Consider the following 1,026,637-nt stretch of genomic DNA (forward strand, 5'->3'; position numbering starts at 1 on the left):
AGTCTCCTGATGCTAGTATATGGGGCACCACAAAGATGCCAATTTAGTTGATGTATGGCAGTGTATGTAGAGATTGGGCTTACTGTTGAGTGAACGCTTGTGCCCCTCCAAAATTTCTAAATCTCCAATGTGTATTTGGAGGTGGGACCACTGGGAGGTGATGAGGTGGTGAGAGCAGAGCCCTCATGAATAGGATTAGTGCCCTTATAGAAGGCACTCCAGAGATCTGCCTTGCCCCTTTGCCATATGAGGGAGTAATGAGATGTCCATCTATGAACTGGGTGGCAGGTTGTCACCAGACACCAAACGTCACCGGACACAGAATCTGCTGGCACCTTGATCTGGGAATTCCCAGTCTCTAGAACTGTGGGGAATAAGCTTCTGTTGTTTTTATAAGCCACTAGTCTATGGTACTTTGGAAAATCTGATGTACGCTCAAGACTTGCAGATATTCGAGTTGCATAAAAGACTACCAAGATCCTTTTTTCCCTATTGAAGTTTTTCTTGACAAATAAATTTCCATTTTATTTTTTTTAATTTTTTTTAATGTTTATTTTTGAGAGAGAGAGGGAGGGAGACACAGAGCATGAGCAGGGGAGGAGCTGAGAAAGAGGGAGACACAGAACCCAAAGCAGGCTCCACGCTCTGAGCTGCCAGCACAGAGCCTGATGCAGGGCTCGAACTCACGAACTGCGAGACCATGACCTGAGCCAAAGTCGGACACTCAACCGACTGAGCCACCCAAGTGCCCCTAAATTTCCATTTTAAAGACATCAACATTTGAGTCACTAAAAAGGGGCTCCCCAAACAGGAATTCTTTTATGTCATTAGAATGTTTATAACATATAAATACCAGACTCAGTCTACACTAAGAGATGTGAGTTCCAGTCCTTGCTGGCAGCAAACGTTTTAGTTTTCTATTTCTTCATGTCCCATTTCAAAATATTAGAAGACAAATCAATATGGACTTGACGGATTTGACAAAAATACTGTCTGTATTTTCCTGGTTTTCTCTAAGTCACAATCCAGTTCAATCTTTTTCAGAGCACCAAATCCTTCAATGTATATGTGACTTCTTTGGCGGGCAGTGTGACAAGCGTTCCCTTAAGAAAATACTAGAAAAACTTTTGTGTTGAGGCAAATTCAAGTGTTGGTTATTTCCTTGTCTTTTCAAATTGAGGTATCTTTTTAAAAAAATCTACACCATTGGCTTCGAGTTTCCATGGACAAAATTTTTGACATAGGAAGCATTATGGCTTTGTGTCATATCCTATTCAGTAAAGAAAGTGAAATCAAAGTATACCTTAAGTACTTTAATACATTATTTTAATTTTTTTTTGCATTTTCCAACTTAGGTTCAGGGATATAAACAATATGTGCTTTATTGTGAACTAAGTTTTCTTTAACTTGAACCAATATTAAATTATATGAAAAGTCAGAGCATTGTAATATTACCTGATAATGACATTTCATTCAACCCCACAGTTAATAACATAATTTGTATAAAATATTTCAATACAATTTTCAAAATGAAAGGAAAAAATATATACCCACACATATAAGTAAGTACACACATCTATAGACACATATATATTTTATACTATATCACTCTTAATAAGATTATTTGCATATAATTTTTTAAAGATTTTTTTTAATGTTTATTTTGAGAGAGGAAGAGAGAGGGAGATGAGCAGAGGAGGAGCAGAAAGAGAGTGGGAGAGAGAGAATCCCAAACAGGCTCTGCGCTGTCAGTACAAAGCCTGATGCAGGGCTTGATCTCAGGAACGATGAAATCATGACCTGAGTCTAAATCGACAGTTAGACGCTTAACAGACTAAGCCACCCAGGTGCCCCTAAAGACTTTTTTAACTGATCTTTACACCCAACATGGGGCTCAAACTCACAACCCTGAGTTCAAGAGTTGCACACTCTACCGACTGAGCCAGCCAGGCTCTGTATTCCTATTTGAATCATTTTTTTCACGTGATTTCCAAAGTAATGGGGAAAACATTGAAGTTATATAGATATAGATATTTACACAAATGTTTATATATGCATGTGTGTATATATGTGTGTGTTTCACACACACATAATTTTACCTGTTAACAGTTAACAATAACTGCTATATATCTTAATAGCTCCTATGAGTATGGCTATATAACAGAGATCACAGAATGAGTTGTCTTAATGAAGACTTAGTCTCATTACTTAAATTGGAGTTATATTCAGTAGACTATAAATTCAGAGGATGAGTAATCCTTTCTATAAATATTTCCATCAAAAATAAAGTGATTATCAAAATGTACAGATGTGCTTCTTCAGTTTTCATTGGATGGAACTGTATTACATTAAAAATGTCACAGTTTTTGTATTCTATCATGTCCAACAGTGAAAGGAAATCAATGTATACTTAGACATTGTTGTGGTTTCTCACTTTGGAAGTTTTCTTCTTTTTTTAAAATTTTTTAATACTTTATTTTTTGAGAGAGAGAGAAAGAGTGCAAGCTGGGGAGGGGCAGGGAGAGAGGGAGACACAGAATCTGAAGCAGCCTCTAGGCTCTGAGCTGTCAGCACGGAGCCTGATGCAGGGTTTCAACTCAGGAACCGTGAGGTCATGATCTCATCTGAAGTCGGACGCTTAACCGACTGAGCCACCCAGGTGCCCCATCACTTTGGAAGTTTTCTAACTTAAGGTAGGTTCATTGTAAACAAAAGCAATCATCCATGATTATAATAGCTGGATACATTTTCTTATTCCTAACAAGGGAGATAATTCTAGATGTCATAATGTGACAATAATAAGGATCGTATACTGATGGTGCTCATTTAACATGCCATGCCACCTATATTAATCAGAATAGGCTGGGTTGATGTTGCAATAACAACCATATCTTTTTTTTTTAAGTTTACTTATTTTGGGAGACAGAGAGTGAGAGAGTGAGGGAGGGGCAGAGGGAGAGGGAGAGAGGGAATCTCAAGCAGGTTCTGTGCTGTCAATGCAGAGCCCGATGTGGGCTTTGATCTCACAAACTGTGAGATCATTAGTTCCTGAGATCATGACCTCAGCTGAAATGAAGTCAGCTGCTTAACTTACTGAGCCACCCAGGCACCCACAACGAACCATATCTTAATAGCCTAACACAGAAAATGTGTAGTTCCCTTTCCCACAGAATCCAGTCTGGATCAGGGCAACTCTCCAGGACAGTTTTCCTCCATGTCACGGTAATTCCTACAATAATTTGACTAGACTCCTGCAATAATTTGATTCAGCCATTTTAACAGAAATTTCCACAATTGCCAAGGAAGAGAAGTGAAAGCTGGAGAATCCTGCACTACGTCGTAAATGTTTCAGTCCAGAAGTAGCACATACCTTTGCTCAGCCACTTGACGATAAATAGGAACATGACCCCACCTACATGTGAGGAATCTAAGAAGTATAGTCTTGGGGCGCCTGGGTGGCTCAGTCGGTTAAGCGTCCGACTTCAGCTCAGGTCACGATCTCACGTTCTGTGAGTTCGAGCCCGGCATCGGGCTCTCGGCTGATGGCTCAGAGCCTGGAGCCTGCTTCCGGTTTTGTGTCTCCCTCTCTGTCTGCCCTCCCCCGTTCATGCTCTGTCTCTCTCTGTCTCAAAATAAACGTTAAAAAAAAATTAAAAAAATTAAAAAAAAGAAGTATAGTCTTACAATTAGAGGAGAACAGAACTGGATATGGGTGAGTATTAATAATGTCTACTATGCCATTCTAGACTACCTTAGAATGAAGCAATACCTTAATAATATTCTTCAAAGAAGTAGGAAGAAACCCAAAGACACTATAAGGATATTTTGGACTCTAGTTAAAGACTCCTGATTTGCATATCAAAATTATAAATCCAACTTTCACTCAACTTATTCCAGTAAGAAGCAGAATTATTTAACAGATTTAACATGAATTTTCTGCTCAATTTTCAACTCCACCATTTCCTAACCATGTGAGCATGTGTTCTTGGACAAATGACTTAATATCTTTAATACCTGATTTTCTCATCCTTAGAAGGAAGATGATAATACCCGGCTTCCATGGCACTTTTGAAAAGTAAGTGAGATAATATGGAAAATGAACTAGCACTGCCAATGGCACATACCAGATTCTTAATAAATACTAATTCCTTTCTCTATCTCTTCTTCCTTCTTCCCTTCACCTTCCTAAATATTAGCATTTTGCAAGGAAAAGAAAGAGCTTTTGCGGTTATGAGATTGAATTCTGAAAACACAGAGTTTGTATCTTAGCTGTCACTCAATAGTGTGTAATCTTGTGGAAATTACTTAAATCTCTCTGAGCTTCAATGTCTTCAACTATAAAATAAGGGCCAATATAGTAACTACCTCATAGAATTTTTAGAGGGATTAAATTCTATGATGTATATAGAATATTTAACAGACTTCTTAAGTGTTAGCAATCACTATTATTATCATTGTCATTATTAATGCACTGTGTTTGCAGATTTATGTCAGAAGTTTGGCCTGCTCAAAAGACATGAATAGACACTTTTCCAAAGAAGACATCCATATGGCTAACAGACACATGAAAAAATGCTCAACATGACTCATCATCAGGGAAATACGAGTCAAAACCACAGTGAAATGCCACCTCGGACCTGTCAGAATGGCTAAAATTAACAACCCAGGAAACAAATGATGTTGGTGAGGATGCAGAGAAAGGGGAACCTTTTTGCACTACTGGTGGGAATGCAAACTGGTGCAGCCACTCTGGAAAACAGTGTGGAGGCTCCTAAAAAATTTAAAAATAGAACTACCCTACAATACAGCAATTGCACCACTAGGTATTTCTCCAAAGGATACCAAAATGCTGATTCGAAGTGAAACATGCACCCCAACGTTTATAGCAGCACTATCGACAATAGCCAAATTATGGAAAGAGCCCAAATGTTCATCCACTGACAAATGGATAAAGAAGACATATATATCGGGGCGGCTGGGTGGCTCAGTCAGTTGAGCGACCAACTTCAGCTCAGGTCATGATCTCACAGTTTGTGAGTTCCAGCCCCACGTTGAGCTCTGTGCTGACAGCTCAGAGCTTGGAGCATGCTTTGGATTCTGTGTCTCCCTCTCTCTCTGTCCCTCCCCCACTCATGCTCTCTGTCTCAGAAATAAATAAACATTTAAAAAATTGTTTTTAAAAGAAGACATATATAATGACACATACTATATACATATATATATAATGGAATATTACTCGGTGATCAAAAAGAATGAAACCTTGCCATTTGCAATGATGTGGATGGAACTAGAGTGTATGATGCGAAGTGAAATAAGTCAGTCAGAGAAATACAAATACCATATGGTTTCACTCATATGTGGAATTTAGGAAACAAAACAGATGAACACAGGGGTAGGGAAGCAAAAATAATATAAAAACAGAGAGGGGGTAAACCATAAGAGACTCTGAAATACAGAGAACAGACTGAGGGTTTCTGGAGGAATATTGGGTGGGGGAATGGGCTAAATGGGTGATGGGCATTAAGGAGGACACTTGTTGGAATGAGCACTGAGTGTTATATATATAAGTGATGAATCACTAAATTCTATTCCTGAAATCATTATTACACCATATATTAACTAACTGGGATCTAAATAAAATTAATTAATTAATTAAAAAAAAGAACTTCAGCCTGCTTAAGCCAAGCTATAGAAAATGCATTATAGTTATTCAAAATATAATCCATAGACCAGCAGAATCAGCCTCATTTAGGAGCTGTTTAGAAATGTGGACTCTCAATTCCTGTTGCGAATTTACAGAATCAGAATCTATAGTGTAAAAAGATTCCCAGGTGGTTCTTTATAGACACTGAAGTTTGAGAAGCTCCACCCTAATATATGGATGGGTTGAGTGTTTTCATGTGATGTGCTTATTATCAGAGTAGTGACAAATAGGACTTCCAGGAAGATAGCACACTGTTTTGAAAGGGGCGCTGGGAGTCAGAAAATCAACATTTAAATTCCAACTCTTCCACTGACAATCTGATGAACCTTATAGAAACCATTCAATTTATTTTAGGGTTTTTTCCTCATTTACAAAATGAAAAGAGTTAAACTCTACCTGTTGTTCTTCACTAGGAAGATACACCAGAATTTATACAAAATATCTGACACCCCTGGGACACATGAAGATTCTGATTCATTAGATCTATCATGGTGTCAAAACTAGGGGCAGCTGCTTTTATATGGAAATCTCTGTGATTGGAGAAAGCACAGTTGTCAGATGGCCTCAGAAAAGAGCAGAGACTGGGAACCTGGAAGCCAACATGCATCACGCAACAGACTTTAACTAGTGCTCTGGTACAAGGACAAAAGCCCATAAATAGGGAAGGTTGGAGAGCTACTATGTTTGGTGTTCTTGTGGGAATAAAAGACATTATGTGGGGAAAGTGATTAGCATAGAACCGGGCACAGAATAGACTCTCAATAAACTTTCCTTTTCTTTCCCATATCCCTCCTTGAGGACACTCCTCATTCATTTCAGAGGAATCTAATCAATTTCCATGGGGCACACCCTACGCCAACTCTCCAAGATGCAACAAACTGGATATCCTTAAAAACAAACAGAAACACCTAGTAAGTAATTTGAGCAAATAAAACAGAACAATAGACATAATGTCTCACTTTATTACGCGTTCTGGTATTTTAATACTAAGACTCCAGATGGGTCATATAACTTGAGGGAGTCAGCGCAAAATGAAAACGTAGGGAGTCCTTTTTCAAAAAGTGTTAAGAATTTCAAGACAGTGATAGCAGAGCATTAAACCAAGTATAGGTTCCTTCTGCACACTGGGGCTTGTGTGAATGCACAGGTCAGATGCCCTGCAAGACCTTGAACCCTGGACTTGAGGTCTGAGGACCTGGAAAATATGCTACATTGGCAACTTTCTTGCTGGTTGATCTGAATCCCATCACTTTACTTCTCTGGGCCTTGATTTCCATACCTGTAAAAACAGCTCTGATATCTTATGTCTCCATGGCACACCTTGGAATTTCCTCGAAAATATGTTGCTTAATTGTTCATTTCTTTGAATAATTTTTATTTATTTTTTTAAAAATTTTTAACCTTTATTTATTTTGAGAGAGAGAGAGAGAGAGCGAGCAGGGGAGGAGCCAAGAGAGAGGGAGACACAGAATCAGAAGCAGGGTCCAGGCTCTGAGCTGTCAGCACAGAGCCTGAGGCGGGGCTCAAACTCACAAACTGTGAGATCATGACCTGAGCTGAAGTCGGACACTTAACCGACTGAGCCACCCAGGCGCCCCTCTTTGAATAGTTTTTAAGTGGCATTAAGCCCATGAAACAAACTCATTCAGGATTTTGTTTCTCCCTCTGACCTGTCTTTTATGTAATTTATGTCACTTTTCAGGCAATACAGGGCTAATATAACTAATAAAAAATATTTTTCCCAATGTCTGAGTGCAAAGAGTCCAGATTTTCAGATCAGAGGGGTTATTGGGAATAGCCATCCAATCAGCTGCAGTTTCTGGTGCTCCCCTGGAAGAAGGCTGCAGACTTGCATGGAAAAAATCATAAAGATAAATACCAAGGTCTAACGATAATATCCATGCATTATTTGAACTCATCTCAATTATCTGAAGTATTTAGTCTTACTAATAGCTTTGTTCCCATTATATTCAATTTGCTATAGAGTAAACCAATGACTCTTTCAAAAATACGAGGCTACTTGAATGTTCATCCTCCCGCTTGTTATCAAGACTTTCACTCTATAGACTAATCAAAGAAGCACCAGTGAAACAGAAGCTTAGCATGTGTGACCAAGATTAACTCAAAATTACTAGAAGGGAGACAGGAAAGAAAAAAGTTAATCCATACCCCCTGCAAGGGATTTTTGAAAAATGAGCAAAAAGCTTGATTTAAAACAACCTCCAAGTCAAAAAGACTATTTGAACAAAAGCAACACTTGAACAAGATGAAACAGAATACCCCAGGCAGAACAGAAATGGTATCCACTGGAAAACTAATGTTCCCCGAAGAAGGAAACTCCCCAGAAATTCAGAACAAAGATAAAGGCATAAAGAATCAAAGTGCACATTAAGAATATTAAATTCTACTAAATGAACAAAGTGCTTGATTCATAAACAAGCACAGTAAGGAAGCTCTCTACTGAATACTGTGTTCTGCCAGAAAATGTAGGCAGTGAACACATTCAAACAGGCACGCATGGCCACGCAGAGGCCAATACCTTACTGTAACGTCTTCGGTGTTCATTGCATGAGACCACATTTAAAATGAAATTGTTGGGGCACCTGGGCGGCTCAGTCGGTTAAGCGTCAAACTTCGGTTCAGGTCATGGTCTCATGGTTCACGAGTTTGAGCTCTGTGTCAGGCTCTGTGCTGACAGCTCAGAGCCTGAAGCCTGCTTCGGATTCTGTGTGTGTGTGTGTGTGTGTGTGTGTGTGTGTGTGTGTCTGTGTGTGTGTGTGTCTGTGTGTGTCTCCGCCTGTGTGTGTGTCTCTCTCTGCCCCTCCCTGGCTTGTGCTCTCTTTCTCTCTCAAAAATAAAAATAAAAATAAAATGAAATTGTCTCGGGGCACCTGCAGGGCTCAGTCAATTGAGCATCCATCTCTTGATTTTGGCTCAAATCATGATCCCAGGATAGTGGGATCAAGCCCCTTCTGGCTCCACACTGAGCATGGAGACGGCTTAAGATTCTCTCTCTCTCTCTCTCTCTCTCTCTCTCTCTCTCCCCCACCTTCTCCTCCCCTCCCCAGCTGGCATGCGTGTGTGCTCTCTCTCTCTACAAAATTAACAACAAGAGAAGAAATGGTCTCACAATGGGGTTGCTATGGACTGAATTGTGTTCCCCCCAAAATTCATATGTTAAAAGTCCTAATCCCCAATGTGACAATATTTGGAGTCAGGGCCTCTGGAGGCTATTCGGTCTAGATGTTGTCATGAGGATGGAGCCTCCAAGATGTGATTTTAACACCAAACCTTTTTCTCTCTATCTTGTGAGGGCACAGCAAGAAGGTGCTATCGGCAAGCTGGAAGAAGGTTCTCACCAGATACCCATACTGCCAGTACTTTGATGGTGGACTTCCCACCTTCCAGAACCGTGAGAAATAAATGTTTGTGGTTTAACCCACCCAGTCTATGGTAGTTGTTATAGCAGCCTGAGGTGATGAAGACAAGGATTCTTTTCATACTCTCAGAAATAACAAATACCCTCTATACCCTCAAATCAGGAAACATGTAGATAGAGCTAACCTAAGCTGTTTGTATGGTTTCTAATAGTTTTGGTGAATATCATTACTTTTTTTTTTTTTAATTTTTTTTTCAACGTTTTTTATTTATTTTTGGGACAGAGAGAGACAGAGCATGAACGGGGGAGGGGCAGAGAGAGAGAGAGACACAGAATCGGAAACAGGCTCCAGGCTCCGAGCCATCAGCCCAGAGCCTGACGCGGGGCTCGAACTCACGGACCGCGAGATCGTGACCTGGCTGAAGTCGGACGCTTAACCGACTGCGCCACCCAGGCGCCCCATTACTTTTTATGTTGACTTCAATTTATCAAATGTATATTAAGTACCTAGTATTTAAACAAACTCTTGTCATTGTGTTAATGATTAAGAGGAAAGGAAATTGTTATTTGCCTCGAGGGTGTCTGTATTTTGGAAAACAACATTGGAGAATGCAAGCCATTCATCTCAAAGGAATGATTCTCTAATGGTGGGATTGCTCACACTAAAAAGGAATGGGTAGGTACTATTGTTAGACACATGGGAGTTTTCACCATACTTGTAAAATCACATTGGATAAGTAGGCACTTTTTCCACCTGTGTAGAGGTTGATGTCCAGTTTTTTAACCTCTGACATCTTTTCACAGCAATATACACGGTGGCAAATACTGTATAGTGGTTTCTAGTTTCTTAGTTTCTTTCTTCCTTCCTTCCTTTCTTCCTTTCTTTCTTTCTTTCTTTCTTTCTTTCTTTCTTTCTTTCTTTCTTTCTTTCATTTACTTAGTCATTCATTGGAGAAATAAGAACCATACATTATGCTATACAGTGGAAATATAACAGTAAGCAAAATTGATATTGTGTTTGCCCTTGGGGTTATAAGATAGTTACACATGATGAATTTCTTTTTTTTTTTTCAAGTTTTTCTTTAACATATGGTGTAATATTAGTTTCAGGAGTAGAATTTACTGATTCATCACTGACATATAACACCCAGTGCTCACCACAACAAGTGTCCTCCTTAACACCCATCATCCATTTAGCCCATCCCCCCAGCCATCTCCCCTCCAGTAACCCTTAGTTTGTTCTCTATAGTTAAGAGTTTCTCTTATGGTTTGCCTCCCTCTCTTTTTTTCTTGCTCCTATATTCATCTGTTTAGTTTCTTAAATTCCATGTATAAGTGAAAATCATATGGTATTTGTCTGTCTCTAACTGACTTATTTCCCTTAACATAATACACTCTAGCTCCAGTCACATCATTGCAAATGGCAAGATATCATTCATTTTTATAGCTGAGTAATATTCCGTTGTGTAAAAATACCACATCTTCTTCATCCATTCATCAGTCAATGGATATTTGGGCTCTTTCCATAATTTGTCTATTGCTGCTGTAAACATTGGGGCGCATATGCCCCTATGAATCAGTCTTTTTGTATCCTTTGGTGAAATACCTAGTAGTGCAATTGCTGGGTTGTAGGGTAGTTCTATTTTTAACATGTTGAGGAAGCTCCATACTGTTTTCCAGAATGGCTGTACCAGTTTGCCTTCCCATCAACAGTATAAAAGTGCTCCCCTTTCTCTTTACCAACATCTTTTGCCCCCTGAGTTGTTCATTTTAGCCATTCTGACAGGTGTGAGGTGGTATCTCATTACAGTTTTGATTTGTATTTCCCTGATGATGAGTGATATTGATCATTTCTTCATGTGCCTGGACATCTTCTTTGGAAAAATGTCTATTCATGTCTTCTTTTAACTGAATTTTTTGTTTTTTGGGTTTTGAGTTTGGTAAGTTTTTATAGATTTTGGATACTAACCCTTTATCAGATATGTCATTTGCAAATATCTTCTCACATTTTGAAGGTTGCCTTTTGGTTTTCTTCACTATTTCCTTTGCTGTGCAGAAGTTTTTATCTTGATGAAGTCCCAGTAGTTCATGTTTGCTTTTGTTTCCCTTCCCTCAGGAGACATATCTAGGAAGAAGTTGCTATGGCTGATGTCAAAGAGGTTGCTACTTGTGTTCTCCTTTAGGATTTTGATAGTTTCTGTCTCACATTCAGGTCTTTCATCCATTTTAAATTTATTTTTGTGTGTGGTGTAAGAAAGTGGTCCAATTTCATTTCGCATGTCACTGTCCAGAAAAAAAAAAGAGTTTGTCTTTTTTCCATTGGATATTCTTTCCTGCTTTGTCAAAGATTAGTTGACCATATAGTTGTGGGTCCATTTCTAGGTTCTCTATTCTGTTCCATTTATTTATGTGTCTGTTTTTGTGCTAGTATCATATCGTCTTGATGACTACAGCTTTGTAATACAGCTTGAAGTTCGGAATTATTTGGCCTCCAGATTTGCTTTTCTTCCTCAAGGTTGCTTTGGCTATTTCAGGTCTTCTGTGGCTCCATACAAATTTTAGGATGTCTGTTCTAGCTTCATGAAAAATGTTGGTGGTATTTTGATAGGGATTGCATTAAATGTGTTGATCACTTTGGGTAATATAGACATTTTAACAATATTTGTTCTTCCAATCCATGAGCATGGAATGTTTTTCCATTTCTTTGTGTCATCTTCAATTTCTTTCATAAGTGTTCTATAGTTTTCAGAGTACAGATCTTTCACCTCTTTGGTGAAATTTATTCCTAGGTTTCTTATAGGTTTTGGTGCAATTATAAATGGGATCAATCCCTTGATTTCTCTTTCTGCTGCTTTACTATTGCTGTATAGAAATGCAACAGATTTCTGTATGTTGATTTTGTATCCTGTGACTTTACTGAATTTATGTATCAGTTCTAGCAATTTTTTGGTGTAGTCTTTTTTTAAGCTCTATTTATTTATTTTGAGAGAGAGAGCCTGAGTGGAGGAGGTGCAGAGAGGGAGGGAGGGAGAGAACGCCAAGCTGGCTCCACACTGCCAGCACAAAGCCCAATGCAGGGGTTAATCCCACAGTCCGTGAGATCATGACCTGAGCCAAGATCAAGAGTTGGACACTTAAACGACTGAGCCACCCAGCTGCCCCTTTTTGGTGGAGTCTTTCAGGAGTTCTACATAGAGTATCATGTCATGTGCAAATAGTGAAAGTTTAACTTCCTTACCCATTTGGATGCCTTTTATTTCTTTTCATTGTCTGACTGCTGAGGTTAGGACTTCCAGTACTGTATTAACTAACAATGGTGAGAGTGGAAATCCTGTATTTTTCCTGACCATGGAGAAAAAGCTTACAGTTTTTCCCCATTGAGAGTTATGTTAGCTGTGAGTTTTTCATATATGGCCTTTATGATATTATGTGTATGCTCCCTCTGTCTGTACTTTGTTGAAGGTTTTTATCAAGAATGGATGTAGTTTGCCAAATGCATTTTCTGCATCTATTGAAAGGATCATATGGCTTTTATCCTTTCTTTCATTAATGTGGTGTATCGTATTGATTGATTTGTGAATATCGAAGCACACTTGAGCCCAGGAATAAATACGACTTGATCGTAATGAATGATTTTTTGTCTTTTTTGAGAGAGAGAGAGAGACAGAAAGAGCAAGCATGCATGAGCAGGGAAGGGGGAGAGAGAGAGAGAGGGAGAGAATCCCAAGCAGGCCCTGTGTGGATCCCCACATGGTGCTTGATCCCACAAACCATGAGAACATGACCAGAGCCTAAATCAAGAGTCAGTTGCTTAACTGACCAAGCCACCCAGGAGCCACGTAGTGAATGATTCTTAAAATGTACTGTTGGATTTGATTTGCAGGGATTTTGTTGAGAATTTTTGCATCCATGTTCATCAGGCATATTGGCCTGTAATTCTCCTTTTTAGTGGGGTCTTTGAGTTTTAGAATCAAGGTAATGCTGGCTTCATAGAATGAGTTTGGAAGTTTTCCTTCCACTTTTATTTTTTGGAACATTTTGATAAAAATAGGTATTAACTCTTCTTTAAATGTTTGGTAGAATTCCACTGGAAGCCATGTGGTTCTGGACTTTTGTCCTCTTTTCTTTTTAATAAATCTGGCTACGGGTTTATCAATGATATTAATTCTTTCGAAGAACCAGCTCCTAAGTTCATTGATCTGTTCTGTTGTGTTTTTTGTGTGTTTCTATATTATTTATGTCTGTTCTAATCTTTACTATTTCCCTTCTGCTGGCTTTAGGCTTCATTTGCTGCTCTTTTTCTAGCTTCTTTAGGTGTAAGCTTAGGTTGTGTATTTGAGATTTTTCTTGCTTCTTGCTTCTTGCTTTCTTGCTTCCTGCATTGCTATATACTTCCCTCTTATGACCACCTTTGCTGCATCCCAAAGGTTTTGGAATGTTGTATTTTTATTTTCATTTGTTTCTATGAATTTTTTTAATTTCTTTTTTAATTTCTTGGTTGACCCATTTATTCTTTAGTATGATGTTCTTTAACTTCCATGTATTTGTAGTCTTTCCAAATATTTTTTTGTGGTTGACTTCAAGTTTAAAAGTGTTGTGGTTTGAATATGCATAGTATGATCTCAAATATGCATAGTATTCATCTCAAACTTTTTATACTCGTTAAAGCCTGATTTGTGACCCAGTATATGATCTATTGTGGAGACTGTCTCATGGGCACTCAAAAAGAATGTGTATCCTGCTGCTTTAGTATGAAATGTTCTGAATACATTTATTTGTTAAGTCCATCTGGTCCAGTAAGTCATTCAAGGCCACTGTCTCCTTGTTGATTTTCTGCTCAGATGATCTGTCCATTGCTGTTAGTGAGGTGTTAAAGTCCCCTACTATTATTGTATTATTATCAATGTGTTTCTTTATATTTGTTATTAACTGTTTTATATGTTTGGGTGTTCAAGTTGGGTGTATAAATATTTACAATTGTTAGATCTTCTTGTCGGATAGACCTGTTTATTATGATATATTGCCCTTCTTCATCTCTTGTTACAGTCTGTTATAAAATATAGTTTGTCTGATATAAGTATGGCTACTCTGGGTTTCTTTTGATGTCCTTTAGCATGATAAATGTTTTTCCATCCCCTCACATTCAATCTGCAGGTAGCTTTGGGTCTAAAATGAGTCTTTTGTAGGCAGCGTATAAATGGGTCTCGTGTTTTTTTATCCATTCTGATACCCTATGTCTTTTGATTGGAGCACATTTAGTTTATTTACATTCAGAGTGATTATTGGTAGATAACAAATTTAGTGCCTTTCAATTACTTGTTAAGTCATTGTTTCTGGATATGTTCTCTGTTCCTTTCTAGTCTTTGTCACTTTTGGTCTTTCTTTCCCACTCAAAGAGTCCTCTTTAAATTTCTTGCAGGCCTAATTTTGTGTTCATGAACTCCTTTAGTTTTTGTTTGTCTGGGAAACTCTTGATCTCTCCTTCTAGTCTCAATGACAGCCTTGCTGGACACAATATTCTTGGGTGCATATTTTTCCCATTCAGTATGTTCAATATATCATGCCACTCCCTTCTGGCCTGTCAAGTTTCTGTGGATAGGTCTGCTGCTGCCCTTATTTATCTTCCCTTGTATGTTTGGGATTTCTTTTACCTTGCTCCTTTTAGGATTTTTTCCTTGTCTGTATGTTTTGCAAATTTAGCTACAATATGTCTTGGTGTTGGCCTGCTTTTGTTCATTTTGATAAGAGTTTTCTGTGCCTCTCCTGCTGTATGTTTTCTTCTTCAAACTAAGGAAGGTTCCAGCTATAGTTTGCTCAAAGAATCTTTCTATCCCCCTTTCCTTCTTCTTCTGGAACTCCTATGATAGGAATATTACTATACTTTATGGAGTCACTGAGTTCCCTAAGTCTACATTTGTGATCTCACATTTTTCTTTCCTTCTTCTTTTCAGTTTCATTATTTTCCATAATTTTACCTTCTATATCACTTATTCCTTCCTCTGCTTCTTCTATCCTTGTGACCATTACATACAGTCGGCTTCACATCTAGGTTAGAACATTTTTTATTGTGGCCCAAATAGTTTTAAAGCCTTTTTTTCTCTGCAGTAAGGGACTCCCTGGTGTCTTCTATGCCTTTTTTAGCTGAGCTAAGATTCTTATGATTGTTGTTTTCAATTCTGGATCAGGGATATTACTTATCCCTTATTGAAACTTCTGTTTCAATAAGATCTTTGGCCATGACTTTTTCTTGTTCTTTCTTTTGGAATGAATTCCTCCATCTTAGTATTTTGTCTCAGTTTCTGTCTTCTTCTGTGTGTTAAGAAAGCCTTTTATGTTTCCTGCTCCTGAGCATACATGGGTTTGTTAAGAAGAGTTCATATACTGTCCAGAACCTTGCACTTCAGAAGTGTTTCTGGTGTATGCCATGTGCACTCTGCTGTTGTTTTTTGGCTGCTCTTTCCCTTAGGTCAGTTCTCTGAAGAGTTTGTCCTTGCCTGCAGTGGGAAGTGTTTTGACCTTGTCCAGATTATGATGAGTTTTAACTAAGTGTGCTCTGGTATGTTTGTTAAAAGAGGCCAGATACTATTTCCTCTAGAGCTGAAACTTTGCAGCACTCTATAGTCAGTAGATTTGGTGTGTGTGTGTGTGGGGGGGGTGCTGGTCTCCTGGGGGATAAGTCTAATGCTCTGGCTCTCAGGTATACTTGGCCTAATAAAGAAGTACCTGCAGAGCAGTGCAAGGGGGCAGGGCTTTGTGTAAGGAGCTGAGGCTCCACTGTTAGGGCTGCTCTGCTCACTGAAGTTGTTCTGTGCTGATGGGTGGGGGAGAAAAATGGTGCCAACCCTCTCCCTCAACTCTAGAGAGGGGAGTTTGCACCTGCTGCTGTCTGGGAAGCCCTCACAGAAGAATAAATGGTCTTTCCTCCCAGGTGAGGAGAGGTGTGTCCCAGGTGTCCCTGAGATCCTTGCCTTCACCCTGTCTTCCAGGCCATCTGCCTACCTGGCAGTACAGTGTGCCTGTGTTTTATTTCAGGGACACTGGTTGAGTCTCAAAACTCCAAATTTTAGGGGCGCCTAGATGGCTCAGTCAGTTAAGTGTCCTACTTCAGCTCAAGTCATGATCTTACAATTTGTGGGTTTGAGAGCGGTGTCAGGCTCTGTGCTGACAGCTCAGAGCCTGGAGCCTGCTTCAAATTCTGTGTCTCCATCTCTCTCTGCTCCTCCCCAACTCATGCTCTCTCTGTCTCTCTCTCTCAAAAATAAATAAGAAACATTAAAAAAATAATTTTTAAAAACTCCAAATTTTAGGGACCTGGCATGGCATGAATCCATGCTAGCCTTCTGGGGGAGGGCCTTGTCATGCTGGAGCTGGTGCAGATTTGCACCAGAAGGGTAGTCTCACCAATGCAAGGGGGTTTGGAATTTAGAGTAAAGCACAGCAAAAGCCGGCATTCAGCATAGCTGTCCTCAGCAGGTGTCTCTGCCCCTATGCTAAAGAATGAGGCAACACTATGGTGCCCACCAGCAATTTTGTCCCCTGGGAAGCAATGCCACTTCTCCTAGATGCACTCCAAGAAGGGGAAAACGTCTCTCCCAATGCATCCCAGGGGATCTTCAGATCGTGCCATCCATTTCCAGGTCTCTGCCCTTTTTCACCACTAGAGCATTACTGAGCCTGCCAGGGTCTACACTGACCACAACCCAGACTTCTAAATCTCCAGTGTTTGAGCTCCATTGATTGTAAAAACTCAAAATAATCAGCCCCTATCCTTATCCCAGTCATTGAATTTGGGGAAGTTGTTTCTTGTGTGATCCTGTAAGCTCCTCTCTCTCTCTCTCTCCCCTCCTTCTGTGATTAGGGCTCCCTCCATTCTGCAGCACCCATAATCTTTTTCTCTCCCAAATCATGTCTGCACCTCCTAAATTCTATGGTGTGGCCTCCTGTCTCCCTCTAGTTCTAGTTCTTAGTCCTCAGATCAATTTCTTGGGGGTTCAGAAAGTTTTGATATTTATTTAGCTGTGTTCAAGGGATGGGGCAAGCATAGAGTCCTCCTACTACTCCACCATCTAGAATGATGAATTTCCTGGTCTAAGATATTACTTAGAACATACAACAATAGCTATTTCTGTCTGCATATATATTATAGGCAAAGGTATTCTTATAGTCTGGTTGTAAAATAATTTATGTTTTAATTAAAACATTTGTTAATGTTTACTTATTTTTGAGAAAGAGAGACAACGTATGAGCAGGGGAGGGGCAGACAGAGAGGGAGACAGAGAATCTGAAGCAGGCTCCATGCTCTGAGTGTCAGCACAGAGCCTGATGCAGGGCTTGAACTCACTAACTGGGAGGTCATGACGTGAGCCGAAGTCAGACGCTTAACTGACTGAGCCACCCAGGCACCCCTGGTTGTGAAATAATTTAAATCACACTGGAGACATGCTTAGTTTTCTTGTGAAGAAGAAGAAATTAATGAAAAAATATCTACGAGGAAGTATTGTGAATTAGAAAGCAATCTTCTGCAATGAATTACTTTTTGAATGAGCAACTTTGGAAAATGTTCACATCAATATGTTTCATTGGGTTCTGTGAATTTGGAAAGGAAAATTGACTAGATTATGTTAGAAAAATGAGGGCAGTACTTCCCCACTTCTTGATAAACTCTAAAATACAAATCTCTTTACTTAAAGATGAGCAAAGGGACAAGTATTTTTCAAGTCATTCAGCATTGAAACAGATCAATCTCACTCAAAATCATTGAGATTCAAAGATATTAAATGTTAAAGCAAGGATATTATTGAATACAGAGCTTACAGTAAGAGATCTGTAGCAACACATTAAGACTACTTCTTTGACATATCTCTTTTAGTAGATGCCCTTTACAGAAGACCACTTAACTCTGCCCATTTAACAATCCATTCCTTGCCTTCTGCTTTTGAAAGTGCATTGACATTTGCCCTTCTTATTTCTGTAAGCAGTGTCATAAGGCTTAATTTCAATCACAAGTTTCAGCAGATCAGAAAATTTGTATCCTTCTATTCTACTTGTGATGAAAAGAAATATATTATTTTTTCCAGCAGAGAAAGGGGCAATTAAGTAAAGATTTAGTATTCATGATCATGAGTGATTTCTGCAGTTAATCAACTTAAGTTTTTTTATTTATTTATTTATTCATTTATTTATTTATAAATGTCTATTTTTGAGAGACAGAGAGAAAAGAGAGAGAAGGGCAGAGAGAGAGAGAGAGAAAGAGAATCCCAAGCCAGCTCCACACTGTCAGCACAAAGCCCAACTCAGGGCTCAACCTCACAAACTGCAAGATCATGACCTGAGCAGAAATCAAGAGTGGGAGCTCAACCGACTGAGCCACCCAGGTGCTCTCAACTTAAGTGTTTCTAAAACGTGTTTTTGGCCATATGTTACGATATAATGATAATATAAAGCATATTTTTGAGTTTGTGTTAATTATAGATAAAATTTTATCATTGGTTAATTAACATTAACAAAATATGAGTGCTATTTATTCATTTAACCATAATTTATAGCAATTTCAAGCATACTGACATTTTTTGCTTTATCTAAAATTATAAACGGATCATTCTTTTATCAATGTTCATTGTCTTTCATACCATTTATTTTTCTTTTTCAGTACAAATTGAAAATGTATTTAAGGAATGAACAAATTCAAATTAAAGCTGAGCACCCTTTGTATTATTTTCTTACAGCTGCTGCAATAAATTACTACAAACTTGGTAACCTAAAACAACACACATTTGTTCTATTATGGTTTGGGAGGCTAGAATTGTGAAAACAGTTTTGCTGGGCCTAAATTAAGGTGTTGGCAGATCCATGCTGGTCTAGACGTTCTAGGGGACAATTCATTCATCGTTTTTTTCCAGTTTCTGATATTTGCATACATTCCTTGGCTTCTTTTTTAAAGGTTTATTTTATTTTTGAGAGACAGAGTGCAAGTGTGGGAGGGACAGAGAGAGAGGGAGACACAGAATCAAAAGCAGGTTCCAGGCTCAGAGCTGTCAGGAAAGATCCCAACATGGGGCTTGAACTCATGAACCATGAGATCATGACCTGAGCCAAAGTTGGATGCTTAACCGACTGAGCCACCAGGTGTCTCCACATTCTTTGGCTTATGGCCACATCACTCCAATCTCTCTTTCCATGGTCATATTGCCTTCTCCTCTTCTGTGTGTCAGATTTTCCTCTGCCTCCCTCTTATACTGATACGTGTTATTACATTTCAGGTGTACCCAGATAATCCAGGATTGTCTCCTTATCTCAAGATTCTTAAGCACACCTTCAAAGTTATTTTGTGCTACCATATAAGGTAACATTCACAGGTACCAGGGATGAAGACATGGATATCTTTTCGGGGCCATCATTCAGCCAACCACATCCTCTTGAAGTACATTCAGGACCCTATTATAACTTCTGTGGGCCACAGACACTTTTGCCTTTGTGGTCTCTTCCTCCAAAGAGAAATTAAGAATTATATTTTGAGTGCATGATATGAAGATAAATATTTGTCTATTCATTGTTATTATTGTTAATATATATGAATTATTATTATATTCCTAACTTTCTTGTGATGTTAAAAGAAGTTAAAATGAAAACATTGTTGTGGACCCCTAAAAGTGTTATAGGCCCTAGACACTATACCTAATGTAAAAGTCAGTACTGCATATAGACAACGCATCAGGTCTCTGGATCTCAGAAACTGATACAATGTTAAAAGTACACAAACTCAGGAACAAATTCTAGTATATACATAGATTTCTTAATTGCACTTGGGCTTTCAAAATTCACAGGATTTCTGCTCCAGTTTAGATAAGTGTTCCATTTCCTAAGTTCTATCATTTTTCTATCATGTAATCTAAACAAAGGAAAGACAAAATATTGTTAAGAAGGTCTCTTTCTTCCATTCCTCACTGAGGGGAAAATAATGTGCAAGATCTTTTAAAATGTGATAAAAATAGTTTTATTCTGTGTCATCTCCCTGTAGCTTCTGCATATAATAATACACAGACCATTGTGCATGTTTTTTTTTAACTTTTAAAGGTTGGATATAAGAGAGAAATAACACTAATAACATTGGACTAAGTCACACAGCTTCAATGCGACCTGGTTGGACGTCACCCAATTTACGCCTTGTCCAAATTAGGTTTCTCAACAATAATGCTCTTCTCTGCATCAAATGGTTCATAATTGTAAACACAGTTCATTTGTGGTTTGTAGGACTACATTTCCTTTGGCAATATAAGAAGAGTGAGAAATCATACAAATTTTTATTTTCACTGTGTTATGAAAGATTATGTTAATCAAAGAAATCACAGCTTGGGTATCTAACAGCAAATCAAAGTTTGTTTTTTCTCCTTTAGTAGGAAAATACTATTATTATTGTGTACTGCTTTGCAACTAGTAATTCAACAACCATACATTTTCTAACATATAACCTTGGTTTCAACAAACTCAGTTCATTAGTTTTAATAAACTCTTCTGATTTACATGATGTAATAGATGACATTTTATATTACATTTTATTGTCTCCAGGACAGTTTTAGCTACACCTAAAGTAAAATGTGATATTCTTCTAACTATTCACTGCTTTCTTTGGGAGAACAGAATGAGTAATTTTATATGAAAAGAATAAATGAGTATATTTTTAAATATACTGGAGCGCCTAGGTGGTTCAGTCGGTTAAGCTCTGACTTCAGCTCAGGTCATGATCTCATAGTTTGTGGGTTCGAGCCCCACATCAGGCTCTGTGCTGACAGCTCAGAGCCTGGAGCCTGCTTCGGATTCTGTGTCTCCCTTTATCTCTGCCCCCCCACCACTTGCACTTTGTCTCTCAAAAATGAATAAACATTAAAAAAAATTAGATATACTTATTAAAGACTATTCTTACATTTATTTTCAAATTGAATAATAACATTTTTTAGTGCTATTTTGTAGCATACAACATCTTTGGTCTCATATCGTTGTGAAATCACAGCAGTAATAACAATAGTTAAAACTTTGTCTTTATGTGTATTATCTCATTTATTGCTCATAACAAAAATTTGAGACAGGTTCTTTCATTATTCCATGTTATAGGTGAGGACACTTAAGCACAGGGCACTTAAACAGTTTGTCCAAGATCACAGAGGTAGTAAGTAATCCAACTGAGATTTAAACTTAAGCCAAGTCTGTCTGGCTACATAGCCTACAGATTCAGCCACCATATTTTACTGTCTCCACATGGACTCTTTCTATGTTTATGTATTTGAATATTCTACTTTTCTGTGGGAAATGCCAATGATCTATAACAAGTTTTTGATGACTGCATATTAGCAACCAAATGTGTTAATAAGACACATGTATGCCATGAATCAAATGCAGAATACACTCAGAACGTTAACTAGAGTTTGCATTGGATAGTGCATATCCAGTTTAGTGGACTGGAGAATGGGATTAAAATATCAACATTTTGATACCCTTGTATATAAATCTATTAGTTTTACTTTGTTACAAAGTAGCAGACTTGAACAGTCAGGTTCATAAATATATAGAAGGCACAAAGAAGACTTGGGCAGAGAAAATTAATGACTCATAACAAATCTGTTGTTTCTATTGAAAAGGAAATCAACCACTATGTCCCACTGAGGAGGGGACAATATTCAAAGGACAACATTAAAATATAAAGGAGCTATAGGCTTTCATTGAAAACACTATGTGCTCTGTATTGCTGTTTTAAAGATGGATGTATCTCCATTACTACATGATGCCACAAGTAAAATAACAATAGCAATAATAATACCGGTATGAATATTTGCAAAATGGCAATGCACTCCTTGCCTCACTGCTGTCCCCCCTGACCAAATTCATAAATCATTTTGATAACATAGAATCTAGGAATTGGAAAGCATTCTACTTGTAAGAGTTCCCAAGCACAGTTTACGAGCAGTGGAGAGTTTCCATCTATGCTACAGCGGGTAGGTAGACATCCAGCCTCTGTATAACCCTGCCAGTAATGAGCAATAATGAGCAGCATGAGAAGTAGTCCATTATTGTACTGTAATGGTTTTGAGATTTTGTTGTCTTACCAGGCTGTCTGTATTTCCACTTATTAGACCTAGTTGGCTTTTTGAAAAGGACAGAATTAGACTTAATCTGTTCTCCACACGACACTATTTTATGTTCTTTATATTTTATGTTCTTTCTCTTCCTTTGACTAATCACTGCAGATTCTGTTAACCATTCTTCATATGGAATATTTTCATAGAATGAACACACAACTCTTAATTTACTACCTAACTTTTTGTGGGCCAAAAATCACAAGGTGAACATTGTAAGTTATAAGCAAGAAAGAGTTACCTGTTTCTAATCTGCAGCTTGCCCTCAGTCCTTTAGTTATTATCTATTCTTTTCTTGAAACAAATCTCATGAGAAAAACACCTGCTTCTGATATTTGACTATGCCTGTTCTTAAGCAATCTAAAAAGAGAATATCTTTACCAAAATTGTTGCTCAATGCAGACACGTTTGAATTTGTTGTATGTGTTCATGCACCCATGCAGTTAAAAGGCTTTCCACCTCATGTGTCGGTGCAGCACGCTTTTCTTTTCTTTTTTTTTTCAATTTATTTATTTATTTATTTATTTATTTATTTATTTATTTATTTTTTCCCTCATGAAATTTATTGTAAAATTGGTTTCCATACAACACCCAGTGCTCATCCCAAAAGGTGCCCTCCTCAATACCCATCACCCACCCTCCCCTCCCTCCCACCCCCCATCAACCCTCAGTTTGTTCTCAGTTTTTAACAGTCTCTTATGCTTTGGCCCTCTCCCACTCTAACCTCTTTTTTTTTTTTCCTTCCCCTCCCCCATGGGTTTCTGTTACGTTTCTCAGGATCCACATAAGAGTGAAACCATATGGTATCTGTCTTTCTCTGTATGGCTTATTTCACTTAGCATCACACTCTCCAGTTCCATCCACGTTGCTACAAAAGGCCATATTTCATTTTTTCTCATTGCCACGTAGTATTCCATTGTGTATATAAACCACAATTTCTTTATCCATTCATCAGTTGATGGACATTTAGGCTCTTTCCATCATTTGGCTATTGTTGAGAGTGCTGCTATAAACATTGGGGTACAAGTGCCCCTATGCATCAGTACTGCTGTATCCCTTGGATAAATTCCTAGCAGTGCTATTGCTGGGTCATAGGGTAGGTCTATTTTTAATTTTCTGAGGAACCTCCACACTGCTTTCCAGAGCGGCTGCACCAATTTGCATTCCCACCAACAGTGCAAGAGGGTTCCCGTTTCTCCACATCCTCTCCAGCATCTATAGTCTCCTGATTTGTTCATTTTGGCCACTCTGACTGGCGTGAGGTGATATCTGAGTGTGGTTTTGATTTGTATTTCCCTGATAAGGAGCGACGTTGAACATCTTTTCATGTGCCTGTTGGCCATCCGGATGTCTTCTTTAGAGAAGTGTCTATTCATGTTTTCTGCCCATTTCTTCACTGGGTTCTTTGTTTTTCAGGTGTGGAGTTTGGTGAGCTCTTTATAGATTTTGGATACTAGCCCTTTGTCCGATATGTCATTTGCAAATATCTTTTCCCATTCCGTTGGTTGCCTTTTAGTTTTGTTGGTTGTTTCCTTTGCTGTGCAGAAGCTTTTTATCTTCATAAGGTCCCAGTAATTCACTTTTGCTTTTAATTCCCTTGCCTTTGGGTATGTGTCGAGTAAGAGATTGCTACGGCTGAGGTCAGAGAGGTCTTTTCCTGCTTTCTCCTCTAAGGTTTTGATGGTTTCCTGTCTCACATTCAGGTCCTTTATCCATTTTGAGTTTATTTTTGTGAATGGTGTGAGAAAGTGGTCTAGTTTCAACCTTCTGCATGTTGCTGTCCAGTTCTCCCAGCACCATTTGTTAAAGAGACTGTCTTTTTTCCATTGGATGTTCTTTCCTGCTTTGTCAAAGATGAGTTGGCCATACGTTTGTGGGTCTAGTTCTGGGGTTTCTATTCTATTCCATTGGTCTATGTGTCTGTTTTTGTGCCAGCAGCACGCTTTTCTGTCGACTGTTGATTATATTGGACGTGTGCCTACCCTACCAGTTCTATCCACACTCTGGCATCAGTCACAGTCCCTAGGATGTCATAAAAATGTATTTTTGTTTTCATTGTGTGAATCTTAGTCAACTCAAGGTGGGGAGAAGGGTTGAAACTCAAGAATTCAAAAGTTAAGGATAGCCTCTATTTTATTCACTTCCACCTTTCTCATATACACATTAACATTGAAACAGCCTGAGACCAACACTCTATTCAGAAACCCAAAGCCATTGAAACCTGTCCTCAATTTTTTCAGCACATATGTTTTCTCAAACTCTCAAGCCTCTTTTGCCTTGAACTTCCTCCCGTTCTTCCAATGGGGATAGTGTTCCCCTCGCCAGCCTTCCAAAGTCTTCCTCCTTTACCGTGCTTTCCACTATGCCAATCTGTTTCATGATAAGCAACCTACATTTTCTTCATTTCATGAAGCAAAACTTTTGTTCCCTCACAAAGATGAGGAAGCTTCCTCTAAGAATTTCCCTGGAGGGAAACCTACTCATCACCATGCTTTGGGTGAGTGGAGTGAAATGGGTGTTCCTGGAATAAGTATTGGCTAGCACTCCTTTACTGCTTTCAAAACTTTACTTATCCACCCTCCTGTTAAAATATCTTGTCTTTGAACATGGCCTTACCATTATCTAACCCACTCCATTACTATAATCTACAGATTCCTGGTCAGTTTTCCACTATTTAGTACTTAGAAGCCCGATTAGGTTATAGATGCTTTTTCTGGGATAGAAAACAAGTATATTTAAAACCTGGGATGAAAAAAACAAAATTTTCTAAGACCAAGGTCAGAGTATATTGCCACCAGCTTCTGCCTCTCCTGATATCTAGAGTATATTCACCCAATGTCTTCATTTCTGTTTCCTAGCCTCCTTTTGGTAAACTATCATAGATTGCAATAAGGCTTTTGCCCTACTACTGCAAGTGAACTGTTCTCACCAAAGTTCTCCATGTCTCCTGGTTGACAAATCCAGTGGATACATTTATTTGACATACCATTCAAAGACTGTAGCTTGTTCTTAAATGATCTCTTGCCTTGGCTCCCATGACACTATTTTTTGTTTACACTCTCCTTCTATCTCTTGTACCTCTCTGACCATCCCTTACATGTTGATATTCTTCTGAATTCTGTCGTAGGATCTTTTCTGTTTTTTATTTTTTACCCTCTCTTTTGGAAACAAAATCCCTTTCTTCTCATTCAGCCCCTTCACCAACATTACCCTGATTCTGGACCTGTCTACTGTCTGGTCCTTCAAGTTTTGGCCTGGAAATTCTTTCTTCTGAGGTGTCTTTCTTGATTCATTTCCTTCTTAACTCTTAGGACCTGCCACACTTCTTTGCTTTTAGAATATGTATTCATTAAATCTTCCCTTTATTTTGTCTTAACTTTTTGAATGCTACTTTCCATAAGGCCTATGGTATATTGTCTATGGTTTGTTTCTTGTTTATTATAGATTTAAAAGGGGTCATCCCCTCTGAATGCTTCTATTACCAAGATTTCCTCAATCAGTTCTGCATTGTTAGTAAATATAAAGTCCAAAGCAAGGTTTCCCATTTGGTGCTTTCTCCTTTCCTTGTGAGGTACTACATTTTCAGCAACATTAAGACAAGAATGTCTAAGTGTTTCTACTTTGAGAAAGAAAATAATTTAAAAATATGTATATAGGTAAAACAAGGTAATAAAAAATAATAAAAATAATAAACCATAAACAAATAAATTAATATACAAAAAGAACAAAAAACAAATTCCTGACCAGCAGAATCCGTGACCATAATACATGATTGCTCGTTGCCACTAAGTTTGGAATAATTTTTTGCAGGACATTAGACAACTGGGGCAGGCATAATATTATAATTTAACTTCATGATGTTTTAAAGCTATCATTATTTTACTAATTTAAAATTCATTAAATGTCAATTCTCTGTTTAAAAAAATAATAAAAACAAATGAAAAATATGTATATAGGTAAAGTTCTTATCTCTACAATGTCTTGCCTATGTAACAACAGAGGTATTTTAAAACATATATCTACCATATTCTCTGATGATTTGGGTAGTGTATGTATGCTTTACAAATCACATTATTTCTCTGTTCTTCTCCTTTTATCTTATAGAATATTCTTACCATATTTCTATAGTGAGAGTCTTCAATTTTCATGTGGGTGTCCATTTTGATGAAAAGTGTCATTCCACAATCCTTATTTTTTATTTCCATCAATTGTAGTCTGATTATGAATCATTTATAGGAGGCAGCATTCTAAGATGGCCCCAATCTGGTATGCAGAACTTGTATGCCTTTCAAATCTGATTATACCTATGAATATGTTGAGATATCACTCCTGTGAGTAGACTACTAATCAGTTTTGACTTTGAATTAATCAAAAGAAAGTGGGCCTGGTATAATCAGGTGAGCTCTTTAAAAGAAGTGTCAGAGAGACACTTCCACTGACCTACAAAAAAGCAAACATCCATGTTGTGAGTTGCCTGTGGAGACCACATGACCGGAGATGTGGGCATCGTCGAGAAGCTAAGAGAAGTTCCCAGAAAAAAAGCCATTAAGAAAATGGGGACTTAGGCATACAACTAAAGGAACTAAATTCTACCGAGAGTCAGTGAGTTTTATTTCAGTCTCCAGGAAATTCACTTTCTCTACTGTTCTGAGCCTGCCACTACTACAGTTTAACAGTGTTTTCCAAATTTTGCTGGTGTTAAGAACCAGCTGGGTTCTGGATAAAAAAAACAAACACAAATTCCCAAGCCCTGCCCCATACCCACTGAATGGGAATCTTTAGAAGGAGGGGCTTCATTATCTATTTTATCAATAATATGTTCTGGTAAATCTTATCCCAGAAATTGGGGAAATGCTGGTTTACACCATGGTCCAGAAAATCAGTTTATCTTGACACCAGCTATATGGAACCACCTGATAAATCGCTGTATTTTTTCAATGCTTCCAAAATCATGATCTTCAACCGGAAAAAAATGAAAGTTGCACTGGCATCCCAACCCCCTCCATTTCCTACCCCACATTGAAAAATAACTGGAGATTTATTATTGTTTACTTCTGGTAATAACACATATTTTCCAATGCTTCACACCATGTTTGGATCTCCTCCTCTCCATCCCATTGGTGAAGAAAGTATTCCCAACCTTACAGGGATGGCTGAACACATGACATCTAACACGGGACAGATGTGACTAACAGCAGCGTATTAACCACATATACTCACAGTCTGCAGGAGGAGGACACCCTATGCCATGCAGAGCTAAGCAAAATGGGGTGGGGATTTTTCTCAGGAACCCAGTGAAGAACCAGGAGCTGTAGGAAACATGCTTTGTAGTATCAGGAAGGTGGGGGTGACTCCCGGTGCCATCAAGAGGATATGATTGATGCGTTTGAATAATTCCATGAGCTAACAGAGAACTGAAACGTGCTCCTCAGGGAGAAGCAGGAACTGGGCCTGGTTTCCTTGATGAGGATGGTTGTTGAACTAGGGGACCTTATCTGTGGGAGCAGGGTGAGGAGGAAAACTTGTGCATTCTAGGCTCTCCCGGTTTCACCAGATACCCAGGCAGCACATAATGTGGGCCCTTAATTTGAGGCCATACACCACACACTAGCTCTGAGGAATGATGGCAGGCAAGACCCTCAGCATATCCTGAATGTGTGTAGCTGGAAGATAGTTTATTCCCCCTTAACAATGTGGGATGAGTGAATCTTTAATGTATATTTACATGTCATTTTTTGCTTATAATACTTATAACAATAAAAAGTCATGTTCTTAGATTCCCAGCTGAATGCATGTCACACATTTATTTCTTGTTAAAATATCAGATTTTCAAAATTATTAGTGGAGGAGGGATATTAAACTATGCTATCATGTGGTTAGTTTAAGTCTGCTTTCAAAGTAATCCATTTCAATTGTACTGAAAATATCTTACAGAATGGAAACACTGAGAAGACCATAATGCTTTAAATCAAATAAATTTGTGAGTCCTTGTTATTTCTTGGAAATTGTTAAAGGACATATTTGTCTGAATAGATTTCTCCCTGGCTCCAACTTCAGAAACAAAGAGCAGAAAGCCATTAGAGCTACTGTTTCAGTCTTCTAAAAGAAGAAAGTACAGTTCTTTCGGTATGAAAAAAAAATTAGTCATAAATTTTCTTTTTACTTTCTATATCATTTGGAAAACTTTTTCAAACCGGACATATATGCCCTCTTCTTTTCCTCCCTTTCTGTTCCACTGTGTGATGTTGCCTGCTGGGGGAGAATGTTTGCTCCCCTACACTTAGCTTATAAAGAAGAAAAATAAAGCTATATCCATCTGAACTCAAGGGAAACCATTATTGTTTGGGCCAGGTATTCCTATCCATAGTACCTTTACCGACTGGGAGTAGCGATCATATTTGCAATAAAAACAACTAAATGAAAAAACCTTAGCTCTAGTGAGCTAAACCTGCAAACCTAAAGTTACATGGTAATCGCAAACATCATGTATGGCAATGTAATAGTTGCAAATGTAAAACATGATCTAGCTTAAACCATAATTAATCAGATATGGGCACTGGTTCAGAAATGGAATGTTTCTATTTTAAAGATGTCAAAATTTAATACTATATTAGCTTTGTGCTTTTAAAATTTTTTGGACACTGGGTTTAGGCCCGGAGGAATTTTGAAAATCAAAACCGACAATACATATTTAACTATCATAAACCACTCAGCAATTATGCTTAGCTGCTAGAGTCTCATCCAATAACTCCACAATCTAGGAACTTCTGTGCATATTGAGATTCCTATGGAAGTTATAGCATTAATGAAATTGAGTTTTAAATTTCCCTAGGCTCAACCTAGACATTAAGAATATAAATGTAAATTAACAGAGAAGAACTAGCAGCCATGAATACTAACACTCAAATCACATTCATTTTCATTTAAATTTTACACAGACATCAGGGAAACAATTTCTCCTCCTTCCCTCCAAAGAAATTATATTAATAATTTTGGCAGCCTTCCTGTGAAGGAACAATGTGCAACATCTTTACATTACTCAGAAAAGAGGCATATTGAAAACTAACAGATGACAGACCATGTTTGCTCTGCTTGTGGGGCAGTTGTAGAGACTAAACTTAAATAGGCTACTCCTGAGTGTAAGGAGATTCTAAGGTTTCAGTGTACGAGTTGACTATACTTACCAACCAATGACTGGCTAATGGTACACAGTGAGTACTACCAAGTATAATGAAAGGAAGCATGACTTAAGCAGTTAAAACAACAATTGTGCATAATGATATAACTAGTAAACCCTTCCACATTTCTCTAGAAGATTCTGCCATGACCAGAGGGTTGTATGTCTCTTCTAGAGTTTTACTTGTCCTTCTTTCTTCCTCCTTCCCTTCAGATTTGATGAACAAAAGGAAAGGGAGAAAGAGTGACAAACTGTTAGATGTTTAGTGTTTGGTTTACTTGACATTTGGTAAAGGGCTGAGTCTCCTAGAGGTAGAAAGACAAATCTAAGTAGTTTGGAGCTCCTGGGCTGACAAGTGGATACCAGGATCAATCCCTGCTGAGAGCAAAATGAAAGTTGAACTGTGAGTGACTCCATTCAAAAGTTGTTTATTTGAAACATGTATTGATTCAATTAGGTATGGTTGAGTAGGACAAGGAGAGCAAGAAGCTTGTCTTATATGTCCTAGCTCTTAGGCCCTTCACTCAAGGTAAGGATCTGACCCTCTTCATATGCCTCATAGAGCCTCCTTACCTAATTTCTCTGTGGATTTCCCATGTGGACTCTCTGACAGAAGGTTATTCCTTAGTGCTACACATAATCAGATAATTTTCCTTTGGGAAATACATTCTTACATTTTAATTTTCATAGAACAAAAATCCAAATCCATGATTAATATTCCATAGCATTTCTGATAGAGAGATAGGGTCATTATTTTAAACATGTGAGTAGGAGAAAGATCTTCTCCAAAGTTCATACAGGTGAAAAATGTACAAAAATATTTTTTTACCTAACTAAATAAAAACAAGAAGGGTGAGAGAGGAAGGAGAATGCCTCACTGGAGAGATGTCAAAACATACTATAAAACAATGTAAATATAGCATGGTATTATTTCAGGGAAAGTCAGTCAAATCACTAGAGTAGAACTGAATATTTAAAAAAAAGATGTATGTTAATTTTATTGATAATAAAATTGATTGAAGGATCGCTGACATATGTTATATTAGTTTCAGGTGTGCAATATAGTGATTTGACAATTTTGTACATTATACAATGTTCACCATGTTGAATATAGTTACCATCTTTCACCATACAATGTTATTACAATATGATTTATAGTGAACTTTAGATTATTTAGAAAAAGATGGAGCTGTTATAAAAGATTTTGGGACAAGTGTCAAATCAAATTGAGAAGAAAAAATAAGCTGTACCCTTAATAGAAATCATTAACAAAAATAAACTTTAGAGTTATGATTTTTAAAAAATGTATTGAAAAAATAGAATAAAAGAATGGATACTTTTTAAAATTTTTTTAGTGTTTATTCATTTTTCAGAGAGATAGAGCACAAGCAGGGGAGGGTCAGAGAGAGAGGGGGCCACAGAATCCAAAGCAGTCTCCAGGCTCTAAGCTGTCTCACAGAACGTGATGCAGGGCTGGAACCCACACGCGGTTAGCTCATGACCTGAGCCTAAGTAAGACACTTAACAGACTGAGCCACCCAGGTGCCCCAAGAATGGATTCTTTTTAAACGGTAGATGGTAGTCTTTTTAAGCAAAATACAAAACACAGACTCCATAAAGGAAATAACCGACAGAATTGGCAACATCAAGTGATAGACTGAGAGAAGATAACGGCGATATATACAGCAAAAGAGTAATATCAGAATTGCAACAAATCCATGGGAAAAAAAGGGAAATAATCTGTTATGAAAATCAGAAAGTGCCAAAAGAAATTTTAAAAACAAATTCTATATTAAAAAATTTCTATCTTAATACATCTGTGAGATATTTTTCTCCGTCAGATTTAACATGGGTGATGATGTGCAATGCTGTCGAGTATAAAGGAAATGGACACTTTCAGACACTCCTGCTACAGGCTTTTTGAAGGGACATTTGGCAGTATCAGTCTTTAATCCATTAAGTCTACTCTAGGAATGACTTCTAAGGAATTTCTCATAGAAGTGCACAAAGATTTATAATGAAAAAAAAGGAGAATGAATTTATGAATGTTTATTGCAGCATTATTTGTAAAAGGAAATAATTGGAAACTACCTGGGTGTCCATCAGTAGAAAATAAATTTTCTGGGCGCCTGGGTGGCTCAGTCAGTTGAGCGTCCGATTTCTGCTCAGGTCACGATCTCACGGCTTGTGGGTTTGAGCCCCGATTCGGGCTCTGTGCTTACAGCTTGGAGCCTGGAGCCTGCTTCGGATCTGTGTCTTCTTCTCTCTCTGCCCCTCCCCCACTCATGCTCTGTCTCTGTCTCACAAAAATAAACATTAAAAAATTTTTAAAAATGGTTAAATAAACTATAGTACACCCGCAAAATGGAATACTATGCAGTTGATTAAAAAATGAGAACGATCTATAAGTACTGATATATTACCTGCTATATTTTTAAGTAGAAAAAGCAAGTTTCAGAATCCTGCATAAAATGGGATCCAATTTAGGTAAGGGAAATGCATATAACATACTTATTTATATACACACATGTGTAGAACCAGAACTAAAGAAATGCATACCAAATTGTTGACAGTGTGAAAGTAGGGGCAAAACTAAGGAGAGCTACAGCAGTCAAAAAGAATCAAATTTTGCCATTTGCGACTACGTGGATGGAACTAGAGGGTATTATGCTAAGCGAAATTAGTCAGAGAAAGACAAATACCACATGACTTCACTCATAGGTGGAATTTAAGGTACAAAACAGGTGAACATAAGAGAAGGGAAACAAAAATAATATAGAAACATAAAAGACTCTTAAATACAAAGAACAAACTGAGGGTTGCTAGAGGGGTGTTGGGTGGGGGAATGGGCTAAACGGGCAAGCTGCATTAAGGAGGACACTTGTTGGGATGAGCACTGGGTGTTATATGTAGGTGATGACTCACTGGATTCTACCCCTGAAATCCTTATTGGACTATATCCTAACTAACTTGGATGTAAGTTTAAAAAAATAAAATACAAATAAACTAAAAAAGAAGACTAAGGAGAGCTATAGCAGAGTGCTTAAAAGTATATACTCTGAGGTCAGAGAACTTAGTGAGTCTGCTACTTACTAGCTATGTGACCTTGGCAAATTTCTTAACCCCTCTGTGCCTCAGTTTCCTTATCTGCAAAATGGTGGTGTTATTATTGCTTAGCTCAAAGACTCATGAGGGTTAAATGAGGCAATGTATGTAAAGCACTCAAAATAAAGCCTGGCACATAGTATAAGCTTACTGTGTAAGAGTTTGCTATTATTATATTCCTTAAATATTTTGCAGTGAGAAAGCATTCATGGATTTCCTATGTAGCAAAAAAGAAACAAGAAAGAGAAACTAAAATGAGAATGGGACAGAGATGTTTCTAAATGAAGAAGGGGCGCCTGGGTGGCTTTGTCAGTTAAACATCCGACTCTTGATTTAGGCTCAGGTCGTGAACTCACAGGTGTGAGATCGAGCCCTGCATCAGGCTCAATGCTGAGTGTGCAGCCTGCTTAAGATTCTCTCTCCCCTCTCCCTCGGCCCCTCTCCCCTGTTCATGTATGCTCTCTCTCTCTCAAAAAAAAATTTATTTTAAAAAATGAAGAAGAAAAAATAAAATAAAAATATATCACTTACACTGTAATTTTAACTATACCACAACCCAATAGAACACTGAATTTGTAATGAGTCATATCTTAAATTGTGCCTATGGTACAAAAAAAAAAAAAGCATGGCCACAATATTTTGCAGCTCCCTAAAAGGCAAACAGTTTATTTCTCCAGGCCTGATTTTCTTTGAACAATAGAACACAACAGAAGTAACATTGTGTGTGTTCTGGAACCTAGGCTTTTCCAGGCCTTGTAGCTTCTATCTTTGCCACCTTGGAACACTGCCCTGACACCAGCATATAAGGCAGCTGGTGCAGCCTACTGGACAATGAGAGACCACATGGAGAAGAACTAACACCGAAGCACCCAGATGACACCCAGTGCCTATTGCCAGATGCATTGAGTGAGGCCACCTCTTACCTTTCAGCCCAGCCAAACTTCTAGCTGAATGAAGCCGCATGAATGTGCCAAGGAAAAACCAGCAGAGAAAATACGTAGTTTACTCACAGAATCCTGAGAAATGATAAGCTGTCGTTGTTTTAAGCCACTAAGTTTTAAAGCCTTTTAGGGCTTAAGTTTCATTGTCATACAACAATAGTTAACTCATACTGAGGATATGAGATCTCCTGGAAAAAGGCTACATGGAGAGAGAGACCTCGATGCCTCAGTGGTTTCAGCCACCCCAGCTGAGTCACTAGACATGTGAGTAAGGCCATGTGCTATGTACCCAGCCTTGTCAACTGAATGCAGCTACTTGAGTGATCCCTGAGAAGACCGGCAGAAAAAAATTCCCACCTAAATCACAAAATTGTGAAAAATGGTAAATGTTGTTTTAAGCTATGAACTTTTGGGGCAATTTGTTACTCAGCCATAGATAATTGACATCACATCCAAGAAGCCTAATTTACTAAATACATAGAAAGAATTTCTTTTAAACACAGTGTGACCTCTTAGACATTCCTATGGCATGGGCCAAGTAAGGGTGATGTTAAACCAAGGCACCAGGTTTTAAAGAAAATTTCCAGTATGAGGAAGGAAATTTGAATTCTAATTAAACTTGATCAAATAGAACATATTACATACTTCTCTTAATTCTTCTCATTAGTTTAATCCTTTGTTTTAGCTATAAAGTTATTAAATTCAAAACTTGCCCCCAATTATTTCTAAAAGACCTATTGTATATAACCAAGATACATAGTAGGATATGTCCCTGCCCTCAGAGAAATAAAAGTACAACAAGAGAAATAAGCATCTAAATAGGTAACTCTAACACAAAGGAGAATGGGATAAGGGACAAGGGAGGATGAGTGCTTTAGCAATTCAGAGGAGAGAGCATTTCAGAGAGCACTTCTTGGAAAAAGGTAGTAATTGAACAGGAGTCTGATAAATACAAGTTGACAGCTAGAGATGGAGAAAGAAAGGATCCTGGGCAGATGCAGGAGTGTTTTCAACTATAGAATCTTTAGGCTTTATTTACAATAGTATATGAATGAAAGGATAGACTGTCCCCACTATACCCGAGGGTCCATCTGATGGTCTATGGGAGAAACTCTACACAGTCTCAAGACAGAGAGAGTTGCAGTAGGGCTGTGGCATCTAGAAATTTAACCAAGATGTCAGGTATCTTAGAAAACTGATGAAACTACTTTGTGGTGATAGGTGAGTCTTGCGTATGCTCATCCTGTGATTGGAATTCCTTTGGTAGTAAAACAAAGTGGTCCTAGAGGAATCTGCATTTTTAAAATGATTACTACGGAGAAAGTAGCTTTATAGCATATCTTGAGATAAATACAATCATACCTTTAAAATGAAAGGCAAGAGTAGGAATAAGAATTATAAGGAAAATTAGTTATATTGTTGTATTTTTAATAATAGCTTTCTGTTCACAAATTAATATGTGTTTATTATGGAAAATAAAGCATAAAAATATAAAAAGGAAAATTAAAACCACTTGCAAGCCTGTGAATCACTATCAACTATTATGATTAGTTTTTCCTGGTCCTTTCGCCATGCATCCATTTGCAAATATTTTAGTTTTAGTCAATTTATAGAAACATGAGATTATATGCTTTTGTTTTATTTTTTTAATTTTTTAATGTTTATTTATTTTTGAGACAGAGAGAGAGAGAACGCACAAGTAAGGGAGGGGCAGAGAGAGAGGGAGACACAGAATCTGAAGCAGGCTCCAGGCTCTGAGATGTCAACACAGGGCCTAATGTGGGGCTTAAACTCCTGAACCATGAGATCATGATCTGAGCCAAAGTCAGACACTTAACCGACTGAGCCACTCAGGCGTCTCGAGATTATATGCTTTTGTAATCTCACATTTTTCCTATTTAAAAATATATTAGGGATCAGTTCAGTTTTAAACAAGTTGAGTTTGGGGTAATTGTGAAATATTAAGAGAGACCTATCCAGCCAGCTGTTAGAGATGGAGCCCAGGAGGAATGTGGGGACAGAGCTATGATCTGGGAGATACCTAACTAGAAGTAATTGTTGAAACCAGGAAATGGGATGAGATCATCCGCACTTTTTCCAAGTGTGGGTTACTGGGTTAAGAAAGTAATTGATTTGCTTGGAATAGAATAGATAATTTCAAAATGCATCACACAGCAGTTGTAAGTGATCATTCTGGATTGCAATATAAAAATCAATTCCTTATTGTGAATCCAAGGATTGAGGCTTTAGAAAGAGTAAAAGACACTGAATAAGAGGGAAACCACACCCAGTTTTAAGAAAAGAAGATCAGGGGTGCCTGGATGACTCAGTAGGTTAAGTTTCTGACTCTTGGTTTCGGCTCAGGTCATGATCTCACAGTTCATGGGATCAAGCCCTGCCGTGCTTACAGCACAGAACCTGCTTTGGATTCTCTCCTTCTCTCTGCCCCTCCCCCCCCAAATAAATAAATAAACTGTAAATAGAAAAAGAGGGCGCCGGGGTGGCTCAGTTGGTTAGGCATCAGCTCAGGTCATGATCTCACTATTCGTGAGATTGAGCCCCACATCAGGCTCTGTGCTGACAGCTTGGAGCCTGCTTGGGATTCGCTCTCTCTCTCTCTCTCTGTCTCTCTTTCTCTCTCTGTGTGTGCCCCTCTTCCCACTCTCTTTTTCAAAATAACTAAAACATTTTAAAAAAACAAATAAATAAAAAAAATTTAAAAAAAGAAAAGAAGATCAATGGTTAGCATTTGTCTCTGGACCCCTTTATTAAACTCTTCAAAATTTTTGAAGACCCCAAAATGCTATTGTCTTGTGGGTTATCTCTATTGACATTTATGTGGCAGAAGTTAAAACAGACAGAAATTAAATATTTATGTGTTGATGCATGTAAAATAACAGTAATAAGCTCATTACCTGTTAACATAAATAAGATTTTTATGAAAAAGTACTACATCTTCTCAAGCACAAAATTATTGAGAAGAGTTCTATTGCTATTTTTAGTTCCTGGCTTAATAGAACACAGCTAAATCCTCCTATCTGCTTTTGCATTCAATTAATTGATGTATGTTTGTAAGAGAATGTGAGTGAAAGGCAAATAATATTTTAGCATTATGAAAATAATTTTTGCTACACAGATACCCTAAAATTCTCCAAGGAAACCCCAGGAGTCTCTGGATCATAAAGAAGTTAAGAAGAATAAGGATGGAAAAGGGCTTATAATTTAAGAGTCGGCAAGTGCAAGGACTTGATTGAGATCCATTGAACTGTAAGTCAAATCATATCACACCTTCCTGGACTTCCCATTGTGCTTAGAGCAAAATCTACAATCTTTATCAAGGCCCCTAAACCCTTGTATGATTTTGCTCTTCTCTTCTTGTCTTGCCTCATCGCCAGTCACTCCTCTGCCCCACCTCCCTTCTGCTTCTTATGCTCACTTCACTTCAGAGGCACAGGCTGTCCTTGCATTCCTTGACATTGCCAAGATATTTCTTACATCAAATACTGTACATTCTTTTCTCTGTGCCCTGGAATGCTAACTACTACACATTCTCCAAGCCTCTGATTAGTAGCCACTTCCTCAGGGAAGCCTACCTAACCACTAACCTCCGTCGGAATTGAGTCTCCTCTGTTGTTCCCTTGCCAATATAGTGTTCTTTTCCTTCAGAGCATTCGTTGGTTTTGAACGATGTATTTCATTGTGGGACTGGTTATGTCAGTCTCCCGCCAGTGGACCTTAACCTACACAAAGGCAGGAACAAGAATGTTTTGTTTACCACTCTCTTCCCCAGTATGTAGACTGAATACGCACATACTAGGAATTTTATTTTTTAAAACATTTTTTAAAATGTTTACTTACTTTGAGAGAACTGCGTATACGTGCAAGGGGTGAGGGGCAGAGGGAGAGGGAGAGGGAGAGAGAATCCCAAACAGGCTCTGTGCTCACTGCGGAGCCCAATGCTCAATTCAGGAACCATGAGATCATGACCTGAGCTGAAATCAAGAGTCGGCCGCTTAACCGACTGAGCCACCCAGGCGCCCCACATACTAGGTATTCTATAAATCTTTGCTTAATCAAAGTATGAATGAGAATGAAGATACATATGGGAGCCTGTTTCCCTAGTCTGAGAAGAAATTATTCATGTTTATTGTGTTGCATGGAAAATGATAACATTCTAGTTCCCAATTTTCATATAAAATGCATTTAAAATCTGTTTATGATAGACTATCCTAATAATTGTTAGCATCTAATAGCAATTGTTAATGTATGTGACTATAAGAGTCTTCTTATGGCTGTTAAGCATGCGTTTTAGAAGCACTAAATGCTTTAGTTATTTCAATACAAATGAATAGTTACCTGTAAGTCAATCATGATAATAATTCACTTAAAAGGTTATTATGATGAGGTCACAAAGTTAGAGAGAAGTTCAAGTGCATTTAAATGCCAACAGAACAATCCTAATTGTTCTATACTCTTTTCAAATTCTCTTTCTGGAGTATAATTTCATCTCTCAAACAGAAATCATGGTACATTTTGAAATCAATATTTCCCCTTTTCAACAACTGTGATAGTTAAAAAGTGCCAAAAAGTAATATTCTTATAGTTAAAAAGTGCCAAAAAGTAATAGTCTTAAAAGTATTTCCAATAAAAAGACAAACACTAGCATAAAGCTAGCTTTCAAATCTGCAATGGAAGGCACGATGTTATCTTTATGAGGGTAGAAATTATTGTTTATTGCCATATTTTTACGTGTATGCCTATCAAATATGTGTATGCATATCAAATATAAGTGAATTTCATATAAATTAAAGACCAAGGTGCCATTCTTTTCATTGCCTGTAATTTTAAACTTAGCAATTATTTGAATCCATTATAGCAATAATCCAAACGAATTGCCACTGCACCCTATTGAAAAGCCTTGGTTTCTGAAGGTCATGATTAATCTGTATTAGGGATACATTCTATTTTGAAAGTAAGGTGCAGCAGCATTGATGGAGCCTTTCCAATGAGGGATATTCTGTACGAATGTACACTTCCATGAGCAGGGCTTGCTATGTGGAATACAAAGTGACTTGCTAAAGCCCAAACAAACAAACAAAAAAGTATTTTGCTTCTTCTTGGAACTCTAGCCAGAAAAATGGATCTACAGGATTCATTTGGATACTAAATAGAAATAGGTAAAGAGAAGACTTTAATGGCTTGTCACTTGTTCTCCTGAGCCTTACTTGGGTGTGTGAAAAAAATAATGTGCCCGACTCTGTTCTGAACAGATGGATGCAGAATCCTGGCCACCAACTGTTCACATCCAGGCTCAAGTGAACTTCCTCCAATGTGGCCGCTTTCCCCAGAGGGGCCCACAGCTGCCCAGAAATGGGCACTCCCTAACAGCAAGCTGGTGATTGCAATTTTACAGCTCTGTTTATGGAAACTGTTTGGGTAGAAAATCATTAAGCTACCTCTGTTGTTTCCAATGATTGTAGCCAAAAGTTAAGGTGCCAGCAGCATTCATAATCTCTGGTAGCTGCTCTCTGGATGACATCATTATAAGTTGCAATAGGAAATAATGGGGCACCACAAGTATGCATTGAAAGTGTGCCTTTGAAAACATCTTCCCACCAGACAAGCAACCAAACAAAACTCGTTCATTTCAGATAGTTCCCATTGATTTTCTTTATGTAATTGTTATTGACTTTAGTCTTCTAATATTATTGTACTTACTCTCTTACTTATGAGGGTACTTAGAAACAAGATTGAAATAAGCGATATTCTCCATTATGCATTCTTTGCAGAGAATGAAACCTATGGATTAAACAAATACGTTAAAAAAAATCAAGGCCAGAACATCTAAATATTGTTCTCTAATACTAAATTGTTCTAGGTGCATGGTAACGGGCACTCAATATATGCTTGTACATTCATTAGTGAATGGTTCACAAATCTTTGAACATCTCCTTAGCTTAAGCCTGAGTTTCTTTACCTATTCCCGGTGCTGGCGGAGTTCCTGGAACATAGTAGATGCACCATAATCATTTGCTGAATTGAATTTATGCAATTACATTAGTTCTGGGATTAAGTGTATAAAGGTGTATATGTACATGTGTGTGGTCTCTGTTAATGAAAAGCGTATTTCTTTAAAAATTCCTAGCAAATTATTTGAATAATCTAGGCAACTGAATAACTGTCCCATACAGATTGTATGCTCCATTACAATTGGTTATATTTTCCTCTACATTGGCCCAAACTGGCAATTTAGTGTGCAGCCTTCTTGGTATCCACATTTGAAACGGAAATTCTTGCTCCCATGAGCAAAACGACTTTAAAATTCTGCGACTTCCTGTTACTTAAATGTGTCTAGGGAATCCCTAAAGTTGAATAAATGCTTTAGGAAATCTACCCACAGTATCAGGCTGTGGACTTCCAGAAGCCGTAAATCAGTTCTTCTGAAAGGAAGAAAAGTGACAGAGCCCTCTGTACTTTGGAATTAGAAATGGAAACCATGCTTTTGAAGGAACTAAAGGGAGACAGCTGCAGACCAAATGAATTAAGGACTCCAGGGAGCTGTGGAAGACTGGTAAGGAAAATGAGAGAGAAGAATGTCAGAGAAAATACAAACAGTAGGCAGCAGAGGGGAGAATTTTCAAAAAAATGATTAAAAGGACTGTCGAATTGCCAGGACAGAAACAAGCTGAATTTCCTTTTATGAAATCCCTAGTTATCAACTGCCCCTTCCTTCCTGGGTCTTCCAAAAGAGTAACAAAGAGACAGCAAGAGTGAGAGCGAGAGATGATCCTGGTTTTAAAGCCTATATTCCAGTTCCATGGCTGTTATGGTTTGCCCACCTCTCATTGTGCCAGAATTCCCTTTTCATTTATGAGTTATTTCCTTAATCGTTGGTTACAGAATTTCCTTAGACACAGAGCGTTTCGAGCCACTGGACAAGCGCCTGGCCAGATGTTCCTTTTTCTTCCTCCCAGAACTCTTAGTTGGGAATTGAGGAGGTATCCTGAAAGTCTTTTCCCTCCGCAGTTCAGGGTTATGGTAGATCTTAACGAGGAATCTTTCCTTTATTTAGGATATTTATATATGCTTTATACATATACATGTTTTTGTTTTGTTTCAGAGAACGGTAGTAGGTTTTGGGAAGGTTCGTTTACATATTCGTGGCAAGACACAGATTTTACAGCCATCCCTCCCCCCCGTCGCTTTTTCAACAGCCCAAGAGAGAGATGGTTCTGGAAGCAGTTGCTATCCCCCTACAGAGTCGGGTTGTCATCTTTTGTTTCTTTGTTGGCAGAGCGGTGGGGTGTGGGTGGGGGTGGGGTGATGAACGGCAGGGATCCAAATGATTCCTGCCCAAAGCTGAAGGCGGTGTTGGAAAAGGGACGGAGGGGGTAAAAAACAGCTCTTGATTCCCAGATTCTTTCCCCGAGAGTGTTCAGCTCGGTGCATTTCCTCCCCTCGGTGGTGTGCTGGGCTTACAATTCCCCCTTTGCAAATACCTGTATCAAAACCTAGGAAGACGGGAACACACGGTTCCGAGATCTCCCCCTGGCGTCACCCTATACTACCTCTCTTTCGAAAACCGAATCTGGTCCCCTTGCTCCGGCGCGCAGAGACACTACAGCCCGGAAGCCATCCTCGCGCAGCTGCCACCACCCAGGGTGGAGAACAGCTGGAAGCTTTGGTGCGCGCCCACCGCGCCGCGAGCAACTCTTCTTGGTAATTAGCGCCAGCCAAGGCTCCAAATGTGCCTTATTGCAACCCCTAGCGGGCTGTCAACTCGGCAATAGCTTCTCGCTTTCCTGTCCCTGCTCTTGCGGAGGAAAATTACAAACGTGCGTGCACACAAACACATTCACACACGCCCTTCTTTCTTCACTCAAGAAAACCATCAGTAAACGTCCTTCTCCCAAAGAAGGTTCGACTCTTCTCGCTCTTTTTTCTTTACCTAGCGGTTAGCGGTACCCGCTAACACACGCGGGGCTCTCTTCGCTGCTCTGCGCGCCCCCTACCTGCCTACGCGGGGGTGGCGCTGGGGGGAAGGGGGTCTGGAAGTACCCAAGACTCCTGTTTCTCCAGTTGGTGCAGCTCCCCTGGCTCGGCACTTGGTATCTCCCACGGTCTCGCTCTCGCTGGGAAGCCGGGAAGGAGAAGGCGACTGTGGGCGTCGCCGCCGCCCTTCCCGGAACCGGAGTCAAACTCCAATAGGGCGCCAACGCCTCCCTCTTCAGTTTCACATCTGGCCCAGGCGTGCAGATGTTGGCGGCCAGAGAGTTCCTCCACGCGAGGCACCCCAAGTCCTGAGCATGCCCAGTAGGACTCCTAAGGCTTCCGAAACGAGTTTCTGGACATGCAGATTCCGCTTTTCCGCTTTTTCTAGGAAGCTGGAAAGGGTGGGAAAGGAGGGATCCAGGGCTTGGGGCAGCGCGCTGGGTTCGCTGGGGTACGTGCCCCGGTGCCCGGCGGGGTGAGGGGCGGAGCTGTTTAGGGAGCCCAGGGACCAGGGCGGCTAGGCTGGGCAGGAGCTGGAACGATGCCCCCCCCCCCGCCCCCAGGGGGACTTTGTCAGTGCTGAGCTGACACGCCACCAGGAGGCTGCGGGTGGCCGGCCTTGGCGCGCTGGGGTCACACTGTCAGCTGGTGGCAGTCAGTGGTGCTCTCACAGACGGACGCGAGAGAGCTTGCGGGTCACTTACACATGGCACTCACGGGCTTGGCTTTTCTGGAAGGGCGGGGGAGAGGGGAGAAGGAGAGACCCAAACAATTTCTCTCGCTCGATTTTTCTTTCTTCTTATTTATTTATTTATTGAGCCAAAGTTACACTGGCAAGAGACTTCACATTCTTTCTAAGTCAGTCCTGAGGCTTTACAGAGCACAGCAGTGCTCACGCTCCTTTGTGTGTGTTTGTGTGTGTGTGCGTGATGTGCCCGCGTGCTTGTGTATGTCATGACTATGAAACACTGTCCCAGGTTGGTCTTGGGGATGACAAACACTCCTCCGAACCCCATATATCACCTAACCCTCGGGAAAAAATAATAAAAGCTAGTCGTGAGAGTCCCCTGGCCAGGAACTCAGGGTGGTACGAAATCTAAATTTAGTCGATCCATATTTCCTTCCTCTGCTCCCATCTCCAGCTTTCTCCTTCCCTGTCTCCATCCTCTAACACCCTGATCTTTCTCATCTTGACTTCCTTTCCTCTGCCCGTTACCTGCTCCCTCAGCCCTCCTCCTGCTCCTCCTCCCTCCCCCCATCTCAGCTGCGGCTAAAACCTGGAGTCTTGGGGAAAAGGGAAAAAAAAAAAAAATCTCGGCTGTAGAGCTGTCAAACCGGGCATGCTCAGTAGACAGGGCAGGTTTTTTGGTCTCGAGTAGCGGAGAAACATTTTTTGCACCACCGCTACCAGCCTTAGAGCGCGGCGGCGGCGGCCACGGCAACATCAGCACAGCCATCAGCCGTGCAGACGCCCCGCACCCGGGAGCGCGGCGGGCTCCGGCTTAGCCCGGAGTTCACCTCCGAGTGCCCCGGGGGCTGAGCTCACCCCTTCTGCTTGCACACACACGCACACTCTCTCTTTCACGGACACACACGCGTATACACACTCTCTCGCGCGCGCACACGCGCGCACACACACACACATACACACACGACCCTGGGCGCAAGCACCCTCCTGGCAAGGAACGTCCGCTGGCGCGGCAGTAGCCAGGTTCGGTTCCTGCCCCCGGCGGCGGCCGGCTGAGAGCACCGCCGCCGCCAGTCAGAGGAGAGCGATGCGGGGGCCCAAGCGGCAGCTCGAACAGTAATGTGGATTTACAGTCGTTTCCCGCAGGAGCCGGCTGAGACGCCTGAAGTCCCGGGCACCGGCGGCGCCCGGCGGGGCTGAGCACCTGGCGAGGGGGCGGGGGACCGCACCTGGGGACGTCGCCGAAACTTGCGCTTGGACTAGGTAGGTGCGTTTCTCGGGGTCCCCATCTCCTTTCTTCTGGCTCGCGGCCTCCACCCCCAACCTCCCACCCCAAGGACTCGGGCGAACTTCACCCCGAGGCTGCTGGCGACGGATGGCGGCTCCCGGCTGTGAACCGCGGGCTGCGTCCGCTCTGGGAGTCCTGCCCGAGGAAGCAGAACCTTCGCTCCTTCTTCTCTTGGTCTCTGCTGGGCCCGGGGGTCTGGACCACCCGGGGGAGGTGGGAGGTCGGCCTTGTTCGCAGTTCAAGCTTCCAGTGGGCCCTGGGGGCGCCGCCTTCGAGGGCTCGTTGGGCTTTACAGGCGACACTTTTGCCAACCAACTCCTCTGGTTGTGAAAGGCGGGGGGGGGGGGGGGGGGGGGGGGGCGCCTCGGCTTTCACGCAGAGCCGGGGCGCTCTAACAAGTGGACCTGGACGCTGGAGAGGGGAGGTTCGGTCCGAGGAGAGACAGGGGTCGCCTCTCCCCGGCATCCCTCCCACCTGGAGCGTCCGCCTGGGGCTCAGTCACTTAGGTCCCGCTACTGCCTTCCTTTCGAGAGAAGATGCCTAGGGGCTAGGACGCACTTTAGTACCTGTTTGCTTCTGAATTTCCTTTTGAACCCCACTCGGGGAGCCCAGATTCAGAGGTGGGGGGGGACTCTAGAACCTTACCTACGCCGTCTGGGGCCCCACCCGATTCGTCCTCCCTACACCCCAATCTTTGGCAAAAGAGACAGTCATTACGCAGTAGTCGGTGCTCTGGGAGCCGTCGGTGTTGGCTTTAACCACGCGCTCAGCTGCGCGGGTTTGTGTGTTTTTTTGCATTTCATCCTGAGACGTGGTCCCAGGAATCTAGCAGTGTCCAGTACAACTGCGGAGCGCCAAGTACCCTTTGGGCATGGCTGGAGAAACGTAACCTCACTTTCTCCCACTGCACAACGGGCGGATTAAGAATTCAGTTTTAGGGTGCTTTTCCTAGAGGTGGAGAAGGGAGACGTAGCGCGACTTGGTGAGTGGATGTGTTTACAGTCAGGAGTGCATTTAAACATTTCAGCAAACCCAGTGCATCCAGTTGTTTACAATTGCGGAGACAAACGATCTCACTCCACTAGTAGATGTCTCGACATCTATTTCGCCACCAGGAGAGTAGGGGCGGGGGCGAGGGCTGGTTTGCAGCTCGTGCATGCCGTCGGCAGCTTCGGGTTTAGCAGATCTGCATCACTGCTACTGGAGATATGCTAATATGCGTAGGAAAACTCCACATTTTCCGTAGGAAGCAGTTAGTTGGTCAGGAGCCGCCTGAACTTTCCCGTTTATTTATTTATTTATTTATTTTCCTGGAATGTTAATCCCGAGGTGTATTTGAAGTGGCCGGAAGAAATGCAAAAAGAAGTTTCTGGTGCTAGTGAAGGGAAATTAGTAGCCATTCGGTTTCAGAAACCAAAAGGAAACGAAATACCCCAGTGGACTCTAATAGGTACTGTTTGATTAACATTTAATTGATCGCGTTTGTGGTAAGTAAGGGTCACAGACAGATTCCTTGAATTTTAGATGGTTGCTCAATGATTATAACTAACAAAGCAGGTACACTATACTGTGAGAGTCAGTCGCAACTCTTAACCTGTTTGGGAAGACATAGCAAATGTCTGCTTTATTATTATCTTTTGGCTGAATATCCTGGCTGAATATCCTGATTCATCTTCCTAGTCCGAAGACATTCGATTTGGAGCATAGGGTACTTAAGTGCTGCCAAGAAAGAGTAGAATCTAAGAAGAAAAGGATTTTTTTCTATTAAAAGGAGATCCATAGCTTTACCTTATGCTCCATGATTACCCAGCATTTGTTCGTTTGCTCACCCCCCCTCATTGCTCTTTCTATCTGCAGTGTGGAAGAAAATGAATTTTTATAAGACACAGTATGACCCTTACGGTAAATAAATGGAAAAGCAGAATCCTAGTTTTGCCATTTTGGTCGAAGTTTATAATACTTTTTTGGGTGATATGTTAACTAATTTACTATTGTGAAGTTTTTTTTTTTTTTTTTAAGGTAGTTAAAAGCTTTCAAGTATGCCCAGGTAATGTTGGAACTTTTTAATGATAATAAAAGTTACAAGGTACATGTGAAGAGGGGTTCAGGTAATTTCTAAAATGAATCCATGCTTTAAATGTTATTTGAAAGTTTTCAGATTGTCCCCCAGAATGTTTTTGATAAACAGGTGTTTCTGGAAAACAACTCTACAAAAGAAATGTTGACATTCTCATAATAAAATTAATGGAGTCTAGTCCCTAGAACAATGTCAGACACAGTAGAAAATGAGTATTTTTTAATACATGAATTAGTATTTACCATTAGTTCTAGGTCCAGATTATGAACACAATATACAGTGAGGCTGAAGGAAAGAAGGCTTTGCAGAATCATTGTGCTGTAAGGGTGATTAAGAGAGACTCCAGATACTCAAATATTTAGGAGTGTTAAAAAATAAAATCAGATTATATGTAATCACCGTCTCATTCAAAGGCCTAATTGGAAGTCCAAGTCCGAACACCCTAGAAGTCTCATTGTTTTAATTCAATTATCATATGTGTGAATAACACTGACATAATCATAGTTCCCCTTATAGTCATTATACCTTTTTGCCTTTAATACAAAGATTCTTGCTGAAGCAGAACAACTCAGCATTTAAGTTTATTTTGTGCAGTATTTCTTTAAATCGTCAAACTGCAAAATATTTTTTTGATATATTGCCTCTGAACTTTATTTTCCATGACGACCTTAAAAAACATGGAAATGGTAAGAAGGTTCAGTGTTAGTTAACATAACACCTTTTTTTCCATTCTATGTTAGAGATAGCAGTTAGAATCCTTGTAATTTTTGCTTGAAGCTTGCTTTTCCCAGAAGTCCATCACTTTCAGTTTTTAGTTTATCAAGTGCTTAGTATAGATTATGGTTAATAAATCCCCTACGGTTTCTCAAACTATTTATTTATTTATTTATTTACTCACTTACTTACCGACCTGAGGTCAAAAGAAGACCAGTACTTTGCATACTCATGATTTTTTTTTAATGAAAACAAATTTTTTAATAGTACTCACATATTTGTTCTCTCTTTCTCTCTCTCTCTCTCACACACCCACAGACACAGACACACAGACACATGCACACTATCTAAAGAATGCCATGCATCATATATAAAACATGTATAATAATTTTATGAAAATTCTATATATATATTTAAATTCCTGTCAATTTACCTTCGAATGTAGGAATCCATGCATACTTTAAAAAAAAAAAGAAGCTTTCCATCATTTGCCATTTGGCATGAAGGTTTGAACTGGATTACTAGCACAACTACAGGCAGATTAAATCATGAAGAATATTGTAGGAGAGAGTATTTAGCAGTTATGATCAACAGCATATATCCATAGCTGGGAGTGTAGCTGCTTCTGATTATAAAAAATTAAGAAGAATCAAATTTCAAAACTATTTCCATATACAATAAGTGTTTTAAATCATCTGCAGGTTCTGAGTATTAGATTAAATCGCTATTTTGAATGTAGACTACTATTATTTTTCCTTCCCCTAAAAGGTAAAACATTCTGAATCCTGGCTTAATATGTTATTTCTTTCTGTTATTCAGGCTTGATCTATTATTTCTATTTCTTTCTGTTTTCCATTAATTTTTTTGAAACTGAGGAAAGGGAATATTAAATAGAACCAGCTAGAACCGTGCTTAGTTTGAGCAGGTGAATGCTAGAAAAGATTTCACACAGCTTTTGATTATTCCTAATAACCTTGATGGTCCAACCATAGGTGTCTTCGGTATGTGGTACTCTGTTATGACAATTTTATAATGTAGTTTGCTAGGTGCAAGTTGGTACAATTTAGCAAGACCAACAAAATTCTTACATTTGGAACCCATGAAAAATAAGGCTGAGGAAATTGGAATTTGATGGCATAAAGTGAAAATTATTGTATAACAATATTTATATCAGTTGCACTGTTAACATTTTTGTACACAATCAAGCAAACTAGTTTTAATTGGAGATGGTAAATATTTTTACAGTTGAAGTTGGATTCCTAATATTTAAAAAATAATAATTTAGAGTCTGATAAATAAAGCCTGTTAAATTCTTATGTAACTTTAGTACTCATTTCTAGACCTGGAAGTATAATCTTGGATAATTTACAATTTTTTAAAAAATATGACTTTTACTTCCTGTCCAAGCCTCCACGTTAGGTAAACAATAGCATATGGTGAAACATGCATATATGCCAACTAACCACTACCTCTTGGATGATGTTTTCAGTGTGATGTAATGATTCTGAAATATTGGGTTCTCCGTTCCCACTCTACTCTAACTGTACGAGTGGAGAGGCTAATTGAAAAATGAACATAGGAAAATGTGTTAAATGGTCTCTTTTCATATTAGTGGATCACCCCCTGTGAAGCTCTTACTCTTAGCCTTCATATCTGTGTTTATGGTAGGTATGGGCCAAGATTAGTATTTTTTTCTTGGTGCTTATGAAAGGTCTCTATGGCTCTATCTCAAATACGTAAGTGAAAAGTTCATCAACCATCCAGCTGTTTGGGGTAATACAGACAAACATCAGGTTTGTTGAGAGAATTTCTTACTTAGTTTCTAGAAGTTTGGAGTCATTTAACAGCCTGATGAATCTTAATATTTTTGCCAAAAAGAGAAAGAAAAAATAAAACACTTTAACATAATGTAAACTACATTAAACACTCTTGGATTACTATAAAATACATAATAAACTGTATGCCATCCTGAATCTACAGCCTTCAATGAAATGCATAAGGAGATGTTTGCACCCCTTAGCAATTACAAAAACAGAAACACACTGGCTTTTTCAACAAGCCAGGATATTAAAAACTTTAACTTCGATTCTGCCTACCCCCACCACCCCCGCTACTGATTCATTGGTTTAAAGAAATCAACTTAAAGAGTTTGATATGTTGGCTTCTTACAATTTTCTGCACCTCATTTTCCACCGATTCTTCTACTGCCATGGAAACTAGACGGACAGACAGCTGGGAGTCACTAATTCAGGATGGGAACCTGCTTGTTAATTTAATTTCATGCCAGCCTGTTGGTCTCTGAAAGTAACCATAAAAGGCTGAGGAATTGAATTTGTGAGCAATAAATGATTAAGCAGAACAAAAAATCAGTGCCATCTCTGTCATTTTCCCGAAGATCTACTGCTTACCTTCTCTGTCCCCTACTCACGCAGTTCTTTAAAAATAATCACAGAAATAGAGGTTTGATTCGTGCGTTCCTGTTGGTATTTATGTGTGCTACAGAGCGTTTTTGTTCTATGAGGACATTCGCAGCCGTAAAATAGTTTCGTAATAGCTATTATATTGAAAAAATATGTTCATTCAAATTATGATTTTGTAGACTTTGAAGAAGCCTAGTTAGTGATCATAGTAAAGTTAAGTATAAATGATGCTTGACTTTTCCAGTAGGATTGGTTATTTTTCCTTTCCAAATATAAAAACAATTTTATTAAAATATCTATGCCCCACTTGTTTTTTTATTACAGCGACAAAATGGATTTGAAAACATTTATTTGAAATCTGTAAAACACTCATTTTACCCGTCACCATAAAGCATGCTGATTGTTTTAATTTTAATTGACTAAGTTGTCAGTTGATAAGTAGTCAACAATGAGGAAATTGCCTTTTAATGTTTCTCATGTTCTGTTGTAACATTTTTGTGGCTGATTATGACTTACAAAATTGAATTTTGGAATCACAAACTCTAATATGAGCTGAATTGCAATCCATGTTAAGCCTTTTGCAATATTATCAGCTATGGGTCCTGATAAACTAATATTTTTTCTTGTGAGTTTATGGCTGTAAACAAATTTCTATATTATGGCTAAGAAAGAGTGATTCCCAAAAAGGATTTTGATGATGAAAAAAGAATGAAGATACATATTTCTGTGTCAACAGGTTTTTTGTTTTAAAGTGACTAGAATTTCAAAACATAAATATCTCAGACAGAATTATTAACGACAGAATGAAGTAGTGGTTTAAAAGTTTAGGAAAAACAATATTTACATTTTTACGTTTTAGGGAATATTGGTGATATTGGTATCCAGTTGTTGGGTATTGAATTTGTTAGTTGGTTTACTTCTGTTACTTGAGCCATACTGGTGTGATATGAAAATATCTGAGTAAAACATGAAAAATTCAGTCAATCATCAATGTTGAACATGGAGATTCCCTACTATCTGTCTGTGCCCTATCTTCTGTGTCACGTTGATTTCCTCTAGCCTTTCAGCAGATGCATGACATCTGGATGTACGATGCAAAATAACAGACAATCATCTGGATGGTTCCAAATATCTGATCAATGAATTTTGGCTATTCATCCAAATGATGTTCTTGTGTTATAACCTCAGTTTCCCTTTCAAAATTACTGTATATTTACTTTTCAGTTGTTCTCCTATTTAGTAGAAAGGTACTGTGAATATTCAGGATGCTGATGCAGCTGTATATATGAAACTTTCAGTAGAATCCCTTTATGGTTATATCAAAGGAAATCCATTTTCATTTTAATGTTTGGAATCACAGTTTAATGTTTTTAGCTGCCTGTATGAATGAGGATTTTTAAAGCAGCCAAAATAAAAGTACATTACATACTTCAGGGAAAATCTGATCGCTGGCTAAGGTCAAGGAGAAAATTTCCCAGTTGGATGATTTTGCATAATTGGTGGATTGTAAGTGTTTATATTACTTCTCATGCCTCTATATGGTTTAGACACCTGTCAAAGAGAAGGTGCCAGATTAGATGGTCAATTGGTTTATTAGATATTATAATCCCTGTGTCACAGCTGTATATGGACATTTTAAGAAAACTCTTCAGTTGTTCAGAGAAATTAGAAAAAGATACTGCAGATGGCCTATCTCAATAATCCAGGTTTTTTCAGGTACATTTAAAAGTAAATGTCCTAAGAGATGATTAATTCAGGAAAGTTATTGATAATGAACTCATCTTATGCTACACATCCTTTGCACCTATGATGATGCCTTATTAAAGGTGTCTCAATCTTGGTAATTACCACCTGTGTTTAAATATAGAGGTGTATAAATACACTACAACCACAGGGTGACTGGAAGCCTTCTAAATCTGAAATGTTCCTAGCTAACTCGATTCCTATCAACAAAATGTTTCTGATCAACATTTTGAATTTATACTCTGTGCATTACCCCCCTTTAGCATTAGTGATTTTCTTTTTTTAAAGCTGCTCTGCTTAATTGCAAGCATTTGAGTGATATTGTCGTGTGATCTCCTGCTCTATTAACTAGCCCCAAAATATGTTTGTGCTTATGTGTGTGGGGAAGGAATTTTTTTCTAAAGGAATATTTATTAAAAAGTATACGTACATTTTTGACATGCATTTTACAAACATCATTTACAGAAACATAAATCACTTATTTGCTTACTCTATCCTTGAAATGAATGTATTTTTGTGATTGTGAATCATTATATGTTTAGAGCTTTAAGCAATGTAGGGAAGCATTGACATCATTGCTATGCAAGTCAAATGAGAAACTGCTTTTGGAAAGATAGTATTAATTTCACTAATGAGATTTAATGACCTCTAAGGGAAAACGCTGTGCAGTTGATTGGCCAATTGATACCTATTGCTTAGATTTGAGAAGACTCTTGTACCTTGAAAAAAACAATAAAATCACTCTCATTTCTTCCCCCTTCCCTTTCTTTCTCTTTTCTTTCTTTCTTTCCTTCCAAGAATTGAGGTAGTGTATAGGTTTATGAGAAAGGAAATGCTGGGACATTCACTAAAGTGTTGGTAGTGCTTAACCTCTTTATTCTTTTTCTAAATCCGACCATTCCTTTATGCATATCCTAGCGAATTATAAGTGTAATGTGAAATATTATTCTTTATATTGGTTTTGGCTCATACATTCTTTCAATGATCTTGGGTAGAAGCTAAAATAATACACTGATTTCCTGGGATGTTATCTTTTATTACAGATTTACTCTGTGCACATATCCATACATTGTTGGTGCATTTGTGATTTGTCTTTCATGTTTAGTGTAATAAAATGTCAACCCTTAGGTGTGACACCATTTATTTTTGGTTTCAAACCCATGAAGTGTTAACACAAGGGTGCTACATTTTTTCCCATTGTTTTGTTCTTTTCTCGCATTTGAGATATTGCCTTGATGAAACATTGGACAACTTGTGAAAGTGAGGCAATTTTAATGTAAACAATTAGAATTCAGTGCAATGGAAATATTTTAAGGGTAATTCAACACAGAATCGAGAAAATTTCAACAATATATTTCTGTAAAACATGGGATAAAACATGTTTAAGGAAATGTTTAAAACAGCAATAGATGTAGTGAGAGAACTCTGGCCCCAGATATTTAGCAAAATACTTGAGACTTCTTTGTTGTTGAAAAGGCAGAAAAAGAATCAACTTTACACAGAGTTCTGGGACAATGTGTGTTGAAGTCCCAAGTCTTTTCCATGAAGACTTCAGTATTACACAAGTTTGATTATACATCATATATATTTTTTTTTTTTAGAGAGAAAGAGAGCAAAAGAGAGCTAGTGAGCGAGAGAACAGGGGAGGGACAAAGGGAGGGGGAGAGAGAGACTCAAGTAGGTTCCACCCCCAGCAAGGAGCATTACATAGGGCTAGATATCATGACCCTGATATCATGAACTGAGCCGAAATCAAGAGTCAGACGCTTAAGCGATTGAGCCACCCAGGCGCCCCTGATTATACATCATAAAATAATCTTCATGAAGAAAAAAACACCATATGTTCATTTTCTCATTCATTCATTTGCCAAAACTTTTTAAAAGTGCTTGTGTTTACCCAGTGATACGAAGATACTTTAAAAATTTACCATGTAAGGGTGCCTGGGGGGCTCAGTCCGTTAAGCTGCGACTTCCGCTCAGGTCATGATCTCACAGTTTGTGGGTTTGAGCCCCACGTCAGGCTCTGTGCTGACAGCTCAGAGCCTAGAGCCTGCTTCAAATTCTGTGTCTCCCTCTCTCTGCCCCTCCCTGCTCATGCTTTGTCTCTTTCTCAAAAATAAATAAACATTAAAAAAATTAAAAAAAACTTACTGTCTAATGGAGGAGACAGACATATAAGCATATTGTTATATAACGAGTCCTCTAGAAGAGGAATAATTAGAATGCTCTGGAAGCTCAAAGGTATATACAGTTTTACAAAAGATGTATCATATGAATTGGCTTTTAAAGAACAGCTAGGAATGTTTTAGTCAGAGAACAGGGGAACCACATTCTACATGGTAAGGATTGCAAGAGTGCACGAGGCTAAATTAGAGGCTAAATTAGCAATGGAGAATACCAACCCAGGATAATAGAGTTTCATTTTATTTCCTATCCAGGTGGGGAAAGATATTTTATATCTCTCCTTGTGCCTGACACACAGAAGATGCTTAGTATATATTTGTTGAGTGAATGAATGTATTAAGATTTCCCTGTCTGGAGAGTTAAACTGGAGAATGGTGGTTTTTCTGCTGTTTATCCAAAATGATGCAATGTAGTATGTTGTAGCAGAGTCTACTGAATTAATGAGGGACCTTAGGGGCAGGCATATGGGTGGCTCAGTCGGTTGGGCATATGACTCTTTGTTTCAGCTCACGTCATGATCTCACAGATTGTGAAATTGAGCCCTGAGTTAGGCTCTGTGCTGACAATGCAGAGCCTGCTTGGGATTCTGTCTCTTCCTCTCTCTCTGCCCCTCCTCCCACTCATGCATGTTTTCTCTCTCTCTCTCTCTCTCTCTCTCTCTCTGTCTCTGTCTCTCTCTCTCACTCTCTCTGTCTCAGTAAATGAACTTCAGATGAGGGGCTTTAAAATGGTGGGGACAAGTCACCAACTTTGGGTTTTAGGAAGATGACATCTGTATGAAGAATGGATTGAAATCGATTAAGAGTAGTAATAGTGAGACATTGAGAGACTGTGTTGCAACTGAGCAATTATGAGGATATGCACCAAAAACAGTGGCAGATGGAGGTGGGGCAAGGAATTCGAGAACCACTCATAAGGTAGCCTTAGGAGGACTTGGAAAATGAAAACATGTAGAGGGTGACGGAGAGGGAGGAGTGACTCTGAGACTTTGGCTTGGGAAATTAGGTAACGCTATTAAGCAGTATAGGGAAAATAGAAGAAAAAGTCTGTTTTGGTGGGGATAATGAGGTCAAGTTTGGATTTATTTAATGTGAGACGCCATCCAGACATCCAGATGGAGATGGTTTGTAACAGATGGAAATCCAGATCTGAAGATGAGGTCTGGAGGTAGATATTTGTGTGTCATTGGTCAATGTAGTAGTTGAAATCATAGGAATAGGTGGGGGAGTTCACCTAAGGAGTGTATATGGGGTAAGAAGAGAAGCAAGGATGAAATCCTGAGAAACTCTGGAGAAACTCTGGACTTTAAGAGGTTGGTGAAGTAAGAGAAGCCTTCAATGGAAAGCAAGTCAGATTAAGGTCAGAGAGGTAAGAGGCAAACCAGAAAATAATGAAATGGAAGCTAAGGAAGGAAAGGATTTTATGAATGCTATCTGAACAAAGGCATGAACAAATTTTTCATACAATGGTCAATAAATGTGAAAAAAAAGCTCCATCTTCAATGATCAAAATAAATGCAAGTTAGAAACAATAAAAACAAGGACTTTTTTGGTTGGTTTTGTAAGATACTGCTCAGTGCACTTGTTCAAGCTCCACACTTTAGAGTCCTTGTTGATTCATCTTTTTTTACACCTAACATCCAACCAATTAACAAATGTTGTTGACTATACCTTCAGACTGTATCTTGTCTGAAACATTTTATCTTCGTCATTAACACCTTAGACCAAACCACCATCATCTCTCACCTAGAATACTGAAATAACTCCTAAGTGTGCCCCTACACACATTTTTGCCCCTCTGTAGTTTTCTACACAGCAACCAGCGTGATCCTTTTAAAACATAAATAAGATCTTGTGATTTTCCTGCTCTTTGCCCTCCAATGGCTGCCTTCTTCTTACACTTAAAATAAAAATTTGAAAAATAATTTTAAATCTTTACTATGGCCTACAAGGCCCTGTGTGATTTGGTCTGTTTTTGGGTCTTGCATCTTACTGTTTTCCCCACCAAACCTTGGTCATAACATTCTAGCCACACTGTCCTCCATTTTGTTTCTTAGACGTGCCATGCATTTTTTGTCTCTCAGGGTCTTTGCACTTGCCATTTCCTCTGCCTGAAATGAATTTGCTCCAAGATTTCTATAAGCTTACTTTCCCACTTTATTCAGATCTTTGATCAAATATTCCTTAATCATAGAGGCCTTCCTTGGCCATCCTGTGTAATGAGTCCGGTCATGATTCTTCATTTCCTGTGCCTTTTTCCATTTCTATTTTTCCTCATATTACTTACCACTACCTGGTACCACACTGTATTTTTATGTATTTATAATTTGTCAAATGTACTAGCATATTAGCTCTATGAGGGCATGGACTTTGTGTCTGTGTTGTTCACTAATGCACCCATATCACCTCGCACAGTGCCTGGTACATAGTAGGTGTTTAATAAGTATTGGGTGAATACATGAATGAATATAAGGACATGATGAAATGTTCATTGGTATAGATTTGGCAGTTTGCAGCAAAAGCCTTAAACATGCTCATACCCATTTGACCCAGTAATTCTACTCCTGGGAATTTGTCCTAAAGAAGTAATGCAAAGTGCAGGAAAAGCTGTATTGGCAAGGATTTTCACCAGAAATTTTAATAGTGGAAAAAATGAAGGAACCTAAATATTCAACAAGGGAATTGCTAAGTGATTTATGGTACATCCAGACAATGTAATATTTTATGGCCATTAAAGATGATGTTTACAAATATTTTATGATAAAAAGAAAACATTTATGTTATGCTATCGAGTAATAAAGCAGGAGACAAAATTATATTTACCCAGTATATAAGAAAGAAAAAAAAAAAGACTGGAAAACGATGCACTAAAGTGCTAAAAGTGATTATTTCTGTTTGGAGGAGGTAGGTATTAAGTGATTTTTTTTCTTTTATACCTTCTGCATTTTCCAGATTTTCTACAATAAGTCTGTATAACTTTCACTGCAGAAGAATACACTTAGAAAACAAAGAAACAAACACAAAAATAAATACTGCCACCTTAGAAGTGAAGTTTCAGTAATAAATAAGAGAGGGTAAACCTGTTATCCTTGAGAGATGGTGCTAGAGGGAGAGGAATATACAGATGTGACTGGGGTAGTATTGTCTCGCTCCTTTGTTTTGAAGAGATCTACAGACAGGGAAAATGATTGAGATCCACTGATCCAATCTAGTCTTTAGTCATTGGAGAGCCAAGGAGGGCTGAGTTTATCCTGTCGGGATTTGAACAGGATGTTCAGGGAGATTAGGCAAGTTAAGACTTCTTCACATTGCTGTGGAAAGCACTAGCAATTTGCTTCATGTAAAACAGGCGTGATTACTCACTATATTTCTTCGTGTCATGTAGTAAAAACAATTAAGTGAAGTTAGACTATAGATTACTTGGCTATTCAGCCACAGTCACCTCTAATGGAAAAGAAGAAAAATAGCATTGACAAGTTTTGGCAGGTCTCATCATTAGAAAGGCCCATATTGCCAGAAAAAAAAGAAGCTGCAGCCAATAACGTAAACCTCGAAGTTCTCTAGGCCCTGAGGAAGAAAGTGACAATACAGAGTGTTGTGGCATTAATTGTCTGAGAGCACTGATCATTGTAATGGGGAAACTGTCTCTGTTATTAACACAATTATTTTCTGCAAGGTCTTTGAGTAAGCGTCCCATTAGAAAAATAGCATTAGGGCTTTCAAAGTATGTGTAGCAATATGTAAAGATATACTCATTAGTAAAATAAAGTGTGACCTATATGCAGCCCAAAGTCCCTTGAAAATAGAAAGTGCTAATAAGTTGTTATAGTTATACTTAGTATATAATTGAGTAACTATTGAAAATAAGTAAAAAATGGCCCATTTCCTAAACAAATAGAAATTATACCTTTAAAATTCATCTGCAGAACATATCTATCCACACACACATATATGCATCCTTATATGCATGCGTATTTATATAAATATGGTTTTTTTTAGCCAGACTCTTAGGCCATTCTTCTGCTCACCTTCAATTTATGCATTTCATCTCCATGCCAATCTCAGATGATTGGCTCTCTCATCTTAAGAGGCAGACAACTGAAAGATGTAGAATATTATTCTCTATGTAGGACCAAACAAGAGGTGGTGGCTCTAATTAAAGTGTGGGTTAGATGAACTCTTAATGAGCTGTTCATATTTGGCTTTAGGACTCTGCTTTGCAGGCTCTATCTCCAAAACCAATAGTACTTGAGATGCATTTCTTTTTTTTTTTATTTATTTTTTTATTTTTTTAAAGATTTTACAGATTTTTTTTTAACGTTTTATTTATTTTTGAGACAGAGAGAGACAGAGCATGAACGGGGGAGGGGCACAGAGAGAGGGAGACACAGAATCGGAAGCAGGCTCCAGGCTCTGAGACATCAGCCCAGAGCCCGACGTGGGGCTCGAACTCACGGACGGCGAGATCGTGACCTGAGCTGACGTCGGACGCTTAACCAACTGAGCCACCCGGGCGCCCCGAGATGCATTTCTAACATTTGTGGCTCCTGCTGTTTTTGCCTCTGGTGTGCATTATTAGGTTGTGTTCAATGATGGTCCTGTCAAACATTCTAACTTTTTTTTTTTTCTAAAGGGTAGCTAACCCCCATGCATTATTAACACAGTCAACAGTTTCTTTTTTGGAGATAAATTCTTGAGTGAAATAAAGCGGTGGAAGGTGAGGGAAGTGGTACATGTTTGAACTGGTAAATGATGGCAAGTGACCTGGGGTATCTTGTATAGATCGACATAAGAACTGGCCTTCTCTAATCATAAATGGGGAGATATCCTCCTAAAGGCTTCAGTTTGAAGGCAGTTGAGAAGTGAGCAAAGAAGAGCTAAATAATTTCAAAGCCCTCTTGCTTCCCAGTTCTCTGTGTATCTCACCAAGGCAAAATGCTGCATATAGGGCAGTTTATTTTTTTAAAGCATTTTTTGCTAACCTCCTTGAAAAATCAGCCTGATGGGTATGAAGCCAATTTCTACAGACTTGCTCTGGTATATGTGGCAGAAGAGCCAGAAATACTTTTTTGTAGTCAAGATCTAAGTACTTTCTGAAATGTCTTCCCTTGAAAGATTCTAACTTAGCACTGTTATGGAACCACATGAACACTTGAGCAGAACTATGTCTTTTTTGAGCAACATTAACAGTGATGAAAAATGCACATTGGGCAATTAGATTGCAACTAATTAAGAGTACCACTTCAGTCTATTATGAATGATTTATATATGGTATATTGGCTATGGAGATCATTAGTAATAATATAATACTCTATTATTATCATTACAAGGTCACATTGATGATCTTTGTGAAACATGACAATAATGCTATTGACCTACATTTTTTTAAAAAACTGCATTTATATATTTTCTTCTGTCTTGATTTATTGTGTAGAAATTTTAAATTGTTTGTCCTTATTGATGAGATTTTTGCCTCAATATAAAAAAAATAACAGTTGGGATGCCTAGGTGGCTCAGTCAGTTAAGTGTCTGACTGTTGGTTTCGGCTCAGGTCATGATCTCGTGGTTCGTGGGTTCAAGCCCCACATGGGGCTCTGGGCTGACAGTGTAGAGCCTGCTTGGGACTGTCTCTCTCCTTCTCTCTCTGCCCTTCCCCCGCTCTCTCAGTCTCTCTCTCAAAACTAAATAAACTTAAAAAATAAAAAAAAATGGGTTTGGGGTTTACTTGATTGATAAATTGGGGCCATAAGGTTAATTGAGTGCCAATCATAAAATATTGGACTACGACAGTTTAAAGTTTTTGTTCTCCAGCGGTGCCTGGGTGGCTCAGTCTTAAGGTTAAACATCCAACTTTGGCTCAGGTCAAGATCTCACAGTTAGTGAGTTCAAGCCCGGTGTAGGGCTCTGTGCTGACAGCTCAGAGCCTGGAGTCAACTTTGGATTCTGTGTTGCACTTTCTCTCTGTCCCTCTCCTGCTTGTGTGCTCTCACCCTGTCTCTCTCAAAAATAAATAAACTTAAGAAAATCTTTACAGTTTTTGTTTTCCTTTTTCTTTGGTTTTAATTCACCACACTGCTTTTTCTAAAATGGATTTTTGAAGCTTGTTTTTTGTTTTATTTATTTTTTCAATTTAAATTACAGTTAGTTAACATGCAGTGTAGTATTAGTTTCGGGTATACAGGATAGTGATTCAACACTTCCATACGGCACCTGGTGCTCATCACAACAAATGGACTCCTTTATACCCATCAACTATTGAACCCGTCCCCCCCACCAACCTAAAATGAATTTTTGAAGAATTTAAAACATGGTTTTTTTAATATATGAGTGATATATGTTCATTATAGAAAATTAGAAAATACAGATACACAGAAAGCAGAAAATCATATATATTTTACATACATATATATCTTTTTTAAGCTGGACTCATATAACTACTTTATAATGTGTTTTTTTCATTTATCAATATGTTGGTAACATTTGTGCGTAAATAATATATGTATCTATACGCACATACACATACCACAAACACATGTATATATGTATATATATGTTTGTGTGTGTATATATATATGTATATACGTGTGTGTGTGTGTGTGTGTAGAGAAAGAGATACAGACAGAGGAAGACACAGAGACACAGAGACGTGAAGAAACAACCAACTATGTAAAGGAAAATTTTATATTTCCCCTCTCCCACCTCTTCCAGAGTATAATTTAAAAGCAGCAAATCAAAGTCATAGGTAGAAATTATATGAAATGACAAATCCTAACAATCTCTTATTTAATAGCAGTTTAGTAATCTATCATATGGTTATTCCATGATTTTTTTTAACTGAACTCCAATTATTGGGCATTTAGGCAATTTCCAGTATTTGTTATAAAAAGCATCATGACAAAAATTCTTACACATACCTCTTTGTGTACATCTCTGATAATTGCCTTAGAAATGTATACATGCAGAGTAGGCCAAAAGGAATGCATATTTTTAAGGCTTTTGGTACCTACTGATAAGTTGCCTGCCGTAAATATTGTACCAAGTTACACTACCACTGAAGGACTTTTAAAAGTTCATATGTTAAACATCTATATGACTTCATAGTGGGTACTGTACAAATCAAAGGAAGAAATGTATCTCTCAAGTTGAGTGAAATAGTAGGGATTATTATCAGGTATATTTCCTGCCTTGTTGCTCAGTAGCAAGTGTGGCCTATGGAGACATATAGTAAATTTTATAACTGTTGAATGAAGGAAGTCATGTGGGACATTGGAAAAATGACTGAACCAAAAGTGAAGGGACGTGGATTCTAGTCCTGGCTCTGCCTAGCTGCACACGTGACATTGTTCCAGCCATTTAACCTCTCAGTCTCTGTTTCCTTGGAATTGTTTTGAGGATTAAATAAAATGTGTATAGGAAAGCTTTTGGTAAACCATAAAAGACTATTTTAGTTTAAGAAATTGAAATTACTGTAAATTGTTTATATTGGTGAAAACTCCTTGAACCTGTGGTCATTTCATCTCAAAATGAGTGGTATATTGAATAATAATTGCATGGTATTAAGTTGGGACAGTCTTTTTGGGTGAGAATTCCATAGCCCTCTAGGTATACTTATTGTTAATTTAAAAACTCCTTATTGTGCCTAATAATGTGTAACCCTTCAACTAAAGTTATTATTTACTTTATATCCTTGAAAAGGTTGCCGCAAAATATTCTTTTCCATTAACCAACTCTCATCTATTTTGAAACTTATGTATACACAATCTTAGAAGGGATATGTGTATAAATTATGATTTATTACCATGTAATTAAGCACACTGAGACATACATACCTGTCAGCTAAGATATTTAAACTAACTCACTATTTATTTTTAGAAAGATAACTTTGAAAAACTAAAAAGAAAAAAAACACCTTATTGGCAACATAGTTAATATAATTGTGTGAGGTTTTAAGCAGACCTTTTAGGAAACTGACCCCATTATCCCTTGTGAATTGCAAAATGAAGTCTTATAATCACACCCCCCACACCTACTCCTGCCCCAACCCCACATGTGTCTCTTCCTTTCCCTAATAGAAGGACTGCTTTGGACCTGCTTGTACATATGTTTGAAGGATAATTTGGCCTAATTTGTTTACAGGAATTACAAGGGTGACCTTTATTCAGCTGTCTCCTTTTTGGTTCCAGTAACTTCTGGATCTACCAAGGTATGTGCATTCTACACTGAAATTTACTTTGGGAATTGAACACTTTGTTGCACAATGTGAAAAGAAGGGAATGTTTCACTGATAAAATCAGTTATGTTCATTGAGTGTCATGTACATGAAACGCATTATTTTAAATTTCTAAAAACTTACTTGGCCATTGTATAGGTAAGTTTGTGTTTTGTACTCCATAATTGAGAGCCTTTGCAAAATCAAATATGCAAGCTTTCTTACGTATTTGAATGATCCTATGACCTTTTTTATATACAGCTGCTAAAACCAAGAGACTCCTTGACTGATGGGAATATAGGCAAAGTATGCGGGAACAGCAGTGGCTAATGAGGATGTTTGCAGAACCATTTAGTGCTTCTCACTGACTGCGAATAAGCATGGTATTTCTCCATATCAATGGAAAAAATATTTTCATTCAGAGAATTTTAATGACAAAACAAATATTTGCCTCCTGAAATTAATGTTTTAATTTTTTAGGAAAGTCTCAAGTAAAATATCTGTATTAACATGGTATTGCATTCATTTATTTACCATTCTGTCCTTCCTTTCATCCATCCATCTACCAGTCTGTATGCTCAATAAATATTTATTGAGCAACTACTGGACAAAAGTTATTGTGTCTTTTCTTTTGGTAAATGTGCCAATGTAGAGAGAATTCACCTGGAGTATTGACAAAGCATTTGCTTCTATATTTAGTCCTCTGGTACATGGAATATGTGAGGAAATGTGGTGAGAAGAGGGAGACTTGGAGATTAATCAAAATCTTCAGTTATCTGAAAGACATCCCTCATTGGCCATCATTCTTATTAAAAATATTGGTCAATGTTCAGTACTTAGTAAGTGAGAAATCGAGAATATTGTTTTTTTTCTTTGCTACCTGTGTATTGGTAGCGCTATGCATTATTGTTCAAATATGAATTCTCATCCTAACTTGTAAAAAAGTGAAAAGGACGATCTGAATTTGTGATAAGTCTTTGGAATCACTTTATACTTTCTTTAAAATACAAAACACTGAAAACAATGAAATTACAGGGAAATTACATGAAAAATGAAATCCTTAAAATCTTGGAATTTGTATTGCCAATCGAAAAATACAGTACAGGTATAGTAAGTGGTTTCTTTTTTTCCTTAAATTAGGTTTCAGTGAATTGAGATTAGTCTGTAATGGGAATTTTAAATGGATTTGTCAGTTTTAACTATGCATGTAGCTCTATTTGCCATTCTTCTTGAGGTACTGCCTTTAAGACAATACTATTGCCAAAAAGTTGAGATCACTATAGGAGAAAAAAAGTATCAGAAAATAAAATGACAGATTAAAAGAGAAACTTAGGAAGGAAGTCGAGATGTTTGCATTTTGTATCATTTGTGGAAATACTGTTCTTAATTTGGAAATTTTGAGTTTGCCAGTTGCATATTATTAACTAAAAGATATTTTTTTAATACTTAAGGAAGCTTAAATGTGTGAAAAATGATAGTCTTCTTAACCTAAGGTGAATGAATAGATCAGAATGGAGGAAAAATGCCTAACAGGCCAAAAGAATGCACACTTATGAAAATAATTGGCACTAAATATTTAAAAGGTTCAGAGAGCAGCTAGTTTTTTCTCCCTTAGAGAGACAACATGATATACTAGAAAAGCCCTTGCCTGTTAATCAGAAAACCTGGGCTCTGCTCCCGGTCTCATACTAGTGATATGGGCCTCCTCAGGTCACTTTTCCACTCTGAGCCTTGGTTTTCTCATATCTATAATAAAAACTCTGGATAGCTCCAACTTTTTTCCTCCTCAGTCTATGATTTTTAGAAAGCTAAGGGCTCTTCTCAGGTATGCAAAATGGAATCAAGATTGGCCATTCAGTTGGAATACACATACCAGTTGTTAAAAAGATTGCTGCATGTTTAAGTGGTTTAGTGCATTGATAATAGGGCATTTATTTGTTTTATGTTGAAGTAATTGTGTATCCTAACCCACTGCCCTCCCCACCACACACACACACACACACACACACACACACACACACCAGTATTGGCATTATAGTAAATCAAGTCAAGTACAAGCAAAGTTAATAGTCTTATTTTCCTCCTTGATAAAAATGCTTAACTTCAGGATGCTGCTGTGCTGCTCCTAAGTCTCTTGAAGTTCAGCAAAACTGTATGTTTTCTTCCTCTTGCAGGGTGGCCATTCAAGGTCAAGCATCTCTCTGTAACTTGGAACCAGCCAAGTGCATAACCCGATGAATTCAGACTCCAGTGCTTTCAATCTGGCACCCTTCATGAGCACTGAGTTCATATTAAAACATTTAAAATATATTCTTCATCTAACATATCACAGCAATAACAGCCAGGGCACTGGACAGTGCATGGGAGCAAATAACCACTTGGAGTTAATGATCTGAGGGGTAGCCAAAGGACCATTGACTCTTCCTAGTCAGTCCTTCATCCCTATACAGGCCTATTCCTTGATGCCAAGCCTTCAATATTTTTCTGTCTCACATCAGGGTGAGTAGTGGCCATAAATACTAGCGTTTAATACATAATAATGAGATGTGGTAATGCAATAAAATATCAACAATTCTAGTACTATATAGAGATGGCTATTCTGATCAAATCCAAAAGAAGGAGTGGTAAATGAAGTTCATGAATCATAATACTTTAGAAGTGACTTTCCCTTTATTGATTTGAAATGAAATATAAGTAAGAATTCATATGGTTTAGGGGAGCAGTTCCCTTTTCTTTTTTGCTCCTTATTCTACTGATGAATGATCCGTTAGAAATAATAAAAAAAAATGCCTCTGACATCTATTTTAAATAGATTTTTAAAATAGTGTATGTTCAGCTTCCCGTCCTTTTTTAGCACTATATTCAGCTTTGGAGATATATACAGCTCTGACCTAAGTAACAAATACAACTCTACAAATGTTTCCCTCCCCCCCAGAAGAAGCATTTTTCACTTATTTATTACTGTGACAAACAATAAATTTCTACAACATGCCAGGTATGGTGCTAGGTGCTGGGGAAACAAAAATCAATAAGGGGCATGGTCCCCAATCACAAGCTCACGGTAGATACGTGAAACCTGACTTACACACATAGAAATAAAATAATCAATTTTGGTAGGTGTGGAATGCATATGAGTTTATTTGCTCATGGCATTCATATATATTTTTAATTAAAAACATTCACATATCAGAACGTACCCAATAGGGCAGTTGAGATATATAATCCTGAATAGCTCCCCACTCAAAAAGTCTTTGGGAATCACTGGTCATGGTAGGCAGAATGGCCAAAGACATGCATGTCCTAATCCCTGGAATCTGTGAATATGTTGCATCACATGACAAAGGGGAATTAAGCTTGAAGATGGAATTAAGGTTGCTTATTCAGCTGACCTTAAAATAGGAAGGCTATTCTGGTTAACTGGGTGAACCCGTTGTAATCACAAGGGTCCTTAAAAACGTGAGAGGACATTGCTGGCTTTGAAGACAGTGGCTATGAGCTGAGAATTGGGAGGTAGCCTTTCCAAGCTGGAAAGGGTAAAGAAAAGGATTATCCCCTACAGTCTCCAGAAGGGGATGTAGCCCTGCCAACACTTTTACCATAGTCCATCAAGACCCACTTCATACTTCTGACTCTCAGAAATGGAAGATAAATCTGTGTTGTTTTATGCCACCAAGTCTGTAGTAGTTTATTATAGTGGCAATAGAGAACTAGTACACTAAGGTTTACCCATTACAGAAAATTTGCGGCAAAGTCTCTAGGTAGCAGTCATGATTGCTGAAAGGCATGGTTTATTCTGATCTTGGTGCACAGGGATATTTGTCTAGTGACCCTTTTTCCCCCTGGATATCCATTACCAGGCCCTTCCATTAGAAGTACAAGCATTTATGAGATCCCTAAAATCCCACCAACAGTCTCAGGGAGAATATAGCACTCTTCCTCTCTCCTTGTATGAACCACTTTTGTCCCTTTACACCATCCCCTTGCCCCCCCCCCCCTTCTCTCTGCATTGATGTCTAGAATGCAAAGTTCATGGATAGGTGAAAAGCTGAAAAATTTTCTTTCTTTCATGGACACTTATAGGCACTACTGTCCCAATAAATTATCCTGACGTGGGTTTTATGACAAGCATAAAGTTGAGAATTGAATGTAGTATGAAACAGAAGTGTCAAGCTAGTGGCCTACTGCTCAGGATCAGTCCTCAGATATGTTTTGTTTGCAACCCAGGGCTCTTCTTTGTCTCTTTTCCCTCCCCACCCTCCCTTTCCTTTTATTTAAATGCTTACAGCTTGAGTATACCCTGTTCAGTTCCACAGTGTCTGCAACCCCCCTTTGTCTTAGTCCTTGCTTACCTGACTCATGTGTTATGAGTCTGATTCCCGTTCTGTAGAGGTTAAGTGCATATGCTTTCGGGTTTAAGTAGATAAAATGATCCAATTCTGGGCACATAATTTGCTGTACAACTTGGGCAAGTAGATTAAATATAATCCTTCTAAACTTTTGTCTCTTCATCTTTAAAATGGGGATTTTACCCCATTTTCACTTACCATGGTGAGCACTGAACAACGTATGGAATTGTCGAATCATTATATTGTACCCTTGAAACTAATATAATACTGTGTGCTAATTATACTTAAATAAAATAAAATAAAATAAAATAAAATAAAATAAAATGGATAATCATTAAACCTCATACCTCATAAACTTGTGAGTTTTAAGATGGCACTTTGCACAGTGATTTGCATAGAACATAGTACATGCTTGTAAAGATCAGCTATCACTCTCTCTACTGTTATTGTCACTGTCAGAGCACAGAGGGACATTAATCAATTCCATCTAGTAGAGGGATGAGAAGCAGGCATCTGAAAAGGCTTCGTGTAGAAGGTAATGCCGGTATTATGGGAGTCATCCTTTAAGTGTGGACTGGTAGCGGCTAAGGAGCAGCAGTTATCCCACGAACAAATGGCAAGAATGGGCAGATGTTCTAAGCAGAAGAAGCAGTGGCACAGAAACACCAAATGGCCCTGGTCTCTTAGGGGAGCTGCAGTCTTTCTATATAGGTGAACAGTGACGTGGAAGGGAAGCATGAGAAAAGATAAGGCCTGAAGAGGTAGGCTCGAGACAGATGAAGAGGGACTTCTGTGTCCCAAGGAACATCTCCTTTCTCTTGTTGGCCAGCGGTTTTATAAAGCTACTTGTGAAATTTGAAGTGTGGTGTACTACCCACTGAGCCTCTGTCATGGTAGGCAGAATGGCCCCCCAAAGATGCCCATATTCACCTAGGAGCACCGTTTAAACACCATTTCTATAGGCATGGAGGAACAAGGGAAGGATTTTAATAATCACATTTATGATACAGAGGGTTCACTCTGGTGATAGTATAAAGAATGGATTGGAAGATGCAATATTGAAGGCCAGAAAACCAATTAAGAGACTATTGCTATAGGCCAGATACGAGAGGATGAGGGCCAGGTGGCAGTTGACAATGGGAATAATGATAAAGGGATGGATTTGAACAATGGTTCTCAAACTTGAGTGTGTATGAGAATCCCTTGGAGGGCTTGTTAAGTTGCAAATTGCTAGACACTTCACTTCCCTGGAGCAGTTTCTGTTTTCGGTTGGTCTGGGGTGGGGCCCAAGAATTTGTATTTCTAGCAAGTTTCAGGGGATGCTGATGCCTCTGGTCCAGGGACTACAGTTTGAGAACCTTGAGATTTGACATATGCTGATAGGCATGAATCATTCGTTAGATAGAAGAAGTAAGAGAAAGGTTTCTGGCTTGGGAGACTGGGTAGATGATGACACCATTCAGTGTTACTGATTTCAAGTTTAAGGTGAATTGAAAAAAAATTTTCATGACCCCTAGGATCAGCTAAAAATCTTTACACATGATTTGTAATCAGATCCTGGGCCCTTTTCTGGATATCTTGACTCTGTTCTTTTGTAATGGTTTCTCCTACCCCAGCCCTACTTCCATTCATCTGCTTTGGTGCCATTCACTTGCAAGGAGTGAAAGCACAGGCTTTGGCCTTGGTGGGGGAAAATGGAGGGCATAGGTGAGGATAATGAGTTCCATTTTATACCTGTTGAATTTGAGGATCCTATGGAACATTTAAATGAGAGAATCTAAAAAAAATAATTGAAGATTCAGTTTTTGTTTGTTCTTAAGAAAAGTGTATCTTCCTATTTCAGTTTGGTCATCATCTCTTTATGCAAAATCAGAATAGTCGAGATATAGGTACAGATGTAGTTATATTCAGCTTTAGTATATTTACAGTTAGTCCTCTAAGGATTTCTGAGTGTTAAATTTTCTCATAGCTGACAATCATCCTTTTTAAAGTATAGATCAGTGAATCCAAAACATGTTCATTTTAAAATTCTCCTTGAACATTCCAGTGACCTAACTTTCTCTACTGCTTCACCAAAAAGAAAAATCAAAGTATGGCAAAATATCCATGCTGTTAAGTAGGGGAGAGTAAGAGAGTATCATGTAGGTTGCCCTCTTTTCTTTTCTTTCTTTCTTTCTTTCTTTCTTTCTTTCTTTCTTTCTCTCTTTTTCTTTCTTTCTTTCTTTTTCTTTTTTTTTTTTTTTTTTGGTGTGTGTGTGTGTGTGTGTGTGTGTGTGTGTGGTCTATTTCAGTCACGGTCAGATTTTACACCAAACCACAAGCTACCTCTCTAAGTGTGAGAGTAGGCAAAGAAAAGATCTTACAACTGGATCAAGTACCTACTGTGCAGTGTTGCGATGAGGACTAAAACAGGGCCTGTTAGACTTTAGAGGAGCAGTAGCAGTGGATACCAAGCAAGAAGAATTAAATTGATAGACTTGATTTTGTTGCAAGAAGGGCAGTTGTACAGGTAAGCTGAATTTTTCTGTCTTATGGTGTCTCCTTACAGATGAGATGGTAGATAGTTTGGTAGGTCAGTAGATTGACATATTGATAACTGGTAGATTGATATATTGGTGGATAGATAACCATAGATATGGATTCTCAATTAACTCGTCAGCTTATACTTCCATGAAACTGTAGAATCATCTTCATGTGTGGGCAGAAATATGGTAAGATGGTCAGTTATAGCCATCACTGCCATATACTTCCTTGAAAAGATACATTTAACTGTGCCACCATTCTCTTTTGGAGTCTCCTAATCTTAGTGACTGATTACATACTTGTGTTTTGTGGATAGAACAGTCATTCATACACTTCTATCTGCAAGACACATAATGAACCTTAACTTGTAGATTCCATTCATTTTCTTGTAGCATTTCGCTCTGATATTCTAAGGAAAATGGAAGCACTGCTCAGTTGGTATTTATGCCTCTACCTTAGGGGGGAATAACACAGAAAAAACAACCATAAAACTGAAAACAAGGCCTTAGACTTTTGCTATTTATAGATAAGCCATAATCTGAAATGCATCCATATTTGCCAACAAGAAGTCCAACATTAGACGTTTAGGAAATGAGTTCAGAGTTCATTGAAATCGCTCTTGTGGTTTCTGGAAAATCTCTCTGAGAAGATCTTTAGGAGTGTTATTTCAGCCCCATGATATTGCTACCCTGACAGCTGAATGCAGCAAAGTTTCTTTTGGGTGAGGCAAAGTCCAGCCCTTCCATTTCACCTTAATAAATTTGAAATCACTATTTCTTCAGCCTAACACACTTCCAAAGTATATTCAGAATCACTATATATTCTTTTTGAAAACAGCTAAAGAAAAATGAAAAACAATGGCAAAAATTCTGAAGTAAGTACAAAGGGGTAGTGTAATCCCATGCCATGTGGCATGCTATCTGAAGTAGCCAGGGTCTTTTCTATAGGATAGACATTGAATTGGTGACCTTCAAATATTGTCCTATTTTTGCTAGATGTCTGACAAATGTCAGATGAAACTATTCGACTTGCATGATTTTAAATGGCTGTTTCTGAGAACCCATCAGCTACCTATTTTATCCCACTTATGTGTACTACTGCATGCAAACTTCAATTTTAGAAGATACATTTTGATTGACGTGGCTAACTGTCACTGTGTGTGATAGATGACTGATTTTGTTCTCTTCTTATTTGCAAAATTCTCAGCTGGTTAAATGGGGTGGGTATAATTCGTAATGTATGATGTAAACCTTCAGTGATAAATTAGTACAAATAATACAAGTTTCTAGTGCCCTTTGTAATTTTATTTAATTTTACCCAGTGCTTTGTTCAAAAGCACCTTGATTGATGCTTGGATATTTTGTGTACTGTGTGTGAACACAAAATGAAATATGCACTTATGGGCATGCCCTGATCTAAGCTTATGTTCACATACTGTATGATGTGAGAGTGCCATTCGTGAGTACTAATTTGCACCAAGCTTATAGTTCTAATCGTAGCACACAAAGTTACTATTCATTTTACTGTTTACAATAGTTTGAGGAGGCAGAGGAAAGAGCTCAAAGAAGACTGGTAATTCTAATAAAGGCTGATTTCCAGTTAAGTACATTTTTGGAAGTCATTTTGTCATTTGGTAAACACACGATGCTTATTCCTTCAGACAGATGAAATATTCATTAGAAAGAGAAGTAAGGAAATCACAGTACTATTAAAGAATAGCAAGGGAGTGGGAGACCTGTCAAGAATATTCTGACCCCCGGAAAAAGAAATCAGAATTGCCACAGAGAGAAACTACAGAATGCAAACTTTTAAAAAGGTTATTTCCATAAAGTCTGAGGAAATCTTGGCCTCCATTAAGATTTTTGTCCCTGAGAGTCTAAACTGTAAGTATGGTATCTGCTTTGTCTGCAGAATAAAAAAGGAGATCTTCACTTAATCATTATCCTGGGAGCTGAACATCCTGCTGCATTTGAATAAAAATGCCTACTTCATTACTGATGGGAACACAGAGTTCGGTGTACCAAATGATTTACGGCAGAGCTTACTGACAGGGCTACCTTATAAATGAACGGGCCGTTTTAAAGAATAGTAGTTGTTAATGTGTTTACTATCAAAGGAAGTCATGCTCACAATAATGCCCACAGATTCGAAGAGATTTACCAAATGAGCGCTGTCTATTAAAAAAAAAAACAACAGTTCTATTACACCTTGAGCTAAAATGGAAAGCCATGACGTGGAAAATAGAACTCTGGTGTGTCCACAAGTACCTTCGGTTGTTTTCTCTAGTGAAATCTCTTAAGGATGATGAGAAACAGAGCTATGGAATAACTGAGCTGCCCAGGACTTTGAGAAATCATTTGCTCTAAGCCTCTGCTTTCAAGCATCTGAATGTCTACACAAAGGGTCAGGGAGTCAGTGCTGAGCATAGAATTCCTTATTTAGCAAATACATACAGTGTTTACATGTCAGGTACTGTTCTAAGTACTTTATAAACACGAACTGGGCAAATTTGTCACAGCGCTGATTTCTTTTTTCTCCTTATTTTTTCTCTCTGTATCTTTTCCTGTTCCCCTTTTCCACTACTTGTTTCTTGGTTTTGCTATTGGCTGGCCCTCCAGTGTAATGAGGCTACTGAACTCTAGTGTAAGCCCTTGTTTTCCTCATTGCTTCTAAGAATGTCATAGAATTTAAGTCAAATTTCTCATAGAAATCAAAATAGATTATCTTGCCATTTTGCCTTCATCTCTGCGACCTGTCATTTTGTCATGGATGGAAATAAAATTGGCCTAGAAAAATTTGATATCTGCATAGCATTGATAGTCATTTCTGGTGTTTGAAGATCATTTCTTTAATGATAGTACTTTGGATAAGACTAGAATTGGAATGGGGATTGCATATAGACCATTCTTCAAATAATAATTTCCCATTCAAAATTTCCAGTTTGCCAAACCACATGAGAATTATCTATGTTTATTTTTTTTCTCATTCTCGACATTTGGCAAAAGAAGATGAATATACTTTCTTCATTTTATATTTTCTCTTCTCATTCTTGACTTTGTGGCTTTTATTTTATAAATGTTGAAGGTCTTTGTAAATGACTTCTCACCTTGTTCTTTCAGTTTTCTGTCTAGGATGTAGATAATCCTATGTGACCTACTTGTATTTTAAATAATAGTAGACAATTTAGTTTTTAGCTTACTTTAAAAAAATTCTATATGCTTTTGTGTTGCCAATTGATGTGTGCACGTATGTGAGAGCGAGATCTAGCAAGTTATAAACAATTGCTTTATGCCAAGAACTGTTCTATTCGTTTTAAACTGGTTATCTCACTTAATCCCCACAATAACTTTATGAAGTCTGTACTTTTATCTCCAATTTTAAGGGTTAGAGGACTGAGGCCAAGAGAGGTTAAGTAATTTGGCTAAGGTTACTAAGTAAGTTGCATGGCCAGTATTCAAATACTGTTTTGGCTACTTAAAAAAAAATTCTTTTTTAATGTATATTTATTTTTGAGAGGGAGAGAGAGAGACAGAGTATGAACAAGGGAGGGGCAAAGAAAGAGGGAGACACAGGAGCAGGCTTCAGGCTCTGAGCTGTCAGCACAGAGCCTGATGTGGGGCTCGAACTCACAAACTGCGAGATCATGACCTGAGCCAAGTCGGATGCTCAACCGACTGAGCCACCCAGGTGTCCCGACTACTATTTTCTTATGCCTCTATTTGTTACTAAATCCATGAAGAGAAGAATTCTGTTTTTTTTTTTTTTTAATCTGACTTGTCTTTATTGTTTGGGTGCCCAAATTTAGGAATTCCTAAGTTAAGTCTTCTGAATCTTGTACTGGACCTTTGGATATGGCAGTAGAATTTCAGACTTCTGCACAGAGAGTGTTCTTATTGTGGAATACCTCAACTAAAGGATCCTAAGGTCACCCCTCTAAAGAATGATTCAGTAGATATGGTCTAAAATATAATCTAAAAATGTTTGCAATACCCAAAAAATAAATAAATAGATAAGGTAAATCAGAGAAAGCTGATTTTCTGGTATCCCCTAATCCTGTGCCTATCCATATCACCATTCTGAGAAGAACTTGTCTTCTCTTTGTCTGATATCAGTGTTGTTCATTTCCTATGAATCTTCCTTGAGAAAAGAAAATGGAGATTTCTTCCTGGATTATTTTCTGTTTTCTATACTCAAACTGTGGATATACTCGAGATCCATTATTTGTTTTTCTCCCTCTACCTTTTCTTCCTTCAGGATTTCATTTAGATTTATGACTCTAACTGGTATTTGTTACAAAAGAGAGTTTTAAGGGACACCTGGGTGACTCAGTCAGTTGTGTCCAACTCTTGATTTTGACTCAGGTCATGATCTCACAGTTCCTGGGTTCGAGCCCCACATCGGGCTCTGTGCTGACAGCATGGAGGCTGCTTGGGATCTTCTCTCTCCCTCTCTCTCTGCCCCTCCCCTTCTCTCTCTCTTTTTCTCAAATAGATAAACTTAAAAAAAAGAAAAGAAAACCTATTTCTTTCACTGTAGTCCTATATCTCCAACTTCTTGCCACATGTGTACCCTTGGATTTTCTGCTGATAATCTGAAATTCATCATGTTTCTAAAGGTGAACACAACTTCTTTCCAAGGTTGGATCCCCTGTCTACCTTCTCAGTTTCTGTCAGTGATGCCATAATTCTCCCAGCTCCCCAGGCTTAAAACCTTGAGTTTTCTTTGCCCACTTCTTGTACTTTGCATTCTGTGTATAATCTGTCATTCTGTCCCATCGGTGCTTCGTAACGTCTTTCACTTTCCTCCTTTCTTTTTCTGTACCACTGCTATGAGCTTTACCTCTAGTTTAGACAGTTAAATATCTCACACATTAATTTCCCTCCTAACAGTGTATTTTCTTGCCCATGGCAGGGACTTGGTGTATTCTGGTCTGTGATTGATTGAGGAGCATGTTCCCTCCTACCTACAGTGGCAATGAGCAAATCACTTTTGGAACCAGATTTTTTGGGGTCTGTCTTTTCCTCCATGTGTGCAGTATCCCTTTTGTATCCAGGTGTATATACCTTATTAGGGTCAGTATTCTAGATTTTTCTTTCATGAGCTAGTAGGAGGAAATGGGTCCTGAATTAATGACTTCTAGTGCTTTAGAAGGACAGTCTGTACTTTTTATCCAGTGAGGGTGAGATAGTAAGTTCCATGATGATGGAGCCTAAGTAGGCTTGGTTTACTGCCAGATCCTGGCACCTAGCTCTGTACCTAGCATGTAGCAGGTATTTCCAAATGCATGTTGGATGAATTAGTGTATAAATGCAATGATGGTGATAACTATGTTGTCCCCAAAACAGGAGAACAAAAGTCTCCTGATGACTTGTCTCATTCCCTCTAATATATTAGACTGAGGGGATTATACCCAACATACTGAGATTTTTCCACACATTCCTATATTTAAGGCAGTAATTGAATATTTAAGTTAGGGGCGCCTGGATGGCTCAGTCGGTTAAGCTTCGAACTTGGGCTCAGGTCATGATCTCACAGCTCATGGGTTTGAGTCCCGCATTGGGCGCTGTGCTGACAGCTCAGAGCCTGGAGCCTGCTTCAGATTCTGTGTCTCCCTCTGTATGCCCCTCCCCTGCTCATGCTCCCTCTCTCTCTGTCTCTCAGATATAAAATAAAACATAAAAAAAGTTTCATCCGTGCTAAATTATGCTTCTTGTGGGATATCATGGCATGATTCTACTTGGGCGCCACAAATTATATTGATGGGGTGAAATGTGTTTTCATGTCTGTTTGTAAAATGTGGAATATTATTGAATTACTTTAAGTGTCATGTTTGAGATGAGTTTAGGCTGGTTTCTTTGGGTTTGACACATTTCAGTCTGTCATCCTGTCCTTAGAGATGTTGAAAATTAAATGGGAATACTTAAATAATTTAATTTATAAGCTTGCTTACAGCTATGTGGTTTATCAAGCCAGATGTCGGTAGCCTCACTTTCTTGCAGCTCAGATGCTGCCAGACATAAATTAAAATTGTCTGCATTTCGGGGATTAGCATGTAAAAAAGGAAGAAACTTTCAGATAGCCAGTCTCAGTGTAGTCTCTGTTGGGCATTGCCATTTTTTCAAACCATTGGCTCCTTTTGAAAAAAAGAAGAAAAGAGTGTACCTCATTCATAAAACAAGCTCAATTATGTTTCTGGGGAAATCCCGTTCCCTGTGCATATGATGATGTAACCCACTTCTCTTATAACACAAAGTCTATAATAGAAATGTTATTCTAGTTTCATGCCTCCCCCTCCCCAGAAGCCATTTTCTGATGTTGTTGAAATGCAATCGGCGTACTCAAGTTTTTATGGCTATACTGTCAACATTCCCAGTTTCTCCTTTAAAAATTGGTCTAGACAATGTTTTAGCGGGGTGTTTTTCCTAGCAAGAAAGTAAGCATCTGACTTTGTCTTCCCCTCACACAAATAGAAAACAGTCTTTGTGTAATTTAAACGAGGTTGTAGGAGATGACTCCAGGCGATAGGAGCGAGGAAGGCTGTCTCCCAGCTCTGCCCACATTCACTGTGGAGCTTTAGGTAAGTCAGTTGCTCTATCTGGGTTTTATTTCTTCTTACAGAAAATGAGGAGTTAAGGCTGAATCATCTCTCAGTGCCCTTGCATGCTCTAGAATTCTTTGAGATGTTTTAAAGTCTTAGGCAGCCTTTATTTCAACTTTTTGCATTATTATATTCTTTCCATCCTTTAAGGCCCATGAAATATTCCGAGCTGCATGCCTCCAAGTTGACTTTTTTGAATTCCTATAGCATTTGTATAGTTAGAATGCAGAGTTTTTCATGTTGGTACAGTCATATTCTTTTCTGCACATTAAAATTTTTTCTGCAACTACTGAGGGTCTTGACTTTAGGAACAATGTCTTAAACCTCTCCCATTTCCTTCATTAAATCTGTTACATTATGAATTACACAGAATTATCACTTGATTTGGATGAGGTGCGAATCGCTCCTCACCAGGATTGAAAGAATTTGGAATGTAAACAAAGAGTGCCTCTTTTCATGAGACACTGATTCATTTGGTAGCGAAAAAAGAGTATTGAGGCCACCTGTGAAATTATTACCGTAAAACCCTTATATTGAAGTAACATCCCAGTCAAAAAGAATATTTTCTGGGTCTTTAGATCTGGGGATTCCATTTGCGAGAAGCAAGTCCCTATTTTGGCAGAAAAGAGCTATTTTGGTCATTTTTCTTTTCGGGGCTTCTAATAATCAATTTTCTACTCCAATCCAGCCCACATAAATTGAGCGCACACTGTGCGTCATGTACTGTGATGTTCACTGTGATGGGCTGCAGGAAGATTGGTTTGCGTGAAGATTGATAGGACAGGATTTGTGCCCTTGAGGGGTTCACAGTGTAGAAGTTGGGGTCTAGTTGACAGAGAAAGAAGCAAAACCCCCTATAGTAGAATGTAATAACCACAGTAATAGAGGCATGTATGAAGTGATATGGAATCACAAACAAGGAAGATTCTGGCTGTATCTCATGTTTTATATCTAGGAATATACTACAGGAAGATGACGTTTATTTAGGCTTTAGAGAATGACTAGGAACTTGGCTGTTAGGAAAGGTAGGGAAGTGAATCTAAGGTGGATATATTAAAAGAAGTAAAAGCATACAGGCATGCAATCTATGGTATGTCTGAGGGACCATCTGGGTTGGCTAAATTATAGGATGGTTAGGGAAAACATTTCAGAAGAATGGACTGGAGTAGCAGGCCAGCTTCCTAGCTTATTATTGACCATCCAAGTTCATTTAATTCACTAGAGGATATATATCCTTGAGCATTTTCTAAAAGTAATGAAGGCCACGGGGTGGGGGAGACCATGTACAAGAACAGCTTGTTGTGGAAATATATTCCCTTTGCCAGCAGTTTTTCAGAATCAACTTCTTCAACTGCCCTGTGTATTCATGACAGGTTTTCTTTTCTTTCCTTTTCTTTCTTTCTCTTTCTTTCTTTCTTTCTTTCTTTCTTTCTTTCTTTCTTTCTTTCTTCTGTTTTCTCTTGCATGGGTATTAGGAATGATGAGATTGTCTTAATTCATTTCATGACTAATTAAAATAGAAAAAACCCTGAGTAAGCATCTGAAACCGAAATCTTAACAACTGCCCCCTCGCAGTAGGCAGCAACACAGACAGCTGACACTACATTGCATTCAGGCTCGGATACAGGAAACTTCTTTAGCAAGTTGGAATGTGGACCTTGCTTTCTTGTGTACTTTTTCAAGTCTCAGTGGTGAATGTCTCCTGTTCCCTCAGGCAACCAAGGAATGTACATTTACCCTCTTCCTTTGCGTCTACTCCCTGGAAAACAGAAAGCCTATTCAGAAAAGGATCTGACAAACTTAGTCATTTGGAACCCTGAGAGACTTAAGGCTTCCTGGTATGATCTGCCAGTGCTGTTTGCATTTGAGCAAGGGAAATTAAGCCTTGCTTAACTCGAGAGGCTTTAGAATTTCCTGGTAGCTACTACCTCAGCATTGAGAACAAGTCACTGATAACACTTCATGCCCCTTTATCTTGTCCAATAACAGTAAGCTACTTGAAGTCTGATATTTCTTGCAAGTAAAATGAGAATAAAGAGCTAGATTTTGATAATAAAAACAGAATGAAGGATTGGATTTTCCATGCTATTTCCCACTTTTACTGTTTCCTTTTACAATAATGAAGAAACAGTATTCTAGCTAGAGAAAAAAAGAAGAGCGAGAATGAAAACAAATAAAAAGACCGGCTTCTCTTACATATTGCGGAGTTTAAGAAACTGGTTTTTGATTGGCAAGGAGAGTGTTAAGGTTTTGAACAGAAACTTAGCTATTAAAAGAACTGTATTTTACATAAGCAAATTAGCATGGGCTCAGGGTGTTTAGTTTTGAGATAAAACTAAATCTATTAAAAACTATCTGAGGGTCAGATTGTTTCTCAGTTCTTTTAAAAGCGAAGCCATAGCCTGACTGAGAAGCAAATTAAGAAGAGGGAAAATAATTCTGATTTATACCAGCCATGTGTGGCCACCATAACCAGTTTGTTAGTCAGTTCATTGTAATTGGATTTCTGAATTATTTTTTTTCATCCTACATTATTGCCATCTTTAAAAGGAATGTGGTCATTTTTCAGCTTCATGCATTGATAAGTAGGTACACAACTCGCACTGTTTTTCATGTGTGTCTAATTTTTGCCACTCTGCTAAAAAATATGTGACAAAACAGAAGTCAGTATATTGCATTTTACTTCCTCAGTAGAAAACAGTTTCAGCAGGAGGTACAGTATAATACCTAGTGCTCACATGTAGAAACTGTTTCAGCCAGGCACTGAGAGAGAAGCAAAGCAAAAGATGTGTTTTCTTCCCTCAAGTTGCTTATCTTCTAGGATGAGAAATACTATCTGTACAAAGGCAGGGTATATTGATTTTCTATGGCTCTGTCACAAATGATCACAAACTGAGAGGCTTAAAGCAATACCAATTTATTATCTCAATTTCTGTAAGTCAGACATCTGGGCATGACTTAGAAGATTTCTCTGCTCAGAGTCTCACAGAGCTACAGTCAAGGTGTCCGGTTGTTGGCTGGGCCTGTTCTCATCTGGAAGCTAGACTGGGGAAAGATCCATTTTCAAGTCCCTGAGGTGTTTGGCAGAATTAGTTTCTTTGCAGCTGTAGAATTCATGGCAGTTGGGTTCTCCAAAGCCAGCCATGGAAAGAGAGAGAATCTCTGCTGCTTCAAATCTCTGACTTCAGAAGTGGCCTTAATCCTCTTTAAAAGAGACCCTCCTGAAGATATCAGGCCCACTCAAGATAATCTCTCTTTTGATTAAGCTGAAGCCAACTCATTTAGGGGCCCTAGTTATACCTGAAAAATCCCTTTACCTCTTCCATATCCTATTGACTAGAAGCAGATGATAGATGGGGAGAGGGAATTGCATAAGGGCATGACTTACTGGGTATTACCCTAGGATATGTTGGCCACATACAACAAATACTAAATATAAGCATTGACAAAGTACATTGGTACAGACAACAAATCTAAGTGGAAAATATGTGCAGGGACTGAGGGCACAGAGAAAAAGGGTGATCTGTGTTTGGGTGTGGTTCATTTATTCAGCAGAAGTTTACTATACACTTATCATGTACCAGGCCTTGTGTTAATTTCTGAGACTGAAGTAAATACTGAATGGCAAGTGCCTTAAGTTACTCTTGAACACATAATGTTTAATTCCAGAAGATTCCAGAATCCTACTAGATATGTTTATCTGAAAAAGAGATACTAAAGAAATAGATGATAATAAATGTCTACTTCATAACCATGAGTTCTTTATATCTTGCTGTGGAGGTACAGTATACACACACACACACACACACACACGCACACCACACACCTTGGGGTGGAGAATTGTAATGATGAAGGCCAGGGTTTGGAGATCTCAGTATTGAGTCAATTCAGGTGATGCGTGTGATGAGCCAAGAAGCTTCTCATATCAGTCAGTGCATTTAATATATCACTTACAGTTTATTTGAATCTTTTTCTACTTATTACCTTATTGGGTCTGAACACCAGCCCTCTCACATACACAGAGCAAAGTCCCACTCCCACTTTACCAAGAAATTCCTCGTGCAGAATTAGAGAAGCATGGTAGTGGAAAACAAAGGCTAAAACATAAGTTCTTCCACTCCAGATCCAGGGTTTTCTATATGATACTTATCACTTAACAGAAAGGAAGTAGAATGGAGAAAAAAAATAATAATAGAAAACAAAAGTATTCAGCTTCTCCAAGTTCTAATTTATAATGTAAGATTTCCCTTCTTATTCTGTGTTTGGTGAACGCTTTTTTGGGCCTTGTTCATTTTTAAGCCCCAAATCGTGAGCCTGGAGATCTTTGTGGAGACAGAGTGTTCATACTCAAGAGTTTATGAAAGTAAAAGTCATTATCCCTAAAAAGAAATGCCCTTGGACTCACCTAGAGGGACCACTTCCTGGGAATAGGTTCTACTGACAGTTCAAACAAGCTTACTGTTTTCACAATGACTGTAATGTTGTGAACAGTGGTCCATTGGGAGTGAGAATGAAATCACCCAATCATTTCATATGGGCTATTATTGCCCAACAGATAGTTACAGTAATAAATTTCAGGATGCTACTGTGTGCATCCTGATGTTGGGATGTTTGCAGTTCATCCAGTTTGGCCCAAGATTTTGTATTCTTATTACTGTTCAGGCTACTTTAAGCCAAATGTTTAGTCAGTTTAGGATACAGGATTTGCATCCTTACTGTCTACATTCAGGCTTTATACAGTATACCAGGGACACTGCTTGGTTACCTAAAGCTGCCACATCCTGTCGATGGGAGAGTGTGTTGGGCACTAAATCCTGAGAGGAATGGGCATTTGCTTCATATAGGTATCTCACAAGCTAATTGCAGAGGGCCTCTCAGGGTTCTATTGCAATGCTTGTTTGTTTTCTGCAGGTGAAACTTGAAGATTAAACAAGCATCATATCTGACTGAAGCTAGCAGCCTCAAACCAGACTAGTTACGGGGGTTTGATTATAGCAAAATGGAATTCAGAATTCCATAGTCTTTTGAATACTACCTGGTATGCAATTTTATCTGCCTTCAGTTATTTGTATCTCGTTTCATAGACACATTAAAGATATACCAACACTCGCATCCAACCATTTTTGGTAGCCTGTTTCTCCAAAAATCTCTATAGAAGATTAAAGTTTTCTAGTATCCCAATATTTAAGATATAACATACCCATAATGGGCCTTTTGTTTTTACACTATAAGTACATTAGGCTAGTAATTGGGGTCTTTGAATTTTCATTGCTAACTTTATTACTAACTACCTGTGTGACATTGAGAAAGTCACATAACCTCTCTAGGTCTTGGTTTTGTAGTTTATTTCCTGAGGCTTTTGTGATGAAAAATAAAGGTAGTGTGCACAAAAAACACTCCAATGAAAATGAAGTGCAGTAGACAAAGTAGTTATTAATAATAATAACAAAGGTTGGTAACTTGATTGGCATTGCTATTTACATTCATCATATAAAACTTTTGTAAATGATGTTCACTCCCTAGTGTGAATATGAGCATTTGTAAATTAGCATTGTTTCACTTGAATTTAAATGTCGTTGTTTTCTTTTTTTTAATGTTTGTTTTTGAGAGAGAGAGAGAGAGTGAGAGTGAGAGCAAGCAGGGGAGGGGCAGAAAGAGAGAGGGAGACACAGAATCCGAAGCAGGCTCCAGGCTCCGAGCTGTCAGCACAGAGCCCAACCCAGGGCCGGAACTCATGAACCACGAGATCATGACCTGAGCCGAAGTCGGATGCTTAACAGACTGAACCACCCAGGCGCCCCTTAAATGTTGTTTTCTAATGAGGTTATAATGTCTTACAGTTATCAGGTGTCAATGAAAGGGGCCAAGTTTTTCAAAGATCCCTAATGACATCTTTTTTACATAAGGCATTATATGTTATTAGATTCTATTCCCTAATAAGTAGTGTACAAAATGAGGAATAGATATTGATTTGTTCCGCCGGCAATGCTATTATGCATCCATTTGCATTTTTGAAACATGTTCCATCTCAATATATATTATATGTGCAAAACTCGAGGGCCATCAGCACCAAATCATTTGAGTTATTCTTTACTAAAATTATTTTTCCCTCTAATGGTAAGAATTATGGCTCTTGAAGCACCCAGAAAGTAACTCAGGCCAACCATGATGGCTTAGAAAATGTGAATTCTTTATTAGTTTATGGCAGTGACAAAATGTATGGCGCACAAGGAGAAGACAAATGTTTTCCACAGGAAGTGTCCATGTAATTTTCACTACCTGAGTTCTCTGTTGAAGCAAGGTTAAGCAGTAAGTACAGTACACTTCCTGAATTGCAGGCCTAGTGGCACCAATCTCTCAAAAGTTGAATAGAAAAGCAGCTTTTGTCTTCTTGCTGTCATTAAAAGCATGTCTGCTTGTCTTCCCCTACCTGTATCCATGGGAGTGTCACCACATCAAGGAACATTCCCTGTCATTGCATGCCTTTGTGATGCAGGTGCCCATATTTTCCTTTTTCCACTTTTTGTTTCATGCCATGTAGTAAAGCAAATTTAGGCTTCCTATGGAGAAGATAGCTTAAAATGAAAAAATGTCTCAGATCTGCATTCGCATTTCTCTATGTTAGTGTCTAATGACTTTGTTTTGAGCCCTGGGTATGTTGGCTATTAATAGAGCCAGAGAATATGGCAAAAATCCAACTTCCTCCACATTTCTATTTAATATGCAACACCAATCCTTCTCCATCCTGTTCTTTCCCGCCTTCTCCTCCTGTGTCTCTTCCATCCTCATAATGGTGTTAAGAATTGGTATAATTTCATTAACTAGAGGTTATGCAAATTAATATAGAAGGTTTCTTTTGATGGCCTAGATAATGTGAACGAGAATCACTTTCTCACTGTAAACTAATCTGTAATGACAGACACTCAATGTCATTTGTGTCACTGACAGCTTTTTATGCTAGCTTTAGCAACCCTTGTCCTACTGAATCAAGTTTGTTTTCTAGTCATAAATATGATATTCAGTCATCAATACCTTTTTGGTAGAAGTTGAATGGAGAAGGTGGTTGGTATTGGATGTAAGCCATACTCTCTTTCCAGAAACTTCCTATACTTAGGCCCAGTGCAGGTTGACTCCGTTGACTCCTCTGTCTTCAGTGACAGAACAGTGCCAAAAACTATAGTATACTTCTATAAATTAACATTGATTTAGTAGAGAATTAAAGGCACACAGAAAAGCTTTTCCCTGTTATTTACTTAGTGAAGTATAATTGGAAAGGTTGTTATCACACCTCAGGTGCATTCTTAGCCCAATGGAAGAAGTCAGTGAGGCAAGTTCACAAGTGTTCGTGGAGTGGCTACTATGTGCTAGGTACTCTGTTAGGTACTCTGCCAGGTACAAAGCAATAATTTGACACTTCAAGTGTTCACTTTATGTTCTTTAGATTTTAAGTGCAATACAAATTCAGAGAAGAGAAACTCAGTGCAGACTGTAGTACTTATGGATGCCTTTGTAGAGGGGCCGAAGAAACGCTACAGTCTGGAGAGATTGAGAAGAGGAGTGAAAATATTCCATTTGGGCAGAATGACATAATCAAAGCTCAGTGTTTATTTCATAGGCAAGACAACATTATTTGAGGATTTAAAGCAGGAATGCGACATGGTAAAATGGTATTATGGGAGGGATAGAGAGTGGCTTGAGAGGTAGCATTTTATCATTCAGAAGGGTATCACGGTAAGCTGTACCTATACATTACTTAAACAAATGGCCAGTTTCAGGCTTCGTGTGCACACATGACTGAAATAAGTCAAAGAACTAGTTTTTTGAAATTAACTGACTTGGAACTGTTGTGAAAACAACCAGTTTGATGGAATTCAGTTGCTTCTCTCCAAATCAGCTCATTATTACAGAAGCACTATGTGTTAATTACACCCAGAAAAAAATCAGTTAAGCTTGTTGTTTCATGGCTTACAGGCAAACCAGCTTGTAGATTACCTAAAAATTTGGCTTTTCAGCTGGAAGTTTCAGTGTTGTGTCGATACAGTCTTTTAAGAGTTGCATAGATATTGGCAGACAGTACTAAGATATGTTAGAATTACTAGGTGTTAGGAAACAGACTTAAGTTATCACCCATAGCAAAATAAATCCTTGAGCAAAGAAGTGACAGAACCCCATATGGTATACTTATTAAATTATTTTCAGTGGTTTAGAATTTACTAAATTGTAAATTAAAATTTACAGAATGGAGGATGGAGGAGAAAAAAGGGACCAAAACGCACTTTATTTTATATATAGCATTTAAAATAATCCATAATGGGGGCACCTGGGTGGCTCAGTCAGTTAAGCATACGACTTCCACTCAGGTCATGATCTCACGGTTCGTGAGTTTGAGCCCCACATCGAGCTCTGTGCTGACAGCTTGGAGCCTGGAGCCTGCTTCAGATTCTGTGTCTGTTTCTCTCTCTCTGCCCCTCCCCTGATCGTGCTCTGTCTCTCTCTCCTAAAAATAAATAAACATTAAAATAATCCATAATGAAGAATATGTTGTTGTTGGAAAATAGGCTTTTCTGAAGAGAAGGAATTCATTTGTCAAAACCATATTTCAGAGGGTTAGTACTAGACTAAACATTAAGCAAAGGTCATAAATATTTTTTAAACACTTATTTTCTCATATCTGAAGGTCATTTCAAACTTAACTTTTTCTGAAGGAACACTAACTGCTCTATCCTTAATGATATCCTGGGGCATCTTTATTTTTGCCCCTCATAGCCCACCTAAAATGTAATAGTTGTATCAATATCTCTAGAAAATTAGCTACTGATGCTTTCTAGATAGCTATTATGATGTCATTGTCAATGCCTAGTAAGTTACCTGGTTGTGACAACCTGTGGCAAGAGTTACCCACTGGCTAATGGCACCCACCCTAGGGAATGTAGAGCAGTATGAAGCTTCTTTAAGAAAAGAAGCACTTATCTGTGGCAGTTCTTGCCCGACAACCACAACCTGCCACTATTGATTTCTCTCCAGCTTCCAATTTATAGCTGTAGCAGTAATACAGCATCCAGAAAGACTGGAAGCAGGGATACCATTTAAGAGGCCATTGGCACAGCCCAGGAAAGGGGTAGTCCAAATTAAAGTAGTGGCAGTAGGGGTGGTAAGAGATCGACATATGGTAGAGATGTTGGGTTTTCAAACTTTGGTAATTCTGGAAAGAGAATGTTAAGAGTGAGAGGAGTGGTCAGAATGATTCTGAAGTTACAATTTTGAGCAACTGGGAGTGTGGGTGCTGTTAAATGAAATTGGGCATTCAGGAGGTAGAGTAGGTTTGTGAGGGGGAAAGGTATTCCATCTTGGATATGTTGTTTTTGAGGTGCCCAAGGGGATGAGAGATTCGGGCTTAGATAAGAGATGGGGGCTGGAGATGCAGATATGGGAATCATCAGCTTATTCAGAATTTAAATGTTAATTGAAGGTGGGGCAATGAATACAATTGTCCATGGAGAGCATATGGAGAGCAAACAAAAGAAAACAAAATGGACTAAGGCAAAGATGTGAGGTGCAGGCAGAGGAAGAGTAGCCAAAGAGTTATTAGTGAAGGGGCAGTCAGAGAGATACAATAAAAACACAGGATAATGTAGTGTTTTGGAGTCTAAAGGAAAAGAGGGAGACAGTTGTCAGCACTATCAAATGTTGCAGAAAAGTTGAAGAGGCTGAAAAAAGGCACTTGGCACTTTGGCACCTTGGTGACCTTTATTTAAAGGAGTACTTTCAGCATAGTGGAAAGAGCAGATACCAGATTGCAACGAGTTACTAAGGAAGTGGAAGAAGGAAATATATGCTAGGTCACACATTGTTACTAATAAAGTACAAAGAAATATGAAAATTGCCCTAAGTTTGTGGATTTTAATTTATTTATTTTTTTAGTATTTATTTTGAGAGAGAGAGAAAGATCATGTGCACACACTCGGAGGAAGGGGTGAAGGGAGAGACTCCTAAGCAGACTGCCCGCTGTCAGCACAGAGCCTGACTTGTGACTTGATCCCATGAACTGTGAGATGAATGACCTGAGCTGAAATCAAGAGTCAGATGTTTAACCAGCTGAGCCACCCAGATGCCCCAAGTTTATGGATTTTAATTCTGACCATGCACAAGTGCTTCATTTGGTGGGATCCCCAGTTTATATGCTTACCCGCATGAATCCAGTGTAGCACTGTGAAATTCTGTCAATAGGTGATATAGTTTTCACAGCCAAAATAGGGAGGAACAGGTAAAGTCAAAGAAGTCGTTCCTTTACTGAGTCCTTTTCTCAGTTCCTCTGGGTCTCACAGTACCTGGCACGTAGTAGGCATAGGACAGCTGTTAGTTGAACTGAATAAAGTCCCCTGAGAATCTCTGTCTTAACACACTGATTGCCTTAGGGAAAAACAACCAAATAAAAGCTTTTCCACTGGCCAGGTCCCACACATGCTACCATGTCTTTTGGGAAAGGAGAAGTTGACATTTTAATTCTTAAGTGCCAGCGTTTGGTACTGGACTTGTGGTGAAATGCCTCCAGTTTCTTTGTTTTTCAAAGTGATTTTAATAACTAGGGACTTCATGTATATTAGCAAGTGATCTTAACAGAAGCTCTCCCACCTAACCACACATGCACATATACACACTGCCTTCAAGTCTATTGTGAAGTGAAGGATTTTTTTTGTCTGGAACTAAGAATGATTTAGTTTTGGGGGTGGCTGGGTGGCTTAGTCAGTCAAGCATCAGACTCTTGATCTTGGTTCAGGTCATGATTTCATGGTTCATGAGTTCGAGCCCTGCGTCAGGCTCTGCTCTGTCAACTCAGAGTTTACTTGGGATTCTCTCTCTCTCCTTTTCTACCCCTCCCCTGCTTGCTCTTTCTCTCTCTCTCAAAAATAAATACATGTTAAAAGAAATAAGTATCCCTTTAATAATGGAGTGTTGGGGTTTATGGTCAGAGTTGATGGCCATGGTAATAGGGCCTCATCAGGACTTTTTTAACTCTTAACTTTAAATGATTATTTAGTCATCTCAAGTCATTTTTTATTAAGATAGAATATAAATAGATAAGTTTTATTACTTAGGATGTTCTTGACTACAAACTGAAAAAAAAAACCCCATAACTTAAAGTGACTTTAACAATAGAGATTTATTATCTCATATAACAAAAACTCGTAAGGAAATGTTGGTTACTTCTGTGGCTAAAAAACATCATTTTATTTCTTGCCTCTCCGTCCACAGTATGTAAGGTAGCTTCTTCCTCATAATGGCAGTATGGCTGCAACAGCTTCGGTCATCACATCCTCACACAATGCAGAAAGGGGCAGAAAAAAGAATCGTTTGTTTCTATAACTGTTTAGTGTTGAGAAATCTTTCTCGCTCTTTTGCCCCAAGAAAACTTTCCCTGACACCTCCTTGGCCAAAATTGGGTCACCTGACTCTTCCTTAGCCAAAAAGAATGGAATGATCGTAATCTACTTCCATGAGTCAAGATTGACTACTTCTATGAGTCAAGACTGATTCTGGGTTTGGGTGTGAGTCTGCAGTGTCAGCTGGAAGTAGGGCTAGGGCTGTGGGTATCGACTTTTTAAGACAGCTTTATTGAGATACAACTCACATACAAAATAATTTGTACATTTAATGTGTACAGTTCAGTGGCTTTTGGTCTATTCATAGATTTGCGAAATCATCACCACGGCCGATTTTAGAACGTTTTCATCACCCGTAAAAGAAATCTCATACGATTTAAGTAGTTACCCTCTATTCCTGATGTCCCTAGTCCCCAGCAACCACTAATATATTTTCTGTCTCTTTGGATTTGCCTATTCTGGATATTTCATATACAGTATGTGGCTTATTACAACTGGCTTCTTTTCACTTAGCAAAAGATTTTCAAAGTTCATCCATGCTGTAGCATGTATCAGCACTTCCTTCCTTTTTATGGCTTTATAATATTCTTTTTTACGGCCACAACACATTTTGTTTATCCATATATGAACTGATGGACATTTGGGTTGTTTCTGCCTTTTGGCTGTTGTGAACATGATGCTGTGAACATTGTAATACAAGTATTTGTGTGAACGTATGGTTTTACTTCTTTTACATATATAGCTAGTAGTGGAATTTCTGGGTCGTGTAGTAGTAACTCTATGTTTAACGTTTTGAGGAACTGCCGAACTCTTTCCTACAGTGGTCGAATGATTTGTCTCAGTTTCTCCACGTTCTCTACAATGCTTGTGATTATCTGTCTTTCTTATTATAATCATCTTAGTGGGCATGAAGTAGCATTTCACTGTGGTTTTATAGTCTTTCTTGAAGCATATGGACAAGTGGAAGAGAAAGGATACCTGAACAAATCTGGGATCATGTTAATAATAAAGGAAAGAGAATTGGCTGTAACCGGCCAACAACAGATTCTGATCACAAATAAATTAAAAAAGGTTCTTAGTTAAATTAATTCGATAGCCTTATTCATTTTACTTCAACTTTACATTTGATACTTGTTTTTGACTCAGAATTTCTCAGTTACTGACTTGAGAAAGAGTCCTATTATAATAAGCAAATATATGTGGGTATAATCATCAGTTCTATAATTAAAATATGGCATGAGAAATATAACTCTTCAGATTCATTTGGGCTGATGTATTAATTACCCCAGTAGATGATATGGACGATACAATAGATGATCAGTGTTATAACATCAATTCTCAGAAGACCATACTATTTATCAGGCCCATTTATCCCAGGACTGGGAGTTGGGTTTGGTGAAACATGGCAGAGTACGTGTTTTTTCTTTTTTTCCCGGAAACATGATTATGCACATTTGAAGACTTATTTTTGGGAGATGGGTGTATGAGTCCTATAAATCCGTAGGCCAAAGTCAAATTCAGTCTGAGAGTTTCAGGGAGCTAGCAAGAGAAGTTAAAGGGCTTAAAACCAAAAGAAAATCTACAGCTTCTTACGATTGGCAATCATGTGACCACTGTGCTCTGTGTGGACCTCCCAGGTCATTGTACCCAACTTCTTTTTTGACTGAACTCAGTTTCCTACTGGTTAGTTGTGCTCTTGTTAGATTTCAAAATCTCACCTCTTAAGGTGCTCATGGACTGTTTCTACCTTTGCTCTCCCACACAGCTTGGGTCTCTGGAAGCTGAACCTAACTCTCCTTTTTTAATGATCAGATACTGCTGTTTGCCTATCTGACAACCATTTCTTCTTCCTTCATTGTTAACTTAATGTCAAATTTTTGGGGCGTAGCTTAGAATCCCAGTGTCATAATCATACTTGATATTTTTATAAATTAAAGTGAACTTAGAAGTCATGTAATCCTCATTTTCTCCTGGGAACTAGATTCAAGCCCATACCCTCCAGTTGGGCCTGGCACACCAACCACTACCCTCCATTAGTACTCCTGTCTCCAAACGTACAGTGGTTCCTTGACATTGGTCTGAGCATCAGTGTGGGTGATTTTGCCTACAAATACCATATGGGCCCTTGTTCTCTCTTGGGAACCTAATAAATCAGAATCTTCAGGAGTACAACCCAAAACTGGTACTTTATAGGTTCCCAAGATTGATTAAAATGTGCATCTAGTGCTGAGAGCTGCTGATGATTGTAACTTTCAAAAAATTCCTTTGAGAAGTATATGGATGTTAATGCCATAAAGGGCTCTACTTTGGTACTACCCTAAATTTTCTGGTTGATGTCATGTAAACAACCATGACCCTTCATCCCTGTTCTGAAATGCTCCTTGATACTCTACAAAGGCCATCTTGACTGGGAAGGACCATAATTGATTTAGGTTGGTATTTTCCATGATTTTTAAAAATATATCTGTTATCTTTGTCAGGCTGTAGGTAAGAGCACATCCAAAAATATTTCTTCCCTCCATAAATTTGAAGCCTTTATTTTTGGATTAGGGGTGTGTGTCTTCAAAAGCTTAATTTCTTTACATTGGTGTGATGTATACTGTATACATTTGCTTTGAAAGATGAGTTTTAGGAATGTTATGCCCAGAATTCGTGATCCCCAAAGACCACTAGGGAGCCGAGTCCGATGCAAAAGCAAAAGAGCCTTTATTCGAGCTAGCTCGAGCTCAATCCCCTACCTGCACCGAAGCAGCGGTGAGATACCAGGGAGAGAGAGCGAGTTTCAAAAGCACAAAGGTTTTATAGGGGTCTAGGGGCAGTTGGTGAGGTAATGGCTGTGGCCTCAGCCGATTGGCTGGGGAAGGGTCGGAGTCCTGTTACGCAGGTCGCTGGGCGTGTTTTGATCAGGAAGTTGAACGGGTGAGTGGGAGGTTACTCAAGGGGAGGAGGCGTGGTCTAGGTGAAGGACACAGAACAAGATGGAGTCGGCCGGCGGAGGCCCGCCCTTTCAGGAATCCTGAAGCACATTGAATATTCTGTTCTTTTCTTCTTTATCATCCAGTGAGTTTGTTCAAATGATGACACTTCTTCCCTGATTTAGTGAGATTATTACACTTCAAGTGAAGTGTTCCAGGGAACATATTTAGGCATTTCTAGGTTTTCTTCCATGTATTATACACGAATTAGCTTGGAATAACATGATTGTATTTTTATACCTGGGTTTTGGACTCCTTTCACTTTAGATGTGCATTCCAAACACGGCCATCAGTATTGAATTCATAATGCAAAGTTGTTTGGAAATTGTGTCATGTTAGTTTGTTCCCACCAAATAGACTTGTTGGGAGGTCAGCCGTTCTTGGAAATTGCTCCCAGAGAAACCAATCATCATCAAGTTTTATTACATGTGCATGGTGTAAAGTGCTTCAAAATCTGTAACAGCAACAGAAAAACATGGTATCAGTCAATGGATACAAAAGCATATGTAATATACAAGTGTCTGTCTGCATGCAGCCTTGTGCTGAACACTTGGGACTGGGACCTGTTACCACATTCATATTTGCAAGCTGTATTGCATATTGGGGTGGTTGCTGTAACAAGCTAGTTAAACAGAAGCAGAAAATTGTCCCAGAGCTTCCAATACGAGGCAAACAGCCTATGTCTACATGTATGACTGGAATCAGTTTCTAAGTGATTAAGTAAAAAATGATCAGCTAGACTAGCGGTTCTCAACTCTGGCTGCATATTAGTATCACCTAGGGAGATTAAAAAAGATAATAACGACACCCAATCTCTACTTGCACAGATCCTGACTTAATTGGCCTGGAGTAGGGCCCAGGTATCAGTTTTTTAAGTCCCCCAGGTGATTCTAATGTGCAACCAAAGCTGAGAATTCCTGGGCTTGACTATTTACCTTGTGAGTCTAGGACAGTGCCTAACATAGCAGTTCAATAAATACTTGTTTCATGCAGCAGTAGAGTTGGTGGAAAGCTGAAATTTACATTCAGTTTTTTAAGGCATTTAAATAGCAACATTTGCTGAATGCTTAGAGTAATCTGAGAGGAGAGCCATGGATGTTTACAATGTGATCTCACAAAAGCCCTTGTTAGGCCGGAGGGCGTGGCGGGCGGTGGGGTTCTTAACTAATGGCTGTTATGCTTGTGTCTGGCCTAAGATACAAGGGTCAAGAACAAAAACGCACAGGTCCTGACTTCAAGGCCCTGACCTCAAGGTAATCTACAAAAACTCTACTGATTTCTCCTGTTCTCCTTTTTATGTGGTCTCCTTCCTGCTCTTAACTGACTTAAGAAATGTGGACAAATACTAGGGTCAGGTGGGTCTGCTTTTGCTTTTCATTATAATATGAAGAAGAGGAAGGTGAAAATATGTTGAATAAACAGTAAGAGGCCTCTGTGGAATTTTCAAGATTGTTTCTATGTCAGTGCAGTCAAGTCTGGGTTAAACTCATGCTGTAACTTCCTACTTTGAGCCGTAGCTTACTCTTAATTGCATGTCAGAAACTTTTCCAAATAGAAAAATTTCAAGCTACTTTCCATCTCTTAGTCTTTGTCATAGCTCCGATGACTTCAGAGTCTTATCCCAAACGCCAGGGTTATGACTCCAATTTAAATATGTAAATTTAAGAAATGTAATGCCAGTGCCCTTTCTTTTTAGTGTAGATTGGCTCCAAACCCCGGCATAGCTGGGATTCGATAATTACTTTGGCCTATAGTAAATCTAGTTGGGTAGTGAATCAGGTAACATTTAACTAATTGATTGTATTTTCTTTTTATTAATTCCATGTTTGCAATTGAGTTGAGTTATGTATGAAGCAGTAAAAACATCCCCGCTGTTCTTTGAAAATGGTGTTATATTTTATCACGCAGCGTCTTAAGCATACTAATGTTTAAGGAGGTGACATGAGGATTAAAATGCAGCTTTACTTTACGAACAACATAGCTCTCCACAGTAGTCGATACAGCATACATGTAGTGAAAATGACAATCAGCTGATCTATTAAGTGTGGGGACAGATGTCTGTGTAAAGGATTTCTGTGTCATTACTGGGAGACGTGCGTGTGCATTATTCATCTCCGCTCTGGCACTACATTCAAATCCTTTCCACGTGTTCCCTTTTGAAGCACTTTCATGCCGAATTGCTGTCTGTGAATTTTTGCCTTACATTTAACACCCAATTTGACTTTTCGCAGAATCACGGGAGCAAAGTAGGGTAGAAAGTAAGGGTCAAAGAAGAGCTTAATCTGAAAATCCCAGCTTTGTGTAGATACAGTTGGTAGAAGAGGACTCCGGTGAGAACGCGCTCTGCGGAAATGAAAGCTCTACAAATGTTAGGTGGGATTATTGTACTCAAGTATGCTTGGCTCCGAAACCCCATCTGTTTGCTGATTAGTAGACTTTCACTAATTACCCATCAAGAAAAAGGAAAAAAAAAAAAAGAAAACTTTCAATTCTGTTTTTAGGAGTCTCACCTGAGGAATTGAGCCTGTTAGGCTTTTTTCTTTTTTTTAAACACTCAGGAGATTAATTCAGTTTATATCCAAAAGAGGAAAAGACCTTTTTCTTCAATGGTTGACTAGAGTAGAAAGGCCTATATGATTAATGCAGTAAGTGATATTCTGGAAATCGCGTTTGAATAGAACCCTCCTCCACCCATTCACCCCCAAGGGCATTCTAACCGGTGAGACTCAGGGAGCGAATTCTGCTCCTTTTACTTTGTGTGTCTGAAAACAGGACACTTGGTGGCTGTCCTCCTTAAGCACCAAATTTCCTTGATTTAGCTCTTTCTTGGGGGAAACAAAAGAGTTTCCCTCAAGCTTTTCTTGGGCTCCTGACAGATTCTGTTCAACGTTATGTGCTAACTGAATTACTAAGACATTTCCTCCAGTGAGGAAACAGCAGTTGGGGGACTCTAGCCTTATGATTGCTTTTTCATTTGAGACTCCGTTCGCTTGGAAAGAAATTGTTTTCTTGGGGTTTTAAGACACACCTCCGTTCTTTGCATTTTCACTGATTTAATTGCTTTCTGTTCCTTCTCCCTTCTTGCTTTTCTTTCAGCAAGGTGATCTGGATTTAGTCTTGTCATATTGTCCTCTTCAATAGCATTTACCAGCTTCTTGACCACACGACACATCTTGAATCCAGAAAGTATTTTTAGGTGGCAATAATGTCGGTCTTCTTCACAATATCATAGTTTGCGCAAACTGTGGTTCTGTATGTTCTTAGAACTATATGGCTATCGCTCTGAGAAGTTTCCTTATGGAACAATGGCTCCTAAGTTATACTAGAAAGCTTTCTCTAAATACCATGAATGGAGAACCTCGATGCATGTGTTTTTTTTGACCAAATGAACAAAACCCATCATTTTCCCATGGCCTCTTCTTTCATTGCTATTAAGTGGTATTCCATATGAGTGACTCTTCTCTTCAACCACCCACATCTGCACTGTGTGGGGAGGAAAAATAGCTTTTCCTGTACCCTTTCAGGTTCTTGGCTGAGACACCCCTGTGCTGTAAGACAGATTAACAGGAGAAAAACAAGCAGAAGGTTAATAACATGTATACCTCCTGTATGTGTGGGAGGTACCCAGGAAAACTGAGTAACTCCCAGAAATGGCCCAAGCCAACACCTTAAAAATTACCTCCAGCTAAAGACAAGAGAAGGTGTTCCGGATGGGGGTGGGGAGTGAGGCGTCAGTTATGGAGGGCTATCAGGAAAAAGCACAGTAAACAACGGTAAGCTTGTTAACACAGTTTTAAGTCATTGCCTTCTCCTCTGATAAGAGTTTCAAGAGATTTAGAATCATCTTTCTCCTCTTGGTACAGAGAGGAAGACACCCTAACAAATGGAGATTTTCCTTATAAGTCTAAAAGTCTCTTACAAAAGTATAAACTCTACTCAGTTTGTGGAGCTTTTCCTGTGTCAGCTGTTTCTTAAAAATATCAGCCTAAAATAATCCTTATGGCAAAGAGGCATGTTTTGGGGTGGTATATTCTGCTTCCCTTCAATTGGTCAAGTCAATTTTTACCTTCTTAAACCCACACACATTCACACTGCTTCTTACTGTTTGCTGTCTTCCATGGAGTATATACTGTCCTACTAGGTGAATATATAGAATAGCTTTATTATAATGCTTTCAAGCAAAACCCAGAAATTAAAAGTAAAATCAACTTGTAGGTGAAAATACCTTCTGATATGTTTTGTACAGTGCTTGGACATGAGATCCAAGATGATTCTCTATATGACAAAGTTCAGTCTGTGTTAGCTAAGGTTGTTGTTGTTGTTAACATTTATTTATTTTTTGAGAGACAGAGACAGAACACGAGTTTGAGAGGGGCAGAGAGAGGGAGACACAGAACCCAAAGCAGGCTTCAGGCTCTGAGCTGTCAGCACAGAGCTCGATGCGGGGCTTGAACTCACGAACTGTGAGATCACGACCTGAGCCGAAGTTGGCTGCTTAACCGACTGAGCCACCTAGGCAACCCCCCCCCCCCGCCCCCGCCAAGGTTGTTGTAAGGTCTCTGTGTACTCACTTAGTTCAGGGTTTGTCCAGAAAGGCACTACTGGCATTTGGGATTGGTTAATTCTTGGCCATCAGGGAGCTGCCCTGTGCACTGTGGGATGTTTAGCAGCATCCCTGGCTTCTACCCACTGCATGCCAGTAGCACACCCCCCCACCAACAGTGACAAAGCTATCTCCAGATATTGTCAAATATCTCCAGGGAGGGGTGGAGTGGACACAAAATTACCCCGGCTGAGAAGCTCTGGGTTAGAATATCTGGGGCCTGGCCCTTCATTAAAAAGGTGCAATCACTTTTCAATATAAGCTGTATATACAATTTTCAATTAGTGCCAGCTATGCTCTGTCTGTGCCGCCCTCATGACCTTCAGTGTGCTTCCTATATTTGAAGAGTTAAAAATAGCTTCATCTGTTTTCTGTGATTGTGACATGATTATCCAAGTAATTTATAATATCCTTGCCCAAGCTCCATTTTCAAGCGTTTTCTCCTACAAAGCAATAATCTATAATATACCACAAACAGTTCATCTGTGTCGTTTCTGCATTGGTCTCTGATCTGTGTGTTATGCTGACTTGCCATTATTTTTAAAGCAGTGATGCTAAAACTATTTTGGATAAATACTTTCATTGCTTTGTAACTTTGCTGGAAAGATTAAAGACACTTTATTTTAATATTTTGGATGGGGGGGGGGATTTCTTCTTTACTAAGGATTTTTAGCCTGCACTGCTTTTTAAGATACCATGTTCTGATGATTCATTTTTTAAGTTTACCCTTTCAACATAACTGCTGCTATAAGCCTAAGCTGCATCATACATTTTCAGGACCTGTTGGGTCACTAGAATTTCCATGTTTCCCCTCAAATGCCCAGGAATTTCCTATTTAAAGATAACTTTGATTTTGTATAAACCTCGCTGTGCCATTTAAGTAATAAATATTGGTGCATGAACTGGTTTGACTTTCTGCTGAGAACTGCTAAAAGCCTTTTAATAGAAAACAATAGGGAATGTCAAACATTGAATCACGATCTTACTGAAGCAATTTTTCTTAGAGTTTCATCACGCAGAAGTTTTATCCTTGCTCAAATTTTGCCAGAAATTATGTCCAGTGAAAATCTATTGGGATGCTTTGTGCGGCTTGTTTACCCGTGTTTCTATGAATAAAAAGCATGCTGTTAACATGTTACTGACATTTAACTTATCTCATTTTTATCTATGGATATATTTAGAGCCAGAATGAGATTATGACTTTATTTTAGGTTAGGCATTCACGAGGAGATGTGGTATCATGGCCACATGCATGTTTAATAGTATATGACTGGTTGCTTTGAAGCAAATAAGCTAGAATTCCCCCCAGATGAGATACTTATTTTCACTCTGTCTTCTTGCCAATCTTTGCCCTCTAACCTAGGCCAGCTGTCTCACAACAGAAACCGTGCGAAAGGCCCGAGGACTTGGCAGAGTTGTCACCACTATAGAAAATGAGTAGTCGATATAAACTACTAGGTTTATTTATTTGGGTATTTTGCAACTACAACATGTTCTCTGTGAGTTTTCACCAGGCCTTAATTTTTACTACTCATATAGATCTATTTAGACCAGTTGAGAAGGTGAAATAAAAACGAACACCAAGCAATAGGTCACATCACCCATTCTGGCCTCGTGTAAACACAGTCTTTGTGTGTGAAGCACGAAAAGTCCGTTTCCACAGCCAATCACCATTTTGGACTTTATCTCCTGCACTTTCTCCCTGCCTTCTTCCTGCCTGTGTCCCTCCCTCCTTCTTTTCCTTCCTGCCATTTTTTAATAGAAATGTTTACCTGGTGATGGTCTTTATTACTCATGCTACGAACATGTGTTCAATGCTGAAATAATAGTCTTATTAGGCTAAATAATAAGAATGTTGCCTATGTTGGACCTTAGAAGAGGTGGGTCCTAAGACACCTAAAAGATGTATGTTGTGGATAGATTGTATTTTACTTTCCCTCATTGCATACTTCCATGCTAATTTAGTGCCTCACATATGGAAGGTACTTAATTTGATTTTTTTTTTCTTTGATCAAGGTATCCTTATATTAGAAGTAAAAACTGATCTTGTTTTCTTCTACTTGTAGTTTCTTTGATGATCACAGTTATTTCCTTTTCCAAGAAGGGGAAAGATAATGCTTTTATATAGCATTACTGTACAATATCTTAAATATGCTCATTCCATGGTACTTAAAGTATTAGAATTTATCCTTTTTTGCATGGAAGTTATTTTTCTTAATAATTAAATATATTGGTTAATTCATTTGCTGCCTACAGATTCATCAAGAACTAAATCTTTACCATACCCTGTTGCTGGGCTCTGAAGATGTAAATACTTGGATGAGATGTCATACCTGTCCTCAGGAACCAGCAGTCTGGTTGATGAGAAGAGGACACAAATAACTATGGTCTTGGAGAACAGGGGCTATAATATAGACATGTACAGTGTGCCATGGCAAACAGGAGGTTAATTTCATTCATGGAGATAGAGTGGGCTATCGAGGGAGATGGTAACAATTGAGCGGGTCTTAAAAATTGATAGGGGGAGTCTGGGTGGTTCAGTCGGTTGAGCGTCTGACTCCTGATATCAGTTCAGGTAGTGATCTTAAGGTCGTGGATGGAGCCCTGCGTCAGGCTCTGTGCTGGGCATAGAGTCTGCTTGGGATTCTTTCTCCTTCTCTCTATTCCCCTCCCCCACTCATGTTTTCTCTCTGTCTCTCTCTCTCTGTCTCTCTCTCTCTCTCTCTCAAAATAAATAAACACTTTAAAAAATTGTTAGGAGTTTACCAGTTAAAGAAGTAAGAATATATGCTGAGGGCAGGGTAGAATGGTATCCATTTCACTGGAAGGGCATGAGCTAAGGCATGGCAATTTGTGATTTGTTTGACATGTTCATCATATGTTCCAGTGTGGCTGGAGCATAAGTTGCATTGGGACAACTTAAAATACATAATACCAGAAAGATAGAATGATGAATGCCAGTTAATGAACTTAGACTTTATTCTGTAGGCAGAGACAGCCTACAGAGTGTTTTAAGCAGGATTCTGGCATGATCTTGCATTTTGTGGAGAGAATTTTCGTAGCAGTATTGAGGGTGAATTAGGGGGAGAGGATATGGGATGTGAAGGAACAAGTTAGGACTTTGCTATAATTATCCAGGTGAGAGATGATGAGTGCTTGAAGTAGGACAGGGCAATGTAAATGGAAAGGAAGAAATATTTTGTAGGTATGATAGATAGACAGAACTTAGTAACCAATTATATACAGGGCATGAGGAACAATAGAGAAGAATGACCGCAAGGCTTCAGCTACCACCTAGGGGAATACCGGAGGAAGTGGAGGGAGAGATTTGACTGGGAAAAGTGGTGTGGGATGTACCTGTTATAAGATTACTGTAGAACACTAGGCATTCGGAATTGTGAAACTGGAGTTCAAGAGAGAATTTGGAGCCAGTGACATAGATTTGAGAGTTATTACCATATATGGGGTAGTTAAAACCATGATCTGTGAAATCGCTCAGTGTAAGCATGTAGAATGAAAACAGGGAAGGGGACGTAACTCAGGGGGAAGACAGGTTATAAGAAGCCGGTAGAGAAAGAGAAGCAAAGGGACCAAGTTATTGGGCCAGAGATGTAGTAGTTAGACTGGAGGAGAACTAGGAGATAGTGCTGTTGAGGAATTCCAAGACGAGAGTGAAAAGGAACAGAAGGGATGAGAAGAGAACAATTAAGAAACAGGGAAAGACTGAGAGAGAAACTGAGAGACCGAGAGAGATTGAGAAAGTAATTTCATGTTGAAGAGAGAGCAAGAGAATGAGCAAGAGAGAAAGAGATTGAGAAGGAGTGAGTGAGATAGTAGAGGTCAATTTTTATATAGAGAGAGCTACAGATAAATTTGAGAGGGCAATGATTGATAGAGCAAAATTTCAGAAGAGATGGTACAAGGGAGATGGAGATGAAAAGCACAAATGAGTGAAGATTATTGGAAAATTAAGAGGACATTTCCTCCCTTGGTGCAGTTGAGAAAGGAGTAAGAATTGATGAAAATACATTTGGGAGGAATAGATGAGGAAAGTTGAGAGGTCGGACCTGATAACTTTTGACTTCTCTAAAGACTAGAGAAAATGCCCTCCATGACCAAGAGAATGAGTTAGCCTGAGTGAAGTAGGGCTGAGTAGGAGCATCAGTGCTAGATTTTTAAGGACCAGCTGTTGTAAAAACAACTTCATGGATCTGTAGGGGAACAAATCAGCCAGAAGACTGAGTTTGTCTTGCTGTCAGCTGCCTGTGAGCAGGGAGAGAGAAAAAAATGAATCGGGCCTGGATGCAAGGTTGTGAATTGGTGTGACAGATGTGGTAGCAGGTGGGGCATAGGGGACCTGTGATCACCAGTGAGGGTCAGGGAGGCACGTGAGGGTAGCTAAGAAGAGGCTGATGGAATGGGAACTCAGACACAGTATGATTGGACGCTTCATTGATGTTCAAGAACAGATTTAGTGGGAGTGAAGAAGTACATTTTAAGTCTAATTATAAGGTTAGAGTCTTGAACATTTAAATAGAGAGTCTATTCTGGCTCAACTAATTTTTATAACTAAAAGTAATGTTGAGTAAAACATGAAAAGAATCTTTAAACTCCCATGAAGCATGCGCCTGTGATTAGAGTTGTGAAGGCTCATAGGACTAAGATCAGAAAAACTGAAGGTAGAAATGAAAGGCTCTGTGTGTGTGTGCGTTTGTGTGTGTGTGCATGTGTGTGTGTGCATGAGCTAAGGCATGAGGTTACATGACTTGTTTGACATGTGTGTCATATGTTCCAGTGTGGCTGGAGCATAAGTTGCCTTGGGACAAGTTAAAGTATATAATACTAGAAAGATAGATAAACACACATTTATACACATTGTCATCTATATTAATATTACTATGTATAGTGTATATTTTATAGATATACATATATTTTTCTTTCATCCTATTTGAAGCAAGAAAAGCTTGAAAAAATTTGACGAATCTCTGTGTAAGCGGAAAGGGAAGGATTGGACCTGAGAGGAGCTAACAGAAACTATTAGGGGCTGTGGTCAGATTCTCAGTAGGTGGGCTTAGAATTCAAAGTCACTGTAATATATTGAAGAAATGATTTGAAATCAGCCCAGTTCAATTGGGGTGTGTTACGAAGTAACATGAGAAGCAAGAAAAAAAAAAAGAAGAGGGAAAAAAAAAAACAGGTGAGGAAAGCCTGGCTTGTTACTCATAAATCCTTTCACGTTTTTGTATGCCCCACTAAATATGTGTTGCATGAACTTAAAAGGTTTTAACTTGTGAATAGGAAAAAACTGCCGATTAACTCTACCCTTCATTCTCTGTCCTAAATCTGTCTCTCTCTCTCTACCAAAATTCTCTCCACAAAATGGGAACCAGCTCTTGCCAGAATCGTGCTTAAAAACACTTTCAATGGCTCTTTCCCTATAAAATAAAGTCTATATTCCCCTAACCAGTTGGTCCCAATTATGGTTGGTTCTACATCGGAAATAACTTCTTGAGCTGATCTTTCTACCTCTATGTTGACATATTAACCTCGTGTTTGCACAGAATTCACATAGATTGCCCTAGTAAATCTTGCTGAGCGTTAATGCTAATTAAAAGATAACACACAGGGTATAGAGGCTCTTTCTGAAAAGGGACAGTGTTCTAGTTAGTTCTGCTATCATAGTGTCCTAAATCAATGTGTTTCCCATGATCAGGAAAGTTAGAAAGCAACTTACAAAGATTTAACTTTGTCCTGTGCCAGTGAACCCACCCTTGATCAAACCTGAGCACTCAGCTCCAAGAGGGCGTTTGTTCTTACCGTGTTTTCTGCTTGATTTCCTTCGGTTGACGTGAAATGGATGAAGAATTTTAATTTGTCTTTTTGCATTCAAATATAAAAAGTCATTGGGTGTTAGTTGAAAATTTATGAAGTGACAGTCTTGTTAATAAAGATAAATGAGATGGCTTGTTTTATTAATATTAATGTTGCACATAATGTAGCTTTGCTAAATAAATATAGGGTTACAGTTGGCAAATTTTGCAAACTAAGAATCTATAGTAAATGCAGAGCCTAAGACCACAATGCAGTTTTCAAGTGCATTTCGGTTGTTGGTAAATTTTAAAAATTGGAGAATCACTTAGATTTGTTTGAAATATTTGGGTGGCAACTTGGTTCATGATTTCCAGAATTTGCAGTGATGGCTCAGTCGTCATATAACAATGAGGACTAATGCAAAGCATAAAGTTACCTGGTAATTGAGAAGCAGAATCCTCCATGGTCTAATACAAGTCAATCCCATCACTCTGAACTCTGTAGGGGGCCGCATGGTCTGGTTGCAGTGAAATACTTGTAGTCTTAAAGAAGAAATCAGGCCCGCTTTTCCTATGGGAGAGGGGAATTAAATTCATAGTGGGGGTGGTGTGGAAAATGGGAAAGGAGAAGGCCTTAGACATGTCTTTATTTCACTCACTCACTCACTCTTTCATTCATTCATTAAATATTTATGAGTACCTATTATGTACCAGGTCCTACGCTAGGTGCTGTGAATATGACAGATAAAGTCTTTGCTCTCATGGATATTCATCATTTTACTTGTCAGATGTGGTGCTCATGTGCTCCTGTGGTGTTGTAAGTTGTTTGTAGAATTTGGCTAAGTCTTTCAGGGCAAAGTCCTACTTCACAAAAATGATTCAGATGTTGAGGTAGAGAGAAGGCAGGGGAATTGTAACTGAACAGAAACAATGTGGAGAGTTTAGTTGTCCCCTCCTTACCTCTTTCCCTCTTGACTGCCTGTTGCACTTTACCAATGGATTAGCAAATGGGATGTGTTCTATAGGCAGTACATGACTCCATTTTGAAGTTTTCATGATCATTTTGGAAAGTGACAGGAATTAGAAGGCCAGCATTGGCAGCCCAGGAGGCAGGGGTGACATTTATTCTGGACCTTTTTTCCCCCCTCTTTTTAGTCCTATGATCTAAGCTGTGATTACAAGTGTAACTGTATTACTCAGTATTTAAATTTCATAATGTCACAATAAGCATTAAAGTGTTAAGAGAGGAACACAATTTAAGAATTGAGTCACATCTTTAGATTTACCGGAAGGTTAGTTCTCCTGACGTATACTTAGAAAAGACTCAGGATCACGGACGTGGCTAATGAATTTGGCCAAAAGTTATCATCCGAATGATCCTCAGACCTTGTGTACATTTGGATTTAGTAATACACCATTCTGTACTTCATAGGGAACAAAAACATTTCAGAACCAATCTGTTTTTGAGGAATTCAGTTATGTCTTGCTTTCTTAAATAAAATGATTGGCTTTATGACTCACAGTTACTCTGTGTTAGTGAGACATCAGAAATATCTATGAAAAATAAAAAGCCAGAAATTATCCAGGTGTTTTTAAAACATCCAGCTGTTTGGGGTACCTGGGTGGCTCAGTCGGTTGAGCGTCCGACTTCAGCTCAGGTCACGATCTCACGGTTCGTGGGTTCGGGCCCCGCGTTGGGCTCTGTGCTGACGGCTTGGAACCTGGAGCCTGCTTCAGATTCTGTGTCTCCCTCTCTCTCTGTCCCTCTCCTGTTCACACTCTCTCTCTCAAAAATAAATAAACATGAAAAATTTTTTATAACATCCAGCTGTTTAATTTTATGGTCTAGGAAAATTAACCTCTAGATTGACTATTTCTCCCAATATCCAGAAATAATATTTTAAATAATGTAAAGGGAGAAAAAGTAAATACCATGTTAGTCTCTTTCCCAAGAAGAATTGTGGCTTTCGGGGCATCTGGATGTCTCAGTCGGTTAAGCATCTGACTTTGGCTCAGGTCATGATCGCTCAGTCTGTGAGTTCAAGCCCCTCATCCAGATAGCTCAGAGCCTGGAGCCTGCTTTGGATTCTGTGTGTCCCTGTCTCTCTGCTCCTCTACCACTCACACTCTGTCTCTATGTCTCTCTCAAAAATAAATAATAAAACATTTTAAAAAACCTTAAAAAGAAATGTGGCTTTCTTCTATTTTTCTTATGGGATCATCACAGTATTGGAAAAAATTCTTGTTTCACAATCTAAACTTACGTACCTATGTTTTGTGTAGAGAATAGTTAATTTCTCTTTGATGGATTTTCTAATTTTTTAATACCCCGGTGTTAGTATGTAGGTATTTTGATGATGGGTACTTTAAAGGAAAGTTACAAAGGGTTGCACTACTTTTACTTAGCAGCTAACATTAGTTTCCATGGCTGAAGACATGTAAGCTATTGTCAGTCTTGACAGTATAGAAATAAGATCAGCTTTGCTCAAGAAACTTTTCATTTGGGTTAATAATATTAGAGTAAAATCCCAGCTGAGTCTATATCAGGAAATCTTTTATTCTCTGATATCATTACAGATTCAAGAATAACAACTGTTCCTTTAAATAAAATCAAAGGGATTCAATTCGGGGCTGAATAAAAAATATATTGGAGAAGTGTGTATAGTGGAGATATATACTCTTGCTCTGTTGGGAACCCATTTATCTCTGACTCTGAGACTAATCATATTATTAATAGTCATACACACTCTGGGCAACTTGAAAAACAATCAGTTTGTTCAGTTCCAGAAGGACTCTCTGAGATATCTTCTCTTGCCTGAAAAACCCTCAGTTTGACTCCATCTCTTTATGAGATTAAGTATTTCTCTACATTTTTTGCTTTTGCATATGTATCTACTCCATGAAGATGCTTCATGCTCAGACTGTCTTTATTGTTCATATTATTTTATCTCCTTTTGCCCCTTGGTAGAATCTGTCAGGTATTAGTGATCAACAGATGTTCTTTTGGTGAGCCAGTTCGAGGGCCTACATCTTATTTCCAAAGGCTCTTGTGTACCACTGATCTGATGAATCCAACCCCCGCTGCTGTTTCCTTTGGATGAGTTTGTTCATGCCTGTATGAGCAGCATACACCTACACTAATATACTTAGGATCACTTATATTTTCAGATGACACTTCAGATCCATGTTAGAATGACCTGAAGCTGTATGGTACTAGATATATAACCGTACTAGAGTGAGGAGACTACTAATGTGGACGTCAGACTCAAGTAGAATTGCAGTCCAGGTTTGACTGTCCAGGCCAAGGAAAAGAAGCTATGTTCAGCAGTGGGGTTTTACAGTTTTTTTTCTTACAGAAAGTACAACCATCTTTTAAAGTACAATCTTATGTGGAATAATAGAATTATTATCCTATAATAATTAAGAAAATGGAGCTGTCCAGATTAGAGAGAAGACTGAGGCCCAGTCTCTCATCTCTGCCTTCTGCTTGGCCTCCTTGTCACCCCATACCATGACCCTGTTTTTTTAAATGTTTATTTTTCAGAGAGAGAGAGAGAGCATGACTGGGGGAGGGACAGAGAGAGAGGGAGATGACAGAGGATCTGAAGCAGGCTCTGCACTGACAGCGGAGACCCTGATGCGGGGTTTGGGCTCATGAACTGTGAGATCATGACCTGAACTGAAGTCAGACGCTTAACCGACTGAGCCACCCAGGTGCCTCCCATACCATGACCCTTAAAGAATCTCTTTGGAGACCTAAAGCTCAGAGGAATGAGATTGAAAACCACTAGGGTAATAAAAAAAATGTTTTTCTTAAATCATTAATCGTTGACTTTGGAATGTTCCTTTTTAATTTTTTACATTCCCAAACTGGAGTTACAGCTATTTAGTAAAGTCCTATCAGTTTAACATAAAAATAATGAGTCTTACTGTCCAATTAGAATCAGGAAGAATTAAAAACCTTTCCATCTTTACCATCTTATTTGAAAGATTAAACATAAAATTAATGAAGTTTCAGGTAATTTGAAAGCTGGTTTCTTCACTCCACCCTCATATCCACTGCCCTGACTGGCAGGGGTGGGGGGAGCTACTATTTGTTGAACATCTCCTATGCCACGTGCCCTGTGCATTATATTCTCTAATTCTCACAGCGACCCTGGGAGGCAGATAGAAATTATTCTTCTTTTATGAGTAATCAAAATTTGGCTCATAGAGATGAAGTGGATAATCTGGATCCTGAACCCTAATCTGGTTGGCATAAATGTTCATACCCTTTCCCCAATATTAGGTATCCTCCCAATAATATAATGAGAGGAGGCAGGGATAGCATGAAAAATAAATACAAGAGAGTTCTGAAAATCTGCATAGAGATGCCTTTGGCCACAAATGTAGTCTTTTTCATGTACTAACTATGTACTAGTATGTTTGTGCCTCTTCTGTTTATTTGCAATATAATTAGTATATTCCTTCTATACCCATCTTCTCCCATGTCTCTCTCCTCCTTTCTCCTTTTCCTTCTCTCTTTATTGCCACCTTCACAGTTGCACAGTCTTTTTTTTTTTAATTAATTCATTTATTTTGAGAGAGAGAAAGAGGGAATCCCAAGCAGGCTCTGCACTATCAGTGTGGAGCCTGATGTGGGGCTCGAACTCACAAACTATGAGATCATGACCTGAGCCGAAATCAAGAGTCAGACACTCAACCAACTGAGCCACCAGGTGCCCCTACAGTTGCACAGTCTTTAAGGGGGTTGGGTCCTCCTCTTTTCTAGTTAAGGTTCTTTTGGTTGCAAAAGATGGAAACTCACTTAAGATAAAGTGGGAAGATTATTGAAAGAATGTAGAGATATCTGTCATAGGATGCAATGGCAAGATGTGCCTACTGTATTACAACTTAAGTGACTCTTTCTACCTCTCTGCAAGTGTATACTTTTTCTTCTGTGTGCTTTTTCCTCATGGCTTCCCGGCGAACATCTACTCTTTCTCACCTCACACCTCTAGCTTCCCTTAATTGACTTCCTCTTTTTAATCATCTTGAGCATTGCTCAGTATGAATGTCCAGGTCCTAACTCAGCATGAGCTTTCAGATATAGTGCCTGGATCGTTCCCCTACATCTCTAAGCCCAAGTTTCTGCTGACATATGATTGGCTCGACTCAGTTCAGGATACAAGCCTTCTTGTATTGGGTGTTCTGCTCTGGTCCCGTCACCTGTATTGGTTTGGCTGGTCACAGGTTCAGATATGGTTCCTTCAGTAGAGGCTGTAGGTAGGGCCTGAACCCCAAGACATGTCACGTATCCTTTCCTTTACACTGGACTTTGCTTCCAAGTGTACTCTTCTCCCTGTACTCTAACTGCTTAGACGAGGAGAGGAAGGACCCTTGTGACTAGCAGGACTTTCTCCTACAAAGGAGGTCAGATTGTTCAATTGAGGACTTAGAGTGGGAGACATGTTCAGCTCAGTCAAGCCTGGGCATCCCATAGTGTAACAGAAGGCTCAGAAACCTTTGTAGGAAAATAAATGGAAAACATTTTTCTTAGGTGTTTGTTTTTGCATGCAGTCAATCCTTACAAAACTGCTTTTCAAACTAGAATGCACAACATGAGAAGCCTTTACCATGTAGCACAGTTGCTTTAGACGTGGGTGAGAGAGATGAGTGTAATCCACCTAGCCTAAAGTTTTCCTTCTTGTGTAAATAGTGGGAATCATTTCTCTATGAATCAGATGTACTGGATGTTTTGTTTCTGATGGTTTTGTCCATACTTGGAAAAGTACCTGTGATGCTGCTGCCATTTAAGGCTGGTAGTACATCACAAAATCACTCAAAGAACATTCTCAAATTACAGTGCAGCTCTTTTATACTGTGTGTGAGTGTGTGTGTGTGTGTGTGTGTGTGTAAAGGATGGAGAATTGCGATGTGAGGTGGGAGTAACGCTTGTGTTATAGGCTGATGAGGTTTTAGCAAACCTTGGCTCTAAGAGTTATGATTTGAGTAGCTGGTAAGAGTCCTGATACATAAAGACTTGGTTAAGAGAGTTCTAGGGTGTCATGTTGGGAGGTTGCAACTCTAATTTTCCAAGAAGCCTAAAAAGGTTTTTCTTATACTCCTTAGGCATCTTTCATTATGAATATTTAACTAAGGAGGTGTTAAAATGCAAAATTCAACTGTGTAAATTTTAAAGATATTATTGGCTTTATTCAGTGATTCATGGATTGGGCAGCATCCCTTCTAACAGACAGAAAGGAGCTCGGGGCCTGAACAAAATGAAAGACAATATCTAACATAGGCAGAAGAGAGCAGGACAAGGAAGTTATACCAGCAAAAAGTGGATTGGTTGTGAAAAGGGTCTGTCAGGCAGATTACCTGACTAGTGCTGACCAGGTAAGTCCAAATTGACTGGTTTAAGATTCCATTCCTAGAGGGGCTGAAACTGTAATTAAGTTAGGTATTAAGTCTCAGTTTGGTGATGTGGGGCTTAGCATAAGTGACTCCCCTTTGAGCCTGTTGTCTCTCTTTTAACAGATGTAAAGAAAATGGTTGTAATTGATAAGCTCTCAAACCTGAAAGCATATCACTTTCAGGTTTGAGGGTTTTTCCTTAAAATGCTTTGCTTCTAGACATTCCCTCTTGCCCAAAGTATCAACGGGGTTAGTGGTGTTTACAGAGGGCTAGTCACTCTGTGGTTGCTCAAGTTTTTGTACCTTAGGACCTTCCTATATGATGTGATGATTCTCCTAAATTTTATCGATGATGACTTCTCACTTCAGGGAAGCCTCCCCAACTATCTTAGAACAGACCTCCTCATCCCTCATCTTCTCTCAGTTTATACTCTGTTTATTTTCTACATTTTACTTATCACAATCTGAATTTATTTTATTTAAATTGTTTTAGGCTTTATTGAATGTCTTTCCCACCAGACTATAAGCTCTGAGAGGGTGAGGGCCATATCTATGTGAGTCACCATTGGTAACACCACTGCTTTGTACAGTGCCTAGCACATAAAAGGTGCTCAATAAGTGATTGAGAGACAGATGGATGAAGAAGGCATTAGAACACTATCATCCACGTTTACAAAGGATCCACATAAGCCATTGTTTCACTTTAGAAAACATGTAAGAACCCTATTTGCACACTGGCTGTGTCTCTTATGTTCACTTGGTTAGCATTAGTGATGCTAGAGAAAAGGATGAGGGATTTGAGCAAATCATATATATGGAAAGTCTCCACACATACCTTTCAAAGATTATATTTATCAAAGTTTAATATACGTACATAAAAGTGCCCTTGTTATAAGTGTGCAGGCTGATGATTTTCTCATAACACTGAACATACCCATGTAGCGAACACGCAGATCAAGAAACTCTATATCCTTGATTTCCCGGAAGCTCCCTTCATGCCTGCTTCCAGTCACTATTCCATCAGTGTTAACTACCATCTTGCCTGCTAACAGTATACGTTAGTTTTGCCCATTGTTATTTTATATAAATGGAATCATAGTTGGGACTCTTTCAATATTATGTTTGTGAGGCTCATCCATCAGCCACACTGTTGCATGTCCACACTTAATGTTTTTAAACAAGTGGAAATGAATCCCAAGACACAATGAGAGGCCAAGGTAATGGGAGAAGGAAGTTAGTCATATAGAATGAAGATTAGAGATTTATGTGCTGACATGAGCCGTGTTCTTTTAAAGTCATTTTACCTTCTTTGCTTCCTCTAGCCTTGCTTCCCAAAGCTTAAACATGTAGCTTACAAATATCTGCCCTTGGGAAAAATACTTACTGATCCACTGAAAATCCATCTCTGCTACTGCAAAAAATAAAAAAGTAAAAAATATATTGAGCTCATGCTCTCTCTCTCTGAGGTGTGTCAGTAGTATCATTTCTTTATACGAGGGGGAGCATTTAATTATTGATCCTTAATGCATATGTTCTGAAGGTGTTTATTAAACTGAGTTTAGGGACATTGTTCTTTCCATCTCCGTGCAGGAGGTTATGAGAAGACCTACAGAGGGAGGGGCGATGGAAAACCTGATTAAGTTTCTGGACTTTACACAGACAGATAAAAATAGGATACTATGTGTGATTTAAAATTGGCAAGGACAGGCCTTCAGTATGTGGAAATCTCCTCAAGTTCTTAATCGTGAGTTATATGTTTTTGTGACAGTGAAAGGTAGAAACTTTAATTAAACATACCTTAATAACCTTCCCTTAGAAAATCTCTTTTTAAAAATAAATGTGGCATCAAGTAATCTATGGAAAGTGTGGAGTAACTCTTCTAAAGTGCTACCTATATAATGAGGAGGCACTCTCTGACAGAGAAGGTTGCCAAGCACTTGCACAAATTACTAAGGAAGGCTGGGGAATCGATGGCCATCTGTTCAGCATGGTTCTCATGCAAGTGTGCCTGGAGCCAGGGCGATGGTTGACATGATCTTAGAAGGAAAAGACTTTTTGTTTTTCATTTGATAATTATCAGGGTTCTTCAAGCCTAAGAACATCCCTTAAAACTTAAGGAATGAAAGAAAACCTTCCTTTGGTTCATGCTGTGTGTCTGTCTCTCTCAAGCATTTTCAGACTTTGTGCCAGAGACTACTTGGAGGCAAAAAACACCATTTATTTTACTCTGTCCACTTTTTGTACCGCACATTAAAGAAAAAAAGTATTGTTTGGGTAAAGAGCTATTATTTACAGGGCATCATTTAAAAATGTTATTATTGCTTTTTAAAGTGGTCAAAATGACACTTTTAAAACCCACAATTTTGTGTGACCTGCATATTGAACCAGCCCAGACACCACTTGAAAGATCTTTGCAGGCCAGTACGGCTCCATACACAATACTAATCAATACCACTTAGACTCCTTTTGGGGTACGTACAAGGTGCCAGGAACTGGTTGGCACTTTACATATATTATCTCATTTAATTTTCTCAATGATCCGGCAAGGGTAGGTATCATTATCACTCCACTTATAAATGAGGGAAGTATTTCTTGGCCAAGTCAGAGAACCAGCCCTTAGTCACATAGCTAGTTTTTTTTTCAAGCACTGAATTACACACTTAGATGTGTCTGACTGCAAGGCCCACATTTCTTTTCTATATTATGCTTTCCTAATACTTTGGGAACCCTGTCCTATTTATTTACTTATTTTTTAAGTATATTTATTCCAAAAGAGAGAGAGGCAGAGAGGGAGGGAGAGAGAGAGAGAATCCCAAGCAGGCTCTACACCATCAGCCTCAACCTCGATGTGGAGCTTGAACCCATGAACCATGAGATCATGACCTGAGCTGAAATCAAGAGTTGGATGCTTAACTGACTGAGCCACCCAGATGCCCTGAGAATGCTGATCTATTTAAAATAAGACTGTAACAAACACGAGTACTGATTTGGATATATTTCCAGGTTCAGCTGATTTGTTTCCTAGTCATTTTTTAAAGTATTATTTATTTAGGTAATCTCTGCACCTAATGTGGGGCTCAAACTCATGACCATGAGATCAGGAGTCACATGCTTTTCCAACTGAGTCAGCCAGGAACCCTCTAGTCATTTTTGACATATTGGTGTGTTTGAGTTTTAGAATCAGATAGTCCTAGGTTTAACCCTGCCCTTTCCACTCGTTACTTATATGACCTGTAGCATGTGACCCTTTACGTTCCTCTTCTGTGAAGTAAATCAAATAATAGAATCAACCTCATAAGGCTGTTTTAAGGATTAAAGGAGATGATGCAAGTGAAAGCGTATATCAGAATAATAAAGAGCACATAGTAAATGTTCAAGGAATATTATTAGTAACAATGATGCTAAGAATGGTTTTTGAACTTACAGGACCTTGATAGTCTCTCTTCCCCTGTTCAATATTTAACTTGGTTGCCTCCCTTCAGAAGCCTTTCCTGTTCCATCAGGGCTAGAAAATGTTTCCTACCATCCAGAGTTAGGTTTACCAATTCAATGGAGGCTGTCAACAAAAGAATCATGGTTCTCAAACTTAGATTTTTTAGCAGCCTGACTTCCCATCTTTAAGATCCAAACAATAACCACAAAAATATAAATGAACTTCAGTCAAATTGAATCATATGTGTCCTAGAATCTCAGATCTTGAAAATATTGTAATAGCAGAGTTCATGCCTATTTATCTAGCCCTGTGGCTGTCCTACAGGCCAAACCAAAGATTGAGTCACATGGTCTGACAGAGAAGTTTTTTTTTCAGCTTTGTAATCTGATTTATAGGATAATATCTATGAAAGCATAAAAATTAAATGAATTTACTTATACATTTTTTGAATCACTTTAATGGAGAAGAATACAGGAATTGCAGAGTTGAGCTCTCCCAAAGATCAGGGACCTGTGCTACTCCACATCCTTCTTTACAGTAAAAGCCTATCAACAGTGTTTTTTAATATCCTTGAAAGGCACCCAAGTAGAAGATAATTAACATCTATTGCAATATTAATAACTTCATTCCAGAATTTCCATTGGTTTCTGTTGTATAGCTTCAACTGGTAGAGCTTTTATTAATGCAATGATAAAGTTACAGAAGCACATGTTTTATCTTATTTTTTAAAAATGTTTTTATTTATTTTTGAGATGGGGGGTGCAGAGGGAGAGAGGGAGACACAGAATCGGAAGCAGCCTCCAGGCTCCAAGCTGTCAGCACAGAGCCCGACACGGGGCTCAAACCCACAAATCATGAGATCATGACCCGAGCTGAAGTCAGATGCTTAACTGACTGAGCCACCCAGGCACCCCATGCTTTATCTAATTTTTGGTGTTGGCAAAAGTGATGCATATTCAGAGGGGGAAAAAAAGGTTAATTAGCCCCAGGGTTTGATAGACATCATTTAGTAGTCGTCCAGTTAATCTAAAATCCTGCATATAACCAATTACCATTGTAATGAGAACTTTAATTTTTAAACTTCCTATCCAATTTCTTTCAATCATTGCTGCAAAACATTTGAAAGCCAACAATGCAGAAGTAGCTTTAAAGGCCGGTGTTAGAAATGGTCAGATCCCCAGAGAGCTAAAATACAGTTCGCCCATGTAAAATGATCTTTTTTTTTACTCTGAGCATTATATAATTTAGGCTTTGAAAAAAGTTGTACAAAGGAGGAAACCCAGCAACTTTTAGTGATAAAAAACACCGTGCAACCATGTTCATAGAATACCCACTCAAGGCCATTTTTTTTTTTTCCTGATCTTTTGAAAGAAAAGAGTGTTGAAGGCAGCAGATGGAAGATTCTTGTTGGATTCTGCAGGTCTCTGTGTAGCTTATGCTGTTCAGGGCCCTTTCTGCTTTTCTCCTTTCCACTTTCCTCTTCCACCTCTTAAAGAGATTGCCCTGTTAGTTGAGGGTGATTCATTTCTACCAGTGGTGAAAGGCATTTTCATCCACCACTCTGAGGTAGTATTAATCTGCTAGGCCTTCATAAATTTCATTGTGAAGGGACTTAATTTGTTTCCATTATGAGAACTTTTGAGTACATTCAGTTATCATAATCAAAAAGCACTTAAGTGCATGTGTGCTATGCCAAGAGAATTATAGTGACACATTTTCTGCCCTCTGAGTGTTCAAGTTTAAGAGTAAGTGCCAGGTTTTGTGGATCGCTACGCAGAAGGACAAGATGATACATGATCTTGGTGAGCAAACTTGGGCTCTGGTTGTCAGGCCTGTGTCACAGCTGGGAATTTCAGGGGAGCTGGGAGTGATGGAAGTCCAGCCATGATAGGGACACAAACAGAAGCCTGGTTAGTTTGTGTTGATTGGAGAAGTGTATCCAGAGGATCAAGCGCGGGGAGAGGGTGCAGGCAGAGGTGGAGTCCAAGCATACAAACAAGTTGGTCAGGATTCAAGCAAGAAGAAACAGAGTTTTAGCCCAGATTCAAAACAGGTAGGCATGTTTGCTTAGTAACGCAGCAGCCATGGTCGGAATCTGTTTTCCTTCCCTTGCTCAGATTTTAAACATTTCTGATACATTTGCTTTATGAATACTAGTTTGGGCTGCTTCCCCAGCTGAGGCAGGCTGCTGCAGATGCTGGGTGTTGCAGTACAGACTGGGATCCTGGAGTGGGCTCTTGTAATTTTACCTTTGAGACTACATTAATATGAATAAACATTCATTGTGAAGGTCAAATGATATCTAGTGTCTCAGGGTTGCAGTGTATCTGGACTTCTTAAGATTATTTCTTGGCAGTGAAATGTACCATATAGGCTGACTCCCATCAAAGCAGCTTTTAACATTTACATTTAGAACCGAGGAAACCAATTGGCATGTGAATAGAACTCCCCGTCCCCCGCCCCCCCCCCTTCAGCTCTTGGTCCCTAAGGGCAATAGACTTCCCAGAAAGGGATCCTAGACTGTGGTAAACTCCAAGTTATTAGTCAGTTGGTTCAGTGGTAAGTACCAAATTAGTCCCTGTTTTTTTAATTCAATTTTTACTTATTTTTAATTTTGCCTGAGGAAAAGTAGCCATCCCGTTAGCTGCAGGATTTCACCTTGGACCTCTAGTCCTCATTTAGTTGGATCCACATTGGCCACTACACTGGTTTCAGCTTGGACAATCATACTATTTTTACACAGTATCACTGTGATTTGATAAACAGATACTAGTGCCCTTTCTGGAATAAAGGCAAACATAAGCCCTTGGATGAGTGAGAGGGGAGGAGGCAAGGACTTTAAGGCATGCTTAACAAGCTGCTAATTACTCTTGATGGCATTATGCCACTGTGCATGTATTAAGAACAATCTTGATCCCTGGAGCAGTGAGCCAGAGAGTATCACTTGGAACCCCTAGGGAAGAAGGGGTGAGGTGGTGTGGGAGACTGTTCTAAAGAACTCTGGGGGCAATCAGTTCAAGAAAGTTAGGGAGGGCTCCACTTTGACAATAAGTTCTCAGTGATACCTGAAGAATTAAACAGTCTTCTGGATTCTTAAGAAAGAGGGAGCAATGGGAGAGAAAGGCACCCACCATTTGTGCATTTGGTCTTCATAATAACATCATCAGTAGGTATTTATTATCATCATTGTTTTACAATTGAATAAACTGAAGTTCAGAGAGGGTAAGTAACTTGCTTAAGCATTGTGGTTAAGAATTGGGGCTCTGGAGGCAGAGGAAGCTGAGTTTAAATTTTGGCTTCCCCTAATTTGTAGCGGTAAGAACTTGGGACAGATAAAAGAGACATAATGACAGTACCTATAATCAAAGAGTTTGTGGATATTTAATGGCAAAATGTGTATAAATCCCTTAGCACTGTCCCATATTCCTAACAAGTGCTCAAAAAGGATATTTATTTAGGGGCGCCTGGGTGGCTCAGTTGGTTAGGTGTCCAAATTCAACTCAGGTCATGATCTCACGGCTTGTGAATTTGAGCCCCGCGTCGGGCTCTCTGCTGACAGCTCAGAGCCTGGAGCCTGCTTTGGATTCTGTGTCTCCCAATCCCTCCGCTCCTCCCCTGCTCACACTCTGTCTCTCATTCTCTCTCTCAAAAATAAATAAACATTAAAAAAGGATATCTATTTATAATCATCCTCCTCCTGATCATTACCACCACCACCACCCAAACATGTCAGGCCCCATCAGGCCCCAAAGCTCATTCTGTTTCCGGAGCATTATATAAGTGCCTCCCAGTGCTAGTCACAGTGGTGGTAAGAAGGGCCAAGGAAAGTCAATATATACAAGCGGAAGATGAAAATATAAGGCAGTGAGGGGAAAAAAAAGGAAGGGCAAAATGTGAAAAGTAAGATAAAGGGAACTTTATAGCGAGAGGTATAGTCGCTAGAAGGCCACTGGCTAGCGATTGTCTCAGATGCTACACACAGTGTGGTCTCCACTGGAACAACTCTTCCCTTCTGAACCCCTAAGGTCGCTAGATTGTAGAGAAAAAAAAAAACACCTCATGTGATCAATCAATGAGATTGATCGACAGGCCTTCATGAAGCTCTGTTTGAGAAAGCCACTATGTAAAATGCATCTAATAGATGTGGTCTTTACCCTAACTCAAAGGAGGTTAAAAACTAGTTCTAAGGCCATGCACCTGCAGTGAAAAATAATGGCCAGCACAGCGTGTTTGTCTGTCTTTAATGACTGAATTGAGTCAGTTCCATGACCTGTGCAACACCGGAAATGATTATTAATTAATTAATTAAATAGATCGAACTCCCAAAGCCATGGATTTTCTGTGTGCCAAAAATTACTTAAGTTGTGCAAAAGCTGTGTGAAACTATTATGGACCACTTTCACTCAATTATAAATCATTGCATTAACTTTGATGCTGCTTCTTATGGATGCTCTTTGCAGCCACACTCAACAAAGTAACTGACTATGTGCAGCCCTTGGAAGAGGAATGACTCTACTGTGTCTAGATGTACAGGAAAGCTAACTTCTTGTAAGCCAGATGTAGCTAAATTAGCCTGATGAATTCATCTTCCCTGTGATTGTTGCTTTGACTTTGTTTTATTATAAAAGTGCAAATAAATAAGGTCATTTTTACTTGTTCCTCTAGTAATCGATCGCCATTTGTACGAATTCATTCTCAGTCTGTACCCCATTTTCTAAGGGGGAACCAGCCAGATGCCTTCCACCTGAGAAATCCCTGGTTCTAAGCTTGAGTTACTCTTTCATGAGTATTGAAGTTCAACATACAAAACTATTGGACAATAGCTGATGAAGATTTAACCCCTTTTGTCCAGGTGGGACTTTAAAGTTCTGGGTAGAAATTTCCCACATTCTGAGATTTGGACTTTTGACCTTGTGGGGCAGCTGATACATTAACCAAAACAGTGTTCTGTTTATACACTAAGTGGCAGGAGCTCCTTAATATAAATGAGAAGGATTTCTATAAATGCATGTTTAGACCAGTGCATCACTAAAGCTGTCATTTTATGGAAAGGAAAATACATGAAAATGTGAACCCATGAAATATTAAAACAGAGCCTATGAAGAAAGAAATCCTTTGTGTTAAGCACAGCAGTCCAACATTTAATAATAGTAAAACAAGATTACCGTCCCTTTACATAATGCCATTTTGAAGAAATTCCAACAGTAAATTAAACAAAATGGAGTGAATTAATAAAATAATTTATTCCTATGTGTTTTGCTGTTTGAAAGTTTATTTCCTGCAGATCTCTGTTAGAATGCCATTTTATTAATGGGGCTTTAATTCCACTAGCATTCCCTAACCCCCGGATGTCGCTTTGTTTTCTTCACAGCACCTATTGTGTTCTGACATACTGCATATTTTACTTGCTTATTTATTTTGTGTCTGCCCTACCTTCCCCCTGCCCCAGAATGAAAGCTTTATGGGGGCAAGGAGTTTGTTTTATTCACTATTGCATCCTCAGTAACCAGATCAGTGGCTGGTAAATAATGGGCATTCAGTGCATGTTTATTGAATGAATGGATGAGTGACCATAAACCAATGAAAGTAAAGTCACAATGACTTCAAAGTTGAATTTAAAATTATCTTTTTGGAAAAATAAATTCAACTAAGGTATGTAGTTTTATAGTAAACATTTTATAGTATACATGTTCTAATTTTATTTTTCTGTAATCATAAAAATATAAAATACTGGCGCCTAAGGAGACTAGTCTCCATGCTAACATTTGATGTTATCTAAGGTAATTCATTTTTAAGTAATTATGCCAAATCTGCTAGCTGTTCTCATATCGTTAGTCAAAATAATGAACCTTGTCATTGGTAATATTACAGTTTACTAGTATATTACTCTTTGCTTTCTGTTTTTATTTGTGTTTTAAGCAGTTGTGTAGTATTTTAGGAAAAAAGGATAAAGTGGTGATAACGTTAAACAACTGAATTTGTAGTGTGTTAAAAAATATTACTTTTTAAACATTCAAACTGCCTCTGAAGGAAACATTCATATTTTTCTTAAAGTTTATTTATTTTGAGACGGAGAAAGTGCAAGCAGGGGAGGTTTCAGAGAGAGAGGGAGAGAGAGAGGATCCCAAGCAGGCTCAGCACTGTCAACACGGAGCCTGATGCACGGCTCAAACTTGTGAACTGTGAGATCATGACCTGAGCCGAAACCAAGAATCGGACACTTAACCAACTGAGCCCCCCAGGCGCCCCATCTTCAAGTATACCTTTAAAATTTTACTTGTGATATGGAAAAAAGACTCTTAGACTGCATGTTTGAAGACTTGGGTTGAGGTTTCTTGACTTTGCTACTTATCAGCGAGATGACTTTGGCAAAGTACTGAGTATTTCTAAGCCTAAAATCCCTTATATATAAACTTGATGTAATAATTTCCCCCCTGCCTTTTCATAGGATTATTGCGATATATCAGAAATTCTCTGTGAAATAGAAACTTCTATTCAACTATAAGGAGTTATGTGATGGTAGTAAATAATTTCATTTGTCTTACGATTTTGTATTTAGAATTAGAGATTGTGTTTTTTTTTTTTTTTGTGCAAAATGTGCAATATTCTCATGTGATTCTTTAGAATGAAATAAAATTGAGTTGAGGAATATGTTAGTGTTAGAAGAAATGCAGGAACAAAGAAGGTGTTTGCAGACCAGGCATGCTTTTCTATGGAAGTGGTCATCAGTGCCTGCTTCTTCAGAGAGAGATAAAGAATAGTGAAAGCTGAAAAGCCATTAGACTTGTCTTTTGGGAGGTCAGTGGTTTCAGTATTATGACACCACTGGAAACTAAATTTCAGAGAGTCAAAGAAAAAGTGGAAATGGAGGAGCGAATGTAAAACACTCTGTTAAGTGGTTTGATGGTATAAAAAATCTGGGGCTTGCTGATGAGCCTGGAACACCCTTGATACTGGATGATTGAGATGGGGGAAGGTGCTTCTCAGCCAGCACGCAGAAGGGTAGTCTGGGGTGAGAGGTCAAGTCACTATTATCTAAAATGCCTCGTGTGTGATGTTGCACCTCTCTAAGGCTGGGTGAGGAAGGAGAATGGAAACCCAGAGAGGAGTCAAAGTCGGAAGCCTGGGAACCTGGGTCTGTGGTCAAAACAGAAAGCAACAAGGGAAGTAGTCAAGAAGATAAGAAAACTGAGGGGGACTCTTGGAGTATAGCTGGTGGCATCATAAAGTTTCAAGATCCCCAGCATGTGGATCTTGCTGTTGCTTTTGTGTGAATCTAGTGTACTTTGCATGTGTATGGGCATTTCTTTTCAAATTGCTGAACCAGCAATTTGGATAGATGGGCAGCAGGGAGGAAGAGAAGTTTCAGTTTTGTCCAGTCTTGATCATGGTATTTTTTTTCTAATGGCAAAGGGCTAGTATACATGATAGCAATAACCTTTGTGGGTTTTTTTTGTTTTTTTTTTCAATATATGAAATTTATTGTCAAATTGGTTTCCATACAACACCCAGTGCTCATCCCAAAAGGTGCCCTCCTCAGTACCCATCATCCACCCTCCCCTCCCTCCCACCCCCCATCAACCCTCAGTTTGTTCTCAGTTTTTAAGACTCTCTTATGCTTTGGCTCTCTCCCACTCTAACCTCTTTTTTTTTTTTTTCCTTCCCCTCCCCCATGGGTTTCTGTTAAGTTTCTCAGGATCCACATAAGAGTGAAGATAGCAATAACCTTTGAAAAGTATCTCAAGTTTCCTGTTGTATATTCAGCATAGATGGGCTTTACGTAAATTTCTCTTCAGTAGTACAGAATCTCTCAAGTACTTTGTTTCTAATACCCTCATGTAGGACTTGGATATGCTCGGGGTGCCACAACAAAATACCATAGACCGGGTGACTTCTACAATAGAAATTTATTTTCTCATAGTCCTGGAGGCTAGAAGTTGAAGATCAAGGTCAACTTTTTCAACTGGCCAACTCATTTTCTGGTGAGAACTCTCTTCCTGCTTTGCAGAGGGCTTCCTAGTCACTGTGTCCTCACTTGACGTCTTCTTCCTGTGCATGTGGAGAAGGCTAGCTCTCTGGGGTCTCTTCTTATAAGGACACCAGTCCTATATGATCAGGCCCCACCCTTATGACCTCATTTAACCTTACTTACTTCCATAGTGGCCTCATCTCCAAATACAGCCACCCTGGAAGGTTAGGGCTTCCACATAAAAATTTGGTGGGGGCACACAAACATTCGGTCCATAACAAACCCTGACAGCATCCTACAGTAATGTTTATAATAACTGATTTTCACTGAACACTTTCTTGGGTATGCCAGGTACTGTGATAGGTACTTTAAATGAATAATCTCATTGTAGTCATCAAATATTTTGGTGATTTATCACTTACTTGGCATTCTTATTACAATCCCATGAGGGTCTGTGAGTGGAGCTCTTTTCCATGTAATTATGTAAGATCCAGGCTCTTTCTGTCTTGTGGCTCTGGTCTCCTCTCAGTCCTAGGAGTCTTTTTGTTTAACCAGTGGATAATTAAAGAGAGTTAGTATTGCATAAGGAAGGTTTTTATGGTCCATGCCTGAAAGTGGCACAAGACCAATTAAGCATTAGCAAGAATTTAATCTTAGCTAAACCTAACAGCTAAGAAATACCATCCTCCTGTGTGTTGAGGAAGAGGTGAGTAAGGAGTAGAGATATTGGTGAGTTGTAGCAGTGTCTAGCACACTCATTTAATCTTCACAGTAAACCACCGAGACAGGTACCATCATTGTCCCGATTTTAACAATGAAGAGAGGGTATATCATTTGCTCAAAGTAACGCAACTAGTAGTTTGGAGTTGAACTTAGTCTGGCTTCAGAGGTTTGCTTTTAGGCACTATGCTGTCCTTTCTGAACTCGGGATAAGAATATTATTTCGTAACTATAGCGAATGTTCGAAACGTTTGAACCATCCCTCAAAGATGTTTTAGCAAAATACTTATGTTTGGGTAAGTAGTATATCAAACACTTTGTTTAATTTTAATTTGTTTTGTTGCTAAAGGAAAGAAGAAGAGAGGAAATGAAGGAAGGGGGGAGAACAAACAAGAGTAAGTTTTTTGTGGAAGTGTTAGATGCTGTTTGTTTATATTTAATCCTATGTGTATTTGTTAATACTAGTGTATTCACCATTAGGGTCTTTTCCCTCATTAGCATAAACTAGAGAAGATACTTTGAATGTGTTTAGGGCATGATTGTGATATCAAACTACATGGGGTCATTGTCCCCACATAACTACCTCTTTCACAAAGGAGGTTGTACTGTCCAGAGAGATCATGTAGACCCATCTTAGAATTTGAATCCATGTGTCCATGTTGAGCACAAGATGAAAGATCAAGGACTAGGATGCTGCTTCCCACTGAGCTCTAGGGGGTTTCTGAAGTGATACAGGGCAGGAGGGATAGGAGATTCCCCCCTCCCTTTTATCTTAATGTATATAATGCTGAACATAAATTACAGTTGGCTGACACTTGTGTTTTGGGCCTGGATTGACCTTATAGCCACCTGGATTGGGCTTTCTTTCCACTGTACCACATTGTTGTGCATTGGTTGGTTTGCAATATTCAACAAACATCTATTTTTCCCACTGTTATATTATAGTTGAGAGTTCATTTTCTTTTGATGAGGAGTACAATACTATCCTAATTCTAGCTAAGTTGCACTAACAAACTATAGAATATGAAATTCTAAGCTTCTGAAAGTTATTTTCCTACCATTCAGATGGTATGTTTCCTAAAATGCCAACATATCTCAAAGACAATTTAATTCAGCGTTCTTGAAGCACACGAAGGAAGTATTCCTCCAGCAAAGCTGTTCCCCTACCATATTAAGTGAAATTTCTTCAATACTATAATAGTTCTGGTAGCTTTTGAAGGTGGAGGGAGATAAACTGTTTAGACAGAGTGTGAAAAAGCTTAAATGTTTCCTTCCTATATTAAGGAGAGTAGCACTCTGGGATGGTTTCATCTTAAAATAAATTTGTGTTCTGTGGTTGTTGGTAAAGGGATGGGGAAGCACACTGGACTGACCTGTTCCATTATTAAAAGCCAAGTCAAGAATGTTGCCTGTGCATGTATATGTGGTCAAATGAGAGTTCATATACAATGATATTACAACATTAAGCTTTCATCCGGTGCTGTTGATAGTAACAATAATACAGATTGGGCCTATCTTACCAATTCTGAAACTCTCTATAGTCTGAGAAAACATTGAAATCAGACTTATAGAACTGAATCAGAGATGTATGAGTATTAAAATACTCCATCCAACCCATTGCCACATGTACCATCTGTTGTTTCCAGATGTACTGCTTCCTAGAGGCGATATTCATGGGCATGGTATTATAGCAACAACAAATTGGCATTCCTAGTCCTGGGACTTAATTCCCAGAAATACAAGTTTTCATTGGCTGCACTTCAGGGAATTAGACTCCTCTGTGGCTAGGGACATGCCATTACAACCATGGTAACGGAAATAGACCAATTCAGAGCTTATAAGGCATCAGGGAGCCTTCAAGTTGGAACAGTACAAAGTTTCTCTTATGTGCCTGTAACTCAAGGTAAGTTGAGCAATGCTATTAATGCTCCCCCCTTGGTGATTAGATATGCCTAACTCATTGTAGATAAGGTGTTGGAGGTATCTCTTCTATGTTAAGTTTGATAAGGGAAGTTATAAAATGCTTCAAAGGCTCTAGAGTATATGCTTAAAGCCTCGTATATAGTCCAGCACCTTAATCTGGTGCTGTCTGTAAGGCAATGGGCTGTCACCTCCCTCAAGACCACTGCTTGCCTCATTAATACCACTGGAACAAATTATCACTTCACAGCCCAGAAATCTTCTATAGCAGTTGTGGTGATTGATGTAACAAGGCTAAAAAGTAATGATGAAATGCATGTTCCAGAAGACAGATTCAAATGGCAGGAGCTTCAAAGGCAATTAAATGTGACACAGAAGGAGTCTTCCTGGAATAAAGTATTTTCAAATAAATGGTAAGATAAGTGTGATAATCTCCTAGACTCACATTACACATAAATTAGTTTGCTATGAATAATTATTTCTGAAGGCTTAGTGTGCACTGAAGTAAAAGTTTAGAAGCAGCCAGTTTGAACCATTAAAAAAAAATATATTTATATATGTGTGTGTGTGTATATATATATATATGTTTAAGATGGGGCAAAGAGCAATGCTTTGGGACTGGCATCTATGCCTTATGATGGGATTTATTTATTTGTGACCATAGTATTTGAATGACATCTTTTGATATGCTTTCAAGTTTCCTGTTGGTTGGAAAGTAAAGAATCGTGACTACCGATGTCAAGTTTAACTGCCTTCCTGCAAAGTGAGTCAAATGATTCTCATGATGTATTGATCCTATACCACTAAGTTACTAACTATGCTGTGGGAGGAACCTGCCTACTCAAGAGAGTCCGCTGTACTTTAGATGGGCACATCAAGGTCGCCGTGAAGGGGAAATTTAGGGCATGAAAGTAACTAGAACAGCTGGGCAGTGTTAAAGCACTCTGGCATCTAAAGTCTCAGAAAAGGTACACCTCAAACTGTCATTTTGGGTCTGTAAGTGCTACTGTCTTGTTTTCTCGAAATAAGAACATACGACAGGTAGGAGAAGTATTGGCTTCGATGTAGCAAGAGAGAGGTTATTTTTACAGGGATTCCCAATTGAAAGGTTACTTAATCATAAGATTGGATTTCTAGAGAGTTTTAAGAATAAATTTTAAATAGTAATTTTAAAAAATAATGTTGTTTGAGTTAGGTGTAAAATGATCTGAGCTGTATTGGATATTTGTTTAAAGTTATTTCTTCACTAATCTATTATTAGCTAAACCTGGTGAGGTCATTTGTTGATTTCTTAGCCGATCAAAGGACCACATTTCTTTAAGGTAGAATATGTGTCAATTTGACCCAGAGTTATCTAGATACGAGTCAATGCAATTCAACAACAATTCATTGCACTTTAATATCAGTTTGACATTTGTCTTTTTACAATATCTTGGCCACCCTTTTCAATAACAGGATCGAATGATTCAGAAATTTGTTGCTAATTGTACAGGCCATTATTAACACAGTTACTTACCCTGAAAGTGTTGAAATACAACAAATACACTTTTACTTCAAATACAAATTTGAAATACAAATTAAGGACTATTTTGACCTAATTCTTAAAAACAGGTAAGCTTTTCTGCCAGGACACTGGTTAATATGTAGACCACAAACAGAAACATTCACCAACTGTCAAAAGAGGCTGAGAAGTTATTTCCACCCTAAGATGTCTGCAATTCACTAGACAAAGAGACACATACATGAATCAAGTGATTTTTTTTTTTTTTTAAGTGGGCTTTAAAGATTGCATTAACCTCTTAAAAACTTTGAGATTGGACTTGAGAAATTCTGCCTTTTGCTTGCCTGGCTTCTTAATTGGCTGGACATACTGAAAGTACATACTTATGTATCATTGATGGTAGAAAACACATATGACTAACATGACAGCTGCTTGACATAGAAAAAGCAATAAAATTACTTTTTACTTTTATGACACATTTATAGACTGGTAATAAATAAAGCTCCTTCCTAATCTCATTCTCTCATCACAGCACCCAAGTGATTTGTGTAATTATTATTTTATCTATCTTTTTAAACAATGGAAAACCCAGAAGATGAACCTAATGACCCAGCATTCATTTTTTATTTTTGCCATCATTCAACTACACGCACACTCATAGTCATTTTTAAGGAAAACCCTGTATTTTTTTTTTAGTCCTATCCAAAAAGTATGTCACAAAATTCTCACATCTTGTGACAACTGTCAAATAATAGCTAGAGTGGGTTTTTTTTTTTTACACTAACTGTGATTTTAAACAACATTAAGAATTGGTTGCTAACACGGGGTAGTTAAATTAAAGCACATAGATACGCCTTTTTAACTGAATACTTGGAACCACCCAATTCCAAATTAGTCATGTAATATTTTAAGATAGGAAATATATTTACGTGCACTGAGTGTCTGCTCTGGGCCAAACACTGTCATATATGTAAACTTATTTAACAGCAATTTCACAACAACATTGTGCCGTAGTTATTTTTAACCCCATTTTTATGAAGAAACCCAACCTCAGAGACGTTATGTAGCTTCTCCAGTGACACACCAGCTACTCAGTGGCAGAGCCAATATTCAAATGTACATCTGCCTGGTTCTAACTACTACATTATACAGCTTTTAAATAAATGTGGAGAATATGTTTGATAATAATGGCTAAATCGAAATACATTGGAGTAAATCTGTGTAATACTGTTCATCAAGGTAAAAGTATGTGTTTAGTTTATTAAATTGCTTTATCCAAGACACTAGAATAAATTAAATGCATGAGTGATACCAGAAATTTATAGAATTATGTTTATTGGATTAATGCTGTTTTATAAATTATAATGATTTACATCTAGGAATGGTCTACACAATATTTAATGGAAAAAATAAAGTTATTTCACCCACATATTCATAAAATTATGGTTTTTAAAGCTGGATTTTCTATTTTCCACAGCCCTCATATATAAAATAAGCCAATTGCTGAAATTAAAAAATGATATTACTTCAGATTTGAACTATCTATTGCTTGGTGTGAGAACTGTTAGAGATATTCTGGTGCAAATTACTATTTAAAAAGAGAGCTTAAATTAAATACGTTTAGCTGTATAATACACGTTTGGCTTTAGGTTATAATATAATCAATTATTTCACTGTGATTTAATATTGACATATTTCTGTGAAGAAAAAGCCCAATTACTATGGAAAGCAATTGTATGATTCTACACATGTAGAAATCTTGCAGTGTAATTGCATTCCAGTTATTTTTTCTACTAATCATTTATGAATATTTATGAATATTATGAATATTTTTTCACTTTCAATCTAAATGAGACTTTATTTTGCAGAATTACAGAAAGAATAGGTTCACCCTAAAAATGACTGTATTATTTATTAGAAATAGTAACTATTCTAGACAGTGCAACAAAATAAGTTCCTATTTCTTCACCAAATCAAGTGTTCAGTGCCTATGATAACCCTTCAAGTCCATATGACCTTGTAGTTCTGTAACCTCTCTGAGCATGTTGCCTTCTTATCTACAAAATGGGATAATAACTACTTCTCTGGGTTGCTACAATAATTACATAATATATGAAAAGGGTAATGAATTGCCAGTAACTGGCAATGAGTAGCTATCAAATTGTTATTGAATCAATTAATGTGTTGTGCATATAATTCAGCACTTCGAAATGCGATTTAGGAACATCTTATAATCTGATGCAGAAATTGATTTTAAAAAATGAACGAAATCTCAATTACAGTGCAGCTGCTTATCGGATCCCTTTGATAGCTTCCCCAATATTGATCAAAATTATATAGACCTCTTAAGAGCATGCCTCCTTTGCCACATCCTACCTTACACCCTTCCTTTTGTGTTTCATTAATTTCTTTCTCAAAGGAGAGCATTTTGATATAGCTGTGTGTGACATGACCATTTTGATAGAGGCATAATCCTCTCAAATATGAAATTACTATTTTTCTTCTTCTAAGGATTGTTTATCTTATGAGACATTTCTGAACATAGTTCTGTCTCTACCACCCAGACTTTCTCTTCCTATTTTACTCGTATTTGAATCGATTTTTTTTATTGAATGTATTGCTTTTATGGTCATAAAAACCATAAAACTATTTTAAAAATTCATACAATTGAGTTAACTTCCAAGGGAGAGGTGATTTTGTCCCCCAAAACCATTACTATAGAAGAGTGCTACCTCATAATTTATGAGTACCATTGTGGAAATTGTTAAAGGAATTGTTCTCATAGCTCATCCCCAGTCTTCTGGGGTTAGCAAAATCAAGAAACCTTCCCAAACCAAGTAGCCACTTAAAAAATATTTTCTACAGCAAAACAGGACAAATTCCATAATTACAGTGCTAAATCTGTATTTCACTAGAGATAAAAGTATGACTACTGTCATACCTCAAGAGATCAGATAACTTGACCATTCGGCAAACCAAACGAATTATGACTGATACTATTTTGTGAGAAAAGTGTGTGTGATAAGCATGGGGCTCCTGGGTTTATACTGTGTGTGCCAGGTGGTGCCTAACTTCACTCCCGTCCTTTACTCCCATTTCTGAGTTTGGTGTCATCTCATATACTTCTGGCCTATCCAGATAGGATGAGGGTGATCACCTCACGTACTGCTCGATTGAAAACAACCTGAATACTTAAACACTTTGCTGCTTAAACTTTGTCACATGACCCAAATACTAGATACCCTCTTCTTTTTTTTTCTGTATACTTGTCTCCCCTCTCTACCAAAATACCAAGTGCTAGACGGTTGTGGTATGGGACAGGGTTTTATGTCTTTCTGTATGTGCGCAGGTTGGTGGATGGGGATGGGATGGAGAATGATGTATGCAGTTGGTGTAAGAGGCTGGGCATTATTTTCCTTGATTTTTCACTATGATTCCTGGCTTCTATGTCTTGAGACAAGCAAAAATTCTACAACTGTGTAACAAAAGAATTTTAAGATATTTGTAAATAATAAAGAATATCTATTTAAAAATGGGCTTTCAAACTAAAAATTAATCCCAATTCAAAGATGATGTCTCGGGAGATGCAGTGGGAAGAACAGAACATCTTCCAAAGATACAATTTATTCACGCCATTATGGGAAAGATGTGACAGATTTGAAGAGATATTTGTGTAAAAAAAAAGGCCTTATTTTTGTAAGTAACCTACCTGACTATAGTTATATAGTAATAGACAACGATTTGAGTGAGTAGGCTGATGATAGAAAACACCAGTGTGGAACAAGCTTGTGATTTGCCTTATGAGGACATGGTTATAAGGACATGATGTTATATCCCATGTAACAGGCACATAACATCAATAATTATTCATCTGTTGAGCATCTATGAGCAGTGTGTTTTTACAATATAATGGATGCAGACATTTTAATTCCTGCCTGTAGATGGTTTTCAGTCTGGAGAGGACCATATGATATGCTGACATACAACTGATTGTAAAGAGGAACAGTTTTTTTAAATATTGCTTAGACAGATATTTAAATATTGTTAGTGGACAGAACTGATATAGTCTGGGTTAATCCATACAAGATCTCCGAACCAAGTGAACCTTAAGATCAAATATCTAGGAAACGGTTTTGTTACTCGGTCTTATCTTTGAATCAGAGGTACTGAGACTGCTCAAGAAACCCTGCAATTTACATCATTTTCTGAGTCTAGAGAGGAAGCGTCCTCCCATAAGAAAAAGTTCATGAAAGGAGACAGAGGCTTTGCTTGGGTTTATTAGTACATGCTGATTTTCTGGTCGCAGAAAGTCATCAGCTGGTGTACTACAATGACTATTACACACCACTCCCACAATTAGAAGATAGCAGCCATTCATTTCCATTTTGATCATCTTCATTTTTTTCTAGGATATTTGTAGCTTATAAAATAGGATAACCTGATTAAATTTAGTCCCTTGAATCACAAGGAATTCTAGATTATTTCCTTTTTAATTCTGGGAGAACTTAAGCCATCTGTTGCCTTGAAGCAGAGAGATTTAGTAATCAGGCACGGCAGTAAGAAGATATTTGTCTAGGGATGCTATTAATTAACAAACTTGGAAAGCATTCTGCATTTCTTACCTTAAAGTCAAAGTACCCCTAACAAGTACATTGGACAATTTGATGAGAAAACCTGTCTTGGGTCAGATGCTCTTTATGTTCTGCTTTGGGTAGTGCAGAAGAAAATATGAATGAACGTGTTGGATCCGTACCAGGGGGAAAAAAGCAGCAAATAACAAGAATTATTAATTCTGAGATCCTAAATAAAAAACCCACATATTTCTAAATGAATGATATTTATGATTATTGTGATAATCATAAAGTCTTATGATATTTTTGCATAATCCTTTTTCACTTAAAAGCAACTCTCCTGGTGTTCCTTCTGATTAACTCCTAAATTTAAATTGGAAAATTTGACCAATAAATTTTGAGGGAACCAGAAAACGGTTTTTTGTTTGTGTTTAAATAACAACTTTATTTAGGTGTAATTACTATAACATAAAATGAACCCTAATTTTAGTGCATACATTGATGAGTTTTGACAAATGTATATACCCATAGAATCGCCACTACTACTCAAGACTTAGAATGTTTTATCACCCCTTATGATTGATCATCTTTTGCCCCTTTCCAGTTGGTTCTCCCTGTCCCCAGCCTCAGAATCACTGGTCTGCTTTCTGTCACTATGAGTCAGATTTATCTTTTCTAGAATTTCACATTAGTGGAATCGTACACTACTCTTTTGTGTATGACTTCTCTCCACTTAGAACCAGAGTTTGTTTTTTTTGTTTTTTCCCCCATCTTTATTAATATACAATTGACATATAAAAATTGTATACATTTAAGGTGTGCAACTTTATGTTTTGATATATGGATACATTGTGAAATAATTTCCGGAAGTTATTTATCATATCCATCACCTCATATAGTTACTATTTTATTTTATTTTATTTTATTTTATTTTATTTTATTTTATTTTATTTTATTTTTTTTGTGGTGAGAGCAGTTAAGATCTACCCTGTAAGCAAATTTCAAGTATACAGTACAGTATTTTTAACTATACTCATATTTCCTGTTCATTAGACTTCCAGAACTTATTCATCTTGCATAACTGAAACTTTGTACCCCTTGACCAACATTACCCATTTTCTCTTTCCCCCATCTGTGGCAACCACCATTGCACTTTCTGTTTCTATGCATTTGACTATTTTAGATTCCACATATCAATGAGATTATGCAGTATTTATCTACCTGTGTCTGGTTTATTTCACCTAGCTGAAATTCCTCCAGATTCATCCATCTTGTTGCAAATGGCAGGAGTTTCTTCCTCTTTTTTTTTTAGGCAGAATGCTATTCCATTGTGTGTGTGTGTGTGTGTGTGTATGTGTGTATACATATATATTCATTTTCTTTATCCATTCATCTATCAACAGACACTTAGATTGTTTCCATATCTTGAAATAGTGTGAATAATGCTGCAATGAACACAGGAGTGCACACATCTCTGTGATCCTGATTTCTTTACTTTGTATTTATACCCAGAAGTGGGATTACTAGATCATAAGGTAGTTCTATTTTTAATATTTTGACGACCCTCCATACTATTTTCCATAGTGGTTGTATCAATTTACATTCCCAACAGTACACAAGGGTTCCCCTTTCTCCACATCCTTGCCAACATTTGTTATCTGTTGTCTTTTTGATAATAGCCATCCTAACAGGTATATGGCGATGTCTCATAGTTTTGATTTACATTTCCCTGATAATGAGTAACGTTGAGCACCTTTTCCTATACCTGTTGGCCATCTGCATGTCTTCTTTGAGGAAATTCATGTCCTGTTTCCATTTTTTAGTCAGGTTGTTATGGTTGTTGGTGGGGTGTGTGTGTGTGTGTGTGTGTGTGTGTGTGTGTGTGTGTGTTTGTTGGCTATTGAGTTGTAGGAGTTCCTCATATATTTTGGATATTAATTCCTATCAGATACATGGTTTGCAAATATTTTCTCCCATTCTGTAGGTTGCCTTTTCATTTTGTTGACTTTCAGTCTTCATATGCCTCCAGGGTACATAAGTAAATTGAGAGTATTTAATCTAGTCTTTAAGCAGACCTGTGTTTGAATCCCAGCTCTTCCATTGACTATCCTTTTACTTTGGGCAAATTATTTAAACTCTCTAAATCATTGCTTCCTCAATTCAGAGTTAATGAGAGTACTCTATGGATATGATTATTGCTAGGATTGAATGAGATAATGTGTGTAAAGTGCTTTTCACCACAGTGACTGCCACAGAGAAGGTTCCCACAAACATTGGTCCTGCTCTTCTTCTCTTTGGTCCCCCTAAGAATCAGCTTTATTCTTCAGTAAACTTTTCTACCTCCTGTCCTTCCCCAGTCCAAACTCTCCTATATACTACAATCATAGGAATCTCCTAAAAACACCTTTTGGATCTTTCTGCGCCCTGCCAAACAGACTCCAGTGGCACCCTGTCATCTACTGGGTAAAGTTTTAACTTCTTAGCCCAATATTCAAGGCCCTCCACAATCTGAGCCTAGCTATTTCCTCCCTGTTCCCTATCACTCTACAGGAATGTCTTACTCAGGCTCAATTAGTAGACACTGTTGTTTCTCCAATAGGTTGGAGGGCTTGTTGTTTAAGGATAGGGAGGTTTGGTAATTGTGTGGAAGGCTGGTGATGGGATGATGGAGGTACTCATAGCATTTCAGACAGAGGAGGGCAGGATCAGAGGAAAAAACCCATTTCTGTTTCCCTCTATTCCCCCTCCCATTAAAATAGCCCTCCATGATTATCTTAGCCAGGAGTGTTTCAAAAGACCAGCAACTCTGTGCAAGATATTACCCTAGGAATAAATAGTGACCTTCTCCTCAGTGAGTTTATTGCAAATAGAAGAAGCAAACATGAAAATGAATAATTTTAAAACTTGTGATATGTGATACTGCCTCTCTAGGGGTATGTGTATGTGTGCATGCATGCATGTGTGTGTGTGTGTATTCTGTAGACACACAGAGGGAAGAGTGACAAATTGATGTTGGCCATCATTTATTAAGAAGGTAATATTTGAGTATGAACTTGAGGCATGTAAAATTTCAAAGTGAACAAGAACATTGAGTAATGGTAAGACAAGGGGGACATTTGATACATAGGGAACAGAAGATGCAAAAGGGTAGAGATGTGAAAGAGTTCCATGGGAACTCAGGGATTTAGGGAATCACACAAAGTCTAATGAGGCTTCAGAATAGGATTGGGGTGGGGGGGAGTGGAAAATAATGAGAAATGAGGCTCTGGAGGTAGATTGGAGCCAGTTTGTGGACTGTATTATGTTACAACAATAACTGCAATTTATTATTTATTGAACACCTACTCTATGCTAGGCACTGTGTAAACTCCTGTATATTAACTGCCTTTTTCAAAGATTTCTATCAACTGTATGAGGTATAAGGAATATTATTATCCCCATTTTATAGATGAGGAAGCTGAGGCAGAGATTAAATAATTGCCCAAGGTCTCCAAGTGGAAATGGCACAACCGAGACTCAAACCTAGGTCTGTGTGACCACAGAATCCACGAACAGGAGTGAATGAGGTAGCAATGGTAGTTAGTGGATATAGAGCAGAGGGTATAGACTCCTGAGGCATCCTCTTAGGTAGAAAGTGCTAATGTGGCTTGGTAATAGGTTTGTTGTTGAGGGATGAAGTAAAATGAGGCATGGAGAATGACTCTAAGGTTTCTAACTTGGGAGATACGGTTTTGGGGATATGGTAAACCCATTAGCAGAGATGGGGAATTTAGGAGGGAGAAGAGTGGTGGGGGGCATTATGAATTTTCATTTGGATGTTTCATAAACTTTAAAATTTTCCAATGGACTGAAGTTAGTCACTAGACAGTTATAAATACAGATCAAGAGGCCAGGACTGAACATAATGGATCTGGAACCATCGGGATAATGGCAATAATAGGAGGTTTAATCATGGATAAAATTGCTCCGGGGGAATGTGTAAAAGTTAAAAAAGAAGACCACCAAGAGTGGAGTGCTCCTTCCTTTGAGATTTTTTAACAGTTTCCTTGCTAAAGTAGCATAAGCTTCCTAGTGTTATGTAGGGTTTTTGTTTTGTTTTGTTTTGTTTTGTTTTAATGTCTCTGATGTCTTTTGGATTATCAGCTACCTGGATTATCAGCTACCATAGCTCCATATCAGCTATGGAGACGTCTCTGGTTAATTTCTACAAGCTAACTGGTAACCAGCATTTAGCAGAGAGCCTTGTGCATAGTGTGAACTCATTATATTGGATTGTCCTGGAACATGGGATGGGCCTCTGAAAAACCATTTTAAAGAGGGGCTAAATTTTGGGACTGTCATCTAGGAGCCAGAGAGAGAGCCGTGTACCTGAGCAACAGTGGCAAGGAGAAGCTTTCTACTGCTCCTGTCTTACCATGGCTTGGGCTGTTTCCCTCACTGAAAGGTGCAAGTATAGTCATGTCCAAAGGTATAAATTTTGTGCTTTATTAAGTAAGTATTCTCAGGCTTGGCATCTGATAGAACTTAGTGGAGTTAGAGAGAAGTGCTTCAACTGGAGCTTTCACGTTCTAAATTTTTTTTTTTACATTTATTTACTGCTGGGAGACAGAAAGAGACAGAACATGAGCAGAGGAGGGGCAGAGAAGGAGGGAGACAGAGAATCTGAAGCAGGCTCCAGGCTCTGAGCTGTCAGCACAGAGCCTGACCCGGGGCTCAAACCCACAAACCATGGGATCATGACCTGAGCTGAGGTCGGATGCTTAACTGACTGAGCCACCCAGGTGCCCCTGGAGCTTTCACATTCTAAAGAACACCTCGTGATTTGTAGTAAATGACAAACTGAGTTTTTATTTGTTTTCAAATTTAGGAATAATATTTCAACTACGCATCATAGTGCAACTGTTTAAATGAACTATTTTCTGATTAGTCTGGGGTTTGAGAAGACACAGGGCACCAAATAAAGCCGACAATTGTTATTTCATTGTTGCTAAAAGACAAAATCGATACTTGATTACTCTGAATTAGTATATCCGGCCATGCAAATCTTTAACCTAAGATTAACTAAATGTAGGACCATGACCCAACCTACAACAGTAACATTTAGAAATAGAGAATTAACTGATTTGGAGTTTATTTGTATAGCATGGAGTTGCACTGATGCCCAAGCTACTTTTCTGATTATCATTCCGTCTAAAGTAGTTGCAGAATTATAGCAAACAGAATTTCAACTAATTGGCATTCCTGTGATCTTTCTTCTTCTATCTGTACTACCCATTTTATAACACAGCTCATAAATGAGATCTGCCTGCCCCCGGTGGTACTCTGTAGTATAGTAAAGGTTGTTTCCTCCATTGCAAATAGTTTTACAAATGGCCATTTCTCGTATCTCTAAATATTCATTAAATCATTCAAAATGTAACGGTTACATATTGTATACTTGCCATGTGTCAGCTAGTATAGTAGCATACTGAGCACTGGAGCTGTAGTAGTGAGGGAAACTGTCAACTCTCTACTAGGGGAGACAGGTAATACAGGTCCAAATACATGAGCAAACTAGATAACTTCACATAGTGATTAGTGCCATCTAGGTATTAAAATAGTGTAATGGAGGGGTCCCTGGGTAGCTCAGTCAGTTGAGCGTCTGAATTAGGCTCAGGTCATGATCTTACGGTTCATGAGTTTGGGCCCTGCTGTCAGCATGGAGAGCCCAGTTCGGATCCTCTGCCCTTCTCTCTCTGCCCCTCCCCCACTCATTCATTTTCTCTCCCGCCCCCCTCGAAAATAAATGAAACATTAAAAAAAAAGTTTAGGAGTGCTTGGGTGACTCAGTCGGTTAAACGTCGACTCTCAGTTTTGGCTCAGGTCATGATCTCACAGTTTGTGGGATCCAGCCCCATGTCAGGCTTTGTGCTGGCAGTGCAGAGCCTGCTTGATATTCTCTCTCCCTCCCTCTCCCCTGCTCACACACACTCTCTCTCTCTCTCAAAATAAATAAATAAAACCACTTAAAAAGAAGTTTAAAGTAGGATAATGGAAAAAATAAGATAGGATAATGGGATAGAGTGATTTAGTGGCGGTGGTGGTCGAGAGCTGGGACACATTAACTAAGGTTGTTATCAGAGAGGATCCCCTAGAGGAGGTGACATTTTAGCTGAAAGCTGAATGATGGGAAGGGCTCAGCCAGACCAAGATATGAGAGAAGGGGGTCTCAGCCAGAAGGAACAACAGGTGCAAAGACTCCAAGCCGGGAATGAGTTGGCAGGTCTAAAGAATATAAAGGTCAGTGTGAATGGAGTGTAGTGACTGGGGAGGATGTGAATATATGAAATAAAGTTCGAGAAGCAGGCAGAGTCTGGGTCACTCAGGGCCTCATGGGCCATGATATGCAAGTTGAATTTGATTCCAAGGACAGTGGAAAGTCCCTGTTGGGTTTAGCACTCTGACTTCTGAAATGTGCCTTAGGGTCCCCTTGTTTCCTCATGTTCTATGCCTCACCATTGTGAATGATGCCTGGTTTTCACTGTCCCACAGAAATGATCCAATCTCCAGTGGTTTAGAACCATCCATTCTGTGTTGTCACTGCCCCTTGCCAATTTCACCTCTCCATGCCCTGGCTCTGAGTGGGAATTCCTCATTGTTTTCAACATAGGATCCTCTCCAGAACTGGGGGATCAGGTCAGAAAAGGACTCCCCCTGAAATGAAAGGCAACACAAATCTTCCCGGAGTAGAGAGGGGCAGTTTCTTGTAGCAGCCCTGTGACAGATGTGTGGAGGGTCAGCTGTTGAGGTGAGGGTAAGTCAAAAAGGAAGGCATCCATCTCAAAGGGAATTCATGGTTAATAACCTGCAGTGTCACTAATTTCAGCATGTGCTTCAGGAGATGTGGAATTTCCTGTCTGCTAGGAAATTTTGAAATAAGTGAGTTAAAGATCTGTGATTTCTCTATAGGTCCAAGGGACAGAGAGTATGTGTGGTGGCTTTGAGTCCTTAGAAAGACAGTCTTTGTAGTGCAGTGTGGATAATGTTTTGGATTCCACTAGAGTGAGAGTAAAGCTGCCTACAGAACTCTCTAGTTCCCCTTTCTTAGATTCTGTGTGCACCATACTGCCCTCTAATTGCCAAATATAACTTCATCGGTTTGTCTTATGCTCACAAATGTGGCCACATATACAATCTAATTCAGTCATCAAACCAACCCTACAAGGTAGGTTTTATTCTGTGCCAAAGATTCTGAAGCTACGGCCCATTGAAAATGCCCCCAGGAAAATCTCAATCTTCACGTAAAATATAGGGAAATGACCAAATGTGGTGAATATCTTGGAGATAGAGCCAACAGGATTTTTGTATGGATTTGGTGTGGAAAATAATACAGCTTTTTTATCATTGCTATAGACAGAAAAATTGAATTAGTTAAGGTTAGTCTATACTTGTTGCTTGAGAGCAGCTATTACTTCTTCAAGCACATTGTTGTGTTTGGGCCACCAGGAAGTAAAATAAAAACTTTTAGAATGGCTTTTCCTTTTCTTTCTTTTTTTCTTTCTAGTTATTTTATCCTTGAGGTAGCTATAGATTAAGTTATTCAGTTATGAATATTCTGTTTGCTGATACTATGCACTTGATTTAATAATGTAAAACTTTTTTTAATGTGAGGAAGTTGGTTGTTTAGTGGGTCAGGAGACATGGCTGGGGATGGAGGGAGTTGGGTCTTTGAAATGGGAGAAGATGCTCTTACTAGTGAAGAGTAGACTCCAGCCATACAGTGACAGATGGATCTAAGGAGGTCTGCAACTTTGTGCAGGACATTTGACAATAGATTAAGTGGAAGGATGGAGTTAGAGATAGATCTCACTTTTCCTAGGCTTTTGTAATCAGTGATGTGCTACATGTGAATCACTTCCCTTTCAGAGAATAGTTCATCTTAAGGAAAAGTTTTGGAAATAACTGGGAAAGAGGAATTAAACTCAGGTTTGCAGGCCTCCCACAGTATGCCAGGAACTGTGGCAAGATTTTTCTGAATGCTATCCCATCTGCTTCCCACAAAAACACTGGGAAGAAGTATTAAGCCCTTTTTACAGATGAAAGGATACCATTGAACCTTAAAGAGGTTAAGTAACTTGCTCAAGGGACAAAGCTGGTAAGTGGCAGATTCAAGACTCAAACTCATGTGACCTGAGAGCCTACTTTCTGTTTGCACTACTGCCCTTGTGGTGGGTGACGTGAATGAACTGCCTTAATTAAAATTGCCAATTTATTTGTATTAAAAAAAAATTTTTTTTAACACTTATTAATTTTTTTGAGACAGAGGGAGACAGAGCATTAACGGGGGAGGGTCAGAGAGAGAGGGAGACACAGAATCTGAAACAGGCTCCGGGCTCCGAGCTGTCAGCACAGACCCCGATGCGGGGCTCGAACTCACGGACCGCAAGATCATGACCCGAGCCGAAGTCGGCCGCTCAACCGACTGAGCCACCCGGGCGCCCCTGTATTTTTAAATGTGTATCTTCACCAATCTTCTGACTATAGTTAAAGTTTAATTTTACATTAAGCAAGCAAGACTGACCTCCCTAATTCTGGAAATGAGATGATTGGGTTGTAGAAAGACGCTTCAATGGAACCACTTCATATGGTACTTCATTTTGCTGTCAGGTTTAGGAGAGCAATCCCCCTTAATATCATGGTTTGGGGCTGTTGGATTATCTTCTTCTTTTTGTCAAAATCTAAAGGGCTATGATGAAAACAGAGCCCTAAAAATGTGAAAAATCACACTTTGGGTCAAAGAGATCTCCAAACACTACCCAGCATGGGAACCGAGGTACCTGATTATATACCAAGGTACCATTGAGACCTGCAGTGTTAGCTCCAAAGGAGAAAAAAATGGGACTAGAAATGTTCACCACTTTCATGACAAATTTATAATATTGAAACCAAATTAACTCAGGGTACCATTTTATAGTATCTGTGTCGAAAAGAAAATTACTAGAGCTGGGAGAATGTAGGAAAAGCCAATAAGAACTGAAAAAGGAAATCTTTGTAATTAGATTTTTAAAATTAAGAGTACATAAATTCAACACAAACAGCTACCTTTTGCATTATAGTTGTAAAATTTTTTATTACAAAGGAAAATACATTTTTTTAATGTCAAGTCTGCTACCTCACTGAGAATAATTTATTGAGAATCAAAATAATAGGATTTAAAAATAATTTCACATTAGAATTATTTTCGGCATAGACATTTGTTAATTTGTTTCTTATGCTTCAGCAGAATTTACTCCAGCCTAATTTTCCTTACTATTTTGGCTTAAGTTTCCATCTCCAGGACATAATCTTGCAAGATCACCTCTCACCCTTATCTCTTGGTGACTGGATATTGAGACAGGACATTATGAACTTGATCTGACAACTTAATAAGATGTAATAAGACCTGAAATAGGGGCAGTGCCCTCTCAACTGAGAAGTTCTAGATAGGCACAGAATCTTTTCAAGGATATGTCTAACTAAATTCCATTTAAGACTTCCCTTTAAAGCATTAAATGTCTTTTCCTGTTTCAAACTAGAATGTGATCAGTTGGAATATTGGCGAGGAGCAGGTCATTAGCGAAAACTCCAATGAAGACAATTGGCTTTGGGTTTGATTTTCCTGTTTTTGCGGTTAGCTTAGCACCAGATGGTGCCCTAGTGAGTTCTGTATAAATAATACAATCATAGGGTTGAGTGATTCTCTACCAGTCACAGACTCAAGCAGAAAATAGCACTGGTCTTTCCACACGAGCCCATGTAGATTCTCTTATTGCTGAATTGTACTTATGCAGCTCTAATCCTTAAATTGTTGTTATGCTTGGTGGTTTTTTCCCCCTATTTCTTTATTGGGCAAGCAAGCAGCCAAATCCTCACTGTGACCCAGAGGGAAGGGCTACTGAGTTGATGCTCTTTAGCTGATATATCCATCCACTGCAGAGAGGAGGCGAGGCAAGGAAGCAGAGGTCTCTGCACTCCCTCTATTGTTCCTGAAAGAGAAGAATGGCCCCAACACTCCTTGACAGTTGGTGCACATTAGGGGGTGATGGAACGGCTTTGCTTACAGAAGCCCTGTGGCAACCCCTTACAGATTTCCAAGGTCCAGCTCAAGTGCCAACTTCAGCCCATGATGCTCAGTGATCTTTCCTCTTTCTCTGAGTTCATATGACAGTTAGGGTTTGCACCTCAAGATCTAGCTCTTCGTTATGTATTCTCAGGTCTGATACTTTCCCTGTACCTCTCCGTTCGGATGTAAGTCTTGTCTCACCTACAAGATTCTAAGCTCAAATCTGTTTTCTTACAACCTGAACTACTTAAGACAGAATTGGGCATTTAAACGATTGTTGTTGACTTGATAATGCATGTGTGGGTCACAGCTCCCACACATTGGAGCACACGGTTTTAATGGTCAGTACCCCAGTCAGTGAGCAGAGTTCATTCATTATGGCACAAAGGATTCTAGTTTCTTAAGAGTGATAAAGAAAAAATGAAAATTGTCCCCTACTCTTCATTTTCTTTTTACTGTCCTGAAGATTTGACCCATATAGTAGCAAACCACAGAAAAGGTGATGAAGCCCATTAGGGGAAAATAGGCAGAATCACTAAGAACCTTTCTTCTTTTGAAAGCTTCCTGTATTTTTACTTTGGAAGCACAAATAACCATATAATATATCCAACCTTCACATAGACCTGCAATAAAATTGACCCGTTCAAGTGTCTTTCTGAGCAAGCTTGGGGCATGATTTCCAAGTGATTTGTACTTCTTATGTACTGGGTGTTTTGTGTGACCTCAAAAAAGGTCATTGGGCTATTCACATCAGGCTATTTAAACTAGTAATTTATTAAATATACTCAGAGGACTCATTTCACGTATTTTCCAAAATATTTTACGGCGTGCAGCAGAGTTCTCAAAGTGCGTCCTGTGGAATATTAGTATTCCATGAGATATGAATAGATGCTTCTTGAAAACAAATTGGTTGTTTGGTTGTTAGGAGAAATGTTACATACTCTATTTGCCTCTCGGAGCAGCACATAGCATATTAAAGGCCCCAAGGAGTCCCACAGCAAAGGGATTTGTTTAATTTGTTTGACTTGGCGTTTAACAAACACATTTGACCTTAGGAATAGAAATAATATTTAGGGAGTATCCTCTGCCAGGTATACAGCAGCCTACCAAATTTGCACAATAAGACTCTAAACTAGGTATTATTATCTGTATTTAAAGAGGGGGAACTTAGGTTCTGCTATGTTAAAGGGTTTGTTCTGGGTCATACAGTGAGAGAATCTCGTGTAGTGAGTTCTCATGTTGACTCTGCCAACAATTAGCCATATATGAACATTTTCAACAAGTAAGTCGATCTTAATGTCCTTGTCTGTGAGTCACATTAAAATAATAATGTTGGTTTGAAGATGAAAGGAGTTGAATTTATATTACCATATTTTGAAAAAAAAAAAGTACCACACAGGTGGCATTTGTACTTTACAAAAATAGGAAGAGGAAGAGGAGGAGGAAGAGGGCAACAATTAGTCCCGGGAAGCAACATTGTCACTCATAATGTATAATGCTAAGTGCTAGACTTTTTTTAAGTTTTCTATTTATTTTGAGAGAGACAGAGACAGCATGAGTCAGGGAGAGGCACAGAGAGAGAGGGAGAGAGAGAATCCCAAGCAGGCTCAGCGCTGGGCTTGATCCTATGACTGTGAGATCATGACCTGACCCGAAACCAAGAGTTGGACACTGAACTGACTGAGCCACCCAGGCACCCTATGCTAAGTGCTAGACTTTCAAGAGCAAGAACAACCACAAAATAGCATTCTCTTGAATGCTCACCAGAACACGTACATTTTCATTTGTAGGTACTGTGTATTTGGAGTATAGTCAGACTCCCAGACTCATGGGTTGATCAAATTGGGTAGTATGGCATTAAGGTGACCAGTAGTCCTGTTGGGAAATGTTAAGACTTGAAATACATTATGACTAGATATTGCAGCTTTGATCCTTAACTGCAAGTTTCCTTGCTTCTATGGCTGTAAGCCAGAAGCTGAGCTTCCTTCAATTTATTTTTGTGTCATTCATTAAGTAGGCATTACATAAACCACTTGTGGCTCAGCCTCTGCGCTTCACCAGTTCTACCATATGGTATCTGATGCTTAGGACTCCATTGTCGCAGCTTGTCAAATTCACCGTATGAGGTAAACCCATTTTTACTTGGCCCCTTGCAAGCTTAATTTTGAGTAGTTTTGATACCTTTTCGCCTTGATTTTTGAGTCTTTATAACATTGTTCTACCTGTAAATTCTACAAATAGATAAATAACACAATATTTAATGTAATACATAGCACCATTCCCCTCTAAACCTATTCTACATACCAGCCTGAATGTGGTGATGGGTTTATGACAAAGAGGAAGAGGACTGCTAATTAGACATCTACCTTGCCAAATTGGAAACTGATTTCCTCGTTACCTAAGTTGAACTGAATCCCGTTTTCAATCTAGAAGTAATTACCAAGGCAGCGCACAACTGAACTGAGGCAGACTTCATTTTGCATTCTGCATCCCTGAACTATCATTAGCTGATATCATAAATATTGATATATAGTATAATACTCCACCAAGTTTATTAAAAGAATAATTTAGAAGTCCATAGTGGTTTTATCATCCAGGGTTCTACCATTCTCAAAAGTGTGATGAGTGTTTCCGTGGTTTTCCTACATTTTGTATTTATGAGTTGTTTATGGCTCTGACATTATTTTATGCCAGAATCCATTAACCTTTAAAAAGTTTCTGATATGGTTAGGCACTATTGTCACCTCTGGTTTCTAGACACACAGAATGCATTCTAAAAAGAGGGGGTGGAACTGATAGCATTCAGATTCACTGGAAGCTGCTGTCTTCGGCCACTTGGTCTCTGAGGTGTATGCTGGATGTACTGGAGAGGGCAGAACTGCCTTTGATGTGATGACATTACAGTTCCTTTGTTAGAGCCCCAAATTACAAGCTTCATTCTCTGATAGCTATGATTTCTTGAAAGATGCGCATCCATATCTTTACTGTAAAGAATAAAAGAGAAATAATGCCACTATTTAAAGAATGGTTTCAAAATATAAAAAAGGGTAATTACCATGGAATCTGTGCGTAGCCTTAACGAGCTTATATTCCAACAAAAGCATTTCTCTAAAGGCGACTCCATGGGTAGATTAATGCTACTGTCTGGGATCTGCTCAATGGAGCTTATGGGACTGAATGGGATGGACAATAAAAAACAGACATAAAAACAAAAACCTCTTCCACTTCTTTCTAAACCCTTTCGTCTTTATGCAGCTCAAAAGATGAAGGAAGCATCAGAAATACTGCTTAGCACTTATTAAATCGTGAGCCTTCTGCTGCTAAGTGGTGACTTAGGAAAGACTGAGGCTGAAGTTAGGTCTTTTTTTACATCGATTCGAGGCTGAAATAAAGGTTTATGTTCTTGAAATGATTTGCTGGTGGTTGTTTATTCATTATTTTCTTTATATATTAAATAGGAAGTCCTTTGGTCTTCTTCAAGTTCTGGATGGGCTAATTAGCCATTTTGTAAACCAATATAGTACAGTATTTCATCTGGATAAATTAATTTATAGTCTTGCATTGAAATGTAATTAAAATGTTGTTGCAACTAGTTTTTAGTCCCTAATCAGCAATTGCTGTTACTCTGTACATGAATTGGATGGTAAATTTCATTAGCTTGTTTTCCTGGGCAAAAGATAGTGTCTAATCAGAGTCTCTGAGAGTCTCTGATCCACAGGGCTGCAGAGCAAACCCTTGACTTGAGCTTGCTAAGCAAAAGCTGTTTATGCCCCGTTTTAAAGATATAGGGGTGAAGATGCTTCTTTTTGTTTTGATAATATAATTTTCATTTCTTGATGTTGTCTCTATGCTTGACAATACCTGCCTTATGAGCTTGAAAGAAATAAGGCTATTTTTTTTGCTGCAATTTAAGCCAGTATTCACTTATTTTATTCTTCCTACATAAATGCCAAGTACAAGTGCAATCAATTCATCTGTTTGTCTGCCAATGCTATTGAAAAGTAAATTTCAACATTGAAGCTTATCCATTCACTCATTTATTCTGTCACTCAACAAATATTTATGTATGACTACACTATTCAAGGAATTCTGCTAAATAGACCCTGTGATGTGTTTTTGCAAACATAACAAGACAATTTCATAAGTTTAAAATTTGATGTTAGCCAAATTAAAATTTTAAAATATCATATTTTTAGCAGAATGAGGCCAAATTGGTGACAGTATTTACCAGTAAGCATAGTGCATTTTCACAACTCTAATACTCAGTACCTAATTGTGTAAAGAGCAACATATTTGCTGAATTAGTGACTTTTTTGGAAATTTAAATTGCTTGACTAGTAGCCCTTTAAGAAAACACTGACAGACTTTTCAGTAATGGGCTGTGCAATCATGTGATTCCACATCGCTAAGCTTTTTTCCTGGGAAGGCACATTACTTCAGGATCAAAATAAGAAATACTATACTATGTTTGTGTTACAAACATCAGTTTTAACACATTTAATAAATTAAATTGGACTAATTAAAAATCAGTGGGGCTTTTGGGTTGCAGAAGCTTGTTTAGAATTTTCAGTAACACCTTAGGTGAGATCTTTTTTTTTTTAATGCTTAGCGTTGCTTTACAACATTGTTTGAATTTGTAGAAATGAGGTTTTGTGATTATTTCTATAAACACATATATGTGCACACACACATGCACACACCAATTGACACCCCAGTTCAAAAAAAAAAAAAAAAAAGGTTGGGTCTAGGGACACCTCCCTGGCTCAATTGGTGGAGCATGTGACTCTTGATCTCGAGGTTGTTAGTTTGAGCTCCATGCAGGGTGCAGAGACTACTTAAAAATAAAATCCTTAAAAATAATAAATGAAATAAAATACTTAAAAAAAAAGAAAGTTGGATCTAGTCAAAACTAGTAGACACAACATAGTTAAAGAATCCATTTGTCTCATTCAAAGTACATCTTTGTCATTGGTTAGGCAATAGGCTAGCAAACTACTCCGGGGTGGGGGCTAGTTTACATTTATCCTGAAAAGGGTAAATTAAGAGCAGACAACAGCCTCTCCCCTAAAGGTGTTCTTCGGCATCAGGTCACAACTATCACTCAGCACCACACACCCAGTCTTCAGCAGGTAGGTCCAGATGGACAACCGGCTTTCTAATGTGCGGGTGGTAGGGTGGTGCTGGTTGGTGAGTGTGGAGGCTATACAGCCCTGGAGTTGAGGGCTGCAGCGCTCTGTGGTGGCTGAGCACACAAAACGGGTGCCACTCTTTCACCAGCTTCTCTGTGTCCTACTAGGCTCTTTTTTTTCTGCATTTCTGTCTCTAACATCTTTTCACCAAAGATTTAATAATCCTTCCACCAATATTTTGTCATTAAAATAGTTGAGAAGACAGCCGCTTTGGAGCATGTGCTCATTGGAGGAGGTGGTTTTCCCATCACTCTGCTATTGTGGGGGGTTCTCTAGAGAAGTTTCCCTCACTCGATGCTCTGTTCCAGGTGTCATAGAGAATTAGAGCTATTTATTAGTTTTAGTTAATCAAGTAGCATGTACTCCCAAGGGTAGGAAAAAATCTTAGGATCATTTAAGCCAGCGTTCATCTGATGTTTGGATTTGCTCTGTTTTTATTACTATTATTATTATTATTATTATTATTATTATTAATTTCTGAGAGAGAGCTCAAGCGGGGTGGGGGCAGAGAGAGGGGGTACAGATGATCCAAAGTGGGCCCTGCGCTGATAGCAGCTTCAGCATAGGGAGCCCAGTGTGGAGCTCGAACCTATGAACCAGAAGATCATGACCTGAGCTAAAGTTGAAGGCTGAACTGAATGAGCCACCCAAGTGCCCCTGGAGCTGCTTTGCTTTCAAGAAGAGCCTAACAAGTAACTCTCCTTCTTCAGATAGCCCTTATTCAGTGTTTCCTCAGGGGCATTCTCTTTAATGCCAGTCCCAAGAGGTACTTTACAAAAAGAAGTGCTCCATGGTCAGGTAAGTTTGAGAAGCAATAGTTCTCATTTAAGCTCTGAGTATTCCTACAGAAAACAGACTTATTTAAATGAACCTGCCGTTTTCCTCAACTGATTTTGTCATGAAACCTCTTTCCCCCTCATAACATGTTAATATCTCATTCCACAGAAAGCACTTCCAGTATATGTTGTTTCAAATGATGCATATTTATTAAGGCAACTTACAATTGCATTGACTTTTTGGACTCCTCTATCAAGCTGACCTTTGACTCCTTGAGTTTTATTTTTTAGTACAACTTGCTGTTCACATCTTCTTCATGTTTTGCCATGCTTGCTCTTTGGACTCAGGTGCCAGTCTTCTTTTCTTACACTTCATCTTTGTGGATTCAGCTCACCACTCAGGCTTGCCTTTTTGGATCCCGGCTGTGTCACCCTGTACATTCGTCAGCAGTCTGAGATCTGTGCCATTCACTGATGTCATGAGCATGGAATCTACATCTTTACTCAATTTGTTGATTAGAAATGATAAACAGGATGGGCAAGGTTGATATCATCTCATAAACCATCACCCTTTGGTTCCAGTCATTAATCTCCCTAATTAGGAACAAATCCTTCAGAAGAGAGTTTCCAATTGCTTCTAGTCTTTGTGGTTTGTAAACCTATTTTCTCCTACTTCAGCTCTCTAATTTTGTTTCTAAATATAGTGGCTCATCAGCTCTTCATAAAACTGATAAAACCTCTTTTGAAGAAGTAATTTTGATCAAAATCCTGCTTTATATTTTGCAGAAAATAATTTTGGGATGTCTTATAACACCCGTGGTGTCTTTCTGTGCCTGGATAATTTAGTTTGTGTGGTTTTTAGTGTATTTGTATTGTAATTTCCTATCTGGAGGAACAGTCTCTTGAAATTGTATACACTAATTAGTGTAGTTTGTAAAATAATAGATACTTTTCACTGTGTGGGAGGTAAGGCTTTCAAATGCAGCATTTTAATATAATTGCTGTTTAAACATCATTTCACTTAAAAGACATGTATTCATTAATTTTTCTTATAACTGCATGTTTGGGTGATCTATTGTTAATTAATCTACACACAAAGCAAAAAAAAAAATCCAATGCATTTCCTAACCTTGCCCCAAAGTCCTATTTTTTCCCCAAACATCCTATTTTTAATGTAGTTTATTTATATTTATGTGCGTATATTTGCAAAGGTTTAGCCCAAACTGTTTATTTCCACTAAATAGAATCCTGGTGAAAAACTTTTACTTTATTTGTAAATCACTAGGGTAGTATTACTGAGATTTTGAATCTACTTTTTAATATCAGAGCATCTTTAGATTTTCATTGTTAATGTCAATTTAGAAAGGAGTATGTCATAGTAGAAAGCTTGAGTTCTGAGACTGAAAAGACGTGAGTTCATAATTGATAACATGACGTTTTCTAGCTGAGTTACCTTCAGTAAGTTACTTAGTGTGTCTAAACCTCAGTTCTTCATTTGTAAAGTGGAGATGAGGGTGATGATGGATTCCATACCCCACAGGATTGCTTTGAAGATTACATGAGGAATAGTCAAATAAAACACTTACCACATTGGCTCACACGCACTGAGAAATGGATAAGTGGTTTTCAGTCTCTTAAGCTTCATCTATGAGCAAAACCCTCAAAATGTCCACAAGTTGGCATGTTACAGGTAAAACTTATTTGCACAGAACTCTGGCGATCAAAACGGTTACGTTTCTCAAAAGTCTTCAATTCTCGGAGCGCCTGGGTGGCTGAGTCGGTGGGGCATCTGACTCTTGATTTCAGCTCGGGTCATGATCTTGCGGTTCAGGAATTCGAGCCCTGCATGGGACTCCACGCTGGCAGCGTGGAGCCTGCTTGGGATTCTTTTTCTCCCTCTCTCTGCCCCTCCCCTGCTCATGCTCTCTCTCTTTCAAAATAAATGAATAAAACTTGAAAAAAATCTTCAATTCACATGATGACTATGGGTTACATCACTTGACTCACAGTCATACAACACAGCACTGTATGTGGAATTCAGACTGTTCCAGACAATCTATTTTATATAGCCACCATCCAGTAGTACCCAAAACATATCTGTCATGGCACTTACCAGAGGGCCCTGAAATGTAGATTGTATGTAGGATAATAGGGTCAACTGCCCTTGCATGGCCCAGACATGGTCCAGACATGGCCCAAGCAGTCTGGAGGAAGAACAAAACAAAACAGGCCCTTTCCATTGGGCATTTGACTATTCTGAATTTGTCAACGTGTAAATAGGCCTCTTTAAGATCATTTAGGTTTAGGATGAGGTTCTGGCTATTTTGTTTCTCTGTCAAAGCCAGATAATTTAACTAATATTTTGTCTGAGTACTTTTCATTTCTTAGGAACAGCCTAAGGTTACAAAAATATAGCAGGTGGTCCTTTGTAGTTGTTCTGCAAGGAGATGGCACCGTGTTGGAATTCTTCCAGCCAGAGGTGGTGTCTTGTTCTGTTTTGCACAGAGGTACTTCACAAAGAGTGTAGACCTGACAGTCAGTCTCCACTCAGGCTTTTTTCTACCCCCATGTGCCTTCTGACTGTACTTTGAAGGGACAGAACCCTTTCATAGAAATTTGTCATGCGGTAGGGGCTGAGAAGGCATCACCTGGTGCTTCTCAGAATGATACTCTTGGTTCCCGCCATACTGTGATTATTAATAAAATTATATATAGTCACTCAGATGACCGAGGCTTTCAAATGCAGCATTTTAATATAATTGCTACTTAAACATCATTTCACTTAAAAGACATGTATTCAGGGGCGCCTGGGTGGCTCAGTCAGTTACGCTTCTGACTCTTGGTTTTGGCTCAGATCATGATCTCATGGTTTCATGAGTTCAAGCCCCTCATCAGGCTCTACACTGGAGGCACGAAGCCTGCTTGGGATTCTCTCGCTCCCTCTCTCTGCCCATCCCCTACTTGTGCTGTCTCTGTCTCTCTCAAAATACATAAATAAACTTTAAAAAGTTTTTTTAAAAAAGAGATACGTATTCGTTAGTTTTTCTTAGAACTGCAGGTTTAGGGTGGTGTCTTGTTAATCTCCACACAGAGCAAAAAAAAAAAAAAAAAAAATCCAGTGTATTTCACACACTTGCCCCAAACGTCCTATTTGTAACGTAGTTTGTTTATATTTATGTGAGTATATTTGCAAAAGTTTAGCCCCAACTGTATTTCCACTAAATTGAATCTTATAACTTATTCAGATGACCAAATACGCATTTGTTCTTCACCCAAGGTTTCCTAGCTCACAGCCACCAAAACCCTTGGGATTTCCTAAGTATTGAGAGTGATAATGGTGTCTTTTGTATGTTAATGATGTGACCTTTGGAAAGCCCTAAAGGTGGTGGCTGGTTGCCAGGGGAACCACCAGGCGTTGAGAGTGGTGGAACTTTCAGTACCCACACCCCCAACCTCCAGGGAGGGGAAAGGGGTCGAATCGATCCCTGTGGCCAGTGATTTAATCAATCATGACTGCGTGATGAGTCCTCCATAAAGTCCCAAAAGGACAGGGGTCAGAGAGCTTCCGGGTTGGGGCTGGTGAACAAGTGGAGGTTCCGTGAGAGTGGAGCGCCTGGAGGACTTTGAAGCCCCTGACCCTTTCCGGTGCCCCGCCCTGTGCATCTCTTCCATCTGGCTGTTCCTGAGTTCCATTCTTTTATGATAAACTGTGATCTAGTAAGTAAAATGTTTCCCTGGAGTTCTGTAAGCCACTGTAGCAAATTAACTGAACCTGAGGAGGACGTCTTGGGAACCACTCATTTATAGCCAGTTGGTCCGAAGTACAGGTAACACCGTGGGCTTGTGGCTAGCATCTGAAGGGTAGTGGGGCAGTCCTACGGGACTGAGCCCTCAGCCTGTCAGAATCTGATGCTGTCTCTGAATAGGTAGTGTCAGAATGGAGTTGAATTATAGGACACCGAGCCGGTGCCCCTAGAATTGCTTGTTGGTGTGGGGACACCCCTTTTGTGCCCCACATTGGGAATGGAGTGTCACAATACTGGAAGAGTTCCACAATATCTCTAATAATAATACAAGGATCCACCTTAGTGATACGATGGAAAGAACTGAGACTTTGTAGTAAACCCAGGATTCTAATCCTAATTTCAACACTTATTGGCTTTGTGACCCACCCTGGTCAAGTTAATGAAAAATGTGGGATATACATCATCGAATTGACTCTATAACATTTTAAGTGGTCATATATGCCGTGAATTTTCTTAAATTTCAATGTAACTTGGGCCATGAGTAGAAAGAAATGAATGACTTTTGAGACCAAGAAATGACTCTTTGCTATTTTAAAGCAAAATAGTCATCCTGCCCACAATATTTACCCTAGGTAGAAATCTCTGGCCCATGTTGACTGGTAGAAAATATTTATGATTCTTATAATTGTGTGAGTTCTGGAGATCAGAGAACCATCTCGACTATAATGAATGCCTCTGGGCTTTAGAGGAAGTGACTCCTCTTGCTGTAATCTGGCCCACTGGGGTTTGAGCTGCAGAGAGGAAGCGTCCCACACCACTACAATCTGAATAGCTTGAAATTTGAGAGGAGCAAACCGGATCACTGAAATCAGTCATGCGCTGTCCACTATGCCAGCCTTACAAGTGCATTTTAGAAATTGCTGTGTGGCTTACAAGAATCCTATTCCGTTAACAAAGCTTTTTTTTTTTTTTAATTTCCCAAGTAGAAAATTCTGTGCGGAAGAGCTAATTTCATACAGAATACACTTATGAGCAATAATATTCTAAGGTTGTTATTTACCCAGCAGTGGGAAAAACCAGCCGGAGATTCGAGGTAGCTTTCGTTGATAGAACATGCGGTGTATATAGATTCTGCAGTTGCTGGTCAGGCAGAAGTTGTTTAGCAGGAATTGAGTACGTAACTATAAACTCCGGTAGTAGCCTTATAACTCTTAGTAGTTCCAGGGGTATGGAAACAAGTCCTCCAGAAAATGATTTCCTTTCATGAAAATACTTTTAGTAAGTAACACTAAATCATTGAGAATGTTCTGTGTATTGTTTGCTGGTCGTTTTATAATTTGATCTGTGGTCCGCATATTTAAACCTGCTCTATATCCATCCCTTGTTATTTTCTGGTAGTACTTGGGTCAGAATCCACGTTAATTTGTGGTTTCTCTGGTTCACAAATTCCTACTTCTCTAGAGCATTTTACTTTCATTTTAGACCATAGAATTAAGTTTTCTCTAAAAATTGACTTTTCTAGCATCTATATTCCTTGAAATCACATCTGCTGTTGGATTTCACTTTCCTGAGCAATATTGTCTTTCATTTGACTCCTTTTAATGTGTCTTTGGTTTTTTATTGTTGCTTTCATTGACTACATTTTTGGGAGAAATGTTAAATTAGTTCTACAATTCTTTTCAGCTGCTATAAAGTCTGCAAAGCTTTAATTGCAGACTAGTATCGGGAAAAATAATCATCTTATAATGCATAAAACACTTAATCAAGTTTAAGATGACCTTTCTTTTTCCTTTTCTTGATTGAATAGCTTCCTTCTGTTGGGATCCTTAGATTGACAAGCTAGTTAAGCAGGAAATGTGTTTGGTTGGTAGATTGTTTGAGTTGTCACATTCTAGAGAGTTTTGCTTTGATGTGTGCTTTGATTAAAAGAAATTTATATACAAGCGTGGGGCATAATTTCAGCAGTTGGTAGGGACTACCGGGAAATTTTTTTTTCTAATTTCATGTGGACATCTTTCTATTCAAAATATCACATTGGCAGATGCTGGCATAAATCTTTCCCAAGCAAAAAAAGAAGAAAGTTTTAATCATCCATTGTCCTAATTACCACGAAATCATTCATTTCTCCCCTTAAAAATAGTCTTCATGGTTTAAATTATAGCTCCACAGTGTATACAAAGGAAACACTCTCTCTTCTGTATTATTTTGGTTTAGATGTTGGGTTGCCTAAGTGATAGATTTGGATCTTATGAAACTATATTGTGAATGAACGTTGGGCTAGCCCTCCTGATCCCTAAATGGCCTTCTTGAGGGCAGGTTTCTGGCTACCTGTCATTACAATCCCCATGGATCAATTCTCCTGACACCCTGGTGTCATTTGCTTGACACACTCAACCTACCTGGTCTCCTGTTTGTTGACTGTATTGCAGTTTAAGTTTCCAAACTTCACTGAGCCCTCAGCATTTCTTTTGTAAGACCATCTTTTTATCCCTCCAAAGTAAGCTTCTTTTTCCATTCTACTCAATAGCTGTCTCTAGCCATGTCTTCCTCCGTCCCAGTAGATGATTAGGCCTAATTTCGCCAAGAAAATGGAGGTTATCAAGCATGAACTCACTCAACTTTCCTCATCTCTCTCTTCAAAATATTGTCAAGCAGTTTTTTTTTTTTTCCTCTTTCCCTCTTGTTTTTGCGTAACAAGCCTGGTTTGCCAATATTTTTGCAAAGGTCCTTTCACTTCCTACTTTTTTGCTGCAAATCCTATAATTCAGGCTGTCATCATCTGTCATCTTCTATCATTGTCTCCAATCTTGTCCCCCAACCTGCCGATCTAATCTCCACAGTATAGCTAAAGTGATTTATTATTCTAATCATGTCACTCCCTTGTTTCTAATTCTTTATTGCCTTAAGTTAACATCTAAAATACTTAACAGGGGCTGCCTGGGTGGCTTAGTTGGTTAAGCATCTGACTCTTGATAGAAGCTCAGGTTGTGATCTCACGGTTTTGAGATTGAGGCCTGCATTGGGGCACGTTCAGCGTGGAGCCTGCTTGGGATTCTCTCTCTCCCCCTCTCCCTCTCCTCCTCCCCTACTTGCTCACTTGCTCTCTCATCTCTCTTTCTCTCAAAATAAATAAATAAACTGAAAAAAAAAGAATGTTAAAAAAATAAAATACTTAGTGACCAAAGTCCCTCCTAATCTGTCTCATTATATATAATCCCACTTTCCACCATTCCCTTTGCTGTAGTCATAGTCACTATTTTCTTGCACATACCATGTAGTTTTCTATCTTTATGCTTTGCCATGCAGCTGTCTCCGTTGCCTTTACCTAGATTGTCCATGTGAAGTTTTTCCCAGTAGGCCTGCCAGGCAGCATTAATTCCTGTATATATCCATGGTCCTCTTTGCCCTCTTTATTACAATGTCTCCACATTGCCTTGCAACTATTTGTTTATGTGTTTTTCTGTCCCTACTTCCCTGGTGAGCAATGTGTCTTAATCATCTTTGTTTTTCAAGCTTGTGACATAGTGCCTGACATGCTATGGACACTCCACAAATTGTTGAACGACTGGAAGAATGCCAAGTAAGTAGCACAGGTTTTATTTTGGATAGTTAGGCATAACTTGAAGCCTCTAACTCCAGATGCTTGAAGAGATAGCAGGCAGCTTTACAACAGAATTGGAAAACTTGGGGGTGGATGATGACATGGGTAGTGGTGGCAGAGGTAATTCCTGGATCTAAGGCCATACCCTTGTTGAAGCTTTTGTGTGGTGGTGGGGGGACTAGGCAGGGCAGGGATAGACAGGGAAGTAGGGAGGCACACTGAGTGGCTGACGACGATAGGTCCCTTCGCCATCCCATAACCTTGACACATACACCTTTAGATATCATATCTGGCTCTTCCTGTAATCCTCTTACATAAATGTAGGAAGTCCATGTTTTCCATTTTTCTCCAGAAGTACTTACTCAAGGGGCCCTTCACTATGTTCCTCAAAGTCCTTTCCTATGCTCCTCCATGGCTATGCTTCTCCATGGCAGAAATACCAAAGGGAGGATAATTCAACTTACTCTCTTCTTTTTTTTTCTTTAAATTTTTAATGTTTACTTATTTATTTTGAGAGAGAGAGAGAGAGAGAGAGAGAGAGCAGGGGAGGAGCAGGGAGAGAGGGAGAGAGGATCCCAAGCAGGCTCCGTACTGTCAGGGCAGAGCCTGACGCTGGACTCGAACCCATGAATCTGTGAGATCATGACCTGCGCAAAAATCAAGAGTCACATGCCCAACAGACTGAGCCACGCAGGCACCCCAACTTACTCCCTTCTTAAACTATTCCTATCTTTACACTCCTCCCATTTGTCTTTATCTCAGACAGCATGCCAAATATTTTTATATAGTTCTGTCTCAAAAGGCATTAAATAGATTTATCTGCCCATGAAGAGTCATGACATAAGTTAAATTATGAGCTTCTAAACTAAATTTGTTGAAAGATTTCCCCATGTGTTCATTGATTCATTAATTCACCAACTCGATTATGAGTGCCTACTGTGTGCCAAATCACAGAGTACTCAGAAACATGTTCATCATGACTTCCAGAGATGGTATATTCTCATATACAAGTTGAAATGATGCATTCCTCCTGCTTTTTAATTTTTAAATAGTTTTTTGGAGTTCAGTTACCAGTCATGTATAAGGATGAATCTTAGACCCAACTATCTTAAAACAATCTGATTGCAGGTGATTCCAGGAAAATCTTGACCAAACAGGGTCTTACAGAGAATTGGTTTTACCATTTAGTTTGGTAAAACCATAACAGAGGGATCTTTTGTTTTAAATTTATTTATTTAAATTCAAGTTAGTTAACATATAGTATAGTATTGGTTTCAGGAGTCAAGCCCAGTGATTCATCACTTACATACAACACCCAGTGCTCATCCCAACAAGTGCATTCCCCATTTAACCCATTCCCCCTGTCCACCACCTCTCCAACAACCCTCAGTTTGTTCTAAAAGGGGGATCTTTAACTGTGAGGCTGACCCTAAAGTTAGGAGCCTTCTCTAGAGATCTTTATAAGAGATCAACACCCCACTAAAATGTTACAGTCATAAACTTGGATTTGTTGATCTTTCTGAGGTCATTTGATCTCTAAGATCCTGTGGTTAGAATCCATGCTTGATATCACGGATTCTAATATAAACCTCTATTCAGTTCTCTGATCTCTTTTTTAAGATCCCATTTAGAAAACTGAACTAAAGCAGTATTTGGGCTAATTTGGAATACAGTGAGTCCTGTTTACATCACTGGTAATGGGGAGAGAAGTATTATATCAAGATTTTCTTGGAGCACCTCGGTGGCTCAGTCGGTTAAATGTCTGACTTCAGCTCTAGTCATGATCTCATGGTTTGTGAGTTTGAACCCTGCATCAGGCTCCACACTTAGTGTGAGGCCTGCTTGGGATTCTCTCTCCATCGCTCTCTGCCCCTCCCCCACTCAGCTTTCTCTCTCTTTCAAAATACATAACCTAAGGAAAAGATTTTCCTATATATAGGTATTTTTGAATTTACGATTTGATTTGTGGTATATCCTTTCCTATTGTAATGACTTATGACATTGACATTTAGATTAAGTGGATTTGCTATTAGGAAAAGCTTATACTAGTGTTTTCTCTATACCCATTTTCCTTCAAGAGGGTCAGTTTTCCCTCTTTCTTCATTATAATCCTGTATTTTTTCTGACCTCTTTCCTGTTTTTTGAAATAATAGTTAAAAAATTAATAAACTATTTTTAGAACAGTTTTAAGTTCACAGAAGAATTAAGCAGATGGTACTGAGATTTGCTATTACTACACCCCCACCCTCACCAATACAGTTTCCCTTATTAACATCTTGTATTATTATGGTACATTTGTTACAACTGATGAACTGATAATGATTCATTATTAATAACTAAAGTCCATACTTTATTTAGATTTCCTTAGTTTTTACCTGATGTCCTGTTTCTGTTCCAGGATCCCATCCAGGTTACCCCATTACAGTGAGTTGTCATGTCTCTCTAGGCTATTCTCAGCTGAGACAGTTTCTCAGACTTTTTTGGGAAGGGGTGATTCGGGCAGTTTTGAGGAGTACAGGTCAGGTATAATGTAGAATGACCTTCTCTTGGAATGTGTCTTAATGTTTTTTTTTCATGATTAGACTGAGGGTACGGGTTTTTGGGAGGAAGGACACAGAAGCCAATAAAATGCCATTTTCTTCACAACATATCAAAGATGCATATTATCAACAAGACTTACTGTTGATGTTGGCCTTGGATCACCTGACTGAGACAGTGTTTATTAGCTTTCTCCACTATAAATTTATTTTTTCTCCCTTTCTATAGTATACCCTTTGGAAGGAAATCATAGTGCACAGTCCACACTTAGATTCCACCTCCTTGAAGGCAGAATATCTACATCAGTTATTTGAAATACTGCACCGAATATTTGTCTCTTCTCTCCCATTCATTTGTTTATTCAGTCATTCATTTATATCCATATGGATTCATGGATATTTCTTTTCTCCTTTGGGTTATAATCCAATACTATTGTTTGTTGCTCAAATTGTTTTTGGCCATTAGGAGATCTTTCACTTGGTTATTGTGCCCCTTGGACATATCCCCACCAATGTTAGGATATTTGTGGGTTTTTTTAGCATTTACTTAGTTTTTGGAACAACGGGATGCTCCTATTTTTTATTTTAATTTCATTTTGCATATTGGCCTCTTTGCTTTTAATATCAGTGATCATTGTAGATGTTGTTAAAAGACCACAGATGACCAGAAACAGCTGATTAATGGTTTAGAAAAGTAGAAGGACCTCATGCCTTTATTACTCTTTCACCTATGACTTCATATCGTAGTTAACAAGAACTCTTCTTGTGCTTTATATTAATTTCCCCCCAAACTTAACTGATTTCTATATCAGAAAACTGGAATTGTGGGTGATGACTTTAACAGATTTATAAAACATTGAGGGGATTTTAGAGTCACTGAGTCAACCTTACTTAGTCTTCAGAAGGAAGTAGTTGATAGGTTTGTGCCCAGCCATCAAAAGCATTAGTTATAATTAATGAGTTAGAAGAGAATGCTTTTCTATATAAAATATTGAAAATATGATATATTGTTTAAATAATTGAAAAGCCATGTACATTATGTCCTAATAGTAACTTAAAGGGAGACAGTGGACATTGAATGACAAGACAATGATTTTAAGAAAAAAAAACCTTGTCAGTTTACATGTATTGCCTATGTATGCAGATATTGTCAGTTATACATACATGACATTACAGATGCTTGTGATACTAGTCTTCTTTTGTAACGTCTGTCTGTCAGCATTTTCATAATAAATCTACTTTTCAAGGGCATATAACATCTTCTTTAAATTTTTGTTTAGGATTTAAACTTGCCAAACACAATTTCAGACTGTGAATCTTTTTTTTGAAAATTTAATCAGAATCATTGTTTTTGCCCCAGTGCTTTGACTTTTGTGATAGCTACTTTCTTTCTTCTTGTGTCTTGATAAACGGTTTCTTTCTCATTTGAGAATGATGACTGTTGAATGAGAACACTGCCTTAAATTCTCTGAGTTTGATGGGTGGTATATAACATCATAACTCTTTGATTCTACAGCAGGCAACTTCCAGCAGAGAATATGTTTTCTAAATGGCAATAAGTGTTTCTTCTTTTTTTTAATGGCCTATTAACATGGTCCCTGTGTGTTGTGCTGTACTTCTCTGTTGATGGATCAGCAATAACCAGTTCGAAATTATCCTTATGAGAAAGGAGTCTATTGGCTTTCTCCTTAAAAATAAATATCTTCAAATTCTAAGAACAATTTTAACAAGAAAAATATGAGGCTTATATTTTCTTCAAAACCACCAAATTTTCTGGAGAAACAAATTAAAATTTGAATAAATGGAGAGATATACCGTGTTCTTGGCGAGGATGTCTGAATATTTAAAATCTATGTTTTCTCAATTTAGTTGATTTATAGGTTTACAGGTACAGGAAAGTCAAAATTAATTTATAAATTTCATATAAATTCAACAGAAATTTCTGTTCACTCTTTAAACAATGATTCTGAAGTTCATTTTTGAAGAATAATCACATTTTAATTGTTAAAATGTGTTCTAAAAACATCAATAAGGGATATTAAAATACGCCAGTTAGCAATAATTACTAATGTGGTAAGATTGTAAGAATGGAGAGGTGAATAAAACGAACTAGGTAGCCTTGAAAAAATAATATTTTATGATAAAAGAGCATTATAAACAATGGGAAAAGAATCACTTAATAAATAGTTCTTGGAAAATTGGCTATTGGGGAGGTGAGGGATTTGCCATAAAATCTCAGGTTAGAGTTTCACTTCACACTATATGCCTAAATACATTTTTGAAACATTTAAGAGTTAAATGTTTTAAAAGGTTCAAAATAGCAAATAAAGTTGACTATTAAATTGATTTTATGATGAGAAGAAATCACAGAAAGAGGATGATTTAAATCTATAACAATATTTTTTCTTAAAAAATTTTTTTTTAATGTTTATTTATTTTTGAGAGAAAGAGAGACAGAGAGAGACAGAGTGCAAGCAGGGGAGGGGCAGAGAGAGATGGAGACTAGAATCTGAAGCAGGCTCCAGGCTCTGAGCTGTCAGCACAGAGCCTGATATGGAGCTCAAACTCATGAACCCTGAGATCATGACCTGAGCTGAAGTCAGATGCTTTAACTGACTGAGTCACCCAGGCGCTGCAAACAATATTTTTTCTTAAAAAACATTAACAGAATGAAAAGGCAAATCATAGTCCTAGAAAATAATATACGCAATGTATATAGCAATGGCCTAATTCCTGTAATATGTAATTTCTCTTATAAATCAATAAGAAAGGGATGCCTGGGTGGCTCAGTTGGTTGAGTGTCTGATTTCAGCTCAGGTCATGATCTTACAGTTCCTGAGTTTGAGCCCAGCATCAGGCTTGCTGCTGTGTGCATGGACCCTGCTTCAGATCCTCTGTCTCTCTCTCTCTGCCCCTCCCCAGATTGTTTGCGTGCATTTTCTCTCTCTCTCTCTCTCTCTGTGTCTCTCTCAAAAATAAATAAATCTTTAAAAAATCAATAAAAAGATGAACACTTACATAGGAAAATGGCAAAAATGTGAATAGGAAATGAAAAGAGCTAGAAAATAAACATTTGGAAAATACAAGTAGAAATTAAAAGCAGATTCTTTCTCTGCTGATCATATTCACAGAGATTAGAAATAATATTAAGTTCTTGTGAAGGTGCTCTCTTCTAGACATCTAGAGGAGTGTTAATCAGTATAATCTTACCAGAAAACAAATGTCAACATGTACAAAGAGCCTTAAAAAACTGTTAGGCTTTAACCCAGGAATCTTGTATCTAGAAAACAGTGGAGAAAAAAATCTCTGGATGTGGACAAATCGATGCAAGGACAATCATTTTATCATTATTACTAGTGATGAAAGACTAAAACAAATTTAAATGCCAACAAGATGGAAAGAAACATTTAAAAAGTTATGGTACATTTATTGTAATAGGATAATGTATAGGCATTTGCAACCTTCTTGTGTACATGATTTCAGTTGTCATATGAGTAGGTAACTTTTTTTATCCTGAAGATTTCATCCCTGAGCCCGATCAAATTAAAAGATTGGTATTTGAATCAAGGACACTTTACAGAGTTTCCAAAACTCTAGTCACTATTCACTGGTTTACATGTTGGATCTTTTTGCCTGGGTCAGGATGAAGCTCTTTGCTCTTTTCTGGGTGTCAAATTATACTTGTGACTTACTTGTTTACATGACATAACCCTGAAAAGACTTCTCTGAAGTCTAAGACTCAGCTTGTCCTTCCTGGTAGGCACATCAAAAGGTTGACCATTCACTTTCCTAAAACTCTCTTGTCTTTACTGCTTGGTCATTACTCTCTCCTTGTTGTTCACCCGTTTTTCTAATTGTCCCTCTGCTGTCTGCCTAGTATGATGGGGGATGTGCCATGTAGGTTCCTCAAACAACCCTCTGCCATTCAAAATGACTGTACTTTGGATTAAGACACTTACTCCATCATGAAACAGAATGATGGGCATGCGATTTGGGTAGCAGACCCCAGCTCTGCTACCAGCTAGTGGACTTTGGGCAGGTGATCAGCCTCTCCGAGCCTTAGTTGTAATGGATTAAGAGATAAAATGCATTGGTTCATTGCCTGAGATACAGTACACAAATAAATTGGTAGCTATTATTACTATTTTGTATTAGGGACTGCAGGAGACCAATTTCTAAAGAAAATACTGATGTTTTTAGGAAAAGGTACTTTAGCGTTATCATTAGCAGCTAATGCTACCAGAAGGACTCAGTATCAGCTGAACTGCCATTCTAAGTTACTTAAGTTACAAAGGAAAGAATTGGCTCTCAGGAAATGTTCTAAGCAAGTTGCACTTAGAGATCATGTTTCATCCACCTCTCCATCCCTAGCACCTACCACAGTTCCAAGTAGATAGTAGTACTCAATAAAGGCTTGTTGAATAGATGGATGGAAGGATGACCGACTGGCTGGCTGGCTGAGGTGTGACAAATCAAAGCCTGAAGTAGCCAGGGAGTAATGTCAAAGAACCTAGTGCATGTGTATTTGGAGAAGAGAGGTATGGAGGAAGAGAAGGGAAGGCTCAGACAAAGGGAGATGGAAGGGTGTGAAAAGATACCTCTCAGTGCCTTTTGGTATCTTCTAAAATACAAGGATTTGGGGGGGGGGCTGTCAGGTTGGTACTGTCATGGATTACACACACACACACACACTTATTTATTGTAGGAAGTCCTATCAGGATTTCAGATGGGTATATTTTTCCATAGTCATGACCAGAGTAGGGAAGCCCAGAGGTGGTAGAGGAGTCAGGACCCATAGATGTGGTGTTAATCAGACTTGACTGGGGAGGGTAACAAAATAGATTCCAGACCCTAGGAATTCAGTAATAAAAATGTGACTACAAGGGAGTATTAAACATTCATTGGGATTGGAATATGATAATTATTTATGCGTTGTAAGTAAACCAAAGAGTAGATGCATTTGTTCAATGGGAAACCGAATCTTTGTGAAAAGACCCCAAGAGATGTTGGGCTTTTGTTTTTTTTTTTTAGAGAGAGAGAGAGAGAGAGAGAGCAAACACAAGTGATCGAGGGGCAGAGAGAGAAGGAAGGAGAGAGAATCCCGCAAGGGGCAGAGAGAGGGAGAGAGAGTGTGGAGCCCAAAGCCGGACTCAAGCTCACCAGATGTGGGACTCATGCTCACCCGATGCAGGGCTCAAACTCACAAACAGTGAGATCATGACCTAAGCCGAAGTCAGATCCTTAACTGACTGAGCCACCCAGGCACCCCTATTTATTTATTTATTTTTAAATGTTTATCTATTTATTTTAAGAGAGAGGGAGAGAAAAGGAAAGAGAGAGAGAGAGAGAAAGAGAGAGTAAGCACCAGTGGGGGAGGGGCAGAGAGAGAGAGAGGGAGAGAGAATCCCAAGCAGGCTCAATGCTGTAAGCACAGAGCCTGATGTGGAGTTCCATCCCATGAGCCATGAGATCATGACCTGAGTCGAAATCAAGTGTCAGATGCTGAATTGACCGAGCCACCCTGGTGTCCCAGTGGGGATAAATTTATAAAGAATGTAAGCCAAGACAAGGGACTAAAGAATGGTGTGGTAGAACTGCAGTGTTATTGTAACTGATGGCTAAGGGTCTTTGCTCTGAGAAAGTGACACTTGTACAGAGACATGATGAAAGTGTCTGAGCCAGCCATACAATAACAGCCGGGAGGGGAGCAGCATTGGAAACAGTTTGATTAACAAGTGAATATGCCCTAATGTAGTATTAGAGCATTAGAAGAACAGAAAGTAAGCCAGTAAGGCTAGAGTTTAGTGATATGATGGAGGCAGGGACAGTTTGTATGGGGCCCTGTAGGCCATGGTGGAGAATTCATTTTGAGTTTGATGGTAAACCCCTGGAGGCTTTTAAGCAGAGGAGTTAGGTGAGCCAATTTATGTTTTAGAAAGATTACACTGATTGCTGGGTAGAAAGAAATTTTAGGGAGGTGAGAATTGAAACAATGAGGGTAGTTGAAAGGTTTTGTCAGAGTCTGAGTGCAGGCTGAGGGTGGTGTAGCCAAGAGTGGGAGTGGTAAAGGTGGTGAGGCATGACTAGGCTCAGAAGATATTTTTTTAAGTTTATTTATTTTGAGAGAGAGAGAGAGAGAGAGAGAGAGAGAGAGCGAGCAGGCACACAATCATGGGAGGGGCAGAAAGAGAGAGAGAATCCCAAGCAGGCTCTGTGCTGTCAGCACAGAGCTCCATGTGGGGCTGGAACTCACAAACTGCAAGATCATGACCTGAGCCGAAATCAAGCTGAAATGGGACACTTAACCAACTGAGCCACCCAGATGCCCCGCCTAAAAAGATATTTTGAAGGTAGACCTGGTGTAACTTGATAATTGACTGGCTGTGGGGTAGGAGGAGGAAATTTTCTTTGGTCAAAGCTTCTTCTAGCTGGACTAAGAATTAAATTAACATGAGACAGATCAACAGGAGAACATCAAATTTAGTTTTGTACATAAGGGGAATCCACACAGACGTGGCATTTCAAGACAGGCAACATGAAGCTTATATGACATTCCGAGCTAAATAGAGGGGTAGGGGTCTGGGGATACAAAGAGGAGGAAGACCATTGGTAGGCAGGTGAGAGGAGATGTTGGGAAAACAAAGGTTTCCCTGTTAGGCAGATAAATTTCTTAGATAAAGAGGAATCTCTCGCAATAGCTCTCTTCCTGGTACAGGCTCTCCTTTTCCAATGTAAGTTTGGGCAGTTGAGGAGGACGTAAGAGGTTTTCCTGAATCTGCTGGGGTTTGATTGCTTATTGCACAATCATCATCATGCCAAAGTGGCCCATCTTGGGGTGGCCTGCCCTTGGCCCTTAGCCAGTTTGGAAAGAGGAACAAGCAAGGGCATCAAGGTTTTTGGTCTGAGTAACTGGGTAAGTAATAATGCCATTTATAGAGATGTGATCATAAGGGTGGGGCAAGTTGGGGAGGGAAATCAAGGGACAGATTTTGAACATGTTAAATTTGAGATGCCTATACTGTAACCAAGTGGTTATTAGGAGTATGTAGTTGGGTTCAGGGTGTGGTCAGGATTGAAGTTGTAATCTGAGGAGTGGATACATACAATTTAAACTATGGGACTAGATGAGATAATCTAGGGAATGAGTGTACATAGAGAAGAGAAGAGGTACAACAAATATGCATTCCATAGAAATTATCCTTGCCAAGATTTATTCAGTCAACAAGTATTTCTGAGTGCTTATTATATGCTAGGCACTGTTCTAAGCTCTGGGGATATAGTGTACAATCAGTTAGATAAAGCTATTGTCCTTATAGAGCTTAGAATGAAAAGCTACATGGCTAATAAGAGGATCAGAACCAAAGGGTTGCCCAGAAAGATAGATTAAAATGTTGAGCTTTGTAAAAGAATGTTGTATTCTTTGTGAGAGAATAAAATAAACCTAACAACTGTTAAGTCAAAGTACCAGAAAACTGAGAAAATGAGTATTCAGGATATGTATGGGGGTGGGGGGAAGCAGAGACTCCGAGTCAGGGATACCCTCAAGAGTGAGGTTAAATATCTCTGGAGAACATACAGGTAGAGCTAAAGCCTTGAATAGACATTTTTGAGCCTATTGGGAAAATGTCTTTCATGCAGAGTAGATATGGAATGGAAGTACATTCACGTTGCGCCAGAACAGATAGCCTGGAGGCACAAGTAGAGAAAATACCAGAAAGACAGGGGTTATGAGCTCAGGTTCCAAAGTCAGACCGACATGGCTTTGTATTTGCTACCTTCAGCTATATGATATAGGCAACATACTCTTTCTGAGTCCCAGTTTTCCTGTCTATAGGACAGGAAAGAAAAGTTCTGAACTCATACGGTAGATGTAAGGATTAAAGTGATAAGGTATGGAAAATATCTAACAAGATGCCTTGTATATAATAAACACTGAATAAATGTTGGGTTATAGTGATATTGATTCTGATGATTATAAAGTTTGAAAATCTTCTACAGCTGAACTAGTATTGCTCTCCATCAGGCTGATATTTCCTCCCAGCAAACTGAGTAAAGAAATGGGGTTAATGAGGCCCATAGGTAAACTGTGTTGATGCTTGGTAAATATGCCTGTTTTTGCACTTTTGTGATTTTTGTTCTCAATTTTACATCTTATCCTCTCTACAGCAATGCTTCTCAAACTTGAATGTGCACAGGAATCACCCGGAGACCTTGCTGACAATTCAGATCCCCATTCAGTAGGTCTGGCGTTGGGACTTGAGATTCTGCATTTCTTAACAAGCTTCCAGGGGATGCTGATGTTGGTGCTGCTTTCAGTGAACCAAACTTTGAGTAGTATTGAGCTAGAAAACTTATCTGAGCCCTAGAAAACGTAGTAGAGGTGGGGCAATCAGTGATCTGAGTCTCAAATAAGTGAGGCATGCCAGCCATGATTAAACCTGCTTCTCATCTCCCACCTCAAGTGGTTCTGTTTTGGCACACCCAGTGTAAAGAGAGGATTTGGGGGTGGCAAATGGAGTTATGAAAACATGAATGCTGCACATGATCCCTTACAGCCTCCATGTTGCCCTGAAACAGATGTGAGTGCACAGCTGTCTAGTACAAAGAGAGCTTCTGAAGAAAGTCTCTATGGAGCAATATATCTTACTTTTATCTTTCTCCTCTTTATGATGTTTTCTTTTCTCAATCCCATGAAAGATCATATAATGGGATTTTATTGTAGCCTGTTTGAATGAATAGGACAATGGAGAAATAATGTCAAGAAAGTGTTCCCACAACTAAGAGTTTATCTGAGAAATGTTTGTGGTGGAACATAAGCAACCATTAAAAATGAAATTTGGGCAAGATGAAAAATCATTCAATATAAATTGCATATTGTTTATCAGAAATACTTGTAATATACAGAAAGATTTTCATTATGATTATTAAGATTAAAATGTGGCTATCAAATACATTGTTCCAATATGACCAGCATATTTTATTGTAAAAATGGTCCTTCCTCAAGAAAGTTGTCTGATAAATAGAGATTGAAATAGACAGTATACTCAGATGCTACTGAATATCCTCAGATATCTTGCTTTTCAGCAAGTAAAGCAGAAATTGATGGTGACAGTGTTCCTGGTTTGTTGGCCTTTTCAGTGTGATCCACCCTTTTAATGAATGAAACATTGAGTTTTATTCTGTTAAGAGGCATTTGTGATCTTTGTATATTGTCCAGTCTTTCCTTGCTGTTAAAGATCATTGAGTTTTTTATTTTTAATCCACAATCCTGTATTTTTTCTGTACCTGACTGATTGGTATGAGAGGCAGTATAGTGAGGTGTTGAAGAACGTGGGCTTTAGGAAATGTTTGAATCCTGCCACTGGGATTTATTACCTAGTGTGACTTTGGAGAACTAACGTAAGCTCCTGCTATGAGTTTTCTCAACTGTGAAATGGGAATAATAGTACCTGATTTATAGGATTGTTGTAGGTAATACATGAGTTAATATATGTAAAACAACCAAAACTAATGACCAGCATGTTTGTTAACCCTTACCAAGCATTCAGAATATCTTGGAGAGTCTTAGTAATGATGTTATGTGATAAACCATTTTGTGTCAGTGCTCATGTTTTATCTTCCCAGTCAGACTACAAACACATTTTTAAGTATGGGGACAATATCTTTTATTTTCTGTTTATTTTCTTCAATACATTATTTCTGTATGTTTGCTGTCATCACTGTAGATTTGGTTTGCAGATGCAGCTACGAAGAAGTGCATTATAAATTAAAAATTGGAAAGTGCAATTAGGAAACACTGCCATCAATAAGCAGTGGGTAATGAGGTGGGGCAAATGGAAAGCACATATTTTCTCACTAATAATTAATACTAATTATAATAAAACTGTTTATCAAGCACCCATTTTACTGTGTTTAGACACTTTATGTCATCTCTTTTGTGCTTCATAATTATTCTGTGAATTGGAAAATGGAAACTCAGAGGTTTAGTAGCAAGTTAGGATTCAAACTGATCACTCACTAATTGCAAAGTCTTCACTGCCTCATCTCTGTTTTTAAAATCTGAAATGTGGGGAGACTGGGGTGCTCAGTCAGTTAAACGTCCGACTTCGGCTCAGGTCATGATATCATGGGCTCGTGGGTTCGAGCCCTCTATCGGGTTCTGTGCTGACAGCTTGGAGCCTGGAGCCTCTTTAGGATTCTGTGTCTCCCTCTCTCTCTCCCCCTCCCCCTCTCACACTCTGTCTCTCTCTGCCTCTCTGTCTCTCTCAAGAATAAATAAACATTAAAAAAATTTTTTTTAATCTGAAATGTGATTCTTGGCTAAAACAGCTGAATTGAGTTCTACTTCTCACTAACCATGTGACAACTTGGAATTCAGTACCCATGCTTGTACAGAAAGACTCTCTAAATCTAAATCTAAAGCTTCTTGGTAAAAGACTTCAGCCTTTGCCATTGCCTTGCCAGGCTGCTTCTCCTGTCTCTAAAACCACATGAGTTGATAATTTCCTCCAGAGTCCCTATGGTTGGTGGCAGCCCCAGGTTTTGTCCTCCCTTTCTTCATAGGTATAAGTTATCATAATGCATTTCTGATTTTCCATTCGGTGAGAATAATCCAAATACGAAAACATTGTATCTCTCTGTTGTGACACTCTGGCTAGCTATTGCATTTTAATTAGTAAGTACTACTCTGAAGCAGCGGTGCAGAACAGAAAGGGAATGATCAGTATTGGTGGTTCAAGGCTAGTTGTACTATAATGAGCATCTTGGACATAAACAGGATTACTTCAGTTGATTCATAGTCTTGACATTAGCAGATTATTAAACCTGATAATCTCCTAGTTCTACTGCGTCTGGGGCCAATAATTTCAAGGGATTTTCCCTTCTCTCCTGATCACTTTTCTTCCTTAAACTATTCTTGTGGGAGTGCGCGATGGATGGAGAGGTTGATTAAGGGTAGGAGTAGAGATGGTGGTAGATCAGAGAGTAAAAAGATCTGTGAATGTACTTTCTTATTCCCAAGAGTCCTTATCCTTAATATGAGAATACATTTTGCTTTATATTGATTCTGTCACCTGAATAATATGTATCTTTGAAGTTTTGATTAGAGATCCTTCATCATTTTCTTTTCTTCCAATTTGAGTATCATTTGCAAACTAGGGAATGTTTTCAATATCCTCATCCAAATAATTACACTCATATAAAAAATCTGTTAATGAAACATTAGAGCTAAGGGTTTAATTGCTGAAAAATCAACTCTCAGAGCTAGAAAATTCAGTTTAGGTTCCATGGCAACAAGATCTATTATTAACTGTATCAATGTTATCTAATAACATTTTGAAATTAACAGGCTAGTTGAGGGACTTGAAGGACTATATATAAGGTAAGGTGCTATTTAAAAATAAAATAGTCTGTTTAAATAGTTTCTCTGGATGAAAATTATGGAAGACTTCCCGTTCCTTCCAATTATTTTATTCCTTATCAAATTTTATGCTTGTTTCTCTATCAGTTAATGAGAAAATGCTCCATTTCTTTTGAAATATGACAGTATTTAATGTCCATGAGTCATATTTCTGTCTCACTTTTTTCTAAAGAAAAAAACCAGCAGAAAAGGAAAATGCAAACACAAACTTAATGAAGTAGGAAAGCTGCTATAGGATGTGTCCTGAGAAGGGAATCTAGGAGAGCAGATTGTCCTTTGAAAGAAAGAGTTCTAGACATGAGAAAATATTTGTGAAATGCTGAAGCATGATAGGGATGACAGAGGCATCTCAAGTTGAGTAAAAGATTTTCCATACTTATTTGCTACCAGAAGGTGAAAACTGGCTTAGGTTAATAAAAATGAGTGGAGGAAGGTGGTAAGAGTTTTTAGAATAAGCATATCATTGATATCAAGGCAAACATGATTGTTGAAACTGCTGAATGTATGACTGAGAACTTTTAGTAAGCGTATTGAAAAGATTCAGGAGTGGGAAGCTCTGCTGAGATTTTTCTCATTCAAACAATGCCCATGCTACAGATGGCAAAACAGGGGCCAGGGCCAGGAAGCAATTTTCCCACTGGCACAAGGCATAATAGTAGCAGCCTCAGCACACAGGAAAGTGCTAGGCTCCACCCTCCAGAGAAAAAACATATCGCTATGAGAGAATCCTTCATGATGATGGTATTGAAGCACTTTGTTTCAAATATAAAACATGTATGTGTGTATATATATATATATATATATATATATATATGTATATTTATTCATCACTCTGTTGTTTAACACAGGGGATCCAAACCAAAATGACATGGTATTTGCCCATGAGATGCTTTTTATCAATTTGGGAAAACACGATCTATATTTACATTAACATCATAGAGGACAAGTCCACATTCAGGTGAAACATAGGGATCTAAAAAACTACATGGTGCAAACTATATACATGTTGCCCGGGGCAGTAAATTCCAAGCACATGTAGATATTTCCAGGGTGAGGTGACTCTAAAACATGATGGGGCTTCAGCTGCTCGTGCTGTACTGACACTAAAGGAAAAGATGGAAGATTGACCTTAATAAGAGTAGATATTTAGGTTAATAATAAAGAATAATTTTCATTAATTAGAAAAAATATTAAGAGCTTTTTATAATACTTTTTGGGATTGAGAAGAAGTCAAATGAGTTAAAGTATACACTTCTTGCCCTTCCTTACTTTATGGTTTAGTGTTAGATACAAGGTATCTTTGAGGTGTAAGACATAAATACGGAAATTGATGACTACGTACGCAAGGAGACATAAACAGGCAGTCAGGTGAGCAGTTTAGAATGATCTCAGTGAAGGGAGACTGAGGATTAGTGACAACATGGTGATGTGGAAATACTGTAAGCCATGGAGTCATATAGATTGGGTTCAAATGCAGGCTTTGATGTTTATCAGGTATCTGACTTTGCTGATCCTCTGTTTATTGTATCTGTAAAACTAAGGATGTAATACCTAACTTTTAAGGATGCTGTTAAGGTCATCAATAACGGATGCAATGGTATGGGATTTCTTTTTGGGGTAGTGAAAATGTTCAAAATTTGATTGTGGTGATGGTCGCACAACTCTGAATATACTAAAATCCATTGAATTGTATACTTTAAATAGGTGACTGATTATATATATATATATATATATGTATATATAATTATAATTGTCAGATATACATATCATGTATATGTTATCAAAAAAGTTCAACATAAATTTACTATATGATCAAACAATTCTACTCCTAGGTATATACACAAGAATAAAAAACAAATAGGTACACACAAAAATTTCTATTTGAATGTTCTTAACAGTATTATTCCTGGTAGCTGAAAAGCAGACACAACCCAAATGTCCGTCAACTGGTAGTGGATGAGGAAAATGTAATACATGCATACAATGGATATACTGTTCAGCCCTAAACAGGAATGAAGCTCTGATAACATGCTACAGCATGGATGAAATTGTCAAAAACATTATGCTAAGTGAAAGAATCCAGAGGTAAAAGACTGCATATTGTATGATCCCATTTGTACATAATTTTCTGAAAAGGCAACTCTATAGAGACAGATAGTAAATTAGTGGTTGCCAGGGACTAGTAGTGGGAGCAGGGAGGGACTGCAGATGGCCACAGGGGGATGCTTTTTTGGGGGTGATGTAAATATTCCAAAATTGGTTTGTGGTGATGATTGCATAACCCAGTAAACTAAAACTCATTGAATTGTACATTCTAAATAGGTGTGTTTTATGGTGTGTAGATTAGATCTCAACAAAACCGTAATGGATTCAAAGTGTCAAGTAATATATGCTTAAGAGATGGTAGCTTTTATCATTGTTGAAGCACTCAGGAAAGGCCTTCTGAAGGAAGGGGACCTTTATTTTTTTATGTTTAAAAAGAATTTTATTTACTTGTAGACTTAAAAAAATGTTTATTTTGAGAGAGAGAGCACGAGTGAGTGGAAGAGGGGTGGAGAGGGGGGAGAGAGAGAACCCCCAAGTAGGCTCCACGCTGTCAGCACAGAGCCCAGTGTTGGGCTCGAAATCACAAAACGCGACCTGAGCTGAAGTCGGAGGCTTAACTGACTGAGCCACTTAGGCACCCCCTTAAATTTTATTTGAGAGAGAGAGAGAAGGTACAGGCAGGAGAGAAGGGCAAAAGGAGAGAGAGAGAGAGAGAGAGAGAGAATATCCCCATGTGGGCCTCGATCCCACGACCCTGGGACCGTGACCAGAGCTGAAACCAAGAGTCTGACGCTCAACTTTCTGGGCCACCCAGGAACCCCAGAAGAGGACCTTTAATAACGGGTGATAGATAGAGTTCGGCTAGAGGATGGGGAAGGGAAGAAGGAAGGATAGGGAAATAGTATAAGCAGTAGTCTGAGTGAGAAATAGGCCTAGTGTAATTAGTGTTGCTCTAGAGCTGACTAGAGTACAGAGTTCGGATGAGGAGGGGCTGTTGGTAGATACGGAACTGCTGGAATTGGACTACCGGTGGCGGGTGCGTGGCTGACACATGCCATCGATGAGTAGTAGAAATGGAGCAGTTCCAGCGGTAGAGGCCCCAGGTGACAGAGATGGTTTTATCAGCTGGAAGTTGCTTATCCAGAACCTTTAGAGGCTGAGTTAGGAAGATCTTAGGCAATAGAATGTGATACGGTGTGGTGTGGTGTGGTATGACAGGTGCCTAAGCAGTAACTTCTCTAAGATCAGTTTTGTGTCTGGACCAGTAGGGAGAAGGGCCAGCCTGATGAGCCAGGCCCAGAGGGACTTGCGTGGCAGCACGGAAGGTAAAACCAGTGTTGTGGAGACATGTAGGTAAAGAAAAAACTAACTGGTGATCCAGCTGGCTATCTTTTCTCTGACTGCTCGTGGAATCCTGTAAGCACCGACTAAGCTGCCTTCTAGTCTTATGAGTTATTCAAGTAAGCAGCGCTGTCAACATTATGCCCTCCAGCTTTCCAACAAATTCAGTGAGGTCGCTGGGGGAGAACTCTGAATGTCTTCTTGAAGTTGTCTAGAATTTTAAAGATTTCCCAACCAACTTGAAGCAAATTCTTACAGTGCTTAATCTAAGTGATGTGATAAGATCATGACCTTTTCAGAAATGCCTTTGATGTCAATCCTAATTCTGCTAAATTTTACCTGACACTGTAAGAATGAAACATTATAAGCCAGTTTGTCAGGCATTTCAGTAATCTGTTGTGGCAATAATCTGCTGCAACTCAGGTGTGCAATGATGGGGCCTGGTGAGTGATGTTCTTTGACTTGGAAGGAACTTATTAAGTGTTTGGCCATTGATTAATGAAGTAAAAATGCACTAGGTAGACCTTGAAGTGATACACTGAGCAGGAACCTTGGCAGCCATTAGTCCCTCCCGCCCACTATCCATATTGTGATTTATTTTGAAAATGAAGACTACTCATTTTCTTACCCACCCACCTACCATGACTCAGAAAAACCAGTGTTGACAATCAACAGATACAGAAATGAAAAGTATTACAGGTAACTCATTTGGAGTTTTAATCATCATTATAAAAGTGGGAAAAATGTACCAGTGAAGGATTAGAGTTGTGAAAGCCCATTTTTTCCTCAAATGGCCTTTCTGATGTATAAATTAAAAAACTACACTATCATTTCCGATAATATAAACATAAAAGAGCAAGGAAATTGAAATTGCATTTTTATTTTTTCAGGTATACTTTATGATCGGCCATAACAGCAAAGTAATTATGTGATATTTTTTAGTTGATCATTTATTAAGTTTTAGAATGCTTTTAATCTCTTCTTCATCAATGTATCCCATTTTCCCAGAGACCGTAGACACTATAGTTCACAAACTGAAGAAATGGGATTATTTTTGCCTTTGTTGCTTTTCTTAATATTTTCATCAGCCATCAGCTTTCTTTCCGTTAGAATTTCCCTCCATGTCCACATAGATTATTGAGTGCTTTAGAGAATTGGCAGCATACAACAAGCTAATTTTCCTGCCCTCTGCCTTGTGCCTCAGTGTGATGCACAATGTTTGATCTGAAATATTTGATACTTTTGTAAACTAGCAGCCATGAATCCCTATTGAGGCTTGTTTACTATGAATAACTCTCAAAACAATGTTTTATTTTTGAGAGAGAGAGAGCATGCGCATGCGCGCTAATGGGGGAGGAACAGAGAGAGAGGGAGTCAGAGAATCCAAAGCAGGCTGCGTGCAACAGCAGAGAGCTCTATGCAGGGTTCGAACTCACAAGCATGAGACTGTGACCTGTGCTGAAGTCGGACGCTTAACCGAATGAGCCACCCAGGTGCCCCCATGAATAACTTTTTTTTTTATTGTCCAGGTTAGATTTTAGTTTGTCATTCCAGAATGTAGTCTTTGTAGCTTCTTTCTAGAGGTCTCCATCAATGTGATCACAAGGCAAATGACCAAAAACCTCCTCCTTTATCATAAAAAGAGCTTACATAGCACTTTGAACATAACGTGACACTCACCATGTTCAAAACCAAGTGAGATACAAAACCAAGGTGGCATGGAAGATTCCATCAGTTCTGGAAGGCTTACCCGTGTTGACTTCCAATTTCTTTCCCAGACTTCTAAAGGTCTTCTGTTCATTATATAGCCCCTCAAAACTTTGAATACCACAGCCCCAAATCTTGCTTCATGACATTTCCTGTGTGTGCAATTCATTTCCAAGAATTATGATTTCTTAAAAGGTTTTTTTTAAATGTTTATTTATTTTGAGAGAGAGACAGAGAGAGAGAGAGAGAGAGAGAGAATGCATGCAAGCAGGGGAGGGGCAGAGAGAGAGAGGGAGAGAGAGAGTCCCAAGTAGGCTCCTCACCATCAGCGTGGAGCCCTACATGGGGCTCCGTGTCACAAACTGTGAGATAATGACCCGAGCCGAGATCAAAAAGAGTTGGTCGCTTAACTGAATGAGCCACCCAGGCACCCCAAGAATTATGATTTCTTAAAAATGAAATCAGAAGTTCTTAGTTTGGTAACACAAAGTAACTCATCATGTCTTGGTGTCCAACAGGTACTCTTATAAATTACTGACAAATAACAGTAACTGGCAATTCCTGCATTGCTGCCAGTGATAGATAAATCTAGCCATATTATTCCTGCTTTTATTGTCTCTTAAAACATCATCAGATTGATTTTAGAGTAGCAAGGATATAAAATAAATACACAAGATACCTTTCCAATAAAAGAGAAGAAAACCAGCCTTCTTTGTGTCTGAGAATTCTAGTGTCAAAATGGAATGACATTTCTGAGCAACTTCTTGTTTCAGCACAAAAAAAATGTATATCTGTTTCCTACTTGACTCTAAAAAATGCAGAGGCAGTTTGTTGTAGAAGAAAAATCACAGGACCAAGAGAGAGAAAAACCAGTGTTTAGTCCTGCCTCTATCACTAACAAGCTGTATGACCTTTAACAAGTTACTTAAATTCTCTGCATCTTAGTTCCCACCTCTGTAAAATTATATGGTTAAATTAGATGATCTTCAAGATTCCTTTTGGTTTTTAATATCCTATATTCTACTATGATGAATGCACATAATACTATATGTACTCTATTTATAATTATGTCCCTTATTTGTATGACCTGACAGCAATATGTGACTACAGAGCCAGGAACATTTTGAAGATGAAATAAGAATATGACTACTGAGGCAGGCTAATAATAATAACTAAAACATCTGTGTTATTAATTCAGTGAATTCATTAAAAACCTAGGTGCCATGACAGTGGTAGGTGTAGAGGTAAAAATGAAATATTCCCTTTCCTTTCGCAAGAAATGAAGGACGTGGTTCTATAATATATATATAAAAAAAGCCTTGATTAACTAGATGCTTAGGGAAGGGGATACTAGTTGAAGCTTTTAAAAAATTAAATAGCACAACTATTTTTTATTTTAGTCTTTGTGGTTCAAACATTTTATAAAACTATAGTCCATTTTACTCCCTTAATAAGTACAGTTTAGTGAACATAATTGAATTTTACTTTGGTATTTGGAATATTTTTTCAGGGCCTCAAGTTCATCATTCTGAAATCAGTTCTTATTTTATGAGAAAAGTAGGAGATTGTGATTGATTTATATTGGGCCAGACCATTCCTTGGGAGCCAAATTTGTTTTTCTTTTTGTAAATTTAAGATAATGCTTGCCTAGTCACCATGTTTCTTTTTCCCATAAAGTGGAGTATAGAACATGAAATAAAATGTTTCATTAGTTGGGCTTGAGTTAATTAAGGTTTTACTGTACATAAAATCCTAATTAGTAACATAGGGATCTGGTTGCTTTTTTGGGGAAGTAGTATGCTCAGTTTTCGGTGCCATATTTGGTTAGGAACGGGCTGACTGCATGACGGTATCCAGAAGAAATCAACCAGAAGGGTAAAGGTAAAGCTTGTCGTCATTGTTTTTTTCCCCACCTCTATTAAGATATAATTGATTTGTAACATTGTGTAAGTTTAAGATGTGTTCAGAATGGATAAAGGAAGAGAAAGTGTTTGGAGTGAAGAAAAAGGAGCGGGAGACAATATGTATCTTCTGTCTATATGAAGATTTTTCTTGTGGACAAGTGAGTGGAATCCCTTTTGGAAGGAATCTGAAAGGTTGTCTAGTTGAATACCTCTTCTCCCCCCCCCCCACCCCGTGTGTGTGTGTGTGTGTGTGTGTGTGTGTGTGTGTGTGTGTATAATATTATATGGGTAATATAAAATTTTAATCCCTTCTATGGCATTCCATTAGGTGACTGAGAACATCTGGAGAACTTCTGAAGCAGTCCATTCCACCCATGACTGACCCTGTTAGCTCTTTTTCATACTGAGCTCAAATACGTCCAACCACTGGTTTGAGCCATACAGAGTACATCTGATTTCTTCCCATACCGTACATGACCCCTTGGATATTTGAGAAATGTCAAGCATGTCCTCCCATTGGGTCTCATTTTCGCTCCCTTGAATCTTAACAAGTAGACTTAGTCTCTAGAAGCTGGAGCCAGCACCAAGAACACTCTCTCATTTAAAACCTGCTGTTGGCTCTCTGTTGCCTACATGATACTGTACAAGTTTCTTGTCATGGCATTTAAGACTCTGCCTACCTTTGGCTTCATTCTTATTATTTCTCCCCATTGCAGGCTCTACTCCAACCTCCTTGGGTCTTTCTCTGTTTCTTGAACAAGTTATTTTGTCTCCATTCATGCTTTTGCCTCTCTTCTGGAATAGCCTTATTTCCCTTCTGCGACCAATGAACTTTCAAGAACATGCTCAAGGCCCAGGTCAAATGTCCTCTCCTTTGTCACATCTTCATACACTCTTCTTAAGACCCACTTCCATCTCTCACAAAACGGATCCCTTATATGTTCTTATACTCCTAGCCCATGTCTCTTTTAAATCTTTTCTATCATTTTATCATTTGTCCAGCTAGAATGTGAACTTCTGAGGTTATGTCTTGTTCATATTTCATTCCCCTAGGTTAACATATCTGAAAAAAATTAATGTGTAAGTGATAAATAAATTTCATTCATCAATTTTGTGGGATGTTACCCAATTTTACCTTTCTGAAATGTGATTCATTCAATCCATACTTAATTTTTGGATTTCCATCATATACCTGTCTTAGCCTTTGTCTTTCCAGGTCTCAGATGCTTAATAATACTTTTTGACTGTTCCCTATTCCATTCATTGTTTTCTGGGTGTTTTTCATATCTAGCATGGAGCAGAACACTGAGCAGGTCTAATTGGAGTTGGGGGGGAGGCATCAGTTGTGGCAATTGATAGCACAATCATCCTAGATGAAAATCCTGAATATTGTCAGACTACCATTATCACTTCTTTTCATTCTAGCTTGCATCCCCCAGGACATCTCCTAATTCTCACTGAATCACAAAGCTGTTGTGATTATTTCCAAGTCAACGGCGTATTATTAGTCTTTCTTTGCTTAATAACTCAAATCAGAGAGTGTTTCATTTGAAATGATGTGCATTTTCAGTGTATGGTACTAGAATGTTCATTCTTACTCTTCCTTTGCACATCTTCCAAAGCACTGCAAGTCAATTCTGAATCAACTTTTCACTAGGATTTACAGAAAAGTACAGGATACTTCAAAACCAACTTTAATTCTCTAAAAACGAGAGGAAGGGTGAGGAGGAAAAGCATAAAGTGTTGAATGGGAGCTTGCAAATTAGTTTCTTTAGGGGCATGTTTGAAAACAAAAACAACCCCTTTCTGAAACAAAACCACACACAAAACGAGAAGTAACCACGTAGAGAAGCCATTTCAAATGTTAGCAGTATGAAGGAAGCTGTGGCCTGCTACGTAGCTCAGACATGATCGAAGTTTGCCTGTCTCGCCAGTAGTCTTTGAATAAGCATTCCCTTTTGATGGCTGCCTGAACTTCAGTTACTGAGAGCCTAGATAGGTTATACAATAGATCAAGTGGGACCCAAGAAGTGAGGAGCAGAGATGAATGCTTTCTAAAATAGAGGGGAGCAATAGGGAAGGCTTTCATTAGATAAACTATAGATGTCCCTCTCCCTATCAACAAATAGCATTTCAGATTCTTTCTCCTAGAGTCTCTGGCAAAATGTCCCTTACCCGGAAGGCTCCAACATAATAAACTGAAATCTATTTGAACACCAACGTTATTTTGGGAATAAGTGGTCTATAATGCTTGGGAAGCTACTCATGTCACAGGATTTTTGATGAGATTGGATTTTTCCCCAGACCCCTTGACTTGGAGTCTGAGGAAAATTAACCCTTGCTTTGGGAGTGTGGAGGCGAGAATGAGCCCTTAACATTTGCTGTGTATCTCTGCAAACCAATGTACTGTTATGGTGGGAAGTGAACAATGATTCTCTGACCTGTCATTTCTATTTCAGAGAAAAATTACATTTGAAAGTCACTGAAAATGAAGTATTTATGCCTTAAGCCCTACATCTAAAAATACTGTATGTTTGGGCCTTTTACTTTTTCCTATGCTAGGTATTTCTGCCTTTTACATAAATGACATATTTAGACTCAAATATGAAAGTTGAATCAAAAACTAGAAAGAGCCATTCTAATTTGGAGAAATCCTGCTTGAGGAAATTCATAGTAGTGTCCCAGGTTCACTCCTCTTCGGTGGTCTTATTGGGCCTCTGACCTTCTCTCCCAAGCATGGAGTTTTGGCAACAGGTCCCTTTTTTGCTTGATCTGGCATTTGGTATGGTAGGAGTCAGCTCTTTAAAGAAGGATTGTGTGAGATTCTACCAGATTGAGCTAATGTTTTAAAATTGGATCCAAGTTTGGGGCGTCTGCCTGGCTCAGTCAGTTAAGTGGCCAACTCTTGATTTCAGCTCAGGTTATGATCTTACAGTCATGAGATCAGCCCCACATCAGGCTCCACCCTGAGTGTGGAGCCTGCTTGGGATTCTCTCTCCCCTTTCCCTCTGCCCCTCGCCCCTCAAAATAAATAAATAAACATAAAAAAAAAAATAAAATTGGACCCAAGTTTAAACAGACCAATCATGCACCAAACAAGAGAACATTTAAAGCAATTAGAACTAGAAATAAAACTATATTTGCCTGAATCACTGAACTTATTAACGTTCTTTGCGTTGTCGGGACTGAATATGTAGCATGGCAATATTTCATTCAATTTAATTCACTAAGTGAAATGGTGGCTTATTTTCATGTTTTTTGAGTGACTTTGAAAAAAAAACCCATGAAGTATTCTTTAAAAATTAATACAGTTGGGATAGAATTATAGTACATTTTCAGTGTGAAAGTGATTTTAGGAACCATTTAATCTGACTTCCTTCTTTCTCAGATTACAAAACTGAGGAAAAAATCTGAGAAAATGGACTAATGCAAGTTTTATATAACCTTGGTATTCTCTCAGTTCAGTGATTATTCCAATAGTGCCAAATGTTCCCCATGCAGTCAGCTCATTGGGAATTACAACTTGAAGAGAACAATAATGAAGGATGATAAAAATTGCCACTAATTTTCTGTTTCCCTTTGTTAGCATAAGTAGCAAGGCTCTGAATCAGGCTTACTGCAGTGAGGGACTCTGGGCTAGAAGCCAGTAGGAGATGTAACTGAGGAAGTTAGTCCCAGACCATCTGAGTTTCAGAGAAAAGTTGACACCCCCCCAAAATTTATTCATGAATACCCATAATCCAGTAGCAACCCCTGTGTTCCTTAGTTCCTAGCTTCCCATCAGCTCTCACTCTCAGCTTCCAGCTTCTTTCCAGTTTTCTCTCTTTAAGGCACAGACTCAGGCTTAGAAGAACCTTTATATATAAGTCATCTATTCCTGTTGTTTGGAGTCCTTTGCACAATGTTCTTGACAAGTGGCCATTTAACACATGTAGAAATGACATCTCTTCATGCCATCCAACTATCTCCTTGTTCTCTTCTCAACACACCCTATTTGGTCTGTGGCCTTTTCAAGATGAGGGGCCCATAGGTGAATACAGTACTCCAGGTGTAGTCCCAAATCACATCAAGAATAGTATATACCAAAAACACATTTCTTTCTAGGGTCTATATTTCTATTTACACAGCCTATGCTCATATCAACCACATCATCCTTCTAACTCCTTATGCTTACAGTCAACTAATATCTTTTAGTATCTATACATATGCTATTTAAAATTTTTTTTTTAACGTTTATTTATTTTTGAGACAGAGACAGAGCATGAATGGGAGAGGGTCAGAGAGAGGGAGACACAGAATCTGAAACAGGCTCCAGGCTCTGAGCTGTCAGCACAGAGCCCGACGCGGGGCTTGAACTCACGGACCGGGAGATCACGACCTGAGCCGAAGTCGGACGCTTAACTGACTGAGCCACCCAGGTGCCCCATACATATGCTGTTTTAAAGCCAAATCAACCACGATGTACTTAATGTAGTAGAGATATTTTTAATGAAAATAAAGGACTTTATATATCTGTCTATGAAATTCTAATATGTTATATTTGGCTCATAGTTACATCCTGGCATGAATTTGGGGCATCCTGGTTATATCATTCAACAGGTTAGCTGTTCGAACTAGTTCTGTGTCCTCTAAAAATGACCTCTTCACCCATGGAATGGATAAAAATGTTGAATAAGATGAGGGAGAGGAGATAACTAGACTGAAATTAACCAAGTGAAACTTTGGTATGGTTGTTCATTCATTTATGTGTCAACTTAATGGCACCATTGTAATATCGTTTACACTCTTCCAATAGTGTATCATGAAATGCTTTGCGAAGTACTTTTTTGAATATAAAACAGTAAAATGTACCCATTTCCTTGTCCTGTCAATTTAGTCATATTGCTTAAAAGGAAAGTGAAGTTAGTCTGTCAAGACATATTCAGAGTATGCCTATGTTGACTCCGGTACTGGCTGCTTTCTATTCTCCGAGCTAAGTCAGTACTCTCAGAAATCTTTCATGAGGGCCTGGAAACATAAGTGTTTTTAACATTAACTCCTCATGAATCCTGGGTTTCAATTTATTCTTGCTATGACTCTGTTATTCTTTTAGTCCCAAAATAAATCTCTTTGACCGAAAAGACAGATGGAAAATAGGGGTTATCTAATTACTGATTTTAGGATTTGACAGGTATCATCATTACACCACTGACAGTAGAATGTTCACATTCACTCATTTTTAATCTCGCCCCAGATAGACCTAAAAAAGCCTCCACTCCTGAGTTTCTTGGTCTCTGTATCTTTCACAAGTTGTGCTAGGTTTAGCTTAATCAGACCCTATTCTTGGTTGTATATTATTATTTCCATCTTTTAGCATCACATTAAAAAAAAATCTGACTGTCAAAAAGTTCCCAACTGTGGCCACATCTTAATCTTATATAAATTTCCCCTTTGTCTCCAGCCAACGTTACTGGGATAATAATGATGAAGGTTACAAGGACGACAGTGACAACGACAATGGTATAAGAGCAAACAGCTATTGTGCACTTACTGTGTGGCAGGCACTGTTCTGTCTTAGTCAATTCAGGCTGCTCTAACAAATTACCAAAGACTGGGTGGCTTAAAATAACAGAAGTATATCTCTCACAGTTCTGGAAGCCAAGAAGTCCAAAACTGAGCTGCCAGCAGATTTGGGTTCTGGTGAGGGCCTGCATCATGTGGAAGAAGTGGCAAGACAGCTCTCTGGGGTCTCTTTTATAAGGACACTAATCTTATTCATGAAGGGTCCAACCTCATGACCTGATCACCTTTCAAAGGCCCTGCCTCTTAACATTGTCACATTGGAGGTTCGGACTTCAACATAAGACTTTTGGGACAACATAAACGTTCAGTCCATAACATACTCAGACTGCTTTTCTGATGTTAACTCTTAATTTTTACAACAACGCTTGGAAAAAGTAGATTCTTCTTATCTCCATTTCACATATAAGCATATGAAGGCATGGAGAGGTTAAACTAGTTCACTCCAAATCCCATGGTAAGTCTCAGAGCTGAAAACCCTGCATTCTGATTTCATAGCATTTGATCTACACCTTTGCTCTATTGCTCGAGAACACAGGTCAGACACTGAAAGGCTCAGTTCTCAAGGGGAATCATGATGCGGTCTCAGAACATCTTACAGGCAAAATTGTGGGTTATTTTGTGTACTAATTATGTATTCATTTTTGGCATGCCCTGTCTCTTCTTCTGCACATTTACCTATCTTTACTGTTTCTTATTGCCGACCTCTGCGTTTCCTCTACCTGTAAGCTATCCTCAGCTCTTCAGCTAAACTGTAAAGTTCCTAGAGAATACGGTTTATGTTATAGTTACTCCTTTGTTACCCACATACTGTAGCCAAGCACATTGTTAAATATGGGGTGTATGTGAAATCTTTGTGGAATTAAATAAGTGGCAAACTTTGGAATTCATTGCTGAAAAATGAGTTGTGTTCTCCTAGAGAGCACTTTCAGGAGCTCAAATGCATTCTCAAATAAACTGTGAGTAGTGAGGGAAAATGCAATACTTGGTATATAGCAGTGCTCAGTGACTGTCTACTAGATGAATAAATGAATGAGGCAGAGTTTCCTGGATGAAGATCAATATCAATTGTCCCTGTGCCTTATTTCTACAAAATATATGCTCTTTTGAACTATTAACTAATTGGTGCAGTGTGCTAAAGCTTTTATTCACATGTGAGTCACAGTAATTATGCCCGCGGTTTACAATACTATTTCATTACAAGTTCAATTAAAAACATGAGTGTGGGTGTGTATGGGAAATGTGTATGTGTGTGTGTGTGTGTGTGTGTGTGCGTGTGTGTGTATGTGTGTGTGTGTGTGTGTGTGTGTGTGTGTGTGTCTGTGTGTGTGTGTCTGTGTGTGTGTGTATAATCTCCAAAGAGAGATAAGGATATGATGGCTTTTTGTTCGGGTAAACAGATCAACTCCTAGTGTCTTTCAGCTAGGTGAATACAGTTTATTATCTTAGTATCTGGGTAAATCTTGAGGTGCAAATTGACTCAGACCTATTCAAATTTAATATCAGACTTTAGACAAATCCTTTCATAACAAAAAATAAATGGAGAACATATGATGGCTTAGGTCTTTTATATATAATTATATGGTTCCCAGAGGGGAGTTATAATTGAATTATAAGCTGCCTCATGAGTATTCTAGCTGGTGTTTAGAGAACCGCGAAGCAGAGCTGAGCAATTTTTTTTCACCAGCTAGAATGTGAACAAGACACCCTATAATTCAATTATAACTAGCCTCCAGGAACCATATAATTATATTATAAAGTAGTTTGGGCTAACTGGAAAACTGAATGTTTTTCAACACATTATATATGTTTAAATGATAATATGATATTTTTTCTTTACCTTTCACCTTTCCTAAACACACAGGTATGGGGACACTTTTCGTGACTTTATTCCCATGTACTTTTCACAACTTTCAGAATAAATTATCATCCTAGAAAGTCCTTCATTTATTCTCCTTTGATTATAAGATTCTGTACATACATATGCATCACTTAAACTCTTTGGTCCTCAATTATTTCAGCTATAAATTGATATGATTTCATTTGGATGATCTGTAAAGTACTTTCTAACACTAACACTTGCTGAGTCTTGTATTAGTCTGGATTATTCAGAGAAGCAAAACCAAGAGGATCTATCTATCTATCTATATGTGTGTGTATATATGTGTGTATGTTTATATATATCTGTATCTATATCTATATCCATATATCTATATCTATCTATCTATCTATCTATATGCAGAGAGAGAGAGAGAGAGAGAGAGAGAGAGAGAGATTTATTTTAAGGAGTTGTCTCATGCAATTTGGGGGGGTCTGGCAAACCCAAAATCTGTAGGGCAGACTGGCAGCCTGGAGACCCGGGGAGGAGGTAATGTTGCAGCTTGAGTCTGGAGGCAGTCTGGAAGGAAACTGTCTTGTCCCTCAGGGAAGCTCAATGTTTTTTCTTAAGGTTTTCAACTGACTGGATGAGGCCTACTCACGTTATAGAAGGTAACCTGCTTTATTCAAAGTCTGCTGATTTAAATGTTGATCACATCCAAAAAACTTACTTGGACAGCGACATCTAGACTGATGTTTTACCAATACGTGACTACCATGGCCTAGCCAAGTTTACACATAAAATTAACCATCACAAGTCTATATAACAAGAGAAGTTTGTACTATTCTGGATTTGCTTCTCTAGGTTGTGGATTGTCTTTGGGGGACATAAATGTAAATTTGGAAGATGAAACTTCAGCTTTGAAGCTTTGGTATAGTTCAACATTGTCATGAGTACAATATATAGAGCAGATGTTTTTATTTGTAACAAACTGGTTCTAAGAAATATGCTTTCAGGAAAAGAAAATGACATGTTTAAATCTATTTGCGATTGAAAACTTTCTCAGAATTTCCATTCTATAAATAACTGATGGAACATTCCACTTTTCCACCATCTTACCATCTTCTGGAGGTTTCCTCTAAGCAACTAATAGTTGTGGCTGTATTAATTTTTAAAATTTGAACTAGTTTTTATTTAAAAGTAATGCAAACACATGAATGTATCATGTATGTGAATGCTCATAGCAGCACTATCCATAATAGCTAAAAAGGAGAAAAAACCCAGATGTCCATCAACTTGTCTATGAATATACAAAATGTGGTATACACATACAGTGGAATATTATTCAGCCACATGAATTTCTGATTCATGTTGCAATAATGATGAACATTGGAAACATTATACTAAGTGCCATAAGATAATCACAGAAGGCCTCATACTGTATGATTCCATTTATAAGAAGTGTCATGAATTGGTAAATCCATAGAACAGAAAGTAGATTGGCAACTATCAGGGACTCAGGGGGAGAGTGGGAAATGGGGAGTGACTGGATGAGTGTAGGCTTTCTTTCTGAGGTGAGAAAATGTTTCAAAAATAGTTGTGATGATTGTACAATTTTGACTATACTATAAACCATTGAATTGTACACATTAAATAGGTGAATTGTATGGTATGTGATGTATATGAGTTAAGCTGTTAAAAAGTAATATACACATAGGAGAAGATTCAAATGTAGAAATTTATTTGTTGGAAAGTTGACATGTTCCTCTCACTTCTACCCCAATCTGTATTCACCCCCCCACCCACACTCCTTATTAGTAACCCCTGCTAATGTGTGTTCCAAACACTGTTCTATCCCTTGATGTTTTCACTCAGTGATGCTTTAACACTCTTTCTGTGTCATCATATGTATATCTTTGATATCTTTTGAATGGCTGTCTAATACTCCTTTATATGGATACAACAGAATCTATTTAAACATTTCCCTTTTGAGGAATTTGTAGTTCTTTCCAGTGCTTGTGACAATACTGCATAAGCATTCTTCCGTATCTGTTCATAAGACAGTGCAAAACTACATCTGTAGGATAAATTCTTACACATGAAATTGTCTAGTCAAAGGAATGTGCATTTTAGATTTTGATAGCTACTGATTGTTTCATTGCCCTATACAATAGCTGGACCAATTTAGATTTCCATTGACAGTGCTTGAGAGTGCTTGTTCCTCCAGATTAACACTAGATATTATCAAACTCGTTGATCTTTTTCAATAGGATGGGTAAAAAAACTTTTCTCATGCCAGTTTTTAATTGTGAACAAAGTCTAACATCTTCTGTTTTGTCATATGTATTTTTTCCTTTGATTTTTCTGTGTGTTTTGTGCACATTTCTATTGGGTTATTGTTTTTTTTTTTTTTATTATTGATTTGAAAGAGCCCTCAAACATTAAGGAAATTAGTCCCTTGTCTGTCATAAATGCTGCCAAGATTCCACACTTTTTCATCTGTCTTTATCTTGTGTTTATGGCATTTTTTGGATGGATACTTTTTTAAAGTGTTCTTTTTGTTGCTTTCAAATAGATTGGAATGTGCAAGGGAAAATATAGTACAAACTGAAATCACACTTTTATGTGACTTACTTTTTTTAATCAGGCCATGAAGTAAGTCCCCTCTGGAGGAAACCCTGAGGTTACCGGTGGTGTTAGTGCTCCGCTCTGCAGACCTGTATCCTCATGGATATCACATACTCCCTATTTCACATCCTGAAGTCTGCTTGTAGATAAGGGTATTTTTTGGTTGTTTATTTTTTGATTGGTCACAGCTTGATCAATAAAAACATGATAACATTGAACAGATTTCAGATCTTTTTTCCTTTGCCAGGGCATTCTCACTTCACTCACTAGAACAGCTGCCACAGTGCTTACATTATTTGCTAATTTAACTCTATTGCTCCTTTCGCATATACCACATCAGAGTCTTTACGACATATGATTTTAACGTGGAGACAAAAAGACACATAAAATGGTTTAACGTAAAAATGCAATTAAAAATACAAAAAGACCTGACAATAGGGTATTAGCTACTTTTCTCTTCCCTTCCTCTCTGCTTTTCTCCCTCATTTCTATTTTAGTTTTTTCTTTCTTTTTTTTTTTAATTTTAAAAATGTTTATTTACTCTGAGAGAGAGAGAGCAGGGGAGGGGCAGAGAGAGAACGAGGGAGAGAGAGAATCCCAAGCAGTCTCTGTGTTGTCAGTGCAGAGCCTGACATGGGGCTCCATCTCATGAACTGTGTGAGATCATGACCTGAGCCAAAATCAAGTTGGATGCTTAACCAACTGAGCTACTCAGGCCCCCTAAAGGTTTTTTCTACATTTTTTGTTTCCTTCCTTCCTTCCTTCCTTCCTTCCCTCCCTCCCTCCCTCCCTTCCCTCCCTTCCCTTCCTACTTACTTTCTCCCTCCCATGTTATAAAAGCAATACATACCCACAGTAAAATATGTATGTGTATAGATAGACATAGACATGCACATATCATTACAAACAGGGTGTATACAGTAAAACCTCCCCTATCCCCCACCCCCCTCAACCCTCCATTCACATGCCCCAGAAAGTACAAGTTTTTAAATGTATCATTCTTGAAATTTTCTATGGGAATACAAATGAGTGTGTGTGTGTGTGCAATTTAATACATTATCTTGCAAGAATATATGCATACAAATGAGTGTGATTCCCATAGAAATAATCATCTCAGGCTATACATTGATTCCATGGCTATCATTGCTAAAAATTTCCTTAGGGTTTCTTTCTGGTTATTGCTTTTAGACCTTGGGAATTAAAATAAAATGTTCTCACTTGTGGAATTTGTTTCCTTTGAAGGTGGATTTGATTTTTGGGAACAACCAAATGCTATTTGGAGTCAAGTCTTTTCAGTGTAGGTGTTCAAATTATATAGTATGACCTTTGATCAAAAACTCTAGGGGCGCCTGGGTGGCGCAGTCGGTTAAGCGTCCGACTTCAGCCAGGTCACGATCTCGCGGTCTGTGAGTTCGAGCCCCGCGTCAGGCTCTGGGCTGATGGCTCGGAGCCTGGAGTCTGTTTCTGATTCTGTGTCTCCCTCTCTCTCTGCCCCTCCCCCGTTCATGCTCTGTCTCTCTCTGTCCCAAAAATAAAATAAAAAATTTAAAAAAAAAAACAAAAAAAAAACCTCTAGAGTAGTAAAGCTGATTTTTTAAAAAGCAGCTTGTAAACAAACACTAAAGATAATCTCCAATGAGGAGTTCTAAAAATGTTCTGAGCAATGACAACATTGTTTCTATGTTTATGGCATCACAAGGTGACAGAACCCATGAAGGAGCCAAGGCTCATTTGGGTGTATGAATTCTGCTGTTCTGGTCTTTGGATGTCGGAGTTTTGCTTACAAAATTTGCCTTCATTCCCCTCCTTAAGAGCCTCAAGAGCCTCATTCCAAGTCAGCGGTGTGGTACATCAAGAACAGACTTGTGCTTCTGACAGTAGCCCTGAGGGGTATAATGACAATCTGAGAGATGAGGAGAGTGCTCCCTGGATATTTCTGGTGGTCTTTCCTAACCCATTGTACAATGGCTCTTTCTTTTTAAAAAAAATTTTTTAATGTTTATTTATTTTTGACAGAGAGAGAGAGAGAGAGAGAGAGAGAGAGAGACAGAGACAGAGCATGAGCCGGGGAGGGGCAGAGAGAGAGAGGGAGACATAGAATCTGAAGCAGGCTCCAGGCTCTGAGCTGTCAGAACAGAGCCTGACACCGGGCTTGAACTCACGAGCTATGAGATCATGACCTGAGCTGAAGTTGGATTGTTAATCTACTGAGCCACCCAGATGCCCCATGGCTCTTTCTTTTTTAAAAAAATATTTAAAAAACGATTTGATTCCAGTCTGTTTCAGGAGCAGATATATTGTTTCAGTTCAGCTTAAATGGACTTCTTAGCTCTTCAGAGAAGCAAGACATACATCTAATGGCATTCTCTTTCATCTTTTATATTGAGATACTTTTGAAAAAAACTTTGTAAAAGCTGTCATTTAATGAAGTCATCATTATGTTCTAATGTTCAAGAATTCCTTGCTTAAGGACAGCTTGTGTTTTCATTGGCTTTGATAGCCAGTATGGAAGCTTAGAACTTGAACTAATGAAGTTTAAACTAATGATCTATGGTAATCTTGCCTAGTGTGGGTAAGAATTGTGGCACAAATGACTTTTTTCATTGAAGTATCATTGAGGCGATGTTATATTAGTTTCAGGTGTACAACACAGTGATTAGACGAATGACTTTTTTTTCATTCTGTGACATGTGCAAATGCTAGATGCAACAGAACTAGAAAAAGCATTGCACGGTGGTTATAAAGAGGATTTGTGGGACTAGATGTGGGGCATGAAAGAAAGTAATTATAAAAGCCATTCATGAGAAGTGAGCCTTGGTTTCTAAGTATGATAGGGTAGACAGGAGGAGACCAATGATTTGGACTCTTATGAGCCGTGACTTTCAGAATGAACAACAGTGCTCTTAATGAACTGCATATTTCCTTCAACATTATTTTTCAGATTAAATGTGAAAGGGCAGCCCAAGTTGATCAACTATGTTGAATATATAACTGTTCGAGTCTACAATGAAGCCCTTTGTTAGGGAGCCCCAGTTCTTGTTAAATCAGGACAGCCATATTCCTCTTCATTGGTTTGCCCCTATTTGGAATGTGGCCTGTCACTGCAACTGAATGGGTAAAAATGTGGGTGAAGGTGTCTTCAAAAGGTTTTATTGAATTTATGTTGACAAAATGTCATTCTTTTATGTCAAGAGCCTGTGTTAATTTCCCACAATGTGCCAGTCACTGTGATGGTTTACTGGGGACATGGAAATGAAGAAGATGGCACCTTCCCTTGAAGACCCTGTAGGCTGTAGAGAGAGCTTGGAGTAAGGAATAGATCTGAGAATTGGGGCAATCAAATGTAACAGGTGCCAGAAAAGAAGTATTTTCATGGCATTGACTGACTCTACTAACGGCTTTCTCCATTTTCTTTTCATTACAAAAGTAAATAAAAGGCAAGCTTGCGTTTAAATTTCAGCCCTGCCACTTAACTAGCTGCAAAGCCTGGTGCAACCTCTCCAAACCCCATGAGCCTGTGTTTTCTCTTTGTCTAATGGAGATAATAATAATCATTGCCTTACAGAATTTGGGGGAGCTTTATAATTTATATATAGAGAGTAAGACTGGTCTTTTGTGAACAGTGAATAAGTGGCAGCTAGGGTCATGAGCATTAATATATAATTTGCTTATATGGATTGCATGTTGTGTGACTGAAGGGTTTTTTTTTCCCCTTCTCAGAAACAAGATTTTTCCAATTTAAAAAGTGACAGACTGTTAGAAAAGAAAATGTCTGTATTTCCTCAATGCCTTACAAGTACCTGTAGATCACACCAAACATGCTTTTGTGGTTACACATTTTGTGTCTGTCCAGCGTGGCATGCGTATTATGCTTGCCTTAAACACAATAATTTCATTTGCCACTTAATTTCTGTCTCCCACGTTTTTTTTTTTTTTTTTCAGATTTCCCTTGTAGGGGTCATGCCAAGAAAGGCTGTGCACAGAAGAATGTTAGCCTCCCTTCCCCCACATGTCTCCTTTCTATTCTCTGATATCTTTCCTGTCAAATTAAAGCCTTAAAATTGAACTCACTTTAGGACGTGAAAATCCAGCACTGAATAAAGAAACAAAAATACTTCAACATGACTTATGGCAGCAACTTAACATGTGCTGTTTTCCTCTTTCTGTCCTTTATGTTGCTGGATTCAAGCTTTCTGTACTTAATGTCGAAATATTCAGTCATTGGGAAAAATTCAGCCAAGTTAGTTGGCCATGTATAGACAGATTTTTTTTTAACTGACTGCACTTCTGAAGCTTTGTGACTTTATGATATGTTGTTGCAGACTTAAATGTATCCTTCAAATGAGAGATAATATTTGCTTTGGAGCAAGAGTGTCAAGTTAATTGCATTTGTTTTTTTTGGTTAACTGACTATTAAGCTTAAATTCATTTTTAGTTTATTCCTAGTTAAAAGCCCAGTAAGTAATTTTACTTCCTTAGTAAATTCAGTTAGGCATGAATAGCACATTGCATATGTGTAAATTAAGAAATACGTGTCTACCATGTGCCAGCTATTGTGGTACATCCTGAGGAAGCTGATAAGATGTTAGCTCCCTCCTCCATCTTGAGGAAGGGTCACAGTATAAACAGAAACTTACTATAGAAATTTGATGTGTCCTGTGATATATGAACAGAGATGATAAAGCCATTAACTACCATTCATTCACTTAAGAAATATTTCTTCAGCACCTATTATACATCAGTTACTTTGCAAAGCATTAGATATTTAGCAATGAAATAGACCCAGTCTCTGCCTTTATGGAATCTAAAGTTGAGACAGATAAGAAATGACTCTAAAATTAAAATTGTGATTAGTATGCTGAAGGATAATTACCAAATGCTACAAGAAAATATATCAGGGGCCATGGGGTGCCTGGGTGGCTCAGTCAGTGGCGCCTTCACCTCTTGATCTCAGGGTCATGAGGTCAAGCCCTGCATTGGGCATGAAACCTACTTTAAAAAAAAAAAAAGAAAATATATCAGGACCTCAATTCCAGTCTGTTGGGGAGGGGAGGCTTCCTTAAGTGACATTTAAGTTGAAAAGTGAAGGAAGGGTAGTAGTAACCAATGCAAAGAAAATAGGACAAGAATTTGTTGCATTAGAACAGTATTTCTCAACTGGGGGTGATTTTGCCCCCACCCAGGAGACATTTGGATATTCCCAGAGACATATTTGATTGTCACAACTTGTGGGGAGGTGCTCTTAGCATCTAGTGGACAGAGGCCAGGGATGCCGCTAAACACAGGCATCCACCTCCAATAAAGACCTATCCAGCCCGAAATGTCAAAAGTGCTGAGGTTCAGAAATGCTGAATTAGATCCTAAAAGAAGAGAATGAGGTTAGTTTACTTGGGAAAAGTACAGAAATAATATAAAAGAAACTGGAGTTTAGTTCACCAAACTTCACTGAGTATTTACTGTGTACTAGGTGTGCGGGCGGGAGATGTAATTCCCATCCTTAATGAGCTTACTCTAGTAGGGAAAACATAGGTAAAGTCTAGAAATAATACAAGGGATATAATAATCATACTGTGCTAAGGAAGCATTGAGAAGAGATGTCAGTCATTCGGAAGAGGTCAGGAAAAGCTTCCCCGTGGATAGGACACTTGCATAGATTTTAAATTGTGAGTAGGAATTAATCTTTCTGAAACTTCTACAATCACTGATGGAAGAGAGTTAGAAATAGACTAAGGAAATTAAGACTTGGGAACACAACACAAAGGTATGACATTCCAGAAACTAGCAAGCAGGCTCATGGCAGCGGGTGTTGAAACAAAAGTACAGATGGAGACTCAGATCTGCAGCCTGAACCCCTTCCTTGTCATGCCCATCTCTGCATGGCCTGATTTGGGCAAGGAATTGTAGGGGGCGACATGGTAGGGATGGAGGAGAATGGCAGGCTGAGTGTGGGCATGGCTCCCTGGCTCTGCCAAATTCCCTTTCTGTGAGCAAGGACGTCTAGGTAAGAGATAAATCAGGGTCTTCTAACGTGTCTAGGGCAGAATGCCAGTAGCCCAACCAAGGAAATGGAGCTAGAGGCTTGGAGTCCAATGAGTAGTTAAAAGTCAGGGTGCAGAAAACACAAGATTAGTTTTCTTTTTTTTAAACACAAGATTAGTTTTAGGTAGTAGATACACTCTGGATTTAGGATAGCTCCAAGATAGTGAACATGAGACACTCCTAGCAGAGATATTTTGTTCCTGAGACTCCAACCTCAGAAACACCTGTCTTACCCAGAAGCTTGTGTATGTCTCCTGCTAGTGAGGGAACCAATGTAGAAGTATTAAGCAGATAAGTGGATATTTCTTCAAGTTAATTCAAAATTTTGGGTATCTAATGTTCATCCTTTTGAAATTTTCTTTTTTGCTGTACAGAATTGTAGCTAGAGATTTGGTTGACTGTATCTTGACCCTTGGGCTTATGCTGTAACTAAATTCTGGTATTAGTGTAATTAACTCATTGTGGAACTGTGACATTTTCAAAGCAAAAGAGGTCATTAGAATTCATATAGTCTGATGGGCTTCAAAATTTTATGTTTTATTTTTTTAATGTTTTTATTCTATTTTATTTTTTTAATGTATTTTTTGAGAGAGAGAGAGAAAGACAGAGTGCAAGCTGGGGAGGGGCAGAGAGAGACAGACAGACAGACAGAATCTGAAACAGGCTGCAGGCTCTGAGCACTCAGCACAGAGCCCGACGTGGGGCTTGAACTCATGAACTGTGAGATCATGACCTGAGCCGAAATTGGACGCTTAAGCAACTGAGCCACCCAGGCGCCCCTTAATGTTTTTATTTGAGGTAGAGAAAGAGAGAGAGAGAGAGAGCGGGTGTGCAAGAGCGATAAGGGGAGCAGGGCAGAGGGAGAGAGCGAGAGAGAGAGCAAGAGAGAGAATGAGAATGAATCTCAAGCAGGCGGCATGCTTAGCACAGAACCTGATTCGTGGTTCAGTCCCACGACCCTGGGATCATGACCTGAGCTGAAATCAAGAGTCAGAGGCTCAACCAACTGAACCACCCAGATGCCCCTTTATGCTTTATTTTTTTAAGCATCAGAAACTTTGGTTTTTGAGAAAGCATTGTATAGCGGTTAAGAGGATGGATGGTGGAGGTTCAAATTCTGCATCTTTTATTTACTAACTGTGAGAACATGGGCAAGTTACTTACCTTCTCTTTGCTTGATTCTCTTCTGAAAAATGAGGATCATGTGAAGATTAAATCAGTAGTTCATAAAAAGCACTTAGAATGCTGCTTGGCACAAAGAACATATCATTTAAATACTTAATAATTTTCCAAAGAAGTAATAATTTTATAAAATCCAAACTTATACAGCAGGCAAAGGAAGAGCTACTCTGGTTGATGGGAAAAGAGTGGCAGAAGTGACATTGTGGCCAGCCACACCCCACCCTGTGGCCACTACCAATGTGAATCCATTCCTTTTTCCTCCACTGGACGCACACTTTGTAAACCACTCATCTAAGCCAATCACCTCTTTTTGCAATTGAGAAAATTGCTTTACGTGTGTTAACTCATTTAACAAGTTTCCATTTTTTTGTGTTTAGTAACTTGCTCAAGGTCAGGCTGCTAATAAACTGCAGAGGTGGAATTTGAAGCCACACAGAAAAGCTGGTCAAAGAATATGGATATTTTTACATGTTGGCTCTCACCAACTGCAAAGACCATGGGCCCCTTCCCCAAAGTGGACTTTGGTCAGCCAGAGGTTAGATACTTGACTCTAGAGTCGTCTCTTAACTTTGTTTAATCTCAGTTAAGTCACAGCATAATACGTTAGCATATAGTAAATTTTCAATTAATATTAGCTATTTTTTTCTTCCCTAAGATTTTCACAGTCACTTTCTACTATTTTTTTTAATTTTTTTAAGTTTTATTTATTCTTGAGAGATAGAGACAGAGCATGAGCAGGGGAGGGGCAGAGAGAGAGGAGGAGACACAGAATCCGAAGCATGCTCCAGGCTCTGAGCTGTCAGCACAGAGCCCGACGCAGGGCTCGAACTCACAAACCATGAGATCATGGCCTGAGCCGAGGCCGGACGCTCAACTGACTGAGCCACGCAGGCGCCTCTCTACTATTTTTTTTAAATAATAGTCTTAGCAATTATTATGTCAACATACTACCTTAAAATTTTCTTAATTAAAGTTGTGCCACTTTTGGAAAATGCATTTGAGGGAACAACCATGATCTCTGCTTCTGTTTTTTGTTGGCAAAGCCTGAAACATTTGTCTTCTGCTCATAAAAAGTACATGGCTGTTGCTGGCGGGTAGGGGTGGGAGAGTCCTATTATCCTGTTTTGTTTGAGGGATCTATCCATTGGATTGCAGTTTTTTTACATTTGAACATTACTCTTCATGTACAAAATGGAGTAAATGTTCCTTTCACATCATTATTGTTATTATTGTGTCTTTGAAGGAGATGAGACATCTGGTTGCTTCCTTTTATTAGAGGTTGTTGTATATTGGTTGTGTGGGCCACTGTGGTGTAGGAGTTGAGTTTACTCCTGCAGGAAGGCAAGCAGGGTTTTGGTGACTTGGGTTGGGCTCTCTCCAGTATAAAGTGTCTTCAGTTGAAATCGAATGCATTGAATTTGTCTGCTGCGTCCAATTACTTCGATAATGGAAAAGGACAGCATTCCAGTTTAATTATGTGCTCTCATTTCTGTGTTTCTTCAAATTTATGGAACTATAAAAAGTAAAGCAATGCGAAAAAGACAACCATTTGAAGAGCCATTTGGTACTGTTCCTCTTTGACCCTGTCCGTTTGAGATTTCCAGATTTTCTGTGATTTTGGTCTGTCTCCCTAAGCATGGTTTGTTAGCTTCACTGGTTGTTTTGAACAGCACATTAATTGTCCCCTGGGCCCTCCTGCTTTCTGGCTGACATTTGATATTGTTTCTCCTGTCACTTTTAAGATTCTGTACTTCTCCAGCTGTTGAGTTCTGGAATAATCTGCCTGTGTTGCTTACATCAGAATCACTTAGAAATTACAAGGAAACATGAATGAGGATATGATTGCATCATTATTTCTAATGAGCACTTTTTTATTCCTATAGTTAATAATAATCATAATCATAATCATAATCATAAAAAGGAAGAGGAAGGCAGAGGAGGGGGAAGAGGAAGACACCATCAAGAAAGTGAAATGGGAGAAAATATTTTCAAACCATATATCTGATAAGAGACTTGTGTCCAGAATATATAAGGACTCTTATAAGTCCATAATATAAAAATAATTAATACAATTAAAAAATGGGTAGGCATCAGCAAGATGGTGGAATAGAAGGCATGGTATCAACGCTCATGGGCTTCTCCCCTCAGCAATAAAAATTTGATAGCTATCCATGGGCAAAAATACCTTTCTTAGAGCTTTGAGCTCCAGGTAGGAGATTGTGAAACCCCAGTGGTGCCCAAGTCTGTGGAGGGCCATTTTGAGAAGTCAGGCCTCTGTCCAGGTGGCAGATTTCCCAAGCATGTTCCCCAGAAACAGCACTGTCCCCTTATAGAATTAAGCTATAGCCTTATTTGGATTCAGTCCTGCCACAAGTACCATCTGACAAAGAACCTGGAAGGAGTCCTACCTGTCCATGCCCCAGATAACAGGCCCGTTGAACCCAATCCTGGCTGTGGACCGTGAAGTGGCTGTGACCAGGCTCCATTCCCTCTTAGCCTCCAGTCCTTCTTGCTCAGGATTTGGGCAGGACAAATGCCTGCCTGTGTCCCTGAGACAGTCCTTCCAAGCTTGGTCCTACTGCAGATCCTGAAATGGCCCTGTAGCTCAGTCCCAGCCCCTCTTGGCCATGGGTGGACAGCACTCCTGCCCGCCCATGGGACCAGGTGGGACACAAACCTGTCCATGTCCCTGAAGCAACATCAGTCCAACTGCAGATCCTGACCTAGCACTGTAACTCAGCTCAGGCCCCTCTCAGCCATGGGCCAGGAATACCTCTGCCCATCCAGGAACACGCTGAGAAATTTGCCTGTCTGTGCCTCTGGAGGTAGGCCCACCAAACTTGGTTCAACTGTGGACCTTGAAGCAATTATAACTTGGCTCTAACCTTTTCTGATTGTGGTCCAGGAATGGTTCTCTCTCCCAGGGACCTGGAGGGAGCTTGGCCTGTCTATGTACCCTGAGGCAGGACTGCCGACATCAGTCCAACTGCAAATCCTTAGGCAACCTTGTGATGCAACTTCTCCAGACTCAGCCACATTCTGAGGGCAGAAAGCATTCCAGTCCATGCCCCTGGAGGGGGGCCTACAATCCTTGGTCCCAAGCGGAAGGACCTAGAGAGAGCCACAACTGTCTGCCTACCTGGTAACAGGCCTGCCATCTGTAGACACTGAAGAGAACCCTTGTCACATTACCATCCCTACTGGCCAGGGTCCTGGAGGCAGTCCCATGCACCCAGGCATCAGACAGAATCCACACCCACCCGAGACCATGGTGACAGGCCTGCCAACCACATAATCCACTGCAGACCCAATAGCAGCCACACAGTCTAACTCTTAATAGTTTGCCTCCAATCCCAGAGACAATACCATTAGACTAGGGGCTCTATAGGAAACAGATACTACCAGTCATAACCATTCTTTAAAGACTAGAAGAGGTATTTGCTCTTTCAGATGCACCAACACCAATGCAATATACCAAGCAAACATGATGCCAAAATTTAATAAAGATTCAGTGACCAATCCCAAAGAAATGGAGATCTGTGAATTGGCTGACAAAGAATTCAGGTAATTTTTCCTAAGCAAACCGTGAAGTAAAAGAGAACACGGATTGACAACTAAAAAAGAAACTTTCTCCATAGATATGTACATAGGAATGGAATGCCTTAATCTAGAATCTAGTGTATTTACAAACAGCAACAAGACAAAGAGTACTCCATAGTTTTGGGATTAAGTTGAATATCATAACTTTTAGGTATATTTCAGAAAGAAGAGGGGAATTGGGAGTGACTGTTAATGAGTGTGTGTGTGTGTGTGTGTGTGTGTGTGTGTGTGTGTATGTATGTATATATATATATATATATATATATATATATATATAGCAGTGATGGAAATATTTTGGACTTGGATAGTGTTGATGGTTGCACAATTATATGGTAATACTAAAAGCCACTGAATTACATGCACTTTAAAAGGGTGAATTCTATAATATGTGAGTTAGATCCAATAAAGCTGTTTTTTTTTTTTTTTTTTTTTTTTTTTAAGGAGGAGAGTAATAGCCAATACTGGGCACTTGTTGGATTCTAGGCATTAGGCTAAGCACTTTTCCACCCCTGGTCATATTTAATATTCACAACAGCTGTATATGTATAGGTACTATATTATTTCCTCCATTTTACAGATGTGAAAATTGAAGCTTAGTAACATTACTCAAGTTACTTCATAATTTGCCCAACGTCCCAGAGCCTAAAAACAGAAAACTGGAATTGAAAATCTAGATAGCCATCCTGTACTCTAGACTACTACATGTTCTTTCTGCCTACGTTTTTTATATTAGTTTTAAGAAATTATTAACATACCATATATTTTGCCAGTTTAAATGAACCACCCATTCACAGTTTTTTAAATATATTTGCAGATATACGCAACCATCACAATAGTCAATTTTAGGACTTTCTTATTATAAACAACCCTCCTCTCCTAGTCCTATAAGCAACCACTAATCTGGCACTGTGGGGTAGATTGATAATGACCCCAGTTGCCATTTCCATCATTGTAGTATCTATTATTGTGTTAGTCGATTATCAGAAATTATGAGATGGTGGGTTAACTTTTAAAAATGGCCTGGAGGGATGCCTGGGTGGCTCAGTCAGTTCTGCATCCATCTTTGGCTCAGGTCATGGTCTCACGGTTCGTGGGTTCGAGCCCCGCATCGGTCTGTGTGCTGACAGCTCAGAGCCTAGAGCCTGCTTCAGATTCTGTGTCTCCCTCTCTCTCTGCCCCTCCCCTACTCATGCTCTTTACTCTTGGTCTCTCAAAAATAAAAATAAACGTTAAAAACATTTTAAAAAATGGCTTGGAAACCTCCATTGTTAGGAAAGAGAAAAACTGAATGTGATATTCCCAAAGGCAAAGGAGAGACCTTTCAGGTGTTGATTTGCCTCTTTCTGGAATCTCATGCATTGTTTTACAGAGGAGCTGGCCTTGCTCAAAAATTAAAAAAAAATTTTTTTAAAAACAAAAAAAAATTTGATAAAAGTATATTTTGCTTCTGAGAAAGAATGCAGAAATTGTCAGGAGCTTTCTTTGCCTTTGAAATTGGCACAATGCCCTTTAGCTAAATGGTTTTGCTAAGTGGCTTTGCTAGAAACCTTTCCTACTCTGCTTGTCCTAAAGCTATTGCTTTTCTTCCTGACCCTCTTGACTTCAGTTTGAGTAGATGTCTTCCAGTTAACAAGTAATTTGGGGGAGTGTCAAAAGGTAACTAGTGTCCCCTGGGTTACAATTAACCTAAAAATTAAAAGGTGGAGTTTAAAATCCTCATTAAGTATAACAAAAACATAAAAGGGAGTTTCCAAATTGGAGTTGGATTTAGAAAGTCACCCTTGAATTAATGAAACTGACTGTACTTGGCCATGTACCAGGCTAGGTATTTGAAAGAGGATATATATTTGAGAAAGGATATATAGTATAGTTTAGTGGTGATAAGTGGTTTAGGCAAAATGAATAGAAAAAAATCTTTCTGGGTACCTTTTTGCTATGATCCCACTCACTCAGAGTGTAAATGCTAATGCCCTTCAGTTTTAATTGCCACTAATTTCTGAAACATGTGTGTGTTATATTATTTGAATTAAAAATTAGTGTTTTCTCATTTAACCTGGTCAGACATTTGGCAACATCATGTTTGACTGAGAAATTTTGTTGATTTACTTTGAAAGGTAGCATAATAAAAACAGCTGGGGTCTCTGAAAATGACTTATAGTGAATTCTTATAGCTTAGTAATAAATTCTAACTAATATGTATTATTCATAATGGATGCCTATATCTTGTTAACTCTAAGCTAAAAATGGCAAGCAATATTATGGTTCTTACTGTGTAAACCTTAAGCACCCATTTTGTGCTTGATATACTCAGAGCATGGTGAATGTTTAAAATACTTAATAATTCAGATATGCCATTGTTTATTTTTAAATAACTCTAAAAATTGGTTCTAAAAACAATAAGGTTCTTCTAAAATAGCATTTAGAATCCCATTTTATGGAAGTCAGTTTATGATCTCTATCTAGAAGCAGAAGTGTATAAATATTGTAATCATATACTGAATTGAAAACATTGGGGAAGGATTCAAAAACACCACTGCTTTTTTGGAATATTCAAAACTGAATTGTTTCCACTGATGTGCATGCCCTTTCTTCAACATGTTTCTATTAAATGGTGCTTCAGTAGTAATAAGCCCCCTTTACTTATTTAAACGTATTCCTCTTACCCCATCCCCTAACATACCCACACACTTGGATGAACAAATGTGCTGTGGGTTCCATTGTCTTAACCTTCTGAAGTTGCTTGGCTTTTAGGGAAGTTCATTTGGGGACATGGAAAGATTTAGAGGTGAAATGAAGATGACCCTCCTGACCCAAAGTCAGCAGGACATGTCCCTTGAGTTTAGAAATGCAGATGACCTTGCCAGTTTCTTTGTATCCTGTGACATACATTTCTGCAGCAGCTGGTTGGGGTTAGGCTTTCCTCTATATCCATGGTACAGAGAAAAGATAAGGGGCCCATTTGAGGATCAAACCCCCACCTTCATCTCATTAGTGCCGGGCATTAACCAACGGACATGGAATTATAAAGAAGAGAACGAGTAGCAAAGGGCAACTAGGATTTTATGGCTATCCGACAGAGGGATAGTGTAGGTATCTAGGACATTTTCTTCATTAGGAATGCCTCTGAAGGCTCAGACACTTGAGTTCTTTGGAGAGCCATTTAAGATCTCTCATGTGTAAGGTTACTACTGGATTCAAACAGAGTATGGGTTTCTTGACTGAGGTCAAAGAAAGGTTTTTAGCTGGTGTGAGTGCATGAGCAAGCTTGACTCTTTAAAATACATGCATACAGATAAAAATAACACTTAAAAAGGGTAGTGCTTTTGTACTTACTTCTTTATCCTTCAAAACATCTGTAAAAAGTGAACAGATTTGGTTACTTAGCAGACCTCTTCTCAATTTAGTTTATATCACCAGAAATGAATTGGCAGTAGTTAGAATTTGTTTTCCTTGTTTGTTTGTTTTTAGTACTACTCTTTCAATATTTTGGTTTTTTTTTCCAAACTATCTCCAAATCAGGAGCGCAACATAGGAATTGGTTGCTTTGCTTCTTAAAGAGACAAAAAAATGTTTCTTCAAGAGAAAAAAAATTTTCTAGTGTTTGTAAATGAAAATGGTATATTCATGCATGTGGAGGGAGTCTTTTAGTTAAAATTAAATTGAAACTGATAGGTGCAACTGTTTTTGGCTTCAGCTGAAGGAGCCATTGATGTGCTTTAAACTCTTCCAATAAACAAAGAATTTTGTTGGGAAGAAAGAAATTTCCTCTGCCCTTCAGAATCCTTCTAGCTGGACTAAGAATCAAACTGAAATGAGATAGAGTAAGAGGAGAAAATCAGATTTAGTTTTGTATGTAAGGGAATCCATATAGATATGAAATTCCAGTGACAGTAAAGCAACATGAAGCTTATGTGACATCTTGAGCTAAGGAGCAGGGCAGGGGTCTGGGGATACAAAGAGGAGGAAGACCATTATTAGTAGGGTGGGAGGAGGAGTTTGGAAAACAAAAGGTTACCCTCTTATGCACATAAGTTTTTTAGGTAAAGGGGAATCTGTTAATATCTCTCTTCATGGTACAGGCTCTTCTTTCCAATGTATATTTGGGCACATGAAGAGGAAACAAAGATTTTCCTGAATCTGCTGGGTCTTGATTGCTTTTAACTCAAAATAGCTTTCATACCTAAGTGGCCCATCTTGAGGCAGCTTGCCCATGTCCCCTATAATTTGATGGTAGAATATCTGGAACTCACTGGTGATGAGAATTTACTATCTTGTCTGTTGGGAAGTGACTATTTTCTACTTGCACTGAATTCACAATGATGCTCAGAATTTCTATTCACAGGTTTATGCTCAGGACCTCAGTAAATGGGTTTTCTGTCCCATATTTTGTTTGATTAGTTTATCCAGGTCTTTTTCATGATTACTGACTGGCATAATGATTAAGAAATGTGGGTTTTCTGAATCCTGAATGTAGATTTCATAATTTTCCTGGCATTTAATATTGATCAGCTAAAGCAACAAGTAGTAAGACATTCAGAAGAAAATGAAAAAGGAAAAACGAACATGGTTCCAACTTTCTCCATAGATATGTACATAGGAATGGAATGTCTTAATCTAGAATCTAGTGTATTTACAAACAGCAACAAAACAAAGAGTACTCCATAGCTTTGGGATTAAATTGAATATCATAACTTTTAGGTATATTTCAGAAAGAAATAAAAAAAATCTAATCATTAAGAAATGAACCAATAGAATACTAACACCAATGTTAATATAATAAAAAAATCGTCATATCTTTTAACAAATTTGAAGTTATTCAGCAAGTTCCAAGATTTGGTAGTGTGTTTAAGCTCTCCATTCCCCAGATGGTTTTTGTTTTTTTTCACTTAATAGAGAATATCCATGTATAAGGACTTGGATTTAATGGAAAGATGTGAATGTGTTCTAGGCTGATAATACAACACAACCTAGAATTTATATAGTGTCTGTTGTGGATAGTGATGAATACTTAGGCTAAAGAGATGTATTTCAATTTTAATTTGGGTTTATTAAGGAAGATTCCATATGGTATGATTTTTTTAATTTTTAAGTCTAATTCGATAGGTGTCTACTCATCTCTAAAGATGAAGATCAAATTAACCTGTTTCTAAACTCTCTACCCAAATGTGATTTTCTTACCTGTAATACCCTAATTTGTATAGTGTGCTGACCAACCTGTTGTTTAACTCTAAGTCTGAATCTGACTTCCAACATCTGTCATCCCTCCAGATATGTTTTAAATGTCAGCATCTAGTCAGGGTTTCGAATTTTATTACTTAGTGATAGCCTCTCGTAATTGGTCAGTCATATTTCTTTTAACAGGCCCATTTGATATACAGTATAAAAGAAGGATTTCCCAGTAGTCCCCTCTCCCAAGGTATCTCTATATTTTTGTTTTCTTTTTTCCCCAAAGAGCTCCCACCTGCCCCACTATGGTGCCTGAAATTCCTTCTTTAGAGTTAAGGCATCATTGCTCTAGGAGCCCCGTACTAACTTGCAATTTACCTGTAGTGACATATTTTGACTAATTAGTTTATTTGGGTCATTTTCAGGTTTCTCATTTGAGAGCAGAGTCCTAGAGGGATGGTTAAGTTGTAACTTGGCTCACGTGTGAGAGGAACAAGTCTGAAGATCATATTATTGTCCATTATGCTATTGAGTCAAAAGACTGCGTAAAATTACTCGTGTTACCAAGATAAACAAGGAGAGAGATACAGAAATAGGGAAAGAGGACTTAGAAGGAAAAGCAGATTTACAGAAACCAACATTACCTTCTTTACTCAAGCCTGATTCAAAAATCTAGAGGTAAATCAGCTCATTACTGGCATTCACTTCAAGGTGTATTGCTGGTTTGAAACTGTGTCTAATTCTGTGATGAAGAGAAATTAATGAACAACCTCAGCTTTCAAGTATTTTTTTTTCCAAGAGCACTGAAGTCCTACTTAAAGCTGTTGAACAGAAAGTGCCCATTAATTGAAGTATGGGATATGTCCAGAAATGAGAGGTTTTATCTTTTGAAAAGTGCAATGAATAATATAATCTTTAGAAGTCATTAAAGCACGCACATTCTACTTGACCTGCTGTGTTTACATAGGCTTTACCAGCATTTACCCATGTGGTTATATCCTCTCCAGTTTTTTTCTTTTACTATTCCATCCTTTTATCTTCCTTACTATTCATATAAGCTTCCTTCAGCATTTCTGGACAATCCCCTAAATGGTACCATTGAGTGGTACCACTTAAGGAATGTCACAAGATCTACTTGCTAAAGAGTGTCTTCTGCTCTGTCCTGTTCTGGTGCCTGAAATTCCCAACATTTTGGTTATGGTTTGTGGCTAAGGCACTAAACAAACAAACAAACAAATAAAAAAACACCACCAAACTCCATAAGGATAGTGCATACATTCAAGGAAAGTACATTCACATTTATTCCTTAGAAGGCAGAGAGAAGATGAATTCTTCCATTTACTTAATGGAACCTGGCGTGTTAGAGTCAGGAAGGATCTTAGAGATCATCTCTAGTTTTTAATTAAAGTTGGGTTTTTTTGGTTTCGTTTATGTTTTGTTTTAGAATCTTTTCATGAATTGAGATTTGAAAAGTTCATTAAGTAAAATAGATGAATGGGAGAACATTAGGGCTCACCTTCTCTGCTCATTATCAGTTTTGTGTAAGCTTAGTGGTTCCATGGAGTTTAAAATGAACTCCCAGTCCCAGAGACATTTTGTGGAGATAGTGTTACTAGAAGCCAAACCTTCTGATCGCTAATCCAGAGCTCTTTCCATCCATTGAACTAGTCCCAGTGATTACTTCATCCTTTAAATCACCCTAATTTCTTCTATTTGGTGGAAACATTCTGAATTAACATGCTACATAATAACATTGCAGTTGTACTAAAGAGTGAAATGACAGCCATAGGGAAAATAATCCAAAGGGGAAGGAAGAAGGGAGATTCTGAAACAGAAATCTTACTGGCAGAGTCTATAATGTCTAAGAAACTCTCTGAACTATGTAGATGACAATGAAGATTGGGTAAGGGTGTTGTAGTATTGGTAATTTTAATGTTTTAATGACTCCCCAATTGACATTAAAGCAATATCCAAGTAAAGTGGTCTTTAATAGAAAGAGGAATGAATTATAGGTCAGATTCTCCCAACCCAGAAGATTACTTTCTGAAAACAGATAGCAATATCTGGTGAAAACCAGTTTACTGAGGTCATGAGCCTAAATTTTATTGCAATGCTCCAAATGATGAATAGTGTCAATTTTTTTTTCCTTCAGGTCAGATTTTTAATGTCAGAGAAAGGAATTTTATATATGCCAAAATAGGTGTAATCAGTGGATCCAAGTAGAACAGTTATTGGGCAGTGAAACACTAGATCGAAATGGAATCTTCTTAATCAGAAAATGCTGTCCTAATGGGGTTGATAATTGATATTATCACATACATCTCATGATGTCTTAACATATTATAACTGATGAGAGTTGCCTATATTAAGCATATGAAAGTTTTTTTTGCAGTGGATGGACCTTTACAGTTTCCCAGTTTGTGGGAGCTGCAATCCAAGTGTTAGAGAGGTGCTGACCACGAGACAGAGAAATAAATATCACATCATGACATTTTATGGTCCTAACTTCCAGAGAGTTCCAATTGTTTATTTTTTGTCCTAAGTTTCCACTGCTTTTCCTTCAGAAACACTTTTCTTTCTGGAAGACATGCAGGCGGCTGACGATCCATGTTTTGTTGGGGCCTGAGGTCTATTACAATATGGGGTCCCCTTTTTAAAAAAAGAATACAAGATCACAAATGCCAAATTTGGTATGCAAGTGAATATTTAGAAGGCCTGTGCAAGTGAGGTGCCCTGAGGCTTAAGCTTCAAGGTAAATTCACTTGTGCACGCAGAACATACCACTAAATAATTTAGTAGTTGATCAGTGAAGGAGAGGGAAATTTTTCAAAAGCCACAGCCCTTTGATATTGGAAGGGTTTTTGATATGTTAATGACATGTATAAATACAAGTGACAAGATTGCAATCATTTGGTCAAAGAAGACAGAATTATAATACACAGTCTGATAAGATGAGATCTAAATTAGATCAATTAAACTTTGATAGTGCGGAGACAATCTGGTATGTCTTTGTGCAGTGCATCTTGAGGAATTTAGTTACAATTATTTTAAATCACTGATAGTACATTTTATACCGATGAGATGGGAATTACCAAGAAATACATTCAATTTGATCAAGGTTAATAAGAAAAGGCTCAACATTTTCATAAATGCCCTCTTAAACAGATGGTTTTGTGTAACATGTGAAATGAAATCTAGGATTGAAGTCATGATTCATTTTTTAATTTGTGATATAAACTGCAATTTAATCTAGAATCACTATACTTTTAGGCATCTGATTCTATTGTATGGGTTGTTCACTAAATAATAGCATCTAGTTATCTCCAGCCTCTCTAAGAACCTTTGTGCACATACTTTTTATCTGTCAGTTTTAGGTTTAACTATGTTTTTTAATTCACTGGAGGCTTAATTTAAGGTTTATGTATAATTACTAGCAGGAACATTAGAATGTACACTTATGGTTACTAGTGGTGGATGAGCAATTGATTCCTGCTTTGGGGACCAGCCATAAAGGTTGGGGAAGTGTCTGGCTCCCTGAGTGGTACCATTTGAGAGGGTACCACAGGGTCTACTTGCAAGAATGTCTCTGTGTCTGGCACTGATACCTGAAATTCTCACCAGTTTGGTTATGATTTGGGATTAAAATACTGGCCTGAAAACACAAATCATCAGAAAAATTAAACTTGCTAGGAAAAAACTCACCTGGTATCTGTCCATGCCAAATATAAAACTGATAAGATGGGGCGCCTGCGTGGCTCAGTCGGTTAAACGACCGACTTCGGCTCAGGTCATGATCCCGCGGTTTTGTGAGTTAGAGCCCCGCTTCTGTTTCTGCGCTGACAGCTCAGAGCCTGGAGCACGTTTCAGATTCTGTGTCTCCCTCTCTCTCTGCCCCTCCCCTGCTCATGCTCTCTCTCTCTTTCCTTCAAAAAGAAATAAACATTAAAAAAAATAAATAAAAAACTGATGAGAACTAGGCTATAAATATAGTAAATGGTGTATGATCAAGAGGAAGATAATGAGTGTTATTGGAATGTATTCATAGGTGCACAACATGAGTTTAGGGATAGTATAGGTATGATAAATTGGCTCATTGCTAAAGAGACCTTAGTTCTTTTTTTAAGAATATTTATTTTTGAAAGAGAGAGAGAGAGTGCAAGCGAGGGAGGGGCAGAGAGAGAGGGAGACACAGAATCCAGAGCAGGCTCCAGGCTCTGAGCTGTCAGCACAGAGTCCGACGTGGCGTTCTAACTCATGAATCCCGATCGTGACCTGAGCCGAAGTCAGACGCTTAACCGACTGAGCCATCCAGGTACCCCTAAAGAGATCTTAGCTCTATTCCTTCCTGACTCGGGTATTAGGTATGACTTCAGGAGTTATTTTAATTCTGTAAGTTGTCCCTTGCTGTAACATGTAATTGGTCCCCTCCAGTGACAAAAGCTCGTTTTATTTAAATACATGTTGAGAATCAACTTTTTCTTAGCTAGGTGTACTGGAATATTAATCTGGAGTTCTTTAAACTGAGGTCAATAAGCCACTTGCCACTGATGATCCTAGCAGTTATCATTTGCGGAGGTACTATTAAATTCACGTTCATTTTCCCTTTCTTACTACTTACTTTTGGTGTAGAGGCCCTGGTCGATTATGATGGTTTTTTGAGATGAAAAAATAAATTGAAAAGTGACAATTTTCTAGGCTGATTTTAATAAACTAGAAAATGGCCTACTGTAGACATGTATGTCCTAATTCAAAACAGACATCAGTGTCCATGTGGCCATGATATCTGTTGCATGTAGCTAGATGTGGCCCTCTTAGAACAGAGTATCAGTTTCAATAGCCAAGTGTGCCATTTGCCTATAATAGTTTTTATAAACAATAAGGTGATTTTATAAAGCAAATGCATTTATGTGGCATTGCTTAGAAGTCCGGCACTGTTTTGAGCACTTTAATATTGCCTGATTTAATCTTCACACTATTATGATCTACATTTTACAGATAATCACATTGAGACACAGAGTTGCTAAGTTAACCTGCCAAAGCTCGCAGAGCTCAAAGTGGCAGATGGGAGGATTGAACCGTCTGACGCCAGAGTCATACTGAGTAAAGTAAGCAAAGTGAGGAAAACAGAGGAAGGCTAAAATGTCAAAGGGCATAGAAACATGTCAGTACATAGCCAAGTGAACTATTTCACACCTAGAAAAATATATTCTAAAGTACATATAATTATTAAGAGCCACCTACAGCAATAGTTTTTAAGAGTGGCTAGCATGAGGGGCGCTTGGGTGACTCAGTGAGTTAAAGAGTCTGACTCTTGACTTCAGCTTAGGTCATGATCTCATGGTTTGTGAGTTTGAGACCTGCATCGGGCTCTGCGCTGACAGCATGGAACCTGCTTGAGATTCTCTCTCTCTCTCTCTCTCTCTCTCTCTCTCTCTCTCTCTCTCTCTTCCCTTCCCCTACTTGCTTGCTCTCTGTCTCCCAAAATAAAAATTAAAAAAAAAAAAAAAAACAGTGGCTAGCATGAGACAAAGAGGAAAATGGCTGGACAAATGTGAAAAAGAACACCATGAGGCTCTGCTGTTTTACCGACTCTGTCTTGCTGCCCTGGTATAATGGTTTTGCCCTTTGCAGAAGTACACCCATGAATGTGACATTCCACATGCCAATTTGAAACAGATAAAGTTATTTCCCACTTGATTCTGCTGGTATGGTGTGTGGGATGCAGGGCACCTTATAACAAAAGTCTGGGAAAATGAAGTGCACACTGCTGAGAACATTCTAAGAGCCTAGAGAGACTAATTTATGAGGAAAGATTAAAAGGATTAATTATATACATCTTGACTAAGTAATGACTAATGAGAAACACGAGAGCTGTCTATACATATCTGAAGAACAAATATATCAAGGAGAGAAGGGATTTACTTAGTTAGGCACAAATAGATGAAACCAGAAACATTGGTTGAAATTGTAGAAAGGATCGTTTTGGCACAAGAGTATATAAAACTTCTTGGCAGGTGATATCTACTAATCTGTAAAATAGATGCAGGATATAAAAAAAAAAAAAGGGCCCAGTCTGACCTTTAAGAATATCAGCAGGGTTTTCAGGAAGGTGCAGTGATATATATTAAGAAGTAGAGTCCAGGTTAAATACTCCGGTTTTACAGTATGATATCCCTTAGAGTTGGGAAGGTCACTGCCCTGCTCACAACAATGTTACAGTGCAAGTTAAGGTTGCAATGTTTTACTCAGTTTGCCCAGTGGCGTGTCCAGTAGTTTTTGTGCCTGGTTCTCAGGACAGGTGTTGCCATAGGAAGAGAGAGGACCCCAGTGAGAACCAAAACCTGTTCTCCTGAGGGAGGAAATGTTTCAAGCAGAGACCTGATGCTGGAGCCCGAGAGATTAGACATTACAAATTGGGCATTTTATTTAACATAGTAGGTCTTCACTTGTTATTTATGGAATGAATAAATGGACGAGTGAACAAAACCTCACTGAATCAGAGTGTTCTTATCTATTTAAGATAGTTAGCAAAAAGTACGTACCCATTAGCTAAATTAAAAATATTAATGCGTGTGAAGCCTGACGAACAGTATATATTCCGTATATTCTGTTAAATGGTGGCTATTATTGTCTGCTGCTCAGTGAACTGATATAGAATGATATCTAAGCTCTTCCTTTGACTGTTCCCTGCCCTTGCACCCCTGATTATGCCTACCTCATCAGGACAGTGTTGACAGGGGTCATAATACTTAAACTACTTGGAGGAAGTCAGGACTACAAAACGAGCCACTATTGAAGCATTCGCTTTTGGATTCAAATTAAGTCATTCCACTCAGAGTGGAAGCCTGATGGTGCCAGTGAAAAGAAAACTAAATTACTGTGTTTCACATCCATTGTTCTGATAGAAGAAATTAAGATTATTTTATACCATAGGTTGCGCTAGTGTTTTCCTATCCTTTTGACTCTTTGTCACTAGAAGTCACCATGTTAAATAAGCTGAAAGTCCCGGTTGGCCATTGGAATATTCTCAGAAACGTTGAGTTTTGGTGAGCAATGCAATCCTGGCATCCCTCCCTTTTTGAAAGTTCACGTTACACCACTTCGCTTTTATGAAGGCCCTGCATGTGTACCTGTTTTTGCTAACTGAAAAATCCAGAGAGGCATTTTGCTTTTACGGAGAAAGGCAAAGAGCAAAAATAGCATTCGGCATTGGTTTTGCGGCTAGCTGTTATAAAAGCAGCCTGCACCTTGACAGTGAGAGTGGCCCCGCCAAGCTCCTTCCCCAGGAACTACACTGAGCATCTCAGCCTCAAGCTGCCATGGCTTTGAACTGTGTCTGTGAACATCTGTGCTTTATCTGGATTTATTTTGTGCATCCTTCAGCAAGATGTATCCTAAGGTATCAGAAAAGTGTAAGAGAGGTTATTTTTGGGGTCTGGAAATGCTCAAAAACATTTCCATATAAATTAATGGTAATTGCTTCTTTACACCATTTGGCTTATGAAAGGTTTCATAGGAACACTCTCCTTTCTGATAACGAGGAAAGCCTATACATGTCAGTGCAGATGTATTGTGTCCTAACCTCTCCCGACACCCTGTATTATAGCTGCAATCTATGTAGTCTTTGTCTTTATGTTTCTCTTTTACAATTCTTTGTACATTTTGACACCTTAACTCACAAGCATTTCAAACTTAAATGTGTTTTTAATTCTCAGATGTTTAAAATCAACACAAGTATGTTGCAAAACCATGATGCTTTATTTAGGGTGAAAATCATTCTTTTTAAAGATACAGTGGTTGAGCTTTCAACAAATGCATCCTTAAAATGAATATAACAAAAGCAATACCAGGCATAAATAACATTCAAATATAAATCAGGTGGAGATAGAAAATTTTGACTAAGTGCCAACTGGTACATAATGTTGCTAAGACTTAAAGAATACATTTACATTTATTTAGTGAAGATTAAAGGCATCTGTGTTTGCGAAATGTCAATTAATAAGAACCTGCAGTTTTAGAGTGAGCATACATTTTAATTGTTTTGGTGGAATTTTAATAATGATTCAATTGTCCTTGTAACCTGATTACTAGCCCTCAGTCTCTAGAGTAGCCTGAGAGATAATCCATAAAATAGTTTCTGCAGAATTTTTTTTTATAAGCTTATCCATTGAGAGTGACATGCTATTGTTTCTAATGGAGCACCGTAATGGGAGGACGGCACACCTTCTCCATTCACAAGAGATAGGCCCCGAGAACTTCTTGACTCCCCATATCCTCAAATATCACTCTAGCATATAATTTCCCTCATAAAATGCAGTAAAGTATAACTGAAAAATTTAACAGACCCTTTTCAGACCATTATGATTCTATAAATACAAGATGAAAGTCATTTACAAAGCCATTCTCTGAGTAAGAACTAGCACTTTCTCTTCACTGTCAGTATTAGCACTATCTGTTGTTTTTCTTTTCAGGGCCACTTTTCACACAGAAATAAAGTTACCTTCTATCATGTTAGTAGAGTTGCGTATACCCCAATATGTGTAGAAGGGCATAGAGTTTTGGATGCTGGGCAGCTGGCCAGCTGACTCACTAGTTATACCAACTTTAGTATGCCAGCCTCTGTCAGCACCAAAGATCCAAAATCATGTGTCAGCAACTTTACGAGTTAACTACAGGTCATGGACCCTGGAGTCACTTCATGAATAGTTGAAATTGCAAATGTTAAATCCATAAATTCCAAGAATCTACTATATTTACCAGCTTAATGAGCTTGCAGGTTGCTTTTCACTGGTTATAGCAGAGTATCAAAAGCATCTGAGTCTTAATGGTGCTACGATCAACTCTACAAAGAAATCTGGAAAAATATTTCTTGTGATAGGTGTTTGACACCAACACTAGCCTTTATGTTGCTATCCATGTTTAGTTTTTGATACTCCCAAATGTAGTATAGCATTACTAGTAAGTTTCATTTATTTTACTATTAAGACTGTAGAGAGCATTCTATTTATCTGAGAACTAGATGCTAAATAGCAGTATGTATAAGCACTTACTACCCACAATATCCAAACGCTGTGCTTAGCATTATAGTGAATATAAAAACATTAATATAGAAGCTTTCATTTGTTGGTAACTCATCTTATGTCAGACATTGGGTAATCCCTTTAACTTATTATCTCATTATTCCTAAGAATGAGCCTATGAGGTATTCTCTGTACCCTTAAGCAGTCTATAATCTTGTTAAAAAAATTTTTTAACGTTTATTCATTTTTTGAGAGACAGAGAGACAGAGCATGAGTGGGGGAGGAGCAGAGACAGAGGGAGACACAGAATCGGAAGTAGGCTCCAGGCTCCGACCTGTCAGCACAGAGCTCCACGCGAGGCTCAAACCCGCGAACCATGAGAGCATGACCCACGCTGAAGTTGGCTGCGTAACCAACTGAGCTATCCAGGCGCCCCAGCAGTCTGCAATCTATTTGAAGTGATCAGTCATAAGTGTTACATTTGATTGGTTCCTTAGGATGGCCTGGTAGGCATAAGGGGTTTTACCCCTCAAAATATAGTAGAAGTCCAACATCTAGTTTTCCAAGTCAACTGCTTCCCCCCACCCCCCCACAAACCAACTAATTTAGAATTTCTGTTAATTGAAGTAGGTATCTCTGAAGTATATATACCTTTGTATATCTAATTTTTAAGAATTTATCAAGAATATTAATAGTAAGACATTATAGTGAATACTTAGTCTTCATTGAACCAATCTGCTTTTGTGCTTCTTATTCCAAAACTTTCCATTGCATATAACAGTATCTTTATTTCCTATCGAAGTAGAGTCTACAGCCTGTAGGACTTGTGGTAGTTTGTGAGTGTACTCTAATTCTATCTGTGATCTTCGATCAAAACATCATCACTTTTCGTGAAAAAGAAAAGACATGAGACAGTTCCAACATTGTTCCTTTAGAGCAAGCTCAACTTACTGAGTTAGAATTTGTTGATCAGTGCAAATTGATGCCAACTTTTGCAAATGACAAGTTTTGGTCTCCTGCCTGCTTTTGGTGTAGAGTTAACTACGAACAGCGTAACACAGAAAATCCTGCAAAACCAAACAGATTGCAGAAGTCTAGCATCTCGGATGGTATGTAGATTTGTTGCTTTTCCTGGAGGGTTCTTCTTATCTGTGAAGCAATAAAGGCAGATAAATAAAGTCTCCTGAGTAATCTATTGTCTAGGGAGTCAAGAGCTCTGGCTTCTAGTTCAGGCCTTGACACAGACTATGTGACTTCTAACAAGTTACTTTATTTCTGGGGACCACAGTCTCCACAGCTATAAAATGGGATGATCATCTCCTAGTGCTGTTGTAAGGGCAAATGCAAAACAAGTCTTCCTTTCAGAAGAAAGGCACAGTGTACATTCAAAGTAGTGTTCTGAAATATGCACATATGTGTTTTTTCATTGTTGACATGTATAATGAAAACTATTTGTCATTTTATTTAACTGTTGCAGCCCAACAAGAGGTACGGATGAATAAAATTTGGTTATAAACAAAGGAAGAATATCGTGTAGATGAGCTCAGTAAATTTTTCTTCTGCAGTGTATGCAGTTTATGATTGTTATAGTCAGGAAGAGGATATGAAAAAAGAAAGCAAATCTGCAGTTATTCAGCACCAATCTGTATAAGGAAAAATGTCCTATAGCAAACCCATGGCTCAAGAGAAGGGATTGAGGCTTCTGATGTTTTACCAACCCTTTGTTGTTCCCTGTCTCCTACTACTTCTTGCCAGAGGCTACTTTTTCCACTCCAAAAACTTCTTAGCTGGCCCTGAGGAGGTTTAGCAGGGTCTGTTGTCACAGCTTTGTCATATTTATTGATTTCAAAATGCAGTGAGAATGGTGTGATTATCTGCAGAACTAGCCCTCCCCTGGATGACATACTATACGTCGAGTTTTAGGGTTTTTTAAAAAATATGTTTCAAGTCAGTAAGTCTTTACCTAGTACCTACCATGTATGCAGACTAGTATTAGATACTCTGAGGGACTGATGGAAAATAACCAATGGAGTTCTGACACCAAATAGTTTATGTGCTGAGATATAACGTTTTTGTGCAGGACACAAAAACCAACAAGCCATGAGCCATGTCTGGTCCATTTTGTGGCTTTCCATAGTCACTTTTTTAAAAGGAGGAGAAAATTCTTCATGTTATGGGACTTCCCCACACTACTGCATGATAAATATTATCCCTGGTTTCTCCAGCTAAATGCCGGTAGCGTCTCTCTGTCACTAAAAGCAACCCTGCATGCACATTTTCAAGTTGGGGGCATCTGTCCCTCCAGCTGAGAGTCACTTTTTAAAGTTTCATAGCTATTACCTCGTACAAGATAAGAGCTCTGTTAATATTTTCTGAAGGGATGAATTCATGAAACCTAACAGTTGGAGAATAATACAGCAGAACATAAAATCGCGTGCAAGAATCTTTGGAACAGACTCCTAATACATTAGGGCTCTGGGAAGTAAGACTGTGTTATATTGGGCTGTATGAATTGTCTTGGGCTGCTCCTGAAAGCATAGGTAAGCTTTCAAAACTGGGAGAGCAGCGGGTCCTGTAAGTAAGAGTAACAAAATTAAATAACACAGTTGTTGGAAGTATTCATGCTGACTGGGTTGGAAGATTGTTTGGGGGGATAATATAAGGAACGTTTGGATGTGTAGGAGTGGACCAGACTGTAGACAGCTGGAGTCTGGACTTGATCCTATAACCAGCAGTTTGTTCTCAAAGGCTTTTGTACAAGGCTATAAGATGGAAGTCTTATTTTATAAAGGTGAATTTGGTTATTTGGATGTGAGTTGGATTTAAGACTGCACACACTGGAGACTGGTGACAAGTTAGGAAGTTATTGCTATAATCTAGCTGGAGAATATGTAATTTCCCCTTCTTTTTTTTTTTTTTTTTTAGTTTGTTTTCCCATCCACATTTTCTTTTATTGTTTCTTCATCTCTTTTAGGTAGTGGAATGTTATTTTGATACCAAAACTCATTATCGTTTTCTTTCACTTCTCCTTACCCTTCTAGTACCAGTGGAACCTATTCTACACTTTTGTAATTTTATTTTTTTAATGTTTATTTATGTTGGAGAGAGAGAGAGAGAAAGAGAGAGAGAGAGAGAGAGAGAGAGAGGAGGGGAGGGGCAGAGAGAGAGGGAGACACAGAATCCGAAGCAGGCTTCAGGCTCTGAGCTGTCAGCACAGAGCTGATCCGGGGCTCAAACTCGCAAACTGTGAGATCATGACCTGAGCCGATGTCGGACACTTAACTGACTGAGCCCCTATTGTAATTAAAAAAAAAAAACTGCTTAGTTTTGCTTTCTAGCCATTATTTCACAATTTAAAAACCTGCAACTTAAAGTACTGGAAGATAGAAACAAGAATCAACTCAGTGATCAATCTGCTGTGCTCGTAGGAGAAATGGGAGAATAAGAGTAAACATCTAACTCTACATCTGGAGGTTCTTAAATATGAATGGATGAAGTTCGCAAGTAGCAATACCTTGCAGTTTCTGAAGAGAAAAATGATGAATTCGGTTATATTAATTCATATTTTTCTTTGCAGATTCTTTTATTCATTTGTCAGTAGTTTAAAATTTCAGTTGGAACTGGGATAAGAAGAGGGGAATGATGTTATGTCCTCACTTCTCAAATCAACTGTTATTCACTCAAGATAACCAGAAAAACGGCAATATACTTAATATAGCAATATAATTTGGCAACAATCATTAATTTATATTAATTCATTAAATGATTCGAATTAATATACCACTACAAGATTCCTAGGTTGGTTATTTAAACTTTTAAAGGAATACATTTCCAAAACATATTTTTACTCAGGCACCCATTTATATAAAACAGTCAGTATACTAGTTTCAAATTATTTTTATATACTCATTAAATGTCCTAAAGGACCACTACTAGTAACATTTAAGAGTTAGCAAGAATCATTGTTTGCAAATTAAAGTAATGAAAGTATTGCATTAATGAAAATATTCTAGAGTTTAGATCTAAAAAAATTCACAATTTTCTCACACCACTAAAATTTTATTCTCTGTAATATATGTGTTAACATATAACATTAAGCAAAACAACTGTTAGACTGTTAGGTAGAGATAAATGAACTTTGGGCATCTGTCATATATAGTTTGAAAGGATTCTGGGGAAAAGAACAGATAAGACTGAACATTTTTCATGAACAAATAGTTAAGAAAATATGGAATCTAAAAGATGATAAAGGAAGCCATTCTGGTGGTTCAAAACTAGAGAAAATAGAGGCATGGTTTTTTACCTTAATAATTAAATTTCCTTTGACATCTTTTTGAACTGAAGTTTTTTGGTAGGCCAACAAAATACAGCTAAAGTAAATATATTTATGGAACAAAGAAAACAATGCAGTTAAGAGTGAGAAATGTATTTTTCCCATAACTAAGAGTCCAAATGAGCTTCCTGGTTCTGAAATGCTAACCTTCTTTGAGTTTTTCAGGATTTAAGTCTGATACTTAGCCAATTATGATTCTGTGATTTGAAGAGGAAAAAATAGCCTCACGCTGATGGTGAACTCTTTCAAACATTAATTTGATCAACCAAATGATGTGAGGCATAAATATATTTAAAATGTCTTGAAATACATATTAGTTAAAAAGTAGCAGATACACTGTAGATAGTCACTGATCAACTTCAATCACTTAGAAAATACAAATAACACAGGTTTAATTCTCAGACTAATCTCTCTTTTAGTTGTGCCAGTAAGTAGGCCAGAATCATGATCTCTAGTCATATTCTAAATATCTGCCATGGCCAAAGTCTTCCTGCTTGGTAACCTTGGTCCTAAATTCTAATCTGTGCCTTACCCTGATGAACTGGGTTTGAGCATGTATCAACTGCAAGGACCCTTTTTGCCTTAGTCAGGGGCAGGCTATAGGGATACAGGGCACTACTGGTTTCCTCTTGGCTTTCGAAAAGAGGCCTGTGGTGAACTTGGGCCTGTCTTCCCGAAGAGAGGACTCCCTGTTACTATACTAGCTGCATGCATTCCAAAACAAAAGTAAAAAGAGGAGAACAGTGTAATATCTAACTTCAAGGTTTACTAAGTTCTCTGAAGCATAAGAGGAGCACATGGACTTTGTGATCACACCACCCTAAATTCCATTCCTAGCTTTGACAAATAGGTGCTTTGTCATGTGACCACAGGCAAGTTGCCGTATCACTGAGTCTGGGTTCCTTGTCTGTAAAATCGTCAAAGGCATGCCTACTACCTGCTAGGATGTTTTGACCTTAAAGTGAGGTAAGACATGAGAAGAGATGGGGTATCTTCTGGATATTGGAAAGAGTTGGTGTAATATAAACTAGTTACAAGCAAGAGTGATTAATCCCTATTGTTGAGGGTTAGCCTGAGGATAAATAACTATTCTTAACATCTGGCTTATGAATAAATTTAATAAAAATCAAATAGGACATAGATCAGGACAAAAGTAAGACTTCAAGGGACTGGAGACAGAGAGCTTTCCAGAAGAAGAATAAAAGAAGTACCTATAAGCTCAGGGTTGGGCAGTATGAAGACCCACCCAAAGCCAACTGCCGTCATTACTCAGTGTGCATCAACGCAGAGTCAGCAGTGCCCAAGATATCCACAGAGCAGAAATTCAGACTATTTCATGGCCAACATATATAAAATGGAGAACTATGCCAGGAAAACAAGATGTGTGACGTTTTTCATCTAATGCCGATAGACTACAAAGCCCTTTTGCATCCATTAAGTCAGTTAATTCTCACCACAACTCTATGAGATAGGCATGACAGTTATTTTTATCTCTCTTTTTAGATCTTCTTTTTAAGAGGCTAGTATAGAAACAGGTTTCAAAGAAACAGGAAAAGAAAAGGATAAAAAGATCAAGCCAGGCCAACCCCTAACATTTGCTAGACCTCAGGGTATGAGGAGGTCTCATACATATGGAGGTTGACTTACCATATTACTAAAAAAATTGAAAAGCTATATTTTAAACTGACATACTTTTATTTGTTTTTTTTTTTCTTTTTTTTTTTTTTAATATATGAAATTTACTGTCAAATTGGTTTCCATACAACACCCAGTGCTCATCCCAAAAGGTGCCCTGCTCAATACCCATCACCCACCCTGCCCTCCCTCCCACCCTGTCCTCCCTTAAACTGACATACTTTTAAATAAAATATATTTGACAAAGATACCTTCATAGTGACCTACCGGGCCAGGTTCAAATTTAGAACACTTGGACACCTCTAAATGTCCTAATATACACACAGTTGACATCCCAGCCAATATATAAACTCCAGCCACATCTTGTAAACAGCTATCTCTTGACCCTTTTGGACCTGGGGATGTGTATAGAGAAGTCACGTCTGTCTTTAAGGGTAAGGACTTAGGGAAGAAACCCTTATAAATCTTGGAAATGGGTTCCAGCTCTTTAGAATTTCTTTGCTTCTTTGCTTTCTTTTTTAACTACTGCAATTTTGTTGGGGGGCGGCGGTTAGCATTAAGTTGCATTAATATATATTTAAATCAACTTCTCTGACCGTGAAATCATTTGATGTTTTATAGAATTTAATATCTTTGGAGTTAATATTTGGAAATCTTCAGTGGCATGTGAAGTCAACATATAGCTGCTAAATGCTAACTTTAATTCTTCAACACAAACTTTTAATTCTGGTTGAGTTTATCTTGGGTTTTCAGTGCCAGGCTGATGGCTGGTTCCTAAACTGGAGAGAAGTTTTCAGGAACACTGGATGAAATAGTTTTTATTTTCCTTTAAATATGTTTTTATTAATGATGGAATATGTCAAATGTACAAAGATTTCATATAGCAGATACTCCTATGCCTATTCCTCTTTGACTCTGCTTAAATCTAATATGTTACCATGTTTTCTTTACTTTTATTTTCAGGAATTAAAATATTACGTACAAAATTAAAACTTATTTACTCTGTATCTCATTTCCCTTCCTCTCAAATGTAACTCTTAGATGTAACCAGTATCCTGAACTTGATATTTATCATTCCCATATATACTTTTTTTTTTTACAACCTTCATATAAGTTTACATTAAATACATATCCTTCTTCAGTGTTCTTTTGTCTCTTGTTTCTGTGATTTAGCTATGCTGGTATGTGAGGCGCTGTTTCATTTTGTTAATTTGTATGTGTGGTCTATTAGATGAATATACTAATGAATATACTAATTCTCCCATGGAAATGGACAGTTAGACTGTTCCCCAAATTTAACTTTACAGACTGTGCTGCAGTAAACATTCTCGTGAGTACTTTTTGTGTGTATGTGGGAGAGAGTATATCAGGGTATATACACTTAGAAGTGGAATTTCTGACTCAAAGAGCATGAACTAGATGTTGCCAAATTGCTCTCCGAAGTGCACAAGATGAGACTCTGGCCATCAGTACATGAAATTGCTAATTCTCTCTATATTTATCAGCATTCGTTCTTGTTACATTTTTGTCGGTGTGCATACATGTAATGAGTCCTCACTGATAAAATTTACATGCTTGTGATGCACAGGGCCTTTTCATGTCTATTCAGGTTTACTTGTCTGAGAATTGCCTGCTGATATCATTTGTTTACCTTACCACTTTTTGTTTACTTGTATTTTTATGAAAAAAAATAAATCCTAGATAGTAATCTTTGTAGTTCTGATCTGTACTGTTGTTTTCTCCAGGTTTGTGACTTATGTTTCCAGTTTGCTTCTTGTGTCTTTGATTGATTTGCATTGCATCAAATTTATAGATTAATTTGAGTACAATTCATATTTTTATTTCATTGAGTCTTCCAATTCATGAACATATTTTATTTCTCCATTCGTTATAATCTTTTATGTCCTTCAGTAATTTTTGCAGCTTACTCTATAAAGGTTTTCCTCAGCTTCCGCTAGTTTTATTCTCCAGTTCTTTTTAGCTTTTGTTAATACTCTAAATAGAATCTTAGTTCTTTTTCTATTGAATTATCTAATTGGTTATTATTTCTGTAGGGGTTCACTATTGATTTTAATGTATCGATTTTGTTTCCAGAAACCTTGCTAAACTTTGTTAGTTCTGATAGTTTGTACCGACTCTTGGATTTTTCTGTGTGGACAGTTACATCATTTACAAGTAATAACGGTTTTACCTCATCCTTTCCATTTTTATACTTGCTTTATTTTCCTTCTTTTATTGCATTGTTTAGGACTGCCATTAAAATGTTAAATAGAAGTGATGAGAATGGGTGCCTTTGTTCTGACTTTTCTGGGAACAGTTCTAAAATTACAGCACTGATTATTATTTTTAAGTTTTTAAGAAATAATCTTCAAGAAGTCAAGGAACTACTGCTGTATTTCTAATTTGCTATATAAAAATAGGTTTTTAAACATGAAAAATGCTGATTTTTGCTAAATGCTGTTTTTCATCTATTCAGGTCACGTATGTTTTTGTTGGTTTATTTTGTTAATTTGGTTAATTACACCGATTAACTTTTCCAGTGTTGAACCAGCCCTTCATTTCTCGGATAAACTCAGTTTGGCTATGATATACTACCTGTTTACACATTCCTGGATTTGATTTGCTGTTTTTTAAAAGAATTTTTGCATGAGTAAGATAAGTCTGGAATTCTCCTTTCTCAAATTGCCCTTGTCAGGTTTTTGTATCGTGGTTATACAAGCCTCAGTGAATGAGTTGGATAGCTTTTGCTCTTTTTTTTAGTCTCTAAAACAGTTTATATACAGAAGTTATATATTCCTTAAATGTCTGATAGATTTTGCATTTGAAATTGTGTGAGCCTGTTGTATCTTAAAGTGGGAGACTTTTGATTACACATTACACATGTTTAATGGTTTTTGTTTATTTTTCATGTTTAATTTTTTATGTCTTCCTTAGAATGTTTTGGTAACTTGTATTTTCCTAAAAAATATTCCTTTTATCTGATATTTCAAATGTATTTGCATAAAGAGCTTTATAGTTATAGTTTTGTAGTTTTTATTGTGTCTGTATTTTCTCTGTACAGTCTTAGTTTGTTTTTTTTTTTTTGCCTTTTCTCCTTTCTATTTATCAGTTTTGTCAAAGGATTGTTTATTTTATAAGTTGTTTTTAAAATGAGCCAGCTTTTAGCTTTCTTTGTTCCCTTCTGTGCTTTCTACTTTCTATTATAGTAATCTCAATGCTTATTTTTATTTTCCTTCCCTTTTACTTTATCTGAGTCTAGCCTGAGGTTATTTTTCTAACTTCTTGAAATATTTCACTCACTTATTTTTCCACCTTTCTGGTTACTTAATAAAGGCACTTAATGCTGTCTGTTTACCTCATTGTATACCTTTAGTCATATCCCACTAATGTCGATATGTAGTATTTTTGCTATCTCTAATTCTGAAATATGTATATTTTTAATTTCTCTTGTGATTTCATCTTTAGCTCATTTTGTATTTGACGGTGCTTTTAAAGTTTCCGTACATCTAGGGCTTGAGGACTGTCATTTTACTGTTGATTTCTTGGTGCTCCTAATTTGTGTTTTAGAGCTGTCACTAATTCTGTCCTTGAGGCATTGGGTATGCAGCTCAAGGTTGGAGTGTGAACCTGTGCCTTGTTCTTTTGTCTGTAGGTCAGCAGTTTCTCATAAATCTGTAACCCTATTCAGGAGGTCTTTGCGATTCACCTTGCCTGCCTCAGAGGACGTATCGCTGACGCCCCCTGGAACTGAAGTCTTGGGTAGCACTGCACACTTCTGGGCTCAGAACCCACCACATCATTTGTTTTACACTGCTTTGCAGTTTCTGTTCTGTTCCCGGTCCAAGGAGATGTTAATCTTGTCTTTGAACACAGCTATGGGTTGTTGTTTTTTTTCTTTTCATTTCTCTGTCTCTGTCTCTCTCTCTTTTTTTTTTTTGTTGCTTTTCTCTCTCTCTTTTTTTTAAGTGTTTATTAAGAGTCAGAGCGTGAGCGAGGGAGGGGCAGAGAGAGAGGGAGACACAGAATCTGAAGCAGGCTCCAGGCTCTGAGTTGTCAGCATAGAGCCCAATGTGGGGCTTGGACCCACGAACCCTGAGCAGAAGTGAGAAGCTTAACAGACTAAGCCACCCAGGCACCCCTTTGCTTTTCTCTTTTTATGAATAAGCTCTCATTTCTATATATTTAGACTTTCAGTATGTTCTGTAGTGTTAAAGCATTTACTCCTCTGTGAAGATGAGGAATGACATAACATCCTCACTTCCCATTTCTTACCCCCAAATAACACTATAGGTACTTATGGTCTAAGTTAATCTTGTATTTTGACTAAAGATACCTCTTCATACAATATTGAAAATTCCTCTTTACTTTATGGTCATACAGAACGATACTTTTTAAAAGAACATTGCTGTTTATTTTTTTTGACCCTTCAGAAGTGATTATTCCTAAATAAAATAACACCTTGCATTGTGTTGAATATTCTTAATATACCTTTTTAACAATTTTAACTTTTCATATAAAACTGAAGGTGATGTTGCCTGTTGAGAGCTAGCTCACTTGAGTAACAGTGAATCATAAGGCCAAACAGAATTGATTGGGAATTGGCAGGACTCTGCATTTCCAGGTCTTATCAGGAAATTTAGTGAAAGCTAATCACTTTACTACAAAAATAGCTAAAAATGTAAAGCTTTCTCTTGCACTTGGTAAAGCATATGGATAGTACTTAGCTGATAGTAATAAACCTAATTAATTGCATTATTCTAAGCTTATTTTAGTGGATAGTAACAATATAGGTCTTAGTTTCAGGGAGGTATTGAAGAATGTATCTTCTCTACCAGCAGCGTTCATGACTGAGAGGAGTGGCTACATGCTTTAAGAAAATTTTTTTTAAATAAGTTCTATGCCCAACATGGGGCTTGAACTCACCACCCCAAGATCAAGAGTTGCATGCTGTACTGACTGAGCCAGCCAGGTGCCCTAAGTGGCTACATGCTTTATACAGAACCAGCCAGGAGCATTATTTATAATGTGACCCACTGATTTTTTTTTTAGATTCTTTTGTCCGTATTCATGAGACACAAGCTACTCAGTAAAATTGTATGTATGTCATCATCTGTCATCATCCAACGTTACTCTTCTGGAGCATTGTCCTCTCCAGGATAATGAAGAGCCCCGAGACTCTGGTCAGTCTTCTAAACATAATGTCAGTACGTGTTCATGTCTAAAACAGCCAAAGAGTGCATTCCACAACCTGATACTTGTGGCTCTCAGCACTTATATGGACCAAAGCTTAGTGGACCACCTTGTTCTTTGAATCCTCCAAATTATTTCTGTTCACTCAGTATGCAGAATAAGTGATTTATAATAAATCTACATTAAAATGGATGCTAACTGAACACACGCAAGAAAGAAAGGAAGGTTATAAAATTAAGTTGTATTGCTTGGGGATTCCACAGAGAATATATGCACATTTAACGTAGACCTAAGTTTCTCAAACATAAAAATCAATTGTACTTTAACTCATACCTCCGAGGGATAAATGGTCTGTTTTAGTAGGAGCTGCCTTTCTCTAAATTAATTAGGCCCCCTGATGTTAGGCATGCTAAACAGAAATTTTTTTAAGTAATTTTGTAGTCATGGAAATGACTACAAGTTTCATTACATACCATGTTTGAGGCTGGTGCTTTTAGAGCATTGGGCTATTAGTGAAGTTCCTAAAAGCAGGGAACAAACCCCGTTTACAGTAATAATTTTGCTACTTGGTCGTCCTATGATAATGTCATCTGAATCTTGGAGGAGTTAGCCTAAAACTAGATCATATATCTTATACATTTTGACCTGGAAGTTTTCAGCCTAATTTTATTGAGCCCTGACTACCATTTCTTCTTGTGTCTTATTTCTCTTATAGTTTTAGTTTGTTTGAACAATCTATGTGGGTCTTTCAGCCACTGGGTGTAGAGTTACTAAGCCCTAAAGCAAGGCCCTTTTTTCTTGTGCAGAAAGTTATTTGACCTGTTGGGGGAGGCACATATTGATAATATGTGAATGTTGTGGGGCCCTTGCTGCAACTTCTTCAACTTTTTAGTGCCGTATCTGTCATTAGCAGAGGTAAAAAGGTGATAATAATTTTTCTGCCATGTACAAGGGACACCTCAGCAGGGGTTGGCAAATTACGACCCTCAGTCAAACATAGCCTGCCTCCTGTTTTTGCATGATTTGCAAACTAAAAATTATTTTTACATTTTTGAGTGGTTCAAACACAAAATCAAAAGAAGGGTAATATTTTGTGACATGTGAAAATCATATGAAATTCCAGTTTCCGCGCCCATAAACAAAGCTTCATTGAAACATAGCTACATTCATTTATTTACATATCACTTTTGCACTATAAGGGAAGAGCTGTGTAGTTAAGACAGATTTTATATAAACTGCAAAGCCTAAAAAAATTACTGTCTGGCTCTTTAAAGGAAAAAAAAAATTGTTTGCCAACCCCTGACTTAGAGGACTGATGAAATGGTTTTCATAAAGAAATCTACTAGGGGAAAAACAGTGCTATATAAGCACAAAAGTGTTATGACTATTTCATTTCTAAATCTGTTGCTATTATTTCTGAGCTATTTGCTAGCAGTCCTTATAATGGTAACAGGTGCTAATGCACAAGAATAGAACAATAACTCCTACCATAATTGTCCACATTCATAGAAAACTGCAGGTATAGCTGCAGCCAGATGTTTAAAGAATGGGAACTGAAATGAAAATGTAAAAGTCTTTACTGGAAAAAAAAGGATAAATGTTATAGGAATTGTACCTAAGACCTGCTAAGAAGCACAGGCAAAAGAATTATTTGTCTTTAATTCCTGTGTATAATCCCTGGGATGGATTTTTAATAGACAGCGTAACAAAAAGCTCAAGAAATTTTGTAAGGCCAGAAAATGGCTTTCTCTTCTAAAGAAAACCTTAATTTCTTTGAAATTTTCATAGCATTAACCAGTTCAAGTAGAAGTTATATTTGATTTTATTAACAGATGAGTCATTTAGAAAATTTTGGCAATTTATTTACAATTATAATATAAAGACTTGATGAGATGTTTATATCCCTATGGGGTAATGTATAGGGTTTTAATTCAATGGCAGAGGGGAGAAAAGAATGAGGTATCAAATTTTGAATAATATAAGGAAAATTGAGCAAATTTTAGGACTATAGCCATATTTCAGGGCTAAAAGCTTACAACAGGCTATCTGAAAACAGCACAAATGGAAGTGAAGTTTAACTAATGGAGTTCATTTAACTAATGTAGACAATAAAACCAGATATTTCATTCCCTGAATGGGATTACGTTTTGGCAGTTATCTAGTTAATTTGATTCATGGGGATTTGTAAATTGGATCATTCGGAGTCCACAGTGAAATGGTGATTTGAATGCAGCCCAATGGCCTCTAGAGAAATAATCAATTCTTTAGAATTCATCTGAAGAATTAAGTTTTATCCTAATTACTCACCTGGAGAATTAACTTGCATTTTCAATCATTTAACTTGGTAAAAAATAAACCTGGGCCTTCCATTTAGAAAAACCCTCCATGGAACAACTTTGGAAAATTCTGGGCCAGGGAACGACAGGCCCAAAGCCTACATTCTTGATAAAAAAAAAAAAAAAATCAATTATATTGCTTCATGGAGTTAGGAGATCCATTCACTTGTTTATTTAGTAAATATTTATGAAATCCTTCTGTGTGCCAAGTACTCGTGTAACCACTGGGAATACAGAAGTAAACATGTAGATGAGACAAATAAGTTCTCTGCCTTCTTGGAGCTCAAGTTCTGTCAGGGGAGAAAAATAACTATGTTTAAAAAGATAATTTCAGTTGGCAACACATGCCATGTAATAAAACAAGGTCATTTGCTAGAGACTGAGATAGGAGGCAGTACACTAGGCCCTGTGGTCAGGGAAGTCCTCCCCTAGAAGGAAGTTTCTGAGCTGAAACCTGAATGACGAGAAGGAGCCAGTCATGGGGAATAGTTAGAGAAGGTCCACCCAAAGATGTGAACTTAAGTATGGAGGCAGATTTGTTTTCAGAGACTATTTGGTTTCATCCCACAGTGAAACCCAACCTGTCATTTTTAATGAATACTAATGAGACACCTTCGAAGGACAATTTTGACATGGACTTACTACTATCATTCGTTTTGTTATATTATAATGAACATTTTGTTAGTCACAAGTTAGATGTTTTCACACATATCCTTCCACTTGAGTCTCATGTGGTGTGAGTACTAACAATCGCCCTATTTCATAGAAGACTTGGGGTACAGGAAGATCAAGTAGCTTAGCAGAGTCACTCAGAGAAGAGCTTCTTAATTGTGGAGGTAGGCCCTTGAAGCCAGACTTTTTGTTCCAGATTCCCAAATTGCTCATTTCAGTACACCATTCTACTTTAAGCCACACTTGTAATTATGAGAGTCTGAGTACTGATTAATATCCACAGCAGACAACATATTCCTGTCTGATAAAAATTGCTACCATGTGCCACTTTGAGAAAAGTGACCAGAACAAACTTTGCCATCTGAAACTTCACGATGGTTTACAATCATAATAAAGGATACGATTGATTTTTTATACTATCGTGCACGATTATCCCTACCTAGTTTTTTTGCTGCCTTTTTTCAAAATAACTCAGCATGTGTAAATATCAACATTGTCATTGGTTTAGTTTTCGGAGGAGAATTGTTCTTTGAACATCAAGTCAGTCATAGTGTAAATTTGCAGTCTGGTGGGGGGTTGGTTTGTTTTGTTTTCCGTTTTGCTTTTGTTTTTGAGCTGCCCTGACACTAACACTGGGTTTGTGGGGTATTCATTGGCTTAATGTCTACAGTAAAGTAGTGCACGTCGTCTTATGTGCAAAACACATTTGGCCATGGTTGACAGGATTTTCATTTTCCATTCACAGATGTAAAGCGTTTTCAATATAACACAAACCTCAGCATAACAAAGTCAGCAATTTATGAGAGGCACACCGCTCTGCTTACCTTTCATTTGTCAAAGGTTGATGGGAAACATCTATATTGCTTGTTCAATCTGTTAATTGTATGTTTTCATCCAAGCTGAACTGACAAGCTAAGATCTGTCCACTCATATTAGTCTGTAGGGATGTGCTTGTCAATAAGGCCTTTAAACTGCTTTACATGTGACCTATAACTCAAGTAATTCTTAATAAAACAACATTCAAAAGGTTATCTACCCTTTAGCATTACATTTGTGGCCCACTCTAAAGAATAGGACATAAACTTCATCTCTAAGCTTTCGAGTTTAGTTAATTTGAGATTGGCTACTCTTAACTTTCAGGAAAGAATTAGGAAATTTACCATTGAAAATATGATGCTTTTAATTTTTAAATGACTCAAACTTTTAAAAAGATTTTGCAGGAGTTTAGATACGTAACATAGTGAGTTGTAGAGGTTTTTCTCCCAAGATAAGACCCAAAAAATTGTTTCAAAATCTAAAGTGTGGAATCCTTGGATTAGAAGCACAGTGGACTGTGAGCCCCTTGAGAGAAATCTCTCAACTGCTTAGCTCTGGGTCTAGTGTATAGAGATGCTTAGTAAACAACTGATGAGTAAATCACCAGTCTCACTTTTTAATTTTACTGTTTTTGAATCTGAGGCCCAAAGAGGTGAAATGACTTTCACATGGTCACACAGCAAGTTAATGGTAGAAGAGGAAAGAGAACTCTGGTGTCATGAATCTGTGTCTGCTCACCACCTTTTCCTCCATGATACCATGTTTCTTCCGGTTATTTACTTTGCTTCCTCAATCCTAATTTCCGGTGACTTGGATTGAGTAGGAGAATGGCTATTTAGGCTAAGTCCCAATATAAGGCTGCACTCTCAAAACAAAGAAAGCTTAGATACTATATCAAAGCATACATATCGAGCCTTTAAGGTTAATAATGATTCCTCCATAAAGGGGTCAGTTTTTATTTGCTGTGCCTACCACGGGTTGAATCTCAACAGTGACAGCTGAAACTAATGTGCAGCATAGCTTTTTCTCATTAAAGAGCTGTTGGGCAACATTGGGAGCAAGAACATTTTCTGAATAAATGATCAAGTTGAATTGCTTGCTCTGATATATTACATATATGCTCCTATGATATATTGCATAATCCTTTGGGAAGTGTTATCTACTTGATGCGCTGGAGGGGAGGTTTCACTAAGCACTGCCAGATAAAACACAGGATGCTCGGTTGAATTTCAACTTCAGATAAACAATTAATATTTCTTTTTCGTATAAATGTGTCCCAAATGGGATTTATTTGCTAAATCTGGCAATCCAAGATTATCTATCATGCAAAAACACCCAAGGATGTCTCTGTTTGCTTTTTGACAGCCTGCTCTTCATTGCTTGGTTTTAATGGTTGTAGTGATTGCTTTGCCCCCCCCCCCCCCCCCGCCCCCATCCTTTTTACCGTGTGTTTAGTGAATCTTCAGAGCATTACTGTGGGCCAGTTGCCAGTGCTGGCGATTTACATGACCTGCTCACGGATTAGTGATCCACGCATGATGGAAACCTTTCCCCAGAGTCTTTTGGGAGCTGGGGCCAAACCCCTGAAACTATTTTTTAACCTATGCAAACACATGTCTCCTTTTAGGAAATATGAAAACTTACCTCCCTGAACTCCACTGAGAATGTTATTTTCTATAGATTCTTTTAGAAAATACTTCACCTTTTCTATTTTACAAATATAAAATTATATTATGATAGTGTGCTTTTTCAAGTTACACTCCATCTAACATTGCTCTAGAGATTTTGAAATCCACCCCTAGAGAACAAGGCCCCCAGTTGAGAATCGGTACTCTATGAGATGGTAAAACCAATCAGCGAAAAGTCAATATTCTATCAGGCTACTCATTTAAAATTTTCTATTTCCTTTTTGCTAAGTCAGTGTTTCTCAAAGGGTAACTTCAACAAAGGTTAAATAATAATTACATAATTACTCTAGTGTGTATTAGAAAATAATGGTTTCCATTCTGTTGTGAAGATAGAAAGCTTCAGTTTGGAAACCACTGGTCCATATAAAAGCAAAAATATAGTTTATCTTTTAAAAAATTCTATTTCCTCCTAACTTTTCCTCCTAAATTGACCAGCTATTTGGGCCTTTTAAATAAGGAGAATATTGTTGCCTGTAAAGATGGCAGGCCACACCTACTTGAAAAGCCTTTTATTGTTAACACCGGTAACATTATAATACCTTGCATTTGTTCTCAATTATCTTTTCAACACAGGAATACAATGATGTTATTCCCATTTTGCAGATGAAAAAACTAACACTCAGACCCAAGAGATGCCTGCTTAAACTATTGAGGATCAGATCATAATCTTTATTATAAACCATAGCTTGTTTTTATTTCTGTTGAATTAGTTTTAAAAATTACAGTCCTGCACATTTCTGTGCTTGAAGTGTCTATTGATATATGAACTATTAGATTTAAAGGAGGGAGTTTTTATGAGAAGATTAATATCTAGGCAATTATAGCCCTAGGAAAGAGGCTTAGAGCTATGTATTAATTCTCCTTATAGACGTTTGTTTTATTTTCACCCAAATGATAGGTTTAGCATCATGCAAAGCAGTATGTAAGAGCAGTGTTTTGTATTGTATCATCCACTTGTGGATTAAGTTTGCTGAGCTACTCTAGGAGGCCTAGGGTTCACACACTTAATCTGGTTAGACTGTTGCCTGCCGATTAACTAGGGTTTATTGATTTTTTTTCAAGTTGGAGAGCACTGTGACTCAGAAATCTTTACCCTCTGATTTAATCAACCTAAAATAAATACCAAACTTAAACTGATTTCTGAGTTTATCACATGATATCACTCAAGCGCGGACCATCATTTATCATTGTGGCATATCCCGACCTGCTACATTAAAGGAAAACACAGATTACCTAGTGCACTTCTTTGGTGGAAAGGTATGAAAACACCATTTTGTTAATTAGACATCTAATAACATGTTCTTCATGTTAATAAAAGTCAGAAATGAATAATCAGGATCTGTAGTGGTTTCTGTAGTATGAATTATGTATTTTAAGGTTATTGCAGATTAAAGTATTAAGCACTGATTACTATTAAAATTAAATACTAAGCTATTTATCAGCTCGCTTTAAAATGCATAGTCTGTCTTATAACAAAATTTCTACAGCTTTAAAATTTAGATACAATATCTAAAATCCTAACCTAAAGCAATCATTTTACATTAGTCTTCATTTATGATTGCCCATCCCCATTTGCCTAAACATCTTGATTTTTGAGACTATCAGTTTCATCTTTTCCGTTTATCATCACAGAACATAGAAAGTTATCAGCTGCTTTGGAGAGGAGGACAATGAGGTGTAGGAAGATTAAGTAACTTCAGAAAGGACTTTTCTGAAGCTTCTTCCTCAACCAGCACTAGATAGAATTGTAGATACTGAACATTTTGGGGCTCTGTCTTCCCGATGTAAAACCATTCATAGAAAAAATGAAATGCGGCTTGTTAACTAACTCGCCAGTCTACATAAGGCCCAACTTTTGGGCACTTTGAAAATATCTGGTTGATTGTTTTCACTGGTAAATCAGATGCTTGACTACTGTGTTGACCTAGCCATCTTCTATGTACTTACATAAAAGCTAAAATACCATGGCAACCAGCCAGACACCAAATGACCTCAACTAATATCCGTGATTGTTTTGATCTCATGCACAGCCATCTTTGGTCTTGTGCTTTATCAGTGTTTTCATGTTCTCTTTCTTTAGCCTCTATTTAAGTTGGTTTTAGAGATAACAAAGTATAATTCACATTAAATATAGTTCTCACTTGATTTAGACTGTTGTTTTACGAATATAATTAATGCACTATTCCATGAATATCTAAGTCACTTCCAATTGACTATAATGAGATTATAAAGATATATGTATATATCAAAGAGAATACTTTAATTAAATTATTACAATCTAAAACACTGGCTCTGGATATGATGATACGATTAAATTATTACATTGTAGGATGTGTTTATTTTAAAATATAGTTATACATATATTTAATTTCAACATTTAGTTTAACACTTAAAAATGGTAAGGAGCCAATTCATTTCTACATAGGTAGTCTCATTTGAAAGTAGACAGCAATCTGTTCTTACTTTCTGTCATGGGAATGTTAGATCATTTTTCCTCCAAAGTTTTCTTGAACACGGAAAGTAAAGCAAACCTTAGATTATACTAGTGGAGCATTTATCAAAATATGTTTTCTAGAGATACTCCTTAAACAACACACGTACGCATGTGCGCATGCATACACACACACAAACACACACACAACAACGGCAACAACAGTTAATCATTTAATACAATGGAGAGATACCACATAACTTACTGTGCTTTCATTTTGGAGATTTGCAATGTATATTAAGTTACTAGAAACTCTAAAAAGTTCTGCAATAAAGAAACTTGTTTATTTCACCCAATGTCTCCCAAACTCTTTGACCATAGGACTCTTTTTGTGGATGGATATAATAATTATTAGCATCCTGAAGGATGGATATTATGGAGAACACACTTGGGCTAATGATGACCTCGTCTAACTTCTTTTGTTATTCTTTTAACGTAATTTTGAACAGCAGCTTAGTTTCCTAGAAAAAGCATAGAGCCAAGGGGCAGGAAAGTTTTCATTACCATATTCCTAGTGCCTAGCACAATATCTTTCATTACCATATTCCTAGTGCCTAGCACAATATCTGACACAGAAAAGGGACATGTCATTTCTGCTCTGTTACAGACTTATTCTGATATCTGGGACTAGTCTTTTGAATATTTGATTCTTAAATATTTTTTGTCTTATGAAAAGAAAGATCACTTGCCCTATATACTTAATAGATATTGAGAAGATAATAGAAATTAAAATAATTTGAAGGTCAAAGTACAATATAAAAGGTTATGTTCTTTTTATGCAGAAATATTCGGGGGAGAAAATATGATGTCTGTAATTTACTTTAAATACTTCGGCTAAAAAATAAATGAAGCAAATTTAGCAAAATATTAGTAATTATTCAATCTAGGTGATAGCTATATGGGTGTTTATTACACTGTTCTCTATTTTTATGTTTCAAAATTTTCAGAATAAAAAGTCTTAAAAATTCAAAGTGGTATGCCCTTTGTATATAAAGCTGCGATTACTAAATCAGACATGTTTGCATGATTTTATAGAACAAGGTATAGGATTGCAGAGAAGCATGCCTATTGTGTCATCTTGTCCTCCCTGTAACCAAGGGCAGTCGCTTTTTGAACTGTCAAGTGTGGTTAGGGTGATCACATCAGAATTTTCCTCTGTGTAAAACCAATTGACTGAAATGATATTTGACCTTCAAACCATACACTCATTATGACCATGCTGTAGCACAGTAATTCTCAAACTGAGTTCCTTGAACCAGCAACATGGCCATCACCTGGGAACTTGCTGGAGATGCAAATCCACAGGTCCTATCCCAGACTTAGTGAATCAGAAGCTCTGGAGGTGGAGTCTAGAAACCTGTGTTGTAACAAGCCCCCAAGATGATTTTGATGCATGCTCAGGTTAGAATTTTTTTTATTAACTTTATGTTTGAGAGACAGTCAGATCATGAGCAGGAGAGGGGCAGAGAGAGAGGAAGACACAGAATCTGAAGCAGGCTCCAGGCTCTGAGCTGTCGGCACAGAGCCCAACGTGGGGCTGGAACCCAGGAACCGTGAGATCATAACCTGAGCCGAAGCTGGCCGCTTAACCGACTGAGCCACCCAGGCTCCCCTGATGCATGCTCAGATTTTAAAATCACTGCTGTAACCTACTGTGTTGATCTATATAGACTGAAGTGAAATATGAAAACTCCATTTCTATCATTGCATTGTGTGAATTCTCTCTTTAAATAGGAAAAAGGTAACAGGGATTGTATCATGGGTTGACTTAACGTGCTTCTTCTCTGTCTTTAGGGCACTATTTACACAGGTTGAGTAGATTGAGTGAGGAGCTGAGAATGTGTCTACCATTTTAATGACCCGAGAGCCTTGCCGCATGCCACAGTGGTCCCATTCACACAAGGCTTGCTTTCGGGATGAGAACCTTTCATTCCACAGATACAGTTAGACACATCATTCAAGTTGTTGATGGCTTGTTATCTTGGATTTGTGATGAGCATATTATCTAGCAGGGTCTGCTTATCTGTAGATAGGAGATAGCAGCCCATCTCCATCCCTGCAATGTACATAAAAGCACACAAGTTACTTGATCCTCAAGTCTGGGTTCGGTAGCTACTTAACTGTGAATGGGTCACTGAAGTGGAAACATCCCTCTCAGATTTGGTAAAAAGCAAAAGCGACCCACAGTCATCACGCTGAAGCTGTTCTAACGTGGTCCGAACTGTTCCCCTTGAGGCTCTCTGGTAGAGGTGGCTAACATTTTATATCTTGAAAATCGAATTCTAAATCAAACTTCTTCAGAGGAATTTGCATCCACTCTTGTTGAATTTGAGAGGAGCGTAATTACTTCTATACAGGGGGAAATTGATGAGGAAATGGAAATTTGGGGACTTTTCTCTAATTGCATAGTTGGCATTATATATGTATTTTAAATGCAAAGCAGTATAGTTCTCTTACATTTTTTAATAAGAAAGGCCATTTTGTTGGTCATACTTCATTTTTTATAATAACACTTGGCCAAACTTCTTCCCTAATGTTCATGGAAACCCAGGATCAGGCATAGCATCACAGGAGATTTCCTGAAGCTGTCTCCCTATTTTTGTTGCCCCATCAAAAAATGGCAGATGCTTTTGGCTTCATAGAGACCAGGACCATTTCTAATCATGACAGCTGTAGTGTGAGATTTACTGGCACTTTCTTGCTGGCAAATTGAGAGCATGTTCTCACTTTGTACATTGAATTAGTATTGCAATAGGTTTTACCATTTACAGTGTTTCCTTCCCTGCCTACTTTTAATTTATTCACTTCTAGAGCAATGAGGACTGTGAAAAATTCCCATTTAACAAATCCCCATTTAACAAATCTCTTGGGTCAGTCAGGAGTTAAGTCAATTTATGAAGAAGTGAGTTGTGGAAACCAAAGTGTCGTTTAGTCAACAGAATTACTTGGGTTTTTAAAGGAAGAACCACTTTTTGGGTCTTTATCTTGCAGTTACTACAATAGAGTCTAGTGAGCAGGAAAAAATGAGGGAGTAACTCTTATGGAAGTGGTCCATTTTCTTCTTTTGCTTGATTTTCATCTAAATCTATATGAAGTGTTTTACTTATTTATTTTTAATGTTTATTTTTATTTATTTATTTATTTATTTTTTTAAATTTTTTTTTCAACGTTTTTTTATTTATTTGTGGGACAGAGAGAGACAGAGCATGAACGGGGGAGGGACAGAGAGAGAGGGAGACACAGAGTCGGAAACAGGCTCCAGGCTCTGAGCCATCAGCCCAGAGCCTGACGCGGGGCTCGAACTCACGGACCGTGAGATCGTGACCTGGCTGAAGTCGGACGCTTAACCGACTGCGCCACCCAGGCGCCCCTGTTTATTTTTATTTTTGAGAGAGAGACAGAACAAGCAGCAAAGGGGCAGAGAGAGAGAGGGAGAGAGAGAGAATCCTAAGCAGGCTCATGCTGACAGCAGACAGCCCGATGAGGGGCTTGAACTCATGAACTGCAAGATCATAGAGCCGAAGTCAGACACTTAACTGAGCCACCCATGCACCCCTATATGAAATTTTTTTTAATTTTTTAAAAGTTTTTATTTGCATTTTTGAGAGAGAGAGAGCAAGTGGGAGAGAGGTAGAGAGAGAGAGAGGGAGAGAGAGAATCCCAAGCAGGCTCCACACTGTCAGCATGGAGCCTGATGTGGGGCTTGATCCCACCAACCGTGAGATCATGACCTGAGCCAAAAACCAAGAGTCAGATGCTTAACCAACTGAGCCACTCAAGTACCACCCCCCATATGAAATGTTGTAATTGAATCCCATTTGGAAAGGGCTTAATTTTGTGAGTCAGATGTACAGCCATATTTGTTGAAGCTATTTTTCGGCTTTATTGAGATACAATCGACAAATAACAATTAATATGTGTTTAAGGTGTACAGCATGTGATTTGATATATATGTACATTAAAAATTGATGACCATAATCAAGCTAATTAACACATCCATCACCTCACATAGTTACTTGTATGTGTATGGTGAGAACACTTAAGATTTACTTAAGATTTACTTAAGATTACTCTCTTAGCAAATTTGAAGTTTCAGATTCTGTGTCTCCCTGTCTCTCTGCCTTTCCCCTGCTCATACTCCATCTCTCTCTCTCTCTCTCTCTCTCTCTCTCTCTCTCAAAAACAAATAAACATTGAAAAAAATTTTAAATAAAAAAATTGAGCACCTTGCTCTCTGAAGAAGCAGGCAGACAACATACAGCAATTATAATATAAAGTAATAGGGTTTTTAAAAGTTTTTAAATTTATTTTGAGAGAGTGAGAGAGCAGGGGAGGGTGAGACAAAATCCCAAGCAGGCTCTATGCTGTCAGCAAGGAGCCAAAGGTGGGGCTTGAGCTCCCGAACCATGACATCCTGACCTGAGCTGAGATCAAGAGTTGGATGCTTAACCAGCTGAGCCACCCAGGAGCCCCTGGAATAGTGGGTTTAATGGTAGTGCAAGGACAAGGTGCTGTAGGAGCTCAGGTGAGCAGCACTATGTAATTTAAACCCTTGCTCATTCATTAAACAAATATTTACTGGATACCTACTATGTTCCAGGTTCTAGGTGCTGAGAATGCAGTTGTGAGTACGACAGACTTGGCTCCTGCCTTCCTGGGGCATATACTGTAAGAGGGAAGAAAATTAAACAGCTATATTGCACAGGTGTTGTGACAGTTTAGCCCTTCCAGAATCGTAGATAACTTCATGATTGGCAGTGGAGCCTCGTGTGTGTGTGTGTGTGTGTGTGTGTGTGTGTGTGTGTGTGTGTGTTTAAAATCTCTCTATACAGATAGAGGTAGAAGTAAAGGTAGAGGTAGGGGTAGAAATATATATATATATACATACATACACACACACGAAGTATTACCTAGTAATATGTATTACTATAACAAACAACCCTCAAATTACAGTGTTTAAACACAGCAAAAGTTAACTTTTTTGTCTTCCTTCATAGTCCAGTGTGCATTAGTGGGGTAGGAGTTTAGGGATTTCACCCTGTGCATGCATGCATGCCTCTCATTTTGGTACATGGCCTCTTCCTACCCTGCAGTATATCCTTGTATGGACATATCTTATCACCCTAGCTAGGTTTCAGCCTCCTTTAGAATTTTGCCTCTTTGTTATCCCAGTGTCTATCATATGCTTGTTGAAGATAATTTTCTAGATATGTGTAGATTATTAAATTAAATAATAGAGTGGATTCAAAAGGAGTTGAATCATAGATGGTGAAAAGAACCAGGGAAAAGAACTTGGAGATCATTTAGTCCCAACTACCTCATTTTACAGATCAGGAAACTGAGGTCTAGAAAATAGTCCTAAGACTCATTTCTCTCCATCTCACCTGACATAGCCAGCCAAGTGGAAGCCCTAGCTTACATGCAAAGGGTATTATGGAACCAGAGGAGGTGATAAAAGGTAATTAATTATGGTGTACCCTGCTTCCCATTACTTTGCAAGGTAGGCTAGATGGGTGCTTTAGTTAACACACACTTTCTAGTGCTTGGACTCCATCTGTCATCCCATAAATTTATATGTACAAGGATTTTTTTAAATACATAGCAGAATTTGAAAAGAACTGAAGTTAGGACCAAAAAATAATAAAAACAAGGTTATATATGCACTTACAAGATGTCTGAAGTACACTCTTAGGATACTGGGCTTGCCCTTGGCAGGCTCCTTGCAGGCAAAATTCCTCTGGAATTTAATTAAGACAACTAATTTGAATTGAAACAAGTTGAGGGCAGGGGAAGTGGGTTGACTCAACTATAATAAATGTAATTCCGGAGAAGTCAGTCTGTAGTGGTGATTAGAAGTCTTTGGAAGCTTCAAAAACTAGGAACAGGGATCTCAACCTCATAGAGTCAGCTGCTCAAGATGAGTTTGGGAAGGGGTTTGGTTCAGGATATACAGGCATGCCTCACTTTATTGTGCCTCCCTTTATTGTGCCCCACAGATACTGAAGGTTTGTGGCAACCTTACAGTAAGCAAATCTGTGGACGCCATTTTTCCCACACCATTTGCCCATTCTGTGGCTCTGTGTCACATTTTGGTAATTCTTGGAATATTTCAAACTTTTTCATTAGTATTATATTTGTTTCAGTGCTCCTTGATCAGTGATCTTTGATGTTACTATCCTATTGTTTTGGGGTGCGTGAACTTGCTATGTAACACAGTGAACTTAAAAGCATCAATGCTCTGTGTCCTGACTGCTACACTTACCGGCTGTATCCCCATCTCTCTCCCTCTCCTGGGGCCTTCCTGTTCCCTGAGGCACAACAATATTGAAACTAGGCCAATTAACAACGCTACAGTGACCTCTAAGTGTTTAAGTGAAAGGAAGAGTCCCAGGTCTCTCACTTTAAAACAAAAGCTAAGTCATTAAGCTTAGTGAGGAAGGTGTGTTGAGAGCCGAGATAGGCTGAAAGCTAGGCCTCTTGTGCCAAACGGCTAAGTTGTGAATTCAGGAAAGTTCTTGAGGGAAATTAAAAGTGCTACTTCAGTGAACACACAAATGATAAGAAAGCAAAACAGCCTTATTGCTGATAGGGAGAAAGTTTTAGCAGTCTGGGTACAAGATCTGACCAGCCACCACATTCCCTTAAGCCAGTGCCTAATCCAGAGCAAGGCCTTAACTCCCTTGAGTTCTGTGAAGGCTGAGAGAGGTGAGGAAGCTGCAAAAGAAAAGTTTGAAGGTAGTAGTGGTTGGTTCTTGAAGTTTATGGAAAGAAGCCATCTCCATAACAGTGCAAGGTGAAGCAGCAAATGCTGATGTGAGAAGCTGCAGCAAGGTATCCAGAAGATCCAGCTAAGATAATGAACATGACTACACTAAACAGCAGATGTTCAATATAGACCAAACAGCCTTCTATTGGAAGAAGATGCCATGAAGGACTTAGATAGCTAGAGACGAGAAGTCAGTGCCTGGCTTCAAAGCTTCAAAGGACAGGCTGACACTTGTTAGAAGCAAATGCAGCTGGTGACTTTACACTGAAGCCAGTACTCTTTGACCGTTCTGAAAATTCTAGTGCCCTTATGAATTATGCTACCTCTACTCAGTGCTCTAGAAATGGGACAACAAAGCCTGGATGACAGCGCAGCTGTTTACAGCATGGTTAATTGAATATTGTAAGACCTGCTCAGAAAAAAAAGAATTCTTTCAAATTATAACTACTCATTGACAAAGCACCTGGTCACCCAAGAGCTCTGATGGAGATGTACGATGAGGTTCATGTTGTTTTCCTGCCTGCTAACACAACATCTGTTTTGTAGCTCATGGATAAAACAGGAATTTCAACTTTCAAGTCTAATTTAAGAAATACATTTCAGGGGCACTGGGGTGGCTCAGTAGGTTATGCTTCTGACTCTTGATTTCGCCTCAGGTCATGATGTCATGGTTCGTGGGATCGAGCACTGCATTGGGCTCCACGCTGACAACAGACATAGAGCCTGCTTGGAATTCTCTCTCTCCCTCTCTCTGCCCCTCCCCCATTCATGTGCGCACGCGCGCTCTCTCTCTTTCTCTCTCTCTCTCTCAAAAATAAATAAATAAACTTAAAAAATACATTTTATAAGGCTCCAGCTGCCATAGATAGTGATTCGTCCGATGGATCAGGGCAAAGTAAAGTTAAAACCTGCTGCTGTAAAGGATGCACCATTCTAGATGCCATTAAGAACATTCATGATTCATGGGAAGCAGTTAAAATATCAACATTAACAGGAGTTTGGAAGATTTGATTCCAACCCTCATGGATAACTTTGAAGTGTTCAAGACTTCATTGGAGGAAGTAACTGTAGATGAGGTAGAAAATAGCAGGAGAGCTAGAATTAGAAGTGAGCCTGAAGATGTGACTGAGTTGCTGCAGTCTCGTGATAAAACTTGCACAGATGCTTCTTATAGATGAGCAAAGAAAGTGGTTTCTTGAGATGGAATCTATTCCAGGTGAAGATGCCATTGAAGATTGTTGAAATGACAGCAAAGGATTTAGAATATTGCATCAACTTAGTTGATAAAGCAGGAGCAGGGTTTGAGAGCATTGGCTCCAATTCTGAAAGTTCTGTGGGAAAAATGCAACCAAATGGCATTACATGCTACAGAGAACTCGTTTGTGAAAGGAAGAGTCAATTAGATGAAGCAAACTTCATTGTCTCATTTTAAGAAATTGCCACAGCCACCCCAATTTTCAGCAACCACCACCTTGATCAGTCAGCAGTCATCAACCTCAAGGCAAGACCCTCTGCCAGCAAAAAGATTATGACTCACTGAAAGCTCAGATGGTTGGCAATTTTTAGCAATAAAGTATTTTTTATTAAGGTGTATACATTGTCTTTTTAGACATAATGCTATTGCATACCTAATAGACTACAGTATTGTGTAACTGTAGCTCTTATATGCACTGGGAAGCCAAACAATTCATTTGACTTGCTTTATTGTGACATTTGACAATGAATTGTTTGGCAATGTCTCCAAAGTATGCCTGTATCTCTCAAAGGGCTAGGCTTGCTGGCCAGCAAAAAAAAACATTTGATTGCAACAAATACAACATGTACATGGTCGTCTCTCATTTTATGTGAAGAAGCAGACTCAAATAGGGTTTAGAATTTTTCATACAAGTTTATTACTTGGTTCAAAAAAAGGGGTTATTATTTTGATATTAAGGCAAACAACTTCTGCACATGCCAAGATGTCACCCAGTGTATATTAACATACCTCCTCTCATATTTGTAACATTTGCACTTTGGGAATATGATGTTTTTAAAAGAATTCTGGAAATATAAATCCCACAAAACAATGTAACTTTACTTTTGTTCACTCACTGGTTTTTGTAATCCTGACATAAGTAAGAAGATGGCCCCAGTGTTCAGAGATTTCTGTTATTTTCAACCATGAATTTCAGATGAACTTCCAAGTTTCAACATTTTCCTTGCTCTAGGTCAGACAGTATTTTCAATTATTAAAACCGTAATCTTGAAGACAGGCATAATTTTTGTAGCTTACTTGTAAATTTGTAATTTTAATGACTTAGTTTATGCTGAACATGAATAATAAACTATCACCTATTAAACCTGGAGAGCACCAGAAGTTACTAATATGATTTACAATGCGGTGCAAAATGAGATTCATTATTATCTTGCATTTGTAGATTTGCAGTAGAGTAGTGTAAACAAGTATTTACTTTAATTAAGGACATAGAAAGTATTTTGGGGGGCTGTATTCTATGTAGGAAGTAATTACCCAAGAACCAGAAAGCTCCTACTTGGTCAAAAGAATTCTCTGCATTTACTGAATTCTACTAGAAAATCTGTTCATCCTTTTGAAAGACAATAAGGCATGTCTAAAAGCTTATCTACACATTCCTGATGGCTCCTTTCAGTTTTTGCCAGCTCACCCTGTCTTTAAAGCAAGGTCAGTGGGGAGGGCCTTTACTCTAGGGAGAGAGAATTTGAAGTATCCATGTTACTTTTCTTTTCTTTTCTTAAATTACCTTTGTGGAGCAAGACATTTATTAGTGAGCCTTGACAGATTCTTGAGACTTACAAAATCACAGGTGGAGGGATAATAGGCTAACTTTAGATCATGTTCAAACTTCTCGACTAGCATTGGTTTGGCGGCCCCTCTCCCCGCTGTAAATTGTGCCCATCATTTTGTGTCTCTTTCTGCTCTCTAACATTAATGTCTGCTTCTGTTGATGTTTTGTTTAAAAATGGGTTTTATGGCAACCTTACCTCCAGTTCATAGATCTGCATGGTGATTGGGTAGCTGTGCTCTGTGTATGTATGATCCCCTTTGGGCTCATGTGTATGAACCATTGGGCTGCTTAGAGTATTTTCTTGCAGTGTTCATGGCTGAGTCACAAAAGAGAATGTGCTATAACAAAAGAAGCTTCAAGTTCCCATTTGTATCGTGTCTGTTAACATTCTATCAGCCAGTGCAAACCACAGAGCCGACTACAAAGTCAACGGTTGTCCAGATATATCTACCTCTTGTAAAACTGAAAAGTTGCATGACAATGAGCATACACACAGGGAGTAGTGAAGGATTGGGTCCACTATTTCGATATTCCTCAAGTTTATGGTAAATCTTACTTCGTGCAAAATATCCCTGTCCTGTATTCCAGATAAATATAATATAACTGTCTTAGCTTGACAGAACTTTTAAATAAATCAATGTATCATTTGATTGGCTTAAAAAATAAAATAAAAATGGGTTTTAGAAGGCTGCTATTTCATATGGATTTGAGTGTTGTTCAAGTCCACTTTTATTAGCTAATCAAATTAGATCCCTTTGTCCTACAATAAAGATCATGTCCCTTGCTTGTTGAAATTTAACTCACTGTTCAAGCCCAAGTTTTCCCAACTGCTTTCCATGAAGTCCTTGTCAACTAATCTAGTTAATGATGATCTCCACATAATTTGAATACCTGTAGTACATGTAATGTATCTGTACTTGGGTATCTCCTATGGAACAATATTGTTCTCTAATGATCTTATATAAAATGTGTGATATAAAATGTATAACCCCTTAATACAAACAAGATTTACATTTTAATATGAGCACACAGACTAAACACAGACTTTATACAGTTAAATTTTCTTCTAGGGAAGTTTTTACTGAGTTTATAGATGCTGCCACTGCTCCTGAATTTTGGCCGGGGGGTGCTTTCAGAATAAAATTCCATCTCATTTCTCCATGTCACGTTGTGTTCTTGACCCCAAATGAAATGATCTTGGTTGATAACCCATTTCATTTGACAGACTTCATTCCAACTTATTATTTTAGATATTTCTAAAATTTTAGAAATAGAAATAACCTCAAAGATAGAATATTTCCACTAGGGAACAGGATGAGCGTTTCAGGTTTTGAACACAGTCAGTAAAGACGAGTTCCAGAAAGGTTTGCGGCAGTATAAATAAGTGTGTGGCTCCCTAAGGTGAGTATTTTGAACAAGACAATCCTCATTTGTTTGTATAAATTGTGCTCTGTTGTTAAAAAAAAAAATCCATGATTGCTTTGTTCTCCAGAGGCATATGTTAAAGTGTATATCCAACGCTTACTGCCCCGACCAGAAGGCCACCTCATGCTTCTACCAAGCATTTATCCTCAGGAAAGTTCCTGAAGTTCTCTGTCTCACTTTTCCTGTAAGTCACATGGTTAGAATCAGGCCTGAAGACCAAATGCGAACACATAGAGAGCAGTGATACATCGGGCCTGCCATGCAGTAAATACTCGCTATATGTCAGCTGCTATTATTGGTTCTATGGAAATCTTCGTTTACATATGCCCTCTTTTTTCAAATCCTGTGGTCAGATTTCATATTTTGCACCCCAGTCATGTTTTATTAAGTGACCATGCGCAGCACTCGTGCTAAAATATCTTTATCTGTTTCTGAGCTCACTCCTTTTCTTGAAACCTCTTACTGGCTTCCTATTTACCTCTGTTCCAACTTCAAACCCCTTGAAGCCAGTTTCAACGCTTACATCCTATTAACCTCATTGAAATCAGAGACTATACTTCTTTATGGTATCTAGTTCATGTAAATTACATTAATAAATAACAATAATACCATAATGAGCCACACTGAAGAACTAGAAGCCTGAAAGGCACTCAGGGAAATACTTGTGGGAAATCTATTTTTGTTTTTCTAAAATGAAACTCTCCAGTTGGAGGCCACACGGTGATCGGCTTCACCCCTTCTGAAACGAACATGGACAACTGATGCTGTTAATAAACAAACTCAGGGATCACTGCCTTGACCTTGTACATAGATGAAAACAGAGTGGTTTAGGATATGGAGGCTTCCCACGGTAGTTTAAAAAATGGTCGGAGGTGGTTCTACTTGAACGACCTTACCATCCATGTTGAAAATGGGACAAGGGAGCAATCAGATCTAAAGTAGAAAATTACAGCCCAATTTGTGTTCAGGTCTCCTCTGTGTCTCCTTTTGGTGTCCAGAGCCACTGCCTCACACCCTGCACTAAATGTATCAGGGAATGCGCGACTTTGGCATTTGACAGAGCACGTTGTCAAAGTTCTTATCGTTTCCTTGACCTAAATTAATGGAAGCATTCATGACGAGAGCACACCGGTAATGTTAAAGCACATTAAACTCAGACCTTTTGTCTCTACAGAAGAATGTTCTGTTTTGAGATTTCTCATGATGCAAAGTAATGAAACAGCCAAATCACTATGTACATCTGTGTTTGTTGATACTTGACATTTGGTTTTAAAGTGAGATTTAAGAGGACCCTCATTTAGTCTGGTTGGACTCTCCTGTGATCCAATTTATTTGCTGCCATTTGGATTTCATGTCTATGTTGAGCATCCAGTTGCCCCAACATAAAATTAAAAGGCCTTCTTCCTTTAATTAATTATACTTACCATATTCTGCACCATGATTCAGCTCATTCACCTGGAAGAATTGGAATTAACCCTATCTCAGGGCCGTAGACAAATGGCGCTCTCAGCTAAAACTGTGCTTTGGAGAGGTTTTGGAATACAGCTGTAATTGCTATTGGCTCGAATTCAAACTCCTTAATCTAGCATTTGAGGCCTTGCATAATCTGGCCCCAATTTGCCTTGTCCTTTCAGAAAACCTCTTGCACATTCCCTGCACAAGGTAGTTGCTTAATAAATCCGTTGTGTTCTTCCTTCTCCCCAGCTTTCTTTGTTATACTTGAATCAAACTGGTGTCTTCATGGTTCTCTGCTTTTCAAACTACCCGTCCTTTAACGTCCACTGAAGTCCCACCCTTTCTTGAAAGTTTTCTTTATAGTATAGTCTCTACTTCTCATTTGAAAGTGCAATCATATTATTCTGGAAAGATAAAAGTGGTTTTGTTTGTTTGTTTGTTGTTGTTGTCATTACTTGCCTTTCAGCTGTAATGGAATCAGTAAATCCCCTCCTGATTTAACGTGGAATCTGTTGGTAAGCAGCTGTTAGGTTTCTAATCCTGAAATGCAGAAAATAAAATTGGACTTTCAACTGCAATATCTATTTTTAGGAGCTCTGTATTAGACATATGTTTTCATATGGACTACTCAGAACCCGACCACATCTGTACGATAGTTGCTAACATAGGGCAGCCTGAATAAATTAGGTTTTTGTGTCACTAAAATATTTTCAGGGACTTAAGAGTGTTTGCAAAAAGCTAGGTCAAAAGTTAATATGGAGACGGATTAAAGAATTTGAAAGATCAGACACCTATTAGATGATTATAGTACTTCAGGATTATAATTTGGATTTGCTAAAGAATATGCACGATTCTCAGATTTCACCATTAAAAGTCCACTTACTAGTCTAAAATAAAAACCTTCAATACGTAGTTTCTCCAGAAAAGTATTTCATACATTTTCTTTATTATTTCACTTTGCTTTTAAAAGCATAAAAATACAGATATTTCAGCATATGTGTTTTCTTTTTAAGGAAGAACAGTGTTCTGGTTTTTTTTTTTTTTTCTTTCAAATAAGTAACAACTCACTGGAAGGTTGTTTGTGATGTTTCTATAAAAACACTAGGCATTTTAAAGAAGAATGAAATTCAGAAACCCAGGTCGGCAAATTGAAAGTATTAGGGAAGAAATTTTTCAAAAAGGAATTTAAATACTTGTACCAGCACTCCATGTTTTCCTTTTATGGTTAATGCTCAAATGCTTCCCTTTAAAATTCACACATATACTACTTAGCTGATAATAACAACACTCTCTACTCCCCTTCTTTAAAGCATGTGATTTATTGTTCTAGCAGTGGGACTGAGCTGCTGATGCATTCATACACTCCCCTTGGTGAAAAATGCCATGCATATGTTTAGCAGCTGGCAGAAGTCGGGCGTTTAGTTTGTTGCCAAGAAATAGAAAAACGCTAAATGTCCCAGTCCTGTGTTGTTGGCCTAAATAGAAGCAGCACTGTGCCATGAAGAGTTCCGAGCTTGGGCTTAGGAGACATGGATGCTAATTCTATGAATTTCTGGAAGTTCATGCATTAGTTTAGTTTTTATTTTTTTTAAATTTTAAAAGTTTATTTACTGAGAGAGAGAGAGAGAGAGAGTTCGAGCAGGGGAGGGGTAGAGACAGTGGGGAGAGAGAGAATCCCAAGCAGTCTCCACACTGTCAGCACAGAGCCCAATGCGGGGCTCGAACTCATGAACTGTGAGATCATGACCTGAGCCGAAATCAAGAGTCGGAAGCTTAACCAACTGAGCCACCTGGGCACCCCCGTGCATTAATTTATTAACTTAATATTTGCTGAGCTAAGGACAAGGCCTTGGGCTAGGTGTGGGGGCTGTGGTAGAATAAAATAGGCAAGATCCCTGCCTGATGAAACTTACAGTCTGAAAGACAGACATTACTGAAATAATCACACATATAACTGTACCTGTTAACCCGTCCCTGTGATAAGTATATGGAAGGAAAGATAGAGTGCTGTATAATAGGGGAATTTAAACAAGTCAGGAAGGTCAAAACAGACTTCCCTGAGGAAGTAATGATTCATGCCTGAAGTTACAAACTGGGCAAAGGTGGGGAGGGAAGGTCATTCCAGATATAGGAAAAGCATGTGCAAAGGCCCAGGGGTGTGAGGAGATTTGGCAAATTTAAGGGACTGAAAGCAAGGTAGAGCAGGGGGAGTGAGGGTGCAGGTCGTACAAGATGAGGCTGCAGAGGTCATCAGGAGCCAGGTAGTACATGAAAGAGTTTGTTGTTTATCCTGAGATCAATGGGAGGCCTTTCGAAAGAGTTTTAGGCAGAAATAGGATGTGCTCAGATTTGCAATTTGAAAAGATCAATGACTAGAGCGTGAAGTGCAAATCAGAATGGGGCCAGAGGAGAAGCAGGGAGACCACCTGGGGACCGTTGCAGTGGTCCAGAGCAATGATGATGGCAGCTTGGACTAGGATGGTGGCAGTGGAGAGAAGTAGAAAAATTCAACAGGGAGTCTGTAAAATTGGAAGAGCTTAGACTGGATCTAGGGATAATGAAGAGGGGGCTGTCACGGACGACTTGGAGCTTGCAGGCTTGCATAACTTGGTAGATGGTGGGTGATTCTTTGAAATCAGGAACACCATAGGGGAACTGTGATTGGTGTTGGGCAACCAGCAGGGCAACGAAAACCATGCATTTTTAAATCAGATGTCTTGAGTTTGAGTCACTTAACTTGTTTGGGCCTCAATTTCCTAATCTCTGAGATAAGGGCAATGAATCATTGAGGTCTCCTCTAGAGCAGAGGTCGGCAAATTTTTTTCTTTAAAGGGCCAGATCGTATTTTTGGCTTTATGGCACATGCGGTCTCTGTTGCAACTACTCTGCTCGGCTGTGGTAGCTGGATTTAAAGGACTGTAGCCCAGTTACCAGGTAGAACAGTCCTTAGGCTATGTCCACACAAACGTGCCAACTGATTTGATCAGCTGCTGGAAATAATCAGTCAGTTCGATGACGAGCTGTTTGCATCATGATTAAATGAGTCAAATCAGTACAACTGGGTGATGTAGTAGACTTGAATAGACCTGCCAGTACGAATGTATTATAAATATAACAGACTCTGCTGCCAGCCTAAGGGGTGACAATCAGGAGAGTGTGGATTACCCACCGATACAAAAACGAAGCAAAGCAAATCGTAACAATCATCATGAAATTAGGGATAAACTAGGCAGTAGAAGTTATGTTTTTGCTGATGCTGCTTCCTGTTCCACTTATGGATGTCACCACTGCCTCTGTGCTGGAGCCTCAGTGTAGCTAGTGGGGACAACCCAGTATCAGGGATGGTGTGTGTGTGTGTGTGTGTGTGTGTGTGTGTGTGTTGTGTAGACATGCACATTTAGGAAAATAAAATTATATGATGAATATTATATTTCAATCTGCTTTTTAACTTAATGTTTTGGACATTTGTTAATTTTAACTCACTTTTTGTTCCAAATATGCCTATTCTTAACTTTGTGGACTGTCTGTATTTAATTCTCGTTTGACTTTGTCCTTGCCGCCTAATATTTTTCGGAAATAGTTTCTTCTCATTCTCAATGTTTGTGTAAACCTTTGTGTTGGAGGGGATAGAAACATCATATAATGTATTCCTAAAGCTCAGTAATTTTAGGTTTTGAATAATACACTAGTGTGGACGAAATGTTTTTCTGCTTCTCACCATTAACAAGGATGATCAAGGGTTAACCATGTTCGAACATGACTTACACACTAGGTATGCAAAATGAGGCTTCTGAGTATACGGGCTATGGCAATTGGGTGAATAATTGACTATCTCAGGAAAAAGTGAAAATTTTAATCGAATCATACCCATAATTCATCCTTATGGAATGCTAGTTCATTTCCATTCTTTACAGCTTGTTATGAATGAATATAAGAAAGCTAAGCCTAAAGCCAAAGATATTTTTCATAAAATTCTTTCAATTTGAGACAGGTAGGTTGACATTTCCATGATTTATTTAATGAGATACTTTCTCTTTCATGCTATATTATTGTTATTTAATATTTATTGAACACTCTAGACTGAGATGGTTGGAGGGGGAAAAGAAGGGTGTTTGTCAAGTCTTAGTTTACATCAGTAATGAGCAAAAGTTTTGCTGTAGCACTGAGTCAAAGCCACTAGCTCTCCCTATCATGTCTGGAACATGACCGGCAGTAAGGTAGCCCAAACTAAAGTAGCCAAAGTCTGGAAGCCAGGCAGATGGAGAGGGGCTGGACAGAGCACTGCAAAGATCCAGGAAGGTTTGGTGATAGGGAATAAACAGAAGGAAGTCTAGACATGTAGGTAATTATCCTCAGGGAAGCTGAGCTGTAAAATACAAAACCTAATAAGGTTGTGTGTGCATCAGAGAAGGCCAAAGGCAGATGTTTTGTATTCTGTGAGTCACTGAATGTCAGGACTAGCCCTACTGGGAGATGAAGGGACCTGAGATTTGAAGCCAGATTTGCAGAACTACTGGGGTGAAGACACTTCCCACACCTAGGGGCACTGTAGTTTTTGGGAAGGGAATTACAAGGAGGCAAGACAAAACACTTGGTTTCCAGAACTATCATCAAAGATGGGGCTTCATTGTGAAGGAGCAATACCGAAATAGTAAGAGTTCACAAGGTTAGAGCAAGTCCAGCAGCAAAGCTGGTTTGATGCCAGATATTAGAGTCACATAGAGATTTTTTTTAAAAAAAAATTAAGATTCCACTTGTTTAAATCACAATTGGTCCCAGATTCTGGGATGGGGAGCATTGGTCATAAATGTGGGGTCTTAGTGACACTGGCTCCTTATATTAGAAGAATATGGAGTCAAGACATCTAAGTATATACTATCATTGTCAGAGTAGGATGATAAGTGGTATAAATTCCCTTTTTTTCTGTCAATCAAGTGACTGAAAATTATGGTAGAAATATTCTGAGAATGACTTTGCTACATGAATTTGAATTCTCTCTCTCTTATACACACACACACACACACACACACACACACACTTATTCACTCATGCTGTCATAAATATGTGGATGCATAAGAAGAGAATGGAGCTGGCTTTCAGTGTACATAGCCATCCCTGTGATGAGACGTGCCCTCCCCCAACCATGGCCATCTCCTGCCTTGACTGCCTTGAAATCCCTCTACTGGTCACTACTTTGGGAAGAAAAAGAGATGGTTGCTGCATGGTTGCTTTGAAGGGAATATATTCCAGATATTTCAGGGAAAACACAGAAGGGAGATAGGAAGTGGTGCTTTGTCCAGGGATCATCTTGTAACAAAATCCTTAAGTAGGCGTGGAATCGATCTCTGCATCTCTCCCACCTCACCTTTCATACCCTTTTCCCCAGTATGTCAAGTCTGTCAAATTATGTTCAACCTCTTCTGCCCAAAACCAAAACTCCCAATCATATAGCTTCAATCTACCTTTCTAGCCTTATCACACTCTCTACTCTCCTATACTGTCCCTCTACTTCAGACAGACAGACCTGCTCAGTATTCTGTGAACGACATCAGCAAATTCCCACCACCATGCATGGGCTCATACTCTTCCCTCTGCCTACAAACCTTTCTGTGGGATTCTATGTTTGCCTCTTGCAACCACCTACATCCTAGGTATCTACATCTCAGTTCCTCCACTTACTGTGTGACTCTGAACAAGTTGTTTCACTTTCTCTAAACCTTGGTTTCCACACGTTTAAGATGAAAGGAATAGTCCCTTCCTTGTAGGGGGGTTAGGTTGTGAGAATTGAATGAGATAATGAATAAAAGGCACATAGTACAGTGCCTGATACGTAGATGCTCGCTCACATGCTCACTTGTTCACTTGCTCATGCTTGCACTCTCCTTCTCCTACCCCCTCTGGTTTATGATTGTATCTTAAATACCCTACCTCTTTCATGAAATCCCTGATTGATTTTTTTATGTGCTTTGGACCTGTTTCAGCATTCTTTTTCATTTCCAGAAATTCTTTCATAGTTCATTATCACTACTATTACACTGGCAATAGATAATCGTGATATTGTGATTTATAAAAGAAATATATATTTGGTCGTTGTCTACTGTTCCTGGCACAGTGAACACTCTTGGAATTTCCTAATTGGTGAGAGCAATGCAATTGACTCTTGTTATGTTAACGGAGTGACTTTTGGACCTTACTTCCCTAAGGATGGGGCTGATTGCCACAGAGGCAACCATGTGACCAAAGGGTTGGAACTTTCAGTTCCACCCCCTGACCTCCAGGGAGAAGAAGCGCCTAGAGATTGAGTTTAAATGCAAAAGGCCAATGATTTAACCAGCCATGCCTTCATAAGGAAACTTCTATAAAAACGTGAGAAGGACAGGGTTCAGAGAACTTTCAGTTTGGTGAACACGTGGAGGTTTGGGGAGAGTGGTGCACCTGGAGGAGGCACGGGAGCCCTGGTCCCCTTCCCACATACTTTGTAAGATGCATCTCTTCTATATGCAACTCTTCCTGAGTTCTACCCTTTATAATAATCTGGCGATCTAGTAAGTAAAATGTTTCTCTGAGTTCTGCGAGCTGCTCTAGCAGATTAGTTGAACGTGAGGAGGGGGTCGTTGGAACCTTGCCAGTCAGGTAATAACCTGGACTTCAACTGGTGTCTAAAGTGGGAACAGGAGTGGCACTTTCATAGAACTGAACCTTTAACCTGTGGAATCTGATGCCACCCCTGGATAGATAGAATTAAGTTAGTGTCCTGAGAATTGCTTTCTGGTGTGGGGAATTCTCCCTGCTACATTGGAATTGATACCAGAATCAATTTAATAATGATAGCAACCATTTTTTTAGAGCTCTTACTTCATGCCAGGCACTATATTAAGCACTTCACATGCGTTACCACATTCAGTCCCTACCCCAGTTCTGTGGGGGAGGCACGTTTCCTCTTTCTCCAGGCACCAAATTCTCCATGTCTATGGGGAAAGTTAAAAATGCATCTATTCTTCTTTCTAGCCTTAGTGACTAGCACTGTGGCTGTGATGTTATAGGTACTCGATGGAAGATTGTTGGTTAAGTGAGTGAATGTGGTTTTCTTGCTGCTCAAAGCCTCCAACCATGGTGTGTTACCTAGGCTTGAACACCTGAGCTCATTCCTAGCTCTGCCCACATTACCTTGTATCTTTCATACCTTCGATACCCTCAAGGTTTTTATTTCCGCTGGACAGTTGATAAATTAATCCTGATAGGATGAGAGCAGCAGATAATTACGGTGAGTATGTTAATGTGTCACCCCTCCTACATAGCTTATTTGCATTTTAATGGGGCAATTCTGGAGATAATCCCTTAAGGCAAAGGAATGAATCTTGAGGGTTGAGAAAGCCAGATTCGGTGCCAAGCTGCAGTTGTGGAGGTGGGGAGAAAGGTGGTGATGTACAGATTTCAGAAGTGACACCATATAGACAGCTGCCTACTTCACCTATGTGCTGTGTCAGCTTTGATGAATAATTTTTAAAAGACAGAATTATGATCTATTGCTGTTCTTCCTTAATTTTATATGAGATTTGTTGATTCTCTAGAGCAAAACCTCAAAGCCCTTTTGGGCAAAGACGAATGGCTAAGCCTAATAAGATGCATGGTGCTGTGAAATTAGATTAATTAAGTAGGATTTGAGTTGAAGTTGTTTTCAAGACAAAATTTGTCCAAAATGTATTCTTGTGAAATGTTCGTTTGCAGTGCCTACAGTGCACCACATTGAATGTAATTCTTCTTTTGATAATGGGAAGGAGAGCATGTAGTCAGCCAGTGCAGAAGAGGAGAAAAATATCTCACTCTATACCCTTCTCTCATCCTGAAGTTATACCTTTCTCTCATCCCAAAGACTTGCTTAACTCACCATGTATATTCCATTTTGGTCAATTATATCCCTAAGAGGTCTATAAGAAGTATATTACCACAGATTTTTTTAAGTTTTAGTAATTCTCCTAAAACATATGCACATAGTCAGCTTTAATACATAAATGATTCATTTTCACGTTGATGGAGCTGGATTATTTTCAAGTAACAAGATGATGTCATTTACCATAGAGGATTAATTAAATCTCTTCCAAATGGCTTTCTGACCTAGTGTGAATGCTTGAGATGGCCATTTATTCAACAAGTGTGTGACGAACACCAACTATTTACCAGAAACTAAAAGGCACAATGGAAATGTAAAGGTTATTAATAAATATACTTAATATATTTTCAAGCCAGATCTTGGGTTTCAAACTTTTTTCCTGTAGAAGACCTCTTTTAGAAACTGCTTCCATTTGGTTCCATTGATATATTTACCTTTTCTTACACCAACACTACACTTTCTTGATTACAGCCATTTTGTAACGTTTTAAAATCAGGTAGCACAATTCCTTCAACATTGTTCTTCTTTTTCAAGACTGTTTTGGCTATTCTGAATCCTGTGACTTTCTACTTGAATTTTAGAATCAGCTTGTCAATTTCTACCAAAAAAAAAAAAAAAAAGCCTTCTGTTACTTTGATTGGGAAGGCAGTTTGGGGAGAATCAACATCTTAATGATACATATCCACAAACATAATGTGTTTCTTCATTTACCTAGATCTAGTTTAGTTTCACTCAGTAATGTTTCACTGTTTTAAGCACAGAGGTCTTGCACATTTTTGTTAAAATTTTTCTTAAATATTTTGTATTTTTGATGCCATAGTAATTGGCATTGTAATTTTTCTAGTTGTTTGTTGCTAGTATGTAGAAATACAACAAGATTTTCTTTTTTTAATACAAAAGATTTTCATAGAGTGATCATGAATCCTGTGACCTTCATTAATTTACTTAGTTTCTAGTAGCTAATTTGTAATCACCTTAGGATTCTCTGTGTAGACAGTCATGCCATTTGCAAAAAAAAAAGTAGTTTTATTTCCTTCTTTAAAATCTGAATCCTTTTTATTTCTTTTGCTTGCCTTATTATGTGGCCTAGGTTTTCTAGTACAATATTGACTAGAAGTGGTGAAGCTAGACATCTTTCCCTTGTTCCTGATCTTAGAAGAAACATTTCTAATCTTTCACTATTAAGTATGATGTTAACTATAAGTTTTTTTTATAGATGCCCTTTACAGGTTCAAGAAATTCTTTCTTATTCATAGTTTGTTGAAAAATTTTTAAAATCATTAGTGGGTGTTAAATTTTGTTGAATATTTTTCTCCACTCATTGAGATGATCATATGAATTTTATCTTTTATTCTTTCAATAGTGTGAGTAACGTTGGTTGATACTTGAATATTGTACCAATCTTGCATCCCTGGGATAAACCCTATGTGGTTATGATTTATTTTCCTTTATATATTACTTGATTTCATTTGGTAATTTTGTGTTCGTGATTTTGTGTTTATGTTTATAACACATAATAATGTATACTTTTTTTGTAACGTATTTGACATATTTGTGGATTGGAGTTACGCTGGCCTAGTAAAATGAGTTGGGAATATTTTCTCTTCTTTTTCTTAAATAGCTTGTTTAAGATGACTATTATTTATTTTTAAAATGTTCGACAGAATTCACCAGTAAAACTATCTGAGTCAAAAGTTCTGTCTTTGGAACTGGTTTAAAAACTACAAGTTCAGTGTCCTCAATAGATATGGGGATAATTAGGTTTTTTAATTGCTTTTTGCATAAGTTTTGCCAGTTTTTAAAGGAATTTGCCCATGTCATCTGTGATATTGAATTTGTTGCTATAAAGTTGTCCCTAATATTCCCTTATTTTCTTTAATGTCTGTAGGATCTGTAGTGCTGTCCCCACCTTTCATTCTTGATATGTCTTCCACCGTATTTGGTGCTGGTTCAAAATAGTTCAATCCCGAACAATGTATAATTATGAATATCCCTCTTTAGCCAGTGTTTCTTAATCTCCAAGCACTTGTTTCTCTTTTCCATAATCTACCACCTACCCTTCCCAAACTACTATAATTACCCAGAAAAGTGATTTTATTTTTCTGTATAAACAAACCACTGCTATTTTTTTCCAGAGAATTTTTAATCAATAAGAAACAATAGATTATCTTGAGCCAATCAAACCTTATTCCAAAAATAGCTACTACCTTTGAACTTTGATAAGCTATAGTTTTCAGACTGTTTGAGAAATAATAAAAATCTGATATTAGTGTAAATGCTTGGATTAATCATCCAGAGGTCATGGTTCTAGAGGTGTTCTTCTAAAATCCTCAGGGGTGAAACATAAAAGTAGTTAACAAATGAAACAAATGAACATAGGGGAAAAACAAAAGAGAGAGGCAAACCATAAACCAGACTCTTTAACTACAGAGAACAAACTGAGAGGGTTGCTGGAGGGGAGGTGGGTGAGGGGATGGGCTAAATGGGTGATGGGTATTTAGGAGGGCACTGGTGATGAGCGCTGAGTGTTGTATATAAGTGATGAATCACTAAACTCTACTCCTGAAACTAATATTATACCCTATGTTAACTAACTAGAATTTAAACAAAAACTTGAAACAAAACAAAACAGAGTTAAGAAGTATAAAATCTTAGCTGAAAATTAGATAAGTGTCTTTGAAGGCAGACTCATACCATCTTTTAAAATTGAAAAATAGGTGAAGGGGATGAAGAGGTACAAACTTCCAGTTATAAAATAAATAAGTCACAGAGGTGGCGAGTGTAGCATAGGGAATATAGTCAATAATATTATAATAGTGCTGTATGGTGACAGATGGTGACTACACTTATTGTGGTGAGCATTGAGTAATGTATATAATTGTCAAATTACTGTGTTATACACCTAAAGCTAATATAACATTGTATATCAACTATACTTCAATAAAAGCTAATATAGGGGCACCAGGATGGCTCAATTGGTTAAACGTCCGACTTTGTCTCAAGTCATGATCTCGGGGTTTGTGAGTTCGAGCCCCGCGTCTGGCTCTGTGCTGACAGCTCAGAGCCTGGAGCTGCTTTGGATTCTGTGTCTCCCTCTCTCTCTTCCTCTCTTTGCTCTTCCTCTGCTCATGCTCTGTCTCTCTTTCTCTCAAAAATAAACATTAAAAAAATTAAAAATAATAAAAGCTGATATCACATTGTATGTCAACTATACTTCAATAATAATAAAAAAAATGATACATGCACCCATAATGCAAAGCATGTGGACAATCTATATCATTCATAGTTCCAACATCTTAACTGCTGTCACTTGTATGCATTTTCATTTGGCCCTTTTTAGGTGTTTCTATTTGGTCCTTTTTATGTACTGATTTGTTTTAACTTAGTTATAAACAATAGAGTATATTTATTTTTCCTTCACTTAACATTATGTCATAAGCCTGTTTTCAAGTGTCTACATAAATTTCTTTGCCTTCAGTTTTTTAAAATTTTATTTTATTTAAAAATTTTTTAAGTTTATGTATTTATTTTGAGAGAGAGAGAGAGAGAGAGAGAGCATGAGCAAGCAGGGGAGGGGCAGAAAGCAAGGGAGAGAGAGAATCCCAAGCAGGCTCTGCACTGGCTGCATTCACAACTCACCAGCTGTGAGATCATGACCTGAGCCAAAACCAAGAGTTGGAGGCTTAACTGACTGAGCCACCCAGGCACTCCTTAAATTTTATTTTAGAGAGAGAGAAAGAGAGAGAGCGAGTGGGGGAGAGGGGCAGAGGGAGAGAGAGAATACAGAGCAGGCTCCATGCTCACTGCAGAGCCCAATGTAAGGCTCAATCCTATGACCCTGGGACCATGACCTGAGCTGAAATCAAGAGTCAGAGGCTCAACCAACTGAGCCACCCAAGCACTCAGCCTTCACTTTTTAAAAATTTTTTACTATTTCATTTGAGAGAGAGAGCATAAGCAGGGGAGAGGCAGAGAGAGAGGAAGAGAGAGAATCCCAAACAGGCTCCACACTACCAGTGCAGAGCCCGACATGGGCCTTGATCCCATGAACCGCAAGGTCATGACCTGAGCCGAAATCCAGAGTCAGTCCAACTGAGTCACCCAGGTGCCCCTGCCTTCACTTTTAATGATGGCATAATAGTAAATCAAGTGGCTATACAAAAATATAACTATTTTCCTCCTTTGGCCTGTTGGATTTTTTCCCCCAGTATTTTGATTCTCTAAACAATACTAAAATGAGTATCTTCACATATATAACTTTTCCCAGTATTTTTCATTTTTTAATTAGTATAGTTGCACAGAGGTGAGATTATTATCATGTGTTAAATAAGAAAGCCACAAGAGTTTTGTTTTTTTTTTTTTAATTTGTCAACCATAGAGACTTGTGGTCATGAACTTTGTACTGGATTTTTTTTTTTACATGTTGACGATGATGATTAATGTTATTATCATGGGATCTCAACTTGGTATACTAAAAAAAAATTCTTCTGTGCAAAATATAAGGCATAGTGTAGCAGAAACATAGAAGCACGTTAAGCCTTTCAAGATCATGGAGTTATTGGGAACCCAGGTCTACGAGAAGGCTGTGGTAAAGGAATGGTAGGGAGAGGTGTGCATTTGGTTCCACTGAAGAGTCAGAAGACATGTAGCAGCTTAAAAAGTCCTGCCACTGAGAGATCTGAGACACATTCAACTGGAAGGCCCTTGTTTCATAGAAAAGCCATTTAAATATTCTCTGTAAGAATTCAAAGTTGCAAACAATATGATTGCTTCTAAGGTTTTGGGCATTATATTGCCTTGTATTCAGAGAGAAGTATGTAAGTATTTCATATGAGAGTCCCTGCAAGAGAGTTTTGTATGATCAAGTAAACCCTAGGACAGTAGACTCCATGCTTGGAAAAGTCAAGAACGCTTTCAGATTCCTCCTCAGCGTAAGGTTTAAGTAGTATATGAAAGTGACAACTTCATTTCATTTCTTTTTTTTTTTTTAAGTTTTATTTTTATTTCTGACAGAGAGAGAGAGAGAGTGCAAGCATGAGCTAGGGAGGGGCAGAGAGAGAGGGAGACAGAGAATCCGAAGCAGGCTTCAGGCTCCGAGCCGTCAGCACAGAGCCTGACATGGGGCCCAAACTCACGAACCGTGAGATCATGACCTGGGCCGAAGTCGGACACTTAACCGGCTGAGCCACCCAGCCACCCCCATTTCATTTCTTAATTAAGAGGAGAAAGGTCCCCCCTAACTAACGTAAGCAGAAAGATTCATGAAAAAAATCAAAAGTATATGCTATGGATACCCATTCCCAAAGAAATCTCACACCTTAATATTTCATTTTCACCGACTGAAAGCAATCAGGGATCAGGGGAAAGGGAATATAAGAAATAGAACATGAAAGAACTTCTTTAACATGTATCTGATTTTGAGTGGAGCTGTTGTCAGTAGTATTAATTAAACAATAATAGCGATCACCTGTCCTTATATTTCCCCTGTGCATCAGCTTGTATACCGTTCTTCCTAACTTACGTGCCGACTGTCGGTTAGAAACTGTAAACTTTTAACTACCAGATTTCCCCCCACTGGCACCACAGCTCAGTACAGTTGATGTGCCACATTTAATTTTCAATGCTTTTTAAAATGATGTTTGAGTCGTGATGTTGTGTAGAAATGTCAGGGCTCCTGACTTGTCAACCTCATTATGCTGTGCTCCAGTGACTGCTTCCCAAACATTAATTACATTGCACAGAGACCATGTCTATTGTTTTTAGGGTTTTTTCCCCTTTAAACTATGAACTTTAAATTGCTTTAAAAATTAAATGCAGCTAGTTAGTGTTTATAATATTTTCTTAATTCAACACAATTAGAAGTCAAGGCTACGTTTTATATGAAATGCTCGCGGCGTTGCCAAAAGATAGCCCACACCCAGTTCATTTTCTTTGACAAGTAGTTTGTAAATGATTACAACTCATGCCACATTTGTCAACCTATGTGTGTTCTGATGTCAAGATACCTTAGAGATATAAATGACTACTTATCTCTAAGCACAGTGGATGTCATCCATGTGTTAGTCACGCTTGCTCATGAGTAAATGCTTTCAGGTGACAGTGCATCAAAGAAAGTTATAGTGGGCCTAGAGGCTCATTCAGAGGTGTGTGCCTTGATGGTAGTATTTTTATAAATTCAGCATGATTGAAAAATCAAATGCCTTGCTTAATCAAACAATATGCTCTGTACCACTCCCAAGGAAGAGAATTTAGTAAACTGCATTAAATGTAAAACAATAATGAATGGAATATACTCAGTTTTTGAATATTCAGAAGGCATTTCCAGTTTATGCTGTTCTTCAGGGTCGTCGTTAGAACTTTTATGGTACTGGCTAAAGCCCCGATCGATAGTGGTTTCTTGCCGACAGAATGCCAGAACACAGAGTGTTGACTGTAATTCACAGGCTTTGTTGAAGACAAAAGGCTTAGGGTCGTTTACTGTGGGCATTTTTAACCTGAAATTTTTTAAATAAACACCAAATGAGACTCAGTGAAAAAAAATTCTAGAAATGCCAATTCTTTTTCGGTGACTTGAGGCCAGTAGCTTTTTCCAGGACTTGTATAACATTGGCAGAGGGGGGGAAAAGCCCAGGTTTGTATCACTGAATCCTATTAGAAAAATTTTATATAAGCACATGGATACTACAATTTACAGGAAGTCTGAAATCTTAACTTACTCAACCGTGTTCATTCATATGTTCAAGCAACCAATGATATAACACCAAGTCCCTTTGAGGCTGTGAAGGGGAAGCCATTTATCACTATTAGTTTCTATCTAGGAATGAGCTCAATTCTTCTCACTTAATATTAAAGCCACGGAAGGCATTCCATGAGGATTTAGGCTAGTCCTATCTCTGCCCTGAGGCTCAATCGGGTCCTGCTAGAATTCAGCCCCATAAAATCAGTTGTTGCCGGGATACTTTGACTTGGGAAGCAAGCACAAAGGAAAGCACTCTCCAGTCACAAGATCTCTTCCTTAATGGTTTACTCAGGGGCCTAAATATCAAAACTAGAAATTAATACCTTTAGTCAAAGATGTGGGATTTCCAAATGACCTCTGTACATTTTAACTTCTTCAAAATTAGTTCTGAATCATCATTAATCATGTTGAATAAGTTGTTGACAGGGAGACATCTGGAAAAGACACGAGAGAAAGGGATATATAGACATATCAAGTAAACTTTGATATAGAAGATGCAAGAGGAATAGATTTGGAATAGAGGTGAAGGGAAAGTGTCATAGTAGGGTCACTTATTTGGTCTAGGAGCAGCAAAAAGCCACTGAGATTCTGAAGAAGTGAGGGAAAGGGATTTCCTGTGTGTGTGTGTGTGCGCGCGCATGCTCACGCACACGTGCACATGCTCACATGCGTATATTCGTGATTAAGAGGGAAGGCAGTGATTTCAGAGAAAAATTTTACCAGCTGATTGTAATCTATGAGAATTGGTAAATAATTACTGAAAAGCATTGTTATTCTTTAATTTTTATTATTGGAAGTCCTTTCCGTTTTGGATATAATTTTGTTTCTGTCAAATCTTCATTATCATTCTTGCATATACTGTTCCCTTGTCAAGATTTCCCTCCATTGTAAGTAATCTGATTCATTGAGGGTCTATTATGGTTGCTCAGGTTTGGGTTGGTGACTTTCTCAACCAAATCTATTTACTCATGATTCATGAAATGATATGTGTCCATGTATGTGTGTATTTCAGGCAGTGTGTTAGGCATTTTATGTGCTTCTGAGATATACAGAATTAAGTAAGCTACTAAACCTCTCTAAGCCTCTGGTTTTCACACTTATGATAGGAAAGGTTAGATGATGAGGATACTAATGACAACAATGATGGCAGCCAACAATGAGGAAGTGAGTGCTTATTGTGTGTACCACACAAGCATAGGAACTTCACATATATTATTTTAAAATAGTATGCAATATTATTTTCCTCATTATATTAGAATATGTTCATTGTGAGAAAACATAAGACCATAAAAAGAAAATAATAAAAGTTTGTCTTGAATGCTATCATCTAATAATCAACCTAAGAATTCTCTCATCTAACCATTACTGATACCTTGCTGATGTATATATTTTCAAACTTGTTGCTACAAAATACATCCAGTATATGTTTTTGTTAATTATCACATCAACGTTGCAAGGCAGATATTGTTATTCTAATTTTATAGATGGGCAAACATGAAATTAAGTGAATGGGAAAGCTGGTAGTAGAACCCAGGTCTGTCTGTCTCCAAAGCTTGCTTCAATATGCTGTTTGTCATTCTGCTGTAATAGAGGTATTTAAGGATGCATACTCCTCCCTTTGGCCAGTTAACCGTCTGCACTTAAAAAGAACTCCAAAATATTTTATTTCTTCCCTAATGCAAACCGGCTTCCCAGTAAGCAGTCACCTGCATGTAAGACAAGGTTTACCAAATGAGAAAGATTGGCCATACCAGTTGGAGGACCAAGTCCTCCAAAATGACAGTGATATTTCTGGAAAAGACCCCTGTCTCACCTCGCAGATGCCTCCACTTTAAACATAAGGTCTTCTTTCTAGATTGGTATTTTCCCCTAAAGTTTCTGTTGATGTAGTAGCAAATTTTCCTGTGGCAGATAAAGCAAAAATTTCTTGTTCTAAGAAATCTACATAGACGTCTTCTCCACATACCCTGCAGGGCCCTGTTCTGCTCTCCAGGGCCTCCCTTCCCTCCTAGAGAAGAGATAGACTCACTTGCAACCAGGATTAGAGCCTTTGCACTGAAGTAAGACCTCCTTGGGGGTTTTACTATCCCCCCCCTCCGGCACAAAGATAACATTCTACATAAGAACACTTAGCTAATTTTTCCCTATACAGGCATACCTTGTTTTATTGTGCTTTGCTTTATTGAACTTTGTAGATAGTTTGTGGGTTTTTTTTTCATATAAATTGAAGGTTTGTGGCAACCCTTTGTCAAGCAAGTCTATCTGTGCCGTTTCTCCAACAGCATTTGCTCATTTCGTGTCTCTGTGTCACATTTTGGTAATTCTCACAATATTTCAAACTTTTATATTGTCACTGTATTTCTTATGATCTGTGATCAGCGATTATGACTTGCTAAAAGCTCAGATGATGGTTAGCATTTTTTAGCATTATTTTTAATAAAAATACATGTATGTAATGTTATTGCACACTTCATAGGCTCCAGGATTGTGCCAGCATAACTTTTACATGCACTGCAGAACCAAAAAATTCATTTGATTCACTTTACTGTGATATTTGCTTTATTGTGGTGGTCTGGAACTGAACCTTCAATATCTCGAAAGTACACCTGTACTTTTAGTATACTTAGTTGCTTCCTGGGTTAACTTTCATTTCCTTTTCTGGGGGTTATTTTTATTCTCTGAAATTATAAATCCTTAATGCCTAGCCAGAGATAAACCTAAGACTCAATCGTATCCCCATTTTTCCCTGAGCTGATGGAGAATCCAGATGACAATCTAGAGTCCTTCTCTGCAGTAGAAAGTCTGGATTGTTTGTACCCACAAATGGGTCAAGCATATTGCATTCAATGTTCCATCAAGTCATGCCAAGTCCATGCTCTCCTGGGTTTACATTTCAAAAGAAAGGGCTAGGAGGTTGTGCGTTTCCTGGCATGGGGTATACCTCTTAGTGAAATGAAAGACACTTTGCAGACCAAAAGCTGGCATGAAACATACCTTTGATTTCATCAGCAAGCGTGCCATATGTCACACAATTCTACTGCTTCCTCCCTGTTATTTCATCTGAGCGCCTCTTTCCTGCACATGGCTCTCAGTTGCAGTTCAGTAAAATGGATAGTACAGTTAATTGATGTAAATAACTTGAATTCAATTGGACTAAGTTAGTTATTTGCTAAATTAATAGTATTCTGAGTTGGATACTCTTTATGGGAGGCAACATGTTACAGTGAAAAGAGCACCAGACTAGGAGTAATGAAACCTGGGTTCTCATCCAAGGTTTGCTACTTCCTAGCTATGTTTTGCAAATATTTGAGGCTCTGCTTTCTCATCTGAAAATGAGAGTAATAATGTCTTCCTGATGTGCTCTATCAGAGGGACATAAGCATATAAATTGTAATCTTGTAGCTGAAATTTAGAAGTGTGAAAATGTCTAAAATGCCTTGCAATGTGTGAGGTGCTATTAATATGTACCATCTAATGAATGGCCAAGTAGCCACACGTCTATATGAGCATGGATAGGAAGAGCAGAAAGGAAAGTAAAAATTTCAAGTTTTCCACGTAAAACTTGTCATTCCTGCTTTTCTGATGGAAAAGTAATAAATCCTCAGTATAGAGAATAGGGAAAATATAAAGGAAATAAAAGTTATTTGTAATCACACAGCACAGAGATAATTACCATTAGTTATTTTGATGTATTTCCTTTCAGTTTTTCAATTTTTTTTTCAAATAATTGGTAATAAACCTCTATGAGTACTGTTTTTCTGATTAAAAGTCAATAGAAGTTAATTACAGAGAATTTAGTAGAAAGTTAAAGTTCTATGTAATCACTCCCTCAACCCATGAAATTAGTTTTAACATTTCATTATTTATTTCCATTTTGTATCTTATTTTTTTTCATTTAACATTGTAGTCTAGTGTTTCCACAAATCATTAAACTCTCCAAAACTATTTTATTTTAACTTTTTATTACCTAAAAATTTAAACATATACAGTAGAGAGCATGGTTGAATGAACTCAACACTTCACTATCACATAATTTCAGTCATTTTCAACTTATGGGCAATCTTGCTCCATCTACACTGCAACCAATTACATCTCTTATGTCCCTAGATTTTTTAAAGTAAGTCCAAGGTATCCTAGGATTTCATCCATAAAACTTCAGTATATGGTTATAAGATACGAAGACTATAGTTTAACTATAATACCCTATCACACCTTAAAAATAAACAATAAACCTTTAATATCATTAGATATGTATATTTTCATATTTCCCGGACTATCTGATAAATGTATGTGTAGTTTTTTCATTGGTTTCCTCAGATGAGAATCCTAATGAGAGGTACACATTCAATTTATAGCTAGATCTCTTAAGTCTCTTTTAATCCCTATATTTCCCTTTCCTCTTTTCATTTCTTCCCTTGCAACTTATTTGTTGAAGATATTGGATCATTTTTTCCCATTTCTTATACTCTTGATTTCACTGTCTGTATCTCTGTTGCATTATTTGATATGTTTCTCTGTCTCTAATCATTTTTTATAAACTGGATATTAGATCTAGAATAGAAATATAATGCAGGACATTGGGGCGCCTGGGTGGCTCAGTCGGTTAAGCGGCCGACTTCGGCTCAGGTCATGATCTCGCGGTCCGTGAGTTTGAGCCCCGCGACTGCTCAGAGCCTGGAGCCTGTTTCAGATTCTGTGTCTCCCTCTCTCTGACCCTCCCCTGTTCATGCTCTGTCTCTCTCTGTCTCAAAAATAAATAAACATTAAAAAAAAATTAAAAAACAAAAAGAAATATAATACAGGACATATATGTATGTTTTTTTAAATTCTGGGGAGTCATATTAAAAAGGAAAAAAGTGAACAGGTGAAATTAGTTTTATTAATCGATTTAACTTAACCAAGTATACCCAAATATTATAATACCAACATATACAATCAACATATAATATCAATATAAAATTATTAATGAGACATTTCACATTGTTTTTCTTGTATTAAGTCTTTGAAATATGAAGCCAAAACCCCACCTATCCTTAATGTGTAGCATTTCTATCAAGTTCTGCCATTAAAAGGTCAGTGGTGGGCAGGATTTCTGACTGTAGCCTAGTGAAGATCTACAAATCCACATCTACCTAAAAAACAACTATGAACCAAAAAGCTTAACAAGTTGACAAAAACAACCCTTTTAAGCACTCTGGGAGTCAACCAAAGGCCTACAAACAATCCAAGAAACACTTATATTTGAATAAACGGTTGGACTTTGGGTAACAAAAGTGGAAAGCTCTGGTGTTTTGGCCTGGGGCTGCTCATGCTCCACCACCCCCTCTCCCTGACACACACACACACACACACACACACACACACACACACACACAGATTGATCAGTGCCCAGGGTGGGGTGGGCTGTAAGAATTGTAACTGCACTGCCGTGGTTGAAGATGGTTCCCTTGATGTGGACAGGTGCAAGACGCCCATGTCCAGTGGCAGTGTTTGTAGAATTGGCAATCTCCGTGGAGTTGGGCCTGTGGAGAGGGCCAGCAGTTCTCCTAACCTGAGTTGTGGAAAGTATATTCCTGTCTGAGACTCTGCACAAGTGTAGCAGACAGTGAAGATTTGGGAGGGCTCAGTCTAGCAACACTTGTACAGAAGAGATACAAAAAGGCCCGGTGGAAAATAAAAGTTGTGGCAAACTTGAAGATGGCATGAATTTGGGGCACCTGGGTGGCTCAGTTGGTTAAGCATCTGACTTTGGCTCAGGTCATGATCTCACAAGTTTGTGGGTTCGAGCCCCATGTTGGGCTCTCTGCTGTCAGTGTGGAGCCTGCTTTGGATCCTCTGTCCCCCTCTCTCTGCCCCTGCCCCACTTGTGCTCTCTCTCTCTGTCTCAAAATAAACAAATTAACGTACAAAAAAAAAAGAAAATGGCATGAACTTTAAGTGTGCTCCCTTTCCCACACACAGATCCACTGCAGAAGATAAAACACAGTCTCGAGATGGTTTAGTATATAGCCCCTGTGAAATCGTTGACCACAGAGCTACAGGGACACAGAGTTCATCCTTAGAAAAACAGGCTTAAAAAAAAAGAGAATATGACAAAAATACGACCAGATAAATCAGCATGCATACATCATTGGGCAACATGTTTCACAGATCCACCCCAGCCAGATTACTAAATAGTGAAAAAAATCAGCAACAATTACCTTCAGGGGAAAAGTCAGAATCCAGAGTTGCTACAATATATTATCCATCCAAAATTTCCAGTTTTCAAGAAAAAGTTATGAAATATACAAAGAAAGAGGAGAGAATGACCTATACTGTGTAAAAAAAATCAGTCATATAAACTGTCTCAGAGTGTCTCCAGATGTTGCAATTAACAAGCAAGTCTTCAAGGCAGCTATTACAAGTATATTCAAAGAAGTAGAGAAAAGCATGAATAAAGACTTAATGGAAAGTATGACAAAAGTGAACAAACTAGTGATTTTCAAGAGGGAAGTAGAAATTATAAAAAGAACCACATGGAAATTGTATGATTGAAAAGTACAATAAGTGAAATGAAAAATTCACTAGAGGGACTCAACAGCAGATTCAGGATGGCAAAACAAACAATCAGTTAACATGAAGATTGATCTATACAAATTGTTCAATCTGAAGAACAGACAGAAAAAAGATAAAAGTAAAATGAACAGGGATATGTGAGGCAACATCAAGATTACCAACATATGCATAATATGAATCCCAGTAGGAGAGGTGAAAAAGAAAGGGACAGAACATTCTCTTTTTTTTAAGTTTATTTATTTATTTTTGAGAGAGAGAGAGAGAAGGGTGCATGCGCATGAGCTGGGGAGGAGCAGAGAGAGAGGGAGAGAGAGAATCCCAAGCAGACTCTGCAGTGTCACTGTGGAGCCAATGCAGGACTCAGACTCATGAACCATGAGATCATGAACTGAGCCGAAATCAAGAGTTGGACGTTTAACTGACTGAGCCACCCAGGTGCCCCTGGGACCGAACATTCTTAACAACAACAAAAAATTCACAAATGTAACACAAAAGGTCAAAAGGTTCATACTAGAAATAAAATGGAGTGAAATACTAATACACGCTGCAGCATGAATGAACAAGAGCATTATAAAAATGTTATGAAAGAAGCCAGATGCAGAAGACCACATTTTGTAGGATTTCATTTATAGAGAATGTCCAGAATAGGCAAATGGATAGAGACAGCAAGTGTATTAGTAGTTGCCAGGGGCTGGAAGGAGGTTGAATTGGGAGTGACTGCTTAATGGATGTGGGCATTATTTTTAGGGCGATGGAAATGTTCTAAAACTGGATGGTAGTAATAGTTTCAAAACTCTGTAAATGTACCCCACATCATTGGATTTTACATTTAAAATGGTTGGTGTGTGTGTTATTTAAATTATACTTCAGTGAAGCTGTTTCAAAAAGAAATCGTAAACCAACAATAAAAATGAAAATAAAAGATCAGGAGCATTGACTCCCTGAGTAACATTTTTCCCAAACAATAGGTAACCTAGACTTGATAATTTGCAGTTACAAAAATTAATAATTACAACTATATAAATTATTTTACAGTTGACATGGTGCTTTTTCATATGTATTATTGGACTCCTCTGCCGGCACTCTTAGGGAGGAAGGGCATTTAGCCTTTATTGTGCAAAAGGAAGAGAGGTTAGCTCATTTATCCAGTGTCCTACAGGAAATGACACAAGATGGGCCCAAACTCCGACTTCCTGACTCCAGGTTCAGCGCCCTTCCTACTACATTATGCCAAAGCTATTCTCTGTGGTGGCAACCCAATTGTAATTACATTGCATTACTCCCTGTAGGTGAATATGGAAATTTAGATATTAGAAGAGGGAATCACAGAGGTGAAAATTGCAGCTTAATCTGTGCTGTGTTCTTACTATTTGTCGGTAAAGGAGGCTGAGGACATCTAGTAAAATTCCTGCTTGTGACCTGCACCATGGTGCAGAGACCTGTGTCAAACTGATCACACATGACCAGCAATACTAAGTCAGTTCTGGCTCTCGTTCATCTGGAATGTCTAGTAAATGCAAAATGTGGCAGGCAGGGGAATTGGGTTGCAGGCTGACACCTTATAAGTAAAAGGCCTAGAATCTGTGACCCTCATATAGCAAAGAGATTAAGAGTATAGACTCTTAAGCTGGACCTTTTGGATTTGACTTCTAGCTTCACTAGCTGTGTGATCTGAGTAAAATTACTTAGATTTTTTTCTACCTCTATGTCTTTTTCTGTAAAATAGGGAAAACAAATCTCATGAAATTTGTGAGGATTGAAAGCAAACATGGATATAAATTGCTTTAAAAAGTGTCTGGATCTTTGTTCTAGTCCTCTTACTTCTGATAATAGTAATAGTAATAATAATAAGAAACAGCAGCATTATTATTTGAGCAAACCGACAACTTACATTTCCACGAGGGCCTTTCCTCTGGTACTTGTTTTTTAAAACTTTCAATCCTATTGTTTTCATGGGCTCTACCAGAATAGCCCTGTGAGGTTCATAGGATTAATGATAGGTATTTTCCCGCTTTATGGTAAGAAAATGGCACCACACTACTTTGTCAGAAAGCTGGGTGAAGAGTCTACATTTTAGGGCTCCTTCTAATATGGCCTGCTGCCTTTGGCATATCGTAGTTCCCCCTTATCTACAGTTTCACTTTCCATGGTTTCCGTTACCCATGGTGGACTGAGTGAGGTTTGGAAGCAGATTATCTTCCTGATGTATCTCACAAAGTCAGTAGTAGCCTAATGCTATGTCACAGGCCAATGCCATTCGCTGCACTGCATCTCATCATGTAGGCATCTTATCATCTCACACCTTCCCAAGAAGGGTGTGTACAATAAGATATTTTGAGAGAGACAGAAAGAGAGAGACCCCATTCTCATAACTTTTATTATATTATAGTTGTTCTACTTTATTATTAGTTATTGTTGTTAATCTCTCACTGTGCCTAATTTAGAAATTAAGTTCTGTCGTAGGTATGTATGTGTAGGAAAACACACGGTCCGTATAGGGTTTGGTACTATCCCTGGTTTCAGGCATCCACTGGAGATCTTGAAACATATACCCCGTGGATAACGAGGGCCTAATGTATTTAGCATTTGCCTACAGGAGCAAAAGATTTGGTGCAAACCCCCGCAATCATTATTAACCCCTGAATCCACCTCTACAATTAAGTCACTAAAGGGTCTACATCTTTGTAACATATGTCTATTAATTTGGTGAGCTCCACTTCCATCTAATATTTAACGTAAGTGAAAATGAGGTTCAAGTAGTCAGCAGTGAAAATTCTTCTGCTCCCCATTGTTAAACATGGAAATTCAGAGAGTGACTGAAAATGTACAAATTTCACTGAACTAATGTGGAATGTGGATGGCAATAAAGAGCTATGATTAAAAATTGCTATTTGCAAGCTGTGGAGCAAAGTGGTATCTCTGGTTGTTCAATACCATATTTAAAGCCTATTACTTCTCGAGATACCATGTTAAATTTGATGCTACATTTTAGATAAGTATGTTAATGCTAACATTACCACGAAAGTTACAAAATCCCAATGGATTTCATTGTAAGAAAAATGAATTGAATATGATTGTTTACTTGGTGAAATAAGCAGCGATTGTTCTTTTCCAAAGAGTAAAAAAAGCTTTTATACATTGAGTTATCTTCAATTTTCTCGAAGATTGCTCCCATATTAAGTGTTTAGTTGATTTACATAATCTACCACAACGGGTATTGAAAAGTTATAAAGAGAAAGATAATTTGAAATTACTTTAGGAAGTTGTTGGAGTTCCAGAAGAGATGGTGTCATGGAGATAGATGTCACAGCGATTCAGATGTTGTATTCTTTTCGGATTACTAAGAGGTAGAGATGTGCTTTGTAGTTATAACAATTAAAAAAAATCTCTGCCTCGGTTGAAAATAAGAACTAGGGATTCTGGGCCCTCATTTTGGCATGCTGTTTCCATTCATCTATTGAAGTATTTATCTATTGAAATACTTGACAAATCTTCAGAATCATGATATGTATGATTCTAGTCCCTCAGAACTTTGTCCAGACTCACGTGTGTTTGCGTGTGTGTGTGTGTGTGTGTGTGTGTGTGTGTGTGTGTGTGTGTTGTATGGGCAAGTTATGGAGTCTAGATTCCCTGAGCAGAATGGAGAATACTAAATGAGAGAAAATATCCTAAATAATTGGTCTAGAGTTCCGGAAGTTGATTTTTCTTTTAAAAACATTTTCCAGGGGCACCTCAGTGGCTCAGTAGTCAGGCGACTGGCTCTTGATTTTGGCTCAGGTCATAATCTCACGGTTCATGAGATTGAGTCCCATATGGGGCCCGATGTCAGGCCCTGTGCTGATGGCATGGAGCCTGCTTGGGAGTCTCTCTCTCCCTTTCTCTGCCCCTCTCCTGCTGGATCTTTCTCTCTCTCTCTCTCTCTCTCTCTCTCTCTCAGAAAATAAATGACCTTAAAAAAAATAAAAACATTTTCCAGGTCACTGTTTCTTTGTGGAAGCTGGTGGTGACAGCACCAAGTTTTACATTCATAATTCTCTCCACTTGTCTCAAGTGATCTAGCATCAGTGTCCATAAAAATGTCCAAAAATAATGAGAAAAAACTAAAGATACAGGCAGCCAAAAAAAAACCAAAAAACAAAAAAACAACAACCCGGCATCTACAGAGAGAGAGATGTGAGATTAATTAATCATCACTCTTTAGTTGTGGAATGAAGAGACTTCATTTTCCTCTTTCAAAATGGCCTAAAAGAGCCAGCCGAGGCACCATGAGGACATCCACTGCAGCTGTTCTCACAACTGAGTCAAATCCCTTTTGGAGGAGTATTTTTCCAGGAGGGACCTTTCATCCTTCCTTTGTAAGATTTTAAAAATGCTAATAGAACAGTTAGCTTAAACAAGCACATGCGAACCAGTGCAGCGAACACAATTTCATTTCAACTCTTGAGTGTTATCTCTTTGATATAATAGGATATGCATGTAGCACAAAGCAGTCTACTTTGAAAGTCATCATTTCCTGGATAAGAAGCCCCATATGCAGCACATAAAATTCTCAGCCTATCTCCTGAAAAATGATGATTTATTTCTCTCTTTATTTACTAAAATATTACAGTTGTGTCCATGAGACAGACACCAAAATAACCAGCCAATTCCACAACAAAATGAAACTACTGCTTTAGGCTTTATGTACCTATCTGGGCTTTCATCACACACAGCTTGATGGTTTCTTTTATATATTAGAATTTAGTCAAACTACAATTTGTTTTGTGAATAAACGAAGTCAATCAAACAGCTACCCAGTAATTAGATACTAACAAGTTGTTTTCGGAAAAACTCTTGGTTTTAGTAAGTTTGTCATATTTTTCTAAAACATCTGCTTTATATCCAGCCAGTGATGATGCTTTCCTTTTAGTATAAAGTTCACTCATCTAAAAAGGACCCAAAAAAGGACAAACAAGAGACTATGAAAGATAGTTTCAGCAAATATTATGGGTAAAGGGTTAATTTATTTGTTACACTGTACGAATATGGTTTAATTAACACACACACACACACACACACACACACACACACACACTCACATCCCCAGGAGATAAATGCGCAAAAGCCTTAAGTAATTCACAACAGTGGAAATAAACCTAGCAGATGCATGCAGAAAAAAATACTTGGCCTCGCTAGTAATATAGGAAATGCAAGCTACAAGAAGATACCTTTAATTTACTTATTTCGAAGTGACATTAAAAATAATAGTCAAGGTTGGCAAGGGTATAATGAGAGGAGAGTGTTCTCACACATTGCCAATGGCAGTGTAAATCATTATAATCCCCCAAAGCCACAAATATGCTCAAACCTTTTGGCTTATTAATTCAACTTCTTGGAATTTACCCTAAGGAAATAATAAAAAATATTCAAGACGTTCATGTTATCTTCAAATGACTCTAGTTAGAATACTTATAAATGGGGACAGAAAATGTAAATACCCAACAATAGGGGAATGGCTATGTAAGTTATGGTACATCCACTCTACACTGCTATTAAAAGTGATGGTTACAGAAAATCTGTAGAAAAATGCAAAAATATCTAGAGTGAAGGAAGCAACATGAAAAAATGTATCTGTGTATTATGACTGGAAGGAAATGGACCAGAATAACAGCAGTCACTCTTAGAAGCTGGTAGGATAATGGACGCAGATTTTGCTTTTACAGCTTTTTTTTTGTTCCTCACAACAGTTCACTGTTTAATCGTTTACTTAAAGAGGGGCACCTGAGTGGCTCAGTTGGTTGAGCGACAGACTCTTGATTTCAGCTCAGGTCATGATCCCAGGGTCATGGGATCCAGCCACACGTAGATCACCATGCTGAGTGTGGAGCCTGCGTTAAGATTCTTTCTGTCTCTCTGTCTCTGTCTGTCTTTCTCTCCCCCCTCTGCTCCTTTTCCCCACTTGCATGCTCTCTCTCTAAACAGAACAAAACAAAACACAAAAAAACAAAGAAAGGTAAGAGAAGAATCAGCCAAAAGTTCACTTTCCATTTAAGGGCTTCTTAAGTCCAGTGTTTTCTTTTCTTTTTTTTTTTTTTTTAATTGAAGTATAGTTGACATACAGTATTATATTAGGTTCGGGTGTTCAATATAGTGATTTCACATTTAGATACATTATGCAGTGTTTACCGCATTAAGTATAGTTACCATCTGTCACACAAAATTATTACAATATTACTGACCATATTCTCCCATATTCTCTATGGTGTAATTTACATCCCATGACTTACTTATTTTATAACTGGAAGTTTGTGTCTCTTAATCCTCTTCACCTATTTCACCCATCCCCCCTTCCCCTCCCTTCTGTCAACCACCAGTTTTTTCTCTGTATTTGTGAGTCTGTTTCTGTTTTGTTTTGCCTGTTCTTTTGCTTTGTTTTTTAGATTCCATATGTAAGTGAAATCATATGGTATTTGTCTGTTTTTGTCTGACTTATTTCACTTAGTATAATGTCCTCTAGGTCCATCTGTGTTGTTGCAAATGGCAAGATTTTATTCTTTTTTATGGCTGAGTAATATTTCTCTCTCTCTCTGTCCCTGTGTGTGTGGGGGTGTGTGTAAGACATCTTTATCCATTCATTTATCAATGAACACTTAGGTTACTTCCACATCTTAGCTATTGTAGATAATGCTGCAATAAACATAGAGGTGCATTTATCTTTTTGAATTCATGTTTTTATTTTCTTTGGGCAAATACCCAGAATCAGAATTGCTGGATCATATTGTATTTCTGTTTCTAATTTTTTGAGGAACCTCCATACTGTTTTCCATTATGGCTATACCAATCTACATGTCCCCCAGCAATGCATGTGTTCCCCTTTCTCCACATCCTTGCCACCATTTACTAGTCCAGAGGTTTCTGAACGAGTCCGTCTCCATTAATGTAAAAGGTCCTTACTGAAGAAAAATTATTATAATAATCCCAAGGAGTACTAGCCCCACTTGCTAGGTATTCTCCAGGTACTGGGTGGCTACATTTTCTCTGCCTTGCGCTCTGAAGAAGGCCAGTTCTCTTTGAGCAATGTCCAGTGTACTCTTTAATTTTTTTCTAGAGTGGAGTACGTCTTTTTGGTGAAGGCTCCAACCTATAAACAGTTGCTACGTGTAGGACAGGCCTATTTTCCATTTTGAGAGGGTGTATATATGATTAATAATAAGAAATGGAAAGAAAATAACACAATAGAGGAACAGGTAGGGAGTTTATTTCCAGTACATAAATATATACACTTATCAATGGATTCAAAAGTAATATTTTAGTTATACTACCCCATAATTGATGGGAATGTATATGAAGGTTTGCGAAGAGGGACAGGAAAGGAACAGAGGAGAGAGGAGGGGAGGGGGAGTGATAAATAATGTAAACTTGGCTTGGAAGAAACCCACCATTTTTGGTAGTTTTTTAAAAAGTTTTCATTTAAACTCCAGTTAGTTAACATACAGTGTAATATTAGTTTCAGGTGTTCAATATAGTGATTCAACAACTCCACACATCACCCAGTGCTCCATTACGAGTGTCATCCTTAATCCACATCACCTATTTAACCCATCCCCCCACTCGCCTCCCCTCTGGTCATCATCAGTTTATTCTCTATAGTTAAGAATCTGTTTCTTGGTTTCTCTCTCTCTCTCTCTCTCTCTCTCTCTCTCTCTCTCTCTCTCTCTGTTTTCCTTTGCTCATTTGTTTTGTTTCTTAAGTTCCACGTATGAGTGAAATCATATGGTATTTGTCTTTCTCTGACTGATTTTGCTTCACATAAACCCACCATTTTTTTTGGCCAGTCTAAGCTTCCCTTCAATTTCATGTACAATCATGAGATTTTAGATCTAGAAGAGCTCTTTAAGATCATCTAATCTCCTTATTACATTTGGAAAAAGTAGAAGCCCTAAGAGAGAGGAGGTGATCTGCCTTAGGCCACTCTGCCAGGTGTCTTCTGAATGACAACGTAGATTAGTGATTAAGAGTGTGGCCTTTGGAGCAGACTGTATGAATTGAAATCTCAGCTCTGCTATTTACTAGCTATGTGACCTTGGCCTAGTCAGTTAACTGCTCTGTTCCTTGATTTTCTTTATAAGATGTACCTAGTTCATAGGATGTAATTAGAATTAAAGGAGTTAATGTGTCAAAAACACAACAGTGCCTGGTAGTGCGGCTGTTGTTATTCTTCCATTTCAAGGCCAACGATTTTCACGTGCCAGGTTGTCTCTTCATAACCTTACGGTGACTGAGGAAATAAACATATACCTCCATGGGTCTTTTCTGAAGTCACCGTGGAGTTTATCTTGTTAGCGAGTAGAAAGTGGAAAACACAAAGGTAAACCACAGGTAGTGACGTGTGAATTTATACTGTGTGATCTATCTGAATGTATCTTCTGCAGTAGAGCAGATAATTGGCCCTTGTTTTTTACTGTTTCTTAATAGCTGCATGTGTTTTACTGACACAATTCCTTTTTGATTTTGATTTTTTCTTTTTTTTTTTTTAACGTTTATTTATTTTTGAGACAGAGAGAGACAGAACATGAACGGGGGAGGGTCAGAGAGAGAGGGAGACACAGAATCTGAAACAGGCTCCGGGCTCTGAGCGGTCAGCACAGAGCCCGACGCGGGGCTCGAACTCACAGACTGCGAGATTGTGACCTGAGCCGAAGTCGGCCGCTTAACCGACTGAGCCACCCAGGCGCCCCAATTTTTTTCTTTTTTCAATGTTTATTTTATTTTTGGGAGAGAGAGAGCACAAGTTGGGGAGGGACACAGAGAGGGGTTTACAGAGGATTTGAAGCAGGCTCTGCTCTGACAGCAGGGAGACTGATGGGGGCCTCGAACTCATGAACCAGGAGATCATGACCCAAGCTGAAGGCGGGCACTTAACTGACTGAGCCACCCAGGCGCCCCCACAATTCCTTTTTTAAAAAAGTTTATCATTATCAAAATAATAGAGAAATAAGAAAAACTGCTTTGCTGCGAATAGCATTATGTATACTTTTGGTTTTTCTGTGAGTTGACACTGTCTTCATCATGTCTAAATAAAATAACACATGCTCGTCAGTGGACCTCCAGGATGCCATGTTGGGCACTGAATGAAAAAGTCAATTAAGCAAAAATCAACATGTCTTTTACCTTGGAGTATTGGAAACAGCATCTTTTGAGAATTATTGTGCTTTCAAGCTTTGTTAGGTTTAATGTTTTAAACTTCTGTTACTATCTTACTTAATATTCTCCTACTTTTTTTATTTTCAAAAAGGAAACCGTTTGTGAGTGAAGTCAAGCTCTGCCTCACAGGATTTTGGTAAATGTCACGGTTACATACTCTCACGGCCCTAGGCACACAGAGTTGTGGGTCTCCATATCAGGTGCCTAAAGAGAGCTGAATGTATCTTCTGCTACCTGGTCCACACACCCAAATGTTAAGATAAGAAGTTGTGGGGGCACCTGTATCTCAGTCGGTTAAGTATGTGACTCTTGATTTCAGCTCAGGTCAAGATCTTACAGTTCGAGGTATCCAGCCTCTGAGTTGGGCTCCTTGCTTACAGCATGGAGCCTGCTTGGGATTCTTGCTCTCCCTTTCTCTGCCCCTCCCCCACTCGTGCACACGTGCGTTCTCTCTCTCTGTCTCTCTCTCTCAAAATAAACAAATGAACACTAAAAACAGACAAGAAGTTGTGATTGGGGGTCAGGGAGCAGAGAAGGATTATTTTCTCTTGGTTTATACCAATTTGTGGTTTAAAGGAAGATTGCTTCCGAGGACCCTCAATAACCTTGAATCGAAGTGACATTCCTAGCTGATTCATAGCTGTGATTAGAACTTCAAGAATGGTTCAAAATAGCTATAGGAATATTTCTCCCTTTCTCTCTCACTCATTCACTCACTCAAGAGTTCACATGTTGCAAATAAACAACATACTGAGGGAAAAGAGAATGTCTGGATTCCCATGCATAAAAATAAGGGTGATTTTAACATCATAAATAATAGTTGCCAGAACACAACATTAGACATTAGAAGTGAGATGTTTTTCATTTTCAAATTTAACTTGTTAGGTTTGAACGGTGTTAAGATAAGTGTAAATTCATAACCAACTGAGACTTAGGCAGGAGTGCTATTTTGACCATACCTCTGCTATCTTAATCCCAGTCAGAATAAACCAAACCTGACTGAGAAAGCAAGTGGGAGATGGGAGAGAAAATAAAATGTATATCTCTATATTATAATGGAAAGCATTTTATTAAGTTATTTTTAATTATAAACTTCTTGATGGATCTTTTTGCATTATCAATGTCTTTATGTGGAAAATAGCTCTCCACCCCTATTGGGTAAACTTTAATCCTTTAATGAACGCAAAACTATATGTGTTGGCTGAAATGAAATTAGATTAATTTTATTGATGGCTCCTTTTTTGGGTGGAAGTCCCATTCTCTGCTGCAAAGGTGCATTTCTGGAAGTCTACTGTTGATATGTTTCTCACTTTGCACTGTTTGTAGCAAAGTCAGGGTCTAAAATCCAGCCGGGTTTATGAAGCACATGCTATGGGAACCTAAGAAGAAAGAGATTCAAATTGGCCTTATCACATAGATGCTCAGTAGAATTTTGGTGGTTGTGGTGAGGGTATTGGCGATGAACAAATAAGCTAAATCAAGTACAGTCTTTCCCAATATCTTTATCTTTGGTGCTCAAACACTACTTTGTCTTTCTTTAGGAGTCCTTTCATCTGCTCTGTAGTAGAGCTGTTTATCACTTGCATTAGACTGTGAATTCCTTGGGGGCACAGACTATGGCCTATTCATTTCCACATTCTCTCTAGCCCTTCTTGTGAATTCTGGGCAATGATGTATTCAATTCATTCAACAAGTATTGATCAAGAGTCTACTGTATGCCAGACATCGTGCTTATTTGGGGGATATAGCAATGAATAAAACAGATAAAAATACTTCATGAGGCTTATATTTTAGTAGAGAGACACAGATGACAGACAGTAAGCAAATAAGCAATATATATATATATATATATATATATATATATATATATATATATCTCCACATGTCACTTGATGATAAGTGCTACGAAACACAGGAAGGAGGATGAGAAGTGACATTTGTGTGTTTTTTTGGTGGTTTACTATGGGAGGCTGCAAAGGCCCTGAGGTGGAAACATGCCTGTTATTTTCACACACTTCAAGAAGGCTGGTGCATCTAGAGTGCATGAGGTGGGTGGAAATATCAGGGGATGAGTTTAGAGAGGTTAGGGTAGGGAGAAGTGAACCTTGTAGGGGCCTTGTTGGTCATTGTAAGGACTTTGGCTTTTATTTTGAAGGATAGAAGATGCTATTGCTGCTTCTGAGCAAAGGAGAGACATTGACATGACTTAGATTTTAAAATCTTCCTTCTGGCTATAGTGTAGGGAATGTGCTATAAAGAGAGCAATGTTAAAAGCAGCACATCAATTAGGCTATTGCAGTGGTCCAGGTGGGGGATGATGGCTGGAACCAATGTGGTGGTATTGGGGAAGTGGAGAGATGTCATTGGATTCTGGGTATATTTCAAAGGTAGCACCAGAAGAATTTACTGGTGAATTGCACGTGGGATGTGAATGACAGGGATCGAGGTCTGTGGCCTGAGCCAACAGAGGAATGGAATTCACCATTTACCAAGACGGGAAAGACCGTGAGAGGAGCAAGGTTGGGAAGTGGTGGGAATCACGAGCTCAGATTTGAACATACTAAGTTCGAGATGCCTTTTAGATATCCAGGTAGAGATATTGGGTGGCCAGCTGGATATTCAAGTCTGTGGCTCAGGGGAGAGATTGTGCTGGAGCTCTAAGTTGGGGAGTGTATAGGCAGTATGTCTCATGAGATGGCATGAGATTAGACTATTGTTGATTATCAATAGATATTTACTTACAATACTTGATTTGCTTTCTCTCCAAGTATCTTCATTTCTGATATTAATTCAGACCAAAATAGCCATCTCTGTAGACCATTTATGGAATTTGTAGGTTAGGAGTTAAATAGTCTCTACTTTGTGTGTGCCTAGAGTAGTGCTAAGTGGTATAGGGGATGCAGGGAAGCATAAGACTCCAATTCTGCCTTCAAGATCCTTAACGTTTAATTAGGGAAATAGCACTTTGATTCATGAAACTTTGTTCATACTACAAAACATTAGGTACCGTTGAATGCGTAATAGTCAATCCATACATTTTATTGAGCGATTTCTGTATTATGTGCGTTTGCTATACATATAATAGGAATTGCAAAAAGCGAGATACCGCACATGATTTAGGAACCACTATCTAGATGTTTGTAGATTTCCTTGAAAATGCATATGGTGAAGAGCTTAAGAAAAATAAAGGAGTCCATTTTACTGCAAATGAAATCATAAAGTTATTTGTGTTTGAAGTAGGTTTTTTTAACATTGCACACACACCAAAAAACCCCACCAAGTTGCAAAGTTGCAGCGTTTGATGAAAATAATGATAAAATAATGTAAGGGATGAAGATGAGTACATTTTTACAGGGCTTTAAAATTTTCAGAGGACTTTGACATCTCAGATGGCATTTGATGTTCTCAAACCTCTCTGCGCTAAGTAAGACAGATAATGCCTCTACTTGCCCTAAGAGCCTTAGTGACTTGTAGCTCAGCATTCTGTGGGGGAAGGGGGGTTCTTTCAGTGATTTATCATGAAGTTTTAAAATTTCTATTTCTAAACCCGATTTAGAGCTTGCTGTTCCTATACCAGTATACTCACCAGAAGTGTTGTTTACATCCTCTCGGTACTATGAAGAACAAAAATTTACCGCCACCTAACTCATTAAAAATTCTCTGCAAGCCTGAGGCTCAAAAGCCACAATATGGACACAGAGAGCTCAGTCCCCCTCAAGGACACTTAATTTCATGAGCCTCTCTCACTCAGAATTCTTCCCTTCTTCAAAACCCCTTTCTTAAATGCAGTTTTAAACCAGAGGTGAGATTGTGGGTTGTTGTTTTTTTTTTTGTTTGTTTTGTTTTTTTTTTCTGAATGTAGTTCCCTTACCAGTTTTCATTTCAAATGTGGGATATGCTGGGTTAGTATTTGTACTCCTGGCCACTTTCGGATCTCAGAATATTTTTTAATCTAACCACTGAATTAACATTTAAAACACACACACACCTTAGAAGACATTGTACTTTATCTGCATTCCAATACCAATATTTTTGAAGGCTGTCTCTCTTCCACCTGGAGTATTTTCTGATACCGCAACCTCCGGTTTAATCCTAAGTGCTTGCCAATGTGCGCATGTAACACAGAGTGTTATTATTGCCTCAGGCTAGCTTCTTGTCATCTAGTTTGTCTTTTGCTTCACTCCTTTGATAGTATTATCAGAACCAATTGTGAATCTGCCAGATGCATTTCCTCTCCAAAGGACAAATCTAAGAAGGCTTGTGTTTTTCCTTCTTTTCCAGGACTGCTTACTTGAAAGAAGTTGTTCTTCCTTCTTTTCATGAAATTGAGTTTGCTTAATCAGACATGGAGCAAACGGACTGCAAACCCTACCAGCCTCTCTCAAAAGTCAAGCATGAAATGGATCTAGCTTATACCAGTTCTTCTGATGAAAGTGAAGATGGAAGGAAACCAAGGCAGTCCTACAACTCCAGGGAAACTCTGCATGAGTATAACCAAGAGCTGAGGATGAATTACAATAGCCAGAGTAGGAAGAGGAAGGAAGTAGAGAAATCTACTCAAGGTATGTTTTTACTGGATGTTTAGAACTAATATTTCTCACTAGGGAATGCTTGTGTGTGTAAACTTATGTTTTCAAAAACAAATTTGCTGATGTTAACTGGTTAATAATGCGCACTGCTTACATATGCTCAGTGAATTTGTTCATATGCCAATCTGGCTGAGGTTGTAGGTTACATGTGCTTTTTACGGATTATGCATGAATTTAGATGCAACAATCCTCTTATCAGGGCATTCAAAATTTGTCTAATCCTACAAATAGCCATTTACAGACTGAAGGATAATTTATAGTAAGATGAAAAGTAAACAACTAAGTGCTTTTCAAGCCATTGCTTCTTTTTTTTTTTTTTTTTTTTTAACATTTATTCATTTTGGGAGACAGAGGGAGACAGAGTGCGAGCAGGGGAGGAGCAGAGAGAGAGGGAGACACCTAATCTGAGCTGTCAGCACAGAGCCCCACGCAGAGCTCAACGCAGGGCTCGAACTCACAAACTGTGACATCATGACCTGAGCTGAAGTTGTTATCTTAACCGACTGAGCCACCCAGTCTCCCCATAAATATTTGGCTTCTAAAAGAGCTTTATCGGAGACCACCAAACAAAGGTCCAGAAAATTTGTCGTCAGAATGCGAAACTTTGTGCAACATGGTCCTAAGGGAAAGTAAGAACTTCCCTTCTGACCATTGCCATAATGTGGAACAGATCCTTTGGACAGCCTTGGTTTCTTAATTACGGATTGACAAGACTGGTTTTTAAAAAATGTTTATATTTGAGAGAGAGAGAGAGAGAGCGCGCGCAAGCAGGGAGAGGAGCAGAGAGAGAGAGTGGGTCAGAGGATCCAGGCAAGCTCTGTGCTGACAGCTTCTGTGCTGACTGCAGTGAGCCTGATGCGGGGCTCAAACTCACGTTCCGGGAGATCATGACCTGAGCTGAAGTCAGATGCTCAACTGACTGAGCCACCCAGGCGCCCCAACAAGACACTTTTTAATAAATAGAAAACAGATAGATAGAAATACAGTTTCCTTATTTCTTTTAAATTGATAGCGAAACAATATTAGATACTCTTTTAACTACACAGAAGAAAAGACACAGATGTTAGCACAGGTTAGTATTTTCTTTAAAGAATACATCAATGTTGAAATGAAAAAAATAGGTTTGATTATCTAGATCCGTGGCTCTAAACCGAGGGACCCTGAAGCAACAACAGCAGCACCTCCCACAGGACTTGTTAGCAATGCAAATTCTCACGTTCCACCCTAGATTTAGGATTCAGAAACCCTGAGTGTGGGACCCAGCAATCTGTGGTTTAAGAAGCCCTCCTGGGGATTCTGATGCAGACTCAAGTTTGAGGACCACTGCTTCATCCCTTTGAAATCTTTTACTCAGAGAGCCTCACAGATCACATCTAGTTGGGTGTCTTCCAAATATTTATCTTCAGCTCTATCATTTTTCCCAAACTCAAGCCCTACATTTTCAGTTACCTGCTTAACATTTTCAAATGAATGGACACTCCCACTGGCAGCTCTAAATCAATGTATCTAAAGCGACTGACACAGCCATTTTAACATTCTCAATCCCGCTCCTTTTCTTTCCATCACAGCATTTGTTAAGATGCTTCCATTCTCTCCAGCTATCCACATACACTTTCCATACCTAATCCTACCTAATCTGTTGCCTCTTCCAGCAGATTTAACTTCTACATGTCTCAAATCCATCTTCCTCTTTCTATTATCATTATCACTGCTCTCATTTTGTCTTATCTAGACTGTTTTTTTTTGTTTCCTAAATGATCTCCTTGGATCCCACCTCATCCCTGTTCAGTCCTTTTGCCTTGTTGTTATCTTTCCCTTGCAATGCCCTTCTCCGCTACCTCCTGTAACTTAATTACTCAACTATCTTCAAGGCCGAGCCTTCCAGCGTCTTTGCCACAGAGCCTTGTTGCACTGTCATCCCCTTTGTACCGATTGCTGACTTTTATTATTTTTGTATGTACATTCCTAGACTGTATAGTCAGTGAAGATGAGGATCATGAGTTTTTTATTGGTCTCTATTTTTCTATGGTGCTTTGCATATATTATGTGCTTTGTAATTTTTAATTTAAGGAATAAGTTGCCATCAACCAAAACGTAAGTAACTTATCATGCGTTGAAAACTGCTTTTTAAACATTGACATTGGCACAGGTTCCTTATTTTTTTTTTAAAGAGTAGGTCATTGATGAGATGACAAAAAAATTTTTTGGTTCTCTAGATCAGTGGTTGTCAAAGCGTGGAGCCTAGACGAGCAGCAGCGGCATCACCCATGAACATGTTAGAAGTGCAGATTCTCAGGCATCATCCCAGGCCATGTAAAATGCAGTCAGTAGAAATGAAAATTACTGTATTCTAATTAGTATTAGAATCTTACATTACAGAAATTTTAAACTGAACCAAAGATTTTATATATTCATACTAGCATTTAAACATACCTTAAATGTTTATGGTATTAACTATATTACACATTTTTTAGCTGTTACCATAACTGGTAAAACTTTTGTATCTGTCTTTTCAAATAATTCATTTTAATCTTTCCTATTTGGTCTGCTAATGACGACTGTAAATTTGTTATAAAACAATTTTACTTTTCTGCCTAACGTTTTTTGGGTCTTTCATGCTTTAAGAAACGTGTAGTTCCCATTAAATTTTTTTTCTTTAAGGTTGTGTTTATAGAATATGAACTTAAAATTGTGAGTTGTGGGCTGTGGCATTGAAGTGTGGAGTGCTTGACTAACATGTTGTGAGTTGAAATAAGAATGCACTTCCAGTGACAGTTTGTTCTAAAAATATGAGCAGTGTTGTACTGAGTCAGTATAAAGAGCCTAGCCAGCCTCAGATTTTGTCTCTGTGCTTTGTGATCAAAATGAATTTGGGGAATATGGAAATTGGTCTTCTATGATGCCATCCTAACTTTTTTCAATAACCTGTACTCAATAAGCTTGTACTTAGCACTTGCTACGTGTCAGGCCTTGAGACAGTGCTAGGGATGGAGTCAACCACGATGGTTTCTGCTTGTAGAAAATGCATAATGTGGTAGGGAAGAGAGATATCAAACGGATCATTGCAATTAAATGCAATAAGTACTTTTACAGATAAAGTGGTATGGAAATACACAGGGTATCGGGGTCCATAGAAAGGTGATATTTGATCTAGGTCTTAAAATTTGAACAAATTCTGACTTGGAAAAGGGCATTCCAAGGGGTAGATTAGCAGGTGCAAAAGCATAAAGCTGTGAAAAGGCCTGGGATGGTGAAAACTTCAGTATGGCTAAGAGTAAGGTACATTGGAGCCAGATCACAAAAAGTATTGCATGCCCGATTTTGGAGTTCCTTTTTTTTCCCTCATGAATAAAAAACCACAGCTTTTAAGGGATGGAGAATTTCATGAGGAATATAATTTCTAGGATGGGAAGTGTAGAGGAGAATTGTAGATGTGTAAGCAGCAGTGTAGGAGATTGATTGCAGTTGGGAAAAATTGGATGCAGGCAGACAATCTATAAAGCTACTGAATGGCAGGCTAAGAATGGCAATGAAGGTATAAACTTTGGCTGTATCGGAAGAGGTAAAGAAACAGAGTCCAGAGATATCAGTGTGGAGGAATTGATAGGAGTTGGTAAGTGATTACTTGCTGAGGTGGAAAGAGATAAGAGTCAAGGATGCCTGGATTTCTAGTTTGGGAAACTGGGAGGATGATGATCCATTTACCAAGAGAAGGAAAACAGGAGGAGGGGTGAGTTTGGAAGGGAAGAGAATGAGTTTCTTTTGAGACATGTTAAGTTTAAGATGCTTGGGTGGCATCCAGGTGGATTTTCCTATCAGGCAGTTGGAACTGCATGTCTAGAGTTCAGGAAAGATCTGGACTGTTGATAGAAGTATATTTGCATCCATTGGTATCTTACAGTAGGAGATGCCTGGGGATGGATGATATTACCCAGGGAGAACATGTAGAGTGAGACTAGAGAAAGGCCAAGGACGAAAACCAGAATCTATCATCTGTGAACTTACATAAACACATTGTCAACCGATTTACATTTTTAGCTAGCACTGTCCTTTGGTGTGCTGACTTCTATAAACTCAAATATAAAGCTCCAGGAGGTGAAGGTCTGGAAACTTGGGATCTTATCTGCCACTGACCCACTGTGGAGACACCTGGGAGGGAAGAAAATACATACCTCTTTGGGGGAGAAATGAACTACTCCACATTAGGCAAAACTGTGGACCCAGTTGTTATCTTTTTTGTGAGTTCTGGTATCTACTTTGTTGTCTTATTCCATGTATTGCATTGGTAGATGAGTAAAAGAAAATGTTAATTTTCATGAATTTATGTGACTGGTAGTAGCATTTTGCATTAACCTAGCTGAGTCGAGCCTGACTCGTTATTTTTAAGGAATAAAATTCTCAAAAAAGTGTTGAGTTTTGTAAAAATGTTTATTTTTGAGAGAGAGAGTGAGAGAGAGCGAGCAAGCGGGGTAGGGGCAGAGAGGGAGGGAGACAGAGGATCCAAAGTGGGCTCGGTGCTGAGAGCAGAGAGTCCAAGGCAGGGCTCGAACCCATAAGCCTTGAGATCATGACCCAAGCCAAATTCAGATGCTTACCTGACTGAGCCACCCAGGTGCCCTCGAAAAGTGTTGAGTTTTAAATCAAGAAGGAAGAAAGCAAATACAATTGGGCACCTGCTACTGTGGCACACACTCTCCTAGATGCTTTTCAGGTTTACTAGCTGTGTAGCGTTATGCAAGTTACTTCAGCTCTCTGAACCTGTTTCTCATCTGCAAAATTGAGTTCATCATCATCATCAACACCACAGTAATCACAGTGATTAAAATAAAAGTAATAATAATAATAATAATAATGATAAACCTTTAATAGTACCTACTCTGTTCCAGGACTCTTTAGGTGCTTTACATTTGCTCCTCATTTGAAGTATGAAATGTTATTTCCACTTTACAGAGAAGGTAACTGAGGCTTAGAGAAAAAATAACTGGTCAGTTTCTGTAGCTAAGAAGTGGTGAGAGTTGGGACTGGAAAACATGTCTTTGGCTGTAAAGTTCCCATCACTCACTATGTTACATTCTCCCATACCTACCTCATGAGGTGTGGTGATACGGATTAACTGGGATCATAAGTGTGAAAATGTTTAGGAGCTCAATAAATGTTAATTTCCCTTCATTTCCTTCCCCAGCCACCTTGCCAGCCTCTTTTTGTTTCGGTGACCAAGGGTTTCCAAGAGGTTTAAAAAGCCTCTCCATTCTGATTATCTTTAGAAAAGGACATATGATGTGCTATGTAATTTGTAATGAAACATTCCTGAGTCTGTTTGTTGTTTCACTTTTTAGGGAAGTTATTGTGCCACCCAATTCAGGGCTTGTTTGGGGGAAATATTACTATTCCCCAAGGAAATACTTGAGTCCATCTGAAAGTATCTTCATATTCTTATTTTTATTTGACAAGAAAGCAGCATCCTCTCCCCCAGGTACATACAGAGAATGGGATTCTAAAACTGATTTTCGTATCTTCCAAAAGCTTTCAAATTAAGGGGTGGACACTAATCTAATATTATTCACAATTCTTTACTAACGGGATGAATAAGGCTTAGGCAAACTTATTTTATATGATTTTTGGCAAGTCTAATAGCAGGAGTAGATTTCCTGGAGGCATAGAGGCTAACAGTTTCTCCTAAGTAGCCTCCCTTCCGAGGGAGGCATCAATTAACTAAAAAATTAGTATAAGAGTAATGAAAATATAAATATATGAGTGTATAAACATAGGATAATAATTTTAGTTATGAGAATTTCCCTATAATTTTTATAATAGATAAGATTAGCTTTGAATATAGCCATTTTACTGCTAAGTAATTCTGAATATGAAGTCACCCATGCACGAAACGGAGGTATGGTGAGGACCTATTACAAATCCCACAAGATCACAGACTCTTGAGATACTACAGCCTGCACAAACATTTTATTTCTCCCTCCTTAACCTGCTCTTTTGTGGCTTCTCTTTCTCCTTATGTGGTTTTTTTGTTTGGTTGGTTGGTTGTTTTCTTCTTTCTGTATTACAACCTAAGCTTAAATCTCACATTATCGCCATCTGGTGGAAAAATTTTTAAACTGCTGATTTGTATTTACTGAGATTACAGGGAAGCAAAGCTTATGTCATCCATGCATCCATCCATCCACCCATCCTTCTATCTGTCCATCAATCCGCTTTTTTCATTTACTCATTTATACATCAAACATTCATTCAGTGTCAGCTATGTTCCAGGTACTTTGTTAGATGGATGAAGTTCATCTTGAAGTAAATAGACACAAGTGACTCTTATTTGCCACCCCCCCCCCCCGCCCACCCTCAGCTAATATGCCACTTCGTCCCACAGAAGCTGTGCAAGCACCATCGCCCCCTGTGGATTCAAGGAGTAGATAGAAGCCCATATTTGAGAAGTGCATTTCTCAATTCTTATTTCAAACACTTAGCAGTAATATAGACTATTGTTTGCTTAATATCTGAAAATTTGGGATAACAGTTCCTATGAAAATCTCAAAAGAACTTTTAATCTCAGGATCTGTATTTACTTGGTAAAGATCACAGATGGCAGATATAATATAATGTAGCAAGGCCTATAAAATGAAAATTTTAACAGCATTTGATCACCTGTAATGAATTTAGTGCTGTGAGCATGTTGTGCTTCTCGTGGTCACAAGTTTCTATATATAATGGGTGCCCAGAAAGTGCTTAGACTATAAGAGAAAGCTAAGTTATTTTGCAGTAACTCCAATTGGTTAATATCTTTTAGTCAGTACCCTTGGTTCATGAAAAGTTACTCAATAAACATTCATTTCTATAGTGTCTAAAACTGGTAGGATGTCCATGATATCCTCTAACCATACTCCCTGTAACCTGCCCCATGGCGGACATCCCTGATCAAGTCATGGCGTTCTTTCTTGTTGAACCCAACTGCAACGTCACACTCCCATTAACAGAACATTCCATGCAAACATTGTCCATCAGTCGTTAACTGCAATTGAGGTGAGCCTATTTGAGATGAAACATTGAGATGAAACTTACTTCCTATCTGTGGCCTGCTTATCTGTGCCAAGTTTTGTGTTAAACTCTGAAGATAATATAGATGAATAAGAAGCAGTTTTTGCCCTCAAAGAATTCATAGTACATTGGGAACACAAATACAATGTGATTGATGTTATAATAGTGATATATGTAAAGTACTATGGGAGTCTAGAAGCTAGAACCACATACTTAGCTTGGGGAATGGTGACAATGTTCATAAGAGAAAAATCTAACATTTATTAAGTACCAGGCACTGAGTAAGGAACTTTAGATGGATTACGTTTCTCAGTCGTTCTAATAATGCTATGAGGTTGGGATCATTATTATCCCTGTTTTCAGATGAGTAAAGCAAGGCACAGAGATGCTAAGTAACTTGCCTAATATTGCAGAGGTAGTAAGTAATAGGAATGGGTTTGGAACCCCGACAGTCTAATGTTAGAGCCCACTGTCGTAATTACTATGCAGAGATAGACAGCTCAAAATTCAGATCTGGAGTTTGAGGAAATGATGTCACTCTGTGTGTGTGTGTGGCGGGGGGGGGGGGGGTTTGGTGTGTTTGGATTCATATATAAATAGATGGTTCCTGAAGCAGTGGGAGTAGAAGAGAAGCCAGTGAGAATACGTACAATTAGAAATAAAGAGAGCCAGATATGATACCCTGAGAGACAATTGTGTTTAAAATAGTGGGCAGACACAAAAAAAGATGGTCTTGAGATGTCAGAGAAGAATCAGAAGGAAGGGATATCAAACAAGCCAAGGGAGGGGACTTTCCAGCAGAAGACGTGACAAATATTGTCAAACACTTCAAAATCAACAAGTAGAATGAAAATTGACAAAAGGCAGTAAAACAGGCAGTTTAGAAGGTCATTGCTGACTTTAGACCAGCGATTTTCCACCTTGACTGGCATAAAAATTACCTGGGGAGTTTTACAAATCCCAGTGCTAAGATTGTTCCTTAGACCAATTAAACCAGAATTTCCACAGATGAGACCCAGACATTTACAAAATTTCTCGGGAGCTTCCAATGTGCATCCAAGCCAGGGATTTACTTCCTTAGAGTAAACAATTTCAGTAATTTGGAGAAAGATCCCAAATCATAAGGATTTGAGGAGTGAATGCAATTGAATGTAGTAATTGGAATAAGGCTCTGTTGGAGAATGTTTTAGGATCTCAGGTGGAGGGAAAGGTTTTGAAAGGGTTCAGTGCCTCCTCTGAGACAGGAAGTAAGTTCTGAAATGGAGTGGTAAGAGTTGAAGTTCATGTCTTAATGATCTCAATTTTCTTGGATGGAGACAAGGTTATCTGCTAAAAGTGTGGATCGGGTCAGGAGTTTCAGATGAGTAATGAGAGGTTTTTGACGGATATGGAGTCATACATATATATCTGGAGCTCAGGGAAGGTAGGGGTGAGAGTAGAAACGTGAGGATATTAACGACAATAAATATTATTGACCACTGTGTGTCAAGTACTGCTGAGTGGGCCCATATATAGTTTTTATTCAGTCCTTATCATAACTCTTTGATGTAGAGATAATCATCATGACCCTTAATTTATAGTTACACAGCTTGAGTTAAATAGATCGAAGACACAAATCCATGATTTTCAGACTAAAGCCTATGTTCTTTCCCCTGCACTGTTAGCTGTGGCTCTAGTCGATGATGCCCACCCTGTGCTATGAATATTCATTCTTGTTTAGAAAAATGGTTTCCAAACAGTACCGAGTGCCAAACTAAAGTTGGAAATTCTATATTTTGGGGATGCCGCTCTGTGACAGATTTAAGGGAGATAGGACATATACTTGATGCATTAAAATTTCTTCTTCTAATGAAAAGGGAATGCCAGACTATCCTCTATATTGCCACCAGCGATCTTTCTTTTTAAAATTTTTGTTAACGTTTATATATTTTTGAGACAGAGACAGAGCATGAATGGGGGAGGGTCCGAGAGAGAGGGAGACACAGAATCCGAAGCAGGCTCCAGGCTCTGAGCTGTCAGCACAGAGCCCGATGTGGGGCTCGAACTCACAGACCGTGAGATCATGACCTGAGCGGAAGTCGGACGCTTAACCGACGGAGCCACCCAGGCGCCCCACCAGTGATCTTTCTAAAACACAAATCAGATCATACCATTCTTCTGAATATCCTTTAGTGTCTCCCAGTGCTCAGAGTAATGGATTTTCACAGCAAGGAGTACAGGAGGAGACACTACTAAATGCTTTAAGAATCTGATCAAAGCTCTGAATCTTCTGTTCAGAAAAAAATGCACATATATACAATATCTGCCATACATTTCAAGGGGCTCAGAAAGCCCTTGAAGTCCTTCTGCATCCATAGATCACTGGTGAAGATTCTCTGCTAAGGGAATTTCATCTCCACTTAGTTAATGCAACTTAAATCTTCCAAGATTTAGCACTAAAAGAAGCTACAAGGAGAAGCTGTTGGGGGTGCGAGCCAGCCAAGTAGTAAACTCAGCCCCTGAATTTCACCTTCCCTTGGCATCATGTCACCTTGATTTACTACTGTCATCATTAACTAGGAAGGTTTCTACCCAGTGCTAAATCCACAGATGGTCTGGCTTTTGTTTCTAACAGGGGAGGCAATCTTTCCTTATATTGATATTTATACAACACACCCCTGCACACAAATGATACTTTTAAATTATGCTGATGTGCACAAAAATATATATATTGTACAGGTAAGTTAGAAACACGATTTTGGAGAAGGGAGCCTCATAGGTAGAAAAACGGAGGAAGCATGTTTACAGTGCTGAGTGTAGAGGTTGCACCTGCTAGGACCCTTCTGAACGTCATCATTTCTGTAAAACTCTCCTTTTCCTCTGTATCAGTTAGCTCCGAGTATAGGTAGCCGTAGTTAATTACAATTTGCCACTTCCTAAGTACCAGTTCATTATCAAATGGTAGTGTTCACCCAGTAGGGCTAAATTTGATGGAAAGAATACTCTATATAGATTTTTAAACTAATTTTATGAAATAGTACACAGTTACTACTATTTCCTAGCACATATTATTTAGCACATAGTATTTAGCACATATATTACACAAGTGCGGTTTTACCTTTGACCATCTCTCTCTTGCTGATGAACATTCTTTATCTGGGAATAGGCAGGTCAGGTTCTCAATTCTTTTGCCTTGCTGCTTCTGAGACGACGTGGCCTTTTGCTCTCAGTCTGAAAATATCTGTTGCCTCTGCACATTCATTCCATTTCTGCTGTCTGTCCCTGAGCCCAGTTTGGTTAATACTATGTTTAACCCTCCAGTGCTTTTTCTTACATCTATATTAAAACCTACACTCCAGTATGGAGAATGATTCTGGTGTTCTCTTCTTAAACAACGCTTTACTCTGTGGAATTGTGTACTTTCCTTTGGGATCTACATAATTTCAGAAGCAAAGGACTGGCTCCCTGGAGAGGTGTCACAGAGATGATTATGCCCTGGGACACAAAGCAACTGTCCTCTTTCAGGTACATAATTTGGTTCCTCTGTGTGAATTGCTTTGGCTAAGGGGCGGGATCAAAGGGGATGTATAGCCCTGGGATTGTGGCCACTGGGGCGGTGGGGGTAGCTTTGTTCTTTTCCTTTAAACTCTTGCTGGCCCATTTATTATGTGGTTAACACAAAGGCCAGACAAGGGTTAGTCAGATAATTTGAATGACAGACACAAGAGGTGAGGTGGCTGAAGCCTAGAGCCTATTGAAGACTGAGGAAAAGGGGAGGTTGGTGAAGAACAGAAGGCGGCAGTTGCTAAACCTAAAAAGTGAAGTGATGGGGCGTGGGTTTGGTTCAGTAGATAACAGGGAAACTGAGGCATCTCGAAGGGTTTCAGTTCATTGAGTTGACTGAGACTGTGTTCGTGTTACATGCTGATTCTCCTTTATTCCAGAGATTTGAGCAAGATTCAGAATTGGCATTTCAAGATGTAGCTTTTTATTCATGTGAACAGTCAAAAGCAGTTTTAAATATCTGCAAAGGCATGAGGCCGAGGTATGCCAGCATGTCCTGTCAGGAAATCGTCCTGTCAGAAAACTGTTATTCTGGTTTTTTGGTCATCTGTGATGCAGAACTAGCTCCATATACAAATAAGTTCTATTTATTTTCAGCACTTTTCTTTCTCATTATAATTCCGAAAGGGTCTAGAGGTGACAGAAGATAAATCTTGAATCCCCTGAAACCTTGGAAATATTCTCATTTGGAGCCTTTATGTGAAAAGCTGAGGATTCTGCTGTCCTGTCAGTATAAACCGAACCATATGCAGTGCTATTTTGGTGCCAGTCATTCCTGGAACGCATGAAGTAGTTAATTTTATGACTCTTGAGTCTTTAACTGTTTGAGCAAATGACCCTTTGTGTCTTTTATGTCATGTAAGAAAGCAGTTAGGAATGAGCTCAAAGGCAAGAAAAAATTAATAAGGACACGCCCAAACCTTTCATAGAATTTAAAGGTTTGAGTTCAGATTCACTTCTCTAGCTTCAGCCGAGACATTTACAAGGCTTTACTAGTAAAGTCCAATTATGTCTCCTCATTAATGGTTCAAGTCCAGAGTTTCGAGAACACTTTTAAAGAAATTATCACATTGACATACAACCTGGCTAAATGCTAATGGGTCTTAAATTCATCAATAAATATGGTCCAGAAATCACCTTCAGTAATTGAAAAAAAAAGTAATCTGTGGTTTTGAAAAATGAGAGAGAATCACAAGAAATGCAGAATTTTATCATATGTCTAATACATATACATATTTATGTCATATACTTTGTGATCACCATCCTTTGTATATAATATATAACTTATATTTTATCATTTTATATTTATATATATAACGTACATAAGTAATTACATATAATTTAAAGAAACAAAGAGGTGGATCAGTTTTTACTGGAACTGCTCTGTTTTTTGTGTTAATTGCATTTTCTTAAGCAAGACATACTTGTGTATATGGAGCAGCATCTGAAATTCATACGCGGACACTTACGCCTCCTGCTCCTCCTATAGCTTCTCACCCCAAACGCTCGAAGCCCCATGTATGCTCAGCAAGTGTTAGTGGCTGGCAAGCTACGTGTCTCTCAGTTGTTTCCCTCAGACTACCTCTTGCATAGATAGCAATCAAGCTGATTTCTGAAGCATCCTAACTGTAACACACGGCCAGGGCCATTGGTCAGCATGTTCTTTCCAGTCTGCACGATGATTGGCAGGGCCAGTGTGTCTGGTCTATGGACCATGGAACTTATCTAATCAACCTGACTTAAAAATATGGTCGGTCTGGCTGTGCCTTCTTTCTGCCACCATGCTTTTGGAATTAACTTCGGAGCCTGGAACAGTATTTAGCACATAATAGGTGCTCAATGAATATTTTTTAAACAAATGGATTTATTTTATTTTTTTAGTGTTTATTTATTTTTGAGAGAGAGAGAGAGCGAGCGAGCAGGGGAGGGGACAGAGGATGTGAAGCAGGCTCTGCACGGACAGCACAGAGCCCAATGTGGGGCTCGAACTCACAAACCGTGAGATCATGACCTGAGCTGAAGTCAGATGCTTAACGGACTGAGCCACCCAGGCGCCCCAACAAATGAGTTTATTAAATGTATAGCACTTGACATTCTCTTCTGGTAAGTTAAGTTTGTAAGAGGCCCAACTTTGAATATTGGCTGCCTTGATTGGTGTATAGCTTGTTTACTTTTCAGGGAAAAGTATTTGAGAGTTTTAGTGTATGAGGTTTTGCCTGAACTGTTTGTAGCCCTTGCCATATCATAAGAAACAAGCTTAGATAAAATGGTTCTGAAATTGAAGTGTAAGTTCCAAACCTTCTGCAGCTAACAACAGTTAGCCCAAAATTCATTGATGAAAAGCTTTCTAAAGTGTGTGAGTCCCCCTTTTTTTCCACGCCTTTGTTTGCGGAATTGGTTTAAAACTTCCTATGTATGCAGGAGGGTATTATTCTTCAGGTACTTCCGCTTTAATTCCACTATCGATGTAGCGGCCATTGAGTAGGGGCCTCAATGTAGAAATAGAGAGGCCGAAAGCTTGGGGATGGTTTTGTATCATTGATATTTGTCTCATTCTTATCAGTGCCAACTGCCAGTGGTGAGTGGAAAGGAAGATACTTTAATTAAATGAGGCTCCCTATTATTTAGATTTTTGTTAATTGTGGTTATATTGCAGTAACAAGATGATCTAAAATGTATATTTGCAAAAAAGGTATATTTGCAACTCTTACTGGCATGTATCTATGTATCATGGGATTGAAATTTACATTTTAATATAAAGTTTGGAGTCTATGTCATTAGAATTCTGCCTTCATAAGAACGTTACGAAGAGCTGTCCTCCTGGGATTTGTAATCTTACGTGATGTCCAGATTCAGCAAGGAGTGCCATCAGAAAGTTACCTTTTCAACAAACTAAACCGACTCTCATAAATCATTCTCTTCATAAAACACTTGAACTTCTACTAAAATAATGCTTTAAAAAATACAAGCTGTAAAGGAACACAATTAAGCAGTGTTTATTACTAAGGTTTGAAACCAAAGTTCAAAGCACTTAAAATTGAATCACAAGGCTGCCAAGGACCTTCAGAGAACATGCCTCTAGGCCGGACCACACTAAACCTACCCCTCTACAAATTATTACATCAAATCTGACTCTATTCCAGACCTGTCACCAAACTTGGGTGAGAGTATGGTGTGTTGGTTTTTCCCTCACTACATTAGCAGCTATGCTAATTTTTCCTTCTATATACTTGTAAATCTTACCAGAGTTCAACTCCATAATCAATGTTTTCCAGAGGAAGCATCCAATAAGTATTTATGAATCACTGAATTTGAAGGCATCAAGAAATGTCTACCCTTTTCTGATGTTTGACAGTGTTTACTGCTAAGTGTATTTTACCAGAATTCCATAGGTAGCACTTTAAGCCCCTCTCCCCTTGTCCTGTCTTTGGAGATCATGGGTATAACCAGACACCATTAGCCAATAACTGGGCACATTCACATAGTGCAGTATTTTGCACATAGTGGGCCACACATTTAACAAATATTTATATTGAATTAAAAAGTTGAGTGAGGAAAAAAAAAAAAAAAAGTTGAGTGAGGCACTTGGATGGCTCAGTCCATTAAGCATTTGACTTTGGCTCAGGTCATGACCTCATGGCTTGTGAGTTCGAGCCCCACATTGGGCTCTGTGCTGACAGTTCAGAGCTAGGAGCCTCCTTCAGATTCTGTGTCTCTCTCTGCCCCTCCCCTGCCCATGTGCTCTCTCTCTCTCTCTCTTTCTCTCTCTCAAAAATAAATAAACCTTTAAAAAAAAGTTGAGTATCTTTGGGGCGCCTGCTTGGGTAGCTCAGTTCGTTAAGCATCTGACTTCTGATTTCATCTCAGGTCATGATCTCACTGTTGTGAGATTGAGTCCAGAGTCTGGCTCTGCACTGGGCGTGGTCTGCTTAAGATTCTCTCTCTGTCTGTCTCTGTGCCCCTCCCATGCACATGCGCACCTGCTCACTCACACTCACTTTCTCTTTCTCTCAGAAAAAATGTTGAGTATCTTTGTATTTGTTGATGAATTATTCAAGGTGTTATAATAGAAGGAATACTACTCTAACAGCAATTGGAGTTCAATTTGCTCTTTTACTTAATAGCCCAGCAGTGTTGTCACACAGTAAGTGCTTAGTAAATATCTTCTGGAAGAAAGAATGAATTGCATGAATGAACTCTTGGGCACCCCTTCCCCAGCAGCCCTCTCAGCTGGTTCCTCACACCTTCAATCCTGCCTCAAACATGACTCTCCGCTGAGGCCACTGTTTCTGTCAGCCACTCTCTTGGAGCTACTCTTGGCTCTCCCACCCACCACAGACCTCAGTCCCCATTGCAGCACTAAAAACTCCTTACCCTTATGTTAAATCCTAACAAACCTCAATAAAACAAAAAGCCTCCTTTATGGTGTATGCCATCCAGCCATGTGACTTTACTAATCTTACAAGGTATGGTCCTTCATTTCTATTTCATGTTTTTGGACCTGATAAACTTCTACCGGTTGATTCCAAATGTTGGTATAACCGTGGGTTCCTTTGTACCAGCTTTCATTTGCAGCCAAAGCATTGTGACAAACCTGCTTTTCCCTTCTCTTCAGCTCGCTAGATCCTTCTCAGCCTTTCAGCTTCCATCTACACACTGCCTGCTCTAGAGAGCCTAACGTGATTCTGTGCAATCTTGCTTGACTAGATGCCCATCCTATATGCCCCTCCAGCAGTCTGCACATACTCCTACCATAGCACCAATCGCCCTTATTGTAATTGACAACAGTCAGTTGTTTCCTTGTTTGTTTCTCCAACTAAACTGTAAATTTCTTTCTTTTAAGTTTATTAATTTATTTTGAGAGAGATATAGAGAGAGAGACAGCACACGAGTGGGGGAGGGACAGAGAGAGAGGAGTGAGAGAGAATCCCAAGCAGGCTCCGCACCTTCAGCGTGGAGCCCGATGCGGGGCTCAAACTCCCGAACCATGAGATCATGACCTGAGCCCAAATCAAGAGTCGGATGTTTAACCTACTGAGCCACACAGGTGCCTCTAAACTGTAAATTTCTTTAGGGCAGGGACTGTCTTTTTTGCTCTTACAAGTTCTGCCACATAGTAAGTGCTAGCACAATATTTTTTTTCTTTTAATAAGATAACTTTTACCAGGTTTTGTTTCCTCTTATGTAAAGTGAAGCTAATTTTGCCTTACCATGGTACAGAGGATCAACCAAGATTGTAGACATAAATCATTCTGAAAACTGCCAGGACACAAATATTATTCCCAATTGTCACATCCTTTCATAGTGCCTTCAACTCACAGAATGCCATTTACAGCTATTTTCAGAGAGTGATTTCTTGCCCATTCTTAGGATCTAGGAAATTGTGTCACTGGAAATAACATGAAAATGAATGAAGTGAAATTTTGTGCATGGGAATAAGGGAGCATGCTATGTCCACACTAGCTAGTCTGATTTCATTGAAGATTCTGAGTTCCCGTGTACCTGCTCTGTAGCAACTTTGTAGAGGAGCAATAGTGGAAACAGGCTTATTAACAAACTTTTTACCCCGCCATAGTGCCTGTAGTTGTAAGACCTTCAGTTAAACTGGTGTGAAGCACCAAAGAATGGTTTTCAGTTGAATTCTTCTCCAGAATGTCTCTGCTAAAAATGATATGATTAATGCCAGATAATAAAAATTTTAAATCTTGAAAATCAAATTCCTGACATCCATTTTTTTCAGTAATGTTGTCATGCACATTAACCAATTGGATTAGAAGAATCTTAATCTGCCCTAACCTGCCAAAAGCAGAGTGGCTTTTGTTACAATGTAGTTCTCTGAAGACTCTACCCAAAGTAGGTTAGCATTAGAACATGTGCTCCCTCTAGTACTTGCTGATGGCATTGACCTTGAGGATGGGGTTTTAGTGACCCTTCAACAGCAAATGAGTCTTATGCTGTCGAATTCTTCATCACCTTCTATTGACAAACCCATTTGATAAGTCTTATGATCCAATCTCATTTCACTTACTGTCATGCATACCCATTTTTATTCAAAATTCTGTACGTGCCAATGCATCTGTTATGTTGCGAATGCTTAAGAACTGTTAAAAAAATTGAACAAATTCATCTGTTCACTTTCCTTCATTGGTAGACTAGAGGAGATCCATGTGACTGATGTTGTAGTTTGAATAAATGGAAACATTGCTCTTTAGTTTTATTATCCTGATGGCCTTCCTAACTAAGCATCCACAGGATTATTTTGCAATTTAGTCTACTCTGAGTGAGAATGGGAGAGTTTCTAATCTTGTAGGGATTTTTTTTTTCTTCCTTGAAAGGTTATGATAACTAGAACTGGTAGCTCATAAAGAGCCCAAATCAATATTGCCATTAACTTAATCCACATAAGAGGCTTAACTTCATAGGTGACTCCTGAACAGCTGAAACAAAACAAAAATCAGTCTCTGGTGAGTTCCTAAGTTTAAAATAAAGTAGAAAGCTGTTGTAGAAAAATGCTTCTAGACTAACAAGGACAGCAGGGTGGGACCTTGTAAACAATTATATTTCAGCAAAAAAAAAAAAAAAATCCTCACGCTTTCCCATTTGCAAGAATAATAAGAGCTAATATTTATTAGGTGTCAGACACTGTGCTAAGCATGATCTCATCTAACCTTTAAAACAACCTATGACATTTAGATACATTTATAATCCCCAGTTTACAGGTGATAAAATTGAGACTTACAGAAAAAGGTTTAACTTTTCCAAGATGACACGTCTAGTAAGCGGCCCAGTTGAGACTTGAACATATGTGTGCTAGACACTAAAGGTATTGCTCTTGATCGATATACCGTATATATAAAATGTCATTCGTCAGGTATAATAGTTGATGTTCAAATGTGTCTATAATGGAAGATGATGCTCCTTACCTACCATAGAAATGTCTGTATGGTTTTCCTAGATATAGGGAAATACCCTGAGCTTTCTGCACTTTAATGTCAGGAATCCACTGTGATTAGCATCAGGCATCAAGCCAATAACATTTGTGAGATGACTGTGCAAATCTAAAGTGCATGCCTTGGACATGGGACAGCATGTTTTTTTTGTTTTTGTTTGTGTTTTTGTTTTTTTGATCAGGATAGCTATCTAGGATGAAGATCAAAATCTTGACCTTATTCTTTCTGACATTATGCACTAACTACCTGCATTAACTGAACCAGAGGTGATTTACTCCTTGATAACCAGTTTATTCCAAGGCCTTCAGTGTAACAGCTTTTCTTGTTCTGAAATTCATACCATCTGACTTTTGTTTTCTCTTTCCTTCTACTTAATTAAAACGGACTATCAAACCTCTGTCGGTTTACTGACGGGCATTTTCCAGTGTGTGACTATCGCATCATGGTCTTCTTCATTTCATTATCTGCTAATATCTACAGGAAATCCAACATTGAAACTAACAGTTTTTCTCATGTCTAAGCCTTAGATTCCTTGACATTCTCAGCAAATTCCCTTGTCAAGATCATCAAGGGCTCCATGTTGCAAAATTCAGCAGTCAGTTCTTAGTTCTCATCTTGACTTTTCAGCGGCATTGGACATCATTGATCACTCCTTCTTCTTCACTTCATTGTGAAGGATATCATACTCTTCTCAGTCTCCTCCTGTGCCCTGGACCATTCCTTCCTAGTCATCCTATGATTCTCCTCACTTTCCCAACCATGAAACATTGGAGATCCCAAGAACCTCTTCTCTTCTCTTTGACACACTTCCTGGCTTGGTCATATCATCTTGTCTTCTGTTGTTAACACCATTTAGATGCCAAAATAACTCAACTCCAGTTTAGACCTCTCCCCTAAAACTCAGATTCATATATCCAGCTAATTTCCATCTCCATTTGGATGGCTTATAAGTGTCTCAAATTTCACACGTCTGTACCAAACACCTCTTGCTCTCCACCTCGCATTCTCTCATCCCACCTTTTTATTCCAGCTGCTGCTGCAGCTACCAGCTGTGTGCACACAGCTGGGTGCACGTATCCACTACCTCTTCTCAGCTGTACTAGATAGCTCTCATTTCCTTCTTTTCCTGTCACTTTTGTGTGGAATGTCTGTAGCGGCCCACTCAACCATTCTGAAGCAGGTACAAACCTGGAAGTGTGAGAGGGTTAATACACCCTGGACAACCCCTGACCTATAAGAGAAAGCCAATCATGAATGCCTCCCACTTCTGAGTTCAAGCAATCTTCCAGGCATTTTACAAGTTCCTCAGAGGGTCCCTGGTAAGATTGAGCTTCAGTTAAATAAAAACATTTAAAAAAGCAGGGGACTTTTGGGATGAGCACTGGGTGTTGTATGGAAACCAATTTGACAATAAACTTCATATATTGAAAAAAAAAAAAAAAAGCAGGGGAGGCTGGGTGGCTCAGTCGGTTAAGCATCCAACTTCGGTGCAGGTCATGATCTCGTGGTTCACAGGTTCGAGCCCCGCATCGGGCTCTGTGCTGACAGCTCTGAGCCTGGAGCCTGCTTCGGATTCTGTGTCTCCCTCTCTCTCCGCCCCTCCTCCACTTGTGCTCTGTCTCTGCCCCTCAAAAATAAATAAAAACATTAAAAAAAGAAAAAGATTGAGCTTCAGTTGCCCATAGCTGTGACCAGCTCCAAAACTCACCCTTGGATTGACTTCCCTTACTTCTCTATTTCACTTTTCCTAGTCACTTCCCAAAATTCCCTCTCTGTACACAGTCCCTTGTTTCAGGTTCTGCTTTTTAGGAAACATGATTGAGAAAATTCTCAAAACCAAACTCGTAATTCCCCCCTCCAAAACTTGCTCCTCCTTTTATCTTCTCCATTTCAAATGATGGCAACTCTTCTTTCCATGTCTTCTTATCAAAAACCTTGGTGTGATCCCTCACCTCATCCATTTAATCAACAAAGCTTGTCATTCTCTACCTTCAAAATATATTCAGAATCTCACTAATTCTTCCTACTTCCTCTGCTACCACCCTGGTCCAGGCCATGATCATTTCTAATATTGATCGTTGCAGTAGTCTTCTAACCTATCCCCCTTCTTCTGCCCTTGCACCTCTACTGTTTATTCTCAGTACAGTAGCTAGAATGATACTTTTTTTTTTTAAAGGAAGCTCCATACCCAGTGTGGAGCCCAATGCAGGGCTCAAATTCATGACCCTAGGATCGAGACCTGAGCCAAGAGTCAGACACCTAACCAACTGAGTCACCCAGATGCCCCTAGAACGATACTTTTCAAACCGAAAGCAGATCATGTGCAGCCCCCAGTCAGAACCTACAGTGGCTCCCCATCTCACTCAGAATATAGAAGTCTACACAATGTGGTCTTCGTTTATATTTGTGAGCTTATCTCCTACTCGAGACTCCTTCATTTGTCTTGCTAAAACCATTTTGGCCTCTATGTTTCTCAGTAAGACATATTTCTATCCCAGGGCCTTTGCAGTTGCTATTCTCTCTGCCTGGAATGTCCTTCTCTCTCACCTGATGCAGGCCCTTACTCAAATGTCACCTTCTCAGTGAGCTACTGAAAATTACAATCCTCCTCCCCACACACTTTTTTTTTTTTGCTTTTTTTTCTCCATAGTACTTATCACTTAAGTGGCTATAAGATTTATTGTGCAAACGGAGACATTTTTGAGCATGAAAGGGTACACTGGGAATAATCATACTAGGACCACAGATATAAACCAGGATTGTCTGAGACAACAGAGACATTGTGGTCATCCTACATATCACCATCTAACATACTATCTTGCTTATTTTTATTTATACTTTATGTATTTATGTATACTTACTATATGTATTATATATAGTTACTATGCTATAGTGTACATTCATTTATACGTATTACTATTTTTTTTTATTTTACTCATTTATTTCCTGTCTTTCCCCTGAAAATGAGATTCTATGAGAGCAGGGAGTTTTGTCCATTTTGTTCTCTGCTGAATGTCCGTACTGAGAACAGTGCCTGGAACATATGAGGCATCTGATAAATGTTTGTCGAATTAATGCAAACCCACTAGAATAGTGCCTGGTGCATATTAGTTCTCAATGCATATTAGTTATTGTTATCAATACTTACTATTATCATCAAACAGAAGTGATTGCTTTCAGCTCCAAGAATGGCATTTCTTGGGTGGCATTACTCTATTTTATTTGTTCCTCAGGAATATTTTCGTGGGCTACTTGTATAGAGATGCTTGCAGCTGCCAAGTGATTTTTTTTAAATTGTCTTCTCTCCTCCAGATTTTTGACTCGAGATGCCTAGTAGTTGGGTGACTTAGAATATTTTGTGATTTATGACATACTGGTGAATTGTTCTTTTGGACATCAGGGCAGATAAAAAAATTAGCTGGTAAAACCTTGTATGAAGCTTGTGCTTTAATACACTGTATTAACTTATTTTAAAGTCCAGTTGTGAGCATTTTTAAAAAACGCTTAAACTTTTAATTGTAATAACAAGTAGCACATCTCTTGTATACTTTATTCAGTTGGAGAGTATGGCTAAAAATATCTTAGAAGAGTGATTTTGAGTTCTTTCAGTAGAATTCTAGAAATGCAAATTTAGATAATTGTAATGATCAATCATTTACTGGTATGTTAATTTCTTAATGCATTCAATTTATCAGCAGCAGGTTTTTCCTAATTCTAAAGAAGCAACGCTTAATTCTCTTTTTACTGATTAATTGTGGAGAATTATACTTCTGGCAGTTGACAAAGGGACTTACATGGCTTGCTTCAATACCATTCAAGACATAGGTAAATAATAAAAGTAAACAATTCATGAGAAGTGGAAACATAATTAACAGCAGTCTTATGAATGTTTGTCTCCTCTTGCAAAAATCCTGGTAAGCTATGGTAGGAGCTTTTGGTTTTCTTTGGATGAGAAGTACTTGTAGCTAATCAATGTGTAATCCCAAATGCTCCTTAAACATTTAAAAATTGACAGTAGCCAATTAGATAATTCAATTGGACAAGTATTTATGGAGCGTTTACTATTCAAAGAATTTCCTTTTGGTCACAGACACAAATTAAATACCGCAGCATCCCTTTGTAAGGCTGATGTTTGGAAGCATAACTGGGAGCTTTTTTTATTTTGGCTTTTGTCTTACTGAGCCTTTATATTTCAAGGCACAGGATTTTCTGTACAGTACATCTATAGCCTTATAATCATGGGCTGTGTTAGAACAGGATGGCGCTTTATTGAGATAGAATGGATGCATTGAAAGTTCACTTGGTAAGTTCTTTTATTTTAATACTGAATTCCATGCTGAGAAGCCTTGTCTTCCAGCCTTTTGTGCAGATAGTGTCCCTTATTCCCATTTGCCCTCTTTTGGATTGCCTCTACTATATTGTCTACTAGAAAGATCACATCACTGGGTCAAGACTTAGGCTTTCAATTTTGCTTCATTCACTCACTGAATGACCTTAGGTCTTCTTTTAACTGCCTTTACTAGTATATTAATAGTCACCTGGGGTCTTGTGGCACAGTTAATCAAAGTCCTAAAAATAATTTGAAATGTGCAGCCCTCCCTTCTGCCTCTGGAGAGACTCTTTGAACCAAAGAAGAAAAGTAAAATGGAAAGAGAGATTTGCTAAGATAATCAACAATATCTCTGTGTGATGATTTCTTTTTTGGCACTGGCCTGTCTGATCCTTCTTAGTCTCCTAAAACTGAAATACTCATTTCTGAGATTCTTCTTTATAATTCTTCATTTGAAGAACAGACCTTAGAAAATGACAAGACTGACATCTATTTGAAATAAAAATAATAAAACTGGTGATATTTCTTTATGATGCCTGTGTTGAGGTACAAGACTACAGAAATGACTTCCAATATATGCTAATCATATAATGTAGGACTTGATCTGCATGTAGATATGGCTCAAAAGAAGTGACTGAACTCCAGCAATATCTAAGTTGTAACAAGAAGTCAGGTAAGAATTTAATTCTCCTCTAAATTACATTGCCATCTTTTTCCCCACTGTTTTTACACCTCTCTGTTCAATGCTATTTCCAATATTTAGAGACTTCCTGTTGATATTAATAGACTTATAATTTACTTAGTTAATGTACCTTATCAAAATAAGGGACATTTTGAACTGTTCATAGCAAGCCCAGTGTGTGTGTGTGTGGGGGGGGGGGGGGGGGTGATACTATCTTCAAGATGGACTCTGGTGATTTTTAAGTACATCCCTTTACATTGGGGAGGATTTCGTAATTTTTGTGATTTCTGTTGGCAGTGTGGTGGATACATTGGAAGAGTAAAAGACACATCAAAAGTTACCAGTTAGGAAGTCATTGCGGTAATCAAGAAAAAGAGACGATGAGGGGCTTAACCGGGGCATTGAATGTTTGCATAAGGAAAAGGAGACCTACATGAGAGAAATTAGAACAGGATTTAGTGGCTGACTTGATGTGGGTGATGAAAGAGAGAAAGGAGTGAAGGTTTCCATCTTTGGTAAGTCAGTGAAGAGGGGTGTTAGCAATCAAGGTAGGGAAGCTAGAAATGTGGAATTTTAGAGAAAAAAATACTCTCTTTTGGACATGACTTTGCACGAGCTTAGCTTGTCAATGTAGAAATACCTAGTATGAAGTTAGATATATAAACTTGGATAATGGTGCTAGAAAATGGATTTGGGAGTTGATACAAAACTGATACATGATATTGGATATGTTCACGTAAGAAGAGCATGTATGGTGAGTAGAACACAGTAATAAGAATGTAAGGGGCAAGATCATGGTGCACACCAACATTTAACATTGGCAGGAGGAGGAGCCCAGAAAAACTGCTGAATAGTTAATAGAACTAGATGGAGAATTGTGACAAAGTGGTATTATAGAAGTCAAGAAAGAAGGAAAGACTCTAGAAAGAGGGTATAACAATATCATATATGAAGAAACATCTAGTAATGACTATGAAATCTTTACCAGATTTGGCAATTAGACATCTTTGCTGATGATACCAAGAGAGTTTTTAATGTGATAATGGAGGCAGAAGACAGATTCCAGTGAGTTGAAGAATGAATGGAATGGAAAGAAGAGAAGACATTAAGTATAGACTTTGAATATGTGTGGCTGAGAAGGGATGGGATGGCCAAAGAAAGTGGCAGTAGGTTCTGGGAAAGAATTTTTGTTGTCTTGTTTGTTTTATGGATGAAAAAAAAAAAAAACTTGCACATGTAACCTGGTTTAGCCCTTTACTTCCCATAGTGGCAATGAATAAATATTTGAAGTATGAATGAATGAATGCTTATCGAACAAGGGAAGTGGCCTAATGAAGAAAGAAAAGGAAAGAGGTAATGTCTGATGGGCAAGGTCCTGGAAAAGGCCTAAAGGGATGAGATCAGAATACAGATGGAAGGTTTAGTCTCTGAAACATGAGACAAGGAGGGATAATTGAAGGAGTTCATGATGTCTCATAACATAGATCTAGTGAATCAAGTATTATCAGCATAGTCTCTAAATCTTTTTAGTGGTCTTTATATTTAAGCTTCATTTTCTTTTATGCACCCAGTGAGAAATATAGCCAGTAAAGCCTCAGGAGCTTCTCTTACAATTCTAGCCACCCTGATGGAGAAGAATTCTATTCTGTAGGCTGCAGTCTTAAAATACTAAGCAAAGACTCTGATTATCTCTGTTTGTTTCACTTGCCCACTTCTGGATCCACGAGTCATGTCCAGCAGTGGAATCTACAAAATGTACCTTGATTAATAAAACTCCAGTCAGGTTTTCACACATGAACTGATTAACTGTGGCAATTCATTGCATCATTCAGCACACATTTACTGAGTGCTTACAATGTGCCAGGTCTTGTTCTAGGTCTTGGTGACATGGTGGTGAAAACACAGATGTGGTTCTTACTTTGGGGAGTTTATACTAAATGGAGATTGATAAGAAATAAACAGAATATTTTTGGCTGTCTATGTAGTCTCTGAAGAAAGTAAAACAGGTTTATAATAGAGAGTAACTGGCAGTGGAGTCTACTGCAGGGAAATCTGTATCACTGACACCTAGATCACAAGAAGAACCCAGCTCGTTGAAGAGTTTGGTGACAAGCATTCGGGCAGAGGGAAGAACAAGTGCGAAAGCCCTGAGTAAGGAATGAGCTTGACGTATTTAATTAATAGAAAGAAGGCTATCATGGCCAGATCTTAGTGAGTAAAGGGGAAAGTAGTGTGAGATGAAGTCAGAGAGGTGGGCAAGAGCCAGATCACTGTAGGACCTCATAGGCCACAATCAGTAATGGCCTGTGGGGTTGGTCCAGTTAAATCAAATGGCAGTTCTTGTGGTAACCATTTGGATGGGGGGCACAATTCCTAGGAAAGTTATACTAAGCACAGTAGTATGAGTTTTGTCAACAGCCCATGTGCAGGAACAGTGGAAAACAAGGTAAGACCTCTTCCAGAATTGACAAGGCAAGTCAACTGGAAAGATGAAGGAGAAGGGAAAGGTAGTGTTGAGAGACTGGTTGAAATGACTGATCCTGGATTCATGACCCCAAAGGAAAGAGCTAAAGCTAGGAGGGGGCTGACAGACTGGGAGAATTGTAAAAGTTCATCAGCCTCTTGGCTGAAGAGAAGATTTTATGGTCTGGAAAAGTCCAATAGGTGGAAGGGTAAGATATCATTATCAGAGTGAGATTTCCTAGTCAAAGGTGTTATAGTGCCCTTTCTCATTCAGATGAATATTTGTTTTTATATATTTAATTATATTCAACCCAAGTCCGTGAATACCTAGTTTCCAGGAACTTGCTGATGGGGGTTCAAAATACCCTCCCCCCTCCCTTTTTTAAACTGTGATCTTTTCCATTATTAAACATTGGCTTTTTTCCCAGGGATGGCACTGAAGAAGAAAATCAATGACATATCTAGCCAGCCGCCTTGGACTGAATGGGCATTCAAATAGACTCCAAGGGCCAAGTACAGATGGTGATTTATTGTGCATACAACTTCTACAGAATGCCTTCATTTGAGCATTGATGTATATACAATTACTTACCAGAATGCTGCAGTTTTACAATTTAGCCAGGAATCTGTGGAGAGATTATGTTCACTAAGAAATCCACAAATGTAGTTTCCACCCTTTTCAGTAATTCTACAAACTCTCAGTAGTCTTCTGCATGAAGAAAAGAGATTTCAAACATAGTCCTCCCGTTTTACCATATTTCTCACTACTGCCATCCCCATGCAATTCCCATTTCAGAACCAATTCAAATTTATTAAACCATGTTCCCCTCCTGACATGTAAGTAGATGGAGTTGCTAGAGGCAAATCATTTACTGCTGGCTATTGTGAAACCCAAAATTGCACATATCACAGGCTTGCTCATTGGAAAGATCGGTTTTAGGCAGTGTTTATGTGATACTGAAACAACCAATTGAAAGTTGAACGATTTAAGTAAACTGGATACTTGACATCTCACAGGCAGAAAAAACAATGAAGGCCTTCCTAAATCCCTTTTTCTTATTGAAAACGGTTTGAATTACCAGTTTGTCCTTATAATTTGAACCTCAGTTGAAATTGTAAAGATATTATTACCTTTAGGAGGGATAATTTCTAAATTTTGTGTTTCCCTTCTGGTCAGATATGACCTCACTGCGCTGCTGTTTTGGGATGGCCCCCTTGTCCAAACATTTGTGGGCTTATATTGTATTTGTGTTGTATAATATTATGGAGAATGGGTTGTTTATAACTGGAATTAAATTATGATTTTCTTTGAACCAACTTATATGGAGTTATATCACAATGTATTTTCTTTAATATTTTGGCTAGATTTCAGTGAAAAAATGTTAATCATTTTAATGGAAACACTTCAGACAACTCTTTAATGCAAACAATACACAGTCAAGATTAATAGAAGCTATAAATAAAAAGAAGCTGTAATAGTATTGATAAAAATCAGCTCGGCAAATGAAAATAAGGAAGTTCAATAACAAATAATATACTGTGGTGACATAGCCCATCGAGTTGCTATATGAAGCAGTTTGAGTAATAGCCCTTCAAATTACTTATGTACCTTACAGCATAATCAGCATCTTGGATGGTAAGCCACCAGAAGGGATAAACACACTTGGGACGTATGGCGCTGAGCCTGGCACCACCCACAAATTAAATATGAGTGGGAATTTGATGCTGCATCACAGTGCTTCTCCTAATGTGATTGTGCCCATCATTACTAACTTTCCAGTCGTCATCAGGATTTATTTTTACTCTGCATTTCCTCTGTCCTTTCTCAGGGATTTTCTCCATCTGTATCTTGGGGTGAGTTTCATAATGGAACAGCTCATGGTCTGTGTCTGTTAATTCAGAGAGAAGTCCTGACATGAACATCATTTATTTGTTGGGCATTGGCGTAGGCACTCTTAAAGCACTAAAAATAAAACAAAATGTATGGATGCTATTTTCTATGTATAGAGTCTAGACAGGAAGAATAAAAATATACCTGTGGAGGAGTTTAAAGGCATGTAAATATAATTTATCAAAATATAAAAATAAATCATAAAAGTTCCATTTTATTTTTAACTGGATCCATCCATTTATGGTAACAGTATTTCTATAGATAGATAATCATTGTTTTATTGATTCCATGCTACTCTATTATTTGTTGAATGAATGAGTCATTGGGTGAGTGTTTGCGGTGGCTGCTGCCCTGTACTGTGTGTATTGTGAGTATTGTGGCAATGAGTATTGTGGCAAATACTATGAGTATTGTGGCAAAAGAAACAAATACAGACCCTGCCTTCATAGAGCTTATGTTCTACTAGGGGAGAGAGATGGTAAACAGTGCTGGCGAAGATAACCAACAGAGTGTATTGTTAGAAAATGACAGGGTAAGGCTAGGGGTCTACCTCATGTGTTCAGGGAAGGCCCAGCTAAAGAACCCATCTTTAAACTGAGGTAAGAAGGATAAGAAAAAGCCAAGGTCATGAAGAACCAGGAACAGAGCATTCCGAGTGGGGGGAACAGCATATGCAAAGTCTTTAAAGTGTGAAAGAGTTTGGTGTGCTTCAATAACTTTCAGGAGACCAGTGTGGCTGTGGTGCCTGAGAGAGAGAGGAAGGGTGGTGTTTGATGAGGCTGGGGTGATAGGAAGACACGTAAACCTCAGGCTCTGTAGACCATGCTAAAGACTTTTTAGTGTTCCCCAAGGGTAATGAATGGGAAGATATCGAGGAGTTTTAATCAGGAGTTAAGAGTGGGGTTTACATATTTAAAAGATAACTTTGGCTGTTGTTTGGATAATGAATGGGGGGCTATAAAAAAAGAACAGGAGAAATCAATTACAAAGTTATTGCCGAGATCCGTGCAAGAGGAGCAGCTAGAGGGAGGCGGACTAAATTGAGAAATATTTTGGAGCTACAACCTATAGGACTTTCTGTTCTGGGTTATATTTGAGTGGAGATGGAGAGGGAAGGATCAAGAATGAATCTAGTTTCTGGCTGGAGTGACTGATGTGGGGAAGACTAAGAAACAAATGGGTTTTAGGCTATAAATCAAGAATTCTGTTTCAAACATTTTCATTTTGAGATGCCCATTATATATCTAAGAATATAAGTAAGTAGTTTCATTTACCAGTCAATGATGTATCAAGTTCACAAGTTTCTACCATAAAAATAATTGATGAGTGGGTTGACGGTCATGGTTTAATTAATTCAGCAAACATTTGTTGAATCTCTGCTATATGGCCAGTATTGTGCTAAGTGCTGGGAATACAAAATCATAGTCTCTGCTGATAAGGAGTTTATTATAATTTACTGAGGAGACAGAAAAAAGCCTGGATAACTTAAAATCCAGTGTGATAAGAGCAATAGGAGGAACATCTAACTCAAATAGGGGGTAGGAAGGGTCGGGGAAGGATTCCTGGAAGATGTAACATCGAAGTTAAGTTCAAAAGTAATGCCTAGCCAGGCGCAGAGAAGCAAAAGGTGTTCCAGACTATCTTTATTAGGAAAAAAAAATTGTATCAATAATGGACTTGAGACAAATCTGAAAAAGAACATGTTCATGTTTTTCTGACCACAGAATATATTTATTGCTGTACAGTATGATAATTGAATATGTCCATAATGTCAGAATTATAGAAGTGAAAGAGCTACTACAGATAGATGATCTAGTACAGGTGATCCATGACTTATGATGGCTCGACTTACGATTTTTTGGCTTTAAGATAACACGGATGTGATATGCATTCAGTAGAAACCATGCTTGGAATTTGTAATTTTGATCCTTTCCCAGGTTAGTGATACACAGTACGATACACGCTCGTGATGCTGGCCCATGACAGCCACAAGATCATGAGGGTCAACAACCAATACACTCACAACCATTCTGCACCCATACGCCATTCTGTTTTTCCCTTTCACTACAGTGAAAGTTTGGTGAATTACACGATACGTTCAACACTTCAGTATCACATAGGCTTTGTGTTGGATGATTTTTTCCAACTGTAGGCTAACGTAAGAGTTGTGAGCACATTTAAGGTAAGCTACGCTAAGGTTTGATGTTTGGTAGGTTAGGTGTATTAAATGGATTTTTTCATGACTTCTGATATTTTTGATTTAAGATGATTTTATTGGTATGTGACCCCACTGCAAGTCAAGGAAGACCTAGCCACCCGGTTTTACACATGGGGAGTTAGTCTCAGAGAGAAGGGACCTGTCCAAATAATCAATTTCACGGTTACTTTTTTGTTTTCAAATACTGTAAGTAAATTGTGAATGCGTGGCCTAAATGGTACCCCTGTGCATTAATTTAATCCTCTGAATTGCCCACTTATTATAAGAGAATGTTTTATTCTCGGAGAGATTGAATCACATCCTGATTCTGCTCAGTTATTATTTCTCCCTTAATTCACAATGTGATAATGTGAGGCAGTCCTTCAATAGGTGGTATCTGAGATTAAACAGACTGTTTGACATTGTAAGGCAACAATTAATACATAATCCATCAAAAGAATAGTTGTGGTCACGTTTTCTTGATCTTCTAAACCGTTTATAAGTCTCCATTTTCTTCCACTGGACATACCAATAGTATAGGGAAAAGATGAAAAAGCTGACTATTCAAAGTTCACTTCTATTTGATTGTCTCCTAGCCCTTGTTTCTACTGCTCCTATCTTTGCCAGACTGACTCTCTCTTCAGCTACACCACTGATTTCCTACCTGGTCTGCCACTGTCGTTCTAGTATTGTGCCCGCTAGAAAAAGCAGCTCCGGGGCGCCTGGGTGGCGCAGTCGGTTAAGCGTCCGACTTCAGCTCAGGTCACGATCTTGCGGTCCGTGAGTTCGAGCCCCGCGTCGGGCTCTGGGCTGATGGCTCAGAGCCTGGAGCCTGCTTCCGATTCTGTGTCTCCCTCTCTCTCTGCCCCTCCCCCGTTCATGCTCTGTCTCTCTCTGTCTCAAAAATAAATAAACGTTAAAAAAAAATTTAAACAAAAGAAAAAGCAGCTCCTCACAAACCATATACAGTAGTCCCCACTTATTCCCACTTTCATTATCAGCGGTTTCATTTTCTGCGGTTTCCGTTACCTGCCATCAACTGTGGTCAGGAAGCAGATGACCCTCCTGACAAACCATTAGAAGGTCAGTGGTAGCCTAATGGTACATCACAATGCCTCTGTCATTCTCCTCACTCCATCCCATCAGCTAGGCATTTATGATCTCACACCATCACAAGAAGGGTGAGTAGAGTACAATAAGATATTTAGAGAGAGAGGGAGGGAGACTACACATAACTTTTATTATAGTGCAACTATTCTATTATTGTTATTGGTCTCTTACTGTGCTTAATTTACAAATTAAACTCTATCCCAGGTGTGTATGTATAGGGAAAACAGTATATATAGGGTTCCGTACTGTCTGCAGCTTCAAGCATCCACTGGGGACTTGGGATGTATCCTCCGTGGGTAAGGGGGGGGGGGGTCTACTGCAGACAGTGAGAAAACAAAATATGAAAGCAGGGAACAACACCATTTCCCCTCCCTAGAATGCCAGCTACAGTAAATGAGCTGAAACCTTTAGCAAAGAGAACCAATTGTGCCACAATAACAGCAGTCTTCAAAATCCAAGGAAAGAATTGTATAGTAGATCCTCACTTATTTAGACCAGTTAAAAGGAAGCTCATCTGAATGTTTGAATATACTAGTAAGAATTGCAAGTTTATTACTCTAAAATACAGATAGTCATGCACTATGGTGTAATGTGAGTCCATGCAATCTCTTCAGGGGATGATTTTGGTAATATCTAATGAAAACAAAAGGGAATCCTCTTAAATCTCCAGCAGTAAGGATAGGATGAAAAATCCATTCTTCCGTGTAATGTAGTACAATGCAGCCATTAAAAAGGATGTAGATAGATAATATCTCCAAGATACTATATTGTTAAAGAAAATAGAGAATTGTCTATGTCAAAAACTTTATTTCATTTAAAATATATAATACATACACACATTTATGCAAATACACACACGTTACACTCTGATCCACATATACAAAGGCATACACATACACAAACACATGCATGTGTGTGTGTGTGTGCATAAAAGATACACAAACATTCTTAATTGTCACACCTGAGGAGTAGCACTTAGGAACGAGGATAGAAGGAAGTATCCTTTTTCATGCAAGATATTTTTTATACTTTTGGAAATGCTGACCATGTGCAAGTATTCTTTTTTATAATCAAGTAGGAGATAACACGTGAAAATACTACTGTGGAAAATATAGTGTGCAAATTAGTATATACATAGTGCTATGAAGCCGTATGAAAATTATGGAGTAAAATATGCTGCAGTGATTTCAAAGTACAGATGAACTTAAATTGGGTAAATAAAGTGTGGCCAATTAGAGATTCTTTGGCGTCTGTTTTAATGAACAGATAAGAGTGATTACCAATTATTGGAATGTGAATGCAGGTCTTTGGAATTCTTTGTAAAATCTTATTTTAAATAGCTTAAGCTTTTCCTCTCCAAATTTCAATTTTGCAATTAATTTGTTTTACATGCATTTTTCACTAATAGCAAATTTCTAACAGAGCCTTTTAGAATTTTAACAAATTCTGGATTTGTAGAACATTAATGAGGATTTTAAACATCTTTTCAAAATTAATAGTGGGTAATATCTCGTCCCTCTCAAAGTACTCTTTGAAATACTGAATTAAATATTGTCTCTAAGTTGAGAAACCACTCAAAATTGTTCTAATCACCTTTAGGAATCTTTAGATTTATTTATCCTTTTGGAAGTCACGGGCGTGTTCCGCTGGATGAACCAAATACTCACAACCTTGAGTTGTTGAAAAAGGGTTTTCATAGTTGGCGGATTGTGTGTGCTTTTCTGTCTTTGGCTGCTGGCTTTGACCTTTTCACTGCATACTGACACCTTCCCAAAAGTGTGGGTGACTGCAAAGTGAGGTGAAGTACAGGCTGGTTAATTCTGCTGCCCCCCCAGGGTGAAAGTCTCAGAGGAGGACCGCATGAAAACCAGAGCTTAATTTTCTGTCCTGCTACCACACGGATAATCAAGAGTGGGAACTATGGAGTTGGAGGATTTGGTTTTAAGGTTACTCTTGGGATAATTTTTAAATAGAATTCATGATTGATTCGAACGCGAATTCAGCGAGTGTAAGTGACTTTATTATGGAGCCCATTCAGAGGCATCTCTTGGGATCTTTTTGCTCCAGCACCGATTGTGATCTTAAACCTCAATATGCAGAGATGCCTGAAATTTAATTAAAGTAAAAATTTTAAAATTTATTTTTCTGTGTGGATTATAGGCAAGTTTAGGAAAAAACCCACATGAATGGTGGTGATTTATGTCACTTTAATCTCTAGGGACTTTAATTTCCATATTAATAAGAATACCTGCACTGATTCTTATACTCAAGAGTCAACAGAGTAACTGTGACTCACGCTGAAGGTCGTATTTGGAATCTCATATTTCCCTCGAGTTTTAGTTACAAACATTCTTCCTGGGATTCTTTCTTGCATTTACAAATCCCATCCATCCCACAAGGCCTAACTCAAGTCTTTTTTTTTTTTTGATAAAGTCTTCCTTCCTGACTTCAGCATATATTACTCACTGCCTTCTGTGAACCCTTACGCTTTTTACTGTCTGACATTCACAGTCTTCCAGTCGACTATTTACTGGCTTAAGCATTGGTTGTAAAGCTTGTCTCCCCAGTGAAATGGTAAATTCCCAAGGGTCGAGATTGCAAATACTTTTAATTGTATTGATGTAGAGGTCTCCTGAATTTCTTACAATACCTAACATAGGCTACCGAGTAGGTGCCCAGAAATAGTGGATTTTTTGAGTCCATTTTGGGGCCGTACACAAGTTACATTTAAAATTCCTTCTATCTCTCTATTGCCACTGCCTCAATTAGTTCCATCCCTTACTATATCATTTTTTTTTATAAGGCAGGATAAAATATTGCCACTGATATTGAACTCTAGCTTGGCTTATCTGCTGGCAGCAGGCTTTCCTGTAGGGCATTGTGAGCGTTTACAAAGCTAGTATAGCTAATCTGTTACAGAGCTATCTTGCCCTTTTGGTCTGATTTATTTTCATGGGGCTGCAATATTCTCTGGACGACTGTGGAAGCTCAGAATTCGACTTTTGCAAGCATCAGTGACCAGGTAGTAACTTTGTGGAACCAGAAATTACGGCACGTTCACAAGTGACCATCTACGCTTAAAGGCCAGGCACTTCCTGTGGTGATGAAGGGCCTTTTGGTGAGTGTATGTGGGAGGAGGAGGGGCATGGTGATGTGTCTGCTCCCCCCCTTGCCTTTATCTACCCTACCAGTCCTGGTAGGCCTCATGCTACCCGAGTTCCAACACCTTTAAGTCCTATTATAATACAACACTTGATAATTTCTCCTCTTTCTCTGACATAGGCCACAGAAAATGTTGGCCTCCCTCCCCTGCTCAGGTCTTGAAGGAGTTTCCTTCTCTCTGCCAGAAAATGAACTTGAGAGACTATGAAATTTGAGAGACTTCCACGGAATCTTAGGTGGCGACTCTGCAGCCATTACTGCCAAGGAAAGAACTCCAGAGGAATCAGGGACGGTATTTAAGGCTCGCGAGAGGCATCCTTAGCCTGCTCTTAGGCGTTTTCTGCTGTTTCAGCCTCGTGGTTCCTTTCCCTGAAAAGAACAGGTGTGCCTGACAGCAGGTGTGTTTGTTCTACTTTTCCTATGGCAGCTGTCACTCCCCAGGTGACTCCCTTTTCCAGGTGGTGATTTCTTACAGCCCATCATCTTCTTTCCTGGCTACCATTACTTTAAAAAAAAGGTTTGGCTGTCAACCCTCCCTCGTTGGACTTTAGATTCTGTTGAAATGCTATTGTCATTGTTGATTTTTGTTTGTTTGTTTTGCTTTTGTGTTTGGTGTTGATTTTTTTAAAGGGAAAATATGTCTTCAGATGGGTTCCACTTTCAATTCAGACAGACTTAACATTTTCCTCTGAAAAGCCTCCGTAAAGTCTGTAGCCCTTTTTGATTCAGATTGAGTTTTGAAGCCTTCTTCTGTGACCGCTTTGGGCTTCTCCATTTTTGCATTTTCTGGTAGATCTTGGGGTCTGTCCTCAGTCAAGGCACCTGCTGCTGGGACTGTCAGTCACCACATGCTTGGCGTTCACCCTCCCTTGTTTCTGTTCATAACATGTACTTCTTGTAACTCTAAAGGACTATTTGATGACCCCACATTGGTTAACATCTACATGATTAAAGCAGCTGAGAGAATTAGCACATGTCCTAAGCCTAAGAAAAAATCCAGTCCAGGAAAAACTGCATTGGAGGCCCAGGTCATTTTTATTAAGCTCTGCTGCTCAGGTTGACCTGCTCCTCTGTTGGGATCCCTTGGGCACTTTGTAGGTATTTGAGGGTTAGCTTTAAAAGAAAGGATACTTTCAGGCATGTGTTTGGCTCTCAGTATAACAACATTTACCGAGCCCTCATAGTGTGCAGGACCCTTATGGTGGTTCCAGGGTGAGATACAAAAGAAGTAAGTGTACCATTCTAACATTTGAGGAAACAAGTGCTCTGGAACTTTAGATGGACTGACAGAAGCAAAACGCACACAGATAAAAGACTTAGGTGCTTTTTGAAGGGATCAGGTGAGTAAGTGAGACATGAGTACCAATTGGGTACTGGGGCAGGGCGTAAAATGAATGTGTGGTCACAACTGGAAGGAAGGAGGCATCTTCAGTGAGAGCTTCAGAGGGATGAATGGTGTGGGTGTGAGAGCTTTTATCATGAGCGTTCTCACGGACTTCGAGAATGAACAATGCAGAAAGCAAGTTTGTCTTCCGACGGAGTTACATGGCAACAATAATAACTGTGGTTATTTGTCGAATTGTACTCTCTGGCAATGTAAAATGAGTGGAAGAATAAGAGAACAAGAAGACACAAGTTTTAAAGAACTGCATTCTTGAAATGTCAGGTGTGTGACCATGAATTGCAGTCTAGCTGGGGAGGTGGGTAAAGTGTGTGTGTGTGTGTGTGTGTGTGTGTGTGTGTGTGTGTGTGAAAGTTTGTGTATGTGCAAATGTGTGTGTGCAAATTTGTGTGTTGAGAGAGACAGAGACCAGGAAACGGGCAGAGAGAGAGATGGGGAGGGAGAGAGAAAGACAGAAACAGAGAGATAGAAAAACAGAGAGAAACTTGGAGAATAGGGCTGGGTCTGGGAATTAGAGATTACAGTAGTCCCCTCTTATCCATGGTTTCACTTTCTGTTCTTTTGCTTAACACAGCCCAGAAGCAATGCCCTCCTCCTGACATAGGTAACCTAAGCCTCTGTCACAGCGCCTACCTCATTCACCTCATTTCATTTCATCATGTAGGCTTTTTATCATCTCCCATCATCACAAGAAGAAGGGTGAATACAGTATGATTATTTTTTCAAATGTTTATTTATTTATTTTGAGACAGAAAGAGAGAGAGAGTGAGCAGGGGAGGGGCAGAGAGAAGGAGAGAGAGAATCCCAAGCAGGATCTGCACTGTCAGCACAGAGCTCAACATGGGGCTTGAACCCACGAACCATGAGATCATGACCTGAGCGAAAATCAAGAGTCGGATGCTTAACCGACTGAGCCACCCAGGCGCCCCCAGTATGATTATTTTGAGAGAGCACATTCATATAACTTTTATTAAAGTATATTTAATTGTAATTGTTCTCTTATTATTAGTTATTGTTGTTAATCTCTTACTGTGCCCAATTTATAAACTAAACTTTATCACAGGTGTGTATGTATAGGAGAAAACAGTTATAAAGGTTCGGTAACATCTGTGTCTTTAGACACCCACTGGGGGTCTTGGAACACACCCCCCATGGATAAGGGGAGAACACTGTCGGTGAATAGTAAATTAAGTGAGGGAAGGAGTATAATAAAAGAGAGGCTGTGTTCAAAGAGAAGAAGAATTCATAGTTCTAGATCTGGAATTAAATTCTTTACCTTCGGAATGGAGTTTTCAGTGAAACCTTAGACTTATGTTGCTCATGCATAATAAAATAGAACATTTAAATTTGAAAGTAGGGTTTTCACAGAAACTAAAGTGTTTCTTTAATATGCTAAATTCTTGACTTATAGAGTAAGGCCAATTTTTCCACATATTTTTAATCCATGGTGATTTTAGGGCATAGCCTATTGGAAATTAGAATGCGGAGGCCATGTCAGAAAACTAGGTAAAGATTTACAGTGAATTATTTAAGAGACTCACATCATCACATTAGCACATGGCTTAGCTGTATTATGACAGTGGAAAACCTGGCATAAGAGTCTCCTAGAGCACCAAGTAATATGCCTGAGGTCCCTTTCCTGCAGGTGAATTCTCTAGTGGCAGTTATCACAATTTATGCCAGAGGCTTATTTTTATGCAGACATAATCTCTGGCAGAAATTTCACAGCCTCTGTTGACAGAACTGACCATGTATATAGGCCCAGGCTACTAGATAATACCAGCAATCAGCTGGTAGTAAACAAGTATTAATTATGTCTTGCCCATGTGCCTAGCACCAAGCTAGAAACAAAGGGGATATAAAAAAGAGGCATACTCAATCTCCTCAAATACTTAACAGTCTAGTTTGAGCAACAGGGCTGACATACTTAAAGAAACTAAAATAGTGACAAGGCTATATTTAATCAAATGCCATGTTGAGGGGTGGTGAGTATTTTAGGATGTTAGAAAAGGGAGAGGTCAATTAGAGCAGTATATTGGGGAAGTTTTCGTGAAGGAATTGCAAATTGTCCCATAACTCAAAAGATAGGTAGAATTTAAAGAGGCAGAGTGAAAATAAAAAAAAAATACAAGAAATCTGTTTACCTTGAGAATGAGTCACAAGAAGGAAGATAAGAAACCAGGTATTTTTATAGTACAACAAGGAGGCAAACATGATTGTCCTGAAAGACATGTTTGAGATCAGTAGAAAAACAAGGTGGGGCCAGATTATCAAAGGACCTTGACAACCAGGTCAAATATTTTGATCACAGTATATTGAGAAATGAGGATCATAGATAGTTGTGAGGTAGGAATATAGAATGATCATTAAGGGAGCATTTCAAGAAGGTGAATATGATACTGATACACAGGACAGATTAGAAAGGGTAGGGAATGGTATTCAAATGCTACCATAGCTATAGAAGAAGAACATATTTGACTTGAATCTCACTTTTCAAAGAAGTCGTGCAAGCCATTCCTAACAAAGTCCTGGATTCCATTGTTAGAGGGACCATGCATTTGCCTCAGTGGAGGAAATCTCTAGCTCTCAATTTTGACTCAGGTTCTACAAATGTTCTTTCAGGAATTAACCATTACTTTTTATTAGAGCAACCTCTCAGATTTTCTCCATCTGAAGCTGATGGAACAGTTTGTCAACCTCCATTGTAGGAAAAGTGGAGCATATAAAAAAGATGGAGTTTTCTTTTAGTCTCTTTTAGGAGAAACAATGCATTTTAAGAGGAAAATATAAGCAAACCAGAATAATTTAGGTGGGTGACCTAAAACCCAGGATGTAGTTGAAAATAGAAAGGCAAACAAGTGTCATCACAAATAAAGACAAGCTGGAATAAGACGAGCGATGCAGAGAACTCAGGACATGCACCAGATTTTACCGGAATTATACACATTGAAACAGTTCCTTATTTCAGTTTTGATTCATACACTTGGGTATTTCCCTGTCAAAGGAAAACTGATTGCTAGATTTGAGAGAAGGAAATATTTTTCTTTAAAAAAAAAAAGAGAGGCAAGGACACAGAGTAGCTACTTCAGCAATGAAAACCTTTTAAAGATCATTGCTATTAAGAGTGGGCTAATTAAATGACGTTGTAAGGAAAAAGAAAGTCAAGTATATCTTTACTTATTTGTCTTTTGCCTTCCTCAGCTTTTTCCCTAGAGCACAATCTCTTTCTTTTAGACCAATGGTTCTCAACCCTGGCTGTACATGAGGATCTCTATGGGAACTTTCCAAAAGTCTGCAGCTCAGGCTTTACTCTAGATTAATTCAAGCTTTGGGATCAATCCAAAGCTTTCCAAGGGGATTCTTATTGGTAGCCAGAGTGGAGAAGCACTATATTAGATTAGCACCAGCAACTTTCCCTCTTGCCTTCTCATATAGTCCCTTAAGGCATAATACTTTTTGCAAGAGACCTATATGTTAACGAAACTAAAAACTAATGTTACACTTATGACTGAAAACTCTTGAGGGCAGATCCTTGGTTCATTCATTTTTGTATCACTCACTGGGCTTTGATAAGTGAAGTTTGTTAAAATTAAGATTGGGTAACTTAAAATTAAGAGGTAACTAGTAAGCAGGATTGGAAGCAGGACCCTAGGACAGATGAGTTTCTATTCCATGTAAAAGGTGAGGGGAAGGGAAATTCCAGACTGTAGGATACAGTAGTGGTGGCTATAGCAGGAAAGTCTTGGATAGGCCCCGTGGATATAAAAAACAACTTTAGAACTGTAGTCTGTTGCTAGATCTTTTAGTTATTTATAATGTGACTTTAGGTAAGTTGCTTATTACTGGATGTCTCCGATCTTTGTAAAATGAGGAAAATAGTTCCAGCCCCATCTACTTCACAGGGCTGATGTGAGATTCAGTTGAAATTTGTAGTTTTGAGCATTCATTTGACGGTATTTTTATAAATACTTTTTAACATTTATTTATTTTTGAGAGAGAGAAACAGAGCATGAGTGGGGGAGGGGCAGAGAGAGAGGGAGGCACAGAATCTGAAGCAGGCTCTAGGCTCTGAGCTGTCAGCACAGAGCCCAACGCAGGGCTCAAACTCAGGAACCTCGAAGTCATGACCTGAGCCGAAATCGGATGCTTAACCGATTGAGCCACCCAGGCACCCCCCTCTGACAGTATTTTACATACAATATGCTAGGTACATGTAAAATTGTTATTATGATTCATAAAGCCAGTGAATAGACTTTTTGTCATGATGAAAAGCCTAGGAGAATCAGTAGAGAGCGCTATAAGGGCCTTTAAACATCAAATTCAGTAGAAGTGTGAGGAATAGATTGCCTTTGAAAGGCTTCTTCCATCAAAGGTTGCATTCTCTATAAACCTGAAAGATTATATTCATGTTGGCCATTGCATAATTTTGGCTGACTTCAGTATACAATGGAAATAATCCTAGGGAAGAAACTTGATAGAAATTCAAGTTCCAGGTACTGTATTAACTGTCTTTATAAACTTGGGAAACATACACATGCATGTACTTGTATTTTTTTCATTTGTTAAAGGGAAGGAGTCAAAGCATTATCATTTGTTGAAGTCATATATATATATATATATATATATATATATATATATATATATAACACCTATTATGTGTCAGAAAAGATTTTTAGAGCTGGGGATAGAGCAGTAAAATACACACACACACACACACACACACACACACACACACACACACACACTCCCTACTCTCGTGAAACCTATTTTGGAGTTGAGCATAATATACTTCCAACTACCAAGAATTGTAACTGAAAAAAAAAACAAAGCAGGGTAAGGACACAGAGTAATGAATTAAGGCCAAAAAAGTCAATGTTTTCTATGTGTCAAGATCCACTGTAGGTACTTCCCATATGTTATTTTTATTTAATCTTCGCAAGTATCCTATGCAAAAAGCCTTATTATCCTCATTTTGAGGAGAAGGAAACAAAGGCTCGGAGAGCTTAAGAAACTTGCCCAAGGTTAACAAAGTTAGACTTGGAACTCAAATCCTGAGTTTAAATCCCATGTTCTTTCCACTACCTGTGGCCAAGCCCTTATGTGATTCAATTTAATCTATGTTCCCATCTTTTCTGCAAAGAAGGAACACTAGACTTCATCAGAAATTCAAATCTGGCCTGCCTTGCACCCTATATATGAGGTGTTTTAAGATGGTAACATTTTTAAAAATTGAATTACTTACCAGTATTTAAAAGTAAGAGATTTCATATGCAATTATTGATTCCCAAATTGTTTTAAAGTCTTGGAAATCTGGCACCCTGGACCTGCATACCCAGATGTCAGTACCAGCTGAAGCTGAACAATAGCACCCCTTTTAGACAGAACAGGTACTCACTCTCTGGTCCTTACCAATCCATGTGGCCATACCTGCCCCACTCCACTCATTTATATTACCCACCTTGGCCATGAAGGTATTTAAATTTGTGACTCACTAGACCACATGGTCCGAAAAGTCTCCTCCAATTCCAAAGTTAGAATCCAATGCTGAAAATTCCATCTTAAGCTTTATATTTTCCTTTTAGCTTTTAACTATTCATTTGACAGCCTTAGTTATATTTCACTGAGTTTTCTTCCTTCTCTTGTTCTTTGCTCTGCTTATTTTTTATGGTTTAGCAACCATGTAAATGATAATCAGAACTTCACATGAACTCCTTTATTTTTCCATTTTAAAATAGGATCCAGTGCATCTTTATGCAGGGAAATGTGAAACATGCAAAACATGTTAAAAGTCTCAAGTATGCATATAAAATATAAACAGCATAATTAACAAGTAATTCATAATGGTAGTTAAATTCTGCCAATGTGGAAGCATGCAAGCCAGTTTGGGAGTCCATGTTTTAGTTATGTCTATAATTCACTATAGCCTTTAAAATCCAAAGAATTTATTAAGCTAATATCGGTTAGAAGTGAAAATCCACTGATAATACTGAAGGGGGTGTAGGAAAAGATCTCTTTCATGAATATCATTCAAAGTATAATTATTCTTAAGCACAGCATTATTAAAATGTATTTCTATAATATCAAAGTTTTTATTAGTATTCAGTGATATAAGGTGCACTATTGCAGCATTATGTGAAGCTCTTTCTCTGTATTTATAAGTTTTATAGCATTTCTTTTATAGTGGTAAACAGTGGAATCTCTGCTAGGCTTAGGGTGAATTACAGTTGTTTAATGCTGTGCGGACAAGTTGTTTTGTCAACTCACAGGCCCAATTATCTGTCTGTGTGGTTGTCCTAGAGCTGCCCCGAGGCACGTTAGCCTCCACGGCCAGCGTATCCTGCTTGTTCGGTGGTTCATACTCTGTAGTTACTTGTTTGATTTCACACAGGTGGAGTGGGAGCCCACTTCTATAGTGCTAGGTGAAGGGTGACATGGAGTCCCCTCCCTTCGTCCCAGCCACAAATGGCCCCCTATATAGCCTCACACAATGCCTGGAATTCCCATCCTTGAAGAGTCCTTTCTTTGGGTAGAGTTAGTCACCCCTTCTGGAAAGCAGAACCACTTGGAAAAGGTTAAGCCATTGTCCCAGATATAAGTGCCCACAGCTTCACTAACAGCATGAAATGGTTCACTGGTTTGCATGCCAAAATGTCATGGACCATAGAGTCAAGTCTCTCGGGGAACAGGACGTAGAACAAGAAACTCTTTATGAGAGGGGGTTGAAATAGTTGGGTCTAAATAGAAGGTATGGACCAGGAAAGTCATGCCTGGGATGAAGCTCTTTGGTGGAGAGCCTTGAACAGTACATACTTGTCTGGGGCAGAAGGCTGGGGATAAAAAAAAAAGGGACAGTAGCAATGGGGAGGTAAAAGTGAAATAAGGTTAAATTTCACCTACTTTCTGCCACTCCCTCCCTGAGTCCCGACCTCATGTTATCTGTTGGTTATAAATTAAAAAGATAGTAAGCCTTTAATTAGCATGAGTGCTTGAGGAATGGGGCACTATAACCGAAAGCTTTTGTTAATTTAGATTGAAATATACTGTAAAATAAAGATACCAGGGAAGTTGCAAATTACTGTGAAGGGGCAGATAAGAGAGAAGAAGCCAATTTAAAAATTAAATAAGAAAATGGAAAGAAGAATAAATAACAAAGAAGAATATTAATGTCCTTATTTAATTTTTTAATTGACTTTTTCACATTATCCATCCACCCCTCCACCCCCAGTAATTTGGAAACATATTGTTATCTACATTTTACAATATTGTGTTAGTTTTCTATTGCTGTAATAAATTAACCACAAACTTAGTGGCTTAAAACAACACAAATTTCTTATCTTACAGTTCTGGGAGAAGTTTGAAATGAGTCTCACTGAGCTAAAATCAAGTTGTTGGCAAGGTCTTTTTACTGTCTGAAGTTTTTTGGGGAGAATCTGCCTTCTTGACATTTCCAGCTTCTAGAGGCTGTCCACATTCGTTGGCCTATGGCATTTTCCTCCATCTTCAAAGCCAATAATGTTACATATCTGTGACTCTTGTTCCAACATCATATCTCCCTCCTAACTCCTCTTCTGCTTTCAGTGCCCCTGGTGATTATATTGGATGCACTCAGATAATCCTGGATAGTCTCCATATCTGAAGGTCAGTTGATTAGCAACCTTAATTGCATCTGCAATCTTAATTCCCCTTTGCCATGGAACCTAACATATTAGCAGGTTCTGGGGATTAGGACATGGACATCTTTGGGATGCCATCATATATTCTGCCTACTACAAGTATAATAAACACAAACTATTACACTATGATTAAGACATTATATTTGCCACAGCAATATTAATGGGTTGACATTATTCCCAGACAAACACATAGATTTTAGTTAAGCTATAAGAGGGAGGGGTGCCTGGGTGGCTCAGTCGGTTGAGCGTCCAACTTCGGCTCAGGTCATGATCTCATAGTTCGTGGGTTCGTGCCCCGCATGGGTCTCTGTGCTGACAGTCCAGACCCTGGAGCCTGCTTCAGAGTCTGTCTGTCTCTCTCTTGCGCCTTCTCTCTCTCTCTCTCTGCCCCTTCCCCGCTTGTGCTCTGTCTCTCAAAAATAAATAAACATTAAAAAAAGATTTTTAAAATTAAAAAAGATATGACATTAAACAAAATGATGAAAATGTTTTAGAACAAAAGAATGGACAAAGATATGCAAGAAATTCTCAAGAAATAGAGAGTAGAGGGAGAACGCCAATATCAGATAAAATGACGTTTAAGTCCCAAGTGTTAAAGTAGAACCTACCTGTATTCATTCATTCATTCAACAGATAAAACTTATTGTGTGTAACTATTTGGAATGATACATGAAGCATTGCTAAGACTACAATGACAGTTGTAGAATAGAACTCTCAGAATTTGAAAAATAAGTAAGCAGAAAAGTAACAGGACAATAAACCAAAAATGTTGGAATCATAAAATACATTTGATAAATACTTTTTTGGCTCAAAGAGGAAAGCCAACAGAATTTAAAATTTTTTTAAAATAAACAAAAATGAGATAACTTCATAAAAAGCCAGAGATGTGGCCAAGAGCAGCACAAAGGAAAATTTATAGCATTAAATGAATTTGAAGAAATATTGAAAAAAATCATCCAACTTAGGGAAACAGAAAAAGAACAAATACATGTGTCACATGAAAGTAGTTGGATAAAGCTAATAAAGATATTAGTCAAAATTAATGACAGAATTTAAATGTGGACTTAAAACAAAAGCTGGTTCCACAAGCAGATGTACAGAAGAGGGAGTTCCTGGTTCAACACTTAAACATACACTAATAAAGGTCCTGAACTCCAAGGATAAAGAAAATCTTGCAGGATCCCTGACAGAAAGACCATGTTATCTACAAAGAAAACAATGGAATAGCAACTAGAAATTTCCAAGAGAAAAGGACTACAATCCAAGCATCTTACTACCCAATCAGGATACCATTTGCCTGTTTGAGTCAGAGAAAGATGTTTGAGGACGTGCAAGACTGTCATAGACCATTGAAAAAAATGAGAAAAAACTCAAACCAAACACTAAATGAATCAGAACAGCGACCTCAAGATAACAGAAGATAAATAAGAGGGGAAATAATAATGAAAAATGAACCTGGGTCCTGGGACAAATAATTAAATCTAAATGAAAATGCAGATGCTTAGCACAAAGTTCCAAACTAGAATTCTTTAAACAGAAAGGATATTTTATAAGGGAAATGTAACATTCCAAAACAGAGTACCCAAAAGAAATATAATGCAATCTATATACTGTATTTAATTTTAAATTGTCAAGTATCTACATTTTAAAAAGTAAAAAAGAAATAGGTGAAATTAATTTAATAATGCATTTTATTTATCTCAGTATATCTAAAATATTTCAGTGTGTAATCTGCATAAAAATTATTAATGAGATATTTTTCTTTTTTTCATCTTAAGTCTTAGAAATCTCACATACGTTTTCTATTTTTAGGGTATCCCAGTTGGGACTAGCCACGTTTCAAGTGCTCGGTAGTCACATGTGGCTAGTGACTACTATATTGGACAATGCAAACCTATAACTCAGCAAAAACACGGTACTTGGGGGTGAGAAGAGGGGAGGTAACAGCATTCAGAAGATATCATGAGGTCAGGAAGATAAGGGAGAAGGATACTGAATGCAGTATTCTTTGTAAGGTTTACAGTAACAATGAGAACTTGGATGTCTAACAATAGGACATCAATTAAATAATTAATGGCACATTCATAACATCAAATATTCCCGAATAATGAATGAATGAGTTAGAGGCATATCCTATCCTCAAAGAATATCCATGTCATATCTTCAAGTAAAATTAACAAGTGTACTATAATGCATAAAATTTCCCATTTTCTTAAAAAAAAAGAGGAATGTCTCTTTATGTGTGTCTATATATTAGCATATAAAAAAGTAAGGAAAGATACTCTACAATGAACATCAGTTGCCTTATGATGGGATTGGAGGAGGCCGAGGGAGTTATTGACTCATAATTGTCTTTATACACATCTGTGTTGTTTGAATTGTTATGATATCCTCAGACAATAGAATTTCTTGCAGTATTATAAAGAATGAAGTTGATATATATATTCTGACATGGAAAAATATCCAGGAAATAGTATTGACAGATAAAAGAGCCAAGTAGCAGGACAATATATATGACAATATATCCCATTCTTGTAATAACAAAAATATATATATATAAAAATTCAGTTCATACATGTGTGCTTGTGTGTGTTTTCAACATTTTTCAAATAATACATAGAAACAACAAAAATATAATAAAATTCCCATCACCATAATGCTTAGAGAATGAGGAATTCGAGTTAATGCATATTTTTGGTTGATTCGGAATTAACCGTAATTACATTTGTACAGCCATGATTCAAACCTAGGTCTCTCTGACACTAAATCTTTTCACTACAGAAAAACCCCTGATAGCCGCCCTTAGTGTTTAAATCCCTAAGATGAAAGTGTTCATTTTTCATTCACTTCCTTTCCTCGTACTGGAAGGCTACCCGGAAAATGTCATTTGGTTGGAAATTTTGGTCTGCTGAAATCCAGCGGTTAATGTTATATGTATTTACCCCACCCCCAACCCATGTAAGAAATAAATCATCACCACTACCTTTTTGGCTCCCCCCTGTGACCCTTCCAGATCTCAACTTTCACCCCTTCTCCCATACTAGGCAATCATTCTGAAATGTGTTTGTGATACACTTGCTTTTCTTTATAGTTTTACCATGTATATATACATCCCTATGTAAGATATTACTTAGTTTTACATATTATAAAACTTTTATGAATGTAGTCATATGTCTTTTCCTGGGACTTGGTTTTTTGTACTCAGTATTACATGAATGAGATTCATCCATGTTAATATGTATACATCTACTTCATTTATTTTTAAGGTTATATATTATTTCTTTGTATGACCGACTGTACCACAATTTATTTATCATGGAATCTTCCATTCAAGAATTTCACAGTACAGCTTTAAATAAGTTATAAGCCTGGGTGGCCCAGTGCGTTGGGCGTCCAGCATCGCCTGGGGTCATGATCTCACGGTTTGTGGGTTTGAGCCTCCTGGCGGGCTCTGCACTGACGGCACGAAGCCTGCTTGGGATTCTCTGTCCCCATCTCTCTCAGACCCTCCCTGACTTGCATGTTCTTTCTCTCTCTTTCTCTCTCTCAAAATAAATAAACTTAAAAAATGTTTAAACTGAGCCTTGAAGAAAATGATTAGAACTTTCGACAGGTAGATATAAAGAGGTTGAATTTTCTACACAAAAGAAGCACTTAAGCACAAAAGTGGGAATGTAAGGACAATATTCAAGTAATGAATAGTAGAAGTGTGGTTGGAGTGTAGGTTTTTGAAGGTCTGACTCACTCAGGTTAGGCAGGAACATACTTTATTTTATTTTATTATTTTTTTAATTTAAGTTACTTTTAAAATTTATATCCAAGTTAGTTAGCATATCGTGCAACAGTGATTTCAGGAGTAAATTCCTTAATGCCTCTTACCCATTTAGCCCATCCCCCCCTCCCACACCCCCTTCAGTAACCCTCTGCTTGTTCTCCATATTTAAGAGTCTCATGTTTTGTCCCCCTCCCTGTTTTTATATTATTTTTGCTTCCCTTCCTTTATGTTCATGTTTTGTATCTTAAAGTCCTCGTATGAGTGAAGTCATATGATATTTGTCTTTCTCTGACTAATTTCACTTAGCATAATACCCTCTAGTTCCATCTACATAGTTGCAAATGGCAAGATTTCATTCTTTTTGATTGTTGAGTATACTCCATTGTATATATACACCACATCTTCTTTATCCATTCATCCATCGATGGACATTTGGGCTCTTTCCATACTTTGGCTGTTGTTGATAGTAAACATTGGGGTGCATTGCCCCTTTGAAACAGCACACCTGTATCCCTTGGATAAATACCTAGTAGTGCAATTACTGGGTCATAGGGTAGTTCTATTTTTAATTTTTTGAGGAACTTTCATACTGTTTTCCAGAGTGGCTGCACCACTTTGCATTCCCACCAGCAGTGCAAAAGAGATCCTTTTTCTTTGCATCCTCGCCAACATCTCTTGTTGTCTGAGTTGTTAAGGTTAGTTAGCCATTCGGGTAGGTGTGAGGTGGTATCTCAGTGTGGGTTTTGATTTGTATTTCCCTGATGATGAGTGATGTTGAGCATTTTTTTCATGTGTCGTTTGGCCACCTAGATGTCTTCCTTGGTGAAGTGTCTATTCATGTGTTTTGCCCATTTCTTCACTGGATTATTTGTTTTCTGGTGTTGAGTTTGATAAGTTCTTTATAGATTTTGGATACTAACCCTTTATCTGATAATGTCATTTGCAAATCTCTTCTCCCATTCCGTCGGTTGCCTTTTAGTTTTGCTGATTGTTTCCTTTGCTGTGCAGAAGCTTTTTATTTTGATGAGGTCCCAATGGTTCATTTTTGCTTTTGTTTCCCTTGCCTGGCAGGAACATACTTTAGAGTCAGACAGATCTGTGACCAAATTCTAGCTCCATTTTTGAAATTGGCAGTGTTAACTTGACAAGTGACTTGACCCTGTTCTTTTAACTGTAAAATAAAATTAAGAATGCCTACTTCTCTGAGTCATTGTGATGATTATATCTCTAAATGGGAAGTATATACAAAGCTCTTAGCACAGTATCTGGCACAAAGTAGGCACTTGCTGAATGTCTGTTCCCTTCTCTTCCTTAACATTGACTTGAGTAAGGCCTCTTACACTTATTTCTTAAGGATTGATTGGATAGGCAATGGACAGTAAATTTTTCTTGGAATCTCTCTTTAGTCTCAGAGCCCGATCATGACACTTTGCTTCTGTTGGAAAACTGGCTGTTCTCTGACTCACATTTTCAGCATCTTCACTGTGTTGTTCTCTCTCAGATTTTAATATGGAAATATCAATTCCCATACTTTCAAAGACAGCCCAAACTAGGATGTGAACCTCAGGCTAAACAGTCTGGATAGAAAGAGGGAAGAATGTTGACAAGGTTTCTGTTTGGTCAACCTGAGCTGAAAAACCAGCATTGAGAATAGGTTTTGAGATTGAGTCCAAATCTTAGGAGCTAGTTGTTCCCTTTCTATTTTATTTCTGGGGGCAGAGCTGATATCAGAGTGTAGAGATCTCTGAGCCTATACATTACCTGGCTAACATGGAAGAGTATTGAGCAAGTCATGGCCAAGTGACTTTATTTTACTTGATGAGGGTGAGAAAGCCAGATGAGCTGGTGAATATACTAGGAAGAAGCAGAAAGTGAATGAATTGAACAGGAGTGTCCAGAATTGAATCATATCAGCAAAATAAAGACTGACCAGTCAGCAAGAGCAAGCACATAAACAGGGCATGTTGGAGTTGAAGATTAAAAATCTATAAGAAGAATATATCACAATTCAATGAAATAGGTAGTTATCAAGCACTGATCATAGACCAGGCTTTTCTCTTGGTCCTGGGGATGTACAGGTGATATACCCAAGGACAGTTTAAAATCCAGATTAAGAAACAAGGACCAAGAAGACTGTATGGGATTAAGGAACGAGGCACAAACATCCATTGGCCAAGACTTGATCATGAATATACTTTCCAAATCTAACTCTAGGCTATTTCTTCTGATTTGTTTAGTGGTCAGGACTCTGATGACAATAATGGAAACCCAACTCCAACTAGCTTAAGAGAAAAAAAAATTGCAGTTTATATAACCAATCAACAAGATGGACGTGGTCTTAGGAAAGATGGAACACTGGCTAGACCCATGGACTTGAATACTTTCAAGATTCCTTCTTAAAATTTTTTTTTTAATGTTTATTTTTGAAGGAGAGAGAGAGACAGAGTGTGAGTGCAGGAGGGGCAGAGAGAGAGGGAGACACACAGTCTGAAGCAGGCTCCAGGCTCTGAGTTGTCAGCACAGAGCCCAACGTGGGGCTCCAACTCAGGAACCATGAGGTCATGACCTGAACCGACGTCGGACACTTAATCCGACTGAACCACCCAGGCTCCCCAACACTCCTTCTTAAACCTAGCACTCTCTCTATGCCAGCTTCATTATGTACAGTTGGAAATCTGGCTGCTGTTGCCTGCTCTGTGCTGTCAACCTTGTAGCCTACATAGCTGATTAAAAGAAAAGGATCCTCTTCTGTCTACTTGCAGGAAACACTTAAAACATGAAAAAAACCTGAGGATATATCTGGATTGGCCTGGCCTATGTCCTATAGGACCAATCTCTGTGGACAGGAAGGGTGTGGGGTATTGGCCTAGACTGATAAGATGTCCATCCTTTGAAAATCACTGTGGCTAATACTGCAATACAAAGGTAGGAGCTTCTTTTGAGAGCAAAAATCTAGAATGGGAGGGACGCCTGGGTGGGTCTGTCAGTTAAGTGTCCAACTCTTGATTTTGGCTCAGGTCATGATCCCAGGGTCGTGGGATCTAGCCCTGCATCAGGCTCCATGCTGAGTATGGAGCCTTAAGATTCTCTCCCCTTCTCCCTCTCCCCCTCTTCCTCTCTCTGTTTCTCAAATAAAAATTAAAAAAAAAACACATTAAAAAAGGTCTAGAATGGGAATAAAAAGAATGAGCTCCTCAAATCAATAAGATTGCAGTATAGACATGGCTACTGAGTGAATCACCGTGAGCCAGCCATTCAGACATGAGTCACTTCCACTGGGCAGGAACACAGATGGTCTAAAGATATTGAGGCAGGGACAGGTATTTGGAAACACTAGGCCGAAATGGAAAATACACGAACAGTTGTGATAGCAGGTACAGAGAGGTAGTTCTGAACCAGGCGAATACCTTCAGTTATTCTCTGTTGCCTATAGAATGAATTCTAAAATATTTATTTTATTAGTTAAGGTCCTTTCCAGTCTTCCTTCCCAATATTATCTTCCTTTTCACCTTGTGTGTGAATTCTCTAATCCAGCCAGAGTGGTGTATCTAGCGAGCAAAGAACCCTGTGCTGTAGCTACCCTCAGTCTCTAGATTTGGCATCCTCATTTCTTTCTGTGTGCTTATGCTGCTGTCTTTGCTGAGACATCTGAGTGCATTTCCTAATGCATTCCTTTATTCACCAAATATATATTGATGCTTCTAGTCTTTGAAAAATTATTCTGGATACTGGTTATGATGCTCAAGAGAGACATGGTCCCTGCCTTCAAGGGATTTACATTCTGGTAGTGTTAGACAATCATTACATGACTATATAAATAATCCTCAAATTCAAATTATGGTAAGTGCTATGGAGAAAAAAAAAGACCTAATCTGGTCTGGAGGGCCAGCGATTGAGCAAAAATCTGCAAGGTGAGAAGAAATTAACCAAGTAAAGATATGGGAGGGGGCAGGGAGGGAGGAAAGGGTGGGAACCACGCATACAAATGTAAAGGTGTAAAGGAGGATGCCGCATTTGAGATACTAGAAGATGTGAAGTGTTGCTGGAGCAAGAGAGTAAGAGGCCAGAATAGAAGGAAATAGGGAGCCAGATCATTGAGGGCTTTGTTCATCATATTAAGGATTTTGGTATTTTTCCTAAATATAGCTGGGAAATATTGAAAGGGAGTGATGTGATTAGTTTCATCACACCTTTGGTGGCTTTGCAGAGAACGAATTAGAGGGGGACAGGATTGGAAGCAAGGAGACCCAACTAGGTTAATTGCAGATGTCTAGGCCAGAGATTATTACAAATGGAAAAGGAAAGAACCAGATAGGTTCAAGGTATAATTATGAGATAAAAATGGCAGGATTTGATGTTGTGTTGAATATGGGCAGGTGACTCCTCGGTTTCTGGCTTGTGCAAGTGAGTGGATGGTGATTGCATTCACCGAAAGCTGACGCCAAGAGGAGGAACCGATTTGAAGACAATGATAATCATATTAGTGCAGGATATTTTCTTTTGATTTGAGGTGTCTTTCAAACCTGTAAGTTAGATGGCAGATGAAGAGTTGGACCTAAAAGTCTGGATCACAGCATCAGCGTGTAAACTTCTTCCTCTTCTCATTCAAACCCTACCCATTCCTTAAATCCCAGCTTAATCTCCCATCACCATGAGATGGCACTGAGCTAGTTTCCCATTCTGAGCTTCCTCTCCTAGTGCCTTTTGCCTGGACTGCTCCTTAGGCTCCAGCTATGCATTGTACCAGGTGTATGTAAATATGTCTTGGTTCCTTAATTAGAAATGAAGTTTTTGAAATTAGAGACCAGGTTAGACTGGGCTATCCCTCACTACCACCGCCAGTTCTACAGAGAGTAATAATTCATTTTAGCTGTAACAAAGCAAATGCATATCCTTCCTGCTACTAAGTAGTAGTTAGAAGCAAAAGGTGTTAAACACAGATGACTGGGATTTGAATTTCGATTTCACCTGTTACTAGCAATGGTGGCTATAGTCAAGTGGCTTCACTGAGGCAGAGTCAGTTTCCTCAGTAGTTGATTCAGAATAATGCTAATACCTGCCTACAAGAGTTATTGTGAGTATTAAATGCATAATGTATGAGAAGTACAGAGCACAGTTTATGGCACATGGGAAGCATTAGAATAACTAATAATCATAATTTATATTAATTAAATATTATGATATAATATATTGTAAGTATTAATAATAATATTATTATTGTAGGGATCAGAAGGTACCATAACTTAATCTGATTAATATAATTTATATCATTATTTATATTAACTATTTATATTAATTTTAATTGTATTATAATATAGTAATTATTAATTTTATTATTAATAATAATAATATAGGGATCATAATCTACCATAATTTAATCTGACATCCGGTGGCTAGGGAAAGGTGACAAATTAGTGAATACAAAATTTGGTAAAATCATATGTCTGCTTTTCCATGCTTTTTTCCATAGGAGGATTTCTTGTCATTCTCTAGTTCAGAGATCAGTCCTCAATTTGTCTCCTTTCTCTCCGGCTGGACTTTGGCCCCTGGGTTTAGAGACATTCTAGTGGAGCCAGTTGTTTCTTGTGTTTTACAAAGCATAAATTAAGGTATGACTGAAAATCACAACGTATGAGTTGTGTGCACATGTGGGTATATTACATACATGGGTACCTATTACTCATTTTTATTAAGAAAACCCATTGCTCGTGGTGTGTGCCATGGATTGGTCATTATGTTGCTGACAAGTAAGAAGAAGTCATCCATTTTAGAGGAGAGAAGCATATTAACTCTTCAAACTAGTAGGGGGTACTTTTAGTAAACTACTTCTTCCAGTTGCTTTAATTGTGCCCTAGTCACTCTACACGAATGCATCAGAGCACTAAGTAGCTTTCTGTCACCTCACTAAGAGAACTAGGATATTTCTTTTTTAACATGAAAAGCCTTGGGAGGGAGCATGGAATTTTTTTCTTTATTTGTACTAATGAAATATTTATTTATGGGATCAGGTTGGAAAGTGTATAGTAGATGTAAGTTGCTACTTCTACTTATAAAATTCCAGTATTATCTTTTAAATGACTAGTAGCAGTAAACAAAAAAGTTATGATAAATGTGTTTCCAACTTTTATGTACCAATGAGTCCAATTTTATGCTGAAATTATTCTACTAATTCGTATTGTTAAGGGCTTTTTTATTGAAGTGTAGCCTTGCAATCTACTGGCATTTTTAATATACTAGTAGATAATATGTATTTCAATTTTATATGTGAATAATTAGAATTCAAAATGGCCTTTCCACTTAGTTTTCTTTTCATACCTCTCCTAAGGCCCATTTGAATTTTATGTAGGTTGCGAAATAAAACGGATTTCCTAGATGAATGAAAGTTATCTTTCTATAATTTTAGCCTAATGGTAAAATTAAAACTGTTCACAAATGGACTGTTTTAAATAACCCTGCCCAGACTTAAAATTCTTAGAGCAAATATTATTTGGCATTTATATAGGATACACTATTCAAAATGGACTTTTATTTATTGATTATGTATCATGAAGTAGAACAGTGGTATGCTTATAATGTTATAGATAAACTGTGGAGTATTCAGTTTTTCTCTTCTTCCCCACTAGCAAGACCCAATCACTGAAGGCTGCCCTCCCTCTCCCTCCCCCAGCCTCAAGATTATTTTGAGCTACCGGGTATTTAACAAGAAATCTTCTGGGAAGCAAAGTGAATGCACATAGCTGGGCCAAATGCAGCGTATTTTAGCATACCTTCCCAGGGACTACAGCATCCCTAGTTGTGGATGCATGGGAGACATCATTTTCACATGGTATATTTCAGTTGTTACAAGAAACTGAATTCCTGTGTGTCACTGCTTTCATATATTCAAGGTTTAAGGAAGTCTCTGGCGGGACCCTGAGTTAATGGTCCCAGATGAAATACACAGATAATAACAAACAGATTAATATACAGTTGAAAGTCTGTGTGATTGATGCCGAGTTTGGTCTGAACACCGTTAATACAAATTTATTCCAGCTAGAATATGAGCTCCATGAAGTCAGGGATCTTTGTTTTGTTCATTGCCTTTTCTCCAATACTTTGAACAGTGCCTGCCACATTATATGGGCCATAAATATTTGCTTAAAAACGAATTTCTTTCTATTCTGGATTAAAACTTGGAGCTCTAGAATTTCCAAGCTACTTGTTAGATTTCTGAAAAATTCTTACAATTTGGTTGTGTATAGATGAATGATTCTGGAGTCCTTGCAGAGAGGAACAGTAAGCAACATGGAATATAATTTGAGACAAGTAAGGCCCAGCTCCTTAGCATGGCATCTAAGGCTCTTTGAAGACTGGCTCCTCTACCCATACGCTTATAGTAGAAACAGAGGGCATTATTTGCTATTCTTTGAATTCACCATTCCCTTGCATGTATCTTTGCCTTTTAACACAGGGCCTCTCTCTGCAAGAAATGTTTTTACTGCCTTTTTAAGATGGTAAAAGACATATTTACCACTAGAGGCATATTTGTTCTTTCAGATGCAGGGCAAAGTCTCATCTGTTCTCTGAAGCCATCCCCTCTTCCAGGCTGGATGAGTCCCTCATTTCCCTTGGAATCCATAGCCCTCTATGTAGAAATTCGTCTTGGCACTTCCCTCCTTGTCTTGTCATCATCTCCTGTGCACAGGATTGTCAGTCCTTCAGGGGCAGAGACTAGGTCTTTTTTTTTTTTTCCCTCGTTCTCATCTACTCAGATCCTACCATAGTGCCTATCACACAGAAGGTGCTTAAGTAGCAGTTGAATAACTTACAGACCGAGTGTGTGAAAAATAAAGGTGGAAGTGCTCTATTAAAAATTATACTATTGGGGCATCTGTGTGGCTCAGTCAATTAAGCATCTGAGTCTTGATTTCAGCTCAGGTCATGAGCTCTCAGGTTCATGAGCTGAAGCCTGGCATTGGGCTTTGTGTTGACCGCGCTGAGCCTGGTTGGGATTTTCTCTCTCTCTCTCTCTCTCTCTCTCTCTCTCTCTCTCTCTCTGTGCCACCCCCCTCAAAATAAATAAATAAGCTTAAAAATGTTACTATATCATTTTGCATGGGTTTGGGAAGAGCACGTATACTAAGCCTAGATTAGATTTATCAGATTTGCTAGCACAATGCTGTGCTTTGAGGCAATTAGCTGAAAAAAGGAATATTTGAACAAGAAAGGGAGAATAAATAAATGGAGGTAGGGTTCTTGATAAGGAAGTGAAATAATGGGAATTAAAATACTGGATCCTGGGTATGGAGTGGGAGAGGCTACAAAAGGGCAAGTGAATGGACAAAAGGAAATGGCTTCCCTTAGAATCATGTCAAGGATAAACCTTAGAACTAGTGAAAGCCAGTTACCTGTGTTGAAAGTGAGAGTCCAGTCAAACAGACGTTTTGTCGGTGTAACATCGGATCTCTGTTTGGAGTGTTTTGTCCCCCAAGATGATGATTTGGGGGCTGGGTAGAGACAGCTGCCCAGGCATTGTGTAGACTTGTATTACATCGGCCCTGTACATCATTAATGCCCTTGAGCAGTCCCCATAGATTGTATGACCTGCACATCTTTCCAAAATCTGTAAAATAAACATGATTGCATTCATGTATATAGATTGTCCATTGTTTCTTAAGTGCCTGGGATGTTCATTTGCTTGTTTGGGTTAAATGTTTCGAGCAATGTTAATAAGGAATTGGGCCATATAAATTTCCAATTCAAAAGCACTAATGTTATTGTTGCTGTTTGTATTTGCTTTCTAGCTTTAAGAGGTTCTGAAAAAATGCGTTTTGTAGAGCTTGCCTGCAATGTTGGTACTGAATGAGAGCTAAAGAGAAGCATGTTTTTATCTAACTTCATGCGTCCTTGGTAAATTTAAAATAAAGAAAACTCTTCCTCAACATTTAATCAGAAACTGTAGAATATTTTCAACACAAAGACTTTTTCTGAGTGCTGTGATACACGTAAAATTCATAATGTAGATCACAGATTTAGGCTCAATCTATTTAGCCTGAGATGATAAATGCTACCTCGCAAACAGGAGATGCCCCCAATTTTGATCTGATTGTCTCCTCTGGCTGGGTGATAATGTGCTGAAGTAATACTCCAACACACAATTCCCAATGAATAATATTCATCTCATCTTCGTTAATGTTGTTAAATAATTTCAAAACTCTCCTCAAGGCAGCTGCTTTGAGCTAGGGAGCTAAACACAGGAGAGGCCAACGTTTTCTTTTATTTGTCCGCCTGTAGACACAGATGTTGTTTGTGTTGTCTGGGAGCACAGAATATGCTCTAAAATGTCACTGTTATTTTCAGTGAGTCAAAGTGACATGAAGCTGGTGAAGTGAATCCATAAGAATTAGTACAAAGTAGAATAATAGTTCAAAAGGAGGTGTAAAAATACATTAAACTCCTACAAGAACAATGAGCTAATATATGCACAGGTTAAGGGTCTCTTTTTTTTTTTACCCTGTCAGTGACAAAGGAAATGCCCCTGGTCTCCCAGCTGCCATATCCCTCAAAGTATTTCGGCGGCTGGCTGTGAAAATCCAGATGGAAACAGCAGCTAGCTGAATGAAACCTGGGAGGTGGGGAGCAGGAAGTTGTAGCACCAGCCACACACACGTTGCACAAATGAGAACTAGGCTACGAATTGGAATGTGCTACTTCCAACTCCATATGCTGTATAAGGTGATTAGGATTCTGTTAAAATTGTTCCAAGTTAACTTTGCCAGTTGGTATGTGTGTGGCCTCGGACAGTTTACTTAATCTCTCTTTGAGCCTCAGTTGTTTTATTCGAAAACTAGGGATAATAATAACCTTTCTCTCAGAGCATACTGAGAGGATTAACTCAAATAATGTATGTTTCAGGGCCTGGTACACAGAAAATGCTAAATTCACATTTGAATCTACTTTCCTTTTTGTTTTAAGGATGTAAAACTGCATGTTTCTTGGTAGCTTGACCTGCATCCACTTGTGCTCTAGGACTGGAGAAAATGTGCTTTGAAATTGGAATTAATAGTCCAAGTGGTTTAGTCTAAAACCTTGTACTTTGTTGGTTATGAGTGAATTTCCTGGTAACTGAGGTAGATTAATTTCCCAGTTTCCACAGTAAATAGAGAATGACCTTTCTTTCTAAATAGAAGTTCTTGTACTGGTAGGACTGTAACATAATCATATTCTCAAAAAGAATTCTCTCATTTTACATCAGGTATACTTCAGAATGAGGTCAACAGTGGGCCTGATTACTAGTGTGTTTGACTACTATGCTACTGTCTCTGTATAATAACCCATGCAGCCATCGCCTATATATATATATATACTATGCTACTAAAGAGCTTTTGCAGAAATTAGTGGTAAACCAAGGGAACATTACTAACCTCTTGTAGTTGAGAGTTAGATTTTGAGGGCTATTTAAAGGGTAGGGCTGTATTTGCACTGAGTTAACCATATCCTTTCATCTAGTGTTCTTTGAAACAAAAGACATGCATTTGGTCAGAATGATTAGCCAGGATCATGAGAGAAATCTGTAGCTATAGAATAAAACAAAGGCAAGTAGCTTGTTAGGTGGGAATGGCAGATGTATGTCACTGGTATGGAGACCACCTGATCAGTTATGGTACTTTATCAGTCAGCCCAGATTGGCCCATGAATCCTTCCTGCCACATTAGGATCAAACCTAATCTGTTGATCATATTTACATCAGTTTAGAGTGATCTAAGCATTCAGGAATTTCAGTGTCCAGAACTGAAGCCTTGTGATTTCCACTGGAGTGAAGGCAAAATAGCAGACAAGTCAAGAGAAATTCATCTGTCATTTCCCTCATTCATGGCAGTTTCTGAACACATATTGGTTTTTCAGTATTATTGATCATGTTACTTTTTTCATTGTTCTCAGTGTTCAATGGGAACATTTAAATTAGGCAAATGGGGTGCCTGGATACTTCAGTCGGTTAAGCCTCTGACTCTTGATTTTGGCTCAGGTCATGATGTCAGGGTTCGTGATATCAAACCCCACATCAGACCCTTTGCTGACAGTGTGGAGCCTGTTTGGGATTCTCTCTCTCTCTCTTTCTCTCTCTCTCTCTCTCTCTCTCTCTCTCTCCCCCTCCCTCTCCCTCCCTCCCTCCCTCCCTCCCTCTTCCCTCTCTGCCTTTCCCCATGCTGGTGCTTTTTCCCTCTCTCTCAAGTAAATAAATAAACATTAAAAAATAAATTAGGCCAACAAGAAGCATTCTTGTTTCCTACATCATTTTCTAAAAACTTGCTTATCAAGGTATAATATACAATAAACTGTACATATTTGTAGTGTGCAATTCGGCAAATGGTGACAAATGTATAGACCCATGAAAATATCACGACAGTCATCATAGTGAACATATCTATCACCTCCCAAAAGTTTTCTCTTGCCCCTTTATAATGCTTTTCTCTCTACCATCCCCCATCCACTCCATTCCCAGGCAGCTACTGATCTGCTTTCTGTCACTATAGATTAGTCTGCATTTTACATAAATGCTTTACATATGATGACTCAACTTAGAATTTTTCCCCTTATGATGGCACAAATGTAATACACATTCAGTAGAAACCATACTTCAAATTTTGAATTTTGACCTTTTCTCGGGCTACTGATACATGCTACGATGCTCTCTCATGATGCTGAGCCAGAGCTCCCGGTCAGCCATGCAATCACGAGGCTCAGCAACTGGTATACTGACAGGCATTCTGCACCCGTATAGCCATTCTGGTTTTCACTTTTGGCACAGTATTAAATAAACTACACAAGATAGTCAACATTTTATAATAAAATGGACTTTGTGTTGGATGATTTTGCCCAACTGTAGGCTCATGTAAGTGTTCTGAGCACACTTAAGGTGGGCTAGGCTAAACTATGATGGTCAGTAGGTTAGGCGTGCTAAATGCATTTTTGACCTACAGTATTTTCAACTCATGATGTGTTTGTCAGAATGTACCTAATGCCTATGAATTATGAGATTTTTCACTCTGGCTATTGAGAACAGGGACTATTTCCAGCCCGCTTCAGATTCCAAGTTGTTTCTTTTAATCCTTCCAGGCGGTTCTTTGTCTAGTCTCAGGTGGTTTTCTACCATGCCTGTGCCATTCAGGACTCCGGTGATGGTCGGGGGCGGTTTGGGGGGCTCTGCAGATCCCTGAAAGTCTCTTTCCATGCAGCTCTCTCCTGTTTGGTGCTCTGTACTGCAAATGCTAGCTCTATTGGCTTTCCCAGACTACCAGCTCCATCTCCTGAACTCAGAGAGACTGCTAGGATCCACCTTTGTTCTCCCTCCCTGTGCTGACGTCTGAGAACCCTTTGCAGGCCTATGAAACTGACTCGTTTCTCATATCTCAGGAATCACTGGCCTTTGTTGCCCATTGTCTAAAACGCCATTGTTGGGTATATATATATTTTTAAGTTTTTAAAGCTTATTTATTTGTTTTGAAAGAGAGAGCAAGTGGGGTAGAGGGAGAGAGTGAGAGAGACGGGAGAGAGAGAATCCCAAGCAGGCTCTGCATTGCCAGCACAGAGCCCGATGTGGGGCTTGAACTCAACCGTGACATCATGACCTGAGCCGAAATTAAGAGTCAGATGCTTAACCGACTGAGCCACCTACGCGCCCCTGGTATATTTTACCTGGGTTTTGTTGTCGTTACTGTTTCAGATAGGAGAATAAATTTGGCCCCCATCATTCTACCTTGACTGGAAGTCACGACTTTAATGTTTTAATGTTTTAAATTCTCTAGAATTTAACGTTTTCCTGTAAATAGAATTCACATTCAGAAGTCCCTATGAGCGTCCTAAGAGTTCTTGCCACAACCTTTGCGCATTTGGAGAGTTTCTTCTTTTATATTTCTGAAAAAACAAAAAAAAACATTTCATGAGAACAGTCTGAGAGGAGCTACCTCCTCCCTCCAGGACACTCTACAGATTTGCCAAGATGGGAATTTCTGTCTGGTAAATGGGATGAAACTGATGGATGCAAGGAGGAAAGATGTTTCTGCTCAAGCTAGCTGAAAGGTCGTCTTTACCAAGGCTTTCAGACTGGTTTTAAGAAGCCTCCCAGTTCTATACCCTGGGGTATATTTTGAAGAATTTTAATAGGGAGCCATTTCCCAATTCATTAAGCCAAACAATATAGTGAGGGCAGCTTCCTTTGTGATGCTATTTCAGTCAGAAGACAATACAGAGAACGTGTTCTCCATTAGTCTAATATTGCTATAAATTGTTTTTCCTGAATCCACAGCCAGTGGGCTGCTGTCTTTCTCCTCTTGGCAAATTTGTGGAGCATCTATCATTTGAAATGCATAGCTAATTTACCAAAATAGCAATTTTTCAATTTGCATTAGTAGGCATTGTTTTATGGTAAGCAAAACTATCTCATATGCATCAGAATTGTATTCATGAATTTAATCCTTTCAAGAGCGGTTCCCTATTAACTATGGACTTTAAAACTTTGGGATTTAATGATCAGTCCTTGACTAGAATTATTCTAGGGCCTGAGGGGATGACAAAACTACCTTATATTTATCTGGGCCTTAATAAATCACCCAATGCTTTGTGGAAATTATCTCATTTGGTTTTGAGAGATACCAAAAGTTTAGAAAACACTGTAGGATCTGGAAGTGTAATTTAGTAGGTAATGCAGATGATATGCTTATAGAGAAAAAAGAAATATACAGTCACGTATAAAAAATATATAGTAAAGCTTAGAAATGCTGTGGATGAGGATAAGATTATTGGGAGAGGGGAGATGATAGTTGGAGAATACTTTGTGAAGGTAACGACACAGGCTGGATACAGGAATTAGACTGGTGAAAAATCAGAGGGAGGTTTCCAGGTGGTTGGCACAATACGTCCAGAGATACAGTGGCAAAGGTAAGTGGGGCATCTTTGAAATGTGGTAAGAAGAATCCCCTTACAGAGCAGAATGTAGTTTATTGAGTAGTTTTTTTTGTAAACAGTGACTCTGGTGCACAGTTCTATCTTGGTATCTTTACTCATTCATCACAAAATAAATGCCTACAGATTAGTGTAGAATATTATGGAAGTCACACTGTTTGCTTTTGTGAGTATGGTTTGAAGCACTCACAAGTGGTTTTTTTTCGGTGGTTATTTAACTCTTTAGCTCACTCGTCTCACTTCTGCAGGTGGAATTGTGCCACAGATTAATGCGGTTTAAAATTCACACACACACACACACACACACACACACACACACACACACACACACACCCCAAACAGCTTCACATGCTTTGTGAACATAATGAAAATGCACAAGTATACCTGGAAGACCACAGTGGTCAATAAGAATTCAGCCTCCTAAGAGTTATGAACAGCCAGAAGATTGGACCAACAAAGGTAAGAAATGAGAAATTTTTAGGGCCATTGAGCACCATGCATTTTCAGTGTTCAGTAGCCCTGAAAATTTCTCATTTAGGCCAGGAAGTTTCTGTCTTATTCGAAATGTTGAAATAAAGGGAACATGCACAGGTTCTCATTGATCTAAATTTCTGTTGAAGTCCAGGACCTCCCACCATCTTTTCTAGTCCCTGATTATTTTTCCAGGTTCTTGTTATGAAGGCTGGAGAGCAAGCATCACATTTTTCATTGTGATGGTAACGGCTGTGTGTTAGCCTCAGAGCAAGTTCGCCCATCTTACGTGAGTACAGTCTACATGGGCCCTACACTGAGGCCAATGTTAGTTCAAGAAAATAGACAGGAAGTTGCTTATTTCCGTATCAAATGTCCTTCCTTAGATTGCTGAAGGATATTCTCCTGTCTCTCTAAATAAGATTGGAGTCCCTTTTGATCTCTTCTAGGTTCCTTCATCATCTCCCTTCCTTTTGACGCTCTTTACAGTTCTGCGTCCTTGTCTGGTTTGAGCCATTTTTACAGATTTACAACTTACTGTACTTCTGAGAGCATCCTTTTTGACATTAACGTGGTCTGTTAACTATTTTCTGGGATGGCTCCAGTTAGCCAATATTGGTCACAAAGCATGAACGTTTATACTTCAGGCTTTTAACTCTGCCCAGATTTTTTTGCTGTGCTTTTCACTATACTGACAGATGGAGAAATCTTGAAAATTAAATAAGGCATAATTGGTAGGTCCTGAGTACTGAGATAATGGGTACATTTGAAACTGTGAGGAGGGAGATTAGGCTTAGGAAGCTTTGCTATTTTCTTGAAGTCCTCTGATAACCACAAGCTCCAGACGTACCTGTGGGAACACTCCATTTCTCACTGCTGTGCCCCAGAAAACACTGATAAGCCCTCAGCAGAAAAATAAAGGTCATGTCTGGGTGGTGTGCCTTTATTACTTTGTTGTCATTTGGGCCTTTAAAAAAGCTCTCTGTGGAACTTGCCAAAGAACATGACATGGTCCTGTTAACTCACTCTGCTCGGTGCCTAGTATGGTACTATTGTGCACTTGGTAAAGCTTTTTCATAAAGTGAGACGAGAGGCAATGAAATTGGGTTAATTTTCTAAGACTCAGAGAAATCAGAGAAGTCTATTTTGTTTTGTTTTCTTGACTTGAAATTGAGTGGGTATTCAGTGGAGCTGTGTTTTAAGTAAACTAACATGAACTGATTTGTTTGACAATTTGATATCATTTTATCTTCAGAGCCCCTAAACTGAGAAAGACAAAATGGTACCCAGTAAGGAAAATTATTTGTGTTCTTTCTGCTTTTGCTTTTGCTTACTTCTCTCCCTCCTCCTTCCCTTTCTTTCTTTCTTTCTTTCTTTCTTTCTTTCTTTTTCTTTCTTTCACTTAAGATTGTAATAACACATTATATTTTCCCTAGAGCCAGTAATGAATTTTTAGTGGTCAGTAATACTTCTTAATTGTGTGAATTTTTATTCATTATGCTATAAAGCCTTTCTTTCTTTCTTTCTTTCTTTCTTTCTTTCTTTCTTTCTTTCTTTCTTTTTCTTTCTTTCACTTAAGATTGTAATAACACATTATATTTTCCCTAGAGCCAGTAATGAATTTTTAGTGGTCAGTAATACTTCTTAATTGTGTGAATTTTTATTCATTATGCTATAAAGTATTATTTGCAATAGCCATGTTTATAAACTGACAGTTTTATGTTTGATGAGTAACTATTTAGTCAGATGATTTTTTAAAAAGTTTCTTAAGTTTATTTATTTTGAGAGAAAGAGAGAGAGAGAGAGAGAGAGTGCGCGCACACGCGCACAAGTTGGGGAAGGGCAGAGAGAAAAGGAGAGACAGAATCCTAAGCAGACTTCATACCAACAGTGCAGAGCCCTATGTGAAGCTCAAACTCACAAACCGTGAGATCATGACCCGAGCCAAGATCAAGAGTCAGATGCTTAACCAACTGCACCACTCAGGCGCCATATCAGTTGATTTTTTTTTACATCATGTATTTTACATACTCTATTGATAATTTTGCAGTTCACAGTGGATACCTAAGCTATATCAATATTTTAATATTTTAAGACTGGTAATCATGACACAAGATCTTATTTAGCTAACATGGTGATTATCCTTCACAATAGAAGCATGAATAGTACCTTGATTTATAAAGCCACTAATTCTTTCCCCATTTGAAAATATTTACCATTTCACATTTTGCAGTAACAGGTCAAGTTATAATTACAGAGTTTTAGAACAGGGGAGTTACCCAGATATTTATTTCTGGTGGACCTGAACATTTTACCAATGAGGAAAACTAGGATGTTAATTGACTTATCCAAAAACAACATGGCTAATTAAAAACACCTGCTTTTGCACATGGTACATAAGGCATGTTAGGAGTCACAGTAATTAAAGCGAATAATTTTATCCCCCCTCCCTTTTCCTTACTTTGGAAATGGACTACACTCTATAGAAGTTATATCACAAATCACTCAGGTCATGGCTAAGATTAATCATGCTTTTTGACCTCCAATTATTTATTTGGAGTATGATGCCTTAAAGCTCCCTTTTTAGAGGAAGTTTGGATGGGTAGAATTTTAAGGAAAATAAAGGCTTGAGCTTTTCAAACTCAAAAATGTCATTTCTAGAAAAATGCTGACATAGATAACTATGACTTTCCCTTTCAAGTTTTGATAAATGGCTTCTCCAGGCTGAACACCTGAAGATCAATCCCTAGATTCAGAGAGAAAATTCAGTAGTTCATTTTACTTGGCACTTCATAGCATTTAAAAAATTACTAATTTATTAACATTAATAGTGGCTTAAAGCGATCCTTTGTGCCAGATTCACTCAACTTATTCTCATGATCCCCAATTACAGAATGCTCCCTTAGAAGCTGAAAGCTCATCAGTGATCAGTATCATTCTTAGTTCCACCCCCCTAAAATTGGGTTTCAACTGTTATGTTCCTAGGAAAACAGGGCTCCCTAGAGAATCACTGAGAAATCATGCATCAGTTAGCCTTGATTGCTTCTTGGCTTAGATAAAAGCAATTTTGCGTCTTGACTACCTTTTCATTCATGTGACATGTACTTTCTTCCACTAGGAGGAAGAGAGTAGGGTCTGCTTCTAACCCGAGACCCTTGGCTCCATCTATGAAAATTGACTGGCTCTCCTGTCTCCTCACTGTCCTATTTTCTGGTGGTGTATAATCCACTAAAAAATTATATGGAGGTATAATTCAAATACAATAAACCACGCATACTTAACGTGTACAATTGATAAACTTCAGCAAGTACCGCACATACAAAACTATTGTCAGGAGCAGGAGAACAAAGATGTAGATCATCCCCATTGTTTCCTCGTGCCCCTTTCTTCTACAGTTCTCCCTCCCTTTCTCCCTGAAGCCACCACTGATCTATTTTTTGTCACTATAGATGGGTTTGCATTTTCTAGAATTTTATTTAAAGGGAAGCATACAGAATATAGACATCCCATTGGTCTTCTTTCTCTCAGGATAATTATTTTGAGGTCCATGCATCTTGTTATGTATCAATAGCTCATTCATTTTTTAGGACTGAGTTGTATTCCACACATCCTGTGTGTGTATATATCTACCACAGGTAGTTCAGCCTTTTACCTATTTATGGACAGTTGGGTTGTGTCTTCTTTTTAGCTATTATGAATAAAGCTTAGGAACAACCCCTTGTGTAATTTTGTTTGGACAGAAGTTTTCATTTCCTTAGGATAAATATCCAGGAGTGTATTGCCCTCCTGTGAGGTATTGCTTTACCTTTTGAGGAAACTGGCAAATGTACCATTTTACTTTCTCACTAGCCGTCTATATAGTTGCTCCACATCCTTGTCGACACTTGGGGCGGTCAGAAGTTTTCTTAGCCATTCTGGTAGGTCTGTAGTGGCATCTCATTGCAGTTTGAGTTTATGTTTTCCTGGTAACTAATGGTGTTGAGCATCTTTTCTATTGCTTATTGGTTATTGGTATACCTTTTTTAATGAAGTATTTCTTCAAATCTTCTGCCCCCTTTAAAAATTGGATTTCAACTGTACTAATTTGCTCAGATTTTGTTTCTTATGAGGCTGCAAAATAGGTTTTCCTTATAGTAAAATTTAAATACATGTTCATAAAGCTCCAAATACACCATTCATTTGGCAACATCTGTATCTGTTTACTCCTGAATTGCAATTTGTCATGGTACCGCTATCCATTTAAATTGTAGGTATCTGAAGGTACACTTTCATTTCTCTTATGGCTAGCTTTTTGGTAAGAATAGACCTATAATAAATCCAATTGAACTTCATCTTCTCTAGGGAATACGTAGTATTTTAGGTAACAAGGTTACATGCAGAAGGCTAAAAACAACCACTTAAGGTGCATTGTAAGTGCTTTACAGAAAATGCATCCTATGGGAATTTTGAACACGACCAGGACCTTTGTGTATTTAAGGAAACAATTTGCAATGGTAATGTTGATTTCAAGAAAGAGAAATGTTCACATCACTTACTGTAAGGGAAACTTCTTTCTCTCTCTCTTTTTTTGTTTAAACATTAAAAAAACAACTGATTGCTTACTTAGATTGTTACTTTTTCTAATTATGTATTGATAAGGAAGTGTACTTTTATCTGGTTGTACTTAAAAATTTTTTTTGAATGTTTATTTTTGAGAGAGAGAGAGAGAGAGAGAGAGAGAGAGAACGAGCAGGGGAGGGGCAGAGAGAGAGGGAGATACAGAATTCGAAGCAGGCTCCAGGCTCTGAGCTGTCAGCACAGAGCCCGATGCAGGGTTCAAACTCATAAACCATGAGATCATGACCTGAGCCGAAGTCGGATGCTTAACCAACCGAGCCGCCCAGGTTCCCCTATCTGGTTGTATTTAATTAGAGAATTTGTGATTTAAGCTTTGCATTCAAATCAGACTATGGTTCCAACAGAAATTTTGCAATTTTTGATCATTTTATATACATTTCATTACACATATTTTGCATGTTTAAATTTCTTTTTGAATGGGAAAAAATCTCTAATGAAAAGGCATTTTTCCTACATTTACCAGTGATTTTTATTTTTTAACTTTCTGTAGTATTTTATTATACAGAGTGGCAAATTGGCTGTGTATTTATTTTTATTTGCTCATCCTTTTCCAATGAATGTCTTTACCATGACTCAGATGCTCATATTCAAATCTTTGGAAAATCACATCTCAGTGCCATTGTAGGAGTGAAAATAAATGCACGTCTGTGCTTTTGAAAGTAAATTTCCTAATTAGTGCCCCGAATCCATGGAAAATGAATGGGGACACTTCATAGCAATTCAATTCAAGCTCTTTCTTTTCTCATTGCAAAATCTTTGGTAATGCCACAGGAAGGTTGTTCTGTCACTTCTCCCCTTTTCCTGGCTCCCACTGACTTCACAGTAATCTCAAGGAATGGAGTTTTCAAGGTGTGGCCCCTGGGCCAGTAGCATAGGTGTTACCTGGGAACTTGTTAGAAATGCGGGTTCTCCAGCCTTACTCCAGACCTGCTATCTGAAACTGAAAACTGGAGGGCAAGCACAGTCAGCATTTTAACAAGCCTTCCAGGTGATTCTGAAGCATGTTGATGTTTGGGAAGCATTGGTCTAGGGGAATGAAGTTGTGAAGGCAGGCCAATATAAAATTCCTTTCCTGCAGCTTCAAGCTGACAAGTTCATTATCAGGTTGCTGCAGCAACAATTGCACAGTAGGATTGGATAATGAAACATTGTGAAATTAAGAGGCATGAATATTAACTGATGACAATATTCTAGATCACTGGGATTTATATTTGGCAAAATAGATTTTTACTTTTAGCCTTATGTCAAGGAGAGGCATGGTTTCCTGAGGTTTTATGCTTGATAGCTGGAAGCCATGCCTATTTTTAAAACATCACTCCTTCGGAATTTAGACAAATTTTTGTGGAAAAACAGAATTACTCTTACCTGCATCACAGAAATCATAAGTAACGTGCTTAGGAGTGACTTATAATATAATTGAATTATCCTAATACATTATGTATGTCCACAATATCTGTTTCATAGAGCACAGTACTGAGCACCCGATGGCTATTAAATAACCATTAAGATTTGATTTGTTAAACCCTTTTTTGGCAATTATATGTCATAAAAATCACTATTTTTAAAACATTTATTCATATTCTGCATTTTCCTTCCAGGGTATGGTCCGCCTGTCTAAATTCTAGCACTTTCTCCATTCAAAGAGTGAAATTCATTTCAGGGTTTGCATTTTATTGATATGTGCTAAGGATTAGATGCACTCAGTTAAGCTTCTTCCTGGCCAGATGACATACCCTGTCTCTGATGTCAGTCGGAGAAAATCCCATATAGTGTACAACATCCCTGGATTACCTTATCTAAGTATTACATAGACATTTCCGATGATGTATCTTGGCATGTGGTCATTTTTCATTAACTTATTAGGGACCGTTAAAGCATCCTTTCCCCTTTTTGACACCTTGCCATAATTGAATGCAAAATTGACTGTAAGACTGAATGCCTGATATTCATGCAGTGAGTGGATGGGGCTTTATTGGTGTCTAGCAGAAACCACACGCAGAAGGGTGTTTCAGGAAAAAGGGATCTGTTGCTCTCTGACATGGGCGATAGACAAATGATGCCTATCCTCTGGACCTTATTTTCCTCAACTGTAAAAAGAGAGGATTCATTACACCATCTCTACCATCCTAAACACTTTTTGGATCTAAGGCTCGAGGTAGGGGCAGGGAGAGGGAAAATCCAAACCCTGAGCACCGCTGATGCATGATACACAATTGAATATTTTTAATGAATTGGTTCAAAGAACGATTGAGTCAGAATCATTAGCATCAAGTGGGCCTCAGACTCCTTTGGAGACGATGGGAAATAATGATATTAAGTACCCAGAATTTCGGTGGCAGACTAATGCATTTTGAGAAACGTACTTTAGAGAAGTATATTTAAATGTAATGTTTTCGCCCAGATTTTTCACATTGAATTATTTACTCTTAAGTCTAATGTGTATGAAATACTTAGAAAAGCTGATAATTTTACTATTTTAAGCATAGGTGTGCTCTACAGATCATATATATTCTTCCTGGAAGCGAAATATCTCTTAAAGGACAGCTTTCTACGCGTTATGCTCCTCTACACTCACTTATTTCATTACATTTTGTGCAACCTAAAATTGTAGCTATAAAGCTATTTTGGGCATGCTTTTTCCAGAGCCTTGTAAGAATCAACAGGAGCATAATTTTAAGCCACAGAAGTGCAAAATAAGCATAGAATCCTAGCTACCATAAATAAAAAGGCCAGAATTCTAACTGCAAAACCACATAATTACTAGCAAGGGGGGGGGGTGTGAGGACAGAAAGTAGAATTTTCGTGGGTATTTCTTACTGTTTCTCAACTTTTTTCTCTGAACTTTGTTTCTTCTCAGAGATGGAATTCTGTGAAACTCCTCACACTCTGTGCTCTGGCTACCAGACAGACATGCACGGCGTTTCTCGGCACGGCTACCAGCTAGAGATGGGGTCTGATGTGGACACGGAGACCGAAGGTGCTGTCTCACCTGACCACGCTCTGAGAATGTGGATAAGGGGGATGAAATCAGAGCACAGCTCCTGTCTGTCCAGCCGGGCCAACTCCGCGTTGTCCTTGACCGACACGGACCACGAGAGGAAGTCGGATGGGGAGAATGGTAATAGAACGATCTATACTGTTTAAGTAAAACCCAGAGTGAATGCAGTTTTTAGCCTTTGATTTGTTTTCCTTCCCTGTGTCTTCCTATCTTTCATTTCGTATGCGGGATAGTGGGTTCCCGTGGACAAGGCATGTACCTAAGTATCTGGCAAATAGACACATTTATTTATAATGATAGATAAAATGCTTTTTATTCCTGGTGATTCCCCCGAGGGAAATAATCTCATGCGGTCAGCAGTATTGTGCATGTCTTATTTATTACTCACCTTTTATTTCCGTCTTTATTTTCCAGTGTAATACTAGTGGTATTTATTATGGAAAGTACATTTCATGCATTTGGGCTTTATATCAATATATGAACAATGAGATGAACAACTGTATAGCAAGCATACTCTGTATGGGCTTTCTATTTTAATTCAGATTAAACTGTCAAGTGTATAGACAGATCCAAATTAACCAAGTTAGACCGAAATGATTAAAAAAAAAAAACCCAGAAGGTAAATTAATTTTTAGCCATTTGCCAGATGGCAAGTAATAGTAGCAATATCATTAAGTCTCAATTACATATTGTTTTCTTATAACTTTTAGAAGCAGAAAAGTTTTATCATTTTGATTTGTTGCATAGAGGTTAATTTATTTCTGCTCCCTGTCTCTACTGAAGAACAGAACCCTTTCATAAGAAAGCACATTAATGCTTATTAAACACACTAATCTAGGCTCTTCATCATTCTGTTTGTCTAAATTTCATAGGTCCCATCCCCATGACCACAGGCCTGCTCCGTTAGCAGTGGCTAATTAGTATTTTCTCAGGTGGCAGAGAGGTAGCCGCCAGCCCTATACCTACAGCTTTCTTCTATTCTGCCTTCTTCTTCCTGGTTCAGCCCACAGGGGACCCTGCCCACAATGATATAATCAGGAATGACCGTTTGCCTACTAGTTAGATTATCATTTCCTTAATGATAGGCCATAATGTTTTGTAATATCACCAAGTATCCTTTGGGTCTTGGTTTTTTTGTGTTTCTTGGTTTTTGTTTTTTGTTTTTGTTTTTTAGTCTAGTTTCAGGTACATATGTATATATTGCTGGCTTTGGCCAAGAGTGTAGGAGGTGAATTTTGGAAATGAGAGGAGAGCGTAGATGATCGATGTGTGCGCAGTCATATGCAAGTGAAAGAGCACTAGGATGGAAATGATGTGACCTTGGACTGCTCTCTAAAGTTTTCTGGGCTACAGCTGTGAAACAGAAAAAATAATGACCAAATATATGTAAAAAGGGTGCTAGATGGTCTCCTGCATTGCTGAGACTTCCCGTCCTCCCTCATCTCACTCCTGACATACGAAGTTATAGCCAGTTCACTGGATTGAAACATTAAAATAAAAGAAGTTTCGCCATGGGTTTCAACCAGTTTTCTACTCCTACAAGATCCTAAGTATGGGGTTTCTTTCGGAGTGATTAAATGATTCTGGAATTATATATTGGTGATGGTTGTAGAGCTCTGTGAAAATACCAAAATCCACTGAGTTGTACACTTTATAAGAGGGTGAACATTATGGTATGTGAATCATAGTTCATTGAATCTGTTACTTAAAATATACTATTGGATGAAGGGTAGGGGTTAAAGATTGAGGATTCCCAGGTGACTTGGATAAGGATTAATTCATAAAATGTTTAATATTACAGGTTTTAAGTTCTCTCCTGTTTGTTGTGACCTGGAGGCTCAAGCTGGGTCTACTCAAGGTAAGTGTTTGCCAATATTTGACCGCAGATTATTTTGCCTGACACCCACCCCACAGAGTGGAACCCTGCCCCTCTGACAAACAACACACAGAGGTGATTAATTGACCTGTCAAAGACAAGTTCATTGGCTGCTTATTGGTTTGCTTTCCTCTGGAAAACTTCATGTATGTATGTTGGTGGTGAAGAAGAGGTGAGTCAGGAGCTGGGGAAAAGGACCATGCAGTATTTAAAGTGGGGTAGGGAAGCGTTGATTTAGCATGGGGGTGTAGATTTAAATCAAGTTGGATTGGGTTTGGCCTCATGACTTCCTACGTTATCTCTGATTTTTTGCATGGCTCTAGTCATTAATTTGAGATATTGTCATGACTTTACAGTGCCTCCTAGCAAATGGCTTTGGTCCTTGCCTTCAGATGCTCTGGCTTGGGTTTAGAAGCCTGCTATAGCCATGTCATCAATTATAAATAACGCCTTCAGTGAAAGAACTGGTGTTCATTCTTCTCTGTAAACCTGTGTTTACACTGTGTCATTTTTCAGTGAGGGGACATTGGTGTCCTTTTACCTTTGTCTTCATTGTGCTCATTAGGCTTTGCCTCTTTTCCCAAGGGATACTGAAAGCAATATTTATAAATGATTTTGATGAAAATCAGACTTTTGGAGGGCACGGGGTCTGATCACAGGGCAATGACTCAAAATGGGGAGGTGGTGGGGGCAAACGATCAGAGGAAAGATACATCAGCATGAGCTTTACCAAAATGCACATTATCCTCTCCTAGCCCCATCACAAGAACTGCTTACCGAGGTGAGCCACCAGACTGTATTACTGTGCCTTATCCCATGGATGTGTTAGGGACTTTCAGAAATGAAACTGTTCAGTTTCATTTGGCCCTCAGTCTAATCAACCATCTATCTACCTTGATCGTGTAATACTGTCTACTGAGACAGAGTTGGAAGACTCAGGAGTGAAGGACATGCATCCTTTTTGTTTTCTTTTATAGGTTTATTTTCCTTACATCTTATTTTAGGAACTGGATGGGGTATCACAGAATCGGGCTGGGTTGCCAAGGAAAACCGATGATCCAGTCTGCTAAAAACTAGTCCTTATTGCAAGTCTCTGTTGGCCCAATATGGACCTCCAAGAATGATTTCAACTTTTGAGAGGCAGTAGAGCATAGTGATTAAAAGTTTGGACTGTGGAGCCAGAGAGCCTAGGTTTAAATCCCAGCTGTGTGACCTTGGGAAAGTTATATATAAAGTTTCTGTGCCCGAATTTCATCATCTATAAAAGAAGGATAATATTAACGTTGACCACAAGGATTTTGTGACTATTGAATAAATTAATGTAGGTAATGATTTAGAATAGTATTTGTAACATGAAGTACAATATGAATGTTCAGCATCTCACTATTTCCAAATAACACTTTTAATATCTTTATCTCACACCATCCTCATGATCACTCTGCAAAGTAGATTCTGTTGTTATCCACATTTTACATAGGAAGAAGAGTTAAAATAGCAGTTCAGAAACCAGCTAGCTAAATTCAACTGATTATTTTCTATATATTCCTTTCCTTCCTTGGCTCAACAACTTTCTCCTGCTCAGTGTGAGTTCTGTAAGTCTTAATCTGACTCCTACTTTTCAATAAAGAGTATACAATTTAGAATCTTATTTATGACCTCCAGTATGATTTCACCAATTTGGATTCTATAAATTTTCAATCAGTGACAACCAGGACTGATCGGTCTTGAGCATTTACAAAGGTTCTCACAGAGAAGGTTTGAGTTAAGATGAGAGTATAAATGGCTTTTCTAAAAGCATATTAATTTGGAGAAATAGTTGTTTTCAGTGAATTGAACTTGATGTTTGTGTGCAAATGTTGCTATTTATTTCCCATTGATCTCCATTCATGGAATGAAACCTATCAGGGCATCTATTTCATTAATCTGACTTTATTTATTTATTTATTTATTTAATGTTTATTTGTTTTTGAGACATACAGAGACAGAGTGCAAGTGCGGGAGGGGCAGAGAGAGGGAGACCCAGAATCTGAAGTAGGCTCCAGGCTCTGAGCTGTCAGCACAGAGCCCGACGCAGGGCTCGAACCCACCAACTGTGAGATCATGACCTGAGCCGAAGTCGGACGCTTAACCGGCTGAGCCACCCAGGCGCCCCATGACGTTAGATATACCATATTTGAAATGAGTGAAATGGTGTAAAATTTTTAGGATTTATATATGTTACTGTCTCACACTCCATGCCACCCCATCCCTGTGCCTCAGTTAGTGTTGGTGACGCTTTGTTTTGTTTCTGTCTTTCTATACATTCTGATTTTTAGATTAATAATGAGGCAGTGGGCATAATATGGACCAGTTTAAGATGATTTAAGCTTCACTCCTGTACATGTGGGAGAAAAGGAAGATAGAGGAAATTGTTAATTTGGCTGAGTTACTCAACTGAGAAAGATTCTGAGACACGATTTCAAGGATGCTTTCAATTCTCTCCATCCTAGATTATGACTTGGATTTTCTCCTTCTGGTTTCAAAATCATATCTATAAGGGCTTGGTTCTTTCATTTCATTAATTGGTGAAGCCTTTCAAAATATTTATTTTTTCTCATTTTCATAAATCCTATGTGGCTACCCTTCATTGAATTTAAGTCTCCGACATGCTATAACCTATGAAGAATTAAAATAAATCACCATACCTTTCAGCACGGAAACACTTGGACTGGGCTGCCTGAAGTGCAGGGGAGGGAGAACATCAGGTAACGGGGGGTGGGGGGGATCCGGATTTCTCAGCTTTCTCAGGCCAATCGGAACACTGTTGGAGTTTGTTCCCAATCCCTCAACTTTGTCCTTAGTAAATCCTTTGTTGTCTGTTGGTGCTTCCTGGCCTGTTTAGGAAAAATGCACATTTACTCAAGTTAGCTTCATCGTGAGGCCTGGGAGCAGGACACTTTGATATCAGTCAGACTGCTTTATTCATTTTACCCTTTGGCCACTCCCATTTCACCTACTACCTACATCTCTGTTCGTTGCTCTGAGGAAAAAAGTTAAAACTGAGAGACAATATATTTTTGTAGATCTTCTCTGATCTTACAAGCATAGAAATGCTGCAGTGGGTCAGACCTCTGATCATCTAACACACAACCCTGCCTCTGACCCGTGATCCGGTGGGCATTTCCTACAAGGATTTGGCAATCCTATTTGAGCATGAACCTCAGTGATTAAGGTATCGCTCCTAATTACATCTGCCTCTACCTGAGACTGGAGGAATATGCTATATGGACAGCTAAATTTGGGCAATCAATTTCCAAGAATGTGTGTTTCACAGATGGCCTAAACGAAGCAGTTGGATTATAAAAAGTGAAGATTAAATTGCATCTCAAGAAGCTACATGGAGAGAAACAGAGAAAAAGCATTTTTAACCTGTAACTCATAGAGTATACAGATGGTCCCTGACTTACGATGGTTCGATTTACATGTTTTCGACTTCATGGTGTGAGAAGGCAGTACTCATTCAGTAGAAACTGTATTTTGAGTTTGGATTTTGATCTTTTCCTGGGGCGGCGGTACACAGTACAATTCTCTCGCGATGCTGGGCACTGGGAACTGGAGCTCGCGGTTGGCCACGCGATCGCGAAGGTAAACCCCCGAGACACTTACACCCATTCTGTCCCCGCACGACCATTCTATTTTGCACTTTCAGTACAGTAGTCAGTAAGTTACATGAGACGTTCAACACTTTATTATAAAATAGGCTTTGTTTGACATGATTTTGCCCAACAGTTGGCTAACGTGAGTGTTCTGAGCACGTTTAAGGTAGGCTAGGGTAAGCTCTGGTGTTCGGTGGGTTAGGCCGTATTGTGACATGCAGTTTCGATCTACGGTATTTTCAACTTATGGTGGATGTATCAGGACATAACCCCATTGTAAGTCGAGGAAGATCTGCAAATTGTGAAGAAATTATTTAAAGGAGTTGAAATAAATTTATTTAAATAAATAAGAACAGTATAGCTATTTATATATAAAATTATATAGCTGTTCATAAATGATATTTCTACGCAATCAATATTTATTGAGCGCCTGCTCTCTGCTGGGCTCTGTATTGGAGACTGGGCATATATGAAAGATGACCAGTGTACATTCCCCAACCTCTGAGAATTTACAGTATAGTGGGAGAGATTGGTGCCCTATTAGTTAGGGTTGTTCATTATTATTTACTACTGTTATTGCAGGTAACAGGTAACAGAAACCAACTTGAGGCGGCTTAAACAAAAAATCACATTTATTTGAAAGGGCATGAGAATGCTTCATGGGACCAGTGCAAGTGAGTGGCTCGACAGCAGGAATCAGATCAGAAGAATTGCCTGGACTTTGCCTCTTGCTTCTGAATCCAGTTCCTTCAGTCCTACCTCTGAAAGTTGACTTTCTCTAAATCTCCATTTGTAAGGCAGGCATAAAGCTTCCTATAATTCCTCAGTTTATATTTTTTCTGTTCGGGAAAGCAGTTGCAATTAACCAGATATTTTTTAGTGCCATTTCTAAATTCCAAGGAGACAGAATAATTTTCCCAGCTTGAGTCAGCTCTCTACCACTGGTCCCATCAGCTACAACCAGGGAGGGAGGTCAGTAATACAAATGTTGCTTTGTGGTAACCCACCCATTAGATCCTTGGAGCAGTTCTCAATGCAGGGCAGTCCAAGTCAAGTGGGCATATATACCCAAAGAGGTCTGTTAGGAGAAGAAGGAGGAGCCAATTTTAATACAGTCTAGTTAGTACTGTGATAAAGATGTATGTGCAGCTTGCTACGAGAGCACAAGTGATCTGAAACCAATTATTACAGTAAAATTGGTTATATTAATGCAGTCTAAATAAATGATGTTCTCTATAGAGTGTGTGGTTAAGAACATGGTCTGTGATATAAGATAGACTTAGGTTTGTGCCCTGGTTCTGCCATTTACCTTCTGTGTGTCCTTGAACAGGTAGCTAAAGCTCTCCAAGCCTTCATTTCCTTCTCTGTCAAGTGGAAACATTACCTGTGAAGTTGTTTGGTGTGTGAGGAGGATTAAATGAGAAAATGAATATATAGCTCTTGACAGTGTACCTGTCATATATTAAATGCCAGCAAAGTTAGTTGCTGTTGATATCTATCACTCAGAAAGTGATATTATGCAGGTATGGTGGGGTAGATGCGATCAGGCGAAGGCTCTCTTAGCAAGGATTAGCCAGTTATACACCTGACTTCTGAAACATCTTGTGCCCCAGGAAACTCTAGCCTAGCAGAGTCCAGCCTACTTTCTCTTCATTTTGAACTGGGTAAAATGCTATGCACTCGTTTTACCTTAAATAACACATCCTTCTCGTAGCCAACAATCTTGTTCTGCTAAGTATAGAAGACTGTGAGGAGAAATTCAATGAAGTACTTCAGACCTGGCTGAGGGTTAACTTGTACCATTGGTTTTCTGTGTCGTGGTAGTAGCCCCTTAAGGTAGAGCTGGGGTTTCAGCCACCCAGAAGCCCTGTTGATTTCCATGAGTGTTGGGCAGCTGAGCTCCCTACATGCTGCTCAGGAACTTTACAGGTAAAGGATTATCTGATATAATCCCATAATAGTAAAAAAAAAAAAAATCCATCAGTACTACTCCCTATTGTTCCTGCACTGCATATCACAGAAACCTGGTAATATACCACGTGCTACTAATAAACACCATAGCATCATAGCCATGTATATGTTGTTCTTACACCTGAAATTGCTTCTTTGGAACAGCAGGGGTTGTGAAAAAAAAGAGCTAGCCTAACACCCGGGTTTCTTGAATGACATGTAATAGTTACACCCAAATGAGGAGCCATTCCTTCTGATATTTGACCACGTGGGGCCATTCATGTGCACTTAATGGAGGGAATTTGTTTGTTTGTTTTACATTTCTTTCCTTTGCTTTTGTGTTTTCCCCTGGTAATGTAAGTTATACAGGACACTTCCATAGCAATGATAACAGTTCCTCGGGAACCATCTGAATGTCAAAGGAAGTGTGTGAAACAATGCAATGGCTTGGTAATAGCTTTGGCAGGAGCCCTGCCATATAACTGACATCCTAATGGCTCTGTTGGACCCATTAGGCATGTATAAGACAGTGCAGTTGACTTTGTAATGGCTCCTTTGGAGATGTTACATGATCAGAGGAAGTGTGTAAGTCATTGAGATTACTTTATATGTGGGTGAGACACTTCTGTGGTGACTGTGATACTCTTACAATTGAAAACAATTTTGATGTTATTGAAATTCAAGCCATTATAAAGTTAGATCTACCAAGCTCATGTTTTCTTTTTTTTTTTTGTAGGTTATTTTAACTAGTATTTTTTTTAGTATTAAAGTAATATCAGCAGATGGTATAAAAATTAAAATCATAAAAACAGGTTTAAAGTGAAAAGTCCCTCTCCCTCTTACACTTTAGGTGCCACTCTTAAGAGACGGCCAGTGTTAACATTGTATTATGTATCATTCCCCAAATGTTCTGTACATGTACAAAAGGGATAACATCCTATAGAAAGTCTAATAACTTCTTCTAGTTAATATTCTACCTTGGATATTCTCCCATATTTGTAGTATAGATCTGTCTTGCTCTTTTTAATGGTTGCATAGTATTCTGTTTCTGTATCATTTTTTATTTAATCCATTCCCTTATTTGTGGACACGTAGATTTCCAATGCTTTGTTATTAAAACCAGTGCTGCACTAAAATCTATGTACACGTCTTTTTGCACACCTGTTGAATAATTTCTTAGAAGTGGAAATGATGGGTCAAGGACATGTACATTTAGCATTTTTTATAGATATTGCTAAATTTCCCCCTTAAACAACCAATTATCTTCCTACTAATGCACCTGTTTTCCCCTATCTTTGTCAATACTGACAATGACAAAAGATTTCTTTCTTTTTGTTTAATGTTTATTTATTCTGGAGAGAGAGGGAGAGAGAGACAGAGTGCCAGCGGAGGAGGGGCAGGGAGAGAGGGAGACACAGAATCTGAAGCAGACTCCAGGCTCTGAGTTGTCAACACAGAGCCTGACACGGGGCTCAGGAACTGTGAGATCATGACCTGAGCCAAAGTCGTATGCTTAACCGACTGAGCACCCTTGACAAAAGATTTCTAATATCCAATCTGCTAGAAGAAATATGGTATCTTTTGGAGCTATTATTTTGCATTTTATTTATGAGTGAGCTTGGGCATCTTTTTATATGTTAATGGACCATTTGCATTTCTTTTGTTCTGAATTGTCTCTTGACATCCTTCTTCCATTTTTGTATTTGAATTTTTGTATTTCTTACTATTTTTCAAGAAACTTCATATATTAAGGTTAAAAATCCTTGGTGTCACATACTATGCATGCTTCTTAGTTTTTTCATTTGCCTTTTGAAATAGGTCCATAAGACGTGCCTGTGTCTGTGTGTGTGGTATAGAGCTTTATATTTTTAAGTGGTCAAATTCAATCATCTATACTTTATGACTTATGGAAGTATATATAGATAGATAGATGGTAGGTAGATAGAGATATAGTTAGTTATCAACAACGTTATAATGTCCCCAATTCTAAAAATAAGCTGCTTGAAAAGTTATTTTAATTTTGAATTCAAATCTAAGTATCCAAATACAAATAATAAATCTAAATGTACAGTATATATACATATAGTATGCATCATAGATATATTTACATGAAATCAAACTTGAATGTAAAAGAAGTTAAATATAGTACGAATAATATAGACATGAAAATAAATTAGAGTTATTTACTTAGTCTTTGTAATTGATCTTATTTTTATTATTATTTTTAGAGAGAGAGAGCATGAGTAGGGGAGAGGGGCAGAGGGAGAGAGAATCTTAAGCAGGCTCCATTCTCAGCGTGGAGCCTGATGTGGGGCTGGATCCCACAGCCCTGGGATCATGACCTGAGCCTAAATCAAGAGGCAGATGCTCAACCGACTGAGCCACCCTGGCGGCCCTGTAATTGATATATTGTTTAATCATTAACTTCTTTAGTACATTAAATAATGAGTAAGAAGCCAAAATGAGTTACTGTGCTTATAGAATTAGCTTATGAATAGATTTTTTAAGAGGTTAGACAGTGTAAGAAAAAATATGGTTGAGCATATCCTCACTAGAAATAAATGACAGTACAGGCATACCTTGTTTTGTTGTGCTTCATAGATACCAAGTTTGGTACAAATTGGAGGTTTGTGGCAACCCTGCTTCAAGCAAGTCTATCAGCACCATTTTTTTCAACAGCATTGCTCACTTTGTATATCTGTGTCACGTTTTGGTGCAATATTTCAACCTTTTTCATTATTATTATATTTGCAATGGTGATCTGTAATCAGTGACATTTGATATTACTGTTGTAATTATTTGGGGGCACCACAAGCCACGGTGAACTTCATCAGATGTTGTGTCTTCTGACTGCTCCACTGAATGGCCATTATGCCATCTTTCTCCCTCTCTTCCAGCTGCCCAATTCCTCAGGATGCAACAGTATTGAAATTAGCACAATTAATAATCTACAATGGCATCTAAGTGTTCAAGTGATAGGAAGAGTATCACATCTCTCATTTAAGTCAAAAAGCAAGAAATAACTAAGCTTCGTGAGGAAGGCATGTTGAACACTGAAAGCTGAAAGCTAGGCCTCTTGCACCAGTTGGCCAAGTTGTGAATGTAAAGGAAAAGTTCTGGGAAGAAATTAAAAGTGCTACTCCAGTGAACATATAAATGATAAGAAAGCAAAACAGCCTTATTGCTGATAGGGAGAAAGTTTTAATGGTCTGGAGAAAAGATCAGACAACATTCCCTTAAGCCAAAATCTGATGCAGAGCAAGACCCTAACTCTCTTCAGTTCTGTGAAGGCTGAGAGAGGTGAGGAAGCTGAAGAAGGAAAGTCTGGAGCTAGCAGAAGTTGGGTCACGAGGTAAGGAAAGAAGCCATCTTTATAGCATAAAAGTGTAAGGTGAAGTAGTAGCAAGTGTTGATGTAGAAGCTGCAGCAGGTTGTCCAGAACATCTAGCTTAGATCGTCAGTGAAGGCAGCTGCACCAAATAGCAGATTAGCAATGTAGACAAAACAGCCTTCTGTCAGAAGAAGACAGCATCTAGGACTTTTTCATAGCTCCAGAGGAGAAGTCATTGCCTGGCTTCAAAGCTTCAGAGGACAAGCTGACTCTCTTGTTAGGTGTGAACGCAGCTGGGAAATTTAAGTTGAAGCCAATGTTCATTGTTAACTATACCTTGTTTTTGGATACTAACATTTCTAGTATTTCTCTACCATAAAAATGTTACAATAGACATCTTTGTGATCAAACCTTTGGTCTGGTTCCGATTCCTTCCTTACAATAGATGTCTACAAAGAAAATAACTGGGTTCAATAATGTTTACATTAAGGCCCAAGATATGTATGAAATTATTTCTGAATTCATACCCCCATTAACAAAGCATGAAAGTGGCAATTTCATTTTTCCCTCACTTATACTAGATGATTTACTTTAAAAGATTTTTTGCTAATTATTCATTGAAAGTTAAAAAAAATGAAATTATGTATTTTATATTACATGTCACTTACTGATGCTGGAATTGAACCTTTTATCATCTCCTTTTTTTTTTTTCTAATGACATTCCTCATTTGTTAGTTGAACTGATTTTTCAAATTATATGTCATTAGAAATCTAGAACTAAATACATATAAATCTAAGTCATTTCATGGGGGGCAATAAAATAGATAATCCAGAATAGAGGAGAAGATAAACATAAGCATGTCATAATAACTATAGATAAAGAGGAAGTTGAAAGACTCTTAAGAAACTACTTTGTGCACCTCTTTGAAGATACACTTGAAAACCTGGGTGGAGTGGATAATTTTATAGGAAAAATACAAATGCCCAAAACTGGCCTTGGATGATAAAGAAAATCTAAACTTTCTAATTTATATAGAAATAAAATTACCAAAGAACTGCTCAAACCAAAAAAAGTAGCAGAAATAGTTTCATAGGCAAAATCTGCCAATCTTTTAAGAAACATATCATTTCAGTGCTCCTTAAGTATTTTCAGAGCGTAACAAAAGTGAAAGCTTCCAAATCTTTAAAATTTTTTTGGAAACAAGAAAAGATTTGAGATCTAAAGCAGAGAAAGAAATCACAAAATAAATCTACAAACCAATTGTACTTATGAATATTTGAGGTAAACTTCTTTTTAAAAAATTTTTTAATGTTTATTTATTTTTGAGAGAGAGGAGAGCAAGCAGGGGAGGGGCAGAGAGAGGGGGAGACACAGAATCTGAAGCAGGCTCCAGGTTCTGAGCACAGACCCCGATGCGGGGCTCGAACTCACGAACCATGAGATCATGGCCTGACCCAAAGTCGGTTGCTTACTCGACTGAGCCACCCAGGTGCCCCTTGATGCAAACTTCTTAAATAAAATACTGGCAAACAAGGTCCAGCAATAGAGTAAAAGAATAATACACTATGAGTGCAGTTCACACTAGGAATGCAAGGATGGTTTAATAATAGGAAATCTGTTACTCTAATTTACTATATGAATAGATAAACCATATGAAAAATTGCTTAGATGCTAAAAAGGCATTTGATAAAATCCAGAGTTGTATTTAACAAACACAAGTAGTTACTCGCTGCAGACAGTGTTCTAACTATTTTACAGATATTAATGGATTTATTTCTCACAACCAATCCATGACTTAGGTACTAATAATATCCCCATTTACATACATAGAAACCAAGGCATAATGAAGATAAATAAAGTCATTTAGCTAGTAAGTGGTAAAGCCAAACTTCAAACCCAGGCAATCTGATTCCAAACCCTGGAATTTAACCACTATACTATACTGCTGATCATCAATTTTTGGTATTCTTATTTAAATATATGTACATATTTATGTAAAACTCATGTCCTTTTTCTTAAGTTTATTTCTTTTTTTAAGTTTATTTATTTATTTTGAGAGAGACAGAGACTGCAGGAGGGGCAGAGAGAGAGAGAGAGAATCCCAAGCGGGCTCTGCTCAGCACACAGCCCAATGTGTTGCCTGATCCCGCAGTAGCAAATTCACAACCTGAGCCAATATCAAGAGCTGGACGCTTAAAAGACTGAGCCACCCAGGGACCCCTAAAACTAATTTCTTAGATACAATTCTGTGGCATTTAATATTATAATTACTACATTGTAATTATATATGATATATCTATAATTATGTACTATAGTATAATTATAAACAATTATAATATATAATATAGTTATACAATAATTATATATAATTAAATATACCAACAAACATAATAATATAATTATAATTTGAAACATATATATATATAATTCTGTAGCATGATGTCATGTAAAATCACAAAACCCCATTTTATTCTAAGTGAGGAAGCCCTACAAAACAAGGATGTCCACTTTCACCAACTACTTTAAACCTATTATGAAGATCGCAACTGTCACCATCAGAAAAGAGAGAGAAATGAGGAGTACAATTAGAAGCAAAGAAGTAAATTATTATTTGCAGGTTATATAATCGTATGCCTACAAAAATCTAAGAAAAGGAAACAGTAAATTAATACAAATAATAAGAATTAAGTCAACTAATTTGGTACAGCTTTAGCACACCAGACTAATAGTTTTTCTCCATACAAACCACAATTAGAAAATATAGTTGAATAAATTGTTAGTTTTACAATGCAATGGTGACAATCAAAATGCCTAGGAACAAACTAGTAAAAAGAGCCAGACACACACACACACTCACACACACACACGCACACACACGCACATGCACACACACACTACAATGCTATTGAGGAATGTAGAAGAAAACAAAAATGGAAAGCTTTACCCTGTTCTTGGATGGTAAGTCTCAGCATATAAAATTCTCCCTAAATTAATCTGTAATTCTAACATGCCTCCAATAAAAATATCAATTGACCTTAGGGCGCCTGGGTGGCTCAGTTGGTTAAGCGTCCGACTTCAACTCAGGTCACGATCTCGCAGTCCGTGAGTTCGAGCCCCGCATCGGGCTCTGGGCTGATGGCTCAGAGCCTGGAGCCTGCTTCCGATTCTGTGTCTCCCTCTCTCTCTGCCCCTCCCCCGTTCATGCTCTGTCTCTCTCTGTCTCAAAAATAAATAAATGTTAAAAAAAATTAAAAAAAAATATCAATTGACCTTGTAATAACACTGACTTACTGGCTCTAATGTTCAAATGGAGAAAAAACAAACATGTGAGAACACTCTGAAAATATTTGGGGAAAAAACCATAATGTTGTGATAGTAAGTTTGCCAGTTAGTAAAATATATTTAAGTTCATTTTAACTGTACCAGGATGGTGCTAGTATACAACAAACAAAGTGTTAGAATGGAAGAGGAAACCCAGAAATGGACCCAAATATGGATAGGAATATAGAACATGATAATGATGGCATGTCAGATCGGTAGGGAAAACGGGAGTTCTTTAAAAAAAAATGTGTTAGAGTAATTGGGTAGCTATCTGCAAAACAATAATATTGGTTCTCTACCTCACTCCCTACACCAAAATAAATTCTAGATGAATTAAAATTTAAAGGTGGAAATAACTACTAGAAGGAAATATGGGAGAATGTTTTTCCTGACCTTGGAATAGGAGAAGCTTTTCTAGATATGGCACACAAAAACAGAAGCCACAAACAAAAGTGTTGCCATGCTATATTTGTGGCATCCAGAGGCAAAGGGTTAATTTTGTCTTTTATCAATGAAAAAAAAGCCCCAACAATAAAATGGAAAACAATTGATAGAGGCTATAGAATAGGAAATGAGAATGGTTCTTGAACATATAAAAATGTTAACCTCACTCCTAAGGGGAATGCAGAATAGAGCTATAAGTTATCATTTATCACCTCTATCACATTGGTAATAATAAAAATTTGATAATATACTTTGTTGATAAATGTGTATGAAATGTTGGTTATAGGAGTATAAATAGATATAGTCTCCATGAAAGGAAATTTGGCAAAATCTAACAAAAGTCTATCTCCTTTGACTCAGCAGTTTCACTTTGCAGAGTTTATCCTGCAGATACTGAATGAGTATGCAGTGATCTGTAAGAGGATGTTCACAGTAGTGTTGTTCGAAATATCAAAAAATCGAGGATATCAATGAAAATGTTCATCAGCAGGAGGCTCCTTGAATAATTTATGGTACATTCATGCAATGGAATACTCTACAGCCTTCCAAAGAAGGAGGTAAACATGATCAGAGGAGAAGTGGAATGGTTTAGGAAGAATTACGTAGGGGCATTTCAACTCTATTGACACCATATTTATTTGTATATATATTGATTTATTTGTAGCATTTTTTTTTCTTAAACTAAGTGGAGGGGGTATATGACTGTGTATAATGTTGCTCTTTATACCCTTTTATAGATATCTTAAATAATTTTAATAAATTTAACACGAACAAAATGAGCGAAATCTGTGTGTAACTACATAGAATAGTCTTTAACATACATCATTAAACAGAAGCCACAGAGTTTGTATCATTGTGTATAGCAGTGGCTTTTTTGTTTGTGTCTCAGAGTAAGAAATAACTTTTTACATTGTGACCCAGTTCATAATGAATATATAAATAAAAATAAAAATTAGCAACAAAAATTTCACAAGACAGTGCCTACCCTTACTATGAATCACATACGCTGATATTTTGTATTCCATCTTATTCCCATGTCTTTGTAATGTTAATTGTGATCCAGTGTATTTATTTCATAACCCACTAATAGGTCACAGCCTCCAGTTAAAAAACTGATGTCCACCGCGTTACACTTGACCTGTAGTTTTTAACGGAGCTACATGTATGTATGCTTGTATATACATAGAATTTCTCTGGGGGTATTCACAATAAATGGATAATTCTGACTGCATTTATGGAAGGGAACTAGAAGACTATGGGGCGGGGGTGGGAGAGATTTGTTTTCCTACGTGCTCTTTTGTACCTTTAGAACTTTGTACTATGTGTTATTAAAATTTTTAATTTAACATAATGAAAAACTAAATAAAATGAAGATGATAGAAAGAAAGGAATCCAAGTCACTTGCTTTCTAGATCACTTTTTTTTAAATTTTAGAGAGAGAGAACATGTGAGTAGGGGAGAGGGGCAGAGGGAGAGAGAGAGAGAAAATCCCAAGCAGGCTCCACACTTAGCATGGAGCCCAATGTGGGGCCCAATCTCACGAACCATGAAATCACAACCTGAGCCGAAATCAAGAGTTGGACGCTCAACCAACTGAGCCACCGAGGCACCCCTAGACCACTTTTTAAGATAACCAATAATTGCTGTTTACGAGCTCTTTCCAGTGTTTTAAAAGAAATGAAAAAAAAAAAAAAACCCTTCCCTATAAGCACAAGATTATAAAATGTTCCCTTTATGGCAATCCCCAGATTTAGCTTTTGATTTATGTCTATAACACAGCTTTTTTGGTGTGCTTTGTAGAAACAAAGGAAGAAACAAATACATTAGACTGAGGGTAATATTTTGTTTTTTATATTACTATTAGATCACCTGATCATTCTCATTGTCAACGTGAAATTCAAGTTGTATATGTGGAAGAGGCACACTCTTGTTTACTTGAAGAAGTTATGTTTGTAGTTCAAGTTTCTGTCTTAAACACGGGAAGCAAGTCATGGAAGTATTGTTAATCCAGTGGACCAGCAGTTTTGTTTCAAAGTTGTCTGACACAGTTAGCACTTCTAAAACAAAAAGACAGCTGCAGATTTCACACCTTTCATGTGATATAAACCATGCTATTTTCCTTTGAGATCAAAAACATGTATTTGCCATTTAACAATTTCAGTAGTGTACACATAATTGTGTTTCTATGAACAAATGGATATTACACTACGTGCTTGACTTTAAATAGCATTTCCTTATTCACCAAAGTCCATATTTTTGACTTTTTGTTTTCAATTTTATGGCCACTATCATTTGAAAATTTGTACTTAAAGAATTTTCATTCATTTTGATGTTTGTAAGTGCAAAACGAGTTTATTTAAGAAAGCTGATTTTTTTTAAACATCTCATTTTTGAGAGTGAGAGAGACAGAGTGTGAGTGGGGGAGGGTCAGAGAGAGTGGGAGACACAGAGTCAGAAGCAGGCTCCAGATTCTGAGCTGTCAGCACAGAGCCTGAAGTGGCGGTGGGGCTAGAACCCACTGACCGCAAGATCATGACCTGAAGTCGGAAGCTTAACGGACTAAGCCACCCAGGCACCCCTACTGATCTTTTTTTTTTCAAATTTTTATTTCAATTCTAGTTAGTTAACATATGGTTCAATTTTGATTTCAGGAGTAGAATCTAGTGATTCATCACTTACATACAATACCCAGTGCTCATCATAACAAGTGCCCTGATCCTGTATTTTCATTGTTCCTTGGCAAGTTCATATTTGCTGAAATAATTCTGCAGCTAGAGCAATTGTGTGGCCTGCATAAGTCTTGTGTGCAAAGGCTTAATAACTTTTACTGTGAGAAAATTGGCCATCTTGCGAAATAATCCAAACTGTTATCTTCTACCACATGTCTTATAACCTGGGTTGCCACTGCTAAACAAGGACCAAAACAAAAGAAATATAAAACTAGGGAGTATCCCATACCCTGCTGTATTTGTGCGTTCGCTCGGCTTCCTTCACATGGCTTCAGCATGGCTTACCATGCTTAGTTTTACTCTTATCTCAGTGGTCACTTCTCTATCTGATTTGCTGATTCTTTCTCTTCTTTCTGACCCTTTAATGTTGGAGAATTCCCAGTGTTGTCTTTGTCCTAGAACCTTCATTTACACTCACTCCCTCAGGGATCACATACAATCTTGAGGCTTAAAATGCTATCTAATACGCCAAAGAGTTCCAAATTTATATCTCAGCCGAGACTGGTCTTCCAACATCCAACTTCAACTACCTACTTGATAATTTCACTTGGATATCTAATGAGTATCCTGGATTTCACTTGTCCAAAACTGCCCCCCTGATCTTCCCTCTACCCCGGACTTGCTCCACTTGCAGACTAGCCCATTTCAGTTGATGGAAACTCCATTCTGCCACTTGCTTAGGCCAAAAACCTTAGGGTCGTCCTGAAAGCTCTCTTGCTTTCATACCTTATATCTGCTCTATCAGCAAACACTGTTCCTTTACTACCAACTCCAGTGCTACCGCCTTTGTCCAAGCCACCATCATCTGTCACCTGGGCTAATTCAGCAGCTTCCAACACTTCTCTGCTTCACAGAATGATCATTTTAAAATGTAAGTCAAGTGTACTAAAAATATTGCAAGGGCTTCTCATCTCACAGAGTAAAGTATTTACAATGGTCAAAATGCCCTCCATGATCTAGCTTTCTCTCTGGCCTCCCCTCCTTCTGCATTTCCCCCTGTTAGCTGCGTTCTAGCCACACTGATGTCTTCGTCAATCTTCAAAAAAACCCCAAAAAACAAAAAAACCCAAAACCCACCAAAACAAATCAAAAAAGCAAAAAACCCTTGTCAATACACATCTGCCTTAGGGACTTTGTTCTAGCTGATTCCTGCCTGTGCTTGGAACTGTCTTCTTTCAGCTGTCACATATTTAACTCTCACACCTCCTCAAACCTTTGTTCAGCTATCTCCTCCTCACTTAGGCCTATTCAGACCCGTATAATACTGCAACTTTCACCCCCAACCCCAAACTCCCAGTACCTTTTTACCTGCTCAACCTCTTCTTTCTTTTCATAGCATATATCATCTTCTATATAATTTACCCATGTATGGTGATTATTGTTTATTCTCTGTTGCCCCCATCAGAATTTTAATTTCCACAAGGGCTGGGATCCTTGTCTGTTTTGTGCACTGAACTCTTTAAAGCTCATATAATAGTTTTCAACACTTAGTAGGCATTCAACAAGTATTTTTGAATGAATAAATAAGTATAGATATGTGATTCTTGGTATATACATTTTGGCGGTGTCTTTACACAGAACTGAATAACCATTTTTAATTGATTGTAACCATTATTTTTTTGCACAATTGATTTTTTTAAGGCTTTGTTTATATGTGTGAACCAATTTGGTTTCTGAATGAGTTGGTCAATCAGCTCAATAAAGTCAGTAGTTTTAAAACTCCTGCATTAGTAGTTGAATCAGTCAGACCTATTTTCTGGTTTCCTGGATTCATTCCGTTTCAGTTTGTGATGGCTGTACTGGCTTTTATAGGTAGAATATTCAGACAAACTTGTGCATGGAAAAACAGCTGCAACTGATATGCCAAATCAATTCATGTAGACATAACCATATCCAGTCACAATTAGACTACAAGTCAAATGAGTATTGTAGGAAAACTTTATAGTCAGCATAGTTGGTTTCAGACTAAGAAGTAAGAAATACCAATTGATTGTCTATAAATAAATAAATAAATAAATAAATAAATAAATAAATAAAGTACATACATTATCTTCTTGAGTGATTTATGAAAATAAGCAAATCAATCAAAATTGTCAAATAAGTTGATTCATTTAAGACATTGCCTAAATTGATATGCTATCTGACTGAATTGCCTAGTAATTTCGGTAGAAACTATTGAACCTTTTGTTTATGAAGACACAACCATATTTTAGCAAATACTGCTACAATTGATTTTTTTTTTAAAAAGCATTGCAATTAGAATTGATCAATCAATCCAGTCAAAATTGTCAAGAAATGTGAGTCTATAGGACAGTCAAGTCTAATGTGAAACTAGGATAAGAAAGTATGTTAAAGTGTCCCACGTTATGTCAAAGTTTTGAGGAAATGTCTGCAAAAGTTGAAAAAAGAGTGGGAAACAAAAGTTCAAACATTTTAGCTTTGAACGAGTCATAATACCATCAGCTCATGACATTTTGACCAATCCTCCCAGACTTACTGATGTCACAACAATGCCACAGCTGATATTGAGAGACCTCAGGAAGGCAAAACAAGACAGAGCAGCACAAAACAACCACAGGGGTGCCTGGGTGGCTCAGTTGGTTGAACGCCCGACTCTTGATTTCAGCTCAGGTCATCATCTCACGGTTCGTGGGATAGAGCCCTGCGGCAGGCTCTGTGCTGACAGTGCGGAGCCTGCTTGGGATTCTCTCCCTTTCTCTCTGTACCCCCCCCCCCCCAACTCATGTGCACCCTTGTTCTCTCTCTCTCTCTCTCTCTCAACAAATACATACATACATACATACATACATACATAAAGATAAAACAACCGCAAAATGGAAAGGAAGCAGGCAATAGTAGCTCCATGAATTAAGTACTTGATGTATTCTTTTAATTCACCTTGAACGTATGTGCAGAATTTATTTTAACCTTTGGCTGCTTTTGTGTTAGTGCCAGACCTATAAGATACTTTCTGTTGATTTGTATAACTTGTATGGGGAGCAGTAAGGATTTGGAAAGTAATCTTTTCCCTCGAGTAAAGTTTTGTCCATAAGCTCTGTCATTTGTCCATCAAACTAATACTGTCATTTTTCTCAGCTTTAGCCACAAGAAGGATTATCGAGACGTTTTTGTTTTACTTCTGGTTTCTAAGCAGCTACCTAGACTAGGTAGAACTTTTTTGTTATCATGTTCTCCTAAGAACCATAATTTTATAAAAAGAAATTAGCCCAAGGAAAATCTCAGCAGAAAAGTGGTTTTCTCTTATAATAGTTTGCCTCCAACATAGATGCTGGTCTTTACTCACAAGAACTAGAGAGAATAATTTGGACATATTTTCTTGTACCTTATACCTTGGGCCTGGGAGACTTAAAATAAAGAAATATCTTGCTTTCTAAGAAGTTAGGTTTCAGTTGTTCCAGATTGAATTAGTGTAAATAAAATAGAAAGAAGAGCCCTAGCAAATCAATACTGCATTGGTAGTAAACTGGAAAATACTGACAAATTATCCTTTTAGGCCTTAGCGAGGTTTAATCTAAACATCGTTTTCTCCTGACAGTATGAGAGAGAAGAGGGTAATTTATTACCCAGGCCTGATATGGATGAGAAAAGACTGCTGCTTGTTCTTCACTGTTCTGGCTCTTTCCTTCTCCATGCCGGTTCAATGTTTGTTTTGCTCCAGAAAATCATTCTCCAATAATATGTTTATAGGTCTTATAACTTGACTGTGTAGAGCTGCTGCTTTCTCCTGGTACATCTGAGGACTTGCTAGCTCGTTTAAGAATGTAGATTTTTTTATGGCTCTGTTGGAAGCTCCGGTTTCTTTTATTACATTCACGAAGCGTGTTCCTAAAGGACTGTATGCAAATCATTTCCTAGTTTTACCTGCTGGATGCGATAAAGTCATCTTAGAAAATCTGGTCACATTATAATGCAAATAACTACCATTCCCCCCAGTTTATGATCTGCAGAACGGGGGATTTTTGCTTCTTGCATTTATTGAAGGTGGGCCCTGTTTCCAGTGCAATTAAAACTTGCCACCCATTAACAGGAAAGAGGAAATTTGCGGGTTTGAAAGAAAAAATATTTAGTGTTGTTTCTGTCTGATTTCTTGCAGTGTTTGTTTCATCCTATAACTCTTGTTCTATGTGATAGGTGTAAAGTACAAATATGCAAAATCTGTGGCAGAAAAATTAGGTCAGCAATTTGCTCATCGTTTTCTGTTAAATAAATTAGTCGTGTTAAATGTCACATTTTCCAACATGGATATGATAAAATAACATTTTTAATTAACCCAAGAGGGATATGGACATAAGAAAACCAAGTACTTTCTCCAGACAGGATCATTTCTCAAGTACTGCATTATGAACAATATTTAAATTACTGGTTATATTTATCCCACGTATTTTGCAAAACTGAAAGTCTTACTATATTAATGTTACACCTCCATGGCTATTATGAGCATAATAAAGAAATGTGCCTCAAACTTTTTATACATTTTGGGGATTGTATACATATTTAAATAGTAATAGATGTTTTCTTACATAATGTGCCCCATACCAAATTGAAGCCTTCATATGCTTAATTACTCATCTAGACTCCAGAAATATTTAAATTCCCAGGTGCCTCTCGCCAAAAGATTAAACAATTAAGTTAGAAATGGTGAACTTATACAAGGAGGAATTTTAGTAAGAAACTCAGTTAAATTTAGTTTTGTGGGTTCAGAAGGGAAATAAATTTCTTCTGGAAAACATTTTCTGAAAGAGAAAAATGTGTTAGGGATATATGATTGGACTATTAAATATAAATGTTGCAATCTTAATCATCTGCAGACCAAGCCATTGTGACAAGATTTCCCTACATAATTAGCAGCATGCTGCATATGCCAGTGAGTTAAAAAGAGAAGAGGATCAATTTGATGCCTTAAACATAATTGCCATGAATGAATTGGCTCTACTTCAGACATTGTATGAAACATTACCATTTTGTGAGACTTTTTAAGTTATTAAACATTTTAGAATTCCCTTTGCAAACATGGCACCTGTTACAGGAGAGATTTGGGAGATGTGGGGAGAGAGATGATTGAAAATAAATGTGGTCACAGGCCTTCTATTTAGCAGCTTGCTTACTTAGACCTAATGGTGCTGATAAAAGTAATTCTGGTGGCATTATTAACCTGGCTTTATACTACTAGGCCAATTGACCAGAATAAGATCAATACTTTTTTCCAATTGTCAAGACGGCCAATCACCTTGGTTTTGATTGGATCACAGCGTGGTTGATCCAATTCATTAGTTAGGATTACTGAAATAAACCACACTTGGAAAAACTCTAATGCAAGTTAGTGGGCAAGTGCCAAATAGTGGAACAGTTCTATAAGAGTGAGCTCATCAAATGATTTCTGTAAGTCATTATTTTTGTCCAGAATTGATTCAATGAATAAAGTCATTTGAAGGGTCTGGAAGATACAACTAAGAAAAAAATGCTTTTTAAAATTTAAATTGAAAACGTTTGTTAACATTTATTAAAGTCTATTTCAACACTAGGATTTAATTATTCAATAAGCATTTGTCAAGCACCCACCATGTATAAATGACTGGAGACCCAGAAAGGAATAATTAAGACATTTTCCATGATCTTGGGAAGTTCACTATCACTGGGGAGGGTTGGGGAGTAAACAACTAATTATGCTGTGATGTGGTAAGTTTTATAAGAAATATATATGCAAAATACATGCAGTGAAAGCAAAAAGAATGAAATAACAAACTGGGGAAATCTGGGAGTGCTTCACATCGAAGGTGATGTTTGAAGTATGAATACAAACTTACCAGGCAGAAAATAAAAGGGAAGGACATTTCAGGCAGAGCAAACAGAATGTCCACAAACAAAGAGGCATTAAAGGGCCTGGCATATTCTAGAAATTGCAAGAAATAGAATCTGGCTATGTGATAGCATGCTAACGGAGACAGATAAAATGTGATACATCAAGATAATTTGGAGCCAGTTTGCAAGAGCCTCATAAGTTATGCTGAAGAGTTTAGATATTTTTCTTGTGAAAATGTGGAGCCACCAACTTAATTGTCAGTGTCATAAGATGGGTACTTTAGAAATACAACCCTTATGTCATTACAGAATAAGGATTGGAATTCATTCACTAATTCAACAATTTATTGAACACTTACTATTTGTTCAGCAAGTGGTGGAGATAAAAACGACCAATAAATCACAGCCCCTGCCTAGAAAACTCAGACTGGTAGAAAAACATATATGAAAAACAATGAAAATTCAATACAATATATCCTATATTATACTATGCCCCAAATACAATGAGAACATAGAGGAAAGAGTGCCTAAGTTATCCTGAGGAAGTCAGCTAAAGCTCCATAGTGTGTGACAATTGAGTTAAGACTTAAAGTGCTAAGTAGACATTTGTTACATGGGCAGACAAGAAAGACATTTGGCATAAGGAAAATCTAGAGGTAACTTACATTTTTTTAAATGGCAGAATAAATGCCCTTTCTCTTCTCTAAAATTACTCAGATACAACAAAGATAAAGGAAAGAAGAATAACTTTATGTCTGAACCACACAACTGAATAAATGCTGCCAAGTGCAGTAGTGATCAAGGAGTGTAGGAAGATGTGTAGGGATGACTAGTTTTCAGACAAAGCAGAGCATACTTCCCCAAAGTAATCAGCTCACATTGTGAAATAAACCAACAATCCTTTATTTAGAAAAGGGGGACTAGGCTCTATAGACTGTTGGTAGAAGTTTCCATAGGTCAAAGGGAGTTCAGGTTTTAACCAAGAAACACATGCATACATCATCTTTGCAGTAATCATTTTGAGCAGTGATAGAGGAGAGAGATTGAATTTTGAGGAGCCCTACAGCTTTCAATAATCATTGACTGGAGATAAATGAAAACTAAAACAACTCTCTCTCTCTCTCTCTCTCTCTCTCTCTCTCTCACACACACACACACACACACACACACACCCAAAGGAGCTTCATTCTAAGCCAAGGAGAACTCTTATTAGTCAGGAACAATGCATTCAGCTGTCCACTACATAAATCTACTAATAGCTGGTCTAGGAAGAACTAACCCCACTCAAAGATGAGTAGTAATCCAAATGGAACCAGAACATACTCTATACAAAGGAACTACAAGAAAAATAAAGAAATAAATAGGAAAAACAAATGGCAGATAAGTACTCACCAGAGAAATGCTGCCCCCAAGCAGAAAAAGTATGAACAAAACATATTGCCAACAAAAGACATAGTATATAAATCAAAGAGCTCAAAGGAGAGTGATAAAGTTATAATGAAACAACATAAAGGAATAAAATATGAAACAGAGCTAAGGAAACTAACAAAAGAGAACAAAATTAATCATGAAAATGAAGCAAATGTTGGAAGCAGCAGAAAGAACAGATACTGCCCAAGATACAGTAAGACACATGAAGAACAGAACAAAGGAAAGCAAGGAAAATTAATGGGATAAACAAACAGCTTTAAAGAAATAGGAAGAAAATGAAACCTATATAAGATGGGCATAGGAGATCCAATCTAAGAATCTAAGTGCAAAGGTTATTCTTGAAAAAGAGAACCAAACAAAAGAAACAAAAAATATGCCAAGATATAATTCAAGAAACATTCTAGAAATTAAATAAAACTTGAGTTTATAGGTTGAGAAGCATAACATCTCCTAGGAAAAGTGTTTGAAAGGTTTATCAACATTGAGCCACACCCTGGTAAAATGACTGGACTTCAAGAATTTTGTGCGCATCCAGGTAGAACAATTAAGTATATATAAGTCTGTCCTGAGACTGCTTTACAATAACTTTCAGCACTAGAAGACCATGAATCAGTACCATGAAGTCCTCAAGGTAAAAAACAGAACTCATTAAATAAATGTAAGGCAAGCAAGGTGCCTAGGGCACAGAATTTAAGGTAGCGCTCAGTCTCTTCCACAAAAGAGTGAGTGCCTTTTTAAGTTCTGTGCCCTTCAGGAGCCTCGCTTGCCTCTCCCTATTACCAGCCCTGGATACTGGCTACAGAAATGTAGGATATTTTATAAATATAAATAAATATAGATAAAGAACATTTTATAAATGTATACCTTTAAGGATAACCATGAGTAGGATCAGTAAAACTAAAAGCAGAATACAAAACTTCCACGTTATCAGAAGAAATGTGCATACATAGTATACACAATGGAGAAAATATATGTCATATGAATTAAAAGAAAATCAAAGAGATATATAGAAAAAGTAAAATATGACAAAACAAAGCACAAAAAGCAGCCATATACATAATTGTTACTAAGCAGAGACCATTTTTCCTTAATATCTGTTTTACCTTTCTTACTTAATAATGAAACCACAAATGTCAGCTGGATTTCTGGCCACCAGAATAGACAGTGTCATTTCCAAGGGCTCTTACATCTAGATTTGGTAATGTGACTAAGTTCAAGCCAACAGAGTATCAGGAGAAAGGATGTGTGCAACCTCTAGAAAATATTATTAAATATTTTTAAAGATAAATATTTTAAAGATAATCTGCCTCTCCTCCTTTTTTTTTTTTCCTTTCCACTGGTTGGAATACATATGTTTATGAAAGGTGGTATCTCAGTCATTAGGGGCCACAGCAGGAAACTCTCTATTAAAGATCGCAGCGTAATAAAATGGAAAGAACCTTAGTCATAATGATTCAACGACTATGAAGTTGCCATATCAACCCTAAACTATCAATTTGTATATTTACATGAGAGAGAAATAAACTTCTGTCTTGTTTAGGAAAAAGCTTTCTTTTACTTAGAGCTGAACTGAATCCTAATTAATACACTCATCTACCACAAGAAGGAAATTCTCAGAATGTATCACAAAGCATACCTAATATCTGGTAGGCTGAATTCAGAGATGGCCTCTATGATCTCCATTCTGATGTCACTCCTGTGATTAGGTTGGTTAAATGGCAAAAGCAATTTTGTGGATGTAATTAAGGTTGGTAATCAGCTGAATTTAAGATTAGGAGATTGCTTGGGTGGGTCCAACCTAAGTGCGTGAGTTCCTTAAAAAGATAGAGGAGCTGGTGGCAGAAGGGCAAGTTAGATTTACAGAGTGAGAGGAATTCAATGTGAAGAAGGGTGCCTCTTGCTGTCATGGAGGCAAGAACTCCTGAGACTGAACTCTGGGAGCTGAGAGTGTTGCCTGGTGTCAGAGAGCAATAAAATGGGGGACCTCAGTCCTACAACCACAAGAAATTGAATTTTTCCAACAACAGAAATGAGCCCGAATGAGGACCCTAAGCCCCAGGAGAGAATGCCTACAGCATTCAGCCCTGCGCTTTCCTGCTATTGTCTCCATTTTCCAGACCTTCAACTGTAAAGCCATTTTGCCTTTTCTCATTCTCTCTCTCTCTCTCTCTCTCTCTCTCTTCAGGCTCTGGACTCTAAAGCTTCATTGCTTGTGTTTTGTGCAATGTACCTTTCGTTGAAATTCCAGCCATATCCGTTCCCAGTCTTTTTTCCATGACCACCAATCTAGTCCAGGCCTTTATCACTGAGTGACTGAGTGACTCTAACAACATCATAGGGAACTTCCCTAACACACATTCTCTCCCTTTCCTATCCCATGGCCTATTCCGTGTTAAAATTATTCTGTTTAACTCTTTTTTTTTTTAAATCACATTTCTTTATTCTAAAACCTTTTAGTTCCTCATTTCTCTTACAGTAAGTTTAAATTTTCCTTTCTGGCATTTAATATAATTCATAATCTGGGGCACTTGGGTAGCTCAGTCAGTTAAGCATCAGACTTCTTGATTTAGGCTCAAGTCACGATCTCAAGGTTCATGGGATCCAGCCCTGCCTGGGCCTCTGTGCTGACAGCACAGAGCCTGTTTGGGATTCAAGCTCTCTGTCCCTCCCCCACTCATGCAAGCTCTCTCTCTCTCTCTCTCTCAAAATAAATAAGCTTTAAATAAAATAAAATAATTCATGATCTGACTCCTCTTAATCTCTCCCCCTTAACCTCTCCAATATGAAAATTGTATTATGGTCAGTTCTGTCTCTTCTTTTTTTTTTTAAGTGTTTTTTTTTTTTTTTTTTTTTTTTTTTTGAGAGAGAAAGAGAGAGAGAGCATTAGCATGAGCGGGGTAGGGGTAGAGAGAGGGACAACAAGAGAATTCCAAGTAGGCTCTGCACTGTCAGCATGGAGCCTGATGCGGGGCTCGAACCCACAAACCATGAGACCATGACCTGAGCTGAAATCAAGACGAACTGAGCCCCACCCCGACAACCTCACTTCTGTCTCTTCTTGACTTCACTTAGGTTGTTCTGATGAGAATAGGATAGAATCTTTTCTCTACTTAGCCATACGTTATCCTTTTTTCAAAATGAATCTTCTATATGAGGTCATCAGGAGTCTCTTGCTATGTGCTCCAGCCCACACTGACATCCTTTTCTTAACTCTTTCAGTACTCACATTTTGTACTATCTCTAGTTGTTTTAATTCTGTGATATCTGTACTTTCATTGCTCTTTTTATGTCCACGTGTGCATGTATTTTCCTATCTCCCTGTCTAGTCTATAAGCTTCTTGAGAACAAGAGAATGCCTTGTACTTCTTTTTCAGTCCCACAGTACTTAGCAGAATGTTTTGTCTAATGTAAACATACAGTATAAATAGTTATTCACTGATTTCAGGCAGTGAAGCTAGTTGGTAATGAATTTGTTTGTCAAAAGGACCCTTATTGATGCCTCTTTGAATCAGACAATAACTGCCTTCTCTGCCTGTTCTGTAAATACATATCTTGAGTGAACTGTTACTAACCTGAATATGTTTATATAAGCCATACTCTTAGGTCCCTGCTTTGTTTTTTTTTTCTCTATTCCCCACTTGCTTCCGTTGGAAACTGAGAGTGGCACCTCCAATTTTGCTGAATTAATTTCAATACATTTCTGCAATAATTCTGTATGCTATGATTACTAGGTGGTGGTGGTTTTGCACTTGAACTAAATTGGTAAAGTGATAGGCAGGTATTGTATGCTATTGTCACAGGACAGATATACTTTTCAAGTGAATTATGCTTTTCCTTATGGTTTTTAGCAAGCTTCATTCTCCTTACAACATATGCATCTTGTATTTTTCTTTATTGTGTTTTCAAATGAGTGCACACACACACACGTGCACACACACACACACACACGTATGTATATCACTTAGTCCACTTTTAGAGTGACATGACCCAATTCAATCTGATCTAAGGACAGGGTGAATGTTTGACTACAGGTGTATATTTGTCTTCAGGTATGGCTTGATCAGGGCTCAATTTATGTCACCAAATCCAATTTATCTCTGTCTCTTGGCTGAGGTCTGCTTTCTAGGTTTTAGCTACATTGTCAGGCTGTGTAGTGGTGGCAGAAACTCTTTTAGTGGAAGAAGAAAGCCTTCCTTTTCCCCAGAAACTCTAAGAAATGTCTCAGTGCTTCTCCTTCCCTTTGGTTTTGTCATTTGCCCGGCACTGAACCAATCACCTTGGCCAAAGGAATGAGATTTGCTGATTTTTTAGGCTCATTGGAGGCCCACCTGTGGAGCTGAGAATGTAGTCAACCTCACTCCTCAAAACATAAGAGTTGGAGAAGGGTACTTTATTAAAAAAAAAACTTAAGGTACAATTTTATTTTTAAAAAATGTTGAAAGATACTGACTACCGACTAGCAAAAGCAATAGCTCACCACCGCAGTTTGGCCTAGTGGTTGTTTTTTCTGACCTGTGTTTACTACTCACCTTGCTTCCAAACCTCTTGTTTTTGAAAAAATACTGTTCTACTTTTTTAAAACAGCTTTATTGAGATACAGTTCACATGCCATACAATTTAGTGCTTTTCTGTACATTAACAGCCTTGTGCAAATATAACCACAGTCAATATTAGAACAGTTTGATCACCTCAAAAAGAAACCCCCTTACCCTTTAGCTCTCATCCCCCCCCCCCACCTCGATATCTCCCAGCTCTACAAAACCACTGATCTTCTTGCTGTCTATAGATTCGCTGTTCTGGACATTTCGTACAAAGGGAATCCTACACTATTTGGCATTTTGTGTCTGGCTTCTTTCACTTGGTAGGTTTTCAGAGTTCATCCACAGCATAGCATACATCAACATTTCATTCCTTTTAATTGCCAAATAATGGCCCATTGTATGGATACAATACATTTTGTTTATCCATTCACCAGTTGATGGACATTTGGGTTGTTTTCACCTTTGCCCTTCTGTTTTCACAGAGTTTTCTCTTTTTTCTTTTCTGTTTCTATTACTAATTTTTAAAATCATCTTAGGGATTCATATGCATCTATATATCATTTTTCCTAGTTGAGAATTACCTGTTCTCCTAAGAATCAGATAAATGTGGTTATCCCTCAGATGACAATAATCTTCTGGTCCTATCTGTGGTCTTGAGTAAAGCTTTTCTCTACCCTATGTGAGATGCAGAGGTACCTCCCAAAACACTATCTTTTAAACTTTTTTTTTTGGCATTCACCAAATAAGAAATTTCATTTTTCATTGCAACGCAGTAAACATATAATATGTCTGTATATGTTAAAGGAAAGTTTCACAATACAGCTTACAGAACACTACATACAATGCATTATGACATCTTATTCTCTTCTGTTCTAGTGTATCCTATCCTATTCTATTCTTCTCTACCTTACCCTACCCTATCCTATTCTTTTCTGTTATTTTAGACGTAACTTTCATGAGCCCATACATTAATTCCACGACCCACTAATGGTTTACTACCTGAGGTTTCCAAACCACTAGCCAGAAAGATCCTTTCTCATCTTTCTGAGGGTGTTTAAAGAATGATCTTTTATTGTCTGATGCCCATCAAATGTTGATGGATAATAGAAAGCCCCTATGTTGACCTGTTGTCAGCCTACTGACCTTGAGAAGCAAAAGAGTAATTATTGGCATCATTTATTATGCTGGGAACAACTAAAGTAACTATGCTGTGTATATTATCGCCTTCTCTTAGGAATTAACTACCCTGTTATGACCCATAATATTTTTTTTATACCAAGAATCTGATATTTACCATTTAAATGTTTTACCATGACAAACCCTTTATGGGCCTTCCTGCCTGTACTTTAAAAGGATGCCTTAAGATAACAAAGTTTCTCTGGAGTGGCAAGTCCACAGAAGCAAAGGCAAAATGTTCCCTGTGGAAACTGGAATAACCTGAAAGACTGTTCAGGCTCATTTCTCATAAGACCTGCTTTACTAAATTTGGCTTCAACAGTTTAGCTTCTAGAAGGAAGGGTAATTGCCAGTCAGAATTGAAATGGCAGTGAGTAAAATGTGTCTCTAGGACACTAGATGATAATATATAATCACGACCTATTTTTTAAAAAATTACAAGTCCCCCCACCTTGCATAATGCCCCTTCATGCTTCCTAAATGGAAGGACACTCTTACTGTCTTCCTATAATGCCTTTATTGCTGAGTTTACTCCATTCCCCTCCCAAACCTCCCCCCAAACATAGAAACTGGGAAAACTCCTCCAAAGTACCTCCCAACTCCTATTCACAAATCCTCCTTTCCCCTTGACTTTATTTTTCTGCTCCCAGAGTCTTTTCCATCCTGTACTTGTGACTGCCATATCCCAAAGAACCAAAAATGTAAAATTAGCAGGAAACGTGAGCTGGATTAGAGGGAAGGGTAATAATTTCAACTTGTTTTTTCTCCTCTTCACTTCTCACCCTGATCTCTCAGAGAACTTAATTTTTGATTGCAAAATCAAAATCAAGAGGTGACCACACACAGGGAAGGGCTCAAGGGATCCCAAAAAGGAAGAGAGTAAAAATATTAGAACCCTCCAGCTTGTTACATGTTCCTCATTTTCCTTGTTCAAACTCTATCCTTTTTTAAATCTGTATTTCCAGCATGGTTCACCATAACAGCTCCATCAAGCATTCAATTTTAGTCCTCTTTTTTATGGAGTTATTTCTGTGGGTGGAGAATTACACACCAAGCAATACATTTAAGTCATGCCCACTAATGGCTAGGAAAGGTGGTTTTGTATATATAGTTTCCAAATGGCACATAATGCCCCAATCAGGCAAGAAAAGACAGGAAAGTCATAGATGAAAGGTTAGTGTATGTTTCTATACTTAAAGCTTATCCTGAGTTCAGTTGAGAGCTATGACTTATAAAGGTAAATACAAGAAGTCTGGATACCAGTTATCAAATGTAAAATATATGAAAGTCTCACAGACATGTGAAATAGCAAATAAACTTTCATTTATTTGCGGGCACTAATGACTTTAATTAAGCCACAACATCTCAAAATAACAATAATGAAAATTACACAGGCTAGAAGACTATAAAGTAGACTTGAATTGATGGTTTCATTTTTCCTTAGGGATGTTAGCTATTATCCAGTCTTCAAGTATAAAATATTCTTTACATGTCCATTTGCAAAAAAGATCATTTTTAACCCAATTCAATTTTACATTTTTCTATTATCCTACCAGGCAGAGTTCAGTGCAGTAGAGTTGGACTTATGTTATTTCTTATTGAATAAGTTTATCCTACTTGTCCAGAGTTAATAATGCATTTTTCTACTTTGAAAGTCATTATTTAAACTTAAATGTGTTTTCCGCTATTTTGCCTAACAACAGTTTAGAGAATCTATTTCGTTGAAGTATGGCTTTAGATTTTGAGATTCATTCCCCAAATAGTATTTACAAAACATATTTTCTGTTGTTCTATTGCAAGAAGTTATTTTTATAATAGGCATTTTAATGTTTTTTGGACCATGAGAATGATACTACATGTGCTAGATTTATACTCCTCCTTATTTTTGGTTTCGACTGATAAATCTACTGTTTTGATAGAAAAAAAAATATCCACCCGAAGTAATCTGCCTCTATTTTTTGACAGATAACCCATCTGAAACCCTGATTTCATAGGTCCTTGACCTTCTTCAAGCCAGTGTTCATTGCTCCACTCTGCTTCAGCAAGTCACTTCTGCCTCTTCACTCCCACTAAATCACCTCTGGTGTATCAAGAACTCTAGATCCCTCTCAACTCCCTGTCTTCCTATCTACTCTTCAGAGCTTTCCATTCTTTCTTTCTTTCTTACTAATCCTAACACTTTTTAACCATGAACTCATTGACATCCTTGTGTTGCACCATCTTGCCAGTCTTCAACCTTGGATTGTTTTCACCTGATGTTTGCTTTCTCCTATTATGCTTATCACTGCCAAACAAAATCACATACCTGATTGACGGCTCCACTGCAGATTCATTCTGTCCGACCTTAGCCAGACCTTTAAGACTACCCCATCTTGGGGTGCCTGGGTGGCTCAGTTGGTTAAGTGTCTGACTTCGGCTCAGGTCATGATCTCACAGTTCATGAGTTCAAGCCCTGCATCGGGCTCTTTGCTCTCAGCGCAGAGGCTGCTTCTGATCCTCTGTCCCCCTCTCTCTCTACCCCTCCCTCACTCGCTAGTGCACTCTCTCTCTCAACAAATAAACATTAAAAAAAAAAAAAAGACTACCCCGTCTTTATTTTTGTGCCTAAGTCAGCTCCCTTTCTAAGATTGCCATTCTTACTGTTCTAATGTCATTTTCTCTCAACTACTTAGTTTTCCTACACCCTGTCAGGCAGCAGAAAATGTTGCTTTGTACCTCATAGAGAAAATAGAAGCCATCATTCATGTTCCCTCAACTTCCTACCACCCTACCTGTAACATACCTGTATTTATGCTTAGTCTGATTCACAGTTTCACAGTCAGAAGTAGCCATCCCCCTTTTCAGTGTCAACTCTCATTCTGTTTTCAATCCCATAGCATTTCTGTGCTAGTTCTCTCTCACTTGCATTATTTCTTTTTTTTTAAGTTTATTTATTTAGTTTTGAGGGAGAGCACGAGAGTGAGAGTGCAAGTGTGGGAGGGGCAGAGAGAGAAAATCCCAAGCAGGCTCCACCTTCAGCACAGAGCCTGTCACAGGGCTTGGATCATACACCCGCGAGATCATGACCTGAGCCAATATGAAGAGTTGACGCTTAACCTACTGAGCCACCCAGGCACCCCTCACTCGCTTGCATTATTAATTTCTCCACTGTCTTGTAAATACTTCCTCCTTTACCATTCAGTCCTCAGTCTTCCTGGTTTGGTCCTTAATTTTTTCAGGTCTTCACTTAAATACAACCTACTCTGTGAGTCCTTACCTAACATTTACAGTTAACAACTTCAGAGACCTTACCCACACTGCTCCCTATCCTCTTCTCTGTTTTAGTTTTCCCTTTAGCTGTTGACACCATTTAACATACTTTAAGTTATTTATCTTATTTCTCTGCTTTCCCCACTGGAATATAAACTCCACAGGGCAGGGATTTTTGTCTGAATCCTTATTAGCCATAATAGTGTTTGGCACAGAGGAGCAGAATAAGTAATTATTAAATAAAATGAATACACAAACCCTAATTTGACTTCTGTTTCCACTAGTCTATTATAGTCCAGGACATCATCACTGACATTTTTGCCAGATCTTCATTTTAGTTCTCATCCTACTTGAACTTTCAGTAGGAGCTAGTACTATTGTCCAATTATTCCCTTGAGAAAAATGATTTCCCCAAGTTCTCCAAAATTTTTAGACTCCTTCCCTGTTACCTCTTTATCATTCTGCCCTTTAAAATTGTCACTGTTCCCCAGAGATCTGTCCTTGGACCTTTTGTATTTTATGCTCTTTTTTTCTGAGAAATACCTTTTACATCCATGTTGTTAAACACCACCAGTGGCTTCCCAGTCTACATCTCTAATACCCACTTTCCTCCAAAGCTATTTCTGACTCCAATTAAGCATCTATAGGATGGTCCACATGTTCTTTAGACTCAATACAAGCAATATCAATTCATCATCTTCCCTTCTTCCTGAATGACTTGTTTTAATTAATGCCATCAACATCTATCCAGTCTGCTAAAGTGTGCACATTTTTAATTTGTTCTACGCTCATTCTTCTCCCTACTTCCAACTCTGCTCCGTGTTCTAACAGCTCTACTTTCTAATTCCATTTCTGACATCTCCCCTTTTTTCCATGTCCAACACCTCTGCCTTAGTTCAAGCCTTATAATTTTTCACGTGCAATGTAGCAATCCATCTAATTAATTTTTTTTTTACCTTCAGATCTGCCTTTCTCCAATTCAGCTATTACAGAAATACCCTTGTCAATGCACATCTTCCGATGCTGGTCTCCTCTTGAAGCATTCAACAACTATCCATTACATTGTGAGAGAAGCTCTTGCATTCCGTAAAGTCCAGCCTCAACCTACCTCTCCAAGCTGCAAAACTCTACAGGCGTAATCATTCACTTTTCTTTCAAGTACACCAAGCACTTTTACAACCTCTACACCTGTAGTTTCTTTTACCTGCAATGCTAGCTTCTTTCCCCTAAACCTGGCAAACTTCTAAGCACTATTCAGAAGCCGGGTCAGGTGCCAGTTCCTCTGCAAACCTTATCCAGGTCTCACAAACAAAGTTCCCTTGTTCTCTGATCTTCTCACATTCTGTATCATACATCTCTATTAAAAACATGTTTACATTGTGTATTAGAAATGTAAAACTGGATTGTGAGCTTCCAGCTTCCAAGTAATTAAGATAGTCTAACTGTGGAGATAGAATATAGACTTCAAAGATTAAATAGTGTAAGTTATGATATGATGATCTTCATATGAGGGAAACAGGGTAAGGGTAGAAAAGTGGAAGCAATCAGGATTGGTTTGGGAGGCCTGTACAGAGGAAGGGGGTTTTGAAAGTTGAATGGGTTATGGATAAGTCAAAGAGGCAGAGACCCAGTATATCACTTAAGGATTATGCCCTGAGCCAATATGAGAAGATTGGACTAGAATAAAAAGGTCAAGTAGAAGAGTAATGAGATATATACTGGGACAGGGAGGTTTGAACTTAATTGTGGGTTGCCTGAACGTCATGAATTTATTATTGTGTTGTGTATGTATGTTCATAGTCATATGTGTGTCACTTAGTTCAAGACATAGGTTTGTCTATCATTGGTTATTTTTCTTCCCATTCTTATGCCAAAATGACCAGGTCTGAACCAAAAGTTGCGATGTTCTCAGAGAATCTATCTGATTATCCTTTTGTATTATCTTATATTTAAAGCTGTCCTCCTGCGTTCTACTCTGTTCATTTTGATCAGTCTCTGATCTCAGGGGCCAAGTTATACATTTTACCAGTTCAGGAAGGAAAGCAGAAAGAAGAGAGAAGGTCATAAATGGGAGAACATGTGGATCACAGAGATCGTTTGATGTGGCAACAATTTTCAGCTGATCAGGTGAAAAAGCAAAAAGAACAGTGATGCGTATGATTCTGCAGTTTGAACAGCAAATTGTGGCCATGGCATTGGCTGTCCCCCTTACTCTCCAGTTGTCTCTTTATTCAGAAGTCCAAGTTAATTAAACTTGGCTCTCCTAGTGTTTGAATGCCAATTCTAAATGCCTGCGGTGAGAAAATCACAACCTATAAAATCAGTCAAAATGCACATTCTAGAAGAGTCATCGCAATTGATAGTGATATTTCCTAACATCCTTCTGTCCTAGCATTCCTGCTTTTTTTTCTCTACTGTTTTTTCTAATTATTATCTGTTGAGATTAGTGGTTTGCCCTTTGCTTTCTGGCATGGCACATTGTAAAATGCTTTGTGGTGGGACTTTAATTTGTTCATGATGACACTCTTCTGCCTTTGCCCATGGGAAAAATAAAATTGAGTCATTCTTCCTCTGGCCTTCTTCAGCTACATATCCTGTCAGTATGATGTTTATCTCAACTTGCCTATTGATGATTACATTGATTGTGTCATATTCTAGTATGCATCTCTGTGCTTCTGGCTTTTTAGTCTGGTAGGGTTTGCTTCTTTTAAAAAGATGCCCATGTGAACTTAAAAAGTCACCGATCTCCTGATACTAAGGAACAGAACTATGCCTGACATGGGTTATCAGCCACGACTGTATTAGGCATAACTCAAAGAGGAAATTATGTGAATGGCAGAATATATAAAGCTGTGTGATAATGAGCCACACTGCAACCAGGTTCTATTGTAGTAACTCTTGAGTTTTTATTTGAAGTCACCGTCAATGAGTGCAGGAAAATGTACCTGATTTGGGGGAAGAGAAGTATCAACTTCTTTTAATCACTGGTTTTTAAAGGATTTTCTGAAAGTGAAGTGGGATTTTAAATATTGGATCATGTGTTTATTTTTGATTTTCTTTTATGTCCTGTTAAACATAGGTTTGAGGTATGAATCTTGACTTGGATACCTACTAGCTATGACACCTTGGGCAAATTTTGTAACCTCTTAAAGCTACAACATCCTTATCTATGGCCACTTCACAGAAGTAATGTGAGAATTTTGTAAGATAAGGGATGTCAGTGCATGGAAGGTGCCTAACAAATAGAAAGTGATTTTTAAAGTTCAAGTGTATACATTTGTCAGTGGTTCAGCGAGGGAGTTGGTAGACAAGTAGTTGATCAAGCACATTCACTTGTCTTCCGCCAGTTTGTATGGCATCAGATTGTAGAACAAAGTAATTGTATTAGTCTTCCATTGCTGTGTAACAAATGAGCACAAACTTAAGGACCTAAAACAACAAACAGTTGTTATCTCATAGTTGTTCTGAGTCAGGAACCTGGGCACACTTACTGGATTCTCTGTTCAGGGTCTCACCAGGCTGAGATCATGATGTTAGCCAGGACCGAGGGCTCATCTGAGGATCCTCTTCTGAGCTCATGTGGTTGTCGGCAGAATTTAATTCTTGTGGTTTAGGACCAAGTTTCCCATTTTCTCGCCGGCTGTCAGCCAGGGGCCACTGTCAGCTACTAGAGGCTGCTTTGTAGTCCTTTCCACGTGACCCCTTGCATAGGTCCAACTCACAGAATGGCAGCTTCTTCAAAGTCAGCATCAGGCAGAGAGAGAGAGAGAGCGAGAGAGACAGCAAGTGAGAGAGCGAGTAAAATGCTCTCTACTTATTGCTTGTAAAATGAGTTTTGTATGTATAGACAATAGTATAATTAGGAGAGTGGTAATTCATCACTTCTGTCATATTCTGTTGGTTCGAAGCAAGTTACAGGCCATGCCTACACTCAGAAAGAGGGGATTGTATAAGGGCGTGAACATGTGGGACACTCTAGGGTCTATGGGCCATGGTACTCAAGAGAAATAAGAGATAATTCACTGGCCCAAAACCTAAGAGAAATAATGAGTGTGTCCCTTAATGCTTTAATCTGCTTGATGAGAAATAATATCAAATGCTTCTCGTGTTTTTTCTGAGTACATGACTTTCAAAACTAATGTTTTCCTTTAAAATGCATCAGTTACACAAATAAGACATGATTACATGTTTATTGTAAACTGAAATAAACCACACAAAGGTATAAAACTGGAAAGTCTTTTATCCTTCACCTCCACCCTGTCCCAACCCATTCCCCTACCCAGGACTACTCAATGATAATAGTTTGGTAGGTATCCTTCTTAAAACCTACATGGGATCTTGCTATAATGTGTTCTATGGCTTACCAATGGGCATGGGAGAGCTTTCTCTGTCAGTATAGATAGATCTGCCTCTGCTACTTGATATTCCTTTATATGTATGGACGATTAGGTCATTTCCAATGTTTTACTTTTATGAGTAACACCACAGTGAATTCCATGTACATTTATAGCTGTGCACCTGTGGAACTATCCTGTAGGAACAGATTCCCTAGAAGTCGAATTGATGAGTCAAAGATATGCACATTTAATATTTGCATAGAAAATAAAGGAGAGCTATCTGACATTTACATACCACTGAAATGTCCTCCAGAAAGGCTATATACATTTACAATTCTACCAACAGTGTGCCTGTGAGAGTGCCCATTCTTTTTCACTGAATGGTCCTTTCCAAAATCAGTAATGCATTACTTTTAGCAACCTGATAAGGGGAGCAGAAGTTGGTGAGCATGGGGATGGATAGGAAAACACTAGAAACACCAGAAACTGCGCCCATTTGGCTGGCCACAGAAAATTTAGGTACACTAGTACTTTTGAAAATGACTTCCCAGGCTCTATTAGATCAAAAGATGCTGTTTTTCATGGCATATAGAATTAGAGTACTCATTTTAATCCAGCCCACATTATGTGCACATACCAAACACGTATGGAAAGGGAAGGGGAGGGAGAGAGAGCGAGAATGGCTCATTTAGAGAGTGAACATTTGGGGAGGATAAAAAATATCATGGAATGTTGGTAATGCATGTTATTAACTCAACAGCTCTAAGAGTCCTTCTTCAAAGCTATTTCCAAATCACCTATGATTACATGATTAGAGACCTCTTAAAACAAGTAAAATAGTTCTGTAAACTAGGTTATCTATCAGAGTACTAAAGAGCCTGCTGAGAGCTATCATGTAAAAGTGTCGCAGTGCATACCCTCCCCCCCAAAAAGAAATACAATTGCTCTGATAATATATAACAGTGCCAAAAGATACATTGTACGGCATTGCTGGGGCTACATGGAGATTTTTCAATTTGCTGATTACAAAGCCTACTCAGAGTCTCAAGGCTCATTCCAAACCATTGTGGTTTGTTGAGGCCTGCATTTCTTGTTCAGACTTCTGAAAGTAATGATGAATGCTGCAGAAATACTCGATTTTATCCAATTTCTGACAGCTACATTCTGATAACTACTCCCATTTAGTTTTTCGGTGTCGAATGGTAATGTATATAGGAGGAATGCAACAAGCAAATAAACCTTCTTTCTCCATGCTTTCTGTTCTGCATGCACACACTTGGAGTTAATAATGTCTACAATTTGTGGCTCAGTCATGTAAAGTGGTAATCTTGGTTTAGTCCAGTTGGTTTAATCACCCTGAATTACATGTCCAGCACAGTGGCAGCAATGGCAAATAGTGTTTGGAAAGATTTGAAGATATTTTGTATGCAAGTGATTTTTAAAGAAATAATTAAGCAAGATTTATACCATTTCTTAGGTGTTGATTTCTACACAATGATTACTTCAAATATGTTCTAACTTCCCAAAATAGATTATGGTGAAACTCTAGTTTTGTACTATGTACCGAGAAAGAGAAACAGACAATGTGTTTAGGAAATGCTGCTTATCATATCCAGCTCGCTGAGAAATCTTAGAGAAACCTGTACAGAGGTGTTTAGCACAAAGTTCCCAAAGTTTATTTTTATTGAGAACTCACTAATTTTCTCATACGACACTCACTAACATTCTCATACATTAGGAAATGCTGATTTAAGAGATATCATTACTAGTATTAGCATAATTTATCTGTAAAATATTTATTTCAACATTTGGCATGCAAGTTTCCTGCCCTTCCTTTTGATTCATTTGGTGAAAATTTTAATTCCCTTTAAAAATACAAACACATCTTAAAATATTAAGGTAATATATTTGGCTGGGAAATTGATGGCAGCTTTGTTTCTAAAACTCATCACAAAAGGCTGATTAATTAAGATTGTTGAACTATCCATGCAACAGGGAAGAAGCTGATTCTGGGTAACCACACCCCTCATTTCAAAAGATTCTTTGATTCATGTTTAATAAAAAAATGCAGCCCTCAGAAGATGGTATTTGATAAGCCCTCATCTTTGAATTAATTTATTTTTCCTGTTATCATTGTAGACTTTGCTTGTGAAAGATAATCTAAGGGCACCTCAGGAATTAGATAAAGAAGGAGTGCTGGGTCACCTTCATCCAAGCGATGAACTGATAACTGTAGTTGAAAATTGTAGTCAACTTAAAACAAAACAAAATAAAAAAGGAAATTACTGTCAAATGGAAGCGTAGCTTTGGAAGCTGAACCCTTATAAATTGTATTGACAGGGAGCCTGCACCTGAGCCACGGTGAATCACTTCACTTGGATTATATTTAATGGCAATTGGAAATATCCTTGTTCCTTATGCTTTTATCGTATGGCACTTTTTTTTTTTTTTGGTGGTTCATCTCAGAAAGTCAAGTTTATTGGGAAATAAATTTTCAGTGTTTCATATGTTGTCTTTAAAGAAACAGTGGTCACCACCTGCCGCTTGACACCCACTGATGTCGTTTTTCTTCCCAATCAAAAGAAGCAGGTCAGCAATTTCCTAGCAGGACAAAAGTAATAAAAGTTACTTTTTTCCCTGCACTATATCATGGACAAGGCTTACACCTAGTATGGTTTGGGGCCCTAACCTCCCTCCAACTACCTCACTCTGCACAAGAAGAAACAAGTATTTATACAATTGTCATGAGGCTGGGAATTCTATATCATCCTCTCTTTTGGATCTGAATAAATTATATTTTCTGTGAAGGCTACATTTTGGCTGAGTGACTTACTTGTGCAAACCTTTTATCACTTCTAAGCCTTTGGGTAACCTGTTCCCTGTGCCGGGAACTTTCTCCTCTCCTCTCTCCTCCCCACATCCGCTCATCCATCTTCTTCCCATCCTACAAGATTCCCGTGCATCCTTTGGATTTAAACTTAGATGCCACTTTCTCCAGGACACTTCCCTACCCGCTCCCACACACACCTGACCACACCCTGTAATTTCCCCAACTTGTTAAATAAAAATAAAAGTGTAAGTACCGGGGTTGTAAAAAGACAAAAAGAAATTTTTAATTTTTAGAATAATCCAATGTGTTTCTTTTATTTTTATCCTCCCCCCCTTCCAAGGATTCAGTGGTTCCCCAGCTGTAATGGGCCTACTAGTCCCCTGCAGTGCTTATTACACATGTAGATTTCAAGACTCAGCCCCAGAAATTCTGTCTCATGTGGCCTATGGTGGGTCCATGAGTCTGCAGTTTTAACAGGCTGCATAGGTGGATCCGATGCAGGTGGTCCACGGACCTCATTTTGGAAAACAGGGGGAGATCAGAAGGGAGGAGAGAGAATTCAATATAAATTTATTAAAATAAACACCATCTGCATCAAGCCAATTGTAGAGACTCCCCTAAAAATACAACACCAAATGGCAAACAGTTTATTTTCAAGGGACCAAGGGAAGAACATATTTTACCTCCAGCACAACTTTTATTCATGTTTGCCAAAGTTCCACAGTCAGTGACATATAATTTTTCAACATGAAATATTAGTTCTGTGGCAGGGCCTGTGGTTAAGAGCCTTAGCTATCATTAGCTACCAGAGCGTATATAGTCTTTTACTGGAAGCACTCAAAACACAGTACAAAATGATCACCTCTCCTTCTCTACCACCACCACCCCATTCGACCGCATAGTCCATCACATCGGAAAGACTACTGCTGAGAGCACCAAAGGGAATGTTGCAGCAGGAGAACTTTCTCCTAATGATCCCACATAGATTATAGACTGTAGCCCGTGAATTTATAAGAACTGGAGAAAACTTGGGTTATGATGTGTCTGTTTGCCAAGCAACAGATTCTAGAATTGAGTAATTGGACACATTGGAAATGATAACCTGGAATGCACCTTTACAAAAGTTGGTGTGCTATAAATAGGAAAGTATTTCTATATTGGTATGCCCTTGAAAACTGCTTTATACTTGGCTGGAAGATCCAGTGCCATAAACTCTAGGTGCAACAGTAAAGGAGAGGCTGTGCCTGTGTCTCGGTAAAGATTCCACAGAGCACTGAACTAGAGAAAGATAAGCCTGTTACATAAACTGCGCATCTAGAGACCAAGGTAAGGAAAGCCACTCGTGCATAATATGGCTCCCCTGTGAACAGAACAAGGAAGCCGGAAAGTTGACGAAGTTCTTGATTCCACTCTGGCTCCTAATGGTAATGAATCATTGAATGCATCTGTTCTTTGCATTTCTATGGCATCCCGGGAGGAGAGGAAAGTAAAACATAAAAACCTCGAGGAAGTTAAACAACAACACAAAATGAAGAAAACATACTGAGGAAACTGAGTATCTCAGCGAATGGTGCTTCAAGCCCCAAGTGGTGCTGCTTGGAGGTAAGGAAGCCCCACTGAGATCTGCATCATGACCTCTGTGGATTTATACAGAAGACACAGAATCTAGTTGGAACCCCTCCCTTGAAACAAAAGCAGTGTTTGCTGAAAGAAAAATGCAAAGGATATCTGAATTTCCTCACAATGGGCTGCTGCTGTATTTTATGAGATAGGTGCAAAATAAATCAATTACTCTCCATTCAGTTTCATGCATTGTTCAAATTAGCTGAAAAACCATTAAGGAGGGTCGTGAGGTGAGAAGCACGTCTCAGAAACGGGGGAGGTGATAATGGGGGTAGGAGGAGTGGAGAGGCAGTAGGAACTGGCTGTAGTGAATAGGCTCCTAGACTCTGAATGAAGTGGCAAACAGCACATTCATTATACCGCCAAGTGCTAAAGGAAAGGCATTGCAAATAGCCGGAAGAACAAGTGGTTCCAGATGAATAGAATGTCGGCCAACACTGCTCAGGAAGTTAATGAAGTTGGCATAGATCTAAAAAAGTGGAAGATAATGCATCTTGAATAAAAACACTATCATTTTGAGAGTGCAACAATACTTAATGGGAATGACTTTCATTGGTTTCTTACAGGTGATATAAACACTGTTAGCTATGCGATCCTACCGTGGCTAGTATGCCAATAAGGGGACCTACTATATGATCTCTTCTTGCTAATGCTGACATTTGAGCTTGGACAAGGTAAAAATGGCACTCTATGTGACAGGATTTGAGGCTTTCACTACTACACATATGTTCATACATGGTGAAAAGACCTGAGGTTGGAAAGAAGGGGTGAGACTGTGCAGGCAATGGCATTGTTTGATCTAAGGGAACCTGAATAGAATGATTGGCGGTAATGGTGTCAAAGAATTCTGTGCAGTTTGATGGACTCAAGGGGAAAAAAAAACGATTTGGTTTTTTTCAGGAACGTACTCTCCGTGTATTCTGATCTTCACACTAGAAATCCTTGGTAATTAGTCTGAAAATAAAGCCAGCGTCCTGTGGGCTGAATTGTGTCCCCCCAAATTTGTGTGTTGAAGCCCTAACCAGCAATGTGATGGCATTTGGAGATGAAACCTTTGGGAGGTAATTGGGTTTACGTGAGGTCATAAGGGTGGGACCCTCTTGATGGGATTAGTTCCCTTATAAGAGAGGCACAGAGAGTGTGCTCTCCCCCTCTCTCTCACATGAGGACACAGCAGAAAAGTGGCCATCTGCAAGCCAGGAAGAGAGTCTTCACCATGCTGACTCTCTTATCTCAGATTTCCAATTTCCCGCAGTGTGAGAAATAAACTCTTGTTAAGCTACCCAGTGTATGGTATTTTGTTACGGTAGCCTGAGCTACCAACTCGGTTTCCTTTTCGTGGAGCTACCAACTCGGTTTCCTTTTCGTGGAGGCATCAGCAAAGGAATATGCTGTTTATGAGCAAAGAATGGGTGAAGTTTTGCCTATCAGCCTTAATTGTTTCAAATCCATGGGGTGCCTGGGTGGCTCAGTCAGTTAAGCATCTGACTCTTGCTTTCAACTCAGGTCACAATCTCACGGTTCGTGAGATTGAGCCCCACATTGGACTCAACACTGAGGAGCCTGCTTGGGATTGTCTCTCTCTCTCTCTCTCTCTCTCTCTCTCTCTCTCTCTCTCTGCCCCTCCCTTGCCTACATGCATGCATACGCGTTCTCTCTCAAAATAAATAAACCTAAAAAAATTTAAAACTCATGAGTTTATTCCATTTTTTGAAGCCATTCAGCAGAACCCTGAGGAATTATGTCTGCCCTTGGGGATTTTTCATTCATTCATTTATTGATGACAAATATTTATTAAGCACATACTCTGCATCAGAAGGTACAGTAGGCATTGGGTCAAAGTAATATGGAGATCTAAGCAGTAGACTCTGAGCATGGAAATCTCAAAGGGTGGTAAAGAAATATCAGAAGAAACATGGAAAACTGACAAAGAGAGAAGCTAAACACCTATGTCATGATTTTATCTACACCCAGCTCTGATAACACTATAAGGAAGAGAATAAATGCTGCAAACTTTGGAATATTTCTAGGGAACCAAATTCAGTTTCTAGAGGCCAACTGTTCAACAGCAAATATAACTCGCTATTGAAAAACAGACCACAAATAAACCAGCCTAGGGTGATTATGCATGAAAGACAAGTTATTCAACATGTTCTTGATATGTCCTGGAGGCTTTGTTTACAGATTTTCTGGAGTTTATATAATCCCCAGCAGGGCCTCGGTTTCCATCAAAATGATGCTGGCAGTTGATGAGTCTTCCAGTTCAGTAAGTGGACCATGGTTTAAGAGCATCTGAGGTGATAAAGACATAGTAGGTCTTGACCACGGGTAACAGGACCAGTAGGTGGCACGTTGATTCCATGTCTATAGAATCCTCTATAAATTCATTCCCTTTTTTTTCATCCTTCTCAGAAAGAGGCAGCCAGATTACTCACCTGCTAGCCAAGATGGGTCACAACCTGTGCTCTACATGTGGAGCTTTAGAGAAGCCACAGGTTACCGGGACTGATGCAGAAGCAATTGTACATGATTGGTACTCCTCTGGGCTGGGCTTTGTCTGCTCTTTCCTACTAATGGAGAACACATGTTGTGTACCAAGGAAGTCGTTCCTGCCTTTGCAGGAGTTCTTGCTTTCATTTACAGAATACAAGCTCCCTAAATACCATAGCTGGGTTTAGTTTCAGTTTAAACTCTATTGCTTGTCTGTTTGCTCCCCTGTTTTCCTTTTCTTTCATAACCAAAAGGACAGAAGATGGTGTGTTTATCTAAGTGTATATTTTCCAATGAGGTAGAAAAGCGTGGGGAAAATACTTTTCCCACCCAACTGAGGGTAATGTTTAGAGACAGCTAACTATTTTCTGACTATTTTTGTTGCTTGTCATTTTACCAAAAGTACCTAGTTACATGGAAAGGTTTCACTCTTAGCCCTCAGGTGCAAATTCTCTAGAAGTAATTTAGGGCACAGAAATATCTTATCCATGGTGACTGTGTCCCTATTTTGATCAACAAAAAAGAGTAAATCACCTTGAAATAAGCACAGCAAATCATATTCTGACTTCATTCCTGTTCTGCTGGAGAAATTGAAATGAAATATAGAAGTAAAATGGTGTATTAACTTTGCCATAACATATTAATACCTAAGTAACATTAGTGTGTGTGTGTGTGTGTGTGTGTGTGTATGAGAGACAGAGAATACCTGGAGAGAGAGAGGTCTTCAGGTACTTTTTAGCTTTTTTTTTTTTTTTTTTTGGCTAATTCCATTAGTATTGAACACTTAGACCTTCTCTTTTGAGGTAGTCAGATAGGCAGTTGGGTACTGATTATGATTAGCACCTATTTTAAGCATGATCTGATTAATCTAAAGAAAACAGATCAGCAGCTTTTTGGAACATAAGACATTTCAGAGATGTTGTGCTATGTGTGTTGGCAGATTTGCGTGGTTTTAAAAAGTATGGACAGCCCTTCTCTCTTTTGCATGTTTATCTGTAAACATGCACTCAAGAAATTAATCTTTTTTTTGTAATTTTTTAAAGTTTATTTATTTATTTTGAGAGAGAGACAGAGAGAGAGCATGTGGGAGGGGGAGAGAGAGAGGCAGAACCCGATGCAGGGCTGAAATTCACTAACTGTGAGATCATGCCTGAGCTGAAATCAGAGTCAGACTCTCAACCAACTGAGCCACTCAGGAGCCCCTCAAGGAGTTAATCTTAAATTGTTTCAAAAGTTTATCACCTAACATAATGTGTATACCTAAAAATACCTGAGCGGTCTTCTGTGAGTTCAGTAGATGTCTGAATGTTTTTCCATGCATCTGCCATCTTTATTACTAAGTCTCATTGCAAAATGAATAGCTAAGACTCAGAGCTAGGTAATGATTGGTCTGGAAATTAATAAATATTTTATAGTCATATTATGCTCTCCAAATACTCAGTATGAAACAAATCAGTCTTGAGACTCTCCCACAACGGCTTACTTGATGGGAGCACCAAAAGAACTTACAAAGGTGGCTTTTGCCTTTAAGGGAATCTCATGCCATACATTCCAGTGACATCATCATCATAAGGTTATTGTGTAGCACCTTGCATTTATCTAATGATGGGCATCCAAGAAAAGAAGTATATTTTAAAAGTAGTGTCTGGTGGTCGATATTATTATCTTCATTTGAAAGATTGAAGAACAGAGGTCCAGAGAGGTCAAGCTACATGTCCAACTTATAAGAAGTCATTGCCAGAGATTGAATTCTCAAGGCTCCAATCCTGTACTCTATCCATTCCTGTCACTCAGCTGTGAAGCCATCAAGGATTTACTATAAGCAGAACTAAAAACAGCAGGACTTCCTTCACTTGCGATGTGCCAAAGAGATAAGGTCCAATCACTTGACAGAATGTATCGAGGCTGATTGCATCTGAAGGACATGGGCCAGATGATTTAAAAAGGAGGTTTTTTTTTTTGTCCATGCCTAAAGTGACCATTGAAGTACTTTACTTAGAAAAAATGTTATAAAGATAATGATTCATTAATTTCCCTGTTTTGAATATGGTACCCGTTTTTGACTAGTTGATAAACATTCTCATTGGCTGAACAGAACTTATGCTATCCTTGGTCTGATCAGCAACTTTACTTCACCCTTTTGTGTACTGAAGCATTCTGCTTTCTGTCCCTTGTCTTTTCTACACACACGTATACACACACACACACACACACACCACACACACACACATACACACACACACAGACTTTATTTTTTGTCCTGAACTTTTCAAACATACCAAAAAAGTACAGAAAATGTAACATTTATGTGCCTACAACCAGTATTAAACCTGTGTTTACAGCTTGCCACATTTGTTTCATAGTGCTTTTTTGTTAAAGAAACAAAATGTCAAACATCTGTGTAAAGTTCCACCCCATCCTTTCCTTCTCATAGTTAACCATTCCCCCGAAATTTAATTGGTTTCATATAATTTCATGTACGTTTTCATAATTTTAGTATATGTGTAAGTACCCATCACTAAAACTTACTAAAGTTTTTTTGCCCCCAAAATTTGAATAAATATTGTACATGTTTTACAAAATGATTTTTTCAAACAGCTTTGTTTTGAGATTTGTCCATGTTGACAAGGATAGATCTAGATAATTAACTGCTGTGAAATATTCCATTTTGTGAATAAACCACAGGTAAACTATCTATTTCCTCTGCTGATGGACATTGAAATTAACTCTTTTTTTTTTTTTAACATTTATTTATTTTTGAGACAGAGAGAGACAGAGCATGAATGGGGGAGGGTCAGAGAGAGGGAGACACAGAATCTGAAACAGGCTCCAGGCTCCGAGCTGTCAGCACAGAGCCCGATGCGGGGCTTGAACTCACTGACCGCGAGATCATGACCTGAGCCGAAGTCGGCCGCTTAACTGACTGAGCCACCCAGGTGCCCCAACTCTTTTTTTTTTTAACCATCATGAATAGGGCTTCAATGAACTTCCTTCTGCTTATCTCCTAGAATATACATATAAGAGTTTTCTAGGATAGAGACCTGGAAGTAGAATTGGGTTTTCATTTTCAAATTTACTAGAGAGTTTAGGTTGCTTTCCAAAGTAATTTCATCTGCTCTCACTCCTACCACAGGTACATAGCTATTCCTGTTCCCTCATAGTCTCACCAACACTTGCTATTATTAGTCTTATTACTTTATTTCAGTCTAATGGATGAAATAAAATCTCATTTTTTGTGGAGTTGAGTATCTTTTCATAGTTATTGGCCATTGGTTTCTTCCTCTGTGAATTGCCTCATTTTGTCCTTTTCCTAGTTTTGTTATGAGCAGCTAATGTTTTTCTAGTTAACTTGTAGGAATTCTTTATATATTCTGGATACTGATCCTTTTTCAGTTATATACATAGAAAATATCTCCTCTCAGTCTGTGGCTTGTCTTTTCACTTTGTTTAAGGTTTCTAACCTTTTCCAGTCTTTTTCTTTTATTTCAGTTTTCAAATGAAAAGCAAATACATGATAGAAAACTTAGATTCATATCCCATTAATAGAGTCAGAATATCTTCTGTAAATAAAGTCGTTTTGGTCTTTCTTTCTTCCATATAACTGCCAAACTTATTAAAATTCTAGCACAAATTCTATAGAAAGGTCGCTCCATCCTTATGATTACAAAACAAAATAAGATTAATTTTGGATTGTACTCATGCGGTGCACATTTATGCCTTTTCCTCTTGGTCTCTCTGCTTCAGCACAAGAGCTAATTGCTTGTGCACTTACCAGGCCCATCTGCCCAGTTGAAGGAAGAATCTGTCCAGGTGGAGAACTGCCCTTCTTCACAAGTTATACAAGCTGGTATGCCTGTGGGACATGTCTCAAGTCTCTCTGCTCATGTTTTATCGTGTCTGATTTCATTTTCTTTAAGTGTGAGCAATGTATCTTTTGTTTGTGCATAAGATTAGGGAACATGTTTTTCAAGACACATCTGTAAGATTGAAAATGTTTGGTAATGCATCTTGGGTTTTTTTACACTTAACCTGGATAACAGTTAACACCCATCTCTGCAATGTTGCAAAACTCTTTGTACCTGTCGTTTTCCTGTCTATCCTATAATTAGAAAAGTGCTGTGTCTAAAATATTTTTCCGTTGCCATCATACTTGTGAGTCTTAGCAATTCCTTTTTGTTATGCCATAGGTTCAGTAGACATTTAGATAGGGAAGAGGTCATGTCACATTCACTCAGATGTGATTGTTTAAGGTTCCTCGATGGATGTAATATGATATGTTTAGAGGCAGTGTTTATATGGCTTGAACATAACCCATTTTACACTTCAGTGGGTTTTACCAAGCACAGAACATGTCTGCCTTTGTTCGCTACGCTGATGGAGCCATGTTCACCTCTTTAGACATAATTGCCTTCAAGTGGAGGAAGTCATTTTTTCCAACTCTATTTTATAGAAGCCTGTCACTGAACAGACTGATCAAGGCATGAGAGAATAAGATCTGTGTGTCATAGTTCGATGGCAAAAAACCTAAGCCTCAAACCTGAATCAAGATTATACCAGGTTGAGGCAGGTGAGCAGCCCAAGGACATAACCTGATTAACATCACAAGTCATGAAATAAACTAACTGGAATCATAGAGGAAGGGCACAAATGTAGATAGAGAGCAAGCGTCCAAAACAAATACTGTGAGAGTGACAAAGAACCAAACACAGAAAACCAAAGCCATAGGAGTAAAGCAAGGATAATGTAATAGCAAACCAAGAGATAGTGTGCATACTCTGTTTTCTTAAGCAAGCCATTTTATTTCTCTGAACCTCAATTTCATCACCTTTATTTTTTTAATCTTTTAAATGTTTATTTATTTTTGAGGGAGAGAGAGTGACAGAGCATGAGCAGGCGAGGGGCAGAGAGACACATACAGAATCTGAAGCAGGCTCCAGGCTCTGAGCTGTCAGCACAGAGCCCAACGCAGGGCTTGAACCCACGAACGACAAGATCATGACCTGAGCTGAACTCAGGCGCTTAACCTACTGAACCACCCAGGCGCCCCTCAGTTTCATCATCTTTAAACATAAAGATTTGACTATTCACAAGGATTGGTCCAGCTTTAACATGTTTTAATTCCAGTTCTAGGATGTAAGAAAACACAGAGGATTCATGCTAAATCCAGATACCAGGAAACTGTTTATGTTCATGAGAGGGGCATATCCACAGCTGGGCAAATAAGATGTTGGTATAGAATATGTAGGTGGTCATACTGCATTTTGAATCTTTATAAATTTTCTGGAGCTTGAATATACAAGAGGTAGAAAAGGACACAGAAAATATCTTCCTTCTAAAAAAGGATCAAGACTTTATTATGCTTATATAATGAGGATGGATAGTAGTGGTCAGACTAGTAAAGAGCATTCTAGAGGATAGTAGAAGGAGGGGAGAGGCAGGATAAAGAGGAAGAAAATAGAACATTTTTGAGGTAAGAGTTGTAAGGAAACTGGGAGAGAGGCTCAGACACTAACATGGAAAGAGGGTTGAATAGACCTGAAGACAAAAGATAAGTGGTACTTTAAAGACAGATGGTTATTTATTTTCCTGCATAATCACAAATCTATTTGTCATTAATACATATATGTACTCTTCTATAGAAACTACTGATGTGGACATAGGAAGTGATACGACCTATTTTCGACAGTTCTTAATATCACATTTTATTAAACATACTTTAATAGTATGACATGGAATTATAATTTTAAAATATTCATTTTCCCATCCCCTAAACCAATATCATTAAGTCACCTGTGGTTCATGGAAAGTTATTTTATTGGCAAGGAGACCATGTGCCTTTCCAGAGTCCACGTTATATATGTTATTTTTTAAAATTTATTTATTTATTTTGAGAGAGAGAGCTTGCACAAGAGGGGGAGGGGGCAGAGGGAGAGCAAGAGAATCCCAAACAGACTACACGCTGCCATCGTGGAGCCCGACGCGGGGCTCAAACTCACGAACCATGAGATCATGACCTGAGCCAAAACCCAGAGTCGGACACTTCACCAGCTGAGCCATCCAGGTGCCCCCACAGTATATATTTTAAACCCAATTTCACCCCCTCAAAACACATCTTTGTGCAGGCAACAGCTGTGCCTCTTTCCTGTGTCCTTGAAGTAACTTGTAATGAATGGATAAGTGAGATGATTGCCCTGAGGAGTGATATGCCAATGACCATTTCTCACTTGTGGAGCCCCATTTTTGCTGTTATTTCTTTAATTTTAATAATTCTCATTACCTTGAATCATTTATGAAGGTAACTCTGTGCCAACTCGTACTGACCAGACCAACTGGAAACAAATCAGTGACCTCTTAGAAGCTAATGTGGTGAATGTGTCCTATTGCTCCCAATAGGATGGGAAATATTAACACTTAGGATAAGAGGTTAATAAAAACTTGAATCAAATGTTGTAATGAATTCATTTATAGAGCAGAAATGTATTTTAACATTTTGTAATATATATAAAACATTTATAAATATCAACTAATGTATATTTAATGAACATAGCAAGGATTCTACTGCCTAATATCCAAACATTATATTTCATAATTATGATCTGCTCACTGGGCAACATTTCACAGATGAGAGGTCATGGCTGAGAAAACAATTTTTAGAAGCAGAAGCCCCAAATGTACATTTTATAGCATTTTAGCAAATCAGATTACTGTATTTACCCATGTTCATCTCTGCCCCTTAATTTTGAAAATGAAGTAGACTGTATTATTGTTCTTTTAGTCAGAAGATATTTACTGAGCGCTTCTGTGTGCTGAGTAGTCTGCAAGGACACACAGGAGTTTGCTAGGTCACAAAATGGGGTTGACCTCAGGCAGTGGGAATCACATGTGAAAAAGCCAGAGACATGAGAACATGGCATTATTGGGGAAACTAAGGCTAGCTTAGTTTATCCAGAGCAAAAGGTCCCAGTAGGAAAGTGAGGTGAGAGAGGTGGACAGGGACGACTTTACCAATGACCTTCTGTGTCATCTGTGGGGTTTGGGCTTCATTCTAAAGGCAGTGGGGACAGAGCATGCAAGAGACATGACTACATTTGCATTTCACAAAGCTAGATCTAGCAACAGCTTGAAATAAAGACTGAGGGATGGTTAAATCTGGACACATGGAAGCCAATTAAGAGGTTATCTCATTGATGCAACTGAGAAAGAATGGTTGGGATTAAAGTTGTGGAAGAGGAAACAAAGTGACTGAAGAAGCAACTTGGTGTGACCATGGGCTTTGGAATCTGTCAGAAATAGCTTTTAATGCCTGTGATAGTATTTGCCACCTCTGTGGCTTTTTGAAAGTTATTAACTTCTTTGAGCTTACAGTTATGTGGCCCAGTGCTTGGTGTGAGTGCTGAATACATGGTTAATATTATTTTACCCTTTGGATGTTAAGATCTACAGGGCTTGGTGACCAGTTGTATGTAGGGGTTGAGAGATAGGACATAATCTACAGTGACTCCCAAATTTTCCCTTCAGGTAAAATTACCAATGGCAGGCAAAGCCCCTGAGAACTCAGTTGAAGAGTGGTATAAATGGTTATTTCTGAATAATAAGAGAAAAGGCGTGCAATCCTAGGTGTACATTTATATTTGGGGATGTGGTTTAAAAATAGGAACAGTGGCGGGGTGCCTGGGTGGCTCATTCGGTTAAGCGTCCAACTTCAGCTCAGGTCATGATCTTGCAGTTGGTGAGTTCGAGCCCCGCGTCGGGCCCTGTGCTGACAGCTCGGAGCCTGAAGCCTGCTTTGGATTCTGTGTCTCCTTCTCTCTCTGCCCCTCCCCTACTCATGCTCTGTCTCTCTCACTCTCAAAAATGAATAAATGTTAAAAAAAAAAAAAGTAACAGTGGCTGGTGGTCGTGCGTGTAGAGAGCCGGGGATAAAAATAAAAGGTAAGCAAGATAGATGAGATGTCTAGAGGTAAGAAGTTACTCGTCATAGGGTTTAACTGAAAGCTAATGGATGGTTTTAAGGATGCAGGTAATGTAATAAAAATATGAGAAATATTGTCAGTCATAGAATGCTCAAGTGGAAATGGACTATAGACTCCATCCAGTTCAGTTGCCAAACCTATGACTCTAAGAACTGGCTAAGCACATAAGCATTTCTGCACAAAAGCTACCTGTGCTTCATCCAATTCAGTATCGTCTGGGCAGAGCCCTCCTGGAAAGGATGATGGTGATTTTTCCATAAAATGCTTCTCCAGACCTAGAGGGATCATTTGATAACCACTCAGAGATCTAGCTTTGAAAAGTGTAGGTAAAACAAAACAAAACAAAACAAAACAACACTTGAGCTGATTTATGTCCAGAAGTTCATCTTTCTCTCTTATAAACCTACCAATTTAACTCATAATGTGTGCCTACCTTTTGGCTGTTGGCTCTTGATAATTTCCAACTATCAGTAGAGAACATATAATTTCTACTGAACTTTCTTTCTGCTATTTTATTTTTTGCCATTTGCCATAAAGATATGCTTTGATGGCCAAAATGCATGTAACCTAGTTTTGGTTTTTTTCCTATTACATCTGATAATGATGAGTAATAATAACAATAATTCACAACAACAGTAATGTGTTTATTACATACTTAATATCCTCTAGACACTGCTTTAAGTGCTTTGCACAAATGGACTCCTGTAATTCTTATAAGTGATGGACACCCTTATTATTCCCATTTTACAAAAAGAGGAAACCAAAGCCAGAGAGCTTAAGTAGTTTGTCCAAAGTCACACAGCTAGTAAATTGCAGAGCCTGTATTCAAACACAGGTAGTGGCAGTATGACTCCAGGACCCAGGTTGTTAACCCCTCGTCATATTGACCAGTAAGTATGTTTTGGTGTTTACGAAACAGGTGCTATATTGAACATTATACAACACTGGTCTCTTCAGGTATAATTAATTACAACTCCCTTCGTAGTATTTATTTCTCTCGTTTTGCCTCTCCTAAAGTCTTCATCCAGGCGTTTATTTCTGTTTTGACAATTGCCTTAAGATGCATATGTTTGCATTTGTTCTAATTTTGTTTAAGTACTTTCTTATGAATGTGTGCCCAGGGCAATAGCAAGGGTTACACAAAAAACAAAGGGAGGGGGTATAAATAAATAAATAAATAAATAAATAAATAAATAAGGCAAGCTTCCCCCCCACACACACACTTCTTGCATCACAAGGGGCTCTGGGATGTGATAAAGCAAAACACTGTTAAAAATTCATACTAGTAACTTGCGTTGTATATTATGCATGGCAACTAAACTTTTTAGTGTCTTGGCAAAGCCCTGGGGCAGCAGAGAGGTGCCTCAGAGCAGAGAAAGTGCATTTGAAATGGTAATGAGAAGCGAACTGTGTGACAAAGTGCTCGTCACTGAAATATTTCTCTGAGACAAACATATATTTTGGAGAGGGTGGAAAGTCATTGACTGCTACCATACCATGACCTATTTTCATGTTTTCAGTTTTGCCCCCGCACTATGCTTAGATGACTTCACAGAGGGCACAATTTTCATAATGCAGTAAAGGTGACGAATCCATTTGAAGTTTGATGCTAACATTAACATGTTGCATTGGTAGTTTTCAGAATGGCAACCTTGGGTTTCATTGTTTTATTTTATTTTTATTTTTTTTTTAAGTTCATTTATTTATTTTGAGAGAGAGTGCAAGTGGGGTAGGGACAGAGAGAGGGGGGAGACAGAGAGAGAGAGAGAGAGAGAGAGAGAGAGAGAGAGAGAATCCCAAGCAGGCTCTGCACTGTCAGCACAGAGCCCCATGCAGGGTCAAACTCATGGGTTTCATTGTTTTCAAACAGCAGCAGATCATATATTTAAGTACTTCCAAGGTTTAGAATCCTTGCAATATACTACTCTTTTAAAGAAGATTCCAAAGTTCTCTTTCATCATGCCTTAATAGACTGTAAACTTGCCTTTTCTCCGCACCATTGGATAAACAGTGAGTGAAGTTCCTTACATAACCCATTTTTGTTGGTACAAAGTTCATTAAAGTCTCAGCCTTCTGGTTGCTGATGAATAAAATATGATAATGAAACAGAAGCAGCTTCCAAGTTTGCAAGAGTCATTGAGTACCATTTCTCATCACACACATATACACTTCAATATTCAGTATAGCCTTTGGGATACTGGTAACAATGCACTGCCTTAAATCAGCTGGAACTTTCAGATGCTCTAAGTTTTTGTTCAGAACTTTTGAGTAGGAGATTAGGAAGGAGAGGGTGTCTAGGGTAGCTCTCCCTCCCAGCCCCTAAGAAGAAATTTAAGGGAGATAAGGAGGGAGGCTGCAGTGGATTATGAAGACAGGCCCCATCTCCAGAGATAGAGCACACAGAGGACAGAGAATGAAGTTGCGTAAATATCATGGTGGGAACAAGGCAAAAAGTCAAGGGACACAGAGATCTTTAAAAAATTGACCTTCACTAAGGCAAAGACGACTGTGGGCTGGCCCCACACTAAACCATCACGGCCTGTTACCCTCAGGAGCTCCAAAAGCAAACACCAGAAGCTTGGAACAGAACCAAACAAAACCAGGATGGACCTCCAGTGCCTTTTGACACATGTGTGATGCTCTCTGGTTCCTTTGACAAGGCTTATGGAGTTCAGTATCCTGACTTTGTAGCAAGACTTGTGCGTAGAAGGAGGAGTGGTCGTGTAGAGGCTCAACAGCCTGTTTTAGCAGCCTGGAAGCAGGTGACCGGCAGTGCTCGGCCCTCTCCCTGGCATCCCAGTAAACACTCACAGGTGTCCCCTGCAGCTTGCAGAGACACAGCTTCTCATTACCCGAGTCCAATTATTTCCAGGCTCGCCCACCCAGTATCTCACGTGCTCAAAGCCGGTCCGTTCAGTTTTCGGCTCTTGCCTTGCTGTTTGTTGCCGTTGTCGCGCCGAATGGTACACTCTTTACGTGGACTGTTTCTCTTTCAGGGTTCCCAGTGTTGCCCACCCCTTCAGGGTACCTCACTGAGTCACCAGGGCCATACTCTGTTCCATGTGAAAATGGCAAACTGCCCCGTCCCCTCTTCTTTGTCAATTTTTGTCACCTGGCCCCGGAAGCCATGCTACGCACACTCAGTCCCTCACGAACACACTTCCTTTCATGTTTGTCAGTAGCCCTTATTTTTATTTTATTTTTATTTTTTTTCACATTTATTTATTTTTGAGAGAGAGAGAGAGAGAAAGAGGAAGAGAGAGAGAGAATGAATGGGGGTGGGGCAGAGAGGGAGACACAGAATCTGAAGCAGGCTCCAGGCTCTGAGCCGTCAGCCCAGAGCCCGACGGGGGGCTTGACCCCAGGAACCCACGAACTGTGAGATCATGACCTGGGCTGAAGTCCGAGGCTTAACCGCTGAGCCACCCAGGCTTTTAATTTTTTTTTTTTTTTAACGTTTATTTATTTTGTCAGTAGCCCTTATTAAGCAACATACAGGCTCACGGAGCCAAAGAAAACATATTATGTCAGGCCATCCTCCGTTTTCCGTCTCTAGACCCCAGATATATCTGTACCACCAATTTCCACAGAACACGTATACTCAAAGGTCCACCCTCCCACCCCCCCACCACCCATAGAATTAACTAACACAAATAAACTCCCCTGGGAGTTGTTATACACCCCAGTGCTGACTTTCAGTTTATGCTGAGCCTGGACCACCCAACCACCTAACTTGGGATTCCTAGTGCCATGGAGACTGACTGTGTTTGAGGTCCTGGGGCCAAAAGATCTCTCCCAGGTTTTAGGTGCTATCCAAAGAAACACTAGGAATGAGTGTTTAAGAGGAGGTTTTTGGGTTTTTTTTGTTTGTTTTCTTTGGAGGTGGGGCAGAGGTAGATACAGTTTGTGATGAATATGGCCCACAGAGCATAACATAATAAACTAACCACTACCATACAACTATGAGGCCAGACAGACCCAACTTTTCAGTTTACAGCGGGAGAACACTTACAGGAAACAGTAAAGATGTCCAAACTGAACGATTTTCCCCCTCCTTTTGAATCCCTCACCCACTAGCTTTTGTTGCCTTGGACCTTTTTAAAGTAGAGGCCACTAGTCTTGTATATTACGCCCCTGAGACTGGGAATATGCTGGTTTGAAGAATGTAATGTCTTAGAGGACACAGACTGTGTCTCCTGTGTATCTTTCCATCATCTGGCATGCGTGTACTCACAATGAATATTAAACAATAAGGTGTGACCCTCTTAACCATAAGAGATGATTCCTCGTTTTGAGATGATGTGCCCTGGGAATAAAGAATGCTTCCTTCATTTTCCATGGCTGTCAAACTGGCATCTTTCATCAACACTAAATTTCCTTTTAAGTAGTGGAATGCCTTACACAGTTTTAACAGGAAATCTCTCAGCACCTCTAGCTATTTGTTGAAAAGAAAACAACTCTTTTTTTTTTTTCAGATACATCTTGCAGAAAACCATTTCCCAAATAAAATACAAAAACGTAGTATCATATTTAGAGGGAAAGAAATAAGCCCCTGAATCATAGTGCCAGTTTCATGTTTTCCTTAATGTTGCAAAGGTGATTATTTTTGCCATAATCTTCTTCTGGCCGGTAGCCCAGGATGGCAAGCTGCATAGTGCCTTGTTAAATAAAAGAGAGGGGAGAATTTCTTGAAGCCATTTTTTCAGAGGATTTGTACATATGTATGTGGGAAGAGTGTGGATAGAATTCTCAGGACAAAAATTTCCCATCTACTCCTTTCATAATAATTCATGAAAAAAATGCAGTTCCATCACTTGTTATTAATTCAAGCCCGGGATATATACTCTAATCATCAGTATTGTTTCCAAACAACATATAAATATCATGGCATGTTTATGTTTCAAACCACCAAACAATTTACACTCGTGCTGCATTCTGTGCCTTTCTATCTTTCTTTCTTTCTTTCTTTCTTTCTTTCTTTCTTTCTTTCTTTCTTTCTTTTTCTCTTTCTTTTCTTCTTTCTTTCTTTCTTTCTTTTTCTCTTTTTCTTCTTTCTTTCTTTCTTTCTTTCTTTCTTTCTTTCTTTCTTTCTTTCTCTTTTCCTTCCTTCCTTCCTTCCTTCCTTCCTTCCTTCTTTCCTTCCTTCCTCCTTTCCTTTCCTTTCCTTTCCTTTCCTCTCTTCATTTCTTTTCTTTTTTTATTTTTAGTTGGGAATCTGTGTTGGTTCAAAAAGGAGAGGAGTGGGTGCATATAGAATGGGTTGGTGCCTTGCCTCAGCTTCCTTGATAATCATTCTTTACATTTTTTTTTTTTTTGGTCTATTCAAATGCGTGCCATTCTAAAAAACAGTTTGTTTGAAAGGGAGCTAATTGGCATGAGCTGCCTTGCAGTCACGCTGAAAGTCCTGCTGACAAGGCTGAGGTTGGCAGAGAAACAAATAAAAGCAACTGATAAATGTCAGAAGTGAGTTGTAGTAAAACATACTGTTTGTCTAACGTTGATAAAAGGGCAGGTGGAAAGTACATCAAATTCTCTTCTCAGAGAGTTCTTGACTCATAAATTGCAAATACTCACAAGAAATTAAATTTATGTCTTATTTAGTCATGGCTCAAACAATACAATGGCAAGTATACTGGGAGCATAGCATATAGCAGGCCCGGCTACCAGCCCATGCTTGCTTCTAACAGATCTGAGAATTAGGAAAAATACGTTTCAAAAAGATGATATTCTAATGTATCCATTAGCCATTATAAATACTTAGATTTTAATATCTAAGGGTGGAGGGACTGTGGCATTCTGGAGAATAACCCTAGGGTAAGATAACGTATTGTTTGAAATCAGAATATTGGTGGAAAAATGTGTGTAGATGGTTGTTAATCAAAGCCTGTTTTTAAATTGATTTAATTTATATTCAAACTTCTGAGAGCTGTTCCCTTCCACTCTGATTACTCTTAAATTGGCCGTGACTCCTAATGTTTTATCATAAGTTTTAATTTCCTGCTTTCTCTATGTCATCTGACAATACTAGTACTGGGGCCCTTTCTATTTTAAGGGACACCTTCTTTTGAAATAGACACATATAAGGAAAAGGATTGACCTGCAATGTGAATAATAATTTAGCTGTGTTTGCTTGTTGTTTAAGTCTATGTTGACTATATTGACTTTTCCTGAAAGGGGAAGATCTGTGAATAGTCAACTCAGAGCAAAAATATTTTAAATTACATGTTAATTTCTTTCAGTGCAGTAATATGAAGTTCTGACTTGGCATTACAACCGTGCTCTTCTTCGGATAATAAGGGCACACATGCTGCTTATCTGATTGACACTTCTTTTAGAAGCTGGGAGTTTTATTGACTTTGGTTGTAAATCCCATAGTTGGGGCTTCCTTCATATAAAAAATAATAACGTGAACCTTAGCTGTTGGGAAGGTCACAGACTTTGGATCTGAGCCAAAGATCTGTTTTATTTGGGGCTCCCAAGCAAAATTTTCATACAAGAACTCATCAGATTCACTTCATTGCAAAATAAACGCATTTTCACTCCATCCCCAAGGTTAGTGCCAGAGGCCCCTATCTATGTTGTATGGGTCTGCTTGGGCAGTATTTACACTTCAATAGTGAGTACCTGTAAACTCAGCCAGGAAAGTGAAAGTCATGCAGGTGGGCTTGATAAAAATCAGAAAAACGCGCCTGAAAATTTTAGCGAATTCACCTTTTCTGCTTTGCTTTACTCTTGTCAAGAATCTGTGATTTGGAGACAAGTGACAGATTTTTGCTATAGGAAACATTTGTTGTTGTTGGAAACACCACTAATGTAAGAAACAACCAAGGGATGTGGCAGTGGGCAAAAAAAGTGTGACCTTGACAAATACTGATGTTGCCAATAAAACTTGAAAGTTCCAAACTTTTGATGTCAAGTGACTTTTTTACATTTTATTTTTTTCTGATGTTGCGGAAATTGATAGTCCTTGTAGAAAATTTAGAAAGCACAGAGTAGTAAATCTTGAAAATACAGAAAAGTATAAAAATGCAAGGGAAAAATTGTTTATTCTCTTACAACCCAGAAGGAACAACTGTCAACATTTTAGCTTATTTTCTTGCAGGTTTTTCATTTTTTAATTTAATGTGAATCATGTTATTTATGTAATTTTATATCTTCTCTTTTGTTTAAAAGAGAAGTCACATGTAACTTATAATACCAGTAAACAACTTTTTGGAAATCATTTTAATGGCTCTGCCGTGTTCCATAATTTACTTAAATATTCCCCTGATGCTGGATATTTAGAGTGCCTCTAATTTTTCAGCATTCTAAATAATTCTGCATCGACTACTTTTTTGCTTGCGTCTTTGCCTGCATTTCAGATTATCTCCCTGGGAGAGCTTCCAGCAATAAAATAATAGGTCAAACAGAATTAACAGTTTTAAGGTTTCTATTATGGTTTCAAATTCATTTCCAGAAAAACTTAGCTCATTTATGTTACAACCAACAATGTATGAAAGTACCTGTCTTATTACTGATTTCCGCAGCACTGAGTTGTAGTATTTTTTTAATTTTTGCGAATTTTGCTGATACAGGGTCGTTTTGTGTTAATTACCATTTCTGCCTTTGATTAATTTTCACACTAATGTAAACTTGTTGACAGACCTGAAGGTCATATCCTGCACCACTTCCTCAGGAGATGAGATGTTTTATTTACAGTAAGAATTATCAGTTGAGTACTGATGCATATTTGGAGTGATATAAAATGTATATCATGCACACATATGTTATATCAGTTAAATGCAAAGAATGGTTAATTGGAGATTAGAAAGGCTCAAAAGGAAAAACACTTCCATAATTAATGCTTGATTCTTTCTTTCTTTCTTTCTCTCTCTCTCTTTCTCTTTCTCTCTTTTTCTTTCTTCATTTATTTATTTGTTTTTAATTTTAAGACTTTATTTGAGCAAAACTCTGTTGAAATGGGGCAGGGCCAAACGAGGAGTGGTTAGGAGTGCTCCCCCTTTTAAAGTTTTTAATCATAGATATTATAACCCATAGACTTAAAAGCAAAAACGTGCAGCAGTAGTAAATCTGATATGTTTTCATCTTTTTGGGTTAATATTTTCTCCCCAGTTTTCTACCTGAAAGGGGATAAGGAAAGTTGACTCATGTATCAAAGAGAAACTCTTCATTTTCCACTTATAGAATATCACTCAATCCAAAATCAATCTATAGGATAATGCTATTTTCCTTATTTTCTGGTATCTCATCACCTTCCTGTTTCATCGTTTTTATTTCAGGGGAAGTAACGTATGTAATGGAAAAGAAATTTCTGCCCTCTTTTAAAAATTTTATTTTCTGTAAGGCAATTGTTGGGATGTTAGATTCGCTTATTTCTAGAAATCTTCAAGTAGGAAAAAAAAATGCTGCCCTTATGAACATTATTCTGACCTTAAAGTATGAAAGGTAGGAAGTAGTATTTCATGTTAGTAGTATTGCCCAGTAAATGGATTGTGTTTTGGGGGTGCTTGGGTGGCTTAGTCAGTTAAGCATCCAACTTCAGCTCAGGTCATGATCTCGTGGTCCGTGAGTTCAAGCCCCGCGTTGGGCTCTGTGCTGACAGCTCAGAGCCTGGAGCCTGCTTTGGATTCTTTGTCTCCCTCTCTCTTGGCCCCTCCCCTGCGCATGCTCTATCTCTCTCTGTCTCTCAAAAATTAATAAACGTTAAAAAAATAAAAATAAATGGATTGTATTTTTAATTTTCGAAGTTACATCCTGCTTGGTCTTTCTGGACCTGATAAAACCAACCTGGCAGTGGTTTACAGCATGGGCTTTGAAGCCAAACAGACTTGTATAAACTCCTTTCATTGCAGGGTACATATGTAAATTCATGTATGTCGCACTCCCTCTTATACGCACCTGTTTGGTTCTTCTTCCATTGAGTGGCTCCTAACCACACTTAATGTTGTATGTCTTTGGTGGCTCTCCATAAAGTACATGAAAAATATGTGTCCAGCGGATATAGCAGCTAGGAAAAAGAGATGCTGACAGGTACAGAGAGCCTTAGGCCTAAGACATTTGCCTCATTTCCCTTCAATCCACTGAGCTAAAAGCATCCATTTTCTCTTTAAAAATGTTAAATGAAAGTTTTGACTAAAAGGCAAATTCGTCTAAATACCTTATTAAAATATTGATAACTATTTTTACTCCTACATTTTGTGCTATTAGGTATAAATGAAATAAATGTGAAGGAATGAAGAGACAAAAAGACAGGAGGGAAGTCCTGTTAATGGAGGTCTGGTTAAATAAATTAGGGTATATCTCTAGAGTAGAACCATTAGGCAGCATTAACCATAATGCTTTAGAAGACTAATGACATGAGACATTTTTCATATGTTAAGTAGAAAAAAGCTGATTATAAAAGTATGTCTATGTAATTATCATAATTTCTTGGAAAACATGATTAGGTATGTTTTAAATCAACTAGAAAGATGTCCACTAAATCATTTATGATGGTTCTTTCTGTGCGATGAGTGTATATACTTTTGTAAATTTAAAATATGATTTTTAGGTAAAGGAGGAAAAATAAACTCTATAAGGGTAGTAAATTCACATACTAGCCTTTTGGGCTCACAGATTTTTGAGGCTCATCCTAATTTTTAGTGTTTCACACTTTTGTCTTTTGATTTTCCCCTTTGCTGGCACAAGGAATTAAGAAATGTTAAGTATTGAAATATCAAAGTACAAAGAAGAAAGAAAGTTTGTTAGAGCAAAGTTTGCTTCACTCAAACCTTCTTATTTTACATTGATTTACAGTGGTAGGGAAAAATAATAAATAAATAATTTCAACCCAAGATTTCATGCAAAAATTGGTAAGCACATTTATTTGTGGCTAAATCACTTCTTTGAAAATTGCAGGTAAATTTCCACTTGCACCAATAACTATTGCCCTTCTGTACCAAATATAACCTATAGGTCTCTGCCATATTATAAAAATGATGGTGAAATGTAAAGACAAGTAAAAGAAAAGCAGCATAATGTAACAGTGTAGGTTTTAGGCTCAAAATGGCTCCTGTCTTATTCAGTACTTGACTCTACTACGCCTTTGGAAGAGGACCAAAGGGACATTTCCCACAATTCAGTTAGGACTCAGTAATGAGCGTAAACTGTTTATGGTAACTACCACGCATTACTTTACAGCAATGAAATGCTGGAAAAAGAAGGCAGCATAGGACCTAAGATAGCAGGGCTATAGGTAAAAGTTGTTTTAGGGTCAACTTGTTACGTATTCTGAGACGTAGATTCTTTTCTGCTTTTGTTGCCCATGATACATGCGTACTTGCTCCAGGCTCATTCAGCTACAACAGAAGATTATAGAAAAACAGCACGAATCTCAAATGTTTCAGTCCTTCATTCAGTCAATAAACACCTCTTGAGAAAGGCATACTACGGGCACTTTAGAGGCTACACAGGAGAATAAGATATGAACTCACTCCCATGAAATTTATTCTGGTGGAAGAGATAAGACCTACACAAACAGAACTTACTTTATGAGCTTAGAAAATGAGAAGTCCTGTGAGAAGGAGACAGACAAGGTTATGTTCAGCTGGTGGAAGCTTAGACGTCAATTGGGAAAAGGATTTGGGGAGAAGTTGCATTTCAGTTATGACCTAAAGTATAGGGGGCGCTTTGGCACAGGTGGATGGATGCAATGGACACATGTAATAAGCCTTTTAAGCAGCTTCTGGTATATAGTAAGTGTTGGTTCCATTTGTTAGGGTAAAAGGCCTAGTTGCTGTAAGAAAATTACCCAACCAAAAAATGTATTATTCTTCATGGAACAGCCTGAATAGTCCAGGGTGGGTGAGCAGACACCTTGGCTGCCCACATTCATGCAGGAACCCAGGTTCCTCACTTTGTGTTATTCCATCATCCCCTAAGCGCCCCTGTTATCATATGGGTGGCTGAAACTGCGCCCACCACATCCTAATTCCAGCAGGTAGGAAGGAGAAAGACTTGAAGAAACACTCGCAATCACACAGTCACCTAGCTGAACGGGGACTGGGAAGTGTGGTCTCTGGATGGTTGGCCATGTGACTTCTATAATTCTGTTACTAAAGAAGAAAGGGAAAACAGATTTTGGTGGCTAGCTATTAGTCTCTGCCACAGCTATTCTTACTGTTGCATGGTACTTCTTGTCACCATGCCATAAATGTACCCTAGTAATCTGAGATAGCTAGCCCATCTCCCTTAGCAGTGAATTTTCTACTCTACAAGTGGCTTAACCCCAAGATATTCTTGTCACTATCACTATGGAATAGAATCCAAACCGTTCCCAAAGCCTGGCTTAAGCTCTCACTAAGTAAACTTCCCTCTCTGCTTAAAGCTCATATCTTTGCCCCTAAGTATCCCAGGCCGTGAAGAAATGGGTTATGGAGTGAATTACAAAACCAACGATTTCACCCACACCAAATGCCCTGTTTGCTGGATTAATGCCTTTCACAATAGAGTGACAGGGGAAAATTGGTTGAAATGTTTTAGTCTATACTAAATTCTTTTCTTTTGCCTTTTAAAAACCATTTACTGGAAAAAATCTTCAGGTTCATTTTGAAATTTCAAGTAATAGTTCTCTTTTTGTGAAATATTTTGTAGCAAATTTAATGGGTAATAATGAATGCCGTGGGAAGTTTATAGCTTTCATAATATGTGCTTTTCTCACTGTTCTAATTTTTCATGGTCATCTTGGATAAGAAATGGCACATCATCTTCGTTAAGCTTGGGAATTATACCAAATGAGGACTTTGAGTGCTGTGCAGAAATGTCTATTTTTAATCAACTTTTCATTCTGTATCCTGTTGACATAGTGATTTATTTGTGACTCAGAAATGGAAGGACAAGCCACCTGTCTGTAGTGATCACTTGTCTCACGGAATCTTAATTGCAATGCTAATTCAGTCTTGGAGTTAGTGAGATAGTCAACTAAATGATAAGTACGGGATAGTGATAAATGACAAATAAGGGAAGTATTCAGTAAGTCACTGCTAAATCTGTTTTATCTTGATGTGTTGAGAACTTTGAAAATTAAGAGAAAGAAATAAGAGCACATTTACAAAATTTTATAAAGTAACTACTGTGTCCCAGATATTGTTGTAGATGTTGTAGAGGCTTATATAAGGAAGAGTGAATGCAGCCTTTGGTTGATCTTTGCCTCTACTGAATGGAAGACAACATATACTTTTTTTTTTAATATATACTTTCAAAAGGGGAAGTGATACTGACAAGGCAATTTATCAAGTATAGGCTACATCAGAAGACAAGAACTGGCCTGTAGGGCAGGAGGTGGCTTTTGGTAAATACACCAACTGGATATGTGACCCTCAGCAGGTTTCTCTTTCTGTCTAGGCCTTGGTTTCCCCACCTGCAATATGAGGGGGTTGTGTTAAATAGACTCTGATCCCAAAGAGATTCTGTGATTATCTTATGTAGCTATATAATATAAATGACCCACTTTTATTGAGCAAGTTGAGAGCACTGAGGGAAAACAATACAAGTGCAAGAAGTTCACATTCCCTGTGATGATGATATTTAATGGACAAAGATTATCTAAAATTTTTGTGTGATTACTCTCAATGACCTTCAAGGACCCTTCTAACGCTGGGACTTCATGATTATTGGTGCACAAAAAGTGAGATCTCTCTTATTCTCTTGAAAACCCCTAGAAGATCTAATTGGGTGTTATTTTCACATCTGTATCTGTACTCGTCAGATGAATTGGAGAGAATCTAAATGGAATGAATACAAAATGAAGGTCTATGTGTGTTTGTCGGGGTGGGGGGGTTTCTTTGACTTTGGGTAAGGTAAAAAGCTTTAATTTACATAACCAGTATAAGGGAAGACATGAAAATAATGTATAACTCACTGAAAAGTGTAAGTAAAAGCCAAGTCAAGAAAGAGAAATGATTTATCTGATATAGGGAAGAATTGGAATGAAAATGATGGGCTGTTATGTCAGAAAAGTGCAATCGGGACAGAACACTAGGACAAAAATCCATTGACTGAAATATGAAAAAGGAGTGGGCTGGAATATTTTGAATTCAGATGGCCCAGTGTCATTCAGATTAATTTTAAAAACTTGGATCTTGAGAATTTTATGGGGCTTGTGCATGAGAGAGGGCTAAGGTTAGCAATAATTAAAGAAAGATAAGTTTCTTACAATTATAGAGGCCAGGAACATTTCCCCCGACTCTCTCAGGCATTATGTTTTCTTGCCTGTTGCCTGAAGAAGAGCCTGTATTGATAAAGTTTCAGTCATACTGCTCTATCATAAATGAAGAATTACAGCTTCAAGCTCTAGGTGTCAAATCATTGAGACCACATGATGTAGTGTCAATTCTAGATTCTAGTCCACATTGCCAGTGATGTCGATGACACGTCATTGACTTTAGCCAAATTACTAAACCTATCTGTAAAGGTTTTCTCATATAACCAAAGGGACTACCACCTCCTGTAGTTGGATATCCTAAGATCTAAATAGGGGGTAGATCGCTTTGAGATTTTAAGGTACTATAAAAATTCACCAATTTCCTGTACCTTCTTTGCTGTCCTATTTTTCTTTTTTTTACTTTTTTAATTTGTGTGTGTGTGTGTGTGTGTGTGTGTGTGTGTGTGTGTGTGTGTGCAAGTTGGAGAGAGGGGCAGAGGGAGAGATAGAGAATCCTAAGCAGGCTCCACCATGCTCAGCTCAGAACCCAACTCGGAAGCTTAATCCCACGACCGTATGATTATGACCTAAGCCAAAATCAAGAGTTGGATGCTGAACGGAATGAGCCACCCAGGCGCCCCTGTCCTATTTTTAGTTTTAAGGAACCTCTACGCTCAACATGGGGCTTGAACTCATGACCCTGAGATCAAGAGTCACATGCTCTACCAACTAAGCCAGTCAGGCGCTCCCAATTATTATTATTTTTTTTTATTTTAAGTGACTTGGTTCATAAGACTGTGCAATGAAAATGTTTTGAAATTTAGGATTGGTTGAAGCATCTGGAAGTTTTAAAATTCAGATGAATTTCTCTGATTATCTTTATGCAAGACCTTCTTGATTTTGTTGTTAATAATGAGAATAATCCATAGTCTGGCTAATCTAAGGACGGCCACTGAAGTTTGTGGTTGGACTGTTTAAAATTTGTTGGATTATATTAAATTTATAGTCTCCCCAGAATCATGTCATCATTACCTTATTTTGTCCCAAACTGGCTTGGAGTGCATACCCTTGCAATAACCTTACTCTGGGGTTACTGTACTTGCTGGTAGGTAAATTGCTTCGTTCTTCTTTAATGTTTAAAGTATTCTCACACAACCTGACAGCTTTCTGCGGTGAACTGACCTGAGCCAATTTGATCATGTGGAAGTTTTAGTTTTAGTTTTTTATAAATAACGGTAGCCTCTGGTGAAGTCTCAAGATGATTGAGGGTTACTCTCCAAAACCTCACTATCAGATTATAATAAAAGCAACTCTCAAATCAAATGTTGCCATACATACATTTATTATTTAAACATTTATTAGCAATTCAGCATATAAAACACTTCAACCTGTTCTGTAAGCTCAAAGATATCCCAGTTCACTATCTGTTCAAATGCTCTAGGGAGTCAGAGACAACTTCCCTGAGAGAGATCTGAAAGGATTATGGGCTAATCCTGTCATTTAATAGGTGCTCCTAAAAGTGAGAGGATGCGTGTAACCGTGGAATTAGATTCAGAGATGGTGCATCCTTGTTTCTTGCTTGGTTGAGAAATGACCGTGGTGACGACGATGACAGTGATGATAGATTAACAATAAAAGTAGCGACTGGGGCACCTGAGTGGCTCAGTCAGTTGAGGGTCGGACTTGGACTCAGGTCATCATGTTGTGGTTCATGAGTTCGAGGCCCACGTCAGGCTCGCTGCTGTCAGCACGGAGCCCGCTTCAGATCCTCTTCCTCTGTCTCTGCCCCTTCCCTGCTGGTGCTCTCTCTCTCAAAAATGAATAAACATCAAAAAAAAGTGTCAACCGCATTACTGAATCATATTTCCATCCTAAAAGGTAAATTTCACAAGAGCAGGAACTTTGTTTTTGTTTTTGTTTTTGTTTTACCACTCTATCTTTAGCACTGCGGATTGTGCCTGGACCATAGTAGGTATTTAGTAAGGTTTTGTTGCATGAACCAATGAACAACAGTAGTAATAAACAATTTGGGTAACTGATGGGCCAGGCACTGTTCTAAGCTCTTTACATGCACTATCACATTTACTCACTGCCTAAACCTATGAGACAGGCAAATTAAACAGAGTAAAGCTTTTACTAATATAAATGTCCAGGAAATGAAGTATATTAATCAATTGAATTTTCTGGTTAAGAGAGCATGACACTTCAGTTCTTTTTTATTTGAACCCTTTTAATGGCAAAATATTAAAAAAATCAGTGACTTTCCTGCTTCAGTAAATCAAATCTAGAGGACATTCTTGAATTTTTGGTGAGATGACTACAGATTTTCTCAGGACCCAGGAGAAGTCCCAAGCATCTGTTGTTTTATGCAGAATCATAAATGGAGAAGGTGTAATACATTGGCTTAAATTCATAAATAATTTCACAATGTTGTCTAGAAGTTGTTTTTTCTTTTTTCTTTCTTGGGGGTGTGGGTGGAGTTGTGCGGCTAAAGTTTTACTATAATCCTGTTTTTCTCTGCCAGTGTTCTCATTCGCTCTTATATATGTCCTGGAGAGGGGGTAGAGCATGGTGGAGAAAGGACAGGTGTTGGGAGTATGAGAAGACTTCGTTACAACCCTAGCTCTGTCATTTAACTGCTGTGTAATTGAGGCAGGTTTCTTAACATCTCAGAGCCTTGTTTCCTCTTCTACAAAATGGGCAGCATCCCACTGAGAATAGGTTTGTAGTGAAGATTGGACAAAGAAGTGTATGTAAAGTTCCTCTCACATAGCTGCTGCCGCCTCTGTGATAATCTCTTGCAGTAGGAAGGCAACCTCAAAAACAACTTGCTTTAGAAAAATAAAGCACAGGTAAGAGACTATCCTTTGAAAATTGGTAACTCTTGTAAGAAATGTATACAAATGATTAATTAGAAAAGGACTTTGTTCTGTTTAGAACTAATTAACAGTGATAAAATACTAATCCAGAATAACTAAGATAATATTTAAAGTTCTACCACAAATGGCCCATTTCATAAATCCAGTACAGTAAAATGTATTAATTCTGAAACTATAATTATTTATGATTATGAGTGCAGTGGCTAGGCTCCGTTCCATTGCTTTGTTTAAGTTGTGGATTGAGAAGCAAATTCAGACTTTTGAAGCAAGGTGGCAGAAAGCAGAAAATACTTGAGAGAAACTGAAGGGTTTTCAAACACTTTTTAAGCACTCATTTACATATAAATAACTGATCTGCAAATTGTGAGTCATTCTTCTGAATTTCCAAATGCAAGTGCTTAGGGATATTTCTTTAGCTTATTGTATGTACTTTAAATATGGTGTGTGTACCCGGGCACACATATATACATACATGCGTATATTAAGCATTCATAACTGACATCATATAGTATTCCTTTCAGGTATACAACATAGTGATTGGACAATTCTATATCTTACTCCGTGTTTACCATGGTAAGTGTAATCTGTGTCACCATACAGTGTTATTACAATATTATTGACTATATAATACGTATGCTACAGTTTTCATCTTTGTAAGTTATTTATTTTATAATTGGAAGTCTGTACCTTTTAATCCACTTCATGTATTTCACCCCTTCCCCCAGTCTCCTACCCTCTGACAACTTCTGCATTTAAGAATCTATTTGTATTTTTTTTGTTTTAAAGTTTATTTATTTTGAGGTGGGGAGAGGGAGAGAGAGAGAATCCCAAGGAGGCCCCATGCTGTCAGTGCAGAGCCCTATGCGTGACTCAATCTCAGAAACAGTGAGATTATGACCTGAGCTGAAATCAAGGGTCAGGCTCTTAACCAAATGAGCCACCCAGGCGCTCCTGTTGTATTTTTGTTCATTTGTTCTGCTTTTAATATTCCACATATAAGTGAAATCATATGGTATTTGTCTTTTTCTGTCTGACATCATAATACCCTCTAGGCCCATCCATGTTGTCACAAATGGTAAGATCTCATCTTTTTTTTATGGCTATGTAATATTCCAGTGTGTGTGGGGTGTGTGTGTGTGTGTGTACACACCACATCTTCTTTATCCATTTGCCTATCAATGGACACTTAGGTGTTGCCACATCTTGGCTATTGTAAGTAATGCTGAAATAAACATCGGGGTACATATATCTTTTTGAATTAATGTTTTTATTTTCTTTGGGTTGTTGAAAAGGAAAAAAGTTTTCTTCTACCCTTCAAGGTCTTCCAGTGGGACTAAGATTTAAATTTACATGAGACAGGGGGCACCTGGGTGGCTCAGTTGGTTAAGCGTCCTACTTCAGCTGAGGTCATGATCTCACAGTTGGTGAGGTCAAGCCCTGACTTTGGCTCTGTGCTGACAGCTCAGAGCCTGGAGCCTGCTTCCGTTCTGTGTCTCCTTTTCTCTCTGCCCCTCCCCTGCTCATTCTCTCTCTCTCTCTCTCTCTCTCTCTCTCTCTCTCTCTCTCTCTCTCTCTTTCTCTCTCAGAAATAAACATTAATTTTTTTTAATTTACATGAGACAGATTAATAGGAGAAAAAAAACATTTTATTACTTACACAGTCCCCAAAATGAAATGGAGACATAAGGAAATGACTAAAGCAGACAATTTTTATACATTTTAGACAAAGAGACAATAAATTTGTGAAGAAACGACAGGATAAAGAAAATAGATATTTAAGAGCTTTAATTAGCAAAGAGTTCTAAGTGGAATTTGGGCTGAGGCAGTAGATTAGTAAAAAGCTAACAAGGTTTGTTTCTACAGCTTTCTCAGCTTCAGTGTTCCTATCTCTGATAATAAGGATGACTCTGTCCTTTTAATTCTTAGTATAGGTAAAGTATTTTTCCTATGGGAGATTTGTTTCCTGCTTTCAGGGCGACAGAAGATGGTCTGAATGTGCTTGCACTGACTGATTCTTAAGTAACTTTTATTCTAAATAATCAGTATGCCAGGGTCACCTGGGTGGTTCAGTCAGTTGCGCATTTGACTTCGGTTCAGGTCATGATCTCACGGCTCGTGAGTTCAATCCCTGCCTTGGGCTCGCTGCTGTCAATGCAGACCCCACTTTGGGTCCTCTGCCCCTCTCTCTCTTTGCCCCTCCCCCGCTTGTGCAAGCATGTGCTCTCTCAAAAATAAATTTAAAAAACATTAAAATGATCAGTATGCCAAAGTGACACACTCTGGGGCAGCTTGCCTTTGGCTCCTACTGGGTCAATACCCAGTAGTGCAATTACTGTATCATATGGTATTTCTAGGTTTAATTTTTTGAAGAACCTCCATATTATTTTGTCACCGTGGTTGCACCAATTTACATTCCCACCAGCAGTGCATGAGAGTTCCCCTTTCTCCGTCTCCTCACCAAGAGTTGTTATTTCTTGTCTTTTTGATACTAGCCATTCTGACTGGTGTGAACGTGATATCTCACTGTGGTTTTGACTTTCATTTCCCTGATGAGGAGTGATGTTGAGTACCTTGTCATATGTCTGTTAGCCATTTGGATGTCTTCTTTAGAAAAAAATGTTTCTTCAGGTCCTCTGCCCAGGTTTTAATTGTATTGTTTGGGTATTTTTTTGGTGTTGAGTTGTAGAAGTTCTTTATGTATTCTGGATTATTTATTTTTTAATGCACTGTAATTCTTATGAGTTGTTTTTTTGTTTTTGTTTTCGTTTTTGCAAATTGGTCTGAAAGAAAGTTTACATACTTTGTTATATTTTATCAACCCCTGTTTTATCATGTCCTTTCTTTTTGGTGATACTGATATAATTACCATCTTAGGCTCAAAGATTGATTTTGTCTTTATGACAGTTGTATGATTTTCATCTTTGTAATTCTCTTTTGACATATTCACAAGTATAATAATTTCCAAAATATTCAAGAAGAAACAAAAGCCTGTTCTGTTCATTTTCAAACATCAGACTCAACTCTTTTTCATTAACAGAGTTTTACAATCTTTTTAAATACTTTTACTTATTTTCAAATATAGGTAACCCCTAAGTAAACTAAGTGTCTTTAAAATTGCTTAAAATTTGACACATACCATTTTTTGTACAGAGGAATCCTTCTCTCAGCCGTTTTACTTCCTTTTGTTCCATACCAGTGTTTCCATTCTAATGCTCAAGTGACTATTTGCCAAGTCTCTTCAGACTGTTGCATCGAACAATTGTTTCACTGAACGATTCACAATGTCTTAAATCGGTTTTGTTTCCCCAAGTACAGTATTTAGATAAAATTTTCTTTATTCACCTAAACTACTTTTTTAATTAACAGAGAATCTTTTATTATTGAAAATTATCTCTAAAATATAAAATGCTATGCACATACTGATGGTATTTTAAAGAAAAAATAGAATCTATTCAGCTTCTTACCATCATTGCTCTGGCAACTATTTCAGAAGATAATAGCCATTTAAAATTTAATATTGTCTGGTGTTTTGCAGTCCCAATTAGAACATTATAATTTACTGTATAATGAAATCACTGTTGGAATAAAAATCCCTGGCTTTAGCAGAGTAACTCAGTTGCGTCTTGGTTTTAGGTGAGTTCCTTTAATGGATTGGTTCATGCCACCAAGTTGAAAATCGTCTTTATGAACGTTGAAGGACGCAATAAGTTACATTATTTTGTTTTATTTATTTATTTGCCACTGAGCTACAGCATATAATTTGATGGAGAATAAGTAGAGTGTGAGCCTTTTATTTTATGCACATGGGCTCCTCGGAGTGTGAAAATAAGCATTTCTAAAACCCTGGGCTGACTCTGATAGACCCAAGGTATTGACGTAGTAGCCTGCCAGCCATCTACAGTCACGCATAGCATCTTGAACTCCTCATTAGGAAGTAATGAGGAAACGGTCATAAATACATTCAATTGATTATGCATTACTACTGATGCTTACGTTCCCTTTCAGTACTGGTCAGGTCAACTCTGGTGTTTTAATTAATAGTTTGTAGCACTTGCTGATGGAAACATTAGCTATATGCCATCAAGGCAGAAATACCTTTTCTGCTTGATTTAGTGAAAATGTTAAATCCTGGTAAGACTTGGTTACCGCAGTGTTAGCACTGGAGGTTACTTGCAGTGTCCGCTCACATCCAGAGGATTCAGTTAAATAAACTAGTGAGGAACTGGAGTCACTTCTGGCACCAGTGCCAATCACATACTGCCTGCCGTCCATTCTTTATCATACCTCCTTGTGTTGGCCCTGCTGTATCAGTCAAGGTCTAACCAAGAAGAGAAATAAAAATTAAAACAGAGATTTAATATTGGAACCTGGTTACACAGGTCATGGAGGAACCGAAAAGCTGAATATGGGACATTGAGGCCACCCAAGTATAAGCAACAGCAGGAAGCCACCACTGCCTCCAGGCTGAGGGGACAAGGGAAGAGTCAGCTGTCATGGAGACCTAGCAATGGGAGGCAGGGCTAAGGAGCAGAGGCAGAGAAACATGAATAGTGGATCCGACGGCAAAAAGACCCAAAACAAGCATAGTTGTGGTGGGCTTTCAGGAGGAAAATGAGAAGAGAACAAAAATTTGAGAGTAACTTTGAAGCCCTGGAGGAGTGAATAAGCCGCATCAATAACAACAACAAACAACAACAACAATAGTAATGATATTAGTGGTGATGATGATAATGACAATAGCAGCTAACACTGTGGAGCACTGTGTGTTGGGCATTGCTCAAAGCACATTAGACATTCGGTCTATTTTATCCAACGATATTCTGATGAGTTAGGCACTGTGATTGTCTTCATTGTATGGGTGAAGCTGGGGTACAGAATGGTTATTTAGTCTGTCCAAGGACATATAACCGAGAGTCAGACCCAGGAAGTCTGCTTCAGAAATGGGGCTCTTAACCTCTGACCTACAGCTACTGTCCAAAGATAAACTATGCTGTTTCTCTCTTGGCCATTCCATTCTCCATAGCCATCTACACAATTGACCAGGTCCTAAGTTAATTTGATGGCACTATACCAACTCTGGTAAAAATGATAATAATAATAACAACAAAACTTTTTGCATGAGACGCACATTTTATTAAAACACTTCCTTTTTTAAAATGTTTATTTTTGAGAGAGAGAGACAGACAGAGAGAGTGTGAACAAGTGGGGGAGGGGCAGAGAGAGAGAGGGAGACACAGAGAATCCCAAGCCGACTTAGCGCTGCGCGCGCGGAGCCCCACGTGAGGCTCACACTCACAAACCGTGAGACCATGACCTGAGCTGAAATCAGGAGTTGGATGCTTAACCGACTAAGCCACTCAGACACCCCCAAACACGTTCTTTTTAGTAACAGGTTTCATATGCATGTAGTATAAGTGCAGTGATATTTTTGAACCGTATGAAATTGCTGTTTTTCTATGTCAAAAATAGTTTCAGTATTGGCAGTTTAAGAAACTAATGCAGAGAGTGTATCCAGCAAAGATAAATATCTCCGTCCCCCAACCCGCCACTCCCGTTTCTCTGAAATCAACCACTCCTACCAGTTTCTTAGGTATCTTTTCAGGAATATTATGTAAACAGACAGTCATATGCAGTTATATTTCCTCTTTGAGTCCAAATAGAAGCACACTATACTCACTGCTTCAAACCTTGTGTTTTGTCATTTAACAGAGTATCTTAAAGATCATTATTTGAAGCAGTTGCTGAGTTGCCGGTTGTACCAATGTACTGTAATGTATTTACCAATACTGTTTTGAATTAGTTTCGTTTAAGGTAGTTTTATTTATTTGCTATTACAAAAACACACTAGTTTTATTTTACACATGTAAAGTACTAGAAGTAGAGTTTCTATCCCAAATTATCTGTGCATTTTTAATTTTGATAAATATTGACAGTATTTGTCAGATATTGTCAAATTGCCATCAGTATAAGTTGGGCCAATTTGAATTTACATCAGCAATGTGTGAGAGTGCCTGTTTCCTCAAACTCTTGCAAAGCACAGGGTCTGATTAAAAATCTTGATCTCTGCCCTTCTGATAGACCCCAAATCCAAAATAACTGTATTTTTATTGTGTATTTCTCTTAATATGAGTGAGAGAGGGAATTTTTTGTGTTTAAGAACCATTAACATTTCATTTCCTATAAGCTATTCATATTGTTTGCCACATTGTATTATTGGTCTTATTGATTTGTAGGTACTTTTATATATTAAGGAAATTCGTTATTTATTTGGGATTTGATTTACGAACTTTTTTCAGTTTGTTGTTCGTCTGTTATCGTTTTAATAGCATGTGTGTGTATAAATGTTTTGGATAATGTTCTGTATGCTTTAAAAATACCCTTACCGGCAAAAGTAGTCTATACCTCCTATTCAAGAAATCTGAAGGAAAAAAGTTATGTTATTAAGAGTTTTGAAATTGGCTGGCTCAGGGCGCCTGGCTGCCTCAGTCAGAGGAGCATGCGAGTCTTGATCTTGGGGTCATGAGTTCGAGCCTCATGTTGGGTGTAGAGATTACTGAAATAAATAAGTTTTGAAAAAATTGGCTGGCTCACTTTGGATGGAATTGGAAAAGTTCTAGTGATTTGTTTTATTTTAATCAAAACTATTATATGCTTTATTTCAAAATTTCTATCCTGGATTTTTAATTCAAAAGTGATTATGTATAAACTTTCATTGCATGCTTGGGAAACTGTCACATAAAATGTATAGAAACATTTTTTCCTGCTACCACAGTGTGCTCATATAAAAGTAAAAATAGAATAAGGAGGTACAAGAAAACCTTTCAGCCTTTTTTATTTGTTGTGATCCCTGTTTCTGATTTGTGTAAACAAACTGGAAGCCTTTCCCTAAAATGATTTATAAAAAGTTTGGAATTTTATGATACTGATGCTATCACTAATTCTATTAACAAAGTCATGACATTTGTTAGGTTGACATTACAATGTGTGTTTCATAGGACTGTAAAATACAACCTTAATATCTAGCAATGCTTGAGACCACCTGTTTCTTTTCATTCTTGCCAAACATTAATATTTTTTTAAAAATTATTGATAATTATAGATTATGTGCTATCTTATTTAAGCTGCTTTTAATTTTTGAAATATTATTTTGAGCCCTTATTATTATATCCTGAGCTTATTTGATAAGTTAACAAGTGATTTAAATGTTCATTAGTTATTAGCACAAATAATATCCTTTTCACCACAAGGCTTTTTCTTAGTGCCAAGGTAAATTTCAGCCTGGTTTATGCCCATGATGTCACAAATATCTCCCATAACCATTCCTTCCTTTATTCATTGATTTTGTCAATCAACATGATTTTATTGAGCACTTAATATATAGGCACTGTGTTAAGGGCTGGAGATGCGAGCTTGTATTCTGGTTCATTTAGTGAAATTGCCTTCATTATCATCATCACGCTTCACCTCTACTATGTAGTGCTGACTCCACTCGTCTTTCACACCTCTTTTTACTCCATCAGCCTCTGAAAACCCGGTACGTTCCATTTTACCACGTAACTCATTTCATTTGAATTTCTACCTCATCAAATCCAAACTCTTCTTTCAGGCTTTCAAGGTTAGAAATATCATCTGTTGCTTCCCCTGGTCTCTGTTTGATGTTATTTTCCGTGAATCCCCACATCCTTGCTTTTGTACTAATCTCCTCTGCACAGCTCACTTCAAAATCACTCTCCCCATTACTCATGTTGTTCTTCTCACCTTATCTGTTTTCTCCATCCTTCAAGGCTAGCGTGTAGCCGCATGAGAAATGCATACAGTGTCATATCTGGATTCCTGTCCCCGATCTTCATGGCTCTTAAAAGCTGTGTGACCTTGAGCAAGTTAAATGAGATGAGGCAGCTAGCGTATTTCCTGGCACAAGGAAGATAGTACATTTTCTCTCCCTTAGTCCACATGGTTTTCCATGAAGACTTCCGTAAATATACAATCTCTCCTCTGAACTGCAAATACTCCCTTTGTCATGCAAACCAGTACTAGCTTGTAGCGGTGTCATTTTTTTCTCTGTAACTAGATTATAAGCACATTTGTTTAAGTTTATATTTATTTTGAGAGAGAGAGAGAGAACATGGGAGGGACAGAGATCAGGAGAGAGAGAGAATCCAAGCAGGGATTGTCAGTGCAGAGCCCGACACGAGGCTCGCACTCAACGAACCGAGTTGGACATAAAACCAACTGAGCCACCCAGGCGCCCTGATTATAAGTATCTTTAAGTGAAACTTTACTCTTTGGACATCCATTACCCCCTTCCCCAAAGTACCCATTATAATGCTAAGGATACCAGGCTTCAATAAACAATTGGTTGTTGGTTTGTCTATATTTGGAAATAAGATAGCAATGTCAAACTTTCTTCTATTGATAAAATAGAATTCTTAGGGACACATATAGTTTGAGGACCTAGTACTTCTTTTTTCTTTTTTTTAAAAAAAATTTTTTTTAACGTTTATTTATTTTTGAGACAGAGAGAGACAGAGCGTGAACAGGGGAGGGGCAGAGAGAGAGGGAGACACAGAATCTGAAACAGGCTCCAGGCTCTGAGCTGTCAGCACAGAGCCTGACTCGGGGCTTGAACTCACAGACCGTGAGATCATGACCTGAGCCGAAGTCGGACGCTTAACCGACTGAGCCACCCAGGCGCCCCTCTTTTTTCATATTGTCCTAACACCTGCTAATATCAACTCGTTTATGGATGATCGGATACAAAAATTTAACACGAACCATTTCATGACTCACAAAGTCTTTGTTGTTTGAAGTCTCTTCTCAATACCTCTTAATTGGTATTACTATTGTAAGGGGAAATGGAATCAAAACTGTAGTGATTTAAAATATCATAGGATAGAAGAACCAGGAAATCAAACATATTTAATTATAGATTTTGAATGACTTCAAAGGAAACTCAGTGTTTTTCAAGGGATTAAGCCAGGAACTGGGCCCTTATTACAGGAGGCCACTTGGGCCTCCATTTAGCTAGTTTCTGGCACATTCATTGACAGGAATAATTTGATGATAGTGAATAATCACCAAGTGTAGGAAATAAGGTCCTCTTTGAATCATAAAGCTTTTAAACATGAAAAATATTATGCATTTGTTTGAGAATGGTGAAACATGTGAACTAATTTCATATTGTCCTACCAATTATGAATGTGTTATTTCTGGCAAGCAAGTCTCTTTAAAATTGCATATGCTTAGTTCTTTGCCAGGGAGGTGAGAGAAAAACATTGTCAGCCTCTTTATACCCAGCTGGGGCCAGGTGTTGTTCATTAACATGTAAATAGTGCAATTACTGCCAATTAAGATTTTTTAAAACATTAAAGTCTATGGGAACACAGTTATATCACCTATAAAATTTTAAAAAATATATACATCTTAGTGCTTTACGTACCTACCAGGCATATAATATTACTTGTACTCTTAATTACACAGTGCAAGTTGCTATTTCTTTGCGGAATGTCACCGTATGTGGTTAGAATGGAAAGTAAAAGTACATTGATTGGGTTAATGATTATAGCCAAATATTGAGATTCTGTTATGGGTTATTGTTATTACTGATTGTCCAGTTATAGTGTTTTTGTCCTTGAGAAATACTGAGTTCCTACTGTGTGTAAGAACGTGTGTGGGGTGCAAAGTATGCGGTGATGAACAAGGCAGACGTGGTCTCTGCCTCAGGGAGCTTATAGTCTAGTTGGGCTCCACACAGAAACACACAACAAACATGCAAATAAACACACAAATAGATCAATATTGTTATAAGCACTCATTTAAAATGAGAGGGTGTCATCAGAAAACATGATGGGGTATGGCAGACACAATTTGGGTAGAGATAGGAATCTCTCTGTGAATAAGCAACATTTCAACTGAAACCCAAAGGAAGAGCAGGTGAAGGGAGTGGGGGAGGAGGCGTACCTCCAAGGGAGAACAGTGCCTGAAACCAGGAAAGAGCTTGCCATCACCAAAAAATTAACAGAAAGAATACAGACCCACTTCAAGGTAGTGGTTGCCTGTGTGGGGGAGTGAGTGGCAAGGGAGAAGAATAGAATTTAGGAGAGGTAAGAATGGGATTTCAAGAGCTAACTGCAATGTTTCTATTCTTTACTAAGAGATAGGAAGCAAATATGATAAAAGGTTAATGTCTGTTAATTTCCCATGGCGGATTTATGGATGCTTGTTATATTACTCTCAGTATACTTTGCTATGTGATTAAAATATTTGATCATTGAAAGTAAAAAGCCAATGAGAAGTGAGAACATGGAGTTGAAAATGTTTTTCAGTGGCATAAACTGGGCTTAATTTGTTATAAGATAGACTTAAAACTTTTGATCTGTTATTGCCTAAATCTAGTCTTTAGAAAAATACTCTATTTTACTTGAGGGTATTTAAAATTCTTAGCTGCTCCTGACACTTATTATCAAACCCTATTATTTGATGATGACATAAATACTATGATATCAATAGATGTAACATGACAACAGATGCATCCTTTCGTTGCACCCTACTTTAAGTTGCAATAATTTGTTTTTACAGTAGTAAGGCCACTTGGGGCTAAAACAGTAGGACTTAAAGAGATACCCACAAAGCTAACTTTTCCTGGTAACCAAATCCCTTTATGAAGAACAACTAAATGAGCCCATTCTGCATCAAATGCTATTATCACTGATCTAAGCTTAGTTATAATGTTAACACGTTAGGCTTAGGCGGGGGGGGCCTGGGTGGCTCAGTCAGTTAAGTGTCTGACTCTTGAGTTTGGCTCAGGTCATGAACTCATGGTTCCTGAATTGGAGCCCCTGTCGGGTTCTGCACTGACAGTGGAGAGCCTGCTTGGGATTCTCTCTGCCCCCTGCCCCCCGCTTGTACTCTCTATCTCAAAACGAATAAATAAACTTAAAAAAAACCACTTTAATTATGTTTCCAGAGGAAAATAGGTCACGCCACCCTCTCTGAAAACTGCAATCAAGTAAATAGGGGGCCCTTGAAAGAAAGTTTCTGAATTGCAGTGTTTTAAAGCCTCTGCCATATCCAAGGTAATTTTATACCTGGATTGACAAATCTCTAGGAATACCTGGTGAGTGAAAAGCCAGGAAGAAAAAGGATCCTATAAATTATCTTCGGCAGCCCCCAAAAGCTATGTGATATGGAAAGCCACTCAGAGCATCATCAACAAGAGGTTGTCCTTGTTTATCTGTTCTCCTCTCTGAAGACAGGGAGCCAGACCCATCCAGTTCTGTCACATTAGCACTACATTTTAGTTCAACAAATATTTGAGTCATTACCACATACAAGGCACTTCATGGGCTACAAAATTGAGTAAGATATGACCTGAATACACAAACAGCTTGCAGTCTGCTTGTGGAGATGAAATATAAATTCTAATCTATTTCAAAGTAGGAGTAAGAATGGGAGTGGGGGACATAGTAAGGTGGCTAGGGATGGGGAAAGACTATATTTCTTTCAACTCCTAGATAAAATGATACAAATTAGCCTGATGCCCTTATGCTTAACACATTCTCATAGAAGAAAAACTAGTCAAAATTTCGAAATAGTCATTGTAATTAAACGGCTGTTTAAAATACCAAAGGGAAATTAGTTATGTATAATTATCTTTCATAATCCAGGAAACCTTTTTTTTCTTTAAAAGGTCCAATTATAACAATGAATGTCAAGTTTCCTTAAGTGTACATCTTATGGTTGATGCTTAAATAGCTAAGGTTGTATTTGGCACTCCAGAAGATAGAGGTTGGTGCATTAGATAGAAATTCTATTTTGTCTTATAAACTGTATCTTCTATATTTAGTATAACAGCTCGCCCTAGCAGAGCACAATATTCTTGAAAACTAATGTTTGACGCCAGTCCCAAGATGGTGGTACTCAAGGTACTTGTTTTAGAAAGAAGAAAACAGAAAGATTATCCTGTGTTCTGAAGTTGAGAAGTCCTGATTTTGTAAATTGACTTGGATAGGAGAGTGCATAAAATATAATGCAAAGGTCACAGGGGTCTCTTATCTGTTCCAAAACAGTGATCCCTGGTGGAAAAGCAACGTAGCGCCTATTGCCATGTGCTGCAAAATGGAAATGTGTTCTACCACCGTTCATAAGCAGGACCTGCTGAACTGAATAAGCACAGATGTACTTCAAATTAATATTTAATCTGATACCAAAAGCACTTAAAGGAGTTAGGGATATGAGTTCCTTGTAAGAAATGACTTCTTTCTCACAGAGAGCAATTATGGAACCACAAGATAACACAAATAAGATTGTAGTATTCTCCTTAGGCTTAAATAGTAAGTCTGGAGATGAAAGTATCTTGTTGGCTCTTTTTTGAATTTTCTAAATATTTTCTAAAAAAGAAAAAGAATTATTTTTGAATGTCAAGGCGTGGATCAAAACTAAAGCTAATGGGGCACCTGGGTGGCTCAGTCAGTTAAGCCTCCAACTTCAGCTCAGGTCATGATCTCAGAGTTCATGGGTTCGAGCCCCACGTCAGGCTCTGTGCTGACAGCTCAGAGCCTGGAGCCTGATTAGGATTCTGTGTCTCCCTCTCTCTGCCCCTCCCCTGCCTGCTCACGCTCTCTCTTTCTCTCTCTCTTTCTCAAAAATAAATTGAAAAAAAATTAAAAATTTAAAAAAAACACTAAAGTTAATATAGTGACTTTGGTTGAGGGGACTATCTCAGTCCTTGAGAGTAGATGAGAGTGACTTTTAATTGACATCATTAGAATATTATTAGAATAAAATAGAACCAGGTAACCCTTATGAATCTTTAAAAATCCTATAAATAAGTTACAATTCCTATTCCTTCCTGTTGCTTTTTAAGACTGTCTTTAGAAACAAATCCTCAAAAGAAGTTTGAGTCCATAGCCATCTCATGCCTTTTACTCATTTTCCCCCACCTTTTGGCCTGTGAAGCGTTTTAGCCTGACATTACATATTGAGTATTCAGAAACTATCACCTTAGGTTAAAGTGACATTTCATTTCCTAGGGTTTTTTTTTTTATTATTATCTGTAAAACAAATGACTGAGCCTACTAATTCAATGGGAGGTTTAAAACAAAGGCATTTGCAAGTATAATAGGTACCAACTGGAACCATTGTGTGACAAAGAAGAAAAAGCAATATTACACTTACTGTCACATTTCACTCTAAAATGTTAGTTCCTTTTGAAGGATGGTTAGCTTTTGTATGATCAAAATGCCACGTAGATGTTGTATTGAGGTGACTATTTTTAAGTGATGGGTTAGGCTTATACGTTATGACAATTAGAAGCTATTTTCATCTTTTAGATTGGGAGGAGATAAAAAAAACATTCCTTCCCAATTATTCATTCAACAAATATTGAAATGTACTATGTATTTGTTGAGCACCTGTTATAGCCACATGCTAGAGATATAACACTGAACAATGATGCTTATGGAGTTTATATTCTAATAGGGAAAAGAGGAAAATCAAATAAAGAAAAAATATTGAATTAATGATAAAGTATTATGAAGGAAATATATAAGAAGTGATGAGGCAATGTGGGGGGGTGGGGAAAATCTTTCAAGCATATACAGAGGACTTGTGGTGGGAAAAGATGACCAGTGTGCCAAAAGTGGGGTGGACTGGGGGAAGCACAGCTGAACAGGAAACTGTATACTAAGCATCAGCAAGGTAACAGAAGGCCTGGGAGGCCACGATAATGAGCTTAAATGTCTTCTGAAATGTAGCAGAAAGCCATTGAAAGGATTTAAGCAAAGGAGGGGAGTATCTGATTTGTTCTTTTTAAAATTTTTTAATGTTTATTTATTTTTGAGGGGAGGAGGGGCAGAGGGAGAAGGAGACAGAGGAACTGAAGCAGGCTCTGTGCAGATAGCAGAGAGCCCAATGCAGGGCTTGAACTCAGGAACCATGAAATCATGACTGAGCTGAAGTCAGACACTTAATTGACTAAGCCACCCAGGCGTCCCGCCCCCTCCCGGCCTTTTTTAAAGTTTACTCTAGGGCTGATTATCGTACAGGAAATACATCAAAGGGGATAAGATTGGAAGTGGGGAACCAGGAAGGAGACCATTGAAGTTATTCAAGTGAGAGATGATGGTAGCCTGAAATAGGAAACAAAGAGAAGTAGATAGATGCAAGATAGATTTGTGAAGGAAGCCAGTAGACTTTAGTGATGAATTGGATGTATGAGGTATGCAAGAAGGAGAAATTGGAGATGATTCCATTTTCTTGCTTGAGCGGTTGAATACCTTGCAGTGTCATCTAGGTAAGATGAGGAAAAGAGTGTGGGGAGAGTGAGGGAATCAAGAGTTACATTTTAGTCATATGAAGTGCATGTCTATGAGATATTTAAACTATATAGTGAGTTTCAGTTGCACATACCTAGGACAAACCTAGACTCCAGGAACTCTGGAGTTAGTCTAACTCCCAGTCGGTCAACTAACTGGGAGGAGCCAGCAAACAGCAGCCTTTACGGTTATCATAGTTCTTGATTGTCCCTGAACACTTAACTCCCTTGATTCAGGCATTGAGGACTGTACGCAAAATATCAGCGCCACCTCCTTGGTAATTCATCATACTTGATGCCATCTCGTGACCTCGACTTGAGGGAATGTGCCACAGGATGAATGAGTTTTGTTAGGACACAGAGGGTTAACAAAAAAGTCTGGATCGTACAGTTTTATTTAACAATGCAGATTTGGGTGTGATTTGACAGTCGAAGGGGAGGAACCACTTGGGACGGAAAGAGGCAACTGAAAGGAAATAGGGTTTAAAGAAAGAGAGAAGAAAGTCCTCCTTTTTGAGTCATTTCACAACTTTATATGGAACCAAGCCTGCTACTAAACATTTATCTATAAATTATCCTGGGTTCCTTTTTATTAACAAGAATTGCAAAATCTAGTGAACGCTTAGTATATGCCCAGCACCATTCTGAGTGTATGAACTAACTCATTTCATTCTCTCCAAAAGCTGTGGGATCATTGTTATTTTACCACTTTTACAGATTAGGAAACAGATGCAGAAATGTTCACTAATGCCTAAATTAATGTGTATTAAGTGGTGCACTGGGATTTGAACTTCGGAACTCAGGTTTCAGAACCCCTGGTCTCACTACTACACTATACGTTTAAGTTTGCGTGTAATATAAAATGTGATTTAAATGGCATTTTGTCTTTCTAATGAGTAGGTCTTTTGAATGCCATTGACATATTAATATTCATTATTCTTTATTCTGTAAGCTCCACGTGTTTTATGGCATGGAGAATAATTGTGATGATGGTTCTGTAAAATTAAGGTATCTGCCTCTTGGTTTACGTATTTTGTGATTTTTATTTCATTTTTGTTTTCTTCTCATATTTCTTAACTCTTGCCCTTTTAAAAACAGTGACAAGAGCAATATTTACTGGTCATTATAGAAACCACTACCCAGTTCTGCAGCACTGTCCTATTGATCATGATTTATTGAGGAAGTCTGCCATCTCGAACTCTTCATCCATATTTCCTCCCATGGGGAGAAGACTATAAAATTATCTTCTTGCCTGGCACAGTTAATTCCAGAAACTGCTATCTAACTACTGTTGTGGTGAACAACTTCAGCAGCTGTTCTAGATTCAGAAGCATTTTACCCCATAGAGAAAAATGAAGTATGCTAATTGACTAATCTATGTATTATAATATTTATTTATTTAATGATAGTTATAAGTTAGTTTCGCCATATGTTAAAGCACATGTTTAGAAACCAACCTATTTTCAAACTAATATTTAAGAAGTGCCCACGTGTAGAGAAAAGCTTGATTGACTAAAATTTATAAACAAAACAAAAATTACCTTTTACTGAGTTTCAAGTAATAGTAATGACTTGTCATTTTAACCCCCAAATACTTACAACTCATTGAAACTTTGTTATAATCAATTGATTTTCCATTTACTAATTTGAAAGTGTTTTGTCTTTTCATTTTTTTTATTTAGTTTTTAAAATGTTTATTTATTTATTTTGAGAGAGAGACAGTGTGAGCGGAGGAGGGACAGAGACACACAGAATCCGAAGCAGGCTCCAGGCTCCGAGCTGTCAGCCCAGAGCCCGACACGGGGCTTAAACCCGCGAACTGAGATCATGACCTGAGCCGAAGTCGGACGCTTAACTGGCTGAGCCACCCAGGTGCCCCAAAAGTGTTTTGCCTGTTTAAAACAATTTTTTTTAAATCCTTAAGAAACCTTTTTTTTTCTGATGCCTAGGTCCCATCTGTCATTATGCATATGGGTTTGCCCTTTTCCTTTTGCAAATGGTCTATTTCTCTTTTAACAAATATGTTCAAATTTTCATAGAAAATATAAAACAATGTTTGCTCTTATTCTGTGGCTGAGAAATGGCATAAACTTACTAAAGAGTTGGTTACTGAAAAAGCTATTACTCTAAAGAGTTGATTACTGAGAAAGCTATAGATGGATCCTTGCAAAAAGAACCAAAAATTTTCTCTCTTTTGATTATTGTCAACAATACTTCAGTTAAGGTGGGTTCAGAGGTAATTCCTGTGTCACTGACATGCTTTTCTAATGCACTGACCAAGCTATAGAGACAATCTAAAAACAAATGGCTTACAGTTACTAGAAGCTTACAGGCTATAAAGACTCTGGAAGTCTGCCTGCAGAATACCTAGCTACGATTTTTATTCAGCATTTAGTAGGAAAAGAAAATGCAAATTCTTTCAAAGGAAAAATGTATCAGGAAAAGTGTGGGGAAAGCAGGGAGTATGGGATTTGGGGGGGGGTTAAATTACATTATTTGAGTTATTCAAATGATTCAGGGAGGCAAGTTTCTCGAACTCCCACTTTCCCTCTGAGATAATTCAGTCCTCTCAAAGATAGCTCCGGTGTTTCCAAGAGAGAGGAATTATTGTACTATCTCAAAGAAATAAAATCCTTGCCTGGATCCATCCTTCACAGGGAGGTTAACATCTCCCTGAAGGCTCTCTATCACCTCTGGAGACATAGCGTGGTGTGTCTGGGGAGTGTATTTTTCAAACACACATGCACACAATCTCTCTTTCTCTCAAACACACACACACACATACACACACACACACACAAACCATTAAGATAAGAAAAAAATGACTCTACTTATTGCCAGCTTCTGACTGAAATGTGCCAATTCCATTGCTCTCATAATGCAGAAATTAATACATCCTGTCAAGACCACATGATATGAATAGAGAAATGCTGTGAAGTGACTGCATATAGAAGAGTCGGGAAATCCACTTTGATCTACATTTTTGATGTTTGATAATTGCACTTATTATCGGGTCCTTTATGCTCTTTTTCTTTGACATGAGATCCATTATCAGTGACAGCATGAGTGTGAGTATGGGTTTGATTTGAAAAACTACTTAGGATGAGGTAATGGAAAAGAAGCTTTTTTTTCTCTATGCATATTAAGAGAATGGAAGAAAATTAAGTTTCTTCATACGATGCCTCACTTAAATTATTTTCTTTTATATGAGTATTATTCCGGTGCCTTATGAAGTTACTTTTTTTTGTTAAGAATTTTTTCCCTACTGAAATATTTTGTATATACCTAGACTGTTACTTGCTTTGATGCTTTCGTTCTATGAGAAAGCATTGAGGGAGCAGCTAAAGAAACAATGGTCACAAAGAGTTAGACAGGTTACGTTAGCCAACCTTTGCATCTTCAGAAACCATTATAAGTAGAATGCATAGGCGTATGTGGATAGAGAAGGACTAGAAACAATACAAACTCATAGCAAGACAGATAATTGGTAAATTCACTAATTAGGATTTTTTTTCTCTATTAATTTATTTTAAATAACACTTGGTTACCTTGATGCAAGTCATTATTGGCAATTAATATGTGATAATATACTTGAACTTTTCTGCTTGCCTAAATTTCACAACAAGGGCCAAGGCTAATTTAGCACTTTAAAGCAGAATTTTACACATTAACAAATTAGTATTCATCACGGTAAAGTCTCAGTAAAATGCTGATTCAGTCATTTACTTATTATTTATCTCTGTTACAGGCATTACCTACTGTTTGGTCTTTGGCTGTCAATATGTATAAATAAATATGATATAAATAATGCATAGTTGTATAGTAAACTTATAAAACTGAATGCTATTCTTATATTTTTGTTTATTGTAGGGGTGCAAAAGTTTTTTTTTTCTTCCCTCCTGGGTTCTTCGGCTGATCTGATAATTAAATTGATATGAGACAAATTTATAAAAGAAAATGAGTTTAATAACATGCATACCTCCTGAATACAGGGGAGAGACCCAGGAAGACTCAGGAACTCCCATAATGGCCCAAGCCAACACCTTAAATACCATCTTTAGCTAAAGACAAAAGATGCTTGGGTAGGTGGGGAGCCATTTATGGGAGGCCCTGAGGAACAGCACAGTAAATAAGGATATGATTGTTATATAGATTTAAGTCATTGCCTTTTCCAAAGGAGTTTCTAGAGATTGAGTCATCCCCCTCTTTCTGGTATAGCAAAGGAGATACCTTTACAAATGGGAATTTCCCTTACAATAAATGTAAATGTTTCTTACAAAAGAGTAACTTCTACTTGGTTTTTTTTTTTTTTCAATTTTTTTTAACGTTTTTTTTTTTTAATTTATTTTTGAGACAGAGAGAGACAGAGCATGAACGGGGGAGGATCAGAGAGAGGGAGACACAGAATCTGCAACAGGCTCCAGGCTCTGAGCTGTCAGCCCAGAGCCCGATGTGGGGCTCGAACTCACGGACCGCGAGATCGTGACCTGAGCCGAAGTCGGCTGCTTAACCGACTGAGCCACCCAGGCGCCCCTGGATTTTAGATCGTCTCTGGTGTCCACCATTTTTCTAAAAATAATCAGCTCAAAAGAATCCACATGCCAAAGAAGCACATTTTGGGGTGGCAAATTCTGCTCTCCTTCAAGCTTATTTTTTCCACCCAATTTCAGAAAATTGTAGAAAAGCTTCCACCATAGTCAGAACTCCTTTTGCTTCACACTGCCGAAACCTGATGCTGTTGTTTGAATATGATCTCCGGGGACAAGAGGGAGCCTGTTGGGAATTGATGACCCTCCAATACCTTTTTGATGGGGGTTGACCCTGGTACTAAACAATAAATATCAGGCTACTTTAGGAGTTATCACTAAAGTCAGGGCCTGGAGTCAAAGGATTAAAAGAAAATTACTAAATTGGAAAGACTCCAAAAGCAAACCTGATCTGAAGTCTGCCTATAGCCAATAACATCAAGACAAGATTTATTAAGAGGGTAACCTTTCCCAAAGTTTGTGAAATTCCTTAACTGAATTAATTCCATGTGCTGAAAAGTACACACAAAATGTTTGTAGAGAGACATTAATTGTCAGTAAGATTATACTTCCCAGACTTTTTCACAGAATATTAACTTTGATGCCTGATCGATACCATAGCTGATGACCTCAGATATTTCATTTCCAGCTAATACACATCTGCTTTTGTATAGAAGTGTTAACAATTAGTACTGTAATGAAATGAATATAGTACTTTGAAATTGAGAGTTGTGTTGGGTGATCAGTAACATTTTCATTTAAATGATAGAGTAGTGTATTGAATGAAATTACTAAATGTTTCATGAACACTAAGGGGAAGGTGTATAACTTCTGTGATTACATAACTTTTAACATCTCTTGGATTGAGACTCCGGTGTCATATTGAGTTACATTATTTTTATTTATTTTTATTTTTATTTCTTAGAGAGAGAGAGAACAGGAGCTGGAGAGAGGGGTAGAGGGAGGGAGGGAGGAAGGGAGAGAGGGAGAGGGAAAGAGAAAGAGAGAGACAGAATCTTAAACTCCACACTCAACACAGAGCCCCATGAGGGGCTTGATCCCACAACTGTGGGATCATGACCTGAGCTGAAATCAAGAGTCAGACGCTCAACTGACTGAGCCACCCGGGCAGCCCTGAGTTACATTATTTTTTTTGTTTGTTTTGGGGTTTTTTTGTTTGTTTGTTTGTTGTTTTTTTTTTCAGTATATGAAGTTTATTGTCAAGTTGGTTTCCATACAACACCCAGTGCTCATCCCAAAAGGTGCCCTCCTCAATACCCATCACCCACCCTCCCCTCCCTCCCACCCACATTATTTTTAAAAGTATAGAAAGTAGTCTTTCCTTCACAAATTTGCATTGAGTTGTTAGGCCATGTTCATTCCTTTGCTATGTCTTTTTGACTTGCTTTCTGCATTATCATGGATAGTGTTAAAGAAAAATTCAGCTGAATAAATTTGAAGATCTAATTGCCTTTATTAAGCAATTCATGCATCAGGCAGCATCCCGTCTAGTAAATAGAAAGGAGCTCCGAAGAGTTGTACAAAATGGAAGATTTTTACAGGAAGGAGGGTGAGGCAAGGAAGTTATTAGCAAAAGAAAGAAAGAATTGTTTCAGGAAAGGTCACTTTCTCTTAGAAGGGAAAAGCAGGGGGTCTCCTCATGCAGATAACCTCATTTTCCTTTGGTGGGGGATGAAGAGGACCCATGTGAAAGATTACCTCATTGCCGAACTGAAAATTTCTGACTGACTGGTTAAGACCACGTTTCTGGGGGAGATTGAAGTTAGGTTAAATATTAAGCCCCAGTTTGGTGACTTGGCCTAGCATAAGTGACTCCATTTGGGGCCTATGGTTTTCTTTTCAACAACTGGAAGGGGAAGGGCAAGAATTCTGATATAATTTGTTTTGTCCGTATAAACAGTGGCTCAAATGAAAAACTAGGAAGGTGTCAAACCATAATATTGTATTCCATGTTAAAACTCAACTATGAGAGCATCAGCTTCCATTGATTTTTCATGTCTTCTTTGTCGTGTGTGTGTGTGTGTGTGTGTGTGTGTGTGTATTTCTTTTAAGCTCTTTCATTTGGATGAAGTTGATTTCCAGAAATCTTCAATTTGTGGGTAGGGTTCACTTAAGAATTTCATGAGTATTTAAGAAAATAATTTGAATGTTGACTGATGGTCCACTAAATCCTTTGAAGTTGACCACACAGTTCTCCCACATACCATAAACCTAAATTGGTGTGGGTAGGTATGAAAGGAGGTAATCTATAGACAAAAATTATTTATTTTGTAGAAAGACTTATTACAAATTCATTTTACATCATGTGGTTAAAGTATAATTTAACAGATAACCAATTATTTATGTATGTTTGCAAGAGCATATATGTTGGATATGGAAGAGATATATCTGAAAACACAATGGCAGAGGCAAATACCCTTTATTAATTTGGCTTTCTGTACAAATATCAACTGCTTCCCACTTTGAAAATGCAGAGTTAAGGCAGAGAATACAGTGTAACTTTTTTTCTTGCTTCCAAATAAGATAACATAGTGGATATGTATTATGCTTTATATTTAACGTTCTTACAATGTACATTTTCCAGCTTTACCTGGAAATGCCCCAATACATTTGTATGTATGTAGATTATTTTTTATATTCAAGAGTAATATTATTCTATTACACTGATAATAAAATATATGATCCATATATAGTTCCTACTTGAGACAAATGTATTTCCAGTATGAAGCTATTATAAGATGTTCCAAATATTCAAGGACTATTCAAAACTAGAATAAACACTATTAAAAAACAAAATTCAACTGAGTAAATTTGAAGATTTAATTGGTTTTATTCAACGATTCATGAATCTAACAGCATCTCATCTAGCAAGCAGGAAAGACCTCTGAAGCGCTATAGAAGAATGGGACACTTTTACAGGCAGAAGGGGCAGGGACAGGAAAGAGCAGATTACTACTCTACTGCTGACCAGAAAATTCCACACTGACCAGTTAAGATTACATTCCTAGAGGAGGTTGAAACTACATTTAGGTTAGGTATTTAGTTTCAGTTTGGTGACATGGGGCTTAGCACAGGTAACTCCATTTTGGGCCTGTTGTTTCTTTTTTAACGATTCTCCCCTTTTGATCAGACTCTCAGCTTAACTGAGAGATATAATCAAAATGTAAGACATTAATGCCACTATCAGGTACCACTCTGTAGTTCTCACAGCTTCTATCGATCTTCTGTGTGATATTCACAAGTCATAATGGTTTTTGCTGAATCTCTGTGGTAGTCATAGGTCACGACTTCAAGCTCACAATTTTTAAGTCAATCATTCTTTTTATTACTTTTCTGACATTCCAGTTTTAGGGAGTTCATTTACTTGGTGGTTGGCAACTGCAAATATGCATTTAAAGCTTTTGAGAACATACAACACACCAGGGAGATTACTATGATTATTGTAAGTAGAATAATTCTCAATGTTTGGAGTGCCCTTTGGAGTCATGGTCCCTAAGATCCAAACCAATCAAAATTGAATAAGTAAAACAACAACAACAACAACAACAACAACAACAACAACAACTCTGCTGAAGAACTCACCTTCTTAAATCAAGTGGCTTGCTCAGTGATCTTATATAAATGAGTTTCAACTTCCCCAGATACAGGTACAGCAGGTGGTGTTGGCCATAGCACAGACACTTTCTTGCTCACCTAAAAGAAAATCAAAAGCTATCCTATTATCAAGAATAATAGGGCCTGGATGGCCCAGTCGATTGTGTCTGACTCCTGATTATGGCTCAGGTCATGATCTCACAGTTCATGAGTCCAAGCCCCGTATTGGGCTCTGTGCTGACAGTGTGGAGCCTGCTTGGAATTCTGTCTCTCTGTCTCTCTCTGCCCCTCCCGCACTCGTGTGCACACGTGCTCTCTCTCTCTCTCTCTCTCAAAATAAATAAATAAACTTAAAAAAAAAGAATAATTTTGACCAGTGAGTCTAAAGATTTTTGGGGGAGGGCAGCTATTGTTTTAGTACTGGATTCTGCAATATTTTGAAGAGTTAAGGAGAGGTTCCTGATTATATTTGCATTTACATTTACTCCAAACCAGGGAAGTAGGATCCTGCCAAGGAAGCAGATTCTGATTCATAAATGCTTCCTGGTAGCTGCCATTTAAATCTGTGGCCCAAGACTGGAAAGGTGACCACCATAGAGGCCAGTAACCTTTCAAGGGTCTGTAGAGGACACTGGCAGTTTTTATGCTTGTTATCTTTGCCTTGTGTTTCTTTCTTGCATATAGTCTAGACACAAGGGTCCTCAGGTTTGGGGTTGTTAACCGGAAACAGAGAAACAGACTAGGGGGTCTCTAACATCACGGGCAGATTGTAGTTCTTGATGACAAATCCAACCGTCTGAAACGTTACCCCACTTAACAATCACCTGGGAGACATTTGATGGCATTATCTTTCTAGACCAATGCCTGAGTAAAGCAAAGAGAAGAAGAAAGGGTTTCATCTTTGGGTTTTTTTTTCCATTTTTTTAAATATTTATTTTTGAGAGAGACACAGAGCACAAGCAGGGGAGGGGGAGAGAGAGAGAGAGAGAGAGAGAGAGAGAGAGAGAGAGAGACAGAATCAGAAGCAGGCTCCAGGCCCCCAAGCAGTCAGCACAGAGCCCAATGCAGGGCTCGAACTCATGAGCCCTTGAGAACATGACCTGAGCTGAGGTCGAACACTTAACCAACTGAGCCATGTTTAATTCATGTTTAATTGAAGTATGAACTCTTGATCTGGTGTTGAGGGAAAAAGAGTCTACCTTGACGTCAGCTACTTCTCTTCCTAGTCAATTTGATTTAGAGGTCTCCAACATTTGCACAGGAACAGATTTCAGGTGAAGCTTTATTCAGCTGTAAGATGTGCATCCAAGATTCAAGTCCCTGAAGTTTGGCTACCATCTGGGTGGTGGGGAGGGCCTGGAATAGTCCCTTCCAAGCAGATTCAAGGGCAGTCTTTGTTCTTAGTGATTCCAAATAAGAAGTGTAGGAGAAAAATTGGAAACATTAGTTTGGAGAATTGTAATCAGGTATTTGAGGAAACTAGAAGAATTCAGGATCCAGTCCAATTTACAGGTGTACAACAAAACCTCAAAGACAACATGATTAGACTTTAGTATTTATAAAGATGCAGATGTAATTTTTCTTTTTTTCAAAGCATGATCACATTAAAACTCATTTGTTTGCATTGGACTTGGCCACATTATTTATGTAAGTGCAGCAAAGATAGTGATTGACCATATAAGCTCTGTTTTAAGACTACTTTATTGGAACCTTTTAAGCAAGATACCAGGTCTGTTTTTCCAAGGGACTTTTATTGGCTCGGTAAAGTCAACCTTAGTTCCTTAAAGCTGTCTAGTCATAGCTGAGTCTATGCAAATCTCTCAAATATGACATTCTAGTCAAACCTTTGGTAATATAACCAGTGTTTCTTTTTTTTTTTTTTTTTTTTTTTTTATTTATTTATTTTTGGGACAGAGAGAGACAGAGCATGAACGGGGGAGGGGCAGAGAGAGAGGGAGACACAGAATCGGAAACAGGCTCCAGGCTCCGAGCCATCAGCCCAGAGCCTGACGCGGGGCTCGAACTCACGGACCGTGAGATCGTGACCTGGCTGAAGTCGGACGCTTAACCGACTGCGCCACCCAGGCGCCCCATAACCAGTGTTTCTACTTGTGTCCTGTTAACAAGGAGAACAGATTCTTACTGGACTTACATAAGTAATTATATATCTGTGAAAGGAATACTCAAGAGGTCCCAAATTCCAGAAAGATCAGGTAGAAAGAAAGCCTAAATGTTTCATCCTTTTTTACAAAGATGAAACATTTACCAAATTACTGTAAATAATAGAGAGCTGAAGAGGAAAAGTTTCCTCAAATCTGGAAAAACAAAACATTAAGCAATCAGTATTGTTTCAAACAAGAAGCCATAAAAATTATAATCCTCCCTCTCAGTTTAATTCTGGTTCTGCTTGAATCCAGTTGTGGAATTGAATCCAGTAATGGAAGAATCCAGTTCTTCCATTAGTTCTGCAAATTCTTACACAGTTAATTTTATGATTGTAAAGTTATCAGAACCCTGTACTTGTCACAAGTCCTTTTTTTGAATCTCTTTGAAGATGAAGTACTTTTGTAGGAACACTTTTGCAAAGCATCAGAATAAAACAATAACTGTCTGTAAATGACAAAAGACTTAAAAAAATGCTCATTGTTAAAAATATGATGAGAGTTTATTATAATGGAATTGTCAAGGAAATTTGGTTATTTCTATAACACACAACATTTCAAGATAATAACTGGAATTATGACTGACATCACATATGAAATTTTTAGGAATTTTATACAATTTCTAGAACACTTATATTAATAACATATGCATACAAGTATATACATAAAGACTTAGCATTACTTATTTGACAATGCTTCCCATGTCATTTAACATGTCAGATATGCATAATTATTTTAACATCTTCCTTTTTACAAAAAGAGAGAACAAATCAATTGAGATGTTCTAGGATACCTCTGAAAAATCCCAAAGGTAGTTCAAGGTCAAAAACACTTCACTTAGAATTTGATTTGGGGAAGTTTGTGAAAAATATTAAAAGGTTTTAAAACACTTTGTCAAATAGGATCATAGCTCACTGTGAAACAACACTTACTTATCCCTTTAACCATGGTAACAAAGACTTTGCAAGCAAATACAGAAAGTTATATAGTTGTATAATTTTGTATTAAGAGCAGATCGATAATCTAAGAAGACTTGTCCTTTTAGCACATGAAAGAAAATTAAGATTTAGTTTTACCTAACTATACTATTGATATTAAAGCTTATTACTAAAAACCGTTACAACAGATTTATTCAATGTTATCCAACTTGACCATGTATTAAATTCCTTTCCTAAAGATGATTCTTCTTCTTCTTCTTCTTCTTCTTCTTCTTCTTCTTCTTCTTCTTCTTCTTCTTTCTTACAAACTTTCTACAGTTTTGCCCCATGTTTTTCACTTTCACATTCTGAAATAACCAACCGCTCTTTAGGCCAAAATTACTTTCTTTCCCCTAAAGAAAAAATGCATTTCCATTCCTCACACCTTCTTTTACTGAAAACACATATCCCACTTTTATCACATATGGGAATATTTCCCATATTTCTAGTAATTTTAGTTCCATATATTAGAATTATTAACCCTTAAAAGTCTTAATTTCTAGTGAAAATAAATAAACCATTGCAAACTGTCTTTCATGTTAACATTTTGTGGCTTGGCAAATTTATAAATATTTTAAATTATTTCTAGAAGTGTATATTTTCTCATAGTAAATTTTTTGGCGTGGCAGCAATCATGTTTACTAAGTAGACCCAAATATCTTTAATTCCTCTGTAAAAGGAAGCAAAAAGTGGTTCAACCTTTATTCAGTAATTAACTTTTTTGTATTTCATCTTTTTTTAAAGTTTGTTTATTTATTTTGAGAGAGAGAGAGAGGGAGTAAGAGAGCAGGGGAGGGGCAGAGAGAGAGACAGACAGAGAGAGATTGAGGATCCCAACCAGGCTCCACGCTGTCAACACGCAGCCTGATGCAGGGCTCAAACTCGTGAACTGTGAGATCATGACCTTAGCCAAAGTCAAGAGTCAGATGCTTAACCAACTGACCTACCCAGGCACCCTTGGTATTTTATCTTATTTGGAAACGTTCTGTATGTTCAATGACTTTAACTCATCATTTAACTTAACTTAGCAAAACTTTAAGGTTTTAGGTTACAAAGATTTTGAGAAACTATTTAAAATTTTTTTAACATACTTAATTACACCTATTTAATTTACCTGTTTTTGACAATTATGTTCATATTACCTACAAAACCTTTCTTAGACATTAAATGTCAGTCATCATCCTAAGTTATTTTTTTGGCTGGCAAGTTTTGTAACTGATAACATGAACTTATTTGATTAGTAAACCACAGTAGAATACAAGTTTTATATTTAATGCTGACAACTGTAAAGACTTGCCTATTTTAATTAAACTAACAAATTTTAAATTTGCTTTCATACCAGATATTTTCCCAGGTCACATGAACCTGAAATTCATTTGATTTAGTTTCTATTATATTTTTGGTAATTTAACTTACATAAGCACTTAATTTTCTTTAAGCCAGTTAAATTGAGCTCTTTAACAAATAATTAATTTTGGCAATAACATCTGGAGGTAGAGAAATGCTGCACATCTACAGTATACAAATATATAGACACACATGAACACACAGATGCAGAGACCTCATAGCTTTCTTTGTGAAATTTTGATCATGAGATGTGTAAAGACCTTTTTTGTGGATAAGACATTTAAGGTGATGATGTTGGTGATGATGATTTATCATATTTATCATTCTCCTAAGCTTCAAGTAACCTTTCCTTCTGATAAGAATTACCTTCCTGAAGTTAGTACTTTGAAAAGATGGCCTAGATTTATATCTCCCAAGTCACAGGGATAGAATGCAAGTTCTTCCAAGAAGGGCTTTGTTTCCTGAGGCCAGAATTTGTACAATACTTACAAGCCTTTTGGAATAAGAAGGGGAAGTTTTAGGATTGGCAAAAAGTAATGGGTGTCTTTGAACTGCATCGAGAGCTGTATTGCTAGTTTTGCAAAAATCTTTGAAGGTAAAGGCAGTTGTTCACAATTCCTTAAAGAATTGGGTTGCAGCCTAAATGACATCGTAGGTTGATCTACCCATCCAACTACACTATTCAAAATTTACTTTCCCTTAAGGGTGAAGATTTCCAACTAAAATGGAAATCAGAAGATTTCTATGGCTTGGATCAGAGCTGTTTGTTTTAGTAAACCCTTCCAGAGAGGCTTCAGAAGGCTTTTTCCCCCCTCTGGGTGCATAGTTTTATTTCAACTTAGGGAAGGAGGCCTACAAATATCCTATCAGGCTCTGAATATCAGCTACCAATTTGTGACCACAGAGATATTTAAAAATTCTTTAAAATAACTTGTCAGTTTTCAGCCAGGGCAGACAGTAAATACTTCTGGCAGTATTAAATAACCCCCTGGACTTCTTAAGAGGCATTCCCAAAAATGTTGCAAAAGATGTTTTGCTTTCCTCTCTGTATCAGGTATTACAGACAGAGATTTGGGAGAGCTGACTCTGAGAAGAATGCTCACCCTTAGTTAGCTGGCTTCTGCCAGTTTTTCCAAAGTGGGGTTTAAAGCAGGCAGTATATCTTCGGTAACTATCAGAATTTGACGAGGTTTTGTTTCTAATTTTCATTTTATTTTCCACTTAGCTCTTTAAGGAAATAATGTAGCAGTTGACCAGAAAATCTCTCAGTCTCATCAACTCTGGGAGGGGGTCATATGGGAGCCATCGTTCAAAAAAAGTAGATATGGTGCTTGTAAGGCCACTAATTTGGTGAACTTTTGATTACGATTATGTAGTCTTTTCAGAGTGGAAGGATAATTCAGACAGGATTACTAGAATAAGTACTCAAATAAAGGAGGATAGAGGGAAGCAGTAGAAGTTATGTTAGTCTTATAACCATTTGTTTTAGGTACTTGTTTTGTCCTTAATTTTTATTTGTCTTTTGCACTGCATCTTTTAATGAAGCTATTTTGGAATTCTTGAAGCCTAATGAAATCTTCTGCATACTGATTCAAATAGGTATCCCATTCTGTTTGTTGGATTCAGGAACCCTAACTTTCAAGTGCACTTTTTTTTTTTAAAGATTTTTTAAATGTTTTTTATTTATTTTGAGAGAGAGAGCACACACTCGTGCGCACATGCACACGAGCAAGTGGGAGAAGGACAGAGTAAAGGAGAGAATCCCAAGCAGGCCTACGTGCTGTCAGTGCAGAGCCTGACGTCTGTCTCGGACTCATGAACCGTGAGATCATGACCTGAGCCAAAACCAAGAGTCGGACTCTTAACCGACTGAGCCACCCAGGTGCTCCTCAAGTGCACTTCTGAAATGAATGATGTTGTCTAACTGGAACAATTCCAATAATGGCCATTGAATTTCTACATTATTTTGAGTAAGATTTTGCCATTTTTGTAGATATTTATAGCTTCCAGGACCATAGTTCTTAGGCATAAAATAAGCAGGTGTGCTGGAAGGCGACATGCTTAACTCTTTGGAATTTAAAGATCCTATTTTAAAATCTATCTAGCTATCTAATCTATCATCTATCTGTCTATCTATCTATCTATCTATCTAGGCCTTTGGGTCTTTCAGAGCCAAACGAAATACCAAAAAAGGATATGTTGCTAAGTCAGAAGTTGTGTGATGTTTTTTTTTTTTAATGTTTATTTATTTTTGAGACCGAGAGAGACAGAGCATGAATGGGGGAGGGGCAGAGAGAGAGGGAGACACAGAATCGGAAGCAGGCTCCAGGCTCTGAGCCATGAGCCCAGAGCCCGATGCAAGGCTCGAACTCACGGACCGTGAGATCGTGACCTGAGCTGAAGTCGGATGCTTAACCGACTGAGCCACCCGGGTGCCCCAGGAGTTGTGTGATGTTTTATAGTGTACCTGGTTGCAGGAAAATTTTCTTGAGGTTGGCAGGTGACCTCCTGTCAGTCCAACCCATTCCATGACCAATTTATCTTAATATTGGAGTCTGAATTATGTGGGAGGCCTAACAGCTTTTAAGTGCTCAACCCATGCCCACCAATTTCGCAGCTCTTTTTTTTGCTTCAAGATTTCCATTAGCAATTGCCTTAGCTTAAATTTTTGCTTACTCAAAGCCTTATACTAGACCCAGTTCACCTTCTGTCTGACCCAGTCTGGTCCTGGGCACAGTTCAGTTCCTAAGTCAGATCCAGTCCAACCCCAGCTGGTAACCATCAACAGTTCCTACCATAGAATCTAGGAATTGGGAAAAGGATTGAAACAGCAGAGCTCAACAAATAAGGGCTGTCGACTGTAGGCTCTACATAAATGGGGAACTGTGAATCACCACTAACAGTTCCCATATTGATCTTGTGACATAATCAAGGGCTAGGGTTTGCAGTTAATTTGGGAACTGTGGAAAGCCCATTAGATCAGGAGCTAGACACAAAGACAGAGCTCAGAACCGAGAGGAACTTACAGCCCTGAGAAATGGTGAGAAAGACTGCAAACTCAAAGAGTTTGTAGGGTACCATGACTCTGTTTCTCATTGCCCCCGAATGTCATCAGAAGTTCACTTCGGATGTCAGTTTGGAGTTCACTTTGGTTGCTGCCACCAAATCTGCTAAACAACAAATTTGAAGATCTAATTGGAATTATTCAGTGATTCATGAATTAAGCAGCATCCCATCTAGCAACCAGAACGGAGGCTATAAAAAAAATGGGAGAGTTTGCTAGGCAGAAGGGAACAGGGACAAGAAAAGAGCAAATTACCTCACTACTGCTGACCAGGAAATTCCAGACTGACCAGTTAACATTACATTGCTGGGGAAGAAACCGTAATGAGGTTGGGTATTAAGTTTCACTTTAGGAACAAGGGGCTTAGCACAGGTGACTCCTTTTTTTGGCCCGTTGTTTCTTGTTTCACACTGTTGAGCAAAGCATGATATTTGGGAATAATTTGAAGTTCCACCTATTTGGATATTAATTACAGAGAATAACAAGATGGAATTATTATCTAGAAAGACTGGGTTGCAAATCTGGGCCTTGTGGGGACATACTATTGCATTCTGCTATTTGGTACTTCAAGTCCATTCTGTTTTTTGCAGCATTAAAAGTTATTTGACCTTCACAGGTCTGCTTTACCTTTTAACTGAACTCTTATAAGAGGCTGATGTATAAAACCGGTAGGTCAATTGATTAATTTAAAATGTGAAACATAGATTTCAAGCTGCTTAAAATATTTTTGTCAGTAGTTCAAGCATTAATTTCCTGTTGGGAAGCTACATGAGAAGTCAAATAACCAGGTTTCTAGACAACAATGGATATGAGAAGGAAAAAAAAAGTTTGTTTAGAAGATCAAACTCTCAGGGTGCCTGGGTGGCTTGGTCGGTTAAGCGTCCGACTTCGGCTCAGGTCATGATGTCACGGTCCGTGGGCTCGAGCCCCGTGGTCGGGCTCTGTGCTGACAGCTCAGAGCCTGGAGCCTGTTTCAGATTCTGTGTCTCCCTCTCTCTCTGCCCCTCCCCTGTTCATGCTCTCTCTCTGTCTCAAAAATAAATAAACGTTAAAAAAAAATTTAGAAGATCAAACTCTCAATATCCCAGTATGGGAAATATGATAGTCTAATACCAAATACTTAGGTTCTTGAATCAGAGGACCTCTTAATTAGGCAACCTGGGTGACAATAATAAATTTTATAATTCCGTTTTTCTATCTCTCACATTTCTGATAGCACATTCTTTCAGCAGATAAACTGCTATAGGTCTTAGCATGTCCGTTGAATCTCCTCTGGCTATTCCTGGAATACTTGACCACTCAGTCATGGATTATTGTTTAAGATGGATTTCTTCTACAAAAAGCTGATCTTATTCATTACATTTTTTCCTAATTCCCTTCTCAATGTATAGCCCTTATTGTGAAATTTGGAAAGGTGCCTTATTTTCATATGCATATTGCTTCCTGTTCTTAGCCTTGAACCATTGCCACATCCAGCAACACATCAATAAGTGAATGGCCAAAGAATAGAAATACACATAGCTATGTAAGCGAGACTCTTACTTGCAAGTAACAGAAACATAAACAAAAAAAGTAAGAAACTGAACTTATTATAAGAATATAACATTATATCAGAGAACTCAAGGACAGAAATCCCTATAAGGCCTAATGAGAGACTGGCGCCAGGAATTAGAAAGAAGTCAGTGCATCCCATGGTCTCAGTCTCCCCATGTATTTCTGTGTGCACATTTGTTTTCTTCTTTCTGTGGATGAGCTCTGTTTACTTATTTCTGTGCATGGCTGGAGAGGGCCACACCCATCATTTTGAATTGACATGACCTCTCGATTTAAAATCCTGACTGAGACTAAGGCCCTGTTCCAACTCTAAACTCTTAGAAGAGATAATCCAATAAATCTTGGATTGGAGCCCCAATGCCAGAATATTTAACTCTCAAAATATTACAGGAAGAATTACAGAAGTGCCATGGGGACCTTATCTCGGAGAGTGTTGGACAGTTTTTAAAAAAAGGAGAAGATGAACTAAGCAAACCCCCCCCCCAGATTGACTGTTATATATGAAGAGGCTAATGAAAATGAAGTATGTCCTTGACTTGGATTTCTTCATGTTTTATTTCAAATATTGCAATTTTCACTTTAGATTTTCATTTGTCTTTTTGTATTTTCTTTTTCTCTGATGAGATTTTGTATCTTTCTAGTTATTGTGACCATATCTTTCTTCATGTCTATAAGCATAGTTAAACAAGTGAAATCCCTTGTCTACTAATTCCACCATCTAGGTTATATTGGAGTGAGTCTCGATCACATTGGTTTTTCTCTTTAGAATGGCTCACAGTTTTGTATTTTGTCATATATTGAATGATTTTGGTTTTGTATCTTACATGTTGTGATTGGTACATTGTGGAGACTCTAGATTATGTTATATTCCTCTAAACAATATATTTTTTTCTTTTTCTTTTAGCAAGCACTTTGATTGTTCTGACCCAAATGGCAAACTCTGCCTCTCGGGTCACAGCTGCAGTCTCCATTCAGTTCTGTTATTCTCAGTTGGAGTCAGCTCATGTATGTGTCCAGGGTCAGCTGCAGACTTGGGCAGAGTTTATGCACAGAGTGTGGGGTGCAACCTTCCCACCTCCTTTTGGGGATTCCCAGTTGACTTTCCAGTGGCTGTAATTGCCTGAACTCTATCCGCTGGTTCTTTAAGCCACAGATACCGAGAATTTTCTGTCAAGGTTTTTGTCACCTTGTGTAGCTCAGATAACGTTCTACTTTTAGGTCCAAAAAAAAAACACCTAAAAAACTCAAAACTCACTCATGATTTCTCATCTTCCAAGTGTTGATTCCTCTCCAGAATCTACTTGCTTTTGCTTACACTTCAGTGCCTACAGGTCATTGTTTTTGTGTTTTTTTTTTTTTTATTGGATTTTGCCCAGTGGTTGTTACCTGCAAGAGGGTAGCATATGTCTTGTGGCTTACTCACCTCTACTTTTCAGTTACTAGACAACTCCCACTGCTCTTGATAAGCTGATTTTTTTGTTTTTTTTTTTAAATGAAAGTGACACAAGTTTACTGTAAAAAAACAATAGAATAAAAAGAGCATGTATATAACAATATGCACTAAGCCCTGTTTTGAGTACTTTATGTATAATAGATAGTTCATGAAATCAAGTGCTACAAAATTCTGTAAAGTACATTTAAAAGTTCTACCTCTCCCATCATTCTACTCCAAGAGATGAGTGTTCTTCCTGATTTTTTTTTTACAGAAATGAGATTATACTGTATATCATTTTTCTATGATAAGCTTTTTTCATGCTCACAATATATCCTAGATATCTTTCCAAGTCACTTTAAATCTTGAATTATCTAAAATAAATTTGCTCCTACAACAACAGCTACTACTACTGCAGCCTACACACACAAACATGCACATACTTACAGTCTGTGTACGTTCATCAAGAAAGTTGCATGGTCATTTGTATGAATGAATTTTTATGGTTCAGGTAGCTTTACGTAACTAATTTGCTTTCCTCCTCCTTGAGGTGGTTAAACTATGCTCTTGCCCAGCATCAGGATACTGAGACCTAGACTGTACTCTATGGTTAATTGTACTTTATAATTAATTAACTGTCCTTATTTTAATCAAGTCCTTTTAGTCCACATAATCATGATGAGGGTAAAAGTGAAATAATATATATATGAAAAATACTTTGAAAAGCTTAAATTGCTATATGAATCCCAGTAATACCAATTCAACTTGTATTTCTTTCATTTAAAAATTTTTCTTATTTTTGAGAGAGAGAGAGAGAGAGAGAGAGAGAGAGAGAAAACGCGCATGCGTGCACAAATGGGACAGAGAGAGAGAAGGAGACACAGAATCTGAAGCAGGTTCCAGGCTCTGAGCTGTCAGCACAGATCCTAATGCGGGGCTTGAATTCACAAACCGTGAGATCATGACCTGAGCCTAAGTCAGACACTTAAACAACTGAGCCACCCAGGCACCCCTCAACCTGTATTTATTGAGTAACTACTGCATACGAGTCTGTGCTGGGGCACCTGGGTGGCTCAGTTGGTTGAGCGTCCAACTTTAGCTCAGGTCATGATCTTACAGTTTGTAAGTTTGAGCCCATTCAGCCTCGCTGCTGTCAGCATGGACCCTACTTGGGATTCTCTGTCTCCCTCTCTCTCTGCTCCTCTTGCACTCTCTCTCTCAAAAATAAGATAAACATTTTTTTAAAAAGTCTGTGCTAACCGCTAGGGGATTTAAGAATAAAATGAGATGCAATCCTTGTCCTCAAGGTGATACAGTCCAGTTTTGAAAATAGACATATGAAGACAGCTAAACTATATATCAATTTAGAAATACAGTTGATGCTATGCTACAGAGTTTTTTAAATGTGTCATGGGAGTGGCAACAGGAGGACAAATGACCAACAAAGAAGACCAGAGAAGATGTCTTAGAGATGATAAAATGTGATTTGGACTATGAATGATAAGAATTTTAGGTATGGGACAGAAGAAAGAGAATGGATTCTAGGATGAAGGAACAGCATAGGTATAGGCATTAAAGTAGTTTTTTCTTCTGAGAATACCAAGTAATTAACTGTGGTTGAAGCAGAGGGTATGGTATATGACCATGGGATGGTGGAAGGTAAGAAATAAAAGTAGAATGAGACCAGTAGGGTGATGCACATTTACATTTTGAAAGACCTTGTACCTGTCATCATAGAGTATGATACTTAATGGATGAGGGATTTTGACCAGAGGAATATCATGGTATATTAGTTCAGATGATGCCACCTTCTGATACAGACTAGCCTAAAAGGGTACAGTGGCTCAAACATAGCAGTTTCTTTCTTATTCACCTAAATGCAACCTGAGAACTCTTGATTAGTAGGCAGTTCTCCAAGGTTTCACCCAGGTCCCAAGCTCTTTCCATCCTATGGCTCCACTGTCCTCTACACATGGCTTGAAAAATCGCCATGTTTGTGTACAGTAACCTAGAGGAAGGGAGAAGGGCAAAACTGGGAGTGTTTTATGGCCCAGACCTGAAAGTGTGGTACTGGTACTCAATACGTCTATTTTCTAGACTCAGTCATATGTCTAGACCTATCTGCAAGAAAGGCCAGAAGATGTATTCTGTGTTCCTTAGACCAGGGAAAGGATTTAGTGAACAGCTAGGTAGTCTATGCCATGCACAGTCAGATTTAGTTTTTAGGAAGCATATTTTGGTGGCAGTGTTGACGATGAATTGGGGGAGGGGAGGCGTACTAAAGGCAGGAGGAACAAATAAGAGGCTGTTGTAATAGTTCACAGGAGACATAATGAGGCCCCAAAGGTAATGCCTAAGGCATTTGCAGCTGGAGTCAAACAGGGATCTATTGCAGAGGTAGGATTTGGTGACTGAAGTTTTGGGAATGGGGCGGTTGTTGACTCGATCAACTAAATGAACAGTAAATTCTCAATTCCATGCTAATAATGCTCACCCAAAAGTAAAGAGTTGCTTTCTTAAACTCATAATTACAATTATTGAGTACCTAATGGATCAGTGCCATTTACTAAGAACTATAGGAAAATAGAAATATTTAATACAGCCCTTTCACTCAGGGAGTTAATTTTTTTTTAACGTTTATTCATTTTTGAGAGGCAGAGAGAGACAGGACATGAGGAGGGGAGGGGCAGAGAGAGAGACACACACACACAGAATCCAAAGCAGGCTCCAGGCTCTGAGCTGTCAGCATAGAGCCCGACACAGGACTCGACCCCATGAGCAGTGAGATCATGACCTGAGCCGAAGTTGGACGTTTAACCTACTGAGCCACCCAGGTACCCGCAAGGCATTTGTAATCTTTAATACACCCAAAGAACAACTTGAGAATTGCAATTCACCACGCCTTGAACCCAGAGTGCTAGAGATACTCAGGGGGGAGTTGTGATCAGGAGTGCATGGCATCATTTGGACTAAGTTTGGGGTCCAGGTTATATCCTTCATTTCACAAGTATGTATTAAGTGTATGGTGTGCTTGATAATTGTTCCCTGGCTTGTTAAGGGTCTCAAGTAATATCTGTTGAATGAAATAATAGCTGTTTAACTAGACAAATAAAACACAACCCTTGCTTTTGAGGGACTCATTAGATACAAGTAATAGGATCCATAGGGTTAACTCACAGGTAAACAGACTCCTATGATAAAGCGTAACAAGTGCTATGATAGAATGGTCTAGTTAGGGCACAAAGGAATCAGGGTTTAGGAAAATGGTTGTAAAGAAGGGAGCCCTTGAGCTTGTCTTGGAATAAGAGTTCAGGAGACCACTCAAATCAAAGATGAAAGACAGGGGAAGGAAGGTCTTTTCAATGCAGAGGCAAAGGGAAAGAAATGCCCAGTGAGTAAGCAAGATGTGAAGTATAGTGTTCCCTGAGGTTAGGGACTAGGTTATGTGAATATCTGTACCCTGTCGTCTACCACAGTACTTAGCCCTTCGCAGATGCTCAGAAATGTTGGATTCGATTCCTAGGACCATTCTCATAGTCCTTGCTAGTGTGTCTAGTTTACTTCTCTCCAACTTCAGACATTTAACTAATTAACAGAGGTGGTAAAATAATGATTTTTCCATCAGTTGTTGAAGGCTGGCTTGTCCCTGCTGGTGAATTCACTTTGCATTCCCCTAAGGCTACAAAGTCATTTGCAGGTGTATGTGGTTGCTTTAAATCACAATTACAAACCATCCCTGATATAAGCCATCTGAGTCCCACTTTCTGTTCAAGTGAGATGCCTAACTGAAATAATAGTATCACCAAAAAGCATCTTGAATTCCAAATCAGATTGAGGCAACAAATAAAGTTTTATGTGATATGAATCGCCAGTGGTTTGAATTTTTCCTACTGTAGCAGAACTGTATTTCTTAAAAGCTAACAACCATATTTTCTTAGTGAAATTTACTGTTTGAAATGTGTAAGTACACTTTGGTCCTTGAAGGGTAATAATTTTAACCTGAAATATTTCAGAATAAGATAATAAGTTATGAAATGAGCACTTGGGCAGTTGGAAAATGTGATTTTATTTCATTGGAATTTTTGTATCTATCATCATCTGTATGTTTATGCATAAATAAGTACCTATTATAATTTAGACTCTGTAATTTAATTTTCTGTGAACTCACTCCCTAATCCACACTGATATTCTTGTAAAATTAGGGATATCTACACTTCGGTGTTTTCCTGCTAATAAATACCTTACATGACAATAAAATTTGGGTAGGGTGAGTGTTTGAAGGGCGGAGAGACTCAAGTTTAGTTTCCATGTTTGCTACTTACTAACAGGGTGGCCTTTGTGAGACTGTTTCTTCATCTGTGTCTTAATCCATCTGGGCTACAATAACAGCATACTGTAGACTGGGTGACTTACAAACAAAACTTTTTTCTCACAGCTTTTGAGGCTGGAAAGCCAAGATCAAAGTGCCAGCAGATACGGTGTTTGGTGAGAACCCACTTCCTTGGTTCATATTAGCTGTCTTTCCAGTGTGTTTTCTCATGGTGGACAGGATGAGAGAGGTGTCTGGAGTCTTTTTTTTTTTTTTTTTTACTTTATTTATTTTGAGGGAGAGAGAGAGAGGGCATGAGTGAGAAAGGGGCAGAGAGAGAGGGTGAGAGAGAGAATCCCAAGCAGGCTCTGCACTATAAATGCAGAGCCTGATGTGGGCCTAGAACCCACGAACCCTGAGATCATGACCTGAGCTTAACCCACTGAGCCACCCAGGTGCCCCTGGAGTCTTTTTTTTTTTTTTAAGGGCACTAATTCCATTCATAAGGGCTCTATTCTTATGGCCTAATCAGCTCCCTAATACCATCACATTGGGGATTAGGTTTTATGAATTTCAGAGGGACAGAAACATTCCGTCTTATAGCAATCTGTAAAATGCGAGTCATAGCAAAGACCTTCTTGCAGGGTTTTTATGAGAATTAGAGATTATATTGTGGGAATTACAAAGTATAAGGTCTTTAAAGATTGGGAACTTCTTCTGCCACCAATGGTGTTGTCGCCATCTTTCAAGTAAAGTCGTATTTCCTGGGTTGGGGGCAGATAATTGTGTTTGGAACTGTTCTCTGCATATTACAGTTTTAAAAGTTCTTCCCTTTGTACCAATATCATGTGCAGTTCCAATGAATACAACAAATAAAAGTGAAAATGAGGGCACCAAGGCTCCAACTCCCATCTTAGTCCCTAAGACATGTTCCTGAAACACAATGTAAACCATTCCCTCAGTGGCACACGTTTAAAAGTGCCAGGGAAACTTAAAACATTATATTGCAAACAATAACAAGATGGCTAGGAAAACACTCTCTAAGTTTCTTGTAGATCCCTATATGATCTAAATACTTATTCTGTGGTTAGTAAGATAAAATCACTGCAGTAGAGACATAGGAGAAAAGTGTGCACTATGCCAACTGACCTATCAGCTTTTTAAATTCCAGTATACTTAAGGTGTTCTGTTAGTTTCAGGTGTACAATGTAGTGATTCAGGAACTCTGTACATTACTCAGTGCTCATCATGATAAGTATACTCTTAATCCCCTTCACCTGTTTCAGCCATCCCCCTCCCCCCTCTGACAACTGCCAGCTTGTTCTCTGTAGTTTAGAGTGCGTTTTTTGGGTTGTCTGTTTTTTCTTTGTTCATTTGTTTTGTTTCTTAAATTCCACATGTGAGTGAAATCATATGGCATTTGTCTCTCTCTGACTGACTTATTTCACTTGTTACATCTAATCCATATCTATCTATATCTAGATCCATCTACGTGTTGCAAATGGCAAGATTTCGTTCTTTTTTATGGTTGAGTAATAGTCCATTACATATACACCACATCTTCTTTATCCATTCATCCATCAGTGAACACTTGCGTTGCTTTCTTAATTTGGCTATTATAAATAATGCCGCAACAAACATAGGGGTGCACATATCTTTTCAAATTACTGTTTTCATATTCTTTGGGTAAATACCCAGTAATGAACTTCCTTACTGTTTTCCACAGTGGCCGCACCAGTTTGCCTTCCCACCAACAGTGCACAAGGTTTCTTTTTTCTCCACATCCTCGCCAACACTTGTTTCTTGTGTTTTTGATTTTCATCGTTCTGACTGGTGTGAGGTGATATCTCATTGTGGTTTTGATTTGCGTTGCCCTGGTGAGTGATGTTAAGCAATCTTTTGATGAGTCTGTTGGCCATCAGTGTTTCTTTGGAGAAATGTCTGTTTGTGACTTCTGCCCAGTTTGTACTTTTTAATTTGGGTTTTTTTTTTGGTGTTTCTGACCTATCATTTTAAAAAGAAACAAATAGAAATGGATGTCTCTTCAATAGAGAAGTAGAAACTTTTCATGGTTTCCTATCTTTGTTGCAGTTTTGCAGACGAAGTTAGCCACAATAATTATTGGAGGACTTACAATTATTAGAGGGAAGGGACTAATTCCCTCGGAAAATGCAAGGTCACTGCTACTAGACCAAGTAACTTTTTAAAAATGTGAAAGGGTACAAGCACCCTTCCTCAAGACACTTTGTTACAATCCATTTGAAAGTTACTATAAAATATTGGTTGTTAGAGAATAAGACTCTGTATAGCCCTCTTCCAGAAAACGGTTTTCAACGTTTATTTTTGCGGGGGGGTGGGGGTGGGAGGGGGGGCGAAGATAGAGGATCCAAAGCAGGCTCTATCCTGACAGCAGAGGGCCTGATATGAGGCTCGAACTCACAAACTGTGAGATCACGATCTGAGCTGAAGTCAGATGCTTAACCAACTAAGCCGCCCAGAAAACTGTTTCAGTAATTCTGCAAATTTCCAGTATCTTCAGTGATCCACTGTGTCCTCAGTATGACTGGCACACCCTGGAATGGAGCACTCTTGCGTAATGTGCAATCAGCGCATCATTATACCGTGACCCTGATGATATCCATATTTTTAAATGAAGATGAATTGTTTGGATAATCAAAAATGGCAGCTAATTAAAAATATAATTTTCACTTCAATTTTTTCACAGACTCTTTAGGAATTGAGTTCGAGCAAAATAGTAAAACCACATAGATTTTCAAATTTCAAGGACCTCTCTGTAGGTAGAGAAAATAGCAGAAATTCAGCTGTCAACAAAATTATAAGCAGATTAGTTGCTATCTATGAATTTAAATGTAAAATTTGTAATAATCTTCCTGGAGGTGATTGAGTTGAAAATAATTTACTCGCATTGACAGGTGAAATTCCTTCTTTTACTTTTTTATGGCTTAAAATATATTGGAAATATAAATGCATTCCCTTGCCTCTTAAGCTGAAGTACCTTCAGAATATTGAAAAACCAAGGCAACATTTCTTCCAGTCCTCAAAAGCAAATTTTTAAAGAAAGTTTCACTTACTGGAACAAAAACATTTTGCAGTTTAAGAGAATGATGAACTAAACCTGGTAGTAAAACTCCGTTTTGTGAAATGAATCCACTGGGCAAGGAAAACCAAGCCAATACAACAGGGGTCAGCAAACTATGGCCCCTGGGCCAAATCTGGCCCACCGCCTGTTTTTGTAAATGAAGTTTTATTGGAACACAGCCACGTATTCATTTACATATTGTCTATGGTTGCTTTGGTGCTACACGGTAGAGTTGAATAATTAGGCAGAGACCATATGACCTGCAAAGCCTGAAATATTTATTATCTGATCCTTCACAGAAAAACTTTACTGACTCATGCAATATTAAATTGTTTCAGTTAAATATTAAATTATAATTTAATATTAAAATATTTAAATATTAAATTATATAGAACTATAATTTAATACAAAAGTATTTCAATATTAAATTATATGGAATTTCAATATTTAATTATATGGTTGTATGAGCAAATTCATAAATATAAGAAGGAATATTCCACACTTTACTTTAAATGTTAATTGGTATCGGGAAAGGGGCTGGATATTAAACAGAAGCCTTTCAGCTGCCTGTAGTGCACCCGGACTTGTGATGACTGACTGGCGTCAAACAGCAACACTGATCTCAAGCCATCCCATAGAGGGAGCTGTTGTGACAGTCATAATATGAGAGAGATGCAGAAAGTTCCGGAATGTAGTTCGGTATCAAGAAGACTGAGGAAAACCCTGATGGGAGGGATGGTTCTCAGACTTTATTTGCAGAACCCTCTCTTCAAACAAAATTTCAAGAGGAAGGAAGCCCAAGATAGGAAGAAAAAAAAAAGTGAAGGTGACGATGAAGCTGGGGTGGATGAACATTAAAGTTCTGCTGTACTGGATCCCTCTCCTCTCTCTCTGTTGTTCTCCTCTGGGCAGAGGAGCTTCGTATTTTCCAATTAACAGCGTATCACTGGAAGTGAATCAGAAAGCTTACTGAAAGAAATGGAATATTTGTTTGTCCGTCCGATCCAGCAGGTCCTGATACGTTTCTTATGCTCTGTTGCTATTTCCCACTTATTTTGTCTTTTTTTTTTTTTTTTTTTCTGTTAGGAAGTATTTGTGGCAAGTGAAAAAAACTGGAGTTTAATATTTATTTGTCATATTTTGTAGAACTTTAACCTCATAAATTTGCACATAAACAGAGAAATATTTTTGGTGTGCTTTTCAGTCAGTAATCATGGAAACATTTATTACTTCTTTGAAAGAAACAGCATTTTTACATTCTGTTCATGATATCAATGTATTTATGTTTTACTGGTTAAACCGGTACTATCGCAACAGTAAATAACAACTATAATAGATGTAACTTATTGAGTACTAAATATGTGCCAGGCACCATTCTCAGTCCTTTCTGTGGATTAATGCATTAATCTTTACAAAATCCCTATGACATAGAATCTATTATTATACTCATTTTAAGTTGGAGAAACTAAAACACAGAGTAGTTAGTAACTTCCTCAAGGTTACCCAGCTAGTGAGTAGCAGAGCTGGGATTAGGACTTTGAACTCCCGTCTAACTGTAACCCTCTTTCTTTCATTCTCTCGTAATCACTGCTTTTAAGTCTTGATCTTTTACTGCCCTCTACTGAATTGATTTCATTTGATTCTTTGTCTCCCGCTACTAGAAATGACTCATTTTAGTTCTACTGTGTTAGGAGGTACCTTAAATTTTTATCGTCTTTATTTGGCTTGAAGTCTAAAATGAATCAGTTTCTCTACACTTTTCCTAAACCATAAATGGAGCTTAGGATGCTTTCATATGGATCATCCTCTCCTCACTTATATGTAATCGTTTTTGACTATTCTGGTTCCATTTTTTCTTAACACACCAAAATTATGTTTTCCACATTCAGTGTTCATTTAGATTTACCCATGTGTTTGCCAAATACTTTACTCCCCACTCCCTTTTACAGTTCAGTGTTTCCTTCTAGATGCAGTTTTATGCCTCCTTAAGTGCATCCTCTTATAGTTCTTGCATCAAGGATCTGTTGGTGGTAAATTCTCCTTCCTTGTAGGAAATTGTCTGCATTTTACCTTCAATGTTGACTAACAAATTCACTAGATATGGAATCCAATGTTGACATTTTTCTCTAAGCATTTTGAAAATACTGCCCCATGAACTATCAGTTAGGATCCTTCCTGCTACAAGGAATATACCAAGAATATTCAAAATAATAGTTCAAACAATGATATGTAAATCCAGACCTAGGCAGAACCAGGGTTGATCAGTTGAACAGCTCAGTATATCAGAGCTCTAGATCAGTTTCTCTGTGACTCTTTTGCCCTTTATGTTATGGTCGCTAAATGGCTAACAGCTCCAAGTGTCATGTCCTAACAATGACAGTGTCCAAAGGCTTGAAAAGAGAACAGATTTTTCCTTACATCTCTCTCTCTCTATATCAGATAGGATAATCCTTGTTGGAAACCTCTTTCAGACTTCCTCTCATCCAGAACTGGGTGACATGCCCACCCTCATAGTCACTGACAACGGACAATGAAATATTCTAGTTGCTGAAACGAGTAATGGAGCTCAAAGTGGGACACGTCTTTCATACCTGAACAACTAAGGGTTCCGTTAGCAATGCAAAAGAGGTCAATGGCTATCGGATAGGCAATGAACAGTGCTTGCCACACATTATCCTATAGCTCCTATGGTGTAATTGAGAAATCTGCTGTCAGTCTAATTAATTATAGCTCCATTATAGGTAATCTCTTTCTATTTAGCTGGTTTAAGTCTCTCTTTCCCTTTGATGTTGTGCAAATTCACATCATTCAAGAGGCAGACACCAAGATGTGATATGTGATTAGATGGGCAAGGTTTTTGGAAGACTCTTTGAAGGATAAAAGACAGGCAACAGGAGAAGACAGGGAGAATCTTCAGGTTCTGACATCTGTGGGGGAGGAAAAAATGAGTAAGAAGAGTTTCAGACTATCATTTGGATCCAAGAAAGTTTTGGCCAGGCTGCTGGAGAGTCCTAGAACCAAAATTATCCTTAAAACGCTTCCCCATCCTGCAGGAATGGACTATACTAGTACCCAAACCATGTTCAGCCATCGGGTGGGAAGAGACCATAGGGAGACTGGCCTGTCGTGGACCTATTACTGGATTCAGAAAGACAGGAACTGAGGCCGTTAGTCAACTATGCACCCGTAGTAGATGTGAGTGGTATATTTTCATGGGTGCCTCAGAGGTTCTTAATGTGTGGATTTACTTTTATTTATCCTACTTGGGGGTTGTGCTCCCTGAATCTGAGAATTTTCTCACAATTTCATTTTGGAATCTTTGGTCAATCTTGGGGAAATTCTCAGTCATCATTTCTTATTGTGTTATGTCATTGATCCTTACCCCATCTTTTAGATTTCTTTCATCTCTTCATCTGTCTGCACTGCATCCTGTGTTGTTTCCTCTGTTACACACTCGAGTTCACTAGTTCTTGCTTTATTTGTGCCTTACTTGCAATTTAACTTGCTGTTTTTGTTTTATTTTCCACTGAGTTTCACATTTTGATTTTATATTTTTCAGTTTTAGAATTTTTACTCTTTCTAAAGTCTACGTGATCTGTTTTTTTTTTTAACAAACAGTGCTTTGTTGTTACGTTTTACATCCTTTGGCCATTTTAAACATGCTCTTTTATGGTTTCTAAACAATGACATTATATCTGGCATCCTCAAGGATCTAATCTTATAGTTTGTTGAGCGTATGGAGACTTTTGTTTAAAGCGGACTGTTTCCTCATATAATTTTTAACTTTGGATTGTGATCTCATTTGCAGCTGCCTCCACCAAGGCCTCCAGATACTTCCATACGAATGTCTCATATTGGTAGTTGCTAGACCACACAGAAAGTGTAAACTCAACTCTAATTCAATGTGTGATCCAGATCCATGCTTATGAATTCTCAGGAGTGATTTTTCAAATTGTTTTTAACTAGATCCCAGTTCACAACAGACAATATTCTTTTTCGTCCCCTTGTGCCAATGGGCAGACTGTTTTTTCTACTGTACTCTTACCTGTTATAAAGTATAGTATTCTGAAGGTCCATATATAGGCCACATAGGAAGGTCTCAGTTGCAGCTTCCTGCATTCTTATGACTCAGATCCTTGTGTCTTGCTTCTTTTGCCTCAGCCTTAAAAACCCATGTTCTTTTTAGTTTTTATTTTTTAAAATTGTTTTAATGTTTCAGTATTTTTGAGAGACAGATCATCAGTGGGAGAAGAAGACAAAATACGAAGCAGGCTCCAAGCTCTGAGCTGTCAGCAGCGAGCCCAACATGGGGCTCGAACCCATGAACCACGGGATCATGACCTGGGCTGAAGTTGGATGTTTAACCAACTGAGCCACCCAGACACCCCAAAAAACCCATGTTCTTATATCACCCATTTGCAGAGGAACTGCAGTACCCACTCCTGGGCATGCCATTGTTATTTAGCATTCCCACCTTGGGTTTGGCTTCTGTTTTTGTTTTTGTTTTATTTTGTTTTTGTTTTTGTTTTTGAATTCTGAGTGCCATTCTTCATTTAAAAGGATAAAGGGAAGGATGCCAGGGTGGCTCAGTCCGTAGAGTGTCAACTCTTGATTTTGGCTCAGGTCATGATCTCATGGTTTGTGAGTTTGAGCCCCACGTCTGGCTCCTCACACTGACGGTGCAGAGCCTGCTTGGAATTCTCCCCCTCTCCTTCTCTCTCTGTCCCTCTCCTGCACCCTCTCTCTCTCTCTCTCTCTCAAAATAAACAAATACGCTTAAAAGATAAATAAGTAAAACGATAAATGATATGTTCACGTAGCCCTTTTAGGTGCTTTGTAGTGTAAAAGTTTTTAGGTTTTCTGGTCTACTGTTATTTCCAGAAGCTGGCTTCTTAGTTCCTACTCTATACCATCTCCCTGTAGTTTAATTTCCAAGCATCAAACTTTGCTTGCCATCAATACACCTTTTCTTCATAGTTTAAGAAATCACAATATTAGAAAAAATCTTGGTGCCTCTGACTTTAGAGAAAACTGTAGCGCTTCCAGGACAGCTACGAGGGGTCACAGACATGCTGGGCATAGAGGTGCTGGAAAATGTTTCCACCAAGCTTACCATGTGTCAGTAAAGAAAAGCAGAAGTCTTTTTTTTTAATGTTTATTTAGTATAAAGAGTGAGAGAGACAGAGCGTGAGTGGGCTAGGGGCAGAGAGAGAGGGAGACACCAAATTTGAAGCAGGCTCCAGGCTCTGAGCTGTCAGCACAGAGTCTGACGCAGGGCTAGAACCCATGAGCTGTGAGATCATGACTGGAGCTGAAGTTGGACGCTCAACTGAGCCACCCAGGTGCCCGAAAAGCAGAGGTCTTTTTTAGAGAGTGCTAGAAAGGCACGTTGCTCCTTTTTTTTTTTTTTTTTTTTTTTTTTAGCGTAAGCCATTGTCTTAAGGAAATTGCTCTAAATGGTACCTGTTTTCTATCCTCTACTAAGAAACAGTGAGGAAAACAACCTGCTGTGACCCAGCTGGCCAGTTGTGTAAGTTATAAAGTTTTATTTTGTCAATAAAGAGTTACTTTTCTTAAGAAGGCTTGTGTTCCTGAATCCTGTAAAACTGGATGAAAGGAAGTCGGCTGCTAGATTATTACCACCGATCCAAAGTCCCATCTAGTGGCAAATGTTCGTGCAAACTCCTGTCCATATAGCTCACAAAAATAAAAATAGGCTCATTTTTATGTAATTGACAGAGAATGACATATATCAAACTTTTCAACATCAATTTTTTAACAACAATGTCCTTGACAGGATGTTGTAATATTCTTTTAGAGCTTCTATAAAGGAGATTTCAAATGGGTATCTACCAAGTAACTATTCTAAATTAGAGATTTGGTTTTGAAAGTGTTTACATCTTGTATATGCCCGTTTAAGGGACAATTGTGGGGTTAATTTAATACGGCAAAGTCTCCTAATTTTAAAGCTTATTGTCATATTCACAGGACTGAGCTGAAACTTACCGTGAAATATCTCGTGAAAAGGGTACTATGACGACTGTAGACAGTTTGTCTCACCTGCTTATGAGCATCAACTGTTTCACACATGTTCAAAGCAACAATAAGAAGACAATGGGCACTTTTATTGTTTGTGTTGAAACTGGTGACCATAAGGGCTTCTGTAGGATATTAGTCATCACACTGAGGTGGTGCACTTGAGGGTAATTATCATATGCTTATATTTTGATTTGGACTTCCCAGTTAAGAAAATTTGACTTTCTGAATTAGGTTGAATTAATAAGGTTTAAAATATATTTCTAGCCATTTTCTTAAATGTAAATATTTTATATGCTGAGGGAAAGGGCAATTTCTTTCTCTTAAGCTGTTTCCTTTAAGGAATCATTACATTTTCATGACTCACACCTTTGGACTCCGTTTTAACTTACAATTCCAAATCAAGCTGTTCATGTCTCTTCTCTATTTCAAGCAATTCCTTGCCCCATTCATTTTGAAGATGTGGTCAGAGACAGGGGGTGAGTGGATAATATTCAATCCAAACAACATGACTACACATAATTTAAAGCATTCACTGCATTTTAAACTGACATTTAAGGATTGCTCTGGACTAATTTATCCTGCCCTCTTCAGCCTACATATTTCTTCTGTGCATAATTCCTTCTTGAAGTTAATGGGAATTTGGCATGTGGCAGGAGTACATGTTTCATGAAATGAGAATCTAGGACCTGTCATTTAATAAGAAATCTGCTTCTACCTTAATTGGTCTGTCTCCCTATTGTCTTTCACCGTGCTGTAGCAACATAGGCAGGCCTTCCATTCCAATTGAAATGCAACTATTTTAAAATGCAAGGTATATGTGGATTACGATGAGCAGGATGCAAGATCTATTTAGACTGAAGATGGAAGGATTTTGAAATGTTATGCTTACTGGACATAGCGTAAAAGTAAAAATTTCTATGTGCTGCCTTATAAACATTTTCATTATAACATATATTTTTACTTATCCATACCAGTAAGCCCTGGAAAATATCTTAATTATGCCATGAGCTTTAGGACTAGGTCTTTATTTTTTTAAGCTTATTTATTTATTCTGAGAGAGTGAGAGAGAGAGATCATGAGCACAACTGGGGGAGGGACAGAGAGAGAAGGAGAGAGAGAATCCCTAGCAGGCTCATGGGGCTTAAACTCAAGAACAGTGAGATCACGACCTGAGTGGAAATCAAGAGTCAGCCGCTCAATCGACTGAGCCACCCAGGCACCCCAGGACTAGGACTTTAAAGCAAAGAGAACGTAATGTTTTTCTAGCTCTTCAGTTCTATCCACGCTGCACTGGAGTTTAGCCTTTAATATCTACATTTTCTACATTTCCATTATACAGATAAATACTTCTTACAGGTAAAGTGAAATAATTGTTAGCATCTAAAACATTTTCAAATAGTTATTAATAATTTGCCAGCACATTGAATAAACTATACTCTCCATGCAAGGGAATACTATGCAGCTGAAAGAAAAAATGACAAGGAAGATTTCTGTGCACTAATGTGGAGCAATCTTTTACTTTTTTTTAACGTTTATTTATTATTGAGAGACAGAGCATGAGCATGGGAGGGGCAGAGAGAGGGGTAGACACAGAATCCGAAGCAGGCTCCAGGCTCCAAGCTGTCAACACAGAGCTCGACACGGGGCTCGAATTTACAAACCACGAGATCATGACCTGAGCAGAAGTCAGACGCCCAACCGACTGAGCCACCCAGGCACCCCTGATGTGGAACAATCTTAAGATATATTTTTTTAAGTTTATTTATTTATTTTGAGAAAGAGTGAATGAGTGGGGGAAGGGCAGAGAGAGAGAGAGGTAGAGAGAGGTAGAGAGAGAATCCCAAGCCGGCTCTGCGCTGTCAGCACAGAACCTGATGAGGGGCTTGATCTCAAGAACCACGAGATCATGACCTGAGCTGAAATCAAGCGTCGGATGCTTACCTGACTGAGCCACCCAGGCACCCCTCTTATGATGTATTTTTAACTGAAAAAAAAAAGCAAGATGTAAACATGTGTATGTGTGGTATGCTATATTTTGCATATGGAAAGAGGGCAAATAATGGTATACATTCATATGTTGTATATCAGCAAGAGAAATACTGGAAAGTGAATAAGAAACTAGTAAAAATGGTTACCTACAGGGGTTGGAGGAGGAATGGGGTAGAGGGGGAAAGAAGAGAAACTGAAACTTCTCAGTGTAGATCTCTATCTACAGGTTTGGGTTTGTTTGCTTTTAGTTTTGAAATGTGAATTTAATGGAATACAGCAAAAAGGAATTTACCAATACATAAAAGTCTTTTTTTATTCTCTGATTCCCCAGGAGTACATAAGTTCACATGGTGGACCTAGATTTTTTCTTGAGTCTACTATTAATTAGCTCTATGACCTTAAGAAAATCCCCCCAACTCATGTGGACTTCAATATTGTAAAATAAGAATGTTAAAATAGACATTTATCAAGGTCCTTTTGAGTTCTAACATTCCATGGCCTGAACTGGGTGACCACATAGTATGGGCATATGTAAGTCAGCTTTTTATTTTAATTCCAGTATAGTTAACATACAGTGTTATAATAGTTTCAGGTGTACAATATAGTGATTCGACTAAGTCAGCTTCTTCAGGACTAGAATATTATCTGATTGATAAGAGTATTGCGACTTTAAGGTTTTCTTTTTGGCTAATTTTTTTCTCCAAATAAAATAATAGTTAAAATGGGTTTTCTTACTCAGGCAGATAGTACGCATTGGATAAAATTACCTCTTGAAAACCTGTACTTATTGCTCTGCCACAGAGAATTTCTTTTAACTTTGGGCAAAAACTTTATACAAATATTTTTTAAGATACCATAAGTGTACTAACACAGATGAACTTAAAACTGACTTTAATTGCTAATCAGTATTTTGATAAGCTTCTGAGTCTTTATTAAATATGCGTTCATGTTTGATACCCATTCTGTTTAAGCTTCAATTATTTAATTACAGGTCTTGATATGAAACTAATCATGCATATATCTATACGAAGCTTGCATACTGACAGGATAAAATCATTAAATAGTCATTACTGTAAACTGACGTTGGCCTGAAATTTTTGCAGTTAACGGGGGAGTTGATGCTTGATGAACAATCCAATTAAAACTGGCAACAAAAGACCTAAAATGTCAGCCAAATTGCTTTTTAATAGTCAATGCAGCCGTCACAAAACATAAACATTAAAGTCCCCATAGAAGCATAAAGCTTCATGGTGAAACAATTCTAGAAAATGAATAATAATTACAGCATCTTGAGGATTCTTTTAATAGATGTGCACTCATTAAAAATATTTTGTTGGTTAGAATCAGATGACAAAGTATGTTTTGCTGAATACTTCCTTGTATTTGTTATAGTCATGGTTTTATTTAATATTAGGTAGCAATAATTTCTATTATTATCAAAAAAGTTATTTAAATGGCATTTTAATAACCTAGAAGACAAGGCTCTGAAAAAAAGAAAAAGAAAAATCTACAACATGACCTACTAACACCTCAAAATATAAAACGACAATGAATCCTCAGTTACCCTGAAGTTTAAATGAAAAGGCAGAGAAGCCAATTGTGATGTCCACAAGTAACCTGAAAGCAATAGCCAACATTTAGACTCTTGAGGCTCTAAGTGTACAATACTGAACACATGAATGGATTAATCACCTGGATGTTTCCTACTATCCAGCAGTTTGATTTTTAGTTGAAGATACAAATTCAGACATTTTACTAAATTTTTTTTACCTTTGGTTTAAATGTTTCATACGGAGAAGCCAAAGTGTTAGAGTGCTGTGAAAGATTATTTCTTTTTTTAAAAAAGTTCATTTATTTATTTTGAGAGAGAGAGAGAGAGAGAGTGAGCATGTACATTGGGGGAGGGGCCAGAGAGACAGAGGAAGAGAGAATCCCAAGCAGGGTCCACATTGTCAGCATGGAACCCAATGCGGGGCTTGAACTCACAAACCATGAGATCATGACCTGACCTGAAATCAAGAGTCAGATATTTAACAGACTGAGCCACCCAAGTGCCCCTGAACGATTATCTTGTTATGTTACAAATGATCCAACTTCACCCTCTGCCGTTACTGCCATGTTTTTTCGGTAAGCAAAGAAAGAAGTTGTGAGGTTTTTATCTTTGTGGAATTACAACACAGGAGAAAACATCAAATGGCTTCCAGGGATAATGTTCAAAAAATCAGGGTTTTAATAATATATTTATTGCTTTCCGCAATAAATATTTGCTGAACACTTCTTATGTGTCAACAGGGTGTTGGCCACTCTGGGAAATCTGGAGATGATTAAGATTTGGGTACCGCCCTTAGCTTACCGTTTAATTGAAGGTTAAACATGTAAACAGTCAACTGTAATACAAGGGAGAAATGTGTGAAGGATTCAGATCAAGAAAATACAAAATATTTGTCTCCCAGATTCACATGTGAGTTAGGACTCCTTAGCCTACCATATATTTTTTGAAAATATTCTGTAGCATAGACATACACAGCAGAGCACTCAAACAGATGGTGTCCTAATACATTTATGTATTAGACTATCTGTCAATTAAGTATTGCCTTCCACTACAATCATAGTATAATTTTACGTGCTATGAAGGGTAAATTGATGCTCATACTTCTCCAGCTGTGGTTCCTCTGTCTTATCTGTTGAGGAAGCTAGAGATGTGTTTTCAGAACAACAATTAAAAAAAAGCCTCTCAAAGGAGGGATAGACACTTTGGGACTTCAAACTATTAGCTGAAGCAGTGCAGAGAAAAGCCTATAGGAATATAAATGAAACTTGTATGGCACTGTATCACAAAATATTAAAATGACCCACTATCAATAGAAATTCCTTATCTTTTAACTTTTTGTCTTAATACAGTGATGACTAAAATATGGAGGGAAAATTCTAACATGTAGGCGGCATCTCTAAACCATCATCTCAGCCTGTGGGAAAATAAAAATGCCTTGGTCCGTATCATGCACAAAATCAGATAAAATGATGTCAGCAATTTGATTAAGTGTTGGCTTGAACAGACCGAATCAGCCAGCTCTTTTGCTAATGTATGGATCACAGATAATAAATATAAAGATACTTTTCTACTCCTAAATTAATATTTTAATTTTCAGGCATTTATAAAAAAATGAGGCCTTCAGTGTGAAAGAGAGTAGATACATACATACATACATACATACATAAAATTCTTATGACCTCATTTGAATTTCTTTATGTATGTTTTGCATTTGTTAATGTCCATTCAAACTGAAAAATATATCTCACATATTTAGCAAAGAATTGGGTGCCTCTTATTACGTAGGCATTGTGTTGGGCACCATGGATTCAAAGATGGGTAAGCTATTGACTTCACTCTGAAGCACCTCACTGCCTACCTAAGGAAACTCATAAAGAGAATTAATCATAAGGATGTGAGATCTCTGAGAGATAACGGTAATAAATTATGTGAGAACACAGAAAAGGGAAAGGATGAAGCCATCACAGAGGAGGTAACACTGTCTAGAAGACTCGAGTTCATCCTTTAAGGCCCAGCTTTACTGAGGAAGGTGGGAGGCAATGGCATTTAAGCAAAGGAAGCATGTACAATAGCTCAGAGACGTGAAGTGCGTGGCTTCTGTGAAGCAGTGGGACAGGAGATAAAGATGCCGTCCTTTATATGCCCTACTGAGAATTTTGTACTATATTTGATTGGCAATGAACTAGCCACAGCGTTAATTGTAACTAAGAGAACAGTTGTGGATTCATTCATTCTCATTGTTTATTGATATTATATGAATTAAATAAGTTGTTAAAAAAATTCCAGAGATATCAGATAATCTTTTTGTGAGACAAATCAAGTGTTTGGCTTTCAAGGTGTTATCTATAGTTCATGTTTTCTATATTCCCCCGAATGTATTTAAGTCAGGTAAAGATTTTCTAAGATGATTTCTTTATAAAGCATGATTAACATTTTCCCCATAAAAGCAGGAATAAAACCAGTGTTGTGTCTATATAGAAACTCTAAATTTTTAAATACAATATTCAGGTAGAACTATTAAGAGCGATCAAACAATGAAATTACCCTACATAATGAATAACTAATTCAAGGATTGCCCGAAAATATGTATTTATTATCCACAATTATTTTAATGTTAACACCAATAACATGGAGATCTTGTCATTGGAAATTACTTTTGAGCAACTTAATAATTTAGTAGGCGATGTGGCATATATAGATCAATGACTTCCCATTCATTTTTCTCACCGTTGCACACAGTTAGAAATATATTTTACATCATAATAGGCAAAACTGAAATAAAAATTTCATGAAATAATTCTTACCTTACTAAATAAATTCTTAACTTCACTAAAAAGTGAAATCATAGAGCTGATGCTAGTCAAAATCAGTTTTACAACCCATCAATTGATCATAGCCAGAAGTTTGAAAAACCATTGTTATAAATGGAATAGTTGACAGACCTGGGTTCTTTTTCTAGTTTCTCTTCACCACTTACTACTCTGTGACCTTGGTAAAATCTGTTTACTTCTCCACTTTTTGATACACCAAGCAAGTGTGATGCCTTCCGTGTCTATCTCACAGACTCCTGTTGTAAGGAGCAAATGAGATATTTCAAAGTGGTTTGCAAACCATAAAACACCATGTAAGCGTAAGGAAGTGATATCCATGAAATGAAACTATACATCATTGTTATGTATTCCATGTGACTTTGGTGAACCTTTTAATCCTTCAAATTCATTCCTGAAAAATAATTTCCTTGAGGGTATCTAGTCATACCAGATATATCTGAAAATAAGGTTGACAAAGTGTTTTCCATTCTGAATAAGAGACAACAGTGACACTAGTTCAAGTACAGTTTACATTTTTGGCCTCTCGGAAGAGAACCTGATACAGATCACCACCCTTTAAACTGAGAAGGTGCTTGTTAAAATAATGGGAGGAACGCATGGCTTCATATTGTGTAATTTGCTTATATGACACATCTTTTATGATACATGGTGCTGCTGCTGAAGTTAGCCTTTGGCAAAGATATGTCATAAACACGTTTGCAGAGCTCTAATAGGAAGAAATCTATAACAGTGAAGAGGGAGACAGGCAAGCCATTCATTTGAAAAAGCAATGTTTAGTAAAATATTATTATGAACCGCCTGTGTTCACTTTTTGCCTCACTAAAAATGACCTGAAATTCAATACGATTCGATGATCAGTTCTCCAGTTTATTCCATTCTTCCAGCAAGCAAGCATTTATTGAGCACTGACTGTGTGCCACACTTCAGGGGCTATGGGAATCGTGAAAAAGAAGAAGCCCTGGGCACTGTCTTTCAAAGAATTCATGTTCTGTTAGGGAAGATAAAACAGTATTTAGATACAAGGCACAATGTTAAGCTGTTTGCGTTGTGTGAAACAGGCTTACTCAGAGTAGCTCCAGTGATAAGGAGTTACTATAAACGCGCATATCCAAAGATTGGAAGGGAATCCAGCTCTAGAAACCTCAGCAGTACAAATCTGTGAATCTTCAGTCTAGGATTCCATTATTCGTATGACACAGTGACTGTCCTTGTGTCTGCTGTTTTATGTGACTGTCTGGTTCTCTTCCTGCTACCAACTAGCTTCATGTGTCTTAGGAAGTGCTGAAAGGATAAGAGGAATACAGTCCTGTAGGAGGTCAGAAGAGAAAAATAACTGCTTCTTTGTTTAGATTTCAAGGAATGCTCAATGAAAGGAATAGTATTGGTATTGGGCCTCAGAGGAGCAGTGGGAAGTAGACACAATATGGGATGAAAGGACATTCAAAGTGAAGGTCAAGTGTGAACATAAAGGTTCAATGATGGAAACCGCCAGTTGTGTCTTTTGAATGGCAACCATTGCAATTTTGCTGGAGAAAATGAAATATAGAAAGTAGGTGGGGGCAGGGGTGCCTGGGTGGCTCAGTGGGTTAAGTGTCGTAGTTGGGCTCAGGTCATGATCTCATGGTTCATGAGTTCAAGCCCCACATTGGGTTCTCTGTTGCCAGTGCTGAGCCCACTTGGGATCCTCTGTCCCCCTTTCACTCTTCCCCTGCCCTGCACCCCCCCCCAAAAAAATAAATAAACATTAAAAAAAAGAAAGAAGGTAGACGGGGGCAAAATCATGCCCTTTTAACCTCCCAAAAATGTAATTTTAAAGTTTTTTTTTTTAATTTTAACGTTTATTTATTTTTGAGACAGAGAGAGACGTAGCATGAACAGGGGAGGGGCAGAGAGAGAGGGAGACACAGAATCTGAAACAGGCTCCAGGCTCAGAGCCCGAGGCGGGGCTAGAACTCACGGACCGCGAGATCATGACCTGAGCCAAAGTCGGATGCTAAACCGACCGAGCCACCCAGGCGCCCCTCTAATTTTAAAGTTTTTAATTGAATTCTAATGTAATCAACATTATGTAGTTATTAAATATATTAATATATATTATATAATGATATATAACAGAATATGTTACATAATAATTATGATACTAATATTATATATACATTATATGTTTATAATTAATTTTCCAATTTAAGAAACCGTTCAAACAAAGCATACTTCAAAAATATCTTCCAGTGGCCTTTGCTTTGGTTTATTTTACAGAAACTGGAATGCATTTGTCACCCCATTGACAAGATTTTCTAGTGAGACATGGCACTAGGCATTGTGTGTATTGAGAGAATAAGAAATTTACCATTTAGTTCAGGGAGAAGTCAAAGAAGCACAAACACAGACATAAAGGCATCAGAAGCAGGTGCTCATGTACCAGTGTCACCAAGTGGCTGCATAATCCCTAACCACTGTACATAAGTACTACAGCCCAACCCCCTCATTAGCTTTCTTGCCCTCTTATCTTTTCTCAAGTCCCTTACTCCTTGGGCTGCCCTACAGCAGCATAACGAGACAGCTAAATGGTTCTCAAATCGAAATATCTAGTCCTGGGTTTAAAGGCCACCCCCATAGTCATCTGACTATGTTCATTTCCCATTTCTACTTAGCTATGCTCTCCACTCCAGGATGACAGACTTGTCATTGGAAAATACTGTCTTTTGAGGATCTCGGAGTCTTAATAGAAGGCAGAAGAGCAAACAAAGAATCACTGATAAAATTTGATTGCCTTTGATAAAGTAACATGAATAAGGGCTTAAAACATAAATTCCTTGATAAATGTTGGGTCAAAGCTTAACCAAACTCTGCAAATAACAGTTATGTGTTAAACAGTCAAGATATGCCAACAGAAGTCTTTTTTTTTCCTACTAATTCTCCAGGAAATAGAGGCTAACTAATCCAAAGTGACATAATTACAGTAAGATTCAGCAAAACCTCAGTCTGATCCAGGATAAAAAGGTATCTTCTTGCTTCTTTTGAATGTCCTACAGAAAGAGAAGGCCACATCCAACAATGTTCCAAGCTAATTCCAAGCCCAAGAGATATCTCTTTCATTAGAGATACCTAATTCAACTACTACCATAGCAGTGATCATCTTGTAAAGCACACATACGAATGGCTCTAGAAAGACATGTCTTCACATGAAACCTGGAATATCTGTGGAGTGATTATTTGTAGATTAATCATGTGGCAGTTAGTAGTGGCCCCTCTACTAAGAATGGCAGGCAGCCTTCTAGAGAGACAAAGAACTCCATGTCTCATTATTTTTTCCAACTGACCCCAAGCTTTTTGAAGGTGTGTGTGTGTGTGTGTGTGTCTGTGTGTGTGTGTGTGTCTGTGTGTGTATGCATGTGTGTATGTGTGTATGTGCTTGCATGATAATGAAGTTAAGCTTTTTTATGTAATCTGAAGATTTAGCATGTAATTTTGTTTTGTTGAACTTCTTTCCAGAATCTTGGATTAAGAATATTTACAAGGTGGGAAAACAAGATACTGCTAGTTCAGTATAAAACATTGTAATAGATTCATGGTGGAAAATAATTTGCTAAAATAAGAAAGTATTTCTAAAAATGAATGGACTTGGCACCTGAAAAATGTGACTAAAACTAGGGTCATGTAATATATTTTAATTATATACATGTCTGTCCCAGGTGCCCTGGCCCCATATCTACCCCATGTGAGCCTTTGAGAGCAGTGACATTCACTTTCACCATTATTCTTGGGTACAAAACATACCTAAAACTTAGTAAATAGGCTAGGCATGCCTGCGTGGCTCATTCAGTTGAGTGTCTGAATCTTAATTTCTGCTCAGGTCATGATCCCAGGGTCGTGGAATCAAGCCCTGACTCCGGCTCTGCACTGAGCGTGAAGCCTGCTTGAAGTTCTCCCTCTCTCTCTTCCTTTCCCCCTCTCCCCCTCTCCTCCTCTCCCCACCTTCTGCACTCTCTCCAAAAATAAGTAGTATATAAATGCTTGTTTAGAGAATAACGTGACCAGTTTGGGGTTGGGAAGGTATTAAATTAGCATTAACATGTCTATTGTTTTCTGTTCCATCTACTGTTCCAATTGTTTGCTTCTACCACTTGCCATTTCCACATCTCATTCACTAAGCCACCAACAAACTGATCTCTTTTAATCACGCCATTTCCCTTACCTGTGTATCATTCAACTTTTCCATCAAACCTTATAGACTAGTCTGTTCTTTCTCTCTCTCTCTTTTTAATGTTTATTTATTTATTTTGAGAGAGAGAGAGAGCATGTGCAAGAGAGAATAAGTGGGGAAGGGGCAGAGAGAGGAGAGAGAGAATCTCAAGCAGGCTCCATCAGCCCAGAGCCTGATGCAGTGCTTGATCTCAAGAACCGTGAGATCATGACCCGAGCCGAAACCAAGAGTTGGATGCTCAACTGACTGAGACACCCAGGCACCCCATGTTCTCTCTCTTTTTTTTAAACTCTGCCACTGTTCACTGTTCCCTGTTCATGCAGTCAGTTTGTTTACGTGTGTGTGCTTACCCTACTTCCGTGTCATTTGTATGACCTTCTCTGATGACCACCACTGTTTCTTGTGATTTCTCAAGTTGCTAAACAGGTTAGGGGAAGGGGAGAGAGGGTTGAATGGAAGGTTCATGTCTGCAATCTTTGCAGTGAGGTTAGTCAATGAAAAGAATACACACAAATGTATTTTTTGCTCTTCGTAGTCCACACTATAGTGTATTTTCTGAAAGACACGTGAGGCTGACCATTTGGTATAAAGGTGGGAAGTGACGATGACATGAAGTGAGGCTTCCTCATCGCGAGCGCTACCCCTGCTTGACCATGTGATCTTGGTCCGATAGCATGGGAAATCCATGCTTCATTTCCCCTGTCTTAAATTTAAATGTGTTTTTGGATTGTGCTGGCAGCTACATAATCGCAGTAACTGATGACGTCTTATAATGGGAACGGTATACAAGCGGAATGATATTTGCACCTCTCTGTCACAGAGCAGAGTAATTAAACGCAGTAGAAAACCACTTACTCAGAATGTCTAAGACCGGATCCTGGTCTAGATTAATTATATCAGTGTTTAGCCATTTTAATTCCAAATGAGCAAAATAACTGGTAAAGGAATGCTACTTCATAAGTTGTGCCATTTAGTGTGGTATGTAACGTATCGTGAGAAAAAAGTTTAAAATCACCTGTGTGTTGGAACGTACTTACTAATGTGAAATGTAAGATATGGTAGCATATAAACCAGTTTTTAAAACATGAGTCTTAGAAAATGTTTATTTAGTGTTAGTACATTATCCAGGTCAGGTGTAGAATATGTCGGTGCCACGTACTGAATCGTGTCTCCCGCCAAATTCATACATTGAAGCCCTAACCCCCAATGTGATGGCATTTGGAGATGGGCCTTTGGGAGACTATTAGGTTTAGATGAGATCATGAGGACAGAACTGTCCTGATGGAATTAATGCCCGTATGAGAAGAGACACAGGGAGCTTGCTCCAGCACTCTCTCCCCGTCCTGTGAGGACACAGTGAGAGGGCGGACAGGTGCAAGTGAGGAAGAAAGCCTTCCCCAGAAACCGACAACACTGGTGCCTTCAAGTAGGCTTCTAGCCTCCAGAAGGTGAGAAAACCGGTTTTATGTTGCTTACACCTCTCCGCCTGTGGCATTTTGTCATGGCAGCCTGATGTGACAAAGTTAGCTGGCTATTTATCATTTTATTACCTCCAGATTTTGGTGAGTAGTAAATACATTTTTTGGTTTTATCATCGTTTGATAAAGCCCAAGATTTCCAAATGCAATCACTTTTCTCTTTTCAATATATTAAAGAATGAGCTGTATATATTTACAGAATTCAGTGCGTTGAAACTATTTTTACCCATTAGAGCATAAATGACCAAGAACATCACAATTCTTTTGCTACTAGCAAGATTCACAGTGATAATCATGTCATCATCTATTATAATTTGCCCACTGTCTTCATAATGCTTGCATTTGGCCGCACTGTGATATCACTAACCCTCATTATCATACTGTTAATTACCATATGACTGAGGTAAAATAAACATTCAATTAGTGAAAGAATGGCCTGACTTCTCTATTGTGGGAAAAGGACATATAAAATTCGGCATTGTAACCATTTTTAAGTGTACAGGGGAAGATTATTAACTATATGCACGTTGTTGTGCAAGAGATCTCTAGAAAATTTTCATCTTGCAAAACCAAAACTCTATTCCCGTTGAACAACAGCTCCCCAGTTTCCCCTCCCTGAGCCCCTGGAAGCCACCATTCTCCTTCTAAGAGTTTGATTATATACCACGTATAAGTAGAACCACACAGTAGTTTTGTGACTGTATCGTTTCATATATAATACTCTCAGGGTTCATCCATGTCACAACATATGACAAAATTTTCTTATTTATTAAGGCTGAATAATGTTCCATAGTCTGTAAATACCACATTTTCCTTTTCAATTTATCTGTCAGTGGAAATTGACATTCCTTCCACCTTTGGCTACTGTGAGTAATGCTTCCATGAACATATATCTTCAAGATCCTGTTTTCATTTATTTTGGATGTATATCCACACGTGAGTCATGATCCCAGGGTGGTGGGAGTGGGGAGCCTGCTTGGGATTCTCTCTCTCCCTCTCTTTACCCCTCCCCCATTCATCCTCTCTCTCTCTCTCTCTCTCTCTCTCTCTCTCTCTCTCTCTCTCTCTCTCCCCCCTCAAAATAAATAAGTAAACATTAAAAAAACCCCAAACTTCTGTTGCAATGTTTAGACCAACAGAGGTTTGTTTTTGTTTGTTTGTTTTTACATTTTCAGGTCTTTCAAAAGGAGGTGCTGTATAAATTACATTAGAACGTTTGTGTTATAAAGGATCTAGTAATCGGTGCAAAACAAGTTACAAAAATCCATAAAATATAAAATAACATTTAATTCACTTAAAAAAAAACCAGATCTAATACCCCTAGAGTTTTTGTTTTTTTTTTTGATTTTGGCATATCCATGAAGTATTACACAATGGATTTGTATAATAGGGCCCACCATTAGAACTGTTTCACTGAGGGTGCACCTGGGTGGCTTAGTCGGTTAAGTGTCCAACTTCAGCTCAGGTCGTGATCTCACGGTCTGTGGGTTCGAGCCCCGCATCGGGCTCTGTGCTGACAGCTCAGAGCCAGGAGCCTGCTTCAGATTCTGTGTCTCCGTCTCTCTCTGCCCCTCCCCCGCTCATGCTCTGTGTCTCTGTCAAAAATAAATAAACATTAAAAAAAAGTTAAAAAAAAATAGAACTGTTTCACTGAGTAACATTTCTAGTGGCTACTTGATTCACCCTAACCGTAGCCATCCTCATCTTTATCCATTGTCTTAATTCTAACATGTATTTAGAAAAGGAAAACCCTTATCCATGACTCATAGTTTCAGGAAATCCATTTTATGCTAATAGCATTTATTTGAAACCAGTTTGATATTCTCTGTGAGTAGATAGATGGTCATCATGAATGCAAATTGTATAGAATGAGAATTTATTGTACAGCCATAGTTATTTCGTTAGTAAACATGGTTAGGTCTTAGTGTGCAGATAAAAAAACAGTATAAACAAATCGCTCAGTTGTCTTTTTAAAGAAAGCCTGTTAAGCAATCTCTTCTGATATTTTTCAGGATCAACTTGGGATAAAATGATAATACCAACTAAGTTAAAGACTGTTAATAAGGATCACATAAATTATATAAGTACTGCTTCAATGAGAGTATTTGCTACTGAGAACTAAAAGGAAGCGTTTAATGATGCGTGCATGAGCATACTGAATTGGGCTTACAAATAAAGTAACCCATTACATGGATTTCATTATAAGTTGTTACATAGCTAATTCAGTCACAGAGTTTTATCTTCATTGTTTGCAATACATATGAATGGCAAATGTGAGAGAAGCACTATTGGTGTGGTTTGCTTTGAATCCCGGGAGAGACAACTAGCTGAGTGGCAGCAAACGAAGTCAGTTCAATGTCATAGTACCCAAGGCCTTGGACTAGGCTCCTCACTTCTCTATCTCTAAAATGGGCACAATGTTGGGGCGCCTGGGTGGCGCAGTCGGTTAAGCGTCCGACTTCAGCCAGGTCACAATCTCGCGGTCCGTGAGTTCGAGCCCCGCGTCAGGCTCTGGGCTGATGGCTCGGAGCCTGGAGCCTGTTTCCGATTCTGTGTCTCCCTCTCTCTCTGCCCCTCCCCGTTCATGCTCTGTCTCTCTCTGTCCCAAAAATAAATAAAAAACGTTGAAAAAAAAAATTTAAAAAAAAAATAAAAAATAAAAAAAATAAAAAAAATAAAATGGGCACAATGTATGACCTTAAAGCAACACATTTTCTTCAAAAACGAAGAAAGCATTCATCTCCTCAGAATATTTTCAAAATCCTTCTTCCTTAACGATTTTTTAAAATAGTCCAATTTTATAACATACTAATTATGTGAGCAAGAAAATACAGTAACAGCATATAGAGGGCCAAGAATAATAACACTAAGAAGCAGTAAATGAAGCTGGTAATATGAGTGTGTGCAGATTAATGTTTTGTTTTCATGGCACCAATGCAATTGATTAAAACTCTTCTAGAGAAGTTATTTCTTTTGGATTGTAAAAAGTCCCTAATCCGATATGGTGTGTTTTAATGACATATCCCTAGCCACAGTCTCTATGACAACAAGATATTGTGTACATGTTTCAGTCAGAAGGCTGGAAGAGCTGATAACATCTGAGTAGCCATACCTTTCGCCATCTTGAGCTGCTCTTCCTAAAGAGAAAAGGGACATGTTTTTCCTTTCTTCTTACTTCACAGGTACATATCTTAACAAGCAACAGAAAAAGAACTATAGCAGTTCCCCCCTTATCCGAAGTTTTGCTTTCTGCAGTTTCAGCCACCCCTGTCAGTCATGGTCCAGAAGCGGGTGATCTTCTTTCTGACGGATTGTCAGGAGGTCCATAGTAGTCTAACACTACATCACAAGCCTTTGTCATTCACCTCACTTCATCTCGTCACATAGGCATTTTATCATCTCACATCACCAAACAATGAAGGGTGAGTACACTACAATAAGGTATTTTGAGAGAGAAAGACCACATTCACATAATTTTTATTACAATATATTGTTATAATTGTTCTATTTTATTCTTAGTTATTGTTAATCTCTTATTGTGTCTAATTTATAAACTAACCTTTATCGTAGGTATGTATGTATAAGAAAAACATAGTGTGTGTATGTGTGTGTGTGTATATATATATATATATATATATATATATGTATATGTATATATAAGGTCCAGCACTATTCCTGGTTTCAGGCATCCATTGGGGGTCTTGAAACGTATTCACCTTGGGGGGGGGCGGATACCGTAGTAGCAGCAGCAACACTGAATTCTTTGCAAGAAAGCTGTCTTCTAATCTAAATTCATGATAACAGTTGCAATACGAATTATATCGATAACTAATTAACTGAGTTCGTAACATCTACCAGGCAATATGCTAAGTTCTTAGCATACAACACTGGTCTGATGTCCATGCTCTTTACATACACTACTGTAGAGTATCAATATGCAATGCTTTAATAAATACATTTGGATATAGTGTAAGGCAAGACATCTACCCCAAATTAGGTTGGTACATGGTCACATAATTGATCAAATACCATTAGCTTATAATGTAGATGTTGATCCTGGTGCCAGTGTGACAGAGTTGCTGTGTATTTATTTACTATGAAAGCTTTTACCCATGGAGCACCGTACTTCTAAGTAACGGACGGAGTTTGTTCGGGGGTATTTTGGTATATACTATTTTAAAATGTCTCTGAATATTCCTGACACTTTATCCAGCGATCTACAGCCCCTTCCCTTGTGGGGTTTTATGTACTTTGAGGGAATTCTTTGAAAGGCGGTTTTGCTTGCAGCTTCGCCCAGTGAATAAAGCATCAGATAATATTTGTGAAGGTCTTTGAGAGATGCAGATGAAAGGTGCTTCCTAAATACAAAGCACTAATGTTGTATTCATGAAAATGGTTTTTCTTCATATCCTTTGCTCTAATGTTAAAGTCCCAAGGTGTTACTGCAGTAAGTACTTTAGAAATGCATGTATACCCCCAAATCATTTAGTATAGGGGGAAAGGCAAGTGAATGCACTCAGAGCACTTAAATAAAAATCATGAAATAGAGTCTGTTATCTGAAGTAAAAGGGACTGAGAGCATAATGAGAAAGCTAATCAATAGAGAGTGTTTGGTGTGGCTTGGAGGAACAGGAAAGGAGTCAACTGTTCTTATATTGACTCATGACTTCAATAATAGCTTCTTAGAACCGTTTTGAAGAAAGTAAGAAATGTGTGAAAATTGTGAAATTTTTTTTAACTGTAATGGAGAAGTTTTAAATAATCAAATATGCTGGAGTCAGATAGGTTTTCTCTTAGGTTACTTACCCGATGGTACGTGCATTTTATAGATTTTTCTGGCTTCAGTAACTGATCGTTCACTTAATACTGTTAACTTAGTGGTTACTATGTGCCAGGCACTCTAGTAAGTGCTTTAGACACGTGACTTCATTTCATTCTCACAAAAACATTAAGAGAGATTTTACAGATGAAGAAGCAGAGGCTTGAAAAGGTTTGATTGCTCAGTATCAAACTGAAGGCAAATAGCGGAGCTATGATTTAAACCCAGAATGATTTGATCCTAATGTCTGTGACTTAACCACTGTGTCATTTGGAAATGTCACGAAGTACTTGCTAATTTAAGCAAGTCATATAGAGATGAGTTCCTCTACATAAGTAGATTAGTAGTTGAGAAAATACTCTGCTTGAGTCGTGTCATTCAACATAAACAAATGAAACCAACACACTCTCCTCTCTGTCTTCTACTTCTGAATACAAAGTGTTCCATAACTAATTAGGTTTAATTCCTTCTCTCCGTCGGCTTCTCCATCATTTCTTTGGAAAGTTATAAGCCGTAATAACATATCTCTATGCCTTGACCTGCAGCTGACTTTTGATGATCGCTACTAGAAAGCCCTGACTTGCCCATGGAAATCCTGTGAGTGAGAGTGCGTGGGAAACACCTAGGCCCTGTACTGTGTGTACAGATAGAGGAAAATTGCCCTAGTGCTGCCACAGCAAGAATTTGGAGAGTGGGGAGCTGAACGGTAAGCCTGCCTGATACCACTTCCCGAGTAACAGAACTATGCTTGACGTAAGCTGTTTCCAAATGCTAACAAAAGACAACAATCCCATAGTACTATGTTCTTTCACTGTTAGAAATCTCACTCTGTGCAGGCTACCAAGACTAGCAAGTCAAGGCTTGCCTTTGTGAAGTACAAGGATCGCAAAGTGGAGCCATGTACACATGCCTGCATTCTAATTTTATTCATCTCCTTGCAGTGCTTACTTGCAGTTGGTGAGTAAACCAAAGGGAAAGCAAACTTGAATCAAGTCCAGGTTTCCATCACGCCCATCCGTGAACCCAGATCTCACTCTTCCGTGGGATGTGGTGTCGACCTCCAGTATTAATACACAGGAAGGAGCTTCCATGCACTCTCATTCACTGATTTCAAGCACCGCAAGAGGTCTCTTTGCATACAGCTTCACATCAGCAATGTGTGTTTAATCCTCTGTCCCTCTCAGCAGCTCTTCTGTCATACATAAAATGTTTCCCCTGAGAATCATTTGAAAAAAGTTATTGAAATGACCTTAATGTTGGTTAAAGTACTTTGTTAAAGAGTTAACTTTCTGTATTCCTATGCAATACTTTAATTTCTAGGGTTACCATTTATACTTATTAGTACAGTCTCATGTATTCATAGTTTCTTCAACATACGTTCTCATTTTTTCTTCTGTTTGTGCCGGCTGACTTTCTTCTCCTTGAGACAGGCTTTTTTTTTTTTTTCCCCTAAGGCATCTATCTATACCTTAAATCTCAGTGGGATGGGGGTGGGGAGAAACCTGTCTGCATTCACCAGGTATTCAGTTTATTCTAACATTATATTAGTAGATTCCACTAATTTGCTCATTTTGATGGACATTTCACTTGATCCACTGGCAGACACATCTATATCAATATATCAGTATATTTCCTAATTGAGCTTCCTTCTCATGACTTCATTAGCCATCTTCCAGTTAATGAAGTCTCAAGTGCAATCTATACGTAATTTGAGGCTACATGTGAAAAGACATCATTACAAAAGAATTTGTCAGATAACTTTTTTGTATTCTGGGTGATGTTCATCCAGAATCTTGCATTTTGTTTGGGGAACCATAAAGACCTAGTTAAATTGGAGGCAGTCCAGGGAGATAAGCAGTAATGTAATTGAGGGAATGAATCAGATTTTGAAGGAAAAATAAAATGAGTTAAATATGCATAGCTTAGCATAAGCAAAGTTTACAAGGAAGGCTTGGCAATATGTCTTAATGCTGGCACCTCTCCAACAAATACCTCTATTTAGCATCTCACTAAAATAACATGTTGAAAAACAGGAAAATGGAAATTTGTAATAATGAGGGAATTAATCAATGAACATTTCAGACAGAAAACTTCAGCTACAAGCTGTGCCCACACAATGCCAAAACAGATAGTAGGAATGGGAAGAATTCAATCAAGGAAGATATTTAGCGTCACAAAACATTCTTTCACACCATAGTTGTTATAATTGCTTTTGTAATAAAAATCAACTTCACTGAATTCAAACAAAAATTTTGAATTTATTCAAATTAATTATATCTGCAAATAAACACAGTTCTTAACTTGTATTGACTAAAATTATGGGTGAAGTGTCTGGGAGATATAAAGATGATTCAGACCTAGATCCTGACATAAGACAAGGAGATGCATAGCTTGATTGCAGACGGGAAATAAAACTTACTCTGGCCTTCTTAGGAGACTCCCTCAGTAACCCAAAGATCAGGCAGAAAGGTTGATGGCAGCCAGTAGTGTTCTGCCATCAGACATCAAAATCACAGTTCTCAATTTTTGGGGCCCCAACATGTTTGAATAACCTGTACATGTGTAAAACACTCCTGTGAGAATACCAAGGGTTTTGTTCCCAATCTTCCCCCCCCCACCGTCCCACTTTCTTTTTTGGCATGCGTATAATAATTTTACAAGCAAGTGGATATAGTGATTAAAATGGTTTATGGAATCAGAGTTGTACCTGTTGCTAGCACCAGCTGAACCCCACCCCTTTCTCTCCCATCCAGGAAAGTACATCCAAATGAAGTCGGTGAGGGTGACACTGTTAGAGGTATCACCTTGAATCCACCCTCATCTATCATTTTTAAAATAAATTATTTGTGGATTTTAGTCCTCTACTGTGGTAATGAGTGATTGCAAAACATTGGTATGTTTGGATCCTGTAGCTGAGAACTGCTGAACTCGAGCAAATCGTGGGTGAAATGTGAGAATTGTTTGGTCTTACGAATACTGCTGTAAGAGTGCTCTCTCCCCACTGCCCCAGGTGGGGGCTACGTACCTGTTCAGTTCCCAAGTGCAGAAGCTGGAACTCCTCTCCACCACTCCACTGGGTGTCCCTGGGTCCCCTTTGTTCCTAAAGTTGTGCTGGGGGAGAGGAACTATAGGGTATGGGGCAACTTTCTCACCAAATCGCCAGACATTATTGGTTAGATGATGGTGTTAATAATTGGTACTTTTTCTTCAGTCTTTATTGGAAATAAAGTTTGCGGTGGAGGGGCTAAAACCTTCCCTGCCTTCCCTAGTTCTCCATGCTTTGTTTTTATCCTGTAGGATTTTTTTTTGTTTTTTACTTTTTGCTTTTTATTACTCTTAATATAGCTTGCCCTCATTATTTAACATATGGTAGCATGAAAAATATTTTTCTTCGAGCTTTAGACACAGTCATAATGTTTTCTTGATTTGTGCTCCGAACAGAGTTTCATTTTCATAAATAACATTAGAATGATTTTCATCCATTGCATTTTGAACAAATACAGGGTGACCATTTGTAATAGTCTAATAATAAAAAAAAAGCTCTGAAAATGAAAACTTTGTAAAATTCCAGAACATCTGTTATTAGCTAATTTATTAAATGATTCACTGTCAATTAATTCATAACCCTCCATTACCTACTTGGAAATAAATAATGAACTTGGGGATTGAAAATAACTGAAATACCTACATATGACTTTAGTTTGCGGATAAAGTAAATATGAACTTTTAAGGATCATTACTTTTTTATATTTTCTTTTTGATATACTTCACTGCCTAATAATGGAAGTCACAGCATCATTGTCAGCATAAGATAAAACAGGGCAATTATCTATTTCTTGTTTCCTGGTACATAATGGATAATAGAATTTCCTTCAAGACCACAGTGAAAAAGGCTTTGGCCAACCACTAATTTTCATTGTTAATTAATACCATATATTAATATTTAGAACTTGACATTTGAAATTCCAAATCCTACTATAAAGTAGAGCTCTTTTACCATTCTACTTAGAAAAACGAATAGGTAACAAATGTGTTGACTTCACTTTTCTTTTCTTTTCTAACATTGCCAGACGACTCTGAAAATATGAGCAGAGATGTAGCCATCCTGTGTTTTCACAGCCAAGAAGTTTAGGTAGTTTGAACATTTACTTCAATAATTTAAGCCAAACAGCATTTAGCCACAGATCTTCCTTTTTTTCTTGATTGTAAAGTCCTAGTTTGTTAGTCTTAATCTATGTCAGAGAGTTGACTGAGTTAACAAACCAGCCACTTAATGGCAACAATATTGACTATTATTCGTAAGACTGACTAATTGCACTATGAAAAGCCAACAGCGCACAGCACAGTTGGATCCCCCCTATAACAGATAGGGACAAATAGGTTGGGGGAGGGCTGCCTTATGGATATTCGGCCCAATATTATGCTTGTAGAACACATAGAACAGGAAAAGAGATTAATGAGACCTAGAAAATGGGAAGTTTAAACTTTCTGGAGGTAGACCAGCTCATCCTTTGAAGATAAGCATCAGTTTATGGAGAGACTGAAGCATAAATACGAGTTTCAGCGCAAACATGTCACAGGATTATAGGTGCTTCAGTGTTGACCTTTTTTTCCAGTGGTTGTAACAGACATCCACCTAACTGACAAAAATTAATAGAACATACTCTCTGACTTGCTTTCTTAGGAAGAGAACCATTCAAAGTCCTCAACTGATACCCTGGACAACAGTGCAGTAACCTAGAACCAGATTGAAACCATGTAAACTGGAAAACCTTACTTATTGTTGGCCTTTCCCCCAGATCTTCTGTGACTCTTCTTCTTCAGTCATGTGTTTTAATTGCCAATTGTCTTCTCTGTTTCTCTCTCCTACCTCTTTCTCTTGTTGTCTGTGGCTCGCCCGTACACATACCCATACATACGCACAGGTATCTAGTAGACATTGGCTGTTTAATAGACTTTATTTCTGTTCTCAATCTAATGGTTTATATAACTAATGGATCTGCTTGTATTAAAGGCTGTCGGTACGTTAATATTAAAGCAGTATTATTTGAGCCAGAAAAGTGGTAAGGTATACTTGTTGACTCAATTTTCTTCTGAAAACCAATTTTCTTACCTCCATATTCTTTGAGCCTCTAATAATAATTATACAGTTGAGAACAGAAATGTCCACAGCCAGATACACTTAAGACTAATTTGGTGATCACTGAGCACTATCAAGGTAATGGATATTAGCCATAACATGCGAATTTATAAACCACCTCCTCCCAGGTTGTGAAAGTGCCTCGTGGCAAGTGAAGAACTATAAAGTGGTAATACACATTTAGAATTAGTAGTAATAGTTAATATTAATAATAAACCTCATCTCTTTCTTTTAAACCATTTTCTTTTTATCCTCTCTCCTGCCTAGGAGGGAGAACAGCTCAGAAAAGCAACCCAAGGAACCAAAGGCTTCTAATTGGCCTCGAGAGACTTGACATAAGTAGTTATGGCAATAACCCCTGGTGCCTTGATGTTCTGTGCTCATGTAGATTACCAAGGCCTTCATAAGCATTAATTAATATTACCTTCTAAGAGTTCAGAGAGGTGGTTAAATACTAATACATTCCCATAATCCTTCATCAAAAATCTTTGGGGTCCTTTTGTTCCAAAATTTAGAATTTTTCCAATTTTACACAGCTGATGCCATGCATGCATTGGATATCATGTAACACCCAGACTGGGATGTGGGCCAGTACCCTTTAATAAAATTTGTCAATACTTTTATCAGCTAAAAGTATGAAAATTCTGCAAATGAAATAAAGTCCATAAACGTCTTCATATCTGTTTACATCGGGCTTTGCTGCCAAGTAAATTAGGGGAAAAAACTGGGTTTTCAGGAATTTTTCGATTCCAGAGTCGCAGACAAGGTATCGTCCAGCCGTCTTCTGTTTGGCCAGTGAAGTAATGAAACACAGACTTAAGGCCAGGAAGTGCAGACATGTTTTCTGACTCCCTGCGACCTTTTTCTACAGCTCTGAGAATATATGTGCTCCTTTTAGCCAGAAGCACTGCATCGTAACTTTGGGGGAAAAATTGTCCTAGTATCGGTACAGAAAAGTTTGATCAGTTAAGTACACAGATCTGGGGAAAACTAAGCGTGTGTCTACTTTGGTCACATTTTTCAGGGAAAAAAAATATCCATTTGGCATTACTGTATTAATGACAGTATTTATTTTTTAACACTTATGGGAAATTATTTTCCATGTACAGTCAGTTCTGCTACAGCTCTTGTTTTGAAAACATTAATTTGTTCACAGGCTACTGGTATCTTTGAGAACAATTTGAACATAAGACAAATTTCATGTCTGCATATGTGCGATTTCATCTGTTAGAAATACTAGGGGAAGGCAGAAAACTGCATCCAGCAGAACGAACCACATAGGAATACACAAATGCACGTATCCGCCAGCTATCTTCGTTCACCACGTTGTTAGGAGCCTCGCCCATCCACCTCTGGGGGTAGATCTTTCTGTGGGACTCAGACAACCCTCCTTCCATCACTCCACAGTAACTCCTAAGTTACAACCCATGGGACATACACTTTCATAAGCAGACTTCAGGTCTTGTGCCCCAAACTCCTCTTCCCCATGAGCCCTTTTCCAATGCATGATCTTGCGTGTAGTGCCTTGAATGTTAGAAATGCAAACATCACCTCATAGCTGAATTGATAGCTATACACACCTTATAGCTGTGTTGATGAAGCATAGGGGGCAAAACATCCTAATGAACTCTTTGATCAGTCCCCCCACAGTGTTTCTGGGTAGAGATACTCTAATTTCCGGTGAGGAGTTTCTCTAACTAAAAAAGAAAAAGCTATGCATGACCACTTTCTTTTGGACCACCATATACCTTTTGGAGACAAGGGCAATGTCATTTCTGAAGGTTTATACTTCTGTTAACAGTTCTGCCATGCCTAAAATGCCTTACATATACATTTTGGAGGAATTTCCCTCCCCCAAGAGATTTTCTTACTACGTTATTTTAGAACCTCCAACCTGAAACTGGATCCTGCCCAAGTATTTTATGTGAATTAGACCTTTCCATCTGAAATCTTAATTTACTTTCAGAAAGCTGTAGAAGTATGTCTGGATATCCACATTTACATGATCACTACCCACCCCCCCACCCCCTTCTCCTTTGCGTCTCTCTCTTGGGCACAGAAATGTATGGTTGCCAGATACATCTGGAAGTGAGTTCATGTGACTCTTCACCCCTTGGAACTGGTGTTCTAGAGCTCCTGACAGTGTACCCTAATGTAGTTTTCATTAGTGTTTAATGTTGGGAAATCCCATTTCATGGAGCCCAAGGATTAAATTACTTCATTTGGGAGGGAACCAGTTCATTCTCCATCTTTTTCCCGAGGTGAAAAAAAAGAATGAAGCTGACATCATTTGCGTTTCATAAGGGCTTAAGGTCTGGATGTATTCCACTCAATGCAGTAATCCAATATTGTGAAAGCTTTTAAAGACAATATGAACAAGCAGGGAAACCTCTGCATGTTGAAAATGTAGAAACAAAAATACACAATAAAATACATCTAAATCAACACACACACACACATATATTTGAAATAACTATAGAAGGTAGTTCTACCTGCAGCAGAAATGGTATGATATGTTCTAATAATACCACAACTGTACTTTTGAACGAAGTAGAATTTTTATCGTTTTTCATAATAAGGAATTTGCCCAGATTTTGAGGCAATCCAGCAAGTAATAAATCCAGATGAGAATGAGTGATTCTTTCTTTTGAACAATTGTACTGAATAGAGACTTTCCATCTTTTGAACAACTGTACTGACACAAACACTTACTGATTAAGCTAATAGATGTCACGTGTCCTTTGGCGGTATTCCGGACCCGACACCTAAAATTGATTCCTTTTCTTCTTCTGACTCTGGACTCCCACCCTGTTTCCCTTGCTTGCATCATTAAATTCATTGATTTAGATGGCAAATCTGTGGCGTGTCTCTGCTGCCCGTTTCACGCCTTGGAGGGGCATGATTTTAAGCGCCCTCTTTGGAAGGGTATCCTTGTCCTTCCCCATGGCTGTGGGAGAGATTTCACTGAGACCAACAAGGGGGAGACCTACTGCTCAGTGAACTGTCAAATAGTTACCCAGTGTCCACATCAGAATGAAAGAGCCCAGGGTACACTGAGGGTGGTTCTCTAGGTCCCAGTGGGGGAGCAAAATAAAAGTTTTCAGGGATCTTACTCTGTACCTAGCACCGTGCTCATGTGACATGCAAGAGAAGTAGAAGGTGGTCTTGCTCTAAGAAATACACAGTCTATTTTGGTAGATAAGACAAAAACACAGGAAAGCAAGGGGATACTGTAATACTGCAAACCCAGGGGCCCAAGCTACGATAAGAATAATAAATGTTAAAATCAAGAAGAGAATCATACTTATTTCCTGAAATGGCACGTGGAAAGAGTACTTGGCCAGGAATCATCAGACAGAGGCAGGCAAATTCATGCAAGTTGAGTGACTTTGAACAAGTCACTTCACCTTTCTGAGCCTTGGGTTCCTCGTCTGTAAAATGGAGAGGGGAGGAGGGAATGCTGCACTGGGTTATCCCTGTGGTCATTTCCAGCCTGGAAGTTTCATCCTTCTACTGCATTCAATAAACAAGTAGTCACTGACAGACGCACTATGTCCAAGCACATTTGACATGAATTAAGCTTAATGGCTAGGGGAAAGGATTCTTATCTCCCCTTCACAAATGAGAAGTTAACGTTTCGAAATGGCAGAGGCAGAATTCAAACCCAGGATTGCCATCCTCCCAAATCCTGTGCTCTTTGCGTGTGCAGGGCTGCATACCACTACACCCAACCGCCTTCCTTCTGACGCTGAAGGAGATAGGATCTAAGGAGGGAAGCAGACATATGAACAAATAGTCACGGTGTAAAGTGGTATGTCGCAAGTGAAAAATCCCGGAGATGTGGAGGGTTCTGTGTCTCTAAATCTTAAGGAGGTAAAGAGAGCTCATGTGACAGAGATCCACAGGGTAGCGCGTGGAGCACTGGCCGGAGAGTCTGGAGATATGGGTTCTAGGTTGGGCCACGCCAAGTGTCCCTGGACAAACAGTCCTCTAGACATCAGTTTTCTCATCTGCAAAGTGAAAGGTCTTTTGGCTTCTAGCATTCAATGCTTCTTTGAGTCCCAAAGATGGAGAGCATGCTTCTAGTTATGGTTGTGAGTATGAGCCCAGAGGTTTAAAAAAATTAATGAGATGTTAAGTGCTTGTGATGATATTTTTAGTGGATATGGGATTTGGGCCGGACCTGGAATAATGGGGTTGATTTCAAAAATTCATGAAGCATTTTAGTTCCTTTTAAATATACAAGGGTAGCTGACTATCTAGTGGAATATTTTGTATAAAATGAATGATCACTACTCCCCTCCCTATCTATCTTTTGTACAATTCCCTTTTTCACACAGCAAGGATATTTAAAGGGAGAGCCATCTATAGTAGAAAACACAGCCAAGAATTTGTCATGCTCTTGGGGAACCAGTATCATTTTGAAATATGAAAACCATGCCAGTGTCTTCAAACTTCAAGTTTGAGGTAGAAGGATGGAAAGAAGTTATTTTTTTCCCTGTGATCAGCCGCTGCAAAGCGAGTCTCAGCACAAACCAGCTGAGCCCTTTGCTAGGCATGGAAAGCCTCTGGCATTTTTCTGCTTTTCAACTCTCAGTCATTTGGGAGGTGGGACAAAGCCATGCTGTCTACAAAGTTTATCCAGAACGTGCTGGTGTTACAAGAGATCACTTGACATCTATTATGTTTCTCCCGTGGAAGAGAGGTGGCTATCAGCTACGATAGTGATTCCTTTTCAAAGGGGTTTAATTGGGGCATTTCTCATGGGCCAAATCCTAACTCACTGTCTATACATGTGCCTGCCAGGAAAACAGTGGAAAAATACCAAACAACAGCAACAACAGAAGTCTGAGGACCGTGGTCCCAGGCTGCCCCTGCTACATGGTTTCCCTTCTGCCTAGGCTGCTGCTAATATGGCAGAGCTCCTAGAAAGGTGTGGCAGGTGGAGGGAGGGGGTGGACTGAGCTTTTCGTGGCCATGGAAATCTATATAATAACCTGAGCAAACTCCTTTTAGCCTGCCTTTTCCAAGCAGCACTGTTTCTTAGTTGGGGGCTGGCAAAGAGATGCATTTCACGCAGTCGAGTTACACACTCGAGAGCTGTTTCTCTGAAGCACGGATTTGCTCCTGTGTAGGCAGGCTAGCATCCTTTCCCGAGGTAAGCCAGAAGGTGGCCTTATACTTTTATTTGAAGTGTCGGATGATTTTTTTTCTCGCAACAAATTTGTGCCTTTCACTGGTATTTTCCGAAGTGAGACTTTTGCAACTGATGGAAATCGGCTCACTTCTGTTCTGTAACTTAGTGTCTTGTTGATGATTTATTTGTTCGGTAGCAGAAACTATGACAAATTGTGTGAGGCAGCCTCATTTACTTCTTAGCTGCTATAGCCCTGAAGAATTTACATGCAAATGCAACTGTGAATGTTTCACATTTCAGAAGCGTGCTGCACGTGTTTTTGTAAGTTAAGTGACATTTTTACAGATAGACTGAACTTAAAACTCTGCCCCCATCCCACAGGTTATATTATTCTGAAATCCTGAGTCTGACAAGCTGTGTTTCCCTGACTGCCAAGTGGGAGAGTAAGTCTCTATTTTGTGTTCTTCTCTTTTCTTTAGACATGCAGAGCAGCCCACACAACCAGTTCACCTTCAGACCCCTCCCGCCTCCACCACCGCCTCCGCATGCGTGCACCTGCGCCAGGAAACCACCCCCTGCAGCCGACTCTCTTCAGAGGAGATCGATGACTACCCGAAGCCAGCCCAGCCCAGCTGCTCCAGCTCCCCCAACCAGTACACAGGATTCTGTTCATCTGCATAACAGCTGGGTCTTGAATAGCAACATACCATTGGAGACCAGGTACTTGAGCTCTTATCGATCCCAGTAACTTAAAGATTGGCAGAGGATGATGCCACTGAGCGCAGAAACTCATGTCACCGTAGACATCTGCAGCGACACACAAATGCACGCAGGGATACACCCCCAGAGGCTCGGGCAAAAGGCAGACCCCTATAAGCAGAGACGTGCACGCGGGCACACATGTCTGGATTCAGGCATGCTCACAGACATGGACGAGATCAGGTTCACGTGGAAAGATGAAACACAGATGCATAAACCCCCCACGGGCAGCCATCCACAAAAACCTAGGAAACGAAGCAATTATCTAAACTATCATCTGCATCCTCAAAGTAAAAGGCAGTTGTACCCTGTTGCAAGAAATTGCAACATTACAGGAAAATCCAGACACAGTTGGAGGAACGGCGATACTTCGGGTTTTATTGTAAGATTCTTTCGAAAAGTAAGCTGACTTCAGAGTTTTTAAAAAAGGAATTTTAAAACAACCTTTTTAAAAAGAACCTTTTAAAAAAGGACCTTCATAAACTGGAGGTCCGTGTGTCCTTTTAAAAACTCGATCCTGCCTTTAGGGTGAAGTTTGGTCTTTTGACCAAAAAGTTTGCCTCTGTTTTTCCAGCACTTCATGTATTTGGGTTTTCAGAGTCATTCCTCAAATCTCTGTCATGGGATTAAAGTTCTACGCTCCCCCATTGTAGAATAGACGTTAGCACTAGATGCAATTAAATGAGAAATTATTCATCTTAAACTAAAACAATTCCAACTTTCTAGTAAACATTACCTAGAAAAATGTTACGTATTAAACATTACATAGAAAAACATTACCTAATAAAACATATTATTTTGTTAATCTTTTAAATTCAAGGACTGCCCCTTGCCTTCTATACGCCTTATTTGGACCTGATACTGAAGCTTTTTCTAAGCACATTTGTATGTAAACAAGGGGTATAATATATCACTTGATAAGCAATGTGTGGTGTCAACTCTGATCAATTTCTGTCCCAATATTTGGGAATTGGAATGGAAAGGGGAGGACTAATAAACCGACATTATAAGACTGCTTATTTTTTTCTTAGCATATTAAGTTATATGCCAGCCATGGCATCAGTGAGTATGTCATCACCAACAAACTGAGAGCATTATGGCTCAAATCCAGGAAATTCTGTATCATCCATCACTACTAGATTAAATAGATTCATAAAGTGATATTTCTGTTATCTCCCAAGAGAAAATACAGCAGTCAGCTCCGATGGTGAAGATAACCCAATGAGAACTGTACTAGTGACAGTGTTTGTGTATCGTTTCTTTTTTTTTTTTTTTTAATTGAGAGAGGGTGGTGAATGAAGTGAGAGCAGCAGAGAACAATGGGTATCTTCAAGGAGATTTTGCTAATGTTGGTGATTTACTCATCTTCTTTAAAAATGTACTCATTCTTTTAATTCCTTTGTATGGCTTAGTGATAGAGAGCTAAGGAAGCAGTGGGGGGGGGGGGGGCAATCTGGTTATCTAGCAATCATGACAAGCAAAACATACTTCCTTCCCTCTAAGAAGCCAAATAACAGGAAATCTGGAAGGAGGGTGGGGAATGGGCCCAGGCAAATGGAGAGAGAAAACTATTCTTATTTGAAATGTACATCTAGGCATGTTTGCACAAACTGCACCCACGGACCTTCTGTATCTATGCAAGGAATGTATTAATTGGTCTCAGCTTCTTAAGACGCAGAGAAGAACATAAGTTTTCATGTGAGATTGTGCAGAAAGTACCTTTTTAGTACATTTGGGAATATATTCAGTATCACAAAGACAAATTTTCTACAAACCTAGAAACCCCATCAGCCTGATGAGCTAGGGTTTTCCAAATATATCCTTTCAAGTGTTTGTTTCACATGCAGTCAGTAAAGGGTATCTCTGTGGGCACACTGGCACTTACTCATGAGCTGTGTAACATAACCTCTCTGAGCCTCAGCTTCCTCAGCTGTGAAAATGAATGTAAAAATGCCCGTCTCGATGTGTGTGGAAGATCAAGCTGGTGTGGCAGAAAGTGCTTCATACACTGCAAAGCATTAAACAATTCAAAGGTAGTACTGCTGTCCTTACTAAGTGGTCACCTGCCTCGGCTTAAATGGCTCCAAAATAGGTAACTGATTCATTCCTGAGGCATTCCATTCCACCTCCAGCAACTCCGGGAGGATTCCTACTGAACCGAAATCTCCCACCTCTTAACATTTCTCCCAGATCTGGTTCTGCGATCTCACAGAATAAATAAAATCCCTCACACACCCGATGGCCCTTCACCGTTCCTGATTCCGTACTTCTCTGACGTAAATGTCTCCCCAGTTCCCTCACCGTTTCCTCACATCGGCTGGTTTCAAATCCTCCAGCCTGGTCTCGTTAGAGCACAGTTCCACACTGCTGACCAAACTCCTCTTGAAGTGTCATGGCCAGGGCTGAATGCAGGTTGGGGGTGGGGGTGGTTATTAGACTCCTTGGTGGCAAGGTGCAGAGTTCGTTCAGGTCACCTCAAATAATTGAGAACATCTTTTCAAGATAAAGCAGTTGCCCCTTTCTGCACTTTCAGTTACCCACGCTCCACCGTGGTCTGGAAGCAGATGTTCTTCCTTCTGACTTATCGTCAGAAGGTCAGTAGTAGCTTCACACACTGCGTCATTGCCCTCACTTCATCTTATCACGTAGGCGTTTTATCGTGTCCCATCACCACAAGAAGCGTGAGTACGGTACAGTAAGACATTTTGAGAGAAAGACCACGTTCACATAACTTCTTATAATATATTGTTATAATTGTTCTATTTTATTATTGTTGTTGGTAATCTCTTAATGTGCCTGATATATAAATGAAACTTTATCATAGGTATGTGTAGGAAAAAACCTAGTATATATAGGGTTTGGTACTATTTGTGGTTTCAGGCATCCACTGAGGGTTTTGGAATGTATCCCCCTTGGATAAGGGGAGACAACAGTATTCTCTCAGTCAGGTGAGGCCAAGGGAGAAAAAGGGCCACCTTTTTCTATGTAATTAAACGTACAGCATGGCCACCTACGGCTGCCCCTTGAGCAAGGGTGGGTAGCAGAGCTGATGTACCTTAGATGGGACTCTCAGCAATCACCTCGATTGACTCGTTCAGAAATTTGTGCTATTACCAACAATCAGTTGTCTCCTTTGTTCTAAACTAAATACTTCTGTTAATGCTGTCCGTGCCAACGTCAGCTTTTTTTTGTGGCTACGTAACACTACCGATACATTGTTGAGAACGCTTAGTAACCAAACTCTTAAAACTTCTTCACAAGTTCTGAGGCTAAGCCACTTTTATTCTAAACTTACATAGTTGGAGCTTTTTTAATTGTGTGTTTGGGATGGGAGGCAGGTGGGAATACGTTTAGAGCCTTGACTGGGCTTCATTTGCTTTCACCTTGTTAGCTTGTGGAGATGTAATTGAATTCTAATTCTGCCACACGAGGTATTTGCATTGTATTGCTCCCATAATTGTGTCATCTGCAGTTTTGTGAGGTATGCTTTCCTCATTTCTAGGTGAGTCATTACTGGGACAAGATCAAGGTCAGCGCTCTGTGGCAAGCCAGTGGAATCCTTCCTGTGGGTTGACGCTTGTCCATCAAGCAACATTGTTTTGCTAGCACACAACCCACATTTCTCCCACCTTGTTCACAGGCATCTGATGAGGGACCTCGTCAGATGCTTTGCTGATATCCAGATACAGTATGCCTACATTTTTACTGATCTGCCAATCCAAAAACCATGTCAAAAATAGAAATGAAATGAGATTTGTCTAACATGACTTGTTCTTGGAGAATTTGTGCTGCCTTCTCATGGTTACTATCTTTTTAAAAAGTGCTTACAAATCTTCCTTGTAATAACATGTTCTAGAATTGTGCACTCAGTCAACATGATATCCGTTGGTCTAGTCTAAAGATCTCATGCGCTTCCTGTTCCTTTTAAAAACCAAAGCCAATGTTTGCTGTCTCCGGTCTTCTGACACCTATCACCCACACCACAGTCCTGAAACTTTAGCAACTAAGACTAGGCAATAAAATCTATAAGACTTGTCACCACTCCCGGGATAGAATTTTAATTCATTCAGAACAGTTGAGTGCCTTCTTAGGAACACTTTGACTATCTTAGACTTCAGTTTATGGTTTACTGATGTTTACTTTACCCTTTTAAGTCTATGATCATTCTTTTCCACAGGGAAGACTAGTCATTGAGAAGGCCTCCCTGATCTCGGTCATGCCATAGCATTGCATGAGTTACACATCTATCCAATCCATAATCTAAACATATATCTAAGAACAACCCAACAACTTTCTGTCATCTTTAGTAGTTTTTTTTTTTCAAGCTTCAGGCTCATTTGGTGTATGAACTTTCTTAGCATTATTTTCATCACACTGTCTTACATTTATTTATCCTTGATTTTCATCTCTTTCTTTTGTTAAGTGTTCTTTGGAAATCTAAACTGAATGGAGAGCACCCAGTACAGGCATACTGGTTTCAATAAGCAAGAAACTTTTCCAACTCTTTTTTTTTTAATTTTTTAATCTTTATTGAGAGAGAGAGAGAGAGCAGAGAAGGGACAGACAGAGAGAGAAGCAGACCCAGAATCCGAAGTAGGATCCAGGCTCTGAGCTGTCAGCACAGAGTCCGACATGGGGCTCGAACTCACAGACCCTGTGAGATCATGACCTGAGCTGAAGTCGGACCCTTAACTGACTGAGCTGCCCAGTAGGCCCAGACCTTTCCAACTCTTAATCCATCTCCTTTTTTGAAATATCTCAGGGTGTGGAATCATACTGACTTCACTTTAAAGAACTGCTTTCCTGAAGTCTAGGGTTTTGCTTCATAGTGTATCTTAGGGACTCTTAAGCTAAAATGGTTGCTTTCTTGAAATGTTCCTATCACCTTAACTCACCAGTTTCTCTTTTCTACTCAGTGAGAGAAGCAAATATCCTTAATTTCTTTACCTTCTAGGAGGTAGAGTTTTCAACAAGGGAGGTGGGGGACCTGTCACATACCTGCCTTGATTAAATGATGCATCTAGCAGATGTCTTTGGAGTTGAAATCACTCATGTTTATTTCACCTTACTCTTAGGGCACTTTTGTGGTATGTATTCCTCCAACTGGGCAAGTGGCTTATTGTAGACTCCCTGATCCACCATCTGTTAACTGTATGAACTTGGACATATTATGTAACATTGCCACGCCTCAGTTTTCTCATCTGGAAAGTACGGATGACAGTAGCATCTATTCATAAAGTCGTTGTAAGGATTAAAGGAGTTAATATCTGCAGTGTATTTTCAAGCAGGCAGGCATATAGTAAACACTTGATAAATGTTAGAATAATAATACCGATAGTTATTATACACAAGAAACAGCTCTACTTTTGTCCCTTTCTATTTTTGTCTTCATCTAATTAAAGATGTTTCTACCCTTATGTTCATGCTCTCCCCAGGTAAACACGACAACCCTTCACTTTTCTCTTAGCATGCTTTCAAATAGAATATACTCTTTCACCACGGTGTTAGTCCAGTTAGACTGCTGTAACAAAGATGCCATAGACTGGGTTCTTTAAACAGCAGGGATTTATTTCTCACAGTTCTGGCGGCTGGGAACTCTAAGGTTAAGGCACTGGCAAATCTGGTGTCTGGTGAGAGCCCACTTCCTATTTCATAGACTGCTATCTTCTCACTGTCTCCTCACATGGCAGAAAAGACAAGGGAGCTCTCTAGGGTTTTCCATTCATGAGAGCTCCACCCTCACGACCTCATCACCTCCTAAAGGCTCCACCTCAGAATACCAACACGCTGGAAGTTAGGTTTCAACATAGGAATTTTGGGAGGATACATTCAATCTATAGCAACCACCAAATTCCAATCATTAGAACCATTCCCTCCCCTAGGTTTTGACCGCACATGTCTATGAGGCTTTGTAAGACTGCCCTGTGATAAATCTACAGAACGCCTTTTAGATTCTTCCCTGCCTTCTGTCATTCATAGAAATAATTCCCCCACTACCCACTACGTTCAGGATTATGTCCTGCCCTGAGCCCTCCCTTACTCAGAGATCAGCCTTTCCAGCTCCTCCTCTAAGCCTTTTCTTGGATGATCTTTTTTGCAGCGGAGTCAGAGATGCATCTTTCACAACCTGGAAAGATGGGCACATTGCCAAAGATGAAGATGGAGAGTCTGGGTGATGTGTGTCAGTGTGTGCGCTCAAACAGCACTGGACCGAGTGACTTAATATGGTCATGAACTGGGACGCGTCACTTACCCTCCATGGGCCTCAATTCCCCATCTGTCCGATGTAGGAAATGACAGATCCTCCCTTGTGTGCTTGTTCTGAGAACCAAATAAGATAATCCACGTAGACTGTCTCCTCAGAGCTGGGCACATAGAAAGTATACAATAAACATTATTTTTAACATAAAGTATACAATAAACATTATTTTTGATATACGAATCTGGTACTGACATGCTGGCAAAGAGGAGAATTCAGAATCACCAGAGTTCAGAGAGCCACATTAGCTTTAATCTGCTCTAAAAACATCTAATATTCACGTATACCTCTCAGTCTGTGGATTATTAAGCATTCCCTGCACAGCAAGGCATTCAGCAAACATTTACTGATTATTCGTCATGCACTACAGCTACTATGAGGAATAAGAGCCCACATACTCCAGAAGCTTATAGTACTTGTAATAATAATGATAGCTAAATATATAGCATCGCTACCTGCTGGACACCATTCTGGGTCTTCATAAATCAGTTGCTTTAACCCTTAAAATAACTCCGTGTGGTAGATACTATTAGTGTCCCCATCTTCAACTGAGTGGTAAGGAAACTGAGGTAAGGACAGGTTAAAGAACTTTGAAAAATCCCACAGGTAGGAAGGAGCAGATCCAGGTCAGACTTTGAACCTTGGCTGTATACAGGGCCAGGGTCTTTATGTTCAACCACTTTCTGTAGTAAAGAAGGCAAAGTGAGGAGCACCTGGGTGGCTCAGTCGGTTCAGTGTCCAACTTCAGCTCTCGCAGTCTGTGAGTTCGAGCCCCGCGTCGGGCTCTGTGCTGACAGTTTGGAGCCTGGAGCCTGCTTCGGATTCTGTGTCTTCCTCTCTCTCTGCCCCCACCCCCCCATGCACTCTGTCTCTCTCTCTCAAAAATAAACAAACTTTAAAAAAATTGAAAAAAAAAGAAGGCAAAGTGAAATAAATAACAGTATCATAAGTGCTTTATTAAATTGAAGTACTTCCAAGGTCAGAACACTTGGAGGTGGTAGATCTAACCCAGAGGAAGTGTGGAGGGAGGGAAATGGGAAAGTAGAGATTTTCCTGAGAAAATGACCTGAAAGTAATTTATTACTACTAATACATGTAATTAATAATAAAACCATGGGACAGCATTAGGTGCAAAATGAAGGAAAAGTCTACTCAAAGTCATGCATCGTCACCAGTTACCAATTCAGTAATATTAAGTGTTATTCTTTCTATTCTTCCTCTCCCTCTTCCTCCATTTGCCATTTGTTGCCTATTTATTTACTTATTAAAGGATAGTATTATTTCCCCAAACTGCTTTAACAGTTTAGTTTTTTCTAAATGCTTATTTATTTATTTTGAGAGAAAAAGGGAGGGGAGAGTGGGGAAGGGACAGAGAAAGAGGGGGAGAGAGAATCCTAAGCAGGCTCTGCACTTTCGGTGCAGAGCCTGATGTGGGGCTCAATCTCATGAACCATGAGATCATGACCTGAGCCGAGATCAAGAGTCAGACGCTTAACTGACTGAGCCTCCCAGGCACCCCTCCATTGCCATTTAAACCCTCTTTACTAGGTTGTCTGGTTATGAGCAAATATATTCCTTTTAATACTAAGAAGAAATAATCATTCTCGAACCAAAAGTCCATAATTTTTAAGCTATGATCCAGAAATCAAAATTTCATTCTGAAATTCCTGCTGTTAAATTGCCATATTCTCTTTCCTTACCCAGAGACTCGTCCTTGGATATACTTCAGTTTGAAGATCCTTTTATTCTGATTCTTTTCCAGAAAGTCTTTTTTTCCCTTCCAAAGCTATTATATACCTTTAGTGGTACAATGTTGTGCCTTCTTCATAACAGTTGGAAGAGTGGTTAAGACTTTCAATTGTAGAAACCAACAGATGTGAGTTTGGGTTTGAATTTGTTCCTTATTAGCTGTCTGTACTTGGGAAAATTATTTAGCCTTTCTGAACCTTAGCTCCCTGACCTTGAAACTGGGTTAATAACACTCATTGTCATAATGTTGTTACAAGGGTTATTTTAGATCTCACATGTGATTTGCACACTCATTTTAGTTTCCTCCTCTATTTCTGTTCTTCCTCTGCATCACATTCCTCCTTTCTCCATTCTGTTGGCCCTGGCTTTTGCTACTAGCTTCTCAGAAACTGGACTTACCACTTTTCTTTCTATATTGGTCTCTCTATTCTGTCCACACACTTTGTATGTGAGTAGATTGCTCTGCCTTTAACACACAGCTAACTGGAGTAGTACTCATTTCTATCAGAAACTCAGACATCCCCCATTCCCTGCAGAGAACTGGGACAGTTCTCTTAGCTTTCTTGACCTCTTCATCCGGATTTACTTTGAAATTGAATTACAGCCATTTTTAGTTTGCCTTATTTGCTTTCTTTGCTGTCCCTGAATTCAAACTCCTAACTCAAAGTTCACTTGATACTTTTTTTCAAAAATTTTTTTAATGTTTATTTAGTTTTGAGAGACAGAGAGAGACAGAGTGTGAGCGGGGGAGGGGCAGAGAGAGAGAGAGAGCAAGACACAGAATCTGAAGAGGCTCCAGGCTCTGAGCTGTCAGCACAGAGCCCGACGCGGGGCTTGAACTCACAAGCCGCGACACCATGACCTGAGCCGAAGTCGAACGCTTAACCGACTAAGCCACCCGGGCTCCCCTTGATACTCTTACCCGTGGGGAATTTTTGGCCAAATGTTGGCTCTAGACCTTAACTTTGACAAACCTTCAGTGATGATGATGGACATTAACCATGATCTAGTCACCAAAATGAGTCTTAAAGATTTTTCTGTGATATTTAATACTCTTGAGAACTTGGATTTGATATTAACATAACCACTTCAACTCACAAAGACAGATCATAACTGTGTGGAGGAGTCATGGCTGGCCAGAAGAGGGGGTAGCAACTATTTTCATTGATTTTTTTTTTTTTTTTAGCATATTCTGACAGATGGCTGTAGCTTGGTATGAGGCTAACTGCCCTTGCTGGCTTTAGGCCAATGTGACATTTAAGTGGAGTCAACAGGGTTATTTTTACAAAGGAAGAGCCACGGCCATTGGTGGGGGAGGTGTTGGCAAAGAATAGAACAAGAAATGAAGTCTATATGACCCATGCTTGTTACCAGACTTCTAGAGCTAGTGTCTATCTTGGGGAAATAGGAAGCAACGTTCATTAGTAGTGATGACAGTGATTTAAATATCTATGGAATAATACTCTGTGAATATTAACCCATAAATGTAAGTTCTCCAGTGGTAGTTATATTTCTTTGTTATATAGTACTGCTAAAATATACCTAACTTTCATAAGTAGGTTTTTTTCCTTTAGTACATTTGCAATGGAAAAATAGACTTAGAGACATAGTTTTTTCTTTCAATAATGACTAGAGGAAAAAAAGGGCTCAGAATGTACATATTCAGTGCTTAGATCCAACAATATCTCATGCTTTAATCCTTTAACAGCACTGGGGTTAGCAAAATCTATCTTCAGCCACAGATTTAAAGATTCTTTTTAAGACAGGAAAAGACTTCGTAGAACTAATCTATGACCTATAAATCCTGTTTACTACAGATGAACAGGAATCAACCAAGCTTTTCAGCCTACACCAAATGATGGATGTGGAATATGTTAAATTTACATGAAGGAGAATTCTGTAGTCTTAAAAATATATTTTACAAATTCAGAGTAAAAATAGATCTATAATAGTCGATTGTGCTTAGGCAGTGAAGAGCAATATTTTGGAGATTATCGTGATACAGTCTCTAGTCACTTTGGTGGTGATGTTATTTTTAAAAATGCTTTTGATCTGACTATTTTCAGTTTCATTTCAAAGTATAAACCATAGGCAAACGTAATGTGTTTCATTTTTTAAGGAAGGGAAATTTCACCAAAGGTGCGATGAAATCTGGTCTTAATATGGAGGAGATTTTTTTAGCAATGCAAATGTGAATCTAAACAGATGTTTTAGGGAATTTAAAAAAATGAGTTGATTGATGAAATATGTGAGTGTAGCAAACCAAAATTAAATTTTAGAGGAACCTCTGTACCACCCTTTTTGTGTCCCGTCCATCATATATACTTAACCTATCATGGGTTGTATATTTAAAATAGAAATATCTGGTTGTGATTAAGAAAGAAACTAGTTCTTAAAAACCTCATTGACTACAAAGTTACTTATCCAGTTAATCATAATAAATATTTTCATTGCCGTGTCAAGTTAATAGACACTTGTCTGTTATATTTTACTAAAAGTATGAAATGTATTTGAAGTAACAAAGAATGATTTTCCTGTCAACTATTCTCCTTAATTTCTACAGAGATGTGTGTGTTTGCGTGTGTGTGTGTGTGTGTGTGTGTGTGTGCGCGCGCGCGCGTGCATGTGTATCAAAGACATTCTACTAAACATCTCCCTTTGGGAGAATCCAGCTGGTTCTTTATTAATTCCACAACACAAAAATGTTTGTAGCTTTAAAAGCAAAAGATAAGATCAGGTTAAGTCTTGAGGTCTTTGAAATGCCTCTGCAAGAATTGTGAAAGTGTGGTACCGACTATTCCATTTAAAGAACAGGAAAGCTCAAAAAGAATTGCCCCCTTTGGCGAACAGATAAGCAAATAAACAGTAACATCTGCTTCTCCATTCTGTTAATCTTTTTTGGTGTGATATCTGAGGATATAAGCATGTGTATAATGTGAATAGTTTAAATGAAAAACAGTTCAATGTAAATACTATGATAAATTAATTCCAGTGTAAATAAGTTTAGACCAATTTTGGCAAATATTTGTTGAGTGCCCACCATGGATCGGCCAGTGTTCGAGTTGCTGGGGCTACAGCAGAGAACGAAGCAGACAAAATCCCTGCCTTTATGGAGCTTACGTTCTAGTGGGGGAGATTGCCTTTATCCTAAAATGTAATTATATTGAGGCTAATAGTATCACAGGACTTGTGGTCTAGTAGATGTAATATGTGAGAAGGGGGAGAGAAGCCAAAGATACCTCTTCGGAGCTTTTTTTTTTTTTTTTTTTTTTACCTGCCTTCTCTTCCCCACAGTACCTTTCATGGAATTTTCCCTTATCTGTGGGCTCATAGCATCCTGTGTGTATGTCTATGAAGTCCTTATTCCATTGTGTGTTTGCACTCCAAATATTTTATTTACTTGTCTTTATTCCCTGCTGCAACTTGAGTGAAGGACTATGTCTTCTTTTTCTACTTTGATTCCTCAGTGCTTAGCTCATAATGTTTAACAAAATTTTTGTAAGGTATATGGACAGACAGAGTAACTGAGTGGGGAATTACAGATGGAGCAGATTTCTGAAATCAGAAATAGTAGTTGGTAGAAGCAGGCAGTGAGTTTTGTTTGGGAAATATTGAAACATTTATGTGGGGCATCCATATTGGAAAAGCTCAATATTCAATAAATAGTTGAAAATAAGAATCTGGGTCCCAAGAGAAGAAGAAAGAGAGGAAAAGTTTTCCTCCTACCACTTACCAAATGCTTACTATGTGCCAAACATTGCATCGAGTCATTATCACATTTATGCCAAGTTTTATTTTTTTAAACTGAGGCTTAGAGAAGTTGAACAATCTGCTACAAGGCCACTAGTTAGTAATTAATGGAGTTAGTTCCATTGCATGTCTGTCTGATTCCAGAGCACATGATACACGTGAATTATGGAGAATTTCATAGGTAGACATAATAATTGAATTTACATGAATGAAGGAGGAAATACTGAAAAACCCAGACAGAGTTTAGTGCAAGAAGACCATAAACCAAACCATGAGAACACTTAACATCTTAGGTCCATGAAGGAAAACAAACCAGCATAGGTGATTGAGGATTAATAATAATAGAAGAGAAGAAACAACAAAAAATTTCAAGGAGATTGTGATCGTGATTTTCAAATGCTTCAGAGGAGTCCACTAGAGTGTGGATGAGGAGAGACCTTTCATTTTGTCGACTACAGACTTTTTGACTTTGAAGCAGTCGATCTCAACAGAGTGGTAAGAGTGAAGCTAGACTGCAGTGGGTTTGAGGAATTGGTTAGTGGTAAGAAAATGGAAACAGAAGGCAGGCTACTATCTGAAATGGAAGAGCAGATCGAGAGGAAGCTGAATTACGGCAAAACTTCCATATAAATTGGAAGAAGGAAAAAACAGTGGTGGGTGGGATGGAGGGTGGGGAAACTATATTCGGTATAGGGGTACACAGTAGTTCCCAGGCTGGTGACGTGGTTGACAGAAAGAAACCAACCAACCAAGTTAAAGATCAAGTTTCCTTGATGGTAAAGAATATGGCAACTTGCAGGAATGGTCACATAACGCTGAAGAAAACAGCATGATCCCACACAGTGGTACAGGCTTCCCAGGTTGCCAGGATTCAACAAGGGCTGATGATGTCACCACCTTTGGGGAATCATGAATTCCTTAGGTGCAAGAAGTTTGCCTTTTCTATTCTTATGCTAGAGGGTGGCATTATACCCTCACACCCTTACTTAAAGTTGGCTCAAATCTAAGTCGTATTTCCACGGGCAAGCAGCTATCATTGGCCCAGCCAAGATTGTAATTTAGACTTCCTGTCTCCATCTGGCATACACAAAACACTAGGCAGTCCCCTTTTACTGATGAAGATACTTAATAGTGACATATGTACACACAGGGTTTTCATTGATATTATGAAAGATAACTTATGATTATTTCCTGTTCAACTATCAAAATATCAAGTATAACCTAAAAACACAGATATCATTGATTCTTTCCTTTTGTGGCATAATATTAGCCTCCTAAGTAAATTGACTTTCTCCTGGAAGAGAACATTCACAATCTGCTATTTCCCCTACTTTTTGACTAAAATAATTGTTTTTTTAATCTATAGCAGTCTTATTCGTTCACATTTTTCATTTACTGTACTGAATAGTATCTTTAACTTAGATAATTTTATGGTAACATGGCTGTTTGCCTGTTAGTGTGTCTACACTGGCAGCTAAATATTTTTTGTCATCTTCAAAAGACTCAGGTTTTAGATACGTCTTGTGTACATGTGCACGTATGTCTGTGTGCCCGTGTGGGTGTATGTGCATATGTAAGTGTGTATGTATAACTTCTTGATCAAAGTCCTTACTGGTTATTTCTTTTTAAACTCTACACAACCCTGGCAAGGTAGACATTAACAGAAATTATGCCCAATTTAAAGATAAGGACACTAGGTTGTGGGAAGTTTTACTAATGTGTCAATGTGGCAGTGGAGAGCAAGAGTCGGAGCTAGAATTCAAGTCTCCGTGCAACCAATCTGGTATTCTTTGCACTATAACAATATTTCTCTGGAATATAAAGAACCCCAAGTTATTCCTTTTTGTCTTTCAGTGAATATTTATAGTTCAGTTAAATTCCTCTGCCTGGAGATGTAATCTAGGTTTTATTCTATTTATATTAAAATCTTGATGAGCCTAAATGCCCAGAAAACTGGGGGTTCTGCTTAATTGGTTTTGGTGGATAGCTTAAGGTTAAATAGAACTTTTAAAAAATTGCCATTCTTGTTGAAAATCACTCTTAACTATGAATCTACTTTCCGTTTTAATCCAAATGATCATAATTTAATCTGTTATAATTGAAAATCTTACGGTAAGGCAGGGTTGCCATTCTGAACAGGATTTTTTATTGTACAACCCGTCAGGTATAGAAAATATTATAAAATGAACAAAACGTGTAGTGGTCCCAGGATATTCTTTGAAAATTTGGGGTGGCCTCTTGTGAGTAGTTGTAAAAGCACTGGAATTAGAATGGGAAATCTTGTGTCTGAGTCCAATTCTGCCACTAAATAGCCGTGTGACCTTGATAGTGTCTCTTTCTTCCTTTCCAACCTCACTTTCCTCAACAGTCCGATAAAGGAATAAAGCTAAATGATTTATTTGATGTCCTTTCTGCCTTTACTTTCTCTATCATTCCGTGGCTTGCCTTCTTGTCATTTGCTCCTCCACTGAAAGAATCCTGCTCAGTTTAGCTTTCCAGTTAGTTGGATTCTAATTAATTGCAGGATTACTGGTTCTAGGTGAGGTCCCCTAACAAGTCAGATAAATGAAGCCGTGATAAGTTAAGCCATGATTCCTTCAAAATCTCCAGTAGCCAAGGGGAAATGAGGAAGACCATCTACACGTCCCTGTCTGTCCGGGGGTGTTGATAAAGGCACACAAGCATAGTTAAGAAACTGATCTTAGGCCAGTGCAAGACTAGTTTGTGAACATGTTCTACCCGATACAGGTGCTCAAGCAAAGTTTGTGGAGTGAATGAATTTAAGAACAAAACCCTCGAACAAAACCCTCCGTAGAGACAAGATTCAAGAGGCAGCACCTTATAAAGAAGCCTACCTTGCCTTGGGTCATATTGCAAAGCTGCAGATGGTTCAGTATTTTCTTTCAATTTTTCGTTCTCTGTCTCATTAAGAAATAAATATAACTTTATTTTGTTTCTTATTCAAAGATAAAAATACAACCTGGATTGGGTTTAAAGTTCCAACCACCCATTTCTATACTGCATCCTGTAAATCCATGATGATAACTTTTTCTGAGCATTGACGATGATGCAGAGAAAAGGCAAGTTTAGGTTTAATATTATATTTGCCAAATAGAGATGTATATTTAGAAGTCAGAGAAGTGCATGAAATCATTGTATTCTTGAAGTTGACCTGACCTTGTTTATCTCTTTGTGCTGCCCCTAAATAATTAAAGCAAGCCAATGGGTTTCCTCTTTGCTCTCTTGAATCCACACTGCAGGGAACCAGGGAGAGAACATTTCCCAGCAAGGAAGGCCTGGTTTCTACAAATTCTCCTGTGTTCAAGTGGGATTATAGTTTTTGAGCTTTAGAGCATGGCACAAAGTGGAATTTGACTGTTTCTTAGGTAGCCTAACCTGAAGGGAGTTAATGTTGTTTTAATTGCTATCATGATTGTATGTTTTGCATGTTTTAATCAGTATTTCAGATTTTGGATTTATATCCTGTGACACTTTGTGAGAGGTAGGTACACTTTGAACAGCAATTTAAAAAATTGAAAGTAGAAGATGTTTTCTAGTCTCCATACCTACAAAGGTTTCCTTGCTTAGTTAGCAAGGGTAAATGTTTGAGGTAATTATAGGTGAGTTGTTTGTGTTCTGTGGCCCTAGGGTTAGGGTATTTGTTTGGATAATAGACCAATCCCAAGTGCAAATAGCCCCAAGGGAAGAACAGCTGTGAGCTTGGGAGGAAGATAAGATCGTGAGTGCCTGGCAAGAAAATCTTTTCCTGGAAGCCTTTAAAGAGTGACAGATTCCCCTCCCCCCCCACCCCCAGAGGGAGGCTGAATACTTCAAAAATGCATGCTCCAATCAGAGGAATAGTTTTAGGCCAACGATTCTCAACCTCACCACTATTGGCATTTCAGGCTGGATAATCCGTTGTTGTGGGGTCTGTCCCATGCATAATAGGGTGTTTAGCAGCATCGCTAGCCTCCTACCCACTAGATGCCAGTAGTGGCCTCCCCCTGGTTATGATTACCAAACACATCTCCAGACAATGCCAAATGTCCCCTGTGGGCCAGTTCATCCCCAACTGAGAAAGGCTCTTTGAGAATAATGATGATGCAAAATCTTTTGTGTCCTTGCCCGTTCACTTTTTCTCAACCCCTCTTCAGATTCTAGCAGTTTGTTTTTTCCCTTCCCATCTTCCCTCTTCGTATTCCCTTCTTCTGAAGACTTTGTTGGTAGGTTTAGATAATTCTCCAGTTTAAAGCATAATTTGTGTTGGAAACCACTGCTATGAATTGAATGTTTGGATCTCCCCCAAATGCATATATTGAAAACCTAATGCCCACGATGATGGTATTAGGTGGGGCCTTTGGGAGGTGCTTAGGTCCTGAGGGTGGAGCTCTCATGAATGGGATTAGTGCCCTTATGAAAGAGACCTCTGATTGCTCCCTAGCCCCTTCCACCACATGAAGATACAGCAAGACACATTAGATGCCCACGGCAGACTGGGTAGCAGTCTGTAACACGGAAGAAACCCTTCAGCAGAACCCTTCCATGCTGGCATCCTGATCTTGGACTTCCAGCTTCCAGGACTGTGAGAAACCTGTTTCTGTTGTTTATAAGCCAACCACCTTATGGGATTGTGTTATAGCAGCCCAAATAGACTAAAACAACCACTAAACAATTCATTTAGCTCTAAGGTCTCCCCACCCCTGCCAGTTAGTCTCCTTTTCATATGGTGGCCACTCCTCATAATTTTATTCCCAATTAACTTGTCATATCCTGCATTTCTCTGTAAGAGTCTTAAGCAAGAGGAATATATTTTGACACATTGAATGTATACTAGTTTGTATATATACTTAATTGGTTTGTTTCCCAGGAATGCAAAAAGATGGAAAAAAGCAGTATATCACTTCTGACTATTTGGATCAGATGTAGACAAGGAAACCCAGAGTGACCTTCCAAGCAACTAGCAAATGATCCTTTACCCTTGCATATATAGCCATATCTATGTACTGTCTGTCTGTCTATCTATCTATCTATCCATCTATCAATCAAATTTCCTTTCTGATTATATTCCTTTTTCTTCTACACTCTTCATTCTCCCTATGTTCACTCTATTCTCTCTCTCCTACATTTGCTTTAGATCTACGCTACTCTTGGACATTCCTTAACTCTCCTGACATTGTTCTTTGCTGAAAAGCTTACAAGGACACAGGAGCCTGAAAGAAAATGGCACATTAGGGAAACCACACATGACAGGGTGGCCAGAGCTAAGAGGGCATTGGAGACAATAGCAGTAGTGAGGTGGAGAGACCTATATCGTGAAGGACCTTATGAAATAGTACACCTTCATTTCAAAAATAGGAAAAACACAGGAAATCACAAAGAAAAATAACTACAAATTCCACTACCCAAAGATAGTTACTATTAAGATTTCCATGTTTTCTTCTAGATCAGATCTCTGTGGAATAGGGATACGGAGTGGGAGTTAGTTGTCTTTGTTTTTGTGTGGAAGGGGACAGCAAATAGTTGTGGTTGTACTGTATATATGAATTCTGGGGTTTTTTTCCCCCAACATGGAAAATTGTTTATTGCCTTAGAAATTATTTGGTTAACGGGAACAGAAATGCCTTAAAAGTAAATCAAGTAAAAAGGATGTTTTTAAAAAATGGTAGAGGATAATTTCACAGGGAAGGAAGAAGGCATTGAGTACAGCTTTGCCTAATGAAAGATGGAACTGTCTCCATTATTCTTTTGCTTTCTAGAGCCGTGTGATGTCTCATCACTGTTTCTTTCTGCACATATTCTCTCTTGTTGGGCTTCATTTTAGATGGGACTTGTTTGTCTGTTCCACTATTATGTAACTCCAGCTCTGGCTCAACATGACCTTGCATCTTGGCTTCCCTAGATGACTAGGTTTCAGTGTCTAGGTTTCTGAGAGAGGGAGAGAGAGGGGAAGAGAATATGATTGTCTCCGAGGTTGGCTATCCAATTCTGCTCCAATTAACTATGACTGCAAGCAATGCGGAGTGGGGTTGGGACAGTCGTAGGTAAGGATGCTCTGTCCAGGCTCTGTGCTGAGAGTCAGTGATCAGCATAATATGCTTATGTGGTTTAAAATTCTTAATCTGACCTCACAACATTCCATAGAACGAATGTATTATGCTCCTTCCATATTTGAGTCTGCCCTTTTAGCCAATGGATGAGTAAAGAGATTGGGGAGAAGGTTCCTTGGGTGAGAAGGTTTTAGGGGAGAAGACGGGAAGTATCAGACAGCACTTTTGCTCACACTTCGATTTAGTCAGAACTCAGTCATATGACCATACCTAATGGAAATGGTGACTGGGAAATGTAGTCTGTGTGCCCAGGAAACGAGAACATGGATGTTGGTGAGGAGCAGTTTCTGCCTGAGGCTACTTCTTTGATTTTGAGATTGATATTTCACAGGACAGCCATGCCTTTTGTCAATTTGTCCCTCAGAGAAATGTTATACTGGATAGGTTAAAGGACTGATTTTGGTGACATTTCTTTTTTTTTTTTTTTAATTTAAATCCAAATTAGTTAACATATAGTGTAATAATTTCAGGAGTAGAATTTAGTGATTCATCACTTACATATAACACCCAGTGCTCATCCCAACAAGTGCCCTTCTTAATGCCCATCACCCATTTAGCCCATTGCCCCACCCACATCCCCTCCAGCAACCTTCAGTCTGTTCTCTGTATTTAAGAGTCTCTTATGGTTTGTCTCCCTCTCTGTGTTTATATTATTTTTGCTTCCCTTCCCTTATGTTCATCTGTTTTGTATCTTAAATTCCACATATGAGTGAAATCATATAATACTTGTCTTTCTCTGACTGACTTATTCCGCTTAACAGAATACACTCTAGTTCCATCCATGTTGTTGCAGATGGCAAGATTTGATTCTATTTGATCACTGAGTAATATCTCATTGTGTATATATATATATAAATATATATAAATATACACACACATATATATCACATCTTCTTTATCTATTCATCGCTTGATGGACATTTGAGCTCTTTCCATACTTTGGCTATTGTCGATAGTGCTGCTATAAAACATTGGGGTGCATGTGCCCCTTTGAAACAGCACTCTTGTATCTTTTGGATAAATGCCTAGCAGTGCAATTGCTGGGTTTTAGGGTAGTTCTATTTTTAATTTTTTCAGGAATTGCCATACTGTTTACCAGAGTGGCTGCACCAATTTGCATTCCCACCAGCAATGCAAAAGGGTTCCTCTTTCTCTTCATCCTCACCAACATCTGTCATTGCCTGAGTTGTTAATTTTAGTGAGTGGCATTTCTTATATTATTTTGTGGCATTATAAAGCATGTTTGCCTTTATTTTTTTAACTTTTTAGAATTTATTTATTTATTTTTGGAGGGGCTAGGGGCAGAAGGAGAAGGAGAGAGAGAATCCCAAGCAGACTACACCATCAGCACAGAGCCCGAGGAGGGGCTCAAACCTACAACTTTGAGATCATGACCTGAGCTGAAATCAAGAGTTGGGTGCTCAACCGATTGAGCCACCCAGGCACCCCACATTTTTGCCTTTAATGTACATATATGAGTAAGACTTACAAATCAGTGAAAGCTAATGTAAGGCAAATGTTGATCAACACCCTTCAGAAGGTGCATTAGAATGATAACCTATATTTTCAACCTGAAGAGCTTAGTGGGAAATGCTTAGGATCTCTCCTTACTGTACTCCTTTGTAATTATTTTGAAACCCTCTTTCTTTAAAATAAGGTGTCCTTGCTAATATAGATTACAATTCAATTAAAACAAATCATACAGAAATGTATGCCATGTCAACTGGCTCATAAAATAAATGAAGAAAATACCTATCTGTAGAAAATGAGGATGAATAAAAAGATAGTCAAGGTATATAATACTCTGCCCACTACCCACTCCTCTAAAAAAATAAATAAGTAAATAAGCCAAGTAGCCAGTGAAACCAAGTCTATGAAACCAACAGGTTGCTCTGGTAAGGAAAATTGGGAATGGACTTTCAGGTTTTGTAAAGAGAAATATAATTTAATTTCTTTGCAAAATCAAGAAAATTTTTAAATTCCTAGAAAATTTGGGATCTGGTTTAATTTTAAACATGTGCTCATAAATTTTGCATAGGTCACCTATTTATTCCCATTTAAAATGGTCCCTGTTAGGAGATGATCTCCTGAAAACTCTGAAGTGACATTCCACTATTCCTTCTTGGAGATGATGTATGTACAATCATAAGAGGATTGAAAATCTCACCCACCAATAGCTTTCTAAATTTTTTTGAGTTTGAAGGGATCACAGCTTTCACACCATACTTTAGGGCCTAAAGTACTATTCAGTATAAAGAAAATGAAAAATTGGCAGTTACTTATCTAGGTAAATAATCTTTATGTATTGGTCTGAGCCTTTTAATACAAGAACATTTACATTCATAGAAAATATGTAAGTTGATATTTGCACCTCAACTGGTGTAGGATTTTTTAATATTGTTTTTTAAAGAAATTTATTTTAATGTTTATTTTTGAGAGAGAGAGAGAAAGCATGTACGAGCAGGGTAGGGACAGAGAGAGGCAGACAGAGGATTCAAAGCGGGCTCTGTGCTGACAGCAGACAGCCGGGTCGATGCATGGCCCGAATTCACAAACTGGGAGATCATGACCTAGGCTGAAGTCAGACGCTTAAGCGACTGAGCCATCCAGAGGTCCCTAAGAAATGTTTTTTAAGTTTTAGTTATTTATTTTGAGAGAGAGAGATGCCACGAGCAGGGGAGGGGCAGAGGGAGAGGGACAGAGGGAATCCCAAGCAGGCTTTCCACTGCCAGCCTAGAGCCAGACATGGGGCTCAAACCCAGGAAACCACAAGATCGTGACCTGACCTGAAACCAACAGCCGGGCACTCAACCGACTGAGCCACCCAGGCACCCCAATACCAGTTTTTTACATTGAAGTTACATCTATAGAGCATGGATCTAACTTGGAAAATGAGAATGAGAGAGTGTCTTCAAAGGGCATTATTATAAAGTAGAGGATAATTATTTATTCTAATCTATGTTGGGGCCTACTAAAGCAACTTGATCAAATATAGAATATGTGATAATTTCTTTCTCCAGCATAAGTGTATATATATGTATATATGTATATACATATATATGTATATATATACATACATACATATATATACGTATATATATACATATATATATGTATATATATATGCCAGCACTCCTAGTTCCAACTTATCTCTGAATATCCTGTTATAGAAATGTTTAATTTATATAGGAAAGTCCGATACACTATTACATAAAAGCTGTTCTGATGTCTCCCATGTTCTAAAAAGGGAGACATGACAATTCACGGTGTACCTTCCTGATATCAGTTTGTCATTTCTGTAATTTTAAGAGTTGAAGCAAATATTTCCATAAAAACATCTTCAGTGGAATGCCAAACTTACATATATTCACTGTGAAAGGAAAATGCCAGATGATCATGTGAATTAAGATTTTATTACCTTAATGATTAACATTATCAGTGATATCATGAGTTACTATGTGCACAGTGGTTAAGTAAATGCGTTTTATTGTTCGTGCATGAATTTAAAAATATTTATGGAGCACCTATGGAGTTTGCTAGGCACCATTCTAGATGCTTAGGATACAGCAGTAAATAAGTCAGACATTCCTAAGCTCATGTAGCTTATGTCTAGTAATCAACAAAACTGAAATAGATTCCCAGCTCTGTCACTTACCAGTTGGGTGACCTTGGGAAATTTATTTAACTTTAATAGCTGATTCTAAGCCGCCTGAAGTATGAAATATGGATAGTACCATCTTCCTTTATAGGGTTATTGTGAGGATTCAGTGAGAAAGAAGCACAAAGTACTTTAGCAGAGTGCCTAGCACATAGATGTTGTTGCTGTTGCCATTATTATTAGAAACAGTTATTTTTAATTGTTAATATTTTTTATTAACAATCATTCTTTCATTACCCAAATGTCTTACAAAAAAGAGGTGAAATATGAATCAACTATTTCTTTCACTTGTTTCTTTTAGATTATGTGAAAACAAAATGAAAGCTTATAGTTGTCCTTTTGCATTCAATAAACCAAGAGATATGTGCTCACAAGTGAAACTTATTTTAGAGTTCCCAAGCCTCATTCATTCCGCACAGTGAATCAAGTGCCTTTTAGAAGAAGCGAAGGCATCATACAAATCAATATATGCTCATTGAGTACCTCTGAAGTATGAGACAACATACCTAGAAATTAAGGCTTGGTCCCTGCTCTCAAGGAATATACAATACAGGCAGGGCAGATATTCTAATTAAAAGAAGAGAGGGAATAATAGCCACAAAAAGAGTTTAAAAAGAGCTCTCCCATTAGCTACTAACTACCCCACTTGCAAAATTATAGTACCAATCTAGACTATAGAGTATTGCGTTCAAGGATAAATTGTAGGACTAATGCTTAAGCCTAGAAAAATTAAGGCTTAGATAGGTATCCTGAAACTCTTTAAAAAGAAAAAAAACACTTAAAAATTATGGACAACATGGAGAGAGGATAAATTTTTTTTATAAACAGTATGTAATGTTTGGAGCAGATGTATGGGCAGGGATGGCCTTAAAGTTTGGAAGAAAGAACCCTTGAGCAAATAAAATGAAATCTTTCTTTATGTAGCTGTTAGTAGGGAAATACAATTTGTTACCACAGGAGGTTGTCCAAGCTGGTAATTCCACTGAGATTCAAGAAGAGTTTGGATAAATACTCTTTGGAGGAGTATTTATTCTAAAAAGGAGTATGAGGAATGGGCTACTAAAGAAAAGCTAGATATGTTGAGGTTGATAATCTTGACTAGTAAACACACTTTTCTGCAAAATAACACTGGGTTTTCTTGTCAGAGAGGAAAATGGGGCTGTGACCCAGCATGACATTTTTTTAAAAAAATGTATAATGTTTTTAGGGACATAAGAATAAATACGTGTGAATAGAGATTTCTCCAAAGGTTATATAAAAATAGTCAATAAGCCTATGAAAAGGTACTCAGCGTCACCAGTCATCAGAGGAATGCAAATCAAAACCACGATGAGATATCACCTCACACCCATTAGGGACTACCATCAAAAAAAAAAAAAAATAGAAAATGACAAGTATTATCAAAGATGTAGAGAAAATGGAGCTCCTGTGTGCCATTGGTGGGGTTGTAAAATGGTGCAACTGCCATGTAAAATGATATGGAGGTCCCTCAAAAAATTAAAAAGAGAGGTATTGTATGATCCAGCAATCCCACTTTGGGGGTATATATTCAAAAGAATTGAAAACAGGATCGCAAAGAGATATTTGCACACCCATATTTGTAGCAGCATTATCCACAATAGCCAAGAAGTGGAAGCAGCCCAAATGTCCGTGGACAGATGAATGGATAAAGAAAATGTGGTACTGTATTTACATGTAATAGAGTCCTGCCTTTTGAAAAGGAAGGAAACCCTGTCCTATGCTACATGTGAGATACCTTCAGGACATTATGCTAAGTGCAATAAACCAGTCACAAAAAGACAAATGGTGTATGATTCCACTTACATCAGGCATCTAAACTAGTCAAATTCATAGAAAGAGAGAGCCAAGTGGTGGTTCCCAGGGGCTGAGGGAAAGGGAGAAAGGAGGTTGTTTAATGGGTATGGAGTTTCATATTTGCAAGATATCGGTTTCACAACAATAAATGCTATCGAACTATACCCTTAAAAATAGTTAGGATGGGGGCACCTGACTGGCTCAGTCAGTAGAGCATGCAACTCTTCATCTCAGGGTTCTGAGTTCAAGCCCCACGTTGGGTGTGGAGTCCACTTAAAATTAAAACTAAATAAGATGGTAAATTTCATATTTTGTGGTTTTTTAATCACAATAAAAATGCATTTAATAATTTTTTTAAAAAATAAGAAATGCCTAAATTCCACCATTCTATCTGAATGTAATTTGGCCATAATAACTTGACTCAAGGCTTTTTCATTGCAATCTTCTTTTTTATTTTATTTTTTAAAATCAGCCTCAGCTGCGAACTGGAAATAAGTTGAATTCCTTCTTCTGGGTATAAAAATGAGTCAAATGCTTATAGCTAAGGGAATACAGGTTTAGCTATTCGTCTCATAAGCATGTTTACAAGATGTAAAAGAAAAAATTTCATTGGTTATTTATGCATCTGTTGTTAGAAAGCTGTAGATTTCTGTCTATTTCCTATAGAATTTTAAGTGCCACATTAAATCACATTATTTAGTGCTAACAGATACCCTCAGAATTATGTAGCATGAGGGGTTTAAAAAGAGAGAGTACATTTTCCCCTTTTTTATAGATGATTTTAAAATCCTTACAGGAGCATTTATTATATTCCCACTTACCATCACTGGGTCTCATCAGTCTCGAAGATATTTTTTTTTTCAATTTCCTTATATGCCCATTTCCTTTTGGCAATATCTTGCTTTTCCTTTTTAAATTTGAACTTGAATATTAAAACAGATGCAAAGGAGAGTACTACTTACACATAAACTCTTGAACCGCATTTTTATCATTTGCTCTGTGCAAAAAACCCAATTGTATGAAATTGATAGCAACATTTTAGTATATCCTCAGGTCCCCAGGGAAAAGCAATGTGCTTAGACAGATGATCTGATTTTATGAGCACATAGCTGAAGTCTAGCACTGTGCATTTGTCTTTATGCTCCCACTTTTTTCGGGGACTATGAAAACACATTTAGGCAGTAGTTTCACTTTCCAACAATGGATTGCAAGGCCTAGGACAATGCGTAGCATTTGCAGTGCTGTTTTTCATGATGCACATCAAAGTATAGATTCCTTGAGCATGAAATCTTAATCTCAGCTTGTTAATAAGAAAACAGGAACCTTAGTATATGAACTCATTTTATTATCTACCCTCACTGAGGACTGTGATTTGGATTCCACTCAAATACGAATTAGTGTAAGTGTTGCTCTGCTGTGACTGCTGAATTTATTCATTATGCTGTAATATTTTACTTATGAAACTGCATTTGTAAATCCTTTGGTGTATGTCACGATGAAATTACAGTGCTCAGGGATATTGATTATTGCTTGTAATTGCCATCATAATAGCCAACAATTCTCTGTCTTTCTTTGTCTTTCTTCTCCCCCTTAATGATATACCAAACCAAATCAATATCCAACATATGGGGCCACTTACATTGTCTCTAAAATCCAATTGTTCTCCTTCATAAATATGCAAAGGATCGAAGATTTTATCTCCGATCACTGTGAAGAAAACACCCCATACTGCTGGGTTTCCCTTTTACCCCATAGGAACATACCAGAATGTTGCTGTGCAGGATTGGTTATATCCAAGTGACATTTTGTCACCTCCAGAGTAACTATCAGGTCGTGGTGAGGAGATGGGGAGGTTACTCCACTCTGCTGTCTCTAAAGTGCTACACTTCTTGCTCTCTAGTAAATTAGATAGCCAAAGGGGAAAACATAGCCTGGGAGAGCTAAGCAGGCATTAAAGAAGAAGTTCACCTCTTCGTAAATGGAGGAGACCATTTCAGGGATTAAAGAGGAAGTACAATTAAATGGAAGGAGCATAATGCTGTGAGTCACTTTTTTAATATATTTATTCTTATTTCTATTATATACTGTTTCTTCATTCTGGGGATACATTAGGTGCCCTGAGAAGCAGCAATAACTCCTTTATGTTCTTAACAACTAAAGGGTAGCTTCTTTGTAATGCTTCCCTATTCATCCAGAATAGTTAAGATGGTCTTTAAAATTTACTCTAAGAACGTGTGACATAAAGAAAAATAGACATGTATTACATAGTACTGTCGGAGCACATTGTATTTGGCCTGGATCAGTTAACCCAAGAGATTAGAACCTGGTAGTAACCCGGTGAAGACTGGTTAGCAGGTAGCATAGGGGGATGGAAATAGCACTCTCTTTTGAAAGTTCCCGATTCCAAGCTCATTTATGCCATTAACTACCTATGTTACTTTTAGGTAATCCATTTCATTTTCTGGGCCTCAGTTTTGCTAACTGCAAAATCAGGGCTTTGGGCTATTAGAAGATTACTGAGTTTCCTTACATCTCTGTGATTCTGTAGCTGGCATTTTCACGCTTGTCATTGGTCCCAAGAGAAACGGTAAAAGTGTGACTCGATTCAGTATTATCCACATGCTTCTTCTGTGTCCGAACAGGTGTGGGTTCTTATCTTACCACGTCCACTAACTGAATAACCCTAGTATAGTGTACTGTCATGTAGTGGTTAAGAGCCATGGCTTTGGGGCCGGCCTGCTTGTGTTTGAAACTCAGCTTCACCATTTACTGACTGTGGGACCAGGGAAAACTGAACCTCTCTGTTCATTGGTTTTCTCATCTGTCGATGGAGATATTTCCTTTAATGGGGTTTTGGGGAAGAATAAATGATCTAATAGTTTATAAATTATTTAGAACAATGCCTGGCACAAGTAAGCACTTAATGAAGTTACCTCTTATTATCATTATTATGATAACTACTATTATCACCACCATTTTATTCCTACTAAACCTCTTCTGGTGTCTGTTTCATCATCTGTAAGATTAGAATAGTATCAACCTCATACGCGTATGAGAATCAAAAAATTGCACATAAGGTGCCTCGGTGTCTAGCCTTTCTAGGCGCTCAGCAAATCATGTTTATGTAAATAGAACGGACTACGGTGTGGTTGGTGTTAAGCAGTGCATTTTTTCCGTTCACCCCACCTCCCGTCTTCTTGATACTTGTTACAAATGCAATGTAAGCTCAAGGCAGAGAATATATTAAAAAAAAAAAATACTCCTATCCCAAAGGTAACCCAAGTTACTATTTTTCCATGAACATGTATTTTTTTTATTTTAAAAATTGTATCTTGTTGCCCATACTGTTCTGAAGCTGCCTTTCTTCACTTGGTGATATTTGTAAACACTTTTCCTAGTGAATATTCTTTTACAGCACAATTTGTGATGGTTGTATAGTATTCTACTATGTGTTTGTAAAATAGCTTACTTAAGCAAATACCAATTATTGAGCACTTAGGTGTTTATTTTGTGCTATTACAAATAGAACTGCAACAAACAACTTGTTATAGAAATTGTCAGACACATAATTTCCTAGGGATAAATTCCTCTAGGCATAATTATTCAGCAAAGAATAGGCATATTTAAAGTCTTCTGACACATAATCCCAAATCGCCCTCCAGAAAGGCTTGTGAATGTGTTCTATTCTCAGCAACCCTGCCCTTTAAATAACCTTTACCCTCATGATACTAAAGCAAAATCCTCTAGTGTGGAGATTTTTCATTAACTGGCATGTTATGTAGTTGTTTTCTCTTTTAAACATATGCTTTTCTCCTTTAAGCATATATGCTTTTCTTCTTTAACACTGGAAATTGGAAAGCATTCTTAATGTAGGCTTAATGATTTGTGCATTTGGTCGTATGTGACAAGGTGATGTTGGCTCTCTATTTTGTGGAGGGGTTTTGTGTTGTAGTAGTACATTAAAATGTAGCACCATAATGTCTTTTGCTTAGCAGTGCATTTTACTGCCCCTGGTGGCACAGGAGAGAGGTTAAGATTAAGGACTTTGGAGCCAGAGTGACCTGGGCTCCTATTCTGGTTCTGTCATTCACTTACTAGGTGAATTTAGGAAAGTTTTTTTTTTTTTTTAAGTTTATTTATTTATTTTTGAGAGAAAGACAGAGACAGTGAGCAGGGGTGGGGCAGAGACAGAGGGAGTTAGAGAGTCCCAGGCAGGCTCCACACTGTCAGCACGGAGACAATGCTGGGCTCAAACTCATGGACCATGAGACCATGACCTGAGCCGAAATCAAGTCTGCCCCTTAATTGACTGAGCCACCCAGGCCCCGCTAGGCAAGTTTCTTAAACCCCTTTTGGCCTCCATGCCCTTAAATGCACCATGAGGATCATAATGCAGCCTATTTCCTATGAGTGAAGACTGAGAGAAGCATTTAGCACAATGCATGGCACACAGCACTCAGTACGTGTAAAATATGTGCACGAAAACATACTTCCATGTATTTGTTTTTGGCAAGTCCTTCCATGGCAATAAATCATTACTGTTTATGAAATATCTATATTACAATAGTCATGAGCAGTCAATAATCATCCTGTAGTAATTCAAACATGACAGCAGCACGAAGTTCTGGAACAGGCAAAACTAATGCATGTAGAAAAAATGCTAAGTAGTGGTTGTCTGGGGGAAGTGGGGTAAGGATTTACTTAGAGAGGCAGAAGGAAACATCCTGGGGTGATGGGAATGTTCTGTATCTCGATAAGGGTTTATGTTGCAAAGGAGATTACATTTGTCAAATCTCAGCAAATGTACACTTAAAATTTGTGCATTTCATCATGTATCATTTTTTATTGAAATCTATTTACATACAACATTGTGTAAGTTTAAGGTGTACAGCCTGTTGATTTGATCCATTTATATTACAGTATGATTGCCATTGTCGCATTAGTTAATACCTTTGTGACGTCACATCATTATCATTTCTTTTTTGTGGTGGAGATAATTAAGATCTCTATTAGCAAGGTTGATGATTCTAATACAATATTGTCGTCTGTAATGACTCTACTGTACATTATGTCTTCAGGAATTATTTATCTACTAGTTGCAAGTTTATGCCCTTAAACATCCCTGCTGTTCTCTGACCTCTCAGGCCCTGGTGACCACCATTCTGTTCTCTGGTTTTATGAGTTCGTGGATGGACCTCGAGGGCATTATGCTAAGTGAGATAAGTCAGACAGAGAAAGACAAATATGGTATGATACCACTTATATGTGGAATCTAAAAGAGTTCAACTCATCGTGTATAAATGTTATATTTCAAAATCTGTAAAAAATATTGAACTCCAGATAATATGCAAGTTGAAATATATGAAGGGAAGTATACTGATGTATGCAATTTAGTTTGAAATGCTTAAAAACTAAGATGGACTGATGGATGAAGACAGGAACAGAGAGATGGGGAAATATGTGGTAAAGTTAGTACAGTCATATGTCTACTGTAGAATCTAGTTGGTGAGTATATGAGTGTTTCCATAAAATTTTTTCAAGTTGGCTGTATGTTTGACAACTTTTATAATAGAATATTGCTTGAAAATATGTCTGTGAAAGCTAATCTCTAAATAAAATACTGGTTTCTAAGACAGTCAGATTTCAAAAATGCCAGATGATATTTCTGTTTTTGAATCAACTCTTGACTATCACAGCTAATGAAAAGGAGCAGTATAGCAAATAACATCAAACGTGGAACGTTAACACTCAAGGGTTTGAGAAATTCACTAGCCAGCAAGTCAGGGAACAGAAGACCTCTCTCTGCCTCCTAAAAGCGTAAATGGAGAAAACAAAAGGAGACCACCAAAGGCAGTTCGGAGTTAACTTGTTGGCATATGACAATTTCATGGGGACACTGCAGGTTCTCCTGAGCTTTGTCAAAGCGTGATTGAAATTCGTGTACTTGGTGTCTTTGTGACAACTGGCTTTGGTTTTATAGCCCAAACTTCTTGTTTCCTTTTTGCAGGCATTTCCTGTTTAAACATGGATCTGGCTCCTCAGCTATCTTCAGTGCAGCCAGTCAAAACTACCCTCTGACGTCCAATACCGTGTACTCGCCCCCTCCCAGGCCACTTCCTCGAAGCACCTTTTCCAGACCTGCCTTTACCTTTAACAAACCTTACAGGTGCTGCAACTGGAAGTGCACGGCCTTGAGCGCCACTGCAATCACAGTGACTTTGGCTTTGTTACTCGCCTATGTGATTGGTAAGCCTTTGTTGCCATGTCTCTTTTCTTCTCAAAGTCTTGTTTCGCTTGTGGTGGAGGTGGGGGAGGAGACTCTCTCTCAACTCTGGGGCCCAAAATTTGAACCAAGCCTTAGTATTATAAATAACAGACGGATTTCTAATCAGGTGGTTTGGTTTTTTTTTTGTTTGTTTGTTTTTTTTTTTTTGCACTTCCTAACCTTAAATACTGCTGAGGAGAGTAAGGAATGCTCCTTGAGAAGAAATATTTATACTACTAACGCAGTCTTATTGATTGCAATTACTGTAGTTAACCATTTTCCCTTCAATTAAAAGGTTGTTATGGTTTTCTCATTAGAAGTCATAAGTACCAATCTACAATAGCTTCTTAAATTATAGTTAAACAATAATACTGCTACCAGATTTTCAGGTAGCAATTTCATTAAAGTAGTAGTTATTTGGAAGCTATCAGAAAATCCAGCACATAATTTCTTCCCAAGAATTCAGTTTTACACCGAGATTTAAAAAATGTATTCTTCTTTTCACAAGGTAAATGGCTTGCAGAATTGTATGGATACTGTGTTTGGGGCGGTAAAGGAGAAAACAGTCTTGAGGCACTCTTTCCACGTTTAAGAAAAATATTGTTCTGGAGTCACCCTGATTAAAGTCCCCCTCACTTGATAGTAAATTGTATTGATTTTTCTGGATGGCATTTTATTTTGACTGAACATTAATTTCCTTGCTCGAGTGGTTCTGCAGTCTCAAATGTAAATTAACTTTGGGCGCCTGGGTGGCTCAGTCGGTTAAGCGTCCGACGTCAGCTCAGGTCATGATCTCACAGTCCGTGAGTTCGAGCCCTGCATCAGGCTCTGTGCTGACAGCTCAGAGCCTGGAGCCCGTTTCAGATTCTGTGTGTCTCTCTCTCTCTGACCCTCCCCCATTCATGCTCTGTCTCTCTCTGTCTCAAAAATAAATGAACGTTAAAAAAAAAAATTTAAAAAAAAATTCTATTACATACTTTGAGACTTGTTTAATTAGCTTACATATTTATTTATTTCATAAGTGAAAATAGAACATTTCAGTCATTGCAAAGTCTGCCTTTTTTATAGGGTGAACAATGTCATATGATATCGACATGACATTAAGGCAATATAGTGCAGTCATTATGAACATGGATTTGCAGACCTCTGCCCCTTATTAGGCATGTTACCTTGGGCAAATTATTTAACATTTTATGGCCTCCATTTCCCTATCTGATAAATGGGCCTAAAATAGTGCCTATAACATAGAGTTGTTATGAGAATTAAATGAGTTAATGTAACAGAAGAAGTTGGAATAGTACCCAAAACATAGTAAGTATACAATAAATGTTAAATATTATTATTGTTGTTGTTGTTATCATCATTCTCTTTATAACTGTTATTCACTATTTTTTAAAAAGTGTTTATTTATTTATTTTGAGAGAGAGAGAGAGAGAGAATATCCCAAGCAGGCTGTGCACAGTCAGCACAGAGCCTTATGCAGGGCTTGATCTCACGAACTGCGAGATCATGACCCGAGCTGAAACCAAGAGTTGGACACTTAACCGACTGAGCCACCCAGGCACCCCTGTTATTCACTATGAAAATTCAGTGACTCTCAGAGTTAACCATGTTTGTGGCTGTATCCCAGCATCGAGATCAGTGCCTGGCACAACGCAATCCTATCAATAAAATTTGTCGACAAAAATGATTGATGCTAAGCATTTTACTTGTATTAGCTCATTTAATTCTCACAACAATCCTTAAGGGCACGTATCGGTATTATATATAGTTTAGAAGTGAGCAAACTGAGGCACAGCAAAGATAAGAGGTCATGTAGAGGTCATAATGAGATTAAGAGGTCACCTCACTAGAAAGTGGGGATCCTGAGCTTTAAGCCAGAGTGGACTGACTGCAGAGCACATAGTCCTCTTTGGCATTAGGCTTTGCTGCCCCTCCAGCACTGCAGCAAACTCTGTAGCTCGCTGACTTCTTGGTCTAGTAAACAAATCCACCAATTTTGTTGTTATTAAATTACAAATTAAACTACATTTACCTGGTCATCCATTGCAACGGTGTGTGCAGCTAAGCTTTGTTGATTGGCGAAAGATACCTGTTCAAATCATTTATTGTGAGCTATTTTAGATGTAGAACTATCAGGCTAAGTGCTAGCACAGTGGATTGAATTGGTTCAAAATGAGATGTTAACGGCAAATACCATAACTTTTTTTTTTCTATCATGAACTGGACATTATGTGACTTTGGATAGGTCAATTAAAGTCTCTTCCTCGATTCACCCCGTCTTTGCCATATTGCAAGCCACCTCAGGAGGATAGGGTAAGGATTCTTCAGCAAGCATGCAGGTGAATATGTCACTTAAGAACTGTAACATACAAGATGATTTTTAAAGGGCATTCTGTAGTCAAAGTAAAAAAGTATTACATTTCCAAATATGAAACTATTTCACTCTCAGCTCTTGCTGAGTCTGTCAGAGTCATCATTTTTTTTTCAATCCCCCCTTTGCAGTTGCTGTATAACCCAAGTAAAATCTTACACTGAAACTATTTACTGCTTCTGTTTCCCGTGCAAATTCCTTTCTGCTATTTCATTTTCCTCTATTATCCATTATACATAACCTTTAGATACTAATGGCTGTATGCTGTGCTGCCCTCAATCCACTGGGGGAAATCACATCGATATCAATGGGACATCAGTAGACGTTCTGTGCATTATGGCTCTGTAAGTGGTCATTGGAACACTGTGGAAATTCAGCACATGAAAAGTCAGAGCTAGGTGGTTCAGGCACCCAGCCCCATCCCCACACCTCCCCACTATGTCTTTCAGGTCAGCAGGAGAGTAATTCTTTTAAATAAGTTTTGAGGTCATAAAATCTGGTGAAGGGAGGCATGGAAGGATACTGATTATATGAAGATATCATGGAATGGCTATTGTCATCACTTCCCCATAAATCTGTAATATTTTCCATGTGAATCAAAAAATATGTCCTTGTGCTTCATCCTCTCTGATATTTTGGCATCAGTGATGTATCAGTGCCAGTCAGAAGCACATTTTCTTGAATTTACAAATAAGCCATATGAAGTAGTAGTCAGGAAGACAGATGACCATATGTAAGGCATCGAGAGAAGGCGAGGTTAAGGTACTTCATCAATGGTTGCGAAGGGCACAGATGCAGCTTCTCTGGTAATCTTTGATGTTTTGATCAAGTTTCTCCACAGTCAGCACTTTCTGGAAGAGGCAGTAGAAACTCACAGGAATACATTGTGCCTGGGGTCAAATGGGCTGCTGCATTAAATGAGTAGGGGAGTAGGGATTTCCGGCTCTCAAAACCAGTACCGTTAGTTAATGACATTGATGTTCCTTTCCCTCTGCTATGAAATTGGAAACGATTCCTACCACCTTCAGGGTATGTAGGTAGTGTCCAAACTCTATAGATGAAATAATTTCAGTCCATAATTCTCCTTGGCATGGCATACTATATATAGCCCACATGTAGAAAGTTGACCAGAATGGATATTAATATAGAATTAGGGGCGAGAGAATATTGAGCCCAATTCTCTGATCAAAAGTTTAGGGAGGAAACTATTCAAGAGGGCAAAGGGCCTACTTCACTTTGCTGTCTGCACCAAAATTGAGTGACATTGATTTCAGTGCTTTCTTGGGCCTCCTTTTTATGGATCCAAATTGCCCTGCTTTCTGGGGCTGTTATTACAGGGGAGCGAGAAAGTGCTGGAAGTGATAGAATGAGAGGAGTAGAATGTGTTCATTTTGCCTTCTTCACAAAGAAAGTGTAAATGCCTCACAATACGGTGAAGAAATGAAACAGAATATGGCAAATTTTGATTTCAGAAAATTCAAGAACTTAGAGTTTCTTTTAATATAAAGACTAAAAATGGAGAGTTTCCCCCATTGAATCTAAACACACAAAGCCCCTTCACACAAAGTTCACTAACTGTAGATAAATACACTTAGCAAAAACCAATCTGTCACTTTCTAGCAACTTTATTAATGCCTCTGTGCCTCAGTTTCCTCATCTATAAAATGGGAATGTTGATAATACCTTGTCCATGGATTTTCTTTTTAATTAAAAGACATGAAGCGTGGAAAACACCTAGGGCATTGCTTAACAGATCTAAATCAAGACTAATGGTTATTATCAGTGGAACAAGATTATTATTAGGATTATTAATTTGAGCCAAGGTAAGCATAATGAGCATGTAATTTATCCTAACATGAACTACTTTTATTTCCCTTCTTGCCAAAGTCATCTGAAACTTTTTTTTTTCTTTTAAGAACTGACTCGTCTGTTTCACAAGAACCCTCTGATGGGTTTGTTGTTTCCTTCCGCCTGGTCTAAACTATCTGTAACTTTGCCTTTATTTTACCAATTTCCCTTTTCCTTGGTGTTTTGACCCTTCAAATGGTTTTGCATTTCCATCTGGAGGCCGTATCTGGGTTGAAACACATTTTCATTAAAATACGTTATAGCTTATAACATTCAAGAAATGACTCAGCATATAATGCTAAAAAGCATTTTACTTTATCCTTATGGCCATTATCAATCCTTTTGGTGTCCTGTTTAATACTTATTACTATATCCAGTTCACTCTCATGGACCCATTCAAGATAATGATGGCAGTTTCTGCATTAGCATCGACTTTGCCTCCTACCCATGAATCTGCTAACTTTCTAGCAATCTCTCTAAGAAGGGGTCTGGGAAATGGTAGTATAACTTCAGTCTAATTATAAATCTGCCATCCATGCATTTATCAGAACTCTTCTTTAAAAGAGATTTATATTTTCATCTGACATCACCTTTTGGTGTAATATTTTCCATAAGTTTTATCTCCCCTATGTTAAGTGGCACTTTTACCTGTCATAAATAAAAGTGTAAATTCAATCCAAATCAAATGCACTAAAATGACAGGAAGAACCTGCATCACATATAACTAATTTGCAGAACTACAGTTAGCACTGATTGCTCAAAATGAAGGCATTTTCATGAAAGGCAAATATTTCTCTTATTTTTTTCTTAGAACTCTAGCACCCTGTGGATTTAAAACATAGAGTAAGAGAGATAATGTCTTGGGTGAATGAGTAGTGAGTTAAATATATGTCTTACGTCAAAGGATTATTATGTTAAAACAAAAAAAGAGGGGTACCTGGCTAGCTCAGCGGGTGGAGCATGTGACTCTTGATCTCAGGGTTGTGAGTGCGAGCCCCACACTAGGTGTAAAGATTACTTAAATGTAAAATCTTAAAAAAAAAAAAAAAAGATATTATTTTGTTGCCTCAAGAAGAGGCAGTCACCCTACTAAGTACTTCCGATATAGCCCTTTCTTAGCCTAGGTAGAGAAATTAAAATGAGACTATGTGAAATAGATAAAGATCCACTAGAAGGCATAATAAAAGAGGACTGGACAAGCGTGTCAGTAATTTTGGATCTTTGCATGCTTAAGAAATTTGAGAATAGCAAGGATCAATCTTGCAAATTCTGAAAAAACATCTCAAGAAACCTCTGATTTCAAAGTAAATAATGTGAATTCTGTTGCATAAAGGAAATTTCACTCTTGTTTAACTTAGTTTCTCCTCATCCAAATTATATATATAATACATATATATTTTATGTTATGTGAATATTTTTAGACCCACATTGCATAAGTCGTTAAGCTATACTTACTCTGAAGTGAATAAGAATAAGCTAAATTAGAGCAATGGCTTTGAAACAGATGGCTGGTTAACCCATTTTAAACTTCAGAAATGTGGCTGAATTTTCATATAGAAGAGCCAGCGTGTGGAAGGCCAAGTCTCAGCCACAGAACATCCAATTCACCACAGTCCAAACTAAGAGGTGGCCTCTTACAGGGTGGAGACACATTCATATGGGGCTTAGCAATATTCCCGTTACAGAGCGGTGAAGAAGCACAATGTGTATGATTAAATACAAGTGGATTGGAAAACCTGAGGAAGCACAAATGGAGAATATGGGAGGGTGGCAGGAAATGAAGGTAGTCAGCAGGAGCAGATCATGAGAGGCATTTTAAGCCACGTTAAGGTACTTGTAATTTATTCTGAGAGCAAATGGGGTGTTTTTATGGTTTTTCATTAAGGCAGGAAAATTATTTGCTCAGATTTCCATTTGGAAAAATCACCCTAATGGCAATATGGAAGTTGGAATTGACAGGCAGGACGATGGAGGTTGTGAAATCGAAGTGATGAAGACAAATTAGGAGACTATTGTAGTAATCCAGGTGAGTGAGAGTGAGGGCATAATCTTCTGGGAACAGAGAAGGGGAAGATGGAGTCGAGAAGTATTTAAAGGATAATACACACTTACTTGACTCAGTGCCTGTTTAGCTGAGGCAGGAGAGAGAAGAGTTGTTTGGCTTCCAGACTGGGTAGGTGGTGACGCTGTTACCCATGATAGAGTGTTTGAGGAAAGAAAGAGGTTTAAGGGTGAAAACAGACATAACAGGTCAGGATACCTCATATATGATTAGATATCTGGTACTGAATGTTTAGAGGTCCCTAGCCATGGGGAAGCCAAAATCATGGGGGCTGAGCAAGAAAAAAAACGTGAAGGCTAGAACTCTGGGGAATACTAAGATTCAAGAAGGCCAAGCACACAGGATCTATCTGGTAGGCAGACTGAGAAGGAGCAACTAAAGAGGCTGGAGAAAAACTTAAATGATGGTGATAGAACAGTGGTCCTCCGTGTGTGGTCTGGGGACCACTGGGGACCCCAAGACCCGTTGGAAAGTCCACAGAGGAAAACTGTGTACCCAACAGCACAAAGATAGTATTTATCTTTTTCACTATAATTCTCTCATGAGGATACAGTGGCGTTTTCCAGATGCCACATGATACGTGAAATCACAAGAGATTGCATGTAGAAGCAGACGGGAGAATCCATTTCTCTTCTATGAAGGCAGACATTAGATTCTTAAAGATGTAAAACAATGTCACACTTCTCAGTCATTTTTGTAAAATATAGTTATTTATCAGAAGATAATGTTATTTATGTTAAAACGTAATGGTTTATTGTTACCATTCAGTAAATGAATAAAATACATACTTGTAAAAAGTTATCAGTCAGTTTCTAATACAGTAAGTATTGATTAGATATAACCTACATCAACCAAGTCTCTTTGGTGTCCTGAGTAATTTTTAAGAGCATATAAAGAGGTTGTAAGACTAAAATATTTGTAAAAGGCTGAGGTAGGGGGACTAAATACCTAATGTTTCAAGAAGAGCAATTAAGTGAAATAAGGACAATTTATTGTTTGCACCAAGGTAGGAGAGGCTTGCAGGCAAAGTATAGCATGAGGACAAAGGGATAAGGAAATTATAGTTGCTGGTGATAACGTTTTTGAAGTGCTCAACCAAAGGATCAAACTTAATAGGGAAGGAAACTAGGAGATGGAAGCTAATGGCACCCTAAACAAGAGATGGGTCCAGATGTCTACACATCTTGATGATATTGTGGGGTAGTTATGACTGTAAGTAAGCTTAATAGCTAAGATGAGATGATCACAGGGTAGTGCTTCAGAAATTTTGATTTCAGACTCACAACATTGTGGAAAACTGTGATCCCCCAAATGTTTTAGAACACAAAATGTAATTTCCCCTATATATTTTAGACAAGTTAAGAAACATATATGAGAGGGGCACCTGGGTGGCTCAGTTGGTTAAGTGTCCAACTTTGACTCAGGTCACGATCTCGCGGTTTGTGAGTCCCTCTCTCTCTCTGTCCCTCCCATGCTCGTCCTCTGTCTCTTTCTCTTTCTCTCTCAAAAATAAACATTAAAAAATTTTTTTAAAAAGAAACATATATGAGGAACTCCTTCCAGATGAAGTTTGCTCAGGGAAGGCTGGAATCTTGGTTAGGTGTAATCTCACAAGGTCCCTGGGTAGACTCATATGCTCACCAAAATATGAATAGTGTTTATTTATTTTTTATAAGTTTATTTATTTATTTTCAGAGAGAGAGAGAAAGCAAGCAAGCGGCAGAAAGAGAGGGAGAGAAAGAATCTCAAGCAAGCTCCACACTGTCATCACAGAGCCTGGTGTGGGACTCGAACTCCCTAACCGTGAGATCATGACCTGAGCAGAAACCAAGAGTCACACGCTTAACCAACGGAGCCACCTGAATAGTGTTTAAATAAGAGCACTGTATTACAGCTTAAATAAGAGGTTAAAAAAAAGCACTGCATTATATTAGATCCCCCAGGATAGGCAAGACACATGTGGATTTCTAGATCACAGTATAGCTCCACAAGAGCTCCCTTCTTGGGGTTTTTATTGCTCTCTATGGGATAAAAATGAGCAAATTAAGAGGGTCCAAGATGACCCACTGTAATTTTCTGCTGATCAAAACTTCATCATAGTATTGCCAATCTAGTTAAATGTGGACCTCGTGTAACACATTATAATTAACTTCTAGAGCGATTGCTTACCATGAGAATTTCTAAGGAAGGGCCTCACAAATGTCTGATTATCAGGTTGAATTGGAAATAGGAGATCCTTAACTGGAAGAAAAGACATAGGATATGTGCTTTGTAAAAAACCAAAAAGCAACTCGTGATTCCACTTCTTTTAGAGTAAATGAATTTTGTCTCCTAATCAAACGATTAGGAAACCGAAGGCTATCGTAATGTGCATGGAACATTGGAAGAGGTCGTTGAGCTCTTAACTACTTGTGGCTGTGGCTAAAACTGAATGCAAATGTGATTTTGACAGCAAGTAATCTGTGTTGTTCTTTTTTTGAGAGAGAGAGAGAGAGAATGAGAGAGAGCAAGTGGGGGAGGAGCAGAGAGGGAGGGAGACACAGAATCCAAAGCAGGGTCCAGGCTCTGAGCTGTCAGCACAGAGCCGGACGTGGGGCTTGAACCCACGAACGACAAGATCATGACCTCAGCCAAAGTCAGACACTTACCCGACTGAGCTACCCAGGCGTCCCCAAAATCTGTGCTGTTCTACCATGTAGTACGGAAGAGGCAGAGTTTTCTTTCTGGTATTCTGAATATCTTTCTGATATTCATCTCTTTCTGATATTCATAGGTTTCACCAAATCAACGAGCCCCATTGTTTATGTTGTAGACAACCTAGTTTCAACTTGCATTCAGTTTTGCCCTTTGTTCACGGAAGGAAGTATTTAGATAACTTTTGGCCTTGAATTTTGTTGTAATTAAACATAAATATTAAATATGGCACATAATAATACCACATAGTGTCCTTTGTGTCTACCATATCTCCAGATACTTTGCAGAACTAATAAAATTATGGAGTTAAATGAAAATGCGTGTCTCATTTAGGCTCAGGTCGTGATCTCACGGTTTGTGAGTTTGAGCTGTCAGCACAGAGCCCCCTCTGGATGCTCTGTACCCCTTTCTCTCTCTGCCCCTCCCCCACTCATACTCTCTGTCTCTCAGAAATGAAACATTTAAAAAACCCCACAAAATAGGCACAAGTATACTGTGCTATGAAAGAAAGTGGACACTTTTGAAATGGAGTGGTTTTATTAAAGATCATGTGCTATTTCCAGACATAGAATCCAGATGAATCCAAATTTCTGAAGTTTATCAAATTATTCAGCAGTTTCCCCACCACCTAGAAGAGACCCAAGAAGTTCTTATTATCTTTGACCTTGGTGGTAAATCTAGCCTCAGTCCATCCATATGTAGTTAAATGGTCAGGTGAATTTTGAACCTAGATGAACTATTTGTTTTTTTGGAAGTGAAAATTTTTATGTCAGTGGGAAAATGTGGGAAAGCACTGCACATGCTCAGTGCGACTCCAGGCTATAATAGCACATGCTCAAAGATTATCATATAGGTTATTGCAGAGGTAGTTAAGATTTACCAACATAGAAGGCTGTGGGAGTATTTGAAAGCCAGCTGGTACAAATAGAACCTTTCTTTGTCATGCCTAAAACACAGCCTGTTCAAGACTGAATAAAACCCAAACAAACCATTAGTATCTTTGGTTTCTGTTCCTGTCTGCTGCATATTTTTAGCTTAGGTTCCCTGACCAAATTCTGCCCTTGTATTAACTGGCATAACTTTTCTTGCTGATAGGCACCAGTCTTGTCTTTTAAATTAGTGAAGTATAAAATGTAGACATAGCAACCCATTAATGGGAGGGAGGGAAGCTAATTTTTAAAAACAGGAGATTCAAGGGACAATCAAGATTAAATACATAAATGCACTTCCCCCAAAAATGATAAAATGAGTTTATAGAGTCCAGTGATAGGTATGTCTTTTGGCCCAAACAAAACAGAAGGATTAGTATACATAGCCAACTGGTGCATATAGTCCTATTTTTATAGGAAATTATACTGCATGTGTCTTTTGTGATTTCAGTAGGTGGAAAAGAAACAAAAACAGACTTCTCAATGACTATCTCAGAAGCCTTCTGGCTAATGAGGCCAAGGTCATGAGCTCAGTTACTTTTTCCATCTTTTAGCTCTGTTCTGTTTCATTACCAAAGTACATTCTCAATCTCCTGTTTTGTTCCATCCCCCAAAACAGGAACCTAGTTTTGCCTTTTACTCCCTGATAAAACCTGAACTCAGAAATGAATCTGATGACCTAGGCAGGTTTTTCTTGAACACATAGAATTCATTAAATGCTATCAACTAATTTAAAAACATGTCTGGAGATTTTACATAACATATTTGGTTTACACCAAATTTCTAGTCTTTCTTGAAAAATAGAAAAATCTGGCATACCAAAGCCTCCGTTCACCCATTTGCCCACACATTTATTGAGTACCAGGCACTTTTCTGTCTAATCTTTTGCATGGCAAAAATAATATGGCAACCATCGACTAGAGCTAAGTAGGGAATCCTCCTAAAAGGACCATGAACTCTCCAGTACATCAGAGTACCCATCCTGCCCTCTTCACTCTTTTGTACCACCTGCCTTCCTTTTGGGTAGGGATTTACACTTGCAACCCATATAATAAGATAATTCACACTGAAGTAAAAATGGCTGTGACAAAGAAAATGTATTATATCTCCCTAACATTATGTGCATTTTAATAGAGACGACAGGGTTGGAAACCAAGAATGGCAAATCTCTGACATTAATGTCATCACTTCCCTGTCCCAGACCCATCCAAGATAAAAGTCATCAAATGCAACAAACATTCTTTCCTGCTGAGTCTAGATTCTGTAGTCGGAGTTTACTCAGAAGTTGAAATATATTTGCCATCATGACTTTGACTTAAAGAAATGAGGTCCTCATTATGAATGTATTATCATTAGAGGTGTAAGAGGAAGAATTATGTAGGGCAGGAAAAGACACTTGAAAACTCAACACAATCACCCTATTAGTAAATCTGGCCCTGTTCACAGTTACACATGATAGCCCTAATGTGGTCAACTCTCTCATATGTACATAGGATTGAACATAAAGGACACTAGGCAGGTAAAATTATAAGACGTTCCCACCATGAGAGATTCATTTCAAAGTGCATGTTTCTACATGTGTTTCTATTAGTATCTATAGATACTAATAGTGAGTTCTGAGTTTCTGCAGAATAATATTGGTCCCTGAAATCTAAATCTATACACCTCATCCTCCAAAAAGAAACACAAACCAACAAATAGAGCAAATAAAACCATGCAGAAACCAATTCAATTGCATATGTAGGAGACAGAGAGTTCTACACACTTCAAGTGACATATAAGTAGAAAAATAAACACCCACAAGAAGCAGAACTAGGTTCGTAGCCCACACCAGAGCCAAGAATCAAAGACTAAATAGAAACAAGGATAGGAGTGCTGAGGCCTAGTGTTGACAGAATAAAACTCCCGGAGCAGCTGGGTGGCTCAGTCGGTTGAGTATACTACTTCGGCTCAGGTCATGATCTCACAGTTTGTGGGTTCGAGCCCTGCGTCCGGCTGTGTGTTGACAGCTTGGAGCCTGGAGCCTGCTTCAGATTCTGTGTCTCCCTCTCTCTCTGCCCCTCCCCCACTTGCAATCTCTCTCTCTCTCTCTCTCTCTCTATCAAAAATAAACATTAAAATAAAATAAAATTCCCATTAACAAGAAGTCCCACATTCTAATGAGCTAATGAGAACAGATCTCAGACCTGGCATTTGAGAACACTGGCTACTGAAAATTGAAAGAAATGTGCTTTAAAGCATAGAACTAGAGTTGGTAACTTGGAAAGCACAACTCCTGAAGGTGCAGGGGAGCTGACTTGGAAAGAATGTCCCTTGGAGGCTTGATGGTGAAGGGAAAGAAGAAAACAAAGGCTAGAATTTCAGGATCCTGTAGAAATAAAAGTGAATCACAAAATTAAGGAGGTATACCAAACCCCCTATCCAAAAGTCATCCGTGGATTTTTTAAATTGCACTTTAATAAGAACTAAGAAGCATAGTAAGTAACCTGGTAAGTCACCCAAATTCCTGACTCGTAATACAACTGTTCCTGCTGACCTACGAAGATGTTTCAGAATGAACATAAAAAGGCAAACAGTTAGTTTGGGTATAGAAAAACAGTTTTAAACACGCCAGGATTCAAGGAATACTGCATCCACAAGCCATACCAGATTTGAAGTCAGCAAACTTTTTCTGCGAAGGATCAGATAGTAAATGTTTTAAGCTTTGCAGGCCATTACAGTTTCTGTCACAAATACTCAACTTATAACCAAAAGCAGCCATAGGCAAGATGTAAATGAAGGAGTGTTACAATGATCCAATAAAATTTTATCAACAACTGAATTTTGAATTTGATAGAATTTTCACATGTCCTGAAATATTGTTTTTCTTTTGATTTTTTTTCAACTATTAAAAATGTAAAAGGTGTCCTTAGCTCACAGGCCATACAAAACAAGCATTACACCAGATGAGGCTAAGGGTAATAGTGTGTTGATTTATGATTTAGAGAACAAGCTTTATCCAACTAAGAGATGATGAGGGAGTCTTTGGCAAAATCACTGCTGGTGAAAATTACATCTACTTCATTGTAGATTTAAGATTATAACAAAGGTGGGGACAAAGATGTAAAAATAGCAGGTAAATATTATATATTTTTATGAAGTCATAATAATTCAGCTGGAACAGAGGAGAAAAGAAAATGGGAAAAGTAAAATAAGCCATTGATTGTCACATAGAGGGTTAAAGAATATAATTTCAAGCTGTCAAACCAAATAGTAGAAGATCAAGCGAGCAGAAGAGGAATAAGGGCATTATAAAAGGTAATAATAGCATAGGGATGCCTGGGTGGCTCAGTCAGTTAAGATTCTGACTTCTGGTTTCAGCTCAGGTCATGATCTCACGGTTCGTGGGTTCGAGTTCCACACCAGGCTCTGTGGCGACAGCATAGAACCTGCTTGGGATTTTCCCTCCCTCTCTCTCTGCCCTCCTCAGCTCTCTCTCTCTCTCTCACTCTCCGTCTCAAAATAAATAAATAAACTTAAAAAAAAGTAATAGCATAAAGGTAATCAGAACAAAAAATATAAGCCTTCTTAAATACTAAAAGAAATTTTTAAAAACCAAAGAAAACAAACTACACAAAGAAATTCAATAAAGATAACATAATGCTGTATAACATAAATAATAAAGTTGTGTCATATCAATAAATGTAAATGGGTTTAACTCACCTATTATGAGGAAAAGATTTTCAAAATAGTTCACAAAGCAAAACCTAATTCTATGCAGTTTACAAGAGACACAACTGAAATCAAAGGAATCAGAAATGGACAAAAATTAAATAATTTACCAGGCAAATGGAAGCAGTAAGAAACCAAGGCTTAGGGGCACCTGGGTGGCACAGTCAGTTAAGTGTCCCAACTTCAGCTCAGGTCATGATCTTAGTGGTTTGTGGGTTGGAGCCCCACCTCGGGCTCTGTGCTGACAACTCAGAGCCTGGAGTCTGCTTCCAATCCTGTGTCTCTCTCTCTCTCTGCCCCTCCCCAACTGGTGCTCTCTTTCTGTCTCTCTCAAAAATAAATAAAACATTAAAATAATTTAAAAAAAAAAAGAAACCAAGGCTTATACTCTTCATATCAGGCAAAGTAGAACTTAGGCCAAAACCTGAAAAACACAACAGAAAGAATATTCTATGTACATATTCTATCTATGTACAAATAACTATCTGTGTACAAATACCCAACAAGTGCCTCTATAAAGCAGAAACTACAAGAGATGCAAGGAGAAGTAGACAAAAAGAACTAGTAATAGGAAATTATAACCTACCACTCTTAGGTCACATGGACAGAAATTTAGTAAGTATATAGAAGACCTAAAAAAGCAAAATCAATAAGATCTTATGGCCATGTATTGAACTTAACATTCTAATAGAGCGTATACCTTCCTCACAAGTACTCACGGAACATTCACAAAATTTGATCTTATGTCAGGTCACGGTAGGAATCTCCGCGAGCTTCATAAAGTAAAAATAATAGAGACATTCCCAGATCACAGTGAAATGAAACTAGAAATTAATAACAAAATTTTAAAAACAGAAAAGCCTACTCACCTGGAAATTTTTGCAGTTTTCAAAAACTCTTGTGTAAAAGGGGAAATAAAATCTCAAATTATAAAATCTCTAAGACATAATGATAAACACACCACATGTCAAAATTTATGGGATACAATTAAGCCATTTATAAGAGGAAAGTTCATACCAGTAAAAATGAAAATAAAGCTTAAAAAGCGATAAAAATAAAGAAAGCACAAGGAAGGAAATAATAAAGATAAAGCACATATTAATGGGGTAGAAAACAGAAAAATAATAGAAGAATAAAGTGTTGTTAAAAAATCAATAGGGAGAGCCCAAGTGAACTTAAACCAAGATAGAGAATGTAGTCAGTGATATTAGAATAGCATTGTCTGGTGACAGATGGCAGCCAGACTTGTGAGTGTAGCACAGAGAGGTTAAATCACTATGCTGAACACGTGAAACTAATGTAACGTGGTATCAACTATACTCAAAAAACTTTTCAGGAGAAGTAGGGGAAAACATGCAAAAAAAGAAAGTGAGAGGACTTAATCATTGAAACAGGGGAAAGTAAAAAATATGTAAGGGGCTTTAAAAAAAACTGAGAGGAACGTGGCTGGCTCAGAAAGTAGAGCATGCAGTTCTTGATCTCAGGGTCATGAGTTCATGCCCCATGTTGGGCATGGAGCCTAATTAAAAATACAATAAAGTAGGAGCACCTGGGTGGCATCCGACTCTTGATTTCGGCTCAGGTCACGATCTCACAGTTCATGAGTTCAAGCCCCGCATTGGGCTCTGCACTGATAGCAAGGAGCCTGCTTGGGATTCTTCCTCTCTCTCTGGCCCTCCCCTGCTCATCCTCTCTCTCTCTCTCTCTCTCTCTCTCTCTCTCTCTCTCTCTCTCTCTCAAAATAAATAAATAAACATTTAAAAGAATAAAATGAAATGTTAAAAAAATAGTAAGTGGTTACTGTGCATGAATGTTCTTCGCAGGGGTTGTGTGCTATTCTGTACACCTACCCACGGTGTGTGAAAGAGCCCGCGTCCCTACGGACCCACCACCACATTGTGTTGCAAGCTTTTGAATCTTTGTCAGTGAAATAGGTTAGAAAGGGTATCTCAGCGTACTTTTATTTTGTGTTATGAATGAAGCTGGATATCTTTTCATATGTTTACAGATCTTTTTTTGTGAACTGTATACAGTTCACGTCTTTGTCCATCTTTCTATTTGGGATTTTTTCTTTTTTGATCTTCTTTGTCTCAAATTTGAAGACTTCTTTGTGTGTTAGGAAGACCCACCATTTTGAAAACATAACTGTATACCCTCAGAAAGACATATTTTAAGGACAAAAAACACAGGCTTTGAATTTTCCTTAGTGAGTTTAGTTCTGGTAGTGGTCTTGGTGTAGTAATTCTAATACTTTTGTGCATCTTGTACGATAAGCAAATGAGTAAACTGATGTTACTGAAAACAGGGTTCACTGTGTGAAGAAGGAAATAAAAATATGGAATGAGAAGAACCCTGCTATATTGAATTAGTATTAGAGATATAAATATGAACTCATTCTTCTAAAAATATACAAATAGACATATATGTGTGTGTGTGTATATAAACGTGTGTATATACATATATACGTGTATGTGTATACACACACATACACACATGTTAACAGAGCAGGTAGTAAAATCTAAAAGTTTTGTTCTATGTGTATATATCCTCACTCTGTGCCCTTAAAGGACTTAAAAACAGTGACATCTCAGGGCACTTGGGTGGCTCAATTTCAGCTCAGGTCGTGATCTCACCCTTCTCACTTCATGGGATCAAGCCCTGGGCTGTCATCCCTGATCCTGCTTGGGGTCCTCTCTCTCTCTGTCTCTCTGCCCCTCCACTGCTCATGCTTGCTCTCTCTCAAAATAAATAAATAAACTTAAAAAAAAAAACAAAGGCACCTCAGTGGTAATGAGCATATCTTACCCAAACTTAGGTTTCTTAAATACATTTTCTATTAAAAGCTTTTTGAAGAAATGACTGTTTCTAGGTCTGTGGCAGAGAAAGTAAGTGCAAGGTAAGCCTGAAACATACTGTGCTTGGAAAAAAGACATGTCAAAATGACACAGAAACCAATTTGAAGGGGCTCCCACTGGCTGAATTTGAGCTTCAAAAAGAACGGTGATGGCCATGGATTAAGCATTGAACAATAAAAAAAGAATCTGTGAGTCTGTAGTGACACTAAAAAAATAAGTGGGCACTTAATTTGTAGAAATAGACATGATTTGTATTTGATGTCACATAGGTCCCTTTGGCATAGTCATAATATCTTTCAAATTAGGTATTGTTATTTTTAATTTATATATGAGGGAACTGACACTCAAAGAGGTCAAGCTGTTTGCCCCAAACCACACAGCGAGTTGGTGGAAAAGCCATCACTCTTCAGGTCTAACTTTTCAAAAAGAGCCTGTGCCCTCACTTACTACACTAAATGGCCTCTATAATGAGCCCATATTATAAATAGTGTTTTATAACCTACTTTGTGAATATATTTATTACTTAATATTTTTCTACAACATTATTTTAATGGCAACATCATCCTCTATTGTACATGTAATAGTTATTGATTTAATCAATCCATGTTTGCTGGACATTTAAATACTTTTCAATATCTTGCTAATATATGCAACATTATGTTGAACATGGTTGCTTTCAAATCTATTCAGATCCTTGTCTTGTATAAATTTTTAAACATGGAATTGCTGGATCAAAATGTCTAAAAACATTTCCAACACTTTAGATATATATTACTAATTTACCCAAATATTTTGTAACAATTTATACTCTGAGCAGCAGTATGCAAGAGTGCTCATTTCCCTGAACCCTTGAAAACTTCTGATAATTGTTTATAAAAAAAAGTAAAGGAAAAAAAGCCATTTTGATTGGCAAAGTTACATTTCAGTATTTTAGCTTACATTTTTAAATTACCACTAGGGGTGAACATTTTAAAATGTCACTGCTAACTTGCATTTCCTCTTTTGTGAATTGCCAATTGATGTCTTTTGCCCATGTTTCTACTAGAAAGTTCAGCTGCTCTTTATTGATTGATTTATAAAAATGTTCATATATTAAAGATTTTAACATAAACTACTTATCTCAACAATGAATAAAAAAGAGACAAAATTACAACTTTAAACCATGAGGAAAAAATTTAAAAACTGAGAGACTGCCATATTCTTTTCCCACATTTCCTGGTATCCTGGAAAGACATTTCAGGATATATTAAGAAAAATCGTAGACCTGTTTTCAGGGGTTACATGACATTCTGCAAGTTTCCCATAGTCTACCTTTCCTTTAAAGCAAAACTTGATTCTATTTCAAAGATAGAATAAGACTTTGGACAACAAAGTCTTCAGGTTTAACACAAATGCTAAGAAGGTTGGGATGAAAAAGGGAAGAGATTGTAAAACTAATAGAAAATATATAGCATATGTATGGCTTCAGTTACATGTGATCCAGTAATCCAATAAAGTGTCCATATAAAAAGATGACTCTGCTGATGTTCACGTATTTTGAATTGATGGAGGGCTGTTACAGGGCTTCCAGTTCTTTCCTATGCGCTTACCTAGGATGGAAAAGAGAAAAGTAGTTTCAATAATCTCTTTGTGGGAAAAGAGCAGAGTTTTCCTCTCTGCAAAAATAACTGGTTGGCATGAAAATTGAACCTGTAACTTTGGCCTCATTAGCCCAATATGCCAGTACTAAATGGCGTTGGATAGGAGAAATGGATCACATCTTCTCTTGGTCCTGAATAAGAGAGAAGCTGGTGTCTGTGTGTCCTGGGCAAGTACTTCCTCTCTTTAGTTTTCAGTTTCTTCCTCTGTAACATGAGGAGGCTGAACCAAATGGTTGATATGTGGTCTTCTCCTTCTCCAAAATAAGATTTTAATTTTAGGACGCTTTTAGATTTACAGAAAGATGCAAAGATAGTACAGAGAATTCCCATATATTCCTTATCTGGCTTCTCCTGTTATTAACTTCCTGTATCATCATGGCACATTTGTCACAACTAAGAAACCAACGTTGGTAATTATTATTATAACTGAACTTGACACTTGGTCTGGACTTTACCAGTTCTTCCCCAATGTCCTTTTTCTGTTCCAGGATCCCATCCAGGACAGGAAATTACATTCAGAGTCATGCTTCCCTAGCCTCCTCTAGTATGTGACAGTTTTCTGTCCCAGATGACCTTGACAGTTTTGTGTAGCACTGGCCAGCTTTTTTTGCAGGTTGTCCCTCAATCTGAGTTCTGCTAGTTTTCTTGCGCTGAGACTGGAGTTATGGAGGAAGACCACAGAAGTGCCATTATCATCACATCATGTCAAGGATACATGCTATCATGTACGTGCTGTCACTGATGATGTTAACCTTGGTCACTCGGCTGAGATAGTGTTTGTCAGCCTTCTCCACACTAAATAGTTACTCCCTCTTTTTCTAAACTATACTGGTCTGTGGTCTTTTTGAGCTCTCACATACCATGGTTTTATTATATTCCAGACAGGTTCCCCTGCCTGCACAGATCAATTTGCTAGAGTTGAATCCATCACCCAGGAATGCATACTTGCACTGGGTAACCCAGCTGAAAATTTTCTTGGGACCCTTTTCAAACAAAATAGGGCTCTGTGAGAACTGTCAGTCATGTTTCATAAAATGAGAGTCTAACCACTTTCTGCTAACCTTTGTAGAAAGTACACTCTATAAGGAATGATGACTTTACAAATCTTAGGGATGCTCTAATTTCTGGAAACCTTTTACCAAGAGAACCCAACATCTACAGCTTCCAAACCTCAGTGATCATGATGATGGAGACAAGGAAATGAGCAGCTTTGGGGATGTAGGCAGGGAAAGGAGGGAAATGAATGCCCTACATTAAGTGGAGGGTTTGGAATGAGGAAATTACATGAGGTGTGTTGTTTTCATTATATTCTGCTATGCAGCTATGTGAAGATGGCTGCTGAAATTCTCTTAGAGACCTGAGTCCCTCTAGATTGCTCTCTCCAGAAAAATGCAGACCTCTTCTAGGGCAGGAGAGCAGAGGGGGCAATTGGGCAAGAAGGCAGAGGGTGCGATTGGGCAAATGACCTTCTGCCTTTCTCCACTTCCAACGTGGTTTTGGAAAGGCTAGCTTGAGGGGAGAATTAACCAGGTGTAATATTCATGACTAACTTTTATTGAGCATTTATATAATGTGCCAGCCATTTTTCTAGGTACATTACATGTACTGACCTACAAGGTCCTCACAAGAACTGTATGGGGAAGGTACTATTATCATGCACATTTTATGGTGAGAATACTGAGACACAGGGATTAAATAATTTGCCCAAGGTCACTCTGATAATAACTGTAGCAGAGCTGGGATTTGAAGCCAGACACCTTCATTCCAGACTCCTTCTCTTAAGTACCACGTGATAACTGGCTCCCTTTAGATAGACTGTGACCTCCAGGAGGGCAAGGGTTTTGTAAGCAAGCAGTTACTGTTGTATTTTCAGAACCTATGACATAGTCATTAGCCAACAAATAATTATTGCATGAAAGGAAGAGAAGGCGTGAAGATCCTGGTAATGAATCAAGCCCAAACGTTGGTAACTTTTCCAGAAGTACACTGTCCTGGTGCCACCTCAGAAAACCCAGAACAAACTGAGTTATTTTAATCTTCTCTACTTTATTCTCTGTTTTCTTTTCATCTGATCAAATCGTGTAAGGCAGCTAAGAAGTCTTGATTACATACCCAGTTATAGTTTTCTACCACTCATCTGTTTTCCATGTTCTCATTTATGTCTCCTGACTCCCCAACCTCATACAAGCCCTGCTCTTTAATGCTAACTGTGAATAATCCAGTAAATGGAAAGAGTCTTAAAATTTCAACATTTAAAAGTTTGCAGATGAACACATAAACCATGTACCTATGGCTATGATGACATGATGCTAGATCAGAAGTGAGGGTTTTTAAAAAATGTTTATTTATTTATTTTAGAGAGAGAAAGGGAGAGAGAGTGCACGTGAGCAAGCAGGGGAGGGGGAGAGAGAGAGAGGGAGAGGGAGAATCCCAAGGAGGCTCCTCGCTGTCAGCTCAGAGCCTGACCTGGGGCTCGCTCTCACAAACTGTGAGAACATGACCTGAGCTGAAACCAAGAGTCGACTCTCAAGCAACTGAGCCAGCTGGGTGCCCCAGAAAAGTGAGTTTTAAAGCATCAGCTACCATGGGTTGATGATATAAATCAGTGAATGTATTTCCATTTTTATAATTTAAATACATACAGGGCAAATGGGTAAGAGGAGGAGAGGGCTTTCGTGTAAGTCTATTTCTCGTTCTCCATATTCACCAGTTTTATCTGGACCTTTTAAAAGAATATGGATATAATTCCAAATATGCACTCAAACTAGCCATCAATAATGATGAAGCAATAGGCATAATTTGGACCAGAGTGAAAGGGAGAATTTGCTAAGCAGAAAATGAAGGGAAATGGAAAGAAAAAGAAAATTTTAAAGGAGAATGAAAAAGTGCTGATTCCTAGTTAAATTGATATTTTTGCTGAAGTATTCATTAGATGAATTTTTTGAAAAAAAATTTATCCCGTCATTCTGCCGCTTATTCCTCTTGACTCTACAAAGCAAATAATAATACAAAAGTAAGTAAGATTTGAGTTATGAAGAGCACTTATTGGTGTTGTGACTTGAGATGAAAACACTAAATAATTGTGTCTGTCTGATAAGGAATACACAGATGGGCCCGTTATGCAGCTGCAAATGCAGATCATATATTACACCTGTGATAAGGTACCCAAATAGACATGTTATTTATAAATATTGCTGCAGCCTGTGAATGGAAAATATAAAATACATAGTAAATGAAAGTTTTAAGATAATATAATATAGGACTGGGATATTAAAATGATTTATTACCTTGATAGAATCTTCGCTAGCCTCGATACTGGATAAAACCAGGACCGTACTAAGGCCAAAAAGGAAAAAAAAAATGTATGCTGCAAGAAAGAATAATGCATTTCATTTAGGAAAGGAAATGTAGGGATTCAAACATGTGGATCAACAAGAAACGTGTCCTCGTTGCCTCTACTATACTATCGCAATCTTTTCTTTATTTGTTGTTTAATTTTACTGTTTTACCATGGCAGACTTGCAAAATGTGTTATGTAAAGCGGTTCAAGGGAAAATGACTTTTTTTCTTTTTTTTTTTACTTCTTTTGTTTAAATTAGTGAAGTCGTTTCTTTGAAAAGGAGTTTTACCCATCCCCAACATGACAGCTTTTCAGGCTTTGAAATATGTTTGAAAGGGATCTCAAAGCCATATTGACTCCATTCAAATTACTTTGAAAAGGGACATTTAAGTATGTTTTATTTATGTTCATGATGTAGTGCAAGCACAAATAGTATTTTTAGTAGAAAATGTATATGTGCAACCGTAGGAAAAAAGAGAGAAAACGTGAATGAAACTGCTGAGGCAAAAGTAAGGTACCATAAATAAACATGCACTGCTTTATTTAGTTCTTGAAAAATGCTTCCCCGAAAACTAATGGGTTTCAATCTTGCATGTAATCTGGTTATCACCTGGATAAAACCAAGATCTGAAGGTAATTTATCAAAGGGCTATAGTTCACTCATATACCAATTTGATGTTTAATGTAATGAAAATGGGATTTATTTTAAGATAGAAAGATAACCTGGTTTCTGTAATGTTAGCAGTCACTGCATTTAATTCAAGCAGCATTTTTGCAGTGATCTTATTGCAGAAGCATCTAGCTTCACACGATGTCCACTGAAGTATGGGTCTGGCGAGATTGTTTCCCATAGGAGTTAACTTGAAAGGCTGAAGTCATCAGGGGTCACCATCTGGGTAATGTACTTGGCATATTTTTCAGGAAGAGAACTGTTCAACATACAAGTAGATCTGTAGCTCTGACAAGCTTTGGAAGTCAAGTGCAAAAGCAGTAGCATTCCTTAGCCTAAAGGAACATGAAGCAAGATATGTAAGGGAACTGGCGGGGAAAATATTTTCTGACAGAAAGGAAAAACAAATTATCTTGAAAAACATTACATGCTTTTATCTTGGCACGATTTGCAACTTATGACATCATCTATGATGGACAAGATTTTGTTGGTGAGACAGGTTTCAAATGTTCTAAATAGGTTTATTGGTAGATTTAGAAAATAACACCAGAAGCTTCTTGCAACTAATAAATACAGCATCCTTAGCTGACTATGTGTACATTTTGAGATGCAAGATGAATTCCTTGAAAGCAAAGTTGTGTTTTCCTCACGCATACTGCGATTTCAAGGTTTACTTGTGCATTTAGTATCAGAGACCAATTTATCTGTTATTAAGTGGGTTTTAATATTATCTATGAGAGAGTGGACAGAAAATACCAAAAGATACAGAATAATATGAAAGGTTTCATATCCTGGCAATAGCATTGTAAAGATACTCCAATAAATTTAACTGTCAAAAAAGTTCTTCCAAGCACCCAAACTTTTCTTATTCAGATATTTTGAGGATAATTTTTTTGACCAGTCGATTTCAAACTATGTCTTTGGAGCTTTTGGGCAACTCTTTTGGACCCCCAATCCCTTTCTTTGCTTTTTAAATTTTTTGAATGTTTATTTTTGAGAGAGAGAGAGAGAGAGAGAGAGAGCAGATGAGGGGCAGAGAGAGAAGGAGACACAGAATCCGAAGCAGGCTCCAGGATCTGAGCTGTCAGCACAGAGCCTGATGTGGGGCCCAAACCCACAGACAGCAAGATCATGACCTGAGCCGAAGAGGGAAGCTTAACTGACTGAGCCACCCAGCTGTCCCTGGACTCCCAATCCCTTTCAATCAAGAGTTCTGTTTTATCTGCTTTATGTGTTTGAGGGTTATTCAGATTTTATTGCTGAATTGTTCTGCTGCCTTGAATTGGTTGGAAATGCTTTACTTTAGATAGAAAATAGTAATAAAAGAGAATGAATAAAACAATGCATCTATTCATTCAGCTTTAAAAAAAAGGTTTGTTGAGCACGTAGCGTTTTTTATTATATAACAATACATGAATACATTATCATTGTAAAACATTCTAACATTACCGTGAAAATATTGAAGTTCCAGCTCCCCACTCTAAAGATCAATGGTTTGGTATCAATCCTCCCAGTTCTTTGTATGCATTTACATATAAAGAGATACATATTTTTTTTTGCTTAAATAGGATCATTGGACATGCATTGTTCTCCAATGTTTTTTATACAAATCTTAGAGCTCTTTTCATGTAGGTACATAGAGCTCAACCAGTAGTGTGCTGATAAATGTTTAACAGCCAGCTCTCTGTGCAAAAAAAAAAAAAAAAAATGGTCTGCAACATTTGCTGGTTCCGGGAGTGTTAATAAACCCACCATGGGCGATTTCAACTACCAACGTGAAGTCATTGAAGGTGGAATTGGGAAGACGTGCACAGTGGGCTTTTATAAACCAGTGTAAACTGGCTCCTGCACACCACTGAATCAATTCTTTTTCTTTTTAGGATTTTTTTTTTGAAATAAATTTAGACTTACGGAACAGTTGTAGACGTAGCGCCGAATTCCTCGAATTCCTGTGTACCTGTCACTCCACTGGCAATATTAACGTCTTGCATAACCATAGTACAATTATGAAAAGTAAGAGATTAACATTGGTATAATGCTATTAACTCAGAGTATAATACTGATTTCTCCAGTTTTTCCTTTTTTGTTCTGTTCCAGGATCCTATCTAGGGTCTCACGTTGCATTTAATTGTCATGTCTCCTTAGCTTCCTCCAATCTGACAGTCTCTTGGTATCAGTCCTTTTAATTCTTACATAAGATTTCATAGTATGAGTATACCACTCTCTCCAAGATGGATATATTGGCAGTTCTGTTTATTTTACTATATTAACAATGCTATGTTGACTTTTCTTGTACATCCCCCTTTATGCACATATGTGATTATTTCTTTGGTAGATTCCTGGAAGTTGAATTCATTGGTCAAAAAGTATTCCCAATTTCAATTTTGATCAGTATCACAAAATTGCTTTCTAAAGCTCCTTTTACCACTTTATAGTCAGATCGGTGTGTAAGCAGAGTACCTCCTGACTACCAGACAAGGAGTTAGGTACCAGAGAGAAAAATTAAGAAGACATGGATCCTGCCCTTTGAATACTTTAATAATGATGAGGCAGACATATAAATAAATACCTTCAATATAACATGGTGGGCCTTACGAAGGGTGCTAAAAGAGAAACATCATCTCTTCGTGAAATGTTCTAGATAGTCAAGATCAGCACTGTCCATATAAATACAAAGCAAACCACCTATGTAATTTAAAATTTGGTAGTAACCACATTAAAGATGTGAAAAGAAACCGATGGGAATAATTAAAATTTTTATTTATTCAGATATATATATATATATATATAATATCATTTCAATATGTAATCCATATAAAATTATTAATTGGATATATTCTGATTTTTCTTTTGTACTAACACTTCGCCTCTGACTAGCCACATTTCAAATGCTTGATAGACCATGTGGCCAGTGGCTGCCATGTGGGAGATACAGACCGAGGTCATTAAGCACGTATGTCCTACATCTAGTTCTGAAGCTGTCCTATGGTCTGTCTATTATACATGAATATTTTTCCTTTTGAAGGGAAATGGAACGAGGAAGCAGTATCAGTTATAAATATTTAACTAGAGACCATCAGTCTTACTTAAGAGAAAGAAAGACCAACATCCTAACAGAAAGAGCAGAGAAGTAACTACTGAGAGACTCAGAGCTTTCAGCCTAGAGAAATGTGCAAGAGCTTCTTCTCATAAAGTTAGCCTGCCTTGAGATCCAAGATTGAGTTTGGCAATTGGGGAGGGTGAGATATTCCGTTTGTTACCTTTGTGATAAATTTATAATTTCAGAGCATAGCTCTTTGCAACTGGATAAACCAAGAAGGATAATGATTATAAAATGTACAGGGCTTGGCTCTAGGGAATATTTGTTAGGAGCACATTCTTAATCAGCTGAAATGACATTGTTCCCAGAATATCTGAATAGGCATGCACATTCTGTCCAGCCACCGAATTTCAGCGAAGTGCGACATGGGACTGGTACTCCTGGAAAGATCTGGGTCGTGTCAGCCTCTACCCATTGAGGATGTATATTTTTATAGATGTCTTTATGAAAAATAACTTTGAGTTTGGGGTCAGGAGTACTTCTATTAGGTCTACTATAACTAGAATTGCTCATTTTAAAATGTATATTTCAGTATGCATGATTTTAGTTTTATCACTTTCTATTCACTTGTAAGATTTATTAGTGACCAGTTTGTAAAGTTGGTTAGAGCACAGATCTAGCATAATCATGGGTGCAGTCCTTCAGTTTAAGAGTTTTTCTCCCACTCTTCTTCCTTTTTTAAAAAAGTTTATTTATCTTGAGAGTGGGAGAGAGACAGAGAATGCATGGGGGAGGGACAGAGAGAGGGAGTAAGAGAGAGAATCCCAAGCAGGCTCTGCACGGTCAGCACAGCGCGATGCAGGGCTTGAACTCACGGACTGTGGGAACATGAGCCAAAATCGAGAATCAGACACTCAGCTGACTGAGCTGCCCAGGTGCCCCTCTACCACTCTTCTTCCTGGCTGAGCTCCACTCATACTGGCCTCCTTAGCATTTCTCAAACATTTCATACAAAACTTTGGAGTTTTGTGTAATTGCCATTCTTTCCTCCTGGAAGGTTCTTCAACTGAATATTCATATGGCTTCACTTCATTCAGAACTTGGTTCAAATATTACCTTCTCCGAGAAGCCTTCCTTGACTAGTCTTACTTCTTTTACAATAACTACCTGACATTATTCCATTTATTTGCTTCTTTGTTTCTACACAGCTATGGTATATTACTATATCATATTATTATATATTAATTATATCATATATTTATTCATTGTCTGCATGTCATAACCCACCACCCTCTCATATGAGTTCTGGGAATGTAGAGGTTTTTTAAAGATTGTATTCACTGCTGTAAACTTAGAAAAACAGCGTCTGTTTTTCATTACCTTTTTATACCCTTAATTCTACCCAGTTGGCTTATAATGTTTATACTACGGCTTGGGAGACTTGCCTCCAAAATGTGGCTATAGATACATAGCGTAGATCTGGATGGGGACCCACGAGAAGCTAAGGGCTCTGTATCCTCATCCTGCATCCAAGGTTGATATGCAATCAGCGTGTCCTGATTAGGCTGTATTGGTTGTTTAGATCCTGTTCCATATTGGTCAGCCAGTACCTACGGTGTCCTGGCTGCTAAATATTTTTGTTATTACCTTTGCCTATATTTCCAACATTCCCAATGTGCCCAGCATATGCTTTGAAAGTATTTGTTGAATGAATTAATAAATACATCCCCATAAAATAAGTAGTGCTGGATCTTTCTAGTGGAGTATTGGTATGTCGCAAAGATCAACATGATTTTATTTATTGGTCTTAGTATGAACACAATATTATTTATTTCTAATAGAACTCCAAGACTAGAGTTACCTAGTTACCTTAGTCTACCCTGTACATACTTTCTGACTTCCTTCTACAACTCAGCTTATGGAAGTCCCGTTGGGAGGAGAGGAAAGTACCCCTATGGTACCCCTAATCTGTAGCAAGTAAGTTCACTTGCATTATGTATTGATACAAATATACATTACAAATAGCTTATTGCCTGGAAAAGACAAAGTAAACTTAAAAAATGACAAAGCTTTGCCACTCTCAAAGAGTATTCTGCTAAATGTGCCCACACTTCTTTGCCTGTCTCGATTGACTGTTAGCAGTCCATTTCATTTGATGGTGAAAAATTAATCCTTGCCTTATTATTTTGAAGTGATTTTTCAGCACATGCATTTTCTCTGTCATTTTTGAGTGCCCTTAGGAAACTGGCTTAACTTAAAGTATATAAAATATCCCGCTTGATCTTCAAAATGAAAACCACTATGCCTTTTGTTCCTTATAGCCAATCTAATTTCACAGACATAACTGAACCAAGGGAATCAAACACATTTTCAGTATAGCTTTTAATATCCATAATTTTCCAATTATTTGGAGGACAGAGTAGACCAAATTGTCTTTAAAAACTGATAAACCCCTTTAATTGGAGTAAGTATGTTAAACCAACCATACTTTGAGTCTTTTGGCAAGGAAGTCTGGGGAATGTCACTAGTATAGCTTTATTAGCATGCCATACTGTACCTTACTCAGAACCGCTATCATTTGAGTTCCAATTGTTTCCAATAATTGCAAGAGAAATTCATCAGGCAGCACTGGCCTTAACCCAAAGAAAAGGGTAGAAACCAATTAAATGCTTAAAATTTTAAGGATAAATTAGAAGGTAGGTGTCAGAAATCTCTAGCTCCAACTAAAAGTGGGTAAATGATTCTTAAATAGGCTATCTGGCCAGATTTCCTGTTCTTGGTTGCTAATCCACATACTATATATGAGTATTAGACATACAAATTAGCCCCTTTCACTCTGCCTAGAAACATAAAGAAAAATGTTAGATGGATTATGAACAGATCCACTTTTTTTCCTTTTGGTAAGATTTGGTTGCTGTTTAAAATTGCAATGAGAAAACAGATAAAAAGATTTCCCCAGCTTCTGTCCTAGTTATTGTTTTCTCCCAACATTATCTGCCCTCAGTGACCTCATTCATTCTCACATTGTCAGCCATTGCCTCTGTGCATATATGATTCCGCAGTCTTGTTCTAGCCTTAATACTTCTCCAGAACTTCAAACCTCCAAAGCTCGTTTGTTGAACATTTCTATCTGGACAGTCCATTGGTCCCTGGAAGCCGGCACCTCCAAAGATGCATTCATTATATTTCCCCCATCACCCCACCCTGCCCCAAACCAACTAGTCATCAGTCAACAAACACATGTCCAGCACCAGTTATTTGTAGCTAGTGCTGGGCTAAGTGCACAGTCCCCTAACTCTATTAATCATTGCATTATGCTTTCAGTTACTCAGGCTTCAAACCTTAACTATGTTGTATTCCTCCCTTTCCCTCATTTTCTTCTATTTTTGCCCCCAGCACACCTACATGCGTGCATGAGCGTGCGGTGAACATACATGTACGCACACACAGAATTTGTTACCAAACCCTGAGATGACGTTTATGCAATTTCCCCTTAAGGAATTGCCTTCTTTGCATTCCCACTGCCACTGCCCTAATTGAGACGCTCATTATTTCTCACCTAGATTATTGCAGTGGTCATCCCAATTTGTGTTCTTGCCAAATCTTTAGGCCTCCCAAGTCATCATTCTCCACACTAGTATTGGATTTATCTTCCCACAAAGGGTTGCTCCGATGATATCATTTGTTTACCTAGAAGCCATCAGTTTTCCCCATTGCTATAAAATTAATCTTCCTGAAGAAAGCTGATCATAACGCTCATTTGCTCAGAAAATAGCAATGTCTCCTTGTTGCCTAATAAATTGAACCCAAATATCTAAGTGTGGCATTCAACATCCTCACAATATGGCCCTAATCCTCCCTTCCAGCCTTAACTTCCACTATCATCTATACATAGCTATACTCCAGCCAACCCCAGCAACTTTCTTTGCCTCAAATACATCCTGTGCTTTACAAAGTCATGTTTTGTTCAACCTGCCCCCTCACCCTACCCATTACTGTCAGCTGTCAAAGCTCTATACATTCTTTTTTTTTTTTTAATTTTTTTTTTTAACCTTTTATTTAATTTTGAGACAGGGAGAGACAGAGCATGAACAGGGGAGGGTCAGAGAGAGGGAGACACAGAATCCGAAACAGGCTCCAGGCTCTGAGTGGTCAGCACAGAGCCCGATGCGGGGCTCGAACTCACGGACCGCGAGATCATGACCCGAGCCGAAGTCGGCCGCTCAACCGACTGAGCCACCCAGGCGCCCCAAAGCTCTATACATTCTTTAAGGCTCATCTCTAATCCTGCTTCCTTCATTAAAGCATCCCTGATCAGCCCAGCCAATTTTAATCTGTTGTTCCTTTAAACCACTTCTTTTTTTAAGTTTTTCTTTTAATTCCAGTTAGTTAACATACAGTGTAATACTAGTTTCAGGTGTACAATTTAGTGATTCAACACTTAACGTACAACACCTGGTACTCATCACAAGTGCCCTTCTTAATCCCCATCACCTGTTTAACCCATTCCCCGACCCACCTTCTCTCTGGTAACCATCAGTTTGTGTTCTATATTTAAGAGTCTTTCTTGGTCTGCCTCCCTCTGTTTTTTCTCCTTTGTGTGTTTCTTTTGTTTCTTAAATTCCACATAGGAGAGAAATCATGTGGGATTTGTCTTTCTCTGACTTACTTCACTTAGCATAATACTCTCTAGCTCCATCCCTGTCACTGTGAATGGCAAGATTTCATTCTTTTTTTTTTAATGTTTATTTATTTTTGAGAGAGAGAGAGAGAGAGAGAGAGAGAGCGTGAACGGGGGAGGGGAAGAGAGAGAGGGAGACAATCTGAAGCAGGCTTCAGGCTCTGTGCTGTCAGCACAGAGCCCGATGCGGGGCTCAAACTCATAGACCATGAGATCATGACCTGAGCCGAAGTCAGATGCTCGACTGAGCCACCCAGGCGCCCCAAATTCATTCTTTTTTATGGCTGAGTAACATTCCATTGTATATGTATACCGCATCTTTATCCATTCATCAGTCGATGGACACTTGGGCTGTTTCCATAATTTGGCTATTGTAGATACTGCTGCTATAAACATGGAGGTGCATGTGTCCCTTTGGATTAGTGTTTTTGTATTTTTTGGGTAGATACCCAGTAGTGCGATTGCTGGATCATAAGGTAGTTCTATTTTTACCTCTTTGAGGAACCTCCATACTGTTTTCCAGAGCGGCTGCCCCAGTTTTCATTCCCACCAACAGTGCAAGAGGGCTTCCTTTTCTCCACATCCTCAACAACACCTGTTGTTTCTTGTGTTGTTGATTTTAGCCATTCTGACAGTTGTGAGGTGATATTTTATTCCTGGGTTGCAAGGGTGGTTTAATATTCGCAAATCAATCAACATGATACACCACATCAATAAAAGAAAAGAACCATATGATTATTTCAATAGATGCAGAAAAAGCATTTGACAAAGGACAGCATCGATTCATGATAAAAAACCCTCAACAGAGTAGATTTAGAGACAACGTTCCTTAACATAATAAAGGCCATATATGGAAAACCCACAGTTAATATCATCCTCAACGGGGGGAAAAACAGAGAGCTTTTCCCCTAAGCTCAGGAACAAGACAGGGATGTCCACCCTAACCACTGTTACTTAGCACTGGAAGTCCTAGCCTCAGCAGTCAGACAATAAGCCACTTCTTTTATTTTTTTTTTCAATATTTTGTAAGGATTGTTTTCTTTGAAACAAGAGAATAAACCCTTTCTCTTAGAACAAAAATTCCTTTTCTCCCGCATGGCAAACATCACTGATATTCATTGTAATAATTATCAACAAGACAGAAATCCCAAAGAAGAAAATTAAAATCCACCATAGGCCCCCATGTTGTGAACACGTTGCTGTGTATTCTCCTAGCCCTCTCTATCCAGACATCCACATGTCTACACACACACACACACGCACACACGCATTATAGATCATACTGTTCGTACTGTTTAGTAGCCTGATGTTTTTCATTTGATGCATCATAATTATTCCCATGCCAGTTCATAGTCCTCTCCAACATGATTTAATAGCCATGTAATCTTGTATTATTTATAATATCATCAGTTATTTCATTAATCTCATTTGATGAATATTTAGATTGATCATAACTTTCTACTAGCTTTTAAATGTTACAATGGATAGCCTTGTAGTTTGGACACATTCGTAATTAACTCATAGAAATGGAATTGTGGGCTAAAAAGGTAAGCCAAATTTTAAAGTTTTTTGATAAATGGTGCCACATTACTCTCCACAAAGGTGTTGTTTTTGTAATACTCTCGTGAAGAGTAGAGTGCCCATTTTCCTGCACTCTGATCAACACAGGTATTTTTTTAATGCTGTGATAGCAATTGAACCTGTATTATGTCAGTTATTCTGCATATCTTATACTTATTTTATACTTGTGTTACTTCCAACTCCTACCCTAATAGGCATCTATATTTTAACATCTGCAGCAGCTATCATACGACTTTATGCATTCTGGGCACTCAGGAAACGTTTGCTGCATTGAATTGAATCGGAGCCATAGCTAAGGGCTCCCATGTTCTCGCGATAGCCTGTCCACCATTACTCTGCAGTTTCCATATGCAAACTAGAGTTACACAACTCAAGGACACGGGAGAGGAAGGGCTAAGAACGCTGAGGAGCAGCGTCCAATCCCATTGTGGTTGCTTAACTAATACTCCAACGTCTATCACCGGGAGAGCTACAGCTTCAAAACTTTAACAATAGCTACTTAGGAAAGTAGCTAAACATATAACGTAGGTATAACGTGCAAGCTGGTTGGCCTAACTAAAAGGAAACCGGTCATGGCATTTTTAGGTGGAAAGGGACAGCTGGTATAGGGACCGTGTCAGCAAGTCTGGAATAAGTTCACGTGTGGCTTGTTTTCTTGCAGCAGTGCATTTGTTCGGCCTGACTTGGCAGCTGCAACCAGTTGAAGGACAGCTCTATGAAAATGGAGTTAGCAAAGGGAACAGAGGGACCGAATCCATGGATACTACTTACTCTCCAATTGGAGGAAAAGTTTCCGATAAATCAGAGAAAAAAGGTACAGTGATCAAAATGATTGATTTATTGATTATTGATTACTTTTCTTCTAATTTGGTCATTAGAGCTAAAGCTGGGATGGTTTCACTTCACATTAAATTTCATGATCACTCGAAAGAAGTATTCTACGTGGACAGAATAAATACATGTAAATGTCTTATGAAAGCAAATTTTCCTTTCTCTAGTGCCTTGAGTATAAACCAATTAAACTTTTCAAATATGTAGGCAATTTTGAAAATAGATAAATATTTACAGGATGGAGGTTTCAATACAATGGAAATTGCATTTCGCATATAACTACCCTGAAGCAACATGGGATTTTGATTAAGTTCTCTGTGTCCAAGCCCAGCATTTATATATAACATTTTACAAAGGGTATATGGAAATTTCTTCTGTTTATAATAAGAAAAAGCCTTTTATGCTTAATATAAGGGTGAATGTTTATGTCAAAGTGGGGGAACATGAATTTTTTTCTTGTTGGGGAACACAAATTCTTCATAGTTGGAGAAAAGAAGAAAGCACTTGGAGTACTGAATTGTTAAATTTAACCAAACATGAGCTTGAGCTACCAGACTTATTTACAATAAATGTCACAGGACCAACATTCCCAACATCTTATTCACATTGAATGATCTTAGTCTTAATATACAAGTATTGAAAATAACCGAAAGTTTGTATGACGATTTCTTTTGACGTAGGATTCAGCACACAAGGACTCAAACACTGTCAAATTTCAGGATGGCCTTCAAAAGCATAAATTGCAAACAAAACATGTAGCCAGCAGAATCCTAAATATCTTTAGGAGATCACATATAAACAGATGAATGAATGAATGATCCAAAGTCTACCCCCAAGAAGCTTACAATTTGAGGGGTGCCTGGGTGGCTCAGTCGGTTGAGCATCCAACTTCAGCACGGGTCTTGATCTCACGGTTTGTGGGTTCGAGCCCCGGGTCGGGCTCTGTGCTGACAGCTCAGAGCCTGGAGCCTGCTTCAGATTCTGTGCCTCCCTCTCTCTCTGTCCCTCCCCCACTCCTGCTTTGTCTTTCTGTCTCTCTCTCAAAAATAAACATTTAAAAAAATTTTTTAAAAGAAGCTTGCAATTTTATAGGGGTGGTAAGACAGTCTTATTTTGCTTGAGTAGTTGCAAACAAGATATTTTGTTTTGTAGTTGTTTGAGTTACTCATCTTGATTTCTGTTTTTAGTTTCTTTTGGGGGGTTATTTGTGGGGTTTGCTCTGTTTTGTTTTTGTTTGCTTTTTAAAGGGCAATTCTTCTTTGGTCTATGCTTCAGTAAAAATTCATGGTTTGGTTTCAGGAAAACATTATGATTTGTCCTAGTTTTCAATTCACGATGCAGTTTGCTTTACGTTCTTGTTTAGAAATACTGTCTCTAGCCTTGGCTGACCTTTCACAGCAATTTTCATTGTTGCTGCTGAGAGGGGCTGAGGGTAGTACAAGGGTCAGTGATGACAGAGGAAAGGGTCTGAGTACATTCGGACTTGAACTTTTTCTCTCTTACTTTCTTTCCTACCGTTCCTTTATACCTGCAAGTGCAAGAGCCACCATTTGGTGCCTTTGGGATTTCTTGCCATTCACACTTGAAAATCAGGAATTATCTATTTGAGGGAAATGAAACATGCAAGACAGAAGGTCATTACATAGTTGTTACCGGAGCATATTTGTTTTTTATGCTAATTCAGATATCTGTAATTCTCTTCCCCGAAGTACAGTTGACTCTTGAACAACATGGATTTGAACCGTGCAGATCCTCCTCTATACAGACTTTTTCAATAGATACAGCACAGTACTGTAAATGTATTTTCTCTTCCTTATGACGTTCTTACCAACTTGTTTTTTTCTCTAGCTTACTTTATCGTAGGGATACAGTATATGTTACATGTAACATACAAAATATGTGTTAATCCACTGTTATGTTATTGGTAAGCCTTCTAACAGTGGACTATTAGTAGTTACGTTTTGGAGGAGTCACAAGTTATACAAGGATTTTTGACCGCATGGAGTTTGGGAGGGAGAGGATGGGTGCCCCTAACTGCAGCGTTGTTCAAGAGTTAGCTATAGTTTGATGATGGTGACTAAAATGTATTAAATAATTAACCGTGTGTCAAGAATTGCTCCAGCCACTTAACAGGTGTTATATCATGAAGGTAACAGTATGGTCCTCATTTTCCAAAGAAAAAAACAGAGACACAGAAAGGTTAAGTAACTTGCCCACGGTTACAGAGCTAGAAACTGGTGGTCTGATTTCAGAGCCTTGTCCCTACACTGTACTGAAATCCACACGCAAAATGTATGTGAAAACCACAAAAGACACTTTACCCAGTGAAAGCAAAGCCCCAGAGTCTATTCATGATGCATTTTAGAGAAATTCTATACGCCTGTATTTGAATGTGTTGTGACAAGTTTCATAAATGAAAAATTCTTTTAAGTTTCCGCTCAATTATAACAACAAACAGGCCAAACCAATTTCAATTTAATACTTTATTAAGAAAAATCATTAAGGGTTGATGCCATATACACCAAGTTGTTATCTTAAACTGGCTTTTTATGGCAGTCTGAACAAAACCCTAACTGTAACTGCACATCATAGTTCAGCTATATTAGGTCTTTACTGCATATCACTCACTGAGTACAAACATAGCCCCTGTTTTATAATGCCATGTGTATACTAAACCAAACCTTGCAGAAGATGTAATATACTATAAGGATATTTTCAACTGGTCAGCTGTATCCTTTTATGATTTTCGAGACATCACACACCCCATAAATACAGTCACAGAAGCTTGTCTTAATGATGCTCTGTACATTAAAATATAAAACTAAAAACCAGATAATCCTTTTTGCATTGTTTTCCTTACTCCTCTAGAGGATTGGGCATTTGTAGCACTGTGGTTAAGAGCCTGGGCTCTGGAGTCAGACAGACCTGGCTTTGAATACTGACCGTGCCATTTACTGGCTCTCCAACGTCAGGCAATGAATTGACACGACCTTGCTGAACTAGTGTCCTCATCTACAACATAAGGATGACAATAATAGTACCTGCCTCAAAAGTTGGTTGTGAAGAATAAGTGAGATAATGGTTGTAAAGCATATAGCGCAGTGCCAGGCACATTGTTTAGTTGAGCAGTAATTATTATGACCAAATGATTGGAAAATTACCTTGAGTTTATTGGCATCCTATTGGGTACCATAGATCCTGCTTTCAAACTGGTATCAGCTTTTCCATGGATGATGGCCTTCTTGGGATTTAGATATTTTCTCTTTTTAAAGCTTGATCTCTCTTAACAATTTAGCATCTATTATTTGGTAATTATCATCACCTTAACCATCAAAGTGATGAATCAAGTAGAATGGCATGGAAAAAAAAATCAAATTCTACTGGAATTGGTTCCCCATAAACACTAGTTAAATATATCTGCTTCTCCTTAGGAGATTAAAGACTTTTCTCACTACTTAGATTTCCAAATGAAAGAAAAAAGAATATTTGATTATAGACATTTAGTATGCTAACATTTTCTTTTTGAAACTTAATTGAATAATTTGAATGGAATTTCCAAAAGAAGACTTAAGTCACAACCACATATTGCAATCTACCAGAAAGACCAGCTGTCGGTTGTTCAATAAACATTAATAGAATTGAAAGCCCCTACTACCTTAGAAACTTACAAAGTAGTCATAACTCTTTCTCTTTAACTAATAAACATTATGTAACAACTACTTTATTTTTTTTAATGAGCTGTCAGCACAGAGCCCGACATGGGGCTTGAACTCATGAACCGTGAGATTAGGATCTAAGCCGACGTCAGACACTTAACTGGCTGAGCCACCCAGGAACCCCATAACAACTACTTTAAACAGAGCAGGGGATAGAAAAGGGTAAAAGACTTAGTCCCAGACCTGAGTCATGTGACATCCATAAGTTGACCTAAAAATAATTACAGTGTAATTTATCAACTAGTATGAAATGTTAAAATCTTAAAAGATTATCAAATACAACGTCTTTATTTAAAGATGAAGAAACTGAGGTCCAGAAGGATCAAGAACTCACAGAGAACACACAGACGGCATTTGAGTCCACCTCTTCTGTTTTCTCATCTCTTATTGAAATAACGTAACACAAACTAAACATATAAATTGCTAAAGAGGTTTTCTAAGGAAGTATCAAAGGCAAAAACTAAACAAGTAGGGAAATTGATTGTACTCAGGCTATTGCAATAGGGCAAGCATTCCAGATCGGAAGATCAGAGTGAGCAAAGTGGATTTTGCCTTAGACTTCTATAGGAGGAGTGGATAGGGACATGTGGGATGGTTTACTGTTGGGATTGTTTTGTACTCCGGGGAAGTCTCAGTCAGTCACCTGAACAGGAAATGTTTATGTCTGTGTCTAGCTAGTTGAAGGAGAACAAATAGTTCTCACCTCAGCTAATTATTTATGAGACAAAGAATAGGCGATTTTTAAAGTGTGTATTTGGTCTTTTGGCAGGTTCCAGCAAAAGGGGGAAGGTCTGTGTTTTGTCTTGTTACAGGTAAACAAAGGAGTTTTATGCAGTTCTTATGAGAGCCATGAGAAAGGGTGGACAGAGCCGAGTCTACAAGTCATATGGGAAAGGGTTTCTAATGCAGTTATTTTTGTTTTTTGTTTATTTTGCAGTAAGCCATTTCCCAAAACATAGAAGAGTGAGAGGATTTTGGAAAAAAAAAAAAGTTGGGAAGATTTCTGGTTTTTTTTTTTTTTTAATACTTCTTTATTTATTTTGAGAATACGAGAGAGAGAAAGAGAAAGAGAGCAAGTGGGGTAGGGGCAGAGAAAGGAAGAGAGAAAATCCAAAGTAGACTCCACACTGTCAGCACAGAGCCCAACGTGGAGCTCAGTCTCACAAATCATGAGATCGTGACCTGAACCAAGATCAAGACTTGGATGCTTAACCGACTAAGCCACCTAGGCACCTAAATGATTGGGAGGATTTCTTAACCAGCAGTTTTCCAGGAGCATGGGGCTGAGGTCAAGTCCAACATCGTCAGCAGCCATCTGAATGAGGAAGTTTATCCAGTAGTGGAGGGTACTGAATTCCTGCAGGTCGGATGCCAACATAGAGCACAGGAACAAAAAGGGTGGGTGGGCAGAACTAAAGAATACTCACGTCAGCCTTTATCTCCTTTACGATTTTGCAAAAGTCTGGCCTTGGGAGAAAGTGGCATTTCTTTTAAATTCATTCTACAAGATCTGTCTCCACAAAGTTGAAGTGAAGAAAAAAAAGGTGTTTTCTAGTCCAGTGTCTGCTGAATATATGACCATACAAACAACATATAGCTGAGGTGCCTGAGTGGCTCAGTCAGTGGAGCATCTGACTCTTGGTTTCTGCTCAGGTCATCATCTCACAGTTCGTGAGATTGAGCCCTGCATCAGTCTTGGAACTGACTGCATCGAGCCTGCTTGGGATTCTCTCTCTCTCTCTCTCTCTCTCTCTCTCTCTCTCTGTCCCTCCTCCGCTCATTCTCACTCTTTGTCTTTCTTAAAATAAATAAATAAACTTAAAAAAGACCTAACAACATATAGCTGATTGATATTACACAACTTAAGCCTGTCATGAAGATGATTTAACCCAGACCATGCAATGACTATAGCTTCACCTCCCTGGGCTCCAGTTTCTTATTTGAAAAATAAGGGAGGGGTGCCTGGGTGGCTCAGTCTGTTAAGCGTCCGACTTCAGCTCAGGTCATGATCTCACGGTCTGTGGGTTCGAGTCCTGCGTCGGGCTCTGTGCTGACAGCTCAGAGCCTGGAGCCTGCTTCAGATTCTGTGTCTCCCTCTCTCTCTGACCCTCCCCCATTCATGCTCTGTCTCTCTCTGTCTCAAAAATAAATAAACATTAAAAAAGAAAAATAAGGGAGTTGGCTTTGTATAGGTTGAAAAATAATTTTTCCTCTAACCTTCTAAGCTCTTGGCTGTGGCAACCACCCCCCTGCAGCTATAATAAAAAGCCAGATGAACAGGAGGAGAAGTTTAATAACATGTATGCTCCCTGTGTACACAAGAGAGACCCAGGAGAACTGAGGAACTCCTGGAATGGCCCAGGCCACCACTTTAAATACCATCTCCAGCTGAAGACAAAAGATGTTGGGGGATAGGGAGCCCAAGTATGGGAGGCTGTCAGGCAAAGTACAGTGAGCTAAAGTATGGTTGGTACACAGATCTAAGCCCCGCCTCCTCCAATTGGTAAGAGTTTCTAGAAATGTAGGCACATCTTTCTGGTACAGAGAGGGAGCCACCCTTACGGATGGAGACTTCCTTATAAATGTAAATGTCCCTTACAAAAGGGTAACTTCCATGCAGGTTTTCTGTGTCTGCTGTTTCTTCAAGATGATCCTTATGCCAAAGAATCCGTACTGTGGGGTGGCAAATTCAACTCTCCTTCAGCTTTAAACCCTCTGGGGAGTGGAGGACAGATAGCGGGCAGTGAAACACATTTTACAAATTAAATCTTAACCCAGAAGGCACAAACGTAAAACAGATAAAAGCCACATCTCTCCAGATACAATGGGGGAGGGGTGTCAGATTCCTGCCACACCTCCCCTAGTCTTTCCTTTTCCTTTCCTTGTCCTCCATTCTCCTCCGAGCTGCTAAAACTTTGACAAACAAGGGGTGATGCTCCATACGACTGGCTTATCTCTAAGGTTCCCTCCAGCTGTGTACATTATGTGTCAGTGAATTCGAATTCTGCAGTTAAGGAAGAGCAAACAGCCATTCCAAGTAAAGTGGACCTATTTTTGCAAAAGGGGTGTATACTCTTGGAAAGTGGTTGAAATGCACGTCTGTAAAATTTGTAACCACTTTGCCATTTAAAGTACTTGCCGAGAAATCTGTCGTAATTCAAATAATTAATTCCCAGTTTTCTGCCTTATAAGTTTGGATTTTTGACATGTACATAACAATAACAGTCTGCACTTAGAGAGCATTTACAATTTCAAAATACTTTAATGCCTTTTTTCCACATAACAGTTTTATGCTGTAGCAGCTATTGTTACCCTTGTTTTACACTTGAAAAGGAAAAAACAAGAAGGTTAAGAGACTGGGCTTGCATAATGGACAGAACTACAGGCAGAGCTGAAACGAGGATCCAGTCTTTCCTTAGTGTTAGCTCAATACCCTTCTTTGAGCCTTTTCTTTCTTCTTTTAAAAATTCTTTTCTCAAGGCCAATTGTTTAACAGCTGTCTTGATTAATGCATGAATGCATGTGGTCAAATGTATATCTTTTCGATAAGAGTACTTTGCAAATCTTACATTTCCCTCCAAAGATCTAGGTTCAGCAAGACTATCCCTCCTCCTTAAAGCAGAGTGGGCGCACGTGCATGCGCGCACACGCGTGCACACAAGCGCACACACACACACACACACACACACACACACAGGCTCACATATATACATACCCCTTGGGAATTGAAAGTTAACAGCACAAATGTACTTTTCATGACCTCCTTTGATTGTAGACCTAGCTGGAGAGGGGTGTGTGTGTGTTGCTTGTTTTTTGGGGTTTGTTGTGGTTAGAATGTTTTGTTTTACCTGCTACATATTTATATTGGAGGCAATTTATTCAATGACAATTGTGGACCTTGAATAAAAGCCTGAATTCGAAATTTACTTATCATTTTACTTGATATTTATTTCACAGACCCAGTCAGTAGGTAAAGATTCATTTTGTGGTCCAAAAGTAAAGAGCTGCACCAACCCCACCCAGGTAATCACTGTGCGTTCAGACGGAACACAGTCCTGCAGTATAATTCTGTGGTTCTTCAATATTGGTTCATAGGACATGTGGATATTAAAATGCACTCAGCTGCCCTTTGAGTCAACCCATAGTTTCAGTATCTTTTACTTAAAGGATATTAGAGCCCAGGACATTGTGGTGGAATTGGGAATAATTCATATAAGCACAACAAACCACATGAATAAAATAGTAATGCACTAACAAAGACAACAATGTTGGGAGCGTAACATTATTATTTTTAAAGATTGATGGCAAATTACAGTAAATGTTTCCTATAATGCTATATAGATGTTTCTCTAATACAAGGTTTCAGGGGGCCCAGCTAGAGTGCTGCAGCTTGTTTTCAACTATATTAAATCACTTTATCAATATACTTCAGTTTTAACAAAAGCTTTTCTAAAGCATACTGGAGACCTGACTTCTGAAACAGATTTATGGAAAGGGTTCACTATGCTAAAAGGCAAACTTATTTACGGTATAAAAAATTCATGTTAAATGTTCTTGGTCATATATGTTTAATGTTTCATTCTTGTTTCATTTTAGTCCTCATTTTACTTTTGTTTGTTTGTTTAACTAATACACACCTTTCCTGTGATGCCGTGCAGAATATGTCTACCCTGTGGTCCCTCTAGCCTAATAGTATACATCTGACAGGGGCACTAAGTGGTGTGCTAGGGAATGGCTGATTGATCCTCCTGGAAAAGTCCTTCAAAAGCTAGGGGATCTTCCCATAACATCTTTATAACATCTTTGTTTTGGGGGGGGGGGGAGAAACAGTGCATTATAGAAATTTACAAACCATGTGTAGATCTAATTCTCTTGAGTATCTGTTTATATCATTCAGCCTATATTATTTTTGGAGTAAGTTTGAACATTTACTAGCTTTTGCATGAAGTCAAAGGTGGTTCTACTATGTAAAATTTACTTTTGAAAATAAAATCCTAGAGTTGCAGGATTTGACGCACAAGTCTGCATTTCCCTTTGTATAACTTTTGCAATCCCGTAGATGATAGTAACATATGCCTTTTTAGCTTTCACTTTTCTACTACTCTGAGCCTTTGGCTTTACTTCTGAACTCTTCTGGTAGCTCTTTTTTCCCTTAGTCATTTTGCTTGCCTTTTCCTATGTCCATTGTACATCCCACCAAAGGTATCTTGACCAGAACTGTACACAGACACCGTATTCCCATCACCAGTGGTTCAGAGAGGTGGAAGAATAAACGTATAAAAGTTAGATTGTAGGAGAAATGATTCTTGATCACCCCAAACTCTCCATTCAAATAACATCAAGGGAAGAAAAAATGAGATCTTAGTATTCACAAACATAGAAGCTCATGATTTTTAATGCTATATGAGTCAAGATGCTATTTTCACTGCACTAAGTACTGTGGAAAGTTCACAAATGAAGCAGAAGGCATAGCTTTTGCCCTTGCGAAAGATCCTATTCAATAGGAGAGCGGGATGAAACATGCATACATGCACACACAGCGCAAAATCACATGCAACCAACTATTGTACAGAAATAGAAATGAGATGGTTAGGTGATTAAGAGGCTTAAAAGAAAAAAGATGAATAGATGATTGTTATTATAGAAACAGTTTGAGCTGGACCTTGAGAAACAAGAAAAAAATCAATCCACGTTGACCTTAAAGAGTGTGTATTTAGGAGAATGGAATAATAGAGTAGTGGGGGGAAATGCAGATGGTAATAGCCTAAGTGGTAAATGGATAATGAAGCAATAGAGGCAGCAGATGGAGACAGCTTGGCAAGGAAAGGAAGGAGATAAATAGTATGATAACAAGATGAAGGGGCAGTTGGGTCATCTTATTTTTTTTTTTAAAGAGAGACTTGTGCTTGTTTGAAGACAAAGAACAAGAGACCAGTAGAGAGGGAGACATTGAGCATGCCAGTAAGGAAAGACCAAAGTCTTGACAGGAGAAGAGAGGAAGAAGGAGCCTCAGAGAGAAACTCGGGCACCAAATTTTATGGCACACTGAGTATGCGCAAGGCATTTTGACATTGCAGAAGGGAGAGGTAGGAGTTCCAAAAGAAGACACAGTAAGTGTTCAATACATGCTACTATCTATCGTGATAAATATCACTATTGTTGTTATTAGCAGTGCTCTGTAGTGACTTTTGCTTGCAGGAAGAATTTTAAATTTGATATTATTGAAGATGTTTCTGGGTTCCTTAAAGGTAGAAATCAAAAAGGCTATACTGATATGACAGCCCATGAGAACTGGTGCCTATGCTGGCTGTTTCTTTTTCCAGAGGCCTGGCGCAAGAAGACATGCAACTGTCACCCGCAACTATGGGATAGGTGGCTTATGATGTAATTGTCTTTATTAAATGCCCAGTTGGTAGATGTCAGGAATTTAGACAGACGTGACTGCCCCGTTCTCTGGGCACTTACATCCTAAGATACAAAAGGGGGTGCTGGATAAATTGAGCTGTGACCAGCCCTCCTGCCACCATCCCTGAGTTCAGAAGGATGTGATCATAATAACCTACATATAACTGACATCTAACATTATATAAAAATATAGGAACTAGGCATCCCTGTGGTGTACTACCAGTTACGTGTTCTAAAATACTGGCCAGGAGACAGTTCAGCTTCTCTGTAGCAGATGACCATCCAAAACCACCTGGAAACACATCAAAACTCTTATGACACTTTGTGATAGTTTGTGTGTATGTGTGTGTAGGCTATGCATGCCAATTTATGACTTATAACCATATTTTCTGAAAGAGCTTTTTTGAGCTACAATCTACATACTGTATAATTCACCGATTCAAAGTGTGCGATCGGTGATTCTTAGCATATTCAGAGTTGTGTAACCATCATCACTGTTTAAGTCTAGAACATTTTCTAATTCCTAGAACACCAAAAAGAAACCTTGTAGGCATTGGCAGTTACTCCATATCCGCACTTCTCCCCAGCCCCTGGCAACCACTAATCCTGGTTTTATAGATTTGCCTATGTGTACATTTTATATAAATGGAATCATATAATGTGTAGTCTTCTGTGTCTGGCTTCTTTCAGTTAACACAGTGTTTTCAGACTTTGTCCATGTTGTAGCATGTACCAATACTTAATTCCTTTGTATGGCTGAATAATATTCCACTGTAGGACTATACCATATTTTGTTTATCAACTCAACAAGTGATGGACCTTTTGTGGATTTTCACTTTTTTGGCTATTATGAATAATGCTGCTATAAACATTCATGTACAAGTTTTTGTTAGAACACCTGTTTTCAGTTTTTTTGAGGGAGTCACTGGTAAAAGGATGCCAATTTCTCCACGTTTTGTCTATCGTTTTAATTTTAGCTGTCTTAGTGAGTATGAAGTGATATCTCATTGTGCTTTTAACTTGCGTGTCGTAATGATGTTGAGCCTCTTTTCCTGTGCTCATTGGCCATTCTTTGGAGAAAGATCTATTCAGATCCTTGGCCTGTTTTTCAATTGGTTTATTTGTTTTTTATTGATGAGTTTGTAAGGTTTCTTAACGTATTCCAGGTATAAGTCTCTTATCCAATATATGATTTGAAAGTATTTTTTCACTTTCTGTAGGCAGTTTATTCACTTTCTTGATGGTGTCCTTTGAAGCACAGAAGTTTTTAATTTTGATGAAGTCAAATGCATCTATTTTGTTTTTTGTTGTATGTGCTTTTGATATCATATCTAAGAAACTATTGCCAAATCCAAGGTCAGAGAGATTCACCCCTGTGTTTTCATCTGAGAATTTTATAGGTTTAGTTCTTAAATGTAGATATTTGATCCATTTTGAGTTAATTTTTGTATATGGTGTGAGGGAGCCATTTAACTTCCCTCTTTTGCTTGTGGATATCCACTTGTCCCTCACCACTTGTTGAAAAGGCTATTCTTTCCCCCATTGAATTGTCTTGGTGCCCTTGATGCAATTAGGTTGACCATAAATGTGATATTTTATTTTGTGACTCTCAATTCTGTCCCATTGATCAATATGTCTGCCGTAATACCAGTACCATTACTGTACCTGTAATAAATTTTGAAATCAGGAAGTGTGAGGCCTCTAATGTTTTCCTAGTTTTTTCACAGATGGCTTTAGTTATTCTGGGTTCCTTGAACTTCCACATGAATTTTAGTTCAGCTTGTGTACTTCTGGAAAATGGGACTTAGAATCTTTTTTTTTTAATTTTATTTTTTTTATTTTTTAAAATTTACATCCAAATTAGTTAGCATAGTGAAACAATGATTTCAGGAGTAGATTCCTTAATGCCCCTTACCCATTTAGCCCATTCCCCCTCCCACAACTCTTCCAGCAACCCTCAGTTTGTTCTCCATATTTATGAGTCTCTTCTGTTTTGTCCCCTTCCCTATTTTAATATGATTTTTGTTTCCCTTCCCTTATGTTCATCTGTTTTGTCTCTTAAAGTCCTCATATGAGTGAAATCATATGATTTATGTCTTTCTCTGAATAACTAATTTCACTTAGCGTAACACCCTCCAGTTCCATCCACGTAGTTGCAAATGACAAGATTTCATTCTTTTTGAGTGCTGAGTAATACTCCATTGTCTATATATACTACATCTTCTTTATCCCTTCATCCATCAATGGACATTTGGGCTCTTTCCATACTTTGGCTATTGTTGATAATGCTGCTATAAACATGGGGGTGCATGTGTCCCTTCGAAACAGCACACCTGTATCCCTTGGATTAATGCCTAGTAGTGCAATTGCTGGGTCGTAGGGTAGTTCTATTTTTAGTTTTTTGAGGAACCTCCATACTGTTTTCCAGAGTGGCTGCACCAGCTTGTATTGCCACCAACAATGCAAAAGAGATCCTCTTTCTCCGCATCCTCGCCAACATCTGTCGTTGCCTGAGTTGTTCATGTTAGCCATTCTGTCAGGTGTAAGGTGGTATCTCATTGTGGTTTTGATTTGTATTTCCCTGATGATGAGTGATGTGGAGCATTTTTTCATGTGTCGGTTGGCCATCAGAATGGGACTTAGAATCTTCATGGGGATTGCATTGAATCTGCAGATCAGTTAGGAAGTATTGCCATTTTAACAATAGTAAATCTTGTAATCCATGAATATGGATGTGTTTCCATTTATTTAGATCTTCTTCAATTTCTTTCAGTGTTGTTTTGTATTTCTCAGGGTACAAGTCTTACAAGTTTTTTTGTTAAATTCATCCCTGGTTTTTATTCTTTTTGATATTATATATAAGTGGAAACCCTTTCTTTTAATTTCCTTTTTTGACTTTTCAGTGCATGTTTCCATATTTATTCATTAAGCTTTGAATATGGGTTTTTTTTGTTGCTAATGGGAATATTATTTTCTTTTAAGGAGGTATTTTATACCATGCTAACCCATGACTCTGAGTAAATGTTTGAATATGTAACATGTGATGATAAATTTGAGTTTCATATTCTAGTTTTCACCGAAGAAATTCAAAGAGATTGGCTACTCCGTGTACTATTGGTAATAATCAACATACTGTTCTACAAACATAATTTGTGTTTCAGTATATGAGATTGTATATCATGTCAGGAGAGCCAGAAAATTGGAAACCAATGTTTGTGAATACCACTTAGTGGTCATTATAACACACCAGAAGAACTGTGAAATTTTTTAGGGAAAGTGGAAATCTTGTGACAAAATTTAAAGAAATACTTGTACAAAGGGAATTATGTCTCTTAAGTGATAATATGTTCAACAAACAGATATACAGAGTCAGAATGCAATTCAAAATTAGTCCTTTAATTAATGGTGAGATTTTTAACAATACCATTTCACTTCTGTCTGAGGTGTATGTAATACTAGATGAGCTACTGTCCTGGAATGTAAAGTCTCAGTTTCTGAACATAACTGTTTACACTTACACACTAATGTATTTCTCAAGTGTAATATTCGTTAATGGACTTTTCCACACAATCAGCTATCTGTTATCAGTATCAGGAAGGTGGGGGAATTTTATTTCTAAACATATTTTATTCACAGTTAATTCCCAAAGGGTTCCATGTGGCGATAGTTTCAGTTCTTCCACTAACCCTTGTACCGAAACGTCAAAATAAGTGATCAACATTACTAAATAAATTATTAAGATTACTATTTTATTAATTCATCCAAACAGTATTTACCAAGTGCCTACTATGTATACAAGGTTCATTCTTCCTTTTTTTTTTCTCCTACCTACTCTTGGGTTATAGAACCAATATAAAAAGCATGTGTAATACGCAACCTGGAAAATCTGTCCCTGAAGAATTAAGAGTTGAATACGTATTTTTCTTCAATGGTTCATATAAGGAGAATCATACAAAGTTACTTAGATGGAAAGGGTAGGGTAAGTTTTCACTGTCCCCTTTAGATTTCTTCACAGCTTTTGATCATAGGGATTAGGGCTTGATTTCACACCCCCAATTTGTTCGAAGCATGGATACTCTAAATTTCACAAAGACTTGTTACTATGAAATAATTATTATGTTTGATGGAGCAAAAAGAAGATGGCACTTAAGCCGTGAACCACATTCTAGGACTAATTCAGGTGAAAGACCACCCGAAAGGCATTTATTGATGTCTTTTGAAGACTTTGAATGTGCTATTGGCTGAAGTGAAAGGCAACTATGATCTTAAGGCATATTTCTTTTACGTGCCTTTGGACAGCATTCCCTTCAGTTAATAAAGCAGTATCTTCTTAGCTTAGATAGCTTTTATGGAATTTGCAAATGCCTTTACAAGACTACTAAGATTGCCATTACGGACAATACCACAGCCTTTAACGTAGTCATTTTTACATAAGGACCTGGTATTGGAATCCTTTTAGTGACCACGTGTCAGTATCTTCTACTAATGTTTCACTGAGTTTTGTGCAGAATCATTAAGCCCGGTCTAGCTGCATTAAGTAGAAAAAATAAATACTTGTGTATGTCCAGAATATAGTCACTTACCCCTGTCTTATAAGGATGATTTTGTTAGTAATTATGTTATTAGTATTCAGGCATATGTCTGAGTCTAGATATAATGAAGCCTTAGTTTAGTCGGTAGAGCCACTGCACACGGTGTCTGTCACCAGGCCTGTGTATTTACCTTCCAGGTAGCTTGACCTTTTCGTTTTGAACTAAGCAACCATCAGTTAGCTTGCCATCCTTCAACACGGCCTATCTGCCATTGTTTTTTACCACTCAGCAGTTGATGCCTGTGTTGTAACCTATAAAGAGAGTGTTTAGCTCAAACTAAATTGGTGGATATTGGTGAGACTGTGATAAGTACAGTACTGCACAGTTTGATATGATCCATGGCAGCCCGCACTTGCTCTTGGATTTGTGCAAGGGCGTGTTCTGTTACTGGAGAGTTTGGTCTTCCTAGACCTTCCGATATGCTGTAGGAGTGTGACTGGTTAAACGACAATTAAAACATGAATCATTACAAAAACTATACCTGAGTGCCACATTTTAACTCTGCTGCTGACACTTCGCAACTGAAGGATCAGGGTCAACGTTAAGTTTGACCACACCTACCCCACTTACTTATATCGGTGCAGAATGTTTTTAGGAAATCACATCACATATTGTTTGCCTGCATGTAATTTTCTTCTCTTTCGCTTCCCCCTTTGAGCTACATTAAGAAAAAAATTAAAGAGTAAATTGACTAATAATCACTACATCATAACCCATAACAAATTTTGAGAGAAGATAAAATGGAGCAGGTTGTTTAGTGATGTGGATTGCTAACAGGGAGATGTCTTCCTTTCTGATGCACTCAACTCTAAAGGTTAGAGGTTGAGAAATTTTCCATTTGCAAGCTGTGAGAATTTCTCTTCGACACCAGATTGCTGCAACTCGCTTGCTTTGCTATTTTTATTTAAATTATAGTCCACATGTTCATTCATGTTGTCATGTCTCTTCATCTATCTTGTTTTAACTCTGATGCAGGATCTCAAAGGGTAAGACCATCTTTTAAAATCATTTTTTATAAATGACTTAGCATATATGCTTCAGATATTTACTAGTGCTAGGAACTGGGAAACTCCAACAACACACTTCATGAGTTTCTTTTGATTTAGTGAATAACATTTAAGTAGCCTCGTTATGCAGTATATGATGCTATATATAAAGTGCAGAAGGGAAACACAGTGTAGCATTTGGTAAGGCTCGTATATAAAGGTTAATGTCCATCAGCCAGTTTTGCCCTGATTTTTTTTTAATGACCGCATCTGCATTCATTAAAGGTCATTCATAGCACCGTTAAAATAGTGTTTGTCAAACCTAATTTTAAATTATTTTATATTTTTAATATTGTTTGCACAACCAAATGATGCATTTTAAGAAGTGAGAAGAGCCCCTGATGAGGATGGCAGTTGAACCAACTGAACATTAAGTTGTAAGTGGAAGTATGCGCATAAACACGGTCTATTAATTGTCTGCTCTTTCAAGACATTTGTCAGCTCTGGGACCTTAGGAGTTAAATGTATAATCAACCCTTTGGGGACAAGACTGTTCTGTCTCACATGGGAAAAAGTAACTTTCAATGAAAAATAAGGTCCTCAGTTGGTGATTTATCATCTCAAAGGGCATATTTTATTATAAATGTCAATTCCACAAAATTATGTGTCCTGTAATACATAATTATGTTCAAAATTGCATTTGAAATCTATTATTAACAGTTAACAGTGAACATTCTTAAAATAGTTATTACTCTTGGCCTTAACACAAAAAGCAATAATGGAGGTATTTTAGGGAGTTAAAAGCTGCAAGGCATTGGCCTCTGAATAAAGCCACTGCAGGTGTGTTTCTTAATGGGCTGTTAATTTTATAGCAAGTGAACACAAAGGACAGAGACCATGTGTGTTTTTAAACTGTGTTTGGTGTGGAGAAAGAGTTGATGGCTGAAAAATATAAAGGCCGTGTGGAAAGAGGCCAAATTGAATTCCCCCCTGAGGTGCAATCCTGTGGCTCAGAGTCAAGGCAAACTAATTCTTGCCCCTCCTCTTCTATCCCTTCCCTCCCCCCTCCACTCAACAGAGAATTCCACAGAAGCATATAGTAATGGAGCACCTCAGAAATAATTAGAAAATTTGGAAATAAATAATAAAGACCTTCTTGTCCAAACTCAGCACCCTCTCACACTAACTAGCTCCTTTTAGGTTTCTTGTATTTGCTACTGGCATTGTCTGAGTCACCCAAACTCACAACCATGGAGTAAGTTTTGACCCTCCCTCAGCCCCCATACCTAGTGTCCCAGTGTCCTAACAACCTTGCTTCTCAATGTGTATGCTGTGTACCATGCAACACGGGCATTACGGGAACTTGTGAGAAACATCCGACCTCAGACCTACTTTATCATAACTGCATTTTAAAAAGACGCCCTTCTTAAGCACATTCAAGTTTGAGAAGCGCTGCTCTAGAATCTTCCTTTATATTGTCTTCTTCCTTTTTTTCTTCTTCCTGAGAAAATAACTTTTATTATTATAAATCTCTTTATATTTTAGATATACTTTTGACTTTTGGTAAAAAAAAATGTCTTTAGATTTTACTTTTTAATTCAGAGTGATGACTCTTACCTTGTAACACAAGCATTTAGCTCATTGCTCTTTATTTTTTTATAATTTATCTTCCATCTTCTTTATGTTTTCCAAGTGATCCATCTAGTCTGTGCCTTCCCTGTCTTGCCTTAGTTTAGATAAGTTATTTTTTATCTCCATATTATTTTCTCTATGCTAGTGTGAAAAATAAATTTGTATTTTTTTAGTATTTATGCTTGAAAGTACAATAAGATTTTTTAAATGTATAATAATCTGAAGTTCATTGATATTTGTATCATTCTTTAGGATAACCCAGTTTTATACTTCTTCAGTAATACGTGATTTTTTTAACTTTATTGAGGAAGAATTGACAAATATAGTTGTATATATTTAAAGTAGACAGTGTGATGATTTCATATACACATACAATGTAGAAATGATCAAACAGGTCAGGATAATTAACACATCCGTCACCTCACACTCACATAGTTAACTTTTTTGGTGTGGTAGGAATGCTTAAGATCTACTCTCAGCAACTTTCAAGTATGTAATACCATCTTGTTAACTACAGTCGCCATGCTCTATGTCAGATTGTCAGAGCTCCTGCTTATAACTGAAAATTTGTACCCTTTGACCTACATCACCCTGGTACCCCCTCCCTCCAGCCCTGGCAACCATTCTAGTCTCTGTTTCTATGAGATTGGCTTTTAGTCTTTTCTAGATTCCACACATAAGCAATATCATATAGAATTTGACTTTCTCTGTCTTGCTTATTTTACTTAGCATAACGCCCTCCAGCTTCATCCATATTTTTGCAATTGGGAGCACTTCCTTCTTTTTTGTGGCTGAATAATATTTCATTGCCTGTGTGTGTATATGCACATACATATATACACACAATGGAGTAGTGTGTGTGTGTGTGTATGTGTGTATGTTTGTGTGTATCACATTTTCTTTATCCATTCATCCATCAAAGGATATTTAGATTGTTTCCATATCTTGGCTATTATGAATAATGCTGCAGTGAATGTGGCTGTGTAGATACGTCTTCAGGATCCTGATTTCAGTTCCTTTCCATATATACACAGAAGTTGGATTGCTGTATCGTATGGTAGTTCTTTTTTTTTGAGGAACCACTGTACTGCTTTCCAAAATGACTGTACCATGATTGCATACCCACCAATGGCGTATAAGGGTTCCCTTTTCTCCATATCCTTACCAACATTTGTTATTTCTTATCTTTTGATACTAGTCAACCAAACGGGTATGAGGTGCTATCTCATTGTGGTTTTGACTTGCATTTCCCCAATGATTAGTGATGTTGAGTACCTTTTCATATACCTATTGGCCTTTTTTGGAAAAATGTGTGTTCAAGTCCTTTGCCCATTTTTACATTGGATTATTTGTTATTTTGCTATTGAGTTGGATGATTTGCTTTTTTTTTTTTTTTACTCTGGAGTTGTATGAATTCTTTATGTGTTTTGGATAGTAATCCCTTATTAGATATATGGTTTGCAAGTAATTTTCTCCCATTCTGTAGATGGCCTTTTAAATTTATTTAATTGTTTCTTTTGCTGTACAGAGCTCTTTAGTTTGGTGTAGCCCCACTTGTTTATTTTACAGGTGACTGGACTGTACTTATTCCACGTGAACTGTTGAGCCCACTGTAAATTTAGATCTTTAGGTCATTTCACCTGAATTATTGTTCCATAATTCTCTATCATCCTTGTGTTTCCACCTCTAAATCATTCTACCTTCTGCCTCAAGATTAGTTTTTCTAACGTATCCAAATATCTCCCTTCTTCTTAAAAACCTTTAATGACTCTCCTCTTTTTTTTTTTTTTTTGGTACAAAGTATTCCTTTCATGTGGAAAATTCTTGTCAACAGTTCTGTTGAAATCTTCTCTTCCCTTTAAGGCCCATCTTCAATACTACTTCCCATAAATACCCTTTTCTAAATCATTCATTCATTCATTCATTCATTGAATAAATATGTATGGATCACATACTATTTGCATACATTCTTCTAGTTACTGGGGATAAAGCAATGAACAAAACAGCCACAGCCTCATGGAGCTTCTATTCTCTTGGGAGAAAATAGGCAATAAACAATAACCAAGTAAAACATGTGGTATGTTAGGGATGTAAGTACTAAGAAGAAAAATAAAGGAAGATAAAGGGCATAGAGACTGCTAGGAATGAGGAGTATCCTCCAATCAAATACTCCTTACTCCTTTGAATACCCAAATCATTTATTTTCCTTTACAACATGGTTATTTGTGCGTTTGTCCTTTTTCTTCTCTTATATTCAGAGCTCCTTGAGAGCAAGAAGCTCATCTTGCTCATCTTTGTATTGCCTGCATTTAACCATTTAAATTTAACCATTTAATAATGATTAAAATGAATCAAGTTATGGAAATAAATGTAACAGTAATGCAAGAGAAGGGAGATACTGGTATAGTGGTTGGTTAGGGAAGTCTTCTTGGAAGATCATTTGTGTAAAGCCCTGAAATATGGGTAGGGTGGTGGAAAAAAGACCTTAGTAAGTCATTTTGATATTTTTGTCCTGAAAAACTAAAAACCATCGCTTTATAAATTACGATTAATATTATCTGTAATTTTCTTTACCTTTAAAACCAGTGTTTCAGAAGGGACGGGCGATAGACACCGGAGAAGTTGACATTGGTGCACAAGTCATGCAGACCATTCCACCCGGCTTATTCTGGCGTTTCCAGATTACTATCCACCATCCTATATATCTGAAATTCAATATTTCTTTAGCCAAGGACTCTCTGCTGGGAATTTATGGCAGAAGAAACATTCCACCTACACACACTCAGGTATTTGATGTTATAGGTGTTTCTTGACCCTTTGGAGGGTGGTGGGATGAACAGTTCAGGGTTTGTGACTTGCAAAGTATGTGGGAATCAAAGGTGAAGGCAGACAGTTTTTGTAATGAGCAAATATCCAGAATAATCACACTCAAACGAATGAAAACAAAAATGACTGAGAAATATGCAATAGCATTTAGCAGAGCAGATTCAGAAAAGGAAGTTTAAGAAAATATTCTTGAAATTTGAATTCTGTTTCCTGGAATAAGATGATCATGAGTCATCCCAGCCCCCTCATCTTACTTAGCTTTTGGGACCACACCTCCTTCGCTGGCCCCATATGGTCTTGACCCCTTGTCCCGATGAAGAATGCAAATCAATAAGGGAAATGAGTCTAAAAGGCAGGTTTTATCTTATGGGTAGAAATTTTTTCTTGTGATTGTTAATAATAACTCAAATACGTAAATCTTCTGTGGTTTAGAAAGCCCTTCTATAAACGCTAACCACCTCATTTCTCTCATTTTTCCCCCTTATCTCTTTCTTGCACGAACCCATTTGGGGCCTTGCTCCATCTAAGAAGTAGCGTAAGGAATCATAACCATCAGGGGATTGCTTTTTTTTTTTTCCAACAGATACAACCATAGTCCACATCTTACCTTCTGGATGGGAATAGGCAGGGAAATAGAATGCCATTCAAATGTGACTCTTAAAATGCCCAAGGAAATGTGTGCCATGTGCTTGTCCACTGATTAGGGGGAAAAAGGAGGGGGTTCTTTGAATATTTAAATATGCTACCACAAAGGTAGTAAATTACGAATGTCCTCAAATTTTTGACTGTTTATTTGTTTTAAAAACTGTAAAACTCTTAAATTTGTAGAGAAGATCATGATAACTTTTTTGAGGGGAATGTGTGGTTTTGAGTATCTTCTGATACTTCAGTAAAATATCAAGATTCTCTCGCGTAGTGCCAAATACAATTTTTTTCTATTTCTTGGTTTATTTATTTTTAGACAATTATTTTGAATACTCCAAAACTGAAAGGTATTTTATAACATTTATAAATATTGTGGGTTTTTCAGAATTAATCATATACTTTTATGTTTAAGTATAATTAAGAACGAGTAACTTCCTCTTTCAAAGCAAAGAAGTGTGGAAGAGAGCAGTTGAAGCTAGAGATGTTCGTTAGTCTAGAAGTAGAAGTAGTAGCTCAGATTTGCGTGTATTTGTTCCAGTTCGACTTTGTAAAATTGATGGATGGAAAACAGCTGGTCAAGCAGGACTCCAAGGGCTCTGATGATACCCAACACTCCCCTCGGAACCTGATCTTAACCTCACTGCAGGAGACAGGTTTCATAGAGTATATGGACCAAGGGCCTTGGTATCTGGCATTCTACAATGATGGAAAAAAGATGGAGCAAGTATTTGTGTTAACTACAGCAATTGGTAAGCTGCCTTGACTATTATTTTGAATTGACAGTATAATTCTAGAAAGACAGCAGTGATTAAAGTGATACAGATGTCATTTAAACCCATCGTTCATTCTGCCTTAAAGTCCTTATTCAAGATAGGTCACTACAAGAAAGGCTTATATTATTGTTGTCATTAATGTTGTTCAAATGCTGATTAAGATTTTCTAAATGCTCCATTATTTGCTGCTTTGTAGGATACTTGCCACGTACCTTTTTATGCATTTTCAACAGGAATAGTTACCTGGATGATATTATTACCAAGGCTGCACAGATGAACAACTTCAGTGACAAAGGGAATAAGCAAGAGAATCTCTGTTCATTCAAGATCCATTAGAAAAGACAAAGCAAATAAATACCTTTTTTAAAATGGAGAAACTAGCACCAGTCCAGCTCTTCTTTAGAACAACCGATTCTAGAACCATTAAGGCTTCAAAAACCTACGAGTATTCAGAGAAGGGTCTTAAGGGTAATAACTTGGACCACTCATAGCCCTTTCTTTTGGAATTTTTTAGCCCCGAGGGAAAACATCTCATAGACATAGTATTTTATTGTGTGAATCTTCCTAACACACATGTCTTTTAAAAGAAGGGAAAATATTTTACAGCTGTCCGTATTCTATCCAACTCTCACCACTTTATCCTTTAGTTAACCTGTTCAACCATATGTTTAGGAAGATGTGTTGACTGTTAATAGACATACCATCTGCTCTTTATAACAATTATGTTCTATTTTTACTTGATGCTGAAGACCTTGACCCAGTAGAAAATGGTATTCCAGCCATTATATTAACAAAAACTTTCCTCTAAAGTAATCAGACTATAAAAATACACTGATTATTTTTTTTTTCCCCTGGAGAAAAACTCCACTGATTTTACATCTTCAAAAGACAACATATTTGTTAAATTAGAAAAAAAAATTGAAGTCCTGACACTTTTTTGCAACGCTAACAGACTCAATGGAGCAGATTTAATAGATGTACCTTTCATGACATTGTTTTTCTATCAAGGCCCAATTTTGGTAATGCAGATGCCAGCGAGTCATGGGAAGTTGAGTTCCTCCTAAGAAATCAAACAGTTAGAAGATCTAAAATATTTGTGAAGATTTTCTCTCTTCCTGTTATCCTTACCAGTAAGCTCAAGTTAAAACACTAACCCAACTATTAACCTTTCAAAAATCAATAGACCCAGAAACATGCTTGAAATTTTTTCCTGTCCCTTACTTCCTCCCAAAAAGAAGCTAATCTTTGAGATAGAATTCCTATTATCCAGATATCACGCTGTCAGTTTCATATGCAACAAAGTATTTGCTTCTTCCTTATGCAAGTCACGTTTTTTTTCTACTTTTCTGTTGTGTTTTTAATTTTTTTTAAATGTTTATTTATTTTTGAGAGAGAGAGAGAGCATGAACGGGGGAGGGTCCGAGAGAGAGGGAGACACAGAATCCGAAGCAGGCTCCGGGCTCTGAGCTGTCAGCACAGAGCACGACGCGGGGCTTGAACTCACGGACCGTGATATCATGACCTGAGCCAAAATCGGACAATCAACCGACTGAGCCACCCATCCGTTGTGTTTTTACGGTTAGAAGTAACAGAAACACTTCTGCAATTCCACTTAAAGAGAATTCAAGTAAATTTCTGAAAAAAATCACAAGTATTAAGTTATTTGCTCTAAATGCTCCCCATTAATTTTTTTTATGTTTTTATAATTTAACTGCAGTAAAGAGAGGCTGATATATTTGATTAAACAATTTAAGCTTTGTATCAATTTGACTACGCTAAATGGTGTTCTTAGCTGTTCGTTCTCTATTTCATGATGTTAGAATCGGTTGATTGATCTTAACTCTATTTGGTCCACTACTAATAAGGATCAAGACAATATTAGCAATAAGCATTTATTGAATGACTAATATAGGCTAGCCACAGGCCTATATTAATATATATTATTTTCCAGTAGTATAGACAGAGTTGTCAATATCCCCTAATCTCAGCCAACCTGCTCTATAACATGATAATATATACCACTTATGGAGTGCCATTCTGCCCCCAAACACTGTACCAAATGATTTACATTCAATAATCTTGTTTGATTCCCTTCACAACACTGATAGCATAGGTGTAGTGATATTTATATAACAAATAAGGAAATGGAGGCTTGAAATGAGTAAATAATCTGATAGAGTCTCACAGCCAACAAGTGGCAAAATTGAGATTTGAGACAACCAAGTATGTCTGACTCCAAAGCCCATGCCCTTCAGGCCGTAATCATTCCATCAGATTATCCATTACCTTTAGTTTCTCCCATAAGAAAACCTGCCAGGAGCAAAACCCATCATCAGTGCAGATGCAGATATCGAGGGGTTTTAGACTCTAGAATAAAAGTAGAGTTTTATGCATAGAACTTTAAAATCATTCTCAACTCTAATGAACTGCAGTTGAGGAAGTGATTCTGAAGGAAGATTAAAAAGATAGAAGGCAAGAGGCACCTGGGTGGCTCAAACAGTTAAGCATCTGACTCTTGATTTCGGCTCAGGTCATGATATCACAGTTCGTGAGTTCGAGCCTCACATGAGGCTCTGTGCTGACGGTGCAGACCCTGCTTCGGATTCTGTGTCCCTCTCTCTCTCCCCCTCCCCTCTGTCTGTCTGTCTGTCTCTCTCTCTCTCTCTCTCTCAGTAAATAAATAAATAAATAAATAAAAATAAACTTTAAAAAGGATAGAAGGCAAAATTTCATGGAAGCCAACATAAATAGAAAAACACATTGTTTCTCATCACTAGTTACTTATGTGTTCCTGCTGTAGCCATCCTCCTCCTAGATTCCCTGGGCTGTCCCAGTGTCTCTTTCATACCCAGTGGAGGTGGCAGCTTCCAGATCCTCCCTATATTGCCTTCTCTTCTCATTTGCATTGCTGGTGTTAAGTTCTGTGCAGCAGTGTGGGCCCAGAGACAGATCTTAGATAAGTCAATAAGATGTAGGGATTTTTATTTATTTTGATAGCAAACTTTATTAAACATTTTTTCTACAATAGCTACATTCCCACAAGGCTGCTTGCATAAGGTTGTCAATAGGAGCTGGTGTGAAATTACATTCAACTATATTTACCTTTGAAAGCTTCCTCCATGACCTCCTATTAACCATCCAGGGCGGGGGAAATCCAAATGTAGATTTAAGAACTGCCACTATCGCTTGGTACAAGAAACATAGATTAAATAGAAACTGGAGACGTAATTGTTCCGTCTTTGAATGGAAAAAACTCTGTGCCTTTTCAGCACCTTTTAAAGAAGTTAATGATTTTATGAAAATAACGAGTGTTTTAAGTTAAAAATGGTTAGCTCTTTGTCAAACGTTCCGTTCCCGTCAGACCAGTTGTCGCTCAGCAAATGCCACGTATAAATTTCTTATCCAGTTCAGTTTTCTAGCACAGGGATCAGAGAACAGGTTATCATAAACCTGCAAAAAGCTATCTGATGTATTCACACAGGGGTGACAAGAAGAACCTCTTCTGAGTGATAATAGGGGGCTATGCACACAGCCCCTGGATTCATTCTCGGCTTTCTAAGAATTCCCCCCAAAACTAGATACCACTTTCTTCCTCTTGGCTTTTATTCTACCCAAGGCCGAACCCCAAGTCTAGATCAGAAGTTCTCTAACTGTGGAAGTTTCCTATTTGAAGCATTGGTTCTCAGTGCCTTAATGAGGTGAGCCACCTGTGGGGTCACCTGAGGTTTTTGTTAGACTGTGGATTCCTGGGCTGCATCCTTCAGATTCAGTAGGTCTGGAGGGAAGCTTAGGCATCTACATTGTAAGTGTTTTGAGTGATCTACTGATCCAGGTGGTCAAAAGGCCACAATTGAAGAAATGCTATTTCTCGGCCCTCATTATGAATTCTCACAGCGGAGTAGGAGACGCCAAGACCACTTCCTAGAATATCTCCTTCTAATTGGAAATAGCTTATGCAAGTGAAACGAGATGAAGTAGATAATTTGGATTGAAAAGGAAAAACTGGTACATACGAGAAGTATGAGTTTAATGGGCCAGAACGTAAAACTCTGAATCCAAGAATGCTAAGTATGGAAAACTTCCAGAAAGAGTAATGAGAAGATGATTTAAAAAAAAAAAAAAACTGAAAGAAGAAAGCACACATACCATAAGAGTTCATGGACTTGGAATTTGACTTTATTATACTCAAATACAATTTTAAACTAGAAATAATTTTTGTCATTGTCAGAGCCTGACTTTTGTATAACTTCCTACCTTTTCAGCCAAATTACTAACCACAAGACTTATCAAAGTTCTGTCGCACTGCACATCTTTATGTCACCAGAACTACCTATGGGCGCCTTTAAAGCCTTCTCAATTCCCTTGAAACCTATTCTTCTCTAAGAATGGATTGAAGGGAAATTAGTGGCGGAGAACTGATAAGCATTTACAGTCAAGAAAGCATTTCTCAACAAAATACTTAGGTTCTAATGCTTTTAGTGGTGGTGAATTTAATATGAACACTTACTTTAAAAGCCTTCCATTGTCACTTATTAATGAAAATGAAATACTGATTATCATATTTAAGCTGTCAAGATAGTAGATTAAACATTTTAAGGTGCTAGAGAAGAAATTTTTTATTTGCTACAACCTAAACTTGAAAAATAAACAGTAGACTTAGTCTTTTGGGTTGCATTTTTAAGCCCATTTTGCTTTTGAGAAATATCCTATAATTCTAGTACATTTTTAGCTTTGTCACGAACATCTCATAAGAATACAATTCATCTAGACCCTTTATGCACTTTAGAGATGAGGTTGGTTTTTAGTTTCACTCTTGAATAGCCAATTCAGCAAATCCAGGGCCCTTGTAATAATTTGGTACTACATGTGACATCTTACAGAAATCTTTGGCATCTGATTTTAAACAGTAAGTGCTCCAAGACTAGGAGAGGGCAAGATTGTTATAGGCCCAGAGTTCTTGCAATTTAAAAAAAAAAAAAGTTAAGGACTCTACAGCCTGGAAGATTGCTCATTTCTTTCCTTTTTCCCTATTAACAGAAATAATGGATGACTGTTCAACCAATTGCAATGGAAATGGAGAGTGTATCTCTGGCCATTGTCATTGTTTCCCAGGATTCTTGGGGCCTGACTGCGCGAGAGGTAATGTTGCTCTGTTATTCCAATTGGTTTGGGGATATACACGTCTTTTGAGAACTCGGAATCAGGAGCAATAAGAGGAGGAAGAGAAGTGGCCGTAGGAGTAGCAGCAAACCACCACCACCCCCCACCACAACCAAAAGCTGAGCACTTACTCTGCCACAGACTGTTTGTTATAAACACTCTGTTACCTCTTCTGAATCATACATCCTTTGGAAACCGGTGACGTAGATCTACTGTTATCCCAGCTTATTGTGCAAAGAAACAACCTCAGAGAGGGGCGATAGGCAGTTACCGAACGGGTGGAATTTGTACCGGGGTCGTCTGTAACTGCTTATATACACCCGCGTAAATGGGAAGGGATAGGCAACCAGCAAACCGATAAGGAGCCTTAGAAAGTAAAGACTGGCAAGTCACGAGTGAAACAGCAAACTTTACCGTTTCCTCGACTTGCCCGTAGTTTAATTCTCGAAAAGCTTTAGATAAATCACACTGCGTTTCACCCCATGCGTACAGTTACTATGGTAGAGATGCTTTCTGCTCATTTTCAGTGTATTCTTACAGTTCTCAGTCTGCTAATACTTTAACCTCAGGTTTCCCAGCCACTCAGATTCCCTTAGATTAAATTCTGCTCAGCTGAGAATTCTATAGCACTTGCTGGCTTCCTGGGAGCATGACAGATCTGGAGGATGTGGGGATTAGGAAGAAGATGGCTGGTATTAAAAATTGACTAAGACAAGATACAGGCCCTGCCCTCAAGGAGCCCATAGTTTTAATAGGGAGGCAACAATGACAAAGCAGAGTTTAAGTATTCTAATAAAGGTCTGCACCAGGTGTCACGGGAGTAGACATCTATCCAGCATAAATGTATTTAAATATACGACTTTTTAAAGAAAACATTTTATACTCCCTGTTTATCAGTTTTTAAACTTTTCAGGTTTTTCTTTCTAAAAGTGGCGTACATCTGTTTGAGGAAGAAAAGCCATAAGAGAAAAAATAAAACCTTGGTTTAAAATAATGATAACAGGGGCACCTGGGTGGCTCAGTCGGTTAAGCGTCCGACTTCAACTCAGGTCACGATCTCGCGGTCCGTGAGTTCGAGCCCCACGTCGGGCTCTGGGCTGATGGCTCAGAGCCTGGAGCCTGCTTCCGATTCTGTGTCTCCCTCTCTCTCTGCCCCTCCCCCGTTCATGCTCTGTCTCTCTCTGTCTCAAAAATAAACGTTAAAAAAAATTTTTTTTTTAAATAAAAAAAATAAAATAATGATAACAGTAGTAATAATAATAATAGTTGTTTAACGGTATGTTGGAATCAAAAGCACATACTTGAAATAATTTCTTCACGCAGGATATTTTCATAACTTATCCTTTTTCCTCTCTCATAAGAGGAAAATTCTATTTGTAATCGCAAGGATGTGCCTGTAATAAAGGCTAAGTTAGAAATAGTACAAATTTTTGCCTGAAATATTACACAAGAATCAATAGAAGATTGCTCTTTGGAGATTTTAAAAGCATTTTGAGAACACTACAAGTTCATTTGCCAACCTTCAGATTCGTGCCCTGTGCTGTGTGGTGGGAATGGAGAATACGAGAAAGGACACTGTGTCTGCCGAAATGGCTGGAAGGGACCAGAGTGCGACGTTCCAGAAGAGCAATGCATTGACCCAACGTGCTTTGGTCACGGCACCTGCATCATGGGAGTCTGCATCTGTGTGCCAGGATACAAAGGAGAAATATGCGAGGAAGGTCAGAGCCCCATTTTAATCTATTGCTTCAGGCTTTTCTCTCACCGAATTGTGCAACTGTCATTCTGTAGAGATGCATCTAGTAGAGATGCAGGTAGTCTCTGCAAACCGTAAATGTTCAATATGTCTTGAGTACATGGAGAAGGGGGCTGGAGTCTGGGGAACTCATGTCTCTTCAGACAGTCTCTAACATTAACGCAGGGCTGTATCTGGGACACTTGCAGAGCAGTCATGAAAAATGGTGATTCCCCCCCCCCCCCATTTCTAACACTGCTTCATAACTTGAGAATTTCCATATTGATGACATTAGGTGTTAATTCAACTGCTTTCGTTGTTCCACACTACATTAGGCTGTATCTTACTTTAAAACACATGCTAAAAATAATCATGGGTGCACATTTGGAATGATTTCATTGAATGTTTTCTTTGGGAGCGATTTGTAATTACCATTATTATTATTGCTTTATAGTATTTATTTTTACATACCTCATGCTGGAACTTGACCTCCATGCCTAAGGAAGCCAGCGGACCACTAATGAGTTTCAAGGCAGTGCCTTTATATTAAAATTCACTCCAAAGGAACCTTTACACACACGACGCACAAACATATTTTGAAATGGCAATAGTTTCATCATTTAAAGAGACACATTGGAAAATAAGTTTACTAGTAATCAGACCTTTTTCATGCCACATTCCTCAAATAAGACTGATTTCAGAAATAATATTAAACCATTACCATGGGAGATGGTCTCATCACAACTGTTGTTCAGGAAAGAGGCTGCTGAAAATGCACTATAATTGCTTTTTAAAGATGGCTCATTAAGACTATTACACAGCATTCTAAAGGGCTTAATCTCATTCTGCTCCAAGAGTTTAGCTTTCCACCTCCCGTTAGCAATCGTAGCATTTTGGCGTGAAGATTATATCTGTTCCAGTGAATGGCATTGGGCCTGGACAGGACACCAGAGTTCCTGAGTTACGTCTGGAAATCGTTTTTATGGTTATCCAACTGCAGTCATTATGTTTAAGTTGTAAACTCAGACGTTACCCAAACAATGATACCCCTCACAGCATCTACAGTTCTCCATGAAAATGTTTAACCTCATTAATTTAGACCCTTCTGATCAAAATTTGGGAGGCACTTGAAAGAGGACTTAGCTTAAATTTCCCTTCTAGGGATCTCTAAGAAAATGTGTAGAATAACCAAGGTAGCAAGGAGGAATACCCACCATATTTAACAGTATAAGCTTGTCAAATACAGCAGAAAAAAAATGTTTTAAGTTAAAGGTCATAGACCAGAAACTCACAGGCTGAACTGGGCTTATGGATGGGTTGTGTTTGGGTCACACAACAGTGGTGGTGGTAGTGTTTTTATTGGGTTTTTTTTTCCCCATGTGATCTATTTGCCAAAATTTAAAAATAGAGAAGTGTCCTATAAAAATCTCTCATTTTGGTCTTTCTTGAGCAACTGGAAAATCTGATACCATGGGCCTGTGTTCCCACATGGCGATAATCAGCTGGAACCAAGCAGCCGCAGTTTCCTTTAAACTGGACCCTTCTCTCAGTTCCCTCCCAACACACTGGCTTCTTACGTCCAGTTCATCTCATTCATGTATGCTGCTTGCTGGCTCATTCAGACATATGGCTTTGTGCCTCTGATTTAAGTATGACTTACGTATTCCTTGAAGGTGGACTTTTAATAAAACAAACTAAGTTCAGTATTATTTTGTTTGTTATAGTTGTTGTGTTTTAATGTAACAAAATAGCCTCCTTCTAAAAAATATTCTGTACTTTTAGACTTTCCCTCTTGATCCAAATAATGAACAAAATAAAATCAGATGTACCTTTTAGTATTTATTTGCTGATTAGCTCAGGAACTAAAGCACTGTGCTAATGACCGTAAGGTTATGGGCTAATTATAATACAATAGCACTAATTGTAACAATGCTTAGGCTCTGTTCCGTTACCAAAAGCCACACCCGAGACCAGACCAGTCTTATGAATGAAGGCAGGTTTTATCAGTCTGTTTCATTGCTGGAATACTTTTTGAATTACTTATTCAAAGCATACTCCCCTCATTATGTGGAATCATTTTAGTTTCATCTTATTGTATCGAGAGAGTAGAAATTTGGAAACAACCTTGTCATTTCCCATGGAATGGCCCCTCAATTAAAAACACAAAACAATTTTCCCCAAGGCAAGTATAGGGATCTACTTCTAAGAGTTTATACATTTGTTAGAATGTGTCCAAAAATTTCCAGACTCCCAGAATTAGAGACAAATAGAATTACATCTGTGATATTCTAAATCATCAAAGACTATGTCACGGCATCCTGATGGAAGGAGAGGCCACACAATTTTTTTAATAATTTTTAAAATTTTGTTGAGAATGTTGTATTTTCAGTGCTTCTGAGAAATTAATGAAAGATTATAATAAATTGATTATGTTGTATGATTTCATGTAACAGCAGTCAGCTCACCTAATACCTAATAATCTAAGCCTAAAAATATGTTTTAATATTTTTAATATTTTATGTTTTAATATTTTTATATATATTTTATATTTGTAGACATATATGTGTAGTATATTTCTATATTTTATATATTGATTTATATGTAATATGTGCATACACACACACACACACACACACACACACACACATACTACTCTAGACATACCAAGTGAAAGCCGATTCTCAGAGCTAGGATTCCAATTTCAGAAAAGACAAGGAATGACTTCCCCAAAATTCTTAGGCTTTCTTGCGAAGCCAAGGAATTCCTGTTGAAAGCCCACACTGGTGCAGCCACCCATTTATGTGGGAGTACTACACCTTGCGTAACAATTTTAAGCAACGTATGTGTGGTTTCCTTCGTCTTCTAATTTTAGGATGCAACCTTTATGATACCCTACATATTTTTAAGTATTAATCATCTCCTGGTTTGAATACAGCCTTTGTATGAGACATTTTATTACCTAATTTAATACCGTATTAATGACGTATTAGGAAATCAAGTGTGAGTATCTCAGTTTCATCATCCTAAAGTATATAGGCAACACCTGTTCACTTTCAACCTTTTTCCTTCTTTTTTGGGGCTTTCAGAAGACTGCTTGGACCCTATGTGTTCCAGCCATGGCATCTGTGTAAAAGGAGAATGTCACTGTTCTACTGGTTGGGGAGGAGTCAACTGTGAAACTCCACTTCCTATATGTCAAGAGCAGTGCTCAGGACACGGGACTTTCCTTCTGGACACTGGGGTGTGTAGCTGTGATCCCAAGTGGACTGGATCTGACTGTTCAACAGGTACACTGGAGTTACCTCCTTCTCTTCCTTCCTCCACTCCCAAACTCTCACTGGCCTTTGCCTTAAGGTAGAACTTGTTAAAGTCTGGGTTGTATGACTTCACGGGTCATAAAGGACTTCCAAGTATTTCCTACGCTAGCATTTTACTGGGTTTTCATATGCAACATGCTACTGGGCTTCTCCTTGTATTTTCCGTTGTAGGTCTGTACTTGAAGCTCTGTCCTCATTCTGTATTCTCCCATAGTTTTGTCTTTCCCTGAGCCTCCTACCATCAGTTCTATACAGGTTATTTCAAAGCTGTATCTCCCCCCAAATAATCCTTCACTTCTAGTCATCTGCTGAGTATTTCCACTGGGTGTTCCATCACTTAGAAACAGAACTTAGCTCAGGAACTCTATTTATACATTGCCATATTGCCGCCCAATTGCTCTTCCCACGACTTGGCTTTCCTTTTCCTATTCCTTACCTTAAAATCAGCTCTAGGTCTCCCCTGTCTAGAAATAAACTTCAGATATCCTAGCCTGTTATTAAAAGCCCACCACAGATTCTCCCAAACCTCTGTCTCCAACCTGTCTTCTACTTCTGCTTCTTGCATGAATCCCTCCTTCTGTGAATGTACTCTGTATGCTCTGCCCCCTCCCAGGGCATGCCACGTTCACACTTTTCTCCATGCCCTTTCCCCGGTGGGGAATGCTGGTACCTTTCTAACCTAGGAAAATCCAGCCCATGGGTGCCTGGGTAGCTCAGTAGGTTAAGCGTCGGACTCTTGATCTCGGCTCGAGTTCTCACGGTTCATGCGTTCAGGCTCCATGTCGGGCTAGGCACTGTCAGTGCGAATCCTGCTTGGGATTCCCTCTCTCCCTCTCTCTGTCCCTCCCCTGCTCATGCTCTCTCAGTCTCTCTCAGAATAAATGGATATACTTAAAAAGAAAAAAAAAATCCAGCCCACCCACCAAGACCAACTACAGTTTTTGCTATTCTATAAAACCTCTCCTGATCACATCAAGAGGATCCTCTGAAATCCCACCGTACTCATTGCTAGACAGTAAAAATGGCATCGTGATGTAGGTATTTGTGTACGTGATTTGTTTTTCCGCCTAAACTAAAAATAATGGGTAGTTCTTTATACTTTGTTTTCTTACCCTTGGACCATGTGCTCATTCAATGAGTAGAATGAACAAATAATAACTCCTACAGAACCTCTGCCTGTGAATTTTGTTGAGGATGTAAAATGACATGTGGTAAACGGGAAAGATTAGGAGCTCGGTGGGACTTTTTGTACCACAGAATTAGTTTATGAACCAAAAAGTCTCCAAACCTGTGCTGTAAAGAAATGAGAAAGCCCCTCTGTTAAGAGAATTAAGCCTAACATGATACTTTACTGTACAAAATTTTGTTGCCTCACATACAAGTAATATGGGAGAGAGGATTGCATTTTACACTTTCAGAAATGGGTAAAATGATAAATTTTAACTAATAATAACTAAACTATAGACCTTAAAATTATTCATTTATATACTTAGCAAATGCATGTGTGCCTGCTATGTGCTTGTCATGGTGCTTGGTGCTGGGGATGTGGTGGCAAACAAGATGGATGTGGTCCTTGGACAAAAGGAGCTTCCAGTCCAGTGGAAAAGACACTTAGAGCAAGCTAGAAGATGTTTACAAAAAGGAAGTAACTGGGTATTATGGGACTTTATAGTATGGCTCTAGGCTGACTATTCATTTATTTGCTACATGTCATTGACCACCTTCCATTCCTTCATGTGTCAGATATAGTATGTCTGGAGCTTCAAATTTAAAATAAGATTAACGTTTGTGTTGTTATTAAAGCACACACTCACATAACAATTATTATGTAATAGGCGCTATTCTTTCTTTAAGTTTGTTTTACAGCTTATTTACTCATTTTGGGAGGGGTGGGTAGGGCAGAGAGGGAGAGAGAGAATCCCAAGCAGGCTCTGCACTGACAGCACAGAACCATGAGATCACGACATGAGCCAATATCTAGAGTTGGGACGCTTAACCCACTGAGCAACCCAGGCACCCCTAATGGGCAATATTCTAGGTGTTGTACATATATTCGTTTAATCTTCATAACAACTCTGTGAGATAAGTACTATAAGTGTGCCCATTTTACGAACAAGGAAGCTGAGCTACAGAGAGGTTAAATAACTTGCCCAAAGTCATCCGTGTAACAAGTAATAGAGCCGGAACTTGGGCTAATAAGCTATTCTGGCTTCACGTTCTGTACATCTAACCACTGTCCTGCCCTATCCTGTCCTCTAGAGGCCTGTGACCTAATTCACTGTATAAAAAAAAGTATTATTGGACTGTGCTGCAGAACACAAAAAGGGGACAGTAGGGTATTTCTGTGAGAAGAGGCCCCATAGTCAGGGAAGACTTTGAAGGAGTCAACATTTGAATCCACATTAGAAAGATGATCACATGTTCATCACGTGGACAAGAGGGGAAAGAACATTCCAGGCAGATGGAGTAACTTAAAGAAATAGAGCTATGAATGCAAATGCCATGACTGAGGGTTTGCCAGTCCTTGGGCATAGCTGCAGCCTAGAAATCCAAGAGGAGACAGGGGCAGGGCTAGAACACAGGGAGTTGGGTTTACACACCATGCTAAGGGATTTGCATTTCCCCTTGACACAGTCAGAAGCCACCGAGTGGTTTACAACAAACTGCACGGGAGATAGACCACTCTTTCAGGAACCGGAGAGGAGGCGATGCCTGACCTGGGGGCCTAAGGGACAAGGGCGATGTGATGATCAGAGTTGCCCAGGAGTGGAGTGCTGGGGAGGGCTGGAGCTGACACACGGCGCTTGCGAGAATAGCGAGGCGGGGACATACCAGAAAGGAGTTAGCACAGCAGATGAGGGACAGAGAGGAGCCAAAGATAACTACCCTGAATCGCTAGGTAAAAGGAGGCACCACCAGCTGATACCAAACAAGCACATGCAGAGGGGCGCCTGGGTGGCTCAGTCAGTTAAATAGACTTGATTTCTGCTCAGGGCATGATCTCGTGGTTCGTGAGTTTGAGCTCACGTCGGGCTCTGTGCTGACAGCTCGGAGCCTGCTTGGGATTCTGTCTCTCCCTGTCTCTCTCTCTCTCCGCCCCTCCCTGACCCTCAAAATAAATAAATAAACATTTTATTTTATTTTTTACCTTTTTATGAAATGTTTTTATTTATTTTTGAGAAACAGAAAGAACACAAGCAGGGGAGGGGTAGAGAGAGATGGAGACCCAGAATCCGAAGCAGGCTTCAGGCTCTGAGCTGTCAGCACAGAGCCCGACGCGGGGCTGGAACCCATGAATTGTGAGATCATGACCTGAGCTGAAGTTGGATGCTTAACCTACTGAGCCACCCAGGCACCCCAATAAATAAACTTTTTTTTTAAGCACAGTCAAAAAGCCAGGTTTGGGCAAAGAGACAGGACCTGGTGAGGTCAGTTTTGGACGTGCTAAGTTAGAGATGCCTGCAGAAGATCTGGGTTGGTAGGTCCCGTGACAGATTGATACTCAAGAATGGAATTTATGGGAGAACTCTGAACTGGAAACAAATATTTGGGATACAGTTCAGACCTTAGGAATGCACATTATTGTCCAAGAAGAGTGCAGAGAATAAGAATGAAGAAAGTCAAGACCCTAGAGAACACCAATATATAATATCTTTACCATGAGAGGGTTCCTAACATTTAGTCAAAAACTGGCCTCTTTATATATGACTTAATAAGCATTTATTGTTTGAATAGTGAATATGTATCATACAGTTTCTCCCTCAGGCCACTCACATCCCTCATGTGTCCTTCCTGATGCCACAGAATTGGGTAAAATTTTTGGCAATACACCTCTTACCAATTGTACAATTTCAAATATTTGTATTTCCAATGAGTCAACGTGAAATTCCGTGTGCTGAGAGTTTCTCTTTCCACAGCCCACCCCTTCCACCTAATACACAAAGACATGCACCAGGCCTGTCAGCAGAAATGACTCAGAAGGGGAATAAAAGGCTAATTATGAACATGCCTCTACACTTGCCCCCCTTGCGGACAAAGTACCCCAACCCTACACTACGCCTCCCTCACCTCAAATCACCCTTACCCGTCCAAATAAATCACATGGTCCTCACCATGCGTGAGAGCCCCCCAGTGTGAGAGCCCCACAGAAGATTAGGTCTGGAAGAAAATGTACAGATGTCTGCCTCAATGTTTCATAGATGTGGTGGCCTCTGGGCCACCTGCCTCAGCATCAGTAGGGATTCTAATACTCGGCAGCACAGACAGGTGAAGCAGTTTGCCCAGAGGTGAAAGCCACCGAACTGGTCTAACCCCCTCATTGAATTGTTCATTTCCCCTATTATGTCCCTGTCCTCATGTGAGGCGATGAGATACTTCGTGATCAAACGTATCTATAGCTGGGGAGACAAGTGTGAACAAAGATTTAAAATGCCTCTCACTAAGCTATAAAAGAGAGAGGTGCAACGCACAAGGTGTATTTAGCCTCACTCGAAGGTCTAGGAAGTAGTCACAAAAGACCACAGCCCTGAAGGGGACTGTATACCGCACCTAGGAGTTTAGACTTGATCCCGAGGACAATGGGAAAGCCACTGAGGGGGTTTAAAGAGGTTAGTGTCATGACTATTTACATTTTAGAATGATCACTCTGAATATAAAAAAAGTGAGGTAAAAAGTAAAGAAAAGTTGATATGAGGGAATTTAAGCGCAGATGGAGATGAAAGGATGGGTATGAGAGAAGCTAGGAAACAGGACTTGGTTACTGGATATGTGCCAGGGGAGGCAAGAATTTTCACGGACTCTGTGATGTCCATGGTGGGAGACTGGATAAATGGTGAACACCGCTAACAGACAAATGAGTTACTTCTCTACTAAACAAATTTTCATTGAGCACCTGCTATGTGCCACATGCTAGGATCTTGAGGATCAGTGAGGAAAATAAAGATTCCTGCACCAGCGGCGCTTGCGGTCTGGCTGGGGTGAGACAAGTGGTAAACAGTGAAGGATGTTTCAAGTTTTTGAAACATGATCAAACCGAGGGCCGGAGAGGTGAAAGAAGTCATCCAAGACCAAAGACCTGGCCAGTTGCAGGCAAACCTACAAGTAGGAGCCAGTTCTGCCGATTTCATTTTGTGTCTGGAGTTCTTTTCAGCCCTCCATCCTTACCCCCACCAGAGAAAGAAGGAAGAGTTAGACAAGGAACTGGCACTCAGGTGAATAGATGAGCTTATGGAGAAGGGCAGGTTCAAGGAGATGAAGGGCATCAACTATCAAGTGCATGAATGATACATTTTTCTCCAGAGATCCCGGACTAAAGCCATACTCATCCATTCTGGGTCCAATAGAAAAAGAACACTAGAATCATCTCTTGCTCAAAGAAGCAAAAGGGTGGATAGGTATGACCCCAAACTCAGCAGGCTCACAGGCAAAAGCCTTCCTAATAAAACTACCAAATTGAAAAATAGGGGCAGGAAATGCCTTGCAAATCTCTAGTGTCATGGTAGGAATAGTCCTTCTGTGATTTTTAAGCTCCATAAAGGTTGTTCCCACAGAGCATATTTAACCATCAAGATGATCTCACTGTGCAGACTTTTAATTGAGTGTGCTCAGTACAGGAAGCAATTTAACATCTGATTCTTATAATGGATCATGTCATTTCAAAGGTGGATATGCTCTTTGCCATTGATCATTTTCTTCCTCTAAGCGCATGAAGCTTAGCTGTTAGCATGTTAACTGTGCTGCTCCGATACCAAAAGGACCACAGTGAATGGTTTACTGATTACTTTCAGTCTGTCTTCCAGATACATTGAGTATTGTCACAGCACCATAGTGATGCTTGATAGAGGCATCTTTCACCTGAGGGTCTCATGGTACTTCACAGAGGTTAACTCATTAGTCTTTAAAAACTACCTCGAGAGGAATACAATCAAAGCTTGTCATACCATGGTTGAGATTTGGATATACCACAGGTCAGACCATACTCCCTTAAAATGTAAATCCTTGCCATGAAATCTCAGTAACACATTTAGCCTGCACTAAGGATATTGGCCCTAACCTCTACTATCATCATTTTAAAATGCATCTACTATATTCCTCTCATAAAATCTGGCATCTCCTGGTCACGTAGTCTTTGAGGGGGAACATAAAAGCAGAGTTTAGAGCTTTGATGAAACCTATCCTTGATGAAACTTCCTCTGAGCCACCCTGTCTATTGTTACTCACAGATAACTGACAGCAAAATTCATAGAAGGTAAGCATTCACATAGAGAGGACAACTCTTGCTCTTCTCTGCTGTGATCCTCTCTCATTATACTGTACCTTAGAAGTAGATTAATCATCTAGAGAGACATGGAACATTCGGCCCTGAGGTATTCCTGAACATTCTATTTGCTATACATCAGAAACCGTATGAGGTACTATCATTTTGTACCCCGTCCAAGCAGGGTTAGTTCCTGAAGATCCCATAAGGCTTCGTTATAAGGATATTTGTTTTCAGCCTAGCTTATGACATGTGGTCACCTTGTCCATCAGAGAGATGACAGTATATTTATGTGTGTGTGTGTGTGTGTGTGTGTGTGTGTGTGTTCGTGGCACAGTGACCTTGAGTAACTCACTTAACTTCTTTGAGTCTCACCTGCTTCATTTGTGAAATGGTAGGTTAGCCAAATGGCCTTTGAGGCCCCTTCCAACACTGAAATCTATGATTCTTGATCCTGTATATTGAGCTTTTGACACTGATTATGAATGGTTCGTGGATACAGTCCATAAACTCTCTTAACTCCATATTGTTTATGATGAGAAAATATTAATTGTAAATAGTTTTGTTTTTATTATAAAGACATCCACACTTTGATATATAGACCATGTTGTAGAATTTACTTCTACTTCCAGAGGCACACACACACACACACACACACATACACATATATGCATAAATGTGTGTGTGTGTGTGTATATATATATGTGTGTGTGTGTGTGTGTGTGTGTGTGTATCTTCATTGTAACAATGTCTCATTATGTTTTTAAGTGTTCCCTAATGGATGGTGATATGCATCTACTAATAAAACAGATAATTAGTGGAGGAAGTTGTAAGAGGCTCATATAATTATTTTTGCTAGGGAAACTTTCCTTGATTATACAAGTACCATATGCTTTAAAAAAAAACATTATTAGTTTTCCCCTTTATTGAAAATGCCAGTCATCAAAAGATTTTCATCTGACTGTACATGTCTACCACATACAATATACCACTTTTCTGCAATTTCAAGGAATTGATCAGACCATTTGAAATGATTAGTGTGTACACTGTATTTTTCCTACAGACATTACAGTAGCAGCAGGGTCATAAATGCCATTTGATAAAGAAGCTTTGTTCAAAATGTAATGCACATACTATGGGCACAGCTATGTAGCCATCCATCATGCCAGTGAAGAGAAAAATCTTCGCATGTAGAAGAAAACTAGAATTTAGCATCTTCAATAGAAGATAGATAACTAATGTAACGAGATTAGGTGCCTCGTGTTGCAGGTACTTTTCCCTATTCAGTTTTGGACTGAATTTCTTAGGAACTGTAGCTGAGCTCTCAGAAGAAATGTTTCTGTTAGTGAACAAACAATGTTAGTATATCATAATGCTACAAATTCCCTGTACTTAAAGAAAAGCTCAAATATAGACACCTAGTCACTGAATTATGATAGGAGGTTTTAGAGTGATTTTTAGCAACAAGGACAAAAAGCTTGTGATGAATCCTTACATAGGCTTAATTAATTTGCTATTCAAAGTTTGACAGTCTGTGATCAAATTTATTTTAAAGTAAATCTTTTTCTACTCCGTAAAATAATAAAGAATAAACCTTCAGGTGATGCTGATTTGATTGATTTAAACAAAAGACCCTGCTTGATACAGTGGCTACACCATTAATGCTACAGTGAGGTGAAAGCATTAACTCTAGATTATTGAATCAGTAAGTGAAGTTCATTGGTGGCACTAGAAATACAACCCAAAAGCATCCTTAAGAGAATTACAAGTCAAATTAAGCGTGTAAGACTAAATCCACAGATTTATCTTTGGGAGGTAGGTATGAAGTAGGGGAAAAAAATCACACTATTATCATGATTTCCTAGCAACACATCCTACTCAGAGATGATTTGTCACCCCCTAAGCCTTTTTCTTTTTGTCTCAAGTGAAAATAGAAATTGTGCCTAAAAAATATGCTCCTATTCAAAATTCCTTATCTTTATAAAAGAAAGTTCATTTAATGGCCATTAGATTGTATATGTAGTCAGGTGATGTGATTCAAAACACATCAAATATCAAATGTTTTCCAAATACATCTTTTCCATTTTGTTCTGAGACAATAAAAACCACACCTGTAATGCCATCATCATTAGCAGGCAGCAATGCAAAAATCCAGGGAAACTTTTGACAATTTGACAAGTTTGAACTGAGAGGTAAATTTGCAGCTGCCTCTGTGTAAATCTGAGCTAACTCTACCAACTGTTCCAGGACATTAAAGCCCTAAAATTGTTTTGCAAACCAGAGACATATTTAAATAAGGTGGCAACGGTGAGGCAAAAAAATGGAAGGAAGCGTGAATGTGAGGATGTGTGCTTACTTACATGGTTAAAGTATAGTTAATAATAAGGAAGGCAGTTGGACAGATCGAGAGCAGCATCTAAAGAAAACAGGCAAATTCTGTGTTGGGCTTTAAATGAACTCCTCTCATTTACTCAAACGCGAATTCTGAATCCCAGATTCATTTGCTATTTGGGCTTTTTCTTCTTTGTTGTTTATCTCCATGAAGTGAAAGCAGAGCCAGCAAAGGGTCTACCTAAAAGGTGTATTTGACTCTGCAGTCCCCTGACCAGGCAGGAGGAGGTGGAAAGATTTCACAGTCGAGATGGCTGTGAAAGATTAAAAGAAGCTAGAATGCACTTGTGCAAAACTGGTGGCCAGGACATGAGGAACAGATCAAAATAAGTCCCAATTCTGCATGTCAAAATCAGACGATTAGAAATATTGAAGAGCATTCCATATAATTTCCCTGCCCCCCACCCCAAGAGATTGAATGACACTTTCATTCCTACAATAAAAATATCCTACGTTTATCTGACGGTTTTGATTTTTTTTCTTCAAACACTTGCCTGCTCATTTTCCTCATTTCATCATTATGGACATAATATGGGGTCAGTATTAGAGTTTGGACTACACATTGATCTGTGATTATACAAAATACCCACAAAATACCTGAAGGACTGTTCTATATATTCTGAGTCACTGGAGAGAAGTAGAAGAGGGATAGGAAGGACAGAAATTAGTCTTTCATTAAACAGTAAGGACAATACATTTTCACCTGGAAATCTCGTAAGGTGGAGCTCACAGAAATTCTGAATGGGTACTTGGATCTGCTATAAAGACCTTGACTTGTACCCAGGCTTCCAAATTCCCAGGAACCTAGCAAAAAGGTTTCTATTAGTCTCATAATGTCCATAAGGTATAAGTCGAGTAGGTAATAGTTTCCTCATTTTGTAATTGAAGGCACTAATTTGCTTGGAGACACAGGACAACTTACTTTATTTTGTATGTTTCAGAGTTGAGGCTCGCAATAGAATTCACAGCCCAATGTCCCATCCTAAAGATCAGTGCGGATTAATGTTTTTAATCTTGTTTGTGAGCTGCTCAGTTTCTTGAATGTAAAGACCCTTCTCTTTCATTAGTCATAGAAAATGTTTAGTCGTTATCTCTTTAAATCTTGATTTTGCCAATTCTCTATTACCTAATTTTGGAAGTTCCATTAGACTGTCCCACCCTGCCATTTACTTCTTTTTCCTATTTTCCATTTCCTTGTTATAGGTAATTTCTTCAGATTTGTCTTCTGACTCACAAAATGTCTCTTCAGCTCTGTTTATTATGATGTTTAACCCTTCCACTGAGCTTTTAATTTCAGTGATTACTTTTCTAAAATTTTAACTTAGTTTTTTTTCCCAAATATTCCTCATTAGTTTTTGGTAATCCCTTCCTCTTTAATACTGTTTGTGGTTACTCTCTTTTTTTTAAACATATGAAACATAGTTATTTTGTATGCTGATAAGTGCAGCGTGTCAACTGTTTGTGGGTCTGGGTCTATGGTTTCTATCAACTCTTGCATAGGATGGCTTCCTTTCTTGTTTCTGCTCTTTTTTATTGTGAGTTCAAATATGTTGAAATTCTCTCTGAGTCCTGTGTGAAGAAAATATTCCTCTGGGGAGGATTTACGTTTGTTTCTGTTAGGAACCCATCTCCTACAGATCAGGGTAAACTTTAAATTTAAAATCTCAGGTTGCAGTTTTTTGACCATACAAATAGTATAAATTCAGGCCCTAAGCACACATGAAACTTGGCAAGTGGCCATGAAATCTCAGAGGAAGTTTGTTATTTAATATCTTCAGACCTAAGCCTGAGACAGATGATTTTCTTCTGTATTGGTTTTGAATATGGATCCCCATTCCTGCATAGGCCCGAGGTTTAGGTAATAATCTGTTCCCCACTCTGGACCCTTACCAAAACTACTTACAGGAGATACCTCCAGTGTCCTGGTAAAGCTTTGACTTTCAGTGTAATCTTAGGCAAATCAGCCACTGTGGGTCTCAATTTATACATCTGCAAAATGTGTTTTTCAGCTCAGTTCACGTTTAAATCTCCTTCTTAGTAATTTACATTTTTTTACTCTAAATTGAGAACAAGTTTTAAGTTCCAGTTAAATCAAGAATTCTTTCTACTAAAGTATGGGTAAACACATTAGAGTCCAACAAACTTAAAAGAGTTCATTCCATGCTAGCAAAATGGTTCAGTTAATGTGCATTAGAAGAACATTCTGAGAAGTATTGTTCAAAAAATACTTCTGAAACCATAACAGTCAAAATTACCAGTGGAGTCAAGAGTAAACAATTTCAGCAATAAAAGAGAACTTCCCACACTTATCTGCTCGGTCCATTTATTTTTAAAATTTTATTCTGCATGTCAAGCAACGTGAATTTAAAGCACTGTAAATGCCATTGCCTACTCTCTTTTCCAACAGGCTCCCCTTTGTGCATTTCTTCTTTGACAAACTTATTGGCATAATCATGGAATGTTTTTACTCTATCAGATTTTAGAGACCACCTAGTTTTGCGCCCCCCCCCCCTTTTGTAGAAGAGAAAACTGAGGCCCAGAAAGGTTGAATGACTTGTGTTAGGTCATGCAGCTAATTCAGCCCATAGTTAATATGAGAGACAGGTCTCAGGATTTCTGGTTTAGACCTTTAGTTCAATATACTATTCAGAGAAGTTTGTTCAAATTCAGATATTACCTTTCCATTGTCAGCACTAACACTGAATCTAGAAAAATGGCGATGAACATATATAGGGCAGCGTCCCGGTACCTCTTCTTTGACTGTCAGAAAGTTATGAGGATTTTCAGAGATTCAGCATAGAAAAAATTCAGACAGGGGTGCCTAGGTGGTTCAGTCAGTTGAGCGTCCACAATTTGAGCTCAGATCGTGATGTCACGGTTCATGGGTTTCAGCCTATATCTGGCTTTGTGTAGACAGCCTGGAGCCTGCTTGGGATTCTCTCTCTCTGTGTCCCTCCCCCGTTCGCACACACACTCTCTCTCTCTCAAAAATAAATAAATCATTACGAAATTAAATAAAAGAAAAAAAATCACACAGAAGTGAACTCAGATCCCAGCTCTGCTTCTAAGTTACTGTGTGACCTTCCCTAAGTTACTTGGTTTTTCTGAGCTTCTCCTGGAAAATGGGGAAATAATTCTTACTCTGTAGGGTAGTTGTAAGGGTTAAATGAGATAACATATGTGAAACACCTAGCAGAGTGCTTCTCTCATCATAGACATTAAATTATAATAATAAATGGTAGCTATTATTGTCATTATATTTCAATTCTCATTGTAAAGACACATTTCAAAGACAAATCTTTTGTAAGTAGAAGATAAATTAGTAGCTGTCTCAAAGAAATTCATTTTCAGATACTGTAAAGCTGAATTAATTTAAAGGAGTGTGAAAATTCTTTCTACTCCAAAGTCATTGCATTCTTTTGTTCCTACCTAAATGGTGGTGTTTCCTGTGTTTATGGGATAGATGTTTTATGGAAAAGTTGGCCAAAAAGTAGTTGTCTATCTTTTCACTCCCTTTCCTTTAAGTTCTGCTGTTCATTATAAAATCACAGTCAAGGAAAATTTATATTCCTGGTTATGTCAGATAAGATTAGAGTTCAGTGACAGGAAATACCTCCCTCAAGGAAAAAAAAAGACTGGCTTAAGGAAGATATGAGTATAACCTTCCTCTTACATGAAAGAAATCTAGAAATAAGCAGTCCAAACCTTGTGTGATGACTCCAGAAAGCTTCTTGCTTATACCTCTACTACCCTTAGGATGGGACCTTTATTCTCCTAGAATACAATGGCCTCCAGTGTTCCAAGTTACCACATCTTGGGTCCAGGAAAAATGAAGGATTAGGGAGGAGGAAAAGAGCCTGTCCCCTCTCTTTTAAGGAGACCTCTTTGAAGCTACTGCTGGAAACATGCATTTATATCTCATTGAACAATAACTAAGTCACATGATCACACCTAGATACAAAGGAAACTGAGAAATGTACTCTTTATTTAAGGAAGTTATGTGCACAGGTAATTAACGTCAAATTTCGCTGTAGTTTTCTAGCTCCCAACCAACACAACAGCATAACGTGATCAGTTCCGTGGTAGTGACCACTGTGTCCCCAACATAAAGGCAAGCCCATAGCTCCACAGAAATAAAACTTCTCTCTGTCTTGCGAGCAGTGAAATACTTCAACTATGGATCTTCTTCATGATTTGGTATGGAGAATCAATTAAAGTATTTCCTTATTAGTTTTTTCTATTTACTTCATGTTGAAATGATAATATTTCGGATATATTGGGTTAAATAAATACAAAACTCAATATTAGTATTTAAAATAATTTCACCTGTATTCTTAAGAATTTTAGTGAAGCTACTAGAAAATTTAAAACTATTCATGTGGGGGCACCTGGGTGGCTCAGTAGGTCAAGCCTCTGACTCTTGATTTCGGCTCAGGTCATGATCTCACGGTTTGAGAGTTAGAGCCCTGCTTCAGGCTCTGTGCTGACAGCATGGTAGGATTCTGTGTCTCCCTCTCTCTCTGCCCTGCCCCCACTCATGCTCACTCTCTCTCTCTCTTTCTCTCTCTTTCTCAAAATAAATAAATAAACATTAAAAAATAGAAAAATAAAATTATTCATGTGGCTTGCATTTCAGGCTCATACTATATTTTTGTTGGACAGCACTGCTCTGACATATGGCAGTATTAAGTTTAGCCTGCAAAACAGAACCAAATGTATCTTCCAAACTAAACTGATTATACTCAAATACTAAGGTACCTGAACAAGGAAACTTATAGTATAGGATTGTTGGCAAAGTCAGTTATATGTGGAGAATGTCTACCAAAAATTATGATTTTTGGTTTTAGTATAATTGACCAAGAATCTTTCTTGGCAGTAATAAGACAGCAAGGGTGACCATTATTAAAACCACCTCCAGTTTATGACAATAAAACTATAGTAAGGAAACATAAAAGTATGCTTTTATTTATATTTTCTAAAACAGGAGAAGCATCAACTAATTAATAAAGTTCTACAAATTACAATAAAGAATACAAATGTGGGCCAATCGTAAAATAATTAAATGCCTGATGATAACCTACTTCTTGTGTAGAACATAAGCCTGAGAAGCCCAGGCTTTCAATTTCTTAAGAAGGATACCAACATATCTTATAGATAAAATATCATGTAAATAGGTTTATAACTTGGATGGAGTAAAGAGGTTTTATGTAATCATGAGTCAGAGCACTCTTGGTCCACCCAGAAAACCTATAGAGATAATAAACTGGAAAAGATTAGAGCTTGTCATTCAGAGTGGATCTTGGATGGTTCTTAGGCCATGAAATCTTCCTCAGATATTTTATTTAGCTTGTTTGCAAAATCATGTGTGTTATATGAAGGAGAATTACTAGGATGGAGCCAGGCTGCCCAGGCTCACCAAGTTATCAGTTGGCATCTGAGCTGCCATGACCTCATTGACCATATTTGTACTTTGCGTAACTGTCACGGAGCCTGGCCTCTTTATGGGATGGAACAACCAAACTCATATCTTTCCACAAGGTCATTTTAAATAGGAGTTTTTACTTAGCAATGAACTTTTTTTATTTAGATTTTGGTTAGTTAACATACAATGCAATATTGCTCTTAGGAATAGAATTCTGTGATTCATCGTTTCCATACAACACCCAGTACTCATCCCAACAAGTGCCCACCCGTCTAGCCTCTTCCCCTGCCCGCCTCCCCTCCAGTTTGCTCTCTATCCTTAAAGTCTCTTCCAGTTTGCCTCCCTCTCTGTTTTTATTTTATTTTTTCTTCCCTCCCCCTGTGTTCATCTATTTTGTTTCTTAAATTCCACATGTGAATGAAATCATATGATATTTGTCTTTCTCTGATTGACATATTTCACTTAGCATAATGCACTCTAGTTCCATCCACGTTGTTGCAAATGGAAAGATTTCATTCTTTTTGATTGCCGAGTAATATTCCACTGTGTTTATATATCATATCTATAATGAATTTATCAAACTCAACACCCAGAATACAAATAATACAGTGAAAACATGGGCAGAAGACAGGAAGAGACACTTTTCCAAAGAAGACATCCAGATAGCTAACAAACATATGAAAATATGCTCAACATCACTCATCATCAGGGAAATACAAATCAAAACCACACTGAGATACCACCTCACACCGGTCAGAATGGCTAAAATTAAAAAGTCAGGAGACAACAGATGTTGGCGAGGATGTGGAGAAAGGGGAATGCACTGTTACACTGTTGGTGGGATGCAAACTGGTATAGCCACTCTGGAAAACAGTATGGAGGTTCCTCAAAAAAATAAAAATAGAACTACACCCTGACCCAGCAATTGCACTACTATGTATTTATCCAAAGGATACAAAAATGCTGATTCGAAGGGGCACATGTACCCCATTGTTTATAGCAGCACTATCAACGATAGCCAAATTATGGAAAGAGCACAAATGTCTCTGTCCAACATTCTTGTCAAACCAGATACTAGGACAGTAGAGACAGAGAGTATATCCATTTTAATTATCATAAATCCATTCATAATGGGAGCCGTACCTCACTTGAGTTGAAGGTTGAAGGTTGAAGGTTGAAATGGCCCTTGGGAATCAATGGACTAATAGATTGTGAAAGTCTCTCAGTCCATATCAGTCTTCCCAGCCTCCTTATATTGTTAGTCCAAAACTAAAATGCAAAAAAGCTCCTGAATAGCCGTACCAAGGGTTAAAATAGTGAAGAAATGATTAATTTCTTACTTTTTCACAATATCCATCTTCAGCATCGTTGTGAGAAAAGAGAAGCTAATCTTAGTCATGAATCCTATACAGCAAATAAAATCTATAATGTTGGCCTCCAGGCTAGATACAGAGTTTCTTGTAGATTTATCCCATATCTTACCCTTTAGTACCTGCAAGTTTGGTGCATAAATACATTTTTTATGTGTGAGGAAATTTCCTTTTGGGTTAATACATCTCTCTCTAAAAATATCTCTCTCTCTAAAAGATTAGTTCATGGAGAAGCAACCCACATAGTCCCTGAAGACTTCTGGTAGAAAGCAATAGAATCCACCACCATCCTAGAATTCAGCTCCTAACATCTGATTAACTCTACCATAAGGAGCAGAGAATGGATAAAAGTTTAAAGATGATTTTAAAAGGACCATGTATCAAAGTGAACTGTGTGCACTTTGACAGGAGATATACAAGAGTAAAGGCAAATTATTTCCAGGTTGCCAAACTGAATCAAAGAGAAGATAGTCCAGTTACATAAGTCAGATATTCAATACCAGTTCACCTTGCCTCTGCCAGGTCTTGTAGTTAATTGTTTCTTAGCTAAGTGGAGAGGAAAAGAGGCAAAACTCTCATATGTGGGAAGACCCCTGTGCTAAAAACAGGTCTCATGAAATGCTAAAACCAACCAAAAAAGGCAATGCAACAACAGGGTCTCTACCTATGGAATTCCAGCCTGGGATGTTCCAGAAAAATTTTAGCCATCAACGAACCCTTTGGTAATGCTAAAGAATCTGTCGTGTGCAAATAACTATGCCCAGTGTAATTAATGTAGTATATCGCTCCTGAAGTTTCCACCACCATTGGACTAGCTCACCCTAATCTGGCAGACAAAACCTCTGGCTGCAGTTTGTAAACCCCTATTTTTAGGAATGTATTAGACATACCTTTTCTGGCCTAGACAATTTGTGCTATAGTGGAGCTACTTGATGAATATAACGATGACTATGGCAATACTGATGATGATGATGATGATGTTACATTTATTGAGCTCTTACTATAAACATGCATTACAAATATTATCCATTTAATCTTCATGAAAGGTCAGTACTTCCAAAATATTTTCTGTACAGCTGTTTTCTGCAAGATGTTATAGACAAACAAAAAAGAGTCTGATGAAAAAAAAATAAAAGGAGAAATACTGCATGTATTAACAGCTCCCACTTGGAAACTCACAAAGTACATTCTCATATTACAGAGTCTAAAACATCCCTGCATAAGGAAAGCTGTCTACGAGAGCTTCCCACAAAACTTTGATCAGGAAACCCAGGTTTTGCTTAAGATTTCTTCATATCCTATGGAACTGACAGTGTTCTTTGGAACGTACTTTGGGCAAAGTTACTATAAAATGCTATTGCCATTTTATAGGTAAGGAAATGAAAACCTAGAGAAATTCAGCAGGTCTATCTATTCCCAAAGCCCATACTCATCACGAACTCTAATGACTCAGATAATCACTATCATGGTACTACCAGTCTATTATGTTAAAGGTGCTTTATGTATATTGTCTCTCACCCTTGTAATGATCTTGCAGTAAAAGCACTGTTATCCCCATTTGATAAGTGAAGAACCTGAGGCTCAGTTAGATCCAGTGACTTACCCAGACCTTGCCAAAAAAGAAGCTCATCCAGGACTGTCAGCAGGGATGTAGAGTTGGCTCGTTCTGTTTATATAGTCTTAAGCAAATTACCTAATTTCTTGAAGCTTCAATGTCCATATCTGTAAAATGGGCATAATACCTGTGGCACACCATAGTTATTTCAGCAAACTGTTTGTATTACCCAGTCAGTAATAAGTTTAATCAAGCCAGTATGCTGTCAAATAAATGCATAGTAAGGCTTAACATCGGAAGTATGGTTCATGAATTTATTCATTGCCTCTGAGGTAGATATGAAATTGATATAGTCAAGTTTTTAGGCATCATTAGAGAAGGCAATTGAGGGCTAGAAAGTAGCAGACAGCCAAGTAAACCCCATGCCCAGTGAGGGAAGATATAAATTCTGTAAAGGTCACACTTTCAGATTCAATCAAAAGGTTCAGCACAGTGCAGAGCAAAGAACACAGTTTAGAGTCAGATCTGAATGTGATGCCACCTTCACCCCTAATTAGCCGCATGACCTTAAGCAACTCATTTAACCTTTCTGAGCCACAACACCCATCTGAAAAGAGGGAATTAATACTACCTGGCAAGGTTGCAATGCAGATTAAATGAGATAATGTATGTAAAGACTCTAGCACTGAACCTGGCACTTATTACATGGTAGCTTTGGCCCCTAGGGCTTTGACTTTTCCCTTCAAGATCAGCATGCTTCAACCAACAAAAGGGAAATGTATCAATGAATGGGCATTGGCCTGGTCCCAGAAATGTGCCTGGTGCCCTCTACAACTTTAAGGGTGGTCTGGGCTGGAAACTGATGTTAATTACAGTCTTTTAAATATTAATCCTAAAGTGTCCTTAATTGCTGCAAGAGTGACATGTGTCACCGTGAATGAGGAATCCTGAGAGAATAAAGTAATCAAAAAAAAATTTTAAAGGCATTGGGGAAGGAAGATTTCCCAACTTTGGCAGCTGATTTACATCTATTAAACTGATATAACCAGGTGCAAAATCCTCAGGCAAAATTTGAATATCGCTATTTTTTCCCCGAAAATTTCAAGAAAGGTATAAAATGTATGCATGTTTATGCAAATATCTTGTAGATGTGTTATAGATACAGTTGGGGAGGGCATTCCCCCTATTCTATAGAGGTTAGTAAAATATTCCAGTAGTATGCACTGATGACTGCTTAAAAAAAAGGTGCATGTTTTGGGATGAGCACTGGGTGTTGTATGGAAACCAATTTGACAATAAATTTCATATTAAAAAAAAAAGGTGCATGTAGCATTTGATCTCCAAGCATGCACTTAAACCAGAAAGCCACTTAGTTGCACACTCATACAATCAAACACATTATCACACGCATAGTCACACAAATGTGCATATGCTTACACAGTCGTGCACACATGTGCACTCATGCACGTAAACGATCCTCACACATGCACATACATATACTCAGATTCTTGCACACTCACATCATCACACATACACACACTATTGCACATTCACGCATGCACTCAACCACATGCTTGCCCGCTCATGCACACCCATACACGAACACACCCTTGCACACATTCACATACTCACACATTGCTGTTCTTACACACTAGGAGTTTGTGTCCATTTATAAAAAAGAGTGTCATTAGCTTGAATAAGAATAAAATTATCTTATAACAATACCCTACCTTAGGCTTGTTTTATATGCCCTTTGAACACTTAAGATTTTATTTGCTTAGGTTACATTCTGCATCAGAGAGGGCAGACAATTTTAAAGGCTATACATTGTATTCAGGCCTTTTAAAAGTTAACTCTCATTCTGTCTCCAAATACAGAACATCTTTAAAACTGAAGTGCTTTGAGGAAAAAATGTAAAATTTTGTAATAGTTGTAAATTGGTATGTGCACTGTAAAGTAATTTAAAATCATTAGAATGATGCATTTTTTAAAGTAAGTGCTTCACAAGAAAATGAGTGAAGCAATATCACAGTATATTAATGGAGCTCGAGACATCTTAAATTGATTTTGAAATTAAACATCAAAAACTGCAACTGGAAAAAAAATAATTAGGGTAAACCATTATATAGCAATCAAAAAGAAAAAAAAAACCTCTTGAAATTTAGGAAATTGCAAATTAAGGGTGTCAGTCATCCTGATTTGGCAAGGGCAAGGATTGTCAATGAACAGAAAACGTATGCCTACTGAAAATATTCTTGAGAACTGAACCGTGCCCAGGGTTTGCTCCTCTCTTTTGGTTTCTCATGTGGAGCTTACTGTTGCTTGTATTACATATCAGCGTGAGAGCCTCGTTCAGCAGAGGGCTCGCAGACCTTGTATCCGTGGAATACTTGACTCTGTGAGCCTTTTGCAAAGGAAGTTGGTGACATGAGACTGGGGGAAAGGGTCAGGCTCTTCATGTCCTCTTTTCCCACCCCTAAGATTCAACTGAACTGTATGAATTGCTGATACTCGATCTATAAGCGTGACATTTTTATATGACTCAACCTAGTATTTTCAATCTAACTAGATTGGGGAGGAAAAGTTGTCATTATCTGGGAAATGGCCTTCTTATGCTGATCCCAGCAGTATACTGACAACAAAACTGATCTAAAAATCATTTCTGAGGCACATACCTAGTTATTTAATTGCTGTTAACTCATTCATTGAAAAAATGGGAATAAAACGACCTGCCATACATAAATCAAAAGTTAGTAGGATAAAATTAAGTAGCAGGTATGTTTTTAAATAGTCCAGATTATGACACCAATAAACTTAAGTGCATCCTCACCTGTATGGATCTTTCATTTATTCAGACTATTTTCAGGTGTAAGCTAGCTCGCATAAAGGCTTTGTCCATTTTTAGTATCAGGGCCAATTACGTATCAGCTTGAAATATCTCTATGCCGGAAGTATTCATCTTCAGCTGCCCCTGCATGAGAGGATTTAAGAAATCTTTTTCAACATTATCAAGATTTCTCTATTATATAAACTGAACCCAGTCTCTGCTAATACAGGTGCCTGTAGTTCTGTTCAATTCCTTTCTTCTGCTCCTGTCTCCTTGGGTTTCTGGCAACTCCTTATCAAATGGAGTGACAAGATGCAATCTACCCCCTCCTTCTAGAGAACTCCTTATATTATTTGTTCTTCAGGGACATACTGGTGATATTTTGTACTTCGTTTGATTGTGACCTTAATCATTTCTCATAATTGTTTCCATAAGGCAAGAGGAACAATTTCAGGCCTGGGAAGAACTTTACTCAGGTTCTGTGTTAAGGCGACAGGCATAATTAAGCACCTACTCTGTGCTGGATCCTATGTGCTACGGGACCAGGACATATAGACAGAATAGTAATCCAAACAGCACTTCTAGGCAGGAGTCTGGCAAGTGCGCAATGCTATTCACAGTAATTATTCAAAATAAAAAGGAATCATCCACAATGTAAATGTGCAGTAGTATCAGAATGGTTAAGTAAATTAGGGTGCATTTTGGAATATCGTATTGCCATTGAAATGTTTACAAAGAATTTTTCATTTATATTAGAGAGTTCTTAAGATACAGGAAGTCCAAAAGCAAGCTAGAAAAAAATGTGTGTCTTATATCTAAACAAAGTACAGAAAGCACATAATGGAAGGAAAGATGCCAAAATATTGACAGTGCTTTTTGCTAGCTTGTTGGATGCTTTTCTCTTCCTTATCCCTCTCTGTATTAGGGACTCAGGGATTTAGGAATATAGAAAGCAACCTAATTTAAAATCCTGGCCAAAAAGATCCTTGAAGACAAGTTAAGGACCTTATTCATTTAGAGAAGACTTCCTAAAAGGCGTCAAGTACTTGAAAAGCTTTCAGACAGAGCATGGTGACCAAATCTTCTCCAACACCATTTTAAAAGATAGAATAAAAAGACATAAGTAAAATACAAGAGAAGTCAGGTTTTGACCATATGGGAGAATTTCAGTGGGGAAGAAGATAGTCTAAAAATCAGAATTGCTTGGGGCGCCTGGGTGGCTCAGTTAAGCATCCGACTTTGGCTCAGGTCATGATCTTGTGGTTCATGGGTTCGAGCCCCACATTGAGCTCTGAGCTAAGCTCAGAGCCTGGAGCCCGCTTTGGATTCTCTGTCTCCCTCTCTGTCTGCCCCTCCCCCACTTATATTCTGTGTCTCTCTCTCTCTGTCTCAAAAATAAATAAACATTTAAAAATTTTTTAAAAATCAGAAGTGCTTATGATGGCAAACCATGGCATTTTATTTTTAGAAAGTTTGAACAGCAATTTTTTCACATGCCCGTGAAGATTCAAGAACAATGCAGGAATTCTCCTGAAGATGGAAGGGTTAGCTGATTTTACACTTGAAGCCCTTTGCCCTCAAAGCACATGGTACAACTCTGGTCTCTGAACATTACACCCTTTCCTGGGCGCCATTCGGAGATCTGTTCAGACCCGTCTGGATAGTGTTTAGGAAAGCACATGGAAAAGATCCTCATTTCGCTAGTAACCAGCAATACAAATCAAAGAGAGATTTCTTTTTTCACCGCTTGTATTGGCATATTTGTCAAGAGTGTCAGGAAACAAGTATACTCTTGTGCTGCTTGTTGGGGTGGTAATTGGTACAACCCTTTTGTCAGTGCCTCTCAAAATTTAAAATACACACAGCCTTCATCCCAGTAATTTCATTTCACATGTGCACAAAGAGACATTGCTTATGATAGAAAAAAAGTTGATAGACTATCTAAATGTCCATTTGTAAAGGATAAAACTATGGAACATCCAGACTGTGCTATGCTATATAACAAAAGAACAAGTTAGTTCTAAATAGACTTAACAGCAGGTCTTGGAACTATTTCCCAGTTCATGAAAAATATATGCAATATTACACCATTTGGCTTAAAAATATGCCTCCAGAACAGTCCTGTATCTACATGTACCTTTGTTAATTTAACACATAGAAAGATGTCCAGAAAGAATTTTTAGCAAAGAGTTATTGGTGGCTACCCTCTTGAGAAGGAAGGCTGACTGGCTGCTCAAGATAGATTACTATTTAATCTGTGGTCAGAAGTTTTACAGTGAGAATGTATTCCTTAATTACTTGCAATAGCATGTAATTAAAGACAAGCATAAGTAAAAATTAAGAAACAGGTATATAATATAGAAGTAAAGGCAAGTTTTTAACATAGACGTTTGTGGCATTTGACAAGGAAAACAATTGGGAAAATTAGGCTAAACCTAGAAAGGATGGTGACAACACGAGTTGCAGGGGGAGACAGAAAACATAAGAAAAAAAACCTATCATGCTTATAAAAGCAAAAAAAAGCAGGGGGTGTGGAGACAGGGGTGGCTCCTGGGTGGCTCAGTCAGTTAAGTATCCAACTTGGGCTGAGGTCATGATCTCACAGTTTGTGGGTTCGAGCCCCACGTCGGGCTCTGCGGTGACAGCTCGGAACCTGGAGCCTGCTTTGGATTCTGTGTCTTCCCCTCTCTCTGCCCCACCTCCCCCTCTCTCTCTCTCAAAAATAAACATTAAAAAAATCATAAGGTTGAATAACAAAATCTGCAAAAACTGTGAAGAAAACTATAAAACTTTACTGAGTAGTGAGTGAGGACTTGCCACACTGGGTTTCAAAATAAGTTATAAGTAAATAAAACAGATTGGTACTGATGCCTGAATAGACCCATCACCGAACAGGATAGAGTCTAGAAAGCAACCAGTACACATAAGAATTGAGAGTATGATAAATCAGTAAAGATAAGACGGATAGACCAATAAATTCCAAAATGTTTTAACCCAGCCCAAAGGACATGAAAGTCTGGCCGCATCTTTCTGAATCAGTAGGAAAATGATGGGTGCAATGGGAAAGTCACAGAATTCTCCTGGGGAGGGCTGAGTTTGAATGCTTACTGGTTTAAATTTACTAATTTTTCATGGTTTTTAGATTCTATATTTCTACTTAAAGATTTTACTTTCCTCGGGCACTTGGCTGGCTCAGTCAGTGGACAGTGTGACTCTTGATCTCAGAGTTGTGAGTTCGAGCCCCATGTTGGGGGTAGAAGTTCTGAAGGACCGGTTTGTTTGTGAATAGAATCCAGCTATTCTTTCCCCTCGCTTTCGCTTCCTTAACAACCTGTGGTGAACTTATGAAGGAGGTCTTGTTGTCCAGGAATCTCAATATTTCTTATAGACTCTAAAAGAACTCAGGGGATCTGGGGTAGGCAGGGAGGGACTAACTGGTGAACTAGTTTCCTTTCTGGGAAAAAAAAAAAACACATCATCATCATAACAGGAAGAAAAGCTTAATTCAAGTCCCTGAGGAATTTAAAGTAAAAATCATAGGGCAGCAAGATGGAAACCCCTAGGTTTTTGGAACCAGTCCAAGCTGAACCAGAAGGGCCTAATGCAGTCATTCATTGATTTGAGAGATAGGATATGTCAAAGGTATTAGAGTTACAATGAGGCAACCTACAAGGCAGAGGCTAGCCTGCCAACCTTTACTTGATCATTTGCTGCTTGATATTACTGGCAGGAGGGTCAGAAATATTACCTCTTCCCTGCCCCCTTTCCTCTTCGTGTTATATCTAGTCAATTCTCAATTCCCCTCTGCTTCAGCTCCAATCACCTCAAAAATAAACCTTCTCCGGAAAGCCTACCTTTATTACACATATATCATTGTCCTCATACTTGGCACTGTTCAATCTAGTCCAGTATGAAAATTAGGGAGGGACTATTAGAAACCCCTCAGTATCCTTTCTTCTCAAGCCACCCTTGTCATTCCTATTTAGTGACACCTATCCAGTGACACCTCTTAGGGCATATGGCAAGACAGTAAGCACCTTAATTTCTACTTGAAAGAAAGAAACCTAATTAACAACATCAGTGGTAGTGACACTCAAAACTTTGGCACGATCGAAAAGAAGTCTAAAAATTATAATAGCCTAAGACTAACAACCAAACTTCATATACTGGGGACTCTTTTAAAGACCACTTTCCCTTGTCAGATTCTTTCTCTTTCTTTCTTTCTTTCTTTCTTTCTTTCTTTCTTTCTTTCTTTCTTTCCTTCTTTCTTTCCCTTTCTTTTTTTAAAGTTTTATTTATTTCATCTCTACACCCAATGTGAGGCTCAAACCCATGACCCCAAGATCAAGAGCTGCATGGTCCTCTGACTGAGCCAACCAGGCTCCCCTAGATGCTTTTTTAAATTAGTACCAGAGCCACAAGGTGGGAGGACTCTCAATATGGTAGAGTCTCCCTCCTTCAGATAAGAACATCTTGGGCAAGTAGGTTTTTTTGTTGTGGTTTTCTCTTTTTTGAATTCCCATGTAAGATCTTCCATTGATTCTTTCTATGGATGTTTACCAGATACTCACTCTTTGCCAGGCACTGTGCTTACGTGATGCAGATACAATGGTGAAAAAATTCCAAGCTTAATCCCTCCCTTCATAGAACTCACACTTGAGGCCATCTGGTACATACAAACCATGTATTCTATTTCTATTATAGCACCCTCATGAAGTATAAGGACCCATTCCCTTGTTAAATATGTTTCTTGGGGCGCCTGGGTGACTCAGTCAGTTAAGCATTTGACTTCAGCTCAGGTCATGATCTCATGGCCCGTGAGTTCGGGCCCTGTGTCCGGCTCTGTGCTGACAGCTCAGAGCCTGTAGCCTGCTTCAGAGTCTGTGTCTCCCTCTCTCTCTCTGTCCCTCCCCTGGCTGTGCTTTGTCTCTCTCAAAAATAAATAAACATTAAAAATACATATTTCTTAAAGCTCTAAAAGGGGATAGAATCTGCAGCAGTGTTTCTTAAACTTGGGCATGCATCAGAAATAACCCAGAGTGCTCATGGAGCATACAGGTTTCTGCCCTCCTCCCAAGATTCTAATAGGGGAAGTCTGGGATGAGAGTCAGGTGTCAGCATATTTGACAAGTTTTCCAGATGATCGTGATGCAGGTGAGTAAAAGGACAACACGTTGAGGACACTGCCTCCACCCTTGCTTATAGCTAATTTGAATTTCACATATTTCAATTTAAGGCAGTTAATTTTGGTTCAGTCTTTTCTGGACACAGAAACAGAGGCCCAGCATCTTCTTCATATAAGAAGTCTAGACACAGCCCAGAATTGATCATTTCGTGGTTGATTTGGGGCTCTTGGCCATATTAATAGCCATTTGCTGAACAATCGATCAGAACAGATATGTGGTCATTTCAACCATTAAGATGGCCAACAAAATAACTGAGTTGATGGCGCCATGCTAATTTAGACATGTCCAAAGTCTGGCAAGTCACAGCAAAGACAGCTTTTTTTAATTCTTCCCTAATTGTAGTGACAAAGCTTAAAGAAAAATACTCTAAGTAATTTTCATTGAAACAGTTTAATTTCATGATCCACCAATGCCTGGTTCAGATCTGCATGTTGGCAACTAATGACTAGGAAATATTTATGTCCTCATCCTTAAAGGAACATAATAATACCAACTTATTTGAGGCTTAAATGATATAACATGTAATAATTCTTATTGCGTGGTTCTGGTAGGTGCTCAGTAAATATCTTTTTCCTACAGGATGGTCCAGACTTCATAGAAGTTAATCTATATTAAAAAGTCATTAAGTGGTTGTGATAGTAGGTATATATGACACTACTACAAACCAAAAGAGAGATTAAGAGAAAACACTTAGGCAATTCACGAATGATCATTCTTTTTTCAATTTATTTCCTAGAAGTTGTTTGTTGTTGTTGTTTTTGTAAGAATTTATAAAGTTTATTTATTTACTTTGAGAGAAAGCAAAAGAGTGGGGGAGGGGTAGAGAGAGAGGGAGAGAGGGAATCCCAAGCAGGCTGCACACTATCAGCACAGAGCCTCATGTGTGGCTCCATCCCACGAACCGTGAGATCATGACCTGAGCTGAAATCAAGAGTCAGACACTTAACCAACTGAGCCACCCAGGTGCTCCAAAGTTGTTAGCTTTGTCTAAGAGGTTTGGGCTTAAATTAATGCTACATTACCCTTCCGTGGCATTGCACTTCTCGAAGCTATTCCGCCATCATTATTTCACTTGATATTTGCAATAACCATGTAAAGAAATGAAATTATTACTATTAGACAGATGAGGAAACCAAGGCCCAGGAAACTAAGTGATTTGCTCACATCCACACAGTTCGTGAGGTGCCTAGAGTAAATACTGTTTCTGGAGTGAGTATAGTTCTTCCTCTGCAAGCTATTTAATAACTGAGATCATGCTTGAGTGTCAATAAAGTGTGCTTGAATTTCAACAGCCTTTCAATTCACAGTTTGAAACCAAGACGGTTTCGTGCAGAAACACCTCTGATCTGGGCATAAAATGTTATAACCAACGTTTACTCATTACTTCGCTTGTCTTTCTATTCCCAAACCTACACACTTTTTAAAAGCATAAATCTTTGTATTATCATCAAAACACATTGCTTTCGTCTTCCTTTTGTGGAAAAAGCAGGAATTCAGAATGCTGTAGAGAAAATAGTTACCGGCCTGATATTCAATCTTGGGCCTATTCCTAGTAAAGAGACCCGGCTTTGCTCTTGGAAATACCTTTATCATAGCTTCCCAGATAGGGGCATTTTGCCCAGTGCACTGAGCAAGTCAGGATGCATACAAAAGACATGTACCTGTGCCATGCCCAGATTTTATAGATTTAGTTCCTGACCATTTGGCTTTGACCATCTCACACCTCAAGTCTTATTTTTTTTTTTACTTTCAACTTCTTTAATTATGATATTTGAACCCCTTCTACATTTATACCTTCAACCAAATCCCCTCCAGTTTGGGGCGTTTTCAATTCCCCCAGGTCTCTATCTTTGGTTCTGCCTTGTAGTTATTGTTTAGTACTTCTAAGATGCTATCTGGGTAACCTCCCTTCTAGCTTAAGTACACCCTGGATCCTTTCCTTCTGTGTGTCATCCTATGCACAACCACCCCATGTCAGTTCAGTCTTGTTTTATGTGCAAGACCTAGAAGTAGAAGAATTGGAGATTATTTTCATGGGCCAGCAAGCATAGCGTGGGACTTCTTGGAAGGCAGATATATTAACTTCTTAGGTGCAATGATCTATACCGTGGCTAATTCCCTAGATTACCTTGAGATTCCACATCCAAGGCTATCAAGAGAGAATCTTATATGAGCACTGTGCTCTTCATAAGTATCATAGGGGCAAACAGGACCACCCCTAACATTTGTGCTAGCATTTATGAAGCTTAGGGCCAGGATACAAATGGAGACCACTTGCCTGTGTCCAGACCCTCTTCTCTTCCCAGGCCTGACTTCGTTCCACCACGAGTGGCTTCATAAAGACGTACCTGGCCGTACCAGCCAAGCTCTATCCACATACCATGCCCTCCCACCCCCAGAAAACAACTGTCATTTGGCCATCTCTCTGCCTAGGAGCTGCATATATTGGTGACACGTTCCATACCAGGCGGAGTCCCACATAGCTCACATAGGTCCCACATGGCTCAGACCATATAAACAGGGGATTCTGTGCTCCCAGCTGCCCAGGGAGTAGTCTAATGGAGGTTGGAGATGCTAACTCCAAGTGGGCCTAAGCCACCGACCCAGTGAACTTCTTGCCCTGGGGAAGGAGTGCGACTGCAGGTTGGCCAGATGGGGCTATTTAAAATGGGCTCAAAGGAGACCCCATTTGTACAGATCGAAGGGCAAAATCCTATAGTGTTTTGGAGTTCTTAGTATTAAGGCCCAACCAGCTAGTGCTACAGAAGATACACTGAGGAAAGGATTCTTGTGATATTTTCAGGTGAGATATTATCAGGCAGTGAAAGAAATGAAATTGAGGAGGAGATGGGCAGATTTAAAGGTTACAAGGATAATTTGAAGAATGAAATACTTTATGACCACCTGACCTATAGTATAATTGGATCTCCCATTTCCCACTCTCTCTTCATTCTGTGCCTAAATTCTACCTTAATTTTCAAGGGCACTTGTTAGTTTTTTTGTTTTTTGTTTTTAAATGGTTTGTTGAAACTAAGGTACCACTCTGTCCTTCCTTGTTTTAGTCTCAGAATAAGTTTGGCATACATAGACATAAAAGTCAAATACACTTGGATCAGGAGGTGTCCCTTTCCTGGAGTTTCTCAACTCATTTCTTGCCCTGGTAATTTCTGTTTTTTTCCTCATAATACCTCAGGCCTGAGAAGTGGGGAAATTTTAAGGTGATGTACATGACTTGAGACATTATGATAATGGATCAGAAAGTGCTTTGTAAAGGGTAAAGTTCTATACAAATGTCAGCTGTTGATCATCTCAGCAGGCAGCATCTTTCTGTAGCAACCTTATTTCAAATAATACCTTGAGCGCAACAGCAAAAGGAAACTTCCAGCTAGGGTGTTCACTCAGCTTTAAGGAACATAGAAGGTAAAGGAAGGTGGCATCCAGCCCATAGGATGGAGAGTGGATTTTCTTTTCTTTCCTGCTTTGGAAAGAAAATGGATTGGAGGGCTAGTAAGTTGATTTACTAATCTCCAGTATGATCAGCGGCATACGCGTTATATGTGAAAAGTCTGCGCATTTGTATGTGAACACAAAATTGACATGGCAGTGTGCTTTGGTAGGAAGGTAGGTAGCTAATAGATAGAAAAGTATATAGATGAGTAGCTGAATAGATGGACAGGAGGGAAAGAGAGGCAGGAAGGGAGAGAGGGAAGGAACCAAGAACACTCAGATTAATAGGTCCTCCTCTTCCCTCTACCTTCCCAACTTGGGAAATATAGGCCTAGAACAAAAATATCTTTCTTGTGTGTATGGTTATGTAATCAGTTTTCATTTCAAATGCATAGCACAGTAGGAAATCTCTTCTCTCTTGGGGATTTGCTGTTGGGTGAAAAACACTGGCATGCTTTGTATCACCACAGTTGGGGATAGATGACACTGCTGGAAGGAGAGACTTCAGGGGTTCAGTCCTAGGAAGAACATTTTCACATAGGTTTGCAGTACAGAGTATTATTTCAACCTAGTAGGTTTCAACCTTTTTATTCTACCTAAGCCACCTGAGGGCTATGGCAGCCTCCTTCTCTTGGTGGGGGTAACTTTTTACAGTATAGATTCTTTTTTTTTTTTTAGTGTTTATTTATTCATTATTTTGAGAAGGAGAGAGAGAGACAGCATGTGTGCATGCATGAGCAGGGAAGGGGCAGAGAGAGAGAGAGAGAGAGAGAGAGAATCTCAAGCAGACTCTGCCCAACACAGAGCTTGATCCCATGACACTGAGATCATTACCTGAGCCAAAATCAAGTTGGATGCTTAACTCACTGAGCCACCCACCTGCCCCCCAGTATAGATTCTTAATTGGGAGTAATTATGAAGTGGGTGCGGTGCAGTGTGTAAAGTTTGAAAAAGCTCCCTCCAGGTGGTTTTGATATGCCCCCCCCAGCACACATGCATGTGCACACCCATATGCATGCACACACACACACACCTTGACATCACCGTTCTAACCATTTTTATTCTATGCCTAAACAAGCGTCCCTGAAACATATATAACACTCTGATTTTTCTGTCTTGATTAAAAACTGTTCCTCATAAAATCTAGTGACACTGAGTGACCTTTCTCATATTCAAAACAGTCATTTTCCTTCCAGCCAGAATCCAATAAAAGATTTTTTGTTTTCTGAACAAATCATATTTTAAAATTCAACAAGGATGAAAACTTACAGGCATATCATATTAAAACATTTACTCTTGCATGCGAGGCAAGTTGCTTAGTGGTAAGAGGCAGCTGTGGAGTTCAAAATGAATCTAAAAATGTGTACCTCCTTTAGAAATTAGTTTCTAAACCATGCTGTGCACTTGAGACTTAGCATTCATTATGGGTAACATTGTGTGCACCTAATACATTGTGACATTAAAAGTCACAATATTCCCGAGGATTTTCTGTATCACAGTGGGAGAACCAAAGTCTAGTGAGTAGAATAAGAGACAAAGAATGGATCATTCTGTGATCTGTTCCCATTCTAGCCTCTATTTTATCTCATGACCCTGAAAGAGATTATTGGTCTTCTTATGTTTAATACAAAGGTACTTCTTCTGTATGTCTGCTTTCTATGTATATCAGGGCAGTGATTTTGAATTGTGTTCACTAAACCCTCAATTTCCTTAAAGGTGCCTCAGTATCTTCCAGAGAAGCAAGGGGAAGTGAAGTTGGTTTGGATCTCTTCACCATTTTGTATTTGTTTTCCATAAGCACAGGTTCTAAAATAATGAATAAAGGGTGTTGTGGTAGACATACTAGTGTTCACCAAGATCCTACTTGTTTTCTCCTGTGGGGCACAAGGCCCCTTTATAGTTACGTGTGACCATATGACTTGCTTTGGCCTATGAAATGTGAGATGTTATGTACAGCATTTCTAAGTAGAAGTGTTCAAGAGCAACTGTGCAATTCTTCATGTCCTTTGTCCTGCCTTGGAGGACCATAAAAGCCTCATGTGGTGGATGGTAGGGTTTTAAATGGTGATCAGAGCATTGCCTTCTGAATTACACTTGGTACATAGCATGAATGAAAAGTGAGCTTCTGTTGTTTCAAGCCAGTGAGATCTGAGGGCTCATTTGTTACCTAATCTAACCTATACTGACTAGTGCAAATGTCGTCTCAAAGCCACTGCTATAATAGAAAGAGCAAAATCCAGGAGTCTCAAATCCAACTCTGCCACTGACCAGCCGTGTGACTTCAGTTAACTCCTTTCTTAAGCCTCGGTTTTCTCTTGTTTCAAAAGGCCGAAATAAGTAAGCTGAGTGCTTCATAGAATGTTTAGGAGATATGAAAGAGTACTTATTTAATTACCATATTACAGTATAAGCTATAATCAGTGTGTTTGAAAAGCAATATAATGCTGAACATTTCTAAAAAGGGGAGGACAAAAGACCAAATTCCTAAATGTCTTCTCCCAGCGCCTAAGTACCTCCCTGGTAGAAAAGATCTCACATGAAAGAGGTAGTGTCCCTTTTATAAGCAACTGGTATTCCAAAATCTGGCTGAATCATTTTACTAAGGAGCCACCAAGAAATAATCCTTCTTGTTGAGATTTGACTGCACACACTTAGTAGGAAGAAATGCAAGACACATTATAATCAAAGAATGTAGATGTCAGTAAACTTCACAAAGCTTGTTAAGACCCAACAATCTTATGTAGAATTCAGAGCTTTTCTCTATTACAGCATTTAGTTGCTATAAAATAGATCCCAAAGATAACAAAATTTGAACATTTGAAATGCACATTCCTCTTATAGTGACTTCATATGTTCAGAGGTAAAGAGTGAATACCTATTGTCTAAGCTGTTTGTATACATTTGTATCATGGAAGATATTTTCCTTCATTTCTGAACTATTAGTGCCTATTGTTGCACTATGAGCACAATCATGATATTTTGAGCTTATGTATTGTCAGCTTTCTGAAGGGGTTTAGAGCAATATAATCAAACTGCTACAGGATTTTGGACAAATTATTCCGGGCCTCTACTTCACAAGGAGCAAAACAAAAATCTCTATCTATGTCTTCTCTAGTGGGCTGATTATGCACCTGTTAACTTGGGCTAGTGAATTAGAAAGGATTGTGAGCTGTTGTGAGAAACCCCCTCTTATCAATTGATTGTAGGAAATATCAGTTATTATCTTCTGATCACGCACAGCAAACACAAATGGTACTTACCGGCATTATCTTTATTCCCTAGACTGCCCTTGGGGGATTCCAGGGTAAAATCTATACGTGAATTTTTAATATCCACCTCGTATGGTGACTGTATATTTACAGCCATAGCCATACATTTTCCTTACCTTCATGCTTCCTTGGCTTTAGGCATCAATCTTATATTCAAGGGTCATAATCCTTAGGGATAATGTTGCTCTTTCCTGTACTCTAGCTGAATTATTTCTCCCTGTCTCAACCCTTTGTGTGCTCCTGCACTGTAGGTTTCCACTACATTTAACTGCAGTGAGGGCAACCAAGGGTTACGTGAGATGAGACAGAGGCAAGTCTGGGTTATATCTTTTGATGAATGTCATTTCCCTACTCCAAATCCACCAGAAATGATGAAACACAGTTCCTTTGGTATTGCCACGGTTTTGATTAAGCATGTGAAAAGTCTCGTTGGCTGCAGTTTGAACCCCTGGCAACACCTGTCTTACAATTTCACTTGTAGAATGCCTTGCTCAAAACCGAATGCTTTGGATACATGCGAGAGAAAAAATAACAACACTGCTTCAAGAATCTGCAAATCCATCTCCTCTAAAAGCTTAATTTTTAAAAAGTTGATCTTGGCTTGGGAGACTTTTATTTCTTCAACAACTATGTCAGTCTAATTTTCCACCCTATCAGATTAAGCTCTTATTCATTTATCGTAAACGATTTCCCACAATATCCTTATTTGATCTGCCAACTTGTACGATCTATGGGCCTTAGGGGGAAATGGCGAAGGCAAGTTCTACTATTCAGAAACCCCTTGTGTGTTGGCCACAGCATAATTGTATTTTTGCTTTACACCTATATCATGGTTGGGTAAACAAAGTTATACCCAATGGTGAATGAGTAATCCTTTTCAGTAGTATCAATTTCCAGAGCTTTGGCCCCATGAAATGAAATATCTGTTAGTATGTTTACCATTACCAGTCCAACTCATAAGATTGTATTGATTAGATTTTTGCACTGCAAAAATACCATTTTAAACCAGAGTGAAATCAATATGGGTGTGTATTTTTTATATACAAATTGGATTTAGGTCAAAAAGAATATTCTTCGTTGGAGCAGAAATAAATCTGGAAAGAAAATCTGATAAAGCATCCTAAAATGAAAAAAAAAAAAAAGTTTACCCTTCCTGGTGCTTTAGTCCTTTCCCCTGACTATTAATCTGAGCTCGGTCCTTGCTGTCTGAGAGGAGATTTCTTTTCTGCTCAGGGCAGATCAATGTTTGCACAAATTAGGACTTGAGATAACATCATCAGCGTGCAAATGCCTTCTTTAGATTTAAATGACACAATAGCGGTCCATTCAGCTCTTTGGGAAGCAGCTCGGACTGAAGTACAAAACAGCCAGTGAGGCTCCTGATGGCCGTGTGCTTACTGTAAAGCACAGAAGCTCTTTTTCTTGGAGCACTTAACGCTTCAGAAACATCTCACCAGATGGGGTAGGATTATTTCCAGAAAGCAATTAAGGCAGTTACTGGAGCGACGGTAAGGCATCACTGTGAGTAAGCAAATAGCAAAGTTGCAACCCCTCAACTTGTACTAGTTTTCATATGATTTGGTTAAAGTTGAAGTAGAGATAATGAATATGGCTTTGGAAATCTGAAAAGTGATGTATATTAACTCTGAACGTGGACTTCCCATGCATGAGGAGGACTATAGCTTATTCCCCAAATAATTTTATAAGCACCCGGCTAAAACTAAAGACAGTGTTCCCCGGTTCCTTTGTAATACTAACAAGACCACTTGGCTAATAAAAACCCAGAGTACCTGTCCCTGGGTTCCTCACACAGGAAGTGCTCACTAATGTTGGTTGACTGACTCTTCTCACTGTATCAACTGATTGAGGTACATATACTTCATCTTCCCCACACCTGCCCCGCCCATTGTCTGACCATCTCAGGAAGCGCACCTCCATTCTTACAGTTGCTCAGCTCAAAAACTTTGGAGTCCTTACTATCCCTCACATCTACACCCGGTCTGTCAGCAAATCTTATTGGTTCCATTCTCAAAATGCCTACAGAATCTGACTCCTTCTCACCACCTACACTGCTGCTGTCCTGGTCGCAGGCCACCATCTTCTCTTGCCTAGATGACTGCAATAGCCTCCTAACTGGTCTCCCTTTTTCCACCTTACCCCCTAATGTCTATTCTTAACACAGCAGCAAAGAGTGATCATTTGTAAATCCGATCAGATCGAGTCGTTCCTCTGCTGAGATCCCTCCATTGTCTTCCCACTTCACTCAGAGTAACAAGTGGCTTCCCTCCGATTCTCTACAAGGCTCCCCACAATCTTCTCCCGCCCACTCCCATGACCTCTCTCACACCATCTACTGCTGCCCTCTTTCCCTTGCACTCACTCTGCTCCAACAACATATTTTGGACTCTGGCCTCCCTGTTTTCCCTCAACACTCTGGGCATGGTCTCACTTCAGGACCTTTCTACTTGATACTCCTTTTGTCTTGCCCCCAAATAGGGGTGAGGCTCTCTCGTTCACTTCAGGTATCTGTTCAATTGAAACAATATTAATAATTGATACATTATTAGAGAAATCACCTTATGCAAACTAGCAGCTCCCCACCCTCCATCTCTCTGGATCCCTCTAACCCTGTCTTAATTTTCGTTATAGCAGTTATCACTACCTGAAAGATCCCATATTCATTGATTTGTTTATTGTCTGCCACACCCATACCCCCTCCCACACACATACACATCAGAATATAAGCTCCACAAGGTAGAAATTATCTGCTGTATCTCCATTGTCTGGAACAGCATCTCCAGTGCCTGGAACACTGCCTGGCATATCATAACTTCCCAACCAATTGTTCGTTGTCAGATAAATCTACCAAAGTACTAAAACGCCTACCATCTTGTCTCAGTCCCTGTTGTTTCCCTCTTCCTTATCCTCCACCTCTTCCCCTTCCTTCTCTTCAACATGTCTATTACTTATTGAGAACATGTTGCTCGGTGCTGTTGCAGATATTGTTCTATCTCTCTTCATCACGACAAGAACTCTATAAGGTATATATTATCCTCATGTTAATAAACAAAGAAATTAAAGCCCAATGAGTAACGCAGTTTGCTCAAGATGACTCAATAGTGTATCAGAGCTATGATCTAAACCCTAGTCTGTCCGATTCCCAAACTCATGCTCATTTCACTCTTGTAAACCTAGTGGCTTCTTCAGCTTATCTTCCAGTCCTCTTTTTCCCTAAGATTCCTAAAATCTTAGACATGAACTTATCTACAGTCTTGCTTCCTCTCATTCCATTCCTACTTTCCACCATTTCGAAGTTGGTGAAATTAAAGCTCAGAAATATTAAGACTTGTCCAAGGTCCAATGGACAATAAGGGGCAAAATGAGGACTAGAACCTTCTTATTCCCAATCTTGTATTCTCAGTGGAATACCTACACATCCTTTAATAGCCAACAGGACAGCATGAGGTTGCTGAGAAGGGATTCAGATTAAAAGGATGATAAAAGTTCTTAGAGGGAAAGAAAAAAGAGTGGAAAGAGTGCCTAATCTACCCACACCAAACCAGTGATTCTAATAAATTAGAATGCATGAAAATTACCTAAAATAGTGCTAAAAGGCAAATCTTCAGGCCCCATCCCACCCCCACATTTTGACTCAATAGATCTGGAGGCCCAAGAATCTCTGTGTTTAACTGGATCCCCAGCAGCTGATCTGTGGGCCATACTTTGCTAAACCCATGTAATCCAAACACACGAGGTTTAGGGTGACAAATGTACGGTCTTGTTGCAACGCTGCCATAGAAATTACTTTTCAGAAGAAAAACATCGCATTGCTTCATTTAGAAACTTGGAGGAAATCAAATTGTCATTTCAATCCTAAAAATAACTTGGAGTGGCTTATAAATTTCAGGCTTTAATATACATTGCTACAATAAGAATTTAACTTTTCAAGTCAGCAAAAGTAACACAAGATGAGAAAAAAGTCTGTTTGGTTTGATATATGATGGTAAAAATATGTATGCTAATTAAAAGCCTCTCACTTAATGGGAACTGTGCATTTATTAATGATGCATGACATTGGCATTCCAGTGGAACAGTAGATCATGTTCCATATTATCCAATGCGGTGTATTACAGTAAATACCCCAAGGATTAATAATGTTTCATTATGGGAAAATTGAGTTTAAAATCATTGTTAGGTTACTGGACAAGTGACATCAGTTCTCAGAGGCTGAAAATACAGACAACACTGTGAAAAGCAAGCATTACTGAATATGAAATTGGCAAAGCCAAAACCAGAAGGGTATTTGTAAATGTTATCTAGCTGTGCTTTCAATATTGGAAAAAGATAGTGGAGATTAGAAAATAGAATTCGCTCCCAAAGTTCACCAGCAATTCTCTTGGCCCTTGACTCCATATGGAACAGAAGGTCCCCTAGATCACACCTGGAGTTATTTGAGGAATAGACCAATGGAGGGGAAAAAAAGTTGTTTTGTGTGTGATTTTTAAGGTAAAACTTTCTGTTGGACCTAAGAAAGGACAAAACTGTTGTTATACACATAAAGCCACCTGGTCAAAAGTAGTAAAATCCACCTCTTTTATTATCTGTACTGAAAGAGAAACCTATCTAGTGTGGTGAAAGTGGTATTGAACTTTAGAGAACACTTTGAAAACTCATACTCTAGATTTTACAGGCCAATTTTCCAAAATGCAGCCTCCTTTTTGGTTGAATTCAAATTGATTTTCTCAAGAAAATTCAGAGCCTGACACTTTGACTTCACAGGAGTTCCTGGGGCTCTGTCCGCAGGGCTTTTGTTTTTTGTTTGTTTGTTTGTTTGTTTCTTTTTGTATTTTCTGTGAGCTCCATGTAGGGGAAACCTACAATTGGTCCTAAAGGGTTATCATATTTGTCCTGAGTCTACAGGTAATTTTTAGAAATAGAGCATGAAGGGAAGAGATAGGGAACAGAAATAACATGTGCCAATTGGTGTACTAAATACTTTAATAAATATCATCTATTTCCAATGACCCTTTTAAGTAGATGTTTTCATCTCATTTGACAGATTTGGAAACTAAGGTTGAATTACTTCCCCAAGTCCACATGGCTAGTAGATGACAGATCCAGGATTCAAACCCAAGTCTGCCAATCATGAAACCTCATGCTATTCCTATATATAAAGATTCCTTTGGCTTATTAAGTTGTCAATGTGTTTTTTTTTTCATATTTACACCATCTTTTCAATGTTCCTGTAAGTTAGGATGGCTGATTGCATATTCCTTTTTGCAAGTGAAGACATAGAAGCAGACCAAACCACATATCCAGGTTCACATGGCTAATAATTAGCCTATCTGGGGCTCCCAGTTGGGTCTCTTGATTCTACCTCATACAACAGTGACTTTGTATTTAAGAATGAGTTTCTGCCCCAACAACTTCAAACTGATCATTTGAGGCATTATTATTTTAAAAAGTAAAGAACTCTATTCCTTGAAGGGCTGGAAATTTTGGAAAAAAGCAATGTGATTCTATTTGAGGAAGCCAATGCTTTAAGACAAATCCTACATAGAGAAATATTAAAAGTATGGGATTGAACCTACTACCTATTCGTACTCTTTTATATCATTGTTAGCTTCTGAAATAAAAATACAATTAAGAGATAATGTCAAGGGAATGGAAGGTGTCTAAGTAGAAGAATTTCCTATGACAGCTAAGCAATCCAAATGTCAAGGAAGAGCAAAGTGCCTTCATTTTTGAGGAGGAGCTGCTGATTTTGAGATGGCACCATATTACTGTGTCTTTTTTCCATTATGCTGAATAATTTATGTAGATTAAATAAATTTACAACAGAAGTTAGCACAAAGGTGTGAGAATAACTGAGGAATATAGTCAAATTAAAGGGTGAAATGTTATTGTGATAATGTAATGATTTTATTAAAGTGTCATTTGCATGTATTATAGAGCAAATAGCTTAAAAGGAAAAAAGAAAAATTGGACATTTTTATGAGAATAACATCCCAATTTAGTGCTGGCTGGAGCAAGTATGGTATTATAGAAGTTAGAATTTTACTGCTTTACTCACCTCTGGTCTCTCAAAGTAAGTAATGGTATTTATAAAGCTTCCATTTCATTGTGATGTACACTTGTACTTATTATATAGCAATGAACTGTCTGGATTTAGATTGTACCTAAAAACAAAATTTCTGGGGCACCTGCGTGGCTCAGTTGGTTAAGCATCCGACTGTGGCTCGGGTCATGATCTCACAGTTCATGAGTTCAAGCCCTACGTCGGGCTCTCTGCTGTCAGTGTGGAGCCCACTTTGGATCCTCTGTTCCCCTCTCTCTCTGCCCCTACCCTACTCGCCGGCTTTTTCTCTCAAAAATAAATAAGCATTTAAAAAAACACAAGTAACAAAATTCCCTTTATTCAGCCAATCAGACTTCCTTAGGATATAAACTCCTACCAACTGATGTAGGTCATCCAAGCTACTATTGAATGCAGTCCAGTGTAGGGATTAAAAGTATGGGCTCTAGAGTCAGACCATGGGTTCAAATTCCTGCTGTACTGCCTCGAAGCTATATGACCTTAGGCAAATTGCTAAGCCTCAAATCCCTGCATCTGTAGAGGAGGGTTAATAACAGTACTTTGATCATAGAATTGTTGTGAAGACTAAGGAAAGAATTCATTTAAATCCCTTAGCACAATGCCTAGCATCTAAAATTCCCGGTAAATGTTGACAATGGCTATTACTATCATCAGTAGTATTGCTTAGTGCCAAGTGTCTGCAGGTTGAGAATACATTATGTGTTCTTGATAACTACAGTGGAATCATTATTTGTTTAAATAACAATAGAAATATATTCCATCATAGTTCTGGAGGTTAGAAGTCTAAAATAAAAGTTATCCAAAGGGAAATAGCCCTTGCCTCCTCCAGTTTCTGGTGGCTTTCAGCCTTTATCTCCACATGGCCGTTTCCTCTTCTCTTCTCCTTTTCTGTCTCTTATAAGGACATTTATCATTGGATTTAGAGCCACCAGGTTAATCCAGGATGATCTCATCTCCAGATCCTTAATTACATCTGCAAAGGCCCTTTTTCAAAATAAGGTCACATTCATAGGTTCCAGGGGTTATGACAAGGGCATATCATTCAACCCACCACACTTGGTAAAACATCTTTAGTTTCATTTCCTGTCTCTTTATCACCTCTTAGATTGATACACCCAGGGAAAGGGTTTGTCTTATTCTTTTTGGGCTGCAGTAAAAAAATACCCCAGACTGGGTAGCTTACAAACAGCAGAAATTTATTTCTCACATTTCTGGAAGTCCAAAAAACAAACAAAAAAAGGCACTGGCAGACTCAGTGTCTGGTGAGGGGCCTGCTTTCTGGTTCACAGACAGTGCCTTGTCACTGTGTCTTCACATAGCAGAAGGGACAGGCTAGCCCTCTGGGCCTCTTTAATATGGGCCCTAAGCCCATCCATGAGGGTTCTACCCTCGTAACATAATCACCTCCCAAAGGCCCCACCTCCAAATACCATCACATTGGGGATTAGGATTTAAACGTATGAATTTGAGGGGGTACACAAACATTCAATCTATATAGCTGAGTTGTATACTTTTATCTCGGATTTTACCATGTTGAAGACATGATCTCTCTTCTGTACGTAGCACCCTCATTCTGCCTAGGGCCCCCACCTGTCACCCCACCCAAGTGTTCTTTACTGAGCAGTACCTCAGACAATAGACTTATTTTTTCCCTTCTAACTTCCCAATAATTTTATTATCATTTATTTTTTAGAGTTTTTTAAATTTATTTATTTTTGAGAAAGAGAGTTCATGGGAGAGAGGCAGGGAGAGAGAGAGAATCCCAAGCAGGCCCTGAGCTATCAGTGTGGAGCCCGACGCAGGGCTTGAACTCACAAACCATGAGATCATGACCTGAGCTGAAGTCAAGAGTCAGATGTTTAACCAACTGAGCTAACCAGGTGCTCCTTTATTATCATTTATTTTAACAGTGCTTTGTGAGTACATTCTCCCAAAAATCTGGCAAGAGATAATACAGGCATTAGAATTAAAATTTGTGAGAAAACCGACACACTGGCTAAGAGTTCTTTTCACTAGATCAGTCAGTGGTTTTTGAACTCCATTTTTTTGGCAACAGAAACTTCCAGTTAAATCTTCTCCAGTTAAAACCCCAATAAATAAAACATAAAATTGGAGCTGCTCGTGTGGACATGGAGGTGTCTGAATTCTAACAGGGTGACACCTTAGTTGTTGAGATTTCAGGCACTGGGAGCCATCTGTCCTTTGACTCCAGAATCAATATATTTAACCCATTTCTAATGATGCTGAACAGATAGGACCTTCTCAACCTAAAATCTGTAATTATGTGCTAGCTCTTTAAAGTTCTAATTAATGATTCCAAGTGATAAGCAAACTATAGAACATTATTGTAATTTATTGAGAAGAGTAAGATTTTCAGCTTGGAGAGTATTCAACTTTGGATTTATTCTGACACCTCAGAAGTTTACTAAGTTAGAGTTTTGGTATTTTTTTCCTCATCACTAAAAGGTTACAGAATTTCTATATATATAGGAGTTAATTTTTTTTTCAATATATGAAATTTATTGTCAAATTGGTTTCCATACAATACCCAGTGCTCATCCCAAAAGGTGCCCTCCTCAATACCCATCACCCACCCTCCCCTCCCTTCCACCCCCCATCAACCCTCAGTTCGTTCTCAGTTTTTAAGAGTCTCTTATGCTTTGGCTCTCTCCCACTCTAACCTCTTTTTTTTTTTTCCTTCCCCTCCCCCATGGGTTTCTGTTAAGTTTCTCAGGATCCACATAAGAGTGAAACCATATGGTATCTGTCTTTCTCTGTATGGCTTATTTCACTTAGCATCACACTCTCCAGTTCCATCCATGTTGCTACAAAGGGCCATATTTCGTTCTTTCTCATTGCCATGTAGTACTCCATTGTGTATATAGACCACAATTTCTTTATCCATTCGTCAGTTGATGGACATTTAGGCTCTTTCCATAATTTGGCTGTTGTTGAGAGTGCTGCTATAAACATTGGGGTACAAGTGCCCCTATGCATCGGTACTCCTGTATCCCTTGGGTAAATTCCTAGCAGTGCTATTGCTGGGTCATAGGGTAGGTCTATTTTTAATTTTCTGAGGAACCTCCACACTGTTTTCCAGAGTGGCTGCACCAATTTGCATTCCCACCAACAGTGCAAGAGGGTTCCCGATTCTCCACATCCTCTCCTGCTATAGGAGTTAATTTAAGAGAGAATAGAGGAAAACTTATATCTCCCTAGTTCCAATACAAATGGTCTATCATTCCAATATCTCTTGCAAATACCTTAAAATACCCAGCAAAATTGGGCCTCCCTGACAAAGCCCAAACAATAAATGATGGCAACTGTTAGCCTTTTCCTTGTCTGTATCCACCAGCCAAACTCTCTTGAAGAAAAATCATAGTTTGGGTATAGGGGTACCAAGAAAAATTCATGGTCACCAACCTCACCTGGGCCCTCAGCACTGCCCAGCAATATTACTGCATTCATCAGGTTACCTCGTTCTGTCATCCCCCACAATTACTTTCTCAGAATTTCTCTACTTTTCTCAAACTTACCCCACTCTTCATCCATTCTCAATAGATGGCCTTGCCTCTCACTTTACAGAGAAAATAACCATCACATGAGAACTTCCTCAATTTTCTAGCATCAAATCTGAAATCAGATTGTGTCTGTGCCCATGACCCTCTTTCCTCTTCCTGCTACAACGCAGGACTCCTGTCAAAGGTCAGTTCCTCCACTTGAACTCTAGATCCCATCCCTCTCCCACTCTCTCTCACATGTAAGTTTAACTCCAAAGCATACACTAGATCTTTCTCAAGAGCTCTTAAACACAATCTTGTCTCTCTCACTGGAAAAAAAAAAAACATTTTATTTTTGAATCTCACAATCTCAGCTAGCTTATCATTTCTTGCCCCCCTTTTATGATTCAGCTTCACTTCTCCACTTTTGTACCTTCCATTCTTTTCTTTTCATTTGGAAACAAACACAAGCTTATAGAAAAGTGTAAGTACAATGTAAAGAATTTTCCCCTGAAACATTGAAGAATAAATTTTTGACCCATTTCCTGCAAATCCTTTATTGCATATTTCCTAAAAACAAGGGTATTTTTCTACACAACTACAATACACCTATTAAAATCAGGAAATTAACATTCATACATTACTATCATCTAATGTTCAAATGCCATTCATGTTTTTCCAGTTATCCCAGTAATGTCCCTTATAGCAGAAGGAGCTGGTTCAAAATCAAGCACTGCATTTTAGTTGTCATGACCCTTTATTCTCCTTCAGCTTGAAACAGTGCCTTAGCCTTCCCTTGACTTCTGTGACTGACATTCGTGAAGATTGTACACCTCTTATGCTGGAGAATGATTCTCAGTTTTAGGTTTTCTGGTATTTCCTCTTAAGCAAATTTAGGTCCTGCATATTTGGCAAGAATACCACAGAATTAAAGCTGTGTTCTTCTGGTTGCATCTCATCAGATGGTGTTCATTATTGATTTGTCTCACTACTGGTAAAGTTAACTTTAACGCTTAATTAAGATGGTATCTGTGAGACTTCTCCAGTGTTTGTTCTCTCTCTCTCTCTCTCTCTCTCTCTCTCTCTCTCTCTCTCTCTCTCTCTCTCCCCCCCTCCCTCCCTCCCTCCCCCCCCACTTGTAATTAACAAATGTTTTGGGGAGAAGTACTTGAAGCTATGTAAATATTCCATTAGTCATCAAACTTTCAGTGTATTCATTCATTTATATCTGTGTGAACTCATGCTTTCCCAATAACTCAATGGATTATATTTGTTACTATTCCTGTTACTTTTGGTACTCAGATTATTTTGATTTGGCCAGTAATGGCCCCCTTCAAGCTGGCTTTTGTGTCCTTTTGATGTGTCATCATCATTCTTTGAGCACTGCCTTACCTTCTGGCACAATGAGATGTTCCAGTCTCATTTTGTACTTTCCCTGTTCTATCCCTAGAATCAGGCTTTCTCCAAGGAGCCTGATCCCCTTTGGTGTTATGGTATTTAGAAGTCAAGTTCTGGGCATTAAGTGTGCTTGTTGCTATTAGGATGTTGCTATTCACAAGCCCTGGCAGTAAACAGGCCTAGGGAGTATACACATACATTTACATGCATAATATACTCATTTGTATCTATATTCACTGATCTATCTATAGAAAACCATGGATTTCTATTAATATCTCCAGTTCCAATCCAACACCACAGTGTTCATTCTAGTTTTATCCTTTTTCCTACTAGTAACTCTCTTCTCTGACAGACCTTCTCTTTAATTTCCTTTTCCTTAATATATGTACTCGAGTCACTCATCAATCAATTCCATTCTAGCTTCTGCCCCTCATCACTCCACCAGAACAGCTGTCACCAAGTTACCAGTGATCATTGTTTTATTAAATACATTTAACACTTTTAAATCTTCATCTCACTTGACTTTTAGTGGCACTTGGCATAGCCAACTGTTCTGTATATATAGAAAGCTCTTCTACCGATTTCTGTGATACTACATTTTTTTGATTTTCTTCTTATATCTATGGCATATCCCTCTCACTCTCTTTTTCTGGATCTTTCACTTCTACTTGACCTTTAAATGTTAAAGTTCCCCAGTCTTTGGCCCCATTCATTTCTTATCTTAGTCTACATGCACTCCCTTGGCTTTAATTACCAATTTTATTAGTGGTTCACAAATTTAGTCTCTAGCCCTGACCTCTCTTCTTCATTCCAGGCCCATAGATCCATCCATCTGCCTACTTGACATCTTTAGCTGGATTCCTCACAGGCACCTCAGGTTAACATGTCTAAAGCTGAACTCATGATCTTCCCCTTAAAAGCTGCGCTTCCATCCTTATTCTGCATATTGATAAAAATAGCATAACTACCCACACGGTTGTCCGTGCCAAACCTAGATGCCATTCATGGCACCCCCATATCCTTTACCCTTATCTAATCAGTCACCAAGTCTTGTTGCTTCTACCTCCTAAAAATATTTTTTTCATTTTATTTTTTTAAATTTACATCCAAATTAGTTAGCATGTACTGCAACAATGATTTCAGCAGTAGATTCCTTAATGCCCCTTACCCATCTAGCCCACCCCCCCCTCCTAAAAATATTTTTATTATATCCATTTCTCTCTATTTCCATTGCATTCACCCTAGCCCTAGCAACCATTGTGTCTCATCTGGGATCCTGTCATAGTCACCTAAATAATCTTGAATCTCTTCTTCTTTCTACCCCATTCTCCATATTGCATCCAAGGAGACCTTTTAAATACACATCTGATTTTCTTCACTGCCTTACTACCTTTCAGTATTTTTCCATTTCTACTACAAGAAAGTCCACAAGTTTTAGCAAAGTTTAAAGGGCCCTGAATTCTCTGACCTCTGTCTCTTTCTCCAAGCTCATCTCCTACCACACTATCCCTCTCTTTTTTCTGTGCTTCAGACACATACCCATTTCATCTCCCTTGTCGCCACATACAGGTACCCAACGTATCCCGTAGGTTTCAACTTCGATGCCAATGTCTGAATGAGATCAGGATCCTGGCACCCTCAAATTAAATCAGGTCACCCTGTCATAGTCTCTTGTTGCGCTTTGTGTTGTCCCTCCATAGCAGTTGCCACAATTCGTAGCTACATATTTCTTTGAGTGTTTATGCACTAGACTTGATGCTCATGAAGGCAGAGGCCATATCTGCCTCTGTGGTATTTCTACCAGTTAGCACGATGCTTAACTCATGGTGCATACTCAACTAATATTTATGAGATGGATGAATGGATGAAAAGTGGAAAAGAAGTAAAATAGGAAGGAATGGTAATCCTCGCAATGACAATATTTGGGCAAAAGGTAAACTTTCAAACATTTTGATATATCCAAATGGTCACACACTTTGGGTTTACATAAATACAAGCAAATACTTTTCTAAGTCAGGCATAAGAGCCAATCCGATTGGCTGGCTTCTGATCATCTCACTTTGTGTCATTCAGAAATCATTTTGATTTGGAAACCTTTTTAAAACTCAGTTGCTCGAAAATGAAATTGGATTGTATCCTGGACACAGCAGGAAGGTAATTTAAAGAACCCATGAACATTGTTGAAATTATCATGCAAGCTTATTAAATGCAATGTATATTTAAATTGAAAAAACTTTCTTTATTAAACCTAGATAGATGAATTTTTACAGCTTCCAGCACTAAAATATATTAGATTTGAGAGTCAGGTTAGATTAATTTCTAATCTTTATGGAAATCATTTTTATTAAAAAGTGGAAAGTTAAGAATTTGACAGTTACAGGGCTTGGATAATTCTAAAAGGGTCATCATTTAAATATGCAGGGAAAGTAAAATCAGAGTGCTTTCATGATAAAGATGATTTGTTTATTTTATATGCTCATTTTTAAAGGCTGTTTTAATATTTAGGCTTGTTAAGGAAAATCCAAAATGTGGTGGAATATGTTAAAACCTAAATAAAAGTTTTGACTTCCATTGCTATTTATAAGAGCCAACCAAATAAATCGCAGCTTGGACTTAGATGCTAAAATGAAAAAGATTAAGGGGATATTTTCACTTATAATGTAAGTGATCAAAATATTTAATTTTTATTTGAGAATACATTCTGTAATTTTCAAGTTGGCCAGTATTTTCTACTTTTATAATACTTCACACAATTGTAATTTCTGATTACAAAGCCGATCATTTCAATTTCACATTGTTTCAATTTAAAGGACACTTTGGATTCTGGGAGTGAATGGCTCAGAGGTGCATAAAAACGTTATTTTCCGCCAGGAAATGGCTGACAATAGAGTGGGAGGAAGCTGCCTCTCTCTCCTTTGAATTTGGGTTGCTCTTGGTGCTCTTAAAAGTTGGAAACCAAATGTCAAAGGAATATACCACTTTCCTCCTCCAAAAGAGCAAGGACATTTCTTTAGTGTGTTTATTCTCAGTCTGCAAGGGGCTGGGAGGTAGCGACTGATGAGAACCGACTTTTGAAGTCTCCGCAAGAGTTAACTATCCTCACGATCTAGGCCTTTGAAACCAATGATTGTATAGAATGAAGTCCTCGCTAAATGAAGATAAGAAGGCAAATAGAGATTCAGGTGTTTACTTTTGAGTATCCGCCAGAGAAATTTAGAAAAGGCGTTTACCAAGCACACCTGAGAAAAGGCAATCCTGCTCATGACCACTAATTTCATCTTGTTGCCTTGGTTTAGTGTTATTCTCAGCCAAGTGCCTAAGAATTAATGCTATCCCCTTTTCTGCCTTCTTTTTGTATTCACAGCAGCACCTAGCATGGAGCTTTCAGTATGTAGCTCAGTAAATATCTATCATTCTGCATCTTTTCCCAGCATTTTAAATTCAACACATCCAAAACCAAACACAGCTCTCATCCCAATCAATCACTGCCTTTTCCAGACCTCCTGATTTCCCTCAATGGTGCCAACGTTTTCCTAGTCGCCCAGACTAAGAATTTTAGTCACTTTATGTTTATCAGTAATTTACTTATTAAAGATATATTAAGGTCTTATTATACCCGGAGGTATATGGGGTACCCAGTAAGTGTTTACTAAATGAAATGATGAAATAATTCCACATGTATTTATTGAGTGCTTATCATGCATTGGGAAATGTAAGAGAGAGAGAAAAGATTGAGACCTAGCTCCTGCCTTCATCACCTTATAATATGGTAGAGATAATAATGCATGTGTAATAAAAAGCTGCAATAACAGCCATAATAGATGTGTAAACAGAGCTCTGTAAGAGCACAAAAGAAGGTAACACCACCCCTGCCTTGGAGCATCAGGGACCATGGACTGTTACCTAAAGATGGTGTCATTCAAGCTGCAAGTTGAAGGATCATTTGGGCAGTCAGAGGTAGGCTGTGGGAAAGGCACTGAAGGACAGCAAAATATGATGTAGCTCCAGATGCATGAAAAGGAAGGGGATTCCAGGACAGGGCTAGTAGTCAGATGTGTCTGTGGCAAAGGATGCAAATAGCAAAATAATGAAAGCTGAAGTCAGAAATGTAACGATTGTGGTTTGGTTAGGAAGAGTTTAGATTTCTACGCTAAGGATTTGGGATGTTCATGAGCTTTGAAAAACTGAAATATTTTTGCACACAATGTGGGACCCGAGCTGTGCTTTGTCCAGAGAAGAGAAAGCAATGTGTTAAGGGTAAACAAACCATGGAATGGCTTGTAATATGTAATATGATGAACACTTGAAGGACTCAGAGATGGTTAGAAGAGGAACAACTTTGAGATCAAAGAGCTATTTTCAACTGTCCAAGAGGCTGACCAGTGGAAGAGAGAGTGTATCAACTTTTGGACAGAAATAAAACAAGTTGGTGAAAGAAGAAGCCAGCAGATTTCAGTTCAAATCAACACATTACTTTCTAATATGGCCAAATAAAAACAGAATTGGAATTGACTGATTTTGTGAAGCAATAGCTAAACTTTGGGGAAAATATCGGAAAAGTAGGAGGCTTGTATGTCAAAGTGAGGGGTTGAACCAAACGAATTTTACAGTTCTCCCGATTCCTAAGGTTCTTTTATTCTAGCTTATAGTTAGTTGTGGGATGTTTAAAGAGAGAACAGAGCATTTGAGAAACCAGTAGCAAGGCTTCTGTGAGACTCAAGACAAAAGATGATGAAGGACCTGATAAGTGTATTGGAAACAGAAGTAGTCATACTCGCCAACACAGAGCACTTATCTATACCCAGCAGTGTTGTAAACACTTGACACATATTGACTCGTTTGAGCCTTACAACCCCATTGTATAGATGGGAAGCCAAAGCATGAAAAAATTTAGTTACTTGCCCATGTTCACATAGTGAATCCATGGCTCAGCAAGTATTCTAGCCCAAGAAATCAGGCTTCAGAGTCCAGACTCCCAAACTACTATGCTCTACTGGCTCTCTAGAGAGAGAGAAATAGAAGTGCAACTGAAAACAGAAGGCCTGGCCAGAGCATCAGGGGAAAAGAAGATGAAAACATAATGTAAAGGTTCCTAGTTTTGGAAACCAGGAACGTTATCATGGTCTTAACAAAAAATAATGAAGTCAAGGTAAGAAACTGGATTGTGAGTAGAAATTTAAAGGTAGGTTATAAATTTAGGTTATATAAATTTATATAGGTATATAAATTTAGGTTATAAATTTAAAGGTAGGTTATACAGAGTTCAGGGTGCTGGGGGCCTAGCCAGGTAGAACTATGTAGCATTATATTTGTGAAATTGAGAGTAATCCAAAGACTGTAACTCTGTCTGAATACAGCTAAATTAATGCCCTGCCTACTCCTAGCTTTCCTGCACTGCACTGCAACCTCACTGGAGTGTTGGTATTGTGGGACAAGGATAGACGTGAAGTCAACTTCTTTATTCCTTATTAATCCTTAGAAGACAGCTTTTAGGACACATATAAAATATGTCTCTTAAGGTTCACATGACACTAATAACCATAGAGCCTTTTAAACATTCTAATGTTTGCCGTAGAGTAAAATTATAAATTTTAAAACCTAAATGTATTAAGTGACACTAAGTTGTGTATTCAAATGATGTATAAGGACATTTATATGCCTTTGTCTTCCTCATGCTGAGGATTTTGTTGACTCTGGATTCTTTACATTTCTTTTTTCCTCGTCCTATTTATTTATAGGGGCAAAAATAAGCTGTAGGTATGCAGTCTGCTGGGCAATGATGGCAGCTTTGTAAATACGTATGCAGCCCTTCCCCAGGTCTTAGAAAGCTGCTTTCCATGCCTCTGTAATGCCTTGAACACTCCTGCATTAAGGATGCAGGAGCCTATCATAGTTACGCAGGTTGCCTCATGACAGCCGGCATTGTCTGTCTGGTGGACTGCAATTAGATTTCATGTTTTAAAACCTGGGATCCCTTTGCAAGAGTGTTGAATGGGGGGAAAAACAGCTCTGTAAGGCCTTTTAAATTCAGAATAAATCGATCAGTCTACACGAAGTGTCCTGCCACCAAACAGCTTTGGCTTCACCATTGAAGTATGCTTTCAGATGTGTTTGGGGGCTTGAATGTGTCTCTGAACATCTCTCAGTCCATAGTAGAGCTTCAAGGAACAGGAACCTTTCTATGCTACATTGGGAGTCTTACTGCCTTAGCAAAACACCATGCAAGAGTTTTAGATGTGCATCAGGGGGTTAATAAAATTCGTTTGGAGGAGACAAGAGGTAATGTCAACATTTTTTCAAAAAGGGGAAATAGGTCTAATATCATCAGAGAAAGGAGACAAAATTCTCCCCAGTGCAATTTTAACATTATGTCAAATCATGCCAAAAAGAGTGCAAACCTTTATGAAGAATCGCTTTCTAACTTTACAATAAATACTTCTTAAGTAGCCACTCTGAGCCAGGACGTAGAAATAATTGTTCCAGTAGTAGTTGTCTATAGTTTTATAAGTGAGAACACTGTTTTATTGAGGCAAATGATGTGAGTTTGGTACCCCGATGAACCAGTTAGGCCTGCCCTTGTAGGTGGTCAGACTGCGAATTGGTAGCAAGGATGATGAAAAAGTCTTAGTAAAAAGCTGTGGATACATCACACAAACTTTCCCACTGCTGAACACTCAGTCCAGAGCACATGGCCTACCACTAATGGTAGGTTGGGATTTCCCAAGGTTCTTACTTTCTCCTTAAGGTAATGTTTTATTCTGACAAATCTGGTACCCACTGAGTCAAGTGAAAAGCATTTGTGAAACAAGTATCTAGATTTCGACATTCTTTGGCAATGGAAAATACTATTGGATAGGCAAGTGCGTTCGGTTCATAATCAAAGGATTGAGACACAGTCTTGCATTCCCTAGCCATGAATGGGTAGAGGTCCACCCCAGCCTCAATGCTTCCAGCTTCTGATCACTGAGATAGGCAAAATATGACTCTAGACTTATGGGAGAATATTTTATTTGGCCAACAAGGAAACCAAATTTATTCCAGAGGAAGAGTCTAGATGTTGAAAAAAAGACCAGTTATTTTGTTGACTTTAAAAGTTGTAATTCAGGCATGATTTCTTTCTGTCTTACTGGGTTTTTCAGATTTACCAAAGAACAGTTCACCATTTTATAAAGGAAATCTAAAGCCATGTGATAACCATAATCTATGAAACATTAAGCTGAAAGTCAATCCAACTCTTGATCTTCGAATACTAGCTTCTTTCACATTTTTGTTCTTATCCATCAAGCATTTGAGAATCATCTCAAGATTTTTTATAGGCTGGAGTGTGTTATTGTTGTTGTTACTGCTGCTTATATGTTGCTATTTGTACAGAAAGAGCAAGCTGACATTTTGTAATCTCTTCAATCAGATTGTTGTCCGAATGTAAGATAGTGTTAAGAGATTACTAACATATATTGAAGCCCATTGTAATGCTGGGGCCAAGGGACAAGTTTTATGCTTATGTCATAGGTTTTCTGTAACTGAAGAAAGATTCACCATTAACACCTCAAACACACACACACACACACACACACACACACACACACAATGTAATATATAGCCCGTGGTAAAACCAAATCTTTGTCATAGCAAGGTACTTGTAAAGAGCACATATATGTGGTATTGACGTTAACTCTATGCAGTAAAATAAATGAATTAACAACTAATATTTTTCCAATTGCTTTTCAGAGAAATAGAGACCAAAAAAGTGTGTGCGCATTATGTGTGTGCCTGCATTCATGAGCATGTGTTCTATGAAGTCAATAGTTACATATGTAGTCCCACTCTTAAGTAGAATGTCTACCACTGCAGAATGAAAGGAGCTGAAAGTAGTAAAATAAAAATGATTCAAATATTTGAAAAAACAATACCAAAGTACACAGACTTTTGTTCTTGATAATATTTCTTATTTGTGGTTGATTCACTTTTGTGATTCATTTTTGTGAAGAACCTGTAAAAACTTTTCAACCCTTTAAGCTGTGTGAGTTCACGCTGCTCACACTTACCAAATCAGCTTACTTTTCCCCTTACTCTTCCTTCCCACACAATTCACAAAAAACAGTGAGAAAATCTTCATAATTTCCCCCTAAAATGTTATATTATAGTCTAACAAAACGAAAGGTTTCTATTTCTTTAGGATCATTAATTCCCAATTCTTGATTTTCCTTATGCTCCCAGCTTGATTTCCTTTGATCTTTAACTGATTCTACTAGATGCTGGACAAGTAGACACATAATAATTCCTTAAATTTTATGAATTTTTACATCAAAGGTGTCCTTTCCTTGTTTAAAATATCACATTGTGTTATTGAAAAATATCATACAAATATATTTTTTAGAACGAATAGATATCCAGATTTAATATTTTGGGGTGCTCAATATTATCATTGTCATTATCATCTGGCACAGCCAGAGTGCCAAGAATAACAGAATTTACTTTATTGGGAACTTTTGTCTGAAAAGTAAATCTCAGAGAAATAGTTCTGAGGAAGGCTGTGAGGGATTTACTATTTAATCAAATTGTTCTTTGTCAGCATGCAACAAAGAAGTGTTCTAGTTGTATCTTAGTTCAATTTATACAAGTGTTGTTCATTGTTGACATGCATAAAGAAACTTATTAAAAATGAAATGTCTCAATAGAACTTTAAAGTGTCTGCCTGTATTTTTCATGTTCTTTTCCAATACATTTGCACAGAAGAATGTTTATATTTTAGCATTCTTTTGTCATGTTTTGTAGCCTGTAATGTTAATGTATTTTCAACTAGATAAGAAATATTACACATAGAATAGAACTACTCGTGACACAAATATATTAGAGCAAATATTATTTCCATCATGTTTATAAATTATACAATTGCCAGCATCTGTTTTCTGTTAGTTCTTGCCCCACACCTACCCCACTGCTGATTATAAAAAAAATTGGGATTGAAAAACATCTTAGAATCGGTCCAGAAACTCCATTTACAACTGGATACAGTTGCAGGGATGTTGATGCAGTTCAAAGTGAGGAATGCTTATTGTTTAAGATCTGCTTCTCCATTTGTAGTAATTTATTTCTTAGAGGATTCCTGTACTCATGAGGATATTGCTTCCCACCTGGATACTTGCGGCGCTGAAACGATAAATCAGATTAGTGGTTGTGGCTCATATCCATGGAGGGCTTTGTGTTGAGGAGTGCAAGTCCTATCTCCACGAATTTATTCAATAGAGCAGTCCCTAAAGAAAGTTCTTTCTCACTGGTTCCTTATATTCTTTCATAAATTATTATTAAATATTTCAGGGGTGTAAAAATAACATAATGAACAACTGTAAACCTACAACGTACCTGTAGAAATTAACAAATACAAATGAAGTCCCCGTGTATCCTTTTGTGGTCCCATTCCTCTCCCTTCCCTGAAGTGGAAATGACAAGCCTGAATTTAATCATCCTTGTACATATTTTGGGGCTTTTATAAATAAGTACATACCTATAAAAAAATTTTTTCTCCATGTGTTTAAATTTCATAGAAATAACTTGTTTTCTTCCTTCGTCATTATGTTTAAAAGGTTTATCCACATTGAGGCAGGTACCTCTACTTCATTCAAATTAATTTCTGTGGTTTATACACTGTATGAATGCAGCAAAATTTGTCCATTTTCCTATTGATGTACATTTAAGTTAGGACACACACATATCAATGAATATGCTTCTTCAAAATGTTCTCGGGTATTCTTAGGCCTTTATGTTCCATATAGATTTTAGGATCAGTTTTTCAAACTCTATGAAAAATGTTGGGATATTGCCTGGAATTACACTGAACTTACAGAACTGATAGAGGAAAATTGACATCCTAATGATATTGAGGTTTGTGGGCCATGAACACAGTATATCTCTCCACTGATTGAGTCTTTGTATATTTCTTCAATTCAAAAACTTTTAAAATCTTTGTATTTTATTTTATTTTTAAGTTTTTATTTTAATGCCAGTCAGCTAACAGAGAGTCTTGTATTAGCTTCAAGTGTACAATATAGTGATTCAACACTTCCATACAACACCCAGTGCTCATCACAAGTGCACTCCTTAATCCCCATCGTTTGTTTAACCCAACCCCCCACCTCCTTCCCCTCTGGTAACTATCAGCTTGTTCCCTATAGTTAAGAGTCTGTTTCTTAGTTTGTCTCGCTCTGTCTCTTTTTTTCCCTTTGTTCATTTGTTTTGTTTCTTAAATCTCACTTAACATTATACTGTCTAACTCCATCCGTGTCATTGCAAATGGCAAGAGTTCATTATTTTCCACGGATAAATAATATTCCCGAGTGTGTGTGTGTGTGTGTGTGTGTGTGTGTGTGTGTGTGTGTTTTGGAATAGTTTGATAAGAATAAGTGTTAATTCTTCTTTAAATGTTTGGTAGAATTCACCTGTAAAGCCATTTGGCCCTGGACTTTTGTTTGTTGCGAGTTTTTTTATTACTGATTCCATTTCTTTACTGGTTATCAGTCTGTTCAAATTTTCTATTTATTCCTGATTCAGTTTTGGGAGTTTATATGTTTCTAGGAATTTATCCATTTCTTCTAGGTTGTCCAATTTGTTGGCATACAGTTTTTCATAATATTCTCATAATCGTTTGTATTTCTGTGGTGTTGGTTATTTTTCCTCTCTCATTTGTAATTTTATTTATTTGACTCCTTTCTTTTTTTTCTTTGTAAGTCTGGCTACAAGTTTATCAGTTTTATTAGTTTTTTCAAACAACCAGCTCCTGGTTGCATAGATCTGTTCTATTGAGGTTTTTCTAGTTTCTATATCACTTATTTCTGCTCTAATATTTATTTATTTCCTTCCTTCAGCTGGTTTTAGGTTTTGTTTATTCTTTTTCTAGCTCCTTTAGGTGTAAGGTTAAGCTGTTTATTTGGGATTTTTCTTGCTTCTTGCAGTAGACCTGTATTGCTGTAAACTTCCCTCTTAGAACCACTTTTGTTGCTTCCCAAAGGTTGTGTTTTTGTTTTCATTAGTTTACATGTACTTTTTTATTTCTTCTTCTATTTCCTGGTCGACCCATTCATGGTTTAGTAGCATGCTATTTAACCTCTATGTATTTGTGGTCTTTCCAGATTGTTTCTTGTGGTTGACTTCTAGTTTCATAGCATTATGGTCACAAAAGATGCATGATATGACTTCAATCTTACTGAATTTGTTGAGGCTGGTTTTGTAGGCTAATAGGTGATCTATTCTGGAGAGTGTTCCATGTGCACTTGAAAAGAATGTGTATTCTGCTGTTTTGGGATGGAATGTTCTGAATATATCTCTTAAATACATCTGGTCCAGTGTGTCACTCAAAGCCATTGTTTCCTTGTTGATTTTCTGTTTAGATGGTCTGCCCATTGATGTAGGTGGGGTGTTAAAGTCCCCTACTATTATTGTATTAGTATTGGTTAGTTCCTTTATGTTTGTTATTAACTGTTTTATGTATTTTGGTTCTTCTATGTTGGGTGCATATACATGTACAATTGTTGTATCTTCTTTTTGGTGTTCTCCCCTTTATTTTTATATAGTGTCCTTCTTTGACTCCTGTTGTAGTCTTTGTTTTAAAGTCTATTTGTTGTAATATAAGTAGTGCTACTCCAGATTTCTTTTCATATCCATTTGCTTGATAAATGTTTCTCCATCTCCACACTTTCAATCCGCAGGTTTCTTTATGTCTGACATGAGTCTCTTGTAGGCAGTATATATATATGGGTCTTATTTCTTTTTATCCATTCTGTCACCCTGTGAATTTTGATTGGAGGCTTTAGTCCATTTACATTCAAAGTAATTACTGATAGATATGTGTTTATTGACATTTTATTACTTATTTTGTGATTATTTCTGAAAGTTTTCTATGATCCTCTCTCGTCTCTCTTTCATGTTTTGCTTATTTTCTTTAGTGATATATTTGGATTTCTTTTTCTTTATTCTTTGCATAGTTATTAGTGGTTTTAAAATATTTATTTATTTTGAGAGAGAGAGAGAGGAGAAAGCACAAGTGGGGAAGGGGCAGAGAGAGAGGGAAAGAGGGAATCTCAAGCAGGCTCCACACTGCCAGTGCAGAATCTGATGCAGGGCTCAATTCCATGAGTGGTGATATGATCTGAGCTGAAATCAAGAGTCAGATGCTTAACTGACTGAGCCACCCAGGTGCCTCAGTGGTTCTTGATTTTTGGTTACCATTAGGTTTGAATATAACCTCTTCTGCATATAGCAGTCTATGTTAAGTTGATGGCCATTCTCATTCAAACCATTGTTTACTACTCTCCTCCTCACATTTTCAGCATATGTTGTCATATTTTATATCCTTTTATGTCGTGAGTTCATTGACTGATTTTTTTTTACAGATATACTCATTTTTACTGAGTTTGTGTTGCCTGCCTTTATACTGTCACTTTTGGTCTCTCTTTTCCACTCAGAGAGTCCCCTTAAATATTTCTTGCAAGGCTGATTTAGTGTTCATGAACTCCTTTAGTTTTTGTTTGTCTAGGAAACCATCTTTCCTTCTATTCTGAATGATAGCCTTGCTGCATAGACTATTCTTGGCTGCAGATTTTTCCCATTCAGTACATTGAATATATCATGCCACTACCTTCTGGCTTGCCAAGTTTCTACTGAGAAATCTCCTGCTAGCCTTATGGGCTTTCCCTTGTAAGTTGCTGACTTCCTTTGTCTTGCGGCTTTTAATACTTTTTCTTTATCACTATATTTTGCAAATTCAATTACAATATATCTCGGTGTGGGTCTGATTTTGTTGATTTTGATGGGAGTTCTCTGTGCTTCCTGGGTCTGGATGTCTGGTTCTTTCCCCAGATTGGGAAGTTTCAGCTATTATTTCTTCACATAAATTTTCTGCCCACTTCTCTCTCTTCTTTTTCTACAACTCCTATAATAAGAATGCTGTTATGTTTGATAGAGTCACTGAGTTCCCTAAGTTTATTCTCATTTTATGTAATTCCTTTTTCTCTCTTTTGTTCAGCTTAATTTCTTTCCATTATTCTGTCTTGTAAGTCACCAATTAATTCCTCTCTTCCCCAATCCTGCTGTTTATATCGTCAAGTGTGCTTCTCAGTTTGAGTCTTTGTCTTTGCTATGTATTAAGGGTCTCACTCATGTCTTCCACTCTTTTCTCGAGTCCAGTGAGTGTCCTTATGATCATTCCTTTAAATTCTCTATCAGGCATGTTACTTATATCTGTTTCATTTAGATATCTGGGCATTGCCTTGTCCTGTTATTTCGCTTGGAATAGATTGGTCTTTCTCCTCATTTTGTCTGCCTCTCTGTGTCTGTTTCTGTGTGTTAAGAAAGCCAGCTGTGTCTTCTGCTCTTGAAAGTAGTGACTTTATGAAAAGGTGGTCTGGAGTCCCTGCAGTGCAGTGTGCCCTGTTCACCAGAACCTGGTACTTCAGGAGAATATCCTCTGTGTGTTGCTTATGCTCTGCTGTTGTGTCTGAGTCACTTTTCCTTTCAGTGCAGTCCTCTTGCCTGACTCTCTGCCTGTTGTGAGCTTTCAGGCCCCCTCTGAGGGGACACATCCACCTGGAAACTTGCGAGTGGGCTGACAATGCTAGCAAAATTTGCATTGGGCCACTAGTACTATCTGGGATATGCCAGATCCCATAAAACGCTGCAGTGGCTGGAGGCTGTGTGCTGGGGCAGCCAGGGCACAGTGCAGTGACTTAGCATGGCATGAGGCAACAGTTGTGCACCCAGCATCTGGCTGCAGCTTGCATGGGTGCCTAGGCATGCATGGCTGTGTACTGCACTGCAGCTATGCAAGTGTTCACACAGCTTTATTGACATTTGCCCTGAGTCCTGAGCTGAGGCTACAAGTGTCTGTGCAACCCTGCTTCCCACAGGTGGCTCTGTGTTTATGCTGGAGTGCAAGGGAGGGAAATGGCACCTGCCAGCCCCCTCATTTTCAAAGAAGTCCCTCAACACTCTCTGAAATCAGTATGAACAGATCTGTCTTCCATTTGCCCCTGGCATTGTGTAAACTGCCAGTTTTAATTTGCCTCTCTGCACAGGCTGCTGTCTCTTTAAGGGTGGTGAGCCAGCTATCACTAGCCCTCACAGCTAGCCCAGTGCTGAGTCAGCTAACTTTTAAAGCTCCAGGTTCCCAAGTCCCACGGTTTATACAAACTCACCGAATTCAACCCCTCTGGTTTTCAAAGCCAAACCTTATGGGAATTAGTCTTCCCCATGCGACCCCCTCTGGGGTGAGGGCCCATTTCTCTGCCCTTTCTCCACACACAGCTCAGTCCCTCCTGTGGGCAGCCTCCCTCTACCTTTCTGAACTTCCTAACCTTTCAGATACAGCTTCTTCCATATGTTTAATTGTGGTTTTTGTTCTGCCAGTCTTCACATCACTCTCTGATTCATTGACTTGGATGTGGATGATATCTAGTTGTAAATGTGGTACGGATGGGCTCAGGGTCCTCCTACTCTGTCATCTTCCCAAGCTCCTCAAAAAGTTTTTAAAATCTTATGTGAAAGAACGTTGAACTTTTTTGGCTAGATTTATGATTGTAAGTAAAGTTTTTTTAAGTACATGTTCTTATTTGGCTTTGATATATAGACATGATGTTGATCTTTTTTTGTGTTGATTTTTTATCTAACAACCTTGCTATCCTCTCTTCTAATTTTCATAGTTTACCTATACATTCTATTTTGTCTCTTCCTTTTCAGGCTACACATTTTATATTTTTGGTTGCCTTATCACGCTAGCTGTCTCTAGTACAACATTGAATTAGAAGCAGTAGTTAATCGTAGCACTTCTGACTTTAAGACTAATATCTCTATTATTTTATTACTAAGTGTGATAATTACTTTAAGATTTTGGTAAATAACTTCTATCGTATTAAGTAAGTTCCCTTCTAGTCCTGTTTTGCTAAGAGATTCTATCATAAATAGGAACTAAGTTTTATATAATGTTCTTCCTGTATATAATATAATAATATTTCTTTAATCCATTATGAAATGAACTTAAAGTGAAATGGATTAATTTAATGATGAATTACATGAATACATTTTCTTTTTTTATTTTTTTAATGTTTATTTTTGAGGGAGAGAGAGAGAGACAGAGCATGAGTGGGGGAGGAGCAGAGAGAGAGACACACACATACACACACACAGAATCAGAAGCAGGCTCCAGGCTCAGAGCTGTCAGCACAGAGCCCGACACCAGGCTCGAACTCACCAACTGTGAGATCATGACCTGAGCCGAAGTTGGACGCTTAACCAACTGAGGCACCCAGGTGTGCCCCAACATGAATACATTTTCAAAAGTTAAACCATCCTAGCATTCATGCCTACTTGGTTGTAATTTTTGTATTTGTGTGTGTGTGTGTGTGTGCGCGCGTTCGCGCATGCATGCATGCTGGTTTGATTTCCAGATCTTTTACTGGAGTTTGCAGCCATGTTTATAAGTGAGAATGGCCTATAAAAAAAGTCCCTTCTTTTCTTACCCCATTTTGGAACTAGATTATACTAGTCTTACAAAATCATTCAGGAAGACTTCTCTATTTTCCTGTTCTCTGTTATTGCTTAAAGTAGAGAATATCTGTTCCTTGGAAGTTTGGCAAAATACACCTACAAAACCATGTAGGCCATTTTCAGTGTCATTAATGTATATTCAGGCTTTCTAAGTCCATTTTGTTTTCTTGAAAAATGTGTACTTCATCTAGGTTTCAAACTTACTGGCATAAAGGTTTTCATAGCACTCTTCTTTATTTTTATTTTTTAATCTTTAGTGTTTATTTGTATAATTTCTTATTTTCCTTGCTTTCTCTTGCCAGAGGGCTCTCTTTTTTATTATTCATGCCAAAGACATAGATTTTGGTTTTGTTGATATTTTCTATTGTTTCTTTGTTTCTGGTTTCATTAACTTCTGCTCTTACCTTTACTGTTTCCTTCCTTCTACTTATATGCAGTCCTTTTTCTAAGTTTTTTGAGTTGAACACTTTGTTCATTAATTTTCTATTGTTCTTTCTATTAAATGTATGTAAGGCTGTAAATTTCCTTTAAGTAACTGTCTAAGCTGCATCCCACAAGTTTTTATAAATAGTATACTTTCATTGTTATTGAGTTCCTAATTTCCAATATAATTTTTTATGTAATCCGTGAATTATTTTAAAGTGTGTTTTTAAAGAACACTTTTCTGTGGGTTTTTCTTTTTTCTTTTTGTTTATTGATTTCTAACTTTAGTACATTTTGCTGAGACATCATGATCTGTATGATGTAAAATCTTTGCCATTTATTGAGCCTTGCCTTGTGAACTACTATTTGTCAGTTTTGTAGGTATTCTGTATGTGCTTGAAAAGAATATGCATCACATAATCATAGCTTTGAGGTTCCATATATATCCAGTATACTAAAGTTGTTAATTGTACTGTACAGATTTTCTACATCCTCACTAATTTTTTATCTTCTTATTACTGATTGTGAAATTTTTAGTTCATCTTATTATCATTCGGTCAAGCTTTTGTTTTATCTATCTAGAAGCCATATTTTCTTCTATGGTCTGGATTGTTAGATCTCCCTGGTGAATTATTCCTTTTATCATTACATAATGACTCTCTTTATCCATAATAATGCTTTATACCCTGAAATCTATTTCATCTGATAATGTTATAGCTATACCAAGTTTCTCTGGACAGTAATTTCCTAGAATGCTTTTTTCCTTTTATTCCTAAATTTGTATTAGTATATTTCAGCATATCTCTTATTAACAGAAAGAACATAACTATAATTTCTTTTCCACTCAATTCCAGAGTCTCTCTCTTTTCAATTTCAGGCTCACTTTGTTTTTATTTACTGGGATTACTGACATGTTTGTATTTATAGCCCAAAATCTTCTTTTGTGCCTTCTATTTATAATATTTATTTTTTCTATGTCTTTTCCCTCTTTTCTACTTTTTCTTTGATTGAGCTATCTTCATTCTTTTTCCACCTCTTCTGGTTAGGAAGTTGTATATACTGTTTCTGTTCTTTTGGGCATTACAACTAATTTCTTTACATTTTATTAAAATATAACACATATACAGAAAAGTACAAAAGTCATAAGTGTACGGCCTAGTGAATTATCTAAGTATGAAATCCCTGTTAACTACCACCCAAGTGAAAATATAGGATACTTATCCCCAGAAGCTTCCTTTGTGCCCCTCCCCAATTATTACCTCCTCCCAACTTTCCTCCCCAAGGTAACTGTCCTGACTTTTAATACTTGCCTGCTTTCCAGAAATTTTATTAATGGAATCTTATAGTACATATGATTTTGCATTTCATTTCTTTCACTCAACAGTATTTTTAGAGGGATTCATCTATATTATGGCACATTGCTATAGATCATCCATTTTCACATCGATACACTATTTTTTGCAAAGATACTACAGTTATATCTTCTATTGTTGATGGATCTTTAAAGCATTTCCATTTTTTGCCTAGTACCTATAATTCTATGAACACTTTTATACCTATCTTTCGGTGAATATTTGCTTTCTTACACTTTTGTGGAGTAAATACTGAGAAGCGGAATCACTGAGCCACAGGGTATACATATATCAAACTTAGCAGATAATGTCAAAGAGTTTTCCAAAGTGGTTGTACCAATTTACACAATCCCATTTAGTATATGAGACTTTTTCTTACTTCACATTGTCATCAACACTTATCACTGACAGTCTTTTAGATTTGAACCATTCTTGTGGGTGTGCAGTGATATTTCATTGTTATTTCATTTTGTATCTCTTTGATAAGTGATGATGCCAAGTATGTTTTCATATACTTTTGTAGATTTGGATATCCTCTTTTATGAAATACCTCTTCAGGTCTCTTGCTCATTTTTGTATTGAGTTATGTGTCTTGTTATTATTGATTTGAAGAAGTTCTTTGTATATCCTGGATACAAGCTGTTTTTCAGTTATACGTGCTGTGAATATATTCTACCACTTATAGCATTTTTTCTTTTTTTCTTTTTATTTTTTTTAATGTTTATTTCTGAGACAGAGAGACAGAGCATGAGTGGGGGAGGGGCAGAGAGGGAGACACAGAATCAGAACCAGGCTCCAGGCTCTGTCTGAGCTGTCAGCACAGAGCCCGACGTGGGGCTCAAACTTACAAACCTTGAGATCATGACCTGAGCTGAAGTCAGTCGTTCAACCGACTGAGCCACCCAGGCGCCCCTCACATATTAATTCTAATAATTTATCTATATAGATTATTTTTGTAGTTTGTATGCACACAGTCATCCTATCTTTGAATAATGATGGCTATATTTATTCCTCTTCAGTTTTTATCATTTTTTTCTCTTTCGTACATTATTACACTGGCTAGGGCCTCTAAAATTATGTTGTATAGAAGTGATGATCATAGGCATCTTTTCTCAGTCTCAGTAATAGAAGAATTTTCAACATCTCACTATTAAATGTGATGTTTGCTGTGGGTTTTTTGTAACTAATCTTTATCAGATTAAAGTTCCTCTTAGTCTTAGTTTGCTATAAGTCTTTATCATGAATAGATGTTTAGTATTTTACCAAATACTTATATATCTATTTAGATGATCATATGATTTTTTTCTTTTATTCCATATATGTGATGAATTACATTGATTTCAGATGTTAACGTAATCGTGTATTCTTAGAATAAGCAAAAATTGGTCATTATATTACTTCATGTTATGTAATGCTAGATTTGTTGTGTTAGTATTTGTTTAAGATTTTTGCATTCGGGGGGCCTGGGTGGCTCAGTCGGTTAAGCGTCCAACTTTGGCTCAGGTCATGATCTCATGGTTCATGGGTTCGAGCCCTGTGTTGAACGTTGGGCTGTGTGCCAACAGCTCAGAGCCTGGAGCCGGCTTCAGATTCTGTGTCTCCTTCTCTTTCTGCCACTCCCCTGCTCATGCTCTGTCTCTCTTGGTCTCTCAAAAATAAATAAAGGTTAAAAAATTGTTTTAAAAAAAGATTTTTGCATTCATATAAGTGAGATTGGCCTATATTTTTTTCCTATAATATCCTCGTAAGAATTTTATATCAAGGTTATGCTGGCCTCATAACTCATATGGTGGTGTTTCCTCTATTCTTTGGAAATGGTTATTCAAGACTGGCACCTTTTCTTCCTTAAAAAAGTTTGGTATATTTACAAGTGAAGTCATCTGAGCCTGTGATTTTCTTTGTGGGAATATTTTTCATTGTGGATTCAGGTTCTTTATAGAAGCTATTTAGTTTCCTTTTGTGTGTATGTTTGTTATTGTAAGTTGTGTTTGCTAGGAATTTGTCCATTTCATTGAAATTTTCAAATGTATTGAAAAGTTGTTTTTCATATTCTTTTATAATGTTTTATGTTTATATAGTCAGTAGCAATCCCATCTTTTTCATTCATGATATTGGTTATTTGGGTCTTCTGTATTTTCTTCTTGATCAGTCCCTATCAGAAGTTTATCAGGGTTTTTTGGGCTATGCAAATTTTCAAGTATTGGCTTTCTGTTTGGTTCCTATTTAATTAATTTCAGCTCTTATAATTACCATTTTCTGTCTTCTACGTTCCTTGAGTTTACTTTGCTTTTTTTTTTTCCTAACTTCTTAGAATGGATGCATGGGTCACTGTTTTCTGCTTGTTTTCCTTTCTACCTTATGGGTTTTCCTATATGCATGGATTGAGTTATACAAATCTTGGGATGTCCATTCTATTTTCATTCATTTCAAAGTATTTTCTACTTTCCATGATGATTTCTCTTTTTTGTTGTTGTTCCATCATTTTTTCAGAGGGATATTTTGTAATTTCCAAATGTATGTGCATTTTATAGTTATCTTTTTTGTTTGTATTTTGATTTCAAGTCTTATTCCACAGTGGGCAAAAAACATGCTATAAATAATTGCCGAACTTTGAAATACATTGAGACTTGCTTTGTAGCCCAGCATGTGGTCAATATTTGTAAATGTTCCGTGAGCACTTGAAAATTATTTGCATCTTTTAGCCATTTATGACAGTGCTCTATATGTGGCAATTAGATCAGATTTGTTAATCATGCTACTCAGATATTTCATATCCTTTCTTATTTGTTGTCTGCTTGTTCTATCATCAGTTCATGAGAAAGGGGGTCGTTAGAGTCCCTCACTATGATTATAAATTTGTTTTTTTCTCTTTTTTGTTCATTCAATTATGGTGCATATATTTGGCTGGATATTATCTTCAGTATTAGAAATTTCTTAGCCATTATGTAGTCAAATATTTTTTTCTGCACTCATGAGACTGACAAAAGCTCTACTCAGTTTCTGAGTCTTCCAGCTGCCTCTACCAGAATTGACAGCTACTTCTAGAGGAAAAGCATCCATAAATGTCAGACCCACCTCTCTCGGTTTTCTTTTTTTCCTGGAATGTAGCCCAGTAATAATTTACTCTTTTGTGAACCCCAATAACATGTAACAGATTTTTAAATATATTTTGTCTAGATTTTCCGGTTCCCATCAGGAAAGAATAGTAAAAATTACCTAGGTCACAGTTACTAGAAACAATTCCACCTTTAAATATTTATATATATACTCGACAGAGTATCTTACTTAATTCCTGAATAGTACAAAGTTTTGGAAATATTTCACTCAGGGAACCCTATTGCACATATTATTATTATTATTATTATTATTATTATTATTATGTAGTATTTTATTTCAATATTGCTTTCTAACTCCAAAATTTAGTAGGAGGAGGAGTATAGTTAATGCTTTTTTTGCCATCGCTCTGGGTGAGTGGATAGAGTTTATTAGTCGCCATCTCACTGAGATTGCATCCCTTCAAGGGTCCCTGCTTTCTGCAGGAGTTTTAGTCCAACTCCCCATCTTAATGAGCCAAAAACCTCATCCCTTTTTCCTCTGTGGAAGTAAATACCCAAGCCCCTAGTTGTTACTGGGTATAATAACCACTCAAAGCTGCCAGAAGATTGACTTATACGCTGACTTCTTTGGCTGTTAGCACCCTCTTTGCTTCTGACATTTGATAATTCTGTTTTATTGTGAGCCAAGACATGTAATTTTTTTAAATTACTACATTATCGTCAACATTTCTAAGGTTTACATTGAGATGATTTAAGGATAGCCTAATCTGCCATTTTGCTGATACTGTTCATCTAGTCCTCTTTTCAGGAAATCACCAGAATGGTATATTTTTCTATGCCTAAAATTTATAGTTATATAAAACAATGTATACAAAATATTTGCCTCTTACTGTTTCTGTTAGCTCTGACTTGATTGGCTTTGACCAGTTTAGCTCCCTAATCTTAGAAAGGCCCTTTCAGTTCTGCCTTGGGGGAGGCCATTAAAGGAGCATAATTACAATCTCAGATTCACTACAACAACTGAAATTATGAATCCAGGTTATCAGTTAGAGATTCAGAACCAAAATATAGAGAGTAGGTGCTATTTCAAGATCAACCTACTTGAATTACCATTTATTAGGCAACCCTCCCCTTTTTGTATTTTCTGGATTCTATACTTTTCTTACAATCTGGTGATCCCACACACAGTTTTCCATCCACTCTTCTACCCATTCAAATCTGACTTTACCGGCTGCTACTTAATCAGTATAGCTCTTCCTAAAGCCACCAACTTCCATATTGAAAAATTCAGTGGCACTTCTCTGCCTAAATCTCACTTGACTTCTCAGTAATAGTATACTGCTAGCTACTCTCTTCTTGAAAAAAGGTCCCTCTTTTGGCTTTAGTTAGGCCACAATCTCTTGGATTTCCTCCTATCGCTCACTACTTACCTCTCCTTGCCGGTCTCCTTTTGATGGCTCCTCTTTTTATAACCTTATCTTTAAATCATGAGATACCTTAGGGCTCATTTCAGGAGTTGTCCATCTTCCGTCCTTGGGGATATCATCTGGTCCCATGCCTTTACATACCACCTTTGGGCTAATGATTTGCCAATTTCGTATCTCCAGCCCTGGCCTGTCAAATTCACTTGGCTGTCTATACATTATCTCAAGGTTAATGTTTGATCTTCTATCCTTATTCTTCCCTTAACCTTTCCCATTTCAGTAATGGCAGCAGTATCCACCTACTTGTTTAAGCCAAAACTTTCATTTTTCCCTTTCCTTCAATTCCCATATCTAGTCTTGAGGAACTTCTATGGGTTCTACCTCCAAAATATGTCTCAAATCTGTCCAACAACCATGTGAGCTGTAATTATTACTTCCATTGTGTAGTAAAATGAGCAGAGATTAAGAGAACATGTTAGCAATTTTCCTAAGGGTATAAACCTTTAAGCAGAGGAATCCTTACCTCATGTCCACTATTCTTTCTATCATACTTTGACCTACAGAGAATACTTGTGAATGAATTAGTAAACAAGTTGATTTATACAGTAATAAAGTCTATAGCCATGGGTTTATCAGAAGAATATTCTCACCTACTGAAAAATAACTCTATCTGTAGAGTCGAAAATTTTGTTACATAGAAAGAGCCTTGTTACAGGTAATATAGGGTAATACTGATATCATCACTTGTCATTACCTCTTAATACATAAAACCAGTTTCAGAATTTGAGATTATGAAAGATAGATCACTTGGCTTCCAGAACACTCTCTGTTTCTTTCAAGGGTATATGGCCAATTGTACCCAAAACCTGTTGTGTTACTTCTATCGCATTCTTTCCATAGGCTTTTATCCCCGATTTCCTCCTCCAGCAAGGGTATTCGGTCAAGAAAAAGGTTTGCCAAACTTTTATTTTAGCTTCTCTACTGTCATGACTTTATTAATATTCAGCATTTCTCAAAAACAAGTCAAGGGGACGAGGAGAGAACCTCAGCAGAGCCGTATACAACTTGATTATATTGGCCAAATTATGAATGACATTTCAAGATAAGACTATATTTTAATCAACCAGGATTCATTTTAAATGCTTATAATAAATGCAGTTATTGTTAGTATGTTCAGGGAAACCAGTTGATTACCATCACTGGCAGCTTTACCTTTTGTATATTATAAATTTTATTAGAAAAGCTCTTTCTTTCCAATTGTAGAACCTCTCTTTCTGAATGAAATTAGAGCACTATTTTACCATGTGTGCGTGTGTTTTCCTCAGTGATTGCTTGTAGCATCATAAAATCCTTGTAACATTATTTGTGATCTTAATGAATTTTTAGTGAAACCCACTTGACATTTGTTTGGCATTGACTTCATTTCTAAGCCTTGAATGCCATTATCATTTTATGGACTTTTCAAAATCAATTTGACTTCAGGTTTATTTTATACTTAGAGACTTAACTATCTTTTTTATAGAGTTCCTTGCACAGTCACTCAAATGCTAGAGGTCTTTGTGACTTTTTTTTGAATTTTTTAATGTTTATCTTTGAGAGAGAGACACACACACACACACAGAGTATGAGTGGGGGAAGGGCAGAGAGAGAGGGAGACACAGAATCCGAAGCAGGCTCCAGGCTCCGAGCTGTCAGCACAGAGCCCGACACGGGGCTTGAACTCACAAACCATGAGATCATGACCTGAGCCGAGGTCGGACGCTCAAATGACTGAGCCACCCAGGTGCCCCGTGACATTTAGTTTATATATTTAAAATATAAATGTAGAGTGGGATTTTTGGTAATTCTAATGTCTTTTGGGAAGAGTAGACTCTGGTTTTAATACAATATGTAAATGTATCTTCCTTGAATCTCCCACAGAGCTCTGTACCATGGAGTGTGGTAGCCACGGAGTCTGCTCAAGGGGAATTTGCCAGTGTGAAGAAGGCTGGGTAGGACCCACATGTGAAGAACGCTCCTGTCATTCTCACTGTGCTGAGCATGGCCAGTGCAAAGATGGAAAATGTGAGTGTAGCCCTGGATGGGAGGGCGACCACTGCACCATTGGTAAGTACCGCCATAATGCGCAAAAGTAAATTGTATTAACTGAACAAGGAAAAGCAGTTTAGGGATCAGTCACCAGGCTTTTCATAGAACTTGAAGTTGGAGGTGAGAAAGGGGAGGAGGGGGAGCCACAAGTTTGCAAGGTTGGTTAACTGGGAGTTTTCCTGGTTTCCCATTACTTAGGTATTCCTTAGAGTTTCTGTTTTCTAGTGCTTTGAGTTACTCAAATGAAAGATGATACATTGGAATAAAGTGTCATTAGTTAATAAAAGAAGTGCTTTTGTTGTGAACGTAACATTCACTGCCCATTTTTCCTTTTGAAGGGTATAGGTTGTTTCGGTTGAAAGCACTTAGAGGCAATTTCATTAAATGGGACTGCTTTAACAGGGGCCATTTCGATATCATTAGGAGCTGTCTTTAATGTATATGAGGAAGACATTCCTGACCTACCATCAACAGAACATCTGTGTTGCACTGTTTATCGGGTGGCGTAGAACCTTTGGGCCGAGGCATCCACCCTCTCCCATCCCTTGTCACCAGTTGCACTGATGTTCAGGACGGTGCCTGGGAGAACAGTCTGTGGGTGTGAGAAAGCCTATGTAACAAATCTATCACGTGGTCTTCACATTATAAAAAATAGCAATAATAACTAAAGTTTCAGTTTGAAAGCACTTTTATTTTTTTTTTCAAGAAAAAATCAAAGTCCTTGGCACATATGTGTATCTGCCACAAAGGCCTCCTGCACGTACAGACGGACCAGTACGACTCCCATTGTTCAGCTAAGGAAAGTGGGTCACTGAGTGTTCCGGTGGCATTCCACGAGCACACAGAAAATTCATGCAGAGCAAAGGCCTGGATACCCAATTCACTGTTTGTGGGCTTTTCCTACCCCACCGCCCCCCCCCCCCGCCCCGCCCCAGACTATAACACAGCTTTCATTTTTAGGTGAAAGTATTTTGTTATAATGGTTGGAAACTGCCAGAGTAATGTATAATATATATAACATATAATCTTAATAAACTGCATTACTACTCTACTGAAGGTACAGTAAGTCTTGTTCTGTGACTGTGGAAAATATTGTAGATTCATTAAAAAGGTGGTGAGGGGTGAGATTCTGATGCAGCTTAAGTAATTACATTCCTGCTCTACAGTAAGTTTATTGCCTTCACATAAGAGGATTTAAATATTGTGATGATTACCGAAGGTGGTTACTCCAGAACTCCCTTCTCAAGATATTACTAATAAGAAGTTCAAGCTAGTGCTTTTTCACGAAAGTTATTACTGAAATGTAAAAATGCAGCTCTCATACTTTTAATGAAATGTGACACTTTTTTTTAGGAAACCTCATAGAGTTTGTTGCAGAAAAGCCATTAATATCTTTCCCACAGAAAATATTATTCACAAACTACACAGGCCCATGTACCAACTTGTGAGCTGTAGGCATTTCGGCAGTTCACAGTTTGCTGTTCCACTCCCAGGCAACAGATGGCAAACCATTAATACATGTTGTATAGCTGTGGTCTCCCAGAAATTCATTCAATCGCTCTTTTCCTCCCCCTTTCAGCTCACTACTTAGATGCTGTCCGAGGTAAGATTTTTCTCACTCGTTTTATAACAGAAAAATACCATGAACAGAAACTATGCATGTGGTAAAGGCAGGGTGGGTGGGGTTTTGTGTTGGTTGGTTGGTTGGCTGGTTGGTTGGGTTTGTGTGTTTACTTTTGGCAGGCTTCCTGAAGTGTGATAGTGTCAGGTTCCTGCTCTAATAGTCGGACTGAAAAGTAATTTGTTTTTCTAACGTCAAAGAGCTGTCTTTTGCCAGTGGGTATAATAGATTGAAAAGCAGTTTTAAGAACTATTTTTCCTTGGCTCTCTATGGAGTTTGGTGCGTGTGTGTGTTTGTGCATATGTCTTTGTGTACAACACAGGTAATTCGTTATAATGAACTAGGTTTGGATAGACAGCTGAACATTTTCTTTGACATAACAATGGGACTCTAAGTCCATATACAGTATCCTTTCAAGGACAGAGGAGTCATCCTGTTATAAGTAACCCCTCGTGCATCCCCCAAGGATCTGCCTTTGATAGAGACAGTAAGGGGCTTTCTGTCAGATACCCTGGTGCCTTTCATTACCTCCACCTCAGAAGGTTGAATATTTTCCAAATTACCCCTGATTTCTCTTTATCCATTGTACATCCATGACAATGGAACTGGATGAATTCTTTTCTTAAACCTGTATATATTCATCCCATATACCACTCCTTGAGAAACATATATATATATATATATATATATATATATATATATATATATTTAATATGTATGTATATAATGAGAGAGAGTCTTTTCATATTTTCTAACAGCCATCTGTCATTTTATTTTTAAGTTTTTTCTTCATCTGGTCTGTTGATAGTTACTTAGAAAACCATTTGGAAGGAACACTGGGTTATATCTGCAGATTTTTCAAAACTTATTTTGCTCTTCATACTTCTGGACCCTTCTCTCAAAGACAGCAAATGAAAAGACTATTGATTGGACTCTCTCCAGTAAAATTCAGATCTGGTCTTGTGCTGCTACTGGGAAAACGTCCAGCAGCTATGTGCCATTATGGCCATCTCCGTTCATCTGTCCACTGAGCGCTTGGCGCATACACGGCTGCCCTTTGGAATAGCTGAACTCGGAACTGTGGGTAGAAAGAGTAGGGCATCCCTGAGAAATTCAGAGTCTAAATGGAGACCGTTGTTAGTGTTTGTGGTTTATCAATGGATGGAAGTCATTTGAGCTCAACAATTTCCTCTATTTATCCAGTTATTCTCTAGAATCCTGAAAGTCTCAATTTGGCATTCATTAGTTCGATAAACGTTTGTTGAGCACTTACTGCAGGCTTAATATTATGCTAGCTTCTGAGCGAGATACCAGATAAGTAAAAATTTAATCCTTAGCCCTCAGATCAATAACAATCTTAAAGAAAACAGCTGAATAAATGCAAAGCAACTGCAGCACATTTCTAAGGTATTCTACAGGCAAATATTTAATGGTGTGGTCTGAACTGTGTAGCCATGCACCTAAGTCCTGAAGCAGCGTATCGCAAAGGAAAAATCAGTACAGACGAGAAGTAGGTAGGGGAAGCTTCTTTTCGTAGAAACTGTTGTCTTTCCCTAGCTTATTGGCCATAACTAGGTACAGTATCGTCCATCTGGTTTTGATTGAGCTGAGAAGATACTTTTTTTGAAAAGAAAACAACAACAAAAAAAACCCACATTTTTTGTCCCCATCATAGTTTTCATCCCATGTAAAGCAGAGGGTGGGAATTGGGGTTAGCATTAATAAGGCTTAATTGGCTCTCTGAGGAAAAGCACAGCAGAGTGAGGGGTAACAAGTTCCCTGGGAAGGTTTTATAAGCCAGCGAGCTCCTCTTCCATTTATTCAACACCTTATCTGAATGGAGCCCAGATGATTAGATATTTTCCTATAGGTAGAGACATCATTGTTGGCCAATCCCATGCCAGTGCCTCCATGATTGTTATTCTCTGCTGTCTTTCCAGATGGCTGCCCAGGGCTCTGCTTTGGAAATGGACGATGTACCCTGGATCAAAATGGTTGGCACTGTGTGTGTCAGGTGGGTTGGAGTGGCACAGGCTGCAATGTTGTCATGGAAATGCTTTGTGGAGATAACTTGGACAATGATGGAGGTGAGTTCTTCATGAAATGTAAATATTAGAAGCGATGTGATAACCAATCTGGCTAAGAGTGAAAATTGGGAATCCTTCATATAAATAATATTGATTATAGACGGTCATGCTATTTTTTTTTAAATCTCGGTGTATTGAATACTTACTATGATCAGGCAACATTGCAAACTCTGCTTGCATTATATCTCATTTAATTCTCACAGCAATGCCATGAGGTATAGGCATTACTTTCCCTACTTATAGATGGGAAAACTAATACTTAGAGTGGAAGAGTATGTGACTTTTCCAAGGTCACACAGCTAGAAAGTCACAGAACCCAGGTTCCAGTTCAGGTCTCTATGACTTTAGAGTCTGTTTTCTTAACTACAGTAGCCATGCTGCCTCCCATCTCTGTGGCATCTATTATAGCAAATGAAATCTTTGTACCCCTGTTCGTACTGTCAGATGCTAGTGTAGCTTGCATTTTACACACTGTGAAATAATTTTCTTTGTTCTTAGTCGTTGAGAACAACCTCTTATGTCTCTGCCTCTTAGTAATGCTTTGTATCTTTCAAAGGACACAGCATCCAAGACAATGCACAGTAGAATAATTATATTTAATTCAAGAGCTGCACATGATATTTTCAAAAGCCATATTGGCTCCAAGGTCTCCGGGTAACACTCCTTTTTCAGTCAAGCAAACAAAAGTATCCAATACATTGTTCAATCAGACCTCAAAACAGCCTAAATCACCTCTGAATGAAGCTAAAACAACAAATCCTCACTTTCCTCTTTCTGTCTACTCAAGGAAACATGAAGTTAATAAAAAGCTTTATTTCTAAAAAAAAAAAAAAAGGCTTTATTTCTAGTTTCTACCTATTAGCTTAAAATGAAGTAGATCATTAAATTTGACTCCTCAGGTTTCTATATTTGCTTAGACAATTATAAACCTTGTCATCTGAACCCAAACATGAGGCTTAAGTCAATAAGCTAGCAATCATAGTTTAAGCACACACTGGGTGTAAGAGCTTCCCCCTTGACTAGTTCTGGCTAGCAATTTACCTTAAAAAATTATAAGACCTTATGAATTTTAAGTGGAAGCAACTTTGTGTTTAAGAGAACAGAGCTTTGAAGTTAGACTTTCTGGCTGCTATGTACTTACTGGCTGTATGATTTGGGAAAAGTTTCTTGAGATCTCTGAGCTTTAATCTCCTTATCTCCAAAATGGGGCTGATAATAATATTAACCCTCAAATAGGGTTATTATAAGTATTAAATGGACAATTCACGTGGACTCCTTAAAAGGTGATAGCCTATGCCACTCTTCCCTTCACACGCACACACATGTACACATACGTTACACTTAGGGTAACAGCCATTTTCTGAAGAGACTGCTTGCTACCTATCTAAATTGAAAATTTTATTTGGGAAGCCAGAGTGAGATTTTCAATTAAATGGTGTACCGATCAACTATTTACTGGACATTTATGGTCCTCCAAGATTCATCTTCACCTTCCTTTACTTCGTTTTCGTCATATGCCCCTTTACCTGGTGTGCCTTTTCCTTGACACCTGTCATTCTCTATCATTTAAATCCCAGCTCAAGCCATGTCTCCCATGGAACCTCTGACATCCACCATCCCAGTCTTTCATGGGGTTTATCAGATGCACCATACCATCAAGCACTTAACTATATTGTCTGTATGGTTTTCTTGTTACATGTTAAGCATGACCCAGAATCTATAGTTAATATGCCCAATATAATCACTAATAATATTAGCTTACTTGTATTTAGGATTTCCTATGTACAAGGCACAGTGCTGAGTCCTTTATGTGAACTGTTTCATTTAATCCCCATGAGGCAGGAACTACTCTTAATATACTGCTTTACAAATTAGGAAACCGAGGCACAGAGAAGTTAAATAAGTTGCTCAAGATCATATAACAAGGAAATGACAGAGCCAGGTATAAACTATGGTGGGCATTCCAAAAGGATTTGAGGTCGTAATAGAGATTTCTCAGTTGATATATTGATTGAAAGGTTTATGCTCAGAAAATACTTTAACAACCTATATGATTATAATTTCTAACTCCGGGTTGAGCCAAAATAAGTTTCCTGCCTTAATAAAGTACAGTTTGATAAAAATAATTGAATATTTAATTGTCAAGCCTTTTTAGGGCCTCAAGGTCACCTTGAGGCAGCCAAAAATGTTTAATGAATGAATCGATTAAACATTAATGAATTAATGCACTATCAATTCTTAGTATCTGTGGTATATATAGACACAAAAAGTATAGAAGATTTTGCTAAATATCTATTGACCTCTGAACATTCCTTTAAAACTGTGTATCTAATGTGGGAATCAAAAATCAACAACCCTGATATGAGTTCAGTGTATTTTTATGATTGTTTCTTTAGGGAGTAGCCGTTCCAATTACCATTTTTTCTCCTTTAGTAGGATTAAGATGATATTGATGATAAATATAGATTTGGTTCTACCTTGAGATGGAAAGATGGATTAAATAACCTCTGAAAACCCCATGACTGAGATTTTGGACAATAATTTCATTCTTATGCTGCTAAAATATTATCCATAAGAATACATTAAATGCCCTTCATTTGGTGATTTCAGCTTTCCAGCTATCCAGAATTACTGGATTCATTTAGTTGAATATGACTAATGATTAATATCTGCATACTTATTTGTGCATGTGTGTATGTGTGTGTGCGCTTCAATTAAATCAGAAAGTGCCAGTTGAACCTTTTGGGGAAAAAATGGTCCTCATTTTTAAAATGTAATTCTTAAGAAATCTTCCCACTCAAAAAAAAATCACTTTCGAGCAATTGCTTCAAGTAGCTGCTACCTGATTGCCCCATATTATCGCTGATACTTAAAGAATAGCAGGATTTTTTTGCATTCTAATCAGCTTTGAATACTCATTAGTATTGCTGCTGTTTCCTGCAGCTTTGACTTTAGTCACACTCTGATTCAATGCATTGTGACTCTTAGTAACTAATTGGGCTGCATTGAATATGTGGGTGACACAGCTGGTCTAGGAGCTACCTAAGAGCTCCTTGAACAGTAAGAACAGAACAGAGAACAAATCACCTTTGGATTTCTTCTTAACATGCAAAACAAGGAAAGCTGTCTTATGCATTGTATATATAAGAACTAACTACCATAGAAATTACAGACCAATCAAATGTCTCTACCTCTTTTATCCTTTTAGTCAAAAAGCACCTACCACGTGCACAACCCTGTGCTTGGAGGAGACTTAATATTGATGTGAATGGTGACCACATTTTCCTGTGTTAATCATGTGTCCTGATTTGGAGTTTACAAATTGTGATCACCATGCATTATGTGCACATATAAATTGACATGAGAAAAAAAGTTTAGACGTTGCACTAACTGAATCAGAATAGCCTAAACAAAGAGAACAAGCTAGAACTATCAGACATTAAAGAATATTTTAAAGCTATGATCATTAAAACAAAGTGGTACTGGAGCATCTGGGTGGCTCAGTTAGTTAAGCGTCTGACTCTGGCTCAGGTCATGATCTCATGGCTCATGAGTTCGAGCCCCTCGTCGTCGGGCTCTGTGCTGACAGCTCAGAGCCTGGAGCCCGTTTCGGGTTCTGTGTCTCCCTCTCTCTCTGCCCCTCCCCTGCTTGTGCTCTCTCAAAAATAAATAATAAAATATTTAAAAAACCAAAGGGGTACAGATGGAAGAGTAGACAGATCAGTACAACCAAATGAAAGCCCTGCAACACACCCCAGGACAAATAAACATTTAGTAGATTATATAACTGGCATCAAAAATCAGTAGGGAAAAGAAGCATTGTGAAGGAATGCTCAGACAACTCCTGAGGAAAAAAAAACCTTAGATTTTCAATTTATAGCATATTCCAAAAGCCGAAGAGAAATCAAAACACTCCAGCTGATTAATGAGTTAAAGGTAAAAAAAAAAAAAAAAAAAAAAAACCAAACACAATTAGAAGAAAATATAGGTGACCAATCTCAAGACAGGAAAGGACTTCTTAAACGTAAAAGCAAGGAAAGAAACCACCACAATAGAAAAAAATGATAAATAGGACCTCATGAAAATGTCAAACTCTGTTATGTTGTTTGGCTAAGTTTATACACCATCCAACATCTAACCATTTGGCAATCTCAAAATCTACACTGTCTGATATGGTAGCTACTAGTCAATGTGACTATTTCAGTTTCACTTAAATAACATTAAAAATTCCATTTCTCAGCTGCACTGGGCACATCTCCAGGGCTCAGGCGTCACATGATACTAGTGACTATTAGAACAGATCTAGAGCATTCCCATCATCTTAAAAAACTGTTATTGGATAATGCTGATCTAAATGTTTGACTCCAATGTTTATCTTTCAGACAGACATTTCATACTGAGTACCCAGTTTTCCATTCATTCATTACTACTTCGTGCCAAGTATTGTGGTTGGCATTAGGGAGAAAATGACAAGACAAGTTTCTGCCCTCATAGAGCTTATGGCCTAGGGAGGGAGACGGATATTAAATAAGAAATGACACAAATAACTACATATTGGCAACTGTAAGCAGTGCTATAAAATTTTTAGAGCGCTAGAGACGTGTAGGGAGCTAACCAAGTCTGCATGGTAAGGGAGGCCCCACGTGAGTCTGGAGCAGAACGCTCCAGGCCAAGGAAACAGCATGTACAAATGCCCTGCAATGGAAATGTACTAGGCTCTTCTAGGAAGTGAAAGGCAAGTCATTGTGGCTGGAATATGAGCCAAGGAGAGACTGGTAGGAGATGAGAATATGAAGCTAGGCATTAGCCAGATCATAGAGAACAGTGTGAATTTCATACAACCTTCAGTTATCAAGCAGAGATTTCATTTTATTCACTCTAGTTGTAGAGGAAGGAAGGTGGTTTTTGATACCGTGGAAAGACTGTCAAGGAGGTTAAAAAGATGAGGAATAAGAGTGTTTAATCAGAACAGCTCTTTTCCCCCTGATCTTTTAAATATTTGTCACATGTTTTCCAAGCTTCTCTTATACAAACTCTCCCACCGGTCTATATTCATATTCATTGGCAAAATCAATAAGTTAATTGCCTAAAAGAGAATGATCTTCCAGGAATCATTCTTCATAACAAGTCACCATTCATTAAGAACAATAGCTATTTGCAAGCCTGTTCTATGATATAGTGTTTCTAGATCTAGAAATCAGCACCATGGGTGAATTATGAACACATAAGCTCATGGATCAATAAGCCTCATGTTTTGAATGTCACCAGCATGCTGCAGTGTTTAATAAATAGGAAAATGAAATAGAAGGAGCAATGAATTGGTAACATTTGCTCTGTTTAAGGGCCAGACACCTTCTCCACGTTTACTGTTAAGATTTGGCTTGGGACAGAAGACCTAGGTCAGAAAGCATATTCCTAATTATTCTCTTCTGACCATGCCCCCCTCGTTTCTAAACAACCCATTCATTAAAGGATCCTCACTTACTTAAGAGTGCTTAAACTGCCCAGTGGTTCCAGATACAAACTCTTCCAGATACAAAATTGGAAAATCTAAACTCTGTAACTCACCTGAACACTCTGTGACCACCTCTGTTACATTATCTGGCAACTAAGGCTGGTAGTACTTGACATCTGCCTACTTTGCAGTTGTGACAATGAATGAGATGATGTTCGAAATCCATTAATTTGAAGTGGGTAATAAAAGTGTGGTATCAATGAAGAATCTATTTATAAATTGTGTTTTTTGATGCATTAGTTGAATGTTTATTAATCTTTAGGTAGATTTACAAATGTCATAGAAATAGGACTTTCAGGACACGCATGTATTCATTCAACACACACTCACTGAATGCTTACTTTGAACGGCATTCACTGTTCGAGTGAAGAAATAGTGAATAAAAAAGACTAAATCGTTGCTTCCGGGGAGCTTAGATTCTAGTCGTGAGAGGCAGACAATAAACCAAAATTTTAAAAGAAATAGTATGCTAGAAGATGGTAAGTGTGACGGAGACATTTTTTAAAAAGCAGATTAAAGGATAGGATGTGGAACAGGGGTGGAATTTTAAATAAGGTGGAAAATGAAAGCCTCCCTGACAAGGTGGCATTCGGACTTAAAGGAAGTGAGGGGTGAGCCATGTTGGTACTGGAGTAAAGAACATTCCAGGCAAAGGAATAATGGGGAAGGTCACATGTTTTCCAAACTTCTTGGAAGGTTATGGGATAATAGGAGGTAAGGTCAGAGAGGTAAGAGAGAGACTGTGAAGAGCCAGACTGGGGGGGAAGTTAAGTCATTGTCAGGACATGGGCTTCTACTCTGAGTGATGTGAGAAGCCCCAGTGATGGCAGGTGGGGACCAGAGGACACGAACATTAGTGGCATATAAACAATTTACTTTCATGACCCAGGAAAAGTCAATTGTATGAGGTGATTGCAATAACAGTGATTGGATCAGGTCAAATCCTGAGTGCACTTGAGCCTCTCCCATTTTCTTCTTACTAATACAGCAAAAGCCTGGAGGTGAAAGTCAGCCTGAATAAGTGAAAGATCAAATGAATTATAGTCTATTTCCAAAGGAAATACAGTCCTATTACCTTCTACGCATATAACAGCAACAGCTAAGCTAATGGCAGTGCCTGGTAGGGGGGCCTGCTTGAGTAAAAATTTATGAATGATTTATAATTAGTCCATTTTTATGGGTTTCTAAAATGCCTGAGAAGATTTTATTTAACTGAGTCATGGGAATGATCAGCCCTTCAATTTCTTTTTGACTATTCATTTGCTTGGCAGACCCTCTGTTCTATAGATGCTGAAAAGGTTAAGCTTCAATCCAGCCCCTGTCCAAATGATAACAAATTGTGAATTTGTGAAATTCAATGAATAAAGATTTACTGTAGCATTAGTGTCTATTTAGAGCCACACAGGATTCTACCCATCTGACAACCTAACCATGCAGAGTGCACAAAATGAACACATTCCAGCGAACTGAATATGCGACACAGAAGTTAATTGCCCTCTGGCCAGTGATAAGGCACCTTCAGTAGAAGTGGGTCTGAACGTTTTTAGCTGCCACTGCACACCATTGGCATCTACCCCCGGGACTCTATCCTTAGACTCTTTGCAGTCTGTGCAGGGTAGAACTTGGTTAATGGCAAGAGCTAACATTGATCGAGAGTGCTAGCTGCGTACCAAACACTGTGCTAAATTCTTTATGATTATTATAGCAGGTGATCCTTACAACAGCCCTGTGGGGTAGGCGTTTTTATAATCCCCATCTTGTAGGTAAGGAAGTTAAGAATCCAAGAGATGAACTGATTTGTCTAGGATCATTTAGATTGTAAGCAGCGAAGTAAGATTAGAATCACAGTCCGGTTCTTTGACCTTAACCGCTTCGTGTGTTCTAAATACCTACATTAGTCAGGTGCTTAGAAGCCTTACAGCCTGGGCCAGTGCTAGTAATACTGCTTAGATGTTGCTGCTGAACATGTGATGTGTAGCGAGAACACTGCGTGTTGATAGGACTCTCCTATTTCCTCCAACTGTGCAATCACATTTACCCTCTCCTCCTTAAATGTAAATGAAGATGAGATGTCTACCTAACGGGGTTGTTGTAGGGATCAGTTGAAATAATCTATGTGGAAGAACCTAGTGCCATACCTAGTATATTAACTAATTATACATGCTTCCAAATCCTTTTGGGTACCCTGTCATGACCTAGCTGTCCATTTTTATCAATGTGATAATATGGATGTTGTCCGGAAAAGGATATTTACAAATTCATTTTAAGGATTAGAAAAGGATAGGTTTTCCGTATATCATTCACATCCCCCTGTCCAATCCTTCTTTCATCCACGGGCATACATCTGGTAAGTAAAAGCTTTATAGTAAATTACTAGATCATATACAAAAGAAACCAGTGTCCTTGGTCTTTATCAGCCCCAGTTGGGCCTCCTGGCATAGTCCCTAACTGGCTGGCCAAGCTAAGATCAATGAATGCCATGTTTAGTCCTTCAAGATAATTTAACCTCCTTCTTTTTTACTGGGTTTTATTTTTTAGTCCTTTAAAATGAAGAGGCCCTAAAAGTAAAATCAGTTAATATTTGATATGTTCATATCTGATACCCTGAGCCTGGCTGTCAGGAGGGTGCCACAGCTTCCAATTCAGAACAATAATAGAACCGGTAATAGTCCAAGAAAAAAAAGAAAGAAAGAAAGAAAGAAAGAAAGAAAGAAAGAAAGAGCAAGAAAGAAACCCACACATGCAGTGTGACTGTCATTTGCACTTCTTTGTAACAGTCTAGACATACTGTATGGAGTGTTATCCAAATGTGATAATTGGTAACTAGATCTTTGTGCACGTATTGGGCTTACCTATAAATTATAATTTGGGGCTTGCATACCATTATTGGTCTGCTTGCCTGCAGCCTTCCTAGGTTCAACAGAAGTCTCACTGTTCTCTAAGAAAACAGAGGTCTTACAGGGTCAGCCCTATATAATAGCAACTATTAAATATGAAGCATTAGCTTGGAATTTATAGCACATAACTAGATGAGAATGTGAGTCCCAGTTTTGAATTGGATCTGTGTTTAGTTTTTAGAATTGATTTTTGAATATCATTTGGACATTTCTATTTATTTAAAATCTATTTGTTTTCAAAAATCAGTTTGGATTGTGGGACTGACAGGTTGAAACCTGTGAGTGCCTGATCTGATTATTACTAGTACGTTTGTCACCGACTGAAAGATAAAGGTGACTGCCCATTTGAAAAGCAGTTTTCCATTGTTCCGTGTATTATGCACCAATTCCAGACATCAGAGAACTCCTTTAATCGGCCTGATGTTTTTGCCAGCTTTTCAGTGCATCCAGATGTTTAATTAGCAGAGTAAAGAGATAATGTGCTAATAGGAGACTGACGACAACGTATTGGAGAGGGAGGTGGCGGTGGCCTCTGAAATCTATAGAAAATCTGCTAATATGATGAATGAGGGGAGAAAGGAGAGCAGAAGGGGACTTCTTACTGCAACAAATCCACGCTTAAAAGTTAGTCATCAGTGAAAAAGAAAGATGTCTACAGAGAAGTAGAAACCAGGGCAAAAAATGCACTGAACAACCAGGGAAGGCAAGAAAGCAGCAAACCGCATTTTAAATCAAAGTAGTGTCTGTGGTACAGGGAATTTTAAACGACCTCATGTGGGGGAAAATATTCCCTGGGTGCCCCAGGGCTACTGTTCCAAATGTCTACTCTCTTGGTGTTCCTGGCTTTCATTGCCCCCAGCTGTGGTCCACCCCTGTCCGCCTCCACAGGGGCACCCACGTCAGGAAGGGAACAAGCCAAAGAGCTGCGTGAAACCAGCGCTGGCAACTTTCATCATCAGCCTTAAGGAGCCGGTGATCCATCTGAACCTCCCTGTTCCACTGCCAGCCAGGAAGATTAGCATCTTTATATTTACCCTTGTTAAACATCTAAATTAGAGCTACTTGTCTGCTTTAAGGACCTTGGAAGGACTTTAATTTTTTTGCTTGTTGGGGGTGGAATGAAGTGTCCATATGCTCAGTTAATCACTCCAGCCCCTTCTCTTTGCACGTAGTCTCTTGTAATACTTACTGCACTTTTAACTCGTGTAAGAGTCAGCTGTTTATACACCTGTTTCTCCTACTAAACTCTGAGCTCCTGAAAACAGGAAAAGAGTCTTTTTCTCTATTTACTTCCCCAATCATCTAACACAGTGTTTTTGCACCTATTAGATTCTCAGATGGTCTCCCCTCCTCCTGTAACCCTCTGCCCCTCATCAATTCCTCTACCAAAGAATGCAATCTTTATGTGATTTTTTTATTAGTACAACCAGAGATTCGAGAGTCTTGAGTAAATAGTGAAGGCCTACAAAATGAAAGAGAGCAACTCATCACATTCATATACCTGAGATTTATTAGTACTTGCATCAAATAACCGCGGTTAGGAACAAGTAAGGACTAGTTGATTCTACAAATTCCAAAAAAAAAATGGTTCTGAAACAGTAGTGTGCCTCAGATTCACTCACAGTAAATATGCATAATCCTGGGCTTGAAGAAATTCTGATTTAATAGGTGGGGCTCAAAAATGTGTATATTTAATAAGCTCCCCAAGATAATTGGCTACACATTTGAAAATCACTGCCCTGCCCCAGACACAAATTATCACTATGAGAATGCCCACTTCTATTTTGAGAATTACCACTAGACAAGAATATTAGGAGATGTTTTAAAAAACACAAACAAATTCAAGTTGGCAAGCATTTGTTAATTGTGTGCTCATGAATGCACATGGTGTGAGAAATTCAAAAGAACTCTAAGAATAGTTGCTATCCTGGAGGAATGGCCTTGCTGAGGAAGAAGGAAACTTCTAAAGAGAGTGATACCTAATGGAAGACTCTATCCAAATGTACACAGTACAGTACAGCCCATAAATGCTGGAGAATTCAGGGAAGAAAGATTTATGAGCAAAATAGTTTGCGCCATCTAAACTCAGAGTAATTTTTCATGAGAAACATGCAAATTTAATAGATCCTAAACTCAAAACATGGACAGTTACCTTTGTCTGTATTCTAGATTTTTCTCCATCTGTGCATATTTTAAACAGTGTTGTTTCTCTTGAAGCTAAATTTCAAAAAAGCATATTTTTTTTTCAGATGGTTTGACTGACTGTGTGGACCCTGATTGTTGTCAACAAAGCAACTGTTATGTAAGTCCCCTCTGTCAGGGCTCACCAGATCCTCTTGACCTCATTCAGCAAAGCCAACCCCTCTTCTCTCAGCACACTTCGAGACTCTTCTATGATCGAATCAAATTCCTCATGGGCAAGGACAGTACTCATGTCATTCCTCCAGAGATCTCATTTGACAGCAGGTATGTATGTATTTATTTTGTTTCTTAATAAACAGTGGTCATGGTTTTCCTTAACTGTGAAAGGAAGAGGTCTTCTAAAAGTCACGCTACTTTCCATTCCACACAGTATGTATCAATTCCTTTTGTAGGCATCTCTGGAATACCCAAGACCTTACTGTTTGGTTAAGAGTGAGAAGCCATTTCTTGAGATTCTTTATCGTAAAAGATACACATATAAATGTGTGTGTGTGTGTGTGTGTGTGTGTGTGTGTGTGTATACAGTTGACCCTTGAACAACACAGGTTTGAATTTCACGGATCCACTTATATGTGGGTTTTTTCACAGTACAACACAACACTGCAAATGTATTTTCCTTATGATTTTCTTGATACCATTTTTTCTCTAGCTTACTTTATTGTAAGAATACAGTATACAATACATATAACATACAAAATATGCATTAATCAGTTGTTTATGTTCTTAGTAAGGCTTCTGGTCAACAGTGAGTTATTAGTGGTTAAGTTTTTGAGGTATCAAAAGTTATATGTGGATCTTCCAACTTCATGGGGGAACCCTAACCCCTGTGTTGTTCAAGGGTCAACGGTACACACACACACACACGCACACACACACACGTACAGTATGTATTATTTGTAGCAAAGCACAGATGAGGCTTTTAATGACAAAAACAGGATGGAAGTATAATTTGCAGATTTATTGTTTAGCTTCTGGATTTATCCCTTGAAAACTCCTGAATTTCAAAAGCCAAATGTTGTTTTATTCCTTGATGTAAAACATTTCTATATGAAAGACTTGGCTGAATTTGACGTCTTAATGTGAAATACAAGACTTGTGAAAATCTGTCTTCTAAGAAAGCTCAAATGCATGAATTGTCACTAAGACATGAGACCAAAGCCCAACCCAGTAGGTAAAGAATTTTTTCAAGATTAACTTACTTGTTTGAAGTATAATCACATGAATTTGCTCATTGCTATATTCTCTGCTTCATCTTCAGCAATGATATATTTTACTAATTAGCACTAGACATAAATGAGTCACTGAAGTCAACATTTCTGGTCTCTTAAAAATGTCCTCCTGTGTTCATTTCACTACCTTCTAGATTGTTACAAATGGGAATTTGAAACATGCAAAATATTTGTCCAGTAGCCCCTGTCTACACCGTGCCCGCTTAGTTGCATCGTGGTGGGTGCTATCAGTCCCCAGAAGAAAACTCAGTCAAGAGTTTATATTAATACAAATGATAATCTAAGAAAATTACCACTCAATCTTGAGCTACACAAAGTAGTAAACGAAAAAAGCCCAGATGTGCATGGAAATTTAAAACATTCAGCAGCATCCTTTCCACAGATTGTATGTAAGAACTGATACTGAAACTTAAAGCGTCCTCATTGTTTTTATTATTGTTCGGGAGTGACCTTTTAGGTGTCTGACAGAACCCCAAACCTGTTCTGCCAGGGGATCGAGTTTGTCTTCTCCCAAGAGACTTAGTCCTCCCCATTCTGAAGTGTTTCTGCCAGCTCAGTAACAACTCCGGGGAAACTTTGTGATGGGCTGCAGTCAAAGTCATGATTTAGGTAGTGGAGGCTTATTTGTTGTCCACCAGGGAAACAAAAGGAACAAAACACAGCCATTCCCCCCACTCTCCCTGCAGCTTTCTCCGTGCTTAGGGAAAAGTGAGTCCAAAACAAAACAAAACAAAAAAAGTAAAAGAAATAGCAACCTCCATGTCACGGAGGTATGTTAAATGACTCACTGAACTCAAGTCAAGAGAGACAGTCAGGACCTGAGAGAGGCAGGAGATGAGTGGTCATGACCCAGAGCAGGACACTGGCGCGATAAGCTTTGCAAAGTGAAGAGAGACTTCCACCCTTGTGGTTTGGCTTCAGGCTCCAGCCACTTGCCAGCGCTGGCAGAGTGAACAGACCTATTCCTCGCGGTAGCTAATGCCCCCTCCTTCTCCCGGTTTGACCGAGTTGTCTTCATCCTTCTGTCAAATGCTGCAAGTTATCATTTGGCGCTGCAAGTCACATTTGAATTCAGAACGACAGGTCCCCTTCATCCAGTGGTCTCAGCTATTACAGACCTATCGAATCTGTCAGAAAAGGCGCAGGTCTTTTCCAAGGGATAGAGTTGAGGGCAAGCAGTCTAGCTCTATTGCCTCTAAGAGATAAGCCCTTGCGATATCACTCTGGGTAACGTAAATCCGACTCTGATCACATATATGAATAATAATGGTTACATCGAAACAGTACCTTTTTCATTTGCAAAGCCCTCGAGCAGGCATTATTTCATTTTACCCTCACAGTAGCCCCGTGAACTATACATCTTTGTGCTAGTGCATTTTAGGCATGAGGAAACAGGTTCAGAGAGATTAAATAACTGGCCCCGCGTCACACAGCCACCGAGTTTGTATCGTAGCAGCTCTTACAACCTTTCTGTTATGCCACAGCTGCCCCATTTCAGCCCGTCCTTAACTAAACCTGGTGGCTTGGATCTAATTTATACTGGATGAGTTATGTCGGGGTCACCACAAGAAAAAAAAACAAGTGAAGTTAAAAATCCAGTTCTATTTAATACATTTCCATGACGTTATTTGCAGACTTCCTGTTGGTAGAAGAACACGGTTGAATGACGGCTAAGATGGGTCTTTCCTATATGCAAATCGTTATTTGGCAATTATTATGTGTCAGGCTTCATACTAAGCTTTTACATGTGCTATCTCATTTAATCCTTACCCAAACTCCATGTGGTGGACACTGTTATTATGCCTACTTTCCATGTGAGGAAACAAGAACTGAGGTGTTAATAAGTAAGTCGTTTGCCCAAGTTCACAATCAGTGAGTGTCAGAGCCAGGATTTGAACCCAAGTAGACTGGTGCCGAGAGCTTGACCTCGAAACCACTATGCCAAGCCACTTTGGCTCTTTGGAAGGCTGGGATGGCTAACCCTGAGAAGACTTACAGTCCTTATATATCCCTGACTGTGGAGTTGCATGCTTCAGACAGATCTAGAATGTTTATGTGCCATAATCAGGCAAACCACTCTGCTTGTTTGCTTCTGCCACATAATTGAGAGATAGCTGGATAAGCCGACGAAGAAAGCCTTGTCAAGGGGCTCATTGGCCTCCTGGCAAAATGTGACCCCACAGCTGACTCACCACTGAATGTTGCCACCATCAGAAGCCTTCGGAGCTCAAGACAGTGGCGCGCAGGTGACTAATTGTTGCAAGGACACGTAAAGGTTAAACATCTGTTCATCCTTGTGCATCCAAGTGAGACTAGCTTTTGTTGTTTCAAGTTTGCTCCACTGGCACGTGAGAGCACACGAAATGTGTACCTCCCGTGCCCCGTGATGGCATCATGTCACTGTGAACATGTAACCTGCCCACGGTCGCATCTCTAGCAAGCCCAATTCGGTTACCGTTTTTTCCCTCAATACCTTTTACCCTGTAGCCTGAGTTTCATCTTTTCGATCTACTCCAACGTGACTACAAAGTAAACCACCTATTATACGTGCTCTGTATGACTTATTACTTTTTAATAATGTAAATAGGTGAACAGAAGCATTATTGATCTTCAGTGTCTAAGCATTTAATCACTATTAATAATGTAAAAGGTTTTTATAAATATGTAAAAACAAGAGTACATTAAACTAAACGACAGCAGTAATTTGCAAAGCCAGACATTTCACTAGCCATCACTAATGGAGAAGTGCATTTAAAAAACAAAATCCTACCAGGGTTAGTGCAACCGCCAACAGCAAGGTCTGGCCAAACTCATTTGTCCGTTTTGTAGCCATGAGAGGCTGACCCCACATCAATCCATGTCAGGCGTCTACACCAGAGGTTGCTTAGCATCAGCCCGCAGATGTGTTTTGTTTGGCCCAGCATTTAGAAATTAGAAGATCTGATATAAAAATTGGAAGGTTTGCGTTCCTTAGAAAATTTGCGAAGTGCGGCATCTCTGCACCCATGGCCGTGACATAGGTGACTGCCTCTCTGGATAGGATGTGACATGTCTCTCCAGTCACCATTCCCTGCTCCCCTTACACCCGGCTCACTTCCATCCCATTCAATGGCACGCCTGGCCCGGCTGGAGTTAGAGTTGGTAACCTCTGGACTACACAGCTTTTATAGCCTTCCTTGGAACGACCTCAAGTGTTTGGTTTGTCTTTCTTCTCTGTTTCCCTGAGGATCTTTAAAAATCTCATCTTACCATTTTACTTAATTCGGGGCCTTTTACTATGTTGGTTTAAAAAGAAAAAAAAGGTGACTGAACATGAACCAGAAATCACATGAATGGAATGATATTTCCACCCTTAGTTCACCAGGGCACCTGTGTATACCCTGTGAATAGTTCGTATACACTCTGCCTCACACCTTAGGCCAGTCACTCCCTTGAGGCAGGGGATTTTAACCGATGGCATCATGTATCACCAGTCACGACTCAGATAGTCCAGGTCCCACTTGTAGTAGGAGCAAAATGGTTACTTTCTATGAGAAGGACATTGAGAGGCATTTGGCTATTGTGTTTATCACTTAGAAGGGTTTTAAGAACAATCTAAAGATTTAAAAATTTGCAGCAATACTGTTGGGTGAAGTTATGGCAGCCTCTTCTGCCCACTCCTGGTAAATGCCCACCCTTAGTTGAAAAGTTCTAGAGTTGGGACCAAACTTAGTACAGCATTACGTACATAACAGCACTGTTAGCAGGGTGCAGAGCCAAGAGGTTAAGCAAAATGATAGGTTTCTTCTAGTGTCTATGAAGTTGCTATATTTCAGTTTCTTGCTCCATACTGGGATTTATACAGTATTAGCTCTGGATTGTTCCAATTGCTAAATCATAAGTTCTTTGAGGACGAGGACCGAGTCTGATTTGTTCTCTCCTTGTTTTGATTATCTATTGCTGTGTAGAAAACTACTCCAAAACATAATGGGTTCAAATATATTTTATTATTATATATCATGAGTCTGTGGGTCAGAAATTCACACAGGGTATGGCCAGGATGTCTTGTCTTTTCTTGGTGACGTTTGGGCTCTCAGCTTGGATAACTCAAAGAGCTGGGGCCTGGAACAGCTGGATAACAGCCAGGAATCCCTCCTTCTACATACAGCCTTTCTACTTGGGCTTCCCATTGGCATGGCCGCCAGCCTTGAGTTTGTCAGAACTCATATATGGTGGCTCACGGCTCCGAGAGGGAGCATTCCAAGAGACGAGAAATGGAAGATGCCGGTCTCTTAAAGCCTGTGTCCAGAAATTTTAACAGTGTCACTTATGTTACATGCCGTTAGTTACGGAAGTCACAGAGCTTGCCCAGATTCAAAGTGGGGGAGACATAGATCCCCCCTCATGATGAGAGAAGTATCAAAGAATTCGTGGCCATCTTTAATCTATCATACCACTGTATCCCAGAGTCTAACACAGTACTTAGCAAAAAGCCGGGAAAGAAGGAGTGAGTGACTCCATTGTAGTAATATTGAAGGGTTCTTCTCGTATTTGCCAATGAAAAACTCATTTTTGTTGCCTAGAACACACAGATGATATTAGGACCTCAAATAAGTCAATTCCCAAATGTAGAACCAGCCTAAAGGTAAGATTACTGTTCTCCAAATAGCACAGGAACAAATTCATAAAAGATGAAGTGATTATCTAACAGCAGCAAAGTAATTACTCTTTTTTTTTTTTTAACCTTATGAGACATTCCACCACTGTCAGAGCCTGCCCATAATTGACATCATTTATAACTTTGTACAAGCGTCAATAATTCTCTCTTCCTTCAATGGGCTAGATAATCAAAATTTAGAATCAAGAAAAAATCAGAAAATAAGGAGCAATATCAAGAAGGCAATATGAAGGCTGCCGTGAACTGGCTCCCTTTGGCACACGTCGTCATTCTGTCTCATGAGAAAAACAAAGACAAGTGCCCCCGAGCAAATGGAAGTACTATAATGCCTAGAGCATGGCATTCTTGGCAAACTCTTGACAGACGCAAGCCTTCCCCCTCCCTTACTACACCCCGCTCGGTAATAAAACCTTGATTCATGCTCCTGATTATTCATGATACCTGGTAACAGCCATAATTACTTAACATAACTTGTTTAATAAAACATGCTTCTCTGCACTTAGTTGAGGTGGAAATTTATACCATTGGAAATCCTGTGAATGGCAAAATGAATGATTGAATCAAGAGTGAGGTTAAGGTGGGGAAGGTTGCAGGGAGATGGGTCACTGCTGCAGAACCTGCTGATCTTGAATAGGGACTAGGGCTTAAAAACAAGCATACCTGAGCACCTGGGTGGCACTCTCTCTCTCTCAAAATAAATAAATATTAAAAAAAGAGTAACCATACTTTATAGATACTAATTACTGCTTTTTAAAATTTGTGTTTTACTGAAGTATTAGCATGTCCAGAGTAACCAAGGACTTTATTTTTGTAAATTTTTTAATGTTTACTTGTTTTTGAGAGAGAGAGACAGAATGTGAGGAGGGGAGGGGTGGAGACAGAGGGAGACACAGAATCCAAAGCAGGCTCTAGGCTCTGAGCTGTCAGCACAGAGCCTGACGTGGGGCTTGAACTCACGGACCGGACCACAAGATCATGACCTGAGCCAAAATCGGACACTTAACTGACTGAGCCACCCAGGCACCCCTAAAGTAACCAAGGACTTTAAATTCTTCCAGAAGAGGTATCAAATTCTTCTGCCATCCCCAATAGAATATCCTGATGTCAGCTCTTTTTTTTTAAAGAGGCTATGTCTTCACTCATTTATTCAACAGATATTTCTTGAGTGCCCACTGTGTGCCAGGAACTACACGAATGGGAGGAAACAAAAGAAACCACGTCCCTTTATTCAGAGCTCCCCTTACGTTCTAGTGTTAAAGGCAGTCAAAACATCAAGTAAATGCATACATAATTAAATTAATTACAAATTGCAGTAAGTTCTGTGGATTCTGAAACATCAGGTTTTTAAGGGAGCTTGGAGTTTATCAACACAGGGGTCTCAAATTCAACTGCTTGAACCTAAGTGATGTAAGACAAGAGGTATTCTAACAAAGACAAAGTCATTAAATGATGACAGAAGTGAGACTGACCGGGACATTTTCAGCAGTAGCTCCGAGATGGGACTAATTAACTCAGGTGAGCATGAAAAGCTGCTAAAATTGACGCAAACGGGAGACTATTGATAACTTGTAAGAAAAACACAAAGCTTATTTGGACCGTGAGCAGCTTAACTATTTGCAAGAAGCTTCGTTCTTTGAAGTGTGGGGCTGGAAGTAATTTTTTCCTACAATGTAAAATGTTTGTATTAAACAGATGAATTCCATGGGAAAAATCAATCAGCAAAACATTCTCATTTACCACAATGAAAAAAATTCCCATTAACAACACTCTGGCATCATTTATAACGATGGATCCTATAGTTTCTTTAAAGATAATCCACCTGGAGGAAGATTAATCATTTCACTCTTAAGATCGATGAACATTACAATGTTTATTTGGTCCATTTATTCATTTGGTGATGGGCACTGTCCTAGGCTCTGGGCCACAGCAGACAAAGTACCTTCCCCATACGGTCTAGTGAGGAAGAATGATGATGAAAAAGGTAGGGGGCACCTAGGTGGCTCAGTCGGCTAAGCGTCCGACCTCGGCTCAGGTCATGATCTCACGGCTCATGGGTTCGAGCCCCTTCGGGCTCTATGCTGGCAGCTCAGAGCCTGGAGCCTGCTTCAGATTCTGTGTCTCCCTCTGTCTCTGCCCCTCCCCTGCTTGTGCTCTGTCTCTCACTCTCTCTTTCAAAAAATAAATAAACGTTAAAATAAAAAGGAAAAGGTAAATGTCAGGTAGGTAAAGTACTTTCAAATGAAATAAAGGTTAGGGACAGAGAGTGACCATTTTAATAATACTTTTTTAAATGTTTTTAAATTTTTTATTAGAGAGCATGCACGTGAGAGGGGCAAAGGGAGAGAGAGAAAGAATCCCAAGCAGGCTCCCCGCTCAGCACAGAACCCAATGTGGGGCTTGATCCCACAACCCTGGGATCATGACCTGAGCCAAAATCAAGAGTCAGGTGCCCAACTGACTGAACCACCAGGTACCTCCAGAGAGTGACCATTTTAGACAGAGTGGTCCAGGAAAGCCACTCTGGGGAAGTGACACTAGAGCAGAGACCTCATAGCATTCATCTATATCTTAGATGATCTTGGACCCTTATGCAATAGACTGTCACACAAGCCAGGGCCTGGCGGCGACTTTTAGGGACCCACTAAATCAGGATTCTGTGGCATTATATGAAAAGAAAAGGTGTAAAACAAACCTTTCTCAACAATTACTATATACTGTGTACTAGGTTTTACTATACAGGGATGGGGTGCCTATTCTCTAGGAGTAGTGCATTGAGAAAATTTGAATAGCTCAGACCAACTGAATAACCTCTAGCAAGAAATCAGCAATAGCTCAGACTATTTTAGTCCTGAAAAGAAAAAAAAAAATAGCAGATCCATCAATTAGTGTTGAACTCAAAAGAGATTAAACATATAGAAAGCACTCGCTGATTTGGAATTAGGAAAAAGAAGAGGTAAGAATAGCTTGTATTTTCAAATATCTAAAATCCAATGGTATTCAAGCATTCGTGGAAGCAACACTCACACTTTCATCTACACACAGGTAACCCCCCCGAAGGTCTATAACATGATCATTTGTAATTTTGCTGAGATACAAATTTGAATCCATATGTTTTCTCTTTAACTTTTTCACCAATCTGCTAGTTAAGGTTCTCCAAGTCTATTTGCTAATAGCAGGTTTTTGTGTAGTTAGAATCTAGGAACATGAAAAACATGATACCGAGTATACAACTAAGGGTTGATAAACACACAATACAACAATTACTGAGTAAATTGAATAAGCTAAGAACTGGGAGACGCTCTTCCTAGAGCATCAGCATCTGCAAATCTATCTCGTGTTCACCTTGCTTTCTGAAGCGAAGAACTGCATATGACCTGCCCACATTTGGAAAAGGAATTCCAAGTGTGGTTTGGCCCGGCCATGGTCCCTCGCAGTTCTGTTTGTCTTACCATGTTGCTTTTCCTGAGCAACCTCCTTCGCTTATCGCTTCTGCAGTTTTCATCCTAAGTGGGAAGTTAAAATCATTGCTACTTGCTAATAAACCACTTTGATCTCGTTTATATGAAAGGTGTTACGTATGTGAAGACGGGATCTCCTGATTTTTCAGACAACTATTTTGTCTAATGCTAAAGTTTAGGAAACACATTATAAAAATTACAAAGTGCTGAAGGTTCCAAGATATATAGTGCTGACTAGCTCCTGAAATCAGCAGTCAACACCTAAAGGTACCAAAAAGAAAGAACGTGTGACTTTCACTTCCTTGCAAACGCTCTTGGGCAAAGAAGAACAAAAAGAAATCAGAGCACAAATCTTCAAAAGGCTGTTCAATTGATTGTGGTATTTTGGCACTCAGATGTTCTGAGATGCTTAATAATTGTGATTAGTAATACCAGTAGCTATCTATCTACAGCTTATCTCAGTAGGAGTAGGGATTTTCTGACATTTTATCCATCTTACTGCCCCATTAAGAAATTCAAAAGGCTCAACTCCTTATTACTTACTTCTTAGCCATACTATTTGCTTGCGGTGGCCGTAGCCGGTTCTGTCATCTAAATGTGTGTCTAGAGAGGGCAGAGTAAATGCAGGCTTGGGGAGAGGGAATGAGTGACACGTGGCCGCTCATCTGCACTCCACACACAGCACGTAGAAAGTACGCAGCGGTTCGTGAATGTCTCCAGGAGCCCAGGCCCTATGGAAAGCGATAGCACCATCTTTCTAGGTGAGCTCTTTATGTTCATTTATAGCCACATTTTTTCCATCTTAAGAAAGATCTGCAGTATAGCTCAGGCCCCTTAGAATCCAGGTCCAAAGGCCTCCACCGCTCTGCCACTTTCGAGCCGTGTTAAGTTGAGCAAGTTGTGTTTTTTTTTAACCTCTCTGGCTGTTTCCTCATTTTTTAAAACAGGCTAGTAATTGTGTACCAACCCAAGGTTATATTGATACTAAATGAAATAAGATAAAGAAAGTGCTCAGAGTAATAAGTCCTTCATAAGTGTTCTATTTATGTAAGTTTGTGTATGTTATATATATTTAACAAGTACCAGGGGACACAATAGAGTTCCATTAGAAAGGTACAGTTCATAAGACAATCATTTTACTTGGTTGTTTTATTGTTAATGACATGTTTATGAGGTGGCTGAAGACAGGGCAGGGAAAAGTCACAGCGGTGATGACCAGCAAGGCCAAGCTAGAACTGGTGTGGGTGGAGCTAGGCCTCACGTTTTCCTCGTTTTCCTCAGTGGAAGGAAGAGTAACCCGTGGCCAGGCTATAGCCAATCAGACAGCCTTCCCGTATATTTAAGGCCTATCCGTTATTTGAAGGGCAGATTCGCAGAGAAGTGACAGGAAAGGTTAATGAGGTTAATAAAACCCCATAGGGCTGATTACAAAGAACCATTGGAGTGATGTGTAACACAGGCAAAATCCAAACGAAACCAAACCAACTAAAAACCAACTTGACGCTATTCGGGAGTCGCAAGGGCTTACAGGACAAATATTTCAGGATTCAAATTCTGGACAAAAATAATCATGTGTCTAAATGAAGCAAACTGGCACTTACGCAGTCCTGAAAATGTGACTGTGTCGTCAGTTTTCTTATTGCTTCAAAACACTTGATCTTTTTCCCATTACTTTGGGGATCTCAGGCATCCAAAGCAAGCCTGCTTTTGACAAGCAATTACCAGGGCAGATGGGAAAATAGCCACCGTCCTCAGGGTGAGTGCCCCCATTTTGTTTTACTTGAAACATCGCTAGCCATGAGGAAAATAATTCTGCTTAAAAAGCTATCTGCATTTTCAATGGCACCACCTTTCCCAGAATGTCCTAGAATGTTGATGGGTAATGCTTCCAGCTGCTTTTAACGTTACCCATTTAGTAGGTATTATTTATTTGGGCCAGTGACCAACTGAGTAGGATTAAATCTGCCCGCAATATTTCAGTAAAAACTAATGAGATTTTATTGGGTTTGCATATGAACATTCACTGCATTCACATTTTCAGAACATGAAAACAGGTTTGTGCTATGCCATTAAGTATTTTCATGGTGCTGTACCCGCTTAGATAACATGTATCAAAAACCCAGCCTGTGCTGTGTGGAAACCCCCCAAATATCTGAATATTAGAACCCTCAATTGTATTTAAATTATGAGATACCACATCGTAATTGTATGGCAATATATAAAGGAATGATGGGGTTAGTGTTCATAAATTAAGCATGCGAGGGGGACTGTTCATTCATTCTTCCCAGTCACAGGGGCACCATTTAATTCCCTGAAGTAGTCAATTATCAAACAAAACTCTCATGAGGAGAAAGTCCTCATGCACAATCCGGAATGCTGGCTTCTAATAAATGAACTGTAAGGCATCTGTCGCACAGGAACCTCAAAGCAGTCTCTGAAACCTTTGAAGCAGTGCCATGAGGGTAGGTTCTAAGTATCTTACATCTTCATGTAAAAATATTTGCCTTGAAAGTCTACGAAGCTCTCTTGAGCATGTGCTGTGTACACCAGGCACTGGGAAGGACACAGAGAGGAAAATCACAGTCCTTGCCCTGGAGTAGACTATCTAATAGAAAAGACACACAGATGTACAACTCTTATCCAAGACAGGCTATGACTAGTGCAATAACACGAATCCAAACACTGTCTAAAGAGAATAACAAGGATGGGGGAAATTGACACTTATTTAACACAGACAAATCAGGTTAAAACATGTTTTCATTTTATGATCTCTGGATTTGAAGGAACCCTACGGTTCATCTCATAGTCCAACCTCCACTTTGTCATGACACCTTCAACACAACTCCCCAAACTATAATTTGGCAGGGGTGCCTGGGTGGCGCAGTCAGTGAAGCGTCCGACTTCGGCTCAGGTCATGGTCTCTCGGTTCATGACTTCGAGCCCCGTGTGCTGGCAGCTCAGAGCCTGGAGCCTGCTTCCAATTCTGTGTCTCCCTCTCTCTCTCTGCCCCTCCCCCGCTCTCTCACTCTCTCTCTCTCTCAAAAATAAATAAACATTAATAAATTTTGTTAAAAAATATACAATTTGGCAAACCGTTTATATAGATGAGTTAAAAATTCATGCCTCACAGATTTATTTCATCACGGTATGATCGTGAACCAGTTAGTGACTTGCCTGCCTTTATATGGCTTATGTCCTGTGCCTCCCTCTTCAGGAGTACATACACTTTAATCGGCTGACCGTGTTCTGGTCTTGCTTTCACTAAAACAGTTGTTCTCAAACTTTGGTCTTTAGCAGCATCAGCGTCACTTGGGAACTTGCTACAAATGCACATTCTCGGGCTGCATTCCAGACCTATGACTCAGTAACTGGGTCTGGAGCCCAGGGGACTGTTTTACCAAGCCCTCCGCGTGATTCTGCTGTGTGATCAAGTTTGAGAACCCCTCAGGGCACCTGGGTGGATCAGTCAGTTGAGCGTCCAACATCGCTCAGGTCATGATCTCACGGTTGACGAGTTCGAGCGTCGGGCTCTGTGCTGACAGCTCAGAGCCTGGAGCCTGCTCTGGATTCTGTGTCTACCTCTCTTTCTGCTCCTCCCCTACTCACGCTCTGTCTCTCCCTGTCTCAAAAATAAATAAATAAATAAATAAATAAATTTAAAAAACATTAAACAATTTTTAAAGAAAAAAAAGTTTGAGAACCACTGATCTGTATATGAGAAAGATTACCGGGAGGGACCGAGCACCAATACCACAGTTCCTGAATTACACTCTAAAGAGAAGAGCCTTTCTCCAGTACATGATGGCAGTGGATGAGCTGTTTTAGCCCAAGTGACACAATCTACAACCGTGCAACTTGACAATATAATAAGCCTGCGGGGATGTCGGGTAAGCATTGAGCCACACCTCCTATGCCGCAGGTTTCTGTCCCAAATAACGACTCCTACAAGAATTTACAGGGCAGGATTCCAGCACTGGTGAGCCGAGGACCCACACGGCCTCTCTCATCCCGGTCCTCAACACTCTCTCTTGACCAGAGCTGTCAGCTCTGGAAAGGATTTCATCTGTTCCTACGGAGAAAACAACCTAACCTGCCCAGCTGCCGCTAGATCCCCTGCTGGCCAGGACCTTGATTTTGAATGTTACCCTTCAAAGGTTGCTTGTGCTCAGGTTAGCAACAAAAGCAAATAGTTACAACTTCCCCGGCTGGCGCCTCATTTTCCTTAGGAAACATTTTAATCAGAAATACAATGCAGTAAATTACATCTTCTTTCAGCAGTTTAGTTTTCAGCGTTGTTTTTCAAACCAGCTCTTGGGCTTGAGGTTGATGCTTTTGCCTGAGGTGTTGAATGAATATTGGAAATTTGACACTGAAGACAAAAGACAGCAAATAAGAAAAGAGGAGAAAGGAACCAAAAGTTTATTGAAGGCTAGGGATAATTTGACTATGCCATGAAAATAGCAAATACAGGAGGAATTAGACCTTTTGCATCAGAATGGTCTAACAAGCAGCTTGTTAGTTAAATAAGGCTCCGGGTAAAGTGTATTCTGACTTGCATTTCCCAGGATGCCTGCTCTTCAGACCGAGCTCCAGACGCCTAGGGGATGCGGCATTTAGTTAAAGGGAGAAGCGGTTCCTTCGGTTCCTTCGGGCTTGCCGCTTTAGCATAGTGACAGTGAGTTAGACAGCTTGGCAGCAGCCTGTATTCTCCACAGAAAGAGAAAACAAACACTTGGGGAGGGGTGATCTTCCCCGTACGTGTTCCTAAAGTCACACTGGTCATGTCCATCTAAGTTCAAGCTCATCTTGCTCTAATCCAGATCAGCAGGGAGAGGTTCTTGTTCTGAAAGATTCAAGGAAGGAAAGCATCCCAGTCACGTCTGTGAATCAAAGAAGGAGAGTGAGCACCAAGTACACGAACGCACACACAATCCACACAAAAGACCGTCACGCTGGGCGCGTACCTGCTGTACACATTTGCAGAGCCAGCTTTTTGACAGTCGCCTCTGTTACCTGATTTGAAAGACTCAGTTCCATATATTTAATTTAAAAAGTTTCAGAAAAGGACAGGCCCTTGAAGGATTAGGATTCACATTGACAGTAGTTTTGATGTGGCAAAAATTTAAGAATTCAAGATGTTTCCCCAAGACGGGCCAGGGACAGGCCAAGTACAAATACTTCCTTTAGGTGGTGATTTGAAGACACCAGAGACTCTCTGGGAGAGGAAACAGGGAGACCCCACAATCGGAATGATGAAGAGCACAGAAAGTAAAGTTGTGGTCCCACCAAAGCCAGCCCCCCGCCATACCCAGCTCACTGCTTCAACAAGGGCCTAACCTAGGAAAAAGATGAATTCTACAGGTCGCCTGGGATAGGAGAAGCATAATCCCAACCGATGACGTAAATGGGGGGGAGAGTACATTTCAGTGGCTGTGTGACTCAGGAAAAATAAAGTAGGTACAAGGATACCATCTACAATTATGAATAATTGAGTTTAGAAGCTAGGAGTGCACAAAACAGCAGTTGAGCTAAACAAAGTGGCACAATACATCCTATTTGCAAGAGTATGTTTGAAGGCTCCCTAAGGGCCATCTGGAGCAGGAGTAGCCTGGGGAAGCAAGCAGACTCAAGAGCTTTCTTTTGAAATGGAGCATTTGCCTAGGAAGATGTTTTCCCTAGATTTCTGCATGTGGTGCCAATCAAGATTACTGCAAATTAAAACTACTTTAATACCGTCCCGAAATTTAGACAACTTCCACTGATGCAGAATGACTGATGTTGGTCGAAGATTAAAGTAAGTACTAGTAATCCAGGAATGAAAGGAGCTAAGAGTTATTCTTGTAAAAAATGGATGACATGGAGTGTGTAAATAATGGGAGCAAATGCAGCAGGAAATCTTAGAACATTTAAAGTCTAATACATTACAAAGAGAGTTCAATGCTGATAAATGTAGAATAATAAGTTTTATGGGGCTTTATCATATGCTATAAGTTGGTGTGCATCATAAAATACGAGAAATAAAAAAATAGGGTAGTTGGAAGACAAGTTTGCACGTTATTTATGAATGATGAAGAGTGAAATGAATGAGAAGAAGAACAGGTAGACAGTGTCTTGAATAATGATGACTTTGATGAGTCGTTATCACACAAATCCATGTGCTTCATAAAATAGGAGGAATGTTAAAGAGCAGAAGACTCAAAAGACAAGACTACTCAGAATGAGGCACAGAATGGAGGAAGAGAGGGATCCAAGAGAAATGCACAGAATAATGATGACTTTTATGAGACTTTCACTCACCAGCCTGGATCCTTCATAAATATAAACTGTATAGAAAATAAAAGAGCAGCAAAGAAAAGAGACACGTCTGTGTCTGTCATAAAATATGAGCAAATAATGCCAACTAGGCTTGACAAAATAAAAACAAAAATAATTGAGCCTAGAACAGCTGTGGGAAGACACAATGTCTGGATTAATATGAACAAATAAAATGAGTACGCGTAGAATTGTCTTGCCAAAACGGAATCAGCGACCACCTAGGTAGGCTTTATTGTTGCAAAGGCCACCTTGTTAACTGGTAGAGCCTTGGCAAGTTTGGAATTACCCCCTACCCCCGCAAAAAGACATCAGCACTTAGGGCTCAGGAAGACATGTTTAACTGATTTTTGAGTGTCTCTTCTCAGCCTCTCTAGCTCCAATCCCTATATAGTTTGCAGGAGATTTTCTCAGCTTGTTTCTACTTAGTCTCTACCCTCCTTGTCGAATGTTCTATAAAGACCTTCCAAAGGTTACTGTATAAAGCTACATGTTTTTGTTACATTGGACTTAGAACTGGGACCAGATCTATCAGGATTAGTTCAAAATCCAGAATTCAATGACTTTCAAATAAGTGTCTTCTCGATTAGAACAAATGGTATTTCAAAATCTCAAACTGTCAAAATCTCCCCCCAAAAGACTGGGAGAATCAGACAAGGCAAAGCAAGTAACAATATGCCATTTGCATACCATTCAGAGCCATGATTTACAGAACTCATAAAATGCACAGCTCACTGGAAAAAAGAAAGCTACTGTCTTATGTCAGAACTAGGAATGTTGGTCTGGGAGCTCAACACACAAAAACACCAATAGCAACAGTTAATGCGAGCTTACTTTTGTGTAGTACTTAATGGCTTATAGTTTGTTTGGGGGGAAGACCTTAGGTAATGCAGGGTAAATCCTATTAGCATAACTTATATCCAATTCATCTGATTGTGATAGAATTTAGTAGTGAAGTTTATTGGCTATAATATATAAAACAAACTTTGGATGGTAACCATCTTGATTTTCAGAGATGTTTTTCTCTCTCTCAAATGATCTTTGTGGCCATGAGCCTTGAGATACAATGCCTCAGCTTGCTAATTCTGTTCAAAGAAGGTATAATGCCAGGGTGGAATTAGTATGGTTACTTTTGAAAGTCATGTTTGCCCAAATAACATGGCCCTCTTTAATCCAAACTTGAGATTCCCTGGATTGACTGAATCCCACGTGGTGAAAAAATAACGTTAACTCCAGGAATAAAATCACTGACCTTGCTCAACGTTCCTCAACACTACCAACTCCAGCTATAAAATGCACATTCTAGAGCTCAGGGCTACCAAAGCTAGGATTTGAATCCCCCTTCCCCCGCCCCCACCCCCACCCCCTCTGCCACCCTCAATAATGGCAGACTAGCAAAGTTCTTTGCTTGGAATTCGCTCCTGGGCCCTCTTCTTAACTGTCAAGCTCCTGAAATTTGTTACAACTTGACCAGGCTAGAAAACCTACACATTTTACTGGATTATATCTGGGAGCTAGCCCTGTTTAGGGGCTAATTTAATGAAACTCTATTTTTTTTTTTTTTTTTTGGCAAGGGTGAAACTCCTTTCTTTAAAGGGAAAATCTCCTGAACTATTTTATTTCAATCAGGCAAGAGAAATGGAATGCTGTAGCCAAAGACCATGTCTCTTTTACAGACTAACTCTTAAAGTTTACTCAACTAAGTCTGCTTTATTAAAAAATTGTTTTTCCTGAAAAGGCAATTTGTCAATATGTATCAAGAGCCTTAAAAATGTTCACACCTACATATGTCAATGCATAAAAAATGCACACAACAAAATGATATTGCTAATTACCTCTGAGGAGAAGACTAAGATCTGGGAGGGGGATGGTGAGCAGAGACTTGAGTCATATGTACGATAGATTCATGTATTAATTAACGTAATCAATTTTAATTTTAATAAGAGAAAAATATTCTTCCACAACTGGGACTATCTCCCAAGAAAATAATAAGAGATTCGATGCAGGAAAAGTTAAGAAACTACTAAATGTCCTAAAATAAAGGATGGATTAAACAAGTTAAAGAATATGTTGTTTTAAGGCTATATTGTATAATAACAAATGATATATTAAGGAATTTCTGATTATATTGGACAATGTTAACAATACACTGTTAACTTAAAAATATCAGGATACAAATCTATACTGAGTATAATCCCAATTTTGATGGGTAAAAAAGATATACATGCCATTCTCAAAATGTTATTAGTAGTTACTACTGGTTGGTGAAATTACTATTTTCTTTGTTCTACTTGACTGTGTTTTCCAAAGTTTCTCCATCTTGGCTTTTAGAATCTAGTTGTAACATGCTTTTATATTTGCCTTTGATCTTGTGTTGCAGACGTGCTTGTGTGATTCGAGGCCAAGTGGTGGCTGTAGATGGAACCCCTCTAGTAGGGGTGAATGTTAGTTTCTTGCATCACAGTGATTATGGGTTTACCATCAGCCGGCAAGATGGAAGGTACGTCAGTATTGCTTCTAATCGTTGTGGGGGCCAAATACTGACTTCTAGCTGTGAATCAAACCAGGGCTCAGCTGATGCAGTGTTTATAAACCCATCTTCCTTCGAGCTGTATTTGGGAAAGTCATTGGTGATATTTATTTCCTCTATTCCCCAACTAAATCAAACCATATTTCCCTTCTAACCATGCACTATCACTCAAGCCTTCTTGAAACCTTGGCCATGTGCAAAGTTTTCTACCCTTCATCCAATTCCATTAATCAATCCAGCTTCAAAATTCAGTGAGATGATGCAGGTGATAAAGAGGGAGCCGTGGAACACTTAGGCTATTCTCCCATGGCAGCCTCAAAATATTTCAGAAACGAAGATGTCCAGGGGCACCTGGGTGGCTCAGTCAGTTAAGCATCTGACTTTCGCTCAGGTCATGATCTCATGGTTTGTGAGTTCGAGTCCTACATCGGGTGAGCTCAAGCCCTGCTTCAGGTGAGCTTGAGCCCCACATTGGGTGAGCCCGCTTTTCTCTCTTGCTCTTTCTCTCTCTCTCTCTCTCTCTCTCTCTCTCTCTCTGTCCCTTGCTCACTTGCACTCTCTCTCAAAAATAAAATAAAATAAGAGTTTAAAAAAAAAAAGAAATGAAGATGTCCAAAAGGTTTCTTCCAAAAGTACAGAATTCATCCTCATTAAGATATAATGGTGTCTATATAAGTATAGTGATTTAACTTCAACATCAACCACCAAGCTACTCTAAGGGCTTCTCAGGTTCTCTGAGACCTGGGAAGCAAGACCACTAAGTAAAATCTTTTCATCCCAGAAAAGGATTTGCTCACAAAAACATTTTTGTTTATCGTTTAGATAGACATTTGTTCAGACAATATTGTTCAGAATAGGCCCATGTGTCCAGCTTAAAGGTACCTATTTAGGACTCACAGGAACATCATAATAATGGCCTTGAGGTGCCCTAGTCTCCAGATGGCTACCCTTAAAATAACTGCTCACAACAAGCTGCTTTGGTAGTCACATAAAGAGATGTTGGCTGGAGCTTTATCACAGTGTGAGAATCTGATTTCAAGAACCAACAATCAAACCTTAGTCCTAACCACTTCAGAATTGTTAATTGTTCAACCTGGGATATGCTGGATTTATTTTTTCAACTGCTTATCAAGAAAATGCTTATAAAGATTGGTTAAAGAAGATACGGAAGAGTTTTAACATACTTAAGAAAACAAACTGTTTTTAAGACTTGAGTAAATCATATAAATGATTCGCATGTAAATTAAGTTGCTAATTATTAACTAGCCATCTATTTATTAGAACAAGCTCAGCAAAACTACTCTGGGTACAGATAGTCTGAATACACACACACACACACACCCATTGCTTATATACATATAAGCTATAAAAAGTACATTTCCTTTCAAATGACCCATAATTGGAGCTCTCTACTAATTCAAGTGGACCTTTCTCCCAATTGAATTAAATGATGAAATTTTGGTAGTTCATTCACCAGCAACTGGTACACAAAAGTGGCCTCTCCCTTGCCAACATGTTCAGCCATGTGCCAGAAATTGAGAAATGGATTATTTCTTTAAATAGAATGTGTCCCCAGAGACATTTGAGTTCTCTTGGAGAACTCGTGGGCCCTTAGTTTTTTTTAGCATGTGTATAAAGGTTTCAGTGAATTATTTGATATTTACAAAAGAGCTTAAGAGAAACAATGTCTAAAAAATCTAAAAATTTCTGTTTCCAGTTTACTGAAAACATTAAAGAGGAACAATTTTTGTTGTTATTTTTGTGGATTTTGTTTTAAGTAAAATGCCAAGACCCTGGTCTGCTGAGCTCTCTGTGACAACTAGGTTTATGTAGATGACAGATACAGTCAGAGTCCCCTCTGGCAATAACTCTCCCCTCAGGCTCCGCAAAGGGTGTAACTGTTCAAAATCTGTGCCCCAAATGCCAAGCAGACTGTCCCACTGTCATCTCTTAGACATAAAGTGACAGTGTGATGGGCGTTTCCATTTATATGTCTCTGCTTGTTGCTATCTCAGACTGAGTAAGTACATTTTAAAAGCAGAGTCTCATAAGGAAACTATACCTGAGAGCAAAAGGATTATAGAAAGGCTGAGATTAGCATTTAAATACCTAGTAGTCAGAGTGTGATAGGTAAGAAGCTGTAAGCGCCCTCTGTCTCCAGATCTCAGTCCAACCTGCCTGCCACTTTGCCTATAGTTCCCACCAATGGTATCAGAGCTTTGGGTTAAGCTGTTGACTCTAAAAGTCCCTGTTAAATGCAAATATGTTATGTGGGATGTAGAACTAATTACCCCCATTATCATCCATTGGCACAAGTTAATTGACAACTTTCCCTAGAGAACCAGGAAAACTCTAGGTCAAGGGACCAAAGTGATGTATAAAAAGCAGAAGGAAGGTTGGGAGTGGAAGACAGAGCCCTCTCAAAGTAAGAAGAGATTAGACATGCAGATTGGGAGAGGCCAAAGTAGCAGAATAGAAGAAAAAGGCAATTCTAAAGGAAAAATGAATATGAATGAGTATCTACTATGTGCCAGGCATTTTCATAAATGTTGATCTATTTCATCCTCACAACAACTTTATGAGAGAGGAGGCATTATTATCCTCCCCAGTTGGCAGATGAGAAAACTTATCCAAATTAACACAGCTAACAAGGGTCAAGCCCAAACTTTGAGCTCAAGTAATCTGGCTCTTATCTTCTATGATTAGCCACCTTCAACCTAGATTATGTAATAGGTGCTCAGTAAGGTTTTGAAAGAGAACGAACGTTTCATTTATAGTTCAGCTACTGACAAGCAAAATAGGTAAGCACTGAACTTCTTAGAAGATTCTTGAGACACATTAAAGGTCTCAAGAACTTTATTTGGACAACTTTGGAAAATGAACAGAATTCCCTCTGATTCCCTTCAAGGCAAGAATTTGTAGATTTATGGATACCATAAGGCAGAGATAAGCATTTCACATAGCCTTCCAAAGTCTTCCATCTGTGCTTAGGACTGGTCTGACTTATAGAGATTGAGAAGTCTCCAAACAAATACATTTTCTCCCTTGGGTCTTTTATACTGTCATATGACTTGATAACCTGTTCTTTTTTTTTAATGTTTATTTATTTGGAGAGAGCACTTGAAGGGGAGGGTCACAGAGAGAGAGGGAGAGGGAGAATCCCAAGCAGGTTCCATGCTGTCAGCACAGAGCCTGACGTGGGGCTCCATCTCACGAACCGTGAGATCGTGACCTGAGCCAAAATCAAGGGTCAGATGCTTAACCAACTGAGCCACCCAGGCACCCCTTGATGACTTGTTTTTAATGACCCATGCCAGTGGAGATCATTTGTGATAGGGGAAATCTCAAAGAATTATTCAGGGAACGTGCTGTTTGGCATTGGAATGATTTAGATGGAATTTTGGCCACAGATCCACCTTCCACTTCCATGGCAGTTAATGAGCCAATCAGACAGTGTTTACTGTATGTGCCAGCTAGGTGGTAAGAAGAAAAATCAGTCCGGGTTCTCCAGAGAAAAAGAACCTCTGTGTGTGTGTGTGTGTGTGTGTGTGTGTGTGTGTGTGTGTATACATATATACATATAAATATATACATCAGAGAGAGATTTCAAGGAATTGGCTTATGTGATTGTGGGCATAGGCAAGTTCGAACCTGTAGGGTAGGCTGGTAGGCTGAAATCTCTTGGGAAGGAGTTGACGCTTTCTCTGCAGTCTTGAAACAACTCCTTCTTCCTCAGAGAAACTTCAGTTTTGCTCTAAACGTCTTTCAACTAATTGGATGAGGCCCTCCCATATTATCAAGGGTAATATCTTTTACATAATGTCAACCAAGTGTAGATATTAACCACATCTACAAAGTACCTCAACAGCAACACCTAGATTAGTGTCTGATTAGGTGGGTACTGTTGCCCAACTTGACGTATAAAACTAAACCATCACAGGAAGCCTAGGGGAAGTCCCCAGAAGAACTTAAAAATCAGCATCTGCTAGTGCACCTGGGTGGCTCAGTTGGTTAAGCTTCCGACTTCGGCTAAGGTCATGACCTCGTGGTTCGTGAGATCGAGCCGTGCATCTGGCTCTCTGCTGTCAGCACAGAGCCCACTTCATATCCTCTGACCACACCCCCCCCCCCCCCCCCGTCCCTTCCCGACCTCTCAAAAGTAAATAAATAAACTTCAAGAAAAATCAGTATCCACATATGGTAATAATCAAAAGCTGGCCTAGAGTTCATTTGAACTGAAAGAGAAAACATCTGTAAATGTAATAAGGCAATGGATCTGATTTGAGAAGAAAGTTAACATTTGTTGAGTCTCTGCTGTGTGCTTGACCCTTAAGTCTTTACCTTATTCACTTGTTTACAGTAGTAGCTGGGTGATAGATCATATCAGCCCCATTTTACTAATGAAGAAAGAGAAATCCATGGAGGTTAAATAACTAGTCCATACACACAAAGTTAACATGGCAGAGCTGGGATTCAGACCCAGGTGTGTATGAAGCCAAAACCTCATTATTTCTACAAAACAAGAAACCTGCCCTGTCTGCTTAATCTTTCTAGAAGTAAAGAATAATTCCCAGGTACACATGTTTTTGTTTGGATGTTTATTTGTGTGTGTGTGTGTGTGTGTGTGTGTGTGTGTGTGTTTGCGTTTGTTTTTGTTTTCAAATAAATAACCACTTTAGTTTTAAAGATGCAAGAGCCAAGGTTTGGGCAAAGCAAAGTTGCCCAAGGACATGGAGGTAAATCAACATAGAATATGAACTAGAGGAAAGGTCTCTTGTACAGTGTGGGATTTTCCCCACTGTACTTGCCTTAAACTGCTTCTGTATTATGAATTCAACCTCTCTGTCTTAAATCATAAGCCATTTTGGTTTTCCTTTTTTAGTTCAAACCTAGATTATTTTCTATAGCTATTGTAGTTCTTCAAATCCTCTTTTTGGAAACTGCCTCAGTATTACAGCTACTCGACTGAAATAGTAACAATACAAAATACAGTATTAGCCATCCTTTGTTACTGTCCATTTATCTTTATCTGGAAGATTTCTGCAACAAGACATGATTGGCAATGCTATAATAAATATAATAAATGTCATATGAAGGGAGTAGTAAGCTATCCATAATTAAGTCTGAGTCCCTGTCAGGGCATTCTATCATTGAAAAAATGTTTTACAGAAAGATCTTTTTTAATGCAGGGAATCGCTTACATCTCTCTACTGTGGTTTTAAGTTGCTTTGAATATTAAGGAGCAACTCATTGCCCTTTATCCATTTTTATGAGATAATGGTAATAATTTATCATTAGCTTACTTTTACAGAGTATTTTATGCTTTTCGAATGCTTCCAAGTACATTATCTCAAAGATATCATTATACTTACAAGAGAAGTAAGGTAGGATCATCTAGTGCAGAATGAACTGGAATCTGAGTCTGTTATGCTCCAATGCAAGAGTAATGTCAGATACCACATCAAGTGATGGACAGAATTGGCTTACAGGAGAGGTAGTCTTGCTTTGTCAGAGATATGGAAGGTGTTGTCAGCGGAGATGGATAGGGTCCATTACAGGCTGTCTTGCAAAAGGAAACCAAGAGGCATTCTAGACAGCACCAGAAATCCTAAATGTAGAGTTCGAGTAGAATCAGGAGCCGAAGTGGGTAGCCAGATGTGGAGGGTTCAGGCATGGTATTGTTCAAGCAAATTTTACTGAACAGGTTTCGTAAATGCCATCTCAAAAGACACCACCAGATTTCTGACACTATGTTTGTGACTCTGAACAAGGTCGTTAACCTTTTGGCTCTTTACTTTTCCTGAGTTACATTATAGGATTTTTTTTCTTGACGATGAATAATGCATCATATTAAAGATGCTGCTGGATGTTAAATGGTCATCTTTCTGTTATCTCTAGCACAAAGGGGGAGCAGTGATGTAAGACACGGCTTTGCAGAAATCCGTGCAGTGATTTTGTCTCAGGTAGTATTAAAATTGGCTTACAAATTTGGGGTGAATATCAACTGGTGATACGGAGTTTTTTCTCAGAAATCTCCTAGATAGTGAAAAGAAGCCATCCATACATTTAGGTAGAGGGAATTTACAAAATAGAAATACGAATGGATGTAGTTGAGTCCCAAAGGAAGGAAAGTGCACTAAAATTACTCATTATTTTAACTTGAATTTTATTTTGGTTGTTCATTTGATTGAAACTGTCATATATTTTTCCTTCTCAGCTTTGACCTCGTAGCCGTTGGAGGTATTTCTGTCATCTTAATCTTTGACCGCTCACCTTTCCTGTCTGAGAAGAGGACACTCTGGCTGCCTTGGAATCAGTTTATTGTGGTAGAGAAAGTTATCATGCAGAGAGTTGTATCAGACCCACCATCCTGCGACATCTCCAACTTTATTAGCCCAAACCCTATTGTGCTTCCGTCACCACTCACATCATTTGGAGGGTCCTGTCCAGAGAGGGGAACTATTGTTCCTGAGCTGCAGGTGGGTACATCGGCCTTCGAATGTATAAAATCATAGTATCGTGGGGTGGTCAGCAACATATAATGGCTAGATTCCTTTTCCTGGTACTCTGGCCAGCCCTGTAATGAACTGCCCTCCATTTGTCAAGAGAAGCTTTCAAATGGAATCTCTCTGGCACACATTTGCAGGGTGGTTGGCCAGCACTACAGGGTGCTATCTGTGGCTATAGAACAAAGCAAGGTGAACTAGCTGTCGTGAGAATTAAACCCCAAACCTTGACCTAATGAACACTGTGCTCTAAAGAACAAAGCTAGCTGGATAGCTCAATAGTGACAACGGTATAATCAATGAGGTAGGACCGTTTGTGGTTCTGAAATTAAAGCTCCTTAAGAAATCTAGTTTTCTTCCATTGTCCAGTTTGTATCCATTGCCATTGTTCTTAATAGTCATGACAGCTCCTCTTGTTTGGCTGTGTTTGGTAAAGGTAGTTTTCAAGCTTGTGGGTTTTGTTTAAAGCTTTGCTTTTGAGTGTTCAAGCTTTATAGCCCAGAGGGAGACATATTCTTGTACCTTTATATTTTATAGTACCTGATAATTTTTCTTTATTGAGTATTCCATGTTTTCATCTCGATAGTAAGCCATTCAAACATCTCTAGTATAGTTTTCTCATCACATTGTAGAAACATTATAATGATAGTTAAATCCAGAAGCCCCCAAAATGGACCCATAAGTCATACAGATCCAGAATTCAAGAAGTATACTCAAGAGGAAGTAAATGGACATTCCAAGGTTGACTTGGTTTTTCTTCCATCACAATATTCCCAGCAGCTATTAGCAGTGCCCAGAGGATACCACTTGTGAAAAGCTCCTAGAAAATACTGCTGTACAGGAAAAGGTGTCCAGTGAGTTGTCCCTCCTGTCTTTCCCATTTTTTTCCCTTGGAAAGGAAGCAAAAACAACACCATATTCTTTTTTTTTCTAATTTTTTTAAGTTTATTTATTTTCAGAGAGACAGAGAGTACAAGCAGGGGAGGGGCAGAGAAAGAGGGAGACAGAGGATCCGAAGCAGGCTCTGTGCTGACAGCAGAGAGCACGACATGGGGCTTGAACTCACGAACCACGAGATCATGACCTGAGGTGAATTCAGACACTTGACCGACCGAACCACCCAGGTGCCCCAACAAGACTCTATTCAATGAGTGCATTGGACTGGTACACCAATTTCTGTATACTTGTCATTAGGAAGCGTGGGTCTCTTCAGCACCAAAGTTTTTAGATTGATCTACGATTGCACATTTCCATAGGGAAATGAAATGCTAAAGTGGTAAACGTCACCCTAGCCTTCACTATTGTACTTCTGCCACCATCTAAGAAGTCAGAGCCATTAGACCGCTCTGGTATCAAATAGCTAATGTAGAGGAAGAAAAATCAGGCCAAGAATAGACAAAAGGGGTTTGTGTTCTCAGAGGAAGAATGAGCAGAAATCCTGGACAATGTGAGATACCGTGTGTTTAACAACCAGGTCTACTATGTGCACTGGTTTAGAAAAGGAAAAAGGGACAAGGTTCTGAGCTAAACGTGAACGAGGGCACAGAAATATCTACACAATTCTTGTCACCTTAAGTGTATCAAATAGGCTCTTTCTTCAACTGGGTTTTGAAAGTTGAAAGTCATAGAACACCAAATTGAGTTTTAGTGACCACTTTTGGTTGTTTAACTCCATCTGTGCTGATAAACAAATAAGTAATAGCAATTAATGAAAGAAGCCAAGTGCTATTTTCATTCTGGGACCAATGTTTAGTATAAAATTTGCACAGGAGTAATGGGAGTTATTTGCTTCTCAGTCATAGGTGCCAACTTTGAAAAACTTGTTCCCAGCTCTTGGTATATCCAAGCACAGAGAAATATGTAAGCGAAATTTGATTAAAAATTTGGCCCTCAAGGTCATTCCAAAGGTCCAAAGAAGACAAGTTTGATGGCATCAGTAAAGATTAATTCTGGGGAAACCATAATCTCTGTCATAAAATATCACTTTGCTGAGCCTGTTTCTGGAGTCCTTCCTCCTAGAGAGCCTGGCCTGAATAAGGATTACAGCAGTGGTTTTGTGATATATGACTTAACACACCAAACAAGATTTTGTGTGTGTGTGTATATAAGAAAAAGACCCCTTAATGGAGCCCACAGCACTGAAATGCTTGACATTCAGCAGTGTGATCTTTTCCAACTCCTTCTAAGCAATTTTTGGAACACTGTGGAAAAACCAAAATTGTTCTTATCACAGTCGTTCCTGGCAGGGAAAAAAAGGAGAGCAGTCGTCAGGGTTGCTTGGATGTCTTGTCCCCACGCAGACTCAGTGCAAAATTCGAAACCCGTGGTCACACGGCCTCACAGATTCTTGCCTTGACATCCACAGATCCCTTTAAACTCTCTCCTTTGGTGTGTTTCCAAAAGAAGAAATCATCCTTGTCTACCTGTGACCAGTGACAGGAGCCAATCTGCCTTTTTTTCTCTCAGGTGGTGCAAGAGGAGATCCCCATTCCTTCCAGCTTTGTGAGGCTGAGTTACCTGAGCAGCCGCACCCCCGGCTATAAAACCCTGCTTCGGATCCTTCTGACACATTCAACCATTCCCGTGGGAATGATAAAAGTCCATCTCACGGTAGCCGTGGAAGGGCGACTCACGCAGAAGTGGTTTCCTGCCGCAGTTAATCTCATCTACACGTTTGCCTGGAACAAGACCGACATCTACGGACAGAAGGTTTGGGGCCTGGCAGAGGCTTTGGGTATGTTGAACTAATTCCGTATGAATAGCAGCATTGTGTTGCACGACACCGTAAATACTAGTTGCGTATTAATTTACATGTGGAATAATTATATATGGACAAATGACGACTGTCTTTTATTTAAAGGATCTAAAGCATTTTTTTCACTCAAACCCTCTCTTTGGGCCTATTTAGAGTTCCCTTTTGACACATTTTTGCTTCAAAACTAGTTCAGTTCTCCTTTCCTGATGGCTTATGTACTCGTGGAATCACACACTATCTGACTTGTAACTGTCTCCAGAGCTGAATATTGCCTTCTAACTGTGACCTTTGGTGTGGCGTTCTTTAGGCCATGTTTTTGGATTTGACATTTAGACTGTCATTTCCACTTAGAAACTACAAAATTTTAACTTCTAGGCATCTCCACGTATTGTCTCTTATGTCTAAGATAGTTAGACTCCATTAACTTGTTACTTCAGTAGGTTACATTTAAAAAAAATCATCTTACCTTCCTAGTCCTTTTGATTTTCTATTTCAGGGCTTTAAAACCTAGAATTTTGTAGGGACTTTAAGAGGTCCTCTGAGCCTATGGTTTTCAGCTACTTAATTCTCGGACAAACGACATTTTTTTTTAATGCTTATTTATTTATGAGAAAGAGAGAGAGAGAGAACATGAGCAGTGGAGGGGCAGAGAGAGAGAGGGAGACACAGAACGTGAAGCAGGCTCTAGGCTCTGAACTGTCAGCACAGAGCCTGACACAGGGCTCAAACTCACGAACTGTGAGATCATGACCTGAGCTGAAGTCAGACGCTTAACCAACTGAGCCACCCAGGCACCCGTCGGACGAACAACATTTGAAAAAATTAGACTGAAACAGATTTGCCAACTTCTGATTTTGCCAAGTAAGAGTATTTTTTTTTATTTTTTTTAACATTTATTTATTTTTGAGACAGAGAGAGACAGAGCATGAACGGGGGAGGGGCAGAGAGAGAGGGAGACACAGAATCGGAAGCAGGCTCCAGGCTCTGAGCCATCAGCCCAGAGCCCGACGCGGGGCTCGAACTCACGGACCGCGAGATCGTGACCTGAGCCGAAGTCGGACGCTCAACCGACTGAGCCACCCAGGCGCCCCAAGAATATTTTTAAAAAGAAAGAAAAGAAGCCACTACAATCTACCTACCACTACCATAATTTCATAAAGGAGAGGGATATCTTAACATCAAGAAAGGGAATATTCTATCTTTAAAAATGACAGTTAGCAGTCTAATACTGATGCTCGGGATGAGAGAGAGAGATAGACAGACAGCAATGTCTTTATTTTTCACTCTGAGGAAGACAGTGAAAACTTCCTAAAGGAACCTGACACAGGTCTGTGGAGTCACAGTCGGGAGCCATTGATTCTTGTGTCTTCAGGCAATATCTCGTGGAAACCACCCTTGGACAGATGAGAAGACTATTTTTAAAGTTCTCCAGAGGAGATATTTTCATATCCTCCCTTGGAAGGGTCTATCATAGAACCACTCCCATACATCTTTTAGACTATAGTGTATCAATTTCCTCCCTTTCTTTCCAGAGGAAAACTAATAGCGGGGGTGAGGGGAATCGTTGCCCAAGAGAACCTCATATACTTAAATAATTAACTCCCCTCTGTTGGACCGTATTAGAATGCAAGAAACATAGAGTGGTTCAGATTTCCTCAGCGGGCAGTTCCTGTAAAGACGTGGGAAAGTAAGAAAGAACAAGAAAAAGCACTAGCAAACTGCAGCCTTGCTGAAGATACATCGTAGTTCTAGAAAGCCAGCATCTGTTTTGTCAAATAGCTCCAGTTGTCCCTCTCTGTAGCAAGAGGCCACTGCCTCCCTCCTTGGTGACTCAGCTATACTGATGCCTGAGCTCATCACTTCTCCTGCCATATTAACTACCCTCCCTTTCTTTCAGCTCTTCAAACTCCACAGTCTACTGACTTGCTCTGTATCTTGCATTCAGACTCCTCTTACAAACAATATCAGATTGTGTCGGCCAGTCACCATACAACAAACACCCTAAGCAGACCTCTACCGTTAGGCTAACTACCATCACGATTGCTGGCCAGCTATGGAGTCCTGCTTAATTCTTATTTCAGTGAGTGTAGTGATTAAGAGAACAAGTCTGGAGCCAGACTCCTTCCCTGGGTTCAAGTCATCAGTTCTCTACTTACTAGCTATGAAACATTGGGTCCATTAGTTAATCTCCAGGTGCCAGAGTTTCTCCATCTATCAAATGAGTATCATAAGGTGACTGCTACTCACAGGTTATAATAATATGAGGATTAAATGAGATAAGTAATGTAAAATGCTTCACACATGGTAAGCACTCAACAAATATTCTGCTCTGATATTGGCTTTTCAGTTCTGCTGTGGCCGGGGTATTGGGATCGCAAGGTATAAAGCATGGGGCCGACGCAGGTACTTGTTGTCTCGGCTTCTCTAAGTAGGGAACTGGGTATATAGCAGGCAAGCACTCAGTTACTCTCCAGTTTCCCTCCTTGCCACACACACACACGCACGCACACAATCTCTTCCCTGCCCTTCTCTGTGCTATGAGAAGCTGGCTTCTATGGACCGCATTGCCTGGGCTCCTTTGCTCTCTGGCTTCCCATTTGGTCAATAGGTGGTACCATCTGGAGACCGCAGAATGGAAGAAGGAGGTCAGGGTATTTACCCTTCTCCCTGCCTCATTGCAATTCTGGCAGCAACTAGAAGATGGCAGCTCCTATCCAGTTGCCCCTCCTCCACATCCCCAAGCCCTCTGGTCTTCCGTATCGCCATTCCCTCCCTTTGCCCCTGCAAACCCAGAAGCCTTCTCAGTGTTGTCAGTCCCTGAGTGGATCAGCATCCCTGATGGATTCCCTTAACCCAGCTCCTCGTTGTGCAGCTGTAAATAGTGCCTTCATCTGACTCTCTGCGCAAACACTTGAGTGTGATATGTGATTCCTGCTGGGACCTTGACCAGTGCATACTTGAACCTCATGTTCTCTTGAGGATACTATCCTAAAGCCTTTGCTTCTCTAGAATAACCCAAAATTCCTCTAACTTTTCTCCATAGGGCTTTGTTTTCCCATTCCTTATTACCTTCCACAGAACCCCTGCTAGGTCATTGACTTTTTTGTTTTTACTTTCTTCTTAAGTTGTGATACCTAGCAATTTACCCAGTACACTCACTCATGAAGAGCTGACCAGGACAATATATAGCAGTCATTTCTTGCCAGGGTTCACATAAATGCAGTTCAACCTTACTTTTTAATTTACTCTCTCTTTTTTTTTAAGTTTATTTATTTACTTTGAGAGAGTGAGAGCACATGCACGCATGAGTGGGGGAGGAGCAGAGAGAAAGAATCCCAAGCAGTCTCTGCACTGTCAGCAATACGGGGCTCGAAGTCAGGAACTGTGAGATCATGACCTGAGCCAAAATCAAGAGCTGGACACTTAACCGACTGCGCCACCCAGGCGCCCCTAAACTTACTCTTTTAAATAACGGTTTTATTAAGATGTAATTCGCGTACCACAAACTTCACCCACGTGAAGTGTACATTTGAGTGACTTTTAGTATTTTCGCAGTGTTGCACAACGATTACCAATGTCTAATTCCAGAACATTTTCATCATCAGCCCCACAAAGTAGCACCCCACACAAACTAGCAGTCACTCTCCCTTCTAGGCCCTGGCAACTACCAATCTCCTTTCTGTCTATGTATCTACCTCTTTTGAACATTTCAAACAAATGCAATCATACGATATGTAGTCTTTCACATCTGGCTTCTTTCTCTTGGCATAATGTTTCCAAAGCTCATTCACGTCCAAGCCTGTGAGTACTTCATTCTTTGCTACGACTGAGTAATATTCCATTGCATGGCTACACCACATCTTGTGCTGCTATGCACATTCAAATATAAGTATTTGTTTGAATATCTGTTTTCATTTCTTTGGGGAATATACCTAGGGGTAAGACTGTTGAATCATACGGTAATTCCGTGTTTGACTTGTTGAGAAACCACCAAACTGTGTTCTACGGTATCTGCACCATTTTATCAACCTTACTTTATGCATAAAATGTGTTACTTCTCGTTCTTTTAAATACCTCCAGTGCTAAAGATTCTAAAATTTTCTTCCTTGTTGGAGTTAAGCAGTCTTAATGACTTAGCTTCTGGTATGCCCATGGATTATTGAATAAACAACTAAAACACAAAGAAAAGCAGAGACTTTCTAGTATACACAGCAGTGATGAAGATCCCATTCCTACTGTTTGCCGACAGGTGTTGGTTTACTTTCTATTTCTGCAATCCTGTTCCTGGTCAAAGCTTCCTGAAGCATTGTGGCTATAAAATGGCCTTAATTAAAATGCTCAAATAGATGTTGTTGGTTCATTTTTAAGGCTAATAAAAGTAATAAAAGCAAGAGAAAATTGATCGACTCAGAAATATCCAAAGAGAGAGGAAAAAAGTGTTCCTCGTGGTATTTTATGTGCACTTAAAGAGCATATTTTTTAGAAAGAAAACTGGCAAAGATCTCAAGAGAAATGGTCAAAATAATTTCAAGTGTAGGGCGTAAGATGGACTATGGATTATTTACCTTGTAGGAAATGCCCCTGATAATGGTTAAGGGGATTTTATTTCCTACCTAGTATCCATTTCCATGTCCATGGAGACTAAGAGAATTTCTTGACAGTGGTAAAAACATTAGAGCAGATGGTAGAATGAAGTTTGAGAAATTTGATTCTCTGCAGATAGATTGTGAGCACCTTAAGAACACAACAGACAATAAACAGTTCAGGTCATATATGAATGGAGACAAAGTGATCAAGTATGTGACCACTGAGCTCATACCTTAATAGAGATGACTGAATCTAAACAAACAACGAAGAAAACGTTTAGTTGTACTCCTGCCCAAATTTTATAATCGCTTAACTAACGTGAGAAGAAATGGACTAAATTTTGCACCGGATACTAACAATGGCTAATATGGTTAATATGACACTTCTCGGATTTGCTTTGGATTTAGAGATCCTACCAGTCTTTTGGTAGGCAGAATAATGACCACCACCCCCAAAGACGTTCAGCCCTGGAGTCTGTGAATATATTCTGTTACATGGCAAAAGAGAATTCAGGTTACAAATGGAATTAAGGTTGCTTATCAGCTGACCTTGAGATGAGATGATTATCCTGGATTATCCAGGTGAGCCCAGTGGCATCACAAGTGTCCTTAAAAGTGGAAGATGGTGGGGCGCCTGGGTGGCTCAGTCAGTTGAGCGTCTGACGTTGGCTCAGGTCATGATCTCGCGGTTTGTGAGTTCAAGCCCCACATCGGGCTCACTGCTATCAGCACAGAGCCTACTTCAAATCCTCTGACTCTCTCTCTCTCTACCCCTCCCCCACTAATGTTCTCTCTCTCTCGCTCTCACTCTCTTGCTCTCTTGCTCTGTCTCTCAAAAATAAAAAAAAAATTCGAAAGTGGAAGATGGAGTCAGAAGGGGAGGTCAGAGTTAGGGGAAGGTATAACCATAGAAGAAAGGCACAGCAGGATGAAATATTGCTGGCTTTGAAGATGGGGAAAGGGAGTCAAGAAACAAAGAATATTGGTGGCCTCTAGAAGCTAGAAGAGGCAGGGTGATGGATTCTGCCTTAGAGCCTCCAGAATGAATGAAGACTTCAGACACCCTGATTTTAGCTCAGTGAGAACCATTTCAGACATCTTACCTTCTTAACTGTGAGATAAGAAATTTGTCTTGTTTGAAGCCTTTAAGCTTATGCTAATTGGTTACACTAGTAATAGGAAACAAACCTTGACCAATATTCGTACAGTCCCAGTTCTAGCAAGGATTTTGGTTAAAACTGTGGCTAGAAGATTCTCCCACCCTTCTTTCTCTTCATGCCAGTTCAATATGAACTTCTGTTCCCTCCCTGCCCCCATTTCTGGGTGATGGAGAAAGAGGAGATCAGCTTTAAACAGGCCGAATTTGAAGGGATGCTCAGTATCTACATTGAAATGCCCGCCTAGTTTGAAATGTGGGACTCTTGTTTCCCACATAGCTCAGCTGCAGGGAATCGGTGTCATCTCTCAGGGCCAGAGTGTCTCAAAAGAAGAACAGAGGGTTGAGGGACAGCCACAGTGAGAACAGGAGTGCTTGAGACCCTAGAGCATCCCACCATTTTTTGCAATGAAACCCATTTTGCAAGCAGTGGGGATAATACCAGAGTGAATAAATTACCAGCAGAGATTGTGTGAACTACTTCCTTGGCGAAGTATCAATGGCAACTGATAAGATTGATTAATCCCAGTACAATATTGATCAAGTCGAAGAAGAGTAAAGTCACCCCCAGGGTTGCAGTACAAAAACCAGAATCACTAGTTCATCCGGCTTAAAGATTTTGTTGTCTGATCCACAGACAAGACTCCCCTGCTAAAAAACTCCATCTGTGCATTTGAAATAATTTGGCCCTAGTACTTGATTCTCTAGCTCTAAATAAGGTATGATGTCTGGAAATCATCGTATATTATTTAGTTTCTTTCCCAACTCTGCTGCTCGCAAAACAATGAAAAAAAATCATTGTTGTTAAGTTCACAGTGCTGTTAAAATTCTAGAGATGGCGTATTTAATTTGACAAACTGGCTTGTTCAGGGGCCCTGATCTGCATCCATTATATGAATTTTGTCAAAATAATTCCCTATGTCTGCCTGGGTCCGCATACATTATCAATATGTAATAATGCATTCTGCGTGGTCTTCATTTTAATTAAATTAAATTGTAGCGGTTTGGAGTCCTGGAAGTTCAGGAAATCAGCCATCGCCTTTAGTAGCACTGCTATAAACAATTCCATTTTTTTTTCAAGGCTATTGGCAACAACAATTGCATAATTATTTAGTACAGTAGTTTGCCAAGAAAGAGTGGCGTTTCAGGGAGAACTAGACTTCCTAAAGGTTCACGGTGCACAGGAGTCCATCTAAATTGTGTTCGAGACAAACAAGGGAACATTAATAGTAATAGGTGCTAAGCTACGGTTGCTTTGTGCACACAAAACATCCCTGAGAACGATGCTTTAGTGTTCATAAATTTCCTTTCAGTAAAACCTACAGCCACAAAAATAGCATCCACTGAATATTTTAATAATAAATGGGTAGTGCTTTACAATTTGCGAAGTACTTTCACATACGTTATCTCATTTTAATCCTTATAACATTCCTGCCTAGTCGTCATGGCGCGACGAATATGATCTTCGTTTTACAGAGGGGGAAACTGAGGTTGGAAAAGAGCAAGTGACTTGCCTAGAGTCCTCCACAGAGTTGGGACTCAAACTCAGATCTCCCGGTCCGGAGTTCTGCATGCCTTTCACTGCTGCCTCTCTTCACTAAATTGACCAACCCACCTTGCCGAGTACCCAATTCAACGCCCCAGTGGCTTTCTGTCAAAGAAGCTAGCAGAGATAATAATCTTTCATCATCTCTCTCCACTCATGAATTCATAATCGTTAACTGAGAGCAGGGCTGTTTTATCCATTCAGCTTTAGAGGCGTAGCACCAAGGATATGAGTTTTTCAAGGGCCTGCAAAAAATGTTTGCAACCTGAAAAATAAGTATATTGGCACCAAAATATGAAAAGAAAGCCAGAAAATCAGCATTAATAAATGTTTGAATAAATGTCTACAAAATGAAACATTGTGTCAGCTTGTCAACTGCTTCTCAGTTTTCACACTTTCATATGAAATATTTTAATGCTGGGAATGCGTTGTCGGTTGTATCCATTTTAATATGGCTGATAAGATGTGAGATAGGACCTCCAAAAGTAAGAGTGCCCGGAGCCTACCGGGGTTTTTTAATGACCAGATACCCTGGTAACCAAGTGCTCTGTGCCCATTTCAAACTGCTGGCCACACCCATTAGTAAGATTGTGAAATCCATTTGGTGAGTCAACCAGTATTTTTTAATGGACTATAATAGAACAAAAGTGAGCAGAATAGAGAATATCAGAATGTAAAGCTCTCAGTAGAGTATTATTTTGGAAGACTTGGTTTCGATTATACGTATGTGTATGTCTGTGTGTGTATCTCCCCGTGTGTATGCTGGGTCACAGTTTAATGACTTTCGGGCATAAGAATTTGAAAGCTATTGGTAAGAGGACATAGTCAAGAGACAGAAAAATTAAATGATTTTCCAAACCATCTGTCCTGTTTTCCAAGTCAGGCTTTATGATTATTCTTGCCTCCTACCCCCCTCTACCAACCCATATCAGAGCATTTACGGAGATATCTCTCCAAGATTGTGTGACCGTATAATTTATCATTGAAACCAAGATACTTCTGAGAGTAAAAGGGAATGCTGTTCATTATTACATCAAGACCACAACATAACTGGGTGCTGTTTTTGGCCAACCAGAATACGTGGTACTTCTCCTTCAAGGCTGCTCCCTGGCCTCCCTGAAAACCTTATCTCTTTCATTCAGAGCAAATAAAACGTTATTTATTTAGCACTTCTGAATTGTGGGTCTCTCCCTTAATAGCTGTGATCTAGCATAGCAGGAAAGAGCACTTGCTTATGAGTCCCTGGGTTTAGCTCTGGTTCTGCCATTTACTAGCCAGATGACCTTGAACTAGTCACTCTACCTCTCTGACTCTATCGTCTCATCTATCAAATGGGAGTAAATATATCTTCCTCAGAGGTTTTTGTGAGTCGTCAAATTAGGTAATTTACACAAAAATGTATTTAACTGTTGCGTGCTCTGCAAATGTAAGTTGATATTATTTTTGTGATGGTTATTAAGGAGGCCACGGATGAAAGTTCCCAAAGGTACGGAGCCCTTCAGGGTTTGGCCTCTCTCACATGACAGATTATCCTGCCCTGCATAATATCCACTGTGTCTGCAGTGCTTAGCAGATCACCTGCCTGGCACATAGAGCAAGCAGCTCAGTGAAGCTTTGCTGAGTCATTAAGTAACAGCCCCCTGCTTTCTAGTACAATATTGTATCCCTTTTAATCAATCATGTTGTTTTAAAAGATAACCAGTCCATTTTCAAGGTGAATCTATTTCCTAAAACCTCTCCAAAGAAAAATGCCTAAGTACTGCTAAAGGATAGTAATCTTTTGTTTTATTTTGCACTGGGAGGGGGAAAGGGGTGGTTGTTCATTTGTTTTTGATGCGCTACAGAGAAACCAACCCTCCAGCCACCCTGGCCTTTTTTAAATCTCCCCGAAGATACCAAGCCTCAAGGCCTTGCACACGTACTGCTGTCTCTCTAGAATGTTCTTCCCTGTATTTCATAAGAGAAACCCCTTCTGCATAAAGAGGCTTTTCCTTGCTTCTTCATTCTACTTTAAACTGTCTTGTTATGCTCACTATTGATATGCTTCATTTTCCCATCATAACATTTACCACCGTGTGTGTGTGTGTGTGTGTCTGTGTGTGTCTGTGTGCGTCTGTGTGTGTTATTCTTGTTTTATATTTTTTCCTCCCACTAGAATGTGAGCTCCACATGGGAGGGACCAGGGGCAGGAGGAAGTGCTGTCTTATTCAGTCTTCTTCATCCTCATACCCTGAGTTCCTGACAACGAGAGGTACCCTTTAAATATTGCATATTTGTTGAATGACTGAACAAACGAATGAACAAGGACAGAGACTAAAGCAGACCCCTTAGCCTGTATAATGGGATGACGTGCCTGCCCAGGGAGAGGAGAGCAGTGCCCAGGCGCACAAAGGCACTCGCAGATGTGGGTGTGAGCCTCTATGTCATCCTGCCTTGGAGGCACCGAGGTCATCCGGGTTCCAGGTTCACTTGTATACAGCTAGGCTCGAACAAAGCAGCCAGGAAAAAAAAAAATCTCCAAATATTAGATTTCAGTGGACAGGACCTCTTGGCAAAAGTGTTGTGTGACGGCCTCACTGCTGGATGCTTTTTACTTTTCCTCCTGTATTCATCCAAATACCTCACTTTTATTATTTTTATTTTTATTTTTTTAATTTAAATCCAAGTTAGTTAACATGTAGTGTAATAATGATTTCAGTAGTAGAATTTAGTGCTTCATCACTTACATATAACACCCAGTGCTCATCCCAACAACTGTCCTCTCTAGTGCCCATCACCCATTGATTCCATCCCCCCACCCAACACCCCGTCAGCAGCCCTCAGTTTGTTTTGTGTATCTGAGTTTCATATGGTTTGTCTCCCTCTGTTTTTATCTTACTTTTGCTTCCCTTCCCCTTCGTTCATCTGTCGTGTTTCTTAAATTCCACATATGAGTGAAATCACATGGTATTCGTCTTTTCCTGACTAATTTCACTTAGCACAATACACTCTAGTTCCATCCACATTGTTGCAAATGGCAAGATTGCATTCGTTTTGATCGCTGAGTGGTATTCCATTGTATTATACCACATCTTCTTTATCCATTCATCGGTTGATAGACATTTGGGTTCTTTCCATACTTTGGCTATTGTTGAAAGTGCTGCTATAAACAGCGGGGTGCATGTGCCTCTTCAAATCAGCATTTTTGTATCCTTTGGATAAACATCTAGTTAGTGCAATTGCTGGGTCGTAGGGTAGTTCTATTTTTATTTTTTTGAGGAACCTCCATATAATTTTCCAGAGTGGCTGCACCAGTTTGCATTCCCACCAGCAGTGCAAAAGGATTCCCCTTTCTCTGTATCCTCACCAACATCTGTTGTTTCTGAGTTATTCATTTTAGCCATTCTGACAGGTGTGAGGTGGTATCTCATTGTAGTTTTCATTTGTATTTCCCTGATGATGAGTGATGTTGAGCATCTTTTCATGTGTCTATGAGCCATCTGGATGTCTTCTTTGGAACAGTGTCTATTCCTGTCTTCTGCCCATTTCTTCACTGCATTATTTGTTTTTGGGTGTTGAGTTTGATAGGTTCTTTATAGATTTTGGATACTAACCCTTTATCTGATATGTCATTTTCAAATACCTTCTCCCATTCAGTCAGTTGCCTTTTAGTTTTCCTGATTGTTTCCTTCCCTGTGCAGAAGATTTTTATCTTGATGAGGCCCCAATACTTCATTTGTGGTTTTGTTTCCCTTGCCTCCGGAGACATCTCTAGTAAGAAGTTGCTCAACTGAGGTCGAAGAGGTGGTTGCCTATTTTCTCCTCTAGGATTTTGATGGTTTCCTGTCTCACATCTGGGTCTTTCATCCATTTTGAGTTTATTTTTGTGTATTCAACTACCTCACTTTTAACACTATCATGTCTAAACCCTATTTTTTTTATAAACTGCTAGGGTATACTGATCCTAAGTATTACCCAAGCAAATCCAGTGATTCATTAAAAAATAATACATTATAACCAAAATAGAGTTTCTTTTAGGACCACAGAGAAGGTTCAACAGTAGGAAGTCTATTGCTATAATTCACCACCTTAATAGATTACAAGAGAAAACTATGTGAATATTTCCATAAGTGCTGAAAAAGCAGTTGATAAAAATTCATCACCTGATTCTGACACTCCTAGTGAGCCAGGGAAAATAGATAGATCAACAAAGCATTTCAGGCCACTGGGCAATGTGTCAAACTGAGGAGCTTCTGGGGTCATCTTATCATATGATAAATCACTAGAGGATAGGAAAAGGTAGAAGTTCTAAGAACACATATGTGTTCTCAATAGATAGCACTGTATCTGTATAGTCTTGGTCTATTGTTGCCGTGGCTTTCATTTGGTTCCTTAGGTCTCTCGTCCTTTGTTGTTTTTGTTGTTGTCTTGCATTAATCTACCATTTTAAAAGAATGGGAAATATTTATTGTTGTAGTTAATGATTCCTTTTGGATAAGGAAGTTTTTATCTTGCCATTAGTTACCTTTTAAATGTCATGAAATTCTTTGTAGGATGTTCCCTGAGGTTGTGAGGGAACATGTGAGTTTCTCCCACTATCAGACTACTTTTAATTATGTGTCGCCTTTATAAATGCAGCCATTATGATTTCTGAAGCTGTTGAAAATCATCTGCTTAATCTTGTCATATTTTGTACATCAGTTTCATTGCATAGCATTTTTGCCTTGCCTATTTAATGTCAATCTCCCGTCCCAGCCCTTATAGATGAATGTCGCAGTCACTGAATTGGGTGTCAGGGGCACGGGGGCCCTTAGCCGTCTTGCAGTCCCCACATCATACATATGCTACTGCTTGGAGAAGTAGAATGAGCTTTCAGTTCTTTTTTCCAATGTCTAATGGCTTTGCGGCAAGCTGCAATCGCTCTTTAGACACCAGTATAATAAAGTTTTCTTTATCAGCCAGTCTTAATATTTGCAAGATGACAAACATTGCAGTCAAAGGTGCAATCCTGTGACCAGAGGACAGAGCCCGCTGCAAAAGTAGCGGTCCCATCTTGACAACCGATGACTCTTGGTTAAGAAACATCCCATTAATATCTCTGTGTGGAGGTGAGGGACAGAACACAGAAAGACAGAAATCCGGACAGAATTAAGGGTGTCACAAGGGAGGCGGTCACATCATTCAGAGAAAGTATTCTGCTATATTAATGGCTCTTTCCTCACCTGCCATCCCAATACATACATACCAACATGGGGCCACTCTAGCAGCTCCTGGAAAGTATGGTCCAGGCGCCCCCCTTCTCCACCTATCTTGGCTCACTGGCAGACCAGTGTGCCTTCTGCTGCTCCTCTGAAATATTGATGAATAATTATTTTGCCCTTTCTATTACACTGTTCTTCCTAATCCCCGCTCCAGAGTGCCAGATGCTAAATCGGTGGTCTGTACCCTGCTGTGTTGATGATCAGATGCGATAGGCAATAGGCTACCCTGGGAAATGGCAGTGGTCCATTCTGCTTAGAGCTGAGACCTAGCTGTTACAGTACCAGGTAGAGTGTAATGTCGGGGCTCAGCATTTCCATTGCCAGTCCCTGAGTAGCCTCTCTCCCCCTATATTTGATCCCATAAAAAAGAGTAGGCATTTAGCGTATCAGTCTGCCTCGATGGGACGAGTCTAGGACTGGTTGCTACTGTATTTCCCAGTTTCCCGTGCGTTTAGAGAGTCACTCGACTCTGTGGGGTGGAATGTCTGTGTTCTCATAAACCGGTTGCAAGTTCCAGGATTATGTTAAAGGGGGCTGCTGTCAGAAGGAAACCTTGCCTTGTTAGTCTGAGCAAGGAGCCACGTATAAAAATACCCCGACACACAGCCAATCTCATTAAAGTTAGTTGAAATTTTGGACAAGTCTTAAGTATAAATTATAACTTTATTAGCTCATAGAGCTTTCTCCCAAGAAAGGAAATGTAATAAAAATTAGAGAGAACTTATTAAGTAGCTGCCTTGTTGCTATTTGCTATGACTGGGGGGGGGAAAGTAATATCGTTGCGGGGTTGGCAGCCAATGCACTTTTTTGTTGTGGACTAGAGAGCAATTCGGAGAGCAGATAGGAGGTAAAAAGAGTCTGTCTCATTACCATTGCATTGAGAACTCTTTAATTGATACTTTATGTAAGCATTTCCTGCCACAGAGTTAGGAGGATCTCTAACTGTCACTGAGAGGGAAAAATCCGGCTGCAAACCACCATTGGAGGTCACCAGGGCACGCTACTTATTTGCCAAACTGCATCATCACCTTCTGGAGAAGGGATTCTAGGGGAGCTCACCAACCCTATAGTGTACAAAAGGCAGATCCTGACAATGGTAGGGAAGGAGATGATGGCTTTCAGGGAACTTGTAATTGTCGCTGTGATTATTTATTAATCGAGACTTTTAAATGTTGGCAAGAGAAGCAGAACCCGTGTTATTCCGCACACCAACATGGCCCTAAGCGTGCTTTCTCACCACCTGATTTTGCCATCATGAGATACGGGGCTGTCTTTGGCTTTTGGGTGCAATCTCCAACTTGAACAGATCAAACACAATCTTGAAAGAATGCACTTTGGAATCATACAGTGTTAGTGCTCCAGGGACACTATAAGAATTATCTGATGCAAAAGTCTTTGAGGTGAGATCTCTGTTTGGATTTTAGGAGGTCAGTGAAGCCTTAGAATTATATACAAAATTGTGTGTGCATCTGAATTTTTCTAGGAAGAAGATTCTTAACTTTTATCAAATTCATAATAAAAGTCCCCCTGACCCAAAAGTTTCTAAAAAATCATCAATTCTAGTCCATCCTCCTCCACCCTGACTTTGACCAGTGAAGAAAATGACTCTCAGAGATGCAGAGTAACTTGCCTGAGACCGAACAGCTAGTTAATGACGGACCCAAAAGTTGAAAGTTTTTCTGACTCTAGTTCCATAACCAACTCTTCCTACTCTACCACAGTTGTTTTAGCAAGCTCTGGGGGCCATGACAGGATATCGAGGAGATTGTAGAGAGCAGTGATTTGTGCCATGACTATAACCTGAACTAGAGTGCCTTTGAGATCTTTTCATCACCGAAATTCTGTTTCCATCCACCTTCATAGGGAGCAGCATTGACACAGGATGATCCCAAACTAATTTCCATTTAGAAATTATTTCCGTTTTATGATTAGTCTTTCCCACTCCCCATTGATCTCCCTTGTTAATAATGCTTGGTTAGGGCAAACGATAAAATGAGTTTGCAGTCCGTGAGTCTTCACCAGCTGGTGGATGGGCATCCCTATCAGGACCAGCTACATAATTTACAGGACCCATTGTTAAATGAAAATACAGAGGCTCGTATTGAAAAATTACTAAGGATTTCAAGACAGTGACAGCAGAGCATTAAACAAAGTGTGAGACCCTTCAAAGCATGGGCCCCTGTGTGACTGCATAGGTCACGTACCCTCTGAAGATGGCCCTTTAAGATCCCTATTAAGGCAAAAAGGACAAAAAGAAACCAGCCTACGATTTAAAATTGGCCACAGATGATCCACAGTGTTACAGAGTTGTATATTCATAATCATAAGGGCTTTTTGGCTTATGTGTTATGCTCACATACACGCGCGTGCACATGCACGCGTACACACACACACACACACACACACACACACATATAAATCAGTTTGACCAAAAATTACCATTTTTTCCCTTCACCCAATTCCAAAAACCAAAACTAGTTTGCTTTCGTTTTTCATCTTAGGACCTATGGTTCTGGCATTGTTTAAGCACATGCTTTCATTACCAGTTTTCATAACTAAATGACAAAAGAAGGAATGAGTTCTCCAGGGGCATCTAAAGAGTCAGGTAGAGACAGAAACTGGAAAGCAATGGTCGACTAGTAGCTAGGGATATTTTAAGCTGCCAGAAAGGGGGAAGCAGCTTCGGGGTATGCAGTGTAATGAGCCAGTACTCTCAGGCTTAGAACATTATAAGAACAGAAAGCATTTTAAATTCAAGAATCAGAAATCTGGGGTTGCAACAGGTAAGCAGGGTTACCAGCTGCGAAAATGGCTGGGATTTGGTATACTTGAGCTAGACATATTGCAGCAGAGCAGAGGCATCCTTGCTACCACATTTCTCACTTCCCATTTTAGTGGCATTCCAGGGTTCCAAGTTTAATGCACAACATCTGTGCTTCCTAAGAGTTGAAGCCAAATGTTGGGTGATATCCCATTGGTTAGCTCTATGCAGAAACCAAAATATAAGTGCACAAGGTGGAATTTACACTTGCAGCGCTCAAAGCAAACTCAACTTCTCGGCAAACTAAAGGCCAGTTAGCACAAAAGAAAATATAAATGGGGCAAATCGATTTTATTAGTCTCATGTGTCGTCAGTTGTTGCAGAAGTGACCCAGTACTCCAAAACCAGCTTCCTAAGTGCATTTTGCACTCTGGAGAGATAAGAAAGCAGCCCTCCCTGCACCCCTCCTGGAAAGGTAAAGAAAGAAATTGTTATCAGCAGAGCTTAAGCCTTCAGAGAGCTTATTTCCTCAGTTTTACAACACGGCCTCCAACCCAAAAGCCCAATGCTTAATGTCCATAAACATATGGTACACACCTAGTGACAGCACTCATTCACTCACTCATCCATGTATGTATCCGGTAGGCACTGACTGATCGCTCTTGGACGCCCCGTGCTATGCTAGACGTTCTGCTGTACTGTGCTAGCTGAAGACATTTGCGCATTTCAGCCCCAGTCAGAATTCAATAGCAAATGCAACATCCACAGAATTATCAACCTGTGTAAAAACAAAGCAAATGTTTTTAAATTTTCTAACGTGTTATTAACTTTTTGTTTGCAGTATCTGTGGGATACGAATACGAAACATGTCCTGACTTTATTCTCTGGGAGAAAAGGACAGTTATCTTACAAGGTTTTGAGATGGATGCTTCTAACCTAGGAGGCTGGTCATTGAATAAGCATCATATTTTGAATCCTCAAAGTGGTAAGCAGTTTTTTATTTTCAAAGGATATACAATTTTAAAATCACAGTCTTATTTTTAATTGTTCCAAATTTGGGGAAGACCTAAATGTCCAATACTAGGAGAATGGTTTGATAGATGTTTCCAGTCATTCAATGGAACTTTTGAAAATTGTGGTAAAAGAGGGGCGCCTGAGTGGCTCAGTCGGTTAAGTGTCCGACTTCGGCTCAGGTCATGATCTCATGGTCCGTGGGTTCGAGCCCTGCATTGGGCTCTGTGCTGACAGGTCAGAGCCTGTAGCCTGCTTCGGATTCTGTGTCTCCCTCTCTCTCTCTGCCCCTCCTCTGCTTGCACTCTCTCTCTCTCTCTCTCTCTCTCTCTCTCTCTCCCCAAAAAAATAAACATTAAAAAAAATTTTTTTAATTGTGGTAAAAGATGCGTAATGAAGTTGACCTTTTGACCATCTGTAAGTGTGCAATTCAGTGGCAGTAAGTACGTTCACAGTGTTGTGCAACCATCACCATTGTCCATTTCCAGAATGTTTCCATCATCCCAAAGAGAAAATCTGTACCCATTAAACAGCAACTCCTTATTTCTCCTCCCTGAGCCCCCTATTATACTTTCTGTCTCTATGAATTTGCCTAGTTTAGGTATCTCATGCAAAGGGAGAGACGTACATGTTTTTAAGGCTTTTCATACACATTGCCAGGCTTCCCTCAAGAATAATTGTCATTTCGTGATCAAGAGTGCCTATTTCTATGCACTTAAGAAGCTTTTAAAATGTTTTTTAATACTGGGGCGCCTGGATGGCTCAGTCGGTTAAGCGGCCGACTTCGGCTCAGGTCATGATCTCTCGGTCCGTGAGTTCGAGCCCCACATCGGGCTCTGCGCTGACAGCTCAGAGCCTGGAGCCTGTTTTCAGATTCTGTGTCTCCCTCTCTCTGACCCTCCCCTGTTCATGCTCTGTCTCTCACTGTCTCAAAAATAAATAAAACGTTAAAAAAATTCTTTAAAAATGTTTTTAATACTTTTTTTTAATACTCTATACACACACACACAACGCTATGTATATGTATTACATGTATGTAACACCTATTTGATGCAGAAACCTTGGAAAAGTGCAAGAAAAAAATTAAGTGTAAAATTAAGGTGGTGTAAGTCCACCACCTAGAGATGGCCATGTTAGTATATTTCTTTTCACACAACAATCTGGTTTCAAATTAGTGCTAGCATAGTGAGACCTCTTCATCACAAATTTCTATGAAACTGGGTTTTAAGAATCATCTATCATTATTGCTGTATCGCAAGTAATTAACCAGTGTATCTGACGTTGTAACCAACTTTTCAAAAGTGGAATAACAATTGCCGTGTTTTATACAATCTAAGATTCCGTCAATTACACTGTTATTTTATGGCAAGTGCTGCCAATTAAACTATGACATGCATTGATTGCAAGATACATACTTATTTTCAGAGCTGCTAAAAATGTGAAGCAAAATGTGCACTTTAGGATCAATGAATCATCCACATGATACAGTTTTCAAAGGGCTTTGTTGAATTCTGTCCCACTTTAAGTACAACAACCCTGGAGTGTGGCATTAATCCCATTTAAAAGATCAAGAATCTGAGAATCATGTGACTTTCTCCATTAGTAAATGGCGAGTGCCGTGTGCTCCTTCTCTGCACCACAGTCGCGTATCCACATAAATGTCAGTAGATCCAGTAAGAAGCTAGGAATTGAGCCAAGGGACAGTTATAGGTAAAGAGGAGAAGAGGTAGAGGAAGACAGAAGAAGTGAAAGAATCTGGGGAAAGAGAGCAGTCCTTGACTTCACTTAGTTTTAGGTCTCCTACATCCTGAACTCGGGAAAAGGCAGAGAACCAGGACATGGTCATCTTCCATCTTTGCTTCTTTGAACTGTTCTTCCTGCTGTCACTTTCTCCTAGTGTGTGTAATTTAAATGTTACCTAAATCAGGAGAAGGGACCACAGGTGGCCCTGGAGCCCATGTGTCTCTCAGATAAACTGACCTCTCTTACCCTGGTTAAAAATGCTCCATCCAAGTTCCTTCACCTCGTTTTGCATCCTACTGGGAGGTCGGTCATTGGTGCTCCCATCCAGCTTTCATTTGAACATCCGCTGGTAAGCTTGCCCTGTGAAATCGTATTCCCTTTCATCCAAAGAGGCAGATTTTGAGCAGCCTTCAGTGGAACACGTACTTTGAGTTATTTCTTCAGGAGTGGGGATGTGAACGTCTTGAGACAGTTAACGCTTTTCCAGCCAGGCATCCTTGTATGCATCTTACCTTCGTGAAACAGCTGGCTACGGTCAGGATATCTTGTAAGGCCGTGAACTGACCAAGGCTAAGAGATCCATTTTATAATCACACCTATGATCTTACTTTGTTTGCACCACAGTTGGGTCAGGCCAGCCAGGCAGCCACACAGGCTGGGAAATTTTGATTGGCAAAACTAAGCAGGTTTGCTTCAACCGTGGAATGACACCACCCACCACGGTCCCAGTGTGGGACGCCGAAGGTAAATGAGTCCATTGTGGTGTGCCTTTATCATACCTGCTCCCCCTCTTTCAAGGAATATTCTAAATTCCGTTTCAAATTGTTGGTCTTTTTAAGAGCAAAGATTCAGGCACAGATATAAAATGTCAACTTTTTTCTGTTGTCAAAAGGGGAATCATAGTTTTAAAAATACAAAAACGAAAGGGCAGATGCCACTTATTAAGTTATGAGGTTTTTTGTTTTGATTTGAAAGAGTTTGACATTTTAAGCAGCCATTTCTTTTCCACTCACTTTTATTGGCTTGTATGGATTGTCTCTTTCAAATGCCTGTCATTGACATTAAGCACAAAGTGGGAAATGACCTCGATCGAACCAGCCCCCGGCTGTGTGCTCCCAGTCCCATGTCCTCTTACCATTTGCTTCACACAGCCTTAAAAATTCAGAGCAGAGGGGAGCCATTGAGAAAGTTGGCTTTGGGGGCTCCCTGATTTCCACCAACGTGTTCTCTCCACCCCTGCCTCACCAGTAGTCAGGTTTTCCATAACAGGTACCAAGTTGGTTCTGAGAATCTTCTTAACACCTTTATTGCACTGCAATTGATATACCATACGACTCACCCACCTTAAACATACACTTCAGTGATGGTTAGTAAATTGTGGAGTTGTGCACCGAGCACCACAACAGTTTTGGAATATTGTCACCCTCAACGGATCTCTTGTGCTCACCCCAGCCCCACTAAACGTGCTTTCGGCCTCTTTCTGAGAATTTTATTCTGAGACACAAACCTTATGTTAGATAGGGTTTTTTTTTTGTTTTTAAGGAACATTTGTTCATTGTATCATCTCATTTGTAGGCACATTGTGTTTCTACCCAAGAACTTGTCACACTTGCCAGGAAACAGATCTGAAGCCAGCTCTGCCACTGCCTTTCAGCGTGACCTTGGACACGAACACCTCTCGTGGGATGTTTTCGAAGTCTAAATCCCACCTACAAAGGCAGTTTTTAGAAGCAGAAATGATAAGTGTGAAGGAGCAGCCTTGAGAAGGCCAATTTAGAAAGCAATGCTCTTTCCCCCTCAGGTCAGACAGTCTTTTCTGACTGATTAAGGCAAGAGCGACCGTCTTTCCAAATTCCCCCACTCCGCTTCTTTCTGGAAAAAGCCTAACTCTTTAGGCACCCTGCTTTTTTGATCTGAGACAGATGGCAGATTAGAAACAAGAATCTATCTTCCCCCAGTTTCCTCTCACTGGTTAAAAAGACACCTGTAATTAGATTGGATGCCTGCTGCCATTCAATTCTTTAGTTTTTCTTTGGTTCCAAAAATCATTATGCAGCGGGTACTTTCTAGAAGGCAGTGTTTTCAGACCATTTGTCATGTTAGTTGCAGCAATTATATTTACCTGACAATTAACCATTGGTTGTGGAGAATTGCTTCCAAATATTATGCCTGATATATATAGATGGTTTCTACTTTCACCAAGATAACAAAAAAACACCAGGTACTTGTGTTTTTCGATATTATTCCTTCAAAAATACATCTTCTTAGTGATTACAGAGAGTACATAGTCTTATGTTTTAAAAGAAATCGGCCCTTTAAAATTATAAGAAATAAAAATGTGTACATGAGTCGTCTATTACAGAGGTAAGCTATTTGTTGTAGTATATCTTTATATCAAACACATACCCTTGTGTGTCCTCCCAGTTGAGTGTTAAAAATTATTAGAAAAAACAATCCAGGGTACTAATTGGATATCGTCATCTGTCTGCAATGGATAAAGAATTTCTTTCAACGTAGGCTCCAAAATAGGCCAGTAGTTTGTCGACAAATGGTTTTACTGGGAGGGGAAGTAAATTTCCATTGATCACACTGGCATATCTTCCAGTTTGTGTTTATATCGTCTCAGTCAGGTCCTAAGAGAAATATGTATTGTGTCCCTCGTTGTTCATAAGTCTGAAAAATGGTTTCTTCTTTGAAATCAGCATAAAGCACCACCCACTGGCTTCCAAGGGGAATTTTTATTTCAAACTTATTTATAAGCTTCAAAGGAAGTTCTGAGCAAGGTAGCAGAAGGGTATGAGCAGTGTGTTTAAAAGCATGCTTAGCTTATTACACAACCGACTTTGGCATCTTGGTGGAGAAAAGGGAAACTTAGGGGAGAACACACACAGTGAGCCCCATTCAGTAGGGTTTCTTTGTTGACTGTAAACAAGACACCCAACCCTAGGTGAGAAGTTGGCCTTCATATAAATAATGCGCGTTGTCCTGGGATCATTTGATTCTGTTTTCAAAATGAGCATGTGTGGCAGAATAAACTGGAAGGGAGGCGGCAGTAATTGATCAAGATTTCCAGGAACATAAACAAAATATTTTCAAAGAAACATTTTGCAGAAGAATTGGTGTTAAATCATTGTTGCTAGATGGTATGCCCCGGTTCTATGTAATGGAAGGTTAAACAGATTCTTGAAACAACAAAAACACCCTTCAGAATGATCTATTTTTCCAGGGCAGTACAAAAGGGGTTTGCCCATTTTTGTTTTGATTGCTTCAGCTTTAAACAGGAATGGTAATTTCAGTACACGGGCACTTCAGTACCTCGCATGAAAGCAAGACATCAATTGTTGAGATGTAATCAGAAAGTACATTGCCTTATGTTTTATTTCCTTTAATCATTCTTCTTCTTTGATGGAGTGCTGGGCTTTCTAATAGAAAAGGGGAGTTTTAGAATTGTAGGCTTAGAAGAATGGTTTAGAATAGCCATCTTTAGTTTTTAAATTGCCAGGAACCTGGTAATAACATGTCATTTTGAAGGTAATTGTTAACTACACCGTTATATTGATATAAAAAAAATGGAGATCTACCTGTGAAAATAGATGTTAATAGCAAATCTGGTATTTCCAAGCCAATAATTGGACATATTTTTGAATGATATACCTTGTAATGCATTGCTGAAATACAGACATGCTAAACAGTTGGTTTCCTCATTTGTTAGACAACATATCATAGTCTCATTGGTAGGATATTCAGGTAGCAATCGTCAGGAGGTTTCTTTTCGATGATGTTGTGTGACTGTCATTCAAGTTCTCATTCACTTCCTCCTGACTCATTTAAATTATAATGTTGATCACACTGCAATTAAGTGTTTTTGGGAAATGAAATTCAGTCCTATTAATCTTATTTAATTAACTATTCTAAATCTTAAGAATTTTGTTACTGATGAATAAAGTTATTAATAAAATTAATAAGAAAGTAGTGATCCTCGAGACATCTCTCGAGTTCTGCAATGAAAGACCAATTTGTTGGGGCATAAGCTCGTAGCTGTTCCTGCAGATCATATGTTGAAAAAATAGCCAGAAATCACCTTGGGAGGGAGAGCCAAAATACCTAGACTTGAAATCCGAAGGCTATATGATGTATGGGATTTGTTTCCTGGAAGGACCCTTCCAAGTACATGTTTGGTGCTATGGTATTGTGTATGTGTTACCCTCTTACTTATTTTTGCCAGCAACGTTCCTATTTCTGAGTGATCAGTGGCTTCTATTGTAGGACTGTGGGACCAAAAGTCAGAAGAAAACTGAGGAAGATATTTCAGGAAATGTTTAGGGAGAGTAACAAGCAATCCAAGGAGATAGATAGCAGGGGTCATGGGAGAAAAAATAAGACTGTACAGGATTACTGCATTCATTCATTTGCCGTCAGTTACTTCAGTCTGACACGTTGGCATGCCTTCTCACAACATGGATGTTTTACCTGCCCAGGCTCATTCTGGGCAGACTTGAGCACAGCAGTACTTGTTCCTTGGATTTTCTGCCCGGGCTCAGCAGGTTTGCAAAATCATTGGGATTTGGACAAGGAGACTACAAGAGACTCAAAACCTATTTTCAACATTTGCTGAGCTCCTCTAATGATTTGGCCATGGGGATTGGCACTAAAATGCAGAAAAGAGTCAGACAGAGGGTCTGCCTTCATGGAGCCCAGGCTCTAGTGGGAAAGATAGAGAAGTGATGAAAACCGTATCATACAAGTTAGTGGGTATAATAACGGAGCTATGGAAAACAAACCATGGGCACAAGGAAGAGGGAGTAACTAATTCTGCCTGGACAGAGCATCGGAGAGAATTGAGCTGAGCTTTGAAGGATAGATAAGAGTTCCCCAAGCAGACAAGAGGAGGAGGGCTTTCAAGATGGAGAGGGAATAGCATGTACCAGTGTAGACAGGAATGGAAGTATGTGAAAGTAATTATAAATAGTTCACTATCACAGGAACTCAAGGTCCCAAATGAGAGGATGGTGACAGGGGAGACTGAAGAAGTAGGCAAGGGTCAAGTCATGAAGACTTTGTATACCTTAATAGAGAATGTACCCCCTATCCTGTAGAGGATACAGAGCTGTTGAAAGATTCTAAGCCACATACTGAAATGATCTCAATGGCAGGAGTGGGGGTGATGGTTTGGAGATAGGTATGCATGGAGGCCAGGAGACCAAGAAGTTAAGAAAAACTGAACTAAAGCCTTAGTGGTAGGAATAGAAATGACAAAACTGGTTCGGCATATTTTGGAGATGGACTCAACGTGGGTTTCGTAATGAGTTAGGTTTAGACAATGAGGAAAATAAGAGGCCCGGTCATGGCCACACTTCCAACTTGGGTAAATACGCTCACTGTGATGCCACTCATGAGTAAGGAACTCAGGAGGAAAAGCAGGCTTTGGCAGGGGGAGAGGAAGACAGTGAGTTCCATTTTATACTTGTTGAGTTTGAGGTGCCTCTGGGGCATCTGGGTGAGGAGATCGAGCAGGAAATTGCATGGCAGGTGACAACTCTGGACAGGAGAAAGTTTTGGCGTATAGAGATACGAGTTAAAGCCGTGAGATTGGAAGAGATTGCCCAAAGAGAATGCACAGTATTTTCCAGCATTTTCATAAGTCAGTATCTCTATTTCCTGCACTGATGATAGTGAGATATGGTCCAAAAGAGTGGAAAATTCAAGTCCCTTTCTTATATCTTTGAAGTGCATTCTAACAGCATGATTTTTTTTCACAGAAGTCAATTACCTTCCTGATGGTGTTTTGCTAAGGTTAATATTAAAATTGACTGATATTTCCTTTTCAGGAACCAGTCAGTTGCATAGTGAGGGTAATTTGAAGTCAGACAAGTGTGTGCCAAGCATCAGGAGATAGTCATCCAGAGATGAAAAATTAGCCACAGATGATTCACAGAGCCCAAAATGAACAGGAGATCATTAAAAGTTATTTATCATGGGTTTCATTGAGGCATTTAGGATCAGTACTAAAGGGTGTATTAACCCATATCACAGATAGACAAGCTGAGGCAAAGTGTCATGCTCCTGTTTGTTGTGGCCATGCAGTGTGCTTCACTCTCAAGATTTTTTCTGCCAGGCCAAAGCGTCATGGTGCTTTGAACAACAAGAGAGAAGTTAAAATGTTGCTGAGAATATTGTGAGGTAATTTTTTTATTCTCTTTTTTTTTTTCTTGGATCTAGGAATCATACATAAAGGGAATGGAGAAAATATGTTCATTTCCCAGCAGCCCCCAGTCATATCAACCATCATGGGTAACGGACACCAGCGGAGCGTAGCCTGCACCAACTGCAATGGCCCAGCTCACAACAACAAGCTCTTTGCTCCTGTTGCCTTAGCTTCTGGCCCTGATGGGAGTGTGTATGTTGGCGACTTTAATTTCATAAGACGAATATTTCCCTCAGGAAACTCCGTTAGTATTTTGGAATTAAGGTAAGTCTCCTCTAATCTCTGTTGGTTTAGCGGATAAGGAAAAAGCAAGAATGCGATAACACGAAGAGAAAGGCATTGCAAGGAAGAGCAGAAAATGCAGTAGCCCATATTGTAGCCCTGACCTCTGATGCAGGAATAGGGACAAAGGACACATAGGTCAACAGGCCCACACCTCCTACTTAAAGGACTTTTGAGCACTGCTTTGGAGAACCAGGAAGTGTTGACATCCCTGTATGTGTGGCCTTCCCTGTGGGCATTGCCATCACCGACATGGATCTCAGTACTTCCAAGTGCTCAGGTAAGCCACTCAGCCCCTGCTGGTCAAAACGAAGACTGATCAAAAATATCTATTCCACAGGTAGAGGTAATGCCAGATCCAAAAGGCTCAATTTTCTAAGTTCTCCAGGTTCAATTTTTTGAAGTGGTCACTTCATAAAAAAGAAAATGGAAGTCTGTGTTTGTATGCCCTGATAAGGAAGGAAGAACTAGTTTTGTTTTTTTTTTTTTTTAATGCTTGAAAGCTCTATTCCTTTGGGGCAAAAAAAGATTAAAGCGTCCATCGTTAGACTTTCTCACTCTGTTCTAGGAATTTTCTGGAGAGTACAAAGTATTTTGACACCTTTTGAAAGGAATTCATACCTTCTGGTATTCCATGTTCTGAAGTTACGCAAGGATCACAACTAGACTATGGCTTAATCAGCTTATTTCTCCCTTTCTGAGGCTACAAGATACAAATATATGCCCTATGGAGTCCTAGAAAAGGAAAGCATCCCCTCCCATTCCAGTGAGGATAGACCTGTTTCCTCCCTCCTGGGTAAATTGATAGAGCCTTCCCTCCAATTGGTTATGACAGCTTTATCCCTGACACATGCCTTTGGAACTTTAGGCCAAAAGTTTCCCTCTGTTCCAGAAGATTTTGTTGTCATCCTATAAACTAGTCCATAAAACAGTTGTTGCTTCAGCCATCCCCTCATCGACCTGAAAGATAGTGACCAAAAATAGTGACCTGGGAGAATAGAGACATTAATGGAGCAACTTGTATGTACAGAGTACCATCGAGGCCAGTCAAAACATATGAAAAGTCTTGGGTCATTTCCATTTAACACTATATTCACACAAGCATAGAAATTTGAATGTATGGAGACATTCCTTGAAATTTTCCAGATTCTCATGCTTGCTCTGGAATCTACCTGCTTTTTCTCAGACTGAGTTAGTCCTTCACACCTACCTGTGGACATCTTCCAGTCCCAAGCCTCCATCCGTTTTTCATATTAATTCATTCTAGTTTTAAAACATTTCTTAATTATCATTGCAAGCATTGTCATGGATAAGAAAGCTGTTAAATCCCTTGACTGATAAAAAATAGACTGTAAAGTTAAGACTTTTGTAAAGATAAAGCACATCTAGAAAGACTAGAGAGGTACTAGTTCACAGCACCCTGCTCTAATCAAATGTTTATGTACCTTAGGATGTCACACTTCGTGGTGACTTATCATGCCCCGCAGTATATCTCTTGGGGCACCTACTTACTGGAAAGTCAACAAGGAAGGCCAAGATGTTCATATTCCTGGATTTAGAAACGATTTATATAACATTCAACATTATATTCAAAATCCTAGGGATGTTCTGTCTACATGATGCCAAACATTGACGGAGCACTGAACAATTCATTCACCATCTGAATGTTTCTAGACATGCAGATATTAGCTGTCAGGTAGACAGAGACTTTGTCTTAGGGAACCTATCTATATAGCTAACCCTATAAAGCCTCTAGGCTTTATAAAGCCTCATGGCTAGCCCTATGTAGGTAACTCCTCCAAGGAAAAACCATAAGATTAGCTATAAAAACAAATACTAATACTAATAATACTACTATTAAGAACACCCAGCTAAGTTGAGTATTTTCCTTTGTGATTTCAATGCAAATGTACCTAAGGTGCAGCAATTTTCATCGATGAGATTCTCCTTTGCTCAAGAATCCCTGACAGTTAACAGATTTGCATTTTAGTCCAAAGTACTTTATGACCTTCAACACAAAGTCATTTGAAGGATAAAATAGAAAAACTTGGACCCTAACTGCAAAGCAATATTCTCAGTATAAAGAACAATTCGTTTCTGGCAGTGGGAAGTATTGTCCAATCCCTCTGTTCATTCTGACTCCACAGTACTGTTCTCTCACATTGTCAAAGCTCTTCAAACACATAGGCGTGCACACACCGTGAGCTCACACACCCAGGCTCTCTCACCTAGCCTGAGTCTCTAGCTAGCTCTTCTGAGCTCACATCCTTTACAGCAATTCTTCTTACTTTTTTTTTTTTTTTAATTCTCAGGCCCCTTTCAGAATTTATTGAGGGCTGTGGGCCTTCTCCCCAGAAAAAGACACATTCACACAAAATTGTACATGCGATTTCAGGGGTCATATATTTTCCCTGTCTCCCTGAATGTCCCCACCCGCCAGCAACCTACCCCCTTCATAGACTCACAGTTAAGATTCCCAGGCTTAGGTTCAAAGAGAAAGTAGTTCTCCCTTGCATTTGATTCAAGGGAAAAAAAACATAGTTTTCCCTTCTCTAACACTCCCGTGATTGGCCGTCAGAGAGATAAACAGATTGAATTTAGATGAGCATTTGACCTAATTGACAGGTAACTCCTTATTTTACTGGAGTCAAAACCATCAAACCAGTTTATGTCAGCAAACATTATCCATCATGTTTACTCAAAAACGAATATAGTTCTTATTAGATTCACCTTTAAAAAAAAAAAAAAAGTATCTGCCAAGGGGCGCCTGGGTGGCTCAGTCAGTTAAACATCCGACTTTGGCTCAGGTCACGATCTCACAGTTCGAGCGCCGCATCGGGCTCTGTGCTGACAGCTAGGGGCCTGGAGCCTGCTTCAGATTCTGGGTCTCCCTCTCTCTCTGCTCCTCCCCTGCTTGCACTCTGTCTCTCTCTCTAAAGTAACGTTAGAAATAAATAAGTAAATAAATAAAATTAAAATATAAAAAAGTACCTCTCATGATCAGTAGCCTATACTGTGTACATTGCATCTTTGATGTATAATTGGTGAATTTATATATTTGCTTTATAACTTCCAGATTTAAACTTCCTGGGGAGAAATAAGTTGATATAATAAGCCTTTGCTACATTAAGAACCATAATGGTCAATGAATTCTATCGTACATAGATAGAAAGTTGGTTTTGTACCAGTTTTTTTGTTGTTGTTAAAATCAGTTAATTTAATTGCTGCTACCACCACCACCCCCCAGTGCATATTAGTCATTTTACTTGGTTAAGTCATCTGTTTCCTTGGAAACACAGACTAATATAGTCTTTATGTTATTGGTTGCATTTAAAGCTGTGAATGGAAGAGCAATGTTGTCAATAGGTTATTACAGAAAGGGATAGAGAACATTTTAGATCTTCACCATCTGTCAAGGTTATTCATTATATAACTGAACCACTCTGTTCTCTGCTTCTCTACCTGTAAAATTGACTTCAAGTTATTATTTGAGCATCCTCTTACATGTCTTATACAGTTTAACTTGTTTTGAGATCTACAGATATGCAGTTCTCAGCCCAAAGTTTGATGACATTTTGCTTGCTCCTACTGGATGCCCTTCTAGATTCCATTCTCTTCCATCCTCTTGTCTCATAGTGGGCCACTTGGAACAATTCCAGGTGCCCCTTGACGTTGCAAAGATTGGGAGACTATAGATTTTTCCTTCCTCAGCTCTGCTGATCCTAACTCTCCCTAATTGAATTTCCTTCGTCTGACTTCAGAAATAATTTCATTTTCATTGGTTGCCAATCATTTATTTTCTGTAGCTGGCCCCCCCATTGGCTGAACGGGGAGGGTAAGGAAAAGTCAGTTGTGTCATTATCATTAGCAATATGGCAAGAGCAACGATATTATTTCTTGTTATTGAAGTATGTAATACTCCTTTGCCTGTTTCCTGCAGATTTCATCCATACATACACATCTTAGTGTTCCCTTCCAGTGGGAAATTGAGGTAAGATGATAAAGAAGGGAAAATTATAAGATCATTATGTAAGTAATTAAATCTAAGAGAGTCTCAAAAATACATTCTCTGAAGATTTTTTTAAAGTTAGATTCATTTCCATGTGAAATAGTTTAGGTCTAGTTATTTCTGTGGCTTTGCTTCTCAGGTTAAAACTGCATACACGTACACGTCTTGCATTCGGTAACACAAAAGTGACATCACAGATCTGTGAGCTTAGTGTCAGAAAAGTCCATGGAAGTATATGGTGCAACGTGGCACCCAATGCATGCATGACATTTGATCGTGTCTACTCTGTTTGATCCCTTTCAGTAACAGGAACCTTAAACAACCCCTCGTAGACAGCCCATTGCATCTTTGGAGAGCTCTTTTAGAGAATGCTTTCTTATACCGAACTGAAATCTACCTTCATCAAACATCCAGTCAGTAGCAGCAAATGCTAGCATTGGAGACAGCACGGAAGCTCTTCCCTCTCTTCCCTGACATGCTTCCACGTGTGTGAAGACAGCTATCCCAGCTTCTGAGCTTTCTCTTCAGTCTAAACATCCTCGAGTCCTTCAGCTGTTTCTCACCGATTGTGACTTCTTTTCTTTTTCCTTGGGTTATGGCCTCAGGGCTACTTTTCAGTTTTCTAAAACTAACGGATAATTACATGAGTAAAACTAGGAGGCACCATATCAAGTGTTTTGCAAGAATTCAAATATGAATATCCCCCTTGCTCCCCTCTCATCTTCTCATTTCACAAATCTATTAGAAAACCTGTTAAGCATGACTGGGAATGATTTATTCTTTATAAAAACCTCATGCTGTTATTGTTCAAGATGCTGATATTCTCCAGATCTTTATTTTGTCCTTCCCTTAAGATGAAAGAAAGAAGAAAATAAGAGCCTGACAAATGCTTCCCGGTACCTTGATAATTTGGACTCAACAAGTGTCACTGTGACATGAAAATTTCTCTTGAGATTTTACTGTTTATTTTACAGTGACTGGTTAGTATTTCCTCCATTGTCCTGAACTTGACTCCTGTCACTGACTAGGGATTGAGTAGAACTGGAATAGCACCCATTTAGGGGGGGTAGCGTGCAGAGGGGCAGCAGAACTTGTAGAGCACTCTGCTGAAGGAACAAATGGAACCTGGGCTTTGAGAGCTCTGAAAATATCTGACAAATGACCAAGACCCATCCCTTTGGCAGAAGCACTGGAGCAACAAATAGAGAGACACACACTCCATGTAGATGAAATAGGTGGTTACCTCTCCAGGGTGAGCTTGTGTATTAGCGGTAGGCCCCCTCCACTGCACCCAGCAACATCTTCGCTGCCCTTCCATGGTGCCCAAATTCCCTCTCTAAGAAATGTGGTCCTTTGAGTTGAGGCACTGCATCTCTAAGAGTCCCCGACCCAAGAACCTCTGTTAGAATGACCAAGCGAAAATCATCATTAGCCCTTGGGCACGGATTCATTGGTCGGATTGGTTTCCAAGGAGCTGCTAGCTGAAAGCGGGGCCCTAAAACACACAACAGGTAAGATGTGATAAGGGCAAGGGACAGAGCCAGAGCGTGAGGGAGGTGAGGGTTGCTGGCGTTGGAAGCTCTAAGAAGTCAGTAAACGGCAGGAGTGGGAACTCAGTCTTCAAAGGAAGGATACCACAGAAACATGAGCAGGGAGGGAAGTCCACTTTTCGACATCAAATATTTCTGGCTAAGTGTAAGGGAAGAAGCTGAGAACAGCATGAAAAGCAAGGAAAGTGCTACAACCACCACAAAGCAGGCCGGGCAAACCCATGATGCCGGGTCAGTAGACAGGAACTCCCAAGTTGGCATAGTCTCTCTTTCTCCATCTCCCACCTCGCTAATGTACAAAAAGAAGAGGTCGAACGTTATGCTAAGTGAAAGAAGCCAGACACAAAAAGGCACATGTTCTGGGTCCATTTCTGTGAACCACCCAGAATAGGCAAGTCCACAGAGATGGAAAGCAAATTAGACAGAAAGCCTGGGCCTGGGGCAGGGCGGGAATAGGGATCGACTGCTAACGGGTACAGGCTTTCTCCCTGAGGTGATGAAAACGTTCTGGGAATGGATGACGGCAATGGTGGCACAACTCTCTGAGTTTACTAGAAACTGCTGAATTGTACTTTTTAGAAGGGTGAATTTTATGGTATGTGAATTATATCTCAATAACTTTTTTTTAATTAAAAAAGAAGAGATGGCCCTTTTAATCATCTCGGTCCTGAGAAAATCCAAGATCAAGTTACAGACCCTACCCTCGGGAGCATTTCTTGGTCCAAAAAGATATGGCAGTTCTACACCTTTCTCCTCCTCCTAACTCATGGCAAGCTTCAAGGCAGTCAGTTGCCAGGCGGCGGTGCCCACTGATGGGCCCGGGCACTTGCGAAGAGCTCACACTGGCACCTCAGCGTGCCATCGGTTGCTAGCTACACAGCGAACTGACTTTGGTGGGAGCTCCATCCTAAATCCTTAACTAAAAGTAATGCCGAGACAGAACAGGGTCACACACTGGAAATAAATTCCATCATTTTCACTTCCTCCTTCTGGGATGTTAATGAGAGACGCTGCTCTTCATAACACACGACATCTTTCCACGTTCCCAGTGACATTATTGGCAGGATCAGAAGCAGCTGCAAGGAAGTCAAACCACTCTCCTCCCCACCCCTTGCCATCACCATTGCAAAACGCTTTGTAGCCACACGAGTGGTTCTGTACCATGAGAATCTGTTGCCAATGAAGCCATGTTTTAATGAGGTCCTTCTAGTACTTTTACAACTCGACTTCCTTCAGGAAGTGATTAGAGCCAGCCTCGAGCACACTCACCTGCTCGCTTAGAGGCCACAGAAACAAGCAAGTGTCTGGAGACAAAGAAACTCAAAGAGGTCCAAATGCCCGAGGCTGGGTTTCTAATCAGAGCTCCATCCTTACCTGTTGACCTTTTGTGTCAACCCACAGGATACCTACCCTTTTGAGGTGGGCCAGGGAAACAGAAAAGTCAGTGCATCCTGACCTGTGGCCCAACTAGTGAAATTCCCAGAAAGATTTTCTTTGAAAAGAGTTGAATCAGTAGGAGCAGATAGCTTCAGATGAAATCATTTTGTATCTTCCCCACTTTCCTGACATTGCAAAGAAGAAGAACATTTTCTAGTTTAGATAAAAAGATGTGTTACCTTCATGTTTTTTAAGATGACATGAAGGTCCAGGTTTAAAAGGATTTTAAAATTAAAATGACCCGTGTTTCACAGATGATTATAGCCTTTTAATTCTGGGCAGATGTGACCCAAAGTCAGGCCTGTACTCAGACCGCGTCCCCTGTGCGAGAAGGCTCATCCCAGGTCCCAGAGTGAAATACCCTAGGCAGCACCATGTGCCAAGGGGCTTACCAGTAAGGGTCTCCCAAAGTGTTTTGCTTCTTCTGACCTGACAGATCTGTTTTGCCTACCCCGCTTGCCCTGCTGGAGTGTAGATAATTGGAAGACACGAGGCCCTAGTAGCTGATGTACATGATGTTTTAGTGATGCTATTTTGATGCAGCAGTCTTGCTACCAGGGACATTCTGCCACGGTCTAAGAGAAAACTTTTCCGCTTTTAATTTGTCAGGTCTTTTAATACTGCTAAGTAATGTGCTAATGTACACAAGAGATGTCCCTGTCTTATCTCTGAGATCATATAAGTGGCTTTGGGCCAGATCTGGGAAGCCCATTGCACACAAGGCTTGATTTGCCATTTTGGCAAAGTAGCTTTCAGAACAGAGGCTGCAGTGGTCTGACCCTTTGCAGTGGCTGCTTCTTCAAAGGCTAGCCCAGTGGTTCTTAAACCTTTCCCTGCATCACAATCGCCAGCTGAGTCTGTTAAAAATGAAATGCCCAGGCCCCATGTCCACCACGAGGTTCTGATTCAGTACAAGTGGGGAGAAGCCCAGGAAACTGCACATGTAGCAAGAACCCAAGTGATTCTGGTGAAGATGGTCCAGGGAGAAAAAACTGCCTTAGAGCTTTGCCCACCCACCAAGCAGGCTCTTCCTTCGCCTTGACACCATCTTAAGAGGAGAAGCCAGGAAGGCTTTGCCATGCACATCTGATGAAATGATCCCTACGGAGTCTCTAATAGCCACAAACTGGGTTAGGAATAGGTGTGTCTGCTTAGATTTGGCTTGTTGAATGATACTGACGACTCTCTATTTGTTTTTACTTGCCACTCACGGATAACCTTGTGCACCCTAGAAACAGAGATACCAGACATAGGTGAGTAAATCACGTGGGCAGCTACCTAATGCCCCTTCTTGCCTAAGAGGCCACCTCGTAATAATGTGCTAACAGGGAGATTTTACTTTTCAAGTGAGGTTAAAGGAATGATGTGAAAGTGAATTTAGAAGTTATGATTCGGGTAAGAGTCTTACAAAAGAAGAGAGCTCCGTTAAGTGGGAATTTGCTGGAGGATCAGACCCTATCGAAAAGAAAACAAGATAAGTGAGAACTGGCAGTTCAGTACTTCATGGGGAAGCAAGCCTTAAGTCTCATTATGTTTTCCTTAGGCGATATCACAAATGAGTCTGTAAGTTCAAACGGATTCAATGTTTTCAAGTTGCAGGTAGAAAGAGAGGTAATACAGCAATCTTCCCAGATCCAGAAATATAGTTGACAAGTGTATTAAGAGACAGTGACCATGATGACCTTCTTGAATAAGATTTTTCTTTTCTCCTTTTATGTGACCTCATGATTTCTGTTTCTTCCCACCAAAAGGAAATAATAGAAAAACTTTAAACCAACCATTTACCGACAATGGCACGTAGCTCTGAAATTAATCATAATGAATATTTCTCTTCAATTTGTTTATGCATTACACTTGTCAAAACTGTTCTAAATTACCTGAAATTGCAAAGGAGAAAATTGAATTTGTTCACTTCCGAATGCCAATTGTCATCAAAATGGCACTGATAGGGTTTTTAATTTGGGTTTCGTTTGGGAGATGCCACTTCCTAAATGCCAGTGCACAAGATAGCCTTGCTACTTTGGCATAGCTGATTCTTTAAGCAAATTAAGTTGGTTGTCAAATTGCTTACTAGTAAAGCGTTGCACAGTATTAATTATAAGCATTAATTGCCCATTTAACAATCTGCGATTTTAACTAGCATGAATGAAGTGATCTTTGCAAGTTGAAGGGCATTGCTCGAATGTAACACTAACCAGAAGGTGACAATAAGTCTAACGCTGAAGTCATAAAAGAAATCTCCACGTATCTCAAATTGCAATATGCACGTAGACACAAGGGATTAGAACAAATTGGAATGTAGTCCAGTGGTTTTCTTTCTCAGGTATGGCATGTTTTTAGAAAGTGGAAAGAAACCAATCTAAAAAGAGCTGAAGTGCACTTGGGAAATGGCATGAAATGGCAAGAAATTACATATCTATATAGGAGACCTCCCTGACTGTTGCCTGTCAAGAAAATAACATTAATCAGATTTGAATTTTGTGTGTTGGGCTATTCCATTTTCTAAAGGCCAGTGCACAAAATTTTAGAACAGCCTAGCTGAGCAAAACAGGATATGTTGCTCAGTTAGAGGAAGACAGGAGCACAGATATTTTTTTTTTTTTTACCACCTTCAGAACTAAAGTATTCTGAAGGCACTTTGTACACACAGTCACATGTGATCTAATCTAGTCTTGGTCAGAGCATGGGCTTGTTAGTGACCCTGAGCAAGCCCTCTATGGGTCTGGGTTTCCCCAGCTGAGATTGGAGGAGAATGATAATTTTAACTTCCCTCACAGGCACATTGGGGATATTCAATAATAAATGAATGTAATGCATTCCAAAGTGCTTTTATGCGAATAACATTTCTCTTGGAAAAATAGCCTATGGACTTTTCCTAAACAAAACATGATTAATCTGGCTCAGTTGAAACTTCCACAAACTGGCTACCAAAATATTGAAGGCTGTTTCAGGAAGGGTTACGACCCCCTTTTTATCCTAGGAAGATCTAAGGGCACTGGAGAAATTTTATTCTGAAGGCAAACATTCAACTAAATATGTAAAAACTTTTACTCAAACCCCTATCTAAGCAGTCTTTGCTACAGAGATGCCTTGTCTGATATGACTGCCAAACCAATTCTGGAGTCTGTTGGGGCCCTTTACAGTTTATTTACAGCAGCTGTCATGGTGGTTCCAGGGTGGAAGATGTCCCTGGAATCTACTGAATTCTCTTATTTGATGAAGTGAAGGTAAGTAGAAAAAAATCAAGTATTCCTAATGGATCTGATTTTTTTCCAATTAAAACTATAAACTGGGTCTCAAATCAGTATTTGCTAGCCTTTACCATCATTAACGTACATAAATATGCTTAGAGGGCAAGTATAATTACGAATACAATCAGGAATGTACCAGTCCTTAAGGGCAACTTAATTACTCTGATGGCCCTTTCCCTGCCGTTTTGCTGGGCTAAGTGGCCAAGACCTGAACACTTGCATGTTTTAGTTAGTTTCATGTCCTACACTTTAGTTCAGCAGTAACTGAACATCAATCCCGTCAGACACTCCGTTGGCACGGAAGACAGAGGGATGAATATGGTTCCCGCCCGTAAAGAGCTTACAGTGTAGTTGGAAAAAGAGATGTGAAAAAAATAGTGCTTACACCCAGCACTCACATCTTGGTTTCCAGTACCATTCTCCGATAGAAGGAACCCAGGGTCTTTAGCAAAATGATTGATTCCAGTGCTGGGGAAGGGACTATAAAAGATGAGCCTGGAGCATCTTGTAGTGCCAAAAGGTAAAGAAAGGCTAAAACAGCACAAGAAACAAACACTCCTCCACACTGACGGACATATGTCAAAGGGTCTCATGAGACAACAGGAAGAGTTCACAATGGCCAATGCCGTAACAATTTGAGCAACAAAATAAAGTAGCATGGAGTTTTCATGCACGGTATAAAACAAATATCCATGTGTCCCTACTGATATAAATTAACGGTTGAATCCATAATAGAGGAGAAGAGATCAAGCTCTCGTGCAGAAGAATTTCAAATCATTTATGTAGACACTTCACCTTCAAGGAGGTGGAGTGTAACTCCCTACCCCTCAAGTGTTGCCTTCACAGAGTGACTTCCTTCCAAAGAGCACACTATGGAAAGTGGAAGAGAAAGAATAATTTTACACTACCTCAGCCAGGTGATCAAGGTCAACATCAACAGTCACAAGTCATGCGAATGGCACTTTACCCCTGTGGTCTTCGTCCCCCAAACCCATAACCCCTGTCTAACCAGGAGAAAAACATTAGACACGTTCCAGTAGAGGACATCCTACAACATACCTGGCCAATACTCCTTAAAACTGCTAAGGTTATCAGAAACAAGGAAAGTCTGAGAAACTGTCACAGCCCAGAGGAGCCTAAGGAGACATGATGACTCTATATGATTGGGTATCCTAGATGGAATACTGGAACACACAAAAAGGCATTAGATAAAAACTAAGGAAATCTGAATCAAGTATGGACTTCAGTTTATCTATAAAAATAATGCTAATAGAATGTGATAGGTGCTGCTAGGTCACACGTACCTTTTCTCTGCTCACGTCTTTCCGCCTTTACTTCTGTTGCCGCACTTGACAGTCATTCCCGGTTTACCGATCTGACTCCCCCCTTGGACCATGAATTTCACAATGAAAGGGACTATGTCATGCACACAAGTAGGTCTCCAGACGATAGCACAGTTCCAAGGCACATTAGTGTACTTAGTAAATACTTCTTAATTAATGAACGACCACATCATACAGAAATGGTACTGAGCAAAGAGTTCAGAGAAGATACGAGAGGCTTAGAGTAATGACCATGGAGATAAAGAGAAGCGGGCGGATTGGAGAAGAGTTTAGGAGGTAGAATTTTTAAACGCAGGATGTTTTACTGGATGTGGAGAATGACAGGAGGAGTAAAGAATGGCACCTGGCTTAGACAGCTGGGTGTGGGGCAGAGTTCTGGGCTGTGAGCACATCAGAGATAAGACAGGTTGCTTTCCTCCAAGCTCACATGGTTTGTTGGGGGATACAGATACAAAAATTGATACGATACGTAATCTCCAGAACAGAGGTAAGTGCGATGCAGATAACCCAGACTGGAGATTTAGGGAAGGCTTTCTTCAGGAAATGATGCCTGAGTAAAGCCTTAAAAGGCACGTGAGGATTTACTAAGTGAAGAAAGGCTTGCATACCACACCAAGGAATGTTAAAAAGCTTTTAACGTTCTTAAAGATGGGGCCCAACAAACGTTAGGATCAAGGAAAATATCCCCCAAACCAATGTTGCTACAGCCATTAAAAAAATGGGATTAGGAAGAATCAAAATTAATTAATGAGCTCAGCCATGTATGCAGATAAAAATGTCACAAGAGATTCCATGCGAATATGTAATTGAAGAGTTTCAGGAATACCAAAATCTGATCAAGGTAACTTTAGTGTCACCTTTAAAAGGTATGGCTGATTGTGATTATAACTGAAAAAAAAAAAAAGGTCATATATAATCAGTTCTGTTATGCCCTGAAATAAGACAAAATGGATTAGAAAAGTGTGGTGGTCAGCTAAAAAATGGAAGCTCGGAATGGAAAAGTTTGGGAATGTTATCTCTAGCACAGCCCTCCCCACACCAGACTCCTCCATCTTTGTACCTGCCTTTCAGTTTACAACAGGAGCCTGGAGGCCGGCGGGGCCCCCAGTGAGGCAGGAACCCTGGAGAAGAAGTAAGATTCTGAAGGATGGGGAAGGCAGGAAGACAAGAACTTCTGTTTGGGATTTGTTGAGTTTGAGGTGACTGTGAGCCATCCGGGCAGTCATCTAGTAGGTAATTGGAGAACCGGGTATGAAAGACATTGATGACAAAAATTATTTCCTGGGATTTTCTCTCTTCTGCTTCTTTCTCTGCCCCCCATACAGATGGTATTGAAATACCAGCTTCATCACAGGTTGGCAGTACACACTGAGGTGTTAAATACTCAGACCCATTACTAGAAAAACAAAGTAGCATCCATCCCCTCAGTACATGAGAAAGATCCGTTTCGGGTCTTTTTTTTGCCATCTCCTAAGAGAATTTTCCATCTGTGACAAAAGGCAGACCCCAGGGGATGTATAGTGAACAAACTACTTTGAATAACTTTACTTTTCTCTTCCTTAGCACAAGTCCTGCCCATAAATACTACCTGGCTATGGACCCTGTGTCTGAATCACTTTATCTATCGGACACCAACACTCGAAAAGTCTACAAGTTAAAATCTCTTGTGGAAACAAAAGATCTTTCCAAGAATTTTGAAGTGGTGGCGGGGACAGGTGATCAGTGCCTTCCCTTTGACCAGAGTCACTGTGGAGATGGCGGGAGAGCATCGGAAGCTTCACTGAACAGCCCTCGAGGTAAAAAAAAAAAAAAAAAAAAAAAAAATCGTTTGTTCATCTAACAATTTCATTTGATCTCACAAAATCCTAAGACTGTTGCCATACTATAGTCCATCTATCTCAATATTGCCTCTGACACACATGGTCTCTGAAGTCCATCCCAGAAGACAGGCATGGTCAGGACTAATTTTTAGCTGATAAGCATTCGTATTGTCATTAGTGTTATTAAAATGTTGAAATGCTTCTTTTCCGGTTGATACATAATTATTTCCCAGAGCCCTCTGAGTGCCTCCTGTACGCCCCACCCTCTCCCCAGAGACTACTTCCTGGAAATTCCCAGCAGTCCAAAAACTGAAGGGTTAACTCCTGGCCTGTCCTGGTTGGGATCAGGTCTGTGCTCACCTTCTTTCTACCCCTGTGAAATACGTTGAGTATTTCACAGAGTCTGGACATTCCTGGCTCTTGCTTAACTAAGAATTAACAAACCTTTCTTCCATTACTTTATCTAAATCATTCTTAAAGCTATTTGTACTTTCACTTTATGTCCTCCCTAGGGTAGCAAATTCCAGTTTTTTTCATTTCTCTTTTCTCTTTTCTTTTTTCTTTCTTTCTTTCTTTCTTTCTTTCTTTCTTTCTTTCTTTCGTTTTGTTTTTTTGTTGTTGTTGTTGTTTTTGTTTTGTTTTTTTTGCCTTCTGTGGGAGTTCGGCCTTACTTTTATTTGTCCTAAATTTACTTCTCAGTCTTCCAAAGCCAATCCTCAATTCTGTTGCCTGAGACTTGTGAATAAATCTGCGTTCTCTCAATCAGCATCATGATTTTATACACTTGGATCATATTTCCATCTTAGGCCACTAAGCTGAAGGATAGTCACCTTTAAATCTGTTACCCTATATCATCCACCCAATCTCCTTAATTATTTAATCATTATTCTCTGTTCCTTCTCCACAATGGTGTGTGTGTGTGTGTGTGTGTGTGTGTGTGTGTGTGTATGTGTGCGCGCGTGCATATATCCTTCTAGACTTTTTTCTAGGCATATCATAGAAAATGCATATTTTATTTTGTAGTAATGGATTCATTGTATAGAATGCTGTTCTATAATCTTCTTTTCACACACTTAATATATTATGAACATCTTTCCATGCCAAAAAATATAGTGAGGTCAATGTGTTTCATTTGTTAGATGGTTGCTTATTATTTCAAATTTTAAGAGGTTACTCTTTAGCCATTTGACATTTGCCATATGGGGATTAAATTCCAACTATAATCAGAGTTTAAAGCCTTCCCTTTTTTTCAAGGCCATATTCAAGTCCGATGTCTTTCATAAAGCCTCTCTGGCTAACCCTAGTCCATTAAATCTGAATTTTTCTAACAGTGTCTACACTACCCAATTACCACTTGATTATATTTTGCCTTCTTTTACTTTCTAGTTCTTTCTTGAATAGGAAGTTTTTTACTACCGAGGTAAACTACTAGAGCTGAGAAACTACATCTAATTTTTTTTTTTTTTTGCATCTTCCCCACTTCCTCAGCAATGTCTTCTACAGTGTGGGATCGACATATGTGCTCGTCGTGTAATTGATCAGTTAGGTAGCTCTTATCTATACCAAATATTCCCAAAAGGAATTTCAGTTGTGCTTTAAAAATATGGCCTCTTTTTCTCAAAGGGAATATAAGCCCCCCACCCAAATATTATGGTAAAGTGTTTTTAAAATATTTCTTTCTTCTCTTGTGCCAGCTCTCATTCCTTACACATAGTAGGTCCACAATAAATACTTGATGAGTGAATGCATAACTCAGGTGCAACATATAATCAGCTCATCTTTCAAGGAAATATATCAGGCTGGGTCCCACCTTTTACACAGATTTAAAACTCATGCAGATATTATAAGGATTTCTGCATAAGAAACAGGGAGGAATCAAGCTTGTATTGTGCCTGAAATTGACATCCTCCTGAGTTGCTGCTTGAATAAAAACCACTCATCTCACCTACCACATTCAACCTGCCACATAAAGGATGAATATCTCAGCTTTTTCAAATAGAACAAATAATTGGTTCACTGCAGGGTTTTTTTTTTTCTTTGCTTGGAAAGCAGCAATAATAGAGTCCTGATGAACAAGATTTACATGAACTCTTAAAGCATCAGTAATGAGAGTGCCAAAATTTATATATCTATTAAAGATAATATTAAACTAAGTTTTTCTTCTTCTTGTAGCTAGTAGTACATTTTTCTTTGGCTTGATTTACTCGTCTTTCTATCCAAGAGTGGCCTTTATAATAATCCAGTACACTTTATCCATCCCAAAGCGGGCAGTGGCCCTAAGAACATCTGGCTCAGGCTTCAGAGAGCTAAATGTCTAATCCATCCGAGACAGCTTTCACCTAACATGCTGAAGCTGATGTTGACAACCTCTGCTCTGATCCAGTGAGTGAATGAGGATATTGAAAGGAGGGGACTGTGTGGCTCACACTAAGTATCCACCATGTCTTCTTCAGCCGTGTTAACAGTATCTGAAGACCCTGTTAGAGATCTTCAAAATCACTCAGATGGCAGAACCTGTGTCCAGACATCAGTTGCTCTTGAAATTGCTGGTCGGGACACTTAGATGCCTGGCTGGGGCACCTATCTCCTTGCTGAACGTAGACAGCACTCACCATTGGCAGTGAATCAGAAGTGAGATTCTCATTATATGGAATGCTGCAGGGCAATTTCATAGACTTCTGTAGAAGAAGGAAAAATCATGCAAGAAGTCATTAAAGCACAGTGTGCAAATTGAGGGGAGAGTATTGCTAATTGCTAATGATGTCTTTGAGGTTCTCCTGCAGGTTCTTTATCTCTCAAGAAAGACCAATTTGTTTGTTTTTTTCTTTATAACTACCATGCACCCCAGCTCCTTCTTCCTTCCCCCATAGAAGACAGCAAATGTTTAATGGATTTCTTTAAGGAGAAGTTTGATTTTTCTCTCTACCTAGAAGCTAATAAAGAAAAGCTGTAGATCAGTAGAAAATGGAAATGTACATCTAGGGAGTACAATTTCTAGGTTAGGAAAGAGAGCTTGCTCTAAGACTTTAACAAGCAACATATTGCAATTATAGGCAGGCTCTCCAACATGTCCTTAATTATGCAAGGTAAGTCAAATAAATGTTAATCTGCAAGACAGCTCATTTATTTTCTGAATCTATTCTAAAAATAGGATGAAATGAAATTTGCTTTTGAGATCATTCGTCCTAACGTCGGAATAAATTATGAAATGGGATTAAAAACCAGTCAGCAAAAGGTAAAAGGTCATAAGCCATGGGAATTTTTTTTTTTTTTTCCGAGAAATGGCAGCAAACTGTGACGAATGCCAGGTTAGGGAAGCTACACTTTCTTGTTCAATGCATGTAATGCCAGTGTTTCTCTGGATGACCCTGTGTAAGTCACTGGGCCTCGCTGTGGTTTCATTTCCCTGAACACTAAAATAGACCTGATGATGCCGTTGACTAGTTCTGTTACACTGGACTAGTCATTTAAACACTGGGTGCTGAGATGCCTCAACTGTAAGCTTGAGGGTGTGGGATGATCTCCCTCCCATCTCTAATGCATTGAATAGCCATAACTATAACTTAGACTGTGCCATATATTTTACAATCTCTAGTCTTCACAATGATGTACAGGGTAAATCACATTACCCCCAGTGTTATAGATAAGAAACAGAGACTCGGATAGGTTAAGAAATTTGCCCGAGTTCACAGTTTACAGATAACACTGGAATTCAAAACCATGACAGAAGAAAGAAGCCTGTGATGCCTCCACTATATCTCACTGCCTGTCTTCCAGCTAAAATTCATGATCTCTTTTGGCTTCCCTGGGAGGGTAGGAAATATTGGAAGATGCTTCTTAACCTAATGACACATACATAGTCAAAAGGAATAAAATGTTTTTATTTGCAAGATAAATGACTTTCAGCCTAGTTTCCTTTTCCTATTAAAACTATTTCTCTGGGGTTTTTTTCTGGCCTAGTGTTGCACACACAGTGCACCACACAGCATTTACATACCCTATAAAAGTAATTATTCAAGTAAATCTTCAGGAAACCTTGTTACATCTCTTTGGAAGATTCTGCAGTTAAGAACCTCACCAACTTGTTCTTTAGGGATGGAGGCAGGAAACCTTAACTTTATTAAATTTCTTGATTGCACCTGGTAACTACAAATTTTACTTAAAGGAAAAATGAAAGTCTCCCTGAATAGAATTTCATATAAGATAGCCCCTGGGTACTTCTCCTGGGAATAAGTCTTTATCTGATCCAGTTTTATGCACTTTGAGTTGAATCCCAACAAAGAGAAACATTTGCCATTTTGCTCATCAATACTTCAATGTAATGGGGCAAGGGAAAAAGTTTAGCAAAGAGGCTGATGGCATGCTAATCCCTGGCATTGTATATAAGTTTGAATTGACTTTGAAAGATGCTTTTAAAACATGCTTGGATGATGTAGTTGAAACTTAGGTTCCATTTATTATTTTTACTGCAACTTTCTTTAATTCTACAGAGAACTCAAACTAATGAGTCATGTAATAGATGACCAAGTACTTAAGCAGAATGTGAAATGGTACTAGGTGGAAATATAAAATAAAATTTGTGACAAGCTGAATACAATTATTTTCTTAAGTAGATACAGAGGGTGAAGGAGTGGCTGGACATGATGACATTAATCGATGACTTAATTTGGTTCTCTTGGACCTCACCATGGATTCTATCTCTGTTTCCATGTGCATCTTTAAGCAAACTGACCTCAGAACCCAGCAGGGTTTCGGCAATATCCAGATGAGTGCAAACAGCTCCTGAACATTCCCTAGGAGGGAAATGATCCTTAAATCTTAGCAGCTTCCAGAAGTGCTTTCAGGGTATTCATGACACTAATCATACAGGAGTCACTTTAACTTTATTAACAATTAAGAAATCTGGGCATGAGAAAGTCTAGATAAAATTATCTGATTTTGTCCCTACACAGACATATCGCAGGTACATCCTGAAGCTCTACTGATTCCCCCAGCATCTACATGATATTCTAAATTCGGGGCTAATGGGAAAAATGCTAAAACTCTAAGTGGTAGCATCTTGCTGATGTCACCAGGGTCTATGAGGGACAGAATATAGTGAATGAACAGGTACAAGAATGTTCCTTTGGTTCTCCTATGCAATGGAGAGCAGTAATATTTTTCCTAAATTCCTTTAGTACATGATCCATCATGGTGGCATAAACATCTGGATTGACACTAAGGCCAGCCCTCACCAAAATTCCAGGCAGGCAAGCCACAACATGAGCAAAATGAATGGTATATGTAAGAAACTACAAATAAATCAGTATTGTCGAAGTAAAAATATCCACGGGTAATAGGAAGAGCGGGAGCATGAATAGGAAGTTTTGATTTTATCCTGTGGGCAAAGGATTTGAAGTGAGAGAGTGACATAATCATCCAGTGCACGCATTTTTGATACATTGTTTTGGGGACAGGGTTGTACATGCACCAGAGTAAGGCTGGGGCAAAGAAATCCTAGAGCGTACTGATATCTATAGGACACAGAATGGAGGGGAATCTGATGAAGGAGACAGAAGAAACCTTCAGAATAAGTGAACAAAGAGAGCTTGGTATCCAGGAAGCCAAAGGAATCCTTTGTTTTAAGAAGGTGTGAAATGTTACACATTTGTAGCCATTGGATTAGGCAATGAGGGGTTCCTTGGTGACCCTGCTATAAGTGGTTTGAGTAGCAGTAGGGATGGAAGTCAAATCACAGTAATTTAATGAACCAACAAGAGGAGAGAAAGGAAATGCCTCTAGTGAAGATCACTCTTCTGAGAAATTCAGATGCGAGAGATACAGTGATAAGTAGTGAGAAGACAGGGCACTCAGAGGAGGCTTTATCTTTATGAGATATGGCAATGGTTATAGGCAAATGGAAAGATACAGAAGGGTAGAGAATAAATGATGAAACCAGGTCTGGAGAAGCTGAGAGGGAGAAGGCCTTGAAAGGGAGGGGAGATTAGAGAGACCATTCTAAAATAATGGTGGGTGTGGTGACGAAGATAAGTTTGTAGGTAGAAGGAGCTAGAAAGTTGATGGTACTCCATTCTGATAGCCTCAGTGTCCTCTGAGAATTGGATCTATTCCACTAAAAATGAAGAAGTCAGGATAGGCCTTTAAGGTACATGGGAGAGATCTGGAAGGGACAATTAGTTAAGAAGCCTTTCCGGGTAAGATCAGCATTCTCTCACCCATGGCCGAATTCCCAGCTCAGCTTCAAGGCATTTTCCATGAGGACTTTCTTCCCACATCTTTGTCTGAGAATCAGAGGTGCCTTAAGAAAAATGTGTTTGACAAAGCCTTAAAATTCAGGCAAAATATTTGTTCCTTACTGCTCGGTGATTTCATGCTATGTCCACTTCTGGAGATTTCTTTCCTAAACTATGTTTTTGATCTCTGAGTTTACGGTAGCTATGCCAGAGGACTTAGTGCCTATATGCAACCAGAATGAGAGCTTAATGTGTTCCTAGTAGTTGTTCTAATGCATCCGCTTATGTTGGTCAAAAGATTCGACCTTATATTACGTCAGCAGCTGGAACTTGAGAACCTTTCTGCCTATTCTGTCAGAATCTTAAAGCCGTCAGCTGTTGGTGTGGAGAAGTCAGACAAAAGGAAGGCACATAATGCTTAGCCTTGGCTAATGGGTCCAGGAAACATCAATGGTTAATACGGAGAAACCTGTATTAAGTTCATTTAAGTTTTATAAAGCTACGAATGCATTATTAAATGACTTTTTCTTCTGCATTTATTTTAATTTTCATGCATGCATAATATTCTAGCAAACACAGAAATAATATTTTAGAGGCCAAATACTGTGAGAAATGAGTTCCCAAGTTCTGGAGTCCAACACAACTAGATGCATATCCCAGATTCACCGCTCATTAAGTGTGTGACCTTGAGTAAGTCACCTAAATTCCCTGAGCTGTGGATTCCTCATCAGTGAAGTGAGAATACTAGTGCCTACACAACAGTGTTCAATAATACATGTGAAGTGCATCATAAAGTGCACTGCCCAGAATGTAGTGTGTACATATTAAATGTCACCTGCCGTTATGATCAGGCTTGCTATTTTGTTGCTAATAATAATATGTCTTATAGTAGTCACCCAAACATGGAATAAGTTACTTTGGAAGGAGGCAGCTGCCATGTCCTTCTAGGACAGCCTGAGACTTGATCATGTCTAAGAAGCAAGAATCAAGGTAGGGTGGGATTCAGGTATTGTATGTGATTTGACTAATCTGTCGCAACCTTGAGATGCAGTAATTCTAGTGCTGCTTCCTTATACGTGTTGTATTTTGAGAAGCCCACAGAGGCCCTCCTAACCAAAGCAATTCCCTTAGGAGCCTACCGTTTCACCATTAAACTCACTCCATAAGGGTTTTCTTCAGATATGAACTTCCATGCTTAGTGCAGGGTATTGCCTGGGAGAGCAAAACCTTAATTCCTCATTACAACACTTTATGGGGGCCTCAAGGGCATAGAGCACAGGATGGATGTGTTTGAATACGTGAGATCACCTAAGGGGGACAAACCAAGGTGGGAGCTGGTCTAGGCGGCATGGGGAAATGTGATGCTAGGTATCCAGCAGAATGGTGGCAAAGGAGCGGGGGGGATGGTGAAATAACAATGATAGACTTCTCCTCTTCGGTATTGTCTGAAATGAAACCTAGACCCCTACATATCAAGCCAAATAGCACGGAATTATGGTTCTTCCTCTTTTTATTTAGATCACTAGCCCAGATAACTTTGCTTCCTTGTCGCAGCCCCTCAGTGCCACATCTTTCTTTTCTGTCCACTTAAGAATCACCTCAGCTGATAAAAAGAGGAACCCCCTCCCACCAAACAAAAACGGCAGAGATCACACACTAACAGACTGCAAATCACTTAAATCATATTTTGAGTGGTGTATTATGGTAACCTATAAATAACTAATTGCATAAAATTGCTTTAGTAGTTTCTAGATGGCAGCTTTAATTAAAAGCACCAGAGACATTTAGAAGTTTAGAAATGGATGGCATGTAATTTGCCCTTTTACCAACCATAAAATGGTAATTAAGGAATTTGATTCACTTCTTCCTATTAAAAGTTTTATGAGAATTGCAAGTTCCTTCTAAATACAGTTTCTCTTCAGCAGAAGGTAGTACGTTTGCTTTATCAGTCTTCTCCAGCAGGGTAAGATGTTTTAATGTACAAATTCTTCAGAAGTTAATTAGGAAATTTCTTTCAGTGCAAAATGTTTGTTTTTGAGATTCTAAAACATGAAACTGTATTAGAGCTAAACCTTTGATCATGGCCCCATATTGCTCTACCATCAATACAAGATGGCTCAATAATTTCAAGTTTACCTAATGCACGGAGCTATCAAATCAAAGAAAAGAGGAAGTCCTTTCCTGCTGAGCCTAGCATGCTTTGCTGATTCTCGAAGGAATCTGAAATCTACAATGTGTTGGCTTCCCAGGGAATCCAGAACATTCACTCCACAACAGAGGAGTCATCAGAAGACGTTTTTAGTTTCATTGGTCCTCCAGCAATACTGGATGCACGTATAGAGTGTGAAACTCCCAACAACATGCAGCAAACCCAGATGTCTTTGGAAACCCACGATTTTAACATCATCAAGAGCTAAAACACAGCTGGAAATGGAGCCAGGAAGCCCATTTTTCTTTTTATAATTGATGAGTTGATTGCATTTTTTTTGGCCACTTCAGCCCAAATATCATAGATGGCACCACACAGGGCATTTAGACCAGTGTTTTGAAGGCACTAATGACTTAAGTTATATGCACATAAGAAAGACTGCTGCTAGGTTTGTTTTTTTGTTGTTGTTTAAGTCAAGCAGATTCTCTAGTTATCCAAGCCAGATGAACCTAAGCAGCACACTGATAAAGTGGGACATGTTTGAAATGTCTCCTCTGTATTCCCTGGTTCACTGATTCCCCTGGCTAACTCTGAGCCCTTGCTTCAACCCTCAACCTGTCTCCCCTGCATAGAAATGCACCCTGTTCTCTTCCCACCCTCTAATCAGAACTAGGCAGTCCACAGTGGTATACTAAAAGGGGATGGGACAACAGGAGGGATATTTATTTCATCCGTGACATTGTTTAGAATTTCCTATGGATGGTGACAGTAAACACACAGACCTGCTATTCATCAGTTTCATTACTGTTTTTACCGTTTCTACTGAAAATTCACTCCCTTTACTGTCGGCACCTGGGACAGACCACTCCCACAGCCCTCAAACCTTGGCACACCCTGGCAGGTATAAAGAAAATACTCACAAAGTAGTATTCACTGGAAAGTTCAGAATGCAAATTGTATAAACTGTGTGCTGCTACTTCTGTAAGGGTACAGGGGTACTGTGTACATACAGAGAAAAACTGCAAAAGGAAGTTTATCTAAATGTTAGCAGTAATAATTGCTGCATAAGGAATGTTGAGTGATTTTATTTTCTTCTTAGTTTTCTGATCATGTATTATTTTTATAGTTCAACAAGAGACAAAACATGTTATTTTAAAATACATACACATGTATGTACGTGCACGTGCGTGTGCGCACGCGCACGCACACACACACACACACACACACACACACACACACTGGTCCTATCCTATGGCCAATCTCTGAGGACTCAAGTGTCTTTGCTTTCATAGATGACAGCTCTCCAGCAGGGGTGTCATAGTACTGATGGTTGACAGTGGGGTACTCTGATCTGAGCACGATACTGGAGACCTGCAGATGGGTTAATAACGTAAGTCAAGGAAGAAACCTAAATGAAATCTTTGAAGGCATCCTGGCAGGCCAGTAGTAAAAGATATTTTAATTACATTTATTATTTTTTAAGAAAAAGAAGTATAGGGGTGCCTGGAGGCTCAATCGGTTAAGCATCCAACTCTTGATTTTGGCTCAGGTCATGATCTCACGGTACGTGGGTTCAAGCCCTGCATCGGGCTCTGCACTGACAGTGAGCGGCCAGCTTGGGATTCTCTCTCTCCCTCTCTCTGCCCCTCCCCTGCTCGTGCTGTGTCTCTCTCTCTCAAAAATAAACATTTAAAAAAAGATGTACAAAGAATACAAATTAAAATGGCCTGTAATCTTACCATCTAGCTAAGTCCTGTTGATATTAAACATAAAAATATAAAAGTAATATATGTCTATGGTTTTAAAGTTTGAACTGTATACAAAGGTACAGAAAGCAAATGCCAGGCTTCTTCACCACAAACGCACACAACTCAGTTCCTCCTTTTAAAAGTAACTAGTGTTAACAGTTTGTGATTCCTTTGAGACCTTTATATTTTTTTCCCTTACACGAAAGGAATTGCACCATATAGATGACTCTTCACCCTGCTTCTTTCATTTAATAAAATATCTTGAAGACCTTTCCAGGAAAGCATGTGCATACCTACCTCTTTGTTTTTAAGAGATATATAATATTACAACATATGGGTATACCATAATTGATTAAGCCATTTGCTTCTTGGTGGATATGTTGTTGCCATTTTTTAAAAAATCTTTTACCACAAAAGTGCTGTGCTGAACAACATAGTTCATATATATGGGAGCACTTTTGTAAATATATACATAGGATTAATTTCTAGCAGTAGTAGATATTTCCAAATTGTCCTCCCAAAAGACTGAACACATTGACATCAACAGTGTATAAATGTGCCCATTTTGCCATACCTTTAGCTGCTCTGAGTATCACTCAACGTTTTTTTTCAATTTAATTTATTTTTTGAGAGAGAGCGCCTAAGCGGGGAAGGGACAGAGAGACAAGGAGATAGAGGATATGAACTGGGCTCTGCACTGACAGGCTGACAGCCCCCGAACCCGGTATGGGGCTCAAACTCACGAACCATGAGATCATGACCTGAGCTGAAATCAAGAGTCGGACACTCAACCGACTGAGCCACCCAGGCGCCTCTTATTAAACCTTTTAATGTATGTCCATCTGATCAGTAAGAAACGGTATCTTGTACCCTGTATGTAGCTTTAATTTGTATTTCTTTGATTATAAATGAAGTCGAGTGTCATTTCATATCTGTTGTGACCATTTGTAGTTCTTTTTCAGTAAACTCACTCTGCCAATTTTTCTACCGAGCTGTTGATTTTTATGTTTTGTCAATTAGAAAAGCATCCTTTGTCCCTCATATGTGTAGCAAATATTTTCCAAGTTTGTAATTTCTCCTTTTTTAACCATATAGAAGTTTTATAATTCTATATGGTCATATTTGGCAATATATTTCTTTAGGGTCTCTGACGTTTGTGCCTTCCTATACTAAACATATTTTTAAGGCAGATGGGCAGGGCTTTCAATAACCCTTGAATCATACTATGTGTCTTCCTCCTTTGGGCCCCATGAAACTTGGAAAACTCAGGAAGTGTTTAGAGTAGTTTAAAACGAGAGACTTTGGAGCCCGGCAGATAAAACTGAGTTCAAATCTATTACTAACGTGTTTGAGTCACTGTTTTCTCATCAGTAAAGTGGAGATGATGCACTTACCTTCCTTCTAGGGTTATAGAAGATGAAATGACACGCTCTGGGTTAAGCCAGTTCCTGGCATGGATTAAGTACTGAATAAAGTATGAAGATGAGAATGAGGATGAGTAAATAAGTTTTAAAACTAACAACTGTTATTAACTGGATTGGCTTCAAGGCTAGTAATAATCATTTTGCTTTCAAAATTGTTTGACTATATTCAAATTCTTTTCTGTCAAACTACATCGATTGAATATCATGGCCCTAATTTAATTGCAATCATGTATTTAAAAATTTTTTAAATTTTGAAAATTTAAAAATTGCAATCATGTATTTAAAATATCTGGAGAGAGTTACTGGTGGAAGCTTGAAGGAAGGAACAGCTATGGAAAGTCACAAGTACCTATGTGCCTAAGGAGACAGGCACATAGGATGTCGTTACAGTAAGAAAAATTGGAAACAACGTAACAATCCATCAGTAGAGGCTTAGTCACATGATAGAATATTGTATAACAGCAAAAATAAATTAACTGGATCTACATGTAAAACATTAATGGCCACAACGCATAAGGTTTCATGAATAATAGAGAAGGTTGCCAGAGAATAGAGGGTGTGATATCATTACCATATTATAGTGGTAAAATACGTGAGACCATTTTTAAGGGAACAATTCTGAAGCATTCAGTATACTCACCTGGTGGTGCAGCCGTCACCACCCTCCATCTCCTACATCAATTTTTGAAGCACAGAAACCGTACTGTAGAATTTGTAGACACATACATATATGGAAAGTGTGGAAACACGTATGGGAATTATGCACACTAACTGCAGGGTAGTGGTTACCTCTGGGGAGAGAAGGGAAAAGGGAATAGGGATAAGGACATGGGGTTTTGGCTGTAGCCGTAACATTTCCTTTTTTTTTTTTTTTTTTTTTAAGAGATCTGTGAAGCAAATGTCAACGTCTGTGAAATTTGGGTGGTCGATGCAAGGCAGCATGTAATACTGTTTTCTGAGCTGTCTACCATTTGAAATATTTCATAACTTAAAAAAAGTTTAAGTCAGAAGTAGGGTGTAGAAAACAACTTGCAAATTTATACCTGACAATTCCAGTTTTAAAAGTGATATGTTTGTTTTAAATAAGGCTTTCACTCATACAGAGGTGATATTCAAAATATTTCACAACCTGTGAGTCCCAAGTACCTATGTAACAGAACACACAGCAGCTTTGGCCCTGAGGTAGGGTCTTTAAGGCCCCGTCCTACTGAGGCCAGCTTTCAGCCATTATTTCCTGCTCTGATTGGATTCAAGGCTGTAGAGCCTCACCAACACCTCTAGTATGTGTCCACACGTGCAATTCCCTAAATAGCTGACCGTGAACTTCCTCAATATTAAAGAGCCTCAATAGAATGAGTCAGCTTTATTGTTGCCCAAAGAAAGTCGCTGTTTCCTTGGGAGTGAGTCCTGGCCCATTTAAAGTTTCTCCCTGAGGAATCAAAGGCTTAATAACTCAAATGTAAGGTTATCTTCAAGCCCCAAATATCAAAGCCTGGCCAGGAAGCCCCAATGTTATTTGCTCTATTTTTCTTCCAGTTTCATTTACTAGCTATTCCATTTTGGTTTTTCAAAAAGCTTGTTAGACTGTGTAATAGGTTTTTGGGAAAAGGAAGGTGGGGAGCGTGCCCAATTTTACCAGTATTTACTCAGGAAAGAAAGCTGATTACAGCAGTAGTTTCCCTTAGAGCTCAGGAATCATTCCTCATTTTGGAAGGATCTCTAACCCAAGGAAATTGAAGCCATAGTGGTGGATTGATAGGTCTGCTTTGCCCCTCCCCGAGCCAAACCCATCACAAAATGGCTTCTGCCAAGACTACCTACTTAGGTTTCTATAATCTTTTCTCTGTGTTCTCTCAAGCAAAGTAAAATCAGAACTGTAGGCAGACTACTGCTACCCAAACCCTTCTCTAGGACTTGTCTCTCAAAAGGCACCTTCCCACCTTTCCCAGAGGAGTAAAACTGGGGGCATTTCCGGGGAGAGTGGACTGAAGAAGGGCTACTTTTAAATCTCCTGATTTTAGCCGGTTAGGCTTGAAATTTTTGAGAAACCACAAATCAACACTTTAGTACCTTCAAAGTCTTCGTTGTGATTTTTGTCTTGTTCTGTTATTTTGTTTGTTTTAACTAATGCTGGGCCCAATTTTATTTTCCAAGTATGCCTGGTCTAATTTTAACAGCATGACTTTATTCAACTTTACTTGAACATTAAAAAAAGACTGTCAATTAACAAAAAACAAAACCACTGCCTTCTGAATTGGCCCTAAATTTGATATCTTCCTAATTCCTGGAAATGCTTGAGATTTTTGAATTAAGGAACCATTGCAATGTTGCAAAAATGGTATCTGGATACACACACACACACACACACACACACATATGCATACATATGTATTTTTAAGTTTATTTATTTTGAAAGAGAGAGAGAGAAAGAGAGCATGCACATGAGTGGGGGAGGGGCAGAGAGAGAGGAGAGAGAGAGAATCCCAAGCAGGCTCCATGCTGTCAGCACAAAGCCCAACATGGGGCTCGATCTCACGAACCGTGAGATGGTGACCTGAACTGAGATTAAGAGTCAGACACTTAACCAACTGAGCCACTCAGGCGCCCCTGGCTATATTTTTAAATGCCTCCATTTCCTTGTGTTTTACCTCCTTTTTAAGACTCACCTGACTATTAACTAATTTTTTTTTTTTCTAGTTGCTCAAATTGTTCTCTTTCTACTATAGATCTTAGTCATTTATTCTGTGAACATATAAAACATTCGTGTGTGGCAGGAGCACACGGCTTAAATGTTGTCACCAATAAGACATTAGTGCCAGTGACCCACTATACTACTTATAAGACTCCCTCTGGTTTTAGCCTCTCTGTCAGACCCACATCATGCTCCCAGTAGATCTTGTTAGAAAAAGAACCACGTTCACTGAGCTCCACTGTTTTGTTAAGCTTTTCAAGCAGCAAATAATCTGGTCTGCATTTGAAAATTTGGAAATTATAAGTGGACTAAAAAGACACATAGTCCCTGCCCGTGAGTGGAGTGTGATGTGGCTGAGGAGAAAAGACAGGAATCCTGTAACCTAACACTGGGTTGTGTGATATAAACTGTAAGCACTCTAAGGGTTTAGAGAATGGGAAGCTGAATGACATTTGGAGGAAAAGGCAGAGAAAAATGAGCAGAAGGGGAAAGGTGTGGAGGAAAAGAATCTACGAAAGAGCCAGACCCACGGGGAAAGAAAAACTGGAAACTAGATTCTGACCTCTATTCCTGATAGGTAAGGTTAAGTGAACTCAAAAAAGAGTAAGATCAAAGAACAAGGCAAAGAAGAGAAAGTAGGGCAGTGGAGAACAAAAAGGCAATGCTAAATGGGAAGTGAATAACTCAGCCCTTCCTATGAAGGATAGGATGGTCCCAAAACGGATTTGTTAAAAATGGTCTGAACTGGTATCTAAAGTGCATTCTGGAGTCCAAACACGGTGTGCTCTTGGTTATAGGCCAGATGTTAGATTTGCAACCTAACAGCACTGTATCTGTTGTGATCCTCATTCCTACCCACTTGAATTGGTAAAATACATGTCTTCTAATAGGCTCAGAAGACTTCTGCCAACACAAAAGAACAATGAAGTTATTTGATTTAATTGACAAGGAAATACCTCCATCAAGATATTTGCAAGCCTTTGGAGTCAGTTGGTATATTATAACTATTGAGGCTAGACTTGCACTGTGTCTTGAAAGATGAGCAGGATTGGGATACTAGGAGAAAGAAAGGGCCCTCTCCAGGCCCAGGGAACCTAGTGTGGGCAAATAGGTCGTGATGGCAAAAAGAAAGGTACGTTTGAGAGCCCAGTGCGGAGACCAGTTGGGCCGGAGAAGCAACGCAGGACCCCGTACAGACTAATCATCAGCATCAGTGTACCAGAGATGCTGCCAGAATTACACATCAGGCTCCTGACCTCTAAGTCAAGCCGTGCTGAAGCAGGTAATCGTGGAGCAGATAAACCCCAGCATGATGCCGGAAAGCTAACAGTTAATCAAAAACGTAAATATGAGCATCACTTGTGTTAACCTTTCAGAAAGATTTCCCAGACGGAATAGATGTTATTTTATTTGATCTTTGCCATAATCCACTGACATGGGCAGCTCAGCTTTTACTCTCACTAGTAGACAAAGGCAAAAAACCCTGAGCACTGGGAGATTATGGAAGGTCTCGAAAGTCAGTCCGTCTTAACCAGATGGCCCAGCCTCTACCCCCAGACTCGTCCTCCTCCTCCCATACCTGTCTTGATGATGTCTGGGTGACTGAATTTAGAGAAAGAAGTGTGGGGAGGGTCTTGGAAACCCCTATCTCAGGTCAAGAGAAGTCACCAGCCCCCTTTGAACAAGGCACCCGTTTTTTTCAATGCCTTTCAACAAAACCTTGTGCGTACAGATTGTCAAACTTGTACGTGAGGCTGTGGAAGAGAAAAAAGTCAAAAGAGTTGTTTGTCTCATCAGGTAACTGCTTTGACTAATTTTTTCTTTTACTCAGATGTCGCGCGCGCGTGCGTGTGTGTGTGTGTAATCGTATATTGATTGAGCCCGAATCGGTCCCCTAAATGTCTCTTAAAGTTCCACTTAAGGGGTTTAAAAATCATATTCATGCAGTATTTGTTACCCTGCCTTACCTCCTGCACATGACTGTTGACCACTTTTGACTTTGTGAACTTCTTCTCTAGCGTTAGCTTCATTACTAAAGATGTCCAGATGTTGGAGGAATTTTAAACGGGCCTTCAACAACGTGTTGTTTTTGAATGGGCACCACATGCAAATAATTGTCCTACAGAAAATTGAATTCTTCTTGAGTTAGCCCACTTCTGTGAATAGTAAGCACTGTCAGGCTTAATTCCTCATATCCTGCTTGTGTTGAGTATTCAGGCCAAGGTATTCTCCTTAGTTTGTTTTTTATGAGAACCTCGTGGTCATTCACAAACCTTGAGAGAGACTCATTTTCCCTAGAGTGTAACAACTACAGTTAGGTTTTTTCTGGTCCATGGGCAATAAATGAACTTCCCCTCCTCGGGCTAATTGTTCACATAATGTTCTTGTAAGGCGGTTTGTGTCCTTAGGATGACAGAGGCATCTCTTCACAATGTATCTGAGTAGTGTCCCAGATATAGATGCTTGATGTTTGAAGAATTTTTCAAGGTGGTGGGGAGGGAATATAAAATATTCAGCTTGCACTTGGTAAACCTCATTTATCTGAGCCCATATGTACTGAGGCCCCTTAAATCTCAGCCTGAAGGCATCTTTTAAACAAGAACTCTAGCACAAAAATAAAATAAGAGCTGTGCATTTCAACATGAACTAGAACCATCTTATTTATCCCAATCTCTCTTCACACACACACACCTACATCTTGAAAACGAGGAAAAATAATTCCTACCATTATTAGTGTCTGGTATTTCTGTTAGATATTGAGAGACCACCACCACCCCTAACCCAGGATCTCTGAGCCAATTGCATAGAGTGGAGCTTCATTTTTTTGATTCTCGGCATGAAAACTGTAGCCACCTGCTACAAGCTCAAAAGATTTTATACCAGTAGCTCAATAGTGTGGCATTTCCCCAAAGCTGACAACAGTGTTTCAACCACTGCCTTGTCTGTGATGAATCTAGCACAGGACAGCTCAGCTACTGACAAGGGCTACATAATGCTTTATGGACTTAAGTCTTCTACTGTGTCTGTCCAACATGGAAAAGCCTAAAATGTTGAAGCAGGGCCAAGGTGGAAATGTCTGTCCATGATTCTAGGCTTAGAAAAAGTCACTTTCAGAGAGAATTATAGCAATGACTGAGCAATTGGGACACCACTTAGCACCACTTCATCCTTTTCGAAGTGCTTTCATTTCACTGGCTCTTGTGAGCTTCATGCCATTTTACCCTGTATAGTAGGTAGGATATGGGTTAGGCCATCAGGACACTGAGTAGTCAAGTGCCTCACTCAACGGCCGACAGCTAAACTGTAACAGAGGCGAACCTGAAACCCAGATCCCCTGATACGACCCCGGAGCCACTGTTCCCTCTCCTTTTCCTTACGTGGTCCATAGTGAAGGCAAAATCTTGAGGTATTTCTGTTTCCTTAGTACTCCTGAGATGGTAAGATTGGAAGACATCACAAGATCATAACACAAAGCTGTTGACAGAGCAAAGTGGATTTGAGGGAGTCTGAGCTATTCATTGTAGCTAGCTACACGGATCAAATTTATGTGCAGTTAATTTGATCCACTTGATCCATGGTTCTTATTCTATTTGTTCTTAGTTGGTAACCCGCTTCCCCCCATATTGTAGTCATCACTAATGGATAGGGGACTGTACTCACCTTAAAGATCTTTGGAGAGAAAAATTACCATTACCTCCTTTCTAAATTCACTGTTAGAGAAATTCATGTGCAGCTCTTGACCTCATGGCATGCTTTATTTGATTTTATTTGCATTTCAATGTACAAACGGTTCCCAAGTTACTACTTTTTTTGACTTCACGATGGCACAGAAGCAATACGCATTCAGTAGAAAACGGACTTTGAATGTTGAATTTTGATATTTTTCCAGGCTATCAATATGCCACCGCCCAGTATCATGAGAGTATTGTACTGCACCTCCCAGCCCCATGATCACGAACCAGACACAACCACTCTAGTTTTCTCTTTCCATACAGTATTTGATAAATTATATGAGATATTCAACACTTCGTGTTAGATGATTTTGCCCAACTATAGGCTAACATAAGTATTCTGAGCACATTTAAGATAGGCTCTAAGTTAAGCTATGATGTTCAGTAGGTAAGGTATATTAAATGATTTTTGACTTAATGATATTTTCAACTTACAATGAGTACATCAGGACATAACCCCATCACAAGTTGAGAAAAATCTGTAAGGGTGTGACAATCAGGTCTATAATTCAGCAAGTTTTATTGAACATCTGTGCCCAGGTCTACTGGATTTGTCAAGATATAAAAGTAAAGCATAATAAAATCCACTTTTGCCCTCAAGGAGTTATTGCCTGGGCAAAGCATGATTAGAGAATTCACATTAAAAACAAAACAAAACGAAACAAAACAGGGGCGCCTGGGTGGCTCAGTTTGTTGAACGTCCAACTCTTGATTTCAGCTCAGGTTGTGATCCCAGGGTGGTGGGCTCAAGCCCGGGTTGGGCTCTGTCTGAGTGTGGAGCCTGTTAAAGATTCTCTCTCTCTCTCTCTGTCTCTCTGTCTCTCTCTCTCTCTCTCTCTCTAAAACAAAAAATAAAATAAAATAAAAAACAGGTTTCTGTAGGTTAGAAAACAGAAAGACCTGAATGAACTAGAGTTTGCAGGGAAGGCTTTCTGGAAGACAAACATCTTGTAGAAGCCTGGAAACATGAATAGGATTCGAGTTGGTAAATATAATAGGCCAAGCTAACAACTATATGAAAACTCTCTCTCTCTCCCTCTCTCTCTCTCTCTCTCTCTCTCTCTCTCTCTCTGGCTCAACAAAATAGTAGTTTTTTCTTGTTCACATCAGAGTCCAAATGGGTTCCCCTGGGGAGGTGGGAAAAATCTCTGCTTCAGGTGGTGACTCAGGGAACCAGGCTCCTTCTATCTAGTAACTACTCAACGCCTCTGTATCTGACTAACCTACAGGGGATGAGGGTGATCCATGGAGGAGCTCAACACAGGTTTTGTTAGGGGCCAAGCCTAGAAGTAGCATACATCACTTCTGCCCACACCTAAGTACAGAGGAAGCTGGGAAATGTAACCTAGCTCTCTTCTCAGAAGTAAAAATAGATAGGATGACCTGAATACATAGCATTGTGTCTGCCATACTGAAGGGGGAGGGCTCTCTGAAGGAAGGATGAGGAAGAGAATGGTGGCAGAGCAAAAGCAAAGTTGAGTTCAGCTTGGATACCTACTTTTCAGGTTTGATTTGACTAAACTTGTTGAAAACAGAGAGACCAGAATGAACTAGATTTGTCACCGATTTTGAGCTTTGATCTTGGTGAGAACAAAAGAGGCTGCATTCATAGCCAGTGTTGTATCACCCGCCATCCAGGTTATTTCATTTTCCCGTGATGAGAATTACAATTACATTTGATTATCTTTGGTTTTACAGTGCTTCTCCAAAGCATAATTTTTTAATAGACTTTATTTTTTGAGTAGTTTTGTTCACAGAAAAATTGTGCAGAATCCTCATATGTTGAAACTACCCTGTATGTTACTCTAATGGTAGATACATGTCGGTATACATTTGTCCAGACTAATACAATGTCCAACACCAAGAGTGAGGTCCAATGTAAACTGTTGACTTTGGGTGATAATGTCGTGTCAGTGTAGGTTCATCAGTTGTAACAAATGTACCTCCCTGGTGGGGGATATTGATAGTGGGGGAGGCTGTGCTTCTCTGGGGGCTGGGAATATATGAGAAATCTCTGTAGCAAGACACAACTTTAAACAGCAGTGCTACACTGGTTATTAGATTTACTCCAAGTTCATGGATCTTCTCTGTTCACAGCAGTGTCTTCACTGACAATATATTCCTCCTGATTGTCCTGTAGCAAGCATCATAAATTGGCAACTTGAGGATGAATCCAGTTCAAAAATATAATTCATTTGGCCACACTCAATTTATTAAAAAAAAAAAAAAAGATGGAATGCATTTAGGTGGCATGTGCTCTCTCTTGTTAACCTCAGCTTTCCCTAGAACCTCACCTGGCACTAACCTACAGATTGATGTCACCTGCCCAGCCCTTAACAACATAGGAGTTTGTGACCCCTGTATCTGGGGCCTCTTTTTTAAAAAAAAATTTTTAATGTCTATTTTTGAGAGGCGGGGAGGGGAAGAGAGAGAGGGAGACACAGAATCCAAAGCAGGCTCCAGGCTCTAAGCGGTCAGCACAGAGCCCGAAACAGGGCTTGAACTCAGGAACATCGAGATCATGACCTGAGCCGAAGTCAGACGCTTAACCGACCGAGCCACCCAGGTGCCCCGGGGCCTCCTTTTTATGTGGTAGGTCATAAGGCAATAGTCCAGTTACCGAAATCCCCATCATATAGAAACTCTGAGTATTTTCTCAAAACTCACCACCTTTTTTGTTTAAATTTTTTTTCATGTTTATTTTTGAGAGAGAGCGAGACACAGAGTGCAAGCAGGGGAGGGGCAGAGATAGAGAGGGAGACACAAAATCCAAAGCAGGCTCCAGGCTCCGAGCTGTCAGCACAGAGCCTGGCGCGGGGCTTGAACTCACAAACCGTGAGATCATGACCTGAGCCGAAGTTGGCCACTTAACCAACTGAGCCACCCAGGCACCCCAAAACTCATCACCTTTGTGGGGATGAAGCCACAGAATATCTTTGAAGGATAATCCTGAAGAAATCCAAGAGATCTACAGGAATACAAGAATTCTTAATCTTTTGAGAGGGCTCGGTAGTCACTTTGACAATGTAACTAAAGCAATGGACCATCTCCCCGTGACAAAATCTCCCCATACACAAAACACTTTGCAGATTATTTCATGAAGTTCCTGAAACCAGTTTGTACACCGCTCCTGTGGTAAAGTGATTGGTAGCCGCATTTAGGCTACATGGGATGGAGATTAAGAGACTGGACACTGAGGGGCGACTGAGTGGCTCAGTCGGTTAAGCGCCCAACTTCGGCTCAGGTCACAATCTTGCCTTTCGGGGATTGGAGCCCCGTATCAGGCTCTGTGCTGACAGCTGGGAGCCTGGAGCCTGCTTCGGATTCTGCGTCTCCCTTTCTTTGCCCCTACCCCGCTCACACTCTCTCTGTCTCAAAAATAAACACTAAAAAGAGAGAGATTGTGGACATTGAACTCAGATGAGCTAAGTCTAGCATTTTCTAGGTAGGTAACCTGGAATTAGTCATTCAACCTCTGAACTTCTATTTCCTCATCTGGAAAATGATAGTAATACCTACTCCACAAAGCTGCTATGAGGATTAAATGAGAAAATGTCTGTAGAGAATCCAGCTCCATGCCTGAAATAGCCTCATAGTCGCAGCAAATGAAAATGGTTATTATAGTTAGTGATACTAGTCAGCCTTCATGGGTTTTCAGTGGTGCTTCCCTGGATGTCACGCTGGGCTCATCAGGAATTCAACATGGTCATTCAGGTTTGGCTTACCTGTCACTCTGAGAGATCACTTGTGACCTTCATTTCCCCAGCCCGTTCCCCAGGGTTGTTCCCGTGGCATCCTGGACTTGCTCGAAACTAATGCTTAGCCCAAGGCATTGTGATTGCCTGGTTATTTGTTCATCTCCCCAACCAGTGCTGAGCTCTGTTTTATACTACTCTGCTGTACTCCTAGTGCCTAGCACTGTACCTGACATGTAATAGACACAAAATAAATCTAATGAATCAATAAATCAGGAGAAAGAGCTTCTCTAGTAAACTTTTAGAAAAATACTGGCTGATGGAGGTAGGAGAGCTTTTCATTCACTCTGCCTTGGTCAACGCTCTGAGAGAATCAGAAGGAGCCAACGAGAAGACGCATGCTCAAAACTGGCCATTTCTTTCAGCCGGAATTTCTTGGTTAACTGGCCTAAACATCTATTGTTCTTTATGATATCTCTGAAGCCCTTTAAAGTACCTTCTGAGTCATGAAAGAAAGGACATTCCAGTCAGTAGAATATTCATTTGAATGCTTATCATTTTTAATTTGTACTTAAATTCTTTGGAAATTGACCTTTACTGTATAGAATATACTGTAACTTTTTTATTCAACAATATCGGATTAAGTCACACCATTCACTAGTCATGGAATATTACAGTGGGTTTATTAGAGTCTCTTACTGAAGAAATCCTGTTCTCATTGTTAACCACACAGTGAAGTCATCTCAGCTGGTCATTAAGCTCAGCCTCCTTCAACCCTAGTGACACACAGATATTTGTAGAGTTCTAGAAGCTCCATTTAAGGGCTACCTAGCAAGAGAACTTAACAGGCTCACTGTGCAGAAGTAACTTGACCCTTTCTGATTCTAGCGGGTAATTAAGTGGACAATAGACAGATCAGTTGGAGAATGGACTTTTCTGCCTGGTGGAGGATTTTCATATAGACCAACACATGATACCAATTTTCGGAGAATTGAATTGCACATGAACAAGCAAAATATTTTAATCTCTCTTTGATTTAAAGGGCACTTTGTGATCAACAGCTAGTGTCAGACAATTCAGCACTCTCAGTAATGGAGATTGAGCTGACACCATACTACATTTAGGACATTTCCTGGAAGTTTATTTTAACCATTTATCTCTGTATCATAAAATTAAAGAGCACATTGTGTCAAGGGGGAAAAAACTAGTATTTCCGTTTTCTGGTTGCTAGGGCTGCAGATGGAGAGAATTTTATGACTGCTTTCCATAGCTTATATTTGAGAGAAGGTTCATTTTTAAGATAGAAATAATACAAATGTAGGTGGCCTCAACAGCTGTAATTTTTATAAATTCAATACAAACATGCCTTCTGCCAACGTTTGAAATTGGCATTCTGCACGGCCAAATACTCTGATCTTTGCTGTTACCTAATTTGGGATTTTAGCTACTATTTCCAGGCTATTAACCTCCACATCTGGGCTCCCAGTGACCTCACATCAGGAAATCCCTGCTGTTTCAGTATTGATCAGCAGTGCCTCTTCCCCAACAGGTGATACATTTATTAGTAACTATCCAGGCTGCCCCAGCTTTAGGCAATTGTCTTCTTAAGAATTATAGCATTTATTCATTGGAGGATAATAAGACAAGGGAAGAAGTCAAATAATTTCGCCTGTAATTTGCAGCTGTTTCATACAGAGCTATGCTTCACAGAGAAAAGAGCCTGCAGTTCAGATATTATATAATGTCCCCTACTTTGCATAAGACATTGTGAATAATTTTTTTACAAGATGCACTTTATTTATGAGCAGGTCCCTCCATAGAAAGAGCTTGTTAGGGCTTAATGCTGATGAATGGAGACAGCACCATTCACACTTCCAGGTTATGGTCTGTCAGTGCTTTCATTATATGCACTAATTTACAAGGATTTATTTATTTTCTCACAAATGTAAAAATGTGCTCCAAGCTAAACACGCTGTCTGGGTGTCTGAGCCCGATGTTTTCCTTGCTGGAGGTAGGGTGGGGTGGGAACTCAAGCTATCTGTGGTACTCTTCCCGCCTCCACTCCCAGCCACTGCCTCACCTTGTGGTAATCTCCAAGATCTATCTTTTTTTGCTTGCTGTGGAAATGAATAGTGGTTAAAATTTTAAACCCTGGAAGTGGTTCTCTCAATGCAGTTTAATTCCTTTCTTAGCCAAACAAAGACTGTGCCTTCCATTGTGTTTTCAGTGGTAAGGAAAATGCTGGCAGTAAGCACATCAATGGATGTGGCCGTTGGAACGAACTCTGCCCACAACATTAGGTACCACATTTTGGAAATCTGGGTACAACAATATCAAAATATGAAAGTCAATTGAATCTGCAGATCTTGCTAGCCCCAGATGGCTTTATGTGCTCCGAAATCATTCACATCTCCGTCTCTGAAAAAATAAAGCTTAAAATATACTGGGCATGTGCCACCTTCTCCCACTCAGCCTAACAAATGGTAATAGATCATGCTGACTGCATCATTGACACCCCAGGGCTGTAACAATACTCATTATGGAGGGGAGACCACCCCCTTCCAAGTAATGGCAAAAATAATTCCTTTTCCTGCCTGGGATCTCCAGTTTGGTTTTTAACCACAGTGCAAATTAAATGCCCCTTAAACCTCACCAGTGAAGAGTTTCTAAAACTAGTTGTTTGGGGAATCTCTGCGTGTGTGTGTCTGTGTCTGTGTGTCTGTGTGTGTGTGTGTTGGTTGGTTGGGGAAGGAAAGTGAGAAGAAATGAAAATATGTACATATAAAATGCACCCTGATGCACTAGTAAAGCATCTATCACACAGCTCCTCGAAGACCTTCCTACTACTTCTTTTTCAACTCCACACGTAAATATAACCCAATCAAATGTAATTAAAGAGTCTCCAGGATAACGGAGTCTTTTGGAATTTGGACCATGATAAAAGAAACGGCTGCACAAATATATGGAAAAATATCCTACAAACGGTCAGCCAAATAAGCCCCGAAGGCCACTAGTGAGTATTTAATAAGCCTCATCTGTGGAACTGAGCTGACATGAACAGAGAGAAAGCGGTTCACAGTGTTTAGAAGTTAACCAAAGCTAAAAGTGGAAAACCATGTAAAGTCCAGGATTATCCTCCCTGGATCGGCACAAACTTCACCCTCTGATGAGGATGAGGAATGTAGTGGTCACAGGAACAGAACTATCCTCCCTGGTGTCCACATCAAGATGTAAAGAGCTCCCCAAATACGCTAGTCCCTGTAGGAATTCATTTCTTTCTCTATACCTTTTGTGAATCTGTTCCAACTTTCAAAGGGTTAGAATCTCCAAATTTACTGCCTTCTCGTTGGAGCAACACTTCCACGGTATTCCTCTTAGTTTCTGTGCACCTGGATTCTTTGTCCCTTGGCCTTCACAGAACTTGGCAGAGTGACATTCAGTATGTGTTTGGTAAATAATTCATGATTTCAGACACTTCAAGCTGAACTGCTCTCGGCCTTTCTCTCTCCAGACTTGAGTCATGATCTTTCAGCCCATCTTCTTCTGACAACCAAATTTTAAATTTCACACTCACTGATAATTTAATACAGAGGTCATAGAAGGTAATCATAGGCCTGCCTGCCACAGGGCAGACCAAACACTAAGCATTGGAGGCTTTGAGTTTGCCAGAACAAAAACAAAAATAAAAAGCAGAGGTATGCCTTGGTTCATCATTAGTCCACATGTTCTGGAGATGGAAGAACTGTTCATGTGGTGTCATCCTTTGACCTGCTCAATCTTAAAAGTCTCTTTTAGAAACCTGCTGAAAGGTCCTTATGCATCTAAAATTGAAAAGGGGACTTAATGACACGAAATTCCCCTTGTTTGGACATGCTGGTTTCCTTGGAGAACTCTCCAAAAACATACATGACTTTAGAGGCATTCGGGGAAAGTGAAAATGAATCTGTAACTTTTATAGATGCTAAGGATTAATACTTCATGAGGAACATCAGGATTAATCAAAGTACACCATGAAGCCGAGTCTAACATTAACCTCCTGCCAACAAATTAGTTCATCTAAAAGCAGTTCATTAAGTTGGGTTTATAAACTGTCTTTAGGTGAGTTCACTCTTGGCCCGGAAAATGATCGGGTGTGTGAATGTGTGTGTGTGTGTGCGTGAACACACACTAAAGGGACATGCTTGTTGTCACAGATGTTCCCAACTTTAATATGCATTCTGTGTCTCACAAGGTCTGGATAAAGGAGAGATCAGAAAAGACTAAATTGTAGACTAGTGTTAAAGTAATGCCATGTGGTTATTTTCAAGAGCACTGTCAAAAGCACCAAGGGAAGCAGGAACACCATATGTTCTTTATATATGTCTGACACTTTTTAAATGTATTATTTCATATGATATTTATAACAACCTAGGCGAAGAGTAACCAACTCATCCCAGTTTGGCCAGGACTGTCCCAGTTTTAAAACTGAACCCTGCCTCAATCCCAAACTAAGACAGTTGCTCACCTTTGCTTAGGTAAGGCAGTAATCAACGTTCTGAGACCAATTTCCAGTATTGGGGGGGGGTCCCCCCACAGCACCAGCAGAGCAGTTCTCGGATACCAGCTGAGTATCCTACAGTTTCACTCAATTCTGATGCTATCTACCCAGAGAAAGTCCATTCCCACAGGTGAGGGGCTCAGGCCCACAAAACTGCCCCCACAACGTACACCCCCTCTTCGGATGCCAATCGAGAGTCCAGGTTGTCACCAGCTATAGATTGGAGGTTCCACTGATCCCCTCCTTGGGTTCAATTAATGAGCCAGAGGGGCTCACAGAACTCAGAGAAACATTTCACTTACGGGATCACCGGTTTATTACAAAAGGATATAACTCAGGAACAGCCAAGATGGAAGAGACGCATAGGGCAAGGTGTGTGCGAAAGGGTGTGGAGCCTCCGTGCCCTCTCCAGGCACACCACTCTCCTCAAATCTCCGTGTGTTCACCAACCTAGAAACTCTGCAAAGCCTGAACTTTGGGGTTTTTAATAGAGGCTTTATTACATAGGTGTGGTTGATTAAATCATTGACTACTGGAGACTGACCTCAATCCCCAGCCCCTCTCCCCTCCCCAGAGGTCTGGGGGTGGGACTCAAAGTACCAACCCTCTATTCATGAATGGTTCTCCTGGCAACCAACCCATCTTCAGATGCGGTCCAAACGTCCCCTCGTTAGCGTAATAAAAGACACCTTTGTCTCTCTCGCCACTTTAGAAATTTGCGAAGTTTTAGCAGCTCTGTGTTACAAACTGGGAAGAAGGCCAAATACATATTTCCTATTATAAATCACAATATCACAAGCAGATTATCTTTTCCGTACTTTACCAAAGAGGAGGTTAAAATTTGGAGAGACAAATGACAACCGAAGTCACGTAGGAGTTGTAAGTGATGTATCAGTATTAGAACCCAAGCCTCCTACCCACTATTATATATTTTCCAAAACACCAGGCCGTAATTAACACAACGTGTAAAAACTACTGTGAGAATTTTATCGGCTTTCATTTTTTCTAGCAGTTTGACCATTCCCTTTGTGACACCATAATTTTGCTTTCCAAACTCCTCTTAACAGATAATATAGAGAAAAAAACACAGTCCAGTTTATCAGAATTATTACAAGCTCTCTGTGAGCTGAGTGTGAATTGATGAAAATAACTTTAATACCTTCCAAGTCACTTATTTCTAATGCAACCATGAAAATAAGCGGTGGCCTACGCATCTGCACGCTAAAAGAAGTGTAATATATGCTGCCTCCCCGGTCTCTTCCCGTTTATCTTAAAGGGGATTTTTTTTTTTCTGTTTGTGGGGGTAAGCAAGTATTAGGGGGCAGAAATGTAAAACTACGCAACACAAAATGGTTAGACCTGGCTTTATTTCCCCGTTACGTTTTATCATTTCTTCTCAATACACAAAGAAGCGAATGTGTGTCTGAACAAACCTCTCCCATTACTGTCCTGGCTGTGCTGAGCAAAATTGAATCCATATGTCTTTAAAATGCTCTTCGGTTTCTGTGGCTTCTTTCAAAATACCGATCTTGGTGCAAATGTGGCCCACTAGACTACTAATGCTCATTTGCTTCTTCCCACCAGGCATCACAGTTGATAGGCATGGATTCATTTACTTTGTGGATGGGACCATGATTCGGAGAATTGATGACAATGCTGTGGTCACAACTGTAATCGGCTCAAACGGTCTGACTTCCACACAGCCACTGAGCTGTGACTCAGGAATGGACATCACTCAGGTAGGCACCGCTGGTTTCCAAGCGTTACCGCCATTTGGCGTCATGGAAATGGATACCAATTTTCTCATACAGAAATTAGGTAGAAAGGAAGCCTGGTGTATCTGTGATAACATCAGGTAGCAGAAGTTTCTCTTTCTGCAAGTTACTTTTTTCCACCTCAGATAAACTCACTTGGGAGTACTACCCGCTGGAATGTTGGCGTAAGAATAAGAATAAAGAAAAGAAAAGAATAAGAATAAAGGCTCTCAAATTTGAATCAATTGGAGGGTAAAGGTCAGTCTTTTATTGAGTATTTTCCAAGTTACATAATTTTATTATTTTTAAATAATGCAGTAACGCACATTTGGAAAAGCACTGACTACTGAGGTCTGTAGAAATCTTTCTTAATTTTCTTTAAGGTTTATTCACTTTTCAGAGACAGTGAGAGACAAAGTGTGAGTGAGGGAGGGGCAGAGAGAGAGAGGGAGACACAGAATCCGAAGCAGGCTCCAGGCTCCGAGCTGTCAGCACAGAGCCTGATGCCGGGCTCGAACTCACGAACTGTGAGATCATGACCTGAGCCGAAGTCGGAGGCTCAACCGACTGAGCCACCCAGGTGCCCTATTACAGTCTCGCGGTTCATGAGCCTGGAGTCTGCTTCGGATTCTGTGTCTCCCACTCTCTCTCTCTGCCCCTCCCCCACTCACACCGTCTCACTCTTTCAAAAATAAATACATTAAAAAATTGTTTAAAAAGGAATCTTTTGTAATGCATATACAAGCATGACTTGTTATTCATGTGTATGTAAACAGCTGTATTTAAGGCATTTGAAAGTTTTAAATAGAGGCAACATTCCCTCTGAGATCTATTTTACATTTATTTAGGAAAGCTTTTTGTCAGAACAAAAGGGAAAATTCAGTGTAACTTTCATCTGAGTCAAAAATTCTGATTTTACCACAGTTGTACAAAATCAGGATCGGACATATAGAGAGATTATAGAGCATACAGCACAGTTCCGGCATCCTCTGGGTGTCTTCCTCAGTCTGCAGTGTGAGAGAAATAGACTAGACAGTCCTCAAAGGGACTTTTGAGCTCTAACAGTCCAAGAACCCGAGACTCCGATGAAGTAGATTATTAATCTTTTCAAATGAATTAGAGTAGATGTTGAGAGTTTTAGGATTGGTTAGTGAGTGTATCGGAGAGGGTGATTTTGACTGCAAATAATGAAACATGTATCTAAAAATAGTTCAGGGGCACCTGGGTGGCTCTGTCAGTTAAGCATCCCACTCTTGATCTCGCTTCAGGTCATGATCTCACGGTTGGTGGGTTCGAGCCCCGCATTGGGCTCTACCCTGATAGTGCTGAGCCTGCTTGGGATTCTCTCTCTCCCTGTCTCTCTGCTCCTCCCCCATGGGCGTGCACGCTGTTATTCTCTCTCATTCTCTCTCTCTCTCTCTCTCTCTCTCTCTCTCTCAAAAAATAAAAATAAAAATAGTTTGGGGCACCTGGATGGCTCAGTCGATGAGCATCCGACTTCCCCACTCATTCTCTCATTCTCTCTCTCTCTCTCTCTCAAAAACAAAAATAAAATAAACATTTTTTTTAAAAAATCTAAAAAAAATAAAAATAGTTTAAACTGTAAGGTCTCATGAATTCACATAGTGAGATGATCAGAGGTAAGAAAGATGCCAGTAGATTTCCTTCTTGAGTCACACTGGCAAGAATCAAATCATGTGCCCTTGCCTTCACCGGACACTGGCAAAGGGGAAATGGGATCTCCAAAATGGATTCAAACCCTCTGGAATTGGGTTCCCTTCCCTAAGCATATTGCTACCTAATTCTTAAATGAAAATCAGGCTTCTCTTGGCAAGGAATGAAGGATCGCTGCTGGGGAGGCAGCCAGCGATATCTGCCAGGGTTAGGGCATTCATGTCGCTTTGTTCTTTGTACCCCTGGAACCTAGCACCACAAGGCAAGTAAAGCATCATCTGGAAACCTTGCTTTAGTCGTTAGCTCTGTTATCCCTTCCCGTCTCCATCCTCCAAACATACACATCTCTATAAAACACTAAAAATGTGCCTATTTGGGGGATTTCTTCTTCTCTATGTGCCCCTCCCTCGCCTCAGAAATGCAGAAAGTAATCAGATATAGTCCACTACAAAAATAAAATGGGCCTGAAAAGGCCCTGGAAAGGCCTGGAAAACTGACCCCATGAATGAACCATTCTTAAGAGAGATTTGAGTGGATCAGGCTGTCGAGTCGTCGAGCAACCTAACTTTCCATGATGCAAAATCCTGTGGAAGGCAAGGAAAAGGAGCATTATTTATGGCAGAAAGGAAGGGTGTGAATGTGTTTCCATGGAGGAGGGGGACGAAAGAGAAGATGCACGTATATGATTCACTTGTGGGATATTTTTAACTTAAAATAGGACACTTAGTATTGCAATCAGTCAAGTCTAAACAACTTATCTGTTTCTGTGTGGAAAAGTTATGCTCAAAAGAGAATTCTTTGTCTAAATAGAGCAAACATATGCTCCTCATCACCATGAGAAGGGTTCTTTTTCACATGCCATTTGCTAGCCATAATTGCCACAATAAAAGCTACCTCGTCCCTTTCAGGTGGGGATGTAGAGCGCAGCCCAGTGAGAAGGAGCCCTGGTAACCAGGACGCAGAATCACATTTCCCCTATGGTATTTCATTCCAAGCCTCAGTTTCCCTCATGCCCTCCCTTCCTTTTTCCTTATCCAGCTTCAGCTTTAGAAAAACAGTCATTTGGGGGAGTAGATGGGGAGTCGAGTGAGGTGGGGTGGGAGGCGGTTATTAGAAATTAGCAAGGCTGCGGGGCGCCTGGCTGGCTCAGTCATTTAAGCTTCCGATTTTGGCTCAGGTCATGATCTCGCGGTTCGTGAGTTCGAGCCCCTCGTGGGTCTCTGTGCTGACAGCTCGGAGCTTGCTTCAGATTCTGTGTCTCCCTCTCTCTCTGCCCCTCCCCCACTTGCACTCTGTCTCTCTCTCTCTCTCTCTCTCTCTCTCTCTTTCTCTCTCTCAAAAATAAACACGAAAAAATTTTTTTAAAGATCTCTCTAGCTATTGCATAGAGAACTGAGTGGAGGGAAACAGTGTTACAGGCAAGGAGACCACTTAAGAGGCTGTTGAAGTAATATAGGTGTGATGGAGACAAAAGACATATATAAATGACTAGCACCTTGTCAAAAGACTTCTGTACAAATTAAATTGCTTTCCAATGTTTTGGGGATGCATAGATGACGTTTCTTTGGGTTACAACTCTGATGACACTGAACGTGAAGATGCTCAGCTTTATGCAGGTTACACAGGCAAGCAATGACAATGGCCACGCCTGAAGTATCAGCGGTATGGGTTAAGAACCTGGAGAGGTCAGTGAAGCATTGGTGCCAAAAGCAAAGAACTCGTTGACTGGACTTAATTGCAGGATTAAGGAAGTACAGGTATGATGGCACTATTCTCTGAGATAAGGAATCCAGGAAGAGGAGAAGCAGGGTTGCGGGTGAGGGTTGAATGATGGGCTCAGTTCAGGACATGGTGGCTTTGAGGTGCCAAGTCTTGCAGTTGTCTTGCAGGCAACTGGAAATAGGTCCAAAGCTCAAGGCCTGAAAAGGAGGTTAGACTTGGGATTATCAGTCCACACATGGGAACAACAAATGGGACAATGGATGGGGTCTTCCGGGGGGGGGGGGAGGGGGCGCCCATGGCATCAAAAGAAGAGAAGGCTTAAGACCAAACTCCAAGGATATTAATACTCAAGAGAAGGCTGAGGAATGGATAGGAGGCCACAAAGGAGACTGAGAGGGAAACACCTGACAAGTAGGAGGAAAACCAGGAACGTGTGCCGTGAAAAAGCCAAGGGAAACAAGCTTTTCAAAAGGAAGGGAATGGTTAATGCCAGCTGCTGCTTTAGAGGTCACATAAAATAAGCTGTTTTTTTTTAAGAAGCCATTTGGCTTGACAGCATTCGTGACTCTGATAGGAATGCCTTTGGTGGAGTGCTAATTAATTGGAATAGGATTGCAGTGGTAGAGTGGGAGGTGAGGAAATGGAGAAAGTGAAAATAGATCACTTTTTTGAGATGCCTGGCTGGGAAGGGGAGGCTTTGGCATTAAAGCAAGTCAGCTCCCAGGTGTGTGCAGATCCGCACCCAGGTGGGGCACAGGTGCATGACAGGTGGGGAACACTGAAATCAGCTGGGTGGCTGGATAGTGTCTCCCGGGAGGAAGCCAGTGTGTGGCACAGCTGCCCAGACGCTCAGCCTCTGTGGCCAGAGCTCCCGCTGTCTGTTTAGACAACTGTGGCAGATGGGGGACCTGTGTTTTCCGTGACTGTACTGGAGAACATGGGCCATCTTCCGCTGGAAGAAAGAAAGCTGAGTAGGGAGCGTCATAACACCTCCCAAGAGCAAAGCCCCCGGTGTTGGTAGTAGTACTTACGGTGACCCAGCTGGGCTTACACAGTGCTCGGTTTCCTATTTCAGTAAATCAAAATACATTGATGGGTGAGGGTGGAGACACATGTCTAAATGAGAGCACAAAGAGTCTGCTGACAGAAACAGACAGGAGAGAAAATAGAGGCCTGTGCAGCACGAAGATTTGAATCAGACCTACGAAGAGCTTACCGATTCTAAGACTGTGTGGCAGCATCGTGCATTATCAAAAGACCTTACACAGTCCCTGCGTTTTGAAACTTGTAAAGGCAATGTTGGATAACAGTAATCTATGAATGCTTGAAATACAAGCCTCTCTGGACTCAGGAAGACCGACCCACTGTTTTCTCAGGGTCCCTTCCAACTCTGAAGGTTTCTCTTCAGAAATATAACCCAGTTCCTAAAGTTCCTTGTTACTTTCCCTGCATTTCAAAACCAAAAGGTCCCAACAAGGGAAGGTCCATCCATGGTAGCAGAGTACCTTTGGAAGCTGGGAAGTGATGTGGAGAACATCCTTCTTTCTCTTCTTTGTTTTCGTCTTCTGCACTTTTCTGAGGCAAACCTGAACCCCAGGAGGAATTCGTCCTTGATAGTCTGCCTTAATATTCAGTACATCATGATGGCCTCCCTATAGTAATTCTAATAATAACCGCTACCACTTATTGAGAGCGTACTATGTGCCCGAAACTATGCTGTCTTATTCACACTCTTGCATTTTATCTCCACAACCCAACCACCCTTGAGAGGTACCTATAATTATCTCCAGCTACAGCAGAGAAAACTGGTAGTCAGAAGGATTATGTATTGTGCCTTGACCGTGGAGTGATTAAGTGACTCAGGCACAAGTTTTCTGGCCCCCAGTGTGCATTTTTCCAACTTCTACATTTTCAATGACAATTGGAGATGACCAGGTATCATTGTAGTTAAGTGGATGACAAATGCCATTTGACGAATATGCTGTTTATTCACAGAATGTGTGTTTAGTGGCACTTAGGAAATAGTTTAATAAAACCTAATCATCTCAAGAAATGAAATTTGCTTTGACAATAAAATCAGCCATTTGTTCCAAATCAATATCTTTTTTTGATTTACTGAAATGTGAACCTGAATTCTCGGTATAAACTCTGAAGCATGACTGCCCTTTGTAAGCACTGCTATAAACAACCAGGCCCCTCACTTCAGGGGATGAGTTGATTATGGAGAGATTGGGCTCTTTATTTCCGTCGCTGCTTTTGAACCATCCTGCTCTGGTAACTCACTTCCATCTCGTGCCTGACTAGAATGGAACTAGGAGTTAGACCAGGTCTCTTGGTGTGATAGCAAATTTGAGAGCTGGCTTACTCCTTAGAGCCAGCCTCATGCTCTCCCCAGATCAACCTGATAGCAGATACACAAGAAACATGGACCTTTTCTGTGTATAGACAATGCAGTTGACCCATTGTCCACAAGACACACACTTTGAGGTGTTTGTCTAGAGGATCTGACGTATAACCACTCCTTTATAAATGCTCGTTGGATCATCTGTATGCCTCTGAGTAGTTCCCAAAAGCACCCATTCGTCAAATGGGCCTAACAGGTGGAGGGAAGTATCATCTGTGGTCATGAAGGAAGGCCATAACTGGTTGTTTGGAGGAGCAAACTTTGGCCCCACGCATTCAATCTGTTCAGCGAGTCTACTATGAATCCCAGTCCTCCTCCCAATCAGTTGATGCTGGACCTTGCTCCAGAATATTCTCACCATATAATAACCAGCCTCTCTTCAAATGCCTCTTATGAACAGAAAACTCACTACCTCCTCCAGGCAGCTCATTCCATCTTTGAATGCCTCCGCCTGATAGAAACTTCTTCTGGGATACTTTTTAACTTTTTAATAGTCTTTTAACTTTCACCATCTAGTCTTATTGCGACTCTTGAGGCCCTGTGTTATCAATTTAATCTGTTTTCTATGAAATAAATGTATTAAGTGATCCATGAGCTATACTGGGTACTTCCTCTGTGGCATCTTATTTATCCTCATGACCGCCCTTCAAGGTGAGTACGGTGTATCGTTTCCCTATTTTTAACAAACGTGAAAAACAGGTTCAAAGAAGTTGAGTAACTTGGTCAAGATCACACAACCAATAAGTGACAGAGTTGAAACTTGAACCGGTCGACTTGAGGGCAAAGTCCACATTCTTTTCACCAAACTGCTCTTCTAACTGCCTCCTCCACATGACAGCCTGCTTGGTGTATGTGAGCAAGTCTGTCAGGCCTTCTAAGTCCCATCCCTGATCCACTGAACTGCCCCACACTTGCCATGGTTTTGAGCTCCTTTGCCATTCTCCTCACTCTTCTCTGAACATGTTCCCATTTATTTAATATCTCTTCGAGAGTGAGGTTTCCAGGCGTGAACGAAACAATCCACATATGCTCTAGCTCGAAGGTAGAATGGAGACTATCACAACCCTCTTTCTATATTCTCTGTTTCGGTTCATCTTGCCTGGCGGTCTTCAAAAGGATTTTTGCCAAAGAACATTTCTTTCAAATAAAGTAAGTCCCCGTTTATAAAACCGATGCAAACAGCAGATCAAATAAGAAGTGATATACGAGAACCTTCCCTATTCAGGCTCAGTCCCACCCAGTGGTAGTTTACACGGTGACCCCAAGACCTTTTTGGAAAACGCCAAGGAAGTAAAAAGCACAGATTGAGAAACCACAGGTAAAATTAAATTGGATTTTTGGACATTTTTTGATCTATGATGTGATTGCAGGGGGCTAAAAATGCACATGTCTCTCATCCCAGTGTCCTCATCTTGTACTTGAACAATTGGTTGCATCATAGTGCAGGATCTTACGTTAGTCTGTATTCGATTCTATCTCATCAGATTCCATCCATATCTTGGCATTCTTCTGCCATTATCCAGTATCTTCACTGTCCTTCCCAGCCTTGTGTCACCTATGGATTTGATGAATGCCTTCCATGTCCTCATCCATGATAACACTGATGGATAGATAGGCCAAGATGAAGTTGTGGCACCATTAGAGTAGTCATCTGTTAGACTTTGAACCCATCTGTTTGAACTATCACCTATGGGTTGCGATTTGTAGTGGATCCGGAAACCAATATATTGACCTATGACCAGCTTTAAGAAAAAAAGAAATAGGACACAAAACCTTAGAATGTGTCATGTGTAGTAAGGATGAGTAAGTAATGTTTCATGAAACTTTTATTTCAATTGTATATCTCAGATAATGGGGTAAAATATAGATCTTACTGAAGGTCACAGTCAAAACAAGTTTGAAAGTCACTAGCCTCACCTATATTTTCTTCAACTTATCCACAAAGAAACCTTACCAGGCTGGTAACTCTGTTTAAAAGGAAGTAAGAGGGGCTCCTGGGTGGCTCAGTTGGTTAAGCATCCGACTTCAGCTCAGGTCATGATCTCACGGGTTGTGAGTTCAAGCCCCACGTCAGGCTCTGTGCTGACAGTTCAGAGCCTGGAGCCTGCTTCGGATTCTGTATGTGTGTGTCTCTCTCTCTGCCCCTCTCCTGCTCACACTCTGTCTCTCTCAAAGGTAAACATTAAAAAACTGTTTTTAAATAGGGAAGAAGAATCCCTCAACATAATTAATTTCCAGTCATAGTATCCATAAACACCATTTCCTCATCTAAGAACTAAGAAAAAATGGTTTACTAACGCATTTGAGGATCTTTTCCAAATCGATATCAGGTTTCCACCATGAAATCTGTGAGGCACATCTTCTGAATCTTCTTGAGATCAGAACTATGTTTACCCACCTCTTACCTTCCAGCGCATCCTCTACTGCCCACTGTTTCTCAACAATCACAAGAAAAAAATTGTTCTAAAAACCCATTTGCAAGCTGTCTCTAAGAGGTCATTTTTCCTGGCCAGGAGACTTGAACTCAGTTTGAAGAAGTTAGGTGGTGTGTTACAGTCCCTTCACTCATCCTGGACTCTAGTAACTTTGAATCAGTGTTCCTTCCAGTCATTCTTCTTAACAGAGAAAACCAGACTTTCCCCTCTCTCATCCATCAGCATTACGCCACCTGCCCCAAGCAGCACACCTCTGCCTTGCTTGCTTGTCTTCCGCTTTTCACATAGCTGAAAAAGCCGTTTTCTAGCGTCCTTAAAATTTTTTGCAAGTTTCAGATAAAACTAACCACCACTGAATAGAAGGAGAAATACAAAGCTCCCTTTTCAAACTCTACATGTCAATTCAACTTGATACAAGTGGATTTAGCATCTTCTGTTGTTTTCAGAAATATATATATATAATAACATCCAGGCATGAAAAGCTACCTCAATCAGGGGGAAAAAAGAAAATAAACCAAACACAGTAGTTTTAGAACAGAAAAAGGCACCTTCTTTTCCCTTCTTAAACTCTTGCCTGATGTTTCTCATTGTCTCCTCCTGTCTCCCTTGCCAACCCTTTCATGTCTACAGAATGTCCGCCCATCACCCCAAGCGATACAGATGATATTGAAACTCAAGTTCTTCAGGGGTTACCTGATTTTCTTTGTGCACTTCCATCACTCTCCCATGTGCACACTGAAAGAGAACAGAATTAGATCTTTCGAATGAAGGCCATTATAAGTAAAATTCCCTGCAGGGACAGACTTCTAAATTTTGTGAAGCTCTGTAGGGAATCAAGAAAATCTGAATTATAATAAGTTTGCTTGAATAAAGGGATCTCCCAGGGAAAAAAAAAAGAAAGTTTATTTTTAAAGTTCTTGCCACCAGCGATGACAATCTCCACACCTCCACCCCCACCACCCCTTCCCAATGCTTCAGTGACTGTGGAACCTGTCTCACTGTCAACACGAAGAAAAGGTCTGTGACCACACTCCAGACCGTCCATAGAGGGGGATATGTGGTTGAAGGAAGGCGTGAAGGATGGAGGGAGTTGCTGGTTAACAGTAAGACAGAGAAGATGAAAGCAACTGATCTGAGATACCTGGAAACACCTCTGTCAGGGGCCAGCAATACCAGTGGACACAGCTAGGTGGGGGTAAAAGAAAGGTGACAAAAGGGATAAGAGATTAGGAGTGCAGAATGGCTCAAAGAGCAGATTCACAAGGCCCACGGAGTAGGAAAATGAAACCAAAAAAGTTAAGTGGTAGCCCTTGTGCCATTTACTTTATCCTATTTGGTCATGGTTAGTTTAACCAACTAAAGCGCCCACTGCAATGGTGACCACCAACTAACGGGTCAGGTGGCATTAAAACTCCTACCAGGATAGACAAAATCTGGTATAAATGTACAACGGAATATTACACGGCCTCAAACAAGGAAATCTGGTCACGCACTACAACACATGAACCTCGAGGACATTATGCAAAGTGAAATGAGCCACAAAAAGAGAACTATGGCATGATTGCACTCATATGAAGTATCTAGTCAAAATCATAGAGACAGGAAGTAGAAAGGTGATTACCAAAGGATGGGGGGAAGAAGGAATTCACGTTTCATGGGTAGAGTTTCGGTGTCACAAGATGAAAAAGTCGTAAAGATCTGCTGCAGACAATAGGAATGCACTTAACACTAGCGAACTGTGCACTTCAAAATGGTTGAGATGATCGATGTAATCTTACGTGGTTTTTTCACAACAGTAACAATAAAAAATTCATACAAACCAAACCTCCAATGGATATTCCCATTTCCTTTCACTGTTCTCATGCCTGGACAACATCAATTGTACAGCAGTCTACCTACTCAGCGATTGGTTGCTGCAGCAGTCCCAACGTAAGCGTCCTAAATCAGCGATGTTCTGCTCTATTCATCTGAGCCACATGCACTCAGTCAATCCCCATCGGTCACAGCCAGTCCCTCCCGCTGATCTGAAGCCTCATCCTATAAATGCAGAAATGAGAGTGGGGGCAGGTGCCAGTCTCTACCAGGCAAAGAGTGAGCTCAGTCTGCATCACCCATGGCACTGCTAATGTAGCCATCTTCTCAAAGACCTCAATCTATCAGGAACATTAAATGTGAAAGTGTTTAAAATAGAAAGCGATGGCTACTAAAAATGAGCAAACTTCCTGCCAGATGCGTTTATAAGCTTGGAATATTTTCTTTTCTTCAGGATTACTGGGACATATTTTCCTAAAGTTCCCTGGCCAATGACCTAATCACCTATTTCCCTTTGACCAATGTAGCAAGTCAAGTAAAAAGAACGTAAGAGAATCCTGACTGTGAGTCCAGATTCTGCCATTTATTAGCAGTGTGACCTCCGTCGACTGTAGGTCTCTGGGTCTGAGCTTCCTCACCACTATAAAGTGGGATAAAAACACATATTGCCTCCTGAGGCTGTTGTGATAGCTAAACAAGAAAACAAACACGAAAGAACTTTGGTTTTCGAAAGACACTCGCAACTGTACATTGTTAGTGTTGATCAGAACGGAGGAGAGAGGTCCTATGGCATTACATGTAACGTTGGCTTTTATGTGTTCATCTGCCACACCAGTTAGGTGGGTGGCATATGGAAAGACGGTGGCATAAATGTCGATATAAGTAGCAATCAAATTATGCCGTCACAAGAGCATAAGATGGCAGTTAATGTTGTTCAGACTCTGATTTGATAGCAGCACCAAGAATCATTTATAAAAGTTTTCTTTAAGAGTCCCTAGTGACTGTCCACATTACTCACCTGTGAATGAGTGATCCGTTAGCGTTTATGCCTGAAATTACATAATAATGCTAAATAAACACTACTTTTTGTTGCCATTTCTATATTCTAGAAAAAGAACATCTATTTTTGAATCATTTATTCTGTCCTCCTCTGAAATATGGCAGTATAGAAAAAAATAAATCATTTTTGTCTACTTGTTGACCCAAAAGAGATTTCTCTGTAATTTCAGATTCAGCACGACACTTGGAAAACAAACACTAGAATTTTAGAGCTGGTTAATTATTCCTCCTTATGAAGGCTAATTCAATAAATGACCCAATTGTTGATTAAGCGTCCTCGCTTTTTTTTAATGTGAAAGCACTTGGAAAAGTATGAGCCACTTTACAAATATAAGGGATGATGCAAGATGTTAATTGGCATCTTCAGGAACTATTTTCTGTCAATTCATCATGCACTTGCTAAAACGGGAGGACACGAGAACAAAATAAGTCCACAAGGTGGTTATTCTGATTTTGTATTATCTGTGGTTGTCAGTCTCTAATTTAAATGCATTCCTGGATAATGTTATTTGTTGCTCATTCAGTACAAACCTACTCTCCTTGCTCAGTCAAGTGCAGGAGAACACTTTCTGGAATTGAAAAGGAGAGCCAGACTCTTCTCTAATCCTCTAACAGAGAGTGCAAGAGACAAAATCAGGCCTCTAGGGTAGACTCTCCTTCATCGTGAAGCCAATATAAAAAGTCAGTAAAGCATGGTGGTTGGGAACAGAGACTACCTAGGTTTGAATCCCAGATCCACTACTTGCTAGCTGTGTGCCCCTGGGAAAAATTCTTTATCTGTAAATGAGGATGATGATGTCATGTTCCGCTATGGGGAAGTTGTGAGGATTAAGTAAGATAATATGTATAAATCACTTAGCAAAGTGCCTGGCTCATAAGTGCTCAATAAGCAAGTAGTAGCAGCAGTGGTATTTGACCTTCCATCCACAGAACAGAAAATCGAACCGATCATTTACAAAACCAAGATAAAAAGGACCAAGAAGAAGTTTGGGACTGCTGTAGGAATTGTGGGATCTTCCCTTCTGTCCTTGGTATATCGGTATACCTTTTGCAAAAGAGGCATGCATATGCCCGTAGATGAGTTTGATGGGCTACAACCAATCACGTGCTCCAGAGACTGGTCTCAGCCTGCTGTAACCTTCACAGAGGGTTTCATCTGCCTAATGCTGATGTGAAGCTCTGTCTGGATCACTTACAGGATGTTCACTATAGTCAGTTGAATGGTGCTCCAAATCCTTCATTCTCTTTCTACTCTCAAGAAGTGTCATACTGACTGTGGAGCTAAGGCTGGAATGTCGCGTGAGTTCCATACATGTATGAGTTTGATATGTGTAGATTTTAGGTCATCTTCCATGACTTTGAGATCAAAAGGTAAAAGAACAGCTCATTCTGTAGGTAGCCTGCAGCCATCCTAGGTAGGTCAATTTCACGAAAATAAATAAATAAATAAATACGGGAGTAGGTAAGTAAGAAGACAGTTTATCTAGGTCAATGTGGAGACTATGACTCTCCCAAGACAAAACAGAAGGCTCCCAGCTAAGTGGGAAATCAAAAAGAAAGAAGTTATGAGGCTGACATGTTCATAAGAAGAAAGCAGGATCCTAGGATTTTTGAAGCAAGTTTAATGTATGAGTGGCTTTGTGTATCCAGTGACCCTTCTGTTTTATTAAGATATTCAGGTGCCAAGCATGTCGATCAGTTTTCAAAAATTCAGATATGTAATAGCCCAAGTTTAACAGAATAATACACTGGGGAAAGCATTGCAATGAGATGATCCACAGAGTTCCTTTAAATATCATTTCCCTTCTCCAAATTCATTTAAACTCTTTTTTTAACTGCATTTTTCAGGCCTGCACCTCTAAGGAAAAATCACAATCAGGGAATAACCTATTATCAGAGATATTTGCATCGCTCCCTCCAAAGTGACAGCTCGGGTTGTTTATATAAGAAGTAGAGAACAGCAGGCCAACATCTTCAACTCCAGCACATCCAAATTCTGCTGAAATGTCTGCACACAAGCAAATAGCCAGAGTTGTCAGGGGCCTTAAAATAAAAGTCAAGTACCGTGCTCAATGCTATATCGAAAACATAATTTATCACATAAATAAAACTCCCTCAGCAGTGTCCTCTTTCCACACAAAGGACAATGGCACGTTAGCTCTTATTAAAACTATTAAGCACCAGAGGAAAAGCATCTTCAAAGTTCAGGGACAGTCACAAGATGCAAAGCTTGCAAACTACTTCTGAACCACTCAGTCTTCCACACATTTTGCTCGGCAGGCGCCATGACCTGAAATAAACCTGAAACTCTCTCAGATATGGGAAAATATCTGGTTGGTAAATTCAGTGGTTAACAGGGCTTATGTGGCCAACATCCTAGGCTAAGTCTTCATGTGAGCCAGTTGGCCTAACTATATTTCAGACCATACCTTTAAACAGAGCCCCGGTCTCCGTTAACTACAAGAAGGGAAAGTATATGAATCAGTGCCAACCCATCTTTACTAAATGGAAACACAATTCAGAGACAGTTCATCTGGCTGTCAGCAGGAGTGTCCTCTTTCCATGCAGAAGTTAGTATATTTGGAAAAGTGAACACGGGGATATATAAAACATTTACCAAGAGGCCACATCTGTTGAGAAGTGTTTATCTTGAGATACATGAAAAGAGGAGATGTTTGGTCCACCTCAGAATACACTTCCAACTCCAAATCAAGGAGAAGAGGGTTCTGCAGGAGCAATCCCAGTGTTTCACAAGGAGACCAGCAAGAAGGAATAGAAAGGATATTTAGTAGTAAATGTATTTTTACTTATACGTAAATATTAATATTTGTAAGTAAATTCCGAGCACATAGGAAATGTTGTCATGGGCCGACCTTCGAAACCATTTAGTACAGCACTCTGTTTCCAAAAGAGGCATGTGGGAAGATGGCACGATCCGTCATGAAATCTTCCTCAAAAATCACAAGAGTGAAAGGTTTCTAGAGAATAAGGACATCAATCTGGCAGTTCCAGAGAGTCAGAGAAGCTCTGGTTAAAGCCAATCACAACCAACTCCCTAGTGGCCAAGCACGGTGGATTTATCTTATACTTGTATTTTCTGGACATGGCAGCTTCACAGACCAGTAGATATGGCAGAGGATGCTAGTGACCAATGACTTCTCTGGTTCTTTGCCGGTTCTTGTTCACCCTTACTAGTTTCCTGTTAACCACTGGCTTACAATGGGTACTGTTCTTCCTCTGTCCTTGTAAAGTGGCTTCATGCTGTGAATATCAGTCAAAATCCAGTCAGAAAAACAGAAGTCAGGGACGCCTGGGTGACTCGGTCAGTTGAGCATCCGACTCTTGATTTCAGCTCAGGTCATGATCCCAGGATACGGGATCGATCCCTGCATTGGGCTCCACACTGATGCGTGGAGTCTGCTGGGGATTCTCACTCTCTCTCTCCCTCTGCCCATCTCCTTTGTGCTCTCTCTCTCTCACTCTCTCTCTCAAAGAAAAAAAAAGAAAACCAGAAATCACATTAGTTATTTGAACAGAGAGAATTTAATACAGGGAATGGGCTGCATGGGTTTTCAAGAGTTGAAAAAAAAGGTTGAAATAATATCTGCAGGTATCAGCCACCACCTCTGGGGCTGGGGAAGCAAAGGAAAGCGGTTGGAGCTGTCAACCTAGAAGGATTTGCTCTCTCCAAGTGGGACCTTCTCCTCTGAGAAGAGGAGGCCAGCCAGCTGCTTTTGGTGCCTCTGAGGTAGCATGACGAGACTGATTCTCGGGGTATAGATAGGAGCTGGAACGTGCAGGCGGCTCCTGCCGCCAAGATGAAGAGCTACTGTTGCAGCCGTGCTGACTGAAACAGAAAGCAAGCAGGAAGGAGCAAGTCCCTTCTCCCTCCTCTAGCTTTCCAGAATCGCTTTATTTCCCATATTGTCAGGCCCTATCAGAAATCGAGCTGGCCAAAAAGAAATGGAGTTAGCAGAGTCCCAACCCCAGCATCACAAAGCAACTTCCAAAGGGGTGAGTTTGGGGCTGTGAGACAATAGCTTAATAACTAACACACGGTGCAATGAGGTGTTAGACTTCCATGTCATTGTTGCTGGCGGAGTCACTCAGATGTGCTTACGGTTTGGATGAAACATTCATTGGAGTGGACCGGGTGCCACAGAGGATTTCGTCATTCTTGAATCCATAAGGAGGTGTTATTGGAAAACCTCAACCAGAGCTCTTCGACGTGTGTGCGAGAGTGATTCTGACTCCCCTCTTGTTGAAGCTTGGGTACTCAATATTCATCACCATTTTTTGCTTTTGTTCCGGCTCAAGTCGGTAGCCTGCCTGCTTCCTTAAATGATTCTGTACACATGGTAAGTGGTCAGGTGGCCAGTCTCCAGAGCTCTGGAAGCATGAAGCCTGAGCTGGGCCATCTGTTGAGTGCGTGCTGTTTTGTATCACACACAGGGAAGTGGTGGGCAAAACCCAGAAGCACACTGGAGGCCTAATGAAAATAGGACCAGTTAAATCTTTCCTCTAAATGTTCATTAGGCCATCTGCTCTTATTAGTATCCTTATCATTTGGAAACATTACAGAGTTAAGATAAGAGAGACAATCTGTGGAATTCTGGTCTAACTTGAAATGAACTTTGAGTAGAGCCATCGTGAGTTGTGATATTTCTCTTCCCCTTCGGAACCCAGCCCACTTATATCTTAACATCTCCGTGGTGAAATTTTTTAATAGTTCTTTCCTGAATATTATACTAGAAAGAAGGGTTAGCCATAGCTACGAAAATGAAAACATAATCTTGGAGTGGCTGATCAATGAAATCAGACCATTTCATAAAAGCTGTGCAGTCATACTTCTGGCCTGTAAATTGCTTTAGATGCCAAAGGGAATTGGAAGCTCGGTCTATTCTGTCGAGCCAATACTATGATATTAACAACCTGCAAAAGACAAGTTTCTGCAACTTCTCAGCAGGAAGAAACCGCAGAATGATTCCAGGAGCTTCTTCTAAGTCCTTGGCTCCTTTTCAGGCAAAGCCTTGGCTCTTGGGAAAACAAGATGCCCACTTCCCACTGCATGAAGACCCACGGTGGCCCTCTCCTGACTGAATTCACTCAGAATGTAGGGTCTCATCACCTGCCCCCACATTTTATCTCGCGATACCGTGGACCGTCCTCTGGTTGTCTTGCCTTCTGGGTGCATGTCTCCCACAGTGCTGAATATACAGTAGGTATTTCATAAATACATGTGAAATTAAAACAAGAGAGACCCTCAAAAGGAAAAGACAGTAAAGCTTTCATGTTCCTCCCCCCCCCACAGAAGTGCTAAAAGGGTTAAGTTCTTTGACTCTAATGATAAAACCCAAGATACAGAGAGACACAAACAGTAAATCGGCAAGTAGCATCATGTACAATATGTTCTTCTTACAATAACAATCAAATTTACAAACAAATTAGCTGTGGAGTCTGAAGGACATTCTGTAGTTTTCACACTGGGCCTTCATCTCCTGCTGATAGATGACTTTGACTGTAAATTGAAAACTGGAAGTGGTTAAACATTCTGTGTATTCACAAGTGCCATTTCCAAAATTGAGGCTTCGGAGAGGAGATGCAAGAAAGGGTCGACGGAAACTCAGAGCAATTATGCCTGTTATTAAGATGAGGTAGTGGCAATTACACAGCAGACTCAGAGAGAGTGTGTACGTGCTGATTGCTCTGAGGGAGCCTGTGAGAACAAACTTTTATAGCACCCATCAGGCCTTGGGTCTCTAGAGGAAGTACAGATTTTCAGCCACTCTGTCAGTGTGCTTTTGGACAGAGTTTATGGCCCCAGGAACCATCTTGGAAGGGATGCATGCTTGTTTCCTTAATGAGCTTGAATGAAACTCTTATATAACAGAATGGCTTCGTTCGCTGTTTCTTTGCCGGTAGGATAACCACTCTCAAGATTGTTGGCATCAGGACCCCTTTGCACTCCTAAAAATTGGTGGGGACCTCAAAGAACTTTTCTGTATGTGGGTTTTATCTATTCGTATTTGCCTTATTAGAGATTAAAACGGTGGTGGCACCTGGCTGGCTCAGTCTGTGGACCGCGTGACTCTTGATCTCTGGGTTCTGAGTTCAAGCCGCATCCTGGATGTAGAAATTACTTAAATCTTAAAAAAAAAAAAAAAATTGAAATCATGAATGTTTTGATAGGCTAGCCACAGGTACTCTCTGCAAAACTCCACTGTACACTCATGAGAAAGTATAAAAAGCAAATAGTATTATTAAAAAAAAATAGTTTGACCTCACAGACCTCCTTGAAAGAGTCCCAAAGATCCCCAAAGTGCACAGACCAAAGCGGGAATACCATATGTCCTCAATTCTAAGACACCATGGATCGTAAGAGATAGCATCAATTTGACAACTTTGGGTGGTAGGGGAGAAATGTTCCATTAAATGTATGCATTAATTAATAAGACACATTCTGACTTCAGAAAAGTTAAAACATGGAGGAAGTAGGAAATGCACTTCTTAAGGTTGAGGAAATTTGCCAATTCCCACTAACTTCAGTGGGTCTCTTGAAACCCAGAGTTACTGACTCAAACGTGTTGATGAAAAATAGTTTTTCTTACAACCGATTTGCATTTTATAATTTTTTATTTATTTTTAATCTTTTTAATTTTTTTTAATGTTTATCTTTAAGAGCGAGAGAAAGATAGAGACAGGGCGCAAGCGGGGTAGGGGCTGAGAGAGAGGGAGACACAGAATCCGAAGCAAGCTCCAGGCTCTGAGCCGTCAGCACAGAGCCCGACGCGGGGCTTGAACTCACAAACGGTGAGGTCATGACCCGGGCCGAAGTCAGACGCTTAACCGACTGAGCCACCCAGGCACCCTTGAATTTTGTAATTTTTTAAATGCTTTCGTGAACTTCAAATGGTCCAGTCGATGAGGCAGTAATGTTTTCATTCAACAAACATTTGCCAGCTGTAATACCAGATCCTGGGAATACAAAAATGAATGAGACCTCATCCTTGCCCTTGAGGACTCACAGACCTAGTGCAGGATATAGGAAGGCAAACGTGTATTTATGGTATACTAAAGAAGCATTGGGTCTGAATGAGTCATGAAGCTGGAAGAAGCTTGTAGTACCCAGAGATGGAGCACTGGGTATTCAAGAATGCCTCGGGTTAATCACTAAGTTTAAGCAATTACTCGTCTTAACAAAGGGCTGCCCTAGTGGACTTCGCCATATGTGTCAGTCGTTCTCAGACATTAATTTCTTTCCATTCAATTTAATTTTGCGAACACCGGTGATCTATCCAGAGACACAGAACTCGAAAGCTGTCAGAACAGTTTGACCATAGTGGTGTGGTCCGTAACACCAGTCGAGAACAAAACCTAAGAGAACGTTTTCTTCATTGTGATTAGATTAGGCTGAGAGTAATAGAAACCCCCTGCAACACAACACTGACCTAAGCAACACAAGCAGCCAGACTAGATGTCTGGTGCACGACTAGGATGGCAGCTCCCTGAGCCATTTGGGACTCAGGCTCCTCTGCTTCCGCCCTGCCATCCTAGCACATAGCTTCCGTTTTCATGGCCAGCCCGTGGCTTAAGACATCTGCTAAAATTCGCAACCCGTATATTCATATTGCAGAATGCAAAGAAGGGCAAAAAAGAGCCTCCTTCCAACCAGGTCAGCTCTCCTTAAGTAGCCTTCGAAAGCATCACCTTAAAAATGTGGATACTTCCACACTTCCTCTTACATCTTGTTGCCTTGAACTCTATCACACGGCTACACAGAACTGCAAGTGAGCCGGAATCCCTTCTGTTGTAGACAGCAGTGTGCCCAGATGTTTAAAGAATGGGGACTTACTACTAAGGAGGAAAGAGTGGGCGACAGGGTAGGCCTAGAACCAGCAGTGTCTGCCACAGGCATCTTAGTAACCATAAATTTAACATTTTGTTTCGACCCTGATACTGCCCGAACTTCTTCAGATTTGTCAAAGCCATCTAGAGAAAGTTTGGTTTTCTGGAGTTGGAAAGCAAGATGACATCTTTCAGAATGATGGCTCGTATTGATCTTGCTTTTTAAAAGTAGAAATTATTAGCAGATGAAATACACCAGGGCTACTTTGAAGCTCTTTGTTGTTTGTTTTTCTTTGCTTTGTTCCTCCACTACCAGAATGTTTTCAGAACGTTGGAGTAGATGTAATTTAATCTGTAGGCTCTGTGACAGAATGATTCTCAAGTTCAGTCCAATCATAACTCTTGATTAGACGGATCCCGACTATTCATGGGCAATGAATAATGTGACTTAAATGTCCGCTATTCAGATTGGGCAGCCATGAAGACCGACCATGCTAATGCATTTGACCGAAGGTTGAGAGGTTCCTCCAACTCCCCAGCTATTATTCAAAGAAACACAAGAGTGCGGATCTGAGAAAATGGGAAATCATTTGCCAGTTGACAAGTCCGTGTAATCCTGGTGTATTTCATCTTCTAATAATTTCCACTTTTTAAAAGCCAGATCAATAAGAGCCGTCACTCTTAAAGGTGTCATCATGCTCTCCAACTGCAGAAAACCAAACTTTGTCCAGACGGCTCTTTCACTCTTTTATAAATTGGAAGAAGCTCAGACAGTATCAGTGTCAAGAAACGAGAAGGCCATTTGAAAACTGACAAAAAGTGATGCTAACAATCTGGAGGTGTCAGTCCCGTCACCGTGTCTTCCCCAGGGCTGGTGTACTACAGAAGAGATAATCATACGTTGCCCGGAAATTCCTCCTGAAGAGGCCTAAGAGATCAAAATCAGAGTCGTTTTTCAAATGAGCCATAAGGCTGAACATGCAAAGGACGGAGAGTAGAGGTGTGGTGTGTGGGGTGGGGAGACAGGGCCTTTTGGGAAACAACTGGTTTCTGCAGCTTGGGCAAACTTCGGAAAAAGAAGTTATTGGCATTCGTTGCCAACTGTAAAGTAGAGTAACAGTCGTGACATATGTTTTTTGAGGCTCTTCCATGAGAGTTAATTTCTTGAAGTGGATGGAATGGAACAGAAATGGTCTTCTACTGTATGTCACTTGCAACCCCTTGCGGACACTAGAAAATAAAGGAAACGGAGCTGGCAAACTCCGTGGGGGCAGGATCCAGCACGTCTTGGTTAGACTGGCTCCCTCGTGCCTAGCACAGTGCCTAAAATGGGATAAATAGATATTCATTGGCAGAAGAGAGGGAAGTAATTGAAGTAGCATGTTCCGCACTTGGAATTGTACCAGGAATCCTGTCACAAATAACAGTGGGGAATCCAACTAATAAGCTAAAATATCAGCTGTGAAATTGGCTGACAAGTGTATGTGAAATAATATACCCCGATATAAGCCAAATTTCTTGGAGGACACGTAGCTTAGAAGGATTCTTAAGAAATGGAATAAATGAACAGGGGGAAAATGGCTGGTGACATAGAAGCAGGGGAACTTTGAAAGACCGTGACTACTATGTGATTGCACTCAAAAGTTCATGAGATAACCAAGAGAACACTGCGACACTTAGGGACCAGAAGAAATACAGGCATCTCCATAGAAGAATAAATAAATAGCTAGCCTTTACAGAGCTCTTTCTGTGTGCCATGCACTATGCTAAGTAAGTGCTCTATGGAGATTTTTTCAATGCCTATAATAAATGTTTGAGAAGATATTATTACTCTACCCAATTTCTAGATGAGGAAACTGAGGCTCAAGCAAGTTAACTGAGTTTTTCCAGCATTACAGAGCTAGCAAATAACAGACGGGATTTTACCCCAGGAAGTCTGAACTCCAGAGCCTGAGCTCCGAAACACTTCCTTTCACTGCATCTGAACCTTTTCCTACAAAGAGAGTACATAGCTTTCATCAGATTCTCAAAGAGTTTTATAAGTTTAAAAAAAAAAAAAAGAATGAGAAGCAGTGTTCCAGACTCTAAGTACCACGAAGGCAGGGACTAGGCCTGACTAGGTCGGCACTCAGGTGTTTGTCAGGTGGTTGGATGGATGGCTATATTAACGCATGAATGTAATTCACTAGCTGGCCTCCAAATCGGCTCTCCTGCATTAGTCTGGTCTCCCTCCAGCCTGCCTTCCAAACTGCAGCCTAAGTGATCTTTCTAAAGGACTGACCTGACTGTGTCAGCCCCCCAACTTTCAGGACCTTCAGAGACTCCTCAAACGGTGTAAGTCCTCAGTCCTCAGCGTAGACAGCCCTCCATGGCTTAGTCCAGGGACTCCCAACAGTGGACAGTTTTGCCCTTCAGGGCACATTTGGCTATGTCTGGAGATATTTTTGATTGTCCCGGTTCTAGGGAAGGTGCTGCTGACATCTAGTGAATAAAGGCCAGAGACCCGCGATGCACAGGACAGCCTCCCCACATCCCCACAAAGAATGATCTGGCCTCAAATGACAATCGTGCCTCAGTGGAGAAACTTAAACCTAGTCCCTGGCAAACATTTAAACTTCATTACCACCAGTACTCTTACCTTATGTTCTAGCAGCCCAGACCCGTGTTATTTTTCCCACTCCCGTATGGTTTCTTGCTCCTGTTTTTGTTCACTCTTTTCCCTCTGCTGAAGTCACTCCTCCCACGTCGCTTCACCTCCGTACCTTAGATGACGTCGGATTTTCTCTTCTGGGAGTCAATGCCCCAGACTCCCTCCTCAGTGTTCCCGTGTCACTCTGGGCATGTGTGTATCACGGCACTTCACCACATTTACTGAGATGAGCTGTTTCTGGATCTGCCTTCCCTCACTTGACTGTGAGCTAATGAGGAGCAGGGACCTATTTTCTTTCCCTCTATGATAGCACCTGGCACCGAGTAGGCACCCACAAAGCATTGAACCGAAAGATGACAAATGACAGAAACAAAGACCAATCACTCAACCTCTAATAAGCTTTGACCTTCTCAGCCAAAGAGAACAGCTCTTAGATTGATTCAAATGAGGTAAAGGGGAAACCAGAATTGGCGAGGAGAACGTGAAGAAGTGCATCCACTCTTCTAGGTGAAGAATCAGATGACATAGGGGCTAAGAACACAGATCTAAAAATGGGGATGTCACGAGTTTCTTTCTCAAGTGATTGCTCTAAGCATGTAAAGTAATTATCTGGACAAAGAGCCTGACACATAGGAAGCACTCGATAAACAGTACTTTTATTAAAGGCTCAGATGAGTGGGCCTGTAATTTTGTAGATGCTATCGACTAGGATCAGTTCAAAGGAAGGGGCAGCACCTATTTATACTTAAAAAATAAGTCAATTTAAAGAAAAATATTAAGTCGGGGCAGTTGGGTGGCTCATCAGTTAAGCGTCTGACTCTTGGTTTCGGCTCAGGTCACGATCTCGCTGTTTCATGGGTTAGAGCCCTGCACCATCGGCGCGAAAGCCACTTGGGATTTTCTGTCTCCCTCTCTCTCTGCCCCTCCCCCACTCATGCTGTCTCTGTCTCTCTCAAAATAAATAAAGAAATTTGGGGGGCGCCTGGGTGGCTCAGTCGGTTAAGCGTCCGACTTCGGCTCAGCTCAGGATCTCGCGGTCCGTGGGTTCGAGCCCCGCGTCGGGCTCTGTGCTGACAGCTCAGAGCCCGGAGCCTGCTTCAGATTCTGTGTCTCCCTCTTTCTCTGACCGTCCCCTGTTCATGCTCTCTCTCTGTCTCAAAAATAAATAAACGTTAAAAAAAATTAAAAAAAGAAATTTGGGGGAGAAAAAGAAAGGTATTAAGTCAATAATAGTGCAAGTGGTGGATGGGTGAGGCAAAATTCATAAAGACGTTATATGGGCAGCTGAAGTCTGGTAAACAGAACTGAAAGGGAACTGCATTGAATGCCGCGTGGACTAGGTTCCTTCTAGCTCTAAAGGTCTATGACTTTGAAACCAGTATTAATATTAATCCCAATTACCATCCCTTACTTTGTCCAGGCACTGCACTGAGCACCTAGTACCACTATCTCATTTAATCCATGCAGTAACTCTCACAGAGACACCGTCGTTAGCTTCTTTTCCTTGTTGCAGATAACAAAACCAGAGGCCCCTAGAGGGAACCTCATTTGCCTAGGGTTACACAGAGTACAGGAAGGAGCTGGCCTTCAGTCTTCAGTACAGTGAGCCCAAGTAGACAACGCTGTGTCTAACGTCGTCGGATTAAGCTTATAATTGAGGAATTTCCTACTTGAGTCTCACTGAGGGCTCATATTTAATACTGCTTTTACAGAGGCGCCTGGGTGGCTCAGTCAGTTAAGCGTCCATCTCTTGATTTCAGCTCGGGTCGTGATCTCATGGTTCGTGGGTTCAAGCCCCACATCGGGCTCTGTGCTGTCAGTGCAGAGCCTGCTTGGGATTCTCTGTCTCTCTCCCTCTCTCTCTCTGCCCCTCTCCCGCTTGCGCGCGTGCACACACACACACACACACACAGTCTCTCTCTCTCTGTCTCTCTCTGTCTCTCTCTCTCTCAAAATAAATAAATAAATATTGATTTTACATATGGATTTTTCCCCTCTAGGACTCTGCTGCTTTATATACTGTTAACTGGGCTCACAATTAGCTGGATCTTTAAACCAACCACGGGACTGGCTGACCTGAGAGTCAAGTCCCTTCAAGGCAAAGTTTCAATTAGCAGAGGAAGCCACAGTGCTGTCAAGGCTTGACATCCAGACCAAGAGCTCCTTTCTGCTCAGGGATACCTCTCAGGGAACGTGGTCAGGAGATGGGCACATTCCACCAGCCGGTGGCTACGCCAATGACCTTTAATGCTAGTTTAGCATAAATATGTTGTGACATTTCAGACAAAGTAATGTATTTTTACAAGGTGGGGCAACCACCACAAATTAGGCCAAATGGTTTGCCTGCAGGCCGGGTCACTAGGCAGGGATTCCAGAGCTTCTCTGCTGCTCGTACATCCCTTTCTACTCCCCCCTCCCAAAAGAAATGTTTATTTCTCCCCAGAAACCAGTTGGACAAATGTCAGCAACCCTCAGGGATTAACCTTAGCCCTACCTTGGCACCACAGAATTCCGGGGTCTCTCTGCAACTGATAGATGCTGATTCTGACTGCCAGAACCTGCTCAAGGACTCCGTTCCATATGTTGTGTGGTATGGAAATGCCTCGGTAGTTAACATAGTGCTTCTGTTGTGTGGGTATAAAGCACCAGCTCCTTGAAAAATTACCTGGAAATGGGAGTATTGGACATGAGAAGGATATAAAAGGAACTGACAACCTAAGAGAGGTGAAAAGGTCCAGTTTGTGAACAGGCAGACCTTGGACTACTAAGTAGCCACGCGTCTTTCATTTGAGCAGATTTCATAGACAAGCTGCGCAGCCAAATCAAATGGGAATTAAAGGGATTCTGTGTAGCTAGTACAGAAAGCGTTTCAGAACCGTTTCAGAAGCACAAAGGCCACTTTAGTCACAGGAAACTGCCAGAGGGTGACTTATTTGACAGAAAGGAAAACAAACAGACACAATGGCTGGTGTATTTTTGAGGCGATATTAAATCTAATAAACATGACACCGATAGTATTGACTCAAATCGGGTTGGGCAAGTTGGAGACTTTAACGGCTTATCTTCCAACTACCAGCCTTTATCTCAGAGGCAGCCTTGACAGCAGAGAACAGAGTCCAAAACATGTCCTTCTCTGACTCCTGCCAGGTGTGTGCCGTCCCCGGCCCCTGCCCTGGCCTCAGCTCTCAGAGCGGAGATAATTAGAACGTCATTTCTGCCAGCTTTGTTTTTTCTGGGTCACTGACTTCAGACTTGATCAAAATAGGAGTGCTATACTGAAATGAATTCATTTCCTCTTCCTCAGCCAGCCCCAGCTTATTTCCTGGGGGACCGTGCTCCATAGGACCAGCTCACACAGACAGCTGCTGTACAAGAGCGATAGTGTTTATGGAGATCCAAAGAGGGGGCGCACGGCAGAGGAGTGGGCACCCTCCACAGCAGCAAGCTCTCACTCTCCCTCTCAGTGGCAGGGCGCTGACAGGCACGGGCCTCAGACAGACGTGCTGAGGAACACATCACAGCAAACTGCTCCGGGAGCTGCTAAAGCCGGTGTTTAATGTTTATCCAATGGCCTCAGTCTGAAAGGCTCTGTAGAACATGCATGACACAACTCAGCTTTCTACTCCATTAGCATTCAAATTCCTAGCTGCCCAGAGGCACATGGTACCGACCAGGGAAGGCCAGTCTATGTGGAGGTTGAGGGCACGCAGAGACATGCGGCAGAATGAGGTTGCTGGGTGTCTGGGAGAGACACTCCGAAACGGGGACAGAGAGCCCCAAGTGGTACGAGAGGGAAGGCCAAAGACAACCTTTGTCTTTACAACATCACCAGTTGCCCTCCATTAAGAGACAAGATTAGAGGTAGGGCCTTATCTCACACTGACCTTTGTTCACTTCATTTCTGACTGAATGTCAGGCCTCCTCCAGCCCGGGAGAGAGGGGGCCTCCCAGTGCAGTGGCAGTCCATATCTTCTTTTCAGACCTTTGGATTCAATGAGAAAAACAAAAGCTTCCTTGGGCTTTCACTCAAGGTAAGAAGAGTAGCCACATTACTGTTACTGTTTTGGCCAGGAATGAGCCAGATTTGTCTGCCTTTGTCCAACCCAAGAGAAGAGCCATACAGTATAGAGTAAGTGGGTGGTGGGGCGGAGAGTGCTGTAACACAGTTCTTGGAGAAGTGCCCAGTGACGAAGAGCTATCGAGGAGATGTCAAAGCAAGTATTGGGCTGACTGCTGTATCCAGGAAGGAACTAGAGTGGAGCCATGTTTGGTTGGCCTGTGTGTCCCAAGAGCCTAGCACACAGCACGTGACACAAGACACAAGACACACGACACGCACACACACGGACGCACGCACACGCGCGTGCACACACACACGCACACACACACACACACCAGTCCTTTTGCCCCTCATTGCCATTAACATGCCTTAAATCCATCGACATCTGTCCATCCCCCACTGTTACCATTCTATTTCAGGTACTATCATCCCCCCACCTAGACCACTGCAGGAGCCTCCTAATTATGGGCCTGCCTCTTCTCTCACCTCCTCTTCCAATATGATCTCAAAAGCAGCCAGTGTGATTCCTCTAGGACCCAGCTATGTCACACTCTTGTTTAAAGCCCTTTAGTGATGTCTCACAGCCATGAGAATAAAGCTGCACATGCACATCCCTTCATTACCTGGTGTATTAGTCTGCTAGGGCTTCCATAACAAAATACCACACACTGGATGGCTTTAATAACAGAAATTTATTTTCTCACAGTTCTGGAGGCTACAAGTTCAAGATCGAGGTGTTGTTGACAGCTTTGGTTTCTCCCGAGGTCTCGTTCCTTGGCTTGCAGATGACCATCCTTCTACGTGTCCTCACATGGGCATTTTCTCTACGCTTGCACACTCCTAGTGTCTCTTCCCCTTCTTATAGGGACGCCGGTCCTGCCATATTAAAGCCCCACCCTTATGATCTAATTTAACTGTAATAACCTCTTTAAAGGCCCTGTTGCTCAATACAGTCACATTAGGGGTTACATGAATTTAGGGGGACACAATTCAATCCATAGTACCTAGCCACTGTCTACCGCCTGATTCTCATTGCTCACTACTCCCATACGCTCAGCATATATTAGACTTACCAAATTATTTGTAGTCACCTGGATGGGCCACATGTCTGTAAATTCTGGACCTTTGTCCATGCTGTTCCCTCTACCTGGATGGCTTTCAACACTTCCCCCTCCCCACCCCACGCCATTTTCATCCCATTTCTCTCCTACCGGTCATTTCGGGTAGTACTTTCTCTGGGAATTCCCCACCTCCCGATTCCTAATCTGAGTGAAGGGCTCTCATACCCTCTCTGCTGTTTCTTTCTCATAACATGGAGAGTCAATACCTAATGACCCTTCCAAGGGCTTTGCTAGACCATGAGTCATTTGAGGGCAGAGGATGTGTCATAGTATTCTTCTGAATCCCCAAAGCCTACCACAAGACTTAGCCCAAAGAAGGTAGTACTCAATGAAAGAACAGATCAACCCGTTTGCAAGAAAAGGGACAGATGGAGTGAACCAGGTCAAGCTAGATGGCAGTACATTACAACTTAGGATCCCATATCACCAGCTGATAGGTTGTGCCTGAGTGTTCCACAAGATGGATGCTATGTCTGTGCTGACGGAAGGTCCTGTCCCCAAAGGTTGCTGTTAGAGTAAAATCTAGTTTCTCCAGTACCATGTTTTCCAGAAGCCTCTATGACTTTGTTCTTCCGTGTATCTACAGAATAGTAAGAGAGAACTGTATATCCTAGTGACACAGAAGCCCTAGAACGTTGGTCCTCAAACTTGAGTGTGCAGCAGAATATGCTGGAAGGCTTACTAAAACACAGATGACTGGGCTCCCACCCCCAGAGTTTCTCATTCGATAGGTCTAGGTTGGGGCCTGAGAACTGACATTTCTAACAAGTTCCCGGGTGATGCCGTTGCTGCTGGTCCGGAGACCACATTCTGCAAAACACGACTCTAGAGGATCCTTCCGGAATTATTGAAAATGAATTTACATTATGCTGAAAATAGTAAAAATGATAAATAGGTTTCCCCAGAAAATGTGATCAACCATCCTCCCCCAGCTTTGCCAGACCAACGTTGCTGCAATTCACGAGATAGGGAAGCGATAAGCCAATTTTTCTTTTAAGGTAAAACTGCCCCTGGAAAGAAATTGTAACCTAACGGTGTGTGTTCTGCTCTTTTCGCAGGTGCGATTAGAGTGGCCAACAGACCTTGCAGTCAATCCCATGGACAATTCATTGTATGTCTTGGATAACAACATTGTGCTGCAAATCTCTGAGAACAGGCGCGTGCGGATCATCGCGGGGCGCCCCATTCACTGCCAGGTGCCAGGCATCGATCATTTCTTGGTCAGCAAGGTGGCAGTTCACTCCACTCTGGAGTCTGCTAGGGCCATCGGCGTGTCCCACAGCGGGCTGCTTTTCATCGCCGAGACGGACGAGAGGAGAGTGAACCGCATTCAGCAGGTCACCACCAATGGAGAGATCTCCATCATAGCCGGTGCTCCCACTGACTGTGACTGCAAAATTGACCCCAACTGTGACTGTTTCTCAGGTATGACCTTTTTAGCAATTCACCAGCTCCCTCTCTGTTTCCAAAAGAAAAACGCGCATCAGAAGAGTCAAAAGGAAACACAGAGTGTTGCCTGTGGACCCTGGGATAAGCGAGTGGAGAAAGCGATGGGTTGGGGTTACGAAGCCTAGTGTCTGGTCGTTGGTCTGCAACCAGCCGACCGAGTGATGCTGGGCAAGCCCCAAAACCTCTTGGGGACTCGCTTACCTCATCTGTTAAAGAGGTCGCTTGTCTCGGTTTTATCACCTTGCTGGCTTGAGGATAAACTAGTGTAACAAAATCTTGATACGGTTAAGTTAAGATCACTATATGAATGTAAGATCATAACACTGTTTGTACTTTGGAGAAAAGGACAGTAGGTAAAACCTGCATTTACTGATTTACCCAAGGCGAAACTCACTTCCCCTAAGTGACTGGTTTCCAAATTAACCGTGTTTGCTATTTGAAAGCCAAAGAGACTAGAACAAGCTGTTTGGAGGACATAGGGGCAAAATAAACTCCCACAGTGGATGTTTCTCAGGACATCACTCTGCTACTTTGATCGCTGAAAACAAACAAACCAAAAAACAAACCTTTCTCCCTAACCCGTAGTGCCCTTTACTTCCAACTGAAATATATTTCAAAAAGAGCCTTTTCCCCCAAACATGGAGCAGATATTCCAGATAGCAAACAGTCCTCTAAATGCCAACCGATACATTTATTGCTGGGATGTGGCGATCCCTCCATGCTACCTGCAGTCCTGTTAAACTGCTCACCCAGGCCCGAATCATTCTCTTAACCTTTGCCTTTCCTTGGGCCAGAGGAATCAAGAGTGAGCAACTTGGTCAGTAACAACTTTGGATCAACATTTCCAATGTTTTCCTGGACAATTAGTTTTATAGTTATTTTGCTAACTTCTATTTTTCATTCAGGGCAAATCTGATGTTTATTCCAGTTATCAAATTTGATGTTCTGAATAATTGCTGCACTTACAGACTTAGTGTACTTTGACAATGTGACCATGGGCATGAGCCAAAGAAGGGTCCTCTAGGCACAGTAGAATTGCAAAGTCCTGAGGCAGGTCCACAAGCACTGACACGCATGAATCGCCTGGACTTCCAGCCAGATTTCGCGTGGCTCCCGTCATCCGCTGTTTTGTCGCATCTTGCGATACGACACTGAACGGCAGGGTAGAGGATGTCACAAAACCGGTGTTAACTGAGATAATCGCATCTTACTGTTCGTCTTCACTGGTACTGACTCAAGAATTCTGAGGAAGTTTCAGATTTGTCAAGGGAGGGGCGTGCAGAGAGTGTTGGTTCACTGGTTGTTCCCTTTAAAATGACTACTGATGCACAGAGATTTCTCTTTATGGCTGTGTTCTTAGAAATGCTTACGATGACGATTATTAAAACCACGGTCTCTCTCTCACAGGTGATGGCGGCTATGCCAAAGATGCAAAGATGAAAGCCCCTTCCTCCTTAGCAGTGTCACCCGACGGTACCCTTTATGTCGCAGACCTTGGGAATGTTCGAATTCGTACCATTAGCAGGAACCAGGCCCACCTGAACGACATGAACCTTTATGAGATTGCTTCACCTGCTGACCAGGAGCTCTACCAGTTCACTGTCAATGGAACCCACCTGCACACCTTGAACTTGATAACAAGGGACTATGTATATAATTTCACCTACAATGCCGAAGGTGACTTAGGTGCAGTTACCAGCAGCAACGGCAATTCTGTGCACATTCGCCGTGACGCAGGTGGGATCCCCCTTTGGCTTGTGGTGCCCGGTGGGCAGGTGTACTGGCTGACCATAAGCAGCAATGGAGTCCTGAAAAGAGTGTCAGCCCAAGGCTATAATCTGGCCGTGATGACCTATCCTGGAAACACGGGGCTTCTAGCCACCAAAAGTAATGAAAATGGATGGACGACCGTTTACGAGTAAGTTTCTCATTCTCAGCGTAGGCTTTGTTAAGCTTTTATTTGAAATGGTATTATAGTGGGGAAATGGCTTAGTAATTGCCGGGGGTTGCATGCTATTTTCTCGTAAGAACCACAATAAAAAAAAAAAATCAAAAGTCACGGAGAAAATTTTACCTAACTCCTAGGGTTCAAACCCATTTCTCCAGAGCAGTTTTGCAGAGCATAATAGTAAAAACATAGATTGAATGAAGAAGCAGGTGTGGCACGGCAGGAGACAGGAATGAGATAGAAGTCCATATACTCAAGAAATTTACAGCATAGCTGGGAAAACAAGGTAGAATTTCATTTAAATAACAAAACTAAGAAAACAGTTCGAAAGCAACAAAGAAGCAGTGTGGCTTCACTAGTGTTTATTGATCCCTGTGGGGTTTCATGAACGAATAAATGAACGTGTGCCAAGCCCAGCCAAGCCCAAGTCAGTATAAGCTGCTGTGGGAGGTAATAGAAGTCAGAATATAAGAACTAGACCCTGGAAAGCAAGTGTGAAATATGTAGGGCAAACGCTGAACAGGAGTGGCTGCACTCCATTGCCTGCTTGTTTGAAATGTGGAGCCAGACACCCCTGTACAGGTCTGGGCTTCCTCGGTTTCCCTGCACAAGTCAGAGAATCTGGCATGTTGTAGCGTTCACAGACTGGACCTGGGATGGCTTTGTTTAACTGGGAATTAGCACAGGGTGTGTCTGACAGCAAGCTTCTAGGAGGTGTCACGGCACGGAAAGAGACCATTGTCCTTGCCTTTTCAAGCACGGACAACCTTGTTTGCAGGTCAACTCACTTAGAAGGCTAGTCTGCCAGCCCTTGGCAAGCATCTTTTCCACAAAGGGGAATTGCTGAATTTTTAAGCAGTGCTCTGAGTGAAGATAATCTATGGAATCTGAACCCAGAGTCCGCAATGGCATTCAAGTCGAAAAGCGTGACAAGTGGAAATGTTAAGTATGAGGGGTTCCCGGTGTGACTGTTCTGTGAGGAGGCAGGCATCGTGAAGGCGCTTTGTCCAATCTCCTGCAGGCCTCCAGAGGAAAGGGACAAAACAATTGGCCTTCACATTTTGGATCGTTTCCCAAAGAAATGCCACTTATACAAAAAAGCTGGACAGCTGTTTTAGTTTCGCTGAGAAATACGTGTTTAGTTGTTGCTGTTGCAAGTCTTACTCTATTTTTTGAAAAATTTCTCTTACATCTTAATAAGAGTCATAAGAGCCCCTGTTCACTGAACGTTTACTATGTGCCAAGTAGTAGGCTAGGTGATTTCCGTGCATCATTTTACTTGATCCCCAGAATAACAACATGGGATAGGTGCTCCTGGTATGCCTATTTTATGGATGAGGAAACTGAGGCACAGAACGGTTAACTTGTCCTGGTTCACACAGATGTCCAGGATTCAAACTCCCAACAGTCTGTCTCAAGAGCCCAAATTTGTAAATACACTACCCTGAAGAAAGATAAAGTTTCTAATGAGAATGTCTTTTTCAAAAGTTCATGCAACATCCCACCGCACCTGAAATTAAACAACTGTTTCGAAAGCTAATGGTTGACTTCGGTCAAGCAACAAGAAATGGCTGAAGTATTAACTACTTTTCAAAATAGCAGCTCAACCATTCATTCGCTGAGTCATCGATTCATCACATTGTACACTTTACGTATATACAATTTCTTTGTCAATTATACCTCCATAAAGCTAGAGGGGAGAAAAAACAAAAGTAACCAGTTTATTCAACAAATATTTATGGAGCACCTAATCAGTGCCAGTCAGTATCAAGTACTCTATCCCCCTGGGGCTGGGGATACAGCTGTGAACAAAACAGATAAAAATTCCTACCTTCGGGGCACCTGGCTGGCTCAGTCCATAGAGCACGCAACTCTTGATCTCAGGATTGTGAGTTTGACCCCACGTTGGGCATGGAGCCTACTTAAATGTTTTTTAAAAAATCTCTACCTTTGTAGAGCTTACATTACGCTGGAGGGAGACAATAAAATGTACAGAAGTTCAGATGGTGATAAAGTCCTGTGGAAAACTAAAGCGGGGTAAGGGAGATCAAGAGAGTGGGGCCGAAGGGGGTTTTATTTTGGGCTGCGTGGTCAGACAAGGCCTCACTAAGAAGGTGACATTTCAGTAAGTCCCTGTAGGACATAAAGGAGTAAGCCATATAGATATCTAGGAGGAGGGAAGAGAGAGAACATTCCAGGCAGAGAGAATAGCAAGTGCAAAGGCCCTGCAGCAGGAGCCAACCTGATGTGTTCAAGGAATACTAAGGCAGCCGGTGTGACTGGAATGGAGTAAGAATAGTGGGGAGATAAAATCGGTGAAGTGGCCAGGCCTACTTTATGTAGTACTCTGTAAAGACTTTGACTTTTATTCTGAAGTGAGATGTAGAACCACTGGAGAGGTTGAAGTAAAGGAATGATGTAATGTGACTTAATTTGTAAAGAATCAGTCTGTATTGAATACATCAGACCGTCTGGTGGAAACAGGGGAGCCCGGTGGTGGAGAGAGGAGGGGTCTGCAATACTCCAGGCAAAAGATGACAACTTAGACCAGGGACTGAAGGCAGCAATACATGGTAAAATGCTAAGTATATCTTAACAGTAGATTTAGCAGGACTTACTGATAGATTGGATGTGGAGTGAAGAGAAAGAGGGTTAGAGAGAACTCCAAAGGTTTTGGCCTGAGCAACGGGATGTTGAACTATTTATCAACATGAGGAAGAGTGTGCAAGGAATACATTATACTGGGCAGGAGATCAGGAGTTCAGTTTGGGATATAATCAGTTTCCTTAGACATCCAAGTGAAAATATCAAGTAGACAATTGGCTATATGCATCTAGAATTGAGGGGAAAGGCTGGAGATTTCAAATTGGGAGATCCACATTTGGTACCCACCAGTGGTTAGAGTGTATTCAAGCCATGAGATGGGATAAGAAGAAAAGATGATGACTAGACCTGGAGCACACCAACGTTTAGAGCAGAGGATATGAAGAGAAACCGGCAAGCGACCAAGATGGACAGCCCAGTGAAGTAGCAGGAAAAGCAGGAGAGTAGGATGTCCTGGGAGCCAAGTAAAACAGGAAAGCGTGCTCAGCTGTGTTAGATACTCTGGCTAAGTCAAGTAAGATAAGGACTGAGAATTGACCATTCAATCTAGCACCGTAGAGGTCATTGTTCACCTTGAGAAGGGCAGGTGCCGTGGCACCATGGGGGACAGAAGCCTGAGCAGAGCTGGTTTCAGAGAGAATGGATATACACATGTTCACAGCAGTGTTACTCATAATAGCCAAGAAGTGTGAAGAACCGTTGTCCATCAGGACACGAGCACACAAACAAAATAGGGTACATCCATACCATGGAATGTTATTCATCCATAAAAAGGAATGAAGTTCTGACATATGTTACAACATGGATAAACCTCAAATACATTATGCTAACTGAAAGAAGCCAGTCACAAAGGACAAATATTGTATGAAGTGTCCACAAACGGCAAATTCATACAGGCTGAAAGTGATTGGTGGTTGCCTGGGTCTGAGAAAGGGAATGGGAATTGGCTGATAAAGAGGATGGGGTTTATTTCGGGGGTGATGGAATGTTCTAGAAGTGGTAGTGATGATTGCACACATTGTGAATGCACTGGAAGCCACTGAATTATATACGTTAAAGTTTATTTCTTGAGAAAGAGAGAGTGCATGTGCGAGCAGGAGAGGGGCAGAGAGAGAGGGAGAGAAAGAATCCCAAGCAGGCTGTCAGCACAGAGCCTGATGCGGGGCTCAATCTCACCAATGTGAGATCATGACCTGAGCTGAAATCAAAAGTCGGATGCTTAACCTACAGACCCACCCAGGTGCCCATAAATTGTATAACTTTAAAATGGTGGCTTTTATGGTATGTGAATTATACCTCAAGAAGAAGAAGAAGATGATAGTGGCTGAGAGGAAGGAGATTGGAGACAATGAGTAAAGATTTCTTAGGAGTGCAACCATTGTGGCAAACAGTACGGAGGTTCCTCAAAAAAAAAATTAAAAATAGATCTACCCCTATAATCCAGGCATAATACTCCTGAACATTTACCCGAAGAATACAGAAACACTAATTCAAAAGGATATATGCATCCTTATATTTATAGTAGCATTGTTTACAATACCCAAGATATGGAAACAGCCCAAGTGTCTATCGATGGATGAAAGGATAAAGATGCGGTATGTGTATACAATGGAATATTACTCAGCCATAAAAAAGAATGAAATCTTGCCATTTACAACAACACGGGCGGAGCTAGAGAGTATAATGTAAGCAAAATAAGTCACAGAAGGACAACTACCATATGATCTCATTCACAGATGGAATTTAAGAAACAAAGGAAAGCAAAGGAAAAAGAGAGAGAGAGAAAGACAAATCAAGAAACAGACCCTTAACTATACAGAACAAACTGGTAGTTACCAGAGAGGAGGGGGGATATAGTACAGGGATATAAAGAGTATACTTACCATGATGAAAAAAAGTAAAATTATTAAAAACTAAAAAAGATATATTCTTCAAACTGTGTTCGGGGGGGAAGCTTCGAAGGGAACACCAGGTTATTTAACCTTTGGATCAAAGCTATTGGCACCATTTATGGATCTGTGGTAACTTTTTTTTTTTTTTTTTGGATTTGATTTCAAGGGTAAAGGATGACATTGATATGGTTGCAATAAATTATGTGATGCATGTAAGAAGAAAAGAACTCTTCTGAGAAGCTTTGCTGTAAAGAGGAGCAGAGAAATTGGAGCAGGGGTAGGGAGAATGGGGTAGGCTGAAGGAGTTTTGTTCTTAACGAGCAACGTAACAGTATATTTGTATACCGATGAAAATGATCCAATAGAGAGGGGAAAAGCTGACAATGCCAGATAGAGAATAGAATATTGTGGTCAGATCAGGTCGTGCGCCTGGTTTCCACTGGCAACACGTTGATGCAGGCACCGTGTGGCAAGCAAGATACGGTGCGTGGAGCCCAGGCCTGTTACCAGGACTTGACTGGCAGTGAGTGAAAGGTATCAACATCACTGTTGCCAAATAATCAATGTTGAGCCTCTAAGAGGTGAGAAATGCAGGCATTCACATGGGGGTAATTATGGAGTTTTACAGCCACAAAGTGACATTAGAAGTTATTTTAGGGGCCCTTGCATGGCTCAGTCGGTTAAGCGTCCAACTCTTGATTTCGGCTCAGGTCACGATCTCATGGTTGGTGACTCCGAGCCCCATGTTGGGCTCTGCGCTGACAGAACGGAGCCTGCTTTTAATTCTCTCTCCCCCTCTCTCTGCCCCTCCCCTGCTCACGCTCTCTCTCTCTCTCAAAAGAGATAAAAACTTTAAAAAAATGTTTTAAAAGAAGTTACTTTGCAAATGAGGAAACTGAGGCCCAGATAGGGACACACTCCCCTCTTCACAGTTGCTCACCGGCTGAGCCTTGAGTCAGGTCTTTGAGCATCCAGTTCAGTGTTCTTTCCACTACTACCCTCACTGCCTTCCAGAAAAAAGAGGAGGATCTGGGATTGTTAAGAGTGACCATGGGAAGTCTGAGGAGCTAGACTTTCCCTCCAGGAGCAGGGAATGAGGAGTGTGATAGCACCATGAGAGAGAAAGGGGGCTAAATACCCACTTCTTCCTCCTCCCACCTTAACTCCAGCCAGGATTATGCTGAAACCCTCCTAACTGAAAAGCATCTATGGAGAGAAAGCCCGTCTTCCTCCTGAAGCAGTCCATTCTGGTGCCGAACGTCAGTGCCCAATGTGACACTGCCCCTGTCCCTTCTTGCCCGCACAGAAACGCATGAGCATTTTCCCACCCTGCACGACGTAACTGATTCTTCTTACGGTCTTCTCTATACAGAGTCTGACTTCTTTCACTTTTATCCTCCAAGGCGTTAAGCCAGTCCTGAACACTCCTTCGAGTTTTTCTCTGTCCTTCTGAAGCTGGGGAACCCAGAATTGGACCCACTATTCTAGTCCAGGGTCAGAGCCCTGCCGAGGTCGCTAGAGTATGGCTGGGCCGCTGCTGCCAGGCCCTCCTGACAGAACTCGAGCGTTTCTCCGAGGTGAGGAGGCTGCCTTCTGTGGCCAGAGGGGACAGACTGTTTGCCAAGGTGGAAATGGAAATTGTGCTCTGAGAGGAGAGACAGAGAAGCAGAAACAGAAGCAAAATTTGGCAGGACGGAGGACTGCCGCGTCCAGGTAGCTAAGCCAGCAATCCATCCAGCTTCTGATTATCTGTGGCGATGGGGAGAAGAAATGACACGGATGACCCTGGACAGTGGGTCATCCAAATGGGATTTTAAAATGCATCTTGTGCAGTGGTAGTATGTGGGCTTGTATTAGGTAATGTGATGTTGTTTAAATAGTTCATTGATTTTCATAATTCCGTTTGACTTGGACCAGGCTCAAAATTGCACACCCCAAGTATTAGTACTTGATGCTTGACTGCCCCTACACGTCCTGAATGTCACGGGGAAAGCTGACCACAGACAAATGGCTCACGGAGAGGTGACTGTCAAAGCAGGAATACCGACCAAAGGAGGCAATTCTGGCCCGAGGGGGCTGGCGGGTTCCTAATTGCAATGACCCTGCCACAGCGGGGGCCCACGGGAGGGGCCCAGCAAACACACAGCAGGCAAGCCTTCTTTGCCCAGGAGCCTGCAAGAGCGGCCAGGATGCCCTTGCTTGTTTCCCAAGCATTTCCCTGGCAGAGGCTTCTACTATACTAAACTGGGAAGGTCCCAGACTGAGGCCAAAGCTTCAGTGTGTCACTGCTGCTGGTCCAGGCTGAGCAGATAGTTCCTCAGGCCCTTGACCATGTGAGAGCCGTCCACTCGAGACTGTGACTTTACATGATTTCTTGATCCCTGGTCTACTGTATTCTCTCTCTTTCCGGCCCTTGTTAGCACAACCCCCTGCCACTCCCAAAAAAAGCCATCCACTGACAAATTGGAAGGCCCTCATAATAGCTCTGAGTGCCTTCTAGGCTATTTTATAAATGCTCGATTTTATGGAAGGTGGCTAATGAGGGATTCTCCCTCCTCCCTGGTAAGATTAGAAGTAGGGGGGAGGGGCAAAGCAAACAAGCCATGCTTCTGGGGGATACACCTGCCTGGGCATAGGATGTGATTCCCACGGAGAACTGGTTATGTAAATGAATAATCAGTCTAAACACATCAAAATGTTTCCAGTGTTTTCTAGAGTCTCAGAGTAGAGAGGGAACTAAAGCACCACGTGGTCCAGCCCCCTGTCTCCAGGCAGGCGAAGGATTTCAGTTAAACAAGAACAGAGAATTGTCAACCGTCCCTTCAGGTCTCCTGAGACAGAGACTCTCAACACCTTTGCTCAGTCACCTCTCCATGTATGTGCGTTATGCCCTTGATAAGGATCAAGAATGAGCAGACAGAACTGTCGTGGGTCACGCTGGGGAGAACTGCAAGAGCGACAGGGAGTGAACAGAGGGAAGAGAGGCTACCGGCCTCCAGTAGGCCGGTAGGAAAGCTTCCAGAGGCTGGTAGGAAGGATTAGCTGCAGCGCATAGGACATCTACATAGGCAGAGCCTGGCCTCCCGGTACCACCGTAGCTGGCTCTGTCTCTTCTGTGAGCACATTGGCTCTTGTATCCACCCATCCCTTCCGTTTCCACTGGTAGCATTTTATTTCACTCACTCAACAAGTAGATGTAGTGAGAATCTACTCTGTGCCAGAGAAAACAGGCACGAATGAGACAGGGGTGCCCTCCCTCTATGGATAGGAGCTTACAAACTAGTGAGGAAGACAAATCCCAATGATGGGCCATCACAGTACACTGAATAAAGGCAAGAGGCCACCATCTTCCTACACAGACGAAGGCTGCAGCCTTCCAACATGCCTTCCTGCTCCACATATCCCCTTCTAAGATCTGCTGCCACCAAAGTACTGCTTTCATCACACTCTTCTCTCCCTAAAAGGCTTGTATGTCTCTCCACTCTCTACTGACTACCTGCTTTCCTCCAGAGCCTGGTACCCCAGTTCCCCTCTGCTCTGGCTCCAACATGCCTCTCAACCTTATCTCCCACTACCCTCCTAGAGGAACCTTGTGCCCCAGCAAGCCATTCCTTTTTTTTCTTTTTAAGTTTATTTTGAGCGAAAGAGCAGGATGGGGCAGAGAGAGAGAGAGGGAGAGAATCCCAAGCCAGCTTCACAATGTCAGTACAGAGCCCGAGGCGGGGCTCGAACCCACGAACCACAAGATCGTGACCTGAGCTGAAGTCAGACGCTTAACTGACTGAGCCACACAGGTGCCCCAACCCAGTTCTCTTAAAGGACATCCCAGCCACCTGCATGCTTTTCTTCATACCATCACCTCTCTTTGGAATGCCTTCCTCTCCACTCCCATCTCTACCTACCAAGAGTTGAGCTTCACCTACCTTCTAGAATTTAAATACCATCTCCTTCTCTTCCTTTTCTGTTCAGCCCAGCTGGAAAGACTTCTACCTCCTCTGAGCTTCTATAGCTTGTTTACAGAAGCACATGGCAATATTCTGGCATTAGAGTGATTTGTGTGAATGTCTTATCTGCCCCGCTAGGCTTTGAATTTCATTCAGCACTGTATCTCTGGTACCTCACACGAGACTGATACTTATTGAATAAAGGACAAGTGGAGATAGAAGGGCATTATGGACTTGGAGCCGAATCAAAGGAAGCCAAATGAAGTTATTGGTGAGGAAGGGGACTCCAGCATTTTCCACAGAATGCTTATATTAGGTTGGTTAGGTTTCTGGCATAAAAAAGGGAAAAGGGCCTGTTTTCCTTTAAAATATAAGTAATGAATTTCCTTCTATAATCTTTAATATTTTCTTCAAAGCAAGGTGGAGGAGCTTCTAGTTTTTACGCTGCATGGTTTAGCTCTGGCTTAAATTGTCCTCAAGGGAACAGGGCAGGCTATCCCTTGTGAGAAAATATCAGACCAAATATATTTTTCATAATGTGTAAATATCACCCTACCCCAACGAAACTATATGCACCTCCAGGACCAGAATGACTTCTGAACTTCCTTTACAAATGTCTTCTTTGCTCCAATGGGGGCATGCGCGTGCACACACACACGCACACACATCCAGGTGCACATGGTCTATCAAGGTGCTGAGCAGAACAGGAGTTATACTCAGTTCTTCACTGATTGGTGTCCCGCGAGACCCTCAATAGTGGAATTCTGTAAAATCGCGACAGGAAGGGACAATCTGATGGCAAATCTCCTCTTACTAGACCCGCTTCTGATGACTATGAAGACTACAGTCATCACCTGATCACACAATTCACCAGCCAGCATTTGCAGGCCTCCTTAAGCGAGTGCTACTCTGAGCCACGAGAAGGAGGGGCTTGCTACCATGTTGTGGCCTGAGGGGATGGGTTGCAGCATATTGGCTTGTACTCCGCACCAAAGGATGCAGGCACCAAAGGGAAACACACAACATAAGAGGTTTTGATTAAACTTGTATCTTTGACATTCAGTCTGGAAACATGCATTCCCCTGTGACAGAGAGAAAAACCTCAAGTAAGCCATAGGAAATCAAAGGCTCCCTTTATTTCTTATCCACTTTTGAGCAATCTTTCCAAAGTTGTGGGAATTATGCACTGATGAGTACTTCCGGCTGTCACTCTTCCTTGGGAAGTGACCCCACGGAAGAGAGGTGGGCTATATGTTTAGACCTGGGACCATACAAATGACAGAGACACCACGTGAAAGATACCACCAAATGTGATTGCTAGGACTGACTGGCAGAACTGGGGTATGTCAGTGTGTTGGATAAAGTGCTTCAGGGCTATTTTTGGGGTATTTTTCCTTCATTTTTATTGAGATATAATTGACACACAGCACTGTAGAAGCTTAAGGTGTACAGCCTAATTACTTGACTTCTAATATTGAGAAATGATTACCAAAACGAGTTTAGTTAACATCCATCATCTCATAAAGAGAGAGAGAGAGAAACAGTTTTTTCCTTCTGATGAGAACTTTTACGATCTGCTCTCTTAGCAGCTTTCCTATATACCATACATCAGTGGGAGCTATAGTCGTCATGTTGTGCATTACATCCCCAGTATTTATTTACCTTCTAACTGGCAGTTTGTGCCTTTTGACTACCTTTCTTCGATTCCCCCACCCACCCCACCTCTGGTAACCACAAATCTGATATTTTCTGAGTTTGGTATGTGCGGTTTCTTTTTTGTTTTAGATTCTACACGTAAGTGAGATCATACACTATTTGTCTTTGTCTGACATATTTCACTTAGCATTACGCCCTCCAGGTACAGTGCTTTGTTTATGATAGACTTAAAGTCAAATATGCATTTTCAAGAAGGATGCATGTCCAGCCATGGAAAGGAAATCAGGCAATATAACTTTCGAACTACCCAGCAACTGGGAAGGGCTATGGAAAATTCTACCTGATCCCCAACACCATTGTTTCTTTCACCAGAAAAGGATCAGGCAGCCACCTCCCAGCTAGATCTTTCCAGGTAATTACAGTCTTATCCAGCACTATTTATCTTTCCTCTCCAAATGTCCTCCTGTCAATTTGGAGAGTGGGGATGGGAACAGAATATGTAGGAACATGGCTGTGCTCTTGGGAATAAGCTTTTAAATGTATAATCTCAGACAAAGAGCGCCAGTGACTGAGCTTAAAAGGTGTCTGGAGGAGAAGGGTTTAGGAAACCAGGCTTATCCACTGGCCACTGCTAAGTCTCGTTGGACTTTCTGGCACTTGCACCTCTGCTCATGGATGGCTCGGATGGCATCTGATGTTGTCGTCTTGCCCTGAGGAGTGGACACATCCACTGTCCTCCCCTTTAGATGAAATGTTGCTTTAAAACAAGAGGCCGTGTGACTGAGAAAGAAGGAAATTGCCCCAAGCTGGAAAGCCTGTTGGGAACTTGCATGCATAGCATCTTAAGTCAGATTTCCTGGGGGAATGACCATGAGTGACCTTGCCATGATTTGAGGAAACCACTTAGAAATCAGGAAGGGTAATCCAATGAGGCAGAGTTGCTGTCAATGGATGTGAAACAGAGAGGAGCTGTCTGCATAATCCCGGCTGTGGGGCCCCAGTCTCCCTTGTGAGGAAGGCAGCTTCCTTCTCTCTGCTTCTTGGAAACACTTTGCCGCAGGGAAAAGCAGCTTGGCACCCTGGGATGATTAAAGGTAGACGTTGTTTTCCTATCCTGGAAGGAAGACCAGGCAGACGGGTTTGAGACTGTGCTGGGCACTCAAGCCCTTCCGTGCCTGTTTCTCATCAGGGGCCTGGGATTTACAGCCACAGAGCCCCAGAGCAGACCATGGGCAAACAGGCTGAGCAGGGCCCAGGATTCTGCCATCAACCCCAGGCACAAACAGTACCCTTCGGCCTTTGCTTGCTAATGAGGCCTTAGCTGCATAGTAGCAACACACCAATGACCATTTGGACTAAAATGCACTTAAACAAAGGATGCATCCAATTAAACGATTGGGCTTGGCATGTCTGTGACGTCAAATGACCTGATTGTTTTTATATGCATACATGACTGTCTAAACCATTAGCATGTGTGTGTGCGCGTGCGCGTGCGCGTATACAGGTGGCACCGAGCTTGGGGTGGCACTGTGTATAGCCCCAAGTTCAGTTCCGTCTGATAAGGTAAGGTCCAGCCCCCTCTCCCAAGCCTACCAAAGGCTGGTGTAGGTTTTAACATTTGAGCGACTCTCCAGGCTGAGTTCTTTAAAACCTAGTGAACTAACACTAAATCACTGTGCCATTTTGCATAATTGTCGGGGGAGGAAATAGTGAAGCCAGACTTCGCCATCGTGTCCAGGCTGTACCCTGCTTACTTTGGGTAAAAAGAATATAATTGTTTAACATATTAAAAGCAAATAAAAGTGCTTAAATATTTTGTAATTTGCAACTTGAAAAGAAAACAGTAATGGGTTTCCAAGTGCATGCCTTTACTTTTAATGAAGTGTTTATTTTTCATGGTTCTATTGGCAATAAAAGAACAGCTCCACATCAAAAGCCTTCAGGGAAGCGGTTTCCATTTGGAGGACAGTGAGATTGCCAATCATTCCGATTTTTTAAAAAAAAAAGTAAACTCACTAGACTATATTTCCAGATATATGTTATTGCCTATTATCCCAGGTAATTATTTTTTTTGTCTTTTACTCATATAGGCAAATTACAACGCATTATGTACTATACTCTAAAAAGATTAAAAAAAAAAAAATTAAGTTGACACTGGGATCAGGGGGCTCCAGAATGTTTTGATGAACATGTTTCCATTACCCTCCGTGCTTGTTCATTTTGTTGAAAGAATGATTCATTCATTTCAAATTTGGCAACTTAAACGGCAAATATAATTTTCCTATCACAATGCAAAATCAGTTTATTGCCCTTCCAGACATTGGGGCGGTTCTTGCCCTTTTTTCCTTTGCCAACAGCACCCTCTGCTGGTGTCTGTTATCCATCACATCTAATGGGATCGACCCAAATTGCAAACGGAGGCCTCCCTGCAACATTACACACAGCAGGACATGATTCATAAATCAGTTTTCCACCCTGGTGATTCATTACCAGATATATTTTTTCTGTAAAACAGCACAGCTCAAGGAAGTCATCAAGAATTCAGAAGCTGCAAGAAATACCTTCGTTTGATTAATCATCTCTCTGACCTTTTTCTTCTTATTGAACAAGGTTAATAATACTTGTTATCACTCAAAGTTAAACTGTATTAGCTGCCAAGTGATTTTTATTTGCAAAGGCCTGTTATCACTGCCAAGAGGCTTCAAAGTCGGGATCGGTTACATTCCTCAGGTATGACCCCGAGGGACATCTGACCAATGCGACGTTTCCCACTGGAGAGGTCAGCAGCTTCCACAGCGACCTGGAGAAGCTGACAAAAGTGGAACTAGATACTTCCAACCGTGAAAATGTCCTCATGTCAACCAACCTGACAGCAACTAGTACCATATATATTTTAAAACAAGGTAAGGATACTTCCCACTTCGCCTATCTTAACTTCTGCCTTCAAACCTCTGCACGCCATTAACAAATAGAATTCGCTCCTGGCTGAGGAGATGGCTTCTCCTCCCTATTTTCCAGCTACAGAGGCTAAAACCCAAACGAAACCACACCTTTCACAAAGTTCACGTTGCCACATTGGGCCACATCTCTGTGGGAGCTGTGAGGTTAAATCCCTGCCAAATCCGCTCCTCCTTCAGGTCATTTCCCAATACCCAGCTGTTTGTAAAGCTCTTTCGGGCTCTGATTGGGTTATATTAAAGAAATGAAGTCTGTGCCCCAGCTGAGATTAGCATTCTAGATCAATGCTGACGTGAGGCAAGAATGTAAGTGAAACGAGAGAATTAAAATCTCATTCTAGTCAGAGAGAAAAGTAAGAATGGAAGAAAAAGGAAAGGAAGCCTGGAGGGAGGGAGGGGAGAAGGGGCAGAAGGGGAGAAGGAGGGAGAGGGAGGGAAGAAAACAGAAGAAAATGGAAGGGAGGGAGGGAGGGAGGGTTGCATTTGGAGGGAATGTCTTGTTTTCTCTCTGCCCAGCCATGAAGAACTGATTCCGTTGTTAGGTTACGGGCCCAGACGCCCAAGTGTCCAGAGTTCAGGTTCACTCTGAAAGGATCGGTGGTAGCAACCTCTGTCAGTGTTACGGTGTCTCTAGGTCAGCCGGTGTCCCCAGGCAGTAAGGAGGCAGAGTTGAACTTCGTCTTCTCCTTCTAGCTCCCAGCGTGTCAAACTGAGGAGGCCAACCCGTCAGGTCCCAGATGGATTCTGTGAGGGAATTCTTTAAAACTGAAAAAGAGAAAGCCAAACACAGCCTGCAGTATTAGGAATCTTTGATCCAAGAAACAAGGTACCCCAGCTATGAAAATAACGAGACCCAGACGGACAGAGAGCGCGTCGGCCTGTCAGAGGGGTTGGCTAGCCCAGAAGGCAGTTGGGCCCGTAGCGGCCCCTCTGCTCACCCCGCCCCAGACTTGCCTCCTGAGGCTCCGCTGGTCTCTTCTCTGCCTGCCGTGCTTCCCTTTCTCCCCCTCTTCCTCCTTTGCTCCTCTGTCTACAGAAAATACCCAGAGCACCTATCGTGTGAGTCCGGACGGCTCTCTGCGCGTCACCTTCGCCAGCGGGATGGAGATCAGCCTCAGCTCGGAGCCGCACATCTTGGCCGGGGCGGTCAACCCCACCCTGGGCAAATGCAACATCTCCCTGCCCGGAGAGCACAATGCAAACCTCATCGAGTGGCGGCAGCGCAAGGAGCAAAACAAAGGCAACGTTTCGGCGTTTGAAAGGAGACTGAGGGTAAGGCTTGGGGCCCGACGCAAGATCCGCAACTGGCGGTTTAGGTTGGAAAACCACACAGCCGCCCTGATCTGAAGTCCCATCGCAACAAAGCTTTTCTGGGTGACTGACTAGCGTATAGGATACACTAATTCGAGAGAGGGTGCTAACGGCTGATAATGGTTCAGTGTCCTTAAATGAACACTCTAATAGGAGCATTCTTTGTCATTAGCCAGCTGAAGTGCTCTAATAGTAGCAATTTCAGCCACCAAGAAAGTCTGGGTGGAGAAATGGGTTTAGTAGGGAGGCCCTCCAGAATCCCTTCCAGCGTGCTGGGGAGATGGTCATCAGGCTCACTACACTTGACCCAGCTCCCTGCTCCGGGGGTAGTTTATACTTTACGTGGAAGGACCCGGCAGGCACCCACACAAGGACGTGAGACAACAGGCAACATCTGGGCAAAGGCAGGTGCAAAGGAGGAATCGGTGAGTGATACTATTGCCGTGAATACACTATGAAGGGCTAGAGGGGTAAAGGACTAGCGCCCAGATGTGTCCGGTGGTGCTCAGAGACAGCTGTCCGGAGGACATGAAAGGTTGCAGGGTTTTCACGTCCTTACCAGGCACAGTTCCCCGCAGTTAACCAGAGATCTCTGTCAAACCTGCCTTCCTGCCACACGCAAAGCCTCCGAGCACCACGGCACTCTGTCTGCCTGTCCCTTCTTCGTGTTAGGATGATGTGACCAACTTTCCCAATATAGTAACATTCAATATCAGCCCCAGAGCAACTGCCAGCCCGAGGGAAACAATCAGTCACAATTGAGGCCGGGCCTGCCTTGAGTGCCTGGATACCCGGGATGCTCGCGCTTTCTTCACTCGCAGTACAAATTCGCTCCCGGTGAAAATGTGGTAACCTTTAGGCTGTGGAAATGCAACGCCAAACAACCACCCGATTCCAGTAAGAAGCGGTCGATCCAGTCCAAAGGCGTGACGTGGACAAAACAATCCAGCACTCACTTTTTCGGGCAGTTCTGTTGGTGACACACAGGCACAGACTTCAGTGATTTTGTAATGCCACTACAGCTGTCTACAGGCACAAGTCAATTGTCTGTTTTGATTCTACCACCGGTCTCCAACAGGACATTTCCTGCTGATACGCCCCTGAACTGAGAAGTAAAACCAGTCCAAAGAGTCCACCCCTCTCTGTGTGGGAGGCAGTGAGGGTTGCAGTCAGAATTCTAGAAATGAGATCTCCTGGGCAGAGCCGTAGATGGGGAAGTTAGATGACCTGGCTTAAGAAATGCCTTTATTTTCTTCGCCTGTGAAATGAAAGTATCGTGCTCAAGACAAGTAGGAACTCTGTACATATGGCTTATCAGCCTCATGGACTCCCCGCAGAATACTTGTATCACATAAATGATCTCTTAGTGCCTCCCCTGGTTTACAGCCTCAAGAAAACATTATGAACCATATCAGGTACTATGGGTTTTCCCGTTCGTCAGGAAACCCCATCCTATACTATGTGACTTCGGGGTTTTCCACTTTCTAGGATAACCCGCCATTTTCTCCCCTCCATATGCACAGATAATGGAGAGACTATAAACTGTAACTTATACCTCATATCCCAAATTGTTCTTAATGTTGAAAAGTTAATGCTCATAAAACATTTGGGGCATTTGGGGGCCCTTTAGTGTTAAGGAGTGAAGTATTATTTAGTTAACACTATTTATAATTGACCCATTTCCCTTCCTGTCGTACAGTTGAGCAGATTTGTGGAACTGCTTATAAGGGCAACAGATTCAGTACTTTCTCTTCTATGTGACTTCTAGGGTACTTCCTGAGGTCCTGTGACACAGTGGAGCCCCTCAGCAGCTGAGTGGTGTCACCGTGCATGTCCCTAGAAACCTAACAGCAATCCTTTACATACGTTTCGTGCCCTAGAGTTAACAAAATGCTTTCGTAGCCAGGATTTTATTGGATCGCCACCACCGTCAATTGTTGTTATTCCCAGCTTACAGATAAGGAGACTAAGGCCCAGAGAGGTTAAGTGATTTGCCCAAAGTCAAACAGCTATTAAGGATCAGAGCCAGCACTAAAATGTGGGTCTTCGCCTAGCGCACCACTCTTTCCACTTCATCATGCTGTGCTGCCTTGTTCCTTAAAATAATTAATCTATAAATCATTGCCCCACTCAGTGGAGCCACCTTGGCAGGGCCTGACTCCTCATTTCAATGCTGACAAAAAGAGACAAATAATCGACTCTAATGTACTGGCGAGTGTGGGTGGTACAGGACAGCTGGCTGGCCTCCAGGCAGGAGGAGCGTGGAAGAGGCAAGGGAAGGGAAGCTGCTTAACTGGCTAATTCTTGCCTTCTCTCCCCATCCTTACGCATTTTTGTTTATACCGCTGCCTCGGTTTCCCCAGATGAGGCAAATCCGATTTAACGGAATGTATATGCTCCCTTAACATAGATGTGAATCCAATTTTGACGAGGCAAGCTCTCTTCCCCTGCTGAGTTTATTATTTCAGAGATGGTACCCCTTCACTTCCGGTCACTTTTCAAGGAGCAAGCAGATGGCACGAGATGGAACGTTCTCTCTTCCCGGGCCAGATATGCAGGGTCCCATTTGTAAGCATACGTGTACAGAACAAGCTTTTCCGATGCCCTCGAGGACCTCAAGGCCTTAGACGGAATCATTTTATTTATGTATTTATTTATTTATTTATTTATTTAAATTCAAGTAAATTAACATACAGTGTAGTATTGGTTTCAGGAGTAGGACCCGGTGACTCATCACCTACACATCACACCCAGTGCTCATCCCAACAAGTGCCCTCCATCCTGCCCACTCCCCACCGGCAACCCTCAGTTTGTTCTGTGTCACTAGAGTCCCTTGTGATTTGCTTCCCTCTCTCTGTTTTTATCTTATTTTCCTTCCCTTCCCCTGTGTTCATCTGTTGTGTTTCTCAAGTTCCATATATGAGTGAAATCATATGATATCTGTCTTTCTCGGACTGACTTATTTCACTTACCATAATACCCTCCAGTTCCATCCATGCTGTTGTGAATGGCAAGATTTCATTCTTTTTGATCACCAAGTAATATTCCATTGTAGGAATATACCTCGTCTTCTTTACCCATTCATCTAGACTGAATCATTTACTTCTCCGGATGGAGCAGCCAGTCCACAACGAGGGCAAGTTGGGGGTACCAGAGCTCTTGAGACAGAATACCAGGTTCAGATAGTCGTACAACATAGAAACTCCTGCTGTACTGTGGGAAATAGGACTCCTCTTTGAAAAACCACACAAAGGTGTGGTTGTAATTTTTAAATGTGCTTGGGCAGCAGGTCCTAAAACACTACTTGTTTGGGCACAAAATGACAGGTTCATTTAAAGACCCCTTTGGGAAGATGATGGACATTCCAAAAAGCTACCTGTCACATCCAGCCTAGACCTTCTAGCTCAAAGAAAAACAGACAAGGATAGACTTCTCTTAGAGATAAAGCAACAAGAGTTGATCTTCTCTAATGATTGATGGCATTTTTTTTTTCATACAAAGTCACCTCAAGGCGAGCAAGGCAGGCTGTCGGGAAACGTGATATCCTGCTCACCCTGGCCAGGCGAGGGATTTGTAACCTCTGGGATGTCCTGTGCCAACTCCATTAAGTGAAATAACTCACATTAACATCCGGAAATTTCCTTTATTTCGAAAATCCATTCCCTACCCCAACCTGAATTGTGTTTGAATCACCTTCCTTGCCAAGTACTTTTACATCCAGTCCATGTATCTTATCTGTTGCATCAGCCTGTCCCCATAAATACATTTCCCTGGACAATGGAGACATTAGAGTGCAGATAACAATGGAAGCAGTGGTAAAAGAATTGGACATTCACCCACAGCGAACCAGTCTGGGAACTTCACCCAGATTGCACCTCGCCACACGCACGGATACTAATCCCGTCATAGGAGACTTATCCCAGCACTGGATCCCAGAGCTCTTTACAAGATTTCGCAGACTGAGATGTGAGGTTACAGCAAAACCCCAGCACTACACCCTCCTTTATGAAAAGGAAAAAAAAAAAAAAAAAGTCCAGGAAGCTTAGCACTTCAAACCAAAGTCATAAAATCAAGTAAGATGATTATGTGTTTACAAGCAAAACGAAGCAAAGACTTATCTAAAACCCTCGCAATTGATTTTTGTCCCCTCTCCACTCAAAGATAACTGAGCACCGGGTAGATTGGTTTTTAAATGCAACATGTGACCGTTCATACATGATCTGAGCTCTGAAACGGGGAACAAGCCCAGATGCAACACAGGGTCCCAGGCTGACAAATGATGGGGAATATGGGAGGCAGCCAAGAAGGTTCCGGCATCTCCCTCCCTTCTCAGAAAATGCCTTTGCTGACAGGGCACTCGGCTACAGGCTGCTCAGAGTTGGAGTTCACATTTGCTTCACGCTATTTTAACTTCCTTCTCCCCGGGTTTGCTGGAGGGATTCGTTTTGTGAAAATTTAGATAAGGAACCTACTTGCAGATAGGTTAATCTATTTTCAAAATATATCTGTCGTTCTCAGTCCCAGGTAACAGTGCGTCTACCCCTAAGGAGTCACCTGGAGACAGGAACTTTCGGGCATCCAGGCAACCGGGCCGAGTTGGGTTTTTTGGGGCCAGGGGATTCTTGGGGCCCTCCAAGCACAGAAGCTACTACATTTGTTAATCTTAAGTCAACCCCACTAAGAGAACTCGAAAGAAAGTATTTCACATATTATTCCGCATGCATATAAGCATTAATGATTTGGTATGAAAAATTTCCATTGTCTGTTGTAGGGTTACACAAATGAATTCCCCAACAGGAGAGCATTTAAACGAGAGCAAATTAATATAATGCAAAAAGCATCTAAGTTAAATGATATGGCAGAAGTCAGGTGAGCGGAATGAGTAAGATTTTGAGGAACAAGTGGTATGCCCATAATATTGCACGCCTTTTCCCATCTATGAAAGGAGCGATATGGGCTGTGCAATCTCCATCAAGAGCGGCATTATCACAATTGGTCATAATTACAGCAGCTAACATTCACTGAGGTCTTACTATGTGTATTGCTATATATTAATTCACTTAGTACGCATGACACTTTATCAGGTGGTTTCTATTATTATCATTCCCATTTTACAGATTAAGAAACAGGCACAGAGAGGTCACACATAACTAGTAAGTGGCAATACCAGGATTTGAACCCAGGCGGATCAACTCAATAGCCCATGTCCCAAGATTGCTACTAGCACTAAGATTTTGTGGGCTGGCGAGGTAAGGAGAGTATCTTGTGAGTAAAAACAAGAAAAGAGATAAAAGGAAACTCCAGATGGAATAGTAGCAGCTGATGCTAACACGAAATACAGGCCCTGTTCATTTATAGACAAATCTGTGAATTAAAAGCAAGCCTAAGTATGGTTTTGATTGTCAGCCTAGCAGTTATCAATAACAAATAAAATCTGTAGCATTGTCCTGATTGATTTCTAAAAATCAAGTACTAATTACCTTCAAACCAGTGAGTGCAGGGTAGCATGTACTAATTTAAAATCTGTGACTTTTCTATCCATTCTCATAAATTCATAGAAATTAAATGCAGGGCATCTCCCAAACTGTGATGTGATTGCTTCGCCTGTGTCCCTCATTCACCTTCTGACTTTTCCAGCAAAGATTAACAGATTAATTCAGGCGCATTGTGAGCTGAAATGCTAGACAGCAGGAAATTCAGCCTTTTCTTCCCTGTAGAAGAAAGGAAATCAATTGCCATAATCATAGCTTACTTGAGTTCAACACATTTTGTGTATGTGTTTTATATACATGTATTCTGTATATATAGGATATATATAGAATATATTCAACTGAACCATAGCAAATTGCCCTTTTTGTAGGCCCAAAACAGTCAAATATCAACAAGCTACCTATACATCAACTTCATATATCTTTATCCTGCTAATTGAATGAGTCTTGAATCAGAAGGGTTGAAAAGACTTTCTCTTAAGCCCTTAAAACATAAATTCCTAGGAAGGAGCAAGAAAGGCTCTGAGTGCAGGCAAAGGACACCTTTCTTTGGAGCTTCGGCCTGTACCCACCCTTTTAAGCACTTTGATCTCTGCGGGAATCACAACCCATGGCTCCCTGGGCCACTGGCTTCCCTCTTTCCTTTCTGGTCCAACTAGGAACAAAAAGCAAGCCCTTCTCCTTATTTCTCCTTAGCAAAGTGGAAAGAAATCTGAGGGCAACCAGAGGATGAACTAAAGCATAGATACTTCTTCCCCTATGAAAAATGTTTACCAAGTCCCGCTTTCAGCTCATCAGTTGCCAAACTCAGAGGTCCCGTTCAATGCGCAACCCGTCGAAAAAGACCTCCCTTTTAACTTGGGGCAATTACCAAGTTTCAACCCTTTCTCTGCCCTCTCCTTTCCAACCCAAGAATTGGTGTAGACTAGAGGAAGAGTATGTTGGGGAGAAAAACAATCTCCTTACACTCTTCTAAGTTCTTTGGCTGGTGTAATACTTAAATGGGTATAAAAACAGATGAAGACGAGAAAACACAGACCTAAGTTTAATAACATGTATACCTCCTGTGTACATGAGAGACCCAGGAAAACTGAGTAGATCCCCAGTTCGCTGAAGCCAATGCCTTAAGTAACACCTCCAGCTAGACAAAAGATATTGGAGGTGAGGAGTCAGTTATGGGAGGTTACCAGGAAAACAACAATAAACAAGGGTGTAGTTTATGTAATTTTAAATCCTCACCTTCTCCATTGCTAAGAGTTTCTAGAGATTTAGTCATTCCCCACTTTCTGATACAGGGAGACACCCTTCCAAATGGAAATTCCCCTTAAAAATGCCAATGGTCAACTTCACAGTTTTTTTTAAGAGCTTCTCCTGTGTCTGCTTCTTAAAAATAATCAGCCTAAAATATGCCAAGGAGGCATAATTTGTGGTGGCAAATTCTTATCCCATGCAGAATTTTTGTATTATTTATTATTTTATGTATTATTTATTATCTGTTATTTTATTATTTATTTCCCATGGAAATAAAGATGGATGCTCCGCACCTAGGTCAAAGGCGATTATTGTCTTTCAGGCAAACTAGTGTTTGTATGAACGTGGAGCTTTCCCAACTTTGCTCAAGACCCCAACAGTCATTGGCAATCAGCTTAAGTTTGGATTCCCGCCAAAATGGCCGGAGCATATAAGCTCTCCATGATGAGGGTGGGAGAGCCCACCCGGAAAAGCATTCTCCTTCCCAGCCTCCTCACACTTAGTTTCCACAGGAGACTCGGGGGGACTCTGTGGCATCTTCTATTCAACTTCATCCACTTTCACCTCTAGCTGAATTTTACACTACCTTCTCTTTTGGGTTCCTGGACTCAATTCCAATGTGGGAGGTGGAGTTAACCCACACCAACAAGCAATTCTTGGGACACCAGCTGAGTGTCCTACAAGTCAATTTAATTCTGACACTATCTACCAAGAGATAGGATCAGACTCCACGGGTTAAGGGTTCAGTCCTACAAAACTGCCCCCTGCCCACTACTTAGACGCCAGTCGGTCCCAAGTCTAAGTTGTTACCAGTGCTTCTGACGGACTGGCTATAAACCAGAGGTTCCCACAACCCTTTCCTTGGGTTTGATTAATTTGCTACAGCAGCTCACAGGATTTAGAAATATTTTACTTACTAGATCACCAGTTTGTTATAATGGTTAGAACTCAAGAAGAGCCGGATGGAACTGATGCAGAGGGCAGGGTATGGGGAAGGGTGTGGAGCTTCTGTGCCCTCCAGGTGCACCACTCTCCCAGCTTCTATACTTGTTCACCAGCCCAGGAGCTGGCCGACCTATTCTTTGGGTTTGTTTGTTTGGGGGGGGGGGGGGGGAGAAAGAGTGAGCATGAGCAGGAGAGGGGCAGAGGGAAAGAGAATCTTAAGCAGGCTCCACACTCAGCACAGAGCCTGACATGGGGCTCGATCCCATGACCCTGGGATCACGACCTGAACCGAAATCAAGAGTCAGATGCTCTACCGACTGAGCCACCCAGGCGCCCCTCCTTTGCGTTTTTATGGAGACTTCATTACTTAGGAAAGATTGATTAAATCATTGGCTATTGGCAACTGATTCAACATCCAATCACTCCCTCGTTCTCCAGAGGTTTGGAGGGAGGTACTAGAAGTACCAACCCTCTAATCACACTGTGGGTTTCCCAGGCAACCAGTCCCCATTCGTAGGTTACCAGAGGGCCCTCCAAAAGTCACTTCATTAACATAACAAAAGGCAGCTTTATCGCTCTTATCATAGGAGATTCCAAAGGTTTTAGGAGCTTTGTGCCGGGAACTGGGTGGAACACCAAATATATATTTCTTACAAATCACAATATCACACTTTCCAAACCTCTTTGAAACTAGTTTTCTGGCAGCATCTGAATATCAGAGTACATTATCCGGAAAAAGAGAAGCATGGTTGCCAACGTATTGACAGGCAGAGAAGGAACATTGGGCCGTCTTCCTGCGCTTTGTACCACTTACCAGTGATCCCTGCCTGTGTAACGGTAACGACTTTATTAAGAAATGTGTTCTTGAGTAGTGAACTTCCTCTATCAGACAAATAAAACCACAAATTTAGTTGAACTGGAAATCACTTGTTACTTTGCCTCTTTAACTATCATTATAACATAGATTGTAACAGTTACAACCGTCTCTGGGACTACACGGATATTTTACAGCTATTGTAAATGAGCGGTATTACAGTTGGAGATATGTGGCTATAAAACCACAGGAAAGGTAGTTGAAGAAAGAACACCTGGTTACGTATAGGTTTCCAAGCCCTGCGTATCAAAAGACAAAAAATATGTGCTTCACTATCACCTTTTAAGGAATAACAGCAGGTTACTGTATATTTATGCACTACAGCGCTGCACACATTGGCTACAGATGGTTTAAAGAGTCCTGATTCCCAACCTGTGTGTGGCTCTATTCCGTGAATTAAACCCACCCCTGAGACCAACAGCACTTCCTTTCAAATAATTTAGGGATCTCATCTCTAGTCTTCTGGATAGAATTCATGGCGTGGAACATTTGCTAGGTCCTAATTTTGTTTGTTTGTTTTTGTTTGTTTGTTTGCAGAAGCTCAAAATTAAAGGCAAATATCATTAGCCCCAGCTGACTGATGAAGAAACTGAACCAAAAGAGAGGGTTTAAAGCAAAATGCCACACCCCAGTAGTAAAAGGACAAACGTCATGAATAGACAATTCATAGAAGACATACATGTGGCCAAAAAAATTAAAAAAAGACTCAACCTCACTACTTAGCAAATTTTTTTAAACTTTTTTTAATGTTTATTTATTTTTGAGAGCGACAGAGAGACAGAGTGCGAGTGGGAGAGAAGCAGAGAGGGAGACAGAACCCGAAGCAGGCTCCAGGCTGAGCTGTCAGCATAGGGCCCCATGCGGGACTTGAACTCGTGAACTGCGAGATCATGACCTGAGCTGAAGTCAGACACTTAACTGACTGAGCCAACCAGGCACCCCGCGTTACGAGTCTTTGATATGTTCTCATTTCACACCTATTGAATTCTGTACTAAGGAAATATTTATTTACAAAAAAGTTCAACAAAATATTAACTATGAAAGAATAACAAAAAAATAAAAACTCTAATTTCTAACAATAGGAAAAAGGATAAATAAATAATTATCATGTAAGAAGATACTAGGCAACTGTTAAAATTCACATTTTAAGAATATTTAATAATATGAGGAATGCTCATAATAAAACATTAGCTAAAAAAGTAGGACATAGAACTTTCAAGTACAACCTTAGTTGTATTTTTCAGTATATACACAGATTATGCAAGAAAATGAGATGGATGGAATGTAGCAAAGTATTAGCAGTGATTAGCATTAGAGGGTGAGATGACAGGTAATTACTTTCTTTTTCTATTTCTATATTTTCCAGTGTTTCTGCAATGAAAAAAAATACTGCTTTTATGATGGAGCGTGGGGTTTGAGGAAATTATTTTGACAACCAAAGTGAGCAAGGGAACACAGGACTTAGAAACGCGAATGTTGGCTTTGCAGTTGTAGGGGCGGGAAATTGTTCCCTTCTTCCTTTCTAGATTCTTTGGTTGGTCTAATAAAATTCACGTGAGACAGATTAATAAGAGGAAAACCAATTTAATTTTGCACTTAGGGAAACCCCACAAAAACACAAGAGGCTCAAAGACAAGCAATATGAGGCTTCTAGACCATCCTGAACTAAGAAATGAGAGAGGGTGCCTGGGGCTCCAGGGCGGGGAGGAGGGTAATTCACAGGATGAGGAGGAGAATAAGAGCAGACGTTTAGTAATTACACATTGGTCCTGCCATACAGATAGGTCATTCCGATAAAAAATAATCTCGGGTAATAGCTCTCTTCCTGAACCAGGCCTCCTATCTAACTGAATTCTTTAAGGTAGTTAAGGAAGGGATCAAAGTTTTTCTTAAACCTGCTGGGTCTTCACTGACCTCAGCTCAAAATGATACACGTGCCAAAGTGGCACGTTTTGGGTGGCATATTCTCCTCCCTTTCACAGTTATCTGGCCACTGAGATAAAAACTGTCTTTGGATCCGACTTCCACGTGGAATCCTAAAAACACCTGAACTCAGATACAGAGAATAAATTGGTGGTTGTGGGACAGGGGGTGGGGGACAGGAAGGGAAATGGGTGAAGGTGATCAAAAGTATAAACTTCCAGTTATAAAACAGATAAGTCCTGGGGATGTAACGCACAACATGGTGACTACAGTTAATGAGACTGTGTCATACATTTGAAAGCGGCTGAGAGAGTAGATCTTAAAAGTTCGCATCACAAGACAAAAAAAATGTGTAGCTGTGTGGAGATGAATGCTGATGAGACTTATTCTGGTGATCACTTCACAATATATACAAATACTGAGTCGTTGTGCCGTGCGCCTGAAACTAATGTTGTACGTCAATTATATCTCAAAGAATGAAAATAAAAATTTTTAAGTAAAAAAATTTTTAAAAAGCTCACTCTGAACTGAGATTTGAAAATTGGACTCTTGAGACCGGTAGAGGTTTCACGACTGGGTTTCAGAGCCCCTCTTGAGATTTCGTGTAAAACATTCCTGTGTGTACGTGCATTTTTCTGGGGGCGCGGTACATAGCTTTAAGGTATTTAAAGGGATCCTTGTCCACAGAAGTTAAAAATGAACATAGAGTTTAGCTGAGTAGTGAGTGAATCAGCTTAGTTCAACTATAATTAATGTAGTCAAGCCCTATCGTCGGTTTCTCTCCTTTCCCCATTAGCCAGATATTTAACATGCTGTTCCAGATCACACTGCACTTCCTACAGATATAAATCTAGTACACCAAACTACAGTCACCTTCGAATCTGACACACGGCCCATTCAAAAGCCTAACCCAAATGAAAAAACGTAATTATATTTTTAAAATAACAATCGCTAATAATATTTTTACATTTCTCCAGGTATCCGTATATGTAGTCTTATAATACAGTGGTAATATCGCTCCCATTTCACAGATAAGAAAACCAAGCCCCTGATAGAAGAAATGACTTGGTGTACAGGCAAGCAGCTAATTAAATGGCTCCTGACTCCTGGGTCACTGCTGCGGACACTTGTCAAAGTCTCTCCTTTTTCATTTGAAGGACAGCAGAATTTGCCACGCTAAAATATGCCTTTTTGGCATAAAGATTATTGTGGACTGATTTTAAGAAACAGCAGATACAGGAGAAGCTCTGAAACCCAGTACAAGTTACCCTTTTGGAAGAGGCATTTGCTGTTTTTATAAGGGAAATCTCCATGTGTAAGGGCGTCTCCCTCTCTGTACCAGGAAGAGGAGGATGGCCCTAAATCTTTAGAAACTCTTACAGTGGGAAAGGTGAGGACTTAAATCTGCATAAAAACCATACCCTGGTTTACTGTGCTTTGCCTGAAAACCTCCCGTATCTGGCCTTCCCTCCTCCCCACCGCCAACATCTTCTTTGGTCTTTCGCTCCAGGTGGATTTAAGGTGTTGGCTGCACGATTGTGAACGCACTTGATGAGACGAACCAAAGCAGTGCTTAAAAGGTATCTTATATCTGTTTTGTAGGCCCATAACCGAAACCTGCTGTCCATAGATTTTGATCATATAACTCGCACGGGAAAGATCTACGATGACCACCGGAAATTCACCCTTCGAATTCTTTACGACCAGACGGGACGACCTATTCTGTGGTCTCCCGTAAGCAGATACAATGAAGTGAACATCACATATTCACCTTCGGGATTGGTGACATTCATTCAAAGAGGGACGTGGAATGAAAAAATGGAATATGACCAGAGTGGAAAAATAATTTCAAGAACTTGGGCTGATGGGAAAATTTGGAGCTATACCTACTTGGAAAAGGTAAGTATGTAAGGACAAGAAACTACTTCTGAGTTTCTGAATGAGAATATTGCAAATGGTCCTAGTTACCGATCTTGGCGAGGAGACGTACAGGAGAAAAAAGTCTGTTCTCGCTGTTCGGCTCTGTTCAAGGAACAACAACAACAAAATGAATGTATACGGAGAAGCTGTTTTTCAGCTGAAAACTTTCCCCAACCGCACACTCTGCCAGCTACTCTTTCAAACTGAAGTCAGGATAATGGCTTAGCTTTCTTCTAATTTGAGCGTATTTGCTACCGCTCTTGAAAAGGTATCTTCATTATTATGAAAGCTCATACTGAGGTAAAATAAGTGGAAAATTATAAAATTGTGTGTTAATGTGTCTCAGCTCTGGAGAAGAACCTCTTACACAGAGGATAAGGAATTCTGATTTTGTTAGGATAATCGGTGAAGTTTTAGTAGTATACATTTCAGGACTAATTTTCACAAGTAATCAGTCTGAGCAAATGGTGGCAGTGGGGCCTCATTGGTGACAGTCCTTTGTGTACAGTGAGTCTCCAGCAGCACCTGTAATGGGAGCCTGGGGCCTCCCGTCTGGCAGACATAGACAATGATTTTAATCCCACCACCGGAACCATTTATCAGACAGCCACCACATAGCAAAATGGTCTCTGGCCACAGCAGCAGCAGAGAACAGTAAGGGAAATTGATTTCTATCCCTCCATCTCAATTTCTGATGTGCTAAGATGGTGTCTCTTGTTTCCCAAATCTATCCATTCAACTGGATTCATCAGTCCTGAATTAATTTCTGGGAAAATTGAAAAATGCTTTCCCTTGAGGATTTAAGGGTAATCACAGCAAGTTAACCCCTAAAAGTTCTTACAGAAGTCGTAGGAACTCATAGCTCACATGACAGATTTTCACTGTTTGCACCAAATAATGCCAAGCCTTTCTCTCTAGTTTTTTAATGTTTATTTACTTTTGAGAGAGAGAGAGAAAGAGAGACAGAGTGCAAGCAGGGGAGGAGCAGAGAGAGAGGGAGACACAGAATCGGAAGCAGGCTCCAGGCTCTGAGCTGTCAGCACAGAGCCCGACGCAGGGCTCGAACCCATGAACCGTGAGATCATGACCTGAGCCGAAGTCGGACACTTAACCGACTGAAGCACCCAGGCGCCCCAATGCCAAGCCTTTCTGATACACTCCCCAAAGTTTTGAAGGAAAAAAAGTGTGCCAATGGTTGTATGTCACCATAAAACTGTAACTACTTCCCAGAAGCAGTTGCTAGAGAATTTGCCAAATTGGAAATGCCTAGGAGATAAAACAGAATTCTACTTGGGAGTCAGGGTAAAGAAGGGAGTCCTCTGCTATATCCACCCCTCGTCTGCTGAAGAAATAGATCAAATCTATAATCTGTACTCTATGCTGGGAACATCTGAATCTTATAGAGTAGGTCTTTCCTCTTGAATTTTGGTAACAAGAATGATTTGCAAAATCCTATGGCTCATGTCCTACGAAGCGCTAAACATGGTACAAAATTAAATGAATCCCATTACATGGGAGACGCATGTAGCGACCTTCATATGAAAAAAAGATGCCAGGCTTGCCTGGGTGGCTCAGTCGGTTAAGCGTTCAACTCTTCATCTCGGCTCGGGTCATGATCTCGCGGTTCTTGGGTCTGAGCCCCACATGGGGCTCTACGCTGACAGCGTGGAGCCTGCTTGGGATTGTGTCTCTCCTTCTATCTGCCCCCCCACGCCTGCTTGTTCTTCCTTTGTCTCTCTCTCGCTTTCTCTGTCTGTCTCTCTCTCTGTCTCTCAAAAATAAATAAACATATTGTAAATTTTTTTTGAAAAGATGCCCCTGATTATTAGATTATAAGCTGATTTGTTTTTCGAGGAATGAGGACGCGTTTGCACTGACCCCTCCGCAGGTCGCACATGTGGCTAGTGAAGTGGCCAACACTCCCTAGGAGCCGCGTGGGTTTGAACTCCTAACCCCAGCTTCATTAGCGCGTAGTTTGCACACTGAGCTCCAACTGCCTGTGGACAGTTGCGTCTGAGTCTCTAAGACTTTTCCTTTATGCTGTCTGTACACAAACGAAAAAGCCTATTGAAAACCTAATGTTTAGCCCTGAGTGTAGCCTCTTTGACACCACGGAAGCGATTTTATTGTTTCTCTTTTCTGAATTAGCTGATTATTTCATCGAACTTTCCTCAGCAAAGAATCACGTGAAGTAAACTTCACATAAGTTCTCTTCGCTACAGAAACTTAGTTGGCAATAACTCTTTAAAAGCAAAACAAACAAAAAACCCCAACTGTATCCTGCAGTGGACAGAAATAAGACCTGACTGATGTGTCACGTATCAAGAGAAGCCCTAGTGACTTCCAGAGACTAGTTTACTGACCAGCGAGACAAGCCCAAATCACGTGTGCCTTTTAGTTGACTTTTGTCCCTTTCTTGAGTTCACGTTTAATTTGTTCTCTAATTAAAAAGTAGCTCCTGACTTCAGCAATCCTATTATGCAAAACTCAGAACGTGCAAAGCCCACAATTTTGGAATGGCTCTTTACTTTCCAAAAAATCATGTATCATGAGATGGAGTTTATTAACATTATAATTACCAGCAATAATAATGCATTCAATGAATAGATGTGATGATTAAGTGAAATAACTTAATATAAAGCACCCAGGACATCTTTCAATAAAAGTTAGTTTCTTTCCATTTCCATTTGCATTATAGCATTTATTTTTTAAGTCCAGAACAAATGCCACTTACTTGCTGCTCCTGGTAGGTAAATTCAAACAAGGAAAGAAAGGAGGAAGGAAAATGAAGGAAGAAAAAAAGAAAATTAAAGCATTTTTCAAATTGTGATGCTAGAAAGAAGAAAAGGGGGGGAAGCATACTGAATTGTACCGAAGTCCAACTTCCATGTAGCTTTTCCAGTGAGGTGATGAGGTTCTGTGTCTTCTTGTGCTCTTTTCTGTCCTCTGTGACATGGCCTTTGCTGGCACGTTCTTTCACTACGTGTGGGGCAGAGCAAACACAAAGACACTGGCTCTCATAGTATATTTTAAAGTAAGGATTCTCGGGGCACCTGGGTGGCTCAGTCGGTTAAGCGGCCGACTTCGGCTCAGATCATGATCTCACGGTTCGTGGGTTCGAGCCCCGCGTCGAGTTCTGTGCTGACAGCTCAGAGCCCAGAACCTGCTTCCGATTCTGTGTCTCCCTCTCTCTCTGCCGCTCCCCTGCTCATGTTCTGTCTCTCTGTGTCTCAAAAATAAATAAAAACATTTAAAAAAATTTTTTTAAAGTAAGGATTCTCAAGCTTGAAAACGTAGACCTCATTTTATATCTCAAAATCCATCTGGTGTTATCTCTGTAAATTTGCTTGCCATCCCTATACCATGTTATATTCAAAACAACAGCAGATAGTTCACCTTAACGTGCAGAAATTTTGTCCAAATTACATGACTTCCGCTAGAGCAGGTGAAAGATACATGTATCATTTTCATGCACAATGGTCTCCAAGCCATTAGAAGAAAAATAATTTGGGTAATAGCTGCGGTTGCTTAAAGGATCTCTTCTCTATTAAAAAAATCAATTATTGTTTCTTAAATTTTCTCTATGTGGTCATTAATTCTCTATCTTGATTTATGAGACTTCTCTGAGTTAATTATATTTTGAAGACTTGTGGGGCTAAAATTTTGTATTACAGTAAATGTAAATCTTTCGGTTTCCTAAAATCGTTCTTAAGGACTTCATTTTTAAAATGCATTTAAAGATATTTTATAATCATTTAATAAGATGCTTTAGCCTGATACATTTACACAAAATTGCCTCTTTGGGGCTGAAATTTCCAAAGGCTGCCTCGGGGGATACAATACACTGTGCGTAGCTTGAGCTTCCAGGTGGCCCCACACTGCCATCTGGTGGTTATTCAAATGCTTTAGCTTTTCAAATTTCTACCATCTCTCATTTCTATCTAGTCTCGTTCAAATGAATATCCGTGCTTGTTCTTTCTTTCTTCTTTACAATGCTCTCTTTTAGGATCCCACAACCAATTAAAAAAATACAAAGTCTCCCACTCTATTGTTTGCACTCCTAAGAAATGGCCTTTTATCCCGCCGTAGCAGCACTGTGGGCACTGGATGGACTCATAGGCATTGTTACTGAACAAACTGATAATAATGCCCACCCAAAGTGAAAAGGCAGCCAAGTGAGAGCTAAATGGTATTCTGGCAACACCACAGTTACATTCACGAGATTTCTAATCGCATCCGCGTTCTCGCCACTGGCAGAAAGCTTTAAAACAGACCGGGGAGCTTTTGAGAGAGCACGGCATCAGCACCACCTAGGAACGGGGTCAGGCAGTGGTTCACTGCAGCGGAGTGGATGAGGCGGGAGGTGGGGGGGACAGTGGCGATGTGCTACAAATGTTTGGCAGGGCGCATACAGCGACTGGGAAAGGCATGGCCCAGGCAGGCTGGTACGAGATAATGCGCGGGAGCCATATGGTGATTGTCCCTGGCCTGCATCGCAGGTGACAGATGTCATTTGCTCGTGGCAAACTGACAGAACAGAGTGGAAAGGAGCTAAGAAATCGGACTGGGAGCATAGGGTAATGCAAAGGCATCTTCCGCCAGCTGCCCCCCGGGGTCTGTGGGTTCTGCCTCGGTCAAGGACGTGGTTCTCCCTTCGTGTCCTCATGCCCACACAGAAAAGCCAAGTCTCCTGCCTCTCTGTTCAGTGGGAGTGCCTCTGTTTTGGAGCTGCATGTTGTCCACAGGTGATAAGGTGACAGAGTTTCCGCACGCAGCTCTGTACCCGCGAGGCAGAGTACTTGGTGGGGGAAAACAGGATGAACAAAGGAGAAAATAACTGCTGACTTTGACTTCACAGTCCTGACATGCGATTCCAAATCAATAATTCTCAGAAGGGCAGGGAGGATATGCAGTTTCAAGAAAGACATTTAATATTAGAATCTAGTTTCACGTTTAGAAGGTTTAAGTGTACATTATGTGTGCTTATGCAATTGGTATTCATAAATATTAATGTAATTTATGTTTAGAAAATGAAAAGATACCTATCATTTACATAACACAAACTTCAGAAAATAAAGCTCAACTAAATCCTTTCGCTTGATAAGGTAATTTTCAAAAAGGGAAGGGAAAAGCGTCCTTAGAGTGTTACATGAGACTCTCCGGGGCTGAGCGTTTTTTAAATTTTTATTAAAAGATGAGATTTAAATGCTTTTCAGTTAGAAATAGGATTGAGTCCCCTGTAAAACAGTGCTCCTTTTATGTTTGTATTTAAAGTTAAAATAAGGTAAAACCAATATCAGTGAAATACCTAATTACATGCGAGGCATTATACCTCAACAAATAACTGTTTCTGAAATACGGATCAGTTTGGAGGAAAGGGGTTGTATATCCAGAGAATTCTTCACTTCTAATGGCATGTTCCCCTAATATAGTTTAAAATATGAATTGCTTGTCAACTACAGTCCAATATTTTTAAAACGTCAACTATAGGGGCTCCCGGCGGGCTCAGTCAGTAGAACATGCGACTCTTGATCTCAGGGTTGTAAGTTTGAGCCCCACGTTGGACGTAGAGATTACTTAAAAATAAAATTTTGAAAAAATGTCAACGGTACTCAAATAAAAAACCAAATAAAACACAAATTGCAAAGCAGTAATAATAACTTTTTGCATACAACTTTTGAGGAAGACATTTACGACTATGTGAAGTCAATGAATACTTTTTTGGTGACCATAACTCCACATGTGGCACGCCTCACCCTCCATTTACCTCCCCCCAGTCCATCGCCACGTGGATGCTTCTCCGCAAACAGTAACCTTTCTGGAACATTGACCGATTGCTTCTCCCAGCTCTGCCAGCACCCCGCCCTTTGACTTGCTTTCAGTGGTTGCCTGTGGCCAACATGTTTAAGTCCGGTCTCTAGCATGGCTTAGAAAGCCCAGCATAATCTGGACCCAGCCTACTTAACTGGCCTTGTCTCTTGCCAGTCACCATCCCCTCCCCTCTGACACACCCACGCTCTGGCCACATGAAATTGCTCTCATCCTCTGAAAAGCCATCTCTCTTATCCAGCCCCTCACAATGCTGTGCTCTTGTCAGGGGCACTCTCTCCCTACCCTGCGCCCCCCGCCCCGTTTCCTTGCCTTCACCCGGCCAAGCCTTGGTCATTCTTTAGGTCTCAACTCAGAAGTCACTTCCTCCAGGAAGCCTTTCCTCACCTCTTAAGTCTGGGTTAGCTATTCTTCCTCTGCTAGGCACCCTGTCCTTCCTCTGTCATAACACGTTTCACACTATATTGCAATTGCTTGGTTGCTTGTCTTCCTCCTCCCTTAAACTGTAAGCTCCATATGGTTAGACACCGTGACTGCCCACTATTGTATCCACTAGGGTCCACCACGGTGCCTGGCACATAGTAAGTGCTCGATAAATCTGTGTTGAATGGATGAATGCGTTTCTTTCTTCTCCTCAACTTCAGTGGTACATAATACGCTATTTCGCCTTTGTCTCGTTTCAGTCTGTGATGCTTCTCTTACATAGCCAGAGGCGTTACATCTTTGAGTATGACCAATCAGACTGTCTGCTCTCGGTCACCATGCCTAGTATGGTGCGCCACAGCTTACAAACCATGCTTTCAGTGGGCTACTACCGGAACATCTACACCCCACCAGACAGTAGCACCTCTTTTATCCAAGACTACAGTCGAGATGGCCGACTGCTACAGACCCTGCATCTGGGAACCGGGCGCAGAGTGTTATACAAATACACCAAGCAAGCAAGGCTGTCTGAGATTCTCTATGATACCACTCAGGTCACATTAACCTATGAAGAGTCTTCTGGAGTGATTAAGACAATTCACCTGATGCATGACGGCTTCATTTGCACAATCAGATATAGGCAAACAGGTTTGTCGTGAAACGGTGGGGATGTGTACAACCGTACCGGTATTTTCCTATGAAATTTTTGCCGGCCACAGTGTGAAATAGAATCATTATCCTGTAGACATTCAATCCAACACGTGTTCCCTTTAGTTATTAAGTTATCTTCCTTTGAAAATTAAAAACCTGCTATAGACTGCATGAAAGGTGATTCCTTAGGAAACCACCATACATCTCTTTGTCCCTGTCTTGGCTCTCAGAAACGTTGAGATCAGAGAACCTAGTCTGTGTGCTCATTTGTAGCTCACCACCAAATCATCCCAAAGGTGCAGCTGCAAGATTTGAGCCTCACCGAAACGAGCTCAAGCCCCATGTGACCTCTATAAGCCTCAGCTGATGGCAAAATATGTTCAAAAGTCAGAACTTTTGAATCTCTTTCATCCCTTGAGCTTGGAAAATGCCAAATTCAGTTACTTTAATGCTGGGCTTCGTGGAAATCTGACCTGCTGATTTTGTAGCACGGGTTAAATGAATTAAAAGCATTCTTGTCAGTGATTATAACAAGAAAGCATGTTTATAATATCAGTTTCCTCACCCCAAGCTACCGGATGGGTTATTACTTACGTAGGTCCTATAGTTAAATTATTCTATAACATACAGTATTTTTTCATATTTAATGACCACAACTGTGAGAGTACGTATCTATGAGATGGTACGCTTTCGGTATCAGAGGTCAACCTCTAATATCTTATTTTGAACGTAAAAGCATTGCTGCTAAGGAAAATAACACGAGACCTTTCTGATTGTTCACCATTACGCATCTAGCTCTGTTCTCATTATTTTTATTTTGATTCCTCAGGACCTCTTATTGGACGCCAGATCTTCAGGTTCAGTGAAGAAGGTCTGGTGAATGCTCGGTTTGACTACAGCTACAACAACTTCCGCGTCACCAGCATGCAAGCTGTGATCAATGAAACCCCTTTGCCCATAGATCTGTACCGATATGTTGATGTTTCTGGTAGAACAGAGCAGTTTGGAAAATTCAGTGTAATTAATTACGATTTAAATCAGGTCATAACTACTACGGTGATGAAGCATACCAAGATCTTCAGTGCCAGCGGACAAGTTATCGAAGTCCAATACGAAATCCTAAAGGCAATTGCCTACTGGATGACTATTCAGTATGATAATATGGGGCGTATGGTGATATGCGATATAAGAGTGGGAGTGGATGCCAACATAACAAGATACTTCTACGAATACGATGCTGACGGGCAGCTGCAGACTGTTTCCGTAAATGACAAAACCCAGTGGCGTTACAGTTATGACCTGAATGGAAACATCAACCTCTTAAGCCACGGGAATAGTGCTCGTCTTACTCCTCTCCGATATGACCTCCGAGACCGCATCACCAGACTAGGAGAAATTCAGTATAAAATGGATGAAGATGGCTTTCTGCGGCAGAGGGGAAATGACATATTTGAATATAATTCTAATGGTCTGCTGCAGAAAGCCTACAATAAGGCTTCTGGCTGGACTGTGCAGTATTACTATGATGGGCTCGGGCGACGTGTCGCCAGTAAGTCCAGCCTAGGGCAGCACCTTCAGTTCTTTTATGCAGACCTTGCCAATCCCATAAGAATTACTCATTTGTACAACCACACGAGCTCAGAGATCACATCCCTGTATTACGATCTCCAAGGTCACCTCATTGCCATGGAGCTAAGCAGTGGTGAAGAATATTACGTAGCCTGTGATAATACGGGCACGCCACTGGCTGTGTTCAGCAGCCGAGGTCAGGTGATAAAAGAGATCTTGTACACGCCTTATGGAGACATCTACCATGACACTTACCCTGACTTTCAGGTCATCATTGGTTTTCATGGAGGACTCTATGATTTGCTTACTAAATTAGTGCACCTGGGGCAAAGGGATTATGATGTTGTTGCTGGTAGGTGGACAACGCCTAATCATCATATATGGAAACAGTTGAACCTCCTTCCTAAACCATTCAACCTCTACTCCTTTGAAAATAACTACCCAGTTGGCAAAATTCAAGATGTTGCAAAGTATACCACAGGTACAAAGCTTTACACTAAACTTGAAATAACTCGGTGGTGTTTATCACATAATCTCCGTGCCTTTGTAAATATGCTTCCTCTTCCTGCCAGTTAGCCCACAAGTTATTATGCAGTCACTCTCTTCCTTAGTTTTCTAGGGCAAGCAAAACTGTGCAGGTGGCACAGAACACGATGCTTTTGCATCCCAGTGCATCGTTTCTTTCCTTTTAAGCTTGCTGTTTGTAGTTTTCACTCTTCAAAGCTTATATGAATGGTTTCATTTAAAAACTTCAGAATTACGTTCCATCAAATAAACCTAATATTACGATCTGTGTGGCCTCAGTGCCACCACCACATTAAGAGATTCAATGTGGGGCGCCTGGGTGGCTCAGTCGGTTGGCCATCCGACTCTTGGTTTTGGCTCAGGCCATGATCGCACAGTTCGTGAGTTCAAACCCCACGTTGGGCTCCATGCTGACAGTGTGGAACCTGCTTGGGATTCTCTCTCTCCCTCCCTTTGTCTCTCTCTGCTCCTCCCTGCTTGCTCGCTCGCTCTCTCTCAAAAAATAAATTTAAGAAAAAAATTTTTTTAAGAGTTTCAATGCTGTAAACCGAACCCATCTCTGTGATTCTCCACGAATCAAAAGGTTTCCCAGTAGAGAGTGGATCATAGGCTTTGGAGCAGGTGATAGAAGGGGGAGTTCAATCCCTAACTTCCCACTGGCTGAACATACTGAAGGCAGGGGAGGCATCATTCAAGCTTTCCACAAAGGTTGTAAACTATGGGCTTCATCATTTGTTTTCCTTTTCTATTCTGTGCTTCACAGACATTGGAAGTTGGCTGGAGCTATTTGGTTTCCAGCTACACAATGTTCTACCTGGATTCCCCAAACCAGAATTAGAAAATTTGGAGTTAACTTATGAGCTTCTCCAGCTTCAGACAAAAACTCCAGAGTGGGATCCCGGAAAGGTTAGTAAAACTTTTACCGTCTCTGTGTATCTGAAAAAACGAACAAACAAACAAACAAAACAAAACAAAAAACCAGAGGAGCATCCAACACCCCGAGATGGCATTAACATGTATTTCCTTCCTTATTTTTGAGTCATCTTGAATATTCACTAAAATGTCCATGATTAATGAGGAGGCAGAAAAAAGCTTCCATGAGGAAAGGATCAGGGAATCAGAGCTTTTAGGAAAGACAAGGCCAATATGGCACTTGGTGACCTGCTGAAGTAGACAAACAAGACGAAGTCAACTTTTAAAATTCTGCAACGGCCTACCAAGGGCAATTATGGACTCTGTATAGAGAAAACTGTTCACTGACAGATGTAAAATCTTCAGATTTCCAACAGCAAAATAATTTAGGGTGTGGTGCATTAAGAGCATGGGAAGAACAGAATTAAATTATTCTGACCAAGAAAAAGTACATAAGATCAGTGAAGTGAAAGTAATAAAGAGTATAGGGATAAAGTCTCTGGGAAAAAGGAATGCCAGACTAGTCACGGTTTAACAGGTAATTTCATCAAGAGGATGAGGAACAAATGGAAACATGAAGTAACTTTTCCTTTCAATTGAAAGAAATAGAGGAGTGTCTGTTTGCAAAAAGAAAAAAAAATACTTCAGAATAAAACTGATATTTGGGTGGGAGGGCTTGAAATTTAAGTGTAAAAAATTATAAGGGAAAGGCAATTTTAAATGGGTGCTATAGGCTTATCCCTAAATACATATAATATGTAAAAGTAATTTTTTATAATTAAAACGTCATTAAAAGTCCTTTTTGCAATTAAAAATCCTTTTTTAAAAAGTTAATCAAAATGTTGAAAATTGCTGAAGCCCTGTTATGGATACTTGGCGGTTCACCATTCTCTCTATTTCTTAGTATGTTTGAAAATGTCCACAATAGAAAGGGTTGTTTTTGGTTTTGTTTTGGTTTTAAGTCCTCATAAGATCTTCTTGCTGCTTTGCTGTGGTTATTTATAAGGTCATAATCTGTTTAAAGCCAAGAATAATGCCTTAAGCCATCTCTGCTCCTCACTGTGGCTAATGTATTACACCACGTACGGTAACAGATCGTATTAGTTACATTGGTGAAAACGAAAGGTCTTTGTTTTGGGGGAGCTGGCCCCATGTACCTTGAAGCGACTTTTGGCTCCAAGGTTCTAGTACATTTCCTTAGGTTTAACTCACCAAGACATCAAGAAACATAGCCAGGTGGCCAAGTAACCCGTTAGTCTTGTCTTTGCCAAATCTCTGATGAAGAGAGTCCAAATTTATCTTGCTTTGAACTCACTCACCAGCACCGTAAAGCAAGAAGGTGCTTTCCACAGTCCCCAAGCATGACAGGTGTCTGACCCTGTGCTGCATTTTTGCACTGTGCCTTTCTTCTCTCCTAGACTATCCTAGGTATTCAGTGTGAGCTCCAGAAACAGCTCAGGAATTTCATTTCCCTGGACCAACTTCCTATGACTCCCCGATACAATGATGGACGGTGCCTTGAAGGAGGGAAGCAACCGAGGTTTGCTGCTGTTCCTTCTGTTTTTGGAAAAGGTATAAAATTCGCCATCAAGGATGGCATCGTAACAGCCGATATTATAGGAGTAGCCAACGAAGATAGCAGGCGGCTTGCTGCCATTCTCAATAATGCTCATTACCTGGAAAACCTTCATTTTACCATAGAGGGGAGGGATACTCACTACTTCATTAAGCTTGGGTCTCTGGAGGAAGACCTGGTGCTCATCGGGAACACTGGGGGGAGGCGGATTCTAGAGAATGGTGTCAATGTCACTGTGTCCCAGATGACCTCTGTGTTGAATGGGAGGACTAGACGGTTTGCGGATATCCAGCTCCAGCACGGGGCTCTGTGCTTCAACATCCGGTATGGGACAACTGTCGAAGAGGAGAAGAATCACGTGCTGGAGATTGCCAGACAACGCGCTGTGGCCCAGGCCTGGACTAAGGAACAGAGAAGGCTGCAAGAAGGGGAGGAGGGTATTCGGGCATGGACAGAGGGGGAAAAGCAGCAGCTTTTGAGCACTGGGAGGGTACAAGGTTATGATGGGTATTTTGTTTTGTCTGTCGAGCAGTATTTAGAACTTTCTGACAGCGCCAACAATATTCACTTTATGAGACAGAGCGAAATAGGCAGGAGGTAACAAAAAACATCTCTGCCTTTGCGTCACCAAAGACTGCCTGTTTTTAAAACATAAAATGGTTTGTTGTATTGGTTTTCTAGATCAGAACTCTGTATATGTAAATATGGAGGAAAAACATATCCAACTGCCTTTCAATGTGACGGAAGATGGTATTTTAATATTGTTTGTCTAAACTCTTTAAGAAATGAGAGATTTTTAGTTCTTGTGTGGCAGTATTCAAAATAACACAAGTAAAACAGCTAAAAAAAAAAAAGTTTCCAGAAAGCACCACTTTAAATTTGTCGAGCCATGCACATGAGTTCAAGTATAAAGAACCCAAGGTTCTACGTATCTCTACTGTGACGCGAAAGTTTCACGTTTAACTGTTGGCAGAACTTGCGAGCTATCTGAAAATGTGGTGCGATAGTATTCTGAACCTTGAATTTCGAAAGACTGCCGGCCCTTTCGCATTTTCCAGATCCGTTATAGGAAACTTAACAAGTGGAAAATGGCGTCCGCCACCATCTCCCAGAGTCACGACCCATTTGCCCTTCCTCCCTGATTATTCCTCCTTGCTTGTTAAAGTAAATGCCATGTTGTTGTGCTGTGTTTTGGCGTGCGGTGGCCGGATTCTGCCTACCATGCTTCCCTGTGGGTGTGGTAACAGACTGAAATGCCACTATTTGCTCATGTGTACGTGATACCAAGGCAGCTGGCCAATGGAACGTCTCCTGCACAGCCTGTTTTGACTCCATTTTTTCACCAAATTGTCTGGCTGTATTGGTGTCAGGTAAACATAGCTTCTATTAACCTGGGTAGGAATTACTCATCTATATATAGGGTGTGTTTTGGTCATAGTTTCACATTAGTGATTCCATATTTATACACTAATCCAATGGTTTTGTGCACACGAAAGGTAATTTACTACAAATGATTCTGGTACAGAAAAAAAAAAAAACAAGAGGTTTTATCAGGCATACATGCCTGGGATGCTGATAAATACATTCACTACTACTGCAGAAATTCAGAAGAGCCAAAACCTTAAAAAAAAAAACAGACCTAGTACTAAGACGAAAGGAAAGCACCAAAGGGAACATCACAGTAGTTGCTGCCACATTGATTCATACCACTTAGATTTATCTTTCAAATGTACAATTCTGTATGGAACATCTCCCCTCCACAGTCAGGAAATTTAATTAAGTGAACCCTTTCCAATCTAAAACATTTCAACTGATTAGAGAGAGGCAGACTGTTTTTTACTAAAACAATTGATACTTGAGTTATTTTAGTTCTCTGTCTTTACCCATTTATTTTGATTTAATCATGTGTCCTGCCTAGGAAAATAACTGTTTTCCAGAAAGGGTTATTTTTGTTCCATGATCATTTAAACTTTGGAAAAAGATCAGGATTAGTGTTAATATCAGTTGCGGTTCCTCAATCTTTATGAATCCTGTAGCAAAAAGAAGCCCCTTGGTGAGCTAGGAGATTTGTGCCCAGTGACAAAGAGACAGTTTGTAAAATGCTGCGTAATTGTAAGTTACCACAAATGAAAAGACATGACAGCACAATGTGGCCTGCAGAAAATTCCCCTGAGCCAGCTTCAGCACTTTCATCACTGGGTCTGGATATTTGCTATGTCTGAAGGAGGATTTATGATGGAGTGTTACAGTTTGGATTCTTTCCAGCTGCTTCCTAAATGCAGTGTGGGGTCATTGCCTCGCTTGGTGATGACGGTTTCCTTTGAAAATATGCGAAGTCAGAATCCGGGCTCACGTTAAGGTTTGGAAAGAGTCTGGCTCCTTACTCCACCAAGTAGAGGGAGGAAAAGGCAAGGACCCGCAGACAGTAGGGGAGGGTGTATCCAAACATTTCATTTTCAAAAACATCAGGTTGGGGTTACCACATTCTTACGTGTGTATTCTGAGAGACACAGAGAGACCCAGAGAGAATTCATGATGAACTCCTCTCTCTTTTTGATTGGAAGCACACCAGCTCAAGAGATTACTAATCCAGACTATAATCACATTATTTTTTTTTCTGAATCAGGCCTGTGTTAGTGGTATACTGTTTATTCAGGATGGGATTCTAAAATTATGAACCAACTTGTTGAAAATTTGAATACCTCCACACCAGCCTAAAAATGGACCTTATGTTCCTAGAACCTCTGATGTTCTTTTAAATCAATGGAAAAATAATTTGTGAACTGTATATAGAGAGTGCATTCATAAATGTGATGATGTATTTTATCACTAATCCAAGATGTCAATATTAGAGTCTATTTTGCTTATATTTTAAGCGATTATTATACTTTTTGCAATTCACTGATGATGTATCATTTTCAAACTGCTTTAAATATCCATTAGAAACAAATATTTGAGGCTTTTACTTAATAGTAATTACCTTGAACTGTGCATTTCTAGTTTGTAATACATATTTATTTAGTTTGTGCCTTTAGTTTCTTAAAGTTACATTTGTATTATATTCAGGAAATGCACTTTTTATCACTTATAGCTGTGGTTTTAATACTGCCTTGAACTATTATTGCTCTCTTTACCTCTCCCGAAGTTTGTGGGAGGAAAGAGGAAAAAAAAAAAAAACCCAAAAGGTTAGCGCTAATGCACAGTAAATCTAAGAGAAACATTTTGGCATTTCTTAATAAGAACGTGGAGACGTGGGGTACATCGTTCAGCTGAATACAAAGAATGCCGTCATTGATTTGTAATTCTGAAGTTTAAATTAGCGAAAGAACACTTTGTTTGCATTCCCTGATGAAAGTGAATGCATCTTACAGAGAAACACGAATTTCTCACACCCAGAGCACAGGCACAGGCAGCTGACACTGGACAGCCACACGCTATTCAAGTTAGAACGAGGGCACTCTAGTTGGGCTCTCATGAAGAACATTCTGGGCCGGAGGCAGGGAATACTCTGTGGTTGTTTCTTTTTCCTAGTTAGGCCCATTTTATTTGTTCTATTCTGTTCTGTTTTTACTCTTGCACTACAGTCTAGAGATCCAAATGAACTGCAAAGTTCAGTTTAGCAGACATTTAAATACATTTATTTTTAGTTGCCATTCTAATCATTATTGATTAGAAGCATGACTCCTGAAGGAAAGGGAAATAAAGCTCAATTCATAAACTAATTTCTAGCAAAACACTCTCCATATAAATAGGCATATGTTTTATTTTTAACCCAGCAAAACGCTGTGTAAAATAAGCGTGTCCTTTACTGTCAATTTATCTAGAAGATCTATAATATAGAGACTATATATATAGAATATAATATATATACCACATAGCCAAATGTATAAAAACTTGACGATGTATAATTTGGAATTCACATGCTAACCACATAGGTATAAAATTGAATGATACTTTTTCTACGATTTTTCTTTTTCATTGCGATCAACACCATGTCAAGCATCCTATCATGTTGTTCCTACTCTTTTTTCTTTTCTTTCCTCCTTTTAAAATATAGTTTTCACCAGTCCAGGCCCCACTGTAATATCACCTGAGAGAGTCAGGACAAAGTTTTTGCATTTATAAAGATATGTTCCTGTAAGGGCAATTGCAATGGAAGCAAAAGTACAGTAATCAAGTATTGAAAGAAACTTTTGGAAAGACTGGAGTGTATTATAGCTTGTGGAAGGACAGAAGGCTACAGACTGGATACAACATTCTTGTTTTCTTGGAGGAACTCACATACACACAGCTGACCTGACTAGTACTTCAGATTTCAGACTGCTCTTCCACAGCCTTCTGTAAGGTTCTTTATTCTGCAAAAGGGAAAAACAAAAAAAAAAAGAAAAGAAAAAAAACAAAAAACAAAACAAAAAGCAAAAAAAAACACAAAAAAAACATAAAAAACACAAAAAAACAAAAAAAAACAAAAAAGCAAAACAAAAACAAAAAAACAGAAAACAACAAACAAAAAAGAATTCAAACACAAAATAGTGACTGTTATTTCAGTGTGTCCTTCATGTGAAAGCTATTAAGGACCAAACCTACTACTGTGTGTAAGAAGAAATTACTTCCTAAACAGTAACTGAAAATAGTTAGTTAAACTTGCTGTGGATTTTGTCTTGGCAGTTGTCATCTTACATTATTTGTCAAAGGAAATGTGTTTGGCAGTTAAAAATCTTTCCTTAGATTTAGTGGTGGACTTTAACCTCTTAAATAAATGTTAGTATATCAGATTGTGTCCTTGAAAAATATTTTACTTGTATGAATCATGACAATGTCTAAATCTTTACTATTCTTCTGGCAAAAGCATCGGTAAGAAGGAAGGTGAAAAAGAGAAGTATAGCCTTTACCGTCAGAAAAATATTCTTTTTAGCTGCTTACTTTCTCATGAAAAGTAAAGATGTTTACAGTGTATGCCAAGATTTTCAGTTTCTATATAACAACAGTTAGAGGTTCTAATCATACTGAAAATTGTGTTATAATGGCCTGAGCCGTGTTGCTAGGAAACAATAGGTCCCAATTTTGTATTCCTGCTCTCACTCCTGTGCTGAAAAGTGACTGGATACTGTACAGGTTCATGTTCTCTGGCTGCAGTTAAATGGTCTTTTGCATTTTGCTCTGGCTTTCAGGCCAGAAGCATGCATTTTTCTACAAGAGCATCACAACAACATGCTGTAAATATTTAAAGTTAAACATTATGTGTCGATATTTGAAAGAAAAAAAGTACTTTGAATATTTCATTTTTAAAAAATAAAATTGCAAACGAACGGTGTGTCCCATGTTATTCATGCGCCAAACTGCATTCTCAAGTATGTCTGGTCACTTGAGATATGAAAAGTAGCTCCCTAACAGGGAACAATAAAACCGCATCATCTTGAAAATGTAGGTGCAGAAATCAGAAAGGCACTAATCCTAAGCAGATGTCTCTTCATTTTTATTTTTCACACAAACAGGATCTCTGTCACAAATGCCCATTTAATAAAAAAAAAAAAGAAGAAGAAGAAGAGTAGTTGTTGCAAGTTTAAATGCCTCTAGGCTATTACTTTGAAAAAGGTTTCTTTCTCCTGTTGATGCCTTTCTGAGCAATGGAAAGAAAATGAAGAATTGCAAGCCGGGTTGGGGAGAGCTAGGAGAGCCGGTCACCCAGATGCATTGGCAAAAAAGTGAATGGGGGAGAAAGGCAGTCGGGGGCGGGGTGGAGGGGGACTGAAAAAAAAAAGAAAACGAAAAAAAACAGCTCTCACATACTGGGCCATTACAATGGCCATTTGGTACTTTTCACAAGAAGGTATTTACAAGTGACACTGGGAAAGCAAGGCCGATAGATCTTGCAAAATTCAACTTGATGGTAATGGGACACCCATAGTCCAAACAAGTTGCTTGTTCCCAAAACTTAGAATTCTGGAATTTACACCAGTCACAAATGCCCTGCTGCCTTTTTTTAAATGCCTTTTTTTTTTTTTTTTTTTGAACTAGAGCGAGCACGAGCAAGGAAGGGACAGAGAGAGACAAAAGATCTGAAGGGGACTGTGCACTGACAACAGAGAGCCCGATGTGGAGCTCAAACTCACAAAATGGGAGGTCATGACCTGAGCCGAAGTCAGATGCTTAACTGACTGAGGTACCCAGGCGCCCCTTACACAGCGGTCTTCCCTTAGTCGCGGTTTCACTTTCCACAGTTTTCAGCTACCCGCGGTAACCTACAGTCCAGAAGCAGAAGATCCTCCTCCTGACATACTGTCAGAAGGTCAATAGTAGCCTAACGCTATTATCACAAGCCTATGTCATTCCCCTCGCTTCATCTCATCACGTAGGCGTTTTATCTCACATCACCACGAGAAGAGTGAGTACAGTACACTAAGAAATTTTGAGAGAGAGACCACATTCATGTAACTTTCATGTCAGTATATTGTTATAATTGTTCTCGTTTGTTACTGGCTATTGCTAATCTCTCGCTGTGCCTAATTTATGAATTAAACTTTGTCACGGATATATATGTACATATAGGAAAAAACATAGTATACATAAGATTTGGTACTATTCATGGTTTCAGGCATCCATGGGGGTCTTGGAATGCATCCCCCCGCATCTGGGGGGGGAGGGGTGGGGACTACTGTACACAGATACAGTGAAAAGAGTCACGGAGCAGAAGACAATCTTATTGTTTCAACACACCCAATCAGCAAAACGCAATGGTGTCAGTGGAGGGGTGGGAATATTAGTATCACCTGGTCATTTTTTTTTAAATACCCATCCCACCCCACCCTCAGAGTACAAAAAGAAAGAGGCAAGGGATGCCTGGGTGGCTCAGTCGGTTAAGCACCCGACTCCATCTACACTCAGGTCATGATCTCATGGTTCATGGCTTCAAGCCCTACATCAGGCTCCACGCTGACAGTGCAGAGCCTGCTTGGGATTCTTGCTCTTTCCTCTCTGTTTGCCCCTCCCTTTCTCGTGCTTTCTCTCTCTCTCTCGAAATAAATGAACAAAAACTTAAAAAAAAGAGGCAAGAGCTCCTACATTGAGACTATTAAAGGAGATAGATTTCTCCATATTCCTTCCCTATTCACCCTCACTTTTAGAGATCTTCGAATATCAATGCTATTTAAATGTTTAGTAATATTACTACCTTAAATTTATATAATTCTAGTACCTGAGTAATCCTGGGAGGTGAGGGAGACTTCATTTTTCCAACGTGGCAAACGCAACAATGGTAACAGACTGACTTACCTAAGACCACTCGAATAATCTGACAGAGCTGAAAAAAATTCAGATCTCGAGTTTATGTTGATGGGCTCTCTCCAATCAGTTTTCTTGTATCTTTCTACATAAGAATATTCATTTAAGAGGCAAATGGCCTAATGGTGAAAATTCAGCGTTTTACTACAAGTTTGGCCAATGACCCCAAATTACATAAGTGTCCAAACTAGGTAGTTTAACTTCACACCTAGCTGCAAACCCTCAAATAATGGGATCCCATTTACTGCAAGGACAACCATAGGGGACGACGTTGAATTTATAGCTCATGCATAGGAAGACTAGGCATCTTGTAACCTTGAGATGCTCAAGGGCAAATCAGGATTTTATTATTAATAGACTCTGGATTCTGAACTCAGTAAAGTGAATCAAATAAAACGTGAGCTGATGTCTAAACCTTAACAGATTTTAAAGCTATTTTCTCACATTTTTAATTCTCTATCCATTCTACCGCAAATAACATCTTAAACCCAACCCTTCATTTACACTAGAAGTCTTAATCAGAAGCATCTTCTATAGACTTATTCTACCTATGTACTACCACAGAGCTTACTTGCTTGTAATAGCCAAACTGACAATTACCTAAGCTTGTCTCCCTTACTGACCTTATCTCTTAAGAACAAACTTCAGAGGAAATGAATGACTATTTGATAAACTGTCATGTTCTTGTGGGCTTGCTGACACAGTTTTTTTTTTCTGAAGAAAGGTGTACACTTGGAAATATATGTGCATTTTTCTATCTTGACTCAGCATCTTACAGGTATATGTTAGCATGGCAATATTTTAGATATGGCAAGGATATGACCTTTCTGTAAAGGCACAAGCTATTATGTACTGGGAAATAGCAAGAAAGCTTATGCTGGGAGAGAAAAGGTGGAAAAAAAATTATGAATAAAAGGCCAGCACAAGAAGATAGTGGACTGGAAAATTTGACAGTAGCAAACTCAGAAAAGCACTTACCTTTTTCAGGGAATCTGTCCAATAAGATAAGTAATATGGCCCTCATCAACGCTTTCATATATTAATAGCATCTATCTCTCAATATTTTTAAAAATATTTTAAGACAAATTAGGTAAATAAAGCTTTCAAATACTTTATTAAAATATGAAAGACCATTCATGATTCAAAAAGGCTTTTTCAAAAAAGACTCTGGTAAAGGAACATGCAAACATAATTCATATATTTAGGATTATTCCAGAATGAACAAGTTAGAGAGAGTAAAAATTAGTTATGCCTATTAAAATTTAAACCCACGCCACAAATAAGGAAAAATTATCTAAACATACACATTTGGTTTTGAAAGTCAGCTTTCCGAATTCCTTTACAAGTTAAAGTGATCCTTTTATTTCTAGAAATGGTAAATTGCCCACAATACATGATCACGGCCAACCTCCACCTTTGCACTCCCACTGCATCCATGCTAAATGCTCAGAGGCCAGATCTTGCCAATGCACGGAGAGTAGCTCTGTCTCTCGGCAGTTCATCAAGCTCACCCCCACTCACGTAAAAGCCAGAATTCCGATTTATTAGTTTACAATAGAATTTAGCATTTTCCTACAGACCATGGACCAGAGTATTTATGTTGACTCATTTGGCCTCTAACAACAGATCTACCTGCACATTGGGAACCTCACTTACCATGTGCTTATCACTTTTCATTGTCTTTTTTTTTGTCTTTTCGTGTTACTTTTTAAAATCGTTATTGTTTTCTTGTCCAACTAGACAGTGCACTGCCTAAGCACAGGGACTGGGGGTTTTTACTTCTCTACCTCAGTGCCTATTCTGTTTGTTGAGTGAATGAATTCCAGGAGCCCTGAAACAGCTTGATATATAATCAAATCACAAAAGTCATGAAAATATAAATGTGGCCAAAAAAATATAAATATCTGTCACTGTGTAAAATCTTGGCTCTCAGGTTGCCATCACTTGGAACTGTTGAGAAATAACATAACCATAAGGTTTCCAATGCTCTGGTGGGGCTAATAGGGAGAGCACTTGTAAATCAGCTACTCATGAGCCCAGATGCCGAAGCTTCCTCTCAAAATTAGGTTTTACACGGAGTAGCAACAACCGGGGCAGAGGTAGATGGTAAAAAAAAAAAAAAAAAAAAAGTCTATTTCATTGGATTTGTAATGTAATTTCAATTATAACAAACGTTTAGGGCATATTTTAAATTATGGGATTTTTAAACTCCAGATTGGTCTGTGGATTCTACTATCCAATATCAGAACACTAGGCAAGAAGGTTGCTTTCAGAATTAAACAGAAATTCTTCACTCTTTATCTAGTACTTGTTTTAACACACAGTGCACAACTTCAGAAATTCCCCATAAGGGTCTTCACCACCATAACTAGTGGAGAGCATAATACCTAATTAGAACCACGCACGACAAAGACAAGGGACACGAACCAGCTTCCTGACATCTAATCAAGCAAGACATCTTAGAATCAGTAGTTGTCAAATAATATTTCACTAAAAATGGTGCTTTTGAGAAAAACTGAGGGTTATTTTTATTTGTATTTGGCAAGAATTGACATTAATCTTTTATAAGGTATCACTGTGTTTTGAATCATTTCCCGTTCGTAAAAACAACTGAACATAACCTGTGGAATTCTTTTTTTCCCCAGTCCTCATTTCAAAGCTCCTCATTATCGGCAAAGTCCATTTCAGCTTTTACATCATGCTAGATACTTCCATTACAGGACGATGATGGTTTTAGAAATACATTTGTAACTCACTGAACTGTATTATCTACAATATATAAGACTTAGCATATATTTAAATTATAGAAAATAAAGTAAAGGTATTTTATTTTCCTTCATGGTGCTTTCAGGAAGACATCAGGATCTTCTCTTCTCCCTAAAGAAAAATAATAACAAAAATCAAGAAAAGATAAACTTACAAGCTATAAACTTGAACGGGTTAACTTGAACTTATAATCAATCATAACATTTCCAACGGCATAAAGCTCACAAAGATACAACACAGTGATATAGCTCAAGCAACCAGTACTTAAAACTGAGTTGTAGGAGCGCTTGGGTGGCTCAGTCGGTTAAGCGTCCAGCCCTTGATTTTGGCTCAGGTCATGATCTCACAGTTCATGGGATCAACGGCCACATTGAGCTCCACGCTGACTGTGCAGAGCCTGCCTGGGATTCTCTCTCCCTCTCTCTCCGCCCCTCCCTCACGCTCTCTCTCTCAAAATAAATAAACATTAAAAAAAAGAAAAGAAAAAAACTGACTTATAAAGAATGGAATACTGAGCAGAAAGGAATAGTTTGTAACTGTAGTTTGTAATTTGTAAATTGTAGTTCTATTTACATTTCTATTCCAAAGGCTAACTACTCATTAATTTAATTCAGCACTTAAGTCTAATTGTCGGTTTATGGCTAAGCCTTGGTCCCTGTCAAAAAAGGACATAACAACTCATTTTTTTTATCACAGATATGCCTTGTTTCAATCAAGGCATATCCTCTTACTCCAAACAAGTGATTAACCCCTTTCAACAGATGAGTAAACAATCACATATCTGCTAAGTGCAGACATTGTCCGGTATTCTGTCGGTAGCTTGATATATACACTAAAAGAGCTTTGCTCAGGAGATGTAACAATTTGTGCCTATGGCATCATAAAGTGAACTAATTCAATTTCCTTTTGCTATGATAAAATTTCATTAATTCAAGCACCACAAATTCAGAACTTAGGATGGCGTGGGCCAAGCTAACATTAGCTTTTCCATCCCTGAAGGGAAAATACAGTTCACTGAGCAAAGGTAAAGGACGGCCCGGGTGTTTTCCAAACTGTCCCATCTTTCACATTTGTTTGTGTCTGAATCAGTGAAGGGAAACGGTACTTCCGTTTTGACAAAAGGGACTACGGAGAATAAGACAGGAAAGGACGAGTTTGCATGTGGGCTCATAGAATTTGTTATACTTTCCCAGAGTTTTATTAGGAGCGTACAGTATAGCATATTGAAACCATAGCACGTGAGTAGCCCCCTCTCACTTGATTGGCTGGCAATACCCACTGCATGTTTCTTACAGAACTTCCCATAACTCTGTGTTTGTGAGTAGGTTAACTTCTAACCCCGAGCCTCCAAACCCTGTCGAAAACTAACAGTAAACCGTACCTGCAGTACCTTGTGCGCTTCTAACTGAGCACTTCTTCTCAACTGGATACTGCAGAGGTATTACAATACCTTGATCTGGCTTCTGAAATGCTGAAATGAGATTTTTTATTTTCCGGAAAAATCTTTTATGGACCCCGGGGGCCGTCTGGAAAATAAAAGGCCGAGCAAATTATTCACGTACCTCCTAATGATACCAGTAGGCCTACGAAATGCGTGAGGGATGCTTAGAAAGGTAACATTTGTGTGACCTGTTCAAATATTTGAAAACATCAGGAAAAAGGAAACAACAACATTTCTAGAAGAGCTTACTTTGGTTGGCTGAACTTCCCTGCAAGAGGAGCTAATGAGCTGTCATTTCAGTTCTCCCGGGGGTGGTATTAGTTTGTACAAGCTCTTGCTCATCGCCCTGCCCTCCCTGCCTGCTACCCATCATACATCCCGAGCCTCTAAGGCTATACAGGCCATTACCCACAATGAATGCACCAACAGAGAGGATGCAGTTAAATACAGAGAAAACACAGATCGTACAGGTCATTAATAAAAAGCCTGAGAAACCAAACAACCACCACCACCACCAACCCATCCTCCCTGTCATCATTCCACAATATAAAATGCTACACAGGAAATTAAAAATTGACTGTAAGGATACACACAACGCACAGCTAGTTAGTCCTTCTCTCTCTCTCCCCTCACCATATGTCCTGCTTCATCCTTCACAGGAAATATTTTCCTCCTCGGGAAACTTCCCTATCCTCCCCAAAACTGCTCTCCGCCAACACTTCACTGTGACAAGGTTTTCTCTCTGACACGAAAATGAAAGACTATCTAAGGTCACCTTTATTTATTTGTTTGTTTGCTTTTGAAGAGATCATTATTTGCAAGTGACTATTAAAATGTGTTCCTTTCCTGACATCAACTCGCTTGCAAAGGCACGGCTGAAATCAACAACAATTTCCTGCAAAAGCTGATGAGCCCAGCTTCAGGCATCAGCTCAAAACTGTCATTTTACATAAAATAAAACAGTATTGCTATAAGCGATTGAACAATGACTAGGTTTTTTTTAGAAAGCTGTTTTCCAGCGATTCCATCTGCAAGGCTCTTGAGGTGGGAGCTGTTTGTTTGTTAGCATTTAATGAGAAAAAACTGAAGGCTGGCCTGAAATCTTCAGCCCAACTACACTAAAAGCTGAAGACAGCAAGCCGTCTATAGTAGCTCCCTCATTTCCTCCACTGGGGTAAGGGATCTTTCTTTGAAAGCATCGAAAAAGTTCTTTTCAGCCTTAAATTAGTGTCACTCACAGGCTCGCACAGCTCGGAGCCTCAGTAGATGTAGAACACTCTCGCACTCGGCTCCACCCCTTGGGTCAAAACACCTTCCCAGAACTCGACTTGAGACCTCATCCAAATCACCACGGCCATTCTTCCAGGGCTCCAAACAGTTTGTGGGCTCCTAGACAGAATCTCTAAATTGCACGGGCAGGTCACAGGCACAAAATACCTCCTTATATCCCCCTTAGAGCACTTTTTCATTTCAAAGCACTTTCCCGTGATTTGCCTCCACTATTTCCTCACCCATTGGCAGTGATTGGCTGATTTGGTTATTCCCATCTGACAGATAAGAAAATGCGAATACAAAGGGATAATTCAGCTTGCCCAAGGTCACACACATAACCAGAAGTAGAATTGGCTCCGGATCCCAGAACCTAGTCTTTTGTCTTTCAAGCCAACACCCACAACAAATTCACCAACAGAGACGATGAGACCAGACAGTTTCTAGAGAAGTTTGAGTCACCAGCCAGAAGAGAAACTATACACTCCCTCAGTGTGGAAATATTTCAAACCACACATCATTTTAGCTGTTCTTGTGGCTTGTAAAACCATTTATCAACAGAAGCATCTTTTTTATGGGGACTTATATGTAGTTAACACTTGATTACCCACACTAACAGAAAGGAATAATAGCACTGGATGTGTAATTTGAATTTGGGATGCAATGTTTTGCTGGCAAATGACTGCCCTAATTTATAGCGTTTTGCTTAGGTTAATAAGGAAAATTATTTAGCATCTACTGATGATCAAATATCCAGAAAAGCCCAAAGGCACTGAAGTCCACGGGGGGAGGTTGGTACATTTTTTTACAGTGTACTGATGACAACGCACATATCAATAAATGATAGTTGATTGTGTGTAGAATTCTCTATATTAACCATTTAGCAAAATTTTAGCTTGAGTCACAAGAGATAAGTTAACACACTAAGCAATGATAAAACCTAAAAGTCTTTCTAAAAGTAGGAATTTACACAATGTGTAGCTTTCATAATTCGGTGGATCCGGGTTCAAATTTCATTCCACTCTTTGAAACAAATCTCAGACTTACTTAGATTTCTAGCACAATCTTTGCGCAGAGGATGGAGTGTTACTGCCATGATTTTTCCTGCAGTATGGCAAACCAAAGCATTGCACCAAAAAACAGTATAAACATCTGTCATTTAACCAATTTTGAAAACACATTCGCCATAAGAATTGTACCACTGACAACTCCCATTCTGCCACTGAACTTGGCTATTGTTCAAATTTGCACCTTTCCCATACTGTCATCTCTTTACTTATCCATGGAAACATGCTTTGGATCACAGCTGGTCTTCAATATTCTCTAGAGAAATTTCTTCCAGTCAGGTGATATGAGCTCTGAGAGTACACACTAGTTTAATATTCCCTTAGCAAAAACATAACTACGAAAGCAAATTTAGTAGATGGGAAGAAAATGCAATATGCATTTCAAAAATAAGTCTAAAGCATTTTTTAAAACTGTTTTCCCCTTTGGAGAAAACATGCCAATCTTCTGCTCTCCTGGTGCAGATAATTACAATATTATTATATAAACGGGGTCAAACCAGACAACAGGATGAAAGGACATTTATGTCCAATAAGCCCTTTCTCCCTTAACATGATCATAAGCATGTAACAATCTGCATATGATGTTATACTCGAAATAGAAGAAAACAAATTTAAAGACAAGATTAGCTAAACCCTAATAATTTAAGATCCTTTCCATAGAGTATTCTTCAGCAGCTGAAGGCTACTTCTCTAGGGAGAAGGGCTTTTTCTACTCAGATTGTATACATATATATATATATATATGTACATAGCAACACAATTATGCTTCATAATAAATGAAATTTAATTTCTTATTCAATCATCTCTGCAGCGATACAGAGAATTTTTAAATATAAACAGGTATAGTTTTGATTAGAAATGGTACTGCTTTTCCTCTAATTAGTATTATAGTATTAATTATCTGTGATATAATAAATTAAGTATTAATTGTAATTATTATTAATAATAAATTAAGTATTAATTGTAATTATTATTAACAATAAATTCTTTACTATATAGAGCATCAATGTGTTTGAAAACTTGCCCTCAATTTTCATCTCAGTAGTTCAACACATTTGTCGTCTGCAACTTGGGCTTTCTAGTTTACTGATGAATTTGTAAAGTTGCAGCTATTTAAGTCTAGACTTTAGAATTTCTTAAACACGCAGATTGAATTATTAACAGGAGATATTCCCATTAATGTTTTCAAATCGCTCACAATGAAGTGCTTTCATTATAAGGACAGACTGTTTCTAAGGAGTCCGAAATCAGAGAAAGCATTTGAGGTCAAAAGGTTCAGTTGCTGAGACCTCTACATCGGTGAGATGTGATATACTACCCTGGTACATGGAAATAGATTCATTCTGCAGGCATTACTTGTAATGGCATAGTGACTTTCAAATGTTTTCAAAGCCATCAGAGCCCATTTTTCTCAGGAAATCGTATTCGAGCCCCAGTTGATAAGCAAAACAAAAGTGACCTGCTCAGATCAAAGATGAATCAGCGACCCAAAAGCATACCCATTTATGTCCTCCTCTCTCTCTGGCCCCCACCCCCTGGCAACCCCAAGGCACCCAGGTAGAAGAACCTTAGAATTTTGTGGAGCATACCTTGAAAACCATTGCAATGTTCCCTCTAATTTCATTCTGCCTATCCATGTCCTTCCCACATGGCTCAGCTGGGAGTCTGGCCTCCACATATACAGCAGTCTTGATTACTAATACTTGAAAAATCCTCCCTTCTTTGAATCCCTATGCTAAATAACATAGCAATAAACATATACAATTATGTTGTTCAGCAATTTGGGTGAGGTCACGTTTTTTTAGGGCTTACTGTGCAGGTCCTGTGGCTAAGAGCTTTCTTTATATGCATTATCTCATTTAATCTTCAAAATGAGCCCTATGAGTAAGGAACTATTTTTAGGCTCATTTCACAGATGGAGAGATCTGTTCAAAGAAAAGTTAAGTAACCTGCCCAAGGTCATAGACCTGTCAGGGAGGAGGGGGGGACCAGACCTGGAACCCAGATATCGCTGACAACAAACCCTGAGCTCTCACATCGTTATTTAATTCATGTTGTATCTATCTCCCTAAGCATATTATAGGCTCTTAGAAAACAGGAGTTCACTTTGTTTAATCCACTATAGAACCAACACACATATTGGTATCATTTGGTAAATAATTGCTTATTTAATCATTTTACATACTTTGTATATGCTTTCCAAAATTTTGCATAGGCACTAAAAGTTTGACACAATCCTTCAACTTTTTTATCTTTCCCGCAAAGTGAGACCATTCTATACAATGGTGGCTGAACAGAACTGGAACAAAAATTCTCTAAAGCCTTCTTAATGATCCATGAACAGTTTTGGGTTGGAGCTTTAGTGATTTGAATTTCATGAATATTTGGGAAATGTAGGATTTGACAACTCTTTTATAAAACCAGCCTAAATTTCAAACACCTCCCTGATATCCCCAGAAGCAAAAAATAAATAAAAGAGCTATACCTCAGCACTCCAAGAACCTGTTTCTGTCTGGGACACTCGGTATGTATAAATGTAACCTTGATACCTGCGAAAGAATAAACCTCCATTACTGAAAAATTCCAAAAGAACAACAGATGCTCTAAATTTGAGCTTAACGATTACATATGAATGTTACATATATTGGGACACACATATATGGTACCATTGCATTCGTAGGAAGAAAAGCTTGGGGGCTCTGATTTGCTTACATATTATATCTGGCTAATCACAGTTTCCAGAGAGCCTTCTTTATCTTTTCCTTTTTTTAAAATGCATGAGCTCAGAGGGCACCTGGGTGGCTCAGTTAGTTAAGCGTCTGACTCTTTTTTTTTTTTTTTTTTTTTTAATTTTTTTTTCAACGTTTTTTATTTATTTTTGGGACAGAGAGAGACAGAGCATGAACGGGGGAGGGTCAGAGAGAGAGGGAGACACAGAATCGGAAACAGGCTCCAGGCTCCGAGCCATCAGCCCAGAGCCTGACGCGGGGCTCGAACTCACGGACCGCGAGATCATCGTGGGGCTCGAACTCACGGACCACGAGATCGTGACCTGGCTGAAGTCGGACGCTTAACCGACTGCGCCACCCAGGCGCCCCAAGCGTCTGACTCTTGATTTCAGCTCAGGTCATGATCTCACGATTGTGAGCTCGAGCTCCACATCGGGCTCTGTGCTGAGCATGGAACCTGCTTCAGATTATCTCTCCTCTCTCTGCCCATCCCCAGCTCACATACTCCCTCTCTCTCAAATAAAAATAAAATAAAATAAAATAAAATAAAATAAAATAAAATAATCTTCTTTATCAAATTTTTTAACGTTTATTTATTTTTGAGACAGAGAGAGACAGAGCATGAATGGGGGAGGGGCAGAGAGAGAGGGAGACACAGAATCGGAAGCAGGCTCCAGGCTCCGAGCCATCAGCCCAGAGCCCGACGCGGGGCTCGAACTCACGGACCTCGAGATCGTGACCTGAGTCGAAGTCGGACGCTCAACCGACTGAGCCACCCAGGTGCCTCATAATAATCTTCTTTATTAATAACATAACAACATAACATAACATAACATAACATAACATAACATAAAATAGGGGTGCCCGGGTGGCTCAGCTGGTTAAGCCTGTAACTTCAGCTCAGGTCATGATCTCACAGTTCGTGAGTTCAAGACCCATGTCAGGCTCTGTGCTGACAGCTCAGAGCCTGGAGCCTGCTTCGGATTCTGTGTCTCCCTCTCTCTCTGCCCCTTCCATGCTCATGCTCTGTCTCTCCCTCTCTCAAAAATAAATAACATTAAAAAAATTTTTTGTAAGCAATAAAATAAAATAAAATGTGGGAGTTCATACTCTTAAGGATTTGTCTAGTTGAGAGACGTTTTGGACAAGAAGAAGCTAGAGACCTGTTGTAATTGGTAAAAATCATGAATTATTAAATAGATTTAACAAGGTGTCATCAAATTATTTTTAAGTACATATGGAGCCTTAAGGTGAAAAATATTTCACTGGGATAAGGTAGTGCAAGGTCCACTTAATAGTAATAATAATTATTATTATAAATATAATTAATATAATACTGTATTTCCACAATATTACTATTATGGCTACTTTACAATATACATAGTAAGAATTGTAATTTCAATTCAAAAAATGTCCTGCTAAAGTACTTGAAAGCAGCTTGTCCTTTAGATGGGGTAAATATTCTCCCCCATCACTGAGTGTGTAAGCATACTGTATATCTGTATAATTGATGCCAAGAGTTTTATTTTATTTTATTTTTATTTTGGAGAGAGAACGCAAGCAGGGAAGAGCGGCAGAGAGAGAAAGAGAATCTCAAGGAGAGATTCAGCGTGGGGCCAGATGCGAGGCTTAATCCCACCACCCCGGATCATGACCTGAGCTGAAATCAAGAGTCAGACACCCAACCGACTGAGCCACCCAAGCGCCCCTCTTCTTCTCATAAGGCTACCAATGCTATTGGATTATAGCCCCACCTGTATGGCCTCATTTAACCTTAACTATATTCCAAAGGCTTATCTCCAAGTGCAGCCACATTGGGGGTTAGGGTTTTAACATATGAATTTGACAAGGATACAATTCAGTCCATAGAACATGAATTATCTCTTTTGGACACCACAAAAATCCTATGACCTTTATACTGTGAAATTAATTTTATAGATGAGGGAACCAAGACTTTGAGAAGCTAAGTAACTAAAACCACACTAGAGACCAAGCAACAAAGATGGGATTTGAATCAGGCCTGTTTGACTCTAGAGCCCCAGCTCTTGGTCCCCATACTATAATGGATGTAGATTATTGATTATATTTTAGTATCTATGATAATGCTGTTTAATTTGCCTAACAAACCTTTACTTCATAGAAAAGTAGGGTAAACTTTGTTCCGAATTATTTCAAAGTTTGAATATTAATATGGATCCAATTCTCTGAGTCAACAGAATTTTATTTTATACGTTTTCTGATTGTTACTCTTAGGTACAAGTTTGGGTCAATATAAATCATTGGTTCGAATACATGCTACACTCTGGTAAGAAAAAATAGTATTTGGGGCACCTGGGTGGCTCAGTCGGTTGAGCATCTGACTCTTGATTTTGGCTCAGGTCACAATCCCAGGGTTATAGGATCGAGTCCCACATTACTCCCCATGCTGGGTGTGGAGCCTGCTTAAGATTCTCTCTCTCCCTCTCCCGTGGCACCTCTCCCCAGCTCACACTCTACATACATACATACATATATTTAAACTTTAAAGAACAGATGATTCTAAAGCATTCCAGACAGAAGGTCATCCTTGAATAACTGACCTCACTTACCATCAATTCCCTTTAGAACTAAAAGTCCTTAAATATGCGGATTAAATTACTATATCTTTAATCAATATTCATCAGTACTGATTACCTAAAGAACAAAAAAAAAATACTTCTAAAAGACTATAACCCGTTTCATCCGATTTGTGAAACCAAAAAAATCAATTTAATTGCTGGTGTGGTTACAGGAAATGTTTCATTTTCATTATGAAGGTTTGCCAGCATCTTTAGATCACATATAAAATAGCTTGATATATGCATATATAAAAAACATGCTAAGTAAATATAAAATATTACATTGTTAAAGTCTTTTGTTTTTTTGAGCAATAAAATCCACCTCGAAACCCTCCAATTTCAGTAAGTACTCTACAGGGAACAAAGTGAGGGCTTTGATTTCCATTTTTCACCATGGGAACTCAAAACATAGGGCTTTAAGTGATTTTCTTAAAGTCACAGAGCAAAATGGAGACAGAAGCAGAGAAACAACATAGGTCCTTAGTTCCATTTTTCCTATGGGAAACGATTAAGGGCAGTAATTCGGTATCATTAAAGATGATATGGAAATGCATTATTTAAAATCTCAGCACTAATGCAAGCAAAATTGTAAGTGACCAGTTTTCACTTTCTAAAACAGCGAGCCTCTAAAACATACAAAGAATCTATCTCCCTACTATCATTCATCTTCATTTAGTCAAAATAAATGAGTCTGTTTTGAAAATTGTTTCCTAACGAATCTGATCTTATCTCACTTTCAGTTAAGCAGCAAGAACCTGAGTACCACTTCAAAAGCCCTTCCCTCCTTCAGTCTCTGAACAACCTAATGTCAGTGGCACCTAAGACTTCTTGTGATTAACCCACCTAATATTAACAATTTCCTACTCCCCCGCCGCTCAGATTTCTGAATGAGCAGAATCGGTTCACCTCTCAGATAAGCCAGTAGTTCATCTCTTCCACTTTCATGTCACTGAGGGAACTGACCCAGATCCCCTGTGTCAACTCTTGTTACCCTAAGGTGGTGGATGGAAGAGCTCTAAAACAGTGCCATCCAAATTACATTCCCAGGGTAATAACATCAGCATCACCTGGGAACTTGTTAGAGATGCAGGACCTCAGGCCCTGCCCCAGAACTGCCGAATCAGAATCTGTACTTTAACAAGATCTCCAGGTGATTTGTAAGAACGTTCCAGTTACAGGCGGATTAAAATGCAAAGAGAATGCCCACACCTATGGGATTATTGATGGCAATTTCTGCAAAGTCAAGCTGGCTTCTTTCCACTCGCCGAGGGCACTTCTGTGCCACCGCCTCCGTAGTCAGTCTCCGCTTTAAGAGCGCAGAGAATTCAGAGGACACTTACCGTGATGAGCACTGAGTAAGGTACAGAAATGTTGAATCACTATATCGTACACCTGAAACTAACATAACACTGCATGTCAATTATACCTTCAATAGGAAAAGTTTTTAATTTCAAAATAAACAAATTGTTTAAAAGAAAAAAAATAAATATAAGCTGAAGCTTTTTCAATGGTTTCAAAAGGCTCCACAGAGCAGTGTTTCTGAACCGCTGACTTCTTCTTTTCCAACAAAATTTCATGGTTTTGTTTTCTGTAGCTTGAATTATGGAATGATCATTTTATAACATAAAATTAAACCAAAATACTGAATATGTTTTTTTCAAACGATGCATACTCTCTCCCTGTCCACTGAAAAACTGCTGTTCTAGGAAATAAAGTTATAATAAGAGCTATAAAACCGTGCATATTTTCGACCCACTGAACGACCTTGCTTATCTTCACACACTCCAAGGAATCAAGGGACAAAGCAGTTTCATAAAGATTTTCATAGGAGTTCTATTTTAATGGTGAAAAAAATAGAATTAACCTAAGTACCCCAAAATAAGGAATGTTATTCAAAATAAGAAAATGGTAACAGAAAGAACCATTCAAAATTATACCAAAATTCAAAGGGATTAGAGCCCTCTTATATTTTTCAAAGAATGTTAAGCACATGGATTATGTTAATATAAAATTATGGTATGTGAAAGAAGATCCATGGAGATCCATGGAGACCCCACTCCGATTACAACTATTCAGACCCATTCCTGTATGTATACAAACTGGAAGTAAATTTAAACTCATATAAATGCATCCTTGCATATTAATTTTTCCTATAAAGTTATATGTGACTAATAACATTTTTAAAAATTTTTTAATGTCTATTTATTCTTGAGAGAGAGAATGACAGAACACGAGCAGGAGGGGGCAGAGAGGGAAACACAGAATCTGAAGCAGGCTCTGGGCTCTGAGCTATCAACACAGAGCCTGACATTGGGGCTCGAACTCACAGACCACGAGATCATGACCTGAGCCAAAGTCAGTCGCTTAACCGACTGAGACACCCAGGCACCCATGACTAATAACATTGTTTAAAGAAAAATTAGCAAAATTATGATTTCGTGCTTTAGAAACCTAGTCTAAGCAAGTTACAAATCAGAAAAATATAATTTATTTTTTCAAACTGTTGCATCCCTTTTTTTCAATTTTTTTAAATGTTTTTATTTATTTTTGAAGGAGAGAGAGAGAGACAGAGCATGAGCGGGGGAGGAGCAGAGAGAGAGGGAGACAGAATCTGAAGCAGGCTCCAGACTCTGAGCTGTCAGCACAGAGCCCGACGCAGGGCTCGAACTCACGAACCGTGAGATCATGACCTGAGCCGAAGTTGGACGCCCAACCTACTGAGCCACCCAGGTGCCCCTGTTATATCCCTTTTAGGATTATCTTTCTTCTGACTCTTTCCATTGATACAGACAAACTAAGAATGTGGTGTAATTTTAACCTCCTTGCTCCACCAAATCTTTGTCGGACTTGTTGATTAGCCTGGAATTCAAAATCTATCATGAAGAAAAAAAGCTAGAAAACGAATAATTGGTAGACAACAGCAGAGGTTTTTTTGTTGCTGTTATTGTCATTAATTTTCTTCACAAATACTTTGCATTTTAATGACTACAAAGCATGTGTTGATTCAGCCCCAGCCAAAATTAAAATTTGCCTTTATTTTGTCAAAAGTTGTCCCAACCCTTAAAAAAGTGCCCTGGTTAGAGATGAATGAGGGTGCCTGGTTGGTTCAGTCGGTAGAGTATCCGACTCTTGAACTCAGGGTCATGAGTTCAAGCCCTATGTTGGGGGCAGAGATCACTTAATTAAAGAAATGAATGAGAAGAAAGCAACCTGGTTTATTACTTATTTTCTCAAAGGGTCAGCGTTGGGGACAGACCTTGGTTTAGAACTAACAAAACCACATCAATTCCTTCTTTATACCACTTCAAGGCCTACAGAGAAGAAAAAGTTTAGCTACATCTGACTCCTTCATGCTTACAAAATAATGCTTAATGCTATGTGCAAAATTCAAGGCACAATTATAATGTGACTGATTTTTTTAACAAATATTTCAGAACTTTTATACCCAGAAAAATGTTATCCTATAGAAAGCCATCATTATTGAGACTATACTCTGATTCAAGAAATTTCTGAATTTCCTATGGTTCAATCTTCATTTTTTTCAGAGTGAACTTGAATTTTCAGAACCATCAAGTCATTCAGCTTCAACTCTGGTGGGAAAAATATGTAAAACCAGTTTCGATTAGTCATGACAATAAATATCACGTCTTCTTCCCCTTAACTGCCACATAACATACATATTTATGTATTCCTACGATGTTCTAACTTTGTATTGCAATTATTTGTAGACCTTTTATTTATAGTAACAAACACCTACTACATGTTAGCTTTATAAATATTAACTTGTGTAATAATCCTCTGCGGATTATTAACCCTATTAGGTAAGTACTATTATTATTACCATTTCCTTTTTCACAGATAAGGAACCTGAGATACAGAAAGTTTAAGTAACTTGCCCAAGGTAAAACAGCTAGTTTTACAAAGTTGGGATGCATACCCAGAGTCTGGCTGAAAGATCTATGCTGCCCCTCTCATATCAGAGGGAATGAATTAATACATTGGTGTTAAGATGATTCCAAAAGCACAAGTCTCAAAAAGGGAGGGAACCTTCTTGGCCTCAGGGCCGGAGGCAAACATTGAGGGGGAGAACGAAAGAAGGGGCTGGAGGGACGAGGCCAGTTGAGGAGAGCCCAAAAAAGGTTGACCCAGACTTCTCCTTCACTTAGGCAAATGACATCCTCAGATTAATCTTGCAACTTCAATTTTGCATTGTCAACCAGAATCAGCACTTGATTTGCTGGCCTATGAAATGTCCATTGATGTAGGGGATGTAACTTTAATCCTAGGCTGCCTTTCAGGCTTGCTCTGCCATTAATAGATTTACTCAGAACATCCAAAATAACTCTGGTGACCTAAATTATCATGAAGATAAATGCGGCACCAACACATATATCCAACTGTATTCAAAAACTCACTGTAAATTAAGTAATCATTTCTCATTCTTTTGAGTTCTTTGCTACAATGTTCCCCTCTATTGCAACTGGTAAACTGGAATTTGATTTCGTCACTGCTCCTTCCCCCGTTTCTCCAGTTCAGTGGTTTGATAGGCACTTTATTCCCAATCATCCCTTTAATCTCAAAGGACAAAAAGATAATTATCCTTTTATCCAAAGCCATACATGTCAAGTGACTTCATTATGTGCCCTTGTAAAGAATATAATAGCATTTCTGCTTCCAAATCTTCCATCAGATAGGTAGCAAGCAAAGTCAGGGATGTACAGAAGAATGCTACTTATGGAAATAAACCATTTCTGCAAACTAATTATTTTAAATATCTTAAACTGGTTTTTCTCTTATCACCATCAAACTATCCCACTGGGCATTTAGGACTTTCCCCATGGCTGTCTGCATTGAGGGTAAGAAGAGAAGGACTGTGAGAGTTCATGTGTACATACCTCAATGAAAAGAAAATATACATGGAAAACCAAAAAGAATAAACTACACTAAAAGAGGGGCACCTGGGTGATTCAGTCGGTTAAGCGTCCAACACTTGATCTCGGCTCAGGTCATAATCTCACGGTTCAGGGTTTGAGCCCCACATCAGGCTCTGCAATGGCACAGAGCCTGCTTGGGATTCTGTCTCTCCTTCCCTCGGCTCCTCCCCTGCTCGTTCTTTCTCTCTCTCTCAAAATAAAAAAAAATAAACTTTAAAAAACTACCCTAAAATAAAATAAAACCTACTTACATTAATAAGAGCACTTTTAGTATATCGGATGAACATAAGAAAAATATGCCAAGTCAGTAACTTTCTTAAGCAACAGAAGAATATGGTGGAAAAAGAAAATCCCATTTATGATAGAAACAAAAAAAAAAACCTGACGCACACATTCATACCCACAATGATTAGAAATACATTTTTAAAAATGTGCAAGACCTATAAAAAGAATACTACAAAACCTTATTGATAGATACAAATTTTTTAAATTAAGAAGTGGAGAGATGTATCAGGTTTCTTGATGGGAAGACTACATTCTTTAAAGATGACAATTCCTCCTTAATTTATTAAATGAGTTTAATGTAATCCCAATGGGATTTTTAAAATTAAAAACAAATTATTCTAGATTGCATCTCAAAGAACCAACAAGTAAGAACAGCAAATAATTGGGGCACTTGGCTGGCTCAGTCGGTGGAGCTCGTGACTCTTGATCTCGGGGTTGTGAGTTTGAGCCCCACATTGGGTGTGGAAATTACTTAAAAATAAAATCTTTGGAAAAAAATAAGAGCAAATAATTGTTTAAATGTATTAAACTTTATCATACTATAGTGTTAGCAATACAAGAATAATAGATCAGTTAAGCCAAATAGTTGGGAAACAATAACTGCTATATGTTAGAGTTTAATATATGGTAAAGTAGGCTAGGAAGTTGATGGGGAATGGAAGTTCTATTTACAATTATATTGTGACAATTGTTAGCTATTTTGAAACAAACTCAAATTAGATCCTTTCCCCACATCAAAATGAAGTTCCACATGGAATCAAAGAGTAAACTAACCAAACCATAAATTGAACACAAAAACTGAAGTGAAGTTTTAGGACATCTCTGGAGGAGAAAGAACTTTCTAGGCTGGGAAACAAAGGAAGACACTAAACACAAAGAAAATGAGCAACAGATTTAACTACTAAATGTTAACTTGTTTGAGATGGCTAACACTAAACTGAGGAAAGATACTTGCAACACATCAACGATTTGTATATAAAAATTAATAATGTGTTAAGAAAAATAGTAAGATCCAAATGGTTAAATGGCAAGGTACACAAAGAGCCAATTTATGAACAAGGAAATACAACAGCTTACCAACCATAGAAAAGACACTCACTAAACAAAGAAATATGAAATAAAGAGTAAGACACCAAGTTTCAAGGAAAATTTTTGTTAACAAGAATACCCATTTCTAGGGAGGGGAGGGTGAAATGGACACTCTCACGCATTACTGGTGAGCATATATATAAACTTGCATAACCATTTAGGAAAAAGTATTTGGTGATCATGCATATATCAAGAATCCTAAGCTGCTAATGTTTCCTGACCTAGAAATTACGTATCTTGAAATTCACTATAAGGAAGTAATCATACATACAAGGAAATCTTTATGGACTGAAACATGAATCATGAGGACATAACAGCAAATAAAAATGGAATGATTCAAATGTCTAATAATAGATGACTGGTTAAGGAAAATATAGTACATTTACTGGCTGACCTATCATGCAGCCATTAAAAATAATGTCTTAAAATCATTTGTAAGAACATTACATATGAATGGGGTTTTTTTCATGTTAAATGGAAAATGCAGTAGAATACAATACTGTAAGAGCACATGTGTGTTTACAGAGCAATTTATTAAAATAAGAAAGAAGATCCACTTAATTTTCAACAATTGTCTGTAGCTTATAAAACTATAGATGATTTCCCTCATTTCCATTCTCTACATTTTTCAAATTTTCTATAATATGAAAAGGTATTAGGATCTATTTTTAATAGACTCATTATACAAAAAACTAGATTTATTTATTGAAAATAACCAAAAGGAAAACTCACTTTAAAGGAAGGTGAACAACTCTATCAATGGAAAACACCTTCAGTACTTTATAAGATTCAATTTTCCAAAACTGAACCTAGGAAAAGGCTCAGAACCAGGGAAAGGAGCAAACGTTGTTTGAAAGTGTAGAGTACAGTTTGAAAGGCCCATGTAATGTGTTATTTCTACAATAGAAATACAAAAACTAAAACTCAGCCAAACCTTCTTGGATAATGGGAAAAAACAAAACACAAAATGAAAAACTATTCTGAGTGAACTCCACAATCAATTCATGTTTGTTAGCTAGATCTTGTTGTTCATGAGTATATGACACCATTTACATTGTTATTTCTGCTGCACATCATAAGCGTACAGGTTTTGGTTTGAAATGAGTACGTGGTTTATTTCAAGATAAAATTTGATGATTGTTACTACGGCGTAGTACTAAAATGGGGGCATGAAATTTTTATGTTTATCAAAAGGGACCCTTGGCTCAGAAAGATTGAGAAACTTTCATAAAAGACAATGTACCCTTGTGTCTTCCCTCTGTAGCTCGGTCTGGCAATCACACTCTAAGACTTTGAGGCCCCAGTGTGTCCATCAAAAGACATGCTAGGGGACTCCCAATTTGCCTACTTTATTCTGCAACTTCATAGGGAGGTTTGCATGGAGAACTAAGAGTCGTAAAAACTGAATTTATGCAAGATTCACTTTGGGTAAAAACTTAAACGGTTAAGAATTTCCCACCCTGCCTAAATTAATTCCTTCCGCGGCCTTGGCCTACATGGGCAAAGGGCTAAAGTTGTCCTCTCTTTTGCAAATTTTACCAACAGCTCTCATGCAGAAGGTAGGCACACATTACGATTCCTATTTAACAGCTATGGAGACCAAAACCCACAGAAGTTGAGTGACTTCCCCAGAGTCCACACCCTGGCCTCCTGAGTATCAGCCCAAAGCTCTTTGCAGTAAAGAAGACTATTTGCCATGGCAATTCATTTGTTGATTCAAAAATATCTACCGTGTGTCTATTATGTGCCTCATAATGGCTACTATGTGCTAGGTTGTGTTCCTGGTGCGGGAGACAACGTCCCTGCCTTCACTCAGTTTCCATTTTTGCGAAAGAACACAGCAATACAGAAGTAAACAAGCAAATGGCAGATAGTTTAAAGCTCCTTGGAGAAAAATAAAGTGATAGGGTATGACAGGCACAGAGAGGGTGGTCAAGGAAGTGGTCTCTGAGGCAAGAGGCAAAAGTAACAAGCTGTAGGGGCACCTGCGTGGTTCAGTCGATTGAGCGTTTGGCTTTTGATTTCGGGGAAGGTCATGATCCCAGGGTCGTGGGATCAAGCCCTGCATGGGGCTCCATCCTGAGTGTGGAGCCGGCGTAAGATTTGTTCTCTCCCTCTGCCCCTATTCCCACTCTCTCTCTCTAAAATTAAAAAAAAAAGTAACACACTGTGGAGCTCCTCAGAGCCAAGTTAAGTTTTTTTTTAACCTCTAGTTTAAGGGGTTCATTACCTCCCTTGTCAGCTTCTCTAAAGAAGCCCCTTTTGTTTGCCCACTCATTCCTCCACATTCTTTTGATAAGAAAAGAGCCTAAGAAGACTAGTTGGCTTTCGCTGACCTACCTATCCCAGTTTCCACTGGGCAAAAACAATAATGTAAGCATACCATAAAGATTTGAGCCCAAGACTAGTATCAAAAAGACAATAAATACCAAGTGTTGGCAAGGGTGTGGAGAGAAGGGAACGCTCCTGCACTGTTGCTAGGAATGTAAACCGGTGCAGCTCCTATGGGAAACAGTATGGAGGTTCCTCAAAAACAGAATAGAAATACCACGATCCAGTAATTCCACTACTGGGTATTTACCCAAAGAAAACAAAAACACTCATTCAAAAAATATATATATATGCCCCCTATGTTTATTACGTTATTTACAATAATGTGTTTACAATCGCCAAGATATGGAAGCAACCCAAGTGTCCATCAACAGAATAAAATACAGAATAAAATCTTGCCATTTGTGACAACATGGACGGACCTAGAGGGTATTACGGTAATGAAATAAGTCAGGCAGAGAAAGACAAATACCGTATGATTTCATTTATATGCGGAATCCAAAAGACAAGACAAACCTAATCTTAAACACAAAGAACAAGCTGGTGGCTGCCAGAGGGGAGAGAGATGGGGGGGATGAGCAAAATAGGTGAAGGGGATGAAGAGGTACAAATTTCCAGTTATAAAATAAATAAGTCACGGAGATGAAAAAGCACAGCACAGGGAGTACAGCCAACAATATCGTAATAACTTTGTATGGTGATGGATGGGGACTACACGGATCGCGGTGAGCATTTTGTAATGCACGGAATTGTCAAACCACTATGCTTTTACACCCGAAACTAATAGAACATCGTATGTCAACTGCATCTCAAAAGGAAAAAAAAAAATATCCGAGCCCAAGAGATTCACCTGCTTCCACGTATTTCTCTTGAAGCCTGTAGAATCAATGTATTTAGCATGGCCCGAGAGTTACCACATGCATGGCTTGACCACGTGAAAAAAGAAAAAACGATAAACAGCGAAAATCGTCTAATAACCACCTCAGTAGGATCTCTCTTCACTGACCCAGAAAGTACTTCACAATCTTGCAGTGTCTCATTAGGTATCAAAATTACTACCAAGCCCGTTCCTTCATTTTGTTTCCGACTAGAACCTACTACGCAGCGTAGGTGTTTTCATGGGTGTTTTTATTCTGCTGACAAAAAAAGTGATGGAGCTAGGTCCTTCCTTAGAAATGCCCCACGAGCACTGAAAGAACTCGACTGAAAGCAAATACAAAACTAATAACGCTAGCTTATACTTCCCGAGCATTTATGATGTGTCAGGCCCAGTGCTAAATTCTTCACCGGCATTATCGCATTTGATCCTCCCTATGCTAGGAGGTAGGTAGTATTATTATACCCATTTTACGGACAAGAAAAGTGAGGCACTGAGAGGTTAACTTGCCACCGTCACAGGCCTACCATCAGACTAGCGCAGGATTGCTAGATCCTGACCCTGACCCCGGAGCCCTGGAGCCAAGACGAAGGTGCATTTGATTCAAAATGGGTGTTAGACTAAGGCATGCCTAGGTAAAGGGCAGAGCTGAATCATAACAAGGGTGTTTTCCCTCCATGCCCTTTACCACTCCTGTTAGTCCTAGCTTTTTCTCAAGAAGGGTCCTACTTCTGGAACCCCATGCCCCCACACCCAGCTCCTCTAGAGGAAGCTAAGTAAGCAGATGCAGAGAGGGAGCTTTCCTTACAAACACACCCCTCTCAGCACCGCGACCCAACAGGCATTGCACTCTAAAAGTAAGATTTCGTTTCTTAGTCTTCTTCCTCTCCCTGTCCTCTTCCTTTGGGAGGACGCCTCCAATTCCATTTACGGAGGTCTGGAGAGAGCCCTTTCCTTTTCCCAGGAGCTGGTGGCCCCCATTCTGGCCAGTCCACCATCCCAGGGCTCCACCTTGCAGGCCTCGACTAGAGGTCAAAACGGGAAGTCGGGAGCCTGGATCATTCTCGAAGCAAAGGAAATTCTAGGCTGTGTTTCCCCACCCCAAAGGGCATTCTAAGCAGCTGCCACAAAAGACCAGGGGGTGGCCCTTCTGGAGAGTGAGGGCCGGGGGAGCGAAATCCTCAGTGAGGGGCCTAAGCCAAAGCGTGGTCCGCCACCGACCTAGGCTGGACCTGAGGAAGGCCTCGGGGCCATCATGTGGTCAGTGGAGGAGGCCTGGACGTCGCCTGCCACCGCCTCCCGCCCACACCACCCGTGCGCCCCCAAGCAGGTGCCCTCTTCGGGCCCGGCGCGTCCCCCCCCCCCCCCAGGCCACCGCGACCTACTCACAGCACACACAGGCAGTACACGCCCGGGACACTCTCGCTGTCCCTCAGCAGATAGCTGCCGTCCAGACCCGTGGCCAGCAGGAGCTTCTCCCCCGTCTCCCGGCTGATTTTGCCGTGGTACACGGCCACCGCGTCCATGGCCTGGGGGACTCTCGGGCCGCTGAGGCGACGGACGGTGCAAGGCAGATGTCACGACCGCTGCTGCAAGCCGGGCGCGAGTCAGCCACCTGACTCCCAGTTCAGCCAGATGTGCAGAAAAAGAGAGAGGAGCTCCCCAACAACAGGATGTTGTCTATCTGCCTTAAAACCTCCTTCTCACACTTCAATGAAAACCAGCTCAGCAATTTAGAAGCTTGGTTATTGCCACAATGTTCGATCCCCCTCCCCGCCCCCACCCCCCCCCCCAACACAGGGTTCAGAAGGACAGGGGAGGCCCACTGGAAGACGGTCCTTGCAAGATTTGGGGGTGGACTACCAAGGCGGACCCTCGCACACAGGCAGGAATGCTTGCTAATGCTTCCGTTCTTGCATTTTTCCCAGGGGCCACCAGGGATGACTTAGCTTAACTAGTCCTCAAAGAGATTGATGATAGAGGCAACTTGTACATGGCCTTCATGCCAGGCGGAGACATGCTGACAGAGAATGAAAGAACCAAAAGCTCTCAGACCAAAGCACAGAAACTAGCAGTGCTATCGGTGTGCAGTCACTACCGAGCACAGCCAGGAGGCTGTTCCACAGTCACAAGTAGTAGGTGAAAAGCCAACGTGGGGCAAGTCTCCTTTTCGAGTCTTCCTACTCCTCTCGAGTGATCCTGATCCTGAGCAAATACTGATTTTTCCTCCTTTCTTGTCTGAGATCCCAGAGTGCTGATGGAGAAACAAGAATCAGCCTATGTCCGAAGGTGTTCCAGATTTTTTGATCTGATGAGACTTCGATGTGAGAATGAATCATTTCATTTGGTGCTTTGTCTTTATGTGGACTCGTATATGCCCTTTGACATACAGGGCCCACCTTTCAGCATTCAGGGCATAGAGCTTGTTTTAAATCGTATTGCAAGTGTTTATTATTGTCTCCTCTGTTGTCAACAGAGTATGTTTTTTCCTCAGTTGATGCTAAACTATCATTCATTTCTTAAAACCTTTCAACCTTTCAGAGAATTTCCTTCTCTGAAATAAGGCATCGCTTCTATTTTAAAACATGCTGTTAAGTAATATTTCCCCCAAACTTCCTCCTCTTTCACTGGGATAAGACTTTGTTTAATGCTTGAAACTGGATGGCCTTCTCCATTCTTCCTTTTGATTATGTAAAATACTTGTAAAGTTGGAATTTAAATAACTGAAGTCATGTGTCTGTTGTATCTCTTCCACAACTTCAGCTCCTAGTTCCTTGTGAACGTGGCGAGGCCGTGAGCTCAAGGTTGAGAGAACAATTTTTAAATCCTCACATGCCCTACTAATGGATCAGGTGCATGGGGCTGCCTTGTACCAAAGCCAGACTTTTGTCTGCCACCCGCTAGGTTTGAGAACAATCCTCTGAGATTTCAGTGGCAGCTAGTAGTGACTCAGCTTTTTCTTTTCTTTTTCTTTTTTTTTTTTTTTTTAAGTAAGCTCTACCCACCGACATGGGGCTCAAACTCACGACCTGAGATCAAGAGTCGCATGTCCTAGCGACTGAGCCAGCCAAGCACCTCGTGACTCTCCTTGATTGGAGCATACCCAACCTTAGAATCCATCAACCTTAGTAGATGAAGTGTAAGCATAAGCCTCTTACAACACCAAGAATAAACAAAGAAAATAAAACAGCATTCAAGATGATATTTGGGGATAGCTCTGGGGTATTGAGCCAGGATTGGCTCCTCATCTTTCTGCCTCACTTGTTTATGGTCAAGTCCACTTCTCACCCTTCTTCATGCTTCGGGTCAAGGAAGAAATCGATCTAATAAGTGAACGCATACACCAATGTTAAGGCCTCGAGAAGTTAACCCACCCTGAACTCTTTGTATTTTGAGCTGGCAAATGATTAGTTCAGAGTTCATCACAATGGTGGAATTTTGAACACGAAAGGAGGACATAGGAAAGGGGAGCCAGGCCCTCATTGAGTCCATATGGCCAGCAGCCCACCTGTGAGGTGAACTGTGCTAACGTGGTGTCACACGGGTAAAAATGAAACCCAAGTTTTGCTTTGTTTTGTCTCTGAACAACCCTGAACAAATCATCCACAAACTTAGGAACAGAGCAACCTGGATCTGACAGCAAAAGCATACCATGCATCCTTCTTTTCGTTCTCTGTTTTGTTCCGTGTTGCTAAAATAGCACACCTGTCAAAGCAGCCAGGTACGATGGGGTTCAGCACAACTAAAATCATATAAAAAAAGAACAGATAAATTATAAGGTAATAATACAACTCTCACATCCAGTACCTCGTTGTCATCTCGCCGGCAAGCTGACAGCTGGGCCAGCCCACTATTGCAGTGTTGATGAAAAATACTGACATCTTCACTCTAGTGCTACACCATTACTGAACCTGACTTTAGCAAATTCCGAACTTCACGCTGAGAGCTTGAAAGTGTAGAGAAGGAGGGTCTTAAATGGCTCTCTTCTTTCTCTCTCTCTCACCATACCCACGAGAGAGGAAGGGGGGGGGAATGACAGAGGGGAGCAATGGAGATCGTGGAGGCACCAACAGAGAAAGAGTGAGGATGAATGGGCCCCAAATACAAGCTTAATCCACTTAGAAGCAGAATTTTCTGATTAATTTCTTGTTGCCTATCTCCTGAGCTAGAATGTAGGGTCCGTGATGGCGGGATTTTGTGTACCTTATTCACCACCACTGTATCCTCTGTCTGGAACACTTTATTTTTTATGTTTTTAATCTGTTTTATTTATTTATTTATTTATTTATTTATTTATTTATTTTTAAATTAAACTCTATGCCCAATATGGGGCTCAATCTCACAACCCTGAGATGAGGAATTGCATGTTCTACCGACTGAGCCAGCCAGGAACCCCTCCTCCCGCCATCGAGAACATTTTAGATACTTAAATACATTTGTTGAGTGAGTGAATGAATGAAATTAGTGCTCTCAAGAAAATAAGAGAGAAATACACACACACACACACACACTTGGTTGTACGTGCCTCTGGCCCACCTTTGGAACGGCAAAATAAGTTGCAAGGAGGATTAATCCAGCAGCTATGAAAGACAAATTATACTCCATGTTTTACCGCTAAATCACTTTTCTCTTTCTGAACCTCACTTTCTCCATTTGTCAAATGGACTTGAACCAGATGACCCTTAGGGCCACTTCCAGCTTTCACATTCTGTGTTTTTAACAAAAGCCAAGAGTACTTTTGAGAGAGAAACCGAAGGGAAATGGACTGAGCTCATTTGTGTGCAAGAAGCAAGAGCTATTTCCTCAGATCTCACCCAACAGAGGAAAGATTTTTGTTCTTGTTGTTTTTGCAACGACCTAAGAAATAAAAATCATGAGGTAGAGGAAGAGAGCTTCACAGTTTAAAGCAAACTACCACCTTTTAAAATATAGATGCCATTTAAGTCAAACATAAGAGCATTGACAAACTGTCAGCCAAGGTTGAAAGTGTCTTGTATCTAAACTTGTCACCTCCTGAGGTCTCTGAGAGGTGACAGGATTTTGCATGTGGATGCCCTGTCTGAGGTGCTAATTGTCTTCATTTCAAATGTCCTGGGCTTTTCTCAAACCCAGGTAGATGAAAAGGATGATGCCAAGGGTGGTCAGTTTTATAGAGTGGATCTGACATTTCAAAATCTTCTTCTCTAACCTTTCAAAACTAACTTTGTTCTTCAACTAGCTCATCTATAGGTGTGAATTCTCCTGTGACAGTGTTATGATTTGGCACCTGTGGTGAGTTTACACATTCTCTCTGCACTTACTAAAATTCACTTCCTTTACAAAAATGAGAAAGAGAAAAAAAAATGTCTTGCAAAGAGCACCTCCTTTTGATAATATCTGAGTTTATCTACGAGGCTAATTTTTCAAATGCCCTTTTGTTTTGTAAGTGAGAAGCCAGAGACAGGGGTGGGTGTGTTTAAGCCTATTTTAAGTATGTTTATTCTTTCAACCAGCATCATGGCCATTTACTGTGTGACAGACACCGTGGTAGGTATTTAGGTTAGAGAGAAGAGCTGTAATAGGAGGAAAGGAGGGGGCTCTAGGGGAACAACAGTGGGGCATCGAACTCCACTTATATGCTAAACCTGCACAACCTACTTGAGACAGCAAGTTCTTGATCTTTCTGTCTGCTATGTATGCTTCCTTGTACGTGTCCTACTTTTACCTCCTTCGTGACTTAGAGGATGCTTCCTAATTCAAGCTGAAATTCTTGCCTGCTTCTGAGGTCTCATTCTTGGATTAATAGCTAAGATTTGCTAACCGCATACTACATTCTAGGCATTCCTGCTAAGCACTTTGCATGCATTATCTCATTTATTTCTATCAACAGCCCTATGAAGCAAATTAAGTATTATTATTCTTAATTATTACCTCCATTTTACCAACGGAGAAGCCAAAACTCAAGAGCCTAGGTAGCTTGCTCAATGTGGCACAAAGAACTGGTCATTGTCGGGCCTGAGAATTGAATACAGGCTGCTGACTTCTGAGCTTGTGTGTTTCACCGATATCCTCTTCTGCCTCCCAACCTTAATTCTGAGGTCATTGCACTGAATTGGTCGGGCTTTGTTCTCCTATCTAGCAACTGTATTTGACTTCTAGAATATTCTCTTTTTTTTTAAATGGTTATTTATTTATTTTGAGAGGGAGGGAGGGGCAGAGGGAGAAGAGAGACAGAGAATCCCAAGCAGACTCCACACTGTCAGCACAAAGCCCATTGTGGGGCTGGATCTCACAAACCGTGAGATCATGACCTGAGCTGAAATCAAGAGTCAGACGCTTAACCAACTGAGCCACCTAGGTGCCCCGACTCCTAGAATATTCTTATACCTCTCAAGTGTCAACTGTTCTCATGCCCTGACTTGTAGCATGTCTCTGTCCATCTATATGCTTTATGAGATCAGGTACACTGTTTTAGCCTGGGCCTCATTGATTAGTATGTTTTGAAAGGCTCTTACAGAGTCAAGGTCTATCCGTCCGGGCCTGTCTAGATCATCAGCTTACTCATATAAAGTAATAGAACACTGAATCACTATATTGCACACCCAAAACTAACATAGCACTGTGTGTTAACTATACTGGAATTGAAATAAAAACTTAGTGGTGCCTGGGTGGCTCAGTCGGTTAGTGTCTGACTTTGGCTCGGATCATGATCTCACGGTTCGTGGGTTCAAGCCCCACGTCGGGCTCTGTGCTCATAGCTCAGAGCCTGGAACCTGCTTCAGATTCTGTGTCTCCCTCTCTCTCTGCCCCTCTGCCGCTTATGCTCTGTCTCTCTCACTCTCAAAAATAAATACTAAACATTAAAAAAAATTTTTTAAACAAGAACTTTAAAAAATGAAAGTAAAGCAAGAGAACACTGAGTGGCCTGGGCGTCTTCTATCCTGGGCGGGCCTGGATGCACGTGTAAGGTCTCATTGCCCAATTTGCCTTTTTCTCCTTTTACTCAACCAAATGAAGGCCACTCTTTGCCAGGCATTAATTATCTTTCCCCATGAAGATAAAATGAAATAACGTATGTGATGTGACTAGAACCTACAATGGTATATTCCTCCTGGTCCATCCAGATCCTGACAGAGTGCCTGACCTACTTAGCACCTTCGTTTCCCCTCTCCTCTTTCCCTTCGTGGAGAGGACCCTCTGCAGAGAGTGTGGTTTCTTGCTTTCTCAAAGGAGTACATCATTTCTGACACTGCCTTCTTTCACATCCATTGCTTACCAACATCTATCCTGTGGTCTGCCTCGTTTTGCTTTATAGAAACACCACTTCACATCACACATCTTGGCACTTGACAGACCAAAAAAAAAAAATAATCATCATGTAGCCCTTCTGGTTTCATCAACCCAGTTGCATTTGGATCATGACTGAATCTTCTTTCTACCTCCCTTCATCCTGAGTGGGAGCACTCTGGGTATGATAGCAATGCAAGAAAATATCACTTCATTGTAAAGGAGGCTCCAGCTTTTCTTCTAAAAATCTGTTCTCTTTCTTGGAAGCTCAAAAATAAAGTTCTGCCACAGGAGCTTAAACCTAAAGGTTAAAGTACAAGAGACTGTTGTTTTGCCTATACATTTTTTTAAACATTTTTAAAGAAACCGCTGATGTTTTTGAAACATGGACGACCACTTTGATCTATCCACCACGAACACCAAAATTTGGCGAAGGAAATATCATAACCCAGTAAGCCAAACAGCTAATGGTCGATTTCTGAATGCATTTTGTAGTTACAGATGCAACACTGGCATCATTTTTCTTTTCCTTCCCAGGAATAAATATTTCATGAAAAAATGCTAGAAACATCGATCAGTGGGGAGTTCAATAGTAGGAGTCTTTTCCAAAGCATGTCATATATGTTCTGAAGTTTCAAAACTGGACAATATCAGGAATTGTAGTGGTAAAGTTATGAAATTTTCTTTTTTTTTAAGATTTTATTTTTAAGTAATCTCTACACCCAATGTGGGGCTTAAACTCACAACCCTGAGATCAAGAGTCACAAGCTCCACTGACTGAGCCGGCCAGGCGCTCCAAGGTATGAAATTTTCAATACTTGCTCTGTCCTTTTGTTTCCTGGAACCAATATGGCCACTGAAATTATCAAAGTAAATATATATCAAGCAAAAAATAAATGGGACTAAATATCCTAAAACTTCTACTTACAGGCAAAACTCTCAGAGATCTGTTTGCCATCATCTTATAAACACTGGGGTAAAGTTAAACGCTACCCCCCACAAAAGTAATCACAGGTTTCTGCCCTGTGTGCAATAATTTTTGTAAGGTAGTGTAGAATGAAGAATCAAACCTAAAATAGGAGGTATAAACGTAAAAGATGAAGAGCTAGCAAATGTCACAAGTAGAGCTGGAACACTGCATATTATTTCCAAGTAAAACAAAGTTAACTTTCTCAGCAACTGTTTCTGTTGACTGGGGGGACAATTTGAAACCATCCAGCTACCCTGGAAGGTCTGTAACCCAAAATGATACACACTCAACTTGTATTTTTTTTTAAAAATCCTTTAACACTTACCGGTATTTAACATGTATTAAAACTACTAGCTTTCTACACAGATTGTTCCTAATGTGTGCTCACAGAAGCACGTGATAGAGTTCACAGAAGCTTAAGAAGGTAGTAATGATGGGTTCTGAGGTATTGTCAGGATTAGAGAGAGCCTAGTAAAATGGTCCATTCACCCATGAGCAGGCTGCATGTAATAATAATGGTAATAGTAATATTCACTGAATCCTCACAAAAATCCTAAACGTAAATGACAAATGACCACTTATTTGGAATTGTATCAAGTTTGTGCGAGGGAACCTTAGAGAGATACGTGCTTTCTTTTTTTTTTTAACTTTTTTTTCAACGTTTATTTTTGAGACAGAGAGAGACAGAGCATGAACAGGGGAGGGGCAGAGACAGAGGGAGACACAGAATCTGAAACAGGCTACAGGCTCTGAGCGGTCAGCACAGAGCCCGACGCGGGGCTCGAACTCACGGGCCGTGAGATCATGACCTGAGCCGAAGTCCCAAAGTCGGACGCTTAACCGACCAAGCCACCCAGGCGCCCCAAGATACGTGCTTTCTTAATTTTAAGTGAGAAAATAATCATTTGTTAAATAGTGCTGTTTGATACACAGAACCTTTTAAAAACTGACATCTCCAGGTCAGAAAATATGATGTAACAATTGATGAAAAGGCTGATAACTACTGTTTGGTGTAGATTTGTCTCATTTCTTCTAATAGAACAGGAGATTGTAGAGGGAAGTAATAAGGACTTCCACGTTGCCTAACGCTGTGCCCAGTGCACAGGAAGCGTTCTCTGCATGCGCACTGTTTGCTTGATGTATAAAGTAAGAAAAAGCAGCTAGGGATTCCTACTGGCATTTCTTGCCTCTAGAGTTGACAGTAGGGAGGGTAGGATGCTTTTTTTCACAATCATTTTATGCCCCAGAGAAGTTGGGCTAGATGGGCCAGGATCTGACCTTACTGGAGGGATTCTTCGGTTCATTGAGTGCATCTAGTGTGAACCATATAGGAAGTTGTACTCAAGGAATTGTACTAGGTCCCTCGAGGGTATGGGTACCCGGTATGGCAGCACTTCCTCTGCCTATTTCATTGTGGTCTTGGACACCAGCCTTAAGTGCCAAAGAACAAACACAGTCCATGAGAAAAATCTGTTTAACAGCAACCTCACACGGTCCTAGGCCAGGATTGTTTCGGTATCCTTAAGTTTATGTGAGGCTTAGTTCCAGTGGACGCACTCACTCTATCACATGCTAGAAGTGAGAAACACACTGCACCACAGACTACGAACCCACTGCCATTCGGCGTTGAGACTTTACAAAGCATGGGGTAAGGAAATTATGTATTTCTTTGCCACTCTGTCATAGATTTGGTACCACGATCTAGAACACATCCATTCTATTCTCCGTTTTGCAACACAAATCTGAAGCTTTTGAAGTCTCCTTTCCCCCTACTTCGTCGCTGAAAAGTATACATGCATATATATTAGACTGTTACGGCTGGCACCTTACCCACTTAAAACAAAAACTAAGGAATTCAGACAGACTTCAGATAAGCAGTCAAGATGGGCTCTATCTTAACAGTATTGAACTCAGCTCTATACAAACTTTTCATGAGGCTGGTCTGCTGAATCAAATACAAATCGCTTCCACTACCTAAGTTACCACCACCACCCCCTCTCTGTCTTGCAGTCATGAGATAATAAGTGGTCCTACTCACTGGCAGCAGCCTAGGCGGTCACATCACAAAGCTTGAGAAATTCCAAAAGAACAGCTTGGCCATGACCACCAGACTGCCACTATGCTTCCGAGTCTCTCCATTACCATCATTTCATTGGATTTAGGCATTGACGATCCAGGCTAACGTGCAAATATATCAGAGTAAAATGTTAGGGTACAATAATGGGAAAAACACAGACATTAGAACAAGTAAAATTTCATTTTGAAGCCAGGCTTCACAAAATCCCAAATTTGGGTATGGAGTTGCCATATCTGTAAAATGGGGGTAATACTACTCACTTTGAAGAACTATTTTTTTTTAATGCTTACTTATTTTTGAGAGAGAGACAGAGTGTGAGCAGGGGAGGGGCAGAAAGAGAAGGAGACACAGAATCCGAAGCAGGGTCCAGGCTCCGAGCTGTCAGCACAGAGCCCAACGTGGGGCTCCAGCCCACAGACTGTGAGATCATGACCTGAGCCGAAGTCAGACGCTTAGCCAACTGAGCCACCCAGGTGCTCCTTGAAGAACTATCAATATGGGTACCTATTCATACCTTACAGTCACTAAAAGGGGTAATGTGCTTAGAGTGTCTGGCACATAGGAAGTACTCAGTGGTAGCTCTTGGCATCATTAATAATCTCTTGTACTCGTTACCACAGCATCCAGAGCAGAACCCTGAGGGTAAGGAAAGGAACAACCACTTGTTGAGGGCTCAGAGAAGTCCAGTAACTTGTTTAACATCACACAGCTAGTGAATAGCAGAGCAAGTATCTGAACTCGGGTCTCTCCAACTCCAAAGCCCAGGTTCTGGCCTCAGAAACCTGCTACCTTTTTTGTGTGTGTACCCAGCCCAGAAAAAAGTAGTGATTTGACAACGTTAATGATTCAGGTTGTTTTGGAAAAAGTCAACCCTGAAAGACTGTGATAATATTAAACTATGTAAAAGCTATGCACAGGGTGAGTTTGCTTTCATGCAGACCTAAAGGCATGCCAACAGAGTCCATTTGAAACCGTAAACGAAGCAACTGTAGTGACATCTGGAATAACCGATTACATCAAAATGGATTATTCTGGAAAACTCCCAAGTCCCACCTGTGTCCCATCCTCCCCAAATCCCAGGGAGCTATGAGCACACACAAGAGTATCACAAAACCAGCCCGTAACCCAGAAAACCTAGCTCTGGGTTGATGTCCTTGATGGTTCTCTTCCTCCCTAGGGCTCCCTTCTAGTAAGCAAGGCCTGCCGGTTATCAGGACTGAGGGGAGAGAAAAAGCTGGTGGGGTAGGATCAGTTCTCTGCCCCTTCCCTGTCCCTATACCAAGCAGGCAGCCAGGCTCCACTCCGTTTGCCTCTGGGAACATTTCTGCCAGAACCTGGCTGTTTTCCGGAATCTGAGCACCTCGATGGGATTATGCATAGGAGGGAGGGGACAGTGCCTTGCGGGACAGAAACGCAGAAGGGAAATTTCTGCTCGTTGGACGTCTAGGAGACGGGGCCTCGGGGAAATGGCTTCTTGGTGCACACGGGGAGCCTGGACACAGGCATTCGGGCTCCCGGCCTAGACAGAAGCCCCCTCTCCACCTCACCTCTAGTGCCCCACGGGCCCAGGAGCAGCAGAGAGGCCCGCCTTCAGGGGACTGTGAGAGGACGCGGACAATGAGAGGCGCAGGGACGATCACAGTGGACTGAAGGCCTCAGGGACGTTCCTCCTCCTCCCATTCTTGGGTGACCGGCCGGAAGAGGAGAGGCCCCCTAATAGTCTGTGGGATCGAACTTTCCCTCACTTCGGTGGGACCGTGGGAAGATGCAGGTTTCAACTGCCTGCCCCGAGGAGACACAGCACCCAGGAGACACGGCAGGCCGGTGCACACTCTTTATTGTTACGATCAGAAACCTCTGACAAGAGTTTGAGCTTGGTGGGCCGGGATTTCCCGGGGGAACTCAAGAACACCTTTTGTTCAGACTGGAGACGGTGGAACTTCCCACCCCCGGGGCTCCCCCCACCTCAGCGGAGCGGACAGCCAATGGAAGAGAAGGGGCCCGGGGGCGTTCCCAAAAATGTTGGTGCAGTTCTTTTTTAATCCAGTTAGCTTTCCCGAGAGAAGCACCGTCCATGGCACGACGTCTGCCCTCGGAATCCATTTTGTTCTTCATCCACTCTTGACTGGAAAGGGGCTTGGGATGGTGGTGGCCCAAAGCTGAGGGCCTGAGTGTGTAGCCGACACTCCCCCAGGCACTGTCTTTCTCTAAGTGACTCAGCCGTCTTTCAGGCAACCAGAAGGATAGCTGTTCCTCTCAAAGGAAGAAACCAGCACAGTTATCAGAAATGTCCTGCCCATACTTTCATGAAGCCACTTTCCTGATCTTGGCCGCTGCTCACTTGTCTCACCTGGGAACAATGAGATGAGCAATTTGGTGACTCAAGTCCTGTCATGAAAGTCTCTGCTGTTACCCCCAGAACTACAAAAATATCTGGAAATTATGTCAGTTGGGCTTACCTGAAAGCCACGCTCTATGCAAGGCAAAGAAGTCCTCATGTAATTTGTATCCCAAGTTAGGCTCTCTCCTGGTATCTAACCAAACTCATCAAATCAAGTTATAATGTGTGCACCAGATATTAACATATAAGTCTAGCTCTTAACACATACCAGACAATAACGATTTGTGTAATGAATTAAATGTTATCTATCAAATTTGCTATCACAGAATTTAACACCACAACACCCAACTCTTCCAAATTAATTCCTTGTCCCAACAGAGAAATTAAATTCTAACGAAATCATTTTGCCCTCCTTTCCGCCTTAACGAGCGCCAAAGCATCTCCTCTTCCCCGACTTCCTCTCACTCCTCTCCGCTCCAGCCAACGGGGGTCTCGATGAGGTGCAGGTCAGCAGGAATCAAGTGTGATTTCTGTAAACTCTTAGAAGATCTTCTAATGGGACAGGTTCAGCTTCTTCAGCAACAAACAATTTCTGTGGGGCTCGGAGACACAAAAACAGGCCCTCACCTATAAAATAAAAACCAGGAGCAAACATGAACACTGTAGCCATGTACAAAGGAACAATAGCATTTCCCAGGAAAAGCAGTGCTCCTGAAACTCAGTATAGTTATAACTCGAAAAAGACATGGCTGTTCCCAGCCAAAGACACAGCACTTTCAGAAAAAGGGACGTGAATAAGAAAACAGAAGAGAGTGGAGGGGAGGGCGGGGGAAGGCTCCAAGACTTCAGCTTCTCCGGGGTGTCCGCCAATCGGCATCAGCCATTCAGAATCCACCACCTGTGAATGTCAGTGCAATTAAGAGAAGTTCCTTTTTAAAGAATATGATCCTCAAAAGCAGTCTTTGTTCAAGTAAATTTTAAAAAGTATATAAATACATTTGCATTTATGTGTGTATGTAGTACCCACAACGATAAAAAGTTGTTACTTTGGGTAATAGAATAACGGATTGTTTTAATTCTCTCTACACCAATTTTGGTTTGCAAATCTTCTGTGAGGTACATAAGTTACTTTTTGGTCAGAAGAGGGTCTTATGAAATTGGTTTTTCTTTGGGCTTATGAAATTGGTCTTTTCTTTCGTTTTCATTCTTACTTACCTTTCTTAAATCAGTGAGTTGGTCCTGGGTCCAGGCCTCTACTCTCAACGTCCACACAGACTTCCTTGCATTTATAGCAGGCCTTGCGCCATGAAAAATTCATGGCTTTACACCGTGGGCACTCCCAACTCTCTGGGCCGCAGCCTGAGGCAGACTTCTCCTGGTGCAGGAGACCCAGAGCTTTTTTCCCTTTTGGTTGCTTGGCCTTCTGCCCCTGAGGCTGCTGTTTCATTGGGCTTTCCCTCACACCACAGCTCCGGCTGTCCCCCTGGGGGGGCGCCTGGGGCCTCTGTAGACCTTCTTCCAGGCTGTGGCTCCTCCTAAACCCCGGGGGGTACCTCTTTGGACTTTCTTCCTGGCTATGGCGTCTTCTGTCCCCCGTCCCCTGGGGTCTTCTTGGACCTTCTACTTGGCTGTAGTTCCCGCTGGCCCCCAAGGAGAGCATCTCCTGAGGCCTCTCTGGATCTTCTTCGTGGCTACTGCTTCTGCTGGCAACAAGGGGGGCCATCCCTTGGGGTCTTTTTGGACCTTCTTCCTGGCTGTGGTCCCTACTGGCCCCCAGGGGCACCATCACCTGAGGCCTCTTTGGATCTTCTTCCTGGTTGTGTCTCCCACTGGCCCCCAGAGGTACCATCTCCCGGGGCCTCTCTGGATCTTCTTCCCGGCTATTCATCTTGCTGGCACCAAAGGTAACCATCTCCTGGGATCGCCCCGAACCTTCTTCCTGGCTGAGGCCCCAGATACCCCCAAAGGGGACCATCCCCTGGGCCTTTGCTGGCCCTTCTTCCTGGCTGAGACTCCAACTATCCCCAAAGGGAACCATCTCCTGAGGATTCTCTGGACCTTCTTCCTGGCTCTGGCCCTGGTTATCTTTAAGGAGTACCACCCCCCAAGGCCTCTCCGAACCCTCTTTCCGGCTCTGGCTCCAGATATCCCCAAAGGAGACCATCCCCTGAGGCCTCCCTAGATCATCCTCCTGGCTGAGGCTCCAACTATCCCTAAGAAGTACCACCCCCTGGGGCATCTCTCGATCTTCTTCTTGGCTGTGGCTCCAGCTATCCCCAACAGGAACCATTCCTTGGGCCCACCCTGGCCCTTCTTCCCGGCTCTGGCTCCAGCTACCCCAAAGGGTGACCATTCCTTGGGGGTTCTCTGGACCTTCTCGCTGACTCTGGGTCCAGCTCTCCCCAAGGGGGACCACCCCCTGGAGCACCTCTTGATCTTGCTGGCTGTGGCTCCAGCTCTCCCCGACGGGAACCATCCCCCAGGCCCTCTTTGCACGGTCTTCCTGGCTCTGGCACCAGCCATCCCCAAGGGTGGCCATTCCTTTGGCCCACCCTGGACCTTCTTCCTGGCTCTGGCTCCGGCTGTCCCCAGCAGGAACCACCCCCTGGGCCCTCTCTGGACCTTCCTCCTGGTTGTGGCTCCTGCTCTCCCCGACAGGAACCGTCCCCTGGGCTCTCTCGGGATCTTCTTGCTGGCTGTGGCTCCAGCTATCCCCAAGGGGGACCACTTCTTGAGTGTTCTCTGGATCTTCTTCCTGGCTCTGGCTCTGGCTCCAGCTATCTCTGACAGGAACCATCCCCTGAGGCCGCTGCGGACCTTCTTGGCTAAGGCTTCTGACGTCCCTCAGGGGGACTGCACTCTGGAGGATCGCAGGACCTTCCGCCTGGCTGCAGCTCCTCGGGTCCCACCGTGGGACCATCCCCTCTTGGTAGCCCACTGCAGCACGTGGACCAGGTGGCCCGATCCCCAGAGGAGGCATCTGATGTGGAACTACTGCAGCTTCTGCATCCATGACTACTACTGGCGGCAGAGGTGGCGAGACGGGGAATCCCACGGGGAACGGGGCACGGAACGGAAGCAAGTACCGCACGGGCACTGGCAGAGCGGGCTGTACGGCCTGAGCCCAGGGCCTCGGGGGTCCCGGCACGTAGAGAACAGCCACCGGGGCCGGCACCCGGGCCTCAAAATACAGCCTGCTGCGCAGCCCCCTGGCCACCACATCTGCATTCCGGGGCCATGCTATGGCCCCAAGTTGCTCGGCCGGAGGCCCAGGCACTCTCTCGCGGGCCAGCGGCACGACCGGGGAGGCCCTCTCCACCTGGAGCAGCCGCCCGCGAAACGCGTCACACTCGACCAGAGTCTGCCGCAGCGCAGCCTGTGTGGAGCGCAGCTGTGCGACCGCCGACTCGCTCTCCCCGCGCAGCCGCTGCAGCTCGGAGGCCAGGGCCCAGGCAGCCGTCTCGCGCTCCTCCACTTGGCTCTGCAGCCGCCGGGCCTGGCGCTCCTGCTGCTCCCGCTGCCTGGCTCCCACGCGCACGCTCAGGGCGAGCGCGCTCCACGCACAGGCCCTCTTCGTGGCGCGCGGCACCTGCGGGTCGGCCAGGACCGTCCGAAGCCGCTCCTCTACCTCGTCCCAGGGCCGCGAGCGCAAGGCCGCGTAGAAATCCGGCCCACCGCCGTTCATGAGGACTTCGTCGTTGATGAACCTGATCACCTCGGTGTGGCGGAACCCGCTGGCGTGGTCCCCAAAGTCGACCGCCATGGCTGCTGCGGCCTAGTTAACTGACGGCCGCGAGCCTAGATAACCGTCTAACCGTCTCGCAGGCAATGCTGCCCCTGCCGCCGCCCGTAAAGGCCCACCCCTCACGTCCCCAGTCGGTTCTACCGCAGTTCTTTTCCAGTCCTGGCCTCCTCCTCAGCCTCTCCTCCCTCACCGCCTCACTTTCCTCACAGAGAGTAAAGCGGACGCCCTCACCGCGCCAGCCCCACCCGTCGAGGGTGTTACACGTCACAGAGATGACGCCTGAGTCACCCTGCAAGGCCTGCTGGGAGCCGCCTCCCTCTGAAGAGCGCCCCGTAGAGGGCGAATAGGCTGGATGGCTGCACGGGGCGCTGCCGTGAGCCTGGGTTAGAATTTGTTTCTAAGAACCTCGGGACGATACCCAGCATCGTGGAATGAATTCCTAGTCGGGTGGCAGGGTTGCCTCGATGGGCGCCGTTCTATTCTTACCTCGGTTCTCTGGCCCATAACTCTTCTTCAAACCTTCGACGGTCAGTCACACTGTACACTTCCCTCGTCATTCTGAACGATGAACTTAGAGTCCCTGTCCTCAAGAAAATCCAGCGATTGAGCCATGAATGCTCTGAACTTGCCCTATAAATTCACTCTCGTGTTCACCTGATGGACGGTTCTCGGAGAGTGTCTCTCTTCCACTTTTAGAGTAAATGTTCCCCTCATAATCTGGGTCTTCCCTACAAGAAATGCCGAAGAAGTGCCTTAAACTGCACCGAGTGATAACTGGAACCCACACACAGAAATAAAGCACGTGCTAAAAGTAAGTGAAAAAATAGTATTCATGCATTTTGAAACTCTTTTTTAAAATACAGGATTTTAAAGATGACCGCGTAGGGTGTCTGGGCGGCTCAGTCCGCTAAGCGCGGAACTCTTGATTTCAGCCCAGATGATGATACACAGTCATGAGATCCAGCCCCGAGCCCGGGGTTGGGCTCTGCGCCGACAGCACGGAACCTGCTTGGGATTTTCTCTCTCTCCCTCGTCCTCTTCCCCTCCCCAACTCGGGCGCCTGTGTGCGTGGGCACGCTCTCTCAAAACAAAAGTTCAGAAAGAGATGACTGCATAAAACAATACAAATCTGCAAAGATGTGATTTGTGGCAATAACAGTATAAGCTAGAATGAAAGATTTTGTATACTACTTGAAATTAAGTTTGTATTTAATCTAAAATATACTGGTATAAATTAACATCTTAATTGCAATCCCAGAGCAGACACCAAGAAGATAAACAATATGCAGAAAAGGAAATAAGAAGGAAATAAAAATTCTTACAAAAAAAGGAATCAATGAAACATAAAAGAAGGCAGTAGTGCAGGAATTGGGGTAGAGGGAGCTATAAGACATATTAGAAAAAAATGGCAAAGGGCACCTGGGTGGCTCAGTTGGTTCAGTGTCCGACTTGATTGCAGCTCAGGTCACGATCTCGAGGTTTATGAGTTCGAGCCTTGCATTGGGCTCCGGGCTGACAGTGCTGAGCCTGCTTGAGATTCTCTCTCTTTCCCTCTCTCTCTACCCCTCCCCTGCTCACCCTTTCTTTCAAAAGAAAGAAAGAAAGAAAACAAATGGCAAAATGCCAGAAGTCCTTCCTTATCAGTAATTATAATAAATGCAAATAGTGTGTAATTAACAGGCAGAGATTGACAGAAGAGATAATATTTTTTTAAACAGGATACAAGAGATTCATTTTAGACTCAAAGATACAAACTGGCTTGATAGTAAAAAGATGGAAAAGGCTATTCCATGCAAACAGTAACCAACTGAGAGCTAGAGTGGCTCTCCAAACATTAGACAAAGACTTTAAGACAAAAACTGTTAAAACATAAAAAAGGATATATCCTATGTTTCAAAATGGTCAATCCCCCAAATGAGATTTATCTCTGGAAAACAAAGGTGGCTCAATAAGTGAAAATCAATCAATGTAATACACTACATTACTAGAATGAAGGAAAAACCCCATGTGATCAACTAATAGATACACAAAAAAGCATTTAAAAAAATGCAACAGATTTTCACGAGAAAAATGTCTCAAAAAGCAAAATAGATAGGAAGTTCCTCAACCTGAAAAAGGGCATTTATGAAAAATCAATAGCTAACGTTACACTTAAGGGTGAAAGACTCAAACTTCCCCACTAAGATCAGGAGCAGACAAGAATGCCACTTTCACCACTGCTGTTCAACATTGTCCTGGAACTTCTAGCCAGAGCAATTAGTCAAGAAAAAGAACTAAAACACACCCAAATTAGAAAGGAATGAGTAAAACTCTCTCTCTTTATAGAGGGCATGATCTTCTATATGAAAATTCCCCAATAATCCACCAGAAAGTTACCAAAACTAATAAATTCAGCAAAGTAGTAGCATACTGGATCAACATATAACAATTAGCGGTATTTCTGTATACTAGCAATTCCATCTCCAGAAAAATTAAGAAAATAAGTCCATTTTCAATAGCATCAAAACACTAAAATACTTAGGAATGCATTCAACCAAAGAGGTACAAGACATATACCCTGAAAACTGCAAAACATCATTGAAAGTAGTTAAAAGGGGGTCCCTGGGTGGCTCAGTCGGTTAAGCATCTGACTTCAGCTCACGTCATGATCTCACGTGTAGTGGGTTCAAGCCCCGCATCGGGCTCTGTGCTGACAGCCCAGAGCCTGGAGCCTGCTTCAGATTCTGCCCCTCCCCCACTCACTCTTTGTCTCTAGCTCTCGAAAACAAATAAACGTTAAAAAAGTTTTAATTAGTTGAAGAAAACCTAAATACATAGAAAGATGTCTTGTGCTCACAAATTGGAAGATGTCATACTGTTAAGATAGCAACACTCTCCAAACTGATCTACAGATTCAATGAAATCCCCATTAAAACCCCTGCCTTTTTCTTTTGCAGAAATGTCAAAGCTGACCCCAAAATAACATGGGCAAGAGGCCCTAACAGCCAAAATAATCTTTGAAAAGAAAATTAGGGGCACCTGGGTGACTCAGCTGGTTAAGTGTCTGACTCTTGTTCTCGGCTCATGTCATGGTCTCACGGTTCATGGGATCGAGCCCTGCGTCAGGCTCCATGCTGTCAGCATGGAACCTACGTAGGATTCTCTCTCTCCCTTTCTCTCTGCCCCTCCCTGGCTTGAGCTCTCTCTCTGTCTCTCTCTCAAAATAAATAAATAAACTTTAAATAAATACATAAATACATAAAGTTGGAGAATTCCTTTTTTCCTGATTTCAAAACTTACTACACAAGGTTAGAGGATCAAAACAGAGTGGTACTGGCATACTGTGATAGAATTGAGAGTTCAGAAATAAACCCATGCATCTAGGGTCAACTGATTTTTGACAAGGTGCCAAAACCATTCAATGAGGAGGCAATAAGTCTCCAACAAGTTGCTCTGATATAACTGGATGTCCACATGTGAGAGAATGAAGGTAGACTATTACCTCAGCCCATATACAAAAATTGACTCCCGTTTGTTTTGTTTGTTGTGGCTACTTGTTTGAAGTTGTTTTAGTTACTTTTCTACAAGTTTCTTTTTCTTTCTGTTACATGGCCACTGAGGTCTGTGTTCCTTTAGCTCAGCGGTAAGCTAATGTATTGACAGAGTATCTATAAACACCTGAAGCCCCAAAATATCTTTTTACAGAAGTTTAAAAGCTCCCCCACTCTTTGCAGATTGCCTCTGTGTTGCAACACTCCTTCCATGCTTAGCCAGGCCCTTTACAACACTGCCTTCACCCTTACTTCCCACTAGTACAGAGCCTGAAGGTCAGCTGGAGGTGAAAGTTTGGGATCTTCTCTGAGGATTAGGCCCTTTCTGAGTAGGCATCCAGTATTGGTCACATGGCTGGCTCAGTCGGTAAAGGGTCTGACTCTTGATTTCGGCTCAGGTCATGACCTCAAGGATGTGAGATGGGGCTCTGGGCTGAGGGCGGAGCCTGCTTAGGCCTCTCTGTCTCCCTCCCTCTGCTCCTCCCCCACTCATGCTTGCTCTTTCACTCTCTCTTTCTCCCTCTCTCTCTCTCTCAAAAAAAGCCCCCATTTCCCCGCATGCCCCCTTTCCCACTCTCTTCCCAGCCTTTTTGATCTGTCTCTTGCTTGTCCTGACTGCGATCCCTTTCCCCGGGCTGCTATGGCCAATTCTTTTGCCTTTAAGTGCTTTTTGCCAAATGCCATCTGGGAAGCTGCCCCAGAGCTGGAAACACTCTGTGTCGGGCAAACAAAGGCAATCCCTTCGTGCGCCAGTTCTTCAGGGAGTCACCAGACAGATGGAAATCCACAATCACAGTTCGGTGGGAATAAGGTCTGTATTGCTCCCTCAGGCACTTGGCAACCTGCACCAGAAGTACAGGCTGCTATCTTCATGGCCACCTCCGGGCTGGTATGCGGAGAAGGGGAAGTAGATCATTTAAAACATCAGCAAACTCTCTTGCTGCAATGCACCTGCTTCTTTCATTAGGTTTTGCCCCGGTTGTTGGAAATTTTCAACTAGACTCCAGAGTTCTATAAAAGTTGATGCTGACCGTTTTTGCCAGCTCGTTGATGGAGGGATGGAGCCTTGGAATTTTCTACTCTCCCATTTTTTTTTTTTAATAAAGAATGCTATCATAGCCCAAAAAACATGAATATTCCAAATAAGATTAGTTTCATCTCCTTGTCATCTCTCATTCATCATCATGCAACCATTACGTCCTCCAGGAAGACTTACCTGACCACTCCAGAACCAATTCTGTAATTAGTTTTTTTATTCTTCTTTCTCATCAACTAGAAAGTTCCTTGAGAATGAAGACTGTATGCTTTCATTTCTGAACTCCTAGCACTTAACATGGTTCCAGGTACATACTAGTGCTTATAAATGCCAAAGGGAGGGGACAACGGAATCCTGAAAGATAGGGGAGAAGGAAAGAAAGTGGGAGAAACAGAAACTAGTCCATGATTCGTACAATCCTGATTAAAATGCAGACTGAAACCTATAAGGCGAGATCCTTGCCATGGTTTCAATCCAAAGAAGAGTAATTTTTTTAAGAGACACACATATCCCTAACGGAAAAAAATTCACCATCTCCAAAACAGCTATGTTTTGAGGAAGTGCTTTCATACAATGTTAAACTTTATAACAACTTGGAACTATTTTTAAATTAACGCAACAACACTTCATACATGCCAAGTTGTTTTGAAATTATTATTATTAAATTTAAGATACTTTGGATCTTCAAGACCTTCGTGGAATCAATTTCCACTGTATTAAAATGGGAAGATGATATATAATAGCTTATAAAGTGAGATTTGAAAATTAACGTGAGGGGCACCTGGGTGGCTCAGTTGGTTGAGCATCCAAGTCTCGGTTTTGGCTCAAGTCGTAGTCCCAGGATCGTGGGATCGAGCCCCACATCAGGCTCGACACTGAGCATGGAGCCTGCTTAAGATCCTTTTTCTCTCTCTTTCTCCCTCTGCCTCTCCCCTGCTCACACAAGCACTCTCTCACTCTCTCTAAAATAAAAAAAAAGTAACCTATCATCCTTGATGAAACAATGATAATATCGCAAATGCCACCACACTTTACTTTGCAGGTGTGCAAGTTTGCAAAGTGTGAATATATGTTTACAAGAGAGTAGAACAATTCAATTGCATAAATTAATCAATCTGAGAAACCACATTAAAAACATAGCTAATTTTTACATGATTTTCAGTAAGTTCATATACTTTCAATTTTAGTATAACCTCTGTCACAAAGGCTTCATAACAACTCTAAATGATAATCATTGATGATAAAGGAAGGAAAATAACATTTAAAATTCATCATATTAGTATGTATCTACGCTTGTGCAGATTTAATCTCCTAAGAATCAAAGGTGGTAAATAGAATAGAGAAAAAGCATATACAGTAAATATAAGCTATATGTGCTGAGTACTGAGGAACGGTTTTATACTGCTTTAGGAAAATTTACACCTTTTATTACATTTGCTTTCTTTCCTGCCACTTTGTACCCACAGTGACCTCTGCAATATAGCTGCCCAGCAGATGCCAAAAGGGAAAAGAGGAGGCACCTGGGCAGTTAACCTCAGAAATACTAGAGACATTTCCTGAATTTTTTTTTTCCCACATGAGCAGAATACAGGGGTAGGAAACCATAGGAGATAATCAACACAGTGTGAGCATAGCTGAACACAGTGTCACATTGCAAGTAATTCTAACTTACAATTTTATCTAACTCATATTGACATTTCGTAGTTATTACTGTACGTATGGTAAAATTAGCCATGAAGAGTAAGCAGATCTCATAAATGTATTCTATGCAGACAAACTGGATTTTTGTATTTCCTTTCTTCTTGTTCGTTCTCAAGTACCTGTAAGTAACATCACCGCTGAACATTTTCACTGGAGTCATTCGCAACTTTAAGTCCTTCCACCCCCACTTCCATTACAAACACACGCATACACACGTGCTCTTACATCTGCTCGCATTCCAGGGTGCCCCGGAAAACTCAAGGGAGGGATGGGGACTCTGGGACATTGAGCCCCAGGGGACTAACGGGCTGGCAAGTCATGCTTGCATCACCACACTTGGGAGGGAGGGCGAGGACAGGTGAGTCATCAGCCAAGTGGCTTGGTGTGAAATGAAGACGATGGACTCTTAATCCCCTAGGACCTGAGAGTCTGAAAGTGGGGCAGAAGGTAGGGGCTGAAGCAGAAGGGGAAGAACCAACAGGGTGGCAGATCTGTGAGCAGCTGTCTCCCTCGGGTCAGGCATAGACTGACTGGTACAGAGAGAATGGGGACACTGCCTTTGAGAAAAATCACTGGACTACACTTGGAGGAAATTGATAGGTCCTTTTGCCCCAGCAGTTCTTAGAAATAGCTTACCGATACCACCACCTCCAAAATACGTGTATATCATTAATATAAGTGCATGTAGGCCACAGTGTAAAATGACTACTGTTCTGGTTTTGATCTGATGGCAAGGAGGAGACTTTCAAGGGCGCTGGATACCTAAAGGCCAACAGGTGATAGCTGATGATTGAATAAACAGGAAGAGGTAAGGTCAACTTCTGTTTTTCACCAGCGAGGGTGGTATGGATGAGCCCAAGCCCACACCATCCCACAGCCTCTTTTTGAAATGTCACTTAAGGCATCCCTGTGATTTTTCCATAATCTTTTTTAGCCTTGCTCAGTTGACTACATTTTGCTATTAGAAAGGAACAGGGAAAGCGAGTAGGACTTTATGCAAGTCTTCCTAACTTGAAAAGGACAGTCCTGTAAAGCCACTGATAGAGAAATCAGTTATCCTTCCAGACTTGCCTCAAGGCTGAGAAGAGAGAAGGGTGATTTCTTCACAAAGCCTGCCAACGCCTGGGTTCCACACCCCACTGTTGTCCTGTTCTCACAAGGCAGTGGCGAAGAAGACAACTGACCGCCCTCCGGAGGTGTCACCCCATTCTCTGAAAATTTGGGACCAGAGTTTAGAAGAAGCTAGATCGTACAGTGCCTTGCGCTAGGTGAGGCCGCTCATTGCAAACCACCCTCGTAAGCACAGAGTCATACAAACCCTGCAGGGGAAACAGACCCTGTACCCAACAGAGCAGCACACTGAGAAGACATTGCTCCCCTGTTCTCTCTGCCCAAGGGCGTGCTCAGACTGTGCCCTCATCAGAGATGTGAAGGGGAGGAATGTTCCTCTGTCTATGCTTCTTCTAGCTGGACTAAGAATTAAACTGACATGAGACAGATCAACAGGAGAAAAAAAAGCAAAGTTTCATTACATGTGCATGGAGACCCAACAATGAAATTGACACCCAAAGAATTGAGACCCAAAGAAATGACCAAGGCAGGAAGGTTTTATCCATTTTAGACAAAGAGACATTAAATCTGTGACGAATTGACAGGACAGAGAAGACGTGTGTTCAGGAGCTTCAATGAGTAATGAATTTTAAATGGAATGTGGGCTAAAGTAGCAAATTAGTAAAAAGTAACAAGGTTTGTTTATATAGACTTCTCCACTCTAGATTCCCTCCCTCTGGTGATAAACCTTAAGAGACTCTTAAATACAGAGAACAAACTGAGGGTTAATGGAGGGTGTGGGGTGGGGGGAGGAGGGGAAAATGGGTGATGGGCATTGCAGAGGGCACTTGTTGGGATGCGCACTGGGTGTTACATGTAAGCGATGAATCATGGCAATCTATTCCCGAAGCCAAGAGGACACTGTATACACTGTACGTTAGCTAACTTGACAATAAATTACATAAAAAAAAAAAAGTCTCTACTTCCTGGTGTCGGGAGGGGACCTGTTACCTGAGAGATTTATGTCCCGCTTTCAAGGAGAAAGAGGAGGTTCTGAGTGTCGTTCTTGTGTAGGCTATTTTTTAAGTAGCCTTAATTCAGGGGCGCCTGGGTGGCTCAGTCGGTTCAGCGTCCAACTTCAGCTCATGTCATGATCTCACGGTTTGTGAGTTCAAGCCCCCGTGTCAGGCTCTGTGCTGACAGTTCAGAATTCGGAGCCTGTTTCAGATTCTGTGTCTCCCTCTCTCTGCCCCTCCCCTACTCATGCTCTGTCTCTCAAAAATAGACATTCGAAAAGTTATTTAAAAAGTAGCCTTAATTCAAAATAGTCAATATGTCATGTGGCACATTTTGGGGCAGCCTGCCCTGGGCCCCTACGGGTGCTACTGCTTTGAAGTGCCATATGTCCTATCTCTGGAATGCACCTGTTTCCATTTGTGCCTACTCACCCACAGCTGAACAATGCTTTTGATACTTTCTTGCTGGTCAGTCAGAATAATAGACGTGTTTTAAGGAATGTTCACATGGTGACTATGCAAAAACAAATTATATGTATTACCTCATTTAAATTTTTAAAAATTTAATGTTCATTTATTTTTGAGACAGACACACACACACACACACAGCGTGAGTGGGGGTGGGGCAGAGAGAGAGGGAGACACAGAATCTGAAGCAGGCTCCAGGCTCTGAGCTGTTAGCACAGAGACTGATTTGGGGCTCAAACTCACAAGTCGTGAGATCATGACCCGAGCCAAAGTCAGACTAACTGAGCCACCCAGATGCCCCTGTATTACCTCATTTAATCCTCAAAACAACTCCATGAATTATAATTATTATCCCCTTTTACAAATGAAGATACTGGGGCTCCTAAATTTAAGTAATTGGCCCAAGCTCACACAACTAGGAAGTGGTCAATTTAAAACTTTTGTGAACACCTTGCATACCTGCTTTAGATCCTTTGAAGACATTTAAGAAATTTTTAAAGCTCTCCTCTATCACATTTTCTCCCTGTTTTGCTTCCTCTTTCTGTTTCCAGAAGTAACCCGAGATTCGTGTATATGTTCTTGTGGATGCATTTATAAATATGTATTTATTCACAAACAATATAGTATTATCTCTGCAGTAAATAGTATCACCTCTTTTCAAACTTGCATTTTCCACTTTGCATGAGTCCATACTGATATAAATAAATTATTGAATAAATATATAAATGGGGGAGAAGGGACAAATCTCCCACGTAAAAGATTTTGAAATACATTATGTAGATAACTCTACCCTAAAGGAGGGAGAGCATAATTCCCCACTGCTTGAATGTGGGCTTTGACTTAATGGCTCAATTCCAAAGAATAGAGTGTGGAAAGGGGAAAATAGTAACTTCACAGTGAAAAGACCCAGAAGAGAGTAATTTAACAAACTAATCAGAATTAACATCACCAGAGATAAGTCATAGTGAAATCACACACCCTCTGATATGATGCAATGAGATGTGTACTTCACTTCAATGCTATTCTTTCCAAAAACTCATAACCCCAGAGAAATCGAGTTTTCAATCATGAGAAAACATCACATCAAACAAACTCAGATTGAGGGACATTCTACAAAATACCTGATTGTTCAAAATTAGCAAGGTCATGAAATACAAAGACTGACAAATTGTGACATATTGGAGGAGACTAAGGAGATATGACAGCTAAATGTAATGTGTTATTCTAGACTGGATACTGCAAATGAAAAAGGACATTAGTGGAAAGCTTAGTGAAATCTTAAATTCTGCACGTTAACAGTAATGTACCAATGTTAATTTCTTAGTCTTTACAAATGTACTGTGGTTAGTTAAAATGTTCATATTGGGCACCTGGGTGGCTCAGTCGGTTAAGCGTCTGACTTCGGCTCAGATCATGATCTTATGGTTAATGAGGTCGAGTTCCGCTATGGGTGAGCTTGAGCCCCACTTTAGGTGAACCCTGCTTCTCTCTCTCTCTCTCTGCCCCATGTGGGATTTGCGCTCTCTCTCTCCGCCTCTCATTCACTTGTGCCCTCTCTCTCAAAAAAAAAAAAAAAAAAAAAGACGTTCATATTAGGGGTACCTTGATGAAGAGGATATGAGAACTCTCTGTCCTATCTTGGCAACTTTTTAATATATTTAAACTTATTCCACAATTAAAATTTTACTAAAGACACATTTATTCATTGCTCTGTCCAAATCATATTTATAAATATATATATACATGCACAGAGAGATAAAGAGAGAAAGGGGTTTTGTTCTGCCTGTTTTGTCAATTATTGAGAGAAATAGGTTGAAATCTACCACTATGATTGTGGGTTTGATTCTCCTTGTAGTACTCTTAGTGTTTGCTTTTAAATTTTGAGGCTTGGGGCGCCTGGAGGCTCAGCTGGCTGGGAGTCTGACTTCAGCTCAAGTCATGATCGCATAGTTCATGAGTTCAAGCACCACATCGGGCTCTGTGCTGACAGCTCAGAGCCTGAAGCCTGCTTCGGATCCTGTGTCTGGATTTCTCGCCTTCTTCCCCTCTCCCACTCATGCTCTGTCTCTCTCTCTCTCTCTCTCTCTTTCAAAAGTAAATAAACACTTAAAAATTTTTAAATTTTGAGGCTATGTTATTAGGAGCATAAACATTTTTAATTGTTATGTCTCTTGGTGAATTGAAACATTTATTTATAAAAAAAAAAGAAAATTTTATTTGTATGAAGATTTCTTTTTCATCTCTAATAATGATTTTACCTTAAATTCTATATTGTCAGTTAATAGTGAGCTTCATGCTCTTTACCATTTTCCCTTCATTTTTGACACGGTAATTCCTTACCATGTTATGAATCTTCAATGCTTATGGGTGTGTAAATCAGTGCAATCACTTCTGGAAACCATTTGGCAGTATCTTCTAAAGCTTAATACCAGCCTACCCTCTGACCCAGCAATTCTATTCCTAGATACATACCCAAGATAATTGAGTACATATGTTCTTTAAAAGACATGCACAAGATGGACTCCCCAGTGGCTCAGTTAGTTAAGCCTCCGACTTCAGCTCAGGTCACGATCTCATGGTTCATGGGTTCAAGCCCCATGTCTGGCTCTGTGCCAATGGCTCAAAGCCTGGAGCCTGCTTCGGATTCTGTGTCTCCCTCTCTCTCTGCCCCTCCCCCACTCATCCTCCGTCTCTCTCTCTCTCTCTCTCTCAAAATAAATAAATTTTTTTAAAAATTTAAAAAATAAAAGACATCCACAAGAATAGCAGCATTATTTATAACAGCCGGAAACTAGAAACAAGTCAAATATGCACCAATGGTAGAATGAATAAATAAGTTGTGGTATGTTCATACAATAGAATATCAACAGCAGCAATAAAAAAGAACAATCTACTGCCACCCACAAAAGCATGGTTGAATTTCTCATACAAAATGTTGAACAAAAGAAGCCAGAAATAAGAGTACTTTCATATTTATATGAAGTTCAAGAACAGGCCAAATTAACAGATGGTAATGCGGTGGAAAATGGCCACAAGTTTTTTTGGTTGTTTTTTTTTTTTTTTGCAGCTCCTGCCATCAGTAGGCAGAGTTTATTTCTCCACTTCTGGAATCTAGGATGGCCTTGTGACTCGCTTGGACCAAAGAATGCAGTGGAGGTGACATTGTGCAACTTCTGGACAATTTGCTGTGGCCTTCTTGCTGCCCTGAGAGGTCCATGTAAAGAGCCCAGTCTTACCTCTTAGAGGATTAAATACCCAGATGGAGAGAGAGGGGCCCAGCTGACAGCCAGCACCAACCCCCAGACATATGTATGAAACTATCCTGGACCATCCAGCCCCAGTCAAGCTGCCAAATGACTGTAATCACACGAGTGATCACAGGTGAGATGAGCAGAATTGCCCAGCTGAGCTCAGCCTAAATTCCTGACCCACAGAATTATGAGCAAATAAAATGGTTGCTATTTGAAGCCACTGTGTTTTAGAGTGGTTTGTAATAGATAAAACTGATACAGTGCTGGACGTCAGATTACTGGTTATCTCTGGTGGGTGGATACTGATTGAGAAAGAGCATATGACAGCCTTCATCCCATCCACCAAAGACGTCCTAATCCTTGAAACCTAATAGGGAATATGATAGATTACCTGGAAAGGGGCAATTCATGTTGCAGATGAAATTAAGGTTGCTAATCAGCAGATAGGGCGATTATCCTGGATTATCCAGGTGAGCCTCATGTGCTTAAAAGTGGAAACAGGAGGCAGAAGAGTAGAGTCGGAGGGACAGATGACTACAGAACGATGATCAGAAAAATGCACCATCTCTGGCATTCAAGATGGAGGAGGAAGGGAACCACAAGCTAAGGAAGACAGGCAACCTCTAGAAGCCGGGAAAGGCAAGGACATGGATCCCCTCCTACAGGCTTCAGGAAGAACTGGCCCTGCCAATACCTTGATGTGAGCCCTGCGAGACCACTTTCAAACTTCTGGTAATAAATTGGTGTGGTTTTCAGCCACTGAGTCCGTATAACTTGTTAGAGTAGCCGTAGAAAATAAAGAAACTGATCTGGATGGATCTCTTTACAGCTCTTAGTGACCAGCAATCTCATTTCACACCCAGTGACTTCCTCAGGGAGTAAGACAGCCCTAGAAGAGCCAGGGCAAGAACAGTTCTCTTGTGCACAGACTCTGAAAACCGAGACCACCGTCCAGAGCTGGCTTCACGGGTGTATGAGCTGAGCAGTTGCACAGGGGCCCATGCTTAGGCGGGCCCCACCCTTGGTTTCACGCTGTGCTGTTGTTGTCTTTAAACCCTTAATCATTTTTGAACGAGGGGCCCTGCATGCTCATTTTACACTGGTTGCTGACCATCCTGTTTGTTCCTCTTAGTGCCAGGACCAGGCCACCAGACCACCCTCTCTTAAAATTGTTGGTAACTTTAGGGGTGCCTGGGTGGCTCAGTCGGTTGAGTATCCGACTTCAGCTCAGGTCTTGATCTCACGGTTCAAGAGTTCGAGCCCTGCGTCAGGCTCTGTGTTGGCAGCTGGAAGCCTGGAGCCTGCTTTGGATTCTGCGTCTCCCTCTCTCTCTGCCCCTCCCCTGCTCATGCGCTCGCTCGCTTGCTCTCTCTCTCTCTCTGTCTCTCAAAAAAAAAATAAACATTAAAAAAATTAAATTGTTGGTAACTTTATTTTATGAGTCCAATTATCCTTTCCTGGCATTAGGCCTTGAAGAGGGCCACTCTTCTCTACCTCGATAGATCCTCCTGACTCCAAATCTCAGGACAAAGGGGTTGGACATGTAAGTCTGTTTCCTCCTTGGACTTCTGCTCCACACTTTCTGTCTGGTGAACATCTTCATGACTGACACGGCCTCTTGAAGACCTGCTCCAGGAAGCCCTTCCGACGGCCCGCGTGGAGAGTGACTGACAGGTCATTTCTCCAAAGAGGAAAAAGTACAATTATCTCACAACACCCTACTACATACAGAACACTAGTGCCTGGGGATATTAATAAGTGTTACAAGAAAGAGGAGTTATGTAGCCAAGGACCTTTGTCAAACTGAGTTTCAAAGATTAAATTGCTTTTTTTTCAGAGGGACTTCTTACTCACTTAAATGTGCTAAAGGACATTGCAACCCTCCAAGGGATCTTGCAGGACTAATTTTCCACAGAAAAAGTTTTGGGAAATGTCCTCCTAAACCAATGAAGCCCATACCTAACGGAACCCTCAGCGTATCCCCTTTTCCATTGAAATGTGACCATATGTGCAAGCACGCATCTAGGCGAGAAGACTTTCTTTGCCTAATTCCTCCTTTCCTCTGCCCCTCTGCTCACATACATGCTCCATACAGGACAGCAGCCTAAGGAGTACTATTCAATCCACACTCATTGGGCGGGACGATGATGGTGGTGGTGGCGGTGATGATAATGGCTAACATTTATCAAGCACTTGCTCTGCATCACTAAATACCGTTCTAAGCACTTGTCACATATCTTTTCACTTAATACCATGGCCTACTTTAAAGAATACGCTGCATTTTTAATGCAAGGATCCTCAATTTACGGTTGATAAATCTCAGTGGACACAGCTGATGGTAAACGGCATTTTTTGTCACAGGGTAACAACATTTACAGTGGCACATCTCCACCCAAGGGGTTATAGAATTCCTTTGATATGCATAAAACAAACAAACCAAAATAAATAAAAACAAACCTTCTAAACCAACAGTGGGCTATTTGTAAACCTGTTGGGGATGAAGTCGAAACACCTGGCACTTTTTCCATTCAAAAATACACCAGTGAGTGACGGATGATACTGCTGTCCAAGAAAACTAAGATTTGTTCTAGAAGCTGGGAACTGATTACTCTGATGAGCTCTAAAGCAAATGCTGGGGGAAATATGCTCTCAGCCTTTGAAGTTATTCGCAGGTCATAAAATATTTCTGTAAACACATGTAGAGGATGTTCAGCTGATGGGATACTGAACACAAGAAGGAGAATTCACTTGGTTTCTTATCTTTTATATTAACAACTAATAAAAAAAAAGCCAATATGATGGCTCTCTCTCCCACAACAAATTGCTTTGGAACCCAAATTTCTTCAGGTCTCTCTAGCCTGTGGATACTGGAGGTCCTGTTAAAGATAAACACCACATTTTTCTGGTTCTTCCATTCAGTGCACCCCAACCCCAGTTTCCTTGATTGAGGGCCCTCCAGAGTGTTTCTAGGTGCTCCTGGGGAGTGGATATGACCTGTGAGCACAAATGACTTCTATTTCCACCTCCCCTGCCCACTCTCTCTGCTGGGCATCATGGCATCAGCCAGGCACCACTGTCCTCCACCAGGCATCTTCTGCTATTACCTACTGAAAGAGGACTTCAGCTACCTCCATTTGGACCTCAGTTTGTCCTGATTAAGTTCTTTCCAGCTTATCTTTTAATTCAGGCAAAAAACAACAACAACAACAACAACAACAACAACAACAACAACAAAACCCTGCAGGCAAAGTATCCCCTGATTGGAACCAAAACTACCCCCTCAAGCAATGAGGGCTGCCCTGAGCCAGCAAGATCTCGAGTGACTGACCCCAAGACAATGATCGACCTGACCTTTCCTGCCCACCTACACATACCCACCGACCTCTGTCCCATATTTTCCTTATATAAACCTGGAAGTATTTTCAGCACTTTGGAGACAGTCTTTGAGATGTTAGTCCGCTGTCTTCCCAGTGTTGGCCTCTCTGAAATAAATTCCTTTCTTGTTTCCCCACCACTGGTCTCTCGGCCTTTGGATTTTGGAGTGGTCAGGTCTGGTTTGTTTAGGACCCCTGGAGCCAGATGCTCTTGCACCCCAGAGCCCCAGCTACACCACCGGACTCCTCAATGTATCACTGAAGTTAAAGCACTGAAACCTCGAGGTGTCTGCTCTGTAGGGTGCTCTCAGGACAAATGGGGAAGGAGGCTGCTATTATCTTTTTTAGTGAAAGATGGAAGCATGGGTAGTATAAGTGAACTAAAGTCTCATTCTTTTCTTTTAATTTTTTAACATTTATTTATTATTTTGAGAGAGACAGAGAGACAGAGTGCGAGCGGGACAGGGGCAGAGAGAGAGGGAGACCCAGAATCCGAAGCAGGCTCCAGGCTCTGAGCTGTCAGCACAAAGCCTGATGCAGAGCTCAAACTCACGAACCACAAGACCAAGACCTGAGCCAAAGTTGGATGCTTAACTGACTGAGCCACACAGGCGCCCCTAAAGCCTCATCATTCTTATTGGGAGCATGCAGATATCACTTTCATCATAGACTACTGGAAGAGAGCAGAATTTGCCACTCCAAAATATGCCTTTTTGCAAGGGAAACAAAAGTAAAAATGAACTACTGGGACTTCCTCAAGATAAAAGTTTCTGCACAGCGAAGGAAACAATCAACAAAACTAAAAGGCAATCTATAGAATGGGAGAAGATATTTGCAAATGACGTATCAGATAAAGGGCTAGTAGCCAAAATCTATAAAGAACTTACTGAACACCAAAAATAAATAATCCAGTTAAGAAACGGGTAGAGGGGTGCATGGGAGCCTCAGTTGGTTAAGTGCCGAACTTTAGCTCAGGTCATGATCTCATGGTTTGTGGGTTCGAGCCCTGCGTCGGGCTTGGTGCTGACAGCTCAGAGCCTGGAGCCTGCTTCGGATTCTGGGTCTCCCTCTCCCTCTGCCCCTCCCCCACGTGCACTCTGTCTCTCTCTCAAAAACAAATAAACATTAAAATTTTTTTTTAAAGAAATGGGTAGAAGACATGAACAGACATTTCTCCAAAGAAGGGATACAAATGGTTAACAGACAAATGAAAAAATGCTCCACATCATTCATCATCAGGGAAATACAAATCAAAACCACAATGAGATACCGCCTCACCCCTGTCAGAATGGCCAAAATTAACAACTCAGGAAACAACATGTTGGCGAGGATGCAGACAAAGGGGAACCCTCTTACACTGTTGGTGGGAATGCAAAATGGTACAACCACTCTGGAAAACAATACAGAGTTTCCTCAAAAAATTAAAAATAGAACTATCCTATTGCCCAGCAATTGCACTACTAGGTATTTATCCAAAGGTTACAAAAATACTGATTCAAATCTGGGCACATGCACCCCAATGTTTATAGCAGCACTATCAACAATAGGCGAACCATGGAAAGACCCTAAATGTCTATTGACTGATGAATGGATAAAGAAAATGTGGAAACACACACACACACACACACACACACACACACACACACACACAATGGAATGTTACTCAGCCATCAAAAAGAATAAAATCTTGCCATTTGTAATGACATGGATGGAACCAGAGTGTATTACGCTAGGCAAAATAAGTCAGTCGGAGAAAGACAAATACCATATTATTTCACTCATATGTGGAACTTAAGAAACAAAACAGATGAACACAGGGGCAAGGAAGGAAAAATAAAAGAAGATAAAAACAGAGAGGGAGGCAAACCATAAGAAAGTCTTAACTATAGAGAACAAACTGAAGGTTGCTGGAGAGGAGGCTAAATGGGTGATAGGCATTAAGGAGGGCACTTGTTGGGATGAGCACTGGGTGTTCTATGTAAGTGATGAATCACTAAATTCTATTCCTGAAACCAATGCTACATGATATGTTAACTAACTTGAATTTAAATAAAATCTTGGAAGAAAAAAATAAAATAGAATGTCCCTTGTAATTAAAAACAAACAAACAAAATAAACTAACTACATGTATATTTAAAAAAGAAAAGAAAACAAAACATGCATCTTTGGCATAAGGATTATTTTCACCTGGTTATTTTTAAGAAATGGACACAGGAGAAACTCTGAAAACCGAGTAGAAATTACCATTTTGTGAGGGAAATTTACATTTATAAAGGAAATCTTTCGTTGTAAAACCGTCTCCCTCTCTGTACCAGCAAGAGGAGGATTACTCAATTCTAGAAACTCCTCCGATCAGTGGAGAAGGCAAAGACTTAAATGTGCAAACCAACCAGACCCTCATTTACTGTGATCTTCCTGGTAACCTCCCAAAACTGGTCTCCCCAACAACCCCCAACATCTACTTTTGTCTTTAGCTTTTTAAACATTTAAAATGTTCACCTGAAAAAAATAAAAATAAAAATTAGTAAAATGTTGGCTTGGGCCGTTTCAGGGAGTTAGTCGATATTCCTGGGTATGTCCCATGTATGCAAGATTAGATAGATAGATGATAGATAGATAGATAGATAGATAGATAGATAGATAGATATAATACATATATTATTAAACTTAATGTTTGTTTTTCTCCTGTTAACCTGTCTTTTACTACAGTGGAGCCTCAGCGAAGAACCTAGAAGTGTTATTTTTCCACCCCTATGCTACTCAGTCTCACATGTAAATGGACAAGGACACAAATTTGAGTGATTCTCTTTTCCTTAAGCAGGAGCTCTTGACCTTTTTGTGTGCCATGTATGCCTTTGGCAGTCTGTTGAACTCCATGAACCCTTTCCCAGAATAATGTTCTTAAATGTATAAAATAAAATGCATCAGATTACAAAGGAAACCAATTACATTGAAATAAGTTATCAAACGACTTTTAACACAAATTTTACATGGTAATATGGCTGCTTTTTATTAACACACTAAATAAACGATCAGGCAGCAAGTCTAACGCCACAATAATTCAAATAGTGAACAGGTAAATAATATTTTGAGACATCTGAATAAAATTGCAATGTGATACAAAAATATCCGTGATTTCTATCCATGACAGAGTCACAGACATTGCTACTACCATTGTGGTTTGTTTCCTATATTTATAATTGGGAGGAATGCTAAATTGCAGAGATATAGCTGTTTGCCCTTCCAAGTTCACAGACGCCCATGAATTTTGTTTGTGAATGCCAGGTTAAGAATCACTGCCGTAAGGCTCCTCGCTGGCTCAGTTGGTAGAGTATTCCACTCTTGATCTCAGGGTCGTGAGTTCAAGCCCCACACTGGGCATAGAACTTACTAACCGAAAAAAAAAATCATTGCCTTAGAAGAAGTTCTCTTTAAGGAGTCTGAAGGGAAGGAAAAATTCTTCTTTACCCTCAAGGTCTTCCAACTGGAATAAAAATTCAATTAACAGGAGACAGGTTAACAGGAGAAAAAAAAAACACAAAGGTTTATTACACGTGCCCAGAAGCCCAATTAGGAAATTGAGACCTAAAGAAATGACCAAGGGGCACCTGGGTGGCTCAGTCAGTTAAGTGTCCAGCTTCAGCTCAGGTCATGATCTCGCGGTTCACAAGTTCGAGCCCCATGTTGGGCTCTGTGTTGACAGCTCAGAGCCTGGAGCCTGCTTCGGATTCCGTGTCTCCCTCTCTCTCGGCCCCTCCTCTGCTCACTCGTGTGCTCGCTCGCTCTCTCATAAATAAACATTAAAATTTTTTTAATTAAAAAAAATGACCAAGGCAGACAATTTTTATACTTTCCAGACAAAGAGATAATATATTGTGAGGAATTGACAGGACAAAGAAAACTGGGAGCTTCAACTGGTAAGGAATTCTAAGCAGAATTTGGGCTAGGTTAGTAAATTAGTAAAACAAATATCAAGGATTCTTTCTACAGCCTTCTTGGCTCTAAATTTCCCCTCTCTGGTAATAAGGATGTCTTTATCTCTGGCTCAGAAAGGGGACCTTTCACATTGATTTATTTCCTGCTTTCAGGGGGACAGAGGAGGGTCTGTGAGTCCTTCTTCAACAGGCTGTCTCTTAATGTTGCCAGGTGAACTGGGGAGACCCCAGTCCCTGGGGCCGTGACCCAGCCCATCCCAAAGATGTCGCTGAAGGTTCTTGGTTTCGTCATGAGGAAGAATTCAGGGATGGACACAACACAGTAGATGAGCAACACAAGCGGGGGAGTTTATTAAAGCAAAAGTACAATCTTGAGATGTGAGAGCAGGTGAGCTCAAGAGAGAGCTGCTAGCAGTGGGGTTTGGGTTTCCATCTTTTATTGCCTGTGGTTAACTAGAGGGTAGAATATGCATTACTTGGGGCAGGGATTTCTTGGAAGCAGGGTTTCGGCCTTTTCTCCTTATTTGGTCAAGGGCTTCCTGTCATGACACCTGCCGTCTTGAGCCTGTCTGGTTGGATCCAGCTTCTTGTGAGGTGCTGCCAGGATAGCCCCCTTACTTTCCCCATAGCTGGCCTTGACTTCCTCTTTGCTGGCCTCCAGGTATCCTGTTAGAACCTAACTAACTGCCTCTAACATTAAGTAACTTTTATTTAAAACAATCAATATGCCGAAGTGGCCCATCCTGGGGCTGCCTGCCTTGGCCCCTATAAGTCCTTACATGGTTTTGTACTAAAAGACTCATAGCTGCCCATCCCTGCTTTCCTAAATGTTATCCCACCTCCCTCCCTTATCCAAATCACCAAAGTACATTCACTTGCTCATATAACACCTACCTTTGCACACACTGTTCCCTTTTCCTGGAATGTCCTCCCACCCCCATCCTTACCTGGCAAATTTCTTCTTGGTTTTTAAAATCCAGCTCAAGCACTAACTCCTCTGAGAGAAGGTGTCAGGCCTTTCCCGGCCTCCCTGGGAAGAGTTTATTACTTTCTCCTATGTGATGCTACTCACTGAACCTTGCCTATACGTACAGTGTGGCACTTATATCAACTAGTTTGTTGAATGAGCTAGACACAGTAGGGTGTAAGCAGAAAGCAATATAATTCTTTCACACGAGTGCTTCGCACCAGAAGCTCTGCGGAATCGTTTTTCCCCACCCCTGCATGAAATTTCAGACAGAACTCATACCTTTTTCAGTCACTCCCAGATATTAAAAAACGGTTTTGTTTTTTAGGCATTAAAAATTCCGGGTCCAGTCTAATATATCACAGCTTTAATCCATTACCTATTTCCAAGCCTCTCCCCTCCCTCAGCTCGGCGAGGAGACTCACAGTGTGGGAAGGGTAAGGAGAGTGGTTGGCTTCCCCCTCATCCATTTTCTCTTCTATCCTTTCCTTCGCCGATCACCGTGCTGCCTCAAACCCTGCCTCTAGGGCCAAAGCCCCAGAAAGGACCAGAAGGAAGACTCAAAAGAAGCTTTCCTTTACTGGTCCTCTTTTCACCCGGGACCGGAAAGTGCCACAGATGTCCGAAGCTGACACTGTCTCTGGAGCGTTACTTGGGACTCTCCCGTCACTGGGGACCGCTCACCTGCAGTTTCCTTGACTTGGGCAATACCTACGCCGGCTGTCCTCTTTCAATGCCTGTCCCTGGTTTCTATCGGTCTCTTCCTCTCTTAGGGTCACTTCACACCTCTGAGCAATCTTCCTAGAGTATATCCCTTATAAGATGACCCGACTCTAACTTCCCACCAAGGCGACTCCTTCTGGCCCCTGGCAGACAGATAGCTTTGCCCGTGTGTTGGTAGAAGTATAGCTCCCCATATATGCAGCCCTCTCTCTCCCCTCCGTTGTCACAGGCTGCTGTGAGCCTCTCTCACCTTAAGACTCTGTTTTCAGATGTGACTCAGTTGCCAGTCCCTGCAAATGTCAATCCCCAGGGAATACACATCAAGCCCTTGGAGGTGTTCTCTTGTAGCCCCATTTCCACTTAAGTGAGTGGAAAGTGTCTCCTTCACTCTCCCGCGAGCAGAAACTCCAAGGCGTTCTCACCTTCCTCTCAATATCAGTCCCCGAACTTCTCGTTATATACCTTTGGGGCAAATAATAGCCTCAGGGGCAACAGATCATATTTTGGAAATCATCCTTTAGCAAATTCTATACAGAAGGTATGTCACCTCTCTTTAGAATATGTGCCCCTTTTGTTTTCAGCTCTGAATTCTCACCCAAAACTGAAAGGGGAAAAGCCTCATCTCAATATCTGTTGCATAGAACCGTATCCATAAGGAGACTACGAGCTTCTCGGCACCAGGAAATAAGTTTCACTCATTTGTCCACCATTAGCACCTAGCATAGTACCCGGGACCGAGAAGGTGCCCGAAGCTCTCTGTTGACTCCAGTTCAAGATGTTGAACCAGGCGCATCCTCACAATCCCTCCTAGAGTGCAGTCACGTAAAAAGTGCAGCAGTATATAACAGAATAAACCTCTAACAGGAAAAAGAATGAGGTAAAGGGGGAAGGTATGGCCAACAAAAGAGATTCCAACACATTTCTGTGACAGGGGAAGTGGATGTGAGCAAGCTGGCAGGTGAAACAGATGGATGAGAGCACAGTCTAGAATATGTTATGTGGAACCTACAGAGGAGATGGAAGCCAGCCCGCCTGGCAGGACCCTGGAGATACTCTGGGCTCTGAGTCAGCAAGTGCAGAAGGGAGCAAAAATGAGAGGCGGGGATCTAAACGGGGGAATCAATTGAAGATTCGTAAGACAGAACAGCTGCATCAGTCTCCACCACCATATTCGTCCTCAAATCCTTTGCCCAGAGTACTAGTTACTGGCATTTGCCAGTGAGCAAAAGACATTCTGAAAACAAAAAATTAGAGGGCTTTTCACCAAAAAAACAAACCATGGAATGCCCTGGGGAAAGTTAAGACTTTTAGTTTGGATATTGGCTTCTCAGAGAAATACCCTTCTCACTGGGCATTCAGCGGGCTCATAGCCAGACAGCCAGTTCCCGGCCTACCCAACCCTAAAACAAACCTTGCCAAGCAACCTGTCCCTCCTGCCCTGCCTTCATAAAGACCTCCCTGTCAGAATTCTCAGCCAGCCAGTAGAGGAGAGAAGTACCTGGAAAACGGACCTTCTTTATCCAGAAAACAGATCCGCTTTCCAAAACGGCAAAGGGAACACTCACATCAGTTACTCAGTAATTTTTCTTTCTTTTTTTTTTTTAATTTTTTTTAACGTTTATTTATTTTTGAGACAGAGAGAGAGACAGAGCATGAACGGGGGAGGGGCAGAGAGAGAGGGAGACACAGAATCTGAAACAGGCTCCAGGCTCTGAGCAGTCAGCACAGAGCCCGACGCGGGGCTCGAACTCACGGACCGCGAGATCGTGACCTGAGCCGAAGTCGGCCGCTTAACCGACTGAGCCACCCAGGCGCCCCGGTAATTTTTCTTTAAAAACAAATGGACAGGATAGTGACAGCACCACAAATGGCAGAATAGGGAATACAGTGCTCCATCCCTCCACAAAAGCAACTAATGGGCTGGCAAAAACAGAATCAACTTCTGCAGAACTCTGGAATCTACTCAAAGATATAAAACATCCAGGGAAGGCCCGGACGAAGAAAGAGGTAGCTACTGTGTGGTAAGAGATAGACGTGGCATTTCAAATTGCCTGCCTGTCATCTCCCAATCTCCAGATTGGCAGTGGGTCTGAGGATGGCAGTCCACACACCTGGAACAGAATATTAGTAACAGAGGCAACAACAGAACTTACTCTCAAAGACCTGTGGTTGTCCATTTCCATCTGTCTGGTGGCCCCCTGGAGATAGGTGCGAGGATTTGCCTTTGTTTCACGTGACTCAGTGCATTCCCAGCACTGGAACAACTGTTTAAGTGGAATTAGCCAAAAACATGAAAGGCCCAAGCATTGCCACGGCAGACTAGGGCAAGGGACAACAGTCAGGACAAGTAACAGACAGGCCAAGACTTACGGGAAGGGAGGGGTTATAAAAGGAGCTATGTGTGGGTGTAATGGATTTTTTAAAGCTCCCAACTATTCCAGGGAATTGACAAAACCACGCACGTACTCAGTGCTGGGTGCATACACAGAAAATGTTATTGAAGGCCATAAGCTTGCACTTCTGCCTCACCTTCAGGTTCTGCATAAGCAGAAAGTGAAAACCGAGGCAGAATGATAAACAATGTGGCTAAACTTTGAAGGGGTGCCCACGACAAAGCCGATGTTTCAAGAATGGCAAAGGATTTTTTCTCTTTCTCTGGTCCCAGGCACGTAAGGAAAGTCTGTCAAAACACTAGCTGGCCTCCTAGCTCATATACCATAGACTTCGTTGGCCACACACGACAAAGAATAGAGTCCTTACGAAAATAGTTTAGAAAAATCACTTAACAAACAACTATAACTCAAAACTTAAGTAGTAACAAAAACCTGGGCAGGGGGCAGGGGGAGAATCTGATCTCTACATATACCACATTAATATTCAAAATGCTTTCAAAGTTTTCAACAAAAAATTTCAAGGCATGCAAAGAAATAAGAACGTGTGGCCCATTCCCAGGAAAAGTTGAAATCGATAGAAATTGTCCCTGAGGGAGCCCAGATGTGGACTTACTAAACAAAGACTTACAATCAAGTAGCTTAAATGTGCTCAAAAAAAGCTAAAGAAAACCATGGAAAGAGAATGAAAGGAGACCAAGAAAGCACAGTGTCATCAGATCGAGAATATCCAAAAAGGCAAAAAAGAAAAAAAATTATAAAAAAGAAACAAAACAAAATAGAAATTCTGGAACTTAAAGGTACAATAAGTAAAACAAAAAATTCACTAGAGCAATTCAACAGTAGATTTCAGCAGGCAGAAGAAGAAATGAGAGAACTTAAAGATAAGTGAATTGACGGCACAAAAACAGACACATAGACCAATGGAATAGAATAGAAACCCCAGAACTAGACCCACAAATGTATGGCCAACTCATCTTTGACAAAGCAGGAAAGAACATCCAATGGAAAAAAGACAGTCTCTTTAACAAATGGTGCTGGGAGAACTGGACAGCAACATGCAGAAGGTTGAAATTAGACCACTTTCTCACACCATTCACAAGAATAAACTCAAAATGGATAAAGGACCTGAATGTGAGACAGGAAACCATCAAAACCCTAGAGGAGAAAGCAGGAAAAGACCTCTCTGACCTCAGCCGTAGCAATCTCTTACTCGACACATCCCCAAAGGCAAGGGAATTAAAAGCAAAAATGAATTACTGGGACCTTATGAAGATAAAAAGCTTCTGCACAGCAAAGGAAACAACCAACAAAACTAAAAGGCAACCAACGGAATGGGAAAAGATATTTGCAAATGACATATCGGACAAAGGGCTAGTATCCCAAATCTATAAAGAGCTCACCAAACTCCACACCCAAAAAACAAATAACCCAGTGAAGAAATGGGCAGAAAACATGAATAGACACTTCTCTAAAGAAGACATCCAGATGGCCAACAGGCACACGAAAAGATGCTCAACGTCGCTCCTCATCAGGGAAATACAAATCAAAACCACACTCAGATATCACCTCACGCCAGTCAGAGTCGCCAAAATGAACAAATCAGGAGACTATAGATGCTGGAGAGGATGTGGAGAAACGGGAACCCTCTTGCACTGTTGGTGGGAATGCAAATTGGTGCAGCCACTCTGGAAAACAGTGTGGAGGTTCCTCAGAAAATTAAAAATAGACCTACCCTATGACCCAGCAATAGCACTGCTAGGAATTTACCCAAGGGATACAGGAGTACTGATGCATAGGGGCACTTGTGCCCCAATGTTTATAGCAGCACTCTCAACAATAGCCAAATTATGGAAAGAGCCTAAATGTCCATCAACTGATGAATGGATAAAGAAATTGTGGTTTATATACACAATGGAGTACTACATGGCAATGAGAAAGAACGAAATATGGCCCTTTGTAGCAACGTGGATGGAACTGGAGAGTGTGATGCTAAGTGAAATAAGCCATACAGAGAAAGACAGATACCATATGGTTTCACTCTTATGTGGATCCTGAGAAACTTGACAGAAATCCATGGGGGAGGGGAAGGAAAAAAAAAAAAAGGTTAGAGTGGGAGAGAGCCAAAGCATGAGAGACTCTTAAAAACTGAGAACAAACTGAGGGTTGATGGGGGGGTGGGAGGGAGGGGAGGGTGGGTGATGGGTATTGGGGAGGGGACCTTTTGGGATGAGCACTGGGTGTTGTATGGAAACCATTTTGACAATAAATTTCATATACTGAAAAAAAATAAAATTAAATAAAATCTAAAAAAAAAAAAAAAGATAAGTGAATTGAAATGATCCAGTCTGAGGGGCAGAAAGAAAAGGAATGAAGAAAAATGAACACAGCCTAAGGAACATGTAGGATATCATCAAATATACCAAATAGGCAGAACATGAGTCCCAGAAAAAGAACAGACAGAGAAACTGAGAAAGAAAAAAACAAAACCAGAAGTATCACAATTCCCGATTTCAAGTTATATTACAAAGTTGTAGTAATCAAAACGGTATGGTACTGACACAAAAGTAGGCCTATAGATCAACGCAATCGAACAGAAAACCCAGAAATAAACCCACAATTATATGGTCAACTAATCTTTGACAAAGCAGGAAAGAATATCCAATGGGAAAAAGACAGTCTCTTCAACAAATGGTGTTGGGAAAACTGGACAGCAACACGCAAAAGAATGAAACTGGACCACTTTCTTACACCATGCAAAAAATAAATTCAAAATGGATTAAAGACATAAATGTGAGACCTGAAACCATAAAAATCCTCGAAGAGAGCACAGGCAGTAATCTGTCTGACAACAGTGTAGCAACATTTTCCTAGATATGTTTCCAGAGGCAAGGGAAACAAAAGCGAAAATGAAACAAACTATTGGGACTACGTGAAAATAAAAAGTTTCTGCACAGTGAAGAAAACAATCAACGAAACTAAAAGGCAACCTATGGAATGGGAGAAGGTACTTGCAAATGACATATCCAATAAAGGGTTAGTACCCAAAATATATAAATAACTGATACAACTCAACACCCAAAAATAAATAATCCAATTAAAAATGGGCAGAAGACATGAACAGACATTTCTCCAAAGGAGACATACAGTTGGCTAACAGACACATACAAAGATGCTCAACATCACTGACCACCAAGGAAATGCAAACCAAAACTACAATGAGATAGATATCACCTCACACGTGTCAGAAGGGCTAAAATCAGTAACACAAGAAACAGCAGGTATTGGCAAGGATGTGGAGAAAAAGAAACCCTGTTTCACTATTGCTGGAAATGCAAATTGGTGCAGCCATTTTGGAAAACAGTACAGAGGTTCCTCAAAAAACTAAAAATAAAACTTACCCTATGAATTGCACTACTGGGTATCTACCCAAAATATATGAAAACGTTAATTCAAAGGGATACATGCAACCCTATGTCTATAGGAGCATTATTTACAATAGCCAAACTATGGAAGCAGCCCAAGTGTCCATCGATAGATGAATGGATAAAGAAGATGTGATATATATACAATGGAATATTATTCAGCCATAGAAAAGAAGGAAATCTTGCCATTTGCAAAGACATGGATGGAGCTAAAGAGTATAATGCTAAGCAAAATAAGACCAAGACAAATACCACATGGTCTCACTCATATGTGGAATTTAAGAAACAAAACGAATGAACAAAGGGAAAAGAAAGAGACAAACCAAGAAACAGACTCTTAACTGTAGAGAACAATCTAATGGTTACCAGAGGGGAGGGGGGCGGGAGGTTTCGGGAAATAGGTGATGGGAATTAAAGAGTACACTTATCATGGTGAAAAAAATAAAATAAAAATAATAAAAGGCAAAATGCATAAATCTACGTTAATGTGCACACAATGTATAAGATTTAATTTGTTACCATATCAACATTAAGGGGGAACAGAACTGTATAGGATCAGAGTTTTATATACAATTTCTTTATATAATTGAAGCCAAGTTAGTAATTTTTTTCTTTTTTTAAAGTTCTTTTAAAAAATATTTATTTTTCAGAGAAGGAAAGGGAGGGCACAAGCAGGGGAGGGGCAGAGAGAGAGGGAGACAGAGGGTCTGAAGTGGGCTTATGCTAACAGCAGACAGGCTGATCCAGGGCTCAAACTGGCAAACCATGAGATCGTGACCTGAGCTGAAATTTGATGGTTAACTGACTGAGCCACCCAGGCGCCCCAAAGCCAAGTTAGTATTAATTTACATTTGTTTGTTACACATTTAACGTGTAACCACTAAGAAAATAACCAAAAAATATATATTGAAAAAGAAATGAGAAAGGAATCAAAATGCACACTAAAAAAAATCAATTAAGCACAAAAGAAAGCAGTAATGGAGGAACCAAGGAGCAAAAGAAGAGGTAAATTATAGAAAACAAGTAGAAACATGGCAGAAGTTCCTCCCATTCAATAATTGCATTAAAACAAAAGAAGTAAACTCAGCAATTAAAAAACAGGTTGGCAGATGGATGGCCCAACTAAATGTAGTCTATGGAAGACTTTAGAACTCAAGACACAATTGATTTAAGATTAAAAGGTTGAAAAAAGTTACTCCATGAAAATAGTAACCAAGAGAAAGCTGAGGTGGCTATGCAAATATCAGACAAAAGAGTCTAAGTCAAAATTTTTTACGAGACAAAGAACTCTATACATTGATAAAAGGGTCAATCCATCAAGAAGATACAACAATGGGGTGTCTGGGTGGCTCAATCGGTTGAGCGCCCGACTTCAGCTCAGGTCATGATCTCACAGTCCGCAAGTTCGAGCCCTGCGTCGGGCTCTGTGCTGACAGCTCAGAGCCTGGAGCCTGCTTCAGATTCTGTGTCTCCCTCTCTCTCTGCCCCTCCCCCGCTCACGCTCTGTCTCTCTGTCTCTTAAAAACGAATAAATGTTAAAAAAAATTTTTTTAAAAGAAGATACAACAATTAAAAACAAAGACATATCTGGGGCACCTGGGTGGCTCAGTCAGTTAAGCATCCAATTTCAGCTCAGGTCATGATCCCATGGGTTCGTGAGTTCGAGCCCCACATTGGGCTCTCTGCTGTCAATGTGGACCCCACGTTGGACCCTTTGTCCCTCCCCCCCCCCGCCCTGTTCTCTCTCTCTCTCTCCTTCTCAAGAATAAATAAAATAAACATTAAAAAAAACCACTTGGACATATCTAACATTAGAGCCCCAAAATATATGAAGCAAAACTTGATAGGAATTAAGACTAGTGCTACAATGATAGTTGAAATCTTCAATACCCCCTTTTCAAGTATGACTAGAACAGCTAGACAAAAGATCAATAAGAAAATAGAGGACAACATCATAAACCAACCAGACCTAACAGATGCATACAGAACATTCAATGCAAAAAGAGCAGAATATTTATTCTTCCCAAGTACACATGGAATATTCTCCCAGATAAACCATATGTTAGGCCACAAAATAAGTCTTAATAAATTTGAAAAGACCGAAATCGTATAAAATATCTTCTCTACAATAAAATGAACCTAGAAATTAATAGCAGAAGGAACATGGGGAAATGTACACAGATGTGGAAATGAAACAACACACCTTCAAATAACCCATGGGTCAGAGAAGGAATCACACAAAAAATTGGAAAATATTTTAAGATGAATGGAAATGAAGAAGAAACATACCATAACTCATAAGATGCAGTTAAAGGAGTGTTCAGTGGGAAATATGTAAGCACCTGCATTAAAAAAAGAAGGAAAGGGCACCTGGGTGGCTCAATCAGTTAAGTGTCTGTCTCTTGATTTTGACTCAGGTCATGATCTCACAGTTTGTGAGTTCGAGTCCTGTGTCGGGCTCTGCACTAATGGCACAGAGCCTGCTTAGGATTCTCTGTTTCCTTCTCTCTCTGCTCCTCCCACCCTCACTCTCTCCCTCTCAAAAATAAATAAATAAACTTAAAAAAAAGAAGGAAGTTCTCAAATTAATAACCAAGTTTCCACCTTAAGGAACAAGGAAAAAAGAGAACTAAACCCAAAGCTAGCAGAGGGAATAAAATAATAAGTTTCACAGCAGATATAAATGAAATACAGAATATAAAAACAATGGAGTAAATCAATGAAATCAAAAGTTGGTTCTTTGAGGGTTGCCTGGCTGGCTCAGTCAGAAGAGCATGCAACTCTTGATCTCAGGGTTATAAGTTTGAGCCACTCTGGGTGTAGAGATTACTTCAAAAAATAAAATATTTATTTAAAAATGTGGTTCTTTGAAAAGATCAATAAAATGGATAAACCTTTAGCGAAACTAAGGAGAAAGAGAGAAGATGGAAATTACTAAAATCAGAAATGAAAATAGGAACACTCCTACCTACCATCCATACAGAAAAGATGCTCAACGTTAGTAGTCATTAGGGAAATGCAAATCAAAACCATGAGCTATCGCTTCACACCCACTAGGATGACTATAATCAAAACAGAGAAAATAGCAAGTTGTAGCAAATATATACGGAGATTAGCACCCTCACACATTTCTGATGGGAATGAAAATCGTGCAGCCAGTATGGAAAACAGTTTGATAATTCCTCACTGATGTTAAACATTAAATTACTCTATGACCCAGCAATTGCCCTCCTAAGAATATACCCAAAAGAACTGAAAACACATGTTCACGCCAAAACTTATAACTAATCTTCACAGTAGCATTATTCATGACAGCCAAAAGGTGGAAACAACTTAAATGTCCATCAACTGATGACCGCATAAACAAGATGTGGAATAACCATACCAGGAAATATTCTTCAACCACCAATAGAAATGAAGCCCCAATACATGTTACAACATGGATGAATTTTAGAATCAAATGCTGAGAGAAAGAAGCCTGATACATAAGGTCCCATATATAGGATTCCACTTATGCGAAATATCTAGAATAGGCAAATCCGCAGAGACAGAAAACAGATTAGTATTCGCCTGAGGTTGGGGGTAGGGGGAATGCCTTGTTACTGGTTAACGGTATGAGTTTTCCTTTTGGCAAAAAACCAAAAATATTCTAGGACTAGATAGCAGTGGTAGTGACACAACATTGTAAAGGTACTAAATAGCAACAGGTTATATAAGCAAATGGTAAATTTTATGTCAAGTGTATTCTTACCACAATAAGAGAAACAACAAATGGGCAACTTAACCAACTGATCAAAACTAATATTACCACGGATACAACATAGAAATGAAAATATATAGGCATTCACAACCATTCGATGGACTGCACAAACATGTTTGAGTACAAGAAGCCAGACACAAAAGAATACAATCTGTATGATTTTATTTATGAAGTTCAAGAATAAGTAAAATAATTCCAATGTTAGGAGTCAGGACAGTGGTTATTTTGGAGGAAGATGAGGAGTAAAAATAGGGAAGAGATACGATAGAAACATTTGGAATGTTAGTAATGTTTTATTTTTTTAGCCTGGTGGTAGTTCTGTGGGTATGTTAATTTTGTGATGAATGTATAATCATTTTGCTTTTTCTCTGTGTGTTACATTTTCATAAAAAGTTTTTAAAACCAAAAAAACCCTAACATTACTAATAATGGGACAGAACATCATGTGCCCCCTGATACAATGCACTGAGGACGCAACATCATTTCTGTGCTATTTCCACCAAAAATGCATAACGTGAATTTAATCATAAGGAAATATCAGACAAACGAAAATTGAGAGAAAATCTATAAAATACCCGGCAGATACTCTTAGAAAGTATCGGGTCACCCTCAAAAAATTAAAAATAGAACTATTATATGATCCATCAATTCCACTTCTGGGTATTTATCCAAAGGAAATTAAGACACTAACTTGTACCCTATGTTTACTGCAACATTATTTACACTAGTCAAGATATGAAAGACCTTGACCATCAATGAACGGATAAAGGTGTGGTATGTGGTGGCACCTGGGTGGCTTAGTCGGTTAAGTGTCCAACTCTTGATTTGGGCTCAGGTCATGATCTCATGGTTTGTGGGTTCAAGCCCCTCCAGGCTTCTGAGCTGACAGTGTGGAGCCTGCTTGGGATTCACTCCCTCCCTTTCTCTCTGCTCCTCCGCTGCTCATGCTCTCTCTCGCTCTCTCAAAATAAATAAACTTTTAAAAATCTTGTATACACACACACACACACACACACACACACACTGGAATATTACTCAGGCATAAAAAGGGAAATCTTGCCATTTGAGATGGCATAGATGGACATTGAGGGTATTATGCCAAATGCAATAACTCAGACAGAGAAAGATGAATACTGTATGATCTCTCTTCTATGTGGAATCTAAGAAAAAAAAAACCCAAGCTCATAGATGTAGAGAATAAATTGGGAGTTGCCAGAGGCAAGGTGAGGGGGTAGGCAAAATGGGTGTAGGAAGTCAATAGGTACAAACTCCCAGTTTTAAAATAAATAAGTTCTACGTGTGCTAGATAAGCTTCATTCAGGCATGAGTTATAGTACTGTCAGCCCTGAGTTCAATGTAATGAATCAATAATGTATATTAAAGTGTCTTTGAACAGAGACACGAATAAAACAAGGTTATATATTGATCAATTGATGAAAATATTGTGACCAGAGGCTCACAGGGATTAACCCTGTATTTCCCAGGAGCAATGGTTCAGGATCCACTAATTCAGTGTCAGCGGTGACTTTATAGAGTGTATAGAGAGTGCAAATAACAGGACTCAACTATTCCATCATAGCACTGATCACGGGTTACAAGTATATGCTTACTTGTGTAATTTTTAAATGTCTGTTTAAGAAAAAGTCACGGGAAGGCGCCTGGGTGGTTCAGTCGGTTAAGCATCCAACTCTTGGTTTCCAGTCAGGTCACGATCCTGTAAGTCGTGAGATACAGCCCTGAGTTGGGCTCCGGTGACAGTACAGACCGTTTGGGATTCTCTCTCTCTCCTTCTCTCTCTGTCTCTCCCTCTCCTCGCTCAAAATAAATAAACGTTTTAAAAAGTCATGGGATGTAACGTACAGCATGGTAGCTATAGTTAGTAATATTGTATTATATATTTGAAAGTTGTTGAGCATTAGTCTTAAAAGTTCTTATTACAAGAAAAAAATTTTTGTAACTATGTGTGATAGGTGTTAACTAGACCTACTGTGGTGATCATTTCACAATATATACAAATACTGAGTCACTCTGTTGTACAGCTGAAACTAATATAATGCTAAATGCTAATGTCAATTATATCTCACTTTTTAAAAAGTGTCAGATCATGGAAGGCACAAAAAGACTGAGGAACTGTCACAGATTAAAGGGGACTAAGGAGGCTTAACACTTCATGTGCTCCTGGATTGTATCCTGGACCTGGAAAAAAACGGCATTAGTGAGTAACTGATGAAATTTGAATGAATTATGTCAATGAGATTATTTTATCATTATTTTTTAAAGTTTATTTTAAGAAAGAGCACATGTTGGGGAGGGGCAGAGAGAGAGGGACAGAGGTTTCAAAGCGTGCTCTGTGCTAACAGCAGAGAACCCGATGTGGGGCTCGAACCCACGAACCGTGAGATCATGACCTAGGCTGAAATCGGACGCTCAACCGACCGACCCACCCAGGTGCCCCTATTTTATCATAATTAATTTCCTGATTTTGATCATCATACTACTGGTATGCAGGGCATTTACATAAATATAAGAATTCTTTGCACTACTGTTCCATTTTTTTAAGTCAGAAATTATTTCAAAAAGAGTAATTTTAAAATATTTAAATTAAACAATATGGAAAAGCAACCAAGAATCCTAGTCAGAGATCTGGGCTTCTTTTATCTTGTTGCTTCATCTTTCCCTGGGTGCTTATCTCACATGCATGGTCCCAGCTGGTGCACCATCACATGCATCCATGTTCCAAGCAACAGGATGGAGGGGTAAGGATAGAGAAAGAAAGGAAGGAGAAGAAAGTTCAGTGCTAATGGCTGTGCAACAGGCCTTGAGAACAACCAGTCTAGATCAGAGCAGTAAAATGGGAATGGCAGGAAAAAAATGTGGCCTCAATTTAATGAATGGTATAAGGAAAAATTTGGAAAAAATTCAGTTATTACAAAGTTAAATAGAATTAAAAGAAAGTTGCAATGCTAGGTTCTTGGTATGATTGAATGTGACTTTTATGCAAAAAAAAGGCTACTATTAAGTGGGTTTAATTTCAATTGATTAAAGTTAGAACATTTAAAACAGGTTTTTCTTGATTTTTTTCATTTCAATTTACAAAGTTATTCTATTTATTAACCAGTCCAATTTATAACTTAATTAATTAAATTCCCTTAACTATTCAAACTGCATTTTCAAATATATTTAATTTTCTTTTTAAAGACTTTAAATGTCCCTAGCAAGCACTGAAAAGTTAAACAAGTTAGTTAAACAATTCTAGTAAATACAGTAAATGAAATATACAAATATGGGTGAATCTGGGGCACCTGGGTGGCTGAGTCCCTTAAGCATCCGATTTCAGCTCAGGTCACGATCTCACGGTTCATGGGTTCCAGCCCTATGTCGGGCTCTGTGCTGACAGCTCAGAGCCTAGAGCCTGCTTCAGATTCTGGGTCTCCCTGTTTCTCTGCCCCTCCCCTGTTCCTGCGCTCTCTCTCTCTCTCTCTCTCTCTCTCTCTCTCACACACACACACACACACACACACACACACACTTTCAAAATAAATAAATAAACTTACAAATTTTTCTAAAAAAAACATGCATGAATCTTAAGTCTGCGTAAATGTTCTAATACGTATCTTCCTCAATTTCCAATGGGGTTTGGGTCTTGACAAACTCATCCTAAGTTGAAAATATTGTAAGTTGAAATGCACGTTATAACATCTAACCTACCGAACATCATAGCTTAGCCTCGCCTACCTTCAATGTGTTCAGAACACTTACTTGGGCAAAATCATCTAATACAAAGCCTATTTGATAATGAAGTTTTGAATATTTCATGTAATTCGCCAAACACTGTACTGAAAGTGAAAAACAGAATGGTTGTATGGGCGTGGAATGTTGTCAGTGTATCAGTTGTTGACCCTCACAATCACGTGGCTGCCTGGCAGCTGCAGCTCGCTGCCACCGCCCAGCATCAGGACAGTATCTTACTGCGTATCACCGGCCCAGGAAAAGATCAAAATTCAAATCTTGAAGTGCAGTTTCTACTGAATGCATATGGCTGTAGTGCCATCATAAAGTTGAAAAATCTCGGAGAAATTCCGAGAGAAAGTACAGTTAGTAATTGTGAAGGAGCTACTGAAGCATTTGATGGGGAGAAGAGGGACCCAGCAATACCATTTCTAAAGCCCTAGAGAATCTCTTCCACATATGCACATAAGGAGACTAGTGTAGGAATGCTCATTGCTGTACTTATGGTAACAGAATTTAAGAGCCATCTAAATGACCATCAGCAGGAGAATGGAGGAATGAATGCACTGTGACACATTCATTCGGTTGAACACTACAGAGAAGTTACTGGGAATGAACTAGAGCTTTGTGGATCAACGTGGAAAATCTCACAAACATAACATTGAATAAAAAGTTACAAGTTGCAAAGTGCTAAATATGAGATGCTGCTGCTTGTGTAGTTTTAAAAAGGGAAAGCAATACTAAATATCATTTATGGATATATATCCATTAAAACTATACACATATGCATGGAAATGTTAAATATCAAGTTCAGGATAGTGGTTATCACTGGGGAGAGAAGGAGAGAGGGCACTGAGACCTTGGAAGGGTATAGAAGATGCTTCAACTGTATTTATTTTCTAAAAAATCAGAACAAACAAAATTAAATATTTGTGGAATGAATTCATAAGTGTACACATCAAATATTCTGATATTTGATATATTTTCAGTTTTATCTCAAGGTTTAGATTCACAAAGATTCAATGGCTAATCATTCAAGGCTAACTAACATAAGAGCAGTAATAAATTCAGCCACTGTCCTTCTGTTTACACATCAAAGTTTCTAGGCTGAATATCCAGGAATGGCAAACAGGCATTTCTCCTACCAGTAAGGTTTCCAAACACAATTAATTAATTAGGATATATGATGTGCATCATATAGACCTATAAAAGCTATAACTAAATAGTGAGCACTGTCATCAGGAACAAGTATCTCAAGCGAGGAAGCAGTTATTGCTAGGGTCACATCTCTGCACGCATTGCACGCTGGTGCTTTGTTTATAGTTGACAATCGATGCTGCATGATAAAAGTGACAGGGATGTGGAAGAAATCCAAGCTAAAGACAATGGAAGTGAGAGGAACAGAAAGGCAACTTACTCTTAAACAAATGTTGACTATAATAAAAAATTGGAGGGGCGCCTGGGTGGCTCAGTTGGTTGAGCAAACGACTCTTGATTTTGGCTCAGGTCCTGATCCCAGAGTCATGGGATTTAGCTTGACGTTGGGCTCCATGCTCAGCCCTGCCTGGGATTCTCTCGCTCTCTGCCCCTCCCCCTCCCTCTCTCAAGTAAAAAAAATAATTTTTTTAACCCTGGATTGACTCAGTGATGTCTAGGTTTTATAGGTAAACATTTATCATTATTATTTTTTTAATGTTTATTTATTTTTGAGAGAGAGAGTGCACGTATGTGTGAACAGGATTGGGGCGGGGGGGGGGGGGGGGGGGACAAAGGATCCAAAGCAGGCTCCATGCTGACAGCAGCTAGCCTGATGCAGGGCTCTAGCTCACAAACTGTGAGATCATAACCTGTGCTGAAGTCAGACACTCAACTGACTGAACCACCCAGGATCCCCATGTTATTTTTTTAAACTCTACTTTTACTTAAAATTCCTATAGGAAACAACCCAAAAACATCCAGGAAAATAGATTGACAACAGGAAAATGGATAAACAAATTGTTGTATATTTATAAAATGAAATACCACATCTCAATAAAAAGAATGAACTATTGATATGCAAGAGAACATGAATGGATCTCAAAACATTATATCCAGTGAAAGAATCCAGACATAGAAGAGTACATACTGTTTGATGCCATTTAAACGAAGTTCTAGGGGCGCCTGGGTGGCTCAGTTGGTTAAGCATCAGACTTTGGCTCAAGTCATGATCTCACAGTTTATGGGTTCGATCGCCATGTCAGACTCTGTCCTGACAGCTCGGAGCCTGGAGCCTGCTTCACATTCTGCATCTCCTTCTCTCTCTCTGCCCCTCCCCCACTCATGCTCACTTTGTCTTTCTCTCTCTCTCAAAAATAAACATTAAAAAATTTTTAAATAATAAAAATAAATGAAGTTTTATAACAGGCAAAACTAAACTATGGTAGCATAAATCAGAACAGCAGCTGTGGGTTGGGAAGGATTTACTAGAAAGGTGCAAGGAAATGTTATTCATTCTGACTTGGCTAGTGGTTATACCCGTGTATACATTTGTTAAAAACAACAACAGGGGTGCCTGGTGGCAAAGTTGAGTGTCCATCTTTGGCTCAGGTCATGATCTCGCAGTTCATGAGTTCGAGCCCCACATGGGCTCATTGCTATCAGCTCAGAGCCTGCTTCGGACCTCTGTCCCTCTTTCTGTCCCTCCCCCACTCATGCTCTCTCTCTCAAAAATAAATAAAAACATTTGAAAAAAGCTTTAAGAACAACAACAAAACCACCTCACTGACCTATACATCTAAACCAGATGCATTTTACTATATGCAAATTATCCTTCAATAAAGCTGATTATTAAAAATCCCGACAGGAAAAACAGCATTGTAATTATGAGTCTGAAAACACTCTAGTGCAGAGATCACAAACCAGCAGCCCACAGATGTATTTTGTTTGGACTCAAATATTTTTTAACTGAATTAGTTGCCAACATTTGGAATTTGACGTTAAAGTTTTTTTAAATGTCCAGCTTCTCCTGAAAAACCTTGACATTTTGCAATATTAGGCCAACATTTTTGCATGACCATAATTTGTTCATGCACCATCCACATTATACAAAGCATGTACTCTCCATTCTCCACTGATCCCACATTGTCTTACACCGGACTAATTTCATCCAATCTGTATTATCTTTCTATTGCTTGTAGACATTTGAGTTAGATACCTCTGTTCTAGCCCACCCTACTTCCGTTTTCTCGTTGGAAAACTTGTTTTGTGCAATGAGACTTTTTTTTATAACATGAGCTGTCTCAGGAATGGAACTATTAAGTTATGGCCAAATTATTACAAGACATAGAAATTCAAAAATTGAAGAGAAGAGAATGGGAGTAGGGAAATTGGTGAGTTTATTTGTACACATAGTGAATTTGAAGGGTTAAAAGGATGCCCCACTGAAAAGATTTGATAACCAGTTGGAAACTCAGAATTGGGGTTCAGAAAAAAACTGGGGTTTAGGAGTGGTCAAGCCTAGACATAGAGATTTGAAGTCCAAATTGAGGTAACATTTCTTGACCATCTACCATATGATAGTTACTGTACTAGGAACTTTCACACATGTCACCTGCATAGTTCATGACACAGAAGTGAATTCAATGACTGAGGGTGTATACAGGCAAGAGCAAAAGTTGAAGACAGAATCTGGTGGAAAGAACGTGCACATTGTAAGAGTTTTAGAAAAGATGAGAATTGAGTGAACATCAGACAGGAGTGGTTAGAGGTGGAAGAGCAAGAAGAAGTCGTGCACAGCACCAGATGCCAAGACAAGAGAGAATTTAAAGGTATCGACAGTGTCCATTATCACAGAGAAAGCAAGGAAAATGAGAAACAAGGAAAGGTCACTTGGGCAATTAAAAGGTCACTGGTGAGAGCAGACTTGAGTGGTTTCAACAGAGCACTGGGAATGGTGGAAAGACCACAAGAGGTTAAGGAGTAAAGGGGAGGTTAATAAATAGGAGAAGCAAGTGAGAGAGGGTGGTGAAACATAGGGGAAGAAATGATTCTAATATGTAAAGCCCATCACCAAAGTTCTCTGGGTTACAGAATAGATTGTTTCCACATCCATCTTCTTACATCTCTGCTCCGAGGATCTGGGGATAGAATGAAGAGAAAATACAGACCCTGTCCCTACCCTCTTAGAGCTCATGGTCAAGTGAAAAGGTACCAGGTAACAGTTACTTTGAAGGTGGGATAAAACAGAAATGCAAAGCAAAGGTTAAGAAAGGAAAATGAAGAAAAGAAGAAATCAAAAGGACAGCTATGAAATTTAAAACCAAGGATACAAATAGAAACCTTTCCATTTATTTTTTTTAAATAACCATAATCCTTATTCCAAGCTGATAAAGGTAGCACGTGCACACACACATACACACACAAACATAAGACCACTTTTATTTGTGAGTATATGTGTAAAAATTACATATAAATTACCAGCAAAGTGAATCCAACATCATATAAAAATAATAATATGAATTATATGAAATGTGGTTTATTTTAAGAATAGAAGGATAGTTCAATATAATTAAACCTAACCACATTATATTGATCACATCAATACAGCAAAGGAAGAAAATATTGTGTTTATAAACACAAATAACAGAGGGACTTTTGGCTAAATTCAATTTTAAAAAACACAATTAAATATCTCTTAATAAACTTGAACTAGAAGGATGTTTCTTTATTAAGATAAAAATGTTCCTTAGGTCCAGGACCAGATAGCTTCACAGGCAAATTCTACCAAACATTTAAAGAAAGAGGTAAGGGGCACCTGGGTGGCTCAGTCAGTTAAGCGTCCGACTCCGGCTCAGGTCATGATTTCACAGTTCGTGGGTTCGAGCCCCGCGTCGGGCCCTGTGCTGACAGCTCAGAGCCTGGAGCCTGCTTCAGATTCTGTGTCTCCCTTTCTCTCTGCCCCTCCCCTACTTGCACTCTGTCTCTGTCTCTCAAAAATGAATTACCCTTAAAAAATTTTTTAAAGAAGAGGTAACACTTAATTCTTCTTAAGCTATTCCAAAATATACAAATGGAAGGAAAACTTCCAAATTCATTCTGTCAGGCCAGCATTACCCTGATACCAAAACCAGATAAAGACACCACCAAAAAAAGACAACCATGGGCCAATATCTGTAATGAACATGGATGCAAAAATCCTCAACAGAACACTAGCAAACCAAATCCAACAATATTTAAAAAAAATAATTCACCACCATGAAGTAGGATTTATTCCTGAGTTGCAAGGGTGGTTCAATAGTCACAAATCAGGGCTCCTAGGTGGCTCAGTTGGTTAAGCATTTGACTCTTGGTTTTTGCTCAGGTCACAATCTCACAGTTTTGTGAGTTCAAGCCCCATGTCAGGCTCTGAGCTAGCAGCATAGAGCCCACTTGGGATTCTCTCTCTCCCTCTCTCTGTCCCTCCTCCACTTGCACTGTCTCTGTCTCTTCCAAAATAAATAAATAAACTTTAAAAAATATTCATAAATCAATCAATGTGATACATCACACCAAGAAGAGAAAGGGAAGAACCATATGATCATTTTTAATATATGGAAAAAAGCATTTCACAAAGTACAACATCCATTTATGACAAAAACTCTCCACAAAGTAGGTTTGAAAAACCTACAGCTATGTATGAAAAACATACAGCTAACGTCATACTGAATGGGGAAAAACTTAGCACCTTTCTTCTAAGGTCAGGAACAAGACAAGGATGTCCACTTCTATTCAGCGTAGCACTGGAAGTCCTAGCCACAGTAATCAGACAACATAAATAAATAAAAGGCACCCAATCAGCAAGAAATAAGTAAAACTATCACTATTTGCAGATGACATGATCCTGTATATAATAAACCCTAAAGACTCCACCAAAAAACTACTAGAACTGATAAATGAATTCAGTAAAGCTGTAGGATACAAAATTAATGTATAGAAATGTTACATTTCTACACACCAATAATGAAGCAGCAGAAAGCGAAATTAAGAAAACAGTCTCATTTACAATTGCACCAAAACTAATAAAATACCTAGAAATAAACCTAACCAAATAGGTGAAAGACCTGTACTCTGAAAACTATAAAATCCTGATGAAAGAAATTAAAGATGACACAAAGAAATGGAAAGACATTCCATACTCATGGATTAGAAGAACAAATATTGTTAAAATGTCTATTCTACACAAAACAATCTACACATTTAATGCAATCCCTATCAAAATACCAACAGCATTTTTCACAGAACAAGAAAAAACAATTCTAAAAATTGTATGGAACCACAAAAGACCCTAAAAAGCCATAGGAATCTTGAAAATGAAAAGCAAAGCTGGAGGCATCATAATTTCAGACATCAAGTTATATTACAAAGTTGTAGAGATCAAAACAGTATGGTACTGACACAAAATAGGCACATAGATGAATAGAACAAAATAGAAAACTCAGAAATAACCCCACAATTTTATGGTCAATTAATCTTTGACAAAGCAAGAAAGAATATCCAATGGGAAAAAGACACTCTCTTCAACAAATGGTGCTGGGAAAACTAGACAGCAACCTGCAGAATGAAACTAGACCACTATCTTACACCATACACAAAAAGAAATTCAAAATGGATTAAAGACATAAATGTAAGACCTGAAACCATAAAAATCCATGAAGAGAGCACAGGTAATAATTTGCCTGACATCAGCCATAGCAACTTTTTTCTAGATAGTTACCCTGAGGCAAATGAATCAAAAGCAAAAATAAACTATTGGGACTACATCAAGATAAAAAGCTTCTGCACAGCAAAGGAAACAATCAACAAAACTAAAAGACAACCTATGGAATGGGAGAAAAGATTTGCAAATGACATATCCGATAAAGGGTTAGTATCCAAAATATATAAAGAATTGATACAACTGAACCCCCCAAAAAACAAGTAATGCAATTAAAAAAGGGCAGAAGACATGAACAGACATTTCTCCAAAGAAAACATACAGATGGCCAACAGAGACATGCAAAGCTGCTCAACATCACTGACCATCAGGGAAATGCAAATCAAAACTACAACGAGATATCACCTCACACTTGTCAGAATGACTAAAATCAACAACACAAGAAACAACAGGTGTTGGCATGGATATGAAGAAAAAGGAATCCTATTACACTATTGGTGGGAAGGCAAACTGATGGAGCCACTCTGGAAAACAATATGGAGTTGCCTCAAAAAGTTAAAAATAGAACTACCCTATGTTTCAGCAATCAGTTTTGGGTGTTTACCCAAAGGGTACAAAAACACTAATTCAAAAGGATATATGCACCCCTATGTTTATAGCAGCATTATTTACAATAGCCAAGATATGGAAGCAGCCCAAGTGTCCATTGATTAATGGATGGATAAAGAAGATGTGGAGTGTGTGTGTGTGTGTGTGTGTATACACAGATACACAATGGAATATTACTCAGCCATAGAAAAGAATGAAATCTTGCCATTTGCAATGACATAGATGGAACTAGAGCCTATAATGCTAAGTAAATAAGTCAGTCAGAGAAAGACAATTAATACATGATTTCACTCATATGTATTATTTAAAAAACAAAACAAATGAGCAAAGGGGGAAAAAGAGAGAAAGAGACAGACAGACAGACAGACCAAGAAACAGACTCTTAACTGTAGAGAACAAACAGATGGTTACCAGAGGGGAGAGGGTGTGGGGAGGATGGGTGAAATAGATGATGGGGATAAGGAGTATTCTTGTCATGATGAACACCAGGTGATTAAAATGAATATGTGTGTGTGTGTGTGTGTGTGTATATATATATATATATATATATATATATATATATATACCGTTTAAATTCAGAGACAAAACAAGAACTCCCTCTAAAATCAGCATTAAGAACATTTTCTAGATGGGAATGCAAGCTGGTGCAGCCACTCTGGAAAACAGTAAAGAGGTTCCTCAAAAAACTAAAAACAGAACTACCCTACGACCCAGCAATTGCACTACTGGGCATTTATCCAAGGGATACAGGTGTGCTATTTCGAAGGGACACATGCACCCCCATGTTTATAGCAGCACTATCAACAATAGCCAAAGTATGGAAAGAGCCCAAATGTCCATTGATGGATGGATGGATGGATAAAGAAGATGTGGTATATATATACAACGGAGTATTACTTGGCACTCAAAAAGAATGAAATCTTGCCATTTGCAACTGCGTGGATGGAACTGGAGGGTATTATGCTAAGTGAAATTAGTCAGAGAAAGACAAAAATCATATGACTTCACTCATATGAGGACTTTAAGAGACAAAACAGATGAATATAAGGGAAGGGAAACAAAAATAATATAGAAACAGGGAGGGGGACAAAACAGAAGAGACTCATAAATATGGAGAACAAAATGAGGGTTACAGGAGGGGTTATGGGAGAGAGGATGGGCTAAATGGGTAAGGGGCATTAAGGAATCTACTCCTGAAATCATTGTTGCACTATATGCTTACTAATTTGGATGTAAATTTTTAAAAAATAAAAAATAAAACAAGTTAATAAAAAAAAAGGAAAAAAAGCATAAATAAATAGACTCAAATACGGGGAAAAAAAGAACATTTTCTAGAAATACTATCAGTAAACCATGAAAAATTAAATAGGAAAGTAACTATTAAAAAGGACACATAACTGGGTCACCTGGGTGGCTCAGTCGGTTGAGCGTCCGACTTCAGCTCAGGTCATGATCTCGCAGTCTGTGAGTTTGAGCCCCGCGTCGGGCTCTGAGCTGACAGCTCAGAGCCTGGAGCCTGCTTCGGATTCTGTGTCTCCCTCTCTCTCTGCCCCTCCCCCATTCATGCTCTGTCTCTCTCTCTCTCTCTCTCTCTGTGTCAAAAATAAATAAACATTTTTTAAAAATTTTAAAAAGGACACATAATTATAATTCTTTTTGAATATATGCTTATCTTCTTAGAAATGTCAATATATCAATCAACTGAAAATCTAAGAGAATAAGTGGCTGCATACAAATAATAAATATACAATATAAACAGCCTTCCCAGATAACAGTAATAACCTATGAGAAAATATATTATGTGAAATAATTAGAAATAATCTCACTAAGAGGTATATAAGACCTATTAGAAGAAAACTCTATGAATACACCAAAAGATAAAAAAGGCTAGAATACATGGAGAGATGTATAATGTACCTGGATTATAAGCATAAGGCTGATAATCATAAAGATGTCAGTTCTTCCCTAAGTTATATCTCTAACACAATTCCAATCAAATAGAGGAGAAATTGTTTTATTGGAAAAGCAAAATAAGGTAAGAACATTTCTTCAAAGTTTATACCAAAATGAATTCCAAGTGTATTCAAGAGTTAATTTCTTAAAAAAAAAAAGTATAAGGGTATTTAAGGTAGATTGTAAATATAAATATCTGCTGTCAGAATGATAAAGGACTTTTCCAAAATAAAAGCAATGGGGAGGGGCACCTGGGTGACTCAGTCGGTTGAGTGTCCAGCTCTGGATTTGGGCTCAAGTCATGATCCTTGGGTCATGGGCTCGAGCCCCACATCACATCCCTACTTGTGATTCTCTCTCTCTCCCTCTGCCCCTCCCCCCCCCCTCAAATAAAAAAACAATGGAGGAAAAAAGGAAAGTATTGATATTTAAATATCAAGTTAAAGCCTGTAAGGTCAGAAAAGAGACAATCAACAAAGTGCAAACAGGAAAAATTTCAATAAACATTGTGGATAAAGTATTCATATACAAAAGACTCTTAATGATCAAAGAACATAAACAAGCCACAAAATAAGATATACAAATGGACACTCAGCATGTGGAAATAATATTCAGACTTATCAATAATCAAAGAACTAATCAGATTATTATTATTCTTTTTTCTCCTATCAAATTGGCAAATGTAAAAAAAAGGAGGGGAAGAAAAAGGTAAAATTCAGTGCTGATAAGAGTTTTAGGAGACAGTCTATCTCATTCACTACTGGTTAGAGTACCATATGGTGTAATTTCTGAAAAACAACTTATCAATATGTATCAAGAATCTTTAAAAATGTTTCTGTTCTTTGGCCCAGAAATTCCTTTTCCAAGAATCTGTCTTAAGGAAATGATCAGATAAATGGACACATACTAGATATTTATGTTTAAATTAGGATGATATAATTTTTCCTCCAAACTAGGATATTTTTGAGAGTTAAATAGGGCATTGTTAACAATCGTTCCAGGACAATAGGCATTAACAGTGATAGTCCCAGGCAAATTGGGCCATATGGTCATAAATAGTTTAAAGCCAGTGATTGCTCCATTAGAGCAATCTTATTTTTGTTATGACGCTTAAAATGAACAAAGAAAGGGCAAAGGTTAAATAATAGTTCATATGATAGGCTATTATGTAGCTAATTAAAACTCATGTTTCAAAATGCATTTAAATATAATACTGTGTGTATTTTTAAATTAGGATAATAAGCTATACCTAATATGATGCAAAGTGGCTAGGGACTCCTGGCTGGCTCAGTCAGCAGAGCATGCAACTCTTTGTCTCAAGACTGTGAGTTCAAGCCCCAAGATGGGTATAGAGACTCCTTAAATAAATAAAACATAAAAAAAAAGTGACTATATGGAGCACTGTTTCCTTATGTTCCATATGTTCAGATCTCAATGAAACAGTTAATATGATATCATATATCTTATTTTTGTTATGAATCTATATATTAGTGCTGCTTGTTACTTTCACTGTTAATAGGAAAATTAACATAAATATATCCTGAACAATTTGAAAAAAACAAATGGCTCAACACCTTTATGGAGTAGAATGCAAACATTTGTTGATTGCCCATTCAACACCTAACCCCCTTGTTCCCTTCCTAAAAAGCATCCCATTTCCGTTCTCCCTTTGGCAATGTCTGCTCCTCGCTGGGCACTACTAAGCCTACGGCAACAGCCCACAGTGGTCGTCAGGCCACAGTTCTTAATTCATATTAGTTTAATCAGAGGAGAACTTAGGACTTTCATTCAAAGCTTGCTATGAGTCCGCAGAAGCTATGGTCCTTTTCCCTCAAGATTTGAACCATGAGGGAAACTGGCACATTAATGAGAGCAGCCAAGAGGCTTTCAGAGAAACTTAGGTGGAGTCTGATCACACAATGCTAGAAGCCTTCATTATGTCTAGACTTTTCAATTAACAGGAACCAAAATATTTATTTATTTGTTTGTTTATTTATTTATAAATTATATTTCACTTCAGAGAGTGTTTGCACATGAGCAGGAAAGAGGGGGAGAGAGAGAGAGAGAGAGAGAGAGAGAGAGAGAGAGAGAGAGAGAGAGAGAATCTCAAGCAGGCTCCACGTTCAGTGCAGAGCCAGATGCAGGGCTTGATCATGACCCTGGGTTCATGACCTGAACTGAAATCAAGAGTTGGACTCTCAATCAACTGAGCCACCCAGGCACCCAAAAAAATTTATTTTTTAAGTCAGTTTTCAATGGTGTTTCTGTTACTTGCCACCAAAAATATCCAAAATGATATAAATACATTATACTAGCATTCAACCTGAACTGCACATTAAATTTACCCAAGGAGCTTCTAAAAATACCTATGCCTGGATCTCTCGCCCAGAGATTGATTCAAATGTTCTGGGTGTGGGATCCTGGCACTGGTATTTTTAAAAACCTTCCCCTAGTGATTTTAATATGCAGTGAAGGTCAAAGACTATGAATATATTGTACAATATATATGTTAGATATACATAAAAGGTTGGAAGAAAAATACGTCAAAGTTTAGAAGGATAATTCCTGGGTATTGAGACTGCAGATTTTTTTTTTTTAGGCATAAAACAATGATCCTGGTTCTGTGAAGCATCATCTGCCTAAAAAGCATGCTATATAGGCTGGAAATGGTCAAGAATATCCAACTTATTGGCATCTCTGTGGAAAAGTTTTACCTAGGGTATTTGATTTTTTTTTAATGTTTATTTATTTTTGAGACAGAGAGAAAGAGTGTGAGCAGGGGAGGGGCAGAGAAAGGGAGACACAGAATGCGAAGCAGACTCCAGGATCTGAGCTGTCAGCACAGAGCCCAGTGTGGGGCTTGAACTCACAAACCGCAAGGTCATGATCTGAGCTGAAGTTGGATGCTCAACCGAATGAGCCACCCAGGCGCCCCCCCTAGGGCATTTGATTTCACACAAATGTTTAATATTAAATTGTCATAGCAAGTAATAATTCTTTTTATAGCTAACGCCAAAACACAACTGTTCTTTATTAATATCTAATTCACCCCAGAGTTTATTTGTAAAAATAGAATTTTTTTAGAGAACATAGAAAATTCATATATATATTATCGAACTACGAATCATTTATAAAATGTATATTTTATAAATCTACATTTATTCTTAATTTATAAATTTGTAATTTTTATAAATATGATTTATAATATAAACAGAATTTGTTTATAAAATATTAATTTTGTAAATATACAGTTCCCAATATAGATATCCTGTAGCTTATTTATAGAATAGATTTCTGAATATAACTTCTAAAATCAATTATAAATTGTTACTAGAAGAGGGAGAAAAGAGGCATTCTGAGGCCTTTCTTTCTGGATTCCTGGTGTCCCATTTTGAACTCCAGAAACCAAAGGAAAGATTCAATCCCTAAGCATAGAAGAGCTTCCTTGCTGTGCGTGCTTCCGAGAAGCGCACGCCTGATAAGCTCACAACTGTTTTAAAGGCAGAGGAACTCAATTCATTGTAGGGACTCAATAAATAGCAGATGAACGGGGAACTGAGCCTCCCGCTACTACATTGAACTGCTCCTTTCTCTCCACACTTACAGTTGAGCCTCTTTCCATTTGCGCTAACCGAAAGCAGTAACAGTCAAAATACAGCAGGATAATATATCATCACTTCTCTAAGATTTCGAAGCTCATTAAAAAATATGTTGTCCAAATGATCCAGCAACTGTGTTTTTGTGGTGCATCCACAGAGTGAGACATATTCTGATAGCATATCAACAAAGTGTCAGACCCCATGAGGGATACTTGGGAATCATTTACACCATTCTGTTCAGTTGGCTGGGGGGGGTTTCTTACAAGGTTTTGTTGTTGTTGTTGTTGTTGTTGTTGTTGTTGTTGTTGTTGTTGTTTTTGAGCGAGAGGGTGGTGCAAGTGAGCGGGGGCAGAGAGAGAGGGAGAAAGAGAGAGAGAGACAGAGAATCCCCATGAAGGGCTGGGAGACAGAGAGACAAGCGGGGCTCACCCGAAGCAGGGCTCGAAATCATGAACCATGAGATCATGACCTGAGCTGAAGTCAGATTCTTAACTGACCGAGCCACCCAGGTGCCCAGTTTTGTTTTGTTTCTTTTAATATGACTGTAAACCATTGCTATTTCTGAAGGCTCCTCCTGGATCATCAAACCATGTCAGCAGCAGATTTAATGCTTGATTTAATGTGTATTTATTCAATATAGTCAACAATTATCAAGTCATTTAAGTGGGAGGTATGGAGAAGGGCACCTAAGATAAAGCCCTGCTTTACTCTACTTCCAATTATAATTTAAACTGCCAGGTATTTTTTACCCATTCTGATTCTTATAGAATTGTCTCTTTTCAAGAAATTCAAAATGTACATAAAACTTTAGAAGATAACAAATACATATATTTTCATCATACAGAACTGAGGATTGTTAATATTGTCATCAATGCTTCCGGTTTTTAGACACGCACGCACACGCACACACACAGACTGTTGCACTGCAGAAATCCACAAATGCTGTAAATCAGGGTTTTTTTTTTTAATTCCAGGAGAGCTGGTTGTTAAACATTTATCAGCACACTACTGCTCATATATAAAAGAGAAAAGCTTACAGGTAAATTTAGCTCATCATGGACCCACACTCTCAATCCCATAATCCTTCCCCCTCATCGGAAGCAATCGCCGTCATTAATTTGGTGCGCAGTACTCCAGAACATACTCTATACCTTAAATGTATTCACGTGCACCCATGAACAGCAGAGGATAGTCTTGGTATTTTAAAATGCACATATACTGCAACTTGCATTTTTCACTCAACATTTTGTTGCAAATAGATTTAGATTGTTCTTTTTATCTACTATTTAGAAGTCTATCCTATGAACATACCTTATTTTATCCATACATGCTTCTATTGGTGAATACCTAGGTTGTTTCCAATGCTTTGCTATTGGAAACAATGCTAGAATGAATGGTCCTTGTCTATATGTACACAAGTTTATCTGGGTTTATATGTGGAAATATAATTGCTGGGTTATATGCATGTTGTCAGTTTAGTAGAGATTGTCAAATTCCTCTCTCAAGTGTGCAAAAACAATTTTTGCTTCTCCTTAACAGGAGTCATTGAGAATGCTCTTTGCTCCATTTTCTAGCCAAGATTTGGTACCGTCAGATTTTAATTTTTTTAAACATTTATTTTTGAGAGACAGAGACAGAGCACGAGCAGGGGAGGAGCAGAGAGAGAGGGGGGACACAGAATCCGAAGCAGGCTCCAGGCTCTGACCTGTCAGCACAGAGCCCAGTGCAAGGTTCGAACTCATGAACCATGAGATCATGACCTGAGCTGAAGGCGGACGCTAAACGGACAGAGCCACTCCGGCGCCCCTGTCAGCCTGTTGATTTTCGTCAGCCTGATGGGTGTAAAATGACATCTCATTGTGATTAATTTTCATTTCCCTGGTTGCTAGCGCAGCTGCACATTTTTTTCTCATATTTATCGGCCATTCATGTTTCCTACTTTATAAATCCCCTCTCCTTTGCTCATTTTTCTTATGGGTTGCTTGCTTTTTCTTCTTGATTTATAGGAGTTCTCAATATACTCTGGATACTAATACTTGTCTTTTCACTTTGTTTACGGTAAGTTTTTGGTTTTTGGTGTAGGACTGGGTGAGAAGCAAGTACATGTAGCCTCTGCGGGCTTTTTCAGGATATAGCCTGCGGGCGCGGTGGTCAGAGGACATGTTTCACTCGCCCGGGGTGATAGCTACCTCAAAAGACAGCTTCTGAGGCCCCAGGCTCTGGCTGGCAGAAGATCTAGAAAGGGTAGACTTCTATCTGCTCCAGCCAAGCTGAAGGTTTCTCCAATTGCTCCTTCTTATCTTCTCTCTAGGCCCTCGCACGTGCCGTGGAACGCCCTGCAGCCCCCTGTGTGCCCCCCCCCCCAGAGCACCTCTGACGTTCTCTCTCTTAGCACTCACCACTCTGCCCGGCGAGAACTTGTTAGCTTATACGTGTCCTCCACTAGACAGCGAATGCGCCGTGAGAAGAGAAGGGTTTTTTTCCGCCTGTGTAGGGAGTGCGCGCAGTAAGACAGCGGCAGCTATACTGAGGGTCAGAAACGGTTTGAAGTGTCCATCCCACGACAAACCCCTAGCGCTGGCCAGGCACCTGCTAGTGATATAGACCCCGCCCTCGCCAAGGTCACAACCAGTTGGAGAAGAGAGACTCCCACCTGCCGAGCACAGTACACGGATCTAAGAGTCTTGACGGGGAGCAGCCGAGTCGTGTGAACATGTGGAGGAGGTACACGTGTTCGGGCAAGCAGTGGGAAGGAGTTTGGAAGATTCTCTCTCTCAAACATGGAGATAAGCCAAGAAGAGATGATTATTTAATTTTTTTCCCAGCATTTATTTTTGAGAGACGGGGAGAGACAGAGTGTGAGCGGGGCAGAGGGAGAGGGAGACACAGAATCCGAAGCAGGCTCCAGGAAAAGATGATTGTTTAATAATCAGCCCCTTAATTAAAGTGTCAATGAAATCCTCCCTAGCAATACCAGGGGCTGCTTTTGGCTTTCTCAGAGTATGTCAATACATGAGTTTGACCACGTGTTTTTTTCCTGGGTTCAAGTTACAGCAGCACCTATTCTCCCAGCATGGGCCCAGCCACGTGTCTCAGCTTTGCCTGTTAGCTCACAGAAGAAACACAAGGGTCACCCACTTCCCACATCCTACTTGCTCTACACTACATTCACTCCCTCCAGCTCCAAAAGATCTCCCATCCCCACTTTTATTTTTTTAATGTTTATTTACTTATTTTGAGAGAGAGAACAATAAACAAGCAAGCAGGGGAGGGGCGGGGGGGGGGGGGGGGGGGGAGAGAGAATCCCGGACTCAGCACTGTCCGTGCAGAGCCCAAAGCAGATCTCACGATCCATGAGATCATGACCTGAGCCGAGATCAAGAGTCTGACCCTCCACCACATGAGCCAGCCTGACGTCCCCCTACTTTTATTTTCATCCTCACCCCCAAACCTGGACTCCCTACCAACCTTCAGGAGCCCCTTCCTTCCAGCAAGCTGAAAATAAGACCGTGGCCTCACTACAGTCTGCTCCCATTCAGGGTTTCCTTGGTGTCAAGTACGCACTGGGGACAGGCTGTGCCCTGACAACTGAAGAATGGGTAGGAGCCAGCCATCAGGGATCCTAGGGGAAAGCTTTCCAAGCAGAGAAAGGAGCTATTGCTACATCCTCATGGTGAGGTAAACTCTGGAATGCTCTAAAAACTGACAGAAAGCCAGGAAGACAAGAGCACAGCAAGTGAGGGTACCACCGGAAGGTTTAAAGCAAGGAAATGATAGGTTTTCCACTAGTTTTTTTTTTTTGTTTTTTTTTTTTTGTAAACCTCCCTGGAATCTGCCAGTTCTCACCATACAGGTGGGATTGAATAACGTGCGTAGTCCAGCCCAGAGAGAGGCTCTGTACGCAATCAGGGATTTCCAGAAGAAGTCCACCAAGGATAAAGTTCCGGGGTATTGTCAAAGGAGGACTTCAGTCCAAGGAAAGCAGTTTAGGAAAGCACAAGCCTGGGAGAGGGAGAAACACGCTACTCAACTCTGTCACCCCCCCTTCTCTGGCCATGGTTCATTGGCTCTTCCTGAGTCACACTGCAAAGCTTTTTCCAGTCTCTAGCCCCAGAGTAATCAGCAGCCAAGCATTAAGGCCCAGACGGGGCCAAAATGACGTACGCAGATTGGAGCAAGCTCAAGTTGATTTGTGAGTTGCTGTCTGGGACTCAGGTATGTGCACCTGCATGGGAACACTCTTCACTCCCAGAGCAAGGGACAGCCCGCACATCTCTAGTTAGGAGTCATTTCAATTGAGTATTACATCATTGACACAGCATAACAGCCTTCTGGGTCATTTTTCTATTATTCAAACATCTGTTTCCTCTCTTCTCCCCTTGTCGCCTTCTGGGGTCCAGGAGCCCTCTTTTGCACATGGTTCCCTTCCTGAAAAATCATTCTTATTTATTTTGCTGGAACTAGAGAAGAGTTAGAAGCTCTGACCCTTTCCCTTCAGGGCTCTGCCTCTCAACTGTTATGGCCTCTGACACCACAAAGGTGTTGGAAACAGGGAGAGCTTCTCTTCTCTCAGGGACAAGAAACCCTATCGGAATTTTGCTTATGACTCACTGTTGTGTTCACAATGCCTGCCTGCCGTTTGCTTGAACGGGGCCTGATTTCCTGATCTCTGGTCTATTTAGAGATACAAGAGCATATGTCACTGGTGGCCATGTTTTGTAACTAGCTCAACTCTCCAGTAGACCAGGACAGGCCCAGCGGCAAGGTAGAGTACCCCAGATTGAACAGCCCAAAGAACCAACCCTCCTCTCAAAAGGAGCCAGTGCTTTGCTGCAAAGACATATGCCCAAAAACTCTAGGAGTCCTTCTCCTCAGAACTGAAAAAAGGAAAAACCAATCACTGGGAGTTTTTTCTGAGCAGACATCCATCACTGGAATAACAAAGCGCACACTATTTACCGATGAGATGTGATGTTCAACTGGAAACAATAAGAGATGTTTATCTGTATTCAATTTTAGATCTCCTAACAGACGGAATTATATTTTCATCAGGTGATTTTTTAAAGTCTGTGTTCAGCTCCCTCCCACTCTTTCTGAATCTGATACAAAGCCGATACTTTTCAATACCGCTTGGGAGAAACAAAGAAAGAGGAAGTCTGAGGGACAGCAGTGGGTCAAGTATGCATTTGTGTGTGATTCTATACATCTAAAATCCTACCTGACCTCTCCTTCTAACTACTCAATCTGCTGGGAAGACGGACGGCATTAGAAGGAGAAAAATATAACTCCATCTCCAAAGCAGAAAGCAGCCATTTGCTTTCTATTTCTTACTTACATAAAATAACTTGGTCTAATACTAATGGAAATGCTACCTGTATGCCAAAGCCTTCTTTGTTCCCTTCAAGAGGTGAAAAGCCACCTAAATTCCAGGCACAGCATATGAGACCACACAGAACACGTTTCATTCCAAAACCCCTTCAGCTCGTTTTTCTCTTCACAGGCACATTTCTTCATGTCCCTCTATACACCCACACATTCTCCCAGTTCCCTCTAAGAAGTATGTCATGAGAGAGAAAGGTTATCAAGATTTTTTTTTTCGGGGCGCCTGGATGGCTCAGTCAATCGAGTGTCTGACTTCGGCTCAGGTCATGATCTCGCAGTTCGTAGGCCCCGCGTCAGGCTCTGTGCTGACAGCTCGGAGCCTGGAGCCTTCTTCAGATTCTGTGTCTCCCTCTCTCTCTATACCTCCCACACTCGCACTCTGTCTCTCTCTCTCTTTCAAAATAAACAAAACATTTTTTTTAAAGATCATATTTTTTCAGCTTTATTGAGGTATAATTGACAAATAAAATTATAAGATATTTAAAGTGTACATTGTGGGGGTGCCTGGGCGGTTCGGTCAGTTGAGCATCCGACTCTTGATTTTGGCTCAGGTTGTGATCCCACAGTGGTGGCATCAAGCCCCACATCAGGCTCCACACTGAGGGTCAAGCCTGCTTGAGATTCTCTCTCTCTCTCTCTCTCTCTCTCTCTCTCTCTCTCTCTCTCTCTCAATCCCTCTGTCCCTCCCCCCTCTAAAAAATAAAATTAAAAAATATTTTAAAATGTTAAAGCGCACATTGTGACGATTTGATATAGGGGTACATTGTGAAGGATTTCTCCCATCTAGTTAATTAACATATCACTAATATTTATATATATATATATATATATATAATATATATATATATACACACACACATTATATATAAACATTTAATTTCTACCCTCAGAAGATTTCAATTATACAATACAAGGTTATCAGCTATGGTCACCATGTTAAACACTAGATCTTCAGACCTTATTCATCTTACAGCTGAAAATTTGTCCCCTTTGCCCAACGTCTCCCTATTTCCCCTGCTCCCCAGTCCCTGGCAACCACTTTTCTACTCTGTTTCTATATATTTGGCTTTTTTTTTTAGACTCCACATATAAGTAATACATGCAGTATTTTGGCATAATTCCCTCTAAGAAACATCTCGTGAAAGGGAAAAGTTGTCAAGATTGTATTACCAAGGAGTGGAGACGGGAGTACTAAGTTTCAGTCTTGAGCTACTTGTGTTTTTCACTTGTTTCCAGGTCCCTTCCAAATCCTCACTAAAAGAAGAACAAGTCTCTTCTTTGAACACCCCTCCCAGGCCCAGGGCACTGAAGCACTTCCTCATTTGACTGGTCACTTCCTCGGTCCAGTTAGTTCCACGCGATTGTGGGTGTCATTGCTCAGGTCTGACCTTCCACTGGCCTTGAAAGTGAGGCTTTACATACCACGGTCTGAGGCATGACAGCTTTTGATATAAACCTAAGAACTAAAAATATATTCTAACTTACCCAATGAAAGAAGAGGGGGCATCGCTGGCAGAGCCTAAATGAGCTCCTGTCTTTACATGGGGGAGGGGGGAGAATCCAATAAGAGAGGAAGATGCCTACCTGTGGAGACCAGAAACTCCAGAACAGCCACCATTTATTAAACCCTTTCTATGTGCTAGCGACTTTGAATGTATTATCTCATCTGAGTTTTCGAACAATTTTGTGAAAGAAATTGTGCTTTTAGCCGCCCATTTGACAGATGGGGGGACTGAGGAACCAAAACATTGAATTATTCACTCAGGTCACACACAGCTACGTTAGTGAGACAAGAACCATGTTTTCTCAGTCTTTGAGCACTCCTCCCAGACCTGCTGCCCAGCCCAAACAGCTCCAAAAGTCTCTAATGATCACTAGTTATAGCTATCTTTGATGAATGCAGGGGAGGATGGGAGAGTAGGGCCCCATCTGCTTTCCATCCCTTGCCCCGTGACCCCAGTGAAGTTCCTCAGAACCCTCAGCACTCTATGAGACACAGTTTTAGAAGCTGGACAATCCCACTTCACCCAGCCTGCTCCCTTCTCCCTTGGTTAAGCCCAGTTGGGTCTGTTTGGCCTCTCTCTTTTTAATTTATTAAGTTAAAATTTATGTAACATAAAATTAAACATTTCAAAGTGAACAATTCAGTGGCGTTGAGTACATTCACAATGTTGTACAACCATCTTCTCTATCTAGTTCCAAAACTTTTCCAACACTCCAAAAGGAAACCCCATACCCATTAAACAGTTCCCCATCTTCCCAGGCCCTGGCAACCACCAAGCTACTTTCTGTCTCTATGGATTTATCTATTCTAGATATTTCGTATAAATGGAATATCCGATAGGTGATTTTGTGTCTGGCTTTTTTCACACAGTGTAATGTTTCTGAAATTTATCTACTCTCTAGCATGTATCACTATTTCATTCTTACAGATTAATACCATTTCATTGTATAGATGTATCACATTTTGTTTATCCATTCACCCATTAATGGACTTTTGGGTGGAGTCCTCTGTAAGGAACTAGAGTCAACTTATAGGAACTCTGGACCTGAGCCTGTACCACCTTTTAAACCAGTGATTTCTCAAGTAGGGGCAATTTCACCACACACCCTCTGCCACCCTGGGGACATTTGGCAATGTCTGGAAGTATTTTTGATCTTTACAACTGGGGGTGCACTACCAGCATCTAGTGGGTAGAGGCCAGAAATGCACTTAAACATTCTACAGTTCAAAGAACAGAACCCACAGTAAAGAATTGTCTGGTCCAAGTGGGAAAAGAAAGAATGAAAAATATTTTTTTAATGGAATTATCTAGCCCAAGATGTTAATAATGACAAGGTTAAAAAACTCTGTCAGTTTAATCTGAGATCAGCTGACTTGCCAGAGGTTCCAGAGAGATTTGACAGGATAGACACCTGTTCCTAGGTCGGATCACTTTGACTCTCTTGAAACTGCAGTTGTATAAAACATTCAGGCATTTGACATACGTGTACTGAGCACCTATTTATCGGATAGACTCTGGCCTGTCTCAAAGTATTCACAACCCAAGTTTCATATAAAACCATTTATTTGTATAATGTAAATTATACATGAGATGTTATAATGCTAACAAATGTACTTCCTAGGGATGTGAGGTTTTTGATGCTAGCTTTTTAAATTGGGGAAACACTGAGAAACTAGTTACTACATCTGCAGTATATTGTATCAGTTACCATTTCAACACAATAAACCATGTTATTTAATTTGGCATCCCTAAATTTGTGAACTCACGTTTCTGTGACTTAGTGCTCCAGGCCTCAGCTATTTGTGTAAGAGTTCACAATGGACTTTATAAACCTTAAATCTCATCTTTTTAGACTGATTCTTTCATTTCTTTTAAAAAACTGGAAAAACCATGACCTTTCTTGTCTTAATCTTGTTGTGGTAGCTGTCTTGTGTTTTGAGTTTTTGTTTGTTTGCTTACTTAATGAAAAGGGGAGAAATTCAGTGGCAATAGAAAACCCAAAAATGGACCCACAACTACATGGTCAACTCATCTTCAACAAAGCAGGAAAAAGAATATGCAATGGAAAAAAGACAGTCTTCAACAAATGGTGCTGGCAAAACTGGACAGCAACATGCAGAAGAATGGAACTGGGCTACCTTCTTAAACCATACACAAAAAAGAAATTCAAAATGGATGAAAGACAGGGAAACATCAAAATCCCAGGAGAACACAAGCAGCAGCCTCTTTGACTTCAGCCGGAACAATTTCTTACTAGACACATCACCAGAGGCAAGGGAAACGAAAGCAAAAATGAACTATTGGGACCTCATCAAGATAAAAATCTTCTGCACAGCAAAGGAAACAATCAACAAAACTAAAAGGCAGTCTACAGAATGGGAAAAGATATTTGCAAATGACATGTCTGATAAAGGGTTAGTACCCAAAATCTATAAAAAACTTATCAAACTCAACACCCAAAAAACAAATAATCCAGTGAAGAAATGGGCAGAAGACATGAATAGACACTTTCCCAAAGAAGACATCCAGATGGCTAACAGACACCTGAAAAGATGCTCAATATCACTAATCATCAGGGAAATACAAATCAAAACCACAATGAGATACCACCTCACATCTGTCAGAATGGCTAAAATTTATAACACAAGAAAACACAGGTGCTGGTGAGGATGTGGAGAAAGGGAAACCCTCTTGCACTGTTTGTTGGTGGGAATACAGAGTGGTGCAGCCACTCTAGAAAATAGTACAGAGGTTCCTCAGAAAGTTAAAAATCGAACTACCCTATGACCCAGCAATTGCACTACTAGGTATTTACCCAAAGGATACAAAAATATAGATATGAAAGGGTACGTGCACCCCAATGTTAATAGCAGCATTATCAATAGTAGCCAATCTGTGGAAAGAGCCCAAGTGTCCATCAACTGATGAATGGAGAAAGAAGAATTGGTATACATATACAATGGAATATTACTCAGCCATAAAAAAGAATAAAATCTTGCCACTTGCAACAATGCAGATGGACATAGAGTATATTATGCTAAGCTAAATAAGTCAAAGAAAGACCAATACCATATGATTTCCCTCATATGTAGAATTTAAGGAATAAAATAGATGAACATATGGGAAGTGGAAAAAAGAGAAAGAGAGAAACCATAAGAGACTTTCAACGATAGAGAACAAACTGAGGCTGGCTGGAGGGGAGGTTGGCATGGGGGATGGGCTAGATGGGTGATGAGTATTAGGAGGGCACTTGTTACGATGAGCACTGGGTGTTATAGGTAAGTGATGAATCACTGTATTCTACTCCCGGAACCAATATTGCACTGTATGTTAACTAATTAGAATTTGTTTTTTATTTTTTATTTTTTGAGAGAGAGAGAGAGAGAGAGAGAGAGAGAGAGAGAGAGGGAGGGTACGTGGGGGGGAGGGGCAGAGGGAGAGAATTTTAAACAGGCTCCATGCTCAGCACGGAGCCCCACCCAGGGCTGGATCTCAACCATGAGATCACTACCTGAGCTGAAATCAAGAGTCAGATGCTTAACCAACCGAGCCACCCAGGTACTCCAAACTAGAATTTAAATAAAAATGTAAAAAGAAAAAAATTTAATGGCAAGGGAGAAGGCATTATATGAAAACCTAAACTATAGGGGTGCCTGGCTGGCTCAGTCAGCAGAGCACGTGACTCTTGATCTCAGGGTTGTGAGTTTGAGCCCCACGTTGGGTATAGAAATTGCTTAAGAAATAAGATGTTTAGAAAAAGAAAACCTAAACTCTTAACACAGGACATGTCAAAACTGCCTCTCCCCTCTCCACCCACTGTGCAAGACAATTACATAAGCAGGCCCGTAGGAAATGCAAAGTGTCGACATCTACCACCCCCCACTTTGCCAAACCCCTACCACATTGTTTCATGATTAAGAGGAAATCTTGATTGGGCCATACCCTACGTGTTATTGTGAAGCAGGTAGTCCGTCCTGTTGAGACTCATATCTTATTTTATTGCTGCCATGGGAGATTAAAAATTAAATCATAATATTAAATATTTTCATAAAGGTTAGATAGGCATGTTTGATTTCTTTATTGTTCTATTGAATGTCAGAGGCCAGAGCATTCACAGAGGACTGACAGTGAAGAATGATGGTATTTATGAAACAAATGTCATTAAGTTTACTTTGCAGAAGATGCATTCTTGACTTTACCTAGAAAATTATGCACAAATTAATGTCTATGATAAACTTGTTTCTTCCCGCGTGAAGATTGTTTGTGTCCACTAACAGATTCTAGATTGTCTACTTGAAAAACCATCACAACAAAATCTATCTAAAACAATGAATGAGGGGCACCTGGGTGGCTCGTCGGTTAAGCGTCCGACTTCGGCTCAGGTCATGATCTCACGGTCCGTGAGTTCGAGCCCCGCGTCAGGCTCTGTGCTGACAGCTCAGAGCCTGGAGCCTGTTTCAGATTCTGTGTCTCCCTCTCTCTCTGCTCCTCCCCTGTTCATGCTCTGTCTCTCTCTGTCTCAAAAATAAATAAACGTTAAAAAAAAATTTAAAAAAAAACAAACAATGAATGAGTCCCATTATGGGGTTTCTTCTAAGCTGGGCATATATGTAGGCAGGGCCACAAAACCTCAGTGGGCTCCTTGTTCACACAGCTGAGGAAAGCAGTGAGGCCCTCAGCAAGGCTATGAAATTGTTCTTCAGGGCCCAAATCTCAAGTCTCTGTGTTCTTCCCCCGCCCCCTGCCTCGGGAGAAGGGTAAAAACAAGCCACTATAGAACTGAGTCCAGTGACAGAGCCAAACCAGCAAGGCTGGTCGTGTGAGGTGAGGGCAGACATCCAAAGGAGAGGTCGTTCAGCTCGAGAGTATGGAGCCTCAAAATGGAAGCACATTAGGGGGAGAGTATGTGGGTGCATGTCTTTACTATAAGACTTCTCAGCATCTTTAACATCCTAAGATGCACTGTGACTGTCTAAGAAAGAAGATAGTTTATTCGGCGAACATTATCTGACCATTTATCAAAGTATATTCCTCTCCTGTGGGACCCATTGGTTTCATGGAACACAGTTTAGGAAATGTTGCCACAGGCACATATATGCAGAAATCAGCAAGGCATCTGATAAAGTTCCCATAATACCCTTGTGAATAATACAGAGCACTGAGAAGTGGATAAAAACATTCCTGTAGGGCTGCCAGATAAAATCCAGGATAGCAAATATTGCATGGAACACACATAGATTAAAAAATTATTCATTGCTTATAAAAAATTCAAAATTCAAATTTAACTAGACATCCTGGGATTTTTGTCTGTTCATTTCTGTTAAATCTGGCAACGCTACACTCCTGGTGAGGTTGGTGAGTCTCCTGACAAATATCTTTTTTTCTGTCTTCACAAGATACATTTCATTCCTAACCAGCAACCCATTTTTCTACTACCATGAGCCACAGTCCAAGCCCTTCTCAGCATTATGAATGTGGTCAACTGTTAATTTCCATCTTCTCTGCCCAAGTCATCCCGTTTATCCCATGAAAGAAATTAAAATGCTACATGTACTCCAGGAGCACCTGGCTGGCCCAATAGTAGAGCACGAGACTCTTGATCTCGGGGCTGTGAGTTTGAGTCCCACGTTGGGTGCAGAGATCACTTAAAAATAAAATCATAAAATGTTACCTGTGCTCCAAGCCTCTCAAGTTTTACGTCCAACTTTAGAATCACTAAAGAGCCAATTCGGTCTCTTTTGACTATATCATTTATTCCCACATGAATCAGCAGGTACGGATAGAGGTCAGTGAGCTCAGCCAATCCTGGCTGAAGGAATGTTGTGGCAGTCCTACATTGCCCTCTATCCTCCTCATTCATTATTCAACACACAGGTCCTGACCACCGAGAATGCACCAGGCACTGTGCTCAGCACTGGGTATGTACTAAAGCTGCACGAGGCCAATACAGTCGCTGCCTACATAGAGGTTACATTCTAGTGGGGAGAGAAGAGGGGAAAAAGTAAACCAGTAAATAACCTAGATTGTTTCAGAGAGCAGTGAGTTGCTATGAAAGATGGCACAGGACTAGGACACAGACAGTGAATGGCCTGGGGCGATGCTGGCTGCATTAGATGGGATGCTCAAGGTAGGCTTCTCTGAAGAAGTACTATATAAGCTGAAGAATGAAGAACTACCAGTTCAACATGCCAAGATGGATCCAGGCAGAACACAGGCCACAAAGAGGCCTAGAGTCAGTAACAGGATCAGTGCTCGCGCGGCCTGGCACAAGTGTCCCATGACCCACAAGATGTACAAACTCACACATTGCTCTCTTTCCACTGGAGGACAACAGCCTCCAAGGCTGAAGCGATGGAAATGGTTCCAAAAATAGGTCCCGAAGGAACAGAAAAGCAAATGGCATTTGACCTCGACTGCCATTTAATACAAGAGAGAAAACACAGAGGCAATGGCTGGAGAACAGCACTTTTATCACATACAGCCTTTATTTTCAAGGAAGTTCTGGAAGTTCTCACCTCAAACCTACTGTGATCTTTCAGATTCCCTCTCCCTGGCTTGCTCCTTGGGGAAAAAATGCAGCAGTGTTTTTTGGCCTCAGCACACAAACCAGATGATTTGGCTCCAAGGAGTAGAATAAAAATGATTCTCCAATCATTCGGGGAACTTTCCCCTCCCTAGACAGGGCGGCAGAAACAGTGACAGCGATCAGTCCTCAAATTGCTCTTAAGCTCATCTTGAGTTTGAGCCTTTTACATTTATTTTTAAAAAGACTCCCCCAATTACCTGCTTTTTGAGGTAACAGAATGATCAACTGTTTTCTCATAGTTTGGTGTGGTTTACTATGAAGTTGCTAAAAGTGAAGGCGGCGGCCAACTGAAAACTTGAGTGTCAAATACCACAAGTAAGAGATGCAGACTGACTAATGTAGGTTGTTTCAGAGTGGTATTTACAAAATGTAACACAGTGAATGTAGGCCAGATATGGAAAAGAAGATAAACGAAGATCCTGCATGTTAATCATGTATGAAAAATGCATAAAGTTACTTTAGCTTTCAGAGAAGGGGAAAAGGTATCACGACTGCCAAAAGGTGGTTTTAGGTAAGTTTTCGAATAGAAAAGGACACATTGGGGGCTCTTCAGAAGGCTGGCTGGGTGTTTTCCAAGAACACTTTTGGGGTAACAGCAAGCAACTTAGTGAACTTACGATCGTCTGACCTTCTGCTGCAGGATTTCAGGAGCCTTACCTTGTCGGCGTACCCAGAGTAAATGCGATCTCCAAAGTCTTCCCAGTATTCATTTAACGGCGTGCATCAAGAACCTTCTGTGTGCCAGACTGTGTTCTAGGCACTGAGATGTGGTGTGAGCAAGACAGATATTAACAAATCCCTTCTGATGGGTACAGTCTGTCTTCAATTACGTCAGTACAGCTACAACCTAAATATCTCTGATTTCACAGGTCTTTGACGTCACACAACTTTTTAGTGACCAAATCTGAGCATTCATCCCACATAACCACAGAAAATCTAGTCTTTTACCAAATTCCTCTCCTTGAGAATTTTTGAGAGTCCCTAAAGAGTCCCTACACATTCCTTAGACCCATCCTAGTTATCCAGCACAGCACATATTCAGTAAATAGGAGTGAATGAATTACGATAATCCCTCGTATTTATGTTTACAAAGCACTTTCATGGTTCTTTCACCTTAATTAATCACTTAATATGTGCAGTGTAGAATACATGACTCTGTGGGGGACTCTTCCCACCTTCAAGTGGTTCAAATCTCATTTGTGGGGGTCAAATATATACATAGGACAGCTAAGACTCCAAATGACCAATATAGTTAGTATTGCAGAAGAATTCAACAGGGCGTTCAGTAGCCGGGCAATGGTAATAGGAGTTCCTAACATAGCAAAAGGAAAAGACAAGATTTGGAGTTGTGCATCATGCTTAGGGCCCAATGGGAAGACCCATCTGACTGGAGCTACCACCGATGGGAAGGTGAAACTTGTTTCAGTATATGAAAAGAGCTATTGCAACAAGATTTGAGGCTAGAACAAAATCAGAATGCCTTTCCAAAATAAGCTATGGCAACAGGGAAAAAGGAAATAAATCGATTTAAAGTATCTAATCTCAGGTTGCAACTAGATTCCTAAATCAACCTTGTCCTGATAGGTCTTTCTCACTATTTATATTCAGTTCAACAAGTATGAACTGAGCATCTAGGATATACTTACCTGTCAGGCACTGCAGGCATAGGAAAGAAGCATCAGGCACCTAGCTCGGTCCCTCCTACCTAGCAGGAGGTAACAGACTGGTAGATAATGCTATTATTATTGAGTACCTGCCAAATGCTAGATTCCTTGCTAAATGCTTTCCATGAATTTACACGAATTTAATGTTCTCAACCACCCTGAGAGGTAGGTATTAGCATCTTCATTTTGTGGATGAAGGAACTAAAATTCAAAAAAGATTAAATTAACAGAACGATGCTGAAATTACTTGCCCTGGGTTACAGAGTCAGCAAGCAACCAGTGGAACTAAGATTCTAATGAAGGTCTGTCTGATACCTTTGCTTTTAACTACTACCCCATTACCCAGGGCTTACATGCATAAAACAATTAAGGAACAATACCAGATCAAACCACTCAGCACTTCTCATTCCTCTCTGTGATCCTGTGTGCTTTGTGTGACTGAAGGCAGGTTCATGAGGGGAGTGAAATGTGCTATAGGGTATTATCTTGAAATGAGCTCTCTGAGAACTAAAGGTGGGTCAAGTTAGAGATAGAGAGTCTACAAAATTTCAATCCCTCCATACCAGGATTCATTTCTCCCTCTCCAGTTATTGACCTACACTCATTCTCCAGTGCCTTTCCACCTCTACTCCTTCACCTTGACCTACCTTTAAGACCTCCTAGATGTGTAGCCTTTCAGTGGTCTACCTTGAGCCAAGGGTGTAACATATAATAGTCATAGAAGTTGGGCAAGGGGGATAGCATGTCCCTTACCTAAAATATCCGTTCTCTAAGCCAGGCCCTTGATGAGAGTTGGGGCAGATAATTCAAGCTTATGTTCACTATCAAGCATCTGAAGCAAGTAGGTGGTCTAGTTCAGGGGCCTACCAAATTTTTAACTCAATCAGTTAAAGCACAGAAAAGCACATACTCCAAATAAAAGTAAATATAAATTTAAAAATTATATATACATACAACTATACCAATATGTTGCATACATTATGATATCAACATACAAAAACATGAATTTTAAAAGATGAGAAAAATTAAATCAATAGTATTTAAAACAGACTATTGTGTATTAATGGCACAAAAATAATTTTGTCCTCACTTAAAAGTATGCTTCAGCATAATTTATCAAATGAGAATAGTATGACTTAACATGGTTCTTTGATTTTTGAAATCTTATGATACATCCATTTGAAGGACTGGTTCTAAATTCAGGTTATTTCCATACTAGGTACTAATGGATATCTTGGTTGAAAAAAGGGGTCACAAAGACACATAGAAACAAACAGAAGAAGTGTACCATTGTCTATGCTTAATATATACATCATGAGTGCATTTTTAAGAATTTCATACTCCAATCATTCAAAGGTTTTTATTGTAATTTGTCTAGTAAATCTCTGTATTTCCCAGTGTCAGCCAGTTATGCCTGCCAACTAATCAGCAGGTGTGATAGCTCAATAGTTTGAAGAAATGGGTTCAAATTTTACTAAAATTCTTCACTTGAAAAAGTTTTAAAGAGGTTAGAAAGATCTTTCCCAATTTTTAAAATTGGAAGTTTGGCAATTCTTAAGTGACAAAGCAATAAAATCACATAAAAAGTAGAAACATTTTCCAGTTTCCATGTATTACTTTTTAACTCATTGAAAGTTTTTAATTCCAGTTAGTTAACTTACAGTATCCATTTTTAAAATACATTTTTTTTGAAAACAGTACTTTTCACTCGTTAAAATTCACCTTGAAGGGATAGATTAAGTCTTTTTTTTTTCTTCTATCTAATATCTTCTGGGTATCATACAATTGCCAATTACTCAGCAAGTAAAAGTCAGCAAATTTGGAACTCAATCTTTGTTTAAACAAAGAGGTATCTTTAAGTTCAACAACTTTTAAAGTCTTTTCGCCAAGATAACTAGGGAACCCTCTGGGTGGTACAAAAGATTTCCATGGTCACTCTACTTACAAAAAAATTCAAACAATTCTATGATTTAGATATAAGCCATCACCTTCTCCCTGCACAGGTAAACCACAGTATGTTGCGATATACTGAAAGCAAAACGAGTGAGGCCACTACCGAGAATCACTCTGAATTGTGAAACATTCTTCCTCCATGGTGTTGATGGACATATGTGACACCTCTAACCCAGAGATCCAAATGAGTAGGCAGTGTCAATCGACAGGTTAAACATTAGTAAGGCTTAATTTCTTTGTTTTTTTAGGTAAAAAATAAGTGTATATTGTAACGTTTTCCCCACACCCAAATAGATCATCCTGCACACCCTCTACGGGTCTATACATCTACCACTTTGGAGACCACTGGCCTCGGTTACTAATTAAGTGTAAGCCATGAACTCTGAAGCCAACTGAGTAGGGGGGTGGTAGGGAGAACATTTCACTAAGAATTCAGAAGCTCCCACAGTGTCTCGACCAGGGGAAGGCCATCCTAGGTCTGCTCAGAAGTGGGCTGACGGAGCGGCTAAGACAAAATAGGGTCAGTGGCTAAACTTGATGCTACAAGTGCTGAAAACAATATTTTCTTTTTTTTTTTAATTTTTAACATTTGTTTCCTTTTTGAGAGAGAGAAACAGAGTACAAGCAGGTGAGGGGCAAAGAGAGAGGGAGACACAGACTCCAAGGCAGGCTCCAGGGTCCGAGCTGTCAGCACAGAGCCCGACGCGGGACTCGAACGCACGAACCACAAGATCACGACCTGAGCCGACGTCGGACGCTTAACCAAGTGAGCCATCCAGGCGCCCTTTAAAACAATATTTTCAATTCCATACTAAGAGACATACTTGGAAAAGTAACAGACTTATCTCTGAGAAAAGCTAATAAGCAAAAAATTTTATATAGACTACAACACATCTAAAACATATTACTAATTGCTAACATTTCTAATGCTTTCTGTAGACTTAAAACAGTCTCCTGCTTCCTAACCTGTTTACCTATGAGGTAAGTATAGTCTCATCTCCACTTTCTTTTTTTTTTTTAAGCTTATTTATTTATTTTGAGAGAGGGAGGAAGGGGGGGGGGAGGGAGGGAGGGGGAGGGGCAGAGAAAGGGAGAGAGAGAATCCCAAGCACATTTCGCACTGTCAGCACAGAGCCCAGTGCGGAGCTTGAACTTATGAAGCACGAGATCGTGACCTGAGCCAAAGTCAGATACTTAATCCACTGAGCCACCCAGGCACCCCTCATCTCATACTCTTCCTTTCTAAGTGAGGAAACCGAGGCCCAGAGGGAAGACTTCACTTGCCCAAGGTTGAACACCTACAGAGTGGCAAAGCCAGGCTTGGGATACAAGCGTTGCTGTGTCTTCAGCCTCCAGCCTCACAGGGAACAGAGAAGTGCCCTCCTGGGACCAGCAGCTCAATTCCGACACAGAACTATTGACTTCCCCTTCAGGAACTCCTCCACTCCTCTTTGGGTCCTGGCCTTCAAATCTTAAACCAAATGCCTTATCCTGGCACCCTGACTTCCCAGACACTAATAAATCCCCTGAAAATGTATACTTTACTGTCTGCAATCCTCAATCCTCGTGGGACCAGGAGCAACTCTGGAAATGTACTTAGTGCACAACAGCATGTGCAACGTGATGGGTTTTCACCTACGGCGTTTGCTTCTGCTTATTCCTCCTACCAGACCATGAAGGGCTGCAAAGTGGCCTGTGGTCCATGCATTGGGGGCATGCAATGGTTCCTCTTAGTTACCCTCGAACAGCCCCTAGGACTGGGAGGCAATGCACAGAGTAGGAACTACTACAAAATTTTATCATCTATGACATATGTGGATAGAATAAAGGTGAAAATATTAAAATTCCTTTGGCTTTAGCACTTTGAAACTTAATGTAGCATCCTTCATAGAACTAATTTGTTCTTCAAGGCAGCTTATTAATGGAAAAGAGAAATGGAATATTCCTAAGGGAATAATTTCAGTACAGATGAAGGTCAGCTAGTCTTTCCTTTAAAAAAGTGTTAATATCGCAGCGTGGCACAAAGGAACATGGCACACATTTAGCATATTTACCTGCATCATTATCATGTACATGTGTGTACATATATGTATATGTTTATGTGTGCGTGTATATATGTATATGCGTGGATGTATATATATGTATACATATACGTACACACAAATAAATATTTTTGAAAAATAACATGTGAATACCAGAGCAATTGTAATGATTAGAGAAGCTATAGAGCATCACGGAAAAATATGGGTTAAATTAACAGTGCAAACCTGGGCAAATTAACTCTCAGCATCAGTTCCCTAATCTTTAAAATGGCAAAATAATAATTTCTATCCCCACTGGATTATCAGGAAGATAAAATAACTAATGTAAAGTCCTTAGCACACTGCCTGGCAATTACTAGGCACTCAGTAAATGTTAGCTTTTAAAAAAAAAAAAAAACGATTAGCTATTATTATTACCATTGTTATTCTAAAAGCAAGAAACCAAAAAACCCATTTCTTCTGGAGTGAATTGACAAAGGCCTACACTATCACTGCAGAAAGCTATTTTATCTGGAGAAGACTTGAAGAGTATGGTCCAATAGTCCATGAATGGATTTGAGGAGGACAAGGCTGAGAAGTTCTTTTCAATGTAAGTGGAACACTGACCAAGGAGAAATGGGCAAAATTCAAGCAAAAGGGACATAGTTGGAAATAAAGTTTCTTGACCTCCCGGGAAACGGAACGAGTTACTAAGAAAGCTGGTGGGGTCCCCATCCCTAGATACCAGCCAAAAGTTAGAAAATATCCATTTGTCCAGCACAAAGCAGATCTCAGGTCCCAAGTATTCTATTTATGAATCTCCACTACATCATATGCCCACCAGCTGTGATGGGAAATTTCCCTTATCAATCTACAGGGAAACCATACCAGGACTCTGGCTTCTGCCTTTGACAAGGCTAATTCACACGACCACAATGCTAGCGCTCTGCCCCAGCACCATGAAGATCATGATCCCCAGGTACACCTTCCCAGTACCATTACCACTTTCACCTTTAAATGTCATCATCTGAAGAGATTAATGGGCACATTAAATTTTCCACCTGCAAATGAGCAAATCCAATTTTTTTCAGATGACTCAAGCTGCGAAGTAATCTGAATTTTCCATCCAACACTGAACTCAGAAAAGCCAACACCCACACCCACATGGGGTTTTGTTAATTTTTTTTTTTTACCCCAAAGCAATCTAAAAAGTACATTTCTTTCTGAATACAAGAGGCCCAGTTGCAGAAATATCAAAGTGAGATGGGATTGTGACATAAAATTAACTATTTTGTGTCAAAGAGGTATCAATGAGCAACACAGCATTAGTTTTGGCCCTAGATTTTGAGTTCTGGGATACTCTGTAGGTCCAATGCTCCTTCTATATTCTGAGGGTTAGATAAGCCTCTGGACCGATTTTACTTCTACATTTCAAATAGTGGAGTCCTACATTTATTGAGATCCCACCCATCTTCACAGCTTCTTAGAGTAGATTGCCCTCAGTTTCACAAGAAAAAAGAACTAAATACTTGGTGAGGGGTTTAGCAGATTGCGAAAGATAGCTTGGAAATAGGACTCAAGAGGCAATTTTGTTTTGAGAAGTAAGGTCCGTTTTCAGGATGCAAGACAGGACCACACCTAGGACACAGAGTACAGAGAACGCGATCAGGAAGCTTTGCTTTCCAGATCACTTTATTCGCTTGCAAAGGATGGTGCTTCCGGCTCTCATCGCACACTAGACCATTCTGCTTCTAACCTACATATCTCGGTTATTTCTAGAGACGTGACAACTTTTCTAACGGCTAATCTCTCCATTCACGTCATACGCTTCACACTCCTGACTTTGCCCCCACTTTCTGTGGGGACTAGCTGGGGTGTTTAAGGAAGCCATTTGAGATGTTCAGGCCAAGGATGCCTCGGAGGATCATCTTCTTGATTGATTCTTAGCAAACCTCTGTGGTCAACCTGTAAATTAGAGGATATGAGAGAGAAGCCAAACAGCACATGTGCACTAAATACGGCCATGCTAATCTGTATGGGGCCAGCTTTGTGCAAACACACAACTCCCACACACAGATGGACAGATGGGCAGACAGATACACACACACACACACACACACACACACACACACACACACACACACCCCTACCCTATCCCGTGGGTCCTACACTGCCGTCCAGTTCTGCTAGGCCAATTAGATAAACTGCTTTGCAGCAAGGCTCTGATAACGGTTTCCAGCTTAATGTGTCAGTGTCGCTCCCCATCCAGCTCCCTATACTTTAAAGATAGGCTCCAGAACACACATTTTTTGTTTCTTTTTCTAATGGAAGGTTCAGGCCTTGGGGCCTGCCTGTAGGGGAAGAATTTGGCAAAAGCAGATCCTTTCCCCACACCCTACAAATCACGAGGCTTGGGTGAATGCCTACTCCCTCGACATAAAGCTGGCTCCAAGTCTGAACGCACACATATGGTGTCCAGCTGCCTCTCACTTCAGAGTCAGAGACTTGGCCTTCCTCTTGTCTTCCCCAACCTACATTCCATCACCTCCTCATAGATCACTGATGGGAGCCATATGTTCAGAATTTACATGTACTGTATTCACAACGGAAAAATCCAGTCAGACTTCTGCAATAGATATCTGGATGTCAACTTCGTTACATTTCTCTGGACACAGCGCAAAGCCATTTGGCAGTCGTGTGTCTCCCCAGGTCTTATAAAGAGTAAAATAATAATTTTTGTACTTAGGTAGACTTCCTTCACTGTAGATTCCGAAGACTTTTGTAAATATTCTCACCAGCATGTGACTCCCTTTCATCTGTTTAGACCAATCTATCACTTCCAGAGGTGAAACTTAACTCTTTACAGTTCTAAATACACTCCAGTCTGTCCTCACACAGAAAAATATATACACATACAAGTAGTGTGTCATTTGTCATTCGGTTGCAGAAGCCTACACTCTAGCCCAGACAGATGTTTCCCCATCCCCTGCTCTGTGCCAATTTAGCACTTGCTTGTACCGTGACTTCTCTGGTGCTCTGATTGCTTCTGATGTATTAAGACCATCTTGCCAACCATATTGCAACATCCTTGAAGCCCCTCCTTAGGCGGCCCATAGAACCTGCCACGGTGGGGAGCATACGGTAGGAACACGAGAGTGAGCGGATGAATCAAATTGATCTTCTTAATCTATTCTCTTTAAATATTGGGGAGGACGTTTCAAAATAAAACCAAGGCACACGGGTAGGAGGAGAGTGTGATAGCATCCGGGAGTTTTCTGGGGAGATGATTACACGAATCCACACGTGTTAAAATTCAGAGAACTGTACACTTCCCCAAAGACGATTCTACTGCAGCTAATTTTAAAACTTAAAAGAACATATCAAAGCAAATACATGAACAAACTACTTTATGCAGTTCTTTTTCACTAATCTTAAAACTTACTCTAATCCTTGTTTCCTATCCAGAGCTGAGTAAAATGTTTCTTTCCAGTCACCCTGAATGTCTTAGAGTCACGTTACCCAAAACACGGTTTAGAAATCTGGGACAATCATCACATAGGTTCCAGAGGCCTCTGCTCTGAAATCAAGGCTATCTTCTGAACCCTGCCAGACGTGACAATATCCAAGCTGAGAACACTGAAGGTCTAAGAAGTCTATTAAAATGACAGAGCTTGGACTAGAAGCTATTCCAAAGCCAGCGCTTTTTCACCGTACCACAGAGGTCAAACAATATAGGATTCTTCTATTTATAGGTTTATAGCCTTCCTCATACCACCAAGGATTTGAGACAACTTACAATAATATATACAATAAATTGCATATAGAAATAGTATTAACTACAAATCAAGACCAGGGGGAAAAAAAAAATCAACAAAGCCAGAGGGAAGAGGAAGACACATATATTCAAGCCAGAGAGTCCTACACGGTTAATAAAGTTGGAGCTGCAAATTTGGCTCTGAACATCCTGGCAGCCAAAGCAAAATGATCATGTTTCCACATGACCGTTTACCAGATTTGTATTGTCCATGAGGAATAAAAGCATACCCGCTCCTCAGGATAAACAAAGTGTTTCCTAGTACTCAATTCTGAAATTTCTCACATGGGGATGTCATAGAGAGGACACTGAACGATAAAATGAATGAAGTCTTCAACAACAGCCTTACAATAGGTTTAATTAGTTCTGCAGGGTTCTAAAAAAAAAAAAAAAAATCCTGCAAATAAAAATGTTCCTGGGTCAAACAAGTGTGATTTAAGCAAATTAACTGCCTTACTCTGAGACTCAGTTTCCCCACCTGTGAAAAATAGGGGTTGGACTAGTTGATCTCTTAATTCCCTACCAGCACCAACATTCTTTTACCCTGTGACTTAATACATTTTGTTCCCCCCCACACACACACACGTTATGGGATCCTTTCCAATGTGTTTTTATTGTGTGTATGTATGTAGGCTAGATAGGTCTTCTGTGGTCTAGGGCAGGCAGTTTCTATTCTGCGTCCTCAAACAAAGCCAACCTCAAATGTAGACATAACAGCTTGCAATCTGATATAGTTATCTGTGATCAAAAGGGCTCCTCACAGCCTCCTGACACCCGCCTCAAAAAATCAAAAACAATAAAATCTTCTCCGCAGGCCTTGAGGCCAGAAAGCCTGCTATTCCTTGGCCAAAGGGTAGTCGAAAGATAATATTTGTTGACTATCCACTATGTGCTAGATACTTTACATGGATTTTATCTCATTTATTATTTACAAGAATCCTAGGAGTTGGGTATTATTACCCCCATTAAGAAACAGGTTTGTGGTGGATCTGTATTCTGTCAACTTAGCTAAGCTAGAACTAGGGTCTCTAGAATCCCCACCTCTATTCCAAATAGTTGAGATTTAGCATGGGCCAGGAGAGAGATTTTACATGAAATTTGAGAGGTAGAAGTGAAGTAGTGGCCATCATTTTTTTTTTATACCCAGATGATAGGTGAAGGACAACAGGTGCTATTCCAACTTAGTCATATTATCTTAAAAAAAAAAAAAAAACATCCTGGCTCTTGTTTTTGGCGTTTTGGCAGTGTCTGAGCCCCCAGCAACCACTAAGCTTCCTCCTTCACCTGCTCTGAATTTATGGGCAACACGCACAAGCCACAACTCCTCCCTTCCAATGAGATCTCCTTCTTCAGCTTCTCTGACTCGTGTGTGTTTAGCTCTATAATGAAGGGCACCACCTTCCCCTGCAGGACACTCCCATCTTTGAAGCTGGAGGCGTAGAGACTTTGTTCTCCTGCATTCCAGCTGGTCCTCATAAGTTCTAGCTCGACCTAGCTCTCTCCTACTTCACGTTCATCTTTCCCAGTATGTCCTGCCGACTTCAAGTCCAACATCAGACGCAGAAGCAACAGTCTGATGTGAACTGTTTAATCAGCTCCCACAATTGCAAGGTCAAATCCCCAAAATAAATCCTTTGTTTTATATACTCCTAATGGTTCTGCCTCTCTAATTCAATACTGACTGATTCAAGGTTCAGTGAAGTAAGATTATGTGCCCAAGGTCACAAAGCTGGGAGCAGAGCTGTAAATTAAAATAGGTTTACTGACTCCAAAGTCCATGCTTAATTGCCTAGGTAAGGAATTGGCCATTACCTAAGCTCTGATGAGAACTACTACTGATTTTCCCAGGGAGATAGTAAGTAATTGTACTCAGAACTCCAAAACCCCTTCTTGCTTTATTTCCTGCCATTGAATTTATCATCATTTAACATATTATATATGCATTGAACTACGATATTTTTTTAATTTTTTATACTTATTTTGAGAGGGAGGGGAAGCACAAAGAGGGGAGGAGCAGAGAGAGAGGGAGAGAGGGAATCCCAAGCAGGCTCCACGCCATCAGCACAGAGCACCACAGCGGGGCTCAATCCCACGAACCGTGAGATCATGACCTGAGCCAAAACCGAGAGCCTGACACTCAACCAACTGAGCCACCTAGGTGCCCCTGAACTACTATAGTTTGTTCATTGTCTGCCCAGTCCACCAAAATACGATCTCCATGAGGGCAGAAATGCAGATTTCTTTGGTTCATTGATATATCTCCCGTACCTAGAAAAATCTTTTGCACATGGCAGATCCTCAATAAATGTGTGTGGTAGAATGAAGGGAACTGTAGGATCCCAGCCAACAGGGACAGCACTTCAGGGTAACAAACACTAAAAGAATCCAAATTTAATCAAGAAAAAATTATTATAAATGTTCTGAATATCAGTCGTTCTGAAAACAAAAGTTAATGGTGAGAACAAAGTGTGCTAATAGTGTCAAGGACTTATCAACATAATGAAAAACCACCACTAATAATGACAAAACAAATGTATGGTCCATGATAACCTGCTGTCTCTGACATGAGCTCGGTGTTGTGATATGGCTCCATTCGTAAATAGCCCTGCTTGTAAGTCGGTCATCCTGGACTTCTGGCCTTTATCTCCTTAGGAAGCAACACTTAGAGGACAATGGGAGGAAGCACAGACACAAAATCATAGACTGTCACAGCCAGAAGTCCTTCAAAAATAATCTTTCATGATATAGGTGAGGAAACACAAGCCCAGCAAGAAGGACTTGCCTAAGGTCACAGAGCTAGATCTCGGTCTGGGTCTCCTGCTATCTAGAATCGAATCTCTCTGTGACCTCTCTAAAGCAATAAAAGGAGAATAATAGTACCTACCTCAGAACTGACATGAGAAATAAAGTAACTCATGAAAGACACTTAGCTCAGTGCTGGGCACATAGTAAACATATTAGTTACCTCTCCCTGCCCAAACACACACACACACACACACACACACACACACACACACCATAACCTATCAATATAAATCTTTCCTCTTCTCTCCTCCTTTGTCTACATACACACACACAACTCACTGGTGTGTGTGTGTATATATATAAATAAGCTTTTCTACCTGCTTTAACTATCTTTTGTGACAATGATTCTGGAATCACTTTAAGAATCTGAGGAACCCCAATAAAAATGCAAACTTCAGAAACAGGGACACTTATTTGCTGAACAGACATTCAGAGCTGGGTTTCTTTAGCTAGCATATTCCACTGGCACGTTTAAAATTGGAATTGTTTACCAAAAGTGCATTTACTGACTACCATTTCAGGATGAGGAGCAATGGCAGAGTTCCAGGCACACCTGCATTCATTTCAAGCCATCTGGAAAATTCCTGACATCCTCATTTCCCCCAGTGTAAGTTTGATGGTCCCCATGCTGTTGTCTGCCCTCCAAAAGTTGATGAAAAGGAAGTCACTTTTCAGAAGGGAGTTCTACTCTGAAAGGACGTTAGCAGAATCTCTACTAAATACGGTGTTTTTCTAGGAGATTTCTGAAGGCACAAATTAATTTAGAAACGAGGTAATGACTGGCACTGTGACCCCACTGTGGTGGGGAAGGGGTAAGTAATGTGCTTCCAGCTCCTCCCCCAAACATCATTCTGTAGATGACCACATCTTCTGCCACTTCTTAAAGCTAACTCTGTTGGGATTACCTTGAAGATGTTGCTAGAAAACTGAATATGCTCTCCACAGTCAGTGAAGTCTGTCCAGAAAACCACGGTGAGAGCAGATACCTGTCTCATACTTTAAAGGCAAGACTGAGTTCATGTTCCTATTTCCAGTCATCAATCACTAGTAGTCAGTCCTAAAAGACTGCCCTTATCCACATCTATCAAATGTAAGGGCATTTCATCTTGTGTTTGCTCCTCAGGTCTTGACAGGCAAGGGGAACTGAAATTCGGAGCAGGTACCACTATACTCCAGTGGCAGGGTAGAAGGAAAAAAGAAAGGGAGGCTCAAGTCTAATTCCTGGGTCATCCCATGATCACATAAGCCCTAAAGCCATCACTAGATCCTCCCAGACACCCCCAGCTGCTGGAATAGGACTCTACGTATTAATTTTCAAGCTTAAAAATTTCTCTTGTCCAACGTCTACTGTAAGGCACAAGAATCCTACGTGTAGGAGGGATGTCACTAGAAACTAGAGGGCTCCTCCCTGAAAGTAACTAATGATTTGGCAAAAACTGCCCGATTCAACTTCTGAAGAACTTTTGAACACAAAAAAAATCAAAAACTGACAGTAACCAGGGGAAGACTTGAAGAAAGAAGAGGCTGTTTTATAGTAACAGAACACTCTGTTATTCTAAATTGCCCACCCACCACCCCCACCCCACAGATTGGCAGTGGCTATGTGAACCACAGCCTGCGCCCTTGATGCAGATTTCCAGCGCCAGGGGAAGCAATATGGACCTTATTCTCAAAAAGTTGGGTCTTAACCTGTCTGGCACTTCCTTCAAGGACCAGAGCAAAGGCTACCCCTTGTTTTGCCCAACTCAGAGTTCCCGGTGCTAGGACTGCTTCCTAGGCAAAAGCACTCCAAAAGGTACAGGTACTGGCTGTAGCAGTCTGGGGAAAGGAGCAACATTTGGGATAAGATATAGACCAAGAAGCCCAGAAAAGAAGAGAGTAGAAAAGGAGCTACATGTGGAAATAAGGGCTTTTAAAAGCTCCTGTGCATACCAGGGACTGGAGGAATGCAGACACATGCCCTATGTGGGATGCATACTCAAAAAATGAGAAGACCCTAAACTTTAACCTCTGGCTAGCCTTCAGGCTCTGCACAAGTAGGAAATAAAGACTAAGAGTTGTAAATAGCTAAGCATTGAAGGAGTCCCTCAGCACAGAACCAGTCTGCAAAGACAAGGAAAATAGTTCTTTTTCTCCTTTTTTTCTCTTCTCTTTATCTTTTGTTGGCTGTAGTCATTTAAGGTAACTGTCAAAATACCGGCTGACCGCTAAGCTAGTAGAACAGAGACTTTAGGAGCCACATGTGATAAAGAATACAGACTTTACAAAAATAGTTTAGAAAAGCCCACACCAGACAACAGCAACCAATTCTGGGTAGGGTGGAGAATCTGATTTCCAGAATTGCCACATGGTAATATTCAAAACATCCAGTTTTCAACAACAAAAAATTACTAAGAAAGTTGGGGCACCTGAATGGCTCAGTTGGTCAAGCATCCGACTTTAGCTCAAGTCATGATCTCACAGTTTGTGAGTTTAAGCCCCACGTCGGGCTCTGTGCTGACAGCTCGGAGCCTGGAGCCTGCTTCAGATTCTGTGTCTCCCTCACTCTCTGCCCCTCCCCCGCTTGCACGCTCTCTCAAACATAAACGTTAAAAAATCTAGGAATGCAAAGATACAGGAAAGTATGATCCATCTATAGGGAAAAAATTAATTGAAACAATTCCTTAGGAAGGCCAAGTGTTCAACTTGTAGACAAAGACCTTAAGCGAACTGCCAAATATGCTCAAAACCTAAGGGAAACGATGGACAGAGAACTAAAGGAAACAGAATGATGCCTCAACAAATAGAGTATATCAATGAAGGGATAGAAAATATTTAAAAATATAGGAACTAAAATGAAAAAATTACTAGAGGGATTTAGCAACTGAGGAAGCAAAAGAATCTGCAGAAGAAAGAATCAGCAAATATAAAGATAGGTCAGTTGAGATTATTCAGTCAGAGGAGAAGAAAGTGGAAAGAGTGAAGAAAAATGAACAGAGCCTAAGACCTATGGGGCACCATCCAATGCGTGACAATGTATATAAACAGATTCCTAGAGGAAGAGGAGAGACAGAAAGAAGTATAAAAAATATTGGAAGAAGTGTTGGCCAAAAACCTCCCAAGTTGGATGAAAATAAGAATCTTCACATCCAAGAAGCACAACAAAACCCAGTCATGATAAATCCAAAAATCTCCACACCAAGACACAATAGCTAAATTGTCAAAGGACAAAAGAATCTTGAGAGAAGAGGGAAGCTCCCCAGAAGATACGAAGGATCCTCAATAAGCTCAACAGCCAACTTCTCTTCGGGAACCATAGAAGGGGTAGAAGAACATATTTAAAATTCTGAAAAAAAGTAACATAAAGTGATAATTCTCTGTCTAGCAAAAATCAGTCCTCAAAAAATCAAGGAAAACTTAAGGAATTCCCAGGGAATCAAAAATTGAGGGAGTTCATCACATGCCACATAAGACATGTTAAAGAGAATCCCACAGGATGCAATCAAAGCACCCTAGACAATAACCTGAAGATATATGAAGAAATGAACAACAGTCAAGGTAGCTACATCACCAAGTATAAAAGCTGGCAGGGGCGCCTGGGTGGCTCAGTCATAAATGGCCAAAAAGCAAACGAGAAGTCACAAATGCCCAACCAGCACACAAGGAGATGCTCAATGTCATTCGACGTTAGGCAAGGACGATTAAAACCACAATGAGATACCGCTTCATTCCTACTAGGATGGCTATAATAAAAAAGAAAGAAAGAAAATGGCAAGTGTTGGTAAGAATGTGGAGAAATGGAACCCCTCGTATATTGCTGGTGGGCATGTAAAATGTTGCCGTTCAGTGGAAAACAATTCAGCAGTTCCTCAAAACTTAAACAGAATTACCACTGTGACCCAGAAACTCCACTCCTAGGTATATACCCCAAAGAACTGAAAACAGGTACTCGATCAAACACTTGCACATGAATGTTCACAGGAGCACTATTCACAATAGCCAAATGTAGAAACAACCTAAGTGGCCATCAATGGATAAAAAATGTGGCATACCTATACGGTAAAATATTATTCAGCCATAAAAAGGAATGACATATTGATACCTGCTACAACATGGATGAACCTTTAAAACATTATACTAAGAAAAGACGCCAAGGGCACCTAGGTGGCTCAGTCCATTAAACATCCAACTCTTGATTTTGGCTCAGGTCATAATCTCACAGTTCACGAGCTTGAGCCCCACACTGGGATCTATGCTGACAGCACGGAGCCTGCCTGGGATTCTCCTCCCTCCCTCCCTCCCTCCCTCTCTCTCTGCCCCTCCCCCACTTGTGCTTGCTCGCTCTCAAAATAAAAAATTTTTTAAACGCCAGACACAAGGGGCGCCAGGGTGGCTCAGTCCATTAAGCATCCAACTTCAGCTCACATCATGATCTCACGGTTCATGATTTCGAGCCCTACCTCAGGCTCTGTGCTGACAGCTCAGAGCCTGGAGCCTGCTTCAGATTCTATGTCTCTCTCACTCTCTGCCCCTAACCCACTCACACTCTGTCTCTCTCAAAAATAAATAAACATTAAAAAAATAAAATAAAATAAAAGCCAGACACAAAAGGTCACATATTCTATTATTCCGTTTATATGAATCTTCCAGAATAGGTATAGCCAAAGAGAGTGAAGTAGATTAGTGGATTCCAGGGGCCAAAAGAGCAGATAGGGAGAAAATGAGTGGGGAATGACTGTTTAATGGGTGTAAGGTTCTCTTTGAAGGTGATGAAATGTTCTGGAATTAGATAGTAGTGATGCTTACACAGTATTGTAAATGCCCTAAATGCCACCAAATTGTACACTTTAAAATGATTAACGGTCCATTTTATATGAACTTTACCTCAATAAAGAGAATAATTTTTAAAAATTCTGCTACTGAAATGTGGTTGTGCCTTCCTCCTGTGAGCCTATTATAGGCATGTTGTGGTCAAAACCTTTTATTTGTTTACTTATTTATTTATTTACAATAAAGATTGATTTTTTTTAAGTTTTATTTGCTTATCATGAGAGAGACAGAGTGAAAATGGGGGAGGGGCAGAGAAAGAGGGAGAGAGAAAATCCCAAGCAGGCTCCACAGTCAGCACAGAACCCAATGTGGGGCTCGAACTCACAAACCAGGAGATCATGACCTGAGCTGAGACCAAGAGTCAGACACTTAGCCTACTAAGCCACCCGGGCACCCTGTGGTCAAAACCTTTTAAATGACAGATTGCTGAGATATTATCAAGCTTACAGAGCAGGTCGTGTGAACTCTTTTGTCACTGCCATTAATGAACGTTCATTTAATAAATGTTAATGTGTATGACAAAATTCAGTCCAAGACTTGGCTTCATTATAACCCCATAGGGATATTGTGAAAAGGCAAATAAACCGCACCCATCTCCAACTCCTACTTCTTTGCCAGCCACCATTATCTCCAAAGGGGTAAGCACATGGATACAACCAAATTGATTAAGGCCAGTTTATAATACACGGTATGTGTTCAAAGAATGTTATTAAATTTCACAATGAATTTAATTAGGACTCGCTAACGTACACAAGAACAGTGGAATGGGAGGGGGTGATTAGGAGAATTTCCGAATAAATCACATAGGTTTCACCCAGCAGAGGAAAATCATATGGAATACGGGCTTCAGAAGCCCGCCACCGCACCTGCAAAGCCACGAACACTGCCAGGAGCGGGATACCTTTAGGCAATAATAGAAGGTGAACGCTTAATCAGAGAAGCAAATTTACTAATTCCCACTGGTGAAAGAATGTTTCCTTGAAGCCAGATTGTGTTTAAATTCCATTTAAAAGGATACATCCTTACATTTGCAAAGGCTTTTCACTTTCCTCAGCACGCTCACCTGGCTAATCATTTATTCCTTCCACACTAACGTGAGGTAGGTAAGGCAGGCATTATTCCTATTTCACAGATGGCAAAACTGAGGCACAGTGAAAAGGAATCACTTGGCTAAAGGCACACACAGCCTGAGGTCTTCTAATTCTCTGGCCAAGGCTTTTTTTCGAGTGAATTCCTAGCTATATATATTCAGGTTCAAATGTGTTCCAGCCAATGACAACATCACAACTGAGATAAAGAACCAAACGATTAAACAAAAGAAACCAAAATAGTGTGAAGCCACAGAGAAAAATACACGATACGTTTTTCTCCACTTTTCACACTTTTCTTCATCTCCATTTGCAAAATCTCCGTGCAACAACTTTGGTAGCATTCAGAGAGAACAGCCAAATAGAGATTCAAGTGGAAAAATCATACCTCCACCACTACACAAGCACCCCACCATACCGGAAGCCCAAGCCATTTGGCCTTTACCAGTGTGACGAACAGGCCACTGAATGCAAACCCAGAGCTGCAGCAAGTCAGGCCTCCCCGCCGGCCCCCAGAGTCGAAGCAATAGAAATTGGTGGGGAGAGACTTCTCTCCAAATAAGATCACCTGCACCTCTGCTCCAGGAACCAAGCATGGGAGCTGCTGACTGCCACGGAGTTCCTCTTCATCGACGTTCCAGCTCTTTAAGCTGCAAACAGTTCCTTCCTCCCAGCTCCTGTAGTACTTGTAGCTCATGCTATAGACTTACAAAATTGGCAAGCATCCATGCAGTGCCTTCTATACTGGCTCAGTGCACAAAAAAATTCAGAAGGGCACAAGAGAAGAAAATGGTAAGTCCAGTGTCTGCACTTAAAAGACCTTTACTATTGGGGCTCCCGGGTGGCTCAGTCGATGGAGTTCGGGTCGTGATCTCACGGTTTGGGAGTTCAAGCTCCACGTGGAGCTCTCTGCTGTCAGCACAGAGCCCGTTTCAGATCCTCTGTGCCCCACCCCCTCTCTGCCCCTCCCCTGCTTTTGCTCTCTCCAAAATTAAAAAAAAAAAATTAAAAAGAGAGCTTTACTATCAAGTTGGGGAGAAAAGGTACTTATATTCATGAAACAATCAGGCCAGAGTAGAGGGCATTAGATAATAAAAGGCTAAGCTATACCGTAAAAGAGGTGACATAAAAGGTCAGAAAAGAGGCAGGGAGAAAAGGAACTTTTAAAACCCTAAATAACCCTAGGAGTTAGAAACCAGTATTATTCCCACTTTACAGATGAGGAAGCCGAAACTCACAAAGGTTATGCAAACTGCCAAGGAGACATAGGTGGTAAGTGGCAGAGTCAGGAGTTCAACCACGATCTGTCGGAATCCAAGAGCACTGGAGTAAGCAGAAACGCCTCCTTGGAGGCACTAGGGCCTGAACCGGGCCTTCAAAGATGAGAAGAGCTTGAACCTTGAAGGACCTTGAAAAAAACAGAGGAGAATGTGGTAGCCATCAAAAGGCACTGTGCAGAGTCACATAATGAAGGCGGCGTGTTAGGAATAGGAGTCTGGCGTGATGTGCAAGAGGATCTAAGAGAGTGAAAGACTGGAATCGGGAAACCAGCTGTGAGCGGTTACAGAAGGCGGGCACGCAAGGCTGCAGGGCAGCCTAACCCAGGAGAGAAGGGAATATAGTGGAGTAGAATTAAAATATCTCAGGAAGAAAAAAAAAAAAAAAAAAAAACAGGGTGAGGTGACTTTAAAAATAGGGGTAAAGGAGATGGATAAAAAAAGATTCCCAGAATTTGAGCCTGAAATACCCGGAGAATGCTAGTACCACGTGATGGAAATAATGTCATCAGGAAGGGAAGCAGGCTGGAACACTTGGTTTGGAACAAATTGAGATTGAGGTGTGGACCAAAAAAAATCCAAGTAGAAATGCCAGGAGACAGTTGAAGAAATAGGTCAGGAGCTCAGATGAGGTCAGGGCCAGAAGCGGCCGTCTCCACACACAAGTGCTAGTTGAAAGCATGCATGTTGATTAGTTACTGTGGCAGGCATTGTGATTTGCCTACCAGAAAGCTGTTCCTCACTTCTTCCTTGCTTACAGAATCCCAATTCTTTTCCTAGAGCGGACACTCCTGTTCTTAAGGGAGGCTGGGAGCTCTCATGCTCCAGAGGGGAAGATCGGAGGGACTGGTCTAGACCACCAGTTCTCAGCCTTGGTTGCACAGAGGAATCACCTGAGGAACTTTAAAGATACTGGTGCCCGGGTCCCACAGTCGGAGATTCTGATTTAATTGCTCTAGGATGCCCCTGGGTATGGGCTTTTTAAAAGCCCCCTCCAGGTGGTTTTCATGTCCAGCCAAAATTGAGATCCACTGGTCTAGGCCAATCATGGGAATTTCATTCCCCTTGTCAGTGATTGATTTAGGTCATCTTAGCCCATGAGTCCTGAAGAGAAGTTGGGAGAGGGCATAGAAGGTAGGTTTCTCTTACTCATAAATGCACTGCCGGAAACCGTCTTGCAGGAATATGCTAAAGATGGCATGTAAAAAGACGGAAAACACCCAGGTTCTTAATGAGCTTCTCAAACCACTGGATCCCCCTATCTTTAGATATCTTGTTTTAAGAAATAGTATTTGTCCTCACTGTTTAAATCATCTTGAGTTTTTGGTTACTTGCAGCTGAAAGCATCCCAACTGGAAATACACGTAGATATCTCTGCCATGGGTTTCCATAAAAATATTTCACTTACACTTCAGATATGAATTATTCATTGATTTCATTCATTGATTTCCTGTCTGTCTCTTTCCCTAGCTTTTGAGTTCCCAGAAGACAAGGACTGTGTCTAATACCTTTCTGTATCCCCAGAGTACAGTATAGGTCTCCAAACACAAATATTTAAACGTTAAAAAAAAATGTGTGACGGATGGATGAAAGAGTATACAAAGAAAAGAGGAGAGGGTCAATGACTGTGTCTTCAAGAGAATCCACAGTGAAGGTGAAGAAAAGAGAAAACCAGGAAATACGAGAGAGATGTGGTCAATGGGAGAGAGGAACAAGAAGCATAAGGCTCACATAAGGATCATAGAAGCCAAAATATTTTTTAAAAATTTAATAAGCTAAGGTAGTCAGTGTCCATGGGGAGAAGAGAAAAAAATAGGAGGGAAGAAAAGGCTATTGAGGTTTGGTGAGAAAAAGCTACCTGGGGACCTCTGGTACATATTTTCCCAAGCAGCCCCAAAGCCTCAGGAGGAATTACCTCTCAACAATTTAAGTTACTCATCCTCTGCAATGGAATCTTTGGTGCAATCAGGTGCTCGAGCTGAAATTACAATTCTTAATGTAGCATTAATGGAATCTCAGTAACTCTGTCTTCAGTTTGGTTTCTGGTGACGTCATCAGCTTTGGGGACCCCCACACCCAACAGAAACTAGTTCAAAGTCAAGAGTTATTACCATCATCCGTGAAACAAGGTTAAAGTATCCTTAGAGAAAGAAGGTATCAAGTTTTCTCTGCAGGAAAGTGAAGAATTGGGGGTGTCAATTTCTTCAAACACAACATAGCACCTGTCACAAATACATCGGGTACTATGAAAAGGTCAACTGCTTGAAGCCTTACTTTCTTGCTCACCAGTCAACAGGGGGTTTCCCAGGGTAGCAACACTCTCATTTAAGATATTCTGGAGCCCTAATTTCCATTTCAAACAATAGGTTATCTCTACTTTTGATTAAACAAGTAACTAACCCATTGACACGGACTTCTTCTGCATGACTTTGGTGTCTGAGAATAAGATGTTTCTGGGAAGGAGTCTTGAGGAAAGTCCCCTTCTTCAGCACACAAGCCCTTTCTCTTCCTCCATCCAGGAGCTTTTGCCACTGCCCAAGTAGGAAGCAATAGATCTTGTAGGTAATAAGTGGCCTCTGAGAATTCTGTGAGATCTAGAGGAGCCCATTCTAACCTCTAAAAATTTAGCTGAGAAATGTCAGGAACTCCCCAAATCCAATGAAGTTTGACCTCAGCATAGTCTCAGAATAGTAGGATTGTATGAGAATGCTTAATACCATAGTCCAGTGCTTCCCATTGTTCCCTGTGGTAAGTAAAATAATGACCCCCCAAAGATGTCCATATCCTAGTCCCCCAAATCTAGGGAACATGTTACATTACACAGCAAAAAGGACTTTGCGGATGTGATTAAGTTAAATGTCTTGAGAAGATTACCCTGGATTATCTGGGTAGGTCCAGTGTAATCACAAGAGTCCTTATAAGAGTGAGGCAGGAGCATCAGAGTCAGAAGATGTGAGGACAATAGTGGAGAGAAGGAAACGGAGAGAGAGTTAAAGACGCAGGGCACCTGGGTGGCTCAGTCAGCTAAGCACCTGACTCTTGATTTCTGCTCACGTCATGATCTCACGGTTCGTGAGATGGAGCCCTGCATTGGGCTCTGTGCTGACAGCACAGAGCCTGCTTGGGATTCTCGCTCTCCTTCTCTCTTCCCCTCCCCTGCGTGCTGTCTCTCTCTTTCTCAAAATAAAAAAAAATAATAATAAGATGCTTATGATGATGCTGACTTTGAAGACAGAGGAGGAATATACAGATGGCCTCTAGAAGCTAAAAAAAGCAAGAGGACAGATCCTCCCCTAGAGGAGGAACATGGCCCAGCCGACACCTTGATCTTAGGACTTCTGAACTACAAAACTGTAAGATAACAGATAATTTGCTACAGCAACAATAGGAAACTAATACACTTGCCATCATGACTTCTTTTGAATAATACAAGTAAGTCATCAGATGAATTTATGGTCTCTAGCCTTCTTTCGGAAATTCACGGGGCACATTGGTTCACTAAAGATTCCAAGAAGTCCTTTGAAAAAGAAACCTATCTAAGTCTAACTCAGTGTTGAAAAAATGTTGAGTTGCAACCATCAATTATCATCTTGCAGAACAACGTTCCTTTCTCAGAACACTGGTTTGAGGTGATGCTGTTGATCAGGAATCACGCAGTAACTGGACTGAAGCGGAAGATAAACGTGTTAACCAAAGGAGACTTTAGCGTTGAGATCTAGACAGCACTGAGTCAAAGAACAAGAAACTCTCAACACGTTGCTCAACTGGCCCAGGAAAGCTCATTCTCACATACAAATCAAAGTAGTTAGTACCTGCTCTCTGGCCTATCTGTAGGGTGGGGCTATCATAGGTGGATGGCCAATGTCATTCAGATAATCCCAGAATGGAATGAATACATCATGGGAATAAAATGCACGGCATGGGGAACATAGACAATGGTATAGTAATGCCATTGTATGGGGACAGGTGGTAGCTACCCTTGTGGTGAGCATGGCGTGACATAGAGACTTGTCGAATCACTATGTTATACACCTGACACTAATGTAACATTGTATGTCAACTAAGAAAAGTTTGTAAAGATAATCCAAGGAATCCCCTACTTCTCATTCCTTGCTCCGCAAACAACCTTCTTCTATTATTAACTTTCCCTTTCAAGTCTGGCCTTACCAGCTGACATGCCAACCCCAGTCTGATTACCAGTTATCTGTACCCCCTGAAAAACAAACCAAATAGAATTCAGGCTTTGTATCGCGATCCCTTGCGGTTTAGATTTGGTTAGCAGGAGTCTGGCCCCATGAGATTACTGACCTCTAGCTCTGACAAAGTTTCTGGGCCTAACTAGTTAGTACCTGACTAAATTGCTAGACAGACAAACTTCCTTTTTTTCTGTTTTTTTCAGACAAACGTTCTTAATGACTCCTCTACCTTGCCTCACTCCCCTAATTGCCACATCCTCTCAGGGCTAACTTCCTGGTCTGTAACAGCTCTGTCACCATGCCTAGGACAAGGTCACTGGCAGTGTGTTCAGTTGACTGAGCTCACCTGCAGGATGAGGTGAAGCAGTGTTGAATAGGAGCAGGAGAGGGCTACTGGGGCAGGGAACAGGGGGCAATTGGGACAGATGTGAAGATCCTCCCTTCGGACCGCTGCAACGAGTGTCCATGAGGCTACGACATCCATTACCCCATACTGATGGAGGGAACAGGTCAGAGCAGAGACAACAAATAGTACCACGTGCCCATTCTTATCACTTGGTACAAGCAAAGTGCAGAGTGGAGTCAAGGTTCTGCAGACAGCTCTTGTCTTCCCAATGCTTCATTTCTAGGACTTTTCCCTCCCCTTCCTCTAGCCACATGATACCAGTGGGGACCCCATGTTCCTGCAATGGGACTTGCTGCCCTCTGTCCGTGGTTTTGTTAAAGCCCTCTTTTATGAATTACATCTGGTTAGCGAAAGTTGACCCCCAGGAGACTGAGTCCAGGACTGGACACCTAACCCAAACTGAGCTAATAAATTCCTTCCAGTGGGATTTTTTTTTTAATTCAGAGAGAGATCAGCTTCTCGCTCTGGATGGTTAGTTTCATCACATGGGAAACTTGGGTGGTATTAGACCCCATATTTTCCTCCATATGGTCTAGAAAGAGAAAGCTGATCTAAAGGAAGAAGAATGAAACACAGATACAAAGACGTACAGAAGCAAGTGGTAGAGAATCTACATACGACTTCTCCCATAGTCCCAGTTCATCTCTGAAGATCACTTACATTCAGAAACTTGGGTTTTGTGAGACACCCCTGAATCCATACCAAAAAAAAAAAAAAATCTCCTTTTTGTTTAATCTGTAAAATTGGGAGAATAGCACTGCCTTCTATGGTTGATTTAAAAGAGTCTGGGGGCACCTGGGTGGCTCAGTTGGTTGAGTGTCTGACTCTTGATTTCCTCTCAGGTCATGATGTCACAGCATGTGAGTTCAAGACCCATGTAGGGCTCCACACTGGCAGTGCAGAGCCTGCTTGGGATTCTGTCTCTCCCTCTCTCTCTCTGCCACTCCCCTGCTTTTGCTCTCTCTCTCTCTCTCTCTCTCTCAAGACAAATAACTTTAAAGAATAAAAATAAAAGAGTCTATAAACTTGTAAATTTATAAAGCCTTTAGAATGCTACCTGGTATATAGTAAATGCTACAGAAAGATTTATTTAAAAGTTTCCTTCTGCCACTTGCAACCAAGAATGCCCTAATTCATAACTGAGGGATCCAAAGTCACCCCCGGGCTCAATGAGAAGGAAGGCTGTGATCAAATAAGTATCTACCTTGAGAGCAAAAGGGGGAGAGGAGAAACATAAAGTATAAGAAGTACATCCCCCTTCATCAACTCAAAATACAAATTTGAATTGCCTTCACTGTTTAAATTCTGGCTGAGGTTTTATACGCCCATGTTGACAGGAAATCCAGCCTTTATCTTGAGGTCCCTTCGAATACACAGTGTCCAATACACTCCCTGAGACCACTGGACAGGCTTGGCTGCTGGACTGGATTATGTGCCACAGGGACAACGGAACCTACTTGCCCCAGAGAAAACCAAGATGAAATAGACCCAGACTCTTCCAACTCTTGCACGTCCCACGATCTTTGCTTGTGGCTGAAACTTGCCCCCAAGAGGGGCTGTGTTGAGGCAGATTCTGTATCTGGGGCTTCAAAGACTTGGCAGCAACATCTCCTAACCTCTTCACCGCAGATCCCCAAGGGCCCAGGCCAGCCACCTGGTCCTGTCTCCTACACTCATGGTGCTTTTTATCTCAGGAGCTTCGCTGCCCTTTCCCAATCCCTAGAATGAGCCAGGACCACCCTAGTCCAACCCAACACGTTACACTAACTTTGGGCCTTGAATAGGGGCCTTGGGTCAGGATCTCAGTCAGAAATTCAGGACTTTAACCCCAGTCTCAAATACAAGCCCCTGGAAATGTGCCCTTATGCAAATTCCCCTCGTTCCCTCCTGACAGCTGTTGGTGTCCTAGGTCGACGGGCATAGCGTGCTTTATATTTTTGTAACTCAAAGGCCATTTCTGCAAGCTGCCTAGAAGAAAGGAAGAAAGCCTCAAAGGGAATCAACGTGTTCACTAAAAACTGCCGGTGACCTCCATATGGTATATGGTAGCCCCCCTGCTTAGGAAATAAGGGACCCACAACACAGATTTGCCGTCCCTGGTCAGGGGATGGAGAGACACGGGCACCTAGAAGAAGGGAGGAAGCAGAGTAGTGAAAGTTGATGCAAGAACAAGACTAGAAGCAACAAATCCACACTACAATCTCGTGGATCACCGACCTAAGGCAGTAAGTAATAATAAGAGGGGTTATTATTTCGAGGGATTTCTCCCTAGAAAGCTGAGAGCAACACAGGTTCACACACTCGTTGAAGGGGCCCTAGAAGGGAGCCCACAGACCCTGGGGCAAGAGGTCAGGGAGGCTTTCTGCCTGCCTGTTGGCAACAAGAACTTCGCTCCCATCGGATCTATTTATTGAGGTTGCGCCAGTGTGTGGTCCCCAGGCCAGCAGCAGCATCACCTGGGAACCTGTTAGAAATGCAAATTTCCAGGCACCTCCCCGGACTTGCTGAACCGGAAACTCTGGGGGTGGGGACCAGCCATCTGTGTCTTAATCACCTCCAGGTGATCCTGATGCAGGCTCGAATGTGATTACCAATGGCCTAGATCTATTTTAATCAACAAGCTCTGTGCTTCGTGCTGGGGTGGGGCTGCCAGATAAAACACAGAATGCCAAGTTAAATTTGAATTGCAGATAAACAACACTAATTTTAATGGAAGTATGTGCAAAATATTGCCTGTGATACGTGTATAGAAGCAATCGTGTATCTGGAAGTCAAGGCATATCTGGAGTTCAAATTAACTGGGCATCCCGTATTTTTATTTGGCATGGGGGATTCCTTTAGGCCAATTATGTTTAAGAACAGACACAGGGAAAGCTCTGAAAACTGAGAAGTTACCCTTTTGTAAGAGACATTTACATGTATAAGAGAAATCTCCATTTGTAAGGGTGTTTCCCCCTCAGTACCCTGAAGAGAAGGACTCTAAATCTCCAGAAACTCATCAATAGTGGAGGCCAGGACATAAATCTGCATAACAATCATACCCCTGTTTATTGTGCTTTTCCAGATAGCTTCCCATAACTGGCTCCCCTCTCCCCCAACATCTCTCGTCTTTCCCTGGAGATGAGGTGTTGGCTTTCCCTGAGATTAAGGTGTTGGCTTGAGCCATTGCTGGGAGTTTTCCTGGGTCTCTCCCATGTATACACGAGGTATACGTGTTATTAAATCTGTCTGTTTTCTCCTGTTAATCTTTTTTGTTGCAGGGGGTCTTGGCCAAGAATCTAAAAGGGTAGAGGGAAAACAATTTATCCTCCACTACACCCTCAAGATTCCCCCACCCCCAGATCACTTGGGCGTGCAAAGCTTTGACATAAATAGAGAACAATCACAAAGAGCGTGTACTTGAGAGTGTGAAACTTAGATCTCAGGGGAATTCTAAGCAAGCTCAGAGCACTGTGGGTCGGGCGGTGCGGGGCGGGGTGGGGCGGGAAGAGCTGTAGGATAAACCTGAAAAGAATGTGGGAACTGGATTTGAATTCACAGTTCAGACTCCAGGGGTCCTAGCTGCTGTAGTTCCTGGCGATGAGACTTGGTTGTTTTGTTTTCTTCACTCTCTGACCAAACTCCTGCCTCGTGGCCACAAGTCACATTGGTGTGAATTAGAAAAAGGTGCTCTTTCCGTGGGTCACCTGACTGCAGAACTTGGAGCACGGACCCCACGCTAGAGTTGAGCCCCCATTCGATGCTTTGTAGCAGCTCTGAGCCATTTTGTCTGCCTATGTGCTGGCTAACTTGGGCCCCTTCCAATTGCTTACACTTGTCTGCTTTGTTTCAGGGTCGTGGCCATCAATGAGGGGGCCCCTACCCCCCACTACCCAAGGCTCGCTTTTCTAAAGCCATGTTTGTCAAAAGCACCCGTGTGCAAATTCCTTTGTTCATAATGGTGGCATTCAAGTTGAATTGCGCATGAAATTGTCTTGCTAAAGAAGCAGCTTTCTCTATATAAAAGGGGGCAAGAGAAATTGAAGGATCTGATTAGTTAATAAGAATTCTGAGTAGTCAAATTCCAAATTAGCATAAAACAATTTCTTGTTCAGAGCACGTGCAGCGCCAGAGTAAAAGAATTCTTTTCCTCCTTTTTTTTTTGTGAAAGCGTTTTGTTCTAAAATAGTATAATCACAATAAGACATTCCAATGTGTGAATTATAGTATATTAAGTCATGACTAATTGCATTGATTTGCATTCTGGGTTTTTTAACATCTGTGTGGTAATTATCCTAATCCAATTTGTTATGCAGATACAATCAATGTTATGTATGTTAGTGTTTAGGGCCCCTGACACAATTTCCTGTAATAAAACAGAATGAAATACAAAGGTAGCTCAGGTGGAAAGACAGACACATCTTTTATAGATATCAAGCTCTCTTTCTTGATCTCTAAAATTAGCTGGGGCGGGGCAGTGGATCAAGCAAATTTCATTAGCATTTTCAAAGGAAGCCCAAGAAGAGAGAGAGAGAGAGAGAGAGAGAGAGAGGACGCACAAGTGTGCTGTGCTCCTGAGAAAGAGCAAGCTGTATTAAACCTTCAGGAAGACTTTTTTCTAACAGGCTGTGGCTTTCAGAAGCTGCCAGAAATAAAGTCCTGACCTCACCTGATAATGAGGCAATGAGACCACGTTCTGCTGACACAGTGCTATTTCAGTAAGGGTTGCGTCTTACCTGAGGGTCCGGGTTTAGCTTTAAACCTTTCATTTTCCTGTCCTTTTAGGAAAAAGATAGGATTCTGCCTAAGATCTCCCAGAAAGTCCTAGGAATCTGGGGCATAGACAATGTATCTGAGCCGCTTTTAGGCACAGGCAAAGAAAGCAATTGTGTGTAATTTGTGGGCATACGAGAGAGCCTTTACCCAGAACACCTCCAGACACACACACAGGCACGCACCCTTGCTGCCCCCCTCAGATGTCTGAATCTCCTACTTTGGGAACATCCAGTCCTTTAACTTCTGGATTTGTCCACTTTTTAAAAATGCCAGTCTGCCACATCAAAAATATAAACCTAAGAGAGCAGTACCTAACCAGCCTCTTTCAAAACGAAGAAAGTAGAGAGAAGGGGACCAGATGTTTGAAGGGCAATAGAGACCCTGAAAGGGTTTAAAAAAAAAAAAAGAAAGAAAATGCTGAGAGGGGCGGCTCCTGACTGGCTCAGTCAGCAGAGCTTGCTACTTTTGATCTTGGGGTCATAGGTTCAAGCCCCATGTTGAGAAAAAGGGCCTGAAACGCAAAGGTGGCAGATATTACAAACAATATTCGCTTATTCTGCCATTTTGCTGAGTACACAAGTCCTGGCACTCTCCAGGGGTGAAAGGGACCCATGTCTGTGGAAAAGGGAGCAAAGTAGATATCGGATCCCCCCTCTCCAACAACCAGTTCTCACTCCTGTCCACGACGTGGCTGATACTGAGAATCCCCAGGAAAGCTTGTTAAATATACGGGTGTATAATCTCATCAATCCAGATTTAGTAAGTAGGGGATGGGGCCTAGGCAGAGGGTTTTTCTTTTAATCTTTATTTATTTATTTATGAGACAGAGGGAGAGGGAGAGAGAGAATCCCAAGCTGGCTCCACACCATGAGCGCAGAGCCCAACACAGGGCTCGATCCCATGAACCACGAGATCATGACCCGAGCCGAAATCAAGAGTCGGACACTTAACCAACTGAGCCACCCAGGCGCCCCCAGTTTTCACTGTGCTATAAACAGGTGCCCCGGGCAGCCGTATTTTTAAAGCTACTCCCCAGGAAACTGTAGTGGATCGCTGCAGTGGGCAGCCACTGGCCAGCCAGGTTCCCCACCAGGCGTAGCTGCCCAGGTAAAGGGAGGCTACAGTGGGGCAGCAAATGGCCAACAGAAGCAAAACTGTGCTCCAGCTGATTAAGCCTGAAAAAGACTCCCTCTTTCACTGAAGTTTAGTCAGCCTCTTCTAAGCCCCCAGACCCCCATTCAACTAGGCCCTGACTTTGGCCTGTCTTTAGCAAAGAATCCTGCTAAGTCAGTTTAGCAAACCCCCCTGCCACCGCCAGAGATATCTGATCACACTTGCTATCTGGTCAAGTGCCCCGTCCCCTCGCCTTGACTTCTAAGTCCTTGGCTTGCCTTTAGCAAAAATCCTGTTATCCCAGTTTAGCAAGAATTCCCTCACCCTCGATGTCTGTCTTAGTCAGCTTGGGCTGCTGTAACAAACTACCATAGATTGGATGGCTCAAATAGCATTCATTTCTTACTGTTCTGGAGACTGGCATGTCCAAGATCAGGAAGTTGGCAGATTCAGTCCCTGGTGAGAATCCTGGCTGGCTGCAAGCCACCTTCCCGCTGCCTCATCATATAGGAGAGTGCGGGAGAAGGGGAGGGAGAGAATGCTGGTGTCTCTTCCCCTTATAGCGAAACTCATCCCTTCATGGGGGGAGGGGGGGGGCTCACCCTTATGACCTCATCTAAGTAATCACCTCCCAAAAGCCCCATCTCCAAATACCATCATAAGAGGGTTAAGGCTTCAACATATGAATAAGGAAGCGGACACAAACATTCACTCCAAAATAACGCCTACTCAAATCCCTCGAAGTAATTTTGTATCCACAGACCCCCTCACTCTGCTCATTGGCTATAAATCCCCACTTGTGGTTGTTACATTAGGAGTTGAGTTCAGTCTCTCTGTCTCTCTCTGTCTTTCTCCCCTACTGCAATAGTGTTGAAGAAAGTCTGCTTTACCATTTTAACAGGTGTCAGAATAATTTTTCTTTAACAAGTCCTTAAAGGAAAAAACTGCCTCCACCAGACACCAAGGCTCCATTTAGCCAACTATTCTCTAGTTAGTCAAGGCCCGCTTCAGCCCATTAAACAGGACCCCAGTGGCTCCAACCTGGTGCCTCATATATAAGCAGGAAAGAGTCCGCTAAGGATTGGCAGTTCTTGATGGGAATTTGTTGCCAGTATCTGTGAACAAAGGTATGAAATTCCCACCATTCAAACAAGGATTTACTGAGCACTTACTCCAGGTCTTGCCCTGTGCTAGGGGAACTGGGGAATAAGAGTAGATCCCTTTGCTCTCAAAGCTCATAGAAAAGCAGGGAAAGGAGACAGGTAAACAGACAATTACAAGACACCTGAAGGCTGTCACCAGCTTAATGTAACCATTTGCTGGGAGGTGAGGAGCCAGAAATTGGCAATTAATTGGCGTGAAGTCTTCCCGGGATCGCATTTCTGAAGTGATCCCTTCACCTCCTTTACCCCTGCAGAGCCACTCCTGCGCCGCTTGTCCGACAACCTCCCAGAGTAAACCTGTTTCCAAGAGTTGCCTTGTGTCCGCCCCCCAGCACACCGACCCTTCCATGGCTAACCTCTGCCTACAAGACAAAGCCCAAACTTGTTAACCTGCCATTTCAAGTGCTCCGTAGTCCTCAAAGGACGGCTTTATCCCCAGGAGTACTGTCAGTCAGCAAGGCATGCCGGACATCATCTTGTAAAGTTAGAAGACAGAACATTCCTCCGATTCCTGTGTCTGCACTGTCATCACTGGACCTTGGACAGTGGCAAAAAAATCATAATAGTGCCGGAGGGGCTTCCTGACTCCAGAAAAATGAAAGAGACTGAGCTCAAAAGGGAAGAGCGGAAGAACAAATGTGAGGCAGAAGAGAGCCCATGAGGCACATCTTGGCAGCTGTGATACCTGCCCTTCCTAGAAACCGAACTTCTCTACCTTCTCCTAAAGGCCAGGTGTGTGGGATTTCAGTCAGGTGCCACTCAAACACTACCTTGCAGAGAAACCTCGAGGCTTCTCTTGGCCTCCATCTCCTCACCACAAAATGGAGAGGATACTGCCACCCCTCTCTCTTCAGAGACAACAGGTGAGAGTGAAGAGAGACCAAAGAGAATGCTCTATAAGCTGTAGGCAGCCATTCCGGTATGAAGGTTTGTTATTACCATTCTGATGGGCCCTGCAGGGCATGTCGAAGAGGTTTAAAAAAAATTTTTTTTAACGTTTATTTATTTTTGAGACAGAGAGAGACAAAGCATGAACGGGGGAGGGACAGAGAGAGAAGGAGACACAGAATCGGAAGCAGGCTCCGAGCCATCAGCCCAGAGCCCGACGCGGGGCTCGAACCCACGGACCGCGAGATCGTGACCTGAGCCGAAGTCGGACGCTCAACCGACTGAGCCACCCAGGCGCCACTCGAAGAGGTTTTAGAGCAATACAAATGAGGGCAATAGGTTGCTTCCAGGCATAGGAGCAAAGAGAGGGGACAATACTGACTCAGACATGGGTTCTCCAAGTCCCCTCTCACCCAGGGCCTGGGTGCTTGGTGGGATAAAAAGCCTCTGCCACCACCCTCGCCACCACCCTCGCCCGACCCTATCAATATGGCAGCAAAGCACCTGCTGTATTGACCACCGATGCCAAGACCTAACCACACATAATCACTCAGCGGCCTCCCCTTTCTTTTTAAAAGCTTGTCAGTATTATTCTCAAAATCCTGGTCCTGGCATGCGCAGAGAACCATCCACTGATGGGAGGCAGTGTGTCGATAGTCTTAGCAAACCTCTCTTCCTTCCTGAGTTTGAACCTACAGAAAGGGCCACGGGCTAAACAGACAACTAAGCGAAGTGTGTCTGGCACGTCTGCGACTTTTCTGCAAATTACTCCCCACCCATCAAAATGTCCCCACCCCACACTCCTTTCGGTACCCTGCCCCGCTGATGTGACATATGGGCCAACAAGTGAACAGCACACTCGCTCTGAAGGGGAGGAGACATCACAGGCTGGCCGCAAGTTCCAGAGGGAAATTTATTTTAGGGGTGGCAGGGCACGGAGCCTTGTCAATCTCCCTATAGCAGCCATCTGCCAGTAAGGAGGACCCTACTTTGTTAGGCCTCTGAAAACCCGCAACAATCTCCTTTGGTAATCACTGTCAATCACTTGGCAGCTGGCCCCAGCCCTGGGGGATTTTGTGGGAATGCCTGTTAATCAGTATCACAGAGGAGGGCTGCCGCGGAGTCCTATTCTGTGGCTCTTATTTGGAAGCTCCTTTATGTTTTTCTTCCCCTGTAAACAACACATCAGACTGATTTGGTAAGGACCAAGGTCTGGAGACAGAAGCAGCAAGGGGCTACAAGCCAAATACCGCCTTGGCATCTTTCCTCTCCCTGCCGTGACTCGGGGCTTCCGGAAGGGGTCTGCAGGCCTAACACAAAGTCCTGAGCAGAGTCTGCAGCTCTTGAAACATCAAAGCATCGGTAGGAGCCTGAGGTCAGGTGGGGCTGGAGGAGTGTGGGCGTGGGTGGTAGTCAGCAGAAGAGGCTTAGGTCAGAGTTTAAAGCCAGATTTAAAAAGGGCTGAAAGTGCTATCCTGTTCACCAATCAAGCTAAAAAGGGGAATGGACAGGAAATTGGAGACAAAGATAAATGGAGACCCACCCAGGAACACAGGGACTTGCATTCAGATCGTCCTCTGAGACGGCCGTACCATCTAAATGCCTTTTAACCTATTAAATACACAGACTCTAACCCAGCGGTATACAACGTAACTCTCTGTGATGATGGAAATGTTCTATAAATGCACCATCCCACGGGGTGGCCACCAGCCACACGTGGCTATTAAGCGCTTGAAGTGTGGCTGGTATGACTGAGAAAATTAATTTTTAATTTCATTTCATTTTAATTCATTTAAATTTAAATAGCCACATGTGGCTAGTGTCCACCATATGGACCAGCACAGGTCTTGGAGTTACCACACTCTCTGGGTTCGAATCCCAGCTCTACCTCTTGTTGGCGGGGAGACCTTGGAAAATCACCTCACCTCTCTGTGGCTTAGTTTATTCATCTGTGAAATGGCAATAATAAGGGTCCTCACAGAACTGTTGTGAGGATTATACGAGTTAATGTATGGAAAGCGTCTGATGTATAATAAGGGCTATAATTTTTTTTTCCCCAGTTCGAGACGCTCCATAGAACACAGTCCCTCAGCTGCTCTGAGGGGTCTGCAACAGAAGAGAGCCCCTTTACTGGTGCAGAGATAGCGAGTGGAAGTTCTATGCTCTTCCTACAGCAGACTTTAGAAGAGATGCGATTCAAATCATTTCCCTCGTCGTGAAAGCCTGAGAACAGTGTGTATGTGCTAAGGTGCTAGAGAAAGTGCTGAACCCTAGTCACTCTCTGGACCTAGTACCTCATCAAAGACACACAGAATATTCCTCCTCTTTCCAGGCGCATCCAGTTACAGATATGTGAGACAATTCTGGCCCACGTTACCGTCCTCGGCAGTGGGAGAGACAGGGAGGTGTAGCCATGGAGATCTGAATTTGAATCTCAGCCTAGCCGTTAACTTACAGGGTGAGATTAGGTCAAGAACTTACCTTCTCTGAGCCTCAGTGTCTCTATCTATAGAATGGGAGTATAGTCATTCCTATCTTCCAAGACTGGTGTGATGATTGAAGAAAATAATGTAAGCAAAGCACTAGATTAGCCCAAACACAAATCTGCTAGGTTTGAGGAGCACAGTGCCTGGAAGCGGCTGTTTTTATCCATACCTGTATGTTGAATGAGAACCAATCCAAAGTAAACAGGTAAGTGAAGTTATTTCACAGTCCATCATCAACAACTCTCTGAGCTCAGCTGGATATAAGGAAGTCTACTTTCTTTTGCCTTCCTATAGCCCAGAGAAGTGGAAATCAATTATGAAGCCCCGACTGAAACCCAGTCCTACTGCCTCCTAGCCCCAGGCCAGGCAGCACCACAGAGTCCCTTCAAAGGGCCTGCTGGCTGCTAATTTCTGATGGGGTTATAGTGTTTATTTTTCATCAATCACTCTCAATGTAGGAAACAGAAGTACAAGTTACTTCATTAGAAGCACACGCACATAACGGGATACATCTACATATTAAGCAGGCAACTGAGAGTCTAATCTTTCTATTTTATGTACAGCTGTAATCATCACTCAGCATCAGAATGCTTGTTAAATACTCAAGATACTACAGAGAACTCTCAAACCTTTGCTAAGTGCAGGTGACAATTTGAAAGTGCTCCCATTCACAAGCTGGATGCACTCTTCCGTCGGCATCCCATGTACTCTGGTGACCACGTGTGCAGGTGCCCCTTGAGTTCATTCGGGTCACCTTAAGCATAGACAGAGGTATGAATACAGGTCTCTTGGGTCCCTGACGTTCAGTGCGTCTGATTAGGTACCTATTCCATACAGGGAGCAGGTCTCTGTTGTTTTGTGCATTGTGTTGTTAGTTTTGGAAGCGAAGCGGAGAAGGGAGACAAAATCTCAGAGCCCTGAGCAGCAGAGGGACTATTTGAGTCCAGTGCCATCTGCAGTTGCGGGAAGAAAGGTCAGCAGTGTGGCTCCGCAGAGTACAGGAAGGCAAAGCGAGTGCCTCAGAGAAACCTGCCCTTCTTTTAACACTGTTGCCTCAGACCAACTCTAAATTCAGCCTTTCTACTTGAAAAACAACTTCAATTCAGAATCCAATAAATACCAAACCAGACAAAGACATTATCAGAAAACTACAGCCCAATATCCCTCATGAAAATAGACCAAAAAAATCCTCAGCAGAATATCGGCAAATCGAATTCAGCAACACATAAAAAGGATAATACCTTATGACTAAGTAAGGTTTATCTCAGGAATGCAAGAGTAGCGAACATTTGTTCGGTAAACGTTTGAACATCAATCAATGTAATTTATCATATCAAAAGGATGAAAAATAAAAACCCTGTGATCATATCAATTCATGCAGAAAGGCATTTGACAAAATGCAGATCCATTCATGATAAAAACTTTCAGGAAACCAGGTATAGAAGGGAACATCCTCAACCCGACAAATGGCATCTACAAAATTTACCCACACCTGACATCACACTTAATGGTAAAAGACTGAATGTTTTCCCCCTAAGAGCAGAAGCAAAACAAAGATGTCTGCTCTTGCCACTTCTATTCAACATTGCACTGGAGGGTCTAGCCAGGGCAATTAAGCAAGAAAAAAGAAATAAAAGACACAAAGATTAAAAAGGAAAAATTAAGGGACGCCTGGCTGACTCAGTCAATTAAGTGTCGGACTTCGGCTCAGGTCGTGATCTCACGGTTCGTGACTTTGAGCCCTGCATTGGGCTGTCTGCTTTCAGCACAGAGCCTGCTTCAGATCCTCTGTCTCCCTCTCTCTCTGCCCTTCCTCCATTCGTGTGTACACGCTCTCTATCAAAAATAAATAAAAACATTTAAAATAGAAAAATTAAGACCCTATTTATTTAGAGACATCATGGTCATCTACCTAGAGAATCCCACACAGTGTACCAAAAAGTTACTAGAACTCACAAGAGTTTAGCAAAATTATAGGACACAAGGTCAATAAACAAAAATCAACTGTATATCAATTGAAAATTGAAATTTAACAAACAGGACAATTTACAATAGCATAATAAAAATGAAGTACTCAGGGATAAATCTAACAAAATAGGTACAAGATTTCTATGCTGAAAACTACGAAAACACTGATGAAATAAATTAAAGGAGACCTAAATAAATGGAGAGGCATACTGTGTTCATGGATCAGAAGACTCAATAGACTTAAGATGTCAATTCTCCCCAAAGCGGTCTATAGATTCAACACAATCTCAGTCAAAATCCCAGCAGGCTTCTTTGTAGGAACTGACCAGTTGATTCTAAAATTTGTATAGAAAAGCAAAGGAGAAAAAAAAAGACAGAAAGAAAGAAAAGCAAAGGACATCAAAGAGCCAAAACCATATTTTAAAAAGAACAAATTTGGAGGACCTACACTACTTGATTTCAAGACTATGAATCTACAGTAAACAAAACAGTGTGGCATTGGCATAAGGCTGCATATATAAGTCAATAGAACAGATTAGAAAATCTATAAGTAATCCTACACATGTGTAGTCAGTTGATTTTTGACAAAAAGGCAAAGACAATACAGTGAAGAGAGGACAGTGTTTTCAACAAATGGTAGTGGGACAATGTGACATCTATATGTAAAAAAAAAAAAAAGAACCTCATATCATATATAAAAATTAACTCAAAATGGATCATGGACATAAAGCTGAAATATAAAACTTCTAGAATAAAACACAAGAGAAAACTCTTTGTGACCTCTGGTTAGGCAAAGATTTCTTTTTTTTTTTTTTAATGTTTATTTATTTTTGAGAGGGAGAGAGATACAGAGTGTGAGTGTGTGGGGGGTGGGGAGGGGCAGAGAGAGAGGCAAGCACAGAATCCAAAGCAGGCTCCAGGCTCTGAGCTGTCAGCACAGAGCCTGACGTGGGGCTTGAACTCACAGACTGTGAGATCATGACCTGAGCTGAAGTTGGACACTTAACCAACTGAGCCACCCAGGTGCCCCAGGCAAAGATTTCTTATATATGACCAAAAAAAGAATGAACAGTGTATGAAGAAAACCAATAGATTGAGCTTCATCCAAATTACAAACTTCTGCTCTTCGAAAGACAGGGTTAGAAAATAAAAAGGTAAGCCACAGACTGGGAGAAAATACTTGCAAAGCACATATCTGATAAAGGACTTGTATCCAGACTAGATAGCTCAAAACTCAATCCAGAAAACAAACAACCCAACTAATTATTAAATAAATAAATTATAATAATAATTAAATAAATTATTAAATAAATAACTATTAAGTAAAAATATTTAAATAGACACTTAACCAAAGAAGAGACATAGGTGGCAAATAAGCACACTGAAGGGGAGCAAATTGTATGACCCCAACATATGCCACTTTGGCATGTGGATTATTTTGATCAGAAGGCAATCAAGACCTAGCAGATTCAAGAAAACCTTTTCCTTCTCCTTTAACTATCTAAAAAAAGTTAGATACAGGCTCAGAGAGAGAGCTATTTCCAGAGATAATTTTTATCTGGATGACCTATCTGGATGGCGGGACAAGCATTTAATCACCATACATCTGCTCTAATTATTGTCCTGTGAATCACCCTCCTCCCCTTTGAAGCCCTAGGCGCTTATCCCATCTCTTAGCTCGAGTCGGCGTATAAGCCTCAACTGCCTGTCTTTGAACCTCTTGTGTCTTTGTGGGGTTTCTGTACATATGAAATTAAATTTGTTTTTCTCCTGTTAATCTGTCCTTTGTCAATTTAATTATTAGATCAGCCAAAGAACTTAGAAAGGGAGTAGGAAAATGTTTCCTCCCCAACAACATGAAAGGACACTTGACATTATTAGTCATTAGAAAAATGCAATGTCAACCACAATGAGAAAAAATACACCTCTGTTAGGACCCTTAAATTGAAAAGATTGACCTTTTGCACGTATTTGAAAGGATGCAGAGAAACTAGGACTTTTATGCATTGCTGGTGGAAATTCACAAAGAGACAGCCATTTTGGAAAAAGTTTGGCAGATTCTTTTTTTATAAAGTTAGGTATACACTTACCCTATGAGCCAGCAATCCAACTCCCAGGTATTTACGCAAGAGAAATGAAGATATATGTTCATGCAAAACTGTACATAAATATTCACAGCAGCTTTATTAATTATCACTCAAGGCTGGGAAAAACTCAAATATCTATCAACTGGTGAAAGTGCAAACAAATTATAGTACGTCCATACGATGGACTGTTATGTGGCAATTAAAAAGGGATGAACTAAAACATAGATGAATCTCAAAAGTATTATGCTAACCAAAAGAAATCAAACCCAAAATCCTACATATTGTATGATTCCATTTATATAACCTACTGGAAAAGTAAAAACTATGGGAATAGAAAATAGATCAGTGGTTGCCAGAGGTTGGATATAAGGAGAAAGGACTGACTGCAAAGGGGCACAAGAGAACTTTTTGGGGTAATGAAAATATTCCATATCTTGATTGTGTTGGTGGTAACACAACAATATACCTTTGTTGAAATTCATTGATCTTGTACACTTGAAAAAGGAGAATTTTACTGCATGAAAATTATGCCACAATAAACCTGACTTTAAAAAACACAAATGAGGAGTGCCTGGGTGGCTCAGTCGGTTGTGTCCAACTCTTGATTTCGACTGAGGTCATGATCTCACGGTTCGTGAGGTTGAGCCCCGTGGGGGGCTCCTCACTGACAGTGGGAGCTTGCTTCAGATTCTCTCTCTCTCTCTCTCTCTCTCTCTGCCCCTCCCCCTGCTCACACATGCTCTTGCTCTCTCTCTCGCAAAATAAATAAACATTTTTGAAAAGAACATGAATCATACTAGTGAGCCTGTGGTAGAGAAAGGATCTATCAGGCTTGCTTGCTTAGCTTTCTAACTGAACCAAATGAGAGTTTGTCCACTCAGTGCGCAGAAGACCAATAAAAACTGACACAGCTTTTGCGGTGAAGAAAGATAGGTGATTTATCGGTGTAGCTAATGCTCAGAAGTCCTGACCTCCCCAATGGCTTGCAAATGAGGGTTTTAAGGGCAAAATTTGGGACGGGAATCTTCTCAGAAGGTGGATGCAGTCGACTGGAGGCCCATGAGGTTATGCAAGCAGGTGTTCTGGCCCTACTTCGTCTGGGCCTCTGGAGGTCTTTTCCCTCTCAAGAGACTTAGACTCTAAAAAATAACTTTATTTTTTACATTAGAGATTTCATTAGGTACATGTGATTATATCTCTAGGGTAGTGTTGATTAACTCCTTGTCTTACAGTTTCGTTTGAATGATAAGCAAGCATTCCTATCTCTTGAGCCTAGGCCTACATGTTCCTTGGGCAGTCCAGCCATACCTGGGGGTGACGTGACCTGTCGTGTTCCTTCTTCCATCTGAACTGGCAAAATGGATGCCGGCTCCTGCTTGTTTCCATACGGAAGGGTACGCATGGCTAGGGGAAGTGTCTCCCATTCAGAAAAGGCTTCCTTCATTGGCCTGCTTGCCAGAATGCCAGCCCTGGCAATTTTTTAAAGTTTATTTACTTATTTTGAGAGAGAGATAAGTGAGCAGGAGAGGGGCAGAGAGAGGGAGAGAGAGAGAGAATCCCAAGCAGGCTCCGTGCTATGAGCACAAACCCCATGCGGGGCTTGAACTCACTAACCATGAGATCAGGATCTGAGCCGAAACCAAGAGTTGGAAGCTTAGCATACTGAGCCACCCAGGCACCCCTAACCCTGGCAATTCGGTAACAGCTGGGCAAATACAGTTAGGGAAGAATGGGGGAAGGGAAGAGAGTCAGCATTGCACAGTTGTCTAGGGCACAGGTTTCGGGTGTTTTTTTTTTTTTTAATTAAGTTTTTAATTTTAATTCCAGTATAGTTAACATACAGTGTTACATTAGATTTAGGACCCAGGTTTTGACATCAGACTAATGTGAGTTCAAATCCTAGCTTTGCTCTATCCAAGTTGTGTGACCTCGGGTAACCCGCTTAATGTCTGTGATCTTCAGTTTCCTCACTTCTGAGACCGGGGCAACAGGACTCAGTCATCGCCCAGCCTACGTGAGAAGCTCTCGTACACTAACACAAGCGAACGCGCCTGGGACACATGTATAACACAGCGATGAGAGATAGCGTAGGAAGTAATGTGTATGAAAGTGCTTGATAAATGATAACCATTCTTATTCCTAAATCAAAAGATTATGTGGGGTAGAAGGAGAGCAGTCTGGCTGGTAGGAAAGATGCGTGGGAGGCATCGGTGGTGCCTCCACCTGCAACCACATTCAACTCTCCACTTGTGGCATTACCCATTCGGTACGTGACCTACATTCCGGAATTTCCAGGACAGCCACTGTTCTAGTCCATCCGTTCAGGGCACCACTTGTCAGAGCCGGGGAAATAGGAGGAGCACTGTAGTTAGAGGACACATTCCAAGCCTCTCCCACACCCACGGTCTTGATTTCTCTTTCCTCCCCACCTCATCATTGGGGATTTGCTCAGACTTCTTTCATATGAAATCAAACAGAACTGGAAGGTTAAGCTCCTGGGTGGGGGTGGGGGGAAGGGCAACAAAACCCCACCACCTCCGTACAACACATTTGAACGCCAAACAGAAATGGTTGAGAGATCACCGTTATCTGTGTTCTGGTTATCTGTGCCACCCCTGCCCTCCCCGCCTCCCGCCTCGTCCTCTCTCCTCTTCTCCCCTCCCCTCCCTTCTCCGGAGGGGGCTCTGGTTGAAAAAACATTTGTCTCCCAGCTGATCGACTGGGACGGAGAGGAGGGCAAATGAATTATTTCGGTTCAGCAGCGAGCGTGAGCGTGAGTTTTTCGGTGCCCCCCCCCCCCCCTTTTTAATTAATGAACAATCTGGCCCGTTGCTGCTCCCATAGGTATGCAAAATAGCTTCTTCATTTGAAATCCCTGTTGTTGAATGCACTCCGTGGGGCACAATCACATTGCCGCCCCCTGTTTTGCATAAGAAACCGCTGTTTCCAAGATAAGAATCTTTTCATTTAGCCGTCGTGAGCTCATCCTTTTTCCTGTGCATTGTGGCTCCTGCTCCTTTGAGTCAATACCCAAACAATGGCTGCCGGCGCTGGCTCGGGCACCCTCCTGCTCCCAGCCCCGGAAGACAGAAGGCAGCGGCCTCCGGAAGCCTGCCTAGGCTGGCAACGCAAGTTCTTTTCAGGCCTCAGATGTCAAGAGGGCAAGAAACAAGAAGATCCGAGACCTCTGAAAACCTTCCGCTGGCTTTGCAGCCGACCCTGGGAAAGAAACCCTGAATGGCACCGGGTGGGTGACGGGAGGCCGGGGGTTGGACGGGCCGTGCCCTAGGATCGTGAACTTAAACAGCCTGGGAAATCTGCGGACGGGGCGTGAGGCACCCCCAGTGTGCAGAGCAGCTCAGCCACTCCTCCTGTGTCCCCGATCAGCCGACTGCATCCTGTCCCTGCCCTTTGGTTTGGAACAGCCCCGCCCACAGCACAAACCACACAATGGCAGCGCGCTCCAATCAGAAAGTGGAAGGAGACGCAGATTCTGTGGAATGCAAACCCTGTCTTCCTCCCGCAGGTGGGTAAATCGAGGCCCAGGCAGGGAGGCAACGTGCTCGATAACACTCAGACAGCTCAGTGAGGAGGTGGGTGCATCAGATTCCAGCCTCCTGCCGTTTATTCCACCACACACTGCTGCCTCTGGAGGGAATCAATAACATTTGTGTACAAAGCACTGAGGAAAGAGACAAGAAAGGAGATTAAATGAGATCACGGTAAACTACAAAGCCTATACAAACAGTAGGGGTTTTATTGTTAGCCTCTTCATTTGTAGGAGATATTTTCAAAAGATCCAGGAGAATAGCAAAATTTAACCTTTACCAGTGTGAAAGGGGTCTGCAGAAAGCCGTGAGTTTCCAGAGGAAATGTGTGTAGTCACTTTACCTCCGGGAACAGGGCTACACGGTTGCATCAACTCGGCGCTCCTTATTTCCCCTTTGGTGAGACGAAATAATGCAACAAAGAAGCTTTAATCAAACCATAGATAAGGAACGTATATCCAGAAGGAGGCCAGATGCACTGAGGCCCACAAGAAATGGGAAGGCAAAGGCCATGCCTTTAGAGAGGTTACAAGCTGGTTGATGAGATGTTTTGTCTCTGCAATTTGATCATAAACCCCTTCAGGGCAAAGGCAGTGTATCCTTGGTAACTTCAGGAACACAAAAGCTCACAGTAGGAGTCTAGTCTCTCCTTGCTGATTGGTTGGTGGCCTAGGATAGACAAGATCTCCCGCACTGACTCTGAAGTGTTCCCAGCATTGCCGTTTTCTCCATGTTTGATGTAGAGGGACCTTTATTACATTTCAAACAAACAGTTCCCCTGGAGCCCTAGAAAGCACCAGTGAGGCCCAGTATGTTCAGCCCTCTGTGGCCCTCAAGATGGGAGGGAGGCATTTTCTTCTTACGCACCAAAAAAAGTGATATTTCAATGCCACTGATGATATTTCTGAGTAAAACCACAGCAGGAAAATCAGGACAGATTTCCCTCATCTGCCCGTCAGTTTTAGGGCAGACATCCCAAATCCTAGATCTAAAAGGAGCACTAGAGGAGAAGGCAGGATACCTGGGTTCACAGCCCAACTTGGACCCTCATTAGTTGTGAGATTTTGGCAGCCACCTCTCTTCTCTGAGCTTCAGTCTCCTCACCTGTAAAATGAGGCACCGACTAGACCAAAGTTTCCCAAACTGAGTTTTTGAAGTCTAAATCTTTTCAAATATGGGGATTTGGGGGAGCGGGGGCAATAATACATTCAGACAGTGGATTATTATTCAGTGCCCCCCAAAATGGGCTTAGGAAACCACGAAAATACATGGAGGAACTTTAAATGCAGGTCACTGAGTGAAAGAAGCCAATCTGAAAAGGCTACATGCTATATAATTCCAACTCTATGACATTCTGGAAAAGGCAAAACTATGGAAACAATAAAAAGATAAGTGGTTCACAAGTGTACGCGTGGGGGAGACAGATGCATAGGCAGAGAACAGAGGATTCTTGGAGCAGCAAAAACGCACTCTACGATCTAATAACGATGATTATATGTGCAACACCAAGAGTGAGCCCTAACGTAAGCTATGGCCTCTGGGTGATGATGCGTCGATGTAGATTCATCCTTTGTAACAAATGAGCCACTCTGGTGGAGGAGATGTTGATAATGGAGGAGTTATACGTGTGTGTCGGAGCAGGGAGTATGTAGGAAATCTCTGTAGCTTCCTCTCAGTTGTGTTGTAAACCTGAAACTGCTCCATTAAACAAAGTCTTTAAAAGAAAAAGACAAGAACCACTGGACTGGATGACTATTTCTAGTTAAAATATTTCATGATTCTATGAAATCCAATTTTTGTTCACAGGAGCTGCTTTAAAAGGAACTAGGGTGTTTCCTATTTTTTTTTTTAATGTTTAGTATTTTGGGGCACCTGAGTGGCTCTGTTGGTTAAAGCGTCTGACTCTTGACTTTGGCTCAGGTCATGATCTCATGGTTTGTGTGTTCGAGCCCCACATCAGGCTCTGCACTGACAGTGCGGAGCCTGCTTGGTATTCTCTCTCTCTCTCTGTCCCTCCCCTGCTTTCTCTCTCTCTCTCTCTCTCTCTCTCTCTCTCTCTCAAAATAAATAAACTAAAAAAAAATTTTAATAAAAAATACAGTTTATTATTTTGAGAAAGAGAGCATGTGCACCCTGCTGTCAGAGCAAAGCTCGATGCAGGACTCGAACCCACGAACCATGAGATCATGACCTGAGCCGAAATCAAGAGTGGGCCGCCCAACTGACTGCTATTTAAAAGAATCCCACTTCCAGTTAAATCTGGCAAATTGAATACACGCACATAGCTCTTTCCTGAGACCCCACAAAAAAGACATTAAGGAATTAGGCCAAACACCATGAGGACAAAGGAAACAGGAGGAAAGCCTACAACAGGCAAGACAACAGACCCCGGCCCACCTCCTACAAAATGTGGAAACTAGCCAATGGATAAATGAGCAGTAACTGCCTTAGCAGGCTAGAGAAGGCTTGAAACCTAAGGAAGATGTTTGTACTGCAAACCCCAAAAGGCTCAGGAATTGAAGGTACCAGGTATCTCTGAAAGTGGGAGTTTTGGCATGGAGTTGGAATCGGGATGATTGATTGAACATTTTTACAAGGAACAATTAATCCCCAGACCCCTTCCTTGATCCTGGCAAAAGACTGAACACTTCAGCCAAGCGCAGCTGAGGGCCCACCGATATGCCATGCTGAAAACAGACTAAACTGAAGTCTGCATTCTGAACACTGAGACCTCCAGCCCTTCCCTTGGCTCAGTTCCCAAAATACTGACAGCCAGGTTTACACACTCCAAGCAAGAAATTGGAAGATTCTCCTCTGAATCCGAAACTGACTGAACCCAGAGAAATAAAGCAGAGGTGATACTGGAAAAATAGGCAGAGTGTCAGATGTAGGGTCTTATAGGGTTTGGCGATTTTAGTGGAAGAGCCAGAGAGTCATCCAAAGGTTTTAAGTAAGAGAAAAACGAGATCAAGTTTGCATTTCTAAAAAGATGATTATAGGGTGCCTGGGTGGCTCAGTCGGTTCAGCATCTGACTTCAGCTCGGGTCATGATCACATGGTTTGTGAGTTCCAGTCCCGCATTGGGTGAGCTTGTGCCCCGCTGCAGGTAAGCACGAACTCAGCTTTGGGTGAGCCCCATTTCTCTCTCTCTCTCTCTCTCTCTCTCCCTCCCTCTCTCTCTGCCCTTCATGGGATTCTATTTCCCTCTCTTTCTCTGTCTTTGTTCACTTACTCCCTCTGTCTCTCTCAAAAAATTAAAAACAAAACGAAAAAGATGATTATAAAGGAACTAGTGTGGATGTTCACAGACAGAGGGCTCTGAACCATGTGTCGGACACTTTTGATCATGCTGAAATACAATTGCTTACCTTCCCTTTCGTCTCCCGTTCCAAGCTTGGAGGAGTCAGTGGCAGTGAAGGGGGCTGCCTCACAGAGACACATCAGTGGCATTCCTGCCTGAGGACGTAGACTGCTAGGGAGGGGGACAGGAGGCGCATGCCCATTGACACCAAGGCTGCATAGAGACACGTTGGGAGTGTGTCTGTTGGTGCCCAAAGACATGGGGTGCTGAAGCAGTGTAAGATGTCACATGGAAGGGCATTGGCAATGTGTCTGCTGCTTTGTGAGAATGCAGAGTGCTGGTGACAAGGTGCAAGGCAGGTGGAGGAGAAAACTAATGTGCTTTGGAGATTGGTCACATTAACTGAGCAAACAAGGGAGGATTATAAGTGCCATGCTTCTCACCGTTGGAGAAGATCGCAGAAACATGGAAAGGAGCCAGACCAGACTGAACCCCAAGATTCTAACTTGAAATTGGAGGTTTTTATATGAACCCATGCTTTTTAAACATACACACTTATACTTAGAGAAATGGAGAAATAGTTATAGGGGTGCGTGTGTGTGTGTGTGTGTGTGTGTGTGTGTGTGTGTTGCAGGCACTCTTACAGATTAGCTCTGTTTACAAGAGGGCCTAGAAGCAATGACAGCCCATTGGTAATGAGCACCCAAGTGTCCAGGTCATGGTTTTTCTATACTACCCTCCACTAAAGGAAGTGCTCAAAGAATCATGGGAATATGCCAAAAGAACACAGATGCCACCTGGAAAGGGATTCCCAACTGTCGAGTCTGGGACAATTTGAGCATTGTCTGGTTGATTCAGGAGCCTAAGGGTGGTGGCTAGAGGATTGATGAGGAACAGCACGTTGGCAATATCTCCCCATAAAATACTACTTGTAGAGAAAAAACATGGTGTCTTTAGGGTGGAGAAACCAGCAGCCACCAACATGACCATATAATGATAACAGTGGATTATAACCAATTATGTAAAATAGGAATCCATGAGTCCACGTTGGCATAAACAAATAAATGAATAAACAAATGGGGGATGGGCAGACTATATTTCACGAAGATACCCACCACAGTGTATTCTATGCTACATACTGTTCTTACAAAGAAATGTTAACAATGTAATTTTCCCACTGAGGGGTGAGGGTTATGTCCCCTTCCCCCACTGCGGGTTGAGAACTATGTCCCCTTCCCTTGAACCTGGGTGCGTACTTGTGACCACCTCAACCACAGAATACAATGAAAGTGAAGCTACGTGACTTCTGAGAGAGCATCAGAAAAGGGCCGTGTGTTTCCACCTCACTCTCTTGAGATGCCTGCTATTGAGCTTCAGCCACAATCCTAGAATAAAATCAAGCAGCCACATAGACAGGCCTTATGGAGGGGGTCTGGTTGACGTCCCTAAGCCGGGGTCCCAACTAAAAGCCAGCACCAACTTGTCAGCCATGTGAGTGAACCACATAGGAACTGTATCCCCCAGCCCCAGCTGACACATCACCTTGCCCAGATGCAGATTCGTGAGCTAGAGAAATGTTGTTGTTTTAACCCACTAAGTTTAATAAAAATGGTTTGATACACAGCAATAGAGAGCTGGAGCATGGGAGAATCCCTTCTCTTCCTTATAGGAGAATGGCAGCTAATAAAATGTCGGCAGACTGATTGATGGAAAGAGAAAATCACTCTGGGCACCATGACAGTAGTGGTTGATTCAGGAGCCTAAGGGTGGTGGCTAGAGGATTGATGAGGAACAGCACGTTGGCAATATCTCCCCATAAAATACTACTTGTAGAGAAAAAACATGGTGTCTTTAGGGTGGAGAAACCAGCAGCCACCAACATGACCACGTGATCAAGGTTGACATTCCAGTGAGAAGAGAGGTTGGTGTCCTGTGCCCTCGGATGTGAGGTGCTGAGAAGAGCATGGCAGTATTTCTGGGGTATTCCTGCCAAGAAAATGTGGCCTGAGTCTAGTCCTGAGGAAACGCACGTGGGTCATCCTACAAAATGTAAAACCAGTAGTTTCTAAAACTGCCGAGGACGTGAAAGGTCGAGAAAGACTACAGAATTATTTCAGGTTGAAGAGCCTGAAGAGATTAAACGACTGCATGCGAACCCATGTTCCTGCATGGAATCCTGGACCGGACAGGGAAAAGAAACACTGTTGGGGCAGTCGGCACCATTTTTAATGAGCTCTGGGGACTGGAAAGAATGGCAGGCAAGCCCACGTGCAGTGATCTGTTAACAGTTAGGAAACTGGGTGAAAGGGACATGGAAGTTCTCTGTGCTGCACTTGGCTTTTCTGCAAGTTTGAAATTATTTCAAAATACACTATTTTTCAAAACCACACAATTGCTTATGTTACCAAACCATTTCAGATCAAAGTCTCATTGCTTAATTTCAACCACTCAACCAAGTCGATTCTTCAAGGCAAAGAGGCAGAGATACAGAATGCCTAACCCCAAACCACAGGTATGCAAATCACACTGCCAGCCAGGCCCTGATTCATACTAATTCATCAACATTTCCATGCCCAGTGCTACATCAGCTCTCTCAAGTCCGACCAAGAAGGCAGGGTTGCAGGCTACCCTTCCAGGGCTGCAGGTGTTCATTGCACAAAACAGCTCCGCCCCTGATGTGATGCGACACAGAGGTACTCCTTTGTGGTGATAGTCTTTATCTGTCATCTGTTAGTCTTTGGCAAAACTCGAACATCTCCCTTCGTTGTCCTTCTAATTCATTTTCTGCCCCATTCTTCCTTCTGTCACCGCGTTCCCTGCTCCTGATGCCCTGATGGCTAAGGCTGGGGGTGGGGGGTGGATTTTGAGTCTTACCCTCCTCAGTTAGCATCCTACGTGGAGGGCCTTTCCTGTCTTCCCTCCAAACATGTGAGATGTATGACAGGGATAGCCAAATAGTAAGTAACTATGTGAATGAAATTTAACAATACAAATAATTAAAGAATACAAATTAAATCACAATGTGGTAGGCTTATTTTCAATTAGTGCCAGTCTGGGGCACCTGGGTGGCTCAGTCAGTTAAGCGTCCGACTTCGGCTCAGGTCACGATCTCACAGTTCATGGGTTTGAGCCCCACGTCGGGCTCTGTGCTGACAGCTCAGAGCCTGGAGCCTGCTTCGGATTCTGTATGTGTGTGTCTCCCTCTCTCTCTCCCCTCCCCTGCTCACACTCTGTCTCTCTCTCTCTCTCTCAAAAATAAACATTAAAAAATAATAAAAAGAATAAATTAGTGCCAGTCTTTATGGCAGCATGATGGCAATATCTATTTAACGATCATGAAAATACTCATGCCTTGTGTCCTACGCTTTGATACAATTGTCTTACTTTTAGAACTTTCCCCAGAAATTTATTCAAAAGATAAAGAGTGTTATTTGCAAAATTGAAAAGATGCACATCATATAAATGTGAGATATTCATACATTCTTTCAACAAATATTTCCCGAGAACCTACTATGAACAAAATATATACTAGAACAGAGTGATGTTTAAGTTTTACGATAAATTGACAAAAGGAAATGTTACATAACTGCTAATCCATTGAGTAAAATACTCATAGGAAAGTGTTTATGAAATTGAACAAACTAGAATATGCAATTTTGTAGACCTTATATAAAAACTGTGTATGAACTGTAAATTATAATAAATCCAGAAACTTCATTAGATGCTTAAGTATCTCATCTGATTGCTCACGAAAACTCTAGTATTACTGCCTCCATGGTAAAGATAAGGGAACCGAGGCTCACAGGGATTATGAAAATACAATATTAGAATGTTAGTTCCCCAAGCTACTGTTTTGTCTGTCTCGTATACTGCTGTATCCCCAGCGTCTAGAACAGGGCATCTAGAACAGGCCCTCACATATAGCAGACACTCAATAAATAGTTCTTGACTGCCTGCCGAACAGTGATTTGGACCCAGTTCCCCTATCTGGGAAAATGTCTTCATTCCAATAAGGTAGACCCACCAGGACTAGGGGGAATGGGTTCTAAGATGAGTTTGGGTAGCTTCTGAGTTCTTCATTCTTCGTGTTTTGAGGGCCTCCCAGCCTTTTCTCTCCTTTCCTTTCTCTTTTACTGCCTGCCCTCTGGTGGAGGTTCTAATGAGTAGCAGGAGTCAAGGAAGAAGGCCAGGGTCATTACTGACTGGACAGATTACTTATGTGATTAACATCCAGTTTTGTCAGTTTCTCCATGGTATGGAAATAGCCGCACAGATTTTCATCAGATTTGGAGGCTATGTCTGAGTGGTGTGACTTAGAATACGTTACATCGACACGGTTAACTTCGGACGCGCTACCGGGCACCTTGGTTATTTTTTTTCCTTTCGTATTATGTGTTGTGTGGCCCATCATTTTCAAGATGTGTATGAGTTAAGAGATTTACACTTTATGAAATTTTTTAACTGTCCTGGAGGAAGAGGACCTTCAAAAATTATGAATAAACTGGTTATTTTTCAAAATCGTTAATTCTTATTGTTCCTTGTCTCGGAACACAAAGCGATGAAATGCCCCCCAGTTTACATTTACCTCAAAGGTTTTGAATACATAGGAGTTTCACATCACCAAGAACATTTTTAAATGAGAATTTTGAGAGAGAGGGAACAGTTCGCAAGGCACACCCATGTGAGGGCCAGTCAGAAAGACAGGCTGTTCCAAGGGCAAATGAACGTGCGATGAGAAGAATGTTTGGTGCGAGATCAAGAGACCGATGCTCTTTCACAGGCAGTTGAAACCAAAGTCCAGTTCAAAGAGACATTTGGCTGCGGGTCAGAAGATATGTGAGCTATGAATTCAGATGCTTCTGCAAGAGAAAATAGTGCTTTTAAATTTGAGCTCCAAATCAATGACGCCAAAGAATCTACACCAGTTCTCTGTCTGGAATCTGAAAGGAGAGCCTAAATGTTCCAATGAAAAGGTCATGTTGGAGCCAATTACTAAGCCTCCGAGGTTGCTAAAATCATTATTAATGGAACAGCGTCCAGAATTCCAAGATCTTTAAGATGATATCAGAGCTTAAACTGTATATTTCAGCAGAGTGCAGTAGAGAGGAATCAGTATGTAACTCCCCCAAACCACTTGTTCCCCTCAAACTACCCCTTCATCTTTTAAGTGCCCTGAATACCGAGTATCTTCACCACCCCCATGGCTATTAATAAATCACAAGCACAGATGCCTCAAATAATCAGCGTTGCTCTCTGATGGGCTGCTTCTCATATGCGCAACACCATGTACCGTGTTCCTGAGTGATTAGCGACAGGGATCTACTCAAACGTGCTCCAGACCTCTAAAGAAACTTGTTACAAAGTTGAAAATTATTACAGCTCTGAATTAATTATTTCAATTAGAGAAAATTATCACAATTCCAACATTCATGTTTTTATTGTTTCTATTAAACTTTATTTAATGATAGTTAATTATTCTCTTGCAAAGCACTGAGAGCTTCATAGAGTCTCATTTTTTCTCCTGGCACTTATAATCAAGGCTTGTAGTGTTAACCTCCAGTTTTCCTTCTTATTGACAAAAAGAGACCAGCCTATTTAAGCACTTAGAAACCTCCCCAGTGACTAGCACAGTGCTTGGCAAATAGTAAAGACTTAATAAATATTTGCTGAATGAATGAATAACCTTTATATGAGCTGGGGGCTTTTTGGTTATGAATAATAAAATTCAATTCTCACTAACTTGGGACAAAGAGGAATTATTTGCAGGATACAGGGGATCAAAAAGGTTTAAGAAAAGCCTGGATATCCCAGATCTTCAGAAATTGGACAACTCCAGAAGGTGTCCAGCAAGAACTGCTTGACGCTTCATCCAGTCTTTTTATCATTCCACTCATGAATCAAATTCAAGAGGAAGTTTCTAATTGACCTAGATTGGGGCCACATCACTGCTCCTGAGCTAGGAGAGGACAGGGAGTCTTAATTAAAATTCCTACCAATCTTTATCCAGTATGTATACGGAGAATTTGCCAAAATGAAATTGGGGTGCTATTGCCAACAGGAGGTAGAACGGATGCAGGAAAGGAAGGAAGGAGAAAGGAATGGAGTGTTTTTCTAAAAGCTACGTAAGAAAGTACTTAGGAAGAAAGTACTTAGTATAAAAAAATTACTAATATTTTAAGGTATTGCCTTAGAGGTTGGGCTCGGGATGCCCCACAGGACACAAATCATAGATTCTAGAACATGGACATTACTTTCAAGGGGGTATTAAAGTGAGAGAGCCTTGTCTATTCACTATTAATATAATGCAAGGACCTGTGAGGAGGTCTAGTTTGTTCAGAAGAGTTGACAAAGTATAAAAAGCGGGCAGGTAACAATGAGCCTAACCATGTGCATTCTCAGGAGAGATGGACAGTAGACAAGAGGGCACAATCTGGAAAACCCTGTCATAGTCTGTAACTTAATGATCTTTATTTAGCACAAATCACTCTCAGGCTTCAACTTACCCATCAACAAAATGGGGTTAATAACACTTGCTTCACCCACTATATTCTGGTGCTCCAGAGAAACAGAATAGAACCAATAGGGTGTGTGTGTGTGTGCAAAGAGTTTTATTATAAGAAATTGGCTTACACAATTAGGGAGGCTAAGAAGTCCCAAGATCTACAGTTGGCCAGCTAGAGACCCAGGAGAGTCAAAGGTGTAGTTTCAGTCTGAATGTCAGTATGCTCAAAACCCAGGAAAAACCAATGTTTCAGTTTGAGTTCAAAGGCAGGAAAAACACAGATGTCCCAGTTCAAAGGCAGTCAAGCAGAAGTTCCACCTTTTACAGAAAAGTCAACCTTTTTGTGCTATGCAAGCCTTCGACTGATTGGGTGAGGGCCACCCACATTCGGGAGGGCAATTTGTTTCTGTTTGTCCAGAGAGCCCTGACCAATACAAATTTTGGTACTGAGAAGAGGAGTGCTACCGTAACAACTAACTAAAAATATGGAAATGGTGTTGCAACTGGGCGATGGGTTTTGAGGAGTTTTGAGTTACAGGCTAGAAAAACCCTAGATTGCCATAAAGGGACTCATGGCAGAAATATGGATGCTAAAGGTGATTCTGGTGAGAGCTCAGAAAGAAAATGAGGAGAGCTGCAGAGAAAGCCTCTCCCTTCTTAAAGAATACGTAAATAGGGGCGCCTGGGTGGCGCAGTCGGTTAAGCGTCCGACTTCAGCCAGGTCACGATCTCGCGGTCCGTGAGTTCGAGCCCCGCGTCAGGCTCTTGGCTGTTGGCTCGGAGCCTGGAGCCTGTTTCCGATTCTGTGTCTCCCTCTCTCTCTGCCCCTCCCCCGTTCATGCTCTGTCTCTCTCTGTCCCAAAAATAAATACAAAACGTTGAAAAAAAAAATTAAAAAAAAAAAAAAAAAAAAAGAATACGTAAATAACAGTGAACAGAATGTTGGTAGAAATATGGATGTCAAAATCCGTTGTGTTGAGGTCTCAGACAGAAATGAGGAGTGGGTGATTGAAAACTGGAAGACAGGTGATCCCTGTTATAAAGTGGTAAGGAATTTGGCTGAATTGTTCTCTGGTGCTTTGTGACAGAACTTATGAATAATGAAATTGGGTATTTGATGAGATTTCTAAGCAAAATATTGGAGGGCCTTCCTGATGCTTATAGAAAAATGCAAGAGGAGAGAGTTAAATTGAAGGAGTTGTTAAGCAAAAAGGAAGCAGAACTTGAAGATTTGGAAAATTCACACCCTGTCCATAAGGCAAAAAATGGGGGAGGGGTGGCGCCTGGGTGGCCCAGATGGTTAAGCACCTGACTCCTGATTTCAGCTCAGGTCATGATCCCAGGGTCATGGGATCCTGCTCTGCGTTGAGCCCACTTGGGATATTTTCTCTCTCTCTCTTTCTCTCCACCCCCTCTGCCCCTCTTACCCTCTCTCTCTCCAAAAAATTAAATAAATGAATAAGTAAATTCCATTTAGTTAACATATGGTGCAATATTAGTTTCAGGGGTAGAATTTATTGATTCATCACTTACATACAACACCCAGTCCTCACCACAAGTGCCTTCCTTAATGCCCATCACCCATTTAACCCATCCCCTTGCCCACCTCCCCTCCAGCAACCCTCAGTTTGTTCTCTATAGTTAAGAGTCTGTTTTATGGTTTGCCTCTCTTTTTTTCTCACACATTCGTTTGTTTTGTTTCTTGGATTCCACGTATGAGTGAAATCATATGGTATTTGTCTTTCTCTGACTGACTGATTTCTCTTAGCATAATAGACATGTCACTCTTTGTTTCCTTCTGATTTCTCCCTTTCGGAATGGGAATGTCTATCCTATGCCTGTCCCACTGATGTATTTTGGAAGCACATAACTTGTCTGGTTTCACAGGTTCACAGCTGGAGAGGACTTAGCTTCCGGATGAATCATACCTCCAGTCTTACCCATATCTGATTTAGATGAAATTTGGATGAGACTTTGGACTTTTGACTTTAGAGTTGATGCTGGAATAAGCTCAGACTTTGGCACTGTTGGGGTGGAATGAATGTGCTTTGTATGTGAAAAGGACATGCATTTGGCAGGGGGGGGACCAGGACTGGAATATTATAGATGGAATGTTTGCATCCTACAAATTCATTTGTTGAAGTCTAACCCACATTGGCTGTATTTGGAAATAGAGTCTCTAAGGAAGTAATTAAGGTTAAATAAGGTTATAAGAGTGGGGCCTTGATCTGATAGGATTAGTGTCCTTATAAGAAGAGGCACCAGAGGGGCACATGGATGGCTCAGTGGGTTAAGCTTCCAACTCTTGGTTTCAGCTCAGGTCATGATCTCATGGTTCATGGGTTTGAACTCCACATTGGGCTCCACACTGACAGTGCAGAGCCTGCTTTGGATTCTCTGTCTCTCCCTTTCTCTTTGCCCCTCCCTTGCTCTCTTTCTCTCTCACTCTCAACAATAAATAAACAACAAAAAAAAAAAAAAAAAGAAGAGACACCAGAGTCTCTCCTTCCCCACCCCTCTCTTTCTCTCTCTCCATGCACACACATCAAGGAAAGGCCATGTGAGTACACATCGAGAAGGTAGCCATCTGCAACCCAAAGGAAGAGTCCATACCAGCCGGCAACCTCACTGGCACCTTGATCTTGGATTTCCAGTCTCCATAACTGTGATAAAACAAACTTCTGTTGTTTAAACCATGAAGTCTATGGTATTTTGTTTTGGCAGTCCAAGCAGACAAATACATCCACCATAAAAAACTGTTAAGACAAGCAAATAATTTAAGAGATACAAAAATGCCTTGTGGTGATAAATGGTTAAACTAACTGCATAGGTGTAAATATTATTTTTGTGTGTCTATAATTCAAATAAACTACACTGACCATCAATTGTTACATCGGAATATCTGAAAGACCTAAGTGTGGAAGACTACTACATTTTCAATGTTATTATCAAAATAGGTACAGGGAACACTTCAAATTAGTGAGGAAAGCATGAATTATTCAATGAATTGTATGAAGCCATTTGGAAAAAATAAAGTTAAAATCCACTTTATGCCAAACATAAAAATTCCAGACTCTTTTGAAACCTACATTTAAAAAATAGCTCAACGGCATTAGAAGGAAATGTTGAAAACATTTTTACAGTTTGGGAATGGAAAATATCTTAAGTTTCAAACTCAGAAGCCATAATGGAAACGGTTCACAATCATACTATGTAAAAATTTTCAAATTCTGTATAGCAAAAGATAACACAAATTTGATAGATGAGTAACAGACTGGGAGAAAATATTTGCAGCATATAAAACGAAGAATTAATAGGCACCAAATATAAAGAGTTTCCACAAATTAATAAAACACCAATTATACAACAGAAATATAAACAAAGGATATAAACAGGCAATTCATTTTATTAAAGGGTTTTCAACACATTCACAATGTTTTGCCACCATCACCACTATATAAATTTCAGAACATTTCATCATCCTCAAAAGTAAGCTATACATATTAAGCAGTCATTCACATTCCCTCCTCCCTTAAGCCCCTGGTACCCATTAGTCTACATTCTACATAAATCTAAAATCTACATAAATCTATGAATTTACCTATTCTGGACATTTCATGTAAATGGAATCATATGTGACTTCATGTGTCTGGCTACTTTCACTTAGCATAATATTTTTAAGGTTCATTCACACTGTATCATGTATCAGTACATCTTTAATTTTTATGCCTGAATAATATTTCAGTGTATGGATATACCACATTTTTTATCCATTCATAACTTGATGGGCATTCGAGTTGTTTCCACTTTTCAGGTACCATGAATAATGCTGCTATTTGTATAAAAGTTTTTATGTGAACATATTTTTCTAATTCTCCTAAATATACATGTACCTAAAAATAGAATTGCTGGGTCATCTGGCAATTCTATGTTTAATTTACTGAAGAACTGACAAACTGTTTTTAAGAGAAGCTGCACCATTTTACATTCCCACCAACAGTGTTTGAGGGTTCCTATTTCTCCACATCGTTGCTACATCTTGTTGTTTTCTATTGTCGTTGTTTATTATAGCCATCCTAGTGGATATGAAGTAGTATCTCATTGTGCTTTTGATTTCCATTCTCCCAGTAACTAATGATGTTTAACATCTGTTTATGTGCTGATTGGCCATTTGTATATATTCTTTGGAAAACGTCAATTCCTTTGCTCATTTTAATTGGACTGTTCTTTTTGTTGTTGAGTTGCAAGAGGCTTTTTTTTAATGTTTATTTTTGAGAGCGAGAAACAGAGCACGAGCAGTGGAGAGGCAGAGAGAGGGAGACAGAATCCCAAGCAGGCTCCATGTTGTCAGTGCAGAGCCTGATGCGGGGCTTGAACCCATGAACTATGAGATCATGACCTGAGCCAAAACCAACAGTCAGACAACCAACTGAGCCACCCAGGTGCCCCTCAAGAGTTTTTATATATTCTGGATAGTAGACCCTTAACAGATACATGATTTCCAAATATTTTCTCTCCTTCTACTGGTTGTCTTTTCACTTCCTTGATTGTATCCATTGAAGCATGAAAGTTTTTAATTTTTATGAAGTCCAATTTATCTATTTTTTTCCTTTCATTGTTTGTGCTTTTGGTACCATGTTTAAATAATCATTGCCTAATTCAAGGTCACAAAGATCTACACCTATGTTTCTTTCTAAAAGTTTTATAGCTCTTACATTCAGTTCTTTGATCCATTTGAAGTCAATTTTTGTATATGATATAAGGTAGAGAGGTCCAATTTCATCCTTTTGTGTGTGGATGTCCAGTTGTCCCAGCACTATTTATTGAAGACAATTTATTTCCCATTGAATGGTCTTTGTTCACTTGTCAAAAATCAATTGCCCATAATGTACGGGTTTATTTCTGGATTTTCAATTCTATTTCTTTGGTCTGTATGTGTATTTTTATGCCAGTACCACATTGCTATGATTACAGTAGCTTTGTATTAAGTTTTAAAATCAGAACATGTAAGTCCTCCAATATTGGTCTTCTTTTTCAAGATTGTTTTGGCCATTTGGAGTCCCTTGTAATTCCATACAAATTTTAGGACTGATTTCTCTATTTCTGCAAAAAAAAAAAAAATGCCATTGGGATTCTGATAGAGATTGCATTGAACCTGTAAATCACTCTGGGTAGCATTGCTATCCTAACAATATTAAATCGAAAGATTTAATAGTCCATAAACAACGGATGTCTTTTTATGAGGTCTTCTTTAAATTCAGCCACCTTTTTTAGTTTCCAGTACGTCTTGAACCTCCTTGGTTAAATTTATTCCTATTTTTTTGATCCTATTGTAAGTGGAATTGTTTTCTTAATTTTATTTTCAGATCATTCATTGCTAGTATATAGAAGTAAAGTTGAGTTTTGTACATTGTTCTTGTACTCTGCAAATTTGCTGAAATTTATTAGCTCTAATAATTACTTTGTGGATTCTTCAAGGTTACCACATATAAGATCATGTCATCTACAAATAAGAATACTTTTACTTATTCCTTTCCAATTTGGGTGACTTTTTTCTTGCCTATAGTTTTGGCTAGAACTTCCAGTACAATGTTGAATAGCGATGGAGAAAGCAAACATTCTTGTCTTCTGTCTGATTTTAGGAGCAAGTTTTCAATCTTTCACTATTAACTATGATGTTGGCTATGGGTTTTTCATTGAATACTTATACATTTTATCATATTAAGAAAGTTCCTTGTTATCCTTTGTTTTCTGAGTGTTTTTCTTATGAAAGGATATTGGATTTTGTCAAATGCTTTTACTGTATCATCTGAGATGAATTTGTGGGGTTTTACCCTTCATTCTATTAATATAAGAATATTAATTAAAGAATATTCTCCAATATGGTGTATTACATCGTATAATTTTTTATATGTTAAAACCACCTTTGCATACCTTGCATAGATTCCACATGGTCATGGTATATAATCCTTTTAATATGCTGCAAGATTCAGTTTGTTAGTATTTTGTTGATGATTTTTGCATCTATATGCCTAAGAGATATTGGTCTGTACTTTTCTTTTCTGAGGGTCTTTGTCTGGCTTTGCTATCAGAGTAATACCAGCCTCATTGAAGGAATTAAGAAGTGTTCCCTACTGTTTTATATTTTGGAAGAGTTTGAGGAGGGTTGTTCCTTTCCTTCTTCCGTGACTTTTCTGAATTAATGTTGTAGGGTCTATATTCCTTGTTGCCACTGAATTCCTCGTTCCATACACTCAGTGATCAGCCAGTGATTTAACAGAGAATCCCTTTGATGCCTGGAATGACAACAAATCCCCAGTCTCTGAGTCTTTGCTGAGGGGTTGTGTGTGTTGTGGTATGCCATCAACACTTAGGTAGTTAACAGCTCTGCCTGGGCCTTCACTACCTGCTCACACAAGGACTCCACGTGAGCCATACGGAAGAGCTCATGGCCTTCTCAGGGCTTTCCCGGGCATGCACACCATCTCAGCTATACGCAGTCACCTTATAGATTCCCCGGAATCTATAGGAGCTTTTTGGAAGTCCTCTTCCCCCAAAGCAATTCATTTTCCAGCCTCTCCTCCCAAGCTTTTCAGTTTTCTATTTGCCACTACTGTTATCTATCGCCCCAGGTAAGCAGCAGTTAAAACATTTACCTTTCAGTATTTTCAGCAAATAGCCCCACCTCAGCTCTGAGGGAGTTCCAAGTTAGGTAAAATAAAGGCAAGTCCTTTGAGCTAATCCTCCTGGGGGATGTCAGACAGGTCCAAAAATTAGCCACAATCCTTTAAGAATAAAGTCTGTTCTACTCCTTCCCTACTGGGTGCTTGTATGAGGAGTGTGGCCTGTTGTCTTCAAGGCCTCTGCCAAGCTTGGGAATGGGGAAGGGTATCAGGGTATGGTTGTTTTTTTTTTTTAAGTGTATTTATTTATTTTGAGAGATAAACAAACGGGGAAGGGGCAGAGAGAGAAGGAGAAAGAGAATCTCAAGCAGGCTCAGCACTGTCAGTGCAGAGCCTGGCCTGGGACTCAGTCCCACGAATCGTGAGATCACGACCCCAGCCAAAACCGAGAGTCAGACGCTCAACTGACTGAGCCACCCAGGCGCCCTTGTGAGTGCATTTTAAAAGAACCAGATGGAAACATACAAACTTATAACCATAGCTACTGCTAGAAGAAGAAAGGGGGAATGGGGAAGGAATAAAGAACTCTCACATTTTACTATATGTAACTCTATGTTACTTGAACCTTTACAACAGGAGTGAATCCATCTCACTAAAAGAATCATCTGATTTTAAACCTTATTTAAGATAAGTGTTTAAACAACACTAAAGCAGACTGGCGTGGGGAATCAGTGGTGGTCCCATTTCTCTGGCAACAACAAGCATAGTTAGAGGATGCCAGAGACACGAGTAAACTTACAGATTGCAACCTCAAGAGAGGAGATTTGCCCACGTTGACAGCCAGTTAGTGACAGTCACATATACGACCCAAGTATCCTTAATGCGGTAGGAAGATTGGATTCCCAAACCAGAGAGAAAACCTGAAATGACATTGCAATCAATGAACCACTAAAGGTGAGAAACATGCCAGAGATCAGTCGCAGCTCATGGTGTTCTCCATCTGAGTGAATGTTATAGACCGTGGAGTGTATTGAGTCGGAGGTGTTCAGAAAGAGGCTGTGGCAGTTTTGCCTCCCGTGAGGTCTCCAGTGCTGGTGCCTGTCACTTAGAATTCCCCCAAAAGCTGTGTGACAATCAGAAGTGGAAATTAAGTACTTTATCGGTATCTGTGGAGTCCTTGACTTTAAAAGAGTCCCATGCCGTGTTCAGCGCTTAGCAGCAGCAGCAGTAACAGGCTGTTCTCTCTCTTCAAGGTGTCCTTTGTCACCAATGGTTTTACATGGAGAAAGCTAGGGAGAGGGGTGGCAGAATCCAACTCTGGCCAATCTGAGTGAAAGAAGAATTTCCTGACATGGTATGGTCACTGGTGCCCCGGTACACGTTTAACAACCAGCTCTTCAGAACAGCGACAACGACAAAAAATCTGAGTTGTGGCGTTTACTTATTCCCATCAAATAAATACTCCTACCATGGCCTGCCTATTCCGAGCTACCAGTGGGACATCGTCTGGCTCACAAAATTCCCGAAAAGTTAACGATGGCCCTCAGAGCTGATAGGGAGAAATTCACAGGATGGAAGGGAGGCAGCAGGCCTTCAACTCGGCGATACCGGTCTCCATGGCAAGAACTACTCGAAGATATTGTCATATCACCACCACATTAGCCTCTCGATGCAGACCTCTTTATCACTTCAACTACTTGTCATAGGCTTTTATGACCCTTAGGGGAATGGTCACTCATTCACCTCAATATGCACAAACCATGCAATCCAAAATTAGTGCCTGTGACCACACTGTTACATTTAGAAATACCCTTAGCTATGGGCCCCAGTTCACACCTGCCAGCCCAACTTGCAAAGTTTCTTCCTGCTGGCTCCTAAACTATACGAAATGACTTGGTAATAAGAGTGAGGCGATGGCTGCATTCAGGACTTCTTACTTTTTTTTGTCTTTTAAAAAATCCTCGGTATGGAAAATTTACACATATACAGAAGTAGAGAGAAGAGCACAATGAACCCACATTCTCAATAATCATCAACTTGTGGCCAATTTTGTTCCAGCTATAGTCCCATTCTTTTTTTTTTTTTTTTTTTTTTTTTTTGAGGAAGAAAAGCATCACAAGGAACATCAGATCAGTGGTTAAGGCTGTTATTTGGAATTGGAATGAACTAATAAAACAATTAATAGCCACAAAGTTAAGAGCAACTATGCATTAGGTGCTTTACATAAATTATCTCATCAGATTTTCACAACATCTCTGCTAGATTGGCATTAGCATCTGTTTTTCAGATGAGGAAATTGAAGCCAGGAGAAGTTGAAAACTTGGCCAAAGCCCCAAAGCACTGGAAGGGTCACAATGTTGACTTGGAAGGATACAAACTCTGGTGTGCGGTGTTAACAGTGGTTGCCTCTGGAGAGTGGAATCATGGGTCTTTCTTCTCTTCTTTTTGCTCATCGGTCCTTATTTCTCTATAATTAACATTCCCGGGTAGCATAGCAGTGCAGACGTGCCCATGGGGGCTTTGAATTCTACTCCACAGCTACAACTTGTTTGTTGCCAATGCATCCACCCCCTCCCCCAAGCAGCTTCAAGAAAACTCAGTTGAACAAGCCTCTGGACTTTGTGGTGTCTGTGAGGCTTGGGGTAGAAGTGAACCCAAAGGCCATCATGGAACAATCGCTACCACATTCCCAAATGTGGTCTGAGCTCACCACACTGAACTCAGATAAGCAGTGCATCCAAAGAAGTGATCACCCCCCCCCCCCCAATCTTCTGCACCAGTCTGTGCACGATTGAAGCCAATGCCAATCTGACTGCATCCAGAAGACTGACCGGGAGAGTCATCAGTGTAAAACCGTGTGAATGAGTCAATTACTACGCACCTCCTTCGTGCCAGACCTTAAGGTACAGTTCCTACTCTCAAAAAGATGACTCAAGTGGAACATGGAAGGGCTGAAGGCAGTGGGAAGTATGTTTAGCCTGAAAAAGAGATGACTCCAAGGTTGAGGGGAGGGAAGAGGCCAAGTAGAGTCTAAGGCTTGTTTTAAACGCTTGAAAGGAATGCTATATAGAAGAGAAATTGACTTGTTCTACACTATTCCAAAAGACAGAATAATTCATACCTTGAGAGTGTGGCAAACATGGTCCACAAAGACCTTCACATGGTCCACTGTGAAGGGCTATACAGTAGGGAATTTGCTAGGCCTCCTGTGATGGGATGGAAATAATTGAGGAAAAGTGAACTTCTTGGTGGAGCTGAAGGTACTGGGGACAAGCTAAGCTGGCAGGCTTGTGGTGAACATCTCCCCTTTGTCCACCCAGCACCCGCTTCCCCCGCACCTTTCATGATCCCCTTGTACTGCCAATCACTCGCCCCCACCTCCTTAAACACGAAGGTGGGTGGGTGACCCGAGAACCTGAGCTCAGAGTCAGCTTGGCAACAGAAGTGACCTGACTGAGGAAGAGTCTCAGAAGACCAGCTACAACCACTGACTTCCCTCTGGCCTGTGGTCAGGGTACATCCTTAGAGCCTGGGACAGAGCTGAGGTTGTAGCTGAGCGACTGGATGATTCTCCAGTAAATGGTCCCAACCGGAGGAGTGCATGAGTCAGGGGAGAAGCAGGACCACTAGGAGTTGCATTAACTTCTCGGAGCCTGTCTATATATGCTATATGGGTTTGTTACAGAGATGTGACATTATAGGCAGACCTCGTTTTATTGAAAATAAAGTGAAGTGGGCTTCACTTTACTGTGCTTTGCAGATACTGCTTTTCTTTTATAAATTGAAGGTTTGTGGCAACCCTGCATGGAGCAATCTATTGGCGCCATTCTTCCAACAGAGTTTGCTCACTTCATGTCTCCATGTCCCGTTTTGATAATTCTGGCAATATTTCAAAGTTTTTTGGGGGCACCCGGGTGGCTCAGTCGGTTAAGCGTCCGACTTTGGCTCAAGTCATGATCCCATGGTTTGTGGGTTTGGGCCCCGCATCAGGCTCTACGCTGACAGCTTGGAGCCTGCTTGGGACTCTCTCTCTTCCCTATCTCTGCCCCTCCCTGACTCACACTTTCTCTCTCTCAAAAATAAACAAACTTAAAAAAAACTTATATTTGTTACGGTGATTATGAAAGCTCAGATAAAGGTTGGCATTTTTTAGCCATCAAGTATTTTTCAACTAAGGTATGTACATTGTTTTCTTAGACCTAACGCTATTGCACACTTAACAGACTACAATATAGCGTAAACATAACTTTTGTATACACTGGGAAACCAAAAAACCCATTCAACTCTTTATTGTGATAATTCACTTTATTGCAGTGGTCTGGAACTGAGCGTGCAATTGGCAGAATCGTGGGAGCTGGTAAAGTAGGCTCTGCATGCCCATAAGGCTATTGTCTTTGCGTCTGATGTTACAGCTTGAAGTCCACAGGGCAGGCAAGGGAAGATGAGCGTATGGTGCAGAAGAACAAAGACATGCTGAAACCCGCAAGCACACGCTAGAGCCGACAAGGGTAGACCAAAACTCATGTCAGTTCTTGTTGCCTCTGACTTTGGTAATATGGTGTGCTGCTAGCCACACACAACCGTCGCAGGACTTGGAGAAGCTGAAGGGAGATCCAGGAGCAGGTGGAGCCATCGCCTCACGCGAACGAGGTGAGTTAACGGACCGGCAACATGTATGAGCTACAACATGGCTGCTGCCTCATTTCTGCCTTTCAGACCTCGCCCAAGAATCTCTCCTGTGGCTCACCATCATGGGAAACAGGAAAGGAAATTCTGGGGAATGTAGTTCAGCCTAGCCAAGTTAACTGCCCAGAGAGGACAGAGGTAGAGGCTGGGAACCAGGAGCGGCATGATGGGTAGACATAGGCCTAATCGAAGTTATAGGAATAATTCTCAAACAACCTGAGTCAACTAATAGTTGCAATCCTGAGTCATACATCATAAACCGGGAAGCTCTTCAGCTCTGGATGTGTTCGCGCAGAGGCTTATGGCCAGCCCGTGGAAGGTCTGAAATACCAGGGAGGATCCACACTGTTTTTAGGACAGTCACTCCAGTAGATGAATTGGAAGAGGTGAGACTGAAGAAATGGAGACTCACTAGAAAGCTTTTTTAGTCACGTGGGGTAAAGATAATGAGAATGGGAATGAGGGCACTGGTGGTGGAGATGGGGGGGGGATGGATTTGGGACACAGGTGGAGGTAAACTAGCAGCTGATTTGAGGTAGGAGGGTGTATTCATTTCCTATGGTGGCTGTAACAAAGTGCCACCAATTCAGTGGGTGGAAACAACGGAAATGTAGTCTCTTACAGTTCTGGAGGCCAGACGTCCAAAACGAATCTTACATAAATCAAGGCATGGGCAGGGCTGGTTCTTTCTGGAGATTCCAGAGGAGAATCTGTTCCTTGTCTCTTTCCACTTCTGGTGGCTGCTGGCATTCCTTGCCTTGTGTCTGTGTCACCCCAGTCTGCCTCCGTGGTCACAATGCCCTCTCCTCTTCCATGTTAAATCTCCCTCAGCCTGTCTCTTAAGGACACTTACGATTATATCAGACTCAACCACATAATCCAGGATAATCTTCCTATTTCAAGATTCTTGTTTTTTTCAATCAAGAAAAAAAGTTTATAAGCATTCAATTGTTAATTTTCTCAACTTTCTTGTGAGGACAACTAATAAACAACTTACTCGTGTTACAGACACCGTCATCCAAGGTCTCCATACCTTCATGAAATAGAAAAGAATAGCAACACTTTTTTTTCATTAAATATCAGGCTTGATTAATATTTTTAAAGAATAAAGTTCTTTTGGGGCACCTGGCTGACTCAGTCGGAAGAGCATGCGACTCACGATCTCGGGATCATGAGTTCGAGCCCCATGTTGAGTGTAGAGGTTACTTAAATAAACTTTTTTAAAAGTTATAAAAAAAAGAATAAGGTTCTTTTGAAAACTATTTGTAAAACCCATTAGCTACCTATATTTGAATATCAAATATATATATATATATATATATATATATATATATATATATGATCAAACCTCAAAAAAGTAGGCTGTGCATTGGGGAAGGATTTTTTTTTTCTTTTTAGATGCTTTTTGTTCAAGTAAAATTAACATACAGTGTTATATGAATTTCAGGTGTACAATGTAGTGATTCAGTAATTCTATTCATTACTCAGTGCTCATCACAATAAATGTCTTCTTAATCCCCTTCAACTATTTCACCCATCCCCCACCCTCCTCCCCTCTGGCAACTACCAGTTTGTTCTCCGTACTGAAGAGTCTGTTTTTTGTTTCTTTTTTCTTTGTTCATTTGCTTTGTTTCATAAATTCCACATATGAGTGAAATCATATGGTATTTGTCTTTCTCTGTCTGACTTACTTCACTTAGCATGATACTTCTAGCTCCATCCATGTTGCTGCAAGTGACAAGATTTTGTCCTTTCTTATGGCTGAGTATTATTCCATTGTATATCTATACCACATCTTCTCTTTTTTTTTTCTTTTACCTCTTCTTTATCTATTCATCCATGGATAGGCATTTGGGTTCCTTCCATAGCTTGCCTTATTGTAAATAATGCTGCAGTAAACATAGGGGTGCATGTACCTTTTTGGATTAGTGTTATCGTATTCTTTGGGTAAGTACCCAGTAGTGGAATTACTGGATCATATGGTAATTCTAGTTTGAATTTCTTGAGAAACATCCATATTGTTTTCCAGTGGCTGCACCAGTTTGCCTTCCCACCAGCAGCGCACAGGTGTTCCCCTTTCTCCACATCCTCACCAACACTTGCTCTTTCTTGTGTTTTTGATTTTAGCCATTCTGACAGGTGTGAGATGATAACTCATTGTGGTTTTGATTTGCATTGCCCTGATGATGAGTGATGTTGAGTGTCTTTTCATGTGTCTGTTGGCTACGTGTATGTCATCTTTGGGAAAACATTTATTCATGTCTTCTGCTCAGTTTTTTTCATGTTTATTTATTTATTTTGAGGGATAGAGTGCACATGACCATGTGTGCGAGTAGGGGAGGGGCAGAGAGAGAGAAGCCCAAGCAGGCTCCATGCACAGACTATGAGATCATGACCTGAGCCAAAATCAAGAGTCAGATGCTCAACCGACTGAGCCATATAGGTGCCCCTCTTCTGCCCAATTTTAATGGGATTTGTTTCGGTGTTGAGTTATCTTATTTCAGTATCTTAATCACATCTGCAAAGTCCCTTTGCCATACAAGGGCATGGGTTGCAGGGATTAGGATGTGGATATCTTGTGGGGAGCCATTATTTGCCTATCACAGATAGCAAAAAGAAGGAAGGCAACTATCATTCAGGCTTCAAGTCTGCATGACTCAGATCATGATAGAAAAACTGACCAAAGTAAGAATATCCACAAGAAGAGAAAACAGTTTGGGGGAGAAGAGTTTATTTTGGGATATGTTCCCTGTGATACGAGAGGCTGGTAGGATGTCCATATGGAGGGTCCCAAAAGAAATTTGGAATATCAGAGTTAGCAGCTTTGGGAAAGTATCCAGGCTGAAGGTAAAGATTTGAGAACACTTACAGAGATACGATAGGGGAAGACTTTAAGCTCTTTGAAAGTACAGATCAGACACTTACAGTTCTATCCTCAGTGACTAGTATGGTGTCTGGCACATAGTAGATGCTCAACAAATGTCTGTTGAACGAACAGATGAAAGTGAGATCCCAGAGAAGAAAGGTAGGGTGGGGTGGAGACTATGGAGGAGTGGGCTTTGGATGAGAGGAGAAAGTTCTCTTCCTTGAAACAAGAGGTGATAGAAGGGAGAAAGGGTGTTTATGCAAAATAATTTTGAAATAATATGCTGCAAGAGCTCCCTCTGGACAATTGGTACTATCAAAATGGAAGGTGAAGTTATCAGTGAGTGAGACTGAGGTTTGAGGAAAGCAAACCATGATGTGTCAAGAACTGAAAAGGACCTTGGAGAATAGCCCATAGCCGTCATTTTACACATAGGAAGACCAAGGATTTGAGAAAGGAATACATTTGCTCAGGTTACAAAAGCAAATAGTTTGGTTCAATTCACGCAACGCATATTTATTGAATGCTGACTCTATGCCAGGCAGACCCTGTGCCAGGTGATGGAAGTACAGTGAAAAACAAGGCTGACGTAGGATCCGACCTCGTTGGGTTTTCAGTACAGTGGCAAAGACACAGAAGTAGATGGAGTGGTGGTGCTGTGGAGGGAAGCGCCCTAATTGCTTAGGTGGGCCTAGAGGAGGAAGAGGTAACAAGAAAGGTAACAAGAAGAGGAGGAGAGGTAACAAGAAACAAATAGCAAGATTGGCGAGCTGATCTACCAGCCCAGCTGAGGGCAGAGACTTGGCTGTTAACCCAGGTAGCAATTTCGTGACCTGCATGGTATTCATAATTCCAGGGAGAAGAAAAGAAGACAACTCCCTGGACCTTGACTCTGGTTCCAACATTCCTTTCTACTTGGCTCTTTTCTTCATGCTCCCCGGGGGGGCCAGACCAGGGGAGGGAGCACTTCAATAAGCTGAGTGATCAACTGGTAGGTTAAATCCTATAAATGTGAATGACTAACAAATATGAAAATGCACAAGTTTAGCTCTACTCTTCCAAGGACACCCAGGATTAAAGAAGCTGACAGAACAGGGATTAGTTGCCCTGAAGAAAGTGAGGTTTGTGGGGAGACTTCAAGTCCACAACAGGCATGATTAACAGAGAGGGCAGCCCGCTTGTTCCACTCCTTTAATGTGTCATCACATCCCTCTTAAGACCAGTTGTGCTAGAAGCCAATAATAGCTTAAGGCAATTATGTTTTGAAAAAGAACACATTTAAAGTGTAATATATATATATATGTATATATATATATATATATGTATATATATATACATATATACATATATATGTATATACATACCGCTTCTCTAGCTTGAAGTAAAATAATTAAATTTCTATTACTTTTCTAATTAAGTTATCCCTAGCCTCTCATCTTACCTATTACTGGAATATGTTTCTTCACTCTCCAGGGTGCCCCCTTCACAAGAGTTCTATGAAATCTCAGGAGTGTGCACTCATTTCAAAGGGGCAGTACTGGCTTCTGTTGCCTTGAGAAAAGAAAGCTGGAAGCCCGCTCAGTCCACCTAGGAGATGTTTTCTTCAGCTGTTGCCACTGTTGCTAAAACACAGCATTGCTAGGAGTCCAGCAGCCCAACCCCATCCTGGGTGGCATGGTGGTTGAGGCATGCACTGGCACAGAAGCTTCTCTAGATATCGGGGGTAGTAACGGGAGGCATGTTATACTCAGCTGTGGGCAGGTCACCTCACACATAGGTCTCTGCCTCAGAGCCCGGCAGACCTGGGTAGCAGCAAGCCTCCATCTGCACTCATGTGAAGAAATCAAAACACGCTGGAACTCTTGCCCTTGAGGAGACGAGTATAGTTTCCCAAGGAAGAGGGTGGGAATGCTGGACGGGCTGTAGAACAAATACTGGGGAGACTTGAGAGAGAGAGAGAGGTTGAGAGAGAGTGAATGAGAGTGCCAGTGAGGCATCCCCCTTCTGAGGGCCTACAACGGCGAGACTTCCTGCCATCTCCTTATAGAATTCGAGTGAAAGCGTTAATAGATAAAGCAGAGCTCCCCAAATGATGGGCCCTGACACACTGGAGTGCTGTCCGTGGATTAGAAGTGGGCAAAGTATTGATCTTCTCAGTGTTTGGGACAATCAGGCAGAGCTTAGGGGAACCAGAGCCCCCAGGCCAGTTGCCACCAGCTGCTAGCAGCTGAGATGCTTTGTTTTTTCTTCAGAAGACAGACCCTGTAGAGCAGAATCTGGAATTTTCCCTGCAGTCTTCACAGGCAGCCAACACGAAGGGCGCTTCCCACACTCACTGTTCCACTGCTTCATGCTGAGCGTATCGAGGAGGTTCTCCACCACCAGGACATCGCTTTGAGGGAGACCAGGGGAGAGAGTGAGATGGGAAACTGCTGGGTACGGGGTGCAGCTCCGGGTACCAGACTCAAGTCTGTATCTTCACATGTCCCATACTTAGAATCCGTTTCCTATGCCCTTTGAGTTGCACCCATGTTAGCCACATGGTGACTACATGTGCGTTCTGCAGATTGTAGCATCACTATTTCAAAATATCAGTAGGCTTGACATGAGAAAGTTTGACTAGATTTGAAATCCATTTGTGTTATCAAAAGATATTTCATCATAGTATTTGTCAATAACAGAAAATGACTCTTCAAATATACTTCAACTCTTATAAATTTTGGAATTATTGTCAAACGAGGTTTAAATCGTCTTTTTTTAGAGGTGACTGGGTGGCTCAGTTGGTTGAGCATCCAACTCTTGATTTTGGCTCAGGTCATGATTCCAGGGTCATGAGATCGAGCCTCACATCAGGCTCCGTGCTGAGCTCGGAGCCTGCTTGAGATTCTCTCTCCCTCTGCCCCTCCCCATCGCATGCATGCATGCGTGTTCTCTCTCTCTCTCTCAAATACATTTTAAAATTTTTATTTAAAAAAAATTTTTAGGGGCGCCTAGGTGGCTCAGTCGGTTGGGCGTCCAACTTCGGCTCAGGTCATGATCTCACAGCTTGTGAGTTCGAGTCCCGCGTCAGGCTCTGTGCTGACAGCTCAGAGCTGGAGCCTGATTCAGGTTCTGTGCCTCCCTCTCTCTGTGTCCCTCCCTGCTTGCTCTCTCTCTCTCAAAAGTAAATAAAGATTAAAAAACATTTTTTTTTAATCTTTTACGTAATCTCTATGCCCGACATGGGACTCAACCCCGGGATCTAGAATCACATACTCTATGGGCTGAGCCAGCCAGGCGCCTCAGGTTTAAATTGTCTTTATCATCTACTTCTGGCAACAAAGTTTCTTGTCAGTGGGGACCACGAAGAATTCAAAGACTCATCACCAAAATCCTGATAGGGAATGGTGTACAATCACTTCAAGCACAACACCTGATTTAAAAAGTTATATTGAAGGAAGGAAGCTCATGTTTTTCATTAAACATTTTTGAAAATATGTTATGTATAAGTTTGACATACATGTTTAATATTTTCTTTAACATTTTGTTTTTATTTTTCTTATAATTATATGACATGAAAAAGTAATGGATGTTGTCAGTGAGTCTCATAAACACACCCCATAGTTTGCCCCCAGGTGTCATACGAATGTCATCACAAGTGTGTCATGATATAAAAGAGTTGGGAAATCACATTAATATAAGAAGAAAAAGGAAGAGAGTTGCTTAAACCACTTTATTTAATCAAGACTTAGTTGTAAGTGGATCAACTACAACTAGTTGAAGGTGAATAAGCAGTGGGGGTGGACGAGTACATTCATTGACTCAAGAACCAAAAATGTGTCAATGGCAGAGAAGGAGGTAGCTTCGGTGATGACTGGATAAAGGAACGCAAATACCATTAGCTTGCTCTCACTATCTGTAGATTTCCACTTCTCTATTTCTCATTGCTGCTCCTCTTGGAATGTTTCCTTTTCTACCTGCTCCCATTGGATTTTCTACATGAGGCGGGGAAAAATGCTTTAAACAGATCTGGGCTTCTATGTTTATAGCTTGTATCCTGTATGAGTATAAAAATTCTGGGGGAAAATTCTGATTAGCCCACTTTGGGTCAGGTGGCCACCCTTTGACCAAAGGTACAGGATCTGTTAGGAGCAGAATAGTCACTGAAGAAATCATGACTCTCGATAGCCCTCTAATTTTTGTTTCCCAAATTCTGTATTGTAGTTCAGGGTATCTTTGGTCTGGAAGAGACAAGATTGGAAGGTTTCTGGAAAGGAATGGTATCAACTTACAGGTTACCTTTCAGGACTCCAATTGTTACAGGGCTGAGGGGGCACAAGTCCTTCCCAGTTAGATGATTAGATGAAGCCACAAAATAACCTAAAAGGGGTACTACAGTTGGGCAGATGGCTCCTCTAAGATTAGCATCCCTGATGCCGCCTCTGTATAGAAGCAAGGCCCATGCTACGCCTGGGTGTATCAATCAGGATAGGCTAGGATTTGCTGGAGTAACAATCCTCAAATCTCAGTGGCTTAAAATAACAAATATTTATATCTCATTCATGCTTCGTGTCTGTCACGAGTTGGCAAGGGTCTCCGTTCATTATGATCATGCATGGACTCAGCCTGAAGGAAAGAGAAAGCTCCAGAGAGTCTCCCATTGGTAACTAAGTGCTCTGGTTTAAAAGTGACATGTCACTGCCACTGTCTTATCAGCTTGGGCTGCTATAACAAAATACCATGGACTGTGTGTCTTAACAGGAATTTATTTCTCACTGGGAAGTCCGTGATTAAGGTGCTAGCCAAGATGCATCTCTCTTGTGTCTCTTATTTCCTCCTCCTCCCCCTCCTCCTCCTCCTCCTCCTCCTCCTCCTCTTCCTCCTGGTTATCTTTACTTTATTCTTTATTATTTTTGTGTGTCTCTTCCCATAAGGGCACTAATCCCATTCCTGAAGGCTCTACCTTCATGACCCAATTACCTCCCAAAGACCCCACTTCCAAATGCTATCACATTGGAGATTAGGGCTTTAAGATGAACTTTGAGGGCACGCAAACATCCAGGGTACAGCAATTACTCACAAATCACAGGCCCCACCCAACTTCAAAGAGACCAGGAAGTGAAATCCTACCATATGCCAAAGAGAACCAGAAAAACTTGGTTAATAGCACTAATGTTTACAACATTGGTTTATAACTGTACATATCAGAGAATGGGTGGTTGAGGCTCACACACACACAAAATGACATAGGTAGGTGATCTCTCAGTATTATTGTACCCGATCTCAGAAGAATACAATATGAAAATGCAAATTATTAAACCAGCTCAAATGTGGGTTATATATTCACAGTGCATGAATTATAGGTAACAAAAGGATTCAGTTCAGAATTTCTCTAACACATCTAAATGTTTATTTATAGATCATTTTCTAAAGAATTCTGTAACCCTTGTGTTGAACCTTGGGTTAACTCTTTTCACATACTTTTGAATTTTTACCGTGTGTTGTGTTGCCTACCTCGGTGTTTCTGACACAACATATAAATTAATCCACAGGTTCTCTGGGGTGAATTGTAAAGGGTCCCTTGTTAACCAAACCCGGGGAGAAGACTAAAAGGCGAAGTGAAATAAAAACTGTGACATCAGTTATACAGAATAAGAAATTCACAAGGGTAGGACAAGAGCTATCTCTACGCCCACATGTAAAGCGCCCCTTTTTCTTTTCAGAAGTGGTTGGTGGGATCTCCAAGGAAACTCAGCGGTTGATATGTTTACACATTAAAATGATAACAAAGACCTGGGAAGACACTTTATTCCCACAGCAAAGCTGTTATGACAATAACTCGGTATTAGCATATGGCAATGCCTTCACTCAAGAGGATACCCCACACCTCTGTACAACAAGGGCAAGAGCACACTTCTAGTCTGGTTATCTTTGCCGATGACTCTCAAACTCATTAGCGACCAATGCACAGCCAAACTTGGCCACCTCTGGCAAGGTGAGCTAAACAAACCAAAACAAAACATCCACTCTCCCTGCACACAAACTTTCCTGGGGCTCCTGCTCATCAAGGGGTAAGCACTGGGCCAGCAAAGTTGAAGGCCTTCAAAAGTATTAGAAACTGGGCACCAGTCCTCACAGACTTGACATTCCACTTGAAAAAGACAGACCTGATATTAACAAAATTTGTAATTGCAAGCATGAAAACACAGCCTTCAGCGACAAAAGCAACACCACTAACTCACCAGGTACATGAGCACCACCCCTACCCTACTGTCCCATCCTCCAACCCCTTGCACTTGGCTGCTTTGCCCTGAGTGTATCTGGAAGATTGCACTGCATGCCTGGAGCAAATCCAACAAGAAAATTGGTGAGAGCTCCTTCCCAGGAAAACCAGAAATTTACTGAAGGCTGAGACACCAGTAGAATCCTGACACCAGGAGATACAGAATGTCTGACATTCACTCATTCCCTTACTTAGTCCTTCATTTGCAAATGCTTATGAACACCCACCAATTGCTAAGCTGTGTGCTAGGCATTGGACAAGATGGACGTGGTCCCTGCCCGTGTGGAGCTCACACCCTGGTGAGGGAAACTAGCACAGTTGACCTTGAACAATTTGGGGGTTAGGGGCGCCGACCCCCCCATGCAGTCAAAAATCTACAAATAACTTTTCACTCCCCAGAAACGTAGCTACTAATAGCCTATTGACCAGAGCCTTACATAACCTTAACGGTCGATTAATACATATTTTGTATGTTGTATGCACTATATACTGTATTCTTACAATAAAGTAAGCTAGAGAAGAGAAAATGTTACCAGGAAAATCATAAGGAAGAGAAAATACATTTATAGTACTCTACTGTGGTTATCAAAGAAAAATCCACACATAAGTGGATTTGCACAGTTCAAACCTGTGTTGTTCAAAGGTCAACTGAAAGCTGTTAATTATAATGCTATGAGGGTGGGGAATACAGGGGAACACAGAGAGAGGGCACAGAGGAGGGCCCTCAGCACGACTTAGGTGACTCAGGGAGAGATTCCAGTGATGTCTAAGCTGAGGCCTGAAGGATGAATAGGCGTTTGCCTGATGAAGAGGTGGAGAAAGAGTGGCCCCGGGCAAAGTGAACAGTTTGTGCAAAAGCACGGAGGTAAAAGACTCGATTGGAGAGCTAGACCAAGACCGCATAGCGGCATCTCAGAGTGCAAGAGTGCAATGGGAGACTGACAGGAAGTGAAGCTAGAGAAATCATCAAGGAACAGGTACCGCAGAGCCTTGCAAACCGTGGGATCAAAATTTGGACTTTATCCTAATGGCAGTAAGAGTTTTAAGCAGGAGAGTGGCCCGAACAGGTTTGCAGCAGAGAGATAAGCCTGGTTGCATAGAGGAGAAGGGATGGCCAGAGGGCAAGAGGGAAAGGAGGGAGCCCAGTTAGAGGGCAATGTTTGGTGGCCCAAGCAAGAAACGGGATGGTGACCTGGGAGAGGGTAATAGATGTCACAGTGAAGAACAAGAGAAGTTGAATTTGAGAGGTGTTTTCAAAGTAGACTTGACATTGGTCATTGATTAGATAAGGAGAGGGGAAGAAAGGTCACACAGGATTTTCGGGTCTCTGACTTGAGCACTGGGTGCTGCCGTTTACCGGGCGGGGGGAGCGGGGTGTTAGAAATGAGGGAGACCTCAGTGGAAGACAGAGATTCGGGGGTTACCAGCAAAAGTGGTGACTGGAACCGTATTCATAGATGAAACCGCCTAGCCTTACTACTCAGAGTGCGGGGCAGTGACCAGCAGTGTAGGCATCACTTGGGAGCTTGTTCGAAATGCAGAATCTCCAACCCCGCTCCAGACCTACTGAACACAGACCCTCACTTTGGCGAGCTCCCCAGCGCTCTCTGTGCACATTAAAGTCTGAGAAGCACTGGTCTAGGGGCGTAAACATTTCTCAGAGGGGACCCTCTGTAAACACTGACTTTGAGGCGCTTCCCCGCCCCCCTCAAATCAAGTTGTTTACTTGCAATAAACAAAAATGTGTGTGTAAGGCAAAATCACTTTCACACATGAACTTATGATAGGCGTTACAGAGAAGAGACTCGGAGGTCATGGAATCACACAAAATATGTGTGCCTCACTAAGAAGACATTCCTTTTTTGTTTAAGTTTTATTTATTCAGGTAATCACACCCAACATGGGGCTCAAACTCACGACCCTGAGACCAAGAATTGCATGTTCTTCCGACTGAGCCAGCCAGGCGCCTTCAGAGATACATTTTGATGAAGAAACAGCCCCCGTGATAGACAGAATTACATGTCACATGATCTGTTAGAGAAAGAAAGAAAGTTACAGTCTCAGCAGAGTGGTAGGCCCTTAATCTTTCACTAGACAAACTTTGTGACTCTACTCAAATTCATGTGATCACCGTCCCTTACAAATAGCCTTTTGAAATGTCTTAACAATAATATTTCATTACACTCCGTCTCCCTACCAAGAAATCCCTACCAAGATTTTAAGGGTTTCTTCCCATGAGTCCTGCTGAAGCTATTCCAGAGAACCTGGAGAGGATGTTCGGCTAAGAATGAATTTTAGCAATTTGTTTAATTCCATCAAAGCATGGCTATTCATTACAGGATTCTACCGGGGCCTTCTGTAGATGAAAACGTAATAGATTCTGTTTTTATTAGGGTCTTCCCAAGAGACAGAACCAACAGGGTGTGTATACGGGGGTGGTGTATATGTGTGTGTAGAGGGCGAGAAAGGTTTCTTGTAAGGAATTGGTTTACGTGATTGTGGGGGCCAACAAATTTGAAATTTGTAGGGCTGGCCAACAGTTTGGAAATTGAGGTAAGAGTTGATGTTGCAGTCTTGAGTCTGACATCTCCAGGGCAGGCCAGCAGGCTGGAAACTCTGGCAGAATTCCTATGTTATAGTCTTGAGGCAGAATTCACTTCTTCAGGAAACTTCAGTCTCAGCTCTTAAGGCCTTCAAATGATTGGATGAGGCCTACCCATGGCACATATTATAGAGAGCAATCTGCTTTACTTAAGGTCGACTGATTATAAATGTTATTCACATCTAAAAAATATCTTCATGGCAACATCCAGACTAGCGTTTGATGAAACAGCTAGGTATCATCGTCTAGCCGGGTTCACACATAAAATCAACCATCAAACTGTTTTTCTTTTTTTTTTTCTTTTTTTTTTAATGTTTATTTATTTTTGAGACAGAGAGAGACAGAGCATGAACGGGGGAGGGTCAGAGAGAGGGAGACACAGAATCTGAAACGGGCTCCAGGCTCTGAGCGGTCAGCACAGAGCCCGACGCGGGGCTCGAACTCACGGACCGCGAGATCGTGACCTGAGCCGAAGTCGGCCGCTGAACCGACTGAGCCACCCAGGCGCCCCATCAAACTGTTTTTCATTTCACCACGTTGTGGTGGTGGTCTGTGAAAACCCAAAAGAATGGAGTGTTATTCTACATGTACTCCCTTCAGGAGTGGGAAGGACTTTTTCTAAAGACAAATGGCTCCTTTCTCTCCACAGTATGCCACAGCCATACATTTGAGGCTTGTATTCTGTGGCTAAGAACCATACAGTTCTGCTTCTTTTTATGACACATAACTTGCAAGGTGGAAAGGCATCAGGCACGCACCTCTGTGGCAGAGACTTCTGTTCGTTAACGTCTGGTTCTCCTCCAGACACACAAGGAAGTGCACTTCTCCATCTGTCATGAAGTTGGTTAGGGCCGCGTGGCAAGTTCGGCCCACGGGTCGTAGGCTGGAGTGGCACATAGCACTTCTGGAACAGAGTACTTAACTGCTTGTGCAACACCCTCAGCCTCTCTTCTCATGCTACATCAGTCAATGTAAAACAGTCATATGTTCAAGATGGGGCAATTAATAGATGGTAAAGCCCCCATCAGCCTGGATGGTCTAGTTGCCATATAGAGGTCCAGTTGTGCTGGAAAGCCCCTCAGACCCACACTGGATATGAGGGACAAATGAATCTTTGTTGCCTTAAAGCACTACTTTGTGACCATTTGCTACTATATCATAACCTGGTATATCCTCCGCTGATTGTCCCTACAAACACGGAAGCACCGGAGAAGGCAGGCGGCCAGCTTTGACCACATCATCCATTCTTCTCCTCTGCCTCAGAAGCCGTGGTCTCCCTCCCTCCCTTCATCCTTCCTTTCCGATGTGCTTTCCATTATATGCAGACCGGCTCAGTCCATCTCCCACCTACACCCAAAATACAAACTTCCTCGGGTTCAAACAAATTGTTCTAAAATGCAGCATCTTAAGATGCCTCTTTGAAACAGCCTCTACTTCTATCAGATAAGAAATAAAAACTTGCTGAACAATGAGCACTAATTTTCAAATTTAAAAACCAATAGAGAGTCCCCTTCGTGTACCAGCTTCTTCCTTATTCATAAAATTCAGCATCACTGTGATGTGTTCAGACACCTCGGCTTGGGGTTCTCAGCCAGTCAAAACACAAGACCAAAAAATGTAAAGCTGCACATTGGCTCCACTGCACTAAGGGCCATCGACCAGAACGACTGCGTTTCTGGAACGTACTGGTGGAATGGAAAAAGCATCACTGGAATGAAATATTGCCACAGAGGCGCCTGTTTTTATAAGCGAATGTGTTGACAAGACCTATAGCAGCAGGCGGCTTCTATGAAAGGCAGCATTGTGGGTCACCAACCTTGTTCCCTTTAAACTATCCAAAGATAAGAAGGGGGAAGATGGAGGAAGGAGTCCGGTGGAGTCTGCCTGTTATGATGAATTGTGAGGCCCTAGGAACTTTTAAAACATATTGGTGGGTAAAGGTCGAGGTAGCCGTTATTTAAAAAATACGAGCACATGTGGCACCTGGGTGGCTCAGTCGGTTGAGCGTCAGACTCTGGCTCAGGTCACGACCTCAAGGTTCGTGACTTCGAACCCCACATCGGGCTCACAGAGCCCACTTTGGATTCTCTGTCCCTCTCTCTCTGCCCTTCCCCTGCTCACACTCTCGCTTTCAAAATTAAAAAAAAAAAATTCAAGTACAGAACTTGACGACTAGAAATGTGAATTCGTCTTTAGTTCAAGCTGCTGCTTTTGGGGGAGCAGCTGGGGAGAACCCTTGGATGGGCCCTTCAGTTCCAGACGTGCAGAGTAAGTCATGATGCTTCGTTCTCGAAAGAAACTCTGACGCATCCCAAATGAAGATATTGTTAGACTGATAAACCGAGTTCTGTTTGATAAAATAAATGGTTGTAAAAATTGCTGGGTGAACTAGAGTCACCTCATGTGCAGATTTCTTTTGCCCTGGGGGACTGTCCTCGGCCTTATGATCACTGCTCACTCTTGCGGAAATATGTCTTCTCCTGTTTGAATGATCACACGCGGGAGGTGAGGAATCGCGCCTGAAACAACCTACAGGGACGACTTTCACCTTAAGAAGAGAGAGAGAAGATAAGACGGAACTGAATTAAATGCTAGCTTCCTGATTCTGATAATCGAGGGCTAGATTGTTTGGACAACCCTCCTGCTGAAAACAAGTGAAAAAGCTAGATAAAATAGAAAAATTACCACCTTAAAAGCATAAAAGACCCAACACGACAGTAGGGAATTACGAGGCCAAAATTAACAGGAAAATATTCACCAGGGAGATGAATAAGAACAAAAGCAACTTTCTTCTCTGAGGGTTCTTGACAATCCCTCCAATTTGTGAATTTTCATTCTGAAGACTCACAGAACGAGTGGCAGCAGGACAGAAGTAAAACCCAGAGGCCTCACAAACGGGAGAACTTCCCACAGGCAGGACCCAGAAGTCAGGGCCCCAAAGTCCTGAGAGTGCATCACCCAGAATTGGGACAGTCTTTACATGGGATCACAGCCTAAGTCCAATTCTCTGGGTTATTCAGAGAACCTCAAGCTTTGTTTTTTATTTTATTTTTTACTTTATTTCTTTTGAGAGAGAGAGTGAGCAGGGGAGGGGCAGAGAGAGAGAAAGAGAGAGAGAGAGACAGAGAGAGAATCCCAAGCAGGCTCCACACTGTCAGCACAGAGCCCGATGTGGGGCTCAAACCCACAAACCGTGAGACCGTGACCTGAGCCGAGACCAAGAGCCGGACATTTAATTGAGCCACACAGGCCCCCCTCAGAGAACCTCAAGCTTTCAACTACACTTAAAGCACTTGGTGCCCCAAGTGCCTGACAGAAAAAAATACATATCCTTTTTAGAAGAAGATACCTTTATCCCTGATCTCAAATTATTCTTACAAAAAAAATTTAAATACAACAAGGAACACACAAAGATGAGCAAGCATGGAAAGAAACTAGACTCCAGGAGCAAGAATCAGTAGAAATAACCAACAAAGTCAATAGCGCATTGTAAACAGAGAAATCATCAATGAAATACACAATTTATAAAAACGGTATTATTGTTCTTGTTTATATAAGTGTTTCATATAGTACTTACCTGGATGCACTAACTGTTAACATCTAAACAGGATGATAACAAAAATTCTAATTATCAAGTTTTGTGGGATTTCCCCACCAACAAAATAAAACAGTTGTTGGTATTTTGCCTCATTTGCTCTACATCTTTATTTATATTTTTAATATTTTCTTTGTAAGAATTAAATTTTACACATAAATCCCTTCACCTGCTTTCCTTCCCTAAGGTAACTACTATCTCGAAATTGTTATATATCTTTCCCTTGTATGATTTGCACTTTTACTCGAGATAAATGCACTCAGGGGCGCCTGTGTGGCTCAGTCGATTGAGCGTCCGACTTCGGCTCAGGTCATAATCTCACGGTTTGTGAGTTCGAGCCCCGCATCAGGCTCTGTGCTGACAGCTCGGAGCCTGGAGCCTGCTTCAGATTCTGTGTCTCCTTCTCTCTCTGCCCCTCCCCAACTTGTTCTATGTTTCTCAAAAAATAAATAAATTTTTAAAAATTAAAAAAAAAGAAATAAATGTACTCATAAACAATAAAATCTCTGTAATATCATTTTTCTACCTTGTAAAAAATATTGCTTACAGCAAATGTTTTTAGCTTTAAATATTAGGATGAACTGCATTAACTTGCCCATATTGATCATTAGTTTCCCATAAAAAAAGACTATTTTATATACACCAAACTAATATTTCACATATACATAATCAATGTATGAAAATCAATGAGTTAAAACAAAAACTAAAGTGAAGAAGAAAACAAAAACAAAGAGACTAATTACATAGAAACCATATATAAAGTAAAGAAAATCAACAAATCCAATTTTTTTGAAAAGATTTATTAGTAAAATTGGCAAACTTTTGGTGGGATTATTTAATATGAAAGAAAGAGAGAAGACATAAGTAACCAAGATAGGATCAGAGACAAAAAGCAGATTTCATGCATATGCTGAAAACATTTTTAAAAAATAAATGACAAAAATTACTGAAACTGACCAAAGAAGAAATAAAAAATCTGACCAGATCGAAAACAAGAGGATGAGTTAGTAATCAGAAAAGCATAGGACCAGATGTCTATACTGGTGAATTCTACCAAACATTTAAAAATAATTAACACTAGGGGCACCTGGCTGGGTCAGTTGGTAGAGCATGCAACTCTTGATCTCAGTGTTGTGGGTTCGAACCCCATGTTGGGTGTGGAGACTACTTAAAATAAAATCTTAATAATAATAAACACTAACCCTTCTCAAACTCTTCCAAAAAGCATTAGTAGAGAAAATACTTCCTTCCTAACTCATTCTTGAGGCTAGCATTACCCTGACACCAAAGCCAGACAAAGATATAACAAAAAAAAAAAAAAAAAAAACTACAGACCAATATCCTTTATGAATATAGATACAAAAATCCTTGGGGTGCCTGGGTGGCTCAGTCGGTTGAGCATCTGACTCTTGATTTCAGCTCCGGTCATGATCCCAGGGACATGGGATCGAGCTTAGCATGGAGCCTGCTTCAGATTGTCTCTCTCTCTCTCCCCCTCTGCCCCTCTCCTCCATTTGCACACGTTCTCTCTCTTTCTAAAATTAAAAAAGAAATCCTCAAGAAAATACTACCAAACCAAATTCTGCAGCATATTAAAAGGATTATAAACCAGGATCAAGTGGGATTTGTCCCACAAGTGCAAGGGTAGTTCAACATAAGAAAATCAGCCAAAGTAATAATACTCCACATTAATAGAATGACAGAAAAAATCCACATGATCATCTTGATTAATGAAGAAAAGGCATTAGACAAAATCTAACACCATTTTAGGATAAAAACATTCAGAAAACTAGGAAAAGAAGGGAATTTTCTCAACCTGATAAAAGGCATTTATGAAAAACCTATAGCTGACATCATATTCAACAGTGAAAGACTGGAAGCTTTCCTCCCACATTCCTAAGTTCAGGAACAACACAAGGATGTCATTTTCTTCACTGCTATTCAACAACGTACTGGATGTTCTAGCCAGGTCAATTAGGCAAGAAAAAGAAAGAAAAGACATCCAAATTGGAGAGGAAGAGCTGAAATTTATTCACAGATGACATGATCTTACAAGCAGAAAATTATAAAGCCTCCAGAAAAATCTACATAAGCTAATAAATGAATGCAGTAAATTTACAGAATACAAGATCAACATACAAAAATCAATTGCATTTCTATACACGAGCAACGAACAATCCAAAAAGGAAATTAAGAAAACATTTGCATTTACCACAGCATCCAAAAGAAGAAAATACCTAAGAATAAATTAAACCAAGGAGGTCAAAGAATTGTGTACTGAAAGCTACAAAACATCAGTGTGCATGAAGCAATGAGAGGGACTGAGCCCCAGCCAGAATCCAGAAACTAGTACACCCTCAGATTTCAGCATACCAGTTTTACATTTCTTTTTGTTCTTACCTTTTCATGTTTATTTTTGTTTCTTTTTTAACTTTTTTTAATGTTTATTTATTTTTGAGAGAGAGAGAGAGAGAGAGAGAGAGAGAACGAGTGGGGGAGGGGCAGAGAGAGAGGGAGACACAGAATCTGAAGCAGGCTCCACACTGTCAGCATAAAGCCCGACATGGGGCTCAACCCAGGAACCGCGAGACCGTGACCTGAGCCAAAGTCGGACACTTAACCGACTGAGCCACTCAGGCACCTCTACATTTCTTTTTAAGTGGTTACAAAGATCTACCCCCATATCTTTTCAGGTATTGTTTTGGGATTCACCAGGAAGGTAAGCTCAAAAATAGACATATTTCAAACGGTTAATATACATTTGAAAAGCAGTTTTCAAGTACACATTTTGAAAACAAGGGCAGTCAAAATAAAGAAGGCAAAATATTCGTCAGTTATACATATTTGAGAAGAAAGAGAGTCAGTCTTTGTCCAAAGAAACAAAGATGAAAGAAATAAGGCATTAAAGAATTTTTAGTTGAATTTTTTAACATTTAGAATACATAATTTAAAGTTACTTTGATTTTGGAGAGACTGATTAGGTTATCAGCATCCATTGGCTATTTTCCTAATTCTGGTGTTGAGGGTTTTTTTTTTTTATTCAAAAAAGCTCTTTATATATTAAGTAAATTTGCCATTTATCATAAATGTAAATCATTTCCACGGTTCATTGTTTTTATTTTCAATGTTCATTTGCTATTTAGGAAGCTATACATTTTTACGTAGTCAAATTTCTCAATCTTTCTGTGATTCCTGAGTTTCGGATCATACTTTAAAATATCTTCCCCACCTTAGGATTATTGAAATGTTTGCCTATATTTTCTCCTAGTATTTTTGTTTTAATATTTAAATCTTTGCTCCATTTGGAATTTATCTGGTATGAGGAACGAGGTAGGGGTCAAGTTGCTTTTTGATGAGGGGAGAATCAAGCTTAATTTTTTTTCCCCAAGAGGCTAACCAATTGTCCCAACATCATTTCCTGAAAAGCCCACCATTTCTATATTGGTTTGAAATGCCAGTTTTCGCATATAATTAATCTCCAAAGAGAGTTGGGTCTGTTTCTGAATTTTCTGTCTACTTGATTCATCTTAAATGGAGTTCTATTTCTCCACTTACCATTTTATTTCTGCTTAGTGCTCTGAGTGTTCCTTTCCTGATCCGAAGGTATCTCTAAGATCCAGCCAGAAAACAACTTAGTAAGCATGAAATGAGAATCAAAAGAAATACAAGGTTTGGGGCCAGTTCATCCAGGCCATAGGTACTACCCCCACCCAACAAGAGAGAACGCCTCTCTAACAATCCGTGGTCTACAAAGCCCTTTGCGATCCAGCTCTCGTCCCTTTGCAACACCATCCCTGGCCACTTTCCATCCTCTCCTCCCCTCACCATTTGCTTAGAAGCCCCCAAAACGTCTTGTCATTTCATATCGTCTTGCCTTGCCCTTGCTATGCCTTTCGCCCAGGAGCCCTTCTCTTCCTTGCCCACCTGGCAAATTCCTATCCAATCCTTTAAAACCCAGCCACACTGTAAACTGTCACTCCTCCCTCCTCTTTCAACCGATGTTCTTCACTTAATAGAGTCAGAAACTATCTTATTCATATTTGTGTCTCCAATGCCGGAAACAACCAGTACACCAACGTTCAGCTGCGTTTGTTGCATGAAAAGCTTAATTCAAATCAATCTGGTGTTTCCGTTGTTAAGTGTTCTTACACCATACTGGGGTGGCTGACAGTCAGTGGTTTTTCAAGAAAAAAGTTTACTCTGACCAGTATATCACCCCTTGCCTCCCTATCCCGCTGGCCTAGTGCACTTCACTGAACTGGGCGGGGGTGAGGGTGGAGACAGAAGAGGGACAAGGGGGGAGAGGAAAAGGAGTGTCCTTAAAACAGCAGAACCATATTAGACACAGTGGAGGGTAATAGGATTCTATCTCCATAAGCATTTTCCTGAGTTCATTGTTTGTGTAAAGCAAGACATACCATAAAAGCAGCAGGATATCGATACTGTAATAGAGTATTCAAATTATAATAATGGAATTAGTCAGATATGGTGCTGCTTTGATTGGACAAATATTAAAAAATAATTGAACTATTTTCTTACCCCGATAGGCACTCTATGGCATAGTTTTTAAACTGGAGACAGTTTCTCCCATAGAATAATTTTCATTTGGGTCCAGGAAACCTTTATCTACATGAACTACATTTCTAAAAAGTAAAAATGTTAGTAGCAAATGTGAGCTTTGCAGTGTTCTCAAAATTTTACTAAAAACATAGGTGACATAGAAAAGCACTTATGTATTCAAATCGCTTTTCTCCAGGGACCAGTCATTTTAATCTGTTTTATACACACAGTCCTTGGACTCAATTGTACTATAAATGACACAGGTTGGCTCGAAATCTGTCAAATTGTTCCCCAAGTTCTTGGTGCGATTTTTTTAATCTCTGTTTTTCACTATAAAATTTTTCCTCTTGATTTACCAGCATACTTTTTCACCATTTCCAACCACTGTCTAATTTTATAGAAACAAAAAGGGTGAGGTGGTTACCGGGTGATGAAGACGCAGCTGATTCGTGTCAAAACCGGCAACAAAAACTCCATAATTCCTTTTGTTCCCCTTAAACATATTTCTTAGAAGCAGAATGTATACATTTTCCTTAAAACCCAGTATATTTACTTTGCATGATCTTTTCTGACTGTATCTCCCCAGCATAATGGAGAAAAAAGGAAGGCTTATCTAGATAAATTGCTGTGAACAAAGTCAAACCAGGAAATCTAGTCACTGAGTTATTTTCACCCTCTGACGATTTGTTTGGAGCAGTTGAGGAGGGATGAGCAGTGGCTTTGTATACTTCACCCTGGCAGAGCAGTTCAGCCCACATGGCCTTATCGGCAGACGTAAATCGGCACGTGGCTAGGATATCATGGAAGAGAGGGGAAGCGGTGTGATGTGGTAGGGGTAAACCTCTCTGTGACATGGTGCTCATAGCCTGTTTGTATTTTCTACCTTGGTCTTCTTAAACGTGCTATGTTGTGCTGTCACAGCATAAATAGCACCATGATTTATATCTTTCCAACCTTCCTCTACCCAACAGCTTTTATATGGGTAAGCTGATCTCATTAAACTGAAAGACATTCATGCTAATCCCTGATGTCATCACCATATCTTAGGACAAATACTATTGAACACCATCTACGTGTCGGGCTTAGTTAATAATATCCAAAGAACCTATATATAAGCAAGGACTCTAATAGGAAATTTCCTGGCATCAGTTCAGCCAGAGAGCTATTTTGGGGCAGGAACAGGAGGCTACACAGAAGACTGGCTCCTCTGATGGAATCAGAGTGTTGAGGCTCCTATTTTCTTCAGTATATTCCCTAACTCTGATCCTTCAGTCAACTGAAGATTTATTCACAGGATTCTATAAGAATAAGGAAAGTCAGTATGAGTATAAACCTGGTAAGAGTTTAATTTTTTAATGTTCATTTATTTTTGAGAGGTGGGGAGGACAGAGGATCTGAAGCAGGCTCTGTGCTGACAGCAGAGAGCCTGACGTGGGGCTCGAACTCATGAACCGTGAGATCGTGATCTGAGCTGAAGTCAGATGCTTAACCAACTGAGCCACCTAGGGGCCCCTAAACCTTTATAGGAGGTTAAAGAGAAAACAGGACACCTAATCCTTGCCATTAAGATTTTTATGGTAGCTTTACCAGGAATGGAAATTTGTAAGGCAGCCTTTGGCATTCTTGGCAGTAACCTGAACTAAGTGACTCAATTTCCAGTGGCCCCTCACCATCTCGTTCCACATCTCATCGTTCACTTCCAAAGTCCCCGAAGGGGCTATTGCCTCTGCTCTGTACTCAAGATCTTTTTGGATTTCTCATCTAAGTTTACCAGTCTCTAAACCAATCATGCTAAGTTACAAATGCTTGATCATACAGTATTGCAAAGCACAGTTTGCACTCAAACAGGGTACTCTAGAAGACATATGGTTTTACAAAAGGAATTTGTGGGGCAGTGTCCACAAAAATGACCAGGAGAGACGACATTGTGTATTTCGGCCCACCTATGGGTGGGGCAGGCCCTGGAGGCGTTGGGCTTAATTAGATCACTGTTGCACAAATTTCTTTTTTTTTAATTTTTTTTAAGATTTATTCATTTTTCAGAGACAGAGCGTGAGGGGGGGAGGGGCAGAGAGAGAGGGAGACACAGAATCCGAAGCAGGCCCCAGGCTCTGAGCTGTCAGCACAGAGCCCGACGCAGGGCTTGAACTCACAGACTGTGAGATCATGACCTGAGCCAAAGTCGGATGCTCAATTGACTGAGCCACCCAGGTGCCCCTGCACAAATTTCTTCAAGCAACTTCCTTGTTGAGACACAGTCATTGGGCTTCTCCACAGTCCCTACGGTCTTCATACAAATATAAAATAAAATGAACACGAGTATGCATTTGTACCATTAGTAAATTGGACCTTAAAAAGATAAACGATACATTTTCATTATAGACATAAACCCAAATAGAACTTAACATCTGTATTACTTGTTATTTAATATTATACTTTCTTGTACTGTGGGTTTATTTTCTTTTGTTTTAAAGATATAAAATAATCTTATTTTATTTTCTTAATTTAAATTCACATTCGTTAGCATACAGTGGAGTCTTGGCTTCAGAAGTAGAACCCAGTGATTCATCACTTACGTACGATGCCCAGTGCTCATCTCAAAAAGTGCCCTCCTTAATGCCCATCGCCCATCTAGCCTATCCCCCACCCTCCTCCCCTCCAGCACCCCTCAGTTTGTTGTCTGTATTTAAGAGTCTCTTATGGTTTGCCTCCCTCAACATGGATGGAACTAGAGTATATTATGCTAAGTGAAATAAGTCAGAGAAAGATATCATGACTTCACTCATATTTGGAATTTGAGAAAGGGAAGGAAGAATAAGGGTTTATTTTCTCATAGACACCTCTCCCTAACTCAACTGAGGACACGAGACCATACCTGATAATTTGTGCCAATGGTACTTAGCCAAACCCATGCACAAATATTCAATATTTTTTGAGGAATTGAAGCAACACTTGATTCTTGACCCTAAGAGAATAGAATGTTCAATGTCACATAGTTTGTGTAGTTGTATGTGTTTCATACAACTATCAGATCTCCTTTTTCTTCTCTCCATTATGGTTATGCCCATTTCTTATAGTAAACAGCTTCTGAGGTGTCTACATAGCTCACAGTACTTCTTGCTTCTCTCAGTACTACTTTTCTACCTATATGGACAGGAAGTCAGGTTTACAATGTGTGACTCTGCCCCCACGATTGCAGTTGATTAGACTAGGGGTAGTGCCTGCCAAGAAGTTAACGAATAAGAGTCTTCCTCCTGGGAATTTTTCATAGGGCATAGAGTCAGCCAGTCAGTCTCTGTGTTGACAGAGAAGCCCAGAAAGTCATTCTACAAAGGGAGAAAAGCAAAGATGAGAGACCAAAAGAGAATATGCTTTCTGGGCTCCTGTGCTGACTTTCTGGCTCCTAGTTCTGGTTTCCTCTAGAGGTCCAGCTACATTCCGGCCTGCAGATACCACGAGACCTCCACCATTTCCTTTTTGTGAATGACCATTTATATCTTTTTGCTTAAGCTGGCTTGAGATACAGCTTACTACTTAAAACCAGAATCTTACCGAATCCACTCCATTATCCAAAAATCGACCAAAGGGGAGTGAAGCTACCAGACTGGTTAGCTGACACAACTTGCATAGGTGGCATTGTAGAGCAGGCTAGGTGGTGGGATGGCCTGTGACTTGTTACACATGTAGTGACAATTCAGAAATCCAAAAAGTGGTGATCTAAGGCCCAGCCACCATATACAGACTCGGGGGACATGAAGAATGCCTAGTAGCATGACCAAAGCATGCCTGTTGTATGACATGGCCAAAAAAGAAAAAGAGGGCTGGGGCACCTGGGGGTCTCAGTCGGTTCAAGGTCTGACTCTCGATTTAGGCTCAGGTCATGACCTCACAGTTCACGAGATCGAGCCCCATATAGGGCTCCGTGCTGATATCGCGGAGCCTGCTTGGGATTCTCTGTCTCCCCATCTCTCTACCCTCCTCTGTGGCACGCTTGCACTCTCTCTCTCAAAATAAATAAATATTAAAAAAAGATTTTAAGGAACAAAGGTGGATGTGGTTTATAATAATTTTTGAAGCTGTTTCATTTTTTTAAATGCAGGATTTGACACAATGAAACAACATGCAAAGAAGAACAAAACTGGAGCCGTCTCACTCAAAACCTAGGGTTTAACGGTTTAACTGCAGCTCATGTCTATAAGGAAGAAGGGAAGAAATACCTCTGATTTCCCACGACTCTAACCAAAGGTGGCAAATATTAATTCCATGTGAATTGAACACTGGTTAAAGACTAAAGGATAACCTATGTTAGAGAATGAGCTTGTATTAAACCAACCATTACTATTTCACTGCAATATGCATTATTACTATTGAGAGATTTTCCTCAAGATTTACACTAAGTACTCTGATGCAAGTCTAGCTGCAGACTTCTTTTCCTTGCTTGTGTTCCATTACCTTACTTTTTCCTCCTTATCTGGAGCAGTCCTTACATCCTTCTAATCTGACATTCTCTATTGGGTGTGCCTTGCACCAAGGGCAACACCTCTCTACCAAAATCAGTATCCTACTTTCAAATTAGAGCACTTTTTTGCCCCCCAGCTTTAGTTATTTTAAAATATTTTTGGAGTAATTTTATTTTTATTTCTTTTTGAATGTTTATTTTACTTTTGAGAGACAGCACGCGGGAGAGGGGCAGAAAGGGAGGGGCACAGAGGGTCTGAAGCGGGCTCTGCAATGACAGCAGAGAGCCCAACGTGAGGCTCAAACTCACGAACCGTGAGATCATGACCTGAGCCAAAGTCAGATGCTTAACCAACTGAGCCACCCAGACGCCCCTGAAGTAATTTTAGATTTACATAAAACTTACAAGGATAGTACAGAAAATTTCCATGTATCTCCCCCCCCCCCATTTTCCCCAGTGTCAACCTCTTATATGACTATGGTACATTTGTCAAAACCAAGAAACCAACATTGATACATGACTATTGACTACACTTCAGAACTCCAGGCTAAGATTTCAACAGTTTTTCCAATGGTAGTTGTTTTTGTTGTTGTTGTTGTTTTGTTTTTTTCTGTTCCAGGATCCAATCCAGGATACTGCATTGCATTTAGCAGTCCTTCCTTTTAATCCTCAATAGACAACCGGGAGCTTGAGGGCAACCCTTCTCTTGGTCAAGACACCCTTTGAGTCTCACTTTGTACAAAACCATAAAGGCATCCAACTGGAAAGTCCACCTAGTGAGTATGTTTGTTGGTTTCAGAGAATATCATCATTCCATTGCTTCTTGTTCCTCCTCATGCCTGACATCCTGCCTCAGCAACTTTGTCCAACATTCAATGTGATTTATTCAATCAAAGAGCGTTTTCCTTAAAACTTACAATCTTCACACCCATTAGAAACAATGAGTAACTTCCAACAAGCATTCAAATGATGCTCTACTTCTACTCCTATGGCCTTCTCTGAAGAAAACCACTGTCCTCTTTCGTTCCTTTCATAACTCATCTCCTACTCACGGTCCTTTTTTTCACTGGTATCTCTTCCCCACTGCAGGTGCACTGTCCACTTACTTGTCCATGCTATTCATCTTTTTTTCAAACAATTTTTATGTTTATTTATATTTGAGAGAGAGAGAAAATGAGAGGTGGAGGGGCAGAAGGAAGGAGACACAGAATCCGAAGCAGGCCCCAAGCTCTGAGCTGTCAGCAGAGCCCGACATGGGGCTCGAACCCAGGAACCGTGAGATCGTGACCTGAGTCAAAGACGGACACTTAACCGACTGAGCCGCCCGGGCGCCCCCATGCTATTCACTGTAAAAGGGCAAATAGAAGAGATTTATGTCTTGTAGGGCAGGTGTGGGCTGTGAGTGAAAACACAAGATGCCACGTGCAAATGAAGCAGAACGAAGCAGGATTTTATGATGTGCCTCTGTGCGCTGCGATGGATTATAATCATCCCAGCACTTTACCAAGTCACATTAGCCACAAAAGTTCTGGAGCAGAGAAATAAATAAGCGTCAACCGTAGGGATGCTCTGAAGTTTTGGGCCAAAAATCTTCTCTCACATATGGCCTCACCCTTTAGAAGGGTGAATGTCTACCTCAACATCATTTCTGCCATCACAGAACGTGGGCAGAATGTAATTATGTATGTTACCATAATATATAATCAGCATGAAAATGTCAGTAATATGAACAAAGAACATCAGACTTATTTTTAACATCTGAACATTTGTTTTCAAATATAGGTAAGCACTGTAGATGACAATTACACTGGAAATCTCCCTGTGTTCTTTCTTTGTTGAAATCTTCCGGTCATTGACATATAGATACATATTTATTATGGCAGGAGTAAAATCCTGGTTCTTAACGATGATTGTGAAAGCTTTTAACTTTATGTACGAACATAATTTTTAGGAACTTACAGTTAAATAGGGAAATGGATAAAGTCAATACAAACATTAAGAAAACATGCAGTGGGGTGACTGGTTGACTCAGTCAGTAGAGTATGCAACTCTTGATCTCAGGATCCTGCGTTTGGGCTCCACATTGGGCTTAGAGCCTACTTTAAAACATGCAGTGAACAAATAAACTTAAGAGCATTCTTTTGAGCCAATAATTTTTTATTTAAATATAAGGTAAAAATTTTAAAAATATAGAATTCTAATCTTTGTAGAATTGTTTTTTGTATTAGCATTCGAAACAATAAACAAAATCACGTTTAAGAACTGCACTTAATTTTTCGTTTTTAATTACAAAAAGACCATGCATGTTTTAAGAGATCTTATTTAAAAATCTTTCCACAGCTTATGAGGATGAAATAAAAGCTAAATGTCAACTTTTCCACCTTGAAATTTCGTAAGAAGGAAAAACTCCCAAATCATGTACATCTACGATAAATCATGCTCCATCCAAACATAATAATGAATGTAACGAGAATAAAGGGAAGAAAGTCTTCGAGACAAGTGAAATAGCCAAAGTTTGATTCTCACCAAGCAAACTTTAAAACAGACTTTAAGAAATATTTTTAAGGCACTTCCTCCTGTTCTAGGTCTATGGCGTTAAAAAACCTAAACGAAATTTGTCGAAGTGATGCTTATGGACTGGCAACCACTCTCAGTAGTTGAAATTGAAGGATTTTTGAGATTTGCTCAAGCAATAATTCCTAGCTACAAAGTTCCTTCTAGAAATGAAATTACTGGAAAACATTTTCTGTGAATCATATTCCGGGCACAAAATGATTAGTGATACTATGAGATGTACTACTTTTTTATTTTGTGCCTTGTACACTTGGACATGCAGAAACACCCAGAAATCTTTTTTTTTTTTTTTAAATCAAATACCACAATGGGTTAATGCTTTTGTTTTACTTGCTTACAGTATCACTTCGCTATTGCTACATAAAAACAGCTACCCCAAAACTCCTTGACTTAATATAACAACCAGTTATTCGGCTCACGATTCTTCAGGTTGGCAATTTAGTCTGGGCTCAGCTGGCCAGCTCTGGGTACAGCCTTCATGTGCCTGCGGGCAGCTGTGTGTCAGCTCAGTTAATCTGCTTCTGGGTGTTGACTGGATGTATACGTGCAATAAATACCAAGACAGAGGTGAAAAATCATAGCTAATTTTAAAGTCTGGAGTCTGTTACATTGCTCCATTGTCACATTTCTAGATGCACAAGTGAAAGGCACATTTTTCACCAATGAGTTTGTACAACGGCAAGGGCTTGTTTCTGTCCCTGCTGAGATAGAGAAGCACATTCCATTCTGTCTTCCTCACCGAATGCAGCTGTAAAACCTGGATGGAATGCATGGGGCGGCTATTTGAGGATTCTGCAAACTAAGTGGTAGCAGAGATCTTGGAAAAGAAGACAAGAATTCAAAGTGGCAACAAATCGGCACCCACGGTAACACAGGCAGCGGCACCGACAGCATCAGGAGCAGGGACCCACAGGGTCTAAAACTCAGAGGCGGGGAAACCTTCCTCTTCAGGAAAATGCAGTACCAAAGGGTAGAGCACATCACCATTGCTTTTTTCCTCCCAGACATGAGCACAGTCGCCAGAAGTGCACAGCGGAACAGGGTACTGAAGTCCCAGCTTTCTGGCCAGAGGACTGACTAGGGAAGCCCCAGGAATCAGAAAGTAGCAGGGAGATGGCGGAGAGAGAAGAGCTCAGAAAACGACTCTATAAAATAGTTCATGAAGTCCTTATAGAAGTGTACAGCAAAAAAAAGGTCAATTTTACTGTATGTTAAACTGAGAAATAGAATAAAAATGAGATAAATACAATCTAAAATAAAAACCTAAAGGGGAAAAAAAAACCCACCAAGGTCACACAAGGTATCAGAGGTAAAAGCGTTGAATGGGGGCAACAATCTTAAAACCGCATCTGAAAAAACTTAGAAAATGGGGTTTCCAGTTTCCACTCCAGCATGAAAGAACCTTGTAAGCACCACTAGGAGAGAAAATAGTTATTTCCCCATATTGGATACTATGCATTTGGGCAAAGAACCTAGGGAGTTCAGGGGGAGTCTCGAAAGCTGTTGGAGGCCTAGCTGAAAACATCTGTAAATTGGTTTGCCAACACTCATTCTTTCAATAACTTATTCTCGCACTTAACAAATATTAGCTGAGCACCTATCATGCGCCAGGAATTATGTAAGTTGCTGAATTTATGACAAAGTTCAAGACACAGTTTCTGACCTCAAGGCTTTCAGAGATTACTAAATAATATAGGTCTAGTTTCCAGTCTAGCACGTAAAGAGCTTGGAAGTCGCCTCTCCAGGCTAACAACGAGTAAAAGGCTGAACACATTGAAAAATCAACAACTCTCTTTAGATCTGTAAGAGATGTGAGGTTAAAAAAAATAAAGTGAGGTCGAAGAACAAACCAGTGCTCACAAAAGGGACTGACAGGTGAATATAGAGAATCACAACTTACCCAAGCAGAATCCTCTGAGGAAACCAATGCTGGGTTAGGGAAACCTGAACTGCAATTGATGAATCACTGAAGGCTCAGTGTGGGCAAGTCTGAGAGTCAAAAACTCTAAAGGGACCCAGCCATCAGGGGTTCCCCACGCTTTTGTGAGTTTTACCTCCTGGATTTCTACCAGATTCTCACAGTATCAGAGAACAATCCCCTCCTGCTTCTGGCAAGGAGAGGGGAAAAGGAACTATGTTGAAATACGCCAGAGCATTCTGTTCTCCTTAACAAGGTCTGCCCTCAGGAGAAACTATTTAACCAGAACCCAGCCTGCTGGGGGTTTATCAGAACCTAACTGGCCTGAGGAAGGAAGTACTCAAATCCAGCCAGTTGTAGCCTTCCACTTGGGAGAAGGAAAACACCCAACACAACCCCGGTCAAGCCATCCAATACCACCTGAGGAGGGAGAAAAAAACCTGAGAAGCGCATGTGAAGTTCACATTCCAGAGGGACAGGCTCACTAAAATCTAAGACCTAATTTAAGACTATAGACTGCTTCCCCTTCCCCCACACCTTATTACTATATCACTAAAGACCTATTTACAGCAGTTCCTTTTACCCAGTACATCATGCCTACCTGTGAAGAAAAACTTACAAGACATACTCATGGGCAAAAAACAGTTTGAAGAAATAAAGAATCTGAATCAAACTCTGATATGGCAGGGATATAGGAATTATCAGGCCAGAAATTTAAAACAATCATGATTACTATGCTAAGGGCTCAAATGGACAAAGTAGACAGCATGCAAAAAGAGATAGGCAATGTAAACAATGAGATAGAAATTCTAAGAAAGAACCAAAAAGAAATGCTGCAGATCAAAAACACTGTAACAAGAATGCAGAATGTTTATTAGTAGACTGGACATGGCTGAGAAAAGAACCTCTGAGCTTGAGGACATCTCAATAGGAACCTCCAAAACTGAGAAATAAACAGAAAAAAAGACTGGAAAAATTTCCACAATATCCAAGAGCTGTGGGACAAGTTCAAAAGGTGTAACATACATAATGGGAACACCAGAAGGAGAACAAAGAAAGTAATGGAAGAAATATTTGAAACAATAATTACTGAGAATTTCCCCCAAATTAATGTCAGACACCAAACTGACCCAGGAAGCTTAGAGGACACCAACCAAAATAAATGCCCAAAAAACCTACACCTAAGCATATAATTTTCAAATTACAGAAAATTAGAGAAAAGTTCTTGAAAGAAATTAAAGGAAAAAACAACCTTACCCGTAGAGGAGCAAGGATAAGGTTTATACCCAACTTCTCATAAAGCAAAGAGAGAACGGAGTGAAATATTTAGTGTTGAGAGGAAAAAAACCACCACCAATCTAAAATTCTATACTCCACAAAAGAATCCTTCAAAATCAAAATAGAAATAGAATTTCCCAAACAAAAATTGAAGGAATTTGTTGCCAATACACCTGCCTGGCAAGAAATGTTTTTAAAAGTTATTTAAAGAGAAGAAAAAATTATATAGGTCAGAAATTCAGTCAACATGGGGCGCCTGGGTGGCTCAGTCGGTTAAGCATCTGACTCTTGGTTTTGGCTCAGGTCATGACCTCATGGTTTCGTGGGTTTGAGCCTCATGTTGGGCTCTGAGGTGGGAGTGTAAAATTTGCTTGGGATTCTCTCTCTCCCTCCCTCTCTGCCCCTCCCCAACTTGTGCTGTCTCTGTCTCTCTCAAAATAAATAAACTTTAAAAAAGAAAAGAAATTCAGCCTACATAAAGAAAGAAAGAACACTGCAAAAGGAATAGTTGAAGGTAACATTAAATTTTTAATCTTTTATTCTTAATTGATCTCACAGACAAAAGTCTGTTCAAAATATTAATAGCAACGCTGTATTCGACCATGTATGCCCATGTGTGTGTGCTCATGTATGCTTATTGTATAAGTGAAATAAAAGACAGAAAAGATACAAAGGACAGGAGGGATATGTTATGATTGTTTTGTTATTATAAGATAGTTGCACTATCTTTGAAGCTGTATAGTCTTATTTTAAAGTGGGCTTGGATTAGTTGTAAATGTTTATTACAAACTTTAGGGCAACCACTAAAAAAAAGTTAAAAAGGGGGCGCCTGGGTGGCTCGGTCGGTTAAGCGTCCGACTTCGGCTCAGGTCATGATCTCACGGTCCGTGAGTTCAAGCCCCACATTGGGCTCTGTGCTGACAGCTCAGAGCCTGGAGCCTGTTTCAGATTCTGTGTCTCCCTCTCTCTCTGCCCCTCCCCTGTTCATGCTCTGTCTCTCTCTGTCAAAAATAAATAAACATTAAAAAAAAAAAACCAAAAAAAAAAACCAAAAAACAAAAAAGTTAAAAAAAATATATAACTGATATGCTAATAAAAAAAAAGGAAAGAAAATGGCATTACATAAAATGCTCAGTTAAAACCACAAAAGGCAGAAAAAGGAGTGGAAAACAAAAATAGGAACAAAGAACAAGGACAACAAATAAAAAACAGTAACAAACATGGTAGTTCAACTATATCTATAATCATTTTGAACATCAAGGGTCCACATACACCAACTAAAAGACAGAGATTGTCAGAGTGGATCAAAAAACAAGGCCCAATTATAGGTTATCTACAAGAAACCCACTTTATATATAAAGATACATATAGTTTAAAAGCAAATGCATAGAGAAGGATATACCATGCTAAAATGAATCAAAAGAAGCAGGAGTAGCTATATTAATTTCAGACACAGCAGACTTCAGACAAGGACAAGTTACCAGGGATAAAGAAGGGCATTACATAATGATAAAGGGGTCAATTCTCCAAGAAGACAACAATCCTTGATGGGTGTGTTCTTAACAGAGCATCAAACCACACGAGGTAAAAACTGATAGAAATGCAAGGAGATATAGATGTATCCACTATTATACTTGGAGACATCAATACTCCTGTATCAGGAATGGATAGATCCAGTAGGCAGAAAATCAGTAAAGACAAAGTTGAACTCAACAACAGCATCAATCAACTGGACATAATGGACAGCTATAGACTATTTCATCCAGCAATAGCAGAATACTCATTCTTCTCAAGCCCACATGGAACATTCACCAAGATAGACCGCGTTCTGGGCCAAAAACCACACCTTAACAAATTTAAAAGAACGGAAATCATACAATGTATGCTCTCAGACCACAATAAAATTAAACTAGAAAACAATAACAAAAAGAGAGCTGGAAAATCCCCAAATACTTTGAGATTAAACAACTCATTTCCAAATAACACATGGGCCAAATAAGAAATCTCAAGAGATAGGGGCGCCTGGGTGGCTCAGTCCGTTAAACGTCTGACTTCAGCTCAGGTCATGATCTCGCGGGTTCGTGGGTTTGAGCCCCGCGTCGGGCTCTGTGCTGACAGCTCAGAGCCTGGAGCCTGCTTCGGATTCTGTGCCTCCCTCTTTCTCTGCCCCTCCCCTGCTCATGCTCTCTCTCTGTCTCAAAAATAAATAAAAACATAAAAAATGTTTAATTTTTTAATTTTTTAATTTCTCTTGAGATTTCTTTTTTAATTTTTTTAATGCTTTGTTTTTTATTTATTTTATAAATAAAATTTTATAAATTTTATAAATTTTTTTATTAAAAAAATTTTATAAAAATTTTATTAAATTTTTATTAAAAATTTTTTAAAATTTATTTTATAAATTTATATTTTATTTATTTTATAAATAAAATTTTATAAATTTTATTTATTTTTATAAATAAAAACATTAAAAATTTTTTTTTAATTTCTCTTGAGATTTTTTTTTAATTTTTTTAATGTTTTGTTTTTTATTTATTTTTGAGACAGAGAGAGACAGAGCATGAGCAGGGGAGGGGCAGAGAAAGAGGGAGACACAGAATCCGAAGCAGGCTCCAGGCTCTGAGCTGTCAGCACAGAGCCCGACGCGGGGCTCAGACCCACGAACCGCGAGATCGTGACCTGAGCCGAAGTCGGACGCTCAACCAACTGAGCCACCCAGGCGCCACTCAAGAGAAATTTTTAAATATTTGAACTAAATTAAAATGAAAACACAACTTAATAAACCCAGTGAAATGCAGTGAAAGCAGGGGTTAGAGGGAAAATTCTAGTATTGAATGCATCTATTAAAAAAAGAGAAAGATCTCAAATGAATAATCTAAATGTCCACCTCAGGAAACTCGAAAAAGAAAAGCAAATTAGGTCCAAACTAAGCAGAAGACAAGAAATAATAAAAATTAGAGCCGATATGTGGAATTTAAGAAACAAATGAGCAAAGGGAAGCAGAGAGAGAGAGACAAAGCAAGAAAGAGACTCTAAACTATAGAGAACTTACGGTTACCAGGGAGAGGTGGGTGGAAGGATGAGTGAAATGGGTGATGGGGATTAAGGAGTGCATTTGTGATGAGCACAGGATGGAGTACGGAAGTGTTGAATCATTATCTTGTACATCTGAAACTAATATAACACTGTATTTTAACTAACTGGAATTAAAATGAAAACTTAAAAAAAAAAGAATTAGAGCAGAAATCAATGAAGTTGAAAAAAGGAAATCAATAGACAAAATCACTGAAACCAAATGCTGATTCTCTGAAAATATCAATGAAAGTGATAGTCTATAAGCAGGCTAATTAAGGAAAAAAAGAGAGAAAACACAATTTACTAATGCAGGCATACCTTGTTTGCTCATTCTTTTCTTTATTGCACTTCACAAATATTACATTTTTTTACACATTTAAGGTTTGTGGCAACACTGTGTTGAGCAGGTCTATTGGTGCCATTTTTGCAACAGCATTTGCTCACTTTGTGTCTCTGTGTCACATTTGGGAAATTCTCACAACATTTCAAACCTTTTCATTATTATTATATTTGTCATGATGATCTATGATCAATGATTATGACTTACTGGAAGCTCAGATGATGGTTAGCATTTTTTAGCAATTATGTTAAGTTTAAAAAAATTTTTTTTTTATTTTAGAGCGAGAGCAGGGGAGAGGGGCAGAGGGAGAGAGAGAGAATCTTAAGCAAGCTCCATGCTCAGTGCAGAGCCCAACATGGGGCTGGATCCCATGATGCTGGGATCATGACCTAAGCCAAAATCAAGAGTCAGACGTTTGACCAACTGAGCCAGCCAGGTGCCCAAGCAATTAAGTATTTTTAAATTAAGATACAGAAATTGTTTTCTCAGACATAATGCTATTGCATACTTAATAGACTACAGGACAGTGTAAATACAACTTTTATATGCTCTGGGAAACCAAAAAATTAATTTGACTCACTTTATTGTGATATTTGCTATATTGTAGTGGTCTGGAACCAAACCCTCAATATCTCTAAGATATGCTTGTTTCTAGAATGAAAGAAAAGACATCACTACAGATCCCATAGACATTAAAAGGCTAATAAAGCATACTATTGATAACCCTATGCCCACAAATTTGATAATCTAGATGAAATGGACCAATTCCTTGAAAGATACAATCTGCCAAAGCCCACACAAGTAGCAATAGACAATCTGAATAGGCCCATATCATCAATAAAATTGAACCAATAATTAATAATCTTTTAAAACAAAGCAACAGACCCAGATGAATTTTACCAAACATTTAAGGAAGAAATTATGGCAATTCTCCACAATCTCTTAGAAGATAGAAGCAGAGGTAACTCATTCTATGAAGCCAGCATACCCTAATACCAAAACCAAACAAAAGACATTACAAGAAAACTACAGACCAGTATCTCTCATGAGCATAAATGCAAAAATCTTCAACAAAATATTAGCAAATTGAATCTAACAATGCATTAAAAGAATTATACACCACAATCAAGTGGGATTTATCCCAGGTATGTAAAGCTAGCTCAACATTTGAAAACTGATTATTTAATTCATCACATCAATAGGCTAAAGAAGAAAAATAACATGATCATATCAACAGATGCAGAAAAAGCATTTGACAAAATCCAACACTGACGTATGATAAAAACTCTCAGTAAACTAAGAATAGAGGGGAACTTTCTCAACTTAAGAAATAACATCTACAGGGGCACCTATGTGGCTCAGTCGGTTGAGCATCTTGACTTCAGCTCAGTTTATGATCTCACGGTCTGTGAGTTTGAGCCCCTCATCAGGCTCCTTGCTGTCAACACAGAGCCCACTTCGGATCCTCTGTCCCCCTCTCTCTCTGCCCCTCCCCCACTCGCACTCGCTCTCTCAAAAATAAATAAAACCGTTTTAAAAAAGAAATATCTACCAATAAGCAATAGCTAATATCATACTTAATGGTGAGAGGCTCAAAGCTTTCCCACTAAGAACATCAACAAGCACGATGTCCCTTCTCATCTCTGCTAACATCAAAATGGAAGGCCTAAAAATACAGTAAGACAAGAAAAGGAAAAAAATAGGTATACAGTGGGAAGGAAGAAATAAAACTGTCTTTGTTTGCAGATGATGTGCTTGTCTATGTAGACTATCCAAAGGAATAAACCAAAAAAAAGATTGGAATTCATAAACAGTGATACAGGTCAACTGCGTTCCTATATTCCAGCAATGAATAAATGAAATTTTACATCAAAAATGTAATGTCACTTATATTAGCACACCAAAAAATGAAAATCTAAGGTATAAATCTAACAGTAAGTATGTGTAGGAGTTCTAACCAGACCGACTCCATCTTTGGGCCCTCAATCTTATTTTTGCCTGTGTGCTTACCTCCCAGGAGGCTGCATGTTCCGGGACTACTGGAGGTTAATGTATGTCCTGACTGGAATGTGAGAAGGCTTGTTCTGATCTACCCTAAAGTGGTGTACAGGTGGCACCACTTTGGTTAATTACCCTTTGACCTCACCACAGTGCCTCTATAAAAGTTATGGATTCATGTTCGAACTGGGCGGAGAACGGCTGGGTAGTGTCTGGATTGTTGGTGTGCCCAACCCCCCCGCTAGTAAGTTACCCCGAACAGAACTCTGTATAAACAAGATGGGGTGACTTGCAACATTTTTTGGTCTCAAAGTGCCTTCTCAGTCGGAGAACACTGTCCCTCATCCACATTTTAACATATGAACAAGATATGTAGAAGGAAAACTACAAAATTCTGGTTAAAGGAATCAACTAAATAAATGGAAAGATATGCCATGTTCACGGATAGGAAGACTCGATATTATCAAGATGTCAGTTCTTCCCATCTTGATCTGTAGATTCAATGTAATCCCAATTAAAATTCTAGCAAATTATTTTGTGGACATCAACAGACTGATTCTAAAGTTTACATGGAGAGGGAAAAGACCCAGAATTGCCAATACGGTATTGAAGGAGAAGAACAAAGTTGGAGGACTGACCTTACCCGACTTCCAGACTTATAAAGTTACAGCAGTCAAGACAGCGTGGTATTGGTGAAAGAATAGACAAATAGATCAATAGAATAGAATAGAGAGTCCAAAATAGATCCACATAAACATAGTCAGCTGGTCTTTGACAAGGGAGCAAAAGCAGTACAATGGAGAAAAAATAGTCTTTTCAACAAATGGTGCAGAAACAAATGGACATCCATGTGCGAAAAATAAATAAATAAATCTAGATATAGACCTTACACACTTCAAAAAATTAGCTCAAAATGGATCACAGATCTAAATGTAGAATGTAAAACTAGAAAACTCCTATAATGTCACATAGGAGAAAATCTAGGTAACCTTGGATTTGAAGATGGCTTTTTAGATACAACACTAAAGGCACAATCCATGAAAGGAAGGATTAATAAACTGGACTTCATTAAAATTAAGTTTTCTCTTGTCTGCAAAAGACACTCTTAAAGGAATGAAAACACAAGCCACAGACTGGGAGAAATATTTGCAAACTATACAGAGACCTCTTAAAACTCGATAATAAGAAAACAAACAACCCGATTAAAAAAATGGGCCAAAGACCTTTACAGTCACCTCACCAAAAAAGATATACGGATGGCAAATAAACATATGAAAAGACGCTCCCCATCACATGTCATCAGGGAAACGCAAGTTAAAATAACAGCGAGATACCACTTCACACCTATTAGAATGGCCAAAATCCAGAGCACTGACAACACCAAATACTGGTGAAGATGGGGAGCAACAGGAAATCTTATTCATTGCTGGATGGGGATGCAAAATGGTACAGCTACTTTGGAACACGGTTGGGTGGTTTCTTACAAAATTAAATATACTCTTATAATACAAGTCAGCAATCATGCTCCTTGGTATTTACCTAAAGGAGAGGAAAACTTATGCCCAAACAAAAACCTCCACAGACACATGTTTTTTTTTTTTTTTAGTTAGTTAGTTTATTTATTTATTTATTTATTTATTTATTCAGAGACAGAGACAGAAAGCAGAGGAGGGACACAGAGAGAGACGGAGAGAGAATCCCAAGCAGGCTCCGTGCTGTCAGCACAGAGCCTGATGCGGGGCTTAAACTCACAAACTGCGAGATCGTGACCTGAGCTGAAATCAAGAGTTGGATGCTTAACCCACTGAGCCACACAGGTGCCCCTACACATACGTGTTTATAGCAGCTTTATTCGTAATTGCCAAAGTTGGAAGGAACCAAGATATCCCTTCAGTAGATGAATGAATAAACAAACTGGTACATCTAGACAATTAGGCACTTAAAACTTGAGCTATCCAGGCATGAAAAGATATGGAGGAATCTTAAGTGCATGTTACTAAGTGAAAGAAGCCAATCTGAAAATGCTACCTAGTCAATGTTTCCAACTACATGACATTTCTGGAAAAAAGAAAACTATGGAGACAGCAAAAAGTTCAGTGATTGCCATGGGTTGGGGACAAGGGGGAGGGATGAATAGGAAGGGCACAGAGGAGTTTTAGGGCAATGAAACTACTCTTTATGATAGTATATTGATGAACACGTCATCATATATTTGTTCAAATCCATAGAATGTACAACACCAAGAGTGAACTCTAATGTAAACTACAGACTTCAGATGACAATGATACACTGATATAGGTTCTTTGATTGTAACAAATGTTCCACTGTGGTACGGGGTGTGGATAATGGGGGAGACTATGCATGTGAGGGAACAGGAGGTATATGGAAAATCTCTGTACCTTCCACTCAGTTTTTAAAAAATTGTTTTAACGTTTATTTTTGAGAGAGACAGAGTACGAGCGAGGAAGGGGCAGAGAGAGAGGGAGAGACAGAATCTGAAGCAGGTTTCAGTCTCTGAGCTGTCAGCCCAGAGCCCGATGCAGGGCTTGAACTCACAAACCACAAGATCATGACCTGAGCCAAAGTCCAACGCTTAACTGACTGAGCCACCCAGACGCCCCTTTCCGCTCAGTTTTGCTATGAAGCTAAAACTACTCTAAAATACAAAATCTAGGGGCGCCTGGGTGGCTCAGTCGGTTAAGCGTCCGACTTCGGCTCAGGTCACGATCTCGCGGTCCGCGGGTTCGAGCCCCGCGTCGGGCTCTGGGCTGATGGCTCAGAGCCTGGAGCCTGCTTCCGATTCTGTGTTTCCCTCTCTCTCTGCCCCTCCCCTGTTCATGTTGTGTCTCTCTCTCTGTCTGAAAAATAAATAAACGTTAAAAATAAATAAATAAATAAATAAATAAATAAATAAAATACAAAATCTATTTTTAAAAGATTCACAAAGCATTTTCTTCAAGCAGTACACAAAACTGGCAGTGCTGAGAAATGAGTGTCCCTGCAATGTAATGTCAATATTTTAAATGTGAAAAAAATCTTTTCAATGTGAAAACCTCA

The 1,026,637-nt window shown here is 39.6% G+C and overlaps 3 protein-coding genes and 1 long non-coding RNA gene across 10 annotated transcripts; 1 reads left to right on the forward strand and 3 right to left on the reverse strand.

Moving 5' to 3' along the window:
- Positions 1–42,797: 42,797 nt before the first annotated feature.
- Positions 42,798–824,485, forward strand: TENM1 (teneurin transmembrane protein 1). 6 transcript variants are annotated; one of them, XM_019438138.2, is made up of 34 exons: positions 42,798–43,376; positions 60,675–60,741; positions 271,116–271,396; positions 339,529–339,789; positions 341,471–341,527; positions 482,554–482,794; positions 512,179–512,417; positions 544,523–544,675; positions 564,610–564,809; positions 566,033–566,243; positions 571,305–571,406; positions 572,954–573,148; positions 576,249–576,449; positions 642,907–643,092; positions 644,654–644,677; positions 646,636–646,782; positions 657,444–657,660; positions 675,433–675,552; positions 681,800–682,061; positions 684,555–684,822; positions 700,974–701,117; positions 709,106–709,355; positions 717,602–717,622; positions 722,527–722,759; positions 750,577–750,731; positions 778,587–778,953; positions 780,385–780,895; positions 793,752–793,924; positions 795,015–795,250; positions 807,374–807,670; positions 814,204–814,591; positions 815,424–816,644; positions 817,452–817,594; positions 819,019–824,485. In XM_019438138.2, the coding sequence occupies exons 3-34, from the start codon at positions 271,180–271,182 to the stop codon at positions 819,775–819,777; spliced, it is 8,199 nt and encodes a 2,732-aa protein (XP_019293683.1). In that variant the 5' UTR covers positions 42,798–43,376; positions 60,675–60,741; positions 271,116–271,179; the 3' UTR covers positions 819,778–824,485. The 6 variants fall into 6 exon arrangements, with proteins under 6 accessions (XP_019293683.1, XP_019293684.1, XP_053748053.1 ...); XM_019438139.2 differs by having other exon boundaries at positions 544,526–544,675; XM_053892078.1 differs by lacking the exon at positions 544,523–544,675.
- A 3,067-nt stretch (positions 824,486–827,552) lies between these two features.
- On the reverse strand, positions 827,553–849,556 carry SH2D1A (SH2 domain containing 1A). Of its 2 annotated transcripts, XM_019438141.2 has the most exons (5): positions 849,232–849,556; positions 847,816–847,890; positions 835,486–835,549; positions 830,605–830,749; positions 827,553–829,334 (listed from the first exon to the last, which is right to left on the reverse strand). In XM_019438141.2, exons 1-5 carry the CDS (start codon positions 849,366–849,368, stop codon positions 829,294–829,296), a joined length of 462 nt encoding a protein of 153 aa, XP_019293686.1. In that variant the 5' UTR covers positions 849,369–849,556; the 3' UTR covers positions 827,553–829,293. The 2 variants fall into 2 exon arrangements, with proteins under 2 accessions (XP_019293686.1, XP_019293687.1); XM_019438142.2 differs by lacking the exon at positions 847,816–847,890 and having other exon boundaries at positions 849,232–849,549.
- Positions 849,557–859,975: 10,419 nt separating this feature from the next.
- LOC109260132 (uncharacterized) lies at positions 859,976–860,814 on the reverse strand. The gene is made up of 2 exons (XR_002076881.2): positions 860,615–860,814; positions 859,976–860,505 (listed from the first exon to the last, which is right to left on the reverse strand). It is a non-coding gene; the product is annotated as an uncharacterized LOC109260132 (long non-coding RNA).
- A 307-nt stretch (positions 860,815–861,121) lies between these two features.
- TEX13D (TEX13 family member D) lies at positions 861,122–865,104 on the reverse strand. Its single transcript, XM_053892080.1, has 2 exons — positions 862,356–865,104; positions 861,122–862,292 (listed from the first exon to the last, which is right to left on the reverse strand). The coding sequence occupies exons 1-2, from the start codon at positions 864,257–864,259 to the stop codon at positions 861,722–861,724; spliced, it is 2,475 nt and encodes an 824-aa protein (XP_053748055.1). The 5' UTR covers positions 864,260–865,104; the 3' UTR covers positions 861,122–861,721.
- Between the last annotated feature and the right edge of the window lie 161,533 nt (positions 865,105–1,026,637).

Source organism: Panthera pardus, unplaced genomic scaffold (genome assembly GCF_024362965.1).
Source record: "Panthera pardus isolate Hobbes unplaced genomic scaffold, ASM2436296v1 HiC_scaffold_27, whole genome shotgun sequence".
NCBI lineage: Eukaryota > Metazoa > Chordata > Mammalia > Carnivora > Felidae > Panthera > Panthera pardus.

Coding starts and splice junctions, on each gene's coding strand:
- TEX13D (XM_053892080.1), bottom strand. CDS start 864,259: ATGGCGGTCGACTTTGGGGACCACGCCAGCGGGTTCCGCCACACCGAG. Junction 862,293..862,355: donor CGGGAAGAAGATCCAGAGAG/GCCCCGGGAGAT, acceptor AGATCCAAAGAG/GCCTCAGGTGATGGTGCCCC.
- SH2D1A (XM_019438141.2), bottom strand. CDS start 849,368: ATGGACGCGGTGGCCGTGTACCACGGCAAAATCAGCCGGGAGACGGGG. Junction 847,891..849,231: donor GTGTACTGCCTGTGTGTGCT/GTGAGTAGGTCG, acceptor CACGTGGTCAAG/CCATGCATGTGGTAACTCTC. Junction 835,550..847,815: donor AGAGAAATACGTGGAAGCAG/GTGAATCTCTTG, acceptor ATTCTTTCGCAG/GTATCAAGGTTACATTTATA.
- TENM1 (XM_019438138.2), top strand. CDS start 271,180: ATGGAGCAAACGGACTGCAAACCCTACCAGCCTCTCTCAAAAGTCAAG. Junction 573,149..576,248: donor AGGAGAAATATGCGAGGAAG/GTCAGAGCCCCA, acceptor TGGGGCTTTCAG/AAGACTGCTTGGACCCTATG. Junction 814,592..815,423: donor AATCAGATATAGGCAAACAG/GTTTGTCGTGAA, acceptor TTGATTCCTCAG/GACCTCTTATTGGACGCCAG.